Raw genomic sequence first — 1153433 nt, 5'->3', positions numbered from 1 at the left:
CATTTGTTATTTGGAATACCAAGATTAAAGGACAAAATTTCTAATACCATTGTAGAGATAAGTTCATTGCTTCTGGTTCCACTTTAATTAGGTGATAGATGTATAGAGGTTACGACCATGACACATTTTTCCTGAAAGCCACAAAAACCAAAGCCATAAAAAGTAACAGAGCTGAATCCTTTGATCCATTAAAATCTAACACACTGATATTTGTCATCTTGTATGGTTATGTACACATACTTATATCTTATGAAACCAGATAATTTTTAAGTACGATATTCAGATTTTTTCAGGTTCATCAGTCTGTTAAACAGCATGCCTGAGAGAGATCTCATATGGAAGTTCAATGACACCAGGTGTAACCATAGCTAAATGAACAAACCCCCAGGCAGCATTTAGAAAGAAGTAGAATAAGAACCAGAATTAAGTATAGGCAGGTCATCCAAACATGTCACCAGTTTTGGCTTTTTTTTCCACAGGTCACCATATTCCTCTGTAATTATGAAAGCACTGTTATTGCATGTTTAAATTCCATGGCAATGACGCTGTGAATTTAGTATTCTGGCAGGTCATAACTCCATAATTACATTTACAAATATCTGACAATACAAGTAGGAATTGCAAAACTTGTTTTTCTTCAATGCAATGACCCATTAAACCTTTAAAAAATAACACTGATTGCATTCTTTGAAAAAATGTACAATAATTAATAGATAGACAGAAAATGTAGTGCTATTATTATTCACTGCGTCAACTATTATTTTGGGCAATTGCCTCTGTTCCAGACATGCTTTTTTTAAAAGATATATATGTTAAACTAAATTCAGAAGAAAACATACCATGCTTTGATTTTAAAGGAGGAAAGGACATGTTTGTGTTCTCTGGAGATTGTGATGTGTATTAACTCAAAATTGTTTAAGAATCAAATTTTGGGAAACTATTATTCAACATTTTTACCTCAAAAATGTAACAGCTGAAAACAGAGAGGTTTACATAGCATGATATGTATAGATATCTGTCTTTTATTGCTCTATCTTTTCTAGATTGCAATCAAACACTCTACTAGACTTATACTTCTGGGATTTGTACTACCTTCTTGTAATCTTAATAGCTGTCAGGAATTTCTGAGCTGTTTTATCATTACAAGTATCCCGTAGATTATTTGGTAACTCAGTGAATGCAGTGTTGAAGGGGTTATTTTCTCCTAATATTATCAGAATCAAAGAGAGAAACATTGTCCATGCAGAATTTAGGGTTTCAGAAGATTGTTTTAATTTTTCATTGAAATGCTATATGTGTCTTCATATGGATAACCTGATTGGAATACAACAAAAATTGCAAATATGTGTTTCTATTTGATCCCCCAGGAGCACTGAGAAATGTATCTAGTTGAGGCATATGATCAGTCTCTCTGACCCTATGCTTAGCTTAAGCAGGTTATTTTAGACAAGGGGCACAATCCCTAGGCACTCAGTTATATTTCTGCCTATATAAACATTTACAATGGCTGGATGCTCAGGGAGGGAAGATAAGTCTGTATCATGCACTGCAGCATGATATGGAGCTACACAAACCTGCTTTGGAATGCTGGCAGGTCTACACAAGAATGGCTTACTGTGAATTCTGCTCTGCCAGCTGAATGCATGGACCAGTTCAAGGAGAAGCCAGATGGGGTTGTATTGTAATAGAAGAGAGGCTAGAAACAGACCATAGGAGCATCACCATAAATGTTCACCAGTTCAGTAATGTAGTGTCATGAAAAGATACTATTTTTTGTCCCAGAGGTAGGATGGCTGCCTCTGTAATAGCAATATTCTTGGAAATTAGTCCCACTTATTGAAAGCATTTTAGCTTCATTATAATCAGATTGCTTAATGTGGCACCCTTTTTACAATGTCTGTTTTAGCTAAGGTCACACTCTACTGCCTAACAGCCAGTTCTGTAGCTTCCTGAACTAGAGATCTGGTGTCTAATTCAGAGCAACCCTTTTACTCAAACCAACTCCAAATAAGCTCAAATATTAGTGTTCCCATCTCTTCCTTTTTTTAAGGACTCTCTTTGGTGCACTGATAACTTTCTTTCACTCTGTTTCATATATGGATTGGTAGTATCTCTGATGGCATCTGATGTCCAAACTAATTTTATTTCTTTTGTATTCAATATGGCCAGTACTAACTGTGCCCACTCATAAATACCCTTGTTCAGTACAGGCAGCACCATGTCATTTGTAGAGAAGGAACATCCAGAATCCAAGCAGGAAAAGTGCATTTTTTAACATAGATAACTGTTACTTTTCTGGCCACTGCAATATTGATCACCATAAGGTATGGAGAAAGACCCACACATTGCATGATCAGACTTTTTCAGTTCAGAAGTCACCCTCTTGAGCTTGAAATTTGCCTGCAAGTTGAGATCTGTAATAAGTCATGTAAATTTATGCCCTCCCTTCACTAATTATGATTTAGGACAGACTACAGACATAAGCAAACTCTGGAGAGTAGAACAAGTCAGCAGGATCATTACCCCCCAGGCATAGGGGTGGGTTAGGTCCCACTCATGGCTGGTGAGCTGTGTGCCCAAACCCTTCTGCTGCTTTTTGGGACACAGCAGAGCCCCATGGGCTCAGCCTCAGCACTTCAACAGCACACAGTCCCCGGGGAGATAAAGCCGCAGCCTGGAGCCTCCACCCCTGCATTGGCAGTCCTAGAGGAGAGGCAGGTCTGGAGAGGAGCTCTTGGAAGAGGCTATCTTCCCCCTGATTGTGGCTGATTGTGTCATCAGAGACGGGCACAGACACAGGAGGACACAGACTGGAACAAGGTGCAGAGACAAGACGATAAATATTCCCTCCTAGGGCTGAGCCACACATTTAATTCTTGCACATAGAGTAACGTAAGGAGAATATTATCTTGTCCCATTAGGCAGCCACAGGCTCAACACAGAGACAATTGAGAAGGACAGGTCTCTGCCATAACCATGACTGCTATTTAACAATCCCCAAGACAGTATTATTTTAACTCATCTTAGGAGCAAGAAAATTGAATTTCTTCATTATTTCATTATACTGAGATATCTTAGCCTGATCTTGGCTGATCCCAACTGGATTAACTGATCACAACTAGATTTATCCCACTTAATTTGAAGCACCTTACTGTGGCATAAAATTTTTGAGGGTAGCCTGACCCCATTATAATCAATGGGATGAGAAAAAATGGGCTAAAATTGACTTCTGGAAATAATGTTATCTCTGTTCATTACAAAGTGCATTTGACCCTGTATTAGGCACCTTCATTTTGTGTCTGAAACTAACAGGGAATGAATCACTCCTCTGCCACTTAAGACATCAAGTTCAATCAAGATTATAGTCTTACAGTCTTAACATTTATCCAAGATATTTGCTGCATCAAGTCTAGGGTTTACTGCATGGGTTCATCTGCTGCAGCAAACTGAGAACATTTCATAAAGATCATGTGATTTTCTGATGATTTTGCCAGCACCACAGGCAGATTTAGACTGGGTTTTAATTCATGTATGCCTCCACCTTCAGAGTCCCTACCATCAAACACACTTTTAGAAACAATTCCAAAGGAAATGTACTTCCTGAAACCATATTTCAATCCTTCTACTCCCATTCCCTGAGGAATTTTTTCTTTAGATATTTTATACAGCATTTCTGTTCAGAGCTTTTGCTGCACTCCCAGCAGAATGGATATATGCACAATTCTTTTTTTTTTTTTTGCATCAGTGGAACTCTAAGCACAAAATGCTTTGCAGACTGGTTGGGAAAATCATCACTTCTGTTTGCTATACTGCTTTAGTGTGAGACAGCTAACTCCTTTTCATCCAGAAGTGGTAATAACCAGAGCAAACAGATGATAAAGAAAAGTCATTGTGATGGAATAAAACACAAGAAAGAAAAAAATTACATCAATTGGTTAGAATTCAAGGATTTTTTTAAATACATTAATGTTATTCTACCCATTTTTAACACTGCAAGGCAAGTACACTTGTAATCCAAAAAAGCAGTATTGAATAAAACTAAATATTTCCATTCCCTCCCAAGCTCCTACTTCCCTGACATGTCAATCAGGGGCTTGAAATGCAAGAGTCATAATTCTAAAAGCAAAGAAAAATTATGTATTTAAAATACTAGTTCTGATGTGTGCATCCTTTTGACAGGAATACGATCTTCTACAGAAAGCAACATACTACCTAAAGAAAATTTCATATTAAATCTTGTATATTAAGATTATAAAAATGTATTGCTATATTTATATATTAATTCAAGAAAACAACATTTTACCTTGCTTTACTGACTATCACCAATATCAATTTTTATTTACATATATTTCTAGGAAAGGATTGCTCAAAACATAGGAAGAATATGCTTGAAAGCATGTTGTCTGTATTAGGTAAACACAATGTCTTGGGCATAATCTGATTAAAATATGAGGGGGAAAGGCAGTGAGTTTATCTTGAGTTTCCCCACCTCTTGCAGAAGAGTCTTTTTAAAAGGCTTGCTTTATCTTAAGAAATAGTTAGAAGTTAAATATAAAAGGTTAATTCAGAAAGTGAATGAAGCTCTATAGTCTGAATAATCCAGAAGGTCAAGATAACTGATAAGAATGGTTCTTCATTGATCTTTTAAAATAGATTATCAGTTTAGTGATCACCAGTGATCAAATCTAGATTAGTTTTTTATCTTAGAGACAACTTTACAACATTGTGCTGATTCCAGCTAAAAGCCTCAGATACCTCTACAAGGAAAAGCACCTTCTGTGAATTAACACTTTGATGTATTTCCATTTTTCTTGGAGATTTCAACCTCAGTATCACCTTATTCAGCTCATGTAGAATTTCTAGATCTTTTCCAGTGGTGGACACATCTAATAATGCAAACTATAGGGAAAAACTTTACTCTTCTGAAAAGCAGGTAAATCACCCAGATATTGCAGTTAGAAAATGAAAGGTGCAAAGTATCACTTTCTATGACATATAAATAAAAGAACATGATGCCACTTTAATTTGCAGACAATCAAGAAATATATTATCTCCATCTGTAGCCCAGACATAAAATTTAGAAAGATTAAATTCTGTGGCAAGGAAAAATGATTTCTAAAAATACCATACTATCAAAAATAGCACACAGTTTAAGGAAATATAATATAAGCAAGAATCAGGCTTTTGTGTCTTTATGTTGTTCCATAATTGGAAGATCATTTGATAGCATGGCAGTGAGACTTTTACCATATTGGAACAAGAAATTTGACAATTTCAGGAGTTGATCATTAGAGAGTAAGGTACCTCTTGCTGTCTTATGAACCAGACTGAATAAAGACTGTTCATGCTATCTTACCCCAAGATATAGTCAGAGAGGATCTTGTCAGACAAAAGGTGAAAATTCAAGAACAAAGGCAGGCACATTTTTCTTCACAGTGTTTGTCAGAACACATTTACCTCTGGAAATAGATGGAAGGTGTCTTGTCTGGAACTATTCAGAGTAATCTGCCAAATTCACACTGGCATAATTCCAGAAACCATGTTTAAGTTTTGTCACAGATAAATTTTGTCTAATAGGAAGCATAATATTTCTAGTGATGATGCCTCAAGGCAACAGTAGTAGGAGTACTAGTCATCTCTATCTGAAGGTGTTTGCTAAAAGAAATCACATTTCAGAAGCTTCAGTTTCCACACTCCTAGTTCAATGCTGCTCAGAAGTCATACATTATAAAAACATACCTATAAGCACTGTAAGATTTGAGAAAAAAGGTTATGCAGTAAGCTGTACCTAGGTGGCACGTTATTAACCCAGAGTAAGAGGAAGGCAGGCACATGACACTTTAAATCCCAGCAGTATTTTCTAACTTATCAAATATGGTCAAACTTAATATTTTTCTTTACAACATAGTAAGCATCACTCAAGCTGTGATGATGCTTCCTATGTATTTTGACTACACATCTTTAATGATTTACTGGAAGAATATATTTAGGTTAGCTGATTTAAATGCAGGAAGAACAAATTGAATGGTTATTTGTGGGATAATGTCTTCAGCATTTACTTGTGGACATGTTCTCATGTCACAGTCATACAAAGAAGTGCCTAAATATTTAAAACAGTCTAAACAACTTTGTTCAAGCTCCAAAAACCTAAGTTCCATTTTTAAATAATTCAGGCTCTAGGAATCTAAGTTTCCTGTTAACAATGCTGACTTTGACTTTTCAGTAACTAGATGGCTTTTGAAAATACACTAAGGTGGTCTTCTGAAAATAGAAAGGGGCTTCTTCCAAGATCAACTTAAGGCTGAAGTTCTGTGCCATCATTTGGAAAATGAGCATTTTCAATGACCACCAATTAGGAATATGCAGATTTGAAACCCAAATTACCCAAAATTACCCTGTTTTAAAATCAAAACTGTTACACCAAAGATATATCCTACAGATTTTACATACCATGTCCTACTTTGCCTTCTCTATATAATCATAACTAATATTTCAGAGGCATATGCTCAAAAACGACTTTATTTGTAAAGGGATGTACTACACAGATACAGAGAGGGAGTGAAGAAAAAGTATTTTACTTGCTCATCCTCCTGCAACAAGGTGGCATCTTCTTTGCTCCAATCTTTCTGCTTGGTCTCTGAGACTAGTGATTCCTGAGGGGCGGTCTTGCCAGAAAAGACTGAGGCGAAAAGACTGAGGCACAAAGGCATTCATCACCTCAGCCTTTTCCAAATCCTGTGTAACCAGGTCACCCATCTCATAGTACTGGGCCCACATTGACCATAGTCTTCCTTTTGTGTACTTATAGAAGGCTTTCTTGTATTTTTTAACACCTCTGGACAGATTCAATTTCATTTGGGTTTTGACTTTCTTAAACCTATCTCTGCATGCTAAGATAATATCTGTGTATGCCTCACAGATTACCCATTCTTGCTTCCACACTCTGTGCGCTTCATTTTTGTGTTGGACTTTGGCCGGGAACTCCTTGTTCATCTGCAAAAGTCTCCTGTCATGTTTGTCTGACTACCTATTCATTGACTGCAACAGAAAAACCTTAAATATTAGCCAGTTTTCTTTTCTTAAGCCCTTATTTCCTTTGGGACCTTATCCTATGTGACTCTTTCAAGCAAATTTTTGAAGAAGCCAAAATCTGCCCTTCTGAAGTCCAGGGCTACAAGCCTGAATTTTACCTTCCCCTCTCTCTTCAAGATCCTGAACTCCAACAGTTTTTGGCTACTGCAGGCAAAGTCACCCTTGACACACAGCCCCAACAAGCTTCTCCTTTTGGTAAGTATGACATTCAGTAGAGCGCCTCACCTCATTGGCCTCTCTGTGATTTGGGTCAGAAATACATATTATTTACTGGACTTGCCCTGCTTTGCTTCCTCACATCATTAATACATCTTTCCAGTATATGTGACTACTGGAGAGGAGAGAATGGTTCTGGATGAGTAGTGTTCATGATACTATTTCACAAGTTGGAGAAGAAACATATGTAGCTTTTGTGGCTCACAGGAAAGCTCTAGAATAGTACATGATGAAGGAAAAGTCCAAATGCTACCAATGCAACTTACGAGCAAGTAAACAACAAAGTCCTAAGAGTGTCACTCTGAATTGTAAGTGAAGAGGAAAACCTAAGGAGAATATTTGCTTCCTTCAAAGAATCAGCTTTGAAATATTTACTGTACAGGCTGACAGTTATAAGACATAATTTGTTTTCCCATCTTTCTATTTTTCTGAAATGTGTAGGCATAAATTGAACTAGAAAGGGCCTCTAAAGCCTCATGTTGCTATATAATGTTTTACAATCAAGGTTTCAGATTTTAACTTTTCCTCAAAACACTGTTGATCATAAAAGAGATATCTTTCTGCTTTTAGCACTTAGTTTTCATTTCCTTCCAGCTAATGCCAGCAATAACTAGTGCTTCAGCAGCTTATTATTCATTAAATGCTCATTTAAAACACATTTTCTTCTGTATACTTTGGACTCTAAATAGTGTTTTGATACCTAGAGTCTTTTATAGTATAAGCCTTTTCTTTTTCAAATACAATCTAGTTTGATTTTTTTTTAAACAAGGGGGTTTTTTATACACTTTATTTTGTTTGTAAAATTTCCAGGCTCAGCTTTAGTTAAAAAACTTAATGGAAAATATAAAAATATTGCTCCCCAATTCAAAAAAGGTAGGGGAAAAAAGATCCTATAAACCAAAACTTATAAATAGGGTATTCCAATGTACTTTTACTAGACACTCCAAGTCTGCCAGAAATAAGCTCAAAATATTTCTGATTTGAGATTATAACCCAGATTCTATGAAGCCTTGGAGCTGCACCCAATGGGCCATCACACTGTTTTTAAAAATAAAGTATGAATCCACTTTGATAAACCATTTATTTTAAACATAGCATGAAATTGGGTTCATCAACCATCCAGGTTTAGGCACATATTTTTACTGTGAGAGTTAAACAGGGTTTCTGCTCAAACCTCCTTTTATACCAAGCAGGTTGTTCCAAAGAACAGTTCCAAACAAAAGCCTCTCTCTAGGAAGACACTGGAGAGACTGCCTGCACAAGCAGCTCACAGACTTAATTGTCCAAATTTGAGATCAGAATTACCCCTTTTCCTCTTACAAACAGAAAACTAGAAATTCAAGAAAGGTCCTGGGTAACAAGTTAAGTACAATTTAGTAAAGCATCCATTGCAGCAACAAAAAGAGTTTTCTGCACTGCATTGTACATTGTCAGATACCACTCCCTGATGGGAGTATGTGAAGAGACAGAGACAGACTCTTCCAGGAGATGCACAGTGACATGACATGGGCAGCAGATACAAGCTGCAACCCCAGAAATTCTGACAATGTACTAGAAAAAATTCACCCTCTGAGAGAAATCAGGCACTCAACCAAATTGCACAGAGATGCTCTGGGATCTCCATCCTTGGAAATATTTAATTTTTTCCTGGAAAAAAGCCTTGAGCAGCCTGGTCTGACTCCAAAATCAGTCCTATTTTCTCCTGGTGGTTAGACTAATTTACTTTAAAATGTCCTTTCCAACCTATCTTATTCTATGAGTCTGCAAAAATGACAAAGAACTTAAAGCAGACATTTATCGCATTGACCATGTTTTCATATCAAGCTACTGATGAAACAGAGGCTACAAAAATTCACAGGAAAAAAACCTCACACACAAAAAATCTTTTTCTAAACTATTTTTGTCACAAAAGAATACAATTTTGTTCAGTTTGGAGAGCAATATTATCTCCAAGAATTTCCTCAGATGTAAATAGTCAAAGCTGCCTAGAGACCTACTCCTGTTCCTCTCCATTTATAGCCCAGATACATTGCCAACCAAAACTCTTATGTATTAGCCAAAAATGCAACAGACTGAAAAGGCCAGTAAAGGTCACCTAGTAACCTAGTCTTGAAGCCAGAGAAATGTCTGTGGGTGTGGCACACCATAATTAAAGTCTGATTTCCTCACTTTTACACTGATATTGCTTTAACTTGCTTTAGAAGTGCCTTAGTCACTCACCCACATCAAAATGATAGGCATAACAGATGCAAATTTGTACCCAGTAACACATGTTGCTGGTGATTAAAAAGCACAGAACAGAAACTAATGTTAATGAATTCTGCATACCATAAATAGTGAATTACCCTTGCCACTACAAACATCCACAAAGGCAAACCTTGACACAAAAGAGCATCAAAGAGAAACAATTAGGATATCCTTTCTAAAGAGGCATTACAAAAGGTTGTTCACATATATCTGCCAGTTACTCTTGACTTCTAACAGCACTGCATGGTACTAGACTCTGCTTGAGACACACACTCCTGTCCACAGTCTAAAACTTGCAGCACTCAGGGAAGGACCACCAGCATTACATGGCTCATCCCTTCCACACACCAGTTTGCCAGTGCAGGTTCACTGCCTGAAGCACTCTGACCACACATTGGATTCCCAAGACGTGAAGGTGTCAATCAAATCTTCTAAAAAAACACACAACTCCTCGTCAGTGTACACCCTTCTAACACTTGGAACAAATCAGCCTTCTGTATTGAAGTATTCAGGGCTATTTTGTTGCTTGCAAACCACTGTATTGAAAATCCTCTTAATTTGTGTAATATTGCTGACTTCACCAAGCTTATATCCATAAATAATTGGATTCAGGGTATTTATCTACAGTCCCAAGTTTAGGTGTTGAATCTGCTTGCTCTGTCATTGTTGATATCCATACAAACTTTTTGGATGTTTGTATCGATGTTTGAAAAATCAAATATACCATTGTTTTTTCCATTTTAATTAGGTGATCACAAATGCTGAGGGACTCAAAGGAGATACAAAGAATGTGGGTGCACAGCATCACAGAAGAGCATTTTGGTATGAGGTGTTTGCTTAAATACTTCACCCTTTCATAAAAGTATAGTCAAAATAATAGAAATATTTAAACAGATTCTTAGTATCCCACCTAAAATTATATGCTTGTGGACAAAGGAGTGAGATTACATTTGTATATTCACTACAAAGATCAGTCACAATACTAGTATCTCACTTCAAATTTGATGACAGATTTCTCCAAAGTTCATGCATGCTGGACACTTGAACATCAGCTAAATGATGACCTGTGATCTGCACCCACTCTAATTTTACACAAATTGTCAAGACACAAATAGAACCCTGGGAAGAAGTTTTAAATAGTGCATGAATTAGTGTTTAAAACACCCCAAAACATTCAAAATAATTTTAATTGCATTCAGAGGATTGTAATACTGTCATAAGACATAGCATCCTTAAAGACATCTCAGACAAGTGTTGGCATAAGAGAGTTAGGAAATAACATACATATGTTCTCATAGTGTATTTACAAAAAATGTAGGGAGAACATATGGTAGACACTATCATGAATGTTACAGGGGAAAAAAAAGTGCTGTATGCCCCATTTTCCTTTTCTGATGAGAACTGCAATTTAAAGCAACATGAACAGAGTAACACCGCAAGAGGCAAACCAGATATTGATGGATCAGACAATGGCAAGACAACTACCATTCATTCAAATGCCTTTGGAAAGCATTGTGCTACAATGGTTATGGAGGACAAAATTGATCTTTTCTGCTGGTTATACTTGGAAGGAGGGTAATTGGTTTTTTTTAAATAGATGTTTGACTGAGTTAGGGACATCTGTTCTTCATTCCATGGTACTTCAAGAACCAGATATTCAAGATCATCTTTGCTGCTCAGAAAATTGAATTCCATCCTCAGTTTCAATCTGGAAATCAAATGAAATAAAATAATTTATATTATTCTAGCTTTATGCAGTGTTCAATGACACCAGAATTTGACTGCATAACTAAATATCAACTATCCCCTAAAAACTATGCTAATTACTAGTACAGTGTAAATATATTAGCATTCCAATTTCTGCCATTAATTTCTTCAACAGTTTTCATTATTACTTGGGAAAATCTGAGCCAAGTGCAAAGACATTTGCTTCCAATTTTTCAAACAAAATTATTTTAAATTATCATTTTGACAAAAAGCATCCCCTTTCAGATTAGTTTTGCTATTGAAGGAAAAAAAAAAGAATTTTGGCCAAAAACCACAGTTTTGATTCTTCAACAAATTAATCTGGAATTCTGGAAAAAACTGTGCTTAAAGGACAAAGGAGAACAGAACTGCAAGAGAAGATGGGAGAGACATTACAGTCTCTTTTACCCAAATTAAGCCCCTAAAGAGTTTTAATTGCATTTTAAGAAAAATAAACTCATTTCTATTTGCTGTGACTGTTCACAAGTATATATTTTACAAACTTTTTCATTGCAAGTGCTCCACAAACCAGATTTCACATGAGTTTTGGTAAACATCTGCTTAGAACACATTTTCAGAAATTAAACTTGGGCTAAATAGCAAAAACTGAGGAATGGAGTACAAGAGTGTTCTAGCATAAAAACAAACAGAGAAAAATATTTTTAAGACTACTGCTATAAGCACAATATAAAGGATTATGTGGCAGGTGCCCTGACACAATCTTTCCTATTAAGACCCCTTGAGTGGGATTCATTTTACCAGATGCAGAGGTCTGAAGCAAGACCCAAGGTTTGAGGGTGATGGGGTTGCCTACATTCAGAAGAGACAACAGTCACTTTCAGGCACAATTCATCTCATACTTATTTCAATGGCTAAACTGTTCTTCATTACCTCAGCTGTTAGTGGGAGGTGCTGCTGAGGTTCCTCTGCCAGAGCTGTCAAAGAGATGTTAAAGGTTTGTAAATTTATTTTCAGGGTCTCAAACACTTATTGCAGTTTTCAGGATGATTTCCTGGCCTGCAGTCCCTCTTCCTGTGATCCACTCCACCCAACCTTGTGGAAAGACCAATGCTGAGGTTAAAAAGAGCAGAGATTCTATTTCTGATCATTTACAGGTGACTGATGGTAAAGTCAGTTGACTTTCCTGCTCAGTACAGGTCACTGAGGCTACTGCTATCAACCCTGAGCTGTTCCAAAGCAAGAATTGTGCCCTTTTTATCAGGAATATGTGAAATGTCTGATTTATTGTACATCAGGGAAATATCTCTACAGGTCAATGGATTTCTGTATGAAAAATCCCTCTTATAAGAGGTTGGTTAAAAAATAATATGTGGCATTCAAAAAATCTTGGGGTGTATATATATATATATATATATATATATATATATATATATATATATATATATATATATATATATATATATATATATATATATATATATTCCAGTCTACACTGACTTGGAAAAAAAACAGCATAAACAGCATAAGAGGCAAGCATTATATAGTCTAAGGGCAGCAATTTGTAATATATTTTTGCTGTCCATAACCCCATTTCAAAATACTGACATGTCTTCAAAAAATTTTAAAAAAAAAATTAAAAAAAAAATCTTACAAGGAGAAATAAATCAAAAGTACTTGAGACAGCACATGACCAAACCAAACCAACAAACAAACAAACAAAAAACACCAAAAGAACACAACAATAAAAACCACTTAAAATAAAGCTGTTGATCTTTTTCATGTGAAAAGAAAAAGATAACAACCCAGTGGTCACCATTATGTAGATTTTATCTTGACCAGAGCTCTGAAGCTATGCATACTGTTATGTAAATATTTTTTGTGAATTTTTATTTCTGCTATGTAAACAGAATCTGTTTCTAGAAACTTAAATCAATCAATAAGAAAATGTTAGACTTGCACTATAATCATAACTAATAACCATACAAAGAAGCAAAACTACCTAGCCTACATAAGGCTTCTTCTTAGATAAGTACTTCATTGCTCCAAAAATTATTGGTTACATTTAAACAGATATTTATCACTAAAACAGTATGTCCTTATTAATATGTTTCTAATTTTGTAATTAGACCAGTATCATTTTGAGGTTATTGTTATTATTGTTATCATTATTATTATCATTGTCACATTAAAAAAAAATTATACCATTTGAATTATTTTCATTCTTCTAAGACATTCAGACTCAGTACAGCCTGATCAGCTAAGATAACCAAAGCTTATTAATTTTCTCAGAATTCTGTTTCTATTATCATAAGAAATGCAATTCTTTGCCCTGTCAGTAACAGTGAAATAAGAGTATGAGATTGCCTACTTATGAGTTAAGTATTTTACTGCAATGAAATTAGGAAAACCCACAGAAAAGGTAGCTGTAACTTTTGCCCAATTCAGACAATTTTCACTCTTAAGGTACCACTGACAGCAAAAAATTCCATGGCAAACTAAGCTTGGACCTTAACAGAACGTTTGCATCAGGACACCTGAAGTTTTTCTAGTTGAAAGAGTGGCTGCACAGCATTTTTAAAGTCACTTCAATGATGTAAAGAAATTTGAAAAATGCCTTTGTAAACACACACTGCTGCATAACAAATGATGTCTACAGTCTTAAATTGGGCATTCTGAAAACTCATTCCATGGAAAACTCAAAGTTTTTGTTTCCACGTGTACATCTACAACACATGCCCTCACCACAAAAACATACAGCAACAAGCACACTTTACTCATATTTGGATGCAAATCCCAGATATTTTTTCCTAAGCACCAGCTCAAGCTTCCAAGATCTGAGTTCAAATAGAGTTTTGTCTGCCCCTCGAGGAAGGAGCAAACCCTGCTTTACAGATTTAACTTCACAACTGTAACAACTGCAAAGGATGGCAGCCCTGCATGAAACAGGCAGCTGTGTGCCTCCTCATCACACAAACTGAGCATTGAGTGAGGAGGAACTGCAGGTCACTGCAGACTGGTTAGAAAAGGCACAGTGTGCCACTTTCCCTCACACCCCTCAGAAATCAGCTTTCAGCTGGAGGAGCTTGTGCTGATAAAGCATCAGGAACCAGTCAGCAGCTCTGGTGGTCTCCTCTGCTCCTTTTCCATCTTGTCTATGACTACCCTTGAGAGTAAAAGGCTGTTGAAAAGCCATTATGCCCGAAAAGGGGGATGGTCATTACCCTTCACGTTCCATCCTCAGGCTATACTGCTTAACATTTCCATGGTGGCTGTTTGGGAAAGTAGCACCATTTCCATCTGTTATACTTTCTTGCCCTCTGCTGGAAAAACTATCAACTGAATGTGCAGAACTGAACTTTTAAAACTGATTTCTCAATCAATTGTGAAAAAACTCATTTTTTCACACAGTCCTTCAGCAAAACCCTCATAAGAAATGCTAAAAAATATTTAAATTATTTTTAAAATCATCTGATTCCTAACAATTAATCTAACTTCAGAATCAGACCAAGGCATTGAAAGTGACATCCTGTCCCCAAAGTATACTCACTCCAACATACAAGGGGAAAGTTGATAGCAGTGAAGAACAAACACTTAAGAGAAGGTTCAAGAACGAGTAATTTGATTGCATTTTTCAAAAACATAGATGAAATGCAGGTGCTGGTGTTAAATGGGAATACAGGGCAATAGTATTTTCTGCTTTAGTATAATGTATTTGTGATGTTTGAAGTAAATAGGTAGGTAGCAGGTTTTAATTCATTTTCAGTAAATAGGATACATATGTTTTCCTACTCACAATAGAAGAAGTTTTCACAACAGGAACTAAATTACCTCTCTGCTGTTACACCATTACCACATGGACATATTCAGGAGCATATTCAGAACTTCTGAGAGAGAATTTTGCTTCTGGATATTATGCCTTCAAAACTTCAAGCTTCCAATTTTCTCCTAACCTTACAGTTTCCCATGAATAGCAGCTGGAAAAGCAGTCAGGTTTATCGGCTGTATTGTCACCATTCTCCTTCTCATCAAAGAGCAGCTATGGTGGATTAAAAAAGTAATGTCACCATGTCACAAAGAAGGAAGGATAGCTCTTTGTTAAGTATGCCACTGGGAAGGACCTCTCTGGCACTTAATGCCTCTTCAGGCCTTTCAGACAATCAGTAGTTCCCTCCTGTGAGCCATGAGCCTTTGCAGAAAGTCTGTCATAAGTAACCTTCTGCTTTCTATTTAGTGACCTTAATCTTCAAGATGACAGGGTATTTCCACGGCATGGAGAGTTTCCCTTACACACCCTTATGCAGCATGTAACAGCTCACATGAATAAGCATATCATATTAAGGAAAACGGAAATTTTCTTTTTTCAGTGAATACTTTCGAAGACCAGGTCTCTGCCTGATACCGCAAAAAGTAGTGCTCTCTGCTTGGATAAAACAGATGGAAAATGGATGTGAGAAGTACTCATGTTCCTCTGTTCAGGTGCAGTCATGTTCAGTTTCAGATAGTCAGTCCTTTTACAGTGACTGATTTCAGTTATCATGCTACATCCTGCTTTAATATCCATAAGTTCCAAATGATGTTTCATAATGTGAACCAGATTTTTAAGGATTTGTTTAGGGAACTACCACGTTTTCACTAACACTACAGGGAGCATCCTCATTCCTGTTGCTGACTACCTAATACCCTTAACCATAACCATAACATCTTTTTACTCACAGAAAGGGTCAAGTTCTTTTAACTTTTAAAAGCATTATAAGAGCTGGAAACTAAAAATAGATCCAGCAAAATTCAGTCAGTAAGTTTTCAGCAGACTTTTGAAGGACTCCAGACTACAGATTAAGAAAAATTGATTCAAACTGCATTTGTACAGATTTATATATAGGCATAGTTTATAAATACTTCTATAGAAAGACACCAACCATGACATTTTCTGTTAGTGTCATTTTGCCAAAGGAGTTGCAAAAATACATCTTCCTTTTGCTTAAATATTGTTCAAATAAAACCCCAAAAACATCAGGGATAATATATTTACAATCTGGTATGGCTCAGGGAATAAGTAATGGCATGCAGAGCTTTTCATTTCAAGAAGATAAGTTCAGGTTCTGCCCAAGACACAAGAGGGCTGAAAGCCCTGTTGTGACTCCCCTAACAACCCATTTAAAATGAGTTCATTTTCAAAATCCAATTACTTTGCTTTTTTTTTTTTTTCCAAATACAGGGAATATGTTCACATCACAAATAACATCAGCATAGAAGACAATCTTCTTAAAGTTTTTAGTAGAAAGGTCAATGATTTGATGGGATTAAAAAGCATGTATCCTCATTTGAGTCAGGTTTTCCTCCTTTTTCAGGACACCAAGGCACAGAGGTTCTCTTGAGCAGTTTCTCCAGAATGGTCAGCCTGTTACAAGGTCTTATTTCCTAAAGAATGGCAAATAAAGTCTCTCAGTGAAAGGTCAGGATTTGAATATTCAGATGATTTCAGAAAGAAGTCAGTGGGAAAAGGAACAAATGCCATTTTGAGCTAGAGCTCTGTCACATCAAACATCAAACAGAACTGCCACGTGGTCATATTCTTTCTTTTTGTCACACATTGTGTGTAAACAGTATTGTGGACATCTCAGAAAGTGGGTAAGGGTTTCTGTGATCATGTTAATGCAGTTGATACCAGGGGTAATCAAAAGGGATTTTATGGAGGAGAAGCTGTGGTTCCCACAGCAGTTACTTGATACCTCTCAACAGGCAAGATGAGCAGAAGCTCTTGAAATCCACCTGAAAATTTTACCTCCATTTCTCATCTCTCATTTCTCATTTTGTGAAATAATATTTCACAAAAAAATCTTAATTAGATTGGCCAGTTTACATATAAACTCTCCACATGAGAACACTCCAAATTCCAAAAGGGACTTTCTACCAATACCAGCAATTACTACAGAACAAAATATAGCACTCCAGAATCAATCTGCAACTGATATTCAAGACTTTTGATGTGTGACAATGCCGTTAGTAATAATTTTGCTTCAGGGGATTTTTTTGGTAAAAGTTCAGCTCATCAATCAGTTCTTATAGTAATTTTTTTTTACAAGCAATAACTGGATGCTGAATGTAATACATTTTTCAGAAGTAAAAGATTTTGCATTCTCTTTGCTCCACTTTTCCCTATCCTGTGGCAGAGGACAATTCACAGTGTAATGTAGTCAGATCAGTAGTAGGTACCTGCAGCTAACCATAGATTTGGGCAGTGGGACTGATCTACATTTTTTTGATGCTTCTGATTTTTCTTCAACGAGTGCATAGTCTTGTCATTGATACTATTTGTCCCTGTACCAACCAGAAGAACCTCGTGAGTTTCCTGCACTCTCCTGTTCTTGTTTTGGCAAATAAGCAGTATTTTCTTAGTGAGACAGGGTTTTTTTTCACAGTCTTACTCTATCTAGCAGGAATGGAAAACAGTGTTTCACAGGTGTTTTCCAAATTCCCACAGGGAGTTGTTTTATGATTTGTATGGTAATGATTTATGGGTATGTCTACAATATACACAAAAAGAGAATAGCTGTAAACTACATTATCTAACTCAAGAGACTAATAAAGATAAACCCAGTTTTAATAGAGATTTGATACTCTTTTTTAGGCATTACTCCAAGAGTTAACTGTCATTACTGACTTTAAACTGAAGTTTAAAGTCAAGTGAAGAGGGAACTTTGTCTTCAATGCAAGGTACACTCAAATTCTCAGAACTATCCTTCCTTAATGCATTTTTTCCCTTAAGGTCAGATGGAAGAAAAGGGGAGAATCTGCCCGTTAAAAGCATCTCACCAAATACAGATGGCCTGAAAACATCATCTGGGATTCACCTCCTCTTTGTGAGGACACTGCAGTACCAAGCACCTTGAAGGTATCAGAGGAAAGTGCTTTTACCCACATTATACATTCAAGAACTCTAGATATCATTTTTACCTTGAATCTTTAATATTTTCTCTAATGTTAGTTACTTCTAATGGACAAGTCATAAAGTCTGTCAAAATATGTTCTACAGAAAGTTCTCTTCTATGGATATTTTCTAGTGAAGGTCCTGCAGTCAACACACAGCAGCATTAGCCAACACGCAATTTCAGGTTCTTCAGTGAAACTACTGTCTTTTTCAATTGGTTTCACTATTGTCATCAAGAAATTGCAGTTTTGCATCCTTTCTGTTCTGTGGGATAGACAGATCTGCTTTATCTACACCATCAGGGAGAGGATCAACTGGATCTGGAGAAATGAGCCAGGATCTGAGGTGGTGGATCTCCCGCAGGCAGGGCAGAGTCCCTCTGGAGAGAGCACAGCCCCCAACAGCTGCACAGGGTCAGGACAACTAAGGTGAAGTGGATGAGGCTGGTAGTGAGTCAGATTTGAGGTCCATCTAGTCAATAAATTGAGACAAATGACACAGAGGCACATCCTGCCTCACCTAATGCTCCACGACAGATGAGGAAACACGGATTGTATGAGCCCATGGGGGTTAGAAATATGCAATGTCTCTGCTTGCTACTGAAACAACATGCACACACTGAATTTGTAAAGGTTTGGGAAAGCCCACAGTAGAGTAAGGATGATAGTCAATAATGGATAATGGAGAAGACATGAATTTTCCACCAGACAAAAGAGCACAGCTTCAAGACTGGTATCTCATTGTAATCTGTCTAACACAAGAGTAAATAATTTTCCAGAGCACCTATAATCACCTTTTAACCTTCAAATGAGAGAAATCCAGAACTGAGGAAGAAAGGGAATCACCAAGTATGAGGACACAGACTGACTCGGATTAGTCAATAGGAATGTTATGCCTTTCTAAGGATTTGAGTATCTTTTGTTTTTTTCTTCTTCCATTCAGAAGCACACCAACTTTGTTCTCATTCCACTCTGATTTAAATTTGACCCTCAGCAGTGCAACCCTGATGTAAGATCCTTATCTGTGAAGTAAATGCAGCAGAACTGTGCCCACACAAGTTCTCAATCACTGTCTAATCCCAGCCTGCAGCAAATCACCCTGACTCTGACTCCGCTGCTACACCAGGGAAATTCCAAGACAGGTACACAGACTGAGAGCAGAGGTGTGGCAGGAGGCAAAGGTGGACTGAAACCTATCCTGCATTCTGAAATAAAGAATTTATTTGAAGTGGAGATGTATTTGTTCTTTCTTCCATATCTGCTATATACCCAGTCTGTGGTGTCACGCCTGTAGTGACTCATGGTACAAGAAAACTTTGTTTGCTGAGCTTTTTGTGGACATAGTTACTTTTATTGGAAACAAAGAATTTGAATGTGGATCATTATGGCTTATGTTTAAAATAGAATGAATGTTATTTGAGTCGCTTTCAAATTAGCATGATTGTTTAAAAATATATGAAGTGCTTCGCTGAATTTTAATCTCTCTACTGCAAAAACAATTTTAAAAGATTACAGGCTTGAACATTTTTAGAAGGATGTAATCATACTAGCTAAAACATAAATTTCACACACCACAATAATTTTTAATCATTCTGCAGTGCACATAGGCAGCATTCAAATGTCTCTTTCAAATGTCAAAATAAAATTAATATTTATTACCATACCTCTGAACTAGCACATTTACAAAACTGAAGCTCAGGACATTTTCTACTAAGCCATTTAAGCCATTTTGTATGTTCTCAGTTAAACAGATTTTCTAGAGCTATTGCTCTGCCCCAGGGACTCACAGGATTTCTGAAGCACTTTATGGCTTTTTTGACTACATTCTTCAGGAAAAATCACTCAGGTCAAGGCAGGAAGAGGATTCCAATTTCAGAGGTGGCTTTCAATGTTGGTAGCTTGCTGTAAATAAAGATGAGAGAATAATTGACATTGCTAAACCTTACACACACAAAAAACTGAGTAAAAATATAAAATTAAACACAGAAAAGTCATATTTGTACCAAAATCTTTGACACCTCCAGGGCACTAAAAATCTGCAAAGGGTCAGGACAGCATCTGTAATAACTAGAAGACCCCAAGAGGGTAGAATAAAAGCTAGGTCCTTCATATCTCCTAGTTTGGGGAAAATAATAGCTCAAGAGAACTTCATGGGCTCAGACCCACCTGGAAAAGTATCCAAAAAGACCTGTAGGATCTTACCAGAGAGAGGAAAGCATTGTTCCCAATCCCTTCTGCAAACTAAAATTTGGAGAGTTTTTTAATTGGGTCCCTGACTTCACAGACATAGGGTATGGAGAGGGACAGGGTCCCTGTGCGCTTGTCTCTGCAGCTCTTTTGCATGATACCCTCCCTGTTAAGAGGATTGTAACAGAGCAGGTCTATCCAGAGAGATGTGCAAAGGATTTAGTGTATCCATAACAACCTCTGTACTGAGTTTATTCAACCTCCTAGGATTTTTTTACTATCTTCACACTCTCCAGCCATATCTCAGGCATTTAGGAGACTTCATAGGGGTAAACCAATACATTTTTGATACTAGTCCTTTGTTATGTGGAAGGAAAAACTGAGCAGATCCAGTCTCATCTGCACTCCCAAATCACTTCGCTGGCTTTGAAAAATCCTACCTCTCCCACAAAAACTCTAGCTGACAAAGATCTTGCTGTCAAGCAGCATACCAAATAAGAATCCAAACAGATATAACATATTTTTTTGCTACTGCCCATAAAACAATTAATCTGGCTTTAAATCTCTGATATAGCAAACAATTCATTCAGAGAGTGAAATTATAGGTACTGCTGCCATAGTGTACCAGGAAAAAGCAGCAGAAGGAAACTTCTTTTCACTGTTTTGAGTTCAGCTAAATGGCAGCTGCCACCTTGTTGATCAGCACAGAGCATTGTCTACCAGCAGTTTGTACTATGCAGAGTTTTTTAGGACCCCCTAACACCTCACAACACCAGTACTTGGGGGTAATGGCTGCCTTTTTACAGCTATAGCAAGACCTTGACATTTATTTCATGCACCCTACACCACTGAGGCTATTACACTTTGTTCAGTCTGGGATATAGGCAAAATTGATATAAAAATTGTGAATTAATAATTTTCCAAAAGTACTTGTAATCATTTTATCTTCCATCAACATGAAGTTTAAATTAATATGACTGGAGTGACTGTTCTCAGAGATCATGGCACCCATAAACACCAGCTGCCCCACTGGAAGCAGAGTTACAGCTTGTCCAGTGTGGCAGCAGAAACAAGTAACATTGCTCAAGGTGTCATGTTGGGCCAAACACACCTCCTCTGTCCCTCCAGAAATGTTTATAATGTAATTCTTACACATGTTTCCTGGAGAAGAATGCTCCTCTTAATTTATTCTGGTGATGATTCTATATAGATAAGATGTTCAAGAAAGTCTCTCAACTGCAAAAGGGTTATGGAACTTGTCCTGTTGGCACAGAGTGACCTTGCTCATGAAGCTCCTGGCAAACAAGCAGCCACCTTCCACTGTAATTATACAAGTATGCAAAACCACCATACCAAACCCCCCAGAAATCTCTGCTGCTTCCCTGATGTCAGCACAAGGTGCCAAGAGCCATAATTAACTTTTGATTGAACTTTGATCAGTCTCAATGGATACAGCCTGTGGGCAGTGCCTGGGCTGGGAGCTCTGCCAAACTTTCAAGTGCCTACAGGAAAGACAAGCACTACCTGATGGTTGTTCCTGTCCTCATGTCATCTCCCCAGGTATTTGCTGCCCTCCCTGTTAAAGCCATCAGGCTGAGCTAGTTTTTGACTTTGCCTGGTGTAGTTTCTCTTTCTTTCTTTCTTTCTTTCTTTGTAAGTTAATAAGAATTTGTTAAAAACCCCAATGACATCCAAGCAAGGTAGATCAAAGAATTGACAAGTCACAGCAGAAAAAGGGAATTCCTTCGCCTCAAAACTGATCTCCACCCAAAATTGTCCTATTCTTCAGAGTTAAATCCATCAAAGTTTGGGCTCCCATGACATAAGAGGGACAGAGGCTAGAAATGACTGCTCCTGGTCTATTACAGCAACCCAGTAACCTCAGCAAGAAATGGGATTGGAAACCTGGCAGGGAAAAACTGCACCTTGTATTTCTTCTGTTAAACATGGTATATTATTAGTGTTATGCTAATTTAGGTCACCTAAATGGGCTCTACATAATTTAATAGATTTAATTACTTAATAAAAGATTGGATTTGGCTGGATGTCAGGCAGACAGTTAGAGAGTGATTGACTGATACCCAGGGAAGCAACACTCTCTAGAGTGGAGAGACCCCATCCTGGGGTTACGATGCCAAAGTAGCTTTGTTAAACAAAGACATGGCTTTTGGCAGTAGACATTCCTGGTTTCAGATTCAAGGTCCCAAGTTCAGCCTCTTCTCTCCGTGATCTTCCCAGGGGTGTTCTGTTACACACCGACAAAGAAGTGCATAAGCTGAATAAACCATTAATTAAAAAACATTTGTTCAGCTCTATGCAGATGCAATGCCTCTCTCCCTTAGGGCAAATGTCTTACTCTCAAATCAATCCAAATTGCCAGGAGAAGAGGATGATAGTTTCACTTACCACTACTCCAGTTCAAGAAGAGTGAATGTGGCTAATTAAATATGCAATACTTAAAAAAAAATCCTGTGTCACTGACTCCAACTTTGAAAAAAATAAAAGCAGCATACAAACAAATAAAAGACCCAGTGAGGCAGGAAGACTATTTCAAACCTTCAGAGATGCAACTTGTCTGCATTTATTTTTTTTTTCATTTGTCTATATAGACACTTTGCCCTTGAAGAACAATTACGACAAATGTAAAACACAGTAAATTTTGTTGTTGTTGTTGTTCATATATGTAATTGCAAAAGCATACAGAAAAGGGAGAGTCAGTTTATTTAATGCAATCTCTCTCTTCAAGACATCTTGAAGATTCTTCTTTTTGTTTGGCTTTTATACAGGCTTTTCTAGACAAAACATCAGATATCATGGTCCATGGTCAAACCACACAAGGCAATACAATGTCAGCACTTAATGTACATCAACTATTTCCATTAGTGTAAAGTAGTAGCTGGTTTTTATCCTTCAGCTACTTGTCAACACTTCTTCACTGCTAGGACGGGTTTCTTTTAACCAAATGTTGATATTTTTATCTGAGCTGGCCATCTCAAGCTCCCTCTAAACTTATAGGAAAGGAAAGGCACTTTCAGGACACACATCCTTCCAGTTCCATTTTACTAAACATGTAGGTCATTATTGCTGAGTCAGAATGCCTACTTCTAAAGTCAGGGCAGTGTCCCTTCAATAGGGGAATATGGCCACCTCCTGCCCAGAGAAGTCTCTTCTTCTCTGTTGATTAGGGTGAATTGGAAATAATAGTTATTTCCATAGTGGACTTCCCACACTCCTGTTTTTTTACAATATTTACTGATTAGATCCTTCACCTAAAATAATTAAGGGCTTGCTCCTGAAGAATTTTGTCTATTTAGCAGAGGAGTGTCTTACAATTTGCTAAAAAAGAAGATAATTTTCTTTACCTAATGTAAAATGAAAATATGTTTGCCTTTTTTATTTTGATTTGGAATTAAAATAGATTTTGGGGTGGCTGCATGAAGCACATCCCCTGATTTGTTTGTGATTAAAAATTATGTGTCTCAGTTTCTGAAATTCCATTTGAATTTTATTTCAGTTCCTCTGTAATGCATTTTTACTGTTCTACATGACATCATGCCACGTCAACAGAAGTTCATGTAGCATCAAGACTGAACTGTATAACCTTCACGTATTCTCTTCCAACAAAACCTTTCTGCCATAAGTACACAACAATCATCATTACCAATCATCATTTTAATACCTCAAACTCTAAAAGGTGTGCCAATTTAAATAGATTAACATTATTTTTATTTAATATTACAAGTTTTAAACAGTATTTTGTGAGTGTCTAAAGAGACAGAAGTGTCAGACATCAGCAAATTTAAATTAAGGGCCCTGTGCTTTCACTTGTCATTCTATTGTACCCAAGAGAGAGGTGAGCAGTTAAGCATTTGACTAATTGAAAACTTTTATTTGCCTCTCTTTATGCTTGACTTCTTTCTTTGCTCTTTCTTCTCTCTACTCATGTTCCTGTTTGTTGTGTTTGAAATGGACTGAGGATCTTCATGGATAGTCACTTGAATGGAAATACTCCTGGCTGAGCAATCATTTCCAAAGTCCTTGTTGCCTTCAGACAGTTCACTTAGCTCCTTTTTCCTGTATAAAATCATTAACTTCAAAGGAATCTTTCATATACAGATCTTTACCTACATGGTATTAGTTTGTTTTACTATGAGTTAAGACATTTGAACCTGTAAAATCATTTGAGGGCTTATAGAAGAGAAGTGTGGCTGCCCTGTAGCTTTGTCAATGCCTCATGCACACCCTTCTGGAAAATACTCAGAGACATTCATAAAAGAGTAAATTATAAGGAATAGCTGTACAAGAGTTGTGGGATGAAAATTTCTAGTTCAATTAACTGTGTGGTTTTATTACACATATCTAACTGTTACACACATCCTTCTAGGACTACAAGACACAGGAAACCCAAAAATAAACTTCACCTTGAACCTGAATGTTCATAGCAAGCTTTGTATGTGCATTGAACTGAGACTGAAAGTACTGAAGTGAAAGAAAAATTTTGTTGCTGTTTAAATTAAATATGAAAAGAAAATTGCCAGTAAAAGATACAGAAAGAGTAAAAAAACACAAAATCTAGCTGGCAGACAGACATATGCCTCATTTCTAGACAGATGATTTTGCTGTGTCTCATTTTTATATTGGATTCCTGTCTAGACCTCAGACAAGAGGCTTGCTGATTACCCATTTTGGAACAAATTAGGAGATGAAGTTCATTGTGCTACAAAAAAGATTTTATTTGTGGCTATGCAGCTGGCTAAGAGCAAGTTAGTCAGAGGCAGTATACAGGCCATCCTACCTTCCTAAAATTTCATTCCATAATAAATGCTTATTTATCCAGAAGTTTTCTAGTCTTCAGTTTACTCTACAAAGTTTACTCTAATAAATAATAATTTTTATAATTATAAATATATTTCATAGATTTGTAATTATAATATTATTATTTATAAATAATAAAAAATAAGGCATATATTGGCAATCAAAAACTTTTTGCCTGGCATCTGAAAAGTTTTTTTCCTTCATGGAATACTATGCAACATATTTTAAGTCCATAGATCCTTAGGAACTGAAAAGCAACAAGCCATTTCTTGCAAGACTAGAAGCTTTCTCCCTCTCTAGCTGATAAAATATTGCAAGATTTGTCTGGTAACATTTGTTTTGCAAATTCTAACAGCTTTCTCTGGATCTTTTTCACCCACCAGTAATAAGAATATAATAATATCTGCACATATTTATCCTTAATTGTTGGACAAAAGCCTGAAATAAACAGAAGAGTGACTGGCATACATCATATAGTCATTCTCACACACATCCCCTACCACAACAGACAGAAGAGTACATTTTTAAAGCAGTAATCAGAAATATTTAAGATAATTAACAATGCTCTCTTGTGTCCCTTCTAGATACAATTGTTTCTTGCATAAACTCTTCAGCAAATTTAATAGATTGGTTAAGCAACACCTGAACCATGTAAGTGGATGACATATTTCTGGATTCCTCCTCAGCACCAATAATATACAGCTAATGCATCATATTCAGTGAAATGGCTTTAAGTGATAACAGGTGTTTAGCATAATGGAATCTGCTGCTAGTTGGTCAACATGTAAATTAATTTTGTTATTTACAGAACCAGATGGTCAATTCTGGAGTACCAGCATGGGTAACATTAAAAAGCCTCCTTGCTGCAGAACATGATGTTTCATCTGTAGCTTCACCAGTTTCTAATTCCAGCTACCGTGTGAATTGCAAGAGTACCCCTCTGACAGGAAGATTAACTGATTACTCTCTGCCCAAGAATACTACACCATATATTATCAAGTAAAAGTGGCTAAAGGTCATACAAATGAACTTCATGAGATAATAAGAGAAGTGGTAAGAAACAATAATATTCAGCTTTTTCACTTTTTTCACTCTGTACTGCCTAAAGTGTCAGTATGATTTGATATCATTTTCTACCTGCTTGCTTTCTTTCTTTGAACAATGATTTGGTATTGTAGAAAATGCAATTTAGCTACAGGGTTCAACTGATAAGTCATTTGTATTGTAAGACAGAGGGGCTTATTACTATGTAATGTTAAGCTTTTCTTCAAAAGTCCTATTTGAGAAACTCAGAGACTGACTCAATCTGTGATTTGGAAGAAATCCCTTTTCCATCTACAGTCAAAGCTTGTTCAGATGGAGTAAGGCAGATACACGTGCAGGCAGGACTAAGAAACCCCACTCGGCTGAACTTCCAGAACCAAACCAAAAGGGATGGTGAAGACCTTCAGCATTACAGCCACATTACTCAGGGCAGCACTCTGTGCCCAGGCTCCCACTTGCAGTGTGAGTTGTGTGCAGCAAGCACAGTGCAGCAGGGGCACATCAGACCCAGAGCATTCCAGCTGTAAAAGTCATGGGAGCACACAGAGCACCCAACAGCAGCTCCTGCCACATTGCCAGATGCTTGAGACTCATGACCAACCTTTCCCTTATCCTCAAACTGCACTTGGGAAGGTCTAAAGGCACCAAACCAGGCCACTTCAGGGAAGCTCAGGCATGCAGTAGTCCTGCACATGCTTACAGTGAGACAGATCTTAAAGCAGAAAACACTGAATTGGGCTCCTTTGGATAGCTGCCTCCTCACCTGTGATACCCTCCCTTTGTGCTGCACAACACTGGCCTGTCTGCCCAGAAGTGGGGTGACAAAGTGGCACAGAGGCAGGATGAATGTGCTCATGGTCCCTGCAAAATGCAGAGAAGCTCCTCTCTTCCCATATGTTCAATGCATTCCTGCTACACACTTTAGAGCAAAACGATTTATGCACAGTAGAAAGAAATAGTAATTGATAACAGTTTTGTGCCTCATGTTTTCACTTAAGTAGGTTTCTTTGATGAATATAGACAGGAGTGCAGTCGCTGCACACTGCATCTTTGACACTCCTCTAATCCAATTTAACTGACTTAAATGGAAGGAAAACATAGCAAATATAAAAATGGATCCAATTCTAATCTATAACTACAAACATACAGATCTTATCTAGAACTTATATTTTCTGTTTCCTTTCCTGCATGCATCAAGAATGTTTTTTTTTTTCTCTCCTCTTCACTAATACGAGATTATGCTTTAAAAATGCAAAACGTTAAGTTACTTGCTAAGAATTATCATGTACATGTGAACCAGTTTTGGAATTCAAGTTGCATATCTGGAAGCCTCCTGTCACACTGAATTATTCAAGTAACAAGTAATGTATTAAAATGAGTAAAATCCAGACTGTCCTACTTCTTATTTTTTATAATCCTGTCTATTTTAGAAATATTTTTGTCTATTAAGGAAATAAAAGCATGCAGCAAGGTGAGGTAACAGACATTCCTATGGATTGCTTAGATCAGTGGTATCATATACCACAGTGCCTCTAAGTATATAAAACTGTACACTGCTTGTGTTATACAAAACATTTTTGCTGTTAGCATGCCATGCAATGTGTGAGACATGAAGCAAAATAAGGCATGGGAGAGCATTTTTTTTTCATGAAATATGTGTGTATCTCCAGACATCTGCAAAGCACTGTGCACTAACTAGGTACTTCATCTTCCCAACTGGGAGTCCATGGGGCATTAGTTGTGCTCATGGTCCCTGCAAAATTCAGAGAAGCTCCTCTCTTCAGGCCAGCTTAGAAGAAGAGTAAATCATGGTAAAACATATAAAATAAATATATTTAAGTCACAGAAACTTAATCAAGATTCTTAATGCACAAGGCAGTAACACACATCTGCAGGTGAGTAAAGGTTATCATTCTGGCTCAAGTGTTTTGACTGAAGCCACAAAAACCAGGGATGAGGACAGAATTAGGGATCCAGGCTGGCATTTAATGAGGCAGCATTTTTGAGCAGTCAGTTATGGCAGGGTTGTGTTGCACTGTTAAATCTGCTGTGTACTGTATGCCCAATGGAAGTTACATAGATCTTGGGGGAAAAAACCAAACATGGAACCAAAACAAAACCTGCAGATATATATCTCCCAGGAAACACCAGACAGAAAGAGAGAGAGCCTTTGATTTGGAAGAGTTCTTGCATGTACCACAGAACTCCCCAAATAGGCCATTATAAGAATTGAGAAACCTGGGAACTGACTGCGTGAAGAGTTTTGAGTTGCACAAAATGTTGATGGTTGCACTCAGCCAGGCAAGCTGTTGGCAACTGCTCAGAGTGTCAAATAACAACTCCAAAATATCTATTTACAGCCTGAGCCTTTTCAGTGACCCAGTTTGTAGCACAGTTCCTCAGATTATACATACGACTGTTTTTACTTTATTCCTACTATTGACATTAAACTGTGCTTACAAACAAGTGCATAGTGATTAAGTAAAACATTCTGACCACAGAAAACCAGATGTACAGCCACCGAACTCTGTAGTATTTGATGGAGACCCAGTTTTGTACAAGTGTAACTCAGGAACCTTCCCTTACACACTGGTGGAAGCTTGTGTCCCCTCACTACAGGCCCAAGAAACCTCTTCTGGTACAGGGCAAAGACAATTGATCTACAGATTGCCTTTGTAGATGAAAATCAAAAGTTCAGTCTAAGGAGGAGGATCATTGCTTTTCTGGAGAGTGAGAGGCACATTGTCTGACATCTGCAGGACTGTATTGTGTCACCCTACTGAAGAAACAGAAATGCAATGAGTGCTGTATGCACAACACATCTTTTTCCACTGGGTATCTTAATACCACAACTACACCACCAACAGTGGAGAAAATTCTTCCTCCCAGTATCAAAATATTTCTGTATATTTGCAGGAAATCACTACAAATTTGCATCAGTAATGCTGCATAGATTCCTTAAAAAAAGTCCCTGACTTTTGTCCAGCAGCTGGCAATTTGTTTCTATTATTTAATACTAACAGTGATATGCTTGAATAAGACTGTAGAGTAGTTTAATTGAAGCATTAAATAAACAAAAAAAAGTTTTTCTCTTCAAAGCCAAACAAAACAGAGAATGAAAATTGACAAAGGAGTAGGAAAAGAAAAAGTCACAGCCAAACAACAAAAAAAAAACCAATTAACAGACACCAAACCTCTGATAAACCATTCAAGCAAAACAAGCTTATCCCAAATCATAATGACGGCTCATTATAGAAAAATCTAACGCTGCACAAACCACAGAGTTTTCAGTAATTGCAATCATCTTACTTACCTGTAATTCAGTGACAAGAGAACAAAAGGAAGGTGAAACTGCATAATAAATTGAGGAAAGCCTGTGCTGTTCTACAGCGTCTGTAGGAAATGTGCAGTCAAATTTTTTCCCAGCTGAAACGCCCAGCCAAGGTGAACAGGCCATGCTCAGAGTTCTGGAATGGTGTAGGGGGGTTGGCAGCCCTCAGTGAAGGCAGAGCTCCTGGGTAGTTCTCAGGTGGCTGTGCCTGCAGCACAGAGCTGAGCTAAGGGTCCTGAGCAGACCACACACACGGGCCTCGACAGCAAAGCTTGCAAAAGGAAGGTTAAGGGTAGTGTAGTAATGTCAGGAGATGGAGCAACAGCTGGCTATGGGCATATCTTAACATGGAGATGACTTCTAAGCACTCCGTAGGGGTTGGGATAAGTACCTGCATGCAGCAGTGCAACACAAAGCAGCAAGCTGCCAAAGTGCTTTAGATGGTTCTAAAGAAAATTAAGCACTTTTCCCATCATGGCTTCCAGACTGAATGATGTTTAGTGTAAAGACAGGAAGGAAAACAAGCTGCATTCAGTTCACTTAGGAGCACATAAGGACAATAATTGCTTTAAAACTGAGGCTGTGTAAATACCATAAATTATGTTTAAGTAATCAGAATACAGCATTTCTATGATCTCAGTATCTCAGCTTGGTACTGAATTCTCTGAGCTGCTCGCAGCAGAGAATTCAGAATCTTCCTTTTCTATCTCAGAAATCAACAATCCAGATAAAACCATGCATATCCATAAGCTTGTAGAACATACACAACAATGTGACAGAAGGTCAAGGTCAATTACAAATGTCTGAATAATGAGAGGTAAATGTCCTCCCATGAGAGGTAAATTTTTAAATATTACCATAAAAATACATAAAACCTTCTCTGTGACATATGAGGAGTTTGTGCGCTTGTTAACTCCCTGTTTTTCCGCTGTTCAAAGCAGTTTTGCCAACAGCTATTTGTATTAGAAAGAACAGAGGATGGAAGCCAAGCAAGAAAATATGTGATTGTCACAGACAATGCAAGAGGAAAATTTGAGAGGGGAAGTCTCTGTATGTTTCATAACAATAACCTGCAGTTTTATTGCACTTTTCTTTAAAGAATTCAAAGCCCTCTATAAGCAAGGTTTCATGCAGTTGCACCTTGGCAGGACACCAAGACCTTCCTGCTTATTCCATTTTTTTTTTCCAAAAAAACCTTTCTGTCCTTTAAGACTGTCATGTAAGTTGGTGAAATAATACCTAGTTGAAACAGACAGTCAAGCACCAAAGTTAATTTTCTCTTCTTGGTCTCTGTGGATACCTCACTATTAAATTACAGCAATATTTCTAAGATAAATCTGATACCTGCACTCTGTGCACACCGCAAATTTCAACTTCTCAAGGACTTTTAACTAAGAGACCTCCAAGAAGAAGAGCAAGAGAAGTAAAGTAAACCACATCCTCATGCCTTGGTAGGGTGCTGTCCACCTTCTACCCAAAAGTCTATAGATGAGCTAAAATGGGAGACTTGCATTCCAAATTAGCTCTTAATTCTCAGCTGAGAGGTCTTGGACCTCTGTCCTTAGAAGAAAAAAGGCACTTGGACTGCAGCACCTCCAATCTTCATGTTGATTCTATAATGCACAAGTCATAGAAAGGGCCTTTTCTAAAATCTCCCTCATAACTTTGAACAGAGAATATTTGCAAGCAAGTGTTTAGGAACAAAACTGCAGCCTTCCAAAGGTTTCTGCATGGCTTCAGAGATTAAGTCTCACTTCACAAGTCATTTAGGAAGTGAGGACACGTCTCTGAATTGGTTTCTATTGATAGTTAAGTTACTGCAGGGTACTAAGCCTTATTAAGTGTGACTGACATGCTACATCAGCAGAGTTCCCAGAAGAAATGCTGCTTGATCAGTATACCTGAAATTTGACCAATTTAACTTGTTTCACTCAGAGGGTAATTTAATGTACTGATGCTGACTTAATATGCATCACTTTACAGTTCCTACTGAATTTCCTCTTGGAGCAGTTAGCTGCATTAGAATATTGCTATTTCCATACCAGGAGAGCACTACCAGTGCACATATAGCCTTCACATCATTTAAATTTAATGGGGCCTGATTTCTCAGAACTGTTTTAGAGATCTTTAGGCTTCTAAGGATGAGGTTAGTGCCTGAGGTACTTTGGATAAAACTGTATTACCTATGTGCATCCCAAGACATCTGATTTCTTTGCAAATAAAGACCTACATGAGTTACTTACAGGTATGATTATTCAATTAATCCAGGACTTCTTTAGATGCTGCACAAATAGGTAGCATAAGCAGAACTGCAATCCAGGAAGAGAAATTCAGAAGTCTGTGCAGTAACCACTGAATAAGTTTTCTTCCCTTTAACTACTTCACTCTTCAAATCAATACACACTGATCAAAAACTACAATGTTTTAAAAATAAAATTTTCTTAGATGGCAAAATCATTTTTAAAGTCTGATCAGAAGGGAAACTCCAATATTATAGTTTTAGAATCTTTCTAAGTTTAATTATGTTTTACCAAGGCCTATATTTTAGCCAACTGTTGGTAATAATAATTGATTGGATGTGTATGCACATTTATTTTCATTCTTATGGCAGGTTTTGTAGCTTTTTGTAATATAAGACTCTTTTATTTAATGTTTTGTAATGGTAATGTCTTTTTTTAAATTAATAAGTAGTTTAAAGAAAATAATACTATGCACTGTTAAGGGACAAGCAGCATTTTCATAAGGTACCAAGCAAGATAGGTAGATAGATAGAATAATTCTTGCACAAGCTGCATTTTGGCCACAAATCTATACTTTGTTCAATATTTTAAATTGGTAGCTTTATTCAGTACCACTTCTAAAGATAATTACACTACTCAGGATTCATTATAGTAAAAAAAAACCTATAAAGGTACAGCAAATTAAATTTCAGGAGCACTTTTGTTTCTTAATTGATCAAAAGAATTATGGAGCACTGTACAAGTGTAACGGCCATGGGTCTAATGGACAAGCCAGCTCGTCTGGCCTGCAAATGGCAGGAAAGTCTCTTCATCAGACAAGCCAGCAGGCTAAATTCTGCTGTCACTACACTGAAATAGATGGTGTTGGGCAACTGTGTTTAAGAGCAATTTGACCCATTGACTATAGTGGAAATTGTGCTAATGCATGTAAAAGAATAAATGTATCTTTCTCAGCTTAAATATAGCAGATTGAGAGCCAGGAATATTATCTCATTTACATTGGCAGAGGCCATTTGAAGTAATGCTATTGTGCTAATGCAAACTGACATTCTTTATGTCTTCCCAGCAATCTATCAGTCTGCTGCTATGTATATCATATATAATGTGTACTGTTTTAGTGAGTAAAAATGATCTTTTTAAATACATAATGTCATGCATCTGTCTTTATTACAGCCAAAACAATGAAAATCTGCCATTTCACTCTACAATCAAACCTCTATTTTTTATTAAAGACAATTCCATTATTCTGCAATAAGGGACCTATTACATGCCCTAATTTTGGTGAAATTACTAATGCAGATTGAATTTCCTAGAAGAACTACTGAACTTCTGTACTTTTTGAGATTCTAACTTAATTCATGTGCTTATCATGATAATGTGCTTTATTATTTGTTGCACGAAGCTGATGAATTCTCCCTAGGCAATATGTAACTATTTGACAGTCCCTATTACAAGAAATTGAAATTTGCTGTTAGACAGTGACTTCTTGGAGTTTACACCATGCCTTTTATATTTCATCTCCTGACTCAGAGCTGTCACTCTGATCTGTCTGTATTAATTTAAGGAAGAAAGTTCTATCAAATTTTCAAATTATCTAATTATAGTGCTGATTTCACAATAAGGTATAGGAAATAAAATAAGAAGACTTGGCATTATTTTATCAGTTTAACATTCCTTAGGTATGTGAAGCTACTATCCCAAATCCAATCCACTAAATGCAGCTTAGCCAAAAGTTTTAGGACATACTCAGTGAAACAGGGTTAAAACTTCTCCAGATGAATAAGCAAAAAGGAAAATGCTATCACTTTTCAGATCAACTTACAAATGTCCCACATTCTTCATTCAAACAAAAGCCAATAGATGTATAAATAAGAAGAACCCAGAGTATTATTGTCTAAGTATTTTACCACTGATGTTTTTCACTTTATTGCTGTTCTTTTTCAAGTGTTTATATACAGAGTTTTAAAATACCAGAACATTCCAGCTGCAATTAAAAATTAAGTTTTATCTCATAAAATTTCAGAGAAAAGCTTAAAGGTGATAAACGAGAAGAGAACAGAAGAAAAAGAAAATCCCACTTTCCCACATGTATTTAATTTTTAATACTTAGCAGTTTCCAATTTAAATTTGTAAGCCTCAGTTTAAATGTCCTATGCCACCAGTGAGTAAACAGCATCCTTGACATTTGCTGGGCCAGTTAGACACCAACAAGCTCCAGCACCTGAGGGATGACAAAGTAATCCAGCCCAGTCATGGACCACTTTCCCTCTTCTAGTTAGCTCAACTGGTCACAGAAATTATGCTGTTTCAGCAGAAGAAACCTATCTTCACAGCCCAGCTACATTTATGCAATGCTGATTTACAGTGCAGTTGGATTCAAAGTTGCCATTTTCCAAGCACCAGAAGATCTTTTCTAGGCCCTTTTAGTCAAAATTGGAACTGAACTAGAATCAAAATGTTTGCTGAGCTAACTGAAATCTTCCACTTAGAGTCAGCCTGACATCAAAATGCACTTTGTGCATTTTGTGCTTCATGAACGCTGTAGGCTTAAAGTGCCTGGAGCCCAAAAGAGAGAAGCTGTTTGGCCCTCTGGTCAGCTGCATGGAGGAAGTTCTCAGCAGCATGAGAGAGTAGAAGCTTTCCACAAATAAAGCCTGCTGCCTGACCATGAGAGAAACCGTATTTAATCTTTAGCAAAACAGAGTTAATGTGTTCATTACACTGAATTTCCCCTGTTAAGAATTATTCCACTCAGTTTGTGGAAGCCGTAACAGTGAATTAAGCCAAAGCAAAAAAAAATGGGAGTTGTGTTTATTGCATTACAAAGCTTAGAAAAGAACTTCTCACAGGTCACCATGAATATTTAACATCCCATAACTGCTATAGTAGTGCGGTTCTACTTTTATTTTTCTCCGATAGAAGAAGATATTTCTTCAGTGTGCACTTGTTGTGCCAGCATGGAGGAATTTCAGTTTACATTTCAATGATGAGGCACATAAGCAGCAGCAGATGGTATTTGGAACACAGTGAAGACACGAAGATATCTGGGGAGCTGGAAGAGAGGATCTTAGCATTTCAAGCTGCTTTATAAGCCCTCACTGAAAAAGGATGCACTTCTTCACATGTTTACTTGCTAATATTGTTTTCAGCTACTCTGTCTAAAAGGCTAACAATAAAACATGCTCAGAATTCTTCAAAACATGGCAATAAAGCTCAAAAATAAACCCCAAAGTATACTTATGTTTTCCATCCTTTATAATTCCCTCCTCTATGCACACTGCTTAACTGAAAAGAGTATTATATGAATTTGGCAAATGTGGAACTGAGTTGCAGAGGGGCAGGGGAACCCCACTGGAACCTTGTAATACTGCTAAAAATTCAGCAGAAGTCTCCAGGCATAAGATGTAATGCATTAGCTGTGATGTTGCCTGTAGGAAAAATCAATAAAAGGTACTTGAATGTGGAGAAAAAACAGGAAACAAGCTGTAAGGAAGATCTGGTGGGAGTTTAGCTGGTTATCTTTAGAATGTAGTACAAGACAAGATTATTAGGATCTGGGGTTAGTGAAGAGAGCCCAAGTGCAAAGCAAACTACATGGACAGGTGATTGGAGTCCTGGATTGCTGCTGAAAGCTCAGTTCTCTTGGGAATTAAGTGCTGGTGATGCTATTCTCATGTCACATGTCACCCAAGTGCAGAGATAGAGATCATGCTGGTAGAGAAAGTAGCTCAGATTGTGAATGCAACCAGGTGGCAGATAATTGGAGTGGAGGTGGGTGTGGCATGATGTCTCAGACTGAACTGAGTATTCCTGCAGAAATCTGCTACTCCTTCTACTCCCACTTCACAAAACCTGAAGTGAACCAAAGCAGCACATGCCAAATCCTCTAGCTGGTAAAGAGGCAAGGAACCAAAATTAAAAATTAGAAGGCTGATCATGGACTGTGCTTCCCCATATACAATATTCAAGTTGGGAAAACAGAGGACTTTGGGGACTGAAAAGAAAGTAAAGGTCTTGACTGAATGAAGTGTCCTAGCAGTGGGCAAATTTCCTGGAGGCCAGAGCTGTATGGAGAAAAATGCAGGGGATGCCCAGAGCCCTCAGCTCCCAAAAACCAGGCTGGGTTGTGATGAGCAACAGCGCAGCAGGAAGCAACTCAACTTTCTAACCAGAATTCTCAGACTACCAGTGACCTCCCTGACAAAAAGGGATGGAAAAATCTAATGATCAGAGCTCTGAGACAAGGGAGCAGGAGGTGTGTAAAACTCTCGTCTCACTTCTTAAATAGGCCTTAGAAGCCAGATCCACTCTGGGTTATCATTTGCACTTTCTTATTGTGGCACTAGAGTCTTTGAAGTACTGTCAGGTCCCATCTAGGCATGGCTGTGGTAAATTCAGCAAAGGAGGTCAATTTTTTAATTTTTCTGCAGATTCAAACTAATAAGAGTTCATTAAGTTCTCAGTCCAGAGAAGTTTAGGTATGCAGGTACCTAATATACATTTAGGAGGCTTTGAATATGATTTTTTTCCTTTATACACTACATTTCCAAGTTCAGTTCCACATGCGGTCTCAACAGAATTTTGTTGTACAACAAAGATTCATGAAGGGATCATATGGTTTGTGAGACACTCTACAACAAAAACCATCTGAAAAGCAGAAGTTTACTTGACCTTCCATCTGCCTTTGCAGGTCTAAAAAAGAAGTAAGTCCCTCCGCCTGGACCTGGGATAAAACAGGCTGATTATTTTACCTTTGTTATTCTTACTCTGGAACAGGAATTATGTGACAGCTGATTTTTAAATGCTAGTTTATTTTAAACTGTCATTGGGTAAACAAGAACACACTAATGGTGATTAGTGATAGACAAGGATTGCCTGGAGGAAAGCTTGGATTCAATGAGAAAGGTTTTAATTTTTTTTATTCTCGTAATGAAATCAAAACATGGAGGAAGTATTTTAACTGAGTAATGGGATGCATATTTGTAAAAACTCTTTATTCAAATTGATGAGCCAAACAGGATTTTGCTTTAATCCACGTGGATTGATCAGAGCAGTTCACCTTCCCATAGTACTGCTAACATGTTTCAAAATAAAGACTCTGACAGAAGGAAATTTTTTTCACCATCTCCTTTGCCTGCAGTGCTTAGGGCAGGTTCCACACCTGGGGGATTCAGCTGCCATTGCAGAGACAACTGATCTGCTAGAGAAACAGCTAAAGAGATATTGTTAATAGCTAGTTTACGTTTAAAGACAGAAATATGCACCACTAACCAGTTAAAAACACTGAGCTGTTCAGTGTGGAACTGCTAAGTGATTATTTCAACATCTTGGGATACATGGGAAACTATGAGTGGAGTAGGACAAATATTTGGGGGAGTTGGAGCCAAATGACCTCCCTGATTGTCAGCAGCAGTCTGAAGGTTTTTCAAGAACATAGGTAGTGAACAAAGATCAATATTTAAGGTACAGAATTTTAGCAGCATTTTCTTTTACATTGTATAATTTGTTTATATTATTTTAGCACCTAGGAAATGATAAAGATGAGGATCCCAATGCCTACTACATGAACATTTGGAGAAACAGATGGAGCAGATGAACATTTATCACTTGTTTAACAGTTAATGCACTGCAATACTCCAATCATTGGGGTTGCTCAGTAATTCCTCAACAACTATCATGTGGTTAGCTCCTGATAGGGGAGCTTCTGACTTCTTAATGGCACCCTCTGAGGTCCCCCAACCTCTGGAGGAATAAAAGTATACAAAAATTGCCCCTTTGAGTTTCAATGCATAATTTCCGTGACTGTCTAGAGCACTGAAAATCTGATTATACTATTTTTTATAGCTACATGCTTGCAGCAAAAGTGATGTTGTAAACATATGAGCCTAGAGTTTAGATAGCGTATTAAAAAAATCTATTTTTATTAAATCAGAATTGTATTAAAACATGTTGCCTGCAAAAACAAGATTGCAAAATAGCAGATGTTATTTCCATAATTTTGGGGGTTTAAGCATGAATTGAATTTTTATTTTGACTTTTTATATTTTTAACCAGAGAAACATAAGCCTTTTAATCACAAGTTTTCTGATGTCCTTCTATTATTTTATATGTTACAGGTGATATGCAGATGTATTAAAACTGCTGAGTTTACAATACAGATGTAAACAATATTTAGATGAATTAATGCATGGTCTAATGCTAATTAAATCAAGAGGGTTAGAAGAGGAGTTAATTAAGCCGTTTCAAATTCTGTTCAAATTTGCATTGTACATACAGAATTAAGGTGACTTTTTATATTTCAGTCTACACCATAGGTCTATAAAATTCACAGTTATGTATATTTATATTTTTATGATTTTTACTTTTTTTTATTTAAAAGAGTATGAGAAAATACTTCTATTCCATCATAGTCCAAATTCATTCAGGAAATATTTCTCTCTCTACTGTCACAAGAAGCAAGGAAGACAGATTTCCATAGGATGTATATCCAGACACCTGCATTCCCTTTCTGTTCCCCAACAGGGCTTTAGATTCTGTCTAAGATGCTTAAATAAGAAGACAACATCTGAACGGTACCCAAATTCTTCAACAGAGAAAGGAAAGTAGAAGCATCTTAATGAAAATTTGACTCAATTCAAACTTCTACCTGCATATTGCTAATATTCCTTTTAGATCTCTTCAAAGTAAAGCCTGAAATTTCTCACCATCTTGATATTTTCATTATTATTCTTCTGAATGGTTAAACAGTCAGGAAAAAATAAATGTAGTACACAATAAAGGCATATATGTATACAGATACATAACTGGGCCAAAACTGTAGCATATGGAGTGGATGTTGTGGTTCTTTGGTGCAGGTCTCCAAGAAAATCCTACCCAGGAATTTAAAAAATGCTAGTCTTAGAGCTTTATAAGAATAAAATCTAACAATTTTTGATATTAACATCTTAAACATCTTAATTTGGAATCTTAAATGTGAGAATAATAACCAAGGAAACACACTCCCTCTTATATATCAAGAGTCAGTGAATTTTTCTGCTAGCTGGAGCTGACAGACATTTCGTGATAGGATTTATTTCTGTCTAACCTAGCAAACTGATTTTATCTTAAAATACATATATATTTATTTTTTTATTGATGCTAACATTCTATAACTTTATCTGTGTAGTACTGATTTATAATAACATCAGTACACAATGGAATAAGACCTAATGAGGGTCAGATCAGACTCCTTTAAATCACTGTGAATGTCTAATTCTATGCGCAACAACTCATGGCAGCCCTTGCCACAGAGTAGGTTATGGCAGTGAGAAGGAAGTCACTCCCCCACAAAAAGGAACTGAGGCTCTTTCCTTCAGCATCCAAGCCATTAGTCTTATCTTTCTGTTCATACAGTTATTGATGTATTGACAACAGTAGTCATGTATTTATGTGAACTATAATGAAAAAGTTGTGCAAATATTGCCTACAGAAATGGTATGTTACCTCCCCAGACATTGTAAAAATCCCTGATGAAGCAATGGTTCTTCATTTGCCAACATGGGAATTGCCTGTACCTCTCCTGCCTTGATCCTATCAACTCAATAGAAAATCAGAAGCAGCAAGAGCCTGTTACCCCAGAAAGAGAAGGTTAAATATCCCTGACTAAATAAAGAACTCAACAGTCTCAATATAGTCTTGAAGAAATGGTCAAAACTTAAAATAATATGAATCTTCCAGACCCAGCTCCTCTTCTTAAGATATATCCAAGACAGCTAACAGGAGTGACCACACAGCCACTTGCTCACAGCAGTCATACAGCTGACAGGCAGTGGACATTGAAGCAAAAGGAAAGGTTTCTAGCTTGCATTTTGGAATCAACAGATTGAGACCATTTTTTCCCCCCTGCATCTATAAAAACCTTCATCTTTCTCTCATGTGTGTTGGATATTTAACTTCTGTTCTCTTCCACCTAACCTTGACTTAGATCAAACATCCTTTCAATGTCATAAGCTAACACTAGATTATCCTATCCCTACAGTCTGGTAATCTTTAAATAAAACAGGCTACTGGAATAATGTCACAGTAACAGGCATATTAATACATGCACTCCAGAGAAGTGGCCTGTACTTTCACTTAATCTCCTAGGATGCTCTGAGAGGTGATATTGCAAGGATCAGAAAGACTTGTCTTCCAGGGACCTGCATTAGTCAGAGAACAGCTCTGACATACGGCAGCAGAGATCATGCTTTGGCGCCAAGGGAATTTTTAACATTTCTTCTTTGATGATTCAGAGAGGCTTGGTTGGCATATAATTGGATCCCATCAGCACATAATCTACCAGTGAGAATAATTGCATGCCTGTGCTCAAATCATCAGCTTTCCAACTTCTTTGCCAGATAATCTCCTCAGTGTGGCTGAACTAAGTAGCAACTTTAACGACACCAAAGGTTAATTAAGCTTTCCAGAAGTCCACACGTTGTTGTTTTGATAGCAACCTTTGTAAATATTACAACATAATCTTATGCATTTTCATATCAACATGTTCTATAGTAGGATCTGGTTTCAATATTTGTTGTAGCAGAATATGGATTTCATTACTCTGTAAGACCTCAGAAGGATAAAAAAAAAACCAGAAGAAATATTTTTAATTAGAAATACTTTACTTAGTTCAGGTCTGAACACTGAAGTTTTCTCTCTGCTGTTCTTTGTACTCAAGGCCTAACCAGAAATACTCAAGTCAAGAACTTGCAAATGTCTCAATTCTATGCTAATATGGATGGAAAAACTTGGAGTAAGGATTGCCCAAACAGTGTTCTCAGTCCTCCTGAGAGCTAAGGTTAGAGATCCCCTTTCTGGATCAGAGCTGCTTTCACTGACAGAAGGACAGTGGAAGCAAGTGACAGTAGTTCTCCAGCAAACAAAAATTTCAGTCATCATGAGCTCTGGCTGAAAAAATCACTTTGCAAAGTGAATGTAAATTCTTTGCATTCTGTGCATTCTGTTTAACTATACATTCCATAGCTGAAGCTCTATCCAAGTTTGGTGTACATATTTACTACTTTTCATGTAATTTTCTTCTTTCATACAGTTCTTTATTAGTAGAAAAGAAAATAGATTACTTCACATAAACCCACTTTTAAGTAAAATGTTATAAAAACAGACTTTTAATTACAATTCTAATTTTGCAATCTACTGAAAATAACAGTATTTAAGGGTTGAAGTAGATGATTTTTCAAGGTCCCTTTTAAGCACAGCTATTCTATGCTTCTATGAGTTAAAATTTCTGTAGAAATGCAGACACCTTGCATATTAAATATTAAATATTAAATAATCAAAATATTTATTTTCTTTTTTCCTTTTTTTCAGAAAATGATTGCATCACCTAGACTTTATTCACCATCTTTACAACAAACAATAAAAGTAAAATATATTTGTGTAAGAACTATTTAGTGACAAAAATTCAGATGAAAGAAACAATTATAATTTTCCAATTATTAAAACTGACAAGCACCAAATATGTCATTAAGCATAAGTCTTCAAGAGCACAGGTTTACTTTCTCCAAGCATGATTTTAACACAACCAAATTCAGCCATTAAAACTGGAAGAAATCCCACAAAAAAAAAAAAATAAGTACAGCTAAATATGCTAGTAGTAAAAACATACAATTCCTGGGCAAAAAATTATTACAGACTTCTTTAATGAGCTGCTGAAATAGAAATAATTATTAGAAAATGTTTTCATAATTTTAAATATGATTCATTTTAGTTCTTGTTTATTTAATCAGGACTGTGATGATAAAAGCACTATTCCCTACAAGCAAACGCAATAGAATTTGAGATTTAAAAGTGGAATTACATTCAAATCTACATTTCAATTAACTGTTTATTCCTGTCACAGGCCTTGAATTTGCAAGCAGTTGTAAGAGTACCCCTGTTCATCTATGCAAAAGCAGTTTTGTAGATATGAAAGCCCTTGCAGAACAGTAATCTTGCTGTACTTGGTAGATTTTTCTTCTCAAAAGTTTTCTTCTCTTAACTTATACAAGTATAGGGTGCCTGAAGCATTTGTAACTCAAGGTTGAGCTCAGAAACATTAGTTAAACAAAACTAAAGTTTTTTTCAATTTATATATACTTCAGAAAGTAACAAAAACTCTAGAAATTTAAAATGGAATCTTTTAATTCAAAACCTTGCAAAGAATTTACATTTCTCTTAAATCTATAAAACCAGAAACATATTTTGGTCTCTTCATTCCTTTGCTATTTGAATTTGTTTCTTCTTGGTTTTAGTTCATCCAGCAAAATGTTCTTTTTATGAGGGGAAAAATTCTCTTAGCTACACAAATAATATCTAGGTTTGAGTAGAGGAGAGCTATTTCTATTGATTTTGTATGTACAGTGAGTTACAATATTGGACTGACTGTCAGAAATTTACTTCTGCTGTGAAATACAGACTAAAACTGCTTAAGACCCAAGTACCTCATAATTCTCTTCATCCTACATTTCTGTAAAAGCAAGGAGGAGAAAGAAGGGTATCCCAGCTAATATTTAGTCCAAAGAAATATTGCAAAGTTTGTCTATCACAGGTTCTAAAAGTATATTTTAATTATAAGCATATATTAAAATACTCAAAGAGTTCTGCCATGACTTTGGTGTTTCTATCTTTTGCAGCTTGTAGTAGTCTTGTTTATCTGGTGTATGCTTGTTGTAACAAGAAAAATCAACCACAGCACCACGGCCTTACTCTGCAAGAACACCTGTTCTACCTGTTACTCCTACAGCTGGGAACAGCAAGATATTAAGAGCAATCTCTCTTGAATTTCTAGTTCCTTATTCTCTTACACTTCATAAGCCATGAACCAAATAAATACATTTTCTACTAGATCTTTCAGGCTTTTTTGTTCTCAGCCTGATACTGCAATAGAGATAAATTAGAAAACAGAACATACAGTTTTAACTCTTAATTTCCATTTTATTTGTTTGACATTTATGATTGGCCTTTTAATACAAACACTCTTTAGGGTATCAACGAGTAGAGTGACCTTTATTAAGCATCCATAGCCATTCTGTTCCATCATGGTTTTCAGACTTCATAAGAAGCAAGGAAAAATTATGTTCCCAGACAAGAAAATTGTTGATGGGAAAGAGGTATTTTAATGCATAATATTCAAATGCTTCCACAGACCTTCAAAAGTGTTTTTCATGAAAGTGCTAACATTTCTGAATTAGAAATAGAGAATTAGGGACTCAATGTTCCCCTAAATTGTTTCAGTTCAGAAAGAAAAAACTTCAGGTTATTCACGTGGATTCTGAAGATGAGTTTTAATGACTGTCTTTCTTTAGGCAAAATAAAGTCAAAAATTTAAGAGTAAAGTGTGTAAGGCCCATATTTGCCTCAGACTTATAAATACTTTAGTGATTCTTTTCCTTCTGTAAGGACTGAAAAACCCAATCAGGTCATTGGAGCAGTAGGATGACCACTTGCTTAGTAGCTGAAACCTTCTTTCCACATAATATTTGCTACTCTGCAAGAACATTTTGAGTTAATTAATCCTTCCATTTCCCTGATAATCACTCATTAAACCTGTCCTGATAATAATAATTTATGAAGTTTGTTATATAACTCACCTTGAAGGACTGCAAGAAGTGAAAATCACATGAGATTTCATGCTGCAGTGACCACTGATAGAAATTTGTAACATCTGGGCTGTCTTGGACCCTTGCTTCTTAATTCTTTGAACAGGCTGCTAACATAAGACCCATATGCCTGTGAGCATGCTTCACATCTGTAATTGATGTCCTGCTGTCTACTGGAACATTCTTCTGTACCCATAAGATATTAAGATGAATGCTGCACTGATCTCTAGGAGAAAAAAACAAAAGTCAAAAGTCTGTAATTTCTTCAGCAGCAAGAAAGCAGTTAAAATTACTATGCACTAGCACAGACTAGGTTTAGTTTGAATACGATTTTTCTATTTAGGTAGGAAAGAAAGGCATTAAAAACACATCAGAAGTTGAGACTAAGACCTTAAGGACAACATAAAAGTTAGGTAAGATATAATTAAGAAATTTTCCCAAATCTTTGGGTTTTTGTGTATGGAAAACTGTATATTTTCCATGTGTCTGCCAGTCTCATTAACACTGAACTTTCCAATAACCAAGTAAACTGTATCCAAAATTGACTTCAAAGGGTCCAAATTCTTGGCCTTCCACCATGGTCAAGAACAGATCCTGTGGTGACAGGACAGAATTTTCACATGGAGTTTTCTCTCATTAAGGGCACAAAAAACAGTACCATAAAAAGAACCCATCTTTACAGGTATGGTTTGGAACTCCAGATTGCCTTCCTTGTCTTTATTTCCTAGAAAATGGTTGTCACAACTATTAAATTAAAATTCAATGTTCATTTTCATTCAAATATACTATCATATGAGAGGTGTGAAATAAAGGGATGTTGTTGCTTTTTATTAATTGTGGAAACCACTTTGTGTATATTATATACCCCATACCTTCCCCTGCAGGTACATCAAGAAACATTTACAGGTCTCCTGTTGTCGGGTTCGGCTGTCTGTCTCTGCCCCGACACGGGTAGTGTGGTTCTTGGGTGGCACGCGTTTCAACGGACGAGTCTGGACTCTTCAGCTTTTCGGTCTTCAGATTGTTTATTATTTCTTATCTACAAAATTTTCTGTCTGCCCAACAGAGGTCTGATCTGCAAGCAGTCACAGGCACTCTCTGACCACCCACGGGGCGGTCATGTCTTTTTATACTAATATCTACGTACATAATATTTACCTTTATTTCCCAATGCTTTTCACCCATGTTAGCAAGTGCACCTTTACCATAAACCAATCCCCAAGTGCCAACATCACCACAGGAGATGGAGGACAAGAAGAAGAAAGAAGAAGGACGAGACACGCCCTGATCCCTCCATCTTGTCTCCATAACCCCCCTGTACCAAAAACCTTAAAGTCTATATTTCACCTTCTAAATGTGTCCCTTTTACACCCTTCACTCTAAAGTGATTCTCTTGTCCTCAAACTCTTGTTATTTCTGTGGATGGATCAAAATCAAGCCACCAAACACTCTTGGCAACATTCCAGGATTTTCGAGACCCCCAAGGGTTCTCCTGGCATCTCTGGACATCGGGAACGATGTGCTGAGATCCCACATCCTGTTGTGCATGAGGAAGTAGTAAAATAAAAAGCACAAAGATAAATAGAGCGTACAGGCAAACTTATGAAGACTGTATGTGAACAGCACTGAACTTCAGTTAAGACAGCTGACAGGGAACTCAGTTGCTTTATTTTACAAATTATTGTACAAAATGAATCTCAAAAAGATATTGAACCTGAATTCTGAACCCATTTGGTTCCTATGAGAACCAAAGAACACTAGGAGAAATCTGCTTTTTAACAGTCACACAATTTCATGGGCAGAGTTTACAAACACTTTCATCCACAACAGCCCAAAATTACAAAACAAATCACTGCCTTTCTGCGTGTGCATCTTCCTGTTTTCTCCGGCACCGCTAATGAAAGCCTAATGGAAGCTATTAAGCCTTTTTAAAGTCATAAAAGCCATTAAGCCCCAAACATTACAGATAGGCTACTCTAACACACTCATCTAAAAATTAATGTTAAATATGTTTTAATCAAATTATGTCAAGGTCTATCCATCTAATTTTACATATCTAACCTTGGAGCTTGTTTTAGTAGATGGAAGTCTCTGGCTTTTAAAGAGCCCTCTTAAAATTTTGGCAGCCTGTGACTTGGAGTAATTCCATCTAACTCCAGACACCCAAGTGATGCACCAAAGTTTAAAATACAGTTATTTTAAGTTCTCTCTAGCATCCATGGTGTAAGTTGGTCTCTTCCAGATGTCCATTCAGATCCTCTATGCCTTGGATATTTTGTCTTTGTCTTGTCTACCAACAAGAAAATATTAGTAATTTCAGAGGCTTTTATGATCACAGCAGCATGGAAGGTCCATTTATGTTCCAAAGAGTTGACATTCTGGAAATTTTTGTTTCACTGAGCACTTTTGAAATTAATTATGTGCTCAGATTGAGACAAGATAGGATCACTAAACCTGGATGGTTGTTGGTTATAATACAGTCCACTAATAGAAAAAAAAAGGATAAGCAAAAGTGTAAATGTAAGAATAAGAGAATGGTAAGTCCAGATAACTTTGCCCATAGGTAGGGCACTTGGAGCAGCAGCATTTTCCCCAGGAGCAGGAGAAAGAAGCCAGCCAGTACAGCCAGGGCTTTGAAACCACAGAGGTTATGGATGTATCAACACAGAAGTAAAGCTTGAGGCAAAAAGCCTGAAGCAAATCACGCTGTGACAGCTGCATCCAAATGCACCTTGTGCTTCTGAGAGCATGAGAGAACATGCTGTGCATCAAGAGGAAGGGTACTTTCAAGCATGACAAATATAGCTGCCATTTGTTCAGGAGTCTGTTGGCTACTGCTGCAGCAAGATTAAATTTCTGTTGGAGGTGCCCCCATCTCTTTAAAACACAAACAGCTAAACATGCTGGGGATTAATTTTGATGTGTGTGTATATCTATTTAAAAGCTTGACAGGTAGGTCAAGAAGCCCAAAGGCAGATAGTTCAAGCACAAAAGAAGGAGGGAGATGTGCTTTGCTGGCAGAGGAATCCCGTTTAATTCTGCAGGTAGAGGCCGGGGCAAACAGCGCGAACTCCAAGGCTCAGAAGTCACCTATAAGAGAGAAAATTGAAACCACTCCAAAATGAAAAATGAAAAGGAAAAAAAAAAAAAAAAGCATAAGGGTATTTTTAAGCCTTTAAAAGCATGAGAGAAAGCACTCAGTAAGAACCACTGTAGCAAAGTGCTTGTGAGGCTGAGGCTCCTGGAAATGAAACACTTAGCCTACCAGGGTCTCTGAGAAGGCAGAATTGAACCTGAAGCAAAGGCTTTCAGATGGTAGGCACCATTTCTGCAGCACGTAATGCTCAAATCCTCCATGCCCAAGTGGTCACAGCTGCCTGGAGCACCTGAGAAAAGGGAAAGCTAATGCAGACACCTGATTAGGTTATAAATGAGTATGTCCTCCAGGCTGCATATGAAAACTAACAAAATCTGGATGTATGTGATCTAATTATGAGGACACAAAAAACAAATGGAGAGACAAATAAAATTCAACAGACAGTGGGTGATCCAAAACTAAAGATGAATGACTTCTCTTCCTTAAAGATACAAAATCCAAGCATAAAAATACAGTTATATGAGCACAAATCCTCCCTGTGGTTTAAAAGTTTCTGTGGCCTTCCAGAATCTTATAACTACAGAACTTTTCTAAAAGTGGAATCACAGAGAAACATTAGGTATACTTCTATTTGTATGTATTTTGAAAGGTCTTAAATACTTTATCAAGTTCACCTCTAAAAGTGCTTGAAGGAATTTGATCGAATTTAAAAAACAACTTTTAGACAGGACAGAATATGAAGGAGAAAAAGCAAGTTCACATAGCTATCCTTTAAGATAATTATTGTACCTGGAAAATCTCTTTAGAAAAAGAGCACTTAAGTAACTATAAGTATCCACACTCCACAGGAAAAAAATTCCCTAAAATTCTAAGAGATAAGATAAACAACCTTTAAATCTTTTATGGTTGGACAGCTATAAGGATAAATAGGGAAGGTTGCCTCTTATAAACTGTCTGCTTAGCAATGCTTCTGCATCAGTTAGAGGGAAAATATCTGCAAGATATCCCTCAAACAGCTTGTTAAAGAAAGCTTGCCTCTGGTCCACACCAAATACTGGAGTCAAATTAATCTAGCAAGACATTAATAAAAAAATAAATATTAATACTTTAATATAATGAGCTCATCATTCATTCTTCTGTACTTACTGTTAAGAATGTAGATTGTGATTAATTAATCTGCCGTAATCTAGCAGTTATAATGATTCATAGAATTTCCAGTATAAAAATCATGTTTCATGCAAATCTATGTCAATTATATAAAATTACATAGTTTGCTAATTTAATTTAATAAAATCTAGAAACAATTATGCAACTGCCTTCAGCAAGTGACTAAAAATGTTATATATGAACAAGGAATGAATGAGCTACAATCAAACATGAAACATCTTTAAGATTCAATATTCAAGCACTCTCTTCCTTTGTAAATAAACCTTTCCAGACTTAAATCTGGAAGACTTATGAAGGAGTCACAGAACAGAGCAACAGAAATCCTATAAATGCATTTTGAGTAAAACCAGAATGGGTTACATCTTCCTTTCTTTCTCTCTTTTTTTCTCTACCAATATTTACAGTCCTTTTGTACTCATAATTTAGTTCAAAATATATTAACCTCATTAGTTGCAGTTAGAATGTTTATATTCTTGTGTGACATGTACATTTAGAGTGGTTTCCTTCTCTAATAAAAAAAATTAAAACCAAAAATATATTCTTGCACAGGGAAAAAAGCAAAAGAAAAAAGGCCATTTCATGGTTACAATCAATGTCTCAACACAGGGTAAAAGTACCTGAGAAAGATCAGGTGTCCTTCAGGAGACATTTCCTGCAGAGCATTCACAAGTCAGTGCTCCTGTTCCAACACAACAAGCAGTTTGCAAGTTTTGTCAACGTAGCAAGAGTCTGGAATTAGTTCTCCCACCTCAAACTCCCAAGAATTAATGTGTTATTTTCCTTACTAGAGATAGGGTTCCCCATGACCAAGAAAAATGTTGAAAAGATGCTGGACAAAATCTGCTTGATGCAAAGCATATCAAAAATACCATTCCAACATTTACAAAGTCCATTGTAAAAGCAGGGATAACTGGTCTCGTCTTCCTGGGTGCACCCTGAGCTAAAAGGTAACGCTTAGGTAATAAAAAGAGACTAAAAAAAATAGGATTTGACAAAATTCCATTTTGGAACATAGTAGCTGACAGGTTCCTACAGATATAGAGCTTCTTCTGGGGTAATCGCCTCACCCAGGCCCTCTGAAACAAAGCAGCAAGGTGTTGATTCTCCCCCCAGCTGTCATCTCAGCCTCTCTGCCTCTCTCCCTCTGGAACTAGCCATTCAGCAAGGCACCATGGGTGATAAATTTACAGTCAAGTCCTGGACTCTCTCTTTTATCATAGTTAGGTTAATCTACAAGCCATATATGACAAAAAGAACAAAAACAGTCATAGCAGTTAATGTGATAAATCACTGTTCAAATCAGCAGGCCACTGGTAGTGGCCCTCCCAGTCCTGCACTGGTAATGGGTCAGAATCTTGTCTCTGGAATGCAGCTAATGAATGTGATTAATGGCAGAAGGGTGTGACACACCGGGCATTCATTTTTCCTTAACTTTACAGTGTTAAACAGTTTTACTTGCATCCTCAAAATGATAGATACACCTAATCAGTAGTAGTAGAAGTCCCATTAAGTTCTCATTAAACTTCTATATCCTGCATATAACCTTGAACAATGCATTAGACACTAATGAGTGTATTCTCCTTTCACTGTTCACTCTACTTCCAGAGCCAGGAGTGTGGTGTAAATACCCACACAGACATTGTTGGAGTGGGTTGTCTCTGCAAGCCTCAGAATAATTTCTTTGACTAGTGGAAGGGACAGTCTTAACACTAGCTGTACAGACAGCCTATGTGTATTTATTTGCATTGCACTTGATCCCTAAAGGCTGGCCAGGACCTCACTATATTACACGTTGTACAAACACACACAGAGGACACCAGAGCTAAGCATGAGCTAAAAATAGCAACACTACAGTACTCAGACTCCAGCTCTATTGTTCTCTTATTGACAGGCTAGGTACAAAACTGAAAGATGGCATGAGGGTGTTTTTTATACTACTTTTCTTAAAATTACTTAATACCTCTGTTAAGGCTATAGTTAGTTATATGGTGCAATTTCAAGCAGCAATACACCAGCAGGCAAATCAAAATAAGTATTTTGCAAGCTGTTTCTCATCAAAAAATGATAGCGTTAATGTTACAAAGCATCAGGAATGACTGAGAAATCTCAGTGCTGTCCAAAATAATGAGATTAAGCTGGCAGGATAGGGATTTCAGCAGTGATCTGGTGAGTTATGTGCTCAAGAGCTCATGGAAAGCCTTATGTTGGGTCGCATTAAGTCAGTAAGTTGGGTTTCATTGAGCCACAGTGCTTGGGAAAACATTAATAACAGGTTTCCCCTTTTATTCAATGAAGAATTTCATTTTAATATAGACCAAGAGACTGCATTTCTTTTCTTTTCTTTTTTGAAAATTTATACCCAAGTTTAAAAAACAACAAGGAAGGAGTAACTTGTGTTCACATGCATCACTTAAATCAGTTCAACAAAGCTTTAAGTATATTCTTAGATCAAAAGGTACTCTGTTTAGAGAGGCAGTTTGAAATCTAATCACAGACTAGCTGTCTGCATTTGCTTCAGTCAGTCCAGAGAGGCATTCACATCTCATGGTGATTCATACTATACACTGAGTAACCTTTCTCTTTCCAGGGGATAAAAGGGAGTTTAGCCCAACAGGTAAGTCAAGAAAATAGAAAAACTGCTCCAACATAAGTCTGAAAAGGTCTGGAAAGCAGTTGGAGGAGGATCACAAAATCTCAGGCGATTAAACTAAATGGTGCTAATTAGGAAGTTGCTATTTTTCATCTACATTTACAATATCTTCATCTGGGATATGAGAACTATTTGTATTTCTCTTCCAGCAGTAAAAGTCAGAGCTTTAGAAAGTGAGGGTGACTTCTACAATTAATTGCCAGCTGAAATATTTTGAGTACTTTCAAAAAGACATTTATCATGGCAAGACAAAAGCTATATATAGTACATGGAACAGCAAAAGAAGTTACTGGCACAGCCAAAACCCCCACTGCAGTGTTAAACAAGAGAACAAAAGAACAGAATCATATGGGAATATATCACTATCTGCATTTTTTTCCTGAAATACCTTTATTCCAGTTTGTCTTGAAACCTTAACTTCTGAAATATTCCTTCCTTCCTTCCTTCCTTCCTTCCTTCCTTCCTTCCTTCCTTCCTTCCTTCCTTCCTTCCTTCCTTCCTTCCAATATTCTAATATTCCAATATTCCAATATTCCTTCCAAAGATGTCCAAAAAACCCTTCTGTGACTTTTCAGCCGCATTTATGTCTGTTAAAGATGATTCTTGTACATCAGAGATAACAGAAGACTATTACTTTTTCAAACCTAAGGAGATAATATGTCTACACAACACATTTTAATGTAACTTATCTGATTTTCACAGTAGACCATATGTACATTTTGACAACAAAGATTTATGATTATGACTTTCAATTTAATATAACTATTCCATAAGATGACCTTCATTGAGCTAATAGAGAGTAAGGGGTAATTTTGGTTTGCATAATTCAATTTGCAATTCAGATTAAGAATGGAGCCTTTGCATATTTTATATTTTTCTAACTCTTCTATTTTTCTACCTTTACTGTAACATATTTCTACTTCCACCACAGATTCAATGTGATTGAACATTATGTGCAATTCTGAAAAAAACATACTAACACTTTCAGGCTGAGAGTTAAATGGGTTTAGTATTTTATGTAGACCTACAGTATTTCTTAGATAGCTTCTCATTTGTCTTCAACATTGTTAGAGAAATGTTTGTTTGTGATCGTCCAAGGTTTATTAGAGAAATTGTATTACTGTGCTTCTGTGAATAATGTTGTCTAGCTTTGAATATGCTTTATTCTGTGCAGATAGATTCTGTGGATTTGAACTGTCTGAATGCATATATTTATATATATTTCTATTTATATATATATACACATGTACTTCACATGAATTAATTCATTCTAGAGCTAGCTCTAACCAAGACCACAGGCTGATTTTGTTCGAGTCATATCAGTTTTTTTGCCAAGCTTTGCCATTCCCCAGATGCTGGGCTGTGGTATGGACTAACCTACAAAACCAGAGAGCAGCTACAGGCAAAAGTGATGCTGATTCTTTTGTCCACCAAAAAATATAGTTCATATAATTCTTGGTTTAAAATTTTACCTCATATTTATTTAAGTTCCTAATGACTTTTACATAAGTGAGATAATTTAAAGTTATGAACTCTATCCCAAATGAGTTCTATTACAAAGGTCTTTTTTTGGCGCAAGTTAGGCCCACATTCATCCCAGGCCTCATTTTGGTAGGCTGTAATCAGTGCAACAGAACAGCAGTAACTAAGCCACAGATCTCTAGCCTAGGTTATGTAGAAGGAGATCTTCCTTTCCTTAGGGGCTCACCATCTGAATCCACTGTCTCCTCTTCCCCCTGCCTGGAATGAGCAGTCTGATATGATGCATGTGGTAACTGCAAAATGAAGTGGTTAAATCCTCGCTGTGAACCATCTCCTAAAATTGTTCATTTACTTTGCTTTCAGTAGCTGAGAGTCCCTTCTGTTATACTGTTCTTGCTCACAGTGAAGGAGAGCTGGAAAACGTGAATAACAATAGTCTGTTTCCGTGCCTCAGTCAGCCTGCACAAAGCATCTGTTCTGCTTTCATATACTATAAGCATAGAAATGAAAAGGTGTGAATAATACATATTAATTGTGATTTGAAGTGGAAAATTAAAGTAAGACGGGATACATTTAACAAGGATGATTTCTCTCATATGCACTTTTCTTTTAGATTACATAGTACTCTGCAACAAAGTCACAAAACACAAAGTATTGTATTAATGGACTGCTTAGACACCTCTAGGACAGACAACTCATCCCTGCAATGTTCATCTCCTTTGTTTTGATTGCAGTGTTACTTATTTTAATATTTAAGCATAAGTACCATTTCAGGCATTATTTTAAAGCTGTTTTAAATAACTATTTGAAGAGAGCTAGAGATTAGAGACATATATAGGAACATTTGAGTTCAGGTCTTATCCTGCTCTGGCACATTCAGGCAGCAGAGTCAAGGATACAGCAGCTGTGGCTTTCCAAGAGTGTTCTCTGTCTTAACTCTGTCCCAGAGAGATCTTAGGAGCAAATAAACCCTTTTTCAGGCAAAAGCACTCTCCAGGACTTATTTCACCCTAAGCTAAAGATCTAAAGAGGTGAGCTGGATCTTACTCTGAAAATACTTAATTTTTCTTTGTGTTTATGAGTTAAGGTAATGATGGCTCATGACTCACAACTATGTCAAGGTCCTAATCACACGGTATCTGAATTCCGGACAAAAGAATTCTACACACATTCAAGAGCAAGTTCAACAAAAACAAGCAGTTGGAAGAAAAAGAAATATCAGGGAACTCTGGCAGCAGGCCATGAGGTAGCTGAAAGTCAAATGGAAATGTACTTTACTTTTAAAATGCAGGAAAACAGTCTTCAAATCTGTAGTGACAAAAAGAACCAAAGTTTAGCTGAGCAGTCATAAGTAAAAATTTTAAACACACAACTACAACAGGAGAAGCCTTGTAAATATGAGCAGATTTTAGACAAATTAAGATAGTTTATAGGCATCTTCATCTCCAGTGAAATGCCATTGCTTTGGCTTGTTACCTGTTTATGGTACTGTATAAATCATCGGCGATTAAAATCAATAGAGGTACATAAATGAAGATGCACTAGCAATTAAGTTGATGACTGAATAGGTCTGCCTGGGATGGAGTCCAAAACAGACTGCTTGGAGTTTTACTTCGCTCAGAAATTTAGCTGATTCATTTGGGCAGCTAAGCAAAAGTTACCCAAAATCAAAACTAAAGCCATCCTTATTAATTTCCCAAGCATATGCTGCCTCAGAACCCCTCCCCTGTGTTAGCTGGAAAGAATTCTGAAAGCCTCTGTGCTACTGAACTGAATGAGTGCAGAAGGACAAGTAGAGACAGGGAGGTGGAAATGTTTCTCAATCCTATTTCACCCCTCCACAGAGAGAGGGTTTTAAAAGTTTTATCAGCATACAGCGATAGCACAAAATTCCTTACAGGATACCTGGAAAGAGGAGTGCCATTTTGGGGCATTTCTAAATTACAGTAAATAACAATAATAAGGACTTCTCAGCATAAAAACTTCTATTAAAAAGCCAAAACAAAACAAAAACAACCCAGAAATATGTGAAAAAAAAATCAGATATTTAGGTTACTTCTGTGCCAAATTTAAACAGTCTTTAGCAAACCCTCCTCAAGAATGTGGCTCCAATGGTAACTGTGAAATAATGCCAGATACACCTCATGGCTGAGGGGAAGTAAAATTACTATTTCAATATAATTAATGGGCACTGCAATGTCGCAAGCATTAAACAACTTTCTAGGCTGAAATATATGTATTTTAACTAATATCAAAAACTGTTGGAGAAAACAATGTCCACACACTTTTGAAGAAAAGGAAAATTTAAAGGTCTCAGGTTCTTACATCAATGTTAGAAAAATTTAGAAACTTAAGCTGTATGAACCAGACAGTTTCAACATTAGTATTTTTCACTGTTTCAAATTTCTGTAGGAAATCTCAGTGCTGATTATTAAATAAAAGATTAATCTTTCCAGGAACATGATAACCACTGGCCTATGACAATACTACATATCTTGTTCAAAACAACATGCATCCAGTTCATTGAACACATTTGTGTTATAAAGCAATTTTCACCAAATAAGTACTTTTAAAAAGGAGCATAAACCAGCATGTCTTTAAGTGTAGTAACTGAACAGAGCTGCTGCAAAATACAATTCTCTCCTTTGGCAAATTTAACAATAGAAGTAGCATCCATCTATTTCTTCTCAGCGAGCAAGTCTTAAAAACTGATCATGTTGCCAAAGCCATTCCCAAGGATTTTCTGTGATGGGATATCACAAATGATTTTCACATGGAAATCAGACAGCATAATTCTAAGGCACCAAAAAATTAATCTATAAGGTAGAGGAAAAAAAAAAGTAACCAAATAATTCCATGACCAAGAAAAATTCAAAAACAAAGAAGAAAGTTTTGCATTCCAGTCTTCTAATTTATAACACAACACAGAGAAATTACAGTAGCACTCCTGCATTTAGCAAATGAGAAATGTCAAAAAAAGGAAGGCACTAAATCCATATAGGAGCATGACAAATCGATTTTGAAATCATGTTTTCTGCAATCAGATGCTGTTTCTGTGATTGATTGTTTCAAAATTTTATACACATGCAAGGTCTTAGGCTTATGTTTTTGAGAAGGACAAAGCAATTCAGCAATTCAAGAGAGCATTTGACATAAACTTGCATTAGTTTTTCTTTTTGTCATCATTACCAAAATTATGATACTTTGTGGAGCCAGACAGAATTGTTAATAGACCTAAATTGTTATTTGCCAGGTTGCTTTATGCTTTTGATTCCTCTTGCAAATAAATGGAATTTTCTTTTCCTACTGCTTATCTATTCCACAATTGATACCTCTGAGAGCAATGTTGCTTTCTTTATTTGTTATGACTGGCAGCTGTTTGACAGTCTTTTAACATATTGTTGGATAATAGAGTAGAAACCAAAAAAGTAAAACTTCTACCTTCCATAAAACTAAGTTGCCTTTCATGTGTCCTTCAGCTCTTAAATTCAGTCATTTTATATAAGGAGAGCAGTCAAGTGTAAATGTGTAGGACTATGAGGTTAATTCTTCAATAATAAGAACTGTAAGAACAGAAAATATCAATGGAATATTTTTTACAATTAGACATTCCTGATCTGTCATACAGAAGAAAAATTTAAAAATCAGTAACATAATTCACACCATAACAAAAGTCAAGATCAAGTGTCCAGTCACTATTGCAGGTTTGGCCACAATCAAATATTTACAAAATTAGCATAATATTGCAGAAATAATGGAGTTCACAAATTTAAAAACAGATTGAATAATTTCCCTGAAACTTTTTTCATAGCACTCAGATTCAAAATTATTGTACGCAGAAACTAATGCCAGAAATTAAATTGAAACACATTCTCCAGGAATTCCTCTTTCATCTAAGAGTCCATAGAGTAAGCATGTTTCTCTAGCACTTTAAACTTCACCAGGATCTAAGACAAAGAGACAGAACTGTAGAGAGCAGTAACATAGTGTGGGAAAATGTCAGAAGATAATGATTTTTTTTATTTGGATTCAAGACAGGATTACAGTTTTACGTCCATAACAAAATGTTGATTTGGTATTAGAAGTGACACAAAAAAACCCCAAAAACTAGCTTCTACAAAGCTCTATAGCACAGGTGATGAGGGGATTCTTGTTTGTGCCCTTGGGAGGTGTCACTTTCGTGCATTGCTGAGCACCTTGGAGGGGTGTGGAGGTGGAGTAGTGGGATGAGAAGTTCCAAAAGGTCAGTCTCCAAAAGGTCAATTTTCCAGACGACCATCTTTTCTCACAAGAAAATGGTTTCGGTTTTTTAATAACCAAAAAGCATGATCAATTAAACTCACTTTTACTCATTTCTTCCTTTCCTGAGCTAAATTTTTACACAATGATTTAGAAGTCTCTGGTGAATAGGCAGACTCTTCTTGCTGTACCAGATGGGAAGGAAAAGTGTCTAGACTAGAAGCTAGACAGAAAACAGCACTCCACACAGTTTAAAAATAACTTTTAGGTCCTTAGAACTAACTGACTGACAGGTTCATAAATAACATCAATGGGACAAAAGTAATAAAAAATAAAAAGAGCAAACACCGACTTGGACAGACCACAAAAACCAAGAGCTACTAGCTATGTCAGTACACAAGAAGCAACAAACATCCTCCAGATAAGATCTCCTCAGTCTCCTTCTCCTCCTCCTCCACAACTCAGGGACACCAGTCACAGAACACCTTCACACTGCCTCGGGTGACCACATTTTCCAAGATTAAAAAAGCCCCAGACAAGCTTCCTGTTACATTTTCTACCTCTATAAATTCCATTTCTTTGTAAAGTAGTTATCTTGAACTAATCTGTTTCCTGAACATCATCATCCACAGTTGCAAAAATGTGAATTTGTGATTCTCTCAGGAGGTAAAATGCTTTGAGACACAGACAACTTTGCTACAGAGCAGTGGTTTCAATCTGACACTAGGTCTATGACCTGCTTTGGAGATTGAAAGAAGCTACTTTGAACAAGATAAACTACTAGATAATATTGCCATTACCTTTTTATGACAAGTGTAAAAGGAGGCTGCTAAAGTGTTTATCTTGTTCACCCTAAGCATTTGTTTAGGATGTCTTCCTTCCTACAGCAGATAACTTTCTAAATTTTATCACAAGACCAGTTGGCTGCTTTTGCTGTCACATGTCTCTTGCCACAAGATATGAATGTGATATGTTCAAGTGGTCCAGACTTCCAGCTTAGTTATCCCAGTCACAGAAAATGAACAGCCACCATGTGGATTTAACAAAATATTATTGAACATGCCATTAAAGACGGGAACATAATCTGCAAGTTGTACCTATGGACATTTGGCCAACACATCTTACCAACAGACTCAATGTTGGTAAACTAAAACCTGGAATTTCTACATGTTAGAAGTGTTCATCTGGATACATATAGTGTCCTACCACATGCCCCCCCCAAGGTCTAAGCCTTCTGGGGCAGTCAGAAGGCCTTGGGATTGAACAGTGTCTCTTTCACTGTGTTGTTTGATCACTGCATTTCCATTTCTTGCTGTCCAGTATTGCTCAATGTGAAAACTAAATGTCAAACTATTTCTGGTAATCAGCTGCACCTTTAGGTTTGATGGGCTGTTGCAGTCATGGTGCTTAATTCAAACATCATTTAGTCAGGACATTTGTGTCACTTATAGTGATTACAGGGGCCAAAAATAATAAATATATATTAGCTAAATAAGTGAGCTTGCCCTGCCCTAAAGTAATTAAGTACTGTATTGCTGAGTTTCAAAACAGGTAATGGATAATTACCTATGGGAATGCTGTTTACTTATCCTTACCTACAATTTAGGAGATTAAGTCTGAGTCTCCTAAGGTTGACTGTGCCAGTATATTAACAAACGCTTTTTATTTTCTTCCCCTAGTTTGTGAATATTTTCACTCTCCATATAAGTTCCTTGCACAGCTTTGGTCTAAGTAGTTTCCCACACAGGTAAAGCCTGAGCACACCCGTGGTTTGAGCTGAACAGGGCAGCAGATCATTAACAGCTCTCCTCAGTTATTGCCCTTCCATACGCTCCATGTAACTTTCTGAGGAATTTAAAGTCTATTTCTTTAATTTCTTGTACGCTAATCAGGCTAGGTTGAAGGCACAAGGCCATCACAGTTCTGAAAGTTTAACAGCAATTTGGAAAAAGTAATACAGCTGCAAGTCTGAACTTTGTAAAAAGATCTAGTGTTACTGCAGAAATCAGAAAAACAAAGGGGCTTCAAGGGTCTGAGTAAAACATGAGTGAGCACTAAGCATCAGAAGGCATGGATAATGACAAGCTAATAGGCAGCTTTTCAGTATACTTCATTCCTTAACCTAAGGTAAAAATTACTCTCCCTGGAGACGTGTTCCTGAATAATGACAGCATGGATAGACATCACCGATTTAAGTTGAACTGCTCAAGAATCAATGAATGTGGTATGAACTGGCTGTTCATACTAAAGTGTCTGCACTGGAAAAGGCAGTCTCAAGCCAGAAGAAATAGCTAACTGAATCAGATTATTTTATTAAAAATGTTTTTGCTGTTACTTGTGTAGGGTAAAAAGCATTTAGAAAATGAAATCCTGAGCATTATCAATTTATTTATCTTGCTTACTCTTTATGCTCCTCATCAAGCCTAAAAAAGGAAAGGTTCCCCATCTCTTGAGAAAACCCTGCTGTAATTACCTTCTCCTGGTCAGTTCAACTTCACCAACATTTTCACTGGTACCCCCTCAGCTCCAGCTGGATCTTACCCACTGTGCTAACAGCACGTTGTTGTCAGTACCAGAGACACCCCTCCCATGCAAAAAGAGTAAATAAAAAATTTTAAAGAAATAAGGTAAAGGACAAGATGGCTTACCAGGTTTCTCATTAAACTGACAAAACCCAAGGCTTAAACTGTCCTTCTTATGTAGTTTGCAGTAATGAACTGAAAGGCCTGTAGAGGAGAACAGCCAGCCTCTGGCTCTGAGAGCTGCCTGGCCGGCAAGCAGTTAAGTGTGTGTAGAGCTGCAGCTACTCAGGGAGGGTCTCATTTCTAGGAGCCAGAAAGGGAAAACTTCTCATTCACATGTAAAGTAATTCCTTCCTATCTTGTCTCCCCTCTCTTTACTGTGCAAAAATACCCCAGGCCAGACACAACGGGAACTTGGGAACTTCAGACGGAAAAAGGGCTCAGGGGATGAGGCATTAATCATTGTCTGTGTGTCTTTGTCACTATTGTCCCACCAAGGGCAATCACAGAGGGCAACAGTAGGACCATTGGATTCCTGGAAAGTTCTGCCTATCAAACATCTCAGCAAGCCCCATTTGCTCAGGTGTGTTCAGTGCTGATAACACAAGTGCAAGCAGCTCTGAAAACAAAAGAAGACCTTCAGACTACTCATTCACTCCGTCACAGAATCAGGAGACAATTAATATTGTATAAGAACTGCTGATGACATGCTGGATGTGAAAAACGGAGGCTTCCTTACAAAAGAGTATTTTACCTTTCAATTAAATAAATATTCTTCAATTTCCACATAATGCTGTTGCTAGCAAGTCTCTTATTTGGCATGTCATGGTCTCTGTCATATCCAGGCTGAACTGAACATAGGTGCTTTCATTCAGACAGAAACATTTTGCCCCTGAAGCATGTATAAACATTATCTATCTCTTACTTCAGAGACTGCTTTTAAAAGATTTCTTTCTAGAAATCTATAAAACTAACAAGAAGTATTCTTCATTCTGTGCTAGTGATCAAAGGAGGAGCTAGATCCCAAAGATAAAGCAAGTTAAAGAGATAAAGGTCTATCTCCCCCACATGCTCAGCATATATCAAATCTCAAGGTCAATGTATAGCTAACAAATAACACACACAGAAACTCAGCCAAAGAAAGCTTTGAGCTATGAGATTTGTGAGTTACTTTAGTGAGCTCATTATTGTCTTGGTCAGAGCACAGTCTGGTCCCTCATCATCACCGCAGAGTATACTTGCCTCAAAAAGCATCACCCATGCCTGGCCTTGTACTTCTGTCCCTGCAGAGGGACCAGGCCAGGACATCTCCTCCAGGGAACACAGACACATTAGATGCATAAAGTGGCCATCTGACAGAGGTTTTCCTCCACATAAAAGCTACAGAAATAGCAGCTGTTCTCAAGAGAGGAAAAATAAAAGGCATTGGTTCAGATGCTGCTTTAAACCTGAAGTTTTCCAATTTTTTTCCCTGGCTATACTCTTGAGTGACCTAAAAAATTTAGACTTTTTGCTTTCATTTACTCTAGAGGTTTTTTTTTTCCTATTTAAAAAAATATGTACTTCTGAGAAATATTTTATAATGTAAATGGACTCCAGCAGGCTGCATGCTTAAATTGGACTTGTTTTTTTATTTCATCTTGTCCACTAATGGTATTACTAAGTCTCCAAGGATCTACTTGGTACTCTTAAGTCCTTTTTTTTTCAATATTTGGATTTCTACTTCAAGATACCTCCAGGTCACATTGGTCGAAAAAAGGAAAAAAAAAAAACTGTGGGAAAGTTGAACCCACACATTTAGAGATGCAGATGAAAACTTTTGGACCATAACTTTGTTATTTGATATAAAGTACATGAACTACTTTAAAAGAGGGTTAATATATTTTTTAAATTTTAATACATTGGTATGGTGCTGTCCCATTTTTTTGTAATGAGTCCCACTCATCAATTTTGTATTCCTGACTGTTGCAAAAGCCACATCTACATTAGTATTTTGTGCCCATGCACTCCTGTTTAAAACTCATTTGAAAGGTTTTCAGAGATAACACTGTGAACAGATAACTGGGTTTTGTCACCAACTCATTGATTTCATTGAAGTCCCAACTTGATGTCTTTTTCCATGCATGAGTGCATGGAAAATGAATTCTAATTCTCATTTTAAGGGCATTTCCCAACCTCAAAAATGAGAGTTCAACACCACTAAAGCATAGTCCAAGTGTCTGGGGTTCAGAAGGCAAGGAAAACAAGTTCCTCCAGTTAATACCTGGACCTTTTAAAAGCACCTTTTCAAGGCCGAACTTCAAAGGTGTTTCAAACATTTTGAATTGGAATAGTATGTATGTAAATAATCATACATTTAAATTTGCAAACTGAGTCACACTCAAGAATCACTAAGAACAGTGAAACAAAGTTTATAGATTACATGTCCTCATTTCTGATAATGTATCAAAAATGACATGAGTTTTTTTTCCTAGTTAATGCTACTTGACAGTAGGTCACCAGGTTTTTGACTGATCACAGAATCCTCATGAAGAGGAAATAGATATTACTTAAATATCTACTGAAGATCTTGATGTAAAAAAATCTAATACTGCCTAAACTTATTTCAGCAGCAGAAAAAAAAGTAATTGCTTAAGTATGTTGTCATTTAATGAAGGAGGCTAGGAAAGTTTTTAGAGGAGTCACTTTATTTACATGGAAATTCTCAGAAAGCACAGGTGCTCTCTCACCAGAAATGCCAAACCACCTCCACACCTATATTTAATAATTTTTTTTTGTTGTATATACTTTATATACAAATGTATGTATGTATGTAGTGACTTATATGTGTTTATTTTTACATATTCATATATAAATAACTTTTCTTGTAAGGATGAAATCAATACACCTTTTTGATTTATTATATTCCAAATAGGAGACATTCAGCTGTGTCCGAATGAAAGCAACAAGATGTAGATTATATTTTCATGGGAATAATTCCAGAATAGAACTGATGGAAATAATTCTGACAAGCATTTTCAGTGCAGATATCTGCACTAGCAAGCTTCAAGAAGAGTTGTGGGTCGTGTACTAACAGGTTGCTGCTGCAGGAGCCTGATACCAGGTGAGATCCTCAGGCTTTCTCTGAGCTGTCATTTACGCCTGACTGTGCCCCACTCCTGACATTACCAACAGGCAGAAAGCACAGCCAAGGTGTAGGAGCATGCAGAAAGTGTCTGGCATCTCTGCTGGGTTTTTTTTCACCCACTGGTTAAAAAACTGATGTGAGCTGAAGGGGTAGCAGATTTTAAATTGCTGTTTCTGCCCAGAGGGACCTGAGCGTGCATCAAGCAGGTCCCAGGCAAACCATCTGCAAAATTCTCTGAGCACAGCCTGCAGGTTGCTCCAGGCCAGCACTCCCTCAGCCAGCCCACAGAAACAATGTCACATAATCAAGTATTGACTAGGATAGAGAGAGGTCATGAGCAAACAGAGTTCAGGGAAAAAGGAACTTGGGCTCCAGATGGGCTCCAGGTCATCTTGTAGTTCTTGTATTTCAGGAGGCAGTGCAAAGAGGACCTGGTGCAGCTCACAGACCTATCCCCTGGCATTTTTGACCAATTGCTGTGCACAACTCCCACTCTGCTCCATTGCTTTTGTGAGATCACCCATTTTAAAGGATGTTGCATGAGGACACCAAGCATCTAAGACTGGATTCTCCTAGCTCCCAAAGGCCACAGGGTCGGTGTTGTTAACCCAAAGGGCTTACTGAAAACCCAAAATGTTATTCAGGTTCTATTAACTAATGAAACTTCAATACTACCATCTATTCTATTTGGATAGCTCCATGCATCAGTTAAGAATTATACTCTCATTTACACAAGCCCAGGGCACAGCTGGACTTGCTTTTCTTAAAGGTCTTTTCCAAACTTAACTCTTCTATGAACAATTCTATGACACAGACACTCACACAGAGGCTGCGCCTGTCCAGTCATCCTCAGCACTACAATACCCCAGGACCAGGGCACTTTCATCCTCAATACTTTCAACTCCTACAATCAGAGAGCCATCTGTCTAAATTTTCAAAACTGCATCACTGAAGTTTCTGCTGTGCAGGCAGGTGGCCCAAATTTCCCAAATCCTAAGAACCCAGGAGCTCCCAGATAAAGTTGCACCTACACAGCACTCCTGAATGCATCATCATCATGTTTCACCTTATACATATCAAGTTAAATCTCAAATAACTCTAAAATGGTGTCTCCTGGTGATAAAAGGTATCCTGAAAGCAAACAGCCAAATAAGATGCTGAAATTAGTCTTATCAAAGCCAAAAATTTAAAAGTCCTAGAAACGTTATGCAGTCCCAACAAGTATTATCCACTGTAAAAAAAAGAAAAGGATGTACCAAGCAAATTAAAATTCTGTCAAGACAGACAGCAAATAATATTTCTTCCCTGAGAAGAGAATAGTTTTAGACTGGTTTTTCAGAACTAGTGTCTCATTGTATATAATTTATATATGTAAAGTGTATTCTTTTCCATTTTTATTTTTCTTCATTTCTGAAGTGCCTATAATGCTGGCATATTCCATATGTTGAAGGAAGATGAGAAATGTTACCAAAAAAAGAAAAAACACAGAAGTGGTGGGAAGCAGTGCTCACCATGGCCCTGCACAGCATCTAGCAGAAGTGGGATCTTAAACTTGTAACAGCTGCCATCATCTGATTCTCCTCCCTCACACCTTACCACACCTCAACATATGCAATCAGAAAGCTTTAGAGTCAGCATTAGTTAAATCATGCTGGCTTTTACTTCAGGTGGATCCCAGACAGTTTTAATGAAGAGATTATTCTTTATATTTATGAGAAAATTGTATTCCTACATGACTCAAAACTTTCTGTGAATCTGCAGAAGGTGAAAATAGTACCTTGTAATTAGGGTGCCAAAGAAAGAGATGGTGTACATGGGTCCCAGCTCAGACCTCTGAAGGGGCTCACCTGAAGGTAGTCTGAGACCAGCAGCTCCCAATATGCTCTGTGGAAGTTCTTAGTTCAAATCTCTGCTGTAAGTAAGAAAAAGAAATGCTAAGGAACCGCCTGTGTCGTGTACACAGAGATCAGCCCAGTTTTGATAAGGGGGCCTAACCTTGTCACTTAATGAATTTGTTTGTGTTCATTAAGAAAGCCTGAATTCAAAGCAAAACAGCTGTTAAATAAGAGGGAGAAAAAGAGCAAAACAAAGAAACAAAACCAAAAACAAATGTAAAAAATCTAAACCAAAACCCAAAAAACCTGCACAACTTTACTTTTGCATCTCCTCTCCTTTACATCTTTTTCTCATTCCCAGAAGTGCTGCTCAGCACTTACCTGAAACAATTCCAGCCACTTGACTTTCTGTTCCTTTTCAAATTCCTAGGCAAACTAAAAGCAGGAACTCAGTAACACTTCTCCACAAATTTCTTGGTTTGTGTTCATTAAAGGATGCGCTCTACAAAACCTGGCTCTCAACATCCCCAGTGTAGCTGTCTGATTCAGAACTGTTCACATGAGCCTTACCTTATTCTCAGCAAAGAACATCAGAAACATCAGGCACAATTCACTTTATTCAGCACAGCTATCCAGGCTGGGGCTCAGCTGTTTAAATGGAGGTATCTAATGGTATTTTTAATGCCCCTAGGATATCTCCCCAGCCACGTCCCTGCAGGAAACACAACTCCCACAGCCCATGGCCCACCAACCAGCCCAGTGCAGATGACATGGATAACCTAAGGCTGCATTCCCTTTGCAGTTTTGATCGGGAGCACTAGAGCAACGTTGAAACAAATCCCCAAACTGTTCCCATTTACCATGTAGCAGGTTGTTTAGCAGACAGGTTTTGGGGTGTGAAAACTGGTTTTGTTTAATGGTTTATAACTAAGCCAAAAAGGCCACTGCACATTTGCAGATGTGATCCACTACCAAGGATGTACGAGTTTACACCCATGAGTGATCTTTCAGACCATTTCAAAGTACACATGTTAGGGACACCTAAACCAGGGAGACTAAATCATGCTGAAGTAAAATATCCAGATCACACATAGGGAAATTTTCAAGTCCCCAGCACTAAGTGCTTTGATCTACTAATCCGCTCCTGTCATGCTTCATTCCTTGATAAGCCATGTCCCATCCATTAACAGGTGAATTAATTCATGAGCATTTTTCACTTATTATCAATTGCATTCTACTGTAATTCTCTGCTTTCTCTGCTCTACCTTTATCTCTCAAAACAACAGAGAGAATCATTAGGTGATTTTATAATTATTATTTCTGTTAAAGAAAAAATATCAAGTTAATTTATCAATTATCTAAATGAAAATTTTAAAAGGTGCAGCCTGGTTCTAGAGTTTGACAATGGTGGGACAGGCCACTGGAACTGCAGGCAAAAACACTGGTTTCCCACTACTTGTCAGGAGTTACATGTAATGAACCAACACAGTAGGAAAGAAGAAACAGTATAAGTGGTTTCCCCTTCTGATGAAAATTAACAGAGCCAATTTTGGTTCCAATATAATAAAATTCCTGTAATAATTTTATTTTTCTTTAACCTTGTAGAATTAAAATCAATCAGACCTTTGATCTAGAATTTATGCATCCATATTTTTTGGCCATTTATCCCAATTAAGCCATACTACTAATTAAAATTACAACTTTAAAAGGATGAGTACTGAAATATTTCTGTGGTGTGTTAACTCTCAAAGATCAAAGCCAGTCCTTGGTGAGGAACATGAAAACATGCTTTTATTAAGGAATTCCAATCCAATAGAATCATTCAAGAACTTACGCTTTTATACCTGGTAGTATGACTAATTTCTTTGATTTGTTATGAAATTATCTAACTTTCAGCTTTTTTAATCAATGTCAGAAGTCATTCTTACATTTTGGCAGTCAGAAGGCTACTTTATGCTTTTGGCAGTCTGTTGCTGTTTGTCTCACAGCAGACAGTCCTTATGAAAATGTGAAATGCAGATTTCCCCTCATACATCTATCAGAAAAGAGCAAAGTCTAAGGCCTTTGCATTCTCTTACATGCATTTGTGTGGTAACTAAACTTTTGTTAGGTTCTGCTGAAAACTCTCACATTTGGCTATTTAAGAGGGGCACACATGATTTGGATTGGGAAGTCTGAGTTGTGTCAGGAAATGAAAAAGCACTATAGATTTCTGCTTGTACAATAATTAGAGTTCTGACAAATCATAGCAGAACCCTATCCGTCCAGCCAATCTCTTATTCTGTGCAGGAATCCAGCCATGACTGCAAGGTGATTCTCTCAGAATCAGCACACCAGCCAGCTAAATTTGCCTGTGATCCAAGTGTGTATGCACATCAGGCTTTTTTCCCCAGCTGAGTCCAATACGTGTGCCCCCAATGTTTCTTTAGAAACTCAGCTCAAGGGTCTAACAGGCAGAGTCTAGATGTCTGCACCAGTCATGAAATGTAAAAATGTAAATGTAAAGATTCTGCAAGTTAGCTTTGCAGAAGACTTTGATAGGAAGCTATCCCAAGCTAGATGTGTTTTGATGTCATCACTTGCTCTCCTGCTATTTCATGGAGATTTTCTTTTTTAATGCCTTCTATAAGCTTCCAATATAGTAAACTTTTAACAAATGAAAAAGAAATCTTCCATCGATAGCTGGAAATATATATACTAAAGTTTAAAGTTATAAACAAGGTCAGTAACACTAGGTACAGCTGCTGTCTCTCTTTTAAAGATGGTGGTTGTCCTGGTTTAGGGCAAATTTGGGAGAAATAAAATATATATATATATATATATATTTTTATGTATAAAATATCCAGCATAAACAGAACTGACGACTGGGGATACAAGCATCATAAAGTCACCCTATGACAGTGGTAAAAAGCAGGTAATTGACTTTAGAATTGACTTTAAGTAATCAATTATCTGAAAGCAAAGATTCTTCTAACCAAGACATAAATATACTAAGAAGCATCTCAGAGTCTGAATTAAGCAGACAGGGAAGATTCATAAGTCTCATTAAGAGAAACATCACAGGAATAAGCACCAGACAGCCTTAAAAGACAAACAGTTAAATTGCCTCTCCCAGTGAGGTTTCTGTATGCACTTACTGCTATTGTTGTTTTATAACTGCCTGAGTTAATGGATAAATCAATTACCTAATTGTCAGCACAGGAACAGATCCTTACAAGTTCTACCTGCCGGGATTTGTTCGCTGAAGTGACACTAAACTCACTTGAATAAGCTGGTACCCTCATCGCTGCAAAAATTCAAGAAGACAAATCATAGTATTGCTGTTTGTGATGCAAATATACATTTAGTTTGGTATTTCTCTAGTTGAGCATTGATTTTTCTCATTTTTGATGTATGCTGGCAGTGTCTGGGTATGTTAATCATCACCAAAATGCCACCAAGTTCACTGCACTGCTCCTTCCTTCTGTGAATGTCAATGGCAAATGCTTAAAATCACCCTGACTAACACGTGCAACATGTCCAGGCAAAAGATGCCAGCTGGGTTCACAGAGCAGTACATAGTCCATCTTACCAGTTTAGCAGCATAACTTGAGTGGAAAAAACAGGCAGTGAAACAGAAGGCATACAGCTAAGTATCTCTGAAAACCATCTCTGAATTGCTGCTTTCCTTGAGGCTGTCTCCCACTAGCCTGCATTTAATCCATGCAAATGGATTAAATCCCAGAAGCACATTTTAAAAAGCAAAACAGACTTAGAGGAATGTTTGAAATCCAGCACTCCTGAGAGACCCACCTGCCTATTCAATAATACCCTACCTCCTGCAACATGCCAAGTTTTTTAACTGTGCCTGTAAATATTTCAATGTCTTGGATAAGGTTTTAGTTCCCTAACACAGGAGGACAGCTTGATACAGAAATTCCCACCTGTGCTATATTGTGGCAATGTCAGCCTAATAATAAGTTGAACTCAGAAGGACTCCCTTCTGTTTCCAGACAGCATTTTTGTGATCTAAATGCTAGCTGCTGAAATAATGACTTGCTATCATCCCTTTTGAAATAGAGGGGAAAAAACAAAGGCAAAGCTAGCAGTTAAATACAGGTTAATTTTACACTACTTGCTGCTCCACAAGGCCACACTGGTGAGTAGCTGATGTGCTGTTTGTCCTTAGCTAAACACAAAACCTGAGCATGAAAATCTCCCCCTACACACTGTTCCCAGAAATCAATGTCCAAACTGACAGCTGCAGAGGCTGGAGACCCAAACCAGGGACATTTCATCTGTGCTGTTTCTGGGGTTACAGCATCAAGCACCCCTGCAGGGCCCAGTCTAAGGGCCTGCAAGGAGACAGAGGAGGTAAAAGCAAACCCCTGCATGAGGCTCTGCTGAGAAACAGCCACTCTAAGCCTCACCTCCTCTCCCAAACTACTCACTCTGGGTTTCCACAGCATACCAGACATTTACAGGACTAGGAAATCTGCCCCTAGCCCCAGGGTTTGCTGGAGATTTAAAGATGCTTGTAAAAGAATTTTAGTTTCAACAAGAAACAAGTTCAAGTGCAAATCAAAACTCTGATAGAGGTTTTATAGAAAATATTAATACAGCATTATTAATATGGCTTTAAAAACCTTACTAGCCCTTTAAAATATTTGGATTGAAAAGTAAAATCTCCTAAAACATTCCGTTTGAAAGCTACCATAAAAAGGAGAATAAGTTTTTCTGCCAAACTCAGATCTTGTGGCTTTCTTTTCCTTTCATCTGCTCCTTATTACCTTACTTGTTGTTCTGTTAGACATATCCTACTCACACAGATGTGGCACTAATCACAGGGTAGGAGTTGCCAGCTGCCTGGGAGGATAAAGCTACTCTGACATTATCCCATCAGGCACCCAGCAGTGACTTAGGAGATACAGCCATTTAGCTGACCCCTCTGTAAAGAAACAGGTGCCATCTGAGCATGCTGGGAAATCCTTTCTAAGGCAGTCAGCTCCCCCTACACAATTCAAGGTTTTAAGTTTAAAAAAAAAAGCAAGTCCTATCATTCCTATCATTTCACACATTGATGTTCAGCACAAAGTGCTGAGACTTCCAGTGAGAGTCTTGCTTGCTGAAGATAATTATGGCTTAGCATGTTACTCTAGTAAAAAATATTTCTGTGTTGAAAAATAAAGATTATTGGGGGCATCAATTGCACTTTACATGTCAGACTCCATTTTAGTCTAAGATCCACACTTGAAGATACTTCTGCCACAAAGCTTGAGCACAGGTAAAGAAAATTATTAAGATTCTTCCTCTGAAAACCATCCAAATTTACAGATTTTCATAGAAACCTAAGGGGTAAATCTTTAAAAGCTTTTCAAAATTTGAGACTGCTTTTAAGCCATAGGGATGACAGAGCACAAGCCATACCAAAGCCAGGCACAATAAACCTGTGTCCTAACTTTTGTGCTGTACCTGATAAGAAAAGGTGACCTTCACTGTCATCCCTGGTGTGGATGCTGAGCGAGTTGTGGCAGGAAAGGGGATGTGGTCAGCTTGCTGGGTGCCATGGCTCCAGAGTCGTGTGCCAGCCTCACTGCCCTGCTCTCTGTTCCCCACACTTGACTCAGAGAATATATCTCCTTCCTCCTCCGCCCTTGCCACCCCACTCTCCTCCTCTCACTGTACATTACTTCCATTTCAAGCTGGATCAAAGTGTGACTGCACCTGCTGCACCTGGCAGAAGGTGTCAGGAGGACCCTGAATCTCCATGCTGCCAGAAACAATGATTCCATGTCATTCAAATGAGCCTGTGGGTTGTGCTGAATGTTGCATCCGTTAGCAAGAGTTGCAGATTCAAATCATACCTCAGGACATCTGCTCAGGGTTTCTTGTGTCTTGGTTACTCACCACACAGACCCCTGTACTGCCATCAACATTGTATGCATGAGCAGGTCTCCCAAAGACATGCAAGAAACTCTAAGAATTAAGACTAAACTTTCTCTTCCTTTTGTGATTCTCATTTTATGGGCTTAGCAGCACAAGCCTCCTTTAAACCTTTAAATATTAACACTATTCTCTTCATGTGGGATCCCTCATTATCATATGAATAAATGATTAATGGTCACTGTACCAAAGAAGTGCAACTTTTATAACTATATGAATCAGCACTGAGCCAAACCCTTCAAGAGTAGTAAGAGTTTTCTGGCATTTATTGCACTTTATTGCTTCCTGGATCATTTAAAAGAAGTCACTGAGAAACAACTGTAGGCTTGAAAGTTTACTGCGGATACAGTGAGCAGTTCTGTATTTCAAAATGCAGACAAACTTTCTTTCCCAGCAATTTAATGCTGGTCCTTTGGCAGAAAACTCCACGGCCTGTCCAGCAAATGCTACTATTTGCGATGGCACCTCTTGTGTATTGCCAGAAGATAATTTTAATCAAACTTTGAGCATAATTTTAAGTACTGTTCTAACAATCATGCTGGCTTTGGTGATGTTCTCCATGGGCTGCAATGTGGAAATTAAGAATTTCTTGGGCCACATAAAAAGACCCTGGGGTATATTTGTGGGTTTCCTTTGCCAGTTTGGAATAATGCCTCTCACAGCCTTCTTGCTCTCTTTGGCCTTTGACGTCCTTCCTATTCAAGCTGTCGTGGTGATGATCATGGGATGCTGTCCAGGGGGCACAGCCTCGAATGTCATCGCCTACTGGGTGGATGGAGACATGGACCTAAGGTAAGAGCAGCTGTTCTCTAAGTACTTCATGTGGCTCTTTACATTGTAAATTTTACATTGAAAAGGACTGTCTGATCTGTCTGATGTTTTTCTTAGCTTCCTAGCACATGCACAGTGTTTTGTCCTTGTAAAGATGGTTAGTTACTGTAATTGCAGTAAATATAAGCAGAATAGCAAATATCCTTGGTTCACTGGGAATTCATGAGGAAGATAACACAAGAGAATTGTGTACAATAAAAAATATCTTTATTGTTAAAATTCAGATCCTGGAGCAAATATCATCTATGAAGACAAAATAATATATATTATGAAAACTTTGCCCAAGTTAAAATTACTTTTCTTTCTCCCAAGATTTTGAGTAGTAAAAATATTTTAAAAAACATAGGATTTTGGGACTAGAATCCTCTGTACAAAATAGCAGCTATGCAACTTTTCTTGGAAAAGAGCTCCTGTGGAAAAATATTTTCCCTCCTTTTGTGTTCTATACAATAAAAAGACAGGTATTTATTTTCTCAATGAATACTAGTTCTAATGAATACTTGTGATAATTCTTTCTGCTCCTGGAACCTTATGCAAAGTCTTCAAACTGAGGGAATATTTTACAGGCTAGAAAGCACTGCTTAAGGCAGCCCTGCATATTGGGAGTAATGAAAACCCTCCTTTGTGGCAGTGTAATGGTCTCAATGACAAAGTGCTATCAACTCAGAAACAGATGTGTAAGGGACCTGACATGGCCTAGGACATCAAACACACAGGAGAAGTGAACCCTACTCTTAATGCAAATTCCATGGGGGCTTCATCAACTCTAAGAGCCTCTAAAAACAAGTTGTCTTTTTATTTTTATATCCTGATTACTTTGGTCTAAAATAAAGAGGATCATTTCTCTCGTTCTTACGTACATAAATAAATTGGAACATTCATCCAATTTATCATATTCCAGTCTTAACTAGAAACGGAAGAAAATAGTAGAAGTAATAAAGATGTGAAGCTAGAGTGAAAAGTCTAATAATGTTAATATTTGTAGCTTTAGTACAATATTTTTTCCATCCTTTGAAAATATTGAACTTTTCTGTCACATACAGGTATTAATTTAAAAAACAGCTTTCAAATTATAAATTAGGTTAGCTCTGCTAATCCTTGATTTCCCCATTGTAGACAAAAAATCTATGATATTAAGAACTTTAAGACTCTTAATTTCAACTAATACAGGTCTAAGAAATCACAGATTAAAAGATATTGAGTACAAGGCTGAAATTTTGTTCTAATCTCTCCCTGAAAGAATAAACTGAGCTAAACTATGCTTGGTCAGCTCTGTATGTTCAGAGTTGCTCCAATGAAATCAGTGTTAAAAATCCAGAGTTATAATGCTATAAACATGAACAGGATTTCTATCCCATGATGATGACAAAGGGTGAAGTTAATTGAAAATGCCTTTAAAAGGTTATTTTTCAGGTAAAGACCTCTACCTTAGGTCAAAGGCTTTTGATCAGTACATTTGCCACAAAGATGCAGGGACCACAGGATACAGGAGGTACAGCAGATTGTCAAGGCAGGCATCTTCCCTTCTCAACAGAAAAATAACATTAAAAGTTGCATGGATGGTTTCTGGAGCCACCACAGAATCATAGCCACCACACCATTATAGAAACCTGCTCATCATATCAGACATTGTTTTGGTTCTAAGTGTAATATTTTATGCTTATACATTACAACCTATGTCTATACTTCTGCTTCAAAACCTCTGTGCAAATGGACCACAAGTTGGAGAAGGAATTAGTTTTATAATTAGCATTATAATCATAGTCAGGTGAAGTATGATGTTTCATATCTTTCTTAGTAAATCAAATCCAGCTGATATCCTCTAATGCTTCCCCATAGAGATATCTTTTGATATTTCACAATAACAACTGCTTCTGTGGAAACAGGGACTGGGGTTAGAGGATAGCCCGACTTTGGAGAAGGAGGTACCTTCAGAGACAGTATAAAGATATAGGAAATACAGAGGTAGAAAACATGAGGGGCTTTTTTTTCCATTTGGGACTTCATCAAACCTTAATTGTAGCCTGTAACTCTTCTTCTCAGTAGGAGACTTCTATAGGAACTCTTTTGCCAGAGGCTCCTGCAAATTCCTATTCAGTGACTCTAAAGCAGAGAGTGACTAGAACCAAAATGAATGCAGATATTCCTGTGGTTTCTGCATAAATTTTTCTAGATTTCTCTGCATCTGCTCAGCTTGTGGCCAGGATCAGTAATCCCTTTTCTGAGGACAAGCGACAATAAAGAGAAATCTGAAGTGAGGCTCAGAAGAAAGCTTCCAAAATCTCTTAACTAGAACCTTCTCTCACTATTTTTGTACCAGAAAAATGAGATTTGCATGCATAATTTTACCCACTGTATTCCAATTCCTACTCCTTAAAACAAGGAGTTTCTTCCTTATTTTAGATGTCTTGCCTTTTCCTATTTCTTCACTCCTGTAGCAGAATGCATCTTTTTGTACAACAGAAAGCAGAAATATCTTTGTGAAATGCAGAAACAATCCTTATGCTAAGCCCCACTGAGCAATGGTTAGCACCTACTTTTTGGCCTAGAGCAAAACAAGCCAGAAAAGGGAATTTTATTTTATCACATATCATAGGCAATTAAATGGATTTCTGTGCTATTGACTTCAGAGTGAAATTTTAACACCCTAGAACTGCTGGTATAATGAAAACTCCATTTGATGTCCATCTCTGCCCCTGTTCCCTGCTTACTGTCCTCTCTGAAACCAGACAGAAAGGCAGCATGGAGACATATTTGCCAACAGACCTTTCTGCTGGCCACCTGTCTGACTGCCTCCTTTGTACCAAAAGTTATGGTTCTGTGGCTGCAGAACACCTTGATTTTTCATGTTTTTTTCTTTTCAGCAGAAGCCATTCCTTTCATTTAGCTTTTCTCTAACCTGATAAATTGTCTGTAGCCAGCAACATTTCTTGCACAACCTTTCACAAGGTGTGAAATGGAAATAAGAAAATGAGAAAGACTATGGACTAGCATGAGATGAACTGTCACTGTAACCAATTTCTTTGCAGCATCAGCATGACAACTTGCTCCACGCTGGTTGCAATGGGAATGATGCCACTTTGTCTCTTTATTTACACCAAAATGTGGACTGATGCTGATGCAATTGTACTCCCCTATAACAGCATTGGTGAGTCCAGTGAAACAGCACTTTCTCTTCTGTCTATCCTCCATTCAGGGCAACCTATACCATCATCCTGCAGTCAGGAAGAAATCACCTAAGATTTTTAAAAATATTTCTCTTTCTACTTTTTAATAACCTCCATGGGCATTAGGACCCCCCATGAAAAATCACTTCATATCATCCACAGCTCTGCCAAAGAAAGACTTGAAGCCATTATAAATATTGTACAGATAATTATGACAAGATTGTGCTTGTTTTTCCTTCTGAATGGCTTTGAGACCTACATGGTAGTGGGATAAGAATATAGAATAATTCAGATAGGAATAGCTGCTTCTTCTGGATGAAAGTGTTTATAACAGCTTTAAGACACAATCCTGCAAAGTGCTAAATGCTGAGGCCATAATCTGGCAAAATACTTAAGCACACGTGGATAATTAAGCAAGTGATTAAAGCTGCTGAGTCTCTGAAAAGCTGCAATCTACACTGCCAGGAGTGGCTTCATTTGACTTCCTGTCAAAAATCTCATTCAGCTACAAAGAGAAAATAGTTAAAGTATTTAGAAATACATGCTCCAGTGCTTTGCAGAGCTGTGGCCCTAGTGCTTATCAAGTGCAGTTCCTTGTTGTGCTAATCTTAAAAGCCAGCAGAATCACTTTCACATTCTTCAACTTCACTTCCCATTGTCCTTGGGGAAAAACAAAAATCCAATACGTTGCTTGTGCTTTCAAAATAAATACTGGAGGGGGAAGGCCAGAACAAAAGAAGCTCTAAACTGGTTGCTGATATGGTACAGTAGCGAAACACCTGCAGACAAAATGAACATTTAATATAGCTGCTCACATCACAGGATAGTGATGATTAGCACACTCAGATTTCTGTCTGCTTTTCTGATGCAGGTGAATGAGCATGTAGCTCAGCAGAATGGCAATTACTTCAACAGGCTGCCAAAGATAATAGAGTCTATAGAAAAGCAAATAGGCAGGTGTGGGTAGAGTGTGCATGAGTGCTCCAGGGTGTGCACACCAGAAACATCCCCTGAAAGGCTGCTCCAGGCCCACAGTCACTCATCATGGTGTCTGTCCTGTGGTGAGCTCTTGCACCATGCAGAGTCTTGACTTCTCTTTTCTTTTTTTACAGGACTTTCTCTGGTAGCTCTTGTAGTTCCTGTTTCAGTGGGAGTATTTGTCAACCACAAGTGGCCTAGTAAAGCGAAAATCATACTTAAGGTAGGATATATAAGGATGAAGTATAAGCAATTATGGACAAATTATGGAATCAGTGGGACCACTGAAGCAGTATATTGCTATTCATAGTATTAGTACTTGACTTCATAAGACCTGGAAAGTTTTCTCAGAAAATAAATGAGGTGCTGTGGAAATGTATTGCTTTTCCCCTGCACAAACATGCATGAGTTGCATGCATTATTAGCAACCATCATTATCTAAAGAACCTACTTTTGTCTTTGGCTGCAACTATGTTAGTAACTCAGTTCAGTATATAATGTAAACTGAAATTGGAAGGAATATCATTCAGGTGAACAGAAAGCAGTTTTTTCTCTGCAAAACAATAAAAAATAAAATAATTCTGGATCAAAATGCCTTTCTCTTTTTGAGAGAGTTTTCTAATTTTTTTTGTGAGCCATTTTTTGAGTGTGAAGCCAATTTTTATTAAAAAATAATAAACATAAAATACTCCAACTCTTATATAAACCTTAGAGACTATTCACGAAATACAGGATGCCATCTTTGCAAGATGGTTTCAGTTGCATCAAAAATATGGGAATTTTGGCAAAAACTGTTCTCATCAAAATAATAATAATAATTCAGCCACATCTAGGGTGACAGCAAATTAATTATTCTGTACATTTGGTTTAGGTTTAAAGAGATTTTCTTATGTGCTGAGAATTCTTGGCCTTTGCTAATCAGTCTTAGTTATTATATATTATCTAAATATCTATTATATATTATCTAAATATATTATCTAAATTTTCTTAAAGAAAACTAGTCTGGTCACATGTTTTTCTACCTATATTTGTTATCACTTCTTTGCTATTGGCTCAGACAGCATAGAGCACAAGTAAGGTCTTTTTAAGTCAATTCATTTTCATTAAACTGCTAGCTTATCACATTGGATTTTGAAATGCATTCACATCTTACTATTTCTCTTTAATCAGTTGAGGGGAAAGCACGGACTTGTACTCGCATGTGAAGAAACTCTACGTGATCTCTCAGCAAAACCCCATTTCATTCCTTCTTACTGAGTGGGTGAGCAGCCCACAGCCTTGAGAGTTTTCTTTGTGTAGGACAATGAAGCACCAAGTGAAGATTGAGCCATAGCTGTCAGATTAAGGCCTATATAGTGAGAAATTCAGACAAGAGAACAAAGACAGTGTACCAGGTGAAAGAAGAGCTTGTCATGGCCAGACCATGTTTCTTCTTCCGAAGTGCGTGTGGTTAATAGCTCAGCCAAACAAAAGCACTTGTTCACTCAGTGCTCTTAAAAATACTTCAGCCAAAGACTGATGAAACCACTTCAATGGCAATACGTGTTTTAGCTGAGAAATAGATCCTCGTAAGCTTAGACTAAGAAGTGTGTCTCTGAGATCCCTGGCAACATAGCCTATAATGACAGACCTTCCACTTGGGTATTGAAAAGAGAGTGAGCTATAACTTTTTTCGGCAAGCAGTGGTAAAGGTCTCAGTACATTCAGTCTCAAGAAATAAGATCAACTACAGTGCTTAGGTCTATGTAAAAGGGCTATATAAGCTCATAACCAGTTTTCAAGCATGAATTTTTAGCCTCATTAAAGATTTACCCCTGCACTTGGCAAATAATTTCCTAGCACTAGCTCACTAGCAATCTAGTGTCTAATTAGCACACACCGTACTAAGCCTCAGAGTGATTCACCAAGGCGGGGAGGAACATGCAGTATTCTACTTACTAGGCTGTCAGTTTCTCAACAACTCTGGGGAAATTTTTCTAATGTGTGCACCATTCCTCACTCATATCAAACCTGTGAAATTACTTTTAATCTCCAGCCCTAAGTACGATTATAGTCAATGCTTCAAAAGACTAATTTTACAGATATCTGCTATAGAAACATATTACAGCTGTGTCTTGATCTAGAGCTGTAGTCACTCCTTGAAGTACATCATACATCTCCTGTTTGTTAAATTGGCAACTATCTCATCTCTCTGCCTGCTTTGAATTGCTGTAAACACTAGGTTTTGTGTTTAACGTGACATTTCAGTGACTCATGTTTGACACCATGATTTTTGCCATTAAATTTCCTTGACATGTCATTTGTGCGGTACTGTGTGATTCTGTGATTCTGACCCAGTCCCTCTTATTTTGCTTCACAGGTAGGTTCCATTGTGGGAGCAGTGCTCATTGTGCTCATTGCTGTGGTTGGGGGAATACTCTACAAAGGCTCCTGGATTATCACACCAAAATTATGGATCATTGGCACCATATTTCCAGCAGCTGGATATACTCTAGGATTCTTTCTGGCTCGTCTAGCTGGTCTGTCCTGGAACAGGTAATGCATAGTCTTTTTTCAACTGTGTAAAAAGATTTTATTCAGGGATTAATCAATGCTGAGAATACTCTCTAAACATTAGTTAGGTTACAGAGTCACTCATTCACTGTCTGCTTTTTGTGATACTAAGTGCAGACAAAACTTTTCTCGTGCACATTTATTTACGGATTCTGACTATAACATTCCCTCCAACCCTTCATATGTGTTCCCTTTGTGTGCCAAGTCTTGCACTTCAAGCAAGTGAAACAGACCTGACTTGTAAGTGGTTTGGAACTGCAGTAAAACCTCTGATGTAGATGCAGCAGTCTACAATTTAGAACACCATTGCAAGAGAGAGAGACAGTGAGTGCCGCATATGTGCCTTGAAAGTGGTTCACAGTCTTCTACAGCTGCTGAACTACCAATAATTGGTGGTACTGGCCATAGGTGGAGTGTTTTGCTGACTATGTCAGCTGAAGGAAACAATTTTCTTAGTTATCCTTTACATTTTTTGCCTATCCAGATTAGTAAAAAGCATTGGATCCACTAGATGCTATTTCCCAACTGTCTTTGTATTATTCCCTTTAGGTGTCGTACAGTGTCTCTGGAAACAGGCATGCAAAACACTCAGCTATGTTCCACTATAGTACAACTCTCATTCACTCCCGAACAACTTGAACTGATGTTTACTTTCCCACTCATCTACAGCATTTTCCAGCTGTTGTTTGCACTACTAATTTTAGGAGGTAAAGTATAGTAATTTTATATTATAGCACTATAATTATCATTATTATTACCAGTTTAACTTTTCTTGTATATTGAGAAAACAAGAAGGGATAAAAATAATCAAATGGATTTCAAAATCAAATCATAGCTTTAAAAAGACTTTCTGGAGGTTTTGAAATGCTTTAGCAATATAAAGAAAGAAATGTTGCATGAATATATATTACTACAGCATCTTTTTCAGGTATTTTTTATAATTCTTTTATTTAATACTGTCCATATATTGATCCTCAGGCTACCGTCTTTACAGAAGACACCACGTCAAAACAAAGACAGATGTTGAGAAAACAGTGCAAAAAGAGGATATAAAATCAGAAGCTAAAATAAATGGAGGATTTGTGTCAGATGAGATGAAATAGACAATTACGTCTGCTTCCACCAGCTGTGAAAATAAAGAATATATGGTTATTTAAAACTTTTTTTTCACATGCTGATTTTTCATGGTAATATTAAACAAAAGAAGAAGTTCTACTGACATTCTACAACAAGACTTTAAAATTATTTACTTAAGAAATATCTATTTTGATTTTTAACATGCCACAGTCATAGAATGTGGTTTTCAGGCTAATTTCCCAAATTATGGATTATTTTACATTTTATTATTATGGATTATTTAACAAAAAGAAGAATAAAGATGGGCTATTGCTAAAAAGAAGCAGATATCTGCAATACCCACTCCAGCCCATGATCCTGCAAATCCATCTACTAATCTCAGCCCCACATAAAACAAAAAGAAATCTTGTGAAAGTGTCTGAGCAGGAACAAGAGTTGATATGGAAGATCTGGTAAGGCTGAATATGAATCAAGCATGAAATTGGACCAAGACAATAAAAGAAATAAAAGTTTCATTTAGGTCAGTCTGGGCAGACTAAAGCACTGTATTAATTGCTTGAAGCATTAATTTATTCTAAAGCTACAATTTTAGCAAGTGCAAGGCACCTTATGACTCCATTATTTTTCCCAAAGTAATAGAAAGTAACAGAATGTAGCAGTCTTACATCTTCGGTCTGGGTCTTTTAGGTGCTGGAAACAGGAACAGAGAGGCAAAGGTGAGGCCTTAAGGCTCGAGCAATTTTAGTGACAGCAGTGACAGCTGCATACAAAGGAGCAAGCAGAGGTTCTGGAAGTGTAAGAAATTATCAGCTTCTGCACTGAAAGGAAAGCATTTGAAAATGGAACAAAAAATATCCCTGATTCATCCAGGACTTCTTCCACCAACCTTAACATGAGACAGCAGTGCTTGGAAAGAGTTATATATTTTTTGTTATTTTATGAGCTAAATAAATTTGAACCTGTCAGATGTCTATGATATGTAGACGTTGGTATAGTTGACAATTTTAAGATTTTATTTACATCAACCACAAATAGAAATAATTGGATATACCCATATATTATATATTGTTTGTTTCTGAAAATTCAAGAGTTCATGTGGAAATCTCTCCTAATTTTGTGGAGAAAATAAGTACAATTCTAAGAGAAACAGTGCAGTAAACTCCTTGCAGCTGTAATTTTTTAAGGAAACATTCAGTAACATTGGTCCTGTAGCTGTTATGTAAAGAAAATATCCAGAGAACTTCAGATAAATGAGTGAGAGGTTGGCTGACCAAAAAATTCAAGAGTGAACCAACTATCAGCACATGGAAACAATACACCTTTCTGTCATATTCAAGTGGACCTTCCAAGGTATGGTGAATTAATGTGGCAGGTTTTTTACAAACACAACTGAAATTGTGGAATTTAAGTTCCCAACATGCAGCTTTCCACTGCTGCAGAAACATGCCCAGTACTAAACAAAGAATAAATTATTGTTGTCTACCATATGTTAGGGAAAGGGTCTCAAAATGTTCCTGAGTTCTGTGAAGTTTGAAGCTGCTTTACTTTTGGCAGGGAGATCAGAATGATCATAACTTCCAAGGAAGAGTTCAACGCTGAGTAGGTGTTAGTACACAACAAGGTGTTCTGTGTTTTATAGAACAAAGATTAAACAAAACAATGTGGCACAGACTGTTATGGAGAAATCATAAATTGTGAAAATACACATTCATCAAGAAAAGGATAAGCTGTTATTTGTAACATCTGTACTAAAATGGTTATTGTCTCGCTCCTGCACCCATCAAAAAATGGACAGTGGAACTTAGTTAGGATCATGTCTTTCTTAAACACAAAGCTGCTACTCTTCCCCCATGCTTGCTGAATTTCAATGTTTCTGTGTATGTTTCAAGCAGATCTTGAAAATGTATTGAAGAATAATAGTTTGTCCTGCTTATACTCTGTGTGTGTGTCTGTGTGTCTGTGTGTGTATTTAACACAACTGTACAAACATTGAACTAAATAAAGTGAGAAACTGTTTATAATTTTGCCCACTGGAGTAATTTAAGGTGAAAAGAGTTGAGACCGAAACCAAACATGCAGACAGAGTTTATAGCTTTGAGATGTAACAAAAACATCTCATGTTATGGGTCAAATGGATATGTTTAATAATCCTAGAACCATAGAATGGTTTGGGTTGGAAGGGACCTGGAAATGTCTTGTAGTCCAACCTTCCTGCAATGAGCAGGGACATCTTCAACTAGATCAGATTGCTCAGAGCTCCATCCTTCCTGATCTTGAATGTTTTCTTCTAAACCTCCAGCTGTAGAAGTGAAGTCTGGACAACACCAGTATCAGATCACTTGTGGAGTTGGGGTGGGCTATCTCACAGTAGCGTAGGAAACCATTGGGGAAGATTTGTCCTCTCTCCAGAGGTGTCCAAAAAGATGTTTGGGTATCTATAGACCTATAAATGCAGGGATATGGGCTGTTCAGTTGCAGGGGTCTGGTGGCCTCCAACCTTGCAGTTATCGTCAAAATACTGATATTGTCAAAAGGAAAATCCTGGACTGCTGAGATCAGCTTGTTTAACCTGCTCAGCGTCAACTCCTCACATTCCATAGTATGAAAATCCTTTCAATGAAAGGCAGTATCACTGAGTCACCACTGCTTTTTAAGCAATCTTCTATGCATGGAAACAACATGTGGATGGGACATTGCAGCTTGTACAACTTAAAAGCATCATCCAGCATTGTTCAGGCTAATAAATGCCCATTTTAATTAACTCTTACATGTACTGGCAATCAGGAATTTTCCAGTCCTAAGAAGTTGTACAGGTTCTAGGCTACCACTGCAAGTTCACTTTTAGATAGTCATTCATGTCCAGAGTGCATGGGTAGTCCATGGCTTTGCTGCAGTGCTGCTTCTCAAGCTATTGCAGTCAAAATGAGATGAAGCATGTCTAAGGACAGACACCCTAAAAGTTGAAATGACAGTTGAATTAACACCTCACTCATCCCAAGGTCTGTAGTATAAGGCCTACCAAGATGCAAAAATCACACTTGCCAAGCCAATCTTTAGCCATAAATCTGAATATAAAGATGCATTCTCTGGTCAGCGAAGAGGAGACACAACACCACAGAGTTAATCATGCCCACCATCTCAGAATTGTCCATCTCTATAAAGTAGATTTAGATGGCCTGACTTAGATCAAATATCTAATTTTTTTGTCTCAGAAAGAGAAAAAAAGAAAGTTGAAATTATTACCTTTTTTTATATTGCTTTCTGTTTCTGCATAAGGTGTCTGAGCATCCAGAGATGCACAATCTGTCTCCTTTAACCAGGAAGATAGGCTTCATAGTTGAAAAAATAAAAACTAGACAAGAAAAAAGACTGTATGGTGATTCTAACCTTCTATTATATAACTTCTAATATAACTAATTTCTTATCTGACTTAAAGGCAGGTAGAAGAACTGATTCAGTCATGTAGTGTGCTGTGTTAGTCAGAAGTGTAATTTGGGTAGAATTAATGAGCAAATTGATTTGCCATTTACATTAAATGAGTTTCTTGTTTCAAATTGTCATGGTTTAATGTAGTTTAGATTTTAGTTAAGGAAAAAGTCCACAAGCTACTTTAGTGATTCCCTGTAAGGACCTTGGCAGCTTCCTTCGGACCTAATGGAACCAAACAAGCTGGAGAGTTGTGAATACTGACAACCTGTTAAACCACTTAAGAGAGCTGAATGCACCTCTGTGAAATCACATTTAAAGATGAAAAAGCCCTGGGAAAAGCTCTCTTGCTTCCTACCTTTGAACAGGTAACTGGACACTGGCTGAGCCAGGTCCCACTCCACCGCGCAGTCCACACAGACTGCGGGCAACATCCGTACTGAAACAAGCAGATGTTAAAGTAGCTGTGACTCAATGAGAAGCTTGAAGAGAGAGAATAGAGAGATGAGAAACCTTGCCCCAGGGACAGAAGAAGAAAACCTCTGTTCCCAGAGATAAAAGAAGTTCTATACTAGAACAGCTCATCCTTAAAATTGCACCCCAATAAGCTGAAATGACCCATGGTGGTAGTTGTGGGAAGACTATCAAACCGTGGGAGAGACTTCACAATTGCAGATTTCTAGGCAGTTGCTATTTGTGAAAATTAAAATCACAGGAGAACTTTTTCTTGTGGAAAAGTCTCCATGATGGGGCAGGAGAGAACCCTCTCCTTAAGTGAACTGAAAAAAAGGTTATTTTAGAAGTGGTAAACTGACTGAAAATACCAAATATTGTCTCTTTACACTGTCAGAGGGAAAAGAAAGTTGGGGGCAGGAGAATTGTTCTGAAGGTCTATTCTGATTTCTTATTATTTTTCTTTTAGTTCCATTAATAAAGTTTTTATATACCCTTCAAAGTTTTGAGCCTGCTTTGCTCTCATCCTAATCCTTATCTCACAGCAGTGGGTGCATTGGCATTTGGCCAGCGCTAGACCCACTACATTAATTGGTGCATTGGACAGGAAACACGGACTGGCAAACCAAAACCGCTACACTTAATTGGTGTTTCTGCCCAGCTGAAATGAAACTGCCACACAAACTAGTAAGGTTTTGATGTTCAAAACCTTCTTTTTTAATATCTGCCAGTCAGTATAATTTTTTTCAGCCACGGAAAAGAGAAATGAGCTTTTTTTTTTTGTGGTCCATCCTATTAGCATTCTGTACACTTGATGCAAATCTAAAAGAATAATCATTATTCCTGAGTTCCCAGGGTACAGACCTTCACTTCTTGGTATCTGACCAGAATCTGCTCTCCACAGATTAATTGTCGCTTGCTTACATCCAAAATTAAAGGAAACATAGTGTAACAGTTCCATAACCCAATGGTAACCAACCGGGCCTGACTGTATCTTTCAAGCCAGAACTGAAGGGCAGTAGAAGTAAATTTCTGCTTCTGTCTTGTAAGAAATATTTATTCTGCTCCCAAACATCTCAGTTAAACTGAACACTAAATTAACTTAAAATATCAAATGTAAAAATAACTTTTACTTGCCAAGATACTTGCCAGTCTTCAAACGGGAATTGAAGAATATGGATAATTGAAGATTCTGAAGAAGTCTTAATTTGTTTTCATTAATAGATATGTGCTGTGTAATTATATTACCCTGTCCCTCTAATTTCCATTAAATTTAGCCATCTACAAGTAAGTTTCCAGCATCAGCCTTTCCTCCTTCCCTAGAAAGAAGCAGTCAGTACTGTCAGTAGTAAAAAATAGATATCTCTGGAGGGCAAACTATCCCACTCTTCAGACATCTGATTTAGGACAGGGAGAATTCTGGAAGGAGACAAAGACATTGTGCAGAATCAAGCATGAAATTCAGTTGCCTGAACACAGGACCTAGTGCAATGTGAGGTGCCCTGGGTTGTCCTGCCTGGATTTCCACTCCCTGTCCAGGAAGTCGCAAGTATTCTGTAAGCCCTGTAAGTCCTGCAGCAACTAAAACAGCACCACACACTTGTTTAATCAGCCTAATCCTCCTTGTGACTTGAAATTCATCCTTATTTGCAGGGTTTCCCATGATATATATGAATTCTTCCAGTCAGATGAAAGGTCAGCACTTCACATAGCATAATTGCAAGGCCATAAGAAGACCCTTGTGATATATTGTAAAATATCTCAGAATTTACAAAAACAAACAACAAAAGTGTTACTTTCAGCTGCCTCTAAGAACTGACCAAAAGTATATTTCCTCAGGAGATTTCTCCCAGCCTTGCATCTCCCCCTAGAATTACACGGACTTGGAAAGGTCTAGAAATAAAATTCAGTAGGGACATTCTAAACTATGTCTATGTAAACAAAGAGCATAAAAAAAAGTATTAGTGATATATCTACTTGCTCATAATGGACTTAATGTAAAATGATTCAATCAATTACCAGTTTCTCTCAAAAGATCATAAATCAGTCTACTACCTTAGTAGTAGTAGTAGTAGTAAGTTGGATTTAGGAGAACATGAAGCTTTAGAAATATTAAATTGAAAAAAAGGACATCCATCATCTTTTGGACTTCAATTATTTGGGAATTCAACCATGGGGAATGAAGTTTTGCCTTTCTAAGCACCAGCTAAGAAATCTTTTGCAATCACAGCAAATACTTTAAAATTCCAAAGAAAGGGAAGGGAAAGCTCAACACTGAAGAAACCTCTTGTTGGCTGCGGCAGGGAGTGGATCAGCTGCTTTAAGTGGTTCACTTCCTGCTTACTACATATCCTAGATACTGTTATGAAAAGGTTTCTGTTCCAGGCAAACAGAACCCAGTTAATTTCCCTTAGAGCACACAAGGCTCATGCACTGTTTCTCATTCACTGCTATTGTTCCTGGCTAAGAAAAATATTAGCAATTACACACCCAGTGTTTCTACTCACACAAATTTAACATTGCTTGATATCTTATAGATGTAACTTAATTGCTTCAGATATACTGATTAGGTCTGCTGATCAGGTATCATTAAGGTAATTTGATACATTCTTTCAAATATGACTGGAGACCTTCTGTCTCCTTCGTCTGCAGTGAGTTCAAGTATTACTCATTTGGGAGATTTCATCACAGTTTTAAATATGCTTTCCCCCATCTGAATTCAAACTAGAAGTGAGGAGGTCATATTGAGATGGTAAGGCCCTGATTAAATAATTTGATGGTACAATTAATTTCCCACAAGTGGAATTAACTGCAGGGGATTAATGAAAATGTCAGGGTTACAGGTTGTGCTGGTGATGTGTTTCTAATGTCAGTAGTAAATCTGCTGTAGGTAAAGCACAAATTCTTTTCACAAAAAGCTTTTTCTTTAAAAATATACCCTGAACTCATAAAATAAACCACAGCTAGTGTGGAACAATTTTCCATGAAAGTGCACCAACTGAGGAAACAGACAAAACATACAACTTGCCTAGAAGAACACATATTTCAGGTTTAAGATATCCAATGATTGCTAAAAAAAAAAAAAAGATTAAATTGAAGCACAGTATCTAAAAAATGGGCTTAAGTAAAAGGTGAAAAAAAGACTGATTTATGGACCATAAATTCATTGCTAGCAATTTAAGATGATGCTCAAGGTAAAGATCATAAGATAGTCTTTAATAATCGTTTGCTGGAACCTGCAGAAATATGTGCTCATACCTCTTACACTCTTTTCTAAAGCACCCACTTGTGTCATTGCCAAGTTAACTGAAGATCTGAGGTTCTTGAGTTTGTTTGTACAGTCATCTCCAGTAAACATTAAATCCAAGGAAAAGCATAAGCTGCTTTCAAATATTTTGCCTGTTGAAAGGGAAATAACATCTAACTAGAAGGACAGAACAGTCTACACTAAAATGAACAATGCAATGATGGGGGAAAGGAGAAAATTCAGGTAAAATTATTTTGTGAAGACATACCTAGCAGTCTACAGAGGAACCAGTCATCACATAGATAACTTTCTCTCTATTCTGCATCACTTCACGTGTTCTGTTGTATTTTTCAGAAATCTTCCAGAGAAACTATTACATACACAAATTAACACCTTCCACAGTCAGAAAATATAAAACAGCCAGACTGTTTACAATATCAAAATCACAAAGGATATTTGGATATCCACTGGAATATGGTCAGACTAGTTTGCAATTGAAGAGAACATATCCTCCTCGAGGTCTTTGCAGTCACCCGGGAACACAATGGTGCTACAAAATGTGTAGAGGGTTCAGCTGCGTGAGGTGAGGAATCAGGGATGGCTGGGAGAGGAATCTGTTCAGGCAGTGGTGAGCAGAGAGCACTATTCTACCCCTTGTGTCCCAGCCAGCCGGGCTACACCAGCTGTACTTGTACCATCCATGTAGGCAGTGGAGAAGGATAAAGCAGTCACACTCTCTGTGCTTACTTTTATCCACTTGGTTCCCTAAAGACCAGACAGCAAGCTGCTACTCAGGCTTGTATGAGCAAGAGAATAGCCTGGGCTCAGGCACAAATCCAAGCTAACCTGACAGTAAAGATGAAAGTTTAGGCTATCCCTTTTCTAGTAAATAAACTGGGGAGCAGTCTCTGAGCCCAAAGCCAAGCAACATCATCTCATTCACATGCACAAAGCTCTGCTCTCTTCCCCCACGACCAGGAAAAACACATTTCTGACTCCCTTCTGGGAACATTCAGCTTCATCAGCCCTAGCCTGGCACCACTCAAGAGTGCCAGGTCACAAGAGCTGAAGCTGTGCCAGGAAGGGTGCAAACAGTCATGAGATAGCCCTCAAGCCCGTGTCCTCCTCTTGGCTTATTTACTGATGTCCATACCCATTTTTTGTTTTTAAACACTCAAAATTGTCTGGCTTTAGAGGGGCCAGAGAATTCAGGGTAAAGACCATGTATTTTCCCCTATTGTTTCCATATAGAGTTCTGGCAGCTCTGACTCATGATGAGTTGTTAATGATAAATTAATCTTTAACTAAGTAGATATTTCAGTTAGAGTAATTTCTGCTTCTGTGGAAGAGAGCCTCCATTTATACAAAGAAATGAACATGTTCATTCCAAAAGAATACTATATCTTTGATGTAGTGTTGGGTTGTGGTTTTTTTTACAGTTTAGTCATGGTGCCATTTACGCTGCACTTTGAACATTATATATTTTTATTGTTAAATAAATTAATGGCTATGAGACGGAATGAAAGTGATCCCTGGAATTAAGTTCTCAAAAAGTTCTCTCCATTTTTACTGTGTTATGAAGGCTAATTGCATTGCATGAGCTATTTATGTTTAACTGCAGAGAACTACAGGGCCAGGTTCAGTGATGAAGTGCTGTCTTTAGGCAGGTTTTTCAAAAAATCTTTGACTCACATGTCTACATTGATATTTACTCCTGCATGTGCAGTAAGTTGACCCCAGCAAGCAACTAAGTTCCATGCAGCTCCTTGCTCACTTTCCCCCTCTTAGTGGAATGGGGGGGAGAATGGAAAAAAGGTAAAACTTTTGAGCTAAGAGTTTAATAATTCAAATAAAGCATATTAATAATAATGCTAATAATCATTATTATTATTTTGTTTTATTTTCATTATTACTGCAATGAAAATGTGAGGGAGAGAGAGAGAGTTGAATAAAACTCAAGCAAAACAATTGATGCTCCACATAATTCTCACCATCCACTGGCTGATGCCCAGCCCGTCCCTGAGCAGTGATCATCCCCTCCCAGCCAACTCTCCCCAGTTCATATACTGAGTGGGATATTCTATTGTATGAAATATTCATTTGCCTGGTTTGGGCCAGCTGTATCAGCCATGATCCCTCCCTCCCAGCTTCTTGTGCATCTCCTCAATGGCACAGCACAGGAAACTGAAAAGTCCTTGACCCAGGGCAAGAACTACTTAGCAACAACTGAAACATCAGTGTGTTAACAATGTTATACTAAATCCAAAACACAGCATTGTACCAGCTCCTAGGAAGAAAATTAACTCTTTCCCAGACAAAACCAGGACAACATTATAAGAACGGACACTCTTGACAGTGGAGTTGGAAGATTAGTGCTGTGAGACTACTCAGTCAGATACATGAATACCATTGCAAAAGTGGAAAACTGTTTGTTGCACTTAATGTTAAACTCTTCAGAAAAGGTACCTGAATTCCAGAGACATATTACAGTTTTATCTAGGAATTCCTCAGGCAGTTAAGTCATACAAGCATTCAGACTCTGAAAGTGCTTATAGCATAATTCAGGTCAGAAACAAGTTTGCCCCAAAGCCTAGCAAGGACCTGGAAATGAGGACTTCCCTCCCCAGTTTCTCCTCAGGGTTTCAGTCTCAGTCATGTTCTTAGGAAACCTACTTGAGTCCCAGAGCAACAGGGTGTTTCTGCTATTTTTTTACATGCAGTTGTTGTTGATGACATCTTTCCTACTTCCTTGTCCTCCTTCTCTCAGTGTACATCAGCCAAATCACCTTTGCTTTGGAAGAGTAGCAGGGGCAGAGGGAGAGAGTTCCATTTCCTCGTCCACCTAAGGAGATTTAAATCACATTTCTCAATTCTCTAAAGAATGTTCAACCATTTAAATTTTTTTTTGTTATACTTGTGCTGAGCATATATCAGCGCCCTTAGCACAGAGCCTTTGAGCCAAGCCTTGTAGTTCTGCTCTCAACTGGCTTCCACTGTGTGCCTTCTGAGGGACTGTGAATTCTCAAAGCAGAAGTCCTCTGTTCCTAGCAGCATGGAAACTTTCCCTAGGGTTAGTACAACTGCTTACATTCCTAAAAATGATGGAAGAGCACACAGAATAGTGTGTAGGCACCCAGGGGAATGTACAGATCACCATATGGTACTGCTCCCATACTCTATCACACTGAGAAAGCAGCCTATGCAGATTTTGATTTATTCACAAAATTTGATAAGGAGGCTTTTGTTGAGGCCTATGTTTTATCCCCTTAGAAGAGAACAATAATGCTAATGGTGCAGTAACACAGGACTGCAAGATGCCAGAGAGATAGGATAGAAACCAGCCCCTGACTCTGGGGCTCCCCTCCAGAGAGCCTCTTCAGCCAGAGGGAAAGTAGCCATGAGCACAGCTCAGCTGGTGGACTGTAGGAGAATGACCAACACAGCTGCATCCCAGAGCTATGTGTGTCACCAGCAACCCACGTCAGGCACGGCACCTCAACTCCTTACACACTCCAGTCCATGGGAGGAGAGTATCCCATGCACAAGGGAATGTTGCTAAATGACAGGGTGGCCAGGAAGAAAGCCTGCACACAGGGCTGCAGTTCATGCCCACTGCTAGTTGTTTTTGCAGTACTTGCCAGTATTGGCAAAGGTCAGCCCCCAGCACTGCGGGCTTGAATCAGGCCCTGACCTCTGCCCTAATGGTATGTACATACATATAGTGAGACAATCTTCTTCCTGTCTGTGTGGAGGTACCTGGGCCTCCATCTGAGATGTGCCTAAGCATGTGCCAGACCCATCACAGATAGCTCTGGTCTCCTCAGGAGATAAATCTTCCATCCAGAAAGGCACTGTTGTACACACCAGCTCTTTGTCAGCAATTGATAGATAATAGCATGTATTGCATGGCAGTAAACAACAAAGGATAAATCTAGACACAGCCAGAGAGGTGCAGAGAACACCTCTGTCATAAAAAAAAAATTATCTGGTCCAGAAATACACATATCAGTATATCAATATATCAGTAGGTATAAGCATAGAGGGCAATATAAGGAGAGAAAAGAAATGAGGATGACAGATATCAGTAGAAGTGTGAGAAGCTGAACAACTAGATTAACTACTAACTGTTGGAAGTAAAGTCTGAGCAGATAGAAACAGAATGGATATAACACAAGGAAATCCAGGAATGCTGATTGCAACACTGCAATCCAACCAAGAAGCTTTTGACATAAAACTGAAATGAGGGCTCAGAATTAGCAAGAACAGTTTTTAGACAAAAACAGCATGTGAAACCTTTCACATTGACACCAAGAACTGCCAAAGAATTAACATTTTTCAATATTCCTCTTTTTCTCTATGAAAATGTACCTTCAAAATTTATAGATCAAAGCAGATGACGAAGTAACAGCTCCAAGTTTAATATTCCTTCTGTCTTTAACTACATGCTGAATCAAGTAGGGTGTGCCACACACTTTTACCAGTGAGTCTCATCTTTATAACCTCAGAGATAAAAATGCCTTTTCTTATCAGATAAATTTCAAGAGATATGAGACAAGAGCTCATCTAAAAGATGCACTTTGGATTAGGAAATGAGCAATGGACAACTTCTAAATGTCAAAGAATCAAAATAAAATAATATATTTTCCCCTTCAACCTGTACCCTGGTAATTATACAAAGATCTGTCTATTTTTCTTCTTATAAACAACTGACTGATACAGATCATTCAGTTTGTAACTTTCAAGCAGAACTTATTTTTACTGGCTGCAGTATAGGCCCTAACTCCTCAGCCCACTTTAATTTGCCTGGTTTGTTTACATCAGAAAAAGTGAGATCCATGTTAAGCAGTTTCATATAGTGCACTGTTTCACTGAATTTGTGACACAGACTGAGCTTCCACAGAAAAACAGTGTACTGTAGCAAATACAATCTATTTATTCTTAGGAAAAAGCTTAGAAAGCAGCCTAAGCAAATATAAAATATTTTAGCACAATTTTACCATGTGCTCATTAAGTAGTATACTGCTCAATTGGTTTTCTCTTTCCTCCCTAACTCTGATATTAACCTTGTGGAGGCTGATCTGAATTTTGTGTGGAGAAAGGTTTTGCACAGATGATTGGAATTTGGGAATTCAGAGTTTAGACTAATTTTAGATCTCAACACAGACAATTGAAATTCTTTATTGCAGCTTAATCAAGCCTTTTAAATTTTGGCCTAAGTGATAGTGAGTACTCCACCTCTTGAAACACTATACTAAAACTTACTTTCTTTTCAGAACAAGAGTAGATTTTGGCTGCAGAAATTTTGATGTGAATTCCACATTCTATCCTATACCACCAAGGTAAACAACCTCAATAGTCTTTAAAAAACAAGTAACTGTGGAGTTAAACTCATAGGTCATCTCAGACCTGTCACTTGCTATTTCAATTGGGAAACAAATTGCTGCATTTGTTTTTCCTTCCTTCCAACAAGCTTAAATTATTTTGTCTTGTCTCCTATTTTTCATTCAATGTCCTGAAACTAAACTTTTGAAATGATGAGAAATATTGACACAGAAATCAGAAAATGTCACCATTTAACATGACATACGATGGGAGTGGGAAAACTGAGCTTCAGTTTCATTTTGCATAATCAGTTCCTGAGATCAGATGGTTTCACTGCCCAGCAAGATGTGCCAGCACAATGTGTTCAAATAAAAAGAAGACCATAAATATTATCTACAGCAAAATGTGTGAAAAAAGATATTGCTTCTTTGCATATCTTGTTCTTGAAAACTGATACTAGAGATATCGGATAGCAAGGTGGAGTATAAATCCAGGCACAAATTGGTTTAATTTTTAGCTCTGTATGACATAGGTGTAGGGTATGCTGATAGTGTATTGTCAAGATGCACCTGCTTCTACTAAATCATCTTGATTTACCTAACTCAATGAAAACCAACCCAGACAACCCAAGAGGAAACAGATTTTCAATCAGCCTCATGAACATGTCCTTAGCCAGTCTGCCGTGGTGGATGTGAACAAAAGTTCCCTCCACCACTGGCTTTGCCTGCACTGCAAGGTGTCACCCTGCTTGTTCACACAGCCCATGGGCTGATCATCCCACATGGCCAAGAGTCACAGAATCACAGAATCATTTAGGTTGGAAAAGACGTCTAAGATCAAGTCCAGCTGTGAACCCAGCAGTGCCAAGTCCACCATTGATTCCTGAAGAGCAGATACATCCCAGGTACCGGGAAAGGTTCTCCTGATTCCTCTTGTGGAAGACACCACTTCCTTAGGCTTAGCTGTAAACAGAACCATAGCCTGGCTATATAATATTAAATTTGTTGTTGTGGAGCCAGTTCTCAGAACAGTGTGAAGAGTGCTGTTCAATCTGTGTATTACGCAGTTACTACCACCAAGAAGATGGATGACATACTCATTCCCTTCTCCTACCACCAATAAATCTATCTTTATCCACCCCAGTTCTTGGGGGCCATTTCACCCCTCTTTGTTTGCTCCCCGTGCATCTCTGTCCATACATCACCTTGAATGGAGAGGTTTTATTGCATGGGCTGGAATGTCATGCCAGATCGGAAGATGGTGCGACACCATGTATATGATGACGTACACATCTCAGAGAAGTCATTTTGTCTTCTTTATATCTAATCTAAATGCTTATACTGCAGGCATTCTTATGACTTATAAGTGTTTAATTATCTTATGTAATATTCTACAAAGATTGCAACACAATGTTTCCATCAGATTCTATTGCCATTTCTTCTGGTTTTGCTGACTCAAATGATGGAAGTCTCCTGGGAGTGTCTTTAATTATGCATGATTTTCAATCTGAAGAAGTTCAATTTCCCATCCCCTGTATGGCAACAGCATTTTAATGCCAAAAATAAATTCCTTTTTTTGTTGAGTTCTCTCTTCACTGATACTGATACTTCACAACTGATACTTTTACACAGTAATCCAATACTCTAATTTAGTGTCTTTTAGGCTTTTATTTACCAAAAGAATCGAGATCTAAACCTTTGTGTACTTTTAACACTACCATCTAGTCCTACTGCATGCATGCCCTGACATATCTACTGCAGAAGCCTTCAGTTGCACACCAGTTGCCCTCTCCATTTTCTTCTTTAATTGCACCCAACCTTGATTGCCTCTCAGAGCAGGTACCTGCTTCTTTTAGAGCAGTGCATGAGCCCTGCACAAGAGTACAAAATATTCAACTCCCAGACTTTGGGGAAATTTACTTGTAGGGTGGCACAGACAACAGGCAAAACCAGGCAGCTGGAACTTAATGCTCTCATGTTGAGCTAAGGCAAAAAGAATGGGAACAGGTCCATTTCCATCCAATTATGTGTTATGTTTGCAGACCTGTCCTTCAGAGATTTTGCTTTTGTCTTTCATGTTAATTGGCCAAAATAGCATGAATCAGATCTGATCAAAAACACTCAGCGTGCACTAAAAGAGGGAAAGTTGAGAGGGGAAGGTCAGTCATGCAAAGGTGTGATACAGTCAGTATGAGCCAAGTTGCTAAAGGTTTAGCCCTTTAAATGGCCAAGTTAAATAAGATACAATTGGTGCTAAGTTAACTTCCAAGAGCTCCCAAGTGTAAGCTTATGAATGCCTGGAGGGACACGTTTGCTTCAATTGTGCTGTATTTAACTTGGCAATTTAAATGGCAAAAGTCCTTTCTAACTTGGCTCTTGATACAAATATCACACCTTTATATGGCTTAACATCTTTTGTAAAGTAGAATTTTTTTGTTCATGTTAATTAGATATTGCCATATGTGTGTGCATAATAGTCAGAAATATAGACACACACTCACATAAAATACATGCATCTATTAGATATCAATGAAAATTCTCATGGGGTAGGTAAAATTTTCCTGCCTCTGGCATGTAACATACACTCAGAGTTTTAGTCTCGAGGAAACTGGTTTTCTTAAAACAAGTTCCTAAGGACCCAGATAGTCCAGGGAGAAAGGGAACTGTAATGAAGGCTTGTAGAAAGAGATCCTATCTAATTTGACTTGTTACTTCTATTATCTGGTAATCTGGGGGGGAGGAAGTGGGGAGGGGAGGGAAGTGTCTAATTAGAATTTCAAATGAATCACCAAATAAAGAGAACTGGATTTTACAGTGATATACCTTTTCCTGATATCTCAATTAAAGAGTGATGGGAGTTACTAAAGATTGAATGAGGTCACACTGCAGCGCTAGGGTGGGCATTGTACAGGTGTTCTCATCACAGGAACCAAATTCAAGTGATTAAGGGCTAAAAGGGTGGTGGGATTAAATTCCTTTTTAGTAAATCCTTCCCTAGCATTGACATGACTGAGGCCAGAAGCTCTCTCTTTTTTACTTCATCTCTTAATTTTTACTGTGATGTGCAATGAACCTCCACTCCTATTTGCTGTTTCAGTAACCCAGGTGTTCTTCTCTGGCATAGTGATAAGAAAATAATTGGAGGTAAATTGATCTGTATTGATTTTTCTAGAATGCCAACCTCATTTACCCTCAAATTTTAAACTGTACATTGTTAATCATGTGAGCTTAAATTAAAGCACTTCAACCCTCTGATTTCTAAAGGAGCACTTTTCTCTCCTAACAGTCATCCTTTTCAGATAATACAAATTAAAATTTTTTTTGTTTGTTTTCCTATGCACTGATTTAAATGAAGGAGATACAAGAGAGGAGACATGGATTTACAGGCTGAGAAGGTATGTTTTCTGGGAGAAACAAGATTTGTTTGGACTCCTTTGGTCTGGAAAACATTTGTTGCCATGATGAGCTATTCCCCTGTTATTTGTCATGTTTGAAAGTTAAATTTCACTTCCCCACCTTCTCTCAACAAAAGTATTGAAGTTAGAAGGCAGATTACAGGTTGATGACTCTGCTACAGGCTGTAAAAGAAACTGATTTGAAGTGAGATACCTTGTTAGTGCTCCAGTTCTAGTCACTTCTGTTTAATTACTGCATTCTTCAAAATAGGCTAGGAAAGCATCATCTCAAAATGGCTTATTCACTGACATGTTTTAGGGTTGGGGCAGTATTCTTGTACCAGTTCAAAAAGCATGTCATATTTGGGTGATATCACAGCCTACAAACAGTAGACTGGGCAGTTTGGGCTTCTAGTCTTGCTGAAGACATCAAAAGAAAGTAAGCAAATAAATCTGTTAAGACAAGGTACAGGATTTCATTACCTTTCATTGTGTTTTATTGCATTGTCCATATCATCAGTTATAATCCTTGCTATCAGTGGAATGTCCAATTACAGGAAGCTTCAGATACCAATCATTTGTTTAGGTGGGCCATTGCAGTTACCTAATGCACATTATTTCAAATAGAAACATGTATTTCAAATAGCACATAATATCCCCATTTGATATTTAAGCAGTCATCACTGTTCCAAAACCATAATTCTTTACAAAGCAGCTGATGTGGCAACGTCCTCCGTGATATTTATGCAGAGACAAATAGACATTAGGAAAATGGCTTGAAGGACAGTTTAGGAGCTGGGTTCAATTTACTGCTTAGTCAAGTGGTTTTGGGGCAACCTGGCAGGTTATTTAGGACTACACCCAACAAACAAACAACGGGGTTCAGGGACATGAGCATGCCAAGGTCACTGCCTAAACTCCACATGTGACACAGAGGGAGAGGAAGGCAGTAGAAAGAGAGATTCACAGCAGCAGTTTCTGGAGCCATGAAGGAAGCAGCAGTTTAGCATAAGACAGTAAGCTTCAAATCAGTGGAAAAATTAACATACCCAAAGCTATTGAAATGAGGAAATAAGACTCTCAGACACAGATATCAGCCTCTTCAAAGTTACGTAATTGGATGTTAATGTACCCTACTTCAAAACATAGCTGAAAGAGGGGATAGTACCACTGCTGCCATTCATCTTTTGCACAATAAGTGAAATAATTTTTTCCTGTAGTATTTCTTTCAATTTCATGAAAGCAGTGGAGCAAAAGGAATAAATAACAAACATTCCAAATAGTGCTTTGTGCTTTTCTTTTCTACAGCACAAAATGATAGTGATAATTTATAAATATTCTGCCTTTTTCACTAAGGTTTTGTGTGTAACAATACGTCACAGCTGGGGAACTGTAATTTATGTATTGTGTTTATGAGTGATCCATACTCAATCTTTTTACGACTTAGGGTACTGAATGTTACAATTTAAGATAACATTAAGGCTCTAATTGACTCCTGTGTGGAAAACCAGTAGCATAGGTTTCCTTGAAACTAGCTGAGGAAATTTTACTATATTATATTAACTTAAAACTGATGAAACTTTATTACTCATATTTCACTTTTTAAAATCTTACTTTAGTTAAAAGTAAGATTAAAAAAAAAATTCACTATTGAAAAGAATTAGGTATAGAAAGTATTATCTACACTGCTGAAGAACTCTAATGAATGTCCCTCATTCATTAAGAACCCCCAAAATTAGTAACACACAGCTTGGGAAACAAGGAGGTAGTAAGAAACAGCAAATTCATAAAACAAAACAAACAAAAAAAAAGTCAGCCTGTGGAGTTTCTTAGGTTTCGTGAATCCAACAATTATTTTTTCTAATCCTCCAAGATTTCTTCTTTTAGGCTAAATTTTCCTCTATGTGATTCAGCAAAAATGGGTAAATGTGAACTCTAGATAGGCAAGCTAAGTTATCTGAAGCTATCTAGAGCTATCTAGAAAAAAAATTAGGTCCTCCTACATGATTTTGCTCTGTCTAGCAGAAAGGGATCATGAACATGGATGGTGCTCTGATCTACTCAATTGAGTAAGAGAGGTGAAATAGAGACGGTTTTTCCTTTTTGACATTCACTTGTCATGAACAGGCAGCCAGACAATACAGATGTATAACTGGTGGGAAGCACAATATTCTCCATAATAATCACTGGACATTGCTTTCATTTATATCAACTACCTCATAAAGCAACCATAGCCTAAGGAATGGTTCTGAAGGGATGCCTTGTTGCATCCCTAAATATCTTCAAGATATGGAAGATGTGTTAAAGCAGAGAGCGGTGCCCTTGTATGTGTCAAATTCAAACACTGGAGATACTTCACATCAAATGGTAACAGCCATGAAGCATGGAGAGAGCCATCTGTTTCCCATACTTGAAAGAGGTGTTGAAAAGGAGGCTTTTTTCTTTTTTCACTTAGCTAAGATTATGATTTTCATGAGGCCAGAGTGCATGCTGAAAACAAGCAAAAACAAGATGCCCTGTCCTTGGAAAGGTGACAATTTGAACTCATATTATTCTAATGTGACTGGAGGAAAAATAATATAGGTAGGTGAGATAAACCTCCTGAGTGCTATAGTTTTATATCAGAAAATTAGGTGTGGGCCCTGTTGTTAATCTCTAGATCCTCACCATCCAGTGTTTGTGGGAAATGTGCAGCTTGGAGCATTGCCATGGTCCTGCGGTGACAGTGAGAGACTGCTGATGCCAGGCCACGAAGGAGTGCTAGAAATAACACCTGCTCTCCTTCAGATGGAGATAACTCTGTGAGAAAACTGTGACAGCTGTTAGAGATATGGGACACAGCTCTGATGGATAAGAGCATTCAGAGGGCAAAATTTGCTCTAGCAGTTCTGAGAGTACTTGATAACTTCCATAGCACAGTATGGCAGGAGATCAAAGGCAAGTATCTTCCAGAAGTCCTTTTCTGTCAACAATGTACTTGGATGGTTTCAGCTTTCTGCAAAGAAACTGAAAATAAAACAGAACCTAAATTATCTGTTCCCATTGCTTGGCAAAGGTCCCCATGAGAGATTCCCATGGATCTCGAGTAAATGTTTGCTCTACCATTCTGCCTTCCTAAAAGAAAGGCATCAAGTCAGCATTGGTGGTATTCTTTTTTTAATATTAGAAATATATGTATATTTTAAAGTATCTTACAAAAATACTCACAAAGAGAGTTAAAAAAAAAAAAAACAAACCAAATGGTTGTTGGGGCAACAGATCTTTTGGGGGCACTTAACACAATTACAATATCAGAGATACTTGTACATAAAAAACAATCCTTGTGCAGCTTACAGGTGGAAAGAAGAAACTTCTTTATGCAGCCATTTCTAGACCTCCATGACCAAGTCAACATGTCATTAGTATCAGTATGTTTCTGTACAGCCACTTTTCCCAGCTTTATGTATAGAGAAAAGTTTGCTGTCTTCAGCAACCCTGAAGACCTTTGTGGCTTCAAAATGAGTAGAGGATAAAGCAGTACTTTCATGAAACATCTTTTCAGTTTCTAAAAGAAAGAACATTTTTCAAGGAATCATACTCTGGCAGTAATGGGAAAACACATTTGCTATTTCCTAAATATTGACAGATCACAGCTTAATGTAAACATCTGTATAGAATACACTGTTAACATCAGCTGGGAAACTTTCCTTTTTTTATCCCCTTTGTAGGAAATTAATATCTAATCTGGTAAACTCTGAGGTTAAGGACATCAGAAAGCATGTTAAACATTAAGCATCTGATGACGTTTGAAAACCATGGTCACTAGTAAAAGCTATAAAAGAATTCCATAAAACCACATTTTAAAGGAAACTTGAGTTGAAGCCAGGTGAAGAAGCGAAGGATCTCATAATTATTGCTTGTTAAAGCAAAGTTTAGTTTCAAAGGAAAAAGAATTATTTAACATTAAGGAATTATATTTTCACACATTTCCTACCTAGTCATTCACTGTCAGGCAGCTTGCAGAGATATTTTCCCCTGTGACTTCCTATGTTCCTGTAAAACACAGGTATTCCTCTGCATGCTATACAATCACTACCCTAATAGGCTTCAACACAACCATTTTTTCATTGTTTCAGCCACAAAGAAATGAACAATCATACTAAGAAGATGATGGCGGTGTCCTAAGACCACATGGACCATCAGATACCCAAAGCTAAGCCCAAGGCATGGTGGATGAGAGAAGCACACCCTGGGTAGGGTGAGCCTTGAGGCACAGGGCCATGACTCACTGGGCACCACATGTGTGCACCACCCGACGAGACCAATGCAGATGGAGCTACAGAAACTGCAAAATATAATGCTGGCTGTCTACATATCTCTGTAAATATAATACTTGGAATTTATTGCCCAATAAACCCTGACCAAAAGGTTACTATTTGAAGGACAACTTTGCAAAAAGAATACCTGCATCAGATACAAGTTTTCTTTTCAGTATTTTCTTCTTGTTTATATTGCAGGATTTTATAAAGTAAAGGAATGTTTTCACTGTAGCCCCTAACATAAAAATAAAGACCTTTATAGGATTCTCACACAGCTGGTATGAATTCTCACTCTTGTTTTATACTAGTTAGTTCATTGCAATGATGGCCATTCCTCCCAGTTTGTGCCTCTTATGTTGAGGACAGAATTAAGGCAGGCAGGCTGCAGAGATCCTGCTGTGATAATTGTCCACCACCCATGGAGCTGTGTTGAATCCTTTCTCAGGTGGGATTCACTGTATCCTATAGCAAATCAGCTATATGGTTGTGTTTGTTCATGGTGTTTCACCTCTACAAATAGCACATGGGACAAAAGAAATTCAGGATCTGGTGATTATGTGGAAAATCTAGACGGCATACTTTTAGGGGGGGAAAAAAGAAAGAAAAAAATTTCAGCAAGAAAGGTTTCTATGAGGATAGAAGCAACAAAAGGATGTCTAAGGAGACTGAGATTTCCATGTTTTAACTGCAGAAACTATGCACCATGTAGTCACTCACCCCACTCAATCCCCAGTGGGATAGGGAGGAGAATCAGTGAAAAAAGGTAAGGCCCATAAGTTGAGTCAGGAACAGTTTAGTAATTGAAATAAAGCAAAATACAGGCTAGAAGAAGATTAATAAGATGAAGAAGAATATTGAAAAGTGAGACAACAAAGGAGAGAAGGACGAATAAAACCCAAGAGATGCAAGAGAACAAGAGATGCATAACACAGCTGCTCACCACCCCTGACTGATGTCCACCAGCAGCTCCTGACTATCTCCCCTCAGTTTATACATCAAGAATGACATTCTATTGTAAGGAATATCCCCTTTGCCAGTTTGGATCAGCTGTTCTAGCCATGCTCCCTCCTGGCTTCTTGTTCATCTCCTCACTATCAGAGTATGGGAAACTGAAAAGCCCTTGATTTGGTGTAAGCACTACTGAGCAAATAACAAAACATCAGTGGATTGTCAACATTATTCTTATACTAAATACAAAAGAAATCAACACTGAACCACCAGCTAGTAGGAATAAAACTATCTCTATCCCAGTTCAGTTAAAACTAGGACAGAGAGGTAACAAGGAGAAACATGAGGTCCTCAATCCCTTGTTTATTTCAGTTTTCACTGATAAGAGCCCAAGAGCCACAGGCTAGTCAGCCTTACCTCAGACCCTAGGAGCATGGACTAAATGTGTTTAGGAGCCTTCTCCAGTCATAGAAAAGATAAGGTGACTGCAAACAATCAACATTAATTTACCAAGGTCAAATCATACCTGATCAACCTGATTTGTTTTTTTTTTTTTTTTCTGATGAGGTGACTGACACTGTTATAAGGGAAAGGGGAGTATTATGCGACACACTTTGACTTTATCAAGGCCATTGACATGGTGTTCACAGTCTCTATATCACCAAATTTGTAAGACATGGGCTGGATGAGTAAACAATAATGTGGGTGGGAAGTTGGCTGGACTGGTGGCCTCAAGGAGTTGTCATCAGTGGTGCAAATTTCAGCTGGCAGCGAGTTAATAGGGACATCCATCAGGGATGACTGCTGGGGCCAACGCTGTTTAGTGTCTCCATTAAGTGTCTCCATTGTGGGCAGCAGTATACACTCCGCAAGTTTGTAGATGACACCAAATATATTGCGATTCAGAGAGATCCTCGACAAGCTGGAGAAATGGGCTGTCAGCAAAACTTTTAATATTTTTATAAATTATTTGGAATCAGGACTAGAATGCAAACTAGGTAAATTGGGAGTGAGTGTGAGCTCCCTTGAAGGTAGAGTGTCCTTAGAGAGAGATTGTATATACTCTGGATAAAGAGCTGGCCAATCAGCAAACGTGAAATTTAACAAGAGCAAGTGACAGATTCTGCATCTGGGATGGGTGTAATCTTGGTTACATGTACAAATAGGGGAATCATAGGCTGAGGATCAGCCCTGTGGAATGACATCCACAGGTTTGGGTTGACAGCAAGTTGAATATGAGTCAGCAGTTCCCTGGCAGCCAAAACAGCCCAATGTACCCAGAGGTGCACCAGGCACAGCCTCTGGGTGTGCCAAGGGAGCTGCTTGCTCCACTCTGCGCTGCACAGTGCAGCCCCACCTTGAGTCCTGAGCTCAGTTTGGGGCACCTCAACACAGGCAGAACATCAAATTATGAGAGCACCCAGAGGTGTGCAAACAAGCTGGTGAAAGGCCTCGAGAGCAAGACTCACAAGGAGTGGCTGAGGTCACTTGGCTCATTCAGCTTGGAGAAGAGAAGGCTGCGGGGGGACCTCATCACAGCCAGCAGCTTCCTCGGGGGGGCAGTGGAGGGCAGGTGCTGATCTCTCTGCTGACCAGTGATAGGATATGAGGAAATGGGATGAAGCAGGGGCAGTCCAGACTGGGCATTAGGAAAAGGTTCTTCCCTGAGAGGGTGACTGGCCACTGGAACAGGCTCCCCAGGGAAGTGGTCATGGCACCAAACCTGTCAGAGATCAAGGAGAGCCTGGGCAATGCTCTTAGTCAAATGGGTTAGCTTTAGGCAGCCCTGTGAGGAGCAGGGAGTTGGACTCTGTGATGCTTATGTGTCCGAATGGCAACAACTCCATAAGACAGTACAGGCTTCAGGGCACCCATTTAGGAAGCAGTTCTGCAGAAATTGACTTCAGTGGACAAGTGAAAAAAGCATCAGCAGCTGCAGCAAAGACCATCAGTATCCTGGCTGTAAAAGTGCAGACAACAGATCTAAGGAAGGATTTTTTTGGTACTTTTGAAACTGCATTTGGAACGCTATATTCCAAGGTGCCACCACTGCAAGAAGGAGAAGGACATACTGGAGCAAGTCCAGTGGACTTTGTGATTAGAGGGAGAGAGGGATGATTGTTGTCTCACTGCCCCTAATTACTCTCCCTGAATACATAAGCTGTAGGAGAGGAAGGCACATGAATTCATCTACTGAAAGTACCTGAGGTGAGGCACATTAACTGATTTTTTCAGTGGAAAGGCATGAAGACACAGCCTGAAGCATGATTCAAGGCAGAAATCTTTTATCAGAATCTGAAGTATATGGGATGCTCCCACGGCCTACACAAGACAACGGATTTCAGCACATAAGATAGTGGTAACCTCCCTGAATCTTCATTCTTTGTTCTTAACTTTCAAGAAAAAGTGCACAATTAAGTTTTATCACAGTTTAGCAGCTTTTGGGTTATGCAGGATTCTGTGCTTCTGCTGTGACACCTGTATGAGATTTAGGAAGTTTCACACTCAGTCTTATTTGTCTGCAATGAGACAAGTTTTTGGTAGGCAGCCTTCTGCTGCAGTACTGGTGTCAGAATTCCAGTGGAAAGGGTTCCCCCACTTGTCATTACCTGAATAGCTGAAGGTCTTACACAATTAAACTAGGGGTATTTGAAATATAGATGCCTTTGATTTACCCTTGATTTACCTGAGACACAGAAACTCTGCTAGACAGCTGACATTGCTGTCAGAGCAAGGAAGTTGTAATAGGAGACATGGTCATGATTTAATGTCATTAATTTATTCTATTTTATATCAACATTTCAATGTGTTTTGCTACAGAGCATCATTATAATTTTTCTTTTTGTCTACAATGAGATTTAAAGATCCCCAAATCCACTAAACTTTTATAGTTTAATTCTGTATTGGATGCATCAGAAATGGGGACTTAAATAACACCTACTCTGTCCTGTATTTCTTATGGTGACAAGTAGTCAGGCTTTGCTCTCCCTGCACATTCTGTATCCCTGAACTGCCAGTGTCTAAAACAGACATATATTGACACCCCAGGTGTTTTCTACCTGGTTAACTCAACAGCATGGCAAGTGTCAGGACTCAATGCAGAACTCCCAGAGGATGCTGATTCTCTCAAAGAGACTCTTGTAAGGGAATTTGGTCTCTCCATTCTTCACCTGTCAGAAATACTGTTCTCATTCCCCATTGCACTCAGTCAAGTTCCTAGTTCAGCTACAAATGCATGCAATTGCTACTGCTGCAGTGTTATTGGTGCAAAGCCTAAGGGATGGGAGGTGGAGAGCTTACATATTAATAATCACTCCTAAATGTCTGCACAAGTGTGGAGCTGGGAGCATATTAAGGAATATTAAGAAGCTTAACCTCCATCTGTTTGAAAATACACATTTAAAATTAAGGTTGTTAAAATAATAAGCCACTTTTGCATTAAATAAATTTAATTTAAGCTTTTTCTTTCTTTGAAGACTTGTTGGTTTGAAGTTTAGCCCAACCAGTATGTGAAAAGTAATGTGATGTGCTGGAGTGGGTCTGAGTCCAAAGGCCTATCATCAAAGACACCAAGAGCTCTGAGCTTTTTCAAAATCACCTGTAACTTGATCACATGCAAGACAGACATCTTTCATTCTTAATCTCCCTAAAATGCATTTGCTATTAAAAAAAGGACACATTCTCATCTTAAAGGCATCCTTACCACATCAGTGTACCTAGAAAGCGTGCATATGTTCAGTTAACAGAAATCATTCCATTCCCTTCTGCCAAATTTATTGATGATCCTTGACCAGTGACAAACCAATAAAACTATTCTATGAACTGTGTAAGGAAATTCTCAGGAACAAAAAAGTAAACTATAAATATACTTTATTGTATGTTATAAAATGAGAGAGAAAGACTTTACTGAACTACTGGAGCTTATCACAATCTTATCTGCTTAGAGAATCAGCTGGCATGGCTTTCTCTTAGAACAGCAACAAAAAGCACTGAGGAGAACAGAAATAAAATCTTCTCTAGATGAAGAATTTGCTTTATAAATCTGTAGAAAACTCAAATTTTTGAAACCTGAATATCTGAAATAATATATAAGCCTGCCTGAAGAAGTGGCCTGGTTTTTAACCGATAATGAGCATCCACTTCTTCCTTTTGTTTCTTTGAGAAAAAATTCAACACATACCATGAAATTTGGTTCACCATGCGCATATTTGGTGCACATATGCACATATAATGTACCTGAAAATCAGACCTCTTACACTTAAAAACATAAACTTTTGCCCTGAGATAACAAAATCATCTTTCACACGTAGATACTATAATTTCTATCATATTGTTAATAGTATGCAGGCTATGAATGGTGATCCTACAAATTCCTCTCTTATAAAGGAATTCTTCCTACTTTTCCTCTGCTAACTTGCCTTATAATAATTTCACAAGTTTCTTTTTTCTTTAAACTTATTCCAAGATAAGTCACATATAGAAGACATCATCATCTTTTTTCTATCACAACTGTTGTATTTTGGGTGTTTGCTTCTGTGGGTTTTTTTTAATAGAAATCAAATACATCAGTACCCAAGATGAAGAAGATGTAAAAATGAAAACCTTTTGGGTTTTTTTGGTTTATTTTTTTTTTTACTTATGATATCTAGGTAAAGAATATCTTGTTTTCAGTAAGAAATTTCTGTTTCATCAATTGTTAGAAAATTTGTCACCACTTACTCACAAATACTATGGCTTTCTTAAACACTGTTTTTTTTCTTCTCTACCACACTCCCCATGCAGCTGACTGTGCATTTCGCACACAAAGCTGTGCTGGAATGTCCAGGATCTTTTATTCCCAGCAACCATGGGGACAGTTTGTCACCTTTGCCAAACCATTCTCTCTGACTTCAAGAAAGGGACAATGACACTGCTGGTAGTGTTCAAGTGTTTACACTTCTTTCTACAAGAGTGTCCCCTTTCCTTCTACTATAATTATTAAGGCTATAGCATATAAACATAAGGTGGAGGAAACAGTGATTTTTTTCTTAGGAGGTGCCAGCAGATTCATTTTCAAAGCTCACATTTTCTCCCTTTTTCAAAAAGAAATGACTGGGCAGTATTCTTGTCAAAGCATTTTCCTGACCCACTCTTCTTTTTATAACTTCTGCAGGGCTAATTGTCTCTGTGTCACAAGGCTTTCAAGGTGTCAGTACTGAAGTTTTTATCTTTCTGCCCATAAGCCTTAGAGCTGGTGATCCTAATAAATCATCCTGAATTGTGCTGCAGAACTCTCACAATGCTATATATAGTTCTTTTGAAACTTCCAGAACATTTTTTAAGTCAAGTTCATTGTACTGAGTTGTTTAAAAACCAGTTTAGCTTTTCACACTGTAACCTTGAAACAAGTCCAAATAATACTTTAAAATAATCTCCCAAATTAGTTACCTAACTATTACAAATTCTCCACAGATTTCATACCAAGTGCAATGTAATGTAAAATGTTCAAGTACTTAGTTTTTAATGCAATGAAAAATGTTGCAATCTATAGCAGTTTGAAGATACAGCGGTTCAAGTACACCACTCTTGAACTATGAACAAAGAGAATTCCAAAATTATTTAATTCATTTATATATTTTTGCTATTTTATTTTTTTAAAAATTATTGATTGGAATAATTTATGTATTGCGATAGTAAAATATCTTTGTCCTTCAGATGAAAATAGGAGTTATGCTTATCTTTTCTGATCACAATTTTAACACTTTCCATAGAATCTTATCATTTTACCCATGGAGTCAAGAAAAAGTTGTTACACCTGAAAACCTGGGGGATTTTTCTGCTGGTCATACAACTGGAGTATTGCCTTTATGTTTTGACACAATGAGCTCATTTTTTATTTCCAACTGAAGACTTTCAAAATCGTTTTTAGAAATTCATATTACTTGTGTCTTACATTCTTCAAATCACTTTTTCACAGCGCTGGAAATCTGCTGTTAAAAAGTATCTTTGAAATTCTGTGTCCACCACAAGAATCATCATGTCTAGTCCACATTTCTTATTTAATGAAGCAACTATTTTTGATTCCTAGAAGGTTAGAGATGTTTTCCAATAGTTGGTCAATATTAATTGTGGTATTTTTCTACTCTAGCTCTTCCTTCATGTCTCTTTTTGCCTATGGAGAGTGTAAAAACAAACCCATGAAAAAACTATAGAAGTAGAAACAAGCATCAAAATAATTCCCATAAATTATTCAAGTCTAAATCCAGCATTCTTCTGCCACTAAAAACTATTACCTCCCAACTACTGGCACTAAGATGGTACACTGTCAACCTGAAAATCACTAGTAATTTTTAAAAATATGCTGCTCATATATAAACAGGCGTTTACACATATAAATATAAGTTGAATCCTCAAACAGCAACAAATAACATCAATTTATGCAATGTAGATAACAGAAAATTTCTGCCACTGGGTCTAAAACAAAAAAAAAAGCCACAAAACTAAACAAAACAAAAAAATCTACTACTGAAAGGGAGAAGTCTGACACTTGTTCCTCTCAGAGTGAAAGTTTTTTGTCTGAAAGGAAGGACACCATGTCTGGGCAGAGCCAGGTTAGGCTGCTGGACAGCTGCCCCCACCAACCAGCCTGTGGCTCCTGGGGGCTCTGTACCCTTCTCCATCCCATTCAGAGGGATCACACCAGGCATTTGAGCTGGAACTCTGTGAAAGGATGGAGAGGAAAGCCCCAGGGGACTTCAGTGTGAGGGACTGCCACAGCCTCACAGCACAAAGGGCAGGGGATGCCTCCAGAGCCTGCTGTCACGCAAGAACCCGCCAGATGTTTCTGAGTGAACCTCTGAATTGTGAGTAGCATTTTTTATGGTTTTTAATTTTCAGGAAAGTAAATAACTGTTTTTTTGTGTTGTAGTGGCATTTCAAAAGAAGCAAAATCATCAATTGCCACATTCCCACGCTCTAGACTAGAGGACAAACTGTATGTGTGTGAGTCAGCACACTGCTGACCTGTTACTACATTTAAACATTTCAGATTCTTATAATTCCCAGTCTAGCAGAAACTTTCCTTTCTCTCTAGCATGTTCTGGCACTCTTCCATTTGTGTGTCTTTTTCCATGCATTGAAATTTGCTGATGTCATATCAGGAGAGGTCAGAAGATATTTGCCTATGACTCAGTACACAAGGTTGCCTTTCCCATAAACCTTCCCCTTCCTGTACTTTTCTGAAACTGACCTCCTTAACTAGTAGTGCAGCTGACAGTTATGAAACTGAGAAGAAAGTTCTAGAACTAAATCTTTTAACTTGATAATAATTTTGTGAAAACATATTCACTTCCAAATGAAATATAAAAGAGCTAAAAGACTAACTTTTAGCGTACTATTAGTATCTACATTTGTGCCAAGAAAAGGAAAATTGAATAGCAGCATTAAGGTAGAAAAAGAATGGCAGATTGAATCTTGATCTCCTACTGGTATGAGACAGAAGCCTCTGTAGCTGACAAAACTAAAACCTTCATCTGCTATACCTCTGTCTCACAGTAGTTGTAGCAGTTTACATCATCCCCCAAAATATTCCACAAGACAGAGATGGAGCTTTTGATGTACCCATCCAGTTCTCTACAAAAACAGAAGGAAAGGTGATTGCAAAGGCTATAGTTTCACTCAGTAAATATTGTCACTCCTTTTAAAACATGTACAGGGATGCATGAAACATCAGATACAAGCAGAACAGACATGGTACAAACGTTTGTCTTGTCATTCTGGAAAAATCACAGACCAACAATGAACATGCTGGAGAGCTTTCCCACCACCTGCTTTTGGGCACTCAATATTTCAAATAAGCCTGTTTTTTCTAAGTTCCCTTTATACATGAGGGAATAAAATAATCAAATTTATAATATAATAAAATTATCACCACTTTGAAACTCATCTAGCTTCACTCCAGAGCCCCAGTCAGTGGGAGCAATGCCTGCATTGCTGACTGCCACGGGCTTTACTTTTGTTTGTGCTGAGTGTCCCTCCTGCTGAGGAAACAAGCCATGGCAAGATACCACAAGACAGGTGTATTTCTGTATGCAGCCTCAGAGCACTCAAAATTATATTTCTGCTTTCAATCACTCCCTAGCCTCTCTCTCTAAAGGGAGTCTATATTTAGACTAAGGGAAACTACTTAAGCTAGACTACCTGAAGTTTTACCACCCAAAGTTAGAACTCTCCCTGAGCTTCATGAAAGGGTTTCAGAGCCCAGTCAGAGAATATAGAGAGAAAGTATAGAATTAATTTGAAGCTTCATTTCACAGAATAATAATTATTTACTTATTTATTCATCGTCTCATGGATGCATGAAGAACAAAAAAAAATTTTTGGGTAAATTTCTTTCGTTCACTTTAAGGACATGTTGTCAAGCTAATCATTACACAAGTTTCAGCAATACTGCCTGCACTGTGCTATCCTGATTTCATCAACTGTTAACTCTATAAAATCAAAGCAGGATAAAGTACAAGATATTCACTGATAAATGCATAGTGAAATAAAATAGTACTATAGCTACTGTTCATTGGAATTTAGAGAATTTAGAGGTCAGAACTGTCCAAGGTTTACATTCTCAGATAGATTACAAGCATTGCCTTTGACACAAACAAAGCTCACATACAAAGACTCTATCTGTCTGTACTGTTCACAGTGGTGAGAAGTTAAAAGGAATGTGAAACTTAGTTTAGCTTCATTGTGCATCTCGTGGTTACAAACGCAGCACCACAGTGCCATAGACTCATGAAAAAGTGCTTCAAATGGGCTTCTTCAAAAGAACAGTCCTACATCATTTGTTGGCTTTCATACCCATGAGATCTGGAACTTGATGCATGAGCCCCTGGGATAAAAACTATCATTTGTTGTGTATATTCTTTTAGACACAGCATCAGCTACTTGATATTACATACTCACAGCTAATTCAGGATAAGTGCTTGGGACTAACAGGTTTGTGTACAAAACAGTGATGATTAATATCCTGTAAGATTTAGCCATTATTGAGAAGTATGATGTTAGCAATTAATTTAGTGAAGTTAAATTTTAATGTTTAATGCTGACCTAATTTTTCAGCCTTCCAAACATTCTTATCACTGTGATCATTAACTTCCTAATGAGTTTGTGTTCATTTGCAGTGTTGTCTGGCTTTATCCCATACCTTGAAATAGGCAGAATTGTTACCATTAAATTAAGTTAAAGCAGATTCAGAATAAGTTCACTGTCTAATAGGTTTGGAAATAGCCACTTTTCCTTCACTTTATCCATCTTCTATCTTTCTCTCACATACTAATTCTCATACATCTTTTTCACCACCATTGGAAAGGATGGTCTTTTTCTCTCACTGAAGCAAAAGAGTTTCTCTATTTCTCTTTTATTTTTGTTGTGAATATATATGCTTTATGAAAGGCTAAAGAGAACCTGTCCATATAGGTGAATACAGGTGAGTTGATGACTTTTACTTAGCCAGAGATCCCATAGAAACAGGGGGTTGGAGTCCAAGCACCAGCCAAGATGAATTACACTGTGAAAGTGGGGATTTTTCTTCATTAACTGGAAAAAGAATTCAGGCACTTAACTTTGAGGTGATTCAAGTTGGCAAAACAAGTGCTGCCCAGAGCAAAGAACTGATGAACATTGCATCATAATGCTGCCAGGAGTTCAAGGCCACCGTTTAAGTGCAGGATAATGCAGGAACCAGAGTGAGCTGCACACACTTATGATGGATCTCTTCATTTTGTCATCAAATTTCTTTCTTCTGGGAAATACTGGACACTTGTGCTTTGGAGTCCTTACATAATTGGTGCTGGAAAATATGACACACTGAGACTGACAGATTTCATGGGACTGGTGACAAACAGCATGAAACAAAATTATTTCCTATTAGCAGAAAATGTCCTGATATCCTGTATGCAACAAAATTTGACTGAGCCATATGATCTTTTTATCATTGCTTGAGAAATGCATCTGAATTGTTTTGTGACCCCTCTGTTGTCATTACAAGACATTTCTGTATTGTTACAAAAAAATGCATGTCTTTGTAGCAGGAGGGTCCAAACTTCCTGATAGGGCTGTATATTGCCTCCTCTAATTATATTCTTGTAGCTTGCCACAAACCCACATTTCACTTGACTTGAGAAACTAAGTCTCAGTAATCCTCAGTCATGGTTTTTTTCATCTAAAGGTGTAGAAATGTATATCCAGCTCAGGAAAGCAGTAATCAGTATAGCATTTGGGTACTTGAAAAACAGTAAGGTAGGTAAACTAAGGTAGGTAATCTCTTTTTCTCCTTCTGCAGCATAAAGACAGCAAACGTGGTATATGGTTTCCATTGAAATGCTAAATCATCACATATTTCATGACCTTCAACTCTGCATAAAGTATGCTCTATAAAACAAGTTTTTGCTGATACACACGTCTTGAAGTGTCATGAAATGAAAATCTACACTGTATGCTCAGTTCTCTCCTCAAGGAAAATGACAAATTTGAATGCAGTAAGGGACAACACTGGGATGGTGCACCATTTATCTATTTAAAGTAGACTCAGAACAGCAAAGCTACATGTATGCTTACCTCAGCAGAAAATACAGGGCCAGAAGCAAATAACTTTTGGGACTGATCAAAAGCACCTAGAGCAATAAATGTTGCCATAATATACTTTCTCTGAAAAATGAGGATTCAGACACAGATTCACCCTTATCTGATGTTTCCAATGTCTACAATCTGCATCTAAGTAGTCATCCCAAGTGCCTGGTTAGAGGGTGTATTTTCAGATATTGTTTGTTTGTCCATTCTTCTCTTAACTTCATATTTAGGGTGGGAGGTGCTGGTTTCTCCCTTGTTTAGACCAGAGATGTGTGTTCCTGCCTGCAGCCTATAAAGAAAATTGACCTGAGGAGCCCATCCGAAGATGTCTTGCATTACACACACACACCTGATCCCTTACTGCTGCTGAATTTAGGTTACCCTGCACACTGTGATTTGTCATTCTTACCTTCTCCCAGGCGCTACTCTTGAAACTAGGGAGGCACAGAGAGAGCAGGAATTTAGGAAGATATTTCATCTTGGGTTGTGGGTGACAATTTGCCAGTGGCACAGTCTCAGTGCAGAGCAGTTTACAGGGACACAAATATCAGCTTTGTATATACTGCCCTCCAAGCACAGTGGAAGACCTAGAGCTCAGTGATGCCTCCCACACAAACTGAATTTCAGAATAACCATAAAAGTATCCTGCCCTCTTTGGTGTTACCACAGTGCTAAAATTAGTGCTGATTTTCATGTTCATACATAAATATTTATAAACACTTCATCAGAATTTTTGTCCCATGGGAAATTTTCTTTCAATGGCTTTTAGGTCACTTTTAAATACAATGTCACATTTTGAGGGCTGTCTAATATTGCAAACACATTAGCAAACTGAGTGCTGTCTCTTCCACTGGGACTAGGTGAGAATTAATCCATTAATGCACAATACTCGAAGCCAAATTTAACTTCTAATTTGCCTTTTTCCTTAACACAGGAACAAGGTAAGACAAAACCGCTTTGGAAGTGCCTGCTAATTGATGCATTTTATGCTCACCAACAAAACCAAGAGTGCATAGAGCAAAGGACTGGTTGGTTTCTAGAATTAGTGCCAACACTTCAGAGCTTCCAAGCTCTAAGAGTTGTTTTGTAGACGTGAAGTTCACAACTTACCTCCTTCCTAGGTACTTGCTACCACTGGTTCTGCTTACTGGTACTACTAGTAGTAGTATTGCCTAGGTACTACTTGCTGCAGGTGACAACTGCAGAAAGCCAGGGGAGGTAACAACTGCTTTACCCAGATCAGAGAGATGAAAAATAAGAGACATTTTGCGAGAGCAGAAATTGCTCTGAGGAGAATCTGGGAAAGGTCTGATCATTGTATAATCTTGTTAAGTCTGGAGAATATTTTGTTAAATCTGGAGGAGATTTTATCTGGGAGCTCTGTTTTCTTTGGGCAGAAGCTCTGCTATCAGGCTAAGAATTAACTCTATGGCAATAGCCCATAGAGCTTGTCTTTGTGGGGGTGACATCAAAGTTAATTCTTAGACAAGAAAATATGGTTTGCTGGAATGAAATTTCTAACATACGAAAAAATGAGACAGAGGAAAGGGTTCCTCAGCAGTTATTTTCCTTTTACACACTCCAAGTAGCCTTTTTTGCCACTAACCTTTTTTTTTCATGTTTTTGCTTGGCTTTTTGCTTGGAGGTGTTTTCTAATTTAATGAAGAGACTATGAACTGAAGCATCTGTCTGCATTTTGCTAGTGTTACTGTGTCTAGAGTCCCAAGAGGAAAGGGAGTGCCAAAAGTTAATTTATGCAAGTTCATTAGCCCAAGGCCTTTTCCCCTCTTGTGTGCACAGGATTGACCTTTCCCAGAAGCTGCCTTGACTTGTGCCTGGCCTGTTGTCACTACCTCCTTGATTCTCTAGTTTTTCATGGTGTGGATGTGTTTTTCACCGCATTTCTGGCACCAGCAGCAGACTCACACCCTGCATTAAATTCACAAGCAGCATTTTAGCATTCAGAAAGGTAAAGCATGAGCATCAGTTTGTCAGATAAAGTAAATAAATGCTTGTGATTCAGCAACAAAGGCCAGCCATGTAAACAGAATCTCAGTAGGCAATGCCTGCTGTAACACCCTTCATCCTGGGATCATGTCAGGCCAGGATAAAGCTCAGCCTCCAGAAAACTGCAGTCACAAATATTCTGCTTGCTGGAATACAAGAAGAGTTTTCCTTTTCCAGGACACCATAGTGAAGGAGCATTAGTTTGTACATGGCCAGCAATCACTGTGCAATCAGGATATAGCCAAACCACATGTTGCTTAATAACACCACAAACACAGGAAACAGCCTGATGAAAATGTTTAAATAAAAATATGTTTATATCGCGGGTCACCATGAAACAGCTCCCAAGCAGAGATCACCAACACCTTATAACTCCAGCTAAAGGAGATCTTCAGAGCCCAAGTTAGCAAGCTGGCACTAGCTCAAGGTTGCCTAGAGAGTTATCTTTTCAGGGCTGTTTTATCCCAGCCACAACCTTGAAGAAAAATGGGTCAAAGGTGGCATTCTAGACCTGCTGCAAGCAAAGAACTTTTTGAACATCTGTTGGAAGTTTCCACAACAAAATGGAGAGGAAAAAGAGAGGCAGAACAAATTCCGTAAGAAAAATAGAGTACTTTGAAAAATGAGGACATTGTGTGGTAGCAGTGTTTTTCTCTTCAAACTCCTCTCTCTCTCACATCAACTTCTTACATATGCTTATCAATTTATGTCTGAAATAATGCATCAAATATGCTACATCTTATTTCACTCCTCTTACTTTTAAGTATCTGTCCCTCTCCTAGTTGCTGAATACATGTGTTAACAGTAGCATATAATTTTATAAATATCATTTTAATATAGACATTTAAATATATGATTATTCTTTAGCTATAAAAAACCCCCAAATAGCTTTTTCAACTTTCCAAGAAATTGAGTTTTACTGTCCATAATTTTATATATAAAAGTTTGTGCATCTATTCTCCATTCTGGGTTATGTAAATGTATTAATAATAAAAACATTATAAAAATAATTCAAAACCAAGAGCAATTCACAAGTAATAGGTGTTTCTTAGTGACTAAATATCAACTGCATCAAAATTAATAATAAGGAAATTGTTAAAATTCAGTAATAAAGGGATGTGTTCATCAAAGTTCAAAGTTAGAAGCTGACAGGATAGAAATTATTGAATATCTAAAATTAAAATGCCAAAGCTGGATTTGCCAAATAATGAGAAACCGATTGACTCAATTACCTCAGAGGAAATGAGTTCAGCAGTATAGAAATAAGCAATCAGGTCAATGGGTATCAAATAGAATATTTTATAAATATTTTTTGGAGAGAGCAGTCTTTCAGATGAGGAATATATCATGTAGTAATGCACGGCCAATGAGATGAACTCTTACAGCTGTGATTCATAAGATGAGTGAGCTAGAACCTCATTCAGAGTGACAACATTTGCCCTGTTTAATTAAATAATTAATGAATTCTGCATCTAAATCCTATCAGGTATCTTAAAGCAGGTCACAGATAAACTGATTCATATAGATCAGATTGATTTATTCCATGACCAATTTATGACTGATAATTTCTGTAAATTATCTAATTTATTACAGCAAGTAAATAAATTAAACATCTCTTCTACAGCAATCCTAGCTGATACACAGAAAACATTTAAAAGGCAATTTACTCATGAAATGTACTGAAATGAACTGAATTTCCAAGATGTCTTGCTAATTCTTTATTACTATATTTTAATGTCATTGCAACTGTTTTTTTCTATTCTTTGCCAATGCACCCAGTGAAGATGGAGGGAGAGCTTTTGGCCCTGCCTCCTCAGACATTTGTCTTGCAGCTCGATAGGAGCAGCAGTGAGGGGAGCAGTTCTGCCCACTTTGACTTGTTTATTTCTTCCTTAGTTGATGGAGAAAATGAGGTGTTTAAAAAAGCCTCAGAAGACCTGGCTACTGAGGCTGAGTTCTCAGGTTTCCCCTGTCTTTTCTGTGATGAGTTAGAATGCTCATTATGTCACACAGACACATTCATGGGGATGGAGCTGTGCTATGCGCCAATCCTTGTCAAAACAAGCCAGAAAAACAATGCCCCTGAAAAATGTGCTGTCATCCTGACATTTGCTCTCTAGAGGGAAAAGAAATAGGGGGGAAGGGCAATGGAAACAAAAGGCTTGTCTCACAAGCCTGCTGAAGGAGGCAGCACAGGTCGTGGGCAGCAGTCTGACAGTTCGAGCATGCACATTATGGATGTGTGGGACACACCTAAGGGATGTCCCTGCTCCAGTAGAGTTTCATAACAGCCAAGCTGCGGGCTGCTCCTTGATGGTGTTGTAATCCCTCCCCTTGATGCCTCTCTGTTTTGTGTAAAATGAGAATGAGTCAGTAAGAGGGAAACCTAAACCCCAGTCCCCTTCCTAATCTGGTTCGTTCTTAGTTTATATTTACAAAGCCAAGATAAGTATCAGCAGAAGAGCCAGAGCCAATGTTGTCAGGGGACATGTGTGTTCATCCCACGTCCCTGGGAAAGACCAGAATGATCTTAAGCAGGAGAAGAAGATGAGCCTTTGACTGCAACAGTCTGAGGCAGAGGTGTAGCCCCACGATAGGGAGGCCAACCCTGCCTCCAGCAAGCTGGCAGCTGCTCTGAGGCAGAGAGTGAATAAAAACAATCCAGCAGCAAAAGAAGCAGAGAAAAGTGGCACGATGTAACACAGCCTCAGTCTACTAGCCAAGCCACCATTTTTTAAGGACTAACAGGCTTCCAATCAGAATTTGAAAAATAAAGAGGATAAGACATTGAATTATTATCAGCAGGCAAGCCACAGTGGTCTGAGGGAGAAGAGGCAGAATGTTTCTCTTCTTCTGGCAATGTGGTATCAGCCCCCTTTTTCTCTTGTCATTATAAGAAGTTCACCCTCAAGACAAATGTGGGAACAACCGCTTCAAAAAAGATCAAAGTAAACTCCTCTGACTTTTCCTTACAGCATACTGTCATTTTTATGTAACCCAGTCTTTCAGCAAAACTGAGACAAATATCCTGAATTATCAGCCACCTTGAAACAGTAGGGGCTTTTTTTGTAAATATGTTATTCAGAGAAAAACACTTTGCCTAGGTCTAATCAGAAACTAATTAGAATCAGCATATGCTTTTCTGCACAGTTACCGTGTCATCTGGAACACGAGATGTACAAACCCAGATCTAATCAAACTGGGATGCTTAACATTGGGAGCATTATCGTCTGAAGAGTCTTCTGCAGTCAACAGAAAAAGAAATAGCAGCATGATTCAACGTACCTAGTATCTTGAACAATCCTCTAGAAATTATTATTGCTCCTCCTTGACTACAGAAGGGCTCTGAGAGTGTGATTTATTTGCATGAGCACTGGTAGCCAACTCTATTCTGGATGGCACAGAGTATCTGCCCAGCCTGCACCTGCCCCTTTGGAAGAGCACAGATTCTCCTAAATCTCATGGTGTATCTGCCTGACCCCGGCAGGTGTCTCAGGTACCCCAGAGGATCCTGAATGGCGACCATGAGCTGCACCTTAGCTGCTTCTGCATGCTTCAGGTAGGGCCTGAATTCATCAATGGTGTGCCTGGGCCCCTGGGACCCTGCTTGCTGGCTCAAGTGAGGAGTATCAAAAACTGAAGGAGTATGGCTTGGCTAAGAGAGAGTCAAGGAGCAAGGGAGCTGCTCAGGGCAAGCCATGAACATGGAGCTGTTTGTTCTTGAGCGAGGCACTCCTGTGTGATGAGGGGACTGCTGTGATGTCAGAAGCCAGAAAATTCCTCTGGCTGTCCTGGAGGGCTCAAGCCCCTGCCTGGGGAGCCCAGAGACCTTGGCACAGAGCCCAAGACCCCTGTGCCTTTGATTTAGCCCTTGGAAAAAACAATTACCAACCTTATATGAAGAATTACAACTCAAGAAAGTTTAAGTAGAATAATAGTTAGTTTGTCACAGGGTGAAAAATAGATTTTTGAGGTTTTTAGAATGGGGGCTCAGGGTCCCAAGATGGAGGAATTTTGGCATGCCTTGTCCTTTTTCCTTCTTCTTCTGGCCTCTGTGTTCTGGGTGATACTGGCACTTTTGGATTGGTTTAGAGTAGAAACTTGCTGTCTAACATAGGTGATAGGTATTTGGAAGTTATGGTAAATAATGTACACATAGTTTTTAGTATAAAAAGATAATACCACCCCGAGGGCGGCCAGTGTGCCTCTGTCTGACCTACTGAATGGACCTCAGCAGGCCAGAGAAAGAATGTAATGGATAAAAAACAATAAACAACCTTGAGAACGAGAACTGAAGAGTTCTGACTCCTTCTTTGACTGCCAGGCTGGGAAAAGAGACTGTCTAACACATCTCAGGGTCACTCTGACCAGCAGAGATTCTGAGACTGACACCGGCGTTATTAAGCTTACGTGTCAAACTCTGCCTAAACCCACTCCCAACTTATACCAAGTCATGAAGCCATCAGGCATATAAACATAAATCCCATTTTCCTGCAACGTTTTTATTCACCTTTTGACATTATCACAGTTATATAAATAGCACTTAAAGAGAAACAACCACAGAAAAAGCCAGAATGTGCAAAACTCTAATCTTTGGCCACCGCTAAATTCTTCTCTGTCAAATTTTCCTGCCTGATGAACATGCTATTTGTCCTTTTGGTTTTCCCTTTTCGATAAAGCTAATATTTTCCTGTATCTTAAAAAAAAAAAAAAACTTCAGTTTTACCATTAATCATAGAAGTAAGACGTTCATACGAAGCAATTCATTTTGCAGCAACACACTAGACTTTTAAAAGGAGATATGAGAGGTTTTCCATCTTATGAGGATCGATGGTGTTGTGCAACCAAGAGAAATTTCAGTCCATTTTTCAAACCATCTGAAGTCCCATGTATTGAAGAAAAATCATTCAGCACATATAGTTTCAATTCAACTGAAATTTATGATTCTATATTACTACAGTGATATTTGTAATACTGGCCACCAAAGACTGTCACTGATATTTTGCCAAGCAAAACACAACAATCTTCTAGGCTAATTGCAGATTTTATTTAAACAAATGTGCAAGATATTTCACTATTTGCACAATTGAAAACTGTTCACCAGATTTACAGTCAATAGGTATTCATGTGTAGTATACACTACGGAATTTCAGAGCACACAAAGGCACAGCCCTAGTCTGCTACAGCATTATCCAACTCAAGGATCCTAAGGCAGGTTCCTAAGCTGGAAATCTGTGCTATCTGCACAGAGAAGCAGCATCTGAACTCTGTCTACACTGATTTTTATTTGGGCACCTATAGCCGATACCTCAAGTCAGGTCCTGAAACAACCCCCACTTTGTGTAATTCTGAGACCAATAGAGTGGTAGGTAGAATGTTTGTACTGAAATACTTGCAGACCAACAAAGTCTGACACAGAAGTAGGAAGATGGACTGCAAAGACTTTCATTCATTTGTTTAAAGTAGATATATTAATGTGTTGGTCCTCTACATTCAGGAACACAAAAACACCACTCAGATATTTAAAACAACTTAATTATTCACAAATGCTCCAGCAATTTCAACTTGTTAGGGGCATTGTGGGTCTGATGAAAGTGACTGTGCTTTAACCACAAGGTGCACGGATGACTGTTTGTCCATCCTACTGAACAGTGGAACGAAGATTGTTCACACATGACATTAACCTGACACAATCTGCAGAACTATCCAAAGAACTACAGCTTTGTAGAGGTCTGACCTTTTCAAACTCCAGCCTGGGATAAGAGAAACAGCTATGTTGTTACTATATTGCAAGGGTTCCATATTGCTAGAGTTTCATACCTCCTTGATGTTTCTCATAGGCAGCTCCTCTAGGCACTGACTCTTCTATCTTCTCACAGCAGCCAACTGACTTCAGTTGCCCTCTCAACCAACCAATCCACTCTTTTATAACACTCTTCTTCTTCTTATTGGCTACAGCTGTGGCCTGTTAAAGTCAGGCCTGTTCCCAATCTCTAATAGTTGGCTCAGCTTCTTACCCCCTTAAGGGGTAAGATTACTTTCTATACTACCTTTATTTCCGTATATTCTATCCCCCTACAAAGCTACACGCATAATTGTTCTTAAACAACAGAGGTGTTGCTGGTTGAACTAAGAAAGAGTGTCACCTTTGATGAGAATGAAGGACAGAGATGCTGTTGAGAAGTTGCAGGAGCACCGCTGCTGGAAGCTAAAGAAGAGGACAAGATGAAAACTCCTGAAGATGTCAAACTGTATACTGTGAAAAAAAGAAATGTTTTGCAGATATTCTTTGCATGGGCACCCACAAATCATCCAAACACATTGGACACAAGCCCAGCTCCATGCCCCAGGACCTTGGCTGGCCTCCAAGAAGCACCATAAGCAATTGGATCCAGTGAACTGCAGAAGCTAAGAGAAAGTATAAAAGAATGTGTAAGTATCTGCTTGCAATGAAGTTTCAGCCAACAAGAACACTGTTGCTCTTCCCCTTGCAACAGCCACATATAAGTAAAATTAATCAAGTATTAAATATTAACCTGCTGAAATGCCTTTATTTAAAAACTGTACATTAACTTTTAGTCGTAGCATTTGTGCCCCACGACAAGACAACCTGAGTAGATTTAGTTTTGCCTTTGTAAATTATTATAAAATTTCTCTAAAACTTGTGCCTCAGACAAACAAAAACTTACAAAAACTTGAAGGGGACAAAACAAGGTCAATCCAAAGCTAACAAGAGCCCAACAAAAAATCCTTTGAACAGACCTTGAAGCTGAGTGATACACCAGAGCTATTTACTAGTGAGATAGGCAGTGAATGTGCTTGATGACAATAATAATGCTGTTATCAACATGGAAATGTTGGGTTTAAACTTAATCTCTTCCCTGATAAACTCTCCTTTCACCAGCCCAAGGATTTATATCTAAAAGCATTTCAGACACAAACTCAGGACCAAACTGTGTATCTGTTTGTCCCATTTCTGTAAGGGTTTGAAGACAGTGCATGTGAAATGCAAATGCTTAAACTCCAGACCCCAGAAGTTGAGGAGCAGAGCTGAAGGATCTGAGAGAGTCTCTGGGGAGCCATACAGTGAGTAAAATGCCAGTGCAGCCAGCTGTGCTGAGAGCTGGCCCAGGGCTCAGCAGCACTCCATGCTCAGAGCAGCAGCTGAGGCAGCAGAAGTGGAGCTGGCAGTATCCACCCGGCTGCAGCAAACCAGGGGAACAAAAGCAATGAGCGGATACTTAGCATTCACACAAGGTCTACAGTCTTGTAAGGAAAACAAAAGCCTTGTGCTCAAAAGTTCAAAGAGGGTCTTTCAACCTTTTTTCAGCAATATATGAAAAGCCTTCTTGCTCTTCCTTCCCTAAGATGCATATTTATTTTGAAAATCACATAAAAAAATCTATTTCTGCTTCCAATTTTTACAGGGTTGCAAAATCTTTTGTTAAATTATCACTAATTATTGTAATCAGTCATAGACATGTCATTTCATTTTTTGCTGATAAAAAGACGTGTTCAAAACAGCTGAAATCAGAAATTTGTTTCTTGTACACACACATTTCAGTAGCTTATCCATCATTTTAAAGTTTTCCCCAACTTACTGGAGTAAGACAATTCCATGACCAAATCTGGTGATTAGCATGGGGTGAAAAAAATCTAAATCAAAGGTGAGCCAGAGCTACAGCAGAAGGAATGGAGAGGCAAAGATAACACTGCTTCCCATAAATGGAGAGTCAGTCATTGAGGAATTAGTCTCAGCAACTAGGCCATAAATGCCTGAATACATGATTTGCATTGAAGTGCAAAGGTACACAGAGCTTTCTCCAATGTCCAGGAAAAGAAAAGGCAGTGCCTTTCTTCTACTTTTGTCTAGCCTGTGATGAGGAGAAAAATTAGTATATAACACTTTGAGAACAAAATTCCTTTCCTGACAGTAAGAACAGAATGTACAAATTATCATGTGGGTTTTGTTGTTGGTTTGCCAGTAGGAACATTCAAGTTGTGACATGCAGCTTTATAATACAGTAAAGTTTATTTTGTATAGATTTTTTTTATTAAAAATTGCCTCCCAGGTTGCTTTGCTTAATATTGGACTAGTCGCAGTTAATCAATAAATACAGCTGCAGGAGAGGAGAGCTGTCAGATCTGTAAGCAAGGAAAACAGTTTTCAGGTGGTTTGAGCATCAGGAATTGCCTCCCCCTTCAAATGTCCACTAATGAGTGATTAGGATGCGCTCTCAGAATAAAAAGTGTTAAAAGAAAAAAATTGTTCCCTGTGGCATTTAACCTGGTCTGCTTCAAACCATAAGCTGTCACCATCCACATACTTGATGCAAGACAGCCCTGGAGTGGCCAGGAGGAATTTGTACCATTCAGCTGAGGAGGGAAAGCCATAGACTTCCCATGACAGCTGTCCAGAGCCCATCAGTAACAGTGCAAAAACAAAAAGGGGGCAAAAAATACTGTGTCCTCATTTTATGTCACTGTCCAACTTTTTGAACACTTTCCTAATATGCAGAATATTTTCCTCCAGGCCCAAGGGTTCAGGGTTTTATCTTCCCAGTTCTTCTAGTTAGACATGGAAAAAGTGAGCATTTTCCAACATTAGTGCTTTTGGAGAGAACTTCCCCTAAAGCAGAGATAGCAGGAGTAATGTCATATCCCTTTAAAAAACCCCTCAATATATAAAATATAAATCCATGCAAATATAAATAAAATCTAATGGATCTAATCTGGTCAATAGATGTAACAAGCCTCATATAAACAAAAGAGATTTTCACTGTTACTCTCAAATTTTTCATGATACAATACCTGGAGATAAATGTGTAAAATTTTCATATGCCTTTTGAAATTAAGGCAGATTCCTGCTACATCCAGGAATCCTTCTCCATCTGTCTGGGCTTCCTTTTGCCATGATCCTAGCCATGCACAAGTTTACAGCATGTTTCAGAAGAGACTTGGCCTCAAGAATTTCCTTGAGGCCCTTTGCAGGCAAAGGTACCCTTTGCAGGCAAAATAGGCAGCAAGGGAGTCACATAATATTATATTTTCAAATAGATTAGAAAAGTATCAGCAATATCTTCATTCAAGCCCATTCATTTTTAGATTATAACCCTCTGTGTTTTTAGGTTCTTTTTTAATTTGACAAGGGTCAGTGCACAGACATAATTTACTAGTTCAGTTCAATAGTTCAGTTCAATTTCAAGTACAAAGTATAACAGGGGCCCATAATAAGCACTGCTCATTCCAGTTTACCTTATAGTGCTACCCTTGACACTTCCTATAGCAGTGCATGAAAACCAAACTAGGCCAACCCCATGTGATCAACAGAGCACTGTTTCTGCATTGTAAATCACCAAGGGATTCTTTACAACAAAGCTTAACATTTGAAACTGTTTATGAGGGTTCCTCATTTCCCTCTTTTAATTAATATACCCTGATGCACACAATCAGACTACTAAGAAGAGTTAAAGCATTTGCACAGTCACAAAAGCAAGACCCCAGAGTGTGAAGTCCTTGGACACACTGCTGGTGCCCCTGCCAATGTTAGCCTGCATTTTCTGCTGCCAACCACAGCAGAATAAGAACTTAGAGTAGGAGTAAATGGCAAACACTGGAGGATGGATTAATAGCTCTGTGGTACTTTGAAATCTACATCCAGGAGTGAAAATGAAGTGCAGTTAATGCCAAGTATCATAGAAGTCACCAAACATAATTCTTCTCTTCAAAAGTGAGTTTAGAAGTTGAAGTGGGGAATTAACTTCAGACTGGAGGTCTGTATTTAGACCTAGCAAGAAATCATTGAAAAGAAAGAATGGCAACCCTGAGACACAAATGAAATGAGCTGCCAAGCAGATTTTTCACAGTCATGATAATTATTTTTGAAATCTCACAGCTTGATTTTCTCCAAGTAGAAAGCAATTCTCCTCACTATTCTCTTTCATGACAACTTGGGCATCAGCTCCCACAAAACTGATTTTCACTTGCAGTGGTATTGTTAATTATTATAATGAGATATGCAAGTATCTAAGGTTCAAAAAAAATCCAGATATGGTGCCTCATTGTCTATTTAATTAGAACACAATAAGTGTAGAATTTATCCTTTTCAATGTTTTGCAGACAATTTTCACACGTGGTAAGTCTGTTAGAAATTTCATGCATAGCTAGATTTAAAGCTTCCCTGATGTTTGTCAGATACAGCTGAAGAAGTGATTTTGTGTTGCAGCTATAATTAGGTGGCATATTGCCATGATTTTCCCTTTTTCTCTCTTCTTTTTTGAAACTCAGATGTCAAAGCAAATTATTGATCAGCTGTGAGATGTAAGGTCAGTTACAGGGAAAAAAATTTAAACCTAAATTTTCATTAGTTTTTCATTTAAATTTGCAAATTCCTGAAGTATATTGTCATGCAGACAAACTGAGTCCCCCAGTCAGTTTCTTTTCTTCTCTCGTCCTAAGGCAGCCTGTCATTGAAATCTTCTCACCTGGGAAGTAATTGCTTTTTTCAGTCAGGATCTCAGTGATTGTGTGTCCTCCTCACAAGAACTATCACCCATTTGGACTTTTTGATTCTTCTGATAACAGAAAAGGCAAGAACTGAAAGGAGAAATAGTTTTGAGAGTGTTTGAGAGATGACAGTGCTGCCTGCGTGCAAGCAAGGGGCACCCCGCGAGGAGAGCAGACCGTGAGATCAATCCCCACCACCCCAAGGAGCTGTCCATAAGGCTTTGGGCTGCAATTGGCACCTTGTGCTGGCAGATGCTCTCACAGCTGCTGCTCAGAGATCATGGAGAGACATGGTTAGAGAAGCTGACTCTCCTTTTCTCCACTTCTGCATAGTTTTTCAAAATCAAGGGCAGGAGGCAGTGGTAGAGGATTTCAGAAACGTCCTTCTGCTATTTCCAGCTGTGTCCGCTCTCCCAGTGCCCAGATGAGAGATGGGGTGGGCTTCTCTGAACTTGCTCTGTCACTTCCCTTCACCACCAGCAGCAAGGAACACAACCCATCTCATCCTCAGGTAGACATTTAAAGCAGAAGAGGTGAACCACATTTGGTGAATTTCAAAGGTGCTTGGGAAGTCTCCTATCGAGCAGAAAATGTACAAAAAGACAATGCAAGTGTCTGAAATTGTGCAACCTAAGTCCCACTCCAGAGTCCAGAGGTAATGATCTAATTCTTCCCTGCACACACTGTGCTAATGTTTTGGGAAATATACTTTCATTGGTACCTTTCATAATGACAGACACAAAGTGGAATGAAAAATAATTTGCCTTTGCTTTCATTTTCAATCTCTTTTCTGCACTTTTTAAAGCTTTGGTTCTTTCTTGCAGAAGCTGAATTCTCCCAGAGGGGGGAATTACACCATCCATTCAACAACAGAATTTTGCATTTCTCCTAATATCTAAATATTAAAATCTAAATGCTTCTTAATAACACAATTGTATTTTTATTATATAGCTGTTATTTTATTAAGGTAATTATATTGGTAATGTTAAATAATAGTACCCTTAGGAATATATAAATCTCTGATTTCCAGCTTAGTTTGCGATTTCTTCAATATTTTTTTTCATTTCATTAGCTCAGATAGTTACACTATTGATAATTTGAAGATTTCAGCAGTGCTAAATCAAATCCTAATAGTCTTGAGACTTGTCTGAAAGCCAGAAGTAGTTGCCTTTCTTTTCTGCTTCTGAGCTGATTGACTCAGGCTCAAACTCCTTTAAGTTGCACTGGGTCAAATGGATGTCTTTCTGCCTCCTTTCTTTGCAGTACCCACCTCTCCGATGTGACTGCACTGACCAAATATCATGCTCATTTTGCAGGGTGAAGGGCAGTGGCAAATAAATCCCAAGGAAAATATCTTACCACAAAGTTATGTGATGTTTAAGCAGTTACAGTATGACAACACCACCTCCCTGAGCTGCAGCTGTTATTTCCTACTCCAAACACGAGCAGACTAATGATTTGCCTCCTCACCTCTTTCTTCATACCTCTGCAGCTTGTCAGTGAATCCTATACTATTTCTAACATTAGTGCTGTCTTGCTTTCAGTCTCCTGCTGAACAGCATGTCAGTAGGTGGCAGCCCATGGCTCATTAAGGCAGTTCTGCAGTGCTAAATTCATAGCACAGTCTGGATTTACAGCTTTTTCAGTGGACAATTTATTATTTTAATGCCTTTTTCCACCGTCTGTTATACTGGGAATGATGGAGACTAGCAGTAATGTGTCTAAATCCAAATTTTACTGCAAATTGCCCAATTTTATGTTCTCTAAACTGTGGCCCACAGTCAGACATTATTATTCACCATGTACAATGTGTAGAGAAAGACTGGCTGGATATGTATTATCATGCATTACTGCAGTAATTCCCAGGGGGAATTGAAAAGAGCAGCTCAGGATACACCTCTCGACAATTTTTCAACAAACATGGAAAGATCTCTGATCATTTTTGAGAAGGAATAAAAAATAAAAGATGAAAATCCTTTTTGATCTTTTCATACTAAGAGGGGACCTTTCAGAAGCATGTTCAAAATTGTGGATGTAGCAACCAAAATCCCAACAGCTAGAAACAAGCCCTGTTAATTGCACACCCTCAGTGACTCAGGAACACAACATCAATAGCAATCAGAGAAAATGCCTCCACTGCCCCTGCAAAGCAAGTAAAGAAGGGACGTGAGCTTCTACTGAAGCAATGTACACACAGCATAAGCGTGTGAATGGTTGTGTGTATGTGTCCATCTGTCCCCTCTTTCTGAGTCTTTTTCACACCCACTGTTGCATGGTCAAATCTTGTCAAAGTGGGTTGGGAGGATGATTCATCCTCACTGGTGGATAGCTCAGACCTGACAAACTGTTCATTTGGGGGTGGTTTTTTTCAGTTTATAATGTTAAAAATAGGAATGTGCAAGTTGCCTCATAGGATGCCCACATCTCCAAGCTCCCAGTGGAAACAAGTTCCAGCAGAGCAAGGTGCAAATGCAATAGAGCATTTGCCGGGTGGAAAAAAGACCATGAGGACAGCCCCAGCAGGCAGGGAAAAGAGGAAGAACAGGAAGGCAGGTTGTTTGTCCTGGCATGTCTGTCCTGGAAGAAAGGGAGCCAGGCTTAGAGAGCAGAGGCAGTTTCTTCTTCCCTTGTCTTGTGTAGAGGTGCTGTGCTGGATAGTGAGCGCAACACTTCCACCTCTGTGTGAGCAGGAAACATGGAAACAGATTCATTTTTAGCATGGAGATGTTCTGACAAACACCATTACAGAATTCCTGACTTTGCTGGCAATGTTTTGAGCCTTGCAGCAGCCAGAAGAGAAAGCTCACCTCCTCTGATAAGCAGAGGATTTCAAGCAGCCTGTATGAGTGTTGTGCCTGAGCCCTGAAGCTGAGCAGGGCTCTGACCACAGCTTGCATGACAGTGACACCTGCACAACTTGCCTGCACTTAAAAATCACCCCAGCAGAGACAACATATTCTCAGAAAGCTCAGAGGAATAAAAGGAAAACAACAAAACAGGTTACCAGGACTGAGCTTACTAAGGGGGAAGAGAAAGTGAGAGACCAAATTGTTCTTTCAAAGGCAACCTGCCCTGAAGGAGCCAAGAAAGGACTTGGTAAACCTGTTGGCACAGATTGACACATCCAGTTGTCACTACCACCCCCTCTCTTATGTTTCATGACCCACAATAGCACAAGCTTAGCACCCAACCAGACTCGGAAGCATACACAAAGACTTGCTCTAACCTGCTCATCTCCACCATCTAGAAGTTGGGTAAATAATTCTGTTACCATTTTGTTAGGATGATATTGATAGTGATAGAAAGGAAAGACCATGAGTGAGCCTCACAGACCCAGCAGGTTTTGGTTATTTTTCTCAGATATTCTGCTGGGGCAGACATAGGTCAGCATGAGATGGTGGGTGCCATACAGCCTTAGTGGAAACTAACCTGCATTTTAGGCTCCTCAGGGAGATCTAGGAGGGGAAGGCAGCTTATCCCATGGCTGTCTGATATCCCTGTCAAACATATGGTAACAGGTCAAGCAACAGTCCTGGAAAAACAGGGAGGAACTGGTAAACAGACTGGAAACATTGGAGTGCCTGAGAAAAAGCAGACTTCATAGCACTCAGCAGGAAAACCCTATTTGACTGACAAGAAAACAGTGGCAGGAGTGCAGAGGCTTGCCCAAAATCACTCAGGCAGTTACAGATAATTAGCAAAGTTGAGCTTCAAGTACATCGCCCTGTGTTTGGTCCTGCTTCTCCCAAAGAAGTTGATGTGGTATTAAGGACAGACTGATGGATAATGTCTTTCAGATGCCAGGTCTCCTGTTTAAAGCATGGCTGGTTTTTGTAGAGTTGTCAGCCACAGCTTTTAATCATGAGCTAAAGAGCTGATTTTCCAAATTAGATTGTGGCTTAGGATCAAATGTTTACTTTTCTAAAAATTTCCCTTCGAGTTCTCCTACAGTGAAATTCTTGTTGCAAATCACTTAGAAAGGGATTTACCTACCTTCTCTTCCTCTGAAACTCTTCTTTGGGCCTGATATCCAAATGGAATGATAAAGAAAGGATGTAAACACAAAACATTTTGAAAGCAACAGAGTTAGTTGGTGAAGTGTTAAATATATGATTTCTGTTTTCACTTTGAAAAAGAATTAAGGAGGTTTCTCAATAGTGAGCAGGAGCGCCAGTGGCCACCTGCACTTGGGACTCTCCCTTCTGTGTGTGCCTCCAGACCCATCCACACATATTTCTCCCTCCTCCAGGGATAACTGCTGCACCTGGAGACTTCCCCATCCCTTCTTCTACAGGAACAGCATCCAGACTCAGCTCACACTCTGCATTCAGCCCTTTTTCCTGGCAGCCCTCATCAGGCCTTTCTGAGCAAAACTTATACTACTGCTCTCTGCTTCTCTCAGACGTGACTCAAGCACAGACTCACACAGTACAGAGAAAATTGTAGACCTCAAATAAGGTCTTTTCCCACACTTGACTTTCAAAGAAATTAGCCCAGAAGGCTAGTAAATCAGATGAAAATCCAAAGTCAGCATTCTAAATGTCTCAAATTTCTGCCAGATGGAAGCAGTAGAGCACATACCTTGACCCTGACATGGCATCCTTTGTACCAGCCTCTCCCTTCTCTCTGTAATCCCATGACACAAGTTCGTGATAGGAAAGGATTGAGGTAACACCTTTGTGCCAGAGGGGCTGTACCTCTTATGGTACCAATGCCTAACCACAAGACCAGCTGTGAACCTATTCCCCTATTTCCCCACCTTCTCCACACCTCCTCACTGGCATTTTTACCTGACAACCTTTTGTGCATGGCACACATGCAGTTTTTACCTGACACACCTTTTGTGCATGGCACACATGCAATGAACTCTCCTGGAATAGCATTTCTCTGTTGCCCTCCAAACTCTAGCTTGGGACTCAATCCAATTGTTCTCAGTCATTGATTGAGAGCATTTTTGCACATAGTAAAGCCAAATATGTTGGTATTAAACTCCTAGCAGCTCCTTAGAGGAGAGAGAGGTGCTGTGCAAGTCCATTAAGACACCAAACAACTCTAGCTGGTAGCACCAGCCTTACTTAGCAGCAATAGTCCTAAAAGAAGGGTTAATGGCCACTAGTGAAAGCCCCATTCATAATAATTTTGAGCATTTCTAACAGGAACTAAAGAGGGTTTTAGACTTTCTGTCACCAGATAATAAGGCAACATTGATCTGAAATGGAAACACCAGAGTCTTAAGCTCTTTCTGAATTGGTTGCATTTTATTGAAATACAGACATCATGCAGCTGCAGTGCTGCATGCCTCATCCCTACCCCACACACCTTGCAGGGCTGCTGTCCTCTGCACAAGCCAATTGCATTCATGACATGCACACTGCAGTGTAAGTATATATGCAGAGAAATGAATCCAGGGGGTTCACTCCATTATTTGGTCATCCTTTCTCTTAATCCACCACACACTTTTCTTGCAAACCTATTGGCCACACGTTGCATCATCAGTGCCCACACATGTGCTTGAAGGTTATTTGCACTAAGTATCAGATGTAAATACATGTTATAAACAATCAACACTTAAAAATGCATGAATTTTCTATTAAATTAGCTTGTTGCCACCTCAAAGAAAGAGATGTGAGTGAACACAGCTTCTCTTTGAAATGCTCATTTGTGACCTTTTCTGCCATTCAGTTGCCAGCTCACCTTGCTTATAGTGAACATCTTCCCAGGGAAACCGGCACATTGCTCCTGAGATCTCTCATGTTCCTGATAGCACAGCTCATCTTACTCACCACAGGGCAAGACTGTCACCTAAAGGTGGATTTGGAGGTGCCAACCTTCATTCACTCATATGCTTTCTTCTGCACAATTGAAAGGAGGCAGAGAGGGGGAATCCTCTCAGAGCTAAAATGTAAAAGGAAACTGAGGCTTGTGCCTTGCCTAGGAGGAACTTAGGCTTCAGTGATTTTAGTAGATGTCAATCTACTGGAGCAGATCCTTAGTCTCCCTGTATTTTGCTTCACTTGTATTTTTCATATTAACTGTTGATTGACTGTCTTTAACTAGAAGCTTTTTTGGGTCAAGAACTATATCTTCTAGTGGCAGATCTCCAAGATGCACCTATTAGAGTACAAGTGACAGGAAACTATTCTGGTGCAAGAACTTAACAAATCCTAAGTCTTTTAAAAAGTTTTTGCATTCTTCAACCCTATTCTTATGCACCATTTGAAGTCAGGGACTGACTGAGCATATGTTAAAGTGCTCAGCTGCAGGAAACCATTTTGTGTATTACTGCCAAATTTCATTCTTCCCGAGCTGACTTTAAACTGGATGGCTCGACAGCTGATGGCAGGACTGCTGCAGCAGCACAGAGCTCAGGGCAGGATAAAAGCCATGACGTCCAAACACCTTTTCACATAGATTTTGCAGCCCATTTTGGTGTCACTGCTACGCATGCAGCAGGTAACAAGTTTCAGTGAAGGCAGCTCAGTGCTCGTTAGAGTGCCAGTCACAGTGCTTGCATATGCATCGGTAACCAGGAGTAATGAGAGCTGGTTTTAGATCCTGGTGCACCAGGGCTTGCTGTGGCTGAGCATTTCATCTAACTGCTGGGAGGCAGATGTTGCATTTTTACCATCTGGTGGAGCAAAGAGGAACAAAAGTTCAATTTTGAGGAACCACAAAACCCCAGTTACTATGCTTCCTGAAATAAACAGGGCAGGAGACTTTTTCTCCTTTTAATGCCTTTATTAAAAGTGATCAGCTGAAGATTGGAAAGCCCAACGGGTCTGCAGTCTCCATCCATCTCTCCCAGAGTGACTCAGAGAAGGAGGAAGAGGAGGAGGAGGAGAAGGAGGATAACACACAGCTTTCTCCACCAGGGGCAGAGCAACGGGCCCTGTCCTCATGGGCGCCTTGAACACAACCCCCTGTTGACTCCCGGCTCGTAATCTTGGTTTCAGATCTTGTCTGTGCTCAGGGTGAGGAGCAACAAGTGTTTTTCAGCTTCTTTGCAGGCTCAGCACTCTGTTCCTTACGTCCAGACATCACTCTAATTTCTTGATTCTGTATTGACTCCTTGTTTTTGGGGTCTTTTAGGTAAGTTTGCATCTTCTGATGCCCCACTCCTACGTCTTGTCCCCTCCCTTTGCTGTCCAGGGAGAAGAGCCATTAACTTAGCCCTAGCCAGGGCCTTTACTGATATAAAAGGAGCCGTTAACTACAACGACTTATTATTATAATAAGTGATTATAATAACAAACAGGTAGAACTGCAGCAGCAACAACTGGCTGGACTGGTTTGCAACTCTTTTTTTTTTCAAAAGAAATTTGGCAGATTTTTTTATTTGTAACACTTCCTGTATCCTCAGGGTTTAGATCTCCTACAGAGGTGGCCAGCAAAGGGATGCAGATACTTCAGATAACAGTCACATGAGGCTGGAAAAAAAATCGTGGTAGATAAAATCCTTCCCTATGTAAAGATGAGAGAATGAGCATTAGCGTAGTGCCTTCTCTCTCACACTGAGCACTTGAAATCTCAGCATGTAAGAGGAGCCGTGGGAAGTGGACTCCTACACTATTTGCTCAAAATATATCCTAAACATGCACAATTTGAAAAAAAAAAGTGCAAAAATATGTCACATTTTTCAGTGGGTTTTGTTTTTGTTTTATATCCCACAGTCTTCACACTGTAAACACAGTAAAGAAAGTCCCAGAACACTCAATCTTCAAACCTCTTCCTGGTCAGTTGTTAATTAATGTTTTTTAGGGGGTTGGATTTTTGTTTTGGCTTTTGGTGGGGGTGGTTTTGGCTTGGCTTTTTGTTGTGTTGTGCGAGGGCTTTTTTTTCCTCCTGCAGAGCTACAGTGACCTCCAGCGGCCAAAAGAAGCCTTTCATGCTTCTAGACTTATTTTAGGAAAGGTAAAACTATCCCTGATTATTATCTATGTGTGACAGGTGGGTCTGGAAATGGAGACGGAAACTGGATCCCTGTACTTCTGGATCAAAGCTGAAGACTAACTATCATCGTTATCTTGAATTAAGTAACAGGAGAGAAGTTTAAAGTATTCATTATCTAAACATTTCTTTAGCTGGTATGCTTTTAATTAAACAGAGTTTGTTTATCTATCTATAAATCCTTCTAGCAGCATCTCTGCATTTAGAGTTTAGTTTTAGAGGGATAAATTCTTCTCATCAAACATGAATCCAAGCAGTAAAAAAACCCCATCAAATATTGTAAAGTATGGAAAAGCAAATTCCAAGTTACAAGAATGAACAGCTGAAGTATGAGAGAAAAGTGCAGAAACACATATACTAAGCATTAACTACTTTCTGGTACTATAGTTCAACAACTTTATCTATTTCAGCCTTAGATGTGTGCAACAGCTTTGTCCACTCCCACGCTGGACAGATGAACTGTCATGGGAGAAGGGCTGTGATGGCATAGCCCCTTATAGAGCCCACAGTCTGTGGATTATATCCTATATTAAATCCTATTCTGTCAGTAGCTCCTGCCTCAGAGTGCAGACAGATTTTCCAACCAGCACATTCAGCCTCCTCAGGCACAGCCTGAGGTGGGAGATTTCGTCTTGTCCACCACTCATGTTTGTAAGTGACACTCTTCATTATGGTTTCTAGGTTACTAAAGTACTCCCATGGTTTCTGAGGATATATACTGATGCAGTCAGTAGCCTGATTGTCGGTAGGCATAAATGAAAAAAGCCTGGGTTTAAGACAAGCTCAAATAATGGAAAAGCAATTCTTACTGGTCCTTTTCCAAGTGGTGCTATGGAATTTACCACATGCATTCACCACTAGTGGTAGCACAACCATTTTTCTCTTCTGCATATACAGGCTCCCACCTCCTTCCACACAACTACCTGAATATTGTCATGTCCCTTCATTTCAACACCAGATTTCCAGGAAAACCCTCTAGGCCTTGATAGGACAAGTGTTAAAGTACATACAGAAGTTGTGTATTTAAAAGGCATAGGAATTCTTTCTTTTTGTGTCAAGAGCTTCCCTACAGGTTCATTCACGGTGCAGGTGACTCACATCAACACATCCCCCAAGAGATGAGGGGGTCTTGGTTGAAAAAAAGACTGAAGGACAATGAAACAGGGGTGTTATCAAACTGACATGTTCCAGTAATATCATAAAACTTCAAGTTGCATCCCATAATGCCTGAAAGGAAAGCAGGAGTCACTTAAACAGTGACAGAATCCACTTTGAACTATCATAGTACCTTGTCCCATCTTTGCCTCAAGATGGCAAGGCTTCTAGGTCTTTCAGCTGTAGACAGATACAACCAGGGTCTTCCTGAACAGTCTTGTTCTCTAGTTATTTAAAACCCACCTTTACATCCAATTTTATTAAAATATTATCACAATCTTTCTGTTCATCACTCAGCTCAGTTGCAGCTGAGCTTTGGGAGAATGCAGTGGCAAGAGACACCCATTGCTCAGTGTGTTGATCTCCTGCATGAACAGATCCCTGGTCCCTGGGAGGGAAGGTTCAGCCCATGGTGGTGCTGTGCATCTCTATTGGCACAAAGTGGCCCCAAACATGCAAAAAGGTGGCGTGAGTCCTGCTCTAACCTCTCAGAGCATCAGCACATTTGTGTGGGGATTGCATTTCACAGGAGAGAACAGGCTGCTAGCTTGTTGGAAAGAACTTTCTGGCTGAAAGAGGAGACACCTGCCACTGTCAGCCTGGATTGCAAGAAACAGCAGAAGGGTGGCATGAGCTCCAAATGTTGAGACAAGGTCAAGTGAGACTTCTTGCATAGCAACAGGGGTAATACCTCCTGTTGCAGTGACCCTCAAAAGAAGAAATCCTGTAAAAAGAGACTGAAAAATAGGGTTTGCATTTCAGCAGAGACACAAAATGGCATAGGGAGAGGAGAGGAGAGGAGAGGAGAGGAGAGGAGAGGAGAGGAGAGGAGAGGAGAGGAGAGGAGAGGAGAGGAGAGGAGAGGAGAGGAGAGGAGAGGAGAGGAGAGGAGAGGAGAGGAGAGGAGAGGAGAGGAGAGGAGAGGAGAGGAGAGGAGAGGAGAGGAGAGGAGAGGAGAGGAGAGGAGAGGAGAGGAGAGGAGAGGAGAGGAGAGGAGAGGAGAGGAGAGGAGAGGAGAGGAGAGGAGAGGAGAGGCTTTACAACTCTTGATGTATTGAAGAGCTTGCTTTGACCCAGATTACCTGTTCCTCAGGCAATATACAAATTGGAATCTCTGTGGGAACTTCATGGTATTTGCATCTATCTGTAATGGACACAGCTTCCATGGATGATTATCTGTTTCATACAAATAAGGAACCTATATCTCCTGTAGACATCTGGTATCTGGCTTATGGACCACAACTGACTGTCTAATATCTATGGACCAAAACTCTCTGTCTAATATCTTATCTCTGAATTGCTGTTGTACCAGGAGAAAATATCCTCTTGGAAGAAAATACTAATCATCTAATGAACTAGTTGAGTAAATTCTTCTAATGGCTAAAAGAAATGTAACATACAAAAGTAAATAAATAAATAAATAGGATTTTTAATTTTCATGCCTGTCTTCAATGTTATCTCAGTGAAATATTAGGTTTTTGCTTGGGACTGCAGGGATATATCTGGTCTCTTCAGTATTATTTTTGATACTCCCTAGACAATTAGCAGAGAGGCAATGCCTTAAGAGGTCTGACAAGTCTTCAAATTCACTTGTCATCAGTGTCTCCATCTCTCCATTTATATTACACAGAATTGAAACACCATGGTAATGATCTAGTATGCTTAAATTATGTATTCCCTTCTCCCACTAAAAGAAAGAGCAGGCGTCTCTTGATCCAGACTGGCAAGTAGTGGTGCAGGATTTTTTGTATTTGTCTAGTGGTTATGACACTTATTCAAGAAGATGAAGACTGAAGTTCAAGGTTTTTTCATGGACCTAGATGGGAACAATCTCTGCTTTGGTTCTGCATCTGGACTACTCTGCATCCAGGAAGGTAGGAGTTATGGGATCATGCACCAGAGACCCAAGGCTAAGCTGAGCCCTGCATGACAAATGACAAAGACCTTTCAGGTGGGAAGATACAGCCAGGAGTTTCCCAGTAACTCTCTAAATTGAATATACATTTTATATCAAACTTCTGTGAGACAGGAGAAAATGGACGAGGCCACACACATGAAAAAGAATCCCAGATCTGTTCTTTCCTCCTCTTTCTGTACTCTGACATCCTTTTTTTCCCACAGCTCTCACAACCTCTGGTAGTGCTGAGATTACAAGTGGGTATCCTTATGTACTAAATAAAAGGCAGATTCCTCTTCACAGGCTGTGCCAGACAATTTGTCTTCTAAAATTTTTTCCTATTATTCAGTTGCTTAAGGCTACTATATGGACTATCTGCTAGGAGGTTACTGAAAAATGGGCACTAGACTGCAAACAAATTTTGAATAAAGCTGAGCTATTTTACATAGCTCAGCAATAATTTTCATATTATTTCTTATCTCTGCAACCTTTTGCACAGCTTGTTTAATAAAATTTTTTTTCCCACTGCATTTTCCTGATTAGAATTTGCTGGGACTCTACTGACAAAGTTCATTTGCAGTATAAAACAGTGAGTTTAACAGCACACATCAGTTTCAACAAAAGCATTTTGACTGGGTTATTTGGTTTTTGTGCTTCTAGGAAAACCTTCTAGATTTCAAAAGTAGAAGGTTCTGAGTCCAATGTTTCATCTGAGACAAAATCTTTGAGGCACCTGTCTTGGAGTAGTGGGTTCCACCCATTCTGGGAGACAGAGCACTAACAGAGGTCCCCAGACATTAGGTCTGAACAAAGATGGTTTCTACCATCAAGAAATCTGCACAGTTACCCAGAGTGTTCATACACTTTTACCAGCTGATACAATATTGCTTGACTGTTGGCAGGAGCACAGCCAGAATTTAATGACCCTTCTACTCTGCTGCCAAGGCTGAGCCCCTCAGAGTGCCACAGTCACTGCTGCACACAGGGGTGCAATAATGATAGGCATCCCATGAGCAGCAACATTTTCTGTTTACATAAACTGCTTTCAAACTTGAAAGAATGTGAGTGGGGTCAATAACATAGAGGACAGATGGCCTATAGCTAATTTGTTATAATAATCATCTGATAATAGATAATCTGAGTAATCCAATAAAGTAATCATGTCATATTAGAGGTTAATAATCTCTAAAAATCAATTAATTTCTCTAGAAAATTCATCCAATTATGGACCCCCTAGGACATAAGCATCCAGGATTTTAATGCATTTGGACTCAATTCCTGGATAGCCACTAAGATTTACTTACTTAAATAATCTTGATTTACTTCTCTCTTGATTTCCAATTACTTTTCTTCCTAAGAGGTAGTCATAGTCACACTGGTGTATTTTAGGGTCTTCTATTTCAGGTAAATGGCACAACTTCTGTCTTTAAGAAGGACAGGAAAAGAGTACAAAAACAGGAGTGATTTGCACTCTATGAGAAGAGATTTAAATAAATCACACCTTGTTATGGATTAGACAGTGGGTGAGCCAAAAGCTTATGGGTAAGATCAGAGAGAAGGCCAACACAAACATCTGTTGTAGACCATCCCATAGAGAAAAGATGGTGGGCAAGCCTTTAAACAGTCTGAGAAAGCATCAGGATTGTGGTCACTGGCTCTCACAAGGACTTTAATCCTCCCTGATATATCTTGGAAAAGTAACTTGCAACACTTCAAGCAATTCAAGAGGTTTCTGGAGTGCTTTGAGGTCAAAAATCAATTTTTTTTGGAAGCAGATGCTGGACTGGCCAGACAGGGAAAGTGCTCTGCTGGATATTCTACTCATAAATAATGGTTTCATAAATAAGTAGAGTCTGTGGCTGCATTGACTGCAGCAACCTGAAATGGGGGTCGTAGGGTCTGAGAAAAGAGAAGACAAGTAGCAGAATAAAGACTTAGATTCTATGACATTAAAAGATATTCTAAAGAATTAGATTTCCCAAGAGAAGGCTTTAAGAAATGAGTAGATGAGATCTCGTTGCAGACAACCCTGAAGAGCAAAAATATCAAGAGGTTGACTAATATTCAGGAGCAACTTCTTCAATGATGTTTGGTCTATCATATCATTTGGAAAACCAAGAAAACTCTGCAAAAATAGCATGTATGAAAAGGAATATATTCTGACTGAACTAAAATTGAAAAGAGAAAAAATACCCAAAAAGTCAAAATATGGATAGGCTACCAAGGAGGAATAAGAGCCATTGCTCTAACAGGCAGTGCAGGAGTTGGGAAAGCTGAGGCTGGATAAGAAGATATGGATGTGAAGAGTTTGAACAGCAAAAGGAAGACAACCGAAAATGTGACTTTACTGCTGAGTGGGGTAGCGTATAAAAAAGGATGTGAAAAGGCTGAGCTAATCCATTCCTTGGTCTTTACTGGCAAGGCCAGCTCTCAAGATTTCTGTATCTTTCTGTTTAGTGACAGAATTTGGTGAAAGAGTAGGCATAGGAACAACCAAGTTGGGCTCCACCTAATCCCTCTGGGCACACAGAAATCCATGGAACAAAGCAGTGTCTTGAGGATGCCAAGGAAGCTGGCTGATGTCACTGTAAGAGTGCTATCAGCTCTGAAAGGCAACAGAGGCAGCTCCCAGTCTCTGAGAACAAAAGCAAATATTAGTCCATATTCAAAAAGAACTAGAGGGAGGCTCAAGAAGACCACAGTCCACTCTGCATCATCCCATATCCAGGCAGGCTATGCACTAAACACTCCTGGAAGACACTTCCAAGCACATATGTTTGCAAACAACCAATAAAAATTTGCTAAGGATCTGAACAAACTAACTGCTCGCTATGACTGTTCCTGTGGAAAAGAAGAGCACAGTCCTTTTTCTTCCATTACTTTATCACATTTTTTCCTATAGAAGCTTTGTAGTTCAGTTGTAAAGATGCAGTTGGATGAGTGGTTAAAAACTGAATGGGCCTTTAAAATCAAAGCTAGTGAACAAAAAAAGCCCAAGCAAGCAGTGTGTAGGAGTGATGCAGGTTGGGGTCATGACAGGGACTGATGTCATTAATTTCCATCAGTGACATAGACAATAGATTATATAAACTGAAATTAAATGCTGCCACGACACCAAACAGGGGAAGGGCAAAGCTGCTGCTCAGAGGGACTTTGGCAGGTGGAAGGAATAGGCCAATAAAATACACATTAGGTCCAACAGAGTAGCAGAAGGCAAAAGCACAGGCTTTAACTCATGCCAGCTCATGAGCTGTCAACCTAGAGACTGCATCAGCATGAGAGGAATGTCCTGATGGACCAGGAACAAAGACAGTGCTGTAGCTGTGCAGTTGATGCAAGTTAACTGCACTGCCAAGAGTGTGGCCAGCAGATCATTCAAAGTGATCATGACCCTTCCACATGGCAGAATGGTGCCCTATCTGCAGGACTGTGCCAGCTTCTGGAGCCACTAGTAATAGGAATCTTTACAAACTAAAGAGAACACAGAGGAGGACTGAAAAGGTTAAGGGGCAGGAGGAAGCAAAAGGCTGAGAGCACTAGGTTTCTTCAGCCTGAGTGGTGGATCTCATAGCTGTCTTCTGCTACATAACAAGAGGGTTATAGAGAAGATGAAGCCACAGGTGCATTGCAAAATGACAATAGGCAGGTGCCCAGCTGCAGCAAGAGAAATTCCAATTGGATTTGTGAGGTGGGGGAGAAGAAATTAACAGGCTGCTCAGGTGTATTGTGGAATCTTCTTTCTTCAAGATTTTCATGTACTACTGGAGAAACTGAGCGACCTGTTCAGACTTTGAATATGGCCTAGATGTGAGCAGAAGGTAGGACCAGATAGCCTTCAGAGGTGCCATCCAACCTGAAGTATTCTGAAATTTTAGACAATCCAGTACAACCTGTGTATTGTATGTTTGGATGGCTTAACTATGCAAAAGGAAAAATTGTTATTTTATTCTGACCTATTTCTGAGTGCTTATAATTTTAGGGTGTTTATAATTTATCTAGAGTGGCTCAGAAGTATTTGCTTTTATGGAATAATAAAATTAATTTACTTTTTTTCCTTGATGTAAAGAATTCAAACAAGGTGGAGCACAGGAAATGTTATTTTTACTGTGAAAGAACTTTGATACTGGACTTTTGCCTGTGAGTGAGGTTTAAATCCCTTGACATTTAGCTCAATTTCCTCTTTGCTTTACACTTGTGCAACAACATTTCCCTGAAGTCACAGACCTATTATAAGAATGAACATGTCAGTTTCTTAATTACACCCATGGAGCAGTGACATCTTGACAGTTTCTTTCTTTGTCACTGAACTTATCTTGAGATCACCTCAAGGTTACCAGTGCAGTAGCAGTGGCTGAATAGGGAAAAGTCCTGCACCATTCCATTCAGGTCCCCAGAGTTCAAAGGGTGTTGGCTGAATTGGTGACTTCAAAATTGGTGATTTCTAAATCCATTTAGGTTTCAAGGTCCTGGGTTGTTTGGTACATGTACTATTTCTTCAGATGAATGAGTCACCTGACATACTCAATGTGACTGGAAATGAAGATCCATTCAGGAGGACACACCTGGTGTTCTTTGGTCTTTTTTGCTCACCTATCATTGACTAGTGCTTGTATAATGACCAGTATGAGTTGTGCATCACTCAACTACCATTTGGGCTAGGGGTAGTTATTTGGGTATTTTTAGCAGTTGTATTTCTTAGGCTGGGGCTCCATTTCTGCTTCTAAATGAAAGTTAGGTTTGCATAGTGGATCTGTACTGCCATTTGAATTTTTTTTCGTAAATTTTCAGTGGCTACAGCTTTTTCTTACAGTTGTTATAAGAGGTAAAAGCCCAAGTGGGTGGGTGTAATAATGCAAACAAAACCAAATAACTCAGAGCTACAAAACTGAAATTCAGCAAGAGAGAGACAAAACCAAAATATGACCATATGGAAACTCTACAATGTTGAAAATGTTTGTTTCTTTAATTCTGAGAGGGAAACGGCAAAGATTTGTAAAAAACTTTGATGAAAATCTAAAATAAGCAGCAAAGTAAATCACTGTAATAATTCTACCCACGCTTTATTCAAAAAGAACCCTTCCTGAAAATATATATGCACTTGAAAAACATATTGTTTGTGGGAAATTTTGCAAATACCATCAAGTTACTTAAATACACTGCTGCTCTTAGGTTGAAATACATAAAACCCAGGTAATGGATTGAGCCTATACCTATACATCCAAATTTATCTCTTAAATTAGTTTGATTATCATAACACCCTATAGGAGACTGTAAAAGCCTACCAGCATAGGAAGATCCTCTGGCATTCTTTAAAAGTGGAGCTCTTTCACCCACAAATTCCACTGACCTTCTTGCCCCCTGCGTTTCAGAAACTGCAGCCACAAATGCCATCTGTATTAGCAATATAATGCACTGAATGACAGTTTGATCCTTTATCTGAGCTATTAGAACAAAGAATAAGTGATTATTAAAATTATGGCTGACTTTAGGGGTCAGCAATACTTGACATTTATGTGAGACTTATTCTCAGAGAGCAGAAATAAACTCCATAGGCAAATGCCAAGTACAAGCTCACCCTCCACTGGTCATGGCTAATAACCTGCCTGTCACACCAGAGGACAAAAGGTGGCTGTACAATAGAGCAGCCAGTCACCAGAAATTTCCCAGGAAGCTTCACACAGCAGTGCTAGACAGACTTGTGAGAAAGAGAGCTGATGTTACATTCCAGTACATATTAACAAGCTGTTGGGCCTGAAGTGCTGAATCCTGACTCCATTTGACAAACACATCTCCTGCAGAATTCAGCAGGAGCTCAGCAGGGGTGAGTCTGTGGTGCAAACAGGAGGGCTAGTCAGCAGGACAGCTATTTAAAAGTGATCACACTCCACGGCTTTGCTGTAGTCTTCCTCTTTTGCCTTCATCATTTCAGAGTTCACAAGGTCATTTCACTAATTATGGTGACAATCTGTTTATCCATAAAACATTTGTAGACTGAGATGCCCTTTTGGATACCAGGATTATGGTTACAATTGCAGAAGATTCGATGATTGCAAACAAGTTAAGAGGAAGGAAGCAGGGAGAGGAAATCAAGCAAGGGCTGAGATCCCTGTTTGTTTCTTTATTTACTTACACTAAACTATTTCTATTACACAATGTAGAAAGAAAATTATTTCCAAATATTTCCATTTTGCAGTCTGTTTTTCTACAGCTGTAATTATCTAAGGACATAGGCACAGTAACTTCTGTAAGGAGGGGTAATACTCCCTGTCAGCTGGTATAGTCTAATTTTCTAGCTAAACTGATTGATGCAATAAAGGATTCTACCTCTACAAACTTTATCACAGGAAATTTACTGATGATATTTAATGACTAGATTTTTGTCTAATAACCTTCAAGCCAAAATCTCACATGTGATTTCTCAGCAGGAGAGGTAAAAAAATAGACTTAACTTCCTTTCTTTTCATTTTGCTTCTGGGCTAAGACATGCTACTGTTTTCTTTAATTTCATCCTAGGATCACCCTTTGTGTTTCATCAAGGATGCCCTAGGATATCCAGCTCCCACTGGAAAAGTTTGGCAGATCAGCCTCTCCTGTCTGCAATGCTTCACCTCTAGCACTGGGCACCAATATTCAGCTGGGACAAAATGTACATTCCACATCACATTTACCATAGTTCTACCCCAGACTTTTGCCAGAGTAAATAAGTAACATGCATCTGGCAGAATCAAAGATAAAAACAATAGTATGTTCAGGAAGTCAACCAAAAAAATCCAACCAACCAACCAAAAAAAAAAAAAAAAAAACCACTCCTTGAGAGAATACAAATAGGAGTTAAAAGATAAATCCTGTCAGTCCCCAGAGCCTCCACATTACTAGGGCAGTTGCCTGCTACAGTAGAGGTGATAAAGCTCTCTTCTCTAGCCTGAGACTTGAAGGCCTCAAAATAAATAACAGAATCAGAAAAATATGGTGTGTGGAAAGAAAAATTTTATTAATCTACCCAAAAGAAAAGTCTTGGATAGGCCACTGAAAACAGGAGCATGCAGTGTTGAGTTGGAGGAAAATGTTGCGTTTGCCCATGCTAAAAATACAAACAAATCTCTAAGTCTATCCATGCCTCAGCCCCACCATGACAGGCTGGTTGAGTTTTCTGTCTCCAGCCACCAGCAGCCAGCAGTGCAAAGCTCTTTCCTGATGGCCACTGTCCTTTTTCCATCGTTGCTCCCTCAGGTTCAGATAACTGTCTATTTTTGGAGGAGCAGAGCTCCAGACCAAGAATTAAAAGTCTTTGTAAAGGGCAGCTGGTTGTTGTAACGCTTCTAATACGAGACCTTTGTTCAAGCAACAAAACATTTAAATCCCTCTTGCCTCATGTGTTCTGTGTGTTGAAGAATCCCTAAATTTAAATTTAAAAATGAAAGTATAATCATTACATTAAGAGTAATTAATGTATTCTATCTCTTTATCACAAAAGTGTGCTTTCCAGGTGGTGAGGTTTTTTCAGCTAATTTAATGTCTTATTAAGAGCATTCAAAGGAAGGATTAAAATGATAGTGAAAATGGGGAAATATCAGATTTAACACCAAAACTTTTAAATACAAAGATTTATAGTCTAAAGTTTTAAATAATTGTTCAAACTTATAAGAGGCTGTTCAAAGCTGTAATTGAAAACTTCAGGAAATATTCATTATATGACCCATAACAATCATGGTAAGACTTGTAAAAGTTATTAGTTGTCAGCTTGGCACGTAAAAGTCAAGACAATGTCACAGATTTATCTCTTCTGTGTATATCACTATTGGCAAATTGAATTTAGGAATTTATAGGAATGCACTAGGAATTTGATGATTTGTTTTACCTATCTCTAGAAATGTCATTCATGTAAGTGTCAGCAGCTACTAAAATGGAAATTATTAAAGAGAGAACAGCTGCAGCTGTCACCTCCCTATATCCCTCTTTCAGACCTTCAGTTTGGAAGGTCTGGCTTTCATCCTGTCTTTCCTCATTGCTTTGTATAAGGCTATGTTCAAACTGGGAAAATTAGAAATCACCTCTAAGTCAAACAGTGTCTGAAATCTGTCCACAAATCGGTTCTCATTCTCCAGCCTAAACTTCATGGCCCACAGAATAACAGTATCATTCTTGCACAAGTGATCAAAAGTTAGGAGGAGTTCATCCAGGAATGGATGGTGGTAAACTACATCAGCAGCCATAATGTAGTCAAAGTGACAAGAAGACCTAGGAAAGTTCTTTTCCAGATCAATTCCCCAGGACAACTCCTTAACACAAGGCTGGTGTTTGCATTTCTGCTTTGTATTTTGGAGAATGTTGTACTGAAGGTTTCCCAGTAATTCTGGCAAATCTGTGGCAGTCACAAAGGCACCTGTGACACAGAGAAAACGAATACAATATTTGAATATACAACAACACTTGACTAAAAGCCCATTCACAAAAGCCACTACACAAGGAATTGGTCTTATCAGGTAACTCTCACTGAGGGCAATAAAAAAATGCAGATGCTCCCAATAACTCTTAAATATTGTGCTTAAAATAAATATTTTCTTCCTTGTAGTTCTACTCTACAGATTGCCATCTAAATGCAGCTGGTGGGGAGAAATCAGATACTTACTGTGTCTTGATATCATCACATTGGTTAAAAGTACAGTGGCTGACTAGGGATTGATGAATACCCATTACTGAATCCAAGAAGTCAGCATGAAATTTAAGCATTACCTCAGGTTCTTCCCTTCTCACACAAGAAGATTTCTCAGACTACCAAAAGCTAAAGTTCTGTTAAATGCAGAACCCACTGACCTGGATTACTCTTGAAGATGAATAGGGTGCCATGAGAGAAAACACAACAATGTCTGTAGCAGAGATCAAGTTGCTGAAGGAAAATACTGAAACACAAATAGATACGGATAGAATTGGATAGAAGGTGACCTGGCATCCGAGAGCTGTTTGGTCAAAGGAAGGGGATGCACTGGTCTTACCCACATCTGGCTCAGTCTATTTGCCACTGATACCCTGCAAAGCCACTAATTTCTTATTTTGATCCCCAGTTTAACATGGTTAATGACAACATATCTACTGGGACCTCCTTTATTGTATCAATACACTCCCAAAAAAAAAAAACCCACAAAAGCATGTTTCCAAACATGCCTTTTAGAATTTATTGTTTCTTGCTCTTGGAAACTTTCAAACAACAGTCTCTTAGAAGAACCAAGCCACATAGTTTGTCCTCCATTATTCATCTGAGAGGTGTTTCCAAGAGCTTAAGAAAAATATCACATACTCACCCAGCAAACTGGCCACTATGGAGACCAAGCCAGTTCCAGCTCCAATTTCAATCACATTTTTGTCAACCAAATTGCATTGTTTAGAATGAGTTTCCAAAAAATAACACAGAACAAGAGCCTGTAGGGGAGGAAATCCATTAACATACTGAACAAAATAATGAACTAAATCCCTTTACTAAATATGAATTGTCATTTAAAAGCATGCAAAAAAATTGTTGTCTGTTCAAATGAGCAATATTCATTCAAGCACTGTCCCTAAAGGACCACAGCTCACCATGATCTTTATGCTCTATAGGTCACAAAATACAAAATGCCTCCATATAGGTCTGTGAATTCTTACAGACAGAAGGAGCAGCTACAATTAGATAATCTGTCACAACACATGACGAGTTCTAAAATTCCGGTCACCAATTCCTGCTTATAACTGGACTTACTTCTGGTTGAGATAAACTATGTCCTTCACAAAAACATCTAGATATAAAGACTGCTTCTGAGAGAAAATAGCCAAGAAGCCTTGTTAAGTTCTTACAATAGTCAATTATTTCTGGCAATAATTAATTATTGTTAGGGTTCAAAAGGGACAAATAGATTTACCCCCTTTTCTTTTGGCTTTGTTTGCAGTTTCTATTTGCTTATCTTGTTAGACTTAGCAAACTTCCATAGCAACTACAGCCACAAAGAGCATCTACAACAGACTTCTTACACATGTATATGTAAAGTGATTAACTGATCAGTTAAAGAGATTAAAAAAATCTTCTTCAGCTTTTCTGCCCGATCACATGCTGACCAGTGCATTTTAGTTCACTGGTGAAATAGAAATTGCTAATTTTATTTCTCTCATAAAGATAGTTTCCATATTTACTTCCATATCTTTCTGAGGCTTTGATAGCTATATAATCTCCATTGACAAATAAGATTGCTATATCCTCTCACAATAAAAATGACCATTTCGAAAGGCAATCATTAGCGGCCTGCTCTGGCACAGCAAAATTAGTTTTGCTTTTAAGCAATTATGGATGAGAAGGACAGGAGCAGGAGGACTGCTGACCCAGTGTTAACATGCTAGAAAGTAAAACAAAGGGGTTTTTTTCTACATTTTAATTCAGAGCACAGAAGAGAAGGTAATCCAAACTTACATATATTGTTTAATCAACAGCACTGATATAGAAATCAGTCTGTGAGAACCAGGAATAATAAAAGTCAGGTTCCTAAAGACTGGGTCTGATATTTGACATTATGTTGACATTATATTTGACCTTACATTAGGATTTCCTCCTAGTTACATTAATTCCTATAATTTCTTCCCTCAGGGTTTTGCCGTATTCTATTGTAGAAACTGACTGGCATAATCAAAGTTTCTGAAGGTTAAATCAGGGAAACTTTGAAATCTGCATTCCTTTCCATGAAACATGCAGAAACTTTACTTTCCTTAAAGTTTCTGCACTCTTGAAAAATTTGGCTGCCATTTTTCAGAAGATTTCAAGTACAGATAGATGGAAGTAGAAGGGAGGATATCAAGAGACAGAGATCAAAGGGTTGTCTTCCTTCTACAACAAAACTGGCTAAGCCATTCCAGGAAAAAAATATGTTTTCCAGTAAAGTCCATGATTTTGTGCGAATAATTGGTAGTCAGCCAAACTTTCCATGAAGACATACGCAGAGGTCACCAAAACATATAGTACAGATGACTGGTCCAGGTCTCCTAAAACCAGGAATATCATTTGGACTTCAAAGCAGAAGAGTAGGACAATTATCTTCAGCTGAACTATGGTCATACTTCTAAAAAACAGTATGACCCTAGGTGAGGCTGTTGGGAAAGAAATGGAGCATCCTGGGTCTCTCCTTTAGGGACACAAATTTCATCATGCATCGTGGCACCTCCCTAGAGATTTCTTTCAGTCTTAATTACTTCAAAACAGTAAGTTTGCTGCATTGTACATATTCAAAACTTGAGGAAGAATACTTGTATGGTGAATGTGTTGATGGTTCTTATATCAAGAGCCAAGGACAATGGTTCTCTCCAACTAGATTTCCAGCTGTTTAAGAAACTGAAAGCTCCAGCTGAACATTTTCCCATGTCTATGTATTAACAAGGTAAATTTGTTCCTTACATGAGTAGGTTGAACAGCTTCTATGAGTGATAACACCTTGTGAACTTGCATCACAGTTGTTTCTGCAACCTGGATCTGCCTGCTACACAGCCATCTGTATTTATAAAATGTACAGAAATGCAATCATCATAAAACTGCCATATTTCTTTCAAAAGAAATGCTTGTAATTGGCTAATAGGATTAAAAGCTACTGGCAAGCAAGGAGGGGACACAGGATCATCCACCTTGGGTGATTACGGCATGCACAAGAAATACCAAGTAAGCTTTAGGAAACATAAATCCACAAAAAAAAAAAAAAAAAACAGGTTAAATTCAGGTTTGGGATTTGCAGAACAGAGACAGAGAAACACAGAATTATTTCCTTGGGTTTATAACATATAAAAAAGTATATTTATTATACAAAACAAATCTTAAATATTAGATGGCTCCAAAAATGAAAAATAACTATACTACAAAAATATTGTACCGATGGCCAAACAACTGCCCCGTAGCAATCAGTGGCTTCTGTAATTCTTATCTCATGGCCAGCAAAGTGAAAGCCTTCCCAGGTCTTATAAGCTTGGTCAGGAAAAAAACGCCTCTCCATGATTTCTGCAACTATCTGTTCATCTTCTTTTTCCCCTGGAAGCAAAAGTATAAAAGGTCAAAGAGGCTGAGAGGACTGATAATAAAACTATCAATTCATATTGAAAAGCTGATTTGGAAGCAAGAATATAAATTACATCCATGAATAAAATACATTTCATCATTAATGGTTAGCATGGTACACAGCTATTCTCCTGAATTCTAATTGAAATTTTCAGTGTGTGACTAAATAACTTCTTTCAGGTCTCACTGAAGTAGCCAAGTTCATACAAAGTAAAGAAGGGGAATGTTAGCATACATTGTTTTCCATTTCAGCAACCCAAAGGAAATTTTTAAACTTTTTTCCTTCAAGAACAGCTACCCTAGTAAAGACACTCACAGCCTAATGCACCTGGATTTTTCATTATTCTCCATATCCTTTTATTGTTCACTTTCCCCATATTCTGGTTCTTTCTGACAGTAAACAAAAGGAGCCAGAATATCATTTATAAGTCTGTCACAAAACTTGTGAAACAGATCCTAGCAACACAAATTATGGCAGACAGGAGTGAAAGCACTTGTGTTGTCAGGAAAGCTTATCCACCCACCCCAACAGCGCCCTGTCAGAGGGATTCTTTCCAGTTGGCTTGATATCCTGAATGCCATCCCTGTTGCTAAGCAAAGAATATTTATGATAGCTAACAAAATCCTGAATAACTGTTCTAACAGAAGAGGATTCATTCCTTTATAGAGGAATACCAAGCTAGTTCAGTTTTCCATCATCACACAAAACTGCACCACAATGTCAGAAAACAATATGTAAGTGAAACTGTCGAGAGCATTTTCTTAGCAAAGTCTAGATTTCTTCCAAGTTTTCATGGGAATTTTGCTTTCATAGCCAACTATAGTCTGTTAGCAAACCAGTGAAAGAAAAACATGCTTACAAGCTACACCTAGAAAGCATGCTAGAGATTTAGATAACTCAGTTACCACCTTGTCCAAAGCAGAGTTTCTGTATCAAGCCTGCAGCTCCCATCAAAATCACAGATATTACCTTTGGGATCTGCTGGCTCTGGAAAATGAAACCATTTATGCTTTCATCAACATAAAATACTTTGCTCTACTGAAGATTCTGTACATTTTCTTCCCCCTTGAATCATTGTGGTCACAAAGAACATAAAGACCCCAAGTGTTGTCATTTATATTGCCATATGCCTCAGTATTTTTATTATGATAATTATGGACAAAGTCTCGCCTTCCTTGTTCCAAGGAATAAAAGCAGGGGTGAACAAAGAAAAAGATTATACCACACAAAAATACATCATGAAGTTGCTCAAACTTATTAGCCAGTGCTTTAAGCTTGTAACTCAAATTTCGGCATCACAGGAAAATAGAGAATAGCATCAAACAAGGAAGAAAAACAAAAAATATTTGAATTTATGTTGACATTAAGACACAAAAACCCAATAAAAGCTGACTAACCAACCACAGTACTCGTAGAATCTATTGCAGGGGGGAAGAACCCTAATCACAGGATACAGCAAAATTAAAAACAATATCATGCATATACTGCTGGGAAAAAAAGTTTTCATAAATTTGATTAATATAAATAAAATAAAATGCCCAACATTGAAACTATGGTATTTTAAGATGTTGGAAAACAAGCAGTATGTGTCAGCCTCTTCAAGCCTCTGATGTTAATCTGGGAGAAAACACATGCATCACTGTGCCTGTAATCAGGGAGCTCTTGACAAACATAAGCTAAGTGCCAGGGAAATGCTACTTCAGGGCAAAATTAATCTTTCTCTTATGAAAGAAATATTAAAAAGCTGTCTTATTACACATATCATAAGTGTATTTAATAGATCATCCTGTTTCCAAGCACACCAGATATCGCCTGTTTTTAAACTTCTCCCATTGCTTAGAGCAGTCTGATCTTGTTCTGTGATCATTACTAGCTGTGGAAGTAAAAGCTATCCTTTCTATTACCTTTCAATTACAACCATTTTTCTTGATTTTCCTCCCTTGACATCTGTTTTGGATCCAATTTTGTTGAGAAGCTGGTAACTTATTAGGTCTTAACTTAAAAAGCTCCTATGAGAAGATCTGTAAAACTTTAGCAGAGTTACAGCTGCCCCTCTAGCACTCAATAAACATTTCCCACCTATTCCCTGCAGGATCAGCAAACTTTCTACTCCAGGTTTGCGTAGCATCTACACTAACAGAGTTTGTAAGCCACTGCTCTCTTCCTGAGCATTGTCTGTACCCCTGAAAGAAGAATCCCAAATCTGCTGGTCAATAACACCTCTTGAATTTTTGCCCATCTTATCCTTTTGGTAATCTTCCAGGTGGCTTATCTGGAGAAGCTTACACTTTTTTTTTTTTTTTCAATTTCTCTTTAAGAAAACTCTACTATTTTGAAGAATCAAAAATAATATTTGTTTCATCAAATTATCATGTTAGTTATCATGTTAGACAAGGCCCAAAGGAGAAACTTTATCAGAACCAGGACATTAATGATCCTGACAAAGAGTGCTGACAAATAAGAAGTGCAGAGTTTTAGTCAGATTCACTTATTTTGCACAAGTTTCCCTTTGAACAGCAAGAAACACTCCTCTGCTGCTTCTTATCTTTCAAAACAACTTCTTGTAGGAGTGCACAAAAGGAAATAAGTTATTTTTTCTGTAACTGCCCTCAAAGCACTGAGAATAGAAAAATAAAGAACTAGTGGGAAATGTTTCAAGTGACACAAAAATTGTTGTAAGAGTAAGGAAAATCCAAGTGAGATGAACTCTTTTAATATCTGAAAACATTAAGAAAACTACTTTGATCAAACTAGCTCCTTGATAACAGGTGTAAAAAGCTGAAAGGGAGTTATTCTTCTGGAAGTGTTTACCTCTATGTTAGTGAATATTCTCTTGTTCAGAAAAAAAAAAAAAAGCCTTGAACTTATGAGTCAATGAATGGACTCTAATGACATTTAAATAAAAAAAGAGATTACTCATCAGTAGAATAGGGTAGGATAAGAGAAGAGGAGGCTTGACTGACCTGGCTATCAATTCTTGTAAGGATGGAAGTGCATATTGGGCATTTCCAGCAATACTACTGGAGCACAGATACTGAACCATCAGAACTGAAAAGTCTGCCAGGATTGGCTCCTCCCTTCTTCACAGAACCAGAAGAAGAGAAACACACAGGTTGTGTTTGACAAGATAGGCTTGTTTCACCCCTCTTCTTTGATGTGAAGAAGTGTGGAAGTGGTATACACACAGAACTATTTTCTTCAGCCTATTCATCTGTTTGCATGAGCAAACACAGAAACCACTGGAGTTTCTAGTACCAGAACCTTATTTACAGTAAAATGAGGCAGATTGATCCAATCAAGGTAACATACAGAAATTGAGATCATTTTTCTTAGTGAAATAAGTGAACTCCTTTGTCTTGAACTTGTGTACAAAAAGTTACCTCTACAGGTGCCTCAAATCCTTCAATAATATCTTTAAGTCTCTTAAGACTTTTTGCCTGATAGGTTAATTACTTACAGTGTTCTTTGGAATATTTTAGATAAAGCAATGCTTATTATGTAAGTCTAACATCTTTGGAGCAGGTTCCATGAGCTCCCTTGATTTTACATTAATATCAGGACTGAGGGAAAACCTCATGTACTGTTGACACATCTTGCACTGAATCAACTACTTCAAATAGCCTAAACATCATTCTAAAGGCAAAGCAACTGAAATGCAAACAAAGCTTTCCAAACAGACATACTAATCATGTGGGAAACTGGAGTTGTGAAGTCAGAGGCAGGTTAGTTAGAGAAATGTGTGTCAAGCTGCAAAATCCTGTGTAGGAACCAGAGGATTTTGCTGACACATTCACATGTCATGTTAAACAAATGTTAAAATGCTCTGTATTAGAACAAAAACCTAAAGAAACAAAATTATGTCAGTTCTGCTAAGAGAAAGCTTAAGCCCTTCAAGCAGGGAAGGGAAGATAGAAAGAAAATAACAGGAAACAGACCAGGTCAGAACGGAAAAAATTGCAAACTGCAGCATCTTTTTTTCTATAAAATTAGGGCAATCTTTACGTGCTCAATTTTGCTTAGAATTAGTAGAAATATTACCTGTTTAGAAACAAGATACATGATCAGCTATTTACACCACCTGTCACATAAAATCTAGATATCTGAACTAAAACATAGCTAAAAAAGTAAAGGACCCTTCCACAATGAAAGTTGTGAGGAATATACTAGCACTCAATATCTCCATTTTCAGACTCATTCACAAAAAACACACAGAGTAACAAAACATACTCCAAGTACTTTGCTAGTGGATTAGAAGAATTGATTTCTGATTCATTCAGAAAAAAAATATTTTCACCCATTGATTCATGGGAGCAGGGAAGAAAAAAATATATTAGTCTCTTTTGAGTGTTGGCCTGACTCTGCTTAATCTCAGGAGGTCAAATGGTGTCACAGCCCAATGTCATAAGGAAATAAGATCCAGTCATCTGCTTCTCGCCTGCTTTGATGGATTTTCTCCAACTGGCAAAAGGAATGAAATCCAAGACTTTAGCATGAATTTGCCCTGACAAAGTTCACCCCTACAGCAACATGTTCTCCCATCTTCAGAAGGAGAACACTTTCACCTGCAGAGTTTAGATTTAAAGTTTACCATTTAGACTTGTCCTTACAAATATTTTAATACCATGCATCAACAGCTGTGAAGATGTTTCCTCTATGACTTCTCAGCAATTGAGAAGTCAGTCCTCTGGAAAGGAGTACTACTTCTGCTGATATTACTGATTGAGTGATGCTAGAGAGTTTCCAAGAGATTCCAAAAATTCATAACATCCAGGACTCTTCAGATCACCCCCCACTCTGGACACACAGGAGTGAAGTCATCCAAACTAAATATTTAAAGATGTATTTTATTTATATCATGTGGAAATAATATATATCATACATATTGTTTATATTAAAAAATATATTGTCACTATCTATATATCCCAAAGTCAAGAGGATACCTGCAAAAAGATCAGTGAGGGAACAAATCTGCAACTCTACTGTGACTGTAAAAGACGACTGGAGAAGAGTTACATTACTCCACTGACAGAAATCATCCAAAGGTATACCAATAAATCCATGTGGATATTTCCAATGGCTCACACCAAATTTATCCTAAAACTACATAAAGGGCACAATAGTAAGGGACTTTGGAGTCTCAGAAGTTTTACTGAGCTACTGTCAGGTCAGGATCAGAGCCGTAGTCCTACAGGCACTACAGATGGCTCCATGGAAACATACACAACCTGAATCACAACATAGTCCCTAAATTTCAGGCAGCATCACTTTAGTATCTTTATTTCATTCCACTTATTTCTATTTTATTCCATTTCAGCCTAAGGGCTTTCACAGGAAGGTGCTAGGGGGGAAAGTTAATCATGCTCTTGACTTCACAGAAGTCAGATGTACCTACACCTTTCTAAGAATATAAAGCAAAGTACCTTTCCAGCATGTCTAAACTGCACAGTTAACTTTTCCTTACTTCATCCCTACCTACAAAAAGTGATATCATCATGTAAGTGTAGGCATTCCACTACATTCATTTCAAGCCCTGTCTGCTGAAGTGATGGCAGTGAAGGGTGTATTGTATCAATTAATCTGAGATATCATGCCAGGGTAACAAAATGCTTGAAACTTTATACTTTGAAATGCAGAAATACAAAACTGCAACCCACAGGCAGGCTCTTCTCAGCCAAAAGACAAGATGCACTTAGCCCAGAGCACGAGGACACAAGAACAAGAGAAGGGTTTGCTCACAGTATCCAGCCAATGTATTTACCCAGGTCTGAGAATCCTGGAAACCAGGATTGCAAGAATCATGCTAGAAGGATAAAAGCAAGGAAAAGTCCAACTACAAATCAGGCACTCAGTTTCAAATTTACAACACTGATATCCCAGCCCTATCCAAGTCAAAGGTCATCTAAAAACGATTAAATGGCTGAAAATAGAAGTACTGTAGTCATTTTATCTCATGAACACATAATGAATTCAAGTTTGCCAAGTACTTTCCTTGTTACTTCATCATGTTTGTCTGTCATTGAAAACATCTCCAAGTCTAGGCTCAGAAGCTATTTACTTTCTAAAAATAACTAAATTATGTCCCTTTGACTGCAAAGCAGACTCTGTTATTAAATTAGATGGTCTAATATACATTATAAAAGGCAGCTAACTTCCTGACAGATAGGAAGTGACCTTAAAAACACTGTGAGTATTCAGCTACCAATAATTCTTGATTTCTAATATATTCCTTTGCATAAAGGACCTGAACACCAACCCATGCAGTCATACCACTTTTCTTATCTGGAAGTTGAGATATATTATTTATTGTCAAAGTGCAGGTACTGCAAAGACTAAAGAAATGAAAATAGGAAAGATGGGCACATGGCTGAGAGGGAAGAATAAGTTACTGATTTACCCCCAAAGGTCATATATGCTTTGATTATTTGAGTGTTGCCTCCAACTTCTGTTCTGTCCATATACAAGAAGTTTTCATTTGAGTTTAGCAATGTCTTAAGCTGAAATAGCATGTCTACTTATTGAGGGGAGAGAAAGAAAACAGGGAAGTGTTAAATTAATAAGATGAGCCAGCAGGAAACCAGGATTGCAAGAATCATGCTAGAAGGATAAAAGCAAGGAAAAGTCCAACTACAAATCAGGCACTCAGTGGTGAAGAGGCAGACTTGGGGTCCATACTCAGGCCACAGTTTTTCACATTTTATAACAAAGTCTTTGAAGTCAGTGAAAAAGCGTCAGTGCAGAAGAGAATGAGAAAGAAGTATCTCTACAAGTAACCCAGGAAATATGAATGAGGTGCTACATCACTACCTCCTCCCAGCTGAATTATCTTAAATTGTAAATTAGAGGGTTAGGATGCTTTTCACTTGGCTCCATTCCAAGTATGTCCCTTTTAAGGCACCGCTCTGGCCTCCACCAAGATGCTTGAAATGATGGCAAGAATTGCCATCAATTAGGACATCTGTCAGGCAGGGCAAGTAGAAGGAGTGTGTCCCTTCTAAAATGTCAGAATTTACGAGAAGGTTACTAGGTCAGCATTTTCTCAGATATTTATGGATTAAAAACTGAGCCATGGCCGAGTGAAGTGAGACGATGGACTGTCAAGGACAAGCACACCTGGCAAACTTGTTCTTTCGTCTCAGAGATAAAATTATTCTGGGTGAATTTACATAATGCAACTAGGGTAAAGTAATTTAGTTTCCCAAGAAATTAAGACAGGAGTGGTATCATCTGGTCTCAGAAACATTTAGCCAAGGAGAGTTAAAGCTAATACGAGAAATTATGGGAGGAAAGAGAGACAAAAATGCAGGTGTGGAGAACCGATTGTTTAAAGCCACAAAAGGAATGATCAGGTGAGGACTGATCTGTAAACTGAGAACTAGTAGCAAGGGGAATCACGAACAAAAATAAGTTTTAAACTGGAGAATGTATGATGAGTAAATTAATAAGCAAAGGGAAAGGCACCAAATATAAAGAGCTGAGACTGTGAGGGTGGTGCAACACTAGAAGAGGTTGCCCAGAGAATTTATGGATGCTCCATCCCTGGGAATATTCAAGGCCAGGTTGGATGGAGCTTTGAGCAACCTGGTCTAGTGGAAAGTGTGCCTGCCCATGGCAGGGGTTTAGAACTAGATGGTCTTTAAGGTCCTTTCCAATCCAAACCATTTTCTGAGTCTATGATCCTATGACTGAAACTTGCAAAGAAACTGAACTGGAATAAGAATCCTGAGAAACAGATATTGAGACTAGGCAGGTGAAATAATGAAATAGGAATGGGGAAAGCAGTAGAGAAAAAGGATGAGAACAAGGAAGGCAGAGGTTCAAAGAAATCGAGCAGGCAAATCTCCACGCATCTGATTCAGCACCCTTACAGCTCCAGAACCTGGCACAGAATTTAAGATGGCAAAGTCTGTAAGGATATCCAATTCATGTCTCCTCATTCTCTTAGATTAATGTTTATAGACCTGGCTTTACACAGACCAGAACTCAGCTGGGATTTTACACAAAAATATTATGAAAAATAAAACAATTTTTCAAATGTCCTCCTTTTGTACTCAGCTGTAGAACATAACTAGACCCCATCGCAAAACAGATGCATTTGTCCTAATACCCTGTCTACTCCTGGTAACCACTAAAAAAAATAGGGACAATTTATGAAGCTTTAGAATACTCAAAGATGTGCAGCCATGAAAGTACTTGAGAGAAAACACTGCCAAGAGTCCCTGAAGGTATTTGAAGGTAGGTTCTGAGGCTGTCTAGACAGAAATCAGGCTTGTAATAACCAATTCTCCTAACTGACAGCCTGTAAACAAACCTGTCTGAAAAGCTTGATCATAGTCATAGCTTCATTCATTGGAGCGAGACAAGTAAACTGGAGGACAGATGCCAGGCACCAGCAGGAAGCTGCCCGGACAAGAGCATGCAGGTATAACACACTTGAAATACCTCGTGCATTGCTAGCATACTACAACAGTGCTATCTGTTGCATTTTCTGTACCAATGCCATAAACAAAAGTTCTTCAGAAAATTCTAAATTAGAAGATAGCTCATTGTCAGCAAGACACTTTGTTCCTTATACTTAATAATATTCTTAAGTGCAACAAGGAAACATAGTGAAATAAGAAACATTTTACCGTCTTGTCTTTTGAATTCTCTGACCCCTTGATTTTGTAGATGATTATGCTGTGATGGTGTCAAATCCATACTACACCACAAACCCTAGGACAGAGAAACACAAGTCTGTCTCAATAAAATTACTTTATCTCTTCTTTGACACATAAGCTTCATTTTAAAAAGCAAATTACGTGTATTATGCTACAATTTACTTCTATTGATAGTAAAGACATGAAGACACATAAGTATCAATATTCAAGGCATAAAAGTACAAGACAGCAAACTAGTTCAACTGTTGTATTCTCACAAAGGAAAAAGAACAGATTAAAAAAAAACCCCAAACCATAGTTTTGATTAATGTTTAGATCTATTTTATGAAATTTTAAAGTTAGAATCAAAATCAGGCTTGGTAGGCTTATAAAGGATTGAAAGGAAAGGGAGAAAAATGCCTGAGAGAGAAGAAAAATTACACCAAGATTATATGATCTAACAAGATTAGATCATATTGGTGTAATTTTTCTTCTCATCTAACAGTAAAAGCTGCACATAAGAATAAGGGAGCAGGATCTACAAATAACATGCTGAACAGAAAGAATACGTGCCTATATGAACAGGAGCATGCTGGAGAAAAAAATAGTAGGAAAAATGGGACAGAATACAATACAATTGCCAGCTGTCTGCAGACAACCAATAGTCTCCAATTCTTGTTATTTTACAATCAGAAAGAACACTGAGTTCACAGGGGAAAAAAACCCACCCCCAAAACAAAAAACCCCACACAGTGCTTTGATTATTTTTGATACTTTGATATGATTTTTAAATGTCCACTCTTACCTGGAAATTTGACTGATTTTTGCCAGGATGATTACAGGTAGCATATAGTTAATAATCTACAGATGTCTAAACACCCAATAGGGATGCAATTAAATAAGGCAATGGCTAAAAGAATATCTCTCCACAGTGGGACCAAACAATAAAAAGAAAGAAAAAATGAAAGGACAATCAAAATAAAAATATATTCTGAATATCAAATTGTCCTCACAGTGCAAAGTCTTAGGTAGGTTTTTCTCTCAAAACTTCAGGATCAAGAGGACAGTATGGAACAGCCCTCTCTTGTTTGAGAGGATGCACCTTACTCTCTTGACTTCACACCACAAAAGGCACACAGGTTTAATGTTTAACTTTACTACTACAATACCAGCAGCCATTATCCTGTTTGAAGGTGAAAATAACTTATGGGCTTTCTATATGTCTCCATAGCACACAGAACAAAAATATTGCCATTATATTTATGTCTATACATGAACTTAGCAACAGCAACATCATTAGATAGGAAACAGAAAAGAGACTCAGATTCAAAGTCTTTGTATGCATCTTCAGAATAACAAGTGGCATAAAAAACTACAGGGATACTAACCAGAAAATGTTACACACAGTCATCACCTTGGCGTTTATACCAGAAGTATTAAAACTGACAGATTTTCTTCCCATTAGAAGACAAAATAAAAGGTAAAATCACCCTACAGGACAAAGTCTTTGTATTTTGTGGTCCTTTACATTTTTAATGTCATTCTAAAAATATCCTGAGGTGCACTGAGCTACACAGCAACCTAAAATAGTCCAACATGGGCATTCAGGAGTGCTACAAGCAACTAAACAGTGCTGAACAGCTCAGTTACATTTTTAAAAATAAATGATATAAACTAATTTAGTATAAAAGACAGAGACAAGCTAAACACCACTGGCATCTACCGCATTTCAGTCAACGTTACCTGAATCTCTCACAGATTTCCAAAGATGGTGCTCCAACAGCAAAGTCCTTATCTTGCCATTGGCTTCCCCCCGTGACAGCCGCAGGCAAAGGCGTGTTCCGAAGCCTGTGTCACATATTGCCAACATCCCCACACCGGCAGCAATCACGAATCCCGACAGCTGCAGCCCGAGCACAAAGAGGGCACCAGGCAGCCCTTACGTAAGGGAGCAATTTTGTAACAGCGAGACACCCCTGCCTCTCTAGGGAGCTCCGAACACAAAGTAACCAACTTGGGAGCGCTGTTTACAAAATAAATAGTGGCTGCGTGTTAGCAACTCCTCACTGCGACTAAAAAGTAACTAAGAGCACAAAGTCATTCTTCAGAGCCAAAAGGGTCGTCCAGGACAAAAATTTACCAACGGGAAGCGGTGCTTTTGCAGCTGTGGTATAGGAATGCATGCTCCCGTTGGAATGCAGAACTGTAACAAGGTACACAACCCCCAAAATCCTAACCCTGTCACCCTGCATAAATACAAACATACCACTGCTCCATATCCAAGATGTCCATGCACACAACAGATCACAAATACTGTCATGGAACCAAATACAGGTGTCTAAGGCTTCTCTTTTTTAGACTGCAATCAATTCAGGACAGGAGCCATCTCTCACTTGACACACTTTTAAGAAAAATTAGACTTCGACCTCAACTGGGTTTTCTAGGTGTCACCAAAAAATAATAAATTATTGTACCAAAACACTAAACAAGACCTACAAGATGTGAGAGTCTCTGTACCATAGTTAGCAGAAGAAATTAAAGGGAGCTCTTCTACTTATATAAAAACTCACCAGGACCTGATACACACTTTTAAAGTAAAATTCAGTAATGCTAATGAGTGATTTATGAAATAGTGCTGTAAACTGGCTGGATAGACTGAGAATTTCCTTAAAATGTTACAATCTTTTCTAAAAGTAGTATCAAAAGGGATGATTTTCACCCAGTATAAACTGTACATGAACTTAGACTCTCTGCAATTGTAAGGGTCAAAAACCACCCAGTTCACCTCAGCCCCTCGCCCATTTAGGGGAGGGATAATGTCTCATACAAAACTTTAACGTATGGTCTTGGATTTCAAATAATGAAACAATGAGAAATGCAGTAGAAATATCAAATGAGAACACACACACACACCAAAAAAAAAGCAAAGACTAAAATGTATCATAAGAACAGAAGTAAGACAGGCAGAATTCTGGGCTTTCCCTCCTCAACATCCAGGAGCTGGAGATAAATGTTACATTCAGAGAAGAGAGGCATGTGAGAAGTCTGAGCTCCACATGGCCTCACACAAATTAATCCAATGTGAGTGCTGCAACCAGTAGATACCTCTGAACATCACCTTTGCCAACAAATAATGTCATTGTACACAGCCAAACTCCAAATGGAGTTGGTAACATGTAACTCCAAATCTAGAAACACGTCTTTTACATTCAGAATATGAACAATTACTGCACATCAGATTATAGAGGGACTTACTGTACTGTATGTTTTTCCTTGAGATTTTTTGAGGGTCTGCATCATCTCTCTTCAATAAATATATTACTTTGGGCATAAAAATTTCAAGACAGGCTTAGGGAAGAAGAAAAGCAAAAAATTGAACCTATTTTATTTCACCCAACACCTAGAAAGAACCCAAGAAATTTTCAGAATTTCATTTAGATTTGAAGTTAAGGAAACAACTGATAGCAAGTGGTTTTAACAGCTCTATCAACTCAATTAGAATGCAAATAAATGGACAACATGTTTTGGCTCAATTTTAAAATCTGAAGCCTGGAAACTTCTATCAAGTGAAATCTAGGTCTTTCTGAGTAAGTGTGCTAAAATTAGTGTTTTGTTTGGAATCACTTCTATTTAAGTTCTGGACAGAAAATGCGTGACAAAATGCAATTCAAATAGGGATAATTTATTATATTTTAAAAATAATTCATTAGAATATTTACAAAGCTCAGGTCAGAAAAATCAGTCTTTTTAAATAATTCTTTTATTTAAGACATTTTCTTTCTTATTCCTCTCTTGCTCCATGATTTCTTTTTTCTGCCTTCAAACACAGGTTTGGCAGTCACCATGACTACATTTCCCAGATCTTCATCCTCACCACTTGAGCTACTGCACCCTTTTTTCTCTTTATGGTCTGCTGAATCTGTTGCAGACATGTTCTTCCTCCTTTTGCTCTTGCCTAAATCTCTGCCTTTGGATTCCTCCACTGAGGAGTCACTAGAAGTTTCTGAAAGATGCAAATTTCCAACAAAACCACCTCCATATAAAAATTCTTTTCTGGAATCTGACTGTTTTCTTCTCTTTCCACTCTGTACTTTTGTTGCTGCAGCTTGATTTGCACGGCCTGTGGTACGTTCCCCTTTCCTTTTCCCAGGCTGTTTAAGTTCCATCTCCATGACAGCAGTGGCCTCCTGGATTTCATCATCTTCTTCCTCCTTTTCCTTTCTCTTCAGACAAGTCACAGCTCTGCGCAGTCTCTGGCTTTTAATAGCTTGTTTTTCATGCTGTTCTAGTCTGAAGAATGAATCAATTCGAAGCTGAGTCTATCCAAAATAAAACAGAAACACAGTTGAATGTTTTTGTGGGAATTTAGTTGTTAGCTATATTATAAAGCATCTGAAACTAAAGCAGGACAAAGGAGTAATGAAATAATACACACACACACAAATGTGAACAATAAGACACATCATTATAGTAATACCCATACTTTATAATAAATTAGGCAACAAGAACCTTTATAGAAACTAATAATTAGCAGACTCTAGTAAGATTTCATAAATATTGCACTGCTGGTGATTAGACATATGTTCCTATTGTCAAGCCTAATACAGAGAATCTCTGTAGTGCTCTTAAGTATGTCCTTACAAACACACCCTTAGCTTCCAGCTGTGAAAACAGAATGTTTACTAAGTAAATGCTGTAAGTGCACTTTGCATTTCTGCCTCCAAGTGCAAGAACATGCAGGTGTTTGACTCAGGTTCATTGCACCACATGCTGCTACAGTATTAAGACTGAAGAGTAGAACTAGTAGTCCTCACACAGTGTGGATTTGTGCTATTCAATCACAGCTAGACTTTTTGTATAGGCCAAGCCAGTCCTCTACTTTTTGCCTAACAGAGACAGACGCTTCCAAAGGATATTCCAGTCAACCTGAAAGTATATATATGTAACTACAGGGCTTTCACTCAGTGACACAGAGAATCTAGCAGACTGGTTTAGACAATATATCTATCTTGTGTATGGCAAAAGGAAAAAAGACATTGGGGATTAATTTTACAACCTACTTTGACAGCTACCACAGTGGGCATCACCATTCACTTTCAAGTGCTAATAAAGTTGACAGAACATTTACTTGGAAATTAGAGTACTATTACTAATGGGCACTTGCTCAACAGTTCAGTCTGCACTCTTCCTCAAACGATGTGTACAGCATCAAATGGGCAGTATCACTCCACCAAAATCTCAGAGGCACTTCTATATATACTTTATAAAGTGCTTATGGAACACTGTCTTCTAGAAGTACTGGAGTTGCTGGAGGTAGCTTGACTGTGTCCAGAAAAAACAGCAGCCTGGACTTGAGATAGGTGCTTGATAGGTAAGGAAACTTGAAACCAATGTCTGAAATTATGCAAAGTCCGTTACAACACACTCAAGTCTTACAGAAATGAAGTCTAGAAAAGCAAGCTTAGTGATTTAAAAAAAAAATACATAAAAATATTAAAAACCAAAGCCCAGTTTCTGAGAAAGATATTTTACTTCAAAGTCTTGGTGTTCTTTTTAAAACGCTTCTCTCACAATTTTCCAATTACCCTTAAACTATAGGTAGATTTTCACCTGCTGCAAGTTCAGTTGTTTTATCACAGGCAAAAGGATTCCATCTATCTTTGTCCTAGTCCAGCCAAAGTGATCCTTGCAGAATGTGCAGAAAGTTAAGGAACTTTTCAAAATGGCTACTACTGGTATTTTGTAAATACATAAAATGAAAATTCCTGAAGTAAACAATGACTGGAGGAAAGCTGCTCCACTTCAAAGCTTTTTCTACTACAAAATCAGACAACAGACTGTTGGTTAAAACAACACATCACAATCACGCTGCTGCATCTCCATTAGTTGCAGAACTTTTTCTCTAATATCAATATTTTCAAAAGCCTGTCTCAGTGAAGATAGAACTCATTTTGTCTAAATGGTATTGCCATAACACAAAATGCCTATAAATAAACCTTATTTTTACACTTGTACCTACTGGAAGTTTCATTTACTGTTTAAAACACTATTAGCTCTGCATTTATTGCCATCTACTTTTCAATAGTTTGCTGCAGCTCAGACTGCAACTGAAGCAAAAAGTAGACATTATTGGAAGACATGCAGGGAATAACTAGAGTTAAGTGCAGACTGAAACACCATTTCTGTCTAGACTTCAAGACTTACTTGTGAAAAAAAGCAAACATACAGAGGGAGTGTGCAAATAATCCCACTTAAAGAGGAGAAACAGGCACAGAACAGTTACAGAAAAATAGCAGTTACAGAAATATAACACCACCACAAACTAGTCAGTTCAGCTACAAGATTCTCTTTGCAAAGTGAGGCAGCTCACTCTCTCAGGCAGGCAGAGCAGCCCTGACTGCCACACGTGCATGGCTGCATTCCCTTCTATTCCAGAGCGGGTATCATTTTAGGGGAGTACATGAAGATAGGGCTTGGGGCCCCTCACAACAAAGAGATGTTAAAAACTTGACACTCCATTACTGACTCCTTACAATCTTTGAGTACTTTCACCCAACAAGTAAAAGGATATTCTCTGATCTGCTCTACATCAGGCTTTCCCCAGGTGAATGAACCCCGTGACTCATCCACCACAGGCTTCAGGTATGCTTCTGCCACTGCTGGATTTGGGAAACCTGAATAAAGCTGTAGCTCCCGCAGTTTCTTCTTGACTTTGGTGTCATGTGGATTAGGCATCACTTTCTTATTCTTCTGAGCTTCATTCCACCATTCACTGAAAAACAGAGAAAATTATTAATCTGCCTAATAAAATAAAATTTGAAATATCAAGAACCACCATGCTAATTTCAACAGTCTTAGTCTCCCTACTTCAATTACTAGAAGAGATGATGTAGAAAATGTCCCAATGAAAGATGGCCAAAAGGACAAAAAATCTGAAAAGCAGAAAAGACAAAACATACACATTAAATGCAGCTATTGTAAGCCAAAGTAGCAAATATCACCTGGATTCCCCATAAGCTGCTAATCAGGCTTCAACTTTAGCCTCACCTGCAGAGGATGTTCCCCACATTATGATCATTTTTAGAGGTTTTTTGGTATGCAAGGAAAAGGAAGGGGGGAAAAAAAGACTTCTAACCATCCCTGCTATTGCCAATACAGCTGCCTTAGCCTTCTTCAAATCTTGTTCTTGCCCACACCCTACCTGCCTGTCTCCTTCCAGGTCATTCATTCCTCAGTCAAGTTCCCTTTCTCTATGAGCAAGATACAGCAACCTCCCACCAAACCAGGGAGAATGAACCTCTGCTCCCTTATGGATCCAGCTCTCCAATAAACTCTGAGGCAGATGCACAATTCTACAGCTGTTCTGCTGTCTTTGTCTCACTGTGATTGCTCTATCAACTTGTCACCTTATCTACCTGTGATTCCAAATAGTGATACAATGGAGTCATGTTTTACAGCCTACTTAGTCCCATTAATGATGGTCCCATTAAACAATGATGGCCACATGTTTTGCTGCATGCTTAAGCAGCAGAAAAGCATATCAACTAATAATCACAGTATGGAGATCCAAAAAAGCAAATCATAATGAAGCATACGCGAATTTTAAGAGAGGTTCCAAGCCATGCCCAGGAAATTCATTTAAAATCTCCATCGCTGTTACAAAGCCAACATTTGGGATGCCCTCAGTGTAGTCACTTCCAAGCAAGTATGCCAAATTAATTAGCTTGTTTCTATCCAACCCTGAAAAAGAAAGTGTATAGATTCAGCGTTTATTATCTTACAAAATAAAAAATGTTATCAGAAAAGCAAAAACTGAAAGGAACACAAAGTCATTAACTCCATAAAATTATTTTTAATTCAATAGCAGAATTTGTTAAGTTATATTCTGGAGCAATATCAATATACTCCTGTGCTAGCTCAAGCACTAATAATTGTGCTAATTTGGCAAATATTTCTTGCCAAAACGAAAATGTTACAATGTACATCGGGAGGAATTTTTTTCATGGAAATGATTGTTAAACATTAGAATGGACTGTGCAGTGAGGTGGTGGAGTCACCATCCCTGGAAATATTCAAGAAACAACTGGATGTGTTACTCAATGCCATGGTCTAGTTGACAAGGTGGTGATCAGACAAACATTTGGCTTGATGATCTCAGAGGTCTTTTCCAACCTAAATAATTCTGTGATTCTGTAATTTCAAAATTTGGAGTTGTTACAAGATGGGGTTTTTACATTTATTACATCCAGTTACTGTTCTGTTCTCATCCAATGCTGACCTGAATTAAGTAATGCCAGAATCAAATAAAAACATTCTGTTTGAATTCTAGTCCATAATACCAATGCCTCTGCTTCCTAGAAGTGTCCCTCAACTGTGAGTCTTTTGCTCTGTGCTGGTACAGTTACTAAGCAGACCAGAAGAGCTCATGAAACAGCCAGAAAGAAGAACTCAGCTGACCACTTCTATTTGATAGGCTATAAGGTCTGAGGCAACCAGACTGATTTTCAGTGACCAGCTTCAAGAGTTTGGATTTGAAAAAGAATTTAAAAAATTCCATGCCGAAAAGAAGGGATGTGAGTCTAAACACACAAAGCAAGACCATCATCATGCTAGTCATGATATCCATCAGCTGTCCAGACAGAAGAATTTCTGCAATGCATGGGAAACAAGAAGCACAAGACTGCAGAGGAATGTGACATAAAGACTGATGATGACAACTATTTTTCCCAATAAATAAATATTTGGTTTATCACATTAAAACCAATTAAAAATCACAGACAAGCTTTTACAGCAATCCTTTCCAATTAAGCCACAGTAGCATACTTAAGTAGGGCAAAATTATTTCATTCAATTTGCTGGAAGAAACCAAAGCTACATTTTTCACCACATAAAAATATTATGAAATTTTACGTGCTAGTATTTCAAAGTCTGTAGCCTCTCAAATTGAAAATGTCAAAACTGATTTTAAAAGAGTTCTGCTCAAGACATAATAACAAGTTTAAATTGGCTCCTATTTTGCCTAATCCTTTATGTGACACTGAAGCTTAGTAAAAATTGGCAACAATGTGATTACACTAGCTCAAGAGCAATCAGACAGAAGAAAAAAATCTTTCAGTGTCAACTACAGGTTAAATGTTTTACACATATCCCAGATCCACTTTTAATATATTACATCTCAGTATGTCCAAAACTAACTTCTATTTCTAGAAGACTAAAAATCTGATGACATGAGAATATAATTTTTCTACCACATCAGAAAAGTCATGCTAAAATTTACCCAGAAACTGGTATAATAGTTCATATCTCCAGCCTTGGTGATCATTACACTAACTCAGTATATCAAATGCAGGTGGCCTGCAAATTCGGGAGGGTCATCTGGCAGTAAAACAGCAACCTAACTTAATGGCTTTAGAGACTCTCCAAAGAACAGATATTGATTAAGAGACACAAAATTCTGTAGAAAATACAAAGAGACGGATGACAGAGCTGTCTTATTAAAGACTGTGTTTAACAAATCAATAGCTGAGGCTTACCTAGCTCGTTCTGAAAGTCAACATACTGATAATATTCTACATATTTGTTCTGACTGAAGAAATTTTTATAAACATGTCGTGCACCAAACAACCAAACATCACTGTCATCAGTGATTGTCCCAGAGGTCTGATCAGTAAGGTCCAATATGGCACACTGTGCCTCGGCCTCCATCGGAGCTTCGATGTATGGAATGCCAAACAGACGGAGGAGCTCCTGGAGGATGGAAGGAAAACAGTTAATAATTCATCTAAAGAGTTAACTTCCAATACACTTCTGCTTGACTCAGAACTGCTAGATTCACACTTGGGAGTTATTTAATATTTGACAACAAATCTCAAACTTCCGGTAAAAAGTGCCAAGCTCAGTTAAGTCAAGGAGGAATGCCCACTCAACTCCTCTCAGGCAGACAGTGCCATGGAAGTCAAGCACTACTTGAGCACACTTTTACCACACAGTTTGAGAACCTGCCATCTTAATTACATAAGCATACTTAAGTATTCTTTTGCACAGCAAGGAGAAAACTCCATGCATTACAATTATGTGGGCTTCATGAAAGAAAGATGCAGGTTAAATATAAAAAGTAAAATAAAATTTAAATAAAAATTAAAAAAATATTTGGTCATCACTTCATCTAAGAAAGTAGTATGAAGGTATATAAGAAACATTCATATCAAACAAGAAACAGTGGGAAGGCTAATCATTCCTTGGATAGTATTTTGATATGCCTCTATTTGATGCATTTTTGCTTTTATGGGATACATTACACAACCTCAGGTAAATATCCCACACACACTAGGTTTACAGGCTTGTGCTAGGTACACAGGTCTGGATTATGCTCTTCACTTAGATGGCTTTTGAGGCTTGACACAATCAGCCTCAAGGCTTTAAATTTTTACTGTGATTAAGAATAAAAGCACAAGATCAAAAGACTTACAACTATAATAGTGTGCATATGACTACATGGCACATAATACTGCCAAAACAATCTACTGGCCTTAAAAAAAATCACCAGAAAAAACAAGTATGTGCAAATATTTAACCCAGATGAAATATCATTTTAAAACTACCTAAACTGTTCCATTAAGAAAAAAATACAAGCATTTACATATTTCTCAGAATTAATTTGTTAGCATTCGTTTGCTACATCACAGATACTGTCACTAGTCTACTGTATTATGGGTTTGCTAACCCAAACACATTGTATAACCCAAACCTTGAAACACTGACACAGAAATATCAGGCTTATTCAGGTGTTACTGGTGAGAGTCCTTCAAATTGCTTACATAAACTATACAGACTTCTTGTCATTTTTTAACCTTTGAATCTCTAGGGGAAATCACAGTTTACCTAACATGCAGACTGCACCAATTCTTTGCTGCCAAACGAACACAGCCTCCTAATATTTTTTCTTCATTTTCCACCTTTCACAAAAAGAGGCCAAGATCAAACTGGCTCAAGCTTTAAAAGTTGGTGCTTAAAAGATATACTGATTTATCTATAACTATACTACTATTTTATAATGTTATTACACTTACCTAAAATAGTAGGAATTCAAGACTACCTCAAAACTTTCAATATTTTAAAACAAGCAAACTGAAGAAAACGAGCTCCTAAGAGGGAAAAAAGATGACCTATAACTAAGCAAAATTACTAATAGCTTTTGAGTAAATGACTGGGATGGAGGAAGGAAACATATCAAAATGACTCAACAAATACTACCTGGCTTTCCAAGAACATCTGTCCTGTTACAGAAGCAGCAACACGTTCCTGCTGCTGTTTTTGAGACTGAAGTGTACTCTGCTCAGCAGAAAGGTTCTTTTCTAATTCTTCTAGTTCTTCCTGAAAATATAAACCAAGATTTTTATTATTTCAACAATTCAGGTATGCCTAGGAAAGTAAAGCACAGTCTCCAACTACAATTATTCTAGTAGCATATGTTCCATTAATTCACTCTAGGAAGCTGTTACAGCAAATTGTAAGCCCAGAGATGGTCTAGCCTTCAATTTACCTTGAAGTCTTCCTTTGATTTTAGGGAGATTATAATTAACCACTTTTAAAGAAACATCAGTTCCCATACAATTAGATAGCTATGTGAAAAAGCAATGAAACAATAAGAAGCTGTTCAATAGTTTTCATTAACATCTATTTGGAGACTCCATTACAAGTTCAAAACAAGAAACAATGAGTTACCAAACTGATGTCTTGCCACTCATCCACTGCACCTTTACCACCAGCTTCTCCTTCAACATTCTGAGTGTTTCTCGACTGCACCTCATCAGACTCCTTCTGCAAGTCCAGTGTGAAAGCATCAGGTCTGTCTGTCTCCACTTCTGCAAGTGTTGGCTCATCACTCACTTTTTCATCATATTTAGTAGGAGACTCAGCCTCATTACTGACCTCAGCATCCACTTCAATAAAGCTTCCTATCAAAAGAAAACAGAGACTTGTACACATTTTTAACTTGGGCAGTGACTTTTTTTTTCTATATGCAGCAAATAAATATAACAATTGTGAAATTACATAAACCAAGTGGCTGACTGGTTAACACACCAATTAAATTCAATGTACACAACATGCTTTCCTGACTCTCCATATTCTATACTCAGGTTTCAATGGTAAAATCTGACACCAGGTGGAAAAAACACAGCTCAGATTTTCTTCCTGCCCCACATATATGTGGGAGGGGATGCATTTTTAAGCATTTCTTACTAAGAGAAAAGGTTACCTTCAACTGACTACAGACACAATACTGTCCTATTTTCTTATCCTTTTACATAATCAAAAAGCACATACCATCAGAATCACTGTCTTCAGACTGTGATATCCCTTTTCTTTCCACCTCAGGATCTCTTGCTTCTGGAAAAAGTCTAATATCCTCAGATACATTCTCTTCTGTTTGTGAAATTACTGCCTGTGTATTTTCAGAAATTTTCAAGTTTTCCTCATTTTTAGAAAGGTCTGTTGTTTCAGTGTGAATCAAAGCATCTATACTGGTTTGCTCAGGGGAACAGCTTGGCTTCTGCAAACATAAATTCATATCCTTCTCTCCCAGAAGCTTTAAGTCCATTTTGGAACCAATTTTTTCTTTGTCCAAGTCTTCTTTATCTTTTCTAGTATTGTTAATGTAAGAATAATTTTCAACTCTGGATATACTGCTATCATTTGGTGAAATAAGATTTTTGGAACCATTTTCTTCCTTGTCTACATCTTCTGTGTCCTTTATAGTATTGTCAATATAGGTTTCAGCTATGGATATACTGGTGTCCTTGGGTGCAATATGTTTTTCCAAATCATTTTCTTCTTTGTCTACATCTTCTTTGCCTTTTCTAATATTTTCAATAGCAGAATAATTTTCATCTCTGAATATAACAGTGTCTTTGGGTGTAATATCATTTTTTTCCAACTCCTGACTCTTCTGTTTAAATTTAACATCTTGCATGGTCAATTGGATTGATGAATGAATTGTAGCTGTAGGAATGTTTTTCCCCTCAACTTTAGGAATCTGCTCTTCCTCATCTGAGCTACAAAGCAGAAAATCCTTCCCTTCTGGTCTTTCTGATAGCACTCCATCACTTGTAGCAGTAACAACTTCCCCCCCTTTATCATCCTCACTCAGAGCTTGCTGAATTGCCCGCAGTGTTCTTGGAGACACGCTGCCTTCCTCTGACACAAACTGGTCCACGTTCAATTGTCCTGTGTCCAGTTCTTCTTCTGAGCTGCTTTCCACCATGGCTTCCTGGATAGCAAGCAAAGTCCGAGGAGAGGGGGGTGCTGCCACCACACTGTCATCTTCCTCTGTCTGCTTCTTGTCAGACATAGACAGCTTTGCATTAGCAGGTGATTCATTGATTTTATTTAATTTAGGCAATTCATGCATTTTTGATGAGGGTCCTGCAGTAGTTTCCAAGTCTCTATTCATAGCCTCTTTTGCTTGAATACCTGAAAGAAAGTTTTGTGTGGAAAAATACTGCTTTATAAAAACATTCCATTTTACATAACAAACATCATTATATAAAGACTATTAAACCACTCTTCTACAGGTTTACAGATCACAGTTAATGACGTATAACAGTAATGCACATTTCAAACAAAGTATTGGTTAGGTGCACCAATAAACAATATTCAGGTTTGTCTTAAACCTGCCAGTTTTAAGTGTGCACACTCCAAACAACAGGTTTTACAAAATTAAGACCCGACATACCCTTTATCAGAATATAGTGAGAAGTCTCTTCAGAGACCACCCTCCTTGATTCCACTTCTTTCACAAAACCACCTTCATTTTCATATTGTGTTTGGATTTCACCCGAGTGCTGTTGATTCATTTCTTTTTGCACATTTTCTATGCACCGATTGAGGTTGCTTTTTTTAAGCAAACCCCTAAGCTGGTACTGGGAAAAGTCATTGGAGTCCTCAAAAAAACAAAACAAAACAACAAAACAAAACAAACAAATCAATTGAAATAAAACACCCCTTTTAAAGCAAATTAATTTCCCACATTCTGGAAGTGTGAGAATTCTTTCAAGAGTTCCTTTAAGCAGCTAACATTTGTCTTTCACTGGCTGCTGCACTCACAAGCAACAGCAATACTGTCCTGGCAACATACAACAGCTCTGAAAGGTACCAGTAGTTCTGAGTGCTGGAGAACATGACATCTCACTTTTGGCTATCAGAGCTCATGCCCATCTTAAAAAAAAGTAATTAAAAGAGAATCCACATGTGGATAATTTTAAAATGATGGTTCTTATCTGACGCTTGGACACAAGCCATCATTTGATCTGATGTATATTGCACTTTCAAAACCTCACTGTAGAAGTGGCACTATAGGATTCCCCATTCATGTCTGACCAGTTTCAACACATTTGCCTAAGTTACAAAAGCCTTTTCCCAGCTGCCAGCTCCTCTAACAACCTCAGGGTTTGGAATCCCAGCTGTGTTTATCCTGCCTGGCTCATCCACACCAGTAGCATGTTATGCAATCTTCAGCATAATGATGATGAGGCACAAAACACAGCACTTTTAACTTTGAATATTTTTGCCAAACTGAATTAGCTCTGCTAATTTTAGTGGAAATCAAGAGATAAGGCTGTTAAGAGTCATTATCTCAGTGGATTTTTTTCTCCTCACGTTAACATGTCTTATTAAACAGTCCAGGGTGTAAAGCTTTCCAGGTGTAGTACTCTTTCTTTATTTGCATTAATGGCAACAGCTCCATTCCAATGTCTTCAAAGCTATTTTAAATATTACCTCTGGCATTGCTTCAAATAACGTTCTTCTTCGCTTTGTAAGTTCTTTAATATCAGTTAAGATCTCATGTTTTATTTCTGGAGGCAGCTTGTGGAAATCTTCTGATTCAATATCTATAGAATAAGGATTTTCACATAACTGTTCCTATAAAAATGGAAAACAAGAATACAAATTTTATATTACAGCACAACAAAAATAATAAAATATTTAGAGCATCATTCCAAGCAAGACAAAAAAAACCCAACCCCTCAAGAAGTTTGTTGCTACTTCCCCACATAGTGAAGAAAATATGAAAAAAAAAGTAACTACTTTTCATATTTTCATATAAAGTGTAATAAAATAGCACTAAATACTTGATTATTGATGTACAATATACAGAGAAACTTGGTTTTATTATTTTTACAAAAAGATACTTAGTATAAAACACAGAACCACGTCATATAGCCTCAGCTATTCAGATTTTGTCCTTCTAAAGAGGTTCTCCTTCTGAATGAGAACTGCTTCAAAGATAAACAATCTTTCCAAGAGTGTTTCTTTTTTTTTTTTTCCTATAGGTGAAAACAGAGATAATTTTATTATTTATTATGTCTTCTTCTTAGGTTATGTATTTCTCTTCTCCTCTTCCAATCAAATCAGCACATCAGAAGCAAACACAGAATTGATCTGTGAAAATACAAGGACTTAAGTGCTTCAACTTCAGTTCACATTTGGAGAAGCACAGGAATTTTGTTAAATCTGCTGTTATTTATGTACATACACGTGCACAAATGCATGTATTTCTCCTGCCTTGTTACAAAACCAATGTCTTCTCCATATGTTCAAAGGAAGTAGTATAAAGAAAAAGAAAGGCTATGACAAGAATTTTCTGTTCTGCTGTATTCTAGTGGAGAAATCACATTTATATTTCCTCATTAATAGGAATTCTTAGAGCACTGAAAATTAACTTGTTTTCTTATAAGTAATGCTATAATAAGACCTATATCTCCAAATAATTGGATTTTATAAGCTTTTTGCTTGTCTTTTAAGCACAGCATATGAATGAGAGGATTGTTCACAGTAACAAGGCAACTATGTTGCACTTACTTGCAACATCTGTTTTTGGCTCATTCTCATTTGCCATTCTTTTTCTTCCTCCTCCTCTGAGCTAAAAATCACAGAGAAAACAAATGTGTAGATATTTACCCAGGAAAACAGAGTTTCTATTTTAAGCAAAAAGACATCAGTCATGCCTTCACTGGTCAAGCACAAAAATTTGCAGCATCAGACACACACACACACACAAACATATATATTTACATACATATTTATATGAGTATATATAATATATATATACACATAAATATGCACACAGTTCATAAAGATCTGAGCAGAAAGTAAGAAGGCAAACTTAAGTCAGTTAAAACTAGATGGAGACAACTGCTGCTGTTTAGATCATGACACAATTCTTACTGGGTCAGCATTTGAAGTATATAAAAGTACAGATGTGCAAAGAATAACCTACAGGGCAGCTTCACATTCTCACTTAGTGTTATTTAAGAAGATGCCACAGGTGTGACAAGTACAGACAAAGCCTGCCTCTGCTGAACATGTCAACACAAAACAGAATCAAGCTGCCACACCCAAGCTTAAACAATCAGTCCCATTTAGTTGTATGGACATGGCCATTGAGACTGAGGTAGAACTTTGATCCTCATACATGAATCCAGGGTAGAAATTTAATCTGTGAGCTGAAAGCTTCTTCTGTTACTTTCCCATAGATAACTAGGAGGCTTCTATATCCAAAAAGAAACTGAAAAAAAATATAAATTATAGAAATATACTTTATATATTTATTACAGTGTCTCATGGGTTAAAGGTCTTTCATCAGCATCAAAAAATGGGGTTTATACTTTTACCCAGGTTTATTAACATACATTTAAGCTATTTTTCTTAATTCTACCTACCTATTCTTCTCTTCATCCTCTAAAGTAGGCAATACATACATATCATCAATTCCTTCTCTTCGAACTTGTGTAATACTGGGCAAAGCTTCATTGCTTAGGGAAAAAAAGAAAAAATAGAACAGCAATTAACAGCCTCAGAAAGAGTTACTGTCACTTATAAACAAGGGAAAAATAATTTTTATTCTTGCCTTTTGCCTGTAATAGCAGTTTTGATAACGTGTCTCTTCAAAAGTGTTTTCAAGAGTTTCTCTGTAGTTTTCCTGGAATCATTGATGGCTATTTCCTTTCTTTGTCTTCGCTTAGCCTATGAAAATAAGATAAACACCAACAAGATTTTGCTGGATGCTGAAGATGCACATCCAATGAATCCCTGTTTAAAATTCTGTGTGCTGAGTCTAAGAGCTACTCCTAACTCATTCTACACCAAGGGGGACAGAGCCATTACAGCCTCTGAATCTATGTCCATTTCCTCTATGGGACTCAGGAGCAGCATTCATCTTCTGGCTACAAATGCCTGCAGAGCTGCATTCAGGTCCACTCTGGAGCACAAGCCAGGCTTGTGCCATCATCCACTTCTCTGCAACCTGGCTCCCATGCAAATCAAATCTGCCTAGATTAAAGAGCTGCTGCATGCTCCAAGACTAACCCAGGCTGGGACTGCAAAGGACACCCACAGAGCAGTGGACTTCAATCCTCCATCCCCACATAAACAGAATAACAGGAAGGAAATTGAAAATGGCTGCTTATCACCAGCATAGAGCCTCTTTTACATTGCAGTAACTCACAAAGGTACTTACCAAGGTTTGTCTCTTCAGAAGAGGTGCCTCTCCATCAAAAACAAAGACGGGTCGAATCCGGAAAAACAGTAACTTGCAGAGTCGATGAAACAGAGTGAGCAGGTGAGCATTCCGTACAGAAATGCCACCACGATCTCTGGCTCCCTTTATTGCTTGGTTCAACCAAATACTGATATCTTAAAGAACCGTTGAGAGGAAAAAAAATGTTCTCTTTTACACATATACCATATTGGGAGTTCCTATAAAGTTCACAGATTTGACTAAATGGCTTTAGCCCATGGCTCCAAGCTTGTCTTGTCAAAACCAAGAACATCCAAATAGCTATGAACTTGGAAGAATACACTACCATCCCTATTGCCCTGCACAAAAAGCAGAGTGGAAGCAAAAGCACAGCAAATACCTCCCCAGTTATTTTTACAGGTAAATGACAATTAACTTCCTTCCACATCTTTCCAGCATTTAACCAAGTATACAGGATGGGAAAGCTGATGCATAAGCATAAAACTTCTTCATCTTGTAGTCCTACTAAGAACAGCACATTTATAAATAAAGTGCAAAATTCTATAGTCCAACACTCATATAAGAAACCTATTTAAAACAAGTCTATTTCTAAAAAGATGAAAGTAAAAGGGCTTAGTACATATTGTAAAGCAAAAATTCTGCTTACCAAAATGTAAGCAATTTAAATATAATAATAATAATAATAATAATAATAATAATAATAATAATAATAATAATAATAATAATAACTCTTAAAAATAAGGGAAATAGTTAAAACAATCTCCCTTGCAACTTCGGTTCCCCAGCTTCACTTTTAAAGGATACCAACAGCAAGAATTTTCCCTTCCAGCGTTTCTGGGTTTATGGGTCTCCCGGTGCACTCAAGCAGCTTCCAAAGTCCTTGAACTCCCATTGTCCTTCCTTAGCTGCTTTGAGACAAAATCTATGAGGCACAAAGGAAGGAATAACCCAAAGATTATGCGGCCCGCGACGGCTTTATTAAATCAAACGGAAATAACGAGGCAGCCACTCGGGCCGGGATAGCCAGGGACAGCGGCAGGAACAGGCGAGGGTCGCGATCCTGACCTGCGGCGGGGAGCGGATCCCGGCGCAGGGACGCGGCAGGAAGGGACGCGGAAGGAAGGGGCGCAGGCCCCAGCGCCCGCGGCCTCCCCGCGCCCGGATGGCAGGCCCCGCCCGGAACGCAGGCCCCGCCCGGAACGCAGGCCCCGCCCGGAACGCAGGCCCCGCCCGGAACGCAGGCCCCGCCCGGAACGCAGGCCCCGCCCGGAACGCAGGCCCCGCCCGGAACGCAGGCCCCGCCCGGAACGCAGGCCCCGCCCGGAACGCAGGCCCCGCCCGGAACGCAGGCCCCGCCCGGAACGCAGGCCCCGCCCGGAACGCAGGCCCCGCCCGGAACGCAGGCCCCGCCCGGAACGCAGGCCCGGGGCCGCCGGGAGTCGCCGTGCGCGGGGCGGAGCCAGCGCAGGCCCGGCCCGGGTGCGGCCGCCCACAGCCCGCCCCTCACACCGCGGCGGGCGGCTCCCACCGCCCCTTCTCCAGCTGCGGCTTCTGAGGCCGGTGGGCTCCCCGGCAGCCTGAAGGAGAGCCTAGTACCTAACAGCAGAGAATAACAGAATCAATTATGTTAGAAAAGATCTCTGAGATCATCGAGTCCAACCTGTAACCGAACGTCTCTTTTTCAACTGGACCATGATCTAAGTGCCAAGTCCAGTCTAAACACTCAGCGACAGTAACTAGACCAGCTCCCTTCCAATATCTGATCACCCTTTCTGTGAACAAATTCGCTTATGTCCAGCCTAAACCTCACCTGCAGCAGAGGCCATTTCCTCTCGTCCTGTCACTTGTTACCTGGGAGAAGAGGCTGACCCCCACCTGGTTACACCTTCCTTTCAGGTGGTTGTAGAGTGATAAGGTCACTCCTGAGCCTTGTCTTCTCCAGGCTAGACAACCCCAGCTCCCACAACTCGTGCTCCAGAGCTCTATAGACCTCCTTTGGTTGGAGAATGGAAAACGTCTCCTGTCCCAGAACAAATCCCACAGTGCAGACCAAAAGTAGTCCTATTTTTCCTGCTTCCAAACACAATTTCCCCTGCAACCTTGTGCTCTCTCTGTTCTCCCCCAACCACAGCCCTGGTGCACCCCACCTAGGGAATCCCTAGGGAAAGCTCCCTGCAGCACAACCCCAAGGACATGCCATGGCTCCTTCTAATGCTAGAATTCATATACTACATACTCCGTGAAAAAAGTGACAGTCTCCTCCAGCCCAAGAGCAAAATAAATGTAAAACCAGAATTTCATCCCAACCTACTTAAGCAGAACAGTCAGCTACCATCAGAGGAGAGACCCCATTTCTCAGTGCAACTGTCAATATCAAGCAAAAGTTAAGAGACACACATGGAACTCTGGCTATGTAAGTCCTAAATCCGTAAAGAACACAGCTCAAATACTCTAAACAAACCCGAGCCCTCAGCCCAAACTCAGCTTGCAAAAACAGGGGCTGAAAAGAGCTCACCCAGAAAATAAAATTTCAAAACCTATGAATTTTGTTCAGTCATGAGGCTGCAGGCTTTGAGAAATTAAATAGAAGTGGCTGCACTGAGCACCACTTTTTATGACCCAAGGGATCTTACCTACTTTGCTAAGCAGTAGTTGCAACGCTGATCTGTCGCTTACCTACTTTGCTGAAGACCTTCACTAAATTCAGGGCCATCATTTCCAAGACAAATGAAAAGCAAACAACAAGATAGAAAACAAATTTTATTGAATGAACAAAAGTCTAAAAGTCTCCCATTTTTGGTTAACAAAAGCAGCAACCTACAAAACCCCTGCATTCCATGACAAATCTTTTTATGTCAAAAAATTAATCCTTGAGCAGGTATGAACATTTGTACACAGAACAATACAACTGTTGAGATGTGTTTGGCCAAACAACTAGATTTAATAGGGAAAGAGAAAAAGGAAAAAAAAGAATTCACCAGGGACACCTGAAAAAGCTTGAATTGTGTGCTGGCTGAGAGGTATATCATCGGGGCTGCCAGCAATTTTCAGCACTTGCATCCCCTTCACACAAAATGAAAAAAGCAGCAGACAAAGGACAGAGATTTAGACTGAACAAGGAAAAGAACTGCCAACAGAACCCAGTGTTCAGCTAGCTCATTTGGCTAATGGTAAATGCAGCTTTTAATACTTAATTTCATAAGCTTGTGTTAAGTGAGTCCGTGCTCTCAGGAGGCTCCAGGGCAAGAATTCAGCCACTTTACCCACAGAGCAAAAATAATAGAGAAGTTCCATCCTCGAACAGGTGATTCCTCATGGTCAAAAACAGGCAACCAAATCAGGGAAAAGAAACTGAGACCTGCTTGACAAGATATGATTATCTGACTGACAGAAGTCAAATAGGAATTAAATGGAGAATGTACATTCTCTTTGTAAATCCAACAAGGTTTTCTAACCTATGTGATCTTTTTTCATTTGCACTGGATATGGGCAGCCTTACTAAAATGAAGTGCTAAAAACAAAGGCAATGCTTACTTTTATCCTTACACCATTTGCAGAATAACCCTTTTTTATAATACCATAATTTTTCATGCTTTTGAACAATAAATATATTCAATGAAGTCTGTTTATTACACTGACTGATTTCAACCTGCTCTTTTGTTTTCACAGATCAGGACATAGTACAATTATTTCAAAAGAAATTATTGATTTTGCTATCATATTCACCTTTGATTGCAAAATTACAACAATCTGTGCTTATCTGTCACATTATACATCAGATCTCATCTATTGCAACCATATCAACATATTTGTTTAATAATTATGAAGCTGTATCTTATGCCAAAATTTCTATTCTTATGTGTTCTAGGACTAATAAATCCCTAATACATTTTGATTAAAACTAACTTTAATATATCAACTCTATCATCTAAAGTTAATTTTAATCATTTCCATCATAATCATTGTAACTCTGATACCCACTGTTTCTCCTCTCCCGAAGATTAGATTTCTTCCACACGGATTCTTGATGAAAGCTAGCACTGAAAGATCGACCCAGTCGCCCGTGTTGTTTCTTAGATATATTGTCTTCACTCTCAGATTTGGAAATTCCTTGCCCTTGTGTTTGGGACTGTTTATTCTGTCTAACATTCCCAAATGGAAAATTCCAAGGACCAAATCTTTGCCAGTTAAGTCTCTGAAAGGCAATGATGCAATGAAGATTTCCTCCAACCTAATCAAAGTAAAAAAGGTTCTTTGTTAAATGCACACCACAGGCACATTTCTAACATACACAGATACTTGACATCAACATTCGGCAAGTAACATGATACTTTCAAAAAGAAAGCAAACAAGAAGTGCCACAATATACAAACCAGGAAAAAAAAATAAAAAACAACAAACAACAAAACACCACAAAATCATATACAGAAATATACAACTTGCATCAATCAGTTCTGATTATTTCCCAGATTCAATGACTATTTTCTTATTCATCTTTTTAATTTATCAATTATATGCTTCATGGGGCAGTATCACTTATCTTCTGCTAGTCTTTTTTTACTTTCTAGCTATCTTCTCAGCAATTATCTGTTCTGGTTCATTCTGATCTTGCTGACAGAGTCTTCCATAGGGTCTCCACATCTGAAATAATCTCTTCAGTCTATTATTTCTCACAGAGTTTTAATCTGCAAATCACCAACACATCCTCCACCCATGAGACACAAGCCCTATCTATAGGAAAGAAACCACATGCATTGACAGTAACTCCACTAAGGGAGACACACACATTCATTTATGCCTGATCCTACTCAATTGTACTTTCTTTCCCACCTTAATGTCATTGGAGGGTCATACCCCAAAGGCTATGTAATTTGTCTGCAGAACATTTCTATACTTGCTGCAGCTACATTTTAAACCAACAAAGTTAAATATTCTGACCAAATACATTCTGTATACACCGGTATCCTGGTTCATCCCGGTACATACCAAGCTACTCATGTTTTATATCTGGTCCAGCAAGTAAATCTAAATTACTTTGGTATGCAAGAACCCACATTATACTTTTGTCTTCAGCAACACTTCATAACAGAACAAATTCCTTTAGTGAGGTTATCTTACATTGCTGAAATATGAGTAAGTTTGCAAAAACCTACCATGAGTTTCCTCCATCTTAGTGAGTTTACCTTACCTTCTTTGTTTTTCGATGCTGCAATCCTCTCTCTAGGTGTCGAATATCTAGATATTCTGGATTTTGAGTGTTTAGGTCAGTGACAATATCTGTCCACCTACAGAATAAAATCATTAGTACTCAACTGATATTTATGAAACCTCAGTAGCATGAAGACTCACGTACACATAAACGCAAATACAGACCTGTAGCTTTAAACAGTCTTATCGGTGATTTAAAGATAAACACGTGTAAAGTTACAAAAGCCTCAATATTAAAGACATCAAGCTAGATGTAAAAGTGTCACTTTTAATCAAAGCATTCACAGTGATTATTCCTACTCTTGGGAAACACCTTCCAAAACGAATAAGAGCACCATGAATCATACTTACATTCCTTACACTTAGCAATTCATCAGTTTGGAAAAGAAAGAAGCAAAGTGTGGCTTAGGCAAGGAGAAACATTAGCCTTTTTTAAATGTAAACCTCTCCTACCCTTTTGTATTATTTTGTTCAGTTCCTTGGTTTCTTTTGCACACTAAATGTGCTTTTACCAGACAGCTCTCATCATAACTCACTCCTACATTTTATTTAATTCTAAACTATCAATTCAATCACTCCCCATTCACTCAGCTTTTCAAAGATTCATAATTCCTTCCAGCCCAACTGAAACAAATACTTTCACATCCCAGACCTCTTTAAACCTACATCACCTTTTAATTTCTATCAATATCTAACTACCTGTTTCTCTCTAACACCATCCTCCAAGTTGAGAAAATGCATTTCTACTCCAAACTTTGCCCCCTTTCCTTAAGCACAGAACATTCTGCCAGCTCTCACTGGGAGTGCAGCAGGAGGAAGAACGTCTCCACAATTAAAATTAGTATTACAAATGGTTTTATTATATATTCTGAAACTTCTTCCTGTGCCACTTGTAGCTAATATACCACATGACAAAGTCCTATCCTTGGGACCTACAATATGCCATTTCTCAGTAATCATATGCATACTGTGATTTTAATTTTGTTGCACTTAATCTCATAGTCCAAAATACCCAGGGGTATTTGCAGTTATTGACAAGGTCACATCACTGACAAAAAGAACTTATTAAATATAACTAATCCATGATATTTCTACACAGCACCCCCCAGTTCTCCTAGTCTATACATCCAGTTTAGACATCAACTTTGTTTGTGTCAAACCTCATCTTAAATGTACTGTTTGAATGCACAGATATGCAAATAACACAACAGAGTACAGGCTGCACCTGAGTTAGGAGAATATTCTGTGCACAATCTCAGCAGCAGCAGAATATTCTGTGTACATCCCAGACACAGCCTGTGGATGTCCTCAGCTCCAGTGCAAACTCCCCCAAGGGCCATGCAGTCTGTAAGTCACAACTGGCACGACGACAGCTGAAACTGCCTTTTCCTCCTGACTAATATGAGCTGTGTCACACTCAAACAAGAGATGTGGGCTCTCAGCAGCCCACAAATGTTCTGACAGGTGATATAAAACTGCAGAGCCAGCCTTGAGGTCAAAACACTAAGCTTCTCACTAAAGCAGCATCTGTTTCTATTAGATACATATATATATATATATATATATACACACATGTATATATTCATTCAAAAGAACTAAAAAGTCACTCAGAACTAAAAAGTGACTCTGAGAACTACAAACTGTTTTGAGAGCAAACATTCTTTTACATTCTTACCAAGTAACATACCTTTTACAATGTATTGTTGGATGCTTTCTGCTGGGCTCTCCAATTAAGATCCAATATTCTACTTCTTGCTGCAAGACACGACCTCTGTTCAACAGAAGATAAAATCCTAGTAAGATTTATTGTGCATACTAAAAAGATATTTACAGTCTCTTGTTCTTTTTAGGAGTTTCTAACATTTAGAATTGTTTCCTCAGCCAAACTAAAAACCAGCTCCTGTGCTATAGTGCTCACAATTGCATATGGGGAACATTTTGCTCCACAAGGCCTGAAAGCAAATCTTGGGATTCTACTGCACATTATTTGAGAGGAAGACAGATTTTCACTAAAAGCAGTTTTATTTGGATGAAAGACAGTCTGGTACATGATGTAAATATAAACATACAGGAAACAACAGAAATAAGAGTTGTGGAAAGCCACATAAATGTGGTACAAACAGCTTCCTCCCTATCTGATGTCTAACAGACATGAAAGAGTCCTTTCCACTATTTTTAAACTATCCCTTGGCTGACAGTTGTTACTAAGAGCTGTAGGGTAATCTGTAAGAACAAAACTGGCAACTTCAAATGCTTCCTTCTAAACACCTGTCCTAGGGTGACGTTATGATGCTTGTATCCCCATTCATGTGTTCTGTTGATGTTGGATATTATGTTCTGTACCTTTAAGACCGGCTCTGAAGAGGGAAAGTTTTGTTTTGGTTTTCTTATCAGCCTGGCGGGTCACAGAGACTGCAGCTTTTGCTTTTGCTGCTTTTGCTTTTTGCTTTGCTCTCTCGCTCTTGCTTGCTTCGCTTCTGCTTGCTTTTGCTCATTAGCTAGTTCAGCTAAACTGTCCAATTTCTTCCTGGACTGTTTCTCCTTTCCTTTTTCTGATCATTTCAAACCTGCTCCGGACTGGGACCTGGGAAACACCAAGATCCTGCACCTTGTGGCTGCAGCAGCTGCCCCAGCACCGGAGGGACTGAGAACAGAGTGACCACCCCCAAGAGAGACTTTCTGAATTTGTCAGCTTTGTCAGAGCGGTGTCATCCGGTATTGTTCATTCTGTGTGCTGGGGGTGCTGTGCTTGTTAAATAAACAGGTTCTTTCCACTCCTCTCCGAGGAATCCTTCCCGAACTGGTTGGGGGGAGGGGCTGTGTGGGTTTGCTTACTGGAGGGGCCCTAATTTGGAAATTCTCCTCCAAATTTGCCCTAAACCACGACAACATCCAATACCAGATACTGAAATCCAAACCTTTGAATTAACAGTACTTTGCAATCAACTCCCAAGAAGCTCAAAGCTTGCAGTAACCTTGTCAAGGAAAATTTCTGACAGGTATTAGGGCAAAACTGATGAGCTACACAGGACTGCTCTGTGACTTCCTGTGTATAATTATTTCATGAAAAACTACATCAGTTGCAACTGTGACAAAACCTGGCATTTTTCTGCCTAGGGTATTAGACAGCATATGGCCTTACTGCTTGGAACAATTTGTTTACTTACAAAAAATTCCCTGTAAAATAACAATGTATTCCATCAGTGTAAAGATGGGAAACCAAAACACAGGATAGATTGATCGACTTACCTAAAGTCACACTGGAAGTCTGTGGTTGAACTGGGAACTGAACCCAGGTCTCCCGAGTCCAAATCCAGCAACCTAAGATCATACAGGAAGTCTGTGGGTGACCTAAGAACTGTCTCTAGGCTCAGCCTAGCAACCTATCCACCCACTTCTTTTGGGACCTAAAACGTTTCTTAGCTGGATTTTTAAATAAAAACTTTACTTTGTAAGTGCAAAAACAGATAAACAAGAACTGCTCCAGAATCTATTGGTAGTCCTTCTGAAAACAAAACTTTTTTTTTTCCTCAGTAGGATCAGAAAATTCAAAGAAAACAGGATGCTCATCTGGTCTGACCTCCAGCCTAAAGTAAGGCTATAAAAGCTTCTTGAACTTATTATTTCATGCTACATTGTTAGAAGAGAACTGTTGTTAAGAAAGAAAGCTAATATCAACTTAAAAATAACATCACTAGTGACTAAGAATCCATTTCAGCCATGGGTAAAGAAGGAAAGTTGTTCTTACTCATTACTAAACAACATAAATTTAAATTAGTTAAAAGGCATGTTATGTTTCCACACAGTGGACCATATTATTTCTCAGATTGTATTTTTGATCTAGTAAACTTTTTTTTTACTTTGGTCTTCTAGTGCAGATTCTAACTGATTAAGTAAGAGATTAACATTTTGGTAAACTCAAGTAGACTGATGTGTTGGATTTCTACTTGGGGAGTATTTTTCTTACACTCTTCTCACAAACCTGGCAAGTCAGTGAACTCAGTCTCAATAAAAAACTGTATTCTTTTGTTCATATAGTAAAAACTTTCATTAACACTATCATAATCTTCACACTGGGAACCAATTAGATTTGAATGATTATGCTTTACCAACCAATCAATGACCATTTTGAACTCCAAAAGTAGAGCTAACATTCTCTATTCCTTGACACCCTACCTCAAAGTCAGACTGCACAGGAAGCAAATAAGCAGAAGTTCACCTTATACTAGTGACCTACACTTTTCATTGTTTAACATTCCCCAATTCTGGTATCTGCTAATTTTCTCAGGGATTGACTACTTGTGCTCTATGATAATACTAATAAATACTGACCAATGGCTGAACACAGAAAGCTCAACAGAATCATTTAATACATACCATGTTTGCAACCCCTCTGAGAGAGGAAAAACAGCTTAATGTGACTCAGTGAATGAGGTAAAACAAACTACTCTCCTCTAGAGAGTGCACAGAGTGCTCCACAATGCACAGCACTCTATATCAAGAAGCAAGGTAAATGCCTTACAAAAGCTAATACATATCTCAAGAATTAATATTTTCAAAGTTAAAATTTGTATTAATGCTATTACCTTTTTTTTAAATCTGTATTTAATTGAAAACTATATCAACTACTGCATTATATTATCCTAGTAGAGTCATTCTGACAAATCTGAAATTATTATACAGGGAACTTTATTCTAAAATAACTGGCATATTAAGCTTATAGAGTACTCCAGCATTTCAAGCATTGTTAAAAAAAAGCCAAACCTAATGTCTTAGCCCAAAGATCTCTTCTAGCTTTTCTTCCCCCATTCCCTCCCCATTCCCAGTAACAAATTCTTCACATGTCTTTACTTTTCTATGCCTTACATGCCAGTAGTTGGAGTCTATGATCACCATTATTAGTCAGTATTAATGCAACAGAAGTATGTAACCTGTGATATCTACACAACCCCTGCTATTGCTATTCTCAAGCACTGGTTTCGAAATGTAAATTTCATCACATCCACCTCATGAAGGACTAACATTACTGTAAACTTTTTGCTTCTAGTTTATAAATTGCAACATACACGCACTTTCTTTGTTTTCCCTTCCAAGCTCTCTGGGAACAGACTCTCCCCATAATTACCTGTCTTTTTATTGTTTAGCCTTAAAAAAACCCCACCTGGCCTTTTTTCAGCCCATATGTTTTTATTTTGCAGATTAGTTACCTTCACTTGTCCTTCAATAAAATAACTACCTTCTCTCTACATGGCTAGAAGGTCTTAAAAGACCAATTTCATAATACCACTTAGAGTTTTCTGTTTTAAGTTCTCTCAATGTAGTCTGTTTAGTTACATTACATTTTAAGTCAGCCCCTTCAAATCACAATGTAGAGTTTTTCTAGCTCAGACAGATGCCTATATGACACAAACTGAACCATTATTTATGGAGAAAAATTGAATCTATTTGCAGTAATTTTTTCTGTATGTTTCTTCCACTAAAATAAGCATAAACACAGTATCTTACCTATAGGCTTTACTAGCTTTTACTGGGGTTGCTTCAAATCCAATTGGGCAAAAATAATGGTTTTGGCAATGGTAGATGTAGGCCATTGATTCATCTTTCAGTCCACGTGTTAGCTTCGCTAGGGCCCCTGCAGCTACACAGAAAGATCAGGTTACAGGCCAGGGTGCTTTGGATCCTGTGTAACACAGTCAGCAGAAAAAAAATACCTATTTGACAACAAAGTAGTTATACTGCTTTTTAAGTGGGAGGACATGACCTGACAGGCACGCACAAAATACACTTTTGATTTCAAACTTATTACTTTTTTGTACCAGGCAGGAAATTAAACACTATCTGCAGCACATTCTGTACCAGGGAAAGGCAATATAATTTATGCTTTATGTTTAGATCAAAATCAAACTTAAAAAAGAACCAGAAGTATCTCTTAACCCAAGAAATACACACTGCAACAGAACGCAGTCCCAGCTGCCCTAGGTCAGATGTGGCACCCATTAATGATAATACTGAAACCACTGAAAACACTCAAACATTTTGGTATCATGAGCCTCTTGCAGCTTCCTAGTCTCAGGAACACATCGAGGCATGCAATGGTTTATAATGTGACCACAGTGCTCAGTTTCAGGAGAAGACTAGAAAAGGCACTGAAACATGACAATTTTCAAGTGGGATGTCAAGAAAAAAACCAATCCATTTTAATAATATCTTAAACTTCTCAGCATGATTTTGTGCTTTCAAAGAACCTTTCAGTTAAAAGGTAATTACCCAGGCTATACCAAAAGCTAGTAAACAGCACATGAAAGTAAAATTTTTTAAACAGCACACCTAAAAAGTAGACAAAAATGCAGCTTCATAAGCTAATTGAGAATAATCACCTAACTTTCGAGAAAGATGTTAGCTACAGCCAGGCAGAACAGTTCATTCCCTTTAAAACTGGGCTTTTTAAAAGCACAAAACATTAAGTAAGGACAAATTGGTTTTGCTCTCCCAGTGGATGACAGCAAAGAAATCTTCCCACACACCAACACAGAACTGGAAATGCAATTGTTTTCCTGGATATCTTAAAATTCCAATTCTGTGACAGCAGAATACATAGCACAGAATGTATTTTATCATAATAGAAGTATAAATGAAATTTTTAGATAAATAAGAGAAAAAGTAAAACCAGAAAAATCAGCCAACCTGGAGCTATTTGATACCTTATATTGGACTGGAATTACTACTTACAGAGTTTGTCCTGTCAAATGCTACACACTGCAGGATTTTTCAATTTATACACTGTAAGATGAATACTTTAGCATTAGCTACGTACCAGTTTCTCCAGCTGTCTTGTTCTTCCCATGAGGTTTATACAGAACATATGAGCATCCCTTGATATGGAAGTGATCATTTATTTGCCTAAACCATCTGAAACAATAAGCTTGAAGAATGTAGTAACTCAAGAGTTATTAAATGCAATTTCATTTCTCACACTTTTCCTGTGCTTTGACAGTTTAGGAAAAAAAGTCTTGATGTGCTACTAAATACCTACCTCACTGATATTTAAATTGTAGACAACCACAGCACCCAATACAAAACTTAACATATCCTAGACAGAGAAGTAAATACACAGAGCCTTTTCCTTCATTTTGTTTTTCCAGACTTGACATAGATACATAAAAATAACCAAAGATCTGGATGTGAAATATTGGTCCTATCATATTTAGCCCCGTCACCTCTAATGTTCAATTACTCAGCCTTTAGAAAGACAAAAATTCTGAGGTACCAAACTTCAACCATGATTTGTAGGGTACATAAATGAAACCTAAGACACCAGAAGGGACCCTCCAAGTGAGACTTTCTACTTATCCTGTTGGGTTTCTCTCACCTAAATTTCACAAAGCCTGAGAATTACAGGAGCCTCATACTGCAACTCCTCACCGTAGCACTAAGTGAGGACAGGCCAGCAATTTTTCCACATTAGAAGATTCAAATTCACATGTTTGAAGATAATACCTCAATCATAAAGCTATGTTGGGCAATGGGGCTGGCTTCCAGCTCTCCTGTTTCCCAGTCTGCTAAGCACTTCAAAATGATTGGACAAGGCAAGAAAAAGAAAAGAAAACAAAAAGATGGGTAACTTCTCTGCTGCCTAGAGAATGCTCAAAGAGGAAATAAAAAAAGAATTATAAGTTTAACTTTTGTCTGCACAGACTGCTGACACGAAGAGACAGAACACCGTATCAGCTTGGTCTATAAGAGTTGCTATACCATAGAGCTGCTATACCCCGACATACTCCTGAAGAGATACAAATCCTGGATCTGAATTTCCTAAAGCAGGTAAGGAAATTTTCATGACATTTTCCAATGATCTAGTCAGTATGCTAGATGGAGAATAGACTGCTGCCACATTTTCAAATCTAGCACAAACCTGATCTGCCAAATACTATATATTGCCCTAAAAAAATAACTAAATCAAATATGACTCATGAAACAAGCAAGAATACTACAAAAGTTTCTAATCTCACCAAAAGGTAACACACCAAAGCCCTATGAAAATGCTCAGCACTCTAGTACAAGATGCTTCTTGGCTCTGTTTAATCCTAAAATGTCTTATTAATTTAATGCAAAAAAAACAAACTACAAAGAATTTAGGTCCAACCTTTAAGTATCAGGAAACAGCAGAGCAGAAGTGATAAAAAATTTCAAAACATTCTGTGACTCCAGCCCCATGCTTTGTTCCTGAATAGCTCCAATGCAGCAAGGATTCAGCACTACCTCATTTTCAGTTCTTAAATTACAATAAGCTAATAGTGTATCAATTGTCTTTTCAGGCCATTTCAGTGATATTAACAAGCATTTAACATGCATTTTCAAAAACAGGAAAATAAGTGTAAAGAGAAAGTTTCCTAACCAGGAGACTAGACTCGTTAGAGTATTATATAACCATTACACAAACTGAACCAAAAACCAAACAGACTTTCACATTGATCTGACCTGTGTAACAACACCATTCAAAATGGCCAGTGCAAACAACTCCTTGAGAAGTTTCATTGTCAGAGTACTCAGGTATGCTTCATTATTCTAAAACTTAAGAGGATTAACATGTCAGCCCCTTTGTTTTTAAATAAATGAACTACTACCATATTTTTAAAGGTTCTATCTCTTAGCTGCATCAAAAGAACCAAACATACCTCATCAGAGTTGTATTTCCAGTGAAGGGACCAAACCTAATCTCCTCAAATGGGGGCTGAAAACCCAGTATATGCAAGGCTTCTTCTTGAGTGATAGGGGGTAAACTTAAAAAAAACCAAAAGTGTTGTAATTAGAAACATATTTTTGACAATCTAGAGGCAAAGCAAAGCAGTCTATGTGTGACTTTACCTTCCAGCTCCCAGTGTACTATATAAGAAATTCCAGCAAGACACTAAGGATGAAATTCCACAGGAAGTCTTGTATTGAGGTCGGCTAACACAATACCTTAAACAAAAAACCTCAAATATATTAGTAACACAATCTTGACTCACATATATGACAAACCTGAACTACTTTTTTGTGTGCTATGTCACTAAAGTCCCACATTATATTGAATGCTTTTATTTCTTCTGTATTACAACAAAAAAGCAAAAAATCCAAAACAACTGTACCTTAAAAACAAAAATTAAGAAATATCTTAATCAATTTCTTTGCCAGGTGCCACTACCCTATTTCATATAAATCAGTCAAATTTCTAACAACCCAATGGGAGTTTTGTACAAATGATCCTGTAGGAAAATATGATTCTGTACTAATACAATAAACAGTTTTATCAAATCCCTTCTAACACGTGCCCTTGTGGCAAACCGCATCTCTACCAATTTACTAATGAATGTCATTCTGGGCCACAGATTCCCTAGCTTAACTCCAACTTTCTGGTGTCATAGACATAAAGTTAGAACCAGACAGATGCATTAAACTAATTGAATTAGTGAACTATATTAATACAATAATGGTTGTATAGAAATGATGGATTCTGATCAAGTATTTCCCAATAAAAAATAACATCAGAAATAAAACATATCAGTGGTATGTTTAAGGTTACTTTTTGCCTGACCATGCTACTGAACTTGTATTTTGTTTTGCAATGAATCCCCATATAAGTTTTTCCCTTTGCTGAAAGCAAAGGGCATGTTTAGAAAGAAAAATGTTTTAAGAATTTCAACAGATGGGAGGGAAGCTCTAATTTTTCTTCTAGAATGCATGAGACAGTGTGTATGTGGTTAACATCTCTACTAAAAAAAAAATTACAAAGACATTATTGAGAAGTTTGAAATCAGGTAACTAGCAACAGTGCTTACTGAGAAACTACATAGTTAGTGTAGTTCATAAATTCCTAACTTCAGAAATGAATTCATAAATACTACCATCTCCGAAGGTCCAATACTTTTCTCTCCTTCACGTCTTCAAGAGCTGAACGTTGAGGACACTCCCTGTATTGTTTGCTTTTTTTGTCCACGGATTTTTTCTTTGTCCCTTGTTTCTTCATGTTGCCTGCAAACCAAATTCCAGAATCAAATGAATGTCTAGTTTGCTATTGGCAGCTTTCTCCTTAAGTACTTTTAGTAATAGCATACAGTAGACACCAGTTGTGCTAGTAAGCGTAAACTGGGAATAAACACTAACTGAAAGAAAGCTCAAATACATAATCTAAATTGTCAACAGGTTTGTAAACCTGCCATTAGCTCTGTAAACAACATGGTGTTTAGATCATGAACAGAATTAATGATGACCTGCCCAACTGTTTAGAGAGATAAGTCAATCTGATTATTCTAATGCATTAAATCACCCATCCCAGAAATAGACTCTCAGACCAATGTGGACCTCCCATCTCCTAACACTATGTAGGCACAGGACATAATGAAATGCATGTTTTTCACTGCCAGCCTTGCAACCAGCTACAGTTTCTGACAAAACTTATATGCAAATCCATTAATAATAATATACACCCAAAGTCTTTTCCTTTTTATAAGCCACTGTGACAGTAGAAAATGGAGAGCTGGGCCACATGCTAAAGCAGAAATATTTTTGTCCTCTTTTGAAGCCATACATCCAGATGCATAATGTACTAGGTCCTATTAAAACAAAAAGAAAAAACCCACTCCAACAACACTGTGGGAAGGCCGGGGGGGAAGAAACCACCCCAAATACTACACAGTTAAACAGAAGTCAGCCTTCCTTTGGATCCACTTCTCCTGGCAGTTACACTTGATTTTTACTCCTTTTCTCTCTCCTATCCTGATGAGCAGGCTCCTTGAAATGAACTACAGGCTCTTGTGTAGCACTTCTTCACAGGACACGTGAGATGCCCAGCTCCCTTCACAAACAAGCTAGAATCATGAAGCCTTTTCCTTTCACGTCAAAACATCACCACCTCACCTGCTTTGCTCTTCAGATTTGAGTTCCCGCCATTGAACTCAGATTTGTCTATTTCCCATGCCAGTGGAAGCTTTCCAAGTTTGCCAGGCAGGCTTTCCAAGTTAGCATCCTCGTTGTAGATAATCTCTGAAGCACCAGTTTGAACACTGAGTAAGTTAGGTGTGTTATTCCCAACATTTAAGGCAGCACTACTTGATAGGCAGGCACTAACTGAAGCACTTGGACTTTTACAAATAGATGTGACTCTGTTTAAAAAAGCATAGTCTGAGCAGATGGTATAAAACTTCTCTCTTGTATGAGTCACAGGACATCCCCATGGATAATGCCCATCTTCCCTAGACACCAAGGATGCAGTGGAGGTGTCTGACATGCAGTATGGCTTCACGGGATTGTGAAGAGAAGCTTCTGGGGATTCTTTCCCAGGTCTGTTTTCAGTGTTGCCATTATTTCCAGAACCATTTTCTTTTTCATCTTCTGAAATAGTAGGCATTGAATGATACTAAGGGTATTGCACAGCGAAGAATATTTTTTCTTTATGCTTTAATTACAACAGGGTTTTCATCATTGCCTCCATTGCCTCTGCAAGGTATCAATGAAGTGCCTGAAAAAAATGTTAAGTTAGTACAGGTGTCTCATTCTGCATAAAATATACACAAAGCTTATCTTTGAACTCATAGCCAATAAAAGCTGAAATACCCTTTGAGCTACCACAACACAACAGGGTGTCTTTCCCTAAGCCTCTCTAGAACTCTACAATCAGCACTTTTTATCATTTGTGAGGTGCCAACAGCATACACCGCAGTGATATCATGATGAGGTCATAATAATTACACTTATAAACCAGGACACAAATAAAAAAATTTAAAAATTAAAAGCTTTCTACATGTTCCTGCTTGTGGTTGCTCTCTTCTATCCCTTACAGTCACAATACACTGTGACATACAGAATAATTTATACAAATTAATAAATCATCATACAGCAATTTAAGGTCATAATTTAAGGTCTTAATTCTGCTGAATCCTGCAAACTTTTGCTGCAAGTGAAGTTCAAGCATACAATTACAGTAACTATAACCTTATCGATTGTAAATTGACAACATCACCCTCAATCTGTTCCAGTGCTTTCCTCCTATAGCTGTTAAAGGTTCCCTTTTATTTTTACGTGCCTCTTATTCTTCAAGACGTGAGAAAGAAAAGCAGGTTTTGTTTATGGCAGCTAAGAATTACCAAAAAGAAATTTAGACGGCTGGCTGGCTTGCTTTAAACGATCATTTTTAAAGGGCAAGCTGACAGCGTGTGTGTTATCTGTCATCTCAGCAGCTCGCACGTCTGCAGACACGCGCCGCAGATGGGAACCTGGCGCGAGGGAGGCAGGAATTCCGCTCCACAGCCTCCTCCTGCAACACTGGCTTCGGGCCGCTGCCCCGCACCTGCAGCACCCCGGGAGCGCCTGGGGCCGGCCGGGTTCCGCTTGGCGGAGCGCAGGGACACATCCAGGCACCCGCCCTTCCCCCTGCGCTGCCGCCAGTCGGCTCCGGAGTGAACAGCCGCGGGCTGGGGGAAGGGGCCCCCCGGGACCGTGGGCTCGCTCCCCTCCTGGGCGCCTGCGAGGGGCAGCGGCGGCGGCGGGGTTGCCCCCGGCCCGTGTTACCTGCGCGGAGCGGGGCTCGCCGGCGTCGCCTCCCCGGCCGCGGCGGAGCGGGGACGCGGGCGCGCCGGAAGCAGACACAGCCGCGCGCTCACCTGCGCGCCCCCGCCGCCCCCCGCCTCCTCCGCCGCCGGCCCGCACCAACTCCCGCCGCCGGACGGGGACGGGGGGAGGCGCGGAGCTGCCCGGCGGCCACGCTCCCGCTGAGGGCCCTCACGGTGCCTCGGAGGAACCAGTGGCGAGCGCCTCCCGGCTGGGCCGCGACTGCGCCTCGGCGCCGTGAGTGGCGCCTCTTCGGTCGCCCTCCCCCCCATTTGCGCCCTCATGGTCTCGCCCGCTGGTGCCCCGCGGGCGGGCGGGGGAGGGAGGGAGGGGAGGAGCGGAGCGGGTCGGGGATGGCGGGGGCCGCAAGCGCCGCCTGTGTGGGGGCTTGGCGCGGAATGGTGAGAAACAGACTGAGGGAAATGGGCCTGCTCAGCCTCGAGAAGAGACGGCTGAGAGGGGATCTCATCCATGTCTCTAAGTATTGAAGGGAAGGTGCCAAAAGGATGGAGCCAGGTTCTGCTCGGTGGTGCCGAGCAATAGGACGAGAGGCAGAGATCGATGCGCAGGAAATTGGACCTAAATATGAGGAAGAACTTATTTACTCTGCAGGCTACCAAACATTGGAACAGACTGTCCAGAGAGGCTGTGGCGTCTCCCTCACTGGAGATACTGAAGAGCCGTCTGGATGCAATCCTGTGCAATGTGTTCTGGGCTGACCCTGCCTGGGCAGGCAGCTTGGACCAGATTACCTTATATATGCACCAGGGTTGGTTCCCCTGACAGTAGTAAGAACATGTGTAATAACAATGCTTCTGTAAAACAATATGAAGGAACGAAAGTTTATTTCAGGTAACACTGTCTGGAACTGCTGACAATATTTGTCATCTCATCCTTCACTGCGGTCAGCATGAACAACACTGAAGATGCAACTGGAGCTGTTCTGCTACTGCCACAAATATGTAAAATTAATTGATTTTTAATTATTCAGATTGATTTTGTAACAAAGTCGCTACAAAATTTTAAATAAAATATCAAAAAGTTATATGAGGTCCTGCTGACAGAAGATTCACTCCTGGCAATTACGACACTGTGCCTCAGTCCACAGAGCCTCTACTCCCAGCAATACTTTCTGTGAGAGGTGCTGCAATTAATGGAAAAAAACCAGAATCTAATACCCTGAATTGCTAGTGTTATTTGATGGTTCTCAGTGGTTAGATGTAGCTGAATTGCCAAATTGCTCAAGCAATTGAGGGTACAGCCATGTTTGCCATCCCCTGGACATCAGAAGCCCTAGATCACATTCCATAGTTTATGTGGTTTATCCTGAGGCAACCTGCCCCTTGTAAAGGAGAGCATCCCTTATGTTTTTGCCAGCTGGAAGCCTGTTGAGCCGTAGTCGGCCAACAGCCTTTGATATAATTAAATAATTCTGCCTCCACAGCGTTTTTATCTGAGCCAAATTATAGGCATTAGGATAACAGTGATGTTGGCTTTGCCAGCCAAGACTAAAATTAGGTTGCATGATTTATCTTATAACTTGTTCGGGTGCTGACAAATAGTGCCAAATCTCTGCATGGATTCCCTGAGCTGCACTTATGGGGGGGAAAAAATCTGGAGGAGAGAACATCAGGAGGATGGAAGTGTGTCACCTTTACTTCACCACTGCTGTGCTTTTAACATGTCAGTGCCATCCTGCTTAAGAGGAGGAAGCATGATCTGTGAATTCTACAGCTATCAAATTTCTTTTTAATTAAAAATCTTTAAAGTTCTGCCACTAGAGAAGACTGGCTTCTCTCATATAGCAAAATATGAACTTAGAAGGAGTCTGATTTCTGCCTGTAAAACATATCAGGAGAGTAAAGATGGGGAAAGGAGAGGAGCTAAAGAGTCATGGATATACAATAGAGTCTGTGTGAATTCTTAGTGGAAATTTTAAGTCTTCTAACTGCTGAATGTCCTGAAAAACTCTTGACAGTTAGAACATTACAGGGCAAAACCCCTGTCTTTAAAAGCTGGAGCTTGGTAATATTTAAGGCATTTTGTAATGACCTTGTTGGTTAGAAAAGACTCTCTTCATCAACCCAAGTTGTCATTTCTCAGCTTGAAATTTTCTTCAAACAAGTGCTTTTTGTGTGCTTTTAGCTAAGCATATTTGCAGTTATTTCAAGATAATTAATAATAATAATAATTAATTTGCAGTTAGTTCAAACTGTAAAATACAAAATCTTTTTGAAATTCATGAGTCCTTGCTGATGAGTTTCAATTTTTTTTATTGTTTGCCTTAACAAGAGAGAAGCAGTCAGGAGCCAAGTTGAAAGTATCTTAGAGGTTTTTTCCAACCTAAATGATTCTGTGTGTAGTTAAGAGCAGCATTAGTGTTTGGGACTAGCTCTCTGCAGTTGGAGGCTGGATTATTTGACAAAGGGCCATGGAATCACCATATGCCTGAACTGGGCGATTGCCCTGGTGGCAGCGGGTGAGGTGCCCCCTCACCTCTGCTCCAGACAATCCCAGACCTGCACTACCAGCAGCCACATATCACAGAGTCACAAAGCTGTTAAGTGAGGAAGGCACCTCGGGAGATCATCTAATCCAATCGCCCAGCCAAGGCAGGGTCACCTGGAGCAGGTGGCATGGGAACACCGTGGGTTTGGAATGTCTCCAGAGAGGAAGCCACCACGGCCTCCATGGGCAGCCTGTTCCAGGGCTTTGCCACCCTCAGCTCAAAGAAACTCTTCACCTCCAGCTGCTCAGGGGAGGATTTTGAAAACACATTTTCCGGATTGTAAACTCCATTTCCCAGCCTAAACTTTGGGAGCGGATTGAAGGGAAGCTGGGGGGCGGGGGGGGAAGAACTTCAACTCATGGCAGGGATTAAACAGCGGCTCAGAGATGTCCGGGTGCGTAGGTCAGGGCCGCGGGCCGTCAGAGCCAGCTGTCCCTAATGCTTTCCATGCGCTAGGTCCCAGTAATTCCCGGGGACTGTGCCGGTGCCTCCCAGCCGGCCGGCGCCTCCCGGCAGCGCCGCCCCGCTATGCCGCGGCCCCGCCCCGTGGAGCCGCGCCGGGGGCGGGACTGCCCGGCGGCGTGCCGAGGGCAGGAGGTCGGTGCCGGCGGTGTTCGTCCGTCGGGACGATAGCGCTGCCGATGCGTGCGCTGTGGCCGCTGTGCTTCGCCCTGGGAGCCGCGGCGGCGGCGGCCGCGGGCGGGCGGCCGAGCGCCGAGCGCAGCACCGTGTGGGGGCCCGGGCTGCGCGCCGCGGCCGCGCTCCCCGCACGGTACTTCTATGTGCAGGCCGTGGACGCCCGAGGGCTGAGGTGAGGGCGGCGGCGGCTTTTCGGGGAGATTCTGGGCATGGTCTGACCGAGAGGCTTGCGATTTGCTCGTAGAAGGTGCGGGCTAAAAGCTCCCTCTACGTGACTCTGCATGTCACTTGGCAAGAGCTAATTAATCCTTTCAAGGAGTGTCAAATAACGGCGCGAGGGGATGAGATAAGAGGATGAAAACGTTCAGCAGCAAAGCATACGTGTTAGTCAGTGGGAAAAGTTCATTATTTATTCTACTTTGTCAAAACTTTAGCAGTGACTAATACATTTAATTTGTTAGGCTCAGGCATCAAGCTTGTTTCCACTGTTGGGAACATTAGCATTTCTCCTACGTGCTGAGGCGCAAGATCAGTGAAATAATTTAGGAATTAGTCCATAGACCAATAGGTAAATTTCTTAGCAATGAAATAGGACGAGGAGCAATGGCCATAAACTAAAATACAGGAAATTTCACCTCACCACGAGGAAAAACTTTCCCTGAGGGTCACAGAGCACTGGAACAGGCTGCTCAGGGAGGCCATGGAGTTCCTTCTCTGGAGACATTGCAAACCCCCTGGACATGTCCCTGTGTCCCCTGCTGCAGGGTGACCTTGCTTTGGCAGAGGGATTGGACTAGATGATCTCCAGTGGTCCTTTCCAACCCTAACAACTGTGTGATTCTATGATTTTCAGAGGATACTCATTGCTTTCCATTTATTTAGGAAAACTGGTTATGCAACCTAGATAGGTGCTCAGAAAGATTAGCTGCACCATGGCTTGTGTCAGTATGGAGGCTGCCAATTCAGCTTAACTTGGATAGTAAATATTTCTTGCATTTAATTGAACTGGCAGGTCTCGAGTATGACTGGACATGTTTTAGGAAAGGTGAAGTAAGGAGTTACAGCTCAAGAGCCTGGTCACTGGAAGAAAGGTGGAAGGAAGTTGACAGCGTTTTGACTGCACCAACTTTGTTAATACATCAATGATATGTGATAACTTCATGATTATTCAGATTATTTTATTTGGTTTTATAGAGGTTTTTCTGTTTTGGTATATGTTTAATTATACCAAAATATCTCATGTACACGTAGAATTATGTAATCCCTCTATAATTTCTTTTCCCTGTTTTTTTCCAGTATAAGCTACCATAATGATTAAGAAGTGTAACTTTGTTCTTAACTTCCTTAAATAATACCTGGAAAATAAGGTAATCTGAAAACATTTTGCTTCTGAATGTAAAATAATAGACTTATTAGCCTGTTAAAGTGAACATTTGGATGTGCTTGTAGAGGCCTAACATGGCTCAGAGGAAATTGTGGCTAACATGGCTCGCTGGAAATCTGTTGACTTGCAAAGGAAATCTGTTGTATGTTTCCTTTGTGTATTAAGCTCCCACTTATTCTCTGGGTAGGTTCACTTCATCACCAGGTGAAAATGCATTCCAGGTGAAGATCACTGCTCCCGAAGAACAGTTCACTCGTGTTGGTGTGCAAGTATTGGACAGGAAAGATGGTTCCTTCCTCGTGAGGTACAGGATGTATGCGAGCTACAAAAGCCTGAGGATAGAAGTCAAAACTGGAGATAAACATGTTGCCAAGTCTCCATATATTTTAAAAGGTAAGAGGCACCACTACACACAGGTTTCCTGTCAGGGCTGACAAAGCGTGTCCCGGAATGTCTTCTACTAGAAGCACGGGATTCTTTGGGACCTCATACTTCTCTGGACTATCAAATCCCATTGGGATTACGGATTCATTATATGCATCCTACACGTAGTTTTCAAAATAATAAAAGGAAGCAAATGCTGTGAAGCTGTTGCCTGATAAATACAGGTGGAAGGCTCACACATAAGCTGATAGAGGTTGACATGACTCCATTAGAGTTAAAAAAAAATTCAGACATACCCATTTAGAGTTGCTGAAGTGTTGGCCCTAAGCAATGAATGTTCAGTGCTTGACCCTGTTCTGTGATCTCAACAGCTCAATATTATGACTTATTAAAAGTAAAATAATAATTTTGTTCCCAACAGGACCTATTTACCATGAAAACTGTGACTGCCCTCAGGAGGATAGCAGTGCATGGCTGGAAGAGATGAACTGCCCTCAAACCATTCCACAGATTCAGAGAGACCTAGCAAATTTTCCCATTGTTGACCCAGATAAGATTGCAAAAGAAATTCCGCAGAGGTTTGGACAAAGACAGAGTTTGTGTCACTACACCATCAAAGACAATGAGGTATGGAATCTGGTTGATCTGAAGTCCATATGGGAATTTGGTGGCAAGCCATAAGCAGTTTGGTTGTTCCAAGTTGTAAAAGCTTCTTGTAGTGTATTCTTTAAGAACAAGACTTTGCTTGCTTCTCTGTCCTTGAATACTTTGCAGTTTATGTATGAGCTCAGCAATGTCTCTCCTACTTTGTAAGTGCTTTTTTTGTCCATGTTACAGCTGAAACACAGTGAAAGCAAATTACTTTCCAGGCAATCAATGTGAGTACTGGGCACCCACCCAAGTCTCCTAAATGCTAATTCAGTTTCCTGTTCTCTGAGCAATACTGCTGTGAGGTGTCACAATCATCTAATGTGAAGTACATCAATAAATTATATCATGCATAATTCTGAGATACCCACTTTTAGCTGAACTGAGCATCAGAGCTGCAATTCTTTGTAACAGAGAATTGTATATACTGTACTTTTTTCAGTGGAGTTTTATGTGGAAATTAGAAGAATGGAACACCACAGAGACAGGCAACAGTTTCTGCTTTCGTGAAACAGACCTCAAACATCTGCAAAAGCAAACAAACCTTGTAATTTTTTTCATCACTTTTCTGTGATGAGATTTCTACTGCTTCCCAGCTGATTCATAAATCTATACAGCCATATAGTCTGTCTGAGTAGTTACTATGTGATTAAAAGAGCCCTGAATTGTGCCAGCCATTCTCTGGAATGAAATCACCCAGTAAAACCTTTGTTTATTTTCAGGTTTATATAAAGACATATGGGGAACATGTTGGCTTCAGAATTTTCATGGATGCCATACTGCTTTCTTTGACCAGAAAAGTGAGTACATCTGTACAGCCACTTACTCTGCATGTCCTAAGTTATAGAAGCCTGGCCTTAAATACACATCAGAGTATTTGTTGCTGTTTCTGTTAAAAAACTCTTGCTCATTGATTAATTATGGAAAGGTCATGGATTTTCCTTGTTTGAAGTTGTCATGTTCTAGAATGCCATCTGATTGATTATCACAAAAGTTAATTGAATAAGCAGGCTTTTATAGGTGAGTTTGGTAAGCCAGAACAGGGTGTGTTGGTTTGAGGTTTTTTCCCCTGTAGAATAAATAAATCATCCTGTAACATCTAACAGAAAATTCTGTCTCTGCAGGTACATTGCTGCAAAAAGCTGAACACAAGTTTAACATTTTAAAGAAATATCAAGTAACCTTTCCACTATCCTCAGGATTAGTAATGGATCAGTTATGCTACTCTGTCTGCCTTTAGGTGTCATGCTTTAAGTATTGCTCTATTGCTAACATTGCTGAACTAACATTGCACAGGAAAATGGGGAAAATGACTAAATGTACAAATGTACAAATGCACATTTTTTTAACTGGGGATTGTTTCATCTAACACTGTCTACAGGAGGATATGATGTCTAAGGAAAAATATGAATGTAGACTACAATTATCTAAAAGATTGTTCTCTGGAAGATGGAAGTAAACTGTTCTTGGTGTCACTAATGTTGGATAAGAAATAATGGAGTTAAATTTCATCTAAGGACTTTAGACTAAAAGTTGAAAAAGGATTTCTAACTCCAAAACCAGAAACTGTTTACAGATCTAGAAAACAAAGTTTATCTCATTCCCATTAAATATCATTGAATAAGAATTTTTATTAGGATAGTGTTACTGAGTGACGGTAGATAGTTGGTTGGAGAAGATTCAGGCTGCTGATGGATTCTGCTGCTGAGGATGTGTAGAAAATTAAATTTGTAGGGTTTATGCCCCTTACAACCATTAGATGGCGCCATAGTAATGAAGTTCAGTGCTGAGCATTCGTCTGTGTAGCAAACACCCTTTGAAAGGAATAGAATATCTTCCACCATTTGGAAGTGTTTGATATTTGGCAAATTATTAATTTCTTTTGTTTTGAAAGAGGCAACTGAGAGGGAAGAGAGTGAACTGAGATATGACATTAGTTCTGCACTGACCTTATATGTGCCTTCAGGGTTCTGTAAAACGCAGCCATTTGTCATGTTTTGCCTTTTGCTCTCCAAACTGAACTGTCCCACCATTTTCAGTGTTTCCTCACAAGGCAGCTGGTCCTTTCTTTGGAAAACTACAAAAAGCTGCCTTTCTTTCTACCTTTTCTTACTTCACTTGAAAATACCCAAACCAAACTCAATACAGGGGGTGCATCACAGTTTCATAAAGCACAAAATTATGCCCTCTGTCCTGCTTCCTGGCCATCAACAGTATTTTTCTTGCCTTTTGGCTGTGACAGTGATTTCAGGTATGGTTCCATGCTACCAAATATTTTAACTAAGTGATGATGTTATGCTTAATAATTAACCAAAGCACTGACTAAATTGGTCTTCCCATCTTGGCTGTTTATTTCTGTTTCTTCTCTTCTGTTGGATTTAGGCATCCTGCAGATACAGGGTGAATTAGATCACTGATGTGACAGAAAACTGATTTACCAGCCAGCATCAGTTTTCCAGACAGTAACAAGATGATCCAGCTTACCTTGGAACTATACAATTGCTGACTAGGTCCCAGTGCTAGCCTGATCAAAAGATTGTGTGGCCAATCATGTAAAGTATAACAGGAAACCATCCTCTAAAAAGGGGGCTCCTATGCCTTATGTGACTTTGCAAATATTTTTTTTTTAATACTATTTTGTAGCTTTACTCTGTGGTCTCAGTACTTCTAACAGGTTTCTAAATGTCCATGATTTATTACAGGTACTTTAAGTATATTAGACACCTGGCAATTTTTTCTCTTAGTGAGGTTGTTTTCAAAATGCAAGATGCCAGCAGAATACTGTTTGTGCTAAACTGCATTTGTGCCTACTTTGCTTCTCTTTAGGTGAAAATGCCAGATGTAGAATTTTTTGTTAATTTGGGGGATTGGCCTCTGGAGAAAAGGAAGCCCTCACAGAACTTGCACCCAATCTTCTCGTGGTGTGGGTCCAGTGAGTCAAAAGACATTGTCATGCCAACATACGACTTAACAGACTCAGTTTTGGAGACTATGGGACGGTAAGAAATGGATTAAACTTATCACAAAATTCACAATGAATGATCTTCCATAGAGATCTGTATGGTAACAGTATATTAACTATTTTCATTTACCCACTGAGACACTGGCAACCCAGGTAGGCAGTGACTGTGTAATCAATATATTATTATACTTCACTGTTTCATTTCAAAAATTAAATTTATCTAAACATGGTCAAATCACTAAAAACAGCACTTAAAATGTTTCAAGGCTGGGCATTTGATTTGTTTGTTTGTTTGCTTTGTTTCTCCCCCCATGAATTTGTTGACAACTGGCCAGGTGTCTTTCTTTCCTGATTTTGTTGGAATTTGTTATTTGTGTACCTTTCAAATCCCAACATAGCTATGGGGAATTTTCGAACTAGGAGCTACCATCTCCCACTTTGATTACTGACCATAACTAGCCTTAGCAACTGCTCTTTTCTGTCTTGAAACACTACAAAGACAGCTTGCTTCTGAGAAATCTTTGTAATCCATCTTGAACTTGTTTATCGTTTCACTGCATTTAGTTCAGGTTCCTTTTTTTTGTCAAGAGTTTTTCTAATTTGCTATCCCCTTGCCCTCCCAGTTTATGTGTTTCATTTCTTAACATTTTTAAGGATGTGCAATATATTTTACTAAGCCAGTTACAGTACTTTGCACCACCTTCTCTGGCAACTGTATCCACTTTTACCTATTTTTTTCCGTGGTATTGTTTCCACATGCCATGTTGTTGAATGATGCTGTCATGCCACAGGCCTGTGAACTTAACATTCATTATCTGTTTCTATTGCTGCAAAATGACTGATACAGTAACACATGATGGTGTGCTCATGACTCACCTTCATCTTTGCTCTCTGCCTCTGGGTACTGTGAACTCTTTTAAGTTACTGCACTTTAAAAAGTTTCCAGTAGGCTTCACTATTAAACCACTTCTTTCTGGTGCAGAGTCAGCCTGGATATGATGTCAGTCCAAGCAAACACTGGCCCATCGTGGGAAGACAAGAACACCACAGCCTTCTGGAGAGGACGTGACAGCCGCAAAGAGAGGCTTGAGCTTGTAAAACTCAGCAGGAAATATCCAGAGATCATAGATGCTGCTTTCACAAACTTTTTTTTCTTTAAACATGATGAAAGCCTCTATGGTCCTATTGTTAAGCACATTTCATTTTTTGATTTTTTTAAGGTAAGCCACTAATTATTTTTCATAGAACTCAGTTCTCACTGTTTCCCATTATGAAATAACTTAGTATGTATTATTGAAAATAAAGGGATTGTTAGTTTTTCAGGATACCACCAGTAACAAGCATGACTAGACATCCCTCCAGTGGGATTAACTGCTATGTAGCTCTTACCCTCAGGATAGTAATGTCTGATTTACATCTAAAGGTTCTGTAGAACCTCGTGTAATCTACATAACTTCAAGTTCCTTTTTATTTCTTTTTCCTGATTCAGCGATCAGGACTACTAACATAACTAACATAGTGGGAAAATCTGTGGATGAAGTGGCACATCTACCCTCACATCCAAGGATGAGCACCTAAGAATTCCTGGAGAACTTAATTGATGAAGCTCTGTGTACCCTGCACTGTGATGAATTCCAAACTAGATAATAAAAGCTTCTTAGACATTGATGCTTGCCTAGCCAGTCCTACCTGTCTCAATATCGGCAAGTCAGTAACACCAGTGCCCTCAGAACATAACCTAACCAAGCCACTGGGATCTTGTAGTTTTTAGTAACTTCTGGTCCTTTTCTTTCCAGTATAAATATCAAATTAATATTGATGGCACAGTGGCAGCATACAGATTGCCTTATCTACTAGCAGGAAACAGTGTGGTGTTAAAGCAAGACTCCATCTACTATGAGCACTTTTATAATGAGCTGCAGCCATGGAAACACTTCATTCCATTTAAAAGTGACCTGAGTGATCTGCTAGAAAAACTACAGTGGGCAAAAGATCATGATGAAGAGGTAAAACACACATTTAGAAGTATGCAGTAATGTTTCTAGAAGAGAACAGAAATTGAATTTCTTTAAAACAAAGCAAAAAAAATACTAGGAGAACTTGAAATTTATTTCATCAACTCTACAAAGAAGAAAAACACTCAAAAATGCATAATATTGTCCTTAATTTGAAATCAAATTGAACTTCAGGAAAAAAAAAAGTATCTTCCTAACAATGCCTTAACTTTTAAAAAGAATGTTTTACTTGAGTTATCCTGAAGTGTCAACTTCATTTGTAACTTGGGAACCAACAGTAGCACCCTGAAATAAATACTAAGTCTGGGCAATAAAAAAATAAACCAAACTTTCATTTTCTTTGACAGGCAAAAAATATTGCAAAATCTGGACAAGAATTTGCAAGAAACAATCTCATGGGAGACCACATTTTTTGTTACTATTTCAAACTTTTCCAGGTCAGTATATTTTTAATGGCTACTGGCACAGAAATAGAAATCACACAGCAAGAATTTAGGGCAACAGAGCTGCTGGAAATTGGCCAGTCTGGTACTTGAAGCCATGAAGGAAGCAGCAGCAATTAAAATCTTAATTTGGTTTTTACAAACATTGTATTCAATTATATGCTATGAAACCCCTCAAGACTATGCTGGCTGCTTGAGAGGCAGTGGGATCCCAAAAATCTTGATCTAATCTGCCAGAATATGTAGCCCACAATGATCAAAGAATTCCACATCAGACACACACCCTGTGAACCACAGCTGAAAATATCTGTGCATTAGCACCACGATACTGAACTCCAGGGAGGCACCCGAAGGGGCTCCTGTCTGCAGCTGAGTGTTCCCTCACCCTGTCTGTGACAGTCTGCAGGAACAGATTGTGTAGCCCCAGAGTTTTTACAGAATTCCTCAGCTGATTTGGTACAATATTGGCAACTACATGTACAATCTAAAAAATTTATGGATTAATGATACCTTCCTTTTTTTAAAACTAGGAATATGCCAGCTTGCAAGTGAGTGAACCAAAAATCAGAGATGGGATGGAGAAGGTGCAGCAGCCTGATGATGACCTTTTCCCATGCACTTGCCACCGAAAAAAGGTACAGTCCATGCAGGGTTAAATGTAAAGTGCTGAGTGTCTTCAGTTCCTGCTGAGCCCCGCTGGAGCAGGGCTGCTCAGTGTCCCACAGTATCAGTTATCAGGCCAGGCCATTAACACCTATCGAACTTAGAAACACTTCTTGATGTATTTGCAGGACTAGAGGACTAGACAGTGAAAAATAGGCTTCCACTTAACTGAAACATGTTTCTTCTTTTTTGACTGCAGGCCAAAGATGAACTCTGACAGAAGTAAATAATTTTTTTCAGTATTTACCTAAATTCAGACTGTCTTCTTAAAGAAAGAAGGGAAATCTGGGTTAGTGTGCCTGCAGAAAATGTCAGTGGATATTTTAAAGTTTACCATTTCATGATCTACGTATGGAAGAAAACAAAATACCCCTGATTTCCTTTTAATCATGCAGTGGTGGCAGAGCCTTATTCAAACACATTTTTATAATTTTTTTTTAATAAAAACCATGTTTGTATCAGTCATGTGTTCCTGTCCTGAGTTACCTTGGAAATACAGATACTTCTTACTCATGCTTGTATATAGTAAGTCTTTTCACAAATGTGAAACTGTTCTGCAAAGAAGGGCAGATGAGAATTGTGTATCTTCCCTCCCTCTCAATCTATCCAGCCAAAGGCTTCTTTTTTCAAACCATAACTGTGCTCCTTCTGAGACAATCTCAAAGGCAATGCTGTGGGGTTCATAATCTTGTTAACCTGAAGGAAAACCACAATTCCAATATTGCTGTAGGCTCGGTTACACCAACAGATTACTCACAGGCCCTAATGACAAAGGCTGCAGCTGCCAGTACACACAAAGTGTTTTATCCACTCTCCAGTGTCAGAGCTCAGACAGGGACCTGAGATTCTCCTGTCACAATGGATGCACAACTGGTTCCTGCTCCAGGAGTTCCTCCATCACTAAACACAATTTGTTTTTATTTATCAGAGGGCCTCTGTGATCGGTCCTTTACAAAAAGGACATTAGTGAAGGGGACTGCTCAAAACTGAACCATGTTCTTCGCTTCACACACCCAGCTGTGCCTGCATTACCTCCTCCTCCCCACAGAGGTAGAATCTGGCTCCCTAAGGTGGCAGACACTGTGACCAACCAGAGATTCCTCTCCCCGCCCCACAGGTTTGGAAGCAGCTGGGAAGGCCAGCACACAGCACCAAGGCAAAGTAGTATACCAGGCTTGCCAGCCTCAGGGGATGTGCTGGCAGAACCCTAAAATCAGTAGGTTTTGCAAGTGAGTACAGCATCAGTAATATACTCAGAAATTGAAGAACCCTAAAGATATCTGTTGAAGTAGATTTTTTTCTAGTATATTACTTCAAATATTAGTCAAAAGCATTATTTAATCCTCTACATTCCCAAGTGTCATATATGGATATTTGCATAGAAACATAGAACAATGCTGTCATGATATAGTTTCTGTACTTCTGGAAGTTCTTTATTATTTTGCATTTTTTTTTTCATTCATACAAAGCTTTATTTGCATTTAGACTTAGACCTCTGAAAACATAAGTTTTTTAAAAAATATGCCTCTAAAAAATAACAAACCCCTTATTTGCCACATTTAGGAAAAACTAAATGAAGATACTGCTTGAACACTGCAAATTATTTTTGCTGCAGTTGAACATTCTCTCTAAGCCAAGAAAAAACTTGTGCATTTACTTCTTCCATGACATCATCTGCTGTTCGTCCTTTGACTGCCATCCCATGGTTTGCTTTATCAATCCAATGGATTTTTTTAGGGGCTTTCATTTTGCTCACCACACCTTCTAGCAATTGCTATGGAGAAAACAAGAATGCAAATATTAGAGAACTGGCTGCTACAAACTCTGGAACTCCTAGATGTCTCTTGCTTTGCCTGTGTAATGCAAAACAGGCAGCTCCTAAAAAACAGATAGATGGATCTGTGTGCACATGAAAAACACCTTGCTAGGAAAATGGGTTGTATTCTCTATTCAGGATATGAATAGTGGGATCTGCTCAAAGCTTCACTCTTACTGAAACAGAGAATAGCAGAAAATTAAACCTCAAAGGAGTCCATTTTTACTGTCAGAGGGTAGTGCTGGCAATAAAATGATAGAATTGAAGTCAGATTTGTCTGCAGAGGCTGAATAGCAATGTAATTCCTTAGGGACTAGCTTTGACACTGTTGAAATCTCTCAGCAAAGAGATCTAAGAACCAGCTCACAAAGTCAGAGATTCCCCCTTAAAGGGCACTCCAAGGATCTGCTGGTCACTGGCCTGACTTATTTTGGCAACAAATCCTCACAAAAGCATTATGACTCCTTAGAAACTGTCCAAGCATGGAAAATGCCAATTGCACGTAGCCCCAAATTCACACTGGCCTGTTTAAAAACAGCAGACACCTGTTTGCAAGGAAACACGGCAGAAAAGCACTGTTACCTCTGAACACCTGCTCTTCATCTCTACAAAAATATCTCTACCACAGAAGCCTGACTTGGGGGTAGAACTGCTTTGCTAGAAGAATTTGCCATGAAAATGTGACCAGTGTGACAGTGGTGGCACCACACAGGTTTTGTAACTTGAAATGATTAAAACAAAATAGCAAATAACTCACTCGTTCCATAGACCACTTTTAATTTAGGCACTCCTATTGAAACCATTTAAATCGGGAGTATTTCAGTGACCCAAAGATGAGCTTGCTAAAGTGGAAGACCAAGCATGGTCCATTACATTTTAAGTGGCAAAAGGAAGCCCTGTCAGGCTTCCTTGTGTCTGATGAAGTTTTCTACCCAAGGCTCCTTCAGAAGACACCTATTTAGGCAAGTTTGTTAATCAGGTGAAATACAGGCATCACTGAGGCCCATTGCTGCTCCTCCAGACTGCCCTTTCATAGCAGGATTTACAAGGGTACTCACTTTTTCACACATCTCATCTGCTGATCCCGAGACAAACAGCACTGGACATGTGATCAGTAACAAATCCTCATCCCGGAGCTTGGACTGCAGTTTTGGTCGATGCAATGGGTAAGATAAACACACGAGACCTTGAATGAAGCCATCATCATCATCATCACCACCCTGGCTCAGCTGACGTATCACAGAGGCAGCAGCTCGTGAGCCCATGGAACGGCCTTTCTCCCATGCAGAAATAAAGGAAAAATGTATTATCTGCTGTCACCACATCCACATTCTGGTTTAGTAAACAACTCCCCAAACCAATCCAACTGAGTGTATTTCAGTGTCACAAAATGCTAGGGATGTTCTCCTTCATGAAAAACATTAATCCTAATTTCAACATTTTCTGCTAAGATATTTGTCTAGTTGTAACATTTACACCCCTGCTTAAAAAAGAAGGGGAAAAAAAAGAAAATATAAATGGATAGGGATCCCTTGCAATACTGGAAGGAACAACACCCCATCCTGGGGACAAGGGAAGAGAAGCATTGGTCCTATGCTCCAGAGCCTGGAAATTTGAGATAGCCATGATAGTGTGCTGTATCATTATTTTCACGCAACCTCAATTTGCTCAAATTCAAAACAAAATTCTGCCCTTGATTTCACTTGGCTCACAAAACAAATCCAGCCAGTGTTATGTACACCTTGAACTTCAGCCTAAAAGTAAAAGTAGAAGGGAGGGAAAAAAGTGCGAACTTGGAACATGAGGTCAGTCAGTAACAGCAAGCGAGTATCAAAGTATCTCCTCAAAGAGGAGGCATATGAGCTGACAATGCACTGAAATTGAGTGCTACAAGTCACTAGTTCTTATAGCAGCACAGACTTGGTTCACTCAAGAGAAAACTTAGAATTTTCCCTGTCAAGATATTCCTAACCACCCCCATCTATTCCCCTTCCCACGTAACATAGCTGACTTTTTTATCTGCCACTAGGTTTTAATTACCAAAACCTGTTTCGGGAAAACTGTTTTCCATTTATCAGTAACCAGAATTCTTCAAGACCTGCAGTTAAAAAGTACACATGGATAATCAGAAAAGTCATGCCCTGTGATTCTAAGTGACAAGGAAGTTTTTTCCCAAAGTACCTGGAAAATACAATCTATTGCTCTTTCTTTCCTCTTCTGCAGTAAGATCTATGGCATCATAAGGAGGGTTCATTTGCTTGTCACCAAAGTGGGACAGACTTGGAATACTTACAGAATGCTATTACTAGAGACAGTATAACAGAGAAAATGATTGATAATAAAAACAATACCTGCAAGGAAAACACCAGAAAGTTTATAATCATCACAAAGTTTTAAGTATTCCTAAAGAAATAAGAGAAAGAGAAGCATTACAAGTCAGTATTAAGACAGCTGGGAAGCTGGGAATCTCTTCTGTTTGTAGTTACTACACAGAAAATGGGAAGCTCTTTCAGCACTGAAGATTAAAGAACAGGTACATATAAGGTGCTCTCTTGGGTTTTATCACATAAATGGTTTCATAAGGTTTTGCAGCAACAACACAATCAATTTAACATTAGCTTTCAGCAAGTCTAAAATATCAGACGCCCTATAAAGTTACCAAAACATAAGTGAATACTATGTATCAACTCAGTTACAGTAACAGACCCCGAGCACACTCTTGGCCCATCAAAAGGAAGAGCAGGTTTGCAAAAATGCCCTTCATTGACGTTATGTATTTGTGACACAATCAGTTAAGTCCAACAGAAAAGATAAAATTCAGCAACATTTTTTCACATTTTAGGAGATAGCATCTGATAAGATGGCATCTGATTAGTTATCTTAGCAGATGCCTTAAAATTACCTTTACATTGCAGCATATTAACATAAACCCGCTAACAACATTATGCTTCTTCCATAAAGACTGAAGATGCCCATGAAAGACAGTAAAGTCTGACTTCAAATTAATGTACATATAATCACAATGATATCACACAAAATTCCTTCAGAACTCGACTTTGTTCCCCTATGAAAATGCCTCCTGCTCAGTGCAAGCAGATCACCCATCCTAAATTCTTCACCTAGCTCATTTCCATCCTAAATTCTTCTGCTTTTTGCAAACTGTAAGTTTTCCCATGAAACACCCTTGCTCTTTGTCAGGCTTTTCTTTTTCCCTACACTCAAACCCGCACACTTGTGGCAGCTGTTCCAGCTGTTGCCCATCTAAGAACCGCTTCTGCTGTTTCTGTTCATACACAGTGCTCCATTTACCTAAACATTGGTTCTAATTTTCCCATTGTTGCTTGGCTAATCTCTGGCTATAAATTAAGAAACCTGGAAGACAGCACCTGTGGATCTAAGCTTTGGACTGAGAATTTTTTCACTCCTTACCACAACTGCTTTGAAAGCCTTAGTCCTGTAGGCAACATTAAGGCCTTTACAAGTAAACCGCAGGCACAGAACTCCATGGGATGCAAGATAGGCTGCCAAGGACACCAAGTGAGGGAAATTCATGTCTCCTCCAGCTCCATGAGTAAGAATCACTCCATATGTTGGTTTCTTCTCTGGGACAGAAAAAATAGCATCAAGGTATTTGTTTCCAAAAGGTATTTTCACTTTAACCTAGAAATGAAACAAAACCCAGTATTATTATTTTTAAAAAACCAAACAAAACCAAACGCAAAAAGCCTTCCCCAAAAAACCAAGAGGGAGTGTTCCCAGTCTATACATCTACACATTATTATGAAAAAAACCCCAGACAATTAAGAAATAAACCAAAGTTGCAAGCCTGTTTTTATTTCTTCTGTTTAAGAGTACTAAATGAGTGACTGCACCTCTGGTTCAAAGATTTTCTGTACAATAATGGGCAAATCACTTTATGACTCCTCACCTTATGTTCTCCATTAGAGAAGGAAGCTTCAAAGCATAAGCTAAAATGATTCTGACCCTCTCTATATATGTATGTCTAGCTTTTCCAGACCTAACTAGCTGCCTAGACCATAATATGTGACATTAAGACATTAAGCAAACATTTTGAAATCACAGAGTGATTTCAATCACCACTGAGTGAAGCAGCAGCCTGCAGAGGGGAGGACTGAACCTTCCCCAGGGACAGGGGACAGCACAGGTTCGGCCAAAGCTCCAGGGGGACACAGGGCCTCCATCAGCACAGCCAGCTGGAGAAGCTGATCCAGACACAAGACCTGCTCACGTTCTACGGCATGAACGGGGACTGGGCAACACAAACATCCCTGTAGCGGCTTTTGAGAGCAAGAAGGACACCCCGGGGCTGAGATAAACTCAATGTCCCGAAGGCGTTCCATTGCAGCGCTCCGCAGAGGAGCTGCACAGGCCGGGGGAGGCGCTCAGCGGCCCTGCCGAGCTGCCGCCCCCCGGGGCGGCCCTGCCGAGCCCCTGCCCCTGCAGCCCCCGGAGCGGGGGGCAGATGCCAGACACGGCAGGGGATGGCGGAGGACACGCGGGACAGCAAGAGGCCTGCACACAGCAGTTTTCCAGTGGGAAGGCAGCGACGGCAGTCTGGCCCCTTGCCCAGCTCCCTCTGAGGGAAGGGAAGCTGCCCGGGGCGGCAGGAACCCGCAGAACCCACGGGCGGCAGGCGCAGGCCAAGCGGCAGCCATACCTCCGCGCGCCCGCCCATCCCGCCGTGACGTCACCGGAGTGACAGCTCCCTGCGCCAGTCCCGCTCCGCGGCCCGGCTGCCGCGGCGCTGATTGGTCAGGACCGGCGAGGCCCTGCCCCCCCGGTGAGGGGAGGGGCAGCGGCCTACGCGGGGGAGAGGGAGCTGTGGATGGAAGCGGGTTGGGCCGTGTTAAATACATCAAAGACCCAGAAATAAATAAAGCCCCACGTAAATTGTTTTTATTCACCCGTGTGAACAAAAACTCTACGGACTGCTAGGTGGTAATTCAGCACAAATAAATAGCATAGGGATTGCTCGGAAAGTCAGGTTTTTACTGACTTCAAGGAGTACAGATGAGATGCTTAGCATGAGTTACAGAATCATTTAGGTTGGAAATGACCCCTGAGACCATCGAGCCCAACCTATGACTGAACACCACCATGTCAGAAAGACCCAGGCACTGAGTGCCACATCCAGTCATTTCTTGAACACCTTCCAGGGATGGTGACTCCACCACCTTCCTTGGGCAGTCCATTGCAATGTTTAGAAAACCTTTCCATGAAGAAATTTATCCTGACGTCCATCCTGAACCTCCCCTGGCGCTGCTTGAGGCCATTTTCTCTTGCCCTGTTGCTGGGTGCTTGGGGGAAGAGACCAACTCCCATCTGGCTACAGCCTCTTCTCAGGGGGTTGTAGAGACTGATAAGGTCACCCTGAGCCTCCTTTTGTCCCCTCCATCCCCCTCAGCTGCTCCTCATGAGACTTGTGCTCCCGACCCTTCACCAGCTCCATTGCCCTTTTCTGGACTTGCTCAAGTGCCTCCATGTCTGTGTGGAAGTGAGGACCCAGAATGGGACACAGGATTCAGGGTGTGGACTCGGCAGAGCCAAGTACAGAGGGAAAGGTTAGATGTCCAGAGTGACAGCAGGCAATTTTCTTTTGGCAGCTGTCAGCACACTTGATCTGTGTGACATTGACAAACAGGGGAGAGACACTCAGTGGCTGGTTTTCTAGGTACACATCTGTTCCTGGGGCCGTGCTCTGTTGTACAGTAATGACCTACTGTGTTCAAAACACAGCCTTAATCTGGTGGGAGACAGCACCAACAATATGCAGCAGTGCTTGCAGTATTTGTATATTGAGTATTTCACAGGCCAATAAAAAATTCCAAAATCCTCTATTGCAAGGTATTTAGCCAGAGCTCATTGTTTTCTTCCAGTATCAGTGTATAAAGCTTGCTCATATCAATTAAGGTGCCCTATTACTTACTTGATTGAAGATGGCATCTTCAGCAGAACTTTGTTTTTCATATGTTCAGTTGATGGAAAATAAGCTCACTCTGGCTTGTGCTCTGAGTGTCTCACTGTCGGCCTGCCAGCTGGACATTGTCAAACACTGGGATTGAAATATTGCAGCCCTCTGAGAAGTGAACCTGGCTGTCGCAGACATCTTTCATGAAAAATCCTTTCTTAGGATTTTTCCTTGTGACAAGCTGCAGTTCAACAACCAAAGTAAACAATGGTTATCTGCTGCTGTGGAATGCAACAAGTGATTGGTCTCCTGTGGGTGTTTAGATTTCTTGACCACTCATGGCAGAGCTGGCTCTTGCTCTGTCTGAGACACATATCCTTGTTATTCATTCTTTTCTATTCTTAGCTTAGCTAGCTTCTCAAGAAAACTTTTCCTTTCTATTGCTTTTTAGTATAGTCTAATGTAACATATATCATAAAATAATAAATCAAGCCTTCTGATCATGGAGCCAACATTCTCGTCTCTTCTTCATCCTGAAAACCCTTGTGACCGCAGTCACACCTGGCAGGGTAGCTCAGGTTCTGAGCTGCGGTCTCAGTGACCATCCTGCTGCCTCACAGGCCAATTCCCAGTCCAGGCATTATCATAGTAAGTGTGGAACACAGAAGTCGAGAACTGTGGAAACCCAGGAAATTCCTCTGGCTGCCCTGGAGGACTCAAGCCCCTGCCCAGGGGGCTCAGAGACCTTGGCACAGAGCCCAGGACCCCTGTGCCTTTGATTTAGCCCTTGGAAAAAACAATTCCCAACCTTATATGAAGAATTACAAGCCATGAAAGTTTAAGTAGAATGATAGTGAATTTATCACAGGGTGAAAAATAGATTTTTTGGGGTTTTTAGAATGGGGGTTCAGGGCGCAAGATGGAGGAATCTGGGTGTGTCCAGCCTTTCTCCTTCTTCTTGCCTCCATCTTCTGCTGTGATGTTGGCACTTTTAGATTGGTTTAGAATAGAAGCTCACTGTCTAACATAGGTGACAGGTGTTGGAAAGTAATTGTAAATATTGTACACATAGTTTTTAGTATAAAAAGATAACACCACCCCAGGGGTGGGCAGAGTGCCTCTGACTGTCTTGCTGAGCAGACCTCGGCAGGGCAGGAGAAAGAATTTTATAGATAAGATACAATAAACAACCTTGAGACTGAGAAATGAAGAGCTCTGACTCCTTCTTCGAGCACCGGGCTTGGAAAAGAAACTTTCTAACATATCTCGGGGTCACTCTGACCAGCTAGAGACCCCGAGAGAGAACCTGGGAGATTTACAGGGAGATTTATTTATCTGGATTTCTACCTTGCCTAAAAGATGTCAAGCTAAAGTGGGATGCAGAAGCGTTAAGCTGAGTGAAAGTCAGGCACAGCCTGCGTGAGTTGTGCACCTTCCACTGAGCTGAACCATAGATGGTGTCCAGGCAGCTGCTCCTGGAGCCGTAGCTCACACCTGGGGAGTGCAGCAGACTAGGGAAATGTCAGATTAATTTGCCTTGATTGGAGATCACACTATTCTAACTAGTAGTTCACACCAGTTAAGCCTCTGTAAATAAGATACTTGGCAAAAGTGGACTGAGAAGATTTGTTGTCCCAAAGTAGTTACAACCTCAACCTAGAAAACAGGTATGCAAGAAGAAGGTTAAGAAAATCTTCCTTCATATTAATTTCTGGGGTTTTTTTATAACTGCTTTCATTTCTATATGTAATGGATGTTTTTGTGCTCTGGTATAGTTTATATTTTTGGTGCTGTTTTGCTCCTTTCTTGGTCTGCTTTTTGCATTCTCTTTCTTTTTAATTTTTCCTCCCTCTTGAGTCCACCTGCTGTATTTGTCCTTATGTACTCACATACTGTCTCCAGAGTAGTCCTTAAGGAACCTCTATCCCATTAAATCTACCCATGTGTAACCCCTTCCCACTGGAAAACTACTTTCTTATGCTCTCTCCATACATCAAGCTGCTACCAGTTTACATCCTATTTTTTCAGTTCATTTTCTTGGCTCCAATCTCCTTTCAACACGTGAAACTCTTCTGTGCATAAGCACAGTTTTTGAGGTAGGGTAGCTAATACCAGCAGAGTTGAGAACATCACAAATGCCAGGCTGGATGGTGCCCTGAGCAACCTGGTCTAGTGGAAGGTGTCCCTCTTCATGGCAGAAGGGCTGGAACTGGGTGACCCTTAAGGTCCCTTCCAACCCTAACCATTCTGTGATTCTGTGATGAAGAGAATGTGTGAGGAAGGAGAGACTCTGTCATTCTTTAATCCTCTGGTCTGTGGCAATAGGGTAGGACCAATACATTTTTGCCACGCTTTTCCTGCTGTAACTTTCTTTCTGGAAGATAATGACCCCAAGTATTGCTAGTATGTCAAAGGCAATTTAATTATAAATACATATATTAGATTCCAACTCATGGGCAAATTCTTTATGATGGATAAATTCTGGGTTTTATTGAGTTCTGCATATCTAATAAAATGCATTAATTAACTTGCAAATGATTTTTTTTTTAATTTGGCATCATAAAGCAATTCTCATATCAAACTATTCCAAATTAGGTCTTTCTAGGTTTAGGAGGACTTTTAGATAGATTCTTGATTTTCAAGTGTGCTGAGTAACTGTTCTGAAATCCAGTTTTATTCCTTTCCAGGAGCATTGAAAATACTTTTTTTTTTTTACACACTTAAATATTAATTAATACTGTAAGTTAAAGCTCCCCCAAAAAACCAATTACGAATCTTTTCGGAACTTCTGAATCAATGTTTTTAATTTAACATCTAAGGTAAGGAAACATGGTTTCTTAGGAGCATGGCATCGTTTCATAACTTTAACCTTACATCACTCTTGGAAATAGAAGTTGATTCTGGAAACTACATAGTACATAATAATCTAAGTCTGTCACCAAATATGAAAATCATTTGGGGTATGTGATTTGCCATTTCTCAATGGGAATATATGTCGAGCGTTAAAATAACCTATGCACTGCTGTAAGCACCTCTGACAGATTTGATATGCCAAAGGCAGCTGGGTTTAAAGAAACAGTGGCTGTTTACCAAAGAATGACATTATCCCTGGTCTAAACTTGGGACCCGATAACTTTCAGTAGCACATCAGACAATCCCTGTTCTTTTCTTTGGATTATAAATACAGCATTTCATACCAGAGACTTAGATTAACACACAATGGGAACAACAGAGATGACCTTTTGAGTTAATCTTTTGTTGGAATATATTTGTTCAGAGAAATGTATAAAAATAATTATAAAAGTATAAAAACATATGTTGGGGGGGGTCTGTATTTCAGTGTAAAATAAATATAATCTTGAGGATATTTGGCTCAGAAACTTTTTTTTCTTAAGCTTTCTAATAGAAGACTGCAAAAAATTTGGGGTTCTTTTTAGGCTGGAGACACATATTTGTTCTAAAAGTTCAACTCTCCCTCTAAATTACAAACTTGACTTTTGAGCAAGAATATTCATTTTTTTCTTCCTGAGGATGTGGATACACGTCAGCACATGGACATGCTGTGTTCACAGGTATCAAAAGTAACCTTTAATAATTTTCTGAAAGTGATCAGCCAACTATTACCTGATTAGCCGCTATTGTTTCCTGTGTTTAAAAGTGGTGATATCCATAACACTGCTTAATTTTTAGCTATTGCACCATACTTCTTGAGGGTCTGAAGAAGTTTTGAGGTCCTCCTTGAAAGAGGAAGTGATGGGCAGGCGATAAGCAGAACCCCTTTCTCCAGGAAAGGTGAAGGAATAAGCCCACCTGGTTTTAGTCTATTCAGACTTACTATTGTAAGCCTGTTACTGACATGCAATGTATAGTATATAATAAATATATAATGTGTATATTAGGCATCTATTAGGCATCTATTTTTATAAAATTATGTCAGGTACATGATGCCTTTTGTAGCATTATATAGGTCACAAACTCTGGGAACACTGATAACGTCAGGTGGCAAATGTGCAGTGCATAAAAACTTGTCTCCCTGTGCACGAGTCTCTTTGGGAACGTTTCTGGCTTTGTAGTTGTGGTGCTAAATGAAAGTTCCTCACTTTAATTAAGGAAGGTGTCATCATAACACATGCTTCTGCATGACAAATTTGGATGCTATACATTTCTCAGAGTCTTTGTTAGAGACTTTGAATTCCCTCATTGTTCTTGATAAATGCAACCACTTTGTTTTCCAGTGGCAGCTGTTACAGTTCTTGCGTGTGCTGGGACTGCACAGGCCACTGCTGGCAGGGGTCTCTCTCAGTATTCTCTCCCCTTGGCTGATGGTGAACTGACCTGGCCAGGAGTCAGTGGAACAAACCTTTCTGTTCTCAACGCTGAAAGGAAAGAATTAGTAGTTTTGGCATGTTCATACAATCTTTGAATGTTAAGCTCAATTCCATGTATGTTTTTGTTCTGAAGTTTCACTCTATCTGTTGCTTTTTTAAAAGGTTAACATGGTTAGGGATGGTAAAGAACATTATTGCTGCTGCTAGGGTTTCTTTTGCTGTGAACAGTGTTTCAAGATTTTAGTCTCTTTAATTCTCAATTCAAAAATCAGATCCCCTCAGCAGTTGTGTCATCAATCATTCAAGTAAGTTACTTATCTGGAGTTTATTGATAGTTATAATTGTAAACATAGTGCTACAGCCCCTAAATATGGGCACTGTGTACATTTTGCATCTTGCTGCAAGATCCTAGGCCATTTTCACTTCTGTTAATATGATTATTATGTGATGCAGGAAGTGACATTGCACTTCTCTTTGCCTTTAATTCTCACATAGGTTGGCAGAAAATTAAGCCCTTTGTTTATCCAGAAGTTGTCAGAATGAATAACTGCAGAGTCTCTGCAGATATGTGTTTTACCTTCTTCAATTATCATTCCTCCAGGTCACTTCTTTCATTTAAGCGGACAGAATTACAGAACCACAGAATCATTTAGGCTGGAAATGATCTCTGAGACCGTTGAGTCCAACCTTTGGCTGAACACCATCATATCAACTAGACCATGGCACTGAGTGCCACATTCACTTGAAGAATTTCAGGGATGATGACTCCATCAGCTACCTGAGCACCTTATTCCAATGTTTAATTGGAATAATTAATTTAGTCTTGAAGAATTCTTCCACATGTCCAACCTGAACCTCCCCTTGTTCAGCTTGAGGCTGTGTCCTCTCATCCTGTCACTGGTTACTAACCAGCCCCCATTTGGCTACAGCATCCTGTCATGTGGTTGTAGAGAGCAAGAAGGTCTCCTCTGAGCCTCCTTCTCTCCAGGCTAAGCAACCCCAACTCCCTCAGCTGCTCCTCATAAGGAGCTCTCTCCTTATCCTCTCCTTATCTTCCTGGAATGCTTTGGAAAACTCTCTTCTCCGAAGCATTCCAGGAATTCCTTTTAGTCTCACATTACCTGTATGGTTAAGAAGTATCTTATCTACTCTGGAGTCCAAGATATTTCTAAACATAGGGAGTTCAAGAAAAGAGTGCAAGGAACTCTCTCTGATTTATTCTTCTGTTCCAACAGAATATCATTCGCAGTCAGAAATGTTTTTTGGTTTTGCATGTGTGCTGTTGAAAGTTAATTTATGCTATGAATCTCTAGTCTGATAGAAAGAAGCAGTGGAAAAGTGTAATAACGTCAACATCTATTCCTGTTCACAAAGTCTATTACTCTGGGGTAGGTGGAGAAATGATTTGATTTCACACAATTTATCAAATCCATTCTGAATATTGTTCACTTGTTAGTTGATTTCAGTGTACACAGAGAGTGTGTATTTGCTTAGAGCATGGAACTGAAGTCAAACTGAAAGGTCTAATTATTACCTTCTTATTTTCCCCTTTTATCTTACAAGCTGTCATAAATTTACATGTGCCACAGGATCTAGTTTGCTACCAGCTATATACTTTTGAGTATAAGCATTCATGCTCATATACATGCACACCAGAAGTGTTAGCATGCAAGGAAATGAGTCTGAAGCCTGACACATGCAGCTGTCAGTGACCCCAAGCAGAATTTTTAAAGAACTGTTACTTCTCAGAACAGTCTTCGAGCTCATTATATGTTCATAGGACAGCTCATACATCCTCTGACTGTGCTCAGGGAGTCTTAGGTGGACTAATGCTTGCAAGGCTGTCATCAGCTATTTTAAATCCTCCTGGTGTCATGCAAAGCTGCACTCAGGGCTCAACCAACTAGTGAATTCATCTCAGTTCCTATGATCCATGCATCAGTTCTTGAGTTGTTAGCATCTTGATGCACTTGGTAATCACAGAATCATGGAATGGCTTGGGTTGGAAGGGACCTTAAAGATCACCCAGTTCTAGCCCCTCTGCCAAGGGCAGGGACACTTTCCACTAGACCAGGTTGTTCAGAGCCCCATCCAACATGGCCTTCAACACTTCCAGTGATGGAACATCTACAACTTCTCTGGGCAACCTGTCCCAATGTCTCACTACCCTCACAGTGAAGAATTTGTTCCTAACAGCCAATGTAAACCTAGTCTCTTTCAGCTCAAAGCCATTGCTCTTTGTCCTATTACTCCATGCCCTTGCAAATCCAGGTAAGTGGACATTCCTAAGTCTTGCATTTTGTGCCATATCTAAAACCAATCTGAACATATCTGGGGAGATGATATTTGACCGCTCTTCTTTCTTATCTGCCATCCCCCTCCCAAGGAAAGACCAGCTGGAAACATTTTTCAGGACCTTTTAGTCCTCATCAAGTATATTCTCACCTCAGTTCTCAAAGTGTAAGAATTTCTTCACATCTTCTACAGCTTCCTGAAGAGCAATAATTAAGTATGGCCTGAGTGATCTCTCCCCCACCTCTTCATGCTCTGCAGTTTTGGTTGCAAAATTTTTAACAGAGATGCATGGAAACCATAGCATTAAATGGTGACAAAACTAAGAATGCTCTTTACTCTGACTAAACTTTTTGTGCCCTGCAGTTACTCAGCTGGAACTCAGTGGGGATTAATGGATCAAAACTGTTATAAAACTGTATGGGTATGACTCTTGCAGCCATTGCAAAGACTTTGATCGACTGGAAGAGAAGACTCAGGAATGATGCAGGTAGTAACACACATGTTGTACCTGGACTCATTTAAAATCCTTAATTTAAACAAAGCTGAGCCTCATAAGTATTTCTCTGATATACCATTAAGAGTGTCCCGACCTATTTCTCCTCTGAGAATTTCTTGCTGGGTGAAATTAACCGTGTCAGGTATCTGACCTCCGCTTGAAGTTGTGTTGCATGTCACAAAGTGTGCATTTCTTGTACATGGGCACTTTGCCAAGTGGAAGATTTTTCATGAGATGCTGCAAGGGCAACAGATTGCTGAAGTCAACATGACAGCTTTCAGCCTCAGACGTGTTTGGCTCTTCTCCTCAGCTCTTATAAAGCAATAGATTATATGATATGAATAAGTTCAAGAAGATGACAAGAAGAAAGATGAAGCACAGGATTTCATCCACTGTGAGTACTCCTAAGACCCTGTAGCATTACAAGACTTTTATTTATGTGGGATTTTATTTGTGTGGGATTAATGTCATCCCAGGGTTAACCTTTGAATTTCTGGATATGCAGCCTTGTCTTGATTACCTGAATACTTCAGCATGCAAAGCCCTTTGGAAATTGGATCTAAAACCACAGGTCTTTCAAATGTCTGTTCCACAATTAATCTCATTAACTGAAAAACAAATACAAAAAAAGAAGATCATTGCACTGCAGCATTCTGGGAAGACACTAAGGATAGTAACATTACACTCACAAGTTGGAGGACTTGTTTTCATGGGGAATTTGTAGGTCTTTGCCAATTGCAGCAAATCACACAGCGAATGTCTGAGCAATGACATCAGGCACACTGTGGAGTCAAGAGGCAAGTTGGTGATAAAGTCAGAAGGAGGCAGACCTGGCAAACTGCATCAAGCTCATGCCAGCCTGTGCCAGGGCACACAGCGAGCTTTTGGCCTTGTGCTTGATATCACGATGGACAGGTACTGAGCTAATGAAAGGGGTGGTGAAAAGATGACCTAGGAAAAGGTCATGTGCAGGATGGAATTTATGGTGCTATTTATTTTGTGGTTTAATTGCTGCTTTCAGTCCTTCCAATTTTAGATGCAGGTTTTACTTTGATTTTGGAGTTATGGGTTGCTGTTTGGTTTTAGTGGGTTTTATTTTGTTTTGTTTGGGGTTTTGTTTGTTTGTTTTGTTGGTGGTTGCTGTTGTTTTTCCTCAAAGAAAATAACTGCAGGTTCTGTTTTCAAGAATATTGACCCTTAAGAAATGAGCCTTTTCCAGGTTAGGGGAGATTTCTAAACCCTCAGTTTGGATCAAGATCAGATTTAGCCCAGAGTAGAACTGTATCCAAATCAGGTTTAGGACCCAATGGGAGCAAACTGTGTTTATGAACTTGTCATTCTCTTAGATGCTCTGTTCACTTTGAGCTCTTGGCCTTGTTAAATGCTGAGCTGAGGTAATAGGTCCTCATATGGTGAGGAATTAATTTGTATCTGCAAAAAAGCAGGTTGGATCAATTAATCAGTGAGGTAGGTCAGTTGATTTCTCAAAGAAGGGTTGGAAGAAAGGAATGGTTTTGCATTGATATTGCATCAATCTGTTAGAATTCTTAAAATGTCCCTTTTAGTATTTACTAGTGGAAATGAAATGCAGCAGAAACATATCTCAGTAGATGCTTTGACATCACTGCAGTTAAATATTTTTTAAGTGGCAAGGCATTTTCCTAGGACTGCAGAAATGAGAGAATCCAGCCATGTCATCTAGGCCTATCCCTGCTGATGCAGCATTATGTGGCATTTGCTGTGGTGACTGTCAGGAACTTTTTAGACCATGTTATGGCAGCAGCCCTTGTGTTTGCAGTGACCCAGCCCACAGAGGGGATGGAAGAGGCTGTGCCAGTACAGCCTCTGTAGATAATTCTGTTTGTTCCTGCAGCTCTCTCCTGTAGGTTTATGCCTACATCAGAGTGTCATTAACATCAGCTCTTTGTCCTCTCCCCCTCTGCCTAGAGGAAGTGTGCAGCCAACCAAATGCTGTCTTTTGAAATTGAATGCTCCTTTTCTCTTTGCACAATCAGTGCAGAGTAGTGTATGTTTAATTTTCACATAATAAAGTGTATATGTGCAAGGTCCCAATCCCAGACCTCACCTACCTAGTAATGAATGCTGGCTCACAAGGTTTAATACAGACCTGCACTTAAGAGTTTCACAGTGTTTGTATTCAGCTCTCAAGAGCATTCCTCCTTTTGTTTGGCAGGGCAGGCAAGTTTTCTGCAGACTGGCACACATAGTGGGCTCAGGTCAAATGGCCTGACCAGAGCAGGGTGTGCTGAATTTTGACCAGGCAGGGCCCTCAGATAACTCCAGCCAAATCATTCAAGGAGAAGCTGGAGGATGCAGCCTGCAATTTTGGGTTCTTGTCTTTCATGGACTGATCTCTCTCTGTCCTCTTTCTGATTTGTTTCAGTGGAGCATTGTAGAGAAGAGTTTGGTTTCTGCCACTCTACCATTCCTTGACACTTGCAGACCCATCTCCGTATTTTGGAGTAGCAGAGCAGTCGGAAATGTCTCATTGTCATCTCTTAAATATGTCCCAACATTGTTTGCTACCAAAGAAGTGAAACTGGATAGTTGGTGTCTCTTCTGACAGCCCACTCTACTGGATATGCTCTGTGTGAGACCAAGGGGTTTCACCTGCAGACCTTGCCAAGAGCATCAGATTCTGGGCAATCTGATTCTGGGCAGAGAACTCATAGTTTCATGAAGATCTAACCTTTAAGATCCTGTGCCTGTGGATTTTTTTTCTGACCTCCTTTCACAAGTTTTCTAGTTTATTGCTTAAAGCTGTTAATACCTCAAATATGTCAAGTGTTGCTTTGCCTCCTCCAGTTGTTACATCCTTTTTCTTTAGCTTTCCAAGGACGCTCACCTCAACTATATTTATTTCTTTCTTTTTTTTATTTTTAAAGAGCTTTAACTTCTCCAGTGCCAGTAGCTTTTTTTAATCACCTTGAAAAAGGTTTAGTCATGTGCTACTTGTGCTGACAGTTTCCCGTGCTAAGTGCAGACGTTTTTAAACTGCACTATTCCTGCTCATTCCTTGGGTTATTGGTTCAGCAGAAGCATTGAAGCAACCCCAGTGGTAGCTGTATTGGTAAAGCTAACACATGCTGAAGTCAGGTGTTCATCTTCATGGATGGCCTATTGCTGGCTATGCATCCTGAAGTGCATGGTCTTCCCAGACCCTACTGAGTTTCTCTCTTAGCCAGAACTGCAGGAGCGTAGTAAGTGTAGGATTCCTTCTTCTGCATCTTACAGATGTTGAGAAAGTGCTGAGAAAAATCAAGGGAAGAAAATTATTGAAATATTAATCAAGAAGGTTTTCTATTTCCCAGTTTACTCCTTCCAGTCCCTAAACAGCTGTGAAAATAAGACTGCATTTTTGGCAGATATATGTACCTTAACTACACCATTTATATGACACTAGGTCTTTTAACTAATCTTCAGGCAATGGATAAAAGGATTTTCCAAGCCACAAAGACTGATTAGAGCATCTTGAGCCTCAAGGGACCACAGGGATCATCCTTTGTGTTCTGTTCTGTTCAGAGGAGGCACAAATAGACACTTGCAATACATATACTTTGGTGAGATATGTTCACAGTGTTGGAACTTCCCATTATTAATTTGCAGTGTTAATGTTGTGCTTCTTGCAGCCAATAAAATACAGCAGGAAAAAACCCAAAACAAACATCCCTGCTCATGTGTATATTTATACCGTTTAATCTTTGGTCAAAAACCTAATGGGGTGCTTTTTCAAATACCAGCACATGGGAATACCCACACAAATGTGCAGGTATGCTGATGCACATGCAAAACAGAATTTTTTTTAAAGATTATACCAGAATTCTTACTAGTTCATGGCCTGCAGGATGAAGCAAACTTTTCTCTGGACAGTCTAGCACAAACTCAGCATTTAGTTCTCATTAAAGCCCCAGTCTGAGAGGTTAAATAGCATTAAATGTTGCAGGAGCCTCATGCCACATCTCTGCAAGGGGAGTGGGTAGAGTTCATTCACTGTGAAGTAATGCTTGTGTTAATAGTTAGAGGTAGGATGACCAGGAATCCATGCCTGGAAAACCTGTGATCTTGATTATTTCAGTGCCCTCTCTAGCATCCTGTGAAAAATCTCACATGACAGCTTTGAAGGTGGATGGATCCCTTGCCAGTCAGCTGCTCCCTTCAGAAAATTCTTCCCCAGATATTCTCTGGATGAAAGTAATCCCTGTCAAAACACCCATCAGAAGGGAAAGAGCAGCAGCACTGTGCAAACAGCCTGGGGAGTGCCCTAATTTCAGATGAGCCTGTGAAAAACACTGCTAGGTCAGTAATGTCAGCCCATTAAATGTTGCAGTGCTGGAGCTCAGCTTGAGCTGCTCAGTTCATTTCTGGGGTAGGGTTTGAAGCCTAGATTGCACCCCAGGCTCCTGGGGGAAGCTTGTCCCCAGGGCTTAGGGGAATGAGCTGGAAGGTGCATCCACGGGGCAGAAACACCTACAGAGTGACATCCTTTGGGATCAATCAGTCAGGAATATAGAAATAAATAAGTATTTGTGCAAGGGACACTACCTTCATGAAAGGCATCTGGTCTGCAGCTTAGGCAAAGGTGCGGTGGAGGTGAGGACAGCACTTCTCCGTGTGCCCCACAGGGCTCATGGAAAACTCTGGAAAGTGCCTGCACCTGGGCAAGGCCATGCCTGCCAGCAGCAGGGCCCTCCTTGCTTTAAGCATCCAGATGCTGCAAGATCAATGTCCCCAGGGAATGGGACTTTTCAGAGACGTTTCTGAGGCCATGCTTGAAATATGTAGTGTTGGTAAGCAGCTCGTGAGGCAGCTCTGTGAGCAAGAGGTCAGCAAGTGAGGGAGTTCTCCCTGCTGATACAAGACTGTGTCTGAGGACATATTTGAGGTAGAAGTGGCCTGAGTGTAGCACAAAGCCCTTCTCAGTATTCTCTTCCCTAAGGCTTGCAGTGTGTAGCTCTGGAGGAGCCTCCCACCTGACTACCACCATGTTCCAAACAGTAATTTCAGGCTGCCTGGCCTAGCAGGATTTGAAATGATGCCAGGATATGATTAATAAATTTCCATGTGTTTGCAGGAAAGAAGTGCTGGGAACAGCTGTGGGAGGTTGCCAGAAGCATGAGGTGACATCCATCATGGCTATGGTTGAGTAGGAATGTCTCCAGGCAGTAGAGTGCCACTTGAAAAAGTCTGACTGGAACTGACCCCACAGTTCCCACTCCCTGGCTGGACTCTCCTTTTCTGGGCAAGTGGGCACTGCCATCTCATCTTCATCAACCTGAGTACCATTACCAGTCTGTCAGGAGAGGTGACAAATCTCTTGGTGGCAGGAGGCAGCCCCAGCATGCTGAGGCTTCTGTGAAGGCTGGGAAGGAAGAGATGATGGCTGGTTTCATCTCTGTTTGAGCTGCTGGAGAAGAAGAACATTCTGCCCTCACTCTCCTGGGGCCCACCCATTTCTCCTGGGTGAGTGAAAGCAGCCCAGCTCGCTGAGGCAGCAGCACCCCAAACCTCTGTGAGAGAGTGAAGAGAAAAGAGTTGTCCGCAGGTACACGTGGCAGATTTTCTGTTGTTGCTGCTTATTATGGGAAGTCAGGAAGTGGACTGTTTTCAGGGTATTTTTGACCATGCAGGCCTTCTCACTCAGCAGTAATCTAATCCCCACAGAGGCAGGGGGATCCTGTATACTGAGGTGCAGAGGGCAATTCTGCTGCCATTCTTCGTGTCAGCCTTTTTAACTCACTCAGCAGATTGCCACAGACTGAAAAAAACAAGAATAAAATGCCATGCCAATGGATGTGTAAAATGGAATAAAAATGGAGAAAGGTAAATTGTGTTTCTGAAATTTATTGAGGTGTCAGATATTGATCAAGATAACTTTAGCCTTTGACAGTGCTAGACAGTTTAATTTCCCCACTCATATTAGCAAAATCTTTCTGTGTATAATGTCTCTTTTACTTTGGAAGAATAGCAATGCATTAAAAAAAGCCCTCATTCTCAATTTAATGAAAACACATCTCACAGTGATTTGATATATTTCATAGTTGATTAAAAAATGCACTCTCCCAGGAACAAAGACTTCCCAGCTTATGAAAAGGCAACATCATTTTTTCCTTGGTTGCAAAGCTCATTTTTTGCTATAATTGGATATTAACACCTCTGACAGCGACTGATATCAAAGGCAACACTCTGGCACTGAACTCTGGCAGGTTGGTAGCTGAGCTCATGACAGGGCTGCTTCTGACTTCAGGTTTCAGTTTCCCAGGGGAGGCCCATGCCAGGGTATTCCCTCTTTCCTCAGAGGTGTGGGGAGCAGCATCAGGAGTGTGCCTGGCTGGGTCAGGTGTCCAGCTTCAGTGTATTTCCTGGTGCCACAGGGATGCAGCGTCACAGTTAAAAGATATGGACATCATAGAATATCCTGATCTGCAAGGGACCCACAAAGATTGTTGAATTCCTGCTGCTGGCCCTCACAATGCTGAGTGCATTTCCAAACACTTCTTGAAATATTTGCAGGCTTTGTGCCGTGAAAAACCCATTTCTAATGTTCAATCCAAAACCCATTTCTAATGTTCAACCTAAACCTCTTCTGACACAGCTTCATGCTGCTCCCTCATGTGTGTCAAAGACCTTGTGAAGCCCTTTTTGAAAGAAATATGTGTGTGCATGTGTGTGTAGTCCATGTACACTCCTATGGATATACATATTTCAGCCTAAACTTGGTTTCTGCTACGTGTTTGAACAGTCACTGAATGGGACAGTTGGGGCTATTCCATGTGGGTTATGCATCTGTAGCACACTGAGATAAGGAAACACGTCATTCCCAACACTTTCAGGATCCTTCTGTACAGTAAAGTCAAAAGATTTTAGGAGAAGTTGCCGAGGGAGGCTGGGAAGCTCCAGGATTCAAGAATATTTACTTGGCAAGTGTTGCACCCTGTGGTAGAAATAAACACCTACAGGCTCTTTTAAAGTAAGAAATAACCTTAAATGTGAAGACCCCTAAATGCACCTGCAGTTTATTGAACAGCTGCTTTCCAGGCCATATTTAACTGAAAAAGGAACTAACATCACATCCACATCAGATCCAAAGGAGTTCACATCTAGGGGCCAAGGTCAAACATGTGCTCATAAGCACATTCATAACTTGAACATGCCGGGCATTACTCAGTGGTTATGGCTACCAGTGCTTGAGTCATGGCCTACATGTGTACCTCTGTGACCTTGGTCAAATTAGAGCTTGGGGGTGCTGGCTTAGTGAAATAAAATAATGGAATTAGGTGGCTTTGTTGGTATAGTGAGCTTTATTCTAACAGGACTGTGTTTCCATTCCAGCACAGATGTGTCCCACTGCCCAGGAGGCTTGGATCAGAGGTATTACAGCACGTGTATATCAAAGGCTGTAATTGAAAGGATTCATCGCTTCCCTCCTTGCCTGTGTCTGAAGGAGGAAATCCCTGTCCAGATGTGACAGCTCCATGGGATGATAGGACACTTGGCTATGGCAAGCTCAGTATCCTGAGTGCTTTACGGGCAAACAGACAAGGTCATTACTGAGGAAAACTAAACACTATGTGATCTAATAAGAAGTCTTTGACAGTAGAAAGTGAAAATGAATGATGCAGTTGCTGAGGTACCAATTTAGCAGGACTGGGAGGGCCAGAGTCTCTGGTCTGCTGAGACTAGGTTCCATTGTAGATAAAATAAGTAGCGTCCATTCAGGTTTTTTAAAATTACATTTTGACAAGTTTTAGTCATGGCTTTCCATCAGAAAACTATCATTCCCTTGCATAGAGACCCAGTAATCCTGGTGCCTGGAGTCTCAAGCCACCTGGGTGAGGTGGTATAACTGGTCCAGCAGCCCAGCAGAAAAGGTAGCCTGACTTAGTCACTGTCCTGTTGCACTAGAAATGCCATAACAGACATGGCAAATGACATCTGGTCAGAGGTCAAAATGCAGGCCTTTAAAGCAGGTGGAGGGTAAGATTAGAAAAGCTGCTGTTCCTGTGAAAGGAGTCTTTGCTCATGTAAAACTGCCCGTGGACTTCTCTAGCCAAGAAATGAGGAGAGTGTTCTGGGAGCACATCAGAGTAAGAGGGAGGATGGGAAAGAAATGGACAAGTGAGATGACTTCTCAACATCTCTATTGCTGTCAATGTACAATGCAAATTGGTGTGTCTTGTACTGAATCTGGCTGGCAAAGGGGCTGCAGCACTCCTGCACAGGACAAGCCCTCCAACCACAGGCTTCATTCCTGGTGTGTGAATACCCCGTTGATTGATTTAAATGAGGCAGCTGCAGGACTCTTAGTAGGGTGGGAGCCTCTGTGCCAGCACAGAATGGTGAATGGTAATGAGAATGTTGTGCATCTTCCTTCCTCACTTCTGTTCCTCTTCCCACTGCTTCCCACCACACAGTGCCACTGCTTCCTTGCCTTTGGGTGCTGGTTGGCCACTGTGGCACACACAAACACTCTCCTGGAGAAGACCCCTCTCCTGTGGGGAGAGGCTTACCAAGCTCAGTGATGTCACAGCCAGTGAGTGCCAGGGCCACCTAAAAGCTGGGAGGTGGCTGGGAAGGCAGGCACAGCCATGGGGAGCAAAACTTCCTCCTTGCAGTGGTGGGAGCACCAAGGGCATCCACTTTTTGATGTGGAGTTGGGTGAATAGATAGGTGCTACTCTGCCAAGCTCCCCAAGACCTGGATTGCTGATGGCTCCATGTTGTGGAAAAATCCTTGAGCCAGTGGGAACCATCCTATGTGCCCATTCAGGCTGGCCTCTCCTGCCTCACAGAGAGCTGAGTAGGTCAGACCTAGGATCGAGTGATTGGAATTTTGATGCTTGACTTAAGAGGGTCTCATGGCTCATTTGAAACTAAGCCTGAGCTAATTAGTCCCTGAAGACAGCAGTTCAGAAATAACCTGTCTGGCTCTTGGTATCATGGTGGGAAAGGACGAGGAAAGCTCATCTCTCTCATTCTGTGCTCTCGCCTGGCACACGCCGTGAGGTGAGTCTTGGCTGGCTCCAGCCCAGCCCTGCCTTTTCTGCCGAAGGGTGAGGGATAAAGGATTTTCCAAATGCTTTTTCCTGAGTTCTTTTGGCTCCGCCAAAAGGCCTGTTGTTTTGTGTTCATCTACTGTCATTGTTCCCCTGGATTAAAAACTGGAGCAGGTTCTCCCTGCACCTGCTGGCACTGTTTGGGTTAATCCCAGGTACTCAGCCAAGCCAGCTCTGGCAGCAAGGGCAGAGCCTGCAGGGCCACCACCTCTTTCTTCCTGTCCCTGGGGGAGACACAAAGTGAGACAGCCCCTGGCCTTTGCTTCACTTCTGTCCCACCTTTCAGCAATGCTTTAGAGCCCTAAGTATAGGAAAGGGATGTTTCCAGAGACAGGGAACATCAGGCATTCATTGTTTTTGATAAATTGGTACTCACAATGGAAAAAATAATACCACATTATCCAGAGATAAGAGCAATGGAACGAGTACAGAAGTCTCTTATTAAACAACCATCAGCCTGATGCTATAATTGGTATTATATATATTATATAAACCAGTATATATATTAAATATAATTATTTCCTTCTTACACTTAACAGCTACGTTCTGATTTTTCCTCCTCTGGATGAGGCAGACTGTTGCTCTCTTGTTGCCTTTATGAATTTTAGCTTGGCTTCTGCAATGAAATAAAAAGCCAGTCCTCACTTCAAAAATATGTGGTCATGTTTCTTAAATGAAACAGTGTGATGCTGAGAGTACCAAGACTGTAACTCAAGTCGCTGATCACAAACTGCCAAAGTGATTTTTCTTTCAGGATATTGCCTTTCACTGAACTTGAAGATTAACTTACAATTTGTTGGACCATACATATCTGTTGGACCATGGATATCTGTTACATTTAGGAAGAGTGATTAGCAAACACTGGCAAGGCATTCTCCTAAGTAATATGGCACTCACTGCTGAATTTAAATGAAAAGATAAATGTTACATGCCACAAACCTAGCTCTATGCAGGTTTTGCTTCTGTTTTTATTACATATTTCTAAAGTAGCAGATAGAATTCTGGTGTTTTTGAAGCTGTACTTAAGAACCAACAAATCAAAGGTCCTTATTAAAGGAGCTGCTTCTATTCAGAGCAGCGTAGCCAGACCTTAAGCTAGAAGTGCAGGACAAAGCCTTTAAAATACTGCAAGATAAGAAGTGCTTTTGTAGAAATTGTCCACTTCAACTGACAACTGAAGCTGTATTTGTTTTGTCATAAAAAATAATAATTTGAAAAATTGAAAGTGCTATTCTTTTAAATGGATTTTATACTTCTTTGGTTATTGCTGTTCTAGTCCTAGGGAGGAGCTGACTTTAAGGAGCTGTGCTACAAGGCTCAAGATAGTCATGCCAGCAGCACTGCTCTTAGGAAGATGCATTTTGTCACCAAGAACTAAGGCAATGACTATCTGGTCCTGAATTCTCCCATCATTTCTCCCAGCAGAGAAATGTTTTCCTAGTCAGACCAGGGACATAGCTTTCTGCAGAAAAGTGGCCACTCTAAGAGGATACTCTTAGACAAGTCTTTCTGCTTGTAAAGGTGTATCAGAGCTCATGAGAGCTGTTGGGTGGTAGCCTTTAGAAGAGAGCCCATAGCAGTTTGGTGTTCAAAAGAAGGGCTTAAAATTATGGAATAGCTTGAATGTGCATGGGGAAGCTGAAAAGAGTTGGTAGAGGAAACCTTATCCTCATTAGGAACATCTTAAATCACTGCATGAATGTCCTTTCTCATATTTCCAGCACAGATGCTGGAGATAATTCTGAGTCTATAAAACTTTGCTGGATATAGCTCTGTTTGCAGGCTCTCATTCCAGTTTTGAGGAGTAAGTACATTCTTGTCCGGTCTTCATAGTAATATAGTTTGGAAAAAACAACATGCCAAAGCAGTTCTCTTCCATGTGGTCCTCCTTCAGCACAGATGGCTGCAATATCTGTGCCTGCCAAGTGAGTCACACACAACTTTCAGTTTACAAACGTTTTGAAATGTCGTGGGGATGGGAGTAGGGTGTCTGCCTACCTATGCTATTTCTTCTCTTTAAATGAGCATTTGCCCTTTAACCTTGCTAAGAAGCGCAATTTAACTCAGAGGGCACTCAACTGTGGAACTTGCTGGCTCATAAGGTGTTGGAGCAACTTCTTGCCATGTAAGTCTCAGTCTAGTGAGGTACCAAGGATATGGAAAGGTGTCAAATAATGCCACCTCATGCTCAAACACAGTTGTGGTTGTCATTCAGCAATGAGCTTGCATATATTTTTCAATTTAATCTTATTGAGTTTAATGGGATTTGGAGTGTCCCCAAGGTTTGAGCTACAGCTGTGCAATCATCTGACCTGAAGCTTCAACCAGAGGCTGCACAAAAGCAAACAGTGCAAACCTGCTTTCACCCTTGCACCCAGCACCTGTGACATTCTCCTCACAGATCTCACTAAAATGAAGACTGCACCTCTTGGCTGGTCTTGAAAAGCAGGTCAGTCAAATGTCTCCTAGGAATGGCTCAGGTGTACTTTCTCCTGCCTTGGACTGGAAGAATGGCTTTCCACAAGCAATTGCAACCCACTTTTCTAAAATTTCTAGGAAATTATACCACCTGATTGTTAGATTATTAGATGGATGACAACTACAGCTACTAGCTAGTAGCCAAAATTAAAACAAATATTAATTACTCAGATTTTCTGTAGCTGTTAAACCTTTCTGACTTCACTTAGGCATCACTTCAAAGAGGAAGAGACTGGGGGAAAGAGAATGGTTTCCTGCTGGAAAGAGAATGCTTTTCAGTTTACAGATTAGAGGACATACTTTCCATCCCATTTTACCTGTCACTTCTCTCAAGTGTTGACACAGACAGAAAAGAAGTCTAGATCATAAAAGGCAGTCGTAAGCCTCTTGGGCAGCCAAGTCCAATGTCAATCTTGTGAACTCCCACCCTAAGCTGTTGTTTGTCTCTGGCTAAATATGCCCTGTAGCTCTGTTTCCATCGTAAACGTTCCATGTCATCAGATGCTGGCCATAGATGCAATAAGTCAAATCCAAATGTTTTTGTCTGAGCATAAAAAAAAATCTCTGGTGAATTTCCCAGAGACACTTTCCCACCTCTTTCACTTTGCAAAGGCAAGACTTAATTTTAAGTCTACTTCTTGCCTCCTGTCATACTTTGCTTCTGAATCCCTAGTTGGCATCCTTGTCTAGGTGACAAGGAATTCTCAAGCCAGTTTCACATCGGGGTGCAGTCACAACAAGAGAGACTGTGAAGAACTGACTTAAAAATTATCATTACCTTGCAAGCTGGATTGCTTTTTGGTGTGGTAAGAGAAGGATGGAATAGAGATAGTTGCACCCAAAAATTATCTAGTTGTCACTTTCAGTTCCCAAATCTTGTTATTTTTCTAGTGAGATAGCTTTATTTTGGGGAGTCAAGCTTATATCTTATCTCAAAATTTAGTACTTTAGCTCCTTCTTCAATCAGCAGAGATCAGTTTGATGCAGTCAAGGGAGCCTGGAGGAGGAATCAGATGCCCTACCAGCACAGATGGGCTTCAGGTCTTTAATGTTGGCTCCTCCTGCCATTTGATACTCCAGGGCAGATGAGACATCTGCACAAGGCTGGTAGATGTGATGTGAGATGGAGAAAGCTCACATTCTTTTTGGTGAAGCAACTGGATGCCAACTGGGATACTCCAGAACACCTAAAATAGCATTAGACACTTATTTTAGGCTACTGAATCCTGGGTTTAGAGAGTTTAATTATTTCTAGATTCATCAGTCATACAGAATAGATCTCCATGGACTGGAGTGAATTGAACTCCCACATTGATGCCTGAGTTTAGATGTTCTCACCTGGCATTGAATCCCTTCTCCCAGCAGGATTAAATGGCCTAAATATGGTGTCTAGAACAAGTTAGTCTTTCATTAGTGAATTTGCAGATGACACTAAGCTGGGAGCCGATCTGTTGGAAGGCAGGAGGGCTCTGTAGAGAGACCTGGAATGGTTGGATGGATGGGCAGAGTTCAATAAGATGAAGTTTAATAAGTCCAAGTGCCAAGTCCTGCACTTTGGCCACAATAACCTTCTGCAGCATTATAGGCTGGGGACGGTGTGGCTGGACAGTGTCCAAGCAGAAAGGGACCCGGGGGTGCTGGTCAACAGCTGGTTGAACACAAGCCAGCAGTGTGCCCTGGTGGCCAAGGAAGCCAGTGGCATCCTGGGCTGTGTCAGGAATAGTGTGGCCAGCAGGAGCAGGGAGGTCATTCTCCCTTGTACTCGGCACTGGTGAGGCCACACCCTGAGTGCTGTGTCCAGTTCTGGCCCCTCAGTTTGGAAAGGACTTTGAGATGCTTGAGCACATCCAGAGGAGGCAACGAGGCTGATGAGGGGCTTGGAACACAAGGCCTGTGAGGAACGACTGAGGGAGCTGGGGGTGTTTACCCTGGGGAACAGGAGACTCAGGGGTGACCTTATCACCTCTACAACTTCCTGAAGGTGGCTGTAGCCAGCTGGGGTTGGTCTCTTTCACCAGGCAGCAGCTGACAGAACCAGAGGACACAGTCTTAAGCTGCACCAAGGGAAATACAGGTTGGATATTAGGAAAAGGTTTTTTATGGAAAGAGTGATAAAGTACTGAATGGTCTGCCCAGGGGGGAGGTGGAGTCACCATCCCTGGATGTGTTTAAAAAAAGACTGGATGTGGCACTTGGTGCCATGGTTTAGTTGAGGTGTTAGGGCTGGGTTGGACTCAATCTTGAAGGTCACTTCCAGCCTAGTGATTCTGTGATTCTGTGAAATGAAACCTCCCTGCCAAGGTGATGAAGGGCTTCCATTGTCAGTTTGACACAACCACATGAGTGATACAGGAGAGCAAAGATGACACCCAAACTTAAAAAGGTTTGGGCAAACTTGTTATTTGAGAGCACATTTCTGAGCTCTCACATTGTCCTCAGTGCCTGCGTGACATTGCAGAATCTGGTCAGTGAGGACTGAAAAACCCCATCACAGGTGCCTTTGCAATAGATACCTCTGCAAGTGCAGGGCAGGAGGACCTGTGAGCTGTGAGAGAACCACATCCATCAGCAATGAGCAGGCACCTCAGGCTGCTCACTGTCTCCTAAAACACATGCAGGGAGAAGCCACTTCATCAATGGAGGAGCTTTACTGTTTAGCTTACATGGCACTACCACTAGCAATATTCTTTAGAAGAGCTGCGTTGCAGAAATGATAATTAAAACTAAATTATACTATAATTCTTCTAACTGAATTTAATAACTCATGCATGGAGAACTGCCTAGGAAAGCATTTACTGCATAACATCCATAATAACTATTTACATTTGAAACAGCTGGAGAGAACTCCTTGCAATCTTAGCAGTACATTTCAGTGTTTGACCAGAAAGAGAAACAACATAAAAATATCCACACAACAACACAGTTGTTGTGAGTAATAATACTTGAGTAATAACTTCCCCAAAGAGAGGCTTCACGCAGAGCAGTGACACCAGAGCAGGTCACAAACACTCAGAGAGGTGTGAGCATCACTCCCACGCAAGGACACAGGAGCAGAAAGGCAGAGCACCTGCCAGTGACAGCAAGCATGCAGGCAGGAAGGCTGGAGCTCTGGGATGGAGGAGAGGATGAGCAAAGGACACAAAATTGGAACACCAGATGTAGCTGTCCAGGATTGCTACTGTGATTAGCCTGTGCTATGTGACACAGTATTGTTACTCATGGCATACATTTCACTTGATTATAATTTCCTGCACTGCACAGCTACCCCTCCTCTGAGCATCTGTCTGTGCTGCAATGCTGCAATTGCAGTCTTTAAAGAGCTTTTAAAACAACTGTGGTTTTGACCAATTGGCATGAAAATGGAGGCCTGAAGCCATGTCCTGGGAGGGGAGGGGGCCAACAAAGTATTAGTGGGGCCCATCACTGGTGTGAAATGCATAAAGTAACCCCTCATCTTTTTGGTGGTGCTGGCAGGGAATCATTTTAACCTTGATGTAATAGCTATCCCAAAATATCTTTTCTGAATAGCCTTACAAAAGCTGCCAGGCAAATCTTTCATAGCTTTAAGTATTACTGGTACTTGCTAGATAACGTAATTCTGCTTTTTCTGGGCCATTCCTAACATACTACAGGCAAGCTGCATGACTGCAGAGGCAGGGGCACAACAAAAGGTTTGCCAAGGCTGACTTCTTCCTTGGCACCAAGTTCCTGGGCCTTCTGGCCTCTCACCTTCACAAAACACACTGATAAAGTAGGCGAAGCTGAGGATATAAGCTAAGATTCAGCTGTCCCTCTGATAAAATAAAAAAAGCCAAGTCTCTCCTTTCAAACAGTCAGACTTTGATTTATGTCTTAATTTGTGCTTCTGCACTTTAGTGAGCTAGGAAGGACTTAATTTGTGCTTTAGTGAGCTAGGAAGGACTTAATGATCACTTCTGACTGAAGATGTTTGTTAAACATCCACATTGCAATCCTTTTAAACTTCTACACAGCTAAATCGGCATCCTATTCTTACCTACGAGATGGAGAGCACACACACAGAGCAGGATAAGGCTACACTGAATTTATAGCCTATTTATAGCTTCAGCCAGCAGTTAAAAAGATGTGATGATAGACATTGTAACTCATTTGATTTTTAAAAAATAAATATCATTAGTGACTTAGGATTAAATTCTGCAGTTCTTTCTTGGACAAATCTGCTGAGCTTTCAGATGAGGCACACCACAGCACACAGATGTTGATTAAATCTGAGTTAAACTGGAGGTCTCAAAATGATCCCTTTTGCAGCCAGACTAATTCTATACATGGAAGAAAGGAGAGGAAAAAAAACTTTTAAAAAGCATAATACCAAATATACAAGAGCCCTCTTAAACATAAACTTGATAAAAAATATGAAATAAATTTTTGTAGTCCAATGCAAAAAAGCCCACTCTCTCCAGTGACATAGAAATTTACCTTATGGTAACCATCTGACATTTCCAGTATGGTTTCAATAATGTCATCACGAGTCTGAGGACTAATTCAGGCACAGAGCTGCTTTGATTTGCATTAAATTTTTTGATTTGCACACACAATAGTTAAGGAAACACACCCTGTATTTATATTGTGCATCTGTACAGTGAAGCTCATACAAGTCCAGGTTTGTTAAAAATCACAGGGATTAATGGTGGGGTTGGCAGTGCTGGGTTAACAGTTGGACTCAATCTTAGAGGTCCTTTCCAGCCTTAATGATTCTAGGATTCTAAATCAATAGAGATTCTTCCATCTAATTTTTTTAATACTGCTTGTATTAGGCTGCAAAGACTGATTTCTGAATACTTATTCCTGTTACAAAACAAATTGCTTCATTATAATATTGCTTGGGCTACTCATTAGTCATTCATTTGAAATTACTTTAAATACACTTTTATTTTCCTTCTAGAGAAACACCACATTTTTCAGAAGTGGAAGAGAAGCAAGGAGTTTCTTCAGTGGGATACCATTAATCAGAACCTGCATTCTTGTAATTCAGCCATTTAATCAACCCTACCTTGACAAAATCCTCATTGGCTTCTGTAGCTTTACCTGAACAAGAACTTGAAGAATTTATTGCTTAGCAAATATTGTTACAACAGGGGATAGTTATATATCCTACAAAAAAAACCCAAAATAACAAAAACAACAACAAAACAACAACTACAACAAAACCAGAAAAAACCCCAAAATTCAACAAAACAAAAAACCTAACAGCCCAACAAAAACAAAAAAGTAAGCTGAAGTCTGTAGCCCTGAGAGTGTTCATCCTTGACACAGCCAGCTTCAGTTGGTTCCTCATTTGTGTCTATAGTTACCAGCCCCAAACAGATTGAGTAAGGGCAGCCCCTGCTGTTAAACTTCCAGTTCAGCATATTAGGACCATTACAATCTTAGCTCTATAAAAAGCCACATGGAATTAGTTCAAGATCTTTCCTTGCCATTAGGAAAAAATAGCAGATGGCATTGAGTCCTTCTCCAAACAACTGGCAGAGAAATGGTAGAGGGACCACGGGAGGTAAGACAACACCCCATGGCAAGGCAGGGGGCTCCTCCGTGAAGAGCTTTGAGAGAGTTCAGATGAAAGTTCAGCTTTAGTGACTTCTCTCTGCAGGGAGCAGCAGCTCTCCAAACAGGTGGGATGAATAAGCAGATGAGAAAGAGGTGGCACCAAAGAGAAAAATCTGTCCCTATTTAAAACAGAGAAGAACTGAGATTAATGATGAAATTCAAACTAAAACAATAAGGCAAACAGCTTCAGATTTTGAAAAATTAACTACAGAAGGCTTGAATATATCCTCAAAACTCATTGCTGAGGGAAGCAGAAGTGTGTGACTTTATAATTAAACAGGAACTAATCAGTGTCAAAAAAAAAAAAAAAGAAATCCGTGGATGAGATATATTGCCTCTGCTGTCAAGATATGAAAATGAGGGCAAAGGATCTGATTTGCCCATGATTTCATGTAGTCAAAGGCACTTTCCACATCCAGCAGTGCCAGAGGTTGTGCCTCTGTTCCTTCCCTGCCTTCTCTTTGCAGTTGTACCTCTCTAGCCAATCTCTTCATGCAAGTGCATGGCATCTAAATGGTCTTTACCATGACAAGAGACACTTAGAGAAGCTGGGCAAAAAACTCAACAAGGAAATTACTAGTTAAAAAAAAAACCAAACAACCTGTTAATTCTGGTATTACAGTGTGTGCTTAAATAATACTCCAGGACTCTTCACATAAGAAAAGTGAAGGAAGGTCCTACTCAGCCCACAAAAAAATTTTGACTCACCTGTCCCCTTGTTTTTCTTGCAAGACAGGAAGACATCTTGGTTCAACAGACAACACAGATGGATACAGAAGGTACAGAACACACCTATCATCACATGAATGAGGCTCTTCAGGTTAATCCAGAGCAGCCTAAGTTACAGAGGAAGGTTAGATTATGGAAATAAACATTCATTTTAGAGTCCCATTCCTCACCATCTTGGCATTTGTGATAGGTCCGAGTGATGCAGCACTGGTTTCCCCAACAGCTTTGCTAATGAGCTGTAGTGCTTGCACTGCCAGGGAAGGACAGAGCAGGCATTAAATGCACTATACACAGCTGACAGCAGCCAGGAGCTGATGACAAGGTGGGTGTCCCTCTTCTCAGCATAAATCTTGGAGCATTTCTTCACTCCTTCATGCTCCTGAATATAAAGATCCCCTACATGTCAGGACAATTTAAAATTATTACTTAGAATCTCAGAATGGCTTGGGTTGGAAGGGACACAAAGAGAATCTCGTTCCAACCCCACTGCCATGGGCAGGGACTGGTTTCACTGGACCACACTGCTTAGAGCCCCATCCAACCTGGCCTTGAACACCTCCAGCAGTGGGGCATCCAGAATTTCTCTGGGCAATTTGTTCCAGGTTTCTTATCTAGCAACACTGAGATTTGCTCCCTTCTTTGAGATGTGTGCCATCTCATTGTACGTGTAAATAAGGTTAAGCCTGATTAACATGAAACATTGAATCAACTAAAGAAAAAAAAAAAATTTTTTTCAAGCACTGAAACAGGCTGCTCAGTGAAGTGGTTGAGTCACCATCCCTGAGCCAGGCAAGCAGAAGAAGACATCTACCAAGGAGAATGTATGTATTTGTTATTCTAAAAAGAATGAAAACGGTGTGTTTGGTTTGAGGTTCATATTCGGTGTTATCCTACACCTTTCACTGCCCTTATTCAGGAAGGCCACCAGAATTAACTTTGAGTATTAGTGACCTTAAGCTGAGAATTCATTCCACAGCCATAATGAATTGGAAAAAAAAAAAAAGCCAAACATTGAAGATCATGCTTTGAGTTGAAAAGGATCTTTAAAGGTCATCCAGTGCGATCTCTCCTGTAATGAGCAGGGACATCTTGAAATAGATCAGGTTGCTAAGAGCTCTGTCCAACCTGACCTTGAATGTTTCCACGGATGGGGATCAGTCTGTCCCCCAGCATGTATTGGCCTCCAGGGTTGCCCGAACCCAGGTGCAACATCTTTCACTTGGTCTTGTTAAATCTCAGGATATTCCCATGGGCTTACTTCTCGAGCTTGTCCATGTCCCTCTGGATGGCATCGCATCCTTCAGGTGTGTCAACTGCACCACTCAGCTTGGTGACATCTGCAAATTTGCTAGGGTGCACTCAATTCCTTTGTCTATGTCATTAAGAAGATATTAAATAACACTGGTCCCAACGTGGACCTCTGAGGGATTCCACCTGTCACCAACGTCCATTGAGCCATTGACCATTACCCTGTGGATGTGACCATCCAACCAATTCCTTAGCCGCAGAACAGTTCACCCATCAAATCCATCTCTCTCCAATTCAAAAAAGTTGGGGATTCTGTCAGGGACCTTACCATAGTCCAGATAAATAACATCTGTAACCCTTCCTTTGTCCACTGATGTAGTCACTCCATCATAGAAGGCCACTGGGTTGATCAGGCAGGACTTGCCCTTGGCAGAGCTGTGCTGGCTGTTCTTAAAAAACAGTTCTCCACACTCAATCTAGCTCTTGGTGGAGAGGGCAGCCCCACCACCTCGTCTTTCTCCCCTGTCCCTTCTAAACAGCCATTGACAGTTGCATTCCAGTCATGGGATTCATCTCACCGTGTTTCAGTAGTGGCAGCTAGGTCATAGATTTCCAGCAGCACAGTGGCTTCCAACTCCTCCTGTCTGTTTCCAATGCTGTCTGCTTTTGTGTAAAGGCACCTCAGCTGAGCTGTTGGCCTTGTCATCTTCTTAGAGAAACATTCCTTAATTCCTGTGAGATATTTCACTGGTGTTTCCCTGTCAGAGATCTCAGCCAAGAACAAATTCACCTTGCAGTTGTTTATACTTCAGTGGACTATGCCAAGACCATGCTGTAGACATTTAGCTGGCTGCTGACAGATGTCCCCAGCAGTAAGAATGAGGAGAATCTGCTGTAGAAGTGTGACTTTGCCATTTTTCATCAGTCATTCACCAGGTCACCCAGGCCCTTCAGCAAATCCTGCAGGAGCCATGAAAGTTTTAATCAATACCGTGAAAGTTTTAATCAAAGATTTGAGGCACACACTGAAAAGATAAGATAATATCTGAATTCCTGTAGTGGAAAAAAACAATGTTCCTTTTCCAGTTTTTGTTTGGTTGGATTTTTTCCATTTCCTTATAAAAATGCAACAATCCCTTTGTGGTTTTGGTTAGTGAAGTGGTTTTGCAGGTACATAGCTATGGTATATTGCTGTCTCTGGCTCCATGAAGATCTCTTTCCTAGGTGCTACCGTGTTAGAGACTGTGTATTATGTGGTACTTGTCAGCACTGAATTTCATTTATCACATTATCACCTTTCATAACATGCCAGAGATCCTTCTGGAACTCTGCAGCTTATTTTTCTTTTCACTGTCTTGAATAATTCTGCATTGTCATCACATTATTTTCACTACATTTTAGGAATACACTCAGCAGCACTGGTTCTTCTGGGTCATTGAAAACTTGACCATTTATGGTCTCCTTACTGTTGAATTATTACAACAAAATATAAAACCCCTTATCCCAACAAAACTCAATTTCTGTAGGGATCTTTAGTGAGTGACCTATGAAAAGCTTGTGGAAAACCACGTACTCTGTAAACTGGAGGACAATTCATGACATGCTTGTAGACACTGCCAACGAACACACAAAACCTTCTTTACAGCACCTCTTATTTATCACCAGCACTGCTGTTCCTCTCAGTTTAACCAGCACTGTCGGACTTGCCCCACTGTTCCCTATATGCCTCCAAGACTCCTTTAGAAATACAACTCTCATTTGTACAATTTCCTCTGCTTGGGTATCAAGCCTACTTTTAGATAAAGGCACCACACTTTGGTCTGGAGCTGGTAATACCACTGTGGAGTTCTGAGTAATTGCCATCTTGTCCTGTTCATCTGTGGTTATTGATTTAATTGACAAGAATATAATTTAACTTTTCTGGTGTAACTCTGCTGTCCTTTGGCACAAATCTGGCAGGCTTCTTGCTCCTGATGAGTTTAATGACTGTAACATTTTCATTCCTGTTTATCACAACCTTTTAAAGTTTTGATAGTTCTACATAACTTTTATGCTGTAATTGGTACTATTAACAGCAGAGGAACATTTTAATTTGTTTTAAAATTGAAACACTGTACTGTATAATCCAGTAATAGGAATATAGTTTTACTCTGCCTGTACAAGGAAGAGAATGCTACTGCTGAGTTCAGTGACACAGTCAGGAAAAATACTCCTCCCAGCTTTCCTGATAGCTTAAGAGCACTAAATGGGAAAAAGACCCATACTACTAATTAGGTTTCATATTGCCAGACCTAACACACCCTTAAACCTATGCAAGCTACACAGTTCACATTAAAATACGTACATTCTAAAAATATTTGAAGTTTGCTTTACTTCATCACTTTTGGCAGCCTGCTGCATTTTGTCTTCCACCAATGGTCTAGATGGCAAAATTCCCACAAGTGTTTAGGGAAACAGAAAAGCCAACCAAATAATTCAGAGCTTTGTGGAATGTTGAATTGATAACTGAAAAATGCCCTTTTACACGTAGAACTGAGGTGCTGTATTGCCCTCAGCCTGCCCATTCACAGAAGTCTGGAGAAGTTTTAATTCCATAGGGCTACCCCTTCAGACAACAGTCATTTTCAGTGTTAAACAAGAAATACTTGGAGATTGAGTGTGGAATAACAAGTATTTATAGAAAGTATATAGTAAATATATGTCAACAAAAGCTGCATTCCAGAGTATCAGTGTTGATTCCTCCATGAGTTGTAAACAAGAAATCAAACCAGGCCTGCATGATTCATAAATAATTGGTAACACTGTCCCTACAGTTTCCACCCTTGCTACAAGAGACACATTACAGAGTAAGCCAATTCCTCTGCTTTCATTTAACAAATAAACTGTTTATATCCACCATCAGTCCCATTCCAAAGCTTAGGACAGAGCTCTGACAGCAGCACCAGTCTGAGCTGCATTCACCCCTGGTGACAAATACAATAAATATGACAGCAGGAACATGCCTGCTAAAAGGACCACATCTTAAAAAAAGCCATGGCAGTCATTCCAACAGCAGCCTATCTTCATTTCCAATAACAGCTACTCACCTGCCTCAGGACCACTCATTTGCACTGCTTGTAAAGTCAGGCAGGTCTGGAGTCTTTGTGGAATGCAAAGTTTACAATATCAACTTAATACAGTTAATATCATAATACTAGTTTCCAAGTATAAATTAAAAAGTATATTTTAACTATCACATTTCAGAGGAAAGAAGCTGGTGAGCATTTTAATGTGGAGACAAGTTTTTCCTGTCTTAGGTGTGACTCCTAGAGACACACAGCAGCACACACATGGAACAGCTGCCGTGACACAATAGGGTCATTTTTTTAACTTTGCCACTTTTCAGGAGAGCATTACCTAAATTCAAAAGCTTTTTAGCCCAAAATGAAAATGCCTATAAATTGAGTTAAAAATCCACATTTCCTCTGCCTCCCCCATTTCTTGCGCCAGCCTTCATCCATTCATTAATTAGCCAGGGGTTATTTTCTAGCTTTATGACTTTCAAAGTAGTTTTAAATTTTTTCTGTCCTCTAATGGGATTGAATTTTTTTTTGGCAGAGTCTTTGCAAAGAAGGAGAAGGGAGGGCAGAAAGGCAGCAAAGGAATAAATGTATATAAACCTCTCCAATTTTTGATATGTGTAAGGAATACACATCTGGTTCATCTTCAACATCTATGACATCCATCTGTTTTAAAATAATCAGCTGGAAGATCTTCTGATAAAAGTGGGATTTTCATTATTTTAATTTTTCATCCTCTTTCAGTCCATACAATATTTCCTATGGTTATGACCTGCAGTGATGATCAGAAAGTTTTTTTCTTAGGACTGAGACTTCCCCACACTGTCTGAGACTCAGGGCAGGGAGGGCACCCAGAGCTTCCCCAGCCAGACACTCAGCAGGGCAAGGAAGACCTGACCTTTTCCTGGTAGTGGGAGCTTCATGAACTTTTCCCTGTGCTTGGGCTGCTGCCAAGTTGCCACACTCGTAATTTACGCACTAGTTTGCCCACAGTTAGTTGCTGGCTTGGCTCAGCTCCGCTGACGTAAGGCGAGCACAGGGAACGGCATCGTCTGCAAAAACAGAACAAGAGTCTGGAGGAGCCGAGAAAGGTTTGTATGCTTGGGGCTTCAAAGTCTAAGAGGGTTTTTGATTTTGTACTGCACATGTGGAAGTCTTAAGTGTAACGTGGTAAGTGTAAGTTCTTTGAGCGCTGCCTGGTAACGTTACTCTAAATAACTTGCAATCCGACTGGCTGGAGGGGAAAGTTATTCTTTTCAGGTGCACGCCTGTATAAAATACCTCTGGAGCGTGCATCCACCCACAGGAAACTTCCCATGCCCTCTATCACATGAGGTACCCACACAGCTGCCCAGCTAACCTCATCTGACGTGCCTTTGTGCTACCTGCTAACTAATAACAGAAATACCTTTGTCTGAATTTTTGTATTTCAGGTCAGCTCTCTGAGCCAACACAATTCCAGCTCTCTGTTTCGTGCGGAGTGACGGTCACTGCGGTATTTGGGTGCGTTTACCTTGTAGATTCAAATATCACATAAATTTACTATAGTGATGTTCCTAACATTGAGATTTCATTTGTTTCCTAGCATTTGTGTTGCTGGTGTTTATTTTTTTAAATTTAGTTCATGGTAACATGAGAAAATTGCATGAGCTCTAAAGCAGATGTTAATGTATGGTACAAGTATGATTAAACCTGATCTTGCAAAGAACAGACTGCACATGTGAGCAAATGAAATTGGCTTTTGCCCAAATATTTAAACTAACACAGACTACACTCAGCAACTCTGTGCTGAGATGAAACACATTTCAGCAGAGTTGTGTTTACAGCTGAAGACCCAGTGACACAGCACTGCTCAGTAACCTACTCTTTTTTGGCCACGTAACTGGATATTAAAAGCTCTTTCCAAGAAATTGATTTCAGCAGCTTAAGAGGCACAAAGTTTATTCTTATAGGGGTCTGTTACCTTAAGGTTTATCATCATCTTACAATTTCCCTCTAAGTGTTACCTTGTAATTTTATGTAATATTGTCAAATAGATATAGTTCTGTGAATTCTTCTTTCTTCCTTAGGTTCTGAAGAAATCAAAGTGATTTTCTAAGTTGTGTTCACAACAGCTTAAGACTATTAATGAAGTCAATACTGGTTTAAAAACTCTGAAAGAATTAGATAATCATTTCCCAACAAGATTAATTTGGAAAAAAACTGGCTACTAACATTTAGAAAGAGCCAACATTTTCTAAGAGAACAGATTTTGCTTGCAACATTATCAAACAAAAATTATTTTAGAGATAAATATTTTTTAGTAAAATATGGATCAGAAAAATGTCAAAATAGTGACAAGTGTTGTTTTTTGTAATTCTGTGAGCACAGCAGCAACATGAACATATATTGCATAGAGAATGCAATAATGCAAACACCACTTATTTGCAAACAGCCTCTCAATATTCACTTGTGCCTGTAGCCTTCAGGAGCAGTTTGTCATTTAAAATGACAAATAAAGCTGTGCATTATTAAGGCCTCGACACTAATATACTTGAATTCTTGAATTTATAAGACTCAAACTGTCCTGTAGTTTGCAGCTAAAAAAGATTTACTTTTAACTCCTATGAAATATGTAATTGAATAATTATGGCAGTAGAATGAACATGCATATATACATACATATATACACAGTTATAAACCCCTTTCTGTTTAGCAAAGGCTACACCTCTACAAGATATTGGTATAGCATCCAGAAGCTCCAGCCAAAAACCAGAGCCCAGTGTGTCAGGTGACATACAAACATAGAGTGCATAGTGTTTATCCCCCCAAATCACCACCTAGGAGCTCAGGCAACTTATGGGCTTAATGACCACACCAGCAGCAGGGTAACCACTAGTGTGGATTTTAGGCCTCCTGATCATTTTAATGAATTTAGTAAAACCAGCAAGGTTTCTTTATAAATATTTAAGCAGACTCCCATTTTAGGGGAACTCAAAGAACAAAGTGAGGGAAAGCATAACAATTTTTATTTTGAAAATGTAACATGTCTAATCAAGTTAGAGCTCAGTCTGAATAAGTGATAAATAAGGTATACATATATATCAGGATCAGAGATGGAATTTTATTTGCTGCAGGTCCTTAATAGCTGATCAACAAATTTGTATTTATCAAACATGCTTCCAAGCTATTTTCTGGAATTCACTGCCACCCACAGCCAACTGAAATTTTGGCCTGTTGTAGTAAGAGGTTGCTTAAGCAAGGAAAAAAATACAGTGGGATGACTTTCTAACCAAACTAACAGTTTATTATTAAACAAGCCTTCTGGTTTTATACATAGTAGAGTACTGGACAAGGTAAAGTTTTCTCCTGCTTTTTAATTTCAGGATTAAAAAGGGTTTTTTTTCAGTTTTTTTCACTTAAATAGCACAAATCATTTTTGTAAGGCTACAAGAGCCTTACAAACACCACCAAAACAAACACTCACCCCCAAATCCCCAAATATGAGAATGTATTGCTCTGCAGGTTTACAACATAAAATGTTCAGAAAACTGTGTCTTCAACCAAATGTCTTCTGGCTGTAGTTCTGACATCAGTTCTGACAGATTCTTCTCTTTTCATTATGTACCCTCCCAATTGCACAAGTCTGAAAATATTTTTCACAGAGATTTCCTAAAGCATTCAAACATGAGCAGATTTTATTCTAGCTTAAGGCATGAAAAGGAGACATTGCTCAAATCCAGAAGCCTACTTTTGATTAAATGAAAAAAACACTGCTATTGGAAGGAGGCACACTGTGATATGTGGAAAGTGAACATGGATGCACTTCCTCATGTCAGGGAATGCAGTGACTGCACCATTAACTTCAGTCTGTTACCTACCTTCATCTTACCTCAAATCACACATCACAGGGGAAAGCCAGATCTTGTTACTAGCCAGATGGAGGCCCTCTGAAGAAAAAAAAGGTGCAGAAATCAATTTAAAGCACTTTAAAACACTCTTCTCTTGCAGTACAAAATCACTGCCAAGATGGAACAAATACAGTTTCAGAGGAATTAGAACAGAAATCCTGTCCTTGTGAGTAAACAGAGCAGGAATAAGGAATATATCAGGTATCAGTAGAATTGCAATGGTGTCAATATCATGTGCAAATTAAATCACTCACATAAGTCAGCAGTCACACTGCTCCTTAAAAAATACCTGCAGGCATTGCTAAACATCTTGGCCACTGCTAGAGATTTACCCCTTCCAGTGAGGATATGTAAAACAGCCTCCTGCAGTATGATGCAACTCAAATGATACAACACTTTCAAGTGCCTGTGGCTGGAGAGAGCAAATATGCAGTCTCAAAAATGAGCAGAGTGGACAAATGTTTTTATCATGGATAAAAACACAGCTCACTCCAGCCACTATGTTATGGGGGAAAAGTGAACATGTACAGCCTCTGGCCAGAGCCAGAAGTTATGAACGGTTTGCTCTTTAAATATAGATGTGTCTGTGTATATATCTATTTCTGTATCTAATCTAGATCTAACCTATATCAATATCTCTATATCTGATTTTCACACACTCACAGATACATGCATTTCTTTACTGAAGAAAACTCTAGTCAAGCAAAGAATTTCACTGACCTGTCTCTCCAAGCAAATCTATATTAAGTTCTGTTCTTGCTTTTATTGACGCTGGCTGGTATCAATCAATTCCTTCTTAGATTAGGTGCTGCCCTGTACCCTGGGGATGCACAGGGAGAGTTATCCAAAACCCTTAAGGATTCAATCTTCTCACAGCAATGATTTCCTGACTGCCATCTGGGTATTCTGCAGTTCATTGCATTTCAGTGTAATTGGGTGAGCTGTTCTACAGGAAAAGACAGGGAAAAGAAGGCAACTCTATGCAAGGAGACAAAATCAAGAGCACTGACTGCAGCAAATGAAACAGTTTTATCTCTGGAATCATAAGTCCCAAATTTTTTGAAAATAGCAAATTACACAGATAAAAAGTCACAGATATTAAAAGACAGTTATCTTCCTCAGCTATTGCTTCAACTTATAAGAGTAGCTCAATTTTCAGGCTGACTAGAGGTATCAATTCAGTGACATAATTCTAAGCTTCTGTATAAATGATAAAAAAACACAATGATAAAAATGATAAATGAGAGAGAAGAAAAATTCTGACAGCATTATTACATTCCCAGAAACAGCTTGTACCACCCAGTGGAGTGGAGATGTCCCATCTAATCCCATTTCTTCAATCCATCACTGAAAAAAACTCCAAAAGGCCACCAAAGGCTACCTAAACTACTTACTGTCTTTATCCAGATATATTCCATATGAAGAGAGCGCCTTCAAGATTTTATAACATTATTTCTTCCCTTCTGTTTCAGCTCTCTTGCCATGATTTCTGCACAGCAGCCACCATTTCCCAACAAAATTCAAAGAACAATGGACTGCCAATCCAAGGAAGAAGAAACATGTGAAGAGCAGTATGACTCTGAAAACTGCACTTGCAGCTCTGAGCATGCCGAATCTGAAAGAGGTTTAGTCCAATTTAAATACTGCAATTGCTATGGCATGCTAGCATATCATACTTTGATTTTTGTCAGTCTTCAAATAGCAGATATTATCATGCAACTTTTCCTTTGATATCCCTTTATATCTTTATATATATATCCCTTTATATCTTTATATACCTTTAATTTCCCCCATTATGTCCCCTTATGCTTGCATATATTATCAGATCAAACCTACAAGAAATACCCCTCTATCTCCATAATTAAGAAATATATTTTAAAAGGTCTCTTGATTTTATTTAGACATCTAAGAATTATTTCTCAGCTAAAATCTCTTACAAAAGAGTTGCGTTTATAATATGCATTAATCGGGCTGGCACTGTTGAAGCCATGTTATTACAGATTTTAACAGGCTAAACTGCTCCAACAGCTACTAAGGATTCCAGGCAGGCATCAGTTAAAAATCCCTGCAATCCAGAGCAGAGTAAATTTTCCCCTGGCAGTTAATTCTATGCGTATCCTTGCAACAAAAGTCCAGCCATTCAGAACAGTGTCCTTGTTTTCAGTGAGATCAGATGGAACAGCCTCAGCACAGATCTGAGCCTCCTTGCCATGATGAGACACCCAAGGACAACTGTAGCACTGACTTGCTGAACTACATTGTGTATGCCAACATACAAAGCATCTTACAACCCTCCTTCCATGGGAGGATGCTTAAAAAACAACCACTAAGAAAGAGTCAGGTTTTCTTCAATGTAGGATGTAGATCCTAATGTAAAAAGCAGCTTGCTGTTCTAGAGCTGCTGGCCTCACAAATGAAATCTTCAGCACAAACACCAAAATACAAGCTACCTTGGTCCTGAAAGTCTTTCAGCTATCATTAGTAGAGTTTTATATTTGAATTGGTAGGTTTTCCTAAAAGGCTCATTTCTCTTTCTAAATTGCTCATGTGAATACCTAGAATGGCAGGAAATGACCATTGCTCCTTTCACCCCCTGGCCACTCAGACTGTCTGGTTTTGGACAGCAACTACTCTTCACTGAAGGGGTGGTCAGGCATTGGAACAGGCTGCTCAGGGATCACCACCCACAGAAGTGCTCAAAAGATCTGTAGATGTGGCATTTGGGGAGGTTTTAGCAATGAACATAGTGCTGGTTTGGTTAATGCCATGATTTAATGATCTTCCAGATCTTTCCCAACCTTAACAATTTGATGATTCAAGACCAATGTCCTGAAAGCTCTTCTAGTCCACGTGCTCACACACTGTTTTTGTAAAATACTTTTTACCGTTTAACAAGTTTCACATACACCCATAAAATTTCAACTTTTCTCTCACAGGCTCACCAGTAACTCTTAAAATACTGCAGAACTGGGTTCCTAGAGTTTCACACTACTTTGATAAGGAGCACTATACATACGTTGGCCACCAGATTGTCATTCAGGAGTCCATAGAACACTTTGGAGCTGTGGTATGGCCAGGGGTAAGTACACAAGACCACATGCAGAAAGCTCACGGGACACAAGAGCAAACCAGCACAGCAGCACACAAATATTAAGGAAGCTTTCTTAGATGACACTTCTGACAATGGAAGTTTCCCTATGCAGAATGAAGTCCTTCAGCAGAAAGCTCTGCCTCTACCCTAAGGCAGAGCTTTCTGCTGAAGGACTTCATTTGCCAGTTCATGCCAAAAGGACTATGGCACCAAAGCATTTGTACATCAAATGTAGGGATTGAAAAAAAAATTTAGTAAGGGAACTTAGGAAGAAACATTCAGCTTCCTCCATGCTTCCAACCAGTCACTGCTGGTAAGTAAGTAATCAGCAGTACTAAAAGGAGGCTGAAAATGAAAACTGTGAGAGATTGAATAAAGGATGTTAAAATTACTAAATATGCTTCTTTTAAAGAAAAGGCTAGAACAGTTTCATTGCAGTATGGAAAAATCATACTTGTAAGCAGTTCTTCAGTCTCTGCCTCTCCTACTCTTAGAAACAGAATTTTATGCAGACTAAGAAAACCGCCTTTGAGGGAAGAGAGAGTCAACTGATAAAGACAAGAAAATCAGGATTTCAAAATTGTTCAGATCCACATTTATTTAAAAAGCTCACAAGAAAATGGCAGACAATTTCAAAACAATAGAGAGAGAGCATATGGGTGGGTGAAACAGGATCTTATTCTGAAATGTCAGATCATCAATTCGCACATTAATCAAGTGTCAGAATGCAGATGGTAAAACTCTCCAAGAAAATTGAGAGGTTGCACAAATTGGACTGGTGATTCATTAGCTGTCAGCTTTCCCAGAGCAGGTAGACAGTGTTGCATTATGAAAAGCACAAGAGTTAAAACAGTAACACAATTCTAAAGAAGAGAAGTAAAAGGGGGAAGACAGTTTCTTTGGCATCAGTTTATCTTGTTAATAAACAGCCCACTTATATTCTGCTGACAAAATCTTTACAAAGGCCTAATATTTTAATACAGTGATCTTTTTGTTTTTTTCCAAAGGTTATACTATTATCAATAAACAAGCATCAAGTTTGTAAATAACCAATTTTCAATATTTTCTTTGCTAAAAAAATTGAAACCAAAAAAAAGTTTTTCAAAAATCTCTGCTGAAGCCTAAAGTTACTGTATGATAGTGATAGTATAGCATAACATACATAATAAACCAGAACATTACTTACATATTGTTAAACTTTGCTGCTCTGACTGTATGTTTCACATCTTAACACTGCCTATCCTTGTGGGTCCCTTCCAACTCAGCTTATTCTATGATTCTGTCTTGAGCTGTCAGAGGACTCATGTAGAAGTGTGTAGTAAATCAGTATCACATAAACTTAAAACTAAAAATAAACTGCTTTAGTTTTTTTTTAATAATAAAAAAACTGGATACATCACAATTCTTCCCATCTTACATTTTTGTTACACCCTTCAGTGTTTCTCATTACACTAAAAAAACACAACACCCTTGTATAAAAACATCTAATGAATTTTTGTGCAACTTAGCTCTTACCTTTTATGGATATGTGTTAACCATTTTAGGCACTGGCTTTATCTCAGTATCTGGAAGCAAATCAAGAACAATTCAACCTCAAAGACAAAAAAGTTTTGGAAATTGGTGCTGGAACAGGCTTGCTTTCCATTGTGGCCTGTATCTTAGGTTGGTAAATTTGTATTTCCTTTTCAATTTCTAGTGAACGGTGATCTAGCTCTGCCATTGTCACTTTAAGGCAATGAACCAACAGTTGAAGGAAACTTTGTCACTGGGGTTTTTTTTGTTTTGGTTTTTTTAAAATTTTTTTGTTGTTGTTGTTGCTTTTTAAAATGAAAATCATTGTAAAATGCTGTTCTGTTAACTAAATTACCCTAGTTATGCAGGAGGCTGTACCAGTTATGTAGATAAAGCTTCTTACATGTTCAACTACATACTATGAATTTTGCCCTGTCTCAAGTGAAAGGATGAGGAAACAGCCCTAAGTTGTGCCAGGGAGTTCAGATTTTATATTAGAAACTTTTTTTTTATTTTACAGAAAGGGTGGTTAGATATCCTTAGAATAAGTTGGCCAGGGAGGTGGTGGAGTCACTGGCTCTGGAAGTAACCAAGAGGCATCTGGATGTGGGACTTGGGGATATGGTTTAGGGGCGATTATGGTAGTGCTGGGTTCATGGTTGGACAGATGATCTTGAAGGTCTCTTCCAACCTTAGTGATTCTGTGAATTAACAAACTCATGTCTTCTTTAGGGGCTCATGTTACAGCTACTGATTTGCCTGAAGTTCTTGAAAATCTCTCATATAATATTTCAAGAAATACACAGAACTTGAATATGCACAAACCTGAAGTGAGAAAACTGGTATGGGGAGAAGGCCTCAATGAAGACTTTCCTGTATCAACTTACCATTATGATTTCATACTGGCAACTGATGTTGTGTACCATCATGGAGCTCTGGACCCCCTGCTAGCAACAATGGTGTACTTTTGTAAGCCAGGAACAGTATTACTATGGGCAAATAAATTCAGATTCAGTACAGACTACGAATTTTTGGAAAAAGTTTGCAATATATTTAACACAACCATTCTAGCAGAATTTCCAGAATCAAATGTCAAGCTGCTTAAAGCCACAGTAAGAAAGAATTAAAGAGAAAACTACTACTGATCTTGATTTAGTGGCAGCACCTCAAAAATTGGAATGCTTTCCAAGATTATGTTGCACCATCTGTGCATTTATGGTTGTAAAGTTGCAGTTGCATCTAAGTTTTGCATTGCAAGTAGAAAAAAACCCAGCAAGGCAAAAGATATAGCAGTTTGTCTCTGGTTGATAAATATGACCTGTTCAAACTGACCAACTCCCCTCCACTGAAGGAACAGTGTTAGTAAGAAGGTTTTAACAGAAAGCATTGACCTTCTGGGCTACACTGAACCTCTGCTGTTTGTAAACTGCTTTCTTTCAGCAAGTTTTATTTAGGTACTCATCCAGAAACCAATACAAATTTTAGCTTCAGTATTTTTATTCATTATAAAAATCTTTTGAAGTATCAGAGTGAACATGGTGGTATTTTGATCTTCAACTTTGCACATTTATTCTGCTGTGTTTTGTATTTTTACCATTAATAAACATCTATGTATAGCTTTACAATATCTGATCAACATGTAACTGTCTGGCACTTTTATATATGTATCAGCCTGTCCTGATACTCAGCTTCACCAGGATTTCTGAGTTTGCCTGAAATCACTCCAAAATGAAGAGTTTTGAAAATTTACAAGAGTACCTATGCATCAGCAATTCTGAGAAACATTGTAACCATTTGAGAGGTTGAATTTTTCTCAAAAACATTAAATGTAAACTCTTGCAAACAATACAGGTGTCCATTATTTTCATCTAATAAGTAAGATTTCAGCTACTCTTGAAGTAGCTTTAAGGCCTTCATACAATTGAAATTAAGATCAAACATGTTAAAATTCAGTGTGCCATAAAAAATACAGAACTTTTACAGGTTTGCAGTTCAAAGTAACAATTCAGAACATAACATGCATGCAGTAATTCCTTCCAAACTAATTCCAAATCCTTGATGTTGGCAGTTCTGGCACATCCATTGCCAGCAATGGGATGCACAATAAGGAAACTCCCTGATGACAGGAGTTAGGTTAACAGGTATTAAGCCATACCCAGGTGCCCTTACTGATAAATACACACAATTTAATAATCAGCATTCAGTAATGAAAACATGCGTCCGAATAAAAAGTCAAACTTCTCTTTTCCTATCCTGTCCCATATAAAATCATTTTAATTTTACAATTGTTGATTCTCTAGAATACACAATAATCAGGTGGATACATGACAGGAAGCCAATTTGCAGTGAAAGTTGCACAATGAGTCCATCCAAGCAACTTCATTAGCTGAAGAAAAAAAGCACACATTAAAAAAAATGAGTCTTACTCTTTTTAACCTCTAAATCTAAACAAACACTGCACTGATATCAACACTTTACTAAAAATGTCTATAATCAGAAAGACAACAGATCAGAGATCTGGTAAGTTTACACTTCCTCAGTCCTGAAAGGGGGACCCCTCCTCCCCCTTCTATATGATCCACATTCTTTCAACATAATGCACAAGAATTTAATCTTAGAAATTCCCATTAATTCTCCATTAAGTTCTATGAACAGTAATTAAGAGTAATAATAGTAAAAAACCACCCAGTGGTAAAACAGCAACATAAGGGGATTTTTATGCAGATATCTTGGACTAAGTTGTCTCTACTTCTTTTATGCCCCAAAGTAAGTTCCAAAAAGTAAATCTGCTAAAAACAACAGTTACTCACAAACAAGCTATTCTAGAACAAGGAAGGAAAAAAAAAAATCACTGTTTCAAATGAAAGCTGAGTTACAAAACCTGGATAAAGTTAAGATATTACATTTAGTGCTTTCTAAAATGAGAAGAGTACAAAAAAATTCCAGAAGACACAGCATGAACACAGCCCCACTACTTGGCCAAACACTCCTTACCTGAATGCAGTTTTTTAAGTTGTCCTTTGTTGGCTTTTCTTCTGCAAGTTTTGTGGCAAACTTGAGCCCTCTTCCATACATTTTATTTACCAATGCATGCTTATAGGCAAAAGTCAAAACCTACAATACAAATTAAAAAAAAAAACAAAGCAAATTAGGTATTTTAATATCTTACAAGGTTTAACAAGTGAGATCAAATTCTGTTCAGGTAGCAGAAGTGATTCAAAGCAAAACATTTACACAAGATATTTGCAGCATAACAGATGATTCACAGTAGTAGTCATAAACATGAACTTCCTAGAGACTATTTCTGACTTCACAAACATATTTGACTTTGGAACTTATGTAACACAGATGTCACTATTTTAATTTTTTATCACATTTCTAGCTTCTTTGGATTTTCATTCTCTACAGGCAACTGTAAGGCATATTAAAAAGATAATTAAAACATCAACCAGGCAGGTATATTTTTGACTCAGAGAAGCAAAGACCCAATTGAGAATTTTAATTCCTAGGTAGTCACAAACTTACTGCAGAAACAAGTATGAATGTACACAGTGAATGATATATACAGACAAAGACAGAGAAATGTAAATAATTATAAACAAGCAATGAAGACATGTAAGCATGAAGACAAGCCTCAGGTTTTAGGTCAGCTCCTCACTATTGGTAACTTTTTAAGAAGAGATGATAAAAAAGCTCCTTCTTGATAATATTATTTCTAAAAAGCCAGCTTACAGTCCTTACCAATGTAGTAGTTCATGTGAGCAAATGAATGTGTCTACCTAAGACCTAATGAAAAATAATTTTACGTTCTTAACACCCGACCACTGACAGCATTCAGGGTGTTGCAACATGGTTCAAACCATTTCACCAGTTGCAGCACTAAGAATTAGAGCAATCAAGACACTTTCATATATTCCCTTTGGAACACTCACAGCAAACAAGATATTTTTTATTTTTTACTGAAGAGTGACATAGCAGTAAAGTTAGTGAATATGGTGGTGTGTCTGTTGTTGGCAGTGTTTTATGAAATCTTTTATTAGAGCTTGCTATTCATTTCCCCTCATTCACTACAACATTTTTCCTTTGCTCTGACTCCACAATAAAGGTTGAAGATTTCCCACTTAAAATATCCCATTAAAAAAAGCTAACAGAAACCCTTCAAGGATGTTAAGAAACATTTTTTGCATCACAGAAAAAAATTAAATATGTCTCTAGAATATAAACATTAAGGAACCAGAGATCTGAATCTTACAAGGAGTGAAGAACCTATCTAGTTTTAGCAGCCTGAACACTTCCACTTAATTACACGCACAAGTCTTTGCAGGACCAATAAATAGTTTAAATATAAAAAAGAAATAAACTTAATTATCAAGCAAGTCAAGGTGTAATTTTAAAGCTTCAAGATACTATGCCAAAGTATTCAAGAGTTGCTCATTCTTCTTCTGTCTTCAAATACTTATTTTGCTGTGTTGAAATATTCACTTAAAGCTGTTGTAGCTTACAACACACACATATATGCAACGATGAGCATACAGCACCTTTCACATATACAATTTTCCAAATATTGCTATTGGAAAAATAATCTGCATGCTGCATTCTCAATCCAATTATTTTGGATATTTTCCTAAAGCAAAACACATTAGCAAACATTTCTGAATAACTGCTCAGTGGATCTATTAGCAGACTTAGTTGGCTAAACTAAACTTAAAAAAAAAATTCTCTTCTGTAAAAGATGATAGAACCACAAAACAAAAAAAAAAAAACAAACAAAAAAATCAAATGAAAAATGCATTGGAGCTCTCAGCAAATATAACATTTCTGAGGCTAACCAGAAATAATGTCACTGCTCTATGAAGAAAGCTCTTACCTGACCCTGTAAGTTTTGAATGGTTATTGAACATCAGTGATAAAGGCAGGAGGAAAGCCACTTGACAGCATTTCTTTCGTAACAGGGCTTCCTAGAGTTTTTGTGGCAAGAAAACAAAGCATTTTACGAAATACCCTTGCTCTGGCCAAATACAAGGTTGGGTATTTCTAAAGGAGAAAAAGGTTCTTTGCTGAACCAAAAGATTTAAAGCAATGCTCCAAGAGCTCCTGACATAAGACAGTAATTTCTGTCTAGTGTTTGGAAAAAAAAACCCCAATCAACTGCATACAAGTTCAGCAAAACTACTAAAATTTCATTAGTACTTCAGAAGTTATGAACAATGCATAAATTGCTTAAAAATCAGAATTTGTTTACAAACAAAAGATGTTGGATAAGAAATAGTACTTTACAATTTGTACATATATTGGCCAAATTAAGCCTTATAGATAAAATACTGCAAGCTTTATAAGATCACAGAAGTAAACGTTATGATTCCTTGATATGTGTAAGGAAAATGTAAACTGGAGCGCTATTAGGATATAACAGAGAAAACAGCTGCTATCTGAATGTATAAAACCATCAAATAAACCTATTTGTAGTATCCATAACCAAATTGTTAGATGAAAGTATAGTAATGACTTCAAAGTATTTGATATTACTTCAGAACTACATAATGAAATAATAAATTATATAATAAATATAATGAAGGCCAGCTTTTGCACAAAAGCAATTTGGGCCAGAAATTGTAGAAAGAGCAATAAAAGAGTATTGAGAAAAGGCAATGCATACTTCTAGGATACTGGGGGGAAAAAAAAAATCACTGTTAAGATACTTTATTCCCCAAGCTAATGGCCTGGAATACTACATGTGCTAGGAGCCAGACCCATGAAAGTGTTTGGATGTTCACCTCCTAACAGCCACTGGCTATGAAGATGTGTATTTAGGACAGTAAAATCCTCAAATGATCCTTCTGAAGACATTTTTGGGGCTGAAGACACTCTCAAAAAAAGTATGTTTGAATCCAGCAATACTAAAATGCCTAGTGAAACTTTCCTAGTATCCTAATGTTGTTACTCTATGGAAACAGACTTGTATCATCAATTAATTAATCATTTAAAGAGCTGATGAAAATATACCTACATTTACCTATAGTTAAAATACTAGGTTAAACAATACAATTTATAGGTAAGATATTCCAGCTATTTATAAGAACACTGAAATTGTAATGTTTACCGTTCCCAACAAATAAGCTTTTTCAGGTTCATATACATCTATAGTAATAAACCAGGCTTTCTTAGCTACGTTTGTTGATTTTTCTATGCTCTGTTAACTGCCCTATTATGAATAAAAACTACATTAATAAAAAAGTTACTCATTTTATGGAAGCAAGGGGAATTAAGGGAATCGAATATCCAGCAACACGTTTTTGGCAGTGACTGAATAAAATCAGCTGGAAGAGACTGCTGCATCTGACAATACAAATAGTATCAGGAAAAACAATCCAGGTTAAAGATGTTTAAAAGATAAGATGGAAAGGTATGTGCCTTTTACTTGTTTTTAAACTTATTTTTACATGTGACTTTTTGCTTTTCTCCCACAGCTAATAAAGGTTGAGGGGCATTACATTCTAGATATTGGTCATTCCCAATAACAAATACACAACATTATACTACTCTCCTGTAGCAGCTGTGTTTAAAACTGAGGACTTTGGCCTACAAAATTTAAAGCTGTGTTGTAGGAAAATAAACTAAAGTGCTATGATAAACATGTTTGCATAATCTATCAAATACTTGCTGCATAAAGCTATCTAAACTGGAGTTTATTTGAAATGCTTTTGTGTACACAGGGGACATAAATATTTTCTTTAGTGTTTAGTTTAAAATAAACCTTTAGATAATAGCTGAAAGTATGAACAAATGCACTTAGTATCAAAATTAAAGTTACTTCCCTACATACTTGCTACAATATGGTGACAAGCAGGTTACTTCAGTGACAAACAGCCAATTCAAAGGAACTACCAAATGCCCCTTGCTGCCCAGGTGCTACATCTGCATAGGAGAGATGAAACAAGGGACAGTACTTTATTTACTAGAAGGTGAGAAGAAACACGCAGAAAAGCGATGATGCTCCTGATTCCACTTTAGAAACAACCTGAAAGAAAGCATGGTCTCTCTTGGTTTTCAAAAATTTACTTAGCCTTTTAATTACTGACAGCTGCATGAACTTTATAGGAAGCTTATAACTAAACACATTTAGACCAATGCTTCTATCTTAAGTCATATATCTATATAAAAAATTAGTGCAGTACTTAAATGCCTGATTTCCATCCTTTCTCACCCAGATGTTCCATCTTTCGAGTGCCAGTATTACACAGACATATCTACATAAAAGAAGAGCTCCACATTTTCATTTCCAACACACTGCTTCAGAATAAGCTGGCTGTCTCTTGACAACTCTCCTTTGAAGGACATTCACACAAGGTCTATCCCCTATATTTGACTTGGCTGCTCCACTTTCAATCTGTGCTGGTTTAGGATGGGCTAATTAATTTTCTTCACAGCAGCTGATATGGGGCTTTGTTTTTTATTTGTGCTGCAAACAGTGTTGATAACTGCGAAATGTTTTAGCTGTTGCTGAGCAGTGCTTGCAGAGTCCCGACCTTTTCTACATCTCATCCCACTGCACCAGTGGGAAGTCTGGTGGTGCACAAGGAATTGGAGCAGATACAGCCAGGACAGGTGACCCCAACTGACCAAAGGGATATCCCACACCGTATGGCACCATACTCAGCATATAAAGCTGGGTAAGAAAGAGAAAGGGGGGAGTTTCAGAGTAATGGTGTTTGTCTTCCCAAATCATGGCTGCATACGATGAAGCCTGGCTTTCCTGGAGATGGCTGAACACCTGCCAGCCCATGGGAAGTGGTGAATGAATTCCTTGTTTCGTTTTGCTTGTGTGGAAGGCTTTTGTTTTACTAACTGTTTTTGCACCCTACAAGTAGCTCTGTAGGTCTCATAACAGTCAATCAGTTTAGACTTCAATTTGAAGTAATAAAACTCAAAAAAGTAGGAAAAAGAAGACAAACATACTACATATATAGGATGGAAGTTATTTCCATATGAAATACTACAAAAATCTAGAGAAGTTTTGATCTTTTAGTACCAATTTAACAATACAGAAGAATCAATTTTCAGAGCAAAACTGAAATATACACTTTCACGAATCCATGGATAAGACAGTCAAAGAGAGAGGTTCCTAATCCATAAAACTCAAATCAGAGTTACTTATTCCAGGCTCAAAGCACAGAGCTCAGCAATGCTATCTGTCTTGAAATAAAAGCCAAAGAGTGAAACTCCCAACAAAATGTCTATATTGACATTCTTCCACTGAAATTATTTCCATCAGCTTTAAAAAAATAAAGAGCAGGAGACAGAAATAAACCAGGGGTTACTATACTGGAGCAAAGTACTGCATTTACAAACAGACAGCAAGAAAATCACGTGCCAAACAATATGATTGAAGCACAAAATCTGCTACCACATGATATTATCATCAGTTAATGATTAGAGGAAATATGCTGAAAAGATGTATGTGTACAAGGACATATACATTACAGTGAGGAGGGTAAGCAGCATCAACCTTCCTGACCAGCCTCCACCTAAAGCACAAGTTCTTACAGGAAGTTTATCTACTGTCAAGGAAGTTAAATGCTTTATTTTGGTTTTTTTTTCTACTCTTGTAAGTTCTGCTTTTGTAACTATCTGAAGCACTTTGATAATTTTACACAATTATCAACAAATACCCTGGTCACTCCATCTTCCACTAAAACACAGCCAAATGTGACAGCTAAGGTCAGAAACGAATTAACATCAATAGCTCAAAAGTGTTAAAAAGTTAAAACAAAGTCATAACCTCTCTAAATTAAAAGCTACATAATTAATCACCTACAATGGAGTTTTTTTTCCCTTCTGGAATTGCTTTCTTGAATGAAGGAGAAAAAAAATTCAGGTCTTGGGATCAGGAACTCTAAAATGATAGGGAAGTCTGTGCTAATCTATATGTAAGTGTCATTATTTCCAAGGGTTTCTTCCTTTACCTCTACAGATATTACTGACAGCAAAACACAAAACTTCTCTTGTCCATAGTGTGGAAGAGGCTACAGCATGCAGGACTGAACAGGGTGGAGTGCTGCACACCTCTGTGTGTACAGCTACAAGAGCGCAGAGGTTAATCGAAAATATTCCCTGGAAAGTACAGAAAGAAGCAATTCAATAAAGGAAGCAGCTTTTTTGTGGGAATCTGGTACTGTCCTACACCCTTCCCTTAACCTCTACATTCACTTGACCAGAGATGGGCTTACCACGGATTTGACAGGCTTGGCAAAATCTCTGTGGAAAAAGGTCATAAAGGAAGCACAATGCACAGGGGAGACATCATGGCAAAGTAGAAGAGAGGAATGTACAAGGCTGTGCACACAAAGGCAGTGCATCATTCCAGAAGAAACCATCAGAAAACCCAACATGCAAATGAAAAAAAACCTGCTCTGGTCTCTTACCTTGCTGTCAGAAAGGTCAGTCCATTTTGTTGTTTCCCAGAATGTCTCTGTCAAAGCTTCTGAGCAGCTTTCATGATCCTCATCTTTGCCTTCTGCATCACTGGAAGCAGCCCCTTCTTGGGTCTGCAGATGAAGAAGTTGGTCAGCCAGCGCACTTCCCTTTCGACAAAGTGCATCCACTAAAGTACTCTTCTGTTTTTCCATTTCACTAGGGAGGAAAAAAAAACAGCGTGAAAAACATTTAGAATCTTTTGTAGATGATGCCTTAAGAACAGAAACAGTACTGACTCAGTTTAAGCTAAAAAAGTTTACAGTCATTAGTATACACAAGGCTATTTACTATAAATTAAACTAACCATTAAAGATTACCCAAAGACACTATGCATTAAAGATACTCAATCATTTTTCTAAGTATGAAATGCCTTAGATGACTTAAGGCAAGGGCAACTCAGGATTCCAAAAGTATGTCAGCATCTAGAAATACAACTTTATAGTTCCTGGCATTATAAACAGAGTCAAATCCACCACTAATATAAGCAGATAAAATTCTGCTGACTTCAAAGGAATTGCATCCATTTAAAGCACCATTGAATTTGGTGTTCAATTTCAGATGTTATATTCAAAACACATGACCTAATGGATCAACTTACCAAGAAATGTTTAGAATTAAGTTTATTATGTCAAGGCTTTGCTTTTATATCACCAATTCTAGAATTACACAAAAATCTGGATTCAGGATAGCTAGAACAGATGGACTAGCTTTACAACTGAAATCTGATATTTTATAGATAACCCACAAAGATGCATCTCCCATTTTAAGGGCCTAATATTCAGAGCTGCTGTTCTGTTACTAAAACAGCACCATGCTACACACAGCAAAATCCATCACTTATTCTCCAGACTAAGGTGTCACCTTCAAAACATTATCTTCCTAAGGATATACATGGTAATAGTACAGAGGAACAATCTGAAACTAAAGAACAATGGGTCTCAAATACTCTGCAGCATGGTCATCACGCTTTTCATAAACGAAATCTCTTGCAAGCAAGCAGTTACTTCTTTGGCTGATATAAATTTTGTCTTTAAATACAGATAGGAAAGGTTGCAAAATATAAAGAAAAGGCAAGTAGCATTCAAAACAGATATTTCTACTAATACTCCAGAGGTCCCTCTGAGCTTAGACTAAGCTTGATACAACAATTTAAAATCCCATTTTTCTGATATATTTAAATCCTGAAAGAATCCTTGTTTATTTTATTGAATAAATAAAAAAATGGAAGTTTCAGTGTCCCTGCGTTCTGGAAATATAAGAAGAGAACACAACAATTGTGTCATCATATTTTAAATTGTGTGTGCGCCACAAAAAAATTAAACAAGTATCAAAAAAAATTGCAGTCATTCCATTTCTTACATGCAGAGACAAAGTACATAGACTACAGAAATAGGATGCAGGAAAATTATTTACTGGGTAGGTACTTTTTTATAGTAGTTGCATCAGGCCTGGGATCGGTCTTCATGGCAAAATATACTGCTAATGCTGTTTGATCAATATGAGAGATTACTGTATTTGCAGCTTCAACGATTTCATCAAGTCTTTTCATTCGTTCCTAAAAGAAGAATATAAAGATGTTCAGCACCATAAAATTGCTTCATTGTTGATTCTACTAAAATTAGGGTGACTGCAAAGCTATGCAAAAATAACATTTGATCATTCAATATGTTCTTTTCTCCATTTCGTTCAAATTTTGCTCAAAACACCCTGGAAAGTCTTCAAGATTTCCTGCATACTTAGTCTATTTCACTGAAAACAAACTGTGAAATATGGTTGGAGGTTGGAATATGCAAAATGCAGAGTTTACAGAAAGAAAATCACCTTTCAGTACAAAGAGTACTTTTGTAAAATGTAGCAGTTACTCAATTCAGAAATAAATATAAAATCAGAATGAAATAAAAAGAAAAATATTCAAGCTAGTGGCATAGGCACAAAGGTGTTTGTTTTCAAGATGAAAAAAAAAACACATGCAAACTCTTCTGTTGACATTTCCTATTTTTGAGGACAGTAATGGAAACTAGATTTAGCTGTGTCACTTTAGGGGGTTACTGTCCTCAGGTGTCTGAGTCATGCTGCTAGGAGAAATTACCAGACCAGAAGAGAAACAGAATAGGATGTATGTTTGTCTCAGTAGGCACCATTCAGAAGAAAACTGTTGTAGACTACATAAGCATGAAAACTTAAAATGTGTTTAACTGAACAAGGCATAACTTGATGAGCAAACACACTTTGGTTAGGCATAGTTTCTTTTATTCTGCCATGGAATTAAGTAAATCACAGTCAAGGGAGGTACCTGTTACCTAATTAGAAATTTCTGCTTTTTAATACTGCATACAGTCACTTCAAGTTCAAATGTGCACAAAGGAAGAGTTGTTAGGGTGTATTGAGACAAATCAAGCTTAAGAAGTGTTAAATGACCTTTTCAGAATCCAGCTGATGAAGTCTTGCAACATACAGAGGAAGATGATTAGGAAATGCTTCTTTCAACTCACTATACATGTCAGTAGTATCCAGCCTAGAAGAGAGGAGGATATAGCATTAAAGTACAGATTCAGAGTATTTTTGTGAACTTCAACCTGCTTCAAGCTTGTGTAGTAATAACAGCAGACATACTTGGTCATCCACTGTATTTTTAGGTCTCTTAGAGCTTCAGCAAATTCTTCTTTTGCATCTTTTTCTTTTTCCTGTTCTTTTTCTTTCTCTTTGCTGCCATTTTTACTCTTCGATGGTGATGGTATCAGATGATAATGAACAGTAAGGACATCCTGGAGGTGGGAAAAGAGACACATACTCAGAGGGATACAGTACACTTTTTTTGATGCCATAAGAAAGCTAATCATAGCCAGCAACTACTCTGAGCTACACATACAGTGAGTAAGGGTTCTGAGAGCAAAGATATTAGACAGTAAAAATTCAGGAATTGCTTTAAGTTTTTATTCTAAGCAATGCAAGGATGTAAATATTAAAACAGCACACTAGGTGTAAGAAGATAAAGCCTAAAATTTAGCTAATTTGACATTTTTACATTCACATAATTTTACATAATATTAGTTAGGGAATAAGGTAAGTAGTTTTCTGTTTGTTTGTTGATAAAAAATCAAATAACTTGGTTAAAAGGATAAGGGAAAAAAGAGATCCTATCCTACAAATCTGGCAATAAACAAATAAATAAAGATGGCTGAATTCTAAAAAATAGTACCATTGTAGGATAAACATGAAACATGTCACAGGATATGTTTATTACTCCCAAGAGACTATTTCTTTCATGTTCATACTGAATTAGCTGATACATCCAAAGTCAACTGATTTCCAGTTTGCTGCTGCAGACTTTCCAGTTTCACCTATATCTCAGTTCTAATTAAGTAGATACAATAGCAAGATTTTTTTTAACCCTTAAATGATAGCATAGAAATATGACTATAGTTTGAGTTCATGCTACACTAGTCAATAACCACCATGAGAAAAACAATTACAGATATTTAAAAGGAAAATCCTAACTCAGACCATGTTCTTGAAGTCCATTTCCTGACAATTTACACATAAGTTTGCAAATAAGATAGCATTAGATTCTATCCACTGCTTCTAAAACATCAAACTGCTGGGTGAGGCCATTTGCTTGTTTTGGTTTTAATGTTGCAATCTTTACACAAGCCTTTCCCCGAACAGCAAGGGCACATGTCCCATTACTTTACATACAGGATACTTCACAGAGAAGATCACTAAGTTTAAATCCTCCAGATACCACTACTCTGTTGCAACATGGTGCAATATTTGAGCTGCATGCTCAATTACTATGGCAATTTAATTATTCTTAACAATTATTCCAGAATACATTTGTGGGAATGCTTCCCATAAACCAGGTCAGTGTTGTGTAGTAAAATGAACCCTTGTGTACAAAATGGAGTTAAAGTTACTGAAATAGCAAGTAAAATGGTGACAGAATTGGACTTCAACTCTACACTTCTGAAATATTAAAAAACATGCTGCAGAAAAATTTTATTTGAACTTAAAGTTCAAACAGACCAGCATCCTGCTGTGGGTTACTGAACACAATATTGGTAAAAGTGACTTTAATATTCCCTTAAAAAAAATTCCAGCTACTTAATATGAAATCACAGAATCACACCATGGACATTTAAATAATTTTTTTTGAAACCTAGTTCAGATAACTAATCTGCATTAAGGAACTATCCTGCACACATGCATTGCAAGTATGAAGTGAACAACCAGTGAATACATCTAAATGAGCCTCCAGTAAGACCTAGGCCAGAGCATAACATAACAGGTCATGGAATTAAGTACATACAGAAAAATACAGAGGTCAGGAACATGGTGTGGGGTTCACTAAGGTAATTAGAACAGTAGAAAGCAACAATATAGTTCACTAAAGCAAACAAAACATTTTAAGAAGTCTAAGAAGCAAGTTCAGCACAAAGATCTTAATTTACAGTATCTTCTAAAAGATGTCCTCTATCGAGACTAGTATTTCCCTAAGAAAGAAACCTGCCTAAGAAATATTCTTCCAAGAGCTGGAGACTTCCTTTTTGAAAGGCCATTTTGCATTTCACTTGGCAGTGTATTTTTGGAGTTATGCATGTAGATGACCTCTGCATTCTCAAGCCTTGTCTATATGAGAAGGCTCTACAACTCTGGTTTGTTTCAAACCAAATATAATTGGATTAACAAAATCTCACTTACATGGATGAACACTTGCGTTTTGAGAAACTAACCCTGTGTAGCTAAACCATCAACAGTAAAAAGTCATCTCCCTGTTTTCTCACATAGGTACTTTTGGTCTCATGAGGTTCTGCAAGCCTTACAAGCTATGACCACTGAAAGGAAAACAATGAGCTTCAGACCCAGGCACCCTCCTCTCAAAAGAGCTTACAGAACAGACTTCACTACAGACCTCAAAATTATTTCATGGGATAAATAAAGTTTACGTTATTATCACATTTAACTAACTATTACAGGGCATTAAGAGGGACTGAAGGTTTATTTATTTTATCTTCAAACACTAGGATCATTTATAACACTTGGCAACTCCCTAGGTACAGAAGATCTCAGAATGGCACTGTCATTGCCATTACAGAAACATTCATCATTAGAGAATAAGGAGAACAAAGGCAGCTTTTCACAAATCAACACTCTAATCTGTTTTCTTATATGAATTTCTCTCTGACAGGAACAGAATTCCTAGAGTAGTGTACTGGATTTCATTTTATATATACCTATAAAAAGACAGAGAGCTATAGACAGAGAAAGACAGCAAGTGAACATATTATCCACTGAAAAAATTTAGGGAAACTTTCAAATTTATCCACTATAAAGATATGCAGCATTGAGAAATTGTGATGCATACAGGATATGCATTTCGGTCAGTGTACTCTGTGGAGTCTTGTAAGCGTCACTGGGTTAACTTTTAACTGAACTACAAACTACACACATAAACAAGCACAGTGCCATCAAAACACTCACCTCTTAAACAGCTTAATTAACAGTTAATTTGGCTTCAAGATTTCAATTTAGATTTCTGTCTGGTGTTTTACCACCTAGTACTTTATATGTAAAACATGTATAAAACTATTGTTATTTGTACTTCAAAGCTTTCATAGCAAAGCTAACCACGGGAAAAAAAGCTCCCTCTAGGAACACATCCCAGGTCTCATTTTCCATTTAATAAGTATCTTCAAATTAATGCCTATTTGCACATACAGATGAATATACATACGGAATTTGAATCTGTTTGAATCTGTTAAGATTCATACAATTTGTGCAGTGTTCCTTATTTTTGTGGCAACTCTCATTTAGTGGAAAATTAATAAGGCTTCTTGGAGCCACCAGGCAGGCTTACACAAAATTTTATCAGACACACACTTAATCCTATTTTTGAATGCCTCATGGTTAAACAGGGATAGTATCTTAATGCTCAAAGGAAGTCACTCTTTTATCTGACTTCACAGTGGTATTTATTAGTCTTCCACTAGTACTTATCAATATTTGCATAATACATTTCTTGCTTTAAACTGGAAGAAAGGATAGCAGAATAGGGAAAATGGTGTAGAAACTTTCATACCCTTGGCTAATTGTTACATACTGCTGTTCAAAAGCTGCATTATGTAAACCAACAAAAAGTCATTCTTACAGACCAAAAAAGTCAATGATTTGTTTTTCATTCTAACTTTGTTCTGGACAAAGTTTGGAGACAAGGAGAAAAAGTAATCAGATTTTAACTGTGTTACAAATGAAAACAAAGACACCTGTTTATTATGTGGCAAGAGCCCCTTGACATTTTTGTACAGTATAAAAGAATTAACTATCTTTGGAAACCTAGGCTATATCCTGGCATAACCACAAACTGCTTTTATGCAAAACAGAGATGCAGTCAGGTGGATTGAAACCTGCTGAACATCCGGGCCCAGAGGGTGGTCAGTGATACACAGCTGGAGGTCAGTAACTAATTTTGTGCCCTAGGGGTCAATTCTGGATTGAACCCTGTCTGATGTCATCATTAGTTACCTGGATGATGGAGGCAGAAGGCACCCTCAGCACATTTGCTAGTGACACCAAAGTGGGAGGAGTGGCTGAGATGCCAGGGAGTCTGCTGCCATCCAGAGGGACCTCAAAAGGCTGCAGAAATGGGCTCAACAGGAGCCTCATGAAGTTCAATAAAGATAATTGCAAGAACTGGAAAAGAATAAATCCAGGCACACTACATGCTGGGGGCCATCCAGTAGGAAAGCAGCTTGGCATCCTGGTGGACACCAGGTTGAACATCAAACAGCAGTGTGCCCTTGTAGCAAAGAGGGCTACTAATCTTAGAAGAGGGCCTGGACCTATCTTTGAAAAATATGAAAAATCTACACTTTTTTTTTTGACTGACTGCATTGCTGAAGAAATATATAAACAAGTTTTCTGTGCAGGAAAACATCTTAACTGCATGTAAATCTATGACAGGGCAGGGTAAATACCAAAATTTTTAAACTAAGAAGGCCTTTGAGTTGCATTCTCAGCAAAATGCATTAATTATTGGAGCTCTTACAGAACAATGCCCTGAACTACACTGTGTTTTATTTCTCAGAATATGCCAAGTTGGAAGGGACAAAAGGATCATCAAGTCCAACTTCTGGCCCTGCACAGCACCATCCCCAAGAGTCACACCATGTGCCCAAGAGTATTGTCCAAACACTTCTTCAACTTTGTCAGGTTGATGCTGTGACTTCTCTGGGGAGCCTGTTCCAATGTCCAACCACCCTGCGGGTGAGGAACCTTCTTCTAATATCCAACCTAAATCTCCCCTGACACAACTTCAGGCCACTTCAGGTCCTGTCACTGGTCACCACAGAGAAGAGACCAGTGCCTGTGGCCCCACTTCCCCTCATGAGGAAGTTGCAGACTGCAATGAAGTCTCCCCTCAGTCTCCTCCAGGCTGAACAGTCCAAGTGACCTCAGCCACTCCTCATACAGCTTCCCCTCAAGGCCCTTCACAATCCTCATTACCCTCCTCTGGAGATTTTCTAATAGTTTAAAATCTTTCTGACGTTGGGGCACCCAAAACTGCACACAGTATTCAAGGTGAGACCACCCTAGTGCAGAGCAGAGCAGAGCAGGACAATCCCACTGGTGCTGCTGTGCCTGATGCCCCCCAGGACACGCTTTGGCCCTCCTGGCTGCCAAGGCACTGCTGACTTCAACTTCCCATCAACCAGGACACCCAGATCCCTTTCCATGGCACTTCTTTCCAGCCTCTCATTCCCCAGTCTGTACTGTACATCCAGGGTTGACCAGCCCAGGTGCAGAATCCAGCAGTTTCCCTTCCTGAATTTCCTATGGGCTGTGATTGCCCAGCTCCAGATTTTGTCAAGATCTCTCTGCAGGGCCTCCCTGCCTTTAGCAGCTCCTCCCAATTTAGCATTGTCTGCGGACTTGCTGAGTATCCCTTCCAGTCCTGTGTCCAACTTCTTATGAAGATGCTGAAGAGCACAGGGCTGAAGATGGAGCCCTGAAGAAATCCACTAGTTTATCTGCTGCTAGTACACTGATGAGTAACAGATGGAAATAACAAGAAGGACTGCTTTTACTTTGGCTTGGGTGGTTTTAGGGCTCAGATCTGAAAACAAATCTCTGTTCTAGAACCAAAGATGTAAAAAATCAATGAAAAAAAAAACCCAAAAAACCACAACCTCTGGAATCTGTTTAATAGGTTTTGTTATTCAAATTCTATTATTATACTTTAATTCCCTTGTTAGAGATTTACTTAGTGAAGATCTTATACCCTATTTATCAGGAAGTCATGCACTCACATGGAATTTTACATTATCTTTCTGAAAGCGATTTGTGTGATTTTCAGGTATGAAAATAAAACTCAGCAACATACACTAAAATCCTTCTTGGAAAGCCTAATCTCATTCCTTCCAGGTTATTACACCAAAATGAGAGTAAGTTAGCAGCTTACTATTCACAGAATAACAGAGTATGACTATAAACTATGTTATTCACAGTTCTCAACAAGAATCCTGGCTAATCTGCATGTCACTCCAGAACAAAGTACTTTGAAATCAACAGAAAGTAAATACCTTTACAACTTAAGAACAAGAAAAAACCCAGTAACCTTAAGTAGGTAGCTTAGTGAAATATATTTTTGCATTTTTTTAAACAAACTGGTTTATGCTGACTGCTGGTAAAATATTGTATTATCTGACATGACAATACAAGAAGGAACAATACTAAACACTGTTACACTAAAAGTCAACCCCTCTCTAAACTATCTGGTACATGTTCCAAAATTCATTCTGTGAATACTACTACCTGCTACGTGACTGTATAAACTCTAGCTTCCTTGTATGTTTTTTATGACTGTAAAGAAGACAACTATCAATTTAGTAGACTGGGAATACAGTTAGAGATTCAATTATTCAATTTGAAGTTCATATTTGATTCTCAATCTGCAGACAGAATAGGCAGAAACACTTGCCACAAAAAATCTTGACCACAAACAGTGAACATTCCTGAGTATTTAAGAACAAGAAAAATTGCAGATCACTAACAGCACATGCATTTTTCCAGCACTTATGGCAGAAGTATACAGATGCTCACGTGCCTCTCAGCTATGTGTTACAGTAGTGTTTTGTCATTCTACCAGTAAACATACTTAAGGTGCTGAAGTAAATAACTGAGGTCTAAGCAGGTAGATGGAGAAGACAAATTAAAAACCAAGACTGGTAGACAAATTCTTTAAGTCATATGCAAAAAGATTTCAGTATATCTTTTTCAAAAACTAACATTCAGTACCTTTTTAAATTTTCCTTGTCGCTTTGCTGCAGACTGCCCCTGGGAGTTAGAATAACATACTGTAAGAAAACATGCACACACCACACAGGATGGAGACACCTTCTCTGTACAATTACAGTTATACTTCCAACCTACAGATTTCCAACTTTTAGAGATTCACATGTATGATCAAACATGCTCTTAAAGCATGCTCTGTCAGGTTTTTATAATCAATAAACCAATGCATCACTGTATATATGATCCATTACTCCTGCAATATAAGCAAGTGTTGTTAACCACTTAGCTTCAATAAATAAATTACAGAAATTCAGCCTCAGAATTTTAGATTTTAGACTGTTCAGTGGCATTGTTCTCTTTCATAGTAAATACAGACAAATTAGATACATTTTCCCTTACCTTGCATCCACTCACTGACTTAGAGACAACTTTGCTGCCTAGTCCTCCTTTTTTGTCTCCTGGTACATATTGAGGTTCACTAAAGGCAGCAGAAAGTATCAATTGCTATTTGATACCATCCTTTTTCCATTGAAATATGACCATAACAATAATGCCTTTGGCTATGACATGAGGAACATCTCAGCTGGAATTTCTTCCTGTGTAAGGTCTTAAGTATTCTCTATCATATGAAATTTGACAGGCTGTATCTACCTATCTCCTGCTTCCTATCCCAGAAACCACTGTATATAGCCACTTAGTCTGGTTTTAAAATAAAATATGCAAGATTGCAACCAATAGTTAAAGGAAGTGCACAATTCTAGCTAGGGAAACTAAATTATCATGGATTTCATAAAAGCACACTTGCAACCTTGCAGGTACCACAAAAATATTAAACTAGGTATTTTAGAGCTCCTAGTTACTGGGTTTTTCCTCACTGATAAATAAATTCTCCTAATACATTATCATCTGCAGTTACATACAATCTGCCCCAAAAGTACAACCATTTAGATTGAATTAACTAAACTTTTATGCTTAACAATATCTAAAGGTACATGCCAACCTACTCTCAGAAACTTATTTTCTATGAAGACATACTCTAGTTTTATACATGTTGTTCAGCCACATCTAGTGGTATATGCACATAGATCAACTATCACTGAGTACTAACAATCATCAGGATTGACTAAAATTTAGTCTCAGGCTTACCATCTGTTTAAAAACAGCTAAGGGAATCTTCTAAGCACTGTAGCACCAGATACACAGAAAAGTGACAGTTACTATAATCACTGTTGCATCACAGAGTCATACAAGTTAAAAATATTTTTCACAGGGTGCTGTGTTATGAGCAAAAAAAATCTTTCATTTTTTTCTAGCCTCACACACAGAGATCTTATACCATTCTGTTGAAGCATACAATCATACCAGTGGTTGACAACAACAGTGTGTAGCAGGTAAGAAAATCTGTTTATGCATTTGAGTCAGCAAAATTCCTATAACTTGGTAACAGTAACATATATGTGTTTAGAAAGCACATGTTTCTGCTGAATATTGCATGCATGCAACAAAGAGTATTACAGAACCAACAAGCACATAACACTATATGCATGTATTTTTCATTCAAAAATTAGATTAAGCTAGGGAGTTACATAAGGTCAATTTTAAAGCCTCCACACCAACAAGAAAGCAGTTGCTTCTAGAAATAAAAGATTTTAGAGCAAAACAATTAAAACTCAAAATTTAGAAAATGCAATTAAATTTGAATTAGAAGATGAAAACAATAATAGAACTACTTAGAAGTTATGCTGACTTTAGAATGAAACAACTGCTTCTAAAATTTATTATGTTACCAAACCTAATGCTCTTTAAAGTACTAATTCCATACATTACAGCACTTCCTGGCATGCAATTTGCTTGCTAGAAAAAAAAATTCAGAAAAAACCCCCGTCATCCATTCCATATACTCACAGCTTTCTTTCCAAGTTCTGTTTTAGACAGAGTAAGACTTCCTGCAAGATAACATCCTGGTCCTGCTCCTTTAGGTATTCTGTTCAAAGAAAGTAAGTTCAGTGTTAAAACCAGGTTCACTAAGGTTCCACAGAAATTCAATAAAGACACCTAAGAGGGAAAGAGCAACACGAGGAATAACCAAGCCTGGACAGGCAGACACTATTAAAGTATCATTTTAGGGAGGTGCAGAGGCAGCTGCCTAGATACAGATGAGAAAATCAACACTTTGTAACTTACTTGTCATCAGGCAGGGATGTAACAAAGAATGGCTGACTGTGTTTCGGTGGTAATGTCAAACTGTTGGATTTCTTCTTCCCTAAGAGAGCAAGGCTATGGTTTTCATAAATATCTAAGCTCAAGGTACTAGACAGCCTATGAGAAACAATAAATGGCAGGTCTTTGATGCGATCCAGCTCACTGTTCTGCTCATGACGAATTTGTAACCGAATAGTGTAATCTCCTTTTTCCAGTTTCACAGAATACTGAAAGAAAGAAGTTCTCATAAATGCCAAGATTCAATATTTTACCATTAATAAAAAAAGCTTCCAAACCCCAGAAATAAGACTGTCATGTTTTGAAAGCATTCTTTAATTTTTAGCAACCTGACAGGGCAACACATGTCAGTACACATTCCAGCAACAGTATGCTAAGTCTCCTTTCTGATACTGCTACACTAAAACAGAAAGCAGCCCCAAGTAGAAAGGAACAACAACTCAGAACTACCCTGCTCCTAGAATATCCCTCTTCCTGGCTAGGGAGTGATGCTTCCTGTTGGTATTTTTTCTGGATTAAATAATTCAGAATTGTTTTAGAATTGTCCTATGATGCACAACACCAGAGATTTACAGCATGATAGTCCACCAGGTCTAAATAACAAAGCACTAGGGTGATGTTTAAATTTTATATTATCTTAAAAATTCAGGTTAAGGAACAGAAGCTTACACAATGCAATTTTCGAAAATAATTTATAAACTGTAAAGCATGTCTCTTGAAACTATCTTTTGTACACTTCCAGAATAATCAATACATCAAAATTACCATTACATTGATGATGTTCAACTGTGATTTTATATTGGCAAAATATAGTTTCAAACAAAAAATTATGAATAATGTTTCTTTTACAACTTTTTTTCCTTTTTTAATTTTTTTTTTTTTATTTCTCCCTACTTCCCCCATGATCCAGGCACACAGTCTGTTAAGGCAGAAAGAGATTCCCGCAGAGGGTAGAGTATCTAACAAGGGTTGTGCAAGAAACTTCTCTTTCAAGGATGGCAACAGGAAGCAAACAAAGCTGAAGTACTAAAAAGGCTGTCTGAAGATATCAACAGCACAGAGGACAGTGTTCATGAATACAGAAGCCCCTGCTCTATCAGCACACAAGTCAGACCTTTCCACCCTGCATAGAAAAGTTTAAGGTACTGTCTTTGTAAAAAAACAAAACAAAGAACAACATGATTTTGAACTCATTTCTTGAAAAGCACCAGACAAAATCACAAGAAATCAGAAGTTAACAGCTTTTCCTCTTTCTCCTTCTGCAGGAGAGAAAAGAAAAAAAATAATGTTCTATTTCATGGACACTTAACGTTTTTTTGATACAAATACATCATCACTGAACCTTGTATGACTTCTTGTGACTACATAAGAACATTAGAATTATGCATCAGGAAATGTAAAGAGCTAACAGGAGGCCTTGAAGGTAAAAAAAATGAACATTTTCAGAGTCTTCAGCAAAAAGAAGGTAAAATAAATACATTACTCTGTACCTGGTGTGGATAGGCATCTCCTGAACCCATCTGTCTTTTGTTCTGGTCAAAAATAATCCAGAGCTGACTATCAAATTCAGATTCATACAACAATTCACAAAGAAGTGGACAACTTGGAGTTACTTCTCCACTCTTGGGCTATTAAAAGAAAGGTAAAAGCATTTAATCTACTACAGAAAAAAACAAGTACAATCCTTAGATACATATTCAAAAAGATAACTGTAGCATGTTTCAAACAACAGTAGCATGAACTGTAGCATGTTTCAAACAACAGTAGCTTTTAAAGTGGACCAAATCAGAATTTTGACTGTAGGGAGCCTAGAGTGTGACTCCAGACCTCCTTTCTGAGAGAAAGCTAGTTAAAATTAAGACCTAATTAAAGAAAACATGACGTGTTTAATAACTTTAAAAAACCCCAACTAATGTAACCCTTACCTGATGGAAGTTATAGGTCAAAATCATCTCATACAGTTGACGATTATTTGGTAAAATATCTCTGGATCCCAAAGGTTTTATTTTTGCACTCACTGGTCTGCAGTTAAACAACAAAAGGTTCTCTTGAGAAACATGCATCCTCTATCAAAATTTGTCTTAAGTAGAAGCATGTTCTGAGATACAACTGAATTCAGCACATGCCATAATATCTCATATATTGTAACTATCCAAGCAGCATTAATTCCTCAGTTAAAATTATTGTCAGTCCAAAAAACAAGGTTTAGTGACACTACAGACACTGCCAAAAAAAAAGGAAAACAATGTAGTAGGCATGTCTAAATGCTCAAAATTAAAGGCCATTAAGTTTAAGAGAAAAAAAATCAGGTTACATTTCTAGTATCCATGCTGAAATCAATACTTGTCTTCATAACTGATTAACGGCACTGCAATTAGAAGACAGAACAATTGATAATTCTTTTTTATAGAAGGTTGTGTCTTCAGAGAATGTAAGAAGCCTCACAGTAATCTGAGTAGTAACACAGAAAAAAGTACACTACAGAGTGTTTATATTAAGTCAGACACACTCGGGAAAAGTAGTCAAAGTTCAGGGTAGCCAAACATTTTAGACCTTAAACATCAAAAAATGTAAACAAAATAATAATGATATAGGAAAAATCTAAGCTTCAGAGATAAAAAATAGCAGAATCAGGGTGGTCTGGCATCATTGAAGTTTACCTTTCATTTATTAAATCAGATAACCTCTAACTACATGATGAGAATTTGTCTCTAAGGTTCTGCCAGCTCTTTCACTGTCCAAGGGCACAAACTAGTCACCCAGTAAGATATGGTGCTGGGTCAGACCACAAGTCTGCTTAACCCAGGTTTCCTAGTCTGGCAGACACTGGATAGACTGCTGACAGAAGTCTTAAGAACTGAGTAATACCACATATGACATGATATGTCTCCCTAACATTCACCCTGCCTCCAAGCATTTGAAACAAGAGACAGAATGAAAAGCCATTCAGTAATTCTCTCTGTCATGACTCATTAGTTCATTCAAGAGATACTATTCCTGCTTTGATTTAAATACATAAGTATTTATCCATAGTTTACTTAATTGCAGTTCATTTACTGTCAGATGAGGGAGTAAAGAGCACGTCCATTTTTCCTACCAACAGTAAGGCAAATATTAAGGCACTGTTTTATTACCTCATTTACAGCACATCAAATGGATTATTTCTGAATGTAATATTAGGTGATACGTTCATTAAACTCCTGGCAATTCCAATTAGTCAATTCCAGTTACAAGTACCCAAAAGCCCCAGACAGAGCTAAAAGTTTCCACTCACAGGCCCAAATAATGGAAAACTTTGGATTACTGACCACTGTGAAATTATCTCAAAAGTACCACTTTATCCTTCTGAAGTGACCAGCTTTAATCACTGCTGCACTGTCTAGAAATTTTCCAGTAAAGTTTTTTCCCTAAATCAGCATGTGTTAAACTAAACACAGCTTTCCCCAAAAAATCTCCACCAGATTCTACAAAAATAGTTTAAATCAAGCAAGAGAGAGACGATGGTTTTCCCAGGCCAAAATTTGGCAGGATCCCAAGCAGCTGTTTAGGAAAAAAAAAAAAAAAAAAAAAACAAAAAAAAAAACAAGCCAAAAAAACCCCCAACAAAATAAAATGAAAAAACCAAAACAACAAATAGTAGCACATAATAACTCCAATACCTCTACAAATTTTTTTTTTTAGATATTAAAGTACCTTTTACATCTAAGTGTCTGGAAGCAGTGGAATATTTTTGTAAATTTTTCTTCTTTCAAATTTGTTTAAGGAAAGTAATTTGTCTTGAAAAAGTCACCACAAAGAAGAGAATGCTGACGAATTAACTGATGCTGACAAATTAATTGATGCTTCCAAAGCTACTTTGAATTTGACAAGAATATTTTTGTAATCCTGAATTTCACTGCTAATGTGTTACTTTCTAAACTCTACGTATGAGCAGTTTTCCCAGTCTCCCAAAAGAGTTCCCCAGAAACTCTACCTGAGTGTTTGAACCCAGCTTTTCAGATTTATGCACGGAGCAATATCTTCGTATTTCAACAGGGACTGAACATCAAATCGCACAATGCCTTCTGAAGCGTGCTAGAAGAGTACAGAACAATTATGTTTCTGTCACTTACAACAGCAGATGAGGACCACCTATTATGATCCTCAAAAATACAACATAAGCTGTAGTTATTTATACTTTAGCAAGTAATACTGTGTAATTTTGAAAGTGTCACACGTGCATCTCTATTTTACAACAGCAGATAATACTGGGACTTGCAAAACTTATATAAATAAAACTTAAGTTCCAGTTGCTCTCATCTTTTCACTTCCTAATTTAAATACTTTGTACAGAACTAGTAAGTCATACTACAGGCAGGACTGCAATTGTTTGTGCATTTAGGATGATTTACCTTAAATATGTAATTCAATGTATACAATATAGAATATTAAAACAAGTATTTTGTGGTGCTTCCTAGGACTATTATTACAGAACAGATTAACTCTGAAAAAGACAAACAATACTGCATACATAGACTTGGTTATGGGCAAAATAATTCAAAAAGTTTATTTCTAGCAGTATCCCATGACAAAGACACTAGGATATGAACACTATTGAAATTTATTTTATGGAAGTTACTGGTGCTCAAAAAGGAACAGCAAGACTATTTGTATTCTCTTATTTTTCTGTGTCCATTATTCTTTTGGTACAATCCTGCTGGGCTGGGGGCAGCTTCTGTGCACACCATCACCAACAGCTCTTTCTTTTTCTGTTCTACCAGTTCAAGACCTGGTACCTTAACACACTACCCACTCTTTCTTCCTCAGTTTATTCAGCTCTTAGAGCCTGAATACATCCAAATTCACCCACAGGAGAGCTACAATTTGCTCTGGCCTTTAGCTGAAAGAAAGGCAGGAGCCAAGACAGATTGGCATGCTGCTGCTTCATGCAGGTACCAGCTCTCAAAGAGCTCTCTCCTGAGGGAGGCAGTGCCAAGCCAAAGCTGCATAGGACAGCAAAGAACACAGGACCAAGACAAAGTACTGTAGATATCACACAAACTTTTTTAAGCAACTTTTCCAATCCCTTAGTATCACAGACCATTAGGAATCATGACACTGCCCCACCCACTGTACCTTCAACTACCCTAATTGATGACTCAAGCCAATCCCCACATCTCAACAGAACACTGAATAGAAAATAAATTTTAAGGAAATTTTACTCTGAATATGGTATACAGAGTGCTGTTGTTTTAGCAATGGTAGTCTAGATATTTACGTACAAGAACTGTGGTCCCAGCAAAGTTTATTTACATAAAACACTTGGTACTGTAAGCATATTTATATTTTCAACCTTTTAGTATGTTTTATGTACTGATGTTGAGTTTAGGTTTTTTGTTTGGTTTTTTTTTCCCTTCTTTTTCCACTAGTGGTTTATAATGAAAAGGCATAGAAAAAAATCATAAATTATAGCAACTGGCATTTCTCTGGGACTGAACTCCAACTTACCAACTTTTAAGAGAGAACATGAAAGTCTCATGTACAAAAATACTTTCACTGTTTCTAAATTCAGGCAAGAAAGAAGAAAAGCTGGTTTTTTTTTTTTTCTGAGAAACCATAGGATTTCACAGTAATTCAATATAAGGACTCTGGAAAACTTACCATGTTTAGCTGAGGAGCACCACAAAGCACACCATGGAAAGAAATTGTGTAATTAATGCTAACATCACTAAGGCTTGCCCACCACCGAGCAACACAAAATTCAATGGTTTTTCCAGCCTGGGTAACAAAAGCACAAAGTTAGACTCCAGCTCCCATCATCCTCTTCTAGTGATCCCAGCCTCCCAAAACCCAACCAAAACAAAAAAGACAGAGTACAACCCAAAAAAGACTTCTTATGTCCAGTTTACTCCAATTGTACAGATTTGTAGAGTAACAAGACATTATACTTGGTTCAGAAAACATAAGACAATTCCAACAAAACAGCATGACTGTTTGAAGCATGAAAAATGCTTCAAAACAAGGAGTGCCAGGGTACACCCTACAGAGGAAGGTACTGCTTTTAAATGTTCTGTCTTCTATTCTTATCCCTCAAACTAGGCAGACAGGTTAGTTCATAGATCAGTTTCATGCGTGTCCCCTAAAAAACATGCATTAAAAAAAGAAATCTCACTCACTCTCTAAGTAAGATGACACAAAACTTGAGATGTTTGAGTTAGTTTTGGTTTTGCCTGGTTGGTGGGGTCTTCTGGGTTTTTCTTGTTTCGGTTTTTAAATAACATGACAAAATAATGTGTCAATGGGACCAACACAGCTTATGGTCCTCCACCTGATATTTCCACAGTGGGTAAGGGACTGAACTGCAGAGAAATTGTAACTACTCTTTGGCATTAGAGCTATACAACTAAACCTAAACCCCTGAACTGCTAGCTCATTCTCTGACTGTTTTGGACTCTTTGAGCTAGCATTATTCAAGCTAAGACTCCTGTACCTAGGATGTATGAATGTGAGCCAGTCAGTTATCCCTGGCTTCAAGATGAAGACGTCCCAGACTACCGCATTAACTGCTAAAGGCAAAATATGCTGAATTATCCAACAAGGCATAGCTCCTATTTGAAAGGGAAACAAACTGCTCTGCATAAAAAAGCACAAGCAAATTGCAGAGATTAACATGTATTATTTTACTAAATAGCTCAGAAACATTAGCAAGCTGATAGAGATCTTTTCAAAACTGAAAATCAGATGCGTTGACTACTGTAACAAACACACAAAGTCTTGGGTTTGGAGTTTTTCTTAGGACAAAAAATCCCAAATAAGTAATGTTATACTGTACTGGTACATCATTTACCCCACCCTAGGGTAACTTACTAAGACAGGAAATGCTTCAATCACTGAGCCTTTTTCTGGTAAGGATGAAAATTTGTAGAACTCATGACTTCTGTATGCTTTTTGCTTCACAAGTTGAACAGCATGAAGCACAAACTTGGCAGTCACATCAGCTGAACATGAACACACTGTCACTTCTACATTAAAGAAAAAGAAATTTAGTCTGAAGACACAAGAATTTTAGAAGAAAAGCAGAGAAACATTACTTTCACAAGCAATTTGTAATTTAAGAAGTTATGCAGTACCCAAAGTGGCTCCACATATGAAAAATACTTATACATCAGTTAGTTTCAAAAGCTCTTTCAGGTTAAAAAAAAAACAGCTAAATTTGGAGGATGGTTAAAGAGAAACATGTCTTAATTAAATGGTGAAAATTAATCAGATAGTACAGATGTATCATCTGCATAGTACAGACTGATGAATTGCAAAATAAGAGTCCTATCACTAACTTCAGTCTAAATCAAAGATTTTTGAAAGGACTATTGTTTAGTAATTTCACAAAGAAAGACAAGGAAAACAGCCCCTTCTTTTCCTTCTTGCAAAATTGTGAGCTTTTAACCCATTGTGAAGATTACATTTTCTTCAGTTATGACTTCTTTCAACACTACATCCATACACCTTAAAAACTAGGTAAGCCTCAGACAGTGATACTTTTCCATAAACACAGGCCATTCCTCCAGGTACAGGCAACCACTTTAGAATGTTATTGGCCGGATGTTATTAAGACTTAGAATCAAGATCCTACTATACCAAAAACCATGAAATAACTCAAAATTACTCATCTAAGAGCTTAAAAATCAAACAAAAATTTACATATTCATGGGCCAAAATCTTCAGTATTTATTCAGGCAGAACTCAAAATTATTTAAAACCAACTTTGTCAAGTCTGACAAATGCAATTTTTTATTTAGGTAATGTGGTCATTTTCCTTACCAGCCCATGTAGCTCCCTGGGGAACATCAATGAAGTGCCTTCGGATCTGACCAGGTTTAAAATGAACATCTGTGTATGTCAGGTCATAGCTTGATGATTCATCTACTCTGTATGTCAAAAGGAAAACACAAATAGTAGTCAAACAAGCTGTGAAGCCAATTTTTGTAGGATTTTTAAATGCAAAAATACTCTAAAAATGTGTACAATGAGGATATTTAGTATTTAACACCAATTATATTAATCCTACTAATACAGAATCTGACAGTACAACGTATCAAAAAGATTTAAAATGTCAGCTCCACCACACTATGTAAATACCCTCCTAAAAATTACAGTGACTAAACAGAAATATCACAAAATCCTCATTTTCAGTGGATCTGCTTTTCCTGGCTGAGTGAATTGCCACTGAAGTGAGCTAAGGTATGGAAGTAGCAATATTTCCATGAATAAATTAGAAAACAGTTACTTTGTCTTTCCCCTAATAAATAAACCTGTTTATTAAACCAAATAGGTTTAATAAAATATTCTCCTTCTTTATCAACATAAGTCTTATTTTTAACCCAATGATGGGCAAAATACTAACTCTAAACTCACTGTATTGAAGTCATGATCAAAGACTATCCCAATGTATACAATGGCCAAATAATGCCCTCTGGCTCTATGTACTCTAGTTCCCAGGCAGAAATGAAAAACCAAACTCCAGCTGACCTACACATATGAACAGTACATTGATTAATAATTTGGTCAACAAGCCAGAAGGCGTCTGTATGCTGATAGAAAAGGAAGCTGCTGCCACTGTGGCTCAGCCCAGCAGAACACACTGCTGTCATGACCAAACTATTAAAAAATGTCACAACTGCATAAGCCTGTTATAAGAATCTTTTCAGGTTTTTGTAGAAAGGGAACTCTCAAGAGTTCTGGATTTACTCACCTTGTTGGTATAACAACAGTGATTGGAACTCTGAACAAAGGGCCTGCATTAGGCATTGCTGTATCATATCCACACACCTAACAAAATAAAATATAGCAACTCAAAATCTTTGGTCAAAATCAAACTATAGAAGACAACATTCAACTTAAACCAGTTGCAGAGTATTTTGAATCTTTGTAGTTGTCACTGAGGAGAAGATGTCATTTGAGCACTGTCACCCTAGAAACAGTAAAACACCAACAATCACTGAGGAAAAAAAAAGATTTTTCTCATTTTGACTCATTCCACCAGAGGGAAAAAACTTAAGCAATAGTTATTTATTTGGCTTATGTTTTCTATATGCTCTTATTTTTCAAACAGATACTCAAAGTTCTACAGGCATATGCTATACAACATTGTATAGCCCAACTATTCCTGAACCCTGGCTTCAGTTTGTATAGACTGAAATACATTGTGACACTACTTTCTGTTCTGTAAACTCAAAGATTTTATTTCCTTAAATGTTATTTCCATAAAAAGTTGACAGAGACCCCATAAGGACAGACAAGGGCACAAAGTCTTGCTCAGAACACCAGTACTTCCATACCTCTGTATAATGTACTCCTCCACTCAGGCCACGTGGATCCACACGAATATTTATGTGTCGACACTGGTTCATGAGTTCTAAATGACTAGGACACTGGACCCATGGTGCATTTGAAGTTAAAGCTAAATGAAGCTGGAGAGATATTCTTTCTGTGTTTTCTGTCAAGAAACAAATTATAAAATCAAATCAGTAACACAAACATGTGCACAGAGTCCACTGTAACCGTATTTGCCATTAAAATACACACATTGGTAAAATGTAATAGGAACCAATTTCTTAGAGCCCCTGGATCTCTAATTCTGCACAAAGGGAGCGTTCTATATTACTTCTTTTTACTTGACAAAAAAAGAATAGGAACAGTAGGCAGTAAAAGGAAGGTGGTATCTAGCTTTGAAATTCCTCTCCCCTGAAACAGTCAACCCTGACAAAGCCAAAGGTAGGCTGCTAAGCAAGGCTTCAGTTACCCCCAACATAGTCTGCAAGCAGGTATAAACTTCCTTCTACAGATAAAGTATTGCCTAATGCAGAGAAATACAATAAAAAGCAATCACACTGATTCTCAATGCTATGCTAATTACCAAACTACATTATAAAGCATACTAAGTAAGAGGTGAAGTCTATTAGAATTACTATGATAATCTAGTCAGATTTTGCAAACAGTCTGGCAGATTCTGCAAATTAGCTTTTATGCCAAAAACGCTATGCATTAAGGCACAGCTTCCAGAAAAGCATCCAGAACAGTAGAAATGTTGAAATGTTTTAGTTATTAGGAGCTTCCTCCCGCTCAAAAAATTAATGACACTTTGCAATTTTTTTTTCTGTTTTAGTCCTAATTAAGCTTATCTTAATTTTCAGACATTTCATCATATCTAGATTAAGTAGAGAAAAGAACACTCTATTATAAGTACAGCAGAAGCAATAAAAGCTTGAAGAGAGCTTCAACAGACAAACTGAGCCATCAGCCTCCCTAAACTCTTATTTACAGTTTCTCAAACTCAGTCTTGTTGAAGACACCAGACACAGCACAGAAATAACTAGGGAAAACAGGTACCAGGGAAAACTAGGGAAACAACAGCTATGCACCATTACCAGTCATTTATTGCAAAAGCCTGTTTTTAGATTGCTTATTTCCTGCAGAAGTCTAGTGAACAATTATTTTGTGCCACGTTAAATTTAAAATGCACTGACTGCAATGTAAGCTGCCAAGCAATTAAGTTATTCAGAGTCAGTAATCTGCCCTGATTCATACCCTTTCTGCCCCTAAATAAACTCATCTCTGTCACATGCCAACCTTCTTGATGACCACTGGTTTCAGGAAAGGAATAAACTCATTAACAAGCTCTCACACAGCTCCCTTTCCAAATACAACATAATTCAGTCTCTCAGTGAGTTCCAATTTTTATTAAATAAAGCAGGGCAAAAGGGTTTGCAGAAAAAAAGGTTAAACCTTATTTTCATCTGCACAAGTTATTTTTACCCTTTTAGTAATAAAAATCATATAAATTCCTGTACTGCCCTTCTAAATCTAATCTATAGAAATTCCCGTATTGCCCTTCTAAATTCTAAATCTAGAATTTATAGTCTTTAAATAACTGAGAAACTAAATTTCTGGGTAAGTGCTTTCATCTTTAGAACAATCATCAACCTCTGCCAAAAGTTATCTACAACACAAACCCTGAAGTTCTGTAATTTCATGAAACATCAGGGATCTATGGTTACTCTTTCTGTTTCTCCAAAGCCTCCCCAACTTGACTTTAAATTTCTACAGAACAAAGAGATCTCTTTTTTTCAGTGAGAGGAAGCATTAAATCAAGTCTCCCCAGATAACATGAAAGCCCTGCATATAAGTCTGAGGTTGAAAAGGAAAAGTTGTTTATTTTGCACATCTTCCTTGACCATGAAACTTATCATTACACTGACTCCTTTTACAGTACAGATTCCTATCACTCATCATATCATGGCTTTTTGTGTCAAGTTGACATTTGTATTTCTCTGCACCTCCACCTACTAAAGCTCTTTCCTACCTGTATTCTCAGGAAAGACAGGTTCTATGCCAACCCCATGATCAGATGGTGCCACTATCTGGGCTGGATCTCTGAGGTAGATTCCACGGTTGCTGCCGACAGTAACTGTGAAGCCGATGTTACTTGTGAATGATGAATTCTGAATGAGGTAGTCATAGGCTTTATCAACCTGTTAGAAAGAGCAAGTTCTAAATTAACAAATTTCAACTTAATAGCAATTTATGCATATTCTCTACAATATGAAATGTTTAGCAAGCACAGTAAGAAACAGTGAAGTACCTCACATGCTATCTGAGCAACGTGCGATTGCACGAGACTCAGTACAGAAAATGAGGCAATTTTCTCAGTCTGCAATGGCCACAGAGAGCCAGAAAGCCAAGAACATTTGAAAAACAAACAAGGCCAAGTCTCCTCTGCCACAAACACACAAAAAGATTCCTATTCAGAGATTACACTGAAAAAGAGGATTCAAGGCCCAAACCTACTATTCTAATATAGGTGACTTTTTCATAGGTGGAGCAACACTAGTTAAAATATTGAAAACTTTTATACTATAAGAAGCTGAGCAATTAAAAAAAAGGCAATGGAATACCCATGCAAGTCTTATATATTGATATGAAGTAAAAGAATCAGGTCATGAAATCCAGCTCTGGGTTTAAGTACATGAGATGTCACAATCAACTCACATAAAAAATTAATCTTCCTGTTTGAAAAAGATACCTTTCCACCTCACTTGCTATTTTACTGACTACAAAAATCTTAAGTTCTCTTCTACTTGACAGCAAGGTACCTTCACCAGTGAAGATTAGGGCACTCTCCTTTGAGATAAGTGGACATACAACACCTCGTCTCCAAGATCAATTCTAGTCACATTTTAACACATGATTTAATCACAGGCTGCTAAAACAGCAAGTTTGATTGGTGCATTTTATTTTTTATTTGATATGGCTACCCCCACTGCTGCCTTCTGTATCAAACTCAGCATTACAGATGCACTTAACAGGCATTACCTACTAGGTTCTAGCATCTCCTGAACTTGAATTTTGGACTAAGCATTTAATAGCTGGCATTTTGAAGCACAAGAGAAAAATCTTAGTACTTGTATTATACTAGGACAGGAGTGACTGTAGGCAATAACCAGGCCCAGCTCTGTAAGAACATAAGCTATTGCAAAGGGAGACAGTTAGTATGCCTTTACCATACACAGGATCATATCACAGATTTCCAAACTACTCTGAAGCCCACAGGAAATGATGAGCACTCAGACTGTTTAGTGCAGGCCTACAGCAAAGTCACTGTACAGCTGCAGCTGTACTTCTCTGTGAACCAGCGTGGGTATCTGTTTTCACTGCCCAGAACTTACAGTCCCACCTTTTGTCTGGACAGAACAAGTTCAGCTGTCTCTGACAATACTTAAAAACATTTTTGGACATTAGAACAGAATCTAGGTGCCCATGTGGCACCTAAATCCACATGTGGGTGATGAAACCTACGTGCCACTTTTATGTCCATGTATTTTTTTGATCAGCCTAAGAATGTGTCCAGTTATCACATTTATTTTACAGTAACTGCATGCTGAAACTGGAAGAACCTTCTCATTCCTTCCTCTCCCCCAGTGAGATTTGAGAATCAAGTAGGATGGAACAAACTGAGTGAGATCACCTCAAAAGTTGTTCTGGCTGTTTTATGGGTTAGTTTTTCACCAGCAGTTATTTATATTATACTGGGGTTTTTTTGCTTTCAAATACCTGAATAATACCATGTCCTTGTGCAAATACTTCTATGTTTTCAGCTTTCACTGCAGTATTTTCTAATGCTCTTCTGACAGAATGAACAGTGTAATGAACATTATTAGCTTTGAGTCCTGAAATTAAAAATAAGAGTGTTACTGGATACAACAAAATATTTGAAAGTGACAGCATGCTTTTAAGAGGAAAAAGTATCTAACCACTTTTAGATGATGCATCTATGTTTAACATTGTAGCACTTTACCTGACAATACTAACGCAATGCCTCCACATGCATTGGGAGAAGACATGGATGTGCCATTCATGAGCTGTGTTCCTCGCAGAGTCCAGTTTGGAACTGAAGCAATAGCACCTCCTGGGGCACTGATGCTTACTCCAAGGGCTCCATCAGTGCTAGCATTAAAAAGCAATGGTTAAAACACCGATTTTTTTTTTTTCTTGCACAATTTAAGATAGAGTTGTCAATACATTTAAAAAAAAGTTCGCTTTAGAGAATACTCACTGCATTTTACTTCACTAAATCCATTAACCCATTAAACCCAAGAAAAAAGCATGCCACCAACCAACAATTTAAAATGTCATGTTAATCATCAGCTGTGCCTGTTTCACAGTGAGAGGTTTCTAAATTTTCCACTCCTTCAATATTCTCCACCAGGATTGAGTTTAGCCAGCAGAATACTTTCTGGGATTTGAATTACAAAATGCACACAAACCAACCTATTAAACACTTTCAATAAATAAATTCATATTCCACATAGCCTATTCAATGGTTATTACTTCTAAAGAAAAATAGTAAAAGGAGGAGGAAGGCTAGAAAAGACCCCAAACTTAGACTTCTAATTTTGCATGCTGACAGTTCACTACCAGGTTAAGTTTTGAATTTACAAGCCTGAGACAAGAGGGCAAGGGGAGAACACATAAAAAGTAATGTCAAGACATAGGTCAGGATCAGCTGGGCCTGATCCCTAAACCCCATTTCTTCTTTCACATGCATATTTAAGAACAGAGCAACTGTGTGCCTATGGCACAGTCAGAATAGCATCTAGTTTTGTGAGCCAGATATGCTCCATCTTTCTTGCTCTGGATAGACAAAAATTGCACTGCTTGAATATGGACAGCCCTGTGCCTGAGCTATTTAGTTCTGTAGAGAGGCAGGATATTTTAGGGTACTTATATCCCACACTAACAGCTTCATATGTCTAAAATCCATCTGAAATCAGAATATTCCAAGTATGAAACAGCAATGTGGCGTTTGGACATATTTTATGACAGATGTATATAAACCCATAAAAAGGTTCTGCATCCCAACACCTTGGGACAAGCAGCGCACAGCACATCTGCCTGAAAGCCTCTACTGCTTACTGGGACAGACTGATCCCTGCATCAAGACTGCTCTAGCAAACTTCAGGAACTCTTCAGTCATCTGCATACTGCACCCTGAACAAAGAGAATCCTCCTTTGGCCAGACTTGGCCTTTCAGCTGACTGTTTTACAGGGCACAGCGACTAAGCACACAAGAAGTGATCTATATGTGTATGTGTGTGTGTATGTGTCCATCAAAATCAATTACAAATCAATTTCCCTTTCTCAGCTGAAGGCAGAGAGCGCATTTCTCTTTTCTCTACACAAAACATGACAATCCTTCATAGTAAGATTCTTGAAACAATATACTTGCCTGTAAATATAAACACTAGAACAGCTAGAGAACAACTCCAAAGTCTAAACACAAGCAAGAACTCAAGAAAAGATGTTACTATTTTTTTTGTTTGTCTATCACATTACTATCAGATGCTTCTGAGAAATTAAATAAAAATTGGTGTTTACATTGCCCTTAAAATTTCTTTCACACACTTCAGAAAATTTTCTGTAGTGTAAGGCAGAAAGCAATTTTTTCTGTCTAGTCACACCTCTACTGAACTCAAACAAAACCCTTGAGTAAATTATGCCATCACAGCAATGTCACTGTCACAGAACTAACACCACTGCAGTAAGAGTATTTATTTTAATCTTCATCACTTATAGCACATTTAACTTCACCACACTAACCTAATGAAATAAATGCTATAGAAAAAAAAGTAATTTAAAAAACACAAACAAATTTCCAAACAACCTTTCAGTAACTTTGATTATCCTTGAATAGATCTGCACCCAAATACTTTTCTGGAAAATACAGGCTGTGCTGAGGCAGTTCCATGCTATTCCCTCTCCTCCAGGAGCTCTAGATCCCAATATACAAAAGTGTTACCAGAAGAGCAGGCTAGTTATGCTCTTTCCACAGGGAAGAAATACTTTCATTTTGGTATTAGTGACCTAGTTTAGATTTTGACTTATAACACCTGAACCCCAAAGTAATAAATTGTTTTTGGAATGTAACCTACCTAGGCCCTCTGGATGACCAAGTGTACTGATTTGCTGGCAGTTTTTCTCTCAAAGAGTATTCAGCAACCATCATGTCAGGTGATACATAGGCACCAACACCTGTAAAAAAACATTCAAGCGTTTTAGATGTAATACGAATTTTTATTAAGAATTAAAGTAAAATTCTTAAAATTCTTCTGTGATTTTAGTTCTTTATGAGAAGAAGTCTTGCTTGACATTTAAAATGGAAACATATATTTGCCATCTCATTAAATCCAGATATTTTTGCAAGGCAAGTGTAAACCATTATGCTATGCAGTAACAATGCTGATGGGCACACTGTATAATAGTAAAGTATCATGCAAAGTTCCAAGTTTCACTTTTATTCAGCTGGAATATAACCTTCTACACTTCTTTCTCAACAGCTAACTTGTACATTTCTTCTCCCTCTCCTGCATCTCTTTTCTCTGTTTACACTGCTCTGCCACAAACTGCAACAACTGCACGTCAGAGCAATCCATGTGAATTGGTTCATGTTCACGTGGCTCCCAGCTACACCCCCTGGAGCAAATGGCCATATCCACCCATCTCACTCACTAGACAGTCTCTACTGGGTATCAGTTCCAAGTACAGAGAATATGTTAAACAACTACATCAAAGCCTGATAAAGTAGCAATTGTAGAAGAGAATGCCAAGGATGCACACTGCAACTATGATTTTGTTTACAGCACAAGCACTACCATGGTGGTACAAAACTACCATACCAAGCTGACAAATTTGGCAAGGCTGTCTCTGAGTGAACTAAGCCAACCTGTCAGCTGTATTTTGCTTTACCCTCAAAAAACAAAAACTCTATCTGGTTCACTCCAGATGGAGGACAGGAGCAAACTACTTGGCATGCAGAGTGAATAATCATGCTGTCTCTGGAGTGATACAACTAAGCTGAATTGACAGAGTAGATGCACTGTAAGAGCAAAGCCAATGCAGACATGAAAAGAGTTTGTTAGTTCCAGCTCCAACCCCCAGTCTCAGTACAGAATTAATAGCAGATTAACTTCCAGAAAGTAATCAGTATTAATTCTACTAGCGGCCCTGGAATAGCAGCTCTCCAGCTTCCAAGGCTTCATGCTAGTCTCCTTACATACTGGTCTCCTTGCACAGGAATTGTGACACTTAAAAAGCATCTTGTGTAATGCAGCAGTGAGACAATAAAGGATTTATTTAAAAATTAAGACTAAGCAAGTTACCCCTGAATGCAAGACATTTTGCTGAATCCTATACCTCCATCTTTTCCTAAAGTATCAAAACCATACATTAGCCTATCAGAAAAAGAATTTTAATGACAGTAATAGACTTGCACAGCAGTGGCACTGAAGCTGGAAAAATTCCTCCCCTACAAGGACTTGTCTAGATCCTAGCATGGGATTATTTTCTATCCAAATTAAAAACATCTGTTCCACTAAAAATAAAAATTAGAGTATCTGATGAAGACATGATCGAAAACTGTAGTTTTTAGAATTCAAAATGCATTGCAATACTTTGCAGAAGACTAATTAGAATCCAACTTAGAATCATATTTTCATAAGTTGCATTTACCAGCAGCTATGGGTTGGAGCAAAGTGGTGTGCTTAGACAGTTACAATTGAAAAAATAATCCTGAAATATTCAAGTAAGTCAGACCAAACATTTCTTTTGCAAATTTTATACAAAGCCACATTAAATCAAGATCATTTGCCTCTCATCTCTTTTCTACATATGTAAGGTCTTGAATTCTAAGAAGATAACAATCTAAATTTGTATACCTAAGCATAGAGCAAGTGCTTCTCTCAGAATTAACCTTGTAGCACAGCAGGCAATTTTTTAGATTTTAGTTCAGCAATCAAACATGTAACAAAAGTACAAAGTTTGAAAAGACAGAAGCTGAATACTGTCAAAAAATTTGTCTAAATGAATTATTTACCTATTACACTAGATGTAGTTCCACCAGGACATCCAACTGTAGAAAGGCAAGGACCATTATTTCCTGCACTTGAAACATAGATTACATTGTGTTTCCACACTGCTTCATTAATCACTTCACAAATTCTCCTAAAGTAAGAGAAAGAAATGAATCATTTACTCAACAATATTGCTTTCTTCCACAGGACAAAGCTCTCATTTCTAGGACAACCTTTGACCATTCACCAAACAAGGAAGCTTATGCAGCCTGCTTCCCACACCTAGCAGAGGCGGTTCCAGCTCAGAAGCTGACCACAAAAACATCTTCTGATTTCAAAAAGGAGTGAAAATTATGTAGTGATCCTAGGTCTTCAAATAATACCCCACACATCATGTGGTGTTGCAACTATTAAAGTTCTTTATTATGCTAAAATATTATTTGTATATGTGTTATGTGTATGATATATAAATGAAAACCTTTTTCAATGGGTTTACTACTTTCAAAGCCAGTTTAAAACTTATACTGCAAAGTTTCTAACTTATGAATCATGTGAGCTTGGATGGTTCACTCTTAAGCCACTAGGTGACTTACAGAAAACTCAACAAATACAATTCCATCTCTGTGAAATTAAAATACTTTAACCACAGCACTACTCACCCAGAATTTGGCCAGTGTGTTGCTTCTCCATAGCTGTAGTTGACAAGATCACATTTGTATTTTATTGTTTCTATCATCTGATAAAGTAAAAATGGAAGTCAAAATATGTGCTAGTCAAAGAATGAAAGTGACTTCAGGAACGACCGAAAACATCTGCTTAAATTGATTTGCTACATATCTCAGAAAGACATATAAATCTCTTGAATCTCTTGAATTTACTGCAGCCAGATAAGTGCTATTTTCCCAAAGAACTAAGAAAATTAAAAAACCTATTAAAATTAAAAAACCTAAACCCTGAAAAGCCTTATTTTTGCCATGTTCCCAGCTATAAATCAAGGCATTACCCTAAGAGAAAACTGCAGACAGCACTAGTGTTGTCTCAAGAACATAAAATTCTCCTTTCCTGTGCAGTTTGATTGAAGTACAAAAAGTTGCAAAAAAGTTATTGTTCATGTTGCTACATCAAAATATCCCATGGACCACAACATAGTCTTTTCATATCCTTTTCTTGTGTAAAATTTTTCCTTATCAACTCATTATACAGAAAAGCTCTTGGATGATCTTTCATCATTAAAAGGAACGCTCTTTTTCCTCACTCTTAGGAAAAAGAGTTAACACAAATACAGCAACATAGGTAGATACTTGCCTCTATTCTAGATTTATTCTAGATCTGAGTAACTATAAAAGATACACTGACAACATAAAGAACTTTATTAAGTATGCAAGTAACTGCTCTCATGCATCAAGCTAGTCAGACACTGCAAGTCTGTTAGCCTGGAGAAACTCTAAGAGCTCTATGCAACAGAAGTCTTGTTTTATATTAAAAAACTAGTCTTACAATATGCTTTAAAATACATTCTAGTTGGTTTTAGGCGTTTTGGCTGTGTTATTTATTGCTTGAGGGTTTGCTTTTTTTGTGGGGGTGGCTTGGTTGTTTTTTTATTTTTGGTATTTTTGTTGGAAATACTGTAGAACCACAGAAACAAAGCCTATAAACAAGTAGGGCATGAAGTTCCACAATATTCTACACTTAAATCACACTGCTGAGATTAGTGATTTATTCAGTGATATACCCACAGCTCTTATTAGACCAGTGCCAGTTTCCATTGTACTCAGTCTCGTATCACCAATCTTGATTGCAAGAATCTGAGCTCCAGGAGCCACACCATTCCGCTCTGGTTCTTCTGGAAAGTATCCAGCTGCAATACTAGCCACATGTGTCCCATGTGCTCCTGTGCAAAGGAAAAGTACATCTTTTTAGTGGAATTCATTTGCTGGAATTCAATATGCTACAGCTCAATTAATTTTCGCTTATTAAGCTGTAAGCACATAAATCCAGGCAGTGGCCAGTCACCAGTGCTGCTGGTACCAAAAGGGTGACAGTGTTCACCAGGACTCAGCAGTGGAGCCAGCCCTGTTCAGTATTTTTTGATGGTCTGGACAAGGGGATTGAGAGTATCCTCAGTCACTGTGCAGGCAACAACAGGCTGGGCAGGAGTGCTGGGAGGATAGGAAGACTCTACAAAGGGATCTGGACAGGCTGGATCAATAGGCTGAGGCTAATTGTATGAGGTTCAACAAAGGAAACAGCTTTTTAAGGAGAGAAAGGAGGCAGCAGGAAGAGAGGAACAAAGTATTAATTCCACTAACAAAAGTTACTTTGAAGGCTCCACACTTCCTACTCAAAGGTATGAATACTACACCTGAGACAACTCAGGTAGCAGGCATTAAGAACAGAAAACAAAACTACACAGAAACACAGAAAGGAACATCTCAAATAAGTTACCATCTATTTAGAAATCTGAACTGCTTATGTAGCTCTATTGAGATGGGATAGTTTCATGGGGAATAAAGAGCATTTTTCGAAGCAAATGCATCCATACCATCCCAACCACTCAGCTTGCTTCCAAAACAAACCATGATTACTTAAAGAATACTCTAAAACAGGTTCAGAGTGGTTGGAGCTACAGTTATAGTGACATCTAGCATGACAAAAAACCTAAATTAAGATCAATACCCATTTTGTTCATGGGTACTGTATTTAAGATTCTTAAAGTATACAAATACAAAGGGAAGCAACTAAAATCAATCATCACTCTATATTTAACAAAATAACAAAAAAGGTTTTTTGACAGAAGGTTCTCTTTAGTTTAGCTTTTAAGATGTCTGTACACGTTAAAGAATACCTAAGTATGCACATTCTATGTATACATGCTTATGTACATAAAGTTGACAATATTTCATACAAAAATGCAGGCAAGTTTGGTAATGAGCTGTCATTATAGAATTTAGTTCAGGAAATATGAGTATTGATCTTAAAAGTCATAATAACAACTGCTGTACTACAACAGCTGCTTCAAGCCATCCCAAGTATCAGAAACAAGACCCAATACAAATTACTGCGTCTCATCATACCTACTTAGCAGCAAAATGTTTTTAAGATTATTTTCATTTACCTCCACTTGTCACAATAGAAAGGAGGTTTCCATCATCATATATATTCACTGAATAATTCAACATCTCAGATGTTCCAAAAGATCCATATTCCTGAGCCTCTTTGTAGGTTCTCAGCACTGTACAGTTAGCTAAGTCACCACTCTCACTTGTATCTATGCAGGCTCTGTTGACAAAAAACAAACAAACAAAAGAAGGCAATGTCCCAGCTGCTGCAAACTTTTGGTCACCTACCCTCTCCAGCTGAGCATAGCAAAAAGACTTCAAGAAGTTTGGTTCTGTGTTTATGGTTTCTTTAAATAGTTCTTTGAGCAACTACTTTAAAACTTGGTTGTTTATACTTAAGATTCAGAAAGTTATCTAAATAAACTGATTTTCAAAACACTACTAAATTCAAATAAATCTGTATTTGAAAAGCAAGAGTATGAAAATTTAGGCAAGTTCAAGGAAGAAATTTTACTAAAGATAAATGTTCAGTGCTGGTACACAAACATTCTAAGTTTTACTGTTTTGTATGAAGCACATTATCAGTAAAGAAATGTGCCATGTTACATCTCTGCACAGACACCTGTTTCGTCTTATTTCACATCACCAATGGATAGTCAAAACAGTTTTATTCTGCTTCAGAAGAAAAACCCCATAAGCTTACATTCATATCTCACTGTCTTCCGTAAGACTTTATTCTATCCAATCTTCATTTGGGACCAGAATTTTGTCAAGAAACTCAACTGGTACAGCAGGACTATTTTTAAAGCAAAAAATACTTAAAACCTCTATAAAGAGGGCAGATATAAAAGATAACAAGTCTTCGATGCAAGCTATTGTTTTATGTAAAGAACAAGATATTTTAGACAAGTTTAGTCATTTACCTCCAGGTCTCACCGTCATACCACACTACACAATCATACACTGGGCCAGGATCACTGTATTTTTTCTCAAAAGAATTCAACAATTCCACTTGATTTTGAAGTTCTTCCTTTATTAGCTTATTTACCTAATATGGCAAACAAAATTAAATTAGAATATTTCCAAAACTATTACAAGATGGGTAATCCTACATTCTTTTCTAGTGCTATACATTTTTTCCATTACTTTCCCAGCAATGTTAGACTATCCTAGGAGTCACAAAAATCTAGAAGTTCAATGGCTTTCAACAGTGCACTATTTATTTTTGGCCTATTATGTACAACTACTTCTAATTTCTGTAAACGTAACATTTAAAGCCATTATTTTCTTAAAGACTATTAAATGATAAAGTAGTATCTGAGGCATTTCTGGTACTTCATTAAAATAGTACACAGTTTACACAAGAAAGAATATGTTTAGAAAATTCCAACTTTGAACACAGCAAGGATGGTGGCCTCAAAACATTGCACATTAAATTAACAACAAAACTTACTGAAAATATCCAACAATTTTTTTGAAGTAATCCTGTTTTCATATTTGACACCAACTCTCAAAAGTAAAGAACACTAAGCAAACTGAACAACCACGCATACAAAGACTTATAAAATTAATCAGAGGATACACTGGCAAATTATCTGCCAAAATACTCACAAGTATCTTTCTTTAACTCATCTAATGAAACATTTTAACCCTGTCAACCAGTAACAAATTGTTGCAAAGAACAAGTTCATAAAATTAGGCTTCGTGCAAACCTGTGAGGGAGAGCTATGAGCTGCATCAAATTCTTCTTGTTTCCTACAGGCCTCTGCTAAAGCCAGCCTGTGAACAGGATCCCAGAGCTTTTCCTTGCGCTCTTTCTGCAAAATAAAAACAGAGGTTCCTCCACATGCTAAGATATGTATGTCAAAGTATGAAGTCTATAAAGATCATTTGAAAATTCTGATTTGAGACAATGGTTAAAAAGCTTCCATACAATAGTATAAATAAGCATAAATTGCCATACAATTTTAAAAAAAGGGGCTATCAGTAATTTCTGTACGTCTCGCCTCAATGGACCACTGTGAGGAGGATTTCCAAGCCACCCCCCTGTTGCTCTGAAAAAATCACAGAAGAAATGGAATCAATAAAAATCAGAGAGAATAGCATTTTCGTGCTGGTTAGCAATCCAAGTATGCTAGCAAATCACATGCTGTAGTGTTCTAACAAAATTAAGAAACAGAACTGTAAAATATGACTATATACCAGAAAGAAAAGATAATTCATCCTTACCTGAATCCTCTCCTTAAGAGCTTTAGGATAGATATCATAGCCATTTTTTATGCCAATGTGATATTTGCCTGAAGGATTTACCCAGTTTGCTGGAATCTAAAGAAAAGTACATTTAGAAATAGGTTAACTAATGGCATTAAAAGAACTTCTCAAACAACAAAGCCCAACACTTTGTAAGAGAGCTTAGCAGAACAAGCCTGCAAATACTGCCAATTTAATTCTCTGTCTCCGTAACAGTAACTACTGCACCGTTCCAACAACATGACATGGAATTTTAAATCCAGCTCCCAAAAAATGAGTATCAGTTCATGTGACACTGCCATTGAACATCTTTAAGCATTAGTTGCTCTGATAGTCTACTTTTAAAACACAAAGCCCCAGCTTTACTGAATTTGCTGGGCAGAGGTCTGGGGAAATAACAGTACTATAAGTGAAACCTAACATGAGCAAGTATGGTTGGAAGCCATGACAAACATCTGAATATCTCATTTCACAACTTCATGCAATTTAGACTCTGTATATCAGGATCTGCTCATCCTAGTAACAAAAGTAAAAGAGCAACAGACTTAGCCTTACAATCATCTTCTGTGCAAAATTAGGAAAAAGCTGACAGTATGGAGAGATCCAAAGATGTGATGCCCCCATATCACATCATCAATCCAATCAGGAAATCAAGAAAACGTTAGCAACATCAGTTCTGTGTACTCAAGACCTCTACAAGATTTCGTGTCCTTTTTGGAAACCCTACAGCATTTCTGCTATGCATAGTGAGAATTCAGTGAGTCTACAACTAGGTCCTCAGAGATTTCTCAGTCTCTAAATCTATTCACCATGAGCTTAACATAATTCCTCTTGTAGCTCATGCAAATGTGGAAAATAGTAGCACTCTTCAAGACACTACTGTGTCTGATATTTTAAAAACATGTTAGCACATTTTCTTCAGCCAATTTCCAAAGCTGTATCAGATACTCTTTTGAACAAATAATTAAATTATTATCAGGCCCCACAAAAAGCCCTGTACACACCCGTATTCAGCTACAGAATAAATTAGAAATAAAGACATATAAAAAGTGTAAAAAACACTAAGCAATCTACATGAAGAGCAAATGCAGCATTAGGTTTGGGTAAGATCTGGTTAGCTGGTTTCAGTTGGGCTAGGGTTGATTTTTTTTTACAGTAGCTGATATGGGGCTGTTTTGGATTTGTGCTGAACACTCTTAATAACTCAGGGATGTTTTAGCTGCTGCTGGACACTGCTTGCACAGAGTCAAGGGTTTTTCTCTCACCCATCCCAAACAGTGAGCAGGCTGGAGATCCACAAGGATTTGGGAGGGGACATAGCTGGGACAACTGATCCCAACTTGACCACAGATATATTCCATACCATACAGCATCATGATCAGCATATAAAGCCAGGAAAAGAAGGAAGAAGGGGAGTTCATTACGAGTGATGGCATTTATATTCAAGTCACCATTTGTGTGGAGCCCAGCTTTCCTGGAGATGGCTGAACACCTGCCTGCCTATGGGAAGTGGTGAATGGACCCCTTGTTTTCCTTTGCTCGCATGCAAGGCTTTTGTTTTTATCTCAACATTTAAGTTTGTTTAATTTCACCCTTCTGATTCTCTTCTCCCCATATTACCTGGGGAAGGCTGAGTGAGCAGCTCTATAGTGCTTAGCTGCAAGACAGATTTAAACCACAACATCTGGTTAAAAGGAAGCAAGTTTTGTAAAAACCAAAGCAGGTGCTAAATTTGCTATTAACCAAAGAAGATGTCTAGTGGCGTCTCTGTACCACCAAATACTCACCTTTAAAGTTCTTCCAGAAAGACCAGTAATCTCTCCATCTTTAGGTTCTGCAATGGTACATGTAGTTACATCACCACTGCCCGTAGTGTCAATGATATCAATTATCTTCGGTTTCCCATCAGTTGTAATCTGAAAATATGAGCACAGAAAAATTGGAAAATGTACTTGATTAGTACTTTAGCACACAAACCAGGAAAGTTTTGCTGTTAAAAATATCAACTAGCTTTTTCAGGCACCCAACCTTTAATTGAAGGACATAAAACCAACTTGAACTCAAGATAAATTCTCAAATAACTAAGACCAACATGTCCCTATTTCTGGTTCATACAAATCCACTTATTTCTAATAAGGATTTAGAAGCGAAAAAAGGAAAAACACTCTATCAACAAAGCACAGGCAGCCTCAATTTAAAACCAAGCCTAAATTTGCAAAAAACCTATTTGCAAGAATTACTATTTGTTTTCATATTATTTGCTGTGTTGCGTGTGACCCTTCATTCTGGACAAATTTTATAGTAATGAATGCACAAGTAAGAAAATGACAGGTGCTGAAGTACAAGCTCTCACAAACTGGAATCTCTTAACTGAGCTTAAAGAAACCTGAAAGGGACACAAGTTACTCTTACCTTATTTTTCCTCTTTCAAAGATTCTGCTTTGTGTTTTAATCCATTTGCACTGTTAGCAGCTACAGCTATATACACCTAACACTTCTATAAGGAGTTTGGAAAGATGTTATAGCAGCCTCCCAGGACCTAAGGAGGGCCTATAAGAAACATGAAAGCAATTTTTTACATGGCACAGGTAGTGATAGGACAAGGAAGAATGGCTTTAAACTAAAGGAGACTGTAGGACCAGTTATAAGGAAGAAATTTTTCACTGTAAGAACAGTGAAACACTGGAACAAGTTGCTCAGAGAGGTGGTGGATGCCCCATCCCTGGAAACATTCAAGGTGAGGTTGGATGAGGTTCTGAGCAATCTGATCTAGTTGAAGATGTCCCTGCTCCTTGAAGGGAGGTTGGACTAGACAGCCTTTCAAGGTCCCTTCTAACCCTAACCATTCTATGATTCTATGAATTGATCATACATACATATTTTTACAGTTCTGTATCAAAGACTGATTCACAAAAGAAGATATCAATCATCTTCCTAGTATTTCCTATACGTTAACTACACTGAAAGTGAAAAGAGCTTCATATTTAGAAAAGCAGCAACATTTGTTGTTTTCTACATTTAAATACATGGTATTTTTGCCTTTATTCTCTATCAATAATTTTGATGTTAGATATAATATATGGAAGGTTGCTTTGTTCCAATAATGCTCTAGAATTGTGAATTCAGCTACTGGAAGCTACCGACACATTCAAACTGTTTCATAAAAGTCACTCTGCTGCTGCCAAAAGGACAAGAGTCAGGTTCTTATCACATGTCAGCAAACAAGGATAGATACTTCCATGGTCTCAAATTCATGGCTTAAAAAAAAAAAACAAGTAACAAACAAAAAGCCAACCAAAACTCATACAATCCAAAAAACAATCTCTTAGAAACTCAACAAAAACCAACCCAGACAAGTAACAAGCAACACCACCAAAGAAAACAGACTTAAACAGGTTAAAAAAAATAATCAACCCCAAATATTCCAAACCCATAGCAACCATAAAAACAGCATCAATTTCATTTTCCAGAAGGTAATAAATAATGCTTTTGAATAGGCTAGCTAGGGAAGAAGTTTCATGAGAGAAACCAACACTCTACTCTGTTCACAGAAATTCAAGTTCACTAGAGAAAATCTTAAGAGCATCTTAACCTGGTAAAACATCGACCAAACCATAGTTACACAGTAGTGAAAATTTATTCAGGGAACAGTGTGTAGGCACTAAACCATACACTTTTCAAGCATTTGTAATTAATGTCTTCAATGCTGGCCACAATTCACACAAAAGTCAAGAGCTGCTCCAATACTAAAACAACTGCAAGCTAATCCTGACATTAGTGGCACTGCACACTTTTCAATATGCCTCTACTCAAGTCAACTATTCAGTGATCACAGTACAAGAAAACAAGAATGAAAATGTAATCCAAGGTGACTTGCTTGAAGGAGGCAAGTTATACAGCAACAGGTGGCCAGAACACAGATTTATGCTGCAGCAAGCTTGGATAGTTTTGGGAGTTGTTTCCTAGCCCGAAAAACGAGGTGCAACTCCTACACTCTATGGCTCTCTGCCTCCTAGGTGAAACCTAGCAGGCCCACACACGCACTTGAGTTTGTACTGTCAGAACCAAGAAATCAGAGTCTTTCAGTCAGACACAAGAAACTCAGAGTTTCAGCTGGTCTAAGGCTCAATTCCTATCAGCCGCAATCCAGACAGGTTCACAGTAATTTAGTGCAAGTAACTGATACGGCAGCTCCTGCTACCATGAGCTGCTCTTCGGCACACTGCCCACCAGAAGCAATGCCAGAGTGAAACTCAAGAGTTCAGCTCACTTGGCTTTTGCAAATCTTGTCATTCTGAGTTTAAAATTATAATAAAAATAATCAAGTGACCTTGATCAATTCTCTTATGCGAACAGAAGAGTCTTGAAGTAATTAATTGATCATAGACAGAAGGTACATTCTAGTAACTTTTGCATTAAAATTTAAAAAAAAATAATTTTTATACAATTAAAAATATTTTATACTGTGTTTAGAAAAAAAATCCCCAATCCTGCCTTAATTATTATGGCTTGCCTATAGGCATGTAAAAAACAAATCAGTAGTTCAAAACTGAAAACTACTTTGCTGTTTATACATTTCTGCTTGAAGTTTTAAAATCCGACTTACATGTTAGTTCTTTGTAAAGCAGATAAATTAGTAAACTGAGAACACTAAAATTAATCTGTGTGCATAATCCTGGCAACTGATACAGGTTATAATAGAAGTAGAGGAGCGCTAGTATCTTTGACAATCACAACACAAGAAAAAGGAAAGCCAGATGTATTTTAGCATGTTTTTACTAGCTCATACAATCATTGACTCCAACTGACAGCTACTGCTGCCACAAGAGATGAACAAGTTCTTCAGCACTTTGGTCATGGGACAGCTGATCATCATCATCACAAACAAAATCACTTCCAAGCAATTTTTTTTAACTCAGTGCTGAAAAGCAAGTAAAACAAAACTAGCTGCTACTGCTAAAAAGTGTCACATAAAAGCACAAGTTAATGTTAGTAAATAATAATTCCAAATGCCACTTCACAAAAAAAATAAATTTGCAAGAAGCAAAATGAACTGACTTACCTATCATGAAACATAAGAAGCCACAATAGGAACAGGGAAAGGACAGGGTGGGGCTGAGCAAAGGCTATACCTATACAACCACAACACTCCATTAAATGCACCTAAAATTTCATCAGTCACTGTGCCTTAATGAGGAATTACAAACAATGACTTGGCAGACAGCAGGAAATACATTCTACCAAGAGGACTGAAAGAGGGCAAAACTCACATGAAAGAAGCAGACAAACTAAACCTTACAGTTGGTGTCAACTGGTGGAAAAGCAATGGAAAAGGAGGTGAAAGGAATTCCCTAGAAGGCACTGGTTCCCAAGATTCATAAAGAAAAGGAAAGTAAGTACAAGCTAGAATAACGTTTTATCTATCAAAGAAAGCCAATCAACAGACAACAGATCTAAGAAGATTTTGTTAACTATTCTCTCTATAGCAGCAAGCGTCCAGGGAAGAACAGAAACATAATGATATTTCCCTGTTAAACTCTGTCCCCAGATCTTTCTGTCCCTCAAAAAGAAAACAAACACTGCTATCAATGTTTACAAACCCAGTCACAGAATCAACAAGCAAAGAACCCTACCCAGGAATGAAACACTATGGAGCAGCTAAGAAATTAACTGTTTTGTTTTGACTAAGAACTCCACTATATCCAAATCACAGTAGCTCATTTTAGCTTATAATAATCATTGTCATTAACCAGAACTCCAAGTTGTAATACCAATTAACCTTGCTACAGGTTAGCAACTGATTCAACATCTTATAGATCTAACTCTATGCCAGGCCAGGAACTGACAAGAAGACTGACAGTAAGAAAAAGCAGCAGCAGGAAAGACGGGTGTAAAAAAAATTCCAAAAATTGTCCCAAGGTTAGAAACTACTTCTTGCACTACAGCTATGCTGTGTCACTGCCTATGCCCAGGACACTGATTCATTGCACTGAGCCAAAATGTAAACTGGCAAATGCTCCAGAGAGTGAGAACATTCCTTTGCTGAAGAAACACCTACAAAGCTATTCTAGACTGAGTGCTGCCTATGCTTCCTTTATAACTGCCTGTGCAGTATGTCTCCCCTGGCTGTACTTTAGCAAGCCCCTTAAGCTAGGTCTACTAAGTGGGCAGTGTGAAAAGATCACACAACTTCTTTACATGTTTTTCTAACAACCCTGCAAACTTACTCTCACCCACTGCAACGTTAATTACACATCCTGCTCTTCAAATCTTTTACTTCTTCTACAAATCTTTAACTGTGGTACCCAAAATTTTATCCTGTGCCTAAAGAAAGTATGTTGGAAAAAACTGATATGGTCAACACAGAGATCATGCTGCTTCATAAATAGCCCTTATGAGCCTTGGGTCACCTATACCAGAACAAAGCTTCCCACTACTGCCAATAAATTCATACTGGGGTTTTGTTGTTGTTGTTGACCACTACTCATTCATAACCTCTAAAAACCTAGGGTTTTTGCTTTTATATGTGAAACTTCAGAACCATGCACATCATTCAATTTATATTCACACCTTCCTAATTGTCTTCCATTACTTTCTGCTCTGCCCATGGTATTATCATATTTTCCTTTTGACTAGCTTTCATTAAGATTTCCAATTACTCTTCCACTTACCCACAACTTCTTACCAAAAGCACCAGCTTCATTTCAGCTTAAATCAATCGAAGTTACACCTGGCCACTCCTTCCCTCAATCCAACCTGTCCTCATAACTCATCCTCTAGTCTAACCGCATCCCATAAGGAGTCATTTCAGAACACAGAACTAATGATCTGCTAGGGTCAGGTCCCTGAATGAGGTCACTTAGGAGTTAATTCCACACCAAAGAAAGGATGGAAACCACCACAAGCCCTGCTTAGTCAAAACAAAACAAAACAAAGGATTCAGCGTCCAAGTGAGTTGCATACAACTCCGAATCATTCTTCCACGGACTATTATGCCATCACTCAGACATAACATGTTGACAAAAAATCAAAAGCAGCAGTGACACAAAGGGCCACATGCAAACTTACAAGATAAAGAAATGTTAAGAGACAAAGGTTATAAGAAATAAGTGCTGAGAAATGCCCAAACTGACATCGCACACAGAAATTTACAAAACCGACATGGAGACATAAAGTTGGCAGATCAAAAAAAAAAGGTGGCAGAATCAAATTTGATACAGACTGCTATTGCAATAAAACGCCCGAGAAATATAAAGAGAAAGACGGGTATGCAAATTGTGCCATAAATAAACTTTTCATGTAAAACACCTAGGCGGCTGTGTGTAGCCTCGAGCTACCTACTGCCGAAGTAACGCTAAGGTTTAACAAAAACACAAAGCGTTCTTTTATAATGAGCTCTGCGCGAGAGAAGGCAGCCCAAGAGATTTAAGTGCCGTAACACGCCTGCGGACGGCCGGGAAAGGAGCAGGATCCTCACAGCAGCAGCACCGGTGCGGATCCCCGGCCACGGCATCTCCCCGCCCTCCCGCACCCGAGCCCCGCTCACGCGTGCGGGGCGGGAACCGAGAGCGAACACAAGCCACGAGTCCCCGGGATAGGGACAGTCTCTGCCACAGGGACAGTCCCCGGGACAGCCCTCCGGGGCCTCCCCCGCTCTCGCCGCCGCTGCCTCGGGCCGCCCGAGTGCCATGGCCGGCCCCGTACTCGTCCCCGTCCTCCCGGGCTCGCTCCGGTGGGACCCGGGAGCTCCTTGCGAGCCGCGGCCGTGACTCAGGGCCGCCGCCGCCCTGCTCTACCTGCATGCCCGGCGCTCCGGGGTCCACGCCGGTGTCCAGCACGGCCAGCAGCACCCCCCGCCCGTCGAAGTCGGGGAAGCGGGCGAGAAAGGCAGCGGCGCCGGTCTCCTTCTTGGGCAGGAGCCCGTGGAACGGGAACGGCTCCTCGGCGGCGGCCGCCATGGCGCGAGACCGGGGCGCGGGGCCGGTGGGGACAAGCTGCGAGAGGCCACGGGAGGGCGGCGCATGCGCGGTGCCGCCCCACCGGCCCGCGGGAACACGCACCCCCTGGCGGCCCGCGGCGCGAGCGGCACCGGAGCTAAACTGACCAATAGGACGCCGAGGCGGGCGGGGTCTGCTCTGCAGGCAGCCAATCACGGGAGGGACGCGTTCCACGCGCCGGGGCTGTGGCGGCCACGTACGGCGGCGGCGGGAGCCGAGGGCACCTTCGGTCGCCGGGCCCGCGGGCGGAGCCCGACCCGCGCCGCCCCGCCCCGCCCCGGGGCTCCCGGCCGGCCGCAGGCTGCGGCCTCAGGCCCTGCCCGCGGCTATGCGAGGGTGCCCGGCGTCCTCCTAATCGAAAACGGAATTACGGAATCATTTAGCTTGGAAAAGACAGCTGAAATCATTAAGTTCAAGCTGTGACCGAACGCCGTGTCAACTGAGTGTCAACCAGACCACGGTACTGAGTGCCAAGTCCAGCCTGTCCTTAAACACCTCCAGAGACGGTGACTCCACCATCTCTCCGGGCAGCCCATTCCAATATCTAATCATGCTTTCTATGACGAATTTCTCCCTGGTGTCCAAACTGAACCTCTGGCACGCGTCTTGAGGCCATTTCCTCTCAGACAGTCACTTGCTGCCTGGGAGAAGAGGCCGACCCCCACCTGGCTGCACCCTCCTGTCAGGTGGTTGTAGAGAGCAGTGAGGTCTCCTCTGAGCCTCCTTTACTCAAATACCGGATGTGCAAACATTTACTTAGTGATGGGTTTTTTTTCTTCTTTTTCTGCTGATTCATTGTTCAGCACAAATAGGTCCCACGGTGGCCGTACCAGTGCAACTGTTTAGCAACGAGCAGAAAAAAAACCCAAAACCAAAAACCAACCAACCAAAAAACCCCAAACTAACCCCCCAACCACATAAAAACAAACAAACAAACAAATCAAGGAAACCCACAAAAATCCCAACAAAACAAACAACTCCAACAACAACAACAAACAAACCCAAAAGACTACATAAAGGGGAAAAAACCCATCAAACCAAAAAGACGACCTAAAGGCTAAAATAAAAGTTTTGCTGAAGTTGTTAAGGGAAAATCTCAACTTTGAACAGAGATCAGAAGTTTCAAAGGTATTTTTCTAGCTTTTATACTCACAAACAAATTTGCAAAAGAACCTGAACTATGGAGTACCAGAAACACACACAGAATGTGTTTTGGAAAAATGCCTTGTTTGTAGTGTCTGACATGTGCTCCTTCAGCCATTTTAGCTGGTAATAAGTGTAAACCTGGTTGATTTCTGGGGTATCACTTTGCTTTCTTCAGGCAGGTTTCTATTTAGAGTCACCTTGGCAGACAAAGGTGTTTGTGAGTTCACTGTAAAGCAATGGAGATTTTGACTTCTGAGAGTTCTTCTGTCTGTGTATTTTTTGTTTCACAGGTCTGATGAGATTATTATTGAACATTTGTCAGACATTAATCTTCATTGAAGTGGAGCTGGCATTTGTTTCTTCTCTAGAAGAAGTGGGAGAGGGTTGCTAGCAAATAGGGGTACTTCATTTTTTTCCCCATTTTTTCAGCTACCATCAGCATTATCTTCCAGCTCACTAATGGCTTTAGAGATCCATGTGATTTTTATGCAAGTACTAAAATAAATCTGAGAGCACTGCGTTAAAAGTACACAGTATTAAAAAAGTGAAAGCTGTACTGTATGAACATAGCATGTAACTCAGTCTGCTTCCCACTTTGGTTTTCAATCATAAGTCAAAATTTTACATTTTGATGTCTAGATACCATGTACTTAAATTTTTTAGAATGCTGATGGTGTCTGACTGCCATAATCAGATTTTTTTTTAATTACGTAAAACTTTGACTGATCTTATTACAGTGGAGAGAATTATTCTGACAGGATGGTTGTTCACTTGTTTAATATCTAATTCACTGTTCATTTGAGTTTAGTTTTCGTTCTGTTTTTCATTGCTAGTGCATATCAGTGGGAGAAGCTTGTATTTCTGGCAGCATGTTGACATGAACAGAAGTCTCATATGTCCTATTCCTAGTATACTTTGAGACATTAGGCTACAAAAAATTCTCAATATATTTCACATCCCCTTCAATGAAAAAGCTGTATGTTATAATTTGGAAACATTTATTACTAGCCCTGAGAATTTCTTCCCGGTTCAGTTGCCTTGGTCTCAAAGTACCACAAACAACTCATCTAATTAGCAGGTACATATTGTTCAGGTGTGTATAAATTATGTGCACTGCCAAGTAGCAGGGCAGGTTCTGCAGGAAAACCCAGGATTTGAGGAAGGTGTGCCAATCAACATTTAACAGACTTGAAAGTGATACCATGAAAAGAAAAAAAACCTAATTTCGGTGACAGTCTTCAAAAAGTAGCTATTTTGTTAATTGTATGATTACAACTGTAGTGTTAGGACATGAGCTTAAGAATAAAGTTGTGCATCTTACTGAGACTCTGCAGATCCTGAGCATATTGAGAATTTTGGAAATTTAAATTTAATCCTGCTCTTCTCAGGTTCCTTATATTTAGTGTGCTAGGTTAACGGTTGGACTAACACTCCCAAGTCCTCCATTAAATCATGTCTTTAAGCACCACATCTTAATCTATTCAAATACTTCCAGTAATAGTGACTCAATCCCTTCCATCATGGGCAGCCTGTTCTAGATGGGGAAAAACTTTTTGTCAGGACCTGTAGCAACAGGGCAACTAAAAGAGGGTATGTTCAGACTAGCTATAAGGAAAAGTTTGTTTTACAATGAGAGTGGGGGAACACTGTGACATCTCTCCCACAAGAGGTGTGGATGCCCCACTGGTGCAAACATTGAAGGTTAGATTGGATGGGGCTCTGAGCAGCCTGATCTAGTTAAAGATGTCCCTGCTCATTGCAGGGACATTGGACTAGATGGCCTTTCAAGGTCTCTTCCAACCCAAACCATTCTATGACTCCATGAACATTTGACCAGTTAGCTAGATTTGCATGGGCATGTTGTGCTCCAACAGATTCTGCTCTGAATACTCCCAATATGGATGTGCTTCTAGGTCTGCATCTGAAACCTGACAAAGCTTTTGCGGTCTTGACAGCCTGAGTGATTCCTCATATTGCTCACGTGTCAGGCCTGTCAGGATGTGGAGCTGCCAGAGATCACCTTTGATTTCATGTGCAGCCTAATGCACTGTGGATGAGAAGGCAGAGAACACCTGCTACATCTTCTGCCTGATGATGACACGCAGAAGTCCCATTCTGGGCTTCAAATCTCTTTTCTGTCTGAGCATGCATCTTTCTGTAAATTAAATGCTCCAGCTGCTGCAGGGTTCTCTCTGAGTCAGGCAGTTCTGTTTTGCATGGAAACATCCCAAAGTGAACCCGAAACAACATGACCTAATATCTTTCTAGTACAGGCATTGACATGAATGTAGAAGTACTGGGCTGTTTGTTCTTTCTCTAATTAATGTTAAATTATTCTATTCAAAATATGAATTAGAGTTGCGCACGAACTGTTTAAATTTCAGTTGCAGCAATTACCTTAGTCACTATGTTTTAGATTTCACCCACTCCTTCTTTCAGCCCTGCCTTAGTTACAACATGTGGAGAGGAGGAATCATCCTACCAGTTAGACTGTGAGAGGATGTGTTTGATCAAATTGTATTAGGCAAGGCAGGCACTTCAGTGTTCTGAGTGAGGTCATTAGGGGCTCGGTAGAGACTCTTCCTTATTCCCCCTTTATGAGGGAGGACTGGCTTCAGGGAATATTGGGAATAGATGATCTTTGAATGAGGTGGATGTGACTTAATTCCTTCCATTGTCTCTGTCTCCCTTCCTTTCCCACTGGCTTTTGCTATTGCTGTGTGAGCATAAAACAACACAAATCCTCCAGAAAAAGCAGTTTTCCACTCCTTCCCAGCCTGATGTTTGGCCATTCACTCTCGTTCTTCTGCTCCCTCAGTCACTTGTGCTGTTGTGGCTTCTTGATGGAACCAATAAAGGAATAAATCTGGCTGAAAACTATCCCACATAAGTGGTTGGGAGCTGGTACCTGAGACAGGCTCCTGTACCACCTCTACCATGCTTATACTGGTGCAGAGTAGAGATGATCCAGCACAGTATTCCTCAGTTAAACACACCATGGAACTAAGGCACTACATGAGGGAACTTGGCTACTGCACACTCTGTCAGGGAAACTGGGTTTACAGGATTTGGGTTTTTGGGGTTTTTTTTACCAGGTGCTATACTGAGTCTTCTGCAAAGTGCCTGCATATCAACAAGCCTGTGTAAATTTTTTTTGTGTGTATCTAATAAAGATTTTCAAAGAAGGCCACATCCCAGTTCTTTTTCCTATATTTACTACTGAACAGTTCAGCATGGACTAGGGTACCAAATTTGCAGAGTGAACCTTTCAATGCTCTTTCTTCACAGAGAGGAAAACATTTACTCATATTTTAGTTTTGATATCTAACCTTCCTTAATGGACAATGTATCTTTAGCTTTGTCCTTAGGAAGTTGTTTACTTGGTTGGGTCAATTTGGCCTTCCCTTGATGAATATCAAATAAAACTATCACTGCATACATATAAAATTATGAGGTCATTAGTGAACAACAGCTGTTGTTACTCTCCAACATAATCATATTTCAAATATGTCTCTCAGTTACCAGAATGAATTCTTATTGTTCTCTGTCACAGACTCTTGTGGCCTAGCTAATGTCTTTAGGGTGTGCTTTCATTTACAAACTTGTTTAAAATTGTCTGAAATTATATCCATATGGACAGGATATAATAAGAGGATATAATCATAAGTTCATATATTGCTTTAAATACTTTCTCAATAATGCTGCTCAAAGAAATTATTAGTGCTGAAAATTCAAGAAGTCAGGATCCATTTAGCTCTGGCCTCAGCAAAAAGTTGCAGCTGCAGTTCAGTACCAGTTGAGCTTCAAATATTTAGTGGTCTTCTGTGGCAAAGTTGTTAGTATGGTTGCATTTTAAAAACATATTTCTATGAGAACAGAGTCACTTCTTTAACTGTGCTGCAGAAATGAGCAAAGAAATTACTGACTATAAATGTATACTTGTTATTTCTAGAGCTGAGCATGCATATTCATTTTTCATGTTTCTCTGAAGTTTAAAACAGAGTTCAATCTTTTTCCCAGACTTGGCCTTGTGTAGCTTGCAGAGATTGTGTTAGAAATATAAAGATTAGTAGAATGAATTATGGATGGCATTGTATGTATATAAAAGAAACAATATCAAACAAAGGTTAAGAACATCATATGCTGATAACCAAGGACACAGTTAACATCAGTCAAAGGGGTGAACAACAAGGAATCCATTGTTTACAGCAAGATCAGAAGGCCTGAGTTTTCATGGGACCACAGCATGACAACACTTCAGTAGAAGACTCGAACTCTGCTAACAGGAGGATGACAGTAAGGTTGCAGCCACAAAAATGCCCAAATGATGATACACAGTCCATAAGTATCAGTCTTCCAAAAAGTATATGGAGGAATCTTTAAACAAGATCCTGAAGCACAGGTTTATGCCATAGTGGCTAAGTAACAAAGTGAATTAAAACTATGTGTAAACCCCATTGTCAGCAAGAAAAATAACAGAGATTTAATTAGAAGTTGATAGGTAATGTCCCTTGTCCCTGTGTCATGTATAAGTGAAGTTGGCCAGACCACTGAGACACACACATCTTGGTGCAACTAACACAAGAATGCAGGAGAACAATCTATGAGATAATGAATATAAACCATCCAGATTGGTTTTGTTTGATATAGGTAGCATCTTCTTCCTCCAGCTGGTTTCACACTGATTGTTGTTGTTTTAAATTTTTGTAGTGTCAGGAATACTGTACTAATAGGGTGATTGCCAAAGCAGTTGGTATTTCAAGTGCTATTCTGTTGTGTGAAAGTCACTTTGCAGTTTTTGGGCTTTTAATTTTTTGGATTTTGTAAGACACCACAACTGCATTTCTTTTTAAATTTATGACATACAAATACACTTATGAAGACAATATTATGTTGTTGTTTAACCCCAGCTGACAGCTAAGCCATATGCAGACTCTCTCTCACTCCTCACTGCTGGGGTAGAGGAAAGAATCAGAGAGGTAAAATTGAGAAAACTTGTGTGTTGAGATAAAAACAGTTTAATAGGTAAAGCAAAAGCCATGCACACAAGCAAAGCAGAGCAAGGCATCATTCGCCACTTCCCATGGGCAGGCAGGTGAAAGCAGGCATCACACACAACAAGGACTTGGGAAAACAAACACCATCACTCTAAATGTCTCCCCCTTCCTCCTTCTTCCCAGGCTTTGTATGCTAAGCAAGACACCAAACACTATGGGATATCCCTGTGGTTGGTTGGGATCAGCTGTCCTGGCTGTGTCCCCTCCCAGCTTTTTGTGCACCCCCAGGATGCTCACTGGTGAGGTGAGAGGCAGAAAAGGCCTTATAGACTTACAGAATCTCCTGAGTTGGATGGAATCCACAAGAATCAAGTCCAGCATCTGACCCTGCACAGGACAATCACCCCAAAAAAGGCATGACGCTATGTAACCACGGTGGAGCAGTAATTGGTACGTCCTTGTGTTATCAACAGTGATATTTTGCCAAGAGTTAGGGTTTTGAAAAGCACAAAGACAAGAGGTCCAGGCACACTGAGGCTGCAAAAGCCATCCCAATCAGAAGGTAAAACTGCCATGACACGGCATCCTCCAGAGCTTTTTCCTTGGAGCCAGTTGCAGCCAAAGGCTGCGTTTATTGCTTGGAAATAAGCAATAAACGCAGACATGTTAGGCTAGTGTTAGGGCTAGGGTTGCGACTACTTTTAGGGCTAGGGTTAGGGCTAGTGTTAGGGCTAGGCTTACAACTAGGGTTAGGGTTTTGAAAAGCACAAAGCCCAGAGCTCCAGGCACTCTGCAGCAACAAAAGGAATTCCAAAGGGCAGCACAAAACTGCCAGGACATGGCTGCCTCCACAACTATTTCCTTGGAACCATCCCTAACCCTAGGCTGATTTACCCGCCAAGGGTTAGGGTTTTTTAAACCAGAAAGGCCAGACCTCCAGGCACACTGCAGATACGAAAGGCATCCCAAGGGGAATGCAGAACTGCCACAACGTGGCTGCCTCCAAAGCTTTTTCTTTGGGACCATCCCAAACCCTAGGCTGATTTACCTGCCTAGGGTTACGCTTAGAGTTATGCCTAGGGTTAGGGATTACTAAACCAGAAAGCCCTGAGCTCCAGGCACACTGCAGATGCAAAAGGCATCCCAAGGGGAGTGCAAAACTGCCACAACATGGCTGCCTCCACAGCTTTTTCCGTGGATCCAGCCATAGCCCCAGCCTACTTTGAAAGCCTTGGGTAAAGGTTAGTGTTGAGCCTAGGGTTAGGGTTTTTTAAACCAGAAAGCCCTGAGCTCCAGGCACCCTGCTGCCGCAAAAGGCATCCCAAAAGGGAGTGCAAAAGTGCCATGACATGGCAGCCTCCACAGCTTTTTCCTTGGAACCAGCAATAACAAAAGACTGCTTTGACTGCCTAGGTAAAAGGTTAGTGCTGGGCCTAGGGTTAGGGTTTGAGAAAAACAAACCCCTGAGCTCCAAGCAGACTGCAGCCGCAAAAGGCAGCCTAAGGGAAACACAAGAGTACCACAACATGGCTGCCTCCACAGCTTTTTCCTTGGGACCATCCCTAACCCTAGGCTGACTTACCTGCCTAGGGTTAGGTTTAGGGTTATGCCTAGGGTTAGGGTTTTTTAAACCAGAAAGGCCTGAGCTCCAGGCAGACTGCAGATGCAAAAGTCATCCCAAGGGAAACAAGAAAAGTGCCACAACATGGCTGCCTCCACAGCTTTTTCCTTGGGACCATCCCTAACCCTAGGCTGATTTACCTGCCTAGGGTTAATTATAGGGTTTTGCCTAGGGTTAGAGTTTTTTAAACCAGAAAGCCCTGAGCTCCAGGCACCCTTCAGATGCAAAAGGCATCCCAAGGGGAGTGTAAATTGCCACAACATGGCTGCCTCCACAGCTTTTTCCTTGGGACCATCCCTAACCCTAGGCTGATTTACCCTCGTAGGGTTTATTATAGGGTCACGCCTAGTGGTTGGGTTTTAAAAACCAGAAAGCCCTGAGCTCCAGGCACCCTGCAGATGCAAAAGGCATCCCAAGGGGAGTGCAAAAGTGCCACAACATGGCTGCCTCCACAGCTTTTTCCTTGGGACCATCCCCAACCCTAGGCTGATTTACCTGCCTACGCTTAATTATAGGGTCATGCCTAGGGTTAGGGTTTTTTAAACCAGAAAGCCCTGAGCTCCAGGCACACTGCAGATGCAAAAGGCATCCCATGGGAAACGCAAAACTGCCACAACATGGCTGCCTCCACAGCTTTTTCCTTGGAACCATCCCTAAACCTAGGCTGATTTACCTGCCTAGGGTTAATTTTAGGGTCATGCCTAGGGTTAGGGTTTTAAAGACCAGAAAGCCCTGAGCTCCAGGCACACTGCAGATGCAAAATGCATCCCAGGAGAAATGCAAAAGTGCCATGGTATGGCTGCCTCCACAGCTTTTTCCTTGGAACCATCCCTATCCCTAGGCTGATTTACCTGCCTAGGGTTAATTTTAGGGTCATGCCTAGGGTTAGTGTTTTTTAAACCAGAAAGCCCTGAGCTACAGGCATTCAGGAGATGCAAAAGTCATCCTAAGGGGAGTGCAAAAGTGCCATGACAAGGCTGCCTCCCCAGCTTTTTCCTTGGAACCATCCCTAACCCTAGGCTGATTTACCTGCCTAGGGTTAATTTTAGGGTTATGCCTAGGGTTAGGGTTTTTTAAACCAGAAAGCCCTGAGCTCCAGGCACACTGCAGATGCAAAAGGCATCCCAAGGGGAGTGCAAAAGTGCCACAACATGGCTGCCTCCACAGCTTTTTCTTGGGACCATCCCTAACCCTAGGCTGATTTACCTGCCTAGGGTTAGGGTTAAGGTTATGCCTAGGGTTAGGGTTTTAAAAACCAGAAAGCCCTGAGCTCCAGGCACACTGCAGATGCAAAAGGCATCCCAAGGAGAGTGCAAAACTGCCATGACATGGCTGCCTCCACAGCTTTTTCCTTGGAACCAGCCCTAACCCTAGGCTGATTTACCTGCCTAGGGTTAGGGTTAGGGTTTTGCGTAGGGTTAGGGTTTTTTAAACCAGAAAGCCCTGAGCTCCAGGCACCCTGCAGATGCAAAAGGCATCCCAGTAGAAGTGCAAATGTGCCACAACATGGCTGCCTCCACAGCTTTTTCCTTGGGACCATCCCTAACCCTAGGCTGATTTACCTTCGTAGGGTTTATTATAGGGTCACGCCTAGTGGTTGGGTTTTTTAAACCAGAAAGCCCTGAGCTCCAGGCACCCTGCAGATGCAAAAGGCATCCCAGGAGAAATGCAGAAGTGCCACAACATGGCTGCCTCAACAGCTTTTTCCTTGGGACCATCCCTAACCCTAGGCTGATTTACCTGCCTACGCTTAATTATAGGGTCATGCCTAGGGTTAGGGTTTTTTAAACCAGAAAGCCCTGAGCTCCAGGCACACTGCAGATGCAAAAGGCATCCCAAGGGGAGTACAAAACTGCCATGACATGGCTGCCTCCACAGCTTTTTCCTTGGAACCAGCCCTAACCCTAGGCTGATTTACCTGCCTAGGGTTAGGGTTAGGGTTTTGCGTAGGGTTAGGGTTTTTTAAACCAGAAAGCCCTGAGCTCCAGGCACCCTGCAGATGCAAAAGGCATCCCAGTAGAAGTGCAAATGTGCCACAACATGGCTGCCTCCACAGCTTTTTCCTTGGGACCATCCCTAACCCTAAGCTGATTTACCTGACTAGGGTTAATTTTAGGGTCATGCCTAGGGTTCGGGTTTTTAAAACCAGAAAGCCCTGAGCTCCAGGCACCCTGCAGATGTAAAAGGCATCCCAAGGGGAGTGTAAATTGCCACAACATGGCTGCCTCCACAGCTTTTTCCTTGGGACCATCCCTAACCCTAGGCTGATTTACCTGCCTACGCTTAATTATAGGGTCATGCCTAGGGTTAGGGTTTTTTAAACCAGAAAGCCCTGAGCTCCAGGCACACTGCAGATGCAAAAGGCATCCCAAGGGGAGTGCAAAAGTGCCACAACATGGCTGCCTCCACAGCTTTTTCCTTGGGACCATCCCTAACCCTAGGCTGATTTACCTGCGTAGGGTTAGGAATAGGGTTTTGGCTAGAGTTGGGGATTTTTAAACCAGAAAGCCCTGAGCTCCAGGCACACTGCAGATGCAAAAGGCATCCCAAGGGGAGTACAAAAGTGCCAAAACGTGGCTGCCTCCACAGCTTTTTCCTTGGGACCATCAATAACCCTAGGCTGATTTACCTGCCTAGGGTTAATTTTAGGGTCATGCCTAGTGGTTGGGTTTTAAAAACCAGAAAGCCCTGAGCTCCAGGCACCCTGCAGATGCAAAAGGCATCCCAAGGGGAGTGCAAAAGTGCCACAACATGGCTGCCTCCACAGCTTTTTCCTTGGGACCATCCCTAACCCTAGGCTGATTTACCTGCCTTGGGTAAATTATAGGGTCATGCCTAGTTTTAGGGTTTTTTAAACCAGAAAGCCCTGAGCTCCAGGCACCCTGCAGATGCAAAAGACATCCAAAGGGAAAGGTAAAACGGCCACAACATCGTTGCCTCCACAGCTTTTTCCTTGGGACCCTCCCTAACCCTAGGCTGATTTACCTGCCTAGGGTAAATTTTAGGGTCATGCCTAGGGTTAGGGCTTTTTAAACCAGAAAGCCCTGAGCTCCAGGCACTCTGCAGATGCAAAAGGCATCCCAAGGGGAGTGCAAAAGTGCCACAACATGGCTGCCTCCACAGCTTTTTCCTTGGGACCATCCCTAACTCTAGGCTGATTTACCTGCCTAGGGTTAGGGTTAGGGTTTTGCCTAGGGTTAGGGATTTTTAAACCAGAAAGCCCTGAGCTCCAGGCACTCTGCAGATGCAAAAGGCATCCCAAGGAGAGTGCAAAACTGCCATGATATGGCTGCCTCCACAGCTTTTTCCTTGGAACCAGCCCTAACCCTAGGCTGATTTACCTGCGTAGGGATAGGAATAGGGTCATGCCTAGTGGTTGGGTTTTAAAAACCAGAAAGCCCTGAGCTCCAGGCACCCTTCAGATGCAAAAGGCATCCCAAGGGGAGTGTAAATTGCCACAACATGGTTGCCTCGACAGCTTTTTCCTTGGGACCATCCCTAACTCTAGGCTGATTTATCCTCGTAGGGTTTATTATAGGGTCACGCCTAGTGGTTGGGTTTTAAAAACCAGAAAGCCCTGAGCTCCAGGCACACTGCAGATGCAAAAGGCATCCCAGGAGAAATGCAAAAGTGCCATAGTATGGCTGCCTCCACAGCTTTTTCCTTGGAACCAGCCCTAACCCTAGGCTGATTTATCTGTCTAGGGTTAATTTTAGGGTTTTGCCTAGGGTTAGGGTTTTTTAAACCAGAAAGCCCTGAGCTCCAGGCACCCTGCAGATGCAAAAGGCATCCCAAGGAGAGTGCAAAACTGCCATGACAGGGCTGCCTCCACAGCTTTTTCCTTGGAACCAGCCCTAACCCTAGGCTGATTTACCTACCTAGGGTTAGGGTTAGGGTTTTGCCTAGGGTTAGGGTTAGGGTTAGGGTTTTGCCTAGGGTTAGGGTGTTTTAAACCAGAAAGCCCTGAGCTCCAGGCACCCTGCAGATGCAAAAGGCATCCCAAGGGGAGTGTAAATTGCCACAACATGGCTGCCTCCACAGCTTTTTCCTTGGGACCATCCCTAACCCTAGGCTGATTTACCCTCGTAGGGTTTATTATAGGGTCACGCCTAGTGGTTGGGTTTTAAAAACCAGAAAGCCCTGAGCTCCAGGCACCCTGCAGATGCAAAAGGCATCCCAAGGGGAGTGCAAAAGTGCCACAACATGGCTGCCTCCACAGCTTTTTCCTTGGGACCATCCCCAACCCTAGGCTGATTTACCTGCCTACGCTTAATTATAGGGTCATGCCTAGGGTTAGGGTTTTTTAAACCAGAAAGCCCTGAGCTCCAGGCACACTGCAGATGCAAAAGGCATCCCATGGGAAACGCAAAACTGCCACAACATGGCTGCCTCCACAGCTTTTTCCTTGGACCATCCCTAACCCTAGGCTGATTTACCTGCCTTGGGTAAATTATAGGGTCATGCCTAGTTTTAGGTTTTTTTAAACCAGAAAGCCCTGAGCTCCTGGCACACTGCAGATGCAAAAGGCATCCCAGGAGAAGTGCAAAAGTGCCAAAACATGGCTGCCTCCACAGCTTTTTCCTAGGGACCATCCCTAACCCTAGGCTGATTTACCTGCCTAGGGTTAATTTTAGGGTTATGCCTAGGGTTAGGGATTTTCAAACCAGAAAGCCCTGAGCTCCAGGCACCCTGCAGATGCAAAAGGCATCCCAAGGAGAGTGCAAAACTGCCATGATATGGCTGCCTCCACAGCTTTTTCCTTGGAACCAGCCCTAACCCTAGGCTGATTTACCTGCGTAGGGATAGGAATAGGGTCATGCCTAGTGGTTGGGTTTTTTAAACCAGAAAGCCCTGAGCTCCAGGCACCCTTCAGATGCAAAAGGCATCCCAAGGGGAGTGTAAATAGCCACAACATGGTTGCCTCGACAGCTTTTTCCTTGGGACCATCCCTAACTCTAGGCTGATTTATCCTCGTAGGGTTTATTATAGGGTCACGCCTAGTGGTTGGGTTTTAAAAACCAGCAAGCCCTGAGCTCCAGGCACCCTGCAGATGCAAAAGGCATCCCAGGAGAAATGCAGAAGTGCCACAACATGGCTGCCTCCACAGCTTTTTCCTTGGGACCAGCCCTAACCCTAGGCTGATTTACCTGCCTACGCTTAATTATAGGGTCATGCCTAGGGTTAGGGTTTTTTAAACCAGAAAGCCCTGAGCTCCAGGCACACTGCAGATGCAAAAGGCATCCCAAGGGGAGTGCAAAAGTGCCACAACATGGCTGCCTCCACAGCTTTTTCCTTCGGAGAATCCCTAACCCTAGGCTGATTTACCTGCGTAGGGTAAGGAATAGGGTTTTGGCTAGAGTTGGGGATTTTTAAACCAGAAAGCCCTGAGCTCCAGGCACACTGCAGATGCAAAAGACATCCAAAGGGAAAGGTAAAATGGCCACAACATCGTTGCCTCCACAGCTTTTTCCTTGGGACCCTCCCTAACCCTAGGCTGATTTACCTGCCTAGGGTAAATTTTAGGGTCATGCCTAGGGTTAGGGCTTTTTAAACCAGAAAGCCCTGAGCTCCAGGCACTCTGCAGATGCAAAAGGCATCCCAAGGGGAGTGCAAAAGTGCCACAACATGGCTGCCTCCCCAGCTTTTTCCTTGGAACCATCACTAAACCCTGGCTGCTATACCTGCCTAGGGTTAGGGTTAGGGTCATGCCTAGGGTTAGGGTTTTTTAAACCAGAAAGCCCTGAGCTCCAGGCACTCTGCAGATGCAAAAGGCATCCCAAGGGGAGTTCAAAACTGCCATGATATGGCTGCCTCCACAGCTTTTTCCTTGGGACCATCCCTAACTCTAGGCTGATTTACCTGCCTAGGGTTAGGGTTAGGGTTTTGCCTAGAGTTGGGGATTTTTAAACCAGAAAGCCCTGAGCTCCAGGCACACTGCAGATGCAAAAGGCATCCCAAGGGGAGTACAAAAGTGCCACAACGTGGCTGCCTCCACAGCTTTTTCCTTGGGACCATCAATAACCCTAGGCTGATTTACCTGCCTAGGGTCAATTTTAGGGTCATGCCTAGTGGTTGGGTTTTAAAAACCAGAAAGCCCTGAGCTCCAGGCACCCTGCAGATGCAAAAGGCATCCCAAGGGGAGTGCAAAAGTGCCACAACATGGCTGCCTCCACAGCTTTTTCCTTGGGACCATCCCTAACCCTAGGCTGATTTACCTGCCTTGGGTAAATTATAGGGTCATGCCTAGTGGTTGGGTTTTTTAAACCAGAAAGCCCTGAGCTCCAGGCACCCTGCAGATGCAAAAGGCATCCAAAGGGAAAGGTAAAACGGCCACAACATCGTTGCCTCCACAGCTTTTTCCTTGGGACCCTCCCTAACTCTAGACTGATTTACCTGCCTAGGGTCAATTTTAGGGTCATGCCTAGTGGTTGGGTTTTAAAAACCAGAAAGCCCTGAGCTCCAGGCACCCTTCAGATGCAAAAGGCATCCCAAGGGGAGTGTAAATTGCCACAACATGGTTGCCTCGACAGCTTTTTCCTTGGGACCATCCCTAACTCTAGGCTGATTTATCCTCGTAGGGTTTATTATAGGGTCACGCCTAGTGGTTGGGTTTTAAAAACCAGAAAGCCCTGAGCTCCAGGCACACTGCAGATGCAAAAGGCATCCCAGGAGAAATGCAAAAGTGCCATAGTATGGCTGCCTCCACAGCTTTTTCCTTGGAACCAGCCCTAACCCTAGGCTGATTTATCTGTCTAGGGTTAATTTTAGGGTTTTGCCTAGGGTTAGGGTTTTTTAAACCAGAAAGCCCTGAGCTCCAGGCACCCTGCAGATGCAAAAGGCATCCCAAGGAGAGTGCAAAACTGCCATGACAGGGCTGCCTCCACAGCTTTTTCCTTGGAACCAGCCCTAACCCTAGGCTGATTTACCTACCTAGGGTTAGGGTTAGGGTTTTGCCTAGGGTTAGGGTTAGGGTTAGGGTTTTGCCTAGGGTTAGGGTGTTTTAAACCAGAAAGCCCTGAGCTCCAGGCACCCTTCAGATGCAAAAGGCATCCCAAGGGGAGTGTAAATTGCCACAACATGGTTGCCTCGACAGCTTTTTCCTTGGGACCATCCCTAACTCTAGGCTGATTTATCCTCGTAGGGTTTATTATAGGGTCACGCCTAGTGGTTGGGTTTTAAAAACCAGAAAGCCCTGAGCTCCAGGCACACTGCAGATGCAAAAGGCATCCCAGGAGAAATGCAAAAGTGCCATGGTATGGCTGCCTCCACAGCTTTTTCCTTGGAACCATCCCTAACCCTAGGCTGATTTATCTGCCTAGGGTTAATTTTAGGGTTTTGCCTAGGGTTAGGGTTTTTTAAACCAGAAAGCCCTGAGCTCCAGGCACCCTGCAGATGCAAAAGACATCCAAAGGGAAAGGTAAAACGGCCACAACATCGTTGCCTCCACAGCTTTTTCCTTGGGACCCTCCCTAACCCTAGGCTGATTTACCTGCCTAGGGTAAATTTTAGGGTCATGCCTAGGGTTAGGGCTTTTTAAACCAGGAAGCCCTGAGCTCCAGGCACCCTTCAGATGCAAAAGGCATCCCAAGGGGAGTGCAAAACTGCCACAACATGGCTGCCTCCACAGCTTTTTCCTTGGAACCATCACTAAACCCTGGCTGCTTTACCTGCCTAGGGTTAGGGTTAGGGTTTTGCGTAGGGTTAGGGTTTTTTAAACCAGAAAGCCCTGAGCTCCAGGCACAGTGCAGATGCAAAAGGCATCCCAAGGGGAGTGCAAAAGTGCCACAACATGGCTGCCTCCACAGCTTTTTCCTTGGGACCATCTCTAACCCTAGGCTGATTTACCCTCGTAGGGTTTATTATAGGGTCACGCCTAGTGGTAGGGTTTTAAAAACCAGCAAGCCCTGAGCTCCAGGCACACTGCAGATGCAAAAGGCATCCCAGGAGAAATGCAAAAGTGCCATGGTATGGCTGCCTCCACAGCTTTTTCCTTGGAACCAGCCCTAACCCTAGGCTGATTTACCTGCCTAGGGTTAGGGTTAGGGTTTTGCGTAGGGTTAGGGTTTTTTAAACCAGAAAGCCCTGAGCTCCAGGCACCCTGCAGATGCAAAAGGCATCCCAAGGGGAGTGCAAAAGTGCCACAACATGGCTGCCTCCACAGCTTTTTCCTTGGGACCATCCCTAAATCTAGGCTGATTTACCTGCCTAGGGTTAGGGTTAGGGTTTTGCCTAGGGTTAGGGATTTTTAAACCAGAAAGCCCTGAGCTCCAGGCACTCTGCAGATGCAAAAGGCATCCCAAGGAGAGTGCAAAACTGCCATGATATGGCTGCCTCCACAGCTTTTTCCTTGGAACCAGCCCTAACCCTAGGCTGATTTACCTGCGTAGGGATAGGAATAGGGTCATGCCTAGTGGTTGGGTTTTAAAAACCAGAAAGCCCTGAGCTCCAGGCACCCTTCAGATGCAAAAGGCATCCCAGTAGAAGTGCAAATGTGCCACAACATGGCTGCCTCCACAGCTTTTTCCTTGGGACCATCCCTAACCCTAGGCTGATTTACCCTCGTAGGGTTTATTATAGGGTCACGCCTAGTGGTAGGGTTTTAAAAACCAGCAAGCCCTGAGCTCCAGGCACACTGCAGATGCAAAAGGCATCCCAGGAGAAATGCAAAAGTGCCATGGTATGGCTGCCTCCACAGCTTTTTCCTTGGAACCAGCCCTAACCCTAGGCTGATTTACCTGCCTAGGGTTAGGGTTAGGGTTTTACCTAGGGTTAGGGTTTTTTAAACCAGAAAGCCCTGAGCTCCAGGCACCCTGCAGATGCAAAAGGCATCCCAGTAGAAGTGCAAATGTGCCACAACATGGCTGCCTCCACAGCTTTTTCCTTGGGACCATCCCTAACCCTAGGCTGATTTACCCTCGTAGGGTTTATTATAGGGTCACGCCTAGTGGTTGGGTTTTTTAAACCAGAAAGCCCTGAGCTCCAGGCACCCTGCAGATGCAAAAGGCATCCCAGGAGAAATTCAAAAGTGCCACAACATGGCTGCCTCCACAGCTTTTTCCTTGGGACCATCCCTAACCCTAGGCTGATTTACCTGCCTACGCTTAATTATAGGGTCATGCCTAGGGTTAGGGATTTTTAAACCAGAAAGCCCTGAGCTCCAGGCACACTGCAGATGCAAAAGGCATCCCAAGGGGAGTGCAAAACTGCCATGACATGGCTGCCTCCACAGCTTTTTCCTTGGAACCAGCCCTAACCCTAGGCTGATTTACCTGCCTAGGGTTAGGGTTAGGGTTTTGCGTAGGGTTAGGGTTTTTTAAACCAGAAAGCCCTGAGCTCCAGGCACCCTGCAGATGCAAAAGGCATCCCAGTAGAAGTGCAAATGTGCCACAACATGGCTGCCTCCACAGCTTTTTCCTTGGGACCATCCCTAACCCTAAGCTGATTTACCTGCCTAGGGTTAATTTTAGGGTCATGCCTAGGGTTAGGGTTTTTTAAACCAGAAAGCCCTGAGCTCCAGGCACACTGCAGATGCAAAAGGCATCCCAAGGGGAGTACAAAAGTGCCACAACGTGGCTGCCTCCACAGCTTTTTCCTTGGGACCATCAATAACCCTAGGCTGATTTACCTGCCTAGGGTTAATTTTAGGGTCATGCCTAGTGGTTGGGTTTTAAAAACCAGAAAGCCCTGAGCTCCAGGCACCCTGCAGATGTAAAAGGCATCCCAAGGGGAGTGTAAATTGCCACAACATGGCTGCCTCCACAGCTTTTTCCTTGGGACCATCCCTAACCCTAGGCTGATTTACCTGCCTACGCTTAATTATAGGGTCATGCCTAGGGTTAGGGTTTTTTAAACCAGAAAGCCCTGAGCTCCAGGCACACTGCAGATGCAAAAGGCATCCCAAGGGGAGTGCAAAAGTGCCACAACATGGCTGCCTCCACAGCTTTTTCCTTGGGACCATCCCTAACCCTAGGCTGATTTACCTGCGTAGGGTTAGGAATAGGGTTTTGGCTAGAGTTGGGGATTTTTAAACCAGAAAGCCCTGAGCTCCAGGCACACTGCAGATGCAAAAGGCATCCCAAGGGGAGTACAAAAGTGCCACAACGTGGCTGCCTCCACAGCTTTTTCCTTGGGACCATCAATAACCCTAGGCTGATTTACCTGCCTAGGGTCAATTTTAGGGTCATGCCTAGTGGTTGGGTTTTAAAAACCAGAAAGCCCTGAGCTCCAGGCACCCTGCAGATGCAAAAGGCATCCCAAGGGGAGTGCAAAAGTGCCACAACATGGCTGCCTCCACAGCTTTTTCCTTGGGACCATCCCTAACCCTAGGCTGATTTACCTGCCTTGGGTAAATTATAGGGTCATGCCTAGTGGTTGGGTTTTTTAAACCAGAAAGCCCTGAGCTCCAGGCACCCTGCAGATGCAAAAGACATCCAAAGGGAAAGGTAAAACGGCCACAACATCGTTGCCTCCACAGCTTTTTCCTTGGGACCCTCCCTAACTCTAGACAGATTTACCTGCCTAGGGTAAATTTTAGGGTCATGCCTAGGGTTAGGGCTTTTTAAACCAGAAAGCCCTGAGCTCCAGGCACTCTGCAGATGCAAAAGGCATCCCAAGGAGAGTGCAAAACTGCCATGATATGGCTGCCTCCACAGCTTTTTCCTTGGAACCAGCCCTAACCCTAGGCTGATTTACCTGCGTAGGGATAGGAATAGGGTCATGCCTAGTGGTTGGGTTTTAAAAACCAGAAAGCCCTGAGCTCCAGGCACCCTTCAGATGCAAAAGGCATCCCAAGGGGAGTGTAAATTGCCACAACATGGTTGCCTCGACAGCTTTTTCCTTGGGACCATCCCTAACTCTAGGCTGATTTATCCTCGTAGGGTTTATTATAGGGTCACGCCTAGTGGTTGGGTTTTAAAAACCAGAAAGCCCTGAGCTCCAGGCACACTGCAGATGCAAAAGGCATCCCAGGAGAAATGCAAAAGTGCCATGGTATGGCTGCCTCCACAGCTTTTTCCTTGGAACCATCCCTAACCCTAGGCTGATTTATCTGCCTAGGGTTAATTTTAGGGTTTTGCCTAGGGTTAGGGTTTTTTAAACCAGAAAGCCCTGAGCTCCAGGCACCCTGCAGATGCAAAAGACATCCAAAGGGAAAGGTAAAACGGCCACAACATCGTTGCCTCCACAGCTTTTTCCTTGGGACCCTCCCTAACCCTAGGCTGATTTACCTGCCTAGGGTAAATTTTAGGGTCATGCCTAGGGTTAGGGCTTTTTAAACCAGGAAGCCCTGAGCTCCAGGCACTCTGCAGATGCAAAAGGCATCCCAAGGGGAGTGCAAAACTGCCACAACATGGCTGCCTCCACAGCTTTTTCCTTGGAACCATCACTAAACCCTGGCTGCTTTACCTGCCTAGGGTTAGGGTTAGGGTCATGCCTAGGGTTAGGGTTTTTTAAACCAGAAAGCCCTGAGCTCCAGGCACACTGCAGATGCAAAAGGCATCCCAAGGGGAGTACAAAAGTGCCACAACATGGCTGCCTCCACAGCTTTTTCCTTGGGACCATCTCTAACCCTAGGCTGATTTACCCTCGTAGGGTTTATTTTAGGGTCACGCCTAGTGGTAGGGTTTTAAAAACCAGCAAGCCCTGAGCTCCAGGCACACTGCAGATGCAAAAGGCATCCCAGGAGAAATGCAAAAGTGCCATGGTATGGCTGCCTCCACAGCTTTTTCCTTGGAACCAGCCCTAACCCTAGGCTGATTTACCTGCCTAGGGTTAGGGTTAGGGTTTTGCGTAGGGTTAGGGTTTTTTAAACCAGAAAGCCCTGAGCTCCAGGCACCCTGCAGATGCAAAAGGCATCCCAAGGGGAGTGCAAAAGTGCCACAACATGGCTGCCTCCACAGCTTTTTCCTTGGGACCATCCCTAACCCTAGGCTGATTTAGCTGCCTCCGCATAATTATAGGGTCATGCCTAGGGTTAGGGTTTTTTAAACCAGAAAGCCCTGAGCTCCAGGCACACTGCAAATGCAAAAGGCATCCCAAGGAGAGTGCAAAACTGCCATGACATGGCTGCCTCCACAGCTTTTTTTTTGGAACCAGCCCTAACCCTAGGCTGATTTACCTGCGTAGGGATAGGAATAGGGTTTTGCCTAGGGTTAGGGTTAGGGTTTTGCGTAGGGTTAGGGTTTTTTAAACCAGAAAGCCCTGAGCTCCAGGCACCCTGCAGATGCAAAAGGCATCCCAGTAGAAGTGCAAATGTGCCACAACATGGCTGCCTCCACAGCTTTTTCCTTGGGACCATCCCTAACCCTAAGCTGATTTACCTGCCTAGGGTTAATTTTAGGGTCATGCCTAGGGTTCGGGTTTTTAAAACCAGAAAGCCCTGAGCTCCAGGCACCCTGCAGATGTAAAAGGCATCCCAAGGGGAGTGTAAATTGCCACAACATGGCTGCCTCCACAGCTTTTTCCTTGGGACCATCCCTAACCCTAGGCTGATTTACCTGCCTACGCTTAATTATAGGGTCATGCCTAGGGTTAGGGTTTTTTAAACCAGAAAGCCCTGAGCTCCAGGCACACTGCAGATGCAAAAGGCATCCCAAGGGGAGTGCAAAAGTGCCACAACATGGCTGCCTCCACAGCTTTTTCCTTGGGACCATCCCTAACCCTAGGCTGATTTACCTGCGTAGGGTTAGGAATAGGGTTTTGGCTAGAGTTGGGGATTTTTAAACCAGAAAGCCCTGAGCTCCAGGCACACTGCAGATGCAAAAGGCATCCCAAGGGGAGTACAAAAGTGCCACAACGTGGCTGCCTCCACAGCTTTTTCCTTGGGACCATCAATAACCCTAGGCTGATTTACCTGCCTAGGGTTAATTTTAGGGTCATGCCTAGTGGTTGGGTTTTAAAAACCAGAAAGCCCTGAGCTCCAGGCACCCTGCAGATGCAAAAGGCATCCCAAGGGGAGTGCAAAAGTGCCACAATATGGCTGCCTCCACAGCTTTTTCCTTGGGACCATCCCTAACCCTAGGCTGATTTACCTGCCTTGGGTAAATTATAGGGTCATGCCTAGTGGTTGGGTTTTTTAAACCAGAAAGCCCTGAGCTCCAGGCACCCTGCAGATGCAAAAGACATCCAAAGGGAAAGCTAAAATGGCCACAACATCGTTGCCTCCACAGCTTTTTCCTTGGGACCCTCCCTAACCCTAGGCTGATTTACCTGCCTAGGGTAAATTTTAGGGTCATGCCTAGGGTTAGGGCTTTTTAAACCAGAAAGCCCTGAGCTCCAGGCACCCTGCAGATGCAAAAGACATCCAAAGGGAAAGGTAAAACGGCCACAACATCGTTGCCTCCACAGCTTTTTCCTTGGGACCCTCCCTAACCCTAGGCTGATTTACCTGCCTAGGGTAAATTTTAGGGTCATGCCTAGGGTTAGGGCTTTTTAAACCAGAAAGCCCTGAGCTCCAGGCACTCTGCAGATGCAAAAGGCATCCCAAGGAGAGTGCAAAACTGCCATGATATGGCTGCCTCCACAGCTTTTTCCTTGGAACCAGCCCTAACCCTAGGCTGATTTACCTGCGTAGGGATAGGAATAGGGTCATGCCTAGTGGTTGGGTTTTAAAAACCAGAAAGCCCTGAGCTCCAGGCACACTGCAGATGCAAAAGGCATCCCAAGGGGAGTGCAAAACTGCCACAACATGGCTGCCTCCACAGCTTTTTCCTTGGAACCATCACTAAACCCTGGCTGCTTTACCTGCCTAGGGTTAGGGTTAGGGTTTTGCGTAGGGTTAGGGTTTTTTAAACCAGAAAGCCCTGAGCTCCAGGCACACTGCAGATGCAAAAGGCATCCCAAGGGGAGTACAAAAGTGCCACAACATGGCTGCCTCCACAGCTTTTTCCTTGGGACCATCTCTAACCCTAGGCTGATTTACCCTCGTAGGGTTTATTATAGGGTCACGCCTAGTGGTAGGGTTTTAAAAACCAGCAAGCCCTGAGCTCCAGGCACACTGCAGATGCAAAAGGCATCCCAGGAGAAATGCAAAAGTGCCATGGTATGGCTGCCTCCACAGCTTTTTCCTTGGAACCAGCCCTAACCCTAGGCTGATTTACCTGCCTAGGGTTAGGGTTAGGGTTTTACCTAGGGTTAGGGTTTTTTAAACCAGAAAGCCCTGAGCTCCAGGCACCCTGCAGATGCAAAAGGCATCCCAGTAGAAGTGCAAATGTGCCACAACATGGCTGCCTCCACAGCTTTTTCCTTGGGACCATCCCTAACCCTAGGCTGATTTACCCTCGTAGGGTTTATTATAGGGTCACGCCTAGTGGTTGGGTTTTTTAAACCAGAAAGCCCTGAGCTCCAGGCACCCTGCAGATGCAAAAGGCATCCCAGGAGAAATTCAAAAGTGCCACAACATGGCTGCCTCCACAGCTTTTTCCTTGGGACCATCCCTAACCCTAGGCTGATTTACCTGCCTACGCTTAATTATAGGGTCATGCCTAGGGTTAGGGATTTTTAAACCAGAAAGCCCTGAGCTCCAGGCACACTGCAGATGCAAAAGGCATCCCAAGGGGAGTGCAAAACTGCCATGACATGGCTGCCTCCACAGCTTTTTCCTTGGAACCAGCCCTAACCCTAGGCTGATTTACCTGCCTAGGGTTAGGGTTAGGGTTTTGCGTAGGGTTAGGGTTTTTTAAACCAGAAAGCCCTGAGCTCCAGGCACCCTGCAGATGCAAAAGGCATCCCAGTAGAAGTGCAAATGTGCCACAACATGGCTGCCTCCACAGCTTTTTCCTTGGGACCATCCCTAACCCTAAGCTGATTTACCTGCCTAGGGTTAATTTTAGGGTCATGCCTAGGGTTAGGGTTTTTTAAACCAGAAAGCCCTGAGCTCCAGGCACACTGCAGATGCAAAAGGCATCCCAAGGGGAGTGCAAAAGTGCCACAACATGGCTGCCTCCACAGCTTTTTCCTTGGGACCATCCCTAACCCTAGGCTGATTTACCTGCGTAGGGTTAGGAATAGGGTTTTGGCTAGAGTTGGGGATTTTTAAACCAGAAAGCCCTGAGCTCCAGGCACACTGCAGATGCAAAAGGCATCCCAAGGGGAGTACAAAAGTGCCACAACGTGGCTGCCTCCACAGCTTTTTCCTTGGGACCATCAATAACCCTAGGCTGATTTACCTGCCTAGGGTTAATTTTAGGGTCATGCCTAGTGGTTGGGTTTTAAAAACCAGAAAGCCCTGAGCTCCAGGCACCCTGCAGATGTAAAAGGCATCCCAAGGGGAGTGTAAATTGCCACAACATGGCTGCCTCCACAGCTTTTTCCTTGGGACCATCCCTAACCCTAGGCTGATTTACCTGCCTACGCTTAATTATAGGGTCATGCCTAGGGTTAGGGTTTTTTAAACCAGAAAGCCCTGAGCTCCAGGCACACTGCAGATGCAAAAGGCATCCCAAGGGGAGTGCAAAAGTGCCACAACATGGCTGCCTCCACAGCTTTTTCCTTGGGACCATCCCTAACCCTAGGCTGATTTACCTGCGTAGGGTTAGGAATAGGGTTTTGGCTAGAGTTGGGGATTTTTAAACCAGAAAGCCCTGAGCTCCAGGCACACTGCAGATGCAAAAGGCATCCCAAGGGGAGTACAAAAGTGCCACAACGTGGCTGCCTCCACAGCTTTTTCCTTGGGACCATCAATAACCCTAGGCTGATTTACCTGCCTAGGGTTAATTTTAGGGTCATGCCTAGTGGTTGGGTTTTAAAAACCAGAAAGCCCTGAGCTCCAGGCACCCTGCAGATGTAAAAGGCATCCCAAGGGGAGTGTAAATTGCCACAACATGGCTGCCTCCACAGCTTTTTCCTTGGGACCATCCCTAACCCTAGGCTGATTTACCTGCCTACGCTTAATTATAGGGTCATGCCTAGGGTTAGGGTTTTTTAAACCAGAAAGCCCTGAGCTCCAGGCACACTGCAGATGCAAAAGGCATCCCAAGGGGAGTGCAAAAGTGCCACAACATGGCTGCCTCCACAGCTTTTTCCTTGGGACCATCCCTAACCCTAGGCTGATTTACCTGCGTAGGGTTAGGAATAGGGTTTTGGCTAGAGTTGGGGATTTTTAAACCAGAAAGCCCTGAGCTCCAGGCACACTGCAGATGCAAAAGGCATCCCAAGGGGAGTACAAAAGTGCCACAACGTGGCTGCCTCCACAGCTTTTTCCTTGGGACCATCAATAACCCTAGGCTGATTTACCTGCCTAGGGTCAATTTTAGGGTCATGCCTAGTGGTTGGGTTTTAAAAACCAGAAAGCCCTGAGCTCCAGGCACCCTGCAGATGCAAAAGGCATCCCAAGGGGAGTGCAAAAGTGCCACAACATGGCTGCCTCCACAGCTTTTTCCTTGGGACCATCCCTAACCCTAGGCTGATTTACCTGCCTTGGGTAAATTATAGGGTCATGCCTAGTGGTTGGGTTTTTTAAACCAGAAAGCCCTGAGCTCCAGGCACCCTGCAGATGCAAAAGACATCCAAAGGGAAAGGTAAAACGGCCACAACATCGTTGCCTCCACAGCTTTTTCCTTGGGACCCTCCCTAACTCTAGACTGATTTACCTGCCTAGGGTAAATTTTAGGGTCATGCCTAGGGTTAGGGCTTTTTAAACCAGAAAGCCCTGAGCTCCAGGCACTCTGCAGATGCAAAAGGCATCCCAAGGAGAGTGCAAAACTGCCATGATATGGCTGCCTCCACAGCTTTTTCCTTGGAACCAGCCCTAACCCTAGGCTGATTTACCTGCGTAGGGATAGGAATAGGGTCATGCCTAGTGGTTGGGTTTTAAAAACCAGAAAGCCCTGAGCTCCAGGCACACTGCAGATGCAAAAGGCATCCCAAGGGGAGTGTAAATTGCCACAACATGGTTGCCTCGACAGCTTTTTCCTTGGGACCATCCCTAACTCTAGGCTGATTTATCCTCGTAGGGTTTATTATAGGGTCACGCCTAGTGGTTGGGTTTTAAAAACCAGAAAGCCCTGAGCTCCAGGCACACTGCAGATGCAAAAGGCATCCCAGGAGAAATGCAAAAGTGCCATGGTATGGCTGCCTCCACAGCTTTTTCCTTGGAACCATCCCTAACCCTAGGCTGATTTATCTGCCTAGGGTTAATTTTAGGGTTTTGCCTAGGGTTAGGGTTTTTTAAACCAGAAAGCCCTGAGCTCCAGGCACCCTGCAGATGCAAAAGACATCCAAAGGGAAAGGTAAAACGGCCACAACATCGTTGCCTCCACAGCTTTTTCCTTGGGACCCTCCCTAACCCTAGGCTGATTTACCTGCCTAGGGTAAATTTTAGGGTCATGCCTAGGGTTAGGGCTTTTTAAACCAGGAAGCCCTGAGCTCCAGGCACTCTGCAGATGCAAAAGGCATCCCAAGGAGAGTGCAAAACTGCCACAACATGGCTGCCTCCACAGCTTTTTCCTTGGAACCATCACTAAACCCTGGCTGCTTTACCTGCCTAGGGTTAGGGTTAGGGTCATGCCTAGGGTTAGGGTTTTTTAAACCAGAAAGCCCTGAGCTCCAGGCACTCTGCAGATGCAAAAGGCATCCCAAGGGGAGTGCAAAAGTGCCACAACATGGCTGCCTCCACAGCTTTTTCCTTGGGACCATCCCTAAATCTAGGCTGATTTACCTGCCTAGGGTTAGGGTTAGGGTTTTGCCTAGGGTTAGGGATTTTTAAACCAGAAAGCCCTGAGCTCCAGGCACTCTGCAGATGCAAAAGGCATCCCAAGGGGAGTGCATAAGTGCCACAACATGGCTGCCTCCACAGCTTTTTCCTTGGGACCATCCCTAAATCTAGGCTGATTTACCTGCCTAGGGTTAGGGTGAGGGTTTTGCCTAGGGTTAGGGCTTTTTAAACCAGAAAGCCCTGAGCTCCAGGCACTCTGCAGATGCAAAAGGCATCCCAAGGAGAGTGCAAAACTGCCATGATATGGCTGCCTCCACAGCTTTTTCCTTGGAACCAGCCCTAACCCTAGGCTGATTTACCTGCGTAGGGATAGGAATAGGGTCATGCCTAGTGGTTGGGTTTTAAAAACCAGAAAGCCCTGAGCTCCAGGCACCCTTCAGATGCAAAAGGCATCCCAGTAGAAGTGCAAATGTGCCACAACATGGCTGCCTCCACAGCTTTTTCCTTGGGACCATCCCTAACCCTAGGCTGATTTACCCTCGTAGGGTTTATTATAGGGTCACGCCTAGTGGTAGGGTTTTAAAAACCAGCAAGCCCTGAGCTCCAGGCACACTGCAGATGCAAAAGGCATCCCAGGAGAAATGCAAAAGTGCCATGGTATGGCTGCCTCCACAGCTTTTTCCTTGGAACCAGCCCTAACCCTAGGCTGATTTACCTGCCTAGGGTTAGGGTTAGGGTTTTACCTAGGGTTAGGGTTTTTTAAACCAGAAAGCCCTGAGCTCCAGGCACCCTGCAGATGCAAAAGGCATCCCAGTAGAAGTGCAAATGTGCCACAACATGGCTGCCTCCACAGCTTTTTCCTTGGGACCATCCCTAACCCTAGGCTGATTTACCCTCGTAGGGTTTATTATAGGGTCACGCCTAGTGGTTGGGTTTTTTAAACCAGAAAGCCCTGAGCTCCAGGCACCCTGCAGATGCAAAAGGCATCCCAGGAGAAATTCAAAAGTGCCACAACATGGCTGCCTCCACAGCTTTTTCCTTGGGACCATCCCTAACCCTAGGCTGATTTACCTGCCTACGCTTAATTATAGGGTCATGCCTAGGGTTAGGGATTTTTAAACCAGAAAGCCCTGAGCTCCAGGCACACTGCAGATGCAAAAGGCATCCCAAGGGGAGTGCAAAACTGCCATGACATGGCTGCCTCCACAGCTTTTTCCTTGGAACCAGCCCTAACCCTAGGCTGATTTACCTGCCTAGGGTTAGGGTTAGGGTTTTGCGTAGGGTTAGGGTTTTTTAAACCAGAAAGCCCTGAGCTCCAGGCACCCTGCAGATGCAAAAGGCATCCCAGTAGAAGTGCAAATGTGCCACAACATGGCTGCCTCCACAGCTTTTTCCTTGGGACCATCCCTAACCCTAAGCTGATTTACCTGCCTAGGGTTAATTTTAGGGTCATGCCTAGGGTTAGGGTTTTTTAAACCAGAAAGCCCTGAGCTCCAGGCACACTGCAGATGCAAAAGGCATCCCAAGGGGAGTGCAAAAGTGCCACAACATGGCTGCCTCCACAGCTTTTTCCTTGGGACCATCCCTAACCCTAGGCTGATTTACCTGCGTAGGGTTAGGAATAGGGTTTTGGCTAGAGTTGGGGATTTTTAAACCAGAAAGCCCTGAGCTCCAGGCACACTGCAGATGCAAAAGGCATCCCAAGGGGAGTACAAAAGTGCCACAACGTGGCTGCCTCCACAGCTTTTTCCTTGGGACCATCCCTAACCCTAGGCTGATTTACCTGCGTAGGGTTAGGAATAGGGTTTTGGCTAGAGTTGGGGATTTTTAAACCAGAAAGCCCTGAGCTCCAGGCACACTGCAGATGCAAAAGGCATCCCAAGGGGAGTACAAAAGTGCCACAACGTGGCTGCCTCCACAGCTTTTTCCTTGGGACCATCAATAACCCTAGGCTGATTTACCTGCCTAGGGTCAATTTTAGGGTCATGCCTAGTGGTTGGGTTTTAAAAACCAGAAAGCCCTGAGCTCCAGGCACCCTGCAGATGCAAAAGGCATCCCAAGGGGAGTGCAAAAGTGCCACAACATGGCTGCCTCCACAGCTTTTTCCTTGGGACCATCCCTAACCCTAGGCTGATTTACCTGCCTTGGGTAAATTATAGGGTCATGCCTAGTGGTTGGGTTTTTTAAACCAGAAAGCCCTGAGCTCCAGGCACCCTGCAGATGCAAAAGACATCCAAAGGGAAAGGTAAAACGGCCACAACATCGTTGCCTCCACAGCTTTTTCCTTGGGACCCTCCCTAACTCTAGACTGATTTACCTGCCTAGGGTAAATTTTAGGGTCATGCCTAGGGTTAGGGCTTTTTAAACCAGAAAGCCCTGAGCTCCAGGCACTCTGCAGATGCAAAAGGCATCCCAAGGAGAGTGCAAAACTGCCATGATATGGCTGCCTCCACAGCTTTTTCCTTGGAACCAGCCCTAACCCTAGGCTGATTTACCTGCGTAGGGATAGGAATAGGGTCATGCCTAGTGGTTGGGTTTTAAAAACCAGAAAGCCCTGAGCTCCAGGCACCCTTCAGATGCAAAAGGCATCCCAAGGGGAGTGTAAATTGCCACAACATGGTTGCCTCGACAGCTTTTTCCTTGGGACCATCCCTAACTCTAGGCTGATTTATCCTCGTAGGGTTTATTATAGGGTCACGCCTAGTGGTTGGGTTTTAAAAACCAGAAAGCCCTGAGCTCCAGGCACACTGCAGATGCAAAAGGCATCCCAGGAGAAATGCAAAAGTGCCATGGTATGGCTGCCTCCACAGCTTTTTCCTTGGAACCAGCCCTAACCCTAGGCTGATTTATCTGCCTAGGGTTAATTTTAGGGTTTTGCCTAGGGTTAGGGTTTTTTAAACCAGAAAGCCCTGAGCTCCAGGCACCCTGCAGATGCAAAAGACATCCAAAGGGAAAGGTAAAACGGCCACAACATCGTTGCCTCCACAGCTTTTTCCTTGGGACCCTCCCTAACCCTAGGCTGATTTACCTGCCTAGGGTAAATTTTAGGGTCATGCCTAGGGTTAGGGCTTTTCAAACCAGGAAGCCCTGAGCTCCAGGCACCCTGCAGATGCAAAAGGCATCCCAAGGGGAGTGCAAAAGTGCCACAACATGGCTGCCTCCACAGCTTTTTCCTTGGGACCATCCCTAAATCTAGGCTGATTTACCTGCCTAGGGTTAGGGTTAGGGTTTTGCCTAGGGTTAGGGATTTTTAAACCAGAAAGCCCTGAGCTCCAGGCACTCTGCAGATGCAAAAGGCATCCCAAGGAGAGTGCAAAACTGCCATGATATGGCTGCCTCCACAGCTTTTTCCTTGGAACCAGCCCTAACCCTAGGCTGATTTACCTGCGTAGGGATAGGAATAGGGTCATGCCTAGTGGTTGGGTTTTAAAAACCAGAAAGCCCTGAGCTCCAGGCACCCTTCAGATGCAAAAGGCATCCCAGTAGAAGTGCAAATGTGCCACAACATGGCTGCCTCCACAGCTTTTTCCTTGGGACCATCCCTAACCCTAGGCTGATTTACCCTCGTAGGGTTTATTATAGGGTCACCCCTAGTGGTAGGGTTTTAAAAACCAGCAAGCCCTGAGCTCCAGGCACACTGCAGATGCAAAAGGCATCCCAGGAGAAATGCAAAAGTGCCATGGTATGGCTGCCTCCACAGCTTTTTCCTTGGAACCAGCCCTAACCCTAGGCTGATTTACCTGCCTAGGGTTAGGGTTAGGGTTTTACCTAGGGTTAGGGTTTTTTAAACCAGAAAGCCCTGAGCTCCAGGCACCCTGCAGATGCAAAAGGCATCCCAGGAGAAATTCAAAAGTGCCACAACATGGCTGCCTCCACAGCTTTTTCCTTGGGACCATCCCTAACCCTAGGCTGATTTACCTGCCTACGCTTAATTATAGGGTCATGCCTAGGGTTAGGGATTTTTAAACCAGAAAGCCCTGAGCTCCAGGCACACTGCAGATGCAAAAGGCATCCCAAGGGGAGTGCAAAACTGCCATGACATGGCTGCCTCCACAGCTTTTTCCTTGGAACCAGCCCTAACCCTAGGCTGATTTACCTGCGTAGGGTTAGGAATAGGGTTTTGGCTAGAGTTGGGGATTTTTAAACCAGAAAGCCCTGAGCTCCAGGCACACTGCAGATGCAAAAGGCATCCCAAGGGGAGTACAAAAGTGCCACAACGTGGCTGCCTCCACAGCTTTTTCCTTGGGACCATCAATAACCCTAGGCTGATTTACCTGCGTAGGGTTAATTTTAGGGTCATGCCTAGTGGTTGGGTTTTAAAAACCAGAAAGCCCTGAGCTCCAGGCACCCTGCAGATGTAAAAGGCATCCCAAGGGGAGTGTAAATTGCCACAACATGGCTGCCTCCACAGCTTTTTCCTTGGGACCATCCCTAACCCTAGGCTGATTTACCTGCCTACGCTTAATTATAGGGTCATGCCTAGGGTTAGGGTTTTTTAAACCAGAAAGCCCTGAGCTCCAGGCACACTGCAGATGCAAAAGGCATCCCAAGGGGAGTGCAAAAGTGCCACAACATGGCTGCCTCCACAGCTTTTTCCTTGGGACCATCCCTAACCCTAGGCTGATTTACCTGCCTTGGGTAAATTATAGGGTCATGCCTAGTGGTTGGGTTTTTTAAACCAGAAAGCCCTGAGCTCCAGGCACCCTGCAGATGCAAAAGACATCCAAAGGGAAAGGTAAAACGGCCACAACATCGTTGCCTCCACAGCTTTTTCCTTGGGACCCTCCCTAACCCTAGGCTGATTTACCTGCCTAGGGTAAATTTTAGGGTCATGCCTAGGGTTAGGGCTTTTTAAACCAGAAAGCCCTGAGCTCCAGGCACTCTGCAGATGCAAAAGGCATCCCAAGGAGAGTGCAAAACTGCCATGATATGGCTGCCTCCACAGCTTTTTCCTTGGAACCAGCCCTAACCCTAGGCTGATTTACCTGCGTAGGGTTAGGAATAGGGTCATGCCTAGTGGTTGGGTTTTAAAAACCAGAAAGCCCTGAGCTCCAGGCACCCTTCAGATGCAAAAGGCATCCCAGTAGAAGTGCAAATGTGCCACAACATGGCTGCCTCCACAGCTTTTTCCTTGGAACCATCACTAAACCCTGGCTGCTTTACCTGCCTAGGGTTAGGGTTAGGGTTTTGCGTAGGGTTAGGGTTTTTTAAACCAGAAAGCCCTGAGCTCCAGGCACACTGCAGATGCAAAAGGCATCCCAAGGGGAGTACAAAAGTGCCACAACATGGCTGCCTCCACAGCTTTTTCCTTGGGACCATCTCTAACCCTAGGCTGATTTACCCTCGTAGGGTTTATTATAGGGTCACGCCTAGTGGTAGGGTTTTAAAAACCAGCAAGCCCTGAGCTCCAGGCACACTGCAGATGCAAAAGGCATCCCAGGAGAAATGCAAAAGTGCCATGGTATGGCTGCCTCTACAGCTTTTTCCTTGGGACCATCCCTAACCCTAAGCTGATTTACCTGCCTAGGGTTAATTTTAGGGTCATGCCTAGGGTTCGGGTTTTTCAAACCAGAAAGCCCTGAGCTCCAGGCACCCTGCAGATGTAAAAGGCATCCCAAGGGGAGTGTAAATTGCCACAACATGGCTGCCTCCACAGCTTTTTCCTTGGGACCATCCCTAACCCTAGGCTGATTTACCTGCCTACGCTTAATTATAGGGTCATGCCTAGGGTTAGGGTTTTTTAAACCAGAAAGCCCTGAGCTCCAGGCACACTGCAGATGCAAAAGGCATCCCAAGGGGAGTGCAAAAGTGCCACAACATGGCTGCCTCCACAGCTTTTTCCTTGGGACCATCCCTAACCCTAGGCTGATTTACCTGCGTAGGGTTAGGAATAGGGTTTTGGCTAGAGTTGGGGATTTTTAAACCAGAAAGCCCTGAGCTCCAGGCACACTGCAGATGCAAAAGGCATCCCAAGGGGAGTACAAAAGTGCCACAACGTGGCTGCCTCCACAGCTTTTTCCTTGGGACCATCAATAACCCTAGGCTGATTTACCTGCCTAGGGTCAATTTTAGGGTCATGCCTAGTGGTTGGGTTTTAAAAACCAGAAAGCCCTGAGCTCCAGGCACCCTGCAGATGTAAAAGGCATCCCAAGGGGAGTGTAAATTGCCACAACATGGCTGCCTCCACAGCTTTTTCCTTGGGACCATCCCTAACCCTAGGCTGATTTACCTGCCTACGCTTAATTATAGGGTCATGCCTAGGGTTAGGGTTTTTTAAACCAGAAAGCCCTGAGCTCCAGGCACACTGCAGATGCAAAAGGCATCCCAAGGGGAGTGCAAAAGTGCCACAACATGGCTGCCTCCACAGCTTTTTCCTTGGGACCATCCCTAACCCTAGGCTGATTTACCTGCCTTGGGTAAATTATAGGGTCATGCCTAGTGGTTGGGTTTTTTAAACCAGCAAGCCCTGAGCTCCAGGCACCCTGCAGATGCAAAAGACATCCAAAGGGAAAGGTAAAATGGCCACAACATCGTTGCCTCCACAGCTTTTTCCTTGGGACCCTCCCTAACCCTAGGCTGATTTACCTGCCTAGGGTAAATTTTAGGGTCATGCCTAGGGTTAGGGCTTTTTAAACCAGAAAGCCCTGAGCTCCAGGCACTCTGCAGATGCAAAAGGCATCCCAAGGAGAGTGCAAAACTGCCATGATATGGCTGCCTCCACAGCTTTTTCCTTGGAACCAGCCCTAACCCTAGGCTGATTTACCTGCATAGGGATAGGAATAGGGTCATGCCTAGTGGTTGGGTTTTAAAAACCAGAAAGCCCTGAGCTCCAGGCACCCTTCAGATGCAAAAGGCATCCCAGTAGAAGTGCAAATGTGCCACAACATGGCTGCCTCCACAGCTTTTTCCTTGGAACCATCACTAAACCCTGGCTGCTTTACCTGCCTAGGGTTAGGGTTAGGGTTTTGCGTAGGGTTAGGGTTTTTTAAACCAGAAAGCCCTGAGCTCCAGGCACAGTGCAGATGCAAAAGGCATCCCAAGGGGAGTACAAAAGTGCCACAACATGGCTGCCTCCACAGCTTTTTCCTTGGGACCATCTCTAACCCTAGGCTGATTTACCCTCGTAGGGTTTATTATAGGGTCACGCCTAGTGGTAGGGTTTTAAAAACCAGCAAGCCCTGAGCTCCAGGCACACTGCAGATGCAAAAGGCATCCCAGGAGAAATGCAAAAGTGCCATGGTATGGCTGCCTCTACAGCTTTTTCCTTGGAACCAGCCCTAACCCTAGGCTGATTTACCTGCCTAGGGTTAGGGTTAGGGTTTTGCGTAGGGTTAGGGTTTTTTAAACCAGAAAGCCCTGAGCTCCAGGCACCCTGCAGATGCAAAAGGCATCCCAGTAGAAGTGCAAATGTGCCACAACATGGCTGCCTCCACAGCTTTTTCCTTGGGACCATCCCTAACCCTAAGCTGATTTACCTGCCTAGGGTTAATTTTAGGGTCATGCCTAGGGTTCGGGTTTTTCAAACCAGAAAGCCCTGAGCTCCAGGCACCCTGCAGATGTAAAAGGCATCCCAAGGGGAGTGTAAATTGCCACAACATGGCTGCCTCCACAGCTTTTTCCTTGGGACCATCCCTAACCCTAGGCTGATTTACCTGCCTACGCTTAATTATAGGGTCATGCCTAGGGTTAGGGTTTTTTAAACCAGAAAGCCCTGAGCTCCAGGCACACTGCAGATGCAAAAGGCATCCCAAGGGGAGTGCAAAAGTGCCACAACATGGCTGCCTCCACAGCTTTTTCCTTGGGACCATCCCTAACCCTAGGCTGATTTACCTGCGTAGGGTTAGGAATAGGGTTTTGGCTAGAGTTGGGGATTTTTAAACCAGAAAGCCCTGAGCTCCAGGCACACTGCAGATGCAAAAGGCATCCCAAGGGGAGTACAAAAGTGCCACAACGTGGCTGCCTCCACAGCTTTTTCCTTGGGACCATCAATAACCCTAGGCTGATTTACCTGCCTAGGGTTAATTTTAGGGTCATGCCTAGTGGTTGGGTTTTAAAAACCAGAAAGCCCTGAGCTCCAGGCACACTGCAGATGCAAAAGGCATCCCAGGAGAAATGCAAAAGTGCCATGGTATGGCTGCCTCCACAGCTTTTTCCTTGGAACCAGCCCTAACCCTAGGCTGATTTACCTGCCTAGGGTTAGGGTTAGGGTTTTGCGTAGGGTTAGGGTTTTTTAAACCAGAAAGCCCTGAGCTCCAGGCACCCTGCAGATGCAAAAGGCATCCCAAGGGGAGTGCAAAAGTGCCACAACATGGCTGCCTCCACAGCTTTTTCCTTGGGACCATCCCTAACCCTAGGCTGATTTAGCTGCCTACGCTTAATTATAGGGTCATGCCTAGGGTTAGGGTTTTTTAAACCAGAAAGCCCTGAGCTCCAGGCACACTGCAGATGCAAAAGGCATCCCAGTAGAAGTGCAAATGTGCCACAACATGCCTGCCTCCACAGCTTTTTCCTTGGGACCATCCCTAACCCTAGGCTGATTTACCCTCGTAGGGTTTATTATAGGGTCACGCCTAGTGGTTGGGTTTTTTAAACCAGAAAGCCCTGAGCTCCAGGCACCCTGCAGATGCAAAAGGCATCCCAGGAGAAATGCAAAAGTGCCACAACATGGCTGCCTCCACAGCTTTTTCCTTGGGACCATCCCTAACCCTAGGCTGATTTACCTGCCTATGCTTAATTATAGGGTCATGCCTAGGGTTAGGGTTTTTTAAACCAGAAAGCCCTGAGCTCCAGGCACCCTGCAGATGCAAAAGGCATCCCAAGGGGAGTGCAAAAGTGCCACAACATGGCTGCCTCCACAGCTTTTTCCTTCGGACCATCCCTAATCCTAGGCTGATTTACCTGCCTTGGGTAAATTATAGGGTCATGCCTAGTGGTTGGGTTTTTTAAACCAGCAAGCCCTGAGCTCCAGGCACCCTGCAGATGCAAAAGACATCCAAAGGGAAAGGTAAAATGGCCACAACATCGTTGCCTCCACAGCTTTTTCCTTGGGACCCTCCCTAACCCTAGGCTGATTTACCTGCCTAGGGTAAATTTTAGGGTTATGCCTAGGGTTAGGGATTTTTAAACCAGAAAGCCCTGAGCTCCAGGCACTCTGCAGATGCAAAAGGCATCCCAAGGAGAGTGCAAAACTGCCATGATATGGCTGCCTCCACAGCTTTTTCCTTGGAACCAGCCCTAACGCTAGGCTGATTTACCTGCGTAGGGATAGGAATAGGGTCATGCCTAGTGGTTGGGTTTTAAAAACCAGAAAGCCCTGAGCTCCAGGCACCCTTCAGATGCAAAAGGCATCCCAGTAGAAGTGCAAATGTGCCACAACATGGCTGCCTCCACAGCTTTTTCCTTGGGACCATCCCTAACCCTAAGCTGATTTACCTGCCTAGGGTTAATTTTAGGGTCATGCCTAGGGTTCGGGTTTTTCAAACCAGAAAGCCCTGAGCTCCAGGCACCCTGCAGATGTAAAAGGCATCCCAAGGGGAGTGTAAATTGCCACAACATGGCTGCCTCCACAGCTTTTTCCTTGGGACCATCCCTAACCCTAGGCTGATTTACCTGCCTACGCTTAATTATAGGGTCATGCCTAGGGTTAGGGTTTTTTAAACCAGAAAGCCCTGAGCTCCAGGCACACTGTAGATGCAAAAGGCATCCCAAGGGGAGTGCAAAAGTGCCACAACATGGCTGCCTCCACAGCTTTTTCCTTGGGACCATCCCTAACCCTAGGCTGATTTACCTGCCTTGGGTAAATTATAGGGTCATGCCTAGTGGTTGGGTTTTTTAAACCAGAAAGCCCTGAGCTCCAGGCACCCTGCAGATGCAAAAGACATCCAAAGGGAAAGGTAAAACGGCCACAACATCGTTGCCTCCACAGCTTTTTCCTTGGGACCCTCCCTAACCCTAGGCTGATTTACCTGCCTAGGGTTAATTTTAGGGTCATGCCTAGGGTTAGGGCTTTTTAAACCAGAAAGCCCTGAGCTCCAGGCACTCTGCAGATGCAAAAGGCATCCCAAGGAGAGTGCAAAACTGCCATGATATGGCTGCCTCCACAGCTTTTTCCTTGGAACCATCACTAAACCCTGGCTGCTTTACCTGCCTAGGGTTAGGGTTAGGGTTTTGCGTAGGGTTAGGGTTTTTTAAACCAGAAAGCCCTGAGCTCCAGGCACAGTGCAGATGCAAAAGGCATCCCAAGGGGAGTACAAAAGTGCCACAACATGGCTGCCTCCACAGCTTTTTCCTTGGGACCATCTCTAACCCTAGGCTGATTTACCCTCGTAGGGTTTATTATAGGGTCACGCCTAGTGGTAGGGTTTTAAAAACCAGCAAGCCCTGAGCTCCAGGCACACTGCAGATGCAAAAGGCATCCCAGGAGAAATGCAAAAGTGCCATGGTATGGCTGCCTCCACAGCTTTTTCCTTGGAACCAGCCCTAACCCTAGGCTGATTTACCTGCCTAGGGTTAGGGTTAGGGTTTTGCGTAGGGTTAGGGTTTTTTAAACCAGAAAGCCCTGAGCTCCAGGCACCCTGCAGATGCAAAAGGCATCCCAGTAGAAGTGCAAATGTGCCACAACATGGCTGCCTCCACAGCTTTTTCCTTGGGACCATCCCTAACCCTAAGCTGATTTACCTGCCTAGGGTTAATTTTAGGGTCATGCCTAGGGTTCGGGTTTTTCAAACCCGAAAGCCCTGAGCTCCAGGCACCCTGCAGATGTAAAAGGCATCCCAAGGGGAGTGTAAATTGCCACAACATGGCTGCCTCCACAGCTTTTTCCTTGGGACCATCCCTAACCCTAGGCTGATTTACCTGCCTACGCTTAATTATAGGGTCATGCCTAGGGTTAGGGTTTTTTAAACCAGAAAGCCCTGAGCTCCAGGCACACTGCAGATGCAAAAGGCATCCCAAGGGGAGTGCAAAAGTGCCACAACATGGCTGCCTCCACAGCTTTTTCCTTGGGACCATCCCTAACCCTAGGCTGATTTACCTGCCTTGGGTAAATTATAGGGTCATGCCTAGTGGTTGGGTTTTTTAAACCAGAAAGCCCTGAGCTCCAGGCACCCTGCAGATGCAAAAGACATCCAAAGGGAAAGGTAAAACGGCCACAACATCGTTGCCTCCACAGCTTTTTCCTTGGGACCCTCCCTAACCCTAGGCTGATTTACCTGCCTAGGGTAAATTTTAGGGTCATGCCTAGGGTTAGGGCTTTTTAAACCAGAAAGCCCTGAGCTCCAGGCACTCTGCAGATGCAAAAGGCATCCCAAGGAGAGTGCAAAACTGCCATGATATGGCTGCCTCCACAGCTTTTTCCTTGGAACCAGCCCTAACCCTAGGCTGATTTACCTGCGTAGGGATAGGAATAGGGTCATGCCTAGTGGTTGGGTTTTAAAAACCAGAAAGCCCTGAGCTCCAGGCACCCTTCAGATGCAAAAGGCATCCCAAGGGGAGTGTAAATTGCCACAACATGGTTGCCTCGACAGCTTTTTCCTTGGGACCATCCCTAACTCTAGGCTGATTTATCCTCGTAGGGTTTATTATAGGGTCACGCCTAGTGGTTGGGTTTTAAAAACCAGAAAGCCCTGAGCTCCAGGCACACTGCAGATGCAAAAGGCATCCCAGGAGAAATGCAAAAGTGCCATGGTATGGCTGCCTCCACAGCTTTTTCCTTGGAACCATCCCTAACCCTAGGCTGATTTATCTGCCTAGGGTTAATTTTAGGGTTTTGCCTAGGGTTAGGGTTTTTTAAACCAGAAAGCCCTGAGCTCCAGGCACCCTGCAGATGCAAAAGACATCCAAAGGGAAAGGTAAAACGGCCACAACATCGTTGCCTCCACAGCTTTTTCCTTGGGACCCTCCCTAACCCTAGGCTGATTTACCTGCCTAGGGTAAATTTTAGGGTCATGCCTAGGGTTAGGGCTTTTTAAACCAGGAAGCCCTGAGCTCCAGGCACTCTGCAGATGCAAAAGGCATCCCAAGGGGAGTGCAAAACTGCCACAACATGGCTGCCTCCACAGCTTTTTCCTTGGAACCATCACTAAACCCTGGCTGCTTTACCTGCCTAGGGTTAGGGTTAGGGTTTTGTGTAGGGTTAGGGTTTTTTAAACCAGAAAGCCCTGAGCTCCAGGCACAGTGCAGATGCAAAAGGCATCCCAAGGGGAGTGCAAAAGTGCCACAACATGGCTGCCTCCACAGCTTTTTCCTTGGGACCATCTCTAACCCTAGGCTGATTTACCCTCGTAGGGTTTATTATAGGGTCACGCCTAGTGGTAGGGTTTTAAAAACCAGCAAGCCCTGAGCTCCAGGCACACTGCAGATGCAAAAGGCATCCCAGGAGAAATGCAAAAGTGCCACAACATGGCTGCCTCCACAGCTTTTTCCTTGGAACCAGCCCTAACCCTAGGCTGATTTACCTGCCTAGGGTTAGGGTTAGGGTTTTGCGTAGGGTTAGGGTTTTTTAAACCAGAAAGCCCTGAGCTCCAGGCACCCTGCAGATGCAAAAGGCATCCCAAGGGGAGTGCAAAAGTGCCACAACATGGCTGCCTCCACAGCTTTTTCCTTGGGACCATCCCTAACCCTAGGCTGATTTACCTGCGTAGGGTTAGGAATAGGGTTTTGGCTAGAGTTGGGGATTTTTAAACCAGAAAGCCCTGAGCTCCAGGCACACTGCAGATGCAAAAGGCATCCCAAGGGGAGTACAAAAGTGCCACAATGTGGCTGCCTCCACAGCTTTTTCCTTGGGACCATCAATAACCCTAGGCTGATTTACCTGCCTAGGGTTAATTTTAGGGTCATGCCTAGTGGTTGGGTTTTAAAAACCAGAAAGCCCTGAGCTCCAGGCACCCTGCAGATGCAAAAGGCATCCCAAGGGGAGTGCAAAAGTGCCACAACATGGCTGCCTCCACAGCTTTTTCCTTCGGACCATCCCTAACCCTAGGCTGATTTACCTGCCTTGGGTAAATTATAGGGTCATGCCTAGTGGTTGGGTTTTTTAAACCAGAGAGCCCTGAGCTCCAGGCACCCTGCAGATGCAAAAGACATCCAAAGGGAAAGGTAAAATGGCCACAACATCGTTGCCTCCACAGCTTTTTCCTTGGGACCCTCCCTAACCCTAGGCTGATTTACCTGCCTAGGGTAAATTTTAGGGTCATGCCTAGGGTTAGGGCTTTTTAAACCAGAAAGCCCTGAGCTCCAGGCACTCTGCAGATGCAAAAGGCATCCCAAGGGGAGTGCAAAAGTGCCACAACATGGCTGCCTCCACAGCTTTTTCCTTGGGACCATCCCTAAATCTAGGCTGATTTACCTGCCTAGGGTTAGGGTTAGGGTTTTGCCTAGGGTTAGGGATTTTTAAACCAGCAAGCCCTGAGCTCCAGGCACTCTGCAGATGCAAAAGGCATCCCAAGGAGAGTGCAAAACTGCCATGATATGGCTGCCTCCACAGCTTTTTCCTTGGAACCAGCCCTAACCCTAGACTGATTTACCTGCGTAGGGATAGGAATAGGGTCATGCCTAGGGTTAGGGCTTTTTAAACCAGGAAGCCCTGAGCTCCAGGCACTCTGCAGATGCAAAAGGCATCCCAAGGGGAGTGCAAAACTGCCACAACATGGCTGCCTCCACAGCTTTTTCCTTGGAACCATCACTAAACCCTGGCTGATTTACCTGCCTAGGGTTAGGGTTAGGGTCATGCCTAGGGTTAGGGTTTTTTAAACCAGAAAGCCCTGAGCTCCAGGCACACTGCAGATGCAAAAGGCATCCCAGTAGAAGTGCAAATGTGCCACAACATGGCTGCCTCCACAGCTTTTTCCTTGGGACCATCCCTAACCCTAGGCTGATTTACCCTCGTAGGGTTTATTATAGGGTCACGCCTAGTGGTAGGGTTTTAAAAACCAGCAAGCCCTGAGCTCCAGGCACACTGCAGATGCAAAAGGCATCCCAGGAGAAATGCAAAAGTGCCATGGTATGGCTGCCTCCACAGCTTTTTCCTTGGAACCAGCCCTAACCCTAGGCTGATTTACCTGCCTAGGGTTAGGGTTAGGGTTTTGCGTAGGGTTAGGGTTTTTTAAACCAGAAAGCCCTGAGCTCCAGGCACCCTGCAGATGCAAAAGGCATCCCAGTAGAAGTGCAAAAGTGCCACAACATGGCTGCCTCCACAGCTTTTTCCTTGGGACCATCCCTAACCCTAGGCTGATTTACCCTCGTAGGGTTTATTATAGGGTCACGCCTAGTGGTTGGGTTTTTTAAACCAGAAAGCCCTGAGCTCCAGGCACCCTGCAGATGCAAAAGGCATCCCAAGGGGAGTGCAAAAGTGCCACAACATGGCTGCCTCCACAGCTTTTTCCTTGGGACCATCCCTAACCCTAGGCTGATTTAGCTGCCTACGCTTAATTATAGGGTCATGCCTAGGGTTAGGGTTTTTTAAACCAGAAAGCCCTGAGCTCCAGGCACACTGCAGATGCAAAAGGCATCCCAGGAGAAATGCAGAAGTGCCACAACATGGCTGCCTCCACAGCTTTTTCCTTGGAACCATCCCTAACCATAGGCTGATTTACCTGCCTAGGGTTAATTTTAGGGTTATGCCTAGGGTTAGGGTTTTTTAAACCAGAAAGCCCTGAGCTCCAGGCACACTGCAAATGCAAAAGGCATCCCAAGGAGAGTGCAAAACTGCCATGACATGGCTGCCTCCACAGCTTTTTCCTTGGAACCATCCCTAACCCTAGGCTGATTTACCTGCGTAGGGATAGGAATAGGGTTTTGCCTAGGGTTAGGGTTTTTTAAACCAGAAAGCCCTGAGCTCCAGGCACCCTGCAGATGCAAAAGGCATCCCAAGGGGAGTGCAAATTGCCACAACATGGCTGCCTCCACAGCTTTTTCCTTGGAACCATCCCTAACCCTAGTCTGATTTACCTGCCTAGGGTTAGGGTTAGGGTTTTGCCTAGGGTTAGGGTTTTTTAAACCAGAAAGCCCTGAGCTCCAGGCACCCTGCAGATGCAAAAGGCATCCCAGTAGAAGTGCAAATGTGCCACAACATGGCTGCCTCCACAGCTTTTTCCTTGGGACCATCCCTAACCCTAGGCTGATTTACCCTCGTAGGGTTTATTATAGGGTCACGCCTAGTGGTTGGGTTTTTTAAACCAGAAAGCCCTGAGCTCCAGGCACCCTGCAGATGCAAAAGGCATCCCAGGAGAAATTCAAAAGTGCCACAACATGGCTGCCTCCACAGCTTTTTCCTTGGGACCATCCCTAACCCTAGGCTGATTTACCTGCCTACGCTTAATTATAGGGTCATGCCTAGGGTTAGGGTTTTTTAAACCAGAAAGCCCTGAGCTCCAGGCACACTGCAGATGCAAAAGGCATCCCAGGAGAAATGCAGAAGTGCCACAACATGGCTGCCTCCACAGCTTTTTCCTTGGAACCATCCCTAACCCTAGGCTGATTTACCTGCCTAGGGTTAATTTTAGGGTTATGCCTAGGGTTAGGGTTTTTTAAACCAGAAAGCCCTGAGCTCCAGGCACCCTGCAGATGCAAAAGGCATCCCAAGGGGAGTGTAAATTGCCACAACATGGCTGCCTCCACAGCTTGTTCCTTGGGATCATCCCTAACCCTAGGCTGATTTACCCTCGTAGGGTTTATTATAGGGTTATGCCTAGTGGTTGGGTTTTAAAAACCAGAAAGCCCTGAGCTCCAGGCACCCTGCAGATGCAAAAGGCATCCCAGGAGAAATGCAAAAGTGCCATGGTATGGCTGCCTCCACAGCTTTTTCCTTGGAACCATCCCTAACCCTAGGCTGATTTACCTGCCTACGCTTAATTATTGGGTCATGCCTAGGGTTAGGGTTTTTTAAACCAGAAAGCCCTGAGCTCCAGGCACACTGCAGATGCAAAAGGCATCCCAAGGGGAGTGCAAAAGTGCCACAACATGGCTGCCTCCACAGCTTTTTCCTTGGAACCATCTCTAACCCTAGGCTGATTTACCCTCGTAGGGTTAATTATAGGGTCATGCCTAGGGTTAGGGTTTTTTAAACCAGCAAGCCCTGAGCTCCAGGCACCCTTCAGATGCAAAAGGCATCCCAAGGGGAGTGCAAAAGTGCCACAACATGGCTGCCTCCACAGCTTTTTCCTTGGAACCAGCCCTAACCCTAGGCTGATTTACCTGTCTAGGGTTAATTTTAGGGTTTTGCCTAGGGTTAGGGTTTTTTAAACCAGAAAGCCCTGAGCTCCAGGCACACTGCAGATGCAAAAGGCATCCCAAGGAGAGTGCAAAACTGCCATGACATGGCTGCCTCCACAGCTTTTTCCTTGGAACCATCCCTAACCCTAGTCTGATTTACCTGCCTAGGGTTAGGGTTAGGGTTTTGCCTAGGGTTAGGGTTTTTTAAACCAGAAAGCCCTGAGCTCCAGGCACCCTGCAGATGCAAAAGGCATCCCAGTAGAAGTGCAAATGTGCCACAACATGGCTGCCTCCACAGCTTTTTCCTTGGGACCATCCCTAACCCTAGGCTGATTTACCCTCGTAGGGTTTATTATAGGGTCACGCCTAGTGGTTGGGTTTTTTAAACCAGAAAGCCCTGAGCTCCAGGCACCCTGCAGATGCAAAAGGCATCCCAGGAGAAATTCAAAAGTGCCACAACATGGCTGCCTCCACAGCTTTTTCCTTGGGACCATCCCTAACCCTAGGCTGATTTACCTGCCTACGCTTAATTATAGGGTCATGCCTAGGGTTAGGGTTTTTTAAACCAGAAAGCCCTGAGCTCCAGGCACACTGCAGATGCAAAAGGCATCCCAGGAGAAATGCAGAAGTGCCACAACATGGCTGCCTCCACAGCTTTTTCCTTGGAACCATCCCTAACCCTAGGCTGATTTACCTGCCTAGGGTTAATTTTAGGGTTATGCCTAGGGTTAGGGTTTTTTAAACCAGAAAGCCCTGAGCTCCAGGCACACTGCAGATGCAAAAGGCATCCCAAGGGGAGTGCAAAAGTGCCACAACATGGCTGCCTCCACAGCTTTTTCCTTGGAACCATCTCTAACCCTAGGCTGATTTACCCTCGTAGGGTTAATTATAGGGTCATGCCTAGGGTTAGGGTTTTTTAAACCAGCAAGCCCTGAGCTCCAGGCACCCTTCAGATGCAAAAGGCATCCCAAGGGGAGTGCAAAAGTGCCACAACATGGCTGCCTCCACAGCTTTTTCCTTGGAACCAGCCCTAACCCTAGGCTGATTTATCTGTCTAGGGTTAATTTTAGGGTTTTGCCTAGGGTTAGGGTTTTTTAAACCAGAAAGCCCTGAGCTCCAGGCACACTGCAGATGCAAAAGGCATCCCAAGGAGAGTGCAAAACTGCCATGACATGGCTGCCTCCACAGCTTTTTCCTTGGAACCAGCCCTAACCCTAGGCTGATTTACCTACCTAGGGTTAGGGTTAGGGTTTTGCCTAGGGTTAGGGTGTTTTAAACCAGAAAGCCCTGAGCTCCAGGCACCCTGCAGATGCAAAAGACATCCAAAGGGAAAGGTAAAACGGCCACAACATCGTTGCCTCCACAGCTTTTTCCTTGGGACCCTCCCTAACCCTAGGCTGATGAACCTGCCTAGGGTAAATTTTAGGGTCATGCCTAGGGTTAGGGCATTTTAAACCAGGAAGCCCTGAGCTCCAGGCACTCTGCAGATGCAAAAGGCATCCCAAGGGGAGTGCAAAAGTGCCACAACATGGCTGCCTCCACAGCTTTTTCCTTGGAACCATCACTAAACCCTGGCTGCTTTACCTGCCTAGGGTTAGGGTTAGGGTCATGCCTAGGGTTAGGGTTTTTTAAACCAGAAAGCCCTGAGCTCCAGGGACACTGCAGATGCAAAGACATCCCAGTAGAAGTGCAAAAGTGCCACAACATGGCTGCCTCCACAGCTTTTTCCTTGGGACCATCCCTAACCCTAGGCTGATTTACCTGCCAAGGGTTAATTATAGGGTTATGCCTAGGGTTAGGGTTTTTTAAACCAGAAAGCCCTGAGCTCCAGGCACACTGCAAATGAAAAAGGCATCCCAAGGGGAGTGTAAATTGCCACAACATGGCTGCCTCCACAGCTTTTTCCTTGGGACCATCCCTAACCCTAGGCTGATTTACCCTCGTAGGGTTTATTATAGGGTTTTGGCTAGTGGTTGGGTTTTAAAAACCAGAAAGCCCTGAGCTCCAGGCACCCTGCAGATGCAAAAGGCATCCCAGGAGAAATGCAAAACTGCCATGGTATGGCTGCCTCCACAGCTTTTTCCTTGGAACCATCCCTAACCCTAGGCTGATTTATCTGCCTACGCTTAATTATAGGGTCATGCCTAGGGTTAGGGTTTTTTAAACCAGAAAGCCCTGAGCTCCAGGCACACTGCAGATGCAAAAGGCATCCCAAGGGGAGTACAAAAGTGCCACAACATGGCTGCCTCCACAGCTTTTTCCTTGGGACCATCCCTAACCCTAGGCTGATTTACCCTCGTAGGGTTTATTATAGGGTCATGGCTAGTGGTTGGGTTTTAAAAACCAGCAAGCCCTGAGCTCCAGGCACACTGCAGATGCAAAAGGCATCCCAAGGAGAGTGTAAAACTGCCATGACATGGCTGCCTCCACAGCTTTTTCCTTGGAACCAGCCCTAACCCTAGGCTGATTTACCTGCGTAGGGATAGGAATAGGGTTTTGCCTAGGGTTAGGGTTTTTTAAACCAGAAAGCCCTGAGCTCCAGGCACCCTGCAGATGCAAAAGGCATCCCAAGGGGAGTGTAAATTGCCACAACATGGCTGCCTCCACAGCTTTTTCCTTGGGATCATCCCTAACCCTATGCTGATTTAGCCTCGTAAGGTTTATTATAGGGTCATGCCTAGTGGTTGGGTTTTAAAAACCAGAAAGCCCTGAGCTCCAGGCACCCTGCAGATGCAAAAGGCATCCCAGGAGAAATTCAAAAGTGCCACAACATGGCTGCCTCCACAGCTTTTTCCTTGGGACCATCCCTAACCCTAGGCTGATTTACCTGCCTACACTTAATTATAGGGTCATGCCTAGGGTTAGGGTTTTTTAAACCAGCAAGCCCTGAGTTCTAGGCACCCTTCAGATGCAAAAGGCATCCCAAGGGGAGTGCAAAAGTGCCACAACATGGCTGCCACCACAGGTTTTTCCTTGGGACCATCCCTAACCCTAGGCTGATTTACTTGCCTAGGGGTTAGGGTTGGGGTCATGCCTAGGGTTAGGGTTTTTTAAACCAGCAAGCCCTGAGCTCCAGGCACCCTGCAGATGCAAAAGACATCCCAAGGGAAAGGTAAAACTGCCACAACATCGTTGCCTCCACAGCTTTTTCCTTGGGACCCTCCCTAACCCTAGGCTGATTTACCTGCCTAGGGTAAATTTTAGGGTCATGCCTAGGGTTAGGGTTTTTTAAACCAGAAAGCCCTGAGCTCCAGGCACCCTTCAGATGTCAAAGGCATCCCAAGGGGAGTGCAAAAGTGCCACAACATGGCTGCCTCCACAGCTTTTTCCTTGGGACCATCCCTAACCCTAGGCTGATTTACCTGCCTTGGGTAAATTTTAGGGTTTTGCCTACCGTTGGGGTTTTTTAAACCAGGAAGCCCTGAGCTCCAGGCACCCTGCAGATGCAAAAGGCATCCCAAGGGGAGTGCAAAAGTGCCACAACATGGCTGCCTCCACAGCATTTTCCTTGGGACCATCCCTAACCCTAGGCTGATTTACCTGCCTAGGGTTAATTTTAGGGTCATGCCTAGGGTTAGGGCTTTTTAAACCAGAAAGCCCTGAGCTCCAGGCACACTGCAAATGCAAAAGGCATCCCAAGGGGAGTGCAAAAGTGCCACAACATGGCTGCCTCCACAGCTTTTTCGTTGGAACCATAGTTGCCTTTACTGGCTCTAGTTACGGTTAAGTTTAAGACCCCTCCACTGGTTTGAACCCAGATAAGAACCCAGATGATCTGTGTGCTTGCAGTAACATTGAGAGGCCTGACTAGCCATACCTGATATCTTATGACTGATAGCTCTCTTAAATCTGGTTCCTAATTTTTCAGGCTAGGTATCATGTCAACTCGAAAGAGAGGTAAAAAATGGTAGAGAGGGGAAAGAAAGAGAAAACTGTGTTGGGTGAAACCCATCATTTTTCATGCATTCTTTTATGAAACGTTGTGAAATATACAGACCTGCGCACAGTAGTTTTAGTCATGTATTTTCCGTAGGCATAGAAACTCTCGGACTTCTAGTTTTAGGGAGTATTCTGATGCTTGGGATTGATTATACTGGCATCCAAAATTAGATCAGTCTGACCAAATATGTGCAGGTTTCTCCTTGCAGGATGAGTTAAAAATAAGAAGCTATAGTGATAATTTTGTATTAGAAGCACTGATTCTCCATCCTTGCCTTTCATCTGGATCTGCTTAGACTTTTGTACATTTACTCAGCCCTGTCCTTGCCATCCCTCAGTTTCCATAAGATCTGGGCAAAAAGAGTCCAAGAGAAAATGTAAAGGCAATGCTTTCATACCATCTTTTACACATTCAAATTACAAATATTTAATCTTTGAGACCAGAGCAGTAATGTATGTGTGAAAAAGTGATATAGCACTTAAGTGATTGCTGCAACCTGCAGTTCACTCCGCATGCAGAGATTTCATTATAAAGTCACAAGTGATTGAAAATGTAATATATGTAAGAAGTAATGTGTTGTGTGAACAATTGATAAAGCTGGAAATAGGACATATTTGGGGCATACAATCTTTTCCTTACATCTAGGATTTTTTCTGGACAGTTTAATAACTAATCCCAAACATTTTACCTTTATATTTATAAACAAAGAGCAAGGATACTGCTGACAAAATCCATTTTTGAGAGAACAAAATGTGAGAAACTACTGCAAGTTAATAAGCAGAAGGCCTGTTTATCACTGAAAGTAGCATCTCAGAGCCAGAAAACTGAAAATACAAGAACAGGCTTGTATGATGTATAGCCACAGCTTTTTTGACCACCAATAAAAATCTATCATGTCCTGTACTTTCAGGTGAGAGAACACAAGCTAAAGATTACATACAACTTTCCATGTTGGTGCTATTCACTCCTCCCCTAACCTGACACAGAAACATTGATTTTGATTACAGTATTCCTGGCCTATAGCATGAAAAGGGGGCACCCTGCCACTGTTTTCCAGATGCAGTGCAATAGCCTGAATTTATTTAAAAGAAAACTTAAAGAGCACTTATTGAAATTCAGATACTTATGAAACTTAAAACTCATTCCCAAAACTTTAATATCATGAAAATCAAAGAATCATTTGTTTTCCAAATGTATTCTAGATATTCTCAAAGTTGGGAACCTTTTCCCAAGTTGGAAATATTGAACAAGAGAATAATTGAATCTTCCAAAAATCAAATCTGTTACTTGTATGGTCCTCAGTTTTATTAAATAATTGAGATCATCAAGAAGAATTCTCTCCCCTCCCTGGGAAGAGATTATGGTATTTGAAGAAATGTAATTTCCTCCACTGTTTCTGTTGCTGTGATCTTTATTAATTCCTGATCTTCTAAAAATATCGCAATAAATTGTGGATTGCTAGGTAGAAACTTGAAATCCAAAACCAGTAAATTTTCTTTCCATGTGTTGAAAGCACTGCTTTAGATATATGGAGTAATAAAATATATTTTAAAAATAGCAACAAAAATATTTTCAGTGCAAGCAAAAGTGATGTTGTATATTTACCTGCTTGCTGATGTTTTTCTAGACTCAAACCCAAAAATTAATCTGGGACAGTCCATGTCAGGCTGAAGAAGGCTTTAAAAAGTCAGTGCTAAAATGTTTTCTAGCATGTTTATGTTTTCTAGCATTTCGCCAGGTTGGACACTCTTCTTGAGTTCATTGACTTGCATCCAGAAATGTCATTAGTAAAACACAGCTTAAGTGGATTCTTTCTGGGCCTGACTGACCACAGAGCCTGAGAAGAGGCTGCCTTTGCTTCCTCTGCTACTGGCTTCAGCTAAAACCCCTTTGATGTCTCTAAAGACATAGGGAGAAAATTTGCCTAAAGTCAGACTGGGGAATATCTATTGATTTTAATGAAGTTTAGACAAGTCAACATCAAAGAGAACGTTCTCCTGGGCTCTCTGAACATTTGAATTTATGTTGTAAACTCTATCAATACCAAAAAAATAAATAGCCTCTTAAAGGCTATTATGGTTACTTAGATTAAAGGAATATGATAATATTTGTAAGTGCAGCTAATCAGTGTTGCAAGCCTTACTAATGTTTCCAGAGTAGTTGCTCCATTGGAGCGTTAATCACAATTTCTCTGATTATCAGCAATTGTTTAAAAAATAACAACATGAAGCAAACAAGATAAATAGTCTTCCTTGGTAATCAGATGAAAGATGAAAGGGAAAATGAGTAATGGTCATCATTCCATTGAGTATTAATATTTGACTTAAATTTTTCAAGAAACTGCTTGAATGATGCTGTTTGTGCAGTCTTTTTCTGAAAACAAACAAAAAAAAAAAAAGAGAACACCCTTTTAAAATAGTTTAAGTTATTATTTTGAGCTGTAACACTTATAAATCACTTTTCATCTCCAGAGCCCTGAACCAGAGCACAGACCTTTGTTGACCACACCAACAAAGGATCTGCTACTGTTCCATGTTTCTGTGATGATCTAAACATTTCAGAGGACAGGACCTTGTTACTGCCTTTCCCACCAAACACAGCAAGAATTTCAGGATCTCATTATGCTGTTTTGATAGGCAGGGAATCTGATATAAGTAATTTTTAAAATATGCCCAAGGTAGCAGAGGGAGTTGGTAGTAGTGGGACTACAACCCAGGAAATCCTGTCTCTGGTTCTGGGATGGTAGCCCTAGCCATTATCCTTCTCCACACTTCAGTAGTGTGACTGCTGCAGAGAAATCATCGTGTTCTTACCAGCCCTGGTGCTACAAAATACTTAATGCATTATTAAGCAAAAGATATTCCAAGCCTGTCATTGATTTAGGGCCTGCAGTCTTGCAAGAATTATATAATTTATCTTCCTTATAAGTGGACAAAATTCCTGGACTCTATTTTCTCTCCATAGAAACTACAGAGAAGACGAAGTAATTAATGAAAAGTACTGGTGTCATGTGGACAAGAACAGGGCACACATTCAGCCCTTTCTTCAGCCATTCAGACTAATGGGAAGTAGGCTTCTGTGTGGACCATATGACTGGGTCCAGAGGCTGGATTTAATACATTTGCAGCCCAATCATTTTCCCAAGTGAACTGTCAATTACCAGTGTGAGACAGAAAAGATGCTGATTACCTGGGCCAAACTCTGTTCTTGTTTGTTTCAGAACAATATCCCTGATTGCGCTTGCTTCCGTGTGAATGTGGGTTGAGTTTGGCTCTGTCTCCTCGGTTCCCTGGGTTGTCTTTGAACCACAGGAACAGTGCTTTGAGACAGCTACTTGGTCAATCGCTAATGGCAGGAAAATCCACAGTTCTTCAGACATTAAGGCATTGTAAATACTGAAAGAAAATAAATCTGTGTTGTATTTTTTTTTTGGCATACAATGCCTAAAGCCTTATCTCTCATTCTGTCAGGAACCAATAACTATGTATACAGATGGTGCAATTTATTATGTTCTGTACTGTGACCAAGTGCTGAAATACCTTCAGGAAATCACCAGAAAACCTGAAAAGCCTTGCTGTCTCTTGTGACTCCAGCTCACTAAAACTAAGCGGAGGGCAGCTGCCGCCGGGAGGAGCCCGGGCGGGAAGGGAGAGACGAGGGGAGCCGTGCGCGGAAGGGGGTGCCTCGATGAGCTTGAAAAATCACTGCAGCAGCGGCGGGCTGGTGGGAGATGCAATGCCCGGGCTGCGAGGCCGCGCCGTTCTCCCCGCATCTCCCCTCCGGCTCCGGCCCTGGCCCCGGCCCTGGCGATTTTTTTCCGCGCCTGGCTCCAAACTTTTCCCGCTCCCCTCCCGTGTGTGCGGGAGCCCCGAGCTCAGCGGTGAGCGCCGGTCGGGAAGCCCTCGGCACAGAGAGGCTGCCGGCGGCGACAGCCGGAGCATCCCAGGGAGGGGAAGCCGGCAGGGCGGGCAGGGAGGGAGGCGGGCAGGACGGGGGTGGAGGCGCGTCTCCCTGCTGAAGGAGCCGGGCCTTGCAGGGTTCTGGGTTTTCCCGACCACTCTTTCCCCTCCCCACCCGCCCACCATCCCAACCTCCCTCCCCGCTTCCTTCCCTCCCGCCTTCCCTCCCTCCCCTCCAGAATTAAAGTTGGGACAGTCGCGCTCCGGGGATGGGTGCGAGCCAAGGCCTCTGCTGCCCGCTCGCTCTGCTCCCTCCCCAGGTCGCCCGGAGCCCGCGCCCCCGCCCGCCCTCCCGCCCAGGAGATATGCTGCTCCGGCAGCTGCTGGGTCTGCTCCGCTGCTGCTGGCCCTCCCCGCTGCTGCACTGGGCCCTCCACCCGCTCTGGGGCTCCCTCCAGGTAGGGCCGCCCGAGCCCGCTCGCAGCTGCGGGGCGCGGGGGCGGCGGGACCTGGGCGGGGGAAAAGCGGGGGCGCGGGCAGAGCCCCTCCGGCAGCCCCGGCGCTGCGGGGAGGAGACATCATGCAGTAGTAGTACGAATACTGAGTGACAGTTTGCCTCTCTTTTAAAGCAGAGGCAGCTACTAACCCTATACAAACTAGTTACAACATGTAGCAATATTTTACCTTGGCAAGTAATTTCCATAATTTTTTTTGTGACTACCTGAACACATTGCTAGTCCTCAGTGTGGATATTGCTGTCTCTATTTAGGGTCATAGGAAGTCAAGTCTGTGACTTGAAATGATACGTTGACAGTGGTGAGGTGACAATTATCTAGTGTGTGTTTTTAATTTTACCTGATTTTAAAATATTAATTACTCTAAAGCTAAGTTTTTCAGACTGCAATCTCTTCAACAACATAGTCATCTGGACATTTAATGGCTGGGATATGTTTCTGTGTTGCAAAACATGAAAACAACAACCCCTCAGTCACTGTTTTTGAGTAACATCATGAATTAGATATTTGTTAAAGTTCTCCTCTTGAGGGCAGCGAATATTCAGAACTAAAAGTTGTTCATGTTTCTTAATTATGTGATAAAGAATTTCCTAGATATGAAATAGACCAGAGTTAGCTTGTCCCTTGGCTTTCACGGTTTAGAGAAAGATTCACCTACAGCTCTACAATTCTTGTACAAAGCCTGAAAATTTAAGTGAAAAATGTAGCATATGAAATCAAGGCTTCACCTTATAAGCCAGCTGAGAAAAGAGTAACCAAGTAGAAACGTATGGAATCATAGAATCATCAAGGCTGGACGAGACCCTTAAGATCATCAAGTCCAACTGTCAACCCATCCCTACCCTCCATAAGTTCCAGCCTAAGTTCTCTGTTAAAGAGATCAGCCCTTTCCTCCAATGACTTATCTTTCCACACATGAGGAAGACCTGCTCCTGAATATTATACAATTATTTAAAAAAGGATATCCAGCCTTCCTGAACTCCTTTGCCCTTCAGGACTGACTCCCCAAGGGCTCTGTCCTAACCAGGCCACAGTCTGCCTGTGGAAGTTCTGCTTCTCCTTATTTCACCCCTTATAGAAAACACTAACATTTCATGGTCATTGTGCCCAAGATGCCCACTGACCACCACATCACCCACTTGTCCTCCTTCTTGGTTCACAACAAAGGTCTAGCAGGGTACCTCTGCTGGTAGGCTCATTCACCATTTGTGTTAGGAAATTGTCTCCCACACACCTCAGAAACCTCTTAGACTACTTCCTCTCTGCTGTGTTGTATTCTCAGTAGACATTTGGCAAATGTGTTTCCATGAGTACCAAGGCCAGCAATCATGAGACTCCTGGCAGCCACTTGTAGAATGCCTCATCAGCCTGTTCATCCTGGTTGGGTGGTCTATAACAAGCTCCCACCGTGACATATGCCCCTATGAACTTCTCCCATGATCTTTACCCATAGGCACTCAACCTTGTCATCTTAATCATCATCCATTCCAATGCAATCAAAGCACTCTGTAATTTACAGTAATGTGCAGTAAAACACTCTGTAATGTACTCCTCTCTTGCTTCCATCATCTCTTCTCTAAAGCTTGTAGCCATCCAACAACAGTCATTGTCATAAAGTTTAAAATGAGCTTTTAAACATAAAGGAGCTTGATTGAAGTTGGTATGAGAAGCTCAGGTGCCTCAGACATCTCTGATGATTCCTGAGCTTATTTACACATGCCCAGCCAAGAAGAATGACACCTGTGGCTATGTTCTGTCTACTGTGTCTTTATCATGGACACAGTGCAGTAACTCCAAACAGAAAAAAGGAAACAACTACCAACCGGTCAGCAAAAACTAATAACATATATTGTGGGTTTGCCTATTTATTGCTTGTGTGTCTTCCATGTGGCTTCATTTTTCAGTGAGGTCTCATGCTGCAAACCAATAAAAATTATTGCACTAAGCCCGTGACAGGTTTCAGGAAGTATTTCTGCACTTCAACAGCTGTCACTGTTACTTCTTGTGATGGTCAATGTGCTGCACCAACATCATTGTGCAAACTCAACTGTCTTTAGCAAATTCAATGCAAATGTAAAGAAATAGTCTTTCTTTCCTCATTCATTAATTAATAAAAGAATATCTTGAACTAATGCTCTGAAAATAACTGTGACTTATGCGTAGTCTTTGAATGAAGCTAGATAAAAGACAATTAGACAAGTTCAAATGTAACCTTTACTACTGGCAACGCTACAAATACACGTTGGTATGTCTCATTTTACTGTTGCCTAGATTTTATTAATAGAAACTCTGTGTTTCAGAACTTCTCTTTGCTTTTGACCCAGAATATATGCCTGACCCAGGAATGACCTGCTTCCCTTGTTTACTTCAGGTACTAGAAAACAAAAGGCCTTCAAACTTGGAGAGAGATGCAGAGATCCTGGGAATAATGGAAGGAGTTTGATTCTCCTCTGCTTGGTCTTTGGCTTACCTCCAACTCCCAGGAAAGCTGGATATCATTCTCAGTGTGGTATTTCTGTTTTGTACCAAATCATGCTCTCAAGGAGTACTTACTTGCAGTCTTTCAGCAAGAATGTATACTCTAGATGTGTTATCTAAATCCCATAACTCAAATCCCTAAGTAGGTTATATGTATTTGAATTCTTCGCTGATTGTGATATTGAAGAGGTCATGATAACACAGAGAAAATCAGGGGGAAGGATCTGAAAGGAATATTGTGTAGGCTAAAGGAATAAAATTCCTTGTGAATGAGCTGAAAGGCAGTGGGTATTGCATGTCCATGCAGGCTTGTGAAGGAGACCTGACCTTGCAGGTTATTCTCTATGGTGTGCAGGGTGAACTGCATCTAGGCTGGTGGAAGAGCTTAGTCCCCATCATTTGGAGCCCCCCTCAAGCCTGTGCCTTGAAGAGAGACCAGAGAGCAAGATCAGGATTGGATGGATCATCGCTTCATCCTGCATAGATCTGGACTGGGGAGCCACACTATCCCTTGTCCATACATAGTGCCATACACCCCCTTTTGTTGAAGAACTCAAGGACTGGATGCTGCTGGTCATTCTTCACTGCAAATTGAGGCACTGATGGCCCTGGAGCAGTCAGAAGGCCAGGTACTGTCAGAAGGCCAGGTATGTCACTATGCTGGGAAAGCTGGGGAAATGAGTATTGCCTCCCTGAAATCCTTCAGAATGCTAGCCGTTGGGCCCCTGTGTGATCCCTGGAAAGGTTTCTTTTTCCCTTTCCTTGTCTAGGTAGATTCCTCTTTTGCCAGAAGAACAACTTATCCAGGTTAATCAACATTTTTGTGCCTATGCTCTAACATGCCCTGAAGACTTAGTTTAAGGAATTGTTGTATGTGCCTGCTTGCTGTAACAACATATGGCAAGCCTCTGCTTTCAAGGATATAAAACCCTGAAATCTTTGATTATTCTGGCTATATTACCCTTTTACATGTTACAGTTGACTAGATTAATAAATGGTGTTGTACCTTACCAAAATTAAAATGTTTTCTGTACCCATATGAGTAATTTAAGTGCTTTCTGACTTTTTTACTTACCTCCACAAGTGCTGTAGCATTTTTTGCTCTAACATAATTCAGAATTATAAAGTATTGATTTTCAATTAAAGTATTGATTGCACAGATGTATGTGTGTCTTTCTTATATAGGTGTTTCAAATTTTATTAACGTACATACAATGTAAATAGAAAATAATAGCCTTTGATACTCAATATAAAAAAAGTCTTAATTAGCCATGCAATGTATATAGGAATAATTAACTTGATGGCCATTAGATGTCACTGTTGCTCTGTGTATACATGATTGAAGCATCACTCACTGCTCTAAATCGTGGTCCCCTAAAAAAATTTCTGCTATAATTCTACAGGTTTCTAGTGCTCTGTCCTTAATGCTATACATTGAGTATTCACCATTTCTCTTAACAATTAAATCTTAGAATTTGTAAAGCAACAAAAAAACATATTTTCATTATTTTGAAGTCTTAACCATTAGATCTTTACATTAGAAAAAAGACATTATTTCTAGAAAAATAAAATGCTTAATCAATTAGTAGATTTTTGCATGGGAGATCCACTAGATGGCTTTTCATTCTTTGGTTTGATTAGATGCTCAAAATATTTTACAGTTGAGATGTAACTGAAAAGTGAAAAACCTGTCTCTTCATATGCTAATTTATTTCTTCTGACTCTGAAATAACCCTTAGAAGTAATGAAAAGTACATTCAATAATTTTTAATTTTTTTCTCATCACATCAATGACATGCCTATTTGTCCTTTCTAGATAACTAGCCCGACATGTCTCCTGGAGTCAGTCTTCTATTTATTCCTGCCCATGAATTAGTGAGGAATACATATATGGTCAGCAAAGTGGAATCATAAAGGAAAATTGCAAATCATTATGAGGTAAAAATCAGTTTGGAATGGGACTTAAAAACTTTAGAATCCTCAAAAGTAAAGGAGCTACTTTACATGAGCTTCAAGAGATTGTGAGGCATAGGCATTACATGTTGATTTTTGTCAGTGCAAACAGTCCACAGATTTTAAAATATTTTTTGTTAACAGCAAAGATGAAACTTCCGAGAAGGTTAAATTCCTGCCTATTGTCTCTTATCCTCCCACTGCACACCACATTGGATAGTCTGACTCCCATCTCCCCAAGCTTCCTATAGATACTGGGGTAGCTGTGCAGTGTTCCCAAAGCCATCTCTGCCCCAGGATGGATAAGCCCCCTGCCCCAGAGACACTGCTCCAGCCTTGATCATCACTGAGCTTGCTGCAGTTTCTTGATGTCTTTCCCGTGTTGGAGAACAGTATCTAGATGTAGCTAGTGAGTGCTGAGCAGAAGGGGACAGCCAATGCCTCCCTGATCTCCTGGCTCTGCTCCAGGGATGCAGCCCCATATGCCTTTGGCAGTCTCTGCTGCCAGGGGATACTGGTGGTTCCTGTCCAAGTAATTGGTTGGAATAAGGAACACAGCATAGGAATAAGTTCTCAGCTCTTTAGATTTTAGGAACTCATGAGTTCTGCATGGATCTGTGTAAAACATGTACATGCACCTGGAGAAGGAAGGTGGCAAAGTAAGAGTTTTCAGATAATGATCCTTGAGGAAAATGAAGGAAGAGTGTATTATACATAAATCCTTCAGGGGAATGAGGGCAAAGAAAAAGTACATAATATATAAAATGCAGCATTATATGTATGTATAGCTACTCAGAAGTGCCATTTTGAAAAGTTTTGGATGCATTGATGAAAACACTAAATCAATGCCTGACAGAGGTCAAAACCCTAAATATTAAATTGTTAGCAGAAGGTACAGAGAGTGAGGCAGAATGTCATTATGCCATGGCTGTATGGTTCATTACATACAGTTCTTCTTGCTTCGTCTCAAAAAGGGAAGAATAAAATAAAATGTCCAGAGAGGAGAAATAAGAAGAGAGAAGTAGAAGAAGCTTCAGAGAAGAGCTACAAAGATGATCAAGTTCATGGATTTCTCAGTAAACTGAGATGCTGGAAGTAGTTTGGGAAAGAGAGACATGGGGGCCATAAAGCAGAAGTCTAATCAGATGAGTAGTGTGCTGAAAGTGAATAGGAGTAAGTTCTGCTCTGTATCCCTCAGTACAAAACCTGGCATGAGCAAATAAAACTGGATGTATATCTTTGTACACAGAATCAATTCTCATAGCATGTTGTGGCTATTAAAATTTTAAGGGATCAGAGACCTCACAGTTCTTAGTCAAGTAGCAGTTATTAATGCTTAAAAACCACTGAGTGTACACAAGCCACAAAAATTTGGAGGAGTTTATACTTCAGGCGAAACATCCAATATATTCATCCTGTTCTTTCATATTTCCTTGAGCATCTCCCTTGTTTGCTGCCAAGGACAAGGTACTGGGCTAAAGGGAGCTCCAGTGTGAGCCAACGTGGATACTGTTATTTCATAATTTAAAAAAAGTATAATATAAAGGAATGAAGAGAAGCTTCTGTAAAGACTGCTTCATGCAAATTCAAAAGTTTCTTTCTTCCCTGACTATTGAAGTCTCTATAAAATGGCATTATAAGGAAAAAATAGCTAACAAAATTGTACAATAAAAATCCATAATAAAAATAGTATCTAATATAGTGTCCTAAAGACAAGTAATTACTAAATTAATGAAAATTATATTTCTTAATAATTTTCAAAATTCTAAGTGTGGATCAACTACTGGGTGCTTTACAATATCAAATGTTATTTTATCAACATAACCATTTTTTCTCATGAGAAATACTCATGTTTTTCCCAGCTTTTGATTTAAGATATATTTTTGTTGTTCATGCCTGCTATAAAATTATGCTAATGTAGAATAGAATAGAATAGAATAGAACAGAATAGAATAGAATAGAATCATAGGATCATTAAAGCTGAAAAGACCTCCAAGATCCCAGGGTCCAGCCTTGGACCAAACACCACTTGGCCACCTAAACCATAGCACAAAGTGCCACGTCCAGTTGTTTCTTGAACACTTCCAAGAATGGTGACTCCACTTTCCTGGACAGTCCATTTTAATGCCTGACAAGCCTTTCAGTGAAGAAATTCTTACTGATGTCCAAACTGAAAGGGTTTGTTTGTCACTTATGTAATTCAGTATGAAATGAAGTACAACTGGAGTTCTGTCACATTAGTACTGCAAGTAGAAATTATTGTAACAGATTGTGACAGGCTAGTTTTAATGACAGGTTAATAATTGTTGGTGTAACAGGTTAGTTAATGAAAACAGAGGGGAAGTACAAAACAAATGTCAATCTCATTTTTCTCACTGCTATGGGAGATGAACATTCTCAGTGCCACTTTTATTACAGCTTTAATACAAGTTTCAAACTTTATTGGCAGTCCCTGGACTTCAAACAGCAAAATATTGGGTTCTGTTTCTGACATGACTGTAAGCCTGTAGTCTGACGTCTTGCTGCAAAGGTTACCTTTCATCTCCCTTCGGGTAGCTTAAAGCTCCAAGTGTCCCACTGAGGATCTTCCAAACTTGTGTGCTGTGATGTCTGCTCAGTCACCAGTTTGGGATTTTTTCCTTTCCTGCCAGCAAGAGCAATGGCTAAAATCTCAACACTCCTCATAGTTTTTCTCAGTCCTGTGATTAAACTTTTTGCAGTCCTACTGTCAATGAGCCACCTTCCCATCTGCGAACAGTATTAAAAGGCCCAAATTAATTGTTTAGATATAGAAAAATGCTCTACCCATGACAATTTTCAAAATATTCAAAGTAATCAATCACTTTCTTTGGAGACTATGGGAAAATTATCTCCATTACCTATTAGCAGATCTTCTACTGCCTACCACCACTCTCCAAAAATCTCACAGGATTTCACAATATGTCAACTAATTAGATATTGCCATGTGTCTGAACCAGCCTCTAATCCCTCTCCTTCCTTCTGGCTGATGGCATGTCATCTGCACTCTAATTTGACTAACTGATAGTGTTCTGCCTGATTATATGGCATTAAGGAAAAGTATTAGGGGAAAGAGGACAGTGAGAGAATTAAAGCTGAGACATCTCTTGAAATATGCCTGGAGGAGTTGTGGGAACAGTGAAAATCCATTGAGTGAAATTATGTCTTCCAGGTGATAACCAGGAGTAATAAAGACATTTTTCAAAGACAAAAATGAGAGTTAAAATCACCCATTTTGGAGAAATGGGATTTGGGGTGTTTCTTATGTGGACTGGGTGAGCCTCTGTCAAAGCAATCCTAAAATATGGATGAACTTCACCTTGAGCAATCTCAAGAAGCATCTCTCTGCAATTAGTTTTTTGAATGAATGAACTGAATTGCTGTGGTTAAATTGCCTTGGATTTTGGTTAGGTATTAAAGCCACCGGGCTAGAAGGCAGTCACTCTCCACACTCTTAATTTAGTTTTCACAGGACGGGGTGAACAGGTTTAAAGCCAGCACTTCTGACTGAGAGGTCTTGCTTCCTTTTCAGTCTGCCTTGTTGCCTTCTCCAGCATGTGTGCTACTCCTGCTGAGCTTTTGGAAACAAATTTGTTTTGCTACAACAGCACAAAGCAAACAGGATTTTTCTTTTGTTTGTTTGCTTGTTGTTTGTTTGGACTTTGTTCTGTTTTATTATGGGAAGGGAGCAGGACAGAGCAGCAAATCCACCAACCTTCTTGGTGGTGAGCCATTAATGAGGGCAACTGCCTGTGAGGGGGGATGAACCTTTGAAATCCAGTGAGACATAGTTGTTGCTTAGCAGGTGCTGCATAGTTATGTAAATAACAGGTGCTGACTGGGAGCACTGGAGCTACAACTCCCAACCTCCCATGAAGAGAGAAAAGAGAGTTTCTGTCATGTGGGTACACTGATGGCATTTCCTGGGCTTACATCAGAAAAGCTTGCCTCTGTGATTGCATCCTGTGCTAAAGTTCATTAAAAACCTTGTTTAAATTTGTCAAGTGGAATAAGACCCTAAGGTTATACTGATCAAAAAAATGAAGTTGACACTTAAGGCCCTCGTCCTTTTGGACTCAAGCCTGTCTGGCACCTGCAGCAACCCAACATGACTTGAAGACTTAGGGTTTCAAGTAGCTTTGGGGCTTGTTAAAGGGGAAAGTCCATGCAGCCCTTCAGCATGGGCTTTGCCTTTCCTGCAGCATTAAAAGTATGGGCTCGTTGGGCTCAGCTGGGTTTGCTGTCATCCCACCCACACTAGAGGAAGTGTCACATGGACCCAGAACAGACTGGTCCACCCAGGCCTTCCTGGGGAATAGCCCAATGCAACCTCCACCTTGTGGCACTGTGTGCTGGTTTGGGCTGGGATAGACAGTGTTCTCCACAGTATCTGGTATAGGCTGGTTTTCATTTGTCCTGGAAAGAGTATTGACAACTCAGGGATGCTTTAGCTGTTGCTGAGCAGAGCTTGCCCAGAGTCAAGGCCTTTTCTGCCTCTCACCCCACCAGGGAGTAGGTTGTCGGTGCACAAGGAATTGGGATGGGACACACCCAGGACAGCTGACCCCAACTGACCACAGGGATATCCCATACCATAGGGCATTGTGCCCAGGATATAAAACTGGGGCAAGAAGGAAATGGGGAAGTTTGGAGTGATGATGTTTGTCTTTCCAAGTCACATTGTACGTGATGGAGTCCATCTTTCCTGGGTATGGCTGAACACCTGCCTGCCCATGCAATGGACAATGAATGCATTTCTTGTTTTGCTTTGCTTGTGTGGGTGGCTTTTCTTTTATCCATTAAGCTATCCATTAAACTATTTCTTACTTCTAGTCTTCTAATTGTCCCTTCCCTCTGTGGGAGAGTGAGCAGCAGTTGCATGGGGCTGAGCTGCTCTCTGAGGTTAAACCAAGACAGCAGACTGGAAGGAAATGTGGGCCGAGGTTCACTGTAGACAGCTTGGACTAAATCAAAGAGGAGGCAGCAAAGCAGCAATCTCTTTTGCCCAGCAATCTGCTTTGCCAGCAGTGAAAGGGAGTGACTGCTTGTCATAGCTCTTTATGTTCACAAGGAAATGGTGAAGACCAGCTGTTTATTACCCCAAGCCTTTCCCTGGACATTTACAGTACCTTTAGATAAACATGCCTTGCAAGCACCAACAGCACTTGCTCAAGTTCTTCCTCTCCTTCTCTCATCATCCACATCACAGCAGTGATCCTTGTGTCCCAGCGAGGTCTGCCTCACCTTCTGGGTCAGGCACCTATGGACCTATGGATCAGTGTTATCCCTGTGTTTCTGGACCTTGGTAATTGTTACTATCTAACTCAGAGCTGACCTGGGCTCCAGGTCTGTAACAGATGAGAAAAGCCAAGTTTTATGTTTTTAAGAGCTAAGTATGGAACAGCTTTAAATTATTAAACTGTTACATGATATTAGTGGGTTAATCTAGGACACATGGCAAGGACAGATGAATAAAACTAAAGTTTTAGCTGCAGTTTTCAGTACTTAGAGAGGGGTGTTCTTGCTTAACCAAGCATGGCTGCATAGCCAAATGTACATCTATCCACTATGGACTCTGAACTCATTGCAGATCCCTGCTCTTCAGAAGGTGTGAACCTGAACTGCAGAGAATGTAGTGTATGCCATCTCTGAACTGCAGTTAGGGGAATTCACATGTTTTATGGTGTGCTTCTGCTGAAGCCACGAGCAAAATAAATGACTGAATGAAAAAAGACTTTATGTCAGCAGAGACCAAAGTATCTAGCAAATTAACAATAAATACCTTGCTAAATTAAATCTTATTTTCTTCAAGTAGCCACAAGGAATGTGAACATTCAGCAGCAAGCTGATTGCATAAAAACAAAGACATCTTAGACACCAAATATTACAATCAAGGTATCATTTAACATCCTGATACTCAGATAAGAGTATATGAATGTTTCAGACTTTACATAACCATTCTCTTTGCTCTTAAAGGAAATCAAACGCACATCTCAAATCAAAATGGGGCTTCAAGTAAAAATTATTATACTAATAAAATTGGATTTTATAAAGATGCTTGTATCTTTCTATATAATACCTGCTTCTTCTCAATGAGATACAACCTACTGTTCACCATATTGCATTGCCCATAGCTATTTTCTCTTCTCCCCTGTGGATATACATATACATGTATGCATGCTTTCCTATCTGACATGGAGACACTCTCATCCAGTGCTTTCACACATCCTCAAGGGCTTTTTCAACTAATGGAACATGCTGCATCCTTAGGCTGAGATGAAATATTCAACACCTCACAGAGGTTATGCAATACTTTTTTTTTAATATGTAATTAAAATACTCTGGTTTACATGGATTAAAAAATTCATAAACACTTCACTCAGTTAAATTTACTAGTACAATGGAGTCAGTCCTTGCAAACACTCTATAACTTTCTCATGTTGGCAGTGAACCTTATTTTTTCCCTTTTCCTCCAGAATAACACGAAGGTCGTGATGTGAATGTTTCATCCTTTTGTTCCTTTTTTTTTTAATTACAGACGCAAGTGTCTGAAGCAAGTTGTCTGTAAACAGTAATCCAACTGTTTTACTGTAGGCCTTGTCCCCTCATCTGCTTTCCCCCCACATGTCCTAGCTCTCATTTCCCAGGCCTCAATGTTCATTTGCCAGAGGCCACAACACTGTAGCTCTCTGTCTGAAGGCTGGCTTCCAAACTATTACCAAAGCAGATGTATTGTAGCTGAATTTTCCAGACTTTTTTGAGTGGGAACTTTAATATAAGTCCTTTTCCAGAGCCACCAATTTTTATACGGTTTACCAGACTTTTCTTATTTATTCAGGTTTTGCTAAAAATGCCCAGTGGGTTCAATGGTTTTTGGTGGTAGTGTGACACACCTGCATGCACAAGCAGGTAGGCAGAAAAACTGTAAATTCTTTTTGCATTCAGAAAACCAACCTAGGAAAGACAAGGCATACAAAATCCTGTTCAGGCCAAGCTTCTGCTAAGAGGGCATGAGGATAGAAATCCCACTGTGGAGGACCACTTTATTGTGGACAGGTAATTCCGTACTTGCACAAAATATTTTCTTGTTCCAGTTGCTGCTAGAAATAGGATACAGGCTAACTGATTCTATGGACTGATGAAAAAGAACAGAAATATTTTCATCTCTTATACAATATAAGATCAAAAAAAAGGAAAGAGGAAATAGGAAATAGTTCTCAAGCAGCAGTACTGTTGGGTTCTGGTTTGCCTGGTGTCTGATATATTTAAGACTTCACCTAGTCTTTCATAATGAATTAAGATTGACTGGTAGCTTCAAAAATTATTAGAGAGTCAACAAACGGCGAGGTGAACACAGAGGTGGATAGGCAAGACAAAAATACCTCTCTTCTCCAATCTACACCTAATCAAAGTTTAATTAAAGTTTCTCATGAAAGTCACCTGGATGAGAATCCTGATTTATGCTCCCATGATTTAATCATATCATCATCTGGCTTTCTGTCTGAGAAATTTAACTATTATTCTAAGTGTAGAGCAATCCCACCAAGTTTCTTGCCTAAGCATCAAAGTCCTCAGGTACTGGTTTTCCAAGCTGAGAGTAATATTTTAGAAATAAGTATGTCCTGGATTTTATTTCTTCCCCTATGATGATTTGTCCCCCATTACTAAGTTACACGAATGAATGTATTCTGTTCATAAAGAATGGCCACACAAAACAATTAATATCAGAGACAAATCCTGAATTTGGTTAACAGAAACTGCCTTGTTTTTCTTTTCTTTCAGCTTTTCCTCTTTAGCTATATTTTAAAATCAGAATAATGTTTATTTAAGTGACTTAAATAAATGTCACCCTTAGTGACTTTGTACTGAGTTAGAGTGATGGAGAGGTTGTTCTGGGGGAGAGCAAGAGAGGGAACAAACCCATGCAGGGCTCTTCTGGGACCTTAGTAAAAAAACCCTTTTTTTGACAACAAAAGTATCAATAATATAATTACTTTAATAAGACAGACTAGAAAGGAATATATGTAGTGACCAGATGCTATGTTCTTTCAGATGGAGGGCACAGGTGTTCATACAGCATCAGAGCTAAGACTGAATGGAATTTCCCCATCACCCTATGCAGAGCTGATCATGTCCATGAAGGGAAGGTCTCCCTTTTTGGCCATTTGAGCAATTGTATAATACAATAATTGTACTGTATACAAAAAACCCCTGCTGTATTCCTACAGGATGCTCACACATTTCATTAGCTTCTCTCTACCCTTTTTTTTTTAGATGAAGCCAAGGCCAGGCAGGTGCTGCAATCAGCAGAGTCAGGTGGGAGCTGCCTGCAGGCTCCTCCGGGTCCATGGGCTGGTGGAGCTCATCCTGCAGTCAATGGACATAGATGGCACAACAGGGCCCGGAGCCCGTGCTGGACATTCAGCCCAGTGCACACTGCCCTGTGCCTGCTCAGGTGTGGAGTGCCTGCTCACCTTTGGTGTGGTTCTCTCCCTCCTCAATGAGCAGTGCTCTCCTGATCATCATCAATGCATACCACCCCTTGACCCATGTAGAGTTTACCTTTCCCAAAGCTATATATAAATTGCAGATTATATTAATATCATGGGGGCTTCTCAAGTGCTAAATATGAGCCCTATCAGAGCAGATGAGATCTATGCAAGATCACCAACTCCTTCAATGCAAAGTCTTCAGCAAAGCTCCCTTTGCAGATGTGTGTCTTGTAAGATTTTCCTCTGCACCTTCCATTTAAAAATAAATTGGTACATATGAAGTGTGCATGAATCATTTAAAAATGTCACCAGGGAGTTACATTAAAGGGTAATGTAATACTCTGTAGAAATTAGAAATAAATCTCCTAGCACAGAAAACTGCTGTACTGCAGAACAGCAATTACAAGCAAACAAAGGGAAACAATAAGATTCTTGAATATTCTGGCTGTATCTCCAAACCTAATTAGTTCAGCCTCGAACAACATCAAAGAGTGCTTCATTAATGAACCTCTGAATCATCTGTACTCATCTGTGACTGATAACCATGACTCAGTTTTACCAGTGACAAGGATGAGGTGGTTTGGTAATAAAGACATTAAATTGCCCACTATCTTAAATTCTGCCATGAACTTGCATGGGCAGGCTGTCATCTCTGCATGTCAGTTCTTCAGTGAAAGGCAGTACTCCTCATGTGTACTGTGACATTTATATTTCTCATAGAATGGATCATGCATTGCAATGAGCCTTGAGCCCAGCAGATTTTCCTGGGTAGTCCAGGAGCACTTGGGAATGCAGAGAAAACATTCATAGATGGGGGTCCTCAAATATGAAATGACCTAATGTTCCAGATATTTCACAAGAAAGAGATTTTGGAAGCATCAAAGTCACAGCAGCTGGAAAAACAGGAACATGGTTTTAAGGAAATTATATTTAGGAGTTCATAGAGAAGAATAAAGGGGACGAAATAGTGAGCAGAGATAAGTTTAAATGAAGAGAGAAAAGACTGAGGTAACTCGGAGAAAGAAAATAAAGTTGCTATCAGATGTGGAGGGAGAATAATGAGAAAAGTGAACAGAGTTATTCTGATAGGGAAACCAGAAAAAGCCGTTTAATGAACAGAGGAAAAAGCTACCTCCAATAGTTAATTAAAACAGTGCTGCTCCTGTAAGATACTAGGTAAAACTAATAATGACAGATGCTGTTGTATTTATAATTATATTGATGACAAAAGTACGTTTTAGCTCATTTAAGCTGCTTCTTTTCTTGCAGAGACACATCAATAATGCATACTTTAATTACATTCAACTACAGAACCTATGTATTTGAGCGGTAACACTTTGATGACGGATAGAGATGTTCAACAATTTGTCATTTGGCAGAGTACAGTACAGGGACAAGCTTACCTGTGTACAGCTGTAAGTGCCATTCTCTAAAGGAAAACTGGAGTGTATGTATTAAAAAGTGCATTCTATTTAATATTAGGAAGTCACTAACAAATACTGGGATGAATTCTGGCCCTCTCATTATAACTCAAACAGACAAACAAAATTAGATGTATCTGAAGTACAAACAGTCCAAAGAGCAACAACAAAACAGAAAAAAGAGAGGATGCTTCTATGACAAAAAAAGTTGCAAAATCAAAGAGATAACCTGAAAATTAGCAAAAATAATGAAAATATAACACCTCAGGAGAAAGTTAATATAGTTTCAGGAATTTAGATACTCTAAGCAGATTTATCTGATTTTTCTAACGCTCTTGTAAGTCCACAATGAAAAAACAAAGCTGAAGATGTCTTTACATCATGCATTTTCAAGTGGCATCAAAAATTCTGCCCAGATTTTGTTGCATATTGGCATATACCCCTTACATTGCTCTACTGCTAACATACTTTTCACAATACAATAATGGTAAGATTGCCGACGTGAGAAGCTGTCAGGCAAAATCCTGTTTACTCTAGCATGTCATAAAATAAAAGTATAACAAACTTTTCTGTCAGTTTTGGATTTTGAATATAGCTGGATCTGACATCAGTTTCCTATATAACAAATTCTGTCTGTCAGTTTAGATATTCTAAAATTTACTTGTTGCAAAACTAAATTGAGATAGCAATGCTGTCTCTTAATTTCTTATAAGTATGAAGTCTAAGGTTAAAATTTCTTCAACCACAAGTAATTTACCTGGAGAGCAGTAACTGATTGCTGTTTAACACCTGTGAAACAATCCTGTGTGGCAGGATCTGAAGTAATTTAAGTTATTTATTGCTTTCCTTTTTTTTTTTTTTTTTTTATTTTTTTTGTGTGTGACTGTAGAGAAAGATGGGCTTTTCAGATTTTATTTCTGGTGAGAAAGATATTTATTTAAAGGTGAAATACTGGAGATGGAATGCATGGGAAATGTCTGAGACATCTGTTAGGAGAATTTAGAATTTCCAAGATTGTCTCCAGGACATGATGACTTGCAGCTTGTGTTGGCCTGGAGACTGTCTTGTCTAGAGGTAGGAGTGTTGAAGAGTGGCTGCTTTTGTACAGTTGGGCATCTGGTCTCTGGCCCTCCCTCAAGTCCTCACAACAACTTTGTATTGTGGAGCTTCCCACACCCACAGGTGGTCCTCATGGACTTCTGGGGTCTGATGTAGTTCAGCCCACCACACCCTCATGCACAGAATGCCTTTAAAATGGCCAAAGGGCAAGATGCAACCTTTCCATTTCTGGATTCTAGGGATATTAATACAAGGGTAAACTGCCAGGATGGATTGCTTCCCTGCTGCACAGAAGTTTTGATGTAATTGGACAACACAGACCTCTACAGTGGCTAGAGCCTCACTCATGATGGACATTGTCAAATGTTTGTGAAACTTTGTTCAGAGAGGTCTGCATGACATGGAATGGCCACACTCAGGACAGTCAGCACGTGATACTTTCAGACGCCCCTACTTCTGCCATGCACTAACCCCCTTGGCAACCCCCCAGATTTCTGACAGACTCCTCTACAGCCCAGCTTCCATACGTGCTTCAATCCCTGCAAAGTCCAAGTCATAGAAGGTAAGGCCTCTCTTCATATGGGGAAAGCTCCATGGGGGTGCCTCATATGGGGTCAGAGAGACCCTGTGACAAAATGGCAGTATGAACAATGCTCCTAATTAATGTAGCAGTGTATAATCACTCAAGCTTTTCCCACTCCCTTTCTGGGGTGTCTTTAAAGCCTTCCTCACCTCCTAGCTCACAGCTGAGTGAAACCTTTTTTGTGAAGTCATGCATAGATAGCCCTGATGGAGCCTGTGGTGCTGCTTGTGCAAGGAAGCTCTCCTGTTGATGGAGCGTTCAGACTCTTCCGTGTCCATAAATGCTCACGGCCTGTGCCAAATTCTAGTTCCTTTTAGGCACATGTAAGCTACTAAATCTATGGAACTTCTGGGCACAAAGAGATGTTTGGAGAAGAAACTACTTCAGAGTGTTAGCTTTCAGAGAGCTCTCTTGGGGTACACATTTCTTGACTCCTGCAACCTGCTTCCCACCTTTGTTGCTGAATTTCTGAGAGATACCTCTAGGCTATCACCTGAAGTCAGTGTGGAAACACTGCAGAAAACTGAGCCAGACTTACTGGTTATGGCCCTTCTACCACTGAGATGTCCCAGACCAGTCAATGCAGTAGAAGGGATCACAGGAGACATTGTAAATCCTAGGCTCAGTTACTTCTTTGTAAGGCCGAGACTTTTGACACTAGTGGAGCAAACATGAAAAGTCTCTATTGGAAGCTATCCATGTAAAGGAAACTTTCAGTACTGAAGAGATCTTAAGGAAGTTGGTTTATGTCAGTCCTGTTAGTCTCTGCCAGGGAATTAGATATCTAGTTATAATTTTACTTTATTTCACTCCTCAAATAAAATTGTCTTATAGTCAAGTTGCTTCTCATTTTATTCCCAGACTGCTAGAACCACCAATCAGACACATATGTGGCTTTGTCTCCTCTCTCAGGGCACTGTAATATCTTATTTTATACTTCCATTCTCATCTTTCCTTGAAAGTCCATTCATGTGGACTCTTGTTTTTGTTGAACATCCTCAATCTCTCCTTTCTGCAAGTCTGAGCTCAGAAAACTTGAAGCATTTATCATCATGTGCGATTGCACTGGAGTGATGTGAGGTGTTACCACTGAATAATTTTTCATTCTCAGTAATCCATCATATGAAGTCAGACAGCACAAGTACCACAAGTTTTGTGTGGCTGCAATAAAGTTCTGCAGTGGCAGAAAAACAAGATTAAAAGATTGTATAATAAATCTTGTAATTCTTTATTCATCCTTTAACTTGAATACTAGATGGACCCCTCTCCCCATATTGAGCTAGTGAAGAAAGAGAGGTGACTTTTGTGAATGAAAAGGAACATGCGGGTGTCTAAAATCTTCTATTGCTTTTTCCTGTCAATAGTATTCTAGACAGAATACAAATTCAACAAGGCCAGAATTTTTGGTCAGTGAGACATGGTAGTAGATGTATGGAAGTGCAGTGAATTTGTGGGGGAAAATGACTGATCAGCTCAAGTTATTTCATATGAAGTGGAAGTCCACTAGAACAGACAAATGCTAAAATGGATGAGTGTCTTCTGTCCTGTATGACTCCCTTCTGGGAACTGAAAGTACAATTAGGACAAAAAATGCTGTTCCCAGGAAGGTAGAATAGTCATTCAGTGTTCAAGTGAGCAGGAAAAAATGTGTTTTGTAAAGATTGATTCATTCTCTGCAGCTCTTGTAGTGCAGAACCACTCATTAATATTTACTCTGTCATTTAAGTCTAAGGCAAATATTTTAATAAAAATATTATTCTCACTGAAGTTTAAACATAGAACCAAAGGAGGTTAAAAACCATCTCATGACATGAATGCTTTGATATTAAAAATAAATATTACTTGGAGAAGTAAAAGCTATATGAAAAATACAATTTGAAGTAAACAAATTGAAAAATACAATTTGAAGCAAATACATAAACCATTTTGTACAAGTGCCAGAATTACCAATATCCTTCAGATTTAAAAGGATAAATTGCTCTCCACAGCAATACAACCTGAAAGTACCATGGCTCCTATCCACTAGGCAATGACCCAGGGAGTCATTATTGGACTGGAAGGCTGTAGTTGTAGGGAGACATGTTCCCTAATGCACTCTAAGAAAATCACTAAGCAGAGGGAAGAGCAGAGAAGGAAACACAGCAGGTGGCTGGCCCAACAGCGGTTGCTGTCGTTGCTTCCTTCCATAGTCAGTGGATAGAGGAGGAGGGTCCTGGCAGACCAGCTGAGAACAGGATCCTGCCATCCATGTATCCTGCATTGTCCACACCTCCACTGCCTTAAGCAAAGAGCTACATGAAAAACTTCCAAAAGGGGGAGAAAGGTAAAGAAATTTACAAAGTAAGAAAATGGATGGAGAGCAACAGAGAGGGTGTACAAGCCAGAAGGGCACTTGAATGAGGAGAAGACCCACAGTTACACAGCAGCTTGGTTTTGCTTCTCTCAGTAGGAGAAGGCAGAGTTAATGCTTTATCTTGCAAGAGATAAGGACCCAGCTGAGGAACTCAGATCTCATGTTAACTGTAGTTTAGAGCAGGACTGAATTAATGCTTCAAGCTGAACAATTGTAAGAAGAAAATGTTCAGTGAGAGAGACTAGAGATGTAAACTTGGAAAAAAGCAAAAGAAGGAAAAATGACATGAAGTTTTGCTGGTGGAGGTGTTAAAAAAAGGATGGATTTTGAAGGATGTTGAAAAAGTAAAGTTAACCATGAGAAGCCTAAGACAGGTCAGAGAACTGCACAGCTGGAAATTTGAATTACTGCAAATGCATCTGAAATGCCTGTGGAGATTACATAAAAGAGGGACAGGAAGAAAGAAAATTCAGCTTTAGTTGTATTAAGCTAAGGAAGTACAGGCCTAAACACTATTCCCATGTCTCCATTGAGAGGGTCACAAAGTATGACAAACCATGTACCTAATGCAAGCTTGTTCTTGCACTTAAAATGTAGGCAGATAGGGCCTTCTCCTGAAGGCTTTTTAAAGTACATTCCTCACTCTACTAGATATACACGAGACATACAATTTACAAGAACTGATGAGCTAGGAACAAAAAATTGAGACAAAAATCTGGTTTCTGAGTTATTCAGTCTAGATCTGTGCACCTTGTCCCACTCCACTTCCCTCCAATATTTGGGCAGAGGAGTAGACACAGGTTTTTGAAGCAAGATTCCACAAAAGAAGAAGAATTAAAATATATGCCATCAGTATGCTGACTGAGGAATAGAAAGACTGCAGAGCAGACAGGATATCACATTGAGGAGTGCTGAAGAAGGAGGAGCTGATGAAAAGAGTCAGTGACAAGAGCAGAAGAGAAACAAGAGATACTTTTGTACCTCTATTACTCAGAAGGATGACAATGCCTTCAAAGACAAGTCAAAATTAGACTACAGTACAGCTTAGCAGAGGATCCCAAGTTTTTTGTGCCCTGGATATATCAGTTAAGCAAGGAATGGTTGTAACTTCGTAATTCAATTGTCAAAGACAGGTTTGAGTCACATAAATTCAGATCCAGTTCTAAATTTTCCTTGAATTTGAAGGGTATTTCCATTTGGATTTGATTCAGAACCACTATTACTTTTAGTGGAACTCCATTGCATATTGAGATCTGGAGATATTCTTACTTTTTAATGGCATTTTGATTCACATTTAATGCTTATTGAAGACAGGGATGTATAGGATTTATTTGAATTGGAACTTATTTTGTCAACCTAAGATAGATCACAGTAAAATTAAATCAGTTCAAGTATACATTAGTCAATACTATGAAAGCTGATCTTAGAGATTAAAGAGTAAAATTCGGTTGCAGTTCTGTAGACAAAGCTACCCCTCAGTAAAGCAATCAAAGACAACTTCTCTAAGAACTGTTCTCCAAAGAAAGCAAATTTTTTTATTCCACAAAAAAACTTGTTAGAAGGCTAATGCATCAGAGATGGTTCCTGTGGAAGTGCAATTTGGTTAAAATCTGCTGAGAAAGTCAGACAACCATGTTTTCAGAGCAGTTTTCACTATTCACGACTGTTATGGTGAACTGCAAAGTAGCAGTGTATAATCACATCCTGCTCTGACGTAAAAATGGGATCTTTTAATTTAAAATAGGAGTTCTCACACTGTCTTCTCACCAGCAGAATATTTTAAGCATTACTGCATATCATGGTTCTTCATGCTATGATCTGTAATACTAAAAGTCAAAGTGTGAGAAAAGGAGATTGATTCACATGCCTCAACTATGAAGTACCTATCCTGTTATTGATGATTTTACTCTAAAATCGATCTACAGAGGAATATTGTTATAAGAAATCAGGTGTGATAACTTTGAAATGGTATTTTATCAGTGGAAGCCTTTTTAGATTCAACCTGAAGAAAATACATGAGATCACCACAATTTTCAAAAAACCTCCTAAGTCTATCCCATTTGTGTTCACTTAAAATCAGTGGGAAGTAACTAAATGACACATCAATTTTTAATCAAAAATATTTTTGCTAAATATATTTCTTTGGGAAGCTACAACAAAATGAATTATACAGTTCTTTCACTGTACAACTCAAAAGAGAATACTTAATAACACCATGCAGCACGAATTGTGCTTGCATAGCGATTTTCACAGGATGTCTTAAGGAAAACTACACATAAGGAGTAAAAACCCACAAATTTAGATCATTGAGTGGAAGGCAAGGAGAACAAATAAAATTTAGGGCTAGATTTATAATCAGAAATTGAATCAACAGAACAAACCTCAGTAGGCAATATGCTCCAGATGTGAGAAATAGTACCCCAGCAAATCTCCAGCTTCCACTCTAGTTTCCAACAAATGTTATCATACCATTAAAACAGCTGAAAAAAATAGCACAGTTATTACCATAGTGACATTCTGCCACATATGTGAACAAAAGGCAGTGGGTTGTACTAGGTTAAAATAGCACAAAAGATGAAAAGTAATATAGAGCTTTTCATAACAGATGTACTGGCTGAAAAATGGAATGATGAACAAGAAGATTCTAAGCTGTGGTAATCTCTGTTGGTTAACATGTGTGTTGAGGTCTTGCAACAGACCAAAAACTGACTAGTAACAGAAATTCTGAAAGGAGTAAAGTTTCTGGACCTGTTGGTGTTTATGTATCCGGTGATGATGCAAACCCGAGTTTTAATCTCAGCAAACTTCTGAAATAGTGACTTCACAAGTGGATCCATGGTTTTCTAGCTAATTTATACACTAGTGTCATATAAATGGAATGTTTTCACTTACAAATAACTAAGGACTCTGTCATAAGTAATAGATTTGTCACACAGAAAATTTTGAACTCTCCCAATGCTCAATAATTTAATAAAAGCCTTTAATCAAAACTTTTAAGCCCTTAAGCACAGTTAGGAAGGTATGCATCAGAAGCCACATGTGGTATGACAAACACCTCTAACAATACTTCAGTCACATTGTGACTATGACAAATATTCTCTCTTCCTTTGCCAGCAACCCGTACCTGAGCTTTTCTAAGCTGGCACTTTCTTCACTGCCTCCTGCAGGAGGCTCAGATACATGACCAGATTGCTGCAGGGTACAATGTTAGTACATGCCAGCTGAGAAGCAAGAGACATTGGTGCACACATTCCTAGACCATGGAACTGTGCAGGAAGCCACTTGCTGCCATCCTTCCTCACAGTGAGCTCCATGGAGTGCTATTGAATCACACTCATCTTGAGCTGGGGCACATTTGTCAGCTCAGCCATGCTGCTGTTCCAGTGGCTGTGGCTGAGCTCGGGCACTGACACTTCTACACTGTGACCATGTTCACCGGGGTCTTAGGATGAGGGAAGAGATGAGGATCTGACTCCATGTTTCAGAAGCCTTGATTTATTATTTTATTATATATATTATATTAAAACTATACTAAAAGAATAGAAGAAAGGATTTCATCAGAAGGCTAGCTAAGAATAGAAAACGAAGAATGATAACAAAGGCTTGTGTCTCGGACAGAGAGTCCAAGCCAGCTGACTGTGATTGGCCATTAATTAGAAGCAACCACATGAGACCAATCACAGATGCACCTGTTGCATTCCACAGCAGCAGATAATCATTGTTTACATTTTGTTCCTGAGGCCTCTCAGCTTCTCAGGAGAAAAAATCCTAAGGAAAGGATTTTTCAGAAAATATCATGGCTACACTACACTTGCTTCTAGTCTGAGCTGATGCTTGTGTCAGCTCCCCAGTTAATGTCACAAAGCACTCAGGAGGACATCAGTCATTGTATCTAGTCAGAAAAATCACTGATGTCAAAGTCAAGGAAACTTATTAGCAAACTACTTCATTGCTCTCCAAATCCTAAGAGTTGCTATTAGGGAAAAAATACCTTCGCCAAATCCACAAAACTCTATAAATATCTATGGATGGAAAAAGAAAAGAGCAAAAAACTCTTCCTTTGAGGCTGAATGAGACTGGAAATCTGAAGGGGCAGGAGTTTTGTAGTGTTTTATCATTAGTTTGGAGGGCCATGCTTTTGCCTCCTTACAGCCTGATAGATGATATTAAATGGTTAAGATAGGATGGTATCATGAAAAATGGGTAATTCTATTTGCCTCTCTATGTCTGATACATTTTCCTTTGGAAGAGTGGCTTGCACAAAATCAGGGAATGTCAATGTTTAAAGGAGAACAATTGAAGTTCCACTGAATCTGTGGTTACTTTTTGCCATGGTTAAACAGAAAGCCAAAATATAAGGGCAGTTGATTTACTAAAAGGGGAAGAACATATAAGATAGCATAATTAAATTTACATCAAAATGTCAATAAATCAGAGAAGGAAAGCAAGACTTTGTGGTTTAATCAGAAGAAAATCAAAAGTAATCTCTTAATTTTGCATTCAGGAACACACAAGCATATATTAATTTAAACACAAAACGCTGCTATCTTGGGAGATACAGTTTGTTTCAGATAAAACCAATCTTCCTAGTTGTCTCCAATGTGTGGTAATGCACAGGTAATGTGTGGTTCCTTAGGAAATACAGAATATGAATTCATCCATCTCCCCAGAGCTGACACTTTAGAAGATGATGAAATGTACATTACTTAATCAACAAGACTTTTGTGGTCTCTGAATGGGTGAACATTGGAAGGCTTACCATGGCTAGGTCCTTACCTTGCATAAGCATGAATGAATCAAGCAACAGTGAGTCAATAAAATCAATTACAGAGGTTTTGCTTTGTTTTGGTTGGGTCTTTTTTTGTTGTTGTTTTGGTTGGTTTTTGTGGTTTGTTTTGTTTTTTTTTTTTTTTGGTTTGGTTTTTTTTTTTTGTGGTTTTGTTTTTTGTTTGTTTGTTTGTTTGGGTTTTGGGGGCTTTTTTTAATTTCAAACATGATTTTTCTGGGGGTGAAATTAGGAAGAAGGACTGCAGGTTTCCTTATTGACTTGTTATATTACTTTGACAATTTACCTACAGCTACATGCACAAACGTAATCTTATGAAATGTTGCTGACTAATAACAGCCAATTTACTGCACAGTTAACCTCTCAAAGTCATTATTATACCATGGTATTTTATTAAATAATTAGAAAATTGATCACTGAAAGAATAATAATATAGCATAGTACTGATAATTAGCACTTTGTGAGAAACCAAAGTGTTTAAGATGTTTGTTTCTTGTGAAGCATCTTTTCTATCTTTTCTGATTTACCTGTGGAGTTATAAAGCACAGTAATGATGCTTCAGAAATCTATTTCATTCTTTCACTGAAGGATGAGGATTTAATTTTTAGAGGAGAGTACTGAGAGATGAAAGGCCTGGATATTTGGGGAAATTTCTTCATATCTCAAAGTCTTGATGCCACCCATTTCCTCAGTAATCTTTGGAAAGCACCAACTACATGAAGTTAAACACTGACAAAAATACTGTTCTTAAAAAAAAAATCCGTATGTCTGATACTTACATGGTTGATTCACCATTAGCTGGGGATTAAAAAAAACCTGAATGACTTTCTGCTGCGTGAATTTTCTTCCAGACTTCCTCTTTTTCCTCACACATTTAACAAATGTTACAGTAGCAGGATTTATAAGTTCATTAACAGAGGGCCTAATTGTGCCTTCGTTATAACCAGCAAAAGAAACTTCTGGAAAAGTTGAGCCAGCAGTAGCTTAGTTTTTGCAGTTTCTGTATTAAGACACATAAGTTACATGAGCTTAAACACTCAATTAAATGTTATCACTATTAGTAATGTTAAAACTGAAACCTGAGTCGATACCATCTCCATTTCATTCCAGATGGGACCTTTAATCCTGAGATCCCTCCCAAAGCAAGAAGAATGTCAGGTCTTAATTAACTCACAGGAATGTTACAAGTCTCCAGTCTTTTGTAAAATGCTTTGAAAATATCAGAAGTTTAATGCTAAATTAATGCTAACAGTCCTTATTACAATAATTATTAACTGTTTACAGTTGTAATCAGGTTGCTAAATGCCCTGCTCATTGCAAAGAGGCCGGAAAAAGTTCAATTTGTTGCATAATCAGCTATCTGCTCTTCAGTACACAAGCTAAATATAGTAGAAGATGTCAGCTACTAAATATGTAAGACTTGACGAAACAGCTCCTCTCTAACCTCAATTCTTCCAAACAAGTGTTATCAAATTCTGCAGAATTTTAATTTTATTTAAATATCAGTATGGAAATAAACAGGCTCAAGCCTCTCTGTAATTTAGATGAAAACCCTCTTTACATGAAACAGGAATGACCAGAGCAATGCTGTCTTCCTTGAGGTTACAGGCACACAGCTGTCTGTGCTTCTGTTGCAGCTTCCAGCTTTCCCAAGGGTTATGGTTGGATGAGGTCCTTGACACTTATATCTGTCCTAGATGTCTGTTTTAGAATAGATGAATTGGTGCTGCCAGGATTGCTGTGGACAGTGGCAATGCCAGGATCCCTGGGGACAACTGAGCGACTGAGAAAACTTGGGTCAGAATCATCCTCCATCAGCTTGGAGGAGCTTTGAAGAAGAGTCACAGTCTGGAACTATTTACAGCAGGAGGAGATACAAAATAGGATGGGAAGAGAAAGACAAGCTGTGGCTTCCGGCTGAACAATAAATAGTTCTGCATTTCCAAAACCAAAGGTGGGAGAAGCAGAAAGGGAACACTCCATCTGGCTTGAAGCAGTTGGGAGAGCTGATGGGAAAGAAGGACTTTCTGTTATTTATCAGACTCTTACTGAAAAATGCAAATGAAGGGTTTCTCCAGCAGTGACAAAAGCCAACAGCTTCTTAAGAATCCATGTGTTACATGTTAAGGAGGGGAGACTTGATATTCCCTCAGACCAACAAGAGCTTTTGTTTTGAATAGTTTTATACAAAAGGAGAAAAATGAGAACATTTTAGCCTAGTCCATGGAGTTGGAAGATGTGAATGGACTATTAAGCTTTTGTATATTTGTTTGCATAGGTTTGGATTTGCCTACTATGAATTCAGATTCAGCATAGTATCCTCATTATTCTTGGAGAATAACATTAAAGTGTCAGATGACACCTGCAAATGAAGGTGAATATTTTTGGAATTGCTCATGTTTCTTTGTCCTTCATCTGATAGTGAAGAGGGTAATAGTGAATAACACTAGTTGGGATGGAATTAATTTTGCCTAAATTCAGACACTCAAAATCTAGACGTGCAGAAGGGTCACTCAGGTAGTGGTAAAAGGTCTCAATCACACTTCCTCCTGGATTTAGTTCAAGACATAAATATTATCTGCATGTACCCAGACAAAAGAAAAAAAGAGTAGGCTGTTTCCAGACCTTAAAGGCAATACTAAAAAGAACTGTAACTTGAGATAAAACTTAACTCTGAAGAAAGCAAACCTTGCCAAGAAATGCAGGTATGATTAACAGCAGTAACAGTGATCTAATGGACAATTATCAGACTCAAATAAGGAAAATTATTAGAAAAGTGCAGTGCTCATACTAACCATTTTAAGGTTTTTATATAGGGTTATCACCAATAGGAGATGTATATAAGAAATTGTAGGCATAGCTGACAGTCCCTCCTACAGTTCAATTTTCCTGACACATTCCTTTAGAAGACTCTGTTTCCAGTTACTTAAAATGTTACCAAAGATTAACCAAAGTTCTGGATTAATTTTTTCCCCAGGCTGTGAATTTGTAGGGTTTTTTTACAAGATTTTATGTAAGAATGACCCTAGGGACAAGCTCTTTGTCTTCTATTAAAATTATATTTGTGAAGAGTTTATAAGTGTTCCTACACTGACAAGAAAAACCTTCAAGTTTGCTGGCAGAGTGTGTTTCTCTCCCATAAGGATCCATACAAATTTAAACATTTAGAAAATTACCAAACATGCTTAGTTTGGTAGTAAGGCAATCAAATTTTATCACTGCAGTGGCTGAAGTTGCTACCTGTACAATGCACTGGATAGATGGATCTGCATCCCAAAAAATGAGTGTTGTGGCTTCACGATAGAAACAGATTGAGAACCCAAAGCAAGCACTGTGATACTTTAATGAAAAGTACTCTCTGGCTAGCACTCCAGACTTGTTTCAATAGTCTCTCACATTAACTTTTATGAAGCTGGCCCCAATACCTGCATGTCATAGGCTGCAAAACTGTAATAATTTTGAAATACCATAATCTGATTTTGTCAGACTGAGCACCAAAATCAGTGGTGCTGATACCACTTTATCCCTGGATATCTATGCCTGAACAATAAAGGCCAGATTTCCCTCCAGCTTCAGGTGGCATATTCATATCCAGCTGTGTCTAGCCTTTATATTAAGATGAGATCTCTGTCTGTGTTTCCTCCATTCCCTGCCCACAGTGTCACTTTCTGTAGAAGAAAGGGCAGGGTAGGAACCATAGGATACTCAGTAGTTTGGTGTGATGATTGGGAAGCAGAATTGGGAACTACTCTGAATCATTATCTGCTTCATGTCCCTCCATGCACAAATAGACTCTGAAACTTCTTCTGCTTTGTCTTCTCACCTCCCTTGATTTTGGCTCTACAGGCTCAAGCCGGTTGTGGTGTTTCTCAACTCTGTGATCTGAGAGCAGTAAACTGTCCCACCCACATTGAGATGGTTGGTTGGCAGCCACAATGATCTTTAAACACAACCTAGATTCAGAAAAAGAAAATACTTTTCTTTTAATAATACATTCACACATTTAATAAATACATTCATACAAGAGAAGGTAGTACCGAACATGCCAGAAATCTAAATATCCAGACAAGTAACCAATGAAACTTTCCATTGCTAGATGGCCTTGCAGTTCACTGCTGTTTCTCCCAGAAGTGTGGAGTCTGGGAGAGGGATTGAGGTTTTTTTTTTTTTTTCCAGGGATTGAGCTGAATAATGAAAGTGCTCTGATGAAACTGGGCACCTTGCAGGGGATCTTCAGACATTGGAAACTAAAGTTGGAGATGACCTAAACTTTATGGACACAGAGAGAGAATAGGCTTTACAAGTGAAGCAAGCCGAAGGAAAAATATAGGAACACAGAAGCAGTTTTGTCAATCAGTACTTACCTTTTAAAGTTAAATATGGAAAAGCATTAATTGTAAGGACTTAAACAGCATGGTTGCCTGTCTCAAACACTGTTAAGGCCACAGAAGGAGTTTGCCATGAGATAAACAGAGAATGGAGCAACAGGATGGCTTAGCTCCAGGCCTGGTGGAGGCAAGATCTGGTTAGCTCATCCTGGTTAACATATCTGGACAAAAAAATTCCACTGTGGCAAAGTATGTAAAGAAGCAAAGGCTCATACACATATCACTGGCCAAATAAACATCACTCCAAGTTATGGGACAGATAGATGACACCTGTGACCACCAGTGACCACCAAAGCCGCCTAGAATATGCTTCTGTGGGTACCTGGAACTCAGACTCTAGGTTAAGCCACAGCAAGAACTTGAGATAAGAAACAACAGGGTACTATTGTCCAGGTATTGACCCAGACTTAGGGGAAGGTTCACAAAGCTTGTGGAGAAGAATCTATCACAGATAATGGACACAAAGAATTCAGAATTTATGGGCCACAAGGAAAGCCAACTCAATAACTATCCTAAAATCAGTTCTTATGGATAAAAGGTAATTCTGGGGGAGATTGTGACCAGTGACTCACAGCCCATCAACCCAAGAAAGACCCAAAAGAAGAGAAAGACTGAGTGTGTGGACTAATTAGCATTAGAATGAGAGAATTAGCATTAGAAGTGAGGAAATCATTTAACAAGTAGAATAAAAGAACTATGCACCCAATGAGCATTAGTTCCTCTGTCTGCTAAATCATATAAATACTGGAAAATTTTGAATGACATCGCGTGGCCCAGCACCAAGAAGCCCAAGGTGAAGAAGATCCAATGGGATGCTGCCGGATCCACGGGTGGCAATTTTTTCTCTCCTTCTCCTTCTCCTTCTCCTTCTCCTTCTCCTTCTCCTTCTCCTTCTCCTTCTCCTTCTCCTTCTCCCTCTTCTCCTTCTCCTTCTCTCTCTCACCCCCCTCTCTCCCCTCTCTTTTCTATTTTCATCTATCTCTCTACCTCACATTTATTGTATATAAGATTCTATACTATTGATTTCAGCATATAGTCTCATTTGCACCTTAATTTGGGCAGTGGCATCTTTCACTCTTCAGATCTTAACAATAATGTTTGCCTTGTTTGCTCATAGATATTACCAGGACACCCTGTGGGATCAGCACAAAGCAGCAGCAGAGAATTATAATCATTATGTTAACATGGTTACCCCACACAGCTTCGCAAATATTGCGTAGCATACGTGAAAAAAGACTTTATAAATTTCTAAAATTCAGCTGACAAAATGTGCAGCTGTACTCACTAATCAATGGAGACACATCAGCCATTTGCCAGGAGCTGCTGGTAGCAGGTATTGTTCATACTAGCCCTAGATAGCCCTAGATACTAGCACTCGTCCACTGAAGGGCAAGTGTAAATAATGAAGAAAAGAAGAGAAAAAAGAAAAAAAAAAGAGGATTTGACTAACAGTTGTAATGTCTAAATAAAATGGTTAGGAGATTGATTTTTTCTTCCCCAGACAAATGAATTTTACAAAATCAAGAAGTTAGCAAACACCATTAAGTTTATCACAGGTTTCAGGTCTTCATTGTGAGATGCTTCTTGGAAAGTCCAAATTCTATATGCTTTCATCAGAGGGACCATTCACATGCTGAAATCAGACTGTGCCACTGCAATAAATTCGTCTGGCACCTGTATGTTCCTGAGCCATGAACTGCACTTGAGAGTGACTGAACTTTGGCTGCCTGATAACCTCCACACAATATCAAAATGAGAAAAGTAGAAATTTTATGGAGCTACTTATAAGCTTATCTCCTCCAGAAAGCCTCACTTTCTAAGTCAGCCAGTGGCAGAAGTCAGTCCAAACCTGACAGTGACACTATTCTTGTAGAATAGTGTGTGCTAATGCACCAAAGAGCAAAGAGAAAGTAACGTCAAACTCCAGTATGTGCTAGCAAAAAGAAATCCAAACAAGAAAAGCTGCTGGTAGTTTTCTTTTCACTTGAGGTTCTATTTATTCTGCAAAATCATTGAGTTACAACTAGAAAATCAGAGTAAGCTCTTGTTCTCTCTCCTCCGAGTCAAAGGGTAATCCTGAACATGCCTCAAAAGCTGACAATTTGAAGAAAAGCCCACTGACATCTCACTGAGCCCAGTGTTTAAAACCCACAGATCTACCACCTAGCAAAGTGCTTTGTCCCTTTCTTCCCATTAGCTGACACCTGAAGGTTGTTTGGAACTGTGGTACTCCACCCTTAGGGCCAACATGGAGCTGTGAGTTACTCTTCCATGCCTACTACATCTTCCTTTTTCTCTCTCTAGACTGGTCTAATAAGCTCTTTTCTTTCTTTCCTTCTCTGTGCTGCTAAGCCTTGGCACTTGGCAATTCTCATTTTTTCCAGTCCTTTGACTTCCCTCCCTTGCTGCACTGCTGTTTTTTTGTGCTGTCAGCCCTAGTTCAACTTCATCTCTCACCTACCCATTGAGTTTGTTTCTGGACCTTATCTCTATTTCCTGCATGGCACATTTTTAATAATCAAAAAAATATTTTCTTCTCTAACATTATCTCTGCCCATTTTTCTACTTTTGCAGCCAGTCTTTTCAAATTTGGGATAAAAATAATACTCCTAATACTCTTTCTCCTGTTTCTTTCTTTCACCTAATTTAAATTGTGATAACTGTTCAAAATTTTGAAGACAGCAGGTTCCTATAAGTGTTGCCTGTTAGGTGGGGAAACAACCAAGCCATGTGCAGAAAAGAGAGCTTGTTTTTTTCCAAGCGCCAGATTAGTTAAGTTCTCATATAGGAGATCCACTGACCATTTTAAAGGAAATTTTGACTCCTGCTGTTGTATTTGAAAACCAAACAAGCCTGAGAAACTGAAAAGACTTCAGTAGAAATGTAGTAAATGTACAATGTAAATGTACATGTCTGTAGCAGTCTTCTGTTGTTTCACTCTGCTGAAGTTTTAGGAAGAAGGAAGACATAAATTCAATATAGATCATAAATTGATAAAAAATAAGCAAGTATAAATACATTATAATTAGCTGTACATTAGTTAGATAATTGAACATATAAAATTTAAAATATTTTAGTTTTAGCAATGCAGTCCTATCCTTTAAATCTCCCAATTTGAGAGAGGAGAATAATTTTAACTTTCACAGCTGTTTTACACTTGCACCACTTAATGCTTGCACAGTGCCTCATGCAACAGAATTCTGCTATGCCTGGACACTAAAATAAGAAATAAAATGACTATGCATCCATAATTCCACAAAGAATAAAAATGGAGAGCAGTAATTTACAGTACTGCATTTATAATCTCCTCCTGTTTCACATAACTACTGGAAGTGAAAAAGGTGAGGTTGAACCTGGAACTCTGATCCTCAAAGAACAGCACTGCCATTCTTCATTCAAAAGCTTTATCAGAGACAGGAAGGGAGCAATTGAGTAAGACAGTTTTCATCACATGCTGCTTCACCAAACAGGCTTTTGACATAGTCATATTTTGTGTTCCCCAAAATAGCACTTCAGCATGCTTCAGTTTATGAACTTGTTTTTTTTAACTCCTTTGAATTTAATTAGGCTATTCATCAGTTTGGTAAATGCAAAGAACCTTTTAAAAGGGGAACAGTGATTGATTTTTAAAGTGCTATAATCACTCCATCTAGCTATAAAAAATACTTTACAATATATTTCAAAGTATATTAATATTCACATTTTAAAATACAACATCTTCTGTCCTCATTTTCATATATAACCAAGAAGCTACCATAATATCACTAGGTGAAGTTCTTTACACAGCAAAGCTCTTGTATAAAGCTCCCATGGCCATCTATTCTTCATGTGAACCCTGCTGACACAGGAGAAAATTTTGGGAGTCAAATAAAGTTTGTCCTACACAGAGTCTGGATCTGTGTCTGAATGGACTCACATGCAAACTAAAGGTGTATGACTATACCAGCACATCTCCCACTAGCATAAACTACCATTATCTGCACCCAAATAAGAGTTTGGGAGGAATCTCAAGTGTTTGTGTGTGTGATTGCACTGAGCAATGTTGAAACACTGCAGAAAAATGCAAGTCCAGAACTGGCTAATTTGCCAGCAACCCTAAGGAATCATGTGCAATTAAAGTCTTTTGTTTTGTAGAGTCTTGCACCAAATTGCATCAGAAAAATACTTTGTATACCGCAGCATTTGTCACTTAGTGAGCCCTAGGGAGGGAATTCATCCCTGACATATGTGCATTCTAAATATTTTCAGCCATAGATGGTGTCAGAGACATGTCCCTACTGCAGACACAGAGGTTATTGCCTCAAAGAGAGAGAGTTACTCTTCAGATGATCAGTGTGATGGTTTGCAGTGTGATGGTTTGCAACTTTTACAATCTTGGCAAGGCCCAAAGCCAGCAGCTCAATCATCAGAAGCCCTGCCTGTGTGACAAGGCTGACTGTCCTCTGGGTGTATTGCCACCACCACAAATCTGACTGCTGAGACCTCTGATCAATACCATGAGTAAAGTTGTGCTGTGTGAAATGCCTGTAACTCTGCCTGGGGCTGGCCAGCTCTGGAGAGAGAAGTAATACTTGCACTCCCTGTGAGGCTGCTCCTCTGCAACCAGCAAATGCTGTCATGTAATGAAAGGAAAGGCAGTGGGACACCTTCAGTCTCTCATTTCCATACAGCAAATACTTCACAACACTCCTGCATCCCTTCTCTGTACCAGCCTGAGTAGTTTACTTCACTGTCTCTCCCTTCAGCTGTCTGTCCTCCTCATTTATCCCTCTGCATAGGATCAGCTCTTTTCCATCTATCAAAAGTGTCATCCTGCACTTTTCCTAAGTATTTTTCTCTTGCTTTGTCATTAATAGCATTTCTTCTCCATGTGTCCATTCATATTACTTTGTTGCTGTTCCTTACCTTACCTTGCCTTGCCTTGCCTTGCCTTACCTTGTCTTGCTTTTACCTTGCCTTAACTTTGCTTTTACCTTCCCTTAACCTTGCTCTACCTTCCCTTTGTTCCATCTTGGCTTGAGAACACACTGGCAGACTTGATCCCATTCCAGCCACAGCCCACAGCCCACTGAAATCCTGCATGACCTGTGAGGAGAGTGTAGTGATGTGGTTCACACCAGCAATCTGCCATACCTTTAGCAAACAAGAATATATTCTAGTCAGTCCATGGATATTAAAAATTTCAAAATGTGTGTGGGGTTGTAATTGCCATTCCTCTCTTTTTGCTGTCGGATTAAAGCATGTTAAATTGACCACTATAAAAGTATTTCAATTATGCCATTAACAGCAGAAAGAAAGCCAGTCATGAGTCACACCAGTAAATTTTAGGGAAGACAAACAGACTCATACTGTGTGCACACAGACCTCTTCTATTGATATAATACTCGATAATCCTGAAGTGCCTGACTCAGTGCTGCACGTAGAGAGGGCTCAGGAGCCTTCTAGTGCTCAGGGATACTCTCACAGCAACTCTGACCATGCACCAGCCTTCAGAAAGGAGCCTGGGAGGAGCAAAGCACAAGACAAGTGCCCTTCTTGCATGCAGAGCAGGAGGAGATGGTGGCACCAGCCTACGCAGGGTGTTTTGCAAGAGCATCAGTGGATGATTCTAGCCTTGAGAAATGAAGCAGGCTTATAAAGCTGAGAACTGTAGCCCAAACATTTTTCTTCCAGGAGGAAACAGTGTGCAAATGGGCACGAAACTGCAGCTTTTACTGAGCTTTACACTCCTCTATAACCCACCTGCAAAAGAGCTGTGCTTTTGTTTTGGGAGAGAGCTTCAGCTCCTTTCAGTGAAGAGCACTGAACAGCAAGTGAACTCTCTTGACTGTACTACATTTTATCTGAAAGATTTAAATAATTCATATAATAGCTGCAAAAAATCCCAGAAAGCAAAAGCATTTCAAAATTTGCTTCCATTTGTGTACTTCAGGCTTCAGTGAAACAGCTTAAAAATACAGGGCCATTCAAGCTGAAAGAGGACAATTTTGGGGATTCTTGCACAAAATACTTTTACTCTCAGAGTAGACTGTTCTGAGTATTCCTTTTCTTCCTCAATTTAGGTGCTACAAATAGCAAACTCTCCTGCCTCCAAGCTGCATCACCTTAAGAGAACGAATGCTGCTTACAGGATTCAGAACACTACACATGCCATCAAAATATTACAATGCATTTCAAGTCTGGAGACAACACCATGGAAATATGCCCCAAGAATGCCAGAGGTAATGAAAGGCTGATGAATAGAACATGAGGTGAAGGAGCCCTGCTCTGTTGATTTCTTCTTTTTTTTTTCTTCCTGGGAAAGCTGATATATTTTCCTTATCCCCCCCCCAAGGATAAGTTATTTTCATTTATTGCAGTTCAGTCCTTCTGTTATGCACACTATGCCTGTACTGGTTACAGGATGTGTAGTGCTTAAAATGGATTCTGGTTGCAAAATTAATTCCTGCTTTCATTCAGATTACAGGAAGTGCTAGCTACATTTTTTTTAAATAAATGATTAACACAGATACCTTGATTAGTCTGTTAAAATCATTGGATTCTGTTCTTACATAATAAAAAATAATTCTTAGGGGTTGTAATTATTTTTTAAACTGTAAATTATTTCCATACATTTAATAAATTAGCCATTAATGAGGCCCATATACTTCTAACATAAGAAATATAAGGGAGGATTGTATCAAGTCAGCCTAATTTAGCAATTTCCTTGTACATACATCTTAGATGTCTAACAAAGGCAATTCTTCTCAAGCAAGTGCCAAATTTTCCTGTGTAGACAATTAAGGTACATCATTGACTTTTATGATTTCCAGAGGGAGAGAGATACTGTCTCTCAGAGCTGAATGGCCTGGATCCTGAGTGATGAAAAGCAGGAAGAGACTCCTATTGTATGAGACCCTATTATATTGAAACATTTTTGCTTGCAACTCTAACTAGATAATCACCTCTGTTTAGAAGATATTAAAAAGCATTTTAGCAAGCTCTGGAGTTCTTTGTGCTCTTGCACACACTTTCAGTTTGTTGCCTTTAGCTGCTGGAGAGTGATGAGAGGCACTCTTTCATCATGCTACATTTTGCAGAGAAGAGCTGCATGTCAAGGACTCCTCCCTGACATCCTACATTGTGCTTCATGACATCCATTTATGCCAGGCTTCTTGTATTCCATCTCATGACCTGGGCTAATGAGCTGTATGGCTGGTGTACCAGGACTTGATGTGTTGCAGCATGGCATTATCTGCCTTGGGAAAGGTGAAATGAAAGCATTGTCTGCCAAAATATAATTAAGGAAAAGGTTTCTTAGCCCTTAATAGCAGAGCATGAATACTACCAAGATTGCTGCTGTTTTTTGAAAAGAAATAGAACAACTAATGCCAAATGGAAATGGTTTTATTCTTCTTTGGTTTGAGGAAGCATTTTGGACAATACAGAGCCTCAAGAAATACAGAATGAACTGAAGCAACTAAAATCAAGGTTATATAGGTCTCTTGAAACTGAGGCTTTGTGTTGGAATAATGTATTATTATATTTTCACATCATCTGCAACCCAGTAAAAGGAGTTATTCTTTGAAAATAAGTATTCAGAGAATTCATATCCTCACAAAGGAGTCATATCATGAGAATCAAAAGCAAAAGGTTTGCTAGATGATCAGAATTTGGAGATAAATTTTTATTGTACTACCTGTTCATGAAATCAGCCTACACTGCTGCTGAAATCACAGGGTTTTTGTAATAGAAAAACCACACAGTCATGTAATTCATGGCTATATACACAAAAATGCAGCACTAGTCATATGTTCTTATGACTAATGGGATTGTTGTTATTGTCTGTAAGGCAGTGGCACATAGGAGCAGCCCTAATATGGATTTGGCATCCACTACATCTAGCATCCTGGAATCAGGTGTTATGCAAACACAAAAGACAGCACATGCTTGGGAGAGCTTACATCCTAACTTGACACAACTAATCAATCAACATCATTGGTAACAAATAGGGGGGAACATGGAGAGAAAGAATAAAATGCCATAAGAACCTTAACAAGAACTTATAAGAATTATATTACAGAAGTGAGCAGAAATGCTCATTACTTTTCTTTTTCGAGGACGTCTGAGAAAGATGAAGCTAGATGTCTGTCGAGGCTCATTGCATGGGAGGATGTGGGAGATGGGCAACCCCAAAACCAAGGTCCTGGCAGGAATGCCGCACTTCCCATGAGAGATCAGTGTTTGACAAAACCCTAAGAAGATGGTTTAGCAAAGGAGGAATACAAGGGGAAAAATAAAGTAAAATGTCCCAAAGGAGAAAATATTTGCAGGAGCAGAATCTTGGTTTTCATTCTCTACAGAGTCCTTTATACTGAGTTCAGTGAAATTTAAAAGCCATTCTTTCCCTTTAATCATGGGATGAAGCTGTATAGAGATGATGAGGCTAGTTGTGCAAGCGAGGTGAACACTATCTGCCCTCATTGGCCCATCAGGGCAAGAATCTGTAAATCTGTAAAAACTCCATTTTCATGGTATGACAGAATAAAAAGTGTGGCTGTACCTTCATCAAGCTGTAAAGCCCCTGCATTAACAGCTAGGTCAGTGTGAGTGTGTGCTGTTGTAACTGAGAATTAGACTGTGAGCATCTACATTCTCCTGCAGTACTCTCCTCAAAGGAATGAAGCAAACACACACCTTTGCCAGGATGGCTTTAGCCCCCACATTTCAAGACTAGCTGACCCATTGCTGCTTGTTATGTTCAGAAATAGCTTCTTGAAGTAACACACATAAGTGGAGTTAACCTGCTCTAATTAGAGTAACATCATCAGTGAAGAGGGCATTGATAACATCTTAACAGATTCCTCATGTTGGTTCTGTTTATCACCTCTCCTTCAGGTTTTAAATGTTCAATTCTGGCTTTATGAAGGCATTGAAATACAAGAACCATGCAAACCACAATGTCCCACTGCCTGATGTCCTGAATATTGATGACAGCACTACTGAAAGAAGGGCAGCAGTTCTAATTTTGTCCTGTCTTTATTCTACATGTGTTGGACATCCTGTAATTGTCAAAGCAGTCCAATGACAGATTCCAGTAAAGCGAAATTGCTTTTTCAACTGTTACAAAATAACAATCATCAGGCTTTGGAGAAAATAGCTGAAAATTGTGACATGAATATCGCACACTCAATCACATGCTCCAAAACAGTCACTGACATAAAAAAATTTATTACTAAAGGTGCCACTGACATGCACAAGTGATGCCTGTTGTCCAATACAGCAAATGTTGAATAAATTCACTTTGCTGCAAAACGTAATTATTTCTGTTAATGACAGTCATTAATACATTCCAGGCTCTGAGGTTTTTACATCCGTTGAACTTTAATTTTTTGATAATATATGGAAATTTAACAAATAATACTGAATTCACACTAAACCTTTTCACAGATGAGGTCTTTTACATGGGGAAGAGATGCAAATTTAGAAATAAGTTTTCAAGGTTTCCATGATACACTGTTGTAATTACTGTATACTTATTTAAGCAGAAGTTGAGCAAATCCACACCTGGGGTAGTGGAATCTGCATTTAAACTTTAAGCAAAGGATCAGTTCACACTTTGATGGTGTAGAAGTCCTCAGAGTCGACCAAGAATGAGGGTGTGCCCAGATGAAAGGATTCAATTGTACCCCTCAGCTCAGGGGTCTGTCCTTGCCCTGGTGGCATTCCATCATCTGCCCACATGCGCCAGATCAGCTCTGCCCATTGCAGGGAAGCTCCCTTTCTCCCTACTGCACAAATCATATAACTTCATGCTTCGAACCATCTGTCATTTAGAAAAAAATTCAAGTGAAATGGACATTTAATTGCCTCACAGAAAACGTCACTGGCCAATTGTTGGTGTTAGTCTGTTTTTAGCAATGCCACGTTGGTTCTGGTAGTTTCTGATATATATGTCTTTTCACACGAGCCTGTAGGGGTGAGCTGCAGGTCCTGCAGGTATTTCCATTACAATATACTGGATTTATCCAGAGGAAACAGTGAGAACAAAGAGCTACATTTATCTTTCACCTTGGCATGTGCACACATATTTCATGCTAGACCCCACATAAAAATTTTCAGGGAGCAATCAGGAATGGATTGAAGGAAACTGACTGAAAAGGTTCCTTCCACAGTTTTCACAGGAAGTCACAGACTATGTGTAAGATATTTTTAAAAGGCTTTTTACTACTTCCATTCTTTTTCTGGTGGCTCACTTTTCAGCTGACAAAGTGATTTATTAACTGTCTTTAAAAAGTTCTATTTCACTGAAAAAATGATAAATATCAAAACCTGAAGTCTGACCCAACATCAATATCAAACATTTGCAGACTTAGTTTACTTTTCAAAGACTAAGCAAAATGAGAATGAATGAATACTCAATACAAGAACAAATTAGAGAAGAGTTATTGTTAGCCACAGTGATTGGAAGACTCAACTCGCTGCATTGATTCCACTAGAGGCAGATGATAACCACATTTGAAAATTGTGAATTTCCACTCCTCGGCCAGATAAAGGGCATCCCTGAAGAAGGAAATACAGTTTTCATTAGCAAAATAAAGCAAAACCACTAATCTGTGTCCTACTGCTTTGCCTTTTCCTACCCACCATCCATCTTGGGAATGCTGTGTGACAATTGGTGTTGTCACTTCTGTTAAATTCATGGAGAAGTGTGACTTGGTGTTCCTGCAAGTAGCTACAACAAGGAAGACGGTGTCATTCCTAAATACATGCATGCACACACACACATATTTAGTACAAAGGCAAACACTGGGAAGCAGTGAAAATTCATTCATTCATAGAAAAAGTGATTTCCTACTGTTCATGAATGCAATTAGTTTCATTTAAGCCATTTATAACTCCTTCGTTGTATTTTGTTTAAGCTTCAGTCTTCCTAAAATGATCTTCTTTTCATTTCAACTACTGTTTAAATAGAGAAATACATGAAAATACGAAAATATTCACAATTTTGATTCTACTCATTTAACATCTTGCTGATGCTTGTTGAACTGGCTATCATAGCAGTTAGGGATGGAAAGGATCAAATTACCAATACCCAGCTTCAGTGACACCTGGCAATTCACTACATCTCCCTGTGTCAGTCAATTCAAGCCAATGGTCCTGCAAGAAAAATGGAAAATCCACATGATCAAGTGAGACTTCTTGCAACAGCACCATTACCTTATCTTATTGACATCAATTTTCATTCACTCCTTGGAAGGTGGTGGAGGGCTGAAGAGGCCCAAAACCCTGCAGAACAGATTCAGAAGTTCTGTGGCCTGTAGTTTTTTAAATTGCACTTCAGCACCAGCTGCAGAGGAACAAATGGTGCATGAGTTTCATCTGTGGGACTGTACATATCGTTTTCCCTAAGCAAATCCTAGACACTACCAGCAGATGATTTACCAGCGTAAGCCAGAATAGCTTTAGGCTCTTAGAAACACAGCTACTCTGAACATTTCCTGGTGTCCATATGGCACAGCAGCATGCAACAGAAACAAACTCAGTTTTCAGAAAGAATCTGGAAAACTGTTCAAGGAAAAAAATTTTTTAAGTAGAAGCAGAGGGTCAGGAATGGAGATCCTATAATGAAAGAAGCAAGAAGCTGGAGGCAGTTGGGCAGATTCCTCCCTGTGCATTGAAATACACACTTCCTCAATGGAAAGATGACCAGAGGAAAGGCAGGTTTCAGTCAAAATTAAGTACTAAGGGTTTTTTGGATTTATCTCTGAGCTCATCTTCTAAAGGAACCATTGCACAAAAGTATACATTTCAGTAATTTAAAAATTAAAATTTGATTCTACTTCTTGAGCCTTTCAGAAAGATGAGCTAGAGGAAAATGTTTGCATCTCAAGGAATACTGAAGATACTTATTTTCGGTTCTCTTGTATAGATCCCTACTGTGTCAGAGCTGGCTGAGACAGAAAAGCCCCTGCACAAAAGCAAGGAGAAAATAAGGAAGAGGAGAATGGCATTCTTCAGCGAGACAAAAATAGAGCATAGACAGAAAAAAATTGTGTTTCTGACCTATCTTTTCTTTTGTAAGATACCAGATTGGTAAACAGTAAGTGTAGCTTGTCTCCCTGGCACTAGCTGAAGGCCAAAGATAGCACATCGACCTTCTCCAGCGTCTGCTGGGACTGAGGTAACCTTCAGGGTCAGGCTTGTCAGCTTTTCTGATATCACAGGAGATTGTCTCCATGGCTAAAACACAGGCTGTTGTCATATATCTTTTTGCTGCTTATCCAAGTGACCATGAAGAAAAAAATAAATTTAGTTTCTCTGAAGTAGAACTGCAAAAAATTCATGTGATTGGAAAAATGTGTGGCTAAAGGGAGTTAGGATTTGTCATGAGAATAAATATATTTAATTATGTAGTCTAGTTCTCCACCAGTTTTTAGATTCCTACATAATAATAAAAAAAATCAATTTATGTGAATGGCTATAGTGTCAGGACAACAAAGCCTGTGACAGGGGCTCCTGGGGAGGGAAGAACAGAAAGAATCAAGACTAATCATTCTATACAGACTGGAAAATTTCAAAGGCAAACTCTCTACTTTAAAGGAGCATACTCAATAAGCTCAGAACACTGAAGTCACAGGGAAAAGAACCCTGTTCCTGAGCAATTCCATGTGTCATCCAGGTCCCGCTTAGTCACAACCAACTCACAGCAGTGTTTCAACTCTCAGCATCCTTAGCTGGACACCTTCTCGACAATATTAATCACCTGGGTGACTTTATTCCTTAGGCTTTGCCAGAGAAGTGGTGAGTGTCCTGTTCATGGAAGTTTTTGAGGCCAGGCTGGATGAGGCTTTGAGTACCAGATCTACCCTTGGCAGTGAGGTTGGACTCAAAGATCTTTAAAAGTTAGTTCCAACTCAAACCACTCTGTCAGATTCTGCAATTCTGTAACTTCTGCTTTAACTTCCTCAAACAAAGTCAGAATACAATTATAATACTGCAGCTTCAAATTTGAATGGTAGAGGCAACTCTATCATTTTGGTTTCTCTTGCTTTTATTTGGTTTCAGAGATCAGATCTTTTCGAGATGATAAGTTTTCATTCTGAGAGTTTCTGATAGGGACTCATCCTATAGAACTGAAAAAAATCATCACAAATGCAAAATCCTGTGGAGCTACACTCCCCACTGATAACTTGGGAGAAAGAATATGTATTCTTCTAAAAGAAAAACATCCTTTTAAGATTATGTGATTGCAGGAAAGATTTTTAGCTGTGCAAAAATCAAACTATTAAGGACCTATTTTCTGTAGAGATATGGTAGAAATCATGTGTCTAACTAGCCTTTGTATCTTATGAAATTTTCCTCTTCAAAGAATATGCAGTTATTCAATTTGCCCGCATAAATGAACAATTTTCAGGATCTACTCAGGCAAACATATTGTACTAAAACATGAAATGGTTGTAAATTATATATATGGATATTTTATTTTTTAAATCTGGACATAGTTCTTTCATGTACTTGCTGCTGATTATTAAAGAAGAGAAACGTGCTTTACATATCATATAGGTGTTCATTAAGTGATGATAAATATGTTCTGAAATAAATGGCTGGTTTTGAATTTCAATTTTTCTTCTTTTCTGAAGAAGCAGTGAACAATTATTTTCTGTGTTTTTCCTGATGGTAAAATACATTCATTTTATCACATAGCTCAAATAATCTTGCTTTGTTAACTACATACATTTACAAATATTTTACTCTATTCTGACAAAACTGCTTATTATAAAATTATAATTTTTTAAATTATCTTGAGAAACATCTCTAGCAACATAAACCTGTTTTTCTTCAAACCATTTTGAAGTGATATGCTTTTGACACACTGGCACTTTTTTTGAGCCTTGCATCTAAATTTTAATTCACCTACTTCATCAGGGAGCTAAACACATTTCCCTGTAAGTAGAGCACTTTACAGGTCTCAAATGTACCTTCAAAACTACCTCTGCCAAAATCTTTGATATCAAACATGGCATGTATTCAGCTTTTTTCTTCCTTTTGGTTCTGAGCCTCACTTTAAAAAGAAGAGTGAGGCAGTCAATATTTATTATGTTTGATTTTTTTCCTTGACCTGTCCTTGAATCTTAAAATGCTGTAATTTCTTTCTGGAGAAGTTGCAATAGGTTCACGATGACATGTAACAGTTAAGTAGTTAATTCAGTTTTTTTTTTAATATAATATAAAAAAAACCCTAACTTTCCACTTTCACAATGACTACAAATGGAATTTCTTCCCCCTGCCCCCAAATATTTTCAAGAAATCTGTTTCCAGATCTCAGAAACTTTTTTTTTTTTTTTGCTTACTCAATCGTAAGGTGATGGCCATCGTCATCACCTTCCTTTCAGCTTTCAGTGTCACCCTGGCCTTAGAGATACCAGCATCACCCTTGATCAAGGTGATGTTCCTCCTTGACTGAGGAAAAAAGAGGGAGCATCAAAGTGCAGGGGAGAGATTCAATATTGCCTTTGCACAAAGGAGCAACATGCCACAGTAATAGTTCTACAATAGCTGTACTTCTGTGCTGCAGTAATGTGCTGTGCTACTGGAAGATGCTGGACTACCATAGCAGCTCTGCTATCCTCACTTCCAGAGGAAGAGTCATAAAATGAAATTGCTAAAAATAACTCTTCAGATGAGAAGCTGTTCCTATTCAGCTTATAAAAAGGAGGCTGAGATAAGATCTTGCGTAGCTACTCACACATGTAGGGGAAAAAAAAGATCTTACAAGTGTGTAGCTCTGGCTTTTAGGAAAGAAAGTAAAACTGGAAGTCTATTCAGTATTATATAACATGAGACAACCAGATCCAATGAGCAGAAGTCAGGAAAATTCACCTTGACATATGATGCAGTTTTCTAATAGGGAAGATGATAAATTAACACTGATTTTGGAGGGTGGTGCAGTCACTATAATTGGAAGGTGACGTTAGTTGTTGTCCTAAAGATAGGATTGGATCCAGCTTCTGAGAGTGTGAAGATAGCACAGACAGGTACCAAAGTAAGCCTAAGAGGTTGTGGTCCTTCTTACCTTGGATCTTGTTGCTTGAAGTACCACCCTGCCATCCACCTTCAGCCACATATTCCTAGGGCAAGGAAGGTACAACACTCTTGCCTGTGCAGTGCCACAGAAGTGGCAGGTCAGCAAGAAATGGCTGTAATCTGTTCCTGAGGCTCCTCATTTCAGTAAGACCAACAACTGGCCAAATTTTGTTTTCTCTATTTTTCTCCCTTATTCTAAGACATCAGACTTTGACTGGAGCAGGACAACAGATGAACTGGTATTCTGAAATGCACCTGTCAGCAGATGGATGATTGACATTTACTTAAAGTCAAACTGAACATCAGATTTGGGATTATAAAGAAATGCTTCTGGGAAGAAAAATATATTCATACTGGAAAGACTCATGGCACTTTTTGCAATTTAAGTAAAAGAGGTCCTTTCAGATGTAGTAGATTCCCTTCACTGTAGACTGATGCCTCAATCTTGTCTGTTCCCACTCTGTCGTACCAAAGGGTTTAGTTGCTTGAAGATTGAAATATTTAAGTCTAATTAAAGTCATTGTGTTCAGAACGGAATGTGTGGATGACATTTACAAGCCTTTAATACATGAGAAGTCAGTTTAGGTAATTTAACAGTCATCTCTGGCCTCTGAAGATGGCATACTCCATTAAATGGTGGAATCAGTACTTCTTTTAATTGATCTCCCTCATAAATACAGCATCAAATCCAGCCATCTGGTGTCATTTGTTACCCTAAATATTTTTGCTTACTGAGAGCCTTTTGGGCCCTTCTTAATCCCATCTCCTTTCAGTCTCTGCTACAATGTGTGCACTCTGCCAGCGTGGATGGGCAGCCTGTCTCTGCCCTGCTTCCTCATGGGGGAATCTGTGGGTCTCTCAGCCAGCAGCAGGGAACTGGTGCAATAAGCCATGTGTGACTTCTGCATCTAGATATAGCATACAAGATTCCAGAATCATCCCAAAACTGGGGTCTCCACAAGAAGCCAAAAGGTTTAGACTCAGCTATGACCAGGAAAAAGGTTTCACATTTTATGGGTCTTGCTAAGTCTGTCTGCGATACTAAACTGGGAGGAGCTGCTGACTCCTTTGAAGGCAGAGGGGCTCTGCAGAGAGACCTTGAAATAGTCGAGGGTTGGGCAATCACCAGCCTCCTGGAATGGGACAACCCTGGAGGTACAGACTGGGGAATGAGGGGCTGGAAAGCAGTGCAGTTTTGGGTGCCACAACGGAAGAAAGATATTAAACTATTAGAGAGTGTCCAGAGGAAGGCAAAAAATTTGGTGAAGGCCTTTAAAAGAAAGCCTTATGAGGAGTGGCTGAGGTCAGGTCTGTTCAGCCTGGGGAAGCAGAGACTGAGGGATGACCTCACTGAAGTCTGCAACTTCCTTGAGTGGGGAAGAAGAGGGGCAGACAGGGATCTCTTCACTGTAGTCACAGGACCAAAAGGATGGACATGAAGCTCTGCCAGGGGAAGTTTAGGCTGGATGTTAGATGATTTTTCATTCAGAGAGTGATTGGGCATTGGAACAGGCTCCCCAAGCCTGAAGTCCTTACAGAATTCAAGAAGCATTTGGACAATGATGTCAGGTACATGGTGTGGATCTTGGAACTGTCCTGTGCAGGGCCAGGAGTTGGACTCAATGATCCTTGTGGGTCCCTTTTAACTCAGCATATTCTATGATTCTACAAAAAAACAGTAAGAGCCCAGTAGCTAAGAGGCTCTGAGTGCCTGTCCTCGTGGTTCTAAGAAAAGGAGCTTCCAGAAGCTATAAATACATTCATAAAGCAAAGATAAATGTAGAAGATACAAGCAAGCACAGGAACAATCCTTCTTACTCAGGGCAGAGGTGTCCAGCACCTGTAGCATGTCTGTATTAGAAAACTTAACAATTGGTAATGAGAATTGCTTTAGTACTTCTCCCTAGAACTAGTACAGTTGTCCAACACCTCAGGTTCACCTCTACCAGGACCTGTTTTATCTGGATGATCCACACCCTTACCTTGGGGCATTGCTGTCCATCCTTTTTCCCAGAAGACCAAAATCCCACTCCTTGTTTTCAGTCATGCCTTCTAAACTTGATCCAAGAGAAACCCTCTTGGAATAGATTTTTCAGGCAGGGTAAAAAAAAAAAAAAAAGACATCTTGAGATTAAAAAAAGCCCCTCATATACAATCCCATTAGTCACAGCATCCCAGAACTCCACTCCCTGCCCAAGACTCCTTTGAGCTAGAGCGGGTAGAACACTGAATAAAATACTGCCATGTCACAGACACTTATAATTCTTTGAGCATTAGCTTTAAAAAGCCAGGGAGTCTGGTAGATAGTGTTTTATTTAATTTGTGCTGTACAAATACGCCACGCCAAAGAAAGTACAGGGAGTGGACAGTCAGCTTTGTTCCTTGGAAGTCAATGAATCATTTCAATGAATCCTGAAAGCATATATACATATATATATATGAACACATATACCATCTGATGTAACAGAGTGGTTTTACCACTCTAGGAGTTTTAAAGTACTCATTATAATAAGTTCTGTGGAAGGAGAGTCTGTGCAAGCAAAACACTAACTGAGGTAGCTAACTTACCCTACAGTGACTGCTGTTCTTCCCTTTGTAGTGTTGTACTATCTGCAGGTTTATTGGGTGGCTTTCTTCAAGCCTTTCCAATTATCAGGAATAAAAGCACATATCTATCATAATATCTGAGGCATTCCTAAAACAACATTTTCCACAGCAACGCAGTGGTGAACAAGATCAAGCAGAGAACCAGAGCTGTTTTTAGGAGAAAAATACAACTATCATTTTAAGATTGTAGGTTAGGAGGGTCATTCCTCCCTTCCTTCTCCTGCTGTCAAAAATAAAATCCAGTTTGTCATAAAAGTCTCCTGTGTGTGGGTTTGCATTAATGGGGTCTACAGGGACACATGGACATGGATGGAGAAAGAGTTACTGAAAACAGCCACTCGAAGGCAGGCGATGGAACTGAAAGGGAGCATGTGATGGTCTCCCATGAGCTGAGGAAATCCCAATCCTCCTCCAAGCCCATGAGAATGAATAAACTCATAACACCACAAGTCAGTGGAATTTGAGAGTGGTTGCTCATGGGCACCATCCTCAGCAGTGGGTGAAGTGTCTCAAAGGATGAGGCTGCCTCCCTGCAAAGGCTGTGATCAAGCACACACCTGCCCCATGGGCCTCAGAGAGCACCAAGCCAGGCTGACCCCAGAGCCCTCAGAGGGAGCATCAATGGATAATTGTAGTAGTCTGCCTCTATTAAGAGAAATGGCTTCAGCCATACTGAATATCAGATACCAGCAGGGGTCTGCGTTTCCCCTGATTTGACAGCAGGGAAAAGGGAATGTTCAAAACTTCCAGCCTATTTTAAACTAAAAACCACCCTTTTTTCCCCCACAAAATTACTCTTTTTTTTTTTTTTCCTCAGCCTCTCACTTTTAGCCTGTCTTGACTATCATTTGGAGTTTTCAGTCATTTAAAATTATTGTTATTCTTTTTTTTTTATTTGCTTCACTGGAAAAACTCTAGATGCTGGGAAAAAAAGGCATCTTGTCAAAGCATTAAATGTTCTTGTTTTGTTTTTCAGGGATAAATGAAAAAAATACCACTTCAATTTAAACAGAGAGCCTATCTGAAAAGAACCAACACCTGTCAGTTAGCTCTGTTAGGAAATAACTGAGAGGCCTCCTTGAGCTTGCTATGATAGGAACAAATTGATACAGCTGTGCAACTGCCCACATGTTCTGGGTAGAAGAGGGCAGCAGATGGATTGTGAAAGCTGCTTCTTTCTGCAAGATTCACAGGCACTTTCTGCCTGGAAATAAGCTCAGGTTGGTCTATTAGGAAATGAATAAATAGTGAGATCACTTCAGAGGCTTTTTGTAAAATTGTATCTTCAGCAATCCTAAATATAAACCCACATTCCTTGGTACCAATCTTGTCCTGCTCTATCTATGGTTAGAGTTTGTCTGTATATGGGAATTTAGCTACAAGATAAAATAGTCCTTTATATAAATATCTTATGAGTCAGTCCCAGCTGTAACTCCAAAGTGGTGAAGTCGTTAAGTAAATGCTGTTAAGAGAAATGTAAAATGAGCTATGATTTCTTCACAAGAAAATGCTTTTATGGCATTTAATAAAAGAAAAGTGATTTCGAAAAAGCAGCATTGAACCTCATGTCAGGCTGTACAAATGACTATTTGAAAAGTAACAGGGTTAAAATAAGATAAGAATCAACATGTCTGGCATAGCTCCCCTGATAGGCTTACATCAGTCACACTGGGGTATCCTACGATGCTTCAGTAGATCAAATCTTACAATATTTTCATTATAAGAGAAATGGATCTTCTATGAATATGAGAAATGATGTACCCTGTGCATAATGTGTTTCTGTCTGTAGATAAATCTTTTTATTATTAGTTCATCAAACCTAGTCTGTTATTCTATTATTAAAACTGGTTAAATTATTAATATAATTTTAATCAGCTGAATTAATACTTATAATGGTGGCTTGTGGTAACTTTGATTTCTACTTCTTCTCACGATGAATATTAAAAAACTGTAATTAAAAGACACACCATATTTCCAAGTTTCTTTTTTCATCTGTGGTATTTCCTGGAAATATAAGTTTTGCATTTTTTATTTTTTGTCTCAAAACAGTTAATTCCTTTGTAGCTGCATCAAAACTGGACTGCCTGGGGAGCAAGCCAATTTCATCAGCAATTAAAAAGGTCACTCTTTTAGGTTTTAAAATATACTGAGTAACATTTTTTACAGGCCATATGTTAAAATAGAACCATGTTCTGATAAGTGATCATCATGTACACTGGCTTCATGGGATTCTATTTTTTATTGTTCTTTAATGGTTTTATTCCACACGTATTGCTTTATAACCAAAGTGTGGTTGCCAGCTATGCCATGTTTCTTAGGTAGATAGAGACAACTTGGGAAACAGCCTCCATCAGCAACAACTTTTGTGTCAGTTTCATTGCCTTGTTTAGATGTTCCTGGATGCCACTGAATTGTCTTCTAAACTGCCAGTAGCTTAAAACCAGTTAAAGAGCCTTGTTCCTTTGTGGTCCCAGCTGGCCTGCATGGCTAACACCACCAGAGAGCTTACAAGCACTCCCTTTTGACCTGATGGCTTTATGTAAGGACCATTACAGGATGAGGATGGTGGCCTCACAAACAGGGACATGGACAAGGCAAAGGTGTGTAACAATTGTTTGCCTCTGTCTTCAACATAGATGATGGACCAAGGGTCCATCAAAGGTCCAAGGGTGTCTCCAGCCCTGAGCTGGCAGACCATGACTGCAGGAATGATCAACTCCCAGGTGAACCTGAACTTGTGAGGGATCTGCTGCTCCAGCAAGATCCCTACAAATTGATGGGGACTGAGAGGATACATCCAAGAATCCTCAAAGAGCAGCTGATGTCACCACAAAATCTTGATGATTTTTGAGCTGTCTTGGGAATCTGGAGATGTCCCAGGTGACTGGAAGTTGGTGAACGTTCTCCTGGTTTTCAAAATCTCCTGATTTTCTAGAAATTACATGCCTGTCAGCCTCACTTCAGTGCCTGGTAAAGTTATGGAGAAGATAGTTCTGGAAGATCTCATTGCAGTTTACAACTTCCTCAAGCGGGGAAGAGGAGGGAAAGGTACTGATCTCTTCTCTGTGATGACCAGTGACAGGAGCCTGAGAAAACAGCCTGAAGGCGTGTCAGGGAAAGTTTAGTTTGGATATTAGAAAAAGTTCTTTATCCAGATGGTGATTTGGCACTGGAACAGGCTCCCCAGGGAAGTGATTACAGCACCAGCCTGACAGACTTCAAGAAGCCTTTGGATAATACCCTTGGGCGCATGGTGTGACTCTTGGGGATGGTGCTGTGCAGGGCCAGGAGATGGACTTGATGATTCTTCAGTCCTGTCCAACTCAGCTTTTTCTGTTATTCTGTGATTCTGTGACCTGTCTTGGTTTTGGTGGTTAAAGCACAACAGGAACTAAATTAGCATTGAGAACAGATCTGTGGCCAATGGTGCTCCTGGTGTTGCTATGCTGGAAGCAGAATAAGTTCACACTTTCAAGTCAGGAGGCACTGTACAAAGAAAAGGTGTGTCCATTTTCCAGGATATGAAATGAGGAACAGATATATTATAAAACAATGTTCTCTTCTTGAGAAATGAAAACTGGACAGAAAGGCAGAAAAGAGAAATGGCTGCAAAACCCAAGACTCCAGACCAGATGGGAAGGCAACAGAAACAATAAAGAAAAAGTGGGAGTATAAGCAAAGCCCATGAAGTCTGGCCTCTATCCCAGGAAGATAAATGGGAATCTGAGTGTTGTGTGAGGGTCAGCACTGTGAGTTAGTCAGACTGACCTGCTCATTGCCCCTGTGCATGCAAATGACATCAGCTGTCTCAGGAGAGAGGTGAGGGTGAGTGGTTTAGCCTGCTTGGGCTAGCTGGCCACCATCAGGCAGCAAGGAATAGAGAAACACTGTGAAGGGTGGGAATTAGGAAATGTGGCTATCTTATTAATGGTTTGTACCACTGCAGGGCTGTTTTCTAAAGCCTTTACATTTTTATGGCTATGACAGAAAACCTTTTACATGGAATAGATAATAATACTAGGAAATTATGCCAAAATTGTATTTAGCTTTTTTGATGAGGTTAGGTATGGAGACAAGCACTGCTGCCACAAGTGGCACTGTCCAGCTTTCTGCAGAGCACTGCCTATGTTCTTTGAAACACCACTTTCAGAAAATGCAGCCTGTGCTACCAGAACTGTTCAGTTGGAGAGAGATTATTTCCAATTTTTTTCTTTGCATATGAAGTGAGTGTCAGCCGTCAGAGTCATGCCCTAGTTTAACGAAAGAGAAATGAGAATTCAATAGTCATGTTTCCTCTAGGATGAAAACCTAGAGCTTCTAAATATGGCTGCTTAAATTTAAATCATCTGAGCTTTAAGTTGCCGAGCTTAGCAGGATGATAGTAGGAAAATATTATTCACTAAGATCAGTTAATCTGTAAATGTTTTCTGAGTGTTCAGAGAATGTGTAGGTCCATGTAGCAGCTGGTGAGTAGTACTATTTCTCTCATCTGAATCCCTGCAGATGCTAGGGTAAGGAATGTTTATCTAAGAAGCTGCTCCCTGTCTCAGAAGCGCATGGTCAGACTTTGTGAGGCCCTGAGAAAGAAGCAGGAACAGACAGTAACACACTGGAGACGTCACTTTGTGAGGAGGGGTTTTCCTTTTCTGCCTACCTAAAACATATAAGGGAACACACAGAATAACTGCCAAGCTGCCATGGAGAATTAAATACTTGATCAGGTGTGCTAGGTTCTGAATGATGTAGGTCTGGGAATAAGATGCTTAGTGCATCCTTGGGATAGCTCTGATTAAAAAATTAAACACCTCTAAAAATTAACTTAGATTTTGTAAAGAACAAGGTAATTGAAGCAGATCTTTGTATGGGATCCAAATAATTGTCATGTTGAGCAAAACCATGCCTGAGGTTGAGCTATTGAGTAAGGGTTGTGAGGTGAGAGTCAAGATGGGAATGCTGTTTGCCCAAGTGCATTTTTGTCACGTGTTTTTCCAATATTGCTTCATTCAGTCATTCAGCTTGAAGTTAAGGAAGAGGAGAAAGAATTAACAGGTGGGTGCATAAAGGGGCCCTGAAATTTTGGTCCTACTTGCAGTCATCCTGAGACGAATCTTTGCAAGCTGCTTGCATCTGTGTACGGGGAAGAAATGGTCTCACAGCAGCAGACAATAGAGAAGTAATAAAAAAATTAAATTAGATAAAATTAGTTTAAATAATGAGAAAGAATATAGAGGAAATGATCTCAGAGGCAGGTGCCCTTTGAGAAAGTAGCTTTATTAGATTTTGATTTAATTTATTAAAGCTAGGCTGGTGGTGTCCTTTTTTAATGCTGTGTGGAACGTTATCTTTTACTCCTGTTGATGGACAACGACAAAAAGCAGTACATTTAGAATTGAGTGTGGCTGGAGGGAGGAACTGAAAGTTTTGTTCTGTTTTTCATCTTCTCTCCATATTTTAGCCCTATTTGTCAGTTGATGCCTGATAAACAGGCTTACCTCAGAAAAGCAATGAAGTCTTAAAATTTTATCATACCTTGTGGCAGCTAACTTGGAAATAACACAATGACACTTAGATTTGCTGCCTTAATAGTGGAAAAAAAAAGAAGTTATAATCTTAGTAGTTATTTTAGCTAAGGTTTTCAGGTCTAACATATTTTCAGTTGTCAAATACATTTTAACTTCCTGTCTCTTTCAAATGAAATCCAAAGGGATATTACAGGTTCTTTCTATGCTTAGATCAAGAATGACCTAAACATTTTCTTTATCAAATCATATTTATTCTTCTTGGTTCCTACAAAGCATATTTTAAGAAGGAAGAAATGGGGCCATCATTCCTAAACCAAACTCCTTCCATTTTCAAATGGCAATATGCCTATACCAGATCTGGGCACACTGCAGCAGGACTCTGCCTGTTTTTTTTTCCTTGGTCTCTCATCAGTGCTAATGCAATTTTATTTCTTTTTAATAAAGGGTTTATGAAGATGCTTGTAAATGAAGCAAACTCAAATGTTCCCATATATGTAGTGCTTTCTACATTGTTCTATGACTCCCATGAGAGTTTCTGAACAGTGTAAAGAGAGATGAGTATAAACCAGAGTTTATTCAAACTATTGAATCAACATGTGCTGACTATTTATTTTCCTCTGTGTTATTCCAATACATTCCAGGGATAGTAAGATCCTAGATGTCTAGATATCTAGGCAAGTCTGTTACTTCCTATGGCCTTTTTCTCAGAAGATGCTTTCCCAGCCTCCACCCCTGCTGACTGGAAAGTCTGGAAAATGTTCTTTCCTGTCCAGATTCAGGCAGTCCTTGTGGGATCTCAGCACATCGTTCCCAATGTCCAGAGATGCCAGGAGAACCCTTGGGGGTCTCGAAAATCCTGGAATGTTGCCAAGAGTGTCTGGTGGCTTGATTTTGATCCATCCACAGAAATAACAAGAGTTTGAGGACAAGAGAATCACTTTAGAGTAAAAGGTGTAAAAGGGACACGTTTAGAAAGTGAAATATAGATTTTAAGGTTTTTTGGGTACAGGGGGGTTATGGAGACAAGATGGAGGGATCAGGGCGTGTCTTGTCCTTCTTCTTCCTTCTTCTTGTCCTCCATCTCCTGTGGTGATGTTGGCATTTGGGGATTGGTTTATGGTGAAGGTGCACTTGCCAACATGGGTGAAAAGCATTGGGAAATAAAGGTAAATATTATGTACGTAGATATTAGTATAAAAAGACATGACCGCCCCGTGGGTGGTCAGAGAGTGCCTGTGACTGCTTGCAGATCAGACCTCTGTTGGGCAGACAGAAAATTTTGTAGATAAGAAATAATAAACAACCTGAAGACCGAAAAGCTGAAGAGTCCAGACTCGTCCTTTAAAACGCGTGCCACCCAAGAACCACACTACCCGTGTCGGGGCAGAGACAGACAGCCGAACCCGACAGTCCTGAGATGGGATGCAGAATGCACAAGGAATATATATATATATATATATATATAAATGGGACTCTAGGTTATTTATTAAAAGGCACAACTGTTTTCTGCTTTGCCTGGTTTTCCACAGCAGTATTTTCATCCTTGCCATCTGTCACTTAAATTGGATTCTTTCTAGAACTCCATTGAAACCTAATACATGTTGAAGGTGGGATTAATAAATATAATCAGTAATCTATTCACTCTTAAATGACTTATACTAGCCTTATCTTGCCACCATTCAGTGTGAAAATGAGCCTTTGTGGAAGGACTAATAGCAGAATTTTTGCAGCTGCTGCAGCATCCCAACATGTATTATTGGTTAAGCTGATTTCTGTGTTTCTTGATTTTTCTGGTCTAGATGTGACTTCAGATGCATAAATGGGGTTAAGCAAATGGTTTTAATTCTGTTTTTTAATGCTTTGTTGCTTTATCTTTTAAATGAAAGTCAATGAACCGCTGCCACTGAGCAGTACATTTTTTTCCTTTAAAAGATAGTAGCAGAATGGCTCAGATGTCTCTACAGAGGATGATAAGACCATTATTCTTAGCCATCTTCTGCTCTTAACTTGTATGCCTAATAAGGAATAACAACTCCAGTGATTTGACAGTGATTCCAGATTATTAAGGATGCATATGGGAAACAAACTTGGGCTTTGTTTTCCAACAATGCTCACATTTTATCAAACCTCATTTTGAGGGACCTCTTTCTATGGTTCTGTAACACAAGGCACAGCATAGTCATTTAGTGTAACATAAATGCAGGATCTAAGAGGTGCAGTAGATACATTGTCAGTCGCTCTTGTAATTTATTATTTACAATATGTTCTCATTCATTTGCAGTACAAAAGTACATCACTATGTGTTTTAATTTATTAAAGAGTAGACTTACCTCCAAGGCCCATGCTCCAAGTACAAAGTAAAGCTTTTAAGCAAAAAAATTTTGGTGATTTCTGTGCAAACTCTGTGCAGTACAAGCAGCTACTCAAAAAAAAAAAAAAAGTTAATGTAGCTGAAAAGCTGGTGAGTTACCCAGATCAGACCTGAAACTAATAATTTGGTTGGGAAAAAAAATCTGAAAAACATGTGAATAACTCAAAGGAAATAATTTTTTGGGGGAAAAATATTTAAAAAGTTATTTAGAAAGATGTTCTAGATTAACAGCTTTATCAGCACAAACATCTACTAAATACTGACATGAAGAGAAGGACATGAAGAAAGAAGTTATGTGTGTTTTATTTGGCATCTTCCATGCTAAGGTAAGACTGTGTTTATTTTGCCTTCACCATTTTTATTGGAGTTGTTTGGTTTTTTTTTTTTTAATTTTGGAGTAGCAAAATTAAATCCAATCTAGACCCTTTTCTTTTTCGATAAAATATATATTGCCAAAAAAAAGGACTTGAGACATAACTTTCATTTATAGATAGACCTTGCTACTTTATTTTCTGCAGAACAGAAAATGTTAGAGTGAATTCCTTCCAGATTAAAACCTTTCAAACACTAGAGAGACAAGTGAGAATGACTGACTGTAAATCAGGATAGTAAATGCCTTTGGAAAAACCTTGCTTTCCATTACTTTGTGGTCACCAATTTACACCACTTCTGTAGCCACTTATACCTAAGCATAAATAAAGAATAAATGCATCATAATGATGAATCCAAGGTCTGGTCTTACCGAATTATTTACAACTCTCTCTGTATGTGCCAGCACAAGGAGGAAAGCAAGGGGGGACTTGAATTCTCTGTGGTGCAAATCTCTACCTTTAACAGTAACAATATTGAGAAAAGAACTGGAAATGACAAGTGTCAAAGAGGGACCATCACTGAAATCAGTCAGCAGACTGTAATGCCAGAATCTGTAGGAGAAAAAAAAACTAGAAAAAAGCAAAAATGCTAACTGGAAGATGTTGACTGGAAGAACAAGGAATAATAATCACAGGACCTGCTTTCCTTTCTCACTGTGGAAGCTGTGCTAACATTTTCAAACTGGATGCTCACATCAACATTGCCACATAGCAATCTAAATAAATGTCCCAATTTTCAGATTTGAATGTACTGCTGCAGCTTTTCTTGGCTCCAGAAAGTACGAATTCTCAGCACCTCAGAAGATCAAGCTGTTTATGTGGGAGGTGATCATAGTAGAAAGTGAAACTGATGTGGCTTAACTTGCACGTGCAGCAACCAGCATGTCCCCACAGAGGGTATTTTTCAGGAGTCGATGTCTGTCTGCCTATTATTTCATTCATTTGATTGCCAGTATGGCAAGTTTTTAAATTAGACCAGCTTGTTTTCCTTCTCTGTTTACTGGCATATCACCTATATGTAACAAAGGATTGGACTCAACTTGCAGATTAAGGCTTTTAAACATAGTCTCTATTATGGAAAGCTAGTCAGTAGGGTCAGGGAAATCAATAGTGGTTTTCAGCTGATGCAGTGCAAAGCAGACCTGGTGTCTGTTTTGAGAGGAGCAGAAAAACACTAAACTACAGTCTACTCTCAATTCTTGACATTCCATTCACTGTGCTGAGGAAATCTCATTGCCTACCTTGGGAACAGAGACTGCTATTTCATATATAGATGTATAGAGATTATGTGCACATACATGCAGACCTCTTACATTTAGGTATTTTAAACTGGGAGCTGAAATCCACTCACTATCACTACCATCAGGCCTAAAAATTTTATTTCAGTCTTGAATAGTCTCTTCATACAACCATTGTAGAATAACTGCATTCCTAGAAGTTAAAAAAATAATCTTACTACAGCTTCCCCCACCAATGATCATATGTTAACATGCTTTCAAAATAGAACATATAGAAAAATTACACAGTAGAAAGCACAGCTTTGGAGCCAAAGAATGGATAGTTTTCCTGTTGTAGTCTTTACCAAGAAAAGAGTTTATTTTATGCAGGAAAAAAATGCAAAAGTGGGTTGGCTGTGGGGACAGATTTCCAAATCTCAGTTGTGTCTCAGTGGTACAGCAAAATTGCCTGTCAAGGTACTCACGCTAAATCTGAATTAGTCCTGTCTTGGGTAAGCCTTGGATCCTTTTATGGTCAAAGGAAAAAAAAAAAAAAGAATAAGTATCTTTATTCCTCTTGATCACTTCAGCTTTGGAAATGATTAGTGATAATAAAATCTGGCATGTAGAGAGTTCTCACTGAAAAAAATCCAAATGACAGCTCTTGACACTGTCTCTGCTTACTAAGATCTTTAATTCTTTTATCTGCTTTGTGGATTTTTTTGGTCTTATTTACCTGGGCAATTCACAAATTTTTGTGTCATGACATCAAACTTACACATAACACAAAAGACAGAAAAAGCTCCAGTCAATGCCTGGCCTGTGTGTGCTTTGCTATCCTGGACTGTTGTTACACATAATGGCAATGACAGGTCATAGGGATTAGATTATTATTCTCCATCCTGAAGAGAGCCCCTTACTTCCAGCTCTACAACTTTGGCCCCTGGTCAATTTGTAGGTTGGCTGGATTCAGTTCTCTGCATCATCAGTAGAAGATAAAAATACTCAGGTAGGATTTCCCCTCTTGTCTCTAATGGCCAAGTCTCTAATTTTTCAGTGAGATCATTTTCTATGTCAGGCAACTGTATAGGTGAGTTGACTTCTATTTCCAGCGATTTCTTACTTATCTATTTGAAGGGTACTCTTTATCTTATGACAGTTTGATATCACTGGCTGAGTTTGATGCACTACATAATCAAGTCAAGCCTGGAAAATAATTTGTTCTAAAGAAAGACACATGTACTTGATTAAAATTATGAATGGTTTGGATTCCATTCCTTTAGGGGACTCTGATTTCCTCTTGTGGATGATGATTATTGTTTTGGAGAATATGTGTTGATAAGAAAACACTGCAGATTAAAACACTTCAGAAAAAAAGTCCTCTGTCTTCAGCAGGTAGATGTTTGCAAATTCCCCTGTTTTGCTTTGATGACAAACAGATTTTTTTTCTGTTCTTTGGTGACCCATTCCCATAGCCAGAGTGTTGCATTGTCTTCACACTTCACCATGCTTTGTTTAAATAGCCTGGCAGCCCACCACACCACCTTTCATGCCCACTGCTTTAATTGGATCTTTTTTCATAGCTACTGCCTTAAGGTGCCCTACTAAATGGTGCCAAGGCAAAGACAAACAATCTGCAAATGTGTTCAAGCTTGTCACCACTGTACTTCTCTCTGTCTCTGCAGGAGCTGAGTCTCTGCTTTCTGTACCAATAACATTCTCATTCAGATTGACACATACTTTATACTTCCTAGTTGGAATCATGAAGGTCAAGGTATCATGCTATCCTTATGCTCTCATCAGTGTGTGCTGTGTACCTGTTCTAAGGATCTTTCAGAGACTTTGTTGCTTCTACTGCTCAGTCAGTGAAAAAAACACTGTAGTATCTTCTTCTTTCCCAAAGAGTTTGATTTCTTCACATCTTTCAAATGCAATAAACTGAGACACAAAACCTCTGCTGAAGTAGAATTATTTTCTTCCACTTAACCATGTAAAGCATTTTGCTGTCCTTCACTAACACCCATTTTTAATTTGACCACAGTGCTATAACACAAATGCTTTGCCCTTTAGGAACTATAAAAGTTTCACTAGTCAGTCTTCATAGCAATTACACATATCTGAAATTAAATCAAGCAACTACAGATACCAGACCATTGTACCACCTGAACAACTTAGACTAAGCTATTTTAAGTCATTCCTCTGTCCTAAAACCTGCAATATTTGCTTAGTTCCACAGTTAACTGCTTCTTCAATGCCATTGTCCTTAAGTCCGTGAGACATTTCTTGCAGTACATTTATCTTAACTGTACCTGCTTCCTCAATATTTTTATATTTCTCAAATTACTCTCCTCTGCCCCAACATGCAGCAACTACATGTTGCTGCACTTTATGAAATTCCTGTTATTGAAGGAAAAGAGGCTCAATCTGCCTTTGAAAGCAGTGCCTGGACCAGGTTTGTTTAAAAATTAATTCCTTCTGCTCTATTACCCATAGCTGTATTTTATCTGAATGACCACAACAATCCCAGATTTCCTACAGTTTACGATCTCTGCAATGACAGATTTGTGTTTCCACAGAGCAAAACACTGAGGAATTAGCCTTGCAATCTGAACAGGGATGTTGCCCAGCCTCCTGGCATAACCAGAGGCCTTTACAGCTGCTTGTATATCATGGAGTAGCCAGGGCTCTGCTCTCAAATTTTGGGTCTGTCGAGGAGGCTCTGTGCTAAAGCCATTTGGAGTTGGTACCAGAACAGCCCCCAGCAGCACATCCAGCACAGCCAAGACATGTCTGCAGGCTGAAAAACTCAATCACCAAATCTCTCACCACTTTCTAGCCCCTGCCCAGTGCCCTAAAAGCAGTCACTGCCATGTGGGTGCTGTAGGTTAGACAGAGGCAAGTATGGCTACCACAGCCTGCTTGGACAAGTTTGCTCCATGTCGGATGGGAGGAATTTTAATGGGCTTCCTGAAGACATGCAAACCTACATGGCATCATACACTACTCCGTTTGCTGACTCTGCACTCTGCCAGGTGGCCTGCATTTAGCCCCTCCCTTGGGGAAAACAGGGGTGGTACACATCCAAGTGGACTGATAAGTGTTTATGGCCACTGGACCTTACATTTGCTAGGGAATATGTTCATGCAGCTAAGGATGAGCATAAGAGAGCATTTCTGTTCCTTTGAACATTGCTCAAGTGTTTTACAGACTAATGAATAGATTATATTTTGTCTAACGTGGGACAATATCTGAGCTGCCTCAATCTGGCTGCTACTTCCAATTTAGGTATTTTTTTTTTCTCCTCTGCAAAAATAGATCTAGTCTAGGCACAGTTTGATGTTTTACCAGACCCAGCATGCCAGAGTCTTGACCCTCGAATAAAGCTCCTTTTCCACATTGCTACATAAAAATCAACAAATTGCTCAGTAAAGCAGACTTGGCACCTCCTTGTAAATCCTGTCACAGAGTTTCTAGTCCAAAACAGGCTATCAGCCAGGGCTTCTGATCCGGATTTCTGACCATTTCATGTATTTCTAGATCCACATCACATTTATATCCCATCCACCACCCAGTTAATGTCTCATAAAATCTTGCTATTCTCTATGGAAACAGTAGGATTCCTTCCACAACTGGTCCTGCTGAACATCTAGGGACCTTAAGCCTCTACTGAGCAGGCAGCTCCAGGCGTTTTCTCCCATTCACTTTGCTCATTCTTTCCCACACAAGCAATGCTGTCATGAGCAGTAGGAGAGAGTCAGGAAATTGAGCACAGCACTCATGCTTATGAAAGTAACCACTTACTTTAGTAAACAGAAATAATCCCAGGCCCTCTGTGTATGTTCACCTTTACCCAGGCTACTCAAGCAGGCATGACCTCTACAGGGCACCAGTGCATCACCAGTTTTTCTGCCACAAGAACTCCCTGCAGCCCTTTCAACACTGTGGAACAACAGGAAAGTCCTGATATTTGGTAACTCCATATATAACTTTGGTATATATGGAACAATGGATTTGGCCAACATTTGCTTGTAAGAATATGGTCTATTCCCCATTTTCTCTCTTCATTTCTCAGATAAGAAATGTCACCCTTCTAGTCCTGCAGAAATTGGTACTATGCTGGAACTGGTGGATCAGCCTGTCCAAATTTGTTCAAATTCATACTCTTCATTTGCTCAGGGCAAGTGCACCTGTATGCTGAATCAAGGGAGACTGACAACCTCCCCTTATTCCCTTTTCCACTAGGAACATGGTGACACTTCCAAAAAGGCTCAGTACCTTTATCTCTCTTGCTTTTGGTACTTGGGGACTTCTTTCTGATGTTTTCTCTGTGGAACAGTCAAAAAACTCTATTATGAAATATGATGGTTTCATTGTCCCTTTCTCCTCCAGACACTGCCCCTGGCATAGAAGAGGAAGAGATGAAGGTGTTCAGAGCTAGCTGTCTCCAAGGATATCAAGAGTCTACAGGTATAAACATTTAGTTTGGGGTACAGCTTGTGGGCAAGATGCCTAAACTGAACTCTGTGTGTGTCTGTATATGAACTGAGTAACTAAGCCCCTGTGCAATCAATAAGGATTTAGAAGCTCAAAAAAACAGCTTACCCACAGGTAGCAATCACTGCCCTTTTGAGATTCTCTAGGATGCACTGTGTGGTCTCCACTTGCAGCTCCATAAGGGCCTTTGTCTCCCACAGATCCAGAATCAGATCTCTCATGCCTGAATTTGCAAAATGTCCTAGGACATTTCAGGTGGCTCTAGATATCTAAGTTCTTTTGGTTTGTGGTTTTTGTTTTGTTTTGTTTTTTTTTGGTTTTGGTTTTTTTTTTTGTTTTGTTTTGTTTTTGTGGTTTTTTGTTTTGGCTTTTGTTTTTCCACATTAGGTCACCTCTTTTTTCAAAAGGCTAATCTTTCCTTGACTTTGACTTTGCATAAAGAGGAATCTTGAATAAATTTGTGCTCTTGCTCAGGTATTTCTCTGCATGCCTGCCCTTTTCAAGGGCATTAAGTTATCAGAGAGGCAAGGTGTGTATTTGTTGTCTCAATTAAGATAGGAAATTTCTGCTTCTGTTATAATTCTCATAAACCTTAAATCATATTACCACCATCAGAACCAGGCCCCTTGGGTTCCATAGCCACGGTTCCTGACAACTGAACACAATGGGATGCTACAGAGAAGTTTTACTCTCATTTAGAAAGTAGGCAGTTACATGCTAGCCTGAGGGACGTATATACCAATTGCTTGGGTGGGAAGCTGGTAAATAGCTTTTTGTTTTCTACAGATCACAGGCTGCACCAGCTACATATTGTTGGCTCCTGTGGTCAAGAGGAGATAGACACAGGCCTCAGATATTTTGGGAATACTCTAGATCAGTTTTATGTTTGTTGAGAGTTGTGACATATGAGCTACCATGAATAGCACAAGGGCTGCTGTGAACTCCCAGCCAGCTGGCTGCAAGGTGGCCGAGCCAGCTTGTCTTCCCAGCAGCCTGTGGAGCATCCACACACCAGGCAGGACAGTGTGTTAGCTCAACAGGCAGGACAGCCAAGGCGACAGAACTAGAGACCAAGCCACTTCTTTGCCAAAAGCACTGTCACCTCTGTGACCTTTGCCTTACATTTAATCTATTGAGTTTTGCTTCTTTTTATTTCTACAAACTTGGGTGCTCAGAGTTGGGAACTCTCCAAAGTTCTGCAAACTCCATGGGCTACTTCTCACAATACAGCAACTCATTCCTATGTGTGATTCTTCATCTTTCTAAAATAGGGTAATGATACTTATATATAATGTAGATGAGGATCTAGTAACCAAGCATCTCATCTATATGTATAAATCCAGAATCTTATTGAAATTAAAACTATCAAAAAAGTTTTCTTTCCTGGTGGGTTTTTTTGGTATGCTGACCAAATGTTTACTGCATTTCTCAGCGTCAATAAGCAACAGATCCTGGCGAGGCAGAAAAAGCACACACACAAACTTCTGCACTTTTCATATTTTAGTCTTACACTTCCTTGAGCAATGAAAACTTCCATGGGTTCAGGAAAAACACCAACATCTGACCATGTCTAAAGGAATGTGAATATTATTACAGATTCCATACATGAAAACAGTGTCCTGGAGCTTCCAGTTTGTACTCTGATACTGGAAAAAGTGAATGGCCAAAGAGCAAACGTTTCTTCAAAGAGCTAAAGATGATCATGAAAATATAGATTACTTTGGCAATGAAGGAGAGAGAGAGATGGAGGAGAGGGAGAGGGAGAGGGAGAGGGAGAGGGAGAGGGAGAGGGAGAGGGAGAGGGAGAGGGAGAGGGAGAGGGAGAGGGAGAGGGAGAGGGAGGTGTTCACTGTCCTGTGTTCTCCCACCTGCTTCCTCCTTCCACCCTCTTCTCAGCAGCTTCTTATTTTACTACTACCTCATAGTATTTTCCCTCATTCGTTCATGCTCTCTGTCCTATCTCCCAACACCTTCCAGTACCCAAAGAGTCGACAGAGCTTCTAAAGGGGAGACGGAGAACATGGGCATCAACTTCCAGCTCTTACAGTGCCTCTACTGCTATGCGTGGGTGCAATCGCTCTGGGCTGGCTGGTCCAGCCCTCTGGCAGAGGCCAGGGAGGGCTGGTGACAGGGCAGCGCTGCCTGGGTGGGCCTATGGAGAGCACTGACTGGCGCTGCTCAGGAGCCGGTCCGGCTGCCCACGGCCGTGTTGTCAACCCGGCTGTGCAGCAGGTGCTTTGTGTTAGCACTGCCTCTCTGGGCATTTGTGGTACTCGGGAACCCCACTCCCGGCCCAGGACTCCACTGCTCATGGCATCATCGGCGTTTTTCACAACACCATCATAGATACGGTGTTTTCCTCTGCTGGGGCAACCCCCAGATCTCACCAGGACACTCTCTAGGTCTGGTGCCAGCAGGTTGCAGAAAGAAACACCCCTCTCGGGCTGATTTATTCAGCTCGCGACTGCCTTGGTCATTCCTGACCGTTGAGACCACGGCGTGGCCGAGACGGGCAAGAGCCACACTCGGGGGAGGGACGGATTTCAGGGCCCGGGGCACTCCGGGCGAGGGGCGCAGGGGTGCGCGCTCGGCGGCGGGCCCGGGGCAGCCCACCCGTGCTGCCCGCGGGCGGTGCCGGGCCGGGCCGGGCCGCACGTGGCTACGTGACGGCGATCGGGGCCGGCGGGGCTCGGCGGCTCCTCCTCCCCCGGCGCCCGCCGGCGACTGGGCGCCGAGGCTGCGGCGGGCGGGCGGCGCGGGGCGGGGGTGCTGCCTCCTGCGCGGCGGAGCGGGCGCAGCGGCAGCCGGGGCCGGAGGCGAGCGGCCCGCGCGGGCGAGGGCGGGCGGCGTCGCGGGGCGGCGGCGGGGGCTGCGGGGCATCGGCGGGGGCTGCGGGCGGGGTCCGCGCCCGCGGCCGGCAGCGGTCTCTGCGCCTCAGCCGGGCTTCGCCGGGTGCTGGCGGTGCGCTCTCCCGCCGCGGGGCTGCACAATGGCAGTCGTTCAGTAGGATGGATCCTGCCGTGGCTTTTGTTCTGCAGATCCACCCATCCTCCTAGCAGTCAAGTACCAGGCTATGGTTTTCTCTCTGGGGATCTTTCTTCCGCGTTTTGCCGGTGTCTCCGATGAGGTTTTGGCCTCGGCTGGGATTTCACTACCTTACTTTTCGTTTGGCTTCACGCTGAAAAAAGGGATTCCTTCTATTTGCTCTCCACGCTTTTGGTTATAATTCACTGTTGGTCTAGGGGGAACAACCGTTCAGCCTGGCTGAAAAAAAAGCATCCGTTGAAAAGTCTCAAAGAAATATACCACGTGAGGAAAAAAAACTGGGAGAAGATCGGAATATAATCGCTTTTTCTATGATAAAACTGGTGCCCCTCTTCAGGAGAACTGATCTCAATTTATTATTATGCAACCACAAGGATCTCTTCTTTCTCAGGGTGTATAAGCTGCTGGATTGCTTTTCGCCCAAATCAATGTGGTTTCTTTGGAACATTTTCAGCAAAGGATCGCATATGCTGCAGTGTCTTTGTGGCAAGAGTCTTAAGAAAAACAAGAACCCAACTGGTAAGCAATCCATTGCAATGCGTTGTTTTTCTTTAATGCTACCCTGTCTGTTGCTCGCCGAGGTAGATCTGCAATCCTGCTGAGGGGAGAAGGGGGGATATATCGAGGCCAGCACGGACATGCATGTGCATACGTGTATGAATAAGCAAGGAGCGGTTTGTATTAGCTTCAGCCCCTGTCACCACCGAAAAGGGGTAAAAAAATAAAATCAAAGGCGACCCTCGCCCAGCCGGCATCTCCTAGTTCCTATGTGCTATTTCCAAGGAGGAAACTTTTACATCAGTACCCTTCTTGTGGGGAAGGCGGTGGAGCCCCCCACTCCCGACCGCGGGAGGCCCCCCAGTCAGTTTTGGGAAGAGGAGACTGGCTCTCCTGTGCTGGTGTTAGCCGGCCCTGCCTGCGGTGGGTGAGTGTGCCGGGGCTCGCGTCCTGCACAGCACTTTCTGAATAGCTTGCAGTATGTCACCCCACACGCACACACACCCACCCACCGCCTCGCTCGGCTTTCTAAAGTCAAGCCAGACACCCCCCTCCCGCGGCCTGGGGGCTCCCCGTTATCACTCACCCTCGGCACTCAAGGCCAGGAGGGTGGAGGGTGGTGAGGAAAGGGGATGGACACTTTCTTGGGGCTTGTGCCCAGACGGCAACTCAGCCAGCTATGCCGAGTGGCAGCAGCAGCACCGCCGGGTTGGCTGTGCCGCTCCTCCGCCTCTCGCTGCCGGGATGACCCCTCTGTGCCACGCACCGGTGTCTCTGCGTCCGTCTCTATGTCTGCCTGGCAGCCGGGATCATGCGCTTCGGTTCAGCCCGGCTCCGAGGGGGAAACTTGCAGTACATTACATAAGAAATGCAAATGCAGGTGCTCTGGGCCGCCTGGTCCCTGGGGGTCACGCTGCTGCTGTTGCATCCCTCTTGCTCGGGGCGTCCGTGCGGCCAAGCCCGCGGCTTGGCGAGCAAGGTGGGCGTGAAGGGATGCTCGGCGGGCGGGAGAGCCGGGAGCTTTTCTGGGGAAACACCGGCCCTTCCGCCGGCCTCTGGTCCCCCACGCCGCCTTGCTCGCTCACCCCGGCCGGCAGGTTGTCTGCAAGCACTTGCGTGCCTGGGGAGGCGAGAGCCGCCGGAGCCCGGGCTGCGAGGGGAGGGATGCCGTGTGTGCGCGCTGGTGTGTGTGTGTGCTGGCTGCCCTGCAGTGGCAGCTCCCGAGCAGGAGGCTCCTGACGCTGGCACTGCAGTGTAGTAGATCATAGGCTCTCGTTGCCTGACACCCCAACATCAACAAGCAGCAGCCCTGGCAGCCCGCACCCCTCTCCTTCAAGGCAGCCGGGCTGCCGGCTGCTGCTTTGCTCAGCCCAGGTCCGGTGCAGACTCGAGGTGGGCACCTCGGCGGATTTACCCTTCCCCGCCCCCGGCGTCCGTTTGCCAGCTCGTCTCGCCCCTTTCCCCCCCGCCGCTGCCGCAGCAGTGAAAAGCAGCCACTTAGCATTCCAAAGAGGCTGAAATGCCCCGCCGGAGGCTGCGCTCAGCCTCCCGCAAAGTGCCCTTCGCTTCACTCGTCCCTTAGCACTGCAGCCAGCCGGGGGCCACTTCCTAGCCGTGCGCCCCCCCGGGCGGGATGTGCCAGACAGGGTCAGGACGGCCGACCAACCTCTCGCAGCCCCTGGGGATGCCCCTCTCCGCCGGCCCGGGCCACGCACGCAGGGGCCGTGACCGCAGAGGGGACAGGGCAGAGCGGCGGCGTGGCCCTGCCTGCCCTGCCCGCTGCCGTCGTTCCCAGCCCCGGGGGGGCCGGCTCCAGCGCCGTGGTGCTCTGGGCAAGAGGCGATGCTCCTGAGGAAGGGATTTGGAGGAGGGCGGCAGGGGCAGGACGAGGGCTGGTGGTTTCTAGGCCTTTCAGTTTGCATACCGGGGGGTGAAGCGTGTGCCCCTCCACACACACACACACACACTCTGGTCCACCCCTAAAGATTGGTGCTCCTTCTTTGCGGAGGGCAGTCTGTCAGGATATCGGCCCCTGAAGCCGAGTTGTGTCCCTCGGAGTGCCAGACAACCGCGGCACAGCTTTCCACCTCCCCGGGGACTTTGCCGCACTTCCCTGCTCCCTCTGCATGGGACGACGAGTGGATTTGGCTGGCAGGAGCGGCACTCCCCCCGCCGCCACCCTGCCTGCCGAGGGCTGCGCTGGCCCGAGGAGGGCTGAGCCCCTCTTCTGAAGGAGTGGGGGGAGCTCGTCTAAGCGAGCGAGGTGGGCGGGGGGGAGCGGGCAGGGGGCGCGGAGTGGGGCCCTGAAGGGTGCTACGGCTCCGGCCAGGTCCGCGGGGTCGCTGCCCGCCCGCACAGTGCGCTGCTCTGCTCCGCTCCCACTTGGAGCCGCCGGGACGCCGAGCCCGGCCGAGCCGCACGCCCCGTGCTGGCACTCCGTTCCGGGAGCGCCGAACTGCGGCTCTCTGTCTGAGGAGGCTAATAATCCGCTTGGCCGGATTAGCTGGTAGCTCGGTCACAGGCGCTGTTGCTCTGACGGCAGATCATCTCCACTCAGGCTGGGGTCGAGCGCGGGGAGCGGTGCCGCGATGCCCGTCCTGGCCTGGTGCCCCCGGGCCGTGGGGCTCCCCCTCTGCGGCAGCTCCCCGACCCCATCCCCGCTGCGGCACGGGGCCCCGCTACCGCCCCCCGCCCCCTTTGCCGCCAAACTTTTCGGGACCCGCTGGGTTTTTCAGTCTCAAAAGTCATCAAATGAGCGAGCATCTGCCGCTGATCCAACCGTGCAGAAAATCCGGCAGGTTAGGCAACTAACGCTGGCTGTAATTGCAGTTTATTTAGCTATTTTCGGCCTGCTGCACTTTTTTTTTTGTCCCTTCCTAGAGCTGGTCTATTTCCAGAGATGGGACTGAGTGGCTCCTTTCCAAATGTTCTCTGCTTTGCGTTTTCCCCCCACCGCTGGCTGCAGGCCCCCCTCCATGTGCGGACCCCCTCCCGGGCTCCCCTGCCGTCCCCGGGGGCCTCGCCCCACCGGCACCGGTAACCGGCACCGTTCAGAGCTCCGGAGACGGGGACAAGTGCGGCAGGGAGGGATGGCGAGTCCGACGGGCTGTGTGTAAGTCTCTGGCAGCGTTGCATCAGGAGGCTTTGGTTTTATGGTTGGCTGAAACCCCTTGGTTTCAGATTTCATATCCTCGATAGAGGAGCTGCGTTTGATTGCTGCAATTATTTACCTCTTTACCTTTCTTCGTGAGGAGAAAAACTTTGGGAATCAATAGGTGTGGCTTTGTTTTCAGCTACTGAATATTTTTGGATGTTCCTCAGTGTAATGGTGCTACAATCAGTGAAGCCCCTCATATCTGCAGTGTTCTGTCTCGTGAAAATGTTTGCCATGTGTCAGGTTCCCTGGGCCTCACTTGCTTTTGCAATTATTTCTGTCTAACTCTGCCCTTCCCGCTTGTCATACACACAGAGGGGACTTTAAAAAGTGCAAAACCAAAGGGACTTTTTCTCACAAATAGTTAAAAACTGCTCCAAACCATAAGTTCTGAACCAGGGCTTGTTATAATAAGATACTGTCCTCCTGGCTTTCCCACCACCATCCCCAGCCTTCAAACTGGGTATCTTCTGCTAGGGAATGGCAAAGTCATGGGGAGAATATGGGGCCTGAGGAGAAGTGGGAAAGGAGATTATCTCTGGTTGCTTTTTGAAGCAAGTCCAGCAAGTGAATAGATTTTTTTTGCCAAATGCCAGCTGTTTGGGTGCCCACGGGAGGTGTGTTGGCTGGAATACTAGATGCCCCCATGGCGGGAATTGCTATCACATTTCACTCCTGGTGGCAACCCAGCAGACAGAGGATGGATCAGGTTTCCTCCCATTCACTCCCAAGGAGAAGCATCTCTCCAGCACAGTCAGGGATGTTGACAGGGGAGTAAATGGCAATCGGCATTACTATAAATATATTACTGATGGAGGATTTGATTTAGGAAATTAGTATCAATCTCACATCAATTTCAAATACAAAACCTGTTTTAAAAGCAGTAAGTCTGAAACCCAGGCTGCAGCTGAACTGGAATCTCTGCATAGTCCCATGTTAATTTCCTACTTCATGAAATAGCTTGTCTGGTATTTCCTGGTTGCTAATGATTTTGAAAAAGTTTCTAAGCACAGCCGTGTGAGGATCTGTTTGAAATGGAAGCTTGTGTCCTGCCCATAAATTATACAGTAGGTGTGTGTCTTTATCTGAATTCTGAAAAAATTTGGCCTCCCCACTGCTTTCCGTACTCATAGAAAGAAAACCTCCCACCAAAAGACAAAAACAGTAAGAGCTGTGGAATCAGGTCCTTGAAGTTTCTGTCATGTAGTCCGAAAAGCAGCTCTGACTGCTTAAATACTGTACTTCCTGTAGTGGGAATTGAGGCATGGTCTGTTTCTCTTGCTCAAATGTAAAACTGCCTATTTACATGTATTTCACCTATTGAAGTTTTGTCCTCTCTGGAATACATTTCCTGAATTTGTATAAATTTAATTATTCTTGATCAAATTAAATTGCATACTCTACTTATTAAGGGGTGAAATTTATGCCTGCTCATGCATCTCCCTACTGTAATAAAATGTTTGCACCTAGTTCAATGTCTGCTAATGACAGGTCATTTATAAATGAATTCAAATATAAAAAGGATGACTTAGGCTTAAGGAAAATACAAAAAATGTATTTACAGATATCATTGGTTTAAATATTTATGTGTATGCTTTTTTCATTTGAGCTTGATGTTTATTGTACTTAACCTTCTAGGATTATATTAAGTATATTAATTTTAAGCTAAAATTCCTATTGATTCCAAATCTAAAAAATGAGTGATTTAGACATTCTGAATTTGTCCCTTTGTAAAGATTTTCTGTCCAGTAAATGACTGTAAAAATATAATCTGAAGATGAGAGAGTTGCTTGAAATTGGAAACCAGTTTTTCAAGAGGACTTCATAAATCTAAAAAAATGGGAATTGGGCCCTTACACTGACTCTGAAGGTGAATTTTGTAGCTGGTGGGGTCGCTACTGAGGTTTCCATAGGAACAGTCAACATTTAGGATAAAATCCTCTGAGTCTAGGTTGCAAATGGATAAATGAAGTGGTTGTGTGCAAATTCAACAGAATATTTACAGATGTTTGCCAAACGTGCCTCTAAAGACTGAGTCCTGCTAGAGCATGTTCCACTCAGTCAAGGAAGATCATGTTGCTTGGGGAGCAGTGATTTGTTTCTACACCAAGTTCTGGTTTAGAGGGCTTTTGTGATTTTGGACCCACTGTTACTTACCTTTGCCTTCCCTTCCTGCTTGTTAGAAGTTGCAGGCAATTTCTGAACATTGCACAGGCATGCTGTTGGCCCTCTTGTTTGTTTTTCACATTTCAGTGAATGATAGCTTTTCAAAGATAAATTACTAGTTTACTGAACAACTCACTGAGTAAGAAAACATCGAGTGATCATAAAACTTTACAATGTCTGTTGTGAAAAAAAAATTGCTGAGATGTAGCAGGTGTCTTGATGTACAATTAATGTGTCCAAGAGCTACTTGCCACTGTACAGAAAGAGTTTATATGTGTATACAGTAGGATAACAGTTTACTTGGGAATAAACTTTGTCAGACTGCACCCAAGTTTAGTTCAGGAAGGGCCCCCTTCTTGCACAGAGTGTGCTTCTATTGTCACAGCAAAGTAAGCCAGGAAGAAAATATTTTCTTTGGAGACCATATAATAAAGTGCTTAAAAGAGTATATTCATCTTCAGACAGGCTATTAAAAAAATATTGTGTTCTTGATGTAAATCCTTACAGTAGATCCACCCAGAAGTACTGAAAATAATAACTGCAAAAGGAACTGATGGTGCTTGGCACCATGATGGACTGAACACACAGCAAGCAAAATGTAAGCCATGTATTCTTTTTAATATACTCTGCAGTAAAGAAAAATAGCATGTGAATAATTTACAAAGCTGTTATCCAAAACAGGAGCACACTGACTCCAGAAAAGAACTTTTTGAGGCGAAAACTTCAAAAATCATTAAGTGAAAGGCATTTGATGGATACATGGAATGCAGGTTTGGTGTATTTGTAGCAAATGCTGTTAAAAGCATTCATGTTTAATATTACAAGGAGAGTAAACAGTTGCTGATGAAACTGCATCAAGAAGTCAGAATAACAATATCTGTAGTAATATTCAATGCACAAACCAGATTAATAACACCTTCTGCGGTAAAATTAAATGACTAGTTTAGGTACTATACTGGGGTGAACATAATAAACATTTTAGTATCTTTTGAGTTAATATTAAATGGTGGTGTGGGTCAAATAACAATAGGTAGCACATAGTTGCTGGCAGAAATTGATAGTCTAATTTTAATATCTGTATTTTGTCTTTTCACTCTGATACCCGCTTATTTGACTTTTAACTGGAAACAGCATGTGGAATTGCACTGAACGAGTTTAGCCCTTGCATACAGTAGGCACTGTCTTGGAAATTACTTGGCTTAATCTTTTTGTGGCACTAAAATGAACCTGGTCCTATCAGACAGTAGACTCAAGCCAAGGTTAAATATTTTAATTCCTTTGGAATTTTTGGCTTTTGCTCGAGGACAGTGATACAAATAAACTGTAATCCTCTATGAAAACATTGTTCTAAGGAGATACCCAAAAGGCCTGTATTTTACTGAGCTGAGAGAGGAATATACTTCACTTTTCACTGAAATTCATTGTGTCATCCATGTTTTTTTGTGTATGGCTTTGTCATGTAGAAAGATAAGAACATAGTGAGGATACAGAATGAGCAGGATTTGTGCCTTAGCTGTTGATCCTATCCTGTCTCCATCTCTGGGCATTAGTGGTGTAAGAAAAAATTTAAGACATGGGCAAATCTTTGGATTTGATCCTTCCCCTCATCTATCAGCTGTGACAGTTTTCAGCTGTCACTGGACTGTGAAGTTGGAGCTTGTTTTCAGGTCACTGTGTGTAGTGGCTTCTGAAAGAGCTACACAACCTCAGTTATCAAACAGCATTTCTATTTTGGGCATCAAAAAACTTTGCATAGCAGTGAGCTCTACATAACCACGTGCTGTGTGAAAAGGATGTGGAGGGGTTTGCACTTTCTGTGGGTTACTCCTTGGTTCTTCTGTTGAAAAACAGAGGCTAACATTGCTATTCCTGCCCCCTGTCTGTGATTAGTGATTATGGAGAGCTTTTCAGGTGAAAAGCACTTCTTTCATGGTGCCTTTTCCTTCCTTGAACCGTCCTGAAATCCTGGACATTTCTGTCATCTTAGGTCCTATGCAGTATAACTTGCCTTTGCTGTGGGCATAGGATATCTTTGGCTTAGGAGGACAAAAATAAGGTAGCAGCCCACACATCCCTTTGCATGTGCTGCTTTTGTCCAGCTAAAAGAAGTTAATTTCTATGGATTTTCTAGGCCTATGGGATAAGGAACTATGTCCTGAAAAGGGCATGTTTTTTCTCCTTTCTCTTGAGGAAACAAGTGGAATATTACTCTCTTGAAGAAGCTTTTAAGGAATTAAGCTCTAGTGTGACTGAAAACTAGAATTTCATACTGTTGTTGAATGGTTTGAACAGGAGAGACAGGTTGTGTATAAAAGTAGACTTCTGTTTACATATAAATCTCTTGCTTCTCACCAATGCTAGCAAAGGAAATAGGCAGGAATTTGATTGCCCTTTAATGAAGTTTGAGAAGAAAATGCTAATTTAAAGAAGGCAACTTTGCCAGATTTGTTACTCCTTCAGTAAATGTAGTTCTAAGCATGTCCCTCTACAATCAAACAGAATGTCCAGATTAAACAGTTCCCAGTTCATGCTTCTCATTAAAGAAGTGTACTATAGAGCACTACAATTGCTCAGTAGTTTCTGCACATATCAGAGGTACATTTATTGACATTGAATGAGATGAAGAGGAGCTACCAGTGCAAAACATAGTGGAAAATACATTAAAAAAAAAAAGATGTGGGAAAAGATGTGGAAAAATTATAGCTCAGGGAAATGCTTAAAAAAAAGTCAGTTAAATCATTAATACAGTAGTATCTTATAGAGTAACCTATCAGGAATATCTTAACGAGGATTAAATTAATAATAGTCCCTATTAATTTGTAGTACTTATGACACAAAGAGCCACTTTACAGTTCTGATTTTCTTGGAACTGGAAATTTCAAGTCAAACCCAGAGAGCTAATAGTTTCTGAGAAACTGGACCTAAATGTGATGTAGGCAGATTATCTCACTAGGAGACCAACCAAAGATCTCAAATGTTAGCTACCTTTAGGATGTCTAAAACCCAGGTGCAATTTTGTGGCTTGTACTCTTTCAATAAAATCCATATTTTAAAGTAGCACTAACAGGTGGATTAAAATTTGTAAAGCTTTGCACCCCTGAGAGAGTTCTTCCTAGTCACTTGTTTTAAATCCTTTTTTATTTTTTTGTGTTTGTCCCCATGTGAAGGAGACTTTCTGCTTCAAAAAATCTGGTTACACAGAGTTTCATAGCCAACATTTGCTAGTCTCCCGGCTTTACTCAGACATTTATTACCTCTATGAATATGACCTTGATCCATCCCAAACTCTGCCATCTCCATTATAGCCTCTCACATCTCTTTGAGTGTTTTCACCTTCTCCTTGTGCAAGCATATCACCTTTTTACTTTGGATAAGGTCTTTCAGGAAAAGTAGCCCTTAATTGTATTTCTTTCAGATATTTTTAAGTCCTCTCCACCACTTCGAATAATTAGCTAGTGACCATGAGCAGAAGAACTGCACAGGCTTATTTTATTAATGGTATAATAGGTATTTAGGATGGATGAAGGGTAGGCTGATGGACTAGCCTTTTTTTTTTGTTGGGCATGAGCTGTATACATTGTTGGTTTCCCACTTGCTGCTAATTTACAGTAGCAGAAGTAAAGAAATGCAGAGGCTGTAAAGTAACTGTGATTGATTAGGAAAAGACAGTAAAATCAGCAAGAGGATTTAGAAGACCTAATAACAAATGTTATCCTTTTCATTTGTTTTGAGGACCATTTGAGGATATTACTTGCTTGAGGATAAAATGGTTTGTGTGAGATTCTGCTGTTGAAGCAGGACTCCTCAGCATCCAGGGAAATTTTCTGGATATTATTGCTGAGCATTTCCTGTTTGTGTTGGTAGGGAGCTGTTTCCAAATCCTGGCTTTTTCTGTTCACTTAGGTGCTTTGTATCTCTTTGAAGCTTGTGGCCATGGCACAAGCAGAAGAGATCCCAGAGAACTGCAAAACCTGTGTGGATGCAAAGCATGCCCTGTGTGTCCATACCCTCAGCAGGGCACAGACAGAGTAAACCTGTGGTTTGGATCTTGCTCACTTTTGATTCACCTTGTTCACCTTTGAGCTCACTTTTGATGGCCTAGTTTAGAGGCATTATTGTGTGAGAGGATTGTAACATGCCTCTTCAGTGCTACATGTTCCAGGGTTTCTGCTGACCAGGGACATTAGTAGCAGAGCCAGTGGCTGTGTGTCACTAAAACCCTGTGTCCTGAACTGTTGAGCTCTGGCTATATGCACAGAGTTTTGAAACATGGCATAGATGAGTTCTCTTACCTTTGAAACTTGTAGCATGGTTTCTTCCATGGAACAGGGTATGTGAAAGCAGTATGGGATTATTTTACAGCAAACAAGTCATTGTGTAGTGTATGTATGGAAGAACCACATTTTTTAAGGTGATTTTACTTTGTTTTCAAACTGGACTTTAAACTCAGATAATGTTTGTGGAAGAGTGAAAATACAGGATAAAAAACCTCTTGTAGTTTCCTAGGTAATACATATCTGGGTAAAAGAAATAAGTTTACTTATGGTAGGAGAAATTTGAACCAAAGAAGTGGGAATAGAGGAAGTGTGTGATTTTCTGTTCTAGTGTCTTTCCTCATTTTGATTGGTCTTTGCAATTTATATGAAATGATGTATCTGAAGCATTACTGGCATGAAGTGGAGATGAATCCAATGATCTGTGTGCCACAGTAAGACATTCTCTCGTGACTGAAAGTTTTCTGTGAAAGCATGTCTTTGAAGACATTGGCTTTCTTAGCACTTCAACATCATGGATGTTGATTTTGACGACTCCCATACACCATTGATGAAAACACTCTCTAAGGATTTTCCTCGTGATGGTTACATAAATATGGTTCTTTCATAAAAAAAAAGTCTTTAAGCAAAATGAGAAAAAAAAAATTGAACATAAGTATATAAAGGTGAGTATCATGGTAGTTTTAACTGTAGGGTTACTAAGTTTCTCTTAGATGCTGGATGAGAATGATTTATTCCAGTTGTGCCAGCTACCATTGAATGAAAGGGGAGGCTGAAGTTTTGGACCTTATAACTAAAGCAGAAATAGGCTGTACCTTGTGCAGTCTGCGTTAAAATATTTTAAAAAGGAATCAGGAGTAATAGCAAAACAAGGGTTTGTTATGTTTTCTGGAGCTCCTTTTCCTTGGATTTCAGTGGCTGTCTAGAGTAACTATGGTCTCGGTTTGCTGCCAAAAAGAACACCTGCTAATAGATTTAAGACAGAAGATGAGGAGAAGATAAATACTAAACCCTTGTAGTCATATATGTAGGTTAAGAATTTGGGGGTGGAACTTGCTGAAGTTAGAACAAAAGTAAGCCAGAATGTGATGTTAGTACATTAGATGAGTTTTTATCAGGGGCTATGTGGATGATACATGAATAGTGTGGGATGCTCTCTCTCCCACTTATTCTCAGAGGGAGATGAAAAACCAGAATGACAAAAGAAATGATAAAGTAAATAATAAAGAGATTAAAGGAGTCTGTAGTCATTTAGATAGGTTAGTGAACAGAGTCCTACAGGCAAGCATAATTTAGAAATTGTTGAAGCTATTTATCAATTGAAGAGCAAATAGATCTGAAATTTAAGGACATTTTCATGGAAAGCATCTATTTCTAGAAGTCTTTCTTTCCAAGGACATAGAGAGAGTTTTATATTTGAGAGTCTAGCTTTTCTCAATTTATTCCATTTATAGCTATCTTGCTAAAGGTGAAATATCCTTGTAAACATTGCTTTGCTATTATAAATGAAGGTGCTCCCATGCTCCCCTGAGTCTACCAGCTGTCACTGCCCAGCTCTGGAAAAGTGGCCTCCAGGGTGACCTTAGGCCATGTGTCCAGGGCCTCCTGCCTTCCTGGATGTCCTGAGAGCCTCCTGTCTGGCAGCCCTCCATGCTTTGGACCTGCATGGGCGTGTGGAGTCCTGCGTGTGCTGCAGCTGCCGGGGCTGACACCTGCTGGCTCCCCTGCAGGAGAGATGATGGCACAGGAGTCAGCTCCTGAGGGTGGCCCTCAAGCTAAACTGAAACAGCCTGTGTAGTTGCCACAGCAACTGCAGGGGAGAGGAAATGTATTATCCCCCTCCAAACTGTTCTACAGGACAGCTTTTAAAATACAGAATATGTACTTCCATGGATCTTAAGCTGTGTAAATCTTTGTGCAAGACACCATGTCCTGGGTGGTACAAACCATAGAAGAAGGCACTATAGGTTCAGTATTAATTTTTATTTTTCTTCCAATAGTTTATTAAGTTCACAGTGAAACAGGTCAAGAATGTTGGGTGCCATTCAGTCCTTGAAGATGACCACAAATCTGCATCAAAAAGCTTACACTGGAGATCTTCAAGTAACTTCAAAGGGAAAACCAGTCTTCTTCTCATCAACAGATGGCAAATCAGAATTGTGAGTAAGAACTGTCCACCTTCAGTTTGGCATTGATACCATTCTCCCACCTTAAACTCCTCCTAGTTGTTCAGGAACATAAGACTGAATTTATATTGCTTAATTAAAAAGGGCCAGGGATTGATCCAAGTCCAAATGGCTCTGGCTGGCTCATGTCCACAGTTACCACCCTCCCTGGCAGATTAGCTTGGAGAGAGCTCGCTGAGGTGGTGCCTGGGTCTTGAGGAAGAGTGTGGATGACTAGGGCTCTAGCACTTCTTTAATTTAACAATCTGAACACAGCCAAAGAGGATCAGAAAAAGCCTTTCACTCCCAGTAAGGAAAGTTAAAGCAAGCTCTGCTTGTAGAGGTTTACTTGTGCTCCCAGCTGCAGAGAGGAACTGTACCTGGACTAATAACAGCGTAACACCATCCTGGACCAGCTAAGGGGTTATTAAAGCTTCTATAAAGTGGATGAATCCCAGCTTCATCCTTTGAGAAAGGAGCAGCTAGAAAGGGGCTTCCTATGGGCCTTGGTTAACCTTGTGCAAAGCTGGTGGAGGAAGGAGAGCAGAGTATACCTGCTTGAGAGCAAGTCTGGCAGCTGAGCGGCAGAGACCTGAGTCTGCAGGGAATGAATCATAGCGAGTTTCTGAGGAGGATGAACCAGGCAGGAAGGAAAGCTCAATCTTGCTGGGGAAAGGAACATATCTCCTCTTTTTTCTCTCTTTCACAACAGGAAGATGGAGTTGCAGGGTAAGGAAGAGCTGAAGGATAGGAAATTTCCTCTGTCTCTGGATAAAATCTTTTTTCTTGTGCTTCACTGTCTTGTACTTTCTTTCCTTCTCCCTGACCTTATTTGGGATCATCCCTTCATTTGTGTGAGCATGTGCAACAAAACTTGTTAGCACTTTCAGTCATCCCAGTAACCTGTTGTTTTACTGCACACCCACTTTCTATTTTCTGAGCTACATGGGCATCAACCTGCATTGTTGCTGCACATACTTCTTGATCTTCCTTTAAGGATATGTATTTCTCCCTACATGGCCACCAGTTGCTCTCTTCACTTATATAGTTGTGAGGAGATGAGTAAAGAAATAGTTTTTTTCTGATTATTGATGCTTTAAATATGTTGGCAGACTAAATCTGGTCACAGTCTGTGAATTTCAAGGGTCTGGCTTACAGTCTGACAGTATGGTCCAGAATACTTGTGTGTTTTTCTTAAAGTAATGAAAATTAGACAGCCTAAAGCAGTTTGCATATGGTTTTTGGTTGGGTGTTTTGTTTTTCATTAAATAGTTTTATGGAAAATCAGTTTGTGCCACTTGGAGTCCTTTGATTATCTGTGAGGATGCACAGGGTATATTTACTCTTGCATTTAATGCCAAATGTGAGAAGATTGAATGCAAGCAGTAAATTCTTCTTTTCTCATCCATCCCTTGAAGACCCCTTAAGGTGACTGTTCCTTTACAAGTTGAATATCTGAAAAAACCCAAGTATCACTGCTTAATTTGGGGCTAAGAAGGGTGTTGCATTTAGCAGAGATTTTTATGTTTTCATTGCTCACAATAAAAATAGTTATGAAGAGCTCTTATGATGGGACACAATTATGTTTTGCATTAAAATAAGGCACAGTGGGGGGCTGTATTCAGCCTGTTAGCTTGTTAAAGGAAAAAGGAAAAAGCTGGAATTTCTGAAGCTGTTCTAAATACCCTGAATTTGGAAGTCAAGTCAAATCTTCTAAGCCAGTGAAGTCTTCTTAGCAATAGAGAAATGAAAGCCTTTCCTTTCAGTATAAATACTTCTCAGTGTATTAGGTATCTTGGAAACTGTTTCTTCTGTTAGTAGAACATTAATGTAGCATGTCTAGGAATTTTTGTATGGCTTGGCAATTAAGACAACTTGGGCCAAACTAACTGTATTGAGGTTCTTTTCAAGAGTGAAAGTACCTTATTTTCAGTCCTACTTCTAGGCTGGAGAAATGAAGTTTTTTGGTGTCTCTGCATTTATAGTGCTTTTCCCTTTTGTCATGCTAATTGAAAGCACCATCCTTTAATCCTTTAATTCTTCTAGGAAGTTTCTTGCTATTTGCTTTACATGGCAGTGCTCCACTGTCATATTCAAGTCATCAAAGACCTCCAAAGATGTGTTTTACAAGAGGATAAAGGATAAAGTCTCTCCATGGCCAGAACATGGGACCATTCTTGTGGTGGTAAATAATCTTTGTTCTCACAAAAGAAAAGAAGTTTTTTGGCCTTGGCATGCTGCTTTGGGTTTTTTAAAATCTAGCTAGATTTAAATAATCAAATCCTTTCTTGCTAATCCACCACTCCATGGCTTTTCTAAGGGAAGGTCCCTGTTTATGTGGAAGACAAAAAATTTCTTGTACAGATTAAATAGTTCTGCCCTTAATCTACTATTACTTGAATAATTCTTACAACATCAGCTTTGGTATACTTCATCTTCTTGTAATTTTATCTTACAGTGACTAATTTGCAGAACAAGCATACCTCCCCCTGTTTGCCCTCAAGGGCATTAACTAATCTAGTTAAACTAATCTAGGTCTAGAGAAAACAAATAGAACAAGCAGAAAGTGAACAGCAAGACTGAACAACAATTCATGTTCCATGTGAACATGGTTCTCTTGGGTTTTCCTGTAGAGAGAATGGAGCTTTTTCTCAGAATCCCTAAGTTCTTGGTTTTGTCATTGCTCAGTTAGGTACAGGCAACGGTGAAAACCAGAACAAACTGGAGGTTAAGATTTCAAAAGTCCCAATGTGTCTTCAATGAAGGACCTCGAAGCAAATTTATTAAATGAAAGGCTGACTTGGCAGGAAGTTCTAATCCTTTTGAAAAATACTTCTAAAAAAAGTAATATCAGAGTATGAAAGTTCAAACTGCCTACATTGCAGTATACAAATTAGTAAGCGAGTCACCTGGTAGTCTCCTTGTCCCTGGTACATAGCACTAATGTTTTCTCTCTCAGGGGTATGTACAGTGCCCTAAGTCCCTGCTAGAGTGCTACCATTTAAAAAAAGTTTTGTTTGTTTGTTTGTTTTGGTTTTGTTTATTTGGGTTTTGCTTGTTTGGTTTTTTTTTTAATTGGTGGGTTTTTTTTTTTAATTTTTAATCCAGCACAGAAAGATCTGGCTAGTATAGTATAGAAATATGTGACATTGGTAGGTCTTAGCAGTACTTTTTGAAGAATAGTTCTACAAATATTCATTCTTTTTAGGTTAGATATAGTGGTGAGTATACAGAGCTTCTGAAAGAGCACTGGTGGATGTAGGCCAGTATGTAAAATGTTGCCTAGTAGACTGCAATAATCATTATTAAGAAATAAAGCTCCATCACTGAAACAAAATATAGCAATTCTTGCTTTAAGTTCATAGATATTTACCTAGGAGGGCAAAAAAGCCAAAAAACTCTAATACCTAAACGTGGTACCCTCTGCAAGTCTGTGCTAAGCCTTTTGAACTGAGAATACAATCAAACAGGCAGCTGGGGTAGTGAAACCGTTTTCTGGAGTGTTTATAGGAACCAATTATATGCAATTTGTTTAAATTAGTGGTGAGCAGTTCTACATTAACAATTGTCTTAGTGCTAGTAAGTAGGAGTGTCTGGAATGTGGCACTTTGCATACTCAACTCGTACCTGCACTTTCAACACATCCAGTGCTTTCATAGCAAGAGGATGGAGCTGAATCTTTTCAGCTCAGATATTTTTACAAGCTCTTATATTTTTCTGTTTTGTTCTGGGCAAATTGTTACCACTCTTTCTACAAGATAATTAATTAGCTGTTGCTCCTATATTTCCTGTAATAACCCTATTAAAAGGCACCATTTCTGTCAGAATATCCCACGGCTAATGACTGGGCAGATTGTTCTTGCCCCTAGATGCAGTTACCTAATTAGAGATTATCCTGTTACACAGCACTTTAAGCTGTATTTCCTTTTCTTAGCCCACAGAGAACATAGAATCACTGAACAGTTGGGGTTGGAAGGGACCTCTGGAGATCATCTAACTCCCCTGCTAAAACAGGGTCTTTTAGAGTGGATTGCCCAGGATCATGCCCAGTCACGTTTTGAATACCTCCAGAGATGGAGACATGAGCATGGGAAAATTATTTTTGTCAGTGCCATGACCTCTACTGCAGTCCATCTACTTATTCTCCTCCTTCTGCTTTCGTCTCTCTCCCCATCCTCCTTTCAAACAAATTTATTAGAGAAAGAGTGAAAAATCCTGCTTTACAGCACTGACTGGGGAGATTTTTCCACCTGGGGATGGGATTTGTAGCAAAGTTTCCTCACCACTCTCTCTGCTTCTTTGAGTACAGCACAAGGCTGCTGTCAGTTCACATCCTTTGCTGTAGTGCAGAGCCTCAGCTGCACTGTGTGTTTCCCTGTATTTTAAACTGTAACAGATTTAAAGAAGCCTGAGAGCTTGGACACTTCTGCTGTGCTCCATAAGAGAGTTCATGGTCTTGCTCCTGTTTTCCTTTAGTGCCAAGAGGAAGTAATCAGTGACAGCTTTCAGCACCTTAGTGGCAGTGACCATCTTTTGAGCACGGTGTGTGGCCCCATCACCTGATGAGTTTCAGCATGGAGATGTTTCCTAACAGGAGAAGCCTTTTCCTTAGGAGCCAGGAGGTTTTGAACTTTGAGTTTATGGTACTCTGGGGGAAATACTGCCATTCTGAGAGCAAGATCCACTCAGAGCAAATAATGGTGTATTTGAATAACAGATGGGGAAGGAAAAGGCTACTGAAGTTTCTCTAGAGAGAGCACAAGATCTGCTCACTGTGCCATCCAGCCTGTGTGCAGAGGGATCTGTGTGAATGGAGTAGAGGGAGGAAAGAACAAAGCCAGTAAATCCACTGGTAGATAGATATTCAGCAAAGGAGCTTTACATTTTGTGGCTGAGAATCAAAATTTTGGGGTCTTATTACTGGAAGTTCTCTTCTTCAAAATGTGATAAAAAGATTTGGTTTCCTTTGGCTATGAAGAGCCCTTCTTCTCTTCTGTATACTATACTGAAAGTATTCACTGTATATTCCTCTTCCTTCCTGCTCTTCCCTGCTCATGGGTACCATGAGACTGTTAATACTTAATAAAGGACTTTTTTTTTTTTTAGTTCTTTTTTTGGTAGTTTTCATCATGCATTTCAGTTGTGTCCACTCAACTTTGCTTCACTTTTGGCAATACTGTAATGAAAGTTTAAGATAATGTCTAAACAGAAGCCAATTAGTCATATTTATGATGGATGCACAAAGAGCTCTTAGAGAACAATTTTTGTTCCCTGATATTTCATAGTTTGGCATGTACAAAAAAGCACAAAGGATTTTTCAGTGGATGCTGGTTCAATTAGATTTTGGGCTTTTTGCAGGCGATTTTTAGTTCAACGATTCTAGTGATAATCTGATAAATCAATAGGTTAATACATAACACAAATTCTCATTCTGCTGTTAACAGATCTCAAAATGTTCTTGAAGGTATGGTGTAATGCTAATGGTGGGATAAAGCTCATGACCTAGTTGTTGTATCATGGGATATCAGCCGTGTTACAAAAATTTCCATTTGTTTGGGACCTTTCAGCCTCAGACCAAAGGTCTTTTAAATAAGTGTGAGCATTCTCCCTGACATGGATGAGTCTTGGGGAGAAAATTTCCCTATGATTATTTAATGAATAGGATCTATTTAGTTAGCAAGAATATGAAACGGAAGATGTCACTTGCCTATTTTGTTTTTATGTTTGTATTACCATTCTGTTTCTTAACCAACCTTTCTCAGCTGTCTAGTTTTATCAATGCCTTTCATTATGTTCAGAGGTTTAATGATGAGCTCGGTCATTAAAAAATCATAGCAGGCTCAAGGCCTGTCTGTATCTCAAACTTAAGCTAATGAAGATGCTAACTACAAATTCACTGGTTTTGAGATTAATTGTTCCTGCAAATAATCCAGTTATTTGATTTATCCTTGAGAACCTAAGAAATTATTGTATCTGAGCGAATTCTATTCTATTCTATTCTATTCTATTCTATTCTATTCTATTCTATTCTATTCTATTTTATTTCATTTATTAATATTTTAACCTATGATTTTTTTATTTACATAAATGGGAAAAGTCATCAGTAGGAGATAAGGAAAGTATTTCATCTTAGCAAAGTCTTTTAAAAGCTAGAAATTACTCACTATTTACTCTAGCTAACCTTGATCCTATGTAAATTTCTATGTTATTTTTCATCAGTCTTTGTAAATGTTCCAGAGGTAACAGGAAGGTAATGCTTCATTTGTCTTATCAGTGGCTGGTTCTCTCTTGTAAACTAAGTAGGTCACAGTACCTATAGGAGTGGAGGGACTAGAGTTGTGGTCATATATCTCTTCACTTTTAGAACCAAAACTGCAAACCTATCTTGCTTGGAATACTTTTTCAGGGATAAAAATGATTTAGAAAAATGTCATCATACAATTAAAATAGAGTTTTAGATGGTCACTGTTCTTCATCCCAGCACCCCCCAGTACTTACTGCTTTCTGTCCAAATTCAGGTTCTCCCAAATGCAGTGACAAAGGGTAAGATTTTATTATTGAGTCCTCTGCTTTGGCAGAGTGTTGCCATGGTCATGAAAAAAAAAGCACAAAAATTACATGCTGACTGTGCCAGATACATCTGAAGAAAATCCCTGTACAATAATGTGCACTCATTCAAGTTGTGCTATTCATATGGTAAGGCTGAGATTATACTTTATTTCTGCACTTGGCATGCCAAGGACAAAGTAGTGCTTAGCTCATTCTCTACCTCATCTTCCTGCAGAGTGGCTGGCACAAACTTATTTCTTCTATTCTGGGCATAGAGAGTTGTCCAGGAGGTTGATTCTTGACAAGGTGGGAAAAGCCATGTCTCTGCTGTTTCTGCAGCAGCCAGAAGGCTAGAGGCAGAGCCATGGGCTGCAGGATGCAGAATAATACTGCGTTTCTTCCAGTTAGAACAAATCCATCTCTGGTGTTGCATGGAGTGCTGCAATTCTGCCGATTAAAAAAGCACCTAATACACAGATTCCTAATGCCATGTGGGATACAACTGCAAAGCCAGTACTCTTACAATTTTTTTGTAATATTTTTCAAAGTGTTATTAGACACTTTCTGCTCCTCATTCATTTGTCCCTGTGCTGTAATGGTGAGTTCTATTTAAATGGCCATTAAAGTTTCCTGTTTCTCTCATTTCCTCTGCTCAGTTGACAGTGTCCACCACTGTGAAAGGTTGCAGAAGTTAAAATAACAAGCTACAGGATATTGTTTAAAATATTTGACAAATAGTGACTTCTAATGGCCCCTCCTTGTGGGTTTAAGCAGGTAAATGAATGGTGAGGGATTTTAGTGTCTTTCAGAATTTGGGCTGTAGTTCACATGTTGCTAACATACAATATTTACACAAGTGAAAGCATTATTACCTGTTGGACTGCACTCTGAGCATCTGTTCAAAGATGGATGTGGTTGATATCCAAATGACTTGAACACAGCATGTGCAATGTGGGTAGAAGTACTGGCCTGTATTTTCAGCTGTTTATGTTGAGTGAGGGCAACTTTGGAAATCAACAAAGTGGGGGAACAAAGAACCACCTCCTGCCTGTTGCAGAGTTGGGATCGCTCCTTTTCCTAGTATTTCTGGTATTTTTTTTTTTTTCAGATCAGTTCCTTGACCATGGTTATGACACAAAGCTAATGCATGGGCATATGATGTAAATAAACATCTTCACTGCAGACATGTGTTCCTTGTCTGGATGGCTGAGATGGCAGTGGGAGAACAAAGAAAAGAAGTCATGCCCCAGTTCCTTTGGCTGCAGCCTTCCCTCTTTGAGCACGTGAAAGAAAATTGCCCAGGAGTCATAAGCATGTCTCTATCTGATGTGGGCACAATGTTGACAATTCTCCTATATTTAAGCTGCTGGATCTGCAGCAAGATATCAACAGCCTCAGGAGAAAAATTAGCCACACCCTCACCGTAGAGAGTGTCTCGGCTGATGAAAAGTGAAAGGGTTTCTTTCACATCAGTAATGCTGTGGAGATTTTCTTCTGTCACAACAGCACTTACTTCCTAGAAGGACTGCCACATAATATAATATCTGAAACAAGTGCATTGCCTATTTTTTCTGTATGAATAGAAGTAATCAAAAGAGCTGGGGAATATTTTCCAACTGTAGTGATTTTAAGAGGAAAAGGGTAGAAGTTTTTGGCAGGTTTCTTTGATCATTCCAAGCATTTTGATATTTTTGAGAGGAGAGAAAGTGTAAAGGTAATTAGTGCTATGGAAACTATAAGATGTGTAGTAGTTTTCCTTCCCCCCCCCCCCCCTTTTAAAATTAGGTCAATTTAAATGCATTCATTAAGTGGTGTGCTGAAGGCTCTGAGAGAACAGGGCATGCACCAGGAGCTTTGTATTCCTTTGGTTACTATGTAGTATATAGAAAATTCAGTTTAGAACATGCAGGTTTTTTTCAGTTGCACTATAGAAAATACAGCCAATAAAAATAAATTGCTTTAATTTGTTGTATCCATCCCTGGATCATAAATTATTATGCAGGTGCTATTTATTACCTCCAAAATTTCTGTGGGCTAAAGTAGTCTTACTAACCTCTATCTGTTTAGAAATAAGAAAAGGACTTTAAAAGCATAATGATTTAACATTTTTGTATAATACTCTTTCTAAGAACACAAACTTATTTTTCAGTGGCTTAACCTTAAAACCATTCTTTGCTCACTAGCTTTAATACTCTGGCATTCAGATATCTGAAAAAAATGTAAATATCTCCCAGGGATATGAGGCAAGTTAAACCTAGTGTGTGTAAGCATAATGCTTGTTTTCAGCTTGTTTTTGTTGCTGCTTGATGATATTTGTCAATACATTATTAAAACAAACAAATAAATTAAAATTCATTAAAAGGAGCTACAAAATCAAGCATTCAAATGTTAGGTCTCATTGACTTTAGAAAGCTGTAATGCTTCAACTACCTCAGCAGGATTAAATCCTGTAGTTTAGAAGGGTGTTGTACCAGGGAGGAGTAAGTGGCCTGGATGTAAAGCAACCTTGGGTGTGTAGAGCGGTTAACTTTCTTCTTAACTGATCTCCATTATATGAATTTTGTTCTAGTAGAACTTTAATTACTTGACTGCCTATTGGTTATTTTCTTTGTCTTCACTGCCTGAGCATTGAGCTTTGCCTGAGCTCTGGAGCCACACAGTAGGGACTGCCTCACAGGCAGCTTGGGAAAGGGGTTTCGAGCAACCAGAAAGAAAATCCTCCTTACTCACCAATCAAAATCCTGGGCTGAAGTAAGCACAGCACAGCCAGAGATTTTAGCTGCTAAATTCTAGTAAGTCTATTAGAAAAACACAGTCTGAGGTTTTCTGTGGTGCTTTTACAGGCGTCTGGATGCACTAGACCTTTTCAGAGGATTGACTGAGAGGTTTTTTTAAATATGGGCAAGATGTTTCCAGACAGCTCAAGCTGACAATAATAAGTCTCAGGAGGACTTATTAGCTCAGGTGTGATTAGAAATCAAGCTGTCTCTGTGTACTTGTGCTGCACTGTGGCCAAGTGAATAATGTTTCCTATTACGTGGTGTACTGAAGAGTGCAATACATAAACATCCAAGTGGCTACCACCAAAGCTGTCTAGATCTTCTGAAACTGGTGGTCATCTGGAACTAAAAAACTCCTGATGCCATCTTTTCACTGGTGTGAGCTTAACTTTCCACGTGCAGAATGTAACTAATGTAGGTGCCAGTTCCTTACCAGGAGTTCAGTTCCAAACCCTTTTCAGGGTTGAGGGCTGCCATCTGCTTAGCTACAGAGGCTCTGAGGACTTTGAGAAGAGAAATGCTTGCAGTTGCAGTTTGAATTTACAGCTTCTCTTTCAAAGTGACAAAAGTATGCAGGATTCATAGTTCATTTCTTCCCAGATTTTCTTTGTTTTTCCGTTGTTTCCTGCTTTATCACTTACATGTCACCATTACCAGGCACAGTATTTTCTTAGTGGCAAAACTTTATGCTCTGTTTTTATGAACTAATGCATAAAGTTTCACCACAAAGAAAATGACCTATGGTGACCATGTTATTTAGAGCTGTAAGAGGATAATAAAAAATGAAAGGTGCCGTTTCACTGCAGAAGCAAATGGATTTTATTTATGACACTGACAATGGCTTATTAGTTTGTGCTTTCTAACCCTTAATAGGAAGTCTTCATGGAAGGCTTATTTTTATCATAGAATCATAGAGTCATAGAATCATGGAGTTATAGAATATGCTGAGTTGGAAGGGACCCTTCAGGATTGAGTCCAGCTCCTGGCCCTGCACAGCACCGTTCCCAAGGGACACACCATGTGCCTGAGAGCTTTGTCCAAACACCTTTTGAGTGCTGATGCTGTGACCACTTCCCTGAGGAGCCTGTTCCAGTGCCCAACCACTCTGAGTGAAAAAGCTCTCTCTGATATCCAACCTAAACTTTCCCTGACTCAGTTTCATGCCATTTCCTGGAGCCCTGTGGCTGGCTATGAGAGTAAAGAAATCCGTACCCACCCTTCTGCTTTCCTTCCTGAGGAAGTTGTGGGCTGCACTAAGGTCTCCCCTCAGTCTCCTCCAGGTTGAACAGATGAAGAGACCTCAGCTGCTCTTGTAAGGCATCTTCTCCAGACCTTTCACCATCCCTGTGGCCCTGCTTTGGATACTCTCTAATAGCTTAGTACCTAATTGCTTGGTGTTTGTCAAATGTATATAAGCACCTGTGTATCAAAGCAGTGGGAGAAAATCAGTGTAACCACAGCAATGTTTCCCTTTGTGCACTTTCTGAAATGAAGCCTCTCTTTTTTTCCTCTCTTGTTCTTTTCAGAAGTGTTACACAAACACACCCAAGGCATTATATGGAAGTCCTGAAATTAAATCTGATTTTTTTTTTAACTACTGCTTTTAAAAAATGGCTTCAGTGCTCAGATATTTCACTTTGAGCAAAATACAGCATTCAAAATTCTGCCTGAATTATTGTAAAGAAAGTGTAACCAATTTGATACAGCTTTTCTCATGGCAGCATTTGGCAGTTTGCACAATGCACATTTATGGAAGAAGGAATACATGCTCTGGAACCACAGGAGAAGGGAAAGGAGAGCTTTTAGTTTTGCCTCACACATGGATGTATATTGTTTTGTGTTGCTTCTCTATTGTTTTTTATTCTTTGTCTTCACTGTCTGAGCGCTGAGCTTTGCCTGAGCACTGGAGCTGTGCAGCAGGGATGTGTGCTGGAGAGTCTGCTCCTTGGGCTGTGGGTGCCAGGAAGGCACTGAGGAAGGTGGAGTGAAGGCGAGATGAAGGCAGGTGGTTTGATCTTGGAAACCAGGTGGTTTTGACTTTTGCTGGAAGTTTCTGATTGTTACAAGGGCTCAGTGATTGGGAAGATGGCTCAAGTGAGCTGATTCATGTTTGGGTAGAAAGCTCTGATGCAGGTTTGAGAAGGGGGTGGTAGGTTGCAAAGGCATTGTCATATGCAGTAGCTGGGCAGGTAAAGAGGCCGACTGGGTCCTTCCTCTCATATTGAAAGTGTTTGTTCTTCCTTACTTTGACTTCACTGGGGAGAAGGGATGGGTGGTCTCATGTGGCTACTGGGTGAAAGGGGCCAAGCTGTGAGCTGAGACTGCCACCTGAAATGGACATTTGGCAGCCCCAGTCACAGTCTGAAACCCAGCATTTGTCATTCAGGCTTTCACAGGTAAAGGTGAAACAACAGCATGTCAGACCGAAATTCTTCTGCAGGGTCAGAAAGTGTGACCTCAACTCTCCTACCTCAGTCTTCCTGCAATGCCCAGTTTCCAGTGTCAGGAAATATGTCCCAGCCAGTCTGGCAAACACGAAAATCCTGTCTGAGTTCACTATAGCCCTTACACTCTAGCCTGGATGGCAATTGTGTTTTTGGCCTTGTGACACCAGCTGTGTAGGTGAGCCAGAGCAGGTCTCCCATCTGTGCCTAGATCTGTGACATCCTGGCTCCCTTCCTGTATCGTGATCTCAGCAGTTTGAACTCAGGCTAAGGGCATGTAGGGGATATATGAAACTGCCCCTGAGAATGACTTCCAAAAGCTTTGATTAACCAGTTTGGAGGCTTATCTTCTAGATATTTTCTGGGAAAGTGGGTGGAAGAAGAGGACTAACTGTGGGGAAGTGTTCTATTTCATTCTCTGGCTGCTTAAATAAAGATGAAGCTGGCAAATTCTTTTTTCACTCCTATTACTGTTTTTCTCTTTTTGCTCATAACTCCCAAGCAATGTGAAATAAAATGTTACAGTTTCAAAGGAAAATTGGATTATACTCACTTGGAGGGAGGGAAGGAAGAAGAAAACAGGCTTTTATATTTTGACAGAATTCAATCCAGACTTTAAAAAAATAAAATGAATAATTTTGTAAGACTGTTTTCTAAAGACACAGCTAATCAGATATGCATGCAAATTTAACATGGGTTGCCAACTCTCATGAATTTTTTTTTTTTTTTTTTTTTTTTTTTTGCTACAATTATGCGGCGTAAAAATTGGCCTCTTGTGAGAAGTTGCTGACAGCTCAGCAGTTCTGCTTCAGTGCTGGCTGCAGAGGGTGGGATGGCTGCCAGTGCAGGAAAGTGGAAGATGGCTTTGGACTGGCATGCAGGATGCTTCCAGTGGAGGCAGGTGTTGCATATCCTGCACCAGTTTCTGCTGTCCCAGGAGTGACAACCTGTGTGGCAAACCAAGAAGCCCGCTGTATCTCCTCACCCATCCTTCCCCATTACACAGGGTGAAGTGAGGGAAAGAGAAGCAAAGCAGAAAGTGTAGCAGGTGCCCAGAATCTCTGTATTTCCCCATTTTACCCTCTATTTGCATGTAATCAGATCCCAGAGAGAAGGTGAGGTGAGGAAAGGGGTAAGAACAGTTTGGAAATGTTATTTGTAATAATATTAATTTTGCTTGTGGGCTATAATCTTGGCAATGCTAAGTGTGTGTATAGATACACACACCCCGGTATAATTTGATAAAATTTGCAACTTGAAAGAAAATGGGAGGCAATATAGCATTTTAGAGTATTTCTCCATTACTGTGATATTTAAGTGCTGAAGAGGAAGCTATATTTTTATTAATTTGGTGCCTATTTATTTGAATTTTGTACAAAATACCCAATACCACTTCTAAATATCAGTCTATTGATATTAAAAATCTTATGCACAAATTTATTGCATTTAGAAGAGAGATATGGTGTAGTTAATTTTTCTGTTTTATTCTCACATATGCTCTTTCAAGATTTCAAGACAAGAACAAATCTTAGTTATCCAGTATTATTACCTATGGTAAGTTCTAATGAATGGCTATGTTAGCCAACAAAGTCTGTACAGAGATTTGGTCAATACAGTGGTTTGTTTGTGCCAAACAGTGGCTGGAAACAGACCTTGATGGTCTCGTTACAGGGTTCCACTTGGTTCCATGGTCAGACTGGGAAGTCCAAATATGAAGAATTAATGAGATTCTATGTGCCATCACCTGTGCACATGCAGAGCTTTATGGCAGAAGGTAGTTTTTATGGTGCTCTACAGCTTGATTATCCACTGGTGCCTGTGAGCACAATACCTGTACATGGTTTGACATGTCAAGAGATGCAATTAAAAGGTGAGCTTTCAGGTTAGCTGTTCATAGGAATTGAAAGACGAGGGTGAGCCTTATTGAATTTACACTTGTAAATGTGTACAACATGTTAGACAGCCAGCTGAAATGAAAAATCTTGTTGATTTTTACCAGTCTGCAAATAAATGAGAGTGAGAGCTAGGTGCTAACCAGCCTGGAGTAATGAATGCTGGGGTGACTCCTTTGCTGCTGTGACAGTGTGAGGCCTCCTGCAGCTGTGCAGAGCTCAAATACCAAATCTGATCTGTCTGCCTATTGCACTCCTGTTTTGCACAGTTGTCAATTGCTCGAGTCACGGGCTGAGGACCGGCAAGAGAAACAGTGTGTGGGCTGGACACGTGCCACACGGACCTGAAGCAGATTTACTTTGTTGTGGCATGTGGCGGTGTCACCTTCACCACGATGACAAGTCCGCTCCCCGAGCCGGTGGGATGGAGGCTGGGTGTGCAGTACAGTGTCTGTGGCACCGTGCTCTGCTCCAGGCTCGCTGCCCACGTTCCGCCCAAGCCGGAGCTGCTGCGCCTCCCGAGCCTCTGCCTAATAGGGAACATCCCATTATGTGAGGCTTCTGGGGTGTTGCAGGGGAGCGTTGTCACATGTTGTAACTGAAATGGTGAGATTTGTTGCTCGAGCTATAATTCCCAAAGTGTGAATGTTTTGAAGCACTAATTTTAACTTAAAGACCAAAGATTTGAAGACTATTTTTAACTTAAAGGCTTGATTCTCTGTGCTAGGAAACCAAAGATGGGTACAGTCAAAGGATGTTATAAATACAGCCTGCCTATTCTAACTCCTCGCTTTCTATTTTGATCATGTAATGAGTATTCAACCTGAGCGATTTGTATTGTAAGGGAATGTTGACTTCTTTTGCAAGTTATAATTGAAATTAAAAAGGGAGAGATGTAAAACCTCAACTTTGGAGTAGATGAGTGGTTATATTATGGCTTGAAAAGGATAATGGTCCAGAAAAGCATGTCTGGTACTGCAGCCTTTGTGCGTATTTTAGAGGGGTCTTTGAGGCCAGACAGCATATCAAAGCTGATGAATACAAAATGGACCACTTATGTATTTGCTATGAAATCATTAATGTTTGACACTAAGTGTGTGTCACGTCGAGACTGTAGCTCGTATTTTTCACTTACGCATACAGAAGAGAAGCAGAATTATTTTAATTTCACGTCAAACACACCATATTTTTCATCTTTAGAACTTTATAGTCTGATTTCAATTGTATATAGCCACTTGGATTTGTGCTCAAGGACAGAACAGAGCTCAGTGAAGCTATTTTATCTCCTGCTGTAGGTATTTTGAATCTTTTCAGAACATGGTTACTCACAGAGGTAGTTAAAAAAATCCCATTGTTTTTAATGATTATTAGGAAATAATAATGAAAAGTAAATATGGAATTCAGACTCATGAATGGACATACTGCAGATCAGATGAGCTATGCTTGTAATCAGCAAAAGACACATTCAGTTTAAGCTCTGTCAAATTAACTTTAATTTTGAATTGTGAGTATTCAACTTGTGATACATTCTTGCAATGAGCAGCTTATTAAATATCTGTAGGAGAGGATGCAAATGCATAAAACATGCTTAAAAGAATTTTGAACAATGAATGCATTTATGGAAAACATGTTCTGTTCCTAGGCAATTCTTGTTGAGTAATAAGTGCTAAATTTGACTTAATTGCTGGCTATTATTATTCCTTACTGTTTCATGTGGTGAAACCATTGAAAATGACCCAGTTTTGTGAATTGAGGATTAAATGAAAAGACAGTGAAATAGCAAGGATGATTTATTTCATTTTGTTCTGAGAAAAGCTTTCTAATCCACTGTGTAAAAATGAGGTGAATTCAAAATATCTTGGTAAACCTTCTCTGAAGAAAAGAAACTTAAAATATTGTAATGGTAGGAGATTAGATGGAGCAGTGCAGTCGGTATGTGCAACCAGCAGTGAGAGAGTGACTTTTGCTCTGGGTTTTTACCCAGGACACCTCGTTTGATCCAGCTCTAGCTGGGCAGTGATCATTAGGTCTAACTAAGATTAGTCTGGTTGGACAGGCATGGTAAAAGAATTAGGCTGTATTTAGGTAGTGAGTACTCCCAGTGCTTTGCTAGTTCTTTGATCCGTGGACATGGGCAGGTGTGGATGGGCATGTACAAGACACAGAAAAGCTGTAGGTGCATACAAAACCTGTGGCTCACTTACCATTTTCCTCCTATAGGAAAATGACATACATCTGTTATTGTACCTAAGCAAAGCACTGCATTTGTGGACTAAGGAAAGGTCACTGACTCCAATCTTATTGTTGCTCTTCTCAACATGAAATGCATGAAAGATTATTAATGTTTAATGTGACATCTTAATAAACAAATATATTAATAATATAATTATGGCATATAACATTATATACTATACATTATAATATTAGCCATGTAATCTTTTTTATAAAATAAGAATTTTATATTGCCCAACAAACTGTTTAATTTCTTAGAAAGAGGCATATATGTTGTTAGAGAAGATTGAAAGAAATGTGACTTGAAGGGAAGGTGAACCCCATCTCTGGTATTGATGCAGTTCATGGAGAAATGCATTACTGTAGAAGATTCCATTCTACCAGAATGATGAAATTATTTGCCAAATCCTTACTTATTTGCCAAATCCAAATATTCAAACTATGAGACATCTTGATGCTCAGTCATTGAGACCTTTAAAAATAGGGATTAGGGCCTTGAACCTGATATTGCATGGAAAATGCATGTAATCCAAAACCAAATCTGATAATCAAGATGGGTATGAAGATGTGCTCCATTAAGCTGTCTCACCTGCCATTCACTCTTCTATAGAGATTAAGTTGCTGATCTGCAGCTGAGTGGTGATGGAAGTGCAGAGATTCTAGGGAAGTGCAGGCCTCACCAGCTGAGAAGTAAATGACTCAGTTTCATTGTAGTAAGGCAAATCAAGTGAAGTCTACTGTCACCATTTCTCCAGACAGTCCAATATCCACTTCTTTGTGCTGCTGGTCTGTGTGTGTGTGCACACACATGCTCACACACACATAAACATACATATGTATTTATATGGGCATCATCTTTTTACAGCCAGTCTGGAGGGTAATATAAAGAATTTAATGAGATTCTGTGTGCCATCACCTGTGCATATGTAGAGCTCTGTGGCAGAAGGTAGTTTTTATGGTGCTCTACAGCTTGATTATGCACTGGTGCCTTTGAGCACAATACCTGTACATGGTTTGACATGTCAAGAGGTGCAATTAAAAGGTGAGCTTTCAGGTTAGCTGTTCATAAGAATTGAAAGAGGAGGATGAGCCTTATTGAATTTACATTTATAAGTGTGTACAACTGCAGATTTGATAGAAATGAATTTAGTTATAATTAGAATGGTCTTTCTATAGCATTTTCTGTTCATGCAATTAGAAAAAGAAGGCTAACCTTTGTGTGAGTCTTTCTTGAAGAATGGCTTCCTTAGGGAGAAACTGAAATCCCTATTTTAACTCCCAGGCTTAATTACAATTGCACAGTAGCCTACATGGTAGACCTCTCCTTTTTGTCTGCCTTTCTTTTTGCATTAATTGTTGGAAGAGATGTCTTCTTTATATGGTTAGGTGAAAAGTCATAGAACAGAGCAGCAGCCCTCCATAGCTGAGACAATTCTAGGAAACAAATGAATAGGATTACAATAAGTAGCTATCAGAAAGGCTGAAGCTCTGGTTTTGAGTTTTAAAAACCTGCATTTTTCTTAAATGCAGGGATCTTGATGGGCAGTGTGCCATGATTTTGACTTTGATTTAATATAATCTGGAATAAGTAGTCTAAATCAGAGGAGAGTTGTGACCATTAGCGTAACATGCAGCTGACATAAGCAAAGAGACCTTTCAGACTGTGGGTTGGAACCCTTAACCACAGATGAAATAATTTCTCTGTTAATGCCTTAACCTTATGTCCCTTACATGACTCGTATAAAAACTTGTAGCATACTAATATTTTAGATGCATTATGAAAATACTATTGTGTATTTCTTTTGCTTTATTCATTAGAAAACATTGTTATGTAGCCAAGTTAAGTTCACAACAAGTCCTGTTTGCTTTTATATTAATAGAAGCTTTTATGGATTATTTTGTAAATAAGGACCTGATTCTCTTTCCCATTGTCTCTTGCTGATTTGATTCTCTAAGAGACAGTGAAAATAATCAGCTCCTGAGAGAGTGAAAGAAACCAAGAGAGTCACACCTGCACACATGAAATCATCCATGGAAGCTGCTTTAAAAATTGCTCACTAGAGGACAGGCTTAAAGACGTGATAAATACTGATTTTGGTTTTTTTGGTTTTTTTTTTTTTTTTTTTTTTTTTAATATATGAATGTGTAACTCTAGTGTGTTCATTTTCCTCTCTCCTGAAGTTACAGATAATAAGGTACTTCTGACAGAAGGCAGTTCTGGTGCTGCAGAAGAGCTGCATTTACTACATCTGAGGGGGAGGTGAGATTCATAAGCTGTGATTCATGGTGTGACTCTTGGGGATGGCGCTGTGCAGGGCCGGGAGCTGGACTCGATGATCCTTGTGGGTGCCTTCCAACTCAGCTTATTCTGTGATCCTGTGATTCTGTGATTACTGACTGGCACAGTGTGGAGGGGGAAGGACGAGGCCAATTAAGTTTTTTTTTTTTTTTTTTGAGGGCTCCAAGTGCATGTGATGTGTATGTGGGCAGTGAATATCAGGCCACTTGCTGACTGTAGGCACCCACTGTGTGCTGAGCTCACAGGCTGCCCCTGGAGGTTATGCAGGCTCCATCCTTGGAAGTATTATATATATAGCTGGACAATGCCCTGAGAAACATGGCATGATCTTGGAGCTCACCCTGCTGTGTGGGGGAAGTTGGACCAGAAACCTTCTGAGGTGCTTTTACCAGTCCAGATTGTGCTGTGGTCCTGTTTAGTGACCAGCACTGATTGCTGCTCAGCTGTCCTGCAGCAGTAGCAGAGTCCCCTCCCTGTGGGAGCACCCTGTGTTCACACAGCCAGAGGGGTTCTGCAGTGACATCCTGGCACACAGCTTCAGCCATGGGACCACTGAAGGTGTGGAGCACACCAGAAGTCCAATGTGAATTTCAACTTAAATACAGCCTCTTCCTTATAGTAAATGGTTGGAGTTGGCAGTATGTTGCTAAGAGATGATCTGGATCTTAGCATGACTTGGAAAAATCTCAGGATTTTCCAAAATGCTGCCAGAGTGTCATAGATCTGACAGGTCATTTTTCCCAACAGACAGTTCTGGAATATTATTTTCTACTTTTTTTTTTTTTTTAATCCTATTCTTGTGATTGGAAACAGTAGGACGCAATTTGTTCTTTATTTCATCTAGAAAACTCTCATGCATTGGTTACCACTGCATTATGTTAGTCAAATCTAACTGGTTGCACTTAGAACTTTTTTTAAATTATCAGGCATAGGTATTGTTCCCCATTGAGTTCATTTAAATTGTATTTTATTTGAAATTAATATTCAGGAGCGGTTTTTCCACTTGGCTCTCAGATGAATATAAATATGGTTCTGTTGCAAGGTGTTCTTTGCCTCAGGCCCTGTTTTTTATAATATTACACTTACAATATAAATAATTCAACAGGTAGATATATCAATAGATGCTGACAGTTTTGGCCATCAGGCACAAAGAAAATAAAAAAAAAATTAAATAAGGCACTTCCAAGTGCCAAGTGTGGGACTTTTTTTTTTTATTTACGCTTAGGGGCCAGGTGGCATTCAGGTGATAAGATTTCCTTCCTTTTATGAAATCCATTGAAATACCTTTTTTTCACTTTACAGAGAATTCCTAAGTTCAGTTAAATTGTACAAGAAGTATTTTGTCTTAATTTGCTTTAAAACATTGTCTACGTATCAGATTCTATGAAGTAGCTACATCTCCATCATAGCTTATTTTTTTAAATAACATGATGATGTAGGTAATAGAATGAAAACAATACTTACTTGAATACCAACAATTTTGTATGAAGCCCTTTTATTTTTAGCACATAATAGTATTCTTCTGTGTTTAAATTCCTTTTTATTTCTCAGCACAGTGGTTTATCTTGAATAAGATATCCAGCCTCATACAGACAGGTTCAATGCATATCTGTAAGCAGAAATCTTCCAGGCTAGTATTTAGATTATATGGATGCAGATAGCAACAGTTTAAGTCACACCATGTATGCTCACTGGAAGATCAGATGTACTTGAAAATATAACATTAAACTGTTTAAAAGTATTGGGAAGTATAGATAACAGTACCTTTGCATCTATGTCCACTTCAGTATAGCTGAAGTATAAGGGGAGAGATCCTAAAGGATAAAGGGTATTGCAAACTTGGTGATGTCTTCACATCTCAAGAAGGTGATCTGAAGAAGTTTCGTTCTGTGCAGCACTGCATAAAAAGTCTGCTGGAGTTTATAACAGATCCTTAAAATTTCTCTGGATCTCACTTCAAGCTTGTGAACCATAAGTAATACACTAGATCTGGGGATTTGCATGTTGAATTGCAGGTCTGTAATCTGCTAATAGCTTTCACTTTATGGCTGGCAAAATATTTACAGAAATTGCCAATGTCTGCAAGAACACTTTGATACTTTGCCATGGAAATATACTTAATGCAGCATGTTAGATTGTTTTGTTTGTTTTCATGGATTATTTGTTCACAGAAGATAGGGAATATCAACCCAGTTTTGTAAGAAACTGAACTCTTCCTGACATTCATAGGAGTAAAAGTCACTCAGTACTTTATAACACTCAGTATCTTGCAATATCACAGTTTATGTTGTTGGAATAAAATATGACAGGATAAATTGAAGGGGATTTAAACAGTGTATGCCATTACCAGTTCTTGTGTTGGAAAGAGGAGTGGTGAGCAAAGCTTAATGCAATGAAGCCAAAGCTTGGTTTCAAGCACAGCTGTTAGTAGTTCTGATGATAAAGCTGTCCAAAGAATGGCAATTCTCACTGGCAAATACTTGCCTGCTTGTCAGAGACCTGCTGCTTCACTAAGTTGTCTAGCAGTGTTCATGACCAGGCTGGAAAATGTTAGACTCAGGATCATCGCTGCGTATGTTTCCTTTACAGATTCAAGGACTGGAATTTAAAGGACTGATATGGTGGTGTCATAGAAGCTAAGCAGGATGAGAAAGCCAGGGTTGGGAGTACAATACGTAGGAGGAGTCCATGGTTTTAATTAGGTATAATTGCAGTGTGATTTACTGTGTACTACAACTGGTACATGACATTCTCAAGCAATAGGCAATATTTACAGGATCCTTTTGGGATGCTTATTTACTGGCTCTTTGAAGCTTGTGGATTTTTCTCAGTATAAGTATTCTGTAGTGTTGTAATAGCAGAATACTCATTTAACATGTTAACTAATAGAATTTACATTTTATTTTAAAAATTGGAATGCTCCACAATTTTGTAAGTGTCTTTATCTGAATTGTGGGAGCCAAACACAGATCAAACTCCATAATTCTTAATGTTGCAGTGGGGTATTTTGGTGTTTGCAATTTGTAAATATTATTGTGTTGGATTATATTTTTGAATCAAAATAACAAAAAATAAATTCAAACCACAACCAGGCCCCCAAAAGCCACTTTCTGATAACTCTCAGGCTGAACCTGCGTGCACAGGCAAAAAAAAAAAAAAATCAGAGATTTGGGGAACACAGCATCTTCTGTGTCTGAAGAGTACAGTAAATGCAGCTGTTCAGAAAATCCTTGTAAAAAAGCAGACAAAAAGGTGAATTACCACCAATCCACTACTGTTAGTGTGGATTGTCATATGATTTGTACCAAATTTTCAAATTTAAACATCAGAAATCATGGTGTTTAAGGTAACACGAAGGATGGTAGCTGGCACAGCAGAGACAAAGTATTTTCCTGTTACGTCTGTAGATTTTCTGGAGGGTTGGGATAAACAAAGCATCTCTCTTACATCCCTCACTACAAAATGAGGAGGGCACCTTTCTACCTCAGAGTGGTATTGAAAGGATAAATATGTGCTGAATGGTGTGCTCAGAAGTGATGCAACATTTTGCTGTACCATGACTTTTGCAAAGTCTTATTTTTGACTTGGGTAGGATAGTGCCATTCTAATACAGACAAATTCTTATAATTTATTAAAGTACATGGGTTTGGATATAGTTTTTTGAGGACTTCAGCTTCTTGCCTTCACACCAGAGTGTGCATATTTAAAAAAAAAATTGCCACAGCTGTGAAATAACTTGTGGCTGGGAACCACACTGATTGCTTGACAAGGGGGAACAATGCCTCAGGGGTTTCTGTGCATCACATGTATGTTTTGTGAAATCTGTTTCTGGAACTACTGCTGTGCTATATTTCTGTGACTAAAGAAAGGTACAAAGAAAACATGACAGAAGTCAGCACTGCTATTGGAAGCCCACTGGAGTGTAAAGGATCAGAGTATTGTATGGATATCCCTATACCAATATTGTGTTATGAGTTATGGATCTCATTTTGGAGTAAAATGTGCCTACACGGGTCATTTAGCAACCTTAATCTCATTTTATAAAAGAGTAATTTATAAATGTCACAATCTCTGAAGAAATGAAATGGCTTTGTATACACTTTGTTTATATAGGGCTCACTCACAACCAAAGCATTGCAGGTATTGTAATTTATTAGTGTTGTGTTCATCATTCTCTCTAATTTAAAGCTCATAACTGAACATTGACAACAGTCTTTACAGGGATAAGAAGGAGAGTCTGAAAATAGTACATATATAAATATACTTTTTTTCCAGTGCCTTCTTGCAGTTGTTTCAGGCTCTGAATGTCTCTGAATGTTTCTTCTCAAAGATCATGCTGTCTTAAAATTTATTGACAGGTACAGCAGATTTCAGGTGCATTGCAGGTACTTTGCCTGCATTTCCTTGAGGTCATGCAAAGTTGTAAATGTCAGAATTAATTTGATTACATACATACTGCTTATGTTTTAAATATTCTTAGCAGCAATCTATTTCTGTGGAAATAGCCAAATGCTTATGATTCTAAATGTGTAACTCCTAGCATTCTATGACGTATTCATAACTCATGGAGGGCGTATAATACCCACTGTTTTTTAAAGTGGCATAATGCTTAGTACACTGTTAATTTTTTTCAGTTATTTAAAGGCTTCTGCCATTAAATGTGGTTCCTATTATTGATGTTTAGCCTATATATTCAGTAACCAACACTTTACTATTACTAGGAGTTTTTTGTTTCTAATTGACGCATATTTTTCGAAATACTTATACAATTTAAATTATTAATTTCAGTTCATTACTTTCAATTGCTTTGTAAACATTTGGAATAATGCTAAATATTGTATCCTTACACAGGGTTGAACAATGTCAAAGCAACTCTTTAAGTTTACAATTCCATGCTGCTGAAGCACTGGCTTACACAGCCAGCCACTAAGCAAAGCATGTGTGTTACTCTGCTTATTTAGTTTCAGTCACAATTTCCTTTCTGGAAAACAATGTATTTCTGATTTTCATCTTTCCTATTGGTGTAGCTGCTGCTGTTCCTTTTTTTAATATTATCATTTGTATTGTATTATCTGGTCAAAGTCAGGCTTAGTTGCTAGCAGTCTTTTGCAACTGTATACTTAAATAGTATCCCTCACTCATTCATTATTTTATTATCTATGAAAAATTGCAGCTTTTTTTCTTTATCCATTTGCTGCTGTGTCTATCATACATCACCATTCTTTCAAAAAAGGATGAAAACTAGGTGTGTTTCCATCTTCCCCAGTGACTGCAGAGAAAGATCAAACAAGCATTTCCTGTTGGGTCAATGCTGCTTGCTTGTGAGGAAATGACCAGCAATTAGCCAGGTGCATGAACATGGATTTCCATGGGGCCACACAGATGGAATGTGGAGCTGAAGATCTTTAGTGGGCTCAAAGCTAGCATAGCTCAGGCTGCTGTACACACCTCTACCTGTGGAAACCAGATTGTATTTCTCTAAAGTGTGACAGGAGTGCCAAGGAATGTTTGGACACATGCAGGTATAGCATAATACCTGGTTTCTGAGGCCTGAAAACCCCTTCTCTGTTCTCACAGTTTTCCACACTCAGGCTTTTTTAATATTTCTTTCAGAGAGGAGGCAAATATATCCAGTAAACCAAAAAATGTGTTTATGTCCATGTGGGTGTATATAAAATCTTGAATCTGTCATTTGTTTCCAAAGAAGAAAAGAATTTGCCATAGAAACCCTGATAGTAATAAGACTGAAGATTGTGATTTCTTTACAGAAAGTTATGGAACTATGGAGGCATAAATCTGTGTTAAAGATTAAAAAGACCATTTTGAAGTCTGCAACTGCAATAGCAGTGGTTGCTTTGGATCAAAAAAAATTCTATATTAAAGAGGCCTTTTGGTGGCTTTTAGGATACTTTGCTTTTTTGTGTAACAGCTTCATTTCAACAGCTGTAATTTCTGAAAAAATAAAAAAGAAAACTCATAGCTATTTTCCTAATTCAGACTCTGACAAGAAATGTGATGACACTTGTGATTTGTACCTTGCACAGAAGGGAAAAGAGAGACAAAGAAATCACAAAAGTAGCTTGAGCTTAATAACTGGCTCTGGCTTGGCTGTGTCCATTGGTGAGGATCAATAATGCCAAGAGGATTTTTTCTATCTTCCTGCTTTCTGCCAATCTCAGCATTTATAGGTATCAGTTCATGCATTTCCTTCTTCACTTGTATGTAATCAGAACAAGTAATGTAGTTATGCTTTGATCTGTAGAGCCAAAGTGCTCAGAAAGAAGAGCAAAGGTGGATCTTTGCTTATGGCTTCATTCAGTATTACTCAGGTACATCGCACATAAAAAGTGCATGTCAGTGACTATTACTGTCTCTACTTCCCAAATAGTAACAGACCTATACAATTCTTTTGATTTCCTTGGGGACAGTAGCTTTTAGGATTTTCTGTGAAGGTTGTTGATTTTTTTTCCTCTTCTAGAAGTTAGTTCCAGCCCTGAGTGGGATGTCAGGAAAGAGTTCTAATGCTTTTATGAATTTCACTGTAGAAAATGGCAGCCCTATTGCTGTAGTGGGATACTGGTGTTCTGGAGGATCACGTGAAGCTGGTTTCATGACACTCAGCTTTTAAAGAAGAGATTTTGCTACTATGGAATTTAACTCATCATTTAACAGGGCAGGCAGGTTGTGATGCACTAATCACGTGTTATTGATTTCTCTGTTGTGATTGAATTAGTTCCTTTAAAAATTAGAAACATCATAAAGAGACAGGTGGATTCTAAAGGCTACTGAAAACCACAGCTATGTGAATAATTGGGGGCTTTCCATTTGAGGGCATTAAAGCTCAGCTTTCATTTGACAAGATCAAGTCCAACCTTCTTTAAACCCTGGTAAGTGGAAGATGTTTTTATTGTAGTGTTTCCAGTTAGATATTCAGAAGCAGACATAAATTCAAGTGAACAGCCTAGTTACTGAAGGTCTTCATGATCTCAGGGCAGGCATTCATTGTGGAGAGTGATATTATCGAAGAATTTGTCCACTTCCATCTGCTTTTCTCCTTGCTGCCATCATTTTAGTCTTCCTAAGATTCAGTTCTTCACAAGACTAAGCGAGCAATGCAAAGTATATTGAGCAGGAAACAGTTGCTTGCAGGTTTCTGTGAACCATGCTAGGCTTTATTCATGTGTGTGTTTTGGAGACAATGTTTCATACTCAGGAGGGCTGGTTGCCTCAGCCTGGCAAATGCAAGAATTTCCAGTAGGAATGGGGACATTGCAATCATGGACAATTCTGCAGTGCAGCATCCTCTTTCTAGGCTTTCATGTGGATGAAAGAGAGGGAAATAATACTTCATTAGGAGGCTTATATTTATTGTATTATTCTTGACAGGAGAATGCATTTTGGTTTAGTGAGGGATTTGAAGAGAGTTTTATCTTTCCCACTCAATTAATGATAGCCCCTGAGCTGTAATAAAGTGCTTACTGTAGATCTCTTACTCTGGCAGACTCCTGGCATGCCACTGAAGTCTCCAAGACAGACTAATGCAGAAGCTATTTGCTCCAAATTCATGCTTACTCTTCAACTCCCCTGTTGAATGTTGCTTCATTCTGTGTACTGCCAAAGAAGCATGAAAGTCTTGAATGCAGAGTGAAGAATTTAAGCAATGCTGTGGATGAGTTTCATATGTACTGAGGGCATATGCAAAATGATCATAAGCATGACAAGGTTGGCTGAATTAAGAATTCTGAATTAATTTATCATCTGTCTGATTCCTCTTGCAGACTTGGAATGTTTGCTTTTTCACAGCAAATAATTGTAGCTGCCACAGCTTTACTGTTTTATTTTCAATCCACTGTGGCTAGTCAGAAAAATAAAAAATCATCACGTTCTTTCCCTTTTCTTGTGTGTGTCTATGCCTTTGGATCAGAGAGTATCTTGCAACAAAGAACTTCACTGAGTCACAGCAACATGATGGTTACCTCATGACAGTGTGACACAACATTTTGTAAAAGCACAGGTGGTATGGTAGCTTCTTATTTTGAGTATCACCTGGCTAAGAATCCATTTCTGACATTTTACTCATTGCAACCCAGTTTTTCATACTGGAATAAAAACAAAGTGCAACCCAGTGCAGAGAGTGTCTGAGGAGCCACCATCAACAGCAGGAGAAAAATCAAGGGCTAAGCATGGAAAGCAATGAATTAAACATAAGGAGCCAGTCAAAAACATGCACACATTTCTTAGGCTTCAAAATATGTCCCTATTCTAGACCATGGTTTGTTTTGTAAAGTACAGGTTTTGTGTCCTGTGTTTATTTCTTAAAATAAAAAATAAAAAAGAACTAGACATTTGATAGGCCTTGCCCCTGGCTGATTGTGGAACTATTGACACAATGCCTCTCACAATGCTCACTTCTGCTTCCTTGTCCCTCTGCTCCCCAGAACCTTGCTGGTGATCATGTTGGAGATGTGTCAGAAACCCGGACTTCTCTCTTGGACACCCAAAGCTTTATGATTTTACTGCTCTAAGAGAACCCTTTGGCCATGAGTTGCTTCTAGAACAAATGTCTATTACCCACTCATTGACCAGGAACTGCACAAATGCATTTAAAAACCCCTCTTGCTTGCCAAGGCACATCCTCCTGTAGTATGGGATTCAAGTGGCAGGCATAGTGGTCTTAATGACATTAACTCTTTTTCTGAGAACAAGTCATTATTCTAGGACTTTTAATTGCTATTACTGTTAAGAATGTGTCAGAATTTTCACTGCAGACATTTCATGTTTTGATGGCAAATAATTTTCATCTGTCTGAAATTTGGTGTGCTAGCTCAGCCCTTATTTAGACATCTAAATAAGCAGATTGGTTTTATCAAAATATTCATCATACTAAATTCAGCACACTATAAATGTAGAAGCCATTGCACCACAACTTGGTTTTCATCACATTTGGAAATATGGCACTTACACTGATTTAGAAAGGTAACTCTGAACAATCATATTTTAAAAATTGGAAGTTTAGGGCATAATAATATGTAGCTCAGAGCTCCTGTGTCAAGAAGACACCATCTTAATATAATCAACTCTACCAGCAAGCATGTCTTTGTCTATGGCTGATTTTATTGCAATGGGCTGGCTTTTTTTTGTTTTTAAACATCAAAAAACTGGTTGCTCCTGCACTTGAAATAGATTTTTTTTTACCTCTTTCCAAGCTGTGTCAAATGTTCTACATTACAACCTGCACTGTCAAAACATCATCAGTGTCTTGACACAGTTTTAAAATGGGAAGTCTCAGCAGCTGAATGCAGATTGGCAGTGCAAGTAATGCTATCTGGGGACAAAGAAGTTAAAGAGAGAGGTTGAGGGATTTCAGTAACATGTAATTCTGAGCTGGGTTCAAGATAAAAATGAGGAAGTTAACTAATTTTCTATGTTCTAGCTGATACATGCTAGTTTGCTTGGATCAAGGGGTCTTTGAATTGTTGTCAGCAGATCTCAGGAAGTCTTTGAGGCTACAGTAAGTGCTGCAAAGCTGTCCTGTGGAAGCAATCAGATTTGTCTTTGCTGGCATCTCCACTGGTTCTAGTATAGCTCAGCAGACACTTCAGGTCTTAAGTGATACCCCAAAGCCTCAAACTCTGTTGTGGTGCTGGCTGAAATGAAAAAAACATGGAGTAAGACATAGAGGTAAGAAAGACAAAGAGTAAGATCCAAATGTGCTTGAGAGGGACTAGCAATGACTTTTGGAGACTTCTCATAGCATACTGTGAAAGTTGCTGTTTTTTTGCATTTCAACTAGAATGGAACAGAAAGAGTCAAATGAAATAGTCACAGGTACAAAATGGTGGAATAATTTTATGCCTTCACAAGTCTCACAGGCTAGCAATTAGATCATCATTCAGGGAACCACAGGCTATAAAAATGAGGTTTTAGCATAGACCAAATCTACCTGGAAACACAGTGACATCCTAATTACAACAACATATCATAGTTATAGTAAAACAGCTTAATTTTCATGATTAGGTATTAAAAGATGGGCTTTGTCCTTCAGCAGTGTTCTTCTGGCAATGACTCATCCTCAGTTCCGAGATGGAGGCACAAAGGACACCCTCTTCATCCCAGAAGTGGCATCTTTAGAGAAGCTAAGGAAGATTTAACACAAAAGGAGCTGACTGCTTGCTAAAGTTTATTGACATCTTTCAGCTTATATAAATGTTATCCTTTTGATAAGTTAATAAATTTAGACATCTCATGTCTTTTTTTCCTGCAGTGCTTGTATTACATGACTTTGGTTTATTTGCCCTGTTCTGCAATTAATGTTTTAGGTAATTGTCTTATGTGGATTGCTTCATTTAATTCCAGAGCTCATTTGCTGAATAGCTTTACTTTGCTTCTCATTTGAGAATCATCACTTCTCTTCTGCCTATAACTCAATGACACTCAATGTGTCCCTCCTCTGGTGGTAGGCACTCTGCTTAGTGGTTCAGGAGAAATGTCAAGGTTTGACAGCAATTCTTTTGCCCAGGCTGGTTAGGAACAGCTAGTTAGACTTAAAAAAAAAAAAATTTCATGGGCTTCTTAAGCTCCTTCTCTGCAAGTGCTAGCTATGTAGGTTTGTAGTGCTGAAGCAGGTCAAAGGGCTGTGCCAAGTATATGTAGGAAGGTGTGGGAACATTGCTTTAGAAATATTGAGTCAGACAGAGTAGTGAAAGCTGGCAGTGTGTGCCAGAAGTAAAGGCAAGGTAACTCAACACAAAAAGTCCGTCTGCTTAACGTGGTTGCTGACTGTTGGACTTGGCTTGCTGTGGCTGAGGAAATGAGCCTAATAAGCACATAGTGGTTGCCTCAGTATGCTTTAAAAGAAGAACACAGTATGGTTAATTTCTGCCAGAAATAGTCTGTAGCTTCAAAGTCTTTCATTATTTCTACTCTAAGAAACTAAAAATTAGAAAGTTTTTCTGTACAAGCATTTTGAATAGTAAAGGAAACAAGAGGAGCATGCCGTTCTAGTATTTCTTTTGCTTATCTTTATTCAATTTTTTTTTTAAAGAGGATAGTGGCCCATATGTAAGGAGTTGTATGTATAAGAGCTTGACCTGCCATGTAAGATGTCATGGAGATTGCTGGTTCAACTTCCCTTTAAGGCCTACCAGCCCTTTGTTTTACATATAAATGACCAAAATGAAGTGTCAGTCAAATGGAACAGATATGTCAAATTTTGTTGGTTTTCCTGTCCTTTTCATGAGGGGAAAAAAAGGAGAAATCCTTGGATGTTTTACTTGTTTTATCATTTTAGCAGCTGGGATTGCTTAATCACAGAGCCATACTTTACTAGAGTCTCCATATGGCATATGAATGTAGGAAAAGCAAACTATACATCACATGCTTTCTCCTCTGTAATTTATAGACTAGAACATAATAGAGGAGGTCAAAAGGATCAATGGAATAGACTATTTCAGTTGGAAGGGGATCCCCAGCCACCATCTATCTAGTCCTGCTGCCTGACCAATTTGGGGCTGACCAAAAGCTGAAGCATGTTGTTAAGTGCATTGTTCAAGTGTCTCTTAAATGCTGACAGTCTTGGGGCATCAACCACCTCTCTGGGAATCCCATTGCAGAGTCTGAGCACCCTCTCAGGAAAGAAGTGCTTCCTAGAGTCTAGTCTAAACTTCCATATGTGGAGCTATGAACCATTCCCACGTGTTTTGTTACTGAGTACCAGGGAGAAGAGGTCAGCACCTCTCTCTCTATTTCCCCTCCACAGGAAACTGTAGCGAGCAATGAAGTCTTCCTTCAGCCTCCTTTTCTCTGAAGTAGACCAGCCTATGAGGGCTGTAGCCTTCCAGCCCTATTTCTCCAGTTTTATTGTCCTCCTTTGGAAGCATTCTATGGTCTTCACATCCTTCTTAATTTGTGGGACCCTAGGCTTGGCTTTGATTGATTTTCTTTTCCCAAAGGTTGCAGCTTTCTGTTTCTTTCCTTTCATCACCTTCCTTTCACTCTTCTGTTCTCTTCTTGTTCTAACTTTTCTTATTTTATTGTGTAGATATGGCTACACTCATTTTTACACAGTAGCTGTTGATCTAATGGTGTTACTGGAAGGTGAGAAGCTGAAACAATAAGCAGTGCGTCACTTGCAGCTTTGACCTCATTTCTTTTGAATTCTTTCCTTATAGTCTGAGTAAAAATCACTCAGAAAAATTTGAAGAGGACACACCTGTGCCCTTTCTCAACCTATTTGCACATGTGAAGGTGGCTGAGAAAGTCTGGACTTGGCTTCCAGTTCCAACCTCCCCAACTCAGCTTGTGATTGTTGAGGTACACGTAGTCTGTGGATCCATTCTGCCCCCCAAGGCTGGGAAATATTCTGTGTTAAAGATAATTTTTCAGCAAAAGTGCACAACTGCTGCATCCACGAGCTGTGGCAGATGTACAGGGACCTAAAGCCAAAGTAGGCTTTGGCAGTTCTTAAAATGACTTTGCCTCTGAGAACAGGTGTTTGTGAAACTGTGTCCTGACACAGAGAAACACACAAGCACACACAAATGTCCCTCGTGGTAATGTAGGGACTGTACAGCTCCCTACCACCCCTTTTACTATGCTCCACAGAGCAGGTTTTTGAGGGGGACCTCCTTTTGGCAGGTAGGACCAGCCCTCCTGCTCTGCACACCCGAGCAGCAGTTGCCTGAGCAGCAAGGTCTTTCCCCACACATCCTGCTCTGAGGCTTTCTAGTGAGCTTCAGAGTGTTCCACCATGGAAACCAGTGTTTTTAAAGAGATTGTGGGGTGATAAGGAGTAGCAGGACTTAATGCCACTACCCAGGGAAAGAAAAATCTTTGGCAAAACATTCCTAGAATTTTTTTTCATAATACTGTAAAGCATTTGTTTATTAAGAACTTTTTCCATCTATGATAATATTTTTTCTTCTGCTTGGACTTGGGCTTTAATATCTGTCCTTGAGACCTTTCCATTCATTGTTTCCTTTAAACAAGGACTTCATATTCTGAAACTACTAATGTCAAAATAGGTCAAAATAATATTAGTCATCTTCCCAAATACTATTGCAGTGACATATACATAGTTTTTTAAGAATAGCTCCCTGCATGAAGGAAGTAAAAGATCTGAGATAACCTTTTCTATATTGCTGTTTGTTTTTCTCTGGTGGTTGTTGAATATTTGTACATTTATCAGGGTTGTCTGGTTTCTAAAACAGTTTCTTCATGTATAAAAGTAATTTTTTTTTGTATTTTTAATATTTTTTCCTTAAAAGAGAATTAATAAAACATCTCATAAAATAAGACCAAATTAAATTATTTTTGTGGTAGAGTCACTAATAGTAGGAACAAGTATCTGTATTCCACCATAAAAAAAAAGCGAAGAAATGCCAAGACATTCAGCTTTCAGACAATGTCTTCTGCTGTCTATTCTCAGATCAGATGCAGGCTCATAGGAGATTTTTGTGCAGGTTTATGGCAGGAGATCACTAGGCAAAAGTAATATATCACCTTCATATTTTGCCTTGGTCACCTGAAGCATGTGTTGATAGAGAGAACTGTAAAATGTATTCCCCTCTGTGGTTTTTCCTTCCTTCCATTTACTTTTTTATCAATTTCACTGATAGAAAATAACATCTATTTGAAATCCTCACAAGTTTCTTAAAAATCTGCCTTGAAAACTGCCTACTGACTCTGTTAATAAAAAAGAAATATCTATCTTAGCTGCTGATGATGTGTTTTTTAAAAGTGTTTCTCACTGTGATATGTAAATGCTGCAACTTGATTAGGAAAATTACCAAGATTCATTGGCATCTGGAAAGTGACAATAATGGTTTTAAATACTGTGAGATAGCATGATTTCATGAGATTTACAGAGTCATGAATGTAAGTCACTTGAGAAACAATTCAGAAAGGAATTGTTTCTGAGCATTTAATATCAAGCTACTCATGTTTATAGAATTTTTCTGATTAGCTGAACTTAAATCACCAAGTTATGAAATACTGAAGATGTGATATTTTTAGTTTATAACAGTCAACAAGGAAAATATGGAAAAAACCTGAACTGGCAGTAGTACTACTTTGAAATTTTGACTATTAGCTCTCCACTCTGTGCTCCAAGTCTGTGTGATCAAAGATTGGCCGTGGGTTTCAGAACAGCAGGACCTTCCTGGCACTTCAGAGGAGGTCCCTCAGTTACCCTGCAGAGCCAGGGACTGACATTCAGCCGGGGACTGACATTCTTCCCAAGATGGAGCTAGTCATTTGGGGGATCATGATCACACACTGCAGAGTCCCTACTCTGCTGCAGTCACCATCAGAAGGATCCCCATGCATGTCAGTGGCTGTTGGGGTCAAAAACTCACCAAAATACCTGACAATGGGGCTGAGTGCCAGTGCTGGCCCCAGTGTTTATTGTTGTTAATGTAGGTTAACTATAAATAAGGCTTCCCTTTTCAGAAAGAGTAAGATCTGTTCAGTTTGAAGCATTAACAGCAAAATCCTTTGCTGCTCAACAACGAGAGAGTAAAAAAATTATGTGCAATATTTAATATAATGTTTTTCTGATTAGCCTTGCAAATTCAATTTATTTCTTTGTAATGATTAATTAAGTTTAATTATTCTTTAGGTTTTGAGAGAATATTCTTTCTGTTTCTTGTATCTGTCAATGTTCAGGCCTGGTAAGTATTTTTAAGATCAAATTATGATGTCAGAGAGACACAGAGCAGTACTTTAACTATGGGGTTTCATTAGTACTCTTTCCAGAGGTTAAGCTTTCCAACTGTTTGTTATTCTCAAATTTAAAGCCACATTTGAATATAGATTCTAGTGACAGCAGTGACTATATATAGTGCACACACATGCACATCTATTTAAACATAACTGTAGTTTAAGAGATGAAGAGATCTCCTATTATTCCTTGTTATCTACAGTCCTGTCCTTGCATCACTGGTACATAGTCTTTTATATTTTCAGACATGAGCAAGTCTACTAGAAATGGTTAATACCAGAAGAGGCTCTCAAGTGTTTTAGGAGATTTGTTGCACTGTGTATTATGTTCTTTTTTCGTTTCAAAGGGGATGCATCCTGTTAAAATGCAGTAATTGTGTCTTTGGAAATGGGATAACTTAGGAGATGGGAGCTAAATGGATGATAGAAAAGGCAGCTGTTTATAGAAGAAGATTTTGAAGAAAAAAATCATGTTTGTTGGGCCTGAATTAGTGCATTGTCTGTTAATACAAAATTTCATGAAGTATTTAAAATTATTTGGCGTACTGGAGAGTTCAGGTTTGGGATTTCTTCCTCACCCCCCAAATGCAGTCAGTCTGGCCATGTAAACAACTTCACAGTCAAGAAATGAATGGACTCAATGCATTGTGATGTATTTCTTTGTTTCATCCAAATGTGTTTTATAACTTCTGCATTTTTAAAATAAATTTCCAATTTTTTTTCAGTCCATCTGTATATAGTTGGATTTTTCTCAGATTCTCTCTTGTTAGGTCAGGGAAACTAAGGTTAATATCAAGATCCAGTATAAGCTAATCTTAATTTATTTGACAATGAAATCTCTGAATTATTTATCTATGGTTTTGCTTCTTTTAGTTTAAATGGGAATAGAAATGGGACTCAGCTATTCAAGTTTTTTATCATTGTGAGATGATATATACAGTGATTATCATCTTGCTTCACCATTATGTTTTGTTTTTCAGAGGTGTAAGCAATAAAATAAAATAAAATTCTAGATATGGACATTTTCTAATATTTGTAATAATTTATGCAAATTTATATATTGTTACACATAATGAAGTTTCAGTCCTAGAAGAAACTTCATAAGGTTTCCTGGAAACAATTAAAAGTTAATCCCGTAAGCAATAAACAAATTTGCCCTCGAACTGGTTTGCAATGAGGTGTAAATGAAATCATTATAAAATAAAATAATTTGTGACATTCTTGATGACTTTCCAAAGCACTTACCTGAAAAGGAAGGGGAGAGAGACTTTTTTTTTTTTCAGATGAAATATAAGTTATGTGAGGAAATGTTGTTACCAAGCAATTACAGAATTTCATCTAGAAATTCCATACCAAAATTTCAGTTCCTTAAAAGATAAATAAATGAAACAGGACATGGATATTTCAGGCTTTTTTTTCAAGGCTGTCTGATGCCTATAATTCTTTCTCTCCAGGAATTAACTCCTACTGCTCTTGCTCCAGGTGGAATGAAACCTTTCCTTCATTAGGAGAAGATTGTTGGTTGTCAGCTCTATCATTACCTGCACATACTGAGGGCTGTTAAAAGCAAACAATGCCAAATCATGGTTGCACTAATACTGCTTTACCAGGAGCTTCTATAAGTAGTAAAACAAGGGAGGTTTTCTCCAAAAAACAAGCATGCAATGTATTTATAAATTAGTTTGGACTTCAGCAGGAAAGTCTGCTAATGTTCAAAATTGAAATCAGTTTAAGAATTAATTTAGTGTTGCAGAGTTGAATAGCTGATTTTTCTAGTGCCCACCTGTGAACAAAAGAAGCAGCCAGCAATTGTTCTTTTGGCAAAGATGTTGGAGGTGTTGAAATCAAAATAGGAAAAGGATTTTTAATGCCATTTTGTAAGTTTTGCTTTTGAACAGGGGTGTGATGGGAAAGGAGCTGTTAACTGGTGAAAGGCAAGGGCCACTATAATAATATTTGGGAAGCAAGAACAGGAGTTTGGGGCATTGATGTGATTGAAGAGGGTACATTTGTAAGCTCAGTTTTTTACCTCCCATCATCTTACCAGCAGCTTTCAACTGACTGCCTGGCTGATGGCTGATGTCTAGGCCAGTAGAGAGATCTGGAGAAAATCTGCCTTTTCTCTGTCTTGGCTGTACAGAGCTGTTTGATGCTGGTGATGGAAAGCAGAAGAATTTACATAGCTGTCTGTCCAGGGTCTGCCAAAAAATTTACTGGCTCCCAGTGGCCATCTGCAGGGCTGTGAATTACTAATGAGGTTTATCCAGATCTTCTTCCTTCCTATTTTTTTGCATTGCTTCAGGAGATACACAAGAAACATGTAGGAGAGAGATGTTTTTTTCCCTGCAGTAGGGAGGATTTCCTGATACAGGGTGCAAAAGAATGATGGAACCATGTAGGGAAACTGGTCTTTCCAGAAAAGGCTGAGCCAGCTGCACAGCACTGCAGATTGGTCTTGTGGCCTTTCAACTTATTCTACTTTCAGTGCAGGTTTTTATAATCTATCACCACTCTGAAGGTTTTCTTCACTTCTGTTTTTTTTATGGAGGCAAGAGAAGGGAAGAATAACTTGGGTTGTATCTCTTCTGACTTCATTTCTGGCAGTGAAAAGATTCCACAGAATGTCCTAAGAATAATAAGTGTATACACCTTAGAAGTGTAAATGCAATTTATATTAGCAAAGCAAAGGGATATTTTGGATAGAATAGAGTAGAAAAGAATAGAATGGAATACAATATTTCAATTGGAAGGGACCTAAAACAATCATCTAGTCCAACTGTTCCAACCAATTCAGAGATAATCAAAAGTTAAAGTGCGTTGCTAAGTGCATTGTCCAAATGCCTCTTACACACTGACAGACATTGGGAATCAACCACCTCTACAGGAAGCTGTTCCAGTTTTCAACCACCCTGTTGGCAAAGCAATGCTTCTTAATTTTCCATCTAATTTTGCCATTTGAACTGTAGTGTTGGGCTTCCATGGGAGATGGGCTATAGTAGAAGAAATGTATTTGAATATCTGTATGGAGGCTTTGCCCCAGAGGTCCTGATTGCCCTTGATGGGCTGCAGCTGTGACCAATGAAAATAACTGAGATAAAAAAGGGCAGGTTAGCCAGTCAGGGAGAGCCTTAGCAGTGCCCTGACCTGAGAGAGAATAGCATGCAGAACAAAGAGTCTGTGCAGTGAAGATCTGCAGCCATGAAAATATACCAAAGAAGTATAGACTTTAGAAATCTGATAATATCATTATGAGACTCTAGAGAAATAATAGAACAACAACAATGGGCTGGTGCGTCAGTGGCACAGGTTGTTCTGAGGCAGGTCCTCAGTTCAGAGGTGGGGTGTCTTGCTCTGCTCCTATGAAAATGTATGGGAGCTCAGGCCTTGATTCAAGAGGTTCTGGGCTCCATGAGCTGACTCATCTGAGGACACACACTACTTGAATTCTAAGTGAGGTGACACAAATGAAGTGTTTTTTGCTTAAAAACATATTTTGTAGAAGCTGACTTGAAAGTGACTGAAATGAGACCTTTTTGTATATTGTCAGATGACAAGAAGAGGATAAATCAGTGCAGCATGCATTTTCTTAGGAGAAGTATGCATCAGGGTGTGGGCATAGAAAAGTGGGATCCAATCTTGGTATTTGGTCTTGGAAATTTCAAAGGCTTTGGTGCCAAAAATTTTATTCAGTGTCAGGACATCCTACAAAGATCTGCAAGGGGTAAGCAGATGGATGTTCAGTGTGTTCCTTTTCCCACTCCCTTGTTGAGTTTGGACCAGTTCTATGACAATTAGCATGCACCCAGAATAACAAGCTTTAAAAAGCTGAAGGGAAGGGAGAAGTTTAAGCGTATGTTAGAATATTCTGGGTAGACATATAGAAACAAGAAGGAGGTTTTGACTCTTTTCATGGTCTAGACATGATAGAATTAAACTTCTAAATTTGATCTGGTAGTCCTAATTTAGTTTCATAGCTGATGGAGGGAAATGGGCAATTTCAGAAAGTGTTTCATTTGACCATTTTTAGACACATTATTTGGGCTAAGCTGGATTCCTCTTTGCAAATGCTAGTTTATTTCCATTGGATAAGGAGTGATCAGGCTGGTTTGCTCAGATCTCACTGTCTAACATAATATTCCTGTGTTAGACCACATCAATTTCACCTAGATTGTAGGGAGCAGGAAAAGTGATCAATGACTTGATCAAGAAATGTGTTTTATCTTGATAATTTTGTTCTACTCCATCTGCAGTGACTGTGTGACTCAACACGAGGACCACTCAATACTTTCCTGTCTCCTTCTCAAAGGTAGACTGTTTGTTTCCATGCGAAAAAAACCAACAAACCATACCAAACCAAAAAGAAAAGAAAAAAAAAAACCAAAAAACAAAACCCACACACACAAAAAAAAAAAAAAAAAAAGAGAGAGAAAAAAAGCAGCTTTAAAAGACAGAGAGAAGATTACTAAAAAGGAGACATTGTTTCCATTCAGTCCATCAGGAAATGTAAGATCTCATTGTCTAAAGCGATTATTTCTCAAGAGATTCTCATTAATGAGTTGAAGCAGAATAGTACCAACTTAGTGAGCAATTTTGGTTCATGTGCAGAACTGTGAAGGTCTGCCACACAGCAGTACTGGAGGCTGGGCAGAGTTTTACAGTGGCACATTCTACCACTTACCTGTTTCCTAAACACAGCTTTATGAGTACACTTTGTGGCACCATGGGCTGTTTCCTCTGAACAGTAATTAAATTTATACCTGGAGTCTTAGCCCCCGGGAAACAAGTTTTCATGAGAAACTAAAGATATCTAATGCAGAAGGACCTCTAAGGAATATTGCACAGCATTCAATATTATACCTGCACCAAAACTTAAATCCTAACACCGTGAATGCAGCAGAAGACTTTTGCCACATATATACATATATATACATATATATATACATATATATAAATATATATACATATATAAAAAATATATATATAAATATATATAAAAAATATATATACATATATATATATAAATATATATATACATATATATATATATATATATGCGTCTGCTTGAAATGTTAGGTTTTTTCTGCTGAGATTTAAACATGTTCAATGAATTGTTAATGGAATGTATCGTAGAGAGGATACATTGCCCCAGAACACAAGGTTATGTGTCCTGATTGTATATTGCAAATATTTGGGCACAATATGACCTTGATGATCTTGTTTGCTGTTTTTTCTCTTGGGGTTTTCCCCTTCTCTTTCACCTGAATTTGTATCTCCCTCTGGGAAACGTGGGGAAAGAGGAGAGGTAGGCCTTGCAAAGTACATGCACCTGACACAAAGTTATTTTTCTAAGCACTTACTTGGTCTGTATTCCTGGACTCTTCATCTCTCTGTGGCATCCTTATCTTCCCTCTCAAGGGCCCTTCACTATCTGTCATTTACTGCTAAAACCCAGTTGGCCCAGGAAGCTCAACTATATCTTCTGTTTTTTATTTATCAAACAAGCATTTTTGACTTTGCTCCTTAATCTAGGAAGTGCTAGTACCTAAACTTCTTCAAAACTCTTTATGAACTTTTATGTGTACAATTGAAGTGCTATCTATAAAAGTACTTTTTCTTTGTGAACTGTAAATTCTAGCCTCTACAGCAGAAGAGCAAACTATGGATTTATGCAACATTTAATTGAAAATTTTCTTTTAATTTTATGGCTATTCAGTCTTTTTTATCACCTTTATCACCATGAATAGGAAAGTGGATGTAAGATTTACCTGCTCATGCATTCGCTCCCTTTAAAAATTTTGTTTAGGGTTTTTTGTTTGGTTTTTTTTTTGCCTACCTCCTTGAAGTATCTGCCACTTTTACCTTAATATCTTTATTCACCATCTCTTCTGGTCTTTCTGTGGCTCTACAGGCTTGGGGTGGAGGGAATTACCTGCACTGTCTGTTGCTCTTCTTCCCTTTCAGAGAACAAAACATGGTGTCCCAATTAAGGCTGTACTGGTTCACCCACAAGCTTTATAATCAAATCCAAAATTACTTTTTTTTTCAGATTGTATCCTGGCATTGCTTGTTTTATTGATTTGTAGGGTGAGCAGGTGTCTTCACTGAGCTCTTCTGCAGGATGTCCGTGTTCTTCTCTCATGAACATTTTATCTGTGTTAATTTCTTCCTATTGACTACTTATTTCTATTGCCTAAACCTCTTCTCTGAAGCATAGAAATACTCCCTCCTTTCCCATTCTCTTTTGTTTCTCCTTTGCTACTATTTAAAGACATAAATATTGGTATTTTACCACCCAAACTATTCAAAAATCCTGAATTTTCTTCATACTGTGGTTAAAGTGTTTAGCGTATTCACTTTCCTTCTGTGTCTTTTTGATTAATTTCTTCACTTTTGTTTTTAAAAAATACTCCTCTCAGAAGACTAGTGCAACAATGTCCTTTTATGCTATGATTATTCCATGGAGGAAATTGAACTTTTTTTTGTCACTGTTACTTAGTGGCTTGTAGTTATTTCTTAAACTGATTTCAGCTTCTTTAAGAGGAGAAATCTGAGAATAGCTCCAAGTCCTGCATACTGCGAAAAAAGCTTTCCAGGGGAGAATTGTATAATCTCTAATAATTTTAGAGATTAAGCATATGTCACTTTTGGATGCGTAGCTGAAATATCTTATAACCACTTGATATTTGGAGCTTATTCTCTATATCTCTTAACTTCATGAAATTGACTTCCTTCTCTTGGTCACTGGCTCTTGAAATGCGAGTACTACAGGTGAACCAGGACTGCTGGTAAATGATGGAAAATGGCTTGGTGAGCCTTTCCACCAGCTCCCTTAGTGCCCTGCAATGAATCTCATCTGGCCCCAAAGGGCTGTGTGTGTCTAAATGGTGGGACATTTATTTTCCATTTAGTAGATCAAGAACTAAAGAAATAGTGGCAAAAGTGTCAATCCAACATGAAATGAAAAATATAAAATTGTTAGTATAATTCTGGAAAAATTGTTTGTTCAAAGGATATTGAGACCTGAGAGGTTGCTTGTTTTGTTTTCACAAACTTCCAAGAATAAATTTAAAAGATACTGTTGATTTAATACAAACAAAAAGAAACAGGTCACGTAGGGGGAGCTGCACCTTCTGGGAAGTGTGATCACAGGGCATAACTTGGATTGTTGGGAAGGTCTGTCTGCTAGAGCAAATATACACTGGGACATAGGATGGAGACCATATTTACAGAAAGAAGGACTGCATAAAGGTAGGTCTTCAAAAGCAGCGTGGGCAGCAGGGCAAGGAAGGACATTCTGCCCCTCTACTCTGCTCTGGTGATACCCCACCTGCAGTGCTGAATCCAGCTCTGGGGTTCCCAGCATGGGAAGGACATGGAGCTGCTGGATAAAATCCAGAGGAGGCCACCAAGATGATTAGAGGGATGGAACTCTTCTTTAATAAGGAAAAGCTGAGGGGATTTGGATTGTTCATCCTGGAGAAGGTTTTGGAGTGACCTAATTGCAATCTTTCAGTACCTGAAGGGAGCCTGCAAGAAAGATGGAGAGGAACATTTTACAAGGGTGTGTGGTGATAGGACAACAGGAATGGCTTTAAACTGAAAGGCAGTAGGATTAGATCAGATATTAGGAAAAAAATCTTTCCTGTGAGAGTGGTAAGGCACTGAAACATGTTGTGCAGTGTCATTTTGGATGCCCTATTCCTTGAAGTGTTTAAGTCCAGGTTGAGCAAACTGGTCTAGCAGAAGGTGTCCCTGTCCACGCAGGGAGGTTGGAGCTATATGACCTTTGTGGTTCCTTCCAACCCAAACCTTTATTCTATTCTATGATTCAAAGACACAGGAGAAACTTATATCTGATAGCTCAGACTGGAAAAAACTCCAAAATCGGTATAATTTTGTTAGTGATCAAAATGCCTGATAGATGGAACAAATTATTAAGAACTGTATTTTCTGCTTCCTTATGTCTTCAGATCTAGACACAGTACCTTTCTGGAAAATATGCATAGGTTAAAACCAAATTATTTAACTTGGTAGCTTTTCTAAATTGGAATTCTCCTTGGGTCACCTGACACTGCTTAAAGCACAGAAAAAGGATTGTTTTATCTTTGTCCACACTAGGCAAAGGGTCTGTATGCTGTTGTTTTAGCTACTGCTGTGAATAAGCTCTCCTAGTTTTTTGGAGGTTTGGCTTTTTTTTTTTTCTTCTCATTATTTTTGGGTTTTTTGTTTGTTTTGGGTTTTTTTGGTTTTGTTTTTGTGCTTCTTTTTTTGTTTTGGTTTGGGATTTTTTTTGTGTTTTTTTTTTTTAGTTTGTTTTGTTTTGTTTTGTTTTTGTTTTTTGTTTGTTTTTGTTTGGTTTTTTTGCTAGGCCAGTACCCTGCCATAAAAACTGATGCATTGCCATAGTTTTAGTCATTGAAAGGAAGGAATTGATACTAGTAACAGAGGAATTTTCCTCTTGTATAGCCTGCCTCCACTTCTGTAATTCCCCTTTTCCTTTTGGACATCACTAACCTCAGAATTTACCCTACATTCTGCTTTGGAAATGCAGATTTCCCAGGAGACAAAAAACTAGCTTTATTTAAATACAAGTCTTTGCTTCAATTAGAGTTTTGAATTAGAAGCTATGAGAGAATTTTTTCAGAAAATTCTAAGTGATTTGATTTTTTAAAAGTTTTTTGTCTTTTTTTCCCCAGTGCTGATATATGGCTGATATGTCTGCCCACACACATAACAGAAAACCCACCCTAGAAGCTGAAGTAGGCTTTTTGGCCTCAAAGATTAGGCACATTAAAATTAAACACATTTGTTGCCTTTCATCTTGTTTAACATGTCTAACATGCTACAGGGTTTTAAAGTGACATTTCTCTGTGAGCTCTTCGATGGATGCTCACATTTCTTCTGACCTCAGTTCTAGAACATATCCTTATTTAATAAGGGGTCTTTGTGATTTCCTATATTAGAAAGTAGATAAATGACTTGTCAGAAAACCATTCCTTTGCAGACATTTCTAGGGAAAATAAGCCCTTCTAGGTTCCTTTCATGTTTATCAGTTGTGTAGATGAACCCATCACTTCAGTGCTGTCATCACTTTAGACTACAGCACTCACCTCCACGAAGCTTTTTGTCTCAATCATTAAAATAGGTTTTGACTGTGTTATCACCTCTAATTAAAAACATAACATTCAGTTTGTGTTAACAAAGATGTGTGCACATACTAATTTCACTTTTAGGGGTTTTAATGCATTAGAGTATCAAAGGGAGGTTGTACCTGTACTTTATACTTTTCTTCGTGGATTTTCTGTTATATAAGTATTTTTCCTACTTTTACCCAAAACTACTAGAAGGAAACAAATTCCTTAGTAGGCAAATTCTATTTTCTTCTCCCCTAAATGCCTTCATTTTGACAGGGAGGAACCATCTGCACAGTACTGTAATTTCTTCCCACTAATGTATGCTCTGATGAGAAACATAGAGGAGAAAATCAGTCCTTGTTATAGACAGATTTAGAGGGTGGTATTTGCTTGACTAAAAGCCTCCTTGCTTCACTTCTTAAAAGCTTCATAGTAATAGTGTTTGCCATAGGTGTCTCCTGTGTCTAGGTGGCCTTGCCAGTTGCATGAAAAGTGATTAATGACAACTCCTACTATTTGCATTTTGCATTTTACATTTTGCGTGCAGGCTCATGTTGCAACAGCTTTTGAAAATACTCTCTGGCTGTAACCAATGAATGTTTAGACAGGTCTGGTCACATTGAAATCTAGAATACTTTATATCATGTCTTCATTTCTTTAAATTTGAGTCTTGGCATTGTATCTTAGATTTCTCTTTGAATAGGAAGTTCATAATTCTGAATTAGGCTTATTTAGTCTTAGGTTTTAAAAACTCACTTCTCCTTTCTCCTTTACAAATGAATACCAGATTTATTCTTCTTTCAAGTAATCGTTTAGCCATCAAGGATTCTCATCTTTTCTGTCTCCATACTTAAAACATGTCCCAGTTTAGCAAAGACTTCTGTGAGTTCAAGCTGAGCTGATATAACATGAAAGATGGCCAGATATTTAAATACTTCCAATGGGAAATACAAAAGACACTTGTATAGGCAGTAAGAAGATATTATTTTGAAAATTAAGAAAGATTGTGATTGTCCTAATCTGAAAACAAGGAGTGTTTTTTCAAGAGCTCCTTGTCATTATAAATTTACAGATCTCCTGTTTTCCAGTGACCAAGTGGTAGGTTCAGGGAACAAAAAACCCCTTGCAATTGGGTATCTCCTAATCACAGTGGCATTGGAGGGTTTATAGACTCTGTGTCTTTGCTTTGAGGCCATGGCTTCTATAAGCACAGTATGTACACTGATACTTGCTTCCTTTTAGGGATAAGGTCTGAGGCAGACTTGCTTTTCAATACATCCAAAATGAAGCATCTGAGATACAGAGTCATGGGGTAATTTAGTTTGGATGGGGCTTCTGGAATTAATCTGGTTCAATACCTGCTCATAGTGGGCCTGACCAGATAAGGCTGCTCAGGGTCAATGTTGAATATTCCCAAGGATGCCAATAACCTCTCTGGGCCACCTGGTTCAACATTTGAACTCCTTTTTTATATTAGCAGACAAATGAAGATGTTTCATGTAAAAGTTCTTTTTTTGCACAGATTGGCATTGCAGAACATCATTTTCTGAGGTACTACATCTTCAGCTTCAGTCAATCAAGGGAATTTCCCACCTTTCTTTTCCACTATCAGGGCAATGTGCTCCTGTTTTTTTCATGGATAAACCAAACACTAGAGTAGCAGAGGTCCTCACTTTACCTCCTTCCTGTCAGTTGTTTTATCTATACACAGGCAGAGCAGACCAATTAAAGTTTTTTCTGTCATTTTGTAAAGCTCAATTTTATATGTTGTCTGTGATCATGTGGAAGGATTTTTAGCTGTCTTATTTTTAGTTTGGATAATGTCTGATCAAAGGAAACAGGGTTAAGGTTGGTGCAGGAGAAACACTCCTTTAGGTATACTCAGGAGAGCATCACTTCAGAAAAATATTAGAGTATAAGGAAAAATGAGGTGTGCTTGGCAAATTAAAGAGTTTTAAAATAATTGGTGCAACAGCAAGAGTTTTAAAATAATTGGTGCAACAGCAGCACAGCCACACAGATTTTTAAACATAACCTGGAATAAACTAATGGGGACCTATACAGATACAAAATGGAATTATATAGGTACAAGATGGAATTATACATACAAGTACAAGACAAATAGGATAGAAGTCACTTGAAAAAATGAGGGAGGGAGGAAGGGAGGGAGGGAAGGAAGGGAGGGAGGGAAGGAAGGGAGGGAGGGAAGGAAGGAAGGAAGGAAGGAAGGAAGGAAGGAAGGAAGGAAGGAAGGAAGGAAGGAAGGAAGGAAGGAAGGAAGGAAGGAAGGAAGGAAGGAAGGAAGGAAGGAAGGAAGGAAGGAAGGAAGGAAGGAAGGAAGGAAGGAAGGAAGGAAGGAAGGAAGGAAGGAAGGAAGGAAGGAAGGAAGGAAGGAAGGGCTTTGGAAAGGGCAGAGTATGGCACAGAAAGATTTCTTTCTGTGTGCTATGCTGAGGAAATGGCATGCAGTTTGTTTTTTAATAACAACAGAAAGGTCAAATATTGTTCCTTTTGCTATCAGTGGTATATTCTGTCTGCTGCTGTCCCTAGAAAATTCCTAGGGCATTAAGGGAATGAAGGTCATGTTGTAAGTTCACATCAAAAAGATGATGCTTCAAGATGTTACTTAGGAAATTATAGGCAGAATGGGTACATTTTGTAATTTGATTATAGATGATGTGTGTCATGGATCACAAGGTCAAAGGCATTGGAGTGAATTCCTTCCAACTTTAACACATTTGACTGGTATTTTTATTTTAACATTTATAAATAAAATGCCAAGACTGTGGTTTGTGTAGAGTGCATGCAACAAGGTTGAAACTTTTCAGTCAGCTGGTGCCACATGAAGGTCTACAAAGGTCCCATACTTTCTCTGAGCATTTCCATTTCAGGCCAGCTCCCTCATGTGGAGCCTGAAAGAGGAGGTGCCTCCTCTTGTTGGGACCTCGTTGCATGTGGGGCAAATCAGTAAAGCCTTTTTTTTTTCCTCCCTGGGAACAATGTGGAGGATTCTGTTCTCTCTGTCAATTATTATTCTACTGACAGTGAGGGGTTTTCTCCACTGTTAGGAATATGACTGAAGATCAATAATGAGGGGTTTTTTTTCAAAATACTGGAATAGCAGAAAGAGAGAAGTCATGAAGGGAGAAAAATTATTTAAAAGATTGTGACCACTCAGTTCAGAAAGGATATGGAGACTAAAGAGTGCAAATGGATGAAAAAGGTAAATTGAAACTCTGATTACTCAGAGATGCAGGGGCAAGCAAACTAAAGGACAACTAAAAGGAAAGCAAATTAAATATTTGTACTGCAAGAAACTCCTGTAGATCAACAATTCAAATGGATATCAGTGATGTAATGAATTAGGGTTAAAAGGTTCATACAATGTATAAAGCAATCAGACACACAGCAGAGATTAGAAAGAAGCACCAGTAAGTGGGCTGGTACCTCAGCTGTGGCCTTCAGTGCTGTGACAGTAGCCTACATGCTGGGAATCCACCTCTGTGACTTTGGAAAATTCCATATCTCAACACTTTGAGGCATAAACCAAACTTTAATTATTACTGAGGGATTAGAAAGATTTTATTTTTCCCCCAAAGAGTAATTTAATAATTGCCTATTTCATTATTTCTTTTGTCCTTAACTGAAGAGCTCTGAGGGTGCTGCTGGAGGAGACGTTCCTGGAATAGTCACACCACCAGACAGGCCTGTCTTACTGTTTCTGGGCTGTGCTGGAGCACAAGCTCTGTGTGTTTAAAATGGAGCTCAAGCCTATTTAGTAGTGCAGTGTGATAATTACAGTGTCACCACGATGCTCCTGAAATAGGATTTAAAATTCTGCAAACTCTCACAGCAGCTTTCATAGGACCAGATGCTTCAGCTCAATCTGTGTTGACTCAGCTCAAGTGAAAACTGCTTGAAGTTTTTGCAGTTGACAAGGAAGAAGTTTCTGTCTACAGAAAAGAAAAAAAAGTTTATTTTTAACCTTCTTTTATAGATTTAAGAAATCCCAATTTTATTTTATGAAAAGTATTTTTGAAAAGACTTACACTATTTTGTGTGAACATAAACCTTGAACTGGCTTTTTAATCACTGAAATGGACCAAAAAAGTGCTTTCTTTTATAGATTTAGACATTCTTTTCAGTTATGTAAATATTTATCAAACACATGTGACCAGATTTCAGTTGCAGAATCATAAAAAACAGGTTAAAGACCTCTCCTAGTTTCCAGATCTATCAGTAAGTTCAGTATAGCTCTCCCTCATCCATGTAGCTCCTTTCAGCTGGAGTGTAGCTTGTCAGAGACAAAGCAAAAATGACAAGCAAAAATAATCACATATGACTTTAATCATTCAGGCTTTTCATCATTTTATGGGTGACATTATCTGATGGCAAAATGTAAGAAGATATTTGTTACTGTAAGTTCATTTGTTAAAGTTATTGATACTTTCAGAATTTCATACATTGCTTTTTGGGGGGGAGATTTGTTTGAAAGAAGGGATCATGACTTCCCTGTCAAGTGTCGTTAAGATGTAAATCATTGATTCCTTAGAAAGAACAAACATGATTTAGTCAGTGATGATTCACTCTGAACTATATATGACCAATATTCTTGAAAGGCTTCTCTTTTTTCCCTTTTTGCTTCTGTTTTGAGTTAGTAAAAATTGGAATAATTTTTTTACAATAAGTCATCCGAGCTTCCTGACAGTTCGGATAATTTTTGTAGCGTTCTGTCATCCGAACGACTTGATGCATTTGGTATGAATAGAGATGGGAACATTTTGTAAGTTATAACTGCAAGATAATTTATTCATACAGAGAAGGCATTGTGTTTGATAACTGATAAATTTCATTCTGTTTTCATGATAAAAGCAAAAAATGGGTGTGTGGATTGCAGCTGCTCGCTTAATAGTGTTAGTGATGACTAAGGAGTGAATGGATCTTTCTGTGGGTTATATAATCAGTTTAAAAGCTCTCCACACTCTGCCTGTAACACTTTAAAAAAAAAATTAAACAAGAGCCCATGGAAGAGGGACCTTTTTATTTTTAAAACACTTAACTCTTTTAGATGGATATAACAGCTAGGTAAAGATCAGGCATGAAGTATTTGAACAGTATCTCTAGGAATAATTTTAAAAGTAAGCACTGAATCTTGCCTATATTTAAATGAAACTAAGTATTATGTTTATTTATACTAAGAGATTCTCATTTAGGAAACTATGAAGGGAAGGGTTGAATATTTAGCTCACACTAATTGGGAGCTTGCTTGGAATTATGATAATTATTAACAACTGAGGGAAGTAGCAAGACAGAACTTTTTTCTACATACACTAGGGGTTGGTGCTTCCTAAAATTGAGCTTTGAAACAGTGATAGCCTACATAAACACACAGTCCTCAGGGCATTTGAGTTGTTTCTTAGCCTGGGAATGACTACTGACTCAGCAAAATTCTAAGTGTATGCTTATCCTCTGTCTCACTGATGGTGTCTTGTATACATCATATTTACACCTTCTCTGTAAGTGGAACAGCAGAAAAAGCCCAGAAAGAAGGAGAAGAGGGGTGAGTCCATAAAGATAATGTCCACCAACTGCCCTAAAACTCAAACAAAATAAAGGAGATATTTCAGAAAATGTGGGCTTGGGTGTTTTGGCATTGGGCTTTTTTCTGTTTTTTGTTTGTTTGTTTGTTTTGTTTTGTTTTGTGTTGGGTTTTTTAGGTTTTTTTGTTGGTTGGGTTTTTTTTTGTGTTTTGTTTTCTTTTAAGGCAAACACAATCGCAGTGTAGAAGAAAAAACCTTTTATCACATAAGCCCAGAGGTTTCTTACCATCTCCATGGAGGATGAGGTGTTTGCATCACTAGTTTTCCTCCCTAGACCCAAGGGAGGGTAAATGCAAGGAACAGACATTGGCATTAAGGTGGCAATGGGAGATTTCTGCTTTTATTCCCTTGCATGGGAATAGAGTCTGTCACAAGTTTACCCATATCCAGAAAATAAACCAACAAAGAAAACAAAATAACTGGTTGATTATGATAGGGAACAATTTTAAAAGAGGAACATGGAAGAATCCTACCACAACAAAAACATTCCCATGCCTTCCTCAGACCCTGAGCTTCATTCTGTGACCTGGCACATAACACCCCAGACACCCTGCATATCTCTATTACTCACATTTTTCTTCACTCTCTTTTATAATAATAATTTAATACCTTGGGTACCTCAGGTGTAGGATGGAAGAATTATTCCCAACATCTTGTAAAGCACATTATCTGGTCAAGTAGAAAGTGTCAGAACTGTATTGTTGAATACTTCAGTTGGGTTATTTTCTACAAGGCATTTTATTTTTCTTTATGTTTTCTTAACATTTTATCTTTCTTTCTTCACAGGATGTTTTAGCCTCTTGAGGTCTTTTTGTATTTTCCATAATACCTGAATGGCTTCACAGTTTTACAAAAATAATATTTCTTTGGTGTTAAAAATGTATGTTGAAGAAACCAAATGTTAAATACAATGGGATCTACTAGCTTTTGAAAGATCAGGCTTGGACAATAATTGGTGCAGACTGGCTGAGCTGTACAGGTTTATGTATGTGAGATGGTGATGTGTAAATGGCAGGGGAAAAGGAGAGAGACAAAGGATATATAATAATAATTTTGTGACACTTTGACAGAAGGCATTTAAAAGAGTAGAAAAAACAATTGGTAATGTAAAAGTGATTCTGTTCATTTCCAAATCCTTTTATGCCCCTTTGTTTTCCTTATATAGTGTGATACTGGAAGCATCCACTTATTTCTGGAAAAAATGGACATATATGTGCTTCTAGGTCTGGAAGCAGTCCCAGGAAGTTTGTAAATAAATTGATTCTGGGAAAACATCTACCTGTACATTCGGGTAGTGTGTCTCATCTTTTTCTTCTACGTGATTTTCATGATCTCTGAAGATATTTTGAAGGATTCAAAATCTGGCAATGCAACAAGTCTGGTAGCAGTGCTGGCAGCAATCAACACATTAATTCTGTGACAGTGAAGGGCCTCAAATACTCCTGGAGAGATAACTCCAGACAATGTTACTAGAAACCACAGTGCAAACTGAAAGTTTAGCACAGTTTAGCAAACAAATTGTTGAAGCAAAGGCTTCCAGCAGTCCTATTTCAATGCACTTGAAAGCTTAGTTTCTTCTTGGTTCTGCCTCCCAAGCACGGGGTAAGTCCTGCTGCGTTCTTCCGTTCTCAGCCCGTTCTGCTCTGCCTGACCACGCACGATGAGTCCAACAGCCGAGATCTCTCCTCTGTTTTGTAAGGGAGCAGCTCACATCTTTGTTAATGCACTCCAAAGCACCTGAGAGAACCAGAGCAGCCCTTTTCAGCTGCTGATTTCTATATAAAATATAGGGTTTTAAAATGTTTGCTGTGGCTGCCTAACATAAAGTCATTTTGTAATTATGGAAAAGCTACACTGAACTACATGATCTTGATTCCAAAACAGTTTGGACTTACAGGGAAAGAAGGAACAGATAACATTTTACTGGCCTTTACTGCTTCTGTGGTCTGCAGATAACACTAACATTACAGTCATGAACAGAGCAGCTTTTCAGAAATACTAAAAATTTTCACATTAATCTCTATTGAAATTGTTAGTTTAGTGTTTTTGTCAAGTAAATCATTGAATGGATACCATCTCACTTGTCATCTTCTGAGATAGCTGAGGCATGTATATGAAGTTTGAAGGATCTATTAGCTCATATATTGCAATGTCGTGTTGACTGACAAGAGATTAAAAGACAAATAACAGTCCCAATCACTCAGCTGACCTCATTCCATGTCATACAGTTATGGGAGACTGTATCTAGGCAACCTGTGCAATGATAATTGCATTGTTTAATAAAAAGATTGCAAAGAGGCACGTTTAGCTCCTGATACGAGTGTCAAGGTAGGGCATTGCCTACCATGGTCGGAACTTCCTGTGCTTCTTTGTGCTGTGTGGATGTGAAACCAGAGCAAAGCCATTCCTTACAAAAGCCATGTCTTTAGGTGTCCCCAAGTGGGGCTGGCACAGGAGGAAGCAGTAAACACTGTTACTTTAGGCACCAGAGTTGCTGGAAGAAGTAAAAAGGTGAGAAAAGTATGACTTGCACCAATCTCTGGTGTTTCTGCCTTTGTTGAACAGCGTTGGTAGGAGGAGATGGTCCCATCACACAGAATAGCATTCTACTGTGGCTGCCAGGATGGGAGCCCCTATCACTCTTGTCTCCTGGAAACACAAGGTCATTTCCTGTACTTCCATAGGGAATTACTTTATTATTACTTAATTAATGAAATAATTGTGACTTTTATTTTCAAACCCCTAGAAAAAGAGATTTTTTTACTTTTTATCCTGCCAGACTGCTTTATGACTGGGTGCAGGGTGCTTTTTCTGGAAAGACATGTACATGTGCTACTTTCTGATTTAATCCTAACATTTAATTTAAATTCTTTTCATTGTGTCTTAAATCAACTCTTTTCCCAAAAATAGCTTTAGTAATCTTTAAACACTTGCAGGACACTGACTTACTCCCCAAGAGAAACAGCTATTTTATAGTGAATACATCTAGTTCTTTTTCACTGTAAACCACTTTGTGCTCCCTCTCATCCTCTTAATCTGATTTAGCTTTGCTCTTTAGGTAAGATGTTGCCACTAATTGAATCTGATGATTCAAAGGTAGTTACACTCAAGTGCTAAAGCAAGACACTCATCAATAGCTAAAGAAGGTGTTCTAAAAGGATAGGAAGTGATTCAGTCATCAAGAAAATCCTGAAAGGAATCATCTTTTACTTTACTAACTTTAAGTTCAGTGTCAGTAAACAACTTTATTTTTTTATACCCTTCAAAATTCAGGAGAGGCTGAGTTGAAAGTTGCATACACCTTCCATTTCTGCAGTAAGCTTGCAAGATTGTTTACATCTCCTTTATTTTAATATGCATACTAAAGGTTCAAATGTTATGAGTTTTTTTTCCCTACAGGTAATTTGCAAATTTATTTTTATCGAGTGTCACTCTCTGATGAGGTGCAGCAACGCTAAAGATATGGCATATCCATATTCCATTCCATTGTTTATAATTTTTAGTTTTTAAAAAATAAATAGTGTTTTGGAATAAACAGTTTCTTGCTTTTTTCTATTAATTCACAAGCTCCCAAGTGTTGCATGTGTCTTATGTAAATCCACAATATTTCAATTTTTTTTTGTCTATCTGATATTTAGTTTGGAAGAATGTAGTTAAAATTAGAAAATATGTATTTTGGAGCTGAATCAGGAGTGATTTTTGCCTAGTATCTTCACCAGCTCCACAGCAGATTTTATCACCAGAACAAGATTGCAAAGGCTGCTGTATGGGAGTCCTAGAGAAAAAAGCTCCTTGGTCCTTTCTTCCCCTTCCTGGGTGGAAAGGATAAGATCCTCAGCAGTTATAAACAGCAGAAGTTATGCTGTAGCTTTGAACAGCATAAAATTATGTCAAGGTCCAATTTTGCACTGCAGAGAACTGAAAATATAGAGGTGCCATATATTCAAGAGCATATTCTAGTCCTTTGCAGAATGAGCCTGTTTAATCTGGGGTAACAGTAACTATGTATGTGCCATTAAGTTGATCTGGACATGAGTAGAATGTCAGATACTCAAAAAAATGCATCAATTTTGCCACATCTCAAAGCAAACAGCCTGTTCAGTGCATAGGCAGGCATCCCAGGAAGGGAAGATTATTCTTGTGCATTGTGGGTCTGTTCTATATTTATGTAATGGGCATTTGCCTATTGTTTTCTGAACATGTGGCAATGTGGACAGGACTCCTGTTTCTGTGCTGACCAACCTGGGAAACACTCAGACTCCTCTCCTTTGACTGTTGTATTACTGTAATGTCTAGGTGGAAAGAGTGATGTGGGCAGAGCAGATCTACTCTGTGATATTTGTCTTGTGTCTTGCAGGACAGTGCTTGATATATAAAGGTGAGCCAGACAGAAAATTGCCAGTTTTGCTTAACATCTGGGCAGGGAGCAACAGCACTGAAAGTGTCATTTATGTGGTGGGTCAGAAAATGAACAGCTTCCTTCAAATAAATAGGAGATTTTTAGACTTGGCTACAATTCTGCTTTGATGATATCAAAACTTTAGAATTAACTAATTCACTCTGAAAATCTGATGTTTTCAAGAACTCAGTTGCAGCAGAGTTGTTTTAGTTTTGTTTCCCTTAGTTAGTCAATCCTGAATTTTTTAACTTGGACCCTGATTGATGCACTTTGCTTATAGATGTATAAAACTCTGCTTCTGCTCTCAGATGCTGAGGCCAAGGATAACACTGATGTGGTGAGTGAGTGAATCTCTGTTCTCAGAAATATTTTATCTGAGGCATTGCTGAGATAGATTATCAGTGCTTCTGGAGAGGTTTTTGCATTTCTGTCTATAATGTATCACATGTACTGATGTATCTGTTCTTGCTGTAGTCGACAGTATCACTTCTTCAGACAAGAACTTGATTTTTTTCTAAGACTTATTTTTTTTTCTAAAATAAGAAATAATCATTATTCTGGTCTAGTATAGTAGAGGAAATGTATTTGAATATCTGTATAGAGGCTTTGCCCCAGAGGTCCCAGTTGCCCTTGATGGGCTGCAGCTGTGATGTCCTTAATTGAGCTGCAGCTGTAACCAATGAAGATGACTGGGATAAAAGGGGGTGGGTTAGCCAGTCAGGGAGAGCCTTGGAGGAGCCCTGACCTGAGAGAGAAGAGCATGCAGCAGAAGGAGTCAGTGAAGGTCTGCAGCCATGAGAATACACCAAAGAGGTATGGACTTTAGAAGTCTGATAATATCATTATGGGATTCTAGAAATAATACAACAACAACAGTCTAGCTTTAAGACAGAAGAACCTCAGCTCTAGTTAGTTATTCAAAGCCTGCTGACATCTCTGTTCAATAGCAAATAGATATGATGGGGCCAGTTCCTAAATTTTTCATACCCTTGATTCCCAGATGAGCTGGTTGTTTTAGATTTGCATGCACAAGAGAACACTAAATAAGTACATTTAAGTAAATATACATATAAATTTTTTGTTCCTGTGGGGTATATAAAATATTTCATTATTTGCTTTGTGTAAACTGAAAACTTAGCAAGAATATAAACATGTTCTCAATAAATTACTTCCAACAAGCCTATGAGGGTTGTAAAAATGAAACATATCAGGTGCTGCATAAAAGCTGAACTCCAGGGGAGTCTGCTTTTGTGTGCTTTTCTGTAGGGGGATAGAACATAAGTAAATGAAGGTGGTATAGAAAGTAATCTTATCCCTAAAGAGTTGCAGCTGAGCCAATTATTAAGGATTAGGAGCAGGCCTGATGTTAACAGGCCACAGCTGTAGCCAATCAGAAGAGTGCTATAAAAGAGTGGATTGGTTGATTGGGGAGACCTGGAGTCACTTGGCTGCTGTGAGGATGAGGAAGAGTCAGTGCCTGGAGGAGCTGCCTACGAGAAGCATCAAGGCAGTATGAAACCCTAGCAATACGAAACCCTTGCAATGTCAAGGCAGTTGGACTCTTGCACTATAAGACAACACTTTTCCTTGTATTTTACCAAAATGCTGAGAAAATTGAGTGTTTATTGGTTTCCTGAAGAAGCCTATCCCTACAAGGATATTATTCAAAATTGGTAAAAAATTCCTGAAAGTATTTATTTTCCACTGTAATGAAAATAGTAAGGGAGACACTTGAGACATTTATTTTGCTCTTGTGCCTTTTAGTACCCTAAATTCCAGTGTAGATAAGCTGAAATCTTGGTGAAGCAAAGAGGAAATGTTTTGCTACCTGGTTTGTTCTGCAGCTTCAAGAAAATGTGAGTCCTGTGAGTGGAATCCATTTTGCTTGATTTTTGAAATCTGTAAGGCTGAATGTTAACTATTTCCCCTAAGGCATTTAAACAGTCACTAAAGAGGAAAAGACAACTCTAGAAGGTTGTACTTGCCATACCAAAATAGACTCCTGTGTTTTACCAAACATAAAATGCAAATAATATGAATGCCTTCATTTTTAAACACTTCAGCTAAGTTAGATGTTGTCCAGCATAAGTCTGGAAAGGAAAACGTTCTTCTAGTTCAGTAGCTCCCATGTGAGGAGTTCGAGTAATATTTTACCTTCAGTGGGTGAACTTCAAAACCAACCCTTTAAGTGGTAAAGTTTGTTTACCCTTGTGCAGTTTGTTGCTGAGGCAGTGCATCAAGCGGGGTTTGCAAGGTCAGAATACACTATAGTTTTTTGAAGAGTGTCATTTTACTGTGGAAAGTTGTATTTGGTAGTTGTCACCTAAAAATAAAAAAAAAAGTTTTAAGGAAATACAAACTCAATTTAAGAATGTTGTACCAAACACATAATGACTGAGAGATGTTTCTTATGGAATCCCTGCCTGCCAAAGTTAAACCTAAGCCCAAGTTAGTGTTTGACAAAGGCAAATCTTTGCTTAGGGTCTGATATACAGTTTGATTTTCATAAGGTATTAGTGCCTGGTATGTGGATAAAGGGAATTATTTTGTAGTATCCATTTAAAATTACTTCACCAAAAGTGTTTTTGCTTTATTTCCTATTTTCCTATAAAACTAATATTAAGAAAATGTTAGAATGTTTTTAACTCATCCCATGGAGTCTTTGTAATCTTATTAATATGAAAGAAATAGCCATGGGTGCAGATAGAGAAAAATCTGACTTTCCAGATTGCAAGGTCCTTAAAAAGTTCAGGTGTGTACAGCAGCTCTTTGCTGTGCAGGTCTGACTTGCTTTGCAGAGCCAGAGAGAAAGAAATGAATGCCTACAAAGGAAATGGTGACATAATGAAGAGAAATGAGAACTTGTCTAAATTAGCGCTTTATTGCTACTGGAATATAGATCAGCATTTAACCTGAGGGTCTTTTTTCCATCACCAGTGTGTCTGTGTTCCCAGAGCTCCTGTACTGCCACTGGCTCTTCTGTGTCTGTGTTGGGCAGGTGGGCTGGGGAGGGCAGTGCAAAGGGCTGTGATGCTTTGGATTGACTTGAGCTTGGTTCAGACTATTCAGAATTTAAAATGCTGCCACAGCAGGAGTGGGGAGGGGGGAAAGAAAACACATATGCACCCTCCATACAGAAAGAGGAGTAGAAGGCAGCAGCAGTATCGTCCCCAAACAGCTCTGAAGGGAACACTGTGTTTGGTTGCACACCCAAGAACATTGCTCCCCATTCTCTGCCCCTTTGGCCCAGCACAGAATTGAGTCTAGTGCAGGAGCTGAAGTGGTCTGCCTGCCAGAGCCCAGGGACATGGCTTAGGGCACCTTCTGAATCAGATAAGGCAGCAAACAGAAGCAGCTGGGATGTGTCTCTGTAGTTGAAGAGCTTCAATATGTAGTCATGGTACAAATGAATGATCTAGCCATATCACACTACAAATGAGGTTATTGGATTGTTACATTGTGCTACTTGATTTTTCTTTATTAATGTATTTACTTGGAGGCTGCAATAGAACACTGCTTTTAAGGGAGTACCTGACCAGAGATTTTACATAAACACACTGTGCCTTGTCTGTTGCTTTTAAGATATATTTTATAAAAAGGACTTTATTAAAAAATGAGTAATACAGTGAGAAATTTTCTAGTCTGTGTGTCAGGCTTTCTGAAGAGAGTGATTTTTTTTTTTTTCCCTCACTAATAGCAGTGATCATAGTTGGCACCTGAACATCAAATGAAAGAAGGTGCTCCAAAGGAGACCAGGAGGGATCAGTCACTCTCTATGATAGCTCAACTTATTCCTGCATTACAGTCAGAGTAAATCAACTTTCCTCTTGTTGGAACCCAGGAAATTCCTCTGGCTGCCCTGGAGGGCTAGAGCTCCTGCTCAGGGGGCTCAGAGACCTTGGCACAGAGCCCAAGACCCCTGTGCCTTTGATTTGGCCCTTGGAAAAAACAATTACCAACCTTATATGAAGAATTACAAGTCAAGAAAGTTTAAGTAGAAAAATAGTTAGTTTGTCATGGGGTGAAGAATAGATTTTTTGGGGTTTTAGAATGGGGGTTCAGCGAGCAGGATGGAGGAATCTGGGCATGTCCAGCCTTTCTCCTTCTTCTTCTTGGCCTCTGTCTTCTGCTGTGATGTTGGCACTTTTAGATTGGTTTAGAGTAGAAGCTCACTGTCTAACATAGATGACAGGTGTTGGAAGGTAATTGTAAATATTGCACATGTAGTTTTAGTATAAAAAGATAACACTGCCCTGGGGGCAGGCAGAGTTCCTCTGACTCTCTTGCTGAGTGGACCTCAGCTGGACAGGAGAAAAGGTTGTTAATTGCTTCTTATCTATAAAATTCTGAGACTGAGAAATGAAGAGCTCTGACTCCTTCTTCGACTGCTGGGCTGGGAAAAGAGATTTTTCTAATGCATCTCAGGGTCACTCTGACAAGCTAAAGTCCTGAGATCCTCTCATTGATTCTGCTGCTCTGTAGTTTTAAGTTGTCCCAAGGCTTAGTTTATTCAAATGTACGTTGCGTGACACTGGACATCTGATGTGACTCCTTAGCACTCTGGGCTCTCACCCTGGAGGCAGGATTCAGAGAGGATTGCAAATACAGTCTTATGCAATGTTATCTTCAAGGGAAAAATACTTCAAAATTTCTGCTTTCTAATGAAAAAAATGTTTTGTGGAACATTTGCTGAAAATGTTTTTGTACCAGTGAAAATGTTTATCCAAGTTGCCTGCCAGGTTTGTCTGCAGAAATGCTAATGCTATTTTATGAGATGATTTTGAGGTTCCAGTGGGTTGGCATGGACTGCTATCATGTGTTGCATTTCTTCAACCTACACAGGAGCCTGATACAATTCCATACCATTGCAGAGGTCTCTACAAGTTACTGTAATGTCAATTCTTAAAAGTTAAGGTTTCCTTTTCTTTTCTTGGATTCAGGTTGATGAATCATTCATTTTTTCAGTCTTTTAGTCGCTTACTGTTATAGTTGAATAACTTTGTGTGGCTTTCTTTCCCTTCTTACATTTTCAGAAATCTAAACAAATTTTCCTTTGGCATGCAAATGAATTTTACACTAAGAGGGACTAAGAAGAAGAGGTCTCATCACTCTATACTGTTCTGATATACATATATAGACTAGATAAATTTAAGGAAATACGGTGCTAATTGAGGAAATCAAACATTTATTCATCTCATCATTCAAATTTATTGTGCAATTAACTGATTTCACTGTTCTTAAGGCCTGTGCAAGGTGCTAAATATTGCTGACAAAGAAGGTAGCCTTGAGGTGGTTATTTATCTTTGAGCTAACATTAGATGCTCATGACTCCTCAGAATACAATAAAGTGGCATTTGTGATGTTTATCCCTTTCTTCCATCTTTTTGTCCTTCTCACTTCTTACTGTCATTTCCCCATCATAGAGAGGGAAAAAGTTCCGTTATTAAAGAAGTTCCTTTTTCCCTATTGTAGTGGAAAAAGTTCCAAAACTTAAACACAAGCAGCAGCCATAAAAACTGTTTATGTGGAAGTTAGGGTGAGTGTTTTGTGAGCATCCAGCAGCTGTGGAGCTGATAAGGCAGGATTCAGGGGAAGCGGGTGAATTGTACTTAAACACTGTTGAATGTTCATTAATATGTTCCTGTCAGGGACATCAGTTTTCTCAACCTCCCAGCTGCTTCAGGTGGCTGACCTTGAATAAATACACACTGCTACAAATAATTTGCTTGCTCCTGGCAGTTTTCAGTACTCTGTCCTCTTCAGTACAAAATATGCAGCCACCCACTGCATTTTCAAATGATGTACAGATTTCATGAGTGAGTGTAAAATGTTTGGTCCCACAGCAGTAAAGGTTTTGTTTATAGTTCTGAAAGGTCTTAGACACATGCATAACAAATATTACCTAATTAGGAGCCTGCTATTAGAAAGATGGTACACTTAAAAGCTGTGACATTTTTATAAGTGAGTTTTTCTATGTGTGAATATATAGGGCCACCTCTCAATGTTATGCTTTTGAACTAATTTTGATTGAAAGATCTTCTTTAAAAAAACATGACCTAAACACAGTTTATAATTTTAGAAATGCTTACATAAAATATTAAATGCATTTAATTTTCAGAATTTGATGAAAGAAAGCTCAATAACAATAGCTGTCTCCAAGCAAGCATACTCAGCGTAGTAGAATGATAAAAACACATCTTTTAAACCTAAGGCAAGATAAAAATTCCTAAAGGAACTAAAACAATTGAGTCTCTATTGTTTAATTATTATTGTTGTCTCTATTGTCTCTATTTGATATTCAAATGCTTTTCTAGTTTACCAGAAAATTTGAAAGAACTAAGTGAATGCAGGGCAATGCAGAACCCCTCTGTGTGTGTGTTTGCATAGAAAGATAAAGTGGTCAATTGTTACATGGAAAAGTGATGCAATTGTGATTTACTTGTAATATTTTCAATTTAAGGCTGCTTGAGATGGTTTGTTAGCTACCTCTTAAGCAGGAGATAACACAATAACACTTGCCTAGACTTTCACTTCTTGAAAAATTGAAAAGTCCTTTGATAGACTTCCTTTCAAAAGGGCAAGAAGGAACTATTTTTATTTAATATTTTTGGGGTTGCTCTTTCCAGTGGCATGAGAATGTTTTATTCAAGAATTTCATAGCTTCCCGTGCTGTGTTTCCACCAGATGACAACCCATCCTGGAAAAATAACTCCATGTATGCAATAGAAGGGAATCCTCTTTTACAGAGGATGACATGCAAAGCACTGCTGTTATAATAGCAGTGACTGCTTAATGATACAAGGGAAGCTCAGTTTGCAGTAATGTCAGCACATATATTCAGAAAAAACCAGTGAACCTGTGTGCACCCTTCACCCTCGTATGTGAGACTAAAGCTCACCTGTGACCTCTGACTGACTCTCAGGTGAGAGATAAAATTCACTGCTTCTTCCATACACTGAGTGGTTCTCACATGGTGTGGGAGTGTAGCTGCTGCTGCCTTTGGGCTGGGAGCAGGGCTAGATGCTTCCTCACATTTCCTTCTGAGGGAATCCTCAAGCACTGAGCTCCTCTGAACATGAGCCTTCATCTCACTCATGCCCACTGGAACTGTGGCAGCTTCTGAACCACTGATGCATTTTTGAAAAAGGCTCAGTTCCCTGATCTTGTCAGTGAGCACTGTTTCTGTTCTGCCATGAAGGTGAGCTGTGCAGGAAGCACTTTGCATTACCTTGTCTATTTGTGATCCATTATAGCCTGTGTACCTGTAAGAGGATCACTGAGACTTAGCAGGAGCCATTAAGGCACTTATACATCCATCCCAGTTTACTTACTCTTTTTGCTAAAATCCTCTGCTTTGGAGCCAGATGAAGATTATAAATATCATTGTTGGAATGAGTAAAACATTTACAGGATCAGAATTTGATCCCTATGCAAGCATGAGGCTCAGAGATATAAACAGCATTCAGTGAATCTGCCTGCTTTGACTGAGTAGCATGAGAATAGAACAGATAAGGTACTTTAAGAAACAGATCTTCTCTAATCTAATCTACTCTGTGTATAATTTGATTTTGTTCAGACTCAGAGGAAAGGTAATTTTTTTTTGACATCTTTACAGAAGCCAGATCAGCAGCCTTTCCATCCTGAGCACTGTGTATTTTAATTAATTTAATAGCCTAAAGGCTGCAAATTTAAGTCCCTTGATGTGAAAGATGAGTAGTCAGGCAAAGGAGATGTCACAAAGAATGTCCATACATAGCCTACAGGGTAGTAGTCACCAACTTCTGAGGATCCTGGTGGGAATACTCCACCCTTCTAAGGGTTTTACAGGCATCCTTACTGAGGCTCATCAAAACTGCTGTAGCGTATTTAGGCCTCCAAGCAGCTGACTCAGCAGGACCCCTAACTAACTTCTATCCAGGCCTGCCCAGCTTGGTTAAAAAGTCCATCAAATAAGCAAAATGAGAACTAAGCAAAGAGAAACCTTTTCCAAGAAATAACATCTAGCCTGTAAGTTTCTCAATCCTCCTACATACTTTGGCAGCAGAATTAAAGGACTTTCAATTCATTTTTGGGGGTGCAGAGCTGATCTTAATCTTACTGGGAGGGTGCCCCCTTTGTTATGGGTCAAAGCCCTCTCCTTTATTTCCTTCTGCATCAAGGGTCTACATCCTCAAAGTGCTGGCTCCAAGACTTTTTATATGTTTCTTTTAGACACTAAGGCTACATCTTCTGCTAAATAAAGGAATACCAAGGATCTTGAAGACCACTTTTTTTTAGGATTAGCTTCTCCAGAGCTGGCTGGCTGGCTGGCAACAGCATGGTACCTGTTACTGGTTCTTCTCTGGGCCCTGCGTGGGGAATGTGTGGCTGCCTTTCAGAGCAGCATTTTGATGTGTGATACTCAGGCTGCTGCAATCCTTGGCTGAGGAGCATGTGCTTAACCCTGCAGACCTTGGGACATAGTTGGAGCACATCACATGGTCTTTGTTTCCACTGCCATTTGGCACAGTTTGTACTTTATAAAGTGTCCACAGAAGAGTAACTAGGGGTTTTTAGGGAGGATAGTAAATCCAGGATTCAGTTATGTGATGAAATATCAGATAAGCTATGGGAAAACTTCTATGTTTTAGCTGTGTAGGTGTACCATAAAAATCTGGCAAGTTGCAATACAATGTTCAAAGGCTCCCTTTGAGCTGTGTGGTTGAGGTGGCAATGTGGGCTCTTGAGATTTTTTAATTTTGTTGCAAGAAAAGTGTCTGGGAGAAGTTCACATTAACATGACTGCACTGCTTCTTAAACCTGAATGGTGCCACATAGACATGCCTGTTTGCTTACTCTTGCTGGGGTCTTTGCCAAGGCCCCTTCTTGCTGCCCCAAGCACCAGCACATTCTTCCTACAAGTCATAACCTGTAGCACTTATGGCTGGATCTTCTCTTGGCTGTTTTCCCACTCTGGGGCTTTCATCTAGTCGTTTGAATGGCCGGTCTCTTTGTCCATGCCTTCTGTATATGTTGCCTCTCCACTTGGGATGATGTGTAGTATATGCTCTCTACTGTTTACCCTCAGTCCCAGGCTTTTCTCATTAGTGGAACTTTCCGGTTTTGTTATGATGAAAAAGTCAAATCAGGAAGTCCGAACAGCTTGAGAAAGTTCTATTTTGTCCTTCAGTTACCTCTCTGAGATTTTGAGTCCTTTGCAAACTTCATCCTGATAAGAATAAGTAGATGATATGTAACTGTCACAACCAAGGGCTTTCCAGCCATGTGTAGTGATTTCTGATGTCTAACGTTCTTACAGTGAGCTTTGAGCCTTGTTACACTACAGTCTCTGACTCCCACTGACCTTTAAGAGAGACTTGTAAAACAGTCATTACAATTTTTCTGCTGCGACAGATTTTCTTTTGGTTTCTGCTGTAATATATGGAAGGTGAAATGGAAAAATAAAGTTGTTTTTGTTGCTATCCCTCAGCAAGTATTTGGTGTTTTATCTTATGACTGAGAAAAAAGTCAAGGTTGTGTTATTCTATTCCTCAAATGAGATAATTCTCATTTCTCTGCTGGTGTTCAGTGTGGGCTATCACTGGGGATTTTGTGTGGCAAAATATGAAAGCAGATCTCTATTCTTTTACAGTGTCTGGAGAGAATACAGAGGGTGGTGTCTTCATGTATATTATTTAACACTGTTGATAGCAGTTACTCTCCTGTTCAGAAATCATCAATATGAATCTCTGATTTAAGTACTTGTTGCAATCAGGTCAACTGATTTATGTGTGGAAAATTCTGGGTTTATACATTAAGAGATATCCTGCTCTTAACATACATCTCTTTTCTTTTCCTCCAAGGGTAGAAGGTGATTTCTCGAGGTTCTTAACGTCTTTTTCTAATTTCCCATTCACAGCTACTAGACTTCATAATGGATGAAATGTAGACCTTCATTTTGTATGTAGATTAAAATATACTAATGCTGTAAGCCTTTCAAAGGAATCAGAGTACACAATCAACAAGGAAAAGAAGTTCTCTTGGTCCCTGACATCAAGGCATCTTACAGGAGAGGTTCCAGCTGGCTTATGATCACTGCCCAGCATTTATTTGCTTCCTAAGATGAGTCAAATGCTGTAGTATGAACAATAGTTTTGACAATTAAGAGTTTAGCAACTTATCTTGTCTGAAAGAAATGGTTCAGAAGTAAAGGAGTAAAGGAATAAAGATGAATTATTTGACAGACAAGCTTTGTAGTATAAAATATAAAGCTTCAAGAAATTTTAGCTTTCCTGCTCATTTGTCATCTTAAGACAAACAAAAAAAGGCTGTTGCAGCAAGATTAGTGTAAGGGGTGTCTACTAATTGCTCTCATCCTGAACTGTAGTTCATTCTTCTGTATACTTAATCAGGATTTTGCAGTCTTCATCTTTAGACAAACTGGAGTAATAATAAAGCTTGAAGATGCTTGTCCAGCTTAAGAATGGGAATAGAGAGAATATTTTCAAATTAATGTAAATAATATATGGTGCTCCAGTATAACAGGAGCTTCATAATCAGTCCAGAATTGTTGGGAAATGAGGGGTTTATGTGTGTATTTGCTTGTTTCTTTGCTTTTAACGTTCTTATAAGCCCACAAACCACCCTTTTCCAGCCCCCCCCCCCCCAAGAATTCCTTATCCTCTGATAACCTCAAATCTGCCAGGCAGTTAGTGGCTAAACAACCTTTCACTATAGTCTGATCTGGGAAGACAGGATTTTCTAAGCCACTTTCTCTCTAAAGGCAGTTTTTTCTCATGCAATTTTGCCAATCTCAGTCTTTCATTCCTGATCTTCTGAAAAGCAGCAAGGGGATTTCACTAGCTAGCTTGATGTCTTGATCTGGACATTGAGAAGTGAGCCCAAGGGAATCTCATGAAGTTTGACAAAACCAAGAGCAAGGTTCTGCACCTGGGCTGGAGGCAAACCCTGGTATCAACACAGGCTGGGGGATAGACAGAGCCAGAGCAGCCCTGTGAGGGCTTGGAGGTGCTGGTGGATCAGAGCCTGGCCATGGCTTGGCTGTGTGCAGTCACAGCCCGGAAAGCCAATCATATCCTGGATGGCACCAAAAGCAGTGGGACCAAGCAGGTCAAGGCAGGTGATTTTGCCCCTCTGATGAGTCTCCACCTGTAGGGCTGTGTCCAGCTCTGGGGTCCCCAGCACAGGAAGGATGTTGTTGGAGCAGGTCCGGGGAGGACTTGGTGGATGACACCAGGATGAATACAGGCATGAAGCACCTCTCCTATGAGGAATGGCTGAGAGAATTTGGATCATTCAGCCTGGAGAAAAGAAGAATTTTTGGGTGACCTAATGGCTGCATTCCAGTACCTGAAGGGAGCCTACAAGAGAAATGGAGAGGAACTTTTTACAGGGGCATGTAGTAACAGGACAAGGGGAATAAGGCTTCAAAGTGAAAGAGGGTAGGTTTAGATTAGATATTAGAAAGAAGTTGTTTACTGTGAGGGTGGTGAGGCACTGAAACAGGTTGCCCAGAGCAGGTCTGGATGCCCCCTCCCTGGAAATGTGTTTTAAGGCCAGGTTGGATGGGGCTCTGAGCAACCTGGTCTAGTGCCTTATATTCTATAATTCCAGGAAATCTCTTCAGCCAGTGCTGCTGCAGTTAAATAGCTGTTCCCACCCCCACTTCTTCCAAAAGCTCAGTAGTCACCATTGAGCCCTTACAGATGCCTTTCCTCCTTACCATGGCTCTGTCACCTCTTCCAGGTTGCATATATGACCCCTGGTTGGATAGTTTTGGTCAGAGGTTTGGATTTTAGGGATCAAGTATTTTCTGTGATTGTCTTCCTTTCAGAGTGAATGGTCCAGCTGGTATCAAAGGTGCCCCTCATTGTCTTCTGCAAAGCATCTCTGCAATCACTGAGTTAAACCACCACCTTAAATACACACTTCAATTCTTCAGCCAGATCCTGTTAGATAATGAGGCAACTATGGTCCCAAGCAGTGAATTCACTTGGAAGCATATCCAGGGGTTTTTGTGCTCCTAATGGAAGTTACAGAATAGGCCATCTAATTTGACCATCTAATATGGCCTTTTTACTTTGACATGAATTATTCCATCCACATTGTCAACCTTGATATCCAAGGCAGGGTCAGGCAGCGGAAAAGATATCCATAGTATAGATGTCAATTCTCAATTTATGTAGATTTAGTATTTCATTCTCAATTTATGTAGATTTAGTATTTCATTTACCAGACATCATGAATAGCCTTGTCCTTGCCAGCTGCCTGTCTAAATGAGAATGGTGCATTCAATCAACAACAGGACTTAGGGGTGCACCTTTACAAACAGTAGAACAGTACAAAAAGGTAAAGAGATGAGATACTGGAGCTGGCTGACTTATCTTGAGGATCTATACATTTGTGTTTTCTCCCAGTATTATGCTGACACTATATCAACTGTCTGCCCTAAATGCGTAGGAAAATTGGGAGAAAAGAATACATAAGTGGAATATTAGAATTTACTATTGCCTTTGAGGAAATAGTGAGTTTGATGTGTTCCTTAAAAACATAATTTGAGATTAAATTATTCATTGCTTAGTCTATGCTTTTTGCTGGATTTTTTTTTTGTCCCTTTCACAGTGGATCTCTGTTTCTTTTTTTTTTTTTTAAGGGCTTGATTCAATGAAAAGACAAATTGGTTCTCTCCTGCATATTTCAAACCTCAAATGATGCAGGATGCACTAAGACATATGGAAATATATATTTTGATATGCTGGGAATATCAGAGTTTATACACGTGATTTACAATATAGCTGGAATTTCTAGAGCTAAGAGAGGGGATGAAGATGACGGATATGCTGAATAATAATAAAATGTATTTCATGTCAAAAGAATGCAGAAGTGACAACTGCTCATGCATCTTATTTCCTTGTGTGTGCTTTGCTGCAATCTCTCAATAAAGAGCTAGATAAAAATAAATAAATTAGCAGGACATGTTCTGCGTGTGGGACATTGTATTCCACATAAACAGCCATCTATAAAAAAGTGGGTAAATATCAAATTGCACCCCTTCACAATGCATCCCTAGTTAATTTAGCAATCATAAATGGTGTCGCAGAGGGATGTTTTCCTGCCATATGGTGCTCTGCAAACAAAACCACACTTCCCTTAAGCTTCCTCTAATTTGGGAGCACTCCAGTTCTGGCATTCTTTCTTGTTTTGTCTTTGACCAAAAAAAAGGGTTTGTCATCTCTTAGTGACTTCAGCATGACCCTGTAGTTTTGGCTGTGTAATGAGCAGGGTGAGCTGGGGTCCTGTGAGTGCACTCCTGGCCCAGAGTGGTACTATGCAGGGGCTTAGGTTTTCCTATGGCTTCCTGAGATGCTGGAGACACCCAGCACCCCCTTTTCAGGAAATCCAAACTTTCATTTAGTACAAGAAGCTATAGAACTAGGATCTGGTTTATTCCTGCGTATGCTGGAATCTCCTCCTTCCTCTCACCTAGAGATAGAGGACCATCTATCTTAAAAAAATTCAACTTCCTTTTCTAGTTTATTTCAGTAGGAGATCTTGATAGCTGGATTGATGTTCCTTGTCTCATAATGATTTACTTTTTATTTTTAAACTCCCTAGCTCCACTTTCCTGATCTAACCATCTTCTTGGATGGTGTTTTCATTAAACAGAATATTTTTCAATATTCAAGAATATCCATTACTTAGTGATGACAGCACTGCCTTAGATTTCGTATATAAATGAAAGTAAAAATAATAATAATAGATATGTCAGGTTTTTATAAAAATTAAAATATAAGCTGTCTCATTTAACAAAGGTGTACACAGGGAGTTCATAAAATCAGACTGGTTTCCACACCTTCATAATACAGTGCTCATATGACCCTACAGTAATTATATTTTATGAACTCCATCACATCAAACTGTGAACATGTCTTAAATTTCTGGGTATTCTATTACCACCTGCAGCTTTTCAAACAGAGAAACCTAATAAATTATCAGCAGAGGGATTCAGGCAGTTACAGGAAGAAAGCAACTGTGGCATTCATACGGTCTAGTAAAAATGATTTTACCAATAACCTATGGTAAAGCAGGGAATTTCCTGGGGTTCTGCCATTGTACAGCAACTGTTTACTGCAGAGGATGACCAGTCCATTGACAAGTCTGAACAAGCTCAAATTAATACAATTTCAGTCCCTGGATACAGCTGAAATTCATATAGAGGCTCCCTGTGCCTCAGGCACTTTCGTGCGCAGTCTGGCCTTGTCTTTTTAAATGCTGGAAGAGGATGATATGTAGGCTCCAAAATTACCTACTGTCACTGAAAATATTGCTTTTTACTTCCAGTGACCTTTTTCAGCTGTAAGAAGCCATGGATTTTGGGCTTTTATTTTTTTTTTATTTGCCAGTGTGAGTCCTCATGTTGCCGGCACCAGGGTAACCATTCAGATGGACAGGCAAAACAACTCCATGCTTTGGTAGGACTGACTTCGCTTCCAGCTGAAATCAATTCCATAGTTTGGAGAATGTATTTTCTTGTTGACACCAGGAGATAAGTTGTTGAAGCCAAAAAACCCAGCAGATCATATTTACCTGTACTGAGAAAAAAATCTAGGAAGAGTGGCAGAATGATGCCTGAATCACTTAAGCCTCTTATGAGACAATCCATGCAAATAGATTCTTGTATATTTTAAAATATAAACTAGCAAAACCAAGTACATTTAGACAATATGTTAATTATTCCACCGTTTGCCCTCAAAGACAAGTACAAAAAAAAGAACATTAAGAAATATAAAAGAAGATATAAATGCATTTTGTCTGCTGCAGGCTTCTTATCTTTCTTAGTGGTGCTATAGACATAATTTAAATATTTTTTTCTTTTTGTCACAAATTATTTTATAGACTTCTTAAAAAAAAAAAGTTCCAGACTGGACAGGAATACTATGCAATTATCAATGTACAGGAATAAATATTTTTCCTCTCAATGTAACCAGTGCACTCTGAGCATCTGATTCTGGATCACAGGATGTTGATTTTATGGAGGTTGTTTAATGAGTCACAAATAACATGGAAGAAGAATGAAACTTTATGCCTATGTGCTGTTAGTTATAAATAACTTGATTTCAGTTTATATTTGACCGTATTTTATTTGTTTGCCAAACAACATTTACAAATGCAAGTTTAGGAGGCAGTAGTTGGCCACGAGATGGTGTTCTGTTTGCCTATGTAAAAGGGGTAACCTGGTAAACCTCTCTTGGGGATTTTTAAAGATGATTACTCCATTGATTGTATCAGCCTCTGACACTTCAGTTGTGAAGGGTTAGCAGTGCTTTAAAACATACATGCCAGTTAGAGAGGGCAGATTCCTGCCTCCTGCTTGCTTTTCATAACATGCATATAGCTTTGGTTATTTTCTGTTGAAGAAGAAAGATATGATCAGAGAAGGTTCAGATATTCCTGAACTAGTGTTCACCAAAATCTGACAAGGAGGTGAAGCACAGATACACAGCTACAACCTTGTTACCAACAGTAATCTCATTACTGTACTTGAGCATTATCAGCACCTGAGCTCTGCTTCTGCCTGTGTCGTACAGATTTGGCCAGGGAAAGTGCAGTATACAGACACTTAAACTGTCCCTGGAAACAGCCATTATTGGCTGACCAAATTGCCGCAATTTGTGCAGTTGGTTCTCATTAGCCATAATGCAAATGTGCAGATCTCTCTATTCAGGCTCAGTAATCCCTCTTCCTCCTGTGTGGGAATTTTTGTGCTATTCTCAGCAAAAGTAGTGCATTGATTTCCAAGTCTCTTCAGAGGAAACTTCAACATGTACATGAGAGGCATGAGAAGAAGATGATGAGACTGTAACAGTAATGAGATATTTTAAACTTAATTTTCTTCCCTTTACTTCCCTCCAGCCTTTCCCATCTCCTCTGTAGACTTCCTGCTTTAAGGAGCTCAGAAGTCACAAAACAGTTATCAGCCCATACCTCCTCTTCACAACTACTCTCAGGAATGGAAAAGTGTTTTGTATCATCATTCCACCTCACCTTTAGGCAGAGCAATCGCTTATACAGAAAGGAAAATAGTTTTCATGGCTTGATGTTATGCAGTTAAAGCATGGTGATTACACAGATATTGTACAATTGTTACTGGTTGTGTCATTTTCTTGTAGGCTGAACAATTCTGTTTCTCCTACTGTGAGGCAATTGCATTAAAAGTAGGGGCTAAGGCTGTCATCTCTTGTGACTTTTTGGCACAGAGGAATGAAGATTATTCCTCTGGAGGAAGCTGTTTCTCAGTATTAGTCTGTCCTTTGTTATCTGTCTGTATAGCATGCAGATGCAGCAATGTATCTAGTGCAGATGCTTTGTTCTGTCTCTTACTAGGCTGAGTAAATTCAGATGGCTACTGTGTAGAGAATATGATCTGATTATAATCGCCATCATTTGGTCTGTTGTGGTGCCCTGAGATCTCAAGAACTTTAACTTCATAATAGAAATATTTGAACTGAATGTGGTAAGACAGGGACATGGGCTCTTGATGTTGACTTTGATGCTAATGTGGTAATAAAAATAGTAATACTCAGCAGACCATCAATATTAAATATTTTCCTATGGCAGCATGTAGCATTATCTGTACTGCAAAACCACCTTGCCCTTTGGTTTGTCATTTTACAAGGACCTACTTTATATTTGGCTAGTTTATGGTTTACATTTCTCCTGGCGTTATTCTTGGTGTCAGTCTTCAGCATTTGCTGGAAATATGAGGAATAATACAGAGCTATGGGAAATCCTCACAGCTGTCTGCAGCTTCAGAGTGGATCCACTCTCCAGTCCCTTTGAACAGAATTTGCTGAGGTAGAACATAGAGGCTGCCATTCTAAAAAGCTATAAAAAGAATTTGACTACATATATGCATAGAGCGGGTAATAATAACTACTTGCATTGCATTTTTGGTTTCATATTTAGGAGAGTTTGCCATTCAGAAAATCTTTAATTTTATTATTTCCTCCCTTTCCTTTAAGATATAGAAAACATGCACAAAACTTTAGTGTTGTAACAGGCTTATTATTTCAGATGCACTCCCAAAACATTGACTTTTTAGTCAAAATTAATGTGATGCCTTAAGCATTTGAGATAAAGCAGCACCAGGGACTCAACCATGTATGCACTGATGCTTTGTAATATCTATGTGGCATTGGCTTTTACTCCATTATGTCTGCTTTGGAAGTGGATGATTGCAGTGGAATCTGCGGGCTGTGTTCCTCTCTGTCATTCCAAGCAACAAAAGTTCTGAAAACAAAGGAAACTTCAACTCTGGTTTGGTTTGCCTTGGCTGCTTAAAAGATTATGTCATTTACCTTGATGGAACATTTAATGACACCAGTTCACAGTCAAAAATATCTGGAGCATTTTTTTACTCCTTATCAGAGCATTTTGGGACAGGACACATTTGGGCAGACTGTGAGCTTCACAATCAAGTGTAAGTGTCCCATTAATACTCATTGTTCTCGTAGGAGGTTCATAGTGCTTGCTGGCCTCACCACCCATTTTACAAGAAGGAGAATGTCTAAACAACTGGTCTCCATGAGAAGACCTGACAAGTTCTTTGTCACCTGTCAGGTTGCCTTGCTTTGGAAAAGGATTGAGCATGAATTATTTTCTCTCTGAGTCTAATTCTTGTGGGAAGGTTGGCAGTGTATACTGCAACATTATTGTAGCATTTCAGAATCTTTTGAAAGAAGAATATGAGAGTCTGTAGGAATTTTTTGTTAGCCTTTATTTCCAAACAGAAACCCCTACATTTCAAAATCCTTTTGAATCCTGTATATTTTCTTTATGTCACCCTGAGACACTGTATCATAATAGGTAGCAACTCCTGTTGCTGCCTTTGCCTCTGTGAAGTGACTTCTGTTGCCTGTTTCCCACGTTATTGGAAAGGAGAAAGCCCGGCTTGTGCTGGCATCTGTGCAAGAGTGAGGAATGTATAACAGTATTATATCTGGCAAGTCATATGGATGCCTTGTTTGATCACATCAATCATTGGCTTTGCAGCTGAGACTTCTTAATGATAGTACCAAGCACATTCCAGGAATCTGACTGAAACAGAAAAGGCTGTACCCCAAAAGGATTTTCTGAGAATCTAAATGTGTCTCACGCAGAATTCCGCAGCCAGTGCACAAAATTGTGATGTTGTGATGTGGAAACTGCTGTTCATCTTCCTACCCTAGGAAGGGCATTGTGAGTTCTGCTCTCTTGGACACCTGCAGTGTGACTTCTGTGAAGGCAAAGGCTCTCTGATTCTTGATATGATCAAATGGCTTGCACTTAAGCGTCATTTGGATCCAAAGCTGCTTCTCCTTTACCCTCTGGAGCACTGCTAATCTGATCTGAACACACTGAGCCACTCAGGCAGCAAGGAGCAAATGGTGGTTCACTTTCCTAGCCAAAACTTCCAGCTCCCAGGAAATTGGCCGGTACCACTTGGTAGGAATAGCTCTGTAAGGAGAAGGGAAGCTTGTCTTCTTTCTGACTTCCTGTCTCCATGGAAAGCAAGCTCACTACCATTTGAGAAGGAACTACTGTGGTCCCAAACTGAGCTGAGAAATGTTCATCTAATGTCATTAAAATCAATCTTTGGAGCAGGAACTGGCATGTGCACTCTCACAGGTGTGTATTGCATCTACAAAATACCATGTTTCTAGTTTTTAGGTGTCATTGCCTGGTATGAGGTGGAATAACTGTCATAGATGAAAAAATGGATTTAACTGTGAAAGCCATGAGGGGGCAGATAAGTGGATGTACTTGTGTGTGCAGGTGAGTGTCTCAAGTTGAGCTGCTGAACTCTTGAGCAGAAACCTGCTACTTGCTGGCTGCAACCACTATAAATTGCATGTAAACTTTGGTAACATCTGGACTAAGCAAAAGTGTCTTGTCCTCAGTTCTTCAGCTAAGAGAAACATGAGCAGAAACAACAATTAGGTGTCTAATCACCTAATCACACACTTCTGCATGTAGACTGTTTAGATGAGGAGAACTCAGGGCTTGGAGTGCTGGAAAGAAGAGGTGATATCAGTAAGTATTTATGAAAAGAAACACATCTCTGAAAGAAGAAAGGAGCCTGGAAAGGTGAAGGTGAAGAACTTGGTTGGAATAAAGATCATGGAAGTGATCCCAAAGATCCAACAGGAGATGGATGCCAGGGGACATCCAGGTACCTTGTCTTGTGGCAACCAGCATGGATCATGGTGAGCAGTGACATGGTAGGAACTAACTTGACTTTCTGCCTGACTGTCCTGAACCAGCAGCAATATGCCTGCTGGAAATAGATAGCAAGGTCTAATAGCCATGGCAGTGGGGCAGTGGGGGCAGTGGAGGTGTAAGTGCCTCATAATCAAGTAAAATAAAACTCTTGTCTCACTGGTTGTTAAATAAATCTCACCACCCAGATCCTCAGGGGGATGCTGTTCACTGTCATTGCACTCTGAGTCATGGATCCTGTGGCTTTTGGGGTCTTGGTGACTTCGAGCAATCTTAAAATTGCAACTCCACCTTCCCTTAGGGAGCAGCAATTTCTGAAGCTGAAAGGGTTTTGACCACATCCATTTTGCCTCTGTCATGCATGAGCAAAGCCTACAGCTATTTCAGGCCAGGAACTCATATGAAGTTAGCATTTTCTACTAAAACTGGGTCTTTGGAAGGGCTTATAATTATCTAACTCAATGATGCGACCTGAACTTTTGTAAGACAGATGGTTTTAAATATAAAAATACACTTCCTGTAGATACATAATATATTTTTGACTTATTTCTCCTCTCCTCTCCTATGTGAGTGACAAGTATTTAAGACTTGCAGATACCTCAGTACAACTACAGCATGGAATTCTCATTTTCTTCACCTTTCTTTCCTTTACCCTTACTTTTATTTCTTACGTTTTTCTGGTTTGTAATCCGCCCTATTCTTCTTCACTGTTCTACCATATCTTCTGGTATCATCTTTCCCTAAGTGCTAGAAGGCTTTTATGAGTGCAAGTTCATTGTCATGGAATAGTCTGTGAAATACTTCCAATGTCCGTGTATACTCTTTGTCAAGGGTTTATAAGCAGAAAAGTTCAGGGTGCTGTCAAAGGAGAAAAGGCATTTGTTTTATTTAGTTCTGCAAAATCACTAGCAACAAATTTGGCTTATGTATAATAATTCCATTGGTGCTCTGCAGGTTATTCCCTTTTATTTGATTAGATTTCCCAAGATTTTTCAGAGCTATGTCTGGTAGAAGTCACAGAACTGGTAAAATCACTGGATTGATGGTGGTGTATAAGTAATGAGCAGTGTTTTGGTACCAAAATGAGAACAGAAATAGGCCATATGGGACACTGCTAGTAACACCACTGGAGGTACTTCTGGCATGAGAAGTATACATGTGCTGGAATTAGGTCATGCTCCTTGTCCAGCTTCTAGCACAAAATTGTCTGACCCTGGCACTTACCCCAGTGCACCTGAGGGACAGCGATCTGGCCTGGCATCTGTCATCAGTTTTAAATCTTAAAATGGAGATTTGTGATAGTCTGTGGAAAAATCAGTGCCTCAAGCAGATCTGCTGTGGTCTGCATTACCTTTCCTGAGGGTGTCTGTGATTCCTGACAGAGTCTTGGTTGTTAGTAAGGAAAACCGGAAACTGGAGGGCATTTATTTGAAAGAAAAAAAAAAGTCTTACAGGGTTCCTCTAAGTAGAACATTATGATAAGCTTGTCCCTATTAAGACACAGAGTGCACAAGCTAGGTATCCCAGCTTTCAGAGGCACAGACCTTGGGATTTTTTCACTCCTTTTCTGCAGCATAGACCACAGGTCAGCAGCTGAAATCATCTTGGTTCTTCTAGCTGACCGGCTACTTGCCATCACAAAAGTATTAAAATCTCCTGTTCTCTACAGATAGCAAGTGACTTCTCAGCCTCTTTGTAGGCTGAACTTTTTATGTCTTTACTGGTAAATAAAGTGAGCCAGGAGATGGCCTCTGGCTGTGAAGCCAGCTTGTACAGCTTGCCTTGCATCTTTTGGGTGATGCCCTTCCTTTTTAAAACAAGGCTACACACACCTAGCTAAAAACCTGTAAGAAACAGCTTTAATATTTTAATACTCTGAAAGAAAGTTTGCCTATGCTCAGATGTGTATATTTGTGCCCAACAGGCATATGTTTATCTAACCAAAGTCTCTGGACCTTTTCTAGAGGTGTTCATTGGCCAGCTAACAGGTAAAATGTACCTGACAAGATCTGTTTGTCCCATATTAAGGATATGGAGAATGCCAGGACAATCTAAACATAAGGATAATTGAGCAGATAAAACCCACAGGTGCAGTGTAGGATGTGTATATAGCATGGGAATAGACCTTCTTGATATCTTATATCCTTTGCCAGTATTTTGGATTGGGATTTGATGCTGGGACTACCATGGTTGATAAAATTTAAACTGGTGGGGGAGGCAAATGTTATGTGTTTTTCTCCTGTGAAGAAGCTTCTCCTTGAGTTCTGTTACTAAAGCTCTCATAGAATTAATCAGATTTCTATGTTTTAGCTGCACAAAGGTTGATATATGTATTATAAATATTTCAACACTTTTTTTCTTTTGTTCCTGCAGTGTAACATGACATTTATACTATTTATTTCCCAGCTGATCCTATGTGTTGTAAAACTGTGTGATCCTCTATAACAGAAAGTCCTTGTGGGCCTAATGTCAATGATACAGGTGAAGAAATTGTCTTTTTGCTCACAAAAGGAACCTTCTGTGCAGTGGAAAACCACAATTGTTTTGAATTTTTCTTCTGCAGATCACATAATGTTGAATACATCACAATGAATGGATAACACAGCAAAATATTACACCCTTTTAAGATGATTAAATGAATGCTTTCTCTGACTGATGAACAGCTTAATGCTAGAAATAACTTAGGAGGCTTTTTTATGTCAGCCTGCTTGTAGAGAGAGTGTGGCAGTGTTTTAAGTAGTGCAGTATGTTCTGTGAGTTTGGTGCAGTGCAGCAAGCTTGTATAATATTAGCATCATCTTGATGTTACATTTGGATCTTAACTTAGAGAAATGGAAAGCATCCAGTGTTTTGCCTTTCTTTTCTGTGTCTCTACCCCATGTCTTCTTTTCTAAAAAATAAAATTGTAGCTTAACAAATGAGTTTCAGTACAAGGTCACTACGAGCAAGCCCACCATTTGCTGGGGTTTGATTTTTGTTGAGATGGTTAAAGAGTTTTGAGCAAACTTTGGGATAACCCTGGGAAATCATGGGTCTAAGTCCTGTTTTAGTCCCATGTAAGTAGGGAAGAGATGGTGGGATGCTTCTGTGCTTTTCTCAGTTTGATATTCTTAAAAAACAGTTTTAGAGTTAGATCCATTCATTGTCAAGTATTATCGAAATCCCCAAAGCTGGTAGTTCTTGCAGTACTAATATTTTATACTTTGCTTTCTCTAAAATCTTTGGAAACGTCCATGTAACACATTTTCCTTTTGCCACTAGGTTTGATATTTTCTCACTTGCATTTGTTTTAGTGTAATAGGACTCCACAACCAAATTCTTGAATTCTGGAATGTGAAGCTCTTAAAAGACTAGAAGTCTTTAGCTTCTGTCTTTGAGAGTTTTTCTGCAGTAAAGGTGTGTTTTTCCAGGCCTTTTTCTGTAGATCTGCTTAGTCTCACAGTAATCTTTTCTGCTTACTCATAAAGGGGCAATCTAATTTAGATGGCTGCTTCTCCTGAAAGATAATTTTTTTTTTATCTGCCAATTCTACCCTTATTTTTTTTGGAATGAAGTCATCTTTTTCATAACTGAGGACTAAAAATGATGAATGATTTAATTTATAATTTATTTGTACAGGCAGAATAAAGCTTTTTTTTTTTTGTACAGGTTTATTTCAGAATTAATGCACCTAAAACATGGTCAGCAGTCACCTTTCTTATTTTCTTCAGTTCCTGACATGATCATTAATTAAACTACATCTTTTAAATGTAAACATACTGCAACAAAGTGAAAGTGTTTTATGACCATAAATCTCATGGGTCTTGTTGCTAGGCTGTTTATGCACACTGTGATAATTCTGCAGCTCTTAGGAGGGGTAACAGTGATGCAGTAATTTATAATCTCAAAAAATATAATTTACCAAGCATAAGATTCAAATGCCTTTCAATAATAAAATCTTTGGTCCGTCAGTATTTCCTGATGTCAAATGAATGGCAGGAGAAAGAGAAATGGGTCAGGTAGGATCTTTCTGGTATATTGTATATATCGCTATATGGTATTTTATATACACCGTTACATATTTTCCATCACTTTCTCAGCGTCCTCTCTTCTTGTTTTCAATTTCCCTGTCTCCCTTTTTAAAAAAAATCTATTTATTATTTCAAATCCTAATCTCCTTCTTTCAGTGTCCTAACTACTACTTGCAGAAGCAGCAATTTCTGATTCAGTTCATTGTTATGTAGTTTCTACTAAAGGAAGTTCATTCTTAAATGATTCCTGTAAATTAGTATACCAGCAGAAAATGAGTCTTGATGTTGGATGCTGCACCAAAATCTGATGATGCAAAGACATCTGGGTTAAGGCAGAAAGGAGATTTAAAGCTGACTTTTTTCTTCTGAACTCATTCTGCTCTCCCACACACATACATGCACAATTTCTCTCCTCTGCCTCCTAGTACATTTGCCACCTCCTTTCTTTCTTACTTTTTTTTTCCCTCCCTCAATAAATGTCTAAAAACTGGAATTAGAGACTGGTTACAGTCATATTGCATTCATTGTAAAATGAAGCTTTGACTGCCCTGCACAGAGAGCAAAAATCAGCATTTCTCAAAGGACATGGCATGCAGTAGTAATGAAGGAAAGAACCATTGAAATTCCTCTCAAACCACTAATCTCTATTTTTGATAGCTTCTTATTCTCAAATTTTTCATTTAAACTTTTTTTTAATGGACATGCCTTATATTTCTAGTAATTTAACACTGAGTGTAAAGGATAATGAATTTAAGGACACACAGTGCTCTGTTAAAAAAGACACTTTTCTTGACTGTACTTGGATATGCTCACCACAGGATGAAAGCTGCATGCTTTCTTGAGCTAAGATACTGCAGAGCCCTAGTGAACATAAGGGGGTTTTATACCTCCCAGATAGAATATAGATCAAAAGATAGATTAGGGTGGAGTCTGGAAGTCATAAATATTTTTAAAACTACCAGAGTCTAGTCTTCACCAGTACTTCATCTCAGAGGTAGTTACAAAAAAAATACAGATGGGTTTGTGGTGAAAAAAATCTGTGTGAAAGAAATAGAATCTGTCTGATATTCAGATAACTTCTAAATGTTAGCAGGCTTGAATGCAAAGACCTGGGAAGAGCTGCTGACTATCCTAATGGCTCCTTGCTTGGAATGCCACCTTTGAAGGTATTATGCTTGTTTGTTCCAGAAGGAGGACCCAGATAATGCAGTTACAACCCTAAAAGTGTGACCTAAGCTCACTTACATCACACTGCCATTCAGAAAGGTGATGCTAGATGTTTAGAAAGAAAGCTTTAAAAATGCCACTAAGATCTCTTCCCAATTTATAATTTCTAAAGGTTGAATTCACTTGTTTCTCAACCTCTGCATTTCTCAGTAGCAGTATTATTATTTTTTTTTTCTTCTCAAGTTCTCTTAAGGAATTTTGTCATCCTCTGAAGAAATAACAGAGTTTTTTCTGTGTCACTTAAAGGAATTAATTTTAGGAAGACTTTTGCATTACTAAATATCTTCTTTGTTCCCTTCGAGGTTTTCAAGTTTAAATGTTTGACATCTGCTGGCCCTTTTTTGTGGTTATCTTTTTTTGTGGTACACAGCAAAGACTTAATGTTAACTAGATCATGGCAGACGGACTGATATGATGGTTAAGAAGAAAAAACTCTTTGCTAGTATCTAAGACATTGAGATGTATGGTATGAAAACTAGATGAGTCCTCCACTGTCTGATCTTGGCCAAATTTCCTAGTAGAATTTTGATCCAAGTAAGGCTTCAGGTCTCTGAGACACAGTTCATCTTTGCTTTTGTCCAGTGTTAGCTAAATATGGCTAAAGGTCTGGGGACTTTCAGGGAATATACTGCCAGTATTTTATGATATCCATACGTCAGTTTGCTTCTGAGAGAAAAATGCTCCTCTAATTAGAGTGGACAGAGATTTTCTTACTCATTCGTCCTATGACCATTTGGAAGGCTCAATCTGTCAAACCTTTGTAGAAGAACATGAAGCAGTTCAGGCATTTATTAAATCTCCTCTTCAAGGTAAAATGCAGCCTGAGAAGAATGTTTTGGATAAAAATCAACTACAAATCTTTAATGGAGAGGCTCTCCTCTCCCATTTTGTTCTGAAATGTGACAGTACTGTGAAACAAAGGGACTGAACTATCTAGTATGGATTTTACTGTCAAGTAAAATCTGGATTTTTCTTCCTTCATTAGCACTCTCAAGAAATTTTCATCCAGTCTCAGCAGGCCATGTGCAGGAGTAAGGGAAGATAACTTTTACTCTGGTGCTGCTTTATTCTTAGTCACTAAGAAGATGCTGGAATGAAGATGCCAAGTCAGTAGGCAAAATGGGCACCCCAATGGCTGAAGTTTTGTAGGAGAGCTGAAGTGAAAGACTGCTACTAAACATCTCCCTCACTTCCACCACTGAGACTACAGTTTGGACTCTGAATGACCTAACAAAAAAGAGATGGTAAATTCTGAAGAAACCACAGATGTTTGTGCCCCAAATTTGAATTCTGATTTATATTTTTATTTTCACTGGCCATTCTTTCTTTTCCCCAAAATGCCCTGCTATTCCAAATTGAGCAGTGTATATTTAATTTGGAATAAGTATGGTATTAGGTATTGTATAATTAGATCTATACAGGAACTTAAAAATACCCTAAAAGCTTAAATTTCTTCTTCAGATTTATGAACAGATTACTTAAATATGAAAAGATAAATAAAAATGAAACATCCAATATTAAAGGCAGATAGATTACAGAGGTGAATGCAATATTTTCAGGGTGCTGAATCTCAAGTCTGTTGAATGTGAGGGATGAAAGAACATCTAAAATTATTAAAGTCTACATTTTGATATTACAAAAATATTCTTAGTCAATCTGTTCATATTTATATTCAGTGCTGCCATGGTGGTAACATCACACTGGTGAGTCAAAGTACAAAAAGAGAAGCTTTACTTTTTCAGAAGTGAGTAGGAGAGCAGTTTTCATGCATCTGCAGAGATAGCAGTAAGACTTACTGGAGTTTGTGCAGAATAAATTTCTCAATCGCTCACGAATGACTGTCAGATGTAGGGCAGCATGCAAAACAAGCAGATCACAAACCCAACCCCAGCATAGCTCAAGAACAGAATTCTTGAAACTTTTGCAGTAATAACATTATAAAATAAGAAAATACAGTACATAATAAAGAAGATTCTGGAGTAAATATGTTGGTTTGCTACATTTGATGCATAATTATTCATACTGATGAATTAACTATGATAAAAAATAAAGTACTGCAGTTTGCCACACAGTAGGATAGAAACTTTATGAATAGTCAATCATGTAACACTTTTTAAAATTAATTACTTGTTTGAAAGAATATATTTTTCTCTGTGACCACTGGTGCCTCAGACCAAGGAAACAACAAAATGTTTCAAAAATATTTGTTATTACATAATCTCAGTGAAAAGAATCTGTTGGCTCTTTGGTTATATTTTAAAATAATTAGGAATATCTTGAAATATAAGAATGCATACTGTATAAACTGCTTTCAGTTTTGACAAGGCATCTTCATCTGCAGCTAAGAATACTTCTGTTTGTAGACACTATCTTGTCTAGAGATAAATGAAACTTAGGATGAGCATTTATTTCCATGGATTTACCAGCCTTTTTGCTGCAGCATTCAGCAAAGCCAAACATCATCAATTGAAAGCTGTGTAGTAAAAATTTTTATTTCCTTGTTGTCAACCCCAGAAGAGTCAGACCTGTTCAATGAAATTTCAATGAAATTCAATGAAATTTCCTCTGTCACATTCTTCAGCCCGCAATCAAAAGTATATAAAAATATTTTACAAGTGGTTGAAGTTGCTTTCTTCTTTGTGTGAAGACAGCAATTTTAAAGTCCTTAATGAAAGACAGATGAAGAGATGCTGCAAATGACATAATACTAATTTCTATTTCTGTCACAGTATATTTCAAGTTTTTATGAAGGAATTTGAAAGCTAGATTAAAAACCCCCTATTTTATACATGAAAAAGTTACTGACAATATAGACACCTGAAGAGTGATATTAAGTCCTTCCTGAAGAAAAAATTCTGGTTATTATTTTTCAGTAAATACTATTGTGAAGCAGCAAGACACAGAGACTTTAATTCTGCAGTGTATTAGCACATAAATGTCTGCCTCCAAACTGTAATTTCAGCAAGAAGATTTACCTTAACTTGATTTAGCCATTTGCTCTTGTCTTGATTTTAGTCATTCTGAAATCGTGATGCTCAGTCTTGCCTCAAACACAGCAGTGGAAACTTATCTAAAGAGATCTAGGCAGATTGCACAACCTGCTGAATATTGATTCTGTTAAGCCTGAGCTCCCAATTAAAGTTCGGTTTTTCATACTGAGAGTTCTGTGAATGAAGAAAGATATATTAACATAAATTAAAACTGATAAGTGCCGCTTGAAGTAATAAATTTATTTTTTAAAAATTATTGGACTCTTTGTTTGGAAGATTTAGAAGTATACATTTCAGAAAAGGTACCTGTTATATGGCATTTCTTGGACAGGTTGTGTTTTATTTCATCATCTTTTTCTATCCAAGGAATATTCTCCCTCCAGTTTGACCTTATCAAAATAAGAATTAGTGGTAAATTGTTATACTGGGTAAAATCCAATAATCAATAGGAAAGTCTTCCTCAGGCTTGACTAGCTGCAGTAAACATCTTCTGGCAGTGATAGAAACTGATGTGTAAAAGCAAAATAAGTTAAGGTTTTGGGTTTTTTTCTCCAGTAAAAATAAAATTAGACCATGACCTGAAGGAACTCATCAGATATACAGCATGCAAACTGCAGATATACAGCATACAGATAGTAAAAGGAAATAAGTCATTTCTTTTTAATGATAAATTCTCATTTGTTCTGTAGCAGTTTAAAAACAAAACCTAAATGTTGGCTGTAGAAAAAAAAGCCTTCTTTCAAAGGTGTATCTTTGGGATGACATCATGCTGAAATGCATCACTTTTTATGAGCTGATTAATTTAACTTCTGTGATTTTATTAACTGATTATTTATGCCTTTATGCAATTTTCTTCTGAAGAGGTTTGGTGCTAATTTGTTTCTTGTAGCATTGCTGTTTTATTAGGCAATCAACTTTGCATCTACCTGCTGGTAGAAAAAAAAAGAAATGACAGGGTTTCACAATGTGTTAATTTAAAACTGTAAAATATCACCATGAACTAAAAACCCCAAATGGGCTTAAAATACAGCTGAGGATTGTTAACGGTGAGATTTTTATGTTAGCACAGCTTCATTGCTGGGGTATAACCCATGTTTTCTTGTGTAGAATGTAACAGAAATTTTTCAAATAAAGCATTATTTAACTCAGTAATCCTTCTGAGACTTGTAAAATCCCTGAAAATCTCATGTTTAAGTTTAACCAGATTTTTCTTTCTTTACTCAAGTCAAGTAATGTCTCTTATCCTTTAAAATTCTTGCTGTAATCCCTGAGATCACTCGCAGGATAAAGTGATGCCTATTCTCCCAAGAATGTAAGAATTCTCAACTTAATGTCCTTCGGAAGGTGTAGCACATAAAATCAGAAAATTTCTTCAAAAGAGAAGAGCTTAAACATGTCTGCAGCATACCAACCATTTAGGGATTTCTGGGACAACCTATTGAGTCAATTCCCAAGTTGTGGAACTCTTTTAAAAGAAAAAAAGTCCTGGTAACATTTCTTTTTTCTGTATTGAGAAACCTGAAAAAACATCAGCGAGAGCAATTATCTTCAAAACCTCAAAATGCAGTCCAGAGTAGCTCATTTTGGTTACACAATATGGAAGAAAATAAGGCTTCCAAACATTTCTGAGCCCTGGCTCTCAAATTATTTTATGCCTCTCTTCACCTGCAAAGTAAGTGGAATCATACCTATAAAGAATTTAAATGCTTGAAAATTTATAACAATGAAAAGGCATCCAAGCAGTCTTTTATATACTTCCTTAAAAAATATAAAATACTTGTCAAATATATGGATTATCTGGCAGTGAAAATCTTTTTTTTTTTTATATCTTCTTTTTACCCCTTTTTCATGTGGTATTTTCAAGCTTTTCATCATGAACACGAAGACTACACATTTATTAGAATTTTTTAATAAAAAGCTCTCATTGTAATGTACTATTCTAATTTCAAAATTTAAAGGAAAAAAGCTCTGAAGTACTGCAAGAACTTTTTATAAAGTAAGGAGAAATTGTGCTTCTTTATTACTGGTTTGCAATGGCATTTCTGGTTTCAGGAGCTGCCACTGTTTGTGGTAGTAGACGACTAAAGAGCTTTCTCTCTTCTGGCATTTAATTTAATTTTTTCAATTAAGGATTAAAAAAAATTCAATTTTTTAAAAAGAAATCATTAATACAATTAATCATCTGACTTGAAACGGGATATCTCATTCCTCTTTTGTTTGATACTTCAGTAATCTCTGTCAGCTTTGCAAAGCTTAAATCTTCTCACAATATGTTTCAGTTATTGGCCTAATTAACATACAGCTTTACATGATTGAGTGATCAGTGCAAATTAGATACCAACAGGGGCCAGTGACCTAATGTGCAGGCAATCCCCCAACTAGATCCTCAAAATTTTTAATGACTTCAGAGTGTGGAGTTAGCACCACATAGCACTGTGTGGCTGAGCCCTGGGGTTAACAATAGTTCTACAGTTAAGAACAGTAGAGAGGACTTGAGTGTGCCCAGAACACTTCACGGTGTCTCACTCCTACCAATGAATGGATCAGCAGAAGGACAAGGAAAAGTGACCTCAGTCATTATTGTTACACCATTGCAAAAGTTAAAATGACATTTTGAAATGAACCGTTCCTTTCTTTGGGAACTCTCAGCCTCTTTATGATACTCATTTTACTGGAAAGGGGAGAGGGGAGGTAACATTATATTTGTGTATTTGTAACAAATGAAAAAGTATTTATACTTCTAATGGAAAAAAATCTCTGAGCACCTGTAATTAATTGGTGGACTATTACCTTAAACTGTTCACAGGTGTTTATGACTAGTACTCATCAGGGGGCAGAGCCAAGGTATTTGCAAAGCCAAAGCCAAGCGGATCTCTTGGCTCTGCTTAACTCTTTTCTAGGACTTTTTTGGGAAATACAAGGCCTGATAACATTGGATTAAGGTCAGGAGCACTTCTGTTGCTAAAATTTGGGGAGGAGGGATAGGAAAATGCTTTTTAAAATGCATGCAAGAATGCCACTTTGGTTTTTGTCTGTGACATCTGCCTGTGATGGTCTATTTTAAGAATAGCTAGGCTGTGTGCTATGTAATGTTGTGGTTTGCCTTGCTAGAAACTTTACATTTTAAGCAGTTGTTTGAGCTGCTTACCGTATAGCCCAATAATACTTGTGCAGAGCTTTCTTCTCTGGCTTCCCAGTTGACTCCATTATAAACTAGACCTGTTACCCACAGGTGACAAGTGACACAGTCCACCAAGCCCACCCTTACCCAGGAAATACCTGGGCCACCAAGTCCAGGTAGACTTTTTGCTGGTGCCCCTGAAAGCATAAATGACATCAGGGTTGTTTTGTTCCCTGATATTAGATGATAGATTGAATCAAGTCCCATTTGTTAAAAGGTTTTCTTGGCATCTGAAGCCAAAATATTCTTTGTAGCACTTCAGAGTGAATAAGTGTGCACTTCAAAACAGAGACATAGGGTTGTCTTTCATTTTTTGCCCCTGTGTACAGCTTCACAAAGTGAAACAAAGGGAGATTTATTGGAAGAGGCTTCTCATGATTTCCATTTATTTATTTATTCACTTGTTCATCTATTCATTCACATATTTTGAAAAGACTCCATTCATTTCATTTGTGCATAGCAGATAAAATTAATTACTGCACTGCAGATAATAGCACAGAAAGGTCATCCTCAGAATTGTGTTTCACTTTGGTCTCTTTATCGTGCTTTGAAGATAGTGGTTTGATGTTGTTTGTACACTGTGGAGTGCACTTCTATCCCTGGGGAAGCATACTGAGAAAACAAATAATAGTAACAGAACAGTACAGCATAGCTGTTCTGCAGTGTTTGTCCCTGCTTTAAAAGTCTCAGCTGCTTAAAGCAGTGCCTGATGAGAGTGCAGAGTTCCTCAGTCTGTAAACATGAAGGTATCGATCTGAAGACAGTGAAATTGATGAATCTGTGTGTGAGAAAAGGGATGTGGTATTCCGGTGGCTGTTAAATTATTCACAATGATTTGTTGCTGTGGTGCATTTCTGCAATATTCTTCCTGTGCATCCTCTTCTCACCCAGTGCTGGATTGGTCAATTTTCAATGGGTCTGGGATCATAGAAGGGTGTTTTGTTTGTGAAATGTTTTCCCCCATACACAGTGCAAGAGTATAAATGAGGTTTCTTGGGAGGAAAGTGTTGGATTTCATGTGTATTCCTGCAGATTTTTTTCTTATAGACAAGTGCTATGGGTTTACTAATGGCCACAGAGCATATGGTTCAGCTTCCCCACATTGGACTGGGCGACAAATGAGGCACATCGTCAATGAAGATGCAGACAGCAAGCAGCATGTGTTCAGGGCCTGCTTTGAGAGGGATTTCAATTTTTTCTTTTCGTATCTGTGAGCAGGGCCAAGTTTAATTGTCACATGGTGGAGTTATCTGGGTCTCATCAAGATTTTTGGTCGCACCGTAGGCCCATGTGGGTCATGTGCTGGAGGTGCTCTGACACAACAAGGCTCCAGGGCCAGGGAAGGTGTGTACCTGTGCCTGTGCACATGTAACCCCAACCCTGGCTGTGCAGGGGCTCTGCTGCTTCTCCCTGTGGGCTGCAAAGCAGCTGGGAAGTGCTGAGTTGCCAGGACTGTGGCAGGGAAGGGAGATGATGAGGAACAAGGAGTGGTATGAGGAGCTGGGGGGTTGGAGCTTGATAAGAGCTTAAACTCCCTTTCTTCTTCTTCTTCTTCTTCTTCTTGAAAACTAGCCCCTGATGTTTGTTAGAGGTATGTTGCTGCTAAGAGGTGATTTTATGGCTTAGAAAAGCATTTTTGGATGCATGTAAAGAAGATGAGAGAGAGAGAGAGAGAGGAAAGTGGCCCCATTTAATCTTCTCATAAGCAGTCTGTAGATAATAATTTAAATAAATTCTGACCTATAAAATGTAAATAATTTCTGATCTATGAAATAGCAACAAATCTTAATTTTAAAGATGCTCTTTTTCAAATAAAATCAAGTATACATTTTAAGGCATTTGAGAGGCTTGATAGTTTGTTAGGAATAGTAACGATGTTTGAAAACTTCTTCTTGTACATGCTGTCCAATTCAGAACATTTAATGCTGTCCAAAAATCTAATCTAAATCTAATTTATCCAATATCTTATTGAAACTGTGTTGATTTGCATGCAGCTTTCACTAGAAAGATGCCTACTTACTTTTTCATTAATTAACAATTAATGTTCAAAGTATGGTTTAGAGAAAGAACTGGAGTCCTAACAATAGTAATGACTGCAAAATGTTGGTGGACTACTGCAAAAGGCATCTGTTTCTGGCTATGCAGTTGTGGGGAATATGAGCATCTTTTTCTTAAGGTCACAGAGAAAGTTCTTTCTTGTTCCTTAGAGAAACTGAGGTAACTGTCAGTACATGAACCCAGTATTCAAATAATGTGGCTTGCAAAGAAACTGCCTGTATAGAAATTTAAAGAGAAGAAAACACCATCTAGTGCTTAACTTCAGCTGCTGTGGGTGATGGGATAGGTTCTTTCTAGGAATATATAAACTGTTACTGTGGTTTAAGCCCAGCTGGCAGCTAAGCACCATCAGACACTTGCCCAACCTTCCTCTCTCCAGCCCTTGCCCTGGTGGACAGGGGAGGAGAATCAAAGGTAAAACTTGAGGGTTTAGGTAAGAATAGTTTAATAATTGAAAGCAAAGTAAAATAAAATAGTAATAGTAAATAATTTTAATAAAGGTAATAAAAAGGGAAAGGGAAAAATCCAAACATGTGATGCACAATACAATTGCTCATGAACTGCTGGCTCATGCAGGCCCTGTTTCTGAACCCATTTAATTGTCCCCCCTTCCATGTAACTCTTCCAGTTTATGTACTGGGTATGGTGTTCCATAGTGTGGAATATCCCTTTGGCCAGATCAGGTCACCTGTCCTAGCTATGCTCCCTCTTATTGAGATTTTGGGGGTTTTTTGTGGATGTCCTCAATGCCAGAGGGGGAGGGCCAAAAAAAATATTCCTTGGTTTACTATGAACTCAACTTATAAAAACCCAAGACATCCGAGTGTTATCGATGTCACTCTCATTCTGTATCCAAAACCCAGCACTGGGAAGAAATTAACTCTATCCCAGCTGAAACCAGGGGAGCCCTAAAAAAGTTATCTCATTTTGCATTATGAGCAAGTGTTGTATAGGTCAGAGGTTGTTAAATTTGAAGTGTTTAGGGCACATCTGGGTCATCTGCAAGCAGGAAAGGATGCAGTATATCCAAAGTAATTGTAATAGGCTACAAAATAGTTTGAATTACCTCTGATGTCTTTGATAATTACAATGTGATCCTTGGCTATTGATAGAAGTATTTCAAAGGAGACATAGCACTGAGTCTCGAGGATGTTGTTAGTGCTGATGAGATTGTTCATAATCAGTAAGTGGATCATCATGCTCTTAAAAGCCAGTTGGGAAAGCCAGTAATACAGAAAAAAGCCTCAAAGGAATGGTGTCACTGTGTGTCACATTACTCATATCATTAGATGGATTCTCGTAATAGCTTTTTGTCTGGAAATAATTCTTCATGACAAGCAATATTTGTGTCATTAAATGTTTGCGCCATGTAATAGGACTCAGGCTTGAAAAGTGTAAGGGAAAAATTGGTGAGATATTTTGAAGCTCAGATTCATGCTCCAACTTTTTTCAGCGTAAGGACCATAAGATAAACATGCAATTAGAAAAAATGAGAAAAACATTCCAAGAGTAAACTACTTTTTTTTCCCCATCCTTAATTTCTTTCATTTATTTAGAACAGGTTCAGTGTGTTTGGCAGTGGTTGCCCTGCCAATAGATTACTGCTGTCTAAAAGGGGAAAGCATGTCTGCTGTAAGTGGCCCTTCAATTTTGGGAAGTAGCTCTTAACACACTGGTTACTAAACCTAAAAGTAATAAAAGCCACTGTGTAATTCTGACATCCTTTCAAAGATTTTTTAAGAGGTTCAACTGTTCTGAAGCAATGAAACTTAGCTGTTCAGGTTGATATGTTCAAGTTTATTCAAGTTAGGTTTTTTTTTTTCCTGTAAATAATTGTGCAGAGTGGTTCTTCCAGGGCTTGTTTATGCTCACTAGCTACTCAGTGACTGGAGAATCTGTAGGGTGCTTTCTTTTTCACCAGAGGAAATTACATAAAAGGAAATTGCAAAATCAAAAGCAGTGCAAAAGAGAAATTATGTCAAAATTCAGAATAACTAAATAAATAATCAGTGATCAGCTGGTTGTTCTCTTTGTTGCTGAGTCACAAGCTGCACCTCAAAAAGGCTGTTTGTGAGTGAAGGCCCAGCATTGGCTTAAATGAAAGCTGGGCACTCACCTATCTGTGATCTGAGCCTTGTTGTGGGGGGGAGAAAGGATAAACCACTAAAGTGGTGTCTTTCAGATACTGTGCATCTCTTGAAGGTGTGCCAGAGGCTGTTAACTCATTTAGTGAGATTGTTTGATCTGTTTTCTTTTCTTATGGCAATAGATAAAGGTGCTCTTGCAAATCTGTGCTCTGTGCAAATCTGCACAGCAGAGCTCATTTGGGCAAAATTTCATTGTTCCGTACCCAATAATTCTCAAGTCTAAAGAGAGACAGTAGGAGCACAGTGGATTCAGACCTATTCAACAACACAGGAAGCTGAACTGCTTCCAGAGAGCCTGCTTTGTCTCCTGGCAGACTCCCCGAGACAGGATATTGTGGGAAGACACCTCTGTCCCTCCTCCACCACCCATCTCCAGCCCTTTATGTAAGAGCTGCTGCACTCTTGTTTTTGCAGCAAAGAGGTGGCTTAGTGGGGCCCAAATTCACAGCAGGGTGTGCAGGAGATGTGAGTATTAAACATAAGGTGACTCACACATCTGCCCCAAAGCAAGGGGCCTGGGGCTCTCATGGATGGCCTGTGGCTCTTCATCTGTCCAAGAACAAAGCTCCCCGGCAAAACAACACCGCACAGCTGGTCCCATGAGGGGCAGTGGGCAGCACATGCTCATCCCTCCAACCCTTCCAGGGGACTGGAATCAGGTCCCAAATCCCAAATGAAATACTGGGCTGTACTTTCTCCAGGGCAAGCACAGGCACCATAAGCTTTTGATGTGCTTCCTGCCAAACGAGGCAATAGGCCTGCTCATCAATTACCTTGTTTGATCCACTCATTGCAGAAGAAGACTAAGGGTAACCAGCTGGGTCAAGGCTGGGAGGATTTTCTTTGCATCAGCACAAGATAGGCAGCTGTGGTAGTAAGAGAAATTGTGTGGAGCATGCCTAATCTCTCCTAGTCACACATATCTGCTGATGCCTTAGAAAGGCATCTGGCTTTTAGATACCAAATCACATTATCCAGAATCCTGGGCAATATATTTCATACTGCTCTGAGCTCTGCTCCACCACCAGAGCGCAAGAAATGCTGAAATCCAGCTGCTGAAGTGGTCAGCCCGTTCTTGAGGTGATCACAAATAGAAACAAGCGTCTTTATGTTATTTCCAGCCACCCATAATTTGAGTCAGAACTCTTTTCAGTCTGACCTGAAATAGCAGTATCACTTTGTATCCTCAGTACTATCTTTTCCTTGTTTCTGAATGTGACAGTTGTTTCCACTCATATGGAGGAAAGGAGTACATCTGCACCCCAATGTGCCATGGTAAGAGCAGAGGACTCATAAATTCCTAATTACCTATAGGGCTCATAAGGCTGATGATAAGCCTTTCTCCAAACCCATGAGACAATATCACCTAATCTAGCACAACAGCTTTTGTCACTGCCATGGCATCAACTAACTCCAGGCTTCAGCTTCAGTTTTAACCTTGGAAGATTTACATCTCAGTGAAGTCTTGGATGTGCCAGTTTTCTTCCTAAAAGCTTCTGTCTCCACTAGATGAGGCAATGCTGAATATTTTAGACCCTGCGAGCCTTTTGTGGCTTTGCAGCTAGATTGGTCCAAAAAACTGATGAATTTGTGCTGATAGTTGAGTTTAAGAATTTATTCTACTTTTTGTGGTGAAATCATTACAGCTGTGCCACTGCAGATCAGTTGTTACAAGTGAGGCCTTGCCTACAAGAATGCTCTAAAATGACTACTATTTCTGTACCAGAACAATTTAGTTAGATTTGGACTGCTTCTGATAGTTGAGATCTGCAGACAACTGCTGTCTTCTGGAGCAGAGCTCAGTGCTCAACCTTAGGAGGCACATTTGGATTCACTACCCAGATTTGGTCAGTTAGAAGGTCAGTTAGGAATCTCTTTTTAACTACCCCTTCTTTTTCTCAGAACTTTGGAGGTATGGGAAGCTCTTTGGTAACCACCCTGGAATAGGAACAGGAACAGAAGATCATAGAAGAAAAAAAATGAGAGTTTCTTAAGAGTACCTGGAATTTGATAGGAAACACCCTCCATCACTACCTATATTCCTGTTTTCTTGCTAAAGTCTGCTGTCTTCGCAAATAGCAAGGCTATAAAAAATTGAAATTACTTCCTGGCTATCATGGATTTTTAGACTCATGACTGAATAGATGTTACAGTGAGTTTTCAGATGCTTCCATTAGCAGAGCTCTTCTGTTATACTGCAGGTGTTCACCCAGAAGGGATGCCAGTTGCCCTCCTGTTTGATGCTGCAATCTGCAATTGCAGTGAGTTGCTGGATGGCTGGGAATACCACACAGCAGTTTTTGCCTTTTTACACTGTGGAACGGATAATCACCACATTTCCTTCCAAATACTGTCATGCTCAAACCCTCTCTCTTTAACCTTGAAAAGTCAGGCTCACACAGACCAGTACATTTTACTGCATAACTCATAAAGAAATCTAAGAAATGTATTAGCATTTTCTTCACTTTCTTTCACTGGAGTCCTTCACAAGAAAACTTTGCTTATAAATCTTCCAGTGAGCTTGGTGGCAAAGTAATATCAAACTGGACATATATTTGGGACCCCTTTGAAGGGAACTCTATTTAAATTTGGTGATGGAAGGTTTCTAAACTTAATAAGCATCTGTAATGGCTTTTACATTTTGTGCAATTGGAGTGCTTAGTGATTATTAGAGAGCTGTTAGGAAGAGAATTAAGGCTTAATGTAGATTTCAATGTGTTTGATTTGACAGAGGCCATGCAATTTTTGTGTAACACAGTAACATTTATAAGCTGATTCAAGCACTTCATGCAGGTGTGCTGTCCAAGTTTTCTTATTACAATTATGCATAATAACAATACAGTTATATGAAAATGAGAGTGCTTGGGTGGTCACAGTACTGGGAGCATTTGCCCTTTATTCTGAAGAGCAGAGAAGTGGAAAAGTGCTGGATGTGGAGAAAGGAAATTAATGTTTGCCCTTGCAGAACACTCTCCTTCCACTGGATTTGCATACAACTCATCATACCTTTTCTGCATCTTGGTTATGCTTCTGTCCAATTCAGCAGGAGAATTCTTTCTGTTTGATGTTGGGGAACAGTTCTGAACTTGAAAAAATTAGTTTTGGTTATTCTTGTGGGAGAGTGTAGATAAGCATACAATGGTTTTCCCTGATTGCCTCAGTCTCTTCATATTCAAGTAGTACTTAGCAAATGGTCTGTCTGGTAGGAAGATCCCAGGGTACAGGGAGACAAACACGGTACTTTCCAGATAAACAGTATTTTCTGTAGTGGCTTTATTCTCATGCTGAAGGTCTCTTCTGTGGCCCTGGCCATTAGGAAGTTTGCCTGTGCCACAGCTCCTTCCAGGCCTCTGCAAAAGATCCTGAGCAAAGTTGCCCATGGAGAACATGGTTGCTCAGCACCATAAAGCACACAGGGCAACAAAAATGCTCACTTAATTTTCAAGACTGACTTTTCACTTATGTGATTTAGACAGGCTCCTCTTCTAACCTTTTACCCTGCCCAAGTATGCTCTAGATGCTGAGTAAGGAAGGGGACCTTATTGGTGATCAAAAATTTTGCCCACCTATTCCAGTTCTTCCTGCCAAGACTGATGAAACCCAAAGCATGACTGGTGAAACTACCTCATGTGTAGTTTCATCCTATCTGGACTTCCTTTTCTTCCTTTTAGTGAAGTCCTCTGGTGAAATTGTACTAAAAATAGATGTTGGCTTATGCTCCAGCACCTCTTTGAGTAACTGCCGAGTGCTGGATACTGAAGTGAGGATGTCTGAACTTCTCCTTCCAAAAGAAGCTGCTTAGACCTCCAAAAATAGTATTTAAATAATATTGAACATGTAAACCCATGTCATTTTTCATCTTAATACTGAACTCCTATACTTGCCTGTTACTGCATTTAACAAAAAAATACAACACACTTCTGAATTTTATGTAGCGTGATTAATTTTTGGCTAGCTTATACTGTTTTTTGAGACTTTATGTACCTTAGCAGATGGTGTTAAAGTTACTGTGAATAGTTTAATTTCATTTCTTCCCACCTTCTTAGCTTTACCCTTTGCTTTTAATTATTTGCTTGCAAACTAGCTGACACAAACTAGTTGAACACATTGATGACAATGGATTGTGGTAAAAATATAAATTTTAAGATGTCAAGATTTAAGCACTTGACTGTTTTTAAGGAAAAACTCAAGAATGTGTCAACCTCTTTATTACAGGTTATTATAAGAATAATAAAAATAATTCAAAAATCCATTATAGTGTTATATGAGAGGTATTCCTAAAATTTGGCTGCATGTTATCTTGGACACAGTCACACTGAAAGGGAGAAAGACAAAGATAAACTTTATCATATTCTAGTTCTGTGTGGGATCCAGAGAGTTGGGGCCTTTGTCAACAAAAATGCTGGGAACAGATTTTTACTCGGTTATGTCATAATGTCATTTTCAGACATCTAAATATATAGTATTCCAAGGTGTACAGTATGTGATATTAATACTGTTCAGAAATATCTGTAGGCATTTAATTCTGAAAGTTAATTATTTTAGGCAGGAACACTATAGGTGTGAAGTGCCATTAAATGTACTGCTGGCTAATATGAAAGAAGACTTTTAGGAGACTCTCTGGAGTGCTGGTTAAAGTTAGACAGGACACTTCTTGGTGGTCAAAGTTGTGCTGTGTGTCTCAGACAATGAATCCAGAATCTGACACAGTAGGAGCTTCCAAAGATTGACCACTTTTGAAGTCATGTACATATCTAAGCATATACATTGCATCCAATCATATTAATTTAATTTTAGACAGTAAAAAAATTATTTTTCTACATACTAAAGTACTGGCAAAAACAAATAAACCAAAATATTAAGAATTGTCAATACTAAAAATAATATTCTTGCTGCCCTGTTATTTATGGCAATCTCCACACTTTACAGTCTTGTATTTCCTGCATCATTTGCTGCAGTAGAGAATGTCATGCTTTTAACAAACTGCATCTGTATAGAATAGTTTTACAAGGTCTTGTCGTCAACAGTGGTGTGTGAGTTAAAAAAGAATAGCTTAAGAACTTTAAGTTTTAGGTGTTTTTTTGGTTAACTTACTTGAAGCCCAAACCCGAATCCAATTGAATTTTAATAAAATAAATAAATTAAAAAAAAATGCATTCCAACTGATGACAAAAACTTATTCCTTCTCTCATGATTGTAAAATAACCTCATTTTTCTCTCTTTATAGAACTTTCTATGCCTTTCAGCAGCTACCTTTTACTCTCTTACAGCCTTTCAATTTGCTTTTCCACAACCATTTCACTGTTCTACTCCTTCTCAGTTCCATTATAAAGCATCTTCTTATGCTTTAGTTCAGCAGTGAAGCATTAACTTCTTTTACCTGGCACCAGCATCATTTGCCATCAAATAAAAAAATTGGTCCAACTACTTTGATAGAGTTGCACAGGTTTCTGGTTTTATAAAAAAGGAAAAGCTAAATTTAGCTAGAGTTACATTTACTGAACTGCAGCCTGAAGCTGAAACCAGTTTTCATTTTGAAGCTCTGTTCTTCCCCAGCTATAGTACTGGCTTGCAATACTGGCTTGACATAAAAGAGACCGAATTCATGCTGGAAGCAGACATTAGCGCCTTCTGCAAAATTTCAAAATGAAAAGAAACTCTTCTTTGCGTCATCCTTCTCTAAAGCTCTGACATTAATCTCCACTGCTCAAAATAGCCGCTTATTGATATGCCAGATCTATTCTCCTTGCACACCTCTGTGGTAACTCCACTATAGGAACATAAGTTGTATCCGAGCAAGGCTCGAAGTGGTTCTGCAGTCTCCAGTGTGTGGTTCAGTTCTTACCTCACCAGTGGGAGTTTTTTCCCCTGCTGCAGAAGCACGAGAACATTATTCTAAGTGTGCCCATGGAAATATACAGGGAAAGCTATAAATATGAACATATTAATTAAATGCTTATATGCTCTGACATTTAAAGACAGTAGTAGTCAAAGCTTATATGGCTGTGAACAACAAGGCCTGTTGTTTTTCCTTTTATTTACAAGGAATGTTGCCCATCTCTTCTGAGCATTCATTTTTCTTTCCAGTTGCTATCAAAGGTAAATTTAAAACATTTTTTGGCTCATTTCTGTGTAAATTTATAGAGATAAGATGGAGTTTGTGTTGGTATTTTGACTTGCCCATGGTGTTTGTTTTTTTTTAATTTTGCCTGGAGAAGAAATAGGGGCTTGTCTTAAGTCATTGCAAACATATAGTTTTAGTAGAGTCTTCTCATTTAAAGAGCTTAAGATATCTTTTTCATGAACAGGGTGTAGAAAAAAAAAATCACAATTTATCTAAGTAAAAAAACCAACCCTAAACAAACCAAATTTATCTAAATAAAAAAACTGAACTGTAAACAAACAAAAAAAAACAAATAAAAAAGCTTAAATACATAATAACATCCTTTGTATTACCTAGGAATTACATGTAGTGGAATCATTCAGTTGCAAAATCTCTTGTGCTTTAGTGTTTTTAAAATGTTAATAAAATGTTATTGGGATATTACTGGTATTTTTTATACCCACATGTACCTTTTACTGGTATTGCTGTACCTGTTTTGCTCTTCATACTTGTTCTAATAAAAGACCATGAGTAGTTACAATGAATAATACATTTGCAAAATGTTGTCCTTCTTTTTCCTGTCTAAGCCAGTCTCATGTTCTTACAGTTTTCCAGCACTTACTTGCCTGTGGCTTTTCCAAAACAGCTGCACAGTATGATAGGCTTCATCCAAAGTAGCACTCCTTCTTTCATCTCCATCTTCTCAGTAGTTTTTATTACAGTGTTGTCCCTGCTTTCTATTTATTCAGACAGTTTTTCTTTATATTCCCAAAGGTGCATTTGGAGAGCGATCTCAGAATCACAATTGTTACTGAAATCATTAATTTAATCTCCTTTAATTTACTAACATCCTAATTTTTTGTAGTTCTTCAGTTTAACATTTACAAAGCTCCTATTCCTCTTAACCTCTGTGGAATAAGAAAAGAATACCTTAAAAACATACACTATAACTCACGTATTTTTTCTTGTCTTTTTCTTTTCTTCTGCTGATTTTCACTCAGGTTTACCAGTCCGTTAGTGCGCGCCTCTCATCACCAGGTTTCTCATGAATACCAGAAAACCTCTGTCTAAATTTTCTGCTCAACTGTGCATCCATAACTGAATGCATTAACATCACAGAAGTCAATAAATATTTAATTAATAGCAGTATATGAGATTGAGGGGTCAGAATTTGTTGCAAGTAGGTGTTGTCATCAAACAAAGCTTAATAGAAAGGACTTTTATCTAACATGAGCTTCAGTTTTAGGCTACTGCTTCCCTGAAATTAATTTAATCTACTAAACTTTTTTCATAGAAATACAAGTGGAAAGAGTTGAATACCTCAGAAGTATCCAAAGGCCGAGCCATTTTGCTGGAATCTGTTTTTTTTTGTTAGACAGGCATTTCCTGTTCTCCATTTGAAGTATGAGGAACTTTATTATTCCCTTAGATCATGGCTTCACCACCTAAAGTTTGAGTGTAAATTATCTGCTGGCATCTGCAGATTGTGCCAACAAGACTCAAGACAGGTGCAAAATCTTGCTTAAGAGTAGCTTAATTTTCTTTGTAAAATGGATGTGAAGTTGTTCTGCAGATTGCCCAAGATTTGTGCTCAGCTCCAGCTCAGCCTACACTGTCTCTTGCATGTTCTAAGAATTGTACATGGCCCAAGCACCTGTATTTAGAAAGCAGAGCAGACTGCCCTATGAAGTCAGTGGGTGAGGAATTAAATTTCCTTGTTAGAGAGCAACTGGGATTTTCTTTGTTTTCACTTGAATTTCAGAGCCATTTATATTTTTTTTTAACAGCTTGGCTAAGCTCAATGCATATTTAAAGAATGGTACAAAAGATAATGTTTAAGTGTGGAAAACTGTGAAAACAATTTAAACAAGTCTTTCAATTAAGCTTGAAAATTGCTTTCTGGCATGTATCCAAACAAGAAAAGCCTGCCATTTTATATTCATTCCATTATTTTTGGAATAACTGAAATAATAAAACTCTAACTGGAGATGCATGCACATGTGCTTTCACATGTGTTCACAGTAGCAGGTAAAATCTTTTACCCCTTTGCCACTGTTTATCTCCACTGTTTGTCAACTGTGTATTGACATGTTGGTCAGAAGAACTTTTGCTTAAATGAGAAATGTCAATTATTGTTGCAAGTAGTTACCACCAGAAAATAACACTCTTGATTCTGAGCTGCTGTTTCATGATCAACAAATATTTGCTCTGTAGAGATTAATTTCAATGCAAATTAAGCTTAATGCATTTTTTGTTTAATTATCTGGTTTTGTAAATGGCAGGTACAAAGCCTCTCGGGTTATGGTACACAGCGAAAGAACTTCTCTAGATAGACTTAAAAGGACTATGTTGCTCACAGGCATTGAATCTAGCATTGATTAGGAAATTTTCTTAAGGTTCTAGTTCTTAAAGCAATATAAAATCAGAAATTCAGTTAAATTATTTAATATATACTTAGCTCTAGGGCCTGCAAGAGAAAAGTAAGGAAATTATTCAAAAGTGCTGTTTAAATGTTCAAAAAACAGAAAGCACCCAAATTCTCCCACCTAAACTCTTCCTAAAAGTTTGGGGGGACCTGGTTCAAGAATTATGGAACCAGTAATAATGTGAAGGGTGTGGGAGATGCTTGGACTTTCACACACATGCTTACACCCCCAATGTATTGATAAATTTCTTCTTCAGAAATAAAGAAAACTACCACAGGAGTGGGGGAACTGCTGATACTGGGTAGGTAACTGAGACTGTAATGCTATAGAAAGAATGCAAAGGTTGTACTGCTTGGTCAATGCAATAAATGAAAAGGAGAAACAGAAATAATGAGTACTGAAGAAAATATCACTGGTCCTAGGGCTTTCTGCATAGTGGTGTCATAGTGGCATTGGAGAGAAATGCATTGGCTAGAAATCTTGAACACCTGCCCCAATTCCCAAAGCCATTCATAATCAATGGAGAAAATTAAAAATAATTTTTAATTGGTGATTTTTTTTTACTCTGCTCTTGCTGATTGATATTCTGTGGACTGGAGTTTCCATAGCCTTAGTATTACTTCAGAATGGGAGATGAAGCACAGAAATAGTTATTTAAATTATTTGATTGTGTTGATGCTTGCACATGTGGACAAAAAAACTTGTGGAACTCTTGGAGAAATCTGAGAGAGATGATCATTCACAGTGATATATATCATAACTAATGTACATTTTTATTCCTGACACTTAATTAGCCAATATTTGGCTAAAAAGGCTGAAGGAAGATAACTTGATTTCTTTGACAGTGCTGGTAATACCAAGGTAGTACTTGAGAAGACAATCAAAACAGACTTGGAAAATCATTGCTGTTATTCCTTCTGGGAAAATTTTGTCCAAGTAAACCCCACACAGCCACTCACTGTCCTTGCATCAGGATGTGGGAGAGAACTGGAAGAGTAAAAGTGAGAAAACTCATGGGATGAGATAAAGGCAGTTCAGTAGGGAAAACAAAATCCATGCACACAGGCAAAGCAAAGAATTCATTCACAGCTTCCCATGGATTGGCAGGTGTTTCCATTTCCAGGAAATCTGGGTTCCATCGTGCCTAATGGTGTCTTAGGAAGACAAACACCATCATTCCAAACTTCCCCCTTTCCCCAGCTTTATATGCTGACCATGACACCATAGGGTATGGGACATCCCTCTGGTCAGTTGGGGTCAGCTGTCCCGGCTGTGTCCCCTCCTCCCAGCTCCTTGTGCACCCCCAGCCTGCTTGCTGCTGGGGTGAGAGGCAGAAAAGGCTTTGACTCTGTGCAAGGGCTGCTCAGCAACAGCTGAAGCATCCCTGAGTTATCAACGCTGCTTGGAGCACAAATCCAAAACACAGCCCCACTCCAGCTCCTGTGATGAAAATTAACTCTTCCACAGTCAAAACCAGCACAGCAGATAACTTTGGCAGATAGCTAGGGACAAGACTCTTAGGACATGATAACAGTATTGGCACATGGCCATTGGAGGGCACTTAACAGTATCAGTGTGCTCCAAGTCCTGTCAGTCGTATGCTGATACAAAGATACAGTTTGTTTCATTTCCGAAGGATGCATTTGGCCAACCTAAATCAGCTTCAATCTCATTTTTTTTTTCTGTTGGCTGCATGAACCATAAATAAATTTTATTGTTATAGATGTCAATCTGCTCAACAAATCTCATATAAGCAATCTCTTGCAAAATAATATCCTTCCAGTTCATTCTTTTTTCAATTTCCCACTTAACAATACATGAGGCTTTCCTGGAAACTCAGAAATCTAGTAGAAATGAATTATCTCCTCAGAAATTTTTGGCAATTTCACCTTTTGTTTCCTCATGGCTTATTGAACTGACCTACAGGCCAGTCCTGTTCCACCAGATTGCAAAAGAAGATGCTGACTGTGACAAAGAGTTACGGTATTTTAGCATGAGCGATGGTAAGTACTTCTTCTGATGGATAAATTTGATTTATGTAAGATATCTGTTGGAAGTGAAGTCCTTTTATTTTTTGTTTTTCAGTAAGAGACGCTGAGTTATGCCAGATTAAAAATGTCTTTACAGTCAGGTTTTGAGAAATGGTGTGAAGTTGAGTTTCAATTTATTTTTTCTAGAGGCAGCTGCTCTATGAAAGGTAAAAACAGTACCTAGTACCTGTCCTGTAAGTGCAGGAAGTCAAATGTCTTTCTCTCTGGTTTTCTTACCTAAACAAGGGGCAGAGATTTGAAGCTGCCCCAGTATGCCAATTACAGGCTTTTAATAAAGTCTTTTAATGTTTGTTTTGGGCACATTTCTTTTTATTGATCATTCAAATGACTGGCAGCAATCATGTTCCTTAGTGCTGAATAATAAAACTATATAGCAACAGTTAAGTTAAAAAAATATTTCACCACGGAGCCACACTGAAGCATTCTTACTGTATTGAAATTATTGTTCCATTCATGTGTCTGACACTCTCTTCTACTTCATCAAGAGGAGAAAAGAATGTTAAACACAATGATGATAATTTTTGCTACCTTATATTCATACTTTTATATCTCTTTTGAACCATACAAAAAAGATAAAAGATAAAATGATAGGAAAATTCATTGGAGTTGCAGGTTTTGAAATACACTTAGTCATGAAATAGGCTGTAATCCTGCAAGCATGCATGTAACTAAATGTAAATGAATTGTTCCATTTAATTCATTAATGCTTTTAATATACATAAAATTAAAATAACATCTTTATTTTCATAGACATATAAACACAGAATGGTTTTGGTTGGAAGGGACCTTAAAGTTCACGTAGTTCCAACTCCTTTGCCATGGGCAGGGACCCTTCCACTAGACCAGGCTGTTCAGAGCCCCATCCAGGTCATTGAACACTTCCATTTTGTACAGTTAAAATCGAGGACTACTATATGCTTTTGTTTTTTCTCAGGCCTGGATGAGTTGATGACTTGGGATTGGAAAAATAAGGCTTAGAAATGGGAAAAACATTCATATATTTTAGAGACAAAAGATATTCTGTTTATTGTGTGCTTTTCACTCTTCTATATGATACCTACTGTTTAGGTACTAGGAAAACTTCACAGAGATGAGGATTTCATACAGCATTTTTAATATTTATACTTTTATTTTTACCTTCAATTCTTGTTCTTTCAGCCACACATAGTGAGACTTAAAATATGAATTTTCAGATCAAAAGGAAAGTGATTAGATACTCTTCCTTTCTCCAAGTAGCCTTGTTCTTCAGAACAGATTTATTCCTTTACAGATTGTAGGAGTGAGTTCATTCCTTAATGATTTAAGAATTCATGAGACACTGCCTTCGTCTCTCTTTTTTTTGTGGAGTTGTCTGTGCTGCTGCTGCTGTTTTGTATTGGTGCATGGTACTGTAACCTCTAACTTGTGTGAAATTATTGACTTTTTTTTTGCCTGAAGTGTATAGACTGTGGTTGCCCTTGGAAGGAAAAAAGATGCAGTTTCTTCATTCATGCAACTTCCTTGTAAACTTGCATGCTTCATTTTAATCATGGTTGAACTATAGATTCCATTACTATGCTGCTGTAATATTTTCAGTATTACGGCAGGGTTCTAGAGGACTAGAATAATTTTTGAAGGGAAAAAAGCTCCGCAAATTTGTTCTTATTTCAAAAGGAGCCAGATGTGTTAAATCTTTACATTATGTTTTATCACTTCTCCAGACCATTTCCTCCAAGTGCAACAAGCTAACGTGCTTTTCAGTGTGTACAGTACAGACAAATGCTATTAAAATATCTGAACTCATGGTGTGGGGTAGAGTTTACAAGCTCTTTCAAGCAGAGAAATGGTTAACATAGGCACTGGCAAGACAGCAGATGGGATGATGAAATGCAGCTGCAAGGGATAAATGCACTCAGGAGAAGGCTGCAGAGGAGGGGAAGTGCCTAAGGAAGTAGGGAGAGCACTTAGAGGAGTGCTGGTAGAAGGGCATGCTGTGAGGCTCAAGGTGACACGAGCCTCTGAAATTAGGGAATAGAAAAACAGCTATTTGGAGGGGAAAAAAATAAAGATGCACTTTTGGGAATGGGTTTGAGGATGGGTAAATAAGAGCCTTTTTTTCCCAGCAAGGCTGCCCCTGGCAAACCTGAGTCCTGGTAGTCAACCTCTTTGTATGAGCATGAGTAGGGTTCAGCTCCCCAAAAAGTCTTTTATGTGACACAAGTTTGCATTTGAGCTTGTTGGTGTTGGCCCAATGTCCTCAGGTGACTTTATGATGCTTGTATCCCCAATTGTCTGTTCTGTTTATGCTGGATATTAAGTTCTACACCTTTAAGATTGATTCTGAGTGTGAAGGAGGGGAAAAAGAAGCGCGCACTTTTCAGAAACTGCACTCACTCCTCTGCAGTTTGTTCTTACAGACTGTATTGTCTGCAGCACAGATAGCACAAGAAAGCTCTCCTTTGCTTTTAATTAGTTTTTAGCTAGCTGAGGCAGAAAAGTTGCCTAGACTGTAGTTTTTCTTTTTCTCAGAACTGTTCAAACCTGCTCTAAACTAAAAACCCAAAGCTCATGCCTTTGGCCCACCAGGGCCTGGGATGTATTTTCCAGCACAGGAGGGACTGATAAGAAACTGAGCAAGCTGAATTTGACCCCACAACAAGGGCTTGCTGAATTTGCCATCTCTTCAAAACAGCAAGAAGTTTTATTGTTTAATATTCATTTTCTATGCTTGTGAATACTTTGCTTGTTAAATAAACAGTTTTTTCCACTTTTCTCATAAAAAATCTTTTCCCAAACCAGTTAAGAGAAAAACCACTTAAATCTGCTTTTCTAGAAGAACCCCGTTTAGAATTTCCACCCAAATTTGCCCTAAACCAAGACACCCCTTCACTGTCAATGGAAAGAAACAGATGCTTTTAGGGCATGATTCATCTGACCTATTTTGAACACCTGCCTTAGGAGGAGTTGAATCATACCCTAGAACTGTTTCTGTCTATTGACTGTAAAGAGAGCCTAGGGCAACTAACTCAGATTTAAATACCTATATAATAGATAACTTGGCTTGGCCACATATAAATGGTCCCAAAGAATACCATGTAAGTGCAGAAGTTAATGTTTGAATGTCATCATTGTGACAGCTCTAGAGCATGAGCACTACAGAAGTTTCTCGGGGTTTACCTTAAACTCCACTTTATCCTGTTTAGAAACTTTGTTTCTATATAGGATTTGGGCAGTAGGAGGTGGTGGCACAGCCACCTTTTGCCACTGGATGTATGCTGAGGTCTGATGGCTGCTGCAGAAACCTATGGCTCAGCCACTTGCCCCAAAGCTCTGCTGATTCATAGGAATTGCTTCCCTTAGATCTTCAGGGGAGAAATTCACAAAGAGAGAGAGAGGGGAAAAAACCAAACCACCTCAGGTCCTTACTAACTATGAAATTTGGCAAGCCTACCAAGTTTTTCTATGTGCTAGACTATCTCACAGCACCACTTTAAAGGAGCATTTCACTAATTTGGAGGAGGATTGTGAAATTTTGCTGTGGAAGGGACAAGGTTATCTTGTCCCTTCACATCAGCTGTTTTTCCCATTAAAATATGTTCAGTTCTGTCTGAACTGAACTGAAGCATATGTACAAGCTTCCATGTACCTCAGTTTGCCTAAGTTTGAGTTGGTATTTGTGGACCTGTCTCACATGATGCCACTGTGTCACAAATTCCCAGCTGGGAAATCAGGATTGCTGCTATAGGCCTCACTTGTGAAGCTGAATTGTCCTGAAGCTTTTGTTTAGTGTAAATGGTGGCAGCCCTCAAAAAAGCCATAAGGAAATCAGTGATATTTCTTTCAAACTAGGGTTCGAATCATTTTTAGTAAATAAGACATTGGGCTAAGCATCCAACATTAATTAAATGTAGTATGAATCTTCATCAAATGTGCACCATGAAGCTGATGTATTTACAAAGGCATTGTGGAAAAAAACATTTTGAGGAAATGGTGTCTCCTAACTCTAGTATACCCTAAAGAATGGGCCCTCCTAATTCTTCAGCATTTCCTAGAGGCTGAATGACTAAGTGACTTAGCAACCATAGTCATATTCTTTGATGAAACAGCTCCTTGGATGGAGGGGTAGCAGTGGGTACTGTCTACCTTGAATTCAGCAAGGATTTCAACACTGTCTCTCACAAGATTCTCGTAGGCAAACTCAGGAAGTGTGGACTGGATGAGTGGGCAGTGAGGTGGGTTAAGAACTGGCTGAACAGCAGATCCCAGAGGGTTGCAGTCAGTGGCACAGGGTCTTGTTGGAGGCCTGTCACTATCAGGTCCCCTCCAAGGTACAGTACTGGGCCCAGGGTTGTTTAACTTATTCATCAATGACTTGGATGAAGGGACAGATGTCTTCTCAGCAAGTTCACTAACAAAGAGCTGGGAGGTGTGGCCAATACCCCAGAGGGCTTTTCAGCCCTTCAGAAGGGCCTCGACAGGTTGGAAACATGGACAAAGAACAATACAAAATTCAGCAAAGGCAGCATCCTGAACCTGGTGAAGAATAACCCCAGCACCAGGGCAGGTCAGCCTGCCCTGGTGCTGGGGTTATTCCCAGCTTGCTGGAAAGCAGCTCTGCAGAGAATGACCTGGGGGTCCTGGTGGGCAACAAGGTGTCTATGAGCTAGCAGGGCTCTTCAGGAAGAGCATTGCCATGAGATTGAGGGAGGTGATCCTGCCCCTCTACTCAGCCCTGGTGAGGTCACATCTGGAGTGCTGTGTCCAGTTCTGGGCTCCTCAGTGAAAGAAAGACAGGAGCTCTTGGAGTAGGTCCAGTGGAGGGTGACAAAGAGAATGAAGGGACAGGAGCATCTCTCCTGTGGGTAAAGGCTGAGGGAGATGTACCTGTTCCTCCTTGAGAAGAGATGACTGAGAGGGGGCCTCATGAATGTCTCTAAGTATTGAAGGGTGGAGCCAGGCTCTGCTTGGTGCTGCCAAACAGTAGGACTGAAGAAAATGGGCAGAGACTGATGCACGAGAAGTTCCACCTAAATGTGATGATGAACTTCTCTACTTTGTGGGTGACTGTGCAATAGAAGAGATTGCCCAGAGAGGTTGTGAACCTCCTGGACGCAATCCTATGCCATGTACTCTGGGATGACCCTGCTTGAGCAGCAAGGTTGGACCAGATGACCCACTGTGGTCCCTTACAACCCTACCCATTGGGTGATTCTGTGATTCTTTAAATTAAAAATGTATATGCAATATCAAAATATCTTAAAAACGAGTTTTTTAAAGTTCCTTGTAATTATAGTGTGTGTGTATATAATATCTAGAAACAGAACTTTAAGGCTGCGTTTCTGTGCTAAGTGAAATATCTTCTGTTATTGTCAAGCATAAGCTTAAAATAATTGCAATTTCTCTATAAGCCCATCACATAGCAAGTTTGGCATATCTCCTTTTTCCACAGTAGAAGCTTGGATATTTATCAACACAACAGACTTGGCTGGAGGAAGTAAATTTAGGTTTAAATACAGATCTATAGTCTATATTTATTCTTTAGATTTACAGTAAGATGATATCATCATTGACTTTAAAAATGGCAATATTTGAATTTAAAAATTAATGGAATTAATTCTTAATTATTTTATAGTTTAGAAAAAGTTCTGCCTACTTTTCATATTAATTATCCAATTATTTCATACCCAAAGTACAGAAAAGATAATTTTTCAATATCACCATTTTTCATTAAACCTCACTTTAACAAACTTAAGCACAAAGAAGCAAGTCCTTCAACTTTACCATATTTTTTGGTTTTCTGTCTATGTTTGGCACATTTTCAGATACTGTGCTTTTCTTTCCCAGGCAAATCAAATGACTGAAGGAGAATTAAGTCTTTGCTTAATGACTAATACATAAGCATGTTTTCAGAATTGCCCCTAAGAAATGAATTCAAATCAGGAAAGATTTTTGTCAGCACACTATACATTCTCCCAAAATTTAAAATAAAATGGTCCTTAATGGCAGATAGAGATCATCATCTTACCTACATCTTTTTGTGTATGTTTTATGCTGTCTCAGTGCTTCAAGTTTGACTAAATGATCCTTAATGAACCTTCTAGTCCTATGTTTGATGATACTCCCACATACGGAGAGAAGAGAACTGAAGTGGCACAAATGAAGTCTGCTCTCTTACTGTAATTCTATGGATCCCGAAGCTTTCTTATAGCTGAAAGGGAACACATCCAACCTTCTATTCTAGTAACAGGAGTGGAGGTAAACCTGATTAGGAGAAAATTCTAGGATGATCCAAAAGTCTATTCATTGCTTGCTGTATTTGCCATGTATATTGAGTTCTCTTTACATTCCAATGTTTAATGAAAGGACCTGAGGCTTAGATTTAAAAAGAAAGGAGTATTTAACTGATAGTATGTAACTACTAGAAATAAAATATGAAAAATTCCCAAATTACAGGGCATGTCTCTCTACAGAAGCCAGGTAAAACAGATGAGGTTATTTGATAAAATGGTTGGTGGAAAGGAGAACTCTCTCATCCAGATAACCAAGTAGTTTAGCAAGGCTGCCTAAAGCTCCAGTTAAAATTGTCTCAGATTGTTTAATTTATCTCTCTTTTGCATGAATAAAAGGCAAAGCCAGGCATGCTGCTAAGAAAGCTAACACTGCCTTTTTAAGGCATCTACTTTTATATATGCACTCTGAGTTGTTAACCACATTTGATACATTGGTTTTAAATCTATTATTTGAAGGGTTGGTTTAAAGGAAGAATATAAAAGATACGTGGATGAGCCTTTTTGAAGGAAAAATATCAGCTTGCTCTTTGTTGATAGAGGTTTCTGACTCTCCAGCTGCACGCATTGTACTTGTGTATTTTTACTGTTACTGAATACTACTCCTCAATAATACTGTTTCTGACTAAATTAAGGAAATATCTGAGGCAGACTAATTTTTTGCTTTTATCACCTTAAGATATTATTTGAATATGTAAAATAGATAGGGGAAATTACAGTTTCCCATTAAATGGTTGGAAAAATATTTGTAATTCAATCCTAGTGAACTCTCTTTGCATTAAGAAATGTGGATGTAAATAAAACTCATATCTGGAACCTTGAATGTTTGTTCATATTTATATACATACTTATATAGTATTTTATTTTTTTTCAGGTGAAAATTTTGGTCACTGTTAATACTTCTTTCATTTTCAATATCAAATTTGTATTTTCCCTTGCTGGGATTTTGCAAAGCTGTATCAGAAAAGGGTCTTCATCTTTGGTATCTAGTGGACTTAGTTCACACAGATGACTTCTTGCAATTGCCAATTAACTTTTTCCCAGAAGGAAGGAGTAGCATAAGTCTGCCCTGTCTTTGATAAACAGGTCTGACATACACTCTAAACACTAACTTGAGAAATATATTCTGAGTGTTTCATGATAACAACAGAAGCTGCATAAGACCTAATAAGCTGAGGGAGTAGGAAAACTTCAAGGAGAGAGAAAAAATACAGCAATACCAAAACTCTTGAAGATTTGGCAATAAGTCATAATAATTTGTATTCTGGTTTGCCAAAGCCTTTATAAACTCTTCTGTGACTTTTTTATTGTGGCAATTTTTATATCACTAAGGACAGGCAAAACGCGTTAAGTCAGTCACTGTCCATCTGGGTGTTCACCTGAACTCCAGTCACAACTGATTTTTTTGTGATTTCATTGCCAATTAAATATAGAATATGAGGGCATTTTTGTATGGTAAACAGCCACTCCCCCTTCTGCAATTCCAGCCTGATAAATTAGTTCTTTTTGATACTTAAAAAGTACTTGAGGTGCCTGTGGTGTCAAGAACAACCTGCTTACATATTCAGTGTGGTGAGTTTAGTGAGTAGGAAGGCAGTTCAAGGTTTGACATTCTCTGGAAGCCAGAGAATTGGCTTCCAGAGCCCATCACTTGTCCTTGTGACCCGGGAGCACAGGAGGAGTGACTGTGCTAATAAGGACCGGTGATCATGCAGATTTCAGTCACTGGTCTGACTTGGCACTGACAGGTAGCCAGGCCTCTTTTTTTCCATTGTGATGTAAATGGACAAACTGAGAGCTGATTTAATAAAATATCCATAACTTCAGCAAAAAAAAAAAGGCTTAAGTCTTAAATGCCTTTTTTGTGATGTGTTGGGATAGTTCAATTTTTTTATTTTTTGTTTCTTTTTTTTTCTCAGTTGCTCGTAAATGTTTCCCTTTCTGGTTGTGAGAGAAAGCACTATCATCACTGTAGTGCAATAAGTGCATAATAATAGTTTTATAGGTATAAAAGTCAAAATGCTATTAGTGCTGAGAGTTATTGTTTTAGCAACTGGATCTTGTGTGTAAGAACCTAATTTTTAATAATATAATTTGCTTAATGTTATGTATTCATAAAGTTAATAGTCAATTAAATTTGCATGCACTGTCTTTTTTGAACAGAAATACTTTTGCCTGTCAGGTGCTACGTTATTAAAGAACATTAGTTAAATTAAAATTGCACCTAGGCTGAGAGTGTTCACAACACTTAATGGACTTTTTGCAGTTTGCTTCCAAGTACTTGTCTACTAACAAGATTACAGGCATATTAAGATGAGTGTATTAGGGGGCAGGAAATTGTGTGCTTAAAAAATAAAGCCACTTTCAGCTGCGTGTCTTTTGAGCCATAAATTTATCGCAGAGATGGGGAAGCAAGGTAAGCATCTCTCCTGCCATTGCTGCTGTAGTCCAGCAAGGCACTGAGCTGTAGCAAAGGGGAAGTAAGATGGGTGATTCTCTCTTTTTATTTCTCTGAAATAAAAGGCTTAAATAGCATTGAGGTCTGAGCCTGTCCTGCAAGAAGGGTGGTGTGTCCTCGGTGGCAGGCTGGTGACAGGCAGTAGCTGTAAACATCTGGAGTTAGAAATGTGGAGAATCACTCTCAGGGGAAATCAGCTCCCCTCCCTTCCCACCCCATCTTTATGCCATGATATTTTCTTACAGTTCTTCTGCAATAACCTACATTTAGTGAGAGCTTTGTTAAACATTTATGGTCTTGTGCAATTTGATAACTCCTCCAGACAGCAGAGTAACTTTCCACAAGACAAGCATATTATTGCTGAAAATTGTTGGGGTCTCAGGAGACTTCATCAGTATTTATAAAATGTCTTTAGATGTTTCTATGAGAGCTGTTTTATACTGTAATAAGTGTTTTATCTGTGATAGGTGTTGTGGAACAGACCCTCCTCCCTCTATCCTGTACCCAAAACAAACATCTCTACTGTGTTTATGAGAAATTTCTATAGCACCTAGACAATTTTTTCATCAAAGGGTGCCATGTGCTTTATGGGATTCTCTATTCAAGTCTTGATGTGGTATCATGGCAGAGCTAATCACATCCATACAACACTCTGAACCAGGCCCAAATGAAAAATACCTGATTGACTCTAAGTCATACAGTCCTTTTGTCCTGCTCTAGTCTCATCCTAACTGAACTTCTTTCTGTGCCTCCAGTACATGGTACCAGCAGAGAGAAGACACAAAAGAAGCAGTTTGAATTGCTGCCTTGCTCATGAGACTGCCTCAGTGTTCCTCACCTTCATGTTGTTCAGCTGAACATCTGGCTGGTTTTGGGTGCTTTCTCTTTTAATTGCTGTGCCAGCCTTTGCCATACCACACATTCCTTGCTTCCTAGGAGCACCAACCAGATCCATTATCTTCTGTTTGTTTCAGTTGTCTTGTTCTGGATGGGTCACTGAATTGTTTTCTAGACTACATCTTCTGTTACCTGCATTGACTGGAAACAATGTGTGGGGCTATGAAGTGTAGAGAGCTGGTAGCTAGAGCTGTTTCAATTTGCATCTTTCAAAGAGAAAGAATTGACATTGCACTTTTCAGCTTCCATGTGGAAATAAATAAACCCTTTCTAAAAGTGTCATATTAGGTTAAAATCAATGGGAACAACACAGAGGGAGGTTACGAGAGTATAAATGATCCAAATCCAAATTAGAAATCTTACTCTGAACTTTCAGAAATCAAAAGATGGAAGAAAATATTTTTAGTTCTGTGTATTTGATCATGAACTAGTGTAACAATAATATTGCACAATACAGGTGACACTCTTCCACTAATTGTCAAAACATCCTTTTATGGTGGGATTTCTCCAGTTTGTACTTATTCCTACAGAATATGTCTCTTTTTACAGCTTTCTTTCCTTCTTTCAAATATGCAGATTTTAATATGCTACTAGCCATGTTAGTACTTGCTAGAGATGTCAGAATTTTTGAATAATAACATCAGAAAGAAGTCTTGCTTTTATTAAGGAACAGAGGGGCATAGAAATTATGTTTCCATCTTTTATAACTGGAAGACTATACCTTATCTTGATAAAGTCTTCAGAGATGAACCCCATGTACAGAAGCTAATTCATAGATTTTAAAAATGACCAAACTTGATTCGATTTTTTTTTTTGAAAGGTGTATGTTCATTATGTCTAACCTGAAAGTGTATGACACTATTTGCATAATTTTCAGCATTCAGTGAACTGCAGGCATCTACAAATTAATAGCAAAGGGAAACAGATATTTCCTAACTGTAAGAAATCTGAAAACCCTTCTGTTTGGGGTAGATTAACCTTTACATTGGTTGAAATAGGACAACCAGTGGGAGAGATTAATTGCTAGAAATGCATGATTCAAATCTGCATATGCAGCATCATCACCAAAGGAACCTTAGGCAGCCAGGTCACCTCTGGTTGCAGGAAATAGAAGCAATACTGTTATTAACAGGTACTGTAAATCAGTGTCAAAATGAAAAATCTTGAACAATTAGAAAGTAATAATATTGTACTGTTGAGAAAAAATACTAAGACTCAGCAATAAATTTACTTGAGTGGAAGATCCATATGTCCTCCAATAAAATTAAAAGACTCCTAAGCCTTCATTTCAGTTAAAGATTTATAACTCATTACCATGAGAGTAAGACTGAACCATAAATTCTGGAGGAAATTTAGAGACTAGCCAGAAGGAATTTCTTTTTTTGTGTATACAGATTGAATTATAAATATGGCCTGACAGCATTATTTTAAAACTTGGTGGTCATGTTTATATTTTCTAATTTCAGCTTGTTTTGAGGATTTACTAATTTTTTGCCCTAAATTACACTTTAGAATATTTCTTCTGATTTAAAGAAAAGTGACTTCTTGTCCTTAGTAATGAATCATACCTATGGCTTGCAACATTTATTAGGAGGGAAGTTCAGATCCATATTTTCACTTTGGAGTTTTTGGGATTTCTTGAGAGTAGAGGGCATACTTGGAGAGATTTAGTAACAAGACAAATCTCTACAATGTGTCATCTTCCACAGTATGATATCTCTAATGGTCAGCTGTAGCAGTTGCTGGAGACAGTACAAGCATTCTGTGAACTTTCTTTTCACTAATTATCCCAAATTTCAATAGTCAACATTTAGGAGGCTTTCCTTTCATGCTTTCAAGGTGACAAAACAATTGCTAAGGGTCAGAAAGGAATACATCCTGAAAACTTGAAAGAAAATGGATTTTCCCCAAGTCAACAGCAACTACTTCTTAATGTTCCTAACTTTTCAAAATCTGGGAATAAACAGTCCTGGAGACTAATGTTATACTAGCATTAATGTGCTGTTGCAATATCTAACACCTTAAAAATAGTTTTTTGTTTCTTTAATTCTTTTCCAAAAAGATGGATAGACAAATGTTTGGTACATCTCAGAAAAATTGGGATGAGATATGTTTTTCAATTTTACTTCTGTATTCTCAGGGCAGTAAGTTTGTCTGCATATGTTATTTTCAGTTGATAAATTATGTTTTCTCTGTCTTATTATATACAGACCTATATATAGTGATTTTCAGTGATTTTTTTTTATAGTGACTATAGTGACTTTTCCCTCTCATATGTAAATAATTACTTCCGTACAAATGTAAATTTTAATGTATTTTTTAAAATCAGGCAGAGTGAACATGCATTAACAAGGAAGTCTAATGCACAAAGGCAGCAGGCTTTCTTTTTCTTTCTTTTTCTTTCTTTTTCTTTCTTTTTCTTTCTTTTTCTTTCTTTTTCTTTCTTTTATTTCCAGACAGCTCTGTATGTATTCAAAACTCAAGGCAAGAAGGTAAAAACAGCCATTGAGGTCAACAGGTAACTACTGGTAGTAGGCAAGGTAAACATACCTATTTTGAAGGGAGTATTTTCATATAAAGACATCAAAATGGCCTCTAGCTTGCTTTCAGAGCAGGTTTTTACTAGACAGCAGATAAGTACTTTTGAATCTGCATTTCACAGAAGCTGTTTCATCTTTCTTCAACAGTGCTGCCATGATATTTCAGGTGGATTTGAAAGAAGGCTGAGGGGTTGTTCACCTCTGCTTGCCCTCTTTATACCCTGGCCTCTGGTGCTTGGGAGGGAGAGCTGTGCTAAATTATCCTTCTTCCGTGAAGCAATTGTTGTGCTTTTCCTATTCCTAACTTGCTTTTTGGGCCACATTCAGGTATGACCCCAGTAAAGATAGGGCTCATTCCCAGGAGGAAACATCCTCCTGCTCCGCTCATGTTAAAGCCATTTTGCTCCTTATTTTTGAGAATGCCACTGAAGTCTTTTACCTATCCCTGCTGGTGTCTGCAATAACTTGTGCCTGTATCAGCAATAGTGTGGCCAGCAGGATTGGGTCAGTGATCAGGACCTTAAATTCTGAGTTCAGTTTTGGGTCCCTCATTACAAGAAGGACATTGACACAGTGGAGCGTGTCCAGAGAAGGGCTGATGAAGCTGGTGAAGGCTCTGGAGCACAAATCCTGTGAGGAGCAGCTGAGAGAGCTCGGGGTGTTTAGCCTGGACAAGAGGACACTCAGGAGACCTTATCACTTCCTAAAACTGTGGGGCAGGAAGTGGGGGACATGGTCTCTTCTCCCAGCTAACAAGTAATAGGACAAAAGGAAATGGCCTCAGGTTGCACCAGGTGAGGTTTAGGTTGAATGTTAGGAAAAGTTTTTCACAGAAAGGGTTGTCAAGCATTGGAACAGGCTGCCCAGGGAATGGTGGGGCCACCATGTCTGGAGGTATTAAAAGATGTGTAGATGCAGCACTTGGGGACATGGTTTGGTTGTGAACTTGGCAGTGCTGTGTCAACATTTGAATGTGATGACTGTAAAGGTCTTTTACAACCGAAAAACCCCTGTGGCTCTCTCATTCTATGATACTGTATAATTTTGATTTGTATTTTCATTATGCCCCACTGACCCATATAGTCATATAATTACTATTTACATTTTGTTAATGGAGTTACAAGATGCAGGTTTTTCATCCTGACAGAAGTTCTTGAAGTGCAGGTTCATAGCCTTTACCTGAAGATCACCCTTCTCCTTCAGATTTATTGTTTTGAGAAGTCTTATCTGAAGTCTAAGTTTTCAATGCATATACAAAGGATTTTGTATATGAGTAATTTTCATATTAGTGTTTGACAAGTAAGGATACAAATCCTGATTTATAACATAAATAATATCCTTTATAAATTTAAATTTAATTTAAAAATGCCATTTAATTTCTGAAAATCAGATATAGTCATGGTCACTGTAGAAAGATAAAGACAAATGTGATAAATAGCATTGTGTAAGAGGATGAAAAGAATATTTCCATAATATGAATGGGGAAAACCCAGATTTACCATATACAAATTAAAAAAAAAAAAAAGATTTCTGTGAGCGGAGTATTTGGCAGCTTGTTCTTTTCAATGGCATGCTTACCTAAATCTTCCCTGTAAATACTTAGAGAGAATAATTGGTATGAAAGCTGTCATAATTTTCCTACAAATGCATGCTGCATATTATTCCAGTATATTTTAATTTATTGCAGTGCTAAAATCAGTGTAGCTGTAATGTGCATTCTTCCTACACTGCTGAAGTAAAAGCTGAAGTAAAAGCTGAAGTAAATATGAGAAAAATAAAATATAATAGTTTTTAGATATCTATCACTTTTATAACCCAATTACACTTTTTAATAGTTTTTAGTGTGCTGGAGTAGGAAAAATGGTAATGAAAATGCTTGAGTTAACTTTAAATTGAGAGGACCCTACTAGAAGAAGACTTAGAGGGTGACAGTCAGACTTTGCATCTGGGAAGAAAGTTTGGTGGGAAATGACAGGATCAGCTGGCATTTCACTAATTAATGAGAATCCAGATGGAACAGCTATCTGCTGTTGTGTTTAGAAATGCTGTGGTGTAGGGAGGGGAAAAAAAAAGGAACCCCTTACCCAAAGTTAGTAAATTAATTTTCCTACAAGAAGTTGAAGCAGTTTCTGGATATCTACCATTGTGTTCACAAAATGCAACTCATCAGCTTAACCTGAGTGTAAGAGTTTTTGCAGAGTAAAAAACAATTAAATTTCTAGAAAATGGTTCATTTTCAATAATGAAACTTCTCTGCTCTGAATGGAGTTATGGCTGAAGTTGGTCTCTTATCTCTAGTAGGGTGTTCTATTTTAGTGGATGAATGAAAGAATTGTGTGGGTAATCATACACAGCCAGACAATATTGAGGTTGTAAAGAAACACCAGGATCAAGTGCAAATCTGTAGCATTTTAACAAAGCCTTTTTTCCACCTACCACACCCTTCAAAGCAGTAAGCTGTATAGCAGCAGTAATGAATAGAGGTTTTGGGTTCCTCCTACTGCTGGGGAAGTTTCCCGGGTTTTAGTCCACATCTATATGCCCAGAACTCCAGAGGCCAGTGTAGGCAATACCTCTTGTACAGGCCACATGTTAATGTTACCTGAGTTCTAAAATTGGTGTGGGGCAGAACCAAGTGGTTTGTGTCTGTGCTGCAATGAAGCATGGGAAGGTCTGTCATTTGGCTACCTATTGCAAATACCCTGGAGCTGCAATATTAGTGATAGAATAAGGTAGAACCATAGAATCATCACAGAACAGTTTGGGTTGGAAGGGACCTTACCAATCATCTAGTGGCAACCTCTGTGCTATGGGCAGGAAACCTTTGCCATGAAAACCAGGTTGCTCAAAACCTTGTCCACCCTGGCCTTGAACACTTCCAGGGATGGGGTGTTCACAGCTTCTCTGGGAACCTGTTCCAGTGCCTCACTACACACAGCATTTCTTCCTTATATCTAATCTTAACTTGCACTTCAGTCCAAAGCTATTTCCCCTTTTCCTGTCACTACAAGCTCTTGTAAAAAGTGCCCCTCCAGCTCCTTGAAGGCCCCTTTTCGGTACTGGAATACTGCTGAAATGTCCCCCAGAGCCTTCTCAAGGCTGAATAACCTCAGTCATCTCAGACTGTCTTCATAGCAGAGGTATTCCAGCCTTCTGATCATCTTCATGGCCTTCTTCTGGACTTGCTCTGACAGGCTCATGCCCTTTTTATGTTGTGCTCCCCAGAGCTGAATGCAGGACTCCACTTGGGGTCTCACAAGGCAGAATCACCTCCCTGGACTGTTTGCTGCTCCTTGGATACACTTGGCTTCCTGGCTGCAAGTGCACATTGCCGGCTCATGTTGAGCTTCTTGTCAACCAACACCCTCAGGTCTTTCTTATCAAGGCTGCATGAAGTAGTGTTAGCTGGAGTTGTGGGGGACCCTGCTTTCCACTAACATGTTTTTTCCAGCTGAATTTAGGTTTAGGGCTGAAGGGAGTGTGTGACAGCTCCACCACAGATTAGTTTGAGTTGTCATGAAATCACACCTGGAGTTAATTCATTTAGTCCCTCCATTTTTGTCTGGACCTGACTTTGCTACTCCTCTGCTTCTCTTGCTAAAGTATCTGCATAGAGACAAACTTATTGTCAGTTTTTTGGCAAATTGCACCAGGCCTGTAACACAAAGACATTACCATGAAGTATGCTAAAATAGAATAATGTGTAATTCCTCATGCAGCCTAAGTGGATCTAAATCACACTGGTGCCAAAGGTAGTGTGTTGACATGGCCACCCCACCTGCCAGCATCTCCTGACATGGGCCCAACACTTGTGTCTTCAAGATATGGGCATTTGAGTTGCCTTGAAACAGCTATAAATTCAACCTTATCAGCTCACTTTTGTAGACAAGCCTTCCAGCTTGATACAGCACCTCTTTTTATTTTATTTTTTGTGAGTGGAGAGAACAATGTATGCTTTAGTTTTGTAAGTTTACATCTCAAAAGGCTTTTGGATCCTGGATGAAAATTAAATATTAAATCCACAAAAATCTTACTGATTTTGAAACTGAGGATTTGAGGAAGGTGGGAATTGATGTGAGAATTGACTGTTATTCCAATAAGAGTTATTACAACCTACAGATTTTTATTGGGTAGGAAGTCAAATCCTTTTTAATATTGACGTTATTTGCAAAGAGTAATGCCCTGATTTCCTTGGGTTTCCAAATTCATTAAGTGTTCATGATCTTTAAACTGGCAGGCAGGTGGGGTGAATGCAAGCTCTAGTGATTATCACTTCCTTGGTGGAATCACCTTATTGCTCTTTCTTTCAAATCTGAGGCTCTGTTTCTTTCATGATGTTTAATATTTTAAAAAGTGTCAGTTGCAACAATATGTAAAGGGAGCTGACAGGAATAAACAGGAATTGCTATCCTTTTTGTGACCCACCCCTTGGGTGTTTACTGGTATGGAGATTCAAGCTCTTTCTTAGGATGAGGCATAAAGCTTTGTAGAATAACACCACACCTGGGAGTATCTGCTTTGTTTAGGATTGCTGCAGGCTGAAAACACAACCTACTGTGTTTTCACTGAATAATTGCATTAAACAAAATTATATTCCTTTCCTTCCCCTATAACTATTGTTTTCCTCTTTCCCAAGCCTGCATTTTAAATGTTTTGCCTGTTAATTTGATATTTGCATCAAAAGTCTCAGGATTTCTGGTCATAGATGAACACAATGCAAAGTAATAGATTTTTCCTGATTGCTTTCATCTGACATATTATATGTACTTACATTTTGTTCACGTGGGTAGGATGACAAGTTAGTAAGGTTTTGGTGGCGTAATTTTTTTTTTTTTTGACAAGATGAAAATCTGAAAAAGGAAATTTCCCTGATTTGTAAGTACAGTACTGATGAACACATGTAAAGCCATAATAAATTTGAGAAATATCACATGAAAAAAAGAACAAATGAAAAAAGATGAAACTCTTAATGAAAATCATTCCTTAAGATATTTTTTCCCATTCCAGTGTTTTTCATAGCATCAAACAGGGTAAACTTCTTCATTTAGTATTCTGTGAGGTTGCCAAAATAGGAAATCAATTAAAAATAAGATGTTGAACAAACTTTTTTGGGGGGCAGAGATTAAAAGTTTTCAAAGGAGAAAATTACTAATTTTAATTCTACTTTATTTTCATTTTAGATTGAGATTTCAAGAAAGGGGTTCAAACCATGCTCCTCCTCCAGAGTATCTCTGTAATTAATGGGGATTGCACAGTGCAGATATTACACCTCCATAGGAAGGTCTAGTTGCAAGGAAACCTTGAGCTCTCAGGTGTTACCTCTCAGTTCCTTTAGTAGGAGAATTAATGTCCTAAGATGGGAACAAATTTTAGTTGCCAAATAATATGTTCATATTTGACCAAGCTGAGAAAGTTTTTGGGTTTTGTATTCATTTATTGAATAATAATGCTTAAAGTCTTTATTTTGATTGAAACATGAAGTAAAAAATTGTTAAAACAGCGAATCCCCTAGAGAAAAAAAAAGAACTTTTATCTTACTATAAACATTTTGACAGGTTGGGAGGATATTAATGTTTTAGTGAATTAAGGTGTAGTATGATGCTCTATTTATCAAATCTGTCCCAAATAACTCAGAAGGTATAGCCTTGTAAAATATGCACCTCTTACTTTTTCTAGAACTGATTTTATTAGTGTGGCACTTTAATTATTTCTGCAATGAACACAAAGTGGATGAAGAAATGTTCCTTGCTTTTTCACCCATTCTTCAATACCTGTAATTTGGATAAGAGAATCCTCACTATTTACTACATTCCAATAATACTGAACATTTATTTTAAATGTTCTGGAATGGAAAAAGCAAGCTTATTTTTGTTTTACTAAAAAGCATTAGTTCAGAAAGACTGAGTGAATAACTGTTGTTTCTCTTGAAACCATAAACTTTATCAAACTTTTATTCACTAGCTGTCTCTTGTCTTCTTGGTCTCAATTTATGAGAAAAAATGCCCCACAGTAGTTATATCATTTTAATTCTGGTGAAAAAATGATTGCCTTAGCTTAAGACAGAAAAGAAATTATTGCAGTGACTAACAGCTTCTAAAGAGCAGAATTTCAGGTAGCAGGTCAAATAAGTGATTCTGTTTTGAATTACTGGGCACTTGAATAGGTATGAAAAAATGTATTTTTAACTTGTGGCCTAAGGAGATTCTTCAGTCATAGCACTGTATGAGAAGTTAAATTCACTGATGTATTTTCAGATTTTTCAGGAAGGGGATTTTGAGGCTTAATGTCTCATTGCTGAACTTCTGTACTTCTGGCTAACATTGGTGAAGCTGTACATGTGAATAAGTAAGTGAAGCAAATGAGTATTTTGAAGTGGCTCACTTCTCTGCATAAATTATCTTGTTCAGACATATATGTCATGCTGCTATGATGCTTGGGGTCTTTTCACTTGTGTGTTTAGCCAGGAAAAGATGAGCAAACCTGTAATGGGAAAATCGCATACAAGAATGGAATTTCATGAGGTGCAAATAAAATGAATTTTTGCAAAATAGGTGGTTAGAGAAAGGATCCTGAGGAAGAAATTAAGCAAACATCACTCTGAGACTAAAAGAAAGCAAATAATCATCAGGAGCAGAAGGGTCTCTTGGATTTGCAGCACTGTGAAAAGCTGTGCCCAAGCAAGAGGAAGGTTAAGACCTTTCTAAGACTCTGTGTTGATATGAACTTTGATATGAACCCCTTCAGAAGGGGCTTTTTTTTTTCATTAGGTTTTACAAAATTCCCTGATCATCCAAACCACACAGGTACAATCAATTTCTGTGATGGACAATGAAGCAAGCTACTTAGGGTGCTGGCATTTATCACATCTACGTTGAATCCTTGTCTCAGTGCTCAAGGATTACTGAGAGGCAGCAATGCATGTTTTTCCACCAAAACAACACCACATTTCCTTAAGCCCCAGGCCAAAGTGAATTGAAATCTGTGCTGGAACAGCTGTTTTGCACTTTGTGTGAAACAGTTCTACCAATAATAATTATATGAAAAGCACTGTCCTTCAGGAGCAGGAGTCAGACCTGGTCCATGACCTTTCTGTGCCTACCAAGTGTGACCAAAGAGGTTGCTGAAAGTTCAGTCTGAGTGACATCTTTTAGAAGTGTATTTTGTATCATCTTACTTAGGAACTAAGTTTTGGGTTAGGTGCTTCCTTCTTGCTGTTAGTCAATAAAACATTACATTTTTTAGCTCAAGATTTCAATTTATCTAAACCTGCAATTATTCTTATAGCGCTTTATTTAAGAACTGAATTTTTGACACAAAGTAGTAGTAGTAATAATAATAATAATACCAACAACAATAATAACCTAACAGCCAAGAATTGCTTTGTGTAGTGGTGTCCAGGAATGCCAGTAATTCTGCCAGTAATTGTGTCTGTGTGTGCTCATGTAGCCTTTGGATTTCTTTCCATACCCATTTAATAAGAGAAGCCAGCAGATCTTCAGGACATTACCTGGTAGCAGGATGTGGAACAGGGCTATTCTGCTCATAGAGGTCTCTCTGAGTGCTTCTCCCACTGCCCTTCTAAGGTCTGCGTACCTCAGCAAGGCTGACCCAAGGCTTGCCCATGCATTTATGTGGTTGTATGTTGTCCAAGTGTTTTCATAGTGACCACTTAGGACTCAGAGACCAGGCACACATTTGCAAGGTGGAGTTCTTTGGCTACTTCTTGCCAAACAAAATGTTGTCTTGAACAGAATAAGTTTCACATCATAAAAATTCAGCTACAGCCATGTACACGAGTCACCTCTAAGAAGGTTTCTCATTGTCTAGAAGAGGGAAAATAACTGTATTTGAAGAAGAAGGAACTCAGATGGGATTGATTCATCTGACCTGACATGCAGGCAGGTGTTTACAAAGCACATGGTTGATCAGAGTATTACTCAGCTGTGAAAAAATATGTACTCCATATTTGTCCCATTTCTTTGTAAATTCTCAGCTAAAAATTGATTTATGTTTGAGTTAATGTGTACCATGCTTTGTTTGTTTGAAACACTTTTTTTGTTTTACAGATCACACTCTTCTACAAACTGTTTTGCTCAAATCAATATTTGCTACATTTATTCTCCAGTGTGTGAAGTGATCCTATGACATCCTCATATCTTGAAAGAGCTGCTGACATTCATGTCTGTTTACAATACTGAATATTTTTCAGCATTGAACTCTGATTACCCTTTTACTGTCTTTGATCTCTGCATCTGTCTGCTTGAGGAATCTCTAATTCCTTAATATTATTCTTTTCAGCTTGTGTACTGTTGTTTAGTGAAAGTTTAAAATGTGCATGTAAAGGATTAGTCTGTTGATTGCATTGAGTCCCTTTCACAGCAGTCAGTAGAGCTGCCTACACTGTTCCTTTGCATTAACTCCCTTTTTCCACAGGACAACTGAGGAATAAATTGTCTCCTATTCCCTTTTTGCCATACTGGTGTTTATTGATTGCAGTGAAGAGGGACACATGCAAAGTAACATGCAACATTTGTTCTAACAGAGCACTCAGATTAAATTTATGCTACTTGAAATGATCTTTGAATTCAGACACAGTCTGAGCATATAAGGAAAGAAAGGATTTAGTTGCAAAATAATTATTTGTCTTGAGTTACAGACTTCCCAAGTCCTGTGCTTAGTGTTTATGGCTACAACTATAGATATATATATATCTGTATGTATATTAGAGAATTAATAAATTGATACATTAAGTCTCATTTTTGTTTTAAAATAAAACCTCAAGGCCCTTCGATTTTGAAAACTCCCCACCTGCCTTTCCCAAAGTGAGCCTTGTTGTGTGTGAAGTCTTGTAGTACATCATTTTCAGGTAGGAAAAAGACTATTTAAGGGATTTACTGAAGGGCTAGAGAAGGAAAATGTGACACACTGGTGAATAGGATGTGTGATTAAATAACAGGGGCCATGGGTAGGGCTGATAGACTCAGTGCCTTCTTTGTCTTAGTCTTCATCAGAAAAGTCTTTCAGGCCTTAAGCTCAGGGAAAGCTTTGGAGGATGAGGAGAATGCCCAGCACAGGATGAGGACAGGACCAGACTGGCTGCCTTTAAGGCTGCTTAGAGACCTGACTGATGTACTTGCAAGGCCACTTTCTATCATCTCTCAAAGTCCCTGAGAGCAGGGTAGGTTCCCAGTGAGTGGAAGAAACAAATGTTGCACTCATCGCTGTAAAGGCAGAAAGGACTATTTTGGGGAGCTACAAAGTTTCAGCCTCACTGTGACCCCTGTGGATGTCCTAGAAAAGGTCTTCTTAGAGCACATTTCTGGGCACATATAGATGGTAACTGGGATTAATTTGCCAAGAGCAAAAGATATCTGACAAACCCGACTGGCTTTTTTTCATAAATTTATTGGATTGCTGGACTAGGGAAGAACAGTGAAGGGCATTTACGACTCAAGCGAAGCTTTCCGCACCATCTGCACCTGTATTCTTCAGTCAGGAGTTAGTTAGGACATTCCAGACTAGATAATGGACTATCAGATGGGTGAAAAGAATGGATGGTCAGGCTAAATAAAGTTCAGTGGTTGTGCTCTTCCTGGAGTTCAGTTACAAGTGCACTGCAGGGGTCTGTACCTGTTCAATAACTTTGTCAATGTCCAACCAACTGGGAGGAGGACATGAAAGGCAACGTCAACAAACTGAGGTCCTCAATATGTTTGAGGTAGGGCTACCATCCAGAAGGGTGTAAAGAAGAGGATTAGTGAAATCCATCAAGGCCTTATGTGAAGGCCTGCAGTGGGGGATTGGCCAAAATTGGTCAGTGCTGGGCAGGCTGAGGAAGAGAGGCTTATTCAGCCTGAGGCGGAGATGGCTTCAGAGAATCTAACCACAGGAGCATGGTGCCCACAGGGAGCGAACTAAGGAGTCTGAGCCCATCTCTGAGGCAGTGGCCACAGACAGGAAAATGGGAAAAGTGGCATTGTTTTTTGGGAGTGTATCCTATGTCCTTCTCAGGAGGACACTTGGGGCATGGGACAGGACATGCCCATAGAGATTGTGCAGCAGCATTCTTGCAGGGTTTCAAGATGTAATATGGTAAAGCCCTGAGTGACCTGGTTGTCCCTCAGAGTAGACTCTCATATGATAAAAAGGTTGGACTATAAGCCTTCTGATGTCTCTTCCAACCTGAGTGATTCCATGAATTAACAAAATAAAATTATATTTAGCTTTCACAGAATGTAAGGTAATATATCAATTTTTGTGTGTTCAGACAAGATTTTTTAAATTGGGAAGTGAGGGATTAAGAGGTTTTAATCTGTAAAGTGTGCTCTTTCCAGAGTTTGAGCATCAATATTAGTAAGTACTGGATATGCAGAGGCAGAATAGATGAAAAGAGAGAGATTTATCTTCTGTATTGGTGGTGTCTTCATTTAAATCATAAGAAAGTATTTTACTTAAGAGCTGGAGCCCATGCACTTCAATTTCTTTGAGATAAACTGTTTCCAGTGTGATTATTTACTGGATGTATTCCATCGAGTATAGTGTTTAATGTTTCTCTGACTGATTGTTCTGACAGAAATTCCTTATGTACTCGTATAAAAATAAAAAAGGGAGGCAGGGAGCTTGAATTAGCAGCCTTCCAAACAACAAAATCATAAATCCTACTACTGGGTTGCTTTTCTTCCCTTAAGCCTGACATCACTTCATTCTGAGTGAATTTATATCTTTTGAAGGGCGAATAAAAAATTTTGCAACTGTGTTTTGCAAATACAAGAATCTGTGAACTAGAATAAATTGCCAGCTATTGGCTTGATTCTGAAACTTGAATTCAAGCGCATGGTTGGTTAGTCATACAAGTATTCCTCAAGTAAGTCAGCACCCTATTCTCAGGTGTTAGGTTTGGCTATGATGTAATGAACAGTTTAAGATATTTTGAGTTGATTTGAGTATTCCAGCTGCAATTATACCTAGGCTAGCTTTTTGAGTGTTTTGAAAGCACTGCCTGGTTTTTTGTATAGGAGAGGTATATCTACTAAAATATGTGGCAATTATAAAGAGCATATAAGGTATCATGATAAATATTCCCCTTCTCCCTACTCTCCACTAAAATAGACAAAATTTTTAAAGACCAAGGGCCTAATCTGGTGCATTTGTTACTGCCTTAGATCTGCCCACAGCTGTCCCTTGAGGCATGCAGAAAGATTTGATAAGCAAACGTTGCCAGATGGCTAATGCTTGAAGGGAAGGTTTTCCTACAAACATGGCAAAGTACAGAAATGCTGAGGCGTAGCAGCATTCCACAGGCATAGCACCGCTCTGAGCTTTGAAGGAATGCTCATGGATCTCATCTCCTGGAGTGGGGTCCGAGGCTCAATCAGCTTTTCAAGTACCCTTGGCACAGCTGACATTAGCATGCTTCCTGGTGGTCTTGACTGAATTAAAAAATGGATGCACTGTAGAGAATTAAGGTGCCTCTAATGTGCAGGTTCCTCAACATCCTACAGCTAAGCAGGGGTATGGAGAGGGAGAAAGAAAGCATGAAAAGGAAAGGAAATTCTGGAAAAGCTGTTAGCCTTGAGTGGACACTGTGCTGGACACACCATGAGTGAGGAGAAGAGCTTGTAAGTGCCAGCTGGTGGGTGTTGAGAGAGCAGCAAGTTCTACCTCCTCTGTCCCCATCCCTGCCCTTGTATACAGCTGATGCAGCCTAGCAAGAGTCTGTTGAGTACAAGAAATGGTCTTTTGTGCCTCAATTGTTGTAAAGGTATCATCAAAATAAGCTTTATACGGTACTGAGGCAGCCTCTAGAGAGGAATATCACATCTTGTGACATAGCTGTTCTCGGAAAAGCACTTCAATCTCCTCCTATACAGATGAGTGGGGAGAAAATAAATCCAGGTCATTATTGTGTACTTGTACTTTCTTCTTTTAGAAATTGTGTTTGGGAATGAATAAACTAAAAAGAATGGGATTAGGTATACATAATAGCTATATATTGCTAGTTTTCCCTGTCCTATAATGTAATTTCTATTAGATTTTGGGCATTTGTGAATAAATGATTTTAAAACATAAGGATCAAGTCTTTAGTTGTAACTTCAGAGTATAAGCCATCAAGTCTAGAAGTGAAAGCAACTAGTGTATCCATCTATGCTTTACATCCCCAAGGTGTTGCATCATGTTCAGCATGGATTTTGACAAAGTGGAGGGAATGTAAGGACTCCTACAATTATTCAGGTCTGTGGTTCTTGGGGGAATTCTGTAATTCCCCCAAGAACCACATAACTACCCAAGGATAGGATAGGATAGTGGTCTGAGGTGATGGTAGCATCCCTTCCAAATTTGCAAACTTCTACCTTAATTTGCTCTTTTCACCTCAAAGTAGCTTAAAATTTAATTCTCAACTACAGAATTACTATAGACAACATCATACAAATCTTAGCTGAATGCACTCAGTGATCTTGGAGATCTCTTCTGACCTTAATGATTCTATGATTCTAAGTTTTACATCCTTTTCTGAGCATGAGAGGTAACAGCGAAAACTGAGCTGTTGTATACCACTTATTGGCAAAGACTTCTTTGTGTAATATATTTTCTAACCTTGAGATGTTGGAAATGAAGTAAAACACCAAAGCAAAGCAGTAACTTTGGAGTGTTGTGTCACTGGTAAGCATACCATAATTGCTTCCTAGAACCCTTAATAATGAAATTCTTTGCTTCCCAGACTTTATGTAAGCAACAGATCATAGGTCTGCTGCAAAAAAAGAAACCTCAGTAAATTGCAGAGGAGTTTTATTGTTGTAACCTATGGAGCATCTCTTCCCTTACTGTTCATGAGGATGGCCTTCTTAAAAAGTCTAAAATTTGTTTTCTTCAAGGTATGAAATTGATTAACTTAGACATTTATAGGACTCAAGTGTTTTCATCACCTTCGAACAGCAGCACATTTGTACCTGTAAATAGATGTTGTCTGAAGATATCGTGTTGCAAGGAAATTTTTCTTGTTGGTTGTGAATCACACCTGAAATGAATGAGTAATCATTGATAATTTGACAGGCAACCACCATTAAGTTACAGAAAAATGTGTGTAAATTTACTGCAATATTAAAATGCTTGTAAAACCAAATTCAAAGCATATTCTCCTAAATGCTAAAACAATTTTTTGCTATGCTTGCAAAAGCAATGAACCTCTTTATTCACATGAAAACCCTTTTTCTTATAATATGAAGTAAAATCCAAAATTAGTAGTCTATTAGGACCACGAGCCATGTTTCAAATTTTAGCAGTTATTCCTGTAGTCTTTCCTTAAAGGAATAAAAATTGGGATAAAAATATCAGCCTAGAACATTATTTTTCACTGTTTGACTTTTGAAGGCAAAGGAAAATATACTGTAAGAGTACCTACAGAGCTACCAATTAGTGCCTGGTAAAGCACTGCATAGTGGAAATTACTTGCAGGATGAGGGAGCCAAATACTGGTGCAAATCATATTGATAAATAATGTACCTCAGCAGCTTCCTGTGGTGTTTAATCTTAGCTGTTTCAAAATGTTTTCCATAACTGTATGAATAAACCACTTATTACAGGCAGTAAAGAGTATTTCATTATTTTCTTCCCTGCATTTTCTATGGTGGATCATGTAGCACACCTCACCTCTAGAAGAGAAGGCCAGCAATGCATGCCAGTCACTCTTCCCTAAGTGGTGGAAGGATACAATAAGGTGGTACAAGTTTAAACAACTTTCTTAGTCTCTTAAGAAACAGGAGTGGACTGGACCAGTGAGATTTCTGTACCTCCATACAGAAGATACTTCTGTATTTCCTAGGGAGCCTCAGCTGAGGCCACAGAGCCCCACAGACCTCTGCTAAGATCTTTAAGAGTATTCACAGGCATCAGAAGTGTTTCAGGTAGAATCTTTCTAAACAAGGCAGTCAGACACTTGCAAAAGATTGTTTAAATGAAAATTACAGAGTCATAGAAACATGAAATGGCCTGGGTTGGAAGGGACCTTAAAGATCATCTACTTCAACCTTCCCTGCCAAAACAGGGACACCTTTCACTAGACCAGGTTAGTCAGAGCGCCATCCAGCCTGGTCTTGAACACTGCCAGGGATGGGGCATCCACAACTTCTCTTGGAAACCTCTTCCAGTGCCTCACCACCCTTACAGTATTTCCTCCTAATGTCTTAATCTAAACCTATTCTCTTTCAGTTTGAATCCATTCCCCTCTGTCATCTCACTACATATTATTGAGAATAGCCTCTCCCCAACTTGTAGGCGGTGCAGTGCAAGCCACACTGCAATTTATAATTTTATGATTTTTATATTTTTAGGAGATACCAAGTAAGAATTTATCTTCTTTTCTTTGTTTTTGCATTGGAAGGTGCTATTTTTAGTTGCTTGCAAGTTTAAACATAGAAATGAAACTATCAATGCTGAATGCTTGCCCCAGAATATCTGGTTTGCTTAGTGATTTTTTATTTTTTTTTTTCAAACTTGAAGGATGTGTGTTGAAGGGAAGCAGATGACATGCAATTCTGAAGAATTTCAAATTATTTGTACTTTTGTAGGTCTTTGATGATCCATAGCTGAATGTGAGTCATATTAGAGCTGAAATGGTGCCATGTTTTAACCCATCAGGTGGCTAAACACCACACAGCTGCTCGCTCTTTCACTCACCACCCCAGTGGGATGAGTGAGAATTTTGTGGGAAACAAAAAGTAAAACTCTTGAGCTCAGATAGTGACAATTTAATAGGACAGAAATGCTTGTGCACCCCCAGCCTGTTCACTTTGGTGGTGTGGGTTGAGAGGCAGAAAAGGCCTTGACTTTATGTAAACACTTCTTAGCAACAACTAAAGCATCAGTGTGTTATCAACATTATTCTCATCCTAAATTCAAAACACAGCACTGTACCAGCTACTAGGAAAAAAAATAACTCTCTTCCAGCTGAAACCATGGCAATACCTATCCCATATTCTATACCATTTCTATCATGGTGAGTTCCCAATATTCCAACACATTCTTTCCAGTCTATTGATATATACATGCACATATAATTCTCTTAGTCTATGGGCCATTCCTCTAGAGCATCCACTGAGATAATTTAGTCTGTGACTTTGAGCTGTATCCATCATAGCAGTCCGTCAGGGCAGGAAGCTGTTTGTGGTGTTGGATTGCTCCATGATGAAGCCAGTTCGGGTTCCATCATTTCTGTGTTTGTCCAGGTCTATCATTGTTGCACTTTGCCCAGATTCATCAACATTCATTCTTCAGTAATCTGGGCAATTATCCCTGTCATGTCATTGACATGAACATATAGCAACTGTTGTAGTGAGGACATACAGTATTATATAGCAGCTAACATAATGTAATTCAAATCACTGGCTATTACCTGAAATCAAATCTCACTGAAGCACAGATCCGACTTCCCCATCCTGTCTCGTTACCTACCAAGCGCATCCAGGTCATTGAGAAAAGCTGTCTCACAAATGTGTTTGCCATTGCCTGAAGCAGAGGTAATCTAAACTGTCTTCTGCAGCCTATTTTTATGTGCACTACAGTGACTTTATCCTCTTCTACAGTATGTTAAAGGTTTGACTCGGCAAGGCCCTTCAATTGGCAGATTTCTTAGAGTTAACTAACCAGGTGGCTTTTTCTTGATGTATACCACAATATTTGAAGATCCCTCCACCCATTTCTCTCAAAGTGTAGTCTTTGAAGTCCATTGTATGATTTGATTTTCCTGGAGACTGGTGCATGATGGGGGATGTGATTTACCCACTAAATGCCATGCTCTTTGGTCCAGGTGTCCATGAGGTTGTTTTGGAATTGTACCAATTTGGAGTACCCTTGTCTGGGCTAATTGTTTTTGGGATGCCATGTCACCATAAAACTTGCTTTTTAAGGCCCAAGGTCATGTTCTTGGTGATGGAGTGGGGCAAGGAATATGTTTCCAGCCATCTGGTGGTTTCTTCCATCATTGTAAGCACGTGCTGCTTGTCTGAGAGGGTTTGAAGAAGTGTGATATAGTCAGTCTGCCAGACCTCCCCATATTTATATTTCAGCCATCCTCATCCATACCAGAGAGGTTTTAAGGGCTTGGCCTGCTTGATTGCAGCACATTTCATATTGATGAATAGCCTATGCAACAGTGTCAATGGCTCAGTCCAATCCATCTATGGGCCCATCTATATGTTGCAACTCTTCCTTGATGGCTGAGGTGTCATGAGCCCATTGGGCTCTAAATAATCCATTGCCAGTGCAGATTCAAACGAGCCACTTCCATCACAGCAGCCTGACCCACCTGCTGATTTGTTTTTGTGTTTTTCAGTGGCCCAGCTCTTGGGTACAGAAGCATATACATTATGTACTTTTACTACCAGAAGCAGCCATAATTCAGCAACACAGATGAGTTTAACTCTATGCTGTCAGTTGCTCTGCTTCCATTGCTGTAGCCACTCTCACAGGACATTTGCCACTGTCCATGACTCATTATAAAGTATTGGCCATTTTTTATCATTCAGCAATGTTGAAAGCCAGCTTGATGGCTTTCAACTCTACAAACAGACTCAATTCACCTTGTCCTTCAGCAGTTTCTGTGACTTGTCATGTGTACTCCATACAACAGCTTTCTACCTTTGGTGTTCTCCTACAATATGACATGACTCATCAGTGAATTTATTCATATGCTTTTTATTTCATGGTAGTTCATGATACAGTGGGGGCCCTTCAGCATAGTGCCCAAAACCCCACAATGCCTAAGAAAGCCTGTGTTGACTTTTTGCTTGTTGGTGGAGACATTGCTGTTATCTTGTTACTTTCATCCACTGGGGTCTGGCAACCTCCATCTTACCATTTCATTCCTAAAAAGTGAATGTGTTGGCAAGTCCGTTGACTTTACTTTGTTTTATGGTGAAACTAGCTTTGAGAAAGATCTGGACTATTGTCTTCCCCTTCTCAAAAATTTGTTTTGATGTGTTGCCCCACACAATAACAACATCCATGTATTGCATGAATTTCAGAGCTTCACCCTATTCCATTAAAGTCTGGATCAGCCCATGGCAGATGATAGGGCTGTATTTCCACCCCTGTAACAGTCAATTACAGGTGCACTGGGCACCCATCCAGATGAAAGCAAATTGTGTCCTGTGTTCTGCTACTGAGGGGATCTAGAAAAATGTGTTAGCCTGCTTGACTTCCTTAACCTCTAAATCCAGGTTACTGGCACCATGATCCCAATATCAGAGCAGCCAGGTGACAATGTGCCCACCTGGACAGCACTGCAATTTTTTCACATAACTGAAAGCTCAAACAGGAATAGGGGTTGGGTAGTTACTGGCCTATGAGTTCTACGTCTTCCTTCGTCTGCCTGTCTTCCTCCTCCTGTTCTCGTGGTGCCCCTGCATGGGAGTAACACAGGGAGAGGTTTTTTCCTGCTTTTTTAGAAAATAATTTTGCTAATAGTAAGTACCTGCTCTCATGTGTGGAAGTTAAATTGCAATTAATGACTGATATATTTTGCCTGTCAAGAAAACACTGAATTGTGATTTTATAGATGTTTCCTTTTTGAATACTCTCAAATATTTGTTATTTGAAATTTTAGCATAGCTATAGATATTTTTAACATTTGGGCTAATCTTTGTATTATACTGTAGATTGGTTACAAATGTAACCAATTATATAGAGCAGATTGAGAGAGCATAAAACCAGATCTCCCTCTAGAGACAGTTTTGGTTTATATTTTCTTGAAATTTAAGCAAAAGCAACAAGAAAGATTGGAGAAAACCTAACTTATTTTGGTAAGAAAAATTCCACAACAGTGATGGCAAGCATGGAGATGGATGATTTCCAAGTGGGTTTCACTTCCATGTAAGGATTGGTCATGAAAATTTTGTTTACCCAACTGCTCCTTTCTTCCTTCTGCTGTATATTTTTTGAAAATTAATTTTTTTTCACTTTTTCCATTTTCTCCTGAATGTTAAGGTTGACTTAGAAGTCTGAATCTTCAATACCACGTAAATATGGAGGCCCAAAACAAGCGGGGTATGGCATGTTTGCAAAGGAATGCTGGTTGCAATAGCTGGCTTTGCCAGTTACAAAATGCCCATCAACACAAATACCTTAATTTAAATTTCTCTTTAATTGTTTGCTGTATATATTAAAGAATGTGATTTTTTTTTGAATGCACTTATGGAGAAATATGGAAAAGTATATATCCAGCAAACACAGAAGTGAAACACTGATCCAGGAACAAAGTGTAGGAAAAGATATCTCAAACAAGAAGCTGCAGTCAGATTCCACCCCCCACTCCAACAAAACAGCTGATGTGTGAGCTTTTGCTAAGCTGAAGTAGTTGAGCATCAGAGTATCTTCTCTGAATATAATAATGAGAAGGCTTATATAGTATTATAAATATTGCTTCATTACCTTAGCAATTTCACTGCTAAAATGGGTAACTCTGAAATCCATATAATGTTTGTTTGGTGTTACTAATAATAGTGTAGCACTTTCTCACATAGGGGAAGAAACAGAGTTACATTGTGTTTCTATAAATAAACCTAGAGAATTAAAGGCGTTTAAGTGTCTCTCTCTTTGTCATAATGAATTCAGAGATCATTTCCAGTTTTGAATAACTGGGAGTGCAGCTATATCAGCTTTTTAGTGGATGTCAAGTCCCTAAAGCTGGCTTCTCTGTTTTACAGATCTGTTCTTGTTACAGGGGGATACATGCTACTGCAGATATCAATAGGTACAGTGGGCTTCTTTAATATTAGCACATCTTTCCTTGTGCAGGATAGATGAGAAAGAGGGGAAGAGGTAAGGACAAGCAATGGAAATGTTAAACAGGAACTGACTTCCATTTTTGTGATTTTGTGTTCCTTTTAAATTTCCTTTTATTTATTTCTAGAAAATGTGTGGTTTTATTTTGTTTTGTTCTAGTTTTGGTTTTTGTCTGACTTTTTTTTGTTGTTGTTGTTTTTGATGGGTAAAAGTCCTGCTTGAGTGCCTTTTACTATATTTAGAATTAATGACCATTTGACAATTCCCTTAGGTACTGGGGAAGGGATGGAGGAGAAAAAGTTAGTTGAGATGGACTTCTGGTTTAAAGTTGGTTGTTTTTTTTTTTTTTTTTTTTCCTTAAGACAAAATGTACTAGAAGAAAGCAGCAAAAATAGAAAAAGCCATTCTTGTCTCAGGTGCTGGAAAGATGTAGGCAGAACACATGGTCTCATCAGCTGCTCTGTGATGTGGTGAACCTGCAGCAGGATTGGGCTGTTGAGACTATTATTGAGTTACCTCATTTGTCACAAGTTCACAGAAATATTGTCTTGTAGAAGATATGGCCTTGCATGTCAAAATGAGACTCCCAGATGGGAGAGAAATAGGTGGCAGTACAAACCAAGTATTTCCCAGGACTTGCTCAAGATTTGGCCAAAGGTCATGGGTGTGATAGTAAATCTACATCCCACCTCTCTGCCAAGTCTTACTGGGACAGCACTCAAAAAGTAGGAGATTCCTCACTGTCCTAATGGGTCTGTGGCTCTGGAAAAGGATGAAAGGAGTAGTAGTGAAGAGTGTTCATCCTTTTAGTTTACTTGCTTCCCTAGTTTTCCTTCCCATGTAGTCTTCTTCCACCTCTCCTCTGAACCCCAAACCAGCAATAAATTAGTCAAAAATAGGATAAAAATTATTTTATTCTTTTGAATACTTTATTGTTGTTCCTTTACTCACCCGTCACAATTTTTATTCTTTCTGTCAAAGGAATTAATTTTTTTTTTCAGATTAGATCTGCTGTCCTGCTCCACTTCTGTGCCTTCATCCAGTAACTTCAGCATGTTGGGATGCATTATGAGTCTTCACACAGTTTTCAAGAGTGCAATCTGAATAATACATACTCTTATATAATATGGTGATGCTTATATTAATTAGGTGTCTTGTAATGTTTTAGTGGTCAGTCCTTTGAAATAGTATTTTTAACTTTAGGGATGTGACTATCTCAGCTGGGATAGCCAGGTCACGTAGTTATAGATATTTAAAAGGGGATACGCTATGGCTTTTTGGGCAAGAAAGATGAACCCTGAATGTCCAGAAACCCAAGGATTTCTGAATTATCCTTGAATTCATAAAAAGCCAAAAAAATGATATTCCAAAATGACATATTCATAGTGAGGCACTTAGAATCTCAAAGCTAGTTGGTATAATCATTTCTTTCCAAGCTCTGCTCTGTCAACTGCTCTCACTCTTGCCTCTCTCCTGAGGGAAAGCTCAGCCATCAGTATTGACATGATTTGAACGACACTGTGTTCCTGAGCTCTGAGGAGCTCATTTTTTTTTTCCCTATTTGCTCTTTCCCACTCCTCTTCTGCTCTCCTGTCCCACTGTGTTCTTTCTGTTACTTTATTTGATATGATATAATGAAGAATGGTCTCTGGAAAGAAAGCTCTGGGCAGTAAAGCCTCTTTTTAAAAAACCATGTGCATAAAGTAAAAATAACAAAAACTGTCAAAAGAAGCTGTTAGTGTGAATGTATTTATTTTATCTTTGGTGGAAAAGCTTAACACAGCTCCAGGACTTCAGGAGTACAATAGACAGTAATTTCTATATGAGTAGAACATCTATTTCTCTTTTGAAATATGGGACAATCTGAACCCCAGGTTGTCAGCTGCTTTTACAAGTTTCAGGGAAAAAAAAAAAAAAGAAGAAAAAGATAGACTAGCTATTTTTGAACCATATATCAGTCAATAATCTAAGTCCCTTTCAGGAATGGGGTTAAAGCATTACCTGCAGTATAAGTGAAAAATGCAATAGCTTCTGGGTGGTGCCAGTAAAGTGCGGGTTAGAAACTTTGACTTAGAACTGTGTTAAGGGAGTAGTGGGGTCATTTCACAAGTAAGGAGAGACTTTTCAGCAAGTACTGTGGTGGCTCTTATAAGTTTATGACTTCCCACTGCTTGGGACAGGGCTCCCCTGGCATCCCTGGGGCTGTGCAGCCCCAGTGCCCAGCTGTACCCACCCAGCCAGTGCCAAGCTGTGCACACCCAACCACAGGTGGTCGCCCACATCTGCTGGGGTGGGAGAATCGCTCACATGACTGAGATCAGGAGCTGATCTGTGGGCTGGTTCTTCTGTTTGGAGACTGGCTGGGAGGAGTGGAGATGCTACGGAGATGTGATTCATTCCTGATAACGAGTGGGTGAAACTCAGGCAGGCAGAAAAGCTGTGATTCAATGAACCTCCTGTACAAAGAGAGGACAGGAAGAGAGCAACCAGCAAGGATGCTTTGAGAATGAGCTAGCACATACCATTTAAAAAAACTGTACCATTGTGTCCCCTTGAAGTAAGTTTTTTGGAGGCAATCACAGCTCTTTATAATACCCAAACGTTACAATAAAAATGTGTTCCTTGGTGCATTAAGACATTTCTCCCTATAATTTCCTTGATTTGCTAGATAATGGATTTATTGAAACATTGTAAGAAAAATTACAGACTAAAAATAAATAAATCACCTCATTCAAAAGTATACAGAAACATTTTTCAAAATTTGATCAGAATGATATTTTCTCTGCTGCAGTAAATTCACTATCGTAAACCTGCAGGGGGAAGAAATAAGCAGAGAGAAATTGTATAGCATGCTGTCAACTTCATAGATCCTGGGTGGGATGAATCAGATGGAGAAACAAAACCCAGAGCTGAAGGCCTATTCAGCATGTTAGGAAAAAAAAACGCTGATGAAGAAGGAAAAGAAAAAATAGGCATAATAAATAAATAGTAAAAAATTTAAACACCTGAACTTGTTTACTTGCATTTCTCCCACCCTGACACTTTTTATCTGTAGCTTTTCTTTTAAAGTACTAACTCTTTCTCAGCTTCATAAGCAGAAGCAATAGACTGTGCAGAGTTTTATGGATATTTCAGGGTGTTGGCACTGACCAAAGAGCCGTGCTTGTGAATTTCAGTGCAGTATCAAACTGCCAGAGGGTGTACTCTCTAGGGCAGAGATTATTAGCCCTTCATTTGTGCTTTGCTGAGCCTGTTTTAGATATTATTCCTGGGCAGACAAGGGCTCTGTTTTGTGGTTGCAAGGCCCCGGTTGACAGGGCACTGACACTGCGACACTGCTGTATGATTACCCTCTTGTGCTGCCAGATTCCAAGGAGTGCTGATAAGAGTCAAGCATGGACTTCATTTCCTGGACTTGGCAGTGAGATGTGGGTCAAAAGAGCTTTGTCTTGGCATTTTCAGTCACTGTGTTTCTAGCCCTCACCTTATAACACTATATATAGATATCATTTTTCAGTGATGTGAATTAGTTTGTTGCTAACTGTGTTGTCATGTCAAGATAACAAATACATTTTAGGACAGTAATTTAAGAGGTAGCTGTATAGAACTCATATCTGGAATTCAAGATAAATATTAACATGTCCATGCATAATATTAGTTTATATTTGGACAAAATCAGTTGGCATTTCTTAAAGAACTAAATACCTATCAAGTAATTATTAATTTGCTCACTTCTAGACAAAAGTGTTCTGACCTTTCCTCCAAGTTCTCAGAAAGCAGTAGTGGTAGAAAGTACACATCATGAAGGAAAATTGAGAGGTCAGACGAAACTGTAAAATACTACCTTGTAGACAGTATCCCACTATTCCAAGGCACAGCTATTAACATGAGGAAGAAATTTCCCACATATACTTCAATAAAGGCAAGCAGATGCAGCAGGTTATTATATTATCATGGGGAAAGTTATATGATGTCCAAATATTTTGGCAGCTTGGAAGACTTCTGCTTTCTCATATTTATTACTATATCCTTCTCTCAAGGCATAACAGAAATATGGGGAGACCATTTCTCTCACTTAGCAATACTGATCAGTGAAGCTACTGTTTTCAAGAATTTATTTAAAACTTTCTTCTATTTCTGAAAGTTTCCTTTTTTTGGGAAAAAAAACCGTATAAATATATGTAAAACTGATTCAATACCTTATACCTTAATTTAAAAGCCTGGAATGTTTATGCAAAACTATAGAAATTACAGTGCACTATAGAAATTTACACAGTGGACAGAGTGAAAGTTTACAGGTGCTCTAAGTAAGTTGAGAAAATCTTGACGGAAGAGTCCAAGGTTTGTATTGATGAAATGAAAGTTTTTGTTCAGGAAACAGTAGGTATTAAAATGCTGCATTTTCATTTGAAAATAAATTTTAAACTCTAATTATATCTACACAATTAAATTCCACTAGATCTGTGCTGCTTAGTATTACTTTGTATGTGTGGGAAGTCTTTCAATGAGGTTTCTGAGCATATTAGCTCATGCTGAGAATTCACCTTCCTCTGAGCATTTTAGAAAAAAACCCTTTCTTTAAAAAGCATTGAGAAGCACACTGATACTGCACTTAGAGCATTGGTTTTAGTGTCAGTACTGTAAATGTAAATGATTGTACTGTACGTCACAACCCATTTGCAGAATCCTTCTGACCTTAGCAATCTGTACTTCATGGCCTTTTTTGTCTACATTCAGTAATGCTTTCTATTTTAATCAGAACAGTTATTGTGGCAGACGGCACACTTGGGCTTGGGATGTGGAGCTGTTTTGTCAGGGCATCCTGTTCTCACAATCGAAGTAGAAACTCAGTGCAAGCACTGCTAAAAACACATGAGGAAGCTGATTTGGGTGTTCTCTATTCAGGGCATGAAAGTGTCAGAAAAAAGTTTCTGCAGGGCATGGAGAAATAAAGTCTGTGACAAAGGTTCAAGGGGAAATTGTGAGGAGTAAAGGTTGCATGGTGGCTGTTTTCATGGCAAAGTCCTGAGTACTTTGGCAAGGGTGCAGTGCTGCCCCAGCAATAGCCTGGATGGGAGGCACGCTGTTCATGTGGGAAGAAACCCATGGAACACTGACAAAATCTCTGATTAGACAGGGAGTTGTGTTGTGGGCAGCCATTGTTCCTGGCACACAGGATGTCCCCAGACTGCTGTGCCAGTAAGGGCTCAGGTGTCTTCACACTAGAGTTAGCAGCTGTAGGCAGGGTTCAACATTAACATAGCTGGGCATTGGTGCAGGTACAGTAATTCCCCAGCAGTGTCTTGTTCCCGTACACTGTAGTTGGTCTTTCTGTTCACTTTATTGGTTTGCACACAGGTCTCCTAAACCTGGACTCTGTTTCATTTGCTTCAGCAAGGGTTGGTACTATTTGAAGAGCAAGAACCCAAATTCAGGTTTCCTGGTTCTTGCAATCCCTTTTGGGCCCCACTGTGTTACCTTGACTGTGGAAGGATAAGTGTATGAGGTGCCTACTCCCTCTGGGCTGCCTTAGGGAGCCCAGTATCTGCAGCTTGCCCAGGTGCAAGTGTGGTGGCTTGAGCAAATCTCCAGCTTCAGGAATTAGCTTAGCTGCCCACAGTTATCTCAAAACCAGCAAAACTAGTTCTGCTTTTAATTTCTTGGCTTTGTTATCTTATTTTAGAACTTTCTAGAAATATGCTATTCTTCTGCTGTTTATAGAAATAAGTCTGCTTATGCTTTTGTATTTTCTCCATGGAACTTGATTTCTGTTTTCAGGGAGAGTAGGGGTCTCAGAGGATAATCCAGTCCGGAAGCAAAAACTAGCTACTGTTGCCAACAAGAATCCAACGCTACAGAAGGCAAGTAGAGCAGTGCTTGAGGGAAGTGCAGTGAAGGCATTTTGTCATTTGGAAAGCCCAGAAACCAATGACTCACTTCTTTCAAATAGAAGTTTTCCCCAAAGAAAACTACTAGGACAACTAGCTGGTGTTTGTAGTTTTGTACACCTCATTTAAAGTAATCTTCATCTTAGTTTTGAAAAGGTCAGATGGAAGAAGAGAAAATGGTACTGATTGAAAACAAAGTTTTGGGCTGGACAGTCCTTTCTTTCTTTCTTTCTTTCTTTCTTTCTTTCTTTCTTTCTTTCTTTCTTTCTTTCTTTCTTTCTTTCTTTCTTTCTTTCTTTCTTTCTTTCTTTCTTTCTTTCTTTCTTTCTCTCTTTCTCTCTTTCTCTCTTTCTCTCTTTCTCTCTTTCTCTCTTTCTCTCTCTCTTTCTCTCTTTCTCTCTTTCTCTCTCTCCTTCTCTCTTTCTCTTTTTCTTTCTTTCTTTCTTTCTTTCTTTCTTTCTTTCTTTCTTTCTTTCTTTCTTTCTTTCTTTCTTTCTTTCTTTCTTTCTTTCTTTCTTTCTTTCTTTCTTTCTTTCTTTCTTTCTTTCTTTCTTTCTTTCTTTCTTTCTTTCTTTCTTTCTTTCTTTCTTTCTTTCTTTCTTTCTTTCTTTCTTTCTTTCTTTCTTTCTTTCTTTCTTTCTTTCTTTCTTTCTTTCTTTCTTTCTTTCTTTCTTTCTTTCTTTCCTTCTTTCTTTCCTTCTTTCTTTCTTTCCTTCTTTCTTTCCTTCTTTCCTTCTTTCCTTCTTTCTTTCCTTCTTTCCTTCTTTCTTCCTTTCTTCCTTCCTTTCTTCCTTTCTTTCCTTTCTTTCCTTTCTTTCCTTTCTTTCCTTTCTTTCCTTTCTTTCCTTTCTTTTCTCCTTGCCCATAGTGATGCCATTCAAATTTCACAGGCAGTCCTTGTCCCTCTGGGCAGAGGTATTGCAAAGCATGTGTCTTCAAATGTACCAGCAGTGTAAATGGAGAGATCTAGTAAAAGACAACCCTGAGAACAAGGGTGAATTTTTGATCTTGCTGAGGGAGGGAATCATAACTGCTTGCCAATTTAGAATTTGAAAAAGAGGCAAATTTGAGAAAATCCAAGCTTCCTAAGGAAAAAAAAAATATAATGTTGAACATCCTCCTTTAGTAGTCAGTCCCTAGAAAATTAAGTATTAAAAGATAAGGCACTTTAATAGTCACCTTGTCATAATATTTTGAAAAAGTTTTAAAATAAAATTATGTAGAAACCAGACAATTTAGAGAAGGTGGGAATTAGCATGAAAAAATTCCAATGAGAAATAGGTGAGGGATGCAGAAACCACATGGGACTGATAGGAATGTTGCTAATAGTTGCTGGACTGCATTCATAAATATGCAGGTGAAAAAGAACTTAAAAGACAGAAATATATTCATTGCCATAGTTGTTTCCAGTTGGAGAGAATATAAAATATTTAATTCATAGACACTGAGATTTGTTACCTCAGTTTTAGGCTAACTTCATGCTTCTCAGAAAAATCTTGTCCCTTATCATATTAATTATATTTGTCATTTCCTTGTTTTTTTCACTCCTATATTGCAGAATAACAGGCCTTATTTTCTTTTTCTTGTTTCCACCAGAAATTAATCTTTACTCTCCACTTGATTTATTTGTGACTGAGCATTGCATGGAATGTAAAATATTTGTGTAATTTACCCCTTTCTAAAACAAAATCAGAAATAAAGAAGCAAATGGATTAGCAATTCTCTCCTTAAATGGAGATCTTTTAACAATAAGGAATATTGTTTAAAAGTCATTATAATATCCATTTGAGCCTTCTAGAGCTATTAAAAACTTTCATTTTACATTCGGTATTAGAATACACATGCTGCAGAGTCCACGTGTGCACTAACAATTGGATGGGTACTATCTGCATGAGTGTAATTTTCTCTATTTAATTAGATGCCTCTGAATGTAAACCTAAAATTCCTTTTTTTCCTCAGTGGGGATCTCTACAGCTTGGAGGAACTTGTATCCTGGTTTTTTATTCAGTGCAGGGGTCAGGAGGGACAGTAAAACTCATAAAAATCATTTCGGTTCATCTGAATATTAAGGTGAACATTGTGCCTGATAGTAATTTGCTCAAGTTTCTGTCACGTGTCTTTTATATAGCTGATGCTTGCTTCCAAGTAATTTTTAAAATATTTTTCCTATCTTGGCAGGTTTGAAAGTTTCTTATTTTACAAGCTGAAATAAATTTAAGCCATGACTTTTCCTTTGAAAAGAAAAATTTCAAAAATCTTAGGAGGTATTTGCTAAGATTTTCAATAGTCATTTAATCCAAAAGTTCAAAAGAAAGAGTGAAATAACAGTGATAAAGGAGATGGAAGCAAATGTCTTTGTAAAGGGTAGAAGAGAGCAAACCAGATTAACTCAGTGGGTTCAGTTGAACATAGTTTCTGCTTGCTTTTACTTTGTCCTTCTTCCTCCTGAACCAAGTATCTCAGTCTTATCTGATACAATTAATTCTTCCATCTATGAAACTACGCAGTGTTTAGGGATTACCGACAACCCAAAATCTAGCTGAATCAATGAATTGAAGAACAGTCTCTTCGATGTCTCTCACTAGAAATATCTGTGGGGATTTTTAAACTATAGATTTAGTTAAAGTAGGCATTGAATCAGTGTGGAGTAACTCTCTGTTGTGAATATTTCTGAACTTTGCAGGGCTCTGAAAGACACATCTTTTCTAAGTACATCTTGTCTAAGACTGAATTATAGCCAGCTCCAGGCAAGGAACAGGTAATACTTACAGTGCCTCAGGAGCAGCTCAAAAGTGAAATGAATTCTCATGTCCAAAGACTCATGACAAGTTTTTGGCTCTTATATTGTAATGGTGGAGGTGTGCTTTCTCCAGTCATCCATCTATTCCAGCCCTTGAACAGTTCTTCACAAATTTTTGAAAGATACTTCTGAAAGATAATCCCATAACCTGTATCATACACAATGAAAGGCTTCCTGCCTAGGCTGTATGCCGTCATGGTTTTGGATAGCACTTCTCCCTGCCAAAACCTCCTGAACATGCAATTTTTGTGGATTTTTTCTATTGTTTTGCACTTCTGACTGCATCATTCACCTGTGTTATTTAAGGAAAGAGATAAGCACGTAAATCTTTCCATTAGGTAGTTTTCAAATCAGATGGATAAATCATGTGTTATTGCAGAATGTTAACTTTTGCCTTCCTTATAGTTTACAGTTTCCACAGCTCCTCTAAGAAATTAGAATTCAGAAGCACGAAGGGATAGTTTGTGACTGATTAATTTTTTGATTCTCTTGGAGTGTGATGCATGGATCACTCATCAATTTTATGGGGTAATGTATCATGCCACTTATAAATATCTCATTATCTTCTCTAGGCAAACACGTGTATCAGAAATACAGCAGTTGAATGCATGCAGGATTTATATTTCCCTAGGGAAAATTAAAACTTCAGACTCATTATAGCATCTCTAGACCCAGCTGCTTGGCATACCAAGCATCACCTGGTTTGCTGAGTGCTTCTCATGGGTTCAGGGTGGCAGTAAATGTATCCTAATCTGGATGGTAGGCAAGTATTTGGCTTGGTCACAGGCAAATAAATGTTTTTCTTATTTTTTATGACTATTTCTTGCCTTTCTCCCTTTTACTGTGTGATAAAAGTTGAATTAATACGTGAGGAAAAAGTAATGCTAGTAGGGCTTGTTTACACAAGCAGGAGCCATGCAAATGGCTTCAACATTCTTGTTATTTTCAGCTTTTTACTATTACTAATTTTCATCCCAAATATTCAGTAAATATATGTTTAATCAAAACCAGAGGTATAGTAAGATAGAAAATGGGAGATTTTAGCTAAGAAGGCTGGAAAAATCTCTCTGTTTTGGAAAAGCAGTAATTTCACAGAGGCATTATTGATTATGACAGTTATTTTTATGGACCTACCATCTCAGTAACAATCAGAAAGAGTCAAGTGCTAGGAATTGATAGGAAAATAACAGAAAACTATAAAAGAACATGTGTGTGTGTAGAAAACTATAAAAGAAAAGTGTATGTTTGTAAGTCTGTGGTTCATCCATATCTTGAGCACTGTATTGTTCATATTCTCTCTTCTCAAAAAGGTCATGTTGCAGAAAAGGAAATAAATATTCAGGAAAAACCAGTAAACAGTCAAAGGCAGGGAACAGCTTCCATACAAGCTGTGACTTGGTGGGCTGTCCATGTGTATTGGGGTCCCACTGCAAAGTTTTGGTAGCAGGGTGAACTGCAGAGGTGGCTTCTCTGAAAAGAGGCCAGAAGGTTCCCCTGTGTCTGATAGAGCCAATGTTACCTGGCTCCAAGACAGACCTGCCACTGGAGATGAAACCCCCTTGTGATGATGGTAGTGATTCTGGGATAATGTATTTCAGAAAGGGCAAAAATTGCTGGGTAACAGTGTCTGGGAGAGCACTGTGAGAATATGTGGGAGAGGCAGCTGTGAATACGTGAAGAATGTGAGGGAGGGGATGCTCCAGGCACCAGAGCAAAGACTCCCCTGCAGCCCATGGGGAGCCCCTGCACTCCATGGAGGCCCATAGTGAAGCAGATATCTGGAGGACCCCGTGCCAGAGCAGGTGGGGTACCCAAAGGAGGCTATGACTCCATGGGATGATCATGCTGGAGCAGGGTCCTGGCAGAACCTCTGAGCCCACGGAGAGAAGAGCCCATGGTTAAGCAGTTTTTCTGGGAGGACTTGTGACCCTAAGGGGGGCCCTACTGAGGCAGCCTGTTCCTGAAGACTGTACCCAATGGAAAGGGTTTGCGAAGAACTGCAGCCTGTGGGGAGCACTTCGAGAAGGACTGTATCCCATGAGAGTGACCCCATGCTTGAAGAGTGTGAGGAACAAGGAGCAGCAGAGACAATGCACAAGGAGTTGACTGAAAGCCCCATTCCCCATCTTCTATTCTGCTCACAGAGAAAAAGGTAGAGATGTCTGTAGGGAAGCTAAGCCTGAGAAGAAAAGGGAAAGCGGGAGAAGAAGTTTTTAGATTTTATCTTATTTCTTGCTATCTTACTGTGTTTGTCAATAAATTAAATTAATTTCCCTAAGTCAAGTTTCTCCCACAACAAAAAAAGGAAGTGTGATCTCTCCCTGTCCTTATTTCTACCCATATGCTTTTATTTTTTTCCAATTTTGTCCCCTGTTCTTTTTACAGAGAGGAAAATGATAGAGCAGCTTGGCAAGCACCCAACAGCCAGCCAAGGTTAACCCACAACAGATGACACAAATAGATGACATAGAGATGGTGGACATGGAGGAGACAGGCATATAATAATTCTAAAATCATGAATGCCATGGCAAAAGGAGATGCTGCTGCTGCCTCTTCAAGTACAAGAACTAGGGACATGAAATTAACCTGAGAAGCCCATTACAAAACAGAAAAAACAAAATTTTTTCATGGGATTGGAATCAGAACCAAGGAGCTTGCTGATAAGCAATGTTGTGAGTTAATTGAAGGTTACATGGTCTCTAGGAGGAAATGGACAAGTGCTTGGAAGAAGCTTCTGTTGGGGTTAGTAACCCAGAAATCACATCAGGCTCTGTAAATTATCACAGTGAAAAACATCTGGAAGCTAGGAAAGTACTCAGGGGAGTCCTGTTCAGGTAAGGTTATGGATGGGGCTCTGAGCAACCTGATCTAGTGACCTAGTGAAAGGTGTGCCTGCCCAAGGCAGAGTTTTATTAGATGGTCTTTCAAGGTTCCTTCCAACCCACACCATTCTTATGGTTCTATGTGGTTGTCCCTGTTTTCACTCTCATCCAGTGGGTGGCTATAGCCATTGATAGAACACAAAATCAGATATATCCTTGGACTTACACAATGATGATAGTATTAAGAGAAAATATAAGAATGAAACTTGTGGATAGCTATAGTTAGGCAAGATAGATCTCACTTAAATTTCTGAGAGGAAAAGTCCAATGTGCATAGTTCAGGGGAAAGGGGATGAAGATTGGTCCTGGAAAAGGCATTGGCTCTGACATCCCCTTTGTCCATACAAGCAGACATATGGGTAAAAATGGGGAGCAGTATCACTTTGAAAGGACTGCTCTGAAAAGGCTGCATAAAAATTGAGAAATACAATCTGTCAGCATATTGAGAATAGGACAAAAGTGCAACACATTAAAAAAATATCTCTTTGCTAGGTCATTTCTAGCAAATTTTTTTCCAAGTTCAGGTCATTTAGGTAAGCCTGCCCCAATGAAAGGAACAAACAGTTTAGAGGCAGACACTCTAACACACAAAAGGAAAGACATTAAAAATATCTCAAAGACTTTGAGCAGCCTATTTTCAGGCAGGCATTTTGGCACTATTTATTACAGTACTTTTATTTTACTTTGAATGATAATGTATTTTTTTCTTGTAACCTGTTGCATTCAATCTTCCACTGAATTAATAATCCAAAATTAGTGTCTCAAGGAGTGTGCTGTGAGGGACATGGCGGCTGAAATTCTTTACCATATAAACAATTATTCAAGTATTGAAAATAAATTAGTCATATTCTTACTGATGAAGATAAAATCACATTCTGTATTATTAAAACATAAGGTCTCTTATGAATTTTCCTTATATCGAATCAGAGAAACATTTAGGGCGGAAAAGACCTGTAAGATCATTGAGTCCAACATAAAGTTAACTCTTCCAATTCCACCACTAAACCATGTCCCTAAGTGCCACATCTGCACATCTTTTAAATACCTCCAGGGATGGTGACTCCACCACTTCCTTGGGCAACGTGTCCCAGTGCTTGATAATTGTTGAAGAAATTTTTCCTAACTAATCTAAACCTCTTCTAGCCCCACTTGAGGCCATTTCCTTTTGTCCTGTCACTTGTTACCTGCGAGAAGGGAATGACCCCTCACCTTGCCACAATCTCCTGTCAGGCAGTTGTAGAGAATGTTAAGGTGCCAATCCTCATCTCTTCTTCTCCATGCTAAACAACACTGGTTCCCTCAGCTGCTCCTCATAAGATTTGTGCTCTAGACCCTTCACCATCTCTGTTGTTGTTCTTTGGGTATGCAAATCTATTATCACCTAACCACCTTTGAAAAACTCAACTTGCACTTACCCTTTCCAGGTATTTTGACATCTTTGTATGGAAAGGTTGCTCACTACTGCTGGTAAATGCTGATTTCATCCCTGATTTCTCTTTGAACTGCGTACTGTATGCTAGAGGGGTTTTGCAATTTACTACTCATTGCTTTAAAGTAACTGTAAAATATGACAGAATTCAGAGGTATCCTTTACAGAGGCCACCCAGAAAAAAAAATTCAGCATTCTGCCCATCTTTTTTTTTTTACAGTGAACACTAATACAAAAACTTACTTTATTCTTTGCAATTCTGTCCTTTGTCATGTTGCTCTTGAGTACTTTGATCAACTATTTGCCTTACAGACTTTGCCAAACTTCTTGTTACTGATGTGCTTGAAGAAAGATTTTATATTTAGTTTAATTTCTTTTGACAGTTGCTCTTCAAACCCTATTTTGGGCCCTCTTGGTTATGATTTTATAGTTAATATGCCAGGGTTCATGATAAATTCATTTTTTCTTAGGTTTGACACAGCTTTGTCAAATTAGAAACTTCTTGTTTCTAATTACCTCCCTAACCTGCTGTTCAGTCATCATGAGTTTTCTACCCTTTCTAAAAATACCTTCAAAAAAAATCTGTGGTATGCATTCATCAGTGTTGCTCCTTCAACAATCTCCACACTGACTGTCAGGTTTTAATTCTCTTAGCTGCTCATTTTAAACAAGTTTCTTTGTCTTTGTGTGGCTCTGTCTCCTGAAATAGAGCAAAATTATGGTGTTTCCCTTTGTCTTTTGTTGTTCCTGCAAGGGCAGAGTTTATCTTGATTCACATGTGCAGTTTTGAGCCAAGTCACTCATGTGATAGTGAGGACAAGGTTAAGAGAAGTGTCCTGGTTTGTGGGCTGCCTTCACAGCTGCTTCAGGGTGTACTCATCAATGGCCTTGTAAAAATGTGATCTCTGTTTGACACACCAATGTGAATCTTCACAAGGATAATTACTGTCCTCCCCTCTTCTGGCCTTTCTGCCTCTAAGCTCCCATGGGATAGCAGTTAGTGCTGCCATCCTATCTAGGTGGTCCCTGAAGTCTTATGTTCTTCCTATTTAGGACTTGAATTTTGGTCTCTAAGGACATCGAAGCACTTGATCAGGTAGATAGTTTGTCAGTTTTGATTTTTATCAAATTGTGCTTTTCCAATCCAGTGACTGTGGGGAGGATGAATGTAGACATGAGAACATGAGACAGGAAGGCAGCAGCAACAGAGTTCAGGGAAAGGGGTTCTTGCTCCAGGAATACGCACAGGTTTTCTCTACTGTCAGAGAAGCAAGAGGAGCTCTTCTAAAGAACTTTTAGTCCTACATTCTTTAAAATAAGATTAGCCAATTTATTCTTAAACTTAGATTGGCTTCTTCTTACTTATTTTTCCAATAGCAAAATGTACATTTGAGGTCTTGCTAATGAGGGATTTAAGTGCCTAAAGTATGTCTTCAGGGAATAGAGGTCTGTGATGTAGACTGAGTGGTTTGCTCTCCTTTCTCCTGCTGAAAGTGGTCCAATTAAATCTCGTAATTGTTGAGGACAGAGGTCATTAGCTGGTAGGGCTTACAAGGGGAGGGCAGCAAATGGGATACATTGGTTCTTGTGCTTGGTCTAAGGACCTGTTTTTATATGAAGAAGTTAATGAGTAATTGAGATCCTTGGAATAGAGATTGTCTGTCAATAAATTAACTTTACTTCTTACTCTCTCAGTCTTGCACTAGTACTGCTTAAGCTTGGAAGCACAGTTCCAGGTGCTTGAAGGATTTTGAAATCTAGATTTTGAGGGCAAAAAGTTTTACTGTTTTCAGGGATAATGGAACACTTCTTTATATAAAGAGAGATAGATACATGAGGATGGGACAAATAAAATGAAAGTTGTATTTTTATGCCTTATATTTATAAAAGGACTTAATTTCCCTTAAGTAGCTTAGACAAGTTAGTAGTTTAAGAAGTACATACCAGTTATATGGATTCAGCAACAGAAATAACTGGGTTTATGTAACATATAAAGCTTAAAAAGTGATTAATTCAAGACTCTTTCTGTGAGACAGTGAGCTTTATGTGCCACTCCATTTGGAAAGGTGCAGGCACTAAGCCGTCTCTGGTTTGAAGGTAAGGAAAACCATGGCAGCCCGTGACAGCTGATGAACAGCCTATAAGTACATAAGAGATGCTGTGACTTCGCAAATTTAATATCAACTTTCTTATGCACTAAAAGTTGAAAATACAAATTTCTTTTTAATGTTCCAAATAATACATGTCTTTGCAAGTTTTGGTCAATTTCAAATTTAGTAGACATTCCTCAGAGTACTAGCATTACTGCCTGCATTGTTTTATGCTAGGCCAGAAGTAGCTCCTTGCGGGCTTCCTGAGAACAGAGTGTGCTGTTTTGTTCTGGATCTTTTTTATGACCGTACTCAGAGGAAGTACTTAATGGGTGGCAATTCACAAATTTGAAGTCAGTTTTCAGTGTACATGACTCTGTGGACATTTCAAAATCAACATCATAGGGATTTAAATTAGTACCTTTAAAGATAGGAAAAGTAGGAAGTTTTATACTACTTTTACTTAGCAAAAATATTAAGCTTCCACTGGTAGCTGTGTTCCTGTTTAACAATCCAGTGAAGCTGCTTAAACTGACAATTTCCACTACAGCCAGAATTATTCTCATCTGCAATCTCATGTATCAAAGCATTTATATTCTTTTCTTCCATTTCATATCATGTAAATTTTCATTCTGAGGTGTCTGGGCAGCTTTCTGGAGTTCAGAAAGTATTGTGACTAGCATCCATCATGTCTATTCTTGCATCCATTCCTTATGGGAAAAATGAAAATAGTGGAGATGCTTTGAGTTTATAAATTAAGTCAAAGCTGAAAATAGCTTTTGCACATAGAGATGCCCTTTTGTTATTCAGGAAGTGCATTCCAAACAGTTAGCCCTGGAGAAAATGATGCCTCTAGTGCAGATGAGCTTTATCCTCACTGTAGAAAATTTCAGCATGTCAGAGTAGCACTGCTGTTGGCAATGTTGCTAATGTTGGCCTTTCACTTATCCTTGCTTGAAACAATGATGTACTTGAAGACAATAACTGAGTCCTTGGGAAAGAATAAATACTGTACAGAGAGCTGGTTCAGGAAGCAGAGGGCAGTTTTGCCTCCCAAACAGTAGAAAATGATGTTTGAAGGAGGTGCTACAGCATTTTGGGCTTCCTAGTGTTTTCTAAGTGCTGAAGGCTATGAAACCACATCTGCAGTGTTACCTCACTCAGCTCTGAATTCTTCATGAGATAATATGGTCACTGCCCACTGGCGTGAAATGGAGGACTTCGTGTCACTGAAGGAGAGCAATGTAGCTGACAGACTGATGTCACTACTGGCTGCCTCCAGCAAAAAGGATTATTTCAGGCTGACTTCTAGGTCTATCCTGATAGAACACCAGCTCTAATGCCATGCTTTGGCTAAACAGAAATACTAACTAGCTGAGAAACAAGATCTAGATGTTTCCTGGCTGGAGGAATTGCTTTTCTGGTATGAGTAACTCACAGCAGCCTGGCCATTAAAAGTAGCTTAAGGATTAGTCTGTCACATTCTGATATCCCGCACTTGATCTAAATAAACAAATAATTAGCATCCCCCCAAATATCCAAGAATTAGTCTCCAGTACAAATTTTTCTCCTAAGCTCTGTACATGTTAGTCTTAACCCTGTGGGAGTTGCTTTTCTGTAACCATGTCTGGAATTTGGCCCTTAATAGTGACTGAGTCTTCACTCTGTAATGTAGGTCAAGAGAAGAAATTAAATGATGACATTGTGCTTGCTTGCTGTGGCATCCCCCAGGAGTTGGTATGGTCCCTACTGATTGCCTTGAATCATTAATCAAAGGGAAACTGCATTGCACAGCCTACAATATATTCTCAGCAGGCACATGCATTGATGATGCTGCACCATGAAAAAGACTTAATTGCATTGACAGTACATTTTTTTCACAGTTTAGCGTGTTTATCAAAATTGTGCTTGTAGCATCTAAAAATAGTGTAATTAATGCAGCTTTTGGCCTCTTCACACACTGTTTTCTTTTTAGTTTCTTCTGTTAAAGAAGACAGCTGTTTGCTAGGAAAACAAATTCATCTCTTTTCCTTCCCTCTCTCGCCTCCTGTTTTGTATCTGAGTGCATCAGTAGGAGGCTCACAGTTTGTTGTAAATGTTCATTCACAGTTTCTGCAGATTCCTACATTCATATTCACAAAGGCAGAATATTTCAAGATGTCCTTCATATCAAGTTACTGCTACTTCACATCAGACATGAGGAATAGAAAATACGGGCATTGCTTCCAGAGGCAAAACAATGCAAACAAAAAAAAACCCCAACAAAACCAAAACCAAAAACCAAAAAAACCCCCAAAAAACAAACAAACAACAACAACAACAACAAAAAAACCAAAACAAAAAAAAAACCCAAAACCAAAACACAACCCCCCCCAAAAAAACCCAAACAAACACAAATAAACAAATAATAAGGTACAAAACCCACGGTCCTGGAGGAGAATATGACAATATGGATCAGCCATTTCTTCATTGTTAAATTGCTTCCTTTCATTGCTGATCTAAGGGTGGCTTGTGGGTATTAACTTGTAGAGTATATTACAGAACAAGGAAAGCAGACCTTTGATAAGATAAAGTATCTGCAAGAGAAGGGGAGGGAGATGTTGGTGAGGTGTCTTGTGACACCACTAGGCAGCTGTTTCTTGGCTCCTAGGTGGACCAGGACAGTGTTTTCCTTTCTCTTCTTAAATATTCAGGCTGTGAGAGCAAGAAAGGAGACAAAAGCATGACACATGGTTTGGGTCAATACCATAAGCTGTTGCTGCTGTGCTGGGCAACTTGTGTGCCTGTGGGCACCTGCAACCCCATGAGAAACCCAACCTGCTTAATGGCAAACAGACTGGGAGTAAGGGAGCAGCATCTGCCCTCCTGTGCAGAGAACAGCAGGAGCAAAGGGAATTGTACTGGAAAGAGATCTGGGTTAAAGAAGACACTGGGAAAAAATATCTGTTGGAGCATTAAGAAAAAAAGAGACATAACATCTGTTTTGCCCACACCTCTACAGAAAACTCATATTATCATGACTCATTTTTGTCATCCATCTGCTACCACTAACTATTGTAAAGTGCTCTGTTGCCTCAAACATCCTCATCAGGTTTTAAAATTTTTCAGTTCTATATATTGCCTTGTAAATCTTGTATTACAGTGAAGAAGACTGTGTTTGTGGCAGAGCTTTGCAATTTCACTGAAATGACTATTATTACATTATAGACTGCAATGATAAAGCTCAAGTGGTGCAGTACATGAAATCCTAAGGTTAAATAATGGATTTTGCCATAACATTACGCTGGACTTTATACTTCTGCTGCTGATGTAGGACTTGAACTTCTGTTAAAACAGGAGCCTATTGAACATCTTTATCATTCTCTGGCATAAAAGCCTGCACTGTCTACACACACAATGTGGAGGTTCCAGATCAGGGAGTAAGTGGAAGTATCTTGAGTTTATCAAATGCTTTCTACTCTGTGAATGAAGATATCTGGAGTCAAGCTGCCCTTACACTGCTAGTTGGTGATGCATGTGAGAATGGGATTCACAGCTGATAGCAGCACCAGAAAAGGTCCTGTGGTGAAGCCTGCACTTAAGCCTATAAGCACCACAAAGTGAATTAATCGGGAGAACATATGAAGCAATAGAAAAAAATAAATTAAAGAAAAAACATTCATAATAGTTAACAGAGAAAATTAATGAAAATTAAATGTATTTTAACTAATTAAGATTTTAATGAAAGTTCATTTAAACCACTTTTTCTCCTTCAGTACATTAAAGCAGTATTTTGTATGGGATGGAAGAGCTTGAAAATTTCTGGATGGTAGTCTTCAAGGATATTTCTTGAGCAGACAGATTGTTTAGGCTCCTGGTTGCTATAATCTTCCACAGTGATTTGAGTTTAATGTATTAGGAAAAGATCAGGCTACTTTCTTTTCCAGTATAAACTTTGCTCTTGGAAGTACTGTTTTACAAATTAGATTAAACTTAATGCATTTAAAAATTGAGTTTTAAAAGCACTGAAGAAACAAGGTGTCACTAGAATAGAAGATGCAGATTTTCCTGGCAATTCTTTTAATTTCATTCATCACCAAGACAGCACGGTGCAGTGGCTATATCATTGCTATTCAAATTACATGAGGGGTGAAGAAATACAGACCCAACATTCTGTACCTGATCATAGATCAACTGAAATTACCATTGTATGTGGCCATCTTACCATTGTAAGATCATTTTTTTTCTTCTATAATGTGGAGAATAATTGTTGTATCTTATTAATTTTCCTTTGTCTATGATTTGGAAAACCACAGAAAAAATTATTTTGTAACTGAAAAGTATTTTCAGCTTTCACAAAGCATGGTGCTGTAAAGTGTCGGATAGAATAGGAAAGAATCCTCCCTTTGCATCGAGCTGCTGTCAAAGAGCCTTTCAAAGAGGCTGCTGTCATTAAGGATGAGAATACTGACATTTGAAGGCCCTCTCACCTGCTGATGCAGGGAAATGCAGAGTGACTTCTCTCTTCCCCAGCCATGCCCAGCTGCCTTCACTTCTTAGCATAGACACCCTTGTCTTTCAGCTTAGCAGAGAAAGAAAAATGGTGCAAAGGGAAAAACCTTGGTCACTAAAGTTTACCCTAAATATGTACGTGGATTTTTGAATGAGTAGCAGCTTTTAAGCTAGTTGTCTGTCATGCTGCTGTTTCACTGTGTTCCCCAGACAGGGCAGTGAGGCAAGCCCAGGGCACCACGGGGGCCTTCAGGAAGCTGCCCACAGCCCATGAGGATGTGTTGTGCTGAGGGCAAAGGCTGTGCTTGCAGCCCAGTGTTCAGCCACCTGCAAATGCCCTGAGCCCCAGCATGAACACTGGTGTCGTGTCTCTCCTCTTTTCCCCAACCCACACGGGGTAACTGTCTTCCATGTTCCAGCCACAGGGATGTTCTGGTGCCATCTCACTGCAGCTGTGTATTCCTGGCTCTATTATCACTCTCTTAAAGAAGTGAGTGTCCAAGTCACCAGTAAAAGAGCAGTAAAAAAGGGTGGGGTCAGCCCTAAAGAGAAGCTGCAGTTGGCAGCTGGTTGGTTACTGTTTGTTCAGAACAAGATCATCTTCACACAGGCAGGCTCAACTTTTCACTGCTGTCCATCTACCTTCTGTGGTCCAGCAATTTACAGAGCCTTTGAGAAAGATTATCAATTTTAATGAAAATACAGGGGTAAACCAGCAATTTAAGTTCAACTGTCACTCTAATATTACTACTAGCTTGCTTCATTTAAGCTGGCTTTTGTTCTGTGCTATTTAAAAACTCTTAGTAACTTTAAATGTTAAATTACAGGTGCTATTGCTGATTTTTAAGCTGTTCAGTTACACTAACATTGCAATTCTTAAAATATTCCAGTCTAATTTTACCATTGAGATGAAGTTTGAGTTGTAACTCCACAAGAATCAGTTCTAGAAAAGCAGAAACCAGGGTAGGTTGCAAACAGTTCCTATCAAGCAGCCGTTCAGATAACTGCAGTGTCAATTGCTTTACAAAAAGCCAAATTGTTATTTTCAATAACTAGCTCCTGTACACTATGTTTGCTGGTTGCAAAAGTGAGTAATAAAAAGTCATCCAAGGCTGATGATTTTTATACTGGAAAAAGATATGGAAAGACTGACTTCTTTTTCATGGTGTATATCCTTTGAGGAAATTAGTTTTAAGGAATTTACTGTACAAAATTTTCTTCCTGCTCTTAAACACAGTAATTTTGAGAGATATTCCAGATATTGAAATAGGTAGATTTCTAATGATGTTAAGGGTTTTTATTCCTCGTATAAATCATATACTTTACTCCTTTAGCAGTCACAGGAATTATGGGCAGTGCAGAATGCTCTGTCTCTTTTTCCCTACTACCCTAACAGTAATTTTGTGTGTATGGATGATATATGAACATTCTTAGTTATAAGAAATGTAAAATTTTTCAACAAAACCAATGGACATTTACTACAGCATCTATGATATTTTGCTTTTCCTTCACTCATGTATTAATTTTTCACTCATTCAGGTAGTGTGAATGTCTTGGCATACTGGAATATCATTGTGAAACTCAAGGAATTTACATGAAGTCATATTGCTTCCCTTGAAATATAGAAACAAACTTATACCAGCCCTACTTTCTATGGAAAAGAAAAAAAAAACCCACCCCCAATAACAGACTGATTAAGAAAATACAGATTTATACATCCATGACTGAAAGCTGCTTTTGTCCTTGTAATTCTGTGGACATGGGTTTTGGCAGTCTAACAGCACAAGGTGCTGTTTGTGGAGTGGCAGTGTTTACTGGCCTGAAAACCAGACTCCAGATCCTTTCATCACTCTTTGATAATTACATAAGCTGGGTCATTGAACTAGTACTCCATAACCACTGGGCTAATAATAGTGGGTCACAACCCTTTCTTAGCCTCACTTGGACGTTCATGTGATTTCTGAGGTTTTGGATCTGAACATAAATGTATTAATCCTTCTACAGCAACTTATCTTCTGCATATGTGTGCCAACTTCTCTTGCCACTCATGCCTGGAGTGTTTCAGCTGGTGCTTTCACTGCCACTCACCACTGTGTAACCAAGATTGCTGCAGGGCTTTCTGTTGCTGCATTACCCCTGCACAAACAATTTCTGAGACCCAGACTAAAATAATTTTCTCAGCCAGAGATCATTACTTAAACTGTCATTTTTCTCCTGTCTTGCTGCATACAATACCATCACCCCTACCCAAAGACTTGTCAAGCTGTGTTGTGTCAGGCACCCAGTGTGTTTCAAGACATCAGTAACAGCAGCAAACTCTCTCAACAAGCTAGAACCAATCCTTACATCTACAGCAGGATTGGTGCTATAAGTATCTCCTGGCTAATTACACCTGAATCTGTTGTCTCCCAAAGGGTTGAGCAAGTGGTTCTGCCCAATCTTAAAGTCTAAATATTCCTCAGGTAGTGGAGCTGCAAGTGTTGTTTTCATATTGCTGGAGATCACCCGCTCTTGGTTTCAACCCTTGGCTCTTGAGATCTTCTCTTTGATTTCTAGCATACACTTGTGCCAACTTATGCATGAAGGTGGTTCTTGGTTTCTTATTCCATTTGGCTGTATCTTCTCCCGGGCATTCAATTTTGAATTTGAAACACAATTATTCTAATTCCAATGCCATCTTCATGACTCATGCAGAATTCTTGGGAAAATAAAAATACAAAAAACCCTCTCTGCTATCCTGCAGTCAAGCCCCATATACAGAACTGCAGGGGTCCATCTTGTCTTTACTTTTTACTTGCTTGTGTATCTTTAGGGCCTGTATTAACAAGCATTAAAACTGCTTGTATCTTTTACTTTTGTACATATTTGCTTTCTCCTTTTCATTAGATTCCTTGGGGTCTGTTCCCTCCTGGAGAGTATTGCCAGCCATGCAACCTGCCCTTCTGCATCCAGACTGTTTGTGTTAGCAGGGTTCAATGGACCCATAATCATGTGCAAGAGATTCCAGTGCTGAGATTTTGAATGTTAGCTCACCCTAACTGGACTGCATCTCCCTCTGGCAACCCTCTAATAACCACAGACAATAGTTGCATTTAACATGTGACTGTGGACCCATATGGCTTTTGTTCTTTCAAAAAAAGCCCTGCAGACACTATTTCCAGCTGCTTTAACACATCTCATCTCTGACTGTATGCACAGTTAATTCACTGTGGCTAGTGTTTCATGTGGGTTGCACATGAACCATTTTGTGGCTGCACAGGCTGTTTCAGGCAGGTGATTGTGATCTGCATTGGTCAGCTGGGGGTGATTTGTTTTCACAAGAAGCAGGTCAGGTATAGACAGGGATCATTCCAAACCCCCTGTGCCACGCATCAAGACCCTGCTAGCTGTCCTCTGACTTGTACTGCTCTACCCATTTTACCTGTCATTTCTGTGTAAGCTTCTCAGTTATCTTCCTTTGAGAGTTGTGATCCTCACCTTCTCCTCTCCTATCCACTCTGTTTTATCCAGCACACTTGTAACAGTTACTTTAGCCAACTCAGTTTTCTCTTTTCCTCTCACATTATGTGATGTCTGAAACGTCTTTCTTTGGTCTTTCTTCCTGCCCTCACCATCCTCTCCTAGCAGTAACAGGTTTTAGCCCTTCTGCAGCAAAGGTACACCTCCCCAACCTTGTATTCCCCAATGTGATCCCCACAGCATTTTTATCCTGCCCTAATGCCCTGCTCTTATCTTCATTGCTCTCACTAGCTGCCCAGCATTCCTCCAGCCCAGGCCACCCTCCCTGTTAACTCCTCCCTTCCCACAGACAATCCACTCCTCCCAAGACTCTCAGAAACTTACATAGCTTTACTTAAAAGACTCTTAAAAGCTTCCCATGTCTAGGCATGAGGATACAAATGTACTATACCTGTTCATCTACCACAGAAGCCATGGTAGTCCCTCTCTTTCAAAGGCCATGGCTATACCCGCTGCTGGATTTGAAAAGTCCTTCTTTGGCATACATGGCATGAGTTATGACCTTTTTACCAACTTGGTATTTGAGTGTTCTTGTTCGCTGTGTGTGACAGTGATACAATTTCTATTTCTGCTCCGCTCAGGCTCCCACATTCTTGCTCTTATAGCCTTGGTTGTTGAGTTCTCCGCATTCTCTACCAACCTGTTACATGAGAAAAGAGGCCTGTTGGTGTTTGCAGGACTCATCTGGTGCAGAGTAGGTGAAAAACAACAGGACTGATCTTTTACTTTTTTTACTAAACAAAATTGAAAGAAACAGATAATTGCTAGCATTTGCGTTGTGCTAGGCATTTTTGGGGGTTACGTTCATGTGTTTCAATATGCACAAAGCCTCAGGGAGGAGACGATTAAAGAAGAAACAACTTGCAACTGGAATCGCACATGGTAGGTGGACTCTTCTGTACAAGTGCTCATTGTGATGTCTATGTACTATTTTAACTTCATATTGCTCTTTATATAATCCTGTTTCACAGGAAAACACTCTTTATGTGGTATAATCAATTTGGTCTTTCAGCACAATTCACTTTTCATGTAGTTATGTGTACAAAACTATATTATGTATTGGCGAAATGTTCTGTAAGGTGACCTTAATTTTGCAGCAACTTTCCAACCTATTCATATCTCAAAGCATAACTAATCCTTTAAGAACCCAAGAGTCCATAGCAGCTGCATTCTGCAGCAGAAATAGTCGTGGTCAACAGCAGTAACCAGGATTTCCTGTACTGGACATTGTCCACTTGCAGTAAAAATTAAGTGGAACTGAAGTGGTTTGTAGGCTTTTTCAGCTGCATCATGAGAACTGTAATTGCATTCCTCATTTAAAGCTTTTGAATACTAACAAACCTGTCAAGACATTAAAACTCTTAGGGAGTTTCATTAATTCTTTCTTTACCAGGGAGGAGCTTAGGACGGAAACTACAAGTAATATGGCTCTGAAGTAAGAAGAAAAAAGTTGGGTTTACTTTAAGTTCTATTGTGATGCTTTAATGAATCTGCAGGGGGGCTGCCTGTTGATTGTGAGTGCTATATCCAGCTCTGCAGGGGTCCTGCTTATGAGCATTGCTACACAAAAGTAAATTTCATCATGTGTTTTATCTTGTCTGTGTGCAGTTTCCCATTATGTTTTATGAAGATTGAGCAAACCTATGGAATTAGTGAATTGAACATAATTTCCCATGTATGGAAGCAGTTTCAGTTTTTTATTGCTTGCCATCACAATAATCTTTGGCTTACTCTTAGCAAATATCCTCTGTAATGTGCTGGTTTTCAGCTGTTCCTAATAGACCTAAAATAGTTAAGACAATGTTTTGTGTTCTCTTGCTGCCAGTTTTGACAAGGCATATACACTGAATTTGCTTTGTATTTTACACATGCTTTGGTCAGACAAACTGATTTTATCTCTCTCCTTTTTTCCTATTTTTCTATTTTTTTAACTGATGAATGTGCAATTCTGGAAGCCTAAGGCTATTTCGCACCCTTTTCCCACTTGCAACTGAAATGTTAGGCGTAACTCACCAGAGATGATCCTTTGCTGGTTTGCTTTGTAGGACTCCCAGGAATCTTACTGGTGTTTGTGGGTGGAAGAAACTGCAATGTATGTCTTAGTTTACCAGGGCCTTCTGATTTATGGTGGTTAAGGTTCACCAGTTAACACAATTTGATTTGGGAGTTCCAAAGTAATAGGGAAATTGCTACAAATCAGATATCTTGGTGATCTTAACCAGCCACAGATTAAAAAAAAAATATTAGAAAAGGGAAGATATTGTTGATGAAAATGATAATTAAAAAATCATGCATGTTAGTATGGAAATTAGTATGGTTGACTCCTTAACTGTTTAATACTGGCTAATCTGTGAGGGTGGACATTTAAAGTTCTTAGGATCAGGAATGATGTCGTACTGCCAATGGAGAAGCTGTTAACCTAGAATCTCCTCCTTTCTTTTGAGAGAAAAGAGAAAGACTAGAGACGGAGTAGGTTAATATAGCTCATTCCTCATGAATTCCCTGTGCTCCTTGCCTCTATATCCCTTCTGCTGAAGACAGAATGCCTTTTCCTTCTGAGGTTTCCTTTGGGAATTAATATTATAAATTTAAAAGGAGCCTTGTGAATGGGCACAAAAAAGTCACAAGAACTAGGAGGGCTTTTATTACTTTTTTCATTTATTTCCTGTCTTTTTTGTGGGAGGAGATTCACGTGTGTTGCATAGTTTGCATTAATGTCTTTCATTTGAAAGTGGCGTTAAATTTTAGGCGGATTTATCATATGCATAATCTCACATGTGTCTAGCAACATATCTGAAATCTGTTTTTATTATTCCTTATAAAAACAAACAAAGAAACACCAACAAAAAAACATGCAAAAAAGGCAGACTACCTGCAGTCATTATCAGAAGTGTGTGAATTTCAGATAACATTTGCAGAATCTTTCCTTATGGATAAAAAGAGTATATGTTTCCTGCTTGTGGTAGCCAATGATTCTCAAAAATTTTGTTTTGTTTTATTGTTAGAATATTCTCTTACAGCAAGAATATATGCTAGCACTTTATAAAATATTCTGCTGTACACGCTTTAAATGTACTTCTCTTCATTGAGTATGCTGCCATCATTGGCTTAATAGAAGCACTAAAATTTGAACTCTTCAAACAGCTCATTTGATTTTATTTCTTTTTAATAACCTTAAATTTCACACTTTCTTCTTTTGATTTTGCTTGGTTTCATTTTCTAGTTAGTTTGCTTCTTCTGTTGCATTGGCAAACAGTCTCATTGTTTCCTCACATCGACTGCAAAGGTTATTGGTCCATCAAGGCTTTTACGTGATACCCATTCCTAGGGTACCCCTAGGATACCACATTCCTAGGGGTTCACCTTAAAAAACAAAAGAGAACTTCAAACAACTACTTGAGTGTACTTAATTGGAGATGTAAGAACAAATTTTGGTAACAGATAGAAACTCTGACAGTGTTCATTTTCTGTCCAAGACCTTGGTATTTTCTCATACCATGCACACTCCTCCCATACTGCAATAAATACTTAATTCTATTTCATTCCATTTCAAGGCATCTAGCTATTGCCCTCATTCTGCAGTTTCTCTGGATAATGATGTATATTATCTGGGCAAACAGAAGCCCAGGACAAGAAACTGAAAGAAACCCCAGCAACTTAGTATTTTCAGGAAGGAATATTTGATTCCACACTGGTTAAGGCTTAACATCAGAAAACCCCAAAACACCTAAAACCTCACAGGCTGTGTTCAGAATGTGTACAGCCATTAACCAAGAGTTTAGCTGTGATTTTTTTTTCAGGCTGGGCAGGTGGATGGTGCCCCAGCCAGATCCCTGGAAATGTGACCTGCTTCAAGTAGCACACTTAATTCATCCAAATTCCAGAATTAATTTCTCTGAATCCCCACCCACAGTATTTCCCTTTTATTAAAGTTTGCCTTATCTAATTAACCTGGCTCTCTCCTCCCATTTTTCTTCTCCATTCTAGGATCTCTCTTTTCATATTCACATGTACACCATTTTGTTAACCCTAATAAATTTTGTGGTATGGTATTTGCTAGTATTAAAATTTGCTAGTATTAAACCCCCTTTTTTTGAGTCTCACTCCTGTTCTCCATTATCAGAAGTCCTCTTCCTTTGAATGTGAGGTCATCATAGCTCTGCATCTTTCAGCATATTTTTCCTTTGGCTTTGATTTCAAATCAGCAATTCCCTTACAAACCTTCCTATACATGATATTTTTTCTTTGTGCTCTGATATCTGCCTTTACTTGTTTTCACCAGAATGCTTTAAAAATAGGATTTTTTTACGCTTAGTGGCTAGTAATGAACTGTTATATATTCCTCTTTCATATCTAGATACATACTATTTGTAGTAAACTAAATTAAGAAAAAAAAGAAAAAAAACAAAAAACCACCAGCCCAACAAGAACAACAAAAAAACCCAAAAAACAAACAACAGCAAAAAAAAGCAAAAAAAAACTAAACAAAAAAAAAACCCAAAAAAAAACCCCAAAAAAACCAACCAACCAACAACAACAACAACAACAACAAAAAACCACCAAAAAAACAACAAAACAAACAAACCAAAAAAAAAAAAACCCTTGGGAACAAGAATACAAATCTTAATCTTTCCTAGGTGCCTTCTAAAATGCTGTTGACAATGAGGACAGCAGCCTCCTGGGTGCTGATCCTGTCTTTGTGGCTTTAGCCTTCCCAGCAAGCCTGAGCCTGTAGCACCATACAACCTGCATGGCATATTGGATTGTGTTGTGTTGGGTTATAATTTTAATATATAGTGCAGCTCTGCCTCATGGAGGCTGCAACAGAGTCTTCCTCTGCATCTGAGCAGTCAGGTTCTCAGAATATATGCATGTTGTTACTTTGCAAGGAAATATTCTATCTCCTCAAATCTCTACTACATGTCACAACTTTGGTAATGAAAGTAACTTTTTTCCACGTTTTTTTGCCTCAGTAAGCATTTTGCCCCTCTTTCTTAATGTATGATCACTGTGAAGATATCTATTTGCAGTTACTTTTGAAGATATCTCGTATTTCCTCCTGGTTTCTGACAGGAGAAATCTATAATGGGAGTTTGTAGAAAATTTGATTCATTGCTGTGTTACTCTGCCTAAAACCACTCTAACTCTGTCCAGCAAAATGGAATTGGACCAATTCCTGGGAAAACTGCTGGTGTAAGAACCATGTGAAACTCGGGTAGTGCAGCAATACATCAGACCTATTCTCTTTTCAGTTGTTTTCCTGCATTGCTGTTGATGCTGCTCCTAGTGGTGCACTTAGTAAGTAACTCCTGCCATTCTGAATGCTATCTGTGTAGATTTCCTGGGTACCTACAATGAACTTTTGAGCAGCCATCTAGTAAAATGCACTGTGGTTTGTTATTTGCATGGCATTTAACTATGCCTTCATAAGCTTCAGTAATATAATGGAGACCAACACTTTCTGGTGAGCAGCACACTGAAACCAAGTTGTATAGCATGCTGTATCCAACTGCTAAAAAAAAGGAGTCAATATCTAACTGTAGGGGACTTCCACTACAAAATAAGAAAGTTAATTCTTACTTTTGCCTTGTGTGATTTCTTGCTTTCTGGGTTGGTTTTTTTTTAATTTTTTTTTTTTTTTATTTTCAAGAAGCACAGTCAATCTCAGCAGTTGCTATGGGCAGTACCATCAACTTTGAACTTTTAACCTTAATTCTCTTGCCATTTCTGGTTTAGATAGTTTGTCTTTGTGGACATTTTATTCTATTCTGAGGGCTTTATTACTTCAAATTACAGGAATAGAAGTGCTGGGAATGGAGTCATATTGACAAGTTCCCCAACATAACATACAAAGGACTAAGGCAAAGCTGTTAATTTTCTCTGCTTCCATTGATGCAATTTGGAATCATCATGATGCTGGCAAAGGAGACTATTTAACAGACATTGTTCTGTTGCTATTTATAAATGAGATCTCATTTAAATTTAGAACACAAAACCTTCCTGGGTGGAAAACTGCCATCTTGTGCATCCACACACAGTGCAGTGCAAGGGATCTGATCTGATTGCTGTCAATATTGCTGCTGCAATACAGACAGCAGTAATGGCAACAGCACTGAGCTGTCCCTAGGGCTCAGTTCTGTCCCTTGTCACTTCTGAACCTGTGTCCTCAGCACCACGTAGAGTTTTACAGAGACTATGTGTTTAAATATTTTAGTGTTCATCAGGAGTTATGGGGCATCTGTTGTTTGTACTGAGGTGCATCAGAGCTCCAAGGGTTGATTCCCAGCTACACCCAGGCAGCACCTTGGGATGCATGGAGGATGCCTACCTTTTTCTTTCCTCTTCTTTTCTCCTGCCAGCCCTCTTGTTCTGCCCCTGGAAAGCCAGCTATGCCAAGGAGAGGTGGGCATGTGAGGAGCACTAGGTCTTTTCTGAGCCAGCACTGTAGTTTTGGTGTAACTTAAGGAATTCTAGTGTTTGCCTGGCTGCCAGTGATGGAAACATAGCCTAAAAAGTAAGAGCTGCTGCTTTGGTGCAAAGTCACAGAGAGGAAATACTGTTATTAAGTAGGACTATTTGTAGCCCAAATAGTCAGTTCCTCTCAATCTGTGGAAAGTCTCACTAGAGTATGTAAGACTTGAAGTCCTGAATTCAGCTCTGCTTTTGCTATTCCAAATTCTTGTTATTTGCTAAAAGTAGTGATCATCATCCATGCAGAGCAGGCAATCCGTGCACTTACCATGATTTTTCAAGGATATAGTAAAAAGCATCCAACAAATTCCTGTTTGTCCTAGTAGTTGCCACTTTTATCTAAGCTGAGATAGGGAAAAGTACATTTATGAAGACTTAGGACAGATCTTTTCTAATCTGTAATTTCAGAATGCTAGAGGCACTTATCACTGTCAGTTTCAAAGCACCTCACATTTGCAAACATTGCTTCATAAAAATTGCTTGAAATGGTGATTTGCCCCAAATAAGAGATACAAGAATCAGAAAAATCAAGTTATCCAGGCATTTTGAGCCACATTTGTTCCATGTGGGAGAAATGGCTTGTCCCAATTCTAAACTTAAGTATCAGGTATGAAGTAATTGATATTCAACAGGGGTTATATGAAAAGAGTACAGTTACATAAATCACAATAATTTGACCACCTTGGATTAACAAATTACTGCCTGCCAACGAAGCAGCACTAATGTGCCATGTAAAAGTCACTAAGATGATTTTTTTACAGTCAGTGTAAGTTTATTATAATTATTTTGGAAATTGCAATAAACAAGCTACATTAATATTCAACTTCTGTTGACTTGAGCTCTTAAGACCTCACAAATTGCCTATGTGTAAATCCATAATATCAGTCTGTCCTTTTACTTTAAATAAATTCTACTTGTATATGAGAGTTCAAATGGCACAATCTGCTGTTTGCGTTATTGTAGAATGGCTTTTCTACTTTTTGACTGTGGCAGTTGCAGGGATATTGTATTTGTAAAATGATAAGAATGATAAGAACAACAAAAAAAATAATTTCCATGCTTGGAAGCAGTTTTCAAGAGACAGGGATTTGCTCTAACTCTACCACTAGTATGCATTTTTTGTTTGTTCAATATTGGAAAGGGATATAACTACTGGTATTTCTGAAAATTATATACTTGCACTGCTGTAATTGACTTTGCTGTGGAAGCTTGCAGTGGACATAGTGGATATTCCTACTTTTCAGGGTTTCATGTGCATTTGAAACACTCTAAAGCTAGTATGGCAAAACATAAGTTCAAAGTCAAGAATTCAATACCTGTCTGAACAAACAGAACAGCTGGTGAAATCTTGCACTACAGGGATCAGTTAAAAATTTCTATTAATTCAGTGGACCCAGGACTTAAACTTCAGAAACTGTGTACAGAGGATAAGTGTAACTTCTACTTTACTAAATCTATTCCAAGTTAGATACTTCACTGGCTGGTCATTTATATAACTGCTAGTTTATTAATCAATAAGTGATAATAAACTGTGAAGATTTTGAAAGACCTGAAAACTTCTTTCTAACTCTGGAGCACCAAAAATATTTCCTTAGTTTCAGCCTCTCTCTTTAGAATGTCACACCACAAATTCATATCTTTTCCAGAAGTGCAGGCTTTTGCACTGTTGAAATATGCCTCTGGCACTGATGGCTGCAGAAGTTGTTCAGATACTGCTTGCTTTGAACAATTTTTCCTTCAGAAGAGGGTTTTCTCTGGTTTAAGTGACATACCATAAAGGTCTAAGGGCTTAGCTTCAGGATCTGTCCACACCCATCCAGTTTTAGATGCACACCCTTTTTTTTGTTCATAGTTCATTATGAAGTCCCTCTTCTCAAGAGCAGATGTGGAGATGAAGGCAGATGGTGAGATGTCATGTTCAACACAGCTCGAGTCACAGTGAAGCAGTGTCTCCTTGCACTTTTGTCTGCTCAGATTTCAATAATTGGAAACAGGACTTTATTATTCCAAAATGTGGTGAATTCTCTTCCTGAAAATCTGCTGGCAAGTTATGAAAAGGTCTTCCCACCCTTTGTCACCAGTAGGAGTGGAAGCTTCAGACAAAGTTAGTTAGAGGAGCCCCATTGTTGAACCATGAGATGCAGAAAGGAGTCCTTTGCATTCTTAACTCATTCTGAGAGAGGAGCCTGGGTCCAATCAGCCACAAACTGTCAATGGCTTAAGGAACCTTGTCCTGCAGGATTAAAGATGGTAAATCAGATATATTTATATCAAATGAATTATTTATCATGACAAATGATTAGACAAAAGATCTCAGTCAGAATTATTTACCTCTCAGTATGAAAGCTGAAACTACCAGTAGTGTATAGTATATTGTAGTATAGGGCACTATATCAAAGCAATTTTATCAATTCAGTTATACTAAAGCTAGCAAGAAGAAACCATTGTTAAGTAGAGATTGATGTAACTCACCCAGTCAGGTAAAGTCTAAGATGACTGGAAAAAGTGAAACTTTATACCTATCGTTAAAAAGGGTAGAAAGGAGGACCCAGGGAACTATCAATCAAAACTGTCAGCCTCAGCCTCTGTGGCTGGAAAGATCATGGAACAGATGCCTCCTAGATGCTGTGCTAAGGGACATGGAGAACAGGGAGGTGATTGGAGACAGCCAGCACAGCTTCACAAGGGCAAGTCCTGCCTGACCAAACCAGTGGCCTTCTGTGATGGAGTGACTAAATCAGTGCACAAGGGAAGAGCTAAAGATGCCATTTATCTGAAGTTCTGTAAAGCCTTTGATACTGTCCCCCACAATATCCTTCTCTAAATTGGAGAGAGACAGATTTGATGGGTGAACTGTTGGGTGGATAAGGAATTGGTCAGACAGTTGTATCCAGAGGGCAGTGGTCTATGGCTCAGAGTCCCAGTTAACATCAGAGGTCTGACTTTGGACCAGTGTTACTTAATATCTTCATAAATGACATAGGCAAAGGGATTGAGTGCACCCTCAGCAAATTTCACCCTCAGCAGATGTCACCAAGCAGCGTGGTGCTGTTGACACACCTCAAGGACAGGATGTCGTCCAGAGGGACGTGGACAAGCTCAAGAAGGAGGCCCATGGGAATCTCTTGGGGTTTAACAAGACCAAGTTCAGGGTGCTTCACCTGGATTGGATGAGTCTTTGAGCAACCTGGTCTAGTGAAAGGTGCCCCTGCTCATGGCAGGGGGACTGGAAATAGATGATCTTTAAGGCCCCTTCCAACCCAAGCCATTCTACAATTCTATGATTTAATGACCAGTTAGTTGTAGACAGAGAAGACAGATCACCCCCTTTTGACTGCAGCATGCCTCCATGCCTAAGCAGTGAAACCATTGGCTTCCATCAGTTTTTTTTTTATATCTGTTCTGAAAGAACTTGATCCTCAGGGTCTATTAGCTTTGTGGCTTGGAGATTGCATCCAGTATTCATTCCTAGTTTTTAAGTACATAATCTGAAGCACTACTTTGGGGTTTGAGACATTAAAAAAATCCCAGCCATATCTGTGCAGCAGTAAAACCAGTGAAAGGATAGGGCACAGGGAAGGAGATTTTACATAAGGTGGAAAAATGGCCCCATAGTGACATCAGTTATATGGACGGTACACCTCGGGAGGTGGGGAAAAGAAAATAGGGCAGCTGTAATCAGTGAGAGGGAAAGGAGCTTACTGACTATTGCCAAAGCCCATAAAAGAAGGTGGAATGGTGAGCAGACAGATTTGTTGAAACAGATGTTAGTTACAGACCCAGAGCAGGATGGGGAACCCAGCAGTACAATGAAACTGAGGGGAGAAAGCATGTGCAAAATTAAATAGTAATAAACAGAATTGAGAGCTGTTTTGCTGAAGTCAAATAGTAGCAGGGGTTAATAGCAATGAGGGTGAAACAAAAGTTTCAGAAAATGGAAACAAAGCTCATCCATTTTATAGTAAAGTTACTAAATTATCATGTTCGGAGATGGGGCATGGGCAAAAATGGTGGGTTTGCCTAAGAAGAAATGGGCTCCTGATGGCCACCAGTATAAGCCAAGCTTGCATGACCACTGCTCATCTTGCCATTCAGTCAAGCTCCTGTAGGCTTTGCTGAATGCTGGTTTAAGTGAAATAGATTTCAGATGAGCAAACTTATACTGAGGACCAACCTTTCCAGGGAGTCCCAGTAGTGGGATTTTTTCACTGATCTGAAGTTAAGTGACAGCACCATCTATTTTTGAATTGTGATGAGTCTCCTTCAGTATGTCTGGTCCAAAGTAAGCCACTAAACTTTGCCTGGTGGTGCTGGGAGCAGGGCAGGCACTCCTGGAAGAGAGTATATCCAAACTGTTCTACACCTACTTTGGAGGGGATGAACTTTCTCTGAAAGGGGTTTGCTTTTTCTCTCTGGGTTTAGAAAAATCACTGAAATACTGACACTAATGAGGGGTATGGTTCAGGTCCAAACGGAGACGTTCAAGAATTTGCCAACAGGAGCAAATGCCTGGGCACCTGTTGGAGCCAATGGAGAAGCAGTAAATATGCCCAGTGGAGCAGAGGCTGCTGCTCAGATGGGCAGAAGCGATGGCTGCTCGTGGTGAAATGACTCTTCTTCTCTCCCCATTGGAGACACTGACCAGACACTGACACTGACTAGGTCTTGAATGGTTATAAAGGGACTACAGGAACCCAGAGTCAGGAGTCTGAATCAAGAACTGTAATCCAGCCTAATTTCTAAGTTACAGAGCAAATTAAAGTGAATTTAGGCATAAAAGAACAATAAAAGCCTTTTTCTTTATTCCTAGCTCAGGATTTTCCTTCTGCAAGATTTAGGTCTTCTCATTTCCCTGCTTTTACCGTAACATTTGCCTTTAACATTTCATTGCATTTCCATTGAATTAAAAATGTGCCTATAACTAAAAAGGGAAAAAAAATAGTAACAGAATAAAGTCTGTATTTTCAGATGTTGAGGTGAAACTATGAATTACATTGAAATCAGCAGACATTCTTTTGCATATTCATTTTTAAAATTTCCACAGACTTGAAACTTGTCAATTGTTACTCAGAATATATTCCCTTGAATGGCTTGCCTACATGCTCTGCTAGCAAGGAGGGGTTTTTTTCTTCTTTTGTCCTTAGCATACGTTCTGGTAATTGAATGAATGATATAGGCACTTGGCAGGCTTTTCCTCTGCTTAAATATTGACTTATTACTTGAATCTGGAGCTTGGTCTGAGAATTGGGCCCCACTCTTGCAAAAGATGTATGTGTATTTTCTACATTTAATGACATGAATAGTTCCACTGAGATCTGGGACTACATTGCAGCATAAAAATTAAAGAGCTATAAATCTTTGCAAGATGAGGCTGTGGCAAGAAAAAATTAACTAAATGCTTATAGTTGATCAAAAGTAGACATATGTTCGCTTGGTAAGTTTGTAAGATCTGTCTGATATATTGAAACTCTTACATTAAGGAATTTAATTTGTTTGAATTAATGAACCGTCATGTTCTATCATTTGTCTAATATAAATAATTTGGAATTTTTTTCTCCTTTCTTTTAAGATGCATTTGTCAGTAATGAAACCTTTAAGGTGAACAAACAGTGCTAATTTAAAAAAAGTTATAATTTATTATGCATTCCGTTACTTTGCTCAAGTTCTCACACAGATGAAATGCATTTGTGTACAAAATAATTTTCTAAAAAGTTTGAGAACTGTCCTTGCTTGCCCATGCATCAGTGCTTCTGCTTCCAATATGGTTTTATTGTTGTTTGGGTCTTGGTAGGAAACTCTGAAATAACCAACTTTTCTATAAGATCACTGTCAGCTTAAATTTTACATTTGAAAAGTTGCTGGGATCTTATTGGCTTTTAAAAAATTATTTCTATTCTTTTTAGAAGTACTAGCTCTACTGGTTGTCAAAAGTATTATTTGTCAGAGCTGTTAAAATGCCCAGCCATGTGCAATATCTGAAGTGACTCATGTGTCCCACAGTTTCACTTGTGATAATGTACTATAACACAAACTGAAAAGCTAAATTTTTCATGGTGATATACTGCCTTTGGAGCTTTTTTTCAGCCTGTATAGACTTAATTACAAGATTCCCCTGCCACCCCTGTAAACATTCATGGACAGGTAACCATCAAGAAAGAGACTCTGTAACTTTGAAATGCTTTGTGTACACATATCTGTTAGCATTTTGTGCCAGCCAGAGAGCTGATAGATGCAAGAAGCAGAATGGAGGATCTATTCCATAGAAAATCACCTGAAAGAGCTTTACCACCTGTGTGTTCCTGTCAGGGGATGCTACTGCAGGAATAGCTGCTGGCTGCTTTTGGAGGAGCTGCTGTTCCTGTCAACTCCTGGCATTTATCATCCTTCTGACTTGTCTCTAAGCAAGCAGCATGGATTCTGGCTTCATTGTATCATTAAACATACAATGTTTATAGCATCACTTTGCTAGCAAATTTTTTGGCCTTCAGTTCATCTTTTATTTCCTTTGACTTGGTTTACAATACGCTTATATTCTCTTGAGCTGATATAGTGAAAAAATCAAATTTCAAGCTCTTCAGAGGCAGGACACTTGCAGAGACCTGCTTCTTCTCTTGAATTGTTATCACTAATACACAAAAAATATGGTTATTTGTTGAATCTTTATCATTGAGGGGTTTTTTTCCTTGGAAATTCTTCTTTCCAGAAATCAGATGAGAAATAAGAAGTTGCACTAGCAGTATAATGTCCCTTTTTAAAATTTGTCTCCTTGCTTTAATGCTGTGGGTTCATCTGTTCATCCTAACACACAGGTGAATTAAATACATACCAAAGACTGCATTTTTTATAGCAAACTTTGAGTTTGCTATAAAATTAATTTTAATTTAGAAAGTCTGTCATTGGTCAACAAGTTGTTGCCTTAGATAAGTAAAAGAACAAGCTGTGGAAGTAGCACGTGCTAAGAAGTTGTAATGATGTTGTCCTTGTGGGGATTTTAGAACTTGTTTGATAACCTTTTACTGCAGTGCATGGACTCAGAGCCTTCCCTCAGCTTCTAATGGCAAGATCCCACAGCCAGGTCCACCTACCTCCCATTCAAACTTCCAGCATCTCATTTCAGCTTTTACTTCTGCACTGAAGTTAGTCATCAGTCTCCGGCATAATACAATGGAATTTGACATAAAATGGTCATAAAATTGTCCTACAGTAGCTTTCTTCAGTTTTAGTTTCTCTTTTTTGATGCGTGGAGCCATGGAGGAACATGCAAGCCCATGAGGATGGCAGTCTACTGCAACTGTAATTACCAATAAGGATGCCTGTATTGCCCTTTCCAGTTAGTCATTCTTGGAGACATGTCTTTTTTAGTGAAAAGGAGGGGATTTGCATGTAGAGGGAGCCTATAAATATTCTTGAATAGATGTGATTCTGAAGAATTGGAGTTTTTCAGTAATTTGTCAAAACACACCAAATGAAGTGAGGTGTGAGATCATATTTTTATTTTTTGCTGTAGCAATGACTTATTTGCTCTGGGAAGGAAGCTGGGCAGCTTTAGACAGAATTGTGTCTCCCTCTCTGCTGCATTATTTGATATATGTTAAATTAAGAAAAACTGGTTTTAACCAGGTGTATCTTGGCTGTCACAACTATGCTAGCTGTGCTGGTGAAATACAGCTTCCATGAGCCATTTGGTTTACCAGTACCTGTAATTTAAAAGATACTTTCCTCTCTTCCCTGTTATTTCTCCTGTGTGTAATGTTTTCAGCACTTTTCCTTTCAGTGCTACTTAATACATTAACAACTTTTAGAAAGACATGTTATCTTCTGATACTCTCTTGAACAGACTGTCACATCTCTGCCTTTTTTTCCCCAGCTGTGATAATATTGAATCTCTTTATATAGAGGAGATGCTGCCCCACTAAGCACAGATGATTCTCCCTTCTCTGGTGTCCTGTGGAATAGTTAATTTCTCTCTTCAGCCAGATCTGAGAGGGAGAAATGCTTGTTCCTTTTCCCTGTCCGTACTGATTCTCAACACAATGCTCATCAAAACTCTCTTTGTCCAACCACTTTTCTAAACCCAACATCCTTTATAAAAGAGTGGAGGAGGTCTCACTTCCAGTAGGGCAAGGTATACCCCCAGTTCCCAGATCCAGTTGACTGAGGGGCGATCTGGTATCCCAGGATTGCAGCTTTATTTCCTTTAATGGTCTGTGCTAGTACAGCATTATTGGTAAGATACTGGACAGCTACCACTGTTGAAGTAGTATTTGGCTACAGGAATGCATTCCCTCAGTGAGTTGTTTTTGGAAACATAAGGCATACGGGAGCACCACTGTTCTCATGTAAAATCTAATAACTGTCATTGCACAAAATGTGTGCAGCAAACTGTGGCCTTTTTGTAATTCTTCTCCCAAACACTTGGAAAGTAATCCTAAAAGAAAAAAACACAAAACTGTGTAAATATAAAGCATATCTTTATAGAAAATTTGAGTGTTTTTTGACCGTGGCACTAATGAGACAATACAAGCAGTAAAAGAAATAATATTAATATTAAATAATGTTTATGAAACTGCAGAATTTGAAAAATAGCATTCTTTTTTCACAACAGAAATTTCACTAGATTTGGTACTTAATATTTTTCCCCTGAGGCTATTTTGTGGAATTTGTATTTGCAATTTTTGGGATGGAGAAGTAAAGTAGGATCTGAGTTGAATGGGTATTTTGAAAGGACTTGCTGCTTTGAATTCAGTCCTCATGCAGTGTGTGGTGATTCTAGACTGTTTTTATTACCTCAATACTGTTTGAAACCCATTTTTTTAAAAAAGATCATGGAAAAAAACAATTTTTAGATTTGATGGATTGTGTGGTTCCTGTCGTTCCACAATGGTTCAGCAAGTATGAAGAATGGACATAACTCCTTCATGCAGTCTTAAAATGGATGATGTAGAATTGGTTTGGATCTCTGTTTTCATTGAATGTCTGTACCCTGTGGGTTTTTTATTTTTTTAATCAGACTTATTGAGTCATGTATTATCTTCTTCTTTGTGGGAAATGAACATATTTGTATTATTGTCACAGATAACTTGCTATCAAAATAATCTCACACTTCTGCAGAATTGGCAGGGGGAGTTTTGGAAGGGTGTGAGTTTGGAATTGAAACTGTTATTTGCTGACATGTTCAGCTTTATACCAGAATTACACTTTTCAGGGCTTTTTTTGTGTGTGCATGTGTACATAGTTTCAAGTAACATGACGTGTTAAATCTGTGGTGTGTGTCTCCTGGCAGCTACTGTAAAAATTTAGCCCAGAGGCACTGCCCTCATCTCAGCCAGTCTGTCAGTGGAGTTCAGCAATCTCACAGGATGAGCACTAGCAACCTGTTTCCAGGGTGTCTTGTAATTTGTTACAGCTCAATAAATCTCTGCGTGAGCAGTAAAATCTGTGCTGTAAATCCATCCATGGAATCAGCTAAGCCTTGCATTTAGAGCAAAGGATAGTACTGGGCTTTGCAGTGTGTCTTTGTGTGCAGGGTTGGTTGGGCCTTCCCACTTTCTTTCTCAGTGGTTAGGTTTGGATCTCTGCCCCAAAGCCTCTTGGGTCCTGTCCTTTATCCAGGTCATATACCTCAGTGAGATCACTAAGCAATAAAGAAGAGGTCCTGTAAGTGAGGGAATTAATTCAGTCTAAATTTTTTCGGTATATATTATTAATAAAGTTGTCAAGAATTCTAACTGTGAAAAAACTAAAATGTATAAAAGTGAAACTCTGTTAGGTGAAGATATAAGTGAAATTGTTATTAGTGCTTTCCACATTGATACACCATTTTCTTTAGAATTCTTTAGTCTGCTGCCTTCTGTAATTATTGGTCAAATGCTTGGAGAAAGAATTAGAAAAATAATTATTGTAAAGTATAACAGATCTTGACTTTAACTACTTTTAAAGAAAATATGTTTCTTCCTGTGAGATCTGTGCTAGAAGGAGCATATACAAAAGACTGAACTCTGAGGATTAACATTGTTCATATGACAGAATTTGCCATTTCAGTAGTGAAGAAGGAACATGTCTGAAGGTAACTTAGAAGAATTGGTAAAATTGTGTTATTTTCAGACACAGACACCTTATGCTTACAATACCCAATGGAAATGTAATCTTCCTCTTAAAATCTCACTTTCATTGTGCCTAAGTGTTCCTTTCTGTAGAGAGTAAGTGTTAAGCTTTCACACTGACAGGGGATGGTGTCTCTCCCCAAAAACTGAGCTTTCTGTTTCAAAGGGATGCCGTTAATGTTTTGAACACCTGCATTTGCATCTCCTGTGAAAATGGATTTGAAAGACAATGAGAGCCTACTCTAGGATTAGAGAAGGCATTTCCCTTTTTCTTGCTCTGTTGGACCCAGGAGTACAAGAAATTAGTTAGCTCCCAGGTAGAGTGGAAAGCAAGTGAAGCTAATGGTTCAAAACAAATTTATGTTTTAGAAATCAGGAAAGGAGAGGAAGGTCAATAAGGAGCTAAAGAAAATAAGTAATATCAGAGTATCACAAAATGCAATGCAAGGTAAAATGATAAGTTTTAAGATTGTTTTAGATTGTGCTCTCTATTTTTTTTTTTTTTTTTAAATCTAGGAGGGAGGAACGAATCAATTTGTGCCCACAATAACAAGACCAGAGTATGGACTCATTTCGAAATTATTCTGACAAAAATGAAATCCTTCTGAGTTCCATGTAAAGGAAATTGAGGCCTGTAATCTCCTGTTGGAGATACATGGTGTTCTTGGGAACATAGACATGTATTTATATTTAGCATGGAGGATCTTTAGGGAAATTAGAGAGGACCCGTATTCAAACTCAAGGTGGATACCCAACCAAGTGCCACAGTATGTATTTTTTGCACTGCCAATTTGAAATTTAAATGAGTAACAGTTTCACACATGTAAGTTATAGACAGAGCCTTTTTTCAGAAGGCTGTTGCAATACAAACAGCATATGGCTTGTGCCCTTTGTCACCTTTGTTCTGGAAGTGACTGCTTGACACCAACAGTCACAGTGACTGAGGGACATAAGATCTCTTGAAGTCTGTCACCTTGTGCTAAACTGAGGTTCCAGTGACTCTGGAGGGCTCTGTAAACTCTCTTATTTGGGCAAGTGTAAGTGAAAATAAGCTTTATTATGAATCAGCATTTCTGGAGTCTTAAGTTCTTTCAGTCAATAATTAAGTGATGGTTGTAGGAAGAAATTTCTGTGTTGGCATTATTTACTGAGGCAGAAGACATTCAAGCGTTTTTGTTTCTAGGCTTATTCTTATAGCACAGGGGGCTGTTGCATAATCTGAGCAAAGTTTTAGATTGCACAGGATTTTATCTAGTTTCGAGGCATATCTTCAAGCAACGTCAAATGAATTCATATGAATTTTACCATTAATAGGGCTTAGAGCCAAAAGTCCTCCCCAGTTATTTATTGTCCTGAGCTTGGTGTCCTGACCTAGCTCCTTTACAAATGCTCCTGTGTTTACAAGTCAATGATGTGGTTTCCCCAGCTTTTCTCCTTGAAGATTGAGCATCTTCAGGGTGACCTTGACTTCTGGCATGCATTCCCAGATTTGCCTTTTATTGTGATTCCAGTTGTGTGTATCAAAACCAAAACAATGCCCTACTCTTAAACTGGGTAGGGATTTTGTGAAAGTTTTTTTTAAACAAATGGGAGATCTAAAATTTTTATGTTTATTACTTTATGCTTTCTGAAGTACTTCAAAGGGGCTATCTCAGCCTAGTCAATCTAAATTCAAACCAGTACTTCTGTGGTGAGACACAACACATGGAAAGAGCACAGTTTCTTTTTTTGGTTGATTTTTTTAATTTTTCTTTTAGAAGTACACAAGTTTGTTGGTTTTCTTTTTCCTCTGTCCCTCAGATGTTCATGTTTTCTATTTGGTTGATTTTTCCTTACTAAAGAAGGAAAAGAAAAAAACCTGCTGAGCATATGTTGTAAAACCTCTGCCAGATGCATGAAATAGTCAAGAGTAAGAATAGGGTAAAAGAAGAGATCCTTTTAACTGTTGAAACTGCTAAATCTATCGTTAAAGAGACTTCGCACAGTGTGGCTACAGGCTTCTGCTTGAGCACCTTAATCCCAAGGCTGTCCTTGCTGTAAATCAGCTTGGAAAAGGATTAGGAAAGGTAGAAAAGTTTTGCACTTGTTTTATGGTCTAAAACATGCATTGAGCTTGATGGTATGACAACACCCACTCTTAAGGTTTTGATTTTCAGTTTCCTAAATATTTTTCTTGCAATTACACTTGATTGTTTTATACTTGTAGAACTACTGTCAGCACTGATAAAAGATAAAATTTACCCATTTTATATGAGTATTTCCTGGAAGCTGTAGCAATGGTCTCAGGCAACAAGACCTAAAAGTCAGTCTTTGGGGTATGGCCAGCTGTTGTGCAGCTACATCAGTGTCTCTCTCCTCTGGCTGCATGGTGCAGCCCATTCCCAACCTGTGACTCTGGTCCTTCGTCCATGGAATGCCTTGAGGCCAACACCAGTCCTGAAGGAAAAACACTTGAATTCTGGAGTTCAAGGAAACAACACCCCCTTCCCTGCCTCTTGTTCCTTAGAAAGATGAGTTGTGGCACTGCTTGGCACACCAAAGTCAGGACTGCAGGTTCCAAGCTGACTTAAGAATCGGAAGCTCCAAGGAATATGAGCTCATGTCTCTTGTTAATGGTATTTCCCCCTGCTTAGTTTTTGATGACTTGCACAAGCAGTATGAATCTCTTGATTTATGTCTAATTCTCCTTGGGCATTTTATGCTTGCTCTCAGTCTAGCTCTGAATTTTCTATTCTGCTTTTTGAACAAGATTTTTAAAATTTCACATTATTTAGACATTGCCATTTAGATATGCCTAATTTAAGACAGCTGTTTCCCTCAGTGGACTATTTTTAAGTCCTTTTATGGATTCAGTGCAGACATTTTTAAGTTTTGATCTTCTGATGTCTGGTGTTAGAATATTCTCAGCCACTCTGTACATTTAGTAGCAATAAATTGAGAGGTTTATGGGAGAGTGAAAAATTGAGTCTACATCCAAGGCTAGGACTTTAATCACGGACTCTTTCTTGTGGCATATGGTTTTCTGTGTTGCTCTGCTTGTTCAACTGATGAGTATCAGTGCACTACTTTGCAATTAAGCAGGATTCTTCATGTTGTATTTCTGAAACTAGGATTGGATATCTATTTAGCCAAGTGGTTGCATTAGTAGTCTGATTATGAGGATAAACTAAAAATCAATAGTTACATGACAGTATTTATGTACAAGATTTTCCAAATTATTTTCATTATTTTCATGACCAACCAGTGCCCTGCTGAAATGGTTTTCAGCTTTTTTGGGGTGCAGTTTCTTTTTTACAGCTGATTAAAACTAACTGTGGGTCTAACCCCTCACCTCCACGCTCAGGGACTTGCAGCTTCAGTCCCCTTTGCACTTGTGCAGCATGCAGATGAGTCATATTGATTTCTCTAGTGGGTAATTAACTAATGAAAGCATGGGATACAGGGTTTCATTAGATCACCAACCTTATCCTATTTGCCCTCCATCCCATTTGCTCAGGGTTTATCAGGCCTGGTATCTCAGCTGCACATCTGCAAATCAGAACAACTTGCAGAATTAACATGGTTTTTTTGTTGTTTTTTTTTAATTTCAGGATCCTGCCTTATGTCAGTCACAAAATGTACAATATTTTTGAGACCATAAGCCAAAATTACAGTGTGTTTCTACTACATATGCATAGTTTTATCTCAGCTTTCTAAGAAGCTTTGATCTTATGTTCTGTGAATATTAATAAGTGTCCTATCAGAATTGCATCTTTAATGTTAACACTTTGAATCTGGTAAAACACCCTATATTTGTAGAGAGTAGTGGGAATTTGTGATTAACAGGCTTTTTCCTTCAGACTTTGCCTCTCCTGGACAGTATCCTTAAAATATTGGGAAGCCTGTATACTAAATGGCTTACACTTTCCACCTGAGAAAATGCAACTGAATTCAATAAAGGTTATCTAAGGCCATCTGAACAAACAAAAGAAAAGGTCTCAATGAGCAATTAGGCATATTTTGCTGCATCACAAGGTAAAAGGTCCTTCACTGCAGTGTGAAGAAAGCTGCTTTTTGTTAGAAGGATTGAAGATAAACTTTTTTTGGGATGCAAGCTTAAAAGAAGTCAGACATCTTAACCATGCGAGTACTGAAACTGTTCTCCCTAAAGTGTGAAGACCAGATGCTTTTCTAAGAATGTCAAAAAGAAACATGCCTATTAGCATCTTTCATAAAATACTTCTTTTTTTTTTCTTTTTTTTTTTTAATTATTGTTAAGCTTCTCTTCAACTTCTGTTCAATTCCAAAAGGGAATGGGTCCTGATTATGCTTTCACTTGTGCTAGTGCAAATATTTAAATCAAAGTATCTTATCTACAAGAAAAAAAATATTTCTTATATGTAGTGAGCATCTGCATGTGATGCTGAAGGTATGTAGTAAAATACCTATTGTATCTATAATAAAATGATAAAATTTAGTTAGTTACATGGTAGATGTACTGGCACTCTGAAAACAAAAACTGAAAATGTTTTGCCACTGTAATTGCTTTTTATTCTTTGTTACAGAGAAGGGACTATTGGTTAACTTTATAATTCTCTCCTGCTTAATAATGGATTTGCTTTTAGCTTGTTTTTCTGAAACTTCATATTCCAGGGATAATGACTAGAAAGTAGCACATCGTGAGATCAGGGTAATTAGTAGTATGGTTAAAAGTTCAATGTCTTCTGCAAACTCTGGACGATTTCTTTCCTGAGTCAGACTCAGCTGGCAGTGAATAATGTTTTTCTAAATGATTTATTGCATTACTGATGGAATGAAATGAGCTTTGACTACGTGACTGTTGGGAAGTGGTATGATCATGGCTGAGTACAAACTAAAGAAAAAAACAGGGGGCAGTGGAGAGGTAAGGGAAGGACTGTCTCTCAAATTCCAGTACTGCATGGTTCTTTGAAGAAAAACATTTTAGGCTGATACTTAACATCCCCCATTAACCTGTATGCTTTTGTAATTTTAAATTGTATGAGACATTGAACATATGTGTGATATTTGGGAGAAATAGCTTTATATCTTGGTCCAGGCTATACTAGAAGGGATGGAAAATAATTGTAAACCTTTCCCACACCCCAAACATTTTGTCATAATTTCCTGAATGTTTATTATCAGCTCTACTTCTAAAAGAAAACCCAGTGTACAGTCCTTTGTTCCTACATCTTCTAATGAGAGCCTTGGACTGGCACAAACCCTTGAGCAGAAAACAGAGCTGGAGAATTTCTTCAGGTTACAAACAATCCAGTGGGACTGACAAGTCCAGGTTAAACCATGTAGAGTGTTGTTCTCTGCTACAAGTACTTCATTACATTTCATTAAGCTATTAACATTCAAGAAAAAAAAAAAAAGCAAAAAACTCCCTTGATACACAGGTCCTATGATAAGTCCTGGTTTGTAAAAGTCTCTTCACAAAGATCTTGACAGGAATCTTTCTTTACTGAATTGCTGCATCATCAATGTGAAAATGAAGTCTTTTCCCAGCTGCTTTAAAATGTCAGGAAATTGTTGGCAGGTACAGCAAAGAGCTAAAGCACTCTACTTTTCTTTCTCTCAGCAGGTTGCCAGCATTGAGGACTGTTGGGGAGGAAGTTTCTCTAGGTAGTAATAAATATAATAATAAAGTTCCTGATGGCTGCTCTCTCTGACACAGAAATCTTTCTTTTTGCTCTGTTTTGGTGACAGAAATAAAAAGGAAGAAAGCAAAGGGTTCTAGTAATCCATTTACTCAAAAAGTCAAACGGATAAATACCCACATCATGGATATTAACTTTCCCTTCATACTTTTGCACAAAAGTGAAGCCTGTGATGCCTCTTGCTTCTCTTACTTAACTGTAGGAGAGCAGATCTGTGGTGTGCTGGCAGCTTTTCTCAATAGTGTAAGTTCTACATCAATTCCTTGTATGAATACAGCTATCTTTTTATTTCTTGAGGATTGTAGCTGCATATTTAACTTCTGCCTGTATAGTAGGGAAGCAGGATTTTCCATAGTGTCCACCAGGATTTTTCCTTGTTTGAACAGGCTTTGGAAAAATAGTCAAACCTATTTTTAAAATTTTTTTGTTTGCTTGTTTTTGATTCTGAGTGTGCTAGTCTTCTCCTTGGTTATGGATTCATTTGGGTGTATGTAATTATGTTTAACCTTCTTCCAGGTGTCAGCAGTAAAGGTGACTATGTTCAGGCTTGCTAGAGCTCTTCTAGACTTAAATCCAGGTGGCAAAGAGCTTTTCCCAAAGCTGCCTGCACTCATTTTTGGTACTGGGAGTTAAAACAGAACCTCTTCGAGTGTCTCACTGTCGTTTGAACCTAATTCATGTATTCATTGATGTGCAGAAATAGGAAAAGGAAAACTTTTTACTTGAAGGGTAAAATAGGAGAAAATGGAATGTTAGGAAACGTCAACAAAATATATAATAAAATTAATAAATAACGTCAACAAAATAAAAAAGACAAATGTCACTTAAATTCAGGAATCTAGCTTGCTTCATAGATACAACAACTAAATTTTTGGTCTCATTGAATCAAAAAACAAATAAAACTCTTCAGCAGGTTCTTGGCAGTTAAATGCAGCATCCCACACTTTCCTTCCCACTCTTTGTGCTCTTGCACCTCCAATCACCACTGAAGGTGCAACAGGCATTTGTGAATTTTTGCAACATTTATGAATTTTTGCAGCATTCCTAGTCTGGGTCCCATAGGCTTATTCCAAAAAAGGTACTAAAATAAATAGATAGAAACAATAAGGATATTTATTTATCCTCTGGACAAAGTGTCTAGTCAGCGTCCTTTGATGGAAGGGCAGATCCTTTATAGCTTGAACTGGAGGCTGGTTTGACAGTCTGGCTTGTCCTGCAGAGTCCATCCCACCAGCTGATTGTGTTGTGCAGTGAATGCTCTTTTATGATGATATTACATGAATTTACCGCTTGTAGTTGGTCAGCAATGGAATAGACTCATCATCCTCTTTTTCCTTTGATTACTTTAAAAAAGGGAATGAATTGTCTCAGACCAAGGTGACCCACTTGTCTATTCCTGTCCTGTTGCAGGAGTCTGCAGTATTGCACATACAGTTAGAGCTAGAATTCCCAGTAGTACTACAAAATGTCCTGTGAAGCTCTGGATTACCGTCAGTCACATCCAAACTAGTGCCAGTGAGATGGTTACTTCCTCCTAGAGAGGGAACCTCTCTCAGTCCCCCTATAATTTGTAGCACCAGACCTCACACAGATCAGAAGTGATCCCTATTTTGATCTACAAACAGGATTGCATATCCAGGCTTCTCTCTGAGGCTGTTTAGGATTTTTGAAGTTTCCTGAGAAATGCCCTTGAGACTAAGGGACAAAGTTTTCCTTTAACATTTCCCTTCCTGCTTTAAGGAACAGTGGCAAGTGTGCTGTGAAAGCAAATAATTTCTCCTGAGCACACTGTAAAGGAAAATGATGCAGAAAAATAGTCTGTAAAATACAGTGTGTTTTCAGTCTATAAATAAGGCTTTTCATGGGGGAAATAGAAAAACATGTCTCATGATTCTGTGAGACAAAGAAGAAAATAAGCTCATGGCCTTGTTTGCTAAATTAAAAAAAAAAAGGTTGGTAGAAACTGGACTGGGGGTCAAATCTTTCTGTGGATTTGGGGGATTGTTTCCTGACCTGCTGCTGCTACAGTAATTTCACATAATTTATTTCAACATAAATAGCTTCTCCTCCTGGATGAAGTCTCATTTCTTGCACAGTTCCTTTTTCTTAACAGTTTAATCATACTAATTGTGACAAGCAGTGTATTTGTATAAATATTTAAATGTGAAGCATGAGGATTGAATTATTTATTCTGCAAATGTAAGCTTAATGTAACTATCATTGGAAACCATCTCATTCTCATATGGTTGTGCAGTTTGGTCATGCAAGCTCTCCTCTCAATTCCATGTTTAATGTTGCAAATGGCTCAAATAAATTATATTATTTGCATAAAAGCTAAACAAGTTGCCAGAAGAAAAAAAACACTGCAGGTACCTCAGTTTGCAAATGCAAAAACTAGTTGTCTTTCTAAATTCAACTAGCAAGGGACCCTAGATTCCTGAAAATGGGTTAACAAAGATACAGATGATGTCATTCATTGTTCAGTCTTGTCTCATGCGTGAAAAGGCATATGTTCTGACCAGATTTTTTTCTTGTCTGATTTTGTGACTCGCAGTACTTCTCTGCCACCCCTTTTTGGGGGGGAGCAGAGCTGTATGTAATAGTGCATCCCACTGTCTACAGAAGTTATTATTGGTCTTTAGGGAAAAAAAGCAATGCTCAACATGAAAAAGATACCACGGCACACACCATACCACAACCCAGTCAGTGAGTGACTGGTAGAGTCTCTTGCTTGACTGCATGAATTAAAGCCTGCAGAAATATTAACAGTGCAGAGATATTAAGAGTGCAGAAATATTTCTTCCTTGCACTTTCCACCCCAAGACTGGGATCAGCTGGCCAAGCTGCTGCCATCCCAGCAGTAGAGGTTACACTCCAGCTGCTGCTGCTCCCCTGGGCTGCAGCCACCGAGCCGAGAGCTGCTTCAGCAGCCGCGCTTCAGAAGAGAGGCAAAGAGGAGGAGGAGACCAGAGAGCAGGTTTGGGAGGGGGAGTGGAGTTGGTGGCATAGATACAAATCAGTATTTGGCATGGTTATTTTCATGTTCATTAGGCACTGCAGCAATAGGGTCAGTATCTCTAGGCTGTACCTTGTGCCTCCTTACCTTACACTTCTCATTTACTGGGGTCAGGGCAAAAAACCTCAAGGGTGTTAGTGAGTGAGCTGGAGCTAGTAAACAAGAGTATACTCCAAGCTCAGAAATAGCAGTAGAGAAAGGGTTTCCCAGGACTGTCCCTCCAAGTCCCCCCTGTATTCTTTTAAAAGGTATGGAAGCATTATCTTAGGGGAGAATGTTCACCTGCTGATGGCTCCTGATGCTGATATCATCTGCAGCATATTTGGGGAAGGCTTTTACTTTCTCACTTCTTAGCTTTAGAACAGAGCAGCAGCAAAAATAATTCTCTTCTGATTTTGAAAACACCTTTTTGTGAAGAATTTCTTGTTTAAATAATTCAGGATGTCAGCACTAATTCAGACAGGTTTACTGGTTGATGTTAACATTGGGAGTTCTCAGTGGGAGGTGAAGTATAATCCCAAGGAATTATGCTACAGAAACAGAGGGTAGACAACAATCTTTTCTGAGCTGCTTTTTCTTAACTTCTATTTTTATTTTCTCTGAATAAGATTTGCACTCCTTCTCAGTCATCTTGATCAGAGGCCTAGAGAAGCCAATGTGCTTGAGCACAGCTTGTTGTGGGATTGCAGTTTTATTCACAAGCAGCCAGGTTTTGCTACAATCTTACAGTTTGAACCCCAGAAACCTGCCCTAATGCTTGTACTCAAATCAAGTACTGAAGGCAGGAATTATTTCTAATTAGCTCTTGCTCCAATATCTCACTTGCCTATGTCAAAACCCATCAAATTTTATCAAAATCAGGCATGTTGCCAAATTTTTGACAGGCTTTTCCAGGACCTAATTTATTTTTTTAAATGAGACAAATCTCTCTTGGAATAAGTGGCATTTCAGAGTTCAGGCTATTTCTTCAATATGTGAGGAACCTAGGCACATGTGTTTGTGTTAGGTGTACACTGGTGCAGTGCCTTTCTGGCTAATGTGCTTTTGGTGGAGAGAAGGCTTTTTCACAAGATGTCAAAACTCTAAAAAGTTGCAAGAAAAAAACTTGCAAAACATTTTTGTGATTTTTTTTTTATTTTTCATCCAGCTCTGTCTGTGTCCTTCAGAGGATTTTATTATCTGAAAAGAAATTGTGTCACTATTTCTAGAATTGCTTCTGGGCTTGATGACATAATTTACTCAGTTTAGCAGAACTGCAAAAGTCTAAATTAACAAACCACTGTGCTCTGGTGATAGAGTTAAATCAACAAATAGTGTTTTCAGTGAAGCATTGCTACTTTTTTTTCTCCAATGTTTCTTTCACTGGCAGGGTGTCAGCAGGGGAATGAGAGATAGTCAATGCACAGATCAGAGCACAGCTAAAATTTTACTACATTACAGTTTTGGAAGGCCTCTTTTTCCCTCTGCTATGGGTGCTGATCATTTCCATTAGAACTGAATTTCCTACAAAAATGCCATTTTTAATTGTGCTTTTATCACGTGTAAAAAAATCCAACTCGGTCTCAGTGATTACCTTCTCTCAAAGGAAATACCTGTTTCAGTCATGTGTGGTCAGAGGATGCTTTACAACACCCACAGCAGCATTTTGGGGATGTTGAGAAAGTATGAGCATTTACTGAGCACCCCATAACAGAAAGCTGCAGCAAGAAGGGCATTGGCACCACCTGGCCAAAGCTTTCTGAAGTCCTGTTGGTTTTTCTTTTCTCATTAGGGACAAAGACAGGCACTTTCTCACCTGGACAGAACAAAATCTCTGGGTTGCCCCCCTTATTTGTTCCTGCTACTTTGCAGGTATAAAACAGCCAAGCAGCCTCCTTGTGTTTTTTTTCCTTAAACAATTAAATTTTTCTGCCATTCAATTATTGTCTAGTTGAAAATATTTTCATTAAGAATGTGTTGAAATTAGATATTTGTCTTGTATGATGGAAACCACTGCGAAACTCTTCAACCCAAAGCTACATGGTGAAAAGGAAAGTATTCTGCTGGATCCTGTCCCATTTCAAATGACAGCAGAATTTTGGCCATAATGCTGAAGTTGTAGAATTTACTTGAAGATCACAGTTACTTAAAAAGAAAACCCAACACACCAACTGATATTTCTGCTTAATTTATACCAAAATTTTAGATAGATACCCTACAAAGGAATTGTTCCAATGTAAACCAGGCATAATTTTCTTTTAAAGAAATATAAAATGAAATAATAGATGTGAAAGTACAAAGGTAATTTTGATAGTTTTCAGAGGAAAACTTTGCCTGACCAATTAACGTGTTTATGCAACATCTTTCTCCTCTGGCTGCAACTTGTCTCAAACCACTTAGAGATTATGGGTGCCCAGAGCAGCAGTCTGTGGGTTTTCTCACTTCTTTTATCTCACTTCCTGAAACTGGGGAACTGCTAACTTCAGCTGGGTCTGAAGATGCATGAATGATGATTGGCACACATTTTTCAATGGGAAGGAGGAGGTTAGGAAAATATGACACAAGCTTTGGAGGGCGTAGTTCTTGTGGGCTGTGTGCTGCTATCCTCCTGTCTGTTTTTAGCTCAGTTCAGTGACAGTCCCTTGAGGGAATGAATCTTCTTACTTTTATAAAAATGAGAACAGTTTTGTATCCCATCATTAAAAAAAAATTGTTTAGTCTTACATATTATATTTTCCTTTTGTGTTGTATATTTAATCTCTTGACAAAAAAAAAATTCTTCACCGCTAGAAGCCCAACCGATAAATGAGTTTAGTGAGGGAATTTCAATATAGATTTTCTTTTAAAACAAATTGGCTTTTCAGGCTTTCTCTAGAGTAAGGACATAATTCCATAATACAACAACATACTCTATAACATCAAAAAGAAATCTGTAAGCTACCATATTATGAGAAATTAAACCGAACGTGAAGATGACAAGGCAAATGTGGTTCCTTTTGTAATAGATGCAGCTTATATACCATTATATGCCATGACACTATGACTGGTTATGTTAAAGGAAATTATACCAATGGAGAAATGTTGCAGGAAGCCCTGAAAACAGTTAGGGCTTTTGGGGGTGGATTAAGGAAACTGGAAAATAAACTAAGCCTGTGTTTAGGGATTGCTGGTAAACAGCAGTTGTCTTCCTCAAATGTTAATATTTTCTTCATCATAGCAAGAATACATCATCTTTTCTTGAAGCACTGTTGAGACACTTCACTGTCTTATATGGCAGCTTGCAAAATTGCAAGATTGAGTTCTTTATGCCATGTTGATATATTATGTGACTGTTTCTCAAATGGCAAAATTGACAGTCAGACATTAGTGTCTGGTCCAGGCTATTTATTTATCTTGCAAGTGTTAAACCAGCATATACCTGTCAAATCTTCCAGAATATTTCATATTTTTGAAAAAATCATAACTGCACTGCAATTCTGAAAGGCTGTTTTATTTTTCTAAAAGTAGATGGAAAATGACAAAGTTCTGAAACTTAAAGTACTTATTTATATGCAGTGTTGTTAGTATACATTTCAATAATTTCATAGAATATATTCTGTGTACAAGTGATAGCTGACGTGACTGACATTACCCAGACTCTTAAGGAATATTAAATAATGAGAATAAATTAATTAAGGAAGAGAAGAGTGAGTGACTGGAGCAGTTAGACACTGGTAAAGATCATGTGCATAGCAAGTAGTTCAGTTAGCATATGAGTCTTGATATATCAGAATTTCTGCACCGATATCAGTTTGAGTTATGAAGTTATCAAGCATGATAGAGAAAAGACAGAAAAAATGAATTTTTTTGCTTTAAGGAAAGCTGTGAAAACATGATAGAACTAGTGCCACATTGCCTATTTAAGAGTCAGAGGGGAAGTTAAACATGAGCTAAAAAACAAAGAGTATTTTACTACCTGCATATTTGGTAATTTCTACTGAAGATGTTCTGAAAAACTAACCGCAAAGTTCTGAGTCAGTGACAAGGTTAAAAAATTCTGGTACTAATTATGCTTATATGACAGCTGGAAAATGCAATGGGTCAGTACATTTTGTTTCCTTTTAAAGTAAGAATAGTATGATAGAGAGCACTGCAACCAGGTTTGTTTGTTATCAGAGCTTGAAGACACCACAGGAGATGCAGTGACTAAGATATCAGAGGATGAAGTTTACTTGAGTCAGTGAGCATAATTTTATGAAGAGTGGGACCTGTCACAAAAACATCAGTGATACCATGTCATGCAGATATGACAAGCCTGCCTGTTGATAGAATTTCAGAGTTTTTGTAAGGCTCTCGATTCAGTATCACCTGTATTTGGATTTTAACAGTCCCATGATGCAATGGTTTAGTCTTCTTATTAAGACTTGTCATTTAATGAGCCTTCTTAAAAATATAGTGGGTATTTTCTACATTGCTTAGACTCATTATTGTAACCTCAGCTAGTTTTCCTTTAATGACAGAGTTTAATATTGAGGCCCTCAAGGCAGAGAAACAGAAGCTTTAGAAACTTGGAGTCTTTCTGCATTTAATCAACATTTTTTGAAAGTCTGAAGCTGATGGATTATATTTTATATCAATTTGTAATTAAATATTAAAGGGAAAAAAATTAAGGTTTTGCAACATTTCAATATTATGTTAGATAATATTGATATTATGTTAGATAATATTGATATCATATAACTGGTAATAGCTATTGGAGATTTTATGGAAATCAGTTCTTAGTTTCAGTTTTGCACTCTGGTCAAAACTTCCTATTAGATATTAAGTCAACCAGATATCTTAAGTGAAGACTTATTTAAGACTGTCTTCTGTTTGTCAAAATACCTCTTATATTGACTTACCTTCCATTGCAAACTGCAAGAGTTGACATTTAGATGTACTTTGTCAAGTGAACGCTCTTAACATCCTTGGTGTGTTGACACAAGGGGTTTGACTGTGAATGGCGGAAAAGCAGTACAGGGAACGTCCTTCCCTTCCTTACAGGAAAAAAACAAAACCACAGAGGTCAGTAAGTGACACTGAGTGCTTCAATCTTGGTGTTTGCCCACACACTGAACCACTGCTTGGGAGCCTGGATGGTCAACTCTTCACAAAACCTTTGCAACTTTCTGGTATAAGGTCGAAAGTGAGAGAATAAAAGGGAAACATACTTTATATTACTTATTAACAATTTGAGACACATTTATTTGTAGGATACTGCTCTGTACATTTATCTGAAAAAACCCCATAGATCAGTGTAGAAAAAACAAATTTTTCTCAGCATTTTTTATGCAAGAGCAGCCTATGGTATTCCTTTTCTCCATGCATCAGTCATCTTAGAATATTTTTATTTTACATCCAAACTAGAATATTTTTATTTTACTTACATATATATGCTTAGGAATTGCATAACAAACAATCAGTATAGATTCTTGTTTATAGTACACCAGCTGGCAGGATTTATAAAGGTCTGCCTGATCTGTGCTGATTTGTAAAACAGTGACTTTACTCTGTCATGCTGCTTAGTCTTCAAGGTGTTACTATCCTATGCAAAAGGTAAAAACAGATTTCAGGATAGTGACATGCTTCAGTAATATGTCTGTTATTTAAGTGTTTGGTATTCTAAATTGCCTTTTTATTGACAAGTTTTAAGATTTAATACAGAAGCCCCCTGTGGACCACCACAGATTCTTAAAAGAGCATGATGCTGAAGAATGACAGTAGGAAGACAGCAACTCTTATTAAAACTGAACAAGAACATTGCACCAACATTTGTGATCTGTGATATAAGAACCTGCTGGGCTTATCCTTTGCTCACTGAAAACAGAAAGTTTCAACAGTGCTGTCTAATGTGCTTCAGAGATTTCTTGAATCTGAAATGTCATCTCTGACAGTCAAACTTCAGAGAGGAAAGATTTATTAAAATCTTTTGAGTGAATCACTAAGTAAAATTTCTGATTAAACCTACAGCAATGGAAACACTGTTATTTACCTCCTCTTTCATTGCTTTGTGGTTCATTTCTAGTATTTGGTAAACATCTGAAATAATTTTGATAAAATCACAGGTAGGTTGGAAAATGTCACCTTAGTCACCCTGAAATATGGATCTTACAATCTGGGGCTCCTTGAGGGAGCTCTCCTAATCAGGTCCAACCTGCCCCAGCTACTCCCAGAGTGGCTTTTGTCGCTGCCTCCCTACCTCTGTCATGCTTTCTTGAAATGCTTGAGTCAGTCAGAGGGTGAGAAAAAGAAGTGACTCACAAATCTCACCTCAAGCACAGTCCTTCAGAGAGGTTAGGGCACCCTGGTGTCATCCACAGCCCCTGAGGCTGACAGGCATCTTTTGGCCTCTGTTCCCCCAACACTCATGTTCTTTAACTTGCAGAGATTTCTCAAGAGATGATGCTAGTTAGTAGACTCAGATATTGTATGAAGATGCATATATTTATCTATTTTAAGTACGTGATGTAATAACAATTGAATTGCAGCATGCAGTTCTATTTTAAAATACTTAATGTTAAATTGAGAATGTCATTAGAATATGTAGATCCTTTGTATGATTTTTAAAACTTCTAGTTTGTAAGGATCTTTTTTCTTTTCTTAGGATGCCATTAATGTACAAAACTAAAGAGCAATATATGTATAAATAAAATAACCCAACCCTGTTAAAATGTGTGTCTTTAAAATATTTCTAGAAAGATTTAGCAGTGAATGTTCTCCTTGAATTCAGTACTAATCATTAAGTGGGGGAAAAATTAGGTATCTATGACTTGCAACCAGGTGCAGCCTGTTTGTAATACCTGTTTGGCAGGAGAGGCTAGCACAGCACGGCTCCCTCAGAGTATAATATACCTGAGAAGTTTTTTACTTCAGAAATAATATGGGAAGGATGCTCTGTTTCAACCTCCTTGCTTGTATTCAGGACCTCACCTGATGACTGGACCAAAAAACTGATCTATATTTTTGCTCTGTAAAGGGATTGAAATGAATTCTAGTTCACCTTACACAGCACCAGAACAGCTTTTCAAATAATGCCCATTATTTCTGAGTAAAAACAATATTGTGGTACACAGGGTTTGTGCTCCATCCAGTCCAAATTTCATTACTACTACAAGCTTCTCCACTTCACTTCTTGGGTAACTGATTAACTGTATCTTTACCATTAAAATTTATAGTATCTTCTTCCTTCCATTCTGACATTTGTGGCAGAGAAAATTTACCCACTCCAAAACTCTGAATTCATCGTTTGCACCTGTATTTAAGGGATTTAATGTCTGCAAGCTGGAAAGCCAATATTAGCTTGGTTACTGTGGTAACAGACTCATTTTCAGCAGCCTGTAATGAATGCTGCTAGAAGCAGCACTGCTATTCTTGAATTTTATTTATGTAAATGTGTTTTAAACACCTTTCTCCCATATCATATCTTCTGCTAATAATCTCCAAGTATGAAGGTACTGGTATTTGAGGCTGTATGATGGTACATTTGGGTAAAGTAAACTCAGATGCTTTTGCAGAACTCTGGCCTATCACCCCAGTTAATAACATACTGAAAGTCTACCCTCAGAAGTGTGTGCCTCAGTGAGGCTTCACTCCTCTTGTCTGTTTTACAAAAACTTGTAGATTAGAAAGCCTTATGGCCTCTTGGCTTTTATCCACACTTTTTGAGAGAGCAAAGAAGCCTGCCCATCAATGCCTTTGAAACTGGGCATATATCTCAGTTTAATAATTATGTTGGTGGAGATGGGAACATTTTCCCTGGACTTCTTGTAAAGTGATAAAAACTCTTTAAATGACATCACAAAAAGCCCAAATGAAAAAAAACAAAACATATATTAGAAAGGACTGCTCATCATTATAAAGCTGCCAGTACCTTTATGGAATGCTTTTGTTTTCACTCTCAGTGCTTAGGTCTCTTTGGAGTAAGGTTTGCTCATGCCAAAACCTAGAGATGATATTCTGTAGGCATAACCACCTTGAAACAAAAACCAAATATGTTAGTAACAAGAGAAAAAATTAGTACAGCACTTAAAACAAGGCTAAAAAAACCTATAATATTTGTTGACCACTAGGCCTTTCTTAGAGACAGTAATTTATTTTAACAACGAAACAGCTGAATAAGGGGAATAAAACCAGCATAATTGTCAGTGTCATAATTACTTTCCAATATGGGAGCAATCCTTAAGTGATTTATACAAAGATAACAGAAAGTTAATTATGAGAGCATGTTGTAAGAATGAAATACAGATGCCTGCATTAAATTAGTTCATTGCTCTGAAGAATTTTGGAGGATGTTCCCTACCCTAACTTCCCCATGAACTCAGAATGACACAAGCCTGGCCCTGAGGCAGAGGGAGGTTGGGCTGATATGACGGTTCACCACAATTACTCAATCTTTAAATGACAAACCTACCAGCAGTGCTAGTATCACCACTATGTTTTCCCTGCCTGCTGTGAAAAATGCTTTCTATAACTTGGAAGGATTATCACTGAAGTGCTTCTCCCTTGGGTAAGTATGTTGTCTCCTCTGACTGCACCTGAAAAGAAGCTATGATAAAAAAATATAAAAATTTGAATTTGAGCACAGGGATCTCCAGGGTCAGCCCCAGCTCATCTTCTGTCTTTCACATTGCAGTACTTCTCTGAGAGTTTGTAAGCACAGGAGGAGGGACAAAGCAGCAACAGCTGCATCAGAGTATTGCTTATCACCAGTATGATACTGAGCAAATTCAGGTTTTCTATTCAGTACAGGGATGAGAATTTTTCACTCTCTTGCTTCTCTCCTGAAAATCTCTACTAGCATTTCTTCCCACTTGCTGCCCCATTTAGGAGTTAATAATGTGTTCATTTTACCAGAGACATGCAGACCTTTCAAAAAAAAATTGAGCCCCAGTTTTTTATTCTGCAATTGTAGTCTATATTTTAAAGTGATGCTAGACATTTGCTAGAAACAAGGATTAGACATCTTATTCTATAACAGCATCTAACTGTCTGTCCTCTGAGATTCACATTTTAAATTTTCTAGTTGAAAGGTAAATATACTTACCAAAGAATCTTTTTCTTAGATGGGAGAACTAATCTTAGAGAAACAAATTGTCAAAAATTCCTCAGCTGCTTTATGTTGTGAGTGTGTGGATTACTAAGGCTAAAGTGCTGTTATGTTCAGCTTTCTTCCAGAAGGTGATGCTTGCTGGGGACAAGCACACAAGGCAGTGATTTGGTATGGCTGGCACTGCAGCACACAGGGTTCATCAAAGAGAGAATGATCTGTGGTAGCTCCTGTGCCTCCACTGTAGTGCTGGTACACATGCTCTGCAAAGTACCACCGCCTACTGGCTCAAACAACTTCTAAAATTCATAGGATAGTGTACAGGGATCTGTTTTTTTAATTTACAGCAGAGAAATGATGGGTGTCAGCCCTGGAGGGCCAGCAAAGCTCTGTGATAAATTGCTGGTGAGAGCAGAGGCCCTATGTGCATATGGAGAGCGGCAGAAAACGCATCAGCAGTACTTTCTCTTGGGGGGATCAGTGAAAAGACACAGGGTGAACAGATGTCTCTGGCTTCTGCAGGCTTTTGCTAAGTTCCTCATTTGGACTGTTCGGGACTGGATCTGCTCACAGGCCTTGGCACAAAGCAGCCTGTGCCAGAGCGAGCCTGTGCTCCTTCTGCTTGTGCTTCTTCACTGGCCAGGAGGGGCCAAATCCTGCCTGGCAGGAGGGACCAGGAGCTGCAGCTTCTGTCTTTCTGCTGTTCCAATTCATTTTTGTCTCACTGATCATGCTGCTGTCTGCACTCATGGCGCAGATCGTGTAAAGCTGTGACTGAATCATGGGGAGTGATGCCCAGAAATGATTCCCCATGCCCAGAGGTGGAGAGGCTGGAGCAGGGCAGACTCCAGGGCTGTATCACTGCTTCTTTATTGAGGCTAGGTTTGGTTCACATTCGAAATTTTAGATTTTACTAGGAGACAGAACACAGTCTAATCTTGTTCTGCTGCTTTCATAGCCTTGCAAGACTGCATCGTATTGCATAGAAAAAGCTAAAAACCTACATTTAACATGTGATTCCTCAGATAAGCTATCTGAAAGCACATTGCTGCAAAGTTGAATAGATGGTGAGGTTCATGTTGTAAATTGTGCTGTTTTTCTACTCAAAACAGAGATTTCCATCAGGATGTGAAGGGTATAGGGAGTTGTTTAAATATTCTGAAACATTTTAAATTTGTAACAATCTTAAAAATACTGTGCTTGAGGGAGTATAAATATCTGTGAGGGATAATGAAAATCTTGGTGGTAAATGTGTTTGAAAGTTATGGATTTGAGAACAATCTTGTGCATAGTTATTGGAGGTTATCATGTGATTAATATGATCTTGATGTGGAATTGGGATAGGAAAAAAGAAGATAAAGATACTTCTCCTTACTTGTGTCCATTAATAGAATACTTATTTATTCTTATTAATAGGCTATCTCTATTTCCCTCCTTCCATCCACAGAAAAGTACTTCAGGGAAAATTAAAACCATTTAACTCCCCTTTGTGTGTTGTTTAGCAATAAATTAGTTAATTTTTCCAATACCTGTCAGTTAACTGTTTTAAGTCCAAATCTGAAGCTCAGTCAAAACATCTCAGCTTATTTTCTTTGAGAAGAAAATTAATAGGGAGGCTTTTTTCCTTGCTAATGAAATTTTTAAAAAGAGATTGTAGCTGCTTTCTCGTTTCAAATCTCTAAGTCACTACTGAGAATAAGTAATTTGACAGTACTGGTATAATGAGTAAAGGAAAAATTGATAGTGTTGTGGAGGTTTCATTGGGTCATTGATAGCAGGAGGGCATGGAGTCTGGCATTTTTGTAGGGTTTTGTTTGTTTGTTGTTTTTTCTTACTTGTTTTAACTAGTATTGATAGCATCTGCTTAGCACTGAAATCCGTTTTTGCCACTGCTGTATCAGGATGACCTCAGTCAGGAATGGCCTGTAAAAATCTTACAGTGTCTCTTGCAGTCATATCTCCAGCTGCACAATGAAAACAGATACCAGCATAGAGATCCTCCTGGCTTTAGTATGTCTCATTGACATGATCTATTCCTAGGCACCCTTGCTTCAAGAAGGTGGTCTTGGGTGACCACTGATTGGTCACCACTCCTCCAAAAAAGCACCAACAGAGAGTCCTGCAGGACTGCCTGGCTAGGTACATTTAGTGAGTGGGGCACTGTATCACAGGAGCCAATTTGAGTTTCACTGCAAGACTGTGAGGCACTGGGACATGCTCACAGCTTCTAGACAGAGATGGAGGAGTAGCCATGGAGTTCTTGATGACATATTGCAGAACCAGTGCAGTGCGAAAGCTGCAATTACTTCTGAGTACCAGTACGAAATCCTCATGAGTATCTGCTTCCTGCAACATCCAGGGCCCTCTGTCTCCAGTGACATATCTGTTGTCCTGAGGGTCACATGAAACTTCCTCTAATGGACACCAAAGCATTTCATTGCTCAGCAGAATGAATTGTGCAGGCAGCAGAGTTTTCTCATGAAACCTCATTGTGTAACACAAGCCTGTGGCATAACTAACACCAGCCCATTGCAAATTGCAGGAACAGCAATATTTAAATTCAAATATTACTTGATATCAAATTTTCAAGGGAATGAAGAAAGTTGCCAGCTTTCAATATTGATAATTTCTTGTATTTCTTTTCCTGATGAAGAATTCCATCATAGTAACACAGAACCATCATGCATTTTAATTAAACAACTGAGAGTGCAAATTTGTAATCAATGAGAATAAAGCCTAAAGTGTCAACAGTAAGACCTCCCCTGCAAAAACTGACCAAAGGAAAAAAAAGAGAATTTTTTTTTTTTTTTTATGGTGAAGCCTTCTTTTGCCCCAGTTCCAGGTTTTCTGGTGATAAAGCAGTATATATTTATAAGGAAGTAATAACCCTGTATTTAATGGCAGGATATAGTTGAAGAAAAAGATAATTTATTAGTAATATATTTTCTAATGAGCTGTATGCCATAGGGAAATTGAGCCTAGAAATGTGAACAATTGATAAAAACTGTTGTCTTTTCTCTATTATAGGAGAAAAATGAAATATGTATGTTAAAGACACAAAAATGGGACTAGTTTAAAAATAGGGTGATTTTGTTTGAAGACATTTGCTTCCTCCCTCTGCTGTTTGTTTTATTTTAGGATTTTCTTCCACAGTTTTCACCCTCACCTTCTGGAACTTGTATGTCTCTTTAAAGCAAATTGTTGTAAAGCATATTTAGTGTCTCGAGTATTAATACCAAGCTGCATTATTCATCGAAATTTCTACTAGCATGCATTAACTGATTTAAAGGAATGCTACTTCAAATAAAATCTGCTCATTTAAAAATAGCACATTTCAAGCACCTCATTTTATTGCATTTTGACCAGGTTTTGTCATCTTGGGAAGGGTTATTTGGTAGGGTTTTTGTTTGTTGTCTTTTATTTTGAGAGAAGAGAAGCATTTGTGGCCAGCCAATTGGGAAGAACTGCAAATCTCTCCATGTGCAGACCTTTCTCTAAAGCTTATTTGGATTTGTTTGGATCCCTCCAGTATTGGTTTTGGGTCAGCATGCTGGCCAATTGAATGTACCCATGGCATTGTCCATCTCATGCTTTACCAGTGTTGTATTCTTTGTGACCAGGGTTGTTGGTTTTTTTTTTTGTTTGGTTGGTTGGTTGGTTGGTTGTTTTTTGTTTTTGTTTTTGTTTTTTTTAATTTGATTATTTCTGCTGAGCTGACTTGGTCTGTTTTGCTAAAAGCAGCACTGACTTTTTCTATTCTAAAGCAAATATATCTTGTGAACAGGCTCCTGATGGACCTTAAAATGTACTGGCATATGATCAGCTGCAGGATGCTCATTGCTGGCACACTGTGGGAGCATGATTGTCCTTCGTGTGTGCTCCTTGTGCTTCCTGGTTCAGACTTGTGCTGAGAGGAGGAGGGAGAGGCAGGCTGAGGTTCTCTGTCCTTCCCTGCTGCCACAGATGGCACCCAGGCTCATGCCATATAGCATAGACCAGAGTTGGGCTCACTTTTTTTCCTAGATGGGAATTCACTGTTTGGGATTGATTATCTTGATTATATTGATACGGTGATCTAAAGGCAGGTATGTAGGCAGCAGTATGCAGCATGTTCAAATTTACTTATTCAATACAAAGGTCCAACCAACTCTGTTTGCCATAACCCAGTAATAGATAACTGGAAAACAGTAAGAACAGGGTGAGCAAGTAGGAGTGCTTTTTCCAGAACATAGTTTTCCGCTAACAAGAAGTTTAGGTGCTTCCTGAGTCAGAGGCAGTGTACTTTTATTAATTTGACTCAGAAATTTTGCCTGAGAACTGGTCAAATCAATTTTCAAGTCTGTTGATGCCTTGATTCATCTACAGCATTCAGTGACAAAGAGCTTGACCCTGAGATTTTATTTCTTTCATGCCTGTTCTCTCACAGCTTCCCCAGTGTCAGAGTTCTCATGCACTTGCTCTCTTTATATGTTCTCTGTGGCACTTCTGAGTTTACAGAAAACTCTTATCCTTCCCAGTGACAGCAGTATTGCTCTCAATGCTGATTCTAGTTTGTGCAACACTTCTAGGTAAAACAATTAAAATGCTAGGGTTTTTCCTGGCATTTCTCAATATTTTTCAACAGAATGCATTCTGAACTTTTACCTAAAATCCAAAATGTGTTATGCTGATGGAAGCAACCAATGTCTGTGGATTTTTTTTCCCTTTCCTATATCAACTGTTTCCTGGATCTGACTAATGCATTTTCTTTAAAAGAAAAAATACAAGCATCGTCATATTCCACCACCCCCACCCAACCTGACCTCTACCCTCCCCTCAAAAAGAAAACCAGCTATCCATTCCAAGAAAATCTTCCTAAATTTTATTTTCCTTGCATGGGATCTAGATTTTTGGCTGTACCATTAGGAAAAAATAAAATACTGGCTTTACTTTTATAGTTCTACATGTATGTATGAGAGTGCATGAATAATAACAGTTTTTTTCAGCAGTTGCTATGGAAAACAATTTTGTGTGGTGAATCATACTTTGACTTTTGTTAAATAAAGTCATCCTACTTATTTTATAATAATTTTAATTACATGTATTTGTTGAAAATTAAAATGTTAAGAAGTAGGATGTATGTTTAAGTGAATTTTAAGTGAATACACTTAAAAGAAGATGGGGGTTTTTTTGTTGTCCATTGGATGATTTGTGGCATTTTTAATGCCACTCTGTAAAAGAAAATATCTCATAGTACCATAGAATAGCAGGTTGGAAGGAACCTTACAGATCATCTGGTCCAAATTTCTTGGTGAAAGCACAGTCCAGACAAGATGGCCCAGGAGACCCTGTCCAGGCAAATCTTAAAAGTGCTCAATTCTGGGGAATCCACCACTTCTATAGGGAAAATGTTCCAATGGCTGATTGTTTTCAATGTCAAAAATGTTCTTCTTCCATCCAATTGGAATCTCCTCAGGGGTTAATTGTACCTATTCCACCTCGGCTTTTCCATGTGCAAAAAGAGAGTCTTCACCTTCCTTTTAGTCATCCTTTAAATAATGGAACATCGTAATGAGGTCTCTCCTAAGCATTCCTTTCTCCAGGCTGAGCAACCCCAGCTCTCTCAGCCTTTCCTCATATGGCAGGCTTCCCAGTCCTCTGATCATCCTTGGTGTAAAATCCTTTGAAGTATAATGGTATGCAGGAACAGTTGGGAGGGGTGGATTCCCTGTCCATAGGACATGTCAGAATTTAAATTCATTCTGTTCTGCAGCAAGCTGAATGACTGGAGATGAGCTAACACGCACGTGCGTATGTCTCAGAATAGCTAATCATCCAGTTCAGACCTAACTGCAATTTGTTTGTCATTTTACTATATTTAGTCACTGGACCAAAAAAGCCTGGTAATCAAAATTCACTGGGGTATGGAGACCAAGGTTAAAAGGTTTTGCATCAAGTAGATTTTATATGGGGTTTCCATATACCAAGTGTTGCACTTGCTGGGGATGTGATTTAAATATTCTCCAGGCTGCCTTCTCCCCCCATTTTATTTTCTTTCCACTTCCCATTTAAAAAAAAAAAAGAATCCATTCTTGTGAAAAGTGAAAAATATATTCCAGCCAAATATTTAGATTTGGCAAATGATTATTTTGACATCTTTTAACATCTGTTCCATATCTCTGTGTTTTTTCAAATTAAGTTTTAAAAAGACAATATCACTCTTCACTTCATCACTTCATGAAGAAATTGCTGATAGGCTGCTTTTGGACCACTAAGTGAAATACAGAGGTAGTAGGAGAAAACTCCTAATTTCTATTAAGATTCTGAACAGGACCTAAAATAGTTTAAATAAACAGAAATAAGGAGTGGAAAGTTGGCATAACAGACTAGTGTTTTGCAAATCACTTTATGGTAAATAAACATTTAAGTCTTTATTAATTATTTTTTTCATTCCCCATCATCTCCCTTTACTGATTTTAACATCAAATCTGATACATGTAACCTTTAGAGAAAGGACAAAGAAGCCAAAATCTGACATAGTCATCTTCACAGCTATTCCTTTCCCTATCAACAGTTTTTCTTTCTGAAGTTGTTTCATGAAAATCTTGACATTTGCAGTTAGAATTAAATATAAGAACTGTTAAAAGAGGTCATATTCATTTTGGCCTGTTCATTTTTTTTTTTCATGCAGGTTATTCAATAAGTTATCCAACTGGGAAATTTAAATTGTCCTAGCACTTGTGAAAGAGAAGCTAAGATAATGAAAGAAGAACATGCATGTGAATAAAAGAAGAAATTCCTGGCAGTATTAGATGCAGTTCAGCATCTGAACTGCAGAAAGCCTGTAGATTAATTTCATCTAAAGGATAGACTAAATCCAGGTCTTGAAAAATCTTAGTCTCTGTTTTACCCCCCACTTAGGTAATAACTGTTCTTCTTTACCAGAAAAAATAAACAACCAAATGAATCACATACAATTTCCATTTTGATCTTTTCATGTTTTTGCCTTTTTTGCATTTTCTTCAGCATCCTTTTCCAAGTTTTAATTAGATGAAATGAAGAGATAACAACAAAAAATGTTGCTTCCATTATTTGCTAACTGTCTGGAATCTGCACATATTTGTATTCACCTGATTTATCTCTGTAAAGCTGCAGGATTCTTTTCCTACCCATCCCAAACCTATCAAGCCTTTCCTTTGCAAGTCCTAAAAATTACATATCATTTGTAAGGAATGACAAACTGAGACTGGAACTCTGGGCCTTATGCCTTCCAATTTCATGCCCTTTGTGATGTTCTTTGCATTATTCTTGTTTCAGATAGTGCTCCTCTAGCTCATTAATTTTTCTCTTGTTAACAGGAGGAAAAACTTTTTGTGACAATTAGTGATGCATGGTTTGAAGTCTTCAAATAGGATATATCTCCGCGGTCAAATAGCAATTGGATTTCTTGTCTCAGTATATTGCCTCATAATAATTTCTTGTTTTAGCACAAGCTGAAGTAGAAAAAAAAAAGAATGAAGTGTTATGGAAATAAATAACTGTAGTGCACTGGATTTACCTTGAAAATTTGTGAAGTTAAGCAGATATAATTACTTGCATCCAAGTTAATCCAATGATGCATGAGTTAGATTAAAAGAATTTGTATTAATTAATCTGTATACAGGAAGAAGACAGATTTTGCAAAGTAAATTACATTTTTCCTTTATATGTTCTAGTTTTTTCTTTATTTCTGGTATATTTTTAAAGGTCATTTTTTATGTGGACTGTCTAGCCAATAATACATTTTATATTTGTAAATGATTCAGCAGTAAGTATTATATATTACCTAATAACCTGAAAATAGCCGATCTTACAATTTACTGAATTTTATGAGTGTAGTGTGGGGTCCTTGTTTTTATTTCCAAATTAAATTTCTTCAACTGTAAGTAAATAAAAAGGAGTACTGGTGAGTTCTATTTCTTTTTTAACAGAAAAAGAATTTTATGTATTGATCAGGATTGTTGCAGTTTTATGGTAGTATTAATAATATATCTTCTGTTCCTGATTATTGAATCTTTCTCAGAGTTCTCTTTTGTGCCATAACGTTCTGTAAATGTAATTGAAAAGGTACAATCATTGTCTACCTTAGAATGTTTTATGAGTTTCTTATTTTGCTAGTGCATTTAGAAGAAAACCAGAATAGCTTACTGGGCAACTCCATTAGTCTAAGCTATGCTTCTTATTCAACGTTACCTAGAAGAATTTAAAACTTTGGCTGTTGTGATAAAACCATAATACCACTGTTGGAGCAAATTAAGTTGAATGGGACACAGTGTGGAAAATAACAAAAAGATGGTGAAGCAACTCAGAGGAGATGGAGTGTGTGTGTTTTGTTTCATTATTTTGATGGGTGGCTTTCCCCAGGACACACCCCACCTGAATCATAGTTGGTTAGTGGAGATGAGGCATTGAACCAAGCTGTAAGCATGTTCGGTGGAGTGCAATCTTAATTTTTATCATTGGCATTATTTTGGGATTTCTTCATGGGAAAAAATGCCAAACCTTTGGATATTGAAAATTGGTTTTATCAGCCAACAGCTGACAGAAAAGTTTGCAATTTCCAAAGGCACATCCAGAAACTAGCTGAAAATTTCTTTTTTTTTTTAAGTCTAAAATCTTAAGCTTTGTATTCTCATGAACAAAATATGTCTTTATTACAAAGCTTAAAAAGTGTTTTCTGTGGCTTCTCAGTGGCTGCATGACTGTATAACCTATGGGAGATTGGCCTGTCTGATCTTTCTCTTCTTTCTACTTTTTTCACATATTATTGAATATAGATGAGTAGCTGCAAGTTTGAATTACTGTAATTTTTCTTAATTCAGGATCATATACATTTAAATGAAGTGTATAACTGCATAATATTTCAATTACATGACCAAAAACAGGGTCAGAAGTGTTTTTAACAACCTTTTTATAGTTTTCCTAAAAATGCTCAATCATTTCTGTTTAATAACATGTACTGAGGTTGTTCCAAAGTTTTATTAAATAAAATTAATCCCCTTAAATACATAAATTTTTGTTCCAGTGTTAAAGTAGATATTTCTTTTCTATTCCTTGTGATCTCGTACTGTATATGTAGCAAGACAAAATTCAGAGGCAGTAAATTCCATAGATCAGTGCAGACAAAGGTATGCATGTTTACATACATAAATTTGGCTTGTGACATGGTTTGTGTTTTTCCACCATCATGATATGCAAGTCTCCTGTTCCTTGCACATGGTCTTCTCCCTGTTTCCTGAGCAGAGGCACCAGGCGAGGGGGAGTGTGGAGCTGGGTGGATGCAGTCAAAGAGGAGGCTGGAGAGAGCACAGAAGAGCCCCCGTGCTTTGCACAGCCCGTCATAATTTCTGTTCTCTGGAATTTATCATTGGCACTTCCCTGGCCAGATAAGAGTGATTTATTCCACACCCTTTTATCAACGGGGCATTTATTTTAGCGTTTCCAAGTTGATCGAATATCAGAAACCATATCTCTACTTATCAGGGACAAAAGCATCAGTTAATGTGAAAATGTAAGCACCATGCTGGCAGTGCTGAATTTATAATATTGCTTACAGTGCTTTTCTGAACGATGTTACAAAAGCCCACATGAATGGTGTATAAAAGACGCTGTTGCTGTGGAAGACAAACAGAGATTTACTGCTGTGTGCAGTGGTGCCTTCACTCGTTGTGGGGAATAGCTGCGTCTTGCGCTTTTCTGAAATGCCGGAATGCATTTGAAATATCTCAGACTTTAATGTTAAGGATAATAATAATAATAATAATGAGTCACAGAACTGAAGGTGGGGGACCTTAGAAATATAGAAAAAATTGCACAGGGGAATTTCTGATATTACTTAGGCATTGAGACTTCTGTTTAAATTCAGTACGTGTCGCTTTCTCCAGAAACATTGTAATTAATAAGTGTTTCTGAACAGATGGGTGCAATAAATAATGGTTGCAGTTTCAGAGAACCTGTTATACTTACCAAAGGTATTCTCTTGAAAACTTTATTTACCGAGTATAATTAACTTCCTGCCTTTTCAGGTTCCTGCTGAATAGAAGTAACTAAAAAAACAAAGCTTTGTTATTATTATCTTCCTGCACTTTCTTCCCTTTCATTCACCTTAAAAAGTTACAAAAATTTTCACCTTTTTATGTGTGAAAAGGTGAAAATGTGTATATTTACATTATTTGCAAAATTTTGCTATTTTGACTTTCCTCAAATTTGAAGATCATTTTGTTTGGTCATAATTGTCAGGAATTTAAGAATAAAGACTGACAAACTTGTGTAGAGTTTCACTCTCTTAATACTGCAGGCAGAACAGCTATCCATTTTTAATTTTTTCCATGTCAGATAGTGATATTTTTTCTTCTTTTCCATTATACTTCTGAGTAAGGTGTTCCCAAATATCACTAGTCTGATATTTAAAAGGGTTTTTTTCTCCACAATTCATTTGTTGCTCCATAACTTGCATTCATATATTCTTCAGCCAATTCTGTTGTAATTTTATCCTGAAGGAATATTTAAAATTTCAAATACTTTTGAAGAGTCAAATTTTTCACAAAGTCAAATCCTTGTTTACTGGAAGAGTTAGTAAAGTCTCAATTAATTTTAATTTAAAAATAAAGGCTCAAATTAATTTTTTATTTTGTATTCAATACAAATGTTCAGGGTTCTCACCTTTAGGGTCCAGTTCATGGTACAACACAGAGTTTCAGCCCAAAACAAAGAGCATATCTGCTCTCTCTGCAATGATATCTAAATCAAATTTTTGCTTGAACATGAATGTCCTTTGTGAAGTGTTTTGGTGGACCAAAGCTGTCAAGTCAGTGCTGCTATTTTGATGAGCTTGCTGGGCATCTTCAGATTTGCCTTCCCAGTTCTGGTTTCTAGGAGAGATTTAGAGACTGAAAAAATCCACACCTGTGGGAGGGGAGAAAGGAGAATAAGAAATAAGTTGGTGAGCTTAAACAGGAAGATGGAAAAGCTGTAAAAGGATAAGGATGAAAGAGAAGTGTTTATGAAGACGGCAAGGATTACAACAGTCATACCCACTCCCCATCACAAAGAATCCAGTGAAAACTGAATAGAAAGTTTTATTATGTCATTTATCTGGTACCATTTGTCGTGATCAACAAATACTTGTTAACAAAGATGCTACTCCTGCATGTCAATTAACTCTTCATCACTGCAGAGGGGAGCAGTCTTGATAGTGATGTGCGTAACAGCTGTGTCCAAGAGCCCAGATTTAGCTGATGCTGATGGGTCTGATTTCTGTTGTCTTAGTGCCTCTTGCTGCTTTTTTACCTGATCCTGAGTACCATCAGGGCAAATTGCTGGGAGAGCAAAGCCTTCTGATAAATCCTGGTCCATCAAGAGGATGAAGGAGATGTGGACAAAAAATTACTGGAGCTCTGGAGGATGAAGGCGAACTCAGATATTTTTTCCTGTGGAAGTGGCTTTTAGACTGATATCCCCAGCTGCAAGGCAGTTGATTCATACTGGATTTTGGAGGCAAGGCTTTTAGGGAATTTACAGGGATGCAAAGTTTTACCTGATTAATAGTGTTTAATCATTTTATATTTTGGAAGGTGCTCAGGAGTACTGCTTGTTGTGGCTTCTGTACAGAAATATATGTGACTGGTTGAACTCTTACCTCCTCATAATTTCAGACATGACACCTGTGTATTTTATCTCAAATTATTTTGGATGATGAACACTTAATGTGCATTTTGGAATTTGACCAAATTGTATGTCTTTATAGCATATAAAGTAAATGTTCTTATGAGAAGGAAATTTCTAATTTCTTCTATTTTCTCCTCTTTGCTATTTTTCATGAGAGTAAGGGTAGCATAATTGTAGACGTGTTTTGTTTCTATTACATGGTTTGACTAGAATGAATAGTTAAATATTTTTGTTCCCTTTCTTCTGATAATAGTAAATTTATAACAACTGGGCAACTTTCACTCTGTAGTAAATTGATTCCTTTATAGTAAAATTACATATTCTTTTTTAGCTTTATAAATACCTTGTAATTTCGCTCTTCATAGAAAGAATAATTATTTAAACTCCAATCATTGGGAAGAATTTTACAAATAATACAATCTCTTGGGTTTTTTTAAATTGGGATTTTGAGGAAGTGGGATTGAGAGGTGCTCTAAATGAAAATATAAAGAGTTATCACTTCCAGTCTTCATTTGGATAGATTTTCTTAGAGTATCCTGCTAGGATGAATTTGAGCCCAAGTGAGAAAAAGAGAAGTTATGAAAATTGAAGGTGAATGCACAGAAGAAAGTATCTTGTAAATGCTCCTTGGCATTGAACTGTAAACCATGCTTAGCATAGTGAGAAACGTGGCCAATAATCAAATTCTTCAAATACAGCAAGTTCTCCCAAGTACTAATAACAAAAACAAAGACACACCAAAAACACAAACAAAAAACCCCCCAAAAATACAAACAAAACAAACAAACAAAAAAATTTTCTTCCAGGCTGCTGAAGTTCTACTTCAGAAATCCCATATAAGAGGCATTATGAGGCTGGAAAAGTTGCATTCACATGCTTCAAGTGACTTAACATGTGGTAGTTTCACAGTGGGCTGAGTTTGTCCCATGTGAGGACACTATGTCCAGAAGGTTTGGTGTTCTTGCACATAGAGTCTCCTTGAAGTGTGGCAGCATCATCCCTCTATGTCAATAACAGCTGATTTCCTCTTGTCTCAGTTCAGGAACAGCGTATTTGTCATTCTTCCTCCTGCCAGCTAAGAAGGACATTTTCCCTGGGAAGAGAAGAATCTTATAGCTTTTATCTTCTTTTCCTCTTTTTTTTTTTTTTTAATAAAACTCTTTAATATATTCAAAGAATTTCCTAGTAGCATGAGAAAACTTCAGTAAGATTTGGAAAGCTTATTTTCATGTAGAAGTTAGTGAAAAATTTTTAACTGGGTAGAATTGGGAAGCTTTCTGTTCCCCAGAGCCAAAGATATTAGAGAATAATTTAACTATATTTTACACTGCATTTTTAAAATTGCTGAAATAAAGAGAGTGTGCTGAAACTGTGGCTTGTTGTGCAAGATATTGATTAAGATGCAATACTGTTGGTAAAAAACCCCAGTTCATTTATTGACCTAAATTTGATGTCGAATATGATGATTAAAACCTTAAAATTTAGATGCAATTCTTTCATAATTTTCTGGTGTTTATCCTCTTGATTTTCCTAATAATTAGGGGTTAACTGTGATGATACATAGTGAGTATCCATGCAGGATTTTTAAGTTGAACCTTCAGCCTACTGTATCCTACTATAACTCCTTGCATACGGGTAAGTACAGAAGAGGTTCCTTTTGCATCAGCAGGGGGTGGTGGTGGTGAGATTTAGCATTTAAGATGTTAGCTAAAGTTCTCAGCTGTACTTCAGTGTCAATATTACTTTTCCCTTAAGTGTTGGATATAGTTTGTCTTCACACTACAAAGACAAGTTCCTAGTTCTAATGGATGTGTGTGTGATTGATTGGCTACAACCCAATTGTTCGGATTGAAGTAAGTGTCCATCTGTATTTATTTACAAAATTTTTATATTTAATTGTGTTTTTAATCACCTTTAAAATGGAAGAATTTTGATTTACGATTTTTTAGCTACAGTATTCCAGACTGAGGTGTTGATGTCATTAAATTAGATATTTTACTTTTTTGGATGGTATGATTTCTTTTTTTCCAGGTTACGTTACATCTTTTGAGATGAAAATGGCAAAACAGAACAAGTGCTGTTGTTTTCTAAACCCTCTAAGACTCTCAGAGGTTTCTTTAACTTGAAGACCCAACAACTCATCCTGGGAAGTGCTAAGAGCCCTACAGATATTGCAGGGAACCCTTCAATTTCCAACTCTTTCAATTTGCTGGCTCGTTCAGCATATCCTCTTCCTTGCAGTACCCGGTGCTGCTTCCCTTGAACTGCTTTGTTCAGGGATTAATTTTCCTCTCTGGTGATTGCATAATGCTGGATTAAATGCAGCTCTGAGTCCTTGCCACAGTCAGAATATTCCACAATGATCTTGGGATAACATCAGAAATTTGAACATTTGAGCAGATTTTTTCCCTGGCCAATTGCATATCAGTCTGCTGCAGAAATTTGGAGAAGACTGGACAGTTTGACCTAGGATCTCCCTGACTGTCAACTGTTGCAGAGATCAAGAATGGAGATTACTGTCATCCTTAAAAATGTCTGTCCTATGTTCCTCTGAGGAACCTCCACAAGTGGATTGGTGGGAGACACTGCTGGCTTCAGACACTTGTGATGTGACAGACCCCATTTCCTACACTACTGCACATCACCTGGCTCTTTGTTCATGTTCCCTGCTCTATAAACAATGCTCATGTGTGAGAAGTAAGAGGGAAAGCACACACTGCACACGCATAGGTGCGCTGAACTCTGCCATTCCCGGGTATTTACAGATATTATCCATTGCTTAATGATGTGCAGGTTGGCAGGAGCAGTGCTACAGGTCAGGGAGGCTCTGACATATATCTTGGGGCTCATTTGTGAGAATATGGATAGCCTTTCTTAGGGCAGTTTTGCTGCAGAAAATTTATCATGCGTATGATTACCATGTTGACTGATATGAAGTGAAATTCGGTCATGTTTGCCTAATTTGCTGCAAAATTTTGAAATTCTTTGAGGTGGAAATCCATTCAAAACTTTTTATGTGAAATATTCAGTAGTGGGATATGAAGCCAGATCAAATTATACTCTTTTGAAGGATATCTGGTAAGGAAATTAAAATCTTCCATCAGACCAGGGTAATAAAGTATTTAACCCACATGATTCTTTTATTTTACATGTTAGGAGCTTTAATGCTTTATTCACTTGGTAAATATACTTTCTATTTCAGAAGCTCTGAGTACATTTAGGTAAGCAGATTCTTGCTTTGCATCTTAATCTGATTAAGTTTTATACTGTCCTTCCTTATTATTTCACAAAGTTAAGAGTGTGTGTAGCAGGCTTTATAATTTTTCCACTTGTCATGTTTGCAGAGCTGGACATCATGCTGGAAATATTTTTCACGTCCAAATTAATTACAGTTACATTAAGGTGATTTACTTTTGGTGTCAATGGAAGAAGATTAGTTTTTCTAAACTAGGTTTATCTTTTTCTCAAACACTGGCAAAATACTTCAATCTTATATAGCTATCAAAATAAGGCATCAGCTTTTTTGGAATATGCTAAATATGTCCGTTGCTAAGCATTTTGGAAAATCCTTTTTCGGTACCTGAGTGGAAGCTGGGCAATTACAAAAATTATCCACCAAGAATTTCTTAATGGCTTTTTTTTTCAGGCTATCATGTCGAGGAGATAGGTCAGTATTCATTTATTCACTTACTGGAGAACTATAACAGGACCAAGTGAATGTGCACAAATCTAGTCTTTAATTGTTAGTCTATGTGGCAAGTTACAACAACTTACAAAGTGTGAGTAATACTTAGTGTGAAAAGGGGCTTTAAAATGTACAAAAGTCACATAAATACTTAATTTTCCATGGAGTTTAGAGTTTCTTTCTTTCTTTTTGAGCTCATTCTTGAGGGTTTTTTTAGTAGAACAAGGAACGAAAATAAAATAGATTAGGAAACAAACCAGACATTTGTCATTGTGCACAATGTGTTGGACACATAAGAATAATTGCTGATGCAGGTTAGGTACCACTCAACAGCTGTCTGATCTGCAGACTGGACAAAATGCCAGCTCTGGATTCAAGCTGTTACAGACCAATATAATGTGTTCTTATTGCTTCAGCACATAATATACTTTAAAGACAAAGTAAGCTAGCAACGTACTGAGGGGACATAATCAACATTTCTACAACTGATATTGGTCAACTTAGCTCTTATTCTAGTGCTTGGGAAGAGTTACAAGTTAAAAAACAGCCCAGTTCTTACATGTTAGAGTGAATTATCAAAGCATACAGAAAGACCTCAGTATTCAAATGCAATTCTACAACCTTCAGCATTTAATTGTGTGTCTAAACACATAAATGTATTTTTATAGGTTCTAAAGCTATTTTTGGCAGTCAATGTGCTAGTGAGATCTACAGGAAACTGAGATTTTTAGAAAGATGTTGAGGTGCAATTTATTTCTCTGCTCTCTACTTACTGTGTGGATGTTTCTTTCATGTATTTCTTCTTTTTGAGACTAATTATAGTTTCTTAAAATCTATTTTCAGCTCTTTTAAATGTCTGCTTCCCTCATCTGCTAATTGTCTTCTATTTTAGTTTCTTCTGATGTTAGTCTCCCCCTGACACACACAGGCATGCACACACACACGCACACTATTCTGTTATTCTGTTGTCTCCAATTCTTTTCTCTCCTCCAAATGTAAGTCCTCACTCTGCTTATATGGGAGTTCAGCTTGCGTAGCTTGGAATAAGACTTTCTCCTCCAGGTTGGGTATCTTGTCATTAACATTGCTGACTTTCATGTAAAACCAACATGTACAAACATTTATCTTCTCATCACATGTTCCTGCTTTTCTGTTTTATAGCAGCCTTTGCATCTTTTCTCTAGAAGATTTTCTCTTATCTTTCATGATGACCATTGTATATTGTTCACAGAAATTTGGGGGTGGTATTATAATTATTTTATCAGATTCACATTTAGATTGCTGATTTACATTGGAAAGCTAATCATTTATTGCATATCCTCAAACACACAAAAAAGTATGTTTCAATTGCCAGAAAGTCAAAATATCACAAGTGTTTCTATCTTGATGTGGAATCAAAAACTCAAGTAATCTTTCCAAATAAATGATGGACAAAGAGCCACAGCTGAACAACTTTGCACAAAGATTGTACAGTTAGACATGTTACAAAACAATATAAAAATTGTATAGTTGGACATGTTACTTGTACTGTAGTAGTACCACAAAGGCCTAGTCCCAGGTCAGAAATGCACTGTGTGCTGCAGAACCAAGCAAAGTGGGCTGTCATGCTCTAACTTCCATACAACTGGGGAATGACATCCTTCCTTGAAGCAGCATCTCTCTTAAATAGATCAGTGCAGGAAATATAATGGAGCTTAGTTGCAATATGGTGTTATTCTAGTATTTACTGTATGAGCCTAGTAGAACAATTTTTATTTCTTTTCTGAGTTTCTGGTTTTCCTTCAGTTCCCATGACCATGTCCCATAAGATCTGCATTTAACTGCAGTGCTTACATCCTAGAAGTTTATGCTATCTTTTCTTCCAATCTTGCATGTAATTTTCTTCATGTAAAAATAGCTTTTTTAACAAAAAACATGATATTATGAAACCCTAATTGTTTATGAAGCAAACTTGGGAGAGCAAAAGGTGCTCATTTATAAATGAAATTAACTCATTTAATTATATGGCTGCATTTTTACAGCTGGTATTTGCTTGACACATTGCCTGTCCACAGTGCAGTGAGTGATTAACTGTGGTGACTAGACAATAATTATTATTTATATTGCAATTTTTGAGCTGTTATGTGCATGCAGGGTAACTTTGGTTGTTCTATGTGGGCTGTTGAGCCAGAGGAGGTTAGTTACCTTTCAAAAAAAAAAAAAAGAAATGTCTACAGTTCATTGTAAGCTCCAATATGTGCATTATAGTGAGCTAATGAGTATACAAACCTAACTGGCCTGAACATTAAATCCCATTCTAGAATCTATTAACCCTTATTTTCACTGTAAAGATAACAAAAAATGAAAAGACTCTGGAGAAACACAGTATGTGGTCTCATGAAGCCCATTTAAAATGTGTCTGAAAAATGTCTGGCCTCTTTGATACAAATCTACATTTAGTAGATTTATATTTTTAGATTTATATTTTTTTTACTTTCTGAGTAACATTCTTATAGGAGTAAAGGCCTGAAAAACAAACTCCATATTCTCATCTAGTATGTATTTTCTCCCTTTTTTTCCTTCCTTTCTTACAGAAGGAAAAATATCTAAGGTGTCTTTCCAACATCTAAAATGCTGCTATTGTGCGGTGATTGAACTCTATGCTCATCTTCCAGAGATAGGTGAACCTTAACCAAAGACATTTTCTGTCCTATTTTTCACACTTTATCTTAATTTAATTTTCATATGTTGCTTCTTACTTTGGCCCACAAAATAACTTTCCTCACAACAAGCATGATAGCTCCACCAATTTGAAATGAGGAAACAAAGAAAATTGAATAGCGGGAGGTGGAAACAATTCAGTTGCACTCTATACTAGCCCACTGGCTCTCTTAACACTTGGGCTTTGAGCTGAAGGCTTTGGCTTTCAAAAAACAACAGGGTGCTCAGGCATGAGGTGTATCTCTTCTTGTACATGCCTCAAAGGTACCTGAGGGGGAAAAACATATTCAAACTTTTGTCAACATTATTTGCTCATGTGTCACAGGTTGTCTGTCTCTTGCAGTAGTGTGGAAATCACTTTGTTCTATCTGTGAGCACTGCATGTTGCCACAGAAATATCCAATATCACTGACATCCTGGCAGAGTGGTCAGTTAGTAGGAGCTGTCTCATTTCCTCATTCTTCTCCTTAGTGTTCCAGGGTTCATTGGTTAGTTTTTTTGGTAATTTTTTCCTTTTTGTTTTCTACTTTTAAAAATCTTTCCTCCTCCTTTCCCAAACAGACTATCAAGGAAAACAGAAGTTCCAGTATTTGAATGCTATTTTCAGATGTATGTCTTCTGGTAATGCTCATGATAAAATTCAGGCTGCAGATATAACTGAGCACAGCGTCTTTTCAGATTTTGTGAGAAATTTCAATTTTTGCTTTTTCTTTTTTTTTTCTTTTTTTTTCCATGAAATCCTTGGGTCTTTTCCTTTGTATTTCCTCCCCCTCCAAGTATTCTGGCAGCTGAGGTGTTCTTTACAATCAGTATAACTGTCCTTCATCTTCTCTGCCCAAAAGGTGGTCTTTTTGTAACTGTTCTTATTATTTAGTCATTCTCTTTTTAAAATAGGCATTCACTTCAAACTCTTTATTCTGTGCACATTCACCACTTGCTAAACAGAGCGTGTCCCACCTAGAAAAGACTGTCCCTCCTACAGAAATAGATTCCTTGCTTTTTCTGTCTGTACTGCCTGCTTCTGATCCAGCATTGTGGCTGGTGCTATGCGGACCGGTGGGACCTGTTCTTCAAATAATTAGATTTACACAGATAAAAATAACTTTACCAAAAAACCCAATTGCTTTGCAGATTGGTAGGGGAACTTACGAATGGGATAGTTTTCTTCTGAGGGAAAAAAAAAATAATCTTTTCACGGATTTCTAGGTGAATTTTCAAAACTCTTTAGGTTATGATATTTAGTACCAAAAAATAGCCAATTCAGACTTTGAGTACAGTTTTTCAGCAGGTATTTCCAATGTTATATCTTTTGTATGAGGAAATCACTGCAACCAATGAAACTTCTGCAACTTCAGCAACGCTGCTTAAGATCAAGCATTTTTTCTGAAGGAGAAAGAAGAAATTATGTATTATATATTATTAATATATATTATATATATTTATATATTATATATTATATATACTATATATATTAATATATTAAATATTTATTATATATTATACAAAAGAAATTATGTATTTCATGTTAGTTAAAATATGTTTAATTGAAATCAACGTTTTGATGATTTTCGCTAAAGTACAAATTTGGCACAGTAGGAATTGCTTAAATATTTTTTGGCGAACTTTTCATTCCAAAGGGTCTTCCCAATACCACAAGTGAACAACATCTCTTAATGTGCTCTCTGTCGTCATGGCCATTAACATCTTTCTGGTGAGAAAATCATATGTGTTATTTGGAATGAGGATGACTAAGTGCAGAGTTTACGGGCCTAAGAGCATTATGCTCATATTACCAGCTCTGTGCTGTGAGATTTGGGCCTCCTTGGGTACTCTGGGCAGGCTTTACTCCAATTAATCTGAACAGGCAGCGTGTGTCTGACAGCAAACTGCATATAAAGATGATGCAGTCTGACTGCTGGGTCTACGAAGATTATTGCTGCTGAATAAAAAGTGTTTGAAGGAGCAAAGCTTTAACTCCCAAGGGAAATCCAAGCCTGCTGTCTTCTGTCTTCAGTGGCTGATGTGTATAAGCTGGACTTGACTGGAACTCCAGAAGCCTGTAGGGTCAAAACAGCTTCCACAGACATAAAGTCAGAAGAGCAACCCCATGCTTTGGGTTTCATTCCAACTCCTTATTTGAATTTCTGCCTTTCTTCTCTGGAAAAAAAATTCTGTAGGTAGCAGGGCAGAAGTGTTGTGTTCTCTGGATCTGCATAGCAATCTATATAATCATAGAATCATGGAGTAATAGAATAGTTTGGGTTGGAAGGGAGCTTAAAGATTCTTTAGTTCCAACACCCCTGCCACAGGCAGAAACACCTTCTGCTAGACCAGGTTACTCAAAGCCTCATCCAGCTTGCCTTGAACACTGCCTGGAATGAGGCATCTACAAATTCTCTGGGCAGCTCATCCCAGCACCTCACCACTCTCACAGTGAAAAATTTCTTCCTAACATGAAATTTAAACCTGCTGGTTTTCAGTTTAAAGGTATTTCCTTTGTTTGCCTGCCCTTGTGAAAAGATCATTTGAGCATGGTTGATGGTTCTGGTTCAGGTAAAGCAGACATGAGTGGCAGATTTGGGCAGCCAGAAATTGCTGGGTATTGCAGTGGCTCTATCATTTCCTTGTATTCCCTAACCCAGTGGATCATCTGGTAGTGCTGCATTCTTTTGTTCTCTTGTGACCTGTAGCTCTTCAGTTTTCTTGGCTGTCATCAACAAGTATCTTCTCTTTGCTACATGGAAATAGAAGTTTACAGATTATTTTGTAGCTACCATAAGGCAAATATGTAATTTATTTTGCTTTCTAGTTTAATTCCTCTTTTTTCCAAGAATGGCAGTACATTTCTGTTTTCTCACAGTTTCTCTGATTCTAAGTTAATTAATTTTTTTTAAATTGGGTTATTTATCTTCAGCCAGCCTCAAGGTTTTCTTCTGTTGGATTTACTATTGAGAAGAACCAGCTTATGTTGTCTTGGATTTTGCTTCTTCCATCATACTGCTGTTCCCTCTTGCTCTGTCTACCCCATGTGACTTAATTATATTGTTCTAAAGGAGATTTCATAAGGAGCTGAGGAATTTTAATTTTTTATGTTCAAACCTTTGCATCTTGTGTAGGTAAAATTTTTATAAAGGTCATTTAAGAAAAAGATCAGTCTCTAAAGTTTGCAAGCTTCCTAGTACTGTAACATTTCAAAGTGTACAGCTTAACTATATTCCAGTTTCTATGGCTTGGTGAACAAACTGTTACTGCTATGGGAAGTGATATAGAAGAATGGTTTCTGATTTTCTTGAAACCAGGTAATTTATGATCCAGAACTAGCAGTTAGAAAATGCATTTATTTAACATGTCAGGAAACTTCCTTTCTAATGCTTGTCCTGTTGTAATATTTGACCAGTGATTGCATGAATATCTAATCTGTCCTCTCCTCCTCTCTTGGCTTTGTTGCCTACTTAAATGCGTATAAAAGCAGTGCCATAACCTGCTGCAGAAATGAATGTATTTCAAAAAATATTCTTTCAATCTCCTTGAACTTACCTACAATTCTGGTAATAATTGCATCCTATTTGTCTTATAGTTGCAGCATTAGTTTCTCTTTACATTTTTAAGCATTGACACTGTTTTACATCTGTTGAGATCTCTTATTTTAGGACCGTTTTGTTATCGAGTAATCTCTGATTGGGTGTTAATTCCTCCTTCCAGTAAGATCATCAAAAACCTCTTTTTAATGCTCAAGAAATTTCTGTGCCTGCTGTATTCAAGATGCAACTTTGGCAGTAAGCAAGGATATTCCTTATTTCAAAATATGGATATTCCAAGTGTTCAACATAAAAAAGTTTCTTTGAGCCTTATAATTTCCTTCTACACAAACAGTCACTGGAGTCAGAATTCATTATTTTTCTGAACTAAATGAGATACAGATGAGCTGTATGTGTTTTTCTCCTTAAGTTTTCAGCATTACACGTTAACTGCTTTACCTCTTGGTCACTTAAGAGCCATCAGATGTCCTTGTATCACCCCTGACCTAGATCACACTCATTTGAAGAAGAGGTCTGTTTCATTCCATGAGAAAGAAAGCTTTTAGAAATGCTAGAAATAAGCAGTGCTATGAAGATACTCAATTGGGTACAGAAAAATCTTTGGTATGTACCTGCTCATAAGTAGCCCACTGGAAGCATTTCAGTCTTCAAGACCAAGGACTGAAGTAGCAGTATTTGTTATATGCAAAGCTGAGATTCAATCATTTGATCAAGACTTGGTGCTTAAGACATAATTTGATTGAAGAATTCTTCAGGCTGGCAATTTAGACAGTCCTGTCTCCCAGTTTCATTTCTTACCACTTCTGCTTGTTGTATGGAATCTTGTTTTATAGGATGGGAGGAGACAGAAATTACAAAGGTCTAAATTACATACTAGTAATTGTCTTTGTCATAGTCTTGTTTTCTGCCATCCTATCTTCCTCCCTCTTTCCCCTTTTTTATATTATGCTTTCTGCATAATAGAATATTTCCTTATTCTAATTTTTTTTTCTTTTTTTTTTTTTATGGACTGCAAAGGGGAGAAAGGGTGGAAGTTTTCTGTATGTAATACCCCTGTGATTGACAGTCTTTTTGCCTCCTGCTTCCTAGTAGGTAGATAACGCTTGCTGTATGGGATCTTGTTTTGTAGGGTGGAAGAAGAGGGAGGACTACAACAAACACAAATAGTGGTATGTAATTTTCCCTTTCTCCTTTGTCTCTCCCTACCTACCAGTCTTAGCAGAATTTTCTCAATCACATGATGATACGTTGTACTGCTATTTGCTGCTTTTTTTAAAAACACATCTTCCCAGTTTTTGTTAGTTAAGTGCCTGCAGTGTTTTAAGAAAGAATGCCAATGAAATATTACGTACAACACAAAGGTAGTGAATCAGATTGTGCTTACTCTTGGACACAAATTGGCTGAACTTAAACTGACCAGGTTCTAAGTCTTCTAGTCATCCAGTATCTTCAAAAAGATTTAACAGGCTACTGTACTTGGGGATTTTGGAGAAAACAGCTGTGATGGGGAAAGAGTAATCATCCTATTTAAACTAAGATGAGCTACATGTATAGACTGTGCTATCTTTTTGAAAAACTTATGCTATAGAGATGATAGAGAACTGCCTGATTTTCTGGTTCAAGTTTCATCAAAATGTTGTAAACTTAAATTCTATTTGCGGAATCTTTGAATGACACATTGTGATGGTACTCAGCTAGGCATAATACGAATTATCTAGAGGTAAACAAGTCATTTTTGTAAAACAAGATTGCTATTAGGCAGAGAAATTGTATTGTTTCTATTTCTACACTTTAAAAAGTACTGTGTTGTGTAGTGTTTGAACATTTCACTCAAAAATGGAGAAGGTATTAAAAAGTCATTGTCATTTGATGTAGGTTTTTATGAGATTTTTTCTGTCATAAAGTTCTAATTTCTTCCCTCTTGTTAAAAAGGTATAAGCTGCTTATCAGAGAGATACATAAAACATCAGAGCTGTAGCAAAAAAAAAATTATGGGGAAAATGCTTTATTGAATTTAGTAATCAAAAGGAATAGAGAAAAGCAAATGATGTGTCAAAAACTTGTTTCAAGGAAGATACAATCTTCACTAGACCAATTTTTCTTTGCATTGTTCTGGATTGTTGGTTCACTATTGACTGAGAAGGAACATGCCTTCTCAGTGAATCATTCCTAGTTTCTATGACACCCCTAAGATCTGCACAGTACAGCTACAGCAAAAACAAGTCATATTTTCAAGGTCTGAATAGCTGTGATAATTAGGAAACAAGAGCTGCATTTGTATTCACCGTGATGGTCGGAAAGCTTTTCCATTTCAGTTGAAAACAAGAACAGAACACAGTAAATTCTCAACAGCATAGTGCACTTCTCTTGGTAACAGTACATAAGGGATCAGATCCTGTACATTAACTGATCTGCACAGATCGTGTGTCAAAAAACTAAATGGAAAAGGTAAAATAAATTTTATCTGTCTGATACTTAGTAAAACAGAATTTTTTTTTTCTGTGAGAAAAACATGTTATAGTGGATTACTTTAATCCTCAGCATGTTATTGTTTATGGCCTGACCCAACGCCTGTGATCAAAGTAATTCTTTTCTTTCTACTGTGAAAATAGAAATAAAGGGATTTTGTGTGATCTCTCTCTGCTTGGTCCATTTAAGAGGAATGTAGTGGGTTGACCCTGGATGGATACTGGGCACCCACCGAACCCTCTCAGTCACTCCCCTCCACAACTGGACAGGGGAGAGAAAGTATTATAAGAGATTCATGGGTTGAGTTTAGAACCAGGAGACATCATTCCCCAAATACCATCACAGGCAAAACAGACTTGGAGATAATAATTGAATTTATTACTAACAAAATCATAGCAGGATAATGAAAAGTAAGCAGTGGTGGGAGATGGGGAATGGGAGTTATGGTCAGTTCATCACACGTTGTTCCTGCCGCTGCTCAGGGAGGGGAGTCCTTACCCTGCTCCAGCGTGGGACTCCTCCCACAAGAAGCCATTCTCCACAAACTTCTTCAACACAACTTCATCCCACAGCCAACAGTTCTCCATGAACTGCTCTAATGTGGATCACTCTTCCATAGGGTGCAGTCTTTCAGGAAAAGGCTGCCTCATCATGGGGCACAGAATCACAAGTCCTAGCAGGAAACTTGTTCCAACATGGGCTACTCTCTCCATGGATCTGCAGGTCCCAGATGGGAGCCTGCTCCAGCATGGGCTTCTCATGAGTTCACAGCCTCGTCTCAGGCATCCACCTGCTACAGTGTGGGCTCCCCCACAGGCTGCAGGTGGATTTCTGCACTCCCATTGACAGCCATGGGCTGCAGGATCACAGCTGCCTCACCATGGCGTTCACCCTGGGTTGCAGGGGAATTTCAGCTCCAGCACCTGGAGCACCTCCTCCCTTTCCTTCTTCGCTGACCTTGGTGTTTGCAGGGCTGTTCCTCTCCTTCTCTCTTCTCAGAGAGCAATTACATCTGGCCAATACTTTTTTCCCCTTCTTAAATACTTTATCACTGAGGCATTACTATCATTCCTGATAGGCTCAGCCTTGGCCAGCAGTGGGTCCATCCTGGAGCCAGCTGGCATTGGCTCTGCTGGACGTGGGGAAAACTTCTGGCAGCTCCTTACAGAAGCCACCCCTGTGTTTCCCAGCTACTAAAACCTGGCCACACAAACCCAATGCAAGGAAATTCAGACTTTCAGTGGAGAGATTCTTCCCAGACAAGTTGACATTGTCAACATGGAGCAAAACTACTCCATCATGATGGAAAATGAATCCCCAAAGTATATTTCAATTAAATAATAACTGTATATTGTGGAAAAATATGAAATAAGATGATAAAGAACTAATTAAGATCTAGAGGTTTTGTACCATTGGTATTTTGAAAAAAAAGTTAATTGCTTTTATTCTGAGGTTTATAACATTATCATTAATTTTCAGGATTACTTTATTGCCTAGACATGACACATATTGAATAGAGCTGTCTGTTCAATAGAAAATGCATGGGCTACTAAGATGTCAACAATAATGGCACTTTAAAAGTTTCAAAAGGATTAATAATTACTGTCAATTAAGTTCTGTTTGAGCTGGGTGCAGAAGGCTTGGGTTTCTTCCTTTTTTTTTTAATGGGATTGTGATTCATCTATGTAATTCAAAAAATCATCTGTCCATGCAGACTAAAATGTTGTTCATTTTAATTTCAAGAGTTTTTCTTGGCCTAGAGTGGAGGGGCCACCACCTCCAGGTTATACTGGTGTACATAATATCTTTATCTTGGCATGTGGATGAATGATATTGTAATTGGAACAGGTGTGGAGCAGTCATTCTTGTACTACTTGCAGTGAAGAGGAACAGTGGTACTTGGGGACTTGTAGAGAGTCCTTGGTAACTCTGCATCACCTAGAAATCTGTGCTAGCAGCAAAGACACCAGTATCCATTTTTTCTGATTTATAAATGAAAAATATATGTTGCAGCATGTCAGTCTTCTATTTGCTGTTTTCTGCATAAAAATTTTTGCAACAATGCTCCTAATGTGGTGAATTAGTTACATATTTTGCTAAGAATAAAAAACCCTTTTTAAGCAACGCGTTCCTATGGGCATAAATAAATACTTAGTAGCAGTTGTGTGGGTGTATTTTGTACAATTTGCTAGATTCTCATAATTTTTCCGTTATAAGTAATGAAATAGAGCTCTTAAGAATACTGAAGGGTATGTTTTGAGACTGAATACTTACAGTATGAAGTTCATTTTGAAAAGAAATTCTAGTTCTTCAGTCATCTTGAATTTTTACAGTGTAAATTAGAAAGGTGTCATGGTTTGAATTGCATCAGTACCTGAAAACTGCTGTTCTGGTATAACAAATCAGATTAATAGGAGTCCTATGCTGATGTCTATTTAGCTGCTGATATATACTTTTGTCTGGTTTTCTTTGACCATAGCTTAAAATTTTCTTGCCTTATGCTAAATATATTATGTTTATTTTATAATTTGATTGTTACCTTTAAAATAATTTTTGGCCCACTGCTTCAGACATTTTAGTTTAAAATTACTATAACAAGTTTGTAAATATGCCCATCCACTTTTTGCCTGCCTTTTTCAAGCTATTTATAATTCTCATTAGCAGTAGTAAGAGAAGAGATTTCTCTTATTAAACTCTGAGATGGGATTCTGGAGATACTGTGGAGAGAAAATTGTTAGTCATGGACTTGGTGTCCAAACAAAATTGACATCAGACAAAAAGAAGAAGCAGGCTTCTTATGCTACTACTTCCCAAGAAAGAGAATTAGCAGAATATTAGTTTTCCTGGCTTTGAGGCAAGCCTGTAGTGCGTGGGGAAGCAAACTCAAACCATTTTATGATTCTCTCAATCTATGAAATTAACTCCAGTCTAATTCTGCTAATAAAAATAAAAATAATTTTTAAACATTTATATTCATGCTACTGCTTCCTTCATATTCCAGCACTGCTGTCTTTTGTGAAGCTGTGTCTGACCTGCCCACCAGTGCTGGAGATGACTGACAAACAGATTTATGATTCAGCTTAGCTTTCTTTATCCTCACTAAGGTACAGGGCTGCTTTTTCATGCTCAATAGAGAGAGATTGGCCCTACCAGAAGCTGATCCTTCCTAACAATCTGAGCAGAGTTAGATGCTTGTCTTAACAGCATTCTTATGGCTCGAGTGTCGTAAATTATCATTTCACAAATCCATTCAAGAAATATGTAGCTCCAAGAGTTCTGCTGGTTTTGTTCATGTGACTTTTAGATAATTTCTTCTGCCTGTGTAAATATGTGTATTAAATTTTCTCTATAAAAAGAGATTAGAAGATGCAATTTTTCTCATTTCAACAGATCACCTTTTTCCCAGAGAAAAGAACTATGCCCTTTATAATGATATGTAACACAAAGAATTAATGGTCTTCAATATAAGTTAGATTTCTTTACCTTATAAAGAAGAAAATAAAAACTTTATTCTTTTGTCTAAGGAACTCCAAGCTATCATTCTCTTTTCTGGTTAGGAAATTGGTAATGGTCTTCTTCTTAGACTATGACCTTTCTGAAGTTATCTTACATATGTTAACCTCCTTTAAAAAGTGAAACTATATATTTAATAGTGAATTTCCTTCTCAGTCTTTTAAAAAATAGCTCATCTCATGTTTAATAAATTGACAGTGTATTTCTTCAAAACTGTTAAAAGAATCTTACCCAATAAATAGTCCACTGTAAAACAGGGGAAGCTTGCAGCAATGTAAAAACAACTAACCAACCAACCAACCAACCAATCAAAACCAAAACACAAATGAAAACCCACTTAGATTTTGTAAAATTGCTGTTTGGGAGTTGTTTTGAGATACCAACCCTGAGAAATATTGAATCATCAAAGATAACCATACATTTAGTAATTTCTCTAAGGTAACTTACAGAGTTCTTACTGAGAAATATTAATAATTTAATATGTGCAACATAGAACTCAATATTTTGGGTTTCTTTTTCAGATTCTTTCTCAAGTTTCCACATTAAATATTCTCAGTTTTAAACATAGGTGTTCTACAAAGCTTTCAAACTTTATGGAACAGGCCTAGAATTTAAAAGTCATTGCATCTTCTCCACTCTCCCTTTGTGACCATCAATACATTTCTTCCATCAAATTTCTGGCCAAGCTACGTGTTGCTGTCTCCTCTGTTTACAAATATCAGCCTCTCATGTACTGTCAATTTTTTCTTTTTTTGCTGAAAGCATTTACTTTCAGGGCCAAAAAAACATCGCTGAGGTAGAGACTTGTCTGTATATAAGCACACATGGAAAGCAAATTTTTTTCATATGAAGAAGCCTATCTTTTATGTTCACTGCAGGGAGCAGAACAGAGCTCTCTGGTCTTATGCTCTGGACTTTGAAGGGAGAAATCAGCAGTGGCAGATGCTTGGATGAGTGATCTGGAAAAAAGACTTCATGTACACTCTTCACATATAGCAAATAACCAAATTTGCAAAATAGAAGCATGACCAAAGAAGTTTGTTATGATAAATATTTGGTAGCACTTAGATTATTTCTAAGAGTAAAATAATACTGATTACATCTTACCAATGATGGAGTTCATTTTGCTATCTGCTTAGTATCAATGAATTTTAGTGAAGCAAAGGAGCTGAGATGGGGTATGTGGTCTTTAAAGCATGATTCAGCTTAGCTCCCTTCTTGAAAAAAATTGAAGACTAAACATTCTCTATCAAAGGTAAAAGGACAACTGGTCAGCTTTGTAACTCAATCATTCTTCACACTGTTGCTTATCCCCTTCTTTAAGTTATCAATATCACATGACTGAATTTACAGAAGTTCTGAGTGGAACTCTGCAAAGTCAGTAAGAGCTGGGGCAGTCAGCTTTCTAAAAATAACTGGCCTGATTTTTATACTTTAGAGGAATTTTCACTCAGGCAAAAAAAATTGTCACTGCCAGATGGTGATGGAAACATTACTACAGCAAGTGAATGTTAACAAAGATGCACTCAGCAAAGCAAATTGTTGCCATAGCAACAAGATGCTAAGCATTTTCAAATAAATAAATAAATAAATAAAATTAGACAATATTATTTATATAGCACAATAGCTAAAACCCAAAAAATTTTACATTATTTTTTCCTTTTGGAAATAGAGGTATTTTTCCTGCATTTTGCTTAAGACTTTGTTACAACACTTTCTTGCTGACTAGGTGTCTTTCTTTCAACCTAAATAACCTTCTCATCTGAATTCATTTTTATTCCAGAACAAATTCTGTTATTTATTCCCTTTCCTCTCTGCATTCTTCCAATACATTTTTACAGCTAAACAGTCTATAGGATTTGCAAACACCTCTATTTGGGTTTGATAGGAGGATATGAAAAGCAGCAAAATATTAGTGTTGTAAGAGCTTCTCAGTGGCCTCAGCCAGTGACTGCTCTCCCACTGCGCTAGTACCACACAGAATTTCATAGAAATGTGACTAATTAAAGGGTCTCAAATTTGGTGATTTGCTCCACCAAAAGGAGGGCCAAATGAAACCTTGGAGGAGGGAAGAGTTTTCAGTGCACAAGAACGTTAATGCAGGCGTACTTTAAAAAAAGGAAATAGTAGTGATGTGTTTGTCAGGCACATGGCCAATGATAACCCCTTTAGTACTGGAGGGGTGGGCTGTGGTATTTGTGTTTTTCCTCAAAGTCTTGTAAAAGTTGTTTAAGCCACACTGAAATTTGCAGAACATTGACAAACCCCCAGTAGAGAAAGGGGAAAATGCACCTCTTCCTTTCTTAATCATCATATGCCACTTCTTTAAATGAAAATTGCAATCCACTAGATCAAGAACACAACAGGCTAAGACTAATGTGGCAGGATTGTAGAGGTAAGAGATTTTTCATCTTTAGAAATGAGAGGAAATGGAGCCTCTCTTGGCTCAGTGGAACCATTTCTTGGTGTATTTGAAAAGTGTCCTGACAAAGGCATGAAAATGTAGAGATTTGGCATGGGGTGGTTCTTGAACTGGTTTGACAATTGTTGGTTCAGGTAGGAAGTGTGGCAATTCTGTTGCTGTTGGGACCAAATAATTTTCTGTTTAATGTGTTTTCCACCAGCCTGAACATATGGAATATTGGTGTTGCTCCCATAGTTAGGCTCTCTTTCCTGCAGGACCACACTGTGTGTTGTATTGGCACCATCTGTCTCTATTTTAAATATTTAGATTAATGGTCTAACACTAATGCAATATCTCAAACTATTAATTGCTCTTGATGTGTAGAGAAAGACAAAGAAAAAATTATTTCCTCCAGAAAAACTTGCTCTAATTTGATTTTTCACTTAAAATATTTTTTAGATCAGGGCCAAATAATCTGATGCACTTGGAGCTAGCAAAGTGTTCAGACGTGAATAATCCATGAATATACATAATAAATCATACTTAATTACATTTTGATGTCTGGATAGAGTCCAGTATGTTTTGTCAAGTCTCACAGGGAAACTGCACAGGCTATTTATGCATCATTTCATAAATTGTTTCACCACCAGGCCTCATTCTGTTCTTCAGGCATGTTTTAAAGTTGACATCACTTGTTAAGACTAGCACTACTTTAGAGGAAACATGAATTTTGATATAAAAGCACCAAAGAATAATCCAATGAAGCTTCACTCCGTATATCAAAATATTCCCTCCCTTCTTGGATTTGTCTTTCCTTTCAATGTAATAAATTTAATTCATTAAGAACCTGTTGATATTTAATATGTTGCATTTGATTATCTTAAATGTAACCTCTAAGCTTCTTTATGGAAGTGCAGGTACAAAATTTGCTAATAATTTTTCATTTGTGGGATATCAGCATCATATCTCAAGTGAATGTGGTACTTGACTGTTGGAATTTATTAGCATTTAAGAATCATAATGCGTAGTTGTCCTGAAGAATTGATTTGTCATCTGTCTGCAGTGTGCACCCACATACACATTTTTTAAAATATGTAATGCAGTTCATTAATGATATGCAAATCTATTCTGGCTTTTTTGCTTTCTCCTGTGCTTGCTTGGTCATTATTTGGGATGCAGCCTTCAAACATTTGACCTTTAATCCCTTTTCTTGTCTTCTTTGCAATAGTAAGTACCTCGTTTTCTGTGGTTGCATAAATAGGTGAAGTTAAATATTTAATTATATTCCCAGCTAGGGCAAGAGTAAAATCCAGAGGAAACAAGGCAATTAATTTTTTTAAAGAATATAAGTCATGATATATAAACACATTGCTACTTTAGCCATTTACTAAATTAATTTATCTCATGCAGAAATGTGTGAGAATATATTTGTCTTAGCCTAAAAATCAGAAATTCTTTTCAGACACTAATTGGCATGAATATTGGGTTATTATGACATGCATACTTAGTCTTGCTAAGATAATGCTTTGGGTTAGTAAAAAAATATTCTCTTCTTACACATGTAGCTTTCTTCACTGCAAGAGACAACAAATTAATTCAGTTTTATTTGTCATGCAGGCCTGAAATCCCAAACAAATTTAATAAGGTAAATCTGACTGAACCAGTATCAGGAGGGTTTTGGAAATGGATGCTAGAGCATGAAAATGGTATTTTTCTTTTTGATCATTGGCCATAAATCTGCATTGGTATTAGGTAAATATTGCTGCTGACTCCAAACTGTGTGCAGTCTTGAAAAAGATTTCTCCCCTGAAGTACTTAGACATCCATGTCATAAGTACAGCCCTTTCTTGCGCTAATTACTTCCTTCAGTGGGCTCCTGATCTCCAAAAATATTTGGTTTCTTAATTGAGGCATAGCAGTCCTTATAGCTCGAGGCTCTCCTCCCTTTGCCATTGATTGATATTGGCAGAGCATTGCTGAAAGCCTCAACTGTTTATGCCATTTTCCCACAGCCAGTATTTTTGTGTCCCTCATGAAATAAATTATTTCTAACACAGTTTGATACCACATTTTTGAACCTGTTTGAAGCGAGTTTCTTTAGTTGTGCTCTGATGGAAACTTTTTGGTGTTTACACAGTATAGGTGATTTTCTGTTTGGTGTTATAAATGTAATTAAAATTATTTGCAATGAAAATTAAGTTTCATCCATCACAAATTGCCAAAGTTGGATTGCATTATCTAAAATTATTACTTAAAACCACAGTTTTACCACTTTGGAGTAAAAAAAAGTTGAAACTGGGAAAATGGTGATTGGTAATATATAGATATAAGGTATATAGATATTTGAAGGCCCTAGAAAGTATATGATCTGCATGACACTTGCATCAGCAACAGCTTTGGTGGTAACAAGGATGGTGGAAGAAGAAAGGTGAGAAAGCAGGCTTATCTTCTTTGTTGGGAAGAACTTAGACTTTTAAATAACATGGGTAGGTGCCATCAGAGTCATTTTTATAGATATTTTTAACTTCAGCAATAGATTTTAATTTGTGTTTTACCAGACAGCGTTCTCACAATTTGTTTGATAAATACCAACTGTTTAATTTCATTCGCATGGAAGATTCCGTAAAATTTACTTTTGTGAAAGGAATATAGATCATATGAATATCTATATTCATCCTGTTTCTATTAAAAAAAGAAAGAGAATTTATTTTTGTTAAATGATGAAATTTATGTGACAGCTTGTGATTTTTCTTTTATTGCATGTGCTTTTGCTAATGAAAAAACAAGACACTGCATTGTTATTTTTGTAGTTCTGTTTTGACTGCAGTTGCTCAAATGTAACATTATCAAAGTCTTACTAAGTGGTAGAGGTTTAACCTAAAATATTTGTGCATGAAAGTAGTGCTCACTTTCTCTCAAAATATGAAACAGGAGGTGATAGCCTGACTGCTCTGAGTTGAAAGAAAAATTATATTTGCCTTCTTGTGACATCATTGGCTTTATTTTGTGTCCTCCGGCTCATTGTAGGTACTTAAGCTTTCAAAATGTTAGAAAAGTGCATTTCCTGAAGAAAAGTGTCCCCTTGCAGTGTTCTGGGAATACTGACTGCATCTTCATCATCATCCTCCTTGTTGCTCACCCCCACCATGTGTCTAACAGACAACTTTGCTCCCTTTCTTGGGATCCTGGGGACCATCCTGGGCTTGGACAGCTCTGCCAGTGTTGCTGTGAATAAAGGAGGCACTGAGCAAACCAATTAGGCACACAGTTTGTAGTTTTGGCCCAGCTAGAATTTTGACCTACTAGAATTTGAGCTGACTAGCTCTTGCAGTGTAAAGATGCATGGGAAAATCAGCCTGAAATCCCAAGTTTCAGCACTGAGTCCTGCTGGGAGTCCCTCTGTTTGCCAGGCTGACTTTGTTTATGTTTGTATCCCATCATTTTTAAGTGTGGGGCCAGATCCAAACATTTAGGCATTTGATAGTCCAGTGTCAAAGAGCATGCAGAACTTGGATTAGTTAAAAATTTTAATAACTTAGGGTTTGGAACTAATGTCTAGTGCTTCACAAAAGACAACAGACTTCTGGTAAATGAGTCAAATATTTCCATTTGTCTTCTCTGCATGAAGTTCTTCATTACAGAGTATTTCTGCTTACATAGTTTCATTAAAATAATGCAATAATAGCTCAAGGTTGTAAACTGTTGGAAGTCTCATGAGTTTTAAAATCCCAGAGAATATAGCTATTTTTTTTCTTTACTTATTTTTTCTTCTTTCTTCATATTCTTGAAGGTTTTTCTTTTATTTCTTGGGCATTTTTGTCTTTGTTTATTTTTAAGAATTTTACTCAAAGGGAGCCAAATATATTAGACTCCACTCTTAGGCATGCACATGCCAGCATCTTCAGTTCTCTCACCCCAGTTTTCAGACAACCCAGTTGGGATTTTTTTCTATCAGTCATTCTAAAAAAGTGCCTTACATTTACATTATTCCATATCCTAGACTGTAAAAAATTATTATGAGGTCAAGATTCCAACCATATTCAAAACTTTTAAATAAAGACTTTATTCATTTCTTGCTGACCTTTAAAATTGTGTGCTTAGTGAATTAAATAGAAAAAGTTCTTCACTATCAGAGGAACAGTTTGATGCTGAGTGTTCTTTAAAATAATCTCATTTACATCAGTGACTAAATGTGGCCTTTTTTCCTGCTCAATTCAATTAAGTATTTTGAACTGAAATAATATATTTAATAGAAAAGTCATGGTAGCTGTCTTTCAAAATGCCTTTCATATTTGCAAAATAAAGGTAATAGCAGAAAGATACTAGTTTCTAATATTAAAACCATATTTAGCAATTTAGAAAAGAAAGTACTAACATTTAAACTTCAAATAATTCTGAGTGTATGATGTATTTTTTATATCAGATACCTTTTTGAAAAAAGTATAGAAATGCTCTGCAGTCTCATTTACTCAGTAAAGACAGAGCTACCTTAGAATATCAGGTCTCCTGCAAAGTTATCAAGTGAGGTTTGATAATCATAGAGGAAAATATCTGAATTAGTATGTTATTTCTATTGCTGTTAGTATCTTATTTCTATTTCTATTGTTTTCTCTCAGATCACTCCCTACCTAGGTGCACTGGGCAGAAGATTTAAATTTTCATTAGTTTGGTTATATGAGTTTTGAGTTTTGGTAATTATCTTCAAATGTCTATATGCATGTGCATATAGTATGTATTTTACAGCAAAAAGCTTCAATTGTTCTCTAAATAATTGTATTGAAATACCAGATAGAAAACCCTTTTCAATTTGAGATTTACTGTTTTTGATTTGAAATGTCAGTGAGGATGTTTTCATTGTGCCTTTTAAAGATATTTCACTTTAAAAGTATCTGCATTTAGCCTGTACCAAGGTTTTATTTTTGCTTATAGTGCCCTCACCTGTAACTTAGGGCCAACTGCAGAACTTCAGTAGTAAAAATAGCTATTTTTTCTTTGAATCATAGCTTGTCTTGTTTTGACAGTCAGAAACAGCTAATGTGTTCCCACTGACTTGTAGTAGTTTGCAATATTACACTTGAAACATTACTGTGGTTTTTACTGTACCCTGAACACAGCTTACTTTTATGTCAAACTTCAGTTGTGTATTTCACTCTAGAATGGAACCTGCAAACCCTAATGAAGCAATTAATTCATATTTTAATTTCAAATACTGTCCTTAATTTAGTCTTTTTATCAAGTTGTGGGATACAATAGATCAAAATAGAAAGAAAGGGTAGGGGTGTAGGAGAAAAAAAACAACAGTGTAGTTGTGTTTTTCCAGCTTCTTTATTTTTCCTATTCTCACTTCTATCACTTTCCCAAGTAAAATCTCTCTTCAGAGGTCACAAGAATGATAAGCACACCTTTCATTAGCATACTTCATTTAGGCAACTTTTCAGAAACAAAGAAAACTAGGAAGAATAACCAATTAAGTCTGAATAATTTAATCTGGATTTTTTAAAATGTGAGATCATATGGAACAATTCTAATAGTGCTCATTTATATCTGAACACAGACTTAAGTGGATAGGCCTGTAGTATGTAAAACAGGCACAGTTTCCTCTTTGTCAGGTCATGTTTGGTACACAGACAAATACAGCATGGGACACTTCACTTGGCACTGTGACTCTCAGTTTGGTACACAAATGCAAAGTGATAGATGATGGAGTACAGATTTTTTTTTAATTCCAGATCTGGGTTGCAATAGCTTTTCTTTGATAGGGGAATTTGAATCCTGAGTTCCCAGGATTCCTTTTCTGGGGGAACTTTTCTCCCTACACAGTTTTTCCAGGGTATGGGTCTCTAGCACCCATGTTGCCAATCAGGCTACAGAAGCAACTGGGGGCACAGTTGTGGAATGCCAGGTGACAATAAAAAAAAGTCTTTCCTTGTTCTTTTTCAAGAGGAAAATTCGTCATACAAAAAATTCAGGGTTTTGGTCTGATGAGAAATGGTGTAAGGTGAGAAGTGGTGTAATGAGGACTGAGCCTACAGATCAATCACTGGAATTAAAAAAAATCAGATTTCTGCAAAATTTGCAGACAGATTTCTTTGAGCATGTTTTCCAGTCAAGATCTGACTGTAATTTAGGGATACTCTTGACTAACTCTTTCTCTGAAGCTGAAAACTATATCCTGTAAATCAAAGATTGTTCCCTTGCATACCTGCGCATTCATTCTCTTTCCCTCCTTCACCTCTATACAAAATCACCCTTCCATTCATTTTGTTCACACTAAACTTAATATTTTACTTACAAATTTCTTCCCTGTCAGCAGTGGAGTGCATAAGCTCTTCTTGTGCCCAGTTAGACAATAAAATGTTGTGATTAAGGACAAATATCTGATCTTCATGCAGATACATTTCAGAGAGACATTTCAGGGACATGGAAGAATGGCTATGTGGATTATTATATGCATTGCTTCCTGTCTGCTGTATATATGAGTATGAATATTTACGCATGGTTACTCTTCCCATCTGATACCTCTGTGTCTTGGGCCAGGACCCCACTGTGCTGAGGCTGCTTCAAACAGTCTTTCTGTGTCTGAAAGCCAAAATTAATGGGATATGTGGGATCACAGCCAATCTAAATTTAGTTTTCACCATATGTATTCCGCTGCCACAAATAATAATTTAAATTACCTCCCCCACCCCCTCTTTTTTTTTAGGTTTTTTTTTTTTTGGCTTCTATTTGTAGCTTTGTTCTGCTTCCTTGTTCTCACACATTAACATGGTACAATAGCTGGACAATAAAAAGTGAAGACATATTTTTTAAAGAATTTTCAAAGTCTTTTTTCAATTTCTTTTTCAAAAAATTTAAAGTTTTTTCAATAAATAAATAATATTTATAAACATATTTTGCTGAACTTAGGCTGTTCAAAAGATTTCTTAACATCTTCCTTATGAGCTAATTTATATAGGCAACTATTCCATTGAATATCAGTTGTTATGTCTATCTTCCTCAGTGTTCATTCCAGTCATTCTTATTTCAATTTTCAAAACATGAGGTTATTTTAAAAATTATTTATAAGCTGCTGACTACTAGTTTATATATGATTTATTTATGAAACACTGGGAATTTGTATGAGTACATCAAAAGGGCTCAGTGATTTTTACTGTCCTGTAGCATGACTGACATTATTAACCTTGGGCAAGGATTTTGGGTTGGCCTTCCAAATTGGAGATTATCAGCCTTTGCAAGTGTTGGTGGGTAGATTGTTACCCTAAAAGCATTGCCTCAGGAGCCTGCCTTTGAAAGCCTTGGTCTCAGCTGAGAAGCTCAAAACTGGGGTGATAAACACATGGCCATTTCCTAGGAAGTGAGCTTCCTGTTTATGTGATGGAAGAGTTTAGGAGTTTCTTCGGGAACTTCCTTTAAATTGCTTTAGAAATTATTGACCAGAGCAATCTGAGTGTGATTTCTGTCCAAAATACATTTTTAAAAATGAAATTAATTTTCAAGCATCCAGCATCTTTTTGCCCTACTTTTATTTATACTACTTAAGACAAATTCACTTCTACTACTTTATACCAGGCTGGTGTTTGGGGTCCAGGCATTTAAAATCACACCTTTTTTGAGGAGATGCCACACATATTCTCATCATTGAAGCCTTTCCTTATAAAGGACAGTTATTTCACCATATGTAACTTTCGGACACAAATTTCTAATGGTTTTCATTAAACTGTGTAACGTGCCCTGATCCACCACAACAGAAAAGCAGAAACCATGTATAATGCAGTATATTATTATCCTTCTCTTATATTTCCTGTTGCACAAATAAATTTTCAAGCTTAAATAGCGAGCAGCTCTTCCCCAACTGCCTCAACAGAGATAAACATTTTTAAACACATTCAAAATAAATTTGGAGTACTGTAATTGGCAGCTATTTTGGGTCTGATCTATCAAAATCATTGACATTTTGCTATTGATTCCATGAAAAGTCACTTCATTAGTACTATCACTGTAATAAAAATAAGCACTTGCTATGAAGTGGGCTGAAATGAAAGAGGTTTTCAACATTATAACAAATAGAAATATGCAGTTTCTGTGTCTCACACACCCCACTCATTGAATGTGCATGTTTGAAATAATTGGGGAAACAGGTCAGTGAACAATTTTACACAATCACAGAATCATGAAGGTTGGAAAAGACCTCCAAGATCATCAAGTTCAATCTCTGACTGAACCCCACCACATCAACTACACCACAGAACTAAGGGACGTGTCCAGTAGTTTCTTGAATCCTTCCAGGGATGCTGCCTCCATCACTTTCCTCGGCAGGCCATTGCAATGCTTCCTTTCAGTGCAGAAATTCTTCCTGATGTACAACCTGAACCTGCTGTGGCGCAGCTCGAGGCCATTTCTTCTTGTCCTGTCACTTGTGGCTTTGGAGAGGATGCCAAACCCCACCTTTCTACAACCTCCTATAAATTATCTGAATTCACAAGTAGGTTAATAAAGCCACTAAAGTTCATTTGCTACACAGGGAAAGCCAAGATAGGACCACAGAACCACAGATCTTTGCAGGACTTGTCCCATGGAATGACAGTTTTTGTGTCAAGTATCAGAGGTCAAACCTTAAAAGCCCTGTATTGCAGAAGTCATGACTTGGGTCAGACTGCTCTATATTTGCTTAGATATCTGAGATCTCATACAGGTTAAATCAAAATAATTTGCTTTAACATTTATTCTATAGCTTTGTGTTCTAAAGGTAACTTAGTAGCTGATCTAGTAATCACAATGCTGAACTACAGAAGAACATTTGTGAACATAATACAGTAGTGTGAAAATTCCATGTGTTCACAGCATTTCCTTTCTATCAATATAGACAGTGTTTAAATCATTGTATATCCCTGGCATTGACTTTGATATTGCCCTAATATTTGCATGAGATATTGTCTCTTTACAAAAAAACCTTAGGAATATTCATTAAAGTAGCTTTCCATTGATTTAAAAAAATGCAACTCAATTATGAAGTTGTGATGGAATATTACGGTCATAGACTTCCAGTAGCAGTAACACTTCTGCTAACAGTTGCCAGACTAACTTCAGAAGTTTGGGCATGCAAGGCAACCACCTCTTACAGAGCACTAGACCTTTTAAGAAAATATAGCAAGCTTTTATAAAACCATTAATCTGGGAGGACTAAGGTTCTTTGTGGTCTCACATTCATCTTCTCTGCCCTCCAGCACTGTGACTACATGGGGAGCAGGATCAGCATGAATGTCCTGCAGGGTGACCTGCTAAAACTAATGCTATTTTTTCTATTGGATGTGTGAGCTGCTTTACTCCCCTTAAAGCTGTTGGTCACTCAAAGAGGGAAGCAGTGCACTAAGGGAGCTTGAGACTAGTGGATAAATGAAAACTGCAAATGAGACTGCATTTTGTTCAGGAACTGAATATCTATCTAAATAGACACAGAGCAAGTGCAAAGAGAAATGTGCTCTTGGCTAAGACCTTTCATCACCACAGAATGACCACATCTTCTGTGACCAGGAAGTTGCATTTCTATACCTCTAATCACTTTCAAAACAAGGGATGGATCCCTATTCTTGGCTCTTTATTGCTGAGCTCTGCCTCTTCCAGAGATTCAAAGCTGAGGATAAGTTGCATAAGAGGAGAGAAGTTGTCTGAACATATTCAGTGTCTTGGTGGGAACATTCACTGACTAATCATTGACATTTCTTTTGTGCATCTTGCTGACATCGACATGGCAATTAATTTTGCTTCTACTGCACCATTATATGCAAGAAGTGAGGAATAGCTAGATGTTCCCAAATTGCCTGTCAATGTTTAATTTGTAGCTCTTGGGTTTGTTAATGGTTAAGACACCTGCTGTGAATCTTTCTCATTAAATGGCTTCTAGCACAGACATCTGACAATATTCCTTGAATTTACACCTTTTGCTTTTAGGCTATGTCAAAAAAAGAAAAAAAAAAGATTTGCTGGTTTTCTGCTAACTAGAATATAATCCTTTTGTATGCTAATATATTAAATTCTTCATTCAGATAAAATTTTGTTTGAACCAGAGAAACATCACCTTTCCACAGCAACAGGGGAATAATGTCAAAAGACAATTCCTTCTGCGTCCAAAAATATTGTACATATTTATCTTAGGATATTCAAAATAGTGGCTGATATTGCAAACTTTTTATAGGCAGCATGGAGAGTTGAGATTTTCACAAATGACCAGCAAACGAGATCCCTTGATTTTTGTTATCTAATTTAAAATTAGTTTTAAAGCCATGTCAACTCCACCTGTAATAGGTTGCAGAGTTGTCACCCCTGAGCACTAGTTACTTTCAAGCTTTTTTCTTTTAATTCTTGTTTGTTTAACTAAAATGAATATAGTCAATTTTTTCATGTGGCTTTTAAACATGAAATTTTACTGGCATTTGAGTGCAAAGGCAGTATCTCTGTCAAGCAAAAAAAAAATTTTGTGAATAAAATTTGTTTTACCGGTAGTTCCTTGTCTCTACTAACAAAATAAAATTTTACTTCTTTTCTTCAGTAGTGCTATAAGCTACTCTGGAATTGTTTGTATTTGTTAACTTGGTATTTACAGCCACAGCCTTTTCTGGAGGTTGGGCTCAGAACTTTCTTTGCTATGTTAAACATTAGATTTATTTAATTTCTCCTGCCATGGTGCACAGCTAGCACGGAATAAAATTATGATAATTTTTAAAAGAGCCTCTTCTGTTATAGATTTACTTGCTTTGGACTATCGGTAGAAATATATAGATGCCTGTATAGATAAAGAGATCTTAGCTACACACCTTTTACAAACAGGAGGGGTTTGGCAATGGCAGTTTAGAAACCAGGCAATGAGAAGGGCAATCTCTTTCTTCTGTTCAGGCTGTACCCTGTGCAGCAAATACCTTCTAAGAGAAGGGAGCAGCAGGTAATTTGGTAGCCTTGTAACAGAAGAAAGAGAGGTTTCCTGGCTTTCATTTCCTATTGGTAGGACAGGTCTTTACTCTAGAGTGTTTAGTCTAAAAGTCCCTTAGAAGATAAGTGAGTAACTTACAGGATTTAGAAATCTGAAGGAAAAGGCAAAGATTGTGGGTAGAGGGAAAAAGCAAGAGAGGGCAAAAAATTGGAGGCAGAAGCTAGTGAGACAGAAAATACATTCAATAATTTCTGCCACTGTTATGTACTGGAATCATGTCTGATGTCATGTGATTCACAAATATTATTAACTCAGGTTATTAAAAAAGTATTACTGAATTAACCAAGAGCATAATAATCCTCCAAGGTTATTCATCATTCTTACTGCTCAGGATAGTAAAATAAAATAAAATAAAAATAAATCATTAGTATTGTCCCTTAATCCCTGAGATCTTCTTACAATGTATCTAGCATGTCCACATTTTCTACTGACTCTTGCAAGATTTGAATGCATTGATTCCATGGGAAATTATTGAGCTAAAATAGATGCAGCTAATGAATTTTCATTTCTCTCTGCACTTTTCATTTGAATATCTTTGTACTGTATCTACAGAAAGTTGTGACATTTGTGACCATATAAACACAAAGACAAGTTGACTGTGCTAAACAAATCAGTGTTCCCTCTCCTGTTTCATACCAGCTTGATGGTCTTAAAGGTCTTTTCCAACCTGAGCAGTTCTGTGATTCAGCACACAAATGGCACTATGCCAACTGCAGCTTGACACAACACGGGTGCTCCAAAGCAAAGCAGCTTCACCCTGCTTCATGTCTTCTCTGATTCTGGTCTGAGCCTGGTCTTCAGCAGAGAAAGAACACTTCTGCAGTATCGCTCTCACACCTGGGGAGATCTCCAGAAAAGAAAAGAAGGAATAGTTAGCAAAACACAGGACTGAAAGAGTGAAGATAGCCTATCTGCAGGTTGGACAAAAGAGGCTTGTAAAATCTTGATGTGGACAATGAAAAAGGGACAGATATTGAACCCAAATTGAGATCAGAGAGCTCCTTTTAAGAAGCTGGATGCAAAAATAGTTCCTATTGTACCAAATAGTACCAAATAGTACCAATTTACCTAATAGTACCAAAGCCGTTGAATGCTTCCCTCTCACATTTCAACTAATTATTAGGAGCACTGATTTGTTTATAATCAGTAGAGGGTGGTGAGATTTTTCCAAAGTCTCAGTGGGTGTTTGTCTCCTTTGGACAAGTTGATCCATGTAGAGGGAGCCTAAATTTCAAACTTCTAGTGATGTTTAGGTGACCTCAGTCTAGTTCTTTGCATCTTCTGTTATTATAAATCTGTATCAACTGCAAATCTGAATCCTCAAAGAGTTCTTAAGGCTTGTATGTGTTACATACACATTTCTGCATAATCTCCCACTCCAGATTCCCACAGTGTTGTCTTAACAATGTTTCCTTGATTGGCTGAAGATTTCTTAAGGGGTCATAATAAACATGAGGGTATTTTCAAAAATTTGAGTAATATTAGCATTGTTTGGAGCTTGAGTTGAATCAGTATTACACAAAGAATAAAGGAATTCTCTTTGATCTTGTAGTGAGGAAACTGTAGTACATAACAGTGTGTTTTGGGTGAGCTTAAGCACTATTGTTGCCCTTTGTGCCAGCTGCTGGTTAGAGAGTAGGCAAAGGGGAATAGGGCAACATTTCTGTCACTCTAATGTTCAGCTTCTGAATGAGATTGTATTACCTGGCTTTTGTGTTTATTTGTCATAAAATAACAAGTAATTTCAATTGTCAAGTTATCAGTTAAGGCAACATTACAAGTGAATTAGATTGTTCTGATCCTTTATAATCTTGGCTTTTAAAGAATACATACTAGGGGGGGGGTTTGTTGTTTTTTTATTTTTTTTACTTATAAAATTTTAATTTTCTAAATGTGTAGTTTAGGGTGTTTGTTGCTTTATTTACCATGTTATCTGGGGAGAGGATACGCAAGGAAATTGCCTCTAATTGACAGTAATATTGAGTTTATCAGAGAAAAAAACTATTTTTTGTCTTTTAAAATCTACCTACTGTTCATTTCCTTTCCTGTATTAATAATTGTAATTACCACAACACTAAAACTACATGGACACCACTGAGAATATGGCCATATTTATACTAAAGTTAAGTAGTCTATATAGTTTAATTTATGTTAGAGGATGTACAGCTTTGTGCTCTACATCAAAACTTTACAAATACTCTTATGCTGGAAGCAGCACTGATTTCCTCTTATATTTTGTATTGTGGGAGAAAGCCTTAGTGGGATGGATAGGTGATGAAAACAGAAATGTTTAGCATATGGAGATCACCAGTGGGCTGCAGGATTCGTCTTGTCTCAGCTATCATAGAGGCTCAGTCCTTACAGGAGATACCACATACACAGAGCAGTATAACACTATGGGGGTACCTCAGTGGTTTCCAAAGGAAAGCTCTGCCACAAAGGAGAAAATAAGATTTGATTATCAGGAAGCTAAAAAAAAAGTAATAAACAATTCAAAAATAGCACAGACTGAATCTCAGCAATGTGCAAGGGTTGTGATTTTTGGTGGCAATATGAAAAGTTAACAAAGTAAAGGAACAGAGAAACAAGATCATCACTGGTGCTGTCTACCAAATAGAGAAAAGGTACGGAGAAAATACATTTGAGAAAAAGTCAGTTTGTTGTCATTAATATACATTTGAAAATTGAGTATCCACAAGGAGATCTTGGAAAAATAGAGGGGCTTTGTTTGCTTGTAGTTCTGTGTTTAGCTGGTAGCAGAGCAACCCAGAGCAGGGCAGTATCTCTAGCCTGACTTTAAATTCAAATGAAGTTAAAATTCATTTTCCCAAGGCAATGTCAATGTGTGCTGATAGTTAGAATGAGTAAACTTGTGTATTGTGTCTTAGCTAAATAAGGTATAGTGTTTAGTTTTATGGCAGAACTGCATCAAGAATATTTTTTAATACCTGACTTCGTTCAATGAGCAAAATTAGCATTAAGCTCCTACAAAAGACCAATGGATTATATAGTATTTTAATGTAAGAAGCTTTAAAATGGAAATATTCTTTCAAACTCAGTGTGTGTGAAAATGGCTGATGCTCCTTTTTTTTTTTTTTTCTGAATATGTATTGGAAGCTGGGAGGGCTTTACAACATAGAGCATCCCAGATTTTCATCTAATGCTTTCATTTCCCTTCCTCACTTCCAGCCCAAAAGCTGGAAGCATTTACAAGTATCTTGCCACTTATCTGCAGAGAAATAGTGAGGAGATAGCCAGCTCTTATCACAGAGAATAGATGCTCACAGTACTATTAATTTCTGCTTGCTAGATAATAAATCTGCAGTTACTTTCCTCTCAGCTTTAAGGTCACTGTGGGAGCCCCTGTGTGCAAAGAAGTACATGTACACCAGATTTTTGTTAATGTGTTAGAATGTTGATTAAGTATAGTCAGAAGAGAAAGAAGATCTGTCTTGGGATGTGTTCAGGCATCACTGAATAAGCAGGAGAAATGATCAGAGCTACAATACAAAATATTAAAGCTCCAGCACGTATAACTGAATGCATGAAAGGGGCTTATCCCTGATAATTTTTGTTACAGTGCCTCACATTATAACTGTTTTACATAATCTTTTAATTAGCACCCTTGCTGGCTTTTGTGAGAAAATTTAAATGGCCTAAAGATTTCTGATGGGCTTGAGCACTCTAAGCAGGAAAAAAAGGAAATCCAGGATATTTCAATTTATGCTGGAATACAGAAAGTCTTTTTGAAACAGCCACTTATTAGCTACAGAAAACTGATAGCTTTTTAAATAACTTTGAATTTTTTTTTCTAAAAAGCTTATCTCAAACTTCTTTTTGCTGGTATAAACCCCTATAGGAACTTAAATACTTCATTGTGTTTGAAGCATCAGAGGTACATTTCAGAGAGTTAGAATTAGGCCTAGGAATCTAAATCTAAAATCTACTTTTAAGGCCAGTGGAAGAGGAATGGAGTCTTGCATTCAGCACCTTAGAATCTGTGTTGGAAAAATGATTGTACATGCAGGGTGCTGAATACCACTGTTAACTGAAACTCTGTGACAATTCATGTTAAGTTAGCTGTCTTATGAAGGAGATTTTCCCAGCAAATATACTAGTCTGCCTTAATTTTTGTACATGAAAAAAGGTGCTAGTTTTTGTTTGGAGAGAATCAGAAAAAGGCACAGCAAGGCTTCTCCATTAATAATCACTCTATCTTTCCTTAGATATTATACTATTCCTTTCTGTCTAATGCCAAGTAATTAGTGATGACTGAAATTGTTAAAATACTTGCTCTAACTTTGCTCTATATCATAAATTATGGTATAGATTTCCATTTCAGTTAGATCAGGTTTGTTTATTGGTAAGAGTATGATACTCTTTCAATTTTTTTCTTTTTTTAAATAAGTAAGTACAATTTTTCTGGAATTTTTTCTCACCTACTATTATTTTTATAGAAAAAAAATGGCCAATTCATATTTCAGTCTGCAAAAGAGATTTGTTCTTTCAGTTCAAAAAGGCTTTTCTGTAGCTTCATTTGTTTTCTTGAATACTTGGAATAAAGAAAATAGTCTTAATTTAGTAATGATAGATTCGAAATTTGCTTAGATCACTAAATTGGTCACAGATTTCTTTGAACAACATCTTTATTTATATTTTTTTTTAGTCTCTCATTTGTGTTTTCACATGTGTCAGTGTACATGTCTCAAACCTTAATTCCTTTATCCTTGTAAAAAAATTCTGAGGACTTTTCAAGACACATTTTCTTATGCCCTTCCATCTTCTACCTATCTTTTCATTTAGATTCACTCCTGACAGGCTCTTTGAAGTTTTGTTTTCTAGACTCAGTCTTACATTTCATCTTTGGCAGTGGGCAAATTGTGCGTTGCTGTGTGTTTATTTTCATATATAAATCTATGCCTTTATAAAGCATAATCATTAAAATAATATTTTAGGTAAAAATATAGGAAATTTTGTCCTGTGATGATCTTTGGAGAAACTTTTTGAGTCTGAGACCTAAGTTGCTTAAGCTTTGTCAGGCAACTGCTGATAATCATATTTGAGCCTGTGTAGACCATTGATAGATCACCTCCTTGTAGAGGGAAAGTTTGAATGTTGTGGGTCATAAATCAAGGGCATCAGAAAATAATATTTTGAAAATATACTGGAAGTGGTAAAGATTATCTGTGCTTCAGAAAATCCCATGTCTTGTGAAGCATGTAAGAAGCAGTCAAGGTTTAAATTGCCAGCAGCTCCACATTTTTAAATGTGCTGACTTATATTCAGAAATAATTTCAGAAATAAATTGTGCTCAGGCACCTTATCAGATAAAATATTTTTAATCCTTTTTTTGCATACATTTTCAGTTGTTGTAAAACAGAAGTGTTTTTCTGTCTTGGGAAAAAGAAAACCATTAGATTTAGAAATACCTGTATGCTGTTCAGATCCAGGTCTGCTGCTGTTGGTCAATTTTTTTTTTTTTTAATGAGGATGTTTATTTTAAAAATTGATTCAATGCAAAGTTGATCTGCCTGTATCCAAGGTTTTAGCAGTTAATTTAAAAATTTTGAGTAGCATCAAAGCACTATTATTTTGTATGACACAATAGTAAACAAAATCACCAAAAACGTACTTATATGCCTTGATACTTAGAGAGTGGTATAGTACCCTATTCCACATGTGTAAAACTGCCACCATAACTTTAAACTTTCCTCCTTTCTTCACAATAAAAAATTACATGTACATTGTTTGTCTTTGAGCTTTAAGGCCCAGAAAGGATGGCTTTGTCTCTAGAGAGAGAATATTAGCAAAGGACCTAAGGTTCAGAGCAATCTGGCTGCCAGATTGTTCTGTTTCTAATGACTTCTGTTCTTCCTTGTCAGTCTAGCATAGCCAGAACCTCTCACTTATTATTTACAGAGCACAGTTTGGATTTCATCAAAGAGAGCTTCCACTCATCAGGCTGTTTCCTGGTATTAATTTAGCTCTTCCTCCCTACATCTGTAGCTAAATCAAGTTTCCATAGAGTTTAAACTAAGTCTGGAAATAAGTAAAAAAAAGCCCTGAGACTTGGGATAAATTTTAATTTAAGTTTGTGTCTGTAAATACAAGACCTACCTGAACACATAAAGGCAATGCAAGGGATGCTTACAGATTTTTGGTAATAAATATGTCCCAGGGGATTGAGTTTGAAGAGAAACCTTGTCCACCAGTAGTGAGTTCAGTTTTAAGGTAGATTGCTTGGGAAAAGTGGGATTTGGGCAGGGACAGTGTTTTGCTTACCAGTGTCAAAGACTGAGCAGGTTGAAGAGCTGATGTGGCTGGAAGGAAGTTTCAGCAGTCTCTGACTCTAGTCCAAGTATTCTTGTTTTGCCTGTTCATGCACTGACTGATGGCTTCTAAGCCACTTTTATACATAAAATAAAATACATAAAATAAAATACTGAAAAAGTCATTGACCAAGTGGATACTCCAGATTCTCAGAAATTGGAATGCAGTCTGCTAGAAGCTAGACCTCACACCAATATGTCTGAGGTTCCCAGCTTTCTGGGAGGCAATTTCACAATAGTCTTAGGCTCTCAAGGCTGCCTAGAACAGAGGGTAGACAGAGTTAAAGGAATAAAGTAGGTATTTATTTAAAGGCCTTCAACGGATACAACTTGGGAAGTACAAGGGCCTGGCTGTGGCTGTACCCAAGATGGATGCTGGGTCACAAGTTTTCACTCTTTAAAAAGTTTGGGTCAATTTACATATTGGGGCAAATTGTCCAATTACAGCTTGAGGTTATGAAGTCCCATCCTCCCAGATTGCTCTCCTCAATTCCTGTTTATACTTTTTGGGCCTGAAGCTGCAGTGGTTCCTTGGTTCTCAGGCTAGAAAAGGATTTTGTCTGACTAAACTGTGAAGATAACTTTTTAGTACTTTAAATGAAGTTCAGAGTTATATACTAATGCAGTACAGAATCTGGAAAAGATGAAGGCTAAAACTTAAGGCATCACTGCCACTGAATACAATTGACTTTTCATATGACAAAAAGCATAGTTCTGATAGCCTCTGTGGGTGTCCTGTGTACACATAGTGGCAGCAGACTGTTGGGCCCTGTTTATGAGGTTTCAGCTGCATTAGGCAGAAAATGAGCTAATTATACTATTAAGATACTGGACATTCTTACATGAGAACTGCATTTATTTAAGTGTTAGACTGATAGGCATTTTAGGAGCCTAATGAATCATTTGAATAATGAGATAAGTAGGTGATTGCTGTAACTTTTTTAATAGTGCCTAAGATAATATTATATGTGATTAAACCTGTGCATGGCTTTTTAAAAATGCTAACACTTACTTTCTATTTTTAAGATGAATGGAAACTGTCTTCCAGCTAGCTAGGCTGATTTCTACTAAACCTTTTGCAACTCTTTGTGTTGGTCTTATAGCTATCTATTCTTTCATCCTAAAAAACCCTACTTTTCAGCTTAACGTCAAAGCTCCTGGAAAAATATCAGGTGTAAAGCATATCCTTTGCAGATCTTGAACAATTGTGTTATTCAACAAATGGTAGAGGAAACTCAAGTAAATATTCTTCTTAGAATTTTTAGCTTGCTCATGTCATTATTTGCAAGAATTTTATAGAAAAATGCAAAGCCTTTACAGTTTGTCTCATAAACATCACTCTATGAAAAATACAAGCAAATAATTGTTAATTTTTCACATCAGAACATCTTCTACAACTTGAAATTATTCTGATTAAGGTAGAAACCAACCCCATGTGAATAAGACTATATTTATTTTTCCTAAAGCTACTTAAAGTTTTTCTTTTTTTTAAAGGTTCAATATGCTATTACACAGATGTTGAAAAATATTTCTACCACACAACTTTTACTTAGCTGATGCCTGGTACAAATAACTCCTTTTTTTTTTTTTTTAATTACTTGCAGTGCAAGGAATTAAAGAAAAATATGCCAGTATGTGTTGCAAGATATTCCTCAGTCAATATATCTGTGAATAACTAGACAAACAGTGTCCACTGCTGGCAAATCAGATAATTGCACTGCACTTTAGAGAGATATGATGTTAAAAGGTTTTGATGAGTTAAGTCTTAAATGTCATATATTTTGTATTGACTCTGTAAGACTGGGTTGTAAAATAAGGTCACTATATTAGAAGTATTCATGCTATTACCACTAATAATAAATACTATGGTATTTGAACTAATAGCCAGGAATATCACCACAGTAACATAAGCAGGGACTCCAATTTTTTCAGGATTTAAAAATAATTCTAGTATTCATTATATTATATCTAGCATCATCATCATACAAAATAAATAAAAAGATAGCAAAAGTCTGTGAAATTTGTCTTGATGTTTTGATATGATCTTGATGATCGTATAAGTAACAAGATGGGTAAGCAGGAGTTCTTAAGTTCCTTTTTTTCTCCTTAAGTCAAAGCATTCTTTACTGATTTTGTTAGGTTTTTTAAAAGACATAAAAAAGTGTAGAAGAAATAAATGTTTCTGTTTTGGAGGAAGTAAAATGGAAATGCTCATACAGCAAGTACCACTGCTGTTGATGAAGCTAGAGCTGAATTAAACTGATTATCAAAGAGAGAAGAGAAGGGTGAAATCTGAAAAGTTTCCTCCTGGCTTTTTTTTTTTTTTTTTTAATAGATAATATTTGTTTGCATCTTTTTCTTAACAATAGTGTGTCAATGCAAAGGAAATCTTTCAGTGAAAGAAAATAATATAGAGTGAAACAAACATTGAGGGGGAGAAAGGAAAAATCTGTTCCTATGCTAATATAAACTATATTAGCTTGTCAGATACTTCTAAAAATCTAGATTAACTGAAAAGAAGCTAGCCATACTTGTTATTCAGAGATTTATATCAGTCATCAATTTATTGCATTCAATGAAAGTATTAGACAATGCACTGAATTTTCTGTTTGTTTGGAAAGGGGAACAGGGAAACAGAGTATGGGACTTTTTTCAGAGGATATTGGTTATGTCTGAACCCCAAAGGAAGGGTCATGTCTATTTGATTAGACTTGAGAGGGAATCAAGGCTTACCTTTTAGATGAACATGGTATTAGCCAGAATTGCTCTTTATTTATATTTTCTCCCTTCAGTACCCAGAGAAATACTGTATGACCTTCCCTCTTGATCAAGAAAAAAATGGGATGCTATTTTTATTTTTGGGGTTTTTTTTCCTTGTAAATGTCTTTAAAATAGTATCAAAGGGATTGCAAATCAAAAGTTATTCAAAAGTTAATCAAAAGTAGAATAATTGCAAACAAAGATGACTATCTGAAAGTTATTTTGTGAAATTAATCACACTGTCAATTCTAGGTCACATAGCAGAAAATAAGACCATTTTTTCCTAGATTATTTGGCAGGGAGTAATTTTCATGCTTTCTTCCAAGAAACAAAGTGTTGTTCTGGATGTTTTTGTGTGTGCATGAGTGCATTCATGTGCATGGGCAGACATGCTGCAGCTCCTCCTGTCACTGGTAAAAATCACTTTTTATACTTAAAAGATTATTAGATGCATTTTGAGGGAATCATTCTTCTGCTTCTCAAGATAGCAATTTATGTACATCTCCGCTCATACTATCTTTTCTGTTCAGTATTTTATTTTAATGCATATAAAGTGCTTTTTCTCCTGGATCTCTGTGAGATGGTCAAAATCCAACATCTTCCTTGTTCTAAGGGTTCAGAAGTACTGCACATTTTTTTCTCATATTGTCATATATGAGTATTTTCATACTGGTTCCAGGGAAAGCAAGAAATCCATTTGCAAACATGTTCTAGGTGCAGGAAATCCTCACTGGAGAGTAGCATGAAACAGGTAGAGCAGCTTACATGCTCTGCCAGCTGTACTGACTCCAGAGCCAATTCATTGTAGAGACTGAATTTCTTAGGGACAGTGTTTCCTTTGTTTCTGTAGAACAAAATTAAGCAGACTCACCTTACAGGGACTTTCAGTTACTTGAGAGAATAACAGCAAAGTCTGTTGCATGTTCCAGAAGTCAGGCCAAGCAGACAAGTCCTGCTGTGGCTAGATAAGTAAACACAACAGATGTTGGCTTAAGCTGTGCATATTAATGAAGAAGCTCTCCATGCTGTTTTTAGGCCTCTAAATCTTAAACTGCTCTCTGCAGCTGAGTGGACCAAAGATGGGGAGGGCGGGGGGGGGGCGGTGCTGTTTGTGTTTGTGTTTGTTTTTCTTTAATGAAAGTCCTTTTTCTGGCTTGTGTCACCAGAGCCTTGTTTGAAGCAGTCTTGTGGCAGATCTGCTATTAGCTTTAGTAAGAACAAAATTAATGGTAATATGTATCTGTTATTAGTTATTAAAAACCTCTCTTTGAAGAGATTATTTCATTTTTAAAGATAAAATATTATATATTTCATTGCAGAAACCACAAAGTATTTGATTTTAATTACTTTTTCGGATTATATACTGAAAATGGTCTTGATTATTTATTTATTTTTTCTTCCTTCACTGTTGTCGTTAATTGTTTAAAAGAGACTTACTGGGTTTAAGTTTTGGGTCTAGGTGAGCTGTTTTGGTGACCCTTATATGATCTCTGTGCTGTACAGATACTCCTGTCAACCCAGCTGGTTTCTTTTGTTCACCTGGTCTGAAAAGAAGTGGTATCAGAAGTAAAGATGGAGTGAAAAACAGAAAGGGTCATGAAAGATGTCACAGGAGCTTTGCTAGAAGTTAGCATCTGCAATCATACATCTTATCTGGCCAAAAGATCAATTGTTAAAAATAGCATTAAGAATCTTCATCCACCTTTTTCCCCCTGTTGAAGGATGAAGAGTTAGCCCATGGAATAAAAAATGAAACTCTGAATTGAAGCAGGTATTTTACTAGACACAGGACTATTCATAAGAATAGTCCTCATTACTACAGGATAATCCATGCAATTTAGCATTGGAAAGGGGGACAGCAAAGTTAAAAAAAAAGCAAAAGTAAAAGAAATCTAAGAATCTAAGAAATCTTAAGAATCAATGTCTAAAGAATTAGTCAATATCTAGTGTAGAGGTACTTAGTCCTTTGAGTTATGGATGTATCTCAGGAAATATGTGAAAGAAATGAATGTAATATGTGAAAGAAGTGAATGGGTGAATGCAGAAGAAATACTGCACCTGAGCTGCTATAGGCAGCATTGTAGGTGTTATGCATTTGAATCGTGTTATGTACTTGAATAGAATGTTTTGATAGTTCTCTGCATAACCAGTCATCTAATGCTAGACTGCCTTGCATGGTGCATTAATTTATTCTTGCATATACAGGAATCATATTTTAATGTTTTTTCTTATGAGTTGGATACATAAGCCAAATCCTGTGAAGAAGCTGGTTAAAATATGTGCAGTCCTTTGAACAATATATTGGAAGCTTACTTTTGTCTTAATTAAACAGATTCACCTGATCTATTTAAACAAGTCACTCCATAGGACCTTCCATGTATTTAGTAAATTTTTATAGGTATGATTTTGGCTCCTCAAGTACATTGTGAATGCCAAGACTGAAAGCTGAGTGCTTTTGACACAAAGAAATGTGAAATGATAGAAATCCAAATTCTGTGAAACATATTATCATGTTAAACAAATTTTGTTCCCAATGTTCTTTAAAGTCTTATCAATGAGTCTTATCTTCAAAGTCTTATCAAAGTCTTATCACTCAAGTGTTCAGGGTGTTAAGGATTTTAAATTTCAGTGCTTCATAGTACATTGCCTTTTGGGAAATTAACAATAACTTATAAGGAGAATTATATACAGATCAATAGACAAGAACATATAAAACTGACCTAATTTAAACTGTTAACAGCTCATTGTACAAACATACTGTACTAGTCTTCTTATAAACATGGAATGCATATAATCTATCTGAAAAAGGAATTATTATCTATGTTTTAATATGTTCATACTGGTCTGCTTATGAAAGATGTGATCTTTTAAGTTGACAAACCTTTTTCTAGCTTGTTCAGTTTTGTACAATTGAACACTTACCAACCTATAGAGTAAGCCATAGATTATGTTTCACCTTGTTCAAGTCATTACTTCTCTTGCTCCATCTTTTTCCCCCAAGACATTTAAAGCAAGAATTGAAAGTTACTGTTGCTTACCAACACCCATCCCCCCTATACGTACACACTGTGTGCCTTGGGAAGATATCAGTTTGCAATTACATGAACAATTCTATTTGTAGGACTGTATCACATTTTCTTATGATATTTGAGGGAGTGGAGGGGTCTTAGTACGTACATTGAATTTAGGCACTTTAATTATGGTCCACCTAAACTACCAGCAACCTTCAATAATTTGTTTTTGTCAGAAGCAACAAATCAGAATTACAACTTCAGCTGGAAACAGTAATTTGGCAATCAGTCTGATCAGAAGCACCACAAGAGTGATTAAATAAATTCATCACTATTTAGAAACAAGTAATTTCTCCATTCCTGAAATGTCTCTTCTTGGAATAATACATTTTCCCAGTGGTCTAGATGTATTTTTATGCATGCCTTTCAATTGTTAGGCCTAAGTTGGTACTTTTTACCCCTAGACTATCCTTTCTGTTTTGAATGGTATAAGGAGTAAGGTGCTAGTACTTGTGCTACTATAGAACACAACATCTTCCAAAGGAAAAAAACAAACATTTGCAAAGACACAAAACTCTGTAGAGTCTGAAAGAACATCTAGATTCACTATACTTTGTTAATGACTTCCAGAATGTAAGCTGACTTTACCTCATCATCTTCCAGTGGATTTAACTGGACAACTGAACTCTGTGTGCCCTACTGTTTGCAGGCAAGTGCAGTAAAAACTTCACCATAGCTCATGAAACTTAAACATGTTTATTAGTAAAGTAATAATCTGACATTTTGCACTTGTAGAAAATATATGCTTGTAAGATATTTGGGCTTTATTTGATTTATTTTGTTTTGGTTTTGATATCAAGAGTGGTTTCAGGATATCTGAGAGGAGAAAATTTGGGTGGAGTGTGTGCACATGACTGCATACTTGTAGGAGATATTTTAGTTTATATTGAAATAGTTTATAAAAGGAAAATCTCTGTAGAGTTTTCATGGCTGCATTGAACTGCATTACTCTGCAGCTTGTAACATTATCCAAGTTATTGCAAAACATATAATAGGTTAAAATAAATGAATAAAAAAGAAAAAAACCCAAAGCCCATACTGTTGATGGCATAAAGATGACACTTTAAGTTCTATACATTTTGTAGCTTATGGATCTAGGCAGAATAGATTATAAAGCATTAAATACCATTTTTCCTAATTGAATTTCTTATAAAAGCATTTTATATATCTCTAGTACGTGCACATATGCAAACAACAATGGTGTATATTTTAGTATTGAACTTTCATGCCTAAAAAGGTCACATTGAAATTTACATATTGAATTAGCTGAAATGGAATATGGTTTCTTCCTGGTAATACATTAAAAAAAAAGGAATAATAATGTTTCATCCCCTAACATAAAAAAACCAAGTATTTTATACACACTTTATATACATTTAATTTTTTACTACAAAATTCATCAAAGAAAGCAATTTTATAGATTCTATAATGTTTTTGTTTAGAAAACTTTTGAATTCCATAATAAAATACCAGTTAGAAATTAATAGATGGGAGAGTAGAAAGCACTGAAAGCCTTTTCTCCCCCTCTTTGCCTTTTAATAATTTGTTTTCATATCCAAAGTTTTGTTAATCAGAGATAAAACTCTGTTTTGATGTAGAAAATGTCATACCTAGGATATATCTAGGTATAGATATATCCTAAATTTTTGCCCTAAATGCATATACTCATACAGTTCCCAGTTTTTAAGGTATCTGATATGTTCATACTTGTGCAATCCATCTGTTAGCAGACCCTTCACTTTGACTAGAATTGCACACATTTTATCGCAGGTTAGGACACCAGATGGCTCTCTTGAGTTTTCTTTGTAAAACCCCAAGATGTAAACAACTGCTCTGCATTTCTGAGATGTGAGTACAAAGCTTTTCTTTTTTTCTTTTTCTTTTTAATCTCTGGAGTAAGAAACACATTTTCTCTTTGTCTATAGGCATACTGCCCGTTTTCACCCTCTCTCTTGCTTTTCTTTGCCATCACCCCGAGCATCATGTGGTTGAGAAATGTCAGTGTTTTGGCAAAGGCCCAGGATTTGAAGGAGAATATAGAGAGAAACAATAGTAGTAGATAGTATATGATGCACAGCATCATCTGATGCTATAAAGAGGAACTTGGGACCCACACCCTTTTGGAGAGAGTTTCTCATGCAAATTTTAGTGTTGTATGTATGTATTATACCTCTGCATTCCTGAGAAAATGAGAGATAGTGGGTGGTTGGCCTCTGTTTCACTCTACTCCCTCTCATTCATTCCTTTGTTTGGAGCCAGCAGCCAAGTCGAGCTGACTTTGGGCTGTGTCCTGCCAGCTCCCCGGGCGGGGACAGGGTGTCCCTGAGCCGTGCGCGGCCACCGCCGCTCCGCTGTCCATGGTGCTGCAGGCAGAGACACACCGGGACCGGGACCGGGACCGCGGCCGGGACAGGGACCGGGGCCGGGCAGGCCCACTGGGGCAGCACTCAGGGGAGCGCTTCCCTCTTAAGGGGTCTGAAGGAACACCACTCCGTATCTTGTCCACTTTTGAGGAGGAAGGAAAAAGAAAGCAGTATGCAAAAATACTACACTGAAATTTAATTTTATTTTTTTAATAACCACCTCTCTGTCTAATTGCATTAGTTAAGGCAATTGTAACTGTTGTAAGGAAATTGCTGCTCTGTAAAAATTGCCAGATAGAAAATCCAATGAGTCTTAGCTGAATCTCTTTAGAGACACTTTTAAATAGAATTAAAATGTATTATCCAGATCCGATTGTGCATGTTCTGTTCCTAGTTGGTCTAGTATTAATACAAAATCCCTGTATACTGGAGTTCCCACCATACACTTTTGCCCTCTGTATAAAAATAGCGCTTTGTAGATTAAAGGATTTAGGGGGAAAAATGGTCAATATCAAAGAAGCTGAAGCCTCTGCTGAAACAAGAACCTGTTCTCGGTTCTGTATTGCAAAAGAGGGAATTTTTCTGGATGAATATTTACACTTTCAAGCCCGTTAAAAAACCCCCAAAAACAACCACAAAAAAAACAAAAAACAAAAAACAAAAAACCAAACCAAAACAAAAAAGCACCAAAGCACCAAAGCAAAACAAATAACCCTCAAAACCATCTAATAAGAGATTAGAGCACTGTGAAAACAGTATAAAAATAGATAATACATGATAATTGCATGTGCAAGCATCTGCCCTTCTTTATAGGCTAACAATATTTTTCTGTGTAGCTGCTTGTTTTCTTTCTCTAATTTCCTCTGGCTAGCTAAAACTTCAGGAAGTTTAACCGTTAGACTTGCAGAAAGTAAATCCAAAAACCTTTGGGCCATTATTTGAAAAGGGAGACGAGACAACAGGAAAAGATGAAAGGAAATAAGTGGGATGTCTTATATTACATGGTATTTACTATTTGCAGTGCCTTATGAACTTCTCGGGGCAGATACTTCTTAGGTTTTCTGTGTCTAGTGAGCTTGGCTGGTGCTTCCTTAAGTGCACTAAGACATATCCTCTAATTTTACACGGTGCTGGGGATTAGTAAATCCACCTGCTGTGGCTGTTTGTGGGTGCCCCATGCAATTCCCTTTGATATTTGAGTTGAAGGTCCCCTCAGCCCCTCAGCTCACGGCTCCAAAACCTTCCCATGAAGCAGAAGCGCGTCTCCCCCCAGAGTTCCCTCCTGCTCGGTCCGTTCCTGCATGGGGGCCGAGGAGCGGCGGTCGGGCGGGGGCACTGCGCGGGGCAGGGTGTCCTTGGCGGAGCGCGGTGTCCCTCGCCCGCCTGCCCTGCCTCCCGGCTTCCGCGGTGTCCCGCCTGCCCTGCCTCCCGGCTTCCCCGCCTGGGGACGGGGACAGGTGCCGGTGTCACCGCTGGGGGCGGGGGGGCGGCCGGCAGGGTGCCGCTGCCGGGGAGCTGGAGAGAGGGTGCGTGCGAGGGATCCTCGGTGTGCCGGGGCGGGCGAAGGAGAACGGGGAGGGCCATACGCCCCTCTGGCAGCTCGCAGAGCCCTCCTTCTTTCCCGGGAAGGGAGCCCCGCACGAAGCCACCCGGAAACCTAACGGGGGGCAGAGGCAGCTGGCGGCAGATCCACCGGGAACCTCCCGGTTCCCACCAGAAAACCACATCAGCATCACCCCGTCCCTCCGCCTCTCTCCCTCTGTGCTTTTTTCTTCTGTCTTTCCCCATTCCCCCTCCTCCACTGCTTGCACCCTCGCCGCCCCTCGCCTTGGGGAGGTCAAAAAAAAAGCTCCAGCGGTGCGTGCCTCTGTGTGTGTGTGTGTGTGTGTGCGTGTGTGTGTGTGTGTGTGCGTGTGTAGGGGAGGCTGGAGCGGGGTGGGACCGAGGAGCCGTGATTACAGCTCTCGCCGGAGAAGAAGATTGCTCTCTCCAGATGCTGATTTCTGAAGCACTTGGCAATCATCAGGCGGGAGCCGGGAAGAGGCGGCGGTAGCCGCCCCGGCCGTGGCGATGGCAGCGCCGGGTGAGCGGGCGGCGGCTCGGGGCTGAGGGGCAGCCCCGGGAGGCGACGCTGTCGGGCGGACCCGACCCGACCCGATCGACCCGACCCGACCGGAGCCGACCGGGCGCGGCTCTGCCCCGAGTCCCGCTCGCTCCGCCAGCCCGCCGGCAGACGCCCGCCCGAGCAGGAGCCCCTGCGCCGGGACACGGCGGGGGGGGACGGCGGGGCACCCATGCGGTGACCCTTGGCGGCGGCAGCTCCCGCCGGCCGCACGGTGCGGGTGCCCCTCCGCAGCCGCGCCTGGGGCCGGAGGAGGCTCCCGCTCGCCCTCGCCCCCGGGGATGGGATCCCGCCGGGGCTGAGCACCTCGCCGCCTCCCTCCTCCCTGCCCGGCGTGGGCGAGCCGGCGAGCAGCCATGGCAGCGGCCATCGCCAGCGGCTTGATCCGCCAGAAGCGGCAGGCGAGGGAGCAGCACTGGGACCGGCCCTCGGCCAGCAGGAGGCGGAACAGCCCCAACAAGAACCGCGGGCTCTGCAATGGCAACCTGGTGGACATCTTCTCCAAGGTCCGCATCTTCGGGCTCAAGAAGCGGCGGTTGCGGCGCCAAGGTGCGTCCCTGTGGCCGGGCCCGCCCGCGGCTCCCGGGGGGCGGGCGGGAGGGGGCAACCTGTGGCGAGAAACTTCCCGGGCCGGGCGCCGCCCCGGGTCCTGCCCGCCGGCGGCTCCCGGCTCCCCGGCAGCGGGCGAGGGCTCGCGGGCTGCAGCCTGCGGACCTTCGGTCGGGACCCCCGGGGCCAGCCTGGCTGCCCGGCTGCCGGCTCCGGGGCTCCGGTGTGGGTCACGACAGGTGCAGCAAGCCCCTCGGGGAGCCCTGCCCGCCGCCCCGCACCTCCCCGTCTCGCCTGTGTTTCTCTCTGAAGGACAAAGAGCGCACGGCGCTCTGGGTGCCCGGTGTCCGGGGGCCGTGGGTCGCCAGCCCCTTCCCTGAGCCACCAATGTGCAGGTGCAGCCTGGCTGTAGTGAAGGGGTTCCCCCCGCTGCTCGGTGACTTCCCAGTCAGCGCACAGTGAGAGGTGAGGCACACCCGGCAGCTGGGGAGAGCTTCTCGGCATCCCTGTGGGTACCCAGGTGCCTGTTGCCCGTTCCCAGCCAGGGCCTTGCCCTGCAGACCAGCAGGTTTTGCAGGTTAGCTCTTCTTCCGGGTAGATGACCAGGAATCAATGGAGAAAAGTGGTACCGTGGTTATTGCATTCTATCCAGTACTTTGTATTAGAACCCTAGAAATAAAAGGAGTAAAACGGTGTTGCCGTGACTTCTCTAATTTTTTAAAAAAAATTGTGGTATTAAGCAGCATTCAGAAATGGTAAGACTTACTCTATGTCCTCAGGAAACAAGTTTTTATAACAAAATGATTATATTGTGAAGAGTGAAAAATCTTAAGTATCACTTGAAACATGGCAAATACCTACAATTCAGTGATAAAGTACAAACCACCCTCTGTTGCATTATATAGAATGCCACCATGTGTTGTGGTTTGGTATGTATACTACAGCTCCTCTTTAGGTTGGGTCAGAAGAGCATTTTAAGCATAATCAGGGAAGTCTCCTAATTAATGCTTCCTCCTTCTTTTCCATGGCTCCCATTTGAAAAAAACATAAATCAACAAAGTCCACACAATTTTATTTTTACATGGCTTTCTTGCAGTAAAATTATTTGTTGTAACTCCTAATGCAAGCCAAATCTTGCATTTTTAGATAGTACAGGGATACAGCAAAGATGAGCAGGAAAATGTCAGTGGCAAAATCTATGGTGGCTTTTTTCAGAGAGGTCTATGTGTGCTTTAAAAGACTAGAGTATCTGGTTTATGATGGTGGATATTTATAAGTGATACTCTTCAGGAAAACAAGTTTAGGGATTACTAACAGCAATTGTGTTTGACCACCTGTGCCATCTTTTTTGGGGGAAAACTCTGTATTTGACATTATTAACATTTGAGGAAGAGAGGACTGCCTTGCAGCACTGAGATGCCAAACATTTTTTTAGGTGAGAAGGGGCTTTAAAGAGACTTTTGAATTCATCCTTTTTCATTCATTCATTTTTCATAAGGCACTTTGTCACATTCCTGAAAAAGAGACCTGAATTAGAACATAACTCTGCTGTTAACCTGTACCACTGACACAGAACATTTCAGCAAGAACAGTCAGAACAAGGGCTGTTCACCAGTAAAACCTGCACTATCAGACCCCTGAGTTTATCTTCCTTCATGATGAGACATGGGGATATTTATCCATGGGTTTACATTAAGGTCTCAGAATTACTGCTCATCTGTAAGAATTCCTGCTGAAAAAAATACTATCACAGCTTTTACTATCTCTGATGCATGGAATACCTGTGGATTCAAAGTTGCATTCTATTTAAGAGACAAACTGAAGAAGCAATCAAGCCAAAGTTGTTACTTAAACATCTTGTGCAGGATAGTTTTGAGTGAATAATCATTTGTGAAAAAACCCAAACAAACCACATTTTATAAGGGCAATTCCTTTAAAATACATTATAAGAGTTCCAAAACGAACATTTATCAGAGTCAGGTTTTAGGTTTTCTAAACTGACTTAAATGACCAGTGAATTTGTCACTGAAATCATACTGTCAAATCCATTAAAATAAGTCTTTGCCAAGCAAAATAGGATGAATTTCAAAACATCTGTTGTCAGAAAGGTGCTATGGGATTTTGACAAATAAACCTTGTGTAAATGATACAGAGTGTCACAAGAGCATTGTGAAAAATGAGCTAATCAAGATGTGACAAACCATCTGTAGCATTCTCTACAATTCAATGGAAGAGTAGAATTATATGTACAATTCTTTTTTTTATGTAGAGCAGTAAAAGCAAGACTGCTTTTCTTGGAATAAAAATGTGTTTTGCTTTGTACTTACATATGAAAAGTTACTGTCTTTCCATCTTTGAAACAATCAGGCAGCAAAAACTGGTGATGCTGCTTTTTAAATTAAAAATACACATTTAACCTTGTACATATATGTACTAATGTGAATTAGATAAATAGATATACACAATATATGCACACATACAAACATGTCAGCAAGCTTTAAAAAATATTCTTGATTTTTAAATTCTTCTTTAAAAATGCCTGTTAGTACTGTTGTTGTTCAGTGGGATTTATTTTAGAAAAAAATGAAGTTATTATGAATGCATAAAATGTTTCAATCTGATGTATACCCTGATGATTTTTTTTTTTCTGTCACTGTGACAAATTCTCTGTTCATGGTCCTTCCTTTAGGGGCATACTAAAATATCAATGGAAGTGTGCTTTGGGAGACTAACATTTAGAAATGGTAGCATTAAAGATACATCCAGGAGCTCACACAGAATAAAGAGTAATATTTGTATTCACTTAAATATTTGCTCCAATGATAGATGCCAGAGTAGTTTTAAACAGCCTTTCTAAGACTTTGATAAATGAATTAAACTGCTAAAGTGATTTCTGTGGAAGACTTGTCTGCTAATCTACTGAGTGGATGAAACCATTTTCATTTACTGGACATCTTTGATTCATATTGTTTAGTATTATGATATTTCAAATTTATTTAATTTTTATTTTGTTCTACCTGTCATCTGTTAAACAAATAACTGTCATTAATTTCCAAATAACCATGAAGCCAAGATCTTGCCTATCTGATGCCAGACATCAATCAATTTTGAATCATCCTCTCTTGCATTGCAGGTTGTTTAGTTATAATAGTTTAATGTTTAATTTATGTTAATACAATCACAAGTGGGAGGATTGACAGATATTTTGTTTTCATGTGAAATAACCTTATCTAACCTGGGGCTACCCAATGAAAAGAAGAAAATAAATGTCACTTCACCTCATGCATCTACAAAGTACAGAGATTAAAACATATGCTTGTCATTGGTGCAAATTCAAACTTCTTAGCCTGTATTTTCATCTATGTATCTAGCTGCTTTGCTAATCTGAAAAATCTTCATTTGGTTAATTAGGTCCCTTGGGAGTATTCTACTGAAAAATACTCAACATTTAAATGTATTAAAAACCAAGTGTGATGTTTACTGTTTCTGTGTGCTAATACCACATTAAGAACTTCTAAATTTATGCATAGAGTGTATGAATCTTGGGATGGCTTGGCCCCTGATTTTGTACATTAATATTTATAAGAAAGAGAGACCTAGGGAACGTGTTCAGAAAGTGCACTGATTAGATTTTACTGCATGTACAAAGGTAATTTAAATCTCCAAAGAAAGCATTTTTTGGAAAACTCATCAGTAGATCAGCTAATGTTTTTTGGCAGATGTGGGAGTGGCCCATAATCTCAGATATAAGATAATTCCCAATATACATAGTGCCCAAAGTAGTTTCTACTTCTCCCACTTGTGGAACGAAGTGGAACTGAAATGGGGATCTGTGCCTGTGAGTGTACAGGACTTGTTTCCCAAAGCTTCAGAAACCACATCAGCTCCCACCAGTAAGCTCCAGCGCTGCATGATCTGCCTTGCTCAAAGTTTCAGCAGACCAAGACAAGTGTCTGTGCTTTCCTATGAGATTGTCCTCAGAATTAATTCTTCTTGGCAGTTCACTAAAGTCCACAGGTCTTGCATTGTCTAGGTGCAAGGCTGTCTGTTTCTCAGGGTATTGAACTGATGTTGCTTGTTTTTCATTACTTTTCTTCAAATGAAATTGATTAACCCACAACCCTTTTGGAAGTATAAACACAGTCTTAACAGTCTGTTTAAGAAATCATTCATTTTTTCCCTTCACTAACCTGTTCAAAGGACTGCATAATAATCACAAACTGAAACTGTGTAAATATGCTACATTTCATGTAATATATTCTAAGCATACTTAAAAAATATTTTTGAAAACATGACTTTCTAGACTCAGTCTCAAGCTTTCTTTCCCATGCATTCAGTATTTGACATCAACCCTTGCTTGCTATCAGAAGCTTAAAAAAAATACGGTAATGCCTGGGATGAAATCTTTATTCTGAGCTGGTACTGGTAGGTCTAAATGTGATGAATGAGTTGGCTTTGAGAGCAAATGGGAAAAAAAAGCTTGAAAATGGTAACATAATTTTAGGGACTATTGATTTTTAGAAATATCTCAAATAGGGGTGATAGAATAGTGGGCATTTAATGTACAGATGGTGCTGTAGCAGTGTCATTTCAGAATATCTTTCATATACTAATATTACTTTTGAATGTCTTCACTTAGTAATTGGCAATTCAACTCTTCATTAGAAAACGAACTCTTCAAGCTTGAGTGATCTTCTGGCTCTCTAAAGTTCAGGCAGTTTCAGTCCACAGATAGTCCTGTTAAGTATATGCCTTATTGTATCTATTAAATGTATTGTAGAACTAAATTATCTGATTATTATAGATAATAAGGGAGATTGCAGTGCAGGTGGTTTCTGATTCGTGGTGATGTACCAATAGAAATGTTAGAGGTGAGGTCAGGTTTCTACACTGTATTTAAAGACAGAATCCTATCTTTAAACAATATATAATCTATTAACAGATGTAGTTTTTTATTGTTTCAGGCTCTGATTTCAATCAAACAAAATCTGGACCTTAAAATTTGATTTGAATTTTCAAGTCAGCAGCTTACAGACAGAAGTAATTAATTTCAATATAGAGATAACACTCAAAAAGTTAATTACAGAACATTTTTCTGTTGAAGTCTTTTGATTTAGACTCTAAGCATAGTTTTGAAGATACACAATTGTGGATACCCATTTTTCATAGTGAGTAAACAGAGGTCTGTCTTACTTGGTCATATGTAAGCTCCTTTCTGCCTTATACAAGTACTGGAATCAGTGATAAATAGGAAGATGTACTCCTGGCATGTACTCTTACTGTGCCATCAGCTTTTACTGAATCCCTTTGAAGCTGGCACACTTTTGTTTTCAAGAGTTCTTATTATTATTACTATTATTACTATTATTATTATTATTATTATTATTATTATTATTATTATTATTATTATTATCATCTCAGATCTTAGGCTCTGCCATCCACTGAACAGTGTGAAAATAGAAAAAAGATTCCTATTGCATGGTAGAAAAGGATGAGAAAATTAGCAGAGCTTCAAATTTATTATGGTCAAAAATCAGCAACATGCTTTCATTATATTGTAGCTGTAACATTTCTGGACTTCAGGAGTTTAGTTTGTCATTTCAATTATACAAATAAGATAACCTGCTGAGGTCCAGTGTAGATATTCCAATTTATTTTCCTGTGGGACTGAACATGAAGGAACATACACCTTCCTGGTGCCAAGGAAGAATCTAGCTGCTTTTGATGCCAGGATTTAGGAGTATATATTTCCATTAAGTTAGAGATGGGCAGGAGTAGAGTCCATGACTACCAAGTTCTGATTCTATGTTATAAACTATAGCTGTTTTCAGCAATAGTTACCTAAATTTTCCTAAATTTATATTTCCGTAGATAAATACATAACCAAAAAATGGAGAATTTTTGTACTTCTAAGGAAAGCTAGTATAAGATTGGAAAGATTAAATGGCAAAAGCTTCATATGAAATTTAGATAGATGGACCGTGTTGAAAAAAAGTTACAGCAACCTTGTTTCTACAAGGTTTTCAGAATTCCCAGTTGTTATGGATGCCATTTTGTAAAGTGGTGAGTAGAAGCTAATAAGCATGATATTGGATGTTCAGTCAGATTCGCATAAATGAAGCTAGAGACAGGTGACTGAAATAAGAATGTGAAGAATATCTTTTTTCTGGGATATAAAGTATAATCCCTAGGATGTAGCTAAATTAAACAATTTAATTACATCTGTGATCTTGATTCTAATCCCTTAACCAGGTGTAGAACTTTTGAAAGGCATTGGAGTTACTGTGCTATAAAATCACTGTAAATTGAACCAAGACTGGACAGCTTATTGGCAGTAATCAGCAAAAAGAAATTATTGAACTCAAAATTTAAAAAAAATAATTAATCAAGTGTTTTGCTTCATGTAAGAAGAATTGAACTTTATGAAACGCAAGCACACAACCTGTTCTCTCTGGAGAAGTTAATTTTAAAAATAAAAAATAAAAAACACCATCATTTACTATCATTTCCATTGCAAAGCCGGCCTCTTCGACTTTATTTTGCAAATTTGAAGATGTATCCAAGTTACTAAATGTAGCTGCTCCTCCTTTAGTACTGTGAATCCTGGCCCTAGAAAGCATGTAGTTTTGGTTGTTAGATGGTTTTAAGTGTTTTTTTAGGGAGAGAGGGAGGGAGAGAGGGAGGGAGAGAGGGAGGGAGGGAGGGAGGGAGGGAGGGAGGGAAGGAAGGAAGGAAGGAAGGAAGGAAGGAAGGAAGGAAGGAAGGAAGGAAGGAAGGAAGGAAGGAAGGAAGGAAGGAAGGAAGGAAGGAAGGAAGGAAGGAAGGAAGGAAGGAAGGAAGGAAGGAAGGAAGGAAGGAAGGAAGGAAGGAAGGAAGGAAGGAAGGAAGGAAGGAAATTAGTTTTAAATTAATCTGCATTTTAATGGTTCTTTTTACAGGTGAATATGAGTGGAATTTCATGTCCTAATGAAAAGGTACTTTTGAAGCCTCAAGGCATTTTTATTACTGAATTTCAAAGTCACTCAGAGCATAGCAGATATGTCAGGCTTAAGAAAAGGTCAGCAGGTTTATTTGCAGTAAAGATTCTTGTGGAACTATGAGCCTAGAGGTAGGAGCTAGAACCAGGGTCTCCCTTAATGCAATAATGTGTTATAGGTGCTTCTTGTTTGATTTTGATGAGCATTTGCACTCCCTGAGTGGTAGAGAGAGAGAGACAGACAGACAGACAGACAGACAGACAGACTTCCTTACTTACCATTTAAAACTAGAGCAATGGCTGGGAATTTCTTTTTAGTAAATTTACAATGCTTTTATTTTAGTATTTTCTGTAGTGTGGAAGATGATTTTCTGTGAAAGGTAACTACTTCAGTAATAAATTTATGGCTTGTATAAACCTACTAATGTAAAAGCATTGCATATATGTAATTCTTAGGTCATGAAAATGCTCTTTTTGAAAAAGAGCATTTCTACAATGAACCAATTGAAGGTTCTTATGATTTTTTTCCAAATTTGCAGCAGAGTTTGTCATACAACAGCAGACTTAACTTTTGTGATTAAAATGGTGTGTGAAGCTTGTTGGTAGCTCATAAAGAGCAGCCTTCTTGCTAGAATATAAAGTAAATAAGTGTTTACATTTGTTTTTGTTTTAATCTTGATTATTTCTTCTTTGCTTTGTTTTGAGGAATGATCTTATAACAAATTCATATGTTCAGAAATGTGGTGAAGTAAGAAATTTTTCCAGCCACTCCTCCTTGTACCTCTGTAGTTCATGGATTATAGTAAGTATTCCAAAATCTTTCAACAGATGTTGAAAGAGTGTTTAGTTATTCACACACTCAATGCTTTATGCATTGTGAACATTCCAGCTTGAGCAGATGCTCCTCTCATTTTCATCTATGTAGTTTATGTATAACTGAGACTTGGATTCCTCTACCTTAATTAGTGATTTGTATCTCTTCATGTGAAATTCTGATGAGTTGAAAAATTTGCCACTGTAATCTGTATACCAGCAACTACTAAATAAATGAACTCTTAAACTTCACTGCTCTATTTTCTTCTTTCACTTTTCTTGCTGTGTAATGAGAACAGTTCCTTCTATGTAATCAAAGCAAATACACATGAAACGTGTAATATTTTGTTCCAAACAGCATTTTAAACTGTATTATTAAAGCCAATAAAAATAAGATTCCATGAACTATTGAATCTCTTCCTATGGCATTAGAAAGAAACTTGCATGGTAGGAAGGGCTTTGCAGCAGCAAAATTTAGCAAGTTTCCCCTTGTGTCCAGAGCAAGTTTTGCCTTCTTGGAGGTCTGGCCAGGCTTGTACATGGCAGTACCCTTCTGGCATCAGTCCTGAGGACTAGCCACGCTTGCCATCAGGCAACTGGAGGCCTGACTACAAGATGGAGACCTAAGTATGGTTGTGTAAGGACACACAATAAATTAATGTTTAATTCCTCCCGCTAGTAATTCCTTTTCATCATCTTATAAATTATCTGGGATCATGACTGTGCCAAGAAGTAGGAATAATTTTAAAATAGCACAAGATACTTTAGAATTTTTGAATAGAAAACTATTCCTGGAGCTGAAAAATTGAGAGACTGATCTCTGCTGATATAGGTAATCTGAAAAAAAGCCAACTTTTTTTGCTTCTCTCAAGTATTATTGAACTTAGCTTGCATATGTTTTAAGGATTTGAAAATTTTTTTGTTCCTCCTAAGGTACTCATTAGAAAATTATTGATAGTGAACAATATACATCATTGTCATCATCAGTTCTTACAACCAAGCAAGTAGTTTTTTCATCTGAACACTTTTATTCTTTCTTTGGATCTTTGTATTTACTTTCTTTTACTCTTCCTTTGGATAATAAACTTTTGTGTTTATCACAAACTCCAAGCAGAGACTGGTGCACATATTACTTACCTATTTTTCACAAAAAATAAAAAATCAATACTGTAGTCTTAACTTCCTAATTAACATAGTTTGGTCTTGCTTAAAATAACAGTCTGAATTCTGAGAAGAGGTTTGTTGGGGTTTTTTGTTTGTTTTTGGTTTTTTGTTTCTTTTCTTTTTTGTTCAGAGATTAGTGTATGGCTGAATTCTTCAAGGCATTAGATTGATAAATCCAACTTCACAGTGTTTCTGACAAAGTAGAAATATCTGTCATTCTAGTTTATGTATCCACAGACTTTTGCTAAACAAATGAGATACCTGCTTCCACAGAGCTTCAGTAGTGACTTTTTGAGGAACTATTTAAGGAAAAAGAAATACAAGTTTTTTTTATTTCAGCTCTCAAGTCAGATGTCCCCAAAGTTGCAGTTTATGTACAACTGAGAACTATAGAATTTTAGCACTTTGGTATATGTTAATTAATTCATTAAATTCTGTTGTCTGAGTTGCTTATATGTACTAAACAACTGTAAGGTTGTGATGTTACTACCCTAAAATCGGATCTTTGATGTAATGCACATGATTTGGGGAATCTTTGCAAAATTAATATGTGCTGCTCTGTATAACAAATAATCTGTTGCAAGTTCTGTGTAAAATGAGCAAAAAAAATTGCATGTAAATAAATCAAAATGAGTTGATGGCCCAGATTTATATGCATTATAATACTTTGGAAACCCTGAATTCCACTAATAAGCAGCCATCTTTCTTTGGAAACTGTGAACATCACAGTAGAGATAAGATAATTGAATCCAAACCACAGAAAGGAAGGAAAACTAAAGCATTCCCATTAGCCATACTCTCTAGTTCTCTATTTTAGAAAGGTTTATCAGCACTCTCAGACTTTTTTTGTTTTGAAAGTGTTTTTCTCTAACAAGAGAGAAATAGACTCATCAGGTGTTCATAAAGTTGAAAGTTACAGAAATCAATGCAGGTTAAGCCTGAATAATCTTGTTGCAATTAAACCAAAGTATGAATAGTAATTTCTATCTCATTGTTGTGATGACAAAGTGATTGGATCAAGCCAATAACCATCTCAAGGCCACTTATTATAGTCAGTGTAATTCAAGCAATCAATCATCATCCTGTTTACCAGTGGTTTATGGTGCAAACATAATGGTTGAAATTGACTGGCACAGTAAGCAAACAGTTCTGTTGAATTACTGGTGTATGTTTTTAGGTCAATGGATACTAGCGAGCAGGTTGTGCTCAAAATTTGTCAGGGATAAACAGTCAACAATTCAGGATCTGAGTAACTAAAACTCTCTCCACTTCCAGAGCTTAAATAAAAACAGATTAAAATGGTTAAAGCAGCCTCAGTGGCTGAACTGTGGAGACCATAGTGAATCTCATCTTAAAAGTTGTTTATGCTTAGAGGTTCTTAGCTATAATTTTGTCAGCTCGTTACCAACTTCACAGAGTATTTTTATTTTGGTTTTCACAGTTTGCATTTGCTTCAAATATAGGGAGGGATGCAAGGAAGATCAGCCTGTTTTCTACTCTTTGCTGAGTGTTTAGGTGTAAGTAGTACATGGCTTGAAGAAAAGTAGTTGTGGGGAATTAACTAGTGGCAAAATGTTGCTGATGTTTTTACAAAAACATTCACTGAAAATTTTGGCTGAATTTTAAGAAGTTTCAATCACGTTAAGGTATGGAAAGGGAAAGCTAAATGTACTTGAGCAACGTGGCTAGAGATCTTAGTACTTCTAGATTAAACAGACCTGTAAAGACAAGATATTTTTTAGGCTTTTTTATTATTTCTGTCCTGGTATTAGCATCCATCCAGGACATAACAGGAGTTGTTTGAAGCACTCTCTTTGAATTGAATGAACTTAGAATATAAGTTTTAGGATAACTTCAGAACTTTAATTCCTAGTTATAGTGGGGATACCAGCTACATTTGTAGCCTGAAGCAGCAAAAAGGTTTTGCTTACTTTGAGGTAGTTTTGTTGCAATCAACTGTATTAAGGACGACCCAAACTACAACAAACATGATCTGGTGTAGAAATAGTCTTTGACTACTTGTTACTTATTTTTATTCTACTTACTCTATTTAGTTTTTGATTGTGCAATATTTACATGCATAATGGTGTTCCAACTGGTTTCCAGATAGATGTGTGTTATTACTTAGGGACAATTTAGACGTTTGCTGTTGATTTTCCAGGGCTGTTCAGATGTGACACCAGTGGACTAATGGCACAACTCACATCCTGAGTCCAATAGATTGTGGCATACTGAGTTCTTTTTTAGGGATATGTCATAGTTGTGTAGGAAGTGAAAAAATGTTTCTTCACTTCTGCCATAATATCAGCAATGTCTTGCACAGTGGCTTTAGTATGTTGACAGTTCTGTGAGTCCTGAGTGCCTCCATTTGGTTATTGGGTTGAATTTTTATCTCTGAGAAGGCTTTTTTCTTTTTTTTTTACTTTTTCTTGTTTTGAAGTAACATGAAAATTACACAGTTTTGGACTCTACTGGCTACTGCCATGGAAACAGAAAAGTATCTTTGGTGGAAAACTGTTGAAATACCAGTATTATTTTTTTTTTATCCTTTTTTGAGCTTTGAGAGAATATTTTCATGATGAATTGGACCTTGGCCTTTTTGTACACTGGATGCAGTTGGGTTTTCCACATTTTGATTGTATGGGTAGTTATGTTTATTCTTCTCTCTTTGTAGGGAGGCATTAGATCAGTTTTTTATAAGCTACTCTGAGGCAGGTCATCAGTGAGCTGATTCTGTATAGCACTAGTTTTTATATTGAAGTAGACTTGTATCTAAGTTTTTGTTTAGAGGAAGATGAAAAAATTGAATAGATTTTCTTAATTGGGGTCATTCAGACTGTATTTAGAGCAAGATAGAAATTTTCCTATTTGCATTCCTGCAGAAGAAGAAGAAATATGAATTTCTATAGCTCTGAAAGCCCTTTGCCTCTAAACTTCATCAGAGATGCTTTTGAAAGAGAACAGTATTATTTTCCAACCATCCCAACACACAGTTGCATAGTCCTGCCATTTGGAATCCCAGGGACTGTGTTGCCACCCTTCTTCATTGCAGAGATAAGGCTGAAATAAGGTTTTCCATGAGGCTGTTGCTCAGTCATTAAGGTAAAATCAATCAGCACTGGATCTCACATCTTGTTCCAAGGAGACCAGTGGAACAAATACCCTAGAGCTTATATGCCACTTGGGTAACTATGTGCCCCCAAATTAAATTAGTAAAAAAGCAGTAAAAGAGAATGAGTTCTTTTGACTATCCTAGCAATAGGGTGGGTCTGCAGATGAGTTATGCTATTAAATGTTAAGGTTGCTGGATATGAATGCTCTGGGTATTTACATGACTGCTGAGGCAAGTAGTTAAGGTGGTAATATTGTTTCCATGAGCACTTGGACTCTTGAATAGAAGAATATGACACTGATGTAGACAAGACCACAGGTTTTTGTTACCTATGCTGTGACAAAACTTAGACCACTGCAAGGTGTGATGCCTTAAGTCCACACCTTGAGACTACTCAAAACCCAAAAATGAAGTAGTAGTCTTTTGTGGTCTTCTCCCTAAGAAGGTCCAAACAGAAGGATGTAGTGCATTGGAAACTGCTCTGGCTTCTGAAAAGCTTCAGCTTGAAAATCAGTGTAGTAGCAATACCAACAACTTATTAAACAAAGCTGTTCAGAAAATGACTGTTCTGTCATCTGGGAAAGCAAACTGACGTTTAGGCTTGTGGAGTTTTTCACTGCAAAGCAGGCTGTGTTTTCTATTTTGTCAGAACAGCATTTCCAGTCAAAGCCTGTTTTGACAGACAAATCCTGAGTTACCATATTGGTAAAACACCTGATTACCCAAGGAGGGGGATGGTATGGGGGAAAACTCTGGCAAATCTGCCATTCATATCTTGTCTCATCTAAAAAACTATGCCAGATACACCAGATTTGTTCAAAAAGTAGTTATATGAATTATTCAGACTTTAAATTTTATTTCATTGGTTTTGTAATGCCTCCTATCTGTCCTGATTCTTCAGTTTCATGCATTAAAACATGACTATTGGGAGTAACAGTTGTTTTGTGACAACCAACTACCTGACAGCAATTAATGTAATTTCAGTCAGTGCATTGGGGTTGAAGTCAAACTCTACTGTGGCTGAACTTCAGGTCTGTCCCTGTATCCCCAGTAGATTTCACTGAACTTATTTTTTCTTAATCCTTTCTATTAGTATAATAGGCAGATACTTGGAACTCATTTCAATTCTGTAAAGGGAAAATAAAATATAACCGGTTTGTTGTGGGACTGCAATTATGGAATCTGCTAATGACCACAATCAACTTTTGTACAGGTTATGGTAAACAAAATCAAAGATTTTGAATCCATTTCACTAATTTCTGTAAATTGCAGAAGTTATATAAATCTTTAAAGACTGAGTTTTTCATTTTAACACATGAAGCTGCAGAATTTGCTCCTCATTCTGAGTTCATCACTGCAACCAGCAAGCAAGACTGTGAGACCAGACAATAAATCCATCAGAAGTAATCCTGGAAGTAGTACACATATGAATCAAAAATATATCTTCCTTCATGTTCATGTCCACTTTGAATATAAGGAAATAGACCTGTGGATTCATTAAACTGCAGTGGTCTATTAGAAATAAATGCTGTTTCATTTAAAGGTTTTAATTGAATGGAAGCTTTAAAAAAAACCAACCTTCCCCCCTCTCCCCATTCCCGAGCCAAAACAAGCATCAAGCTATTATTTGTCTCATAAAGAATCAGAATTGGTTTAAAATATAAGGCAAATTATTTTGTAGATGGAAATTTTACTGAGTGCTTATTAAAATGAGTCATGTTTGACATCCAAATCGGTTTCAATACATGGCATCGGTCTTCTAGCTTGCATTCTTAGGGGAGCTGCACTATCAAATGTAAGCAAACCTGCCAAACTTCAGCAATGGAAGTACAGCAACATGTGAAGTTTAATATCAGGAGCTGCGTAGGTTAGAAAGTTCCAGTCATCATTCTAGGGAAGCAGAGATGTGTATGGTCCTTGGTTTAGCAAACTGAGATAAAAGATTATGTTTTAAGACATTAGCTTCATTTAGCTATGCTTTATTTTTAGCAGCCAAACATAAGCTTTGTAAGGGTTTGTGCTTTCACATAGTGACAAAGTGATGACAATGGAAAGTCACCTGTGCTAGAGGGGGTAGAAAGTGCACACGTTTGTGCTAATTTTGAGATTGTCTACTGCTGTTGTAGCAGTAATGAAACTCTGCCCTAATGAATATGAGATCTGGGTAACTTCTTCAAGTGACTTCTTCAAGTGACCTTCAAGTGACCTTCTGCTGCAGTATGTTTAGCTTTGCATTTTGCTTTATTTTTTGTGCTTGTAACTATAATTGCTTTTTTCAAAAAAACCCCATAAAAAACAAAACAAAAACCTCAAAACACACAAAAATGGAGCAGTTCTTTAGGGCTCTATATCATCATCAAGGAAAGGAGAAAAGAATTGACTAGATATTTTATGGTGAGCAAGTAAAGTGAAATTGTCACACATGATCCTTCTTCCCAGGCAAATGAGGCACATTTTTTTTCTGGCCCTCTGGTAGAGGTTTTTTGGACTGATATTTTGGTTTTGCCTGAAACTATTTTACTGGTCTGTCAGGTTAGGCCAAATGCCAAGCTTCCATCAAAACAGGAGAACTTTGTTAAAATTTCTGCTAGAAAACAGTCTGAAGGCCGGAGAATTTTTTTTAGACCCGTGAGCATAAAAAAGCAGATCTGCAGCTTGAACACTTTTCTGTCATGTGGACATTTCAAGTCTTGAGTTCCTACTCACTTTGTTTTAGATAAAAAGCCTTTAATCCCAACCTGCATTGGTTACCAAGCTGATGTGAGTAACTCTGGAAATGTTTTCCCTTTTTTTTTAGAAACCTTTATTATGGGCTTTATCCTAAAATAGTATTTTACAATGGGAACATTATTTTCTGCCTAGTTCTGTCTGGAAAGCTTTTTGCAAAATACATTGATGTAGATAACAGGTGACTGATGTTTATTACAAATGCCAGGACGTTTTCAGAGATGGTTTAGTGATGTGGAGCAATGGTAGTTGTAGGCAGATAAAGCAAAACAAGAATTTCTTCAATGTCTTAGAACCATTTTTCTGTTAAACAAAGACATAAACTTTAACCCCCTTGAGGCTGGTTTTATGCATTTTCCCACATCCACATGCTGATTTTTAGACACCAGTTGATTATTTTAATACCTGTGGCACATGTTCACTATTGCTACCTGTATGCTATGAATGGATACTAGATGTGTTTGCTTTATGCAGTGTGTGTTTTTCTGTTGAAAGGTCTCAAACTTGTTTCTTCAAGGGGCTGTATAAGACAGGTGTCAAGTAGGATGGGAAGTAATCTAACTTCTGGAATGCTGTGGGTGATTGTTACAAAGGCAGAGGGGCTGTTGCCCTTCAGGTGTGTCTTTCAGAGGAGGTTTAACCATTATCACTTATTTGTATGGAATCCTGACTTTAAGGTAGTCATTTTAATTTATTTGGAGAGAAACAGTTGTTTAGCACCTTTTCCTGTTCTACCTGCTAGGAAATAATTTCCTGCTAAGTTCAGTTTTGAAAAAGTTCCTCTTTAAGGATGACATTTCAAAGGATTTCCATATTGGCTGGATTCAGATGACTCACAACCTTTCTCTGACAAGTTTCTTTGCAATCATCTGTTACATCATTGATTATTTGTTGTGGTCATTTACCATTGAATCTGAATGTTCTAGTAGGATATTTTGATTCTGCTGAACTTCCAGGAAAAACAAAGTACGTTTTCCAACCAGTGAAAAGGTGGCCATGGATCTACTCTAGAACCTTGGGATTAGGTTCACCTAGTTGAATGAAAATTCTTGCTATGGAGACACCAAAACTTGGGTAACTTGTAGGTTCATATTTTGACTGACATGCAATTAATTAAAAATATTTATTTCTTGGAAGTAATTCATGACACCCACTAGCTGTGAAGGGAGCCAAGAAGGACTGCATCAGATGTAGAAGTCCTAAGGACTCTAGTCATGGAGTCTGCTCTAGAAGTAGTCTTTTTCCTCTTCCTGAAATGCTGCACAGCAGGTCTGGGGAGAGCTGAGACCCACAGTGTTACTGTAGATCCCAAAACAAAGCTATATTCCTCTTGACAGCCTCCCAGTTTCCAGAGCCTGGACAGACAGCAGGCTGCCTGGTGGAGCTGGGAGCCTGAACCTTTGGGAGCCTTCCCTTGTGCTGCAGTGGCAGCAGAGCTGAGGAGAAAACGGGATTCTTCTCTCACAGAAAAGTCAGATTTCTTAAGAACAAGGAGTGTTTTAGGGTGCAATAAATATATTTTGAAGTCTAAAATTTCCTACCATTTACCTGGAGTTGTCTCCCTTCCATTTCTATCATCCAAAATATTCTGATTATTTTAATTGTAGCTCTTGTCACTAACATTTATTGTCTTTTATCATGCCTGGAGTATAGACAGTTCTGTGATATAAACCAGAAGCATTTAGCAATGTTTGGTTATTTAGGAGATTTTGAGAACTTCAAAATTTTAGATTTTTGCTGTTGTCCCAACAATATGTAAAGTAATTTGCACAAAAATTTCTAATTTACTCAGCTTTAAATTTAGGATGCCCAGAAAAATTGTGGGTGGCCCATCCCTGGCACTGTTCAAGGCCAGATTGGATGGGGTTTTGAGCAACCTGGTGTAGTAGAAGATGTCCCCTGCCTATGGCAGTGGGATTGGAACTACACGATCTTTAAATTCCTTTCTAATCCAAGTCATTCTGTGATTCTATGACATGTTGCAGGACTTTTAGAAAAGTCTTAGAGCTATTTATGGTATGCAAAAACTGCCATTGAAAGAATTTGCAACTTTTCAGAGGAGGCAATTCCCCTGAGAAATTATGTATTCTGGACAACATATATCCAGTAGTTAACATGAATTAACCAAAACATAATTTTAGAAGAAAATTGTTTGATTTGAAATTGTTTGGAAACTGTTGACAAAAGTTTCTTTTTATTTTTTTCCCCCTTCCAGTTGCATTCATCAGTAGATGACATTTTGTTACTCAGATAGGAGGTTTGTAATAAATGATGTCTATTTGCACTGACATCTTTTTATTTTATTAAGAGTGGCAAGCCTTTTCCCTTTCACTTCCCCCCACTTTAAATTCCTCTTTTTTAAAATCCATTTCCCTCAACAGTGGGGTTAATACTGCTTTACAGAAAGAAATACAAACAATGTTTAACTCATGGCCTCTGACATGCTTGTAAATAGTGCTTTCTGTCTGCCCAGTTATTAATTATGTCTTTTCCTGTCCTATTAAGTCCTTCTCTGTAGCCTGGCAGGGACATCTACCTACTGGACTAGGAAGCAGAAAACCACATTTGTACTGCTCCATTGGACAAACTGCTCATCCTCTTGGTTCTTTTATTTTGTTGTCTGTAAAGTGAGGGTGATTCTAATCCCTTGTGCTTAGGTATGGCTTAGGTATGGTGGAAATCTGCTGGCAGAGGAGTCTTTTTACTGTGACTTTACATATGAGGCCAGTGCTTATGATCCTCCAGGAAACATGCCCCTGTGCCCTGGACCAGCCCAGTCCCCTCCAAAGTGGAGCCTGATCTCGCTCCTCTCCTGAGTGAGCCCTCTGTGCTTTGCCCTCAGTGCTACCCTCACCATCTTCATGCTGCTGGACTCCAAGTAACATAGTCACTAGAGTCCACAGAATGCTGTAACTAATAGGGCACATTAAAAATCTTGTAGAAAATACAGGTTTTTTAACCTAAATGTCATGGAAGAAGCTTGACTTTGAACTTGAACAATAATTTCAATTAATAACTCTATGGCCTTTAAAATATGTATTTCAAAATATTCAAGGCTAACCATGTTCTGAAATTAAAGAATGCTAAATAGAAACGCAGAAGCAACTTTTGATGCCGTTTTAGGCAGAAATTAAAAACTAGCTTTGGTTTTCTTTGCATTAGAGCTGGACATCTGGAGATTTCAGGAGGCAGCCAGGCAAATTCTATGGAAGGCACTTGTCCTCTCTCAAGACATAACACTTTCCCAGTGAGAGGGTATAGGTCCTACTCTTATGAGAATCTGAATCTGGCAGTAATACTCTGCTTCTTTGGTTTCTCTGTTTCCAAATTGGGCATATACCTATCACAAGTTCTTTAGATTTCAGGTCCTTTCATATACATCTGAACTGGACTGGAACCAGAAGCATCAGAATCAGTCCCATTGACTCAGCTGGAAAAGATTTATGTGCCTCTGGTTTAGCTAGATTATTTGGTATATGTTTCAAAGTACTTTTCTTTCCAATGTAGAACTCAAAATAATGAAATATTCTTCACAGATTTTAACCATGTTTCTCCTTGTAGGGAAAAGGTGTGAACCTGGGAACAGTCTGGAGTAAAGCTTCTGTTTTCAGATAGATATTTCTCAATTTTGAATTTTTTCCTCAGTTTTGAAACAAGTCTTTTTTTCATGTTGTCAGTCTGTTGAACTTTATAGTTTTAATGTTTTTATATTGAACAAACTATTTCATTTGTAAGGAAACAAAGGATTTAAAGTCTGAGTTCATGGCAATTTTTTTTTGTTTTGGTGTGACCAGTTGTGTTTTTCTACAAAATACACAGAGAAAAATATCATAGGTGGGTTTTGTAGCAGCAAGAAGCTGACAAGTGCATGAGTCAGAATCCTGGGAGCTTTTACTTCCTCTTTCCCCTTTTCTTCCGCTTCCTTCTCTGGTAAATCTAGACTTTGCATACAGGTTGAAATAATTAAAAACCCACTTGATGAGGCTGCTGCCACAGATTTAAGTGAAGAACTTAATAAGGAATAATGAAGGCTAATCCTCACTTTTTCTAGAGAAAGGTGTTGGGCTTGTGTGTCAAATCTGAAGGGTTATCTTGGACACTTCTGCTGCATTTGAGTTGAGAAACAGAGAACTTTTTCAAAGGTCTCTGAAAAACAAACAAGACTTCTGCTACAAACTGAGCTTCATTGATAAGGAAGTAGATTAATTTCAGATTCTTTTCTAAATTAGTAATATCCTGCTTGTTTGTTCTTCCTGACTGCCCATGGGAGCTGGAGAAGCTTGAATTTATGTCCTGATAAAAAGTAGAAGTGCTAGGTGTTTCAGCTGTGAAACACAGCTGAAGTGTGTGTAAATCTGCACTGGAGATGTATTAGGATACGAAAGCACTTGATATTTCACCTGCTGTATTACAGGTGAAGAACCAGCAACACCTCTGCTCATGGTACAGAGGATCAGTCCTTGGATTGCTCATTGGACAGCCTGAGTATGGGCATGTGAGGGTTAGAAAATGAAGGAAGGACAGGCAGCTCAGGCCCAGCACTGGGAAGCTAAGGAGATCTGAAACATCCAGTTGAGAGCTATCTTTAGGACATTATCACAGAGTAAAATTCATGGCCCTTGTTGCAACTGCTCCATGCTCCATGCTCCGGGCTGATGGCAGAGCTGCAGCACCACCAGGCACAGGCAGAAGTTGCTGTGGAAATCCCAGGGACAAATTCCTACTTTTCAATATCTGTAATCTTTCAGCTTCTAATAGCATTTAAGTTGTTGGTATAATAAATGTGCAGGAAATATAAGAGATATAAAGAGGGTTTAATATTAATACTCAGAAAATGTTGTCATTTTTTCCCTAGAAGCATACCTGTTGGCTCTCCTAAATGCTGGTGAAAGACACCTCAGTCTTGACTGGCTCTCACAACTTATTGTTACAGTAGCACATGGATCTGGGGAATGAAATTGCTTTTGATTTCTGTTTAAAACGTGCTATTTAAACTTGTATGTTCTATAAAGTAGTTTTCAGGACAAGCTTCAAATTGAAGGGTGGAGTGGAAGTCCTCGTGTGAGAAAAATCCTCAGCTGATAGTTGAGGATGCTAAGCAAGCTAGTTTAAATTTAGTTGTGCCCATATGGTTGCATGTTTGTGGTATAGGTAGGGTTCCTAACACAACCTAAGAGTGAATGAGCAGCTGTCTGGAGCTGGCCATAATTCTAGTCCAACCAGAATAGTCTGACAGGGCTGGAGTTGAGTCCTGGGGGGAAAGACTTGTCCAAAGTGCAGAGAGCAATGGTGTCTCCACAGTGTGAACAGGTCTGAAGAGCACAATGGTAGATGTTTTGGGTGCATAAATAAGCTCTCTCAGGTGTACTTAATTCAGTGCATTTTGGCCTGTCCCTCAGAATAAGCTATGTGTTTCTCACTACTTGATCTTGAAAGAGTTAAAGATCACTACCTCGGGGGAGATGTTCATATGTGGTTAGAGGAATGTCACCTGTTACTTTATTGAGAGATACCAGAAAAGGATGTTTGGAATTTGCCTCGTTTAGTATCTTCACACATAATTGGACATCTGTAAGAAAGTAAGAGATGATGCCAGGCTTGACAAGGAATGATGATGCTTTTAACTCTTTTAGCCAAGCAGACAGTGAAGAAAGAAGCCACAGTTATGGAAGTGGTGGCTTAGGAGCTTTGAAGACGATATTTTGGTTTGGGTTTTTTTGTCAGTTTGTATTACACATCTTGACAGAGAATACAAATTTGAAACTGCCATGGTTCTTCAGTCTGACTTACTACTCTGCAAAATGCCCTTGATAGCTGGATGGTTGAAGAAGTTGCTGGTGGGTTTGGGTCTTTGTCCTGATATATCTCTATGATACAACCTGAAATTATAGAGTGCACTGCATTTCCTGGTAGCTACAAGGTGGAGTTTGTATTTTCTGTTAAGTTCACAGCCTGAAGAGAATCTGTTTCTATACATTTATAAAGAAGGAAATATGTGACTGAAGGCAAATTTGTTTGATTTGTATAAGCTTACAAATCTATTTTGTTATTGAAGTTAAGATGTGATTGGGCAGCAGGGTAGAGGGTTATCTTATTCCTCTTGAATAGTCTATTATTGTGCATGCACAGCTGGAAAACAATACCTGAAGAAGAATACAGCTGGGAAACAATAAAGGAATGAGAGGACAGTAGGTAGGGAGTGAAAGACAGGATGTGAGAAACAGCGGAAGGAAGGCTTGCAATCTGAACACATTAAGAAAGTATGTGTGGTAGATGCATAGCCAGTTGTCCATCATGGAGAGCTGCACTGGAGGCAAAGCAGGACATGAAAAAAACAGATCACTAAATCACTGCAAAATTTCACTAGATAGGATGGGAGATTCCTTATAAAGCTCTTATTTTTTATTTCATTTTCAGGTTATATATTTAAAAGCTATATGTTCTGGTCTATGTTGTAATAAAATTTAGATTTAGAGATGGAAAGACCTATCAGTGTTTTTGAGGTATTTTTGGGCATCATCAAAACATGAACCAACTTTGAGCTCCTCCAAAACCTAGCAGGTATTTTTAATCTTGTGATATGTTATAGAATACTTTCATTTTCTGTAGGTGGCAGTGAGTGGCTGGGTAGTCTCTGCATAGTGTGTCACCATTACAATATCAAAAGATTCAGAACTGGAAGATTTACTCCTTATTAGTCAATAATCAAGTTGATCTGAACTGATTCTGCACATTTTCTCATAGATGCTATGAGTATACTTCTGATTATTAGCTAAATATCTGGACTAAACAGTGTTTCCAAAACAGGGGAATCTAAGTGGGGTAAACAGTTTGATTTTGTTTGGGGTTTTTTGATTTGTTTTTTTTACCTTCAGGAGCATTAGGTAGAATAAATGGAATTTGCCAATTGTAGCCATGCCTTTTTGTTCTTGCTAGAGTCAGTCTTGAAAGAAAGAGACGTTCCAGAGAAACAAAGTTGTTTGTGCTGAAGTCCCTCAAAGAGGTTTCAGCTGAGTGACTGCCTGTCACAGTTTCCTGTGATTGTCCTGTATCATTAGTGTCAAATTCCACTGATTTCCTTAAAGCCCAGATCCTGGGGTCATGTAACTTCATAACAGTTTGTTTTCTTTCTGTGTATTCCAAGTTTTCTTGGGTAGCAGAGAAGAGGAGAAGACAAAAAAGCCTTGAAGGTGTGGCCCAAGTTAACCCCAAACTCAAAAAATAAGCAGAGAATAGTTTCAGTGAAGAGGCATAGTTTTGTCATACCAATGATAGAAGAAATTATTCTCTTATTCAGAATTTGAAAAGATTCAGACTCTGTTCTTCAAGTGCAGGGGATTATTTTCTTGTCTCAGTTTGAAAATCAGTTTTTCAAGCTGCTACTCTTAGGATTTCTGAATGTTGTTTAATACCACAGATTACAAAGCCTTGCAATCTGCAGGCTGAATGGACTTTTCTCTTTCTCACAGGGAGATTTTGGAAAAAAATTATCTCAGGAAATGAGAGCAGTCGTGCATCGCTTCTCTTTCTGTCTCTCCATCTCACAGAGAAAACATGCAAGTGCTTGTGCAAATAGTAGAATAAACTATACGAAATTGTCTGCTATTTTTTGCCTGGTTAAAGAGCATTCCCAGGCAACAATTAGTTACACTGCAAAAAAAAGAAAGAACTTAATCTTTAATATGACTTGCTATTTCTGGTTCAAATAGCTCTTACTAATCTGCTTCTGGTAACTCATCACATTTCTTGGGTATGTAATTTCTTAATAAATAAATAAATTTAAAAAGCAGAACACACTCTATTATACTTTTTTTGGTAATGCTTCCTCCTTTTCACTTCTGTTGCCCTTAGTGGTTTTGGAGTTTATAAGTGAAAACAGCAACCCTTTTTGAAAGAGAACTGCAGTGCTGTCATGGTTTGCTATTTAAATTGTTAAAAATTTCCTGATGACACTGTATGTGTAATGATATTAAAAATTCTTTTGTAGCTCTTCTCTAAGAATTAATGCCAGTACATTCATGCTTTCCTAGACAAATAAATATTTTCCTAAGTAAATAAGTTATTGTATTCATACTAACAGCACAAATTTTCCCTTGTCTGATGGAACCTCTGTAATCTTGCTTTATACAGAAACAATAATGTTCTTAACTAATAACAAATATGAAAATATATTTATTTCCTTTTCACAATGGGATTATCCATGTCTCAATCAATATTCGTTTGAATTCCTGCATCTCCAGTAATATTGCTTCTTCATGAAGAGGACTGAAATGCAATTTGCACTTAACAGATCTTATTTTGCTGTGATTTCTTTGTAAACAAATTTTGTCTTTGTAAGGAAATCTGTTCAGCCAGTGACATGGTTTGACAATGATGATTTATGTTAAAGCATAAGGATTAAATAATAATTTATAAATATACATAGAATATACGATATTAATCAATAATAATTAATTAATAATAATTAATTAAATAATAATTAAAAATATACATAGAATATACAATATTCTACTATGTAAAATTCTTACTTTTCTACTTTTTTAAAAGTTTTAAGTCAGTTTATTGGTCCAAATTTTTTCATAGTAAATGTTTTCCTGTCTGATATAAAGAAGAAATCTTTTTGTTTTGTACATTATTGAATACTTAATTAAAATGTGACTGTTTTATCAGCACCTTTATTTCCTTTAAATAAGTTTTTAAAATTTGAAACAGATTTATTTATCTTTGGTACTACTTAATACTTTTATTTTGTTAATCAAGAGTTTACATTTGTGCACTAATTTGTTAGTACTGATGAAAAAGGATAATTCCTGTTTCTTTTGCCTTTCTGATTTATATATTTAAACCTGCACAAATCTCAACTCATTCTACTCATCTCAGCAAACTGTCATGGAAATGATGATTTTTGATTATCAAAATTTTATAAAATGTAGTAATGTATCTATGGTGGCAGTAAAAAATGAGACTTCTGCATTAGGAGATATTTGAAATCTGCTGCACCTGAAATCAGGAAAGCTTTTAAGTTCTTCAGCTGTCAAAGAAAATTGAATCTTTGCTCTGCAATGTGTCTCTGACACATCATATGGGAAAAAATCTTATAGGGAATGGCTGAGGGAGCAGGGGTTGTTCAGACTGCAGAAAAGAAGGCTCAGGGGGGGCCTTATCACTCTCTACAACTGCCTGAAAGGAGTCTGTAGCCAGATGGGGATCAGCCACTTCTCCCAGGTAATGAGTGGCAGGACAAGAGGAAATGGCCTCAAATTGTACCAGGGAAGGTTTAAGTTGGATATTAGAAAAAAAAATTTCTTCACTGGAAGTGTGAAAGCATTGAAACAGGCTGCCCCAGGAAGAATCATCATCCCTGGAAGTATATAAAAGTATAAAAGTATATAAAAAATGTATAGACTTGGCACTAAGGAACACGGTGGTGGACATGGCAGTGCTGGGTTAACAGTAGGACTTAACATCTTAAAGGTGTTTCCAAATGAAATGAGTCTATGATTCTATATTTTACAATTTCTAATTTCCACTTCCAACTAGGAAAAAAAAATCTTCTTTGTCCCAGTTCATTGGCAGTGCATCTTCTCTTTTTCTCCAATTTTAAAACTAGTTGGTAAATTAAAATTTCTTGAACGTAATGTTAATGGATTATTTTAATATTTTGAGCCATTGGCAAAACATAAAACTAAATATAATATACTATGTTCTTGACAAGCATATTTCAGATGTGATGGTTTTCATATCTAAGCAGAGGAAATATACTTCATTTTGTGGACTTTTATGTATTCTGTCAAGAATTAAATAAAGTTAGTAACAAGTTAAAGACCCCTGCCACTTGGTGTTATGGAAGCTTCCTGAAATGGAATGTCAAGTAGAATTCAATACTTTGCATTAAAATTATCCTGTTATCCTCTCTCCATTAGCAATTGCCCTGATGGCTTTGAATACTTGTAAAATAGACTGTTTGGGCACTTTGAAAATTATTTCTAAGTCAGTTGGTGAAAGAAATAGAAGCTCACTTCAGATATTTCATTGCTTAGTAATGCAGCATGCAAGGAGATAAGTAGTAAAGCTTGTGAAAATAAATGCAATATTTAAACATTGACTTCTAAAACCTGAAATTATTTAGGAAGGGGAGTATCAAATGCATTCTTTGGTGAGTTAGGTGCTATGTGAAATAAATTCAATTACATGTGTAAAGGTCATCTATGCCCATCCTATTGTGCTTTCAGCATTCAGTGACATCTTTAGAGAAATCTCATTCTTAAATCCCATTTATTTACTGATTCCAGGGGCAGTGCATTAGTCAAATTTTATACACAGTTTAAATGGTAATAGAAGCTGTCATGTTATTGTGCTTTGATATTTTTTGAGTGTGAGCAAAATTACATTTTGTGTTTGGCAAAGGCTTTTCATGGAAAGATAACAAAGTAGAGATTATTGCAAATTGAAGACACAAATTACCTATTTCTGGGATCTATTGCTTAATGCTTTTTTTCTTTTCAAGAGAAACATTAAGCAGTATTTTTTATAATGTTAATGTTTTGCTGTTGCAATTTAGAATCAAGAATGTGCCAGGTAAAGCTAAGATATTCAGGTACAGGAACAGCTCCAAAACATGGTACTAGAATGTTATTTTATCTACATTAGTAAGGTTCAGTAAGACATATTGGGTATTTTTTAGGTTTATGTAAAATGAAAATAACAAATAAAAAACTGTAATAGCAAGACTTCTCTTACATGGAATTTAGACAGTAGAAATTTTAGTGTTTCAGAGTAAATTGAGGAAGTGAATACAGTTGCTGAGATGGGGCTTTTTCATTAGTGGAAGATCATGCTTTATAGTTAAATATATTAAGCTGTGACTGGTGCTTTCTAAGTAAGCTTGGCAGTAGAGACCAGCTTCTTCTCAGTATTTCTGTGTATAACATAAACTAAGATATCATTTAGATATTAAGGAATTTGAGATCTTTGAATTTTAGTGTGTTTTAGTGTATTAGTTTAGTTTTGAATTGTAGTGGATTTTAGTAGAAGAAACATAGTCAAAAGTGGAAGGCAGTTTTTAGGTAGGAATTTTCCAAAAAATCCATGTGTTGCAAGATCAGAACCATCAGATTTATACAGTATAGTCCAGTAGGAAGAGAAATGTAAATTATTTAATGAATTTACTAAAATTCAGCTACCATGCTCGTGTAAAATATTGATTTTGGAACAAAGTGTTTTCTGAACAATCTAATCTTCTTCCCTTTCCAAAAAATACCCTTCAAAATAATATGTGTGGTAAAAGAGGCTGTTAATTGTTATGCTGTAGACAAGTCTATTGAATCCAATCAACTTGTAAATCTGAACAGATATAAATTATTCCAGCTAGCAGCCAAGTTCCTGTAATTCTGTTGATGATCATATTTGTTCGAGTAAAGCCATATAGCAAGAAACAAGGCTTATGTAGTTTGAAATGCATTGTGAGACCCAGAGAAAAAATGTGAGCACCCACAAATGGAAAGGGAGCACATTTTGCTGTTAACATAAAAACATTTGCAACACAAAGGCAAGGATGCCAGCACAAAGGGGCCTTTTAAGAAAAGCAACCATTTTGCAGAACTCCAGCTTGCTTTCATAGTTTACCAGGAAATTTCATAAACGCTGTGGAAGTGCCAATGACAATGGCAGCACAGGAACGTGGGAGGACTCTCTGTCTCCTCACCGCGCTCTCAAAGCGGTGTTCTGCAGGAGATGAGCTTGTGATGTGAGGCATAAATGGACAAAAAGTAGAGTTAAAAATAAACACCAAAGTTGAGTGCCCTGTAATCATCATGAGAACGGAAAAATAAGTGAGCAAAGAGAAAGCCACCTCGTTTCAGAACAAGTACTATTATTACTTATGGGAACAGGGAATAATGGAAGCTATTGCTTTTCTGAGTTCACATTATGTGCTTTTCCCTTTTGCCCTGAATAGAGCAAAACTTTCTTTCAAAAATATTTTTCTCTTAGGTTTTTAATTAAAGTTTAATTTTCTAATGCATATTGTGAGATATTGAAGAAATATTGTTAAAATGAGAGAGCACTAGCATATAAAATAAACGTTCAGATTTTATTATTTCTGTTAACAATCAGAGAAAGTAAAAAAAGCGATCAGAAACTTGGAAACATTAAGACACCAGGTGATAGGACAGTCTAATAAAGAAGTTAAGAGTGTATAAAGCTTTTGAATGCAGGAGCTGTATCATTGGAACAGCTGAAGACTTTAATAATGAGGGATGGCTTTAGATGCCTATTTAGGATTTTATCACCTTTAAATGAAGTACAAAGTTCTGTATTTTGAATTCCCCATTGGCAATGTACTAGCTTCAGGAAGCTTGCTGTTGAGATTGTATAACACTTTTCAGAGGACCCTGCACTTTTATGTGCTGGAATGACAATGCATGGCTTGGCATAAACAAGGTGAAATGTGATGTGATCATCTGTAACGACTGTACCTGTTTGAGTACTGTTACAGTAGAGCAGAAGCAGTACACTTGAGAAGAAGATGACTTTTGAAAACTGGGAAAAGCGTTCCAGTGGGAACTGAAATACCTGAAATGAGAATCCAAAAAATAAAATGTAATTTTTAACGTGGAATTTTTTCCCTGCTTCCAGCGCTGAATTGCTTAGTGGAAAGTTTCTAAAATACTAAGCACTACAGAGATGTGTTTTAAGTTTGAAAAAGTATCCAGACATTAATCTAAAGCAGCAGTAAGTTTCTGTGCAGAAGTTGGTGAGGGGTTGAAGAGGTCTTGAACTGTGGTATTGTGGATGGGGTCTAACCTGCCTGCAGGGGGTAATTAATTATTATACAAAGTAGAGACACTTCAGCAAGAGAGATGGCAAGAATTCCAGTCCAACATAGCCTACACGTAACACACTACTGTTAGAGTACTCTTGTGTGAGAAGTCAAGAAAAGGGGCTTTTTGCTCTTTCCAGGCCTTACAAAATAATAGGGAGATGTGGCTGGAGTGGATGAGACATTCTAGACTTTGGGTGGGTATTTTACTTCCCAGGTATAAAATGAATTTTGTGGTTGCAGGATTTGGGGGGGGTAGACTTTTTAAAAAAATCTGAATACAGACTATAAGGGGGTTTTATGATAGTTCAATAAAGTTTAATAGGTGAGGGAGAAGATTCCTAACAAATGCTGACCATAACATCAGTGAGCAAGACATGACAGCCAAGTCATGGTGACTATCAGGGTACCATAAACCTTAAATAAAAAATGCCCTGTTTTTTTGTTTTGGTTTTTTTTTTTTTTCTGGACCAATATGAGTGGTACTTTTAGTACTAAAATATCCACAGGTAAAAACTGCTGGACGGAAGTGCAAAGAATAAAGGATGAGTAAAACATGAAGTACCTGGAGCTGTTACCATGGGTTTGGTGCTCTGCTATCTGAGCACACTGTACCTCTAAATACTGGCTTTTACCTGGCTCACTGAGCAACTCATTTTGTGGCAGACTGGTGGCTGACTGGATAGTGCAGTTTATTCTCCATAAGAATGTGAGTTGATGTGAGACTCCCCCCACCCCCCCTGTCCCCCAAATTAAGCATTCGCTTGTCAGCAGACTTTTATTTAGTACCTTTGCACAGAAGAGGGAGGAAATAAATAATGACAGTAAAAAAAAAAGCTTTTCTCTGATAAAAACTAAACATTAAAACTTGAGTGGATGCTAAGGGACTAATTTTTAAAATATACAATAGGCATATTCACCACTGTTCTTTTAGTGTTTTAAATTCAACTATGTGTTAACACTCATATTTAATAAGTTTTTTCCCTAGGTTATTTTAAATCTATAAACTTTCTAAATACATCTGTCCTGGCAGTGTGTTGGAGTGGGGAAGTACATGTGAAAGCCATCCTCTCTGTGAACAGAAAATATTCACAATTCAAAACATGAAGTGTCATAATTGTGCTAGAGCAAGAGCTGCACCCAGCCTGTCATGAGTTAATGGAAAGCCATTTTTGTAGCCACTATTTGAGAGAGAAGACATCTTAATTAAACTCTGCCTTTGTTGAGAACATCAGAAAAGCTACTGACAGAGTGTTCATGCTAACTGCAATCATGCATCCTGCCATCACCACTGACAAGGAAAAAAAGCAAGAAAAGTGGGCTGCAAGTGGCTACTGTCACACAGATTAGTGTGAAAGAGAGGCTTAAGGAGCTGTTGCTTTGTCCATTCAGTACAGCTTTGAATTTTAAGAGACAACCTTAATAATGACAAGTCAGAATAATTTTTCCCAGTGTATGGCATTGCTGACATGTCATGCTGAACTATTTTCAACCTTAGAAATCAAGGTGCAAAAAAAGATTGATGAAAATCATTAGGAAATGCTGAACTGCTCCATAATTTTTGATGCACAGTGAAGTTTGCTTTTTTTCAGTTTCATTTGCCCTGAAATCAAGGTGTTTGAAATTAAATACAAATTATATTGTTCACAAAATAACCTCACTGTGGCAGCTAGGACACAAAGAGAACTAGTAACCAAATTTCTATGATATAATCATGAGCTCATGATTTTCTGTCATAAAATCATGAGCTCTTTGGTGAGGTTGTATGCTCTTATCCTGTTTCTGATTTTTTTTTTCCTGTATTTTCTTGTCATTTTCTTTCTCTTACATGTGGGAAGATAAAAGCAAGTGTGGGGGTTAAAGGGTAAGGATAAATGCTGGTCTGTCTGTCTTTGTCACTCTGGTGAGAGTTATATAAAGGTGACACACCCAGCACCACTCTTCTGCTGTTGTTTCTGGGCATTGTTGCTCACTCCTCCTGTCTAGAAAACAGTAAAAAAAAAAAAGTGTGGTCAACAAGGATTTGAGAAACTCATTTGCAAATCATCTGAAGCTGACTGTTCCTGTAATATTATTAAGAGACAAAGGGTAGATGAAATGCTACAGAAATGCAGGGACTAGCAGATTTCTCTTCTCTGCTTGCTCAGATGTCTCAACAAGGATGTGAAAGGGTAATTTATCTTTCTGCAAGGAGAAGAGATAAACTTCTTGCCTGAAAGGATTGTCTGCTTCATCTTGGAGATATTTACCTTGAAGCTGTATGGAGTAGTCTTTGTGACTATTGCTTATTATGACTCGCATCAAGATTGATGTGTCACTTCTCTTTAATTCAGATATAATTTTGGATAGCTGGTAAAGCACGGTTAATTTTAAATAATGCTTTTGATGAAAACAGATGAATGATTATTAGAAATTATATTTAATTTTTCAATTTAGAAAAATGAATAGAATGAGTATAAAAAAACAACTTTGAAAATGACTTCTAAGTTTGACATTTTTCCCTTGAAGCAGTAGATGTAAACAGTGGGTGACAGTGAGTTGACTCTACTTTGCCTTCCTATGAAACTTCTTTGCACTAGAAAATGTTGATAAAAAATAATTTATTCATGATTCCTTGGGTATAGAAAGTGTTTTTCAAAATGCTGATAATTTTCCTATTTATAATTTTTAAAGATCTAGCTTTAACAATATTTTATTATATTTTTATTTAAAGATGCCTTTTTAATGAGTGTTAAGCCAGCATGTTTAAAATTGTCAATTTGAAGTACTCATTGAAAGCATACATTGATAGGAATAGTGCCTGTGTAAAAGGAACTCAATTTTCATTTTTAAATTTTGAAAATACTTTTGAATCACCTGATGAAATTGATGGAGTTAATACATTCAAATGAATTACAGTTTGACATGTTTAAATTTTTTAAAATATTTGTTTCTGAGTATTCATACTTAAAGACAAACTTTTGATAATGTAAAATTAACAGAAAGCAAAATTTCCAGTTTAAAGAAATTTTAAAAATTTAAGTTGCAATATGCTTATATTTTGATCTTTGATTGTCCATATTATTTATTCTCATGCCTTGGAAGTCTTACAGTGTTACTATTTATAGTAACAGTTTTTTTATTATATTTACAGTTTAACTTGTATTTTTAATTCAGATGGGCTTATTGTTTAATATGACTTTGTAATTTGGATATTCAATAAAAACATTTGCAGGATAATTTCATAGAAGTGAGCCTCTACAGAAATTTCAGTACATACCATTTAGAGGCAGTTTTGTTTATCGCTGTTTGTTTTCACATCCCTTTAGGATACTCTAAGTAACCCAGCATGATTAATTGTGAGAGCAATTATACACAAATTTTGTATTCTGCCCACAGGCATGCATGAAAATACTTTCTGTCTTCCTTTGAAGTTCACATGTTTATTTATTATATATCTGTATCAGAGTATTTATGAATTTAATTCATTATTGCACAGCTAAGCGTGATATGATATAGATATTTTAATGCCAATGTCCTCACAAATTTATGTACTGGCCATCTGGAAATTGGCCTAATAGTTAACGTTTAACAATATTAATATTGATATCACCTAGAGGTAGTTCTGTTGAGTTTTTTAAAGATGTGATGCCTTCTTTCTGTGAAATAATTTTCTAACAGCTCAGTTTGTGGTTTGGTAAGACAACATCTGTGCTGTGAATCAAAGAGTTTGTGGCTCGGCACTCCCTGCCCAATTATTGGCAGTTTTCATAAACACAGAATATTAAATGGAGAACCTTCGTTGTTCCAAACTACCTGGATTTCCCCTAGCTTTATCTTACTGAGAGCTTTTTCAGCTTTTTCTTTCTGCTGAACAAAGGCTATGTCTTGCCCTGATTTTGAGTGTTATTACCTGGGGGGGTGGGAGAGGGCAGGTGAGTTGGATCTGCTTTTAGCTTGGTTAAAATATTCTGAGAACTTCAGATGGTACTGTTACAAATTGTACCCAAAAGATTTACCACTTTTGATAGGAAAGGAAACAGACCTTTTCCTCCCAGTTTCCTTAAACCTTATGTGCAGTACAGTAAGTTGCTAACATATATGAAACCAGTAGGGTTTTTCAAATGTTTTGTTAGTTTCTATAAAACTTGTTGCTACAGTCTACAATTTTTTGCAGGGCTTAATATGGTTTAAGCTTTTGTCTGTGGGTATTTCGGATGTTCTTTTTTCCTCTGTTTTACCTGTATTAATTATAATGAAGGATGTTGGAGGTAGAGAACAGACATAGAACTGACCTAACAACACTCTGCAGAGAGATTTTTCTCCATCTCCATCAGCACACATCCTGTTGTAGTGCTTACTTTTAAGACAGCATTGCTGCTTCACCAAACATCCTCCTACAGTGAGAGAAGTAGGGATAACTCTTGGAAAAAGTTTTGAGGCTAGTGACAAAATATGTTTGTCTTTCAGATCCCCAGCTCAAGGGTATAGTGACCAGGTTATATTGCAGGCAAGGCTACTACTTGCAAATGCACCCCGATGGAAGTCTCGATGGAACCAAGGATGACAGCAGTAATTCTAGTAAGTGACTGCCCCAGGGGAATGTGTTAATCGCACACGCAGACCGCACCGCTCGAATGTGTTTGCACAGGCACCGTGGGAATGCCTGCCTGCCTGCCTGCCTGCCTTTGGAGGGTTTCTGAATGTGTTGTGTCCCAAGGAGGAGGGTTCTGTCCCTTCGAAGCCTGGTGATCACCAGCATGGCTCGTGCAGGACATTGGCCTAAATGTGTTGCCTCTGAAAGGGGAAGGTGTTAAGAGCTCACGGACCTTAGGAGGGAGATATTTAGGCCAATGAATGTCTTCTGGTAATTTTATAAAAGTGGTAAAATTATATTAAAAGAATTTTTTAATAAGAATTCTTTATCCAACAAAAATTTCTTATCTTCTGATAAATAACAAAGAAACAACAAGACATGGAAACTAAATTTCCCAGAAAAATCCAAATTTACAAGCAAATAAATGTATGATAAACTATCAAAGACCTTCATAAAAATGCTAATGCTAAATTAACTTGCTGAAGGTACTAAAAATTTCGGGGCTAAAAATCCTTTGCTAGCCAGAATTCCAATGATGTTAAGAGATTTTTGCCACTGTAGAGATGGCAAAAGTGGCAGTTTTTAAAAATGTTCCAAACAAAAGAGGTCTTGAAAGGCTGTGTGGGTTGCTGCTTTGGTATGCTTTTCCTATGATACTGCTACGTATTTTCGTTCAATGAACATATATATATGTTTCATAACTTCAGCTGCAAATGGTAATTAAACAAACCTATTCTTACTCTAGAAATAGTTTATTTGTGTTTTGTTTATTTTAATTACCATGACATATTTAAGTAACATTTCTGTGTCATCTCAAATTTTATTTTAAACACTTTTAATACACAAGATTTATTTTCTTATTATGCATATATAAATAACCCCTTAGTTTCCTTAAAAATGTTGAAATTAGGCTGCAGAAATTAAAGTATTTGAGTTTTCTGCCTTACATTGGTAAGGTTCCTGTTTTAGTTGTCATTTTTAACACCTTTCATCAGCAGATAGCATGATCATCTTTTATTATTTGGTTTGGAGTTTTTTAATAGAGAAAAGTTGTTTAATACATTTTTATGTGTATCTCTCTGTTTGTTTTTCAAGTGTTTTTGTTCCCCTTCCATGTCCTCCCCATCCCACTCCCACCCTTGTTTCTTTTCTTCCCTCCATGTGTCTATCTCTCATGCCCACTCCAGTACTGGAGTACACATTACAACCTTAAAAAAGACAAGATTATTCTCACTTTTTATAGAAGCTTTGCCTAGATGAGGTCTAAGAACTCTCTTAGGCAGATCTCTGTCTCTCTGCCCCTCTCTCTTATTCTCAGCTTCAGCAAGAAGATGTGTAGGACTGCAACAATTTTGTAATGTTTTATTGTTATTTCTGAGAGGTTTTTTAACTCTAAGATCTCTACAGATATGGAGTCATTTCAAAGATAGATCACAGTAGCCTTACTTTTCTCTTTTTCATGTTGTCATCTTTACAAATTGTCTTCTTTTTTTTTTTTTTACTCTTTCTCCTCTTCTGTGCATTTCTGATTTTCCAGCTCTCTGCCCATCTTCCTTATTCTTTTTCCAAAATGCAGAATAAATGTTCTATATTATGAATATTCTGAAATATTGAACTGCTCCAAACTCAACCAAATACCATATAGAAGTATTGTGTATTTTGGATAAATATTGTTAGTTATTTTGTTTTACTGAAAATTATTTTTTGGTTAAAAAATTGTGGCATTTTTTTCCCACAAAGTCTTTTTGTTTTTTCTGTCTTCAACTGGTGGGATTAATTTTTTCTTAACTACTCCGATTTTCCAATATTTTTTGGAAAGACAGTTTAGAACAGAAGAGCGCAAAATTAATGTGTTTGCCAGGAAGGCCTACAGTCTACATCTGAAATTTTGTTGATATATATGTATCAACCCTATTAAGAGCTGAAAAGATTTACCCATTTGGTATATTTATTATTGTATGAATATGTGTTTGTTTCTTTTGTGCTGCCAGTCTTAGTTTTTTCCCTTTCCACTTTGTTACCTTTCATTTCCTGTTGAACTTTTTTTCCTACTGCTTTTTTTATTGCAGTATATGATGTTTTTCCTTCTTTCTTTCGCTTTAAAACAATAATTTTCTCACGGATAGAATTTCCAGTGTTTTGATATTTTATTTTTTGAGCTCCTTAGCATGGTAATTTCTGTCTGAGGCTTACAAGTGAATAACTTTTGGCAGCTGCCCAAGGGAGAAGATCCTGCCTCTGACTGTGGTGCTTGCAGGCTGCCCATTTAATGTGCCCAGTGGGTGAAGGGATGGACACATATCAGCTGTCTGTAGGACTGATAGAATACCTGCCTGGATAGTGAGGATGACTTCCATTCAAAGTGTGTTTCATAGAAAGAAGGAAATACAGACTGCCAAAGGGTGTGCATCTTTGCCAGCCTTCCACCTGTCTTCTGACTAGTCACTGTCCCTGAAGAGAGCCCACTGAGTAACTGGGTGTCAGAGAAGCCAGAGGGAGCGAGGAGTGAGGGAGAGAAAAAAGATGCAGTTTCTTTTTTGTCTTCAGCAAGGAAACTGTTTGAAGCTGAGTCATGCTGCTACTTTTTGTGCTGTTGCCATGTATTCTGTGTCAAGCAGTTAGAGAAGTACTTGGAATTAAAATTCCCTCAAGTGCCTATATCATTTTGTACTCATTTTACATGTATGTCAGTAAACATAACTTTACACCCTTTTGTTATAGAAAAGTACCTCAAACTAAGATTAAAATTTGTTTCTATCTGAAGTCAAAATGAGTTGTACCAGCTGTTTTAATCAGCTGCTTATTGTCCCAGTTTGAGTAAAGGCTAGAAACTGCAGAGAGAGATGACAAAATTTTTAGTGCATCACTGTATGCAAAAACTTGCATGAAAAAAGAAGGAAGACTTGATGTGCAATTGCATGAATGTACTTTCGTCTGCTCGTGTTGATGGCCATGATATTAGAACCCAACCTAAACAGAAACAGACCAACAGGTTTCAGTTCATTGTTGTAACTTCTTTTTATAACTTTTCCAAGATAATGATGTTTAATAAAACAATGGTAATTAATGCACCTATTTGTTAATGGTGCTGAGTTTCCTTAAATCACTTCCCTAAATTAAGGTTGTTAGCCAAACAATCTTGTCTGCACAGTGTGTATTTTTTTTTTTGCCCCAGTCTCAGTGATATCTTGTTTTAGCTGTTTTTTGTTGTTTTTGTTTTTTTTTTTTTTTAATTTAATTTCTCTAATACCTTTCAGTTTCTGGTTTGGTTTGTGTCTTGCTTGTAGCAAAAGCAGGAGTGGCTGTGGTTAAAGCTGTAGCTTTGGTTACTGAGTTCCTACTCAGTGTAGCTGTCACACTCACTCTCATGTTCCTGGACTTCACAGGTGCAAATGCAGCTTGCTTTACTGGCCTCATCATTATTAATTAGGAAAAACAAGCTTCTGCACAGAAATCATAAAGAGATATAAACGATTTCCTTATGTCCTTGTAGTAACAAGCATTACATTTTCCTCCTGTCCTCCCCACCTAAACCAGCTCAGTTTTAGGCTTTGGTCTATCTTCAAAGTTTTGTCTCATGAATGAAGGGTAGGTTTAGTAGGAAGACTAATAAATTTGTGAAACAGACAATTCCAACTTTTTAATTTCTGAGATTGAAACCCTGAATCTTTCAGCTCTATAGCTTTTTTTAATTCACCTAGAGTGTATCTCAGCCAACGACCACTGAAAAAATGCAAGGTAAATGAGGATACTTTCCTTTATAGTTGACAGACCTGATTGTAACACTCACATTTTGCAATTTGTAACCCTTTTGAAATTACAGTTGTGTTTGTAACATGTTTATAATATTCTCTGATTAAAAGAGCATTACTTATTGGTAGTCTTATTTCATAAACTGATAAATGAAAAAGTGAATATTATCCAAGAAAAATTTATTTGGTTGTGCTGTGCACATCTTTTATTATGCTGCAACATGCTTTACTTCCTTTGTGGTGCTTGGTAACTGGTAGAGCTGCTCTTCAAGAAATCCTGCAACCATTTAACATTCCTTTATTTTCATCTTTTAATGCATACTTCTATTTATATCTTCCAAATTGAATGTGGAAGCATTAACTTTTTAATGTCTTTAAAAAATACCTACCACTATCATATTTTAGTTTGAAGGTACTCATAAAATAACCTTTACAGCACCCTTGTAAGGTAAAGGAGATAATTAGATAGAAATAAAGCACATAAAGATTAGGAAAAAAACACCTGCAGTGCTCTTAAATTTGGATTAATGCATGTTAATTTTGGATTACTGCACTGAAATATCTGCAGCCTGATGCTTGCACTGGTTTTTACTGAAGTTTGTCTTCAAAGAATTATACAGGCATTTACTCATCTATTTACACCACCTCTGGGCGTTAGGTAAGCCTGTTTCTCCCACTGGGATAATCTTAGTCTGACAGGTAAATGTTCAGTCATACTAAAAAAAAAAAAGTTTTAATTATGTCTTCTGTAAGATCAGGCAGCTAGAATTGGTTTGCTCCACAAGAAATGGATGGACAAATCTCTGAGCACCACACTCCTTGCAGTCATTGCCAATCTAAAAGATATTTTGATGGAGTTGTCATTTTTGCCTGTGGGCCTGCAGATGAAAATAAATTGAAGAAGTAGTTGCCTTGATCTGATTGGAGATTTGGTACTTTGGAAAGTTTTGTTAACTGCCACAAGGGCAGTGTGCTTGCAGAAGAGGCTGCAAGTTCAGAACTCTTAAGCAATCAGTCTGTAGCAAGATTCCTGAGAAAAACAGTGATCTGTAATAGCAATTTTCTTGCAGCTACAAGTAAATTGTACCCAAATAGTCTTCCACAAGTATATGGAAATATCTGATTTCAGGCATTTCAGATTTCAAGTTAATGGACTGTGTTGGTGTAACATAAAAGAAGGAAAGAGTTAAACGACAGTTTTGTATTTTGCTCAAGAAAGGAGTGATTGCTTATTAAAAAAATGGACTCAAACTTTTGCTGAAACTTTTTGAGGATTAGAATCCAACTCAGATTTGGAGTTCCTGCAAGTCTCCTCCATGAAACCTAAACAAATAACCTTTTCATGGCAGTTTTTCCTGCTAACTGTCTCCATCGCCATTTTCTGATCTTTTTTGTGGTGGGAGTAGGCTTGCAGGCTTAAGAAAAGGCAGAGAACCCAAATGCTTTATAGCTGTGGTTTAAACAGAATACAAAGCAAAGCTAAGGGAGTGTGCACTCTTAGCACTGACAAGGAAAAAGGGTTTTACTTGCACCATTTTCGCCAATCAGTTCCCTTGTCTTCCCTGCTGCTCCCACATCCTACTTACATTTGGAATTGCCAGGCTTTCTACTTAAGCGTGCAGCATGGGAACACTGAGCACCAGGCACCGCTGTATTTTCTGGGCTGTTGGGGGCTGCTCCCCCTCTCAGCTCATCTGTAGACTCACTGAACTGGCTTTAGGCACATAAAGATGTTCAGGGACCTCACTCCCCAGGTTTTGGTTTCAGATCATTTTCTTAAACAGAGAAGGAAGCAGGGGACATGGCTCATTTTAGCAACCCCCTCAGATAAGAACATATGTTTGGCTGTGCAGAACTGGAATGCCAGCAGACTCTAGAAGGCTTTCTGCTTTTCTTAGAGCAGGTTTTTACTGGAGTGAGGTATGCCACAGGTGAATCCTAGGAATGTTTGAAATGTCTAATTGAATACAAAAGTCTTGCTCAGTGAAGATTACTGCCCAGTCTGGTTCTGGAGGAAATCAAATTTCTTTTGGTCTGCTTCAAAGTGCATTAAAACCACATGCTGTGCCTTACTGGTGTATGTTTTGCTGTCCCCAGTATGAAACACATTGCTGAACATTTGTCAATCGATAGCTGAATGTAGACTGGCCTCCCTAGTTTCCCTCAAGTCCGAAGGATTTTGTGAAGCTTATTGAATATTCTGACTGTGCAGAATTGCAGCATTTCAGGTCACACTCTAAAATTTTAAGGGTTTAGACTAATTAAAGGATCTCTGAAAATCTCCAATTAAAATTTGGTGACAGTAAAAGATGCATTACATGCCTTCCACAGTGCTTTCTGAATTCACCATCAGCTATAAGCCACTTCACTAACTTTATAGGCTGCACAAGACACTGCTGTAATTGTTACAGGCCTGTAATTCTTGTTCAGTGGTTACAGGCCTGTAATTCTTGTTCAGTGGTGGTTGGATTTTTTTTTTCTAGCTTTGGAGCTTTATTTTTATTGGTAATATGGTAAATAATATCTGCATTTCAGAATTTTTGACTGAACCACTATGACTATGAGTTATTTTTCATTAGCTGACTTACTTCTCATGGCTGACTTGTCTTTTGTGTTCACCTCTTTTCTTTATATAAGTATTGTTTGTTTTTCCTTCCTTGTGTCCCTTCAGTTGTTTCTTCAGTCCCTTTAGCATGGTTTGCTCCTGCAATTTCTTTTTTTCTAGGAAAAAATCCAAACTCAGTTGCCATCTGATACTTTGTTTTGCTGTGACAGACTCCCCCTCTACAACCCACAACAGTGATTTTGCCGGTTTTGACATTGTTTCCTTTGAGGATAATAAAATGAATGGACAATGAGGAATTTATGACTATTTTTTGACTTCCAAATTACGTTGAACTAAAAGCCCTCAAGCCATGCAGTCTTTAGCCTATATACTCTTAGGATATCTTTTCTGTGAGTGCCATATTTCACTGTTTTGCATTAATTAGAGAGGGAACCTTATCTGTGCCAAATATTTTTTTTTAGTAAACAGCACTGTAATATCCTATCATAATGGAGAATTTTGGAAATGACAGAAATTAAAATCTATTTGTGCTAATTCTTGTTATCTCTTTTATTTTCTTTGTAAACCTGCCAAATTGTTTTCAGTTCTTCTAGAGCTCTTTACAATATATTTTTCTTTCTACCACTCTAGGAAGAACTCTGCTTCAATTCCTAGCTTTAAATTGGCTTTGTGTATTCCTAAAATTATCTGATGTTACACATTATTTTTTGCATGAAAATGCAGAAGGAAAGGTGTCTCTTTTTTTTTTTTATACATGCCTATATTTCTATATGTCTACCTATGTTTGTTGTTTTTTTTTCTCAGTTGTAAAGACTTGATCATATTCATCATAAAAAAACTGGATGGATTTTTGTTCTTCGATCAAACAGGAATTTTCGCACCTTGAGAAATGTATTTATCCACTGCAATTACATTATTTTTTTCTCTTGGTTTGGGCTTTAGCTATGGCATTCTGATTACAGACAGCCTCATTCAGTACATTTTTTGGTCACACCTATGGATGTCCTTCTTAAATTTTGAGGAATTCACTGTAGGTGTTACTGTGTTCCTGACACTTGACTTGGTATAAACATAGTCCCCACTGCATATGTTGGATACACAGGTTGTGCTTTTGGTTTTCATCCAAGGACTTGGGAGTCCCTGGCTTATCCACAGTGGAAAAACACTTAGCATAAACTTTGTGTCATCCTGGTCTTTTCTTCCAAAACTGATGTGTGATTTGCATCTAATGTTCTAGCATGAGTCAGTAAATGAAATATAGGTGTGTGCTGGCATAAGTTTTAGAATAATTGGTTCATGCCACCTACTTATACAACTTGTGTTTTTCTGTGGTGAGGCTGGTAAACTCCCACTCTTCACACTGGTCTTTTTTCAGACAGTAATCAAAGTTGTGGCTGTTTCGATTACTACAGAGGTATATAGTATTTCTAGGGTATTTGTTATTAGGTGGTTTTCTGATTATTTTCTAAATATTACCCCAAGTTCTGTATTCTCTTCAATAACATTTATGCCCATTTAGAATCAAGCACATATTTCAGTGCTTTTATGAACTATGATAAGCCTCTGTCATTGCCTGACACCATTTGATACTGCTTGTATCAAATATATCATTCAAAAAAGAAAAAAAAAATTTGAAATCACAGATCCCTTGATATCAGTCTTTGATGAGAGCACCTTTTAGTTGAAAACCATAAAGATGCCCAGGAAAATAAAGAGCTACTTGCCAGAATCAAAGAAGAAATATTTTCTGAGTTAGTCTGATTTTAAAAGCATAACAAAAAATATGCAGAACTGATTTTCTTTCTTTTCTGCTAATTATGTTTACTAGACAATTGTATTAACTGTAGCATATTTATGTCTGAACGTGTGTTTTCTTCACAGCTTTATTCAACCTTATACCAGTGGGACTTCGAGTTGTCGCTATCCAGGGTGTAAAGACTGGGTTGTATATAGCCCTAAATGGAGAAGGTTTCCTCTACACATCAGTAAGTACCTTACTGGATCTGTTTAGGAGGCACAGCTGAAGTTGAAGTCTACACAGGAATGAGATGAGTGTCCACTTTTAAGAAGTTCTGCAATGTCTGTGTATGTTGCACACACCGTGCTTGTGTGTAGCATTATCTGTAAATGAGACACAGTAGAAATTACTGTGTACTACATATGAAAGTCTGAATGTTAGCAATCCTAAAAAAGCACACCATAGAGCTCTTTTCCTGGCAGGCTTTCATAGTAGAGTGCCATATACCACAAAGATTATAATTTTCATTTCAGTTCTTCAAAATTTTTAAATAAGGACCTGCAATTATTTTCTTAGAGTCCTGTTGATCAGAATCCAAAAACCACTCTAACCATTAATTTTGCTGATAAGATTTATGAGTGCAACTTCCATCTAAAAGGTTATTAACAGCCTTATGGTTTATCACAATAATCTTGTAACTGTATGCTTAGCATTACTGATTTTTTGATATCAGATATAAGGAGGGACTATTACCTCTGTAGAATGATCAAAGTTTTAAAAAAGTCTTTTTGAGTCACAAAGAAGACTGCTGGATAAAGTGACCAGAAAGACCTCAGATTGTTTATGGTATTTCAAATGATTTGATGCTAATCACTCAGTGTGTTGTGAATATAAAATTCCTCAGTTTTGTTTAAATTTAGGGTCTTAACTTCCTTTGAAAGGCAGACAGCCTTTAATGTGAACAGGAAGTTCTGTCAGGTATTAACAAGGTGGCTTAAAGGATTTTTCATTACTATATTTTTATTGACATCTATGTTAAATTTATTTACATAGTGCTTTTTCCATTTTTTGCGTCACATAGTTCTTAATTCCCAACTGAGTTACAATACACTGCTTTGTCTTCAATGTCCATTGAAAGGAAATGGGAAAGATTAAGTTTCTGATGCCCTGAGGGAAAGTATTCTGTTTGTTTCAAACACACAATTGTCTTGCAAAAGCTAATTAGGAAGAAAAAATGGAACTAATCTTGAATGCCAATGTCAAGACAAAGAGAAAATTCCTCCTCACAAAATGCCTTCTGGAAACTCAAGCAATATTGGCTACATTTTTTTTTACATCTGTTCAAAATAAAAATTCTATCACAGGAAAACATGCAATATTTGCTATCAGAAGGAAGAAAACTTGAAGAAAAAACTTAGTGCTATTAGAGAAAATGAATTACTGACTTTCCAGTTCCATGGGAGGAAAATGAATTACTAACTTTCCAGTTACCTCCTTCTGGTGGGAGGTAATTTCTGGATCATGGCATGAAAAGCATTTTTTTTTTAATGTGTTGGCACAGTGAATAGTACATTCTTGCCCAGCACTGTTCCTGAAGTGCGTTCTCAGTCCCCTAGAAAGAAATAAAAATTTCAGAAGATGTACTGTTTCCTGATGGTTAATTTTGCAGGGGGACCACATGTGTATAAATTGTGGTAGGCACTGTTTTTATGTATTATTCTGGAAATGATTCAAATTAAATGAAGTTAAGTGAGGCAAGGAGTGTTTTTATAATGTACTGCTTACTCTTCCTTGTGCAGAGAATGAAAGATGAGTGGCCCATTAAATTACAAATTGACACTTTATAAAACACAGTGTCTTTGTTATGTCTATGAAAATATTTTCCACTTACACTTTTTTCAAGAAAAAAAATAACATTTGATCAAAAATTTAAAGATATTGATTTCAAAACATCAGTGCTGTAATACAGGTTTGTTTGTTTCATATTAATGTCTTGACAACACTGGAAATACATTTTTGTCTCAGCAATTGCCTGCTTTCACCTTAAAGATTAATACTTTTGAATATAAAATGACAAAGCATCAGAGAGAAGTCTGTCTTCTCCTGAAGATCAAGATGAAGAAATAGTGTATGCAGAAAATTTACCATTTGCAGAAAAATTGTTTTAACCAATCACTTTCTATTACTGTCTTGGTGAACTTTTTGACTCTTTCATATCTGTACATGTGTTGCACCTGAATGCAGAAGTTCTGTATTACATGTTACATGTTTTTCCCTTGGCTATTTAGGAGAGAATGGGAGAAAAAAGTTTTCCAACTTTCATCTGCCACGTGCCATCACTGAAAAAACTGCTGCATAATGGGAATGCTAGTTAAAATGTACATATATTTATATTTATTACAAATTTCTTATAAAGATTGGGAAAAAAGTAATCATGCCTTGTAGACTAAGTAGCATTTTCGGTATAAGTTGAGACTGAAGTTCTGTATAGCCCTCCAATGCACAACAGCTTGGTGTCCCTTCTTCCCATCACACTCATATTCACAGTATATGAAAGCTGTACCTTGTGAGAATACCCTACATGTTGATGCCTCTCTTCAGAGACTGAAAGCCCCAACTCAATTATTTTTATCATAAGGTTCACGTCACATTGACTAATTAAGCAACGGCACTGACAGGAAAGGTATTATGTGTGAAGGTGCTGTGTGCGCTTTTAGAAGAAAATGAACTTACAGTGACAGACTAGTTTTACTAAAAGATTGTCAGATGAAAATTTACATTGTTTCTTGTCTTTTTTTAAATCCTTTTTTTAATGATTGTTTGCATCAGTTTGAGAGTCAATAATTTTTTCCCCTTTATTCTGCCATATTTATTTTTCAACTGTTTCAAAGGATTTTTTCAACTGTTTCTCAGAATTAGAACTAGAAAAATGTGCAGGAACTTCATAGAGGAGTGCTATGTCAGTATTTCTTGGAAGAGAAAGAGGAGGACAGCAAATTGTGTAGGAAGATCAATCTCAAGAGTTTTTCGTACCTATTTTGCCTGCTGCAGCGCTTGAGATTTGTATTCTGTCCTTTGAGAATTGATTGAGCCAGAGTCTCTAACATACTTTATCAAAGTCTTATCAAATAAAGGAGAAGAATGTTTGGAGTTTGACAGGGTTTTGCAAAATTCCTGAGAAATTTTCCAATTTTTTTTCCAAAATCATAACCTGTTTTTTCTATGGATTTAAATTTATTATTGTAATACCATAAATAATTATTTTCTGTCATATGAAATATGAGAACAAGAGCCTTTTCATGTTGTGTTTTTCCTTGTTCTTTTAAGGGTTAGCTCACTTAAAGGCTATCCATGAAACTCACCTATTTTGAAGCTTTGGATTGCTGTGTCCAACTTTATTTCTTTGTGTGTGTATATGTACATATACACACACTTACATCTGTATATTGATATGTATCTAGTCATAAATAGGATATATTTACCTACTGGTAAATAGGCTACTGGAAATAAGCTTTCTAGTTCTATATGTATGTTAGTGAGCAATGAGAATTATTAAAGTGAGTTGAAATTAATTTTAGATGGCGTAATGAACTGTGAATAATTTAATATTTATGACTGACTAAATAACTGTGAAAGCTAGTTGGAGAATCTGGATTTTTCCACAAAGAGCCATCTCAGGTACTAGCAAGATTTTTGAAATTATAGTTATGGACTTCATATGCTAAAGTCAAAAATTATGCCTTATTCCTTTCTTCCTTTTGAAAGGGTGAGCAAGATGAGGTTTCATTTTCAGATTTTGTCTTGTCAAAATCAAAAGCAATGAAACTGGCTCCATGGACTGAAAAAGTGGCACAGCTGCAGGGATTCTCCATGGGGAACAGGTATTGCCTGCAGCAAGAAGATGGCAGTACAGTACTTAGCAGAAGCTTTCGTTGGGTTTGATGTTAATTTTGATCAACTCCCTTTGCAAGTGGTTCATTAGTTCAGCTTCCAGAGGGCTGCAGGTTTTGTTTTGCTTCTAGGATTTCCTGCTATCTTAGCAGGATAAATTCAGAGGTAAAATTTATAAAATGTTAGTCCATTTTATGATTCCTATTATCCTGTGATGAGGATATGAGAGTCTTCAGGGTTTACAGCAATGGATTTTTCTCCAAAATTATTTGATATATTTGGGAGTGTTTGGAAGGGCTACTGGTTCCCTTTTTCATCATAGGAGCAGTTTGTCACTGTACTACCTGTCTGGTGGGTATCAGAGTAAAAGAAAAAGGAAAATTCAAAATGCAGACAAGGAAAAATCCTGTCTAGAACATCTTAACCTGCTTGTGTTTTCTTCTTTGCGTTTCCTCTTTCACCATTTCTTCTGCAAATTTTCTGAGACCAGAGATGTGAACTAAAGCAGAGAGGAAAGAGTACACCTGTGATATTGTCCAGCAGCATATATCAAAGTCATAGGAATTCAGTGCATGGTTTCTTAGTAAGACTGATGCTTTAAAAGATGACTGAGCCTGCAAGGCCAGCTCTGACCTCCCTGGTCCCCTCTTCGACCATTGCTCACTGTGGCTCCAGAGGTCCTCTTCTGGGTATGGGATAGTGGGAACCTCACTGGAAGGATCTAGAAAGTACTGGAGAGGTTTTACCAACTTTTTGTAAAGTATTTTAGAATTAGGAATGTTGCACTACTCACTTAACAGAATAATCTTCTGGTGAGGTGGGGGTTTGTTTTTTTGATCTGCCGCAGTACACAGTGTTGAGGGTGTTGGAAGGGTGTTGGTTGGGGCAGCGTTTCTGTTGCAGTAAGATATCAGTCTGTGTCACAGCCTTCATGAAAGAGAGAGAACATCAATATCTGTTGCTGAGCAGTGTATTTGTTCTACCGCTCCGGCAACTCTCACCTGAAAAAAAAGCCTTTGAGGCTTTCTCCTGACATTTCAGCGGCTTCCCAATGCCGTTATTTCTGCCACTTCTTTAAGCCCACATAATTGACCTCTCTGAGGAGAACAAAATTCAGCCTCAAGGAAGAACATAGGAGCACCTTCAGAGAAGCCTGGAAAAGAGTGAGAACTGAAGTAGTCTGTATTTCTAATATTCAATTCAAAGTCAAATGAAAAATAAATTTTGTCTAGCTTTTCATAGAGCCTCACTTTATGCTTTGGAATAGCAAAGCTTATCATGTGCAGTACTTTGAAGATTCAAAGATGCATAAAACCTTATAATAAACAAAGCAGAAGGGAGTTTAGACTAGACAAAGCCAAAGAGGAAACATGATGTTTTAAAATTTTAATTTTTTTACAAGAATAATCAAAAAGGAGTTCATGTTGACATCAGGACAACATTGTTACAACAGTAGTTGACCTATGGTTTGGTCATTCTCCACCTTTGGATCATTCTACACCTTGCAAAGTATTGTAGAAATAGTCGGGAATATATCTGTTTATAGAAAAAGTAACAAATAAAGCTTGCTCTGGGAAAAGATGTAGACTTTTATTTCTAGTGGTCAAAAGTATACTAAATATCAGAAAAGGGAAAATCTCACTGCTCTTGAGGTATCTGTAGTTTTGTAAATGTAAGCACATCAGAGTGGAGTGTCTCATAATGTTGTGATCAATAGAGAACATTGTTTTCTTTCTTATGTCAGACTTATGCTTTAGGGTCTCAACCTGCTCCCACACATTTATCTTCCAGCACAGACTTTACTAAAAAAAGGACAGGACCTTATTTCACTTGCCATTATCTGTATCATGGAAGTATTGTGGCTCACTTTGGAAAGAGGAAAATGGGTATTTTTAATTATTTGAAAATCACAGCTCCTGGTAAAGACTTCTGGTAATGACTTTTGAAAACTGATTATGTAATATTTTTAAGAGTGTAAAAGCACAGACCTTATGCAAAATCCCTTATTTCAGGGGCTTACCACTAAAGGGCTTCCTTACATATCTATAACATTTTTTGCATTTCTAGTTATTTTTTATTCATTTTGGGATCAGTTAGAAAGTGGCCTATATTTACTTCATATTGAAAAAGGTTTTTTGAGAGGGATACAGCATGTTTCAGGGCTGTGTTCCTCTGTAAACTAGGCTGCATCTCTCAAAAGGTAAACAAGTTCAGCATGTTCCAGCATTTGAAATACACTGACAGGGAGGAGGAAAACATCTGCATGATTTATGCTTATTTATATCTGTTTTTGGAGGTAGATAGTTTGTCTCTCAGGTTGCCTTCCAAAAATAAATACAGAGAATTGCTAATGAATGTATTTATTCCGTGGTAGCACTTCAGTAACAACTAATAACATAGCCCTTCTATATTGTACTAGAGTGTCAAATATGCCTTCTACAGCATGTTGTAGAAAAGGGGTACAAAATACATACTAAGTCCATGACTTTTCTTCAGTGGGTTAGGTTTTCAGCACATTTTTGATTGAATGTGCTGAAGCCAATGCTTTCACACACAAGATAAGGTAAAAAAAGGAGGCATACAGAGACACATGAGAGTTTGATAAGGCAGTAGAGAAGTGAGAAGGGAAGAGATGAATGGAAGGAGGCTGATATGAGGAGACTGTGATAAGAAGGGATATAAGAAAGTGGATAAATAGCACAGTGGAGCAGAACAGTATTGCAGAAAACCTTATAATGACATCGTCATTGTAGAAATGTTTAGGATGATATCATATTGTTCAAGTCTCATGCTTATGTTGATTATGACCTTTCTGAGTGTTTCATACCCACAAATGGCTACTATTTGAACTACTGTTCATAAACCATTTTGTTTAATGAAAAATGCCACTTAGAATACATAAGGATACAGTATTTTCGTGTGGCTTCTTACTCTATGGCTGTATTTTCCTCCTGGAATTTAAATATTTTTCTGGGAGTAATAACAGAACTTGACTCAAATCTTGCAGCTCTGTTTCTTGCCACTTAAACCAAATATTTATGTCCTGATTGTTTCATTAATGTCTACAGTATCCAGGATCTAGCTGAATTTTTATCAGTAAAAACAGTTTCATACTTGCTTTAATTATTCATTTTCCTTTCTCATGTATATTTCTCCTATCCCTGTGCAAAACATCTCTTACTATATGTGCTCTCTCTCCCTGGAATGTATATAAATGCCCCAAGAATAACAGTTGCACTTCCAAACTTGCCAAAGTATGGATGGTCACAGAGCTGCAGCTGAATATTTTTCAATAATTGTATGACAAGGAATAGTAGCTGTAGGTAGGTATGCTAAAATGAGGTAACCTAATCTCATGCTTCAGGAAGTAGGATGGCTGCCACAGGGACTGAGAGGAATGCTTTCCCCAATGTACAGCATCATATAGAGCCGTTGCTCTGAAGGAGGTTTGTCTCTGAGCTGTTGTGCAATGGTCACAGCTGAAGGCTGAGCCAGGCTTGATGGACCAGCAGCCTAATCAAGTCTGTCAAATTTCTGCTCCTGGCAATTCTGTCTCTCATGGTAACATCCCTGTATTTTTGGCCAATGTTTGTTTTGTTGCATAAATACAACTACACTATTCTGGATGTTTCTTTATTCTCTGCTTTGTTGCTCTTAGAAATTTGGGGTTGTCAATAACCCTAAATGTTGAATGCATCTCACTCTCTATTATATACCACTCCTGCCTTCTGTTCACTTACTTCCTTTCTAATTGTCACTTCCCAACCAAAAAGGATCACATTTGAAATTTCTAATTTTCTATTCATTACTGTTTAATCTTACTCATTCATTGCATCCAAGCAAGGAAGGAGGCTACCCAGGACTTGGAATCTCTCAAATTTTAGACAATTATCAAAAAACATGTTTCCAAAACAAACTTCTACTACTTCTTTCCATTAATGGTTAATGAATATTGAAAATATTAAAGACAATTTTGGGAGGATTTTATGGTAAGTTGAAATCTATTTCATAATAAGTTGGGTTCTTACAGGGTAGAAAAGACTTCCTATTGCATTGTCAAGAGGCATAGGTAAGAAAACTTTCTGTGGAGTAGAACACTTAGACACATGTGGTGCTATGACTTCTGTAAGTGCATAGTTAATGCATCTTCTGTTATTCAGGGCTATTTCCAAAAGGTATGTGTCGAGATTGATAGACAGATGAACAGAAATTAACTGAGAGCTTTTAGACATTTAGTCTATTTTCAAAAAAATATTTCTGTTTGTCTGAAGAATTGCTTCAGTCAGATGCTGAAGCAAAAATTTGCTTTCATTATGTGAGAAAAAAAATCCACATCACCTAGCAGAAATGAAATAGTGAAATGCATATTTTGTCATTTTTTTTTAATTTCTCTAAAAATTTTAAATACCTTTATAAGAATATTCAGTTTATATCTGATAGTATCAAGACAAAAGAATGGTATTTACCATTGAATGGTAATTAAAGAAGATTATGCAAGCATCCTATAATTTCAGAGAACTTTCTAAGGTACCCCTCATATCCTATAAAGGGATGGTGTGGGCACAAGTGTCTGTGTATTAAATTATCATCATATCTTTACAACATAGTTCTGTATCATCTGTATCATCATTCTGTGTCATCCTTATGATTAGACTTCAAAAGAAGGATGATATATTAAAAATGTTATTGTAGTGTGCAGCTCTATACAACAGGGTCTTGTATGGAAGACAGTTTTGTAAATACCAAATGTTGAAAAAAGCCATAGATGCATTTGATGACTGATTTATATACAATATCCATTTTATTTTTGTAACAGGTTTCTCATTATTCTTGATTTTTTAAGGGTCTTTTTTCACACTGCCATCATAGACATTTATTTTATTGTTGTGGCGTATTCATTTTTTCATTTGAACAGGTGAATGTGTGGCTAAGCCTAGTGAATGATGGTCAGTGATAAATTTATATCCCCTGTAATCTTCCCATATGCCCTGTGAAAAAAAATTGGGATGTTTCTGTTTCTAAGGCAGCTTTAGCCATGGGCTGGATCCTGTCTGCAAGCTTGGCCATCTGGGGAGGCCCACAGAAATGCTGATTCTGCATGTCCTGACTAATGACCCCTTACCTTGGCCTCCCACACGTTGGCAGAGTTTGTTAATCTGGGACCTGCCCAAGGGTGTTCACAGTCCCCCCTCTTGGGGACAGGGCTGCTCCCACCACCTTTCCCCATGGGATTTTCTGTGGCCAGGGACAAGATCTTGTGTGCAGCCTTGCAGGACCTATGACCGTGTGTGGGCAAATATGTTCACAGAAAAGGCTGGGATTATCCCTGAAACCTTCCTGGCAAGCTAAGCTTCAGAATGGAGAGCTATGGGTCACTTTTTGTGTCCCTTTTTGTAAATTTGTAACTAACTATTTGTCGATTACAGTTCATTTACAACTTTAATAAGTGTGTTAACAGTGATATTTGTGTCTATACAAAACTGAGTAAGAAAGCAAGCATCCAGCAGCTTGTACAAAGTTAGATAACATCAAGTCTAGATTTCCCTCTTGGTTTGTCAAATTCCTTAATCTTCCTCTTTACCTGCTGGCAGCTTTCCCTAACAGTATTCCTTGATGTATTTCCATGGATAGTACATGATTTTATATGCTCATTATGCTCATTTAGACAAATATCATATATCTTCATTCCCATAGAGGCCCAGGAATTGAACAGGATGTGGCTCTTTACTGCCCTCTTCTCTTTCTGTCATTTGGGATGCCATTCAGTCAGAGGCAGTTGTATGTGAAAACAGACATGCCAAAGGAAAGTTTGAGGTTCATTCTTGTTGCTTGACCAGGCACTACTTGTGGCATGGCATCAGAATAACTCCTGGCAATGTTGGAACCTTTTCTGCCCACAGCTTAGTGTAATTCAAAATTCCAATTTTAAATTTCTAAAATACTGCCTGAATATTGAAGGGATCTGAAGTTTTTCGGAGTACCAAGTGTTGGCCTAGTTCTGATGCTAATTACAGTTGCTAATCTCATAGGTATCAGGGTTGGCGTAACAGAGCATTTTCAGAAATCCCTCTTGGAAGGTTTAAACTGGTGAGTTTGTTGTGCAGTGCTTATTCAGCATATTCTGTTCACTGCCAGATGAGAAGCTCTCTTGACTGATTCTTGTTGATTTGACAAGGATTCTTTTTTTTAGCAGACTACAAATACAGCCTTGGGGACATATTTGCTCTCCCTGAGGGTGTCTCACAAGGAATCATAAATCTGAAGAAAAATCAGCAGTAAAACCTGAATTTTACTGCAGCAAAAAAATGAGGAGGGGTGAGCAGACAAGTCACGCCATTGTGTTTGAATTCAGATGTGACTCTTCTCCACATTCTCTTCTCCTGATACATTTGTCACTAAACATTTTGTAATAAAAAGTGACATGATGCCACTACCTGGAAAACCATGAATACCTGTGCTTAATAGACAGTACAAGGTAGGAAAACTTTGTACTATGAGTAAGTGAAACAAAAACCTGAAGGCTTAATTCTTTCTCTTTCTTTCTTTTTCCAGTAGCATGTCATGTTATGGAAGGCTTTGGCTTATTAATAGGCTGATAAGATTTTTTAGCATTACCAGGTGTTTACATGGTATTACTTAATCTTTAGTGTGATTGTGTCTGCAAAACTGAAAACAATGTCTCAACATGAAAATTAAATACCAGTACTTTGTGACTCCACAGATGTACAGAGCTAAAGAACCAAAGTTTTCCACAAAAGAGATGTGATTGCCTAATTCACCATGGAATTGTTTACTTATTGCAGAATTGCCTAACAGCTGGTGAATTTTAAAAAGATAGAGAAAGGGTTTTATACCACAGGCACAAAACAAAATATAGCCAACATTTCAGAAGCATAATATGTTCTCTTTTTCATGTCCCTCTTGGCCAGCATGTGACTTCCGTGTTGTGACTAATGTCCCCTAAGCAGTTATACCCTTTCACATTGCTGTTCAGGCTACAGGCCAAAACTTAGCACAGCCCAGATCATCAGGAAAGAGAATAATATTATGAAAAGATCTTAAAAGCAGCTTAGATGCTGTTAGGAATAGGTAGAAGTATGAGATTTATTTTAACCTATTTCCCAAGGACTGCTGTTTCTCTCCCCAGTATTATGCATTACTGGATGAGCATGGATTTATTTAAAAAAAAAGAAATTAAAAAAAAGATAAAGGTTTAATTTTTATAAATTTATAAATAAAAAGAAGACCTGCCTGGGATTAACAACATTCCAAAATTCTTGTTGGTATTTTTTCTTTACCCCAGGATGGGTTTGGATGTTCCTTGCCAAGGAAAGTTCAAAATGCATGATGGTGTGATAATGAAAGAATAGTCTAGTCAGACTAAGAGTAAAGTATAATTAATACAGAACCATCTGGAAGTGCAGTCTCTGTAGAGTTACTTTTGTTTTTAAAATGGTATAGAATAACTTTTAGATTTGGTAGAAATTTTTCCATTTGCTCCAGTGGGGTCTGAAGCTATACCTATACCTTCAGTAGGTACTGGAAGGATTTGTAGAAGTGTAAGCATCATTCTCTTTCAGCTTCTTGAACAGAATATATCAGGGAGAATTCCTTCATTTTATTCAGTATGATATCTAACAAATGCTGATATCTATCATATACTAACAAATGCTGTTAGTAGAACTACATTTTTAATTTCAACCTGCTTTCAACCTTGTACTTTCCTCTTCCCCTCCCCCACCCCTTTTTTCTCTGGAGAACTTCTCTTAAGGGTTAGGGTAACATAGGAAGATGCAGCATTTAATATTCTGTTTCAACATTTAGTTGTTCTTGAGGAGGACTGAGTTGACTATTTTCTTCTTGACATTTGATGATCAGGAGTGTGCCCTTGTCTCTTCATTTTCAAGTATCTATTGGCACCAGCAGCAAAGGAGATGAAGGAATCAGCCTTTCAGGCATTGAAAGTGACAACTTCAGGAAGCATCAGCTGAGGCGATTCTATCACCCATTTAGCATTCATCTGACTATTGAAGGTGGCTGAAGAATAGCATTTGAAAACAGAATAGAAGATAAAATTGGTATGTCCCTTAATACTTACAGAACGTTCACTGTCATCTTTGACAAGTATCAGTGTTCTGCCTGGTGCTCAGAACTGTGAAAGTCACTTTTCTTCAATTGACACAATTAGAGTAGAAGATAAACCAACTGATTTTTTTTTATTTTCAGGGATTATCATGTGGAGGTGACTGCTCTATAGATGGAACATGAGGAATAGTGAGGTAGTATCTAAACGACTTTGTCCAACTCACAGCTTTGGATGTGCAAGTATGACATTGAGAAAGAAGGAGACAGGGAAAGGATTAGGATTAGGTGATCCACAGGTAGATTATATTAGGTTCACTTCAAACTCTGTCAATCATGTGAAAACAGTCTCACTATATGAAAACAGTCTCACTAGTGAATATTGTCAGGAACTAGCCATGGTATACATAGCCTCACTTGAAATTGTTGGAGTTACCCAAATAGGAAGTGCAGGGACATGGGCCATGTTAGAGACAGACAACATGCAACATTCACACTAAATGACATTTTATTCTAGCAGATCAAAGATTTTATTAGTTGTGATGAGGCATGCTCAGTTTTATTTGTTTGCAGATACATCAAACTCAGAAATATAGCATGGAGTTCCACAATCCTGGTCTTAAAAATTGCACTGTAGCATTGTTATCCTCATGACTCCACAGACTAATTTTTGTGTGAGCCTATAGTGGTAGAAGCTTCATTAAAAGATTTGAACAATAAAACATTACTCATGGAAATATGAAGAAAATGCTGATTAGTTGTTTAAATGAAAAGCCAAAAAATAACTCCACAATTTAGCTGTTAACATAGATATTGCTGCTGTAAAGGAATTGCAACACTAGGCATTCTAGGTATTAAATAAAAATTAAAACTACTTTGAAAGAGATGCTTGAAATTCATCTAGGAAATTATTTTTTAATAAGGTAAATAATCCAAAAAATGCAGAAAACAAAAAAAAAATACTCAACCAAATTTTCAAGATTTTTAGGAATGGAGATAATGCTGAAATCTTTCCATAATTTTTAGTAAAAATTCTAGATAATAAAAAAAGAACTTCATAAATACAAGTTCATTTAAAAAGGCTCTTATTTTTTTATATGCATGAAGGGGTGTGTTAGCTCATATATTTATAATTAGACTAAGTCATATTTTTTGTGAAAGAGATGGACTTCAGAAGTTCTGTAAATAGGTTTGTTCATATGTAATTTTTTTTCTAAGAAGTTGAAACAACCTCCTTTTCTTCACTTTCTTCACTTTGTCCAAACAAGAAATGTTGGAAAATGCCCGCATCTATTTTCTTTCTTTTTTTGTCAAGTCCTATTTGTTAAAGTAGCGCTATACTGTTTTTCCTTTGTCTCTGAATGGAAGAAAGAATTTTATTTGGCACTTCGCGGCCTGATGCTTTTTCTAAAGGTTTCTGGCTCAGTTCCTGTCACTGGTAGACTGCAGGATGTTCTCTAGCTATGCTTAAGATTGTTAGTAGTATCTTTCTGTTAATGTCAACTTGGTATCACTCCATGATTGGAGAGACCTGGAAAGCCAGCTCTGCTGGAGAAGTTCTTGTTAAGGTGGCATACTGTTCTTTTATTCCAAAGTAAATATCTACTTTAAACTGTAAAAAGATAATCAAATAAATAGATTAATTTATTTATTCTATAGTATGAATAGGTAAAACAAGTAAAAATCAAAAAAAAGCAAATATTTTCATTAACACCTTCTTCTTTGTCACATTCCATTCTAAACATCAGTGTTGAAATATTGATAGGAAAGCAGGCTTTTGTAGGACAGGTTATTAAAATTATAATCTTATATTGCACTTATAAAGGAATATGCCAAGGATTTCTCACACACTTCGGCAGTTTCCATGCTTTTGGGTAGCTTTAGTGAGAAGGGAACTCTGTTGCTTCCATGAGTGAAACCAGAGCCTTAGCAGTGCCAATAAATGCCCATAATGTCATAGTGGCAGAAACTTCTTTTGACAAATTTCACCTGGAGACCCCAAAAAATTTGACATGCAGAAATGAATGTAGCTTTGTTACTCCCATGCGTGCTGTACAAGAATGCCAGTAAGCTTTCTTGTCTTCCTTTTAAAAAATAATAACATTTCAGAGGCTGTTTAATTGAGAAGAGTTTAATTGATCATGGTAACATAAATATATATTAAGTGTCAATTATGGAGCAGAGATTTGAGATATGCGAATATGTAACAGTAGAAGCCAGTCTGCACAGAGCTTCTAGATCTTTCTCTAGAGTGTTTCAGTCCAGGCTCTGATGGGCTTAGGAAGCAGGTGTCTGAATTTCCCATTGCTTTCTTGATTGTGAAAGTCATAAAAAATTCAACATAGCACCATAGCATGTGGTTTGAACGTAGTCACAAGGCCTTCTATCACATGGGAAATGTCTATAGAAATTATTGACAGATTCAAACGATTTGAGGTAACTTTATAGTAGAGTGAATTTAACGAAGCTGTGAAATTATTTCTGCATCAAGCCTGATGTAGTCTGCAGTGTGGAGTACTCTGATTTCTGCCACTAAACCATGGAAAAATTGCATTGTTCATCCACATTCTGTCTCCAGAAATGTGTCGTCAGTAGATTCAGTAAAAGTCCTATCTTTTTATCATTTTAACTAAATGGTAAACAGTGGCAGAACAGCGAGAAAGCATCTTTTTCATACAGTTTGTTTGCTGGGGGCTAAAACCTCATGTAAAGTAGCTTTCTAAAAGTGAGCTTTTTGTCTTCTGTTTTTTATTTTCTATTTCTGGTAGCTATTTCTTCCCTCAAGCATATTTAGTTAGCTAACTGGGTTACCTTAACCCAGGGACTAAGTTGTAATTTCTTCCAGAGGAGTTTTATATTCAGCCACCTGATCACTATGCAGATAAAACTTAACCTTCACAACCTGATCTGGCTCATTTGGTCTTGACCATGGATATCTCCTAGCTATGCTGTAGATGAAGACAAAGCAGGACCAGGTACAGCTTTTGGTATTTTCTAATGAATCTTGGAAAATTTTCCCTAAATAAGACTGTTTTAGTTTGCTAGGTGCAACTTCTGCAGTGGAGAGTAGTAAAAAAAGCAATGAACAGATTTACTGAACAGATCAAATATAACTTATCATTTCAGATGTCAGATTTAGCATACACATTGCATAATACATAATGATTTCAAAATCACATCATTTAAAAATATAAAATCCATATTTCATGGGTAGCAATTAAGTAAAATGAAATGAGATGAAAAGCATTCTAGGCCATATTCTGTTAAACCTTCTTAGACTTGGCACCCACTCCTTTGTTAGCATCAAAGGTAATTTGAAACGTAAATAATGCTTAGAAAAATAGCTATACTTTTATTCAGACCTCTGTACCTAATTCAGTGACATAACTTGCGAAGTTTTTATATTTGAGAGGTGTTAGTTCAATAAAATTGAACAGGCTTCTTTCTTTTTGATGAGATGTACTTAGTAGTTTCTCTTTCATCTTAAAAGTAATGTAATAATGAAAGATTTAAGGTGGAAACTTAAAGGATGCTTTTATTTCCGCATCTTTATATTAAAATGGCTTTATAGCTAATCTGTGCAATAAAGCTAATGCAACAAAAAATATTATCTTAGAATTAAACTACCATTTTTTCTAATGTTCTGAAAAAATTAAGTAACATCTACGTTACTTAGGTGTCAGTGTGGCATTGCAAGGGACCTGTCCTCTCTTGTCAGAACTTCTGGCCCTGGGAGCTTATTATATCTCCTTGAATGCTTTTCTTAAGTGTAGTTCATCATGTACATAATGTATTATATGCCTTTCGCTTTGGGCTTCACAAAATAGAAATTGATGCAGAGATTGCTTTGAAATGAGAATGACCTATGAATAAAAGGATCATAGAAACAAATGTTACTGGAAGTAAATGATGTGAAAATATGTGAATAAATATATACCTTATTTCTTCCTGTTGAAATTGGAAAGGTAATTTGTGAATTTTACCTGCAGAATACAGGTTTATTATGTAAAATTAAATTCTATCTATAGCATCAATAGAAGTCATATTAGTCTGTAATATAGCTCTTCCTTTGTTTTCCTCTTTACATACTGTTGAAAAAGCCTTTCCATGGTATTGCTTTCTTAGGTGTCTTTCAGCTTAACCTTTTTTAATGTAGAAATTAATCAATTAAATCTTTTTCTTCTAATGTAAATCCCTAGAAAATGTTTCATCATGTGTTCATGGTATTTGAAGGTCTGCTTCAGAGAACTAAAAAAACTTAGTGGAATCTTTTAAAAAATTTTGGTACTATAAGGTTTGGGTTAATTTCCTTTAATACTTCCATTTTCATGTGACACATGATAAAAAGTTAAAAATTGTTACAAATTGTAGAACAAATGGAAACAACGATGTGCAGAAGTCTTTGGACTCGAAGGCACATGATGTGGGTCTCTTCCAAATCAGGATTCTATGATTCTCTGATTCTGTGTGGGCTAGTGGGGAACTGACCTAACAGAGAGGGAACTTAACTCATGCTCCAAAAAGTAGAACAAGAACACCCCCGTTATGCTTCTTCTGTCCTCCTGCTCTGTAAGGCTCATTTTCCCTCCTCCCCTGATCCTCTCCTTCCCTCTCTATCCCCAATTTTATCATCCAAGAATATTTTCATTTCAACCCAATATATTGGTAATATTTATACACTCTGTCTTAAAAGCAGTCTTTTGCTACATGAAAGGGAAACTGTTGAATTTTGTTGATAAACAAAACCTAGTGCTCTGGATATCTGCAGACAGGTAGTTACAGCACTAGTATCAATCCCCAAATTTCTTATCCCAGTCCTTACAAAATACATCTTAGAGCTTTATTTTGAATCATCACATGCAAAAAGAAGAATATAGGAAGGGAAATAGGAATGATTCAAAATAGAAGTTAAATCCAGTAAGCAACATGGAGCATAGAAAATCCTTCTAATAATACTTTGTCCAATTCCTGTAGTTTTTAATTTACTTTTCCCAGTGGTTCCTACTGATTGTTTCGTTAGTTTCTTGTCCAAAGCTAGAGTCATAGTCAACGTTCTATTTCATTTGAATGTGCAAAGATAAAAATGAGCACAGATGGCAGTTCAGAAATGGCATAATAATCCTACCACTAGTACAATATTTCATGCTACTGAAAGGGAAAAAAGTTAGAAAACCACAGGAAAACAATTTTAATAACCTGTGTTAAGATTAGAAAAATATTTCACTGAAGTCATCGATGAAGTTTTAAATGCTGCATACTCTCATTTTTTTGCATTTTCAAAAAAACCTTCAAAACATTAGTTGTCAATAAGCGAGATTTTATCACAAGTAAGAAGTAAACTATGTTCCAGGAGATTCCACTAGCATGCTGTATAAGAGTAATAACTGAAGTATATATTCCTTGAGGAACTCTTTCTGTGAAATCTCATGTGACTTTTTATTGCATTTTAAAGTATGTCTTCCCAAGAAGCTTCAGTTTAAGCTTGCTTTGTGCACCACTTCTTCATTCCCCTCTGACTTATTTTCTAGCAAAAACTAGAAATAGTTTTAATGCCTATAAATTCTCTTGAGGACAGTTTAATATGACATGGCTGTGCAGTAGGGCACAACCTTTGAGCTTGCTGTGAAGGTAAAATATACTTTAGAAATATTACAGAGATTAGGAAGCAATCAGATGTTTATGACCTCAAGACTTAAAAAGCCTCCACAACACCAAAAATAAAAGCATGAGTATTTTAACTTTTTTTTTTTTTACATTGACCAAAATGTTTCAGAACAAAATAGTATTGTGCAAAGGTGATGCTTGAATTTTGCATGCATGCAATAAAAGATAAATAGCCAAAGTTCTTGTTCAGTCAAACATTTCAGACCCACATAAACCTACTGCACCAATTTTCTTCCATTACCACAAGTAGGTTAGAAAATATTTGAGGTAATCCAGTGCTATGAGTTTTCTTGATGTTTTTAGTTTGCTTTAGTAGTGTGCAAGTATAAAAGCTTCAAGAAGTGAAATTATGGGCACTGCCATGGAATACAGCTATTACCATTGGAAGACAGGTCTGCATCCTCTGACTAATAGAGACTGGCAATGAAGACACTCTTCTCTAACATTACTTCCTTCAAAATAAAATAATAATATTCAGTAGGTTTCATAGACCAGGTCCAAGAATTTATGACTGAAAGAATATTTAAATGAGTGTGATGACTTTCTTCAACTTAATTGTAGAGCATAAGTTTACCTTGATTTTGTTTGCTGTAAGGAAAGTTCTAGACCCCAGTATTTTTGGGGTGTAGAATTACTACTGAGACGATTGTTCTCTATACAGACACAGATTAGGAGATATGTTACTGAAGATAACTAAACTGAATTACTGTGTAATTTTTCAGAGGCTATTGTCCAGATAATTAAACTTTCTGAATTACACCCTAACTTGAATGTCTATCCTAGGGCAGGTAGTTCTTTCTACACTGTGAGTCTTTCATTCAGTGATAAATCTGGTGTCACTTTTGTTTTCCTTTGGAATACAAATTCCTTATATGCTAAATTATGGTCCTTGTCACACAAAATTACTTAGTGTCATGGTGGTAATGCTTTCTTGATAGCCTTGTGAAGTCAGTTCATGTGGACTGCATGTTCATTGTGTTTAGTGATAAATTTAAGGTTTTAATTAAGCCATAAACAACAAAAAGCAGCCACAAACTACAGCAATGGCTAATTGTTTTGAAGGTTTTGGTGTGTTTTTTTTGGCAGAGCATTATATTATAACTGTAGTCACCATGAAAGAAACAAATTATATAGAGGTTGTGGCTGTCTGTGTAGCTCAGCATGCTAAATTCCTAAAACTCTTCCTCCATTGTATATAGTGAAGTTATTTAAATATTTAATTGAAAATATGAAAATTCCACAATTTAAAGTCCAGAACTAAATTATAATATCCCTGTATCCTTTATCCAGAACTAATCATCCAGTTTCTGCAAGTCACAAAGATAGTGCCCAATATCTTCTAAGACTTCTGTAAAGAAATTAATTGTTAAAACATTGTTCTTCACTGAGAGAGATCTGCCTCCACCTTACCCCATCCCTCTTGTACTACATGCAAATTCTGTTGTTATTGCTTTTATAAGAAAGGAGGGTATGCAATGGGCACAAGCATTCTATTTTATATAGGCCACCAGCACACTAGGAACATACCTGAGTGTGATTTATGGGTTTGTGCTTTTTTTTTCCCTTTTTTAAAGAAAGTAGTCATAGGGATTTTCTGTGTATCATAGGTTTACTGTTTTGTTGTTTCTGTAGGTTTGGTTACTCATCCCATCATTGTTTGGGTTTGGGGTTTTTTTTCTCTTTCTACATTAATATAATTTTGGCTGCTGGCCTGTGTTAGAGGGCTAGATGGACTTTGTTCTGGTATGACCCTTCTCAGTGGAGCCTGTTTCAATGGGACTGCAGCCAGGTCTATACTGCTGTAATTCTGCTGTCTGCTGTGTGCTTACTAACTACACAGCATGAAACAGGCAGAGTAAAGGCAGTTTTTAAAGATTTTTCAGGGCCACATCCACATCAGCTTTACCTCTGTGAAGTTTTTCTATTTTTGTGTTACCCCAGATTGTAATCTCAGCAACAACAGTATTCTGTATCTTTGGTAACAGCCAACAGCTGGCATCATGCTAGATACCACTCCTTGATGGTGCAATGATATTTGTCATACTTTGTAGGTACCAAATTCAATATAAAGATTTAAATTGCAGGTTCAAGAGGTGAGTTGTGCAGTTTCTCAGCTTAGCAACAGCCTCCTGTGCTTCTTGCTCTTGAAAGAAAACATCGCTGCTGTTATTTATTTCTTGTATGGTAATTAGCCAAGAGCTGTATTAGTGCGCAATTTAAGACCTCCTGTGTCAAAGTGATGCCACCTTGACTGTTTCCTGAGCTTTCTGATCCTGTTTTTTTCCTCCTTCTCAGACCAGTCCCAGGAGACAGGGATGGATGCCAGGGAGATTTCTGCCTCTTAAAAAGATGTGCCAATACTCACCATTCTTGCAAAACAGAGACAGCATGTAGGGCCTAGGTGTGGGCACAGGGGTTACCCTAACCAACCTGTAAAGAATCTGTGATCATGTTTGCAGAGCACCTGTTTTGCTGAGACCTTGGTCCAGGAGGGTGATACAGGACAGGAGCCACAAGGAGATGTGCAGACAGGTTACTGCTCCTCTGTGCTGTCCTGTGGGGTACCTGCTGTGGTGCATTTACGGACCTTGAGGTCTCAGGATGTGGGTCCTTGTGGCCCAAGCTGTTTCTGAGAGGACAGGTACACAAGTGACCTCTGTCTGCCATCAGCCACAGAGGCTGCAAAAAGCTCATTTTGCTTTTTACTCCCCCATTTCAAAGAATCACTATACCACTGCCAGGGCTGACAGTGCTACATTACCATAGATGGCACATATCACATACTGAGAGCTTTCTGCACTAGCTCTAGGAAATCCTACAAGTATTTTCAGAATTTTGTGTCTGTGTTCTAATTAGTGTGATTTTAGGAGTGACAAACCTGGTTTCGTACTTGCAGCCATGCAGGGGAAACACAGTAATTTATTTCTGAGTGCATTTTTAGCTCAAAACATGACTGAAGAGTGCTCCTAATGTATCATTGACAGTGGCTGTGATTATATTTTAATTTTCTTTAACAAGAGCTACTTGTTAAAACTCAGACCATAAGCAAGACTAGACACATGTGAAATATGAAAAGCTAAGTTTTGTTCAGTTCTTAATCACTGATTCATATAATTCTTTCTGATCCTATTTTTTTTTTGGCTCAAAATATAAAACTGGGGTAGAAGATTTGATGTGGAACTTTGCTTGTAATTTTTTTTTCACATACAAAAATTTAAAAAATATGCAATAAAAATGTATTTCATTTATTGTCACTTATATAATATATATAAACTTAATATCCTTTATTAGTGTGAAATATTATCTCTTAAATAACAAAAACAATTGGAACAACAGTAGGTGTATATAATGTATATAAAAATTTGTGAGGACATAAGCAATAAAAAGAAAAGGAAGTCATTAGCTCAGAACAAACGACAGCACAGTTATTATTATGGATCTAATTAAAATCATTTGGCTTTTTGTACATATGAAAAATCAATTTTTACTTTTCATGCACACAGAAATCTATGTACTACATGAGTCTTTCATAAAGAAAAGTCATTCTGCCTCTTGGTTTAAAATTTTCAGATGCAGCTAACTTTAGAGGGACTTAGCAATAGTTCCTTTCTGATAAAAGGACAGATTTTTTTTTTATTGAATCTGGGGCAGTTTCATGATTTGTTTGTGATTTAATGAGGGTGTTGTGGTGGTAAAGGAAACCATTATTACTGGTAACAATTGCATTCATTTCAAATGGCTGAAGCAATGCAATTCAGTGAGTAAAATTTGCAAATCAATGCTGTAAAAATTATTTATTGTGCTTGAGTTGAACAGCTGAACAGTGTTTGTTATAAAACTGAGATACAGTACATAGTGCAATGATGTGTAAGTGGATATATAGTAAATAGAAATAGGTGGGGTTTTTTCTTGTGTCTGTTTCTTTTCAGCACCTATCAAGGATGCATCTGTGCTTTATGTAATAAAGACAGTACCATTAAGGGGATTTATCATTAATATTTTAATATTTCAGACAGAAAAGACTTAATTCAGGTAAAGCAACAGATTAATGTGGCATATCAATAATAGTAACTATCAATATATCAATAACAGTCGCAGTAGTGACACAACTGATTTTGCATGTTTTAGAAGAATACATAGGTGTAAAACTGACAACCTAAATTATTTGGTGTGTTTGAGGACACCCAAGTCAATTGTTTTGCATTATCTTCATGCCTTACCTTGGCATCTGATATAAATCTCCTGTTTTCACATATTACCATAGTAGATTAGGTACCTTTTTTATTTCCCTTTTTTTGCTCTAGAGTTTTCACTGGGATGAGTAACCGAGAGCCTTTTCAGAAGTAAGACTGGCAAGTTTGAAAAAATTGGTTTTGCAGACTCTGTGATTGTTCAGATTTGGCTTTACTAAGCTAATAGATAGTATATTTTTCACTTTTTTCTATATAGGAGAAAGTTTCAGTGTTTGCTTTTGTTCTGGAAAAGCACCTGCCTGTTCCACGGCTAATATTTAAATCAAATTCTATTTGTAATTGTTTGTTTATTAATTTTATGAACTACTAAATTTGAAGATTTGAAGAAGTGAAAAGAAAAAATTTAAAAATCCCTGCCAACCAACCCTGTTCAAAGCAGTTCTTTTCTTTCTATTTGGTGTTTTATTCAAATTTCTAAAAATACACAGATTTGTGGGTTTTCAAAGTATCTATTTTTGCCATCAACAATGGCTTTTAATGAGCTGGATATCCTTCAGAATTAAAAAAACCAAACCTATTGCTTTCCTTCTCCAATGTGGTTTGCAAACATGAAGGGGTCAATTATAGCATTGGTGTTTGCACCTTCATTGTTTAACAAGTACTGTAAATAGAATCCTCGTGGTCTGAGATTCCAGACCTGTGAGACTTCTGGTTACAGAGCTGTCATAGCAGAGAAGTGGGAGATCTCCACACAGCCTCAGGTGTTGTGATGTAGGATTCACTCAGCTCTTCTGTATTGCACAGCTGTACAAGCTCCTTCCAAAAATTCAGCTCGGACAAGATATTCCATTACTCCTTGTCAACAGATTAAAAAAGAAATTAATCTGGGAGATGATTTTAGGCTGCAGGAGAAAGGAAGTTGGTTCTCATTCATGTGATCAAAATTGATCCAAATTGAAGCAATTTCTAATACTGCCGACATCATGGCATTTGACCTCCACGTCTCAGCCTTTGTGATGTTGCAGTTCTTGCCTTTGACTTCCCACTTGATCTTAAGACCTTGCTTGGCAAAATAGACCAGATGCAAATTCTCTTATGGTGTTTTGCTTCCTTCTGTATTCCATTCAAAATATAATTCAAGCCCAGCCTTATTTCCCATGTTTCATATACTACAAGAAATGGTTCCACCAGTATGGTTTCTTAAAAGTTCCTGTGGTTTTGCTCACAGTACAAAGATACACTGATACACTATTTATCCTTCTGCAAAGGGCTTCTCCAAACAGTAAGAGTAGCATCTTTGTAATAGTTTTGATTCCGTATACAGCACCTTTAATGAGAAAACAAGACAGAACTTCATTGACTTAATGGTGTGCAAATCTCCATAGTGTACTTAGGTTTAAAATTGATAAGAAAATGGTAGGATTTATGTACACAAATTTTGAAATCTATAAAAAAAATTCCACATTGAGATTTTTATGTAAAAATTCATATTTTAGTTTATAAATGTCTTTTTTAAAAGCTCTTAAATAACCATTAGTCTTTATGTTGAGAAGTCCTGTGTTTGGTAGGGGATCTGATATACTGAGATTTCATAGCACAGTTGCATATCTACAGAGATATCTGTAGAAGCATTCACTGAATTTCACAATCACACTCTTGTGCATGATAAGTATAGCTCTTAGTGAGACATGCTGCCTCAAGTATTTGAATTCAGTGACAGGATTTTTTTAGTCACCAAATCCCTAGTCTAGAGGTCATCTTTAGGGCTGAACCGAGTTGAGTTCCGGGCTGTACTTAAACCCAGGTATGGATAAGCTTGAGGTCATCTCTTTGCTAACTTTTTGTCTTTCTGTTGCATAGTTTTGGAAAGGACTGAATCTAAGTAGAGAAATATGAATAGAAAAAATACATTTTCTCAATGACCAGTTAAACTATAATTTTGTGCCCTGAATTTCTATATGCTTAGTAATATGCACTTAACAGCATTGCTGCTACAAGCAGCAGATTTAACTTGTGAAGCCCAAGTCAGTTGACCTCTCCTAGTCATTGCTCATTCAGAGCAAATGGTACTAAATACCAGCTTATTGCAAGGCTGTGCCTGACGGGCAAACTTCCTTCCCTGGGTCACACCTACCATTCCCTCACAGTATCCTTTTCTCCTGTTTATGGCTTGGCTGGCTTCATATTCTCTGTATTCTCTTCAAGAGTGTTAAAACTTGGTCCTTAGGCCATGTCATAGTACTTTCCTATAAACCAAATCATTCTCTCCAGAACTTGATGAAATTATAGATTTTTTTCATATGTTCAGAGTTTTCCATGCCATACTGTATTGTAAGTGTCAAAACACAGCTTGCTTCAGAGGATGAAACAAATGGCTAAAAATCAATAAATCTTTTTACAGTTTGCCACTAGGGATCATTACACAGTGTTTATTAGTTGTCTTCCTTACCCTTCAGATGTAAGAAATAACAAATCTGTTGAGTCTTGGTGTGTCAGACTGCTCTGCTGCCTGCCCGTGCTGCCTGCTGTGAGGGATCGGCTCGGCTGGCGTGAGCAGTCCCAGTCCAGCCATGCTGGGGAGGCATCTGCTGTGGGCTGGCTGTTGGATCACAACACACTGGGACATCTTCTCATAAACCATTTTCTGTAGCCCTTTTTTATCAACTTTCATGCTTCCTCAGCAGGACCAGGGATGATTCAGTGCCAGGTACAATAGCAGCAGTCATTGAAGAGGAATAGGCATTCTGGCACTTAGGGCTTGAGGGGTGGCTGGCAGCTGGCAGGTTTACTGCACATGGCTGCGTGGCTTTCTCTCTCCCTCATGGCTGGGATTGTGAGGAGCCCCCAGACATGTTTCAATCTTGGAATTTCTCATGTGTCCCCTGCTTAACTGAGGTGCTCCCCACTACATCCGGATCAGGTGCTCAATGCACACGGTTCAAAGCTATATGTCTGATAATATAATTTTCTTATCATCAGAGAGACTAATGAAAAACATAAACATAAGAAATTCTGAGATATTAAATAATAAGGTGCTTTTCTTCTTTTCTCATAATTTTTACTGCCTTTTTTAGTACTTCCCTAAATTTTCTGGTTAGGCTTTAAAAATACTGATTTTTATATTTCAGTTTCACAGATCATTGATAAGTGATGTGGATTAAAGAAATCATACTTGAATCTTTCATGAACAAGGAAAACTGAAGATTTCTTAGTTTATAATAATAGTAACTAAAAAGTGTTTGCTTAGCAATTCATGCAGACAGTGTAAATGTGAAGGAGATAATATTTCTCCCCAGTGAAGTGGTCACTTCTGCCAGCCTGACAGAGTTAAAGGAGCATTTGGACAATGCTCTCAGGCACAGGGTGTGATTCTTGGAGATGGTGCTGTGCAGGGCCAGGAGTTGGACTCGACAATCCTCATGGGTGCCATCCAACTCAGCATATTCTGTAATTCTGTAATTCTGTGATTTTATTCAGGCTGGTGAAAAAGGAAGTAATTTAGTCTCTAAGCCTGGAGGAGTCCAAAACACACTTTGTCCTAACAAAAATGTATCACAAAAGAAAACTGGTTACATGTCTGTTTGTTTAAATGGCTGTTTAAATTTTCTTTTATAATTGTGATAATTTTCATTATGACTCTTTTTATAGACTTGGGAACTGGTGGGCTGGAAGCCATTATCAAAACTTGGTAATGAAGACTAGAGGTAAAAATCTGAGACAAAGTAGGCAAGTGAGCAAAAATAAAATAGAAGTTAAAAATGGTCCTTGTTTCAGCTATTCACTGTGCACTGAAAAGGCTTCAAATAGATTTTTTCCTCTTGAGATCTAGGCCAAAAGAGACAACTGAAGTTGAAATTGTCACCACTAACCTACACTTTTCCTGCACATCACAGGTGATATTTACCGTCTTAAAGTTGTTTAAACATGCCTGTCTTCTGTGCAGATTTTGTAATGTAATGGAGAAATCTGTACAGAAGACAAAGCTGCAGTAGAGTCTCATTATCCACAAATTCAACTGGGCTTCCATGTAAATCTCTCTTTAAAATGACATGTTTTTTTTTTCCTTTGCTTTGTGACTGTATCAAAGCTTAATATCTTTCATTCTTGTAATGTGTTGTGTAAAGCATCAGACACATTAGGTTGCCTGATATATTTTTGCTATTTTCTTTCTGACATGTTATCCCATGAGGCAAATGACTAATGTGCACTGGCAAATTCCCTGGTGACTTCAGATCAGCAGAATTAATTCTCAGATTCCTTCACATGCTGTTCTGTAGAGAAGTAGTTAGATGAAGCAGGTGCGACAAAGGTCTGAATGAGGTCTTGAGGGCAAAATTGTGGCTGAAAAGGTTAAGGAATAAGAAACAGTTTTGTTTCCATTTGTTCCCAATATTGAAACATCACTCTCAGGAACAGGATGTGCCCTTGGAGTAAGGGGAAGTCAAGCAGACCCAGCAAGTCAGCAAGTCCCTGAAATCTGCAGTAACCAACCTCTACAGGTAACTGGAAAAATTCTGAGAGCTCTTCCATGACTGTCACCTGCACAGGTGACTGGTATCTCTGGGACAGGATCCCAAGCAGGAGGAGGGATATTCCCTAGGGTGTGCTGTGGCATCCTAGTCCAGATTAGAGACACTTTTTAACACCTCCAATGCACCAAACCTCACTTTTCTCTCTGCTATTTTATAGATGTAATATAGGACAAAATCTAGTCTGTTCATGCACCTGGCAATTGAAAAGGAAGAGGTGTAAAAAAAAAAGTTAATTGTTCACCATTCAACACCTTTGTTATTTGAAATATTTAATACCACTTTATGCTCTTTATTCTCCAGTCTGCCTTTACACGTTGTTTCTTGCTATCGTGCACCCACAGCATTATTGCAGCACTGCCTGGTGGAGTGCTGGTAGAGACCAGATACAGAGCTTTGCCTCCTGGTTCCACTCACCCTAAGCAGAGCTGCATCTGTTTAGTGGCACCTTACTCAAATACTGGCTATGGCAATGCTTTCTGAAAAAGCGTGTTGGAATTCTCAGCTGTGGAGTTCCACCTGAACAATTCTTGTGCAGTTCCCTGATGCCCATCTTTTCATAATTAAGCCATCACACTCTGTTATAAATTGTCTCCAACCCAGCAGCAGAGAAATTCTTCTTCCAGAAAGTCAGTTTAGGCTGATAAAATAGTTAGAATTTTTAGATCATTTTGGAGAAGAATTAACACACACGTAAATCTATCCAGATTTGGGTGTGGCTGCCTAGTCTTGATGAATTTTTGTTACATAACTTTTCTGATACACAGATCTCCAGCATAAAAGCCCTCTGAAATGAGCTCTCTAAGAAGGTAGCTAAAGCTATATAGAGAACCATGATTAATAAAGTCTCCTCCTCTCTTTCCTCCCTCTATCCATCTGGAACAAAACTGTGGCAGACTAGAGAGATATGCATTACTTATTTTCTGTCATTATGATCTGGGTGGATTTATTTGGAATCTTTTGAGAGAATGCAGAACAAGCACATTTTGATTTTTCTTTTTGATTCTGTCAGAGAAGCATTTTCTGCTCATATCCCAAAATAAGGATTTAGGTTTGCCTGTACCCCAGGGCAATCAGGAATAACTTTAGGGTCAATAAAAGCTTTTCTGTGCCTTAAAATGTCATTGCTTCTAAGTATTGTGTCTACTGCCTTTGAGGAGTCGGATTTGAGGGTTTCCAGACTCTCACTGGATCACAGCACCAAATTTAGCTCTTAAAGGCATTCAATATCATACTGTTTTCAAAAGCAAAGGAATGTTAGGGCTCTTGCTTAATCTTTTACTAATGATAGTTTAGACATCTTTTAGAAGAATGAGAAGCACACATTTAATGTTATCATTTTACAATTCCTAGCGCATTCTTGATATATTCTTTTTAACAAGAAAATGTATGCATACCAGCTTACACAATTGCAAGATATAAATATTTTGATTAATACCTGTGTAATATAACATATATGACCAGCATTTGTTCATCAGTGCTGAATTTAATATGGATGTGTGACTAAATTGTAGAGATCATTGAATTTCATTTTTTTTTTCTCACAGTTTTCTATCCCTTCATTCTTAGAGGAGCAGCATTGATTTATGCTCAAGATAATGAAAAGGTTAATGAAACACAAAAGCAGCCTATTTTCCATCAGTAAAGTATCCATGAACCATGAAGCAATGAGCCAAATATTTGTACTACATCTTAATATAGTGCTGTTTGTTCTATACATGTTTATAAAAGGAGTCTTGTAACCCCAGGGATTTCCCCATGCACAGAGTAACTGGGTGAAAGCTGTAATCCACAATTATTTCTCAATTGCTTTAAATTTGGAGATTGTACAGTCTTCTGATTGACAAGTACACCAGTGTGTTTTGGAACTGCCATTGCAGATGTAGGATTTACCTTCATATGTTACTGACACTGTGATATTTTAGTATACTCAGTAGAAGATAGTGTTCCCTAGTAATTAGTCTATATGAGAGTCTTGATTCATATTCCTAAACAGTCAGTAAATCAATAGACTTTTAAATCAGTAGGAGTCAAATATACTCCTTTTAAAAGTATACATACCATTTAAAAATATTTTATTTTGTTTTAAACATTTTTATGCTACTTCAGTTTATTTATTGCATCTTCTTACATAATAAGGGGAATAGTTCACATTAATTCTTCTAGGATTTCAAAAGATTCAGCCTGGATTATTTATTTTTTAATCCAGCATAGATCAAAATCCAACTGCTGCCACTTGCAAGTACTCATCAGTGTACTAAAATGTTGTGCTACTAAAATATCTGGTAGCACACAACTTCTAAGTTTTTTATGGTTTTCCATGTCTTTCATATTTTAATCTTTTTCTAAGGCACTCATTTCTCGCAACCATGTTTTGCAGTGGCAGAAATTAATTGCAGCACTACATACCCTATGTCCTAATATTTCCAGGCATGCAGCATTGTGTCTTGCTATAAAAGAGCTTCTCTCAGGGTGTGTAGGTGATTAGGATCAAACTTCCTAAAATTTCATTTTTTTGTCTTCTCCATTATAGGGATTTTTTAAAGCATCCAGCCACTATCTCCAACTTTTTCCCTGACCACTGTTACTCAAACTAACTTTCACTCTCTTTACAACTTCCTCATCAGAAGCTTCTATTTTGGAAAAATGAACTAAGGCACTTTGTTTTAGAGTATGTGTAACCAATTATTTTGTTTTCCTTCATTCAAAGCAATTGCTAGAGCAGTCAATCATGCTATACTGGAAATTAGATCATTTGAGAAATGCATGATGAAGACAGCAAATGAAAGTCCACAGATGACACAGGCATTTACATGCCATACAGGTTGCTTATGGTGGAGTAGTAGTTGTGAGCCCATTAAATACTCAGTAGCAAGTGTGGGAAAATACAGTTGTGTTTTGGCTGTTGCAGAACCTTCAAACAGAGGGATATAATTCCTGAAACTGTGCATCATGCTTTTCCTGTCTGCAATGCCATCAGCTGTGAGACAAGCAAGAGCTGGCTTGGTGATGGAAATGCAGCTTGCTGTCCTGCCTAGATTTGGACAACAGTAATTATTTTGGTATCAGAAAATCTAGGATAAGCATGTTCAACATCCACAGACAGCAAATTTTGAGGCCAAGCAGGAGTGTTCAGTGCCATTACTATCCCAACAGCAACTCTTTTGGGGCAAGACTAGTCTCTACCTCACAAAACTGTAACAGAGATGACACAGAATTATTTACTGTTGGAGCAGGCACAAGCTGGTTTGGCAGCAGAAGTATCACAGGACAACATCCAGATCCTAACTCACCAAATATTGCTGCTGTTGCTGCAAGAAATCGTGGAGCTGACAATGCCTACGTGTGTTACTCAGAGGTGACCTGCTGGAGCAGAGAAAAGACAGGCAGATGAGTGTGTACTCACTGTGACACACATTTTTCCTCACTGGAGCATGAGGACATTGCATAACAATGTGGGCCAGTGGTTTGGGCCAGCACCTCCTCCTCCACCACCATCTGAACACGAGAAGAGTCTTTGTTTTCCTTCCTCCCCCATGGTATGACAAAATTTATTTTCTTTTTAGAAAAAAGTGAGACAGCAAATCAGTCATTACTCCAGAAAAATTTAAATAGCTGTGCGCTGGTATAAAAAATCTAAAATTAATCTCAGAGGAACTACAGTTGATGATGTTTTGTTCTTACAACATTCTGTAATTTGTCTGATTATTGAATTAAAGTGCAACATGCAAGCAGTTTCCTTTGCACTTGGCATTTTGGTCTTGAATACAGAAAACACTTTATTTTTGGGTAGAGACACTACTTTTGAGGAGTTGTTATTACTATGTTTGCAACGTGGCATAGTCCAAGTAGCCAGTTTCTGAATTCTTTGCTGATAAACTTTGAGATCCTTGCCACACTTAAATTAACTTAAATCAACTTAAATCAGTAATGTTCCACAAAACATTTCAATTTGTTTTCTTTGTGAGCATGCATGCTTTTGTCTACATTATAAGCCTCTGATAAATTGTTTTCTTTGTAAATCCAGACTTTATTTGGTTGACTTTATTGTGTCTTCTGTGTTTCCTTTCTCTATGAACTCTATGAACTCTTCCTTGCCTTTTGATACTGGGTAGCCTTTCCCTCAGCATTGCAAGAGTATTCCTTGTTCCTGGAATGGCACTGATCCCAGTACAAAATGGCATTAAGCCCTACACAGCATTGTGGCAGCACTCCTTTTTTATGTCCTTTGTTTTCTTGTTTCAGATCTCAGTTTTCCCCATGTGGTAAAGAGCATCTTCCATTAGATTTTGTGTCTTTTTTTCCAGAGGAACATCTATATTCCTTCTGATTTCTGGCAGCTGACCTTCTGTACTGTTCTGTTTTATCTTCAGACTGAAAAAACAGCCAGGATACCTTTCCTTTTCTAGGGCAGTAGCATCTACTTGTGGTTATCCCCTTGATGACCTAGGCAAAGAAAGGGCATTTCCAAGACACAGTGACATCTTAAAGCTTGTGGATGTATAGTCATTTAATCCTTGGGTAGCAGAGTTAGAAAATCCAGCCAGCAGTGCCAGTTTTATGGACACAATGGCACTGCCACATTGGCATTGGAGGTGTTTGTGCTGCCGCACACTTACACAGACCATCACAATGCACAAGCATCAATCAAAGGGTCACATAACTCCAAGGATTGCTATTACTTTATTTGCAGAAGGTCAGAGTTCAGCTGTCAGGACTGAAATTAGACTAGAATACATGTATGCCCTGGACCGTGCTGACAGAAGATACTTTACAGCATAAACCATATTTGATATATTTTCTGGAAGATATCTCTCTCAAGATAATTCCTCAACCTAGATTTCTCTCTTTAGATGTCCTTGCTTGCTTCATAATCTTTCTGTTGGGGGACTGTTTGATACTAATCCCCAGGCTGCTTGTGTTCCTATCCCACTGATGGCAGGTCTTGTTCAAAGCACCTTCGTAGCAGCTATTTAATTCTGTGTGGGGAGCAGAAGCCTTTGAAATGGATGGAGTTGTAGTGAACTGTCAGAAAAGAGCATTAAAGAAACACTTTTCCTGTATTTAGAATATTGTTAGCATTTTGCATAATTTAAACATTTGGGTAGTCATGTTTTACTTATTTGAGTGCTGCTTACTGTGACATGCCTTGCAGTAGAGCTGTGAAGGGAGCGATGATATTTCAAAATAACCTAGCTTGGGCAATATCAAATTCTGTGAAAAGGAAGTGATCTGAGGGGATTAGGCTATACTCATACATCCCTAAAAGTATTAGACAAGACCAGCAAGTAAAAATATCAATTTATTTCCTTCTTTCCCTCTCATTCTTTCTTTGCTATTTCTGCTAGACAGGTCTGTCCTCACACCACTGAGTGGTAAGCAGAGGTTCTCATGGTTTCGTGGGTATTCTGTGGCTTAGAAAACTGCAGGTGAAATTAGGAAGAAGGAAGGAGCCAGAGGAATTTCAGCAGTGGATGATTTTTCTAGAATTGAGAGTAAACAGAATTGATTGTAAAAGAAGTAAACAGTTTTGTAACGTAGCTGCATATTCTGAAGGGTCTGCCCAGGAGTATTTTTACACTTGTGTCCTTCAGCTATGTTTTGTGAATCAGCTTGCTGAAGTTAACTATATGTGGACTGATACATAAACTCTTGCCATTTCACTTCTTATTATAATAATCTAAAAATTAAAAAAATAAATTAAAAAAAAATGTTGCCCAAAAGATCCAAGCCTACCCTCTAGTTGATTCATTAACAGTCATGCAGATAAAATTAGGGAAACTTTTCCTTGCTCTCTGGTTGTCTATTTTTGTGCTTGGGGAACTTGGAGTCCCAGAAGAAAACAGCAACTGTTTCTGTTCTTCTTTCAGAGATACCTTTTGACTGAGTTTCCTGACCACAGATTCTTGACAGTGCACTTCACATAACTTGAACTTGGTGTAATAGATGGAAAATGGTTTAAAGAGAAAATCTGAACCATTTCTATAAGCTTGTGGACTGAGGAAGGTCTAGCAGCTGTGTTTGCCTTCACAGTGGTATAAAGGCTGTCAAGGGCCAATGCCAATTGTCTGTGTCTCTTCATCTCTTGAGTTGCTAAGATATTAAAACTGGGCACTTGCTGTGCAAGAGAACCACAGGAAAACCTTGTATGGGAGCTGGACAGGAAAGTTTAGTCATGTAATAATGCAGGGCATCACCTGAATTCAAATCTGTCATCCCCCTTGCCTTGGTACCATCGTGTTTGATTTCAGATAAAAGCCAGTGGTGAGTACAGTGTATTATTTTTTACCTGTGGTTGTGCAAAACAGGGAGTAGTGCCTTACTACAGTGAGAAACAGCCCAGGTTTGCCCCAGGCTTTAGATATCCCATGGCATGCTTCACTCACGAGTTCAGTCCCTCTATCACCCTATTCAGTAAGATAGAGGATAGAGGAGTCACAAGAAAGTCTCTTAATTAGGCTAAATTTGTTTTCTGAACCTTCAAAGCACAGGTCCAACATTGGTGCAATGAATTCTGGCATAATCAATCTTTTTACTAGGGCAGGACATCAGGGCTGAGATGATGAGGTACACACATTCAACTAGTTCATCTTTTTCACCATCCATTTGGATAATATTTAGTTTAGGAAAATAATTTTTAAAAACAGCTTAAGTCTCAAACATGTATATATTTTTTGTTCTCTTCAGTTATCAGTTTCAATAAGTTACACACACAAAAGAGATATACTCTTGGCTTCTAGTGCTTCATCTTTGACACTCTTGTTCCTCTTGTGTACTGAAAAAATTGCAGTCAGTCCATTGTGTGCCATTTGGTTTGACAGGGTCAAAAACTTCTGAAAACCTGAAGCTGTAGATTGCTGTCTTTCAACTGCCTCCTTTTGTAGTAGCACCCCCCAGGTGACTGTGTAGCACCCTCAGGAGTGAGTGCTGCTCAATTACTCACATGCTGATCCTCAGTCTTTGTCCACTTGTTCAGACTGTCTCAATATAAGGATTTAAAAAAATTAATGAAAATTCAATGTTTCAACCTAAACATGAGACTGAAATTATGACAAGATATTGGCAATGGCAAAGCTACCTGCAAGTCATCACGCAGAATACACAAAGTAATAAAAAAATATGGAACCAAATGTATTAATAGCATAAAAATTCATGCTTCTGATAAACTACTAGAAAATTTACAAGAAAAATTATATGAAAATAGCAAGATCTACATTGCCTTCTATCTAGTTGTTGGTCCCATTTCAAAACACCTCTCTATAATAACAACTCAGTCTTGCCTTGATTGCAGCTCTTTCTTGATATAAACATTTGAGCACCCAATGAGATATGGGATACATTTTAAACTTTATCCTCTAAAGCCCTCTAAAGGCTAAATCCTTTTAAATGGATTTAGCATCATCTCAGTTTGATAGATATTTATGATATAAAAGACCGATCCCACCTGCAATTTTCCTTTGTCAAATAGCATTATTCTTATTCTTGGTTATTTGATAATGCTTTATTAAATGGATTGGGTTCATTTAGACATATAAACTCCACTTTCTTTCTCAGATTTCTTTCCTTTATTTTTAGTGTTTGGCCACAGTTAGTGTCTTAAATATATTTAGTTTACAATATTTAAATAAAATAGGAATAGCAGCTGTCCAATACAGCAGTGTAGCTTAGCATAAGGAGCACTAATAAGGAAGATAACAAGTCTATTAGCTGATATTAATTCTTAGACGATGTCTGAAATTAAATGTAGGACAATGAAGAGGAATTTAATGGTTGAAAAGGCATTAGTCCAGCTAGTTTATCAATATCTGGTTTTACTTTTGGAAATGTGAATCCTGTTATTTTTAATTATGTCTGTTTCTATCTCTTTGAGCACCCCTTTTTTCTACATACATATTTGGATGTGGAATTTTTGATTTTGTCCCCTCCTCATTAACCTTTATAAATTTGTTTTAAAAAGTATGAATGAATGAATGAACCCTTTCAACCACCTCTGTGGTTGGATTTCTTCCAAAATTGCTCCTATTTAGCAGCATGGAGTACCTTCAAGCAGCACAGGATACCCTCAAGATTATAATCAGCAAAGACGTGGTTTAAGCAATCAGTTCTATGAGTACAGCAATATATAACCGAGATCCCAAATTCTTAATAAAAAGTTGTGCTATGCATACCTCTCTACATTCCTTAAATCCCAGCTAACCAAGTGTCTTTGGGACTTACACTGGGAGAAATGCTGTCAAAATCTCCTATTTGTGTGTTCCAAGATGCTTTCACCAAAGCACGTGCTTTTATTTCTCATTTCCTCCATGTGTATTATCTTTAGTATTAGTCTCTTATATCAGAGTGAGCACATTTTAATAAAATATGGTGTGTGTTATTGAGAATTTAAAAACTTAGTTTTCAATTAGCTGTTAATAGAGGCTACTAATATAGGGCAATCCTCAGGTCTGGGGAATATTTGCTCTTGGTAAGTTATTGTTCCTTTGCCCTATATCCCCAATCCCATGAAGATTTACAGAAACTTTCAATTTAGTATAAACTGTGAATTTAATTAGTGTTGTTATCCTGTTCGATTACTTATGACATTGCTAATTAAAATTTGAATTAGCCCTGTTGTCTATACTTCCCTACTGAAAAACATTAATGCTAACTATGAGAGTGAGAAATACCTGAGCATTCAAAATGAGTATATTTTATATGTTTATTATCATGAATGACCAAAAATACCTATTTTTCTTTTAAAATTTTTGAACACTGACATCTGAACTCTTTTCTGTATTATTTATTAATTTTTTTATCTGACTTGCTCTGTGGTGATACAAAGGAAACCTTGGATGATATTTTCAGTGTAGAGCCAGAGATGGTGCTGCAAATGCCAAAATAATGTCAAATTAATGAATAAAATTATAGAAAATATTGAATAATAGAAAAATGAAAAGGAGATAAATGCAAATTATAAGGATATACCAAGATTTGGTAAGATTTATGCTTGCTTTAGGATGGGAATGGACTGGGGAGCCCAAGTTTTTGATTTTGTGGCATTTAGGCTGCATTTTGCCCTGAATTCAGAATGGTTTAGAAATTATCTGCAACAGTGATCCTTCTTTTCACTCCCCAGACTTCTGCATCCTCTGGAGCATAAAATCTATCTTGAAAAGCTTCTCTCTGTTAGAATGGAGAGGTTATATCCCAATTGCAACTTGCTATTTTCCCTCTCATAAGACAACCAGAAATAATTTCCAGTTTCTGGTGGTTTTGCAACCTTTTGGGATTTAGTAAAATTGAAGCATTTTGTTGTATTTTTGCAGAGGAATATTTTTATCAGATATTCTGTCATATCAAGTTATTTCTTGCAAAGCTATGATGTGAACTCTTTTCCTGGTTGAGCAGATACTGCTGTGTCTTGAACAGTTTTAGTCAGAGTATTTCTCTGCGGGCATGCAATAAATTGTAGAAACATTTTCTGAGTTCATGGCATAACCAATGATGATAATTCATGTTAATATAAGTTGCAAAAAATTTTTTTTTTCACATCTGAATGCTTTACACTCTTATTCTGGAAGCCAAAGATGCCTTCATAACTATACAATAGAGATTTAGCAAGAATGGACTATAAAAAGTATTTTTATTTTTAACATTCAGTTCTTGTATAAAATAATTGTATAAATAAGGAAGAATTGATTTTAAAATTTTTCAGTGTTTTTGCTAGGAATATTTATTTCCTTACCCACATACAGCAAACTTCTTTGAAGTTTTTGTTAAGGGAATGCTTACCTATCAATTTTGCATTAGATCCTCCTTTTTATAATAGGGTGATAACACCATGGGTATTAGGGGAGGGCAAAGGGAAGATCACTAGCATTTCCTCTAAGTGTAGGGCACACACAATATTGTGACACATGATACAACCCCATTCAGCCAGCCATTTTGACCAGGGAACATTGAACCAGTCCTCAAAGGTATGTGATATACATCTTCCAAAGAAAACTGTGATGAAAGAGTAGATAAATGCAATGCTGGCCAGCTCCACAGCTGCTTATTCCCAAGCTTCCAAAGGTAAAAGAATGGGCATCAGAAATAAAAATACCTTTCCATCACTGACCTGATCGTGTTGTGTAGAGAGATAATGCCACTTCCACTTGGCTTTGGTTTATTAAGTCCAGATTACTGTAACCCCTGTTTGCCAAAGCACGATGCACTGAGAATTCATCTCCACTGACCTTCTGTCCTGTTAAAAGTTTGCATTTTATATGATTCTTAATCTTTGTTTTAGAATTTTTATTTTCATTTTCTTCCTAAATAGCTGAGTCTCCACGTGGCTTTATGAAGATATTTTGTTTCAATTTGCCCCTTTTACAAGCAGTTCAGCCAGTACACATTTTTCTCATTTAGGATGTTTTCCAGGAGAGATATCACTGAGACATGTCTTAATTTTTTCAGTCAAAATTCTGTAAAGTATCAAGTAAGATGCTTTTACAAGTTGATATATGGTATGTATGAACACAGTTTCTTTTCCTTTGTCAGCTACCAAATTTAAGGAAATGACTAAATCGGTATTTCTCTTAAAAAAACCCAAACATTTTCTATGATGTTATCCATAGTATAATGGCGAATTGACTACTTAAATGTCCAAGTTTTAATTACTAATTAAATCCAGTACAATTTTTGCTCTGATTGGTTCTTTTCTTGCCTGGTGATTGATGCACCCGACTGTTGCTGTGTTAACTGACATGCAGTCAGTCCATTTACCCTTTTCATATATTGGCACAGCTTTAGAATGAGGATTTCCCTAGTAATACCTGTTTGTATTAAAAAGGAGAATGCTTGCTGGAGATCCATCTTAGTCAGCTCTTTCACTTTTAGAAAAATAATGCATGTTCAGTTCTTTTGTACAAAATAAGCTGTCAGGTGTTTGTAAAGATTTTTGTGATGGTTTGATGCTATAAAAAGATACAAAATATAGAGGATATGGTTCTTGCCTGAAAGATTTTACAAGATACATTACTTGTCAGTCATAAATATTTGCACATACCTACAAACACATCCTTTCTTCTCCATGGGGAGAAACAGTGATGTGACATTTTCTCTCTCTCGCCAGAGAGATAAAAAAGGGACTGACAAGAGAAGTCTCCTGCTCATTATTAGTTAATTCCCTGATGAGCAGCATTTCAACAAACCTGGAATGATCCCCATGTTTTCCTGGCCTGAGAAAGTTGTCTGGGTTTTTAGCATTTTGTACTTTATGGAGTAGCTTAGTTTCCAGAGCTGTTGGCTGGTTTCTGTGTCGCTGGAGTCAGGACTTCAATGGGCCCACCCTTGCTCCCTAACTGCAAGTCAGCAGAGACTCAGCAGCCCATTGGGAGCATGAGTATTTTACACCTAGGTGAGAGTAGGCTTCCTATGCATTTATTATGCACTTAATTGGGTGTGATAATTTGCATTCATTTTGCAGTTGTGATTTTTGAGAAAAGGAGCCCTTTCAGCAATTGCCCAAAAGCTTTACATTTGAGTTGTATCATGTGGCGTTTGATAAAGGTAATCCATTCATGGATTGGCCTGGCACACATTACAGAAATCAGCAGAAAATTTGGATTCAGAGTGAATCCAGTGTACCAATATAATGTGTCTAATGTAAATGCAGAATTAAATATCCAATTTACTTTCCAGGTGGGGAGCTATTACCAGATCCAATATTGCATGCAGTCTTCAAAGTAGTTCTAACTTAATTGATAAAATGCAAAATTCTTAAAACAAATGAATACAAAATCATTCACTAAATACAATATCTATAATAATTTATGTTGTGATTAATCAGAATAATATCATATGGTGAATTTTTAGGGCTAGTTTTATGGTGGAACTGAGTCTTAGAAGTTGTTTGATGTAATCTTTACTTGCATATCCACCAGGAACTATTCAAACAGAAAGATTGGATCTAGCACATTATCATCTCTCTGAGCTTTCATGTGCTCAGTTACTTTGAAATTTCTGTAAGCTTTGGCTAAAACCTGAAAGAGGGGGAAGGTAGAAGAAGGGCAGGAACATGTGTACAAAACAGCACCATGTTGAGACACTGGTATAAAAAAAATTTTGTGGTCTTTATTCTTTCAATGCTTTCTGTCTCTAAAGTAGAAGCTGAAGACAAATGTTGGTGAGTGACCATCAACATGTCCAAAAGACTATGCAGCTTCCAGATGAAAAGCAGAAAAACCTTAAAAAATTAAATCTGTTCTGCAAACTGTTGTTGAGGATTTTATGACTATATAAAAGCAGAGGTTCTTTATGGCTGCAAAACCAATTCTGGACGGTCTCTATATTCACATTTATTTCAATCTTCATTCTATTTTGGCACTTATATTGTATCTTTACAATAGCTTCTCCTTGTCTGTCTGAACAAGAAACAATGAATTTCTTGTTGAAGTTCAGAAAAATTGCCTGGTATGTTATGCCACAAACTGCATTTCTAATCCTTAAAAAAAGAACAGTGTGGGCAGATCATTTCACCTAAATGAAGGTTTTTTGGGGGAAGTCAGGGGACTCCATGTGGGTGTAATGATCTACATTTATGCACCTGTGGACCTCAAGACTCAGGAAATTTAAGGCATTAGAAGCTCTATTTGCTTGAGTACTTCCATTAATTTTAGTAAGACTATTCACAGTAATAACCACCAAGCTCAGAAGCAAATGGAGATCAGCCCCTACAGTATTTAAATGTTTGTGCAGTTCTGGCACCTTTGCCACTGAACTTTTCTATTTTATTCTTGCATAAACAAAGGATGCATCTAAAAGTGAGTCTGAAAGCAGTGGTCACCTCTGCAGGATCAACATCTTTTGAATGCACAAGGCCATAGATCCTGTGCATGCGTCTGTCATTTGTCACTTTTCTCCCCTGCCTCAGGAAAAGCCCAAGGACAGTGACAGTGATACCTGTGGGTAAACAGATGATCTCTCAATGCTGACAACTGTACTGTAAAATCCCTATTACGGATAACCTTGCCATACTATTTGACTTTGCAAGGAGCATCTGTCCTTTCCTAAATTGAATGATTTGATGGAAATTGTCATTCTTAATATGTTTACCTTCCATTTAATGAGCAATCCCATTATGAAGGGTGAAGAGAATGCAGCCTTGTACACAGATATTGTTACAGTTCATCAAAGAAAATCCCCTCTCAATGTCAGAGCTCCTCCGTGGCAGGCAGCACCAGGAGCTGTAAGTACCCACCATGGAAGAAGGAATTGTTTAAAGTCAGTGCAAAAAGATTAAAGGGAGAAAAATTCAAACTAGAACTTATCTAAGGCCAGAAAATGCCTCAAGGTACTTTCTGTAGAATTTCAGTATTTTGCACTGTCTGGTAATATACTGTATGAGGTCTTCCAGTAATCAGGGCTCCACTGGTACCCTCAAGCCCCTTTTCCTATTGCCTAGACTTTATCTTCATGACAATGTAAAGACAATAGAAAAACCTTTTGAGAGATTTTTTCTGCTTTCATGAATCTTCTCTGACCAATTTCTGCCTTTCTATTGAAGTAAAAAGCATGGTTGGTGGCAGAATCTGTGTTGCTGACTGTAGTTTTGAATGACCCACATATCCTTTGGCTAGTCAGTAAGTGAAAACAGAAGTCAAGCAACTGTAAACTATGAGCAAAAATCTATTTTATGGCCAGCGAACATGTGATGTGCCATATCGTTGTCTGCCTTTTACGGTCCATTATTCCAGTGAATGATTTCCATCAATACAAATGCTTCCACAAAACTCAATTTCATTACTAAACTGTGGTCAATATCCTGGTCACAGGAACAGGTAGCCACAGTCTGTGGTCATCACATGGGGGGGCTCCATGTACACATTGGGAAGTTCTGGGACCGTGTGTCCTGACGATTTCAGTGACAAGCCAGGTTTGATGAGCTATTCAGCAAAGGCCAACTCTCATCTTCTCTCATGTGGAGCTAGAAAAACACTGAAAAAGCTATGTTTGACTGAAATATCTTTACTGTGGCTATTTATTTCCTGCATCTTTAATTCACAAACAATTTACACAACTGTTCAATCTTCTCTAATTCCTGACCCACACCTGTTTTGTGTGTTTCTCTGCTATGTAAAAATACGTAATCAATGCTGAATTTTATAGTAAAAAACCTGTATAAATTCTGGTATTTAGGAACTATATTTCCTTATTTATGATTGCATATTTTTGACACCTTTCAAAACTCTCATTATGAACTCTTGATTCCTAACACATTAAATTTGAAAGAAGAAAGTATCTAAGAAATATCAGATTAAATTTCTAATGGAAGTTGAAGTGATTCTAAAAGAATAACATGAATGTATTAATTAATAAATCATAACCCCTTAAAAAGGAGGGCTACTTTTGCTTTTTTACAGACCTCACATTTACTAGGAGCATACTTTTTGTTAAGCACAATTAGTTACACATTAAATTGAAGTAAGGTCTCTTCAGATTCTATGGCCTCAGATTCATTTTGCTTTTTGGAGGTGATGTTGGAAATAGCAAGCTGAGTTATTTCTGCATTTTCAAGGGCTACTGGAAATAGTAGAGACAGCCAGGTGAGGAGGTTAAAATAAGGATAAAACAATTGCTTGGTGAAGCATGATATACAAAAGAAAAAGAAATAGGTTTTTGCCTTATCCAGTAGATTGAAGCAGTTTCATGTTCAAAGCTGGTGCAGAGAAAATCACTTGGGATCAAGAAAGGAAATTTTGCATTCTAGGGAGAACATAAGCTGCTTGGTTTATTTTCTTTGTAAAAATATTGAAATTTCTGTTTACAATCCAATGTGAAGCAGCATAGAACATATTACACCAGAAAAACAATTTGTTCATGGGAAAATAATGGAACTGAAAGCCATTCTCTGAAAAGGATATTCAGCTGAGGACTGATGGGAGTTTTTTTAACATGTGCATGTATGTCTTTGTACTCCTACCTAAATAAGTGATGTGAGTCAGTCTTCTTCCAACTAGAAAAATACTTGCAGATCAATGGCTATATGTAATTGGTTGCAATTGGAAACAGCCTGGAGTCCCACAAGCAACAAATATAAAGCACTTGAAGAAGAAACTGCTCTCCCATTCTGAAGGAAAAGCCATCTCTTCCTTTCGTTTCTTTCAAAGCCAAAATTTGGCACAGTTACATAGGCTACCATTGACCACCCTTTGCACTGAAGCTTCCCTAACACTTTGTTTTCCAAGCATGGTTTTTCCTTGAACTCTTCCTAAATTTTAAATTCACCGTATTTTTGAAAGGGCTTTTATTCTTCTTATTGTTGTTGTTGTATTCTGAAGTATCTAACAGTAGACAGCTGCTCTGTGGTTGTGGTAATCTCATGGTTGTATTTGCTTACTTCGTGTGGAGTAACAGTGACATCCAGTGGTTGGCTATTTCAGCCAGATGTATCTGTATCTCTATTCCAGGCAGTGTTTCAGTGAGTGCACTTCTCCCTGCGCTTCCCTTTTAGGGGCTCCCGTGGGTGGGAGATCAGGGGAAAGAGAAATAAAATTTGTAGTGTAAGAGATTTACTCTGGGAATTTCAGCAAGTGTTGGCTGAAGTGAGAGAAAAGTATTCATGATTTTAAGTTAATTTGTGTGTGTGTGTGTGTGTGTGTTCACTTCTGTGGTTTAAAATCAGTTCATGCAGCACTGGAAGGTTGCTTCACGACATTTTGAATTTTACTTTGTATCTGAAGTTCATAGAATCATAAAATATCTCTAGCACATAACTGTGCAGCTGTGCACATAAAAGACATTTTCCTTTGCCATCTACAATTAATAATCTTGTCATTGAACAGGGGAAAGAGAGAGAAGATAATGGGAAGAATTTCTCATCTCTTTTCTTTGCAGTATGACATATGTTTATTCTAATGACTTGTAAAACTAAAGCATCTGTTATTATATATAAAATAAGCATCCCAGTAACTGCATTCATCTTATACTGTGCAACTTTTTGGACAATTTTTTGGTCGTCAAATCTTGAATGAAGCTCTTAAGAATTAAAAGAAACTTTTATTATTGTTCATCTGAATCACTCATGTTGAAAGGCATCTGAACACAAATTCTTTACAGTGTGTTACTGAGCAGTTTTTCTTGTAGGCCGTATTTGTTTCCATTCTAAATAGATGATCTGTCAATTAGAAATGTAAACCAAATAGCTTTTCTTTTATATATATGTATATATGAATCACTTATTTTCACTCTTGTCTCACATTCTGTAATGGTCTCCATAAGCTCTCAGTAGTAATTATTTCCTTGGTCAGTAAGGAGAAAGAACAGTGGTTGTACCTCCCTTGCTGAATGCTAAAGGTTTTTTGTGCACCCAGTAAGAAATCTTTGTTCTGAAATGCAAAAGCATTTGAAATTGTGTCTAAGCTTTGTAAAGGTTGAAGTACTTGTGCATGGCTTTTGAGTTATGGCAGGGATCATTCCTGAAATAGTGCTCAAAGTGATTAAGATAAGATAGATGGCAATGCCTACAGAGTAGTAAAGAAGTGCTTCTTTATGGTCCCCCTTGGTGGTGTCACTGAAGAAGTCAACACCTTGTAAATCAAAACAGGCAATGTCCTCATATTTTCAAGCCAAATGCTGGGAAGCCTGTGAATTTTATTACCAGCTAAGTAAATAAGAAACGTTGATTTAATCTTGAGAAAGTAGCAGTATGTTTCTGTTCACTCATGTTTGTGTATTTTCCTGCTTCCCTAAGTAAGTACCCTGGTTCCAGTAGTCTGTGATGAAATTTCTTGTTATAAGTTATGAAGGAAAACTTTGAACAAAAAAAGCCCTTGTAGACATTTCAAAATCTGGTGATTTGTGACCAATCTCTTCTAGGGTTAAAATGAACAGTACTTTTAACTTAAAGGCTGAGAACTGTCAGATTTACTGCAAAGTCCCCTAAGGCTGGAAATAGTGTTTTCAGCAGTGTATGCAGTGAAACATTTACTGTGGAGGTGTCTGAGGAGGAGACATGTCAGCAGTTGTTTGGGGAAAATCTTGTGTCTGTCCAAGCCTTTGTACATGGGCAAGCTGATCTTAAAAAAAAAAAAAAAACAGTTTATTTTAGCCCTTTGTTGTTGCAGTTGGATGCTTAGTTTAATTTTATAGATATCTTTCAATTCAGAATTTAAGGGAACAAATGGTGTTTGCTGTTCTTGGCTTCAGTTGTTGTTAGGATGTAAATCTTTCAGGTACAGTCAGGTAGGTGAGCTTGTGGGGAGATGCATTTCAAGGCTGATTTGCTGATGTGTGAAGAAGAAGAGAGGTGGTTGACTTGCTCCAGTAGTTTCAGTGCAGATGGAGATATCTGTCTAATGAAATTCTTTCAACTTGAAGTATATGTTTCTTTAAAAGCTACTTCACAGCATATCATGCATAGAAAGTATAGTCTGAAAAAGCACTTTTCTTAATTACAGTGAAAGTAATAGTTTGAATAAAAGGGCGTTTCCACTTGCATTGCATCTATGGCTAGTTAAAATTGTCTACTGCTCAAAATACTATCTTATATTCTGATTTGGAAACCAGTTCCAATATTCCAATTCTTTTCAATTCTTGCTTAGTAAAAAGTGAAAGCAGTGAAATGCAAAAGGCTGTTAAGTACCAGGAAAATCTCCTGTGAATTGTTCTTAGTTAACAACAACTGGGAAAAGGGTCACTGAATTTCAATATATAGATGCAATTCTGACTTAATAAGCAAGAGCTCTTGTTAATCTGTTTAATACAAAAACTCTCTTATCCAAATCTACAGTGGTTTCAACCCAGCATTACTAGAACAAGTCATAATTTAATAAACATGCTTGGTCAGAAGGGCGTTAGAGGGATTTTTAGGTTGCCTTGGGGTATTTCACTGGGTTTTCCTGACTTCTTTGCATCCCTGTAACATACAGGCTGTTATTCATTTGGTCTGTTTCCAAGCTGGCATCTCTAAACACAGTTCTGTCTGAACCTTTTTTTTTTTTTTTTTTGGCATGGAAAAAATTCAGATATCTGTTTCTTTCTTATTTTAACCTTGAGCTTTGATCTTTAGTGACAGTTCGGGTTTAAAAGCACTTCCTGCTGGATCACATCAGTAGGATGATTGAAGGGAACTGGAACCCAAGCTGTTTACTCGGTTGGCCATCAGAAAGTTTCCCTTCAAGGGAAGCATTTCAATTAATGTTACACAAACCACAATGAGAGTGGAGACCAGCCTAAAGCTATATATATGGGTGTCAGTTAAAATCAGATGTCAAACATGGCTTTTAATTACAGACCTACAGCTGCAAACCGGTGGTATTTGAAGCATGCTGGTGATTTCAGCTTCACTTTGGCAACCCATGATATCTGAAAGTGAAGTGAGAGCCTACAGGTAAAGGTTTATGCACGGGCTCCATGTGCTTCTAACTGTGAATATGAAAGGTTTGTTTGCTCATCAACCTGAAATCTAATGAGTAAACAGACTTCTGTTCTCTTCACTGTGTCTTTAAATGATGGAAATGGCATTCTGGAGAGGGTAAACCCAGGGTAAAGATGCCTTAGAGGTCTTCCAGCTCCTCCAGCTGTTTCCTCTATATATCCTGCTGTGACCACAAGCTCACCCTTTGGGCAGTTCTTTTTGGAGAGCATGTTAATGTTTGAACATAGACTTTCTTTTCATTAATTTTTTTGTATTTCATCTCCTGGTTATTCACAGATTTCAGTCCCATTTGCAGAGACTTCAATTTATCAAGACAAACATTTCTCAGATTTCTTAGATTACTTTTGAGGCACTTTTGAATAGTGATGCAAAAAAGGATCATCATGATTTCCAGACAAGGGTGAAAAAATTGTCAAGCTGGCATTGATATGGTATTGTGGAATCTTTCAAATTTAATTGTTTGAATAGTTTGAATAAATTAAAAGAATGAAAGTTCAATTCAGATATAAATTAAAATATTACTCCAGGTAAAAAAAAATAGTCATCTTTCCTTTTTGGAAAGTGTTCTGTTTACTCTTCCATTTAGCAAGCATCATAGTAGCACACCACTCTTTTACCTTAGTGATAGATGCTTTCTGTAACAGTATTCTGAATATTTGAGTTTTTGCTTTGGCAAACAGAAAAAAAAGATTTCGTTCAACAGCAGAAATTTACAGACAAAAATATGTAATTTCCAGTCACAGGCAATTTTGAATTTTTGTATTCAGACCCAAGAGGCAATTAGGTGTTTAACATTTTTCAAATTTGTCCCTTTCACTTGACCAAAACAAAAATAGTTTTTATTTGAATTCTTGATGCTGTTTGAGGATCACAACAGCAACGTGCCTGAAATATTTAAAAACCTACCATTGCTGAAGCAAAACTATGCCTGAAAGCACAAGAGTAAAATCAGCCTGACATGGTATCCTGAACTGCACCTTTGGAAGCAAGGATACCTATGAAGAATTATTGCAAACTGCAAAGTCAGTCAGCAAAAAATTTAAAGTAAACAGCATTTGGCTACACAAATAGAATCACAGAATCAGAGATTGGAAGGGATCTTTGAGATCATCCAGTTCCACTTCCCTGCCATGGGCAGGGATGCCACCTGCCAGACCAAAAAAAAGTACTGAGAAGTAGCAGCAGTAGATTTAATTTCTGGTGGTAAAGAGATTTTTAAGCATGAAATTTATTGTTTTGTTAAAGAGTTTTGTAGTCTTGTTCCCCTGCAGTGCATATTCCATTCATTTCTAAAGATTAGCACACCCGAAATTTGGATAATGGCTGTAAAAGTTAGCCCCAAAGACCCCATTTCTGTACAGCATACATTTGATAATTATAATCTAGAACTAATTTTGGGGGGTTTTCTGGGTGCAGTCTTTAGAGTCTGTCCAAATTGAAGAGAAAAACACATTTAAAAATATGGTATATTATTTAATTTGGAGTTTTCCCATGAAAACTGTTTTTCTATTTGTATATAGGGCATGTACTATTTGCACAAATATTTCTCTTCAGTGTACCTACCTGCATGTATCTGGAAAGAAACAGTCTTTTAAAACTCTCAATTATTTCTCAGTAATTATAGAAAAGTACTTTGGACTATTTGAATTCCTTGTTATGCACAGCTGAACATATTTTTTCATTTCCTTTTCAGAACTTGTTTGAAGAAGGTGCTGATAAAGGTTAGATAAAGTGTTAATTGGATTACAATGTATTTGTGAGAGAGATAAAGAGGGAAGACCAAGTTCTTTCTCTGAAAAAAGAGTGGAAGTGACTGCATGTCCCAGACTATTAATAATGTAATTTAGTTCAAGTAATTACAGGGCATTTCACTTACAGGAAAAGTTTTATTGGCTCCTACTTGAGCTCTTTTGCCCTACTATAATGACAAACAGTGTCTGCTAACTAAGTTTATTAATATTTAACTGGGCATTTCTGCTTAAAATGACTCTTGTTGTCATCAAGCTGAGATTCAGCTGCCTGCCTCTCATTTTTGTCCCTGGGCCATAGTGGTTTTAGGAGATGTTGTGGTGATATACAGTGAGCTCAAGAGCTGCTGGATGACATTTAGGTTAGCTTAAACTAAATTGTTCTTTAGAAAGTCTCCAAATTCAGGTACCTAAAGTGGGGAAGATCAGACATCCTCATTCACGTCTTGTGTTGAGTGGGGGGTTTGTAGTGACACAGGAGTTCTAAGTTTTTTCTGTCTTCTGAATTGTTATGGGATTTTTTTATATTTATTTGTATATTTAGTGACTAGAGATGTTTAATTGTCAAACTATTTTAAATAAGTAGCTAATTTTGACCGTATTGTTCTGAAATGAAAATTACTGCAAGAAAACAACAGTGAACAAGGAAATCTTTTGACTGTAGAAAAAATCTAATTTGCCAAATCTAATTTAAATTGTTTAAATCAGAGTAAATGGCTTTATAATGTGATACCACATTGCTGTAGAGACTATTGTCCCCTGTTTGTCAATGTGCCTGGTCAGTTTATGTGAGAGCAGCCAAAGCAGACATGATTTGTCTCGTATGAATGTAAATAGCATTGCTGTGCTGATCTCGGGTCACTGGGGCATTCTCTGCTCCTGGGAAAATCTCTTACAATTAATTAATCTAGCACACACTCGTTAAAGTTTCAGAGGAGGGGTGCAGTTTCCAGCTAAACCCATAGTGAGACTAGTCTGGAATTTGTCGAGTAAGGCTGGGGCAGTTTTGCACCATGACCAGGAGGACTTTTTCATCTGGGCTGCCTTGACAACCTTGTGGTCTGAGAAGCTGGTTCAGACACTTTTCTATAGGTTTGGGTTCAAAATCTTTTCCAACCTCATCCCTCCTTGATGAAAAGCTGAGGGGAACAGGAATATTTTTCAAATATAAGTAATCAGTTGAAGTAGGCTTTTTAATTGCTACTTCAGTGTAGTCCCACCACTCTGCTTCTTATGCTTGCTATGACCTTTAAGTACTTTCACATTTCTGCATAACATTTAAGAAAAGATTGCTGATAATGGTAAGAAGTAGGTATGTGGTGATAACTGCCTGCCCAAGAGATTAAAAGGGTAAATGAATACCAACTGAGGAACCCATGACAAATTTAGGACCAGTCCGTGAAGAGGAAATAATGATAATTAGAAGCTCCCAAAGTATTTGGCTCTGAAAACTACAAGGCGGGAAAGGAAAAGAAGTCAGTTGTAATGAAAGCAATGTAATAAGGCTACTAATGATGATGAGCTGTCATGTGAAATCCTGGTTGCAGGAAGACCATTGCTGATGAGTGGCAGTTTGAGGAAAAAGCAGCAGTTTTTTGGGCTGGTGCCAGCTCAGATGTTACCAGGACCAGCCAGTGAAATGACTTTTGGGAGCTGTCCTTCTTCTGAAATATGCACGACTTGACTTTAAGAATGTTGCCCTTTTTCTCTGTATTTTACTTCAGGAAATGGATATTTAAGTGCAATATTCTGCCTAAAGATTCACCGGTAACGCTGGTTTCAAAGCTAGGTGGTTGTGAGCCAGAAACAAGGTGGAGATGAAGAGCATGTATTTTTTGATAAAATGCATAAGCACACAGATGGGACACAGAGAGCACCATTAGAGAAGGGGGACTGATGAGGAGGAGGAGGGAGTTCCTCTGCACCTGGATTTTCATGCATTATCCTTTTCTAGAAAACCACATCTTTTAAAATATACTTAAATAAATTTATAGTCATTGTTTTATTCAAGATTCTGTCTAGAAGAAAAATTTTGTGTCCAGAAATAATCTGTATCTTTCAATTAAATCATAGTATCTCATGTCTCTCTCAACACAATTGCCTGTGTGTGTTGGTTTCTGAAAGACTGAGCAGTGCAGGGGGATGATTAATAGGATGTTTTTTCCAGCAGTATGATTTTTTGGTAGAGACAGTTCTAGCTGATATTAAAGCCAGTGACCAGAGCAAAAACTGGTGTCAGTTCCTGTTTGGCTGCCATACATAAGAGAAAGTGTAAGGGATGCCATACAATTGTGGAGCTAGCTTTTGCTTACATGGAATATTGGTTTCTTTAGATAGTGTGTGTACTACAAGTTCAGAAGATGAGGAGAGGTGTGTTAGCACAGACCTCTCCCAGTCCGTGTGCTGCTGCATGTCCTGCAAGGAGCAGACACTGCCTGCTGTCTGGATTCCCTGTCACCTGCAAGCAGTGACCAGACTGCTGCCCAGGACTTCCTATTTGCCTTCGACTAGCTCACAGGTTTCCAGTCTTTGTGGACTGAGCCTGTTCTTCTTCTCCACCTTCCTAAAATGGCATGCATGCAATGAACTATTAAAAAACAATGTAAACAGTAAGAAAATGAACCTACAAAGTAAATTGTGATAACTATTGTGTTTAGGCTGTTTGGGTACTTGGCATTATCAATCTAACTCCTTTATAAAAGAATAGGGAACCAGTTTTACATCTCCTGTGAAATTAATTACTCTTAGAGTCTTGGAAACACTTCCAAAGCTGCAGTTGCTATGGTGATAGATGTAGTATGGAGATGTAGATAGATTGCCTGAGCAATCCTAGCCAATCATCTTTAAACTTCACTTACCACAAACCAAACAACTGTCATTTGTTGGGGTTTTTTTTCCCTTTCTCTTCTACAAATTGTATTATGCCTGATCCTATAATTGAAGCCTTGTGGGTTGTATTTGTAGGGCCTGAGAATCCTATTGTATGGACCATATGTTCTCTCTATCTGAACACAATCTGGAGCATGAGCCAATGATTATTTCATATACTTTTTAAATAGTTACATATACTTTTTTGATAATTAGTTTATTCTAACATATAGGGATATTTCTGGGTTTTTCTCTGTTGCAGTGTGCACTCAGTGAAGCTGAGTAGTAAACACCAGCACCACTTCAAACCTTGAGATGCCTCGATGCCAATTGCTTTTAAGTGCTCATCCAGAATTTTTATTTATAGAGAAGTATCTGTGCTAGATACTGATGGATTGCTGGCAGTATCGATCCCTGTGATACTGAGCACAAAATAAGAGAGGTTGTACATTCATTTGTATAAGTTATTCAAGGACATGCTACTTACAGTTATAACACTGTTCAATGTGTTTCCTATTCAGTATTTTTGGGGTTTTTTTTCTGAACTTCAGCAATTAGCATGAGACAATTGTCCTATGAGATTGTCCTATGCATTCTTTATGACCAGTTCAAGAGAACTGGTTTTACATATCTTCAACTCATAGGTTGCAAGGGGTCTCTCTGTGGAGGTACATCAGTCTCTCAAGAGGCTACAAAAGACTTGATAGTTAAAGTTATGCCAGAAAGATCCTTTATATCCACTGCTACTGGATATTGTAGTGTAGAGGGTGTTTCCTGTGTTCCAGGAGGGTGTAGTTACAGCAGTTATACCCTAAACAGGACATTGAATCATGGAATGATTTGGATTGGAAAGGACTTTAAAAATTATCTAATTCCAGCCCCCTTGCCACAGGAAGGGACACCCTACACTAGACCAGGTTGTTCAGAGCCCTGTCCAACCTAGCCTTGAACACTTTTAGGGATGAGGCATCCACAATTTCTCTGGTCAACCTCCTGTATCTTATCCCTCTCACAGTAAAGAATTTCTCCCTAATACCTAATCTAAATCTACCCTCTTTCAGTTTAAAGGCATTCCCCCTTGCCGTATCACTAAATATTCTTGTAAAGAGTTGGTGTCCACATGTCTCATTGCCCCCCTTAGGTACTACAAGGCCTCTGGAAGGTCTTTCTGCAGCCTTCTCTTCTTCAGGCTGAACAACCCCAACTATCTTGGCTTCCTATCTTCATAGTAAAGATGCTTCAGCACTCTGATCATCTTCATGGACATTCTCTGGACTTGCTCTAAGAGATCCACATCCTTCTTATGCTGGGGACCCCAAAGCTGAAACAGCACTCAAGCAGGCACTCGTGAGAATGGAGTGGAGGGGAAGAATCACCTCTCCTGATGCTTTCAGTCTTCCTGTTCTTTCTTGGTGTTTTTTTATCTCTCTGGCACGAGCAGAAGGTTTTTTTCACTGACAGCTAGTATCAAGTAATTAAATCCTTTCTGAATAGTTCCTGGGATTATTTTTCTTAAGATATTCAGGTTATTTCGTAGAAGACTGAAGCTGAGCAAGAGAGTTTGCAAGAAAAACAATCTGGAGTTAGAGCTCAGCAGTGGGGAGGCAGAATATCACTGAAAGGTGCTCCCCAGAGCTGCAGCAGCAAGCCTGCCCTAATGTAGGTCATTGCCTAGAATGAAACTTTTCCTCAGGGCATCTGTGGAAAAAGAGACAAGCAGAAAAATTTGGCTGATGCAGATGTAGTGTAAGGAAATAATAGATTTACAACCACTGTTCTAAACAGCACCATCCAAGGCCATCCAACAGCTCTTCAATATTGAGGTATAAGCAGAATTCTCAGTGAATAAATATTCTGCAATGATTGTAGTTAGCAGTACATGAATAAGTATCCTGCAAAGAATGTAGATAGCAGTACATAGAGGCAAAAAAATCATCTGGAGCAAGGACCTGGAGCGAAAGCTGTGCAGTGGTAATATGTTTTTAATGTCTTTGCTGTTAAAAGCTTCAGACAGCTGGATAATGACTCATCAGAAAGCCTTTTGGAGTAATTCCACAGTCCTGAGAACCCCTAGATTTGGGGTTTTTTTCCCCTAAAAAATGCCATCAGCTATTTAGTTTCACACTGGTTGGCCAAGCAGCATGGATTAGCATGGGGAAAAGTCAAATAATGAGATGTTTTATTTTGTCACTGTGCTGGAGAATATGGGACAGCTGGCAGAATGTGCCAGAGTGCGATGCTTTGCTCCAGGAGTTCCACGAAAGTATCGCTTGGCAAGCGGCCACACAGACGCTCAGCACCGCGTCTCCTCCGAGGGCCGGGCAAATCTGCCCCGTGATGGAGCTTTCAGGGAGAAGATGCTGATCCCAATCAAAGCCAGGATTCTGAATTTGTGAAAGTATTTAATTAAGACCAGCAGTAAGCCTGCTGGGTAGTACAGCAGTTAGTTTGCCACTCCTGGTGTGTGGACAATAATTTTCATTTCATTTATTTACGCTAGTCTGCCAGGAGTGAGATCAAAATGACCTTTTACACAGTGAATGAGATACAGAATTGTTATTCTCAAAAAATGCACTTTGAAAATGTCCAAACACCCCAGAAAGAGATCAAGTTTTTATCTTCATAGAGTTAATAGCATGTTATCCACTTCCATTTATTCTAGATTAGGGCAGGAGAGCTCAGAAATTTGCAGGACAGAATCCTCACTTTGCTGCTTATATACTTGGTCTAAGAGTGGCTCTATTTTTGCAATAGCCTGCTGTTCTTTTATTTCTTTAACTGTAAATTGTATACACCTGCACTCTGATTTGCTTCTGATCTGAGAATTTTCTCCTTATGTGCTTCACAAAAAGATGCTCATTTGCTCCCTCCCACACTTTCAGAATAACAACTTTGCTACTTTGTCTTGTTTTTTTGTGGAGTTTTTGTTAGCTAAATCTGCTCTCAAGCATTATGAGGTGATTGCCTCCAAAACAGTAATTTTTCTGCTCTGAAAAATTATAATAAAGATTGGCTACAGTCCTAGTCTCTGACTGAAAGTCATTGCAAAGCTTATTTCTCTATGTACTGCTGCACATATGCTGCAAAATCCTTGACAGGCTTCATATCTGAGGCACAAAAATTATCTCAGTCAACATTTAGTTTTTTTGGCTGTGGAAGAGATGTCAGGAAAGGTCCTGCACTTTTCCATCCTATTGTTTCCCTGTCTCTCTGCAAAGTGGTGCATAGGCAAATCTGTGTTTTCCCATCCATTTTATTCTTTAGTGTTGCTATGGGTAAAATGATGGTATTTAATAATAAAGTAATTTTTTCTGAACATCTTGGAGTCAGATTTTCACGTGGGTGATGAGTCCAGGGCCCAGTTGGATTGGGTGCTTTCAGAGGCTGTGTTTCCCAGTAGTCCCAGGCTCAGGTGATGCCCTCACCAAGCATGGAGAGGTGCAGGACGTTGGAAGTGACATTAAGGGATTTGATGGGCACAGGTGGGAAGGGACTGCAGGCACTTAGATGAAGAAAGAGTGGTACAGAAAAGAGAGTAAATAAGATAAGGTAAGCCCAGAGTGTTAAGCAGGCTTGGAATGATTTTATCTGTGTGGGTATTTTAGAAGATGCAAATATGCCTTTGCTTTTACTTCACAGGGTTTTTAATCTCAGGATCTCTCTTTGCTTTTATTGCAGCAGGATGATGGGAACAGGAGCGTTTACTTAGTTCTGTGAAGTACCTAAAATATATAAGGCAAAAACCCCCCTTGATGTTACTCAGTTAAGATTGAAATACATTAGAGTAATACCTATATATTTAGGCTATATTAATGATGTAATCTTAATAGAATTTAAAGGAAAGAGTATTTTAGGCTGTAATTTTGCCAAACAGAATTCTCAAAAATGTATTCAACCTCAGCCATATGTTGTTTTAAAAGTGGTAAGTGATTAGGACAGTAGGTTACTTCTGTTTCTTATGGCATGATAAAGGTCATTAACAATTTGGTGAATAGGAGTATCAAGGCTGATACTCTGCAGAAGTTCATCACAAATTTTAAAAAATCAATTTACGGATAATTAAGTATTTATTAGTATTTCCACAAATGAAATCTTTTTTAAATAATAATTTCTTTCTAAATCTATAAAATTAATCAGAAAAACAATGTGAACAGAAAATGGTGGCATGCCTTTTTTGACTGAGAATTTTGCTTCTGGCTTTCTTCAGAAGCAGAAAGAAGGCTTCTCAACAGGTATGCAGAGTGTAGGGATTGCCACTAAAAGATGTAATTTTAAATTACATGAATAACTACTATTGTTTGGCATCAACTTCAGTGAGCATTCTTACTCTTCTATTAATATCAGATCTCTGTGATTTTTAGATCCTACTTGATCTTTCTAGCTTTTCCTTCTTTTCTTGGTAATTCAGTTAAGAGGGGGTACTTATTTTGGAAGAAATTTCACATGTTTAAAGTGAACGCTTGGAATTTGAAGAGTTTGGTTTCACAGTACAGTAACTAGCGTCTGATAAAAGCTGATTTAAATATGGCCTGAGTTAGAAATGCCTTAGAAAAATGTTACTGCAAAACCATTTTGCTGTTGCTACAGCACTGTACTGTTCCTCACAAGTAATTGAAAAACATTGATTTAAAAATTATGAGATCTGAAAACAGAGAGCAAGTATCAAGTTTAATTTAATTTTTTTCTTTCCTTCCTTGTCAACAATGTAGAAGATAAACTAATAGCAAGGGAAAAAGCGTTTGCCGCATCCTCTCATATCTGACTCTGTTTCTGGTTGGGCCTTCTGAAGCCTCTTTTAACCTGAGTTATGCTGAAGTCTGCTGCTACAGCTAAACAAGCAAAGCTCCAGGCAGGCCAGACAAGCCCAAATAGAGCCTGAAAAGTCGTGAATAATGTTCACCAGCCCAACACCCAGCCAGTGGCCTGATGGAAGCAATGAGGCCGCTCTTACCTGCCTCCACTTCTGGAAATCACAGCAGGCTCTTCACCTCAGGAGAAGAATGGGGAAACCCATTATTTCACTCTGCTTCTTGTGGCTGTAACAAACATAAAGAGTTGATTTGAACAGGACATACCTTCATCTTTCTTATTCTTGCTCCACAAGCAGGAGCCCCTTCTGTTGCAGGGCTTTTCTGAACAAGTAGTTCTTAGCAGTGAAATGATTCAGCTCACCTCTCCAAACAGGTCATCACCTCTCTGTGTACTCAGGTCTCATTTGCTTATCAGTAAAAATCCAAGAGGTGCTGCAGCTTTTCTTTGCAACTATAAGGGAACCCCTGAAACCTGTTCTGAATTAATAAGGACATCAGAACACAAAGGGAAAATCTAAAAGAACTCAAGTACTTTTAATGATGTCTTTAAATGCTGTAGCACATTCATCTCAAGGCAGAGATGACTGCAGGTTTGGATGCTCACACTGGAAGAAGGGGCACCAAGTGGCCAAGTAACAGCATGGTGCTTATAGCTTCTTCAGTGAAGCCTGGGCTTACCTCTGACAATTGAGTGCCATGTTCTGATTTAGAGCTTACAGCATTTTTTTCTCCTGCTAATACATTAGATCTGACTGACTTTTTATGTCACAGATGTGTTTAAGCACTGAGGCATTCAGAATCCAAACAAAGCATTGCTCAGGGCATCTAAACCACTTAATGCTACTATAGGAAATAGTTTTGTTTGTTCTCTGTGCTAGTTACTGCCTGTTCCACTTCAGGAGTTTCATTTATCTTTCAAAAAGTTCTTGTAAATCAGTTTAATGAACTGGACATTAAAATCAATTATTTCTTAATAATTGAAATAATATCCTAACATCCTTTAATTTTGGTCTCATACAATATCCCATATATTTAGATTTCTGTCCTAATAAGCTGTGTCCCAATCCAAATACCACTCAGTGGGTTTGTAAGGAGGTACACAAGAAGGAAGACACTTACACATCACTGGAGGAAGAAACTCATTTAATTCAGATTCCAGATGAGCTCAGAAAACCATTCAGTTTTGCTAGACTGGCATATAACAATAGTTATAGAGAGAGGCAGTGGAAGGGAATATTTTAGCAAGGACTGTATTTGAGAAATACATAATTTTTGGGATGGAAAAAGGGCTCATTTTTTTGCCAAAACAGATGTTTAAATGATAATGCTTTCTCTGTTACAAATAAAATGTGAGAATTTTTTTGCCATTGAGGAAATGGACATCTGGCCTTTCACAAGAAAAAGATTGGATCATCTTGTAGTATGAGGAAAACAGAAACACAGAAAAAAAATACAAATTCAATAAAACAAAAGGAAGGGACTTTGAACATTTTTAAACAGTATAGGACTTTTTTAACTTTCTTTATTATTTTTTTCTGGTTTTAGATTAGCTGCTGTATTCTCTTTCTTTTTTGTTTCTTTTCTTCTTTTCTTTTTTTTTAACAGCACAGCTGACCTAGTTCCCTTCACTGTCATTCACATCGTGTGCAGCTAACTTACTCATGCAGAGTAATATTTTGTGAGAGCAGTTTTCATTTCAGAATAAATATCTGAGGTATGAAAGGATAGGGGAGAAATGTATCCTAATCCAGGCATTTTGCCATAGATCAGGTTCCAAATCTCACAGTTTTCAACTGTGACTTTCTCAGTGGCAGATAAATGTGAGGCCATCTCCATGGCTGCTTAAGGGAGCCAGCATTGATAAATACATGGAATTCTTCACAGAGTACCTCTCTTCAAATAAGGACTTTTTAATGTACTTTAGTTTATGTACATGTATGAGTGTTCTTCTGACATCAGCAATACTAATAAGGTTTGTTTATATTTATAAGTGTTTGTAGTTTGGGTCTTTATTATCCAAGGCACTGGAGAGTTTTAATCCATAGAAAGCAAACATAATAAGAACTCTCCTGAGTGTGGTAAGGCCTCTCTATTCTTCATGATGAACATTTTTCTGAAAGTAATGTACCTGCAGCTTCTGAGCCTTAGGAAGACTCAGAGTGCCCAACAACAGGGATCAAACTCAGATTAGACTATCCATACAAGTAATGCATTCCTGATTTTTATTTTAATAAAATAAATTACAGCTCATAATATTTTATGTTTCTTTAACTAATTTCATAAATGAAAATCATATAAATATTATATTTAGACAAATAAACACATTAAAGACTATCAATTATTCCAGGAAATTTTTACTCAGTTCTGTCTATATGCCATTTTGCTCATTGGCCCTGAGGATTGACTCCTGATAGAGGTTTCAGCAAGTCTGGTAAATACTCAGGCTATTAAAATACATAAAATTATGCTAATATAATTTTTGCACACTGCTTAGCATTTCATTTAAATGGATGTAAACCAGAATTTTGTTAAGGAATGATTTCCCCCTTTTTTTTTTCATTTTCTATTTGGGTTTTCCTTTTGGAGCAGTGAATTAAAAATTAAGAAGAATATATTTTGTGAAATATAAGGAGTAATTTATTTACTTTTAAATGTGGTGATACCTACAGAAGGCTTTTATCCTGAGAATTAAACAAGGAGTGACCTATGATCAAACATACTCCCCAAAAGTTAAAAAGATATAAAAATTAAACTGCTTGAGGGCATGATTTTAGAAGTGGAATCTAATAAAAGCATAATAAAGAAATGGCCAAGATAATGAAGGTCTGGCATCTTCTGAGTTTCAGTGAAGGGAGAGAGAGCCTATTTTAATATTCATAAATTGAGCCATAACCCAGCCAGGAACAGGTTCTTTCATCTGCCCACCCTTACTGCTGGACCTCCTGGAAGAATCCAAAAGGAGATGATGTTGGACATCTGTCATGGCTCCATCCATCTGTCTGGGAGGCTCAGGTCCCTGTTCACAGCTGCTGTGCCCCATGGCCAGTCCCAAGCAGATCACAATCCCTGTGCTCTGGTTGTGCACACCCTGGGGAGGTGCCAGGGAGGGAGGCTGCTCCCTGCCCCAGCACCAACTCCTGCTTCCCCCATGCCAGGAACAGGAGTATCCCCAGCAGGAGCCAGGCTGCTCCCGGAGCAATTGCCTTTAATGGCATCCCTGTGGTGTCCTCACGGTGTACCTGTTTATCCTAAACTCAGGGCTCTCATTAAGGGCCTGTGAAGCTCACTCTGCAGGCTGGCTATTGCTTTTAGGTGATGGTGGGCATGGAGTGATGCTGATGTGAACGCCCAGACAGAAATGTTAGGTATTTACTGGTTGGTATTTGGTGAAATTTCCAGCCAGGGGGAGCTGTATAATTCTTCCTTTAATCTCAATATACAATTTAGCATTTAACCATAGAGAAAAACTCACCTTCAGTACTAAAATCAAGTATACTTTTATCAGACACATGGAGCCAAGCACTTAAAATATGAATTCTTATCTTCCAGTGAGGATCCTGATTATTTTTGTATCAGTTTTCTGTGGGTTGTAATATTTCAAAATTTTACCTCTGCTTTGTGACCCAATGTAGATGGGATTTGAATCAGTCATATCTAACAGATGCACAATCTGAGGTACCAGATAACTTTTTTGTAAGAGTTATGCAGACTGTGGGTGTTGTACAAGTCATGAGCCTTAGTAGTGTCAGGCAAGAGACAGATACTCTGGGAGTAGAGAAGGGAGATTTTTTTCTCAAATATTGCAGCACTTTATTATTATTGATAACAGTAAATAATTAAATACTTAAAATAGCATTCTGGAGGCAGTGATAAGTTAGAAAAATAAAGCAGAGAGAGTTTTTGCCCCTTTTCTTTGTAAGCATGACTCCATTTACTTAAGTTCATCTCCTGAAAAAGCTTTGCTAACACAAATTGATTGGCTGAGGCAGGGGATGGATTGTTCTCCCCTGGATATCACTTCAGAGCAACAGGAATTTCCTGCTCACTTCAGAACTCAGATAAAATATCTTATACAGAATTCTGCCTCCTTTTAGATTGTCAGGCTGTGACCTGTGGCAACTTAGCTATCCTGTGAACCTACCCTTTCACATTCCAGATCTGGATAAGTGTCCTGCATGGATTCAGTTTGGGAGGAAGGCTGACAAAGCAGGGAGATTCCTATGATCTGCTTGTCTTTCCATCCTGAGGACAGTGTCTGTCCTAGCATTTTCTGGAGAAAGCTGGGTGAGTGCTTTTTAAAAAGGAAGGAGTGGCAGGAAGATTTGACAGCTAAAGTGCTCCCCTCGTGCCAAAAATGAGGCATAGCTGCAGCATGTCCAGACTTGAGTATCAGTCCTCAGGCCCATCTGAGGACCACCTTATATGTTCAGCTGATCCCAGGTACTTTTTTAATTTTAATGATTAAAAATGCCATTCTGCAGTGATAAAATTCACAAGAAGCTCTGTAAACAAACCCTAGCACTTCACTGGATATATGGGAGGAGAGGTTTCTATAAGCAATATTTTTGTACCTGTTCATTTACCCACAGTGTCTCAGCCCAAATGAACTCTGCTTTTGATTCCTATGACTTGAGACCTTGCACATCTGTACTGCTTTTTCTCTGTCCTATAGCACAACTTTGTCCCATGCACTTCTGATCAATTTTTTGATTCTAAACTCAATTAGTGGATTTCCTTTTTCTTAAACACACCGATGAAACCAATGGAAAATCTATTCACCCTCACATTAAATAGGTTTGAGGATTGATTTGCAACCACAGCTCTGAATTGCATTTGATCTGAATATGTGTTTAGATCTGGACTGTTTTTTTTTAAGTTTGATAGTGAGATATCTAACTCTTTTTTGAGTATTGTACAAGAGGAATAGACAGGACAGCATAGGGATAACAGTGACAATGAGTGGTGAAAATGCTCTGGGGCTTCCTGAGGAGACCTAGCACTGGCAAGAAGAGCACTTCAGCTGGATTGAAAAATGGGACTGATTTTGTGAGTTTAGGGGAAAATGTTTCTGGGTAGATTTCCACAGCTCTATATCTGAGGCACCAAAATTCCTGGCCTGATTTTCAGAAGCACTAGAGCAGCTGAGAGTGAAACAGAGGTTGCCCAGCATTGCATGGCTGACCATCTGGCCTCCAGGTATTGCTGTTAGAAAATAATCTCAAAATCAGAGATCACCTATGAGAACACTGGCTTTAATCTCAATTTTACAGATTTTTCTAGATGTACTCCAAAGGCTTTTCCACCAATTTATTTATTTGAAATGAAAGAAGAGTACATTTAGATCAGATATTCAGAAGAAATTATTTACCCTCAGTGTGGTGAGGCACAGAAACTGGTTGCCCAGAGAAGTCATGGATGCCCCATCCCTGGATGTGCTCAAGATCAGGGTGGATGGGGTTCTGAGCAACCTGATTGAATGGAAAGGGAAAACCCCTTTCCATTCCAAACCCCTTTCCCTGCCTGTGGGAAAGGGGTTTGGAACTGAACGATCTTTAAGGTCTCTTCCAGCCCAATTCATTCTATGATTCTGTGATTCTTTTTGCTGGCAATGGTGGGTGGAAATACTAGTGCAGACCTTTGAAGACATAAAGCTTGACAGAAATGAAAAGGATAAAAAAGTTTTCTGTTTGTCTTTTGGTGAAATACCAGTTTTGTTATTGATGTAAATCACACAGAATGTAAACAACATGTTCTTGTTACTGCGGGGGACTGAGTGCCTGAGCAGAAACTGTGAGTGCTATTCACAGTGACTCCCTCTTTTCTAATTGCTGATCTCATGCAAGTACATAAAGGAATTGAAGTTTGTTCACTGAAATTAGTGACTTGTGTAGGCAGGTATATATAATGCCTCTGATTTTATGTTTACTGGCAGCATTGTTTCAGTTGCTGCTTTTTTTCCATGGAAGAGTTCAGCTGCCAGGCTGAAGGGTTTCCAGAAGCAGCAGAGGAGGCACACCTGTGAGCACGACTGCAGAGGCAGCTCCCTGCAGCAGCAGCACTCATCTCTTAATCACTGACAGAGCATCGTGCCTGTGCACATCCTGAAGAAGAGGGCTTCTCCTTTTTCTTAGCAGTCTCATTTGGAATGTCACAGCCTGTTACTGGCAGCCTGATTCACACCCTGAGATTTCCCAAATATCTTGGTGCTTCCCGCTGGCACCTCTGAATGCTGGTGAAGTACTGAATGTGCAAGGTGATGTGTCAGTGCAGAGGATCAGGTCTAAATGCCAAGGAGATGTTACATTGTCGGGGACTCAGACAAATTATACCATGAACCAATCTCTAAATTTGGATTAAAAGAGAAATGCTTATCTTTTACTCAATAATAAGCCTGTGTTATTGTTTGGAAAAAAACCCAACCAGTTGCTGCTCCCATTTTGTTTTAAGCACTGGTAGGTCTGCCAAATGATTAAGTCAATGTATAAGAATTGTCTTCTTATTGTCTTCTTCTTTTTTTCTTTTTTTTTTTTTTTGCTGTTGTTGTTTGAGAGATTCAGTGAATAAAAAAATAACAGTAGAAAACTATCCACATTTCAAAAATATCTAAATGGTTTGGCTTGCTTGGGTTTTTTTCTTGTTAATTTGCTCTTAGAGAGGCAGAAGAGGAGCTGCCACCTGCTGTAAGTTTTAGATGCTCAATTACATGATCAGTTGTTTGATTCCTTCTGTGATGACTCTGCATCTCAATTTTCTTACATGAAATACAGCAGCTCCAACCCTTTATGAGCAGACTTGGTCTCCTTAGTGCTATTTTCCCACCCTTTATACCCTATCCATTACAGAAATCAGGTATTTGAACAGAACAATAGTGGGTAATAGTTTCTAAACTTCAGTGGGGTTTTTTTCAGTAGCTGTCTGGAGTCTTTGCAAAAGAAGTGGCATTAATAAATACCATTATATAGGTGATAGGTTAAAACTCACAGCTAAAAAAAAAAGAAAGAAAAATAATAAAAAAAAAAAACAGGGCAGCACAGTACATACAATAGTTCATAGTTTGGGAAATTTTTCAAATCTTTCAAAGCTCCCTTTCCATGTCCACTCTTTCATTTGCTCTTCCCCCAGTCATTGTTTTCATGCATTTTAAATTGTGTCTGTGTTCCACTCTGACCTTGGCCCCTGCAGATGATGGGCAGAGAGAGTGTGTTGCTCATTTGTGAGTGATCCCAGTGCTGCAGGCTGGCCCCTTGCATGGGGTGTGCCAGGGCTGGAGAGGGCAGGGTTGGAGAGGTGGCAGCACAGGGCAGTCCCTGGGGCCCCTGCGAGTCAGCACCAATGAGATCAGCCCTGACAGGCACTGAGTCACACCAACTGCTCCAGTCCCAGCCCAAAGGTCACATTTGCTTGCCTCTTCCGTGGAGCTCATGTCTCTAAAAAATCATGTTTTGTAAGGCATTACGAGCAGCAAGGCAAAAATAATCTGTTGATTATACAAAGAAACAGTACTGGGAGTTTTCAGGGGAAAGAAACACATCCATATCTAATTCTTTAATACAAGCATGAGAATCAAATTCAGTTGTGATGAGTAAAGTATTGAAAAATAGGTTCTTATACACAGACTCACATGGGACTCCTTGTAAACATCTGGACCAATGCAAAAGGCAGAAGCTAAGAGAAATGTAAAAACAAAAAAGGAAGTTTAAGCCTAAACACAGGTTCTTAATCTGCATTTTTGCTTTTTTTAAGAACTTAGTGAGATAATCCAATGGGGATAACAGCAGAACATACATGTAATTTTGATAGATTTTATGAACACGTGTCATGCAATGCCTTTAGGACAGGGGGAGAAATTGGAAATCCAGATAAAGCTGAGGATAAGCAAATTGCATATTTATAGCTCTAAACATGAAAGTATAAGCAGGCAGTCAAACCTAAGGTCAAAGTAAACAGTTACATTCCTCAGCATATATAGGTATAGAAACAGGTGTATAATCACTATGGCATTCTCAGGACAAGGAGTTCCTCTGGCCTGTAGCAATATTTTAATATGTTGATGGTTTGATTGCTGGGGGACAAAGGTTCTTGAAAGACTTGAAGGGAATGGACAAGAAAAATGGAATGTAGATCAACAAATATTAATACCAAAAAAAAATCCCACAATCTTGTAAGCAAGGAGGCAGCTGAGATCAGGGTGACTACAGAGGCATCAATCACCAGGCATTAGTTGGGGCTCACCAACTCAGTGGCTGAAGTTCAGCCTCTTTCCAGCTCTTTTGAATTATTTCTTGAAGTTCAGAATTTGTGTGCAGCATGGCTTGATGCACCTTTCTTGTGACAGGGACATATGAAAACTGTGCTCATCTTTGGTGAACCAATAAAAAAGTGTGCTTCCAAGAAACTTGGAAATCAAAATACCTGATATTTTCATCTTCCTGCTTTTTGCTTTAGAAATCAAAGGGCTGTTTCTAAGACCTTAAAATGGTATTTGCTTTTAGCAGTTTGTCCCTGCTTCTTACAGATGATGTAGCAGGGACCATGTTAATAGTGTACCCATTGTGTCCCTTTTACCAGTTGATGGCAGGTTACAGGTCACCTTACAGTTTTGAACTGGCTGGAGTTTTGACCCTGATCCTCCAACTGTTTTTATATACAGTTCAATAGTAATTTATGCTTTCTAGCTCAGTTTATCCTTGCAATTAGCCACTCAAGTCCATAGATAACACATTTTTACTGCCATGTTGACAAAGAGGAAGATCCTCCATTTTTCAGGAACATAGTTGATGTACAATAAATTCCAAGCAGCCATAAAAGCAACTGTAATCTCAAGTAAAACCTCATTGCTCTCTTGGAAATGTATTCAAAACATCTGAGCGTCTTTGAAGAAGCTGTTATGTTTTACAGTCTACCTTCCTCAGGAGTAGATTAAAAGGGTTAAAAGTTGTATATTTTCATCTCATTATTCACCAGGATAGTTCATGAATAGATTGAAGCTGCTCTAGAATAAATGTGTTATGTCCATGCAACACTAAGTGCTGACTTTGTCAGGATAGCTATAGGAATATCTTATAACAGACAGTGAGTTACAAAGTGTCTTGATACAACTGATTTAAGAAATTATCAGATTTCTAGCACCTTGAGTAAGTAGTGGAATTGATTATAACACAGTAGCCAGCAGCTCCGGACAAAAATTTTTGTTTGTTTCTTGTTATGAAAACTACTTGATATAACTACTTCAATTTTTTTTTTTTGGTTCTGCAATGCATATTGTAACACTGAGGCAAATAAAAAGCCATAACCCTTTGCTACCACTCTGATTTTTGTACCTTTACAGGTTTTTCCAGGCATCTGTATTCATCTTGTACATAATCAAACCTTAAAAGTTTGCTGCTGAAAGAGGAATTTTATCTGAATATCAGGATGTAGATATAACCACCTTGGAGTTACCCATGCATAACAAAAACAAGCATCACTGCTGAGTGTGTTAGGAGTTGCATGTAATCATCTCCTTTCTAATGAGATACATTAAATTTCTGGGGTTTTAGCATATAAACATATACCCAAAAGTGCCTGACTTGTTTCTTTTCACATTTCCCAACTGGTTAATGGTGTGATGCCATTCCACAAAAATACTTTTTAGTGGCTGACATTTTATACCCCATTAATTGTTTAGTTAAAACAGGAGACATAATTTCTTTTGTACAGATTCATGATACAGTTTTTGAATGTTTGGGTGTGAGCCTCTGTACTTCAAGTTTCTTCTGATAATGGATACTTGAAGTAACAATTATGTAGATGTGTGAAAATTAAACAATAATAGAAAACATTTTTAGGTCCCTATATGAACTGAAATATTTTAAGTGAACACTGCTTTTTGCATTTTATGTATACATAAATATATATATGAATATTTCCTATACTAGAAAGACTTTTAGGATTTTTGTTTACATTTATTAATTTCAGGACAGGCAAGTTTGCTCTTGTGTTATATTTTCTGAACAGATATTTCATGGCAGGCAGCACTTTGTTGGATGTCCCATCTTATGGGCACTGACTTTTTATTTTTAAGTGGAACAGTGCTGTAGGCATCTATCTCTATGAAAGAATGAAAATACATGAAACGGGAAATGGTACAGAATATTTAAGAGCTTGTCAGCCTGTCAGGTTTTGGCTGTCTTTCTGGTTTGATGTCCATCATTTTCTATCCTCTCATTGGAAAAGGAGAGAATGAAAAAGAACAGAGAATGGATTTACAGCCCTTTGTCTTCATATGTGAAAGGTGCTTTGGAAGGAAATGGGGAAAGCCTGTTGAATATGTGGTTGTGTTTTCAAAGAAGAAGAACAAAGATGGGTAAAAAGATGCACAGTGAAAGAAGGAAGAAGTTGGTGGCTTCTCCTAAAACACATATTTGCTATATAACAAGAGCTAAGTAACAAACAGTTAAAGTTTGTTGTTAAAGTTGTCTCTGTTCCCTGTGCTTCCCCGCATTTAGGGATCAACTGCAGATCATACTGAGTTGTGAGACTAAGAGAAGACTCAGCTACTGCATTTTCTCAGAGACAGGATGGCATTCATTATGCAATAGTTTTGCCTTACAAAAGTCTCTTCAGACTCAGGTTCCTCTGAATTTACCTTTCATGTTCTTCTTATGAACACTGAGTGTAAAGTAGCAAAAGGATGAGAAAGAAACATTAGCAGGAATGCCATATAAAAACCATATAATTATAACTTCATAAAACCTACCCTCCTGACTTCTATTTATTCCAGCCCCTGTCTTTTATAATAGTTGATTTTTAGACAGTGTAATTCATACACTGACAGGTCGTAAAGAAAGGCTGCAAGCAGAAAAACAGGCTCACAACTGTACAGGAAAAAGAAATAGAAAAGAGTTCACTAAAGTAGGCCACTTCATTTAGCTTGAGTGTTCTTGCAACTTTTTCTAGCTTCTCAGCTTGTAAATTACACCCATTTTGAACTTTCATAAGTTCACACATCTTTTGGAAGGAACATGTAGAACTGAAAGAGCCTAAATTATACCTTGAAAAATACCTCTAAATTTGCACCTATTTATGTTTACTTTTGCATTTGTACATAGTTATGGACATGTATACTATCATACTGAGAGGTCCACAAAAACATTGTATATATGAAAATATACCATCCCATCTCATGTTGCACAATAGTGGCAAAAACTCTAATAATTTTTTTTATCCAATATTTCAGTGTATTAGAGAGGAGCAGAAATTTCCTTGTGGTAAATAACTAGAAAACATCATCATCCTCCTCTGTTCTTTTTGGCCATTTCAATAGCTATTTTTGAGTTTTTCTTTATACCTTGTTTTATGCGAGACATTTACATTGCAGAAGATTGTCTACAGTAATGAGTGCAAGTGTCTGGATAAACTTGTGTCAAAAAATTCCACTGTCACTTGGAAAGGTTTGGTCTATGACTGAGTGTCTCTGTATTCCTCCTGCATTATTCATCCAGGGACAGGATGGTGAATTGATAGGCAACTGGAGGAGAATTTCCTCCCCAGCCCATCATGGTTTGTTTCAACAGCTATATTGTTAAATCCTCCTTTCAGTCCCTTAATTTAGTGCCATCCCATTTTTCCCTTGGCATTGACCTTTTCTAGATGAGAGCCTGGTGCTGTCAGCAAGCTGATGAATTATGGCTGTTCTGAGTTGAAGTGACCATCAAATATAGGCTGGTTTACTCATCTTCTTCTCCAAAACCCCCCATGACATTACTGGAAGGAAATATTTCTTACAATACAAGCAATTTCTCTTAGTCATGCCTTGGGGCATCTGCCCTTCTTATTGATACTGGGTTCCTTTAATCACAGATGCTGTACAAGAGATAAAAGATGTCTCTCTGTGTTGATACAGCAAGGAGTTATTGTTGGTGTTTAAGCTGAAGCCTTAAAGCAATTTTTACTGCATATTTGAATCTTAAGGGAAGGTAGATGCTGAGGATTAGGTGGGAAGGAGATTATGCTCCGGGAGAACAAATATCTCATTTCAGTGATACAAGGATTCTGGCTGAGTTTTCTTTAAAGCCTAAGATGTACCCAAGCAAAAAATTACACATTTCTGTGAAAGTTCAGAGTTGAAATTAAACAGAAAATAACTTCTCTCTCCTTCATGTGCCTAAGGGGATACTTGACCATAGGCTATAAGATGTGATGGCTCTTTGTGGGCTGCAGACCATTCCCAGACCAAACCCATAAGTACAAATTTGGCTTCTCAATAATATTTCTAAAATAAATTTTGCTTCTTTTATTCAGGGGAAGCAGCACTTTTTTTGTGGTTCTACTCTTGAGCATTTAGTGGAGCATTCTAGTTTTTAAATGAGTGTCATGAAGACAGTTTTGAAAATTAGTAACCTTTTCCAGGCTGCTGCCTCAAACTTTCTCTTGTGTTTAAACAACATCTACTCACTCATTCCCAGTGTGTTGGTTATGTTTCTGGTCTTCATGATGGGCTGCATTTCACAAACATGAAGTCATTTTTTGAGTCAAATTGTCCAACTTTAAATAACATTTATCAGAAATGCTCATATCAACGAAATTTGTTCTATCTCAGCTGTGTCCCACTGAGTTGATGGCTATGAATTGTAGATAGTGGTCAAAAGAAGATTAATACCAGAGCACTGCTTGTAACATAATAGTAGCTTTTATGTAAGAAGGAGAGAGAAATATATTACTTCTCCTGTCTAGTATATATAAGTAGTAATTTGGTATCATTCATGCAGTTATTATTTAAAATATTCTTTTATCTGACATCATTGTTTCATCTTTTCAAATGGTAAATTTATGAAAGAGCATGTGCTCTGTGCTCTGCCTTCCATAAAGAATATTATTGTTTTTAATAAATTATAGATCAGTATGGCCATAGCTTCTAGTTGTAAGTAAGGTAACCTATCTGTTGTGAGGTAGGGAAATTTTTGTAAAACAAAACGGTAAATTCTGGTTTTGCCTTATCACTCTGTACAACTACCTGAAAGGAGGCTGTAGGCAGGTGAGGGTCATCCTCTTCTCCCAGGCAGACACAGGACAATAGGAATTGCCCTAAACTGCACAGGGAAGGTTTGACATCAGAAGGAATTTCTTCACTGAGAGAGTATTTATGCATTGGAACAGGCTGCCCAGGGAAGAGGTGGAGTCACCCTCCCTGGAGGTGTTCAAGAAATGACTGGATGTGGCACTTAGTGCTGTGGTTTAGTTGACATGGTGGTGTTCAGTCAAAGGTTGAACTTGATGATCTTGGAGGCCTTTCCCAACTCTAATGATTGCATGATTCCAATCTGCACATAAAGTTAAGCCAGACTTTGATTGGTGTTAAGAGTGTTGGACTAGATTATCTCAAAAGGTCCCTTGCAACCCTAGCTCTTTTGTGATTCTGTGATCCTCTTAAACACACAGATATCTGTTCAAACTATTTTTGTTAGCTTATCTTTATGTATATTATGTGCATTTTATTCATGACCTCATTTGAGGTGCTTATAAATGTACATGAATAAAAGAATTGCTACATGATCAATATTACCATTCATATCCCTGCTAATTAGAATCCTAGTTAAGTAAGTGCTAATATTTGCAATAATCTTAATTTACATTGACTTTTGCCTAAATTTAGTCAAAAGTGTTTTATTTCTGTATAAGCAGTTATAGCCACATTTTCAAGTCTTTAAAGAACTTGGAAGTGAGATACAGAAATCATAGCTAAAAGTTTTCTTTTACACACTGACATTTTAATGTACTCTCAGTGGTTCTTTAGCCAGCAAGAATCATCCCTGGTTTTTACCTGCATGATAGCAAATAGTCTTTTTATAACTTTCTTCTTTTTTAAAGACCATATTTAGTAATGGTGGAAAGTGTTTGAAAAGGGCTGTGAGTGTTTACTGCTTGCATAGGATATCTATAGGATTGTCAGGTTCAGCTATTACTGCCTTTACTTTTGAAGTTAGTAATTGACTGCAAAGCTTGCAGTGGCAGCTAAAGTCTTGTGTTCCTTGGTATCTTACTTGGCCAGTTTGCACATAGAAAATTCTGCCAACTTTGCTTGTTCTTGTTCTGATGTTTAAAAATTATGTTTGTATTAGGGTTTCTTTAGGCCTAGATACACTAAATGTCTTCTCAACCTGAAGGAAGTAGAATATAAATTTCTTCTTAATTCACGAGGTACGTAACCATGTGTTGCTGTGTTTTCTGCCATTTGAAGAGGAGCTCATGCACAAGATGATTTCAAACTGTAGACTCTTAAAACATGTAAGCTTTGTAGGTTTACTGTAAGAAGGTAGTCTAACTCACCTAATTCAATGTGCAGCAAGTTATTGGAATATCAATTTCAGAGTATTCCAAGTGTAACGTGCAGGAGAAGCCTCCTGTTCTTACAGGTTTTGCTGCACAAATATGTCTGTGACAAGGCCTCTTGCTGTTCCACCCCACTGCAGCTGTTTTCTGGGATCTCATCCTTTCACACTTTGATCACTGCAGCATCCTCCCCTCCTGCACTGAGGAACACAGTGCTACCCCCACAGTCTCCGTTCAGAACTCTGCCACAAAGTTCATTTCCCACCTTGATTATTTTCACTTATTTCTGAGTGCATTTTCCTCATTAAGCAGACTGCTTCTTTTCAACCTTAAGACCAGTCTTCATGAGTCATTTCCAACCTTTCTATCCACTATTAAAATGTCATTTCCTTTTTTTTATTCCTGTGTTGCTATCCTCTAACTCCCAAAACATTTTTGTGCTGACTCTGTGCTGCTTTTCTCTCTCTGCAGAAATTTCCTATAAGCCTCCACAAAGCTCATGTTGCCCTCTCTCCAGTCTGTTCTTAAGAATTCTTTGTCATCATTTAAAAAAAAAAAAAAAAATTATAATAGCCACCTCCTACTGCGCTGATACCATTGATTGGATGTGTTGGTTTTTTTTGGATTGTGAGGTGTTTGCATCAGGCAGATTCCACATGGACTGTACTTCAAAAGCTCTGAGGTCCTGTTCCATAACCTGTACATTTAGGTGCAAGTAATGAATAGTACCAGGGTTTTTTACAGTGCTTGATTAGCCTGGCTGTCCCTTGCCTGACAGTCTCTTTGAGTTTGTATTGCAATTGTGTTTTCTGCATGGCACCAAGCAGAAACTGCAGCTAGTCCAGCCTATAGCTGTGCTTTTGCTGCCTGGTGGATTAACAAGTCCTGTTGTGCCCATCTCCAGCGGAGTCCACTGCCTCCTTGTTTGCTGCTGGCTAAAATTCAAGAGGATATCTGCTAGCTTTATCACTTCTGTGAGCTGTAACCAATGCCCTTCCTTCATATATTTCAGAATAAAACACAAAACTAAAGAGGCTTAAAGGTTCAGGACTAGAAGGTAGGAAACTTTTGTGGGAGCCCTTATTGTTGGTACAGCTGACCATTGCAGAGCCAGGTTATTACGCTGTCCCTCGTGGTGTGCAATGAAAGGTTACTTTTTGTTCAGCCCTGACAGTCCATTCTTGGTTTACTGAACAGAAATATAATTTAACACTGCAGGTGTCCATTTAATTTGTAAGCAATGTCTGGAAGCTATGTGGCTAGTTGTGTTGTCATGCTAGTTTTGCTTTGTAACTCTGTGGTTCACAGCATATTTCTTCTTTTTGAGAACTGGTATAGGAAAATGCTGTGCTTTGTGGGGTTTATTTTGAGTGAAAAGTCATGACTAAGAATGGATATGTGTAACTTCTATAAACCTAACTAGCTTGAACAAACTAAATTGTAAAATCACAGCAATGGGAAGTTACACTAATAATCCATTCAAATATTTTCAATTACTCAATGGCTTGTGGGACAACTGAGTTTGCTGTACTTTGATTACTTTGATTTTGAATGATAGCCACTTGCTACAGGGCCATAGTATTGATTGGCATTGAGGCTCAGCTTCATCATGTCAGACCTCAGCTTTTGATTGACAGGAAGACATTACTTGGTAGGGAATTCATCTCAGTTGTCATCTGAATTACTTTCAACAACCCCTTATATCTTTGTGTTGACACCACAAGTAACTTGAGCTCTTTTCAGAAAGTCACAGATTTCAGAAGTGGATAATGGCTCTTTTTATTTTATTTCTTTTGTGTTTTGTTCTTATATGAAAGTAGATTCTGATATCACCACATGATTCCATGAGGTAAAATCCCATCATTTTGAATAGTATAATGCTAAGATCTGGCAATGCTGGTGGGGGCCCCAAAACTAAGAACTCTGCAATGACAGAACTTTTGATTCCACAAGTTTGAGCTCACAATCTTTAATTAGCAATTAATGCTACTGCAACTAGAATTAAAATATCTCCAAAATAAGACTCACATCAAGCAAAAATTTGATGAGAATCTAGAAAAATATCCAAGTGAGAATTCTTCTCAGCAAAGTGCAATTTAACATGTCCTTCATTTCTCTGGCACCCAGGAAGCTGTATCAGATTGCACTTCACAGCCAAAACCCATTCCTGGGGTTTTGAAAATTGGCAGCTGGTATACACTTTATTTGTCAAATGTTACTTTGACAGGATAAAAACACTTTTTATATATAACTACAGGTTAAATCTGGGCTCTGACCTTGAAAGAGAAATCCTGAGCACAAATTCTTGTTTGCAAGTCATATCTGGTTTTGCAATTTATTCTTTCACTTCCTAATACAAAATGTCCTGGGATCAAAACCCAAAAAGTCATTCTTGCAGGGAAGATCTAAATTATTCATGTCAGCCAGATGCAGATTTGGATTGCTTCAGGTTGGATACAGATAGGGAGGTAGCCTAGGGGAGTGTCCTCACCACTCCGTTTCCCTTATAAAACACCCTGTACTGCCTCTACTCCAACAATAGGTTTAAATAAAGTCATCCATGGATTATTTTTTTAAAGTCAATGCTATTAGCACATTAGTAATTTTCTGGGAGTTCTCACTGGGTTAAGTCTAAGATATGCAGATCTAGATTTGACCTAGGTACATGCAAAACCAACACCTTAGGTGTTATGGCTACTTTACTGTAGAAAATACAGAAGCAATTTTCAGCCAGCTGAGACGGTGTCTGAGGCAAGACACTTTAGGCACCACTCTTAACTTAGAAATATTCAATTTCACCTAAGCCCCAAGGAAGGGGCCATTTCAGAAGCCTTTCCTTGGAGGAACTGGTGTCTGCAGTTTAGTATAGTAATTGTCAGGTGCCTAATTTTCATTAATGAATACTCTCCACACTGCTGGAACTATTAGTCTGTTTTAAAGTAACATATATTTAAGGGACTGAGAGTTTAACCCAGGCAGAATAGCCTCCTAATACACTTTATGAATACACTTTATGAGTCCAAAGCTGTTGTCCTACCCAAGGATCTGGAGTATCTGGAGTAGGATAGCTGCAGTAGTTTTAGGCAGAATACAGTATTTGGGTTTGACTCTTCCTTGTACGAAAAAAAAATAAAATCAGAGTATTATTATGTTTTTTATAACTACATAGTAGTAATGATGCCAGTTTATCCAGTCTATTAGTCTACAACCAGGAGTAGCCAAGTAATTGCATTGCCATAATCTATATTTTTGCGTTTTTTACTTGGTAAAGTAAACCCCTACTACTTCATATACTGTGCACTGTGAGAAACACTACTGCAATGCCAAAGAAATGAGAGAGGAAAGAGACTGGTTTGATTCAGAGAAGGGATATGAATTGAAGGAACCTTGTTTAACTATCAATAATGGATATTGTTAGGGAAAACGTACAAATAGTGTTTAGAGGCAGCCAAGCAGCTCTAGTAGGGAGGAACAGAGAATGACAAACAGCTTTTGTTTATAGCACAAAAAATGTGAGTATTGGCTAAGAAGTAGTGTTTATGGTAATTGAGCTTTACAAGGAAGTAAAACTTCATGGGGAACACAGGGGGTAGCATTTTCAGTGAAGTAGGCAATAAGGAGAGCTGTGTAGGCATTTCCTGATTAGCATCTGCTGTTTCAACAGCCAAGGAACATGACTTGCATGTAAATGCTTGTGCTAGGCTTTAACAGGCATTCCCTCTAGCATGCCTCCCTGCCTTCTGGTTTTATTTTGAGTCTCCTTGAGCCCTACTGTGACTTGAAATCAGTGGAGGAGAAAGGAGAGTAACACAAACAACAGATGTCTTAAAGTTTTGAACAGAGAGAGAAAAAGCCCCATGGCAAAGGAGACTGTGCAGTTAAGGTGTTTTCCTGTCATCAGTATTCAGTGCCTCTAGTACAGTCCCTATTTGCATTTTTGCATGTGTATATATACATATCCCTATATATGCAGTTGGTATGCAGTTGTACACATGGAGGGTAAAGATGTGGTAGTGCAAAAGGATGCCATTGCACAATTCAGATTTGTTTTTGCATCCTGTAAGAGTCTGACCTGTAGACACTAAGTGTACTGGCTGACACAGCCAAAGAAACCTATTTTAGGGCAGGCTCACAAATTATTTCCAAGCTGATCCTGCTTTTAGTTTCTTGCTGCATAAAACATATTATTTTTTTTTTTTTAAATCTGAAGCTCAAAGCCTGGGACTGCTAATAGTATGCCTGGTTTTCTTCAAGACAGCTTTGCTTACAGGTGGTAACTCAAGCCATGGCAGTACACATACCATGTACCCCACCACATTAGGAGAACTAGATTGTGCACCAAGTGACATTCAGTGCACGTTCAGAAAAGTCTTTAATCTGTGCATTTTGGTATGGGGAACTGTGTCTTTAAGGACTTTGATTTCCAGAAAGTAAATATGTGGCAGAAACAGCTGTGAAATTCTTACAATATATAGGCAGCTGGGGATGGCATAGAGACCCTGAAAATACATTGCCTGCTGGGTGTTAACTCAGTACTGCATGGGGCCAGGAATAAAAAGGAATGGAAAAAAAATACTGTGAATGGAGAAGTGAAAAGATGTGAAGTTTCCAGATTTTTTTTTTCTTTTTGGGAAAGATAACTAAAAGAAATATAAAGAGTATTCAGAGCTGAGAACTTTGAGCTCTGAATCTTAGCAAGCTACTTCCCCCTTTCCCACATCTACCTCCTCTTTTTATGTCTTATTTCTTCTACAGGCTTCAGCAGATGGGTCCACAGACGGAAAATCACATTCACATGGAATGCTATTTTCTTGTGATATTTTAAATGTATATTTATTTGCTTATTAACTTGCTGGGTTTTTTCAAAGAATTTTGTTAATCTCTATCTCAATGGATATTCATACTGTTTATTTTGTTAGTTACTTGTATTATTAATATATATTTTTTAAAAATTATTTGGCTGCTGGACTACAGATGTTTATGCTTAGATTAACCTGTAAAGAGTTTAGGATAACTGCTGTTACTGAATATGACTTCTGAAAAAAAATCCCAGTTATGAAATATTTGCTGAGGATGCCAGTAGGAATTACTATTCTTTGTCCAGAAATTTGTATATCAGAATAGTATTTCCCTGTGGTGGTATTTTCCTGGACTACAGGGAATGCTGAATGTTGGTAGCAGCACCTTAAGCATCAAATATTAGTTGCTGTAAACAAGAGGGAGCCTGCTGCATGCAGTTAGAACAGAACAACTGTTATCTCATTAATACTATTTTTGCATAGACTTTTTTAATCTTTGTAAGTCCATCCTATCAGAGAAAGAAGCATAATAACAATAATTATGCCTGTATTTTAAATAGTGCTTTTATGCCTGTGTGGCTTTCTTTCTACTTTAAAAATATACTGTCTCTGTAGCACAGATGGGTAAACTGAGGCATGCATGGGAAGTGAAATAAGTTCACTAGAGGTCTTCCAAACAAAGACAGAACTCCTGATCTTAAAGCAGAACCTTATCTTAAATAATATGTAAAACTTATCACGAGGTATTTGTAAGTTAACAAAACAAATCCTGCTCTTTAGAGATACCATTTAACATTTGTTTTTCTTCCCACAGGAACTTTTTACACCAGAGTGCAAATTCAAGGAGTCTGTTTTTGAAAATTATTATGTAATCTACTCATCCATGCTCTACAGACAACAGGAGTCCGGAAGGGCCTGGTTCTTGGGGCTGAACAAAGAAGGGCAGGTCATGAAAGGAAACAGAGTGAAGAAAACAAAACCAGCAGCTCATTTTCTACCCAAGCCATTGGAAGGTGAGGCTCAGTCCATCTCTGGCAGACTCTCCTATACATCTCACAAGAAGAGGGAGTGGTTTCCGAATTGCCCTTACTCCATATGCACGCCTCACACCGGGACCAATCCCAATGCCACTCCCAAGTTTCATGGAGCAGTTTTGTGCTTTCATGTAGTGATGCTACAAAGGGCATATGTAAAAACATTTTTCCTGGGACTAAGTGGTTGTTCTACAAGAAAATAATTTTTTTGTGGAATAGTGCTTCTTTTAAAATATTACATGGTTAGGGCCATAAAATATTGTGAATCTTACAGTGAGAAAATAATCCTTTCATTAGGCAGTATGAGATAATGAATATTGAAGATTGGGAGTTATAAAGGGAATGGATAAAATGTCAGCATTTTTAAGTAAAAGCTTTCTAATACAAAACACAAAGGTCTCTCTATAAATCATGATGTATTACTATGCCAAGTGATGTAATGTAAGTTGGCCTTTAAACCAAGTTAGGAGCAAATAAAAATCACAGTAACCTTACACACCATAAATGATGTCACATTCTCTGAAAAATCCATTAATATCCTGAAACTTTTGTGTTATCCTGTGTATTTACATATAAATACATATGTATGTACTTATATGCTGCCTTTTGCTTCTTGTCCTGATGGCACTACTTATTGATTTAATTCTTGCACAAAGCCTCTGAAAATAGTCATAGTCATTCTAAAAATTATCTCATTTCTTACCATCTGAAAACACATACTTGAGTAATGATTTGGTTAGCAGTCCAATTTCTTTTGATATTTAACTTAAAATCTTTGATTGAACGATCAGTTTGTCAAGCACTTTAGTTTCATCATAAGGAAAGAATCAGAATTAACTTATGTTTATTTGAAGTCAGTTTGATGCCTTTGTGCTTTCCCTGTCTTGTGAAAGTTTACAGTTGTTTCATAAGCTCTGAACCATACTAGTAATTTATATCTTGATCTTTTTATATTAAGACTTACAGGGAGGGAATGCCAGTGCATTTTTTAAAGCAATGCAAATTTTTATGTACTAGGAAAGAAGTTAATTTTTAAAAATAATGTTTGGATGATCAGATGTCATCAAAATAGCTCAGACAATGCTTAGAAATAACTTGATTTACATTGCCTATGAGAATCATCAAATATGACAGTTCTGCTACATAATTCCTTACTTTATAGTTCCATTTCATGTTGTTCAATGTGATAATTTTGTAGGTCACAGTGTTATTTCACCAAGCTCTTTTAATTAATCAGCTAAGTGCCCTAAACACATTTATGGGCCACTCTGAAGATATAGATCATAACCAGCCTTATGTACTCCACAGAAGACATTTAATTTCTGTCTTTAAGAAGCTATAAAAGGATTTAGATCATGTCACTGGAAATGTTAGAACAAGTATTTGATTAATGATGCTATGGGGCCGTTTACATTTATTATGAAACTTCACACCATCGAAGATCAAGGTCAGTACTTTGATGCTCCAGCCTCCTACTCTAATTAGCCAAGGGATGAAGGAATTGTGCTCTCTGTGGTAGCACACACCCAGTCTGGAAATCAGTGTGCTGATTAATACCTTTGACTGCTGTGACACCTCTTTTAACATTGCTCTGATATAAATAAATGCAACTGGAGTTAGGTATAAGTGGAAATATTACCTGATAGAGTGACATGGAAAATGAAATTGAATTATCCAAGAGCATTAATCATTAAGTCAGCTTAATGCTTGAACTGTGTAATTGAATACATGTGTTTCCCTCAAAGGATTTGAAGGGGTGAGATAGGAACTGAAGCCAAGGGAAAAACTTCTAATTCCTCTAAGAATTCAGTTAATAGTTTAATTTGGAGTTTTCTGCACTTCTACATTCAGTGGAGATCAGTGGCTACTGCAAATGTTTTTGGAAATGAGGTGGGAAAACCCCCAAACAACTTTTGTACTCTCCACATATCCTGGACATTTCTTCAGGGCACACCTGAAGAAAAGACCATGGCCAAATTCCTCAAATTTGGAAAACTGATGTACACGTAACTTTGTAGAACTGGACCCTAGCCTAGTCTTGCAATCTATGACTAAGAACACTTAAATCTAGACAACTATATTGTATGATCCCATTTTTTAATTACAATCTGTCTTAACACATTTTACTTCCAAAAGCTCGCATGTTTATTTAATGTTTATTTTAGGGTTGTATATACATACACATGGGTATACACATGTACAATTTTGTGCGCCTTATGCAAAGAAAGAACACTAGTTTTTCATTTCCAAGCTATAGTATCCATTAAACAAGCAAGAATGCAGGCTCCTAATGAATTTTTAAGTCAGAGGCAGAAGAAGTGTGAGAATTTTGGAGGGTCAAGCAATTCTATCAGTGGTGCAAAACCAGCATCTGTAAAAATAAACAGTGTCCCTGGTATGCAAGAGGAACATAGAAAATTAATCCTATTTGAGATAAACTCTCATATGTTATACATTGTTTAAAATGCTTCTCCCTTTCTCTTCCTTCCCCTCAGTTGCCATGTACCGAGAACCATCTTTGCATGATATTGGAGAAACAGTGCCAAAGGCTGGGGTAACTCCAAGTAAAAGCACAAGTGCATCTGCAATAATGAATGGAGGCAAACCAGTGAACAAGAGCAAGACGACATAGCCAGATCCTCACAGGTGTTGTGACTTTACTGAGTCCCAAGTACAGTTGAGTGATTTATCCTTGCCAGACTTCCCCTCGGCAGTGTCTGTGGATCAGCTTGTGGCAGGTCACCAGCTTGCCCATTCCTGTTTCTGAACTGAGTTGTTGCAAGTGGATAAATCTCAACATGTAGCTCCACCACAACGAGAAGACACCTGGATGAACCAGCTAAACTCAGACCATGGAATGCCCTACCAGATATTGGAATGCCTTTTTAATATCTTTTCTGTGACTGTGACACTTCATGTGAATGACATACTTCACAAGTACACTTGATACCTTGCCTGCTGACAATTGCCCATAATCCCTTTTTGAGTCCAGTTTCAGCAAAATCCATGTGTTTAAGTTCTATTTTGTAGCACACAAATAATCAAGTAATTTCTAGTTAGATGCTGTAAACCTGTGCTATTATGGATTTCTCTTCTTCCCTTTTTTATAAGGCTGCTCGCTCCACTGTTTGTGACCTTTTGCAGGGATTGTGTTTCTCTATAACTTAAGTGTTGCCGGTGGCTTAGTTTTGAAAGCAATCAGGGAATCAGGAAGCCTTCAAAAATCTATTATTAAAAATTATATCTATAAAGAATAGGATCATTGTCTCTGGCTTAAAATATTGATTAAACGTGAATACTCTTTAGTAACAGATACTGTGCTTCTGAGGTTGGCATTAAAGTGGAGGGAAGAGTGTCAAACACAACCAATGGGGAGTTTTCTGAAACGTGTGTTTGGCATCCCTATAGTTTCTTTTTGTGTGTGTGTTTTATACATATCACAGGCTTACTGGTAATGGTAACATTTGCCTTGCCCAGCGAGCAAGACCCACTCATTTTTGGAAAAGTGGGTCCAAAGAATTTTATAGGCCTTGTAGGCCTGAATTAAGGCTCATTTTTCATCTACTAAATCTTCATTGTTTGAAAAATAACCACCACAAATAAAAGAAAAAAAAGTAAGACTAATCAGAATTGCGCTACCTAAATCCATTTTAAATATAATCCTTTCCTGTTTTTAAGGAACTGAACTTAATGCCATTGTTATTTTTGGCTGAATCCCACACCTACTTTGCAAAGCATGGGCAAGGATGTTGTTGTGTTCTTTTTTGCAGCACCAATGCAAAGGGTAGTTACAAATTATAGTTTAATATTTCTGGTGTTTTAAAAAATGACGTTTTAAAACTGGACATATTACAAAACTTTATTTTTATTTTTAGCTAAGCATGCAAAGTCCAGTCCTATGTATTTCACTGATATCCCAGTATGTACCTCCACCCAGCTTCCTAGGATAACATGCCCACCAAATTGCTAGATTGAAGGTGCCTTGCCTTGATCTCTATATACTGTACTTTCTCTTACATGAACCTAGAAGAAATCAAAAACATCCTAAAATTGAAGCCTTGGATCATATTACCAGGAACAACATCAACCCTTTGAGTTTTTCACTTGTGAACAATTAAGCCAGTGTTGCAGGGGATGAAGGAGGGCAGGGGAAAGATTTAGAGAATGCCACAGAGATGCCACTGAAGTTTTTGCACACTTAGTCACAGGCTTTCAGAAGTTGAAAAATATAGGCACTCTCTGTATGCTTAAGAAGGAATTTGTTTCTTAGAAATGGCAGCAAAGATCAAACTGTATCTCAGTCTGGAAAACTGTGTGGCAACACTCTCATGGCCTCTTGCTGTTACCTTGATATTTTAAGACAAAAAGAGGAAACCATCCGTTCCTTTTTTAGCACTGTATTTCTGGCAATTTGTTTTATCACATCTTTGTGCTGAAGTCCCTGACAGAGACTGCTGATTATTTCAAATTCCCTGTCTGCTCAGCTGAACAGTCTGATTCAGTCTGAATGAACTCTTCATACTAGTTTTCAAATGTGTTCTGTTTTTATAAGCAACATTTAGTGCACTCTTCAAGGAGGCTACTGTAAAGCTGCTACATTCTAGATAAACTTTTTCTTTTTTCTGTAGGTCAGACTTCTTTTTGTACGTGTGATATGAGAACAGCAAGATAATGCTTGATGTTGGGTCTTTCTAGGGAGGGAATGAGTTAAGCATGAAGCCCTCTATCCATGTAGAGAAAAATAAAATAAAAACCTAATGTAAAACTGTGATAAAAATGCAAAGAAACTTTGACTTAAGACTGTGCCCTTGCCTGCTAGCACTAAATCTGTGTGTGCAGGGAAAAACAACACTTTATTAAAAACTTCAGCGTGCCCTTCTCGTCCCATCTGGTCCAGTGGGATTTGTGCACCATCCCTGAGGAAAAAAAATCAAACCAAAGCAACTCAGATGGCGAGCTGGGGGCTGCAGGACCCAGGAGAGGCAGCAGCCTTGACGCTGCACTGGCGGCCGGCCCCGCCATGGCCCCAGGCCTTCCTGCAACAGTGAGAGGAGAACTTCACAATATTTCAAGTAAGATAAAACAGCTGAAGGCTACATTCTCTCTCACCTGATTCAGGAGGAGGGAATACACGAATTCATGCCCCATTCAGCTGTCTTACACACCCAGTGTAAGAGCCTGAGGAGAGACAGGGCTAGAGACCTGGCTGAGCCATGCAAGGAGGATCTGGTTCATTGCCTGATCCTACATAAACGTTATTTTCAACATTAACCTTTTGGTCCTGAGTAACTATGATCTGTGAACCAGTTTGGGAGGCTATAATTAAGGGCAGATTTAATTTCTTTAAGCAGTTAGTACATACTGGAAATACAGCTTTTTGCCTTTTTCTTTTCTGGTTTTGTTTCTGTGGGCTCAATTCATGAGTGTTTAATCCAATGAATCAATGCCCTGATTTTTTATTTTCCTACAATCTGTTTAAACATAACACAGGTATCTTTGTGCTTTGTTTCCTCCCTTTAATTTTGTCTTGTCTCATCTGTTGCATGGGAAGAGTACGACAAGGATGAACTAACTGCATGTTGTAGGTTGTGTCTGTCAAAGAACTGTTGGTCAGTGTTACAAATTTACATACATATATGCAAAGAGTTTGTCTGCATTGTACAGTTTGTGTTTATTCTTATTTGTTGTATACACAGATTCAACATGATGAATAAAACATTTATATGAAGGCATACTGGAAACCAACAGAAAAGTTTATGTAAGAAGTAGACTGTGCAAAGCATCATTGCACTGGCCACAGGATGGTGAAACTTCATGTAAATAGGTTGGCAAACTCAGTTCTCCCCCTTTACCATGCCAAAGAAAATTTCAGCTCCTTAATATAATACCTCTCTTGCTGTTCTCCAGGATGAGACTTCACCATTTTCTTCCCTCTAAAATTAATTTCGCTGTTAAGTGAAAGCTGTTTTCAACTGTCTGTTACTACTAAAGTACTGTATAGTAAACCTGATGGAATCAATTTGTATTTACAGATTGGGGTTTTTGTACTTACATGTGCAGCTGTCCGTGAATCTGCAGCGTTCCAGGTCTTTTGCATGCTTGCATTGTATTTTGTTCTTCTGGGTTTTCTCTAATCTCTTAGAGACTGTTCACACTGAAATCTAACCTCATCTTGCCATTTTATATGTTAACACTGCACAGTCATTTTCTTCTCTTTTTTGATCTGTATTTCAGCTACAGTTCTATTTGGCAAAATCAGTCACACCTGCACAGTTTTAGAGATCCACTTTTGAGGAGATAAGAACTACTTCAACAAAGCACCATTTTGCTGTACTTCAAAAATTTTATAAATTCACAAGAACCCTTATGAGGCTGCTTACAAGACAGAGCCTATAGAAGGGTCTCTAGCTCCTTTTAAGTGCTTTGTAGTTCACATAACAGAGTTTTTGCTTCATTTTCTGGGTTTTTTAGCCATTCTCAATTGATTTTTTAATATACTGTCATTTTCATAAATGTTGGTTCTTAATAAACCCCTCCCAGGCCCTCCCCTTCACCAGATATAAAGTAAAGCAATTCACTTTGACTATGGTATATACCTGAAACAATACTAAGAACCCTGGCTTTACATTTATATATATGGGGAAATTTTTGTCTTGGTTTAAAACTAGTTTAAGCAATGAGGTATGAAAGCAGTTTGGTCCATGCAGTAAAAGCATATCATGATGATCCATCTGTTTATTGCTATAAAGAATACATTATTCAGCTACATTCAAATGGGAATGGAAGCAAAATTAGACTACATAAGAAGGTTCTCTTTCTTTTAAATGGCTCTTTAGATAAATTCATATTTCATGCAATGCATTCTAAAATGTTTAATAACAGGGTTTTTTTCTGTGATGACTAATGCAAATGCTATGAATTATTTTTAAAGATGTAATAAATTTTTTTGTTCAATTATTTAGTCACAGAAATATTCAACTTAGCTTTCTTCATCCCAATATCATTTAGCTGTACCATTTAGCTACAAAGTGAGATGTCATTCTGCAAAGAAGCAAGGGCAATATATCAGAAAGTGAGAGCAGGTACATGATTAAATACATCTATGTTTCTAAAAAAGAATAAAGCCAGTGGGGGGAAAAAAAGGATCACAAGCAGGTTAATAAATTATAGAAGCAAATCAATCCACAGGTTTTTATAGGTGATATTACAGATATGTTATACACAATAGGTGTAATCCTGCAAGTCTATTACAGAAGCAATGGCACACTTCTGGATTGTGTTCTTTCTCACATAAGAAGAAAACAAGGCTATAATATCTTTTTGTTTACAAGGTTTATCAATCTAATCAGTAAGAAGTCCCCATTTATCCAATTTGGTTTTGCCTTTTGCCACAGGCATGGAAGCAGGTTTTTACAGTCACTAGCAGTGAAAAATCAAGTAGTAAGTTTCACTTCCTTATGCCTCTTCCTGCATTTACAGTTTATGTATCTGGAATTCCCATCACAGGGAATGAAACGAGGGAAAAGGATAAAATTTTATTAATACAGCTATTATATTCAAATATGTGGAATAATAATCTTATTCCTTCTGATTTCATCTTTCTAGAGAGGAAATGAGCCACAAAACAGATATGCTGGGTATCACATCACCAGTTACCTCTGCAGGAAGAGCAGGGGAAATGTTCAAGCAACATTATAGGAAACAAAAGAAAAATTGGAAAAGAATTAATGTGTACATTCCGTTTTTAGTAGTCTTAGTTAATACTTTCAGGTTTATAGTAATAGCACCATTTTGTTTGGTAATTGCATTTAAAGGAACCACAGAGAGTAGCTGTCTTAGATATTCTGATTTTTTCCGTATGTAAGTTAAAAACAACTTGGATAACCCTTTTTGAAATACTATGACTACATAATCCATCAGTAGTCAAAAAGGTTGGAGCTGATTGGTATAAATAAATCAAAGTAAAAATTACTTTGTACTCTTTAAATATATAAACTTAAAATTAAAACAAATGACAAAAAATGTATCAAATACGACACTGGAACCACCTAAAGAATTGTTCTTTTATATATGAATGAGTACCTGAAATACCACAGCTGATCTACAAGATATGGTTTGATGCCATGAAACAAGTCAAAAGCATCTACTGACACCAGAATAGAGTTTTGATTATGTAGTATTTTCTTAATACAGTATTTAATATAAATGGAAGGAAAGCAAGGAGAACTTTGTATCCTTCATTGTTTACACTCTGATTCAGCAGATGAATGTATATGCAACAAACCCAGTGATTATGAGATGATTCAGGTCAGCGGTATTCATTATTCATAGATATAAATAAAAGCAACAATTTGTGCTCTCCAGACACTAGGGTTGGAAAAATGCATATATGTTAAAACTTAAGAAAATATTCCTGTAGAGCTCCATGGAGTTTTAGGGTTTTAAGTACAAACATAAATTAAAATTTCGAGACGAATTTCACTTTGAGGATTCTTTATGTGTTATGAATACAGTTTAGAACTCTGCCTGATACTTTGGTAATCTGGTAAGAGAGTAGCTAGCAGCTTTGGGATGTATGTCTAGTTATTTATCTGCATAGCTTATATATAAGTTGGATATTTGGTAATGGTACTCCCTGAGAATATGGGCTTCACAAGCTTCATTTTTAGAAAGAAAGAATCCAGGTTAAGAGGCAAAAAAAAAGTGGTTAAAGTTAAAAAGCAAGCTATATGGGACAGGGGAATAATAAAGCAGTTAAATAAATTAATTTGAAATTTTGCATTCTACCCATGTTCTGTACCATTGTATTTTCCTATTTCAAAACTGTTCTTTCTAAAAGAAAAGTTATTTCTAGACTAATAATGGATTTTTTTTTTTTGTTAATACATAGTTCCATTATTTCTGAGTCATGCACCTCTTCAAGAATCAGGACCTTGGCACCTAAACCACAATGTTAAAGTTTGGTATCTAAAAGAAGTATTTTTGAGCCATTTAATCAATTTATTGCTCAATCATGGTTTCACAAAATGTAAACAATTTTGAAACTAAAATATATATTTCTTTTTTTTTTTGCTCTAAAGAATTCAAGGGCTGCCAAATCGACATGTACAAAAAATAAGAGACTCATATGTAAATAAGTTAGGGAAGTCCCAATAGTTGTGCATCATTCATAACTCAATGTGAATTTCACACTGAGCAGCATTTCACCATTGGAAAATAAAAATAAAATTTTTGTTCATACCACTGCTTTGTTTGTATTTACTGTATTAAAACTTTAATTACTTTGTCAACATTGTCCAAATATCTTTAGCTGAGACCAAGCTACTGCATAGCACAGATGATTTTTCAAGTCAGTTGATGTTAAGGTTCCCTATTTCTACAAATGCAGTTAAATTCAGTGAATTCCACGTGTGACAGGGAAATCTGTCCTGAATAGTGATTTCTAAGAGTAAAATCCTAAAAGTTACTAATATTAAAAAATTTGCTTTACATGTAGGAGGCAGCTGTAGATATGTAGAACAGTACAAGAGAAGTACATGCGAGTTGCAGAATATATATGCAGAATAGGCAATCATACTTTTATATCTTTATTCGTTTTGCTCCATATGTTTCTATAGGTTATGTATTTTAAAGTATTGTAATATGTAGATTAGATAACCAACTTTCTGACATATCAACCACAGAAACTAAAAGTTCTCCTGTGGAAAAGGTTCCCATTCAAACATTTTGGGTCTTTAGTCTATGAGTGTCACCTAATCGGACCTCAGTTACACAATTGACCAAATTAAAAAATCATTAATATTATATCTATAATATTTTCTCTCAATTTATGAGTTGGTTTATAATCAGGACTGTTGGAAAGAAAAGAAAAGGGTCAAATAATGTATTTTTCAAATACCATAAAAGAAATCAAACTAATTATTTGACAATATTTCACCAGTGCTACTCTTCTACAGGTGAATTGTTGCATACTGACAGGGAGACGTGACAACCAAGTAAATAATGTTGAAAAAAGGGTCTTCTTATACCTTTGCCTCAGGTTGCTCAAAGAAATAGTCATTACAGGTATAATATCGGTTCCACTGAATTTAGAAAAAATTCTCTGGAGAAGTTCCATAGGGCCAGTATTTTATGACTTCACCCTCTAGAGCTTGGGCTGTCGTGCTCCCTTGTTTAGTTTTCTGATGCATTTCTTTAAGGAGCAGATCCTCAAATGTGTTCTAAGGTATTTACAACCATGTATGTGTGCGTTCATGCATACCCACACCCAGATACTTCTGAAATTAAATCTCCTAGCAGCCTAAGGAAAAACAAACAAAAAAACCCTCCTCAATCTTTGACATCCTCCATTAAGGGTATTCTCTCCCCAGCCAGATTTCACAAGCATTTCCATTCCATCCTTCCCAGCACTCACAGTTTCCACAGCTACAAACACCATTACCTAGAATAGAATGAATAAAGGACAATTATAATAATTGAAATGTACTACATTAAAATGTGTTTTATGGGAAGTAAAAAGCTATGCTAAAGTAGATGTATTGTTCCTTTATTGTCCCCTTTTTCCTTTGGAAGGAAGCAATTACTGTACCATTGCATTAAGAAGCCATCCCACACCTATACTTACATGGCATTAATAGCATGTTCTCAATAATTCCATCAGCAGTATTACAAATATTGAAATTGTGTATGGTGAAGTGTAATTTTGTACACTTCACAGTGTTTGTACCCAGCTGGTGAGGCTAAGTGTTCACACTGTGCCTCCAGGTACAAAGAAAAACAAGATTAACTATTATTCATAAAGAAAAAGCCATTAGAACCTATCAACAGACTAGCAATTAAACCATGGCTTTGAGCATGAAAAACTTTAAACCTAAAATCTCAGAAGTGCTATACAAATAAATCCTATCTCAAACTCTGTTTTAAGTGAAAAATGTCCTGGCCCTATTTTGCAGCAGTGGAACAGCTGAGACCCACCTATTAATTTTATTTAAATTGGGGTCATATTTTTATGACCCCTGGATGCTGAGTTTGAGACCTCTATAACTTTTGTATCTACATAAACTCCTCTTCCTTCTGACTTTATGAAGATCCATGATTAGGCATTAGAGCTACAGATAAGGCTCCTGTTCTTGTTATACTGGTTAGTTGTCTCCAGAAAATGACCCTTGCTAATGGGGCTAGCTGGAAGACACAATTTACTAGTGTCAGTCTTCCCACTCTCACTCTAATTGGCTTGCAGAGTTCTTCCACATCTAATAATTGCTCAGCAAAGATTTTCTAAAATTAAGATTTGTAACAGGAAGCAGCCAGTGAGTTAATTTAGCAATTCCCATGTTGCTTCTTGTCACTACGCTTGTCACAAGGGTTTGTTGGCAGCTTGCCCATTTCCATCGACATCTGCCACCTGCATATTCAGACAATGTTAAGGTGAAGCTGCTTGAATCATTTACCATCACATCACAAGAAAAGCTATCAGCTCTTCCAGCCTCCCACCGACAATTGTCTGATTGCTAGGAAGCTCTCTTAACCCACACAACTATGCCCCTAACCTGTAAAAATCTATTTTACTAACCCACCAGTGAATTTTGTCTGCGACTTAAAATGCATTACACACATGGAATGTCCAGTAAAAGAACAAAGGCTAAGGAAACCATAATGATGGCACTGTGTTCCTTGCCAAAACCCAGTAACTTGTAGTCTATTGCAGAGAGAATTGTTGATAGATTCCATAGCTGGCTTACTTATTTAAATTCACACTCAGGCTTTTAACTGTTGTTTTGAAACCTTATGTTGATCATTGCACTGCATGAAGAAACAATTACAGCAGGTTTGAATAACCAGCAAATGTGCTTCCTCCATCAGTGGGGAAAGGAGAAGCTGGGCTTTGTCTAACATAATTCCCATCAACTCGGTTTGTTTCCTGAAGCAATTAAGTGTTAGCCTATACTGCACCTGTGCAAATGAGACCATCATGTTTGTCACAGTCTCTGTCATCACATTCACAGAAATCACCCGAAATGTACCATTCCTGGGGTGAACAGATGCACTTTCCACAGTGGCAGGAGCCTGAAATCACAAAAATTATTACTCACAGTCAAAGAGTACTGGCACATTCAGACTAGAAAATAACAACCAAAGTCACACATATGCACACATACGCACACGTGCATGTGCACAAAATCCTGCCTAAAAGGCTGTTGCATAAAAGAAAATAATCAAGCTAAAAGGCTTTTGAATGAAAGGCTTCTTTTGGCATGAGTTGGAGTATGATGGGATGTTACTACTAATAGCTTTGATCCTGCTATTTAAATTAATCAGGACTCACATTTTGAAGATTTCTTTTGGTTTTAGAGACCTACAATCAGGGTTTCTCTCCCCAGTAACTTCTATTTTACTTTTTTGTACTAGCAAAGTTCAAATTGTCCCCAAACCGTTGTTACTGAAGGCAGTAAAATCACACCCAGGAAGAAAATAGTCTTCCTCATCTAAAGCTTTTAGGGGTGAGCTCACAAAAGACCAGCAGTGCCCAAGACTAACATCTATAGACCCCCAAAATCTTCACCACCATGAATGAAACTTCTCCACCTCCCATGGACTTACTGAACATTTGCTCAGGTCAGAAAAAGTTTGTGCACGTAATGGCAGCTCAGCAATTGTCTCGTTCCTGCAGTCTGCCCTAACAACACTTGTTGGGACAAGCTGTTCTTCTCCTCAAGGATGTCAGGCCACACCTTCACAGGCAAAGCAGGGACTGTGGGGTCAAATTCAGGTGATGCCATAACCCACAGAGCACCAGGAACCTCCCTTGAAGGGAAGACTCTGAGATGTCCTTACCCTTAGGAGAAGGTTTGTGGCTCTGAATTGTGGAAAGTGACAGGTGCCCCTGGACAATCATGCATCAGGAAGCCTGAGAAGTGTGTGAAAGAGGCTTTTCTGCAATTAGAAATGCCACAAGGAGATGGTAATTCCTCCTGAATAATTCCAGCATTTGGCTGAAGAGACTTGGCTTTTACAGATCTCATCTTCAGCAGCCTGGCCCTGTGCAGATTTCATGCACTTAAACACTGAAGTGGGGATCTTACTAACTGCTAAGCAAAAATCATTTTATGGATCTAGCCCTAAGAAGGGGTAACAGCAGAAATCAATGTTAAAAAAATGTAAAAAACCCAGATTAATTATAGCAAAGAATAGGTGCAAAATTTTAATCTGTGAGGGGCTGAGTTAAAAAAAAATCTCACAAAAGAAGCTGTTGACCTTTTACAGAAGATGCTTATAAATGAGCTAAATTCACTTGAAAATCCTGGCCTCCTGCAATGTTTCCAGAATCATTCCATTAAAAAGTCACCAATGTGTTGAATGCATTATTACATAAAAAAATATATAGAAGGAAGCTTGGATATGTCAAAATGTAGCCAAAAAAGGATTCATGGGTTACTCAACAGGGCCTGAGCCAAAGCCTATAAAATCATGCTTTTCCATCTTCCCACTTCTTTCAGTGGCCTCTGAATAAAATCCATAGTAATAATCCTAATACATTTAAAGAAAAAAAGTTGCATATGTTGAGAGCAACAAATTTTCCCTTCCTTTTCCCATAAATACTGAAGCTTAATTCTTGAAAACTTCAGAACAGTCTCAGCAGAGTATCTGATTTGTAATTAAATATGTAATTTAATGCTTATTTCGAATTCACAAAAATTAACTCATTGCCTAATTTTAGGGAAATGCTTTAACTTGTAACATATGGAACATGTAAATATATTCAGGAAGAGCTAGTGATTAGAACATTTGAGGATGGAAGTATTTGATTAAGCATCTACTTTTTCTATGGGTTCTGAGTATTGCTTACAGGGCCACTGGCATAGAAAATACTGACATTCCCTACAAGGATCAAAAATGCTGTTGTATAAGGAGGCAGTGGAGGACAGCAGACATATCATAGGGCTGCTCTATAAGAGGTACACTAAGATATACTTGAGGGCAATTTCAACCAAATACCTCTGATTATACAAACTGCAAGGTACTGACATCTGAAAATAATGAGGAATAGTATGAGGATTTTAGTGAAATTACAGCAGTTATTAAGAGTATTACTCTGTAAGAAGCCTGAAGTGATTCTGCATCAGCAAGCACTGATCCTGCTACTGAGGGATGCCCACGATGCTTAAAACCATTTTGCAGAAGATGCAGCAAATTTAACACCAAGTCAAGCAAGGAAGATAAGGCTCCAAAATGCAAAATCTGTTAGGGAAACAAATGTATCAAGTCTGCTCCCCGAACAGGGCATGCTGCTCTGGGAGGCTCCTCAGTTTAATTGAGTCCAATGAGTTGCAGGGTGTTTCCTGGGATCCCAGCCAGCTCCTCTCAGATGGGATTTGGCTCATTACCTTGCCCACATCCTGCACCATTACAGTCACCATGTACAGCCCTATCTTTACTGCCAGGGAGGCAGCAGCGTGGTGGGTGTTGCTGTTTTCCTTGGGAAGAGCTTTTGCTACAGGTGGCACAGTCAGCGAGCCAAGATTCTGAAAACAGCCTAGGAATGTGGATGCCCAACTTTGCTTATATTAGCAGAGTGCAATTTTCTGATAGTGTTCAGCAGTTATCTGCTGAAAACCAGGACTCTTCACAGTCTATTAAAACCTATATACAGAAACTCAAGCTATCCTCAGTCCATTTTAGCACTTGCATATCACAGCTAGGTTTCCAACAAAAATGGAAAAACCACCATTAGTGCACAGGTTTGAAATTCCCTTTTATTTGACCAGTAATATTTTTTTTCTCATTGTAATGAATCAGAAAGAAAAATTTTCCATTTTGGTTCCTGGATAGTGCTTCACTATCTATGAACGGTGTTCTAAATTATGAATATCCAGTAAGACATGATTTCCAGACACATATCTTAGCATCAAGAACAGATCTGGAAAGAAAAAAAAAAAAGGGAAAAAAGGAAAAAAAGAGCATTGCAGGAAAATTAATAATAATTTAATATATATAATTTATAACTAGACTGTCTTTGCCTGTGATTCCCATCCTGCTCAGAGAAGAGGAAGGAGATAGTAGCCTCCTTGGATGTTTACTGGCCACACACTGCTGTAGATGTCTTATGGAGGTGATTTCTCTAATGTGTGCTCAGGGGCCAAAGAAATTATTTCCCCCAAAGGAAAAAAAAAAAAATCCCACCACTCTTTCTGTGTATGGATTTAGGGTCACAGAATCACAGAATGGGTCAGTTTGGAAAGGACAACACTAGAGCACCTTTCAGGCTGCTACAGATTATAAAAGTGACCAGATCCCAAGACACACCCCAGCAGCATAGCCAACAGAGGTAAAAAATTCTTGATATCTGCAAATTCCTAATGGATTATCTACTCCCAAAGCCTCAAAGTAAATGGTACCCTTGCAACACATGTTCAAAGCTAATTGTCCTCATAGTAAGACCCCAGGCTGGAATAACTGTCATCAGCCATCCTTAGAAAAAGATAGCAGATAATATGAATATTTTAAAAATCAGCATCATTTTTCATGTTTATACTTATACAGAATCTTACATAGTGCATTTTATTGGTACCAAGCATATTCCTTCACCTTCCTGCTTTATATAAAAAAATCTCAGTGAGGCACACATTAAGAGAAAAAAGGTCAACTTCTGCAGTAAAACAGAGTAATTTCTATTTCTCATTTCTATAACTCACTCACTCTTACACATATACTAATTTAAAGATAGTCCCATCTGGAAAAAAAAGAGAAACAGTGCAACTTTCTTATTTTTTATGACACTGCATCAACTGAGGGGGAAAAAGCCCTAAAACAAAATTAAATGGTGCAATAGGGAGAATTTTGATAAGTGATAATACAGATAGTTGAAGCCTGGGCTGGAAACCCCATTTAAATTTCCTCTGCACTGAAATTAAAGTTACCAAAGGGAAAACTGGAAATCCGCCTGTTGTAGAGGGCTCCTAACTGGTTTTTCCAGCTGGCAGATTTCTTTCCTGTCTATGCAAGGGACATACAAATATAGGAAATGACACACAGAGTCTGGATTGAATGCATTCTAGCCTCCAACCAGTCTTTTTTTTGTCTATTCTCCTTCAGACATATTATATACAAAAATAGGCAATTTGCACTACGGGGGAGCTAAAAAGCCCTCTTTCCATTAATGCAATTTCCTAGCCTGAAAGACTGCAAGGTAAGAACCTCAGAGAACAATTTCAGATAATTATCAAGATTTTCTAACTTTTATTCTTCCCTGTGGCAATCTTTTTTAGAGCTGAACTGAAGCTGATGCAACCAGATGAATGAAAATTAGTAAATGAGAAAGTTTATAGGATTCATTTGTGGGGGTTGCAGACATCTACTTTTCCTTTGCAGCTGTTTTGGGGAGCAGAGGAATTAAGGGTACCAAATTGCTTTTAAACACTTTCCTCCACATACTGTTGTCCAATATATTACATTTGCCATCTTCCCCACTGGAGTGTTACTGTGGGTAGTGCCCTTTTTCCCCAGAGTGGAAGGAGCAATAACAGTTAGTTTATAATGTGCAGCTGTTCCCCACAGACCATCAGCTAAACACATACAGGAAATTATATGCTACAAAAAAATTGCATAGGAGAGCAACGCTGCTGAACGTGTACGGCTGGGGTGGGTGACTGACAAAATGGATGCAAGTGCATTACAGAGCATCCTTTAACATCCTTTTAATAATGAGTGCCTTTGAAAGAGAGGGTAACTGAACAACAACCCCCCGCCATGCACATTAGTCTTCCAGAGCGTGATTATTTTCCTCTGTCAGGCACTGACACAGGGTAGCTCAGCTGGCAGATCTTACCCTTCCCGGAGCACAATATGCCATCCGCTGACTCGCAGAGACTTCTGCTCTCCTCCTCCGTCATGTTGCACTTCCTTGAGTGCTGGCACAACTTTCCAAACCACCCATCCTGGCAAATGCATCGGCCACATGAGCAGATACCATGGCCTGTAATGACACCAAGGTTGGTTATGAGCAAGACAAGCAGAAACCTGTCACTGTGGTTGCTGTGACTGTGACTGTGGTCACAGTGTCAGACCTCTTCAGCATGAAGTGTGTGCTATGGGATAGACAGACTGATGGGTGGACAGCACCCAGCATCCCTTCCCAGCAGGATGGCCTTCTCCAGTTCTCTCCTTCTTGTGTTAAAAAGGGTGCCCTAATGATGTGCAGAAAACAAGTGAGGGATAGGTCAAGGAAACCCTAGAAGCCATAACTCACACTTTAAAGAAGGGAGGGGAAAGACAAAATAGAATTTTAAAACAATTATTTGCAAAAAGGTTAATAAAAAATTGAAAATATGTTGAATAATAAGCTGAGTAGAAAATTTGGCCAGGAAGAAGGGAAAAGTGTCAACAAATATAGAGAAGAATATAGGAATGGTAAATTGAGATAAAAGAAGAAATATCTCCCAGCCAGATTTACATTTTTCAGCTTTGAATAATATTTCTGCATCAGAGACAATAATTCCTTAGCTAATTAGTTACAAGGGAAGCAAACACATACCAGTGACTTTTGCCCTATCCTATCTTCTGTGTAGGGCAAGGGAGGAGAAATGAAGGGACTGAGATAATTTGGGAGCATGGACTGGGAAGAAGGGAACAAGCTGTAGGAGTATCTGGGAAAGCAAGGAGCTGTGGGATGCAGGGAAGCAAACCAGCTATTTAGTTTTCCTGATTAGTGGATTTCTCATGAGCCTCCAGTGCAATTTGATTTTGTAAACTGAGAGGCAACACTGGTAGAAGGCCAGAGGAGAGACAAACTTGGTAGTTTGCTGAAAGTGAAATTCATTCAAGTTTACTGATAGTCAAATACCTTAAAAGTTTTCATTACAAAAATACTGGGAGGTCCAAAGTCTTGGAGTTATCATTTTCAGCATCTAAATATTCAAATTAATTTTTGTATCCCAAACAATGTGTTGATTTTTGAGGTTTTTTAATCATATTACATTATTGATGCCTATTATATTTTGATCATATTTATCATATTAAAGGCTCAGTTAACAATGACACAGTCTTATTATGACAGTATTTCTACCCACTTCTAAAAATTGATACCTTGCAATGATAAAAGATTGATGCTACTTGAACTTTTGTGTCAGAATGGGAAACAAGAACAACTGTATGACAACCCAAAATACAAGAGATAGAAAACAAGCATATGTACTTTCCTATATGCCCCTTCCAGATAGGTGTCATGCAATTGTCTATGAACTGACTAAAATAAAGCTTCTGTCAGAGTATTTTTATCGACCTTATTTATTTTAAATTAGTAACATAGAGATTAGAACTCAGATTAATTTAGCTAATTAAGAGCAAAATATACAACTGGATGCCACTGCTGGAAAATTATTTCTGAAGATCCAAACCCCTCTACTCTTTTAGCAGTGAATAGTAAGAAATCCATGGCAATTTCACTGAGAAAATAATTTTAATGCATTTTTCTCTCAGTCGTTATGTGGTACTGAATGAAGAGACTGATCATATCTGTAAAGCCTTTACACAAGTCAAATAAAAAGGTAATGAATAATCTATACATTTGCAGGAAACAGAGCTTGCAGTTTACCACAGAAAACTTGACTGGCACTTTTCTGTAAAGGAAATTTCTCTCCTCCTTTATGCCATATAAATTTTCAAACCATAAATGATTCTTTTGTCTCAAATAATCCATTAAAAATTAATATTTCTTCCTAGCTGACACCAGCTTGGGCAGCTGCAGCTTTCTGGATGCCTCATCCACTGAGGTGGCAAGTGTACAAGAGTTCAGCCCACTGCTTGTTACATCTCAGCTATCTCATGTGAATGTGGTAGTCTGAGAACAACTGCTTTACATGGTCTACTTGTGAATAGCCTCCTCGCAAATCACAGAAGGAAGGGGTAATCTGAATAGTTAAATCAATATTTTATCATGTTAAGCAATGCATTTTGGCTGGAGTTCTTCAATTAGAGATTTTTCTTTACCCCTAACTATACAGATTAAGCATGTGTACTGAGAAGTGTTGGTCTATCAATATTTCAGATCTAACAGAAAACAGTTAAAATCACAAACAAACTGCATTTTAAATGCTTATTCATAAAAAGTTATGTTAATGAGCTTTAAATAATAAAAAATGTTTTAAAAATTTATCTCAAAGAGTAAAGACTGTGACGTGGGAGGGGCAAAGAAGACAAAAAAGATGGTGCCAAATACTCTGTCATTTTCCTTAGAATTATAACTCAAATAACCACAAGATTTAACTGTGAAATATGAATTCAGCAAAAAAGCAAGATGTGGCAGATTACTAGCAGGGGCTCATTATAACCCAAATCAGCCCGAACCAAACTGGGCACCATGATGAATTATTTCTTGCCAGGCCTGGAACTGAAATTGTGTTGTTGTAGGAAATTTTGGTTTAGGATTACTCATGCAGCTGTTGTTGGTGTTCCCCAAAAACCTGCAGAATCATTTTATAATACAAAAGGCACCACTACAGGGGAGCACCAACACAATGAAAAATGGAAGTAATCCTTATAGAGGAAACTGGTTCTTATTTACAGACTAACCATTACAAACAGATGATATTCCTGAAGGGCAAACTGGGGCCAGACCCAAGCACAATTTGGCATCTCAGGAACAGAAGTTTCTCAGACTAATACAAGTAATGTATCTAATGTATTTTAAATGAATGAGAAATAAAAAGTTTTAGAAGTGTAATAAGAATATGAAAAATTGCAGCATAACACAGGATACCTGATATAGAACACCTAGAAAATGAAACAAATATTTTTTGTTGTATTTAAATAGGAACAGGATTTCCATTTTTATTTTTTCTTCTAAATCACAGAACTTTTCATTATATTATTATCAGAAGAGAATATTAAACCACATATATCTGCAAGAAATATTTCAAGGTGAGCAGGCTTCATTACCCTGCCCAAATATGCTAAATGAGATGCTAAAAATGTTCTTTGAACACTGATTTTTATTTTTTGGTTTTTATTGAATACCAGAAGGCCAGAACAGTTGTAACAACTGCAGCTGGAGAAACCTAATATAGATGTGAATTAAAATACTGACTGTCTACTACATTTTCAAAGTAGGTCAGTTAGTCTTGTCTAAGTCTAATGAAGGTGGACTATGGCTCCAGTTTGACTAACGCAACAGTCAGGCAGTCCAGTAGCACCTTCAAGTGAAACACTGCAGCAAAAAGGGCCAATGTCATTCTCACATCTACCTACATGGAGAAAAGTGAGGAGGAGCAAAATTATAGCACTGATGAGATGGTGTTAAAGTCCTGCAACTCTGTGATATCCATGTTTCAAGAGATTTTGGCAAAACTTGGAAGAGTACTAAAAAGTTCTGAGGAATTCAGAGGGTATCAGAAAAAGTATTCTCAAAGTTCCAGAAAAAGACAAAGCGAGAGAAAACCTGACACAGACAAAATCATGTAAGAAATGAACCAGCATTTCAAACAAGGGTGATGACTATTGGAACAACCTTTCAAGTGATGGTGGCATGGGCTTAATGTCTTAAGAGTTCTGAGAGCATGGCCTGCTCAGAGACAGGCTCTTGCTGCACAAAATGCACAGAATTCAATGTGGGGGAAGCATGGGAATAGTGTAATGGCTATTTAAAGCCTAATAAAAGAGCTCAACAGAAAAGCACCTTTTGGATTCACAAAATTAATATCTATTAATCAACTTGAATGTTAATGTACTAGCAATTTCTTCATTGCCCATTTGAGCAGAAAAATTAAATTAAAATGTTTTTTGCAAACCTGAATCATATTTTATGCTATCTGAAAAGCTAAACAAACTTAGTTCTCTGTGCATCTATGTAGTGTTGACTTTTCATACACCCACACAAATGTCTGGGTGACCAGGACATAAACCTGTAGTCCATTAAAAAAAAATTAGAAAAAATTAAAATTAATTTAATTTAATACAGACTATGCAATGCCATTAATACCTGTACTAGCTGTAATCATCACTCTTGAATCTAATACCAACTGGTTGTTCCAAATTTATTTGTTTCTGCCCCTGGATGTGCCTCAGAGCTAGGATGAAGCAGTTAAAGACAAGGACAGAGGCACTGAATCATTAACTCTCCTCTTAGAATTGTCAGGATAAAACCCTGATTCACATTAGTTTTACTCCAGTTAAACTATGAATTCTCCACTATTTAATACCATCACTTTCACCTTTGTTTGCATCAGTTTTGCTCAGTAAATGTGGATGAACTGTTGGTTGGGTTTTCTGTATTTTTTGGGTTTTGGGTTTTTTTGCACCAGGAAAATAAATTTCATTTTTCAATAACACATACCATAATAAAAATTCTCTATTCATACAGATATATAGAGTATATCTATCTAGTATATTCACTATCCATATATAGTACTGAATTCTGCAACAATTTTATGTTCTTCAGTTTCCTCTATCAAAAGAATATGGTCCCTGCTCTAAAGACTCTTTGATAGAACAGATGAAAGAGCTGTGGGACAGGATATAAACTTTTATTTTAACATGGTAAGAACCTCAGAGAAATCAGAGGTTTAATTCAGATGCCCTGTGGCATTGGACATGCCCTAAGGCATCAAGGACATCCTCATGATGGCAGCAGCCAGACAGGCACTGCTGCGTCCTTGTGGAGCCAAGCTGGGGTCAGGCAAGGGTTGCCTTTGGAATCACAGGTGATAAAAATTGCTTTAATTTAGGTGGCTGAAGACTTTGAAATTATGTGCCGTATAGTCAGAGAAGCCATGGTAGATCAGGAGTCATATTTCTGAATTCTCAGACCAGTCAGTGCCAAAACCTGTCTTTGTTTGGGAGAGTGACAGGTATTATTTTCCTTTCCTAATTTGTTTTTTACATATATTAGAGATTTCTACAAATTTCTTATATACTTCTGTTTCTGTGGATCAACATTAGTGCAAGAAATGAGGAAATTGTCTGACAGCAACTGTTCCATACTTAGCTTTGCTTAATGAAGCATATAATTAATCATAGCTCTCTTATTTCTATGGTTGTGGTCTTACTGGTCCTCATAAGAACATGATCTCTGAAAATATCATGCTTCTGCTCCACTGAACAGATCACAAAAATAAATGTCATTAATGATTTCTGCAGCATGGACCTAGAATTTCCATAAAAAAGAAAGATTTTACATTTCCTGTTGTATATCTTGTATTCAAAAAAAAAAAAAAGGCAGACCTTCCTCTGAATCCAATTATTTAGTCTGGCTGGATAGTTATGAAAATTTTATATTCAAAGAACATGGCAATTAGGGGCAACTTATACCAGACTTTGAGAGGGAGCTTTAGCATTGTACATCCTGGTGATGACTGTGCAATCCAGGAATCCATCACTATAAGAATGTGATATGGAAGTTTCTGTCTCAGATTTAAAAGTTTAAATCATTGGAAAGCTGGGAACTGTGGCTTAAGGTAGATGTATGTCTTATAAACTCCAGATTTTCCCTTCTCTGACAATTCATAGAGTATAACATTGGAAATATTAATACTGGTGCAAATGATGCATGGATGAAAATGTGTAAGTGGGTGTCAGAAGAAACCCCAGAATGAGATCAAATGAACTGCATTGATAACCAACAACACAGTCACAGGAGTAAACTAAGGAATGTATTATTTTGTCAAAATCAGAAGGTCTGCACTCTCACAGAACAACAATATGTCATGATGACTTGGCAGAAGCTCAACAACAAGAGATGTCGATGCAGACACAGAAAAAAACTTGTGTCATTCTTTTCCTCATAACCTCAACAAGAACAGCATGTCACAAACTAAGAATGTCAAAAATCAGGAAGCACAGACAACAGGTACCTGACTTGCCTCAAGTTTACAGAGATAAAAGTAAGAAAAATTTTGAGTCAAAAGGATCACCCTAACTTTTGGGTCCTGAATATATAATAGATGTATTTAAAGACCAGTTTCTTATTGTTGGTTGAGAAGAAATAAAAAGTCCTACAGAAAACTTGATGGGTGGCATCTCTTATCCATGTTCTGTGTCGCACACAAGGAATCCTGACCAAAACTATTATATGCAGACACTTTGATGCTTATATTTGGGCATGAGAATGCAAGAGGATGAAATCAACAAAAGATGCGTCTGAGTGGGGAAAATTAATTTACTAGTGGATTTCCTAAAAAAAAAAACAAAACAAAAACACCACTAAATTCTCCTCCAGTAAAATCTCAAGCAGAGTTTTTGCAGAGCTGTTTTCTGACACTTCAAGAAGAGAGAGGTGTGAAGGCAAATCTGTGTAAGGAGTGAAATAAAAATTACCTCAGCATTTGCTCCAAGAATAAGTCAACTCCTCCAGCTTCTGGAAACCTTTTTAGTACAACAAGAATGTCAAACTAATGATCACTAAAGGCATTGGAATTAACAAAAAAAAAAGATAATCTGCATTTACTCTTTGATGTGGCATGACACAACTAGATTCCCTACAGTGTTAGAATTGCATTTTGGTGATGATTGTATTTTTATGTGCTCTGGCCAAAACAATTACTAAAAAGTTATCCAAATGGAATTGCTCACTTGAAAATAAAGAGATCAGACTTAAAATATTCCACTCTCATGAGTGACAAAGAACAGTTTTACTGGAATGACCAGTCTTAGTTGTTTCTTATTCTTAAAGACACTGGAAACATTTATGACTAAACATTAAAAGGCCTTATCAAAGCAATGTTCTAATTCTTATTGGTGGCCCACTATTTGAAGCACAGAATGATACACTGATATAATACAAAATGGATACACCCATAGGTAACAATCTTGTTACCTATAGGTATCTTAGTACACGAGTTACCTGTTACAAGTTTAAGCCTTTGCTAGTGATCCTAGTTTCAACCAACTTTTTACTGTTTTTGTTTGGTTTAGTTTCATTGCAGAGTTTTTGATCAGCACAATTCTACAGGAACTTGTGGTATGCAGAGGACCCCAAATGTTTTGTTTTATTCCTTTAATGGCTGCTACTTGGCTGTGACAAGAACTCATAGCTAGGCCAATAATCATCCAGAGAACAAATTGAAGTGAATGGAATTAAGTGCATTATCAAATCCATTTCAAATTGATCTTTACTGTTCTGAGTTCCTGTCTGCCTGCCCTCAATACTGAAAGAGAAAAAAGTCGTAATGGACAATAGCTGGCCCAGAGAGGTGGAGCATCCGGTGCTGAAATCACTGGAAAACATGACTGGACACATAAAGGAAATAAATACCACTTGAAACCCTAGGATGCATCTGCAGCAAGCAGCTCAGCCATAACCTCAGAGGGCAGAGAGAAGTATGTCTCACCAGGTTACAGGATGAGTAAATATCAAGCCTGGTGTAAAAAAGCAACACAGAGTTGCCAAAGACTTGTGCTGGCAAACATGTGATTCTTTGGTCACATGTGCACACTAAAACCACTTAACTTGCACATGAAGGACTCAAAGAACCAAGTGAAGCCAAAGGAAATGTGATGTTAAATACTTTTGTGGATCAACACTGAAGTAAACCTGGGAAAATCTTACATAATCAAAAAACCTGAACAATAGGGGCAAGGGCCATTAGGTAAAAGATATCTATCCTGAAAAGGCTGCGTGAGACACCTTCTCCTGTCTTAGCACATTAAGTCTATGTACAGAGGCACAGAAAAAGGAGCATGAAGAAAAGACCTGGAAAGCAGGTCAAGGAAGGTGAGTCTCCCCCTCCATTCCACTCTGGTGAGACCCCACCTGGAGCTCTGTGGTCTCTAGTAGAAGGAAGACATGAATCTGTTGGAGCAGGTCCAGAGACTATCTCTAAAAATGATCAGAGGGTGGAGCACCCCTCTTATGGCTGACAGCTTTGAGATTGTTTAGCCTGGAGAAGAGAAGGCTCTGGGGAGACCTTACTGTGACCTCTCAATATTAGAAAGGAGGAGTATAAGACCAAGAGAGATTTTTTTTTACCACGGTCTGTAGTGACAGAACAAAGGGTAATGGTTTTAAACTGAAAGGAAATGGGTTTAGCTGACACATAAGGAAGAGATTTTTTTATTATTAGAGTGTGGAGACTTGCAACAGGTTGCCAAGAGCTGTGGATTTCCTACCCCTGAGAATGTTTAAGGCCAGGTTGGATGGAGCTCTGAGCAGCCTGGTCTTAGTGAAAAGGTTCCTCGCCCATGTCAGGAGTGGTTGGACTAGCTGATCTTTAAAGGTCCCCTTCAACCCAAACTGTTCTGTGATTCCATAATTATATGAATCAATTTCTAATAGGAGAGTGCTGTGAAATCTATGCTGTGTCCTCCTGCAACCTCTGTCTTTGTGGAGGCATTAAGTCTCTATTCTTGGTACTGCATTGATGGACAGCTGAATTTTTAAGCGAATGACTCACTACCATCATGCAGAAACATGGCCATGGGATCTCATTCAGTTGTACCCTAATTTATCATAGCTTTCACCTCATGTCTTTCTATCGTTGCATGGACAGCTGGTCTGGAAAGCAAGCTATTAATCAGTCTCTGCTGGCTGGAGAAGGCCAGTAACAATTCTTATTCAAATAATTTTGGTTGTCAATCACATTTCTCAGTTCAGTATGCATTTAACCTGAAAACACTGCTCTTCCTTCTTTGTGCTTACAGGCACTCAGTGCTCACTGTCAGACCCCACACAGTCCAGTTTATAATGCTCTGAAGACAGATTTACTAGCAAGGGCTTATGTCCTTACTGTGATTGCCTAGGCAGCAACAGTGGTAGAAAAATAGCAATGAAAAGAGGACAAGGAAACATAAAAGAATAAACAGTTCAGCAAGATATTTCAGGAAGTTCAGCCTGAGACAGAAGCATTAAAATGACATAGAATCATTTTAAAAGAAAGAGATGGAGAAGTAATAATGTAAAATATGAGTGATATAAACAAATGAGATATTTTTAGCATGGATAATGATGAATTTTATGTCCCAACTATTTAACATCTAACAAATATGAAACTGATTTTCAGTGGGTTTTTTTTATGCCTTTTACACAAAATTAAATTTTTTTCCTATACACTGATATTATTGAATTACTCTGAATGCTGTAAACTATTTTTTTGGCTAGTTAGATATTCAAAACAAAATTTCCTATATATGTCTATATTCTGCATGGCAGACACCTTGAAGGAATATTCCCTGTAGTCAGAATTTTTTATGTACATGAGGAACATGAAGCAATAAATTTTTTTTCTGCATAGAAATAAGGAATACAATTCAATGTGCCATTGTTCATATGAACAACTTAGTTAACATTTAGAATCAAAGAGTCATTTTAAAAACAAAGCACATAAAAACTAGAAAGAGCGCGTTCATGATAAATATTATTTGGCTGCTTATAAAATACCATGTGGTATGCATGCACTTACACATCCAAAACTACCTTGAAATACTGCTAAACACCAACATACTTTACTGAAATATCACAATGTAAGGCTTTCACTGCCAATACTTAAATAAACCATCTGCATCTACAATTACTATGACACTGTCTCTCAAGCATTTTACATTCTTTCATAACATATTTTGCTACTTTTTTAGAAAACAGGCATATCACTGTTAGTGAATACAAAATATTTAAAAGTTTTTCTGGTCATCAGTACTTTTAGATTTATTACAACACCCTCAATAAAGGATCACAACTAAATACAACGTAAGGTTACCTAATGTTCTAGGTTTTTGTTTAAGTGTCTGATGGAACTGATGGAATACAGCACTTCCATTTATGTATTAGCACACATAAAGTCTTAAAATAAATATTTTCTAACATGTTCAATACTTCTAGTGCTTGTTTTTAACAAAATTCTGCCATCAATGAATGATGTAAATAGTCTATAGTGACATTATTCTATAAAATCAAGGGGAACAGAAAGCTATATACAGTCAAGATTCAGTTCTGTTGTGCTGTTAAATTCTGCTATGTTATGTGATATTAAGTGAACACATACCCCCACAGACATCGCCATCTGCATTTTCACACTGTCGATCATCACATTCACAGTTTTTGCCATGAACTCTGTTGTCTCCTGGAGGGAAACAAGTGCATTGGCCACATTCACATCTCCCTGCAAGAATAAATAATTGTTAGAGTCATGATTTCAGTAAAGTAAAATAGATTGAATAAACCCCAAGTTTATGCTGCATCCTGACCCCAAAGGCAAACTACAAGTCACACTGCATTGATTAAAGTATAACTCATAAACACAATTTAAAACAAACAAACAAACAAACAAAATCATAGCAAAACAAAACTATTCCTCCTCCATGGCAACCAGATGGAAAGTATATCACTGTTATAATCTTAGTGGAAATGGCAACAATAAGCAATCACTAGCACTGCATGTTTTTCATATCTGAACTTAGCATAACTGAGCTGGTCCATGCTTATCTGCATAATTAACCTCTATAGTTGATCTAAAATATTTAGCACATATCTCAGAAACACCAGCATAAATGTGGTCAGAATTAAATAGTCTATGCACAGAGCATCTAAGATACTCTCTATTCATGTAGCAAAATAATTCTTCAAATACTCTGTCAACTTTTTGAAAGCAAAATCCCTGTAATTTTTCTTGTCTAGATCTGGGGAAATGAGCACAACTTCTGTCACAGTCTCCCCTTCCATCAATCTATTTACAGGAGAGCTCCTCTGGACTTAAAGGGACAACAGATTTATCCAAGTTCCCACGGAGTTCACTCCAAAACCCTAAGAGCATTGAGTACTAAATGGCCAGATGTGAAAAAAATTAAAATCCAGGACAGTCCTACACTGCACATATCTGAGACAAACTCAGTTCAAATAACAGGCCCTAACTTCTAAAAATTTGCCTCTGTATGTTTTTAAATTATTTTATGCAATTCTGGGGAAAGAACGTTCTAAAAATGGCACAAATCATGGACCGAACTCATACATTTGATGGGCTTGGGAAGGGATATTTTGTGTAAAAAATGGCCACCATGGATATGGACTAGGATGCAGAAAACCTGCCCTTATTTATTTAATTTAGTCACAGCATCAATGAAACTCAGCTTGGGCCTGGCCACTGCTCTACTGAATGCAACCCCCAAATTTATAGTATTGCAGGAAAGTAAAAAAATATCCTCCAAGTGCAGCCTTTCATTATGCAACCAGAGAGTTCACAACACACTGCACTAATTTTTTCCAGCATTTGCTGAAATATTTTATTGAACGGGAAAGGACTGTTAATGAAAACCTCAGTAGAGGTTTTCTAACTGTAGGTGTCATGACACTAAAACCTTTTAGGGTAAGGTACCGAACAAATGATTACCTCCTTTCTCAACTTCTAACCCTAATTTGTTATATTTGTTTGTGGGGTTTATTTTTTGTTTGGCTTTTTTTTTTCTTATTTAAAGAAAACAGTCAGTCTAAGTTGGAATAGGGAGAAATCTTTTTACTTATGAAAAAAAAATTCTAAGCTCATTTTACAACTTCTGTACTCTTCATCTTCCCAAGCTTCAACATACATTGCACTTCTGAGCTGACATTTTATGCACCAGGATTCAATCTAGAAGGACATAAAGGGCAAGAATTTTAGCAAAGACATACAAAAGAGAATTAGAGTAAATACTTAATACTTTTATTATATGCATAGTTTAAAAACTATGTTTCATTGTCAATTATATGAGGATACTTTTTTCAGAAAGAAACTTTTTACTGGAAGTGCATCTACTGCATCATGAAATAGAGTTGTGCTTAGTAATCATGTCAAAATTTAAGATATGATTGCCTACAGAAAAAATGATGCTATTGGCCTGCATTCTCTAGGCTATAATTATTTGTCAAGGACAGCCACATTAGAAGTTGGAAAAAAAATCCTTAGTGCTTAAATATACTGAGAATTTTATTGAGTCTAATTTGTGGCTTTTTATGCTTTTACCTTAGGCAACCTGATCACTTTTGCAAAAGTGCCACATCAGCCTGTCCCAAGGAACAGTCAGGGACCTGCAGGCTGAGAGGCTCCTGATGAACAGGACCCATCTGTTGTGGAGACTGTGACACAAACAAAAGGAGAATCTTCAGCAGTGGTCTCCAGGCCAGACATTGCTATACTAAGGATGCCTGAAGATGGTAAAATCATTTTAAGCAAACTGCTTTGACTAGAGGAGTCTTTAGAGATGGAAAATCCTCAAGAGGAATGAACAAAGGAAGGTCCTGTAATGAGGATCCTGCATGTTCTGTAACTAAGCATTATCTTCTGTAATGCTTAATTTAATAAGTCAGAGTCCAGTGGCTGGTCCCTTGTGCTGCAATGGGAACAGGCTCCTCAGGCTCCTCTCAGTCCCTGCTGCAAGAAATATTTATTCATTTTAGCTAATGTGCAACAGTTTCACCAGCAGAAAAATGGAGGGAAGCCCATCCCTAGACAGATCAAACACATTTTTTCATGCAAGAAATACATGATCAAAGAGAATTTAGGCCCTACTTTCTCAACCTGTGCCTTTTTTTTTTTTTTTTTTTTTTTTTTTTTTTTTTTCCTGGCTCTCACCTAAATTACACCTAAATATGGTTTAGATCATCTGACTGCAGACTCAGCAGAATTGAAAGTGTCTTGAAAATAGACATAAACTTCAGTCAGCAAGTGCTCTGGAAAAGGATTTTTTTGTGCTATTTCTTTATATTTAAATATTCAAAAATACAATTGTAGTAGTTTATTACACTGCTGCTGAAATTGATACTCAAATTATTAGTTCCTTTATTTTTACAAACATTAAAAATTCAGCATGAGAAATTATTTAACAGTGTCACTAAATAAATGCCACTTTGTACTGGCTACAAAAATATTCTGCCTCCAAAAGTAGTGAGATTTTGGTTAGATTATGTAAGTTGGGCTTACTCTAAGGAGATAATTTAACAAAGAACTAAAGTCCTATTGCTTCTGAACAGCTAACTATATAGTATGCATCTGCTGCTGAAATATCAGAAGCCACACCTTATTCTGTGATCTTCTTCTCTTAGCTACTGTGATAAAATACTTACCAAACAAATTCAATCATGCAAAAGTAATTTGAAGCTCACATTATAGTGAAAAGGGATCAGCACTTTACTAAACATACTCCTTCTTTGTATAGAATATTAGGTTTACCATAGCAACCTACAAGGAAAGCTACTGCCATACATCCTAAATTTTCTTTAAATTCCAAGGCATACAGAAACAATTTAACATGGGATGAATACAACATTCTGCACCTTCTCAACCATCTGTGCAAGAGCTACACTTTTTGTGTAAAAAGAAACCAGTTGACCTCAGACATTTTACAGCAATGGCTTCTACTTTTCCTCGCTAAACAGGGAGGGTAAATGTCATTATCAGATGGCTTCAGATGAAGGCAGCTTTATCATGGAAGTTATATGAGCCATTAGCATTGAAAGGCTTAAGCTACTTACTGCAATGCAAGATGCTAAGAATAGAATAATTATACAAGACATTTATTTGCCTACAGTCTTAATATTTCCTCACACTTCTTCCTCCCATTGATGTCAATAGGAGTATTAACTTATCACTAATAATTGTTAGTGCTTGAAGAGTGACAAAAGATCAGCTTAGGTTGGGATTTTTTGTTTTTAAAGGGAATTAAAGTGCCACATCTCATCAAAACACCAGTTCATTAGATAATTGACTCTAGAATTTTAAAGAAAAATGCGGTAAGCTTTTAGCTTTTGATTTTATTCCCCATTTACTATAGAGTTTTTTCATTCCTCGTGTCCAACATTTATAAAACATAACTAAACAGTTTCTAGATTTACATTAAACCTGTCCCCATGCAAATTGCTGTGACGATTGCATTCAAACAAATTTCCAGTTGCCTATATGGATTGACTGAAAGTCTCCTTTGTAGAGGTAATTTTAAAACTCTATGCTAGAAGTATATCATTTTTAATAAAGCATTTTTACCCTGTTTTGGCCAGCAAAGGAAGAGATAGTAACAGCTTTCAATGTAAAAATAAACACTGAATATAATAAGATATACTTTATTGTCTTTCCCTGCCTGTAACTCTATAGCATAAAGGATTTTTCTGTGCAGGATGATGAATTTTTATCTTCTAAATGAAAACAAATAAACAAAGCCTTTCTTCTGTTTATGTTTTTGGTTTTTTGTGAAAGGAAGACAGTGCCAAATTGCACTGAGAGTGTGGTAAAAGCAAGTCAGGTTCATCTGGTATATCAAAAAAATGGTGTTTCAGGCTACTGATAAATAGGAGGGAATCTGCCTTTAGTAAGAACTTTTCTGCCCCATGGCTGTCCCAGGCTTAACATCTGAAAGCATTACGTATCAGAAATTGCAATTTCTTTTTTATCACATAATCTCAGGCAACTTGAGCACATTCAGTAAAGCTGCTGTGTCCTTCTGCCAACAGAACTCATTTCATGCTGGATGTGAGCAAGATGATCTAAAACAATGTTCAGGTTCAGAAATGGCAAATCAGAGAGGAGGGATGGGAAGATTTGTACAGAAGATCACAAAGTTTCAGTGCACATAAAGGGTGAGGGGAAGCAGATGTGGCTGAAAGGAAGTAACAGAAGGTAGCAGATTCAAGTAAGGCAAAAGGTAATTCACTGATTGAATGGTGGAGGGAATAAAAGACCAGTAAAGGGAACAAAGAGTACCACAAAATTGGAAAACAAAATGCAACACTTGCAAAAAAATAGGGTGGTGCCTCAGTCAGAGGGGGTCAGAGCAGCACACTCCAGCTGAGCTTGATCAATGTGCAGAAATTTAGACTCAAGCAGGAAACAGCTACAGATTTCTTAGTGGCCATGCATTGTGTGTTTTGTATGTCCTATTCCAAAAATTTCCTGGAATTAATTCTCATCTAGATTGGCTTTAAAAAAAAAATATATATATATATATATATATATTATATATATATATATAAATATTGTATAGACTAGATAAAAAATAATTCTGCTTTATACATGAAAGGATCCTTGGGTTTTGAAATGCTGGCAATTCTTGGATCTGGTTTGTTGGGTGGTTTATGAGGGGTCAGAAGAAGGGAACCTTTGGAAGCATCTTAAGCACATACAAAAGTGTCCTTTGAACTTCTTTAAATATCTGACTGATCTCATTCAAACAATGAAAGTCTGGGGACTGTTAGGGGGTTTGGGATGAAGGACTTGTTTTTGTGGAGATAATTTGAAAATTGCATGACAATTGAGTTTTCCACAAAATGTTCAATCAACAATCACTTCTTTTTTTTCCTGCACTGTATTATGAAGAATAAATTTATGCATTTATCTCCTCATACACAAGAAAAAACATTTGGCAGTTATTACAAGAACAACTACTTGCTTGGGTTTGGATTGAGAACTAGCTTTCTCTTTCTAAATCAGTATACAGAAAGTAAACATGCCTTGAGTCTACTCAATAAAAAGACTATTTGCAGCATCACTGACCCAAGACCACAATGAAAGATATAAAAGCTCCAGAGAAGGGCTTAGCTGAATCATACCAACATAAAATGAAATGAAACAGCTTTAATAAATCTAAAGTAATTTACAAACTTCAGAATTTTGTGGGGTTTTTTTTTCAAGAATTTTGTACACTAAAGCAAACTTTTAACGGCAAGTTCTGAGATTTTTATTCAAATAACATGAACAGTAGCTGAAGTATATAATTAGGTTAAATAGCTGTATTTTTCTTAGTCTTACTGGTCACCTCTCAGCTGCAATAACTGCATCAGCTACCACATTTAGAACTATCAAAAGGTCTGAAATAAATGTATGTAAATGTATGTAAATATTTGGCCTAAGGAAAACAGCAGAAATTCACAAATTAAGAAAGTCTTTTGTTAAAGCTGCCTGAGACTTTCCACTACAGTATGTTTTATCAAGTTCTTCACTAGTACAAAGTACAAGACTTCCCTTATATAACAGGTATCATGGGCATATTTTCTTAAACAGAAAAAGTATGTTTATTTTAATTTTTTAAAAATTTCATTGCTTTATGATGTGAAAGAGTACCAAAGAAAGTCTGATAGTTTCGTTTGTTCTTAAGGGTATAAAACCTAAAACACAAAAACCCCAGATAGAAAAAGATAAAATAAGATAAAAAGATCTCAAAAAATAAAAGTATGCTATCCCAAACAATGCAACCTTCACAACAGTGCAAGCAACTGAACATCCAGTATTGTAAAAGCAAGTTTCATGGAAGGGTGACTTCAAACAGCTGAGACTTGTCCCCCAGCCTTAGAACACACAGGATGTATGACTGGAAGTCTGATTGCACAGTTGGCATATGGCACCTGAAGTAAATGCTTTTTCTTTGTGACAGCTTAATAGTGAAATACTTCTTTAGATAATTCCACTCAACAGCACCACTTTACAGATTTAGCATCAGATAGTCTTTCAGAGCTCCTGCCAGTCAGCAACACTGATTTGTATCTCCTTTTCCATGCTGCCTTTCTTTTTATTCTACTTTTGGTTTTTCACTTTTTCCCCTCCCTCTCTTTAAAAATTTTGGTAAGAAGTACTGCTGCTCTCCTAGCTTCCTTTTCAGATTGTTAGCTTGACATCTGCTGTCATCATCAAGCTGACACGTCTCCTCCATCTGCCTGCTCTAAGTAGCCCTGCTTTGAGGATGCACTCAAAAGCTCCTTTTGTATTTCTGCACAGCCAACAGGGAATTTCTAGAGGAGTTCCAGGAAAGGAGCCACCCAGGACACCCCTGCCCTCTTTGTAGGAGCAGGATTTTGGCTGTAGGCATCACTTTTCCTCATGACATCTTCCTCAGGTTCTCCCACTGGGAGTGCATCCTTGACAGTTCACTCCCTATATTAAGGGGACAAGTAGGACTAGGAAGGCAATTACTTCTCTGTTCAAATGAAAGGTGATAGTCAAAGTCACCACAAAGAGGAGAGATGTGTGAAAAGACAGGAAAGAAGGTGGCAAAACACTTTCTAAAGAAATGTGTTGTTAAGGCAGAGAGCAGTGCAAATTGAAGGGGAGGAGAAGGAATACATTGGGGAAAAAGAGAAAAATAGACAGCATGGCAAATTTCGCTCTTAAGATGTACAAACCCTAGAATTCAGCAAGTCATCATCTGATTTTTAAATTCCCTTCCTCTGCTCATCTCTTTTTCATTCTTTCCCCCCAAAATGCTTTCAAAAACTCAAACTATGAAGAAAAAATACTGCAAGAGATGCCACTAAATCAAGCAAAGGATACAAAGCATTCTACTAAAACTAACATCTCCATAGAACATTAAAAATGAAGTTATGTTTGATTTAAAAGATCTGACCTGAGAATGCTTTCTCTTCACACTGACAACTATCAGGAAAAATAAGTCTCATTTCCTTTTCAGCTTATTCAGCTGTTACAAAATATTTTCTAGCAAAACCCAAACATAATAAAGACTTCACAATCCCATTGTGGAAGATACATGAAACAAAAGGCCATTGTTCAAGAAACCATCATGGCTTTTCAGCCATTTAGAGCGTCATACATTTGACTGCCTTATCATCCAGATGATTGACTGCTCACCCCCTTTTTCACATGATCTGTCATGTAAAGAGTCATAGCACTCATTCCACAGAGTTATCTAATTTGCAGATTAATTTACTAGAAAATGTCAACTGCTTTGTGGAAATTTAATCACCAAAATGTTAACCTTGTTCACTTCCTGCTGAAGCCTGTTATTTATTAGATAGAAAAATTCAAGATATTTTAGGGTTGTAATAGAAGCCTACCTATTAAAACATTTAAACTCCTAAGTGGTCTGTGCTTTGAAGCTTTAGCTAAGATTAAAGTGCTTAATAACAGTAAAACAACAATATGAAAATATTTGACTGCATAGCAACCATCAATACTATTTGCAGATAACAGACTGCCAAGTTCAGAAACCATGGCAACAAATGACATCACACTGTATCTACCTTATTGATTAACTTTCACCTCAAGACTTTTTCCAGAAATGAAAGACATTTCCTAGCAACTGCATCATCTACTGAGTTCTTCCAAGCTAAAATGCTCTTACCCTTACTCTTAAGCAAATTTTTCCTTTTTTGCTGCCAACTGGCAAGATTGTGCACTAGCCTCTTGTTACAAGGCTCTCTAATCTGTTGTAGAGACACTGCCTTATGGCTCTTAAAATCTTTGCCCCAAATTTAATGGCATCTGTGAAATAATGCTTTTTCCCAGCACCCAAAAAGGCTGGCTCTGTGGAAAAGTATCCAATATGGAATGAAGAAGTAACAGCTTTTGAAGGAGTAACAGCTTTTTAAATGCAAAGTTTATCTTCAGAAAATGACACAATCCTTCATTTCCCCACTCTATGATTTGAAATATTAGTAGTAAATTCTCCATTGCAAGTAACCCTGGGTTTGCAGATTTCAAGAAGAGTGCATAGCACAAACCAGTGACTCAAGGGTTCTCAAAGGACCAGCCAGGCACATTATGTATCACTCTACAGGTGCGTACTTGTTTAAAGTCCTTGAAAGTAATTCCCTCTTGGCTCATCTGTCATGATAGAACCTCATGAGCAGGCAAGGACACTGGTAAGACTGAGTTGGATAGGTATAATTAGGAGCCAGGTGTATTTGTACTCAGCCTTGCTAATTCTGAGAGCACAAAATCAGGTTTACAGTGTGAATTAGCCCCAAAACTTCTAGAAAGATCACTGCTAAAGAAGATTTGCTCCTGCCAAATTTCTGTCTTGGCTACAACTGACCTTTATTTTGCTGGTCGGCCACAACCAACAGATTAACCTGTGTGTTTAAGGTGTAGATGCAAAACACAGCAGTCTTGTTGTGCAGCCAACCTGGTTCTTCTCCACCAGCTGCTTTCAGTCCTGATCCACTCTGTCACCAACTGCTCTGTGTCTGTTCTCCGTGGGGCACTGAAAACAGGGATGTCTGGGAGAGCCTCACTTGGCCAGTGCCAGGCACTAGACAGGAGAGGAGGAAACACCATCAGTGGGCAAAAGAGGGGCTTGAAACTGAGTGGAAACCAGGGAGCCAGGAAGTATTTTTCTCCTTAGTGCAGAGACTGTTAGACTATACACAAGAAGAACTTCTGGGAGTGCCCGGGAAGTTTTATATAACTCTCAATTCCTCCCATAGTTTCTCTCAAGAGGGAAGAGAAAGAAGAGTCCCCAGTGTTCCCCAGAAAACATTAAGAACCTTCCAGCAACTGGAGAATTCAATGACCAGTCATTAGCCCCTTGAAAACTTTACTCAACAAGATGTTGAAGAAAATTTCAGTCATATGCATGATATTAAATATTGTATCTTTTTTGGTTTATGACTAATCATTTCTGTCTTTAAAAGTCACTGTTTAAAAAGTGATACTGTTATCAACATTGATACATAGAAAAATTAAACATGAAAGTACGATTAACAAAATGTCATTTTTTTATAGCATTGGAAACATTCTGGAGTTAAATGACGCAAAAAAATAGAAAACCTAAGGTCTATTATATAAATCAGAGAGTAAGACGATCTTTTACAACTGATTAAAAATGCTAAGACTGTAAAGCCTGATAAGTACTGTAGGGAATTCTATGCTAAATTGAAAACATCTATCCTCTTCTGTTTTGGAAATAAGTATAGATACTACACAAAGTACTGCTTTGTCAATTTCCTCAGTCATCATGTAAGAATAACAAAGACAATGCAAATAGTTCTTTCTACAGACCAATTGCTCTATTAAATATTTAAAACTTCATCAGAAATAAGATTGCTGGCTAGGAAAAAAATAGCAATCCTTTCAAGGAAAAAGCAATATTCACTATAATATTCTAGCAAAAAAGTATCTGCCAAGACAAAAACAACTGAGGAGAGAAATCTGGGCCTATCCAGTGAACTCTGAAGGTTTTTATCTTTCTGTATAGAGAAAGAATGCATCAAAGCTAGCTGCTGTAGCAATTTGTGTACCTTTTCTCCCCCAAAGTACTTTTTCTAAGCATGTCCAGCAAACTGTAAACTAAATCTGCCTATTTCCCACTAATGAATGTATGGAGAACATAGTGTTCCCAGAGACAGCAGTCACTATTACAGAAATCTAAAGGCAAATGCAACTCCCTACCCCTGCAGCTATTTAGGAACAGTTCTTCACAACTTTAGAGCAAGGTTATTCCAGAGGAGAGGAATGAAAGGGTTGAGGTTAGGGTTAGCAAGGGTCAACCCTTCATGTAAACTACATTTTTCAAATAAACCCTATAAAAGTTTATTTCAGTACATTTTTAAGCCTAACTAAAGTTCACTGGTAAAGCAGTGAAAGTCAACAAAGTAGAAACACAATGGAGATGTCTATTTAAAGGTGGGAGAGGTTTCTGGGAGCTATTTCTTTATTTTTTAGTGCTTTTACATTTAAAGTTAGGAGCAGGAAAAACTATCTGAATGGTTTCAGAGGAAAGAGAAGATGGGATATGATGAGAAGAGAAGAACATTAAAACAACCTCTTACATATGGTAAGTATGCTCTGGAATATGTACACGTAAGAAATGTAATCTAAGTTCCACCAAAGAAAGTATACCCAGATGAATGGCAGAGATAAGGATGAAGCATTAATTTGGATGAGTAATGAAATCATATGAGAGTAGGCCTAAGGCCAGATATATCCAAAACTTGTAAATCTGGCAAAAAAGATTTTTACAGTTCATACTTAGATGAGATGAATGGAAAACCGTTGGTCATGAAGTCAGGACATAAAAGCAAAACACTTTACACAGAAGAATAAAGCTTGAAGGATAAGTTTGGATTGCTCCAAACATCCTGAGAAATTAAGATTCAAAATGGAAGGAAAGAAGAGCAAAGATGCCTACAAGTGACTGAATCACAAAATCATTTAGGTTGGAAAAGATCACTGGTAACACCAAGTCCAACCATTAACCCATCATTGCCAAGGCCACCAGTAAAACACATCTAAGTGCAACAGCTTTATGTCTTTTAAATACCTTCAGGGATGGTGACTCAACCACTTCCCTGGGCAGCCTTTTCCACTGCCTGAACACGCTTTCAGTGAAGAAACTTTTCCTAATATCCCATCTAAAACTTTCCCTGGTGCAACTTGAGGCCAGTTCCTCTTGTTCTCCTACTTGTTACTTGGGAGAAGAGACCAATTTGCTACAACCTCCTTTTGGGTCGTTGTAGAGAGCGACGAGGTCTGCTCTCATCCCTGAGGAACAGGCACGGGAGGCAGGTAAGCAGCAGAGCCCACAGAAGAATAAGTGGGTAATGGTGAGAGGACAGAAAGTGAAATGATCAGCCAAAAGAAAGAACAAAGTAAGAAGGAGAGCCTGTGACTGACGCTGTGCAAAATGAGGCGAATTAATCTCCAAACTGCAAAGGTGTGCCAAAGGGATGAGGATGAGTAATTCTGCAGAAGATGTTCCAGCAAATGGAAACCCAGGTGTTTTCAGGAAAATTTTTCCAATTTGAAGAAAATTGTCACTAAAAGAGAATTAAACAAAATAGCTAGGTCAAACAGTGGTGGGAAGAGAGTAAAATCCTATCATATCCTCTAAAAGCAAAATAATTTCTTTCCAAGTCAAAATTACTTTATCTATAGAAAGAGCCAATATATTTTCCATAATACATAATTGGACTCCATTTCCATAGCAAGACTGCTCAGATTAATCAAGACATCCACCTTGCTGAAGTATGAAGTAATATATTATTTTACAGGCCATTGAAGCAAGAGAAAGAAACACTGTTTCCTCCACCACCATGTTTCAAAACTTTACCAGCTTTACCAGTTCTTGTCTGAGAAACATTTTTCCATCAGTGCTATGGCCGCCCTACCTCTTACACACTTGCCACCCTCAGGATCATGGTGCATGGTTGCACCTTCTGAGTTTCACCTTGGATCTAAATTCAGGCAATCACTAGCAATCCACCTGCTTGTCTACAACAAAGAAGCAGGATTACAGCCCCTGAGAAGCAGAGCACTAGCAACCAGTGAATTAAAAGCAGTCAGCCTGCAAAGTGGTCTTATGAAAAAACCTCACATCCTCACATTCCCCCAAGACAGGGAAGGTGGCTGTCCCTGGAGCAAACTCAGCTGTAAAGCCCAGTCTGTGGTTTACAATAACCACTGCAGATGAACCCTGAAGTTTTGCAGCATGTTTAAGTAGCGTCTGTTGTTCATGGCTTTCACTGTGAGAGACTGAAGCGATATGAAAGAGCAGGCAGGAGGCAAATCCTAGTGGTGAGAAACATTGTTCCAGCATTAGGATGCCATCTCTGAGTTTAGCATGCCATGAATTAATGCTAAAGCCATGCCTGCTCTTATGGATTTTTACAGACTACCAAAAATTCATTTCAGTCCTCTTCCAGGAAATGTCAGAGGTTAGCAAATACAAAAAAAAAAACAAATCCAAAAAAATGTCTGTTTAGCAAATACAAAAAAACCACCCCAAACAACAACTACAAAAAACCCCAAACAAACAAACAAAAACAAAACTCTAACCAACCAAACAAAAAACACCCCAAATTATGGCTAACCAGATAGAACACATTAGTTTCACAATCTCTGTCATACCTGATTTCAGTTGGAAATCAGGCCCAGATGGAGTATACCATACTTGCCATAAACTTTTTATTATAGAAACAAAACGGACATGGTGTTACCAATTTTAAAGTTCTGAAAATTGTTTTAAATACAGCATTAATGTGGGGTCTCGTTTTACTGCGGTTCTAGAGAAAAGCACTCTAAATAATTCAGATATATAAAAGCAACAGTTTAATGCTATACTTAAAAACCAATTAATTCTACAAATCACTTGTCTAAGCTAATAATTTTTTGTTTTGCTTTTCCTCTGTTTGTTTATAACAGCAAGCAGTAATGATCTAAAGAGCATTTGTTTCTTCAAAGAATGTGGTTTGGCTCCTCTTTGCTAATATAGTCATAAGGAAATTGTATTTAAGTCTTCCCCTCAGTAGCTCCATGCAACTGAAAAACTTCTGTGTTATTAGATTCTTATACAGCAAGATGTAAGGTTCTAGCAACTGCTTGGATTTTAACCCTTCTACCCAGGAATCTGAGTTGTGGCAGAGCACTGGCAGTAGCAAATAAGAGTCTGCGCAGAAGGATTACTAATTTTGTTGCTGTTTTCATTTCCCCCTTCCTGGAGTGGGAAGGCTAGTGAGGCTTGGTGCTGAGGGAGTGGGAAGAAATAAGAAAAATAATCAGTAGAACTCTTTATTTTTCTGTGAGAAATAGTGGGAGGCATAAGTTACAGGGGGGTGGAAATTGTAGATACAAGGGCAGAAACTGATACTCAGTTGTGAGAGGGAAAAAGAGCAGTGGAGACATTAGCTGAAAACAATCAGCAACCATCATGTACTATGACATCAGTAGCATGCAAAACACACCAAAACTCCTGCAGTGCACGTACAAACACAGAAATGAAGCATTTATTTTTAAAAGTCAATCACTCTCTACTTCCTTCCCAAGAGCAGCAGTCCTGCCTTCTCCCCAGCAGTGAGGCTGCGTGCATTTCAGCATCACAGCCAGAGACATCAGGACTCTCCACTTTGCACAGTAATAGTCTGGCTTTCAGAAGCTTTGATGGTAAAAGGGGTTAACAGGCAAAGCATCAGCAGGCAACTGCCAGAGCAGGCTGTGTTGCAGCAGACCTGGACAGTCTGGGAGTGTTGCTTTCAGGATCCAGAGCCCGAGCACAGGCAGATCACAATGACAGAATTTAATATCTTTCTTGAAGCCTTCATTATCAGCACTGCTACTTAAATGAATGACTCATTCATCCATTCTGTCTCAAAGATCACAACAGGAAACATTACACCCATCTCTATCTGCTTCTCCACTACTTTATTTATAGCTGGAATTAATGAAAAAGAAATGTATTTTCCCAAGAAGTTTCATGGCACAATGGAAAACTATCCACAATTTGAATAGTTTACACAGTGTAAGTAATACACTTGAAACTATACACAACCCCGCCTCACTTTTGTATCTAATTGAAAGACAACCTAGGCTTATCCAAAAAAAGTCACCACTGTTGAGCACAGTTTCAGTGTTCAGTAGACCAATAAAATCAGTACACAAAACAAAACAAGCTCCATCTCAAATGTTAAGAGACAAGCCGAGTGCAATATTTTGATATGACAGGGGGAAATGGTTTTAAACCAAAAAGAGGGTAGAATCAGATTAGATATAAGGAAGACATTTTTTATAATGAGGGTATTGAAAGACTGGAACAGGCTGAACATGTCTGCTCACTGCAAAGGTGTGATGGTGGTCACAGGGGTCTTGGGATGAGGGAAGAGACGAGGATTTGACTCCATATTTCAGAAGGCTTGATTTATTATTTTATTATATATATTACATTAAAACTATAATAAAAGAATAGAAGAAAAGGTTTCTCAGAAGGTTAGCTAAGCTAAGAATAGAAAAGAAAGAATGATAGCAAAGGTTTGTGGCTCAGCGACTGTGTCTAAGCCAGCTGGGCTGTGATTGGCTATTAATTCTAAACATCTATATGAGACCAATCACAGACCTGCCTGTTGCATTCCTCAGCAGCAGATAACCATTGTTTACATTTTGTCTCTGAAGCTTCTCAGCTTCTCAGGAGGAAAAAACTTCAAGGAAGGATTTTCATAAAAAGATGTCTGCAACACAAAGGGGTTGGACTAAATGACCTTTAGAGGTCCCTTCCAACCCAAACGAATCTATGATTCAATGCTTCTGATTCTATACTGCAAATGCAATAATTTTTCATAAGAATTCTTCCCTGAAAATAACTTGATCTGAAAATTGGTAGTACAGATGGATGCAGGTATTAATTTTTATATGAACCCCAGGCAAGACCACATGTATGGATGTTTCTTAAAGGAAAAATGCAAAAAATGCTGAGCTTTCACAGCATGCTGCATCAAAATCACATGACTTATGACACAGATCACATGACATGATCACATGACTTATGACACAGAAGATCACTATAATTCTAAGGAAAATAACCTCACCACCATTTAGAAATGTCCAATTTAAATAACTTCCAAATGGAGAAGAATTTGGAATGGCAGATACAGTAGTGCATGCACACAGATCTGCAACATCATGAAATCTGCTCCTAAGTCAAATGGTGAAATTCTGTATTTCACAGAATCACAAAAAGGTTTGGCTTGGGAGGGATCTTAAAGGTTATATACTTCCAACCTCCCTGTCATAGGCAGAGACACCTCCCACTAGACCAGAGTGCTCAGAACACTTTCCAACTTGGTCTTGAACACTTCCAGGAATGGAGCATCCATATCTTCTCTGGGCAACCTGTTCCAGTGCCTCACCACCCTTGCAGGAAAGAAAGTCTTCCTTACATGTCATCTAAATCTACTCTCTTCCACTTTAAAGCCATTCCCCTTGTCCTATCACTACCTGTTCTTGTAAAAAGCTTCACACAGAACAAGCCCTGGATGCATGACACTAAAGGGCAAGAAATTCCATGTCAGCCTTCACCTCATCCTCCTGCTTCTGCTAGGAAGTATATAGAAGTTTTAATGATTGATCTGTACAATCTTTTCAAACAAAACTGGATCCAGAACTAAGTTATCATCATGAACATAGATGTTAGGAGAATTCAACATCTCAAGCATGCTGCTACACTAATATGGTTTCATCTCTGGAGCTGGATCTTGCATGGCTGGATCTTGCATAGGAAACACAAACTCAGGACTTTCTGTAGAAGACCTCGTGGACAAACTCTTATCAATGCTGAAGAACAGCGGTCTATGTTCCTAATGAAATAATAAATTTTTTGAATAATCATATTAATTCCTAGACAGCTGTACATACCATACAAAGACTTTGATCAAATGCAGTCAGTCCATGGTAACTAGGCAGATGTGTCTGTAACTCAAGCTGTGTGGAAGTTCATATGTTTGTTTTCTGCATATAGATACTTAATGAAAATAAACTCAAATTTAAGTATGCCTGTGGCTCCAAATATCTCGAAACAAAGTAGAGCCCCTCTAGGCAGCACAAAGGCTAATGTGAACCATAAAGTGACCAGCAAGGGATGTATGCTTCCAAAACCTGAAAAACAGAAGGAGCAGCTCTCTTAAGTCCCCACTTCAGCTCCCCTCTTGCTGTGAATGTTAGGTCCAGGCAGTGGTGGTGAGTGTGGTCCAGGCAGTGGTGCTCCAAGTGAATGAGATCCTGAGTGGTTAAGTAATGAGTAACCATCCAGTTTTCATGTACTTGTTACAGAAGTAAAAAAGGAAACCCAGCACAAGATAAATCAACAGCAATGTCTGCACAGATATGTAAACCAGAGAGATAAACACACTGAGGAGTGTTTTAGCTCTTCCTTTGCATTGACATACATAACAACAACTCTGAGATGTTAGCCTATTAAAATGAATTCACACCATCTCAAATTAGAAAAGAGATGGACAAATTATTCTACTCCTATGGGACTGCAATACATTATCTTTAATTGAAAATAATTCATTTGTATTAATGGAAAAATTAAACTGTTACCATGAAGCCATGCCACAAAATTCAACAGATTAATGTGTCCTTGTGGGAAAGTCTTTTCAGCTAATCTAAGTCACAGTGTCATCAACAGGGATCACAAAATTGTTGAGGTGGGAAGGCACCCCTGGAGACCATTCAGTCCAACCTCCCTCCTCAGCACAGGGTGACCTACAGCTGCCTGCCCAGAATGGTGTCGAGTTTGGTTTTGAACAACTCCAAAGACAAAGATCACATAAAATCTTTAGGCAACCTTTTCCAGTGTGTGGTCACCCTCACACTAAAATATTTTTCTTTCATTTAAATTTTTTTCCTCTACTGGACTACCATAGCAACAAGATGTTCATGGCTTTTGATTATGTAGAAAATTACAGAATTTCAAGATGAGTGATTATGATATTTCTCCTATAGAAGGTGAAGAAAAAAAAAGTTCGATTAATTAGTGATCCTTGAGGGAGTTTTGGGAAAAAGAAATAAAGGTTTCCCAAAAGCTTGTGGTGGAACTACACAATACACATTTGCATTCAACAGTTTCTGATTCATAAAAAAAAAAAAAAGAAATAATCTGGGAAGTGGAATTTTTTATAGAACCTAATATGCCCACCCTACAATTCTTTGAAAATGAACTTATGTATTTGTTTTGCAAAGGCTTTATACTCTTTGTTAATTAGAGGCTATGCTATTTCCAAATACATAAATTAGGTCCAGAATCAATAGAGCAACATATTTTACTTACTTCTAAGTAACACAGAAATTAATTCTTAAGAGTGTTGCTTTTGCCAGCTACCTTCAAAACAGTGATACTTGCACTAATTTACTTTTCTTGCCACACTGGGTACCTCAGCAAAGAAGCTCAGAGTTAGAAATGGCACTCATCTAGAAAGAAAGACTCTTATCCTATGAAAACTGGTCTCCACATTTATTATAAATATATTTCCTAGGGAAGATGAAAGTTAGTAAGACGCCTCATCAGAAATAAGGCAAGAATGAAACTAAGAAAGCAGAAATCTTGCTAAATGTTCTATAAAGACATTTCAACTTATTTTTCAGTTTTCTTTGATCAAAGAATCAAATACCTTGCATAAAAAGATGTTCTCATTTGAAGTCAGTCAGTAGCACTGACTGTAATTAACACCTGATGGTTTGCCTGTGCTCTAGCACAAGAGCTACTGTAGGATCTCAAGACAAGTTCAGCAAATCACAAAATCATCAAGGTTGGAACAGACCTTCAAGGTCATCTGTCCTACCGTCAACTCAGCACAACCATAATGCCCCCATACACCATATCCCCAGGTGCCACATTCCAACACCTCTTGAGCACTTTCGGACACAGTGACTCCACCATCTCCATCATCAACTTACTCCAATACCTAACCACATGCACATTGCAGTGAATGATTTTTATTATCTAATCTTCCCCTGGTATAATTTAATACAATTTCCCTTTGTCCTTTCATTTGAGAGATGGCAGAATAGATAGAGAGAGAGTAGTTGTAGTTGTAGAGAGCAATAGGTCCTCTCTGAGCCCAAATATTTACCTTCTCTGAACAGCATCACTTGCCTCAGCTGCTCCTCGCAGCGCACGTTTTCTAGGCTCTTCCCCAGTTCCGTTGCCCTTCTGTGGACACGCTGCAGCACCTCACTGTCATTTTGAAGTGAGAGGCCCAGAACTGGACACATTACTCGAGGTGTGGCCTGACCCATTGCCAGGTACAAGGGAATGATCAGTGCCCTGGTCCTGCTGGCCATTCTATTCTAGATACAGGTCAATATGCCACAGAAGTCCTTGGCCACCTGGGCACACTGCTGGCTCATGGTGAGCCAGCTGCCAGTCGTTTCTGCTGAGCAGCTCTCAGGCCACTCTTGCCCAAGCCTGTAGCACTTCATAGGGTTGTTTTGACCCCAGGGCAAGACCTATCCCTTTGCATTGCTGACCTTCATACCTTGGCTCATCAATCCAGCCAGTCCAGATCTCTCTGCAGTCTTCCAGTTCCCCAGCAGATCAACACTCCTGCTCAACTTAGTGTCACTGGGAAACAGACTGAGGGTGCACTTGATCCCTTCACCCAGCTCCTCGATAAGGATATTGAACAGGACTAACAGGTCCCAGTACTGAGCCCTGGGAAACAACCCTGGTGACCAGCTACCAACTGGATGTAACTCCACTCACCACCACACTCTGGGCCCAGCTATTCAGCCAGTTTTTCACCCAGTGAAGAGTGCACCCATCCAAAAGTCATGAACAGCCAGTTTTTCCAGCAGAATGCTGGAATGTGGAGTGTAAAGCATACCGATGCACATCTCAAAAAAAAAAAGTATTCTAGGAGACACAAGTACAATTTCTGGCAAGAGAAGCATGACAGCAGAATAAAGCCTCTGAAATACAAAAGCTTAGCAATTCCAAATAACACAATTCAGATCTTATCTGAGCTTTGTATAGCAGGATATACAGCTGAACACACACAAATTGTGCAATCATGCCAAAGTGTCAATGCTACTGTGTTTGTTCAGTTACATACAAGTATATAGATAACTGCAAATGTTTTGTCCTCACATAGAGAAAAAACCCAAAATCACTAAAACAGAGTATTTATTATTTTAAAGTAAAGGGCTCTAATCTATAGAGATTATCATGAGACTCTGCAGGTTAAAGACATCAGCCATTTTTCATTCTGCACTAAATTCATTTCATATCTTGCCCATGTTATTGGAATAAAAAGGGCTGTGGGAAGAGTCAAATTCAAATGTCACTTGAATGAAAAGGATTGCTCAGTATACCTGAGCAATTTTTTAATCTGCAAAAGATTATTCAGGAGCACAGGTTAACTCCTACTAAGTGTTGTTTCTGTGTTGCAGTGTGTAGATGAAATGGCAATAGAAGTGTTCTTCTCTCTCTTTTTTGAAAAAATTATTTCAGTGAATTATTCCTGTATAATACCAGGACAAATTATGAATGCTACCATCAAAAAAAACCCCAATAATAGTCTGAGTTCAGGGGCTTCCACAATACAGCCAGTTGAATTACTTGAAATTAGAAGTATGAGTCACCAACAGTCATGAACAAATCGGGAAGCTATCTTATCACTGTTCAATATACTGAGACAGGTGCATTGATTGATTAAGCCAAATAATAAAGACATAAAGAAGGCAGAAGGATGTAGTAGAAGACTATGACTCTTGCTGCATGATCTGGGCAAGGCAGTTGTCTGGCTTCATCTTCTTTCCAGGAAGAAAACAATACAGAAAGTGATAGTGTCATGGCCCTGCTGACTCCTTGCAGCATGCTAGGAAACACAAGTGATTTAGTGAGAGAAGGATCTCATTACACCATCTGTAATCAGCACCAGTCAGGCATTGCCCAAGCCCATTAAGGAGCCCAGTGAACAGCTGGATCTTCTGCTGCTCACTTCTGCTCTTCCTTTGGGGATTTCACAGTGTAGATATTCTGGCCCAAGACCTAGATAAAGCATAGAGAAGGAAGGACAGGAAATTATCTGTTGTTATTCAAACCTTGAGATCTTTCCCTTTGAACTTCATCTTTTCTTCAAATCAAAGTGCATTCTATGCATTGTCTTTCATAAAGTTATGGTCGTCCTGATATCTGACTCAATAATTAATGTGTAAAGTTATTGCTTGCATGCATAATTTTTCTGTCTTATGAATATGTGAAGGAGGAAAGATTATAAGTTGTCAAATGCTTCCAGAGCCTCTCTCCATGACAGAATGATAGATCCCAATGCTGTATTTAAAACACAGCTGAATAGATAAAAATAGTGTTTAACTTTTATAGTCATTATGAACCACAGTAATTTATTGAACCCTTCAATCAGCTGAGGAAACAAAAGATTGGGAATGGGTGAATGACTCATTTCTTTTCATGCTGTGTGCACTGATGCTCCAGTAACTTGATGCTGAAAAGGCTAAATAAGACTGCACAAATGTATCACTGAAATGAAGCAAACAAAGCACATCATAAACAAAAACAAATCAGTGGAAAGCTCTGAGGGAAACTCCAACTAGTGGTTGGCTCTTAATTAGCTGTATCTGCAGGATGTGTCTGAAATAGTTGAAAAGACAAATGTAGATTTTGCAGTGATTCAGGGAAAAAAAAAAAGATAGTTTCAATAGGAACAAAAAGTCTAAGTAAATAGGCTCAGATATTTCTGCACCCAACAACTTGACTAAGGAATACATGCAGATGTTTTGCACTCTTTTTTTCTCTTTTCCCTATCCATAGGAGAAATTCAGATGTCATGTTTACACAAAGCAGTTTGACTGTAACCTCACAATATATATAGATGAAAGACATCATCTATTTATATTTACAGAAAACACTGAAAGATTTTTGTGCTACCCTGTTTATAAATTGGAAACTGAGGTATCACCTGTCATGAAGTATCAGTTGTTGGTTATTTGAATAAATCTGCCAAAACACACAGAGATTCTGATTTAGTATAAAAATTGTATCTCATTCTGTATCCCTTCATTAACCATGAAGAGCTCCAGAAGATTCATAATAATTCAGTTTTCTATGACAAACTCTGCATTAAAAAACTCAGCTCCCTACCATGCATCCCTCACAGAAAAGCAGGGCTCCTTCAAGATTGCTTATAGATCCCAAAGCAGGCATAATAATTATAAAAAAAATCAGATGAGAAAAGGGCATATATAATTCATGAACTATTATCATTCTCGCTTGGTTGAATGTACAGAGAAGCCCATTTCTTTCCAGGTGTCAAAGCAATAAGTTTCTAGGAATGTAAAATGAAAGGGAAAAAAAAGGGGGAGCAGGGGGCAATCACTCCTTGCCTTGTTCCATCCTCAAAATTTTCTCCATCTCTCCCCAGGGAATTCAAAGAACAATCAGAAATATCATTCCAACACCTTCAAATGAAGGTCAAAACTTGGAAACAGGTGTAGACACTTCTCACTGACTCCTAAGAATGGAAACAATCATCATCATGGACAGTGTTTTGAATGCAGCTATGAATATGTAATCTTACATGATTTTGCATACACTGATGTTGCAGGTTAAATTGAAAACATCATTGCCATTTATGCATTTGCACTTTGCACTCATAAAATGAAGATATTTCTTTCAGTTGCCATCAAATAGCACTCAAAAATAAGTCTGCAAGAGGTTTCATTTTGTTTTGAAAATTTTGCTGTTCCTTATGGTATCCCAAAGTCCTCTTTGAATCAACTGACAGAAGTTAAAAGGCATGAACTAAAAAATCAAATAGATAACCACGATGAAATTTCTCATCCAGGTACCAAGTCTGTCTTCATTACCAGAACTGCCCATTATTTCTTTGTCAAAAGTGTTCATGACACCAAATACAAATCCAAATCACACTAAATAAAAAGCAGCGAAAAAAATTCCTAACAGAGTAAATATGAAGCTAGCAATAAATGTATGGTTCAATCTAATTAATCTGTGTTGTTTTGAAATATCAATTACTGTAATTGCTCTTCATGGATCCATTAAGATGGTAGGCAATTATAAAGGTTCTTGAACCCCATTACGGGCAGTGAAAGCAGATGTTACTCAGTATTTCAGATTAAAAGTTGAAAATATTCCATCATGCTGTTTTGAAATATCTGATAATGTACTACTTACAGGGGAATATCAGGCCTCACAATAAAACATATATTTTGTCAAACCTCAGAGCAGAGAAAGTGACATTATAACACAAAAGACAAGAGAACAGTTAAAATCTCAGGTACACTAATTCTGAGAAGGGAATGTTCCCCTTTGTTCCCATGTGCCCTTAATTATTGACAGTGGAACAGAACAGTCCCTCCTTACACAGGAAACCTCTTCAGACAGAAGTCATCACTTGTTGCCACACAGGCTTACAGTGTTTAAAAAAATACTGCTGTAACTCCCCAGTGGAGAGCAGAGGCTCTAAGAGAATACAAATTGTAATTGAAATGAAGCTGGTGACTAAATGCAGAACCTAAAAATAAACCTCAGTTTGGTTTATTGAACATATAGACAGAGTAGAATCATTAGCCTGCCATTATGCATCTACTCTCACACAAATCGAGCCATTTAAAAGACTCACCATGCAGTATTTTATCCTTCCTTAACACTAATGTGGTGTCTTTGAAAAAACAAATATTAAAAGGGATCTGAGCTATCTCAGTTTGAAGCAAGAGGTTACCTTGAAGGTACCTGCAAACCACAAAACCATCCTGTGATGTCTTCCTTCATGAAACTCACAGCATTGCATACATTGTAAGTGTAAAAATCACACGGCAAGCTTTGCCACAGGCCCAGTTAGAATCACCCTTATTTGGGGCCTCCTGGAATGGAGAAGAGGTTCCACTAATCACATCACTTAGTGATGCTTACTATAGCATCATCTTTTACTATTGTTAGAAATGTTTGCCTTATTTTTTTATCTACCATTCTTTCCTATCCTGCTGGCTACTTAGCACTAATTGTAAAGAAATTCTGACTTTGGTACTACTTGACCTTATTTCAAACATACTATTACCCAAAACCAAGTGCAGTGCAATGAATATACAGTGCATTGAAAGTACACCTCCTGAATTATGATTTTTGGATTGCTTATTTGAAATACCCAGATATTTCTTTTTATGTGACATCAAGACCATGCAGAACATAGTTGTAATGAAATTCTATGCAAGTATTGACAGTTTGTGCTTTTACCTACCTGTACCATTCAGACCAGGTATTAGTAGTCATTATTCAGTCTTAGTCCACAACAGCAATCACCATCATTACACAAAATTTCATGCAACGATTTTTAGTCTTGATTTCATCTTGATTAAGGATAACTACCACTTGAGAAATGAATCAATTAAAACTGCATTGATTTTGTGGGAACAAGGAACTTTTTTTTCTCTTTGCTAAAGGGCCAGCCCTGGAATTAATGCTTACTTATTTTTAATTCTTTTATGGAGTAAAGGAGACAGTTTCAATGACCTGTCAGATAATTGGATTGCAAATGTTTATAGTAAGAAAAGTCTTTTAAAATCAAAATGCAGTCAGAGAAAGTGCTGGCTTCACATTCCAAATGAGAGTCATAGACTTTTCTTGAAGATACACCTTCATTCATAAATAAAACAGAAACTAATGACCTCAGTATGTGCCTGTATGGAATCCAAATATCAGAATTGTGAATTCTTTTTTCAAAGTTAAATTCAGTGGGCAAAACAGACCCAACCTGGAGAAAATTTTCATCATAAGAATAATATAAATATTTAACTATTAGCAATGAATATTTAATATCTGGTAAGAATAAACAGATCTTTAATTACTCGTTTGGGTACTTGGAAACAAAAAGGCAAACATTAAAACTAAACATATCTTATCCCTTTCCCATGTTCAGCTTCACTATTGCACTCAGGAGACTTCTTTCCTGCCATAAAGGGCACAGGGGGAAAGGGCAATGGAAGTTCTGGTCAGGTCATCTCTGCCTTCTTCCTCCTCACATTTCTCCCCTGCTCCGGTGTGGGTCCTCCATGGGCTTCAGTGGATGTGTTCTGCCATGGAGCACCTCCTTCTCCTTTTTTTCCTTCTCTCTAACCACAGTGTTCACACTGCTGTTTCTCTCTTCCCTGTCCATCATTTTCCAACATACACTTTCCCAGTGGCACCACTCCCTGTGTTTGAGGGCCTGAGTCATGCCCTGTGGTGGGTTGCCTGGAGTTGCCTGTAACCAACTCCCACCTCACAGAGGCTGTACCTGCAACCCCCACTACCACTTTGATATCTGCCACCAGCAGAGGAGAAAAAGAGAATGGATATTTTCCCAGTGTTTTTGCATTTCAAGTTCTTCTTCAATTTCAAAGTCTATTTTACATTATTTGGAGTTTATCCTTTTTTTTTTTTTTACTTCTTTACTACTGAGCTATGTGTAGATATTCAGATACAGCAGGAACACTTCATCCTCTCATAAATGTTTCTACATTCAGCCTCCACTGTCTCCAAAGGAGTTTAAAAAAGCTGAGTAAAGGTTTACATCATACATGGATTATGTGACTTTTTGTGATTGATGACAGCGCCTTACACTGAAACATTTCTGCCATTATTAAGCAAATCATATTCTAGACACATACCAGTAATATGAAAATTCACCAAAACCTACTCAAAAAAATGTAAAAAATGTAGAGCACAACACATTTAGGATTCTGACAAGAGAGTTTAGAGACTGTAACCTGTTCCCTGTAATATAATGCAGAGTTCATTGCCTTTAGCACAGCACAATCCTTACTGACATAAAGTAATTCCACGTTAAGATTGTAATCAGGTCCCTGACTGGCTTATTTACTTGCCTCTGGAAGAAAACTGAAACATTCTGTTGGTTTTCTGAGCCAAGCTTTGCACTAAATTTAAAATAATAAAATTGCAGTGCTACTGAGATTCCATGAATGTCTGTGTAAGTAAATTCCACTCATTTGTTCACAGATATGAATTCTTACAGAGTCACAAGCAAGATAAATGAAAATTAAGATTTACATTTGAAATTATGATGCCTACAGTCATCCACCCTAACGATGACTAAACGCTCCAGCATCAGAAATCTAGGCATGTTAATACCCAAAGAGAACCTGCTGTATTGGAGGTGATATAGCCTTTTTCTAGCTCATAAAATATAGCTGTCAAGAAGTCACCCATCGCTGAGGAAAGAAATTTCTATTTTACAGGATTTTAAGTAGCATAAATCATTACAGCACTCCATTATCTAAATGATCTATTGCTCCACAATCCTTTTGAATTAATCTAGAAGAGATTATGTCACCTTGCTGATTCTGTTCAATGTGTAACACTCTGAAGACTTTAACACCAAGCTAGATAGACAAGATGGAATAATACCCAAAAATATCACAATATCAAATTTGTGATTATATGAGTCACTCCCATTGAGAAAGAACCACATTTAGCATCTCAGAAAAAACTCTTCAGAAATACAGATACATGTTATATGACAAAGTGACAGTCCATTTATGCAATTCCACATCAGTGGGCACTATTTCTAAGGTCATTTAGTCACTTAGTGTGAGTTATTGGTCACACCTAATGGAGCCTCAGATCTCATTTAAGATATTACTTACCACTGGCTATGTTTGCATGTCCTATTTGCATTGCAGCTAGATCCAGCCAACCCAAACACACCATGTCAAATGTCATAACTGTTTGCTGTAATGAGAATAGCCTCAAGTAGTTACAAGTTAAGCATAGAAGAAAGAAAAACTGCTGAACAGAACAAATCCTTGTAGATCACTTTTCTTTCTACAGAGTATCTGCCTTCATCATCCTTGAAAGTCTGTCATCTGATAAATTATCTATCTGATCTCAATAGAAACTGATACAACTTGCACGTTCACTGATGTTCAAGTTCCCTGCCCAGAAGACTGATGATCCCTGCAAGATGCTCCTAAGCTTGACAGTGCTCAACATCATGAATGGAATGAGAGGTTTACTCTGAAATTCATGTGACCTACTGTAAATATATTCACTGAGATGACCCAAGAGTAATTAATGTCTGAAGTTTGGTGTGTAAGATAATTTTAGAGGTGACAGATTTTTGCACAACTTGCTTTGATTTAGGTGCAACTGTTCATCATTACACTTACCATTTAATTTCAGACTTCTGGAAAACATGTGTTATTATTAGTTAATACATTTGTGTTTATATTTGTAATACCCTTCCTTCTGTCTTTTTGAGTTTTTTTTTTTTTTCCTGCATCTTTCTTTGTGGACATTGCCACCAAAGAACCCTTAAGGCTTAGGAAATGATAGAGCCATATTTACACTTCTTACAATTTACCTCTATTCACCATTATCATTTTTGCTGTGTAAATTACTGAAAATTATTATAAAGTTATGATTATATGTTTATTATTCAATTGCTATTCCTCTGTATACTTACAAAACCTGGACAAATATTTTCTTGACCATAAGATCATGGTGATATCTCCAGTCAAAAATCAGTCACCTAGGACTAGTCAGTGTAGAAAGTCAATAAACAAATTGACAGCTTCATATATACATGACCAAGAGACCTCTAAGTTGATTACATCTTGCAGGTGTCTGTACTATATGATAATCAATGATGCATCACATTCCAATTTCTAAGGGATCATCTAAGGTCACCCAGAGGTATCAAAAAATCTTGGAATGTGTGATGTGAAACAAGAAGATAGCTAGTACAAAACAAAGTTCTGATTGTTCAGATTAGATATTCCTTTCTTTCTACATCCAGAAGAAGAGGGGAAAAGATCAGCATATTTCTTGCTTATGGTAACAGCTTTTAAGTATTAAAACATACTGAAACTATTAAAACAAAACTGTTACTCATCTGGGCACAAGCTCAAAAAAATGATACTAGAGGTAAAAACTTGAATAAAAAGATTCAGAATTCATAACATTTGCATGCCAACTCAAATTAAATATCAATCCAATAATGATAAAGTGGGTTAGTAGTCTGTGCTTTTTGGCAAAGGCATGGATTAGGATATTAAATAAATTTTAGTTCACAAATATTAAATTGTACCTCTAATTCAACAGATAAGCATACAACAGAATTCTAGTAAGTCATTACATACCTAGAAATGTCTGCATTTATTAGTGGCATTTCTGGTTTATATTAAATCCCTTTATCTTCAGAGTTCATTCAAAGCTTATATGAAACTTTAAAGTGTGGGAGACACTTTGAGCTACTCTTCAGTTATGCTCCAGTGCATGTTCTGTATAAAAATCTGAACCTTTGTGCAGTGGGGGATAAATACCTTATTTCTCTACATAAAATAATGTGATTCCTAATGTGTTGAGGTAGTATTTTCTCTGAGAAAGCACAGTTTCTGAAGGCCATTTCCAACAAAGACTGAGTAAATGGAATAACCTTTGGGTAGCAGAGCATTACTGATACACCTAAATATTCTCTCCATGGGCATTTTGCCCATAATCTTAAACACGGTTCAAACACCTTTCCTGACTCTCAACTTGGTTCTCTAACTACAAGGTCGTGACAAGAATCACCACTGCAAGCAGGTCACAACCCACAGAGCTTCTGATAGTCCTGGGAATAACAGATTTTTCTTCCAGTAAGCACAAATATGAAGTTAGGTAAAAGTCTAATTTTTTTCTTCTATGTTAGAGAGTGTTAAGTTTGTCCAGGTCAATTGACCTGCTGACACAGAGGGTCTTCCAACTTTATTCTTTAGTTTGACACAGCTGTACTTTATTAAAGGCTGAAGGTCACTGCAAAGGCTAGGTTTAGAAACTGAGCAATCGCTGGTATGAATTCATTATTTCACAGATACATATTCATTGTCACTAATAGTGGGTAGCTGGAAAGTGTTCTGCATTTGGCAGTCCCTCCTCCAGCCAGAGAAGCCTCATTTGCCCAGAATATGAGAGGCTGCTGCTCACACTCACCTTGAGCTCACATCTAGGTATGGATCAATTTTACAGGCATAATGTGATGGAATGTGTCCACATGTGATATCAAACTGAACCAAGTGTACTCTATTCCAGTATCCCAGCTGGGAAAATTACAGTTTTAGTCCACACACCTTCAGGGGTGTATGGCTCCTATCTATTGTTGGTGCCTGTGAAATAAACATTCAGCACATGCAAAAGCCACAATGATCAATAACTGGATTATGCACTGGAATATGCAATACATTTTGAATTTTAATGGATCTTGAAATATCTTCTACACTTCAGTTGTTCATTTTTCATTGCAAAGGTCATGGATTCCAATATGATTAATGCATGAAAAATCTTCTAAAAAAATTCCATCAACATACCTTTCTTTGAGAGCAGCCCTCTTATTTCAGCATGCATTGAAACAGAATTCCACAAAATTTCTTATGCCAGTGTACATCTCCTTGTTAACTTTACTAGGCTTTAGGTTAAGCATTGAAACAGGGAAAAAAAAGCCACCAAACATTTGAAGAGCTATACACTACACCTGGTCTTGGGTCACTGAGTTATTCCCTCTTCTGGCACAGATCTACTACAGAAGAAATGGTTGTGTCTGTAGGTGCTGCAGACAGTAAGCAATAGCGCAGAAAAAAATTCTTTAAAGGAGTTTTCTAGAATGAAAGTAGCAATAATATTTAACACTTAACTCTCCATTAAGTATTCTAGCTCCCAAAAGAGGAAAAGAAAAACCATTTCCTCTTCCTCACCCAAAATAAAAGTAGAAATCACTGAGTTAATTGCATCATTACATTATTCCATAATTACTTTCATTTTGGCAAAGAAACAAAAACCAGTAAGATTGCTTTGATGAATTAAAGTAAGGAATTCTGACAGACATTTCAAAATAGCAGGCATGTATGATTTCCATGAAGACCCTGAAAAGCAAATGTCTATCATCCACTCTCCTTCCCCCCCAAAAAAACTGGCAAAAAACTTTGAAACTGTTAGTTATTTAGTTAATATAAAGAATGCCATCTACCGGCAATAACAATAAGTAGCACTGTTTATGAGTTGCTAGGTGGGGTAAGGTTGCCACTTTCATACACTGCAAACAAGTCCTAAGGTCATTTCTTTAAAAATAAATCTCTAAATTTGAAAGAAGGTGTTATGTTCCAGGTTCCTCTTCAATATCTATTCTTAATCATTGCCTTATGTTTGGAAACAAGTCCCTAGTGGGAAATAACAGACTGGGTTCACAATCCACTCAGAAGGAAGGATGTTTTTGTGTGTGGTTCCACAGCCTTATAAACATACACAGCACCACCATAGTTACTAAATGGACACCTCTCACAATGAGCAGAAAGACATGTACAGCTATCAAGGGGTTGTTATGAATAAATTTACTCCAAACACACCATGTTCCTATGGTGGCCTCAGTGAGGCAGAAAATGCTATTAAAAGATTCTTGAGTAAACTGATGAAGGGACCCCACAAGACACCTAGTTTCACATTCAACAGAAATTGAATTCCTACAAATTTTCAAAAACATTCATTGTTAAAGTGCTGTCATTTTGAAACATGTAATTAGGCAATGACTAATTTATAGTAAGTAAAGTAGATACTAATTACTTATAGTACCTATGAGAAAGAAAGATGCACATATTGCACTTCATAAATAATTAAGAGCAGCATTTCTTCAGATACGCTATCTTTAAAGTGACAACTATGACCCATGAGAGGGGAAAAACCCACAAACCAACAAACAGACAAACAAAAAAATACAAAACAACTAAAAAATCCAAAGGTTCAGATAACACCAGTAATGGTTATTATCTGATTTTCCCATCCCTCTCTACTTCTATGTCTCAGAGGGACCAGATTCAGCAAAGATTATTATGTTTATGAAACAGCAGCTTCTTGAATCTGGTATTTATCTGTTGCTCTGAAAAGCTGTGTAATGTAAGAAAGTTTTGCTTGGTTTTACCCAACACTATGCTTTAAATTTTAGAACTGGAGAGCTGAGGTAACGGTAAATTTTACTGAAAGTATGATTTAATCAGAAGCACTTATTTTTTGGGTCATGTCTTTCCTTATTGGCTTTATGAAGCGTGATTAAAATGACAAACTAAAAAGAACAAAGACATGGACAAATATCTGACTTCAAGTATGCCATAAAATAATTTTTCTAACAGAACTGACAAAGCTGTCTCCTGAAAGTATTCTGAGCACTCGACAAATGAAGGTGGCAAGGAAAGGGCAAAGCATTTGAACCCACAGGCCTACTAGAAAAACTTCAGCAGTTCCTGTAAGAGAAGTGCATTAGTGGCACTCAGGAAACAAAATGACATAATGTATTACAGCAATTTCTAGTTCTTTCTTGTGAAACCCTGGCTCAGAAAGAGAACCACAAATTATGGGACAAAGATTTTGACTGGGAAGAACTTTTGTTAGCAATTTCTCAGTATGGAGATTAGCTTTCAGCCTGACTTTTCCTGATTTTGAACTGTCCCCAAACTTTGCACAAGTTTTCTCCAAACATAAATTGCAGAAAACAAGTTTACTGTAGCGTTATTGCCCCAGATTTCATATAAATATTTAGACTTATATCCCACAAATATTTTAAAGGTATTTAGGCTTTTTTTTTAAAGATACTTCCCACTATTTACTAGTAACTGCAAAAACTCTCAATGAGAGATCAAAAGCCAGTATTTCCCCCAGCTGCACTTCTCTCCATGTTCCTTGCTTCCATTTAAAATATTTAGTCCAGTCTGTACTCAGATCTCACAATACACAAACATCTCTAAAAGCGTGTAAAAGTAGGGAAACAATTCCATATCTCTCTCTCAGGGGGCTTATGCTTTCATTTCAGTTTTTCTGTGCAAAGCAAGGATACAAATGCTTATAAAATCACACGGAACAAAATACATTAAAGCACTTTCCACAAGAAAATGTTGCTGAGTTTTATAAATAGGTATTTGATGGACTTCCAAAACTCTAAAGAACATAGTTTTGCAGACATTTTACTTAACAGCAACTTAGAACACTTTTTAATTTTATCAGAAAAAAAGATGCTTTTGCAAGATACTGGGTTTTTTTCCCTCATAAATCATATATTGATCACTATGTAGGCTCACACCAAAGAAGAAACCTCTGAAAGTAATACAGTAGAAATTCCGCTTAAATATCAGTCAGTTGATTTGAATTCAGCATTTGCTAAATGTATTAACTTCTAAAAGTTTGATTAAAGAAATATGGACTTTTTTTTCTTAATAGGAAACCCTACATACTTTGAAAATGAGATTAAATTACTTAATAAATTACCTTTGTTCTGACTCTTAGAAATACCTGTATCTCTAATGTACCAGTCAGTGCTTCATGCAAAGTTGGCAAACAGCACTTTGGAATTTAATAAAGCAGAACATAACTATTGATATAAACATGCAAGTCTAGTTTTGACTACCAGAAAAAAAAAGGCTTAGCTTTTTATTACCTTTCTTTCAAATAGAATATAAAGAAATTTTTAATCTTTGTCCCTATGTGCTTCAAATACCCTACTGATGTGCAGTTACCATGGGTCAGTTTATAACATAAGTAAAACATAGCAAAATACTTGCAGAAAAATAGGGAACTGCTCAAACAAGAAATTATGAAACAGATAAGCAAGTAAGCATTGATTAGGTTAGAACCTGGTCAGATTTAATTCTAGTTAAGAAAAAGGGTGGTGTTTCATTTTTCCCACAGAATGATAGACCTCCTAAATTATTCTATCAAGTCCAGACTTCCTTTCCAAAAAGCAGATCCTAGAAAAACATGACATGGTATTCACCAACAATCTGAATATTTGCAATTCTTAACAGTTTTTAGCTTAAAAATTGGTTCCATTTGAGTTTTCAGGATTTTTGAGGTATTTTAAGTAAAAATTTTTATAAGCACAAAGTAAGGCAGAAATCAAATTACTCAATCAGCCTAGGAACCTATTAATCATCTATCATACTATACAAAAACAATCTTGGGTCAGAACTGATCAATTTATTTTACACAAGTTGCTGCCTTGAAGGTGCAGAGCCGATAACAGGTTCAGAGTAAGTGGTGGGTCCTTGACATTGTGTACTGGAAATTCCTTTCTGTCACCTTTTCCTGAAGGCCTCCTAGCTACCACACCAACTTCAGTGCAGAAAGAAATTCAATCTTCATGAGAATAACCACAGTATTTGACAGATGTCTCTTTACTTGTGAATTAAATTGGTCTGGGACAGTTCCCTGGCACTGAGGCCAACTGGCATGGAAGAAATGGCATCTGTACTATCAAAACATCTTCCATGAAGGCAGCCTCATCCAGACTGCCTACTGGGACCCATCACTAGCCCACATCAATGAGCTGCTAGTAGGAATTATTTGGAGAGAATCCTAGCTAGCACAGGGCAAAAGTGGCCCAGTGGCTTTTCTATCAATCCAGCTTTACACAAGCATGTTTCAGTGCCTTGGGGTGCCACAGAACTATTTAATTTACTAGTAAAGATGTCACTGCAAAGGCAGTCAAAACACTCTAAAATGACAAGTATTCAGGAAAAGGACTTTTATCTGCATATCAACAGCAGAGGTTCCTTGCTCCAGCAGACTTCTATTACCTTTATTTATACTGTAGTAAGACATTTGGGGTAAATAATTTGGTAAATTGCAATGATTCATAGAACTCAAATGCCGGCATCTAAAGGTTAGCCTGATAGTAATTCTTTTAAGGACAATAGGATAAATTATGAATTATAGCAATTCATATTGTAGTAACATAGACATATAGAAGAAATGGGAAAGTAATTTCTGATTTAGAAATACAATCATTCCACCAAAAACAAAGGCTGAAGTATCATATTTTTATGTCTAGTTAAATTTAAGATGAACTTCACCCAGAACATTCTTCTGTGTTTACAACAGCTAGCATCTATTTACCATGATGACTTGACTCTGTTGTGCACACACAAGTGCATTTCCAAATGCAAGTTGACTCATGCACTAATATTTCAATATACATACATTTCTTATGGTGATGAGTAAATATTTTCGACAATACAAACAATCTCAGTTTTTGCTGCATCGTACAACTTCATGACTTTACAGGAGATATTTGTTCTAGTGAACAAACTGTGAAATCTAATCAGCTCTTGCATAAGCACATGCACACATCTCAATTGCTTCTTTTTTCCAGCAGAGATTCTTTTGGAATATTTCCTCTTACTGTGATTTAACTAAGAATACTTGATATACCAAAGTCATGAGAGAAGGTACTTAAAGGTACTTCCATTTCAAATAGCTATGTCACTTGCACAAATGCAAAATTAACTTGCATCTATGTCTCATGTGTATGCATTGCAAAAGCGTTCATTCTTAAAATTACCCTTGCACATTACAATGAATAATTTTTTCATCAGTGTGAATAATTCCTGTATCTCTGAAAGTACTCAAGACATTCATAAACCCTGACTTCTGGTCAGACATCTGAAGTGAACCAAAATAGGATGACAATTTGGAGCAGCAAAAATCTAAACTACTTTAAAAATTAATAATAATTTTAATTGGTTATATCTTCACTGACTGGAATGCATAGCTTACATTCTACCTCCTTAAAATCAGTTTATTATATAAAAAACAAATGTATTTCATGTATGTTAGGCATCCTTCAGCAGAAACAAAAGAAACTTCAAATCTCTGACTGTCAGGATTTAGTGCTCAAAATCATGCAGTTTCTCTGTCCAGCATTGACAACAATATATTTGTTTTCTAGGCTCTTACAAGCACATACCATCCATCAGAGGCCTTGATGCGTTGTGGGTCTATCTGCAGCTCACTATCTAATCAAATGAAAGAGACAGACCAGAATGTAGATTTAGAGGAAGTCTAGTATAAATGAGTGTCAGTCCAGTCTTTGATTAGGTAATAGCAATTATGATAATTACAGCAATCCTCTGCTGGAAAACATTCTAAAATTGCCAGCCTGTAGCAAAGTGTAGCACTTACAAGAATCCACTTATTTCTGAACATTTTTAATCCTAACCATGTTCTTTCAGTTGTAAACAGCATAATTTGGCTTGCTAATTTAAGACAATGATCTACTACAAATATTAATATATAGGTAAATAGACATTAATATATAGGTGAATTCTTCTAAAATATAGTAATCATCTACATTTATAAATCTCACTAGAATACAAATAGAACAAGCATTAAAATTTAACCCAAATTCACACATAGTATTAGGGAAAACTATTATTTCTCACACACTGTTTTTCTGGATAACAATTTCGATATTGAGACTTTTGTATTATAGAAGAAATAGGTAAATATGATTAAACAAATAGGTGAATATGATTTTTTCCCCCCCTCGGTTTGCATTTTGTATTATGTTCCCCACTCTGCTAAAGAAATCAAGTTCAAACAATTTGAAAAAAACACGGGTGCCTGAAAAAAAGGCCAACTATGTCCAAGATTCACTAACAACTACTGAATAATGACTTTCAGAGTAGCAAACGAGAGTCAGAAAAATTGAAATGGCGAAATAAAGGTAAAGAAAATTAATCAAGACTGGGATATGGAAGACACTATGCACAGAAGATAGCTAGCTGTCAGAAAGGCAGTCCTGGCCTTCAAGGTCTCTCACAGATGTCTTCATTCACAGATGTATTTCACAGATGAAAGAGGTCCTTGTTGGAGAAAGAATTATGATCAAGAGAACAAGAATGAGTAAGACATCACACCCAAGAAGTTTGCAAAGTGTGCAGAAGTGGTAGCATTTCAGAGGCACTGACTGAGAAAATAAGAGGTATTTTTCATATTGTCAGTGGTCAGTGCTTACAGCCATCAGAAAAACACTTGAGCAGTTAAGTCTGTTATTTTACAGATTTTTTGCCATTTGTACCCTAACCATTCTTACCCTTCAGATTAACCTTACCTAAACAAGTGCTTCCAAACACACTCCAATAGGCATATGGTTGGAAAAAATCCCATGTAAACTGGCTGTGATTAGCAAGGCCTCCAACCTTGAGGCTTTCTCCAGCTCTAAGACTGCAAAGCTTCTTTTAAATCTTTTCTTGATCAGGTGGTCTGTAGCAGACACCTACCACACTCATAATAAGTAATCACATATTAATATATCACAGATGAATAATCAGATATATCATATATAAATAATTGATCTGGCCTCTTAAATATTCCATTTAAACATCAGATTTTTTTTTGTCCTTTACTGCCTTATTTACTGGTGAGAATAAAATGAAATATATTTTAATGAAAACATGCTATATTGAAAAAGAGCATGCTAAATTAATGTTGGTGAGCTGGCATCTGTGGTAGTTACTCTACCAGCCACTGGTGCCATGGTTTAAAGATTCCTTTCTTATAATGGGCTTTTATCCCATAGCCTTTATTCCTAAGTATTATCCTAAACCAGATGCATTATTTTTCCTCAATTCTTTACTGCTTCTCAAAATTCTTACCATGAAAACAAGTGAGAAAATTCACAACAGTAAAAAGTTCTATTACAGAATTACCACACACTTGTAATATCACCTGCATCTCAGAGACAGACATCTTCCAACACACCCTGCTTCTTCCAGAACAGATTAAGAAAGCATTTATGCAGATACAAAGTACTTCATGAACCATTTTTTTACTACTTAATTATAAGCACTGCCAGTAAGGGTTCACCAAAAATATTAAATGTTCTTCCTTTAGTTCCTCTGTCCCTACTTGATGTCTCCCAGAAATACAACAGTATAAGGTAAAAACAGCAAGGAGTGCTATAGGTGGGTCATAAGTAAGTACCTTTCTCTACAGAGAAAAACTGAAGTGATGAGCTCCTGAGCACTTTCTGATTTCAAAAAAAAAAAAAAAAACCCAGAAAAAAATTAAAATTTGGAAGCTTTCCTAACAAAGACAGCTTCCAGAAGATCCTGCTTCAATTTAGAGAGAAAGGCTCAAACAGAGCCTGAATCAGAGAAGCTGTTTAAAATCAGTGATCTAAACTATTAATATACAAATCTAAAAGGAGTGGGATCCAACTATTTATTTCTATTTTTTCCTTAGACTTCAACAGACAACAAGTGGAGTGCAAAGTGCCAGTCCAGCATATAAGAGTATTCCAAATTGTATGACAAATGCTGTTATACCAGCTCATTCAGCATTAAAGTAATAGCACAGCAAGAGTACCTCTCTGCTTGAAGCACACAGATGTAGAAGAGCTTGATCTCAAAGTTGATGAGATGCAAGCTAGAGATGTGACACATGACTTGAATTTGTGTTCTGTTCTTGTTACACCAGCTGATAATGCTACTTGCTGCCAGGCTGTCAACTATAGTGCTTTAATTAAGACCTCCTTCAGAATGCAGGGGTCATGCAAAATGAATGGAAACAGCTTGCCAAATTCAGAGATGATGTACATTAGAGTAATTTACACTTCAATTAAACAGCACAATTTGCATAATAAGGGGCTGCAGTAAAGAGCTAGTAGCAAGGGTAGTAACCTAGATTTTACCTTAGGATTGTTTATACTTTTCTGCTCTGACCCCATCCTGTCATGTAGAAAGTATAGTGAATTATTCAAATAGCAACTTCCACTATCATCTCTCCTTACTGAGTCAACAAGCCATAAGCTTCAGAAGCAATGTTCTTCTGTAAGTGTCTAATAGAAACAGGAAATTTCTTTTGTTTATCAATTTTGGCAATGTCATACTAGGGGGAGACCCCAAAGTCCTTAACTAATAACTGCACTTAGAACAAAAGAACCAAAACTATAACATTATAGAACTATACTCAATGAGGTTCCAGTGGTAATGGAACAGAACTAGTTCTCCTGATGTGACACATGCCACCAGCAGCCTTTCTACCCTTTTAAGGCATCATACCCAGCTATAGGGACTTACCTGTTGTAGAGATGAAAAGATCAGGTTTCCACATTACAGTTTGTATATATTTAAAAATCTTGAATATTTATTGAATTATGTAATTCAAAGGTTTATATGAAGCTATAGTAGTTAATGATCCAACCCAAAATTATGCACAAGCTGAGTGTGTAATGTCATCTTTTCCATGAGTCATATAAGACTTCACAAAGGTCAGAAGACAGTTGTATAGTTATACCTGGTTTTAGGCAGCTATTTAGCACATTATTTTTATCTAGGTTCCATCTACTCTCGTCACTGCACAGATACGATTATCTTATGTGTGTTTCCTTCTGTTTATATTCTCCATTTTGTATCAACTGGAATCTACCACAGTTGATACAACAATTTGTATGCAATGAGATGTTTGAGAGCTGCACAAACTGTGTATCATACAAAAAGACACACAAGATGCTCCAGAAAAGGATTAAGTCTTTGCAGCAAGCACTGGCCAATGGCTCTGCTCTGTGGAGTCATCACTGACCTTTGCTTTCAGACTTCAGGAGATGGTATCTGGCCAGACTGGCAATAGCATTACAGAACACAAGGGACTGAGTCACTGTCTTAGCTCACCACAAGGAATCTTTAAGAATGCATTGAACACTGTTGCTCTTCCACTAAGATAATCAAAATCTAATAATTTTAAATGGAGAAAAAAGGGCAAAGTTATTGCTCTTGGTAAACTTTCAAAATGACACACAATTTTTGAATGAATGATTTAGTGTTTTGAAAATGGGGCTTGGGGGCCTTTTCAAAAACAACAGAAATCTTTTATGTAGAGAACCAAAAAATCCCTTCATTTTTCAGTTAGCCCATGCTAGAGCATAAGTGTAAGGGGGAATTTCACCAATAAAGAAATAGTTTCATTTTCTCCATGTGACAAATAAATAAAAGCAATTTTAGAGAAGATATTTAAATGCTAAAATACCAATAAGAATATTTTTCCATTATCTGGCTTTGTAAATCTGCCATGGAATGGCTGCACTCACCAAGGGTAAGTGAGGAAAACAAGATTTTTTTGAGAAAACCTCTCTCATCTATTATTCTCAAAACCTAATCTTTTTATTTTCAATTCTCTTCCTAAAGTCTTTTTTATTAAAACTATTTTTACATCTGCTTTGTACCTGAAGGGAAAACACAAGTGAGTGATGTGCATTTTAAAGAGAAAATGGTTTGTCTTTTCCCTTAATCCTGACAAAAATATAGTACCTCTTTATTTCAAACCATAATGATTTTTGGTATGTTTTTTCCTTTATGTCTGACACTGGTCTTGATGTACAGTGTGTTCTTAAAAGTAACAGATTTTCACTGTGAAAAAAGTGAAAGTTTTACATCTAAGCTAAAAGTCACGGAGCAAGTTGGAAAAAAAAGCAACACTCTTGGGAATAAGAGCATAGAAGGAATTCTTCACTTTATATGAATGATCATGCCTAGAATCAATCCTCACCCTCAAAAGACTTTTGTAGGGAAAGTAATTTTTGGAAAGTACTTAATAGGTTTTTATTCCCAAAATTTTCTTGTAATCTTCTCTCACCTTATACATAGCCTCGTATATGGTACAGACAACCTGATTGATGTAATAGAGAGAATTTATAATTGCTCTGTCTTTATAAGACCATTTCAGCGTGCAGACATTTTCCTTTGCTACTCAGCATGTCAATGGAAGACTTCTCTCTCCTTCACCCACTGGAGCAGCTAAGAAATATAAGACTATGGTGTAATACTTTTCTGGCAGCCTCTATGATATCCCCACATGCTGAGCAGCACCCATGAAACAGCTTGCTATTCTTGTGAGTGGGGAAAATCAGGAAGGGAATTACAGTCTGAAAACAAAGGTCGTTTCATCTACCCTCAGAAGAGCAAAATACAGACTGAGAAATCATAATTTATAGCATTTTATAGAAAGTGGTTATCTAATTGTGTTCCTCCTAACCTCTTTTCAATTCTCTATAATTTTTAATACAACTTTTATATACTCCTGATACATTAAAGGTTACAAACCCTCATTTTCTTTCCCTGTTCTTTCTTTTCTATACCTTTTTTTCTCTTCTTGAGATTACATGACTGATAGTTACGGGATTCTCAAAATCTGGGTGGGATGCACCAATTCTCTTAGTTCCTATTGCTGTAAACAACAAAAGTATCTAAATCTAAAAACAAAAGGTACAGATGAACAGAAAACAGTCTTTAAGGAAACAATACATGGCCAAATCATAAAGTCATGCACCTGCATCTCTGAGAATTCTGTTGTGTATTCTATTCCATACAGGAACTGCCTTACCAAAAAATCCCACTAAATAAGGACATTAAGTACTCAACTTCTTTGGCAGTACAATGGATTAGTGACCTGGGCAAGGATAACTGTTGTTGTACCATCATTTTCAAATGGAAAAGACAAAATCTCCTTTTCCTTTTCAGACTCTCCTCATCACACAATCCTCTCTAAGGACATCAGAAAAATTGGGGATGTTTTTACAATTCTATAGTGTTTCCCACTCCTGAAGACTTGAAATCAATTGTGTTTGATTAGAAAACCTTATTTTGATTCATCTGCTCGTATCACACTTCTTCCCATGACAAGAAGTGAGATTTCCAAATGGTCCCAAATTTAACTATGCAAGTCCAATGACAATTTTTCATAGGAACTAACCCCTACTTTAGCAGTTCAGAAATTTTCTTACACTTTTCTTTTATTTAAAGTATCATGGAAAAAGGGGAAATTCAAGGAGTCCAGGGTAAAAAAAATACACTGTCTAGTAAAACAAAGATGAGTAGACCAAAACATCTTCCCAATGTCTTAAACAAAATTGTTCATAGAACTAAAACAAGATACTGCTTTCCATTTTTAAATGGAAGTTTTCATGGGGATTTTTTTTTTCTAGCCTGGAATTGCAGAATGTCTTGTTCCTTCAATACAGCAGCTGTCTATCATATTATGTCCTACATCCACATATGTGCCTTTTGCACTCCTTGTATACCTTAGTGATCTCTTCTTGTTTGAAAGTCAAAGTTCATTGAAAGCCACTATCAATTAAGCATTTGTTCCCATCGATACTGCTTTTGAAAATGTTGACCAACAGGTCACTCAGTCAAACTATTTCACCTGAAAATTACCTATTTCACTGCCAGGATCTCAACAGCAGAACACTGCCAACATCATTAGGTGTTTATGCAGAAGGCCAAAAGGGTAGAATTGTCATTAATGTTAAAATCTTTATATTTACTCTTCTTATTGTACTCAATTTTAAAAATTCAATATTATATATTTATTCAAATTAAACTTGTTTTTATGATTTTTGTTTTTCCTCTGTCTTCACAGAGGACAATGCAACTAAATCATAGAACTGACTCCAAGCTCTCAAGATACATGACTTTTTGTGAAGCAGATGAAAAAAGAGAGCTTCAACATCCATAAGGACAAGAAAAAAAAGAAACAGTATTAAAAAAATAAAAAATTGACTCAAAAGTCAATGCTCCTTTCTTTTAGTTATCATTCCTGCAAGCATGAAAAATAAAATGCAGTTAATTCTCTACAGATGCCCATTCTCCAACTAACTTGTAGCAAAAAATTCTGTTGTAAAATTTTAGCAGGAAAAGAGAGAGACAATTAACTGGAAAACTGCAGCTTAGTTAAGAAAAGAGCAAGCAACTGTCTGTTAATACATAGTTCTTTTAAGATACTCCTAATACTACATTTAGGAAGTAAATGAGCTGCTATACAATTACAGGGGGAAAATGGTACAATTATCACAGAGATAACTTGGGTGAACAGCCTACAATTTTTGACTATGTTAGATAGTATTAGTGAAAGAATAAATCACAAATGAACTGACATTAAGGGTCAAATGCAGTCCTTCAAGAGAAGCTTTAGGCCTATCCCAGAAAATACTTAAATGGGCAGAATTCATAACAACTTCAATTACCAGTTCTGGAAATATTCTGTCTTGTATTTACTTTTCTCTCTTCTCTCTGCAGAAAACCACATTTCACACAGTGACAGAGGAAAATTAGGTCCTTTTACTTCTGAGAAAAATTGCTTGTAATGTATCTTTTAAGTGAGTGCATGACTTAGTGGATATTTTTAGTCAAAGCTCTTAAAAAGGCTACAGTGTCACAAAGAAATGCTTTCAAATGAAAAGCCAATGGCCAACTAGCAAACTGTGCTGAAGCTCAGCTGCATTTTATAGAAGTCAGTCCTGCACTTAATGGGCAGTTTCTTAGAGTAAATCCAAACAGTCCTTATCACAATGGTGCCACAACATTTTACACAGGCTGAAAATCTTATGCTGCTTTTGTCAAAAAATGCCCAGACTAAATCCATGTTTTTAATCTATCTTTAGTAAAGACTTAACTACAGCAATTTTCAAAGCATCCTTGAAAACTTTCAAAATGAATGTTAAGACATGTAAAATAAAACACAAAGAAGGAAAAAATATGTGACCTCTGTATTCTTCTCCTCCCTCCTCCTAAATCACAAGTTATACAGGTGTGATTCATGCACAGTAAGCTAAGAAGGTACACATTTTTCATTACTAGTAATGCTGGGCATCTGTAAAAATTCTTTTAATGGAAGTACATTTAAAGGGCATGAAAATTCTTCCAGAAATGTGCTTACCTCTTCCAGAGCAAGGTAAATTGGAATTTCCTTGGCATTTCTTAGCACTTTCTTCAACTGACATTGGACACGAATGTGGATGTTCACACTTTTTCCCAGTCCATCCTTCTTTACAGTCACATCTTCCACAATTACACTGTCCATGACCTTTATAATGAATACAATTCAAGATTAACCTCCATTCTGATGAGGTATAAAAAACTCTTAATTGGATGAACTTTATCAAAGTTGGAGCTTCATTCAGTAATGAGACTTGCAAAAAATACAACCAATCCATTATACCTACTTTTGTTTCTGAAAATAGCACTGTCTACCATTCCATTTCGACCATATTCCCCTTTCTGGTTTTTTTCCTTAAGGGATGTTTAGCCACTTAGCACATGGTCTAATGCAAAAGGGTGGAATAGAGATTAAAAATACACATTTTACCACCATTTGGAAATGTGGAATGTCATAAGGCAATATTTACTTTTATGTTCTTTTTCTACCATGGTTGCAGCATATTCTCTAAGAAATATATCAAAACCATCCTTTATCTACTTGCAATCAACATGATCCACTAGAGACAATCATTGTCTCATAAATTCCAAGCCTCAAACCAGTGTCTTCTACTAAACAGTGAAATACAAATAATAAAATTTTGAAATATTGGACATAATCAATTCTCATTTCAGTAGGACAATTAGATGTGGTTTTTGCTATCTTACGGCATGTCTGAGACTATTCCCTGCACATATATTTCCTTTATATAAAAGCAAACATATGCAATTTTTCTTGAGCTTTTCTCAAGAAAAACTAAAAAAAAAAAGATAATTGTCCTTCTCCCTCTTTATGCTCTTTGCAAGAAGCATTGAGATTCTGGCAATGCAAAATGTTCCTAAGAAAAGCCTGAGAATCAGCAAAACAATATTCCTTGCCATAAAATCAAATATCTATTTTCATGAGCTCAGACAGCAGTTTAAATCTCTCACAATTTTCACACAGTTGTCATTCATTGGACACAGGACCAAAGCATTGCTCCAATGTCCATTTTTCTATCCATGTTCTTCTTGAAAGCCATAGTAACAGATTTATATCTCTTTTTAACCAACTTGCACTTAAGTACCAATTTATAAAATGTATTAGTTTATTAGTTCACAAGGAGAAAATGGGAGGAAGCAATCATTCTAGGACTCATCAGATTACTTCCCAAAATGCAAGTCTTATTAACTGCACAAAATAACTTTTCTTTACATTAGTTGTTTTCATTGAAAAGCATTACAGGCTTCCTCTTGTTTAGAGGATGAGTTTAGATTAGATTACAAGGAAGAAATTCTTTACTGTGGGAATGGTGAGGCTCTGGAACAAGCTGCCTAGAGAAGCTGTGGGTGCCCATCCCTTGAAATATTCAAGGGATGCCTGGATGGGGATTTGAGCAACCCAGTCTACTGGAAGGTGTCCCTGCAGGGAAGGAGTCCCTGGTAGTGGTTGAAACCAGATGATTTTTAAGGTTTCTTCCAACACAAACCGTTCTCTGATCCCATAATTCTTTCCTTTGCTTTCATGTGTACCTGCTGACAGATTGTGAATTGGATTTATGATCCCTGACCCAGAGAGATACTTATGGGAGGATTAGATATTTTCATACAATAGTTTCTTTGCTAAAGCCACAGCACAGGAACTAATGAAATGTGTCACCAGACAAATTTTCTTAATGGAAGCATGTTTTCTTCCCATGTCAATTCATGAGAGCTATTATCTCTTTAAATTAAGATAATCACTTTAATGTCAAGAAGACTTCTGAAAGACAATAATTCAGGAACATCCTGAATGGCACTTTAGGTGTTAAAAGAAGGCATCTAGTAGTCAATATGATATACTGTGAAATAAAGTCACCTCAAGTCACATGAAGTTTCTGGAGGGAGCTGCCCTCGTGTGATGTTAAATCCTCACATCAGGGCTGTCAATTCCTGTTGTTTGTATTTTATTGAATAAACATAGAATTTCATTCAGTCACAGTGAAGCTCTTTACATGAAAACAGGATTTCCTATAATTTCTCTATGCTACTCAGGACAAAGTGGTTGCCTGTCTCTACCTATTAGGTAGACAGAACAAGACAATTTTGTATCATCTCTTTTTGATGAAGGTTTTAAGAGAGATGGATTATTTTCCCTAATCTAACTAATCACTCTTGGATTCATCCCAAATCAATTTACAAATAATTGTGAGAAACAATGAGGTTATTTTTCAGATAGACCTAATGCATGTACACTTTGTGCAATAAAAATTTCATGTAAGCAATTAAAAAACCTGTCCCACTACAATTCCTCTATTAAATGTTTGATTTAATTGCAGATTCTGCCTGACTACCACAATAAACCAAAATTAAAACTTATGCATCTTTTCTATTTCTGAAACAAGACTAAACAGCATGACTAGAAGATATTGTTAACACTGCTTCATGTGCAAATGGATTTTTTTGCACAATCTATTTTAGGAAAGTATACTTGGATGGCCAGCTAAGACTAAATTAGGGTTTTCTAAAACATAATGGAAAGGGACTGGATAAAAAAAATTAGTACTAAAATTTTTGATGAGGAGATGGAAAAACAAAATTATACTTGAGTTTTAGTCACACCAAGCAAGCCATATGAGTCCTTCCTTTCATATCTAAGTTTTCTTCATTTACAGTTATGTCTGTGTAACAAAGACCAATGTACCAGTCCTTAATCCAATGCCAAATGGCAATATCTTCCCCCAATCTCATTTGTATCTGTCTGTACTTTCTTACCCTCTGCTTTCTTACAACCATTACCATCCTGGGCAGCAGCAGCTGCAAAGGCAGTATTGTCCAGGAAAGGGGAGTTCATGCATGACTTTTTCAGTTTCACAGCATTAGTTGTAGATGACAAGGTTTGATTTAATTTAATTAGGTCTCAAACTCTTGTGTTCACCATTAACTATAGAATGCATTTACCTTGTTGATTTGTAGCTTTGCATTCCTTAGCTGATGCTGATATTTTGATCAGTCCCTGAGTGCTAAAATCCCTGACAGCAACACAGTGATACATTCAAAAACTGACAACCAACTCAATCTTCCTACTGCTCTCATGACTTTGTGACTGCACACAGCTCTACATCATTCCAGCTTATTCATTAAATAAACGCTTAAATAAATATATAATATCTGCAAGTGGTTGAACAGTAACTAGTAAACTAAGTCACTGAAGGTTTTTGGAATAGCTTCTTTTCCCCCCATTTTATTAGCTAGTGATTCCTCTAAATTTATTAAAACCAAAACAAAAAAACCCAAACCAAACCAAAAAATAAAAAAAAACCCACACAAAAAAAGCCCCACAACTGTTGAGAAACTTTTTACTTTTTAAACAGGCAAATAAAAAGCTGAACATTTTATGTACCGTGCTAGTTTCAACTTTCTTTCTCTACTACAGACAACTCCAGTGATCTTTCTGTGGGACATATCTAACTCTAGGAATAGGAGGAAAATATATGACAACATTATTGTCCTTGATGTGACTGCATTCTTCCTGTTATTAATTAGGCCAGACCAGGTTTTTACAGGATGCACTGAAGCTGACAACCTCCAATCTGTAAAGTCCCTTTGAAATCACATTCATTTGCTTTTGCAGAATTCCTATGTGCACAAATTGCATGCTGTGTATTGAACAAAGTCCTTCTCTCCCACCTAGTGTTACCATCTTTATTAGTATTCACACAAAATTGCATGCAAAGTCTCTCTCAGAATCTTAGCTTTTGTTAGCTGATACATGGAACATCTAAACTGCAAAACCATGGCTGGATGGATGGATGAATGAATGGATGGATATTAATTGTTTTGGATATAATGCTCTCAAGTCCAAGTAGAAGAAAAATGAAGATGGATGTGTCTAAGATGTACAGTCTGGGCGACAGCTACAGAAGTGCAGCTGGGCCACATATTCATATTTTTCAAGTATTGATGCTCTACTTGGTCTTATGTCAATTTGTCTCATGTATTCTTAGGGGACTGTTTTCCATTGACTCATTTACTTATTCTTCCTTGAATTTCTTCTTCTTTATTATCATCTATCTCTCTGCCATACAAAATGAAACAACAACACAGTCCGATTTAATGAACTTTCCGATTTTCCCAAGAAATGATACACCTAAATTTTAAATTTTCAACCATTATCCAGTTCATTAGGTTACTGTGAACACATAAGTATTAGAAGAATCTAAAAGATTCTTCCTAAAAGAATCTAATATTTATAGGATTTTGTTACATGGCATGGAAAAAAATACATAATTATGTCTTTAATTTAAAAAGCCTCCTCCAAGCCCCGTCCTGCCCCCCAAGCTTGGTATATTTTACGATAGGAAAATGAGAATTGGAGCACTAGGGAAGAGGAAGATCAGACCAGTTTGAAGGTTTTTTATAAAACTACACCTAAGTCCCCTTTACACACAAACCTTACCTGAACAGAAGTCATCAGAATATCTGTCATACACTGCTTTGCAGTTTCTTTCATCACACTCACAAGTATCTCCATGAATATCTCCCCAGTCTCCAGTTGGGTCCACATCATGGCACGTACATTCCCCACATACACATGTGCCTAAAAATGTAAAAAAAAAAATTACAATTAAAAAAAAAGACAGAGATAGAAGATTAACTGTGTAATTTAGAGTAACAGCACTTTGATTACAGGAATTTACACTTGTGAATTTTCAGTGCTCACAGAGATGCAATTTCAAAGCTGCAAGTGATAATCTTGAGTGTGCGCTCATCTTCTACTATGATTTGAAACCTTCTATGGTTATTTAGTAGCAATACTTTAAACAAAAAAATTGGCTTCCCGTTCATGTTTCTTTTTGCTGTTGAGCCTTGCTAGGAGTCAACAAGAAATGTAGCTCACAGAACAGTTGTACATCTTTGACATCAACAGTAATTTGCCCTGTCAGTAATGACAATAAAAATCAATTCTGTTTAAATGACTTGGGCTTGGGCACAGGGGATAATTAATGGTTGATAAAGCATAAACATTTAAACAACAAGAGAATCCAAATTAACACAGCCGAAAATGTCTGGGAAGTCATTCTTTACCTAAGAAGAACAGTAGCACAGATCTACATGAAAGGATACACCTCCACTTTCCCAAGTCAATATTCAGGGCCACACCCTGTTGCTTACAATAAGAAGAAATGTGAATAACAGAAAACAAATTTGCATATTTTACTAATATGCAGAGAATATGAACCCTACTTATTTGGGAAAATCTGAGCGAAAACCCCCAATCAACAAGAACAACAACAAATTTCCTTATTCAGAAATCCAAATATGCTTTAGGGCAACACACTCACTACTTTTTTTGAGATGCTAACAGGCTCATAGAAGCAGCCTGACCTTACTGAATGCATGCAGTTCATTTTTTGCAGAGTGGCTTCACCTTCTGCTACTCTGCCAACACATTTGTCATCATATTTAGGTTGCTCTAAACAATATAATGTGTTTGAGGACAACAGGACAGGATGACTAAACAGTACACTTAGATATGGGCACATTCTCTAATAAAAGGAGAAGCTTTACACAACCCAGCATGCATGACATGAGCAGGAAGAGCTACAGCCCTATATAATGCTAAGAACCCTGAGACAGCCCTCAAGAAACCTGTGCCTAATTTTTTATATTTTCACAATTCAGTGGCATTACTAAAGAAGAAAAAAACCATCCAACCAACCAACCAAACCAGGAAATGCCTCTGGAGAGTGATTAATCCTCCCAGAAACAACTTCAAATTAATTTAGATCAGCTGTCCTGGATGTCAGAATGCAGAACATAATCTCATCAAAGTTTAAAAATCTAAATTTTCACATGTGGTCTAAACTGTTTGACTAGATAGTGCAGGGGAAAAGATAAGAAAAATTTATCCATCTTAGCACTGAAGGAGGGTGGGTAGCAAGGTTAGCCTCAATATTTGATTTTTAGAAGGCTCAAGACTGGCAAGATGAACTGTACTTATATCACAAGATGTATAAACACAGAAAACTGGGTAAGTAGGACTAAATGGAGCAGAAATACTTTGCTGGAAAGCAACTTCACATTGTCAGAAGCCTACAAAACTCTTATGAAGATAAAATCACAAATACATGAGAGGCTAAAGGCATGAAAGTATCACACAAATGTACCTTTGCATTGGAGGCTGCAGCTACTCAGAGCATCAGCTATGCTATTCACATAATTTCTCCTATTGCAATGCTAGTTTAAAGAAATAATCACACATTAAAATTTCATATTTGATTAAAAGCTTGCTTTGACGAGAAATTCTTTGCCAAGAAATTACTTTCTCAGTGCAAAGAAAGCATCTGATATGATGACACTTTGATACCTATTATTTCCAGAACTACATGAAAATTTTATGCTGAAGTCTCGAGACTAAATGAACCTACATGATCTCTGTATTTGAGCCAAAGTTTCAATTTGAGCCTAATTATGAGAAGAGAGGTTTCTAAATGCTCTCAGGATGATTGGATGTTCACAATACAGCAGGTTTTGCCAGTAGAGATGCTTTTAAGAGAAGTATCTATGTGACTCTTGCTTATGTACTACTATAATTATTCTGGTTTATTGCCAAAAAGAACACCCTATTTTTTTAACTCCTTGTTCACAGCAGCTAGTGAAAAGCAACCTTATTTTGTGTTTGTTTTTTTTTTCCCAAAAATGGGAAAAATTTAGACAGAAGTATAAAGTAAAATTCAAATTCCAAAACTGTGTGCAGATAAAACCTTATGTAGTTAGAAAAACTGTGTGAAGTTTATACATTCCTCAGCATTGTTACTGAACACTTCACAGGTGTTTTTTTGATTGTAGTGGAAATTAAATGCTTTGTGTTTTCATTTGCCCCATTCTCCATTTCCAAATTCCATTGTGGGTCTTAAGTCTTCTTTAAGAGTGATTGACATACAGTTCTGTGACCTTACAGCACCAATCTGTTTAAAGTCAAAAATCTGGTAATATTTATTTTGCAAGGCAGGTCTCTTACCAAAACAAATATGTACTAAATAACAAATTATCCTGCTCAGTCTTATTACAAAAATAAAGAATGAGAACAACTTGAGTTTACTTAATCAAGAAGTGGATGTGAATATGTGTAAGTTTATACCTAAACACAGGTAACTACCCAGTTGAAAGTGTATATCCAGAGCTGAAATAGGTGAGAACAAGTAGAAACTCTCAGCAAACACAATCTATGTCCTACTGTACTGAATGCATAGAGTGAAATAAAAGCCAACTATATAAACATGTCTAGAAAGTCCATGCAAATGACACACCTCTGTTGCTGCAGATTTTGCCATCTGGAGATGTGCATCTCTTCTTGATCTCCCAGGGGGTGATGTCACACTGGAATTCACATTTATCTCCATGCCAACCAGCCTCACAGTAACAGTTTCCACAGTAACACTTTCCATGGCCTTAAGCCAAAACAAATTTTGTACAGTGAGAAAGAGGCAAGTTTTTAAAAGGCATTAACAATTTCACTGTTTTGATCTTTTCTTTTAAAAACTTTTACCGCTAGATTCAGAATAGTAACAATTTATAGTCCATGTATGAATACGTAAAATCAGACAAAAGATATCTAAACTACACTTTTCCCCTCTATTTTAGAGCTGGTTTTCCTTTAACCATAGATTAATCAATAAACACTAACTGACAAGATAATTTTTATAATTTTTTTTTTTTTTACTTTATGGATAAATTTTGAAGACTGTAATCATTAAAATTTAAGCACAGCTTTACACATTAATGTAGGACACATACTTGGCCTGTCTAATAACACATTGTGTGTTCTTGACTCCTCAGCTAGTTGCAGTAAGGAGATCTTGATTTATTACACACCAACTACATTGTATATGGCTTCCCTTCTTCCCCTCTGTCAAGAAGATTTTTGAACATGGCTAAACCAGTTCATTAAGGAGAATTATTTTCAAAATTAATCTTTCAGATGTTCTTTTAACAATACATACATATCCCAAAAAAGATGACTGCATCATTCAAGTCTGGGTGAAACCAGCTCCACAATATTTTCATCTGCTAAGGTGTGCACCTGTGCCATGTGCTTCACAGCATAAAGCTTTTAAATTAAGTAGTTGCAATTCTTACTATTCTAAGAGCTCCCGAATCTGGACTTCAGAGGACCATTCTGCATACCCTCATTTAAAATCCCTACTTAATCCCAGGATTAAAAAAAAAAAAGTTCTTTTTGCCTTCAAAGGCCGTTAAATAAATAGAATGTATTTTGCTGTCTGTGTGAGGGAAAGACAGATTTTACACAAGTACTCTTTCTTCAGACACACACACACAGGAAGCACTACCACCAGATATGAATAGTCTAGGAGCAGACTGGAACACTCTTGTGGGCATATGGACAGAATCTTGAACAATGTTTCTAGCACCTTTCAGCTCAAAGACAAGCCTCCTTCTCAACACAAGCAACAGCATTTATAATGCCATAAATGGTGTGTATTGCACAATATTTGACTGCCTGGTTCCTGCCTTATAATGACATGAAAGAACAGTTTGAATTTTGGTTGCTTTTCTGTCTATCAGCAGAGTTAATTTCATCTTATTTTTTTGCCTTTCCTATCACAGATGAAATTCATTATTGAATCCTTTCTCTTCTCATCTTCCTGATTCTGAGTTATCATCCTACATTTATTCCTGATATTTTTAATTTTTGCTTCCTTGACAAAATCCCTAATAATCTATGTTCTGGTTTGTTTTTTGGGTTTTTTTCCATATGTTCTCCATTCTGCTCTCTTATCTGTGTCACAAAGCATTCACATTCCTCATATATATTCTACTGAAGACAGACACACTAAGCTATGAATTACCTTAGTGATTTATCATGTACAATTCTCTTTGCAGTTCTTCCAAAAAGAGGAGAATGTCACAGGATTTATTCGTTCTTTAACCTTATGGTTAGCTCATTTTTACATCTGAAATTTGCACTTACAATTTGCAGTGTGAAGTCTTGCAAATAGAGGTACTTTTATGTTAAGTCATACGTTCAGTAAAGATATTTTGTAGAACCATGCAATTAAATAATAGCCTGCATTAATCTTCACTTTTCTTGCGCTCACTGAGATACATACCTGTACAAATCTCTCCTGTTTCATCATCAATGCATTCTCTGTCATCACATTCACAAAATTTGCCATATACCAGTCCATTTTCTTCTGAGTTAGCACATTGGCACCTGCCACACTGACATGTGCCTGTAAACATTTAAGAGACATTACCCAATGACTGCAGATTATAGAAAGAGTTTAATTAGTGTGTCAGAGATGGTACATATTTTATTTCTGAGAAGGCTGAAATCTAAAGATCATCCACACAGATAAAGACAGACACAGAAATTATCCATACCAACAAGCTGTACAGAGACAGAGCATTCAAGTGCCTTCAAAGTGTAAAGCTGTTTTTTTTCACAGCATAAACCACAAAAAAAAAAAAAAAAACAAAAAACCAAACAAGCTAAAAAACCCACCAAAAAAGTTTCTGACATAATGAAAAGCCAGAGCATTCAGGCAATGTAGCAAAGGATGCAAATGGATTTGTAAACAGATTTCTCTTGTATCACGCCTCATCATGTCACACATTTGCTCCTTGGTTTTGAGGAGAGCAGCCCCTCAGCTCAGTGGCTGCCTGCCTCCATGACCTGCTCTCTTTAATAGGAAGAAATTCTTTTATTGCTCCCTGTGAAAGAAGAATCCCTTCTTTTCCCTCAGAGAGGCTATCTGACCTGAGATCATGAATAACTGTACGAATGAGTTCCACAGTAAAAAAAAAAAAAAAAAAAAAAATCACAAGTACATGAAATGACATTAGAAACAAAAGTATTACTATGCCACTCATATTAACAACCCCCTTGTCCCTACCTTTATTAAAATTGAAAAGGTGGGCACTTTGTGCAATATCACATTACTGGGGCCTTGTGGTCAGTGGTCTCAAACAAGTTGTTTCGGTAGTCAATGGCATCACTATGCCAGCAAGTACAGATTTTTTTAAAATTCACTTCACAACATTCATACTCCTCACATGACATCCACATGTATTTTTGAAAACACAGTTATTGGCATCAGAGAAGTTCTCCAAAATAGAAGTTTTATGCTGATATTACACAAGATTGCAGAAACAAGTTGATGTTTTTACCCTCACAAGCATAGCATGACTTTTAATAAATGCCACATTAATCCAAAGAACAGAAGTACTGGGCTTTGTGACAGACATGGTCATTCTAAAAGAGTAAATTGTAAAAATGTATGCAAGAGCTAATATAGTAAGTTAATAATAATGATACTACAACTGACAATACAACATAAGTAGCCTACAGAGCTAGAGTTATTTGCTACAAATACTTGTAGCAAACAAATACAAATGCAATTTTTGAGAAAACTGTCATGATTACAGATAATTCCTGAACAGGAAAGAAGATACTACAGAAAATTGATTCTTATACTGGTCAGAGATTCTAAACAGGTCAGAGAGCTGGTGTATAATAAAAATGTTCATTCTTTCCACTGGGGAAAGAGAAGATTGCTCACATAGAGAACCTCAGTTTAGGTAGGATACCCTAGTTGTTCTGACAAATGATTAGGAACTAAGTCAGAAAAATGAATTTTTAGGTGGATCTTGATTGGTTACTGAAAAAAGCTACAATAAATAATTATCTGTGTTTGTAACAGCTCATGCCATCCCTTCCTATCTTTTGTTGGCAATTACAAAACAGAGCCCAGACCTCAATGACAATGTTAGCAGCAGATCAAAAGGCAATCCCACCAAGGCAAAATACAGTCCATCAAAGTTAGCCAAACTCCCTAGTCAGTCTCACTGGAATTCCTGTCCTGTTTAATATCAGCAAAAGCAAAACCATTTATTCTTCTCATGATGCCACAAACACTTCCCCCTTAGCTACTTGGAGTGGCTGTTAAGCTATGTTCATTTTCCTGTGAAGACTGGGGTCACTACTAACCAAGGAAAGAAAGAGGCTCTTTAAGAAGTTTGACTAAGTACAGGGAGATATACTTATTTTTGAAAGTCAGTTTCTCATTTAGCTATCTCTCATGGCTCTCTCGATAGCAAGTTTCATACATCTATGTTAGACATTAAGTGTATCATTTACTCAGTGTGCTGCATGCTAATAGTTTTATGTTGAACTGGTTTCTTACCCTCTACCTTCTCTCTAACAAGTCCCACAAATGCTTGGGATTTTTTGCTCATGTCAGCAACTAACTTGTGAGAAATTTACTTGTATGAAAATGTGTGGATTCCAACACAAATTAAAGACCAGCAATGGTGAGCAAAAGTGGCATTCTTAAAACATTTTTCCATTTGGAGGTCAATGTAATGGAAAAACCAGAAGGCAGTTTCTGGGCACAAAACTTAATTGGTAGAAAATGCCCTTTAAAATGGTACCATTCTTTAATAAAGTCTTCTAAAATGCCATTTGGTTTTCCTCTGATTTTTTTTTTCAAGGAAAAGACCTATTTAAGTTAGGATGTTTATAAAACTAAACAATTAGAGTATAGAGTGATACCAAATCAGAATAGTGAAGATGGAAATGCTCCTTTAAATGATTCAACGCATCTTCTACAACTGATTTTAATAATCACAGGTACAATTCTAAAGTGTCTCAAAAAATTGCACAGCCTATTAATGTCCAGGAAAAATATTTGCAAATGCCATTTCTGGATTCTGTAAACACAAACATTTGATAGAAGTTACATCACTTCCTGTGTTAATGCCATTGCAACAACATTCTCATGAGGAAAATAAATTGCACAGTTGCAGTTTCATCAATTCACAACAGCTGTGGATAAATCAGAGTATTAAAGTAGGTGTTCCTAATCAGCGTACATTATATGCACAGAAATAAGCCTATGGGAAAATTAAACATTTTAGTTCACCTACAGTTACTCTGAGTCTCTTGAAACATACTATACAAAAGTACTAGTTAGAAATGACAGTGACTCTCAAGATAACACTGGGAGAGCACTAAGGTATCAAAAGCAACAAAAGACATCTTACCTGCACCAGAACAGATGATATCTTGAGAATTCTTGCACATTTCATTGCTTTTCTTCCTTGTAAGATTGCAAGTAGTTGGATACTGACAAGCTTCACCATACCAGCCTTCATCACATTTGCACTTCCCACAGTCACACTTTCCATGGCCTAGCAAAGGAAGGAAAGAGTGTGTCAAGACCCTTCTTTCCTCATTCAGAAAGTGGTATTTTCTTATCCAGCTTTTAAAATAGATTCCATCAATTACATCTTTAAATGAATATGACTAACAGATTAACTTAACAGAGTTCATATGCAATTAAAAATAGCAGGGAGACAGCCAGCACATGGCTCCACCAAGGCCAAGGCCTGCTTGACCAACTTTTGCCATTCTGCGATGGAATGACTACATCAGTGAACAAGGGAAGAGCCACAGATGTCATTTATCTGAACTTCTGTAGTGCATTAGGCACAGTTGCCCACAACATCCTTCTCTAAAGTGGAGAGAGATAGATTTGATGGGTGAGGTGTTAGGTGCACAAGGACTTGGTTGGGGATCACACTGAGAGTCCTGGAGGACGCTACTGACAGGTGGAATCCCTCAGGGATCTGTACTGCGACCAGTGTTATTGATTATCTTCCTAATGACATAGACAAAGGGATCAAGTGCACCATCAGCAAATTGGGAGATGTCACCAAGCTGAGTGGGGTAGCTGACACACCTGAAGAATGTGATGCCATCCAGAGGGACATGGACAGGCTCAAGAAGAAGGTCCCTTGGAATCTCATGTGGATTAACAAGACCAAGAGCAAGGTGCTGCACCTGGGCTGGGGCAACCCCCAGTATCAACACAGGCTGGGGGATGAACAGACCAGGAGCAGCCCTGCCCAGAAGGACTTGGGGGCACTGGTGGATGAGAGGCTGGACAATTTTCACTATTTATGTTGCATACAAAGTATCGTTTTTTACACTAACTTCCAGGAGCAAACTTTTAGTACTTCATTCTGTAGCATTCCTATACAATTTTAGGTAGCAAATGTGAAAACAATTGCATCTCTTTCAAAACAGAGAATTAAATTTTAAAATACATATCTTTTAAATATATATCTGATTTACATAATATTCCCATCCTATCAATGCATCTTAAAACCAGAATCTAATTGCAGTCTATTTTAAATACATCTATTCCCCTGGTTAGAGTCAACTGCCTGAAAAATACAAGCCCAGTCTGATGCCAGTAAGAAGGAGTTTAAATAACTATTGTAAATGACAATTTTAATAAGAAAAAAATTCTTTTGTTGCTCAAGAAAACTTTGCTTGCCTTCCAACATGGTCCTAAGACAAGATACAGTTCAATAGCTGCAAAAAACATAAACCAAAAACATAAGAGAATATATTAGTTATTGTTTCAAAACATGAGTTGCCATCTTAAAAACTGCTGAATAACTCTCCATTGGTAAAGTAAAACAAAAAAAAGGACATAAAATACAGAATAAAACCTACTCTACTAACTACTCTGCTTCACTGACAGACAACAGCACAAAGCCAATCCAGAAAGTGGTGATAAATCCTAGGGTAGTTTACAAAAATGTAAAGAAAAAACATATCAATTTTCCTTCCCTTGAAGGATTACTTGTCACTATGACTTTGCATTCTTTATATTAGGCACTATTGTGATTTAACAGTTTGATGTCTGCTGGTGAAGAAAAGATATTCTAATAAAAGTAGGACTCATTTTCCCATTCCCATGTCTAAATGACAGAGTAAGGCAGAAACCACTCTGAATCAATTATTACCAATGGTCCAGCAGCACTAACCTCTCTCAGTTAGAGATCTAACACATGATGCATGAAAGAAATTAATAATTTCACTTAAAATGCAACACAGTCTGTTGAAAGAAAATGAATAGAATATTCTCATGAAAGAGGTTATGCAGAGGAGTTAATTAACAAGAAAACACTAAAAATCCAAAATTAATAAAATTTTGAGACATAATGAAAGATCATTTGCATGCAACTGAAAGAAACTGTCAGGAATCTAACTAGTATGAATTTATAAGATTGCACACATGATTTTCATAATTTTGCCATTTGAATTTTTTTTTAAATTGTAGAGCAATGGCAATATTCTGCACAAAAATCTGGTTGAAAGGACTACATTGAAGTGTAGAGGGCTATAACTGCCTGCAATAACTTGTATACCTCACTGCATTTTCCCTGTCACATGGATAATGCAATTGATCTGCAAGTCAGTTTGACATAGGAATCCCCTTTTTGCTTATTTCCCACACCCACATGTACCAATACTATTGCCTTCCTCAAGACAAAAATAATGATGTGATGAAGTACAAACTAAGTATGCGATAAACTGTAAGAAAATTAGAGAAAGCATAGAAGTTAATTAGTGGGTAATATAAAAAACCCTTTTCTTTAAGAGAGGTTTTTGTAGGATCCCATTTGTTGTGTATAAATTTCTGCATTATTTAGAAAGCATATAATTTTATGAAATAGTAAATAAGGAGTAACTATCACTATGAAAGCTATGAGGTGAGATTGCAACTTCCCAAAAAATAAATTTTAGCAATAAAAGGTAGACCCAGTTATTTGAGGATGTGACAAAGAACTTGAGAAAAGTGAAGTATAAGACCTCACTAAATTGCTGGTCAAGAAAGCTGTATCTCAAAGTGATGACACATTCATTCCATTTTTTAAAAAGATAACTGCAACAAAAATAAATTCTAAACACAAATAAATCAGAAATCCACTAAAAATCATCATCAACAACACAACAACAAAAAAAAGAAAAAAATAGGAAGACTCAAGGAAATGCAATAATTCCTTTAAGAAAAAGGCTCTCTGAAGACTGTGAAAAACTTGCAGTTTCAAACATTGGGAGGGAGAAACATTCTATAGCAAATGGCTCCATTTCTAACTAGATGAGCAGTCACATCAGAGAGTATATCTGGACTATGCAGAAAGCTTTTAGGCTGTAATATAAAATTAATAAGCGAGGAAAACTGTCAGATGTGTAGAAAATATATGAAGAAAGTGAGAACAGAAAATGTTAGGCAGGGTCAGATCTTGCAAAATTTCAAGTACTAAAATGTACTTTCATCATCCAAATAAAAAGAAAACAGGAAAAAAGAGTGGCTTCACCAAGCAGAAAAAAACAGTTAAGATTAAAGACAATTTACAGGCAGTGTAAAACAAAACTAATATGGGGATGTTGACTACCAGTAGCAAATGCAGTGTGGCTAATGACATGCTCTCTGGAAATGAAAATTACTCACCCAAGATGAGAAGAAAACAAAGACATAAAACTATTTTTAAGGAAGTGTTTGGATCAAGAGGGCAAGACTTCATAACCTCCATGTGAGAGTACTTAAAATACTTGTACATAAAAAGGGCAGTTCAGCAACAAAGACTATTAATGAATCTATCAGGCTGGCAATCAAGGGTCTGAAAAGTAAAACCTAGCTTTTATTTCTTTTCAGGAAAAGGAGTGTACATGATCCAGACAACATCAAAAAAAATGCCTGTTACCTCCTGAGCTGTGCCAGGATTTGAAATAAACTATGAAGCATTGCATAGCTACAGACACTGAAGTAATGAAAATGGAATATAATGAATAACAGCTTTACCCCAAAATAGACTATCATTGAGCCAAAATAACCTGGCATATCTTGTTTGAGATAATGAATATTCTTAGAAAAGGAACATAGGAAATCCATGTGATAGGATCATATGTGTTGGACACAACGCCTCCCATGAAAGGAAAAAATGCTCTAGAAATGCCAAAGAATCACAACATAGTTTAAAGGAAGGAAACAATATTAGGACAAAAAGGCATATTACTGGAATAGAAGATGTATGGCTATGTTTCAAATGATGTTTTTGGAACTCTGTGTGTTTTACTGATACTGACAATGAAGTTCAGATAATACAAATAACATTTGGCAATGACAAACCTATAAAACCTCACTAGAGAGGTGAAGATGAGAGATCATACAGAAATAACTGGACTGACAAACTGAAGGACTGAAGTAGTAAAAGTGGGTTGAAATTGGAAATAAAGGCACAGAATTACACACTAGGGGCAAGGAAATGATGTCACAGGCTAATACCTCCCCAGCTGGAAACAGCAAGAAGAATGTGACTGCATATTGACATCAGCTCTGGAAACACGGTGTGACTAAGCCTTCAGCTGACAAGCCTTCCTGACTAGGGACAGGAAGAGGTAACAAATCTGCATTTGAAATTATTCACACAATGTATAGGATATGGTCCTGAGCCCAGTTTATCCTTGCAAACTGCCATTAGGTCTCTACACTTTGGAAGACTAAGTCAAGTTATCCAGAGAAAACATTTGCAGAATTTTAGCCACTTGCAAAGTTACAACTGGTTGGGAATTAAAACATCTGAGCAAAAAGATGGCAATTTAAACCATAGCATTTGGCTCTGATCACATACTTTTCTGCTTAGACCCTTGACCTCAACCTAAGTGCCTTCTAAAATATTTTTCTACTACATATTTGCACACCTACAGGTCCAATAGTGAAGATACAAAGGTAAAATCTCTGATAAGAAGTTCTGAAAACACATCTGTATTGCAAATATTCAGGGCATCGATTTGGAAGCCTGCTTTTGCTGAGCTCTGTGTGTAATCTATCATGAGAGACAGGCACTTCTGCAGAGTGACTCAGGTCCTGTGTGGGCTGAACAGACCTCAGAGGTTGTCTGTCTTTTTTCACTAAACTGCTGGAAAGCTGGGACTTTGGAGTTTGATGCATCATTAGATACCTTTGCATGAAAATACAGATCATTCATTTATGTTCTTTTGCTTCACTTATCTATACAATATTCAATGTCAGGGTTTAAATATTCTGACATATTTTGAATAGAAAAAGGAGCAGGATGTCAGCTTAGTTACAGGTTGAACTGCATTGCTTTATAAAAACAATTTTATTAAATAATTATTGGATGGACCAGAAACTAAGTTTGAGCATGGATTTGGTTTTTATGGGTCAGAAGAAATTGCATCATTCAGCAGTAGTATTGGGTTTTTTGTGCATCTTACTGGAAAAGACTCTCTCCACGTTTGTACCAGTTTTCTTTAATATTTTTTATTACATTACATTCACTGTGACTGAAATTGGCTACATCCTTGTGCTTAAACTTTCCATAGGCAATGAAATCAGTCAAAACAAACTACTTGGTTTGTCACCTCCCATGCTCTTCCTAAGAGCATGTGTGAATGTATGCATGTTTATCTGCCATGACTATCTTTTCTACAGAGCAGTGGTAGAGCACAAAAATGTAGACTCCTTAACAGAAAGAAAAAATAAGAAAAGACTGGTCTTCATGTTAAGACCTTAAATTGAAAAAAGATGACTAGGTTTAACACCTGTATCTTTCATTCTCTGGATAACCTCTGCCACACAAAAACATCACCAGGAGTCCAAATGATGAGCTTAAAAACACTTCTTTATAAAGAAAATATTGATAATTGATTTTGTCATAGAAATTTTGGTAAGGATAAACATCTTGGTACTTCAGAGCTTTCAGATGTTATGTATGACTAGAGGTAGCTAGTTTAAAAACAAACAAACAGCCCAATGAAGCAACATGCTACCTTTGAAATTACAGTCACCATTTTTCTCAGCAAGACAAATAGAGTCCTCCATGTCTAGAAGGAACTGTGAAACTATGGTCATGTGATTATTAAACTGCCAAAGCTTTTAAATAAATGCTTGGCTCATTAAGTAAACACAACTGGAAATACTGCCTTTGGAACAATACCTATTTATGTGGTTGTGCCACATGAGTTATAGCAAAGTAACCCTCACATCAAAAGATGTGTCATACTTGAGTGCAAAGATCCAGGCTGTTTGGCCAGACACTAAAATATACTCAGACATCCTTGCTGCCACATGTTTTTGATAGCAAAAGCCCAATTATTCTATGTAAGAACACAATTGAGGGCAATTTTAAAATTGTAATGGAATCAATCTTATACAGGCAGGTGAGATGCTTATGCTAAGGATTTCTCTCTCAAGCATGAAGTTAGTCATCAGAAGAAAATCAGCAGCTGGAATGATAAATTAATTCGGCACATTACTATGCATTTTTAGAAACCCATGAATGATTTCTGAAGTGCTTTTTAAATCTGAAAAAACCAATTCATTAAATAGGTGAAGAAATATGAAGATTTTTTTGTTATGGATTCCAAATTCTGATTGGGATATTGGATAGGAAGGATAATTCAATTGTAAGAGTAGAAAATTTTGAAAAAAAAAATTAAAACATTGTTCTGCACTTTCAACCTAGACCAGCACAATGAGGATGTTTTCAATATTTCTTTCCAAATGGATAACTTTCTTTCCAGTAGTAAGTGAAACAGATTGTGCTACTTTACAACAATGAAAAGCTAGGGAAAACATTTCAGATTACACTAAAATAGGATTTGCAAAATGGACTACTCTATTTAACTGCATTTGAGATTCTCAATATCTGTGACTTGAACTCAGATGAAGCATTTCTCTGAATCTCCTTTTTAAGAATCATTAGAGTTGCAGTTTTAGGGGGGAAAAAATAAGAAGTTGGTATTATTACTTTTTTCTCCATCTCGGTATCTGTAATTAATCTCTTTTTAGGGTTGGGGTCCTAGTTGTCTATGTTGCATTGCCTCCAACAAAATCCAGGTCTTCTTGACACTGGGGTTTTCACAAGAATACTGTCTCCTCCTTCACATCACAACCACTTGTTATTCTCCTTGTGCTGACAGGATGAGGTTAAACTATGGATTGACCAAGAGGACTGGAATTTAGAAACAATGCTCAAAAATCCAGGAGGAAATTTCAAGGGAAAAGCAGCCTGATGATAACAGAACATTTCAAGCCAATTTTGTCAGTGAAGCTCCTTTATCAACAAGCCACAGTCCTGATAAGAATTTCATCAGAGATTTTAAAAGCAACACAGGAGAGACCTTTAAGGATGAAAAGAAACTTAACCTTATCTCTCAAAAGGCTATTAAAAATGAAAAGAAAACTCACTACATTCGAACTTAGATCCTCTCACATTAAACCAATTTATCCACGTTTATTTAAGGTGTCCAGACCTCGGAGCAGCCCAGAGGAAGAGAGAAAACCACTGAGCACTGGGCTGTGGGGAGCCCGAGAGACTGAGTGACAAAGACGAGCACACAAGGTCTGTAGCACAGTTTGCCTCTCAATGCTCTGCAGTGATTGGATTCCCCAAACACATTTAAGTTTTTCTGAAATGGATTTTCAGAGTTAAAATGAAAACTGATGACAAACCATCTCAATCTAGTTATTACTGGAAGCACCTTGATAATGAAAGCTTCATAAATGTTAAATCCTAACTCCAACAGAGTGTGGATTAAACCTAAACAAATGACCGTAGGAACTTTCTATGGAAAAAGCAAAAAAAATTCCACTTGCGCCGTGTGTTGGAGGGATAACTTAGAACAGTGTTTTAGTAAACAAATATCAAACAGTGTTCTAAAATGAAAAAAATCAATCAGAACCTGCATTAAAATAGAGAAAAATTACCAGAGATAAGTGTGAGGGCATGACTGCTGATGGTATTTAATTTCCAGGTTATTAATCAACTAAACACAGTGGCTATTTCTAGTATACATACTCTAAAGTATTCACAGCAATAACATCTTTGTTTCATGTTGACTTGTGTCAGTGTGAATTCAGGAGTTTATAAATCTTCTAATCATCTCTGAACACAAGTTGTGCAAATAAGCTAATTTAAAAGCACTATTGCTAAATTTGGAGATAAAATGTATTAGCATTTGCAGAAGAGTATTTTAAGAAAACACTTAAAATTTAAATCAATGTCATACATGACCTGTATTAGATAAATACATATAATAAGAATCTATGGATCAGATCAAAAAATACCTTAAAATCAGTATCTTTAAAACCTAAAATAGATGAGAAAATTAAACTGAAATTTAAAAAAATTAAAAATAAAATCTAAAAAATTGCGGCCACCTGGAATGTCTGAATACTCTCCACTACTCACATCATAGTTATCTTTCTCTGCCCAAAGAGGTCATCATGAATGATTTTATTTAGTCTTGGAATTTAAAACTATATTTACTGACAATTGCAATTCTACTGACAAGATTACAAACTAAATTATAATAAGATTTTTATTGCATATACTGGTCATAGTACTTTATTTTTATATATGCTACTATAATCCTATATTTCAGAATTTCAGAGCAACCGTTTCTGAAAGAAGCAAGGAAGAATTTTCACTCTTTTACAAGGTCTATTACTTGAAATAAATTTTTGAATTTTTTCCCCCTCTCAAATATCTGTCTCAGCATGAAACAGATATAGGTGAGATTGTCTCCTGTGCTCTTAAAATTTCTCAGCACACAACTCTTTGTGTCAGGTTATACAATTGTGTAGCCCTTTTTATGTTTCCATCCTGCTTCTGCTTAAATGCCTAACAAGGTATTAGAAACTAATGTTTTCAGCAAGTAAATGCAAAAAAAAAAAAAAGCATAATGTCTAATAATTCTTTTAATAATTATTTTTAATATCAAAGAATTCAAAATGATGTAAAAAAAAAGTTTTTGGAAGTTAATTTCATGAAAAATCCTAAAATAATTTTTTCATCATAGTTTAGAAAAAAAATAAAAAGTGAGCAAGAGATAAAAGTTTTCCAAATATTTCTATTCCAATTTCATTGTTTGCAGCTGCAACACATGGCAGGGATAATGCGTACTTTTAGCACTCTTAGTACCGGACAGTGCTCTGAGACCAAACGGTCTTTCACATAGCTTGAGTCTTTTACTTGAAATGTATAAAAAAACCACAGCTGTATTTGTAAAAAAACCTATGTGTTTTATTACTACACATGTGTACTTAGTATTGAAAAATTTGTGCCTATCTGTACATAAACATACATCAAGAAACAAAGACAACCCACATTCCTCTACCTGTAGTAAGAATGTCCAAAATACAAGCAAGCATAAATGTCACTGCTGATCAGTGACATCTCTTTTTCCCCTCTTGGCTATGGATTCAAATTCCCTGTACAGTGAACTGACTCAAAAATCAATTGGATATTTTGAATGATAAAAATAAAGGAAAGCAACACTTAGCTGAACCAGCTCCAGTTTGTTATCCTGGAGGTGGCACAAGTTGATATCATTTTAAATGTGACTCATGCTGTTTAGACAGATGATATAAATATCTCAGGGAGACAGAGATAAATTAGTTTTATCCATCAAAACAGTCTAGAGTCAAGGCTAACATTAATAATTCAATTCTTCTGTGAAAGATTTCCTACTTATTTTTAACCAAATGGTTTCTCTTTTCTGAAGATCAAAAATAATCAACTTTTAAGTAAGAAGATCTTTAAATAGGCAGAGTAAGTATTTTTTAGCTTTTTTAGAGGACTGCTTTTCCATATATTACTGTCCCAGTGTAGATTTTTGCACAGATACTGCACATGTCAAACAAAATTACACCTGAGAGATTTAACTCCTTTCCGTAAGATAACTTTCAGAGAAGTCACCCCTTGTAGGATGGGGGAGAGAACTGGAATGGAAGAAGTGAGAAAACTCATGGGTTGAGGTAAAGACTGTTTAATAGGTAAAGTAAAAGCTGTGCACACAAACAAGGCAAAACAAGGAATTCATTCACCACTTCCCATTGGCAGGCAGGTGTTCAGCCATCCTCAGGAAAGCTGCTCTGTATCAAACACGACGGTAATTTGGGAAGAGAAATGCCATCCCTCCTTCTTTCCCAAATTTGGGAAGAGAAATGCCATCCCTCCTTCTTTCCCAAACTATTTATGCTGAGCATGACACCATACAGGACATGCCCAAAGTCAGCTGGGGTCACCTATCCTGATCCAGCTCCTTGCGCACCCCAGCTTGTTCCCTTGTGGGGTGAGAGGCAGAAAAAGCCTTGACTCTGTGCAAGCACTGCTCAGCAACAGCTGAAACATCCCTGTGTTTTCAACACTGCAGCACAGATACAAGACACAGCCACATACCAACTACTGTAAGGAAAATCATCTGCACAAAAGCAAAAAAGCCAGTACAACCCCATTTCCTGAGTCCAGTCAGTTTGGTGTGTGCTTCAGGTTGACTAACAAACGTTGTCCCAGATACCTTCCACTGGCTCCTTCCATGGTCTGTGGCTACACATAACCTTTTAGGATCTGTAAGTCTAAAAGAGATGAACCAAACCTCAGTGAAGGACAATTTCTGGCTCCCTATGAGATTAAAAATATCACCATCTCCCTATGAAAAACCCACAAATGCTGCAGGGTTGTTTGGTTTTTTTTAAAAAAGGGCACATGAATTTATAAAAAACTGTGCCTCCAAATGCCTGGGTCATTAGTACTGAAGATATAGCTAAAGATGGTAGGGCTAAAATATATCTTGCTAAATACAAACCAAATGTTACCAGTGTATCAGGTCACTGAGGGGAGGAAAATATCAGAAAGTTATTTAGGAGTAAAGCTATGTTATACACACTGCACATTCAAAATGAATGCAGCTGGTACTGCAGTTTACATCGAGCACAGGCTGACACCTGAAACTTGCTTTAAGGACCAGATGAGGTCAGATTAGCTGTGTAACATTTCATTTATTACATATGAAATAAGTGGCCATCTGTGTGGCTTTGCCTTTTTCTTAAAGTTCTCATGTGAACATGCTTTTGTTTGACATTCAAAATGACCCACAATCGTTACCTCAGAGAATATCCCATAAGAGGTGTGAAGGCCACACACTGGTGAACCTCAGGGCAGACAGAATTCAGGCAGCCTGACATGCCTTGATTGGAAGTCCTTCTGATGCTGCACAACCTAAAGAGATGTAAGATTATCTGTTCTATTTCTTTTTGTCCTTCTCGTGTTATCTCCAATTAAAGATACCAATAAAAGCTATTTTAAACAACACCTTATGGAGTCCGAGAGCCTTTATCACAAGGATTAACAACAAACTCTAGCACAGTTGTGTAACAATTCTCTTGAGCATTCTCTAATGAAATCCCAGACATTCTACCATTTCTGCTTCTCTGCTGGTCAACAAAGTCAACGTTAAACATGCCAGTTACAGAAATATTACATGGAACAAGCCAGCTGGGTAAGACTGCTCCCAAGAGTACAAAAGTGAGTCAAGTACTATTTACAGCATGGCAAACCTAGTGGCAAAAGGGTCAAAATTACAAGCCTGGCACAATTCTGAGCTGCACACAGGAGAACCTCAAGGCCTGTTTGATGACTGTGTAGCCAACACTGAGTTAGAAGCTAAAAACTTTATGCTGTATCTCCTTTCCATTGTGAGCTGGAGGGCAGAAAAGGGCACACGTCCTCACAAAACAACTACAGGCCTCCTGCAATGACTACACTTTAAAGAAATCTATCGCCATCATGAAAGTTACTGTTTTTCAGTAATTGTGCTTAAGAAATGACTGATTGGTGATCCAAAGAGTTTGATTTTCAAACCCAGGATCCCCTAGATGATGTGCCTTCTCATCTGAAATTATATTAAGTGTTATCTCTTAGAGATAGAAATAGTTGTTATCAAAGTTGTATATGCTTTACAAAATTTATGCATCATTTCAAGATAAATATAACTAATTGAAATGGATAATTTTATTTAATGGTTTTTAAATGGTGTTTTTACATACGTAGGAAATTAAGGGATTGCACATTCCTCCTATAGCTCAAGATCATAAATATAATTAACCATGTTCCTTAGAATTATGTCTGGTAGGATATCTGGTCCCTTTCTCTTTAAACAACATAGATACACACGACACAGAAAACAGAAATTGGAAACAGCAGCTTGTCACAAATTTAAATTGTTAAATACCACCTAGTAATCCCTGAAATTGAGTCACTAATGTCTCCAAAACTTTTGTTAGCATATGGGGAAAACTCATTACAAAATAAGAGGTGCATAAAACCAGAGTATTCAAGCTTGCACTAACATTTAAAAACCAACTGAGCATTGCACATAGTTTTAATAGACCATTAGTAGAGGAAAAAAACATGGGTGCCTCAAAATCTCACTTTAGAAAGTTTTGAAAATATCTGACACATATAAGGGCTATACCTCAACATTCTAATGAAGATCATGGATCAAAAATTAAATACAATTCTGAGTAAAGTTGTGCCTGCATTTATCTCCTGCCAAATGTTAAACAAATGCTCCTCAATAATTGTTTTGGCTATACTTCTCCCCCACTGTACAGCTGGGTACTAGGTCTTTCTTCCCTTGCTTTTTGAATACTAATAATCTCTCAACACTAAAACTTTTCCCTATGCTTTCAGAAAAGATAAATATTTGTGAAGTTTTAACCTGTTCAGAGATTGCAGTGTTTTCTTTATCAGTTTCAAGAAGAATCTGAAGTTCAGCAAAATAAAGATGGATCTTGCTTCCTAGAACATGCCTCAGGTTGATAGTTTTTCTACAGTCCAGCCAAACCTCCTGCAGCACCTGTTGTTATCACATTCTTCAAAGTACAGACTTACCAATTTACCAAGCTGTGCACTGGCTCCTCAGTGAAATTAAATAGACTTCACTTTCCACAACATGGTATAGGGTATTTGAGAAATTTAATTCCTGAGATAACAGGCTAAAATATATTGCAATTGCAGCGTCTGCAAGAAAAGGTCAGGTCTGGATTGGCAGCATCCTCACTCATTCCTCAATATTCCTCATCCAGTGACTTGAGTCTGTTAGAAGGAAGGCTCAGCAAGTGGAATAACAGGAGGACTGGTAAAGAAATCAGGCATTCAAAATATGATTCTTTAGGAATACATCGCATTTTCTTTATAAGTAGGAAGACTGCCAGAGAGAAGGAGGGGGCAGGGATGAAAAAAAAGTTCACTTTTTTCCAGATGTGTCACAGAATATTCTGAGTTGGAAGGGACTGACAAGAATCATCAAAGTCCAGCTCCTGGCCCTGCACAGGAGTACCACAAGAGTCACACCCTGTGCCTGAGAGCATTGTCCAAATTCTTCTGAAACTCTGTCAGGATGGTGCTGTGACCACTTCCCTGGGAGCCTGTCCCAGTGAAGATATTCTTCACATATCCCCTCACACATCTTTATATCATCCCCTCAGGTCCTGTCACTACAAGGATCAGCACCTGCCCCTCCTCTCCCCCTCATGAGGAAGCTGCAACTGCAGTGAGGTATTCCCTCAGTCTCCTCTTCTCCAGGCTGAAGAAAACAAACTACCTCAGCTACTCCTTGTATTGATTTCCCTCCAGGCCCTTCTTTGGACACTTCCCAATAGCTTTATATAAATAATTTATTTAAAGTAATATGATAATATAATAATAGATAGATAAGATAGGTAATTTATTTTGAGACAATTATGAAAGTACTACAGCCAGTGGCTCCAACAAGCAGCTTGCTTTGATTTAGATTTTATGCCTGGAGAAAAGTCTTTACTAGGATATAACATATTCCTGCTTTTAGACCCTTAGACATTTCCCAGATAACGTGATCATTTTCAGAAACCTCTTATATTTTGTGAAATATATATTAGAACTGATTTCTTCAGTTGCCTTTTTGAAAACTTCAGAGTTCATGGCACCTCACAGTTCTGCACAGCACAGTCTGAAAAACAATGTAGGCATATTAGTAAGATAGAGAGATTACTAACTTAAGTGCCTTGGGCACATCACCATAATTGGGTGGGTGAACATGCTCAGACCTTTCTGTAAAAGGCCAGACAACTTAGGAAAAGGCTTTTGCAGAGTAGGAGCTATTATATTATTTAGTCTTTGCATCAAAAGCAACACAAAAACCTCCTTGCCCAGAGAAACAGTGAGAAAATAGCTGGCAGGTGGGAACAGAGCTCCAACTGTGAGAGTATGCACAGATTACCATCCTTCTAAACAAAGAGTAATCAGCACAGTATTATACCTTTTAAAAATACCAGAGCCTGCAATTCATGGCAAACTGAAATTAACTCTATTTTTATTTCTTGGTTCAAAATAAATCAGGGAAATCTTCTCAATTAAAAGAACATAAGGGATAGGAGGTGAACAGATTGTTTTATTTGCTTTTAAAACATTGTTCCAGATTCTTAGTGTAAAAAGATTATTCCTAGGTGTGGGTGGTATAATTGGAGCTTCTCAGTCTCTTTATGTTGTTATTCTCCTCAATGCACATTTAAATGTAATGGTAATAAGTAATGAATTTAGAAAGAAAAAATCCAAACAATTGAATGACATTTTCTATTCCTTACAAAGTTTGAAGCTCAAAGTTCTGAAGTAATTTCAGGTGAAACCCTGAATTCTTTTAATTTCAGATATTTATATAGTCCTCTTACCACATCATCTTAGCATATCACAATCAATTACTAGGTACTTGTGTGGACATTTACATTCACAGAAACTGTGGTGAAAAAAATTGCCCAGTTTTTATAGATATGGAATAGAACATACCAGAAGACATGTAAAACAAGTGAGTTTAGCTAATGTTCCCCAGGTATTCAAGGTGAGCCAGTCACTGTCTTTACACTCAGACCACAGAGGTCAGGGGGCTTGTCCCTACTCTTTGCACTGTGAATTTCCGTCTTAGAGAGTAGGCAGCCAGGAAAGAATGGAAGAGAACATACAGAATGAGAAGGATACAGAAGAGAGTGGCCAGATGAAGTCAAAGGCAAAATTCATATTGATTTGATCATGTCTGGTTTCAATATCTAGTTTAATCACTCTTGCTCATGACAGAGGTGTCTTCTCATCTAATGAAACCAGAGGATCTTCAAAAGCTCAATCACAGCAGCAAGAAACGAAGGCTGTTCTAACAAAGGATGCTAGGTGCCTTTTGATAACAAATCTCTTACATGCACAGAAAAAAGGGTAGATTCTCTGTCACCTTTCAAAAGATAAAATTCCTAAAAGCTTTTGTTGCAATAAATGAAAAAAAGAGGAGGAAAAAAACCCTCTAAAATTACAGATTCTGTAAACAAGACTTCCATTGCTCTTCTGAGTTTGAGATGAAGAGAATGAACATTTTAAAGGACACAATAGGAAAAAAAAGGAGCAAAACACAAGGTTTCACCAAGCTATCTTGATAATAGAGTAATTTATTTTTTTTATTCCTTAGGACTTCTACACTTTTAAAACATTTTGAGGAAGAAGGTGGGAGTAAAAGGTCTAGAAACTAAAAGGAGCAAGCATGGACAGCTCAGAAATCACGAATAAAAACAAGCTATTTTTCCTTCTAACTGAGACAAACTAATAGGAACACAACACGAACTGCACTCAATTTTTCTGTCCATGCTGGTTATTCATGCCTCTTCAAGCTTGACATAATCACAAACCCATTCCAGTTACTCTAAGACCTTTACTAGTCAGTGAATTAAATGGTTTATTAATAGAATTTTTAAAAAGAGACAAAAAGAATTAACTAGGAAAAAAAACCTTACTAAAGTCACAAAACCCAAAAATAATACAATTAATAACAGTTAAAATAGGACTTTAAAAAACAAGAACAACTCCAAGTGCCCCTGTTCTCCTTTTGGGGAGCACAGCTTTGTTTCCCAGAGCTTCCCCAATGTGCAGCCCTAACTAGCTTTCATACTCTGTGGAAAATCAATTATCACAGAAATTAATAATGTCTGTTTACTATGGATATGTTAGTTGATTTAAGAAGCAGATCAATTTGAAAGATAGATTAGACAAGGACAACAAATTCGTGCCAATCCTGAACCTTATGAATATGGATTAAGTTAAGGCTGACTATGATGGCTTATACAAAAAAAGTGTACACAAACGCAAGATCAAAATAACTACTTTGTAAATGGTACTTAAAATTTTAAAAGCTATGATGAACATATTTCTTCTTAATAAATTCTTTAAGTCAAGGCTTGCCCATAGGAAAAAAGACAAAGGATAAAATTATAGGCTGAAAGGGGAATGCAAAATACTGGGGAGGAGAGGAAGGGATAGGAACCAGGTGAAGACGTCAATTGCTTTAAATGGCTGTGGCAGTAGGGGTAGGCAGAGGACAGTATTAAATAGAACATGTGCAAGGAACCTAGAAGCAAGTGAAGAAGAAATTAGAGTCTGAGGAAATGAAAAAAGAAACCAAGGAGAGAAGAAGAGGCAGCATCAGGTGAGTAGAAAAGACTGGTATATAATGTGCACCACAGACAATAAAACCATGTGACTGAAGTGAGGATTCAGAAGAAATAAAAGAAAGGAGGGTGAAGAAATATAGACAATCATTAAAACATATACTCCAAATAAAGACGTGAAGGAAGAAGAAAGTAATGACATAGAAAATGCAAAAAAAAAAAAACCCATAAAACTCTTGGCAGAAAGAATCAACCTTGTCAGTCAAAAGGATGAGATTTGATCACATCAAGAATCAATTCAGGCCTTGCAGAAGATATTCCCAAACAGAATGCAATTTCCCTAAAGGAAATGCCTTTATAACAAGAAGAATTAACAAATCAATAGAAGAACTGTTTAATTTTCTTGCCATTAGTTCAAATTCATGCTCTCTGCAAAGAATGTGTGAATGACAATCACTGAGCAAAGCAGAAGCTCATTCATATTACAGTTGCCAATCAAAGCTACAATATGTATTCAACTGGGGTCTTTGGTAGAGATCTATAATATAGAAGTCCATAACAAAAAAACAAGTTAGATCATAATGAAATAAACTTATATTCAAATAAAAAATAAAAGTTAGGCAATCTTTCTCCATTACAAGTAAAAAAAATACATATATAATAGTGTGATTTTCTTGGAAAAAGTGCACCTTCATGAATTTCTTATGAACACTGCTTGGTTTAATCCTAGTTAGACAGTGGATATTTTTTTAAGTCTTAGAAATGCTTTAAGATCAAGCAAACAGATATAAATTATCACACGTGCTTCTAATATCTTCTACATGGCTCACCTGATTGCTTACATAATATTCAAGCACAATTTCATCTAATCTAAAAAGATAGGTTATTGCTACTTTGTATAGTGTCAGAAATACTCTGAAGGATGTCTTGCCTGGACCTCTCCAGTCCACCATCACAAACACAATAATTTCTCTTTCACTTCAGTGTCTATGGGCTAGAACAGACATGAAGTGAATGCTGAACCTACTGAAAAGACTGACTAAACTTCTTTCCTACATCCACACCCCTCACAGTGTGTATGGGTGCTGATTTTCAAGACCCTAATTTTCTGCACTACAAAGCAATTGTATATTTTGTTAACTCCAACTGAAATCAATGTTCTTGAGAGGTGCTCGGTACATCCCAGAAAGTTGGGATTTTTTTCCCACATGGGGCTGACTGCCCCCACAAGCAGTGGGGTTTACACTTTGTGGGCATAAATTACTGGTTAGGAAAAGAAGTTTATATTCATTTTAGAAATACATCACAGGCAAACTGCCTTGGAAGCAATTTAGCATTCCTACTAGTTAAACTGCGGGATTATTTCTAAGTGCTGTTTGGTGGGCACATTTTGCCTAGCAACAAGTGCCAGATGTCATTCCATTTCCTGCACACACAATAGAGGTCCATAAATTGCTTCAGGTTTAAGCATTCTGGCATCATAGCTGCTGTTCAGAATTTATTTAGTCACAAAATATCTTGCATACAAATACTTTATATAATCTCTTTACACAGACAAACTCATCTAAAGATAAACACGTGAGGGATTTTTGGTTTGTGTTTTATTTTTTCTCCAAATGCTTTTGGCTTTTCATAGGAAAAATAAGGACATATAGCTGTAGGACAAGGGACAACAGCTATAAATTAAGGAGAATAGATTTAGATTAGAAATTCAGAAAAAAATCTTTACCGTAATGGCACTGGAACAGGTTACCCAGATATGGATGCTCAGTCCTGGGAGCTGTCCAAGGCCAAGCTGGATGAAGCTCTGAGTAAACAGATCTAGTGGAAGATGTCCTTGCCCATGGCAGGGGGGCTGGAACTAGATGATCTTTAATGTCCCTTCCAATCCTGGCCATTCTATGGTTTTGTAATATTAGCAAAAATACTTTGAATAACACATACTTAGAATGAGAAACCAATATAATAACATACCTAGATTCCAAAAAGACTGCAACAAACATAAAAACTATTTAAAAACATAGAATGTAAAGTAGAAAATTGGTAATACATAAATATGGCAGGGAACTAACCATATACTAATTTTTATTGGTATACTGAGGGTTTGAAGGTAACTCTAGGTGAAAAATAGTGCCTGGTAGCAGAAACAAGAAAAAAATTAGTATGAAAAGCACTGGTAAAAAGATTATTCCTTGATAATACTTTATAAAGACAGGAAGTACTGATCATCTGTTGTCATCTTATTCCATGCTGTTGTCTCCTTATCACAAAAGTTTCATACCTTCTTGGTGTTTCTCATGGGCAGCTCCCCCAAGCACTGACTGATGCTTTCTTCCTCACCAAGTAGCCAACTGACTCCAGTTGCCTTCTCAACCACCCACCCCACTCTTTTATAGCACTCTTCTTCTCATTGGTTACAGCTGTGGCCTGTTAAAGCCAGGCCTATTCCTAATTTTTGATAATTGGCCCAGCTGCAACTCCTTAGGAGTAAGATTACTTTCTACACTATCTTTATTTTCTTATATTCTATCCCCCTACAATGATCAACAAAGAATTTGGAAATATTTCGGGATGAATATTCTGCATGAAAGTAGGTATCTTGAAAGAATATAGCTCTGTAAATAACTGCAATCAAAAAGAAACTAAAACAATATTTAGAAAATATCACCTAGATGGACCATGTGGTCTGGATATTAACCTTTGTATTAGGTAGGTGAGTATTTAGTTCTTCAGTGACTGGAATGCAAGATCATAGTGAAAAGGATACCACAGGATTTGCATGAAGTGAAAAGAAAATTGCCACAGATGGTGGAGAAAAATGTAGGGAAAACACTCAGGAAAGAACTAAGTTCTAAACAGAAGAGAACTGCAGGACTGTGCTCCTCCCTATTACTAAATTATCAAAAACCATTATAATTTGGTCTCCATACACAACTTTTTATCAGGGATATCATGTGGAAACAAAGGTAGTAAAACTACCTTAAAGAATTTATCTCTTGTCCCAGATAATGCTGTGGCATTTCTCTTCAATTTAAGAGATGATACCTCCATTGGGACCTATGATAGGGCAAGATGCCAATTTTGAAGAGACTATTTCCAGGTCTATCAGGTTGGAATTTCTCATCACCAGATAATTGTTATTATTCTGAAGTTAAAAAAATTCCAAATCAACAAATAAATGACATTCCCTACCCCCAGATCCCCACTAATACATAGCCTTAAGTGTTTATTGCTCTTCAGCAATATCTGTAATAGGTAATATCTGTTTCATGACAATTTTTTAAAACAAATAGAAATAATAGTTTGTGATTTTACTAAAGTTGATAATCTAAATAAAAACAAGCACTAGCAGGAAGAGCACACAATATCCCACTCAGCATTTCAGTATGTGTATCTGGTGCTTAATTTCTCCACGGATGTTTAAAAGAAAGAACAGGTCATAAAGCCTTTGAACACAGAGCTAAATATTGCACATTGTTCTTCTGGCATTAAATAAGTCATAAAAGCTATCTGGAAGTTTTCCCAATGCTTTTTCAGACAAATCATTTCCACATACAGATACGAGCATCTCTCCACACATATATAAAATATAGGTACATATTTACTATAAAAATAAATATATTTTAATTAGCACAAAAAAGTATACATTTTGCAAAGGTATTGCAAGAAGAATAGGAAATAACTAAAATGGTAGACTAAGACATATTTACCATTCTACATGCTGCCACAAAATGTCAAAATAATTTTTTAAAGGTCTTTAAAAATATATTAGGAAAATAAGCCTCCACCACACATCAATAATAGGTAAAGCACAAAAATGTAGTGGGTCTGCTTAAAAATTCTCTTGAAATAGTAAGTGGGCATTTTTTCAGTACAAATCATCAGCAGATATTGAGAAAAGCAATTAGAGCAAGTTGAATTTTGTTCTTTTTCTTAGCACATTCTTTTTCAATCTTTCACTTTTGCAATGACTTTTCTTAAACTACCTTTTCTTTGGAAGGAAATTGAGAGATCAAATGTGAATGGCAACAGGATCTTATTATGCATACTTTTTATTTATTAATTCAATATAGGAAGTATTTTCTTTTCCTTTTTCACACAATGGCTGCCTTGAAGGAAAAATGCAATTCAGTTAACTTGCATTTCAAACAGATTTTTTGCCTCTGCACTTTCCAAAAGAGAGCTGCATTGAAAACTCAAGAGTTTTTGATCTAGCAGTTGTAGTTAGAATGTTGTGAGAAACAACATCAAAGACTTTACTGAAGTCCAGACATTCAATAGCCACAGCCTTTTTCCTCATCTATGCAACGGGTTACCTTGCTATAGAAAGAGATCCAGTTGGTCAAGCAGGACCTGCCCTTCCTAAACCCATGCTGGCTTGCCTGGTCCCCTGGTTGTGCTGGGCATGCTGGTGATGGCACTCAGGATGATCTGCTCCATGAGCTTCCCCAGCCCCGAGGTCAGACTGACAGGCCTGTAGTCCCCCAGATCCTCCTTCCAGCCCTTCTGGTAGATGGACATCACATTTGCAGAGCTCCAGTCAATTGGGACCCCCCTGGCTAGCCAGGGCTGCTGGTAAATAATGGAAAGTGGCTTGGCAAGGAACTCTTACATTCTTTGACTCTCTGGAATTGCCTTTCATCTGTGTTAGTCTTGCAAAATACCTCCAGACCTTCCAGCAATAACATATAATAGGTCAGGATGTTTTAGGTTGGGCTACACATGGGAATGTGTGTAGGAGTAAGCAGTATCAAAATACTCTCTCTTTTTAAGAACAGCAATACCATTAAGACACTGAGGATTGTAAACTGCAGAATACTGAAAGCACAGAGCTGGATACTCAGCTAGTTTCAAACTGGGATGAAGGTGTGATTGAGATGCAATAATCAAATTATTCTATACACTTGTAGCAGCTAATGGAGACTAAATTCTTAATCAAGTTATACTACCTTTTTCTTTGTGCTTTAAGCTGTTTCAGCATGCATTTTTCCCCTCCCATAATGCACAGCCAGAATCACTCCCTTTTACCATTTCTGGCAGAAATAGATCAGTGAGAGAATTCTTCTAAACTTATTAACCCACTTAGAAGGAAGGGAACACCAGGACTTGTATAAAGATGTCTGCATGATCTTGTACTGACCTGAGCACAGGAGACCTCCCACATGCTATTAAGCTACAAAGCCAAGGTGAAGTCATACTTCCTATGCCATGGCATTCATTTCCAGTGAAAGCTTTCAAAATAAAAAATAGTCTTGTTGAAATCATATTTCATCCTTAGGATCTTGTGTCACCCAGGTCCCAGCACATTCTGTCCTGGTACTCTAGCTCAGTCTCTCTGAAGCAGAGAGAAAGGACAAAACACCAGGGAACAAAAAATCATGCTATTTTCAGGAGCAGTTTCCACCCTAATTTCACCAGAACAGGATAGAAACACCTCTCACAATTCCAGCTTTCCATTTCCGTTCCAAGAATTTTCTTATACAATGGTCTGAAAGTGCCATGAGTGTCATTTGATGCATAGTAGCTTTACAGGCTCCTGGAAGAAAGAGAGGACAGGCCATTCTGCAGAGCCTCTTCCTTTGCCCAAGTCAAGAAATTTTTGTTTCAAATGAAAATGTGAGGGCTCATTGTGAGCTTACACCAGTAAGAAAAGCTAGAAGGGCTGTACATACTGATTTGACTGTCATCTGCATTTGTGACTTTCTACAAATGATTTGGTTTTTAAGGTAGGTGTTTATTGTATGGATCAGTCATGGGTTTTGGACAAGAGTCTGCAGCTATTGGTAATTTTCTGGCCTTGCAAAGTCTTGCAGCCACACATATGAACCTAAGACTTGCTACAACACTTCAGTGGCTTTTCTCATATTTTTAGTGTAAATTTGCAATTTTAGACAATGTTTAATTTTCCAAGTATTGAACCAGTGAAATAATTCCATTGTAACATGCCTTGGAAATCAGGTAAATCCAACATTAGATGTGTTTTAGAGAGGACAATTGCTCCAGAAAAGTGAGTTTCAGTTAATGCATTGAGGTTTTTTTGAATGTTTTGAACTTCCAGCTGTTTATGTTTGTCCTTATTGGTTTGGACTTTGTTTTTTTCTACTAACCTTCTCCTCTGCTGACTGGAATGAACAGCAATATGAAGATTAAAGTGGAAACCCAGTCCTTTGCATATCCCATTGGTGGGAATGTCTGCTTACATATAATTACTAGCCTTAGATGTCAAAGATGTCCAGATGTCATCATTTTAACATGACCTCTCTAACTTTAAAACAGGAGAAGACTACAAGGGAAAAACTTCTAATGCTAGAAGTGCAAAAATGGATAAATCTAAATGTCCTGCTTAAAAAAACAATAGAACTCTTACATTCAAAACACCTCTGCTTTGCTTTACATTTAAATTTCTGTCTCAGGTAAGGCTTTCTATATAACTCTGCTTTGCTATTTTTCCTCCAGAGGTTAAAATAAATCTCCCAGATTTCTATAGAATTGCACCATATGACTTCCTGCTGACACTGAATTGAAACACATAGTATTCTCCTCTACAGCCTTCAAGCTATAATAATCTTCCATGGCACTCCCCCATCTCAGCAGTCTAATATCAGCGGATATTTCTTTAATAGTCTAAAAATTAGCATTTAAAATGTTAATTGCTTCCTGACTAATGATGAAAATTACGAGTTAAATGTGCAAGAATTATTTATAAATTGCAACAGCACACTAATTTTCTCTTCATCTTATAAAAATACAGCAGCCAATGAGGAATTTCAGAGCAATTAGTAAGGTAGACTACACAAATCTGTGCAAGTCAAGCCTTTGTAGTTTGTACTCCATGTTTTTCTGGTCTCTAAGGGTAAAGAGTGCCAAATTTCTTCACCTAAGAAAGCCTGTTAGATAAATTCACTGTCAGTGGTTTTTTTAAACTTCCAAACTGGATTATTAATTTCTGCAAGGATTCAGCAAGGAAAAATGTAATAGTTATAGTGGTGTCAGGTTTAACATGCAAACATTACCACAAACAGTGGCACAATTTAGGAATATGTATTTTTCTTTTTCCATTGATTCTAACACCTAGAATTTACTTAGGTTCACACATTGAAACATGAATGAAGCACCTCATTTTCAGTATGACACAGATTAGTTAACACAGTTCCTACAAGTTAAAATACACACATACCTATGTAATACTACTGCATTGCACAGGAAAAAAAAAAAAAAAGAAAAAATGAAAGGTATGCATACATTTTCTTCTCAACAAAGTGAGAAACTGGGTTTTTAAGAAGTCCCTTAAACTGGCTTCTTTGGACTCCCAAAATATTTCTACAGCTTTGGCTCTGTGGTTCTGGCTCCCTATTCATTTCCTTGAAAGCCACAAAACTTGATACTTTTCTCCAACTCTTAGTCTAAGACTCCATCCAAGAAATACCTGCAGCACTGCCCTACTAGGAATGAATCCTGAGCACTCATACTTCAATATCTTTCAAAATCCAGAGATTAATTATTTCTCCCGCTTCAAGTCTAGTAGGATGCAAGAGAAAATTAGAGCTGGCCCAATGTAGGGGATAGAAAAATCCACAATTTATTTGAAAAAAAAAGAAAATTAAACCAAAGTCAATACCTTTAAACAGCAAGAGTAAGGTGAGAGAATAAGATAAACAGGGAAAGCATGTAAACAAGATAGCGATAGACAATTAGGAGATAAAAATAAAATGCTACAGTGACATTTTACAGACAGTTTTAAAAAGCCAGATTAATTTTTAGTGTCATATACTCCACTGTAGGGCCTCTGCTGGCACCAAGTAATCACTTTGGCAAGAAAGTGGAGCTTTTTACAATAACCTACTTTTAGTCTATGCAGATCTACTGTAGACTGAATTAATTCATCATCAGTATTCATTTATACTGAAGTGCCTATGCCTACAAGTGGAACAGGGAGGATGTTTTTTAAAAAAGAAATAAAATAGTTGGAAAAAAAAGAAAGATATGAAGGCTTTTGTATACTGTTTTAAAAGTAACTAAAGCTGCATTTGCTTGTTTGTCCATCACTTTTTGCAGCAGTCATGCTAAGGGCAGAACTATTTTCATAGCACCACAAGGAACATATTTTCATATTGCGAACATATTTTTGAATAATTGCTCTATTGTATTAGGAATAAAATATTCACAAGTGGCAACACAGGATTTCTTTCATCTTTCCTAAATCTGAATATTTCAGACCCTGCTCCAGCACTGCTTTTCTATCCATTGATAGCTCACTAAATACAGCAGCACAGCACACATTTATGTACAGATGACATGGGAGCGCTGCCAAGTCACAGAAGCATAGAACCTTAGCATTTTTATAGTTGAAAAAGGATCATTGAGTCCGAATAGGATACCTTTCAAACAACTTAAAATATTAATCAGAATTAATTTTAAAGGCAGATCAATGACAAATCACTGAACTGAGTTTCATAATAAAAAAGCTGAAGCAAGCCTGTAGGTCCTCACAAAATCTTTTCCAGTCTTCCTGTTTTTTCACTATGTAGCATTTACATAAATCTTTAGCTACCTCAATTTAGAAATTGTCTGCTGCCCAACAGTTTTATGGACAGGCAAGTCATGGTTTGTGGGTCTCAGATGAAGCATCCACTCAGCCCTGAAACACAAAGGAACTTTGCATGCACTATGCTGCAAAATGGGAGAGAAATAGCAGGTGGAGTCATGAAGATGGATGTTCAGTGGATGTAACCAGATGAATGGTCTGGCTGTAATAAACCAGGCTAAGGAATTACATGCTGAAAAAATTGCCTAAACCCCTTACAATCCCATTCACACCAAGCCTTGCCACCTGGTCTTGGCATTTGAAAAAGAATCTGCATCAGAAGAGATTAATCTTGCCTCCAGGGCTAGTCAAATTTATTCTAGCAAAATAATGTGAAGCATATAACCCTCCCTGAGAGCATTTATAAGAATGAGATAAAAAAGATCAAAATTTGCAAAATTTGAGTATCCAGCAGGATTGTGTTACTCATCTTTGTCATGGGAAAGAAGAACTCACTACAGAAATCATAATAAAAAAATAAGAAAGTAAGCACAACCTAAAAGGCCATAATCATTATAAACAGACCTAATTTGTAAAAGCAAATGTGGGCATAAGGCACTCAGCTCCCTTTGCTTTTCCAAGAACAGCTCCCTATGTTTTTCCAGGAACAGCCATAGAAAAGAACAGTGTAGGTGTACAGAACAAAATTATTTGGAGCATTCTGTCAATAGGGAATGATCAATTGATAGGGCACTTGGTTGGAAAATATTAGCAAATTGTAACCATCTGTGATGCTGAAGATGCATGAACATATTCCTTGTCAGTGTGCTCAGAATAGATAATGTTCTTGACAGAGCTGGGTATAGTTTACAGTTCTGTCAAGAACATTACCATGTTATTACTGTATATTACCGTGATATTTATTCTTGATCAGCTGTATTGAAAGAACTACTATCAGAACTTCCCCACATTCAGCCAGTTAGTTTTTCTGTAAAGCTATTTTACTTTTTCAGCATACAGCATGCATTGAGAAATGTCGTCAGATTTCCTAGGGCTTTCTCATCGGCCTTGGTGGCTCCAATTACAAGAATTTACATAGAGTAGAACACTGAGATACATTTTGTGCAAATACTGTCAGAACATAATGCCTTCCAGGACAGTAAGTATCACAGTTATTAGAGTTTGGACAGCATATGTCACCATACTGATTAAAATTTTCAGCTATTTTTTATGCTACATGAAACCAGACAGAAGATATTTTTATTTTTAATTTAACTAAGTTATACTACATCCAGACTTTTCATTCCAGTCACCTGTGCTCTTTCAGTGATATTCCAAGATGAACTTCCAGAGAATAAACATTGACTTAGAACATTTGAATTATTGCCTTTATCATAAAAAGAAAATCAGGGAAAAAAAGTGGCATTAAGGAATTTGAGTCAATCTGCCAAGAAAAGCCAAGTCATAAGGCAAATGAGGAGACAGCTCTGAAGCTGGAAACACATTTGTCTGAAGATTCTGCCAAATAACCAGATGTTTCTGCTACACAAGTGCACCCAAAACTCAGCACAGGAATCCTACCAGAACTTACTATAGTACAAAATTAATGACCAATGTTTAATCAAGGGAAAAATGCTCATTTCGGACCATGCTTTCACTTTGTCAAGTGTTGTCAAGAAAGTTTAGAATAATCACAGGAGAAAGGAAGTTACCAAACAGCTGATTGATAAATGCATCTTTAATTTGCTGTAACCACTGTCACATGGTAAGAAGTAATTGAAACAGAAATCTATTTCTGCAATACATAAAAAATATTTCTGAGACAAATCATAATAAAATAAGTAAAAAATCATATTAAAATAAATAAACAAAGTTGACCAGTTTTTCAGTGGAGTAATAGGAATATTGAATGAACTCTAGACTACAGCATTTGCCTATGACAACTAGAAAATAATTGAGAGACTGATGACAGAGTATGACTTTAGAGTCTTTGCAAAATCACAGCATTTAGTGATATCAATAGGAATTAATTTTTTTTATTTTTCCAAGACACTTTCCTACAGCCATCCCAATGGACCAAAATTAGAAATACTGCCCTTAATTTTCAGTCTTGCTTTTCTCTGCAGTGAAATAGTAGAGATATTAAAAATTAAAACTTCTAGCGGTCATTGGTGTGACTTGGTCACTGGTCTCTGCTGCAGTACTAGCTGAATCTTTTGTTGGCAAAATATAACTAATAATGCTAAGACAGCCTACAGCCTAGCTTGAGTTCCTATGCCTCTAATTACCAAACATCAATTATGAGCTTTTTCCTTTTTTTAATGTTTGAAGTAGTTACACTTTTCCATGGGAAAAGAGACAAATCTTATAACGGTAACAAGTACAACAGAAGTGAGTTCAAGCTAATATGAACAATAATTTGGATCCCCAATAACCATAAAAAAATTAAGACCTAATCTTTGGCATAAACTCTGAAGGCCTTTGTGAGTAAAATATATCCTGGCACTGAAAGGAAAAGAGGTATGGGTTTCCAAACTTCAAAGACTTTGACTTTGCTCTTAGAAGGAGTGCAGTACTTTTGCACATTATATGTACATATTAAACTTAGGTTTAAAAGAGCTTTAAAACTTACTGAAGTTTATTCAAGGATTCTGAATACTGAACTTGCAAGGATTCTACCAGCTAGTTAATTTCTAAAGAGATCATGAAAACTAGAGGAATAACTGGATCTCTCAAAATTAATTTAGATCTTTGTTTAAAAATAAGAGCCATTCATCCTTCATCAGTAAGATCTGGAGCCCCAGGTCTTTCCCCTTACACCCAGTGCCATATAGTCACGCTTCATAAGCTCCAGGTCTCCCCTGTATCACATGGAAGAGCAGCAGGGTCAATAACTTGAGGGCTGGACCAGGCTCAGCACTCTCCCCAAGTCTCAGGTCCTTAACTCTGACCAGCAACAAACAACCCCTGACAGCAGGTTGGGCCACCAGACTGTGACCTCCATTCCCTGTCACAGTGATGTCTTGCTGCTCTCTCCTGGTGCTGCTCTGGCTCTGTCTGTCATTGAGTGCCAGAAGCCACAAGTTTTGGGCTTTGTCATAATTTTCCAGTCATAAAAAATGTACACTCTGCATATCTCTCTTTCAATACAGCTGCGCACCCTGGTTCCTGCAGCTACACGGTGTGGGAGAAGATCTGGCTCCTCCTGCACCCCCCTTAATTTTGGTGACACCCTCCACCTGCAGCAAGGGCACCATCTCCCCAGCCTCTGCCTTAGCCAGAGACTGAGGGCACCAACTGTGTCCCCAGACCTGGGGAACCACAGTCTCTTTTGAGACCACTGTCTATCCTAAGGCTTCTAATGATCCAGAAATATTTTTCTCCAGTCAGTGCTGATAACAACAGAGCCCTGTGGCACATCACCACCAGCACCCAGCACATGATTTTGCTGCAGTTTGCTGATAGCTCATTAACATCAAAAAGGTGTGCTTACCATCCTAAGCTTGATGCAGAAGCAGTCCTATTACCATCATTCACCTGTGGGTTGATTAGTGAATCAATAAATTCATGATTTGCATTGAAAACACTGAGTATGCCCTGTATGCTCCTTAGTAGAATGCCTGTGAGCACCTTAAAGAAAGTCACAATTTCCAGCTTGTTCTTTCAAATGGTGTCCCTAGTTCATTTCAGTCTCACTGCCATCATCCTGCTGTGACAGCACCTACTACTGCAGTGTTTTCTCAGCTTATGTGAGGGGTTTATTTGCATATCCATAAATTCTAGCTAAAACTAACACAAAGATCTACTGAGAGGCTCGTGGTGCAAAGTGTATCCCTGATAAATATAAAAATATACACAGCATCCAGAACCAGAAGTTTTTTTTTGAAAATGTTCTTTCCTGCTTGACTTGTGACTTCCACAAGTTTGCATCTACTGATGTAATCAACTACTTCAGCTAAGAGAGAGTCTAAATTGTGAATTTAGAGACATTCTTTCACATACTAACTTAAAAGCTTTTTCATGATCCAGCATCCACATAAAGATGCTCTCAGGTAAGTGTTCAAAAAATGCCCTTTGTGAGAAATTCTGGGCAAATCCAAAATGTCTACAGATCTGTCTATTGTTGCAATCCTCTACTGAGGACTCAGAAGTCCTTCCTCCCCACCATTTTCCAGGACACATCCTTTGTCTAGCCTGCCCAGGCAGAGGACTATGGCCAAGCTCAGGCTTAAAAACGAAAAGAAAAAAAAAAGATTAACATCTCAGAACTCTGGACAGACCTCTAAGCAAAATTAATCCTTCATCCAAATGCACTGGAATGACTACTCACAACTGAAAAAAAGCCAGTTAAATAGGAGCAGAATTTATCTGCTTGTCTGCATGTACTTGAGTATATAATCATCCCTTCAGTTCCGTGGATCAGACTTTGTTCAGGTCTCAAGTCCAACAGCCAGTTACCATCTGATTAAATAATGATTTATGTGTATTGTTAAACAGCTACTCCTTTGCAGAAGCAGCCTTTACCTCTCCTTCTGTGACTTCTCTTCTTGCATCAGCATCAAAGGTGTTCTGTTTGAACTCCCTGAAAAGGCAGTCTAAAGCTTTTTTCTATCTGGAATGATATACAGACTATGCTACAAAAAGCCTCTCACAGCCAACACCTCGTTGCCTCTTGCCTTTTCATGCCACACAGAAGTTCAGAAGGGTCAGTTTCCTCTGGGTGCTTGGAAGCAAAAGTGTTTGCCCTGTACTGCCCAGTGTTGCACCTCTCTATCCTCATTTGAAAAATGCTGACAAAAGGCCTGAGCATTGCCATGGAAACACTACCTAGTATCCTTGCAAATCTATTTGCCAAGGGAGGCATAGGTCTGCAAAGCATTAACACACTCTCACCTCCTAAATAACCAACATGTACTTTCCTCAAACAAAATCCTTTTGCCACTGTTTTAAAACCAATGCCACAAGTGCTTTTTTTCCACCCCCACCCACCCTAGGAACTGCAAGTGCAATTCCAATTTGCACAAGAAAGATTTAATTTCCTTCTCATCTCAATCAGAAAGCACAAATTGGCCCTGGGAGAAAGCTGGAGCTATTGGTGAAAAGGCCAATAAGGACTGGTTGGGACCTTTACTATAAACCTGCTTTTATTACTTCTGAGGACAAACCTCTAGGGTCCTCTGAGCTGAAACATGGGAGAAATTGAGATAATAATGAGGATGATGCAGCCTGAAAATGCCATGCCCTCCCTGAAGCTGCCCCCTCACCCATCCTTCCTTGACTAGGAAGGGAAGTGATGTCTTCCTACCACAGACATATCTCACCAGGTAGTGTTTTCTACTGCCCCTCTTTCCTCCACTCCCACTAACTGAATTCACAACTAAATGATTTGCTTCTATAGCACATCTTGTATTCTCTTTCCTGGGCTCTGAAACAAGCTTCCCACAAGCAGATACCACTGTATTCATTCTATATTCCTACAGGCTTTTTTTCACATTTAAAAGGATTCAATAACAGTCCCCATCTATTAACTCATCGATTTAATATATCTGAATCTTTCCAAAATCTATCATACTGTTTGTTTTTCCACTGTTTCTATGGAATCTAGTTGAAAAGTATCTCAAAAGTTTGAAAATTTAGCCTTGTTAAACTAATTAAATTACACAACAAAGGGATAAACAATACCCTTTTCCATAAAAAATAATTCTATTTCCTCAGCATTATTATTTTCTCAATTCAGACATTAAATTTAAGGCTAGTTTTCATTCATTTTTGTTCAGTGTGATATTTACTTTCAATTTTCATATTCAGTAGTTCATTATATTCATAACTGATTTGCAATGTGCAACCTTTCTAGTTATACACAGACAGTCCACTGTGAATGGTCAGTGCCAATTTCAATCAGTGTTTTCTCCTCTGCTCATACTGCCAAGTAATTTTCTTAAGGAATCCATAGAGAGCATATCAGTAGGATGCAATCATCTTTCTTGTAATAATTGTTGTTAAATACTATTATTTCAATACTATTATTTTATGAGTTAATCAAAGTGATGTCCACACATTGGCCACTTTCCATGACAGCCTTGCAAGATACAGACTTTATTTTCTGTCTGACTCTGTAAAGAATACTCTGGGTGTTAAAGCTCGACATTGCCTACTCCCTGCCCAGAGTCAATATTAGAAATTTCATGATGAAAAGAAAATTCTGGTCCTTTTGCTACTTCTTTTACTACTCTTGAGCTTTCTTGGCCCTTAGGACCTATTTCCCCTAATCATCGAGCACCAGATCCATGAACAGAACATGGATCACGTGAGCATCCTTGGTGAGTCAGACATATCACTATTCTAGTGCTATATGCCCTCATCATCCTGGCTCACAAAACTTAGACATCCCCTGAGGGTAAATAAAACATAAAGAACCCTGGTAATCTACAGGGCAATGCTGTAAAGCTGCTTTCCCCTTATGAAAGGAGTACATTCAGTAGACTCACAGATTTACAGTGGAGATCTTTAAGCCTGAACTGCAGAGACCAGATGTACTTGACCCTGTACTCAAGGACCTACCCTTGACTGAAGAGTCACTTCACCTGAGCCAGAAGAACCTCTCAATCCAGAGTGTGTGAGGCACACCCATGCTGATGGCTTGACCTCATGGTTCTGGACTGGCACAATTCTGTCCACTATGCCCCCCATATACCTCTGCCAAAGACAAAGAAAAGCAAAAAGGTGCATTATTTCATAGGTGGCTCACTTCACTTGCTGTGCTGTGTGACAAGGTCCTTTGAGCTCACTGCAGGTAGGAGGCCTCCTGTAACACACAGGTAAGGAAACAGAAATTTTTATGTCATATATTTTAAGCACAATACTGAAAAAGCCAGGATAGCAACTGCAAATAACAAATCTGTCTAAGGGTGAACAAAGCAATGCAGGCACGACCTGCAGCCATGAGCTCTTGTCCCAGGTAGCTCCACACTCATTTTCAGGTGCTGACTTAAAATGCCATCTCAGTCCTGGGGTCTATGACTCAAACCAATTCAATCCAGAAAAGTGGCATTCTGAACAAGAAAATCCTCTCAGTTCTTCAAAGGGCAGACAATTTTTGACCTGTGTGAAGGCATCACATGTACTTCTTCAGCATTCATCTGTGATCATCTTTTCTCTAAAATTAATACCTTTGAAAAGGTATTAATACACTGGGACAAAAGCAAGTCATATCTTGTTAATTCCATCAAATTTGAGTTTATCTAGGGAGTCATTCTTTATCCCCCACCATGTGCATGATTCTTGGTCCTTCAACTGAGGCTCTCTTTACTGTCCATTCTTTTTGAATTGTGAATTCCTTTAGTTCTATTTAATGCTTCCCTGATTATCTACTAATAATAATGTTAGAAAATATCTTTATCAACCATTCTGCCAGTCTCACTTTCTTGTAAATTGTTATCAATATCCAATGCCTTTTTAAATCAGCAGGTTCCTTTGAGAAAATAAATTGATTAGTGACTGTTAGTAGAAGTTCACTCTAAATACATCAATAAAATGAGAATCCCATCAAAAAATAAGAGCCTGCTTCTGAGACTGCTTAATGTAAACACTAATAATGGCAAAATTTTTATCTAAATTGGAAGACTTTCAATATGAAAACAAATGCAACACAAAATAAAGGTGTCCCAGCTAAACAAGCACTTAAACAACCAAACTGGTAATTTCTTTAAAGAATGAAGTCAAGTTAATTTGAAGAAAATTAATTTTTAAAAAAATCTACAAAACCAGGTTGACAATTATAAATTATATTCCTATTCATTCATTCTTTATCAACCCAATCCCAAGACAGTCCTTCTGTTATTTCATCCCAAACTTAGAACACTTCATTGGTCACCTGGATCGTTTGATTTGGAGTTTTTAATGTTACTATTATATATCATCTTTAGTTCTAATAAAAATAAAATGCAGGCTGAGCATTATGTTATAATTCTGGTGAGCAAGTTTTCATGCTTAAACTTTAAATTATTTATTTTAATCTCAAAAAAATATTTAATTGGACCCTTGATAACAAAAGTTTAAATGGTATTTTTTATTCATCATATGATAGTTTGTCACTATTTTCAAATACAGAACATTAATACTCATTAAACAAATTTGCTTTTTCTGCCAAAGTACTCAGCAGTGCTAAGAACTGCCACCGTGTTCTTAAGAAGAGATTTTTTTACCTAGCATAGTCAAAAATAACACATCTTTTAATAATTGAAAGATGTGTTGTTTTCAAATTGTTTCCCAAAGTGGCGGTCACTGTGATAGTTTTCTGTTTAATTATATATTATTCTGCAGTAGTGGGACAGATACATTATTTTTAAAAAATATAAAATAGTACAGGAGTAGGTGTTACTGTCCTGTGAACAATTCTTGGTATCAAAAGTGTTGTGGGGCATTTTTTAAACAATTTATGAATTAAACTGCCTAAATTTGTAGTCTTTTTACCTGCTTTATTTTTTACTTCAATTTTTTATGTAATGTTAGTAGAAAATTTAACACATCAAAGCTGTTTAAACTTGCAGGTAATAAGTCTTTCAGTATTTATGTCTCATCTTTGTCTCTCCTTACTAAATTCTGTAAGAAGCAATGTCTTCTAATTAAAGGGAAAGAAGTGGATAAGGGAAAAAGGAAACAGTGGAGTGTTAAAATTTCTTTCACTCCCAAGGTACTATTTGACCTGTGAATTTATTTTTCTCATACTTGCCAACAATTTTGCATTACATTTTTAATAGCAATAAGACTGTATACTACGGATAATTTAATTAGACTGTTGACCAATTTTACTTTTTCTATTCAGTTCTATTGGTATCTCATATTGGAAAGTATTTTAGTACTATTTTAGGGCAATATTTCTAAACACAACAGCGTTTGACTACAGTTTACAGTAACAGCCAAGGCAATAAATGGAAGAAAGATTTAACTAGTAAAACCAACCTGGGCTTAATCTGCATTAAAGCAGATTAAATCTTAAATCAATAAGGTAAAAAGAATTAGAAATGCAACTTGGGAAAAAAAAAAAGGAAACAACAAAAAACCTTTATAAGTCAGAGTATCTAAGGTACCTTTCTTCTGGTGTTTATTTGCATAATCCAGGGGAAAAGGGCATAATATGCAATTTCTTGCATTACCCTAGTTGTAATTATGCAAAGTATGTTCACAATAGAGCAACTTTCAACCATGTACAGTGAAAATTATCTTTTTCCAAGAAAAGTGTGAGATATAACTGGCAAGAGTCAGAATTTTAATTTAAGCATGCTTCATGTGAATAGACTGACAGCTGTGAAGACAATAAAAGGGTCTGTAAGTGTCAGTGCTTAATAAAACAAAGTAGCATCAAAGAAAAATACACTACTTAAAGGAGAGTGAAGCCCAGCTTTCTCCTATGTTTTAACTGTTTTCCTTTAAAAAGTTGTTAATGTTATTGACAGATTTCTGTGTGACACATTTTCCAAAGGTGCTATACCCATCTTACATCTGCATATAAATTCATTACCCTTCATTCAAAAAACTGAAGTGATAATTTTGTAAAGCCTGTTGTTGCCTTTCTCAATGTACTGTCTCTTCTAAAGTTACTATCAGTAATTTTTCTTTTGTTTCTTTTTGTTACTAAGAGCAGTGTGGATTTCTGAATATTTGAGCACTACAGAGTTTTTGCTTTCCTCTTCAAATCTAGGAAAAACATACCTTTGGTTTATTCAATTGATTCATATATAAAGTAGACATTTTTTTTAAACTTTTTCTTGAAATGACATTAGGTAAGGATAAGAGATGGTCCTAAATGTAGCTACTTGGCTCGGCAAGGGTTTTGCTATGCTTTTATCCTATAAATTTTCAGGACTCTATTTTACATCAAAAACCTGTACACAGAAATCCCTGGGAGCATCAATTTCCAATAGTAAATTACAGCATACATCCAATAATGCTAAAGCAAGGTTCAGAACTATATCTCAGAAATATTAGACAAAGAATTAAAAGCTAAATGCAAGTAGGAAAAAAAATAAAATAAGGAAAAAACTCCATGCCCCAAGGTGGCTGCCTTCCTGTGCTCACCACCTTCATTTCAGTGTGCATGATGCAGCCCAGCAATCACTCATTCTTTTAGGTCACCTCCATTAACTTCCTTGCAGCAGGAGTTTTCAATTTAGTCATGGTCTTAAAATCTGGCCCAGCTGGGGAAGCTACCTACAACATCCCCCTGAAGGGGGACTGCCTTGACTTAGCTTATTAGTACTGGGGAGGAGCAAGTTTGTGCCACCCACTGTTCCTGCCTCCAACTCTTGGCGTTCAGTTCAGGCAGGAAATCAGTTTTTAGGTGCTGCCAAACTGGAACCTTACACAGCAATAAGTTCACAGTGCCATCCAGAACTTTGTAATAAAGCAAATCTTGAGCACCTCTTCATATTTACTGAGCAATGAAATATCATGCCAGAATTAAAGGGTGTTTCTGAAAATAGTTTGAATGTGAATCAGAGGATATTTCAGCAGATCCAATGGAGTAATTACAGGGTAGGAAGAACAAACAGACTGTAATAGATAAGTGAGACAGGCAATCATAGACAAACTGTTTACTTCCCTGCTGATGGATGAATAGAGCAAAGGGTCACCTAGGTGGTTTTTTATTTAACTTTTTTTTCCTGGCAGATTTATTCATGAAATCAGGCTTAACCGACAAGATGAGATTGAGCATTTTTTTAACATGAAACAGTTCTGTGGAAGTCTTCAACCACCATACAAAATAGTTTTTATTATGGAAAGATGGTAATTATGTCCCTTTTATAAAAGGAAGGATGAGACACAAGGTTAACAAAACCTATTCCACAGTCAAATTCAGCCGGGGCAACAAGACCTTCGAATTCTTAGTCATGTTTTAAGAAGTATCAAAGCTGCTGCCTTTGTTAGGCTGTAATCAAGTGCTAAGAAAAAACCTTTGACTGAAGCTCCCAGAAACTGTGAGTCTTGGAGTCATTAAGCCTTTCATGACCAGCGACAAACCAGCTTGATAAAGGCATGATTTACTAGGCACGAAGTTTGAGACACAGATAGAAGTTTTACGACTTCATCTTCCATCAAGAGGGACATATTTGGACCCAAGCAATAAATCCAAATTTTCTTGTTTGATTTTTTTTTTAATTTGAATGATGAAATTTTCATGTTCATTCTTTTAGTGTATTTTCAATTTATGAACTCTTAAGATCTTCAAACTTCAAAACTGCTTAGCACTAGTAAGCAAGTTTAACCCTCTGCTTTCTATCATGCGCCATGCACCATCTACCACTCGTCTTCCAACAGGACATGCCCAAATGTTCATCACACACTCCACAGAGAAACCTGGGAACAATCACTGCAACCAGTTAGCATATATGCAACAGCAAAAGCCAAATCTCCTAGTGGCTTGAGAGGTCAAAGAAGTATGGGAAACACGAAGTAACCTGGGGCAGATGGACTGATTGTGTGCTAAAGAAGTAGGCAGAACTACCTTAATTAACAGGTTTTCCTCAAAAGACAATCCACAATAGTTTCTCCTTTTCTGTACTTGATTTTTTCTGATGTAAATTAAAGAACTTTATTAAAAAAAAAAAATCTCCCAGGATAAAATTATTATACTTTTCATTTAAAAAAATTGCAAAATAAATCAGTTTAGTTTCATAAGCCACCTCTCCTCATGTCAAAAATTATTTTTAACTGTTCCTAATTTTTGTCAAATGAGTCAGATAATTAAGTATTATTTCAACAGAAGTTAATCTGTGCTTCTGATTTTTTTTTCTTGTCACATCGACATATTTTGACTTCATGTGTAAGACAACCCTGAGCAACTCTGAAGACAGCCCTCCTTCAGCAGAAGTCTGGACTGGCCAATCTCCACAAGTGTTCTTCCTTAAATATCTCTGATACTATTCTGGTAAACTGGCTGCAAACCAGACCATTCTTTCTGTTTTCACCATTTATCTACTGCTGCTAAAAAGACGGCAAAAAACATCTCTAGACAAGGCTTATTCTGTGACACAAAAATATATTATTGTATACTTATAATAAAAGGTATATAGAAAAAGGAATTGATTCAGAGGGGTTTCAGACTCATGTATACTTTTTTCCATTTTTCTCCTGCCAATATTTCTGCTTGATCATCAGAACCAGCATTTTACACAAAAGAAAAAAAAAAAAACAAAAACAAAAAAAACAAACAACAAAAAAAAACAACAAAGAAAAGCAAGCAAGCAACAAAAACAAAACCAAGAAAACCCCAACTACTGGTGGGAAGTAAAACTGGATGTATACATCTGAATTTCAGAAAGGAGTACTAAAATTCTTCTTCTGATCATGAAGTATAGTTTGCTGGTAATGTTGAATGTGTGATACAATCAAAGTCATTACACAAAGACAGTTACTCTCCACAGCAGTAAGAAAAAGAGCCTGAAAATTCCATCTCAGCACAGCTCATAGTAATATTGCAGAAATTTAATTTTCCTAACCCTGTCATTTCTGCTATCTGAAAAACAAATACCAATGTACCCTTCACTACTTGCACCTAATTCCTTTTTGCATGTGCTAATGTTACTGTGACCACTACAAACACTGCCGGCAAAGTAACTGAAGTTTTGCAGGCAGGCAGAGCAACAAATCAAAATGACTATTGTTTTTAATAGGTATTAATAACTGTATTGACTCCTATCTACTTCCCTTTCATTTCATCCTCTATGATGAAATGCTCTCTTTCATCCTCTGATGCAATTGTCCTGATCATCCTGTAGGATGAACAGTTGCCTCTAGACATCCTCTACACAATTTGTTCCAATACCAGTGTTTCTGTCAATTACCAACTGGACAATTGTTTATGAGATTCTGAGGACCAATTCTCATTACTCAGGAACCAAAAAACACATCTTGAAATTTTGTGGCAATACTAGCTTAAAATATTTACAGCCTCACAAATCTATTCAGCAGACTGTACAGCTCTACATCACTTTTCATTCCCCAGGATTTGTAAATCAGAGAGCATTCTTACACTATTTGCAAAACAGCAGAGGTGATCAAATTTCTCAGTCATACTAAAATACAGGTAGAAACACATTTGGGATAAAACAGTTCAAGAGTTGAACTGATATAAATGGTATGCAATATACTCTCTTCAGAGAGCCTTCTGTAGCACATCCTACTATAACATGTTTGGAAATCAGCAGAAAAGATTAACTGAAATCTCTACACACCACTAGAACAACATTTTGAAAAGAAAAAAAACAAATGTTTTCAAGATACATTTGTAGACTAAGTAGCTCCTGACAGAACTAATCTTGCTGTATTGCCTCTGGAACTGTCTGAAAGCCAGGTATGTCCAAGTGTATGTTTGCTCAATGTACACACTGCAGCAACAGAGAAACTGCATGCAAGAACAGCAGAACAGATGGCCCTTACAGCCATTAAAGATGCCTATATTCCATTTAAAAATCAAGGAATCTTAGTTTTTAAGGTTTATATCTCAAAACAACAAAAAAATCAGTTAAGTCTGACTTCACTGATTTGTCTCTATAGAAACCAGAAAAAAGACTCTCAGTTTTCAGATGGTGATGCTCTGCTCACCAAATCACTCCACTGCATTTGGACTGCTTCTGGTTTAGTTTTCAAACTTACAAGTTCAAAAGCTATGGTGCAAGTATTACCTGTAAATGCTTATTTGACACATTCCAGTATTTTGGGTGGGGAATGAAAAAAAACTAATTTAAATTGCATTTCTTCTATTATATAAGGACTAGGCAAATGCTTTTATTATTAAAGCAGTACCTTGGAAAAATCTAGTACTGGGGGGAAAGAATGAAGATATTGAACTATGCTTATTTCCTTCCTCATTTTATTTTAATGTCAAAGCATATAATGCCAATACAATATGTTTTAACACAGCAGTCAAACAAATCATCATTTTTGGCTCTCTCTTACATTTCTTCTAGAAATAAATCTTGCTTATCCAAATGTCTAAAATAGGATTTCCCTGCCCAGCTGTTTGCCTAGAAAGGCATTCATATTTCCCTATTGATTTTTGGCATCTGTCAGTTTAGTCTCTCTTTTCTATACCACATGCACAATGTCTTCAGGCATTTGTCTCCCCCATTTGCAGGCAGCATGAAACCACTGAGCTAGGAATTTTGTGAATGTTACCATCACAAAATTAAGTTACTGTTTAAAAACTGTTGCTGCTATAACAGACCTACATTTTCCTTTTCTGAGGAACATTTTGTACTGCATGAGGCTTCATACATTCCAGCTGTCCCTTGTATATGAAGTTTTTACATTTGTTTCCAGCCTTTGATCCTTTTCTTCTCACTTTCACCACATTAAATTTTTCTACGTGCATTTTCATTCTTTTTCAGCCAAGCAGTAAGACACAGCAGAGTGGAACTCTTGGCTTCTGATGCTTGCCAGAAGGTGTTAGGAGGTATGTAGCCAACGTAATGCTCAGTCTGATCCGTTTTTGAGAAAGGATTTAAAAATTCAAACTGACAGTTCAGAATAGAAACAAGAGCTTGAGGTTTTGACACTGCTATGATCAAAAAAACAAATCAAAAAAGTCTGCTTAAGGAAAGCAAGTATTAGTATAAAGGTGTCGAGTAGATGACCAACTGAAGTTTTAGTTTTTAGGTAAGAAAGTAACTCTGTATACAGTGACATTAAAGTAGGGACTAAATTAGCAAAACTATATGACTCACTGAAAGACATTTAAAACCACTTATGTGACTCACATGGGAAGAGAAGACAGATCAAGAGGGTACAGTGGGAATGTGCATTATGTGAAGACAATTGGACTCCTCTACATCAGCTTCTGTCACTGCATTGGTGAGGTGACAATTCTGTCACATAGCACAGATGAAGTAGCATCACCCATTAAAAGTACTGCTTTTCTTCTGGGGTTAACTTAACAAAAAATTTTAAGCACCACAAAGTTATTTATTTTTATAGAATACACAGCCCAGAAATGCAGATGCTTCCCTTAGTAGAGCACTTTCTGATTTCATGGCTTCTCAGCAGCAGCAGCAGTTGAATGACACAGTGTCAGCCAGACCAAAACACAGCTCCAGGAAGGGCTTGTCTAAAGGGATGTGGGGAACACTGGGCGAAAGGAGAAGTTGATGTTTTCATGTTCATTGGATACAGGAGAAAAAGAGAAGACTGGGGAAGCTTTCTGTGGGTGGAATTCCCCATTTCCTTCCTACAAATGTGCACAAGTGTGATGAATACCATATGCTTAGGGAATGCAGGAAGATCAAGAGAATGAAACAAGGAAGAAGAAATATTCATCCAGACCTGTGCTGTATGCTGCGTATATAGAATTACCCTGTGTATTCATGGGTGATTTAGCTGAAGAAGGGAATAGTAGGGGCAATTTCCCAGTGGCCGGTGATATGAAAGAAATCAGGAATGGAAGTTCTGTCCCTCAACAATGGCAACACCTTTTGACTTATCACAAATCAAAATAATGTTTTCAGCTATCAATACAGGGTTCAGTTCATTGCTGTCTAAGAATAATTAACTTTCTACAAGTATAATTTTGCATTGAGACAATATAGGGAACGTACATTGTCAGCATGGCAGCAGTTAAAAAAATAAAAGCCAATATAGTACTACTTGCTTCCCCTGTTTCATTATCTGACAAAATATTTATACTCATTTGCTTCCATTGAAAAATGCAGACCAGATGTGGCTCCTGTTTAAGTAGGAATTATGTTATTTGATGTTTAATGGACCCAACAAGAATTAAGAGCTTCTAGAATATAATTTTTAACATGGTCTATTTTGGTGTATGTCAAATGGCAGGGCAATCATTCAGTCTCACTTGGTATTTTGTTCATTTTGTCATAACTCCATAAGGTCAGTAGTTGACTGAGAATCCATTTGTTAAAGTGAAGGAAATTAAAAAAATAAATGTTTCTGTTCAATGCTTTGACTGTTATTTTTCCAACAAATTTCAAGTATTGGATAAAACATGTTTTCCATGACTCTAAGCTTGTTACAGAAGTCTATTTACCACTTGTATCTAGAAACAGTAATTTATTCCTTTCTATTGAAAAGATGCCTAAACTTAAAACAAGCAAGCTTGTTTTCAGAAGCAAGCCTGTGGGAGGAGGGGACGGGGGAAGATGGGGTGGGAATGCCTTGGGACGATTCGAACATCAATCATTTGTAACCCACTCCCTCCCTTCTAGAAAATTCCCTGTAACCTGCTCCCTGATTGGACCTCTCCCCAAGAACACCCTCTCCCCAATTTCCTATTGGTGTACCCCCAATCACCCCACCTTGTGCCCTCCTCTTTACCCTTTCCCTAGTGGTTGAATTGTACCCCAACCCCACCTACCCTTCCCCCTTTATAAACCCCGGTCCCACCCGGGATCGGGGCTCGAGCACCCCGACACCGGCTCCCTTCAGCTGAGGTTGTACCCCACTTTCCTTCCCGCCCTGCACTTTAGGACATCCTGCTATTAAAGCCAGTTGGAGCAGCACTGGTGCCCTTGAGTCCTCGTTCTCTCTGGTCACGCCTTCAGATAAACATCCGGGACTGTGTGTGCGTGTAAGCGGTGGAGACACTCCAGCGGGACCCGTTAAGGAGGGATCTGCCTGCACCCACACAGAACCCGCAACTCCTGCTTAGAGACTCCATAGTGGTCATTTAAAAATGTGGTCATTTAAAAACACACTCATATTTTATAAAGTATTATAAACACTGCAGAAAATTAAAGTTTTTTGTATTAATAGATTAAAATCAATGGTTATGCATCAGTTTCAATAAAGTATTACATTCAGAAACATTACAGCGTGACAAAAACTGTGTTTGTACTACCACAGATCCTCCTCACTAAGGCAGAGTATCAAACCGAGGATTGGTTTCACAGCAGCATCAAATAAAATCAGCCTCAGAGACCTCTGAAGAGAAGTCTGGTCAGAAGAGATCATCTGATCCACTTCTTTGGCTGGACTCAAAAACAAGTGTGTGTTGATCCCTCTTGACTCGTCCTAACTGTTCTTAAACCCCCAGCCAGAGATTCCACAGTCTCCCTAAGACAAGCTTTTTACTGTGGTCAAAATCATTCCATTTCTTGGGAATAAAAAGCATAATGGACAGGTTGGAAGAAACTAAAGCAAACCATAATATTTCAGTGTGCTGTGCCACCTTTCTTAGGGAGGAGAAACGGGTGAAGGAAGCAGAAATGAAGATACAGGAGTGTACACCTGATTTATGCCTATTTTAAAGTTTCTGTGGTTTAGATTCATATCCTAACATGCTCCCCTACAACTGAACAACCTGCACAAATAAAGCATGAGCTAGGAAAGAGTGTTAGATTACACACAACTGCGGTTAACTTCTACAAAGTCTGTGAATACCCAAAACAGCTCAGCTCGTCTTGATGACATGCCTCCTTTGAGATCCCTGGGACACAAGAGCAGAGGTTATTGGCTGGAGAAGGAGCCACCAGGGAGTGTAAAGAGAGCCAAGGTGGATCTGACTTCCACTCAGCTCCTCATGGAAACAACTGTTCTTTGATGAGCCAGAGGAATGGAGTAGGACAATTGTGAGGAGCAGTGCCAAGGAACTGAGCCAGATACAGACCACTCAAAAAGCAGAAAAGACTCTGTCAAGAGGGAATGGAATTAGTAAAACAAATTGGCAATTGGATACAACCAAAATGCTGAGAGTGAGAGTGGCAACCACAGCTCATGCAGAAAAAGATGGAGGAAAAGCCAAGACAACACCTGAAATGCAAAAATACAGAGAACTGGAAGCCAATGAAAGGCCAGAGGACTTATGATATTGTGTTGAAAGAGCTCGATACATGACGCTCCAGAAAGAGATTATTTTCAAAACCTCTGAGTTCCTTTGATAGGCACCCATGAAATAAAAGGAAGCCTGTGGTCACTGTATTCTTTAAATATTATCCTTCAAGATATTATCCAGCAAGAACTTCATTCAGAAATTCTCAAGTGAGACGACCTTTTGAAACTAGCTACAGAGAAATCATGTTCTACTTTCTGGACAATATTTGCAAATAAAAGCTTTTCAAACCTGTATGTAAGTGTACCAGACATACATTTAAAGCAGTTGATACATTTAGAATGGAATTTCCTAATTTACAAAATGTCATATACAAAAGCTTTAGGATGGTGACAGGAGAGGGAGTTGAGACTTACCCTTCTTATCCGATTACAAAATCTTAATTTTATTATGGCTTTCCAAACCAACAGACCATTTAATAAAATCTGGGATAGATCTCTCAGTTCAAACAATTCCTTCATTTATACATCTGAGTTTAAATCTTTGAAAAATGGGTTTTCATTTATCAGAATGTTTTCTCACATAACTCTCATTCCTGCTAAGTCTAACTCTGACATTCTGGAGAAAAATTATTTTGGTCAATGTCCTGTCAAATTACCACTAAGTAACATATAACTCTTTAAAGTAGCACAATACTCAAAAGGAAAACAAAATAGAAAATCATGTAAAATGCTATCAAGCTTAAAAGCATTCAAAACTTTTGAGATGTCGTTATTGTTATTGTTTTACCATTACCACTTGCAGGTAAATGACAGAGTCTATATTTTGCTGCTGTAATTTTGTCTGCTATTACCCAGAGATTTTGGCCAAACAAGGGCCAGAATTGCCATGAAACCAATTCTCTGTTGGCATAACTTTAATGATTTCATTAGACTTTTGTCAGCAGAAAACATTGGCTTTTGTTTAGCTTTGGAAAAACATAAAAAGCAGCCACACCATCTGCTTTTATTAAAACATATTTTTAACCTGAAGAGTAAAGATGAGTGACAGGATCCACTCCTAAATCCAATCCAAAAGTACATGACTGAGGTTTGGTAATTTTGCCAATCCCATCTCCAATCAATTTTTTGTTGTATGTCTACACAAAGCTTGTAGGAAGTTAAACATTATAAATTTTGAAGAGACAATTATTTTTTATTGTGATACAGAAATCTATGCCACATTTAAATCTCTCTGTTTATGACCAATGCCAATGATACACTCTAAAATTTCTCTGCTATGCTTCGATTAACTAAGCAGCCTTGGGGGAAAAAAAAGGGCAGTAAGAAATATTCCAGTACTTTTCACTGTAGGATGATGCCCTAAAGCCCTGTGAATGAGAAATGAAAATGTTCTGGAGAAAGAAAAAATTCACTGTATCTGGGTTTGCTGGACAAAAGGATTTCCACAAATGTCAACTACAGGCAAACTCACATAAATGTAAAGTAGTTATACCCATTGCAATAGCTCCTACATTCTCTATTCCCATCCAGAGAAACTGGATGTAGATGATTCAATTTTCCTTCAGTGATAGCTGGCAACTTGATCTCTTCCTAAGCACAGCCTAGGAATTGTGCTTCAATATACTTCCTGTGTCTCTGATGAGGATTATCTGTGGCTTGAAACAGAAGCGAGAATTAAATAAAATTATTTCAAAAGACAGTCATTAGAAGTACCAGTGCAACAACAGTACTTCAATTAAGTGCTTCAAGACAATTTTCTGATTTTTAAATATATTTCTTACTGATTATCTGCTTCCCACAGAATCTACCAGACTTAAAAGGCACCAGAAAAAAAAATAAAATTGTAATACTCATTTCTACGATTCTGCCTTACCTCTGCATGTTAGACTACAGATGTACAATTTATTCCCTGCCACTATTCTTTCCAGCTTAAAAGCTGTTGAGAAAGGACTGAAACTGTCAAGACAATTAGGGTAAAAGTGTGGTATGTTCTGTGAGACAGCGTGTTTTTTTCATATAAAGTATATAGTGATTAAAAGGCACAATTCAGAAAAAGCATTCAGGAGAACCACAGTGCAATATGTTCTTATGTGACTTTTTGTCGTGGCATCACCAACATCCAGCATGATTTGGTCCTTCTCCAAGTATGCTCATGACATGAAATTGGTTGTTCTCCATTTCAGTTCCTTCCTGTTGCTTAAGTAAGAGGTCTGAACTTCTCCAGTAACCCTTCAAAGCATGACTTTACAAACAACCCTTTTGAGGATGGTGGTCTGGAACACAATCCACCAGGCATATCACTGCACCTACAGTTCTCTGTGGGATTGACCTGCTACAAATTCACCTCCCTATTTATACGTGGAACACTTTTAAGCTGAAATACACTGAGTGTTTTCATAAAACCAAGTTGCTCTCACTTGGATAATACACACAGAAATCAACAATTATTGCACACCTAATGCACAGGTAGCTCTTAGGAAAAAGAATGCATGATTTTTTTTTTTTTGTAGGAAATAGTATTTTTAGGACTAAAACATGAAACATAAAATGTGGTTTTTGACACAGCCTTAACTGATAGTTTTAATACTAACAGATTTTATTCTTATACCTCATAGGGACTTGGTGGTTTGAGAGCCCCTAGGAAGGACTCAGACACTTGGTTTTCTTCTGAGTCTCATTATCAGCCTTAGATGATCAGCAGGTGTATCCTCAACTTCCCCTCTCTTCAGTATCAGAAGAAAAACACATACCTTCTAGTAATTTGTTGCAAGAACTGCAAAGAAGTGTGGATATGAGAGCTGGATGCAGTGACCATCACAGTTCAGTTCCATATACCAAGCATGTTCTCCACATTTGAAGTGGGGCTTGCATTTTTGGGAGGAACCACATTACTCACAGGAGATATGGACACAGAAATGGTTTGGATTATGCAAATTTAACTTTTGTTCACAGAATACCATTAATTATTAATATCTTAAAAATGCCTGTATCTTCATCTGCTGAAAAGACATTCAAATTTTATACCAACTCTTCTTGTATCCAATAATTTCCAAAGGGGTAAGGCTAGACAAGAAATGAGTCTGGACATTTCAGGAAGTGGAGAGGAACAGGATTTTTTGAAGAGGGGCTTTTGGCTTCTGAGACTCAATGAGCTTTAACCATTGAGTTTCACAAGTATCCACTTACTTTCTGGAAAATACTGTTTAAAACATTTGGAGTAAGGAAATGGGGTGCCAAGAAACCTCCGTTACCTGACGCTGCCGTGTTACCAAACTGTTTGCCATGTGTGTTCCAAACATTTCAGGCAAATGAATGGATTAAGGTAAATAATAAACATTTTAACTTGCTTTCAACATGTTACCAAGTTTGTAAACTAAACCATTTCAAACACCAGGAAGCGACTATTTTCCTCCTGTTGTTGCTGCATAAGTTCACTGGAGAAAACATAATGAATATAAAATTAAAAGATGCATAACAGTGCAAATGCACAGGACTCTTCAACAAAGGTAGATAGATTCAGCATTTCTTAGCTGTCAACCACACAGGTTCAAAATTTTAATAACTTTAAAACAGCCTTTTAAGTAGATAGGAAATTATATGCAAACCAGGAAAAATACTTAAATGAGCTATTTTTACATTCAGTAGCCTCTAACTCTGGATCATAAAAGCTAACATCCCCAATATTTAAAATAATAGACACCACCTGGTTGAAAAGATTGAACAGGACCTGCTGGAGGCAGACAACTGGAAAAAGCATGCCTGAGAAAGGAGACTTTGGTAGTCTCTTTGGGTCACAGGAGGATTCTCCCCCAGCCCACTCACAATGTCCCCAGCCTAGAATTGCCCCCAGGAACAAAACACTGTGACCAGGTGCTCTAGTTAGAACATCTGCTGCTGCATGGAGCTGCCAAGGCAACAGCATTCGGCTGTGACGTTTTCCAAATCACAAAGTTAGTACTCAGCTCACTCCTGGCAGTGTCAGAGCTGGCACTCCCAGTGACCTTCCCCATAAAAACGACCCAGATAGGACTCCAAAAGCTCTGACTGGCACTCTTCAGGTCACTGACAAGAAGGTGTCCCAGATTGTACCACTGATGCTACGGTGGACAGGCAGAAGGGCAAAGCAGCTCTTTCAAGAAAGGGGACAGGTGCAACTCCAGTTAAAGTCTCTTGAATCCTTATTCTTCTACATACAACAATATGGTCATGCAACTGCTCAAGCTGGTGTTCCAGCCCACTCCCAATGGACAAAATGTACACAAACCCTTATCTGCAAAAATTACTCCTTCCATCACTGAGAAATTAAGCTTTTAAATAACGTTTAAAAATAGTGTTTGAAAGAAGAACAGGGTTTTTTCCCTTCATAGTCCTTCCATTTCCAAAGGATATTTGAATCCAGCAGTACAACTGTGTACACCATAAACACAGCATAACATGGCCTCAACCACCACACCCCCCCAGTTAAAACACTGGTAAATTCTGGTACCACATATATACTATGGGGTCCTCCTTTGCATGGCCAAAATCAAACTCCAGTACTTTTTAGGCACAAATTGCCCTTTTTCCTGGACAGCTCTAGCAATTAGTCCTTTCCTCTCAGAAAAGCTCATAGGAACTTTTCAATCAGTGATGTTCTTTTTAAAGACAAATTACTTGGGAACACTAACATTGAAAGGTCTACAGTACAGTGCCATAGGTGATGATTGTTTGAAATCCTTGACAGGATCAGCTACCAACAATAAAACTTTAAATAAGCATAGAAAATTATATCAAGACAGTCAGTCCAAAAAAGGCTGTCATAAGAACACATGCTGACACCTATCCACTGTTAAAGCAGGTAAAAAAATTAATAAACACTTGTAACATTAAATACACCATCTACTTTCTATTCACCATATCTTTTTTCATAATAATGATTCTGAAACACAAATAGAATGTTAATACATACAGTCTGTGTAAGCCATTTTTTCATAAAGAGAATTCTTTCAAATAAATAAAAATATACTTCAGTTGATTATCAGCCTCTGAGGAGCATAAAAATTCCAAACACACTTCAGAACACTTATTTGCATCGACAAAAGTCACACAAAGGTTTGTTTTTTTTCTCTGCAATGGATAAGCACGGCACCCCGGACTACAGAAGGACAAAAGGTGAAGGAGATGCTGCTCCCCACCTTGTTTTGCTGTTGGTGCCAGCCTGAGGGGCTACATTCCAACTCTGCTAGGTGCTGTAAAAGTCTTTACTCTTCCACATGCCCAACACACTCACTTTTACTTTTTAAACTAACACCTATTTTCCATCAGTAGCATCTACAAATAAAGGTGCTCAAAATGAGGGCCAAGCAACTAGGTACATAAAATTTAATAAGTTACTTTTAAGATGCTTCCCTTCCATTAATCCCCCCTGCAGTTTTTGTGTCTAAGCTTCCTCCTGCCTCACGCACCATTGCTATGAACCCACACACTGCACTTGGAACTACAACAATTGTCAGTGTATCAAAGGCTGCTCGATTTTACCTAGATCAGGTACCAAGAGCACAAAGTTGAGAATAATACAGGCTTTAGCTTGTGTTTTTTGTGTCTGCTGGGACCTCAAGCACTTAGCAAGGAAATGAACCTGCAATGAGGTCTATGCTATCACGATTTCACTTCTTCTAGAACCCGAGGAACCTGTTTTGAGATGAATATGGATGCTATTATCACACCTACACACCCCTGCTCTGGGAGGAAAAGTCACAAAATGCCAAGTTCTGAAGTCTGGACTAAAGCAAACTAGGTCAGAGCAGAACTGCAACCTCCATTTTCGTCAGTAGCCTCCTGCCCTATTTTTAACTTGATCTTTTAAGGAGGCTTTGTCTCCAATGGCCAGGTGTGCCACAGTTGAATCTTTGCAAACATGGCCTCTGACAGAGAAGAGGCTTATACCTGTTCTCAAAATCCAGGGCTTTGAATTTCACTTTGGATCAAATGGCAATCAATGCAGGTCACAGGCTGACTTTTCTTCACACTTTTAGCAAGAAATGCTGCTCAATGAACAATCAGCGTGTCAGACCTCCCTTCGGTATGAATACAAAAGCACATTTGTTAGAGCCTTTCCAGCTCAACTTCGATAGCTCTGCCTAAAGACACTATTCAGTTTCTGTGCAAAGAGCAGTCCTCAGCCCAAAATGTTCACCAAATTCCATCTTCAAATTCCTAACTCTCTCAAACTGCTATATAGTACCATACATCCAATAAACTTCCATGGATGCATATGTATGTATTATATTAATACTTCATTTTGGATTTATCTTGTTATTTCTACATCTATTCCTTGTCAATTTAATTTTTCACTTGTGTTCTCTATATAGTTTAAAACCTTACAGACCAGGAAATAGTGACACTTAAATTCTTTTGTCCTTCATGTTATGCATGATAATACCTCTGTTTGCGAAAATTGATGACTAATGCCAGCATTATACTGCTGAGCTAGTATTAAAATAGGTACAGCACCCACAGCTTTGGAGAAAGAAAAAATCTTTCATTGACCTGAAAAACAGCAAGTTCCACAGCAACTGCTTATGGAAAATCAGACTGTGCCATCATTTTTCAGTAGGTGCAAAAGGTACTTCAGTTTGGAAGAAAATTTATTCATAAAATCTTAATAACTATGAAAAAAACCAAAGATAACAAATACAGTTCTGAGCAAAGACAAGCCTTCTTCATGTGTTGCTGCCTATATTGTCACCAAATTGTATCTGTCTTTTCATCTCACCTACTACAAACAGTGCAATCATACATGTCCCAGCTGAAAGTTCTTGTGGTGCATTCTCTAAGAACATCTTAAGTGTTCCCACTTCAGTTGGCCAAGGAAATCTATGCTTAGTTTAGTTTTTCATTAACTGCAGACACAGTAAAAGATTAAAAAAAAAACAATAAAAGAATAAAAAAACCCAAACCAACCAACCAACCAACTAAAACAAAACAAAACAAAAAAAAACCAAAATCCCAAATGAACAAACAAACAAACAAACAAACAAAACCCACAAAAAATTCACTAAAATGGATTTTCCACTATACTGCAAAAACCCCGCAGAGCAATAGGTATCAAGCAGTGATGTGACAGGAATTAGTCCTGTATTCCACTTTCCCTTGCACACAATATGGGCTCCACTTATGCTAAGAAAGCCTGAGGCAATATGCAACTGTCTGAGGTCAGAACTACTATCTGCAAAAAGACAGCAACAAGTATATTGTCTCTTCTGAATGAAGCATAAATCTTTTGGGGATCTGATTGTTTTTTATTCAGTCTGCCTCCTCTTAGCTCATCTCCCTGAATATCGGTAACAAAAGACAAAATAAAGATGTCCCTGACATTGCAAAAAGAATGACAGGACAGTATCTACTTGATTTCCTCTACACCCCATGATACATAAAGCAAATAAAAAGGTCAGGAGGAGGACTGGAGACTTAGTGATTCAGACCGCACACAGTACTTGTTTTCTCTCTTCTTTGTTTCTGACTCCATGAGGGATCACCTGTTACTTTATCAATCCCAGTGGGATAAAAGGCAAGAAAATTATTTGAACTCCCTCTAAAGCACCTGGAATCATAATGGGAGAGAAATACAGCAAAGTCTCAAGGGAAAATAAAAGGACAGCAACATTTAAATCTGTTCTTCTTCATTACTCATGGCATAATCTCTTTCCCGTTTTTATAAAAGGTTTATTAGAAAAAGCAAATCAATCAGATGGATAGCTGACATTTTCTTTACCTTCAGGCCTTCTCTCTCCAGAATACAATTGTTCAATAACTGGTGCAGAAAGAGGATCTGACACAGAAAGTGCCTTTAAGATAATGAGCTGCATATTGAGCAACTTAATCTTTTGTTCAGCTTGGGACATGCAAGGGAAGTGGAGGTATGTCTGAGTTGACTGGCAGGGAAACACAGCTATCTTTGGCATTCGTGACTCAAACAACTCCGCCTGTCCATCTCTGAATATGAACATCACTGGTGATCAGACATCAGTCACTTGAAAAAGGACTCACTCTGGCAGCTTGAAAAGTAGCGTGTTTTAAACAGCATTAGCCTCAAATACCATGCCTTTCTAGAGGGATGTTGAAAGAGTGTCTAGAAGTTCTCCATGTTGTACCAGTCAGCAGTTACTGCTGTTGCCTATGTCAGGAGAGATCCACAATTAAAAGGGACAGTAAATATCAAAATAAAAATATGAAAAAAAAATTAAAGCAGGAAACAGATATAGAACTGCAGAAAGACATTATGGCTATTCACTAGAGGAAACACAATTTCATCATTAAGTCAAAAAATGGCCCAAAAATGCAAAGAAAGAGAAATATGTCAGGCACTGAAAATTGGCCTGGTGATGTAATGTTAAGAAACATTACTGGATGCAGTTCACTGAATAGCTGGGTAAGGGAAAATATTATTCATACAACTAAAGTTCCAGTCTCTTGCCTAGAGTTATCCTAGATCTGACCTTCTTTTCTATGCTCCCTTCCTCCCACATACACACAATTTCAGTGACTAAAAACATGGTGGAAAAATGAAGAGGGCAACAAGCACAGCCTGAAAGGAGGTGCTTCACCACCTGGATCCCAGCTCTGGAGGAGTTACCTGGGGCTGCTCTCCTGCATTGCTGGGCAGCCCTGGACTGCAACAAAGTCAGCTGGATTTTTAGCATAATTGTCGATAAGCCCAAACGAAGAAAGCTAAACTCCTGTACCCTTCACAGTTGTTTTCCTCCCCAGGACTTTGTACTGAATTTTTTACTACTTTTTTTTTTTTTTCCAGAAGAGAGAATTCATATTATCTCACATCTCAGTGATAACATGGTAACACGGCTTCAATACTCCAGCTAGGAGTGACAAAGTGACAAGTACAGAAAATCGTTTTTAAAAAAACATTTAATCACTTAGCATTCACATCTTTGAACTGCAGCATGAAGTGCTACCCAAAAGCTAAATATTGTTAAGAGATCTCTTGGCTCCGTTTATTCTGTGAGCACACTATACCACCAAAGACCTTTAAAAACTTGCAGCCACTGTTCATGATATTAACAGGAACATGATGGTGGAATTTACAGTAGAATACTAAAATTGAAGGAGCTTTCAGTTTCCCTTTATGCAATTAACCCAGCAACAACAGCAAGCACTTTGAAATAACAGTACCAATCAAAAAATTGATGTTTGGGACAGCAAAGCAGTGAAAGGCTATGATATTTCTTATGTAGGGGGATTTAATACTGCTTACTGCAGAGTCTATGAATCAGTTTCTCTACAGAACTCTAAAGCCACAGGTGCCAAATACAAATCTTTTTCTCATAATCCCATTCTTGGTCTTTTCATGTTATTACTGGACTTCCTGCATAAATTGTTGCTAAAGTAAGTTTGGTCCTTTTTCCTACAAAATTTGCCAAACCAAATGCTGGAATGCATTTGTATTGTCCTCTTACTAGAAGAATTTCTGTAACATTCCCATTGACCTAATTGCAGGTTTTGGCCTGAAAAGATGACACGTTTCTGTGAATCTGGTAAAGCTGTTGAAACAGGGATAGTAGAAATGAAGTACCCTTCTGGCCCCTTTCATCAAGCTCCAGGCTGAATCCCCTTAGGAATGTGATGGCATTTCTTTTCCCTGCTTTTTTCTAAAATCCTATTCTAAGCTGCTTAAAAAAAAAAAAAAAGAAAGAAAAAAAGAAAAAAAGATGAAAATCTGACCAAAATAACCCAGAAACTTAAGTAAAGACAGCTGGAAAGATGAAAGAGCGATAATGCTTAGATGTAAACCGAGCAACATGTTCCAACAACTGGAAGGAACTAAATTTTGTCCCAGAAATGTATGTTATTAAAGAATACAGTGTCAGCGGGGAAATCCCTGAAACCACAATACAATTACATTTTTTTAAGTCTTTATTTGGAAAGTATTATCATTACTTAGAGAAAAACAGAGTTTTCATGTTTATATAGCAAATATGAGTGTGGTACATCTTACAGTAAGTCTTTTTTTTTATAGCAGAAGAAAAAAATAATAGTCACTGGACAAAACTGATTCTTTGTAAATAGTTTAAAGCCAGGGTAGATACCATAAACCATCATTAGGCAAGCAATTCAAATGAAGAAATATATAAAAATGTGATCAATATTACATACTATATTAGACTTAAAATATAGTTTGCAGAGCCTCCAACCTAAAGCAACTTCTGCTTTTGCCCCTGATGCAGATCAATCTTGCTCAAAGCTAAGTCCCATTTTATGGCAGACACAGTGCCTGTAACTTCCATCCTTTAATCTGGTAAAATCCTTGGATGTGCCCACAATTCCATTTAGAGTCACGTTTCAGGGACCCATATATAATCATGTCTCCACTGTATCAGTGTGCTGTGTTCCTGGTTTTAATATATACTCCTAATTTCTTAAACTTCTGTCACCATCAGGGCTTCCTTACCTGTGCAGATTTTCCCGTCGTAGGTCTCGCACACCCAGTCGTGGCACTCACAGAGGGGACCGTAGTATTTGCCAGACTCGGTCACTTGGCAGATGCAGACTCCACACTCACACCTGCCTCTGTCACTGCACAGCTTCCCCCCTGGGACACGGCACCTGAGCTCCGACTCAGCCTGGGACAGCCGGCAGGAAGCAGGGATACCCAAAGCGCTCCTGTGCGGGACAGCAAACTGAATGAGCTGCGGTCAAAGCCGGGGCTGCAGCTCAGAGCCAGTGAGAGCTTGGCTCATTTCAGACCACCCTCCTGTCACTGGCTTCAGTCAATACCCAGAATATTGTTCTTACCACCTCTTCAGCTATGGTTGCAAATTATTACTTGTCTCAAATCACCCAGTTTTCTTTGTTTTCATCAGAAACCTCATTGCTACCCGCAAGAATGCTTATACTTTATTTTACTTACCTTTTTAACTACATTGGCCTCATCTACTTTCCCATCAGGCACATATGCACAGACACTTAGGGTTTGATTATCCATCATGAACCATTTTGATCTTAATTACTTCAAAAAGTTTAGAGATGCCATATACATCCAAACATCTGGGTAGCATAACAGGAATATATATCATACAGCACACTTAAGGTTGATTCTAATAAAATATGTTTGCCAAAGTAATCCTTCTGGTTGTCAGACATATATGATCCATGCTTCCAATGGAAGAGGAAACCAAAGTAATTGTGGCTTTCCACACAATATTGTAGGTTCTGGCTGTGGTTTTGGTAAAGGCAGCAAAATCCAATTCTAGATCCGTACATTTGCAGCTCTGCATGCAATTGTACCATGCACCAGAGCATGTGGAAATCACGACTTTCAGGACATACTCAGGGAAAATCACACTTTGGCTCATCAGGACCTGAATCATAGGAAAAACATAGGCAATCATACGACTGCTTAGGCCAAAAACAGGTCTTCACAATGCTAAGGAATACTGAAGATGGCGATGAAAAGAACCTACCCTTCTCAGATAGCAGATTTTGCAAGGCTCTGGCGCAAAGGAGGCACTGGCCTCAGGAATCAGTGTGTGCTGGCTGTGGTGGAGGTGGAGAGTGAAGGGCAGCGCACCTCACTGTGCCCCCACACCAAAGTGCAGCAATAAGCAGGGTTCTGTGGTTAGGGTGTTTGCTCCACTCAGGCAGCAGAATCTGGGGAGTGTGGGTGTAAAGAGTTATCACTAGCCAGCTCTTCTCCCTTCACTGCTTTCAGTGTGCATTTTGGGCATCAAATGCATCGTTGCCAATAACTCTGCAGTCTGCACATGCCCTTACCTACTGAGGCTCCCAGTGACTCGGAGTGCTTCCCTCAGCGTCACCTTTAAGGAGGCAGAGGAAGAGCCAACAAAGTGCTCCACCGCTCCCTCCGCAAGCCCAGCTTCCACACTCCGGGCACCTCAAAATCAGCCGCCCCCCCCGTGAGAGCTGAGAGCCGCACTTACCGCAGGGCCGGGGGCCCGGCCGGCAGCGCGGGGCCCAGCAGCAGCAGCAGCCCCAGCAGCCCCGGTGCGAGCATGCTGCGAGCTGTGCCGAGCGCACCTGGCGCGGACGGACGGGCGGACGGACGGGCGGACAGAGGCAGCAGGCGCGCGGAGAGCTGCGCGCTGGACAAGCCCGGCTCCAGCGCTGCTCCCGCCGTGCTGCAGTGGCTCTGATTAGCTGCCTGGAAGCGGGATTTGGGCAGCGCTCTGGGAAGGAGGCCGGTGCCAAACCCCGAAGTTTACAGTCTAGGCAGGGAAGTAATTAGAAACAGTTGCGCAGCCAGATGGTTTATTTTGATGTTTTAAAAGTGGCCCGTTCACAGATGTGAACGAACTGTCTCATTCTCAAAGTAGAGGCACCGTAAGTATTTGAGGTATGTGTATCCCCCTGTCCTTTGACAGACGGCTGCTTGGGATAATCTGTGAAACTTGTGCCGACCGGGAGACAGGAGCGGCGCTCCCCAGCTGCAGCATCCCTGCCTGCCTGCCTGCCTGCCTGCTGGAGCACCTCCCTGGCGCCTGCCTCCCCAGGTCCGTCCCTTCCCTCCTTAGCCTGAGGTCACCTGCTGACGTCACAGCGCCGTGCGACACTGCAGGCTGCCGACCCGCACCAGCATGACTGACTGCACATTAAAAGTATTATTAGTTTGCCATTTCCTAATGCCTTATTAAAACACAGTCCAATACTTCATCTCAGCAGTGGGAGATTTTTGAATTGCTTTAAAACTAAGCTAAAAGGAAGGATAGTCTCTCCAAATGAATCAACTTTGGCAGATATGGCCACGTGCTCTTTATGCTGCAGAAAAGTTTTAGATCCCTCTGGCTGTCCTGGGAATTTGCTGTTTGCCTGATGCCTCCCTGGGATGGAAAGCTTTTAAAGAAATAAACTTTGACCACAAAAGAAGATAAGTTATAGGTGTCCTAGTCTGCACACACACACACATGCATTTTTAAAGCAGGCAGCTGAAAGAAGGTTTCACTGGTTTTGATGCCTGTATTGGAGATTAAAGCCCTCAGTACCTTCCTCAGAATGAAAAACTCTTGTTTTAATTTCATATTAAGTATCTAAAATACCACAGATTATACTGTTCCAGAAAACATCTTAAGATTTAGTTAAAATTCTGACTCAGAGGCTGTCGTTCCTATGAGTTTAAGTGGGTGTCTTACATTTTACATAGTGAACTCAAGGCTGCAATTCACAGCATTCCTGCTACCATAACTAGTTCTGCTAGTTATATTTCTGCAAAAAAAAAAAAAAAGCATCAAGCATTTGACTTTGTTCTGCTGGCCTTATATATGACAAAAGAACCTTTAAAATCTAGTTTGGGGCCTGTTTTCGGTCAAGTGCCCACTTAACTGGAGGATAAAACTTTATCGAAATTCAAAAGAAGAGATTGGACAAAATCTGCTCTTGCATATTTGTTAACATATATTATTAGTCCCTGAAGATATACAGGTTAAAGGAAAAAATTATTCCAATGGACTATTAAAACACAAGACTTTTGTCATATTTTAGTAAGTTATGTTGAAATTGTGAAGTGCAACTGCCTACCCCTAGTGTACTACCTTCTTTATGACACGTAACTTTACCTTAAGATACAAGCAAGGAGAATTAGGATGTAGAAAAATCTAAAAGCCCCACATACAGCTGTTGCAAACCAAATCTACTTTTTACCAGTTTTGTCGCCCTTTATAGTGTATTTCATATTGCAAGTGTGTTAAAATGTTTTCTCAAGCAACACAAATCAGAAAAATCCTGTATTGAGTGATCTGTTGGCTTCAGTCCTGTGAATGTTTACAGTCCTGCTAATCCCATGCGTTTGATTTACTTTGATGAATCTAGTGAAAAGGGAAGTAATATTGGCAGGCAAATCAATAAATATTTATTTCTGACAGTCCTTGAACTTTGAAGTCCATGCTTAATGCAGCATTATGTGTTCTATCTGTGTGATAGTTTTTGAAATGTATTTATAATGCTGCAGTAAAAAAATATTCATAAATTAAGACCCTTTGGATTACAGAAAAGAGCACTTTTAAGAACAATGTGATTGTCAAAAATTGTACTGCCTGAAGTCTCAATTCAGAGAAGAATAAAGAGAAAGCTTTGCATTTTAAACACTAGTAATTCCCTTTTAGCACTAAATTTATCTTTAATCCACAACTTTAAAGGCTGCCATCTGTTCATCTTCCTCCTTTTTCCCTGAGCAGACTGTTGCTGACAGGTATTCAGAAGACTTTCAAGCAGACTACAAACTATAACTTCATATGTACAGGGAGAAGACATTCACCATGGTATGATGAACTTATCACTGTCTTATTTTTTTTACATCTGTCATGTTTTGAAGAAATACACACCTTTTTGCTGTGGACTTTTCAAATTTGGAGAAGGCATACTTATACAGTCGAAGGATGCAATATTCGAAATGTGTATCTAGAGCTTAAACTTCATAAATGCTTTCATGTGTACCTGTCTCTAATACAATATCTCAGTGCTCCCTTAATAGATTTTGACCTTTTCTTAGATTATTTTTTAATCATTTAAGCCTAGAATATTTTTATGCATGCATGTATAAACATGCGTAAAGTGTGTATATACATATTTATATATACATATATATGATGTGTATGTATTCAGGAGCTAATTGGCTTCCAAACAGGCTGTAAATTCAATTTAAAAGGAGTCAGTCTCTTTCTAAATGGGAACCCGACATGTTGTCTTGAAAACTGTTCACTTCCTTTCAGCCACTCCTGTACACAACCCTAAGGAACTTTTTTCTCTACTGGATAACATACACCTACAAGAAGAACAGCAGTTGTAAAATGCAACTTTTCCTATGTATTGGAGTTTCATACTAAGGCTCTATACCTGCGGGTGCTTGGTAAATGTATAGTTTACAAGTGGTAATGCCACTTCTTGCAGAATAAAGGTAGAAAAAAGAAAGTCAACATATTGCTGATGAGGAGAAGTTGGAACACACCTGCTAATACTAAACAGCCACTTCAAAATAGGCAACAGGTTTAAATAATACTTGTCAGACTTAAAATTACTTCAAATAAAGACATGTAATTAAAAAATAGGTGGTGTTAAGCACACTTACACTTGAACCTCATTTTTAAAGTGTTTCCCTGTTACTGTTCTTCATAAAAGTTTGCAGGATTAGGTAGAGAGATAAGGATAATCTCTAATCTTTTCCCTGCAATTTTATTGACCAGCAGAGGAATCAGTAAGGTAATTTCCTATCCAAACTGGTGAAGGCTATTTTTGTGATTTCATAGTCTTCTGAACTGTGTAAAAACTAAGCTGCAAGCCTGGGAGTAAAACAAGATAATTCATAGGCAGTGATTTCTTTTTTAAAGGCAAACAATATCTTAACTTTAATTTTGCCAGAATTGTTTTTATAATAAATCAAATAAGAATAATATTTTTTAAAAAGGGGAAAAAAGGATAAAGCTATTTTACTCTAAGAGTGGCCTCATCCTGGAGCAGAATGCTCAGCAATGTTCACCCCTGGACATAGTCAAAAGCCATCTGGACAGGGTTTGAACAACGTGCTTTAGGCTGTCCTGCTCTGGGCAGATAGGTTAGACTAGGCCATCTCCAGAGATCCTTTCCAACCTCAAATATTCCATAATATTCCATAATTCTATGACGCTGATGGCATAATTTGCTATTGAATTAGGTTTGATTCAGTATGGAGAGGCAGATGGACTCTGTCAACTCCTTTATTACAGCCTTTGTTACAGTGAACATTTTAATTTTGTTGTCACTTAATAAAGCTATCAGCTTTGCAAAATACATTCCATGCCATTCTTAAGGATTTTCTTTTTAAGAAAACAAATCAAAATGCACATAAAGTGAACAGTTTAAGCTTTAAAAAATGGAAACCATCAAAATCTGTCAAATATTCCTCCCGGGTTTCCATTGAAGCCATTTTAGTAGCAGCATGGGTTTGTAAGAGTGGAGACTGAAGCATTCAAATGTAGAGGCATTCAGTTACATCAAAATTTTCTAAAATTAACCAGAAGTTGAAAATCCCACATATCAAGCAATTAGTGTTTCTCCATAAAATGTGGAACGAGGATAATTTTAAGTGTCCAGTGATTCTTCTTTAAGTGTCCAGTGAAAAATATACAATCACTAAACTAGGTGGCTGTAAAGATCTAATGCAAACCACTTTAATAGCCATGAAGCAAAAAGTTAACTAAAATCTGTCTGAATTGAAGAGTTCAGAAATGCATGCAACTGTTGAGAGTCATCGCTGTGCTGGTCAATGCCATCCCTGGAAGGGAGCAGGAGACAGACTACACCAGAACTGCACAGAACTGAAAACCTTGTGTTAATTTTGCTGACATGACATGGAATCTGGGACAGCTGATGGTATCACACAGGGAATACAAATAGCTTTTGGAGTTACAGGATCAAGGTTAGAACAAGATAAAAGCTGAGCTGGTCTGAATGTAGCTGGCCCAAACAGTACAGAGTATAAGCTACCCAAACAGTTCATAGGCCAACATTAATCAAGATGTTATTTTGTTATACTCTAGGGTAAAACCTTAGTTTACTCCTTCATGCCTCAGTTGAAACTTTAAATAGCTGGTAGGTCTTTTGTCTTTTGTTTTGCTCAGTGTTTGCTAGTGAATTCCCCTACACAGCAATAATACCCTGCTTTTACAGAGGCTTTAAGGAAGAAGAAAATATTTCAGCATGATCTTGCAAGAAAGCCCAGCAACAACAGTGCATTTTAAAAGACAGTCTACTGTGTTCTTAACTATTTAGCATTTATTTTAGAAAGCAATTAAAGCTCTGTCATAAGCTGAGATAACAGTAATAGTGAAGACCCCAAGAAAGGAAATAAAAGGCATAAAATTTTTCACCATAAATTATTACTTTATGTTCAATTTGTGCCTTATTTCTCAAAGGAACAAGGTTTCTTGATGTTGGGAGTCTTCAAAAATCCGAAATAGTGTGAAAGACTATCTTGTTTGTGATCCTTTTAGCTAGTTTCTTGAATAAGTTATAATGAAGGATCATTCTCATCATTTTGATCAAAGAGCTGTTCCTAAGGACAGCAAATTTAAAAAATGGATGCTGCTGACTTCTTCAGGGCAGAACTGTAGTAACTCAGGTTGAGTGCCTAAATTAAACACATGCACACCAGATTCTCCAGGGCAACAGCAACCATCTTGTATGGCTTCAATGCTCTGTCTTGCACTGCTTGCTGTTAAACCAAACATGAAGAAGAGACAGAAATTAAGAAAAAGGAAGTGTGGGAAAACACTGTACCTACTGAAAGCAAACTAATTCTACAGTTAGCAGTGGACTTCAGACTCTCCTTGAGATGTGAAATTAAGAAAACCATACTCCATGTCCTTTATTATAGTTGATCAATGTTGACACATCACAGACACTCAAGAATGACAGTTTTTAACCCATCCCAATCAAAGTTACTCATGAGCATTAACTGAGTTTCTCTTGCTGTCACTTGCCTGATGTTGCTCTGTGACCATTTCTGTTACAGTTACAGGCTTCTGAGTGAAACCACCAGGAACCAGAGCCATAAAGGGATAGGTGGAAGCAAACTGGGCTGCTCAGCTCATCTGATTCACATGCGGCCCCAATAACACCAGGGTGCTGCTCAGCATGTGCAGAGCAGGACTTCAGACTATGGGAGAAATTTGTGGTAACCACCATTAAGATGACTAAGGACTTGGGCACCCTGAGGCTAAAGAGCAACAGGCAGGAATTTAGCAGGTTTTGGCTTGTATCCTATGCCAAAATGATTATTAAATCTTACTTTGGGTCTGAAGTTTAATTCTGAATTGCTAAATGATATTTTGTGACCTTTTTTAAAAGCTCAAGCATAATTTCAAAATTAATATTTCATGAATTCTTTTAGTAATTGTAGACAGTCTGAAATCAAGTACTGTGCTCTTTCATAAGTGGTAAATCAAATTCCAACAATGGCAATCCCAGTAAGATCAGCTCTTTGGGATGTTTTTAAAATTTGTTTACATTACTCTTCAGCTATTTAACAGATACTTAGGGAAAGTAAGGACAATAAAGCAAATAAAGTTCAAATAAATTCAGAAATAAAACCAGGGCTTGAGAGAATTTGGCTTGAATCCAAATTCTGTAAGGAAACATGTAGAATAAATAGATGCTTTGAATTCCTCCCCCCACCACGTTTTTTTGGGATTTCTTTTTGGTTGTGTTTCCAGATTATGTTACAGAAATGAAAGTTACAGGTAAGATTGAAAATTCTCCCCTTGAATACTCAATGCAAGTCCCCAGAATTTTCTTCTAAATGGACATTCTGCCATGGCCAATTTCAAACATGTGTTGAAGTTTGAAGGATGAATAGGGAAATTCCTTTATCTGGTCTTGATTTGTAGAGATGAGAGGTAAATCTTTACTAAGAAATATCTTTCCTTTTGACCTATTTAACATTACTGTAAAGTAATGTGGTAAGATTAACTCCCAAATTCTGTCTTTATGTTTATGGCTTGCTTTGTAGGTCAGTGTGAATTTCCTAAATCAGAATTAAAACAGACTTCAGCCCTAAATATTAGACATTGTTACAGACTTTAAAGGACTAACAGGTTTTTTGCAAAATTATATCAACTTTTTAATATATATTTAAGTTTTATCCTCACATGCCTCCTATACACCACTCAAGTATGAAAATGTTCATGCTTTTCAGATGTGTGCCACATCTGAAAGTAAATTTGTGGTTAAATAGCAAAGCAAGAAAGGGCTTTTCCTTGCAAACAGAAGACCTTCACCGTCTGCACAATTCTGTGAATGGAAGACTACTGTTTCACCTTTGCACACAGGCAGCTACATCAAGGTATCAAGGGCTAAACCTTTCTTCCAGCATTAGCATCATCTGATGCCAGTTGTGCTCAAGACAGGCTGTCAGAGAGAATCCAGTCTTCTGCTGAAAGTGTGGGTTCCCATTAGCAGCTTGTGCTCCACAGAGTAAGGGCAGGTAGTAACAATATGTTACCTAACACAACACCAAAAGTGCCAAATACATAAGGAAACACATATTCCATCTAATACAAACCACATGTAGGGAAATGAATCCCTTCTTTTTGGGAACTCATTAAACAGTATCTAAATTACTGCAGCATATCTTGAACCCCCCTCCAACACATGACAGATGCTAATACGTGAATTCAGTATTGGCAGGCCTTGGCAGGCCACCAAGGAGGTTGGAACTGGAGCACGTGCTCCATGAGGAGAGGCTGAAGGAGCTTGGCTTTTTCAGCCTGAAGGAAGGATGGCTTTGGGGGCACCTAGGAGCAGTCTGCCAGATTCTATGAGGAAGCCGTCAAGAGGACAAAGCTGGGCAATTCCCAAGGGTGCATTGCAGGAGGAGAGACTGCTGACAAGGGAGGGTCCAAAAAAAAATCTTTCGGCATGAGGACGGTCCATTACAGAAACAAGCTTACCAGGGAGGCTGTGCAGTGTCTGTCTTGGGAGGCTTTCAAGACCCAACTGGATAAAGCCCTGAGCAAGCTGGTGTGATCTCATCTCTGAGTCTGGTTTAAGCAGATCAGTCAGACCAGATGGCCTCCTGAGGTCCCTTCCAACTGGAAAATTGTTCTATCGAGAATTATTTTTCAGAGGCCAGTATATCCATAGGAAAAATGTTACACAAAGTCACATCCGCTGGCAAATGTTGATTTCTTTTGTTTAGATATAGCTGCAACATTTCACTGTTTGCAACTGTCAGTTTTCATTTATGAGATGCTATCACCAACAGCAAAATGCTGCCTAGCAACTTATTCCAAATAATGAAATGTTAAGTGGGGAGGAAGAGACAAAATAGGAAGAGTATTATTTGTCAGCACATTTATTCTTAAATTGTTTTGCTTTACAAATTTTTTCTCATGAAACATCAGCTGACTGCTATCAAAAACTGCAAACACTAAAATTAGGTGCTTAAATTCACTGGAATTGCTAATGCTGGTAATACATGTAAGTACTGCTGGCAGGACTGCATCTGTAATCCTGAGGCCAACTCCCTAACTGGCTTATTAGTTTTGGTTGCCAGCATCAAATAGATATAATTTAAAGGAACCTAATACAATTTATGCCATACACTTTCCTTCAGCTTTCTGGGGTATTTTGCTAAGGGCTTTGTCTTTTGAATCTTATTCCACATCTCTACCATCTCCAGAAAGTTATAGGATCACATTCCCCACCATACATTTTCATTTAAACATAATTTTTCCACAAATTTACTTTTTTTTTTTTTCTTATTTGTGCAAGAAGATAAAATACAGATTGGAACATGTCAACCTGATTTACAGAAACAATTTTCCAAGTATTTCTTCATCTGTTTATTTGTGGTATCTTTTCCATACAATCATTTAGGCTGGAAAGACCCCTAAGACCATCTCGTCCAACAAGTGAAGATATTTTAATGAATTTTTTTTCCCTGTGGAGCTCGAGACTGGGCTTTACCATGGCCCTTCAGTAATTTGAAAATTAACTAGACCACCCAGTGAAGTCGGGGCAAAGAAGTGCACCAGCACTATAAAAAGGCCTAAGGTGTACAAATAGGGTTTCTTACCAAAATAAATCACCTATCCTAGCACTTGAAGAGCATAATGAATAAAATGAAAAACAAACCCCAAACCAACCAAGACACAAAAAGGCTGAAGCCCGAACTAGAGCCCTACCAAACTGCCGCAGCAAGTGGCGCCCCGGCGGGCGCTGCTGCTGGCAGAGCGCAGTGCGGGCTCAGCCGAGGGACGGCCCGGCGGGCTCCGGCCCGTGCCGGCCACCCCTCGTGTGTTTCGGGGCGCAGCGAGCACAGTTCCGAGCCGCTGTGGCGGTGTTCTGCGAGACGGGACCGCCGCGGGGATCACCCCCGGCGGCGGGGCCGCTAAGCCACCTCTCTTCGCAGCCGGGTTCGTGAGCACGGCGGGGGTCTGTTTGTTCCGAGGCGCCCGTGCGCGGTCGGCAACGTCTCCTCCGCACCTGCTCCCTCCCCGCCCGCCCCCGCCGCCGTTGCCGAGAGACTGAAAGCGGCCGCCGCCGGGCGGGCCCCACCGCCCCGATCCATCGCGGAGAGGGCGGCGTGCGAGGCTGGCACAGCACCGCAACGCCCGCACACCCGCGGGGGCCGCTCCCGACCGCGCCATGAAGGGAGATGCTGGCGGTAGGTCGGAGGCGGCGGGCGCGGCTCGCTCCCGCAGCGCGGTGGGGCCCCGCGCCTCCCCGCCCCCCTCCACGGCCCCTCGGTGCCGGCGGCCGCCGCGGCTGTGCCGGGAACGCTGGCGGCTCCCAGGGAAGGGACGGGCGCGGCCAGAGGCCCGCCTGGCTCCGCGGCAGGGGGAAGGGGCGGCGGCGCCCTCCGCATCGCCCGCCCCGGCCGTCCTTCCCGCGCGGTGGGAGGGGGCGCTCCGGGCCGGCGCCGCCGGCCTCCCCCGGGGCCCTCCGCAGCCTCGTCGCTGAGGCAGAGCGGGGCCGTGCGGCCAACAGGCCTCTTCGGGGGGCACTCATTTCATGGGGTGCCTGGGGATGGGCACGGGGATGGGCACCGCGGAGAGTTCCCTCAGGGGCTGCGGGCTTGGCGTGGTTGGAGGGAGCCATGTACCCAGGCCTGGGCTAAATCTATTTAACGTGCAGTGTCAGTGGTTCGTACATCGAATAGAGGTGCTTAATATTTTTTTGTTATTGACATCTTTTTGTTTTAGTACTCTCAGTAAAATCTGAGACGCATTTCGAGAAAGGATTAAGGTTTCTTAATGTGCAAACGTGCCTTTTAAGTCAGCTATGATTTGGTAGGTTAACCGTTGTTGCATCCAGGCAAATATTTACACCGAGGAAATGCTAACTAAATGCTGTTTGAGTCTTTTGTGTTTGTCTTAAGCATCATCAATTTCCTGGTTCATTTTATTGTTTGTTTTCATTTCCTTTCCCAGTAGCCCCATTCCACCTGCCCTTTGAGTGATCAACAGAGAAATGATACATATTAACAATGAACTATCCTCTGCGGCTTGAATCGCAAAAGCTGAAGTTTCTTAACTTCAGGAAGGGGATGAGAAATCACATTTCTTCGAGTTGGTCTAACTGGATGCTAGAAGTCTCCAGCTGTCTTCAATTATTTACATATACCTTTGGAGACTTGTAGGAACAGTTGGATTTGTTTTCAATTGGTGCATTGTTGTTTTGTTCGTTTTGGTTTGGTTTTGGTTTTGGCTTTTTTTTTTTTTTTTTTATCGTTTGAGCTTGGTAACTCTCAAAACTGCAACAATTTGTGCTTTAGTCTTCCTGTTTGGTGCATCTGTTTTATATTAATCTGAAATGTGGTCCCCATCACAGTTCATTGAGCTATACCACCTGGAAATATAACTTACTCTGTTTTGACTTATTTCCAGCTCCAGGATACTACTGGTACCCTGAGCACTGTGTAGATCTGTTTGGCATTCATCCAAACCTATCTTTGAGTCAAATACATTTTGTGTCTTAAACCTTCACAGTAGAAGATGAGTACTATCACACTGTGTTGTAGGGAGTAATGGGCTGCTGGACCTGGCCCTAGAAGACTTCTACAGATGAGAATGTCTGGTTGAGGCATGAGTAGCTCATGATGAGACAGAGCTGGTTCTGGCTTCTGGGGAGTTTGGTTTCTTCCCCACCTGCCTAGGTATTTAGGAGTTCAGTCTGTTACAAATAAGATGTCCGATGTGTTTTTGAGTAAACTAGAGGTGTTGCATTCAAAAATAATTTTTACTGCGTTATTAATAGAATGCTTCCATGGTTGGATCTTCTGTAGGTTTTGAACACAAAATCTTCTGGGGATAAAGAGCAAAGTCAGCCTAATGTGAGTGTTACAGGTTGAATCATATTTTCTTTCACTTTCAACCTTTCTCTCTTCTCCCTTTCATTACCTTCATAGCATCTTTTATTTCAACTGAAGTTTCCTGGATTGGTTAAAAACTGATAAACATCTTGCTTTGCAAAATACCAGTCCTAAATTACAGTTGCAAATTTTCTTGATTCTGCTAGGTAATATCTTTTTCCTTTCTCTATTTTCTGTGATATTTTCATCTTTTATCATTGTTTTTGTTTTGTTTTGTTTTTCCCTTCATGGTGAGGACAATCAAGTAGTGAAACAAGTTGCTCAAAAAACCTTCTTTGCTGGAGATTTTCAAGACCACACTGGAGTAGCCTGAGTAAACTGCAATAGCCTGGGCTGTCACCAGAGTTGATAATGCTTGAGCAGGAGATATGATTGGAGACCTTCTGAGATCATAGAACCAAGTTATGGTTTGGATTGTAAGGGACCTTAAAGATCATCTAGTTCCAGCCCCACTGCTCTGGGCAGGGACAGCTTCCATTAGACAAGACTGCTCAAAGCCCTATCCAGCCTGGCCTTGAGTACTGACAGGGATGGGACATCCACAGCTTCTCTGGGAAACCTGTTCCTGTGCCTCACCACCCTCATACTAAAGAATTTCTTTCTAATATCTAATCTAAACTTATCACTATATATCCTTGTGAAAAGTCCCTCCCCAGGGACTGTAACACCCTTTAGGTACTGGAAAACTGCTCTAAGGTCTCCCTGGAGAAAGCTCCAGGCCAAACAGCTCCAACTCTCTCAGCCTATCTTCATAGGAGAGGTGCTCCAGCCCGTCTTTGTGGCCTCCTCTGGATTAATTCCAACAGATCAATGTCTTGTGTTGCACATCCTGGAACTGGGCCCCTGGAAAACCTAGATGGAATCTCACAAGAGCAGAGTTGAAGTCCTTCCAACTTGAACTGGCTTATGATTCTATGAACTCAGTTTTCCTTTCTTTTTTTCTCCCCTCCAAAATAAAGCATTTGCATTCAGTACATAAAGTACCAGAGGTTATGGTGTCACTTCTAGGAACTGCCCTGCAGCAAGGGCATGTCAGTTAGTTTGTTTCAAAGGGAAGAAAAGAGGATACGAAAAGAAAAAGTCCTAATTCTGTTTTCAGGACTTCAAGTTTAAGATATATAGGCATTAGATTTTTTTGCTGGCAGTTTCTTAAAGGATAGAAAAGAAAGAATTTGGCAAGGAATGATGATCTAGAATATTTCAGTTTCTTTAATAATTATTTTAGCAAAAAATGTAATAAATCTAAAAGAGTATAACAACCATTTATTTTAATTTTCATGTATTTAAATAGTGAGAAGATGGATATACAAGGTTCTAGCATGTAATTAATGATACAACAAAATCCCAGAAACATTAAATAATCACTTAAGCAGGCATGCTGCCAACCATCTGCCTACAGAGAAGCTCCTTTCCACCCGTGTATCATTCTGGGAAGGAATCCCTTCCTTTAAACCTTGAAAAATTGATCCACAGCACTCAGAGCATGTTACTGAATGTGGGATATTGTAAAGAAAGGATGGGTTGCTCCTTGAATCCACTCAATCAATGACACGGTACTGCCTGTCCCCTTACGTTCACAAAGGTTTAAACACATTTTCCACCTGGACATGGGTTATGCTGCAAAAGAAGATTCCAGAACACTGCTCTCTGGTTTTAACCAGCATGATTCTTACTAAGGTTGTTGCTATGTGTCTTTTTGTCAGCAATGGGCTCGTGTATTTATATAAATCACACTGCAGTTGACTGATCTTAGGTCAGCAAATGGTGGGGAGGTAGCTCACAGTCCAAGCGAACTTTCAGAGTAAACCAGCTGTTAAACTGTGCAAATGTATTTGGGAAGGAAATACATTGCCATTGGTGTTTTCTATGTATTTTATATTTTATATGATTACTGTTCATTCAGTGGCCATCATTATGTTTCAGCATTTTATCAACCATTCTGACAGTTTAATTGTAGAACTTGGAAAGCTATTGTGTTATCCAGTCATGCCAACAACCACCCTGTTATGGGGAGGTGGAGGGTGCTCACCAGTCTTGGTTTCCACTGAAAAGCAAAAGCTGGCTACTTGTACAGGGAAGTAGCTGCTTCATGCTTGGATGTGTTCCACCTTTGGGATACATGGGGAGTTGGGACTTAGAAATGTGAGAGTGTACCTGCTCTTCACTACAAAGATGACTTTGGTGTACCTGGATCTCTATTTTGTATGTAAAAGAAGTGTAGTGGAATGTGATATAAGAATCATTTTAAAAATCATCTTCAGTTGTTCTGGCTTTTTTTTTTTTTTTTTTTACTCAACCAAATCTCTTAATTAAGAAAATATGGAAAAGCTAAGCAATTCCATTTGAAATTTAAAAAGTTCTCTTTGTGGCTGCATCACTTCACAGTGTATGTGTAGTTTCTTCAGAATTGTATATTGCAGATGTTAGAAGGGTTAAAGTAAAGAGAACAAAATTATGTGACAGTAGCAGTAGACTCTATATCTGACTCACAAGAGATCTGCCTTTGTATGCAATGAGATATTTGATTCTGCTTGCTGGGTGTTATTTTGGTGACATCTGAGAGTAAGAATTTATATGTAAAAAATAAATATTGTAAGAGCATTGTCCTTAGCTGATAAGAAGGCAAAACACAGGAAGTGTGTTGTGAGTGAAGAGCTGAAGTGTGAACACCTGCCTGTTTTCAGACTAGATGTTCTTACATTGGCAGCCTCAAGCAATTTTTAAAATTTCTCAGTTTTGAACCTCAGTCCTTGTATTTTTGGACTGGGATCCTGTTAGTAAGTACAAGATTACATCAGTCATTCTTTCCTACATGTATCCAAATGATTTGAAAATTTGAATGTAACTATTTTTAGAATATTTCCTTCAGTGCACCTTCTTTGTGAGGAAGCAACTTTCTTTTTAGTAAATACTAAAATTTGGTCTGTTATTAGCAGTATATCATGCTTAAATAACAAAGAGATCTTTCAGAACATTTCATCAGATACAATAGTGATACCACACAGAGAAAAAATACTGAAATAAGCTCTTACTTGAAATTAGTTATGAGTTAATAGCATCTGTGGCAGCATGTGCCTTGTGATTGTATCTACTGGAATACTGTCTTTACCCTTCTGAAATAAATATATCTATACTGTTGTGGATGCAGCTTGCTCACTTCAGATTTTTGCTACATGAAAACAAAGGCTGAAATGCCATTTAACTGTACCCATACCCACAATCAGGGATGGAAGAAGCTGTGGATGCAAGGAGCAGGCAATAGAGAAACAGTGTCAATTTGCAAAGAGGGAAAGGGGAAGGCTATTGATGAAAGAATGGGAACGTACATTTTTCCTATAACCATGTAATGCATACTGAAGTTAAGAGCAATCGATTTCTTTAAGGTAACCTGTACTTTGGGGGTTTTTTAATGTATAGTATGGAAATGGGGTTTTGTCATCATGCTATGTGTACGGGTGTTCACATCATCTTCCTGTCACCTGTTTTAGTTCTCACATTTGTAATTATTGTCTTGAAGTGTGTGCCACTTTCTGTGTCCCTGCTCTGGGAGAAGTTGGAAGCAGAGTTGACATTTTCAAAGAGAAAATTGAAGAGAATGCTCGTAGGTGGCCTGCCTTGGGAGGACCTTCAGGCAGTGCTCACATGATCTTAGGTGACAAAGTCAATAGGCAGTGAGAAAAAAGTATGTTGAAAGCCAGGCATTCCAAGGATTTGTCTGACTTTTGAATTCTCTCTCCATAAGTTGTAGAAATATCTGCTTTGTTTTCCTGTTGATATTTCTGTGAAGTAATTTTTCAGCTGCCTTCTTTATCAGCCAGAGCCTTTATAAGCATGTTTTCCTGACTTTGTGATAGAGATCTTTTGAGCAGATTATGCTATATACAGTGAGCTTGCTTTATAAGCAAGACTCAGATTTCTCAGCTTTTGATGTTGTGGAGGATCAGCTACTTTTTAAAATTTGTCTTTTGATTTTTTTAGGAACTGCATATTTCCAGCAGAAGGAGTGTCTTGCACTTAGTGGGAATATTGCAAACTGGGTTATATCTTCTTCTAACTCTTTTTTTTTCCCAAGTGCACAGTGGGTCTTATGTTCACCCCAACCATTGTCCTGGCATACTTTCATTTCAGCAGAAGCTGCAAATTTAGTGGGTGGGGGTGGTTTAGAAAGTGTAGAGGTTGCAGAACATGCCTGCAAGTTCAGTGATAGAAAGGAAGAGAACAAGGCTACCTTAATGGATCTGAGAGGCTCAGAGAGTGAGTAATTTTCTCTTTAGTTTTATTCCTTTTAATTTGCCTTTTCTTCTAAAAATAGAAGAAAAATTTAAAACACAGTACATTGCTCCCTGAAAGGTTGACACCTGCAATGTGAATTTTCATTGCTACTATGAAGAAGGTACTGCAAAGAAATGAGGAGTGGTTGTAGCCCCAAAACTCAATGATATTTTCCTGTCTTAAGAGCCTGTCTTCACCCCACACCCAGTATGTCTTAAAAACACTGCAGCTAGAAATACATCCTAGGGAATGTATTTAGCCTTTCACATTAATAACAGGTTGTGATCAAAGAAAGACCTAATGACGTATGTCGGAATCAATGCAGGAACTGCAGGGGTGGATTTGTATCAGGGTTAGGGAGGGCCACATCCTCCCCATTGGTACAGCTTGGTGCAGTGCTCGCTGCGTGTCGCATGCTGGAAGGAGTTCATGCAAAGCTCCCTTTCTCTTCATCCTTCAGCTGGTTCCTCCCTGAAGAAACAAGTGCAAAAGGGAATAGTAGTCCAAGGGTTAAAATTCTTTACATACATGGCAGAGTTCCAAAACTGCAGCAGATGCAAAAGTGTGTGTTCCCTGGTAAACTAAAAGTAGTGAGAAGAGCAAAAACAGTTGCATAAAAGTTTGAAAGCAACTATGCTCTAGTTTGAATAATCTTGCTAAAGACCATTTACAAAATATTATTCATCTGTCATCTTCATTCTGAATTTTTGTGTGCATTTCTGGTCATTTCAAGTAGAGAAGTAAGCAAGCTGGTTCTTTTATTCCATAACATTTCCTCCCTTCCATTTGGTTTTATATACATGGAGATTTGTTTATTCAAAGCTGCCTCTTAAAAATAAGAATTCTAATCTCTTTAGTCACAACACTGATTAGCTGAGTTGGTCAGAGCATGGTGCTACTAATGCCAAAGCTGTGGGTTTGATATCCATATGTGCCAGTCACTTAAGAGTTGGACTTGATGATCCTTCTGGGTCCCTTCCAACTCAGAATATTCTGTGATTTCTGTCATTTTAGTACGTGAACTGAATCCATTATGGACATCTATTATGAACATCTAAAGTTCATGTTATTTTCTGTGCCTGGACCAATTAAAAATTACTTGAACAAAGAAAGAGGCACTGGGTAAAAGGATAAGTGGGAATTTTATTAGAAGGGTACGGCTAATCTTCCTACACATCAAACATATAAATAAGCAATACTGAGAAAAGCATAAAAACAACATAGTCTTTCTAATAGACTGTTTATAATTATTTGCTTTTTTTTACCTAAATGGACATAGCTTGTTATTTAGACCATCATTTATTTAAAAATAATCTGCAATTGACTAAACAAAAAATCAGTTTTTCCTATCCTGAACCTTTTCTCATAATTATTGATTGCACTTATTGAATTAATTCTCTGTTTACTGCTACATCTTTTCTTAAAAGCTTACTAGAGCACGGTAATAGCCATTACCAGAAATAGTAAATATAAAATTATTATTTTGTTATTTCACTGATTAGCTTTTGAGTAACAATTTCCAAGGAACATACTTGTAAGAAACATTTTAGGCAGTGTTTTTCCCCCTAAGTTTTTGGGAAATGCAGCTCCCAAGGCATTGCAGTAACTTCTTATTACTATGCTAAATAAAGCCATTTGAAGGTTTCATGCCCTCAAAAAGCACACCAGCAGCTCTGAGACTTGAAGCATTTCTGGTTGTGCTTTGGTCTAAATAGAGAAAAAAGGTTAATCTATTACACTGGGAAATAAATAGGAGAAAATGGAAAAAAAATGCTTAAGAGGAGAAAGTAGTGAATTCGGTTACAAAACAAAAGTAGAACATGAAGTTTGAGCATGAACATGGAGAGAGCATGCAACCTCTGTGAATATTATTTCATTCTTCATTTGTTAGAGAAGGGTTATTAATATATAATATTAACTTTACAGTATTTGCATGTGTTTAGTGACAGCTTACCAGTTTTACTTAAGCTAAGATTGCTGTGAATGACCATTTAAAATGAAAACAGGTGTCAGAAATTATCACTTATTTTGTGCCTTTAGATTATTTCTTTTTATTTTTAAAAATCAGTTTTTTCATAATGTCAGCTCCTCCAGCTGGGCACATCAGTACAGGACCTCAGCCCCGTTACTGTGTGCTGAGTACAAAGACCAGTGGTTCAGACTTGCTTTTACAGAGACAGGAACCAACCTCTTGAATCTGAAAGAGAATACAGAGCAGGGGTAGACTTTGAGGGAATTGGAATTAGATTAAGGGTTTACATTTGCCATAACAGCTAGAAAGAAGAGACAGAAAAGGATGCAAGCATAATGTTTGGACATGAAGCAGCAGCCCATGAGATTTAAAAGGCCAGCTGAGACCAAGCACATAAGCACTTCTGCAGTCCTGAGCCCACTATTGCCTCCAGCTTAATCGAGCACAGTGTTCCCTGCATTCATGTTAGAGAATGTGTCATTGTGATACTTGTGGCTGTAATTACCAGGGCTTGTAGTGACAGGACGAGGGAGCAACAGAGTTAAACTGGAAAAGGGAAGATTCAGGGTAGACATAAGGAAAAAATTCTTTACAATGAAAGTGGTGAGACGTACAAACAAGCTGTTCAGAGAAGTTGTGGTAGCCCTATCATTGAAAAGTGGATAGGGCTTTCAGCAACCTGATCTAGTGAAAGATATCCCTGCCCATGGCAGGGGAGTTGGGTTAGATTATCTTTAAAGGTTACTTTGAGCTCAAACCATTCTATGATTCTATCTTAAACTAGTTTTGACAAACTTTTGGTTGTCACAGGGCATTGTCACCTGCAAACAGTTGGTCCAAAGTAAAGGTCCAGAACAACATCCCAAGATCTTGCTTTCTTCCTCCCCCTACTTTGCTGGGAAACAAAAAAAAAAGTCTCTCAGGGGTTCTATTCATGAACAATAGAATTGTATTTCAAGGGCAGATAATTACTTCTCAGGAGACTGCATCTTCCTCATCTGCTTGGATTTGTTTAGACTCTGGGATCCATGAACTGTGTCTGTGGGAAAGTCAATACTAAGCTCTAACTCAACCTTACAGCTCTCATGGCATGTCCCTTAGTTGTGGCTCACATGGCTGAGCATACAGAAGGCTTAGTCAGTGCCATCCATGCAGGAATGGCCAGACGCAGCCTGACCTTGTGGAAACAACATGTTTTCATCAGAGACAGACAACTTTCTGGCTGTCGGATAGATAATTGTTAACATCAAAAAAAGTATTAGAAAAATACTTTAGAAAATACTTATTAGAAAAATAATGTTAATTGCAAAAAGGCTCTTCTGATTTCAGTAAATAACATTAACATCTATTGGCTGCTTAACATTGCCCGTTTGCCTTTGGCATGTTGGGATTTATCTTAGCCTAGTGTAATAAATGGAAATGTCACCATTTAATTAAATGGCTCCAGGTCAAATTCATCCAGTGCTTACTCTGTGTTGAGGTTCACAGCAATAGAATTCTTTGCATATTTTCAGAACAAATTCTCTGTCAGTGTTGCTAAATTTCTGGTAATAGTTTGTGTTGCATAGCTTTGTGTAATTTTTTGGTAAACTAACGAGTGTCATGTCAGTGATTTATATTTAATAAAATCAATATCCTATTAGTAAGTACAAAAGAAGTGTGCATGAAAACAAAATGCTTTAGGTTGTTTATAAAACAGTTTAAAATGCTTTGTAAAACTGCTGAAGTGAATTAATGTTTTCTGTCTTTTTTCACCAAGGAGGTTTCATGATTATAGATAAGAGAAGTTAACTTCAGGATGCTAAAAAGGAAACAGAGTTCAAGGGTGGAAGCCCAGCCAGTTACAGATTTTGGTCCTGATGAATCTTTGTCAGACAATGCAGATATTCTATGGATTAACAAACCAGTAGGTATCTCTTTCTGTAATTACTAATTTTAAGTGAAGTGTAAGTTGAATTGTTGAAATATGACTTCCACAAAAATTCAGAATTAGATATTAGTCAGAAAATAGTTTTGAACTATAGTTGCATTGCGTACCAGTTAAATTTTTGAAAAACATGAAAGACTAAACAAAATAGTTTCTTTTGGCTATTCCAAAATTAGGGATGATCAAGCAGTATTTTCCAACCAGTTCATCTGATTGATTCTTTTAAAACAGCCATCCTTTCAAGGTTTCTGGTTCCTAACATGTTTGTTTAAATTACAAGTTCATAAAAAATTAGCTTTTGAAAAGGATATTAAAAGGAGGATTTCGTTGCTCAAGTGGTAGCCATCAATAAGCACTTTGGATTTTCAAATATCTCCTTTTAAAACATTTATGAACATAAAAGTGTTGTTATTTTGGTTGTTTATTTTGAAGTACAGCTCTCATTTTTCTCATACCATTTAACCTAAAACCTGCCTTGAGAAAAAGAGAGGTGTAAAAGTGTCTGGCAACTTGAAACTGGGGAAAATTTCATTAGGAGTGGAGTTATTAATAGACTGTACAGTATTAAGAAAATGTCTTTACCATGTAACTATATTTGTTATGAATTAATTATTTATTCAGGAGTGAGCATGGATTCAGGATTCCAATATTGTGAATAATTTCTGGTTTTGCAGAGAAGACATTTTCACATTTCTCTTAGTGTATAATTTTTTACTTTTTTAAAGCAGGAAGTAAAATATTCTGAAATAATACCTGTTGCTATCATTGCATTCATTTAAGAAAAACATCATCTCATTTGTAGCAAGGATGCCAGATCTCCTCAGCTTTGCTGCTGAGTTTTAACACCTAAAACTATTTAGCATGAATTAATATATGGCTGTTGTCTTGTCAGTTATTTAAGTAGAGTGTTTGTATTGGCTGCTGTAATAAACTCAAAATGTCATTGCAGATAAATATATGATGGGTATTTACCTACATTTCTCATCACACAACGCACGAGGTTCTCATGGAATAATTTTTCTTTGTCATGATGATGGACTACTTGTATATTCCTTAGTGTTTGTAATGCTGGCACTTTACTGTGTTAGAGAACAAGTTTTGTATACTTATGTTAATTGTTTCAGTTGAAACAAGGTTCAAAACAAAATGGATGTTAAAGGGATGGTGGAGATCATTCATAAGGTGCATTCTGCTTCTAAATGATTAATCTGAGCTCAGAGTATGCAAATGATAGAACTATTCAATTCATATCATTAGATCAGATATCATTAGATTTAAGTGAGTGAACAGTGAGTGTTAAATTGGGTAGCTGTCTTTTGGATATCAAAAGGTCTGAGGTAGACTGTAAATGAGTCTAGAATTTTTCCCTAGATGAAAAATTTTGATAAATATACTTCAGGTTTTTTTGTTTAAAGATTTTTTTCTTGCTGAAGTATCTTTTCCTTTTTGTTACAATAGGTAAGACCTTACTAAATATGATTCATTATACTTGCCTGACTTCAAGATGTTTCAGTCATATTTTGATTTAAAAGGAAAAAATCCAACCCTAAACCTCCATATTGATGCATTCTGCATTTTAGTTACTTGTCCCTCTCTGACTGGCAATGAGGAGTGGAACTGAGTCCTAATTAGTAATAGAAATGAACTGTTCTCCTATAGCAACAAAACTTGATTGGAGCAAAAGTGAATCCTGAAAGAAGTAGCTGTCTGTGATATAGTCTCTTTTATATTTATTCTTTTTATATTTATTATTTTCATAATCAGAAGGTAGCTTTGAGTCCTGTGACTCTCATTTATTTTTTCTGAGTTGTGAACAGATTTAAAAATAATTTCTTCTTAAGTGGTGAACTAAAATTTTCCACCAATATCTTATTTAATCCATCCTCCAAACTTCAACTAATTCTACCTATTGTCTACCCATAAATTTGATGGGTTGCCATTTGAAAAGAAATTGAATTACAAGTGCCACAAAGTAGAAATTATAGAATCCTTATTCTCAGTTTCTTGGCTCTTAATCCATGTTTTCTGACTTATACAACCTCACTAACTAACTAATAAAAGTATATACATGTCTATATATGTATAAGTAATTTAGGAGTGCTTACTTTTGGTTGAAGACCTTTTATATGTGGATTGTGATGTAAAATGACACAGACATGGGTTTACAAAAGACTGCCAGGATAAGATATGGAAACTAAATATATGAGGGTTTTTTGAACATCAAAGCAATCTTGTAATATCTCCTGTTTGGGTTTTGTTTGTTTTTATTTTTTTCTTCAGTGGGTGCACTCTTTACTACGAATTTGTGCCATCATCAGTGTTATTTCTGTGTGTATGAACACTCCAAAAACCTTCGAGCATTATCCGCCTCTCCAGTATGTGACATTTGCTCTTGATACTCTGTTGATGTTTCTTTACACTGCAGAGATGATAGCAAAAATGCATATCCGTGGGATAGTTAAGGTAAGCATTTAAACAGTATTCTCTGTGTGCTTCCAGTGATCTGAATGTATGCTAATAACATTTGGTATTTGTTTTTTAACTTGCCAGCTCTTCTTGCTATGATTGTTTTTAACTGCAGGCAACACCATGGCGTATAAACTGAAAAGACAGATGGATAAAGATGTAGCTTTACTGCATATTTAATCCCCCCAAAATGTAATGCAAGCATTCATAGTAAAGGTTTCCTATTAAGAAAACAGATAGTTTAATTTTATTAATAGAAAGAATTAAAGGAAAAATAAGCTACATACACATTAGCAAGAATTATTTTGTAAATGTCTGTTGGTCCATATATGACTTAGAATTTTGATTTTCATTTCATGTGGATGGATGTGTTGTTGTATGTTTATTTTACCTAAATAAGAACAGGAGTCTTACTGTGAGCTAGTTGATAAAGTGATCTTGGTTTGAATTTTTTTTACCTTGATATAGTCCATGTTGGTAAACAAAATACTTCTCTTGTCATATGACTGCTGCTGTTGCTGGGCTAATTTGTATAAGTGGATTGGAGGCTGCAAAATTGCAGAATATTTTAGAAATCATTATTTGGTACCATTATTTTATTGATTGTTTCTAGTCTTCTGCAAAAAGATACAAATTTGGCTTTCATGTACAAAATCCACTTGCATACCTTACTGACAATGCAATTATGGCACTACTGCACATAATAGATAATGTGTGTTATGTTATCATTGCCTTTAATTCCTTAAATGTCTGGTGACTCCAGAGATATCTGTACTTAAGATCTTAATTTTTTCTGAGTTTGCAGATAGCAAACTCAGAAAAACTGAGCTATTGTGTCATCACACTTAATGAATATTAATAGTAAAAGTTTGTCAATATTAATATTTAGAAAGTTACTGAAATAAGATGATTCTGAGAAAGTCATCATGGGTTGTGTAAAGCCAGAGTAATCCTTTGTGAAGTGCTGTTTCTTGCTGCTGTCTGAGCTCTCTTGTTTAGAGATGTCCATGAAGAAAGTGAAGATGTGGACACAGGATTATGCATAGGGAATTAGTGACCATCGTGAACATTTGAACAGTGTGGGAATAAAAAGTTACTATTACAACCAGAACAGCCTTTGCAGAAAAAAGGAAATGTAGATATTAATGCAGAGAGAGGGGGGGCCAAAAGTGTGACTTTTGTACAAGGCTTGATTTCTGATCTTTTGAATATGTAAATACCAATTTCACTCACAGTGAACACCTAGGGTCTATGAAAGATATAAAGATATGCTGCTGCATAGCCTGTTGTCTTTACTGGGTTGTTTAAATTTGTGGGTTTGTGAGAATGAATATTAAGGATTGCTATTGTCCTTATGATGGACTTTAACTTGCCAGAAATTACCTGGGAGCTGTACATAGACGATACAACCTGGGCCAGAAAATTCTTAAAAAACCTGGATGACAATTTTATGGAACAGGTCCTAAGAGAGCTGACTCAAAAGGATGCTCTCCTTGATGTACTGCTTGTCAACAGAATCGATCTGATGAATGGAGATCAGCAGCTGTCTTGGCAAGAGTTTAAAATCTCTGTTGACAAAAGGAAAAATGACAGCAAAACCTCATCTCTGGACATGAGAAGAGCAAACTTTAGGCTGTTCAGGGAATTAGTAAGTGAGGTCCCTAGGGAAAATGTTTTTTGCAGGTGCTGGGGTCCATCTGTTCTGGTCACTTTTTAAACATCATGACCTCATGAAACAGGACCAGGCAATTCCCAAATGTCAGAAGTCAAGCAGACTTGGCTTAACAAAGTTTTCTCTTGGAAATAAAGCAAAAAAAAAGAAAGATGTATGACCAGCAAGGTCAGGTGACATGGAAAGATGTGAAGATACTGCTTGTCACTGTGGGGAGAAAATTAATGTGCCCAAGATCAGCTGGAGTTAAATCTGCCAGAACTGTGAGGGACAATAAAAAGAGTTTTTTCAAGTATATTAATAGCAATAGGAAGTGTAGGATAACATCAGCCTTTAACAGGATGAGAATGGTCCCCTCACAAACAGGGACATGGAGAAGGCAGAGGTGTTTAACACATTCTTTGCCTCTGTGTTCAACATGGATGATGGACCAAGGGGATCTCAGCCTCTGAAGTGGAGACCATGACTATCAGAATGATCATCTTCCAGTTGTCCCTGAAAATATTCAGTATCTGTTGCTCCAGCTGGATCCCTACAAATCTATGAAGCCTGATGGGATATAGCAAAGAATCCTCAAAGAGCTGCTTATGTCACCAAAAAACCTCTCACGATGATTTTTGAGTGGTCTTGGGAATCTGGAGATGTCCCAGCTGACTGGAAGCTGGCAAATGTTGTCCTGATTTTCAACAAGGGCAAGAAGGAGCATCCCAGAAACGACTTGCCTTTCAGGCTTACTTGGGTGTCTGGTAAAGTTACGGAGAAGATTATTCTGGGAGGTATTGAAACACACCTGAAAGACAATGTCAGCACAGCTTCGTGAAGGGAAAGTCCTGCTTAGCAAATCTGATTTCCTTTTATGAGAATGTAAGCCAGCTAGCTGATCAAAGGAAGCCATTGGATGTAATCTTTTTGGATTTCAGTAAATCCTATCTCTCACGGGATTCCTCTGGACAAAATGTCCAGCACACAACTGGACAAACAGATCATGTGATGGATGAGCATCTGGCTCATGAGTCAGGCACAAAGGGTTACAGTGAATGGGGTGACATCAGACAGGTGACCTATGACTAGTGGGGTTCCAGAGGCTCCTCAGCTCTGTGGCCTTCAACATCTTCATTAATGACTTCGACACAAGATTGGAATAGATACTGAGCAAGTTCACAGATATTACAAAACTGGGAGGAGCTGTTGCCTCCCTTGAGGGCAGGGAGGGCCTGCAGAGAGGCCTCAACTAAATCAGGGGCTGGGCAATCACAACCCATATGAAATTCAGCAAGGGAAAGTGCTGGATTCTGCACCTGGGATGGGCCAACCCTGGATGTACAGTACAGACTGGGAATGAGATGCTGGAAAGCAGTGCCATGGAAAGGGACCTGGGTGTCCTGGTCTACAGAAAGCTGAATATGAGTCAGCAGTTTTGAGTACTACATTATAAGATATTAAACTATCAGAGAGTGTCCAAAGGAGTGCAACAAAGATGATGAAGGGCCTTGAGGGACAGACTTATGAGAAGTGGCTGAGGGTACTTGGTCTGTTCAGCCTGGAGAAGAGGAGACAGAGGGGAGATCTCACTGCAGTCTACAACTTCTTCATGAAAGGAAGAGAAGGGGCAGATACTGATGTCTTTTCTCTCTGGTAACCAGTGACAGACCTGAAGGAATGGCCTGAAGTTGTGTCAGGGGTGGCTTAGGTTGGATATTATCATCCAGAGGGTGTTTGGGCACTGGAACAGGCTCCCCAGGGAAGTGGTTGCCAGCACCAGCTTGACAGAGTTCAAGAGGAATGGACAGTATTCTCAAGCACATGGGGTGACAGGGCTGGGAATTGGACTCAGTGATCATTATTATTCCAACTCAGCTTATTCTGTGATTCTGTGATAGACTAGACTAGACTAGACTAGAATAGAATAGTTTGAAGGGACCATTGGAAGGGAACTACAATCATAATCTAGTCCTACTGCCTGACCAATTCAGGGCTGACCAAAACTTGAAGTATTTTGCTAAGTACACTGTCCAAATGCCTCTTAAGCACAGGGTTTGGGCATCAACCATCTCTTTAGGAAGTCTGTTCCAGTGTTTCACTACCCTCTTTATGAAATGCTTCCTAATTACCAGTCTGAACCTTCCATGACACAGCTTTGAACCATTTCCATGCATCCTGTCACAAAGAAATCAGCGCCTCATTCTCCACTTTCTCCCTTCAGGAAGCTGTAGAGAGCAACAAGGTTTTGCCTCAGCTTCCTGTTCTCTGAACTAGACAGACTTGGAGTCCTTAGCTGCTCTGCACAGGAGGAACTTGTCTCTGATTCTTGTAGATGAGCTTGTCTTTGAAGTATGTATGATGAGTCTGGGCATGTAAAATTGACAGCTGTCTGGAGTTGGTCTCATTGCCTCAATTCATGTTGTAAATGTATCAATAACAACACAGATAATTTCTTCTGTGCACTGATATTTTGCTCTTCATTTATTAGATAAAAGTACAGTAAAATAGATTAGATATAACCACTGTTATGCAAGGTGAGTTTAAGTAGAAAATGGCTGCATTTATTGTTATTTTAACAATTGAGGATTTGCTTAAAACTTAATATCTTTTAGTATTCATCAGTAAATATAATTACTCTGAAATTAAGTGCCTTCTTTGGTGCCATTTGGGGAATTGTCTAAGAACAATTTAGAAGTAAGGGACTTCCAGAGGTCATCTGTCTGATCTCCTGCCCAAAGCAGGTCCAGTTAGATAACATTGCCCTTGGCTTGGGTTTTCCAGATGAATCTCAGACTCCTCCAAGGATGAAAATTCCACAAGCTCTTTAAACAGCCAATTCCAATACTTTACCAACCTTATGCAAAAAATATTTCTGGTAATTTTTAATCAAAATTTTCCATTTTTCTTTAAATGCTGTTCAAGGAATAATCTTTTTTAGTGAATTATTTGACTTATTCTTTGAATTATTGTTTCTAGGGAAAATACTAGTTTAATATTATAATTTTGCCAAGGGCATATTGATCCATGGACTGCCAAAGATAGTGGCAAATGAAGTAAATAAGGCACTGCTTAGAAACCTATTAGCATTTATTAAAGATGTTTGTATATGAAACCTCTTTATATAAGGCAATTTTTTACTGCAATGTTCTAATTTATATGAATTCAAGACTTTTAGTGAGTGTAGTATCAATTAATGCATTGCAATATGATTCTACTGAACTTTACAGTGAATCAGTATTTCCATAAATGCTTGAGGAATTGAAATGCTAAGAAAACCTTTGAACCATGATTATGCAAAATTATAGTCCAGCAAGAAACCTAATTTATGTAGAAGTTAGGCACCTTCCACTTAAGTCCCAATTAATAACAATGTAAGTATAGCTGAGCTAGGAAGATTTTGAAAATGTCAAAGTAACTCCTTCTGAGGACAAATGAAAAGTACACTTCTATTGCTTTCCAGGGCATTTTAGAAAAGAAAAGTAGTTTCTGAAACTGGTAGCCTTTTGTCTGTAGAAAGTTTCCCTTTTCCATGTGTAAACTAAGTGACAAAAGAAACCAATGCCTCCCTCCAAAAGTTTTCTTATCCCAGAAGAAAAGTTAAAGTGAAATCTTGCAGTGGTATTGTGTCTTTTATTACTCGTGTGTTCTTCTGGTTTATTGTTGCTGTGCTTGTAAAATCTGTCCAAACTTTGGGCTGCCCATGCAGCTACTGACACATGTCATGAACAAGTGAACTAATGCTATTAATACATCTGTCTTTACTTTGAAACTTGTATCTGAAAAATTAAATTCAGGTTGTAATTTCTTACTGGTTGAAATATCATTAAAAACAATGTTCTAGGACAGTCTGCCTAATGTTTGTCTCCATTGTTAAGTACAAGCAGTAAGAATTTGCTGTGGTTTGTTTGTGAAGTTTTATGTGAGACTGAGACAGAATTAGAGCAAGTCAGTTTGTTTCTTAGGACATATTCTTATGCTTGCATTCTAAACAATAATCTATATTGAATTAAAAAAAACATTATTGAAGAATGATGGCTTGGGATAGTAAATGTAATAAAAATGTAATAGTTAAAGCTAGTTGCATATTTGCAAATGTGTAGTTAAAGCTTGCTGAATTAAATTTGACGTTGGTATTTTCATGATCTTTTCAGTTCAGAATTCCACTTCCTTCAATCGATCCTAGATTTGTTCTCATGCTCTTTAGTTCCCAGAATGTAAACAGGGTTCAGTGACTCTTTGGTTCTGATTCCTGTCATGTTTCATGCTCCTTGGCCAGAAAGAGCTTTGGAAGAATCAGCTGCATTAAGGAAGTATTGTCTGTCAAATGAAAGCAGATCAATCTCCTTCATTTTATCATCAATAAAATTTAAAGTGCTTTCCAAATTACATGCAGTTTATGTCTGCTGCATAACTTACTGATTGATTGGCAGGCTTCTGAGAGCACCATGAAGGAACTACTCTTTGGGTCTGTCAAAATAGTTCATGAGTCAACCTGGAACTTAACTGACAAGTCTTATGGTCTCTCAGAATCAAAGTTCACATTGATGTGCCCACTCATATGTCATTTAAGAGCATGACTGTATGTGCTTGACATACAGTCTGTTTTCTGATTCAAGGAAATTTTCATAAATTATACCCCCCTTGAAAAAGGAGCTGGGGTGGAATTGAAGAAATGAAGGATAACTCTCAAGCCTAAAACAGATGTGTTGTTAGATGAGCATTGGACTTCTCAAAGAAATAGAGCATCCTAACCTGTGACAGAAGGTCTTTATTTTTTTTAATCAATAGAATGAAAAACTTACCTTATGCTTTCTAGTAATGCATCTTCTGAAGGTCATCTCACATGGTTAAGGACACCTTACTTTAAAGGTATCTTTTACATTTATTAGAAGTATTTATTTTCAGCTTGTGTATGGGGAGACAGAAATATTCCAGGTAAATTGCTTATATTAGACACAGTTGCACTGGTGGCATTATGTATAATAAAATAACCAAAGAGGAAAATGTGCCAAAAACTGTAACAAAAAGGAACCAAGTAACAGTTATCTCAGATGATAATTCAGCCTTTAGGGAATGAAAGATGAGTGCATATAGTTTCGTTCCATAGACACTGTTAGGGTATATGAAATTTTCTTCATTAGACTGCATCCCCCTTGCACCTTCTAATCACTGTCAGGATGGTATGAGTGAACCTACACTGAAATCTTGTTGTGAAAAGAAGGCATGGTTTATCCTATCCTCCATTAAGAGAGTTACATGGTAAAAAAAAAAAAAAGTGAGTGTTCTTTCTCCTGTCTGTTAAAAAAGCCTCTTTGACACTTAATGCTGAAAATGAGAATTTTTTATACAACACAAGCACTGCGCTGAATTTAATAGAAATATCCTATTTTTTACTGTGCAGTTGTGACACATGTCAGCTAACAAATAGGATTGCAAAAAGTCTTAAGTAATGGTCCTTAACATTTTCCCCATTGTTAAATCAATTACATTTACAGCAAAACTTTTGTACTAACTGAAGTAGTTGTGAGTAGATTTGTCAGAGTCTCATTTCAGTAGCACTGTGTGCTCTTCACTGACTTAAGAACTTTGCAAGGGGCAGAAGTGAATGGTTACACCATTAGCTTTCTGCATTCTTGGTGAATTCAGACAGGAACTGGAGCTAAGCTGCTTCTGCTACCAAAACAGTCTCAAATAGATGGGAGCACTTTACCTTGCTTCTATCTAGTACTAAAACCAACAAAATACTTAGTTAACTGAAATCAGTGGCTTCCAGCATGTTGGGTTTTTCCAGGCAGCATTTGTCCTGTTCAGAGAGAACATTTTCCTCATTGTTTCTTCATTATTTTTCTCATAGGTGCTTTGGTTGCTGTGGTTGCTGTCTGTCTGCTCAAGAGGAGAGAATTGAGGATGGAGCTTGCAAAAAATAGATTTTTTGGCTTGAAATAGTAAAAGAAAAATAATATTCATCAGCACTAACTTGAGGGACTGCAGGGGTCTGAAATTAGTTGTTTGTGTCTAAAGTAGGCTCTTTCAGAGGATAATTTATCTGAGGTTTTTTCCCATTGATAGAAAGGGAAGCTTAAAGCACACAGGCTAACACTTCACCTGTAGGTATCTCCCAGTCAGCAATTTCTCTAACTCATATCAGTGGAAAGGTGGGGACTACAAAAAGTATACACACAATGTGATGCTAAATTATTTTTAACATTTATGGCATTAACTCATTTATGCTTAAATTAATTTCTTCCATAATCATCCTAATTCATAACTTTGTCTTGAGTTATCAGTTACAGATCTGATGTTTACTGCACTTGATGACAAGTTTCTGTTTTGTGTTCTTTTCAGTAGTTTTAATTAACATGCCATTTTTATCAAACAAGAATGGAGAAATTACAGAATTAGTTTAATCTTTCTGATAAGTGATTGAAATATTAATAGGATTATGGTGAAACACTGTCAAGGGTGTTTCACCAGCTTACCAGCTTTTGGTAACTTTGTCAAGGGTATTTCTGTTGCATTACAGACTGAAAAGAGAAGATTGAAGTTTTGAAATTAATTTTACTCCACGACTTTAGAAATGCCACATACCCATAGTTAATAAATGAGTTAAGGATCATGAAATTGCATTCTTTTCAAGGGTGGGATAGTAAAACAGAATACGTGGGTCTTGTCATCCAGCAATAATGTGGTCTGATGTGCTTATGATTTCTATGCTGAAAGCTCTGTCTCAGGATGTTCTCACAAACAAAATTGAGAACCTTGACCTTGAGGGTAGGGACATAACCAATGGAATCAGTGGCAAGGATAAGAAAATCTTGGGATGCTTTGACTAAACAGAGTGAAGGGGTAAAAATAGAATGAGAAAACTACTTACTTGTGGTCATAAAAAGCTCACAGAGCAAACACAAAAAAGACCATTTGTCATAAGATTTGAGTTTCTGTTTTACCCTATGCTTTGCAATTATAAGATGAAAACTACTTATCCTTGTTAAAAATTCTTTTCAAAAACAGATGATACTAAAATACACACATATATATATATAGATATACGTATATTAAAAAATGGAATTTTATACTGTCTATAATGTTGTTGGAAACCTAGATGTGTAGTGCAGGTCCCATGTTATCCTGTGCTGGCAAATAATAGGTTATTTTTAATTGTTTAAGAACTTAATACTGGAATATTTTAGTGTTGGAGCTGTGATTGTTAGTTTTAAATATTATTTTATATAAAAAGTATTTATATCCATTATTTGAATACGAGAGCCTACAAAAGTTGATTCTTCTGTCTCACCTTTTTCCTGTGTTTGTTGCTGCTTTGTTAAGTGTCTACAGCCATCGTAAGGACATCTGTTCCCAGGCTACTGGGATTGTGTTGCTCATAAAATACTCTGCTGCTGTTTCCAGTCACAGGAAATTAAAGAAATTAAAACTGATTATCATGAGGAAAAGAAATTGGAAGTTGCCTGCAGCATGCTGCTAGTTGGGTGTTACTGCCTGTGGGCCAGGGAAGGTTAGAGACCATGGCTCTGGAATATACGCACCTGTTTCTATGGTTACTTGTGTCTGGTTTATTGGAGTGTTTATTACAGGAAAGTAATGACTCATATTACACAGTGGGGCTTTTTGCACCATTTTTGCATTAACACATTAGAAAATCAAATGCATTTAAATTACTTGGTGAAAGTACATAAGCAGTATTTCTAAAATAAAAATGGTATTTATTCTAATTGGTCAAGGGGTCATGGAAGTTTTTAGTGAGAAATTATTCCGGGGCATGGATTGAATTATGTGTCCATATAATAAAATACTTAGTGACTTGATGGTGATCAAAATTTAACCTAAAAGTTACTAAGAAAAACTGAATTTCACTGAATTTCATAATGTAGCTAGAAATATACAGACCAATTAGATGAACAAAACTTTACTTTTTGGTAATGTTATTTTTTCTGTCTCCAATAGCACTTTCAAGGATTACATTCTTGTTACTCTTCATGAGAACAGCTTTATTGAGGGATATTTTAAATGTATTACTTCATGTCAAAGTAAAATGATACATTTATCGGGAAAGCAGTGAAACCAACATACTGGATAACATGTTTTCAGGTAGCAAGAGAGAGAAATTCATTCCTAATGTGCCTTTCTGCATTGAAATTGGCATTTTCAAGAAAGTCTGCTATAACTAAAAAATTCTATTTTATTTTTCTCCCATGTTGTCTTCTCTCTTAATTTGAAAGGATCAAAATAGACATGAAGATAAACAAACCTTAATGCCATCCAGATCCCTGTTGAAAGGAATAAGAGCATTTCTGGGCAGCTGTATTTTCACGAAAATGATGAAATTTATGTGGGATTTTTAAGGGAATAAGCCGAATGTAAAATTGGATTTCACAGTATTGTGTTTTCCACCATTAATATAAATATGGATTTCTTACAGCTATACTAGGATTTTTGTTTCAATAAACTTTTCCTGGTCTCTGTAGCAAAAAAAAAAAAAAGTATTCTTCAGCATTTTATAATGCCAATTACCAAATGATACAATCCTCTTTCTGGAAAGTGCCTCCTTCTTATGTATTCCAATCCTCATCATTGTGGATTTTTTTTTCTGTTGAATGAAAGCTTTGAATGTCAATCATAAATCAGAGTTTTGTCATGTTAGATGAGACTATTTGCCTATCAAAACTTCCTGTTCAGCCTCCAGGCAATATTTGATACTGCAAATTAAAAGCTTTCACCTTGAAACATTTGGATCCCAATCTGCCTATTGCATCCACCATAAACACTGGAGCTAGGGGAGGGCAGAATACTGCTGAATGAAGCACAGCAGTGTTTATTTCACATCACCTCTCTGAGACTGCAGAGTACTTCCAAGAATGACCAGATGTCCATGCTGTGGAACTAGATGTAGAACTGGAGTTAACCCCACAAAACTGGCATTTGGAGGAGATTGGCTTAGATGTCCACAACTAGGCAACAGGCTGGGTTGGTAGGAACCTGAAGAGATAGTCTGGACCAACCTCTTGCTCAAAGCAGGGTCAGAGTTCTTTAGTCAGGGTTTTGTGAAATTGAGTCTTAAGTATTTCTAGCAAAAAACATGCTAACATTTCTCTGGGCAACACGTTTGGGTGTTTGACTGCTCTCACAATGGAGATTTTTTTTTTTCTGTGTGCTTCCTGGAAACAGTGAGTGCTCCACCATGTAGGGGAATCCTATTAATCCTCCTGATCAGCCACTTTCAGATTTGCTGAACCCTTAAGATGTTCAGGGAAGCCAAGTCAGCTAGTAAGGCAATACCTGGGGCACTGAATACAGATGGCTAATGAGCAGATGGAGAGGGAAATGAAATTCAGACTTTCAGTGCAGTAACCCATAAACTCTCTGCAGGGCATGTTGGCACCCAGCTGCAATGGTAAAGTGGTTTATCAGGAGAGCAGCCATATAATATAGCAGCAAAGCTCCCTTCCTCAAGGGTTTAGGAGCCATATTTCTGTTGGGCATTAGCATCTCTTCTCTAGGGGCTGGATATGAAGAATGTGCCCAGAGGCTCTCAACAGTGGTCAGTCCAAAGTACTTGACACTGGGTTGAACTGAGATGCTCTAAAATTTTGTGGGTGACACAGGTGGTCTGGAAGGGAAGGTATTCCCTTCCACTGTATTGTGGAAACAGTTATTCCCTTCAATACTTTCATACTTCATGAAGTGAGTTGGGTAACACATTGATGCTTGTCCCTGGTTTGGGGTTGGGGGGGGCTGTGTGCTCTTCTTTTTGTTTTGTGGGGATTGTTTAACTTAACAGTTTTGGTTTAAAACACCGTTTTTTAACTCTTACTAATTCCCCCACCCCATTTTTTTTTACAGAAAACACTGGGATTATTATAGGATTATTAGCAAGTAAAATGGTCCTTGTTTGTCCATCTAAAGTCTTGAGTTTTGCTTCACAGCCAGAATTGTTTCTTCCTTTATAGACTTTTTGATTGGCTTTTTTTCTGTTAAAAACAACATATGAAATGTGAACACTATAGTTTAATATCCACCCAGTATGATATGAAACATGAAATCCTAAATTTGGTATAGTTAATTACATATATTAACAATAATTTAGTCTGCTTTAAAAACAGGTTTGAAACTGTTCTTTAGTGAGTAGTTCTTTAGCCTTGTATCTTTATTGGTGTTTCCTAAACAATCTGAAAATCTCAACAAATTCAATTCAAAATCAATTATTGTAATGATTGCAAAGGATGAAGTAGTGGTTCTTTAGTGATTATAGGGTTTTTTGTAATAATCAATTGAAACTATGTTGTTGCGTGTCCGTAGCATGTGTGGCATCATTCTCTTACCCAAAGGACTAGCAAGAGCTGTGTTTCATTGTATCAATTAAAAACAGAGTAATTTTGAGATTTGTGCTGTAACATCGAATGATTTTTTCTTTTTTTCTAGCATAGAACAGAAGATTACTCTCAATATTACATTATCTATTAGAAAAAAGATAAATTATGTACTATGGAATGTGTTACTTAAAGCATCTGATGGTGGAGCAGTTCAGTACAATGCATGAGTAATTACAAATTGAACTTGTTTAGTTCAGTGATGATAAAGTTATGATATTATACTTGTAGCCATTCAGAGTTAATTTTTACACAGAAATTGTAATTCCATTGGCTGTTTCAAGTCAGTTGCTGTTATGTGAGTATATTTTCCTTCTTTATGAATGAAGATACTTTATGATAAAGAAGACATGCAGAAAATGAGAAGTTGTGTCATTCCCACATACATACATTGTTTCTTTTTTCCCCCTAATACAGAGTTTTAGGGTAAATATATTTTGGGTTATTTTGAAGTGATCCTATCACTGTTGTAGAGGACAAACTTAGAGGTGAATCACCCATTTAAAATATTTCAGTTTTTCTTTAGTTATTAGCATGGTCCTAACTAAGCCATTCACAATTGCTTTTGTTTCCTGCCCTTTGTTCGACACATGAGGACATTAGTGAAATAGTTTTATTTTGAGAGATGGAAAAGGAGAATTGAGAACAGTCAGATGCAGTTTTCCTTCTTGATTAGGCCATATTTCTTCATTGTCTTTACTGTGTGAGTAAAATATTGAAAGTGTTTGGCAGTTTGGATTGGCCATCTTGTTCTGCTACTAAGCCAACTATAAACTGCAGGTTTTTAAGTAAATAGGAAAAGTTTGAAGGTGAAACAAAAATGTAAGGAATGTATGCATAGTCTGTGACCAGGTAGGAGATACATACCCTCTGTGAGTACATTTGTATCTGCATATGCAAGGAGAGAGAGGTCAGGCAAGGTGCTTCCTTGAGCTCTGATTTAATTTTGTGTCCCACTCAAACCTCTGTGCCCTGCAGTGTTTGTGTGGAGTCAGAGAGTGGGGGAGGGAAGGTTGGTTTCCCTAACTCAGCTGCACTCTCTCTTCTAGCTTGCTTTTTCTGTTATAATGAACACAGCATCTGGAGGGGAAAAAATACACTCCCAAATTCTTAATTCCTCTATTCCTTCTATTTCATCCTGTTCTCTTTTTGTCGCTCCTAAAATCTCCAGTAATGTCAGCCTCTGCACGTTAATGCTTGTTTGTAGTGCTTTACAAAGTAGCCCACGGGATGATTGGAAAGATGCACCAGAGTTGATGATGTGCTTTGTTTACCACTACCTGCACATGCAGGACCCAGTAATCATCATAGAATGGCACAGTAGCTCATTGTTACTGATCTTGCTGGTCTCTCTGTGTTGTCATTATAGTGCAAGAGGGCTATTGTCAGTACATTGCAAAGGTTCTATATTGCTAGAGTTTCATACCTCCTTGATGTTTCTTGTTGGCAGCTCCCCTAAGCACTAACTCTTCCTTGTCCTCACAGCAGCCAGCTGACTTCAACTCCCCTCAGCCAACCAATCCACTCTTTTATAACACTCTTCTAATTGGCTACAGGTGTGGCCTGTTAAAATCAGGCCTGCTCCTAATCTTTAATAATTAACCCGGCTGCAACTCTTTAGGGAATAAGATTACTTTCTATACTACTTTTACTTAATTATATTCTATTCCCCTACATCTCTGCATTCTTTCAGCTATCCTGTTTGTCAGAGACTGTGAGGAAAAGTGGGAGACTGGGGTTCTAATGAGAGATCTAACACTGCAGGGTTCCTTTCCAAATGATGGTAAATCTGATTATTCAGGGCAAATATCATATTACTTCTTTTATTTAGCTTTCAGACAGGGTCAGCTGGAAAGAGGCAGGAGGGAAGGGTTGAGAGAACAGGTTGTAGTCAGGGATGAGAGGGAAACAAAAATTTCTGAAGGTAAGCAAGGAGGCAGAGAAGGCTGTTGATTTGCAGGGATTTGCTATTCATCCCAAGGTGTTCCTGAGGTGTTAAGAGACAAGCAGGGCAGAAATGACCTTGGGCATGTCTGTGCTATCATCTAGCTAAGCTGTCTACCTTACCACTGAGATACTGAAATCACTTGAGAAAATTAGCAGACAAATAGATTGCTTTATGCAGTTTGGGGATTAATTTAATAGAGATTTTGTTTTCAGCAAGGTTGATAATGAAATAAACGTTTATTAAAAAATTGCAGTCTGTCTAGTCTTCCTTTCTCATATGAGATAAACTGTAATGGCTCTCATGGAGTGACTGCCTCAAGTGTTACTAGTTCTGTCTGTAGTTCTCTCTGTATTTTGTACTGACTCACATTTTCAATGCGTTAGGTCTTAATTTTTTTCCCTTGTGAACTTGTATAATGATTGTTTAGGGCACCTAATATTGGCTATAGGCATTTTATCTTTAATGTGCTCAGCACAGTTGAGAAAGTGAATCTTCCGACACCTTGTGGTGCTTTATTTTGGAGGAGTGGCAAATGAATTTGTTGTCTAGATAGGCTGTAAATTGTGTTGCTGGAGAAGTTTTCAGGACTTGCTGTGCACATCAAGAATCCGCTCTCCACTGTAGGCAGTAGGGAGTCAGCAATTTTAATGACTTTAAGAGGTTTTGATTAGTGTGCAAGGCTTCTTGTCTACAGTACTAATCCTTCATGTTCTGGAATAGTGCATTCAGAAAAAATGCTAAATGAAACTTCATCAATAATTCTCAGATTTCAGCAGATACAATGGAAAAAGGTTGTGGGGTTAACACATTGCAATACTTGAGCTATTTTAGGTACAATGTCACCAGAGGTATTTAAATGTCATTTATTTGCTGTCATTGACCATGAGCATGGTATTTCAGCCTGAAGATTTTTTTCAAATGTGAATGAAACTCACTGTTCATTGCTATTAATAAAAATTCTAGCCTGTGTTTAGCCAGAATTAGATTTTTCATGGAAGTAGCACCTATATTCTGATTTTTGCATTAAGCAGAATGTGGTCCTGCCTTAAAAATGCTTCCAATAGCAACTAACATCCACATGTCAATAGACAGTATAAAAGCATTAAAGATTCCCTACCACATCCACTGCCAGACAAGCAGCAAATGACATTAATAGGATTTAGCTAAAGCCTCTCTACATCAAAGTGAAAAGAGCCAGGAGCTCCCCTAAAAGGAGTAGTTTCTCCAGATGTAATTCAGGTGTGCTGAGTTTCTGTGGGTGATGCTGAAAGCTGCCCTTACTGGGAGGGTGTGGTGGTGGATGCAGGCTGGGTGTGACAGTGAAGAGCACTAAGCTGCTGCAGCAGCAGCCTAAATGGTGAGAAGACTGGAAAGGGTCATGACATCTTCCTTTGTAAAGAGAAAGCAGCAAAGCTGCTTCAATCATACCACATCTATTGTGGAGAGAAAAAGCAGTTTCTAAAAAAAGATTTGGCTTTCAGGGAGAACTTGGTGGGTTATTCAGAGGAGGAGGGTGAATACAGGGACTCCTGCCTAAGTTCATGCTCAGATCTGCACAGCAAAACTCAAGGAAGACTTTTTGTTTAGACAAAGGGTGCTTAAGAGGAGAAAAGTAATTTTCAAGGAGTTCTTCAGCAAGAGAAAGACCAATCAGCATTTTTGTTCAGAGCCACAATTGAAGGACTCAAGTAGCATGTTGATGTAAATCTCATTGGAGATTTGTTCCAGAGAAAGAGATTTAGAGTGTGAGTAGCTGATATCTGTGGAGAAATAATATGTTTCTGCTTCGCAGGTACTGAGCATAACCACTAAATAGTTGAGTTCTCTCAGTCCTGAGTGAAGAGTTACTGATTAGTAACTAATAATCAGAGTTTATGTGGGGAACTAAGTCTATTTTCTTCAGGAATGACAGGCTAGAATTATGATGCAAAAGTTTCTGTTTTGTTGCTTCCCTGATTTGCAGTCTTCCTCCTCATAGTTCTTGAATTGAGAACTTTAACATCCTTATGTGTTAGAAAATCTTTGTCTGAAAATAGTGCCTAAGTTCTCTGTTCTCTACTTCTGATTTGAAAATCACGTACTGTATTTTCCTGATTCCCTAACAGTTCACTTCTACCCTGAAGAATTTTTGCAGCTGAAATAAATTTTTAAAATGTATTTTGTCTCTATTTACACAATATATCATGCTGTCACCTACTGCAAGAAATAATAAATCATTTTTAGGATAGTGGATGTCACTGAAAATATTAGATTAAAACCAAACATCTTGTCTGTGCTTTTAAAATCAATGATAATGCTGAGAATTTAAAAAAATATTGAAATAACTATAACTGAGATAAAGAAAAATGTTTATAAAGCCAGGACTCACATATGAGGCCAAAGTCCAGTAATGGCTTTCAAGATTCTTGAGACATGACAATAATTTTTCTCCAATTAGAGCTGTGAAAAGTGGATGTCAAACATTGCCATTTGCACCTGGAAGATCACTTAAGAGGACCCAAAGAGCATATAAGACAGGGAAGACTTATTAAATCTGTGGGAAACTTCATTTAAAAAGGTGTGATTTTGTGCCCTGAGATGCTCTGTCTTTTTCTCTGCATATGTTTCTACATGAATGGGATATCCACTTTCCTTAGGTGTATTTTTGTCTAGTCTCCCTTTCAACAAGCTTCATCTCTCTACATGCATTTTTCCCCAACTTCCTCTGTGCTCCACGAAGTACACAAAGCCATCTAACACTCAGCCATAATCTGTCTAATAAATGTATATATTTTTAAGTTCAGTGTTTGAAGTGTCAGGGATTAGCAGCCCAACAAAGAAGTGTTTTTATAGCTTGTAGTAGAGGGCCTGTTTTTATAGCTTCCAGTAGAGGGCATGTTGTCAGGAATGGTGTGGAACATGAGGATATTGAAACATGCAAACTGGAACAGAGGTTGAGAATAGTGCAGAATAAAGGAAACTGAGCTCGGATGCAGAATTCTTCTTGCTGCCTTTTAGGAGTGATCTCTGGATTGGACTGTCACCAAAGCCATGTTCTTATGTTACAGTGGTTACTGTCAAGTGCTTTTGAAATAGCAAGGCTTCTCCAGAGCATGCAACATGATTGAAAATTTACGAAAAAATGAATGTAAAATGATACTGATTTAATTGAAGCTGTTCAACAGTACTGAAATAATTGAATAGCACAATGCTAGATTGCCAGCATTTTCACTGATCTTCCTGTGTAAATATTTTATAATGGAAAATACAATGGAAAAGTAAGTCCAGTGTTCATTTTTTGTGTGATTTTTGATTTACAGCAGTCTTTGTAAGGTTTTTCTGACACAAACTTAGAAATATCATGCAAGAATGAAGTTAGTATTTATTCACCCACACAATGTGTATATGTTTCCAGTATATTCTGATCCAGATACTAGTCTTTTGGAGACTTTGAAAAGTGGCCTTTTAAAAATGCACAGGAAGAGCTGTGCACTTTTAAAGAGCTCTTTTAAGAGCTCTTACTAACGATGTTTGTAAATTCTGACAATAAACAAAAATTAACCTCTTAGCTTTCCTTTCTTGTAGGGTGATAGCTCCTATGTAAAGGATCGTTGGTGTGTGTTTGATGGATTCATGGTCTTTTGTCTTTGGGTGTCACTGGTTTTACAGGTAATCGTTACACTTCCTTTTACAATGAATAGTTCCTTAATTGTGAAAAATACATGGCCCAATCAAATAAATGTGATTTGTGGAAGTATACTTGTACATGGATCAAATTGTTTTAAAAAACCATGCTGAATTCAACAGATTTATAATTGCACATTGCAGCATATCTATATTAGTAGTAGAATTTATCTTGATTATTTTTTCTTATTTGATCTGAAGCTTGTTAAGATAAACCCTGTGCAGACAGAAGGAGAAAGAGGATCTTCAGAGAGACATTTCTCTCTTACTCCACATGACAGTTGTGCTCATTTCCATCCAGTGAGTCTAGTAGGTGCCATAGTGACTATCTCAGGCACCTAAAGGGAGAATTATTCCAATGGTAGATGTGTGCCATTCTGTAGTTGTAATGATATAGTGAGTGGAGTGGTTTCATACAGTGTCACTCATACCTAACAAACCATTTTCCAAAACTCATAATAAAGCACAATGAAAAAAACCCAAAACATTTGAAAGCAGTTTGATAATTTTTTATAAAGCAAGGAACTTGTACTTTTTCCAAAAAATGGCAGCGTTAAGGTATAGGGGAATTTTTGTCCTGCAAATCAATCAGTCCTTAACTGTAGCAGGTTTTCTGGGAAAGAACAGATTGAAAACTGTGACATTGAGCTTACAATAACATAAGGATTGTAAAAGTTCTGTAGTGATTGCTGTTAGGCACTTATAAAATTTCTGACAAATTTACCACACATTGTAATTTTCTGCTTTTTACACAGGGGAGACTTTGGTACATCTCGTACACATGCAGAATGAAGGTTGATTGTTACAGATAAGAACTGTACATTACCCAGTTTATGCATTGCCAGGTTCCCTCTCCATTTTCTTAGTACTTTGAACAAACATTAAATCAAGCAGTTACTCTCTGAGAGTGAGAGACAAGGATTAAAACAAGATGTTTGCACCCAATCATTCAGTCAAATACTCTTTATTGAGTGCATAACCTGTCAGTGTATTGAAGAAATGGTTCCCTGTCCTGTGCCTTGGCTGAAATTTATATTGTAAGTGGAGTCTAGGAGATCATGTACAGTTTTGTTATGCACTTGGAATTAAATGGAGAATTTATAAACATGTTGCAACTTATAGGCAGTCTGTGTACATGTACTGTTATATCACAGTAAAAACCTTAGTGCTGTGCAATGTTAACAGATACTGATTTTCATTTTGGAAATATATTAATACTTCCAGCAATGTTGTGAGAAATTTGGGGTAAGACTGGCACAGAAACAGGCAGCTGGCACAGTCTTCTTGAGTTGTTTGAGACTCAAACATTATGAACATGGGCAGAGTATATTTTGTGATTTTCATCAGGGTAATTTAGAAGTGAATTAAAGTATTTGGAAATACTTTTCTTTCTAATGAGTGTGGTAGAAATAAACTGTAAAGTAATCCAAGATTGCAAATTAAAATAAAAAACATGTATAGTATTAATACTTTTAAAAGCTCTGAAAGTGAACACAGGTGCAGGACAGGGTTTTCAAGACAAACTTGATTCTTTTTTTTGTAGGTGTTTGAAATAGCTGAAATAGTTGACCAAATGTCACCTTGGGGCATGTTACGGATTCCACGACCACTCATTATGATTCGAGCATTCCGAATATATTTTCGTTTTGAACTGCCAAGAACTAGGATAACAAATATCTTGAAGTAAGTAAGGCTGTTGTCTGAAAAATATCAGAGCTTATTTAAGTTTTGACTTAAAAGACTGACTGTATAGTCAATCAATGACCCTTCATGCTTAATGGGCATTTTTCTCCTGAGTTTTAGTTCTGGCTAAAAAATTCTTGCTATTTTCTATATTTAGGGAGTCATTAAGTTTTTTAGAAAACAATCAGAAATTTCAAATGTTTAAATAAATTTTTAAGTATTTTTGCTAATAAATGTAGCAAGCAATTTTCAATGAATGGCAGTAAATTCTGTTCAATGAATATGGCCATTTAATAATCGAAGTGAATACCCTTAGTAGGGTAATATTTATAAATAACATTACATGAGCATATGCCCTGACCATTCCAGTTGCCAGTGTGCTTATATTGGTGTGTATACAGATAGGAAAAGAAACACATGTAAGTCTGCTTGGTACAGCATGTAATGGCAAAAAACATGTCATGGTAATGTGAAAGAGGTTTTGGTCTTTATTCGGTATCAAGTTTATTTCATTACTGTATCTTATCTGTATGAGTCATTAAATACTATTTTACAAAAGCCAGATTTTGCACATTTTATTTGGGTGTTTCTCCCACCCTTTGCAGTTTTCAGCTGGTTTAATTACCCTGACTTAGGGACTTAGAAAAAAATCACAGCCCCGTTTTCTATTTGTGCACAGGGTGAGAGAAGTTTTAAGGAGAAATGTTTTGCAGGATGAAATACTGCTCTCTTTGCATGAGCATATTTTCTATTCTATAGATTCTATTCTTTTCAGAGGAGGCTTCTCATTGCCTGTGCTTTCAGTGACCTGTTTATCTTTTTGCCAGGCGTTCTGGAGAGCAAATATGGAGCGTTTCAATTTTCCTTCTGTTCTTTCTTCTCCTGTATGGGATCCTGGGTGTGCAGATGTTTGGAACTTTTACATACCATTGTGTGACTGACGACACACAGCCAGGGTAAGTTCACCTGTGCAGGCATGATGTGGGCCTGTTCTTTCATTGCTTACATTTTATTTAGTTGGCATTAGTAGATATAAAATGTTCTTGATAGATTAAAAGCAGTCCAGCAAAATGCACTAAGGCAAATTGAGGAAACAAAAGTAGTAAGAATTAGGAAAAATACAAATTTTAAATGTGACAGAGAGGTTACAATTTGTAGCATTTGGCTATGGTCTGACTTAGGGGGCTGAGTGACTGTGTATGTTGAGTGGGGCAGGGAGGTGACAGAGCAGGAAAGCAGAGGGGACTTTTACAAAGAGCGTTGCCACTTGAGGCCGACCTGGGTCACTGATGATTTATCACCTTTTGCACTCTTCTTTCTTTCCCTAGAATGTCTTTTTATGGGCCAAGACCTAAAGACAGCCTAGAATCATACAATCACAGAATAGTTTGGGCTGGAAGGGACCTTTAGCAGTCATCTGGTCCAACCTCCCTGCAATGGGCAGGGACTTCTTCAACTAGATCAGGCTGCTCAGAGCTCCTGTCCAACCTGACCTTGCATGTTGCCAGGGATGGGGCATCTACCACCTCTCTGGGCAACCTCTTCCAGTATCTCAGGCCCTTTCTGAAGTAATAATTCTCTGTGACCTGATGCTCTGAGTCAAAGACCCTTTTTTGCCCAGCCTTTGCAAAATACTGATGATAAATATTTTATGCTGGTGATTGAGTATACATCATGTTCTTGATTCAACATGTACTTAACCACAGGATTATCTCAAAGTACAATGTAGCCTCTTGAGTCACTGAGATGGCTCACAAAATCACAGATACTATGCTTACCTGTCCTGTTGAATTGAGGGTTTGACTGTGTCCTTGAGTACCATTACATTGTGAGAAACATATTGCATCTGTTTCTTTGTTTGGTCCCTGTTCCTTTGGATAGGAAGATGTTGGCTCTGGAGTTGTGGCCTTTATTTTATTCAAAATTGGATCCTTTTATTCCTCTTTTGAATTTGTCAGAACATAAAATTAATAGAGTAAGCATTGTAAGAAAGCAAAATACCACTTAATCTGCTAGTGAGCTGAATAAAATTTCTAATGATTGCAACACTTTGTGTTAAAGCTTTTTCTAAAATAGAACCTAAAAACTATCAAATATAAAATTAGAAGCAGCAGGTACAAAAAAGGTTATAAAATCATTTGAGAACATGCTAGACCAAATACCAAAATATGGTATTTTGTTATATTAAAAAGAAAATTACTTTGGGACATTTTCCTAATTATATAATCAATGATATAGTAAAATATGGAGCTGATCTTCATATACTTCATGCAGATATGTTCTTTCATTCTAACTATTCCTCTCTTTTTAAGAGAAAATCTTTATAGCACAGATATTTTGACAGCTTCCTGTAGACATAGGGACAAAAATTCTTTGTAAAAAATTTGCTTGTAGTAATGAGAAAGTCTGCAATTCTGTGAGTTATGGAATGTTATTTAAAAAAAATTAGTGGAATACACAGTGCAGGAAAGATTGGTCATCATGTAATTGCTTGTGTCACTGAATATAACTTTTCCTTGAAATCAGCAGAAAAAGATGAAACGTGACATCATAATGTTTGCCATATGGAAATTTAATTTTGTAACTTTGGTGCTGCCCATAAAATTCTGTTAATTTTTTCTGTACATGTCAGGCTGCTCTCTGAATAAGCATTAGTATTTTTTTTCAAATGGTATACAGAAACACTTCAATTTTAGGTTTTTGAAAGGCTGGATTACAGGAAAACCTTAAAAGGGACAAATATCCAGTGTATAAAATGAAATTTAAAATCTGCCTAAATAGGTTAAAGTTGGAAAAGTCAAGTATGCAGAACAGAGGGAATTTCAGACGTGAGGTTGAATATCTAGCCTTAACTCCTTTTTCTTTCAATATCAAGTATATGTTTTTAACTGTATAAGTATTAGAAATCTAATTTAAGTTACTTTTAAGGTTCCTGGGATAGGCACCTTCAGTAAGCAGTTAATCACTTTTGCCATCTCCAGACCAGACTTATAATTTTAAATGGGCTCCCATGATTGTGTATGATGACTACAGTTACACTGGACACCACTTTTTTCCCTGAAAGTTGTTCCTCCAATTATTCTGATGAATGGTGCTCCTCCAAAGAAAAAGATACTTTTTTTCTTTGTTATTGACATGTGGATGTATACCTCAGTTTTGGCATACTGTTCATTTCTACTTTGAAAATACTGATTTCCTCTTCTTGTCTGTAATACTCATCATTATATGTTGTGAAGACTTACACCTATTTGTTCCTGTTTTAAATTTTGAGGAATGTAGTGCGAAAGCTCAGGTTGGAGTTAGGGTGGGCCTTCTTCATATAGATCAGGACTGACCTTTCCTGGAGTTAGCTCCAGAATTTATAATTCCCACCATGGGCTAGAAAAACAAATATAGAGAAAGAAATAACAGTTCTGGTGCAAAAAGAGGCCAATATGGACAGATATTGGTCCAAAATATAGTTAGAAAGAAGGGGACATGTCACTTCTGAATCCAGGAAAGTTTATTAGCTGGGATGTAATAGAGCACAAAAGTATGAAAATTGCCTTGCCAAATTTTACTTTTGTCTTTGAGGTTCAGTTTCTCAATTTTATAATGAGGGTTAAACATTCTTCTCAGAGGTTGAGTCTGTCTGTCTGTCTCTCTGTTTCAGGTGGCTCAGTTCCAGGCAATGGAGAGTGGCCAGAGTTGGCTGTACTTGTCCTTAAATAACTTCTGTCTTTAATGATACACAGCTGTAAATTTTCATTATTTTTTTCAGATCTTGGGCTCCCAAGTCAAGATTAGAAAAATGAAAAGGTTTCCAATTAGTGACCACCTGTGAGAGCTTTAATTTTAGGTGATTTGCCTCTTATTATGCAGAACTCCATGGCAAACAGGAAGGGTAAAATCTTATTTTTGTGGTCAAGATTTGATCTATTTCTGACATTTTAGAAATCACTTTTAAGTCTACTGCCTTATGAATTATTATTATGAGAGAGTCAAATTTCTTTTTAAAATGGTGTCTTAAAATCTTCCTATTCTTTTTTATTTGAAAGGACATGGTGTCTTCATCAGACACTTATTGCCTCTGACTGCAGCAAGTTCTTTTATCTTTCCATCCTTCTCAATGCCCACACTGCCTGACCTCCTGTCTCTCCACCTCCTGAGTCATTTTCTGATGTTAGCTATGACAAACAAAAATACTGAAGCTAACCACAATCTGAGTTTTCATTCTGTCTGAGAAATCAGCAAAATCTGACTTGCTTACAAAGGCTGAAAAGTTTATTGTTGTCATTTGATAAGTCCTTTTTTTCCTGTACTCTTACAATTGTCTTCCCTATAAGGAACGTTGTCTTCTTCTTATACAATTTTATTACTCTATTTCCTTGTGATCATGACTTATCTTTTTTCAACTATGCTGTAAAAATTTTTTCTTGATGATATCTTCAACCAATATATCTTTCCCTGTCAAGAATTGGTATATTATGTAGATTTCCATAGTGTGGATCTTCTTTAGTTGCTTAAAAGATGGTGGGTTTGAAAATCCAATTATCTTGATAAATCTATATACTTTAAACAGTTTGACAGGGTTGTTTTTCTGTTTGTGTTTTTTTTTTTGTTATATCTGAGATTAATTTCAGAGATATACAATATAAGGTGAAAATAGTTGTGTTGCCAGATCTACTGTACTTTACTCTTGGTAACCTCCAGTATACAAAAGGTACTTTCACACAGTACAGGAGAAAGAAATTTTTTCTATATCAGTTCTGTAGCAACTTACAGCTTTCTTTATTTTTACTCCCAAGATTTGACTACTCAAGAATAATTCCAAAGCGCATGATCGGTTTATATGTATTCCACAACAGTAAATTTTCCTTTTGTAGATCTCAATCCGCACTGGAGCTAAGGGAAAGAAAGTCTCATCAAAAGAGGAAAAGCTAATATGGCTAACTGCCATAAATTGTAGTACTCACCTATTTTCCCAAAGTCATTCTTTAAGGTGCCTTTTTTTAACACTTTTGATAAGGTATAGGCTGAATATTTCTGTAGGCCTGTCTGCCTGTTACCATGGAGGTCAATCTAAAATCCTTCTTTGCAAAGTTTCTTGTTTAAAGCAGGAGATGCCCAGGAAAACAGATAAGAAAAGTAATTACTGAGTAATGGAAAGATCTAAGAGGCTTCTGGTCATCTTTCCATCTGTCTATGGATAAGCCACGAAAATGTCAGAAAACAGCTTCAAAGACTCTGAAGCTGAAAGTTCACCACAATATCTAATAGTGGAAATAAATACAATTAAAAAGAACAAAAGGAATTTGAGATTCTGTCTTACATCAGCAGTGGGAAAGTAAGAATGAGTAATTAGGTTTCTGAGAAAGGGAAGAAATCAAAGCCCAAGCTCGAAAAATCAGTGTAATAGGACTTCTTTAACAGAGCACATTAATTTATTGATTTTAGTGGACAACCAGATCTGCTTTATTACTGTCTTTGGGACTTATTTGCAATCTCTCTTACTGGTAGCATGTCTCTAGGATAAACTCCTCAGGGACAAGAGAAATGGAAAAAAATTTACTTTTCCCAGCCTGATGTTATTTAAACCCCAACCAAAACCAATTAAAATACAGCATCAGTCATAAAGGGAAGTAATTCAGTTTACTTCATGTCAGAAGAATGGATGAGAGTGCTGGTGTGGGAGCAGTATTGGTGCCCAGGAGATAGAGACTTCAGGAGTTGAGCTCTTGTCACTTTCATGGGGCATGTGTTTTCTGAGCAGAAATCATGTTTTTTATTAGAATTGTGATATGGATAGTTACCCAAAGTAATTACATTGTTAATTAATTTAACACATATTTTACACTGTTTTTGTTTTTCCAGCTCAGTTTTAAACAAAAAGATGACTTTTTAGTGATGGTCTAGGATAGAATGATGAGAACCCAATTATTTCATCTCCTGGTGGCTCAGTAATGACATGTACTTGTCTGTATTAAGATTTGGAGCGGTTTAAGTTTACACCATTCTCTGTCTCAGTGCAGACATCAAAGTTGATTGAATTTCTTCTCAGCTGGTCAATTTTTATGAGATTTTTTTAAGAATAAGTTTTTTTGAGTAAACTAGAGTGGATTTTATACATTATTTGGAAATTGGCTCAGTGTAAATACAAGAATTTGAATAACATAATCTCCTTTTTGCTGTAGGGAAAGTTTTATATTGAGCCACAAGATTTTTACCAGAAATAATGCCTGGTGAGTACTGAGCTTTCCATGGAAACCAGCAAGAGACCAGGATTCCAGAAGTCAGAATTTCCTCCAGTGTATCACAAAATTGAGGGAAAGACCAGACATTCCCAGAAAAATGGAATCCCAAGAGTGATCTCCACTGAATCTGCCTGATGGGTGATTGAAGAGTGTTTGATTTCTTAAACATAAAGGAAGCTAGGAAAATTCTGTTCCTTATATTGCAAGAAGAATCCAGGCAACTAATAGAGAAGGCTGTGGATGTCCTGACATTCACAGGTTAAATAGCAGTACATCTAATTTAACCTTGAAATGCTGTGCAAAAGAATCACTTCTAGATGTGCAAGCATTTGTAAGGAATGCTGAGAAAGAATTTTGAAAGAGATCTGTTTCCATATTGTTTCAGATCTCTTTTCATGAGTGATCTGTTTAATACACTATTTTGAAAACCAGGGGACTGTTTTCAGTTTTGCATTGTTGCCTGGAAGTTGAATGTGATGCCTAAATTCTATTCCTCTCCCTTGCATTTATGCAATTCAATAAGGCCTGGGAAATGCTGGGATACTCATCCATCCCAAGATATTTGTGAGCACACTGAAGCCATCATCTCAGCTATTTTATTAGTTCTGAGAACTTGTGGAGAGTGGGTGGGAAGCAGGAAAACAGTAGAAGTCTACAAAAGGAGGAAGGAGACAGGACAAGAAAAGCCAGGGAGTTATATCTGGGATACTTAGGCTTAACTTCTTTCCCTGAAAGAATTCTGTGGTAAATAAACAAAACTTTTGTAAGCAGTTGGAAGAAAACAAGGAAGTGAGTAGGAGCTAATATGGATTTCTAAAGGATGAACCATGTCAAATACATATAATTGCCTATGGCAGTATAACAGCCATGTGAATTGAATGTCATATTTCTTTCGTTTAGAAAGGCTTTGTAGCAGTCTCACAGGACATTTTTGTAAGCTGGCAGGAGAAACATGGTTGAGGTGAAAATAATCATAGAATAGGTCCAAAACTGCTTAAAAACATGCTCAATGAGATGCTATTAATATCAGAACAGAAAGAATAGAGATCCTCATAATTCTGCCATGTGCTTTGTGGAGTTTCATTAATATCGTGCATGGTGGTACACTTATTGCACTGAGGATGATGTGAGGTTGGGAAGGACTGCACATGTTTCGGAAGGCAAGATTAGAATGCAAACAGTCTTGAAAAATGGAAGAAATGCTCTGAAAAGTTGGATGAAAGGCAGCAGGGACAACATACTGCACTTAGGAAAAACCAGCTGTACAAATACAGCATAGTGAGTCATGTGGAAAAGGTAGTTCTGCATAAAGTGATTTAGAAGCATAATGGAGGAACGGAGATCAATAGTACTGTGCGCATGTAAAAATATAAAATTGTAGTGTCTTACAACCTATGGGCATCATCTGGAGAGAGTCTAAAGGAGCAAATATATATATAGAGAGAGCAGAATTGATAAAGATTGTTCAGCAGTTTTTTAACTTTAAAAGAGTAGTAGACATATCACAGGTTTTGTGTGGATAAGTACTTTTGCACAGAATATGGGAATATTCTGTGCAAAAGGGAACATGGTCACACTTTCTGTAATACACTAGAATAAGAAGTACATGTACAAAATTTCAGGATGAAAATTTCATGTTAGACAGGACATTAGGAAAAAAGTTTGCAGTGGTAGGTATATAGTTGCACCTATTTCTTAGACAGGCTCCCAGTTTCACTCCTGAGGATCTTTAAAACAGCCTGTGGGAACTTCTCTCGAGAAAAGTAGAAATAGACTGGGGCAGAGAACTATATTTAATGTCCTGTAGAGTGTTCATATCCAACCTTATTTTTCTGTGATTTTATGTAGTCCTTGTTGACATAACAAAGGGTCAAGTATTGTTATCCTGGGCATCTGAAGAACAATTTGCCTTTGCTACATCCCTTTTAAAGGGAGACACATTGAAAGTGAGGAGGATTGGATGCAGAGCTATTGTACATTAGGACAGAAGTGAGAGTGGCTGCCTGCAGTTTTTATTGTTTTCTCTCCTTTTGTGTACCAACTAAGGTGAGAGCCTATTCATGAATGTTCCAACTTCATTTTTCATCCTTTTGGACATGGAAAGTCCAAACCTCCCACCAAAACATGCTTTTTACTATCAGAGGTGCTATTATTAATTTTTTTGTTCCAGTTACATAAAACACATTTGTACTCAATCTTTACATATGTCTCTTATCACTCTTTATGTAGTTTGGCCCTCACTCCCCTGCTCCCTCTCTCATGTAAGATACACGAGTTTTTAATAAATTTCAAGAAAAGCCCCCAAATCCAATGTCACTCCTTAGTGTGGAAGACCTGCCTTTATACTCAGTGAACTGCATTGTTTGTATTTGGCACAAATGCATACCACATTCACTTTTTTCCAGTGCCTAAAATACTTGCTACCCTTTTGTCTCTGTTGTAGCAGGCTGTTCTGGGTTCACTGATGTGTGATTTGACCAGTTTTCCTCACAAATTCCTACATCACTGCCACCTTCTTCCTTTCAGCTCCTGTCTTCATCTCCAGTTTGCCTCAAATAAAGGCTTAGCATCCTCATGCCTTCTCCTTCTTAGGGGGACCTGCCAAGGCAGCAGAAGCAAGAGTCACTAACTGGTACAGTTTAGCCTTTTGTGCTGACTCTTTTCTTAATTGTCATGGCCATTGCCCGGCAGCAGTATTAAAACTACAATCCAAACCAACTTATTGTACACCTTCTACCTGGCAGGTTAATGAGAAGGGCTTTTCAGCTGCTATTTGAGGACAAAGCTTTGGTTACAATCTGTCAATACCTCATTCAATTTTTCTTTAGAGCTGAAGGCAGCCTGAAGGCTTGAAGGCTAGACCAATTTGAGATTTTACATTTCGGTCTCTTGGAAACCCAGCAATATTTTAGATCCCTGAAAAAGTTATTTGACCTTACTGTAGGTCTGCAGCTGTGTATTTTAATAATACTTCTTGCCTGCAATGCCCTGACAGAGAAGCCCTTTCACCAGATAAAACGGCAATCCAGTTTTGGCTGTAAGTCTTCCTGCCTACTTTGAGTACCAGTCATGCTATCAAATGGAGATATCAAGCTGCTTTTTCCCAGGTGAAGTGAGAGCTTTGGCAGATGGGCCTTGTCAGATGGCCAGTCATCAAATGGTAGTTTCCTTTTTGAGATAGCTGGACGATGTTGAAAACTTTTTCTTAGGTTCTCAGTGGTAGCATCCCCTTTTTCTGGGCTAATCACATCTCCTGCCATTTCAGATGTTTGTGACTGGTGTGTGTAAATGCATTTGATGAAGGCATCCTGTGTATGGTCTTCACACTTTGCAACACAACCTTTAGGAAGGAATTAGTTTTGCATGTAGTTCAGATTTGGATTCAGGGCAGTATTTTCTTTTCATGCTGAAGATCACCCTGTCTGGTGACTAAGGAAAAAGTCTAGTGAGATAAAACTGCATGTTGCAGTGGTCCAAAGAAAGAGTCAGGAAAACTTTCCCCACTCATTGGATGCAGCTAACTCTGCTTTGTGGGTGAGGCATCCAAAAGTGCAAGTAAGGTTTGATGGAAGTAATTCCCAGATGAATGTCAATCTTGGGATTTTCAAAACCTCCAGTGCAGATTATTTGCCCTGTGTTTTCCTTATAGTGGTTAGACAGCAACTTAGAAGATATTTTTCTATATTTCATCCAGAGTACTCCAATATATAACATTAAGATTTTTTGGAGTGGTCCTGAGCTTCAAAATCACTAAATACTTTAAAATAACTTGGATAGAGTCTTCAGCTTAGGTTGTTATACAAATTTCAGTTCACGATGTTGCAATTTAAAAGACAAGAGAGGTGATTTTTAATCTTTCTTCTAAATACTATAAATTAATGCTGTTTTGGTACTATATGTATGAGATCACTTCAACTTGTAAATAAGTCTAATTTAATATACCTCAGTGACATGCAGATTCATGCAAGCTAGCTGGATTTGATTTTAACTCTTCCTGTTTATGTCCTGTATATTAAGCACTTAGAGTGACAGCCTCCTTCATTGTGTAAATGCCATTAATTCATGTTATTTTGATTCTTCTGAAATAAGTTTTGCATTAGCATACATATCATGCAATTGCCATTTGAATTCAGCTGTGTCAGGATTGACTGTTGCAGCCACAAAAATGGGGCATCATAGATTTGTTATGTCATGTGGAATTTGATGAAATTTCAAACTAGTACTGTTTGTGCATGTTACTTTATAAAAAATGTATACTGGAACTTCTGACATTTTCTTTTTTGAGCTTTTTTTCTAGTACTTGTGTGTACATTTCAGCACTTTCCATAGGATATATTTCTTCTTTCACTCATTTTTCTGTGGTGAACTTCAGTACTTAGTTACTTTGAAGGGTAATGGCTGAGTAAGTTGAATTTAATTTCCTCTAATGCCAGTAACAAGTGATCAAACCAATAGCTTGTCAAATTTCTTGAGTACCTGCAACCATCCTGTTTTCATTTGGGCATTCTCATTTGGTTCATTTTGTGACACCTTTGTGTAACATAAGCCATGAGATCTGCCATGAGAACAGAATCATCTGACTTTGATGTTAGCAGCTGTGCTAGGAATCTAACTACCCTGAATTTCCTCTCTAGCTGTCAGAGAGAGAAGGGTGCTTAAGGTGTGGATGAACCCACTGATCTTGAACCTCTGGAGTTGTATTTCCCTCTTTCTACCTTCATTGCCTAAAATGAGGTAGGGTAAATCAGGACATCAGACCTGAAGTCTTTACTTGTGCAGCTCCTTCTAGAGGTTCAGCAAAGAGGTGTTGAATCTTTGAACTTTTGCACCCTGAAGTGTGAGATAAGGTTGGTGATTTAATCTGAATCTGTTCAAAATTCCTGTGCAGTGAGTAGCAATAGAAGCAGCATCAAAGGTACATTTTTAGATCCTAACTTAGGTCACATGTGAAATGAAAAAATACTACAATCAAAATCAAACCCAACTTTACTCAGTATTGCTGCCTCACATAATAGGCAATCTGATGGTGCCTTATTACTGAATATGGGCAGGAGAAGAAAGTGCATAAGACCATTATTTTTCTTAATTTGTTGAATAAACATGTAAGTAATTTTTGTCTTCTAAAATGGGAAAAAAAGTAAGATTATCCAAGTTCCATCCACGGACTCCAATTTAGACACTACAAGATTGTGAAAACTGGCAACCCCCCCCCAATACAGAAGCCTGAATGTGAACAGATAAATAGTGAATAAAAGATCTAAGCTCAATTGCAAGATATTAAAAAAGTAATTTACATTGGGGAAAATTACTGAAAGAAAATATATTAGCACTAGTAAGATATTACAGTATCTATATATTGAATTTAAAATTAAAAGTAACTATTGTATCATCTAGTCAGGCTTCAATTTTTTCCCTTCTATGACACCTTATAGCCTGTGTCTGACTCCAGTGCATCTCCTAGGTGTGTATCTATTCTTGACTGGTTTGCAGAAGAACAGTCATAAGCAAGGGAACTTTTTGTTTCTTACAAAAACTATTTCATTGTTAAAAAGTGTTCCTAATTCATCATTTTAATTTGTCTGGCTTCTACTGTTAGCTTTCTATTCTTATTCTTGTTATAATTTTTTATGCCAGATTACACAGAACCTTAATTCCTAGTATTTTCTCTGTGTGAATCCACTTAGAACAATTGAAGCACCTTTCAATATGTGTTTCAATAAACTAACATTATTTAGCTCTTTAGATCTTTTTCTGCAAACCATCTTCTTCAGTGTTATCATTTTCATTTTTTCTATGACTTCTTCAGTTTTTAAAATATTAAAACTGTGATCAAAAATCTGTATGTAATACTAATCATAATTTGTATGAGTTTCATATGCAGAGGAACATTAATTCATTATTGCTTTTGTGTGTACAGTCTGGGGAAGCAGTTTCTTCTTGCCATGATGTTATTGGGACTAATATGAGAGGATGCCTTGTTATATCCCCTCATCTCAAATTTTGTGTGGCACCTATATTCTATAACATAGTATTTCCATCCTCTTATCCCTTTTAATGCATAGGCCACAGGCCAGTGATCCTGCCATTATAACCTTGCATTTGGCTGTATTAAAGCATATTTTAGGTTATTTGATCAAGCTAACCAAGTAATTCCGATAACTTGTCATAATTCCTTGTTCTTATTGTTATTTGTGTTTCCACCCTTATTCTTATTTTTGTATGTTTCTCCCTCATTTTTTCTGGTAGATCATTTTGATAATTTCACTGGGAAGTGTTTTTGACATGTCAGTTAATCAGTTTTCAGCCCATTTAGCTGGTACTTTATTGATATTATATAGTGCCAACTTTTTAATCAGCCATATGTTACTGAATGAATTGCTTTACAAAGTCCAAGATAGGCAATTTCATTTGACAAATCTGTAATCTTACAAAAATCATGTTGCTATGATGAGTATTATTTTCTCTAAATCCATTCTGGCTGCCACTTATTACATTAATGTTCTTTACTCTTTACCAACTAGGCTTTTTATCAGCTTGCTCTTTCTTTTGTCTTGCTTGATGTTAGGCTAAGCACTTGGGTTGCTTGTTCTTTAAAAATTAATGGCACATTAGCATTCTTCCGGAATTTCCCTGCTATTTCAAGATTTATCAAAAATTAATGGAAGAGATGCCCTCGGTTATTTGGGCTTGTTGATTTGAATATAATTATCCCTAGCAGATGCTGTCTGGTATTCTCTTCAGTTACTAATTCTTGATTAGTAGAATCTGTGTTTGCCAAGCTAAAATGTAAAATACGGAACGTTGCCAAATCTTAAGCTTTGTGTTTATGCTGTTTGTAAAGCCATGAGTCCTTAAGCATGCCCTATCTTATCTTTCAATATGATAAAAGTAATGAATAGATATAAGACAAAATCTGTTACCAGAAAGAGTTGAAAGCTTTATAGTTATAATTACAGATATAATTATGGGAAACATTAAATATGGATGAAAACTTTGCACTTAGAGTTTAAAAGATAACACAGATTTTGTTGTTGGATTAAAAACAGGAAACTGGCTCTGAAAGTATGGTACATGAAACTTTAGATTTAAATTTGACCAAAAGTAAAATATTTAAAAATGACCCTTGGGAATACTCAGGAATATTAAGATTATAAAACATCAGAGGAAGAATTATGCCTAAACAAATCTGCAGTCCTTAAACCAGAGAGTTACTCTCTGACATTTCTTTCATTTTCACCAGTGATTTTGGATGACAGTCCTAGATTCTCTCAAACCTGTAATGGCTCCAGCAGCAGCATTGTTCTAAGTTACCATCTATTTCTGCACCAATTAGAAGGTGTATCAGTAAAACTCAATTGCAGTATGGTGCCATTTCACTGAAGTTAACAATCATATGTGTGTCTCACTACAGGGACAAGACTGAGTGCAAAGTTGAAAAAATTATGCCCAATCATAATGACTTACTACTGCAAATTTTACAGATATCAATATCCGTGATTTATTTGTTAATATTGTCCTTGTTAAGCTGAGATCATAATGGGGTAATAATTATTAAAATAGTAAACAGAAGACTTTGTGATACAAACAAAGCTGTTCCAAATACAATAGCACAATATTGTTACTATTCTAACAATTGTGCAGAAGCAGCTGTTATTATTGTTAGGCCCGTAAAAAGAGCACTAGTGTAAGGAAGTAGTCTAGGAGCTATCTCTTGACAGCAGTGTATGTTTGTTGTATGTGCAGAGTTTCCCACTTAGAGAAGGAAAAGAAGAAGGAGAAAAGTACTTGATTGGATGAGCACACAAAGAATTAAGACATGGCTTTGGAAATAAGAGATACATATAAAAGGAAAAATCAAAGGAAATTTGCCTAGGTACTTAGATTGCTTTCATGGTCACTATGCAACAAATAAACTTTAACCTTTCTCAATTTCACTTTTTTGCAAGGAATCAGATAAAAAGCAAGAAATTTTCCATCTAGGCTTCCTGTCTTTCAACTTCCCAGAGTTTCTGAAAACAAATGTAACTTGGAATACTAAATAAAAATTCAAATATTTTTACTACCTAATGGTATCATCAGGTGTATAGCAATTGCCATGAATTATCTGAGCCTTTAATAGGATAAGGTCTAATTAGAAAAGTAATTTAAAACTTCCTTTCTGCACAATGTTTCTGTATAATATTGTCATAAAAATCTTAACCACAGATTTTCTCATTTCTATTGGTATAGAATTACAGCAATTAATTATAGTTATGCCATGAGTATTTTTTCTTTTTATCTCTGTAAATTCTCTTCCTTAAGGAAATTCTTTTGGTTGGAGAACAAGATTATATGCTCTATAACTGGCTGAAGGTACAGGGGGAAAACAAACTAAGGCTAAGGACTTGGCTGATCATAGGAAGTGTCATTTTTTTTTTAACTTGAAGGGTTTTTAACTTGATGCACTTACCCCTGGGCAGGCATTTGGTGTTACTGATGTATTCAAGATGCTTAAGTAGGACACATAGCTCTCAGAGACCTGGGACCTCCTAGATCAGCATCTAAATACTGATGGCTACCATGAGGCATCCCCAAGGCAGCAGTAATCAGTGTGAGGAAAATAAAATTGAGTTACAAGTTTTGGCTATTTACATTGCCTCAGTTGTGGGAGGGAGCTTTAAATCTAGAGTGTGAAGTGTTGGTGATTAAACAACTTATTCTGCATTTGGTGTGAGAATCTGTTCTTTTTTATGATTCATTGAATTAGAAATATATTTGTAAAAAATAAGTTTTTGTTTGCTACCCTAGCAATTAGCATTTTCTATATCAGATTTGTGACTTGAGAGGTTCCACTACTATTAATATACATCTATACATATTTTGCTTTTGTATTCTGTTGTTTCAAAAAAAGCACCAAAAAACCAGGATGCTTATGACACAGCTGACCTTACTTTCCCAGTATGAATTCAGCTTTTAATTTACATCTCATTTCATAAAATACTGATGTGAGATAAAATTTAAAGCTTTAAAAAATAGTTTGTGGACTATAATAATTGTGTTGAATAGTGCAGGGAAGTTGTTTTGTGGTAGTAGATGACCCTGATTTTCAGAATAAAGACAAATTATTAGATATCATTGACCTATATATGTAAGAGAGCAGTGTATTAATATTCATCAGATAACTTGTCTAAAGTCAATGTAGAAACACAGTATTACTTCATCAGAAAGCATTTACTGAGAGATCCTAGCTCAGCATTCATTTAATTTGAGCTTCAGGAAAAAGGTCTGTGTAACATGGAGTTCTCTGGATTTATTTATTTATTGCTAGAGTCTCACTAGCTTGGTGCTTTTCCCTTGTGTTCTGGCAATATGGCAAAGCAGAAGCATCTCTTCTGAAACATATAGGATTGGATTATTTTTTTTCAAAATTCCATGTTCAGTTAGATGTCTAGCAAAAGAAAAAACGTATAATTCTTGATATCTAAAAGAAAAATCTTTTATCAGTCATGTGATCTAAGCTTATTTTGGTATTAGTACTTTCTATACAGCAGTGTCCATTTTTTGTTTAGGTTCTATCACTTTCTGAATTTGTTGCTTGACATTAAATCACAGTTACTGAGAGTAATCTTTAAAGTCTTCAGAACTGCATAATCATTCTCTGTTCTCAAAGGTTTTTGTTCTCCTTCATCATATGCTTGGTGTGATTTTGATGTAGCTGGGTTCATAGGGTCTCCCAGGTCTCTAATGGAAATAGATAGCACAGAACACAGTGCCAATTCCTCTGAGCCCCAGTTAATGTATTGCTCCCTCTTTGGAAGCTGCACCATTGCTACTTATTTGCATCATGGTTGACCAGCCATTTTTTATGTCTGCTATGATATTTTTAACATGCAGTATCTCTCCAGTCAGCAGCTGGGCAGCCTGGTTTTGTACAGGGACAAACACAGGGTTCCTTTTAACAAATACAGAAAACCTTTCAGCTCCAGTTAAGTTTTACTTATTAACTTCTTTACTTAATCAACCATTTCAAATTATTCCTTATACCTTAACAATAAACCAATAAGTACACTACTTAGGTTTTTTTTGGGGTTTTTTTTTCAGATTTTCTGGACCTGGAAACTGCACAAGAAGCTTTCTAATTTGGAATGGCTTTCTGGTGTTATCCTAGAAAATTAATAGAATACCAGAATTAAAAAAAATCCCTTTTTTTTCCCCCCATCTCTATTTTCAGCAGAGAAAGTCAGGCTAGCAGAAAACAGGAAGCTAGAATCTTCCATGGTAATTTGTCTCTTAGGGTGTGAAAACCCCTCTTTGAAGAACTGATCTGATAAGGAGAAGGTGCTGAAAGAGGGATTGTTCTCACATGAGCGCATGGTGGTTGAAAGACCAGTTTTGTAACAGATGCCATGGAAAACAGGCACTGTACTCCCAAGTGATATCAATTCATGTCCTTCATGTGGTATACATATGTATGTAATCATAACATTCTTCAGGCACTTAAAAACATGTCAGAGTAACAGTCCTATGTCTTTTGCAACAATCTTGGTATTGAAGGATGCCTATCAAGTGAAGTAGAGTCAATTATCTCCTTCCCCATCCTTGGTGTTCCTGTAGAGAACTAATTTCTCAGCTCGCCTGTTGGGTTGATGCTGCACTCCACAGACTCTGCACAGAAATATTGTGGGACTATTGGGACAAATTATTTCTTGTTCATAAATTTATCTAGGCAATTTATCCTGTTCAGCAAGACATTTAAGCACGTTGCCTAACTGGACTTTTGAGATGCTTAAAACTAGTTATGGGCTGAATCAGTATCTCAGTACTTAATTGATAATGAGTATGGTCAATGAGGAATAAAATTTAAATCATCTTATACTGAAAACATCTGGTGGTATTCTAGCCACTTCTAGATATCTAATGTTCTCTAGTCCATGTGTACCAGTCTATGCTTATTTGTGTCTTGAGGCAGAACACAACTTCCCGAAGGACAGTGATCCAAAAAGGCCTGTATCTGTACAGTTACTATAAGCAGAGAACCTCCATTTTTAGCCTAAATCATACTCAGTGCACAGAGACAGCTTTTTTTTTTTTCCCTTCAAGAGGAGGTTAAATTAAAAAAATTATCTAAGTTTAAAGAAAGCACTTAAGTGAATGCTTTGCATTGCAGTGATTGAGAGCCAGCAATGCTTTTAATAATATTCCCTCACGCTGCTGCCCTCTTGGGATTTGAGGGATTTTCTAATGCAAGCCATAATGTGTAATTCATTGACTACTAGTAGCTGGGGATCTGAATCTGCCTGTGCCAATGAATAATTCTAATTTCTAAAAATATATGTAAAATATTGTTTTATGTTAATCCCATATATGATAATGGCTTTTGGATAGCAGTATCATAAATCTAACATAAAGCATGAAACTGGGTATGAATTAACATCTAGTTTAAAGAAATTAGGGTGAACAGATTAATTTTGAAATACTTGAATGACATGTGCTGAGCATGTTTACAAACCTGGAACAAATACACATATGCTTGTGGATCTGTCTGTCTTTTTAGTTATGCACACTGCTACATTTCAGGGTGTTCTTTAAAACCATCTGGAATTGTACATGTCTGTGTGTGCATCCATGCAGATATATATGTCTCTCTGGTATCATGAAGAAATGGCTACAGGATAGATACCACAATTATTATTTATCTGCATTTATAATTGCCTAGGAAAAAATTTTGTAGGATGTTTTGTTTTCACACTGGCAGGTTTCAAATAATGTAATGCTATTCCATGCAGTGCATAAAAGCAATAAAAAAACATAATTAAAGCTTCTGTTCACCCAGTTTAGTTGTCAAAATACTTCTGTGAGTTAGATTAAAGGAAAAGGACTTTCAGAAGAACAAGAAGATGCTAATTATATTAAAGGGCAGGCTGAAAAGTTTCACCTTTTCTGTGGACAAGCGAGATAATTTGAAATTTTGTATTTTAAGACACTGGTTGATGCCTCTGGATAACAGAGTGAATACAACAGCATTTTTTTCATAACTTTCAGCAATTCATTTTGGGTGTTTTATATAAATAGTTTGTGCAGTAACCAGGAAGTCAAAATTAACCTGAATAAGAATGGAAAATGCTATTGCCTTTTTTTTCCTCAGACCAGAACTCATTGTGATTAGCTTTTTATGTCTGATTTGAAATTGCCCTAGAACTGAACCAAAAATCAGGATTTTTCATTTTCTACGTGAGAGTACAAGCGGGGAGAAAAATGGTTGTTGCTTAGCTGTGTGCTCATTCAGCAGAATTGGAGTCTTATTTGTACCTTTCTTCTCTTGGATTTGCCCAGCAGCCCTATAGCACAAGTAACATGAGTCCCCATTTCTGGGCTGTGTTGCTTTGCAGATCCTGGCAGGGACCTGCTCAGGGTGGAGGGGGTGGTTTCCTAAGGTTACCTCTTAACTAAATTCTGGGAAAATGGGGTGATCAGTCTGTGGCAAAGGATTGTGTATTGTGATCATTAACTAGGCACTGTAAGAGATTAGGGGGAATCAACTGCCTAAGCTTCTCCTTCCCAAAGTTTGGGAGTATTTAGATAACCCATATTTATGCGTCCATGCCATAGGTATATATTTAATAGCACAGAGAGCAACAACCTTGTCCTCCTTATCCTTTTAGTTTCTGTGGCCCTTAGTGCTGGGACTACCTAAATTCCTGTTGTGCTTCAGTGTGACAATGCCTCCAGCAGCTCAACCACACTTGCTAGAGAAACTGGGAAAACAAGTAGTGCTCAGCCTCTGACTGTAGGGGGTTAGAATATAAGAAAATAAAGATAGTGTAGAAAGTAATCTTACCCCTAAGGAGTTGCAGCTGGGCCAATTATCAAATATTAAGAACAGGCCTGACTTTAACAGGCCACAGCTGTAACCAATGAGAAGCAGAGTGCTATAAAAGAGTGGGTTGGGTGGTTGAGAAGGGAACTGGAGTCAGTTGGCTACTTGGTGAAGAGGAAAGAGTCAGTGCTTGGAGGAGCTGCCCATGAGAAACACCAAGAAGGTATGAAACTTTTATGATAAGGAGACAACAGTATGGAACCTTGCAATAAGATGACAACATCTGACAACAGTAAAAATAGCCAACACTGTGACATTGTGTTGGGGCACTGGCCCTTGTCTCGTGATCTTTCTATTTTAAAATACGGTTGCTTATATAAATTACCTTGCCCCAGTTCAAACCAGTTCAGATTTTTTCGTCTCTTATACCAAATCATTGGACTGACCTAAAAGTAAGTCAGAGATCTGTTTCAGTCACAGCAGTGCCTAGATACTAATTGCACTAGACATGTAGTGGTTTGGCTTCTTTCCTGTGACCCTTCATCTGTGATGGGAACCTGTACTGAGCAAGTTACAAGAGGCTGAATACATACTCTAGTGATCCACAAGTGTATGTGTATGACAAGTCATCCACAAGCATCCTTCTAAGGAGTGTCAAAGCAAGCACAGGTAATGCCATTGTAAGTCAAAGTCATAGTACTGACTCTAGTTCAACACACTCTCAGGATCTGCAAAGGAGCCTGAAATACTGTCTTCAAATTGCATTAAAAAACAGTTGGGGCTGCTGAATGTTAACTCTTCTATTTCTTGGAGAGTCTCCATTTTTTTATGGAGTCTCTACACATTAGTATGAAATTTCTGCTGGTAGTATTTGTACTGTCATTACATAAGGATGAAGTTTTAGGAGTGTGTTAGCTTGCCCTTTGCAATAACTGCTTAATTAATGAAAACAGTGTGTACCAAAGAACATCAGATAGTAAAAATAACAGCTGATGAACTTTTCCCTTTAGTCCTCTCACTTTCAAATATTTAGTTTTGCTATGAATTGAGTTTATGTAACAACTTAATTTTGTATTTTTCACAGAAACGTAACCTGGAATAATTTAGCTATCCCAGACACCCACTGTTCCAGAGAGCTAGAAGAAGGTTACCAATGCCCACCTGGATTTAAATGCATGGACCTTGAAGATCTGGGACTTAGCAGGCAAGAGCTGGGCTACAGTGGCTTTAATGAGATAGGTCTGTCTTACTGGTAAAATCCATTTCAGTATCCATTTAAAACTGTTTTTGAAATGAATGGAACAGATAGTTCATGTCTGTGATGAAAAGACATCAAGTGCAATCAGTATTCTACTCAGGTAGAGCACATGCCAGAAAGAGAAGTTGTGCTATTTGCTTTGCAGTTATGGTATATTTTTGCATTGCCTGGGATCCCAGGATTTAAATACCTTTAAAACATGTCTTTATAAGGAGTTAACTGTTGATTATCACCAGTATGCAAATGCAATGACTAATTTCTGGTTTTATATTTGATTCATTTTAGAGCATAAAATCCCTTCTGTTTGTCTAATTTTAGTAGTAATTCCTATAAAAAAATCAGAATTACTTTGATAATCATCTTGTTACTAAGGAGAAGATGGGACAAAAAATGATATCCTGTATCTGTGGCAATCTTAATCCGAACTGTGTAAGTCAGAACATCAGCCAGAAAAATGATTGAGAGTCAGGTGGATTTTGCAATACAGGTCCAATTTGTGTTCTGTGCAAAACCCTGCAGTTACCAGGAAAATACATTCTCTGACAGCTGCAATGCGTTGTGCCATCCCCATGAGGAAATGAGTGTAGAACACAAAAGCAGGAAAGGTGGCAAGAGCATGGGCAGCTGTGGTAAGATCCACATCCAAATGGAATATATGCAGTTACTCTGTCAAAACATTGTGGTTATTTCACATTTATTGAGCAGACAAAGGTCCGACAGAAGCCTGTAGCTGTAAATTTTCATTTCAGGACAGGTAGGAAAGTACCTTCAAATGACAGAGCATACCCACAGGGTGAGTTCTTTCTGATGCATTGCTTTGACTCTGATAAGGATTTTTTTGTGTGGGTTTTTGGTTTTTTTTTCATTCTTCTGGCTTGAGCTCCAGACTGTTATCCTGGCCTCAGCTGAATTGGAAGGTAATGAAAAGGTATAGTGACTGAAATCCAAGAAGTTTTTTTGAGTATTGAAAGCCTTTGTAGCAGAAATTGCTTCAGTTGGTCCCTGAATATTCAGGTTTCTGGATATACACAATGAGCCACAGAGTTTCAAGGAAGTCTCAGAGTCCTGCTACAAGTACTCTGGAATACCAAATAATTAATGAACAAAACCTGCCATTTATGTCCTTTCTTTTCACTTGTGAGAAAGGGAGAAAAACCTGATTTCAGCCAAGCTACCTTCTGTTCCCTCTGCAAGTCAGAAGTATACCATTTGTTCCAGTACTGTTAAATAGATAACACCATAGATAGTACCAAATCTTCTATAATTTTTTTTTCTTCTGTAGATCTCAAAGGATAATCCTATCTCTGTCAGCCTTCAGATTTACTGTGATGCCTGGATGAAAGTGGGCTGAGTTCACGCTAGAACCTAAAACCATCCACATTCAAGTTCTGTAGTTCCAGGTAGTTTGGAAGAGCATGAGGTAGGGATATTGCCAGAATAATTAGGCCTCAGATTGAAATCACTCTTCTTATCTTGTTATGAGAAAAGTATTTTTTGGCATTGAAAGCTGTTGTTCCAGCTGCCCACCAGGGAAAACCAGTTGCAGTGTCTTAGAAAAGCTTCAGTGGGTAGAAGAGTTGAATGAGAGTGCTTAATAAAGGACACCAGCTTGTTTTTAATGATGGGGGCAGGTTGGCAAAGACAGGTGAAATAGTTTGTCCATGGATGCCTTCAAAACAAGCTAAAAAAACAAGGCGGAAACTCTGGTCTCCTGAGTCACAGTGTTATGCCTTATCAATATTTATTTCTGAGTATTGCATTTTAAAGGTCAGAGATTGCTAATAGACCTAGGAGACTTATAATGAAAGACTTATTGTTTTTGTCTAGAAATAGGGAACCAGGATATAACACTCCTCAGAATAGTAGCCAGAAGTTAAATTGAATATCAATTGAAGGCTGATAACTAAATTTTAAAATACTGGATAAAACACAGAAGCTTTCCTAAAAAGTGTTAAATAAGCTTCCTCAAATTAGGATTATTATGAAAAGGATTATAACCTGCAAGTTCAATATTTTATAAATATCCATTTTGTAATGCATCTTTTTGTGTGCGGGTAAGTAATTAAATAAATATTTTCTATCTAATTATACTACTTTTTTGGTACATTCATTGGTATTTCATTTGCAGATATTATGATGCAGCCTGTCCTGTTGGATCCTCAAATCTATCATTACAAAAATCACAAGAGTGTAGCAGTTTGGCAGCAACTGTATAATTAGTAACTCTTGATTTGTGGCATATAAGTACAAGCTATTTGAATTTGATAATTTCTGTTTTTTTTTTCTTCTCTTAAAAGGAAAAAGGATGGATTTTTACCATTTTATTACTGGGTGAAGACCAAACTGTCCTAATCAGATAAAAGTTATCAGAGTTTTTAATATTGTGACTATGCCAATTAGGTAGCTTTGTATTTGGAAAATACCTTGATTTTGGCCATGCCCTGGTCCCATTTTTATAAGTGGCTTTGACTTTAAAGGATGAAGGTTGGAAAGATGATAGTGTACGTCTTGGTACTTATTTAAATAAATAAAATATATTTCTTTTCCAAGTTTTCTATTTTTAATTTTGAGGTGTTCGAGTTACCTGTTTTATGTATGTTTCCATGCAAGTATATATGTATTGTTTAAGGAAGAACATCGTTGTAGACTACTGATAGATGTGAAGTTATCTTGTCAAAATAATTTAGGCCATCTCCTTCTGATGAGAAGCAGACTTCATAGTCTTTCCAGGCAACTTATTGTGTTGCTTCATTGTATGTCCTCTTAGGAAGATTTTCATAAAGTATAACCTGGATCTTTCTTCTTTATGGAATTTAAGATCATAATTTCTCATCTTATTCACTACTGGCATGGACAAAACCTTAAAAAAAAGCTTGCCTGCATCTTTCATTATACTTTTCATATGGCTGTAAATGTTTCGGTCTTTTGCTAGAAGACGTATATTTTATAGCTTGAATTCTTGAATTCTTACTCTCCTTCTCTAGACCTTCTCTGGGTGATCCACCACCTAGCTGAAATGCAGTACTGTCAGAATACCCCAGCAGAGCCATTATTTTGTGTGGTTTTAAGCTCTGCTACAATTTCTACATATCAGTGAGATGTTTTTCTAATTTATTACAGCCCTTGTGTCCTACTGAAAGACCTGACATCACTGTTTCCCATCCTTTATTTGTCTTTATTTGTATTTTTTTTTCAAATGTATACCCTTGCATTTGTCTCTGTTGAATAGCATACTTACTTTTGTTTTTCCAGACTATTTCTTCAGTTTGCAAGATCTTCAGGAGTTTTAATTCTCTCCTCCTAATTACTTCTGCCGCCTTTTAGTTTACTTTTATCTTTAAATTACATGAGTATAATTTATTTTCAAACAATTTGATCAAGAGTGAAAAAACAAATAGAACCAGACCAAGATCAGACTCTGGAACTTTGTTTGACAATCTTCTTTTTTGTCAGTGTTTCATGAATAGTTGCTGGTAAGGACACCTAACAAATGGTTTTGCTCCCATCACAGAGTAGTGTCACCTAGCCATATTCCTGTGTGTTGTCATGATGAGACAACGTTAAAAGCCTTTTAAAATATGTAGTGTTTCCTTTCTGTTTACAAAACTTGCCTCTACATTGGTACAGCAATGATACAGGAAGATTTGTGTCATAGGTCCTCAAGTGCCTGCATCCTTTAATGTACATTAATAACATGAAACTTACATAAGATGCTTGTGAAGATCATTTTTTCAATATGGGCCACATCAGCATATATCTACAGCTAATGCCTCTGTCTTTTAATGTACATATTGCTAGAATGCATGCAGAATTAAATAAACACCAATTAGTATTGCCAGTTTTGCAGTGTAATCTCTAAGACTGAGTTACTAAAATCCAGGGAAGTTCTGTCTGGCAGTACCCCTGGAAAAGTTACAAGCAAAAGTCACAGAGGTCTATCTCATAACTGTTCATGAAACTAAATTAATGAAATATGAACCAATTATCAAAGCTCTCAGTACCTCAAATTCTTTTGTTTGGGAAGTTCTGAAATGGGAGGAGTGAATAGTAAGGAAAGAGTGATACCCCTCTAGGGTGAGCTGACTTCAGCTTCATCAGGTTCCACCTGATGGGAGCCTACAGGATAATTGCTCATGAACTCAGTAGAAATCCAAGTACTATTTCCAACAGTTAGACACAGAACTTGGCTTCTTAAGTAGGTGTTGTTCTTACACAGTGTGAGCCTTAATATAAAATTGAATTCTTTATTCTTCAGGATGCCTGAAAGATTTTTTGAATGCTACCTGTCAGGCTGAGTGGAAGTAAGAGAAAGGATATGAATGAAAGGCTTGGCTGGCTGTGTGGATGTGGGTAGCAAAATTCCTTGCTATTGTCTCTACCTGTGTGGTATTGACACGCTCTTCTCTTTCTCAGACTTCTTAGCTGGTTTTGATTTGGGCTTCTGTAGAAAGGTTGATGTTTTCTTCATCTTAGAACAGCCTTCATCCTTGTCTCCCACTTAGAGCATCAGGTACATTCACAGCTAGCCTTCTAGATGTTTCTTCTCTCTGATTTTATTCTCTTCTCTGTTTTTTCCCTAGCTATGTTTAATTGCAGAGGGTGTAGCTTGAGAGTGTGACAGTATTATGGAATGTGTAAAAAAGTTAAGCTAAATATTGAGGAAAAATTGCTTTTTTTGTGAACAGACACTACTAATTGTAAAAATTATTAGTCCTATGATTGTATTTGTTTAAGTATTTGCATCTGATATACCTAAAAAGCATATATATATTTGTTGGATTAAATGAGAGCATACAAGTCTTGGGAATTGGAGGGCTATGACAAATACTTCTACGTTACATCTCACTGTTTACCTGAGTGTGCATCTACCTTTAGTCAATATTTAGCATGGCAGCAATTGCTATCAGGGCCACACTAAGGATGCTGGCAGAGCTGTCTGTGTGGGTGCTGATGAAAAAGGTGCCTCCTGGATGCAAATATGCCAGAATCCCCCCTGTGGTTGGATCCTGTACAGATTTCCTCCTTACCTGCACTTTCCACGCAGTATCTTTTGCACTCAGGTTTTTGTTACATCAGCTAGTAATCATTCCACATGCCTCATGGGTGCAATCATCTGCAATCATCTACAGATGTAGACTTGCAGCACATCAGTGATTTTACTTTTCACATAATTCTGGAGAAGGTTTTTTCATGATTTACAGTGCTACATATTGCTTCAAATTGTCTCAAAAGGAAAAGGAAGTCCTGAATAAAGATACCTAAGGTTTAAAAATATTCTACAAAGTAAGCAAGAGAACTTTTAGGCCATGAAAGATCATTCTGAAAGGAGAAGATCTAATTCTATCCTTATTATCAACCCACCTATCAATTGCTAGGGCCAGTACCCTATTAAATGAGACTAATTACTTCTTGTACCTGCAAAGAGTGTTTGACAAAGCCTACCATATTAATGACCACTTTATATATAGGACATAAACACACATATTCCATCACAAAAAACAAATTTTGATGGTAAGGAGTGCTTCAAAACCCATATGTGAAGACTACATCTGTATTAACATTACTTGCCTTACAGCAGAAGTGAATGCCGTTCATTGGCACAGTGAGCCAGCAAAATCATCTGATTTATGGCCTGTAAAACAGCAACAGAGCTTTGGGTCTCAGATATTTCCTGCTTTTATTAAAAGGGCTTCTTCCTTCTAATGTGGGACCCAGAAATTGTATATATAAGGGCCTTTTAAAAATTGATAACTATATGATAAAAGTTTATATGTCACTGTGAAAAATGTCTGCCATGGCTAGATTAAAAGTGAACCTAATTTAATGTCTGTGAAATGAAACTTCACAGTGGGGTCAAATTTCCTCAATTCGCTTATAGGTATTGTTTTAATAAAATATGCAATGATCAATAGAACCCCTTCCTTATGAACAAATTAAAATTTTATCTACTGAACATGGCAGTTATTTTGGTTCTCTTACAAGTTATCATAGGATGGGGAAAATACTTGTGCATGTGCAACCCTTTGGCATTGCAAAGGCATTGCTCTTAGACCGGAAGATTGGGTGGCATTAGGTGCGTTGTTCAGAAGGAAGAAATTAAGTTAGTGTGCTGTGAATCTGGATCTGCCACAATCCATTAAGTACATTTTCATGAGAGATTTTAATGCTTCCAAGAGATTGGGAAACATCCTATCTCTTGGATTAGAATTCAGAATGGCTACAGAGTTTGTTGAGTGGTGTGATGTCATAAGCACTTAACAAAAATCTAAAGAAGGAGGAAGGATGCTCACACCAGTCTAAAATAAAAGCTGAAAAGTGAGTCTAAATCAGATGTTAAATTAGATACTTCTAGAAACTGCAAGCATTCAGAGCTACAAGTCCATTTGTTTATGTGGACATATATATGATTAATTTGATACAAATTCTTAAAGCTAAAGTAGATGTGACCCATGTTTTTCTATAGTAGTGCAGTGGTCAAAGCAAGAGACCTCCATTCTGGAAGGATGCCCTACTAATCTCTATGCACAGGCTGAGCAGAGCATGGTTCCTTCCTTTTTTCTCTGACTCTGGGGCAGCAGGAATTCCTGCTGCAGGCACCTTAGGAAAGCAAGCAACTGGAGGCTGGTTCTAAAGGGAGTTCTATACAGACTTTCTCTTTGTCATTCTTCTGTGAAATTATTTCAAATTTTTCTCCGTGGACCACCTTGTCCCAAGATGGACAAAGCCACCTTTAACACTTAGGAGGCTGAATGTTAACAAGGCATGCCAAGATGAAAGAGAACACTTGAAAATCTGACTTGACATTCCAGCTGCCACTGGATGAGAAAAGTGTCCTTCACTGGTGGCAGAAGCTGACCTTTTAGTTACTCTGTCACTACCCACCCACCTGACCCAGGTGGCTTGGCTCTTGGTGGCAGGATTAGCAGCCACTTGGTCTTTCCAGGTCCCTGGCATAGGCAAGAGGGGCAGGTGGATTATGATTGATTAGTTGTCCTAAGCAACTGACTTCTTTACCAGCTCTGAGGCTTCAACCTCCATGAAAAGCAGTTAATTATGGGTTGATGAGCAGAATAAACTTTACATTAGAAGGTTATTTGCTCAATGTTGGAGATACAACTGATAGTGAAAAGGATTGCAAGAGTTTTTGTCAGACTCCCAATATGTGTCCTTTGTTCCTCCACTGCTCTTTCACACAATCATGTCTCCTGAATGAATCTGGTGTCACTTTGCACAGACATAAAGGGCCAGAAATGCAGATCAGCATCACTACTGCAGCCCAGATCCCTGGGATCTGAGTCATTTGATATGATGATAGAAAGCAGTGAGGGGATGTCATTGTTTAGTCAGAGCTGCTATTTAATTGTACTCATTAAAGACTGAAAGGTTGAGCTCTTACAAAATAAGCATTGGTTCAATAATGATTTCATCAAAACTTTCAGTAAGACTCTTTAAATCTATGGATTATATGTATGCTTGATACATGTATTGAGTCTTCATGCTCTGTTTATTCTAGCAAGTATATCATAGTATTAAATACTTTTATAAACAGGTCTAATTTATTCCACTAATGCAGCTCTTTGATTCAGGTACTTTCATGCACAGTGTCTAGTAAAAAGCTCTCTTCATCCATTACTTCAACCTGTGGAGTTACCATGTGGTAACATGACAAGTGATAGTGATGTTAATGTGTGAAGGTGTCAGAATGTAATTAGGGAAGCCATTCAGATTGTCTAGTAATGAAACACATATTTTCTAAATGTGAGCCAAAATGACTTAAAGCATGCCTCATTAGTCCACTGATTGAGAAACCACTAGAAATCATTATTTCAAAAATGGTGATAGATTTTTTATGTTTTTCCATTGGAATTCCTTCCTAGGCCTTGCAGACAGAGAGCAGTAGAGCCCTGACACCAGCTGAGGCACTGGTCTCCACTCTCTCTCTCCAAATTCACTGTCTCCACTCAGTGAATTTCACTTATTTCTTTTACTGCTAATTAACATACATAATTAACATAATCATTAATTCGGGTACTAAGAACTAAGGAAGGGCAACAGTTAAGAGACTTATTGCTTTTGAGCAGAAACAAAAGTGAAGACTAGGTAAACTTACCTTACCAAAGTGTGCTTACAGGACACAAATATTCCCAGCCTTGGCAGTGTACATGGCATGTGCCTATGTTGTATTGCATGGTAAAACAGAGTCTGGTAAACCAACGCCTTGTAGACAACAGACAGCAATATTTTTTTACCTTGACCTATCCTCACATTCTGCAAATTATGTTTTGATCCTATTTCTGCACCTTTTGGATGATAAATATTAGCAGGAACTTAAAAATTAGCTGCATAATTTTCCAAGTGGATCATCAGTTCTGCAGTTTCCACAACTGTGCTGTTGTGGGGTGGGATCGTGGTGGTCCACTGCTTCTATGGCAAGGATGTCCCACCTTATGCTTGTCCCTTGACCCCCTTAAATGAATGCTTATGGTTCATTTCTTTATGAACTTCAGCTCAGCTCCAAATAGAGGCGTCTATGTTTTATTCAGATACAGTGCTGTGAGAACATTTGTGCTGCTATATTGGCAGGGCCCAAAGACAATCATAATGGGTTGTTAATTCTGCAAAAGTTTTTCTTTATTTGGTGACAACCCTGTCCTCATTATAATATTCCGTTCCCATTTAGATTTCCATTCTCCATTTAGATTTAAGTTTATTTGAGGTTTCATAAACCTTATAATCACACTAACATGTCTTTAGGCATTTCCCAGGACAACTGGCTAGCAGCATTTTAGAAATGCTGATATCCTCAGTATGGAGGTATCTGTTGAGCAGACACTGAGGATTGGCCCTTATTTACTGACTCCTTTGGTCATAAATATATATATATTGTTTATCTTTTGTAAATCACTTGCTCCTGTAGCCTGGCAGGACAGGGATCACAACCCTCTCTTAACTATATATGTAAGTGATTAACCTTTTAGATACTTTAAAAATGCAGTTTTTCTCACTCATTAGTTATGGAAAAGGTTTATAGAAAGCAGGCCAATGCATGTAAGTCACTGTTTCTTCCTGCTAAAGATGAGATATGGTAGTTAACAAACAATGTGGCACTGATAGAAATTTTAAGATGAGTCGCAATTAGCTCTGCTTAGCAAAAATTCTGTGGCACATGGCAAAATTATAATTGCTATAGGACTGAACAGGCCTTTCAACCCTGAATGTTCAGTGGAAAACCAGTGAGTTTAACAAATTTATATCTCAGCTGGTGAGATTGCATGTCTGAGGTCTTGGTTCTGTATACTGTGTCTGTTGCCACCTACTGTTGTTGTGACCCTGTAGCAGTATTCCTGCTTGATTTCTGTGGGAGAAAGCACCATAATATATGGACAAGAAGGCAGCTGCTGCCCCACTTCCCTGCAGCTGAGGCAGCATTGTCCTGCCAATTTACAGCACACACTGACTGCTTAAACTGCTTGTACCGTGCGGGTCCACAGACATGACTGATATGTAAATATTGGCTGTTACTCATGGTCACAGTAAGCACTTTGTATTTCTGTGTTAGGGATACCTCAACCCACAGAGGATACTAAGACAATACTTCTGATTTTGGACAATGGAAGAAGTGGCCTGAATAAAAAAACAAACAAGCAAACAAACAAAACCAAACCAAACACCTGAAAAAAAGCCAAAACAAATCAAAGCAAACAAAACCTCACACCCAAACAAATAAACAAAAAACCCCAACAAAACAACACTGAAAACCCCCTTCCTTTAGTATTTGATGTTCCTGTGGGCTTGAATTTTCTCACTTAAGCCATTTTAGTTTCCTAGTTAATTAAGACTTTTTAAGCAGTGGATTAGGAAAAAAATGAACAAATAATGTCTGTAGAGTTAGCTCTTACACTAACAATTGGTATGTGGGAAGTTGTAGAGTTTTGGATACTTAAAGGAATTTGAGCAGCCCTCCAGAATTTTTATTTATTGCTGTGTTAATCCCAAAGTAATTGAGTCTTGCATTAAACCAGGCAATCAGGTGAAACTAATGTGACTAGATTAGTATAGTTGTACTGACAGTTGCAGAAAACTTCTGAGTTTCTTTTACTGCTGCTGAGAATCTTCAGTGGAGCATTCTTTCCCCTGCCATTTTGGGGCGTTCTGTATTAGTGTTGGTGGCTAAATAGGTGAATTTATAATGGAATAAAACAAATTTCCAGAAAACTTTTCTTTTTCTTTTGTTCTCTATTTTATTCGTAATTGTGGACCTTTCCTGGTGGGCATCTTTTGCTATTTTGATGTATCACCTGTGTTGTTATGGTATGCTGCACAGAATTTAATCACCTGTCCAACGTCTGTGCTGTGCACTTCTTTCTATCACTCTTTCACTCCCATCTTCTCCTGAGAATGCAGAAAGCGTTTTTCCACTCTGAACTATTTTGTTTAGATTTCATTTTCAAAGTATTTATTTTTGAAGTTTCCTTTATAATATGCTAGCTAATAAATACTTGTGTTACAGTGATGACAAAGATGACAATGTTAAAAAAATTATAATTCATACTTGCCGATGTTAGGTAAAAGGCCCACAAACTGTCACTGATCATAAGCTGAAAAAGGTGAAAGAGCAAAATGTGGCAGAAAGGCAGACTTATTAGAAGGGTATAAGAAACTGAAAGTTGAGGCAGGTCAAATGCAAGTTTTGCATCTTGTTAGGTTTTTTTGAATTGTAAGCTATATCACCTCAGATGAATTGATGCCTTATTGACATAAAACTTTTGTGTACTGTTTCTTAATTTATCTAAAGTAGCATAGTCTTAAATTCTATAAAAGTAAGTTTTCTCCTGAGATTGGTAGAAGATCAAAGTGTAATTAAATTAAAAAAAAAAACAACCAAAAAAAAATCAAAAAACACCAAAAAAACCCAAAAAAACAACCTCAATGCAGTAGAGCCTTGGAGAGCTCACTGGCACCACAGCTGTTGGGTACTTAGTGAACCACTTAAGTATCCCCACCTCTTGCTCCTGTGCTGCATCTCAAGAGGACAGACATATGTGCCACAGCATAAGGGTTTGAGGAGGCCTGGATAAGAGCTTGCTGGGAAATATGGTGCTGGAGACATTGCAGCTGGCTCTGCAGGATACAAGCTCCCAGAGGGCACCCCTAGCTGGGGACAACCTTTGCACTGCATCCCCTGGAAACCCTTCAGCCTGCCAGTGCCCACTGCTGTGTGTGAGTTACAGGCAGTGTAAATGTTATTTCCACAGCAACTTTCTCATGGTTACTTTCTACTGCGCCTTCTCTAGCACAGCAAGGCCTCCCAGCATGATTTTATGCTACATGTTCTGTGAAGGCAGAGGAGGAAATTTGCTTTGGAACTACTGCTACAGTTTATTTATAATTCCAATGGAAAGTGTGAGATAAACCACTCAAGTCTATTCTCTTCAGTGACATTTCTTTTTCCCCAGTGCAGAATGCCAACCAAAGGGTCAGATCATTTGAGAGGCTAAGTAAAGCATCCAAGGGACACGCGTGTGCTAGGAATACCCTGGTCAAAGAGAAATAAATGCACACTAAGATAATTTTCTTAATGGGGATTTAGTAAGGAAACAAACAGAAAGAGCTGCTTCAAGCAAAACCAACCTCCCAGCCCACCAGTTTTCACTCTTCATGAGAGTTGAAGAAAGGCTTATGTCAAAGACAATAACTGTTTGTGTGGATATCTACTCCACAACTCACAATCTGACAAGGAATGAAGAACAATGTGAAAAAATAGAAAGAGCAGTTAAACGTGTGACAAGTATGAGAACAGCCTAGAAACACAAGGTGTGACTAATTTCAGCCATGATAAGGAGCAGAAAACTCTTAGCCAACAGACAGAGAATGAAGTCAAGTAATTAGAAACCTGTCATTCCATACCAAGAAAATTAGATCCTATTGGTTTAATTATCAGTCAGTGCCATTAAGACAATGTAGTGCTGCATAATGAAAGCTGCAGTTACTGGGAATAGAGGTAATTGTTTTCACAGTGGAAGATTTTCACGTTCAGACAAGAGTTGTAGGATGTGACCGGTTTACAGGCTTTGACCTTCAGCACTTGTGTAATGCATGGGACACGTGGTTTTTTACCTTGTCTCCTGAGATTTCATTATTAGACATCATTTTCATAAAGTTGGTGAAAATGAGCAAAACCACTGACTAAAAATACAAAGTGCAATACTCATGCAACATAACCTCTGTTACTGTAATTAGAGCAGCTAACCAAATAATTTTTGATTTAAGATCTTTGATTTGGTAACACAGGGCCAGCTTCCAGCTTGACTTTCCCCTTTCTGCTGGGGAATAAGGGGAAATAATGCTATTCCAGAAAATCAAATTCAGAGATGGCTTCTCTAGTTGGGAGAGCACACACAGAGCAGCAGCTTAGGTGTGACTCTCCAGCACATCAGCTTGTGTGTGGTAACTGGCTTCATACAGGCTGCTACCCTGTGGCAAATATGTAATGCCATGCTCCTTTTTTATCAAATTGTGTCCAGTCTCACTTTATTACTCTGTTACTAAAATATTTAAATACCGAATGTTTGTTTTCCCATGTGTCTTTTCTCTATTGTTCTTAGAGACTTTCAGTAGCTACTGTATTCTACGCCATTGTCAATGTCATGGCATTGCCCTGTGAAGAAATTCTTACACAATATCTAGTATGCATTGAGTGGTATTGGAAAAGATCTAGGGTACAAGCTAAAAGAATAGTATAATATTTTGGATCTGCTGTGAAATATTGGAATACTTCTTTAAGACTTGCTAGACCATTTACTTACAGTTACTGCCTTTCTCATAGCAACTGGGAAAGAACAGGAATGACTTGAAAGACCAAAATCTTATCTAAGAACATTAAATACCTTGTGTATTCCTTACTCTGATCATAAGTTTTGGTTGTAAACAAACTGAGAGCTAGATCTTGCAGTATCTAGCAAGGTGATCTGACTAAATTTTTTTAATATATTTTAAACGCATCTTACAAATAGTTACCACTTCTCTCTTACTCTATACTTAGGGCACTGTATTGGGAAATACATCTTGATCTCTTTGCCATAGGGGTATTTTTGTTCCATGAATTGTTTCAATATGCAAATAATTGCTATTTTTCCTAAAATATCTACAGATATTTTCAGTCAACAGACTGCTTAATTGTTCTAGCTGCTTTGGAGGTATTCCTAAATATGGAGCAGATTTTAAGACTTTTTGAAGATAGGCAATTTTGTCTCCAGAGAAGGACTGACTGGCCATCTCGGGAAATGTCAACATACATCTCCCATACTACCATCAGCCTTCTCCACTCTCATCCAAAAAGTCTTTTAGAGGACTTTTTTTCTCTTTCCTCTTTTATCCTCTGCTTTTCCAACAAATCTGTGCTATTGCCACCTTGCTGTGGAGAGTACCATTATGATCATTACTTTGTCTCACTTCATTGCTGTATCAACCCTCAAGTTAAGCATCACAGCTCACATCCAAAAATGAGTTAGCCATACAACAGTATGACCTTTTTCTTTCCAATATGAAGAATATTGCAATAACTAAGCTCCAAATTTTGGCACTTAATTTACACAGCTACAGTGAACTTGGATGACTTTGAGCTCAATTCAGCTAAGCTGCACACATTTTAAATTAATGATACTGAAAGAATTTAAATTATTTCTTGCATAAAATCCAAAAAAGTGAAAACAGTTCGAAAATCTACTGTGAAAAGACTTTTGTCAGTCATCATTGAGACAGGGGCATCTAACTGTTAGTGGAGCACAGATGCTCCATGGTAATGTGTACAAGATAAAAACTTCAGAAATCTGTTCTATATCTTGAGGAGCTGACTCTACACATAGCTGATTCATCTTGAAAGAAGTTACCCTGGGGCTGACAAATTCAAATAAGATATATTAGTCACAGCAGGACTTCTGAATGTCTCTTCTGATGAACTGTGGCATTAGTTTCTTCTAATTACCTGCCAGTGGCAGGTTTTGCATGGTTTTTTATACTGGTATGTGTACTACTTACAAATCCTTCTGCATTAGCCATTGCTATATTGTACATGTTAATATTTTTCTTACATTTGTTTTACATCTGATGTTTTAGGCATTTTAATTAGAATTCTGAGGTTAAGTGACAATTAATTAAATGTCTACCTGCCTCTCTCTTTGAGGCAAAATGCTTTAGTTGAATTACTGTTTAATCTAGAGCAAAGGCCATATGCATTTTCTTTCTCCTATTTTCTTTTTTTGTTCAGGTAGAATCATAATTCTGTCATTACCTGGATATTTTATTTTTGTCCTTATTAGCAAATACAAAACTATGTAGCAATAATGAGGATTCATGGAAGGGTAGTAGTGATGAATGGAAATTGCATCCTTTGAAAAGCATTTAAAAGTTCAGCACTCTACCATTATTATACCATAGCCATGAATATGTATTTTACTGGCATTCACAAAGCAAGATGGTAAATGCTCTGGAAATAGCTGAGGATATTGACTGCAGTCATTTGAGCATTAAGAGAAATTCTGAAGAGATTTTGGAGTGTCACAGGAGAATATTAGTTTTGAATAGTTGCTCTGGGAAGGTTATAGGATTAATTTAATAGATGTCTACGTGGTTATTTCAAAATCAGATTAGTCTTTGCAGGCTTTTACCTGGTCATTTTATCCACTGAAGAATGCTTCTTCTATTGTGTCCTTATTCAAACTGTAGTTAACCTGTTTTCTACAGCAGTTTCACAGGTGTCTTAAACCTAAGTGAAATAAACTCTTTTAGTTACTTCACCTGTCTGTTTCTATTCTCTGCTCAAATACTTTACCAAATTGTTCATATATTATGCTTTATGTTATACCAGACAAACAAGTCTCTATTGGGATGTCTAGTTCCAGATGTTTTCTGATTTCATTCATTCCTTAGAAATGCTATGAAATCCATAACACAGATGCTTTCATAGACCTGTGGACTCTTAAGATCTCCAAGAGCTGTGGCCCCTTTTTCTTTTTCTTTTTCTTTTTCTTTTTCTTTTTCTTTTTCTTTTTCTTTTTCTTTTTCTTTTTCTTTTTCTTTTTCTTTTTCTTTTTCTTTTTCTTTTTCTTTTTCTTTTTCCTTTTTTTTGCTTTTTTTTCCTTCCTTTCTAAACATGTTTGGTTCCTTCAGTCTTTAAGTAGTCTTTCATTTCAGTTAAATATTAGAATTATAAGTAGATTTGACCTGCTATGCTGACAGCAGCTTTTAGAGTGTTCAAATTGTTAGAGATTCTACAGTGAACATTTTTGACCAAAGTATAGAGATATTGTTAGTTTTATATGCAATTCATTTTCCACAGACAGATGCACAACTGCACCTGTGTCCACAATGTCCTCAGGCACAAGGGGGAAGGTGCAACTCAGGAAACTCAGTTTTCACTAGAGAATTTCAGTGCAATTCAGAGTGAACACATGCTTTGTAACAAAACCAGACACTGTACTATAGAATTATTTTCCCCAGCTGTTGTGCAGTACTTTATTTAATCAGCCACATTGCTGAGTTCTTCCTGCCCAGACCACAGTGTTAATCTTTCCTGCATAACTTCATTAGAAGAATTCTTAGAAATCTTCTCTGTCAGGAAGCCAATGAAAATGAAAATTTATTTTTGTACTATTTTCTACTTGAGGATTCAGACTGTGTTATTTAAAACAACTGGGGTTTATTGAAATTAGGGTTTGGTTTGGCCTTGTTTTTCATATAGTAAGAACCTGGTAAGAACTGGTGATGCTTTTGTCTACTCCTTCTTGTGACCATAGGAACTCTGTCACATCCATTCTTCTTGAAACTGTGAAGTCCTGACTTAGAAAAAGAGGCAAAACAGGATTAAAAACTCTTTCAGGACTTAATTTCTCTGATTGGAAAATACCTGAATTCAGCCTACCTCAATTTCATGTCTACTTGTTTCAATGCCAGTATTATCCTTTGCCTTTCTTTATGGCCAGAGACAAGTACTTAGTGTTATTTTGCCCTCTGTGTGTTCTATTTCTTGGGAGGCTGAACTTGGGAACTTCATACTGCCCTTGGTTGTATTCACACTTGGATATTTGGCCATGTATCTTTCAGATGCATAGTGCTGCTGAGCCATATACTGTGGAAACCTGAACTGTGGAACTGTTTCAGGGGCAGGATTTCCGTTAATAAAATCCTGTACTTGGCATTGGTCTTTGGTCTGCAAACAGTATGATGTGGATTGACAGGTCCACCAGCTCAAGCCTGGTCCATTCTAGAGCTGAATGGTTGATATCCATATGTACAGAAGTTGATTCTGATCTCCACTAACCCCATAAGTCACCCTTGTGACCCTAAAACATAAATCAAAAACATGAGACCTTTCAGTCCAAAATTTCCATGAGCATTGTGTCACATCCCACTGTTGCAGCCTGCCAGGGATGTGATTTCATAACCCAATACAGAAGGAATGTATGGCAGGTGGGAATGTCAGCCAGTGGAAGATGCTGAGGATGTGAGCCTATTTGGAATAGTGCTGAAGGTGTGTGCTGAGGCTGGAGGGAGCCAGAGGTGGTGCAGGCACATCCATCCAAAGATCAGGTCGGGGAGCTGGAGCTACAGTGTTTCACTCCCTGAGTGCCCACAGGAAAGCTACTTTGCAGTAGCCTCAGGCTGTGGTTTGGCATGTGATTGCTTAGGATGAGGCAGGGCACATGAATGAGTTATTGTCAGTGTCACTGAGGGTGGCACAGAATGCTGAAATTATACCAACTTAATGCCTTTAGGACAGCTTTATGCTGGAAATAGAAGAGCAGACCTGCTCTGGAGGAAGTCGGGGTGCAGACAGACAATGCCAGTTCAACCTTTCATTACAAAATGAAGCCCTCAAAAAAAAGGGTGATTTTAAGGGGCAGACTCAGCTTATAGCAAATCACTACTTCATGTCATATGGCTGTAGTGCTTTTAGCACAGTAGTCAGAACCTTACAGAGTAAATTTATCATTAAATCATGTCCTGCATGGCATTTTATTTATTCCCAGTGTTTTTTACATCTCTTACTTTACAGAAGTTAGAACCACAACCTATGACTCATGAATGCTTCCTTTATGGAAGAAAAATAAAAATGTTTTATTTGCTGAAAAATATGATTTAACCAGTTCAGAAGCAATGGAACTTCAGTCGGCACCACCACTCCTACAACACTTTCCAGGCAAAACCCTAATGCAAGGTGATTTTTGAACTTTGATCTTAATTTCTTTGTAGTGTCTATGTGCAGCTTAAACAAATACAGATTATTTTACCCATGGTAATATATTTTTTTGTTTTAATAACTAGTAAAGATAAGATGCTGCACTGGCTTTAGAGAATTCTTTATTGCTTTCTCCAATTCTCTAATTGGAGAAAATTAGTATGAACCTAAAAAAGATATCTATTTGAAGGTCAAGCTCATTGCCAGGCCACTCTGGGACTGAGTCACCTGTTCCTATCTTATTTCTTAGAGATGCTTAGCTGATGTGTTCTTAAAAAGCTCCAAGGAGACAAACTCTCAGTTATTCCAGTGCTTTCTATTGTCTGTTAGCAGTTGTTTCTTATCAATTACAATTATCTCTGATTCGAGCATGTGAATCCTAACTAACAGCATTTAGTTGGTACTTTTACAATCTTCTTAGGAAAGTTAACTAGAAAGGGTTTTAGTGCCAGGGTACCAGAGATCTGCCTGATGGTCAGTTTTGGAAGCAGATATTTCTTTGAGGTTCTCCTGTTGCATTTCTCTTCATTTAGGAAGCCCATTTCTGAGAGATTGTAGAATTAATGAGTCTGGAAACAGTTGTGCTTTTTTCTCATGACTGCATCTTATAGTATTAATCTCTGGGTTTTTTTTAATGTGGCAGGTAATTTAATAAGTGTTTTGTAAACACCATGTTGATAAAATATACCTTTTTCCCAGCACCTTTTATGTTTTGTGGGGACTTAAATGAACTATAAATTTAACTCTGTTTCTACCAAAGGATTGATAGATTCTTCTTTTGCTTCAAGTACTAGCATTTAGGCCAGGGTTGAAAATTTTTAATTTGTGACCTTCCATGTCTCAAAGAATCTGACTATATCCAGCTATCTGAACATCAGCTCACATGCCTGACTTTGGGCAGTGTGATTTAAAAGTTGGGAACATAATTTTCTTCTTCAAAATGTTACAGAAATATACTGGCAGAACTTAACAAACAAGGATAGGGATTTGTTACTCATAAGGAAAAATATGGGACCATAATGTAACAACACAAAATTTCTACCCAAGCCAGGGTAGGATTTGCAGACACATTGCTGAGGATAACATGTTTGTAACATGCAGCAGTAAATATCTTTATGTGTGTTTTTAGAGGTGCCTTTTACTTCAGTGAAGGGAGTGGATAGACTTCCAAGGTTTTCTTTTTTTAATTGAAGAGTAGACAAAGAGGTAGTCCCTGTGAAGTAAATGGCATGCAAAAAATCAACCTTGAATTTATGCATAGCACTTGTTTGCACCTTCAGATCTAAAAGCTCTGATTTTATTTCACCCACTGAAAATAATTTTCATATGGAAAATGAGATCTCTTTAGCTCATCCTTTGATAAAAGATTGCTCAGAGTAGGTCTGATGTGTATTTCTTGAGAAACTGCTTCAATGAGCAATGCCAAAACTTATTTTTTCATACACAGCCCTTTTTTTCAAACCATGTGTTGTTCATGTGTCTCAGTACAAAATGCCACATTTTCCACTTTAGCAAAAAGCTTTGAAGAAAAAATACGTTAAATATCATTGGTCTGTAGAAAATTAATGCAGCTTTGAGTCAAAGCACAGAGCTGACACACACCTACTCAAAGAATAAACATCTTTGCAGGTAAACTTGATGCTGAGAAAAAAAGAAAAAGGCCTATCTGAGAAAAAAAAAACCCACACTGATTTGACAGTGAGAAATCCCAGAAATTTCTGTTATGGGTGTGTGGGATTATTTTCAGCAGCGCATAAAGATCAGAAAGAAGTTCTGCAGAAGCAGATAATACTGAAAACAAGGTTTAAACAGAGTGTATTAAAACTTTGGAAATTCTCTCTCCTAAGAAATACCTGGCAGTTTATACAACTTTTCTTGCCAAAGTTTTGATTTTCATCTCCTATTAAATCTGCCAGCTGCTTTAGTCCATTAGTGCTAGTCTTCCAAGAATTCTTTTGATATTCAGTAGATCTCTGGTCATGCAAATACTTTCTTTAAGACAGTCCAGAATAAAAGAAGTCAGATGTTACAAGAATTGGTTTTCTTTCCAATTTAGTATTTTGTTTTCTGAAGGAAAGGAAAAAAAGTTGATGGCTTTTTGCTGACATCCATGTATGGTTTTGGTTTTTTTACTAAAAAAAAACAAACAAGCAAAGCAGTTTTTTTCTCTTTTGACACCCAGCGCTTGTAAAATCAGAAATCTTTGTTTCATCTTAGACATTGATTGTGTCACTGCTTGAGGAGAGTCTCAGAGTCCCTAACTTAATTCAGCCATCTCTGAACCAGGATAATATGCTTATCTCATAAAGGTGCTATGGGATTCAGTGTGCTATTGGCTCACTAGACCACTTGTCTGTATCTCCACACTATTTCTAACTCCATGTATTAGGATAGTGGGCAAACCAGTCCCTCACCTCAACAAAGTAGATGAATTATTTTCCTTTTAGTGGCATGTAAAGGCACCAGGAAGTAGTTAGTAATAGATCAACAAGTCATTGAATAAGTTTCATTTGGGTTTTCTTGAAACAGTCAATCATAGAGCTCCTTCCTTCCATTTAGGAGGGGAAATTATTGTCTCTTCAGTTGGATTAGGCTGTTAGGATGCATTTGACACTGTATATTTGCTGCTGTTTTCAGATGTGTGGAGGCTAATGAGATTTCTAACATGTATCGGTTTTCATAATGTCTACTTAACCAGCTTTACTGTCTGTTATTTTTTCTTAGAGAAATGCATTGATCTAAGTGCTCTTACTGTCTTATGTTCATTGAATGCTCAGCAGGTCTTGTTAGTTGGGATTTTCCACTGCTGCCCTTTGGTGAAACTTTTATACAAGAATAAAATCTTGTTCAGATGTGCACTATAACTGAAGCAAATCAAATTGGGATTCTTTGGGGCAGATTTTTAAAAGCATCTTATTTAAGATGACAACAGTTTTACCACTGATTGTGGTAAAATCTCATGCACCTGCTTTTGAAAATGTTATCCATTCAAGAGAAAGGCACTGACCTCTTCATTTTAAGAGAGCAAGTACATCCTCAGAGAAACACCTACAATTCACAGGTGATGCTCAGAGGAGCCACATGAAACTGAAATAGAGCTTTAGGACCAAGCAGCTTTGCTGTTTCATGATTGTACTTAAAATGAATTAGATTGCTCTGTCTGTCACTATTGGAAAAGCTAATGCAACAAGTGAATAGTTTTGATTAATAGTGTATAAAATTCAGTGCTGAATTTGCATGCTTTATGTCAAAAAAGATTTGCATACTTTGTTTTCTCTCTAACAAAGTAATCCATCACTACCTTGTTTTTAATAGTCATTCCCAGCATTTGGCTGAATGGCAATCCAAATACTTAATATCTGTACTAAGAATTCTTCCTTAAACTATTCTCTTTAATATGATAACCCTTAAAGTGTTCATTAAATTTAAAATGTAACAATTTGGGGGAATTTCTAAATCTTGATTTCTTAGCTGCCACTTTTACTCTATAAATGTGTCTACATATGTAATGCATTTTAAAAGAAGAAGTAACAGTCCTATAAAAAGATTGTTCATTTTCAAAGGAATAAGTTATTAAATTATAGAGGTTCCTCCATTGCACTTTTTTATGTTATACAGTTTTGTCATAACATTTACTGAAACAGGCATTGACTCCACTATGACTGTACTTGAAATCAGAAGTGTTTCATTGGAAAGACTGAGGTGGTGTCTGGCCCATCTTCACAGCATTCATCACTCTTAAAGCCAAGGCCTAGGGATTTCTGTACTCTTGGTTTCTAGATCTGAAGAGTTTTTTACAGTTTGATAAGGAGAAGCACAGCTATGGCAGTGTCCTACTTCTAGGCTTCAGCCTGAAGCTCTGCCCGTTCTGCTGAAGATGAGACCCCAGAGATCTGAGAACAGTTGTGTCCTTAAGAATACCCTCTAGAATGAAGAAGAGGTGGGAGGCTTGACTGTGCTGCAGAGTTTCCAGCTAGCTGTGTGCTACAGCTCAGCGTTTACTTGATTCTCATCAGCTGCCACTACATTTATAAAGTTGCCTCCCCACACTCACAGAAGTGATTATAAGACAGACTGTCCTATAGCTGTCTAATTGCCAAAAGGAAAAAGCAGACAGTATTTCTGCACATAAAGTCAGCTTATGAGCTCTGTTGACATTTTGGATCCCTATTTGTTAAATTATTTGTAAATCTATAGCTACTTTAATCAAAAAGTTATTAAAGAAAAGCAGATATAAATGCTATTCTGGCTAAATGTCCATAAACAAAGCACACATAAAGTCATTCTGAAGAATGTTCATCTTTCTTTATACCTTGGACTTGTTAAAAAATGTAAAGCAGATTTCTCTTTTCAAAGCATAAAATACTACATCAGTACTGTCTATGAAGTACTACTATTAAGTACTATCACATGTAAGACATTATTAGTACAACAAAGCATGGACTTCTTTACCCAGAACACGCTCCTATTGAACCCTGTGCAGTCAATACGTGTGGGCAGCATTGCTACATTCATATTGGTAAGCTGACTTCTAAATATTGCACACATTTCTAAAATATGTGCAAACAGTGTAGAAAAGTCCATTTTTTTCCCCAGAAATTGACTGGTTTAATTGAGGTGTTAGGCATGGGTTAGACTTGATGATCTTGAAGGTCTCTTCCAACCTAGAAATTCTGTGAATTCTGTGATTTTCTGTCTTTTTATTACTAAGTCTGTAGATCAGATTGCATTGATCCTAGAACTTACATTTGCAATGTTCTCTATCTCCATATTGGTGCTTTTATCTGTACAGTCTGTTTATAGTCTTTTCTCACACATAAAAGCTTCATCTTCTCATAAGCAAATAGATTTTCAAAATGAAGAATCAGTGACACATCACTACTGTATATTTTAAGTCATTATGCTTAGCAAGGTTTAAAAGACTGTGTTAGACTGGCCGTGTGGGTTTTTTCTGCTGTTGTAAATCAGTTTTTCAGCAGCTTAGTAACAGGAAAATGGCACTGGGGCTTGAGGTTTCAAGAGAAGAGTAGAGCATTGGCTTGTTTTGGGTTTTTTTTTCTTTTCCTCCTAATTTCTGTTAGCTATCAGACTGGCTGGTGAGAGTTGGTGTGGGAAAGTAAAATAGGTTGCTCACTCAGGGGCAAGCAACCCCATTAAGCCATTCATGATTAGTTGATTTTTTAGTTGATTTCAATCCTGCCTGCCAGCTGCTTCCCAGAGGTATTAACAACCTTGTCCTTGCATTTCTGGACAATTTTTAGTCCTTTCTAGTTTCACTGAAACAGTAGTGTAAAACACTTGGAAAACTCTGACCGCATGCAGTGTTTTACAAATACCTTAATACTGAAAGATAAATTGAAATCTGACTGGTCAACTGAAATACCCATGCCCTGAAGTAAAATGCAGCTTTGTGATTTTATGAGTGAAGGTAAGCAGGGACAGAAACAGGCATGATAACATTTCCATAGCTAAGGCAGAGGTCATTGCTTTATGGGCAGTCACTCACAGGGCCGTGCTAAAGAAGGCTGCCTTTCAGCGTGCAGCGCGACACAGTGAAATTAGACAGCAGCACCTGCCAGGAGGCGGCTTAGCTTTACCGGCAAATAGGAGAATCAATCCTTTAGCTGGCGCAGCGGGAGGCTGACACAGTCTGTGCTCTCCGGGCTGGACGCTCCGCCGCCCCCGCCGGCTGATGTTCCAGATGTGGCCGAGGTGCACGACTCCCATCTAGCGGCTGCTGTAAAGCAAGGGAAAGGAGCGCGGCGCTGCCGGGCTTCTGCTGCCTTTCATGCGTGGCACTGGGTAGTAGTTTAGGCCTTTAATAACAACGCATGAATTTTTACTTATCTGAATAATTCCTGATTAAAAAAAAAACCAAGAAATTTTAAAAGCAAACTTTTTGTTTGTTTTTGTTTTGTTTTGTTTGGTTTTTTGGTTTTTGTACCTAAAGTGTCCCTCCTGTAGATTTTCTTTCTCAGCATCTTCACAGCAGTCACAAGAAAACTGAGAAAACCCTAACATGGTAAGCCAAGGTAGTCTATAAACATAACTTACACATGCAGAAATTGCTGGTGTTAATGCATAGGTAAACTTAGTTTTCAGTTTTTGCATCTCACTTGGAATAGCTACACATAGCACAGATATTAATTAATGAAAGACAACTCTTCAGCAGATAATATGGGATTTTGAATCAAGAAGCAAGAATGCATCATCCAGTTAGGAGGAAATGGTTCTGTTTTCCAACTCAGTGAATTTTTATGTGATTTTTTAGCTCTGCTCCTTTAATTCTACTATTATAAAACCACAGCGTTATTCAGTGCACTCCTTTTCTCATTATGTCCATTTGCAGCATGAGCTGGTTATAGAAGGAGATGATGTCACAGAGTGTGGTGTATCAGAGTCTCAAAAACAAGCAGAAAATCCTGTATATTTACAAAATGTGCATAAATATAAAATACACTACATTAAAGACCATGCCTGCTTAGTAATACTATTTTTCTGTTAACTTTGAGTCCCTATGTTTTTAAAAAATACATTTTCTATATTCCTTAGTAATTTAAAAGAAAGAGTAATTTAAAAGAGAGTAATTAAAAAAAAATTTAAAAGGATAGGTGATTTTACTCCCCTGAGAAAAATGATCACTTTTTTCCCTGGCTCTTCTAATTCTTTTTGTTTCCCTGGTAATCTACTCATCTGTAGAGCATGGAAGAGCCAGGTTGCCTTGCTTCCTGATTAGGCATGGATACCGTTAGAATTTTCTTTTATTGCAATTATTTAGATGTTAAATCAATTACTTTCTCCACCATTATTTAGCCCCTTCAGACTAATGTTGCCATCTTCTAGATCTGAAAGGCACATGTATTGAAGAAGAAATAAGCCCCCTGCACTCTGCTGCTGAATCCCCATATCCTAAACACACAATATCAGTAAGGATACAGTTTATCTCTGATTGCTGTCTTGTCTTCTATACAGTATGGAGCTAGTGAAAATGTCACATAAAGTGAACAAGATTCAATATCTTTCCCAGTATTTCACTAAATATTTCATTTTCTGAACTTTTTTAGTTTTCTATTTAATGTTAACCACGTACTATTGTAAAACATTTCCAAAGGTAGAAGTGTTTCTTGGTTAGATAAAAGTAGTCATTTGAGATTGATACAGATTATGATGTTGATTTCCTGAGTTTAAATCTCTACTGAGAAGTGTTTTCTTCTTTTTTTTTTTTGTTTAACTATTATTGTGTTTAAAGGAATTGTTTTATTATAACATCAAAATGGAATTTCTTAGACAAGTTCAAACAAAACACAAAACCTTCAAAGCATATTACTTTATTTTACCTATTTTGTTGTCAGAAAGTTCCTCCCAAATTAATATCTAATGCTTTCAAGGTTTAACCATTTACTAAAACAAATAGGAAAATTATCATAAATATTTTCTACCTCTTTTTATGTCTCAAATTCAGCAAGCTGCCCATGCCAACATGCTTAAGCTGATGAGCAGTATCATAACAACCATGTGTTTAACTCTCTTCATAATTCAAAGCTTTTTCATGGCTGAAAAGTCTCACTGATGCCTGCAGTTACTTTGCATAAATGATGATCCTAATGTTCAGGATTTTGACAAGAGGTGACTGTATTCTGTTGTGTATTGAATACCCAGGCCCTGCAGGTTTTCAAGTTCTCATTCCCTGTAATACCCAAATTCCTGCTGCTGAGGGATCTATGTTCCCATGCCTTAACCATGAGACTCTTAGCACTACGCTGTCATTGCGTAAGCCCTTTGAACTAGTAGGAAAAGACACTTTGTCACTGATAGAATACAGACATCTGTGGAAAACAATAAATTTGCCATTTGATCTGAGGGGCATATGTTAGGTTTCATTTATGGCAGCATTCCCATGTCTGGTTTTTTGGGATGTATCCTACCATCACTTAAAATTTTGATATTTTCTCACCCTCCATATGGCTTTGAACATGGTGAGAAAAACAGAATATGTTGCTGTGAGAGGAGAGTCTTTTAATAACTTCCTCATTGGCTTTAGGAAGATGTAGTCCAAAATTAAAGAAATAATCAGAAAACAAAAAACAAAACAGAAGAGCAAAAACATGCAGTAAGGTAGATGTTAACTAAGAATAATTCTTCTTTTTCAAAGCAAAACATTTTATGGTGTTGCATCCCTTATTCTTCATCCCTTATTCTATATGAAAGAGGATTTCCAAGTGAAAAGCATGGTTCCTGGCATCAGTAATGAAAGTTCTATTACTTTCTAGTCGCATATGTTAAGCAAGAATGTATATTCTTAAGAGGGATTGCTTTCTGACAGTCTTAAGAGTACCTCTACCAGTTATACACTATAGAGACATTTTTACTTTAGTGACACAGGCAAACTCATTTTAATTGGGTTAATTGTGCATTTTTGTCCATTCACAGTATTGCTTTACTGTGGCAGATGGCCCAGTCAAGTGTTATAAATACTTTGCATGACATCCCCTCTATTTTACTAATTTTCACTGTGACTTTCCCATTGGTAATGACTAATGACAGTTTCCTAGCCAGCAACTTTTAATAGATTCTTTTTTTTCCCTTAATCTCTGCCTGTCCTCAACAGCACTGTTTTGTTCAATAATTTAATCAGTTCAGCAACAGTATATTATTAGACAATTGAACCATTACATTTTGAATTTTTGAAATGTAAAATACCCATGAAATAACCACTGATGAGTATTTCAGTATTGATAGAGACCACTTTTTCTTCTAAAGTAATAGAAATGGTTTTACTTTCTATGCTTGAATGCTTTTCCTTTCCTTTTATTTTCATTTCTTTCCCTTGGTCCTGAGAACCATGTGCAGTAAAAAGCAAGGAATCCAGTAACTAAATAAACTATCAGTTTTGCCTACCCACCATGCCCATCTTGACCATTTGACACCTACCTATCAAAAGCAGGTGTTATACAGAAAAATTAAATTTTTCCCTCTCTCCCCTCATCAGTGAAAATTTACCTGCAGAAGGGATACCCTGAGACAAAACTGGTTCCATGTTCATCCCATCCCTGTTAGCAGACAAAAGGATATAGATGTTACAAATTCAACAGGAAAATAGTAGCACTCCTTATAGGGTGCTGTGATTTTGGGGGAAACTCCTGGAGTCTGGAATTTCTGCCCAGAACCACTTCTTTCTCTGTGAAAAGGATCAGATAGTCAGCTTTCTATCTTTATGTTGCTAGCAGCTGCTGTGTTTTGCTAAGGGCAGCGCTCCTCATGCTCCCTCTCTTTTATCAAAGCCATTCCATGAAACGAGGCAGTAGTGGAGCAGAGCTGGCGGGTGGCTGTAGGACAATTCTGTGATTTCACAGCAGTTTGTGAGATTTCACAGTTTAATTTCACAGTTTAATTTTGTTTCTTTTTGGAACATAAAATTGCTTTAAACAAGAATGACTTACAAACCATAACTGGTCTATATTTTGAAGCTTTCATTGCAGAGATACAGAGGAAGGCCAAGCTGACTAGAGCATATTATCACTCAGACATTAGGTTGAGTTTGGACTTTGTGTTTAAAATTAGTAGCTTTATATCTGTTATTCAAAAGTGGTTTCTGCACAAAAAGGTCTCTCATCATTTTCCTTTCATCTTCTCTCCACCCCCTCAAGAGTGATATAGCAAGTTCAACTTAAAAGTGCTTTTTAAAGGCAACATATGTATGTTAATGCAGCTACTACCTGAATTTCAAAACAGTTCTGTAGCTTGCTGTAGGTGCTTACTGTGCTTGCTCGTATCAGGCACCTTCTTGGTGTATTGCTGATGCTGTTGCTGATATTAAAAGTGATTTCTTTAACATACTGAATGTTGATTCTTGTTAAATCTGCCTTTTTCTCAGGGATGCTGCTGAATGCAAATGATGGGACAAATTCTGCCTTTGGAGGCATTTTCATACTGGCAGTGAACTCTTCTAAGGGATTATACGTGTCTGTCCAGGGAGGGAAGAGAGTCAGTCTGATCTGATACCAATTAATATTCAACTGCAAAAGGAATAAATGTGGACATGCACCTGAAAAACTTTGAAGGAGGAGAGGGGAGCCCTCTCCTCCTTTAGAAAAAACAAAAATAGGATAGATAAAAGTTTTTTTGCTGATACTGAAAACTTTCAGGGAGGCTTAATGACAAACATTTTCATTTTTTCCTCTGACAGGCACAAGCATATTTACGGTTTACGAAGCTGCTTCTCAGGAAGGCTGGGTGTTCCTTATGTACCGAGCAATTGACAGTTTTCCCCGATGGCGTTCATATTTCTATTTCATCACCTTAATTTTCTTTCTGGCCTGGCTTGTTAAGGTACTGAAAACATGTCTTTTGAAATTGTTCTGAAACATAGATCATATTAGAATTAATTTCTTCTCTTTTCTGCTTGCTGAGCTTTGTGTCAGCCATTCTTTCTTCTTCTTTTACAGAATGTTTTTATTGCAGTCATCATTGAGACATTTGCAGAAATTAGAGTGCAGTTCCAGCAGATGTGGGGGTCCAGGAGCAGTACTACTTCAACTGCCACCACCCAGGTGAAGCACTTGAGATGCTGAGATTCTCTGGGGATTTGATTTGGTTTAGTTCATTAATTAATAATAAGCAAAAAGTTCTTGTCATATACGATATATTTGACTTTGCATGTTGGTACCTATATTCTAAACCTGATATATGAATTTTCATAAAAATTTTAATTCTTGGTTGCATTATCTAACTTGTCTTTCTTAGAAAGGAATAATGGAGAGCGTAATACATTTCTCCATATGGCTATTGTGTGTTTGTATTCTTTTTAACAAAGTATGATAATGGTTTTTTATCATGTCATTGGTGGGTTTGAAGTCAGGGCTGTAGGATATCACTTTCTGTGCTAAGAAATAAGAGCTGAAATCCCAAAGTAGCTGGAAGAAGAGGAGTCAGAGGGTAGCTGAAGTGTTTGAGGAAGCTGGTCCTGGAACTGAGAAGGGTGTGTTGAGACCAAGGGAGAATAGGTTGTAGTGCAAGGAAAGAGCCATGCTCACAGCTGGGGCAGCCACAGAAAGTGAGACACTGAATAGAAATAATGGGTAAGAAGAAACCATGATAGGAAGGGTGGGCTGAGTAGTGGGAAATAACCCAGTATGAAAAAGAAGAGCTACTGGGCTGAGATTTAAATTCTCTCACTCATTATTTTAACAGTCAGATTATGTGTCCCAAATGGGCAAAAGACCAGGCTTTTCCAGGGCAGTGCAGTTTGCCATCTCTGAGAAGAACCAGTACCAACTGCCTGCAAAAGCTCTTAGAAAGGCAGATATGTGAAACATACCCACGAGGGAATTTTTTCTAACCATGTAGCTGGAGATTATTTATTTTACTAAGCCAAAGGATTTAAGTTTTCAAAATTAATTATTGAATATTTTTATATTCTTTTTTATATTCCTGTAATCCATATGTAAATCTAGTCCTTTTCTTCTGCCTGCTATACTTTTTGCCTCAACTAGACTTTGTGGCAGTAATTTCTACTCTATATATATGTCTTTTTCAAAGCAGACTTTGTGATATCAATTTAAAGTCTAAAAACAAGGACTTCTCTACACGACATATGCTTAGCCTGAGGAACTTAATGTTCATAGGACAAATTCTGAGCCATATAGGCTTATCCAACATACTCTGAACTAGAGGATGAAACAGAGAGTTCAATGTAGGGAAACACAAGAAGCAGCCAACATTAAAAAACATAAAATATCCAAAATTATGTCATGATGCCAAAGAGCATGAATATGTTGAATATAATCTGCATCATGCAAATTAAAAATAGCTTGCTGGCTGCAGACAAGCAAATGTTTTCTAATGGCTGCTTCATTCCTCAAGTCAGTGACATAATGGGACAAGAGAGTCCAGGTTACCAAACTGCAGAAATTATTTATCTTTTTCTGTATTAAGAAGGACAGAAAATATCCTGCAGGATTTCTTGTTCCAGAGCACCAGAGAAAAGTTAAAATCCATGTTTGTTTTGTGCATGAAGTAGCCTTGAGAGCTATGCCTTAATTTTCCCACTTACATTACTGAGCTGTTCTTCAAACTTATTCCTGTAGAAAAGAAATGAGTGTCCAGGAGTCGAAGTCTAGGAAGGGGTTCTCTATAAAAGGATAAAAGGTTCTTCTAAAGCACTTTAGCAATCTACTTAAAAACATGGTAAGAGGAATAACTGTGCTGATCTTAGTTGGCAACTCTTCCCAGTGCAGAGATGCTAAATAAAGACTTGGAGGAATTACAGCCATATTTGGGTGACACTGTCCCCAGTCTAATGAGCACTTCTCTCAGGATGACTTTTAAGCTTCAACCACCCTCCTGTGGCTGTGTTCTTGAGGTGGCTCGTTTGGGTGCTGGGTGTCAAAGAAAAGGTGGGAGTGAGGTGGGAACTTTGCCACACTTCATTTCATAGTATATGCAGGTGGCCACTCAAAATGCTAGAACCATTCATTTTCTTTCAAGGACATTTTCAAGGAGAGTTTTAATCACCTTTAGGTATGGTGTCTCACTGTTCCTTATGTCCAGCATCATTTTGTGTCCTAATTTCTGAGGAAAAAAACCCAATGAAACAGAATGCCTATGTCTGCTCTTCCAGAGGCTATTGATAAAATGTGAATACCACTGTGGTCAAGAAAGCCTTTTCCATTGCCATCATTAGAGCTTGGAAACATTCAGTTATTTACAGGAATTTTAATCTCTGTGAAATTATACATAAGGACTGTCCAGCTACTCTTGCTGATATGCATCAGTGCAACAAAAATAAAGTGGTCGTTGCAGTAAAATAATTTTGCCAGTAAAAAAGATTACCAAATGCACCTTTTATTTATGTAGCTTATTTATGTGGTTGCAATGTATTTGTTTTTTCTTAGGATAAGCTTATCTTAGTAAGGAAATTATTCTGAACAGGTACCACTATCTAATGATGCTGGTCTGGTTGCAGATTAACTGAATTGTTTTCTATATTAGGACTAATAGAAACACATTGTGTTTGATGTTGTCTGGGTAAAATCAGACAATTGTTGGAAAAAGCATGTTACTTTTTTTCTGTAGCAGAAAGAATCATTCCTCTGTTATTTTAAACTAGCTATCATGAAAATGCATGCTGGTCCTTAAGGGGAATGTATTAGATCTCACTTGTATTTATTGCCACACAAAACATTTCTGACAACAGTCTTCCCTTTCAAGATGTTTCATGAAGATGCTGCTGGAGGTTGGCAGCTTGTGGCTGTTGATGTGAATAAACCCCAAGGCAGAGCTCCTGCATGTCTACAGGTATGACATTGCTTTTTAATAAATGTGTGTGTGTTACCAGCATCACTCAAATGTTGCTATAGGGAAATTATACTGAGAAATAGCTACCATAGTCTTAGTCATGTATTTTTTGAACCTATTGCTTTCTGCATTGTTAATTTTTTTCTTGAAAATCACAGATCAACAAATAAAGATGTACCACACCCAAAGGGAAAGGTTGGAAAAATCCTTCCTGATAAGGTGTTGTTTTATGTGCTTATGAGAGAAAGATTTACGATTGTAAAATATAAAATAAAATAGTTAATCATGTTCTATCTCTCAGAATTTGTATACAAATATATTCCATTCCTAGGATATTCGCATCATAAATGCTTGTTTATTAAGTGCAAAATACAATAACATATGCCAAGAAGCATTATTAATCATAATAAACACAGAAGTGCCTAATTTCTCTTGTTCCGTTGTGAAAATAGGCACACAAAAAAGGGAGAAGAAGCATGTAGGGAGAAAGCTATACTGTGTTTGAAACTTCCAGATTTGATATTCCTACTTGGATAGAAGTTAATTTGTGAAACTCTATCCTCATTGTTTAGATAAATCCAGACTAAGATAGGTAATGTTTTTATAAATCCATTTTTAGAACAGAGCACTGTACAGCCACTTAAAATTTTATTTGCAAGCTAAATAATGTCATTTCTGGATAAAACAAACTCCAGAATAGAAGGCCAAATCTACTATAGCATTTTCTGGCAATGTATTTTGGTTATGTTTGGTTTAACGTGTAAGCTAAAATACACATTCTTGTTGGCAGCATGTACATTGCTGAACCCTAAGCTGGCAAGTACCTTCCATCCCCTCCACAAGCTGTTCATTCTCAAATATCTCTTTGCCAAACCACTGCCATATATTTGATTATTGCATATGTCTTAATAGATTATTCGTATTCCCAAATTTAATTCTTGATTTTGACAGCAACAGGAACATCATTTGTGGTGTTCTCAAGTAACAGTCTCCGGTATGTGGATAAAATGTAGGTGAACTCACTGTGAAAACTTCAGATGAAAATTAAGATACCATCTGAGTTACCTGGTCTGCCTTTGTGGCATTGCATTTTTGCCCAGTTTGGGAATCATGTGAACGCAGTTAATTGTGTTCCAGTGGACATAAACCTCATGCATTCAACTTCTTATATTTACCTCTCAATCGGCAGTTTCCCTCTTGTTCTTCATCCTTTCGTGAAATAGGGGTAGCTCTGAAACAGTGCTTTAGCACCCTTTTTAAGACATTAAACTGCATGAACTCCATTATGTGTCCATTAGTCCAATAGTCCATTAACTATATGAAGTCCATGTCCTAATTTCCATTAGGAAGTTTATCTTTCATGGCATTACTGTCCCTATTGACAAATAAGCTGTATTGAGTTGGTGTTGTCATCATGGAGGCAGTGAACAGGATTGCTGTTCTATGTTTTATGTGTCTTATGCACACTCTAACTTTTAGATATCAGAAATAAGAGTTGAGCTGTAAGACTTGCTTTGTATAATTTGGAACTTCCATGCATTAGATACCTCTGCATTCATTAATATAAGTATTCAGTGTGATGTAATACTTTTTGTGGTTTTTTTAACTACTGGTCTACATATTAGGGTGATCTAATGATTTTAAAATGTCTGAGAAATGGATTTTTTGGTCTGCATCAGGTCATAATGTGAGAATTGCAGAAAGAAGATAGTCTTACCCTTTCTCATTGCTATACTTCCCTCTCACTATGTGCCTGAGCTGGCACTGTATTTATGCACTTGTTCGGGAAATGGAGTTAAAGTTGGCAGAAGGAGAGGAGTGAATTTGTTATTGATCAGACTCCCTGCAGCTGCAAAAATGTTTTTTCTGACACAAGAAAGGGCCCAGAACATTAGTAGGAGCAGTCTAGGAATGTGAGAACTGCTTCCTTCAGCAGCAGTGAGCTATAAAGCATGACTACAATAAATTTCAATCCAGGGTTTTTTTTTAAAGACATATGGAAATTACTATAAAAATCAGTTATATATATATTCTTTTTTGTTTCTTGTTTTGCATTGGGCCAATATCAGAGAGCTGTGCAGCCAGCTCCTAGGTACCCCTAAAATACTCAGCACTGGTGGCTTCCAGCCACCTAGGTTCCTCTGTGCGGGTCTCAGATTTATTCTTAGGTACACTTTATTTATCTGTATTTTTAGATATCTGCATGTCCCATACATGTATACATTCTATTTGTAGGACAATGATGGGGTGCAGAGGTGTGGAATATAGAGGTTGTAGGTGGTGTGGAGATGCGTTTCTCCATAGCCATGGATAGGTTCCAGCTACCTGTAGGAACCTAATGGAGTTCAGAGGTGGTGTGTGGTGGTTGTGGTATAGCAATAACAGCTGATAATATTGTGGAGAGAAACTAAATAGATGTAGCAACAATTTAAACAGCTCTGAAAAGTTTTAAATAGAAGCAGCAGTCCCTATCTCCTGCCTGATTTTAAAGACTTGTGCTTCTGGGATTTGTGGGTTTGCAGGCTAAATTCTCATAGAAAAACACTTGTTAAGTTAACTGGAGGAAGTATTTTACACATTTGAGATTAAAGACCTGTCTAGTGCCAAGCACCGCAATCACGAGTTGTTGATGGCACCGGGGACATCTCTGCAATTCCTGCAGTTCATACTCCTATTTTCCCTGACATGAACCAGAGATTTTGCAGGGGCTGTCCTGTGCTACCTGTTTAGTTAGACGCTGGAAAGTAAGATATAAACTAACTTCCATTGCCTTGGTGCCCTGCAAAAGCATTAACAACCTCTTTCACAGACAGGACCATAAGCAAAGGCCACAGCATTAACCAATGGGAGGCTCTCTCTGAACACCAAGAAGCAGTTTTTTACTCTGGTGGTGACTGAGTGCTGGCAAGGCTGCCCAGGGAAGTGGTGGAGTTTCCATCTTTGTAAATTTTAGTAGCTGTCCTGGGTAACTCTCTGGCTCTCAGTGTCCCTGTTTGAGTGATTTTGGTAGCATGGAGACCTGAGCCTGGTCTACATGGGTTGTGTGATTCATGGGGAAGACATAGGGCTGTTGGAGGCAGTATTGGAGGATTGACTTTGGTGCATGGAATAAAACTGTTCCACACTTCACCTCAGATGGGCAGAATAGATGTGGACTGTACCTAGTCTTTCAACCTGTCTTCCTCCATTCTTGTGGGCTCCCCACCAGAAGATGTTGAAAGTTAAGGAGGTGTTGTGGCACACTGGGGAATTGGAAACAAAACAGGAGAAGACAAACTCACAGTGTAAATATATCCCCAGTGGGATGACAAAGGACATTATGCAGAAAGCCTTCTACCTCTTAAGTACAATACCTTATAGCCATATATACAGGCTGTTGCTGACTACCATCACCTTTCCCTCCTCCACTGCATTAACTAGGATGATTAACTGCTTGCCTTTAAGCTTTACACTTAATAATGTTGGTGAGATTGATGATTAGAAAACAAGCATTTTTTGCTTAACAACAAAAAAAAAAAAGAACAAAGAATTTCTAAGAAAAATTGTAAATGAGAATTGCAAATGCCACATCTGATCTTAACTTGTGTGTTTAAGGTGATCACCTATGCCATGAACATTCTTCCATTTCTCTTTGTTAGGAGTTCCTACAAGTAGATACTTCCATGTGTTTGGAAGTATCTTAGGGACTGACCCTGATTTTATTTGGGAAAAAACCCAAACGATTTCTGATTAAAAACCAAAGGCTGGCTGACAAATCTTGATGCACTTGATTTTTGGTGGTCAAATTTGCTGTATTATAAGCAAATTTGCAACTTCTTCTTACATTCTTCCAGGCAACATATGCAAAGAGTATCTGCAAAACAAAAGAGATAGCTATGAGAGTTGTAAGCTGACACTTATTTTGGCAGGGTATTAGCTTTGAAACCTAACTCTGGCAGAAATTACATATTATTAATAAGTTTAGGAGTGAAAGAACTCAGCTAAACCCTGTGTCCTTTAATTCCTCAATTGTTTCAGGGTATATATCCTGACAAGCTACAAAAAAATGCAATATTGTCTCAGTAGGCAACTGTACAGAACATGGAAAAATGAAGGTGAAGAAGCATAACACTGAATTCAGCAGAGAATGGTGGGGGTTTTTGGTTTAATAAAACCTTAAGCCTTTCTTAAACATGTTGATGTTGCAGTCTTAATGGCTACATTGGACTGCTGCAGGATATGGCCCCAGAGTTCTGCCCTACATCTGATTCTGACAGTAAATTTTTTAATTGTTTAAAGTCTATGTTACATCCCCAACAGACTCATCTTCTTTTCTCTTAAAAGGCATTAAAATCAATTCAAAATTTAAATCCACAGGACCACTAATATAAGTTATGTAGCATTCCTGACTGAGTACCAAAGTCACAAAGAAAACAGGTATCTTACAAAACACTTTTTTTACAGGCTGCTAGGGGGGTCATGGAGACTCCATCTCTGGTGACATTCAAAACCTAAGGGATACATTCCTGTGTCACTGTTCTAGGTGACCCTCACTTGGCAGGGGGTTGGACTAGACAATCTCCTTCTAACCCTAACTATTCTGTGATTCATTGATTTTATGAGAACATACTAGTACCTTTCTAGAGATGGCATCTGTGAATATTAGGTAATCATTTTATGGAAAAAATAATGCATAACTTTTTTTTTTTCTGGTGCTCATGCAAGTGCAGGACTGTGTTCAGACTCTTCCCCATGCAGCAGCCTATCGCTATCCCAAATGTTTCATGTTGACATTTTTTTGTGACAGGGAATCTGAAGTACTGAAGGGCAGGTTCTGATAGTCTCATTCTCTCTCCTCCCACCTTGGAGTAATGCAAAGCCCCACTCTCTGTTAGAATGGGCTTACCTCAATTGGGATAGAAAAACACTGCCTGACTTCTGGTTGCTCTTTACTTCACATGTATCAAATGACAAGCCTCAAATCTATTTAAAATTTAAGAGTTCTTCACAAATTTACATCTTTAAATGGTAGATTAATGTCTGTGAGAGCGGACGCAGCACATGTGTCCATACTGCAAGATTGGGAAGGGAACAGTTAAGGCAGAGCTGCTATTCAGGGGAACCTAAGCAGGCCTGGGGAAAGGACCAGCAGGGACATTAGCTTAAATTCACTAAGGACAGGCTGCACTTCAGGAGAAACCAGCTGTGGCAAAAGCTGAGGCTGGGCTCTGCTGAAAAGGCCCTGGGAGTCTCAGTAGGCAGCATGCTGAACAGGAGCCAGCAGCCTTCCCTGGCAACATGGAGGTCGACACGATCCTGGGTCATTGTGTGGAAGGAATTATCTCCTGTTGTTCAGCACTGGTAAGCCTGATCCAGATACTGTGTCTGGTTTTGGGCCCCCGGTACAATATGAATACTGACAAACTGACTCAAGTTCAGCAGAGGGGCTCCCGGTGTTTGAGAAGCTTGCTGTTTTTCTGGTCTCTTTCAATACAAAATGGTGAATTACAGTATGCAAAAAAAAAAAAAAAAAAAAAGTATATGGGCAAAATATGTTTGGTACTCTAATGTTATAAGATTATCTTTTAATTCATAACATAAAAGGATAGTGGTTCTTACCACTTTTATTTACATTTTATTTGTCCTGTCCCCTCCTTCCTTGAGCTGAATAAACTGCAATCATTTCAGCCATCTGAATTCATACCTTCTTTAAGTAACATAAACTAAAGTGGATGCCAGTTTATATTATCAGGCAAGAGAGGGAACTGAGGTGTCCCAGGAGTAAATCATCATCTTTCTGTCCTGTCAGAGATCAGACAGCTACAGAAGCTGAACTGGGTAGCTCCACAGACATTTTGGCCCTGGTACAGTGAAAGCCAAAGGAGAGATAAACTCAGGGCAAGAACAGAAGTGAAGACATCGTGTCTGGTCACTCTGACCTTCTAACGCTGACCACTTTAACAAAAGAAGATGTAACAAACACCTTACCAGTGAAAGAGATAACAAAGGATATTACTAGCATAAGAACAATAATCAGAAGATTGTGTTTCTAAAGTACACCAGGACAAAGGGATCAGAGTAGAAAATTTTGTATGAACATATTGACCTATAAATACTGTTAAACTGTGTAATAAACTAGCTTTGCTTTGCTGGCATAAGCAAAGTCCATGTCAGTCAATCCCCACACTGTCCCTTCAGTTGCAGCTGCTACTATGGTTAAGGCCTCTGAAAAAACAAGGCAAGCAAACAGCAGAAGATGGTAACAGCTTTACCTTCCTCATCTGAAATAGTATAAAGCTAAAACTGAGCACACATTTAACAGCAGCTCATTTGTGAATCCCCAGCCAGTTTCTGAGAGTTAGTCAGATATTGGGGTATCCACCCCTTTACACTATTCACCACACTTTCTCCATTTCTTCCCATACTCTATGTACAAGTAGAAAACAATGGAAGTCTCTTTGGGTTTTTTTTCATAATGCCCAGTATTTACTATCTCCCCAGATACAACTGAGGATACCAAAGTGGGATGGGGCTGGACTATATTGTGTATGTTCTTCTGTTGCCCACATGTTTAGTTTCTCTGCAGAGCCTTCCATTCCTCCTCATTTTCTGTTTTTACCTCACCAAAACTACCCGTTTGCTGTTACATTACACTTGCCATACTCTGCTCCCGAGTCCCCTCAGTAAAACTAATGTGGTTGGTTTTCAGTACTGTTTCAGTGCTAAGTGCATCACTGAAGTGTCCAAGCTTCCGTCAACTGATGCAATTTCTAGGCTTTCTAAATGAGAACAGGGCATAAAATAAAAATGGTGGTTTTTTTATTTGCAGCCTCAGAAATTTAGGATTAAGAATCACTTAATCTTCTTCTAAATAAACTCCTGTACTCAAATAATAAACTCATTTAAATCAAAACTTAATTTTAGCAAACTGAAAGAGATTTTTCTTCCACTGTAAGAGAGGATCCCAGTTAACTGGAAGAAATACATGTATATCATTTAATGAAAGCCACTGTAGTAAGAAGTGAATATGACAAATACCTTCTGCTGTTAATTCCTAAGTTACACTAAAGATCAAATTAGTATATAAATAGACTTCCAACTTTTCCTGTTCACCAATAATTACTTCCCATGAAAGAAAAGAAGATTAAACCCACTTGTGTATTCTTTTCTGTTATTCCTGCAGTGAAAATCCCTAAGTACTGCTTTGTTTCATGTCTCTCTCATATTTAATATAACCATCATGAAACTGCTAAAACACTCAATTCCTTCTTCTCTGGCCATGTCCTCCACCCCCTATGGCTTTTTTTATGCCTTTGGATATTGCTTTTCATATTTTAGTCTCCTTCAAGTTTCTCTAGAATTCTGTAATTTTACAGAATTCTTTTAACAAATTGAGATAATACGTAGCATGAAGGACTGACCTTTTTTGATGCAAAAAGGTATGCTTAAATTTCTGACACTAATCATATGTTCAAAAGTGCTGTAATAATAACAATGTCATTTGCTTGCTCAGATCATAGCTTTGTGACCTTCTATTTCTTTCCTAGGTGAAGCACATATGATTAAAAGTGAATATTTTATCTGTTGAAGATTTTAGTGTCAGAGTAGGAGAGCACATGGAGTTTGTAAGTGACCACTTCCATTCATGCTGACACATCAGACACAGTGTCCTCAAGCTTTTTCTAAATATCATTCTATCTTGAGCTGTGCATTTCATTTTTGCCCAAACTATTAACATGAACAGGGTATTGCTGTCTGGCTTGTTTCCCACAGGAGCCACAGTGGGAAGCTGTTCATAATTTTTCTGTTCATTACAAAACTATGTATTGAGAAAGCTGAAGATGTCATTATTTGTAGTTAGTAATACCAACCACAGTTGCATGGAAGATATGAGTTGCATCTTTCCAGGTCAGCTTTAAATGAGTATGTGTTCTTTACAAGTATTTGCAGACAGAAAGACAAAAAGAAAATAGTGACAAAATTATTAGCAACCTCTAAAATTAATAGGAAAAGAAAAATAAGAGACACAATGTGCCTTTAAAGGGTAAATACATGCTCAAAGAATTTTTCAAGGCTTTTTTTCTAAAAAATAGTCCTCAGTTTTTCTTTATTTGTGAACTGACAGCTTCCTACTGAGCTTGTAGGAGTAACTCATGGTCAGCAGGAAGTTCTAACACACTATAATATGTTAAAGTAATATCAACAACAGCAAAATAATGTGGCAACGTGGAGCCTCAGCATGAATTTGTGCTAAATGGTTCCTGGTGAAATGGAAAACACAAAGATTATTTTTCAGTAAGAAAAGAAAATCAATATTTTAAATCAATGCCAGTCATAGGGAACAGTGAGAACAAGTAACAAAAGACCACAAAGCACCTTTGGGAACACTCAAAAGAAAAATACAATAAACACAAAACCATTATACCAAAATAAAACCTTCCACAGCCTGCATTAGGATGTGTCATAATCAGAAACCATACTAATTTTTCATGTTGCCACTTCCAGCCACTTCTGTAAAATTAAGGAAAACTTGGGTGACTGAGTTAAAGTTCTTCAAAAGCACCATAATAGTGCCCATTTTTCTTGCCCTCTTGTCTGATTTACTGTTACCTATTATGCTGCTGTATGCAAGAGTCCCTGGCAGATCCCATATCTGCCCATGCATGTTAGTTGTGCTCTGCCCATGTGCAGTGCGCCCTGAGGACAGGCAGGTGGGCTCTGGGAGAGACAAGAGGGGTATCTTGGCAAGCCCAGTGTCACTCACCTACCCAGCAGGATAAACATACTACTCACACACTACTCACCAGGTGGGATTCTGGACCTCCTTTGTAAAACCTCTTTGTAGATCAGCTGCCATAGAAGACATGGTTAACCTCCCCATTTGTTTTACCTAACTGAGCAGTTTGGTGCAACCACCACACGTTCGTGTGAGATAAAGCTAGTTAAAAAGGCTCTGCACAGAGCCTGCAGGGTATCTCTGTCTGAATTATTGTTTCCTCAGACATAGCTCCAGGCCTGCAGTGCTCCATTCACCATTGCAATGTTCTACCTCAGCTAGCAAGGTCTGACAGGGTGAAACCCTGGTCTGTGGGAGAAGCATCATTATACAAGACCAGACTAGTAAAACCCAGCAGATCTAGCTGGTCCGTGGGAATTGGTTGTAGATGGAAGTAATTGAACTTGGTGATCCTTATGGGTCTCTTCCAACTCAAGATATTCTATGATTCTAAGTGTCTTCCCAAGCATATATTAGGGACATTTTTTTGTAAACATATCACACAAAAGTCAAGTTATTCTTTTCTCCATCACTCCCTGCTTTAGAGAGCTGGATATATCTATTTCCCAACTCAACACAGTCCTATTTTATTGCAGTGCCTCTCAAGCAGTTACTTAGTATGTTTAAATACCACAGTAGCCAAATCTCACAGAGATATATTTTTCCACGATAAGGAATGTGAACAGCAAGAAACCTATTAAGTAGTTTTCTCAAGGTCTACAGGAAATTTGGGCTTAGCCAATAAATTGAACCCAGATCTCCAGAGTCTTTCTCCATTCCCTTAGCCATTAGAATATTTCCTCTCCCAATGCACAATATAATGTGTTGAGGAACTAAATTCCAAATAACTCAATACACTAAATAAGTAGAGTTCCACCAAAGGACAGGCCCAAACTCATGAAAGTGTTGAAACAGAACTTTTAATAATATTCCCTTTCATTTTTGCAGCAGTAATGTTTGCAAAGCCCAGAGAAAAATTAATAAAACCAAACTTACTGCGAATTTTAATTAAAATTATACAGGGCAGTAGAGTCCTGGCTATCTTTTACTAAGAACTCATACTTCACAGGATATTGAGTGGCAATATACTTAGCTAAGAAAGGTCAGAAGAATGCATATTAATTGAATGTGTCCTAAAGGCAGGTTATATATTTCCCAGTCTGATTAACTCTTTCATAGATTCAAATTTATGCATCATGTTCCTGAGTAAAAAAAACTCACCCAAGCCCTCTGAAAATAGCTAACATATCTCTCACTAGAGACTTAATAAGTAAAGAATGCCTTCAATATATTGCAAAGCCTTTAAATGCATGATTTTTTTAGGAAGTCTACACTCATTTTAGTTTGGTTTGATAGAACTGAAACAATAATGCATGGTGAGATTAGTAAAATGTTTGAGTTTATCCAGATTTTAAGATTTTGCTTTCTTTTCACAGTATTTTGATCAATAATTCATATTTAATAAGATTAAAGCCCATTTGGGGGGCTATCCCCCCCAAAAAAATATCTTTAACACATTGCTTTCCTTTTGATTCCTTTTTTTGTAGGGATATCCAGGAATGTCATAGATTAATGGAAACCATGCAGTGCTCATAAAACTAGCAGATAAACAGTGCATTTGCCATGTCTTAAAAATTGTCCAGTCCCAGAAATAATCATATATAGCTTATCCTTCTCTGAACTTCTGGATACCCAATTATGCCCTCATTCCCTGCCTTGCACTCCAGCAGTAAATCATTTAGGGACTTTCTGAAGTGGATGTTAAATTAAGGCCATTATATTTAGTATCTATTGATGGATTTATCACCTATCTACTTGTCTAGCCTTTCTTTTTTTTAACCCATTTATCATTTTGGCCTCCGGAACTTGTTTGTAGGAAGAAGTTACATAAAGTAACAGTGCAGCATTTTAATTGATTACAGTTGCAGATTAATGAAATAATTTTCCTGAAATTATGCAGAAATAGCACAAAAGAGTGCAAAGATTATTGGTTGCAATTTTGAGATGGGTGCTCAGTTTCAATGAAACAAAGAATTGAAACAACAAAACTTGACAGTCAGGAGCACAGGCTGTTGTAACACGCAATCACTAACAAGAGGGCAGGTAGGGATGTCTGAGGATTATAAATATCAGTCATGGGACGTGGTTGTTTTTTGTTTATGCCTGTGTATAAATATAGAACTCCCAAAGCTCAGGAAACATCAAAAAGGGAAATAGATTTTGAATATCAGTAAGGAGCTTTATAAAAAGACATTTATGTATTTGGTGACAGGGCTGTCATTTTTAAGACAACTTTTAAATCTTCCCATAGGCAACATTCTGACATTAACAAATATTAATTAACTTAATATTTATTAAATCTCTATTGTAATTTTGTCTATGCTTTTCTTTCTCTGGTATTGCGTACATGCATCAAAAAGAAAAGTAATTTCTTAAAAAAGAGGATACAGAACTGCATGCCTATTGCCAGTTTCCAAGGTGTACAACCTCCCTCCTAATCTCCCTGCTTCCTCTCTTTCTTGCCTGCCCGTATTTTTCTTTGTAACTATTATACCAAACCGCATACGTTAACAATGAGTTAAACACAGTTTGTAGCTTCTTCTCCATAGCTTTCCATTTGCTTTCTGAACTGTCTGTTCTTGTTCATTGCAACCAAAGTAAATTACTAGCCACAGTTTGTAGCAATATAGCTCCTGAAAGTAAACAATAAAAGAAAGAAAACATGTTATTGTTCTCACTGATTTGCATTTGAAAAAAATAAAGCACAACTTACTCAGTTTGAACATGGAATTTTCCTGCAGACTTAAAAGATTGGAATCACATCAGAAAGACAAAATGGACAAGTGTTTAACTATGATTAGGCTTATAAAAGGGTAGTGGTTTGTGGTTTTCCTTGGCAATAGTTCTTATTAGAGGAGAGCCTGCTGCAGCAGGAAACTTGGTCACATCAGGCCCTTGGCATCTTCTAGGGAGATTTAGGATTAAGTATTTTGAATTCATCTCAGGCAGTAGATTTTCAAAACCCATTGTATGTCAGAGTTATATCATATAATAATTGAATTGTTAGGGTTGGAAAAGTCCTCTAAGATCATAGAGGTCCAATCATTTACCCAACACTGCCATGTTCATCTCTAAACCATTTCCCTCATTCCCTCAGGTTTTTTGAACACTTCCATCACTTCCTTGGGCAGCCTATTCCAATGCCTGAGAACCCTTTCTGTGAAGAAATTTTTCTTAATATCCAATCTAAACCTCCCCTGGTGAAAGTTGAGGCCATTTTTTCTCATTTTGTCACTTGTCACTTTGGAGAAGACTTGTCACTTGGGTCCCCACCTCACTACAATCTTATTTCAGGTAGACTAAACAACCCCAGCTCCTTCAGCCATTCCTCATAAGACCATTCTCCAGTTCTGTTGCCCTTCTCTGGACACAATTCCACACTTCAGTGTCTTTTTTGTAGTGAGGGGCCCAAAACTGAGCACAGGACTTGAGATGTAGCCTCACAAGTGCTGAGTACAGGGGAGCAATCACTGTCCTGCTCCTGCTGGCCACACTATTGCTGATACAGGCCAGGATGCCATTGGCCTTCTTGGCCACCTGGGCTCACTGCCAGCTCATGTTCAACAGCTCTGGACCAGCAGCCCAGGTCCTTTTCTGCTGTGCAGTTTTCCACCCACTCGCCTCCAGCCCTGCAGTGCTACATGGGGCTGTTGTGACCCAAGTGCAGGACCCAGCACTTGGCCTTGTTGAACCTCCTGCCATTGGCCTTGGACCATTGATCCATCCTGTTCAGATCCCTCTGCAGAGCCTTCCTGCCCTCCAGCAGATCTACACTTCCGTACTTGGTGTGCTCTGTGCGCTGACTGTGGGTTTGCTCAATTCCCTTGTCTAGTCAATTGATAAAGATATTTACACAGGACTAGCCCCAGCACTGAGCCCGGGGGAACCCCAGTGGTGACCAGCTGCCAGCTGGATGTAACTCCATTCACCACCACTTCCTGGGCTTGGCCATCCTGCCACAAGGATTGGCTGACACAGTTAGTCAAGGTCTTTGAACTTCGTGGTTTTTGACAAGCTTAAAGTAGAACCTTTTGTGTAGCCCCTGATTTTCAAATGGGCCCACAGAAAACCTGCTCCAGAAGAAATAAATTTTACATAAGGAATTTTTATAAATCTTGACCTTCTTTTGTACTGGTCTGTACAGACATGTTGTGTCTGGCTGAGATGGAGATAGTTTTCCCCACAGAAGCTCTCATAGTGCTGTGCTTTGTTAAAAAAGATGTTTTGGCTGCTGCTGAGCAGTGCTTGAACAGCATAAAGGCTCTCTCCAACATCTTCCCCTTGCCAGTAGGCTGGGGCTGGGCAAGATCTGGAGAGGGTACACAGCCAGGACATCTGAGCTTGGAGGACCAAAGGGATGTTCTATACCATAGGATGTCTGTTCAGTTATAAAGGAATGCCTTTAAGAGAAAGGAGAGGACACACACATACTTGTTATTACAAAAGGCGTCTTCTAGAGAAAATGCTATGCATGCTGAAGCCCTGCTTTCCAGGAAGTGTCTGGACTTTACCTGCTGATAAGATAATAAATAATTGATAAGAAGTAGAGAATAAATCCTTTGTTTTCCTTTTGCTTCACATGCAGCCTTTGCTTGTACTTTATTAAGTTGCCTTTGTCTTGACGAGCTTTTTCTCCCCCCACTCTTTCCAGCTGAGGAGGGGAGTGATAGAGTGGGTCAATAGGAACCTGGTCTCCAGGCAGGGTCAACCCACCACCAGAGTTCACTCATTAGGCAGTGACATTCAGTTCCTACAACATCATGGTCAAATTAATAAAGCAAAAATCTTCTACAATAAAAATATGAAAATTGTTTTTTGCTTCATTTAAGTGTTTTCCTTGGTTTTTTGGGTTTTTTGTTTGTTTTGTTGTTTTTTTTTTTTACTTCAGTCTTTTTGCTTTGACCTAAACAGGCAGAGTATACCATTTTTCTAGAATTTTTTTAGCTATGGACTTCAGTACAGATTGTACTTATAATTGGTATTTAGAAATTTTGGGGCACATGAGCATCAGTGGATTATAGGAACTATTCAGCAATGCCACTAAAACTGAAGTTCAGCTGAATTTCCTTTAGAAAATTTTACTTACTTCTGGGGTTAAATATGTCCAGTGTTTCAAATCCTATCAAATTGAAAACAGGTATTTAAATTGTCATGTGGCTTTTCTGTGCTTAGCACAATTAGAGCAATCAAAGTGTTAGGAGCAGCAGCAGGAGCAGCATGACTTCTTTTGGAGGTGTAATTTGGACCACAAATTTGAGCAAAGTGGAAGACTGCAGAGTCTTAGAACAAAACTAGCAGGGTTTTGGTTTGTATGCTTCATGCAGGTTGTTTTACCCCTCAGTATTTTCCATATTTCTAATATTTCACAAAGCTCTCTTGTCACTAGGACTGTAAAGAATATCCTGTACTGCAACTCTGTATGTTATTTTGTTCTTTTTAGAGTAATTTTTTAGATTTTTGAAACCTTTTAAAGCAAATCACTTTGTAATATCTTTTTGTTACTCTTGGGGTCTCTTAGGTGACTCTTGAGAGTCAGTGTGGTCCAGACTTATCTCATGTGTCCTTAAGCCCCAGGCAGATGCCAGTGGTAGGACCATAGTGACACAGAGCCAGTGGAAAGCAATGAGCACTGCCAGAGGGCAGTGGAGGGTCTGAATACAGTGGTGCCCATCACTCTACAGATTGCATTGTACTGCAGGTGTTTACCTTCCTATTTTAGGTGTGCCAGTGTTTTTCATGTGAATCACAAGAGCCAAAGTCTACCTCCTTTGTCTTCACTAGGCCTTAATAATCTATTTCTGATGTGAAGATGTGAAGAAAACGTCCTGCTTCAGTAAACATGCATACTGGATTTTCACAAGTATTTTGCATTTATTAAATCCTATTGAAATAATTAGAAGGTACCTAGAGTTTTCAAAATCATATTTTCTTATGAGTGATTTGATTCACATAAATGCTGCTGTTTTACAGAGAGTATTTGCACAATCATATCAAAGTCTACATCCTTTATCCTTTGTGAATTTTTAAAGTAATACCTGAAAAGCCACATCTTTACCCGCCCTATGCATTTTAACAAGCTGTAGGCTGCAGTGCAATACAGTAGATTCAGATCTTCAAGCTGATTGAGATAAGAGAAAGGTGGTACTACTGTTCAAGTGCAATCTCAGACCTTGGGGTATGTAAACAAATCTGGGGGAGAAGAATGCATCTCTGGTAATGGACATAAAGAATGCAGCCACGAGGAAAGCCAACTCAGCAACTGTGCTGAAATCAGCTCTGACTGGGTAAAGAGTAATTCCAGAAGGGGGAGATCACCATAACCAACTCATGGCCCACCTACCCCAGAAACTCACCAACCCAGAAGATGAGAAACACTGAGAATGCTGACTGATTCCCACTAGAGGCAAGGGAATATTCCCTTGCCTCTAGTGGGAATCAGTCTGCATTCTCAGTGTTTAGTAAAATGGATAAATAGTGAAAAGTTTTGAATGACCTCAGTACCCCCTGCCACCAAGAAGCTGGGGTGAAAGAGGATCAATGAGGTGCTGCTGGATCCATGAGTGGTGACTGTCTTCTTGATATCTCTCTCTCTCTCTCTCTTTTTCTCCTCTCCCCACCCTCCTTTCTCTTCTATTTCTTTCTATCTCTCTACTTCAAATTTTATTTTAAATAAGATTAGTACTATTGACTTCGACATATGGTCTTGCTGGCACCTTAATTCAGGCAGAGACATCTCTTAATAATCACACAGTCTTAACATTTGTGGCAGACTTTTCCATTTTTATAGGCCTAGACCCACAACATATTTAAATTGCAGTGTTTCAGGAACTTCCATAATAATTTCCATTATCAGTCATTTTCATTGAATCTTCATCTTATCCTTTGAATAGTAGCCTGAAACATCATACTTTAAGTGTCATATATTATTTTGCCATTAATGCCACCTGGTGCATATATTATATGTAGTGACATTTCATTAATTGCCCATTACCAAGAGTGTATATAAATAATTTCCTTTTCTCTGTCATAAACTTTTCAGAAGATCTGAGGAAAGCAGATATATTCACTAGTGGGCTTGATTTCAGGTGTTTTACTACAGACACTGCTAAAATAGGGGAGTTGGCAGTACATGTGCCATGCTTCGTTATTTCTGGCCTTCACTTCCCTGATCCTAGATAACTGAGAGGAGGAACTGAAACACTAATTAGTGAAAGCAGACTGTACATCCAGTTCCCTCCTTCATCCTCTCTTTAGCTGCATAAACCTTTGCTATCCAGTCTGTTATTCTTTTGGCTCAGAACTATCATCCTGAATATCTGTTTGCTTCAGTATCCTTTAAGCCATTTCTCTTTTACTTAGAAACTACCTGTCACTGAGTATTCATGGTTGCTTGCAAGAGAAGTCTTACTATTTTTACACTTAGTAGGTCCATTTCATCCTCTGCCCAAAGTAAAATTTCCTAATGCTTCATAGCACAGAAGCCACTACCAATAGATCTGTTCACAGACCCTTAAATTCTTATTTCTTTCTTCTTTAGCCAGGATTCAGCAAACTTTGGTCTATAATATCTGTCCTTAGCCAGGTTATCAGCCTCCACTATTTAGAGCTACTCTCCATCTCTTTCATTGCTGCCACTTAATCAGAACTTATAAATGTGCTCCTCCACTCACATGCATACACATTTGTACAACTTTATGCATATGAGTCACTGAAACAGGACAGAAACAATGAAAACAACTGGAAGAGCTCCCTGAGCAAGTTTGTTATGGGTGAACAATCTCATGTTCTGTCTCTGGAAGATAATCTGATCCATTTCTTCTGGTGGAGGTCTTGCTTTTCTGCTGAATTCATGCCTTTTGTATGCTCTGTGGAACCACAGTGGCTCCTGTGCTGCTACTAGTCCAGAAGGATTTCCATGGGAACAGGTAGCAATGTCTTTTTTTCAAGGATACTACTGAATGTGCTTCGCATGAAGATTGCAAAGGATGTGGATGAAGTCAGGCAAGGTATAGCTGAGTTACAGCATTGGCATCTTCCAATTTATGTCAGGAGACTTAGAGGTGCCAGTGAATAGCACCCTTCAAGAAGTGATAGGAGTAAATTCCTAGGGGATATAGCAAATTGAGTGGAGTTTGTTATAGCTGAGACTGCCATTGTGTAAACTAAAACCAAACATACAGGAAAGATCTGCCTGCAATAATACTTGGGCAAATGTATGTGTGTGATACAGAAATACCAACTTTAGCTTGTCAGTCTTCCAGCTGAGTATTCTGAGGCAGGTTTTTATTCACTGAGCTGCAAAAGAGCATGATTCACTGCTCTTTTACTGGGTTTCTGAGAGGAAATTGATGGGGGATTCTCAGTGCACAGCAGAGCTAAGCTGAGTCAAACACTAATGCCTGATCTTCTACCTGTTCCTGAGAGAAGAGGTAAGGAGGGAAGGGCATGAGATGAGACTATCACAGGGTTTTTTTCCCCTTTCTGTTTAAGGGATGCACAGAAGAGAAGAAATAGAACCCTTGCACCATCAAATTCAGTGAGAGTTTTACCACTGCTCTGCAGAAGAATTTAATTTCTAATATTTTAAATGTAGAACAATTAAATATAGCAGAATGGGTTTGTAGTCATCAAAAATGGCAGACTGAAACAAAGCTACATATTGAACAGTCTTGGAAGAAAAACAAAAAGAAAAAAAAACAAAACAAAACAATAAAAAAACCCATGATGTGAAAGAGTCATGCACTTGCTAAGTATTCCTCCTTAAAAACATGAAGACTTAGGGATGTATGGGAGAAATTAGCTGTTTATTTTTTCCAGCTAAAAATATAATGAAAAAAGGGAGTTCCTTAAATTTACTTTACTGCCTCTTTCTAACATTGAACACATTTCTAGAACATGGCCTGGTCCTCACAATTAATGATGTACTATGCTTCAGGAATTCCAAGAATTGCTTTTTGATTATTTTGTTACTTAAGTGGAACTTACATGTCTAAATCCACTTGACTGCTTTGAAACTCTTGACCTCTAAGAAAACTCTTCAGCATGTGAGTGTGCTGTGTTTTCATAAACCAGTAAGGAGTTTATATTGAGACAGGTAAGTGTATGTATAACTCATGTTGTATTCCACAAACTTATTTATTTTTGTGAATTGTGATTTTGCAAGTGTATTCAACAAAAAGCATTATGAACTTGCATCATCATTGAAATGACAGGATGGTAAACTGGTGTAGTTACTTTTGCTGATCACTTGGAAAACTGCATGTATTAATGCTGGCACTGAAGTTCCTTTTTGACATAAAGCTCCCTCTCACATTGTAAATTAGTGTACAGTTTAACCTGTGCAGATTGTTTCAATTCAGCATTAATCATTACATATACAACCAGAAAGGTTAATCCTGCTGGTTGTTTAAAAGAATAGTAAGATACAGTGTGTAAAGGGTGAACAATGGAATAAAACTGCAGCTTAGAAGGGGATATATGGCAGTGATAGATACCATTTTAATTTTAATGATTTTATTCTTTGCACTGGTGGGATAGCAATATTAGCTAGAAATTAATTTTAAAAATACTTAAAAGCCTTAGGGGTGAGAATGAGGGCAAGAATAGATAGCTATGCATAGGTATGGCTGTACAGACATAGAAGGAATGAAATTTATTTGGCAGTCTTATGAGTCTGGCAATTAAATATACTGATAGGAGTTGATCTCCTAAGGCACTTCATAATCAAAAGAAAAAGGCATCAACAAGAGATGGTTTGTGTATTTTTAAGACAGTCATTGAGGATAACTCAATACCTTGGTCATTTAAATGTTAAGATTCCACCTGAATTCACAGTGGAAATACTGAATAACATATTGTGGTAAAGCATTTTCAGTAAGCTTTACTCTTCCTGTAGGTCTAAACTGTCATCATGGTCATAAGGAGAAACATTCAGTTTTGGATGTATTTCAGTTCCATAATTGAAGAGATGGTTTTCAAAAAGGACAAATTTCTTCATACTTGACATAGTCAAAAAGTTATATCAATCTATCACTTTAAAAAAATCTGGAATTTCTTTATTTTCCCATTTTTCTGGAATGACTATAAATGATATATATTAATGTGACAATTTTTAAAAGTGCTATAGGTCTTCTTTGGAAAAATATAAAATAATATAAAATAGGCTGAATGATTTTCAAATAAGAAAACATTTAAATTTGCAGAACTTGCACCAATATTGTCAGACATGTTATTAGTTTGTTTTATCATTTAATTAGAGTATACTTCTACTTTTCTAAAGTATTATGAGATACCTTAGAATTCCATTGAGAATTATCAAATAAGAATTACATGTTACAAATATAGGACAACAGCATTTTTTCTATCAAAGGATATTCCTTTGTTGTTCAAAAAAATGTTTGATGCTCATATTTTTAAAGAAATCCTTTGAAGTTCACTTCAATAGAAACTCTTCCATACAGACCAGATGAGATTTAGTTTACTAATTAGCTGCTTCATTTTGATTTAGCATATAGCAAAATCAAATCACAATTATAGAATTTTTATTAATTAAACTTTTAAAAACAGCTGTGTGTGTGCTGATGGCAAACTTTTAACCTGCCTTCTTCTTTTATTTAATTTTCTTTCTTATTAATTCTTAGCCTGAATTAATGTTCTATGTTTTCAGGCAGACAATGCACTCACTAGCTGAAGAAGAGGAGCTAGAAGTGAGGCCCATACAAATCCTTTTTGTAGAATGAGTTTCACAGCTCATGAACAGCAATTTCCCTACAAGATCCCCCCACATTTCTGTCAAACACTCTTAGTAAGTTCACCATGGTATTAAACCTGTTTTTCATTTTTCCTCCTTTGCTGTTATTCTGCTTTTATGTCCTTCCCTGCTGTGAACAGGTCTTAAATCCCTGCCCCTACGCTTTCACATCAAGAAAGTATTTCTGAAGGCAAAATTCATTAGGGGACATGTGGGAATAATTTTTTAAAGGGTGGGTTATAGGGAGAAGAGGTTTTGGGTTTTTTAAGAGTTCAGGAATTTGTAGGAAAGGAAAATTATGTCTTTTCTTTACTCTCCCTTATTAATCAACCTCTATCCATGTCTCTTCTCAGTATTGAGGGCATGCCCCAGAATTTATAATTTTCATCCAAAATCACACATTACCTTATGTGTCTCTAATGTTTTTACTGCTTGATCAATCCTATTTTATTTTGTGTAATCCCAATCATCTCTAGTAGCATTCAGTGAAGCAGCTCTTTTCTAGGTAGTGTTAAAGCTTTCTGTGTTACAAATCAGCACTACATGCAACTGAACTGCTCTTTAGTTTGCTGGTTATAGATGAGCAGAAGTTAACACAGCTCTGTGAAGCTGAAATGGTGAAAGAAGTCTGAAAATTGCCTTGTACCCCTCTACACACAATCTCCCAGCCTTTGAAAGAAGACCTGCATTTGGTGCATCTGTTAGTTTATCTTTTGTAGGACATGCTTGGTTTTATGCTCTAAGTATGACCATAGTTATGAACACTACACATTATGCTTATTTCTTTTTATATTCCATGTAAATTTTGAACTTTTCTTAATCTTATTTGTAAAAAAAAAAAAAAAAACCAAAACAACAAAACAAAACATTGGAAGTTGTGTGAATGTTTCTAGAATATAACCAGAATGTTACAGTCTCCTTTGTCCTATAACTCTAGGATCTCCAGGAGATTTACAAGACACAGTTCCTATGTGGTCCAGTCCAAATCCAGCCTTACCATAATGACTTTTTTGGCAAGTGGGTAAATAGTTTTTTCCGCTACTACCTGTGAGATGGAAGCAGTTAAAAGCAATAAATGTGTTTTCATTCTGGGATGCTACTGTGTTTCATCCAAGCCACGTTAAACTGCGTAGTCTTTCCAGATCCTTTTGGTTAGACAGGTCTAACCACTGGTTTTACCTTACTGAAGGAAAAAGGGATATCCCAGCTTGGCTGCAGTAAAGGTAGTCTGGCAGATGAAGCTGGAGACCAGATGCTTTGCAAGAAAAAAGGAAGTATAAAGCAAATCACTGCCCCTTGCCCTCTGAATTAATGGCAATCAAAATCTCTGATTAGCTCTGCTATCCCCTTGCCCAAGGAAATAGAGCCTAAATTGTGCACAGTTTCCAGTGCTATTTCAGGTAGGGAGAAATACTTCTATGGTTCTTCTCTGTTTGTTAAATTTTGTTTGATTGGAAGCCACTTTACTAGAAAGTAGGTTTTGAGCCTAAGTGCAAAAAAATTTTTTTTTGCTTCTAATTATTCATCTGATCACTTCTTTAATGGAGCATTTGATTTATTTCAAAGTCATCTCTGCTTTTTATATGTAAATCACGAGTTCGAGAGTGTGCTAATTAAATTATGCAAGGAAAATGCAAGGAAAAACTGTTCTAATCAAAAGGTGGAAATTCTATTAGAATGTTTGATATTTATTTATATAGGCTTCCAAAGGAGGTAGAAGTTGACAGTCTGAACTACACTGTACACCATGTTCCCAAGACAAATGCAGTACATCCAGTAACTAAGAAGATTAATGTACTCTGTGAAGCAAGGCATTGCAATCAGAAACCAATAATCAATACAAATGACCCGTATGACCCAGGAAAATATTTTCATTAATTCCTGGTTAATTGGAGTTGTCTTAATTCCTTAATTGCAGAAACCAATGGTAGATACAAATGGCCAGTCTGACCCAGGAAAATATTTTCATTAATTCTGCACAGAGTTGTCTTAATTGCCTAAAGCACACATTTGGCAGTTTTTAGTTCAGAAGGGAAGTTATGAAAAGCTGAAGTATTCTAATTTTTTTAATGCTGATCAAGTACTTCTCTAAGTTTTAAACAGCTCAACAATACCAAAGCTGTGAAAAAGCACTGAAATTTAGCTCAGCCATCCAAAGAATTTCGAAGCACACCTGTTATAATAATCATTGTACTAAGATAAAAAGCTGGAATAAGTACCAAGAGAATATAAGGAGGTCTAGCTGTATATAAAACTTTTCCATGAAGGAAAGTTTTATCTTAGTGTGCTTTCAATGATAGCAGGAAGAAAATGCACTGAAAAATTTGTTTCCTTCCATGAATAATTGCGTTTTTAGAATCTCATTTTCCAGGTTCTCATGCTGTATGGAAACGCTGATAGCAGGTTGTCCAACGACAGAACTAGATGCTTCCACATGTATGTTTTGAAGTTAGAAAAGCAGTTTACATGGACATATTTTTACTGTTTCCATGTCAGAAAAGCAAAAGCTTCCTTTCAGAATTTGAATTTAATTTTGTTTCACCGTCACTTCCTCAAAATAAAGAAAATTGTTTCCCATCTCTCTTTCTTTTCTTTTCTTGTTCTTTTCTGTTAAATTGTTGCAGTTAGTGCTTTCTCAGTAGTTGGGAATTTAAAATAGTGCTTCATCATTGTACAAGAGGTTGCAGGCAAATAGAAATTCAATCTCTACTTATCATGAAATGCTCTCTATGTTGTTTTTTCATGAGGCCAAAAGAAAAGATATGCTTTAAAGTCTTCCTAACAGCAGGTTTTACATTTTCAGTCATCCAACACATTTTGAGTTCTGTAAGCTCTCTCCTGCCTCCTGTCACTTTACACTATCAGCAGAGCACCCACGTAAGTCATCCATGAGATGAACCCTGTTGTGAGAGCTGGGTTACAGCACATGTGGCCAGCACTGAGCCTTGTCCCCTGCAGAGCATCTGCAGAGTCAGGAGGTACCAACTCTGATATGAGCAGCTCATTCATTGGAGCTGGCACAGCCACGAGGCCACTCTGAAACAGATTCTGCACTGAATTCCTGACCATGTGGTTTAAACTGTGAGGGGACAAAAAAGGGAAGGGCAGGTAGTGTATTTCACCACTCTCCAACATGGCTGCACCTGTCTTGGTACACGGGTAATTTCCTAAAAATAATATAAAGAATTCTGAAGGATTTCACAATGATCCTAAGTACTAATTGAAGAATGAGGTGCAATGCTTACATTATGGTCTTCTGCTCTTTCAGCTCATGAGTTAATCATTATAATAACAGCAACCTTTTCCTTCACATTTATAAAACAGCTAGTAAATCTACAGTACTGCAATAACATAAAAATAAAAATTATTCTAATTAATTGAGAAATAAAAGGCCAAAGGAAACAGAGGCAGTAAAAATGGCTGATTCACACCTGGTTAATAAATGACATTTCAGAGACATGATTCTTGAATTGATATGTAAGTGAAAGAGTAAGTAGTCTATTGAAGCAATTTCAGGGATGCCTTCCAGGTGAAATCTTCAAAGGCATATAATTCAAGGAACAAGTGTTAATTGAAATTTGTTGGAAGTGAAGTTCCTAGAGATCTAAAATATAAAAGTTACAGAAATTTTGAAGGCATTGAAAAAAATTACAGCACAGATAGGGTCCAGATTCTTTCCAGCACCACTCACCCTCCCTGAAATCCAGGGAAAAGTTGAAGCCCCTGTAATAATCAATTACATGTCAAAATTATGTTTAGTGTGCATCTGAAGGAGTGAGAAATATATCATGTATCACAGCTCATAAATGGCACAGCTTCTAAATAGTAGCAAATAGATTTAGTATTAGAGATGGAGCTATTTTGCTGCAGAGTAAGCCAAACATGATTACTTCTTTTATTTTTCTTTTGTAGTCAACATATTTTCAAAATATAAATATGAAAACATGGGAAATGTTAGCATTGTTGACATGCATAAAATAGAATATTATATCTAGAGGATTCAGCAACAGTATGTAAACATAGATAATGTTATAATGCAGATAGTGAATCAGCTGGAGTTTTCAGAGAAGAAATTAGAAAATACAGATAAAAAATGTCAAGTGCATCCATTATTAGGTGATTGACTCAGGACAGCATCAGCAATTGGCTATAAATTTGGCCTGCCCTAAAAGTGTCTATTTATATAAATGTATATATGTGCATACATATATTTTTTATATAATTATGCATTTATGTGGTTGTTATCCATAATGTGAGGAGTTGGGAATGTGTCTATTACCTCTTCCTGTACCTGAGGTTCACAGACTGGCTAAGGTTGGAAGGCACCACAGTGGGACTTGTGGTCCAAATCCCTGCTTAAGCAGAATCACACTAGAGCACATTGCACAGGATTGCATCCAGAGGATTCTTGAATATCTCCAGTGAGGGAGATTCCACAACCTCTCTGAGCAGCCTGTTTCAGTCAGTGGTCACCCAAACAGGTTAAATGCATTAAAGTTAACACATAAAATGCATCAAGGTTAAATGGCTTTTAATACATATAAAATGCACTAAAGTTAAATGCATTTAGAGTTGTGATTTTAAACTAGTTCAGTTTTTTTTATTGTCAGAAGAAAAGAACTTTTGCTCTTTCTCTTTGCAAATACTCTGGGACTAGGGAGCATATTAATCCCCATAGGACAGGGGTGTGATTAATCACACCTTTGTAAAGTAGAGAGTGGATGTCCACCCTACAGCTTTGATGAAGTCACTAGATATAAAACAAAAATTAATTTGGCCTATTTGATTGCACATTTTAGACACTAATTATTTTTACTCATATTTTCTGAATTGATCTGTATTGCTATATTTAGGAAAAAAGAATAAAACTTCATATTATTTGGGTTATGTTTTGCATTTCATACTATGTAGCTTTAGAGAAAATTACTGCTGAGGTGATGATATACTTATTAACAGTTCTAAAAATCTTACAGGTAGGTAACAATTTTTATGCATTGTTGTTATCGTGAACAATTTAAGTAGTATTTTTAGATTTCTTTTATGTTGCAGCAGCTGCTCTCAATTTCTCTAAGTCAGATTGCTGTTGCTGAAAGGCTGCTTGCTTCCTCTCTCTCTTCTTGCAAAAGAAAATGACATACTGTGTTAGCTGATTTATAAATTGGTGGGGAGGAGGGTCGTTTCATTTCAAAGAAGCCATTATTTCATGTATTTTTAGGGCAGAAGAGTCACCACTTTCTTTTTGACTGTTCTGTTAGAAGTTTGTGGGAGGAGAAAAGTGGCTGCTGTTCTAAGAGGCGTACAGAAATGTATCTATGCTACTGCTTTATTCTGTTGTTGCAGGATGTGAATTAACAGGATGCAGCTAGTCTGAAAGAGGCATATGCAACACATTCTTTAGTCCTACAGCAGAAATAGAAATTTGGCTTTCAAATCTGGGATGTAAGGGGGAAAAAAGTATCTAATTTCTCACAGAAACTTTAGCCTTAAAGGCTTGGTTACTTAAAAAAGTCTAAGATAAGAGTTTTTCATTTCTCTTCATTAGGCTTTCTATCATTATTTCCATTTGTTTACTTCCTAAGTGTGTATTTTCTCATTCTTGCTGTCTTATTGGCTTTACTTTGTTCCTTTGATCAGAATTCAGTTTGCCTTTTTTAAAGTAGCTTTTAATTTTCAAATCAAAATTAGCTATGCTAAAAGGCAGGAGAGTCTGTGTAAATATGGCAAATTAATGACTCACCTGTATTTTCAAATATTACAAAGACATTTAGATTATTGGAAGATCTTAACTACTTCTGATTTCTTTATGATTTTAGCTATGCCATGACATCTGAAAATTACATTTGTTGCCTTACAACCTTATTGTGGTAGCATAGAATCTTATGCTTACTGATTGGAGAACATATTTGCATGTCTTGAAACATTATCATTATTCAGTAGTCACCCATTTCCAGCTTGTTTTGAGGCTGCATGGTAGGAGACCCTGTGAAAACACAGATACAGTGGCTACCTTGAGCTTTGTACCCTAATCAGATGCAGTAGAAGGTAGAAAGAGAAGCACAGCAAAGTGAATTTGTAGAATATTTTATTAGCCAGGACAGTTCACTGTCTATAGTGCTCTTTCTGCCAGGCCAGTGTCAACTCTGCTGCAGCCAGAAAACATTTATAGAAAAGTTTCCAAATGCATATTCTAAAACTGCAAGAGTTACGATATTTGTGTTTTGGGGACCATTTCCCTTCCTTGACTATCACCATACCACCTAAATTATTTCCTGCAGCTGATAACAAAGGTTCTCTGTGCTAAGGTGATCTGACAGTAACATAGAGTTTCTAAGCAGATTTTTCATTGGACTGTGGATCTTAAAGGGTCTTTACATTTCATCTCTACTACATCACTACACTAAGAACCTCTTCTCTACATCATAAAAATGTTAAAGCAAGTCTGTAGACAAAATTGCTGAAGAACCACCCTGCTCTCATAGCACTGGGACAATTGGTCTGTACTGTAAAGCCAAGACTGCCCCCTTGACATCACCAAACTTCTGAGTTGTGGCTTCTGACTTATTTCCTTTGCAGTATCTAAAAGCAACTTCTTCCAGCATCTTTTAAACTCATCCTTCACCTTGTTACTTAATGAGGTTGCATTATTTGAATTCATCCCTGCATTGAAGTTCCTCTCAAATACAGTAGATGTTTTCTCAGATTTACAAGGTTTTTTAATGTCCCACACTGATATATAACTGCATCAATATAAGGTTTTAAAAAACTTGTTCCCATAACATTTCTGGTTAATGCTTAATAATTTTCCAAAATGTTCAGATTGCAGAGCATGGGAATAATTGCTAAATTCTCCTCACAAGCATATCTTTGTCAGGCAGTCATAAAGTAAGTTGAAAGCAAAATGGTTTATAGAAAATTAGTTACTTAGCTTGTAAAATGCTCTACAATGTCCTGAAAACAAAAGAGAAAATTTTCTGCAATTTCACAATTTTGTACTTGCTCAGATGGCCATTAACCAACAAGATGAAAATCAAATTTATCCTATTCACGCTATGAATTATATGTGATTAGCAGTGTATAGAATGTGATTTTCTAAAGCTTCTTTCATATTCAAGGTATCTTCAAGCACTTTGCAAAAAAAAAAAGACTAAATAAACACCATAAGTATACTAAACATGTATAGGACAAAAAAGCTTGCCCTTTTCTTTAGGCCAGGATTGAATCTTTGCTTAGTGACTCTTAGAAATCTTGTGTCATAGAGTCCTAAAGTCAAGGGGATTTTGCTATTTCTAGTCTTCTACATTATTTCTGAAGCTTTTGATGTGTCCTGATTTCAACATTTAATCAAGAATGACTGGCAATCATGTTCTTTTCTTAGTGGTATAAATTCTTTGCATACACCTTAAACTGACTCTGCTCTATAAAATCCATAATACCTTTATATGTATTTAGGAGTCATGGGCCAACCTCTGAAATGTCTAGAAAGAATGAGAATTGACTTGTAATACTTTCATTTTGCTATTATTTGACCTAGTGTTTTCCAAGCTGCTATAATGAACTTGAGTCATGCTTTGTTAGCTCTTCTGAGCAAGTTTTCTGTATTCTGTGATGCCCACATGACTCCAGCTAACTGGGCTTTATGAAGTGAATGGGTACCATAAGCTTGGCAGTTCTGTTCCAGAAAGCATCTCCACACATCACGGTGATTCTGTGCATGGAAATAAGCTGGGACTTGCATTTGCCTTCATGCCACTGCAGTGATAGGATCTAGGCTCCAACAGGCCCATAAGTAAATAAGGCTGGATTAGCACAAATGTAAGCTTTAAAGAATCAAAGTCTATTCTAAGTACCAGAAAGTATGGTCTTCCAGTAGGTGTGTATAGACAGGAGTACAGGATACATACAGCACTATTAAAATTATAGGTGTAAACTTAACCACAGTGATCATGTAGCCAGTACAAGGTCTTTAAACAGGTATAGCTGGAAGCTTGGCTGGAATTTTTTAGCAGAATCTAGCTTCCTTGTGCAAATAGCAAAAACCAATGAAGGCTAAAAGGGAGTAAGAAGCTTGCCAGAGCTATTCCATTATAATACAGAGGAGGAGATACTATTGGTTTATGAAGTATTAAAGTATATCTAAAATATAAAGAAATACAGATACAATTGTGTTTTTACCATTGATGAATGCACAATTCAAGAGTATCAAAATCTGAAAAAAAGCTTACCCATATAGTGATTATCAAAGCCTTTTAGTTAAATGATGTTTACACTGTTCATTAATTGGTTTGGTACTTTCAAGAGCTACCCTGCTAGTTTGACAATTATGCAGTCAAAGCTTTTCAAACACTAAATAGCCAAAATAAGCAAAGCTTTTCTGCATATCAGATCCTCATCATGTCTTGCTCAGTACTAATAAGTTTGATGGCTTTTTAGGTAATTTTTTTTTTCTTCAAGACTATTTGTCAGGGTTTTTTATTTTCTTAGATCACCACTGCTGTTAGTATTATCAGATGAAGTCTAAATTTCTGTAGGTCTAAACTGAAACCATTGAGTTCTTTGAAGACACCTCTTTCAAGGTTTCACATGATGATATTAAACATTATCAGCTGGGTCAGTTTTCAGTTAGTAATATCAGGGCCCATGGGTTCTTTCATTATTAAGTCTGTCATACCATACAAGTTTGCAACATTTATCGTCTTGCTTAGTAAGATCTACTGTGGACGTGAAAAAAAATTGCTATATGAAGGATGGTGATACAGAGACCTGACCTGATGTACATATCAAGCCCCCAAAAGGAATCTAGCATTAGGAAAAGGTAGTTTTATATTCAATATTCCAGTTTGCTTAGTGACTGCATTTCACATGGACCACTGCTTTCCTGAGCCAGCATCTGTGGTCCTGGCTGTACAAAGTGGCAGCTGCTGTGGATGTTCTCCAGGGCAGTGAGCTGGCAAAGGCAAATTTATGTCACTCATCCTTCCTCTGCCATGCAGGAGCGTGGGAGGAATATTAAAGCAATGTACCCCATTCTGATACTACTGGAGTGACAAAAGACTGCTTTAGGCCACGCATTGTAATGCTCTGTAAGACTAAGTGAGCCAGGTAGTCTCTACCTGTCAGCAATTGCAGTGTCATTACTTGATTTTTTTGGGTGAATCCAGGATATTTAATACAGTTTTTCATTCAGAGTTCCTCAGCTGCACCAAGCATGTCCCTAGTGTTAAATAAATGAGTAGTATTTTAGAAGTGGTTTTTGCATTCATGAAATTCCCATCTGAGCACAAACAAATCCATAGCTCCTTTGCGTATTTCCAAACAATGAAAGAATTTGGATGATTAACAAAGTTTGTTATGTACTGGTTTTTATAGCCACTGCATCTCTAAAGCACTGTGCCATACAGGTTCTTCAGTGTCCTGGACACTGAGAATTAGCATCCTGCATGAAGTCAGATGCCAGCATTATAGGTAATTCATAGTAAATGTAAGAAATTCATCACTGTTGTAGTTGATTGATGACAGCAGCAGGGCATTTCACTTGAGACTTCTTCAACACAGCTAATCTTACATCCAGTTTAATATTAGATACAATTTACCATGTATCTGGCTGACAGCAACATCAGAACATTTCTTTCATCTCATTCCTACACTGCTTAAGAAACACACATCGAAGGGCTAAAAAAAGGTCAGTAAATTAAACAAGAACAAAAATTGGCATTATGTCTTCTCTTTCAAGTTTGCATGGAGAATTTTCCATGCCTGTGTGCTCTGAAAAGGGCTGTAATCCAAATGATACACTGCTGATCTGATGATCCAGAATGACTTTCAAGGCTTGGGCAAGAGCTGTGGACTAAATTCAGCTTTTATTTAGGCCTCATTCCAAATACAGAAATACATAAAGAGACAGTGGATTCTCATGGTCGAACATAGCAGCAGAGGTGTATCTGAAGTGTTTTAAGGGTGCAAACACAAATTAAAATTCTGTGATGTAGAAAGAACAAACTAAGGCAGATTAGAGTAGGGGGAAAGCTGGGCACGGTAGGTGTGTGGGTTAGAGCACTGTGATTGATCTCCTAAAGATGCAGCAAGCTGTGTGAGATGCCAGCAGGAAAGCTGCTTATCGTGCACAGCATTCGTGACAAGTGAGCAGCTAGAGTCTGACATGACGTAGGAAAAAAACAAGAAACACAGATACCAATCTGGCCCCTATGAACTGGCTTGTCCTGGGATTTAAAAATAATGATTTTTTTTTTTTTTTTAATCTCCTCAGCATAGCATTCTTGCTCTGTGTGTGGTGGAGGTATTTGTTCAGATGCCTTCACCTTGCTGGCTCTGTGTGCTCTCTGTCTCTCTGCAAGCACCTAGGTGCTTTTATTGTTCCTCACCACAGCTATCTCTTAATTTGTTGCCTCAGCCAGCTGTTCCTGCCTTTACATTGCCTGTGCCTGGCTTGAGTCCTGTCTGAGCCTCCTTCCTTATTATCTTAATGTTGAATCATCTTATGCCAGTGTAATACTTCCTATTACCTAAATAGTTTACTTTCTGTTTAATTGGGAAGGCAACCTTGACAACAAGCTTTATTGAATCTTACTGAAAAATAAAAGGTGCTGCAGAGAGTCCAGAGAAGGGCAAGAACCCTGGTGAATGGGCTGGAGCACAAGTCCTATGAGGAGGGAGGGAGCTGAGGATGTTCAGCCTGGAAAACAGGAGGCTCAGGGAGGACCTTATTCCTCTCTATAACTATATGTAATGAGATTTTAGTAAGGTGGTGGTCAGTCTTTTCTCCATGTTACAAGTGACAGGATGAAAGGAAATGACTTCAAGTTGCACCATGGGAGGTTTACATTAGCTATTAGAAGAAATTTCTTAATGGAAAGGGCTGTCAAACATTGGAATAGACTGCTCAGGGAAGTGGTGGAGTCACCATCCCTGGAATTTTTAAAGCACATGTGGCTATGTCACTTGAGGACATGGAAGATCACAAAGTGTGCGTGTATGTACATGCATATGAAGACAATTTATGCATTTTTATTTTTCCTGTATTACCATTTTGCTTCCCTGTGAAGGGAGATAAAAGTGGCTTTTGCAGCCTCACTTGCTAGTTTCTTTTAGCAAGTACTTTCACAATTGAGACAGAATACTTCATTATTATGATGGAAATTTTGACACCATTAAAAATACAGTGTAAAATATGCGGAGAGACTAACTATCTGGTTAGAATTTGTGTGAAATGGAAATGTAAAGGGTAGAATGACACCTGTTTTGAATCATATCACTGAAAAAAAATGCATGATTGATGCCAGCAGCCCTACCTTTCATTATTGTATTCTTATAGCTTGCCTTGTGGATTAAAAATAAAAGCAAGACCTTATTTAGCCACTATTTTGGTGACTTACCTGTGCTTTAGGTATTATTAACCTCTGCTTGTTCTGTAAATTTCTAAATGTAAAGCTTCTCTCCTGAACCTCCCTTTCTAGAATAGAAAATACAACCATTTTATGTCACTAGGGTCAAAAGGAAGCCAGCTTGTATAAGAAAGGTTTTGCTTCTGTCTGCAATGCTATCTGTAATTCACACAAAAAATTGAGATATTAAGAGACAAGAGGCAATTCTATCAGTTTGTATGCTTGTAAATATGTGCTTAGTCTCCATTCAGCTTTTTAAACAAGCTATCTTAAACTCCAGTGGAATTCAAGAGGGGATGAATTCATCAATAGACAGGCACAAGGCTTTGCTAAAAGCTGAACAAGTACTAGTCCTTGCAGCCTCCCATACATCCTAAATTATGTTCTAGTTTCTTCAAAAAAGAAGCACACAACAATCCTGTATAAGAGTAGCTGGGTTAAGACTGGGTTTCAGGCAGGATTTCACATAAAATGTTAATGCTGACTATTCATGAATATAACAATCTCAGCTCATTAAAGACTGAGACAGTGTTTTACAACTCTATATATGAATATCCTAATGTGTTAATATATCTTATGAATGTAAAGATGTGTGTTTCTTAAATTTTGCATCCTTCTGAAGTAGACGATCTTTGAGATTCCTTTCAACCTAAACTGTTCCATGATTCTATGAGTTTCACATTCACAAGCCTCAGTTCTCCTGGGGCAGTGTAACTACTCTGCTAGAAGGACAATACAGCAGAAAACAGTCCAGCTTTCTGCATTGCAGGGGTGGTAACTTCCTAAAATGTGTACTGATGAGATCAGGTGTTCTGGAGGCTTATCATACTAGCCAGGAAGGAGAAATTGGTCAGGTTGTGAAATTCAGGAGCAGTCTTTTTTGCAATGACCATGAGAATGTGGAGTTCAGGAACCTTCAAAGAAGGAACAAGGCCAAAAGATAGGACCACAACCCTGGTGTTCAGATTTTTCATGTTCAGGTGTCTGCTTAGAAGAATCCCATAGGACACAGTCATAGATATTATAGGTTCCGGAAGAATTGGTTGATTTTCAAGGATCTTCCTCCTTCAAGTTAAAAAATGGTCTCCTTCCAAGTGCAGGAAATCAAACAAACAAGACAGGAGGTCCACATAATTGAACCAGTAGCTCTGGACAAAACTCAGAATTGAAAAGGAAGCATACAAGAGATGGAATCAGGGCCAAGTGGCCCAGGAGAACTACAAATACCCTGTCTGAGAGTGGAGTTACAGGATTGAATCTGCCATGACATGGAAGGCAACAAGAAAGGCTTCTACATATAAGAGAAGCAAAAGGAAAACTAGAAAAATGTGAGCCTGCTGTTGAAAGAATTAGGAGACCTTGCAAGGCAAGGCAGTGGCATAGAAATGGTTGAGGCCTTTTTCACCCATCTTGATAGGTACGACTGACCTTCAGGAATCTCAAGCCCCTGAGTTTTGGGAGAAAGTCTGGAGCCATGAGGAACAGCTGAACAAAACAAAAGACTCTTCCACTGTGAAGGTGGTCAGTGGAACAGATTGCACAGATGGGTTGCAGAGCCTTCATCCTGCAAGATACTCAAACTCTAACTGAACAAAGTTCTGGAATACCTGTTCTAGCTGACTGTGCTTAAGCAGGCAGCACCAGACTAGATCTCAAGAAGTCCCTTCCAACATAAATAATTATGTGATTATGTGTACATAAACCAGTACCTTTTTAAGGAAAAGAGGAAAGGAGGCAGAGTTCTTCTAAATTTTTAGTTCTCTTATTCCTGAGATTTTGTTAGGCACTTCTATGTATAAACTTAGGAACAAATAAAAATGGCCTTTTCCACAGTAGGTACAACTTACACACAAACACAAGGAACCATAAGGGTACATAACTTACTCGTATTGAAAACCTGAACTGTATTATTTGTGGAAATGTGTAAAACAATATCAATATTAGTCACCATTCATTCAAATATTTTTTACATTTTTTAATGTAAAATAACAGTACGTTCTGTTTTGAACAGAACAGTATGTTTAATAACAGTACATTCTGTGTTTGACTCTAGCTTTTACTGTGGCTGACCCAGTGCGGGAAGTGGTTAGGCTTTTAGGGTAAATCATAAGTTCATGGTCTTTGTGATGAGTGCTTAGAAGTTACTTCTTTGAACTTCTGCATATCAGTGATGTTTTAGCATCTCACAGATGTAAACTCCTGGACACCGCTCTGTGCCTCTCTTTCTCTCTTCTCTCCTGTGTGGCTGCAGCAGCAGTGACGCAAAGCATTAAGTACACAGATATGTGAATTATCTGTGAGTACTTCATAGCTCATAGGCTCAGATGTGTATATCTACTGTATATAGATGTGTTTTATTCATTTAGGCACTAGTTTGACATCAGGTGAATCCCATAAAACATGTTTCTTGAGCAAAAGCAGTGCATAAGATAGACATTGTTGTAACTTTTTCCTGAACAATAAGTCATTGTGATTTACATTAATAAATCATAATGCAGGAGTATTGAACAAGGCCAAATGACTAGATAGATGTGCTCTTTATGCTTTAGAACATACTAAAGTAATGGATATCATATTAAATTATAAACCTTCAGTAAGAAGTCAATTGGCAAAGAGAAATTAAAAAGTACCAAAAAATCTCAAAACCTACACATGTGAACCATTTGAAGCAATATATTCAAACATATTTTAAAGCTTAAAACATGAAAATCATATAAAGAAGCTTTAGAATAACATATTATTATACTGACTATGCTTTGACAATCTAATATAACTTTAAAATGCACATGGTTTGACTCCTTTTGATGATAACATTTATTTTTTCTTTTGTAGAAAATGATGAGGTCATCTGTGTTTCATATGTTCATACTAAGTATGGTTGCTGTCGATGTGATTGTTGCTGCTAGCAACTACTATAAAGGAGAAAATTTCAAGAGACAATATGATGAATTTTACCTTGCTGAGGTGGGTATGGTAAAACGACTATCTGGGTAATTTTCAAGATAAGCTAAAGTAAAAAATGTGATTGTCAAGAACATTTTAGTGTGTATTTTTTTATTCCCTCAAGCATTCCAAGAATACTTTGCTCACTTTTTCAACTTCCTCTGTCTGACAGTGGCTGACAGCCCTATCTTACAACCTTTTGAAAGGTAATTTCCTCAAACAAAATGTTAGTGGTAGTGAGCTGAGGCTTAAGGGTAACATCTGCAGGCAATGCATGGCTGCTGAGTTCCTATCTTTTTCTAGCAGGAGTGTAACATTCAGAAGAATGTAACTTTAAAAAGATCACAAAGCATTGTATTTAAAAATATAATATAGAACTTCTTCCTAAATAATCTTTATTTATATAAAGATTATATACTTAGCTGCCAGAAGGTCCCTTAGCATAACCAAAATACTGTTACAAGTAGTCTGGCTTCAGCAATCACAAGAGCACACAACCAAAATACCCATTTATGCAGTCATGAATTTTGCAAAGGAGGAGTCTGTTAAGTGCTCCTGAACCAGTTAAGTTTAGCTACAAGTGACATTCTGACAGGGAGCCTGCTTGAGTCATTAGCTGATCAAGGATCTCACTGTAGCGCATGCACTAGAGATCCTAGAACCTTGCCTGGATTGGGCACATTTCTTCTTCATGCTTACTGCACTTTCCCTGGCTTCAATAGTTACACAGTCCTTTGGAGCCAGAGGGGTCACTCTTAGACTAGAGTGAATGATAGCAGAATATTCTTGGTTGTTTCTCTGGTTTTGGTTGTTGTGTAGTTTTCTATGTCTAAATATTTTTGATATTCAGACTCACATGCCCAGCTTTAAGCCCTTTAGTCCTTATAACAGTACAATGCTTTATGAATCTCCTTTTTTAAGGAAGATTGAATTGATATATATTTTTTATCTTAGCTTTAGAATTTGTATTTGATCTCTTAAAATTGTATGAAACTGAGAGTTCACCAGTTCTGGGACAGAAATGAGAGCAAAAAAAACCTGTTAGAAACCACACCAGAGTACAAACCTTTAAAAAAGTGCAAATTATAAAGACAGCAGTGCTGCATCATTCTTCATTGTCTCTCATGATGCCGGGGATTGCTGGATTTTGTATGAATATTGAGTCAATGTTGGCACGGACAACAATTACAAGAATAATTGTGAAATGAATTGTCTTTATTTTATCTCAGGTTCTAAGACTATTTGAAAAACAACATGAATATGAAAATTATTATCTTGAAAATAAGATATTGGAATAAAACCAGCAAATGCTGGGTTGTCATAAAACACTCCACAGATCTTAGAGTAGAACTGAGGGAAACTCATTTTCATCTCCATCATAGTTTAACCCCAGCCAGCAGCTCAGCCCCGTGCATCCTCTTGTTCACTCTGCCTCAGTGGGATGGGGCAGAGAATGGTCATAGTAAAAGTGAGACAACTCATGGGTTGAGATAAAAAACAGTTTAATAGGTAAAGCAAAAGTCATACACACAAGCAAAGCAAAGCAAGGGATTCATTCACCACTTCCCATAGACAGCGAAACCATCTCCAGGAAAGCCAGACTCCATCAGCCATAACAGTAACTTGGGAAGACAAGCAGCATCACTTTAAATATGCCCCTCCTTCCTTCTGCTTCCTCCAGCCTAATATGCCGGGCACAATGCCCTGTGGCATAGGATATCCTTGTGTTCAGTTGGGATCATCTGTCCTGGCTGTGTCCCCTCCTCCCAGCTCCTTGTGCACGCCCCACCTGATCACTGGTGGGGTGAGAGGCAGAGAAAGCCTTGACTTCATGCGAGCACTGCTCAGCAACAGCTGAAACATCCCTGTGTTACCAACACTGTGTCGGGCACAAATCCAAAATAGCACCATGCAAACTATGGTGGGGAAAATTAACTCTGACACAGGCAAATCTGGTACAATATCCGTGGCTGGAAACAAATAATTAAGTCAACATTAAAGCCTGAGGCCATGAACTCTTCGCAGCAGGCATTTTTGCTTTGTGCCCAGGATACAGCAAGTAGAGCCTGGATTCTTAACAAAAAAGCATTAATTCTATTTATATTCAAAATAGGGAACATTGCATGTCCTATTTCTATTTTGGCTCTGAATATATAGTATAATTATGCTTTTATTAATCAGTGCTAGAAACAATCTCTTCAACATTTCAAGTATAAAGTTTTCAGGGTTTTTTTTCCAGTAGAAATACTTGCCAGGGTTTATTCAAGGTGAGTCCATAATGTAGACTGTCTGTGTCTCTCCTATAAGCAATGTACAGTTTTCTCTAACAATACATTTTTCTCTTTCTGCATAGCTTAGATAATTGATTTCTTAGTGAAAAGGTTGTCAGAAAAATAATTTGTTTGGCTTTTTACATTTCCAAGTATATGAGGCAAAGTATTCTGAGATAGAGAAAGGTGGGATTTTTTTTATTTGTAAAGCATTTCTTATGTCCATTTATTGGATTTCCTGGTTTTATTTTTCATTTTTTTAATCCTGTGAAGCTTTTACTAGAGGCACTATAAAAATCAAACTAACAAAACCCTAGTATGTTATGGAAGGAGGAACAAAGTATCAGAAGAGCAGAATAAAAAATCCTGGGAGAGAGAAAAAATCAATAAGCTGGTGTCATTTCCTATTTGGTTGTTGTGAAACTTGGTTTTTGTAGCACAAAGGATGCACAAAAGAAATATTTTTAAGAGCCTTGAGGAAACTGAATACTCAGGCAATGCAGATTATTCCACAGTGTTTGTTTTCTTGGTGAAGACTAGTTGGAGCAGGATGCAATGCTGTTGCTCTGCCTTTTCCATTAGAGTAGGCTACAGAAAGCTTTCCCTTTAGTGGGAGCTGACTTGAGCTGCCAATAGCAGTGAGGATTCACTTTGCTACAGGAAATAGCCAGATAGACTACAGTAAGCATATCTGGCTTTCTGATACGTTTTCCAGAAGTTGTCTTGGAAGCTGCTGGCTTTAGGAGAAGACATGTCTAATGAAATATCTCACTTGGTCCATCCTGTGTATCACACATTGTAGTGGCCTAGAATTGCAGAAATTCATCCACTTAAAGTCAGTGGGAAAATCTAAATTAATTTATTGAGATGCCCCATACCAATAAAAGAAACCTGTTTTCATTGTTGGAAAGGAAAAACAAACTCATGAAGGCAAAGGCTAAGCAAGAAGATAAAAGGAGTTAATCTATACCCAGATCCCATTGTTTGTATAATATTGTATACCCAGTAGTAAATAAGAGGTTCTGACAGGCATTTCAACTGGTATGCACCAGTCCTGCAGATTAATCGAAATTTAAACAGGATGACTCAAAACCCCAGTGCAGTATCCTGGAAAGAGTAGAGCTTCAAACACACTTTGGTAATTTTTAATGAGGCTGCTGACTTTAGGTGCTCAATACCTAGACAGAATAGTGGTGGATGTTGGTTTTTATATGTTTCTTCCATTATAACATGTTACATACTAGCTGTCTAATTTGAGTTGCATACAATTTCTACAAATACTGTCTGAATATGAGTTCAAAACCAGGTGCTCCTTTATAGTTTCTCCTAGATTCCTTTTGTAACCTGTCCCCTTGCACTGCTGCCTTTGGGTGGCCTTTGCCCTGACCTGGATGAAGGAAGGATTGAATGCTGTCAGATCTGGTAGTGAGGGAAGTGTTAGAGGTCTGTGCCCTTAATCCCACTGATCCTTCTTGGAAGAATTCTTATCTTTCCTGGCAGCTTGATAACCTTTCAAGTAAGATGCAGTAAATGAGTCTGTCGTGGTTGGATGCTGACTGATAGTGAGCTCTGCCTCTGCCAAAAAAAGGTGTTGAGTGGCTACTAGCAAAAGGTAATGTTGATGAAGCTTCCAGGTGACCAAAAAGGAAATGGCCCATTCCTCTTAGCTCCTCTTTGTCCTCCCCAAAGCAGAATTGGCAACATAGTGGAGGGTGACTGCTTGGCACCTGCTTATGTGTTACACCCATGTTTTCTGCTCTGGCTTCTGAGTTTGCTTTTGCCTTCTCTTTACAGCAATGAAAGGAATTATTCCAGCTTTAAACAAACCCCACAAAACTATAAAATTGTATTTCATTTCACACCTAACAAAAAGTTCTAGTCAGATATTCTGAATCTTCTCCTGTAATTAATTATAAGGAAGGAAAAAAATACAAGCTCTGTCAGCAGGAAGACAGGTGTATAAATGTAATCAGATGTTACACAAACCATTTGATACATTTTTAAGTGCCAGTGGTTTGAATTCATTTGACAAGTATGTGAAATGCAAATAATCCTGCCCACACATTTTTAGAATAAATTAAAATACACTTAACATCATATTTGTTAGTCTTGTTCTAATAGGAAGCCTATGTGCTCTGAAGTTTGTATGTGTGTATTTAAATGTCATTGTTATTCCACCTGCTCTGAGTTGAATCCCAGCTGCTTTCTAACCACAGTTCCATTTTGCCCAATTCAATGGCCTTCTTCTTTTAGGACTCAGTTAGATGTTGTGTCATTAAAAGTGAGCTTTACTTTTAAGGGTTTTTTCTAAAACATTTTTCTGGTGTCTTAGAGATTTTCATGTAAAGGAGTAGTCTCTCCAAACCTGGCTTATTGCTCTCCTAGAGCTCTTTGAGATCCCAGAACACAGACTGTAAAACTGGCAAGATCCATTTGAGGATAAAGGCATAAATGTGTCCCTACACTGTCTGTCATAAACTTCAGTGTTTAATTTCCATATCCACTCCTTCTGGTGACAGTCCTGTACACATAAAATACGTAAAATTTTATTTAGCTATCTCACAACCTCCCTCTTTCATGTTGATAAACATATTTTTGATGGACTGCAGAGTTTAAATTTTTAAGGCAGCATTCCCGACATTTTCATTGTCAGGGTCAGGATTAAAATCTTAGTCTCTAACTCTTTTATCCCCTGCCAAATTCAGTAGACCTCATGCCCCACAGTCAATTAGTCTCTCATTTTAACAGACTTATAATTCTTGTCTTCAAAGGAGATTTAAGCTATATTTTCTTTATTTCTACTACACTTTGAAAGTATTAGTGGCAATTAGATATAAGCTAGTGTTATTTTAGTGTCTCTTTTAAACCTCAATGTGTGTAAAGGGTCAGAGAGGAATATTTCTGAGTCACGGAAATGCATTTCCATTGCATATCCTGGCTGTTGGAAAGTGTGGAAGAGAGCATCTCAAAGTCTATACAGTGGTAAAATGAGAAGGCAGATGAGGAAGTGTGCCCAGCTAACAGGATTTTTGGTAATGAGAGAAGTAAGAGAAAATAAATCTAGAAGATGTACACCTATGCTTTTCTTCAAACTGAACATTTTGCATTTTGCTTTGCAAATATTTCAAGAAAGGTCTCTGGAAGAATCCCAAAGTCATTCCCTACAAGTAGATTTCTTCTCCTGTAACTTCCCACCATGTCCAAGTTCTTTAACATCATTATGAAAATTAACTAATTCTGGACTGACTTTGAATTTCCTCTCCTTTTAAAATTTGTTTTAGGTGTTTAAAAACCATTACCTCTTTTCTACCTGTTTTGGTTGTTGTATTACTATGGATGTTTTAGAAAATTGAAGTAGCAATTTTCAAACTTTGGTGTCTTTCTTAGATCTCTTGAAATTCTTCAAAAACCTCATATGTGTTGCTTCATATTTTGAAAAAGTCATGTCATCATATTTTCTTTTTTTATATATGTAAAATGAAAGGTCATCTGGATGGATTTAATAATTCATGCTTTCCAAATAATGAAATCCACCTGTCTGTGTTGAGTCTAGAAAATTCTATGAAGTGAAATCTATTATTGTTTATTCTGTTTAAAATATGGTTGGTTTTGTTAAATATTATGAAGATCTTTATTTTTGCCATACAAAGCCCTGATAGACATCATGACATAGAAACTTCTCATTTAACTCAGTGTTTTGAATGCATCTTTCTTATTTTATATATCCATCTAGGTTGCTTTTACAGTTCTGTTTGATTTAGAAGCTCTTCTGAAGATCTGGTGTTTGGGCTTCACAGGATACATCAGCTCATCTCTCCACAAGTTTGAGTTGCTGCTTGTAATTGGAACCACTCTCCATATTTATCCAGACCTCTATCACTCTCAATTTACATATTTTCAGGTATGATCAGCTACTTTTACTTTTTACCCTATATACCAAATTAAAATGTTACCCATCCACATTTCACAAATTTCAATTTCCTCACAGTATTGACCCATTTTGAGAACGACTTTAAAATAAAAAAAATCTCTGTTTTTAACTATGTTCATTGGGTGGATTTAGAAAAATAGCATTCTTTCCAACTTTGCTGAGAAGTCCTTTCTGTTATCAGTAACTCCCATTTCTTATCTGAGCTGAACTGTTCAGTAAGTCCTGGTTTGTTTCTTCATTGTTCTTCACTGAGCCTTGACCTATTACACAGCTGTTTACAACATCACATTCCCATAGTGTCCACCACTACTTTCCTGGCTGCTCTCCCTGCGGCATCAATTCACTTGCTGTTGTTTCTCCAAGTCTTCATCTCTGTGGCAGTCACATGCTGAGATAAGTTACTGTGAGTCTTCTGAGAAAATTTCTTCAGAATCATCCTAGACTTGGGTTTTTTTAGCTCTCCAGCCATTCCCTATCTAGATGGAGTGTGAGGCTCTTCTTGCATTTTCACTTGGGGGAAGAGCAGGAAAGGGAGACAAAAAAAGATTGATTAATTCTGACTTATTATTCTGACTGATTCTTCCTGTCAGCCAGACCAACCAATTCCCCATTCATCCTCCTTCAAGTGCTTAGAGTTGATCCAGTTTTGGGAGAAAGCACTGGGATTCATTATGAGTTATGTTCCACAGTACTAAAGAAAGGGGTTTTTTAAGAATATAAATATTAAAGGATTTATATCTGGCCATTATTCAGCAATGGGTTGGCATAGTGAATAAGTAATACTCAAAAGGGGAAAATAATAAATCATCAGACAGTGTTCTGTCAATAAATGTTATAGTGACACATATTGTCAACATGAATACAGCATGGGGGAAGCAGTCTCCCCAAGTGTGGGTTGAAACATAAAGGCCTTTTCAGATTTCTGCAAATGTCATCCTGTATTTTTTCTAAATGGTTCTGCAAACCTTCTCAAGAAAGCTTTCAGGATGAAAAAATCTATTTTGTTTTCACCTGCTATAATTTGAAGCCTTTTAAGTCATTAGAGCTTTGATTTTGCTGTCCAAATATGTAGAATGTTGTTACTCTATGCAGCATGATGCATCTAAGGTGCAAGGAAGGATGATGTGTCAGGAGCACAGCACAGGGAGCATAGCTGGGAGCTCTCAGTTAAACCAGCCAGCAATTTAGTTAATAATTGGTTCATATTTATTAGGACATAGTCCGCTTATGACTGGTGGTTTCTTTGTAAGAATTTTCAGCATAAATTATGAATATTGGACTAAATGGATGACATCATCACTAACTCATGGGATTGAAAGTATGATTAAAATGTAGGCAGATGCTGGTAATAAAATAATAAGTCTTTTCTTTTTAATGGATTTAATTAGTTTAGTGGAGAAGTGCTGGTGGTGATGTTTTGGTTTTTTTAGTTACACAGTGCTAGCTTTTATGACAGATAATTTCAGGATGTGATTTTTTTTTTTCCAAAATATATGAAAGACATACATTTTACAAGCAGAAATACCTGCTACACTGAAAGATTTGGGTTGTATTTTGCAATCCAAGTCCCCTAGGAGGTGAATGATTGGAAGGTTGCAGAATACCTTTGAAGTCAGTCATGTAAGGTACACGCCATACTCCTCCACAGTTAAGTTCTGGGCAAGCTAGATAACACATTTTTAAATCAACCAAGGTCAAAATGCCTTTTTCACATGAATATGTCTTAATGTTAGGCAGATTTCCAGGCATTTAGGTATTTGTGATGACAGCGTAAATGTGTTCCTTTTCAGCCAACAAAACAGATTACTGAAAACAGAAGTCCTTCTTGACACATTCCAGGATAGCAAGCAAGAATTATTGTTTGGGTTGTCTTGCATACATTTCAGTTTGCATTATTCATTGGTCTAGATCATTACCTTTTGCCAACACATCACTCAGTCTTTACTACATTGGCTACTGTCCACCCTCCCACCTATCTTCCTTGCATTCACTGTGCATTCATTCAAGATGCTTTGCAGAGCCCTCTGTGAAAGACTACAGCAAAGGACTGTTATCTAGCTATATCTGTAGGACATAAAATTAGTGGAGAAATAACAGATTTTGCATATTATTGCAGAGATCTGTAATGAACCAGCATAAAAGGAAGATATTTAAACAGAATTTAACCTATACTGGACTAAAGAGATGGTATTGTATTTGTGCTTGGGGAAAATACTGCTGAGTCATTTTCTGAATAACTGTCATCCCTTGCAGGAGATGCAGACATTATTTGTAAGAGAGCTATGGTTCCTTTTTTGTATTATTAATTTTGATTTGTTTTTAACATATTTTTTATATTTAATCCAAATAGTGCATGTTCTACGGCTCTTAAATATAATGTGCAATCTAATTACACAAAATGCATAAATTCATTAGAATGTACTTTTGCTAGATTCAGTTTGTTACCTAATGAAAATAAATGAAGAAACCAAATAGTATCAATAAGATTAGTGTGTGGCTTAAAGGTCAATTAAAGTTCCCCAAAGAAAAGGGAAAAAAGTAAGGCAGATAATTGAGTTTATCTAAAACACCACTGGGAATACCAACTAGTATGAAATCTTCTCCCCACTGGGGTCTGTGTTGAAACTAGCATTGATGGGAACAGAGCTAACATTTACACCATGAGTATTTGTAAGTAAGAAGGCACCATGTTTACATTTTAATAGTACTTGGAAATCTCACTCATCTCACTATCTGCCTTGGTAGTCGGTTTCATGTACTCAGATTATATGCAATATAGTCGTGGTACCAATATGAAAGAAAGGACTTTATCTCACCTTGTGCTAAGATTGTGAAAGTTAAGCTGTCTAGTGTAACCTCTGAATCTAGGAGTCTCTTTTGTCACTGAAGACAGTGGATTCTTATCCCATCTCATGTACGGGCTCTGGTATGTTTGGAATAAGTTGCTCTCTTGAGTTGACTCTCTCTTTCTCCCCCCACCTTTGGTAGTTAAATCTAGATGACAAGCATATTCTGCATACCTTACAAATGGGTAGGGAGGTAAGCTTCAAGGAAATCCAAAGGTGTGCGCTATTAGCAAGCTACAGGACTACAGCGAGCTCACTGTATGAACAACTTCTGTCACACTTATTTTCTTTCCAAAAACAGCATAGTAATTGTATTTGATTTGTACATAAGGTCAGACAATAATTGCACTGTAATTCCTACTTTTCAGTTTCAATATGATTCTTGTGGAAACCCAGGTGATGCCTTGAAATAGAGACCCTTTTTCTTCCTAAGAACTGCAGAATCTCAGTTGCCCCATATGCTGCTGTCCATTGTCTTCAGCAACTAATGTTGTTGCCATGCCTGTTGTTGATACTGATGTTCTTGTCACAATGGCAGAAACAGGAGAATCAGAGCTGTCAGCAGCTCTTTCAAAGTAGACTCAGCAGTGAATGGGTCAGGAGTTCCACACAAGATCAAAGTTTTGCTGCCAGCACTGAGAAGTGTCAGATATGTCAGGGGAAAATAATGCTGTTGTGAGATACTGACTTTCTCTGATACTGAGAAACACAACCCAAAATTTCCCATGTTATATATAATATGAAATAGCAAAATATGTTCATTACCAAATTTACTAGGTTATGTAGTACGTAATGCCAAACAATTTTGCTTCAGGTCAGTGAAATGGAAACATGGTCTGGGGAAGAAGACTTGGCAGTTCTTTATGTGAATATGTAACCTGATATAGCAAACATCATAAAATCAGAGAAATCTAGGTTAGAAGTGGCCTTTCAAAGCCATTTCATTGAGCCTGCTGCTCAAAGCAGAGCTTTTGTCAAAGACTGTTCAAGACCCTGCCTATTTAGTATAAGAATGAAATTTTAACAGTGAGGATAATCAAACTGGAGCCATTTACCTAGCACTTCAGTAGATTCTTAGTTGCTAAATCTACACTGATGCACTTTGACTCCTACCTGGAGGCATTCTTATGTTTGGTAACACACTGTGAACCTCCTTTGGTCTCTAATTTCACATTACATTCATATTTAATAACTGTGGTGTGTTTTGTCTATGTCTTTGTTACCCCAAAACCAGCTTCACCCAATTGCATGTCTGTAATGACTCTTCATGATCAGTGAGTTGACTACAGCCTTGGAGACCCCTTGGCTCCTCCCATGCCTGTACAATCATCCCATGCCTGTATGCCTCAATGCTGCTTATCTTCCTGGTTTTGTGGTTTTAACCTAACAACATGTCATCTATTACAAGTGGTGGCAACTTGATATTTATGGGTCTACAAGGCTTTAGGTCCCTTTTTTGCCATGAATGTCTGATATTTTGAAAGTTTCTGATTAATGTGATAAATAATTGATACGGTTGCATTTTTCTCTTTCTTTGCAGGTTCTTAGAGTAGTTCGGCTTATAAAGATTTCTCCCGCTTTGGAGGATTTTGTGTATAAGATCTTTGGACCAGGAAAAAAACTTGGAAGTTTGGTAGTATTTACTGCCAGCCTTTTAATTGTAATGTCAGCAATCAGTTTACAGATGTTTTGCTTTGTGGAAGAACTGGATAGATTTACAACCTTTCCAAGGGCAAGTATAAAAAGCACTGATTACTCATTGGATGTCACTATTTTCTTATTGTGGATATTTTCTCACCATTGATGGCAGACTTGGCAGTGTTTGGTAAATGATTGGACTCAGTGATCTTAAAGGTCCTTTCCATCCTAATGATTCTGTGATTCTGTTGGGTTTAACCTGGCCAGTAGAGCTAAACATTACATAGCCACTTGTTCAATCCTCCCCCTGCAGTGGGATAGAGGAGAGAATTGGGGGGGGGGGGGGAAGTAAAATTTGTGGGCTGAGATAGAGAAATTTTAGGAGGACAGAAATGGAAGGGGAGACAATAATGGTACAAGAATTAGAATATACAAAATCAGTGGCTCACAGTGCCATTGCTCAGTATATGTTGGCTGATGCTCAGCCAGCTTCCAGTCTGCAGCCCATAACCAGCTTTCCCCTAGTTTATATGGTGACCATGATGCCATATGTGATGGGATATCCCTTTGGTCATTTGCAGTCACTTGTCCTACCTCTCATAACAACCTCAGCTTGTTCACTGGCACAGTGAGAGGCAGGAAGGGCCCTGACACTGTGCAAGCACTGCTCAGCACCAACTAAACATCAGGGTATTATCAGCATCATTCTCATCTTAAATCCAAAATATAGCACTGTGCCAGCTAATAGGAAGAAAATTAATTCTGTCCCAGCCCAAACCCGGACAGATTCTATCATATTTCTTATTATATTAGCGGTCTTCCTTTCCTTCTGAGAAACATGAAGCAGTTTATCTCCATATGTATAGGTTTTTAAAAATTGTATTTTCTGGGTGTAATAGTCTCCCTGTTGTCCTTCTGTAGTGAAAACCATGTTTCTTTGTGATGTGTATTCTATTTCTGCTGTCAAGGGAACACAGAGAAATTTTACCCATGCACTGTGATGATGACACAGCACAGCATACAGCTTAACAGTACTCTCTCATGTAACAGGAAGAGAATTGATGTCCACAGGCATGAATATAGCCCAAGAATTTATATAAAACATATATACACATGATTTTTACCTTCCTATTATGAAAGTGGTTGTTCTTGATTTGTACAGGAATGCTTGTTTTACACAGGGTTATAAAACCTGACTGCATTGACAAAATAAGTGTTTGCCTTTTGGGTATAAATAATGGATATTTATGGGCATTACATTAATTCAGAACAGAACATTGAAAATCAGTGGAAATTGGAGCTAATGTATTTGTTAAAACACACTGTTCTGAATGAAAATAGTGCAATTTCTTTAATACTGGATTAGACTGAGTGTACATGGATTGATTCCAGTGACAATTTATTTGTTTCTGTCATTCCAGTTTGGTTATCCAATGTATCTATTTTAGTGGAAGTGCATTGGTTGGAACAATTAAATAACAATGAATAAGGCAGTCTCAAGGGTCATGTATTTAGCGAACAAAGTGGCTAAACAACAATTTGTAATTATCAAGCTGAAGTTGATCTATGGGAAGCTGGCCATCCAATGTGGAACAAAAAATGCCTACCCACAGGGAATAATGCAACACCATGCTTTCTATTTTGGAAAACATGTTTAGAAAAGCAGCCACTAGAGTTAGATATTCAGTATAATTCATTAAATGCTGAATAAAAAAAAAATAAATAAAACTTAAGCTTTCCTAATTAAGTCAGGTCTCTAAATCGGGTGATATTGCCACCATATTCTATTCTCATTTCCCATGTACAACTTCTGAAAAAAACTGCAGGTTTCAAATTGCCATGGAATTTAGTTTTGAAATTATTTTATTATTTATGCAAAATGTCTGTGAAAGTCCTGAATGAATAATTGTAGTATGATCAAAATAAGACAGGATTGCAATCATCTTCACACTTTAACTAGATAAATTAATATAAGTACATGAGAAAGATCCACTTGCAATGAAAAATGGCCAATTTATATCAATACATTAGTAAAGTTTTGGATTTTTTTGAGCATTTTAATCTGCTGCCATTTAAGCTTCAATAAAGGCTTCTAGCATATTGAATTTTAACAGGTATATGTAAATACTAAATACATGTTTTAAGAGTGAGAAAATATTTTTGCCAACAAATTATACAATGTTTTTACAAACAGGACATGCCTTTGCCCATCTATTTTATGACTTAAGTACTGGAAAAAGAGAAGAGCTGTTAACAACAATAGAAGAGTATTACAGAAAAACTGAATTGAAATGTTTTCAATATTTCTTTTTCATATGATAGCCAGAAGCATGAGTCCCTCTTTTTTTTTGATGTATTCAATTCACCCTGTTATATTTGTTTCAGAAGCGTAAAATTTACAGTGTGTGGTTTCTTTTTGTAGTTTTATAGTAAAGCATCTCTTATTAGGTTAAAAGTCAGTGAAAATTTTGTACTCAAAATTGTGATTGATGGTGTGAAATGGTGGCATACCTCTGAAGGAGTTTGTCTTCCTAGCAAAGTCTAGGACTTCTCCAATTTTCTTCCCTGAAGAAAGATCACTGAATCGGTTTGCAATAAGACAATTCTAATTATTTTCAGAACATGACTGAAGACATGCTACATAATATATGCGATCATATTAAGTCTGCAATACCAGAATTTGCTAGGATAAATGATAAGGAGCTTACCCTCAAAGAACAGCAAACCTTAAATGGCCAGGATTGTTGTTGTGAGTTTTTCAGTTAAAAATACAGGGAGTACAAGCATGATAACAAAAATGGTGACACTAAAGGCTAAATTTTGAGTTTCTACATTAAAGTGCTTTCTACATTGAAACAGACAAAACCTAAAATCATTTTGAAACTAAGTGCTTTATAAGAAGGCACAGTATGGGCTTTGGAACAAATAGACCTCCTCCTTTTGCTAATGCCTCTAAATTGCATGTTTTCACATGGTTTCCTGATGAAAATCAATAGGCACAAGCTCACTGTTGCCATAGCTACTAATTTCACCCTTCTTTTGGCCATTACAACTTGCCAAATGGACTGGCTTTCTCTCTAATGCTAAGTACAAAAATATAGATGTTTGCTTTACTGTTTTTAACCATCTGCTATCTCTTATTTTTGCATGTCTTCTTGGGCTCCACATATTGAGCCATGAGGAAGGACGGGGTGGTGGGGCCCCCTGAAGAACACATAGGTGTAGGGTGGCTGCTAAGAAAATTCACTGTATGGAGAAAAAAACACATTGTTAGTGTCTCTGACTTCCATGCCCTGGTTTCTTTTGAAGTTTGCAGCCTTGTGCCGACTGCTCTGTCTCAATTTACAAAGTTGGGAATGCTGCCCTTCTTTTAAACGGGTTAATACAAGATGAAAGCCAGGCCCAACTAATCCCAACAACAATTCCCCAGTTTTCACAAAAGCTAGTGGCTCCTAGTCTTGACCTTGAAAAAAGTTCATGATGTGAGATATTAGTTCAACCTTAGCAACACCGATTAAAAAAAGATGAACAATGCAGTCTTAACTCTCTGATTCAGTTAAAATCTCAGTATCACTGCCACATTTTTAAAGGATGGCTACTCTTCTTTAGGGTGTTACTGAGTCCTTGTGACTGTGTCAGGAGGAAAACATAAGTTTCTGCTGGTAGGAGGATGTTGCAGCAATGTCCTAAATCCCATTAACTTAATTTGCAGAAGCAATCCCTATGATTGTAGAACTGCTTCCATGAATTAGGCCGGTGGAATTTGGTCCCTTAAATTTTGTGGGCAAGCACCAGTTACAAGACAAGTACATTATAACTGTAAGTAGTAATTTGTTTGGCACCACCTCTGTAACAGTTGGACAAGTCAGAAATGGAACTTTGGCTCATATATTCTACCAAACCTTTGCCAATCTTACACTATAAATAAAAAGGTAGTTTGACTTCCATCATCAAACAGCTCATTAAGTAATAGGGCATAAATACTCAAAGTAATTGACAGTCTTTTCTATAACACAAATTAATTCAGAAAATCACCATTTGCATAAATTTCTAAGTCTCGTCTTCACAGATGTTGATTCTGTCAGCTAGTTGCATTTCAAATTAATTTTAAAATAAACAGTGGGAGGTACACCTTTCAGCTAAAAATAACTTGCTCCAAAGAAGATTGCTCGGTGCAAAGCACATATTCATTGTGCATTGCCTTATTTACTTAAAACTGATGTTTTGAATTATACTGGAATTTAATATCATAAAAAAATGCTTAAAATACATTGAAAGGCCATTTTATAAAACTATATGCTTTACTGAGAACTGGTTTTGATGGAAGATTAGATTTTTTGATATTAAATTAATATCTTCTCCACATTAATTAATTGTTTTAATGATGAATTCACAACATAATACTGAAGGTATTTTTATAACTTGAAAAATTGAGTAGAATATATATATATTTTTAAAGCAGTAAGCTGTGGTAATTAAGTGTTATTCAGAAGGAAGGATGCTGCCCTAGTTCAGTTATCCAGTCCCTCAGGTGTTTTTAAAGCCAGCAGTGGGGTGTGTTATTTAATATAGTGCCCACCTCATGCTTCAGCAAGGAGTGCCACATCAATCAGGTATGATGGCCACTGGCTCTGAGTGCAGGCAATGACAACTGCCTGATTTAGCTTCAGCTCCCCATCACAAAGGGAACCTGAGACATAAGAAGCAGGGCTGAACACTGATGGGGTCCTTGTATTCTTCACCCTAAAGCACCCCTGGCAGATCTAAAGGAGTTTTCTTCTTGTTTCGTGCATGCTCAGCTGGCTAGAAAAGGCTTTTCCTAGATAAAGATCCCAAATGTTTCTTTCTCTACATGTCTTTCATGGGGAGCAAATGATTCTCTAATAAGGAAAAGAGTTAGTAAAAGTTTGTAATTTTGCACAGTGTAGATTCTGTGCACATGGCTGGGAGGGGACGCACATTTGAAGGGTAGATGTGGCTGCAGATTGGCAATGTGCTGGTTAAGGACAAGATCACTGGCAGAAACATAAAGCAGAGGGCACTGTGGAAATTTCAGCCCTTGTGCTTGGCCTCTCCAAATACTTGACATACTAAAGACTTAAACCACCCTAAAGAATTTACAGAAAAGTAGTTGCCAGCATTTTTCTCTGCTACTTCTAGTTCATGGTAGCCTTTGTCCTCTGTGGGATCTGCACGCTCAAAAGAAAGCCTGGGACTTTACATTTGGTCAAGATGTTTCTGGTGTAGAAATTAAAGTCTGATGTTTAACTTCTCTCTGAACACGTGTGATTTCTCATTTGGATGCCTTGGTCTGCTCCATGTCCATCTCAGCTTCACTTCTTGTAATTTGGACTTGTAGGTTTAAGCATCTCTGAAAATTTGATTAGCGTGAATTCTGAAAAGCAACTGTAAAAACAACAGTCAGACTTCTTGGTCTTAATCTAGCAGGGTGTTTGTGCTTCTGTCTACTTCAGAGTGCCACAGAACACAGAAGCAATAAGAAACCAAGATGGACTTTGATGAGGGGCTTTTTTGTGTGAGTAAGCAGGCAAATGACTTATAAAACCCTCAGCAGCTAAATGTTTGTAAACCCTGTAACAGAGTAAAAATTCATAGTTCTTCCTCCAAATATGACCTAGAGGCAGCATGATTCAGTTTCTGCACTTTAAAATATGTGTTATTTTAACCAGCAGAGGAGAAAAAGCTTTACTGCTAGGATCCTATCTGTGGTCACTGAAAGAATGGACAGGCAGTATCAGAGGTCTTCTGATACTGCTTAGTACCTTCTGCCACTTCTTTTCTGGTTCCAGTGAGCTTTCTCCAAGGTAATCCCTGGGTACAGATATGGAAATTGTCCTCTCACACTGGGCACTCCAAAAAGGCAGTGTCTTTTATGCAGTGCCTGTATAAAAAGATGCATTGGATTAGATTGTCCCTGCCTTACCCAGCCCTGTTACCCCATCTCAGAATGTTTTGTAACTGCAGGCCCTCCTTTCAAATTTTAGGCAGATAGCCCTTGATATAGACTGGATTTCACAATGCAGAAATAGCATATAGCAAGTCATGCCACATCCCCCTTCATACAGTTTGAACCAGCTTCCTGTCACCAAATATTAATGCTTGTAAGCCATAGGGATCTCTCATAGAGCCAAAACCAAGTGCTGTGTGCATGCACATGGACAGACTTCTCTAGAGTAAATTTTCTTTTACTGCAGGTGAGAAGTCACAATCTGGAGTGGACTCCCCTAAGGGTGGGGATGTAACCTTAATGGTTTGGTTTAGAAGAAACATTGGAAGAAATATCTCATAGAAATCAGTGTTTTGTTTGAAAAACTTGATAAACTTGATAAAGAGCCCAAGCAAAGTATTTTCCTGCAGTTTATAATAATAATAATATAAATTTGGGGTCTCCCACACAGTTACTTTTCCCATCAGCTTTAAAAATTAATTACAACCATTTCATTGTTTCCCAAGCACATAAGTTTGTATAGCTACATGTTTTCAGCTTTTCCAGCACAGGTTTTGCCCAGGGTAAGTTGCAGTGAAGGGCTGTCTGGATACTGTTTTCTCACAGGTTTGACAAGAAGAATCCTTTTCTCTTTGTGCCACCACATTAATGTGTTAATCTGCTGCTGCTGGACTAATCATCTAATTCATCCTTGCAACTGTGTTAACATTTTGAATTCTAGGAATCCTGTTAGCTGTAAGCTGCATTGTTGTTTTCAGTTTCTAACACTTTTTTTGTTTTGCATAAACTTCAGTAAGATACCAGCTTTGATCCTTTCTGTCTGGAAAGAGAATACTTTCAATATCAGGCAAAAGCAAAATAAACTTGTGCAGTAGTTTGGCCTCATTGAGACAGTTGAGACTGTCAAGATATTTCACTTTGATACCACACTCAAACTTCTGTTTTCTAGGCAGTGTGCATTCCTCAATGTCTGTGTAGGATATACATCTTGCAGTTGCACATTGCTCATGCTGAGTTCAATTGTGGTTGGTGCTGTAGGCTCCAGCTGGGGTCTCAAAGGTGTCTGGGCTTATCTAATTTCTAAGGGTTCTAGGCTTATCTAATTTCATATGTTCCTATCACTAAATAAAGAAATTGTTTGAACCATTCCCATTATTTCCTCTATTTTTGATATATATACCTAGTCTCAAGGAGTTTGAAAATGTTGCAAGGGTAGTTCCACAAAAAATACTATTTAAAAAATATAGAGGAAAAATCTGACTGGCTGAATCAAGTGCAGGTGCAGAGAGCTTGCCATGTGTTGGTTAATCTTGTCTGTGGAGTCCTCAAATGCTTCTGCTATTAAGATAACATAATTTGTGGTCGCATTTAATTATAACACTTTATTATAGGTATATTTAGAGAGAGGAAACATAGAAGAGAAAGCATAATCAAAAAATCATAATAGAGTATCATATTCAAAACAATAATCTCTGATGCTCAGGATATTTATCCTATTTTTTCGTCCATGAAGAAAACCAAAAGGTTCCTTGTATGTGCTAATGAAGCTAGGACTGTGTTAACAATTGAAGATTACAGTTCTGCCAAAGATCAAGCTATTTATTTCTCCTTTAGCTCATGAGTAGCCTTTTACTTGGCTTTAAAAGTTAAACACATTTCTAAAGTTTAAAAAAGAAAACCAAAAGAGGTATGCATCTCTTTTAAATCAGTTTTAGGAATGTGTCAATAAAACCATATTAGTATAATTCATTAATATGTTTGCAATATTATTTCTTGCAGGCATTCATGTCAATGTTTCAGATTCTCACACAGGAAGGATGGGTGGATGTCATGGATCAGACACTGAATGCTGTAGGACATATGTGGGCACCAGTAGTTGCTATTTATTTTATACTGTATCATCTTTTTGCTACTCTGGTAAGTTTTCACTCGCAAATGTGTTGGGCTTCATTTCATTTTGAATTACTCTCCTAGCTCTTGTACTACTTATTATTCTCAGCTAGTTAAAACTAATTGTGATGCTCATTTTTAGCATAGGCAGCTTTTAGTTCATGGATGTGGTAGAATAAATTTAGCCTTCAGCCATGTGACACGAGGTGGTGGCCTTTGTTCTGGTGTGAGGTGTTCTTCTTAGATCCAAGTCACACCACCAGACTAACAATATAATTGTTATCTGCCTTGTACCTTCACAGCTCTAATGATTTCAGAGCTGTGATTTTATTTTATTTGTCATTTAGAACCGGTCCCCTCAACTTTCATTGCATTCTCTTGGCAACAGCAATTAAAGTGAGAAGTGTAAAACCTTACTATTTAAACCCTTAACTAGTCATCCCTACTGTCCTGTTGCCTGATACAAAATCAATGCATGGAAAATGTATGATATAGTATATCAAGCAATAAATGATAAGAACTAATACAGCAGTTTCTGCATGCAAACAGAAATGTGTATAAAAAAAACAAAGAACAACTTTTTTTTTCCTCTATGTATTTCATGTGTGATTATTACATTCTTCCATAGAGAAAATGGGAAGGAAAACTCTCTTTGATTATTCTCTATCAATAAGGGCTTGTTATTTTATTTTAATACCCCACAGATAAAATACCACAATCAGGAAAATAATCATTTTATGCACCCTTTATTCACTCCTACTATGCTCATTTTTTATTTTCCATTCACTTAGTCTTATTTTCATTTTGTTCATTCCATTTTCTTTCTTTGCTCAGATGTCTACTTACATAAGGTACTAATTGTATTTCTACAATCTCCACCGGCTTCTATTTACTTCTTTTACTTTACACTATATCCCATTTCACTTCTAAAGACTGAATAGTTGGACTACAATTGTGGGTGCAATGGATTCCTTCATATGGATTGAAAACTTGACCACTTTATAAATGGCAATAAAGTGCATTTCCTGCTCTTAGAGCTGCTTAATCACATCAAAGTATAAGCCAAACAAATGTATGTATAAGATATATAGGACATGTAATTTGCTCACAAGGGTCAGAAATTGCAACTTTTCATGCTGGAGTGATCAGTTAAACTTGGGAATTGAGGTTATAAAGCAAAAAGAAAGTGAGTTTTTGGTCATAGATTTGAAAGCAGTTACTGGTAAGAGAATCTTATTGATGTTTTTTTGATTCTTCATCAAGAATATTTTCTAATCAGTAATTCATTTTTACTTCTTAGATGAGTATTAAGCAAGTCCATAAAGTAAAATTGTGTCAAGTGACCTCTCTGCTAAAAATTCACATCTTAATTGAGAAATAATTTAGCTGTAAGAGCAATTTTAGTATTCTGTTTTATGTTCCTTAATTTGAAAGAATCATCTGGGACTTCTCTATTTGTTTACTGAAAGCACTGATTTTCCTAGGAGTGAAGTCACTTTTCTGTACACCATCCTCAGTTCTTTTGTAGGGAATTTGCATTTAAATACACAGCCCTTGCTTTGCTCCATAAGGGTACACTTTTGTTCTCATGCACCTATGCAAATTCTACATGAATGAAAAAACCCTGCAAAGACAACTTTGCAGGATTATTTGGATTTATGAAATTTTGGTTTCAATTCTAAGATCTTCCTCAGACCTTGGAAGGGAAAACTATGTAGGACAGAGTTGTCTGTAGGCAAAAGAAATTTAAAACAAAATAACATGGAACTAGTAAGGGAGCATGAAAATGGTTGGGCTGCTACTAAAGCCAAAAAGAAGCATTCTAAGAATAAACAGCCATCAGAGAATAACAAGAGTAAAGTCAAATGAAGAAATTACTTTCACCAACCAGAAAAGGGGCGACAATTAGAATTGAGAATGATAATTGCAGGCATTTGGCAGAGCAGACTGTAGAGACTTGGAAAGAAATTAATTGGTTTCACATAAGAAGGCAAAGAAAAATTGAAGCCCAAAAAAGATCACTCTCTTGGAAATAAGGACTGTAAATTAGTTGAGATGGTGGCAGAGGAAGTTAAACAAATAACAAGTTTGCATTTAAGTTCTCTTTTGTGGTACATTTTCTTTGGTTCTTGTTGGAAAAAAACAAAAAGGGAGTTAATGAAAGTCTTGCCTTGATACATATCAGTGCATGAATCAGCAAAACTGTAAGGGATGATATATTTAATGAGTGCTGTACTTCTTTTTTGCATGGAACTGAACTTCCTTAACTGTTATGCTTTGAGCAGCATGTACTGAGTATCATATAATGAACAGGATATCTAAAGAAGCAAATCACCATACTGTAAAATCTTAACAGAATTATAGCAAAATTCTTCATTAGCAACTAGGGATCAAAGTAGTTTTCATAAATGCTTGTTGGTCAAAAGGAATGACAAAAGTCAGAGGGTCCACAAACAACCAGAAAGTTCCACTTGGCATGGAAATTAGTATGTTAGTCTGTGACCTACTATATAAGCACATGGCAGTGGGTTTTGGATAATGGAGTAAGGTGAAAGGTAAAAGAGACATTAAAGGGGTATAGTGATCACTAGTGCTGCTTCCAGTGTTCACAGCAAAAGTGATCACTAGTGCTGCTTCCAGTGTTCATCCAGCTGGGGGGTTGCTGAGCCTGGTTTCAGCATTGTTCCAGCAGCATCAGTCTAAATCATGAGATGTCCAGGATCCTGGGGGTGATTATCCAGTGAGTGTTGATCCATCTGTGTGGATGGCCAGTATGGCCACTGGGATGTTCAGGATACTGGAGGGTGCTGCCTGGGATTCTTCTAATCCCAGCTAAAGCCAGCTTCTTGTTAAAAGAACTTTTTTTTTTTCTGAGCACTGACATTTTTTAAATTTATGGTCCAGAGTCCTTCCTATGTCTTCTGTACTTTTATAGTTTATGGAGGAAAAGAAAATCCTGCTTTGGAATAAGATCCACTCAACTTAGTGGAGTTAAATTTCCTTGTCTGGTATATTAAACTCCTTGTCTGGTATATTAAGCCGCTTTTCATCTTTTGTATAGGTGGGGAATAAATTTCCAGTGTGACAGGCAAACTTACACTTCATTTACAAGTAGCGGTGGAAGGATATGTTTGCTCTGGCTGTCACTCAGTGGTCCAAGACCACAGAAAAATTGTAGGCCTGTAACTCTTTTTTAAAAATGAGTTAGGATACCTTCTGGTACCCCTCTGATATATCAGAAATTGGTGCTCGCCTGTAGAACCTCAGTGCTTTTGAGGATGTTTGCATCGAACCTCAGAGACTAAAACCTTGGCAGTTGCTGGCGGCTGTTGACTTATACATGTGTACATATATTTACTGCCTTAGATAGAAGTTGTCTGATAATATATGCTGAACAGTGGTATCCTCCCTCACCTACCATACTCCTAATTCTGTCTGCTTCTCACCTATATCAGTCACATTTCCAGCTCCTTTGCCCTCTGGTCAGCATCTGTATGCAAGGGGAATGTAATAGTCTGATAGTGATGCACACTTTTTTCTCCCTGGGATTTTTCCTCCTAGAAATATATCTAAACAACATTTAATGTTGAGTAAATTGAGACACTTGACTTTCCTCTTCTGTGACATGAGTTTCCTGTACATGTGATGTGTGCAAATAATGAACCAGCTTACTTTTCTTCCAGAGTGGAGTTAGCTACTTTTCACAGAGGCACTCTGAGCATAAAGGAAGGCCATAAAGTAAATGACTGTCAGGTGACTAAAAAGTCATACCTTAATTGAAAACCACCTTAGCTTTACAAGATGTTTTAGGATTTTGCTTTGTATTTCTTTTATTATTGTTGTTGTTATTGTCATTGTTATTATTATTGTTGTTGTTTGTTGCTACTATTTCTGATTGTTTCATTTTCTCTTCATATGAAGTACATTTTAATACCCATATATAATTCATTGGTCATAAAACCTAGAATTTAGCATTTTTAAACTCACAATAATTGTATGGTAAGATACAAAACAGTTTACTACTTGCAAAAGGCCTAGCAGATAGATAGTAGCAAATGATACTAGTTCAACAGATGTCAAAGGCAAGAATCCTATTTACATCAGCAGGGCTGTCATTTTTCCATGTTATTTAATAATACTTCTTTAGAAAAATAAGATAAACTTTAACAAATCACTTACAATTGTTTTGTAGATTCTACTCAGCTTGTTTGTTGCTGTTATTTTGGACAACTTGGAACTTGATGAAGATCTAAAGAAACTTAAACAAGTAAGAACATATTTTTATTGTGCTTGAAATTAGTTTCAATAAGGCATTTTACTTTACTGGTATTTTGTGTGGCAAACCTGGGAAACATCTTCATCACAATGAACAAAACGTTACATGTAGAAGTAAATAGCAGTATTTTCTTAGATAGTGTACTGTCCCACCAACCTTAAGGAAAAATTAAGATATTGTAAAAGAGATGTAGAAATTTGGCTTAGTATTCAATCAAATTTAATTTAGATACTCTTGTAATTAAAAAAAAAATTAAAATCACAGCTAGGCCATGTTTTTGCTTATAACCTTATAGTAGAGGAGGTGTATTGTATTTGAATATCTGTATGGAGGCTTTGCCCCAGAGGTCCCAGTTGCCCTTGATGGGCTGCAGCTGTAACCAATGAAGATAACTGGGATGAAAGGGGGTGGGTTAGCCAGTCAGGGAGAGCCTTGGAAGAGCTCTGACCTGAGAGAGAACAGCATGCAGAAGAAGGAGTCTGCGAAGAGCTGCAGCCATGAGAATATGTCAAAGAGGTATGGACTTTAGAAATCTGATAGCAACAACATAACCTAGTGAAAGATATCCCTCCCCTTGCTTTATGAGCACAGCACAGCTCCACTGCAGGGAAGGGTAATGGGAAGAGTTAGGAAGGAGCAGAGCACACTCAGGTCAATGTGTTAGGGGAGGGCTAAAGATGCTTGGAAGAGTTAACTTGCTTGATTGATTCTCTTCATTTGGGGACCAAGAAGACATTCTCTCATACCTGAAACCCCAAATGTTAATCACATAAAACAAATGCAAATAGAGAATTCAGGTTGGCCTTTCTGCCCTTGTGCACAAACCACCAGAGAGGAAGGTATCCATAGTTTTTAAATAAATATATAGTTGTGCTTTAATCTGTACAAAGAGAAGCAAAGTCATCAACGTTTCCCTATTTCACGCATGAAATAGCATGAGCTAACACATGGGACATTCTCCTGTAATATTTGGCTTATAGCCATCATTTCAACAGCTTTTGTTCATCTTTCATGTGCATTAGCAATTGCCATAGAATTAGGTTCATTCAATTCTTGAAAAATAATCACCCAGACAATTGAGATATTTTATGCTGAAGTTCTACATGACAATATTATATACTTTTATTTTTTCTTTAGAGAATTCAATGCAGAAATCAATGCTGCTTTTGCTGTTGCAGTATTAAATATCCATATGTATTGCAAACCTGAAATAAGTTAAAAGGACAAGTATTTTCTGTGACAATGAAATGCAAATACTGGGTTTCAGTTTACGAGTTTACATATGTGAGAGATCTTACAGATGATTTTGGGATGGTGGGACAGTCTTGAGTATGCAAACTGAGTAGGCCAAATCAAAGGCATTCATTTTTCTCTTTACCAGTCTCAAGAGGTAAAATGATCTGAAATGAAAAGGGCTCAGATGTGTGGTAAGCAATGTCATATCATACTGATAATCTTACAGGAAATTTTTCATGTTGTCTGCGTGAGTTAGGAGCACAAATCAATTTTCTGAAGTGAAGCGCTTGAGATGTGAAATCCAGTGGCTTTTGTGTGAAACATCTTTGATTCATAAACCACTTTAAAAGTCCACACCTTTGCCTATTAAATGGCAGCAGCATGGCTTTGTGCTTTAGCTGCTGGTTTTGGAAGTGGTGAACAAAAAGCAATAACGAGAGACCACCACTAGCAATGCTTGCCACGTTTCAGTCTGAAATTTTATTAGCCTGGCAGGAATTCTGTCTCTGTGATAGCAACAGAGATCATTTAAATGCAAGACATAAATATAATTTGTTTTAAGATCTCTCAACTTCGTAGCTTTGAGACTATAGCAGTATAACTACATCAGAACTTCTGCCCCAGCCACCAGACCTTCTAGCTACCATCCCACTCCATGACCCAAGAAGGCATCTAACCAGATCACAGCACTTTGCCATTGGAAATACCCACTGAGTTGAATGCCATAATGGTATATGGGTTCTACATGCATTACAATGCATATTATACACCATTCTGATGCATGAAAATGTCCAAGATGGCTGACAGTGGTTCATTTGTACTTATGTTTTTGAAATGTTTTCTTGAGCAGTAGTGGCTCTGTTAGCATTCAGAAACACATAATCACAAGAGCGATTATATGTAGGTGCTTTTTATTGAAGAGCTCTGGGTGTCAGGGGTATTCAACCCAAATCTGACTCTGATATGCATTTGGGTTGAACATGTTTTTATATTCTATCGTTATATAACTTTCATGTTAATTATTAAACTTATATTGCTCGATTGTATACAAAGATTTCAGCCAAGCATGGCTCCTCGTGGCCCACCTTTAAATTTCTAACATAGTTTCTCATTATTTTTCTTATTATTATACAATAATTATATTTAATTACTAAACAATTATCACATCTAACAATTATATCATTTATCGTACTGCTTACGCAGGTGCAGTGATCTGGCAAAACACAAAGCCTAACATTTTCAGAGTCTATCTTTAACATTTTCCAGGGCCTCACTATCAGCTCCTCATAGAGTATTACTCAGTTCTACTGAATGCATTCCCTTCTGGTATTTTATGCAAACAAATGGATGTTGTACAAAGTGTTGCATATTTTAAAAATTCCTAAGGTGAAAAGAGGCAAGGGGTCAGTTCCTGGAGCTCAATGATATGAGGTTACTGGAATGAATGTACAGCTGCTAGAACAGAAAAGGTTTCGTGAGGGGTAAATATGATGGTATCACAGGTTCAGTGCTGACAGTGACTGTGCTCTACTGCGCTGAAATATTGCTTGTCTTATCTCAGAAGATAAAGCAAGAAAGAGTTTTCTTAATTGAATGATATTTTGAATTTTCAGTTTAAAAATGGACTTTAAGAATAAGCAGGATTGTAAGGTAATTGTTATGTTCTAATCAAGACAATTTCTATAAAAAATAAACCTGTATTGCTGCACAGAAAAATTTTTGACATCTATAATTAAAAGATGAATAGCATTCTAAGAGAGAAGTCAAATAATTCAAGCTGTTAATGTAAAAGACATTCATTGGTTGAAAATTATGAAATTGTAATGCTCTCTCTCCTTGGGGATGTATGTTTTTCCCTGCCTTTATGGGCTGTAAAGCTCAAGTCCCAGGGCATTTTCAGATGATGAAACACTGAATGATTTTCTAGGAAGGAAGGAGAATATATCTGTGGCAGAAATCACACCTGCCTAATAATCCCTTTTGAGCTGTGTTCTTATTAGTTATGGCTTAATTTCTTTTCTGGAACTTGATAAGAAAAATGTTATTACTTAGCTTTCAGATTATTGGTAAAGGACTAATTAGTTAATGTTTGCAATGTACTCTAGAAAGTAAAATAGTATGTAAACATTTGGTATTCATGTTGTTTCAGTAAATGTATTTAAATATGAATAAATAAAAGCAAAAATGCATTAAAAGACTAGGAGATTTTAAGTAAGATTATAATATAATTTATTTAAAAGAAAGTAAACCTTTAGAATTAAATATGCCAGTACAAATTTAGTTAAGGATATACATCATGATTCAGTTTTTAATTACCCCATTCCATAATATTAATTCCAAAAGTCTTGCCTCAATGCAAAGAGTAGATAGAGCTTATTTTAACGAGCCACTAGTCCATTTATTGTGCAGTGTGTGTTCCTGTGCATTATTTATTGCACAGTATTCAGGCTTTACTATGAATACAAAACTATTAAATTAATCTCCTTTCTGGCTTTTATGGTACCCCTCATAAGTATGTAGAACAGACATAAAACTTGGGAAAGATTAAGTGATTTACTTAGCAGCACAGGTACACATAAGAATAGAATCTGCTTTCCTAAGACACCATTCAGCTGGTTTAAGAACAGAATAATTTTCTCTATCCTTATAGCTCTAATGATTTGCAATGCATCTCCCAACCTCTGCCACATCTCATCCTCTTGTCTATCTCTGCCATCATAGCTCAAGTGAAAAGTGTTTGTGCTATAGCTCATAGTCACCATCTAGCTGTGCAATAAACTTGACCCTCTGCAGTGACCCAGGCTGACCCTAACACTCTACTGAGTCTCCAGATATGACCGTGATCCTGCTCATCTTGCCATGAGGCCCTTTCCTCGGGCCTTCAGTACATCAGTTATACAGATGATATCAAAATTAGGCACAAGAAATCTATCAACTACAAAACTACAATCCTGAATTCCTTCTCATCTATGCCTGTCTTCTCCACACGCTCCCTAAACTATGGTCCCAAAGTTCTAAAAGAAACTGAGAGGATTTCTTTGATGTCTTCTGCCTTTTGTGATAAAGCATTGACTTTCTTTTTAGAAATTCATCACCCTTAACAGATTTTGAAGCATGACTTTCTCTTGCAGCAGCTGTTTTAACTTTTCCTGTTATATTTTCCACATATTTACTGATTCCACTGCTACATATTTTTATCAATTTGCCTATATCAAGTCAGACTGATTAGGTTCTCACCTCTCATGCTCTACCCTGAATCCCTCTTTTAAAGTTAGTCACATTTGCCAATTTCCTTTCCTCTCACTCCAGAGCTTATTTAGGTTACAAATTATCTACCACTACTGTATGTCAGCCTTGCTATCTCTGAGATCCTTTAGAAGTCTTGAGAGAGTGCTATCAGGTGTTAGGGAGTAACAAATTGACCTTGTGTCAGTTATCTTCCAAAAACTTTCTCTTGACATTTTTGTAGATCAGTCTTTGGCAGAGTTTAGGGCCTTCTTGGACCCTGTCTGTGGCCAACACTCTTTATTTTAATTTCTTGCTTTGGTTTTATTTTTCAGAACACACTCAATTAATAGTCTGTTTCTCTTTTAGACTTTCTGCTTTCCTTGTGTTCTTAAAAGCTTTCTTATTAGAGTTTATTTCTTTAGAAACTATTCCCTCAAAGTCCTTAATGATCTGCCATTATTTTTATACCAAAAAAGCTCTAAAATTTATGTTGGGGTTTTGTTTTATCAATCCTTTGCTTAGCAGATGGCTTTCTTTTCTGAAACATATCCATTTACTTTTAAGTCTTCTTTGCACTCATTTTTACATTGCTGGTCTTGTTGACCTTCTTGGAGTTTTTTCTGTAGCTGGTAGATAAAACATGGTATCTCTGCTAATAAAACAGGATATTTAAAGCTACTCCATACACCTGCCCTTCCCAGATTCTGTCATTTATCCATTCCTTTAAATTTCTTTTCAAAAGCTTTATGGCTTTATGATTTTAAGTATTTTTTTCATTTAAATTCAGTGTAATAGATAGATTTGACCTTCTACTTGTTAAGTAAGATCTGAATATAGACCATTTTTATCACTGCTACAGAAGAGCTTTTTGATATTTATGCCATATAATAGATCTTGCCCAGTACTAAACCATGAGATACTTCTTCACTTAGTTGTTCTCTGGCTATGTAAGTCAGCAAGGAGTCACTTATGAGTAAAAAGTTAATATTTTTCTTCTTCCCTTTCCTAAACACACATGAGGGTAAATAAAGGCTTTCCAGTGTTATTACTGCTTGTCTTTTGGCTTTGAGTACTATTTTGCATTTTGAAATTACTTTATAGTCCTCATTTACACACGTGCAGAAAATTTCTTCCAGTTCGAGACACAGTTTCAATGCATGTGGTTCCTGTGCTGGTTTTAAATGCATTGACCTTATTCACTACATTGATTGAAGAATTTCTGTAACATATAGCACCAGTCTTTCACTGGTGCCAGGTACTCTCCCTCTCCACCTGGATAATATGTTGCCTGTTCTGCATAATCTGATTCTGTAGGATTCTACTGCCTGTTACTTCGACCAAGTTCCTGAGATGTGTTTTGTGTCAGCATTGTGGGATTTTAATAACAGAAATTCTAATGCAACTATGGGGTTTTTTTAAGTTTTATTATTAATATAAAAGCCTGCACATGTATTATTCTTGTCTAGTTTTATGCCCTCTCCTTAATATGCCTTTATTTTTATGGGTTTTTGTTTCCTATCAGAATGGTTTAAACCTTCAGGTTTCCCATAGCTTCATTGTATATGGAGAAACTCATGTTTGCCTTGTTGACTACTCTATTCTGAGCTTACTCTACAGTTTTAGTACCTGCTCCTTTAACAGCTTTTGCAGCCAGTGAAGTTCCTTAAAAATTTCTGCAAGTTTGAACACCTGGGTAGAATTCACCTCACTTCACCAATATATTATAACATTGTATGTGCAGTTTGAAATATTCATGTGGATTTCCTTCTCTAGTCACTGAAGAGTAGCAGATACTTTTGGAGGGCAATTTTGAGAGACATTTTTTAATAGGGCAACTGCAGGAAAATTTGAAGCCACCCCAAGCCACCCTCACTGTATGAACTATCTTTCCTTCATCTGCAGCATAATCTGTGGTTTACAGCAATGAAACCTTTATGGCATTGCTTCTCAAGTGCATATCCCACTTTTCCTGGGAAAGCAGACAGGAAATAAGACTAGTCTGTCTTTGATCTGTTCTTATATCTCAGAACCCTTTGGCTGGTCCTTGACAGAAAAAGGGTACTGGACTGATGGACCTTTGATCTAACCTAGTGCACTCATTCTTACACCCCTGGTGTTTCAGAATCTGAACTGGATTTCAGAAAAAATTTGCAAATACCATAAGGATGAACCCATTGGTGGCTAAAACCATGTGCATGGTCATTTTACTGTTTTATAATTCCACAAGGGAAAGAACAAGCATCTCAAGCATCTCTGAGAATGAGCTATGGTCTGACTTCCTTGATCATGAAATCTTACCTCTGTAATCCTGTTTCCTGGAATTCCACCATAAAACAGATGTATTTTTTATATCTATATATAATTCTAACAACATAAAATATAAAATTTTCTTTGTTTACCTTACGCTTGTGATAACAAACCCAGCTTACCTCACTAACTTTGGAGGGTTTATCTTAGAGCTTGTGTCAGACAAGATTATTGTGTCCCTATTTTCCTACTGGAAAATCAAAGCTGAATTGATATCCCCAGGTTCATACACAAATTCCCAGCATGATGAAGAATCAAAAAAAGTCAGGTTTAGGTCGTAGACCCCTTGAATCAATCAGGAACATACATCCAGTCTTAAATTGTTGAAATCTCACACAAGTGTAGTTTTCTGCTTGAAAGAGAAAATCCCTTAAGGAAGATCAGATTTCTGTCATATCACACACATGCTCACTAGTGCACACTCACAACATTAGTACAAATGGCATCCATTACTGAAAATATTTTCCCCATTCCTTACTACCTGGCCACAGAAATTCTTGGATGAGTAAACAACAATATGCAGCAGGGACATTTTTCTTCTAATTTGATTCAATTCATATACTCACCAATGAAGGTACTTGTCAAATGTACAGGTTCCTTTCCCTCCAGTTCTGCTTCACACCATAAAATACATATCATATTTATTTTCTCTTAAATCCGTATCAAAACAGCAAGTGCTTTGAGATATATATATATATGTATATGTGCCTATAGATCATTTTATATATACACACACACACCTATATATCATGGTATGTATCTATTTCTACATATAGTATACATTTTTTTTTTAATGAGATGCCTTTAGAATTATATTTGAAAAGTAACAGATTTTTACCATGGTAATTTTTTCTCTTAAATCTCACTTTTAACTCTTTGATATCGAAAGCAGAAATTTTCATTAAGAAGCTTGGAGATAATGATAGATTCTTTTCTGCTTCTGTCTGCTGAGATAGATTCTTGTTTTCAAGAGTATTTAATGTCTGAACACTTCAATTTGATGCCAGTGGTTCAGTCACATTTTGAAATGCTTAGAAGCTTTGGAAAAAAGAGGCAGTTAAGCAAACTTTAGAGGTTTTTGCAGAGCTTTTACAGCAAAAGCATAAAAGAAATAAAAGGAATCCATTAGGCAATCTATCTCATAAAAAGGAGCAGTTGCAGTAGAATAAAGTAAATTAGGATCTGAGTGCTGTCAAAAATGGCAGAGCTATCATGGAGTCTCATTCTATAATGCTTAGAGGTTTTTGTTGGTGGTAGTGGTGATGGTGATGGAGGCAATGTGGAAGTCTATACTGGAATCTACTGCCACCTAATTTTCCAGAATATGGCACCACAGTAGAGACATCTTTGAAAAGAATTTAAAAACCTAATAAATATTTATGTGTTAATCCCTCTTATCTTCTCTATTTTTTCTGTTCTTGGTGTCAGGGAAACATAGCAATTAATCCTTTTTTGTTATTACTACACAGTTGCTTTTCCTTCTTCACTACTCAAATTAAAAAATCCCTGATTTAGAATAAGACTTTCAGGAGCCTACTATCTAAAGGGAGAGCATCTGATGTCTGAACTTTGGTAAAGATAATTCTGGCACATGTATTCTAAATATGAATTTGACACTACTTCCCTTTTATGCAAGAATACATAAGTGGAATTTTGGTTAATTTTAGTCAAGACAAAGCAAGTCAGTCTCTAAAGAGATAGTGCTGAGTCCTTCTACATTTTTCTATAAAGTGCATTTGAATAGAACTTTCAAATCAAATATTTATATTAAGTAGAATAAAATATTTTTTATTGTTGCATGACTGATCACTACAATATCCTATTGATTTTTGAAAACTTATATATACTTATTTGCTTATAGAGTTGGAATTTTTATTAACTAAAGCAGTATTTATATGCCAAACAATCCAAACTTACATCCCCAGAGCAAACATAAAATTTTCTTACTGTGATTCCTATAGTATTCAGCTTCGTTTGTCTCTAAGCCAGAGAGAAGCACAATTTGTACTTTTGATCCTAAATTAATGTGCAATCATTTGTTGATTTTGCAATTATTACTTTGATTCCAGTGTCTGTGCTTTTCATTGCTAACTCAGAGCAATTGGATTCACATTTTAATCCATATTAATAAATCTCCCAAGAGTAAAAAATTTTATGCACTTAAATGCTATTATTTATAAGAAAGAAGTAAGATTACCTTCTGACATAGACTGAAAAAAATAAATTATGATAATACTGTATGCTTATGCAGTAAGCATCATAAGAAAAGTTTTAATGTTTTTATATTTAATCTAGCTCTCAGGAGTTTAGAAGCAACTATCTTCAAGTTTTTGAACACATATTCAAGGAAAAAAATTCTCATTCATTTAGATAAAGGTTGGAGTTTTCTGAAGTTTCAAGAGACAGGATTTGTGTCACTTTGTTAACTGTGCAAAAAGTTAGGCATGTCATCTAAGCTAGTCATCTGCACTTGCCTGTAGTCATTGTTACCCTCCAGGGAATGATTCATCCCATCCAAGTAGGGTGCTCTCTATTTTCTGTTACAGGGGAAGTCTAGACAGTTAATTAGGCAAAATGCCTGATTTTCAGTGCATAACATTAAACGACATAAATACCCAAGTTTAATGAATTAGGAACTTGTGTTTCATTGGCATTTAATCACATGGGTGCTTTCACATTAATGAAGCAAAAAATCATAGTGTGTAACAGCAGGCACCTTACTGAAGTGCCTAGGCTGGGATCCTAATTTAGGTTAGAGACTTAGATGATAATGACAACAAAGGATAAAAGTCAACATTCAAAGCTGGTCATCTTTCTTCACTCACAGCAGAAAACAAAGCCTGCATTTGTGAATTTAGGTTCATAAAATAGCAGGTCCCTGGCATTGGCACTTCAGTTAGTTTTTTAAAGGAACGTGGCACAAATTTAACAGGATCTTTGTAGAGGTTCCTGACCTCCACCTGAGTTGGTTCAGAAGGCAGTACAGGCCCTGTCTCACTTGTGGAGCAAAAGGTATACTGAGAGGCAAAAGCAGAGCAGTCTGTGTGAAACCAGACATTCACCATTTGCTATGGGAATAGGTCAGAACTGTTGCTGTTGCACATTTTAATGTCTTCTGCTAAGACTTTGTAGTTATGTTTGGTCTTAAAAGACAAAGATACAAATAATAGCTTCCCCAGAGAATGAGGCTCTCACTGCTGTGCCAAGATTTTGAGGATATCCATCTTATAGTCTCTGCAATGATATGTTAACAAGGGTTACTGCATCAATACCAAGATACTGGAATTCCTTTTTTGAGTTTACTATGTTGTTCCAGTATTATTCTTGCCAATGTGTTTATCACCTTTCTCCACTCACTACCATTATGATTCCCATTTTCTCAGCCACTGTTTTTTTTCTTTCACATCCAGAAACAGTTAGTTCCATCTTTCCTTCACATTAGGCCATACATTTCTTAGTCCCAGTGATCACTTCTCTAAGGAAAGGAGTTTACTTATCCATCCACTGTTGGAAATTTGCAAAACAATAATCTATTCATTAGGAGACCTTCCATAAATCCACAGATGCAGCACTGGTTTCTTTAAATCTCTCATTTTTAAGGGTATCTCTCATTTTTCAAGTTGGGTCTTGCTCTGGGAGTGTTCACTCCTCTCTTTTTTGGACTAAAACATCCTTCTAATAATCTTTTATAAGTGTTTCTGTGTCCCAGGCAAATACCTATTGCTGAAATTCATGATGCGAGACAAAGATTTCACACAAACTAGGTTTCCAACATGAGAGTAACACTAATAAAGAGATAAAAATGTTTTAATAATGCTTTCTAGAATGAAATACAGAAGTCAGGTCTGCAGCCTAATCTTCCATTAGCTATTTTGTCTCTTGCACACATAGCATCTTTCTGCTTTCAGTGCTTGGGATGGCTGCAGATTTTCACTCATTTTTAGGTTTGAGGATTTTTGTTCTTGTTGTTGTTCTGTTGAAATTAGATACCAGGAAGAGAAGGCCAAGGTTTTACTACTGACCTCTTGACTATAAATTCATGATGACTGGCGAAGCAGTCATCCTGTATATTTATGTATTTTCATTTTTTGTTTGCTTTTTTCACTATTTCTAGATACTAAGCTGTGAAATTTGGTTTATATACACTCTTGCCCTTCAGATATTCATGTCTTCATGTAAAGCAGTTCTAACAACTGAAACAGTGAAATTTTTTTGTTTCTCTAGTGAAAATTCATGCTATTTTTATAGCTTCTGCTAGATGCTCCTGCTGCTGCCTTTTTATATTATTGTCTGTAGAACAAATAAAGGGAGCAGCCTGAAGTAAGTGCACTGCTTATTTTTCTTTAGCTGTGAGCTTCTAAGAATAAATATTTCTGCATTCATCCATTAGTTTTTGTCAATAAGTCATAATTAAGCCCCTGTGTGAGCCTAACAGAGGTGAGGGCTAATAGAAAGGTGTCTTCAGCAGAACTTGTCATAGAAAGAAGATGGGTCAAAATCTGACTGTCAGCCATGTTCTCCAGTACTATGAGTGAGGTCAAGTTCTACCTAACCTTGGTTCTGGTAGGAGAGGAAAGCTTGTCTGCTATGAAGGATAATTGAATGTATAATTATGGCATCATGGGATGCCAGAAGCAGTACAAAAAAACCCACTTTTTCTTAATGTGGATTTAAGAGTTAAGAAAATATAATCAAGCTGTTTGCAATGGCTCTAGGAACTGAAACTGTTAGTGGTGTCTGTTATTTTTAATCTTTGAATAGTGATATCAACAGATCTGCATCAAGCTTCTCTAAAAAGCCTTCTTGATGTCAGAAGAAAATTATTTTCTGGTTCAGTTCTAAGAGATCAAATTTTCAGAGCTCATTTGCTGAAGCTGCAGCTTGTATAAGAGTTCAGGAGTTGTAACAGATTTTCTCCATGAGAACCACGATGGGATTTACATTTATATTTGGCACTACTCATATTTTCTGTTTCAAATGTGTTTGTGTTAAAAAACTGACTTGAAAGCCTGTAATGCATTTAAGTATTAGTGAAGATAAGTGGAAAAAAATACTTGCGGAAACTTGTTGAAAGTTGCAATTTGTAAGAGATGGTAAGAATTTCAACAGATACCTTTTTATCTTTAAGGTGTGACTGAGAATGCATATTTTTATGCTTATGTGTGGGAATTTCCCTGGCTCTCCCTAATCTTAAAGTAATGGGACAATTTTGACTGAGCAGGGGCAGGAGAAAGTCATAAGATCTTTCACAGTGAGAACAGAGGATCATTAGGGTTGGAAGATCATCTTGTCCAAGCCTCTTGCCAGGGTAAAAAAGTAGATTTATCTACTTTAATATTTATCTTCTAAAACATACAAAAAACCCTTTGAATCAGATGTATTTTGGTTATACAGTCAGTGCCTTGAGGTAGTTAAAAAGCTTGCAATGTGCTACAGTCCATTCTGCACTAAAAATAATGTGAATTCAGGGAGGATGAGGTACCCTCTAGGCAGTAGTATAAGCAATTATGTTCAGGGCAAAAAAGCACTGATCAAAATGTCAGGACAAACTCTTCCCTCTGCACTTGTTTCCATGTTCTTTTAAAAGAGTATAAGAAATTTTAGACCTCCTGAGTGTACTTGCAAATGTTTGTTTTTCTATTCTATGCATCTGATTATCATATCCTAAATGTGTATTTTGGGTCTGTTTACCATAAAAACATGGAATATATTTTTGCTCTCTAATACAAGCAGTTTGTGATTTTGGAACTACACAGGCATACGCATATGTGCCAACCATTTCAGAATCATTAAATTTTTTCTCCATTTCAGGTCCTGCAAATACCTTTGGTACACATGCATAGGTCAATGCAGGTGTGCACATATGCACCTACACATAACAAAATTGTCAAATATACAGAGTTTTTCAAAATGATCGATTGTTATGGTTTGCAGAACAAGAGATTCCTTTCAAAGTCATGCCAATTTTATGAAAGTGCTGAATATATTCCCAAATCTTAAAAATGTACATGTATGCCTTATATCCTTCTTTAAAACAAAATCCTTAAATCCTTAACATCTCCAATAGTGCCTCTAATGAGCTTCCTTCTGTTTAGCACTTTTTTCCTCCCATTGAGCCTGTGTTAGTTCCACAATATTATCTCATCCATTTTCATCCATGAAATGATATGGAGTAACTACAAATCTTATTTGTATTGGCAGTGGACTGTCCTACTAAAGACTTATTTTTGGTAACTCAAGAGTACTGTTTGAACATAAATCCTTTCAGACCCCTACATTAAAATGACTTCTTTTTAAGTGTGGTGTTGCTTGGTATTCAGCATGATGGTCACTGACATAAGAGGAAAACCTCACATCCTAGTAACCCATATCTTCATGCCTCTCCAGTTATATCACTAAATCACAGACTCTTCTGAGCTGATCCTTGTGAGATGATCCTTGTGAAGGGATTTACAAGGATCATCAAGTCCAACAGAGAATAGCCCATAGTGGAATTGACCCTGCAGCCTTAGCATATTGCACTCTCACTATCAGTGTCACCTGAGAGTGGAACCAAGGCGTTCACAATTGCTTGGCAGTTCCTTGTGACCAGTGATTGGCAGAATTTCACCATATATGTTTCTGGTTAAAAAAATAGTGCCAAATAGCAATACAAAAATTTATTAATAAGCTTACAGCAGAAGAATCTCTAGGCTTGGAATAAACCAACAAGTCTTCTGGACAAAAGCAAAGGTCTTCCTGGATCAATGTATAGTTCCTTGACAGTTGCCAGAAAAATGTGTTTAGGAACTAACACAAGAAAAGGGAAATCACAAAGGGATATTTCTTTCTCTGCTGATATTCCATACTTGAGTGATAGTCACTTTCCAGGGACACAGGAACTTCCAGTGTCCTACATGATGTATCTTTGTCTAGTAGTTCTTGATGGATTTTTTTTCTTGCTTGTTAAATCTGTTTTCAAAAATGTATATATTCTAGCATTTACTACCTTCAGTAGCAAAGATAAATTTAACAATGCACCTTGTGAAAAGATATTTCTTTTTCAACTAACGAGCCTTCCTTTTGATTTTTTCATTTGATGCCCTCTAGCCTGTGATGTTCAGTCATTCCACTCAAATGCTTCTTCAGTGCTCTGTCTTTCCTACAGTGCCTGTTATTACTTCCTGTGTTTTATGTCTTTGTGCACCTGTACATTTAACTTCAGAATCAGACCAAAGTTTCTTTTCACTGGGTAACTGTATTTTAAGTGATCTCCTTTTGCAAGAAAATTTGGCAGTTAAACTAACACATCTTGGAAAAAGTCACGCTTCATATTTTTTACAAACCTCCTCTTTTATTGTTGTTTTTTCAAAGTAAATAAGTCAGCATGTGAAATTACTAGGATAGAATTTCTGTGATGTCTTTTCTTGAAAGTTTTCTTGTTTTATTTTTAACAAGAATTCCAATACCTAGTCCATAATAGAAAAGTACCAGGAAGTCCTGTCTCCCTGCATGCAGCTAGCTTGATGGTGTTTCATTGGTCCTGCTTTCCATGGATTTAATATTTTGCTTTCCCTTTGTCTTCACTTGCTCTCCTTAGATCTCTTTTCTGGTGAGGCAGCTTAGTATTGGAAAGCAGGGTGTTTATAGGGGAAGTCTAGGCCATCCAGATAACGTCCTTATTCATTCAGAAGACAGTTCTGATGTTACTTTGGTTAATACCAATGAGTCTCACTATCCTGGTAATGCAAATATCATTTTGACAGACCTATTAACAACTCCTTTATTCAGTGAGGAGCAAAACTGTACTCACACTCTATGACCCAGTTTTACTTTTCAGTGTGAAGGAGCTTTTCTTCCCCTCTGCTCCCTTCTCCCCTGATTCTTATCAATAGTTCACTACTGCTTTTAATTGATACCACAATGACAAGTCAAACAGTGGTAATTGGCTTTTCAAGTACATGGCTTCAAAAGCTACGTTGAGTGGTATCTCAGAAGTGACATTTTGTCTGTCAGTAGAGGAGGAGTTGGAAAAGACAGGATTTGGGATGCTGAACACGTTTGGTCAGAATATGTTGATGGAGCCCTGTGCCTTTCACCAAGCACCTCTAGGCATTCAGAAGATCCAGGAAGACACCACTGACAATTTCAGCAGTTGCATCACTTCCAAATCTTGTGTGCTGAGGCTTCAGCATTAAAGTGGGAGTTTCAGCATAGTGATTTTTCATGAACATATTGTGTGAACAAGGTGTTATAATTGGTATATCTAATTTAAACACATTTGGCATAAAATTTTATATATGTGAATTTGTGTGCGAAAATCAAGGAGCTTTTTTAAGCCTAGTTAGAGTTACTTGTCTCCAGAGTATTTTTATTCTGAGAGCAGTGCTTGAGGTAATTCTAAATGGGAAATAACTATAAAATAGAATAAAAATGAAAAATTACCTTTTCATTATATCTGATTCCATGTGAATGGATTTTTAACAAGTTGCAGGGAAGATAAGTGTCAAGCACATTTCATTAACCAAGGAAAAGTACAGTAATGGTTCCACACTGAATTTAATGGACTACATAAAATGCATAAAATTCTTCTTTTCATCATAGAGGAAAGACAGAATTTTCACAAAATTCAAGTTGGTCTCCCATTTCTGGGACATATGCAGAACAATTAAATAGGCATTATTTCAAAAGTAGTATGCTTTACAGAGACTGCCCATTTCTAGAAGAGAAGGCAACCTTTTGAGACTGGAAAATAAGGTCATCTTGAAAACTACTCATGCTAGACTATTTCTTCTTTAATAATTAAAACATTTTTGAAAGTCCTTTAATGGCTGTAACTTCAGGACACCAGTGTTGTTTGAATTTTTTTTCTATCTCTTACCTCATCTGTCACCTTTTTTAAAAAGAGCATCAATGGATCACAAATTCTGGGTGATATGTTTTATTTTTAATGGTGAAACAAACACTTAAGTATTCATTCACAAGTCCCCAGTTCCTGGTATATGCAATCTGCCCAAAAAGCTCAGAAAAATCAAGAAGGTTTCTCCTGGAGGAAGTTTTTATGGTATAAAATGGTATAAAATAGAGACCTTTCAATATTCTAGCCAAGAATCATATTCAAAGCACACATTTTTTCAAGGAAGAGGGATGGGAGTTGTGTTTGCTATGAAGGTGAGAATAGCAGTAACAAAAATGTAAATGTAAGCTTCTGCTGATTTGTGTATTTCACCAGGGGATAAAATGCTTACCTAGCTTTTATATCACCAGGAACTCATTTAATCTTTTTGTTTTATTTGGTTGATAGCAAAGGAAAAGGCAAGTGCTTTTCAGGGCACATAGGTGATTTTAGATGCTCCATCCTCTGAATTAAGGGACAGTCCTGCAGCAGTTTGAAATGAAGGGTTTATGTAGCATTGCTGTTTATTTCTATAGCAGTTGGATTCATGAAAACCCATGCTGAGTTTGCCTTTGTGCCCTTCTGTGCCACAGAGGTCTGCGTTGCCTTTTCTGAACTGTGCTTTATGCCCATAGGAGCCTGTGAATATATGTACTTGTGTACACATTGTAATTAACTTCTGCATTCTTGAAAAAGAAAGTAGAGGTCTGGCCTCTGTGTGAGATTTAATTCCTCCTTCATTAAAAAGAGCTAGCAGCTTAGAATAACTGATTAATCATATTTTTACTGCATTTTTTGGAGCCTGAGTCTAAGACGGGCACTTCTTTTCCACTTAGAATTCAGAGGACCTCTCCTTCTATAGTTCCTCAAGAATGGACCTGGCACTCTTTTAAAACTGTGACAGAAGATGAGGAAGCCTGCAGGATTTTCCTGCATAATATCCAGTGAGTGGGAGCACTATTTCAGAATGAAGGGAAAATTCTTACACATATCTTTCTCTTTAAAGAAGCAGTCCACAACCACAAGGATACAAAGAAAACAATCCCCATCTCTTGTGAAAGGGAAGAATAACAGCACTCAGGAATCTAGCCCTGGCTAAAATTTCATCAGCAAACTTGTGTGGGAGAAAGAGCAGCCAGTAACATCAAATTATTTCTGTTTTCATCTAGCCCAGCCATGAAGGTTTCTGAAGTAGTTTGGATCAGCCTTTATGACCTCCCATTTACCACTTGTATAGGTTTGTCTCTGTGTGTCCTTTAGTAAAATAAATCTTCTCTCTGAATTTCTGTACTGGAAAAATACTGTATAACTGTAATGAATCTAAGATTCAGGCCACTTATGTCAAATTAAATGTTCTGCCTCTAGTTCAAAACGAGCAAACCAACCATCCACAAAAAGGCAAGGAGCAGCTAATTTGTGCAAAGAAAAAGTCTCTCCTCTTTAAAGAAATGTCCTGGATTTTGGCCTCAGCTACATCTGTGAATTTTTTCTCAACTTCAGTTACATTTTTCTAAGTAAAGATATTTGATTGTAAAAAAATACTCCACTATGTGGATGGCAAATACTCAGATCTAAGTTGTACTCATTTTCTTCTTAGAGAATCTAATAGACCCCAGTAATGACTTGGAAAAAAGTAGAAGTTTTTAAGAGAGGATGTATTCCTATGCACAGCTGTAAAACTGAAGAGCATAATTATCTGTTGTCCTGCAGTTCATAGCTATCAGCAAATCATAGAATCACATAAAAGTCTATGCTGGAAAAGAATTCTGAAGAGCACCTGTCTAACCTGTATTAAGAGCAGGCCATTAGATGAGGTTACCCTGAGTCCTATCAGGTCAGCTCCTGGACATCTCCAGTGATAAAATTTCCTTGGCTTGTCTAGGCAGCTTATTCCAGTGGATGTCTTCATAGTGAAGAATTGCTTTGTTCTGTCTAGAGAGACTCTTTATCATTAAGCAAATGGCTTATTCTTTGCTTCCTGTCCTGTGATTAGGTCTCTTTGTGAAGAGTGTTCCTTTATATTCTCTAGAACTACATTACAGAAGAAATTTTTGCGGTCCCTGCACAGACACTCTTCAATGTGGCAATCCCAAACAAATAAATTACATGGAGATCAGATCAAGTGTACAGCCACATGCATATTTAGCTGAATGCATTTGAGGAAACAAATGCAATTGATAATAGTGTTTATAGTAAAAGCACTTGGAAAAAAAGTTTAGAAAAAGTACTGTGCACTGTGGTTGATGTTTGCTTACTCCTGTGAATAAGAGCAAGAATAATGAACTCATTATCACATTTGGTACTTACGTAAGTGGGTTTTTAGGAATACTTATCTGGTGTCTCATCTTTTTGGTCTTCGTAGAGATCATTTGTGTGTTAGAAGATTTTGTAATATTGGCCTGTGCCAGCAAAGTATCCATTTACAAGAGTGTCCAAACTCACTATAGCATGCCTTAAAAGAAGGAAACAGAAGTTTGCATTGACACGGCCAACAGAAACAAAATGACATCTGTTGCACAAGCACCTACATCACAGTCTGTGACAAAAATTTTTCAGCATCTACACAAAACTTCTTCCATCCCCAAGCAGCACTCACAATTCATTTGGATCATGTAGGTTGGATTTGAAAATTGGAATTATGTTCACGTACCAGAGGTATGTATCAAGGTTTAACCCCAGCCACACAGTTGCTCCTTTACTCTAAGAATCAGAAGACTAAAAGTGAGAAAACTCATGAGCTGAGATACAGACAGTTTAATTGGTAAAGAAAAACCCATAGATGCAAGCAAAGCAAAATAAGGATTCATTCACTATTTCCCATGGGCAGGCAGGTGTACAGCCATCCCTAGGAAAGCCATCTTCATCACATGTATTGGTGACGTGGGAAAAGATACCATCATTCCAAACATCCCCCATTCTCCTTCTTTCCCCAGCTTTATATACTGAGCACGATGGCATATGGTCTGAAATATCCCTTTGGTCAGCTGGGATCAGCTCCCAACCTCTTGTGTATACCCAGCCTCCTTGCTGGTGGAGTGCGGTGAGTGGCAGAAGAGGCCTTAATTCTGTTGAAGTGCTGCACAGTAATAAGGAAAACCATCCCTATGTTGTCAGCACTGCTTGCAGTGAGAAGGCAAAACACAGCCCCATGTCAGCCACTATGAAGGAAATTACCTCTACCTCAGCCAAACCCAGCAGGGTGTGTTTGCTACCATGCAGATGAAAGTAAGTAGTGAGCCGAGTTAGATATGCCTTCTGTCCCTTCCAGTTCAGTGGTGATCTATCTCATGTAATACCCCACACAATGCATAGGGCAGCCTATACTAATCACGTGGAATAAAAGTTTTGCATATATGGGGAAAAATTTCAGGCTTTCTATACTTAGGTCCAAAGAAGACCTAGGTAAAAGTTATCTTCCTTTGTTAAACTGTGGGCAGGGACATACACATTCTCTGCAGATTGAGTCATTTATCCCTATGACCTCTCTGCTCTTCAGTATTTTAAATACCTCTGGCTGTCTTTATCCTGATAGAAAATCAAGATGATGACTTCCTTAGTCAATCACAACCTGGTTCACTGGGTGTCTTCAGCTCTTTTTTACGTAAATGGGAGCTGCCTGTGGTGACAACCTTTGAAAGTCTGCCCACAAAATTAAAATTTCCCAGATTGGCTCTGTTTTCTTGCAAACCTGTCAGGGCAGATGAAGATGTCTGTCTCAGCTACATTTAGGCAAGGACCATTTGCAAAGCTACCTCCAGGAATCTTTCTTTGTGTAGAAACTAGGATAGGAAAGCAAATATCAAGAGTCTCTGAGTTGTCTTGCAGTGGTAATTTGTTTGCTTCCCATGCAGAACCACCCTTTCAGGTTGAAATTAATTTAACCCTAAATCTTGAAGATGAACACATTGTAACTAGTCAATATTCGTAGGGGGATAGAATATACGGAAATAAAAGTAGTATAGAAAGTAATCTTACCCCTAAGGAGTTGCAGCTGAGCCAATTATTAGAGATTAGGAACAGGCCTGACTTAAACAGGCCACAGCTGTAGCCAATAAGAAGAAGAGTGTTATAAAAGAGTGGGTTGGCTGATTGAGAGGGGAATTGGAGTTGTTGGGCAACTGTGAGAGGAAGGAAGAGTCAGTGCTTGGAGGAGCTGCCTATGAGAAACAGCAAGGAGGTATGAAACCCTTGCAATAAGGAGACAACAATATGGAACCTTTGCCATATAATGACAACAAATATTGAATGTTTACCTTTGTATAAGAGCAGACCTCATACATCTTGTGCCTTTGTTCACTTGAAAATATTTTAGTTGCATGTTGTTCATCACATATATAGTTCATAACAAATAATGATACCTAGTTTATACGAAGTCTCAAGTTTCCCCTGGTGAAATGGAGCATGTAATGCATTTTCTGTTATAATGGAATTTTTTTTTGTAGCTCACTAACCTTTGTATAGGAAAAAAAATGTATCTGCTACTCATGCCAAGAGAAAAATAATGACTATGAAAATGGTATTTTTCATGTTCATTATGGTACTTATATATGAAATAGCAATTAAAAGAATAGTTAGGCATGTTAGCATTAAATTTGTTTCATTTTCATTATATATTTTAAACTATCCATCAAAATATGTACCTACCTCTGAACAGTTTTTAAATAAAAGTGTGATTTAGCTTATCTAAGATAAGTATTGGCAGCATTAGGTCAATGGTTTGACTGTATGCTCTTAGAGGGCTTTTTCAACCTGAGTGATTCTATGAATGTATAAACTGTTTTATCTTCCTTACACTAGAGCATCTTGTCAAATATAGTAATTTAACCAATCTGCATCAAGAGAGAAAGCTGTCCAGGACAGGCTCTCTGTCCTTAGAGCTGGCCAGCTGGCACAGCCTGGCTTGTACATACGAGTTATTTTCCTCTCCCAAAACTAGCTACCATTTAAAGGGAGGTGCCCATGCTGCCTACAGGGAGCATGCCCAGTTGGGACAAGTGCCAAACTGTGCTCAGGCATGATCAGGGAGAGAGCTAGCTGGCCAGAAAGGGTGCTGTCAGTCTTGCTAACAGTATAACACAGTGAGGGATCTCGCTCCAGTTCTTAGACCCATAGCCCACTACTGGCACAGGTGTAGCCTTACCCTGCCCCTGTATCCAGTGAAGCAGTCACCCTGAGGTGACAGTCCATCTGGCTTCTCTCACTTATGTGTTAGTATGGGATGAGCCAATATCTGAGATACCTTTTCCAGTTGAATATAAGTGCCTAGAAGATTGTACCATTTGCATCCCATTTGGAGGACTGTCATTAGCTGAGATGAATGCCATCATAGATATTGTGGCCTAGATTCATCCTGGCTATCACTGGGAGTCAGGCATCTGATTTAAAGCACATACTGGATTCAAGTTCCCTATTTAGTCAATGGAATAAAAGTAAATGTGTGAAATAAATAGCCAACCTAAGATCTGAACTGACTTCTACAAGTGTCTCTTCATAACTTTCGGCTATAAAAAGACATAACTAAATTAATTTAGGTGGCTACTTTAGTTTAAGGGCAAGAAGGTTGAACCTAGTCTGGGTAAGCACATTCCTGGGGCCTGATTGCAACCTCTCCCTGCACAGAATCTTGGATTGCCCATTTTCTTTTCATTGTATAATACTTGCCCTTGCAGAGGCAAAAATATTTGGAAATAAGGCTAAAGTGTAAACCATGTAGCAATATTTGCCGGGCTGTAGTCGGTATGAAGTAATAGCTCTGAAAAATTCATCTTATTTATCTCAGTTGATCACAGAAACTATGAAAATTTGGGTTCCTGTCTTCTTTTAGATAAACAGACTATATCTTAGCCAAATTTTGCTAGATAAGTTTTCCACTATTTGAATTGGAATCTTATCATGTTGGCAGCGGTTGTTTCTGAAGAACTGATAGGAGCTACAATTACTGGAAGTTATTAAAAATCCCACATTTGTGAAATCTTATTCAATATCTGTTAAATTTGGAAGATCTAGTGTAAAACTTAGAAAAAGTTATCTAAATGATCAATTAGGATACAGTAGTCACAGTACCAAACCATACTACACGCAGCATATAAACCCTGTTACAGAGTTGTTTATTAAAGAAACAGATCTTGTGCCTATGGGAAATGAATGTAGTCTGGTTCCTCCATCTGTCAGGAACTTTTTTAGTTTATTTTACTCTTATATTATCAACAGTGCAGTCTCTACTCTGAATGCCAACACCACTGTGATCATAGCTTCTGGTATATTTCTCTGAAAATTCCCCATGGCAGTGCTGAACACAGTTAAAATCAGTTTAGGTTCTGTTTACCCATGCCTACATGGGAGAATTTTTTACTGCTTGCAACGTCCCCTTTGTTTAGGTGAACCCAAAGGGTGAAATTCACTACTGGTACATCTAAGCAGTAAAAGAGGATAAGAGAACAAGCTCCAACATTGAACCCTTATCTGTGCATGCTGCAAAACTTTTCGCTCACTGCTAGCTCTCTCCTGTAGCTCCTGGTACTTTATTCCAGACAATAATTTGATATAGTTCAAGTAATATTTTAATTGAGAGATTGCTTTCAAAGAAAGAAGAGACAAGGCTCCACCGGGTTGGGCTCTGAGATAGAGAGTTCTGTAGTGCTCTTGCACCTGCCACCAAACTGCCTCTCAGTTAGGCAATGCACAACCCAAATGTCATCCTACAGAGGTTCTGTGCAGGAGAATTGCACACAAAAGCTCACATGTTGTTTTAGATGCTGTGAAGAATTGGAAAAGCTGGAGAAAAATTACTGGTGTCATTATGTCTCAGGGCCACCACACAGGGCCTAGAAGAAAGAGGCAAATATTATGGCTTGAGGTCACCATGTGCCATGGGACTTTAGGCAAGGGGTTAGGCTTTTGTCAATCTTTTATATAGCACTGTAGACATACTAATAAGATCCACACTTCATACATACTTCTTTTTAACACTGTGAGTGTTAGTTTTACCCAAATTCTATTTATCCATTTTTTTTTACCCAAATTTCCAGGTTGATTTTACCTTCCTTTTATTTCATAGTGCAGGGTGCTCAAACAAATTCAACATTTTTCTTCATTGTAAATGAAATTGCAGGTGTAAATAATACTAACTGAACATCTGATTTGTGTTGAATTTTAAAGCAAATGCAGGTACAAAAATGTTGTTACAATTTGATGGCAAATCTGAGTGTGTGATGTTACAGCTTACCCATATGTATATCTTCTTTTAATACAGCTCATTCACACCCAAAAGTCTGCCAGATCAATATGATTTCAGAATAACAGAAAGGAAAAAAAATCTCATTTAATCTGCCTTCCTGATTTTTAGTTTTTTAATTATTGTCATTTAATGCTAATAGCTTGGGTTTCATTCAAAGCTCCTTTTGACGAGCAAAGGTGATGGTAAATCTGAGGACTTGGATAAATAAAAAATTCTGCAAAACTGTTGATTGGGTGCTGGTATCAGTTTGTAATGTTTTTTATCCATGTGCACTCTTGTGCTCAGTGTTTGGTGTTGGAGAACATGATAGGCTAAACATGCAATACAGATACTGTGTTGTCATTTTATTCTTCAAATACAGCCCCTAAAGAAGATTTGCAGTGAAAAATGTTGATATTTAGCAGTGCCCTGTAATGTACCAAACAATATTCATTTAAAATCATCCACTAGTGAGACCTTCTGGACTTTGGTAAAAGGTTTAAACTTTTCAGTCCCCATGAAATTATTCTGGGCAGCTGGCCAGTTCCTAAATAGGTTGTGTGGACATCAGTGGCTAAACTTTTTTATTTGGAATGATTCATTTCAGCCTGTCAAGTAAAATGAAAGAGTTAGAGCATTGCTGTATGGGTTTTTTAATAATTTGATTTCATTGAAATACTTACAGAGCGTTTAAGTGAACTTCATATATGCTTTCCTCATATACCATATGAAAACTGCATCTTTCACTCTTTCAGTTTTGCACTTTACTGGCTCCTCTTCCATGATGAGAACTAAATGAATAGAGAACAAAACAAAGTCATAATGGGTTGGTCTTTCCCTTTAGATAAGGTTAATTCTTTATCTCCTTTAGCATGTTCTTACCAAAGTGTCAATATCTTAAAAACTCATTGACTTTGTTAAATTTGAGCTTTTGATTTGTTTGGGCAAGATTTACTTTTGAGGTTGTTTCTGTCCCTAAATGCAAATCAGTGATATTAAGAGATACTCATATTAGTTTGTCCTTTGAACTGTTCAAGTGATCTTGTTCATATTACTAGACCCTGGAGCACTTCCACCTTTCAGACCATTCCCCCTGAGAAAATCAGGAGAGTTCTGCATGTGCAGATACTTCTCACATCCTGCTTCCACAGGAGTGGATGTCAGCTGGAGGGCAGGTTTGACACTGCCTTGCATTCACCTGAATATCTGAAATGCACTGTGGCATGTTTCTTCTGCCAAACACAGAGGAAGATTATGGAAATGCAGGCCTCCTAATCAGCTCCTGATGATTGTCTCATTCCAATTCTCTAGAGATTTTCCAGCAGCTCTGCTATTAAAGGAGTTGCAGTATGTACTTTAAGAGAACTCACTACTTTCACCCTGACCACATTTACAGTGATTACTGTCTGGATGACCTTTTTTTCATGTACAGTCATTACCTGCTGTCTCCTTTATTGTGTCCTGCCTTTCTCAATCCTCCACTTTCACCACCACTCCTTTTACTGTGTATATTTAGGACAACCACTTACAAGTTCTCTTCATTTCTAAGGGCCCAGATCTTAATTATACCAAAGGTGATTTTGGCAATCACATTTTTGTAAGGAAGCCTTGAAGTCAAAAATAAATTTACAACTGCAGCTGCAATAAGTAAGATGGCTAAGACTATACCACATAACACCTGTGCCGTTGGAGAGAATTGGGACAACATAGCAGTGTCTGCTGCCACCCCATTCACAGTGTGTCCAGATCAGGATTCTCTTCAGAATAGATTCAGTCTCACACTGGACTACCTCTCCCATCACACATGGGGTTCAAAGCCATCCTAAGGACCAGCCATTGCTTGGGATCCTTAAGCTCAGACTGCATTTTTGAGTAGCCAAGGTGGAGCCTGCAGTTTGTTTCCTTCCAGAAGAATCTGGTTTGCCTACCAACACAGCCCATAAACTCAGCCAGAAGATAAGAAGTGCTGGTGATTCGGATGTCAAACTCCTCCAGACCAAATGGAGACATGGCCATATTGCTTTCTGTGAGAAAAGGGTCACACAAACATTCTTTTCACCTATAAGTCTGCCTTTCCTCACAGCTGTCTTTTGGATTGATATAAGACAAATATGTGAACAGATCAGGGAGAGCTTGGTGTTCAGGGACCTGTAAGTATTATTCAAAAAAACACAGGAATCCCAAATTAAAATATCCTCTCTGACATTCCTCACCATTTAAGTGCTATTTGGAAAAGTGCATCTGTGTTCAGAGTGGACAGGTGTACTGTATGTGTTGTGCAATAAATCTACTCTTGTAAACTCAAGCAGTGTATAAGTAGTGACATAGACAAAGAAATTCTTCAATGGCTTTACAGATGTTAATGTTTTTACCATCCACAAGAGAATTTAGCCAGCCTAGGCTGACAAAACATTGTTGAGCATTTCCAGTAGGCTCTTGGCCTGCAGATGGAGGGCTATGCAGAGCAAATCAGGCCAGTGTGCATTTCTTTATCAATAGTAAGAGTAAGAAATAAAATCCAGAAATCATAGAGAAAAATGTCTGGATATTTTGAGTTTATTGGGTTAGTTGGGTCTAACTGTTGCTAGAAACATTCTGCACCGTCATAGCCCTATTTCAAATAATCCTGTACCTTTAAAAATCTGTGTTTGTCAAGTGTTAGCGAAAGTTGAAATACAAAGATTCTAAGCAGCAATACAAACCAGGATGTGTGTCGTGTGGAGCAACAATTACACCCTAAGTGCACAGAGAAGAACTCAGGGAAGCTAAATGCCTCACACTCCCCAGTATGTAATATTATCACAGCATGAATAATTGGAGATATTCTATAGAACTGCCTTGACTTTAGGTTTTTTTAAAGTCTATCTTAAATCATTCTCCTATCCCCTTCTTTACCTTTTGAACTATACAGTTTTCTGCTTTCAATGTCTCTGTGCTCTGTTCTGCACTTAGACTTAAGCAACATTGCAGTGCTCTGTATTCTGTATACACTGAATTATGAAAACAGGAGTTCATAGCTCTAAGTGACATTGTCTGTGCCTAAAATATGCATATTTATGCAATGTTTTCTTACTGAAAAACAAGTGTCAGAAACTGGAAACCTTTCTTTCCTCTAAAAATAATCCCTTCCCAAAGCTTTCAACAGTAGAGTGTTGCAGAAAAGCCCTGTTAGATTATCCAATTAATTTCCTTTTCAGTGAAAGATCTCTTTTGGCAATACTATGACATTTCAGGGGCTCTGACTAGTCTGATTTTGAAATTATAAGGCACTTCCCTCTGGAGAGCTCTCTGAACACTCAGAGATTTTCCCATAAGGCTAGTAATCTTTATTCTCACCCTAGAAATTCTGTTTCTTATTTTTGTTCTCTCATTCCTTTATTTTGTATACACTATTGTATTCTTGAAGTAATTTATTTTCAAATATTTATTATGTAAATTTGCTCCATCTCCCCTGCTCTTACTTTATCAGTTATAGTAGATGGGGAGTAAATAATGGGACACTTTAAGTCTTTCTCTTCTTTTTCTCTTTTGTCCCAGTTGGTTAACACAGCTCTCCCCTGGTTTCATGGCTCTCTTCAGCACTATTTTTTCTTGTCAGTGAGAAAATGGTTAAACAGCATTTAGAAATTTATGCATACCCAGATATGTTCTCTTCAAAGCAGCACAGAAATGAGCTGGGAAGTTGTGTATCTTTCTTCATACCCCTGTAATATCTAACCAACAAAGCTTTGTTGTGAACTTAACCTTTGGCTGGTAATGCAATTGGTGCTCAAACTGGCCTTTTGATGCTATATTGAAGTCCAAGTTCTTGTCTAGTTTCTGCTCTTATTCTTTATCTAGAATTCTTTCAGTCTCTTATTTCCTGCCACTGTTTCTAAATGTGCCCTTTTCCTTGTCCAATGTAGTATTTGCAACTCTTCACATTTTAATATCATGTGCGCCAAAGTCATAATTTCTTCCTTTTAAGGATTAATAGAGCAATGAAACAAGACTGGACACAATACAGATTTATGCAACATTCCCCTTTTATTCTGAATCAGCTTTACCATTAATTATTAGCCTTTGTTTGTAGCTGTTCAGTTTTCTGCAGTTTTCAGCCCACATGACAACTTCTATCCAACTGACTATGAACTGATTTTCATTTTAAGGTGTCCTGTGGCTGGAAGTGGTGATGTTGCTCATAGCATGACAGTGCAGCAGAGCAGTTTTTCTTCTACAGCATGCTGTGGGAACATGCATTTCACTAGGCAGGGCAAATGAGAATTAAAGCTCTGTTTGAATTCCTGGGCTATTGCCCCTGGTAAAAATCTGTAGCTGGTGTCTATCAACAGTATTCCCTGCAGGTGCTGATGGTGAAAATGTCTTTTAAAATTTAAGCTTCTAATCCTTTGCTTACAAGCAGGGATGAGATGAAGAATTGGAATTTCAGTTGGATGCATGCTCAAATAGTATACAATACGCATACAGTTTAAAATAAATGTGAAAATTAATTTCACTGCTTCTTTTTGACTTTGTATTTTGTTGCAATAACACACCTGAATTGCTACATAAGGTAATCAGTATTCAGGAATCATATCTCTATATCATATCTGTTTATCTTATATTTTTAGCCATCACCTGTCCATGTATATACATGTATCTGTCTTTTCTGTATTTGGATGGGTGATATTCCATTGAATAATTGGTTTTGGATAATTATAAATACAACATTTGTTATATGATTTGCCATAGCTGAGTATCACTGATGTAGATGGATTCTTTTGAGTTCGTTGTCATTACTTATAATACTCACCTACATGCAATTGTCTTGTTATTTTGTGTTCTGGGAGCTGGATTCTCTTAAAATTTCTTGCCTTTTAAAGTGCTGTGTTTTCTTTGTGTCAGAGAGCTTTCAGCATATACAGGAAGATGTGCCTAATAAGAAAAGGTCTTGGGTGTTTATTTGATGAAAGTGTTAGAATCTATGAAGAAAACATAGAAATAAGCATATTGAATAGGGCACAAATATGCTTTGTACTTTAAAATTAAAATTATTAGCAATCTTCCCATTTTATGTCTGTCGGTTAAAAGCATGGTATTGTTAGGCATTTGTAATCTTCTAGCACAAGCCATTAACTTGTATCAAATTTACCTTCTGTAGGTCTTTGCTGCCATCTTCTGCTTCTTTCAATTATTGCCATTGTTGTTATTTGGATTCTGAAAAATGAGTGGGATATTATAGAGCAAATTTCCCTTTCTGTTATTTTTTTATTTCTTTGTTTTCAGCTAAAGCAAAGTGAAGCTAATGCAGATACAAAGGAGAAGCTTCCCTTGCGTCTACGCATCTTTGAAAAATTTCCAAACAGGCCACAAATGGTGAAAATCTCAAAGCTTCCTTCAGATTTCACAGTTCCAAAAATAAGGTATTGAAATATTTTCTTTGCTAGCATGTTGTAAACTTTTTTGGGGCCACATAACACCCAAAATATTTAACTTTTTTTTTCTTGTCTGTTAGGCAGATAGTTCAGAAAATAAGAAATGAAACAGAATTAACATAGGCATTCAAAAGATGTGGCATTTTGGGTATACCTCATTTCTCTCATTTGAGGAAAAACAATACTAGCATTCCTTATACCTTATTCGTGAAAGCAGCTAGACTGATCAGAACTGACACAAGTACAATATAACTGAAAATTGTGTTGTTTCTCCTTTCCTTTGGATTTTAGTTTCTTGGCTCATATAGATGACTTGCAGTCTAATGGGTTCTCATGGAGGTTTTTAAAGCTAGGGTGAAATGGCAGTAAATCATTAGAGAGGATAAAACAGAGCATCTAATACCAGTTAGCCTGTGATGACCTTGTCCTTTTTTTGTATTTATGTAGTTACCTTTTTCCTGTGAAACTCACCTTAACTAAAGATCAGATGCTCAGTGATCTACTTGATCATTCTTTACTGTAGGGGTGGTGAGGCACTGGCACAGGTTGCCCAGAGAAGCTGTGGATGCTTCACCCCTGGAAGTGTTCAAGGCCAGGCTGGATGGAGCTCTGAACAACCTGGTCTAGTGGAAGGTGTCCCTGCCCATGGCAGGCAAGGTGGAACAAGATGATCTCTAAGGTCCCTTCCAACCCAAACCATTCTGCAAATCTGTGATCATCAGTTAGAGTACAATTATTTTTCCGTGGTGTCAAAAAAGTCTGACAGAAATCCAAGGGCCTCTCTAGTATATACAGGCTGCAAAGTCTGCTGACATGCCACAAGCTGGCTGAACAGATCCTTTAAGTGCCCGTGTCAATGTCCTCAACAAGCACATGCCGGAAGAGAGAACGATGTGAAGGATTGCTGCCATTGTTTGAGTCTACCAAGGTTACATTTCTTTTGATTAAATTCACAAGGAAGCTAAGTCGACTGGCTTGACCTGTTTGTAGTACCTTAGCTGAACAAAAGGAATAATGCTGGTCAGAAGGGTCATGAAAAGCAACCTTCCAGATCTCAAGGAAACAATCACAGATGCTTTACTTTTAGTATCAAAGTACCCTTTGGTTATATATGGAGGGTGTTCTTCTCCTAGTCCTAGTCTTTTTTGTTATTTCTTTCTAGTTGTGTTTTTTCCAGCATATTCTGTACTCATGATCCTATTAACTACTGAAACAGACTTCAAACTAGCACTAGCAAATCATATCTTTAAATCTGAAGCTATTGTACTATGTAGCAATATCTCTCCAGAGAAAAGTTAGTTTTGACATAGTTCACACTGAAAGAGGCAACTCTACTGAACTTAAAATATGGCAAGATGAATGTATATTTGTTGTAAACAGAAATGCTTCTGCTTTTTAAACATGGCATATGTGAGGCACAGAATTGTTGAAGTGCCTTAATAATGACATTCAAAGCAGTTATGTGAACAGATGTTGTTTGAAATCTTCAAGAAAGAATTTCATGCAGAGAGTATGTTTCATTTGGATTATATCAGCATTTGATTTACATTGAAGTAACAACTTGCTGTTTAATGAGCTCAAAAGAGCTGAAAACTGCAAAAGGCACTTGAAATATTTAGCACATTAATTGGTAAATAAATAAATAATAAAAGCAATTTTTTTTTCAATCTACATGCAAGAAATCCAACTCCCAATTCAGTTATGGATTTCTTTAATAAATGAATTCAGGTATTATCAGTTGTTCTGGCACTCTGTTCATTTATGCATCTATTCCCCAGTACAACTTTTTCTCAGGAGTTTATCCATCTCAGCACTAATGGATTGTCACATGTCAGAAGGAAAACCAAATATTAACTCTTCTTGGGGTTTTAATGTGTCAATATCCTCTATTTATTCCCAAGGGAAAGTTTTATGAAGCAGTTTATTGATCGCCAGCAGCAAGATACCAGCTGTTTGCTGCGAAGACTTCCTTCAGCATCTTCTTCCTCATGTGACCACTCTAAAAGATCAGCCATTGAAGAAAACAGATATATTGATCAAAAGGTAAATCAAGAGTATAGGGTAGTATATATCTTGCCTAGAGTATTATGAGAAAAGGAATCAAATTATTCAGTTTGTCAAACTACATAAAAAGTGAATTAAAGCTAGGATGATTGAATGTAGGCTAAAAGGTTATGTTTAATTCAGCCTAAAACCGACATCATAGCAGATCCTATTCTGGTTTAAATTTTCCCGTCTCCTTTGAATTCAAAATTCAAGATTTGATACATTAGTTGTTTAATGCATGCATCATCTGAAGCAATTTTTTGAAACAGTTCTGCTGCTAATCACTGAGAAGCTAGTGGAAAATTAAAGTTTCTGAATATCACAGTGGATTTTTGAGTGCCTTGAATACTACTGCAACCTTGAAAACACACTTCACTGATGGAAGTGTGAAGGAAGGAATAAAGCCTAAATGGACATCATTTACTTTAACAAGCAGAGCAGAAAAATTGGATAAGTTATTAATATCTCTGTGTAATCACTGAAGATGAGTAAAAATTTAAAATTATTCTAATTATTTAGAGGCCATTACTCTATCTGTAAGCCTGGAAGTCACTAGAAAACTGACCCTGAACAGATATATTTGATACCCATTATGCTAAAAGCTGCTAATCTCCCATGGATGGTTAGATTTGAAAAAATACTAGCACTGCTTGGAATGATGACCATGATGATGATGATGATGCCAGCCGCATAAGTACCTGTATCTGACTTCTGACACCTTATAAAACTAAAGGGGTGAGAAAAAATATTCATGTGCATCATGGAAGATAAGTGGTTTCCCAGATTTCTAGTGGCATCTACAGAGATATCAGTCCTTGACCACTTATAATATTGCATAATTTAGTGACATTTTTATAGACAAAAGAAAAGTACTTTCAGTATTATTATGTTTCAGTATTGTTCACTGTTGAATCCTCTTTGAATATTAACATCTGTGTTTTTTAAATACATTTTAAGTTACACAATCACAGACAAGAAAATAGAGCCTATGCATTACTGTTCTATAGTATAACTGGCTTTCCTAGTGTGTGTTTGTAGCCATAACCCAGGGCAGCATTCATACAGGCAGAGTTGCAGAGCTAAGAGGCAGAATTGGGAAAGGACAGTTGGGGAAATCATTTCTCCTCTGATAATGAATTAAAATAGACGATTTGTAAACTAGTGTTAATTGCCATCTCTAGTTCTGTGCAAGAGCCTGTTCTTGTGGCTGGTGTATTCTATGGCATCAGTAAACCAAAGCTGAGCATCATGACCTGGGAGGGAGGACTGTGGCAAAATGTGGCATATCAGGCCAAGAAGGCTGTAGGAAGTAGTCAAGCCTACATGGACATCATCTGCTTTAACAAGCACAGCAGGAAAACTGGATAAGTTATTAAATGGCAAACCTAGGGGCTAGCAGAACTGTGCCAAACATCACTAATAATGGATCTCAAACACTATGCCAGGGTAATCAGAGTACATTTCTACCATGTAATGAAGAGATGAACAAAGACCTTAAAGTTGTCTCAGCCACACAGGTAAGTCCAGAGTATGCAATGCAGAGCTGTGCAGTGGCTCAGTAGATCTGTTTACATGAATATATTTTAGATATATTAAATTCCATCTTAATTCCTTTTGCTTGCTGTTTAAAAAAGTGAATTGTTACTGTGTTTGAAGACAGATGAATACATGGCACAGTTTATTCAATGATATCTTGCAGTATGAAAACAGAATGCTGCATTCTTTTCAAATTTTCGCTTCCCTTCAAAAGCAAATATGCATTACCTGACTTTAATTTTTGAATTTAAATAAGCATTTGCAAATTGGTTTTGCACTATTCAAGCTGCTTTAGGCACATACTTTAGTATCCCCATACCTCAAGGGTAGGAACAACGATGAGTAGTATTTCTGATAAATGCAGCTAAAAACAAGATATTTTACACATTCCTATTAAGAGGAGATAGCACTAAGAAGGATTTTTGAAAGTAATTATTCTAGCTTTCTATAGTTACAGTTGCCAAGGCAACCTAATTTTTGTATGATCAAATCTTCTTAAAAATATCCTTAAAACAAACTTGGAATGACTGGTTGTGCTTAAGTATTAACCTTACATTTATACTTTACTTTTCTTGTAAAAAAAGAAACATCACAAAACATTTTACTGATCTCAGTGCCTGGCAGGATGCCTTCCCACTGCTCCTGTGAGCAGTGGGATGGCTTCAGAAACTTTTCACATGCTTTTGCATTGTAGTTGATGAGGAAAAAGTGGAATTAAAAAGGTAGAATCAAAAGGTGAGATCCTGCTGGCAGATCTGACTCTGTCCTTCCTTTGTGGTAGCTGAACTGTGGCTAGTCCCTCCAGTTACTCCTGGACTTAAGTCAGTATCTCTGTGTTCCACATCTGTTTAATTGATAGGAATCCCTTACATTCCCCTATTTTCCCCTTATTTCCGCTTCAGCAATATTCTTTTTTTTTCTTTCTATAAAAATCTGCCACTATATGGAATTGTGTTTAGAATCAATCTGCCCATAATTTGTGCTGATCAATAAAGCAGATTTTATATATGTTCTGTTATAGAATGAATTTAGTTAGTGTTTTCAGTATTATAATTATTATAATTACCCACTTCCTTTAAAAGTTAAGGTGTAAAGGGGGAGTAGATTTTCAGTGCATTCCTCTTTTTTTTTTTTTTTCAAGGAATTCTACCTTCTCAAAAGAACTGGAAAAATTATTTTTGGTGTAAATCACTGTAACTATGACTACAATCCATTTGATATGATTTTCATCTATGCCAAATCAAAATAACATCTTTGGGAAATAGATTTCTTTGCTATACTCCTTTTTTTGTTGTCAAGTCTGTGAGTTCCATGGTGTTTTCTCTTCCAAATTTTTAAACTGTTGTGAAAGTTATAAACTAACCAAGCACTATTATAAGAAATCACTTTTAGATACCTAAATGCCCTTTACATTTTGTACATCCCCTAAGAATTCTCTGTCAGTATGTGGAGTCTGAGTAGGTGTGTGGATACAGATTGTACCATGTTCTTCCTTCTGTATCCAGTGCCAGCAACACCTGGGCTCTCCCACAAACAGATGCTTGATAGGCAGCATAGCACTGTGCTTTGTTTGAGTTGTTTATTATTATCTGTAACATTTGGTGTGTAAAACTGGGATTCTCTGGGCTTCTCTGAACTTAACACTGCTGGAAATGCAGGATGGTCATTTTTTGCTCTCCACTTGAGGTCCCGCAGAGCAAATTTACTAAACCTCAGTGATCTTGCCACACACCTACCCTCCTGTGTGCTGATCGAGTCTGTCCTGATGTCGTCTGCAGGCCATGAGTTGAAGAACCCATGGTCAAATTAGCGAAACCAGGATTGTTCAGATCGGTCAGCATTCCCCCAGTGGTAGTAGAAAGCACTGTGAAGGTATTTTCTGGTAAAAGAAGGAAGAATTCTTGGAAAAAGTACAAGATTAAAAGAGGGATTTAGGGTATTAAATGTACATTGTAGGTGAGGGAAAAGGGGAGTATTAGGGACAGAGAGGAAAGTGTTCTTTTATACTTCTACACTTGTATGAATATTATTCACAGTATGCTGGGAATTTCCTTAGATAACCAATATTTCAGTAAATTCTTGGCCAGAAGCACTGGATGAAGTATGGAAACATAATTTTAGTGTGAGTGGGTGCATGAGAAGATAGGAAGTTGGCAGAAAATAAGGACATCTCAGTGGCTTTCACATAGCCTGAAGTATAGTTGCAGCAAGTTTCAGGAGGACAAAGAATTAAATTAACGTGAGATTTACAACAAATCAGGTGTCCAGTGGAATACATCTGAGTTGGCTGTAGAGCATTGGCTTTGCCTTCTTAACTTCAAGACTGGAATCAGAGGGGCACAGAAACCCTTCAAAGTGCTTTCCTAAGAGACATTCAAGTTTTACCAAACCTTGCAGAAAATTATTGTGAGATGGACACTTCTAAACTGGTTAATTATCCTTGGCCCAACAACACAGCACATGGCTGTTAGATTAAAGTTCAAGACTGACAGACTCATGAGATGAACTTTGAAAATGCTTATGGTTCAAAATGTACAGATAGTACTGATAACCCATGTGCATGTCCACAACAAAGTGGCAAAGCAGGAGTGAATTGCAAAAGAAAGTATGAGAGCATTTAATATATCCGTGTATTTTATACTTCAGACTTGGAGCATCTCCCACTTAATTGAAGGAATATAATCAAGTCAGCTCCCTTATTTCACCACTTATAAGATTAATTGGATAGTAGCAAATGTATTTTCTATTTTCTCTCCCTTCTATCATCCTGTTTCTTTGCTGACTCCTTTCACATGTATGAGTTCTGGTTTTAGTTCTGCAAGCAAAGCAGTTAGTAGCCATTCCTTTGTCTGGTGGGAGCCAGGTGCAGCACTAAGGTCTAGCTCCTGGGAAAGCTTGGTCTCCCACACCATGTGGCTCTCCCACTGATTCCCTGCTTGCAGCAGAATGTACCTTTGTGAAGGGAGGTTGTGGTCAGGAAGTGAAAGCTGATCTCAGAGGTAGCAGAGCCATGACCATGGAGGACTGTGAATATTCAGCGGCAGACCTCGTGCTGAAATCTGTGTTTTAACATATTTTGTTAATATCATATATACTGCTTTTTTGAACTGCTGAGACATGCCACCTAATCTTGATGTTTTTGTTTAATCTGGATATATGTTCTGTGATGGGTTTTTTTCCTGACCTATGCTCAGCTTCTTTAACTATTCTGTTTCTTGAGGAAAAAAAAAACCAATCTTCTGAGAGTATTCCAAAAGGATTTTTCTTTGCAGAAAGTATTTGTAATTGTAAAAGTTTAAATAGCCTTTCAGGTTTTCTAAGGCATATATTTTAGTATAAAAGACCGGATGTCCCAAGATACCTTCCAGAAAACCATCAGGGTTGAAGACATGCTCATAAGTTTTATCTGTACTTTTTTCCTTAAAACTAAGGATAGAATATCTATTCATAAATTACAATGTTCAGAATTTCTGTTTCTTACTGTAATAAACTTATGTCCCAAGTTAATCAACCTCTCTGAACTTTATTTTGGGCATTCAATTGTGCAAAGCACAAGTGAAAAAGATACAATAGTGTTGTGTTGTAAGTAATTTGAAAGAATAATTTTATGACATTAATTTTGAATATAGCAAAAACTAGTAAAGTGTAATTGCACATGTATTCCAAATGGAAAAGATTATTTCTTTTTAAATACTACTAAATATTACATTTTTTCTGAAGCAATCATTGCAGAATTTAGTGCATATCAACAAAAATAATTCAAACTTTTTCTTCATTTTCCTAATTTTTCTGAATTTAATTCTGTCCTACAATTTTGGTTTCCATATACCACTTGTTAATTAAACAGAGCCAAGTGCTTCAAGTCTTACCTATTTATGTCATTCATAGGATAATGCCAATATCTGTCTTGTTATGGCATTCAGAAAAGTCATTAAAACAATGTACCTGCCGGAATGACAATGGCTTATGAGTCCAACATTTTCTTGCTCATTACAGTCATGATTTTCAAAGATGATTTTTGTGCCATGTCTGTTCTCATCAGTTCTTTCTAATGAAGTTAATATACATAAATACAGTGATGTATTTTAGGTTTACTGAAAATCAGCTGACCTCTTTGTTTCCTTTGCTTTTTAAAGATTTTGTGGTTTTCATATAACATGGATAGATAAAAATGTCCCTGTGTATAAATAACCAATTTATAGATTTCTTTCTCATTAGGGATTTTATTAAATACACTTTTGAGCTGGTAATGTTTTACCTCTCTAGCCATGTTTGCCTTCAGAGTGGAGAACACACAACGGCAATAGTAGCAAGACTCTTGTGTTGTGGTCTGTCTCTGACTTCTGATGATTTTAAATTGCTTTGTCACTCTTGCCTCTGCATAGTATGTTCAAAAGTCTGCCTGAAAGAATTCCAGTTTTCAATTGCATTTTGAGAGAAAAGAGGCCAGGGACTGGATACTTTGCCATTTTCAAAAAGAGCCATAATTCAGGACTTCCTTCTGGCATTTGCTTTCTACTTCATCAATATTTCAAGTGTTTGATACAAAGGCTGTGGAGATGTATTAAAATACAATGATAAGATCATACTTCTCTTTTTTCTTTAATCAAAAAAAATACATGAAAAAGTTTTAGTGCAATTGTACTTTAACAAAGAGCACACATTAGTTTGGTGTGGAGGAAAGAGACAATGAGGGACTGAGTTACAGGAAAGCCCTTCTGTTTGAACCTTCTTCATTACTTTTTCCTGTTTCTACCAAAGAATCCAGATCTCCATCTCCAGGCCCTTCAGTCTCCTCCATCCACTCACAGGACTCATTCACAAGAACTGATTAACAATAGTAATGATCACTTCTTTCTAGTGAAGGCAAGTGCATGTGCTTGTACAACCAGAAGCAAGTTTTCCTTACCTCTCCCTTGAAACTCCCTGTCCATATCTTCCATTCCAAGTCCAGCCCAGCCTGACAATCCCTTCTTCCCTAGAGTTTCAAGATCCCCAGCTCAGAGTGTGGAGAGGAGACTTCTCCTCCAGCACTGTACACCCAGCCAAATGTATAAAAACCCCACATCAGCTTGGCCTGGAGTTCTTAGTTCCACCTGCTGTTGGCTGCCATGAGTAATCCCTGTGCTCTTCATCAGCTTTTCACAGGGCATCCCTGACTCCTGCACTGAGTAGATAGAAAACAAAAGTAAGCAAATTTGTCCCAGGCTGCACTTGCCACTATGATCAGAGGGATGAATTGCCTCTCCTATGAGAACAAGCTGAAAGAAGGTATTTCAGCCTGGAGAAAGAAACTTCTGGGGAAACCTTATAGCAGCCTTTCAGTAGTTGAAGGGGGCTTAGAGTATGGGGAAGGACTTTTTTTACAAGGGGCTATAGCAATAGGACAAGGGGTAATGGTTTAAAACTAAATGAGGGTAGAGTCAGGCTAGATAGAAGGAATTTTTTTTTTATGGTGACAGTGGTAAAATGTGGAGGGATAGAATTTAGGAAATAAAGATTGTGCAGAAGTTAGTCTCACACCTGAGGAGTTGCAGCTGTACTAATCGCCAAATATTAGGAACAGGCCTACCCTTAATAGGCCACACCTGTGTCCAATAAGGAGACGAGTGCTACAAAAGAGTGGGTTAGCTGGTTGGGAAGAGAGTGCAGCGAGATGGAGTTTGTTTTCTGTACTGTGAAGAAGAAGGAGTCAATGCTGCAAGGAGATGCCCATGAGAAATCACCTAGAAGGTATGGGAGATTTACAATATGATGACAATAGTAAAACAGTGAAACAAGTTGCCCAGCAAGATGGTGAGTTCCCCATTCCTGAAAACATTTTCTTTCAGATTGGATCGGGCTCTAAGCAACCTGATCTAGTTGAAGATGTTCCTGCACGTTGCAGAGGGATTGGACCTTGGTCTTTCAAGGTCCCTTCCAACCCAAACCATTCTATATTTTTGTGAAAAATGTACCCATTAAACCTATGAAAGTTTAAAACTCAGGTATACCAAAGGGGAAAAAAACCAACCATGTTACTATAAGGCATAAAAGAGAGGGATCCTTCTCCTTCCCTGGAACTGCTCCTCCATGTGTGGAGGATGGACTATCTCCCCTTTAGGTTTTTGGAGATTTTATGAGTGCTAATATTAGCCTTGTCCATTTTCAGACCTAATTAAAAAAGTTCTTGGTTATGAAAAGATGTGTAGATTTTCCAGACCAGTAGCCAGCTAATTAGAAGAACTTTACCTTCCTTAAGAGAGAGGCAGCAATCAAGGGCTACAGAATGAATTAAGCCTGTTTTGGGTCAATGACTCCCAGGAGTTAAGGAGATTATACCCACTTCTCATTCTAGACATCTGATCCAAAGGGACAGCCTTTGAGTTCTTGGGGCACTTATCTAATGCTAGATCACTTTCTTCACTGTGTAGTGAGCCTGTTTCTTACATTGGACAACCTCACAAAGGGCCAGATTTTCAAAGTCCAAATGAAAATACTTAGCTCTACTTTGAGGGAGGGAAATGGAATAGTGATCTCTCTCTCTCTCTCTTGTAATTTCAGCCTTTATGCAAAGGTTTCAAGAGAGCTTAAGAAGTTCCCTGCTACCTACAGTTGCTTAACTTGCTTAAAATTTTGTGAACATTTTGTTAGGTATCTACCAAAAACTTGCAGTCTGGTCTTCTGTCACTCTTCATATGACTTTTGTTGCACTCATTTAGGAAGAGTCCAATCTCTTCAAACAAAAGATATGGTAGAATGTTGTTGAACAAATATTTCCATTTGAGAGGCTACACAGCAAATTCCTGTGGGCCAGGAATATCCTATGTTTTATGGAACCCTCAAGCTTTGAACAAATTCTCCCCAAATATTTCCTTGCTCTTTCATGAAAATTATTCTGATACATTGCTTATTGTACTGACTTTTTGTATTTTCCCCAGAAGCTTTAAATAACAATGTTTAAATAACAATATAGTACCTAATAATCTGTTCATTCTGCAAGTCTATATTGGCATACAACAAATTCCGAACTAAAACAGAAGCTTTGGGTGATTTTTTTTTTCCCTTCCTTGGAATTTCTGGCATGGCACAGCAGACTATTCCCCTATGGTCCTGCAGTTGCCTGTAAGAGCATTATTAACAGCACTAGGCCAAAACTCCTTATTTTCATATAAAACTTAAAAAATTACATTAATTTTTTAATGTATTATATATATAATATATATGTACATTATTATGTACATATGTAATGTACATTATATATATATGTACATTATTATATAATGTACATTAATTTTTTAATTTTTTAATTACATTAAAAAAGTACATATGAAAATGCACTGCATGCACTGGGTTTTATTCTACTGTCAAGCAAACATTTCAGATATTCATATCTCATGATTTATTTATGACCTTGTCTTTATGACTTTGTATTCCTGAACAGCCACCAACACTTGTCTCTTCTGCCAGCTTTGAAGCAATCTGATACAAAAATCATACATTACATCACCACAGATTTTACCTCTTGATAGAATACAATTGTTTATCAAATTCAAGTTGAAAATAATTGCTTTATGTAGCATTTGCTGAGATCTGGGCACTACAAACATGTTTCTAGAGAAACACGTCAAACCTTAGTAAACCAAAATGTACAGCATTTCTCAAAACGTAAAACCATTCAGTTATGTCTTAGCTGGTGTAAATTGGCATACGTCCCCTGAAGTCAGCAGTGCTGTGCCAGTACATCTAGTATGTAGAACTGGTCCACAGTCACTTCCTGACACTTCACAAGGTATTTTCTTGTGGTGCTTTGCTTTTGATCTTATGCCAAGGATTTTCTTCTTCCAGGGTAGAAAGCCTAGATTTTTGAAAGATGCTACTAAATAAACATTGTTATTGAAAGTGTCTGCAGTACCTTTTCAAAGCAGCGGGTGGCACTTGCAGAGCAACAATGTTCTGTGATTTAGCTTATTTTACAACGGTGGCTTTGTTCTTGTTGACAAATGGGATTTCATGGGATGTAGCATTTAGACCAAGTTCACTCTAACTGAACTGAATTATTTTGTCTGCCTGAAGTCTGTTCTGCCAACAGCAGCAAAGAATGTCAACACTTGTGGAAGAGAAGCACTACCTGCAGATTCCATAATTCTGTGGTCATGTCTGTGTAAATAAGCTCAAAGAAATGTAAGAACGAAGACACAAGCTTTATCATGGTTTAGCAGCAGCACATTATATCCATCTAAAACATTTGCATTCAGGAAATACTCCTGGGAATTTGCTGACCTGCCACAGCAAATCCTTTTTGTGAGAGTTATTTTAAGTGTGTTGCTGAAAGCGTATTTTAGAGTGATCAGATGCTGTTAAGTGATTTCAAGACAGTGTCATATGCTAAAAAATAATGTTCTTTAGCAGAAAGCTATATGGCACTGTGGTTCCTGCATGAAGTGTTCTTATTGGTGGTAGAGAGAAGTAAATAAATAAATAAATAAAGGCTAATAAAGATACACTGAGGGTGTCCTCACAGTGCAGCACAATCTGTAATAAAAAAACCCAGCAGGCTAGACATATACACCCTAAAATAACCTCGGTAGAGTGTACTCTACTTATTTAATTTCCCATTGTCTGATTGAGTAATGTCTTTTGTATGTTAACACTATTTATAATTTCCTCTGCAACATTCCAGAACTCGGCAGGTATCACAAGTTTTAATTGCCAGCCTCATTGTACACCAGCATGAGGCATCTAGACATTATTAAACAAAATACTGATCATCACCCCCATTTTCTGTTTGTACAGTCCCACTACATTTGCCTGGTGTGCTATGCATATTTGGAAAATTAAATGGGAAGTAGTTTAGTTAATTTATCTAATATAGAAATAGGGGTGCATATTTTAAAAATCTATAGTAATGTTTGATTTTCTTCAGCATGTGTATTGACATATGTGTGTTGCTATTTGACTGACTACTGACTCCTTTGAACATGAAAAATAGATCAATTGTGCTTATCCAAAAGTACTTTCTTGTATTCCTTCTTCTGGATATTTTTAACTCAAGATAAATTCACCAGTGTTCTACTGAAGGAATGGCTCCTGGTTCTGTCAGAAAGAGAAAGAAGGACCATTGTCTTCAAAAGTCATAATCCTTGGAAGTGCCTAGGTTGTTTTGTGAATTCCATTTTGGACCACTGAGACCACTAGCACCAAACTCTAGGATCTTGTATATGCCTATGTATTCCTAGATTAAAGAATGGATACCTGTCTCCAATCTAAATTCCGTCACAGTCCATACACAGTCCGGATTGTAAGAAAACCTTCAAAACTTCACCTCAGCTTCAGTCCATTGGGTGTGCTTAGGCCAAAATCAGTGCCCAATGATGTCCTGTCTCAGCTGCAAGTTCCGCAGCTACTCCTGAAAAAAAAGTGAAGGAAAAGTAAATTTTGCACTCTGCACAAATAATGTGATGCAACACCCTGTTCTCATCTCTTTCTCCATACCTGTGACTTCTTAGGCATGGAGGGGAAGCCATATGAGGAGCAGTTCAGGTCACTTGATCTCTTCTGCCTGGAGGAGAGGAGAGTGAGAGGAGACCTCATCACAGTCTACAACTTCCTCATGAGGGGAGGAGGAGGGACAAGCACTGATTTCTTCTCTGTGGTGACCAGTGACAGGACCAGAAGGAAGAGCCTTAAGTTGTATCAGGAGAGGTTTGGGTTGGATATTAGAAAAAGGTTCTTCCCCCAGAGGGAGGTTGGGCACTGGAACAGGCTCCCCAGGGAAGTGGCCACAGCACCAGCCTGACAGAGTCCAAGAAGTGTTAGGACAGTGCTCTCAGGCACATGGTGTGACTCCTCAGGTGTCCTGTGCAGGGGCAGGAGTTGGACTTTGTGATCCTTTGGGTTCATTTCAACTCAGCATATTACACAATTCTGTAATTCTATTGCTCTAGTATCACTAAATAAAATTCATGAACAGCTTTGAAAATGTGAACAGAGCCCAGTTCTCTCCCATCTCAGTGGCTCCAGACATACACTCCTTCCTACAGCTTCCCTTCACCTCTCTGGCTGATGTACCTCTGCCTGTGTGACAGCCAAATATCGTAGTACAGCACTGCTTTTGCACATCCCCAGTAGACAACTATGGTGTTAATTGAAGGTATCAAGCACAGGGGGTCAAACCATTTCCAGCTGGGGTGGCATAGGGAATTAGCAGTGGTTTTATGCAAAACATACACCATTGTCTGCTTTGTTAGTCTTGCTGCCAACAGCGAGGGTTCAGCAGTCCCTGATAAGTATCCCTTGTCCTAGACCTGCCAGTTTTTCTTTAGATGCTCTTCTTCTTGCTGGCACTAGGTAGCTTAATATTTGGCTTGTGGAAGCACTAAATGAATGCTCAACATCCTTGTGGAGTCTTTAGAAATACATAGACTCCTCATTCCTGCTTTCCCAGGACATGTTCTCTTGTTGACAACCTGGGTGAATTTCCTTGTTTGGGCCACAACCTTTAAGGCCAAGGTGTTCTGTGACTTAATTTAAACACTGGAAAGAAGTGGTTTATGACAGATAAGGAGCTGTAGAAAATTTCAGGAAACATATGTATGACTCAGATTTTTTTACTGAAACCAAATGGGTAAAAACTAGAAAATGAGTAGGAAATTAATGCTTCCTATGTTTGAAATCTTTTCAATTCCTAAGATGCTAACAGGAATTGTTACTGGAAATAAATGAACATAACACATTACTAGGTCACACATTTTTTTTTCTCTGATGTTTCATGTAGTTGCAATTATTCTAAAGCAGCTGTTCAGAACAGGAAAAGGAACTGAGACAAAACTTCTGGTTTTCCACCCTCATTATTCCCATAAGTTTGAGCCCTAGTAAAGTACAATGCTGATACACTAAACCTGTGTCAAGATACTGCAAATGAGTTAAAACCTACACAAATGTGTTTCAATATATGACATATTTATACCTACAGAATATTTATTATCATGGTATATTACTTCCCTGTCTGACTATCCAGGAGCCCCTTTGGCACTCACTCTTGCATCACCTGAGCTGGTGCCCAGCTAAACACCCCACACTCACACAGTCACACCAGGTTTCCTCACCAGCTCGACCTCAGCTTCCCCAAAGCAGAGTGCCAGACATCCAGATCCTTAAAATTATTTAATCTTGGTGCAACAACTGAATAACAAAATAGCAGCTTGAGCTGGGTTCCTTGAAGGAGAGACCCCCAAGCAAAGGCACCCAGGACATTTATACCCTCACAGTCTAAGCAAGCAAAAGTCTGGGGTCATCAGCTCCTGCCATGTCTTTGAGTACCACAGGTACTTGTTAGGCAAAGGGTCATCAGTTCATGGCCTCTTGCCTTGGGCTCAGGCTCCTGCACTCCCAGAGCTTAACCTGCAGCTGCACACCCAGCTGCCTGCACTAGATGTATTCCTCAACAAGTATATCTCATACTAGGAATTTCAGTTTATTTTTATGTTTACCATATCCAAGCAATGGAATTTTTTCTTATTTATATTCAAATATTCAACAAGTTTATTACTCTTTCTTTAATCTTAACTGAAATTTCAATACCTTATTTTCCAAACTATATTCTGAAGTGTTGCATACCTCATTTTCATTTTCAAGCTGCCGGTTGTTTAAGGAACCCAGAGATTCTCAAAATGGGGCAGTTTTCAAATCATCTGTGTTATTACTTCTGCAGGTTGTACAGAAAAGAGGTAGGACATGAGAAAGGTTAAAGGAGCCACACTTGTATAGGCAAGGGGTAGGAAAGGGATTGTAGCTTGCTGTAACAGTTGTGTTTTAAAAAGCAAAATCCATTTTATTAAGTACAGCCAGTATAATTAACAAGTTTTTAAGGGATTTTCTAGCCTTCTGTTTATCTACAAAGTAAGATCTTACTGGACTCAGAGTCAATATGAGTCTTCAGAGAAGTTCTGCCAAAATTATTTGTCGAATGACTCTGGATTCGAGCTAGTTTTAGAAAATTTAAAGAACACGTAAAGAAATGTGCTTAAAGATTCCATTTCAGATTGATCAAAACCAGGACACAGACTGCTAACTTTCCAAAGCTTTCTGAAATATTTTCCTCAAGATAATGATCTCCAAACAGTTGACAGATTTAAGTCTTACAATGTGCCAGAGGCTTTCTGTTCATCACAGGTGCAATTCCTGAGTTAATTTTTTCAGCTGGGGTTTGCTCCTTGATGTGCCATGTTTGTTAATCACTTGCTTGTTTTTTTCCACGTATCTCAGTCCTTTCATTTCATGCTCAGGACTCCTGTTCACAAGAAGATTCCTGAAACTGTTCATGACCAGAGGCAAGCATAAGCATATTTTGCCTAACACATTTTTTCTTTGCATCTCTGAGAAAAAAAAAAGGCATTGAAATGATACATCTGAGCTTTGCTTGCTTCTTCTTTTGTACAATCAAGGCATCTCCAGAGTATGATCAAGCCTAGTTAAAATCCAAAGTGGAAAAGGAATAGCAAAACAGTGTGATTTGGCCAATTGAAGAAGAAATGTGTAATAAAGCAAATTTGTGCTAGCCAGCAAAACTATCTACTTCTTTCTACACAGAACTACCTAATGATTGGGATTGGAAGGCCAAAAGATGTACATAAGTATTTTGATTGTTTTCCACCATCCTTTTTATGCAGTCAGCATCATAATATTTAATTGCTCTGTGACATGCACAAGATATATTTTAAGACAATTAAAAAGTATGCTGTCTTTTTCTTAATTTTATAGCTCCGTAAATCTGTTTTCAGCATCAGAGCAAGAAACCTTCTGGAAAAAGAGACAGCAATCAATAAAATTCTAAGGTAAGAGTCAGATGTGATTTGATACTGTTTTGACGGTCATCTGATTTTGCACAACCCTGTTTATTACTAATGTTACTGCATGTATAATATTCATAATAATGTATTGCTTTGTGGTACATCTGTTGCTTTCTTTAGCAAAGATAAATTGTTCTTTGGCTATTTTATATGCTTGAACAGCAAAAAGAGATTGTACTTCTTCAATATATATTTCAATTGTATCATGCAGTAAGATCATATTTCAGCTCTTTTCACTTCTTCCCTCTCAATGAACCATGTCTGTTCCTAAGGGGTGTTATTTTAGAAGTCTAGTCCAGTTCTTGCAAATATCTGCGCATAAATGTTTGCAGGGATTGTGCAGTAAAAAACATAGACTACAGCTAAGTACCAAATGGACAGTGAAGAAGATTTCAGAACCATGACTTTTGTAGAAAGGTTTTCTGAATGCTGTAATAATGATCACTCCTTTTGATCTTCCATATCAAGTAAGTAGTCAGCACTGTAAGTGAATAATGCAAGCCTAAGTCTCCAGGACCCATTTCTGAAGTTATCATTTAGGTAACTCAGTGCTGCATTGTTTCATGCCACTGTTGGTTTTACATTGGAATGACTATTCTCAACGTAAGGTGCATTAATAATGGAAAGAATTTATAGGTCACAATTTTTATATTTATGTTTGCATTTTGTCAGTGAGAGGTGCCAGGTAAATACACAGTATTAACAGGAGTACTGATCTAAAAAGTACAGATTAAGTAAGGCAATGCTTTATGAGGAGCAGTGAACTAGGGGTTTTGTGTGATTTCTGAATTATGAATTTTCTTGAATACCATTTGAGGGGTTTTGCAGCTCTGGTCCTTTTTAATGCTCTATAAGAATACAGCACAGAGAGAACTGTAGAAATTAACATGAAACCTTTTCTGTGTTTAAACCGATGTAATGACAACATAAACAATTACTAATTCAAATGAACACTCATTGTAAAAATATTATTGATAAATGTAACTGCTATACTGTAAGTATTCAATCTTAACAAAATTTAGTGCAGTATTTGTAAGCATTTCTTTCACTTGTGTGCCTTGATTTTACAGAAATTACTGTTACAGATAGATTAAGCAAAATACTTCTAACAATACATGTTTAGGCATCCTGACAGTATTTCAGTAAAACATTTGTAATGAAATTCTGTATTATATGAGAACTGTGAAATGTTATTGACACTTCCAGGGTTCCACAAATGTCAGTGTGTTTGGTGTGTTTCATACGCTACACTGCAGAGGAAAAAACATAGACAAAGGAAAAGAACTCTACTTTTACATATTCTTTTTTTTTCTTAATCCCTGATATCATAGAAACTCCTTTCTTAGATAGGAGAAAAAAATTAAATTCTGGAAATTGAAATTCAGAATTTTCCCATCTGCACAGAACTTCCTCCTTTTCAGGAGAAGTCTGAAATAGTGGGAGGAGAATCTGAGAAAACCATTGTTTGGACTTCACTAAGTTCTCAGGGATACAAGGACAGAACCAGAAAGCAGTCCTGCCAGTTTCAATCCTGCTGAATTCCACTTGGTCCTTCAGATCATGGCTTCTGCCAGTCTTGTATGTAAAAGGACTTCTTATCAATTCACCTGGATTCCTCTGAAGTTTCAGAGGCAGAAGAATGAAATTTTCATTTACTAATTTACTATTTTATTTTCAATTATGTGTTTACTCTGATAATTTAATCTACCTTTAATGAGTTTTCCAATCTATCTCCTGGATCATCAGCAATAAACTTTGAGGAACACAGAGAAAAGGAGAGAACTTCTGTCAAGTAAGAAAAACATGGATCATGTGTCCTCTAATGCTTTCTTGGGCTGCTCGTAAATCACTTACAAAGAGTCTTACAGAGTCTTCTCTCCACCGAGAAAAAGAACAAATACTCTTTATTGTTCCTTGCTATTGACTGAAAATTGTTAAATAAGTTCTGATCTAATGACACTTGTAATGCATCTGTTCCAGCATATGAAGATTGTGTTCATGGCATATCTGGTGTGCAAGCTGACAGAGATTGCCAGTGATGGGCTGACTGGTCCTGAGCACTGCCAGTGTTTCCCTGTTAATGACAGTGACAGCACTGTTGATGCAAGGGAATTTTAAAAACAGGAAGAGAAGTGATAAGATTTGCAGCTGAAACTTAAGATTCAGTTTAAATAACACAGGAAAATTCAAACTCCCAACACATGAGAGATTCTAGGTCTTATTTTTGCTTTAGTTGTAAATGCTGTAAACTCCTTCATAAAATTAGATGACTCTCAGCTATTCAGAGTATCTGACAAAAAAAGAAATGGCATTTATGCCAAGAACAGTAAGAGATAACTCAGAATGTCCCTTCTGAAAAAATTGCTTCCAGCATAATCTTCATTTTTGTCTACCTGAATTAATAAGAATTTTTCCAAAGCAATACCTCTGTAAAGTAAAGCTGGCCATGGGCAACTTCAGCTTGATAAAATTGCTGTGCTTAAAGGGAATTTCAATTCTGTTCCAGCCTAAGTCCACCTCTGACCATCCCCCCTCCACACACTTTTTAAAGCTTGCCAAATTATTTTTAGTCAAATTGTGAATGTTTCAATATAACCAGCTGTATAGAAGGACCATGCATTCCACATAGGTACTTTCATGTCTCTTTTGTGCATCCTTCTCTATCCAAACTTTATTCCTTTTCATATGCTGAACTGCAGCTAGACATCTTCCCCAAGATGGTGAAGGACACCAATAGCCCTTGCACACCAAGAGAGATGGTTCATGGACTCAGTCCTAGGTGTCTCACCTGCTCATCTGCTGTTACATAATGCAGCAAAGCTGATGTCTTGGGTATCTTTGTTTTCCTGCAGCTTTCTTGCCACACCTCGAGGGAGATGTCTCATTTCTGAGCATCCTTGTTTAGAAGCACCTTCACCTTGCCTCCTTGAGGTCCTTGTGCAATTAGGCATGGGATACAATTCAAGGATGTAGTAACTACTGTCCTGGTACTTTGACTCTGATCAGTGTTTTGCGTCACCATTACCAGTGGCAGAGCACAAGGGCCTTACCTCTTCACATAAATCCATTCTGAGGTGGAGACCTCAACCTTGAAAAATGAAATAAAGTACAAGTTAGTGACCTTTAGAACAACTTTTTTGAAACAAGATCCATTTTAATAGTGCCTCTGAATTGCAAACAGTTCCATTCCTTACTGAGAATTACAGTGCATTTCCCTCAGCAGCAATAACCACTTCTAGCATATTTACTTTCTCCTGCATATCTTCAGTGCTTCACACTTTTCTCTCATTCTGTTGCTGCAAGCACTGCTTTTTCTCTTAAAAGCAATTTTTGTGCCTGTGGTTCTCCTGACCCTCATTCCTTGCTCGATTGTTATCTAAGAATGGGGTCTAGTCCTTTATTAGTCCCACTGGCTTTCTGAAGTAGAGAGAGTAGAGCAGGTCCAGTCAAACTGTTGTGTATAAATCAGTTTGTTCTCTCCAGTGCTGAGGATAAATTGTAAACAGCACAGAATGGTGGGGAAAATGAGCAAATTAAAAGTAATCTCACATAGTCTAAAACATAATCAAAGTGTCAGTAGTGCAAAACCTGATTTTGGTGTGCATTAAACCATGCTTCACAGAATCAGAGAATGGTTGAGATTGGAAGGGACCTCTGGAGGTCGTCTGGTCCAACCTTCCTGCTCAAGCAAGCCACCCAGAACAAATTGTCCAGAACCACATCCAGACACCTTTTGAATATCTCCAGGGAAGGAGACTCTACAACTTACATATAAAATATATATTGTGACAGTTTGGGAAACGTTGGGGTTTTTTTTCCAAATGGGCAGCTTTTCATTATAGCTGATGCTATTGTCAAACCGTAAACTGATGCTAGGGGTGTGCAATAGGATTTTCACTGTTCTAGACAAGATTTGTCTGATGTGTTTTCTGATCCTGAGGGAGTAACATAATTCATGCTTAAGTGGAACATTGCATTTCATAAACAACTAACTGAAAGAAGTGCGTTTATCTTTATTTTAATTAAGAATGCTGGGGGGTGGTGAGGGGCACATGGGGAAGGAAGAAAGGGGAGAAAGAATTACTTGAATTAAGGATCCTATTCTAGTTTGTGAATATGCTAGAAGATAATTCAGACTTTGTTCTTACAAGTATTTCTGCAAAACATAGTGATTTCTAGGAAAGCTATAAATTTTATCTGTAAATAAAATCTTCCTGAACACTAATGCAGATAATGATCAAAGATCTTTTCCAACCTAAATGATTCTATGATCCTAGAAGATATACCTTTGGTATCCTTTATTAGAAATTTGCCTTTGTTAAACAACTGACTTGTATTAGTTGGTTCTGACTCACAACAAATTTCTTGGCATGTATTTTATGTTTTCTCTCTTAAGAGTATGATTTCTTTCTTCATAACTTTGAGGGCTTAACCCCATGCATTTCTCAGAACAAAGTTCTGAGGTAAGTTCCAGGTAAGTTCTGTTGATGATTTTTGGCACCCCATGCAACATCCAGACTTAGTCACCACCTTCCTAAATCTCTACAAGAGTACAACATCACTGGATTTCACTTGCCTGATGCAAAGACAAACAAAAAGGAATACTGGAATGCACATACCCATTGGAAAGAAGTTACTCTGTTTCATGGGGTTTATGCCAAAGGAACACCGTATTATGGATTACTGCAAAGCACAGTTGTGAGCCAAGTTTTTGGGCTATGGAATCTCCAACACTGCAGGTATGGAATTGATCCCATTTTGAGAGAGGTGGTAGACTGGATAGCCACTTGAGATTTCTTCTTTTGCATTGCTTTTATTGATTCTTCTACAGTCCAATAAAAAATTGCTATTATATAAACATCTGTGACAAGAGAAGCTAAAACAGCAGGGCAAGAATGATAATCACAATAAAAATTGCTAAGGAAAGAAAATCTCTTACTATAGCTCTACTGCCTGAGCGGTCACCAAAGAAAATAAGTGACTATTTGATTTTTTTCTTTAGAGACATAAGGAAGAAAACAAGAAAAAACTGACTTATCCAAATTGCATTAATAATCCATTTTATTTCACCAGCCAGATTCAGATTTCTTTAAAAAATAGTATATTTTTCCCACAAAAAGCAGTAGAGTAGATGTGGTAAAAATGTACATTGTGCTTGCTATTCAAAAAGTGCCTTATTAAATTAAATTTATAAATGAAAGGAAGAAACACTACCATGCCTCTCAGGTGGATCCCCATAAATTGTCGTCTGTCACATTTAACCATCTATTCCAAGTTCTATGGAATTATAATGAGAGCATAGAATGATTTAGTAAGGATAGAGAGTCCTAGAGAGTTAAAACAATGCTGAATGATGCTGATAACTGCACTGAAGTGCCCCACACTACTAAGGCTTAAGTACGAGCGTGTTTCAGAGAGAACGACAAAAGTGCATAGTAATATATGCAGTTGCTACAATTACTACATAAATACTCACACATTAAAGTACAGAAAAAAAACCCCAAAGCAGTGTTATACTGGAATGCAATATGAGTGAACACTTGTTGCGGAATGGATGCCTAACTAAAAAATCCAAGCGTGAGCCACAGGCTTAACCCTCTTCAAGAGACTTCAGAATATTCATGAAAGGTATAGTATTTTGAATTCTTGATCAAAACCTCTAACATTTTACATTTGGTTAAAGAATGTTACTTGAACACTCTATTCACAACTTATTTTTCAGGAATTCCAAAGCATGAAATAGTTTGAAGGACGTCAAAAGTGTGGACCTTCTAATTGGTTGCAGGTAATACAAACTAGGTGATAGAAATTACATGGTATCCCAGTATTGTCTTGTTCTATGTGATCTTCACCTGGCTTTCTGGTTACCTAAGAAATTGCATTTTCTCTTCAGGATATTTTATTACAGTTGCACTTTTCAAGGCAAATTTGGAGCATGTGGATGGCAGCTGCTGAACTGTGTTCAGAATTCTGCAAGGTGAGTACAAAGTCCAGAAGCTTGAGATATTTCTTGTCTCTTCTCCTTTGTTTCATACCTTCTTTATTTCTCCACAAATGAAAATAAACCTATCTAATATTCCAAAGAGGTGGTATAAGAAGATGAAAAAGGCAATTTTAGCTAAAAAGGGTAATTGTGCCTCTGTTGTTTGAAGGTCAAAAGATTCTGACCAGCTACAGTTACATAAAAATGTATCAAGGCAAGAAAAGTGTTTTTTTAAAACTCCGATTTTCAAACCACATAGGACTGAATTTTTAACATTGTGGCATGCTGATGGTGGCTGGTGTGGGATTCAGCTCCAAGTCTGCCTGTGAGCTAAGGGATGAACTCTACTATCTAGTGATGGAGATCTAATCAATAAAGGTAATGGAGCCCAGTGAGATCTTTACCTGGGTGCTTTGTCTTTAGATGCCCACTTTATGGTTACTTTAATACCTTCCAACATCATTAATTAAATTAATTCACCAAGCATTCAATGAAGTTGTTCACATATGGACATACAGTAATGTGTGAGATGCCAGAGGATGTCCAAAACATCCTCTGGAAGATGGCAGGTAATACACCAATTTTTAGGGGTATTGTACCCTGCTGGAGCAGCAGCTGGAAGGAAAAAAAAAAAATACTCCAAGGCATGGCAGGTGATTCTGGCCACCTCTGTGCAGCCAATTTGACTGGGCCCTACATCTCCATGGGCTATGAGTTGGCTCAAAGCCTGGACACATGGCTCACAGGCAGGCTCTGAGAGGAAGCGCGTATGTGTGCGTGTCTACAGTGAGAACACCAACCCTACTGCAGACTTTAAAACTGGCAACTCTGCAATTCTTAAAAATTCATGGCACCTGCCATATTTTTCAAAAGTCCCCAAAGATCTGCAACTCTCGGTGTCTAAGCAGCTGAAAAATATCCAGATTCTGAGTCAAAAGGATAACTAAGCATGGCTCTTACTAAGAGTTCATGCAAGGAAGATTAATTCCCAAGGCAGTAATTCCCATAAAGTGGAAAATTCCAGGAGAGAGGCTGTCAAAAGTAGACAAGGACTTTGCAGCAGGTCTTCTTCTTGGGAAATACATAAATGTTTCTTTGAAATTACTTGATAAAAATTTCTGATCTCTGTGCTAAACAACAGAGCATTATTGCTCTGTATTCATTATTATCAGGTATTTAATTATTTCTCTGTTGACTTCACAAGAGCTGCAGGGCTTCCAGGAGTATTGAAAATGAGGCAATGGATGTAAAAGCTAAATATAGATTTAGGAATCTAACTTAGAGATCATAAACAATACTAAGTCTTTCTGCAGGTGTTAGTTTTTATGCGTGCCCATTCTGCCATAGTGTGTCCATAGTATATGGCTATGTCTATTTCACAGTATTATTAACAATTAAATAAGCCATCTTGTTCATTACTCAGGTAAAGAATTTATTGCTAGAGCATTAAAAGCTGTCTTTTATTATGAATACTAAGTGTTTATGTAACTTGGAATTCAATTTGCTACTTACAAGAGCATGAAAAGTTGATGTACAAGTTATGTTTTTATGTCAAGAAAATAATTTTTAGCAATTAGAAGCAGAGCATAATAATTTATATCTACAGGGGAAAAAAGAGATAAGTTAGCCTCTTCGTCGCACCAAGAGAACAGAACTCAAACCCCAGAATTTTCATTGTCTCTGCTGGGAAAAACTGGATTGTCATTTTAATGGAGTGAGATCGAATGTATTTTTGGGAAATAATTCTTTTTTTTTTCCTTTTATTCAGTCAAAAATTGCAAAGGTATTCAAGTATCTCAGTTGTTTTCTGACAGTGTTATGTGGCATCATCCTCCACAATGTAATGCTTTAAATCCTTTGGTATTAAAATGTTCATGATTTGTCTAAGATGAGCTATGTTTTATAAGACATGCAGTAATTTTCTTATATGTCATAATGCTTTAGTTCAGTGTAGTGTAACCTGATGCTTTCTATAGCAAGTGTCGCACAATGTATTTTTCTAGGATGCTAATCTGATTGGCAGTGGTGACACTGACAAGCATTCTAAGCTTCTCATTTTTGTTCCAGATATCAGTTGGGATTCCTACGTGTATCATTTATGTGTTTAAATCCAAAAGGAGAAAAAGTGGAGAAGAGTGAAAAACAAAGCCACGGTGGGGAAAGAATATGCCATGGACACCTTTTGCCATCAAGAATGATCATCCCATGCTGTCAAGGCATTTATCTAAGCCTTACAGACTGGCAGATAGAGTGGTTACACAAAGGGTGTATCGTTTTTTATCTTTTCAGAAAAAAAATGAGGATTCAGTTCAATAAAAAGTATGGAATATTACCAGCTGGGTCTTGTGTTTCTCTAAATGATCTCATAACACAAAATGAGCAATAAGGAGTGCATACTGTAAACTTTAAATTGAACCATTCTGGAAAGTTAAAACATGTTTCAAGTGTTGAAATTCTATTTCTCAGCCATCAGAGGGATCTGTCTGAGCTCTTTTAGTGGAAACCTCTCTTTTTCATAAGCAAATCAATTTCACTGTAGGCATCAAGATAAATGCTCTGTTTAGCTGTGGCACACTTACTGGCCAACAAATACTAATTTCTACCAAAATGTGTAAAATGTGTTTGCCAAAATTAACTATGAGGAAACAAGTGAGAAAACCCACACAACAAAATGCTGCAAGTTGACTGCATTCCCAGAGAGCAGACATTTCATATTACAGAATATCAGCAATATGCAGCTTTTTATTTCATACTGGATATGGTACCAGTTATTTTGAACACTCCAAGTTATGTTCTAGGTCCTAAATGTGTATGTATAGCCCTAAAAGGGACTAAAATTTCTGTTGTACTTTTCTATTCCTTTCTTTATTGCTGAGAAACTGGTTTTACTGATGGTTAGTGCATTGCTTGATGCCTTTCACTCTTAGTGAAGTCTTGAGAGACCAAATATTTTGCAGCAAATTGAAAAAAAGTCATAGATGTTATGACTTTTGTATGCAACACAACCAGTTGTGTTGCAGAGTGTGAGTCCATTGCTTGGGAAATATTTTCATGGAAAGTCCATTGCTCTTGTACGGATATTGTCTATTGTTCTTGAAGTACTTGCTCCCCACTGATTTCCAAAAAGCCAAGCTTTTTGGCATTTCCACAAAGCCAAGCTGATTTCTCTGAATGTGCTTCCTCTGAAATCATAATTTATACTGAAAACTCTGCGTCATCATCTTTACATTTCTTCATAGGGCCTGCACCAGACAACGCATGCTGAGCGGATCATTTGAGGGGCAGCCAGCAAAGGAAAGGTCAATACTTAGTGTCCAGCATCATATACGACAAGAACGCAGGTAATAATGGACAAAAAGGATGGGTTTAAAATATTCTTAAAATAAAGGTGGCAAAGGGAATTAAATTTGAACAATCCCTAACATGTGAAAAGCCAAAACTACTTACTTGTAAAAAGAACTGAATTCTACATTCTTTATTGTAACCATAATGAAATTCATTGTACTGTATAAATGGAAAAAATGCCTTTTTATTTCAAATGTCATTTCCTTTACCAACTACAAGGCTATCAATTTAAAGATCAGAAGGACAGAAATTGGTTTATGTTAGACCAGATTGTAGACAATTGAAAAGCATATAAGCTTCTGATGTTAGCAAGAGAAAAATGATAAGAATTCAAGATACTGGGTGGCTGAAGAGAAGTGCTTTATAATGGTCATCTTATAAAGGTCAAAATTTCATCTTGAGATGTATTTTTAAATTGATTATGATTGTTTCAGGTCACTGAGACATGGTTCGAACAGCCAGCGAATCAGCAGAGGAAAATCTCTTGAAACATTGACTCAAGATGTAAGTCCTCATATAAATTCTGGTTTCAGTTTGAGAACATAAGAAATTAGAATATATGCTATCAAATAAATGCTTGTGTAGGACTAATTCTATTTATGAACTCGCTTGCAGTTTGTCTTTTCAAATCTTGAAAGGAAGTCATAAGACAAATGCTGTAACTGCATTAGAATTATCCTCAAAATAATTGACATGGTTATTTCACTGATAGACTTATGGTTTTGGAACACTTGCTGAGATAGATTCACTGAATCTGTAGACACTGCATTAGGAACACAACAATTGCTGCCCAGAATACTTTAAAAAGCGTTACTCTGGAATTATACAAATCACTCAGGCTGGGAAAACAGCAGTTCAAAATTTCTGATGTAAGTATAGCAATATTTTCCAGGCAGCAGAACTGTCAGACAAAGGGACAAAGACTGAAAGGGGGAATAGTAATCATGGATTTCACTGTGGTGTAATTTCATGCAGTTCAGTGCGTTTTCATTTCTGAAAATTCGTATGATATTTTGTGGATCTCTGTGGCAATGAAATTTCAAGATACTCTATTAGTCACCCCATTTCCAAACTATCTCAGTCTTTAAAGGTAACTAAAGCAGTGTGGCTTTGCTTGTAGGATAGCCAGCAGCATTACCCCACCAGGAGTGCTTCAAAGCCTTGCATAACTCAGAATAGTAATGCTGATTGTTCCCTCCACTGCATGAGCTCAGACAGCATCCTGCCTTGCTTCCTTCCTCCCTCTCACTCATCCCTGCACTCAGCAGTCACTACCTGTATGATCTGCATGCCTATTCTTTCCCAGTCTTAGCCCTTAGTAACTTTGATTGCATTCATTCCAGTTAAGAGAGGTTGGCTGGTCTTAGAGGACCTCTGTTTTTAAAGTTAAAAGTTAGATTGGATGGAGCTTCAAGCATGAAATTAGAACTGAAATTAACCTTGATGAAAATAAGGAGCCTTACGCTGTAGATAGAAAATACTGTGCAATATGCTTGACTGAGTTGATGTGCAGTACATTTGGAAATAAAGATCTTTCATTTGAATATTTCTATGCAAAATACCATATCTCGCTTTCATCTGAAACATTAAAAAATAACAACCCTTAGACCTCGATTAAAAGGAATCATTTTGCTTCTAGCACTCCAACACAGTGAGATACAGAAATGCACAGAGAGAAGACAGTGAGATAAAGATGATCCAAGAAAAAAAGGAACAAGCTGAAATGAAAAGGTATTTAAAAATCAGAAGTCTGAGTGTACATCTTCTGTATTAACTATTCTCTGTATGAAGTTAAAAGTATTAAGAGTCAACATGAATAAAAGAGCAAAGTGTAAGGGATTTTTGCCAGGGATAACGTGTAACACTTAATAATTTACGTTTTTTTCAAAAGGAAAGTCCAGGAGGAGGAGCTGCGAGAGAATCACCCATATTTTGATAAACCCCTGTTCATAGTTGGCCGTGAGCACAGATTCAGGAACTTCTGCCGAGTGGTGGTACGGGCTCGCTTTAATGCGTAAGTTCATTTTGTAGCAACCTTGGTTCCATGGCTGCTTACCTCCATGTCCAAGCTCTAACTTTCCTTTTCCAAGGAAAACTGCATACAATATGGTCACCACACAAGCTGGCAGCCAGTGTCTGTGGTGTAGTCTTGCTGCTGGAGGAAAGGAAGCAATAAACTGCTCTGTTAGGGGAGACGTGTTTGAGCAGTCTGTGATGCTGAGATAGACAAGACTGTGGGAAAACTGCAAGCATGAGCTGAAAGGAAAGGCTAATGTTTCCCACTTGTAAACAAAAGCTTGCTATTCCCTTCTTATTCCTCATCATAAGGCAAGAAGTTTTTATTCACCAACAGTTATTCATAGAACAGAAGAAGGTGAAGAGAAATGAATTGCACCTCTGCTCACACAAATACTCTGTAGCCCGTAAAAAGGGACTCAGAATGGGCTGGGGAGGTGTTCAGCTGTGGGAGATAAAAGGAGAAAAGCTGAAACCGAATGAAAACTGGGAAGGCTCAGCAACTAAGCTGTAGGTATATGTGAGTGTGGCAGATAGAAATCCATGTACAAGCAGCTTTCTATAAAATCATCTCACAACTCTTTTTTTAAACCTCTGTCTCTTGCTGGCACCAGGATTTTAAAGGGTTAATGCATGTCACCTTGCATAGAGCAGTGTAAGACAGAAGATAGCTCAAGGCCATGAGCTTGGCACTTAGAAGGACTGGTTTCAGCAGCTGCTTTACCATTGATTTTCTCTGTGCCCTTCAGCAAACTACTTCTAGTTAGCATGACAGGATGGTTAGATACTCAGTTTCAACCATACCTATATTTAAGTTTCTGCCACCTTTGTAGACACATGTCCTTGAGCTACATCCCTACTTTTCTATGCAACTGCTAACTTGATTGTGGTGCACTGGTCCATGAAGCAGTTGCAAATTAAAACAGAAAAACAAAACACACAAACAGTCAATCAAATCCACTTAGCAAGTACTTGTCAGTGCCTCTTAGCATTGCTAAATGGCCAATGGTAACAGGATATTTATATTAAAGCAGCTTAAATAAAATGTTTCCAATTACAAGAATAAACTGATTTTCTTAAACAGTCTTCTTTATTTAATTTTCTTAAATCCTCCCTGCTTTATTTGTTGTCCCATCTAGCTTATCAAGTAAATTATTCTAGATATCCTTTTCGAACTGATAGGGTGCATATTTTCATCTAATGAAAAAAGGCTGAGGAATGCTGCTGTGTAGAATGTAGGGAGAGGAAAGAGTTTAAGAAGCAAAAGTCAGTGGCTTCAGTGGGAAGACACTTAATCCAGTATGTTCTGTGTGCATACTGGTGTAAGTGGATGAACCTGGTCTGTGGAAGATGTTCCTCGTTCTCCTTGGATGTCTTGTGCATTCCTTCCTGTAATTCATAACCATGCAATTTCTCTGGTGGTAATTCCTCAAGTCTGTTCAGTCCATTTTTCACTTTAAGCTCAGCAAGGAAGTAATGGTAATTTCACATCCCAATGGCTAGAGCCCTCCAATGAAATATAGGATATGTCAGTGCAGATCCTGTCTTGGCATGATTTCCTGCGGGAGTTGGAAGATAAGTAAAAGTGCCTATAACCAGTGAGTCAGGGGAGGCTTCTTGGAAAGTATTCTTGTAGCATCTCCTGCAGCAGTCATTCTGCTTTGTATGAAATTGATAAATAATTGCTGCAGCAGGAACTTAACTCATGTCACCTATATATGTGCATATTCCTTATAGAGTGGTTCTCACTCTTTGACTGCCTAATGGCTGTTTGGATATGGCAGGTGGAGCACGGCAATTACATGGGAAATTTCAGATATAGAGAATTCTAAAAATATTAATCAGAAAAAGATTAAAGTAATAAAACACATAGAGCTTGTGGAAGGATGTGTGTGTCTGTCTGTATGTGTGTGTGTCTCTGTGTGTGTGTCTGTGTGTGTGTGTGTCTGTGTGTGTATTAACTGAGGGGTATCATATGACCACAGAATCATAGAGTGGTTTGAGATGCAAGGGGCCTTAAGGATCATCTAGTTCCAGCCCCTCTGCCTTGGACAGGGACATCTTTCACTAAGCCAGGTTGCTCAGAGCCTCATACAGCCACAGTCCAAGAAGTTTTGAAGTAATTGTAAAGAGCATTTTGGTGCCTAAAATTCAGTAGCAAGTTATCCCGCTTATTCCCCAAAAAAATTACAAGATTAAGTCCTTGTTTACAAAATCAAGACCCAAAAACACCTGTCAGTTCAAAGAATCTTAGAGGAATTACAGGTATGCAATGAGTTAAAGGGATCCTAGTTGTGTTGATAATATGACTGAAATTGCATAGAATTAAATGAAACTTATACAGACATTTAAAATACTGACAGGATAAAATTGAGCCTTGATTTTGGACAGAAATTACTTAGAGTTGATGGATGCATGGTATAATTATAATGCTGACTAAAATAAAATGTAAATGACTGTATCTTTTCTTCTTTTTATAGTTCTAAAACAGATCCTGTTACTGGAGCTGTGAAAAATACCAAATACCATCAGCTTTAGTAAGCACTGCAAAAGTAACTTTGCTTGGTCTCATAAGCCTGCAGTATAAGTGTGTGTGTGCACACGTGCATGGATGTGTGTAAATGTGCATGCACATGTGTACTTCTTTTCTTTTTTTTTTTTTTTCAAAAGGTTTTTCTCACCATGGAGTTTTCTGGGGAGAAGGATGAACAGGAAGATGATTTTTAATCAGACTTTTCTTCTTCACTTGCATGCAACTTCTCTAGTTTTATTACACATTTCTGAAATACCAAAATCTTTGACACTTCTCAGCTCAATTTATTTTTCTTAGGAAAGCACTTAACTGTAGTGTAGGCACAAATCAAGTACACAGAGATCTGGGCATTTCTGTAATGGCATTTCCTTGTGTATCATTTGCAGTGACTTGCTGGGTTTGGTTACTTACCTGGACTGGGTCATGATCATTGTTACAATATGCTCCTGCATTTCCATGATGTTCGAATCCCCTTTTAGAAGAGTTATGCATGCTCCAACACTCCAGGTACTGCCACTGAATCATTTTACAATTACTGAACTACAGTCACCTTGCTTTTCTCCACTGCCTGTTCTTAAATTATGGTTGTTCTCTGCTTTTGTTTTCAGATTGCTGAATATGTTTTTGTAATATTCATGAGCATTGAGCTTAATCTGAAGATTATGGCAGATGGCTTGTTCTTTACACCAACAGCTGTCATTAGGGACTTTGGAGGAGTTATGGACATATTTATATATCTTGTAAGTTTTTATATTTATGGAAGGCTTTTGTGGCATTCTTAACTCTGATATATTTGGTTATATAAATGTTTAGTAATGTGAAGAAGTTTGTCTCTGTAACCTGATACAAATAGTAGTGATACATGGATGTGATAAACACCTGGCAATTCAGTGTGGGGTCCTTGTATGACTCCTTTTAATTTTTTATTTGTTAATATGTTTTAAGTATCAGATCTGATTTTCCTTCAGAGGAAACTTGAGAACTCTGAGCTCATTTCAGCATTTTTATGCAGGAGAATCTTAATTTTACCTGTTTCATAGATATTAATTGCTTCTTCCCCTCTGTACAGAATTCCTGCTTTATTGAAGGTGTTTCAAAACCATTTACCATTTGACAGAGGGCACATCTTTGTTGCTGGTGTTGCTATAGAAGAAAGCAAAGAAACCTATATCCCATATCTATCAGTGGTTCTCAGGAAAAAAAGTTTCTCAACAGTTCTCAACAGTTTCTGGGAAATCTCTTGCATTCCATTAAAATACAAGAGGAGGGTGTCCATTTCCTCTTCACATACGACAGTAAATACCATACAATGTGTCAAAGCCAGTGCTCAGTATAATACAGTATGAAATGTTTTCTAACTTAAGAAATTACTGAGAAAAATGGCTTTGATGGATTTAGATTAAATCTTTCAGAGATTAATCCACCAGGCAGATGTGCTGCATAAAATTTGTCACGATCAATTTGTATCAAAGATTTTATTGTTAGCAGAAATAAAAATATGCATACTTGCACAAAACTCCTACTGTAGTATGCATAATTTCTGTGTGCTTTAGTTTCTTGAAATGTCTCTGAATCCTTCTGCTTGTCTGAAGGAAAAATTTCAGTGGTGTAGTTTGGATATTCCAAATATGACTGCAGTGATCTTGAAAGACTGTGGAAGAAAGTCTGGATGGTTAAATTTGTTTGTTTTGGTGGGGCAGCTGCCTTTTATCGCTTTCTTTTTAACAAATTATATCAGGTCTTAAATAATTGCTGATATCATCTTGATCCTCCAGTTTTTGTGCACTTACTTCTTGTAATACTCTCACCTCTGTCCCCCTAATATAACACTGGCTTTTAAAAAATAGGAAGCACTTAAGAGATGTTAAATCGATAACCATTTGTCCGATTTTGTTCAGGTTACACGACACAGCTATGCTGTTTGAAAACACTTCCAAAAACATAACATTCATGTAATGAAACCACATGGTGACAAAACAACTTATGCCTGTTACAAAGTGATAGGAAAAACTGTCAGGGAAACTGTTAACAGACTTTGCAGGTGAAGATTTCTCAGTTCCAGGGTAGAATCTCTGAAATTAGAAAGAGGAAGAGAAATAATCCTGCCTGCTCAAAGAATGTAGTTTGTGTCCCTGTTTTGAGTCAGCCAAATTGATTTCTGCTTTTGGAACTATTCCATCTAATTAAGCATATAAATGGATTTTGAGTCAAAGGGCGAGACAAAGACAAGCTGATGCCAATTAGTTAGGACAATAACGAGGACATAAGAGATCTAAGCCCTTTTTCTAAATTAGATGCTCTTTTGCCTTATTCTTTAATTTTAAGGTAGAGACCTTCATTGACCTTCTGTGCTGTGTCTATGCCAAGTAAGACATTGTAAGCCTGATCCTTCTTTGCCTTTGCATGTCCTGTCACTTCCAGGTGAGTTTGATATTCTTGTGCTGGATGCCTCAGAATGTCCCTGCCAAATCTGGAGCTCAGCTCTTAATGGTGCTCCGCTGCCTCCGACCTCTTCGAATTTTCAAACTGGTCCCTCAGATGAGGAAAGTGGTCCGAGAGCTGTTTAGTGGCTTCAAGGAAATTTTTTTGGTATGTGCCAATTTTTTTTTTTCTTGCAAAAATATATGAAGGAGTAAGATAACAATGAGGGAGTAAGATAACATTTTGATATAAAATTCATGTTTTCTATCCTTTTCACCATTGTTGTCTGTTACTTTTCATTGTGGTATCACTGCAGATGACCACACAACAGGCTAAAAATTAGAATATAAGTAACTCATACTGAGTAAAGCTATTGTAATAATTCTTTTAGAAACTGTACTTTTGTTTAGCATACTTTTAGTCATAATTACATAGGAAGACTACTGAAAAAAATCTACCCCTTTTTCACAGTTCTGGTTGGTCAAGGAATATGAGAAGTAGTGTATGGAAGCTCTGCAAGAACAAAAGTAAACCTGGTTTCTGACTACAGGTCTCTACCTTCAAGCTTCTTGAGAGGCAGCCAAAACCAATACAGCTGTTCACCACAGATCTGAATCTCATTCTTATGTCATTGTTGTTATTATTATGATCATGGCCAGACTTACAGTAATAAGAACAACAATGGAGTCTGTGATTGCTTGATCAGACATAATCTATTGTCTTGGGACCCCATGTGGTATTGGTCAGCCTAAGCAACAGCCATCTTATTCCTTAACAGAAGGCTTTATTAGGTCAGGTTGTTATAAAACACTAAGCTACAAAATATTTGCAGACAGTGATAGAGCAAGGACAAAAAGTATCAAGCTAGTTGGCATTTCATAAATACTATATTCTATTGAAGATATTTACATCTTAATTTGCTCATGCTTATCTTTACTGGAGCTATCCTGGAATCAAATATCTTCCAGTGGCTTAATCAGATTAATTAGCCTGAATCAGCAAAACAGAAACAGCACATATGCAAGTACTCAAACAGTTTCTTTAAATTAAGTGTCAATTCTTATGCATACAGAATTTAGTAAGGTGGTACACTGAGCACAAGAAAGATTTTATCCTTATCTGCATGTTAAAAATAATACTAATATAACACTGCACCTGGTTACTGGACCAGAACCTAAAGAAACGTGTCTGTCACCAAAGCCATATCTCCAGGTTTATACCACAAAAAGATCCTCCCTGCAGTTCACCAAGGGAGCTGACCCCCTTTTTCAAGTATGCAGAAGAAGAGTTTAACAAATCCAACTTCATCTTTACAGGTTTCTATTCTTTTGCTGACTTTAATGCTTGTTTTTGCAAGCTTTGGAGTGCAGCTGTTTGCTGGAAAACTGGCTAAATGCAATGACCCTCACATCATCTCTAGGGTAAGAACTGCTTTTCTGCTTCAAAATAATGGTATGCTGTGCCATTTTTGCCTGCTGGGGAAAGCAAGAGGGGCAATCAGAGCTGTCATATGAGAAACAGAGGTCTTGGGCTCTTTCTTGTTCAGAAGCAGGATGATGGAGGGAAAGGTGATTAAGAGGTCAGCAAATGAGGGTAAGGATGGGTTTCCATATAATAACTAAAGCAGGTCCAAATATTTGGGACTGTCTTAAAAAAGTTGTCAAATGAATGTCATGTTTCCTGCAAAGGACTGGCTGGCACATGGAATTAATAGTGGAAGATAACACCTTTGCATTCCTAGGTCCACAGCTGAAAAACAGGTTAGACTGCTTGATGTCCAAATCAATGGGGATGCCAAGTAGGTTGCATGGAGAAAGTTATCTGTTTTTCTTACTCCTGGCATATTTAGTATTTGGAGAAATATCATCATGACCTAAAGAGAGCAGTGTTCTTTAGGAAAGAGGTGAAAGGCCACGTAGTCTTGCAAATTGAAAAGCACTGTCAGTCCTGAAGGAAAAGGGTATATGGAACACTTACTAAGATGGATTTTTCATTTGGGTAAAGGTCCATGACTATTAATCACAGATTTATAAATAACCCTTCATTTCTGTGTATATTGCTTTCCCATCATGGCAAATGTGCTGTTTATGCTGGCATGTTAGCATCTCTCACAGGCTTCTGTTTAATCTCAGGCTGTGGTTTATTTCACTATAGGAGGATTGTCATGGCATCTTCAGAATAAATGTAAGTGTTTCCAAAAATCTCAATTTAAAGTTAAGACCTGGAGAGAAAAAGCCTGGATTTTGGGTGCCACGAGTCTGGTGAGTTGCTACACTTTGGCCTTTATTTCTTCAAAAATGCAACTGTTGGTGTAGAAAAAATGGCTCAAATGTGATGACATTAAATCACTGATGGAGGGGTTTTGTTGTAATTCAAATGATACTAAGAGTAAAAATTCTGGCATATTTAGTAAAAAGCCAGATATATGACATTTTCCAGACTTGACCTCCATTTCATAAACCAGAAAGGAAGGAAAAAAACCTCTAGGTACTGAAACTATATAGGAAGTAGATTTGATTTGGTTATTATTACATTGGGAGTTATTTTCTTGAAAAGTATCATCACTTAGTTATTCTTTAGTACTATTATGAAGGCAACCTGAGAGCCATAAAGCAACAATAGAACCTAAGAATAAATATGAAAAGATAGGAAGGAAAAGAAATGGAAATCAACCTGCCTACAGCTATCCATAAAAACAAATGATTATATCATGTCTAAAAACAGCCTTTCTCTTCTATGGCCATCAACCATGCCAGCCAGCAGTTTCTTTCTTTTTCCAGTGCGGGGAGTCCTTGTGGTCTATCTGGTACAGAAGTGCAGTAAAACTCATTTAAAAGCTAATGTATGCTTTTTAATTTGTATTCTAATACATTTAATATTTCCCAACACCTGAACAGGCAAAGCTTACTCTTTTAATTGTTTACAGTTTTCATTTGGTTGGCATTTTGCAAAATCAGCTTAACAGCCACAATTATTTTAATTGGCCATGTGTGTGGATAAAGAATGTACCAGCAGTGGTAGATTCAGAGCCACCCTACACTAAAGAAATAGTGTTCTGTGATTTGAACAGTCAGTAAAACTCTGACATCTGCAGAAGTCTTTGTTTCTGTAAGCTTCAGAGAAATTCTTCCTCGAGTAAGCAAATTCAATCCTGTTCAGCTTGGTCCAGAAATAAGCAAAAACTGTCTTAATCAGCATAACTGTAAACTTCGGGGAATGTTTTGTTATTGCAGAAAAATGTTTTACCGCAAAGACATTTATGCCACCTGTTGGCTGTCAGGCCAGATTTTCAAGACAGATGTCTGTATAACCACTGCATTAAAAAGAAGTATCTACATCTGAGAGCTCTCTTTTCACTGAATGGTTGGATTCAAAAGCACCAAAGACTTAATAACTCTTCTGGAATACAACTATTTACCTTATAAACTGTTGAAAAGTAATTGGGCTGCTTGGATTATCTGGCTTGCGTTGTAGAGACAGAGCAACATGCTAACCTAGCCCAAAGAGAGTACTTTTAATGTTCAGCTGGAAACATTCTCTTTAATCTCAACTGATAAAAAAGGTCAGAGCACATGATAGAAAAGCCATGAAGATGTGGTATCCTCTCATGTCCTCTTTTAAGTTTTGCTTTATGCTATCAGTTCCTCAGATAATAAAATAGGGAACAATATTTTTTAAACAATCTCACTGACCAAGGAGTCCAAATCTTTTATTGGGTTAGAAAATAATTTCCTGCAGGTAAATCTATTTTAGAATCTGGCCAATGCCATCAGATCAATTTTTTCCATGAACAATGTTTTACTGGCAAAAGCTTTAAAATGCAGCAACATAGAGTCATAGAATGGTTTGGGTTGGAAGGAATTGTAAAGATTCTCTAGTTTCAACCCCCTGCCATGAGCAGGGACACCTTGCACTATACCAGGTTGCTCAAAGCACCATCCAGCCCAGCCTTGAACATGTTATAAGCTTTATTGCTGTGAGTCAAACTCTGAGTAAGAAAGTAAAACATACATAGAGATCTAAAAAATTATGTTTACATATTTATTACTGTTGCTATTGTTTTCTTATTCCTGATATGGATCTTTGATATGTTTCAGAGACTTTCACCACAACTTTGCAAAGTATTTAAATGTTAGACTATGAAGAATCAAGGTAACAAATAGAACAACTTTACTGCTGGTTACAGCTATTTGTGTACTGCATTTCAGGGCAAATCCTCGGAATTTTAATTTTGATAATGTGGGCAATGCAATGCTGGCACTATTTGAAGTTCTGTCATTAAAAGGCTGGGTGGAAGTCAGAGATGTTATAATTCATCGTGTTGGGCCGGTAAGAAAATACATCAGACTCTTTGAATTCTGTAACAAATAACTATGAGGTCTTCTTTTTTTAACTATTAATCATATTTCTGTCTATTCAGATCCATGGAATCTACATCCATGTTTTTGTATTCCTTGGCTGCATGATTGGACTGACCCTTTTTGTTGGAGTTGTCATCGCTAATTTTAATGAAAACAAGGTACTAAGTAAGGTGGTTTATTCTGAGTGAGAGGGTTTATTGAGTGTAGAACTGGCTCGGTGAGAAACATGAAACTTATTTACAATGTCTACGTTACCTGGTAAGGCTGCTTATAGTACTGGCTTACCAAGCTTACATTTTGCAAGACTGCAAATATGGCTTCAGATACACCTTATCCATACTTGCTAGAAGATCAAAGCCTGTGATGACAGCGATCCATCACACACTCTATCAAAGCTGTTAGACTTTATTTCTAGTGCAGCTGTGCTGCTAGATGAAGACTGAACATAAAGCACTATGTATTTACAGATGCTGCTTAGTTTGATGTAAGTATACATGTAGTGGCAGATAAAAAGATGTGTTATGCTTGCCTGTGTTGCAATGAAGGGGTCTCTTAAGAACCCTGCCATTGCAGTATTTCAGATCCAAAGTGTGTGGCTTTTTCTTTACAAACCGCAGTGTACATTGTAAAAATAATTGTCCATCACTCAGATAAAAAGGCAGCTAGTGTTCTAGGCAAGTTCACTTGGGCTTTTTGGATTACCCTGAAAAATAGAAAAACCTGCCCTCAAGGGAATTGTTTCAGAGCAGTTCATGTCTATACTTGTTAAAAGGTAGAATCCTCTGGATGGGATTGCTGCACGCACGCTTCGCAACCTTTAATTTGAGGGGTTTTCCTGAGCCTCTTGTGGTGCCTCTGAGGCAAAATTTTTATTAACTCTTTCCTCTTTCTGTTCAAAGTCACAAAAATAATGAGATAATTTCACCACTCATGGCTCTGAGGGAAAGGATGACTACATGCTATGGGGCATGGAGATGTGTGACAGCCCGGTGTGCTTGTTCTGGAGCTGGGTGCTGGCTCTGGCCCTGACCCGAGCCCAGTAGCAAACACAACCATTTAGTTTGGCCATCAGGGAAACCACTTGACTCCTTCCGGAAGGGAAACGAGCAGCACGTTACTGTGCATTAATGTGGGCAAGCAAGGCATCTTGAAGTGGGGTCAAGCACGTTGTGAGCCAAATAAATAGCCTAAAACTTCTACTGTTTTGAAGGTATTTTTATGTTTGCATAACATCAGTGTAATTTTGGTAAGATGAAGTGCAGTCATTCCTGTTAAAATATATCTGCTCTACAGAACAAGGAGCAATGTATGAATAATTCCTTTTCTTATTCACTAAATTTATCTTGTGGATTAACAAAGCTGAAATTTCTGCAGTATGAGAACCCCACTGGATTTTTATAGATGCTTTTGTCACTTTTTGTTCATCTGTGCAATATTACTTTTCCTTCAAATGTTTCAATACACACATGAATACAAGAAGCTTTATGTTTTTTGTCCTTGCTCACTAGTAACAGTTCACTGTAAATTACACTGAACAATATATTTCTATAGAATTCACATGATATTTAAATTCTATTTAATTCTAAATTCTATTCTGTTTAATTCTATTCTATTTAATTCTATAGAATTCACATGATATAAATCATTTATATCTTCTGGTTCAGCTTCTTCAGTTGTTTCTTAGTAACCAGTAGTGGCATGTAATGTTTGTTTTTCTTTCCTTTTCCTTGACTACTCATTAGTTTTTATGTACATACTATAGAGAAAAGAAAATGTTTTCAGATTTGAGTTGAAAATATTAATGTTAATTAAGTGGGCAAGAGTTTCAGCCCAATTAATATTCAAGTGGAGTGAATAAATGTCCAGAAACTAAAAAAAAAATAATGTAGAGAGATGGCTGGCTACTAGCCCAGAAAGTAGAGAGCAAAACAATCCACAGTGTGAAGTTCAGTCGCATTTTCTTAAATCTAGTTACTTAACCAATGTATTAGTGTTTAAAGTAGATATTTTCTTTAGAAAATTCATGGCTGATATACAGTTAGAAGAATTACAGGAGTAGTTGATGAGGGTGAGAGGGTGAGAGTTAGGCAATTACTGAACAAACTGTTTTAAATGAGAACAAACAATTTTCTAGAAAGAAAAATTTATAATCATTTCAGATATGCTCTAGATTTCATATGAGTTGTTGGAACTGCAAGTGTGGAAACATTGGACTGGGAAGTACCACAGTAAGCTCTGGGCTCTGTCCTTGGTTGTCCCAATGACAGGGCAAAAGCCCAAATTATTCCAACCCCCAACCCCATTTCAGTCCCCACTTGTCTCAGCTCCCAAGCCCCAGGAGTTCAGGCAGCAGTGAAGGTGTGAACGACTCAAGAACTGGCGCTTTGAGCTGAAGCCCAAATGCAAGCACAGCTCCTCCAGCCCTAGCCCTGCTCACCGTACTCTGCTCTGTGGTTCCCTTGTGATCCTGCTTGTGGAACTGGCAGTTTCTGAGGAACAAAGCAATTCGGCACCACTAGTTTTAACAAAAATCCACCTTTTTGCCACCTTTTGTCTTGTTTGCAGTGAAGATTCTCCAAGAATATAAAGCAGACACGCTCCTTGGGGGCATGTGTTACCTTTTAATCTAAGTGTTTCTGAATGGTGCCGTTTGGGCCTGACAGGAGTAGTCAGCATCTTTACATCTTCACTTTGTCTGCATTGTGTTGGAAGGCACCTCTTCCCAGGGTGCCATCTAGGGACACAGCTCCATAAAGAGATCATGTTCACTAACAGGGAGAAATCCTTACCTTATCAGTTGCATAGCCAGCCACAGTTCCAGCATCTACACAAGCCAATGCCCAGGTAAGGCCAAAGATCATGCCAGCCCTCAGCCAGCTCAGTGTGGCTCTTTCTGACAGGGACAGGAGGCAAGTGTCTGGGAGACAGGATTTTGACATTTACCTTGAAAAGGTAAACCCTTTGTTTTTGTAACTCTAGAATCCTTCTGTGAGATTTTATTACTCTAAAGTGATAAGGAACTCGATTTGAAGGTCATTTTAGATAATGTTCAATTCTGTTTGAAGTTTGCTCTGTTATGTGAACATTTATACACATTGCCAGCTACAACCATCCACCCTAAAGGTGTGTCTTCACCTCTCTTTGTGCTTCCTCTGTGGAGAGCTCTTGTAGATTCATAGCATACTATTATTTTATTTCAATTACATCCCAAGCAGAAGAGCTGTGGGGACCAGCAGTGGTCTCCTGGAGGGCTCCTCCCCTGAAGAAACTAGTGACACTAGTAAGCCACAGGCCTTTCTTCTGCAAAGTCCAGACAAAATCCACCACTCTGCTTCCTGGCAAATGACATCCAGTCAAATGGAAGACCTCCTGCAGTGTTTCATTGCCCACAATGGGCTGCTGCTACAAAGAGCAGCAACTGTGCCTGCTGAGTTGAGTCCCAGAAACTCACAGCTAATGCATCCAGAAATCCTCTTGGGTAACAGCTGATACTTCAGACTCCTTTCCCCAAGCAGTGTGTTGTTTCAGGGAAGTTGTGCATGTAACTTTATTTCAGGCACCAAAGAGAATGTTGTTTTCATGTTACAATGCTGTTAAATGACAAAAGCTTTATATGCTTCTCTTTGTTTATTAAGGGGACAGCTTTGCTGACTGTAGATCAGAGACGATGGGAAGATCTGAAAAGCAGACTGAAGATAGCACAACCTCTTCATCTCCCACCTCGTCCGGGTATCAAAGATATTTTGATTTTATTCATGTTGAGCCCTAGTGTTCGTAATTCCCCAGGAGTCTGCGATTCAAATTAAAACTGTAATCGTGAGGCCACTAGGAGGTTGCGCATATGTTAATGTGGAAACAGGCTCCAACTACAGATCTCTCCATAAGGCTATTAAAATCAACCCTAAAAAGGTTGTGCTTCGATGGTTTTAGGATAAGCCTTAATGAAAAATTTATTTTCTAAATGAAAAATATTTGCAGTTGGCTGTAATGATATGAATGGAATGTATTAACCTGACAGCAGTTGAATGATGCACTTGCCCTAAAAGTACCAAAGCTTTCATGCAACACTGGTGTTCAGTATTTGAAATTATATGTTCAGAAGCCCTATTTGATATGGAAAATTGTGGCAGAAAATTAGAAATGTATTTTGAAAATGGGAAAGGATTATTTTGCCTCTAATGAACATGGAAAATACGTCAAGAAATAGGGGGGGAAGTTACTGTGTATTTTAACTCTCCTCCTCAAACTCTTTCTTTTTCAGATAATGATGGCTTTAGAGCAAAGATGTATGATATAACTCAGCATCCATTTTTTAAGAGAACTATTGCTGTACTTGTCCTGGCCCAGTCTGTGTTGTTATCAGTTAAGGTAAGTACAGTAGTACAGCATGTGTTTGCACATTTTCTAACACCAATTAATGATCAATTGAGCCATTAGTGTGATGAATGCAAGGAAATGTGATTTCTAGATACAGCAGTCCCAGCTGGCATAGATCACTGTAGATTAATTGTTACTTGTGGAGTTCAGTCAATTTCTGCCTTTTTGTAGTCTGGTCCACTATTTATAATTTCTAGTTAAGGTGGAGATCTGAGAGAGAAGTATACCAAAATGCCATTCCTTTCTGAGTATATTTTAAAGTGAAATTCATTCATTAAAAAAATGCTTAATAAAAGTTAAGGCAGTAAAGAGGCATTTATTCTGTTCAATAGCTATTCTTCTATTAATGGATTATGCTTGCTTTTCAGTGGGATGCTGCAGATCCAGTAACTGTGCCTTTAGCAACAATGTCTGTTGTTTTCACCTTCATTTTTGTCCTTGAGGTAAAGTAATATATTTTTTGACTTCTTGAGATTAAGACTTGTATGTATATATTTCATTTGTCTTTAGGGATGTTTCTCATTCTTCACTAGGGTGTTTATTTCTGAATGTGTACATTCAGGGTTCTCTATGTCACTTGTCTTTAAACATGTATTATAAGAATAAACTTTTAATGTGTTATAGTCATACTTCTCTACACTTTGAGCTTTGTGTCTTTTTATATATATTCAAGGCTGAGTATTTAACAGTGTGCTTTGGTGAACCCAGTGAACTCTTTTCTTGTGGAACATCTCATATTACATTCCCTCCATACAACAAAAGGTCTGTGTTGCCTCGCAGAAGTTCTGCTTCACCCATTTATGTTTTGTCTGGTGTGTTAATCCCCACTCTTCTGTACCTGTGACAAAATCAAACCTCTCTCAGCTTTGTTTTGGTTTAAATATCATACTTCATTTTAATATCTTTTTATAAGCTACTCTCCAGCTCCAGTATTGTCCAGTATTTTATAAGCTACTCTCCAGTATTGTCTATCTTTTGCTGCACAAGTCTGGCTCCAGTGTGGTAGCAGTTCTCTATCTATGAGAATATTGTTATTACAAACTCTGCAAGGTGTATTTAGCCTATTTTCATAAGCCTAGAATCTAATGGTTTAAACAAATTTTGGAAAACATATACTTTTTTAATGTATAAGGATATCCATTTAAGATTAAAGAAGATGCTTCCTCTGTGGTTAGGATAGTACATAATTATAAGTTTTTGGTTGACTACTTTTCTTGTCAGTCCCCTCTGAATAGCTGATACTGACCACTATCAGAAACAGGATAGTAGACTACGTTTCCCACTGCTCTAATCCAATCTGACAGTTCCTATGTTCCATTGATAGGTTTTGCCAGTAGTGATGAATAAAAAATGAAGTGAATACCTTGTAGCAGCTGTAGCTAGAGTATGTCCATGTTGTTGCTTCTTTTTTCCCTACCCAGGAGAAATCAATATCTCTGGAGAGACTGAGAAAACACAGAAAAGTTTTATTTGTATCATACACAGGCAGGTTTTAATTTACCTAGTAACTATGTCTTTGGAAATACTTTTTTCTCTTATACTGTCAGGGGAAACAAATACACTTCTAGGATTTCAAAGGAACTTTGTCAGAGCCAGGAAAAATTTGTTGACTGTCTCAACAGGCAAGCTATCACACTGTGAGTGCACAAAATTTATGGAGAGAGGAAGCAGCTTCCTGCTCAAGATCTTCCCTAATGCAGCATAGTCTGGTCACAAAGTCTGCTTTCTGCATAGCTGATGGCCCTCTGTCCAATCTAACAACTCCTGATTCAGCTTTAAACCTCTACTTCTCACATCATATATATGTGGTATAGAAAATTGGAAGAATTTGAAGATCTCACTTTTGTTACCACGTTGATGATGACAGAGTAAAGAAGTTGTGATTTTTTATTTCCACGGTGTGGTATTCAGGTCAAGATTATGGACACCTAAAGTTAGGTGTTTAAATTCTACATGTGAGGTAGGTGTTTAAGCTGTTACTGTGATTGGGGAAGATGAAGGGTGAGATTCAGTTACCTCCACTAGCCACTCCACAAGGCCAGGGACATTTACAGGTCTTCTGTCACCCCTGCCAGACCCATCCATCCCTCTTCAATTCTCCAGGGCATCTCAGGTAACTGAAGGCAAGATACCTTAGTAACTCAAATAGTAATTAGAGATTCAGAGACCATGTTGATCGCTTTGTAGTCAGGCTTCAGAAAACATTATAAAACAAAAAGCTAACTGGAAAATCAGCCTTTTACCTCAAGCTAGTGTCCTCTTATATTTGGGGTTGTTTTCAGAAATGTTAAATGGCAGGGTTGCAAGGTGGGATAGAAAAAATAAAATAATAAATGCCTGACATTTAAAGTCTTTATAAAGTAACTCATAACCTGTTCTGAGATTTAATACAACTTGTGTGTGAGAAACTTTTAAGTGTTCCCTCTACATACATCACTCTACTTTGGTATCCATTACCTGTTGTGACTATTTCTGTAACTATTAGTATCTATTCTTGAGCTTCTCATCTGCATTCATGTTACCTAAACTGGAAATGTCAAGCACTTTGGAAGCTGTCTTTTACCAGGTACACTGTCAAATATACTGCCTTTACTGTTCTTAGCTTTTTTATCTTCCATGCTGCTGAGTACAGATGGTGCAGAGTGCAGAGTATTCCTTAAAGCAAGAAATATTTGCAATATAGGAAAGCTTCTTAATAAATTTGAGCTGTAGGTGCTGCAGAACACAATTATATTCCTGAGTTGAAATGTGTTTATGTGATTTTAGCTTGCTTACAGACAGTTAGCTAGATAGGATACTGCTACCTTTTTTAGCTACATGTTATTGACATGACTTGTTTAACTCGTTTAACTTAAAGCTATTTTAACCCCACATTCACCTCAGCAATCTATACATTAAGCATTCAGTCTGAGGTTGTTAGCTGCTCTCCTGTCTTTGATACTTGATGGAGGCAGAGAGACAATTCAGAATGCTGTTTATCCCTTGGTCTTGGTCATCTGTGTACCAGTTTTCCTCCACCTAAGGGAAGCTAATATTATCCAGGTAGTCCACATGGGAATATTTAGCTGAGGTGAAACCTGGCCCTTGTTGTTTGAAACTATTTCATAAAATGAACCCAATAAAACATTTTGGAGAATGGAAGAGGATCTCATGGCAAGGGATAATAATTTCTTCATTACAAGTGAGAAATTCTTTTATCCATAGGTCACAATGAAGATTATTGCCATGTCACCTTCTGGCTTCTGGCAAAGCAGAAGAAATCGGTATGATCTCTTGGTGACATCTCTTGGAGTTATATGGGTCATACTTCACTTTGCTTTACTGGTAAGATATACAAAATGCAATTCCAGTGATTAAAACTGTTTTATCTTGAGACACCAGCAGGGGGATTGCTGCTATATATACAGATAAATCTTTGAGAGTTTAATAAGGCTGAAATAAGTCTGAAAGAAACTAAGCTTGATGCTAAGAATTATTGTCTTGTACAATCATGTAGTGCGAAAATTGTCTTACTGATACAAGTTAGAGTCTGTAAATGTGGTAGAAAACAAGCCTTTAGGAGGGATCTAAGTGACAAAAGGAAGGAGACTGAAGAGAGTGAGAGCACTTCTAACAAAGATCTTATGAGCATGAAGGAAGAAAGAGGCAAGGTACAGAATACAGACAGGACCAGAGGACTGGAAGAAGGCATAGTTCAAAACTGCTGAACTATACAAACCCTCCCAAACCCAACAGTGATTCTGTACCACTGGTTTTGGTTAAGGGTCAGTGTTTAATTCATGAAGACATGAAGGAGAGAGAGGAGGAAATCAGCTCTCCCTTCATTTCACACCAATTTTTAAAATTTAACTGCACTCCTAGTTTCTTTATTTACACGGGAAGAAGAAGGGATGGTTGATAATTGTCATCATTCACAAGTTGTCAAAGTCACAAGCCGATAATGTCTGCAGGATTTTCTCTTGCCTGCCCCATGTTCTGTTTGAAGAAAAGCCTGTTTCATGTGATTAGTCATTTTGCCCTGATATTCACAGTTTCTCCCTGCTACTAAATAGCTTGGAAGACCTGAGGAGTTTCTGTAATCCAGCAGCTTCCTAGACAAATACATCAAGCCTGATGGACATAATTAATAGAGGACTGAAGGGGTTTTGGCTTGATGTGTGGGGAGATTGGGTTTGTGTTCTTTATACTGTTGCTAATTATGATTTCTCTTATTTCATATGGGGACTGCCCTACATTACTAAAAAATCAGTTACCGAGATTTGTTCAAGGGATTCCTGGGGGACCATGTTTTAAGTCTTTTGTATTTGTGTTCCAGAATGCATACACATACATGATGGGGGCATGTGTAATTGTCTTCAGGTTTTTCTCCATTTGTGGGAAGCATGTAAGTATAAATTAGGAACTACAATTACTGCAGTGCTCATATATAGATTAAAGGACTAGATGCTGTGCATCTCTCATGCAAATTCTGAAAGGCTCTGTTTTCTAGGGAAAAAAAATTCAAACAGCAGTCTGCAATTTTACATGTATTTAAAATGTCAGGATTTTAAGTAGATTGTATAATAGTGCTATGGTTACTGGAAAAGCTGATTTTTTTTTTAGAAAACAAAGTGCAGCTGCAATACCACAGCTTTTAAAATGCTCTCTACAAAAAGAAACATTTTAAAATGCTCTCTACAATTCTGAACATACACTGTGCTACTTTCAGCCCTTTCCATTTCAGTGAGGTGTGATGGGCATGCTATTTTTTATTTTCACTGTGAGACTATTGTAGTGGTGGTTGAATGCATCATCTTATTATGAGAGTGCTCTTTTTAAAAAGTTTCTTTTTCCAGAAAAAAGAAAGGTCTGTGTCTTTTGTCTCTACAATGTATGTCTTGTCACAATAAAGGATTTATATTCAATTTAAAAACAATTTCGGGCCAAAATGTTCTTCTGGAAACACTGGGATGGTGACAAAGCAAGTCACTTCTCAAGTTTACATTTCTTTTGTGATTGGATTTCTTCTGGTATAATTGAGAGTAGACTGGCAGAATAAGCATAAGCAGAGAACTAACATATTTATTTAACAAGTGGTGACACTGCATTCCCTTGCTGTAGAACTTCTTAGACTATCCAAATATCTTCTGTGAAGTCTGACATATTAAAGTAAATGTGATGAAAAAACTGCTGTACTAGGTTGCCAGGGTTAAGAACAGTAAGTCAAAGGGTTTGTTCAGTAAATATAAAAAGTTTTCTTTAAATCAAACTACACAGAGCCTGTTGAGCCTTGGAAGTCAAATGAAAAATCCTTGCTTCTCCTATGCAGCCAGACCACGTGATTGCCTTCAAAGCTTTCTGATTGATTCTAAAGTTTTTTTCCAGGTTTTAACCTAGTCATTTGTACTTTCATGTTACCAGCTGTATTAGTTTCACGAATTTACCTGTCCTAATGCAATGTGATGACTAAAGGTCAGCAGGAATTTGGCATGATTATAAAGAAAAATAACACCCTCGGTCTCATTAAAGGGGTTTTTTTATCATATCCAAAGTTTTTAAGAGTGTTAGGACATTCTAGGGCAATAAATTTATCAAGAGTAAAATGTAAAATATACCTGCATGGAAAAGCATTATCTATTATCAAAACTTCACACAGCCTATGAAGTTTTCAAAATTATGCTCTCATTTTGTGTTCTTTGGCCAACTTTGCAGAATCATAGACTCACAGAGTGGTTTGGGTTGGAAGGGACCCTAAAGATCATCTCATTCCAACTCCCCTGCCATGGGCAGAGACACCTGCTACTAGACCAAGTTACTCAAAACCCCATTCAACCTGTCCTTGAACACTTCCAGGAATGGAGTGTCCACAGCTTCTTTGGGCAATGTGTTCTAGTCCTCACCATTCTCACAATTAATTTCTTCCCAATACCAAATCTAAACCTCACCTCTTTCAGCTTAAAGCCACTTACTCTTGTTCTGTCACTGCATGCTCTTGTAAAAAGTCCCTCTCCAGCTCTCTTGTCACCCCCACTTAGGTACTGGAAGACTTCTGGAAGGTCTCCCTGGTCTTTCACAAACTCCCATGAGAAATTACTGGCTTAAAGAAGCTGTACTGATCTTAAGAAAATCTCTTTCTCTGTACGTGAAAGTTTTCCTTTACGTAGGCAGCAGTATCTGTGATTTCTGTCTAACAGTTAGGATCACTTTTAGATTAGCCCAAAGTAGTTTACTGCACCACTGTTCATGCAATGACAGTGCTGATACTTCAGGAGAATACTGATCCTGGAATATTATAGTTAAGCTTATGCTGTACCACCACTGTAATATCCTGCACTGTATTATCCTTATTACTTTCCAAGGAGCAACATCTTGACCTTGTAAATGAGGAAGATATGCTGATGTCTGTAACAAGTAAAAAGCACACACAGTTCAAATCACATTCATAATGTACCATTTTACTGAGCTCATCCATTAATGAATGTGTCTAAAGGATTTTTTGTAAAAATGGCAAGTGCAAGAACTCACATTTATGTTTTATCTTGGATTTCCTGAATGCTGTCATGGATTGCTTTTTCTCTGTCTTTCCAGGTAACACTGAAAATGCTTCTCCTGACTGTGGTTGTCAGCATGTACAAGAGTTTCTTCATCATAGTGGGCATGTTCTTACTGCTTCTGTGTTATGCTTTTGCTGGAGTGGTGTTATTTGGTACAGTGAAATACGGAGAGAACATTAACAGGTACAGTATGGAGTTCCCACCTCACAGGGATGTTTTTTAAACAGCCTGAAGAAATCACATTCTGCTAGAGAAGTTTATCTGTGGTAAAAAAGAGACAGATCTGCAGGTCTGGCTGAAGAGCTCTAAACAGAATTTCTGAAAGGAAACACTGAGCCATCTTTCCAGTCTTTGTGCATTGGACAAATGACACCTGATCCAACCCAGAGCAGACTGAGAGCTGCTCTTTGTTATGCCAGCTGAAATATGACCCAAGCAGTACTGTGCTAGCCCACAAGAGGCTGAAACACAGTGCACCTACTGCATCTTACTGGCATCACCCAGGAACAGGATCCACAGAGCAGGCTGATACAGAAAGGAGGCAGTTCTTTGAACTGGCTGTTAGCTGGAGATTTCCCAATATCATCAGGCTTACAAAAGAAAATGAAGGCAGGAAATGGGATCTGGCCTTGAGTTTTCTTTAGTTCTGGCTAAAATGAGCTAACATACTCAGACCTCTTCTGAGCTAGAGTTCAGTTATTGTATCTTAAGTCATTAAATAAATAATTTAATGGGCTCATTCAAATACTGTAATTATTTTTTGTTTAAAATAGAAGAACAGTAGAAAATGGAAACATTTTTTTCTTGCCAACATTTTTATTCTAGGAAGTGAAGTGATCTCTCTCAATCTTTCTCTCTCTCTTTCTTTAAAACAGACATGCAAATTTTTCATCAGCTGGCAAGGCTATTACTGTACTCTTCAGAATAGTTACTGGAGAAGACTGGAACAAAATTATGCATGACTGCATGGTAATTACAATACTGCCAGAGATAAGTAGACAAGAAATGAGAGATACCCTTCCATCTCAAACTGTTTTCAGTATCTTAACTTTGTACAAGGAATGTTGGACTTGCCTTTATCTCTTCAAGAAAATAATGTTCACTAAACTTCAGAACATGATGCACAAATTGCAGTTCCAGCCTCAGACTCACAGTATGGTATTTCATAAAGCTAAGCCATTAGATGATTTAAAACCAAAAATAAACAGATGGTTTCAAAATCAGAAATGCAGTAAGTCACTTTTTCACTATTATCTCTGCTTTGACTGGGGCAAGGTGTCTTTTCAGATTTACCTTGTCTTTGATTCCTGCACTTTGCCTTATTCCATGTGAATGACAGTCTTGATGACCTCAAAATTCCTCCTTGAATCATTATATTTTGCCCAAGTAAATGTTCATCTGTGCTTGGATTGCAAGGAAGATCATATGCCTCTCCTTTTTAAAATTAATGGGCAGGGAAGAAACATTTTGAAAATCACTGTACTTCAGAGCACCAGCTTGTTCCTGTATAATGGCATAATGCACAATGTGCCCTCTATGTGGTGATAAGATCTATGCCCCAGCCTTTATTGTCATAACTCTCTCTCTCTCCTGATTTTTGTTTACTCATGGAAGAGAAGCAACATGCCCACAATAATGCCCACAGTATTATTCCCTAATTGGGAAGCCTTAAAGAAATAATAGTCTTAAATATTAGATTGATTATTATAATTTTTTTTTACTTTGTTTTCTTTTGTTTTGAAGGTTCAGCCTCCATTTTGTACACCAGATAACAGCACCTACTGGAAAACAGACTGTGGAAATTACGCTGGTGCTCTCATGTATTTCTGTTCTTTCTATGTCATCATTGCATACATCATGCTAAATTTGCTTGTTGGTAAGTGAAAATAGACATTAATACCAACAAGGTACATCTTGGCATGTAGTATGTTAGATGTGAGTCTGTTGTGCTGTTCAATATGAGGCTACCTTGTACCTTCAATGTTACCTTGCATGCATATAATGATTTTGATACTTCTTTGGCATGAGAATGCTACATCTCAGGAAGCTTGGGAAGGAAAGCTTTTGGAACAAAGAGATACTTTCTATTTGTAGAGTAGAGTTGCCCTACAGAACACTGTTTTCTCAGGTCTTATTTCTTCAGTTAACCTTTGTTCAAATATCATTGGAATTCACCTAGTTGATCTTAGATGTTAGATTAGGCATCTCACCAGCACTTAAGATACAGTTTTTAAAAAGCATGGTGAATATTGGTGTGGCAAGACAGTATATTATGCTTTCAAAATCCTTGTCTTAACATACAGGCATTTGTTAATGTGGAGTTTGCACAACAGAATTAGATGTTACAGTGTAACTACAGGCTTTCTTTTGGGTGTATTTTCTTCTTGTGGTTTTCAGCTATCATTGTGGAGAATTTCTCATTGTTTTACTCAACTGAAGAAGATCAGCTTTTAAGTTATAATGACCTAAGGCATTTTCAAATAATATGGAACATGGTTGATGACAAAAGAGAGGTAAGAAATAATAATTTCTTGATAATAAGAAGAGATACAGTAAATTACCAGTTTTTCTTGAAAAGGAATATGAGGGGGGAAAAGTGTGACAAAATTCTCTAAGCAGTTACTGTTCAAATTTGAGATGTGAGCATGATCTAATGCTGTTCATGGCCCTTCGGATATTAACCTGTATTCTGTGAAGTGCTTATAATAGCAGTTTTACAAACAAACATACCTATTTATAGGATGAATAGCATCTTTCCTCACAGCTCCCTGAATTCCCTTGGAAGTCTACAGATTCATATCCATTTTTTGTGTCTGATTTTCAGAAGATCTTCGCTGAGATTTCAGCACGGCAAAATTCTTATGGGGAGGCTAATCAAATATGGGCTGGGTGAGATGAAGTGGACTGAAAACTGTCTGCATAGGCAGGCCCAGAGGGTGAGGGTGGGCAGGACAGGTTCTAGTTGGAGGCCAGGAACTTCTTGTGTTCCCCAGGGATCAATATTGGCTCCAGTCCTGTTCAATATCCTCATTAATGACATGAACAGAGTGGCAGAGAGCACCCCCGGTACATTTTCTGATGACACCAAGCTGGGCAGAGTGGCTCATATGCCACAGAGTCGTGTTGCCATGCAGAGGGACCCTCACAGGCTGGAGAAGTGGGCTCAGAAGCCTCATGAAGTTCCACAAGGAAAACTGCAAAAGTCTTGCACCTGGAGAAGAATAAACCAAGGCACAGTGCGTGCTGAGGCCACCCAGCTGGAAAGCAGCTTGGCAGTACAAGACCTTTAGGGGCCCCCGTGGACACCAAGCTGAACATGAGCCACCATTGCCCTTGCAGAAAAGAGGGCCAATGGTATCCTGGGCAGCATTAGACAAAGTATTGCCAGCAGACCAAGGCAGAGAGGGTCCTTTTGCTCTGCTCAGCACTGCTGAGGCCACAGCTGGAATCCTGGTTTGGTTCTCGTCTCTTCTGTGCACAGAGACATGGACATACTGGAGAGAGTCCAGCAAAGGGACACAGAGATGATGAAGAGACTGGAGCAGTCCCCTGAGAGGAAAGGCTGAGAAAATTGGCACTGTTCAGCTTGAAGAAGGCTCAGGGGGATCCCATCAATGTGTTTAAATACCTGTAGGGAGGGTGCAAAGAGGACAGAGCCAGGCTCTGCTCAGGGATGCCCAGTGACAGGGCTGGAGGCAGCAGGCACAACCTGAAACACAAGAGTTACCTCTCAACATCAGGGAACTGTTTGTCATTGTGATGATGACTGAGCACTGGCACAGGTTTTCCTAGGGAGTTTGTGGAGTGTCCATCCTTGGAGATATTCAAAAACCCTCTGGACCTGATCCTGGCTTTAGGAGACCCTGATTAAGCAGAGGGGTGAGACAAGGTGAGGTCCAGAGTTTCCTTCAAACCTCAACCATTCTGTGATTCTGAAACAAGAACGACATCTAGGAGACTGAGCTGCTCAGATGCCCACACAAATTAAATCATAATCTGAATGATTAATGACATCACTGATATTTGAGTGTGAACAACATTATGGTGAAAGTAGTGGTTGTCTGTAGTTGGCTCATGGCTGTGCTGGAGAGGGAAGCTGAAGTCTGTACTCATGAGGGTAGAAAGTTCTGAATCCATGGTGCCCAGCACTGGCAGAATCTCTCTGATGTGGAACACCTTACAGCAAAAATAGTCCTAATGAGGCTTGTTTAGCAGAACAAAAGATATTTGAAGATTGTGAATACCGCAATTTCAGAGAGATGAACACTCAGTCTTAATTTTGTTACAACAGATAGAAGTTGTTGTCACCTAAAGTGCAGGATGTGCTGCCTCTTAGAGCAGATAACCTTTAAAAAGCCAGTAAACTCTCAACATTCTCCTGCTCATTCAGAGATGCACAGAGAAGGGCACAGGTTTACAACAAATTATAGATATGGCTATGAGTGTTTAAACTATAGTTTAATTTCCATTTCACAAAGGCAGCTCTTTGGGAATATGATTCTAATTACAGATGAATGCAAATGGGGGAACTAAATCCCCAAGCAATTTTGAAAAATTCTGGAAAAATGAACGGCATAGATTCTCATTGTATATGAGTCAAATAACCACAAAGACTTCTGTGAATTTGTTGAAGAACTGGTTGAGTGTGCACATTCTTCAGCAATGAGTTCACAGTGACTTTAATGTGCTAGGAGAAATAGTTTTTCTCTCAGTGATCAAGTTGAATGTCTGAGTTGGTTGTTAGATCACAGTAATAATTTACCATCAATTGTGTGATATAACACAGGGCGTAATCCCTACCTTCCGAGTGAAATTCCTGCTGAGGCTTCTGCGAGGCAGGCTGGAGGTGGATCTCGACAAGGACAAGCTGCTGTTCAAGCACATGTGCTATGAAATGGAGCGGCTCCACAACGGTGGCGATGTCACTTTTCATGACGTGCTCAGGTACACTGAGATTTTCTCCACATTTTTAGAACAGATATAACAGCCTGTGTTTCTTTCCAGGCTATCAGGTATCCATTAGGCTCGGGAGAAGGCAAGACTGGTAGCCAGAGGCACTGTAATTTTAAATGTTTTACAAAAATTAGATTTCCCTTTTTTTTCCCTACAAAAATATTAGTGATGGCAAACACAGGTCCTAGAGAATCAGCTCTAAGTAATTTTAACATTTTCATTGCAGGAGGTTTGTCACAAACTACAGTCACATGCTCCTCTTGTATCCCAACGAATGAAATGTACCTTCAAGTGAAGCAACATGACAGTGAGCCTGACTAGAGATAAAATAGAAATGGGAACATTATCCAAGTGTAAACACTTAGTGGGGGAAAAAGCCCAAACCACCACAAATGCCCTAATTACTTACAGTTCAGCAGATCACCTGTACTGGAGGGCTGGATGTTGGTGATAAGGTCTTTGTTTTGAGCACAGTAAGTCTTTTCTAGAATCATCTCAGCAATTTTTTTTAGCTTCAAATGTGAATTTACTGTGCACACCTGAATTATATATTTTCTCACCAAGGTCTTAAGTATGAGCTTTGATTCCCTAAAAAATGCAAAGACACCAGAATTTAAAAATAAATTGTTTTTCTTCCAGCATGCTTTCATATAGGTCTGTTGATATCAGAAAAAGTCTTCAACTGGAAGAGCTGCTTGCCAGGGAGCAACTGGAATATACCATAGAAGAGGAGGTGGCCAAACAGACCATACGAATGTGGCTGAAAAAGTGCTTAAAGCGAATCAGAGCAGTAAGTCAAGATAAAGCAGTATCTAAATGGTTGCATAAATTGAACTGCTCAACAATGCTGGAATCTTTGTCCCTATGCTTCATTTACTTTGGAGTCATGATAATACTTATTTGAAATATGTAGCAGTTGCTAACTGAGCAAAAAAAAGTTTGTTACAGCTCTACAAAAATAGAGCTGTTGGTTGTGGCTCTACAGTGCTACAAAAATAAGCATCTTTTGAAGGCAAAAACTGTCTTCCTGCCCAAACTTTATGTGTCTTTTCAATGCAACAGGAAGGTGCATATGCAGAGACCAAAGTCAAAGGAATTAAGAAAAAAAAAATTATTAGATGGAATTTTATAGGCCTAATCCTTCCTCACATAATGTAATTGTATAGTTTCCTTGCCTCTGCTGGCAGATGAGAAACCTGTAGATGACTCTCCAGATGGAGCCTGTATTAAGATAAATCATTTGAGTGAGCCATTACAGTTACTGTGTGTGCAAATGAGCAGAGTGTCTACATGGAAAGCAGGTGTATGGACCAAGTCACAGCCTGGTTGCATTGATGACTGATTTTTCAGCTAGTATGAGTCTGACTCCAGGTTTTGACACACATATTTTTTGTTTTTATAAAAAATTACTTCTTGTGATAGAAGATTTTCCATAGTGATTTGTCATCATGGCATCTGTCTTCCGTTTGTAAATTTATGCAAATACTTAGCTGGATATTTTGAATATGATGTACATTCCAGCTGAAACATCAGTGTTCAATGATACATAGTTTCATTTTTATTTCATCTCTGTGATAATAATGGCAGTAAATTTAATCTCAGCTCTCAGTTCTGGGTTTGTTCAACTCTGTTGTTCATTTCATTATGATATTGAACTACACTGTGATAAAGTAAATATGCTATTCATTTCACTCTAATAATATGGTTCAGATCATTTCACATTCTCTGAACCTTTTATAAACTGAATGTAATTATGGAAGTTAAGATATATTTTGAAATTCTCTTATTATTCTCTAAGTCTCCCTAGAGGGATCATGTGAAAACTACTCAGGAAAGTGAAACCATTCCTAAGTGCTGTTTATTTTAATTTAAAAGAAAATTAGATTGTAAAATTGTAATGATACTAGGTTTGTTTTTCTATTTGTACTGTAAATCTATACTTAGTCCCAAGGTTTTCACTACTATTTTATTCAGTTTTATTGAAAGCCTCCTCCAAAGCTCATGAAAGAAATCAGAAATTTTTCATTGTCTTCATGTAATTCCCTATGAGTCTATGTAATTCCCTGTGAATCTCTGTCAATTTCCTGGTTTCTTTTTCTTTGCAAGAACTTTTAAATGATAAGTTCAAAACTTTGTGCATGTTTAAACTCTGGGTTTAAACCAACAATTGAGCAATGTGCCTTCCACTTAATGTAGTTCATAAATTTCATCCTCTATTCCCTAAAGGTTAGAAGTATGCTAGAATTCACTTTATTTAAATAGCAACATCTAATACATGGATCTTTATTGATGCACCTGGAATCCACAGCTGGTGTTCACTGTTCAGTTAAATATTTGGAATACTTTTTTAAAAAATCAAACACTTTGGTGTGACAGAGCAATGAGAACATTTTCTTCATCACATACTGTACCTTGACAGAAACAGCAGCAGTCATGCAGCATTATCCACAGCCTGCGAGAGAGCCAGCAGCAGGAGCTGAGCCGGTTTCTGAATCCTCCCAGCATTGAGACAACACAGCCAAGTGAAGATATGAATGCTCTTAATCAAGATAACAGTGCACAGCCAGAGGTATGTTATGCAGAAAACTATCAGCTACTCATAACAAATTCAGAAAAGTTCCATATTTCTTATTTGTTCTTTTTTAAACATCATTTTAACTGAAAAAAAAAAATTAAAAAATAATACCTTGTTTTGCTTCAGTCTTTGCCATCAGATGCAAAGGCAAGATGCTCTAAGGCAGAAATTCCCCAACATATTTAGCTGTCTAGCTATCACCATAAAGGGCAAACTCAGCTGTACAACTCTGTCAGCCCCAGCTTTCAGCTCTTGCATGAGCTGTGTGCAGGATTGGAGATGTGAAGCTTTCCAGTTCAGGCATTCTGAAGTAGTGTTTACACTGAGAGGGAGAACACTGGGCATGCTGGGACCTCTGAGCAGAATAGGAAATATAGAAGGTACAGCATAAGGGCTTTCCACAATGGTTGTAGTAGGCTGAGAATAATTTCATACCCTTCAATGGGACAAATGCCTTTGGGAGCCCACATGACCTTTCTGCTTTTGTCTGTCAGTAGTAGTTTTCTGAGGTATTAAAGAGCAGAAAGCATGCTGCCCTAACCATGGCAATATGTTTTGTTTGTATTCATTGATAAAGCTTGAAACAGAATAGAAAGGCATCCCTTCCTAGGGTTACCTAGGGGAGCTATAACTCAGATTCCTTTTTCTCTGTCCAGACAAGTAGCCAGCAGCAGCTCCTTAGCCCAACACTTTCTGACAGAGGTGGCTATAGACAAGACACTGGAGATGCTGGGAAACCTCAGCGGAAATTTGGACAATGGCGCTTGCCATCAGGTAAGTGAAAAAGGTTTATCAGTAAAGTCCCCACATGCAAAATTGCTGTTGTGCAATAACAAGGCCAAGAAAGGCTTCGTGATTCACAATTCTCCCTCCTGGCTGCTGCTTGGACCCACATCAGGGCTTTCCTGTCCTCATGCCTGTTGGAATAAAGCAGTTTCTTCCTTTCTTCACAATTCAGAAAGTTTGGAGGATGGGCTCAAGCATTGCCCTGTGCAAGTGGTTACATGTTTTACTTTTTCATACATTTGCTCAGGACCTTTTACATCAGTCAGTCCTATTCTGAATCAGAGTGCTGCTCTCACTGTTCAGACCCTAATCGTATCTAAGTGGAAACAGGAGGGACAGTAATGCTGTTCTGTGGACTACCATTGACCCTATTTTTGTTGCCAGAGTACTTGTCCAAGAAACAGGATAGTTTAATAGAAAGCTTTCAATCCATTATTTCCATTTAAATATCACTGAGCAGCAAAGATCAACATTTTGTTGGAAAAGAGAGAAAGAGTGAGAGGAAGTATGCTCTTCCTCTAAGGAGGAGTCATACTCCTGGTAGTCAACTGCACAGGTTTTTCAAGTGAGAAATCTTGAAAGAATGAATAGCCCAGGGTTCCTTTCTTAGCACTGATCTTGTCTGTGTCAGTTTTGAACATTCCTCAGTGGATGGTCCTAAAAAAGAGGGTCATTTCCATGCACAATACAGCTGTATTATAAGTAGTCTGCCTCCAGTACAGCAGACAGGTATTTCAGATCGTGAATAGCATAATTAAGATCAGTTGTGGGGCTTATATACTTAGACATGTAGTTTAGTGCCATACCAGCAACTTGTACCTGTCTCAACCCCTAGGCTATTGTAAAGTGTCACTTTCTAGATGTGGCTGCCAATCCTAAAAGCATCTCCCCACCCACACCCCCCTTCCTCACATTTACTACTTTCACTGTTTTGCCAGCAGGTTAGCTCATGTAAGTACTGCCTAAATCATTTAGGTTGCAATTAGCTGGATAAGAAGAGATCTTTTGCATCAGTTATCCCAGCAGAAGGAAATGAGGCACTGCTCAGTTAAACTGCTCTGCCAGCAGATTAGTGGGAGCAGTGTGAACATCTGGAGCTGGGAAAACAAACAAACAAACAAATTAGAACAAAGCCCTACCCTTTCTGAACTAAATCCCTTTAAAGGTGCCCTAGTCTAACTAGTTCTCTATACCTGAATTCTAAACAAAAATGTTCAAGCAGATCTACTTTAATACAGAACTCTCTGAACTTTCTGTTTAATTTCCTAGCCCCCAAACCAATAAGCCATTCAGTGTCTTCAGTCAACCTCCGTTTTGGTGGACGTTCAACTATGAAATCTGTTGCATGCAAAATGAATCCCATGTCTGATGCTGCTTCCTGTGGATCAGAAGTCAAGAAATGGTGGACAAGACAATTAACTGTGGAGAGTGATGAAAGTGGAGAGGACCTTCTTGATATCTGAGAAATATTTAAGTCATATCAGTCACAATCTAATTTTCTATGCTGAATTAAAGATGCTGTGATGTATGATTTCTTTAAAATCAATGTCATAAATTTTCTCTTATGCTTATCCTCCTGCCATATGAAGCCCACACTTCTGTGTTAGAATTTATTTCTGTAGGTACTAACTGTACTCTAAGAAACTTGTATACTATAGCAGTACTAACAAAGCCAGAAAGACTATAATGCCTTTAGCAGACAGAGCATTGAAAGGTGTCATGTGTTCTGTAAAATCATAGTGAAAATTTGATATACTCACCTCTGTGTTGTCCTTCAACCTTTACCATACTTTAAAGTGGCAACACTTTACAATACAGGGGTAATGTATTTCTTCTCATTGTGTTTTCCTTACTTAGTAATATTTCTTTAGAAAAATTTTATTATTCACAAATGACCTGAAGAGGTCAGCACTGACTTCGTGTTCAAGGGAAGTATTTTTACTAAGTACAGATACTGAATTACAATTCTAAGTTTTCACTGGACCTTTTTTTAAAATATGCAAGATACAGGATTACTTATTTTAAAATTAGAAGGTGAAGAATTGGCTTTTAAAATGTAAATATCTTTGAGGTTTGGTTAATTATTCAAAGAGCTTGATTTTCATAGAGAAAATGGGGTGGGGGTAAAGGAAAATAAATACATGAAGAACTGTGCATTTAAGCATCCAGCAGAAGATTTTCACATTAAAAACATGTGTTTGTGCTTCATTTTCAGCATATATTGGTTACATATATGTGTGGTGTCATTATTCTTCTTTTAATTGGGTCCCATTTTGCTTGTGTACTCCTAAGGTTTTCTTCTTGTCTGTGATAAAAATTAGCATGTTGGGGATTCTAATTACAAAGTAATATTGTATGTCTTTAAAAATACATTCAGTTTTGATGCATAGGTAGAATTTTACTTACCAAGGTTACTGCTCATGCTACAGGCCTGCAAAGGTAAGGCATGGCACTGTGCTGTGGCTGAGTACCTTTGTCCCTTTTATCCCAGCACATCATGTTTGGCATGTTGGCCTTCACTTGTTTTACGAGGCACCAGTAGCGCTACATTATTGCCAGTGAAAAGCAGCTATCGCTTTCATAAAAGCTGTTCCAGTGAAAGGCCAATGCTATACAGATATGGAGGTGGAGAAGGAGAGCCACAAAACACAACCATGTTTGCTAGTTCCCAAATCTAAGGCTGTCAGAAAAAGGTGGGGTAAAATTGTGCCCTTCCCTCAGGGAAGAACTGAGAGGTTGCAGATTTTGTTGCTTGGCCCCTGACTAGGTTTTATAGCAGAGGTGGGACCTTTCTGTTACCATTGTTTCCTATGGAAATGATAGTTTGCTCTAACATGGCCTGATGTGAGATCTTGTAAGAGGCTCACAGTTTATTTACATCACCACTTCAAAAATATATCCTTTCAAAACAGACAAAAGCCAGTGTTTTGCAATTTTTTCTGGCCAAGATATTAATTTAAAATGGCCAGAATACAACAGTGAAAACACACAGATGCCTTCACCAAAAATGCAAAATTAGTTTTTACTATGAAATACAGCTTTCTTGGCATCTGGCAATGTTTTTTCCCAGTGTATGGTTGAACATTGTTTAGATTTTTTTTTCTAAAATAATGATATTGAACTCATCTGTATTTTGTGGGGGGTTTATGTGTTTTGGAGTATATTTAAGTTTAAATCTAGTCAACTGTAACTATAGTAAAAGAATATATGCATTCTCTTGTTTACTAGAACATGAACCATCAACAAAACTTCATATGCAAATTCATTATTTTGTTCTGTTTTGTGCTTAAGTTGAGCTTTTGTATATATAAGAAAAAGACAAATATTGGATTTATAAAAGAGAGTATCTTTGACAGTTCAATAATACATTGAACTGCAGATCATTCTTGCTGCAAGCCTTCTTTTTAAAAAATCTGGCAAACATTTTTTCCTTGCCTTACCGTACACTGTCAATAAAAGTGAGTTGCTTTAAGCAATATTCCTCCCTTTGGTTTTCATTGTAAACTGCATTGGCTGTATGTGGCTCATGCATGATAATCCTGCATAGTAACAATCTCTGTGGTTTGTACAGGATTATGTAGAGGTGCTTTCAAACTCTTGCAATTGAGGGTCTTTGGTTTTTTCAATCCAGCAACTGACCTCATCAGTACTGCCGCAAGGGGTCTCAATCAAAAGATGGCACTAGATAGGACTGTTCATTATTTATTTTTATTTAACCCACTTTTTCTTTGCTTCAGAGCCTGGATATGTGTGTGTGGGTGTGTGTATGGGTGTGTGTGGGTGTGGGTGCGTGCACCATTTTACTTTTGCAAATATTGGAAGTGGAATGAAGTTATGAAAATAATATATACACAGGCACACAAGCAACCAGTTAAAGGTAAAAACCTCCCTTGCACAGTACTGCCAACATAACTAAAGAGGGTCATACTCTGCAGCAGAGAAACCAATGCACATTTGTACATGAAGGTGAAAAGCAGAGAAGAGAGATGAAGAATGACTGGAGTTCAAAGAGATTGCACCAACAATGGAGAGACACAAAAAGCAAACAGTGTGTCAGGAAGTCAGAGAGTCCAGACAGCCTTAGAGAAAAGCCTTAGGAATAGATCTTAAGCAAAGGTAAAAAATTGCTTGGGGAATATTACTACCTGCAGAGTCACCCTATACAAATGAAAAAAAGGAAGTTGTTTAGGCTTCTTTTCATCCAATAAGAAAGATCTGTTTCATAGGAAGCAAGTTATAAAAGTGTTCATGGCTTTGTTGGACAAAAAGAGTAGTGCATATTGTCAGTGCTCAAATAAAAACCTGCTTGTGGGAAGTCTGAGAACACACAGCAAGGATGTATGTCAATATCATTCCAAAGTCGGGTCAGATTTCAGACAATCACTTTTTTAATGAAGAAACTAATAACCTGAAACCATCTGCTTTTGGAAGACATCCAACTGAATTAAGAACCG

The 1153433-nt window shown here is 38.4% G+C and overlaps 11 protein-coding genes and 1 long non-coding RNA gene across 19 annotated transcripts; 6 read left to right on the top strand and 6 right to left on the bottom strand.

Annotated features, from left to right (window-relative positions):
- Positions 1 to 69832: 69832 nt before the first annotated feature.
- On the top strand, positions 69833 to 78094 carry SLC10A2 (solute carrier family 10 member 2). Its single transcript, XM_066571548.1, has 6 exons — positions 69833 to 70254; positions 73323 to 73441; positions 74573 to 74661; positions 76798 to 76973; positions 77541 to 77698; positions 77970 to 78094. The coding sequence occupies exons 1-6, from the start codon at positions 69833 to 69835 to the stop codon at positions 78092 to 78094; spliced, it is 1089 nt and encodes a 362-aa protein (XP_066427645.1).
- Positions 78095 to 141228: 63134 nt separating this feature from the next.
- LOC136571213 (protein-lysine methyltransferase METTL21E-like) lies at positions 141229 to 155812 on the bottom strand. Its single transcript, XM_066571547.1, has 5 exons — positions 155709 to 155812; positions 153957 to 154041; positions 145147 to 145301; positions 142570 to 142687; positions 141229 to 141653 (listed from the first exon to the last, which is right to left on the bottom strand). Exons 2-5 carry the CDS (start codon positions 154024 to 154026, stop codon positions 141229 to 141231), a joined length of 768 nt encoding a protein of 255 aa, XP_066427644.1. The 5' UTR covers positions 154027 to 154041; positions 155709 to 155812.
- A 1819-nt stretch (positions 155813 to 157631) lies between these two features.
- On the bottom strand, positions 157632 to 172562 carry ERCC5 (ERCC excision repair 5, endonuclease). Its single transcript, XM_066545160.1, has 15 exons — positions 172309 to 172562; positions 171484 to 171659; positions 170875 to 170990; positions 170687 to 170779; positions 169827 to 169887; positions 168744 to 168887; positions 167701 to 167908; positions 166293 to 167438; positions 165690 to 165922; positions 165219 to 165338; positions 163499 to 163712; positions 161561 to 161705; positions 160537 to 160737; positions 159576 to 159660; positions 157632 to 158284 (listed from the first exon to the last, which is right to left on the bottom strand). The coding sequence occupies exons 1-15, from the start codon at positions 172394 to 172396 to the stop codon at positions 157730 to 157732; spliced, it is 3585 nt and encodes a 1194-aa protein (XP_066401257.1). The 5' UTR covers positions 172397 to 172562; the 3' UTR covers positions 157632 to 157729.
- A 1689-nt stretch (positions 172563 to 174251) lies between these two features.
- Positions 174252 to 189361, bottom strand: BIVM (basic, immunoglobulin-like variable motif containing). Its single transcript, XM_066545161.1, has 11 exons — positions 189259 to 189361; positions 187609 to 188209; positions 186597 to 186723; positions 185578 to 185673; positions 185388 to 185492; positions 183527 to 183621; positions 182218 to 182350; positions 179962 to 180033; positions 178400 to 178483; positions 176693 to 176789; positions 174252 to 175735 (listed from the first exon to the last, which is right to left on the bottom strand). Exons 2-11 carry the CDS (start codon positions 188096 to 188098, stop codon positions 175445 to 175447), a joined length of 1590 nt encoding a protein of 529 aa, XP_066401258.1. The 5' UTR covers positions 188099 to 188209; positions 189259 to 189361; the 3' UTR covers positions 174252 to 175444.
- Positions 189362 to 192447: 3086 nt separating this feature from the next.
- POGLUT2 (protein O-glucosyltransferase 2) lies at positions 192448 to 201409 on the top strand. Of its 3 annotated transcripts, XM_066571545.1 has the most exons (10): positions 192448 to 192617; positions 194017 to 194222; positions 194635 to 194840; positions 195584 to 195661; positions 197688 to 197860; positions 198806 to 199043; positions 199620 to 199829; positions 200186 to 200275; positions 200812 to 200916; positions 201144 to 201409. In XM_066571545.1, exons 1-10 carry the CDS (start codon positions 192448 to 192450, stop codon positions 201159 to 201161), a joined length of 1494 nt encoding a protein of 497 aa, XP_066427642.1. In that variant the 3' UTR covers positions 201162 to 201409. The 3 variants fall into 3 exon arrangements, with proteins under 3 accessions (XP_066427642.1, XP_066427641.1, XP_066427643.1); XM_066571544.1 differs by having other exon boundaries at positions 200812 to 201409; XM_066571546.1 differs by having other exon boundaries at positions 192534 to 192617; positions 194051 to 194222; positions 200812 to 201409.
- Positions 201410 to 202352: 943 nt separating this feature from the next.
- Positions 202353 to 207462, bottom strand: TEX30 (testis expressed 30). 2 transcript variants are annotated; one of them, XM_066571541.1, is made up of 5 exons: positions 207439 to 207462; positions 206190 to 206420; positions 205112 to 205163; positions 203819 to 204033; positions 202353 to 202718 (listed from the first exon to the last, which is right to left on the bottom strand). In XM_066571541.1, exons 1-5 carry the CDS (start codon positions 207454 to 207456, stop codon positions 202545 to 202547), a joined length of 690 nt encoding a protein of 229 aa, XP_066427638.1. In that variant the 5' UTR covers positions 207457 to 207462; the 3' UTR covers positions 202353 to 202544. The 2 variants fall into 2 exon arrangements, with proteins under 2 accessions (XP_066427638.1, XP_066427640.1); XM_066571543.1 differs by lacking the exon at positions 207439 to 207462 and adding an exon at positions 206689 to 207097.
- Positions 207463 to 239075: 31613 nt separating this feature from the next.
- On the top strand, positions 239076 to 247598 carry METTL21C (methyltransferase 21C, AARS1 lysine). The gene is given in 10 exon segments (XM_066571782.1): positions 239076 to 239105; positions 239107 to 239148; positions 239239 to 239313; positions 239412 to 239435; positions 239437 to 239481; positions 240048 to 240064; positions 243341 to 243492; positions 244805 to 244947; positions 246504 to 246621; positions 247204 to 247598. Coding segments are annotated over 10 exon segments (1041 nt in total).
- Positions 245532 to 298101, bottom strand: TPP2 (tripeptidyl peptidase 2). The gene is made up of 30 exons (XM_066545159.1): positions 297940 to 298101; positions 291931 to 292059; positions 290123 to 290218; positions 289606 to 289710; positions 288817 to 288941; positions 287950 to 288113; positions 286571 to 286725; positions 285494 to 285570; positions 284858 to 284985; positions 282918 to 283017; positions 280784 to 280932; positions 280540 to 280655; positions 278792 to 278960; positions 276768 to 276925; positions 276182 to 276258; positions 275251 to 275357; positions 274300 to 274454; positions 273094 to 273210; positions 271427 to 271527; positions 269379 to 269475; positions 268944 to 269081; positions 267418 to 267662; positions 267139 to 267217; positions 265237 to 265275; positions 258559 to 258710; positions 258364 to 258460; positions 257370 to 257500; positions 255894 to 256101; positions 249466 to 249585; positions 245532 to 248857 (listed from the first exon to the last, which is right to left on the bottom strand). The coding sequence occupies exons 1-30, from the start codon at positions 298099 to 298101 to the stop codon at positions 248768 to 248770; spliced, it is 3786 nt and encodes a 1261-aa protein (XP_066401256.1). The 3' UTR covers positions 245532 to 248767.
- A 112117-nt stretch (positions 298102 to 410218) lies between these two features.
- Positions 410219 to 790414, top strand: FGF14 (fibroblast growth factor 14). 4 transcript variants are annotated; one of them, XM_066545155.1, is made up of 5 exons: positions 410220 to 410860; positions 698660 to 698770; positions 706986 to 707089; positions 780952 to 781150; positions 783667 to 790414. In XM_066545155.1, exons 1-5 carry the CDS (start codon positions 410653 to 410655, stop codon positions 783801 to 783803), a joined length of 759 nt encoding a protein of 252 aa, XP_066401252.1. In that variant the 5' UTR covers positions 410220 to 410652; the 3' UTR covers positions 783804 to 790414. The 4 variants fall into 4 exon arrangements, with proteins under 4 accessions (XP_066401254.1, XP_066401252.1, XP_066401253.1 ...); XM_066545156.1 differs by lacking the exon at positions 410220 to 410860 and adding an exon at positions 665562 to 666598; XM_066545157.1 differs by lacking the exon at positions 698660 to 698770 and having other exon boundaries at positions 410219 to 410860.
- Positions 786818 to 916495, bottom strand: ITGBL1 (integrin subunit beta like 1). 2 transcript variants are annotated; one of them, XM_066545153.1, is made up of 11 exons: positions 915975 to 916495; positions 914486 to 914697; positions 861655 to 861801; positions 858720 to 858842; positions 856899 to 857039; positions 854045 to 854185; positions 849590 to 849736; positions 808135 to 808251; positions 797997 to 798143; positions 793124 to 793237; positions 786818 to 791612 (listed from the first exon to the last, which is right to left on the bottom strand). In XM_066545153.1, the coding sequence occupies exons 1-11, from the start codon at positions 916046 to 916048 to the stop codon at positions 791521 to 791523; spliced, it is 1455 nt and encodes a 484-aa protein (XP_066401250.1). In that variant the 5' UTR covers positions 916049 to 916495; the 3' UTR covers positions 786818 to 791520. The 2 variants fall into 2 exon arrangements, with proteins under 2 accessions (XP_066401250.1, XP_066401251.1); XM_066545154.1 differs by lacking the exons at positions 786818 to 791612; positions 793124 to 793237 and adding an exon at positions 795899 to 796088.
- An 8577-nt stretch (positions 916496 to 925072) lies between these two features.
- Positions 925073 to 1152455, top strand: NALCN (sodium leak channel, non-selective). The gene is made up of 44 exons (XM_066545152.1): positions 925073 to 925186; positions 934897 to 935043; positions 937345 to 937527; positions 955082 to 955165; positions 956724 to 956863; positions 957691 to 957819; positions 976977 to 977131; positions 1004573 to 1004715; positions 1004832 to 1004936; positions 1007596 to 1007682; positions 1041479 to 1041610; positions 1047593 to 1047760; positions 1052177 to 1052368; positions 1060022 to 1060159; positions 1064325 to 1064399; positions 1092536 to 1092672; positions 1094586 to 1094727; positions 1109008 to 1109081; positions 1118319 to 1118420; positions 1118859 to 1118928; positions 1120064 to 1120155; positions 1120316 to 1120438; positions 1122921 to 1122977; positions 1123360 to 1123480; positions 1123582 to 1123713; positions 1125395 to 1125562; positions 1126711 to 1126815; positions 1127549 to 1127655; positions 1129603 to 1129723; positions 1129815 to 1129913; positions 1133391 to 1133484; positions 1134017 to 1134123; positions 1134501 to 1134575; positions 1137337 to 1137456; positions 1138448 to 1138516; positions 1140700 to 1140848; positions 1141541 to 1141634; positions 1142409 to 1142541; positions 1143063 to 1143178; positions 1145452 to 1145609; positions 1146258 to 1146408; positions 1148038 to 1148187; positions 1148850 to 1148967; positions 1150249 to 1152455. The coding sequence occupies exons 2-44, from the start codon at positions 934936 to 934938 to the stop codon at positions 1150440 to 1150442; spliced, it is 5217 nt and encodes a 1738-aa protein (XP_066401249.1). The 5' UTR covers positions 925073 to 925186; positions 934897 to 934935; the 3' UTR covers positions 1150443 to 1152455.
- On the top strand, positions 1114239 to 1117411 carry LOC136553541 (uncharacterized). Its single transcript, XR_010783169.1, has 3 exons — positions 1114239 to 1114881; positions 1114990 to 1115073; positions 1117147 to 1117411. It is a non-coding gene; the product is annotated as an uncharacterized lncRNA (long non-coding RNA).
- Positions 1152456 to 1153433: the final 978 nt, after the last annotated feature.

The sequence above is a fragment of the Molothrus aeneus genome, chromosome 2, assembly GCF_037042795.1.
Source record: "Molothrus aeneus isolate 106 chromosome 2, BPBGC_Maene_1.0, whole genome shotgun sequence".
Taxonomy (NCBI): Eukaryota; Metazoa; Chordata; class Aves; order Passeriformes; family Icteridae; genus Molothrus; species Molothrus aeneus.
Note: the sequence above shows the minus strand (reverse complement) of the source record. Positions and strands in the feature narration are given on the sequence as shown.

Coding starts and splice junctions, on each gene's coding strand:
- SLC10A2 (XM_066571548.1), top strand. CDS start 69,833: ATGCAGACAAACTTTCTTTCCCAGCAATTTAATGCTGGTCCTTTGGCA. Junction 70,255..73,322: donor GATGGAGACATGGACCTAAG/GTAAGAGCAGCT, acceptor ATTTCTTTGCAG/CATCAGCATGACAACTTGCT. Junction 76,974..77,540: donor GCTGGTCTGTCCTGGAACAG/GTAATGCATAGT, acceptor TATTCCCTTTAG/GTGTCGTACAGTGTCTCTGG.
- LOC136571213 (XM_066571547.1), bottom strand. CDS start 154,026: ATGGATTTGACACCATCACAGCATAATCATCTACAAAATCAAGGGGTC. Junction 142,688..145,146: donor GGGCAGTTGTTTGGCCATCG/GTACAATATTTT, acceptor CCTCCCCTACAG/GCTCTTGTTCTGTGTTATTT. Junction 141,654..142,569: donor CATAGTGGCCAGTTTGCTGG/GTGAGTATGTGA, acceptor TCTGTGTCACAG/GTGCCTTTGTGACTGCCACA.
- ERCC5 (XM_066545160.1), bottom strand. CDS start 172,396: ATGGGAGTTCAAGGACTTTGGAAGCTGCTTGAGTGCACCGGGAGACCC. Junction 170,780..170,874: donor ACTGCTATTACAGGCAAAAG/GCAAGAATAAAA, acceptor TTTTTCCCTAAG/CAATGAAGCTTTGCCCAGTA. Junction 159,661..160,536: donor GATGTAGAGCAGATCAGAGA/ATATCCTTTTAC, acceptor AACTTTCTGCAC/ATTCTGCAAGGATCACTTTG.
- BIVM (XM_066545161.1), bottom strand. CDS start 188,098: ATGCCTACTATTTCAGAAGATGAAAAAGAAAATGGTTCTGGAAATAAT. Junction 185,493..185,577: donor AGTACACTGGGAGCTGGAAG/GTAAAGTCACAC, acceptor GTTTTTTTTAAG/TTTACCCCCTATCACTCAAG. Junction 178,484..179,961: donor GACTTCCAGTGTGACTTTAG/GTAAGTCGATCA, acceptor TCTGTTGAACAG/AGGTCGTGTCTTGCAGCAAG.
- POGLUT2 (XM_066571544.1), top strand. CDS start 192,448: ATGCGTGCGCTGTGGCCGCTGTGCTTCGCCCTGGGAGCCGCGGCGGCG. Junction 194,841..195,583: donor ACACCATCAAAGACAATGAG/GTATGGAATCTG, acceptor GTTTATTTTCAG/GTTTATATAAAGACATATGG. Junction 200,276..200,811: donor ACTATTTCAAACTTTTCCAG/GTCAGTATATTT, acceptor TTTTAAAACTAG/GAATATGCCAGCTTGCAAGT.
- TEX30 (XM_066571541.1), bottom strand. Junction 204,034..205,111: donor TTCTGGTGTTTTCCTTGCAG/GTATTGTTTTTA, acceptor CATGGGAGAAAG/GCCGTTCCATGGGCTCACGA. Junction 202,719..203,818: donor CAGATGAGATGTGTGAAAAA/GTGAGTACCCTT, acceptor TTTTCTCCATAG/CAATTGCTAGAAGGTGTGGT.
- TPP2 (XM_066545159.1), bottom strand. CDS start 298,101: ATGGCGGCCGCCGCCGAGGAGCCGTTCCCGTTCCACGGGCTCCTGCCC. Junction 289,711..290,122: donor CTCTTAAGGAGAGGATTCAG/GTAAGGATGAAT, acceptor TTTATTTTGCAG/AAAGAGCGCAAGGAAAAGCT. Junction 267,218..267,417: donor ACATCCCTGCCTGATGACAA/GTAAGTTACAAA, acceptor TTCTTTGAACAG/AATACCTAAAGGAGCAGGAC.
- FGF14 (XM_066545155.1), top strand. CDS start 410,653: ATGATAAAACTGGTGCCCCTCTTCAGGAGAACTGATCTCAATTTATTA. Junction 707,090..780,951: donor AAGGTTTCCTCTACACATCA/GTAAGTACCTTA, acceptor TTCTTCCCACAG/GAACTTTTTACACCAGAGTG. Junction 781,151..783,666: donor TCTACCCAAGCCATTGGAAG/GTGAGGCTCAGT, acceptor CCTTCCCCTCAG/TTGCCATGTACCGAGAACCA.
- ITGBL1 (XM_066545153.1), bottom strand. CDS start 916,048: ATGCTCGCACCGGGGCTGCTGGGGCTGCTGCTGCTGCTGGGCCCCGCG. Junction 861,802..914,485: donor CGACGGGAAAATCTGCACAG/GTAAGGAAGCCC, acceptor TTCCTTTGCTAG/GCCATGGAAAGTGTGACTGT. Junction 808,252..849,589: donor TTTACCTTGCTCTGGAAGAG/GTAAGCACATTT, acceptor TTATTCTTGCAG/GGAGATGTGAATGTGGCCAA.
- NALCN (XM_066545152.1), top strand. CDS start 934,936: ATGCTAAAAAGGAAACAGAGTTCAAGGGTGGAAGCCCAGCCAGTTACA. Junction 955,166..956,723: donor GGGTGTCACTGGTTTTACAG/GTAATCGTTACA, acceptor TTTTTTTTGTAG/GTGTTTGAAATAGCTGAAAT. Junction 1,146,409..1,148,037: donor GCTTAAAGCGAATCAGAGCA/GTAAGTCAAGAT, acceptor GTACCTTGACAG/AAACAGCAGCAGTCATGCAG.